Raw genomic sequence first — 996457 nt, 5'->3', positions numbered from 1 at the left:
TTCTAACCATACTAAAAACTTTAGGCTACGACAAACAGGGGCCTAGTACTTAAGCAAAACGTAAAGAAACAACCACTCCATAGGAAATGCATTAGACTATACTTTGCAGGCTCGTAACTCTGTTTCTACTGGAGATACGGGGATGTCCTTTGAGTATGTTATAGTCCAATTTGTCCCCCATCTAACCATACAAAAAACTTTGGGCTACGACAAACAGGGGCCGAGTACTTAAGCAAAACGTAAAGAAACAACCCCTCCATAGGAAATGCATTAGACTATACTTTGCAGGCTCGTAACTCTGTTTCTACTGGAGACACGGGGATGTCCTTTGAGTATGTTATAGTTCAATTTGTCCCCCATCTAACCATACTAAAAACATTGAGCTACGACAAACAGGGGCCGAGTAATTAAGCTAAACGTAAACAAACAACCCCTCCATAGGAAATGCATTAGACTATACTTTGCAGGCCCATAACTCTGTGTCTACTAGAGATACAAAGATGTCCTTAGGATATGTTATAGTACAAATTGTCCCCCTTCTAACCATACTAAAAACTTTAGGCTACGACAAACAGGGGCCGAGTACTTAAGCAAAACGTAAAGAAACAACCACTCCATAGGAAATGCATTAGACTATACTTTGCAGGCTCGTAACTCTGTTTCTACTGGAGATACGGGGATGTCCTTTGAGTATGTTATAGTTCAATTTGTCCCCCATCTAACCATACTAAAAACATTGAGCTACGACAAACAGGGGCCGAGTACTTAAGCAAAACGTAAACAAACAACCCCTCCATAGGAAATGCATTAGACTATACTTTGCAGGCCCATAACTCTGTGTCTACTGGAGATACGAGGATGTCCTTAGGGTATGTTATAGTCCAAATTGTCCCCCATCTAACCATACTAAAAACATTGAGCTACGACAAACAGGGGCCGAGATATTAAGCAAAATGTTCGTCAACTTTGGAATCGTCTCACTTATTTTTATTATGTTACTTATGATTTTTGCACTATACTTTTGAGGCTCATAACTCTTGTTCTACAAGAGATACTGGGATCTCCATTGGATATGTTATAGTACTCTTTGCTCCCCATACAAGGATACTTTAAACTTGAGGCTACCTCAATATCGTCGTCAACTTATTTTTTGTCTCACTTATTGTTAGAAGGTTACTTTTGATTTTTGAAAATAAACTTTGCAGGCTCGTAACTCTGTTTCTACTGGAGATACGGGGATGTCCTTTGAGTATGTTATAGTTCAATTTGTCCCCCATCTAACCATACTAAAAACATTGAGCTACGACAAACAGGGGCCGAGTTATTAAGCTAATCGTAAACAAACAACCCCTCCATAGGAAATGCATTAGACTATACTTTGCAGGCCCATAACTCTGTGTCTACTAGAGATACGGGGTTCCTTAGGATATGTTATAGTCCAAATTGTCCCCCTTCAAACCATACTAAAAACATTGAGCTACGACAAACAGGGGCCGAGTAATTAAGCTAAACGTAAACAAACAACCCCTCCATAGGAAATGCATTAGACTATACTTTGCAGGCCCATAACTCTGTGTCTACTAGAGATACAGGGATGTCCTTAGGATATGTTATAGTACAAATTGTCCCCCTTCTAACCATACTAAAAACTTTAGGCTACGACAAACAGGGGCCGAGTACTTAAGCAAAACGTAAAGAAACAACCACTCCATAGGAAATGCATTAGACTATACTTTGCAGGCTCGTAACTCTGTTTCTACTGGAGATACGGGGATGTCCTTTGAGTATGTTATAGTCCAATTTGTCCCCCATCTAACCATACAAAAAACTTTAGGCTACGACAAACAGGGGCCGAGTACTTAAGCAAAACGTAAAGAAACAACCACTCCATAGGAAATGCATTAGACTATACTTTGCAGGCTCGTAACTCTGTTTCTACTGGAGATACGGGGATGTCCTTTGAGTATGTTATAGTTCAATTTGTCCCCCATCTAACCATACTAAAAACATTGAGCTACGACAAACAGGGGCCGAGTACTTAAGCAAAACGTAAACAAACAACCCCTCCATAGGAAATGCATTAGACTATACTTTGCAGGCCCATAACTCTGTGTCTACTAGAGATACGGGGATGTCCTTAGGATATGTTATAGTCCAATTTGTCCCCCATCTAACCATACAAAAAACTTTGGGCTACGACAAACAGGGGCCGAGTACTTAAGCAAAACGTAAAGAAACAACCCCTCCATAGGAAATGCATTAGACTATACTTTGCAGGCTCGTAACTCTGTTTCTACTGGAGACACGGGGATGTCCTTTGAGTATGTTATAGTTCAATTTGTCCCCCATCTAACCATACTAAAAACTTTAGGCTACGACAAACAGGGGCCGAGTACTTAAGCAAAACGTAAAGAAACAACCACTCCATAGGAAATGCATTAGACTATACTTTGCAGGCTCGTAACTCTGTTTCTACTGGAGATACGGGGATGTCCTTTGAGTATGTTATAGTTCAATTTGTCCCCCATCTAACCATACTAAAAACATTGAGCTACGACAAACAGGGGCCGAGTACTTAAGCAAAACGTAAACAAACAACCCCTCCATAGGAAATGCATTAGACTATACTTTGCAGGCCCATAACTCTGTGTCTACTGGAGATACGAGGATGTCCTTAGGGTATGTTATAGTCCAAATTGTCCCCCATCTAACCATACTAAAAACATTGAGCTACGACAAACAGGGGCCGAGATATTAAGCAAAATGTTCGTCAACTTTGGAATCGTCTCACTTATTTTTATTATGTTACTTATGATTTTTGCACTATACTTTTGAGGCTCATAACTCTTGTTCTACAAGAGATACTGGGATCTCCATTGGATATGTTATAGTACTCTTTGCTCCCCATACAAGGATACTTTAAACTTGAGGCTACCTCAATATCGTCGTCAACTTATTTTTTGTCTCACTTATTGTTAGAAGGTTACTTTTGATTTTTGAAAATAAACTTTGCAGGCTCGTAACTCTGTTTCTACTGGAGATACGGGGATGTCCTTTGAGTATGTTATAGTTCAATTTGTCCCCCATCTAACCATACTAAAAACATTGAGCTACGACAAACAGGGGCCGAGTTATTAAGCTAATCGTAAACAAACAACCCCTCCATAGGAAATGCATTAGACTATACTTTGCAGGCCCATAACTCTGTGTCTACTAGAGATACGGGGTTCCTTAGGATATGTTATAGTCCAAATTGTCCCCCTTCAAACCATACTAAAAACATTGAGCTACGACAAACAGGGGCCGAGTAATTAAGCTAAACGTAAACAAACAACCCCTCCATAGGAAATGCATTAGACTATACTTTGCAGGCCCATAACTCTGTGTCTACTAGAGATACAGGGATGTCCTTAGGATATGTTATAGTACAAATTGTCCCCCTTCTAACCATACTAAAAACTTTAGGCTACGACAAACAGGGGCCGAGTACTTAAGCAAAACGTAAAGAAACAACCACTCCATAGGAAATGCATTAGACTATACTTTGCAGGCTCGTAACTCTGTTTCTACTGGAGATACGGGGATGTCCTTTGAGTATGTTATAGTCCAATTTGTCCCCCATCTAACCATACAAAAAACTTTAGGCTACGACAAACAGGGGCCGAGTACTTAAGCAAAACGTAAAGAAACAACCACTCCATAGGAAATGCATTAGACTATACTTTGCAGGCTCGTAACTCTGTTTCTACTGGAGATACGGGGATGTCCTTTGAGTATGTTATAGTTCAATTTGTCCCCCATCTAACCATACTAAAAACATTGAGCTACGACAAACAGGGGCCGAGTACTTAAGCAAAACGTAAACAAACAACCCCTCCATAGGAAATGCATTAGACTATACTTTGCAGGCCCATAACTCTGTGTCTACTAGAGATACGGGGATGTCCTTAGGATATGTTATAGTCCAATTTGTCCCCCATCTAACCATACAAAAAACTTTGGGCTACGACAAACAGGGGCCGAGTACTTAAGCAAAACGTAAAGAAACAACCCCTCCATAGGAAATGCATTAGACTATACTTTGCAGGCTCGTAACTCTGTTTCTACTGGAGACACGGGGATGTCCTTTGAGTATGTTATAGTTCAATTTGTCCCCCATCTAACCATACTAAACACATTGAGCTACGACAAACAGGGGCCGAGTAATTAAGCTAAACGTAAACAAACAACCCCTCCATAGGAAATGCATTAGACTATACTTTGCAGGCCCATAACTCTGTGTCTACTAGAGATACAGGGATGTCCTTAGGATATGTTATAGTACAAATTGTCCCCCTTCTAACCATACTAAAAACTTTAGGCTACGACAAACAGGGGCCGAGTACTTAAGCAAAACGTAAAGAAACAACCACTCCATAGGAAATGCATTAGACTATACTTTGCAGGCTCGTAACTCTGTTTCTACTGGAGATACGGGGATGTCCTTTGAGTATGTTATAGTCCAATTTGTCCCCCATCTAACCACACAAAAAACTTTGGGCTACGACAAACAGGGGCCGAGTACTTAAGCAAAACGTAAAGAAACAACCCCTCCATAGGAAATGCATTAGACTATACTTTGCAGGCTCGTAACTCTGTTTCTACTGGAGACACGGGGATGTCCTTTGAGTATGTTATAGTTCAATTTGTCCCCCATCTAACCATACTAAAAACATTGAGCTACGACAAACAGGGGCCGAGTAATTAAGCTAAACGTAAACAAACAACCCCTCCATAGGAAATGCATTAGACTATACTTTGCAGGCCCATAACTCTGTGTCTACTAGAGATACAGGGATGTCCTTAGGATATGTTATAGTACAAATTGTCCCCCTTCTAACCATACTAAAAACTTTAGGCTACGACAAACAGGGGCCGAGTACTTAAGCAAAACGTAAAGAAACAACCACTCCATAGGAAATGCATTAGACTATACTTTGCAGGCTCGTAACTCTGTTTCTACTGGAGATACGGGGATGTCCTTTGAGTATGTTATAGTTCAATTTGTCCCCCATCTAACCATACTAAAAACATTGAGCTACGACAAACAGGGGCCGAGTACTTAAGCAAAACGTAAACAAACAACCCCTCCATAGGAAATGCATTAGACTATACTTTGCAGGCCCATAACTCTGTGTCTACTAGAGATACGGGGATGTCCTTAGGATATGTTATAGTCCAATTTGTCCCCCATCTAACCATACAAAAAACTTTGGGCTACGACAAACAGGGGCCGAGTACTTAAGCAAAACGTAAAGAAACAACCCCTCCATAGGAAATGCATTAGACTATACTTTGCAGGCTCGTAACTCTGTTTCTACTGGAGACACGGGGATGTCCTTTGAGTATGTTATAGTTCAATTTGTCCCCCATCTAACCATACTAAAAACATTGAGCTACGACAAACAGGGGCCGAGTAATTAAGCTAAACGTAAACAAACAACCCCTCCATAGGAAATGCATTAGACTATACTTTGCAGGCCCATAACTCTGTGTCTACTAGAGATACAGGGATGTCCTTAGGATATGTTATAGTACAAATTGTCCCCTTCTAACCATACTAAAAACTTTAGGCTACGACAAACAGGGGCCGAGTACTTAAGCAAAACGTAAAGAAACAACCACTCCATAGGAAATGCATTAGACTATACTTTGCAGGCTCGTAACTCTGTTTCTACTGGAGATACGGGGATGTCCTTTGAGTATGTTATAGTCCAATTTGTCCCCCATCTAACCATACAAAAAACTTTGGGCTACGACAAACAGGGGCCGAGTACTTAAGCAAAACGTAAAGAAACAACCCCTCCATAGGAAATGCATTAGACTATACTTTGCAGGCTCGTAACTCTGTTTCTACTGGAGACACGGGGATGTCCTTTGAGTATGTTATAGTTCAATTTGTCCCCCATCTAACCATACTAAAAACATTGAGCTACGACAAACAGGGGCCGAGTAATTAAGCTAAACGTAAACAAACAACCCCTCCATAGGAAATGCATTAGACTATACTTTGCAGGCCCATAACTCTGTGTCTACTAGAGATACAGGGATGTACTTAGGATATGTTATAGTACAAATTGTCCCCCTTCTAACCATACTAAAAACTTTAGGCTACGACAAACAGGGGCCGAGTACTTAAGCAAAACGTAAAGAAACAACCACTCCATAGGAAATGCATTAGACTATACTTTGCAGGCTCGTAACTCTGTTTCTACTGGAGATACGGGGATGTCCTTTGAGTATGTTATAGTTCAATTTGTCCCCCATCTAACCATACTAAAAACATTGAGCTACGACAAACAGGGGCCGAGTACTTAAGCAAAACGTAAACAAACAACCCCTCCATAGGAAATGCATTAGACTATACTTTGCAGGCCCATAACTCTGTGTCTACTAGAGATACGGGGATGTCCTTAGGATATGTTATAGTCCAATTTGTCCCCCATCTAACCATACAAAAAACTTTGGGCTACGACAAACAGGGGCCGAGTACTTAAGCAAAACGTAAAGAAACAACCCCTCCATAGGAAATGCATTAGACTATACTTTGCAGGCTCGTAACTCTGTTTCTACTGGAGACACGGGGATGTCCTTTGAGTATGTTATAGTTCAATTTGTCCCCCATCTAACCATACTAAAAACATTGAGCTACGACAAACAGGGGCCGAGTAATTAAGCTAAACGTAAACAAACAACCCCTCCATAGGAAATGCATTAGACTATACTTTGCAGGCCCATAACTCTGTGTCTACTAGAGATACAGGGATGTCCTTAGGATATGTTATAGTACAAATTGTCCCCTTCTAACCATACTAAAAACTTTAGGCTACGACAAACAGGGGCCGAGTACTTAAGCAAAACGTAAAGAAACAACCACTCCATAGGAAATGCATTAGACTATACTTTGCAGGCTCGTAACTCTGTTTCTACTGGAGATACGGGGATGTCCTTTGAGTATGTTATAGTCCAATTTGTCCCCCATCTAACCATACAAAAAACTTTGGGCTACGACAAACAGGGGCCGAGTACTTAAGCAAAACGTAAAGAAACAACCCCTCCATAGGAAATGCATTAGACTATACTTTGCAGGCTCGTAACTCTGTTTCTACTGGAGACACGGGGATGTCCTTTGAGTATGTTATAGTTCAATTTGTCCCCCATCTAACCATACTAAAAACATTGAGCTACGACAAACAGGGGCCGAGTAATTAAGCTAAACGTAAACAAACAACCCCTCCATAGGAAATGCATTAGACTATACTTTGCAGGCCCATAACTCTGTGTCTACTAGAGATACAAAGATGTCCTTAGGATATGTTATAGTACAAATTGTCCCCCTTCTAACCATACTAAAAACTTTAGGCTACGACAAACAGGGGCCGAGTACTTAAGCAAAACGTAAAGAAACAACCACTCCATAGGAAATGCATTAGACTATACTTTGCAGGCTCGTAACTCTGTTTCTACTGGAGATACGGGGATGTCCTTTGAGTATGTTATAGTTCAATTTGTCCCCCATCTAACCATACTAAAAACATTGAGCTACGACAAACAGGGGCCGAGTACTTAAGCAAAACGTAAACAAACAACCCCTCCATAGGAAATGCATTAGACTATACTTTGCAGGCCCATAACTCTGTGTCTACTGGAGATACGAGGATGTCCTTAGGGTATGTTATAGTCCAAATTGTCCCCCATCTAACCATACTAAAAACATTGAGCTACGACAAACAGGGGCCGAGATATTAAGCAAAATGTTCGTCAACTTTGGAATCGTCTCACTTATTTTTATTATGTTACTTATGATTTTTGCACTATACTTTTGAGGCTCATAACTCTTGTTCTACAAGAGATACTGGGATCTCCATTGGATATGTTATAGTACTCTTTGCTCCCCATACAAGGATACTTTAAACTTGAGGCTACCTCAATATCGTCGTCAACTTATTTTTTGTCTCACTTATTGTTAGAAGGTTACTTTTGATTTTTGAAAATAAACTTTGCAGGCTCGTAACTCTGTTTCTACTGGAGATACGGGGATGTCCTTTGAGTATGTTATAGTTCAATTTGTCCCCCATCTAACCATACTAAAAACATTGAGCTACGACAAACAGGGGCCGAGTTATTAAGCTAAACGTAAACAAACAACCCCTCCATAGGAAATGCATTAGACTATACTTTGCAGGCCCATAACTCTGTGTCTACTAGAGATACGGGGTTCCTTAGGATATGTTATAGTCCAAATTGTCCCCCTTCAAACCATACTAAAAACATTGAGCTACGACAAACAGGGGCCGAGTAATTAAGCTAAACGTAAACAAACAACCCCTCCATAGGAAATGCATTAGACTATACTTTGCAGGCCCATAACTCTGTGTCTACTAGAGATACAGGGATGTCCTTAGGATATGTTATAGTACAAATTGTCCCCCTTCTAACCATACTAAAAACTTTAGGCTACGACAAACAGGGGCCGAGTACTTAAGCAAAACGTAAAGAAACAACCACTCCATAGGAAATGCATTAGACTATACTTTGCAGGCTCGTAACTCTGTTTCTACTGGAGATACGGGGATGTCCTTTGAGTATGTTATAGTCCAATTTGTCCCCCATCTAACCATACAAAAAACTTTGGGCTACGACAAACAGGGGCCGAGTACTTAAGCAAAACGTAAAGAAACAACCCCTCCATAGGAAATGCATTAGACTATACTTTGCAGGCTCGTAACTCTGTTTCTACTGGAGACACGGGGATGTCCTTTGAGTATGTTATAGTTCAATTTGTCCCCCATCTAACCATACTAAAAACATTGAGCTACGACAAACAGGGGCCGAGTAATTAAGCTAAACGTAAACAAACAACCCCTCCATAGGAAATGCATTAGACTATACTTTGCAGGCCCATAACTCTGTGTCTACTGGAGATACGAGGATGTCCTTAGGGTATGTTATAGTCCAAATTGTCCCCCATCTAACCATACTAAAAACATTGAGCTACGACAAACAGGGGCCGAGATATTAAGCAAAATGTTCGTCAACTTTGGAATCGTCTCACTTATTTTTATTATGTTACTTATGATTTTTGCACTATACTTTTGAGGCTCATAACTCTTGTTCTACAAGAGATACTGGGATCTCCATTGGATATGTTATAGTACTCTTTGCTCCCCATACAAGGATACTTTAAACTTGAGGCTACCTCAATATCGTCGTCAACTTATTTTTTGTCTCACTTATTGTTAGAAGGTTACTTTTGATTTTTGAAAATAAACTTTGCAGGCTCGTAACTCTGTTTCTACTGGAGATACGGGGATGTCCTTTGAGTATGTTATAGTTCAATTTGTCCCCCATCTAACCATACTAAAAACATTGAGCTACGACAAACAGGGGCCGAGTTATTAAGCTAAACGTAAACAAACAACCCCTCCATAGGAAATGCATTAGACTATACTTTGCAGGCCCATAACTCTGTGTCTACTAGAGATACGGGGTTCCTTAGGATATGTTATAGTCCAAATTGTCCCCCTTCAAACCATACTAAAAACATTGAGCTACGACAAACAGGGGCCGAGTAATTAAGCTAAACGTAAACAAACAACCCCTCCATAGGAAATGCATTAGACTATACTTTGCAGGCCCATAACTCTGTGTCTACTAGAGATACAGGGATGTCCTTAGGATATGTTATAGTACAAATTGTCCCCCTTCTAACCATACTAAAAACTTTAGGCTACGACAAACAGGGGCCGAGTACTTAAGCAAAACGTAAAGAAACAACCACTCCATAGGAAATGCATTAGACTATACTTTGCAGGCTCGTAACTCTGTTTCTACTGGAGATACGGGGATGTCCTTTGAGTATGTTATAGTCCAATTTGTCCCCCATCTAACCATACAAAAAACTTTGGGCTACGACAAACAGGGGCCGAGTACTTAAGCAAAACGTAAAGAAACAACCCCTCCATAGGAAATGCATTAGACTATACTTTGCAGGCTCGTAACTCTGTTTCTACTGGAGACACGGGGATGTCCTTTGAGTATGTTATAGTTCAATTTGTCCCCCATCTAACCATACTAAAAACATTGAGCTACGACAAACAGGGGCCGAGTAATTAAGCTAAACGTAAACAAACAACCCCTCCATAGGAAATGCATTAGACTATACTTTGCAGGCCCATAACTCTGTGTCTACTGGAGATACGAGGATGTCCTTAGGGTATGTTATAGTCCAAATTGTCCCCCATCTAACCATACTAAAAACATTGAGCTACGACAAACAGGGGCCGAGATATTAAGCAAAATGTTCGTCAACTTTGGAATCGTCTCACTTATTTTTATTATGTTACTTATGATTTTTGCACTATACTTTTGAGGCTCATAACTCTTGTTCTACAAGAGATACTGGGATCTCCATTGGATATGTTATAGTACTCTTTGCTCCCCATACAAGGATACTTTAAACTTGAGGCTACCTCAATATCGTCGTCAACTTATTTTTTGTCTCACTTATTGTTAGAAGGTTACTTTTGATTTTTGAAAATAAACTTTGCAGGCTCGTAACTCTGTTTCTACTGGAGATACGGGGATGTCCTTTGAGTATGTTATAGTTCAATTTGTCCCCCATCTAACCATACTAAAAACATTGAGCTACTACAAACAGGGGCCGAGTTATTAAGCTAAACGTAAACAAACAACCCCTCCATAGGAAATGCATTAGACTATACTTTGCAGGCCCATAACTCTGTGTCTACTAGAGATACGGGGTTCCTTAGGATATGTTATAGTCCAAATTGTCCCCCTTCAAACCATACTAAAAACATTGAGCTACGACAAACAGGGGCCGAGTAATTAAGCTAAACGTAAACAAACAACCCCTCCATAGGAAATGCATTAGACTATACTTTGCAGGCCCATAACTCTGTGTCTACTAGAGATACAGGGATGTCCTTAGGATATGTTATAGTACAAATTGTCCCCCTTCTAACCATACTAAAAACTTTAGGCTACGACAAACAGGGGCCGAGTACTTAAGCAAAACGTAAAGAAACAACCACTCCATAGGAAATGCATTAGACTATACTTTGCAGGCTCGTAACTCTGTTTCTACTGGAGATACGGGGATGTCCTTTGAGTATGTTATAGTCCAATTTGTCCCCCATCTAACCATACAAAAAACTTTGGGCTACGACAAACAGGGGCCGAGTACTTAAGCAAAACGTAAAGAAACAACCCCTCCATAGGAAATGCATTAGACTATACTTTGCAGGCTCGTAACTCTGTTTCTACTGGAGACACGGGGATGTCCTTTGAGTATGTTATAGTTCAATTTGTCCCCCATCTAACCATACTAAAAACATTGAGCTACGACAAACAGGGGCCGAGTAATTAAGCTAAACGTAAACAAACAACCCCTCCATAGGAAATGCATTAGACTATACTTTGCAGGCCCATAACTCTGTGTCTACTGGAGATACGAGGATGTCCTTAGGGTATGTTATAGTCCAAATTGTCCCCCATCTAACCATACTAAAAACATTGAGCTACGACAAACAGGGGCCGAGATATTAAGCAAAATGTTCGTCAACTTTGGAATCGTCTCACTTATTTTTATTATGTTACTTATGATTTTTGCACTATACTTTTGAGGCTCATAACTCTTGTTCTACAAGAGATACTGGGATCTCCATTGGATATGTTATAGTACTCTTTGCTCCCCATACAAGGATACTTTAAACTTGAGGCTACCTCAATATCGTCGTCAACTTATTTTTTGTCTCACTTATTGTTAGAAGGTTACTTTTGATTTTTGAAAATAAACTTTGCAGGCTCGTAACTCTGTTTCTACTGGAGATACGGGGATGTCCTTTGAGTATGTTATAGTTCAATTTGTCCCCCATCTAACCATACTAAAAACATTGAGCTACGACAAACAGGGGCCGAGTTATTAAGCTAAACGTAAACAAACAACCCCTCCATAGGAAATGCATTAGACTATACTTTGCAGGCCCATAACTCTGTGTCTACTAGAGATACGGGGTTCCTTAGGATATGTTATAGTCCAAATTGTCCCCCTTCAAACCATACTAAAAACATTGAGCTACGACAAACAGGGGCCGAGTAATTAAGCTAAACGTAAACAAACAACCCCTCCATAGGAAATGCATTAGACTATACTTTGCAGGCCCATAACTCTGTGTCTACTAGAGATACAGGGATGTCCTTAGGATATGTTATAGTACAAATTGTCCCCCTTCTAACCATACTAAAAACTTTAGGCTACGACAAACAGGGGCCGAGTACTTAAGCAAAACGTAAAGAAACAACCACTCCATAGGAAATGCATTAGACTATACTTTGCAGGCTCGTAACTCTGTTTCTACTGGAGATACGGGGATGTCCTTTGAGTATGTTATAGTCCAATTTGTCCCCCATCTAACCATACAAAAAACTTTGGGCTACGACAAACAGGGGCCGAGTACTTAAGCAAAACGTAAAGAAACAACCCCTCCATAGGAAATGCATTAGACTATACTTTGCAGGCTCGTAACTCTGTTTCTACTGGAGACACGGGGATGTCCTTTGAGTATGTTATAGTTCAATTTGTCCCCCATCTAACCATACTAAAAACATTGAGCTACGACAAACAGGGGCCGAGTAATTAAGCTAAACGTAAACAAACAACCCCTCCATAGGAAATGCATTAGACTATACTTTGCAGGCCCATAACTCTGTGTCTACTAGAGATACAGGGATGTCCTTAGGATATGTTATAGTACAAATTGTCGTCCTTCTAACCATACTAAAAACTTTAGGCTACGACAAACAGGGGCCGAGTACTTAAGCAAAACGTAAAGAAACAACCACTCCATAGGAAATGCATTAGACTATACTTTGCAGGCTCGTAACTCTGTTTCTACTGGAGATACGGGGATGTCCTTTGAGTATGTTATAGTTCAGTTTGTCCCCCATCTAACCATACTAAAAACATTGAGCTACGACAAACAGGGGCCGAGTACTTAAGCAAAACGTAAACAAACAACCCCTCCATAGGAAATGCATTAGACTATACTTTGCAGGCCCATAACTCTGTGTCTACTAGAGATACGGGGATGTCCTTAGGATATGTTATAGTCCAATTTGTCCCCCATCTAACCATACAAAAAACTTTGGGCTACGACAAACAGGGGCCGAGTACTTAAGCAAAACGTAAAGAAACAACCCCTCCATAGGAAATGCATTAGACTATACTTTGCAGGCTCGTAACTCTGTTTCTACTGGAGACACGGGGATGTCCTTTGAGTATGTTATAGTTCAATTTGTCCCCCATCTAACCATACTAAAAACATTGAGCTACGACAAACAGGGGCCGAGTAATTAAGCTAAACGTAAACAAACAACCCCTCCATAGGAAATGCATTAGACTATACTTTGCAGGCCCATAACTCTGTGTCTACTAGAGATACAGGGATGTCCTTAGGATATGTTATAGTACAAATTGTCCCCCTTCTAACCATACTAAAAACTTTAGGCTACGACAAACAGGGGCCGAGTACTTAAGCAAAACGTAAAGAAACAACCACTCCATAGGAAATGCATTAGACTATACTTTGCAGGCTCGTAACTCTGTTTCTACTGGAGATACGGGGATGTCCTTTGAGTATGTTATAGTCCAATTTGTCCCCCATCTAACCATACAAAAAACTTTGGGCTACGACAAACAGGGGCCGAGTACTTAAGCAAAACGTAAAGAAACAACCCCTCCATAGGAAATGCATTAGACTATACTTTGCAGGCTCGTAACTCTGTTTCTACTGGAGACACGGGGATGTCCTTTGAGTATGTTATAGTTCAATTTGTCCCCCATCTAACCATACTAAAAACATTGAGCTACGACAAACAGGGGCCGAGTACTTAAGCTAAACGTAAACAAACAACCCCTCCATAGGAAATGCATTAGACTATACTTTGCAGGCCCATAACTCTGTGTCTACTAGAGATACAGGGATGTCCTTAGGATATGTTATAGTACAAATTGTCCCCCTTCTAACCATACTAAAAACTTTAGGCTACGACAAACAGGGGCCGAGTACTTAAGCAAAACGTAAAGAAACAACCACTCCATAGGAAATGCATTAGACTATACTTTGCAGGCTCGTAACTCTGTTTCTACTGGAGATACGGGGATGTCCTTTGAGTATGTTATAGTCCAATTTGTCCCCCATCTAACCATACAAAAAACTTTGGGCTACGACAAACAGGGGCCGAGTACTTAAGCAAAACGTAAAGAAACAACCACTCCATAGGAAATGCATTAGACTATACTTTGCAGGCTCGTAACTCTGTTTCTACTGGAGATACGGGGATGTCCTTTGAGTATGTTATAGTCCAATTTGTCCCCCATCTAACCATACAAAAAACTTTGGGCTACGACAAACAGGGGCCGAGTACTTAAGCAAAACGTAAAGAAACAACCCCTCCATAGGAAATGCATTAGACTATACTTTGCAGGCTCGTAACTCTGTTTCTACTGGAGACACGGGGATGTCCTTTGAGTATGTTATAGTTCAATTTGTCCCCCATCTAACCATACTAAAAACATTGAGCTACGACAAACAGGGGCCGAGTAATTAAGCTAAACGTAAACAAACAACCCCTCCATAGGAAATGCATTAGACTATACTTTGCAGGCCCATAACTCTGTGTCTACTAGAGATACAGGGATGTCCTTAGGATATGTTATAGTACAAATTGTCGTCCTTCTAACCATACTAAAAACTTTAGGCTACGACAAACAGGGGCCGAGTACTTAAGCAAAACGTAAAGAAACAACCACTCCATAGGAAATGCATTAGACTATACTTTGCAGGCTCGTAACTCTGTTTCTACTGGAGATACGGGGATGTCCTTTGAGTATGTTATAGTTCAGTTTGTCCCCCATCTAACCATACTAAAAACATTGAGCTACGACAAACAGGGGCCGAGTACTTAAGCAAAACGTAAACAAACAACCCCTCCATAGGAAATGCATTAGACTATACTTTGCAGGCCCATAACTCTGTGTCTACTAGAGATACGGGGATGTCCTTAGGATATGTTATAGTCCAATTTGTCCCCCATCTAACCATACAAAAAACTTTGGGCTACGACAAACAGGGGCCGAGTACTTAAGCAAAACGTAAAGAAACAACCCCTCCATAGGAAATGCATTAGACTATACTTTGCAGGCTCGTAACTCTGTTTCTACTGGAGACACGGGGATGTCCTTTGAGTATGTTATAGTTCAATTTGTCCCCCATCTAACCATACTAAAAACATTGAGCTACGACAAACAGGGGCCGAGTAATTAAGCTAAACGTAAACAAACAACCCCTCCATAGGAAATGCATTAGACTATACTTTGCAGGCCCATAACTCTGTGTCTACTAGAGATACAGGGATGTCCTTAGGATATGTTATAGTACAAATTGTCCCCCTTCTAACCATACTAAAAACTTTAGGCTACGACAAACAGGGGCCGAGTACTTAAGCAAAACGTAAAGAAACAACCACTCCATAGGAAATGCATTAGACTATACTTTGCAGGCTCGTAACTCTGTTTCTACTGGAGATACGGGGATGTCCTTTGAGTATGTTATAGTCCAATTTGTCCCCCATCTAACCATACTAAAAACATTGAGCTACGACAAACAGGGGCCGAGTAATTAAGCTAAACGTAAACAAACAACCCCTCCATAGGAAATGCATTAGACTATACTTTGCAGGCCCATAACTCTGTGTCTACTAGAGATACAGGGATGTCCTTAGGATATGTTATAGTACAAATTGTCCCCCTTCTAACCATACTAAAAACTTTAGGCTACGACAAACAGGGGCCGAGTACTTAAGCAAAACGTAAAGAAACAACCACTCCATAGGAAATGCATTAGACTATACTTTGCAGGCTCGTAACTCTGTTTCTACTGGAGATACGGGGATGTCCTTTGAGTATGTTATAGTCCAATTTGTCCCCCATCTAACCATACAAAAAACTTTGGGCTACGACAAACAGGGGCCGAGTACTTAAGCAAAACGTAAAGAAACAACCCCTCCATAGGAAATGCATTAGACTATACTTTGCAGGCTCGTAACTCTGTTTCTACTGGAGACACGGGGATGTCCTTTGAGTATGTTATAGTTCAATTTGTCCCCCATCTAACCATACTAAAAACATTGAGCTACGACAAACAGGGGCCGAGTAATTAAGCTAAACGTAAACAAACAACCCCTCCATAGGAAATGCATTAGACTATACTTTGCAGGCCCATAACTCTGTGTCTACTAGAGATACAGGGATGTCCTTAGGATATGTTATAGTACAAATTGTCCCCCTTCTAACCATACTAAAAACTTTAGGCTACGACAAACAGGGGCCGAGTACTTAAGCAAAACGTAAAGAAACAACCACTCCATAGGAAATGCATTAGACTATACTTTGCAGGCTCGTAACTCTGTTTCTACTGGAGATACGGGGATGTCCTTTGAGTATGTTATAGTTCAATTTGTCCCCCATCTAACCATACTAAAAACATTGAGCTACGACAAACAGGGGCCGAGTACTTAAGCAAAACGTAAACAAACAACCCCTCCATAGGAAATGCATTAGACTATACTTTGCAGGCCCATAACTCTGTGTCTACTAGAGATACAGGGATGTCCTTAGGATATGTTATAGTACAAATTGTCCCCCTTCTAACCATACTAAAAACTTTAGGCTACGACAAACAGGGGCCGAGTACTTAAGCAAAACGTAAAGAAACAACCACTCCATAGGAAATGCATTAGACTATACTTTGCAGGCTCGTAACTCTGTTTCTACTGGAGATACGGGGATGTCCTTTGAGTATGTTATAGTCCAATTTGTCCCCCATCTAACCATACAAAAAACTTTGGGCTACGACAAACAGGGGCCGAGTACTTAAGCAAAACGTAAAGAAACAACCCCTCCATAGGAAATGCATTAGACTATACTTTGCAGGCTCGTAACTCTGTTTCTACTGGAGACACGGGGATGTCCTTTGAGTATGTTATAGTTCAATTTGTCCCCCATCTAACCATACTAAAAACATTGAGCTACGACAAACAGGGGCCGAGTAATTAAGCTAAACGTAAACAAACAACCCCTCCATAGGAAATGCATTAGACTATACTTTGCAGGCCCATAACTCTGTGTCTACTAGAGATACAGGGATGTCCTTAGGATATGTTATAGTACAAATTGTCCCCCTTCTAACCATACTAAAAACTTTAGGCTACGACAAACAGGGGCCGAGTACTTAAGCAAAACGTAAAGAAACAACCACTCCATAGGAAATGCATTAGACTATACTTTGCAGGCTCGTAACTCTGTTTCTACTGGAGATACGGGGATGTCCTTTGAGTATGTTATAGTTCAATTTGTCCCCCATCTAACCATACTAAAAACATTGAGCTACGACAAACAGGGGCCGAGTACTTAAGCAAAACGTAAACAAACAACCCCTCCATAGGAAATGCATTAGACTATACTTTGCAGGCCCATAACTCTGTGTCTACTAGAGATACAGGGATGTCCTTAGGATATGTTATAGTACAAATTGTCCCCCTTCTAACCATACTAAAAACTTTAGGCTACGACAAACAGGGGCCGAGTACTTAAGCAAAACGTAAAGAAACAACCACTCCATAGGAAATGCATTAGACTATACTTTGCAGGCTCGTAACTCTGTTTCTACTGGAGATACGGGGATGTCCTTTGAGTATGTTATAGTCCAATTTGTCCCCCATCTAACCATACAAAAAACTTTGGGCTACGACAAACAGGGGCCGAGTACTTAAGCAAAACGTAAAGAAACAACCCCTCCATAGGAAATGCATTAGACTATACTTTGCAGGCTCGTAACTCTGTTTCTACTGGAGACACGGGGATGTCCTTTGAGTATGTTATAGTTCAATTTGTCCCCCATCTAACCATACTAAAAACATTGAGCTACGACAAACAGGGGCCGAGTAATTAAGCTAAACGTAAACAAACAACCCCTCCATAGGAAATGCATTAGACTATACTTTGCAGGCCCATAACTCTGTGTCTACTAGAGATACAGGGATGTCCTTAGGATATGTTATAGTACAAATTGTCCCCCTTCTAACCATACTAAAAACTTTAGGCTACGACAAACAGGGGCCGAGTACTTAAGCAAAACGTAAAGAAACAACCACTCCATAGGAAATGCATTAGACTATACTTTGCAGGCTCGTAACTCTGTTTCTACTGGAGATACGGGGATGTCCTTTGAGTATGTTATAGTTCAATTTGTCCCCCATCTAACCATACTAAAAACATTGAGCTACGACAAACAGGGGCCGAGTACTTAAGCAAAACGTAAACAAACAACCCCTCCATAGGAAATGCATTAGACTATACTTTGCAGGCCCATAACTCTGTGTCTACTAGAGATACAGGGATGTCCTTAGGATATGTTATAGTACAAATTGTCCCCCTTCTAACCATACTAAAAACTTTAGGCTACGACAAACAGGGGCCGAGTACTTAAGCAAAACGTAAAGAAACAACCACTCCATAGGAAATGCATTAGACTATACTTTGCAGGCTCGTAACTCTGTTTCTACTGGAGACACGGGGATGTCCTTTGAGTATGTTATAGTACAAATTGTCCCCCTTCTAACCATACTAAAAACTTTAGGCTACGACAAACAGGGGCCGAGTACTTAAGCAAAACGTAAAGAAACAACCACTCCATAGGAAATGCATTAGACTATACTTTGCAGGCTCGTAACTCTGTTTCTACTGGAGATACGGGGATGTCCTTTGAGTATGTTATAGTTCAATTTGTCCCCCATCTAACCATACTAAAAACATTGAGCTACGACAAACAGGGGCCGAGTACTTAAGCAAAACGTAAACAAACAACCCCTCCATAGGAAATGCATTAGACTATACTTTGCAGGCCCATAACTCTGTGTCTACTAGAGATACGGGGATGTCCTTAGGATATGTTATAGTACAAATTGTCCCCCTTCTAACCATACTAAAAACTTTAGGCTACGACAAACAGGGGCCGAGTACTTAAGCAAAACGTAAAGAAACAACCACTCCATAGGAAATGCATTAGACTATACTTTGCAGGCTCGTAACTTTGTTTCTACTGGAGATACGGGGATGTCCTTTGAGTATGTTATAGTCCAATTTGTCCCCCATCTAACCATACAAAAAACTTTGGGCTACGACAAACAGGGGCCGAGTACTTAAGCAAAACGTAAAGAAACAACCCCTCCATAGGAAATGCATTAGACTATACTTTGCAGGCTCGTAACTCTGTTTCTACTGGAGACACGGGGATGTCCTTTGAGTATGTTATAGTTCAATTTGTCCCCCATCTAACCATACTAAAAACATTGAGCTACGACAAACAGGGGCCGAGTAATTAAGCTAAACGTAAACAAACAACCCCTCCATAGGAAATGCATTAGACTATACTTTGCAGGCCCATAACTCTGTGTCTACTAGAGATACAGGGATGTCCTTAGGATATGTTATAGTACAAATTGTCCCCCTTCTAACCATACTAAAAACTTTAGGCTACGACAAACAGGGGCCGAGTACTTAAGCAAAACGTAAAGAAACAACCACTCCATAGGAAATGCATTAGACTATACTTTGCAGGCTCGTAACTCTGTTTCTACTGGAGATACGGGGATGTCCTTTGAGTATGTTATAGTTCAATTTGTCCCCCATCTAACCATACTAAAAACATTGAGCTACGACAAACAGGGGCCGAGTACTTAAGCAAAACATAAACAAACAACCCCTCCATAGGAAATGCATTAGACTATACTTTGCAGGCCCATAACTCTGTGTCTACTAGAGATACGGGGATGTCCTTAGGATATGTTATAGTCCAATTTGTCCCCCATCTAACCATACAAAAAACTTTGGGCTACGACAAACAGGGGCCGAGTACTTAAGCAAAACGTAAAGAAACAACCCCTCCATAGGAAATGCATTAGACTATACTTTGCAGGCTCGTAACTCTGTTTCTACTGGAGACACGGGGATGTCCTTTGAGTATGTTATAGATCAATTTTTCCCCCATCTAACCATACTAAAAACATTGAGCTACGACAAACAGGGGCCGAGTAATTAAGCTAAACGTAAACAAACAACCCCTCCATAGGAAATGCATTAGACTATACTTTGCAGGCCCATAACTCTGTGTCTACTAGAGATACAGGGATGTCCTTAGGATATGTTATAGTACAAATTGTCCCCCTTCTAACCATACTAAAAACTTTAGGCTACGACAAACAGGGGCCGAGTACTTAAGCAAAACGTAAAGAAACAACCACTCCATAGGAAATGCATTAGACTATACTTTGCAGGCTCGTAACTCTGTTTCTACTGGAGATACGGGGATGTCCTTTGAGTATGTTATAGTCCAATTTGTCCCCCATCTAACCATACAAAAAACTTTGGGCTACGACAAACAGGGGCCGAGTACTTAAGCAAAACGTAAAGAAACAACCCCTCCATAGGAAATGCATTAGACTATACTTTGCAGGCTCGTAACTCTGTTTCTACTGGAGACACGGGGATGTCCTTTGAGTATGTTATAGTTCAATTTGTCCCCCATCTAACCATACTAAAAACATTGAGCTACGACAAACAGGGGCCGAGTAATTAAGCTAAACGTAAACAAACAACCCCTCCATAGGAAATGCATTAGACTATACTTTGCAGGCCCATAACTCTGTGTCTACTAGAGATACAGGGATGTCCTTAGGATATGTTATAGTACAAATTGTCCCCCTTCTAACCATACTAAAACTTTAGGCTACGACAAACAGGGGCCGAGTACTTAAGCAAAACGTAAAGAAACAACCACTCCATAGGAAATGCATTAGACTATACTTTGCAGGCTCGTAACTCTGTTTCTACTGGAGATACGGGGATGTCCTTTGAGTATGTTATAGTTCAATTTGTCCCCCATCTAACCATACTAAAAACATTGAGCTACGACAAACAGGGGCCGAGTACTTAAGCAAAACGTAAACAAACAACCCCTCCATAGGAAATGCATTAGACTATACTTTGCAGGCCCATAACTCTGTGTCTACTAGAGATACGGGGATGTCCTTAGGATATGTTATAGTCCAATTTGTCCCCCATCTAACCATACAAAAAACTTTGGGCTACGACAAACAGGGGCCGAGTACTTAAGCAAAACGTAAAGAAACAACCCCTCCATAGGAAATGCATTAGACTATACTTTGCAGGCTCGTAACTCTGTTTCTACTGGAGACACGGGGATGTCCTTTGAGTATGTTATAGTTCAATTTGTCCCCCATCTAACCATACTAAAAACATTGAGCTACGACAAACAGGGGCCGAGTAATTAAGCTAAACGTAAACAAACAACCCCTCCATAGGAAATGCATTAGACTATACTTTGCAGGCCCATAACTCTGTGTCTACTAGAGATACAGGGATGTCCTTAGGATATGTTATAGTACAAATTGTCCCCCTTCTAACCATACTAAAAACTTTAGGCTACGACAAACAGGGGCCGAGTACTTAAGCAAAACGTAAAGAAACAACCACTCCATAGGAAATGCATTAGACTATACTTTGCAGGCTCGTAACTCTGTTTCTACTGGAGATACGGGGATGTCCTTTGAGTATGTTATAGTTCAATTTGTCCCCCATCTAACCATACTAAAAACATTGAGCTACGACAAACAGGGGCCGAGTACTTAACCAAAACGTAAACAAACAACCCCTCCATAGGAAATGCATTAGACTATACTTTGCAGGCCCATAACTCTGTGTCTACTAGAGATACGGGGATGTCCTTAGGATATGTTATAGTCCAATTTGTCCCCCATCTAACCATACAAAAAACTTTGGGCTACGACAAACAGGGGCCGAGTACTTAAGCAAAACGTAAAGAAACAACCCCTCCATAGGAAATGCATTAGACTATACTTTGCAGGCTCGTAACTCTGTTTCTACTGGAGACACGGGGATGTCCTTTGAGTATGTTATAGTTCAATTTGTCCCCCATCTAACCATACTAAAAACATTGAGCTACGACAAACAGGGGCCGAGTAATTAAGCTAAACGTAAACAAACAACCCCTCCATAGGAAATGCATTAGACTATACTTTGCAGGCCCATAACTCTGTGTCTACTAGAGATACAGGGATGTCCTTAGGATATGTTATAGTACAAATTGTCCCCCTTCTAACCATACTAAAAACTTTAGGCTACGACAAACAGGGGCCGAGTACTTAAGCAAAACGTAAAGAAACAACCACTCCATAGGAAATGCATTAGACTATACTTTGCAGGCTCGTAACTCTGTTTCTACTGGAGATACGGGGATGTCCTTTGAGTATGTTATAGTTCAATTTGTCCCCCATCTAACCATACTAAAAACATTGAGCTACGACAAACAGGGGCCGAGTACTTAAGCAAAACGTAAACAAACAACCCCTCCATAGGAAATGCATTAGACTATACTTTGCAGGCCCATAACTCTGTGTCTACTAGAGATACGGGGATGTCCTTAGGATATGTTATAGTCCAATTTGTCCCCCATCTAACCATACAAAAAACTTTGGGCTACGACAAACAGGGGCCGAGTACTTAAGCAAAACGTAAAGAAACAACCCCTCCATAGGAAATGCATTAGACTATACTTTGCAGGCTCGTAACTCTGTTTCTACTGGAGATACGGGGATGTCCTTTGAGTATGTTATAGTCCAATTTGTCCCCCATCTAACCATACAAAAAACTTTGGGCTACGACAAACAGGGGCCGAGTACTTAAGCAAAACGTAAAGAAACAACCCCTCCATAGGAAATGCATTAGACTATACTTTGCAGGCTCGTAACTCTGTTTCTACTGGAGACACGGGGATGTCCTTTGAGTATGTTATAGTTCAATTTGTCCCCCATCTAACCATACTAAAAACATTGAGCTACGACAAACAGGGGCCGAGTAATTAAGCTAAACGTAAACAAACAACCCCTCCATAGGAAATGCATTAGACTATACTTTGCAGGCCCATAACTCTGTGTCTACTAGAGATACAGGGATGTCCTTAGGATATGTTATAGTACAAATTGTCCCCCTTCTAACCATACTAAAAACTTTAGGCTACGACAAACAGGGGCCGAGTACTTAAGCAAAACGTAAAGAAACAACCACTCCATAGGAAATGCATTAGACTATACTTTGCAGGCTCGTAACTCTGTTTCTACTGGAGATACGGGGATGTCCTTTGAGTATGTTATAGTTCAATTTGTCCCCCATCTAACCATACTAAAAACATTGAGCTACGACAAACAGGGGCCGAGTACTTAACCAAAACGTAAACAAACAACCCCTCCATAGGAAATGCATTAGACTATACTTTGCAGGCCCATAACTCTGTGTCTACTAGAGATACGGGGATGTCCTTAGGATATGTTATAGTCCAATTTGTCCCCCATCTAACCATACAAAAAACTTTGGGCTACGACAAACAGGGGCCGAGTACTTAAGCAAAACGTAAAGAAACAACCCCTCCATAGGAAATGCATTAGACTATACTTTGCAGGCTCGTAACTCTGTTTCTACTGGAGACACGGGGATGTCCTTTGAGTATGTTATAGTTCAATTTGTCCCCCATCTAACCATACTAAAAACATTGAGCTACGACAAACAGGGGCCGAGTAATTAAGCTAAACGTAAACAAACAACCCCTCCATAGGAAATGCATTAGACTATACTTTGCAGGCCCATAACTCTGTGTCTACTAGAGATACAGGGATGTCCTTAGGATATGTTATAGTACAAATTGTCCCCCTTCTAACCATACTAAAAACTTTAGGCTACGACAAACAGGGGCCGAGTACTTAAGCAAAACGTAAAGAAACAACCACTCCATAGGAAATGCATTAGACTATACTTTGCAGGCTCGTAACTCTGTTTCTACTGGAGATACGGGGATGTCCTTTGAGTATGTTATAGTTCAATTTGTCCCCCATCTAACCATACTAAAAACATTGAGCTACGACAAACAGGGGCCGAGTACTTAAGCAAAACGTAAACAAACAACCCCTCCATAGGAAATGCATTAGACTATACTTTGCAGGCCCATAACTCTGTGTCTACTAGAGATACGGGGATGTCCTTAGGATATGTTATAGTCCAATTTGTCCCCCATCTAACCATACAAAAAACTTTGGGCTACGACAAACAGGGGCCGAGTACTTAAGCAAAACGTAAAGAAACAACCCCTCCATAGGAAATGCATTAGACTATACTTTGCAGGCTCGTAACTCTGTTTCTACTGGAGACACGGGGATGTCCTTTGAGTATGTTATAGATCAATTTTTCCCCCATCTAACCATACTAAAAACATTGAGCTACGACAAACAGGGGCCGAGTAATTAAGCTAAACGTAAACAAACAACCCCTCCATAGGAAATGCATTAGACTATACTTTGCAGGCCCATAACTCTGTGTCTACTAGAGATACAGGGATGTCCTTAGGATATGTTATAGTACAAATTGTCCCCCTTCTAACCATACTAAAAACTTTAGGCTACGACAAACAGGGGCCGAGTACTTAAGCAAAACGTAAAGAAACAACCACTCCATAGGAAATGCATTAGACTATACTTTGCAGGCTCGTAACTCTGTTTCTACTGGAGATACGGGGATGTCCTTTGAGTATGTTATAGTCCAATTTGTCCCCCATCTAACCATACAAAAAACTTTGGGCTACGACAAACAGGGGCCGAGTACTTAAGCAAAACGTAAAGAAACAACCCCTCCATAGGAAATGCATTAGACTATACTTTGCAGGCTCGTAACTCTGTTTCTACTGGAGACACGGGGATGTCCTTTGAGTATGTTATAGTTCAATTTGTCCCCCATCTAACCATACTAAAAACATTGAGCTACGACAAACAGGGGCCGAGTAATTAAGCTAAACGTAAACAAACAACCCCTCCATAGGAAATGCATTAGACTATACTTTGCAGGCCCATAACTCTGTGTCTACTAGAGATACAGGGATGTCCTTAGGATATGTTATAGTACAAATTGTCCCCCTTCTAACCATACTAAAAACTTTAGGCTACGACAAACAGGGGCCGAGTACTTAAGCAAAACGTAAAGAAACAACCACTCCATAGGAAATGCATTAGACTATACTTTGCAGGCTCGTAACTCTGTTTCTACTGGAGATACGGGGATGTCCTTTGAGTATGTTATAGTTCAATTTGTCCCCCATCTAACCATACTAAAAACATTGAGCTACGACAAACAGGGGCCGAGTACTTAACCAAAACGTAAACAAACAACCCCTCCATAGGAAATGCATTAGACTATACTTTGCAGGCCCATAACTCTGTGTCTACTAGAGATACGGGGATGTCCTTAGGATATGTTATAGTCCAATTTGTCCCCCATCTAACCATACAAAAAACTTTGGGCTACGACAAACAGGGGCCGAGTACTTAAGCAAAACGTAAAGAAACAACCCCTCCATAGGAAATGCATTAGACTATACTTTGCAGGCTCGTAACTCTGTTTCTACTGGAGACACGGGGATGTCCTTTGAGTATGTTATAGATCAATTTTTCCCCCATCTAACCATACTAAAAACATTGAGCTACGACAAACAGGGGCCGAGTAATTAAGCTAAACGTAAACAAACAACCCCTCCATAGGAAATGCATTAGACTATACTTTGCAGGCCCATAACTCTGTGTCTACTAGAGATACAGGGATGTCCTTAGGATATGTTATAGTACAAATTGTCCCCCTTCTAACCATACTAAAAACTTTAGGCTACGACAAACAGGGGCCGAGTACTTAAGCAAAACGTAAAGAAACAACCACTCCATAGGAAATGCATTAGACTATACTTTGCAGGCTCGTAACTCTGTTTCTACTGGAGATACGGGGATGTCCTTTGAGTATGTTATAGTCCAATTTGTCCCCCATCTAACCATACAAAAAACTTTGGGCTACGACAAACAGGGGCCGAGTACTTAAGCAAAACGTAAAGAAACAACCCCTCCATAGGAAATGCATTAGACTATACTTTGCAGGCTCGTAACTCTGTTTCTACTGGAGACACGGGGATGTCCTTTGAGTATGTTATAGTTCAATTTGTCCCCCATCTAACCATACTAAAAACATTGAGCTACGACAAACAGGGGCCGAGTAATTAAGCTAAACGTAAACAAACAACCCCTCCATAGGAAATGCATTAGACTATACTTTGCAGGCCCATAACTCTGTGTCTACTAGAGATACAGGGATGTCCTTAGGATATGTTATAGTACAAATTGTCCCCCTTCTAACCATACTAAAAACTTTAGGCTACGACAAACAGGGGCCGAGTACTTAAGCAAAACGTAAAGAAACAACCACTCCATAGGAAATGCATTAGACTATACTTTGCAGGCTCGTAACTCTGTTTCTACTGGAGATACGGGGATGTCCTTTGAGTATGTTATAGTTCAATTTGTCCCCCATCTAACCATACTAAAAACATTGAGCTACGACAAACAGGGGCCGAGTACTTAACCAAAACGTAAACAAACAACCCCTCCATAGGAAATGCATTAGACTATACTTTGCAGGCCCATAACTCTGTGTCTACTAGAGATACGGGGATGTCCTTAGGATATGTTATAGTCCAATTTGTCCCCCATCTAACCATACAAAAAACTTTGGGCTACGACAAACAGGGGCCGAGTACTTAAGCAAAACGTAAAGAAACAACCCCTCCATAGGAAATGCATTAGACTATACTTTGCAGGCTCGTAACTCTGTTTCTACTGGAGACACGGGGATGTCCTTTGAGTATGTTATAGTTCAATTTGTCCCCCATCTAACCATACTAAAAACATTGAGCTACGACAAACAGGGGCCGAGTAATTAAGCTAAACGTAAACAAACAACCCCTCCATAGGAAATGCATTAGACTATACTTTGCAGGCCCATAACTCTGTGTCTACTAGAGATACAGGGATGTCCTTAGGATATGTTATAGTACAAATTGTCCCCCTTCTAACCATACTAAAAACTTTAGGCTACGACAAACAGGGGCCGAGTACTTAAGCAAAACGTAAAGAAACAACCACTCCATAGGAAATGCATTAGACTATACTTTGCAGGCTCGTAACTCTGTTTCTACTGGAGATACGGGGATGTCCTTTGAGTATGTTATAGTTCAATTTGTCCCCCATCTAACCATACTAAAAACATTGAGCTACGACAAACAGGGGCCGAGTACTTAAGCAAAACGTAAACAAACAACCCCTCCATAGGAAATGCATTAGACTATACTTTGCAGGCCCATAACTCTGTGTCTACTAGAGATACGGGGATGTCCTTAGGATATGTTATAGTCCAATTTGTCCCCCATCTAACCATACAAAAAACTTTGGGCTACGACAAACAGGGGCCGAGTACTTAAGCAAAACGTAAAGAAACAACCCCTCCATAGGAAATGCATTAGACTATACTTTGCAGGCTCGTAACTCTGTTTCTACTGGAGACACGGGGATGTCCTTTGAGTATGTTATAGATCAATTTTTCCCCCATCTAACCATACTAAAAACATTGAGCTACGACAAACAGGGGCCGAGTAATTAAGCTAAACGTAAACAAACAACCCCTCCATAGGAAATGCATTAGACTATACTTTGCAGGCCCATAACTCTGTGTCTACTAGAGATACAGGGATGTCCTTAGGATATGTTATAGTACAAATTGTCCCCCTTCTAACCATACTAAAAACTTTAGGCTACGACAAACAGGGGCCGAGTACTTAAGCAAAACGTAAAGAAACAACCACTCCATAGGAAATGCATTAGACTATACTTTGCAGGCTCGTAACTCTGTTTCTACTGGAGATACGGGGATGTCCTTTGAGTATGTTATAGTCCAATTTGTCCCCCATCTAACCATACAAAAAACTTTGGGCTACGACAAACAGGGGCCGAGTACTTAAGCAAAACGTAAAGAAACAACCCCTCCATAGGAAATGCATTAGACTATACTTTGCAGGCTCGTAACTCTGTTTCTACTGGAGACACGGGGATGTCCTTTGAGTATGTTATAGTTCAATTTGTCCCCCATCTAACCATACTAAAAGCATTGAGCTACGACAAACAGGGGCCGAGTAATTAAGCTAAACGTAAACAAACAACCCCTCCATAGGAAATGCATTAGACTATACTTTGCAGGCTCGTAACTCTGTTTCTACTGGAGACACGGGGATGTCCTTTGAGTATGTTATAGTTCAATTTGTCCCCCATCTAACCATACAAAAAACTTTGGGCTACGACAAACAGGGGCCGAGTACTTAAGCAAAACGTAAAGAAACAACCCCTCCATAGGAAATGCATTAGACTATACTTTGCAGGCTCGTAACTCTGTTTCTACTGGAGACACGGGGATGTCCTTTGAGTATGTTATAGTTCAATTTGTCCCCCATCTAACCATACTAAAAACATTGAGCTACGACAAACAGGGGCCGAGTAATTAAGCTAAACGTAAACAAACAACCCCTCCATAGGAAATGCATTAGACTATACTTTGCAGGCCCATAACTCTGTGTCTACTAGAGATACAGGGATGTCCTTAGGATATGTTATAGTACAAATTGTCCCCCTTCTAACCATACTAAAAACTTTAGGCTACGACAAACAGGGGCCGAGTACTTAAGCAAAACGTAAAGAAACAACCACTCCATAGGAAATGCATTAGACTATACTTTGCAGGCTCGTAACTCTGTTTCTACTGGAGATACGGGGATGTCCTTTGAGTATGTTATAGTTCAATTTGTCCCCCATCTAACCATACTAAAAACATTGAGCTACGACAAACAGGGGCCGAGTACTTAAGCAAAACGTAAACAAACAACCCCTCCATAGGAAATGCATTAGACTATACTTTGCAGGCCCATAACTCTGTGTCTACTGGAGATACGAGGATGTCCTTAGGGTATGTTATAGTCCAAATTGTCCCCCATCTAACCATACTAAAAACATTGAGCTACGACAAACAGGGGCCGAGATATTAAGCAAAATGTTCGTCAACTTTGGAATCGTCTCACTTATTTTTATTATGTTACTTATGATTTTTGCACTATACTTTTGAGGCTCATAACTCTTGTTCTACAAGAGATACTGGGATCTCCATTGGATATGTTATAGTACTCTTTGCTCCCCATACAAGGATACTTTAAACTTGAGGCTACCTCAATATCGTCGTCAACTTATTTTTTGTCTCACTTATTGTTAGAAGGTTACTTTTGATTTTTGAAAATAAACTTTGCAGGCTCGTAACTCTGTTTCTACTGGAGATACGGGGATGTCCTTTGAGTATGTTATAGTTCAATTTGTCCCCCATCTAACCATACTAAAAACATTGAGCTACGACAAACAGGGGCCGAGTTATTAAGCTAAACGTAAACAAACAACCCCTCCATAGGAAATGCATTAGACTATACTTTGCAGGCCCATAACTCTGTGTCTACTAGAGATACGGGGTTCCTTAGGATATGTTATAGTCCAAATTGTCCCCCTTCAAACCATACTAAAAACATTGAGCTACGACAAACAGGGGCCGAGTAATTAAGCTAAACGTAAACAAACAACCCCTCCATAGGAAATGCATTAGACTATACTTTGCAGGCCCATAACTCTGTGTCTACTAGAGATACAGGGATGTCCTTAGGATATGTTATAGTACAAATTGTCCCCCTTCTAACCATACTAAAAACTTTAGGCTACGACAAACAGGGGCCGAGTACTTAAGCAAAACGTAAAGAAACAACCACTCCATAGGAAATGCATTAGACTATACTTTGCAGGCTCGTAACTCTGTTTCTACTGGAGATACGGGGATGTCCTTTGAGTATGTTATAGTCCAATTTGTCCCCCATCTAACCATACAAAAAACTTTGGGCTACGACAAACAGGGGCCGAGTACTTAAGCAAAACGTAAAGAAACAACCCCTCCATAGGAAATGCATTAGACTATACTTTGCAGGCTCGTAACTCTGTTTCTACTGGAGACACGGGGATGTCCTTTGAGTATGTTATAGTTCAATTTGTCCCCCATCTAACCATACTAAAAACATTGAGCTACGACAAACAGGGGCCGAGTAATTAAGCTAAACGTAAACAAACAACCCCTCCATAGGAAATGCATTAGACTATACTTTGCAGGCTCGTAACTCTGTTTCTACTGGAGACACGGGGATGTCCTTTGAGTATGTTATAGTTCAATTTGTCCCCCATCTAACCATACTAAAAACATTGAGCTACGACAAACAGGGGCCGAGTAATTAAGCTAAACGTAAACAAACAACCCCTCCATAGGAAATGCATTAGACTATACTTTGCAGGCCCATAACTCTGTGTCTACTAGAGATACAGGGATGTCCTTAGGATATGTTATAGTACAAATTGTCCCCCTTCTAACCATACTAAAAACTTTAGGCTACGACAAACAGGGGCCGAGTACTTAAGCAAAACGTAAAGAAACAACCACTCCATAGGAAATGCATTAGACTATACTTTGCAGGCTCGTAACTCTGTTTCTACTGGAGACACGGGGATGTCCTTTGAGTATGTTATAGTTCAATTTGTCCCCCATCTAACCATACTAAAAACATTGAGCTACGACAAACAGGGGCCGAGTAATTAAGCTAAACGTAAACAAACAACCCCTCCATAGGAAATGCATTAGACTATATGGCCGTTGCCGAGAGTGCTAGATAATAATTCGAATATAAATTAAGTGAGACAAATTAACCATCATCATTTTAAAACAATAACAAAAAGAAAATATGTTGGCTTTTTTCATATCTATTGGAATTTAAAAGAGGAAAAAAAAGTGAAAAAGCCAACGGCACGCAGTGTTCCTAAGTGGTCTCCCTCCCAAGTACTGACTGCGCTCGACGCTGCTTAACTTCGGTGATCGGACGAGAACCGGTGTTTTCAGCGTGATATGTCCGTTGCCGAGAGTGCTATTTAATAATTTGAATTTAATTAACCTTCATCTTTATAAATCAATAAGAAAAAGAAGATATGTTTGCTTTTTTCATATCTGATGGAATTTTAAAGAGGAAATAAAAGTGAAAAAGCCAACGGCACGCAAAGTTTCCAAGTACTGACTGCGCTCGACGCTGCTTAACTTCGGTGATCGGACGAGAACCGGTGTTTTCAGCGTGATATGGCCGTTGCCGAGAGTGCTAGATAATAATTCGAATATAAATTCAGTGAGACAAATTAACCATCATCTTTTTAAAACAATAACAAATAGAAAATATGTTTGCTTTTTTCATATCTATTGGATTTTAAAAGAGGAAAAAAAAGTGAAAAACCCAACGGCACGCAGTGTTCCTAAGTGGTCTCCCTCCCAAGTACTGACTGCGCTCGACGCTGCTTAACTTCGGTGATCGGACGAGAACCGGTGTTTTCAGCGTGATATGGCCGTTGCCGAGAATGCTATTTAATAATTCGAATTTAAATTAAGTGAGACAAATTAACCTTCATCTTTTTAAAACAATAACAAAAAGAAAATATGTTTGCTTTTTTCATATCTATTGGAATTTAAAAGAGGAAAAAAAAGTGAAAAAGCCAACGGCACGCAGTGTTCCTAAGTGGTCTCCCTCCCAAGTACTGACTGCGCTCGACGCTGCTTAACTTCGGTGATCGGACGAGAACCGGTGTTTTCAGCGTGATATGTCCGTTGCCGAGAGTGCTATTTAATAATTTGAATTTAATTAACCTTCATCTTTATAAATCTATAAGAAAAAGAAGATATGTTTGCTTTTTTCATATCTCATGGAATTTAAAAGAGGAAATAAAAGTGAAAAAGCCAACGACACGCAAAGTTTTCAAGTACTGACTGCGCTCGACGCTGCTTAACTTCGGTGATCGGACGAGAACCGGTGTTTTCAGCGTGATATGGCCGTTGCCGAGAGTGCTAGATAATAATTAGAATTTAAATTCAGTGAGACAAATTAACCATCATCTTTTTAAAACAATAACAAATAGAAAATATGTTTGCTTTTTTCATATCTATTGGATTTTAAAAGAGGAAAAAAAAGTGAAAAACCCAACGGCACGCAGTGTTCCTAAGTGGTCTCCCTCCCAAGTACTGACTGCGCTCGACGCTGCTTAACTTCGGTTATCGGACGAGAACCGGTGTATTCAGCGTGATATGGCCGTTGCCGAGAGTGCTTGTTAATAATTTGAATTTAATTAACTTTCATCTTTATAAAACAATAACAAAAAGAAGATATGTTTGCTTTTTTCATATCTGGTGGAATTTGAAAGAGGAAACAAAAGTGAAAAAGCCAACGGCACGCAGTATTCCCAAGTACTGTATGCGCTCGACGCTGCTTAACTTCGGTGATCGGACGTGAACCGGTGTTTTCAGCGTGATATGGCCGTTGCCGAGAGTGCTAGTTAATAATTCGAATTTAAATTAAGTGAGACAAATTAACCTTCATCATTTTAAAACAATAACAAAAAGAAAACATGTTTGCTTTTTTCATATCTATTGGATTTTAAAAGAGGAAAAAAAAGTGAAAAACCAAACGGCACGCAGTGTTCCTAAGTGGTCTCCCTCCCAAGTACTGACTGCGCTCGACGCTGCTTAACTTCGGTGATCGGACGAGAACCGGTGTTTTCAGCGTGATATGGCCGTTGCCGAGAGTGCTATTTAATAATTTGAATTTAATTAACCTTCATCTTTATAAATCAATAAGAAAAAGAAGATATGTTTGCTTTTTTCATATCTCATGGAATTTAAAAGAGGAAATTAAAGTGAAAAAGCCAACGACACGCAAAGTTTTCAAGTACTGACTGCGCTCGACGCTGCTTAACTTCGGTGATCGGACGAGAACCGGTGTTTTCAGCGCGATATGGCCGTTGCCGAGAGTGCTAGATAATAATTAGAATTTAAATTAAGTGAGACAAATTAACCATCATCTTTTTAAAACAATAACAAAAAGAAAATATGTTTGCTTTTTTCATATCTATTGGAATTTAAAAGAGGAAAAAAAAGTGAAAAAGCCAACGGCACGCAGTGTTCCTAAGTGGTCTCCCTCCCAAGTACTGACTGCGCTCGACGCTGCTTAACTTCGGTGATCGGACGAGAACCGGTGTTTTCAGCGTGATATGTCCGTTGCCGAGAGTGCTATTTAATAATTTGAATTTAATTAACCTTCATCTTTATAAATCTATAAGAAAAAGAAGATATGTTTGCTTTTTTCATATCTCATGGAATTTAAAAGAGGAAATAAAAGTGAAAAAGCCAACGACAAGCAAAGTTTTCAAGTACTGACTGCGCTCGACGCTGCTTAACTTCGGTGATCGGACGAGAACCGGTGTTTTCAGCGTGATATGGCCGTTGCCGAGAGTGCTAGATAATAATTAGAATTTAAATTCAGTGAGACAAATTAACCATCATCTTTTTAAAACAATAACAAATAGAAAATATGTTTGCTTTTTTCATATCTATTGGATTTTAAAAGAGGAAAAAAAAGTGAAAAACCCAACGGCACGCAGTGTTCCTAAGTGGTCTCCCTCCCAAGTACTGACTGCGCTCGACGCTGCTTAACTTCGGTTATCGGACGAGAACCGGTGTATTCAGCGTGATATGGCCGTTGCCGAGAGTGCTTGTTAATAATTTGAATTTAATTAACTTTCATCTTTATAAAACAATAACAAAAAGAAGATATGTTTGCTTTTTTCATATCTGGTGGAATTTGAACGAGGAAACAAAAGTGAAAAAGCCAACGGCACGCAGTATTCCCAAGTACTGTATGCGCTCGACGCTGCTTAACTTCGGTGATCGGACGTGAACCGGTGTTTTCAGCGTGATATGGCCGTTGCCGAGAGTGCTAGTTAATAATTCGAATTTAAATTAAGTGAGACAAATTAACCTTCATCATTTTAAAACAATAACAAAAAGAAAACATGTTTGCTTTTTTCATATCTATTGGATTTTAAAAGAGGAAAAAAAAGTGAAAAACCCAACGGCACGCAGTGTTCCTAAGTGGTCTCCCTCCCAAGTACTGACTGCGCTCGACGCTGCTTAACTTCGGTGATCAGACGAGAACCGGTGTTTTCAGCGTGATATGGCCGTTGCCGAGAGTGCTATTTAATAATTTGAATTTAATTAACCTTCATCTTTATAAATCAATAAGAAAAAGAAGATATGTTTGCTTTTTTCATATCTCATGGAATTTAAAAGAGGAAATTAAAGTGAAAAAGCCAACGACACGCAAAGTTTTCAAGTACTGACTGCGCTCGACGCTGCTTAACTTCGGTGATCGGACGAGAACCGGTGTTTTCAGCGCGATATGGCCGTTGCCGAGAGTGCTAGATAATAATTAGAATTTAAATTAAGTGAGACAAATTAACCATCATCTTTTTAAAACAATAACAAAAAGAAAATATGTTTGCTTTTTTCATATCTATTGGAATTTAAAAGAGGAAAAAAAAGTGAAAAAGCCAACGGCACTTAGTGTTCCTAAGTGGTCTCCCTCCCAAGTACTGACTGCGCTCGACGCTGCTTAACTTCGGTGATCGGACGAGAACCGGTGTTTTCAGCGTGATATGGCCGTTGCCGAGAGTGCTATATAATAATTAGAATTTAAATTCAGTGAGACAAATTAACCATCATCTTTTTAAAACAATAACAAATAGAAAATATGTCTGCTTTTTTCGTATCTATTGGAATTTAAAAGAGGAAAAAAAGTGAAAAAGCCAACGGCACGCAGTGTTCCTAAGTGGTCTCCCTACCAAGTACTTACTGCGCTCGACGCTGCTTAACTTCGGTGATCGGACGTGAACCGGTGTTTTCAGCGTGATATGGCCGTTGCCGAGAGTGCTAGTTAATAATTCGAATTTAAATTAAGTGAGACAAATTAACCTTCATCATTTTAAAACAATAACAAAAAGAAAACATGTTTGCTTTTTTCATATCTATTGGATTTTAAAAGAGGAAAAAAAAGTGAAAAACCCAACAGCACGCAGTGTTCCTAAGTGGTCTCCCTCCCAAGTACTGACTGCGCTCGACGCTGCTTAACTTCGGTGATCGGACGAGAACCGGTGTTTTCAGCGTGATATGGCCGTTGCCGAGAGTGCTATTTAATAATTTGAATTTAATTAACCTTCATCTTTATAAATCAATAAGAAAAAGAAGATATGTTTGCTTTTTTCATATCTGATGGAATTTAAAAGAGGAAATAAAAGTGAAAAAGCCAACGGCACGCAAAGTTTCCAAGTACTGACTGCGCTCGACGCTGCTTAACTTCGGTGATCGGACGAGAACCGGTGTTTTCAGCGTGATATGGCCGTTGCACGCAGTATTCCCAAGTACTGACTGCGCTCGACGCTGCTAACGTCGGCGGTCGGACGAGAACCGGTGTTCTCAGCGTGATATGGCCGTTGCCGAGAGTGCTAGATAATAATTAGAATTTAAATTCAGTGAGACAAATTAACCATCATCTTTTTAAAACAATAACAAATAGAAAATATGTTTGCTTTTTTCATATCTATTGGAATTTAAAAGAGGAAAAAAAGTGAAAAAGCCAACGGCACGCAGTGTTCCTAAGTGGTCTCCCTCCCAAGTACTGACTGCGCTCGACGCTGCTTAACTTCGGTGATCCGACGAGAACCGGTGTTTTCAGCGTGATATGGCCGTTGCCGAGAGTGCTAGATAATAATTCGAATTTAAATTAAGTGAGACCAATTAACCATCATCTTTTTAAAACAATAACAAAAAGAAAATATGTTTGCTTTTTTCATATCTATTGGAATTTAAAAGAGGAAAAAAAGTGAAAAAGCCAACTGCACGCAGTGTTCCTAAGTGGTCTCCCTCCCAAGTACTGACTGCGGTCGACGCTGCTTAACTTCGGTGATCCGACGAGAACCGGTGTTTTCAGCGTGATATGGCCGTTGCCGAGAGTGCTATTTAATAATTTGAATTTAATTAACCTTCATCTTTATAAATCAATAAGAAAAAGAAGATATGTTTGCTTTTTTCATATCTCATGGAATTTAAAAGAGGAAATAAAAGTGAAAAAGCCAACGACACGCAAAGTTTTCAAGTACTGACTGCGCTCGACGCTGCTTAACTTCGGTGATCGGACGAGAACCGGTGTTTTCAGCGTGATATGGCCGTTGCCGAGAGTGCTAGATAATAATTCGAATTTAAATTAATTGAGACAAATTAACCATCATCTTTTTAAAACAATAACAAAAAGAAAATATGTTTGCTTTTTTCATATCTATTGGATTTTAAAAGAGGAAAAAAAAGTGAAAAACCCAACGGCACGCAGTGTTCCTAAGTGGTCTCCCTCCCAAGTACTGACTGCGCTCGACGCTGCTTAACTTCGGTTATCGGACGAGAACCGGTGTATTCAGCGTGATATGGCCGTTGCCGAGAGTGCTAGTTAATAATTTGAATTTAATTAACTTTCATCTTTATAAAACAATAACAAAAAGAAGATATGTTTGCTTTTTTCATATCTGGTGGAATTTGAAAGAGGAAACAAAAGTGAAAAAGCCAACGGCACGCAGTATTCCCAAGTACTGTATGCGCTCGACGCTGCTTAACTTCGGGGATCGGACGTGAACCGGTGTTTTCAGCGTGATATGGCCGTTGCCGAGAGTGCTAGTTAATAATTCGAATTTAAATTAAGTGAGACAAATTAACCTTCATCATTTTAAAACAATAACAAAAAGAAAACATGTTTGCTTTTTTCATATCTATTGGATTTTAAAAGAGGAAAAAAAAGTGAAAAACCCAACGGCACGCAGTGTTCCTAAGTGGTCTCCCTCCCAAGTACTGACTGCGCTCGACGCTGCTTAACTTCGGTGATCAGACGAGAACCGGTGTTTTCAGCGTGATATGGCCGTTGCCGAGAGTGCTATTTAATAATTTGAATTTAATTAACCTTCATCTTTATAAATCAATAAGAAAAAGAAGATATGTTTGCTTTTTTCATATCTCATGGAATTTAAAAGAGGAAATTAAAGTGAAAAAGCCAACGACACGCAAAGTTTTCAAGTACTGACTGCGCTCGACGCTGCTTAACTTCGGTGATCGGACGAGAACCGGTGTTTTCAGCGCGATATGGCCGTTGCCGAGAGTGCTAGATAATAATTAGAATTTAAATTAAGTGAGACAAATTAACCATCATCTTTTTAAAACAATAACAAAAAGAAAATATGTTTGCTTTTTTCATATCTATTGGAATTTAAAAGAGGAAAAAAAAGTGAAAAAGCCAACGGCACTTAGTGTTCCTAAGTGGTCTCCCTCCCAAGTACTGACTGCGCTCGACGCTGCTTAACTTCGGTGATCGGACGAGAACCGGTGTTTTCAGCGTGATATGGCCGTTGCCGAGAGTGCTATATAATAATTAGAATTTAAATTCAGTGAGACAAATTAACCATCATCTTTTTAAAACAATAACAAATAGAAAATATGTCTGCTTTTTTCGTATCTATTGGAATTTAAAAGAGGAAAAAAAGTGAAAAAGCCAACGGCACGCAGTGTTCCTAAGTGGTCTCCCTACCAAGTACTTACTGCGCTCGACGCTGCTTAACTTCGGTGATCGGACGTGAACCGGTGTTTTCAGCGTGATATGGCCGTTGCCGAGAGTGCTAGTTAATAATTCGAATTTAAATTAAGTGAGACAAATTAACCTTCATCATTTTAAAACAATAACAAAAAGAAAACATGTTTGCTTTTTTCATATCTATTGGATTTTAAAAGAGGAAAAAAAAGTGAAAAACCCAACAGCACGCAGTGTTCCTAAGTGGTCTCCCTCCCAAGTACTGACTGCGCTCGACGCTGCTTAACTTCGGTGATCGGACGAGAACCGGTGTTTTCAGCGTGATATGGCCGTTGCCGAGAGTGCTATTTAATAATTTGAATTTAATTAACCTTCATCTTTATAAATCAATAAGAAAAAGAAGATATGTTTGCTTTTTTCATATCTGATGGAATTTAAAAGAGGAAATAAAAGTGAAAAAGCCAACGGCACGCAAAGTTTCCAAGTACTGACTGCGCTCGACGCTGCTTAACTTCGGTGATCGGACGAGAACCGGTGTTTTCAGCGTGATATGGCCGTTGCACGCAGTATTCCCAAGTACTGACTGCGCTCGACGCTGCTAACGTCGGCGGTCGGACGAGAACCGGTGTTCTCAGCGTGATATGGCCGTTGCCGAGAGTGCTAGATAATAATTAGAATTTAAATTCAGTGAGACAAATTAACCATCATCTTTTTAAAACAATAACAAATAGAAAATATGTTTGCTTTTTTCATATCTATTGGAATTTAAAAGAGGAAAAAAAGTGAAAAAGCCAACGGCACGCAGTGTTCCTAAGTGGTCTCCCTCCCAAGTACTGACTGCGCTCGACGCTGCTTAACTTCGGTGATCCGACGAGAACCGGTGTTTTCAGCGTGATATGGCCGTTGCCGAGAGTGCTAGATAATAATTCGAATTTAAATTAAGTGAGACCAATTAACCATCATCTTTTTAAAACAATAACAAAAAGAAAATATGTTTGCTTTTTTCATATCTATTGGAATTTAAAAGAGGAAAAAAAGTGAAAAAGCCAACTGCACGCAGTGTTCCTAAGTGGTCTCCCTCCCAAGTACTGACTGCGGTCGACGCTGCTTAACTTCGGTGATCCGACGAGAACCGGTGTTTTCAGCGTGATATGGCCGTTGCCGAGAGTGCTATTTAATAATTTGAATTTAATTAACCTTCATCTTTATAAATCAATAAGAAAAAGAAGATATGTTTGCTTTTTTCATATCTCATGGAATTTAAAAGAGGAAATAAAAGTGAAAAAGCCAACGACACGCAAAGTTTTCAAGTACTGACTGCGCTCGACGCTGCTTAACTTCGGTGATCGGACGAGAACCGGTGTTTTCAGCGTGATATGGCCGTTGCCGAGAGTGCTAGATAATAATTCGAATTTAAATTAATTGAGACAAATTAACCATCATCTTTTTAAAACAATAACAAAAAGAAAATATGTTTGCTTTTTTCATATCTATTGGATTTTAAAAGAGGAAAAAAAAGTGAAAAACCCAACGGCACGCAGTGTTCCTAAGTGGTCTCCCTCCCAAGTACTGACTGCGCTCGACGCTGCTTAACTTCGGTTATCGGACGAGAACCGGTGTATTCAGCGTGATATGGCCGTTGCCGAGAGTGCTAGTTAATAATTTGAATTTAATTAACTTTCATCTTTATAAAACAATAACAAAAAGAAGATATGTTTGCTTTTTTCATATCTGGTGGAATTTGAAAGAGGAAACAAAAGTGAAAAAGCCAACGGCACGCAGTATTCCCAAGTACTGTATGCGCTCGACGCTGCTTAACTTCGGGGATCGGACGTGAACCGGTGTTTTCAGCGTGATATGGCCGTTGCCGAGAGTGCTAGTTAATAATTCGAATTTAAATTAAGTGAGACAAATTAACCTTCATTATTTTAAAACAATAACTAAAAGAAAACATGTTTGCTTTTTTCATATCTATTGGATTTTAAAAGAGGAAAAAAAAGTGAAAAAGGCAACGGCACGCAGTGTTCCTAAGTGGTCTCCCTCCCAAGTACTGACTGCGCTCGACGCTGCTTATCTTCGGTGATCCGACGAGAACCGGTGTTTTCAGCGTGATAAGGCCGTTGCCGAGAGTGCTATTTAATAATTCGAATTTAAATTAAGTGAGACAAATTAACCTTCATCTTTTTAAAACAATAACAAAAAGAAAATATGTTGGCTTTTTTCATATCTATTGGAATTTAAAAGAGGAAAAAAAAGTGAAAAAGCCAACGGCACGCAGTGTTCCTAAGTGGTCTCCCTCCCAAGTACTGACTGCGCTCGACGCTGCTTAACTTCGGTGATCCGACGAGAACCGGTGTTTTCAGCGTGATATGGCCGTTGCCGAGAGTGCTAGATAATAATTTGAATTTAATTAACCTTCATCTTTATAAATCAATAAGAAAAAGAAGATATGTTTGCTTTTTTCATATCTGATGGAATTTAAAAGAGGAAATAAAAGTGAAAAAGCCAACGGCACGCAAAGTTTCCAAGTACTGACTGCGCTCGACGCTGCTTAACTTCGGTGATCGGACGAGAACCGGTGTTTTCAGCGTGATATGGCCGTTGCCGAGAGTGCTAGATAATAATTCGAATTTAAATTAAGTGAGACAAATTAACCATCATCTTTTTAAAACAATACCAAAAAGAAAATATGTTTGCTTTTTTCATATCTATTGGAATTTAAAAGAGGAAAAAAAAGTGAAAAAGCCAACGGCACGCAGTGTTCCTAAGTGGTCTCACTCCCAAGTACTGACTGCGCTCGACGCTGCTTAACTTCGGTGATCCGACGAGAACCGGTGTTTTCAGCGTGATATGGCCGTTGCCGAGAGTGCTAGATAATAATTTGAATTTAATTAACCTTCATTTTTATAAATCAATAAGAAAAAGAAGATATGTTTGCTTTTTTCATATCTGATGGAATTTAAAAGAGGAAATAAAAGTGAAAAAGCCAACGGCACGCAAAGTTTCCAAGTACTGACTGCGCTCGACGCTGCTTAACTTCGGTGATCGGACGAGAACCGGTGTTTTCAGCGTGATATGGCCGTTGCCGAGAGTGCTAGATAATAATTCGAATTTAAATTAAGTGAGACAAATTAACCATCATCTTTTTAAAACAATAACAAAAAGAAAATATGTTTGCTTTTTTCATATCTATTGGAATTTAAAAGAGGAAAAAAAGTGAAAAAGCCAACGGCACGCAGTATTCCTAAGTGGTCTCCCTCCCAAGTACTGACTGCGATCGACGCTATTTAACTTCGGTGATCCGACGAGAACCGGTGTTTTCAGCGTGATATGGCCGTTGCCGAGAGTGCTAGATAATAATTAGAATTTAAATTCAGTGAGACAAATTAACCATCATCTTTTTAAAACAATAACAAATAGAAAATATGTTTGCTTTTTTCATATCTATTGGATTTTAAAAGAGGGAAAAAAAGTGACAAACCCAACGGCACGCAGTGTTCCTAAGTGGTCTCCCTCCCAAGTACTGACTGCGCTCGACGCTTCTTAACTTCGGTTATCGGACGAGAACCGCTGTATTCAGCGTGATATGGCCGTTGCCGAGAGTGCTAGTTAATAATTTGAATTTAATTAACTTTCATCTTTATAAAACAATAACAAAAAGAAGATATGTTTGCTTTTTTCATATCTGGTGGAATTTGAAAGAGGAAACAAAAGTGAAAAAGCCAACGGCACGCAGTATTCCCAAGTACTGTATGCGCTCGACGCTGCTTAACTTCGGTGATCGGACGTGAACCGGTGTTTTCAGCGTGATATGGCCGTTGCCGAGAGTGCTAGTTAATAATTCGAATTTAAAAAAAGTGAGACAAATTAACCTTCATCATTTTAAAACAATAACAAAAAGAAAACATGTTTGCTTTTTTCATATCTATTGGATTTTAAAAGAGGAAAAAAAAGTGAAAAACCCAACGGCACGCAGTGTTCCTAAGTGGTCTCCCTCCCAAGTACTGACTGCGCTCGACGCTGCTTAACTTCGGTGATCCGACGAGAACCGGTGTTTTCAGCGTGATATGGCCGTTGCACGCAGTATTCCCAAGTACTGACTGCGCTCGACGCTGCTAACGTCGGCGGTCGGACGAGAACCGGTGTTCTCAGCGTGATATGGCCGTTGCCGAGAGTGCTAGATAATAATTCGAATTTAAATTAAGTGAGACAAATTAACCATCATCTTTTTAAAACAATACCAAAAAGAAAATATGTTTGCTTTTTTCATATCTATTGGAATTTAAAAGAGGAAAAAAAAGTGAAAAAGCCAACGGCACGCAGTGTTCCTAAGTGGTCTCACTCCCAAGTACTGACTGCGCTCGACGCTGCTTAACTTCGGTGATCCGACGAGAACCGGTGTTTTCAGCGTGATATGGCCGTTGCCGAGAGTGCTAGATAATAATTTGAATTTAATTAACCTTCATCTTTATAAATCAATAAGAAAAAGAAGATATGTTTGCTTTTTTCATATCTGATGGAATTTTAAAGAGGAAATAAAAGTGAAAAAGCCAACGGCACGCAAAGTTTCCAAGTACTGACTGCGCTCGACGCTGCTTAACTTCGGTGATCGGACGAGAACCGGTGTTTTCAGCGTGATATGGCCGTTGCCGAGAGTGCTAGATAATAATTCGAATATAAATTAAGTGAGACAAATTAACCATCATCTTTTTAAAACAATAACAAAAAGAAAATATGTTTGCTTTTTTCATATCTATTGGAATTTAAAAGAGGAAAAAAAGTGAAAAAGCCAACGGCACGCAGTGTTCCTAAGTGGTCTCCCTCCCAAGTACTGACTGCGATCGACGCTGCTTAACTTCGGTGATCCGACGAGAACCGGTGTTTTCAGCGTGATATGGCCGTTGCCGAGAGTGCTAGATAATAATTAGAATTTAAATTCTGTGAGACAAATTAACCATCATCTTTTTAAAACAATAACAAATAGAAAATATGTTTGCTTTTTTCATATCTATTGGATTTTAAAAGAGGGAAAAAAGTGAAAAACCCAACGGCACGCAGTGTTCCTAAGTGGTCTCCCTCCCAAGTACTGACTGCGCTCGACGCTGCTTAACTTCGGTGATCCGACGAGAACCGGTGTTTTCAGCGTGATATGGCCGTTGCCGAGAGTGCTAGATAATAATTTGAATTTAATTAACCTTCATCTTTATAAATCAATAAGAAAAAGAAGATATGTTTGCTTTTTTCATATCTGATGGAATTTTAAAGAGGAAATAAAAGTGAAAAAGCCAACGGCACGCAAAGTTTCCAAGTACTGACTGCGCTCGACGCTGCTTAACTTCGGTGATCGGACGAGAACCGGTGTTTTCAGCGTGATATGGCCGTTGCCGAGAGTGCTAGATAATAATTCGAATATAAATTCAGTGAGACAAATTAACCATCATCTTTTTAAAACAATAACAAATAGAAAATATGTTTGCTTTTTTCATATCTATTGGATTTTAAAAGAGGAAAAAAAAAGTGAAAGACCCAACGGCACGCAGTGTTCCTAAGTGGTCTCCCTCCCAAGTACTGACTGCGCTCGACGCTGCTTAACTTCGGTTATCGGACGAGAACCGGTGTATTCAGCGTGATATGGCCGTTGCCGAGAGTGCTTGTTAATAATTTGAATTTAATTAACTTTCATCTTTATAAAACAATAACAAAAAGAAGATATGTTTGCTTTTTTCATATCTGGTGGAATTTGAAAGAGGAAACAAAAGTGAAAAAGCCAACGGCACGCAGTATTCCCAAGTACTGTATGCGCTCGACGCTGCTTAACTTCGGTGATCGGACGTGAACCGGTGTTTTCAGCGTGATATGGCCGTTGCCGAGAGTGCTAGTTAATAATTCGAATTTAAATTAAGTGAGACAAATTAACATTCATCATTTTAAAACAATAACAAAAAGAAAACATGTTTCCTTTTTTCATATCTATTGGATTTTAAAAGAGGAAAAAAAAGTGAAAAACCCAACGGCACGCAGTGTTCCTAAGTGGTCTCCCTCCCAAGTACTGACTGCGCTCGACGCTGCTTAACTTCGGTGATCGGACGAGAACCGGTGTTTTCAGCGTGATATGGCCGTTGCCGAGAGTGCTATTTAATAATTTGAATTTAATTAACCTTCATCTTTATAATACAATAAGAAAAAGAAGATATGTTTGCTTTTTTCATATCTCATGGAATTTAAAAGAGGAAATTAAAGTGAAAAAGCCAACGACACGCAAAGTTTTCAAGTACTGACTGCGCTCGACGCTGCTTAACTTCGGTGATCGGACGAGAACCGGTGTTTTCAGCGCGATATGGCCGTTGCCGAGAGTGCTAGATAATAATTAGAATTTAAATTAAGTGAGACAAATTAACCATCATCTTTTTAAAACAATACCAAAAAGAAAATATGTTTGCTTTTTTCATATCTATTGGAATTTAAAAGAGGAAAAAAAAGTGAAAAAGCCAACGGCACGCAGTGTTCCTAAGTGGTCTCACTCCCAAGTACTGACTGCGCTCGACGCTGCTTAACTTCGGTGATCCGACGAGAACCGGTGTTTTCAGCGTGATATGGCCGTTGCCGAGAGTGCTAGATAATAATTTGAATTTAATTAACCTTCATCTTTATAAATCAATAAGAAAAAGAAGATATGTTTGCTTTTTTCATATCTGATGGAATTTTAAAGAGGAAATAAAAGTGAAAAAGCCAACGGCACGCAAAGTTTCCAAGTACTGACTGCGCTCGACGCTGCTTAACTTCGGTGATCGGACGAGAACCGGTGTTTTCAGCGTGATATGGCCGTTGCCGAGAGTGCTAGATAATAATTCGAATATAAATTAAGTGAGACAAATTAACCATCATCTTTTTAAAACAATAACAAAAAGAAAATATGTTTGCTTTTTTCATATCTATTGGAATTTAAAAGAGGAAAAAAAGTGAAAAAGCCAACGGCACGCAGTGTTCCTAAGTGGTCTCCCTCCCAAGTACTGACTGCGATCGACGCTGCTTAACTTCGGTGATCCGACGAGAACCGGTGTTTTCAGCGTGATATGGCCGTTGCCGAGAGTGCTAGATAATAATTAGAATTTAAATTCTGTGAGACAAATTAACCATCATCTTTTTAAAACAATAACAAATAGAAAATATGTTTGCTTTTTTCATATCTATTGGATTTTAAAAGAGGGAAAAAAGTGAAAAACCCAACGGCACGCAGTGTTCCTAAGTGGTCTCCCTCCCAAGTACTGACTGCGCTCGACGCTGCTTAACTTCGGTGATCCGACGAGAACCGGTGTTTTCAGCGTGATATGGCCGTTGCCGAGAGTGCTAGATAATAATTTGAATTTAATTAACCTTCATCTTTATAAATCAATAAGAAAAAGAAGATATGTTTGCTTTTTTCATATCTGATGGAATTTTAAAGAGGAAATAAAAGTGAAAAAGCCAACGGCACGCAAAGTTTCCAAGTACTGACTGCGCTCGACGCTGCTTAACTTCGGTGATCGGACGAGAACCGGTGTTTTCAGCGTGATATGGCCGTTGCCGAGAGTGCTAGATAATAATTCGAATATAAATTCAGTGAGACAAATTAACCATCATCTTTTTAAAACAATAACAAATAGAAAATATGTTTGCTTTTTTCATATCTATTGGATTTTAAAAGAGGAAAAAAAAGTGAAAAACCCAACGGCACGCAGTGTTCCTAAGTGGTCTCCCTCCCAAGTACTGACTGCGCTCGACGCTGCTTAACTTCGGTTATCGGACGAGAACCGGTGTATTCAGCGTGATATGGCCGTTGCCGAGAGTGCTTGTTAATAATTTGAATTTAATTAACTTTCATCTTTATAAAACAATAACAAAAAGAAGATATGTTTGCTTTTTTCATATCTGGTGGAATTTGAAAGAGGAAACAAAAGTGAAAAAGCCAACGGCACGCAGTATTCCCAAGTACTGTATGCGCTCGACGCTGCTTAACTTCGGTGATCGGACGTGAACCGGTGTTTTCAGCGTGATATGGCCGTTGCCGAGAGTGCTATTTAATAATTTGAATTTAATTAACCTTCATCTTTATAAATCAATAAGAAAAAGAAGATATGTTTGCTTTTTTCATATCTCATGGAATTTAAAAGAGGAAATTAAAGTGAAAAAGCCAACGACACGCAAAGTTTTCAAGTACTGACTGCGCTCGACGCTGCTTAACTTCGGTGATCGGACGAGAACCGGTGTTTTCAGCGCGATATGGCCGTTGCCGAGAGTGCTAGATAATAATTAGAATTTAAATTAAGTGAGACAAATTAACCATCATCTTTTTAAAACAATAACAAAAAGAAAATATGTTTGCTTTTTTCATATCTATTGGAATTTAAAAGAGGAAAAAAAAGTGAAAAAGCCAACGGCACTTAGTGTTCCTAAGTGGTCTCCCTCCCAAGTACTGACTGCGCTCGACGCTGCTTAACTTCGGTGATCGGACGAGAACCGGTGTTTTCAGCGTGATATGGCCGTTGCCGAGAGTGCTATATAATAATTAGAATTTAAATTCAGTGAGACAAATTAACCATCATCTTTTTAAAACAATAACAAATAGAAAATATGTCTGCTTTTTTCGTATCTATTGGAATTTAAAAGAGGAAAAAAAAGTGAAAAAGCCAACGGCACGCAGTGTTCCTAAGTGGTCTCCCTACCAAGTACTGACTGCGCTCGACGCTGCTTAACTTCGGTGATCGGACGTGAACCGGTGTTTTCAGCGTGATATGGCCGTTGCCGAGAGTGCTAGTTAATAATTCGAATTTAAATTAAGTGAGACAAATTAACCTTCATCATTTTAAAACAATAACAAAAAGAAAACATGTTTGCTTTTTTCATATCTATTGGATTTTAAAAGAGGAAAAAAAAGTGAAAAACCCAACGGCACTTAGTGTTCCTAAGTGGTCTCCCTCCCAAGTACTGACTGCGCTCGACGCTGCTTAACTTCGGTGATCGGACGAGAACCGGTGTTTTCAGCGTGATATGGCCGTTGCCGAGAGTGCTATTTAATAATTTGAATTTAATTAACCTTCATCTTTATAAATCAATAAGAAAAAGAAGATATGTTTGCTTTTTTCATATCTGATGGAATTTAAAAGAGGAAATAAAAGTGAAAAAGCCAACGGCACGCAAAGTTTCCAAGTACTGACTGCGCTCGACGCTGCTTAACTTCGGTGATCGGACGAGAACCGGTGTTTTCAGCGTGATATGGCCGTTGCACGCAGTATTCCCAAGTACTGACTGCGCTCGACGCTGCTAACGTCGGCGGTCGGACGAGAACCGGTGTTCTCAGCGTGATATGGCCGTTGCCGAGAGTGCTAGATAATAATTCGAATTTAATTTAAGTGAGACAAATTAACCATCATCATTTTAAAACAATAACAAAAAGAAAATATGTTTGCTTTTTTCATATCTATTGGAATTTAAAAGAGGAAAAAAAAGTGAAAAAGGCAACGGCACGCAGTGTTCCTAAGTGGTCTCCCTCCCAAGTACTGACTGCGCTCGACGCTGCTTATCTTCGGTGATCCGACGAGAACCGGTGTTTTCAGCGTGATAAGGCCGTTGCCGAGAGTGCTATTTAATAATTCGAATTTAAATTAAGTGAGACAAATTAACCTTCATCTTTTTAAAACAATAACAAAAAGAAAATATGTTGGCTTTTTTCATATCTATTGGAATTTAAAAGAGGAAAAAAAAGTGAAAAAGCCAACGGCACGCAGTGTTCCTAAGTGGTCTCCCTCCCAAGTACTGACTGCGCTCGACGCTGCTTAACTTCGGTGATCCGACGAGAACCGGTGTTTTCAGCGTGATATGGCCGTTGCCGAGAGTGCTAGATAATAATTTGAATTTAATTAACCTTCATCTTTATAAATCAATAAGAAAAAGAAGATATGTTTGCTTTTTTCATATCTGATGGAATTTAAAAGAGGAAATAAAAGTGAAAAAGCCAACGGCACGCAAAGTTTCCAAGTACTGACTGCGCTCGACGCTGCTTAACTTCGGTGATCGGACGAGAACCGGTGTTTTCAGCGAGATATGGCCGTTGCCGAGAGTGCTAGATAATAATTAGAATTTAAATTCAGTGAGACAAATTAACCATCATCTTTTTAAAACAATAACAAATAGAAAATATGTTTTCTTTTATCATATCTATTGGAATTTAAAAGAGGAAAAAAAGTGAAAAAGCCAACGGCACACAGTGTTCCTAAGTGGTCTCCCTCCCAAGTACTGACTGCGCTCGACGCTGCTTAACTTCGGTGATCCGACGAGAACCGGTGTTTTCAGCGTGATATGGCCGTTGCCGAGAGTGCTAGATAATAATTCGAATTTAAATTAAGTGAGACCAATTAACCATCATCTTTTTAAAACAATAACAAAAAGAAAATATGTTTGCTTTTTTCATATCTATTGGAATTTAAAAGAGGAAAAAAAGTGAAAAAGCCAACTGCACGCAGTGTTCCTAAGTGGTCTCCCTCCCAAGTACTGACTGCGGTCGACGCTGCTTAACTTCGGTGATCCGACGAGAACCGGTGTTTTCAGCGTGATATGGCCGTTGCCGAGAGTGCTATTTAATAATTTGAATTTAATTAACCTTCATCTTTATAAATCAATAAGAAAAAGAAGATATGTTTGCTTTTTTCATATCTCATGGAATTTAAAAGAGGAAATAAAAGTGAAAAAGCCAACGACACGCAAAGTTTTCAAGTACTGACTGCGCTCGACGCTGCTTAACTTCGGTGATCCGACGAGAACCGGTGTTTTCAGCGTGATATGGCCGTTGCCGAGAGTGCTAGATAATAATTTGAATTTAAATTAAGTGAGACAAATTAACCATCATCTTTTTAAAACAATACCAAAAAGAAAATATGTTTGCTTTTTTCATATCTATTGGAATTTAAAAGAGGAAAAAAAAGTGAAAAAGCCAACGGCACGCAGTGTTCCTAAGTGGTCTCACTCCCAAGTACTGACTGCGCTCGACGCTGCTTAACTTCGGTGATCCGACGAGAACCGGTGTTTTCAGCGTGATATGGCCGTTGCCGAGAGTGCTAGATAATAATTTGAATTTAATTAACCTTCATCTTTATAAATCAATAAGAAAAAGAAGATATGTTTGCTTTTTTCATATCTGATGGAATTTTAAAGAGGAAATAAAAGTGAAAAAGCCAACGGCACGCAAAGTTTCCAAGTACTGACTGCGCTCGACGCTGCTTAACTTCGGTGATCGGACGAGAACCGGTGTTTTCAGCGTGATATGGCCGTTGCCGAGAGTGCTAGATAATAATTCGAATATAAATTAAGTGAGACAAATTAACCATCATCTTTTTAAAACAATAACAAAAAGAAAATATGTTTGCTTTTTTCATATCTATTGGAATTTAAAAGGGGAAAAAAAGTGAAAAAGCCAACGGCACGCAGTGTTCCTAAGTGGTCTCCCTCCCAAGTACTGACTGCGATCGACGCTGCTTAACTTCGGTGATCCGACGAGAACCGGTGTTTTCAGCGTGATATGGCCGTTGCCGAGAGTGCTAGATAATAATTAGAATTTAAATTCTGTGAGACAAATTAACCATCATCTTTTTAAAACAATAACAAATAGAAAATATGTTTGCTTTTTTCATATCTATTGGACATCCCCATATCTCCAGTAGAAACAGAGTTACGAGCCTGCAAAGTTTATTTTCAAAAATCAAAAGTAACCTTCTAACAATAAGTGAGACAAAAAATAAGTTGACGACGATATTGAGGTAGCCTCAAGTTTAAAGTATCCTTGTATGGGGAGCAAAGAGTACTATAACATATCCAAAGGAGATCCCAGTATCTCTTGTAGAACAAGAGTTATGAGCCTCCAAAGTTTAGTGCAAAAATCATAAGTAACATAATAAAAATAAGTGAGACGATACCAAAGTTGACGAACATTTTGCTTAATATCTCGGCCCCTGTTTGTCGTAGCTCAATGTTTTTAGTATGGTTAGATGGGGAACAAATTGGACTAAAACATACTCAAAGGACATCCCCGTATCTCCAGTAGAAACAGAGTTACGAGCCTGCAAAGTATAGTCTAATGCATTTCCTAAGGAGGGGTTGTTTGTTTACGTTTAGCTTAATTACTCGGCCCCTGTTTGTCGTAGCCCAAAGTTTCTAGTATGGTTAGATGGGGGACAATTTGGACTATAACATATCCTAAGGACATCCTCGTATCTCCAGTAGAAACAGAGTTACGAGCCTGCAAAGTATAGTCTAATGCATTTCCTATGGAGGGGTTGTTTGTTTACGTTTAGCCTAATTACTCGGCCCCTGTTTGTCGTAGCTCAATGTTTTTAGTATGGTTAGATGGGGGACAAATTGAACTATAACATACTAAAAGGACATCCCCGTATCTCCAGTAGAAACAGAGTTACGAGCCTGCAAAGTTTATTTTCAAAAATCAAAAGTAACCTTCTAACAATAAGTGAGACAAAAATAAGTTGACGACGATATTGAGGTAGCCTCAAGTTTAAAGTATCCTTGTATGGGGAGCAAAGAGTACTATAACATATCCAAAGGAGATCCCAGTATCTCTTGTAGAACAAGAGTTATGAGCCTCCAAAGTTTAGTGCAAAAATCATAAGTAACATAATAAAAATAAGTGAGACGATACCAAAGTTGACGAACATTTTGCTTAATATCTCGGCCCCTGTTTGTCGTAGCTCAATGTATTTAGTATGGTTAGATGGGGGACGAATTGGACTAAAACATACTCAAAGGACATCCCCGTATCTCCAGTAGAAACAGAGTTACGAGCCTGCAAAGTATAGTCTAATGCATTTCCTATGGAGGGGGTTTGTTTCGTTACGTTTTGCTTAAGTACTCGGCCCCTGTTTGTCGTAGCCCAAAGTTTTTAGTATGGTTAGAAGGGGGACAATTTGGACTATAACATAGCCTAAGGACATCCCCGTATCTCTAGTAGACACAGAGTTATGGGCCTGCAAAGTATAGTCTAATGCATTTCCTATGGAGGGGTTGTTTGTTTACGTTTAGCTTAATTACTCGGCCCCTAATTGTCGTAGCTCAATGTTTTTAGTATGGTTAGATGGGGGACAAATTGAACTATAACATACTCAAAGGACATCCCCATATCTCCAGTAGAAACAGAGTTACGAGCCTGCAAAGTTTATTTTCAAAAATCAAAAGTAACCTTCTAACAATAAGTGAGACAAAAAATAAGTTGACGACGATATTGAGGTAGCCTCAAGTTTAAAGTATCCTTGTATGGGGAGCAAAGAGTACTATAACATATCCAAAGGAGATCCCAGTATCTCTTGTAGAACAAGAGTTATGAGCCTCCAAAGTTTAGTGCAAAAATCATAAGTAACATAATAAAAATAAGTGAGACGATACCAAAGTTGACGAACATTTTGCTTAATATCTCGGCCCCTGTTTGTCGTAGCTCAATGTTTTTAGTATGGTTAGATGGGGAACAAATTGGACAAAAACATACTCAAAGGACATCCCCGTATCTCCAGTAGAAACAGAGTTACGAGCCTGCAAAGTATAGTCTAATGCATTTCCTAAGGAGGGGTTGTTTGTTTACGTTTAGCTTAATTACTCGGCCCCTGTTTGTCGTAGCCCAAAGTTTTTAGTATGGTTAGATGGGGGACAATTTGGACTATAACATATCCTAAGGACATCCTCTTATCTCCAGTAGAAACAGAGTTACGAGCCTGCAAAGTATAGTCTAATGCATTTCCTATGGAGGGGTTGTTTGTTTACGTTTAGCTTAATTACTCGGCCCCTGTTTGTCGTAGCTCAATGTTTTTAGTATGGTTAGATGGGGGACAAATTGAACTATAACATACTCAAAGGACATCCCCATATCTCCAGTAGAAACAGAGTTACGAGCCTGCAAAGTTTATTTTCAAAAATCAAAAGTAACCTTCTAACAATAAGTGAGACAAAAAATAAGTTGACGACGATATTGAGGTAGCCTCAAGTTTAAAGTATCCTTGTATGGGGAGCAAAGAGTACTATAACATATCCAAAGGAGATCCCAGTATCTCTTGTAGAACAAGAGTTATGAGCCTCCAAAGTTTAGTGCAAAAATCATAAGTAACATAATAAAAATAAGTGAGACGATACCAAAGTTGACGAACATTTTGCTTAATATCTGGCCCCTGTTTGTCGTAGCTCAATGTTTTTAGTATGGTTAGATGGGGAACAAATTGGACAAAAACATACTCAAGGACATCCCCGTATCTCCAGTAGAAACAGAGTTACGAGCCTGCAAAGTATAGTCTAATGCATTTCCTAAGGAGGGGTTGTTTGTTTACGTTTAGCTTAATTACTCGGCCCCTGTTTGTCGTAGCCCAAAGTTTTTAGTATGGTTAGATGGGGGACAATTTGGACTATAACATATCCTAAGGACATCCTCTTATCTCCAGTAGAAACAGAGTTACGAGCCTGCAAAGTATAGTCTAATGCATTTCCTATGGAGAGGTTGTTTGTTTACGTTTAGCTTAATTACTCGGCCCCTGTTTGTCGTAGCTCAATGTTTTTAGTATGGTTAGATGGGGGACAAATTGAACTATAACATACTAAAAGGACATCCCCGTATCTCCAATAGAAACAGAGTTACGAGCCTGCAAAGTTTATTTTCAAAAATCAAAAGTAACCTTCTAACAATAAGTGAGACAAAAATAAGTTGACGACGATATTGAGGTAGCCTCAAGTTTAAAGTATCCTTGTATGGGGAGCAAAGAGTACTATAACATATCCAAAGGAGATCCCAGTATCTCTTGTAGAACAAGAGTTATGAGCCTCCAAAGTTTAGTGCAAAAATCATAAGTAACATAATAAAAATAAGTGAGACGATACCAAAGTTGACGAACATTTTGCTTAATATCTCGGCCCCTGTTTGTCGTAGCTCAATGTTTTTAGTATGGTTAGATGGGGGACAAATTGGACTAAAACATACTCAAAGGACATCCCCGTATCTCCAGTAGAAACAGAGTTACGAGCCTGCAAAGTATAGTCTAATGCATTTCCTATGGAGGGGTTGTTTGTTTACGTTTAGCTTAATTACTCGGCCCCTGTTTGTCGTAGCCCAAAGTTTTTAGTATGGTTAGATGGGGGACAAATTGGACAATGACATACTCAAAGGACATCCCCGTATCTCCAGTAGAAACAGAGTTACGAGCCTGCAAAGTATAGTCTAATGCATTTCCTATGGAGGGGGTTTGTTTCGTTACGTTTTGCTTAAGTACTCGGCCCCTGTTTGTCGTAGCCCAAAGTTTTTAGTATGGTTAGAAGGGGGACAATTTGGACTATAACATATCCTAAGGACATCCCCGTATCTCTAGTAGACACAGAGTTATGGGCCTGCAAAGTATAGTCTAATGCATTTCCTATGGAGGGGTTGTTTGTTTACGTTTAGCTTAATTACTCGGCCCCTAATTGTCGTAGCTCAATGTTTTTAGTATGGTTAGATGGGGGACAAATGGAACTATAACATACTCAAAGGACATCCCCGTATCTCCAGTAGAAACAGAGTTACGAGCCTGCAAAGTTTATTTTCAAAAATCAAAAGTAACCTTCTAACAATAAGTGAGACAAAAATAAGTTGACGACGATATTGAGGTAGCCTCAAGTTTAAAGTATCCTTGTATGGGGAGCAAAGAGTACTATAACATATCCAAAGGAGATCCCAGTATCTCTTGTAGAACAAGAGTTATGAGCCTCCAAAGTTTAGTGCAAAAATCATAAGTAACATAATAAAAATAAGTGAGACGATACCAAAGTTGACGAACATTTTGCTTAATATCTCGGCCCCTGTTTGTCGTAGCCCAAAGTTTTTAGTATGGTTAGAAGGGGACAATTTGGACTATAACATATCCTAAGGACATCCCCGTATCTCTAGTAGACACAGAGTTATGGGCCTGCAAAGTATAGTCTAATGCATTTCCTATGGAGGGGTTGTTTGTTTACGTTTAGCTTAATTACTCGGCCCCTGTTTGTCGTAGCTCAATGTTTTTAGTATGGTTAGATGGGGGACAAATTGAACTATAACATACTCAAAGGACATCCCCATATCTCCAGTAGAAACAGAGTTACGAGCCTGCAAAGTTTATTTTCAAAAATCAAAAGTAACCTTCTAACAATAAGTGAGACAAAAAATAAGTTGACGACGATATTGAGGTAGCCTCAAGTTTAAAGTATCCTTGTATGGGGAGCAAAGAGTACTATAACATATCCAAAGGAGATCCCAGTATCTCTTGTAGAACAAGAGTTATGAGCCTCCAAAGTTTAGTGCAAAAATCATAAGTAACATAATAAAAATAAGTGAGACGATACCAAAGTTGACGAACATTTTGCTTAATATCTGGCCCCTGTTTGTCGTAGCTCAATGTTTTTAGTATGGTTAGATGGGGAACAAATTGGACAAAAACATACTCAAAGGACATCCCCGTATCTCCAGTAGAAACAGAGTTACGAGCCTGCAAAGTATAGTCTAATGCATTTCCTAAGGAGGGGTTGTTTGTTTACGTTTAGCTTAATTACTCGGCCCCTGTTTGTCGTAACCCAAAGTTTTTAGTATGGTTAGATGGGGGACAATTTGGACTATAACATATCCTAAGGACATCCTCTTATCTCCAGTAGAAACAGAGTTACGAGCCTGCAAAGTATAGTCTAATGCATTTCCTATGGAGAGGTTGTTTGTTTACGTTTAGCTTAATTACTCGGCCCCTGTTTGTCGTAGCTCAATGTTTTTAGTATGGTTAGATGGGGGACAAATTGAACTATAACATACTAAAAGGACATCCCCGTATCTCCAATAGAAACAGAGTTACGAGCCTGCAAAGTTTATTTTCAAAAATCAAAAGTAACCTTCTAACAATAAGTGAGACAAAAATAAGTTGACGACGATATTGAGGTAGCCTCAAGTTTAAAGTATCCTTGTATGGGGAGCAAAGAGTACTATAACATATCCAAAGGAGATCCCAGTATCTCTTGTAGAACAAGAGTTATGAGCCTCCAAAGTTTAGTGCAAAAATCATAAGTAACATAATAAAAATAAGTGAGACGATACCAAAGTTGACGAACATTTTGCTTAATATCTCGGCCCCTGTTTGTCGTAGCTCAATGTTTTTAGTATGGTTAGATGGGGGACAAATTGGACTAAAACATACTCAAAGGACATCCCCGTATCTCCAGTAGAAACAGAGTTACGAGCCTGCAAAGTATAGTCTAATGCATTTCCTATGGAGGGGTTGTTTGTTTACGTTTAGCTTAATTACTCGGCCCCTGTTTGTCGTAGCCCAAAGTTTTTAGTATGGTTAGATGGGGGACAAATTGGACAATGACATACTCAAAGGACATCCCCGTATCTCCAGTAGAAACAGAGTTACGAGCCTGCAAAGTATAGTCTAATGCATTTCCTATGGAGGGGGTTTGTTTCGTTACGTTTTGCTTAAGTACTCGGCCCCTGTTTGTCGTAGCCCAAAGTTTTTAGTATGGTTAGAAGGGGGACAATTTGGACTATAACATATCCTAAGGACATCCCCGTATCTCTAGTAGACACAGAGTTATGGGCCTGCAAAGTATAGTCTAATGCATTTCCTATGGAGGGGTTGTTTGTTTACGTTTAGCTTAATTACTCGGCCCCTAATTGTCGTAGCTCAATGTTTTTAGTATGGTTAGATGGGGGACAAATGGAACTATAACATACTCAAAGGACATCCCCGTATCTCCAGTAGAAACAGAGTTACGAGCCTGCAAAGTTTATTTTCAAAAATCAAAAGTAACCTTCTAACAATAAGTGAGACAAAAATAAGTTGACGACGATATTGAGGTAGCCTCAAGTTTAAAGTATCCTTGTATGGGGAGCAAAGAGTACTATAACATATCCAAAGGAGATCCCAGTATCTCTTGTAGAACAAGAGTTATGAGCCTCCAAAGTTTAGTGCAAAAATCATAAGTAACATAATAAAAATAAGTGAGACGATACCAAAGTTGACGAACATTTTGCTTAATATCTCGGCCCCTGTTTGTCGTAGCTCAATGTTTTTAGTATGGTTAGATGGGGGACAAATTGGACTAAAACATACTCAAAGGACATCCCCGTATCTCCAGTAGAAACAGAGTTACGAGCCTGCAAAGTATAGTCTAATGCATTTCCTAAGGAGGGGTTGTTTGTTTACGTTTAGCTTAATTACTCGGCCCCTGTTTGTCGTAGCCCAAAGTTTTTAGTATGGTTAGATGGGGGACAATTTGGACTATAACATATCCTAAGGACATCCTCTTATCTCCAGTAGAAACAGAGTTACGAGCCTGCAAAGTATAGTCTAATGCATTTCCTATGGAGAGGTTGTTTGTTTACGTTTAGCTTAATTACTCGGCCCCTGTTTGTCGTAGCTCAATGTTTTTAGTATGGTTAGATGGGGGACAAATTGAACTATAACATACTAAAAGGACATCCCCGTATCTCCAATAGAAACAGAGTTACGAGCCTGCAAAGTTTATTTTCAAAAATCAAAAGTAACCTTCTAACAATAAGTGAGACAAAAATAAGTTGACGACGATATTGAGGTAGCCTCAAGTTTAAAGTATCCTTGTATGGGGAGCAAAGAGTACTATAACATATCCAAAGGAGATCCCAGTATCTCTTGTAGAACAAGAGTTATGAGCCTCCAAAGTTTAGTGCAAAAATCATAAGTAACATAATAAAAATAAGTGAGACGATACCAAAGTTGACGAACATTTTGCTTAATATCTCGGCCCCTGTTTGTCGTAGCTCAATGTTTTTAGTATGGTTAGATGGGGGACAAATTGGACTAAAACATACTCAAAGGACATCCCCGTATCTCCAGTAGAAACAGAGTTACGAGCCTGCAAAGTATAGTCTAATGCATTTCCTATGGAGGGGTTGTTTGTTTACGTTTAGCTTAATTACTCGGCCCCTGTTTGTCGTAGCCCAAAGTTTTTAGTATGGTTAGATGGGGGACAAATTGGACAATGACATACTCAAAGGACATCCCCGTATCTCCAGTAGAAACAGAGTTACGAGCCTGCAAAGTATAGTCTAATGCATTTCCTATGGAGGGGGTTTGTTTCGTTACGTTTTGCTTAAGTACTCGGCCCCTGTTTGTCGTAGCCCAAAGTTTTTAGTATGGTTAGAAGGGGGACAATTTGGACTATAACATATCCTAAGGACATCCCCGTATCTCTAGTAGACACAGAGTTATGGGCCTGCAAAGTATAGTCTAATGCATTTCCTATGGAGGGGTTGTTTGTTTACGTTTAGCTTAATTACTCGGCCCCTAATTGTCGTAGCTCAATGTTTTTAGTATGGTTAGATGGGGGACAAATGGAACTATAACATACTCAAAGGACATCCCCGTATCTCCAGTAGAAACAGAGTTACGAGCCTGCAAAGTTTATTTTCAAAAATCAAAAGTAACCTTCTAACAATAAGTGAGACAAAAATAAGTTGACGACGATATTGAGGTAGCCTCAAGTTTAAAGTATCCTTGTATGGGGAGCAAAGAGTACTATAACATATCCAAAGGAGATCCCAGTATCTCTTGTAGAACAAGAGTTATGAGCCTCCAAAGTTTAGTGCAAAAATCATAAGTAACATAATAAAAATAAGTGAGACGATACCAAAGTTGACGAACATTTTGCTTAATATCTCGGCCCCTGTTTGTCGTAGCTCAATGTTTTTAGTATGGTTAGATGGGGGACAATTTGGACTATAACATATCCTAAGGACATCCTCGTATCTCCAGTAGAAACAGAGTTACGAGCCTGCAAAGTATAGTCTAATGCATTTCCTATGGAGGGGGTTTGTTTCGTTACGTTTTGCTTAAGTACTCGGCCCCTGTTTGTCGTAGCCCAAAGTTTTTAGTATGGTTAGAAGGGGACAATTTGGACTATAACATATCCTAAGGACATCCCCGTATCTCTAGTAGACACAGAGTTATGGGCCTGCAAAGTATAGTCTAATGCATTTCCTATGGAGGGGATGTTTGTTTACGTTTAGCTTAATTACTCGGCCCCTGTTTGTCGTAGCTCAATGTTTTTAGTATGGTTAGATGGGGGACAAATTGAACTATAACATACTCAAAGGACATCCCCATATCTCCAGTAGAAACAGAGTTACGAGCCTGCAAAGTTTATTTTCAAAAATCAAAAGTAACCTTCTAACAATAAGTGAGACAAAAAATAAGTTGACGACGATATTGAGGTAGCCTCAAGTTTAAAGTATCCTTGTATGGGGAGCAAAGAGTACTATAACATATCCAAAGGAGATCCCAGTATCTCTTGTAGAACAAGAGTTATGAGCCTCCAAAGTTTAGTGCAAAAATCATAAGTAACATAATAAAAATAAGTGAGACGATACCAAAGTTGACGAACATTTTGCTTAATATCTGGCCCCTGTTTGTCGTAGCTCAATGTTTTTAGTATGGTTAGATGGGGAACAAATTGGACAAAAACATACTCAAAGGACATCCCCGTATCTCCAGTAGAAACAGAGTTACGAGCCTGCAAAGTATAGTCTAATGCATTTCCTAAGGAGGGGTTGTTTGTTTACGTTTAGCTTAATTACTCGGCCCCTGTTTGTCGTAGCCCAAAGTTTTTAGTATGGTTAGATGGGGGACAATTTGGACTATAACATATCCTAAGGACATCCTCTTATCTCCAGTAGAAACAGAGTTACGAGCCTGCAAAGTATAGTCTAATGCATTTCCTATGGAGAGGTTGTTTGTTTACGTTTAGCTTAATTACTCGGCCCCTGTTTGTCGTAGCTCAATGTTTTTAGTATGGTTAGATGGGGGACAAATTGAACTATAACATACTAAAAGGACATCCCCGTATCTCCAATAGAAACAGAGTTACGAGCCTGCAAAGTTTATTTTCAAAAATCAAAAGTAACCTTCTAACAATAAGTGAGACAAAAATAAGTTGACGACGATATTGAGGTAGCCTCAAGTTTAAAGTATCCTTGTATGGGGAGCAAAGAGTACTATAACATATCCAAAGGAGATCCCAGTATCTCTTGTAGAACAAGAGTTATGAGCCTCCAAAGTTTAGTGCAAAAATCATAAGTAACATAATAAAAATAAGTGAGACGATACCAAAGTTGACGAACATTTTGCTTAATATCTCGGCCCCTGTTTGTCGTAGCTCAATGTTTTTAGTATGGTTAGATGGGGGACAAATTGGACTAAAACATACTCAAAGGACATCCCCGTATCTCCAGTAGAAACAGAGTTACGAGCCTGCAAAGTATAGTCTAATGCATTTCCTATGGAGGGGTTGTTTGTTTACGTTTAGCTTAATTACTCGGCCCCTGTTTGTCGTAGCCCAAAGTTTTTAGTATGGTTAGATGGGGGACAAATTGGACAATGACATACTCAAAGGACATCCCCGTATCTCCAGTAGAAACAGAGTTACGAGCCTGCAAAGTATAGTCTAATGCATTTCCTATGGAGGGGGTTTGTTTCGTTACGTTTTGCTTAAGTACTCGGCCCCTGTTTGTCGTAGCCCAAAGTTTTTAGTATGGTTAGAAGGGGGACAATTTGGACTATAACATATCCTAAGGACATCCCCGTATCTCTAGTAGACACAGAGTTATGGGCCTGCAAAGTATAGTCTAATGCATTTCCTATGGAGGGGTTGTTTGTTTACGTTTAGCTTAATTACTCGGCCCCTAATTGTCGTAGCTCAATGTTTTTAGTATGGTTAGATGGAGGACAAATGGAACTATAACATACTCAAAGGACATCCCCGTATCTCCAGTAGAAACAGAGTTACGAGCCTGCAAAGTTTATTTTCAAAAATCAAAAGTAACCTTCTAACAATAAGTGAGACAAAAATAAGTTGACGACGATATTGAGGTAGCCTCAAGTTTAAAGTATCCTTGTATGGGGAGCAAAGAGTACTATAACATATCCAAAGGAGATCCCAGTATCTCTTGTAGAACAAGAGTTATGAGCCTCCAAAGTTTAGTGCAAAAATCATAAGTAACATAATAAAAATAAGTGAGACGATACCAAAGTTGACGAACATTTTGCTTAATATCTCGGCCCCTGTTTGTCGTAGCTCAATGTTTTTAGTATGGTTAGATGGGGGACAAATTGGACTAAAACATACTCAAAGGACATCCCCGTATCTCCAGTAGAAACAGAGTTACGAGCCTGCAAAGTATAGTCTAATGCATTTCCTATGGAGGGGTTGTTTGTTTACGTTTAGCTTAATTACTCGGCCCCTGTTTGTCGTAGCCTAAAGTTTTTAGTATGGTTAGATGGGGGACAAATTGGACAATGACATACTCAAAGGACATCCCCGTATCTCCAGTAGAAACAGAGTTACGAGCCTGCAAAGTATAGTCTAATGCATTTCCTATGGAGGGGGTTTGTTTCGTTACGTTTTGCTTAAGTACTCGGCCCCTGTTTGTCGTAGCCCAAAGTTTTTAGTATGGTTAGAAGGGGGACAATTTGGACTATAACATATCCTAAGGACATCCCCGTATCTCTAGTAGACACAGAGTTATGGGCCTGCAAAGTATAGTCTAATGCATTTCCTATGGAGGGGTTGTTTGTTTACGTTTAGCTTAATTACTCGGCCCCTGTTTGTCGTAGCTCAATGTTTTTAGTATGGTTAGATGGGGGACAAATTGAACTATAACATACTCAAAGGACATCCCCATATCTCCAGTAGAAACAGAGTTACGAGCCTGCAAAGTTTATTTTCAAAAATCAAAAGTAACCTTCTAACAATAAGTGAGACAAAAAATAAGTTGACGACGATATTGAGGTAGCCTCAAGTTTAAAGTATCCTTGTATGGGGAGCAAAGAGTACTATAACATATCCAAAGGAGATCCCAGTATCTCTTGTAGAACAAGAGTTATGAGCCTCCAAAGTTTAGTGCAAAAATCATAAGTAACATAATAAAAATAAGTGAGACGATACCAAAGTTGACGAACATTTTGCTTAATATCTGGCCCCTGTTTGTCGTAGCTCAATGTTTTTAGTATGGTTAGATGGGGAACAAATTGGACAAAAACATACTCAAAGGACATCCCCGTATCTCCAGTAGAAACAGAGTTACGAGCCTGCAAAGTATAGTCTAATGCATTTCCTAAGGAGGGGTTGTTTGTTTACGTTTAGCTTAATTACTCGGCCCCTGTTTGTCGTAGCCCAAAGTTTTTAGTATGGTTAGATGGGGGACAATTTGGACTATAACATATCCTAAGGACATCCTCTTATCTCCAGTAGAAACAGAGTTACGAGCCTGCAAAGTATAGTCTAATGCATTTCCTATGGAGAGGTTGTTTGTTTACGTTTAGCTTAATTACTCGGCCCCTGTTTGTCGTAGCTCAATGTTTTTAGTATGGTTAGATGGGGGACAAATTGAACTATAACATACTAAAAGGACATCCCCGTATCTCCAATAGAAACAGAGTTACGAGCCTGCAAAGTTTATTTTCAAAAATCAAAAGTAACCTTCTAACAATAAGTGAGACAAAAATAAGTTGACGACGATATTGAGGTAGCCTCAAGTTTAAAGTATCCTTGTATGGGGAGCAAAGAGTACTATAACATATCCAAAGGAGATCCCAGTATCTCTTGTAGAACAAGAGTTATGAGCCTCCAAAGTTTAGTGCAAAAATCATAAGTAACATAATAAAAATAAGTGAGACGATACCAAAGTTGACGAACATTTTGCTTAATATCTCGGCCCCTGTTTGTCGTAGCTCAATGTTTTTAGTATGGTTAGATGGGGGACAAATTGGACTAAAACATACTCAAAGGACATCCCCGTATCTCCAGTAGAAACAGAGTTACGAGCCTGCAAAGTATAGTCTAATGCATTTCCTATGGAGGGGTTGTTTGTTTACGTTTAGCTTAATTACTCGGCCCCTGTTTGTCGTAGCCCAACGTTTTTAGTATGGTTAGATGGGGGACAAATTGGACAATGACATACTCAAAGGACATCCCCGTATCTCCAGTAGAAACAGAGTTACGAGCCTGCAAAGTATAGTCTAATGCATTTCCTATGGAGGGGGTTTGTTTCGTTACGTTTTGCTTAAGTACTCGGCCCCTGTTTGTCGTAGCCCAAAGTTTTTAGTATGGTTAGAAGGGGGACAATTTGGACTATAACATATCCTAAGGACATCCCCGTATCTCTAGTAGACACAGAGTTATGGGCCTGCAAAGTATAGTCTAATGCATTTCCTATGGAGGGGTTGTTTGTTTACGTTTAGCTTAATTACTCGGCCCCTGTTTGTCGTAGCTCAATGTTTTTAGTATGGTTAGATGGGGGACAAATTGAACTATAACATACTCAAAGGACATCCCCATATCTCCAGTAGAAACAGAGTTACGAGCCTGCAAAGTTTATTTTCAAAAATCAAAAGTAACCTTCTAACAATAAGTGAGACAAAAAATAAGTTGACGACGATATTGAGGTAGCCTCAAGTTTAAAGTATCCTTGTATGGGGAGCAAAGAGTACTATAACATATCCAAAGGAGATCCCAGTATCTCTTGTAGAACAAGAGTTATGAGCCTCCAAAGTTTAGTGCAAAAATCATAAGTAACATAATAAAAATAAGTGAGACGATACCAAAGTTGACGAACATTTTGCTTAATATCTGGCCCCTGTTTGTCGTAGCTCAATGTTTTTAGTATGGTTAGATGGGGAACAAATTGGACAAAAACATACTCAAAGGACATCCCCGTATCTCCAGTAGAAACAGAGTTACGAGCCTGCAAAGTATAGTCTAATGCATTTCCTAAGGAGGGGTTGTTTGTTTACGTTTAGCTTAATTACTCGGCCCCTGTTTGTCGTAGCCCAAAGTTTTTAGTATGGTTAGATGGGGGACAATTTGGACTATAACATATCCTAAGGACATCCTCTTATCTCCAGTAGAAACAGAGTTACGAGCCTGCAAAGTATAGTCTAATGCATTTCCTATGGAGAGGTTGTTTGTTTACGTTTAGCTTAATTACTCGGCCCCTGTTTGTCGTAGCTCAATGTTTTTAGTATGGTTAGATGGGGGACAAATTGAACTATAACATACTAAAAGGACATCCCCGTATCTCCAATAGAAACAGAGTTACGAGCCTGCAAAGTTTATTTTCAAAAATCAAAAGTAACCTTCTAACAATAAGTGAGACAAAAATAAGTTGACGACGATATTGAGGTAGCCTCAAGTTTAAAGTATCCTTGTATGGGGAGCAAAGAGTACTATAACATATCCAAAGGAGATCCCAGTATCTCTTGTAGAACAAGAGTTATGAGCCTCCAAAGTTTAGTGCAAAAATCATAAGTAACATAATAAAAATAAGTGAGACGATACCAAAGTTGACGAACATTTTGCTTAATATCTCGGCCCCTGTTTGTCGTAGCTCAATGTTTTTAGTATGGTTAGATGGGGGACAAATTGGACTAAAACATACTTAAAGGACATCCCCGTATCTCCAGTAGAAACAGAGTTACGAGCCTGCAAAGTATAGTCTAATGCATTTCCTATGGAGGGGTTGTTTGTTTACGTTTAGCTTAATTACTCGGCCCCTGTTTGTCGTAGCCCAACGTTTTTAGTATGGTTAGATGGGGGACAAATTGGACAATGACATACTCAAAGGACATCCCCGTATCTCCAGTAGAAACAGAGTTACGAGCCTGCAAAGTATAGTCTAATGCATTTCCTATGGAGGGGGTTTGTTTCGTTACGTTTTGCTTAAGTACTCGGCCCCTGTTTGTCGTAGCCCAAAGTTTTTAGTATGGTTAGAAGGGGGACAATTTGGACTATAACATATCCTAAGGACATCCCCGTATCTCTAGTAGACACAGAGTTATGGGCCTGCAAAGTATAGTCTAATGCATTTCCTATGGAGGGGTTGTTTGTTTACGTTTAGCTTAATTACTCGGCCCCTAATTGTCGTAGCTCAATGTTTTTAGTATGGTTAGATGGGGGACAAATGGAACTATAACATACTCAAAGGACATCCCCGTATCTCCAGTAGAAACAGAGTTACGAGCCTGCAAAGTTTATTTTCAAAAATCAAAAGTAACCTTCTAACAATAAGTGAGACAAAAATAAGTTGACGACGATATTGAGGTAGCCTCAAGTTTAAAGTATCCTTGTATGGGGAGCAAAGAGTACTATAACATATCCAAAGGAGATCCCAGTATCTCTTGTAGAACAAGAGTTATGAGCCTCCAAAGTTTAGTGCAAAAATCATAAGTAACATAATAAAAATAAGTGAGACGATACCAAAGTTGACGAACATTTTGCTTAATATCTCGGCCCCTGTTTGTCGTAGCTCAATGTTTTTAGTATGGTTAGATGGGGGACAAATTGGACTAAAACATACTCAAAGGACATCCCCGTATCTCCAGTAGAAACAGAGTTACGAGCCTGCAAAGTATAGTCTAATGCATTTCCTATGGAGGGGTTGTTTGTTTACGTTTAGCTTAATTACTCGGCCCCTGTTTGTCGTAGCCTAAAGTTTTTAGTATGGTTAGATGGGGGACAAATTGGACAATGACATACTCAAAGGACATCCCCGTATCTCCAGTAGAAACAGAGTTACGAGCCTGCAAAGTATAGTCTAATGCATTTCCTAAGGAGGGGTTGTTTGTTTACGTTTAGCTTAATTACTCGGCCCCTGTTTGTCGTAGCCCAAAGTTTTTAGTACGGTTAGATGGGGGACAATTTGGACTATAACATATCCTAAGGACATCCTCGTATCTCCAGTAGAAACAGAGTTACGAGCCTGCAAAGTATAGTCTAATGCATTTCCTATGGAGGGGTTGTTTGTTTACGTTTAGCTTAATTACTCGGCCCCTGTTTGTCGTAGCTCAATGTTTTTAGTATGGTTAGATGGGGGACAATTTGAACTATAACATACTAAAAGGACATCCCCGTATCTCCAGTAGAAACAGAGTTACGAGCCTGCAAAGTTTATTTTCAAAAATCAAAAGTAACCTTCTAACAATAAGTGAGACAAAAATAAGTTGACGACGATATTGAGGTAGCCTCAAGTTTAAAGTATCCTTGTATGGGGAGCAAAGAGTACTATAACATATCCAAAGGAGATCCCAGTATCTCTTGTAGAACAAGAGTTATGAGCCTCCAAAGTTTAGTGCAAAAATCATAAGTAACATAATAAAAATAAGTGAGACGATACCAAAGTTGACAAACATTTTGCTTAATATCTCGGCCCCTGTTTGTCGTAGCTCAATGTTTTTAGTATGGTTAGATGGGGGACAAATTGGACTAAAACATACTCAAAGGACATCCCCGTATCTCCAGTAGAAACAGAGTTACGAGCCTGCAAAGTATAGTCTAATGCATTTCCTATGGAGGGGTTGTTTGTTTACGTTTAGCTTAATTACTCGGCCCCTAATTGTCGTAGCTCAATGTTTTTAGTATGGTTAGATGGGGGACAAATGGAACTATAACATACTCAAAGGACATCCCCATATCTCCAGTAGAAACAGAGTTACGAGCCTGCAAAGTTTATTTTCAAAAATCAAAAGTAACCTTCTAACAATAAGTGAGACAAAAAATAAGTTGACGACGATATTGAGGTAGCCTCAAGTTTAAAGTATCCTTGTATGGGGAGCAAAGAGTACTATAACATATCCAAAGGAGATCCCAGTATCTCTTGTAGAACAAGAGTTATGAGCCTCCAAAGTTTAGTGCAAAAATCATAAGTAACATAATAAAAATAAGTGAGACGATACCAAAGTTGACGAACATTTTGCTTAATATCTCGGCCCCTGTTTGTCGTAGCTCAATGTTTTTAGTATGGTTAGATGGGGGACAAATTGGACTAAAACATACTCAAAGGACATCCCCGTATCTCCAGTAGAAACAGAGTTACGAGCCTGCAAAGTATAGTCTAATGCATTTCCTATGGAGGGGTTGTTTGTTTACGTTTAGCTTAATTACTCGGCCCCTGTTTGTCGTAGCCTAAAGTTTTTAGTATGGTTAGATGGGGGACAAATTGGACAATGACATACTCAAAGGACATCCCCGTATCTCCAGTAGAAACAGAGTTACGAGCCTGCAAAGTATAGTCTAATGCATTTCCTAAGGAGGGGTTGTTTGTTTACGTTTAGCTTAATTACTCGGCCCCTGTTTGTCGTAGCCCAAAGTTTTTAGTACGCTTAGATGGGGGACAATTTGGACTATAACATATCCTAAGGACATCCTCGTATCTCCAGTAGAAACAGAGTTACGAGCCTGCAAAGTATAGTCTAATGCATTTCCTATGGAGGGGTTGTTTGTTTACGTTTAGCTTAATTACTCGGCCCCTGTTTGTCGTAGCTCAATGTTTTTAGTATGGTTAGATGGGGGACAATTTGAACTATAACATACTAAAAGGACATCCCCGTATCTCCAGTAGAAACAGAGTTACGAGCCTGCAAAGTTTATTTTCAAAAATCAAAAGTAACCTTCTAACAATAAGTGAGACAAAAATAAGTTGACGACGATATTGAGGTAGCCTCAAGTTTAAAGTATCCTTGTATGGGGAGCAAAGAGTACTATAACATATCCAAAGGAGATCCCAGTATCTCTTGTAGAACAAGAGTTATGAGCCTCCAAAGTTTAGTGCAAAAATCATAAGTAACATAATAAAAATAAGTGAGACGATACCAAAGTTGACAAACATTTTGCTTAATATCTCGGCCCCTGTTTGTCGTAGCTCAATGTTTTTAGTATGGTTAGATGGGGGACAAATTGGACTAAAACATACTCAAAGGACATCCCCGTATCTCCAGTAGAAACAGAGTTACGAGCCTGCAAAGTATAGTCTAATGCATTTCCTATGGAGGGGTTGTTTGTTTACGTTTAGCTTAATTACTCGGCCCCTGTTTGTCGTATCCCAAAGTTTTTAGTATGGTTAGATGGGGGACAATTTGGACTATAACATATCCTAAGGACATCCTCGTATCTCCAGTAGAAACAGAGTTACGAGCCTGCAAAGTATAGTCTAATGCATTTCCTATGGAGGGGTTGTTTGTTTACGTTTAGCTTAATTACTCGGCCCCTAATTGTCGTAGCTCAATGTTTTTAGTATGGTTAGATGGGGGACAAATGGAACTATAACATACTCAAAGGACATCCCCATATCTCCAGTAGAAACAGAGTTACGAGCCTGCAAAGTTTATTTTCAAAAATCAAAAGTAACCTTCTAACAATAAGTGAGACAAAAAATAAGTTGACGACGATATTGAGGTAGCCTCAAGTTTAAAGTATCCTTGTATGGGGAGCAAAGAGTACTATAACATATCCAAAGGAGATCCCAGTATCTCTTGTAGAACAAGAGTTATGAGCCTCCAAAGTTTAGTGCAAAAATCATAAGTAACATAATAAAAATAAGTGAGACGATACCAAAGTTGACGAACATTTTGCTTAATATCTCGGCCCCTGTTTGTCGTAGCTCAATGTTTTTAGTATGGTTAGATGGGGGACAAATTGGACTAAAACATACTCAAAGGACATCCCCGTATCTCCAGTAGAAACAGAGTTACGAGCCTGCAAAGTATAGTCTAATGCATTTCCTATGGAGGGGTTGTTTGTTTACGTTTAGCTTAATTACTCGGCCCCTGTTTGTCGTAGCCTAAAGTTTTTAGTATGGTTAGATGGGGGACAAATTGGACAATGACATACTCAAAGGACATCCCCGTATCTCCAGTAGAAACAGAGTTACGAGCCTGCAAAGTATAGTCTAATGCATTTCCTATGGAGGGGGTTTGTTTCGTTACGTTTTGCTTAATTACTCGGCCCCTGTTTGTCGTAGCCCAAAGTTTCTAGTATGGTTAGATGGGGGACAATTTGGACTATAACATATCCTAAGGACATCCTCGTATCTCCAGTAGAAACAGAGTTACGAGCCTGCAAAGTATAGTCTAATGCATTTCCTATGGAGGGGTTGTTTGTTTACGTTTAGCTTAATTACTCGGCCACTGTTTGTCGTAGCTCAATGTTTTTAGTATGGTTAGATGGGGGACAAATTGAACTATAACATACTAAAAGGACATCCCCGTATCTCCAGTAGAAACAGAGTTACGAGCCTGCAAAGTTTATTTTCAAAAATCAAAAGTAACCTTCTAACAATAAGTGAGACAAAAATAAGTTGACGACGATATTGAGGTAGCCTCAAGTTTAAAGTATACTTGTATGGGGAGCAAAGAGTACTATAACATATCCAAAGGAGATCCCAGTATCTCTTGTAGAACAAGAGTTATGAGCCTCCAAAGTTTAGTGCAAAAATCATAAGTAACATAATAAAAATAAGTGAGACGATACCAAAGTTGACGAACATTTTGCTTAATATCTCGGCCCCTGTTTGTCGTAGCTCAATGTATTTAGTATGGTTAGATGGGGGACGAATTGGACTAAAACATACTCAAAGGACATCCCCGTATCTCCAGTAGAAACAGAGTTACGAGCCTGCAAAGTATAGTCTAATGCATTTCCTATGGAGGGGGTTTGTTTCGTTACGTTTTGGTTAAGTACTCGGCCCCTGTTTGTCGTAGCCCAAAGTTTTTAGTATGGTTAGAAGGGGGACAATTTGGACTATAACATAGCCTAAGGACATCCCCGTATCTCTAGTAGACACAGAGTTATGGGCCTGCAAAGTATAGTCTAATGCATTTCCTATGGAGGGGTTGTTTGTTTACGTTTAGCTTAATTACTCGGCCCCTAATTGTCGTAGCTCAATGTTTTTAGTATGGTTAGATGGGGGACAAATTGAACTTTAACATACTCAAAGGACATCCCCATATCTCCAGTAGAAACAGAGTTACGAGCCTGCAAAGTTTATTTTCAAAAATCAAAAGTAACCTTCTAACAATAAGTGAGACAAAAAATAAGTTGACGACGATATTGAGGTAGCCTCAAGTTTAAAGTATCCTTGTATGAGGAGCAAAGAGTACTATAACATATCCAAAGGAGATCCCAGTATCTCTTGTAGAACAAGAGTTATGAGCCTCCAAAGTTTAGTGCAAAAATCATAAGTAACATAATAAAAATAAGTGAGACGATACCAAAGTTGACGAACATTTTGCTTAATATCTCGGCCCCTGTTTGTCGTAGCTCAATGTTTTTAGTATGGTTAGATGGGGAACAAATTGGACAAAAACATACTCAAAGGACATCCCCGTATCTCCAGTAGAAACAGAGTTACGAGCCTGCAAAGTATAGTCTAATGCATTTCCTAAGGAGGGGTTGTTTGTTTACGTTTAGCTTAATTACTCGGCCCCTGTTTGTCGTATCCCAAAGTTTTTAGTATGGTTAGATGGGGGACAATTTGGACTATAACATGTCCTAAGGACATCCTCGTATCTCCAGGAGAAACAGAGTTACGAGCCTGCAAAGTATAGTCTAATGCATTTCCTATGGAGGGGGTTTGTTTCGTTACGTTTTGCTTAAGTACTCGGCCCCTGTTTGTCGTAGCCCAAAGTTTTTAGTATGGTTAGAAGGGGGACAATTTGGACTATAACATATCCTAAGGACATCCCCGTATCTCTAGTAGACACAGAGTTATGGGCCTGCAAAGTATAGTCTAATGCATTTCCTATGGAGGGGTTGTTTGTTTACGTTTAGCTTAATTACTCGGCCCCTGTTTGTCGTAGCTCAATGTTTTTAGTATGGTTAGATGGGGGACAAATTGAACTATAACATACTCAAAGGACATCCCCATATCTCCAGTAGAAACAGAGTTACGAGCCTGCAAAGTTTATTTTCAAAAATCAAAAGTAACCTTCTAACAATAAGTGAGACAAAAAATAAGTTGACGACGATATTGAGGTAGCCTCAAGTTTAAAGTATCCTTGTATGGGGAGCAAAGAGTACTATAACATATCCAAAGGAGATCCCAGTATCTCTTGTAGAACAAGAGTTATGAGCCTCCAAAGTTTAGTGCAAAAATCATAAGTAACATAATAAAAATAAGTGAGACGATACCAAAGTTGACGAACATTTTGCTTAATATCTCGGTCCCTGTTTGTCGTAGCTCAATGTTTTTAGTATGGTTAGATGGGGGACAAATTGGACTAAAACATACTCAAAGGACATCCCCGTATCTCCAGTAGAAACAGAGTTACGAGCCTGCAAAGTATAGTCTAATGCATTTCCTATGGAGGGGTTGTTTGTTTACGTTTAGCTTAATTACTCGGCCCCTGTTTGTCGTAGCCCAAAGTTTTTAGTATGGTTAGATGGGGGACAAATTGGACAATGACATACTCAAAGGACATCCCCGTATCTCCAGTAGAAACAGAGTTACGAGCCTGCAAAGTATAGTCTAATGCATTTCCTATGGAGGGGGTTTGTTTCGTTACGTTTTGCTTAAGTACTCGGCCCCTGTTTGTCGTAGCCCAAAGTTTTTAGTATGGTTAGAAGGGGGACAATTTGGACTTTAACATATCCTAAGGACATCCCCGTATCTCTAGTAGACACAGAGTTATGGGCCTGCAAAGTATAGTCTAATGCATTTCCTATGGAGGGGTTGTTTGTTTACGTTTAGCTTAATTACTCGGCCCCTGTTTGTCGTAGCCCAAAGTTTTTAGTATGGTTAGATGGGGGACAATTTGGACAATGACATACTCAAAGGACATCCCCGTATCTCCAGTAGAAACAGAGTTACGAGCCTGCAAAGTATAGTCTAATGCATTTCCTATGGAGAGGGTTTGTTTCGTTACGTTTTGCTTAAGTACTCGGCCCCTGTTTGTCGTAGCCCAAAGTTTTTAGTATGGTTAGAAGGGGGACAATTTGGTCTATAACATATCCTAAGGACATCCCCGTATCTCTAGTAGACACAGAGTTATGGGCCTGCAAAGTATAGTCTAATGCATTTCCTATGGAGGGGTTGTTTGTTTACGTTTAGCTTAATTACTCGGCCCCTGTTTGTCGTAGCCCAAAGTTTTTAGTATGGTTAGATGGGGGACAATTTGGACTATAACATATCCTAAGGACATCCTCTTATCTCCAGTAGAAACAGAGTTACGAGCCTGCAAAGTATAGTCTAATGCATTTCCTATGGAGGGGTTGTTTGTTTACGTTTAGCTTAATTACTCGGCCCCTGTTTGTCGTAGCTCAATGTTTTTAGTATGGTTAGATGGGGGACAAATTGAACTATAACATACTAAAAGGACATCCCCGTATCTCCAATAGAAACAGAGTTACGAGCCTGCAAAGTTTATTTTCAAAAATCAAAAGTAACCTTCTAACAATAAGTGAGACAAAAATAAGTTGACGACGATATTGAGGTAGCCTCAAGTTTAAAGTATCCTTGTATGGGGAGCAAAGAGTACTATAACATATCCAAAGGAGATCCCAGTATCTCTTGTAGAACAAGAGTTATGAGCCTCCAAAGTTTAGTGCAAAAATCATAAGTAACATAATAAAAATAAGTGAGACGATACCAAAGTTGACGAACATTTTGCTTAATATCTCGGCCCCTGTTTGTCGTAGCTCAATGTTTTTAGTATGGTTAGATGGGGGACAAATTGGACTAAAACATACTCAAAGGACATCCCCGTATCTCCAGTAGAAACAGAGTTACGAGCCTGCAAAGTATAGTCTAATGCATTTCCTATGGAGGGGTTGTTTGTTTACGTTTAGCTTAATTACTCGGCCCCTGTTTGTCGTAGCCCAAAGTTTTTAGTATGGTTAGATGGGGGACAAATTGGACAATGACATACTCAAAGGACATCCCCGTATCTCCAGTAGAAACAGAGTTACGAGCCTGCAAAGTATAGTCTAATGCATTTCCTATGGAGGGGGTTTGTTTCGTTACGTTTTGCTTAAGTACTCGGCCCCTGTTTGTCGTAGCCCAAAGTTTTTAGTATGGTTAGAAGGGGGACAATTTGGACTATAACATATCCTAAGGACATCCCCGTATCTCTAGTAGACACAGAGTTATGGGCCTGCAAAGTATAGTCTAATGCATTTCCTATGGAGGGGTTGTTTGTTTACGTTTAGCTTAATTACTCGGCCCCTGTTTGTCGTAGCCCAAAGTTTTTAGTATGGTTAGATGGGGGACAATTTGGACTATAACATATCCTAAGGACATCCTCTTATCTCCAGTAGAAACAGAGTTACGAGCCTGCAAAGTATAGTCTAATGCATTTCCTATGGAGGGGTTGTTTGTTTACGTTTAGCTTAATTACTCGGCCCCTGTTTGTCGTAGCTCAATGTTTTTAGTATGGTTAGATGGGGGACAAATTGAACTATAACATACTAAAAGGACATCCCCGTATCTCCAATAGAAACAGAGTTACGAGCCTGCAAAGTTTATTTTCAAAAATCAAAAGTAACCTTCTAACAATAAGTGAGACAAAAATAAGTTGACGACGATATTGAGGTAGCCTCAAGTTTAAAGTATCCTTGTATGGGGAGCAAAGAGTACTATAACATATCCAAAGGAGATCCCAGTATCTCTTGTAGAACAAGAGTTATGAGCCTCCAAAGTTTAGTGCAAAAATCATAAGTAACATAATAAAAATAAGTGAGACGATACCAAAGTTGACGAACATTTTGCTTAATATCTCGGCCCCTGTTTGTCGTAGCTCAATGTATTTAGTATGGTTAGATGGGGGACGAATTGGACTAAAACATACTCAAAGGACATCCCCGTATCTCCAGTAGAAACAGAGTTACGAGCCTGCAAAGTATAGTCTAATGCATTTCCTATGGAGGGGGTTTGTTTCGTTACGTTTTGGTTAAGTACTCGGCCCCTGTTTGTCGTAGCCCAAAGTTTTTAGTATGGTTAGAAGGGGGACAATTTGGACTATAACATAGCCTAAGGACATCCCCGTATCTCTAGTAGACACAGAGTTATGGGCCTGCAAAGTATAGTCTAATGCATTTCCTATGGAGGGGTTGTTTGTTTACGTTTAGCTTAATTACTCGGCCCCTAATTGTCGTAGCTCAATGTTTTTAGTATGGTTAGATGGGGGACAAATTGAACTTTAACATACTCAAAGGACATCCCCATATCTCCAGTAGAAACAGAGTTACGAGCCTGCAAAGTTTATTTTCAAAAATCAAAAGTAACCTTCTAACAATAAGTGAGACAAAAAATAAGTTGACGACGATATTGAGGTAGCCTCAAGTTTAAAGTATCCTTGTATAGGGAGCAAAGAGTACTATAACATATCCAAAGGAGATCCCAGTATCTCTTGTAGAACAAGAGTTATGAGCCTCCAAAGTTTAGTGCAAAAATCATAAGTAACATAATAAAAATAAGTGAGACGATACCAAAGTTGACGAACATTTTGCTTAATATCTCGGCCCCTGTTTGTCGTAGCTCAATGTTTTTAGTATGGTTAGATGGGGAACAAATTGGACAAAAACATACTCAAAGGACATCCCCGTATCTCCAGTAGAAACAGAGTTACGAGCCTGCAAAGTATAGTCTAATACATTTCCTAAGGAGGGGTTGTTTGTTTACGTTTAGCTTAATTACTCGGCCCCTGTTTGTCGTAGCCCAAAGTTTTTAGTATGGTTAGATGGGGGACAATTTGGACTATAACATATCCTAAGGACATCCTCTTATCTCCAGTAGAAACAGAGTTACGAGCCTGCAAAGTATAGTCTAATGCATTTCCTATGGAGGGGTTGTTTGTTTACGTTTAGCTTAATTACTCGGCCCCTGTTTGTCGTAGCTCAATGTTTTTAGTATGGTTAGATGGGGGACAAATTGAACTATAACATACTAAAAGGACATCCCCGTATCTCCAATAGAAACAGAGTTACGAGCCTGCAAAGTTTATTTTCAAAAATCAAAAGTAACCTTCTAACAATAAGTGAGACAAAAATAAGTTGACGACGATATTGAGGTAGCCTCAAGTTTAAAGTATCCTTGTATGGGGAGCAAAGAGTACTATAACATATCCAAAGGAGATCCCAGTATCTCTTGTAGAACAAGAGTTATGAGCCTCCAAAGTTTAGTGCAAAAATCATAAGTAACATAATAAAAATAAGTGAGACGATACCAAAGTTGACGAACATTTTGCTTAATATCTCGGCCCCTGTTTGTCGTAGCTCAATGTTTTTAGTATGGTTAGATGGGGGACAAATTGGACTAAAACATACTCAAAGGACATCCCCGTATCTCCAGTAGAAACAGAGTTACGAGCCTGCAAAGTATAGTCTAATGCATTTCCTATGGAGGGGTTGTTTGTTTACGTTTAGCTTAATTACTCGGCCCCTGTTTGTCGTAGCCCAAAGTTTTTAGTATGGTTAGATGGGGGACAAATTGGACAATGACATACTCAAAGGACATCCCCGTATCTCCAGTAGAAACAGAGTTACGAGCCTGCAAAGTATAGTCTAATGCATTTCCTATGGAGGGGGTTTGTTTCGTTACGTTTTGCTTAAGTACTCGGCCCCTGTTTGTCGTAGCCCAAAGTTTTTAGTATGGTTAGAAGGGGGACAATTTGGACTATAACATATCCTAAGGACATCCCCGTATCTCTAGTAGACACAGAGTTATGGGCCTGCAAAGTATAGTCTAATGCATTTCCTATGGAGGGGTTGTTTGTTTACGTTTAGCTTAATTACTCGGCCCCTGTTTGTCGTAGCCCAAAGTTTTTAGTATGGTTAGATGGGGGACAATTTGGACTATAACATATCCTAAGGACATCCTCTTATCTCCAGTAGAAACAGAGTTACGAGCCTGCAAAGTATAGTCTAATGCATTTCCTATGGAGGGGTTGTTTGTTTACGTTTAGCTTAATTACTCGGCCCCTGTTTGTCGTAGCTCAATGTTTTTAGTATGGTTAGATGGGGGACAAATTGAACTATAACATACTAAAAGGACATCCCCGTATCTCCAATAGAAACAGAGTTACGAGCCTGCAAAGTTTATTTTCAAAAATCAAAAGTAACCTTCTAACAATAAGTGAGACAAAAATAAGTTGACGACGATATTGAGGTAGCCTCAAGTTTAAAGTATCCTTGTATGGGGAGCAAAGAGTACTATAACATATCCAAAGGAGATCCCAGTATCTCTTGTAGAACAAGAGTTATGAGCCTCCAAAGTTTAGTGCAAAAATCATAAGTAACATAATAAAAATAAGTGAGACGATACCAAAGTTGACGAACATTTTGCTTAATATCTCGGCCCCTGTTTGTCGTAGCTCAATGTATTTAGTATGGTTAGATGGGGGACGAATTGGACTAAAACATACTCAAAGGACATCCCCGTATCTCCAGTAGAAACAGAGTTACGAGCCTGCAAAGTATAGTCTAATGCATTTCCTATGGAGGGGGTTTGTTTCGTTACGTTTTGGTTAAGTACTCGGCCCCTGTTTGTCGTAGCCCAAAGTTTTTAGTATGGTTAGAAGGGGGACAATTTGGACTATAACATAGCCTAAGGACATCCCCGTATCTCTAGTAGACACAGAGTTATGGGCCTGCAAAGTATAGTCTAATGCATTTCCTATGGAGGGGTTGTTTGTTTACGTTTAGCTTAATTACTCGGCCCCTAATTGTCGTAGCTCAATGTTTTTAGTATGGTTAGATGGGGGACAAATTGAACTTTAACATACTCAAAGGACATCCCCATATCTCCAGTAGAAACAGAGTTACGAGCCTGCAAAGTTTATTTTCAAAAATCAAAAGTAACCTTCTAACAATAAGTGAGACAAAAAATAAGTTGACGACGATATTGAGGTAGCCTCAAGTTTAAAGTATCCTTGTATAGGGAGCAAAGAGTACTATAACATATCCAAAGGAGATCCCAGTATCTCTTGTAGAACAAGAGTTATGAGCCTCCAAAGTTTAGTGCAAAAATCATAAGTAACATAATAAAAATAAGTGAGACGATACCAAAGTTGACGAACATTTTGCTTAATATCTCGGCCCCTGTTTGTCGTAGCTCAATGTTTTTAGTATGGTTAGATGGGGAACAAATTGGACAAAAACATACTCAAAGGACATCCCCGTATCTCCAGTAGAAACAGAGTTACGAGCCTGCAAAGTATAGTCTAATACATTTCCTAAGGAGGGGTTGTTTGTTTACGTTTAGCTTAATTACTCGGCCCCTGTTTGTCGTAGCCCAAAGTTTTTAGTATGGTTAGATGGGGGACAATTTGGACTATAACATATCCTAAGGACATCCTCTTATCTCCAGTAGAAACAGAGTTACGAGCCTGCAAAGTATAGTCTAATGCATTTCCTATGGAGGGGTTGTTTGTTTACGTTTAGCTTAATTACTCGGCCCCTGTTTGTCGTAGCTCAATGTTTTTAGTATGGTTAGATGGGGGACAAATTGAACTATAACATACTAAAAGGACATCCCCGTATCTCCAATAGAAACAGAGTTACGAGCCTGCAAAGTTTATTTTCAAAAATCAAAAGTAACCTTCTAACAATAAGTGAGACAAAAATAAGTTGACGACGATATTGAGGTAGCCTCAAGTTTAAAGTATCCTTGTATGGGGAGCAAAGAGTACTATAACATATCCAAAGGAGATCCCAGTATCTCTTGTAGAACAAGAGTTATGAGCCTCCAAAGTTTAGTGCAAAAATCATAAGTAACATAATAAAAATAAGTGAGACGATACCAAAGTTGACGAACATTTTGCTTAATATCTCGGCCCCTGTTTGTCGTAGCTCAATGTTTTTAGTATGGTTAGATGGGGGACAAATTGGACTAAAACATACTCAAAGGACATCCCCGTATCTCCAGTAGAAACAGAGTTACGAGCCTGCAAAGTATAGTCTAATGCATTTCCTATGGAGGGGTTGTTTGTTTACGTTTAGCTTAATTACTCGGCCCCTGTTTGTCGTAGCCCAAAGTTTTTAGTATGGTTAGATGGGGGACAAATTGGACAATGACATACTCAAAGGACATCCCCGTATCTCCAGTAGAAACAGAGTTACGAGCCTGCAAAGTATAGTCTAATGCATTTCCTATGGAGAGGGTTTGTTTCGTTACGTTTTGCTTAAGTACTCGGCCCCTGTTTGTCGTAGCCCAAAGTTTTTAGTATGGTTAGAACGGGGACAATTTGGACTATAACATATCCTAAGGACATCCCCGTATCTCTAGTAGACACAGAGTTATGGGCCTGCAAAGTATAGTCTAATGCATTTCCTATGGAGGGGTTGTTTGTTTACGTTTAGCTTAATTACTCGGCCCCTGTTTGTCGTAGCCCAAAGTTTTTAGTATGGTTAGATGGGGGACAATTTGGACTATAACATATCCTAAGGACATCCTCTTATCTCCAGTAGAAACAGAGTTACGAGCCTGCAAAGTATAGTCTAATGCATTTCCTATGGAGGGGTTGTTTGTTTACGTTTAGCTTAATTACTCGGCCCCTGTTTGTCGTAGCTCAATGTTTTTAGTATGGTTAGATGGGGGACAAATTGAACTATAACATACTAAAAGGACATCCCCGTATCTCCAATAGAAACAGAGTTACGAGCCTGCAAAGTTTATTTTCAAAAATCAAAAGTAACCTTCTAACAATAAGTGAGACAAAAATAAGTTGACGACGATATTGAGGTAGCCTCAAGTTTAAAGTATCCTTGTATGGGGAGCAAAGAGTACTATAACATATCCAAAGGAGATCCCAGTATCTCTTGTAGAACAAGAGTTATGAGCCTCCAAAGTTTAGTGCAAAAATCATAAGTAACATAATAAAAATAAGTGAGACGATACCAAAGTTGACGAACATTTTGCTTAATATCTCGGCCCCTGTTTGTCGTAGCTCAATGTATTTAGTATGGTTAGATGGGGGACGAATTGGACTAAAACATACTCAAAGGACATCCCCGTATCTCCAGTAGAAACAGAGTTACGAGCCTGCAAAGTATAGTCTAATGCATTTCCTATGGAGGGGGTTTGTTTCGTTACGTTTTGGTTAAGTACTCGGCCCCTGTTTGTCGTAGCCCTAAGTTTTTAGTATGGTTAGAAGGGGGACAATTTGGACTATAACATAGCCTAAGGACATCCCCGTATCTCTAGTAGACACAGAGTTATGGGCCTGCAAAGTATAGTCTAATGCATTTCCTATGGAGGGGTTGTTTGTTTACGTTTAGCTTAATTACTCGGCCCCTAATTGTCGTAGCTCAATGTTTTTAGTATGGTTAGATGGGGGACAAATTGAACTTTAACATACTCAAAGGACATCCCCATATCTCCAGTAGAAACAGAGTTACGAGCCTGCAAAGTTTATTTTCAAAAATCAAAAGTAACCTTCTAACAATAAGTGAGACAAAAAATAAGTTGACGACGATATTGAGGTAGCCTCAAGTTTAAAGTATCCTTGTATGGGGAGCAAAGAGTACTATAACATATCCAAAGGAGATCCCAGTATCTCTTGTAGAACAAGAGTTATGAGCCTCCAAAGTTTAGTGCAAAAATCATAAGTAACATAATAAAAATAAGTGAGACGATACCAAAGTTGACGAACATTTTGCTTAATATCTCGGCCCCTGTTTGTCGTAGCTCAATGTTTTTAGTATGGTTAGATGGGGAACAAATTGGACAAAAACATACTCAAAGGACATCCCCGTATCTCCAGTAGAAACAGAGTTACGAGCCTGCAAAGTATAGTCTAATGCATTTCCTAAGGAGGGGTTGTTTGTTTACGTTTAGCTTAATTACTCGGCCCCTGTTTGTCGTAGCCCTAAGTTTTTAGTATGGTTAGATGGGGGACAATTTGGACTATAACATATCCTAAGGACATCCTCTTATCTCCAGTAGAAACAGAGTTACGAGCCTGCAAAGTATAGTCTAATGCATTTCCTATGGAGGGGTTGTTTGTTTACGTTTAGCTTAATTACTCGGCCCCTGTTTGTCGTAGCTCAATGTTTTTAGTATGGTTAGATGGGGGACAAATTGAACTATAACATACTAAAAGGACATCCCCGTATCTCCAATAGAAACAGAGTTACGAGCCTGCAAAGTTTATTTTCAAAAATCAAAAGTAACCTTCTAACAATAAGTGAGACAAAAATAAGTTGACGACGATATTGAGGTAGCCTCAAGTTTAAAGTATCCTTGTATGGGGAGCAAAGAGTACTATAACATATCCAAAGGAGATCCCAGTATCTCTTGTAGAACAAGAGTTATGAGCCTCCAAAGTTTAGTGCAAAAATCATAAGTAACATAATAAAAATAAGTGAGACGATACCAAAGTTGACGAACATTTTGCTTAATATCTCGGCCCCTGTTTGTCGTAGCTCAATGTTTTTAGTATGGTTAGATGGGGGACAAATTGGACTAAAACATACTCAAAGGACATCCCCGTATCTCCAGTAGAAACAGAGTTACGAGCCTGCAAATTATAGTCTAATGCATTTCCTATGGAGGGGTTGTTTGTTTACGTTTAGCTTAATTACTCGGCCCCTGTTTGTCGTATCCCAAAGTTTTTAGTATGGTTAGATGGGGGACAATTTGGACTATAACATATCCTAAGGACATCCTCGTATCTCCAGGAGAAACAGAGTTACGAGCCTGCAAAGTATAGTCTAATGCATTTCCTATGGAGGGGGTTTGTTTCGTTACGTTTTGCTTAAGTACTCGGCCCCTGTTTGTCGTAGCCCAAAGTTTTTAGTATGGTTAGAAGGGGGACAATTTGGACTATAACATATCCTAAGGACATCCCCGTATCTCTAGTTATCGCACCTTCCTAGTGTCGCATGCTAATTGCTGGGATATTTTAATAGCGTTTGGCTACTTAATAGAGCCTATCACCGACTGAAAAATGATAGCCTATTTACCTTGAGTTCTCTGAAGTCCAAAAACGTCCTAATTCGCTGTTTCCTAAAGTCTCTAGGCTAAGTTAGAGTCAAGTAAATTCCAAGTTTTGTAACAAATAAAAAAAGAAGTGATCCGAGTTTTATTTTGCCGTCCAAAGTGGCTACATGTGAAAATTTTGAAAGGGTCTAATTTTACAAAGGAAATGCTTTGGTATTTATACCTTTTGCAAAGGGGTTGGTCCTGCCCAGTACCCTTACCAAAGGCTGGGTCCGGGGGACCAATGAACTTTCTTTCTAGGGTATAAGTTCTTGCTCATCCCTATAGAAGTGGTATTTTTCCATGAAAGGTTGATTTTGAAAACACCTGACACCTGGTTTTTGTCGGTTTTTCCATTTTCGTTAAGTTTCAAAACATGTTGTTTTCGATTTCTATTTCTATTTTTTACATTTTATTCTAAATTTATTTGATGTTATTTATCTTAAGTTAATTTAATTTTAATTTTGATTTAATTGAAATTTCTCGTGATATTTTCTTCACTCCCCACCGTAATATGTGACGCAACCTTGAGTCATGTATTACTTAAAAATTATACAAAACTATTCGCGAGAAATTTGGTCCTATTTAAATTGATATTTTCTTATTCCTAGTTTTACATCTTATGTTTTATGTTTTTCACAGTTGTTCTTAATTTATTTATTATACAATCCAATTTTAATTCGTTAATTTCAGTTTTAAATTTCCTTAATTTCTTAAAATTATGGTTCAGTTATCTCTAAGGGGTACAGAAGTTGTATGGGTCTTCTTAATATTGAACCATTACTTAATCTTATCATGCAAGCTCTGACCTGGTTGTCTCTACCCATTAATGTTTCCGTTATTGTTCCTAATTTCCATTCATGTTTTGGTTTTTTGTCTTGATGTATTAAGACTACGTCTCCTAACTTAATTGTATGAGTTAATTGTCTATCCGAATAATGGGCTGTTCTCAACTGGAGTAAATACTCCTCGTGCCATCTTTTCCAAAGCCTATCTAATAATTGCTGCCTGTACTTTAATCTATTTGTTAATTGTTGTTGTGTTTGCTTTTGAATGGTCTGATCGAATGTTTGGGGTGGTAAAGAATTAACTCTTTTACCTAGTAAAAAATGCGAGGGACTTAAAGGGGTTGGTTCCTGGGGGTCATTGTAAACAAATGTGATTGGGCGTGAATTTATGGATGCCTCTGTTTCTAAAAGAATGGTTTCCATTTCGGGGTAGGTTAGTTTCGAATTTTTAAGTACCTTCTTCAAAATTGTTTTAGTCGACCTAACCATACGTTCATAGAAACCTCCCCACCATGCGGCTCGTTCGGCTATAAATTTCCAATTAATTCCTTCCCTCCCAAAATATTCCAATAGTTTTTCCTCTTTCAATTTTTTCCAAATGTTTTGCATGTCCTTGTTTGCGCGCTCGAACGTTTTTGCATTATCTGTGTAGATAGTATGTGGCAAACCTCGCCTAGCTACCATTCGTCTGAAAGCTAACATAAACTCTTCTGTTGATAATGATGGTATTAGTTCCAGATGCAAAGCTCTTGTAACTGCGCAGGTTACTAAACAAATATAAGCCTTGTCCAAATCCTTATTTTTCTCAAAATATGAGGGTCCCTTCACATACACTGGCCCCGCAAAATCTATCCCTATAACTGAGAAGGGTGGGGCTTCCTCAATCCGGTCTTTCGGTAAGGGCGCAGTTGGTGCGCTTCCAGCTTTACTAAGTAGTTTCCTACATGCCATACATCCCCTAACCACTTTCCTTGCTAACTGTCGACCCGAAATAATGAAATATCTTTCTCTGACTTGAGTTAAGGTCTCTTGGACTCCCCCATGCATAACTCTGTTGTGACTGCGTTCCGTTAACAAATAGGCTAACCTTTGTTTCGAATTTAGAATTATGGGGTGCTTTTGTTCTTGAGTCAAATCCGATTGGTCTAATCTTCCCCCTACACATAATTGATTTTGATTATTGAAAATTGGCTGAAGGGTTGCTAGCTTATTTGAGTTCCCTAATTTCTCACCGATTTTAATTGTAGCTATCTCGTTACAATAGTCTATCCCCTGGACGCAGTTTACCCAATCTATTTCCGCTTTTACCATCTCCGCCGCGGTTACGGGTCCATCTTGTTTATTTTTTCTGAATGCCCTTCTAACATAGGCTGTAACTCTTAACGCTTTGTCCAACTTACTATACCTAGGAAGGTCAATAATCTTATCTAATCCAGGTTTTTCATCAATGTTTATGACTAAAATTGTTTTTCTCATCTCCTGTTCTAACTCTTTGGGGTCTATCTTTATTTTTCTGGAATCGTCCATGGGCCATTCTGATCTCGGTAACAACAACCAACTAGGTCCCTCCCACCATTTTTTGAGCGCGTGCAGATTCTCCGCTTTTACTCCCCGTGTAGGAATATCTGCTGGATTATCAACCCCTGGGCAGTGGAACCAATCTTCTGTATTTGTGAGCCTTTGTATTTCTGATATTCTGTTTGATATAAAAGGTTTCCACGTGGTTGACGCTCCCCTAATCCAATAAAGGGCAATTTTGGAATCTGTCCACATAAAAGTCCTAATCAATTTTTTGCTAAACGTTGATTTTACATAATTTACCAAACGCGCTCCTAAATTGCATCCCATTAGTTCTAATCGTGGTATCGATAGTTCGGGTTCTAATTTGGAACTTTGTTGAAACTGCTTAAGCGGTGCGACTCGTGCCTTGGATGTTACAAAAGCTACCCTAATTTTTCCCGCCTTTGTTATATACCTAACGTAAACAATAGCCGCATAGGCGTTCCTACTTGCATCTGTAAAACAGTGTAACTCCCAAGTATCTACTTCTTCCTCCCCATCAAAATAATGCCTTGGCATACTAATATCTCGAAGATTTGGCAAATCGTGGCACCAATCAAGGAATTCTTCCGCTAACTCTGGTCCTAAAGTTTCGTCCCAATCTACCTTCTCCACCCATAACCTCTGAAATAAGAGTTTTGCTCTAATTGTAAATGGGGTCAAAATTCCTATAGGGTCAAATATTTGTGCAACGGCACTGATTACGCAACGCTTGGTCGGCTTGATGTTTTGTAATATCTCAATTAATTTTGTTAAGTCAAAAAAGTAAGTGTCCGAATTTGGGTTCCACCTTAGCCCTAACAGTTTGATTCCTTCGGGTGCCTCCTTACCATCAAACATGGGGACCGAATTTTCCGATTTTGTGTCTCCCCATAACTTCCTAAGATCAGGCGAATTTGTGTTCCATTTCCTAAATCGCATGTTGGCGCTGCTCATTATCTTATTAATTCCTACAGTAGTTTCATAAGCCTTTTCCACATTTTGTTCCCCACTAGTCAAATCATCTACATAGAGATCCTGGTCCAATATTCTAACTACATTTTCATCCGCTCCCTCCACCTTGTGTATGTGATACTTTATTGTTAGAGCTAACAAAAGAGGGCTTGAAGTGATTCCAAAAGGTACGCGTGCCATACGTAGGGTTTTAAATTCATTTTCTTTTAATTGGTCATGCGTCTCAGCGTTTACCCATAAAAATCTCACTGAATCCCTTTCTGACTCTGCTAGGGCTATCTGGAGAAACGCCTTCTCAATATCCGCTACGAATGCGACCTTATTCATTCTAAATCTCAACAATAATAATAAAATATCCGGGTTCAGATTTGGTCCCGCTGCTAAACAATCATTTAAGGAGGGGAGCCCCTTTCCATGAGCTGACCCATCTAACACTACTCTCAAGCTTGTGGTGGCCGACGCGCTTTTTACCGGCTGATGGGGAAGGTAAAAAGTTCCCGCTGGGGCTAAGCTATTTTCGGGTACAATTTCTGCTATCCCCTTTTCCAATTGGTCATCTATGACCTTTTTATAGTCCTCAAACAAAATAGGGTCCCGAATGAATCTACGTACTAAAGAATTCCCCCTTTTTGTTGCTAAGTCCAAGTTATCAGGCAACAATTCCTTCTCTACCTTCCACGGAAATTTCACGTGGTATCGCCCATTCTCCATCTTAGTTTCCAAATTAAAATTCTCAATTATTTCCTGGTTCCCCAAATATGCTACCCTTTTCTCCTCATTCTCAATTCCTATAGATTCCAATTTCCAAAATTTCTCAATTATCTCATCAGCTTTTCTTTCCACTACACCTACCCTCATTACTGTTATTGGGCAGCTATTTACGTTTACCTGGTTCCCCGAATCCAAGGGTCCTTGCACGGCCCATCCCAATTTTGTTTCAATGGCCATAATCCTAGGTCCAAATCTTTCTGTCTTTCCTGACGCGACTGTCCAATAATAATCTCCCCCTATTAACAAATCCATCCCATCTGAATCTGGGCTCTGAGTTGTTGGTTTATCCGCTAATTGCCAACCCTTTTGTTTCATGTATGTCTCAATCTCATGGCATTTAAACGCAGTTACTGAGTTGCAAACGTACGGAACTTCTATCGCTATAATCTCAACCCTTTGTTCCGGTTTTTCTACGTTTTCGAGAGTTACCTTGACTCGCTTCCTAATTTGTTCCGATACCTCCTTACTCATGAAGGTGTTAAATCCAACCTTAGTTTCTCCCACTACTGGTAATCTTAATTTCCTAGATACATCTTCCCTAATAAATGACGCTTGCGCCCCGGAGTCCAAAAAACACCTTACTTCTAAACCTGTATTTTGCTGTACTGGGTTCCTAACAATAGCTCTCGCCGACTGCAGCAAAACAGTTTCATCAATCCCTTCCCCATTACTAACTGAGGCTACCCCCACGTTCAAGGTTACGTTCTCCTCCTTATTTTCTACTGTAAAGTTAGCTGGGTTTTTGTCACACACCGCGTAATTGTGGCCCTTTTGGCATTTCTTACATGTCTTAAACCTGGCATTGCAATCTCTGACTCTATGGTTCTGTCTCAAACAAAGGTAGCATCGACGTTGTTCTCTAATTAAGTTACGTTTTTGTTCCAAATTAAACTTAGGACAATCATTCGAATTATGCCCGTTAGCTTCACAGAATATGCAAAATGGATTTTCCGCTCGATTTTGACTATGATTTTGATATCTATTGTCCCTATTTTGATACCTGTTTTGATTTTGATAACTATTTTGCGGGTATGTTACACCCGTTGACAAGGCCGAAGCTGTGTGCCTTTGGTAGGAAGGTTTTCTTTCAACGTACTCCTTATAACTATTTGTCCCAATTTTTTCTGAGCTAGATTTAGATCCTAAAGCTCTACAGGCTTCCCTTGATTCAATCTCCTCCCTCAAATAATCAACCATCTGGTCAATATCCCAATCAGTATTCGCTTTTCTAACGCGCCTAAAATCTAACCTAATCTCTTCTGGAAAGCATTCCAATATTCTTGGGCATAAAGCCACACTACACTTCCTTACATCTTCCCCCACGGATTTTAAGCTTCTAATGTTAATATCAATGGTATTAATTAGTTCTCTCAGACCTTTCAAATTGCTGATCTTATATACAGGTTCTAGATTTTGTAATTTATGCATGTGGGTATTGACAACCTGGTCTCTCTGACCAAATCTCCTTTCTAAAATGTCTATAGCCTCATCGTAAGTTGCGTCACTGGGGTACATTCCCGTTAAAGCTAATTTCGCTTCACCTTCTAAATACGATTCTAAATACGTGAATTTTTCTACCTTGTCAATGTTTTGCTTGTGAACGGCTGAAGAAAACTGGTTCCAGAAGCTTGTCCACTGGGTGATTTCCCCGTCGAATTTTCTTACGGTGAGCTTAGGTAGCTTGGCGTGTTGGGTGACCTGAGTCGGGACGACTTGGCTGGCCACGGTATTTCCGGTGATGATCGTGGAAGTTGAGCTGGACGCCGATGTTGTCGCCCCCTTGATACTTTCTATGCGTCGGTTCGCCTTCCGTACTGCCCTAATGATTTTATCCCGGTACTCCTGGGCCTTTTCTGTATCCTCTTCTTGTTGTTTATCATTGTCGAATAGCGCTTCGATTTTGGCGTCGTAGTCTATCAGAGCTTCCTCCTTTTGTTGAAAAATTGCCACGATGTCTTCTACGTCTTCGACATCACAGTTCGTTGCTTTAAGTAGCGTCTCAAGTTCTGTGATTAGCTTCGTAACTAAAGTTCTTATGACTTTTCGCGATGTCTGAAACTTATTCAATTCCGTTTCTCGACTCGCCATTGTTCTTTCTGACTACTTTTCTCACGATTCCGATTTTAATTATTTTTCCAATTAACCGTTTGGGTCAGTCCAAAATCCTATATTATTTCCTAATTGCAAGATCCGATTTGGCAGATTCCGATTCCGATTTACGTTTTACACTAAAAAGCGTACCCTTTCTTTTCACTTTAATCCTAATTAATTTTATCTAAAGTCCCGAATTTTTAGTTCTAATTCCCGGGTTTCATTGCACCATATCGCACCTTCCTAGTGGCGCATGCTAATTGCTGGGATATTTTAATAGCGTTTGGCTACTTAATAGAGCCTATCACCGACTGAAAAATGATAGCCTATTTACCTTGAGTTCTCTGAAGTCCAAAAACGTCCTAATTCGCTGTTTCCTAAAGTCTCTAGGCTAAGTTAGAGTCAAGTAAATTCCAAGTTTTGTAACAAATAAAAAAAGAAGTGATCCGAGTTTTATTTTGCCGTCCAAAGTGGCTACATGTGAAAATTTTGAAAGGGTCTAATTTTACAAAGGAAATGCTTTGGTATTTATACCTTTTGCAAAGGGGTTGGTCCTGCCCAGTACCCTTACCAAAGGCTGGGTCCGGGGGACCAATGAACTTTCTTTCTAGGGTATAAGTTCTTGCTCATCCCTATAGAAGTGGTATTTTTCCATGAAAGGTTGATTTTGAAAACACCTGACACCTGGTTTTTGTCGGTTTTTCCATTTTCGTTAAGTTTCAAAACATGTTGTTTTCGATTTCTATTTCTATTTTTTACATTTTATTCTAAATTTATTTGATGTTATTTATCTTAAGTTAATTTAATTTTATTTTTGATTTAATTGAAATTTCTCGTGATATTTTCTTCACTAGTAGACACAGAGTTATGGGCCTGCAAAGTATAGTCTAATGCATTTCCTATGGAGGGGTTGTTTGTTTACGTTTAGCTTAATTACTCGGCCCCTGTTTGTCGTAGCTCAATGTTTTTAGTATGGTTAGATGGGGGACAAATTGAACTATAACATACTCAAAGGACATCCCCGTATCTCCAGTAGAAACAGAGTTACGAGCCTGCAAAGTATAGTCTAATGCATTTCCTATGGAGGGGTTGTTTGTTTACGTTTAGCTTAATTACTCGGCCCCTGTTTGTCGTAGCCCAAAGTTTTTAGTATGGTTAGATGGGGGACAAATTGGACAATGACATACTCAAAGGACATCCCCGTATCTCCAGTAGAAACAGAGTTACGAGCCTGCAAAGTATAGTCTAATGCATTTCCTATGGAGGGGGTTTGTTTCGTTACGTTTTGCTTAAGTACTCGGCCCCTGTTTGTCGTAGCCCAAAGTTTTTAGTATGGTTAGAAGGGGGACAATTTGGACTATAACATATCCTAAGGACATCCCCGTATCTCTAGTAGACACAGAGTTATGGGCCTGCAAAGTATAGTCTAATGCATTTCCTATGGAGGGGTTGTTTGTTTACGTTTAGCTTAATTACTCGACCCCTGTTTGTCGTAGCCCAAAGTTTTTAGTATGGTTAGATGGGGGACAATTTGGACTATAACATATCCTAAGGACATCCTCTTATCTCCAGTAGAAACAGAGTTACGAGCCTGCAAAGTATAGTCTAATGCATTTCCTATGGAGGGGTTGTTTGTTTACGTTTAGCTTAATTACTCGGCCCCTGTTTGTCGTAGCTCAATGTTTTTAGTATGGTTAGATGGGGGACAAATTGAACTATAACATACTAAAAGGACATCCCCGTATCTCCAATAGAAACAGAGTTACGAGCCTGCAAAGTTTATTTTCAAAAATCAAAAGTAACCTTCTAACAATAAGTGAGACAAAAATAAGTTGACGACGATATTGAGGTAGCCTCAAGTTTAAAGTATCCTTGTATGGGGAGCAAAGAGTACTATAACATATCCAAAGGAGATCCCAGTATCTCTTGTAGAACAAGAGTTATGAGCCTCCAAAGTTTAGTGCAAAAATCATAAGTAACATAATAAAAATAAGTGAGACGATACCAAAGTTGACGAACATTTTGCTTAATATCTCGGCCCCTGTTTGTCGTAGCTCAATGTTTTTAGTATGGTTAGATGGGGGACAAATTGGACTAAAACATACTCAAAGGACATCCCCGTATCTCCAGTAGAAACAGAGTTACGAGCCTGCAAATTATAGTCTAATGCATTTCCTATGGAGGGGTTGTTTGTTTACGTTTAGCTTAATTACTCGGCCCCTGTTTGTCGTATCCCAAAGTTTTTAGTATGGTTAGATGGGGGACAATTTGGACTATAACATATCCTAAGGACATCCTCGTATCTCCAGGAGAAACAGAGTTACGAGCCTGCAAAGTATAGTCTAATGCATTTCCTATGGAGGGGGTTTGTTTCGTTACGTTTTGCTTAATTACTCGGCCCCTGTTTGTCGTAGCTCAATGTTTTTAGTATGGTTAGATGGGGGACAAATTGAACTATAACATACTAAAAGGACATCCCCGTATCTCCAATAGAAACAGAGTTACGAGCCTGCAAAGTTTATTTTCAAAAATCAAAAGTAACCTTCTAACAATAAGTGAGACAAAAATAAGTTGACGACGATATTGAGGTAGCCTCAAGTTTAAAGTATCCTTGTATGGGGAGCAAAGAGTACTATAACATATCCAAAGGAGATCCCAGTATCTCTTGTAGAACAAGAGTTATGAGCCTCCAAAGTTTAGTGCAAAAATCATAAGTAACATAATAAAAATAAGTGAGACGATACCAAAGTTGACGAACATTTTGCTTAATATCTCGGCCCCTGTTTGTCGTAGCTCAATGTTTTTAGTATGGTTAGATGGGGGACAAATTGGACTAAAACATACTCAAAGGACATCCCCGTATCTCCAGTAGAAACAGAGTTACGAGCCTGCAAAGTATAGTCTAATGCATTTCCTATGGAGGGGTTGTTTGTTTACGTTTAGCTTAATTACTCGGCCCCTGTTTGTCGTAGCCCAAAGTTTTTAGTATGGTTAGATGGGGGACAAATTGGACAATGACATACTCAAAGGACATCCCCGTATCTCCAGTAGAAACAGAGTTACGAGCCTGCAAAGTATAGTCTAATGCATTTCCTATGGAGAGGGTTTGTTTCGTTACGTTTTGCTTAAGTACTCGGCCCCTGTTTGTCGTAGCCCAAAGTTTTTAGTATGGTTAGAACGGGGACAATTTGGACTATAACATATCCTAAGGACATCCCCGTATCTCTAGTAGACACAGAGTTATGGGCCTGCAAAGTATAGTCTAATGCATTTCCTATGGAGGGGTTGTTTGTTTACGTTTAGCTTAATTACTCGGCCCCTGTTTGTCGTAGCCCAAAGTTTTTAGTATGGTTAGATGGGGGACAATTTGGACTATAACATATCCTAAGGACATCCTCTTATCTCCAGTAGAAACAGAGTTACGAGCCTGCAAAGTATAGTCTAATGCATTTCCTATGGAGGGGTTGTTTGTTTACGTTTAGCTTAATTACTCGGCCCCTGTTTGTCGTAGCTCAATGTTTTTAGTATGGTTAGATGGGGGACAAATTGAACTATAACATACTAAAAGGACATCCCCGTATCTCCAATAGAAACAGAGTTACGAGCCTGCAAAGTTTATTTTCAAAAATCAAAAGTAACCTTCTAACAATAAGTGAGACAAAAATAAGTTGACGACGATATTGAGGTAGCCTCAAGTTTAAAGTATCCTTGTATGGGGAGCAAAGAGTACTATAACATATCCAAAGGAGATCCCAGTATCTCTTGTAGAACAAGAGTTATGAGCCTCCAAAGTTTAGTGCAAAAATCATAAGTAACATAATAAAAATAAGTGAGACGATACCAAAGTTGACGAACATTTTGCTTAATATCTCGGCCCCTGTTTGTCGTAGCTCAATGTATTTAGTATGGTTAGATGGGGGACGAATTGGACTAAAACATACTCAAAGGACATCCCCGTATCTCCAGTAGAAACAGAGTTACGAGCCTGCAAAGTATAGTCTAATGCATTTCCTATGGAGGGGGTTTGTTTCGTTACGTTTTGGTTAAGTACTCGGCCCCTGTTTGTCGTAGCCCTAAGTTTTTAGTATGGTTAGAAGGGGGACAATTTGGACTATAACATAGCCTAAGGACATCCCCGTATCTCTAGTAGACACAGAGTTATGGGCCTGCAAAGTATAGTCTAATGCATTTCCTATGGAGGGGTTGTTTGTTTACGTTTAGCTTAATTACTCGGCCCCTAATTGTCGTAGCTCAATGTTTTTAGTATGGTTAGATGGGGGACAAATTGAACTTTAACATACTCAAAGGACATCCCCATATCTCCAGTAGAAACAGAGTTACGAGCCTGCAAAGTTTATTTTCAAAAATCAAAAGTAACCTTCTAACAATAAGTGAGACAAAAAATAAGTTGACGACGATATTGAGGTAGCCTCAAGTTTAAAGTATCCTTGTATGGGGAGCAAAGAGTACTATAACATATCCAAAGGAGATCCCAGTATCTCTTGTAGAACAAGAGTTATGAGCCTCCAAAGTTTAGTGCAAAAATCATAAGTAACATAATAAAAATAAGTGAGACGATACCAAAGTTGACGAACATTTTGCTTAATATCTCGGCCCCTGTTTGTCGTAGCTCAATGTTTTTAGTATGGTTAGATGGGGAACAAATTGGACAAAAACATACTCAAAGGACATCCCCGTATCTCCAGTAGAAACAGAGTTACGAGCCTGCAAAGTATAGTCTAATGCATTTCCTAAGGAGGGGTTGTTTGTTTACGTTTAGCTTAATTACTCGGCCCCTGTTTGTCGTAGCCCTAAGTTTTTAGTATGGTTAGATGGGGGACAATTTGGACTATAACATATCCTAAGGACATCCTCGTATCTCCAGTAGAAACAGAGTTACGAGCCTGCAAAGTATAGTCTAATGCATTTCCTATGGAGGGGGTTTGTTTCGTTACGTTTTGCTTAAGTACTCGGCCCCTGTTTGTCGTAGCCCAAAGTTTTTAGTATGGTTAGAAGGGGGACAATTTGGACTATAACATATCCTAAGGACATCCCCGTATCTCTAGTTATCGCACCTTCCTAGTGTCGCATGCTAATTGCTGGGATATTTTAATAGCGTTTGGCTACTTAATAGAGCCTATCACCGACTGAAAAATGATAGCCTATTTACCTTGAGTTCTCTGAAGTCCAAAAACGTCCTAATTCGCTGTTTCCTAAAGTCTCTAGGCTAAGTTAGAGTCAAGTAAATTCCAAGTTTTGTAACAAATAAAAAAAGAAGTGATCCGAGTTTTATTTTGCCGTCCAAAGTGGCTACATGTGAAAATTTTTAAAGGGTCTAATTTTACAAAGGAAATGCTTTGGTATTTATACCTTTTGCAAAGGGGTTGGTCCTGCCCAGTACCCTTACCAAAGGCTGGGTCCGGGGGACCAATGAACTTTCTTTCTAGGGTATAAGTTCTTGCTCATCCCTATAGAAGTGGTATTTTTCCATGAAAGGTTGATTTTGAAAACACCTGACACCTGGTTTTTGTCGGTTTTTCCATTTTCGTTAAGTTTCAAAACATGTTGTTTTCGATTTCTATTTCTATTTTTTACATTTTATTCTAAATTTATTTGATGTTATTTATCTTAAGTTAATTTAATTTTAATTTTGATTTAATTGAAATTTCTCGTGATATTTTCTTCACTCCCCACCGTAATATGTGACGCAACCTTGAGTCATGTATTACTTAAAAATTATACAAAACTATTCGCGAGAAATTTGGTCCTATTTAAATTGATATTTTCTTATTCCTAGTTTTACATCTTATGTTTTATGTTTTTCACAGTTGTTCTTAATTTATTTATTATACAATCCAATTTTAATTCGTTAATTTCAGTTTTAAATTTCCTTAATTTCTTAAAATTATGGTTCAGTTATCTCTAAGGGGTACAGAAGTTGTATGGGTCTTCTTAATATTGAACCATTACTTAATCTTATCATGCAAGCTCTGACCTGGTTGTCTCTACCCATTAATGTTTCCGTTATTGTTCCTAATTTCCATTCATGTTTTGGTTTTTTGTCTTGATGTATTAAGACTACGTCTCCTAACTTAATTGTATGAGTTAATTGTCTATCCGAATAATGGGCTGTTCTCAACTGGAGTAAATACTCCTCGTGCCATCTTTTCCAAAGCCTATCTAATAATTGCTGCCTGTACTTTAATCTATTTGTTAATTGTTGTTGTGTTTGCTTTTGAATGGTCTGATCGAATGTTTGGGGTGGTAAAGAATTAACTCTTTTACCTAGTAAAAAATGCGAGGGACTTAAAGGGGTTGGTTCCTGGGGGTCATTGTAAACAAATGTGATTGGGCGTGAATTTATGGATGCCTCTGTTTCTAAAAGAATGGTTTCCATTTCGGGGTAGGTTAGTTTCGAATTTTTAAGTACCTTCTTCAAAATTGTTTTAGTCGACCTAACCATACGTTCATAGAAACCTCCCCACCATGCGGCTCGTTCGGCTATAAATTTCCAATTAATTCCTTCCCTCCCAAAATATTCCAATAGTTTTTCCTCTTTCAATTTTTTCCAAATGTTTTGCATGTCCTTGTTTGCGCGCTCGAACGTTTTTGCATTATCTGTGTAGATAGTATGTGGCAAACCTCGCCTAGCTACCATTCGTCTGAAAGCTAACATAAACTCTTCTGTTGATAATGATGGTATTAGTTCCAGATGCAAAGCTCTTGTAACTGCGCAGGTTACTAAACAAATATAAGCCTTGTCCAAATCCTTATTTTTCTCAAAATATGAGGGTCCCTTCACATACACTGGCCCCGCAAAATCTATCCCTATAACTGAGAAGGGTGGGGCTTCCTCAATCCGGTCTTTCGGTAAGGGCGCAGTTGGTGCGCTTCCAGCTTTACTAAGTAGTTTCCTACATGCCATACATCCCCTAACCACTTTCCTTGCTAACTGTCGACCCGAAATAATGAAATATCTTTCTCTGACTTGAGTTAAGGTCTCTTGGACTCCCCCATGCATAACTCTGTTGTGACTGCGTTCCGTTAACAAATAGGCTAACCTTTGTTTCGAATTTAGAATTATGGGGTGCTTTTGTTCTTGAGTCAAATCCGATTGGTCTAATCTTCCCCCTACACATAATTGATTTTGATTATTGAAAATTGGCTGAAGGGTTGCTAGCTTATTTGAGTTCCCTAATTTCTCACCGATTTTAATTGTAGCTATCTCGTTACAATAGTCTATCCCCTGGACGCAGTTTACCCAATCTATTTCCGCTTTTACCATCTCCGCCGCGGTTACGGGTCCATCTTGTTTATTTTTTCTGAATGCCCTTCTAACATAGGCTGTAACTCTTAACGCTTTGTCCAACTTACTATACCTAGGAAGGTCAATAATCTTATCTAATCCAGGTTTTTCATCAATGTTTATGACTAAAATTGTTTTTCTCATCTCCTGTTCTAACTCTTTGGGGTCTATCTTTATTTTTCTGGAATCGTCCATGGGCCATTCTGATCTCGGTAACAACAACCAACTAGGTCCCTCCCACCATTTTTTGAGCGCGTGCAGATTCTCCGCTTTTACTCCCCGTGTAGGAATATCTGCTGGATTATCAACCCCTGGGCAGTGGAACCAATCTTCTGTATTTGTGAGCCTTTGTATTTCTGATATTCTGTTTGATATAAAAGGTTTCCACGTGGTTGACGCTCCCCTAATCCAATAAAGGGCAATTTTGGAATCTGTCCACATAAAAGTCCTAATCAATTTTTTGCTAAACGTTGATTTTACATAATTTACCAAACGCGCTCCTAAATTGCATCCCATTAGTTCTAATCGTGGTATCGATAGTTCGGGTTCTAATTTGGAACTTTGTTGAAACTGCTTAAGCGGTGCGACTCGTGCCTTGGATGTTACAAAAGCTACCCTAATTTTTCCCGCCTTTGTTATATACCTAACGTAAACAATAGCCGCATAGGCGTTCCTACTTGCATCTGTAAAACAGTGTAACTCCCAAGTATCTACTTCTTCCTCCCCATCAAAATAATGCCTTGGCATACTAATATCTCGAAGATTTGGCAAATCGTGGCACCAATCAAGGAATTCTTCCGCTAACTCTGGTCCTAAAGTTTCGTCCCAATCTACCTTCTCCACCCATAACCTCTGAAATAAGAGTTTTGCTCTAATTGTAAATGGGGTCAAAATTCCTATAGGGTCAAATATTTGTGCAACGGCACTGATTACGCAACGCTTGGTCGGCTTGATGTTTTGTAATATCTCAATTAATTTTGTTAAGTCAAAAAAGTAAGTGTCCGAATTTGGGTTCCACCTTAGCCCTAACAGTTTGATTCCTTCGGGTGCCTCCTTACCATCAAACATGGGGACCGAATTTTCCGATTTTGTGTCTCCCCATAACTTCCTAAGATCAGGCGAATTTGTGTTCCATTTCCTAAATCGCATGTTGGCGCTGCTCATTATCTTATTAATTCCTACAGTAGTTTCATAAGCCTTTTCCACATTTTGTTCCCCACTAGTCAAATCATCTACATAGAGATCCTGGTCCAATATTCTAACTACATTTTCATCCGCTCCCTCCACCTTGTGTATGTGATACTTTATTGTTAGAGCTAACAAAAGAGGGCTTGAAGTGATTCCAAAAGGTACGCGTGCCATACGTAGGGTTTTAAATTCATTTTCTTTTAATTGGTCATGCGTCTCAGCGTTTACCCATAAAAATCTCACTGAATCCCTTTCTGACTCTGCTAGGGCTATCTGGAGAAACGCCTTCTCAATATCCGCTACGAATGCGACCTTATTCATTCTAAATCTCAACAATAATAATAAAATATCCGGGTTCAGATTTGGTCCCGCTGCTAAACAATCATTTAAGGAGGGGAGCCCCTTTCCATGAGCTGACCCATCTAACACTACTCTCAAGCTTGTGGTGGCCGACGCGCTTTTTACCGGCTGATGGGGAAGGTAAAAAGTTCCCGCTGGGGCTAAGCTATTTTCGGGTACAATTTCTGCTATCCCCTTTTCCAATTGGTCATCTATGACCTTTTTATAGTCCTCAAACAAAATAGGGTCCCGAATGAATCTACGTACTAAAGAATTCCCCCTTTTTGTTGCTAAGTCCAAGTTATCAGGCAACAATTCCTTCTCTACCTTCCACGGAAATTTCACGTGGTATCGCCCATTCTCCATCTTAGTTTCCAAATTAAAATTCTCAATTATTTCCTGGTTCCCCAAATATGCTACCCTTTTCTCCTCATTCTCAATTCCTATAGATTCCAATTTCCAAAATTTCTCAATTATCTCATCAGCTTTTCTTTCCACTACACCTACCCTCATTACTGTTATTGGGCAGCTATTTACGTTTACCTGGTTCCCCGAATCCAAGGGTCCTTGCACGGCCCATCCCAATTTTGTTTCAATGGCCATAATCCTAGGTCCAAATCTTTCTGTCTTTCCTGACGCGACTGTCCAATAATAATCTCCCCCTATTAACAAATCCATCCCATCTGAATCTGGGCTCTGAGTTGTTGGTTTATCCGCTAATTGCCAACCCTTTTGTTTCATGTATGTCTCAATCTCATGGCATTTAAACGCAGTTACTGAGTTGCAAACGTACGGAACTTCTATCGCTATAATCTCAACCCTTTGTTCCGGTTTTTCTACGTTTTCGAGAGTTACCTTGACTCGCTTCCTAATTTGTTCCGATACCTCCTTACTCATGAAGGTGTTAAATCCAACCTTAGTTTCTCCCACTACTGGTAATCTTAATTTCCTAGATACATCTTCCCTAATAAATGACGCTTGCGCCCCGGAGTCCAAAAAACACCTTACTTCTAAACCTGTATTTTGCTGTACTGGGTTCCTAACAATAGCTCTCGCCGACTGCAGCAAAACAGTTTCATCAATCCCTTCCCCATTACTAACTGAGGCTACCCCCACGTTCAAGGTTACGTTCTCCTCCTTATTTTCTACTGTAAAGTTAGCTGGGTTTTTGTCACACACCGCGTAATTGTGGCCCTTTTGGCATTTCTTACATGTCTTAAACCTGGCATTGCAATCTCTGACTCTATGGTTCTGTCTCAAACAAAGGTAGCATCGACGTTGTTCTCTAATTAAGTTACGTTTTTGTTCCAAATTAAACTTAGGACAATCATTCGAATTATGCCCGTTAGCTTCACAGAATATGCAAAATGGATTTTCCGCTCGATTTTGACTATGATTTTGATATCTATTGTCCCTATTTTGATACCTGTTTTGATTTTGATAACTATTTTGCGGGTATGTTACACCCGTTGACAAGGCCGAAGCTGTGTGCCTTTGGTAGGAAGGTTTTCTTTCAACGTACTCCTTATAACTATTTGTCCCAATTTTTTCTGAGCTAGATTTAGATCCTAAAGCTCTACAGGCTTCCCTTGATTCAATCTCCTCCCTCAAATAATCAACCATCTGGTCAATATCCCAATCAGTATTCGCTTTTCTAACGCGCCTAAAATCTAACCTAATCTCTTCTGGAAAGCATTCCAATATTCTTGGGCATAAAGCCACACTACACTTCCTTACATCTTCCCCCACGGATTTTAAGCTTCTAATGTTAATATCAATGGTATTAATTAGTTCTCTCAGACCTTTCAAATTGCTGATCTTATATACAGGTTCTAGATTTTGTAATTTATGCATGTGGGTATTGACAACCTGGTCTCTCTGACCAAATCTCCTTTCTAAAATGTCTATAGCCTCATCGTAAGTTGCGTCACTGGGGTACATTCCCGTTAAAGCTAATTTCGCTTCACCTTCTAAATACGATTCTAAATACGTGAATTTTTCTACCTTGTCAATGTTTTGCTTGTGAACGGCTGAAGAAAACTGGTTCCAGAAGCTTGTCCACTGGGTGATTTCCCCGTCGAATTTTCTTACGGTGAGCTTAGGTAGCTTGGCGTGTTGGGTGACCTGAGTCGGGACGACTTGGCTGGCCACGGTATTTCCGGTGATGATCGTGGAAGTTGAGCTGGACGCCGATGTTGTCGCCCCCTTGATACTTTCTATGCGTCGGTTCGCCTTCCGTACTGCCCTAATGATTTTATCCCGGTACTCCTGGGCCTTTTCTGTATCCTCTTCTTGTTGTTTATCATTGTCGAATAGCGCTTCGATTTTGGCGTCGTAGTCTATCAGAGCTTCCTCCTTTTGTTGAAAAATTGCCACGATGTCTTCTACGTCTTCGACATCACAGTTCGTTGCTTTAAGTAGCGTCTCAAGTTCTGTGATTAGCTTCGTAACTAAAGTTCTTATGACTTTTCGCGATGTCTGAAACTTATTCAATTCCGTTTCTCGACTCGCCATTGTTCTTTCTGACTACTTTTCTCACGATTCCGATTTTAATTATTTTTCCAATTAACCGTTTGGGTCAGTCCAAAATCCTATATTATTTCCTAATTGCAAGATCCGATTTGGCAGATTCCGATTCCGATTTACGTTTTACACTAAAAAGCGTACCCTTTCTTTTCACTTTAATCCTAATTAATTTTATCTAAAGTCCCGAATTTTTAGTTCTAATTCCCGGGTTTCATTGCACCATATCGCACCTTCCTAGTGGCGCATGCTAATTGCTGGGATATTTTAATAGCGTTTGGCTACTTAATAGAGCCTATCACCGACTGAAAAATGATAGCCTATTTACCTTGAGTTCTCTGAAGTCCAAAAACGTCCTAATTCGCTGTTTCCTAAAGTCTCTAGGCTAAGTTAGAGTCAAGTAAATTCCAAGTTTTGTAACAAATAAAAAAAGAAGTGATCCGAGTTTTATTTTGCCGTCCAAAGTGGCTACATGTGAAAATTTTGAAAGGGTCTAATTTTACAAAGGAAATGCTTTGGTATTTATACCTTTTGCAAAGGGGTTGGTCCTGCCCAGTACCCTTACCAAAGGCTGGGTCCGGGGGACCAATGAACTTTCTTTCTAGGGTATAAGTTCTTGCTCATCCCTATAGAAGTGGTATTTTTCCATGAAAGGTTGATTTTGAAAACACCTGACACCTGGTTTTTGTCGGTTTTTCCATTTTCGTTAAGTTTCAAAACATGTTGTTTTCGATTTCTATTTCTATTTTTTACATTTTATTCTAAATTTATTTGATGTTATTTATCTTAAGTTAATTTAATTTTATTTTTGATTTAATTGAAATTTCTCGTGATATTTTCTTCACTAGTAGACACAGAGTTATGGGCCTGCAAAGTATAGTCTAATGCATTTCCTATGGAGGGGTTGTTTGTTTACGTTTAGCTTAATTACTCGGCCCCTGTTTGTCGTAGCTCAATGTTTTTAGTATGGTTAGATGGGGGACAAATTGAACTATAACATACTCAAAGGACATCCCCGTATCTCCAGTAGAAACAGAGTTACGAGCCTGCAAAGTATAGTCTAATGCATTTCCTATGGAGGGGTTGTTTGTTTACGTTTAGCTTAATTACTCGGCCCCTGTTTGTCGTAGCCCAAAGTTTTTAGTATGGTTAGATGGGGGACAAATTGGACAATGACATACTCAAAGGACATCCCCGTATCTCCAGTAGAAACAGAGTTACGAGCCTGCAAAGTATAGTCTAATGCATTTCCTATGGAGGGGGTTTGTTTCGTTACGTTTTGCTTAAGTACTCGGCCCCTGTTTGTCGTAGCCCAAAGTTTTTAGTATGGTTAGAAGGGGGACAATTTGGACTATAACATATCCTAAGGACATCCCCGTATCTCTAGTAGACACAGAGTTATGGGCCTGCAAAGTATAGTCTAATGCATTTCCTATGGAGGGGTTGTTTGTTTACGTTTAGCTTAATTACTCGACCCCTGTTTGTCGTAGCCCAAAGTTTTTAGTATGGTTAGATGGGGGACAATTTGGACTATAACATATCCTAAGGACATCCTCTTATCTCCAGTAGAAACAGAGTTACGAGCCTGCAAAGTATAGTCTAATGCATTTCCTATGGAGGGGTTGTTTGTTTACGTTTAGCTTAATTACTCGGCCCCTGTTTGTCGTAGCTCAATGTTTTTAGTATGGTTAGATGGGGGACAAATTGAACTATAACATACTAAAAGGACATCCCCGTATCTCCAATAGAAACAGAGTTACGAGCCTGCAAAGTTTATTTTCAAAAATCAAAAGTAACCTTCTAACAATAAGTGAGACAAAAATAAGTTGACGACGATATTGAGGTAGCCTCAAGTTTAAAGTATCCTTGTATGGGGAGCAAAGAGTACTATAACATATCCAAAGGAGATCCCAGTATCTCTTGTAGAACAAGAGTTATGAGCCTCCAAAGTTTAGTGCAAAAATCATAAGTAACATAATAAAAATAAGTGAGACGATACCAAAGTTGACGAACATTTTGCTTAATATCTCGGCCCCTGTTTGTCGTAGCTCAATGTTTTTAGTATGGTTAGATGGGGGACAAATTGGACTAAAACATACTCAAAGGACATCCCCGTATCTCCAGTAGAAACAGAGTTACGAGCCTGCAAATTATAGTCTAATGCATTTCCTATGGAGGGGTTGTTTGTTTACGTTTAGCTTAATTACTCGGCCCCTGTTTGTCGTATCCCAAAGTTTTTAGTATGGTTAGATGGGGGACAATTTGGACTATAACATATCCTAAGGACATCCTCGTATCTCCAGGAGAAACAGAGTTACGAGCCTGCAAAGTATAGTCTAATGCATTTCCTATGGAGGGGGTTTGTTTCGTTACGTTTTGCTTAATTACTCGGCCCCTGTTTGTCGTAGCTCAATGTTTTTAGTATGGTTAGATGGGGGACAAATTGAACTATAACATACTCAAAGGACATCCCCGTATCTCCAGTAGAAACAGAGTTACGAGCCTGCAAAGTATAGTCTAATGCATTTCCTATGGAGGGGTTGTTTGTTTACGTTTAGCTTAATTACTCGGCCCCTGTTTGTCGTAGCCCAAAGTTTTTAGTATGGTTAGATGGGGGACAAATTGGACAATGACATACTCAAAGGACATCCCCGTATCTCCAGTAGAAACAGAGTTACGAGCCTGCAAAGTATAGTCTAATGCATTTCCTATGGAGGGGGTTTGTTTCGTTACGTTTTGCTTAAGTACTCGGCCCCTGTTTGTCGTAGCCCAAAGTTTTTAGTATAATTAGAAGGGGGACAATTTGGACTATAACATATCCTAAGGACATCCCCGTATCTCTAGTAGACACAGAGTTATGGGCCTGCAAAGTATAGTCTAATGCATTTCCTATGGAGGGGTTGTTTGTTTACGTTTAGCTTAATTACTCGGCCCCTGTTTGTCGTAGCCCAAAGTTTTTAGTATGGTTAGATGGGGGACAATTTGGACTATAACATATCCTAAGGACATCCTCTTATCTCCAGTAGAAACAGAGTTACGAGCCTGCAAAGTATAGTCTAATGCATTTCCTATGGAGGGGTTGTTTGTTTACGTTTAGCTTAATTACTCGGCCCCTGTTTGTCGTAGCTCAATGTTTTTAGTATGGTTAGATGGGGGACAAATTTAACTATAACATACTAAAAGGACATCCCCGTATCTCCAATAGAAACAGAGTTACGATCCTGCAAAGTTTATTTTCAAAAATCAAAAGTAACCTTCTAACAATAAGTGAGACAAAAATAAGTTGACGACGATATTGAGGTAGCCTCAAGTTTAAAGTATCCTTGTATGGGGAGCAAAGAGTACTATAACATATCCAAAGGAGATCCCAGTATCTCTTGTAGAACAAGAGTTATGAGCCTCCAAAGTTTAGTGCAAAAATCATAAGTAACATAATAAAAATAAGTGAGACGATACCAAAGTTGACGAACATTTTGCTTAATATCTCGGCCCCTGTTTGTCGTAGCTCAATGTTTTTAGTATGGTTAGATGGGGGACAAATTGGACTAAAACATACTCAAAGGACATCCCCGTATCTCCAGTAGAAACAGAGTTACGAGCCTGCAAATTATAGTCTAATGCATTTCCTATGGAGGGGTTGTTTGTTTACGTTTAGCTTAATTACTCGGCCCCTGTTTGTCGTATCCCAAAGTTTTTAGTATGGTTAGATGGGGGACAATTTGGACTATAACATATCCTAAGGACATCCTCGTATCTCCAGGAGAAACAGAGTTACGAGCCTGCAAAGTATAGTCTAATGCATTTCCTATGGAGGGGGTTTGTTTCGTTACGTTTTGCTTAAGTACTCGGCCCCTGTTTGTCGTAGCCCAAAGTTTTTAGTATGGTTAGAAGGGGGACAATTTGGACTATAACATATCCTAAGGACATCCCCGTATCTCTAGTAGACACAGAGTTATGGGCCTGCAAAGTATAGTCTAATGCATTTCCTATGGAGGGGTTGTTTGTTTACGTTTAGCTTAATTACTCGGCCCCTGTTTGTCGTAGCTCAATGTTTTTAGTATGGTTAGATGGGGGACAAATTGAACTATAACATACTCAAAGGACATCCCCGTATCTCCAGTAGAAACAGAGTTACGAGCCTGCAAAGTATAGTCTAATGCATTTCCTATGGAGGGGTTGTTTGTTTACGTTTAGCTTAATTACTCGGCCCCTGTTTGTCGTAGCCCAAAGTTTTTAGTATGGTTAGATGGGGGACAAATTGGACAATGACATACTCAAAGGACATCCCCGTATCTCCAGTAGAAACAGAGTTACGAGCCTGCAAAGTATAGTCTAATGCATTTCCTATGGAGGGGGTTTGTTTCGTTACGTTTTGCTTAAGTACTCGGCCCCTGTTTGTCGTAGCCCAAAGTTTTTAGTATAATTAGAAGGGGGACAATTTGGACTATAACATATCCTAAGGACATCCCCGTATCTCTAGTAGACACAGAGTTATGGGCCTGCAAAGTATAGTCTAATGCATTTCCTATGGAGGGGTTGTTTGTTTACGTTTAGCTTAATTACTCGGCCCCTGTTTGTCGTAGCCCAAAGTTTTTAGTATGGTTAGATGGGGGACAATTTGGACTATAACATATCCTAAGGACATCCTCTTATCTCCAGTAGAAACAGAGTTACGAGCCTGCAAAGTATAGTCTAATGCATTTCCTATGGAGGGGTTGTTTGTTTACGTTTAGCTTAATTACTCGGCCCCTGTTTGTCGTAGCTCAATGTTTTTAGTATGGTTAGATGGGGGACAAATTTAACTATAACATACTAAAAGGACATCCCCGTATCTCCAATAGAAACAGAGTTACGAGCCTGCAAAGTTTATTTTCAAAAATCAAAAGTAACCTTCTAACAATAAGTGAGACAAAAATAAGTTGACGACGATATTGAGGTAGCCTCAAGTTTAAAGTATCCTTGTATGGGGAGCAAAGAGTACTATAACATATCCAAAGGAGATCCCAGTATCTCTTGTAGAACAAGAGTTATGAGCCTCCAAAGTTTAGTGCAAAAATCATAAGTAACATAATAAAAATAAGTGAGACGATACCAAAGTTGACGAACATTTTGCTTAATATCTCGGCCCCTGTTTGTCGTAGCTCAATGTTTTTAGTATGGTTAGATGGGGGACAAATTGGACTAAAACATACTCAAAGGACATCCCCGTATCTCCAGTAGAAACAGAGTTACGAGCCTGCAAAGTATAGTCTAATGCATTTCCTATGGAGGGGGTTTGTTTCGTTACGTTTTGCTTAAGTACTCGGCCCCTGTTTGTCGTAGCCCAAAGTTTTTAGTATGGTTAGAAGGGGGACAATTTGGACTATAACATATCCTAAGGACATCCCCGTATCTCTAGTAGACACAGAGTTATGGGCCTGCAAAGTATAGTCTAATGCATTTCCTATGGAGGGGTTGTTTGTTTACGTTTAGCTTAATTACTCGGCCCCTGTTTGTCGTAGCTCAATGTTTTTTGTATGGTTAGATGGGGGACAAATTGAACTATAACATACTCAAAGGACATCCCCATATCTCAAGTAGAAACAGAGTTACGAGCCTGCAAAGTTTATTTTCAAAAATCAAAAGTAACCTTCTAACAATAAGTGAGACAAAAAATAAGTTGACGACGATATTGAGGTAGCCTCAAGTTTAAAGTATCCTTGTATGGGGAGCAAAGAGTACTATAACATATCCAAAGGAGATCCCAGTATCTCTTGTACAACAAGAGTTATGAGCCTCCAAAGTTTAGTGCAAAAATCATAAGTAACATAATAAAAATAAGTGAGACGATACCAAAGTTGACGAACATTTTGCTTAATATCTCGGCCCCTGTTTGTCGTAGCTCAATGTTTTTAGTATGGTTAGATGGGGGACAAATTGGACTAAAACATACTCAAAGGACATCCCCGTATCTCCAGTAGAAACAGAGTTACGAGCCTGCAAAGTATAGTCTAATGCATTTCCTATGGAGGGGTTGTTTGTTTACGTTTAGCTTAATTACTCGGCCCCTGTTTGTCGTAGCCCAAAGTTTTTAGTATGGTTAGATGGGGGACAAATTGGACAATGACATACTCAAAGGACATCCCCGTATCTCCAGTAGAAACAGAGTTACGAGCCTGCAAAGTATAGTCTAATGCATTTCCTATGGAGGGGGTTTGTTTCGTTACGTTTTGCTTAAGTACTCGGCCCCTGTTTGTCGTAGCCCAAAGTTTTTAGTATGGTTAGAAGGGCGACAATTTGGACTATAACATGTCCTAAGGACATCCCCGTATCTCTAGTAGACACAGAGTTATGGGCCTGCAAAGTATAGTCTAATGCATTTCCTATGGAGGGGTTGTTTGTTTACGTTTAGCTTAATTACTCGGCCCCTAATTGTCGTAGCTCAATGTTTTTAGTATGGTTAGATGGGGGACAAATGGAACTATAACATACTCAAAGGACATCCCCATATCTCCAGTAGAAACAGAGTTACGAGCCTGCAAAGTTTATTTTCAAAAATCAAAAGTAACCTTCTAACAATAAGTGAGACAAAAAATAAGTTGACGACGATATTGAGGTAGCCTCAAGTTTAAAGTATCCTTGTATGGGGAGCAAAGAGTACTATAACATATCCAAAGGAGATCCCAGTATCTCTTGTAGAACAAGAGTTATGAGCCTCCAAAGTTTAGTGCAAAAATCATAAGTAACATAATAAAAATAAGTGAGACGATACCAAAGTTGACGAACATTTTGCTTATTATCTCGGCCCCTGTTTGTCATAGCTCAATTTTTTAGTATGGTTAGATGGGGGACAAATTGGACAATAACATACTCAAAGGACATCCACGTATCTCCAGTAGAAACAGAGTTACGAGCCTGCAAAGTATAGTCTAATGCATTTCCTATGGAGGGGTTGTTTCTTTACGTTTTGCTTAAGTACTCGGCTTCTGTTTGTCGTAGCCCAAAGTTTTTAGTATTATTTGATGGGGGACAATTTGGACTATAACATATCCTAAGGACATCCCCGTATCTCTAGTAGACACAGAGTTATGGGCCTGCAAAATATAGTCTAATACATTTCCTATGGAGGGGTTGTTTGTTTACGATTAGCTTAATTACTCGGCCCCTGTTTGTCGTAGCCCAAAGTTTTTAGTATGGTTAGATGGGGGACAAATTGGACAATAACATACTCAAAGGACATCCCCGTATCTCCAGTAGAAACAGAGTTACGAGCCTGCAAAGTATAGTCTAATGCATTTCCTATGGAGGGGGTTTGTTTCGTTACGTTTTGCTTAAGTACTCGGCCCCTGTTTGTCGTAGCCCAAAGTTTTTAGTATGGTTTGAAGGGGGACAATTTGGACTATAACATATCCTAAGGACATCCCCGTATCTCTAGTAGACACAGAGTTATGGGCCTGCAAAGTATAGTCTAATGCATTTCCTATGGAGGGGTTGTTTGTTTACGTTTTGCTTAAGTACTCGGCCCCTGTTTGTCGAAGCTCAATGTTTTTAGTATGGTTAGATGGGGGACAAATTGAACTATAACATACTCAAAGGACATCCCCGTATATCCAGTAGAAACAGAGTTACGAGCCTGCAAAGTTTATTTTCAAAAATCAAAAGTAACCTTCTAACAATAAGTGAGACAAAAAATAAGTTGACGACGATATTGAGGTAGCCTCAAGTTTAAAGTATCCTTGTATGGGGAGATCCCAGTATCTCTTGTAGAACAAGGGTTATGAGCCTCAAAAGTATAGTGCAAAAATCATAAGTAACATAATAAAAATAAGTGAGACGATACCAAAGTTGACGAACATTTTGCTTAAGTACTCGGCCGCTGTTTGTCGTAGCCCAAAGTTTTTAGTATGGTTAGAAGGGGGACAATTTGGACTATAACATATCCTAAGGACATCCCCGTATCTCTAGTAGACACAGAGTTATGGGCCTGCAAATTATAGTCTAATGCATTTCCTATGGAGGGGTTGTTTGTTTACGTTTAGCTTAATTACTCGGCCCCTGTTTGTCGTAGCCCAAAGTTTCTAGTATGGTTAGATGGGGGACAATTTGGACTATAACATATCCTAAGGACATCCCCGTATCTCTAGTAGACACAGAGTTATGGGCCTGCAAAATATAGTCTAATGCATTTCCTATGGAGGGGTAGTTTGTTTACATTTAGCTTAATTACTCGGCCCCTGTTTGTCGTAGCCCAAAGGTTTTAGTATGGTTAGATGGGGGACAAATTGGACAATAACATACTCAAAGGACATCCCCGTATCTCCAGTAGAAACAGAGTTACGAGCCTGCAAAGTATAGTCTAATGCATTTCCTATGGAGGGGGTTTGTTTCGTTACGTTTTGCTTAAGTACTCGGCCGCTGTTTGTCGTAGCCCAAAGTTTTTAGTATGGTTAGAAGGGGGACAATTTGGACTATAACATATCCTAAGGACATCCCCGTATCTCTAGTAGACACAGAGTTATGGGCCTGCAAAATATAGTCTAATGCATTTCCTATGGAGGGGTAGTTTGTTTACATTTAGCTTAATTACTCGGCCCCTGTTTGTCGTAGCCCAAAGGTTTTAGTATGGTTAGATGGGGGACAAATTGGACAATAACATACTCAAAGGACATCCCCGTATCTCCAGTAGAAACAGAGTTACGAGCCTGCAAAGTATAGTCTAATGCATTTCCTATGGAGGGGGTTTGTTTCGTTACGTTTTGCTTAAGTACTCGGCCGCTGTTTGTCGTAGCCCAAAGTTTTTAGTATGGTTAGAAGGGGGACAATTTGGACTATAACATATCCTAAGGAGATCCCCGTATCTCTAGTAGACACAGAGTTATGGGCCTGCAAATTACAGTCTAATGCATTTCCTATAGAGGGGTTGTTTGTTTACGTTTTGCTTAAGTACTCGGCCCCTGTTTGTCGAAGCTCAATGTTTTTAGTATGGTTAGATGGGGGACAAATTGAACTATAACATACTCAAAGGACATCCCCGTATCTCCAGTAGAAACAGAGTTACGAGCCTTCAAAGTATAGTCTAATGCATTTCCAATGGAGGGGTTGTTTCTTTACGTTTTGCTTAAGTACTCGGCTTCTGTTTGTCGTAGCCCAAAGTTTTTAGTATTATTTGATGGGGGACAATTTGGACTATAACATATCCTAAGGACATCCCCGTATCTCTAGTAGACACAGAGTTATGGGCCTGCAAAATATAGTCTAATACATTTCCTATGGAGGGGTTGTTTGTTTACGTTTAGCTTAATTACTCGGCCCCTGTTTGTCGTAGCCCAAAGTTTTTAGTATGGTTAGATGGGGGACAAATTGGACAATAACATACTCAAAGGACATCCCCGTATCTCCAGTAGAAACAGAGTTACGAGCCTGCAAAGTATAGTCTAATGCATTTCCTATGGAGGGGGTTTGTTTCGTTACGTTTTGCTTAAGTACTCGGCCCCTGTTTGTCGTAGCCCAAAGTTTTTAGTATGGTTTGAAGGGGGACAATTTGGACTATAACATATCCTAAGGACATCCCCGTATCTCTAGTAGACACAGAGTTATGGGCCTGCAAAGTATAGTCTAATGCATTTCCTATGGAGGGGTTGTTTGTTTACGTTTAGCTTAATAACTCGGCCCCTGTTTGTCGTAGCTCAATGTTTTTAGTATGGTTAGATGGAGGACAAATTGAACTATAACATACTCAAAGGACATCCCCGTATATCCAGTAGAAACAGAGTTACGAGCCTGCAAAGTTTATTTTCAAAAAATCAAAAGTAACCTTCTAACAATAAGTGAGACAAAAAATAAGTTGACGACGATATTGAGGTAGCCTCAAGTTTAAAGTATCCTTGTATGGGGAGATCCCAGTATCTCTTGTAGAACAAGGGTTATGAGCCTCAAAAGTATAGTGCAAAAATCATAAGTAACATAATAAAAATAAGTGAGACGATACCAAAGTTGACGAACATTTTGCTTAAGTACTCGGCCGCTGTTTGTCGTAGCCCAAAGTTTTTAGTATGGTTAGAAGGGGGACAATTTGGACTATAACATATCCTAAGGACATCCCCGTATCTCTAGTAGACACAGAGTTATGGGCCTGCAAATTATAGTCTAATGCATTTCCTATGGAGGGGTTGTTTGTTTACGTTTAGCTTAATTACTCGGCCCCTGTTTGTCGTAGCCCAAAGTTTCTAGTATGGTTAGATGGGGGACAATTTGGACTATAACATATCCTAAGGACATCCCCGTATCTCTAGTAGACACAGAGTTATGGGCCTGCAAAATATAGTCTAATGCATTTCCTATGGAGGGGTAGTTTGTTTACATTTAGCTTAATTACTCGGCCCCTGTTTGTCGTAGCCCAAAGGTTTTAGTATGGTTAGATGGGGGACAAATTGGACAATAACATACTCAAAGGACATCCCCGTATCTCCAGTAGAAACAGAGTTACGAGCCTGCAAAGTATAGTCTAATGCATTTCCTATGGAGGGGGTTTGTTTCGTTACGTTTTGCTTAAGTACTCGGCCGCTGTTTGTCGTAGCCCAAATTTTTAGTATGGTTAGAAGGGGGACAATTTGGACTATAACATATCCTAAGGACATCCCCGTATCTCTAGTAGACACAGAGTTATGGGCCTGCAAATTACAGTCTAATGCATTTCCTATAGAGGGGTTGTTTGTTTACGTTTTGCTTAAGTACTCGGCCCCTGTTTGTCGAAGCTCAATGTTTTTAGTATGGTTAGATGGGGGACAAATTGAACTATAACATACTCAAAGGACATCCCCGTATCTCCAGTAGAAACAGAGTTACGAGCCTTCAAAGTATAGTCTAATGCATTTCCAATGGAGGGGTTGTTTCTTTACGTTTTGCTTAAGTACTCGGCTTCTGTTTGTCGTAGCCCAAAGTTTTTAGTATTATTTGATGGGGGACAATTTGGACTATAACATATCCTAAGGACATCCCCGTATCTCTAGTAGACACAGAGTTATGGGCCTGCAAAATATAGTCTAATGCATTTCCTATGGAGGGGTTGTTTGTTTACATTTAGCTTAATTACTCGGCCCCTGTTTGTCGTAGCCCAAAGTTTTTAGTATGGTTAGATGGGGGACAAATTGGACAATAACATACGCAAAGGACATCCCCGTATCTCCAGTAGAAACAGAGTTACGAGCCTGCAAAGTATAGTCTAATGCATTTCCTATGGAGGGGGTTTGTTTCGTTACGTTTTGCTTAAGTACTCGGCCCCTGTTTGTCGTAGCCCAAAGTTTTTAGTATGGTTTGAATGGGGACAATTTGGACTATAACATATCCTAAGGACATCCCCGTATCTCTAGTAGACACAGAGTTATGGGCCTGCAAAGTATAGTCTAATGCATTTCCTATGGAGGGGTTGTTTGTTTACGTTTAGCTTAATAACGCGGCCCCTGTTTGTCGTAGCTCAATGTTTTTAGTATGGTTAGATGGGGGACAAATTGAACTATAACATACTCAAAGGACATCCCCGTATATCCAGTAGAAACAGAGTTACGAGCCTGCAAAGTTTATTTTCAAAAATCAAAAGTAACCTTCTAACAATAAGTGAGACAAAAAATAAGTTGACGACGATATTGAGGTAGCCTCAAGTTTAAAGTATCCTTGTATGGGGAGATCCCAGTATCTCTTGTAGAACAAGGGTTATGAGCCTCAAAAGTATAGTGCAAAAATCATAAGTAACATAATAAAAATAAGTGAGACGATACCAAAGTTGACGAACATTTTGCTTAATATCTCGACCCCTGTTTGTCGTAGCCCAAAGTTTTTAGTATGGTTAGATGGGGGACAAATTGGACAATAACATACTCAAAGGACATCCCCGTATCTCCAGTAGAAACAGAGTTACGAGCCTGCAAAGTATATTCTAATGCATTTCCTATGGAGGGGGTTTGTTTCGTTACGTTTTGCTTAAGTACTCGGCCGCTGTTTGTCGTAGCCCAAAGTTTTTAGTATGGTTAGAAGGGGGACAATTTGGACTATAACATATCCTAAGGACATCGCCGTATCTCTAGTAGACACAGAGTTATGGGCCTGCAAAGTATAGTCTAATGCATTTCCTATGGAGGGGTAGTTTGTTTACATTTAGCTTAATTACTCGGCCCCTGTTTGTCGTAGCCCAAAGGTTTTAGTATAATTAGATGGGGGACAAATTGGACAATAACATACTCAAAGGACATCCCCGTATCTCCAGTAGAAACAGAGTTACGAGCCTGCAAAGTATAGTCTAATGCATTTCCTATGGAGGGGGTTTGTTTCGTTACGTTTTGCTTAAGTACTCGGCCGCTGTTTGTCGTAGCCCGAAGTTTTTAGTATGGTTAGAAGGGGGACAATTTGGACTATAACATATCCTAAGGACATCCCCGTATCTCTAGTAGACACAGAGTTATGGGCCTGCAAAATATAGTCTAATGCATTTCCTATGGAGGGGTAGTTTGTTTACATTTAGCTTAATTACTCGGCCCCTGTTTGTCGTAGCCCAAAGGTTTTAGTATAATTAGATGGGGGACAAATTGGACAATAACATACTCAAAGGACATCCCCGTATCTCCAGTAGAAACAGAGTTACGAGCCTGCAAAGTATAGTCTAATGCATTTCCTATGGAGGGGGTTTGTTTCGTTACGTTTTGCTTAAGTACTCGGCCGCTGTTTGTCGTAGCCCAAAGTTTTTAGTATGGTTAGAAGGGGGACAATTTGGACTATAACATATCCTAAGGACATCCCCGTATCTCTAGTAGACACAGAGTTATGGGCCTGCAAATTATAGTCTAATGCATTTCCTATGGAGGGGTTGTTTGTTTACGTTTTGCTTAAGTACTCGGCCCCTGTTTGTCGAAGCTCAATGTTTTTAGTATGGTTAGATGGGGGACAAATTGAACTATAACATAATCAAAGGACATCCCCGTATCTCCAGTAGAAACAGAGTTACGAGCCTTCAAAGTATAGTCTAATGCATTTCCAATGGAGGGGTTGTTTCTTTACGTTTTGCTTAAGTACTCGGCCCCTGTTTGTCGTAGCCCAAAGTTTTAAGTATGGTTAGATGGGGGACAAATTGGACTATAACATATCCTAAGGACATCCCCGTATCTCTAGTAGACACAGAGTTATGGGCCTGCAAAATATAGTCTAATGCATTTCCTATGGAGGGGTAGTTTGTTTACATTTAGCTTAATTACTCGGCCCCTGTTTGTCGTAGCCCAAAGGTTTTAGTATGGTTAGATGCGGGACAAATTGGACAATAACATACTCAAAGGACATCCCCGTATCTCCAGTAGAAACAGAGTTACGAGCCTGCAAATTATAGTCTAATGCATTTCCTATGGAGGGGGTTTGTTTCGTTACGTTTTGCTTAAGTACTCGGCCGCTGTTTGTCGTAGCCCAAAGTTTTTAGTATGGTTAGAAGGGGGACAATTTGGACTATAACATATCCTAAGGACATCCCCGTATCTCTAGTAGACACAGAGTTATGGGCCTGCAAAATATAGTCTAATGCATTTCCTATGGAGGGGTTGTTTGTTTACATTTAGCTTAATTACTCGGCCCCTGTTTGTCGTAGCCCAAAGTGTTTAGTATGGTTAGATGGGGGACAAATTGGACAATAACATACTCAAAGGACATCCCCGTATCTCCAGTAGAAACAGAGTTACGAGCCTGCAAAGTATAGTCTAATGCATTTCCTATGGAGGGGGTTTGTTTCGTTACGTTTTGCTTAAGTACTCGGCCCCTGTTTGTCGTAGCCCAAAGTTTTTAGTATGGTTTGAAGGGGGACAATTTGGACTATAACATATCCTAAGGACATCCCCGTATCTCTAGTAGACACAGAGTTATGGGCCTGCAAAGTATAGTCTAATGCATTTCCTATGGAGGGGTTGTTTGTTTACGTTTAGCTTAATAACTCGGCCCCTGTTTGTCGTAGCTCAATGTTTTTAGTATGGTTAGATGGGGGACAAATTGGACAATAACATACTCAAAGGACATCCCCGTATCTCCAGTAGAAACAGAGTTACGAGCCTGCAAAGTATATTCTAATGCATTTCCTATGGAGGGGGTTTGTTTCGTTACGTTTTGCTTAAGTACTCGGCCGCTGTTTGTCGTAGCCCAAAGTTTTTAGTATGGTTAGAAGGGGGACAATTTGGACTATAACATATCCTAAGGACATCGCCGTATCTCTAGTAGACACAGAGTTATGGGCCTGCAAAGTATAGTCTAATGCATTTCCTATGGAGGGGTAGTTTGTTTACATTTAGCTTAATTACTCGGCCCCTGTTTGTCGTAGCCCAAAGGTTTTAGTATAATTAGATGGGGGACAAATTGGACAATAACATACTCAAAGGACATCCCCGTATCTCCAGTAGAAACAGAGTTACGAGCCTGCAAAGTATAGTCTAATGCATTTCCTATGGAGGGGGTTTGTTTCGTTACGTTTTGCTTAAGTACTCGGCCGCTGTTTGTCGTAGCCCGAAGTTTTTAGTATGGTTAGAAGGGGGACAATTTGGACTATAACATATCCTAAGGACATCCCCGTATCTCTAGTAGACACAGAGTTATGGGCCTGCAAAATATAGTCTAATGCATTTCCTATGGAGGGGTAGTTTGTTTACATTTAGCTTAATTACTCGGCCCCTGTTTGTCGTAGCCCAAAGGTTTTAGTATAATTAGATGGGGGACAAATTGGACAATAACATACTCAAAGGACATCCCCGTATCTCCAGTAGAAACAGAGTTACGAGCCTGCAAAGTATAGTCTAATGCATTTCCTATGGAGGGGGTTTGTTTCGTTACGTTTTGCTTAAGTACTCGGCCGCTGTTTGTCGTAGCCCAAAGTTTTTAGTATGGTTAGAAGGGGGACAATTTGGACTATAACATATCCTAAGGACATCCCCGTATCTCTAGTAGACACAGAGTTATGGGCCTGCAAATTATAGTCTAATGCATTTCCTAAGGAGGGGTTGTTTGTTTACGTTTTGCTTAAGTACTCGGCCCCTGTTTGTCGAAGCTCAATGTTTTTAGTATGGTTAGATGGGGGACAAATTGAACTATAACATAATCAAAGGACATCCCCGTATCTCCAGTAGAAACAGAGTTACGAGCCTTCAAAGTATAGTCTAATGCATTTCCAATGGAGGGGTTGTTTCTTTACGTTTTGCTTAAGTACTCGGCCCCTGTTTGTCGTAGTCCAAAGTTTTAAGTATGGTTAGATGGGGGACAAATTGGACTATAACATATCCTAAGGACATCCCCGTATCTCTAGTAGACACAGAGTTATGGGCCTGCAAAATATAGTCTAATGCATTTCCTATGGAGGGGTAGTTTGTTTACATTTAGCTTAATTACTCGGCCCCTGTTTGTCGTAGCCCAAAGGTTTTAGTATGGTTAGATGCGGGACAAATTGGACAATAACATACTCAAAGGACATCCCCGTATCTCCAGTAGAAACAGAGTTACGAGCCTGCAAATTATAGTCTAATGCATTTCCTATGGAGGGGGTTTGTTTCGTTACGTTTTGCTTAAGTACTCGGCCGCTGTTTGTCGTAGCCCAAAGTTTTTAGTATGGTTAGAAGGGGGACAATTTGGACTATAACATATCCTAAGGACATCCCCGTATCTCTAGTAGACACAGAGTTATGGGCCTGCAAAATATAGTCTAATGCATTTCCTATGGAGGGGTTGTTTGTTTACATTTAGCTTAATTACTCGGCCCCTGTTTGTCGTAGCCCAAAGTGTTTAGTATGGTTAGATGGGGGACAAATTGGACAATAACATACTCAAAGGACATCCCCGTATCTCCAGTAGAAACAGAGTTACGAGCCTGCAAAGTATAGTCTAATGCATTTCCTATGGAGGGGGTTTGTTTCGTTACGTTTTGCTTAAGTACTCGGCCCCTGTTTGTCGTAGCCCAAAGTTTTTAGTATGGTTTGAAGGGGGACAATTTGGACTATAACATATCCTAAGGACATCCCCGTATCTCTAGTAGACACAGAGTTATGGGCCTGCAAAGTATAGTCTAATGCATTTCCTATGGAGGGGTTGTTTGTTTACGTTTAGCTTAATAACTCGGCCCCTGTTTGTCGTAGCTCAATGTTTTTAGTATGGTTAGATGGGGGACAAATTGAACTATAACATACTCAAAGGACATCCCCGTATATCCAGTAGAAACAGAGTTACGAGCCTGCAAAGTTTATTTTCAAAAATCAAAAGTAACCTTCTAACAATAAGTGAGACAAAAAATAAGTTGACGACGATATTGAGGTAGCCTCAAATTTAAAGTATCCTTGTATGGGGAGATCCCAGTATCTCTTGTAGAACAAGGGTTATGAGCCTCAAAAGTATAGTGCAAAAATCATAAGTAACATAATAAAAATAAGTGAGACGATACCAAAGTTGACGAACATTTTGCTTAATATCTCGACCCCTGTTTGTCGTAGCCCAAAGTTTTTAGTATGGTTAGATGGGGGACAAATTGGACAATAACATACTCAAAGGACATCCCCGTATCTCCAGTAGAAACAGAGTTACGAGCCTGCAAAGTATATTCTAATGCATTTCCTATGGAGGGGGTTTGTTTCGTTACGTTTTGCTTAAGTACTCGGCCGCTGTTTGTCGTAGCCCAAAGTTTTTAGTATGGTTAGAAGGGGGACAATTTGGACTATAACATATCCTAAGGACATCGCCGTATCTCTAGTAGACACAGAGTTATGGGCCTGCAAAGTATAGTCTAATGCATTTCCTATGGAGGGGTAGTTTGTTTACATTTAGCTTAATTACTCGGCCCCTGTTTGTCGTAGCCCAAAGGTTTTAGTATAATTAGATGGGGGACAAATTGGACAATAACATACTCAAAGGACATCCCCGTATCTCCAGTAGAAACAGAGTTACGAGCCTGCAAAGTATAGTCTAATGCATTTCCTATGGAGGGGGTTTGTTTCGTTACGTTTTGCTTAAGTACTCGGCCGCTGTTTGTCGTAGCCCGAAGTTTTTAGTATGGTTAGAAGGGGGACAATTTGGACTATAACATATCCTAAGGACATCCCCGTATCTCTAGTAGACACAGAGTTATGGGCCTGCAAAATATAGTCTAATGCATTTCCTATGGAGGGGTAGTTTGTTTACATTTAGCTTAATTACTCGGCCCCTGTTTGTCGTAGCCCAAAGGTTTTAGTATAATTAGATGGGGGACAAATTGGACAATAACATACTCAAAGGACATCCCCGTATCTCCAGTAGAAACAGAGTTACGAGCCTGCAAAGTATAGTCTAATGCATTTCCTATGGAGGGGGTTTGTTTCGTTACGTTTTGCTTAAGTACTCGGCCGCTGTTTGTCGTAGCCCAAAGTTTTTAGTATGGTTAGAAGGGGGACAATTTGGACTATAACATATCCTAAGGACATCCCCGTATCTCTAGTAGACACAGAGTTATGGGCCTGCAAATTATAGTCTAATGCATTTCCTATGGAGGGGTTGTTTGTTTACGTTTAGCTTAATAACTCGGCCCCTGTTTGTCGTAGCTCAATGTTTTTAGTATGGTTAGATGGGGGACAAATTGAACTATAACATACTCAAAGGACATCCCCGTATATCCAGTAGAAACAGAGTTACGAGCCTGCAAAGTTTATTTTCAAAAATCAAAAGTAACCTTCTAACAATAAGTGAGACAAAAAATAAGTTGACGACGATATTGAGGTAGCCTCAAGTTTAAAGTATCCTTGTATGGGGAGATCCCAGTATCTCTTGTAGAACAAGGGTTATGAGCCTCAAAAGTATAGTGCAAAAATCATAAGTAACATAATAAAAATAAGTGAGACGATACCAAAGTTGACGAACATTTTGCTTAATATCTCGACCCCTGTTTGTCGTAGCCCAAAGTTTTTAGTATGGTTAGATGGGGGACAAATTGGACAATAACATACTCAAAGGACATCCCCGTATCTCCAGTAGAAACAGAGTTACGAGCCTGCAAAGTATATTCTAATGCATTTCCTATGGAGGGGGTTTGTTTCGTTACGTTTTGCTTAAGTACTCGGCCGCTGTTTATCGTAGCCCAAAGTTTTTAGTATGGTTAGAAGGGGGACAATTTGGACTATAACATATCCTAAGGACATCGCCGTATCTCTAGTAGACACAGAGTTATGGGCCTGCAAAGTATAGTCTAATGCATTTCCTATGGAGGGGTAGTTTGTTTACATTTAGCTTAATTACTCGGCCCCTGTTTGTCGTAGCCCAAAGGTTTTAGTATAATTAGATGGGGGACAAATTGGACAATAACATACTCAAAGGACATCCCCGTATCTCCAGTAGAAACAGAGTTACGAGCCTGCAAAGTATAGTCTAATGCATTTCCTATGGAGGGGGTTTGTTTCGTTACGTTTTGCTTAAGTACTCGGCCGCTGTTTGTCGTAGCCCGAAGTTTTTAGTATGGTTAGAAGGGGGACAATTTGGACTATAACATATCCTAAGGACATCCCCGTATCTCTAGTAGACACAGAGTTATGGGCCTGCAAAATATAGTCTAATGCATTTCCTATGGAGGGGTAGTTTGTTTACATTTAGCTTAATTACTCGGCCCCTGTTTGTCGTAGCCCAAAGGTTTTAGTATAATTAGATGGGGGACAAATTGGACAATAACATACTCAAAGGACATCCCCGTATCTCCAGTAGAAACAGAGTTACGAGCCTGCAAAGTATAGTCTAATGCATTTCCTATGGAGGGGGTTTGTTTCGTTACGTTTTGCTTAAGTACTCGGCCGCTGTTTGTCGTAGCCCAAAGTTTTTAGTATGGTTAGAAGGGGGACAATTTGGACTATAACATATCCTAAGGACATCCCCGTATCTCTAGTAGACACAGAGTTATGGGCCTGCAAATTATAGTCTAATGCATTTCCTATGGAGGGGTTGTTTGTTTACGTTTTGCTTAAGTACTCGGCCCCTGTTTGTCGAAGCTCAATGTTTTTAGTATGGTTAGATGGGGGACAAATTGAACTATAACATAATCAAAGGACATCCCCGTATCTCCAGTAGAAACAGAGTTACGAGCCTTCAAAGTATAGTCTAATGCATTTCCAATGGAGGGGTTGTTTCTTTACGTTTTGCTTAAGTACTCGGCCCCTGTTTGTCGTAGCCCAAAGTTTTAAGTATGGTTAGATGGGGGACAAATTGGACTATAACATATCCTAAGGACATCCCCGTATCTCTAGTAGACACAGAGTTATGGGCCTGCAAAATATAGTCTAATGCATTTCCTATGGAGGGGTAGTTTGTTTACATTTAGCTTAATTACTCGGCCCCTGTTTGTCGTAGCCCAAAGGTTTTAGTATGGTTAGATGCGGGACAAATTGGACAATAACATACTCAAAGGACATCCCCGTATCTCCAGTAGAAACAGAGTTACGAGCCTGCAAAGTATAGTCTAATGCATTTCCTATGGAGGGGGTTTGTTTCGTTACGTTTTGCTTAAGTACTCGGCCGCTGTTTGTCGTAGCCCGAAGTTTTTAGTATGGTTAGAAGGGGGACAATTTGGACTATAACATATCCTAAGGACATCCCCGTATCTCTAGTAGACACAGAGTTATGGGCCTGCAAAATATAGTCTAATGCATTTCCTATGGAGGGGTAGTTTGTTTACATTTAGCTTAATTACTCGGCCCCTGTTTGTCGTAGCCCAAAGGTTTTAGTATAATTAGATGGGGGACAAATTGGACAATAACATACTCAAAGGACATCCCCGTATCTCCAGTAGAAACAGAGTTACGAGCCTGCAAAGTATAGTCTAATGCATTTCCTATGGAGGGGGTTTGTTTCGTTACGTTTTGCTTAAGTACTCGGCCGCTGTTTGTCGTAGCCCAAAGTTTTTAGTATGGTTAGAAGGGGGACAATTTGGACTATAACTTATCCTAAGGACATCCCCGTATCTCTAGTAGACACAGAGTTATGGGCCTGCAAATTATAGTCTAATGCATTTCCTATGGAGGGGTTGTTTGTTTACGTTTAGCTTAATAACTCGGCCCCTGTTTGTCGTAGCTCAATGTTTTTAGTATGGTTAGATGGGGGACAAATTGAACTATAACATACTCAAAGGACATCCCCGTATATCCAGTAGAAACAGAGTTACGAGCCTGCAAAGTTTATTTTCAAAAATCAAAAGTAACCTTCTAACAATAAGTGAGACAAAAAATAAGTTGACGACGATATTGAGGTAGCCTCAAGTTTAAAGTATCCTTGTATGGGGAGATCCCAGTATCTCTTGTAGAACAAGGGTTATGAGCCTCAAAAGTATAGTGCAAAAATCATAAGTAACATAATAAAAATAAGTGAGACGATACCAAAGTTGACGAACATTTTGCTTAATATCTCGACCCCTGTTTGTCGTAGCCCAAAGTTTTTAGTATGGTTAGATGGGGGACAAATTGGACAATAACATACTCAAAGGACATCCCCGTATCTCCAGTAGAAACAGAGTTACGAGCCTGCAAAGTATATTCTAATGCATTTCCTATGGAGGGGGTTTGTTTCGTTACGTTTTGCTTAAGTACTCGGCCGCTGTTTGTCGTAGCCCAAAGTTTTTAGTATGGTTAGAAGGGGGACAATTTGGACTATAACATATCCTAAGGACATCGCCGTATCTCTAGTAGACACAGAGTTATGGGCCTGCAAAGTATAGTCTAATGCATTTCCTATGGAGGGGTAGTTTGTTTACATTTAGCTTAATTACTCGGCCCCTGTTTGTCGTAGCCCAAAGGTTTTAGTATAATTAGATGGGGGACAAATTGGACAATAACATACTCAAAGGACATCCCCGTATCTCCAGTAGAAACAGAGTTACGAGCCTGCAAAGTATAGTCTAATGCATTTCCTATGGAGGGGGTTTGTTTCGTTACGTTTTGCTTAAGTACTCGGCCGCTGTTTGTCGTAGCCCGAAGTTTTTAGTATGGTTAGAAGGGGGACAATTTGGACTATAACATATCCTAAGGACATCCCCGTATCTCTAGTAGACACAGAGTTATGGGCCTGCAAAATATAGTCTAATGCATTTCCTATGGAGGGGTAGTTTGTTTACATTTAGCTTAATTACTCGGCCCCTGTTTGTCGTAGCCCAAAGGTTTTAGTATAATTAGATGGGGGACAAATTGGACAATAACATACTCAAAGGACATCCCCGTATCTCCAGTAGAAACAGAGTTACGAGCCTGCAAAGTATAGTCTAATGCATTTCCTATGGAGGGGGTTTGTTTCGTTACGTTTTGCTTAAGTACTCGGCCGCTGTTTGTCGTAGCCCAAAGTTTTTAGTATGGTTAGAAGGGGGACAATTTGGACTATAACATATCCTAAGGACATCCCCGTATCTCTAGTAGACACAGAGTTATGGGCCTGCAAATTATAGTCTAATGCATTTCCTATGGAGGGGTTGTTTGTTTACGTTTTGCTTAAGTACTCGGCCCCTGTTTGTCGAAGCTCAATGTTTTTAGTATGGTTAGATGGGGGACAAATTGAACTATAACATAATCAAAGGACATCCCCGTATCTCCAGTAGAAACAGAGTTACGAGCCTTCAAAGTATAGTCTAATGCATTTCCAATGGAGGGGTTGTTTCTTTACGTTTTGCTTAAGTACTCGGCCCCTGTTTGTCGTAGCCCAAAGTTTTAAGTATGGTTAGATGGGGGACAAATTGGACTATAACATATCCTAAGGACATCCCCGTATCTCTAGTAGACACAGAGTTATGGGCCTGCAAAATATAGTCTAATGCATTTCCTATGGAGGGGTAGTTTGTTTACATTTAGCTTAATTACTCGGCCCCTGTTTGTCGTAGCCCAAAGGTTTTAGTATGGTTAGATGCGGGACAAATTGGACAATAACATACTCAAAGGACATCCCCGTATCTCCAGTAGAAACAGAGTTACGAGCCTGCAAATTATAGTCTAATGCATTTCCTATGGAGGGGGTTTGTTTCGTTACGTTTTGCTTAAGTACTCGGCCGCTGTTTGTCGTAGCCCAAAGTTTTTAGTATGGTTAGAAGGGGGACAATTTGGACTATAACATATCCTAAGGACATCCCCGTATCTCTAGTAGACACAGAGTTATGGGCCTGCAAAATATAGTCTAATGCATTTCCTATGGAGGGGTTGTTTGTTTACATTTAGCTTAATTACTCGGCCCCTGTTTGTCGTAGCCCAAAGTGTTTAGTATGGTTAGATGGGGGACAAATTGGACAATAACATACTCAAAGGACATCCCCGTATCTCCAGTAGAAACAGAGTTACGAGCCTGCAAAGTATAGTCTAATGCATTTCCTATGGAGGGGGTTTGTTTCGTTACGTTTTGCTTAAGTACTCGGCCCCTGTTTGTCGTAGCCCAAAGTTTTTAGTATGGTTTGAAGGGGGACAATTTGGACTATAACATATCCTAAGGACATCCCCGTATCTCTAGTAGACACAGAGTTATGGGCCTGCAAAGTATAGTCTAATGCATTTCCTATGGAGGGGTTGTTTGTTTACGTTTAGCTTAATAACTCGGCCCCTGTTTGTCGTAGCTCAATGTTTTTAGTATGGTTAGATGGGGGACAAATTGAACTATAACATACTCAAAGGACATCCCCGTATATCCAGTAGAAACAGAGTTACGAGCCTGCAAAGTTTATTTTCAAAAATCAAAAGTAACCTTCTAACAATAAGTGAGACAAAAAATAAGTTGACGACGATATTGAGGTAGCCTCAAGTTTAAAGTATCCTTGTATGGGGAGATCCCAGTATCTCTTGTAGAACAAGGGTTATGAGCCTCAAAAGTATAGTGCAAAAATCATAAGTAACATAATAAAAATAAGTGAGACGATACCAAAGTTGACGAACATTTTGCTTAATATCTCGACCCCTGTTTGTCGTAGCCCAAAGTTTTTAGTATGGTTAGATGGGGGACAAATTGGACAATAACATACTCAAAGGACATTCCCGTATCTCCAGTAGAAACAGAGTTACGAGCCTGCAAAGTATATTCTAATGCATTTCCTATGGAGGGGGTTTGTTTCGTTACGTTTTGCTTAAGTACTCGGCCGCTGTTTGTCGTAGCCCAAAGTTTTTAGTATGGTTAGAAGGGGGACAATTTGGACTATAACATATCCTAAGGACATCCCCGTATCTCTAGTAGACACAGAGTTATGGGCCTGCAAAGTATAGTCTAATGCATTTCCTATGGAGGGGTTGTTTGTTTACGTTTAGCTTAATAACTCGGCCCCTGTTTGTCGTAGCTCAATGTTTTTAGTATGGTTAGATGGGGGACAATTTGGACTATAACATATCCTAAGGACATCCTCGTATCTCCAGTAGAAACAGAGTTACGAGCCTGCAAAGTATAGTCTAATGCATTTCCTATGGAGGGGGTTTGTTTTGTTACGTTTTGCTTAAGTACTCGGCCGCTGTTTGTCGTAGCCCAAAGTTTTTAGTATGGTTAGAAGGGGGACAATTTGGACTATAACATATCCTAAGGACATCCCCGTATCTCTAGTAGACACAGAGTTATGGGCCTGCAAAGTATAGTCTAATGCATTTCCTATGGAGGGGTTGTTTGTTTACGTTTTGCTTAAGTACTCGGCCCCTGTTTGTCGAAGCTCAATGTTTTTAGTATGGTTAGATGGGGGACAAATTGAACTATAACATACTCAAAGGACATCCCCGTATCTCCAGTAGAAACAGAGTTACGAGCCTGCAAAGTTTATTTTCCAAAATCAAAAGTAACCTTCTAACAATAAGTGAGACAAAAAATAAGTTGACGACGATATTGAGGTAGCCTCAAGTTTAAAGTATCCTTGTATGGGGAGATCCCAGTATCTCTTGTAGAACAAGAGTTATGAGCCTCAAAAGTATAGTGCAAAAATCATAAGTAACATAATAAAAATAAGTGAGACGATACCAAAGTTGACGAACATTTTGCTTAATATCTCGGCCCCTGTTTGTCGTAGCTCAATGTTTTTAGTATGGTTAGATGGGGGACAATTTGGACTATAACATATCCTAAGGACATCCACGTATCTCTAGTAGAAACAGAGTTACGAGCCTGCAAAGTATAGTCTAATGCATTTCCTATGGAGGGGGTTTGTTTCGTTACGTTTTGCTTAAGTACTCGGCCGCTGTTTGTCGTAGCCCAAAGTTTTTAGTATGGTTAGAAGGGGGACAATTTGGACTATAACATATCCTAAGGACATCCCCGTATCTCTAGTAGACACAGAGTTATGGGCCTGCAAAGTATAGTCCAATGCATTTCCTATGGAGGGGTTGTTTGTTTACGTTTTGCTTAAGTACTCGGCCCCTGTTTGTCGAAGCTAAATGTTTTTAGTATGGTTAGATGGGGGACAAATTGAACTATAACATACTCAAAGGACATCCCCGTATCTCCAGTAGAAACAGAGTTACGAGCCTTCAAAGTATAGTCTAATGCATTTCCAATGGAGGGGTTGTTTCTTTACGTTTTGCTTAAGTACTTGGCCCCTGTTTGTCGTAGCCCAAAGTTTTTAGTATCGTTAGATGGGGGACAAATTGGACTATAACATATCCTAAGGACATCCCCGTATCTCTAGTAGACACAGAGTTATGGGCCTGCAAAATATAGTCTAATGCATTTCCTATGGAGGGGTTGTTTGTTTACATTTAGCTTAATTACTCGGCCCCTGTTTGTCGTAGCCCAAAGGTTTTAGTATGGTTAGATGGGGGACAAATTGGACAATAACATACTCAAAGGACATCCCCGTATCTCCAGTAGAAACAGAGTTACGAGCCTGCAAAGTATAGTCTAATGCATTTCCTATGGAGGGGGTTTGTTTCGTTACGTTTTGCTTAAGTACTCGGCCGCTGTTTGTCGTAGCCCAAAGTTTTTAGTATGGTTAGAAGGGGGACAATTTGGACTATAACATATCCTAAGGACATCCCCGTATCTCTAGTAGACACAGAGTTATGGGCCTGCAAATTATAGTCTAATGCATTTCCTATGGAGGGTTTGTTTGTTTACGTTTTGCTTAAGTACTCGGCCCCTGTTTGTCGAAGCTCAATGTTTTTAGTATGGTTAGATGGGGGACAAATTGAACTATAACATACTCAAAGGACATCCCCGTATCTCCAGTAGAAACAGAGTTACGAGCCTTCAAAGTATAGTCTAATGCATTTCCAATGGAGGGGTTGTTTCTTTACGTTTTGCTTAAGTACTCGGCCCCTGTTTGTCGTAGCCCAAAGTTTTTAGTATGGTTAGATGGGGGACAAATTGGACTATAACATATCCTAAGGACATCTCCGTATCTCTAGTAGACACAGAGTTATGGGCCTGCAAAATATAGTCTAATGCATTTCCTATGGAGGGGTTGTTTGTTTACATTTAGCTTAATTACTCGGCCCCTGTTTGTCGTAGCCCAAAGTTTTTAGTATGGTTAGATGGGGGACAAATTGGACAATAACATACTCAAAGGACATCCCCGTATCTCCAGTAGAAACAGAGTTACGAGCCTGCAAAGTATAGTCTAATGCATTTCCTATGGAGGGGGTTTGTTTCGTTACGTTTTGCTTAAGTACTCGGCCCCTGTTTGTCGTAGCCCAAAGTTTTTAGTATGGTTTGAAGGGGGACAATTTGGACTATAACATATCCTAAGGACATCCCCGTATCTCTAGTAGACACAGAGTTATGGGCCTGCAAAGTATAGTCTAATGCATTTCCTATGGAGGGGTTGTTTGTTTACGTTTAGCTTAATAACTCGGCCCCTGTTTGTCGTAGCTCAATGTTTTTAGTATGGTTAGATGGGGGACAATTTGGACTATAACATATCCTAAGGACATCCTCGTATCTCTAGTAGAAACAGAGTTACGAGCCTGCAAAGTATAGTCTAATGCATTTCCTATGGAGGGGGTTTGTTTCGTTACGTTTTGCTTAAGTACTCGGCCGCTGTTTGTCGTAGCTCAATGTTTTTAGTATGGTTAGAAGGGGGACAATTTGGACTATAACATATCCTAAGGACATCCCCGTATCTCTAGTAGACACAGAGTTATGGGCCTGCAAAGTATAGTCTAATGCATTTCCTATGGAGGGGTTGTTTGTTTACGTTTTGCTTAAGTACTCGGCCCCTGTTTGTCGTAGCTCAATGTTTTTAGTATGGTTAGATGGGGGACAATTTGGACTATAACATATCCTAAGGACATCCTCGTATCTCCAGTAGAAACAGAGTTACGAGCCTGCAAAGTATAGTCTAATGCATTTCCTATGGAGGGGGTTTGTTTCGTTACGTTTTGCTTAAGTACTCGGCCGCTGTTTGTCGTAGCCCAAAGTTTTTAGTATGGTTAGAAGGGGGACAATTTGGACTATAACATATCCTAAGGACATCCCCGTATCTCTAGTAGACACAGAGTTATGGGCCTGCAAAGTATAGTCTAATGCATTTCCTATGGAGGGGTTGTTTGTTTACGTTTAGCTTAATAACTCGGCCCCTGTTTGTCGTAGCTCAATGTTTTTAGTATGGTTAGATGGGGGACAAATTGAACTATAACATACTCAAAGGACATCCCCGTATATCCAGTAGAAACAGAGTTACGAGCCTTCAAAATATAGTCTAATGCATTTCCAATGGAGGGGTTGTTTCTTTACGTTTTGCTTAAGTACTCGGCCCCTGTTTGTCGAAGCCCAAAGTTTTTAGTATGGTTAGATGGGGGACAAATTGGACTATAACATATCCTAAGGACATCCCCGTATCTCTAGTAGACACAGAGTTATGGGCCTGCAAAATATAGTCTAATGCATTTCCTATGGAGGGGTTGTTTGTTTACATTTAGCTTAATTACTCGGCCCCTGTTTGTCGTAGCCCAAAGTTTTTAATATGTTTAGATGGGGGACAAATTGGACAATAACATACTCAAAGGACATCCCCGTATCTCCAGTAGAAACAGAGTTACGAGCCTGCAAAGTATAGTCTAATGCATTTCCTATGGAGGGGGTTTGTTTCGTTACGTTTTGCTTAAGTACTCGGCCCCTGTTTGTCGTAGCCCAAAGTTTTTAGTATGGTTTGAAGGGGGACAATTTGGACTATAACATATCCTAAGGACATCCCCGTATCTCTAGTAGACACAGAGTTATGGGCCTGCAAAGTATAGTCTAATGCATTTCCTATGGAGGGGTTGTTTGTTTACGTTTAGCTTAATAACTCGGCCCCTGTTTGTCGTAGCTCAATGTTTTTAGTATGGTTAGATGGGGGACAAATTGAACTATAACATACTCAAAGGACATCCCCGTATATCTAGTAGAAACAGAGTTACGAGCCTGCAAAGTTTATTTTCCAAAATCAAAAGTAACCTTCTAACAATAAGTGAGACAAAAAATAAGTTGACGACGATATTGAGGTAGCCTCAAGTTTAAAGTATCCTTGTATGGGGAGATCCCAGTATCTCTTGTAGAACAAGAGTTATGAGCCTCAAAAGTATAGTGCAAAAATCATAAGTAACATAATAAAAATAAGTGAGACGATACCAAAGTTGACGAACATTTTGCTTAATATCTCGGCCCCTGTTTGTCGTAGCTCAATGTTTTTAGTATGGTTAGATGGGGGACAATTTGGACTATAACATATCCTAAGGACATCCTCGTATCTCTAGTAGAAACAGAGTTACGAGCCTGCAAAGTATAGTCTAATGCATTTCCTATGGAGGGGGTTTGTTTCGTTACGTTTTGCTTAAGTACTCGGCCGCTGTTTGTCGTAGCCCAAAGTTTTTAGTATGGTTAGAAGGGGGACAATTTGGACTATAACATATCCTAAGGACATCCCCGTATCTCTAGTAGACACAGAGTTATGGGCCTGCAAAGTATAGTCTAATGCATTTCCTATGGAGGGGTTGTTTGTTTACGTTTTGCTTAAGTACTCGGCCCCTGTTTGTCGAAGCTCAATGTTTTTAGTATGGTTAGATGGGGGACAAATTGAACTATAACATACTCAAAGGACATCCCCGTATCTCCAGTAGAAACAGAGTTACGAGCCTTCAAAATATAGTCTAATGCATTTCCAATGGAGGGGTTGTTTCTTTACGTTTTGCTTAAGTACTCGGCCCCTGTTTGTCGAAGCCCAAAGTTTTTAGTATGGTTAGATGGGGGACAAATTGGACTATAACATATCCTAAGGACATCCCCGTATCTCTAGTAGACACAGAGTTATGGGCCTGCAAAATATAGTCTAATGCATTTCCTATGGAGGGGTTGTTTGTTTACATTTAGCTTAATTACTCGGCCCCTGTTTGTCGTAGCCCAAAGTTTTTAGTATGGTTAGATGGGGGACAAATTGGACAATAACATACTCAAAGGACATCCCCGTATCTCCAGTAGAAACAGAGTTACGACCCTGCAAAATATAGTCTAATGCATTTCCTATGGAGGGGGTTTGTTTCGTTACGTTTTGCTTAAGTACTCGCCCCCTGTTTGTCGTAGCCCAAAGTTTTTAGTATGGTTTGAAGGGGGACAATTTGGACTATAACATATCCTAAGTACATCCCCGTATCTCTGGTAGACACAGAGTTATGGGCCTGCAAAGTATAGTCTAATGCATTTCCTATGGAGGGGTTGTTTGTTTACGTTTAGCTTAATAACTCGGCCCCTGTTTGTCGTAGCTCAATGTTTTTAGTATGGTTAGATGGGGGACAAATTGAACTATAACATACTCAAAGGACATCCCCGTATATCCAGTAGAAACAGAGTTACGAGCCTGCAAAGTTTATTTTCCAAAATCAAAAGTAACCTTCTAACAATAAGTGAGACAAAAAATAAGTTGACGACGATATTGAGGTAGCCTCAAGTTTAAAGTATCCTTGTATGGGGAGATCCCAGTATCTCTTGTAGAACAAGAGTTATGAGCCTCAAAAGTATAGTGCAAAAATCATAAGTAACATAATAAAAATAAGTGAGACGATACCAAAGTTGACGAACATTTTGCTTAATATCTCGGCCCCTGTTTGTCGTAGCTCAATGTTTTTAGTATGGTTAGATGGGGGACAATTTGGACTATAACATTACCTAAGGACATCCTCGTATCTCCAGTAGAAACAGAGTTACGAGCCTGCAAAGTATAGTCTAATGCATTTCCTATGGAGGGGGTTTGTTTCGTTACGTTTTGCTTAAGTACTCGGCCGCTGTTTGTCGTAGCCCAAAGTTTTTAGTATGGTTAGAAGGGGGACAATTTGGACTATAACATATCCTAAGGACATCCCCGTATCTCTAGTAGACACAGAGTTATGGGCCTGCAAAGTATAGTCTAATGCATTTCCTATGGAGGGGTTGTTTGTTTACGTTTTGCTTAAGTACTCGGCCCCTGTTTGTCGAAGCTCAATGTTTTTAGTATGGTTAGATGGGGGACAAATTGGACTATAACATATCGTAAGGACATCCCCGTATCTCTAGTAGACACATAGTTATGGGCCTGCAAAATATAGTCTAATGCATTTCCTATGGAGGGGTTGTTTGTTTACATTTAGCTTAATTACTCGGCCCCTGTTTGTCGTAGCCCAAAGTTTTTAATATGTTTAGATGGGGGACAAATTGGACAATAACATACTCAAAGGACATCCCCGTATCTCCAGTAGAAACAGAGTTACGAGCCTGCAAAGTATAGTCTAATGCATTTCCTATGGAGGGGGTTTGTTTCGTTACGTTTTGCTTAAGTACTCGCCCCCTGTTTGTCGTAGCCCAAAGTTTTTAGTATGGTTTGAAGGGGGACAATTTGGACTATAACATATCATAAGGACATCCCCGTATCTCTAGTAGACACAGAGTTATGGGCCTGCAAAGTATAGTCTAATGCATTTCCTATGGAGGGGTTGTTTGTTTACGTTTAGCTTAATAACTCGGCCCCTGTTTGTCGTAGCTCAATGTTTTTAGTATGGTTAGATGGGGGACAAATTGAACTATAACATACTCAAAGGACATCCCCGTATATCCAGTAGAAACAGAGTTACGAGCCTGCAAAGTTTATTTTCCAAAATCAAAAGTAACCTTCTAACAATAAGTGAGACAAAAAATAAGTTGACGACGATATTGAGGTAGCCTCAAGTTTAAAGTATCCTTGTATGGGGAGATCCCAGTATCTCTTGTAGAACAAGAGTTATGAGCCTCAAAAGTATAGTGCAAAAATCATAAGTAACATAATAAAAATAAGTGAGACGATACCAAAGTTGACGAACATTTTGCTTAATATCTCGGCCCCTGTTTGTCGTAGCTCAATGTTTTTAGTATGGTTAGATGGGGGACAATTTGGACTATAACATTACCTAAGGACATCCTCGTATCTCCAGTAGAAACAGAGTTACGAGCCTGCAAAGTATAGTCTAATGCATTTCCTATGGAGGGGGTTTGTTTCGTTACGTTTTGCTTAAGTACTCGGCCGCTGTTTGTCGTAGCCCAAAGTTTTTAGTATGGTTAGAAGGGGGACAATTTGGACTATAACATATCCTAAGGACATCCCCGTATCTCTAGTAGACACAGAGTTATGGGCCTGCAAAGTATAGTCTAATGCATTTCCTATGGAGGGGTTGTTTGTTTACGTTTTGCTTAAGTACTCGGCCCCTGTTTGTCGAAGCTCAATGTTTTTAGTATGGTTAGATGGGGGACAAATTGGACTATAACATATCGTAAGGACATCCCCGTATCTCTAGTAGACACATAGTTATGGGCCTGCAAAATATAGTCTAATGCATTTCCTATGGAGGGGTTGTTTGTTTACATTTAGCTTAATTACTCGGCCCCTGTTTGTCGTAGCCCAAAGTTTTTAATATGTTTAGATGGGGGACAAATTGGACAATAACATACTCAAAGGACATCCCCGTATCTCCAGTAGAAACAGAGTTACGAGCCTGCAAAGTATAGTCTAATGCATTTCCTATGGAGGGGGTTTGTTTCGTTACGTTTTGCTTAAGTACTCGCCCCCTGTTTGTCGTAGCCCAAAGTTTTTAGTATGGTTTGAAGGGGGACAATTTGGACTATAACATATCATAAGGACATCCCCGTATCTCTAGTAGACACAGAGTTATGGGCCTGCAAAGTATAGTCTAATGCATTTCCTATGGAGGGGTTGTTTGTTTACGTTTAGCTTAATAACTCGGCCCCTGTTTGTCGTAGCTCAATGTTTTTAGTATGGTTAGATGGGGGACAAATTGAACTATAACATACTCAAAGGACATCCCCGTATATCCAGTAGAAACAGAGTTACGAGCCTGCAAAGTTTATTTTCCAAAATCAAAAGTAACCTTCTAACAATAAGTGAGACAAAAAATAAGTTGACGACGATATTGAGGTAGCCTCAAGTTTAAAGTATCCTTGTATGGGGAGATCCCAGTATCTCTTGTAGAACAAGAGTTATGAGCCTCAAAAGTATAGTGCAAAAATCATAAGTAACATAATAAAAATAAGTGAGACGATACCAAAGTTGACGAACATTTTGCTTAATATCTCGGCCCCTGTTTGTCGTAGCTCAATGTTTTTAGTATGGTTAGATGGGGGACAATTTGGACTATAACATATCCTAAGGACATCCTCGTATCTCCAGTAGAAACAGAGTTACGAGCCTGCAAAGTATAGTCTAATGCATTTCCTATGGAGGGGGTTTGTTTCGTTACGTTTTGCTTAAGTACTCGGCCGCTGTTTGTCGTAGCCCAAAGTTTTTAGTATGGTTAGAAGGGGGACAATTTGGACTATAACATATCCTAAGGACATCCCCGTATCTCTAGTAGACACAGAGTTATGGGCCTGCAAAGTATAGTCTAATGCATTTCCTATGGAGGGGTTGTTTGTTTACGTTTTGCTTAAGTACTCGGCCCCTGTTTTTCGAAGCTCAATGTTTTTAGTATGGTTAGATGGGGGACAAATTAAACTATAACATACTCAAAGGACATCCCCGTATCTCCAGTAGAAACAGAGTTACGAGCCTTCAAAGTATAGTCTAATGCATTTCCAATGGAGGGGTTGTTTCTTTACGTTTTGCTTAAGTACTCGGCCCTTGTTTGTCGAAGCCCAAAGTTTTTAGTATGGTTAGATGGGGGACAAATTAGACTATAACATATCCTAAGGACATCCCCGTATCTCTAGTAGACACAGAGTTATGGGCCTGCAAAATATAGTCTAATGCATTTCCTATGGAGGGGTTGTTTGTTTACATTAAGCTTAATTACTCGGCCCCTGTTTGTCGTAGCCCAAAGTTTTTAGTATGGTTAGATGGGGGACAAATTGGACAATAACATACTCAAAGGACATCCACGTATCTCCAGTAGAAACAGAGTTACGAGCCTGCAAAGTATAGTCTAATGCATTTCCTATGGATGGGGTTTGTTTCGTTACGTTTTGCTTAAGTACTCGGCCCCTGTTTGTCGTAGCCCAAAGTTTTTAGTATGGTTTGAAGGGGGACAATTTGGACTATAACATATCCTAAGGACATCCCCGTATCTCTAGTAGACACAGAGTTATGGGCCTGCAAAGTATGGTCTAATGCATTTCCTATGGAGGGGTTGTTTGTTTACATTTAGCTTAATTACTCGGCCCCTGTTTGTCATAGCCCAAAGTTTTAGTATGGTTAGATGGGGGACAAATTGGACAATAACATACTCAAAGGACATCCACGTATCTCCAGTAGAAACAGAGTTACGAGCCTGCAAAGTATAGTCTAATGCATTTCCTATGGATGGGGTTTGTTTCGTTACGTTTTGCTTAAGTACTCGGCCCCTGTTTGTCGTAGCCCAAAGTTTTTAGTATGGTTTGAAGGGGGACAATTTGGACTATAACATATCCTAAGGACATCCCCGTATCTCTAGTAGACACAGAGTTATGGGCCTGCAAAGTATAGTCTAATGCATTTCCTATAGAGGGGTTGTTTGTTTACTATTAGCTTAATAACTCGGCCCCTGTTTGTCATAGCTCAATGTTTTTAAAATGGTTAGATGGGGGACAAATTGAACTATAACATACTCAAAGGACATCCCCGTATATCCAGTAGAAACAGAGTTACGAGCCTGCAAAGTATAGTCTAATGCATTTCCTATGGAGGGGTTGTTTGTTTACGTTTTGCTTAAGTACTCGGCCCCTGTTTGTCGAAGCTCAATGTTTTTAGTATGGTTAGATGGGGGACAAATTGAACTATAACATACTCAAAGGACATCCCCGTATCTCCAGTAGAAACAGAGTTACGAGCCTTCAAAGTATAGTCTAATGCATTTCCAATGGAGGGGTTGTTTCTTTACGTTTTGCTTAAGTACTCGGCCCCTGTTTGTCGTAGCCCAAAGTTTTTAGTATGGTTAGATGGGGGACAAATTGGACTATAACATATCCTAAGGACATCCCCGTATCTCTAGTAGACACAGAGTTATGGGCCTGCAAAATATAGTCTAATGCATTTCCTATGGAGGGGTTGTTTGTTTACATTTAGCTTAATTACTCGGCCCCTGTTTGTCGTAGCCCAAAGTTTTTAGTATGGTTAGATGGGGGACAAATTGGACAATAACATACTCAAAGGACATCCCCGTATCTCCAGTAGAAACAGAGTTACGAGCCTGCAAAGTATAGTCTAATGCATTTCCTATGGATGGGGTTTGTTTCGATACGTTTTGCTTAAGTACTCGGCCCCTGTTTGTCGTAGCCCAAAGTTTTGAGTATGGTTTGAAGGGGGACAATTTGGACTATAACATATCCTAAGTACATCCCCGTATCTCTGGTAGACACAGAGTTATGGGCCTGCAAAGTATAGTCTAATGCATTTCCTATGGAGGGGTTGTTTGTTTACGTTTAGCTTAATAACTCGGCCCCTGTTTGTTGTAGCTCAATGTTTTTAGTATGGTTAGATGGGGGACAAATTGAACTATAACATACTCAAAGGACATCCCCGTATCTCCAGTAGAAACAGAGTTACGAGCCTTCAAAGTATAGTCTATTGCATTTCCAATGGAGGGGTTGTTTCTTTACGTTTTGCTTAAGTACTCGGCCGCTGTTTGTCGTAGCCCAAAGTTTTTAGTATGGTTAGAAGGGGGACAATTTGGACTATAACATATCCTAAGGACATCCCCGTATCTCTAGTAGACACAGAGTTATGGGCCTGCAAAGTATAGTCTAATGCATTTCCTATTGAGGGGTTGTTTGTTTACGTTTTGCTTAAGTACTCGGCCCCTGTTTTTCGAAGCTCAATGTTTTTAGTATGGTTAGATGGGGGACAAATTAAACTATAACATACTCAAAGGACATCCCCGTATCTCCAGTAGAAACAGAGTTACGAGCCTTCAAAGTATAGTCTATTGCATTTCCAATGGAGGGGTTGTTTCTTTACGTTTTGCTTAAGTACTCGGCCCTTGTTTGTCGAAGCCCAAAGTTTTTAGTATGGTTAGATGGGGGACAAATTGGACTATAACATATCCTAAGGACATCCCCGTATCTCTAGTAGACACAGAGTTATGGGCCTGCAAAGTATAGTCTAATGCATTTCCTATGGAGGGGTTGTTTGTTTACGTTTAGCTTAATAACTCGGCCCCTGTTTGTCGTAGCTCAATGTTTTTAGTATGGTTAGATGGGGGACAAATTGAACTATAACATACTCAAAGGACATCCCCGTATCTCCAGTAGAAACAGAGTTACGACCCTGCAAAGTATAGTCTAATGCATTTCCTATGGAGGGGGTTTGTTTCGTTACGTTTTGCTTAAGTACTCGCCCCCTGTTTGTCGTAGCCCAAAGTTTTTAGTATGGTTTGAAGGGGGACAATTTGGACTATAACATATCCTAAGTACATCCCCGTATCTCTGGTAGACACAGAGTTATGGGCCTGCAAAGTATAGTCTAATGCATTTCCTATGGAGGGGTTGTTTGTTTACGTTTAGCTTAATAACTCGGCCCCTGTTTGTTGTAGCTCAATGTTTTTAGTATGGTTAGATGGGGGACAAATTGAACTATAACATACTCAAAGGACATCCCCGTATATCCAGTAGAAACAGAGTTACGAGCCTGCAAAGTTTATTTTCCAAAATCAAAAGTAACCTTCTAACAATAAGTGAGACAAAAAATAAGTTGACGACGATATTGAGGTAGCCTCAAGTTTAAAGTATCCTTGTATGGGGAGATCCCAGTATCTCTTGTAGAACAAGAGTTATGAGCCTCAAAAGTATAGTGCAAAAATCATAAGTAACATAATAAAAATAAGTGAGACGATACCAAAGTTGACGAACATTTTGCTTAATATCTCGGCCCCTGTTTGTCGTAGCTCAATGTTTTTAGTATGGTTAGATGGGGGAAAATTTGGACTATAACATATCCTAAGGACATCCTCGTATCTCCAGTAGAAACAGAGTTACGAGCCTGCAAAGTATAGTCTAATGCATTTCCTATGGAGGGGGTTTGTTTCGTTACGTTTTGCTTAAGTACTCGGCCGCTGTTTGTCGTAGCCCAAAGTTTTTAGTATGGTTAGAAGGGGGACAATTTGGACTATAACATATCCTAAGGACATCCCCGTATCTCTAGTAGACACAGAGTTATGGGCCTGCAAAGTATAGTCTGCATTTCCTATGGAGGGGTTGTTTGTTTACATTTAGCTTAATTACTCGGCCCCTGTTTGTCGTAGCCCAAAGTTTTTAGTATGGTTAGATGGGGGACAAATTGGACAATAACATACTCAAAGGACATCCACGTATCTCCAGTAGAAACAGAGTTACGAGCCTGCAAAGTATAGTCTAATGCATTTCCTATGGATGGGGTTTGTTTCGATACGTTTTGCTTAAGTACTCGGCCCCTGTTTGTCGTAGCCCAAAGTTTTTAGTATGGTTAGATGGGGGACAATTTGGACTATAACATATCCTAAGGACATCCCCGTATCTCTAGTAGACACAGAGTTATGGGCCTGCAAAGTATAGTCTATTGCATTTCCAATGGAGGGGTTGTTTCTTTACGTTTTGCTTAAGTACTCGGCCCTTGTTTGTCGAAGCCCAAAGTTTTTAGTATGGTTAGATGGGGGACAAATTGGACTATAACATATCCTAAGGACATCCCCGTATCTCTAGTAGACACAGAGTTATGGGCCTGCAAAATATAGTCTAATGCATTTCCTATGGAGGGGTTGTTTGTTTACATTTAGCTTAAGTACTCGGCCCCTGTTTTTCGAAGCTCAATGTTTTTAGTATGGTTAGATGGGGGACAAATTAAACTATAACATACTCAAAGGACATCCCCGTATCTCCAGTAGAAACAGAGTTACGAGCCTTCAAAGTATAGTCTATTGCATTTCCAATGGAGGGGTTGTTTCTTTACGTTTTGCTTAAGTACTCGGCCCTTGTTTGTCGAAGCCCAAAGTTTTTAGTATGGTTAGATGGGGGACAAATTGGACTATAACATATCCTAAGGACATCCCCGTATCTCTAGTAGACACAGAGTTATGGGCCTGCAAAATATAGTCTAATGCATTTCCTATGGAGGGGTTGTTTGTTTACATTTAGCTTAATTACTCGGCCCCTGTTTGTCGTAGCCCAAAGTTTTTAGTATGGTTAGATGGGGGACAAATTGGACAATAACATACTCAAAGGACATCCACGTATCTCCAGTAGAAACAGAGTTACGAGCCTGCAAAGTATAGTCTAATGCATTTCCTATGGATGGGGTTTGTTTCGTTACGTTTTGCTTAAGTACTCGGCCCCTGTTTGTCGTAGCCCAAAGTTTTTAGTATGGTTTGAAGGGGGACAATTTGTACTATAACATATCCTAAGGACATCCCCGTATCTCTAGTAGACACAGAGTTATGGGCCTGCAAAGTATAGTCTAATGCATTTCCTATAGAGGGGTTGTTTGTTTACGTTTAGCTTAATAACTCGGCCCCTGTTTGTCATAGCTCAATGTTTTTAAAATGGTTAGATGGGGGACAAATTGAACTATAACATACTCAAAGGACATCCCCGTATATCCAGTAGAAACAGAGTTACGAGCCTGCAAAGTATAGTCTAATGCATTTCCTATGGATGGGGTTTGTTTCGATACGTTTTGCTTAAGTACTCGGCCCCTGTTTGTCGTAGCCCAAAGTTTTTAGTATGGTTAGATGGGGGACAATTTGGACTATAACATATCCTAAGGACATCCCCGTATCTCTAGTAGACACAGAGTTATGGGCCTGCAAAGTATAGTCTAATGCATTTCCTATGGAGGGGTTGTTTGTTTACGTTTAGCTTAATAACTCGGCCCCTGTTTGTCGTAGCTCAATGTTTTTAGTATGGTTAGATGGGGGACAAATTGAACTATAACATACTCAAAGGACATCCCCGTATCTCCAGTAGAAACAGAGTTACGACCCTGCAAAGTATAGTCTAATGCATTTCCTATGGAGGGGGTTTGTTTCGTTACGTTTTGCTTAAGTACTCGCCCCCTGTTTGTCGTAGCCCAAAGTTTTTAGTATGGTTTGAAGGGGGACAATTTGGACTATAACATATCCTAAGTACATCCCCGTATCTCTGGTAGACACAGAGTTATGGGCCTGCAAAGTATAGTCTAATGCATTTCCTATGGAGGGGTTGTTTGTTTACGTTTAGCTTAATAACTCGGCCCCTGTTTGTTGTAGCTCAATGTTTTTAGTATGGTTAGATGGGGGACAAATTGAACTATAACATACTCAAAGGACATCCCCGTATATCCAGTAGAAACAGAGTTACGAGCCTGCAAAGTTTATTTTCCAAAATCAAAAGTAACCTTCTAACAATAAGTGAGACAAAAAATAAGTTGACGACGATATTGAGGTAGCCTCAAGTTTAAAGTATCCTTGTATGGGGAGATCCCAGTATCTCTTGTAGAACAAGAGTTATGAGCCTCAAAAGTATAGTGCAAAAATCATAAGTAACATAATAAAAATAAGTGAGACGATACCAAAGTTGACGAACATTTTGCTTAATATCTCGGCCCCTGTTTGTCGTAGCTCAATGTTTTTAGTATGGTTAGATGGGGGAAAATTTGGACTATAACATATCCTAAGGACATCCTCGTATCTCCAGTAGAAACAGAGTTACGAGCCTGCAAAGTATAGTCTAATGCATTTCCTATGGAGGGGGTTTGTTTCGTTACGTTTTGCTTAAGTACTCGGCCGCTGTTTGTCGTAGCCCAAAGTTTTTAGTATGGTTAGAAGGGGGACAATTTGGACTATAACATATCCTAAGGACATCCCCGTATCTCTAGTAGACACAGAGTTATGGGCCTGCAAAGTATAGTCTAATGCATTTCCTATGGAGGGGTTGTTTGTTTACATTTAGCTTAATTACTCGGCCCCTGTTTGTCGTAGCCCAAAGTTTTTAGTATGGTTAGATGGGGGACAAATTGGACAATAACATACTCAAAGGACATCCACGTATCTCCAGTAGAAACAGAGTTACGAGCCTGCAAAGTATAGTCTAATGCATTTCCTATGGATGGGGTTTGTTTCGATACGTTTTGCTTAAGTACTCGGCCCCTGTTTGTCGTAGCCCAAAGTTTTTAGTATGGTTAGATGGGGGACAATTTGGACTATAACATATCCTAAGGACATCCCCGTATCTCTAGTAGACACAGAGTTATGGGCCTGCAAAGTATAGTCTAATGCATTTCCTATGGAGGGGTTGTTTGTTTACGTTTAGCTTAATAACTCGGCCCCTGTTTGTCGTAGCTCAATGTTTTTAGTATGGTTAGATGGGGGACAAATTGAACTATAACATACTCAAAGGACATCCCCGTATCTCCAGTAGAAACAGAGTTACGACCCTGCAAAGTATAGTCTAATGCATTTCCTATGGAGGGGGTTTGTTTCGTTACGTTTTGCTTAAGTACTCGGCCCTTGTTTGTCGAAGCCCAAAGTTTTTAGTATGGTTAGATGGGGGACAAATTGGACTATAACATATCCTAAGGACATCCCCGTATCTCTAGTAGACACAGAGTTATGGGCCTGCAAAATATAGTCTAATGCATTTCCTATATAGGGGTTGTTTGTTTACATTTAGCTTAATTACTCGGCCCCTGTTTGTCGTAGCCCAAAGTTTTTAGTATGGTTAGATGGGGGACAAATTGGACAATAACATACTCAAAGGACATCCACGTATCTCCAGTAGAAACAGAGTTACGAGCCTGCAAAGTATAGTCTAATGCATTTCCTATGGATGGGGTTTGTTTCGTTACGTTTTGCTTAAGTACTCGGCCCCTGTTTGTCGTAGCCCAAAGTTTTTAGTATGGTTTGAAGGGGGACAATTTGGACTATAACATATCCTAAGGACATCCCCGTATCTCTAGTAGACACAGAGTGATGGGCCTGCAAAGTATGGTCTAATGCATTTCCTATGGAGGGGTTGTTTGTTTACATTTAGCTTAATTACTCGGCCCCTGTTTGTCGTAGCCCAAAGTTTTTAGTATGGTTAGATGGGGGACAAATTGGACAATAACATACTCAAAGGACATCCACGTATCTCCAGTAGAAACAGAGTTACGAGCCTGCAAAGTATAGTCTAATGCATTTCCTATGGATGGGGTTTGTTTCGTTACGTTTTGCTTAAGTACTCGGCCCCTGTTTGTCGTAGCCCAAAGTTTTTAGTATGGTTAGATGGGGGACAATTTGGACTATAACATATCCTAAGGAAATCCCCGTATCTCTAGTAGACACAGAGTTATGGGCCTGCAAAGTATAGTCTAATGCATTTCCTATGGAGGGGTTGTTTGTTTACGTTTAGCTTAATATCTCGGCCCCTGTTTGTCGTAGCTCAATGTTTTTAGTATGGTTAGATGGGGGACAAATTGAACTATAACATACTCAAAGGACATCCTCGTATCTCCAGTAGAAACAGAGTTACGAGCCTGCAAAGTATAGTCTAATGCATTTCCTATGGAGGGGGTTTGTTTCGTTACGTTTTGCTTAAGTACTCGGCCGCTGTTTGTCGTAGCCCAAAGTTTTTAGTATGGTTAGAAGGGGGACAATTTGGACTATAACATATCCTAAGGACATCCCCGTATCTCTAGTAGACACAGAGTTATGGGCCTGCAAAGTATAGTCTAATGCATTTCCTATGGAGGGGTTGTTTGTTTACGTTTTGCTTAAGTACTCGGCCCCTGTTTTTCGAAGCTCAATGTTTTTAGTATGGTTAGATGGGGGACAAATTAAACTATAACATACTCAAAGGACATCCCCGTATCTCCAGTAGAAACAGAGTTACGAGCCTTCAAAGTATAGTCTAATGCATTTCCAATGGAGGGGTTGTTTCTTTACGTTTTGCTTAAGTACTCGGCCCTTGTTTGTCGAAGCCCAAAGTTTTTAGTATGGTTAGATGGGGGACAAATTGGACTATAACATATCCTAAGGACATCCCCGTATCTCTAGTAGACACAGAGTTATGGGCCTGCAAAATATAGTCTAATGCATTTCCTATGGAGGGGTTGTTTGTTTACATTTAGCTTAATTACTCGGCCCCTGTTTGTCGTAGCCCAAAGTTTTTAGTATGGTTAGATGGGGGACGAATTGGACAATAACATACTCAAAGGACATCCACGTATCTCCAGTAGAAACAGAGTTACGAGCCTGCAAAGTATAGTCTAATGCATTTCCTATGGATGGGGTTTGTTTCGTTACGTTTTGCTTAAGTACTCGGCCCCTGTTTGTCGTAGCCCAAAGTTTTTAGTATGGTTTGAAGGGGGACAATTTGGACTATAACATATCCTAAGGACATCCCCGTATCTCTAGTAGACACAGAGTTATGGGCCTGCAAAGTATAGTCTAATGCATTTCATATAGAGGGGTTGTTTGTTTACATTTAGCTTAATAACTCGGCCCCTGTTTGTCTTAGCTCAATGTTTTTAAAATGGTTAGATGGGGGACAAATTGAACTATAACATACTCAAAGGACATCCCCGTATATCCAGTAGAAACAGAGTTACGAGCCTGCAAAGTATAGTCTAATGCATTTCCTATGGAGGGGGTTTGTTTCGTTACGTTTTGCTTAAGTACTCGGCCGCTGTTTGTCGTAGCCCAAAGTTTTTAGTATGGTTAGAAGGGGGACAATTTGGACTATAACATATCCTAAGGACATCCCCGTATCTCTAGTAGACACCTAGTTATGGGCCTGCAAAGTATAGTCGAATGCATTTCCTATGGAGGGGTTGTTTGTTTACGTTTTGCTTAAGTACTCGGCCCCTGTTTGTCGAAGCTCAATGTTTTTAGTATGGTTAGATGGGGGACAAATTGAACTATAACATACTCAAAGGACATCCCCGTATCTCCAGTAGAAACAGAGTTACGAGCCTTCAAAGTATAGTCTAATGCATTTCCAATGGAGGGGTTGTTTCTTTACGTTTTGCTTAAGTACTCGGCCCCTGTTTGTCGTAGCCCAAAGTTTTTAGTATGGTTAGATGGGGGACAAATTGGACTATAACATATCCTAAGGACATCCCCGTATCTCTAGTAGACACAGAGTTATGGGCCTGCAAAATATAGTCTAATGCATTTCCTATGGAGGGGTTGTTTGTTTACATTTAGCTTAATTACTCGGCCCCTGTTTGTCGTAGCCCAAAGTTTTTAGTATGGTTAGATGGGGGACAAATTGGACAATAACATACTCAAAGGACATCCCCGTATCTCCAGTAGAAACAGAGTTACGAGCCTGCAAAGTATAGTCTAATGCATTTCCTATGGATGGGGTTTGTTTCGATACGTTTTGCTTAAGTACTCGGCCCCTGTTTGTCGTAGCCCAAAGTTTTTAGTATGGTTAGATGGGGGACAATTTGGACTATAACATATCCTAAGGACATCCCCGTATCTCTAGTAGACACAGAGTTATGGGCCTGCAAAGTATAGTCTAATGCATTTCCTATGGAGGGGTTGTTTGTTTACGTTTAGTTTAATAACTCGGCCCCTGTTTGTCGTAGCTCAATGTTTTTAGTATGGTTAGATGGGGGACAAATTGAACTATAACATACTCAAAGGACATCCCCGTATCTCCAGTAGAAACAGAGTTACGAGCCTGCAAAGTTTATTTTCCAAAATCAAAAGTAACCTTCTAACAATAAGTGAGACAAAAAATAAGTTGACGACGATATTGAGGTAGCCTCAAGTTTAAAGTATCCTTGTATGGGGAGATCCCAGTATCTCTTGTAGAACAAGAGTTATGAGCCTCAAAAGTATAGTGCAAAAATCATAAGTAACATAATAAAAATAAGTGAGACGATACCAAAGTTGACGAACATTTTGCTTAATATCTCGGCCCCTGTTTGTCGTAGCTCAATGTTTTTAGTATGGTTAGATGGGGGACAATTTGGACTATAACATATCCTAAGGACATCCTCGTATCTCCAGTAGAAACAGAGTTACGAGCCTGCAAAGTATAGTCTAATGCATTTCCTATGGAGGGGGTTTGTTTCGTTACGTTTTGCTTAAGTACTCGGCCGCTGTTTGTCGTAGCCCAAAGTTTTTAGTATGGTTAGAAGGGGGACAATTTGGACTATAACATATCCTAAGGACATCCCCGTATCTCTAGTAGACACAGAGTTATGGGCCTGCAAAGTATAGTCTAATGCATTTCCTATGGAGGGGTTGTTTGTTTACGTTTTGCTTAAGTACTCGGCCCCTGTTTGTCGAAGCTCAATGTTTTTAGTATGGTTAGATGGGGGACAAATTGAACTATAACTTACTCAAAGGACATCCCCGTATCTCCAGTAGAAACAGAGTTACGAGCCTGCAAAGTATAGTCTAATGCATTTCCTATGGAGGGGGTTTGTTTCGTTACGTTTTGCTTAAGTACTCGGCCCCTGTTTGTCGTAGCCCAAAGTTTTTAGTATGGTTTGAAGGGGGACAATTTGGACTATAACATATCCTAAGGACATCCCCGTATCTCTAGTAGACACAGAGTTATGGGCCTGCAAAGTATAGTCTAATGCATTTCCTATGGAGGGGTTGTTTGTTTACGTTTAGCTTAATAACTCGGCCCCTGTTTGTCGTAGCTCAATGTTTTTAGTATGGTTAGATGGGGGACAAATTGAACTATAACATACTCAAAGTACATCCCCGTATATCCAGTAGAAACAGAGTTACGAGCCTGCAAAGTTTATTTTCCAAAATCAAAAGTAACCTTCTAACAATAAGTGAGACAAAAAATAAGTTGACGACGATATTGAGGTAGCCTCAAGTTTAAAGTATCCTTGTATGGGGAGATCCCAGTATCTCTTGTAGAACAAGAGTTATGAGCCTCAAAAGTATAGTGCAAAAATCATAAGTAACATAATAAAAATAAGTGAGACGATACCAAAGTTGACGAACATTTTGCTTAATATCTCGGCCCCTGTTTGTCGTAGCTCAATGTTTTTAGTATGGTTAGATGGGGGACAATTTGGACTATAACATTACCTAAGGACATCCTCGTATCTCCAGTAGAAACAGAGTTACGAGCCTGCAAAGTATAGTCTAATGCATTTCCTATGGAGGGGGTTTGTTTCGTTACGTTTTGCTTAAGTACTCGGCCGCTGTTTGTCGTAGCCCAAAGTTTTTAGTATGGTTAGAAGGGGGACAATTTGGACTATAACATATCCTAAGGACATCCCCGTATCTCTAGTAGACACAGAGTTATGGGCCTGCAAAGTATAGTCTAATGCATTTCCTATGGAGGGGTTGTTTGTTTACGTTTTGCTTAAGTACTCGGCCCCTGTTTGTCGAAGCTCAATGTTTTTAGTATGGTTAGATGGGGGACAAATTGGACTATAACATATCCTAAGGACATCCCCGTATCTCTAGTAGACACATAGTTATGGGCCTGCAAAATATAGTCTAATGCATTTCCTATGGAGGGGTTGTTTGTTTACATTTAGCTTAATTACTCGGCCCCTGTTTGTCGTAGCCCAAAGTTTTTAATATGTTTAGATGGGGGACAAATTGGACAATAACATACTCAAAGGACATCCCCGTATCTCCAGTAGAAACAGAGTTACGAGCCTGCAAAGTATAGTCTAATGCATTTCCTATGGAGGGGGTTTGTTTCGTTACGTTTTGCTTAAGTACTCGCCCCCTGTTTGTCGTAGCCCAAAGTTTTTAGTATGGTTTGAAGGGGGACAATTTGGACTATAACATATCATAAGGACATCCCCGTATCTCTAGTAGACACAGAGTTATGGGCCTGCAAAGTATAGTCTAATGCATTTCCTATGGAGGGGTTGTTTGTTTACGTTTAGCTTAATAACTCGGCCCCTGTTTGTCGTAGCTCAATGTTTTTAGTATGGTTAGATGGGGGTCAAATTGAACTATAACATACTCAAAGGACATCCCCGTATATCCAGTAGAAACAGAGTTACGAGCCTGCAAAGTTTATTTTCCAAAATCAAAAGTAACCTTCTAACAATAAGTGAGACAAAAAATAAGTTGACGACGATATTGAGGTAGCCTCAAGTTTAAAGTATCCTTGTATGGGGAGATCCCAGTATCTCTTGTAGAACAAGAGTTATGAGCCTCAAAAGTATAGTGCAAAAATCATAAGTAACATAATAAAAATAAGTGAGACGATACCAAAGTTGACGAACATTTTGCTTAATATCTCGGCCCCTGTTTGTCGTAGCTCAATGTTTTTAGTATGGTTAGATGGGGGACAATTTGGACTATATTATATCCTAAGGACATCCTCGTATCTCCAGTAGAAACAGAGTTACGAGCCTGCAAAGTATAGTCTAATGCATTTCCTATGGAGGGGGTTTGTTTCGTTACGTTTTGCTTAAGTACTCGGCCGCTGTTTGTCGTAGCCCAAAGTTTTTAGTATGGTTAGAAGGGGGACAATTTGGACTATAACATATCCTAAGGACATCCCCGTATCTCTAGTAGACACAGAGTTATGGGCCTGCAAAGAATAGTCTAATGCATTTCCTATGGAGGGGTTGTTTGTTTACGTTTTGCTTAAGTACTCGGCCCCTGTTTTTCGAAGCTCAATGTTTTTAGTATGGTTAGATGGGGGACAAATTAAACTATAACATACTCAAAGGACATCCCCGTATCTCCAGTAGAAACAGAGTTACGAGCCTTCAAAGTATAGTCTAATGCATTTCCAATGGAGGGGTTGTTTCTTTACGTTTTGCTTAAGTACTCGGCCCTTGTTTGTCGAAGCCCAAAGTTTTTAGTATGGTTAGATGGGGGACAAATTGGACTATAACATATCCTAAGGACATCCCCGTATCTCTAGTAGACACAGAGTTATGGGCCTTCAAAATATAGTCTAATGCATTTCCTATGGAGGGGTTGTTTGTTTACATTAAGCTTAATTACTCGGCCCCTGTTTGTCGTAGCCCAAAGTTTTTAGTATGGTTAGAAGGGGGACAATTTGGACTATAACATATCCTAAGGACATCCCCGTATCTCTAGTAGACACAGAGTTATGGGCCTGCAAAGAATAGTCTAATGCATTTCCTATGGAGGGGTTGTTTGTTTACGTTTTGCTTAAGTACTCGGCCCCTGTTTGTCGAAGCTCAATGTTTTTAGTATGGTTAGATGGGGGACAAATTGAACTATAACATACTCAAAGGACATCCCCGTATCTCCAGTAGAAACAGAGTTACGAGCCTTCAAAGTATAGTCTAATGCATTTCCAATGGAGGGGTTGTTTCTTTACGTTTTGCTTAAGTACTCGGCCCCTGTTTGTCGTAGCCCAAAGTTTTTAGTATGGTTAGTTGGGGGACAAATTGGACTATAACATATCCTAAGGACATCCCCGTATCTCTAGTAGACACAGAGTTACGAGCCTTCAAAGTATAGTCTAATGCATTTCCAATGGAGGGGTTGTTTCTTTACGTTTTGCTTAAGTACTCGGCCCCTGTTTGTCGTAGCCCAAAGTTTTTAGTATGGTTAGATGGGGGACAAATTGGACTATAACATATCCTAAGGACATCCCCGTATCTCTAGTAGACACAGAGTTATGGGCCTGCAAAATATAGTCTAATGCATTTCCTATGGAGGGGTTGTTTGTTTACATTTAGCTTAATTACTCGGCCCCTGTTTGTCGTAGCCCAAAGTTTTTAGTATGGTTAGATGGGGGACAAATTGGACAATAACATACTCAAAGGACATCCACGTATCTCCAGTAGAAACAGAGTTACGAGCCTGCAAAGTATAGTCTAATGCATTTCCTATGGATGGGGTTTGTTTCGTTACGTTTTGCTTAAGTACTCGGCCCCTGTTTGTCGTAGCCCAAAGTTTTTAGTATGGTTTGAAGGGGGACAATTTGGACTATAACATATCCTAAGGACATCCCCGTATCTCTAGTAGACACAGAGTTATGGGCCTGCAAAGTATAGTCTAATGCATTTCCTATAGAGGGGTTGTTTGTTTACGTTTAGCTTAATAACTCGGCCCCTGTTTGTCATAGCTCAATGTTTTTAAAATGGTTAGATGGGGGACAAATTGAACTATAACATACTCAAAGGACATCCCCGTATATCCAGTAGAAACAGAGTTACGAGCCTGCAAAGTATAGTCTAATGCATTTCCTATGGAGGGGGTTTGTTTCGTTACGTTTTGCTTACGTACTCGGCCGCTGTTTGTCGTAGCCCAAAGTTTTTAGTATGGTTAGAAGGGGGACAATTTGGACTATAACATATCCTAAGGACATCCCCGTATCTCTAGTAGACACAGAGTTATGGGCCTGCAAAGTATAGTCTAATGCATTTCCTATGGAGGGGTTGTTTGTTTACGTTTTGCTTAAGTACTCGGCCCCTGTTTGTCGAAGCTCAATGTTTTTAGTATGGTTAGATGGGGGACAAATTGAACTATAACATACTCAAAGGACATCCCCGTATCTCCAGTAGAAACAGAGTTACGAGCCTTCAAAGTATAGTCTAATGCATTTCCAATGGAGGGGTTGTTTCTTTACGTTTTGCTTAAGTACTCGGCCCCTGTTTGTCGTAGCCCAAAGTTTTTAGTATGGTTAGATGGGGGACAAATTGGACTATAACATATCCTAAGGACATCCCCGTATCTCTAGTAGACACAGAGTTATGGGCCTGCAAAATATAGTCTAATGCATTTCCTATGGAGGGGTTGTTTGTTTACATTTAGCTTAATTACTCGGCCCCTGTTTGTCGTAGCCCAATGTTTTTAGTATGGTTAGATGGGGGACAATTTGGACTATAACATATCCTAAGGACATCCTCGTATCTCCAGTAGAAACAGAGTTACGAGCCTGCAAAGTATAGTCTAATGCATTTCCTATGGAGGGGGTTTGTTTCGTTACGTTTTGCTTAAGTACTCGGCCGCTGTTTGTCGTAGCCCAAAGTTTTTAGTATGGTTAGAAGGGGGACAATTTGGACTATAACATATCCTAAGGACATCCCCGTATCTCTAGTAGACACAGAGTTATGGGCCTGCAAAGTATAGTCTAATGCATTTCCTATGGAGGGGTTGTTTGTTTACGTTTTGCTTAAGTACTCGGCCCCTGTTTGTCGAAGCTCAATGTTTTTAGTATGGTTAGATGGGGGACAAATTGAACTATAACTTACTCAAAGGACATCCCCGTATCTCCAGTAGAAACAGAGTTACGAGCCTTCAAAGTATAGTCTAATGCATTTCCAATGGAGGGGTTGTTTCTTTACGTTTTGCTTAAGTACTCGGCCGCTGTTTGTCGTAGCCCAAAGTTTTTAGTATGGTTAGAAGGGGGACAATTTGGACTATAACATATCCTAAGGACATCCCCGTATCTCTAGTAGACACAGAGTTATGGGCCTGCAAAGTATAGTCTAATGCATTTCCTATGGAGGGGTTGTTTGTTTACGTTTTGCTTAAGTACTCGGCCCCTGTTTGTCGAAGCTCAATGTTTTTAGTATGGTTAGATGGGGGACAAATTGAACAATAACTTACTCAAAGGACATCCCCGTATCTCCAGTAGAAATAGAGTTACGAGCCTTCAAAGTATAGTCTAATGCATTTCCAATGGAGGGGTTGTTTCTTTACGTTTTGCTTAAGTACTCGGCCCCTGTTTGTCGTAGCCCAAAGTTTTTAGTATGGTTAGATGGGGGACAAATTGGACTATAACATATCCTAAGGACATCCCCGTATCTCTAGTAGACACAGAGTTATGGGCCTGCAAAATATAGTCTAATGCATTTCCTATGGAGGGGTTGTTTGTTTACATTTAGCTTAATTACTCGGCCCCTGTTTGTCGTAGCCCAAAGTTTTTAATATGTTTAGATGGGGGACAAATTGGACAATAACATACTCAAAGGACATCCCCGTATCTCCAGTAGAAACAGAGTTACGAGCCTGCAAAGTATAGTCTAATGCATTTCCTATGGAGGGGGTTTGTTTCGTTACGTTTTGCTTAAGTACTCGGCCCCTGTTTGTCGTAGCCCAAAGTTTTTAGTATGGTTTGAAGGGGGACAATTTGGACTATAACATATCCTAAGGACATCCCCGTATCTCTAGTAGACACAGAGTTATGGGCCTGCAAAGTATAGTCTAATGCATTTCCTATGGAGGGGTTGTTTGTTTACGTTTAGCTTAATAACTCGGCCCCTGTTTGTCGTAGCTCAATGTTTTTAGTATGGTTAGATGGGGGTCAAATTGAACTATAACATACTCAAAGGACATCCCCGTATATCCAGTAGAAACAGAGTTACGAGCCTGCAAAGTTTATTTTCCAAAATCAAAAGTAACCTTCTAACAATAAGTGAGACAAAAAATAAGTTGACGACGATATTGAGGTAGCCTCAAGTTTAAAGTATCCTTGTATGGGGAGATCCCAGTATCTCTTGTAGAACAAGAGTTATGAGCCTCAAAAGTATAGTGCAAAAATCATAAGTAACATAATAAAAATAAGTGAGACGATACCAAAGTTGACGAACATTTTGCTTAATATCTCGGCCCCTGTTTGTCGTAGCTCAATGTTTTTAGTATGGTTAGATGGGGGACAATTTGGACTATAACATTACCTAAGGACATCCTCGTATCTCCAGTAGAAACAGAGTTACGAGCCTGCAAAGTATAGTCTAATGCATTTCCTATGGAGGGGGTTTGTTTCGTTACGTTTTGCTTAAGTACTCGGCCGCTGTTTGTCGTAGCCCAAAGTTTTTAGTATGGTTAGAAGGGGGACAATTTGGACTATAACATATCCTAAGGACATCCCCGTATCTCTAGTAGACACAGAGTTATGGGCCTGCAAAGAATAGTCTAATGCATTTCCTATGGAGGGGTTGTTTGTTTACGTTTTGCTTAAGTACTCGGCCCCTGTTTTTCGAAGCTCAATGTTTTTAGTATGGTTAGATGGGGGACAAATTAAACTATAACATACTCAAAGGACATCCCCGTATCTCCAGTAGAAACAGAGTTACGAGCCTTCAAAGTATAGTCTAATGCATTTCCAATGGAGGGGTTGTTTCTTTACGTTTTGCTTAAGTACTCGGCCCTTGTTTGTCGAAGCCCAAAGTTTTTAGTATGGTTAGATGGGGGACAAATTGGACTATAACATATCCTAAGGACATCCCCGTATCTCTAGTAGACACAGAGTTATGGGCCTTCAAAATATAGTCTAATGCATTTCCTATGGAGGGGTTGTTTGTTTACATTAAGCTTAATTACTCGGCCCCTGTTTGTCGTAGCCCAAAGTTTTTAGTATGGTTAGATGGGGGACAAATTGGACAATAACATACTCAAAGGACATCCACGTATCTCCAGTAGAAACAGAGTTACGAGCCTGCAAAGTATAGTCTAATGCATTTCCTATGGATGGGGTTTGTTTCGTTACGTTTTGCTTAAGTACTCGGCCCCTGTTTGTCGTAGCCCAAAGTTTTTAGTATGGTTTGAAGGGGGACAATTTGGACTATAACATATCCTAAGGACATCCCCGTATCTCTAGTAGACACAGAGTTATGGGCCTGCAAAGTATGGTCTAATGCATTTCCTATGGAGGGGTTGTTTGTTTACATTTAGCTTAATTACTCGGCCCCTGTTTGTCATAGCCCAAAGTTTTTAGTATGGTTAGATGGGGGACAAATTGGACAATAACATACTCAAAGGACATCCACGTATCTCCAGTAGAAACAGAGTTACGAGCCTGCAAAGTATAGTATAATGCATTTCCTATGGATGGGGTTTGTTTCGTTACGTTTTGCTTAAGTTCTCGGCCCCTGTTTGTCGTAGCCCAAAGTTTTTAGTATGGTTAGAAGGGGGACAATTTGGACTATAACATATCCTAAGGACATCCCCGTATCTCTAGTAGACACAGAGTTATGGGCCTGCAAAGTATAGTCTAATGCATTTCCTATAGAGGGGTTGTTTGTTTACGTTTAGCTTAATAACTCGGCCCCTGTTTGTCATAGCTCAATGTTTTTAAAATGGTTAGATGGGGGACAAATTGAACTATAACATACTCAAAGGACATCCCCGTATATCCAGTAGAAACAGAGTTACGAGCCTGCAAAGTATAGTCTAATGCATTTCCTATGGAGGGGGTTTGTTTCGTTACGTTTTGCTTAAGTACTCGGCCGCTGTTTGTCGTAGCCCAAAGTTTTTAGTATGGTTAGAAGGGGGACAATTTGGACTATAACATATCCTAAGGACATCCCCGTATCTCTAGTAGACACAGAGTTATGGGCCTGCAAAGTATAGTCTAATGCATTTCCTATGGAGGGGTTGTTTGTTTACGTTTTGCTTAAGTACTCGGCCCCTGTTTGTCGAAGCTCAATGTTTTTAGTATGGTTAGATGGGGGACAAATTGAACTATAACATACTCAAAGGACATCCCCGTATCTCCAGTAGAAACAGAGTTACGAGCCTTCAAAGTATAGTCTAATGCATTTCCAATGGAGGGGTTGTTTCTTTACGTTTTGCTTAAGTACTCGGCCCCTGTTTGTCGTAGCCCAAAGTTTTTAGTATGGTTAGATGGGGGACAAATTGGACTATAACATATCCTAAGGACATCCCCGTATCTCTAGTAGACACAGAGTTACGAGCCTTCAAAGTATAGTCTAATGCATTTCCAATGGAGGGGTTGTTTCTTTACGTTTTGCTTAAGTACTCGGCCCCTGTTTGTCGTAGCCCAAAGTTTTTAGTATGGTTAGATGGGGGACAAATTGGACTATAACATATCCTAAGGACATCCCCGTATCTCTAGTAGACACAGAGTTATGGGCCTGCAAAATATAGTCTAATGCATTTCCTATGGAGGGGTTGTTTGTTTACATTTAGCTTAATTACTCGGCCCCTGTTTGTCGTAGCCCAAAGTTTTTAGTATGGTTAGATGGGGGACAAATTGGACAATAACATACTCAAAGGACATCCCCGTATCTCCAGTAGAAACAGAGTTACGAGCCTGCAAAGTATAGTCTAATGCATTTCCTATGGATGGGGTTTGTTTCGATACGTTTTGCTTAAGTACTCGGCCCCTGTTTGTCGTAGCCCAAAGTTTTTAGTATGGTTAGATGGGGGACAATTTGGACTATAACATATCCTAAGGACATCCCCGTATCTCTAGTAGACACAGAGTTATGGGCCTGCAAAGTATAGTCTAATGCATTTCCTATGGAGGGGTTGTTTGTTTACGTTTAGCTTAATAACTCGGCCCCTGTTTGTCGTAGCTCAATGTTTTTAGTATGGTTAGATGGGGGACAAATTGAACTATAACATACTCAAAGGACATCCCCGTATCTCCAGTAGAAACAGAGTTACGACCCTGCAAAGTATAGTCTAATGCATTTCCTATGGAGGGGGTTTGTTTCGTTACGTTTTGCTTAAGTACTCGCCCCCTGTTTGTCGTAGCCCAAAGTTTTTAGTATGGTTTGAAGGGGGACAATTTGGACTATAACATATCCTAAGTACATCCCCGTATCTCTGGTAGACACAGAGTTATGGGCCTGCAAAGTATAGTCTAATGCATTTCCTATGGAGGGGTTGTTTGTTTACGTTTAGCTTAATAACTCGGCCCCTGTTTGTTGTAGCTCAATGTTTTTAGTATGGTTAGATGGGGGACAAATTGAACTATAACATACTCAAAGGACATCCCCGTATATCCAGTAGAAACAGAGTTACGAGCCTGCAAAGTTTATTTTCCAAAATCAAAAGTAACCTTCTAACAATAAGTGAGACAAAAAATAAGTTGACGACGATATTGAGGTAGCCTCAAGTTTAAAGTATCCTTGTATGGGGAGATCCCAGTATCTCTTGTAGAACAAGAGTTATGAGCCTCAAAAGTATAGTGCAAAAATCATAAGTAACATAATAAAAATAAGTGAGACGATACCAAAGTTGACGAACATTTTGCTTAATATCTCGGCCCCTGTTTGTCGTAGCTCAATGTTTTTAGTATGGTTAGATGGGGGACAATTTGGACTATAACATATCCTAAGGACATCCCCGTATCTCTAGTAGACACAGAGTTATGGGCCTGCAAAGTATAGTCTAATGCATTTCCTATGGAGGGGTTGTTTGTTTACGTTTTGCTTAAGTACTCGGCCCCTGTTTGTCGAAGCTCAATGTTTTTAGTATGGTTAGATGGGGGACAAATTGAACTATAACATACTCAAAGGACATCCCCGTATCTCCAGTAGAAACAGAGTTACGAGCCTTCAAAGTATAGTCTAATGCATTTCCAATGGAGGGGTTGTTTCTTTACGTTTTGCTTAAGTACTCGGCCCCTGTTTGTCGTAGCCCAAAGTTTTTAGTATGGTTAGATGGGGGACAAATTGGACTATAACATATCCTAAGGACATCCCCGTATCTCTAGTAGACACAGAGTTACGAGCCTTCAAAGTATAGTCTAATGCATTTCCAATGGAGGGGTTGTTTCTTTACGTTTCGCTTAAGTACTCGGCCCCTGTTTGTCGTAGCCCAAAGTTTTTAGTATGGTTAGATGGGGGACAAATTGGACTATAACATATCCTAAGGACATCCCCGTATCTCTAGTAGACACAGAGTTATGGGCCTGCAAAGTATAGTCTAATGCATTTCCTATGGAGGGGTTGTTTGTTTACGTTTAGCTTAATAACTCGGCCCCTGTTTGTTGTAGCTCAATGTTTTTAGTATGGTTAGATGGGGGACAAATTGAACTATAACATACTCAAAGGACATCCCCGTATATCCAGTAGAAACAGAGTTACGAGCCTGCAAAGTTTATTTTCCAAAATCAAAAGTAACCTTCTAACAATAAGTGAGACAAAAAATAAGTTGACGACGATATTGAGGTAGCCTCAAGTTTAAAGTATCCTTGTATGGGGAGATCCCAGTATCTCTTGTAGAACAAGAGTTATGAGCCTCAAAAGTATAGTGCAAAAATCATAAGTAACATAATAAAAATAAGTGAGACGATACCAAAGTTGACGAACATTTTGCTTAATATCTCGGCCCCTGTTTGTCGTAGCTCAATGTTTTTAGTATGGTTAGAAGGGGGACAATTTGGACTATAACATATCCTAAGGACATCCCCGTATCTCTAGTAGACACAGAGTTATGGGCCTGCAAAGTATAGTCTAATGCATTTCCTATGGAGGGGTTGTTTGTTTACGTTTTGCTTAAGTACTCGGCCCCTGTTTGTCGAAGCTCAATGTTTTTAGTATGGTTAGATGGGGGACAAATTGAACTATAACATACTCAAAGGACATCCCCGTATCTCCAGTAGAAACAGAGTTACGAGCCTTCAAAGTATAGTCTAATGCATTTCCAATGGAGGGGTTGTTTCTTTACGTTTTGCTTAAGTACTCGGCCCCTGTTTGTCGTAGCCCAAAGTTTTTAGTATGGTTAGATGGGGGACAAATTGGACTATAACATATCCTAAGGACATCCCCGTATCTCTAGTAGACACAGAGTTACGAGCCTTCAAAGTATAGTCTAATGCATTTCCAATGGAGGGGTTGTTTCTTTACGTTTTGCTTAAGTACTCGGCCCCTGTTTGTCGTAGCCCAAAGTTTTTAGTATGGTTAGATGGGGGACAAATTGGACTATAACATATCCTAAGGACATCCCCGTATCTCTAGTAGACACAGAGTTATGGGCCTGCAAAATATAGTCTAATGCATTTCCTATGGAGGGGTTGTTTGTTTACATTTAGCTTAATTACTCGGCCCCTGTTTGTCGTAGCCAAAAGTTTTTAGTATGGTTAGATGGGGGACAAATTGGACAATAACATACTCAAAGGACATCCACGTATCTCCAGTAGAAACAGAGTTACGAGCCTGCAAAGTATAGTCTAATGCATTTCCTATAGAGGGGTTGTTTGTTTACGTTTAGCTTAATAACTCGGCCCCTGTTTGTCATAGCTCAATGTTTTTAAAATGGTTAGATGGGGGACAAATTGAACTATAACATACTCAAAGGACATCCCCGTATATCCAGTAGAAACAGAGTTACGAGCCTGCAAAGTATAGTCTAATGCATTTCCTATGGAGGGGGTTTGTTTCGTTACGTTTTGCTTAAGTACTCGGCCGCTGTTTGTCGTAGCCCAAAGTTTTTAGTATGGTTAGAAGGGGGACAATTTGGACTATAACATATCCTAAGGACATCCCCGTATCTCTAGTAGACACAGAGTTATGGGCCTGCAAAGTATAGTCTAATGCATTTCCTATGGAGGGGTTGTTTGTTTACGTTTTGCTTAAGTACTCGGCCCCTGTTTGTCGAAGCTCAATGTTTTTAGTATGGTTAGATGGGGGACAAATTGAACTATAACATACTCAAAGGACATCCCCGTATCTCCAGTAGAAACAGAGTTACGAGCCTTCAAAGTATAGTCTAATGCATTTCCAATGGAGGGGTTGTTTCTTTACGTTTTGCTTAAGTACTCGGCCCCTGTTTGTCGTAGCCCAAAGTTTTTAGTATGGTTAGATGGGGGACAAATTGGACTATAACATATCCTAAGGACATCCCCGTATCTCTAGTAGACACAGAGTTACGAGCCTTCAAAGTATAGTCTAATGCATTTCCAATGGAGGGGTTGTTTCTTTACGTTTCGCTTAAGTACTCGGCCCCTGTTTGTTGTAGCCCAAAGTTTTTAGTATGGTTAGATGGGGGACAAATTGGACTATAACATATCCTAAGGACATCCCCGTATCTCTAGTAGACACAGAGTTATGGGCCTGCAAAGTATAGTCTAATGCATTTCCTATGGAGGGGTTGTTTGTTTACGTTTAGCTTAATAACTCGGCCCCTGTTTGTTGTAGCTCAATGTTTTTAGTATGGTTAGATGGGGGACAAATTGAACTATAACATACTCAAAGGACATCCCCGTATATCCAGTAGAAACAGAGTTACGAGCCTGCAAAGTTTATTTTCCAAAATCAAAAGTAACCTTCTAACAATAAGTGAGACAAAAAATAAGTTGACGACGATATTGAGGTAGCCTCAAGTTTAAAGTATCCTTGTATGGGGAGATCCCAGTATCTCTTGTAGAACAAGAGTTATGAGCCTCAAAAGTATAGTGCAAAAATCATAAGTAACATAATAAAAATAAGTGAGACGATACCAAAGTTGACGAACATTTTGCTTAATATCTCGGCCCCTGTTTGTCGTAGCTCAATGTTTTTAGTATGGTTAGAAGGGGGACAATTTGGACTATAACATATCCTAAGGACATCCCCGTATCTCTAGTAGACACAGAGTTATGGGCCTGCAAAGTATAGTCTAATGCATTTCCTATGGAGGGGTTGTTTGTTTACGTTTTGCTTAAGTACTCGGCCCCTGTTTGTCGAAGCTCAATGTTTTTAGTATGGTTAGATGGGGGACAAATTGAACTATAACATACTCAAAGGACATCCCCGTATCTCCAGTAGAAACAGAGTTACGAGCCTTCAAAGTATAGTCTAATGCATTTCCAATGAAGGGGTTGTTTCTTTACGTTTTGCTTAAGTACTCGGCCCCTGTTTGTCGTAGCCCAAAGTTTTTAGTATGGTTAGATGGGGGACAAATTGGACTATAACATATCCTAAGGACATCCCCGTATCTCTAGTAGACACAGAGTTACGAGCCTTCAAAGTATAGTCTAATGCATTTCCAATGGAGGGGTTGTTTCTTTACGTTTTGCTTAAGTACTCGGCCCCTGTTTGTCGTAGCCCAAAGTTTTTAGTATGGTTAGATGGGGGACAAATTGGACTATAACATATCCTAAGGACATCCCCGTATCTCTAGTAGACACAGAGTTATGGGCCTGCAAAATATAGTCTAATGCATTTCCTATGGAGGGGTTGTTTGTTTACATTTAGCTTAATTACTCGGCCCCTGTTTGTCGTAGCCAAAAGTTTTTAGTATGGTTAGATGGGGGACAAATTGGACAATAACATACTCAAAGGACATCCACGTATCTCCAGTAGAAACAGAGTTACGAGCCTGCAAAGTATAGTCTAATGCATTTCCTATGGATGGGGTTTGTTTCGTTACGTTTTGCTTAAGTACTCGGCCCCTGTTTGTCGTAGCCCAAAGTTTTTAGTATGGTTTGAAGGGGGACAATTTGGACTATAACATATCCTAAGGACATCCCCGTATCTCTAGTAGACACAGAGTTATGGGCCTGCAAAGTATAGTCTAATGCATTTCCTATAGAGGGGTTGTTTGTTTACGTTTAGCTTAATAACTCGGCCCCTGTTTGTCATAGCTCAATGTTTTTAAAATGGTTAGATGGGGGACAAATTGAACTATAACATACTCAAAGGACATCCCCGTATATCCAGTAGAAACAGAGTTACGAGCCTGCAAAGTATAGTCTAATGCATTTCCTATGGAGGGGGTTTGTTTCGTTACGTTTTGCTTAAGTACTCGGCCGCTGTTTGTCGTAGCCCAAAGTTTTTAGTATGGTTAGAAGGGGGACAATTTGGACTATAACATATCCTAAGGACATCCCCGTATCTCTAGTAGACACAGAGTTATGGGCCTGCAAAGTATAGTCTAATGCATTTCCTATGGAGGGGTTGTTTGTTTACGTTTTGCTTAAGTACTCGGCCCCTGTTTGTCGAAGCTCAATGTTTTTAGTATGGTTAGATGGGGGACAAATTGAACTATAACATACTCAAAGGACATCCCCGTATCTCCAGTAGAAACAGAGTTACGAGCCTTCAAAGTATAGTCTAATGCATTTCCAATGGAGGGGTTGTTTCTTTACGTTTTGCTTAAGTACTCGGCCCCTGTTTGTCGTAGCCCAAAGTTTTTAGTATGGTTAGATGGGGGACAAATTGGACTATAACATATCCTAAGGACATCCCCGTATCTCTAGTAGACACAGAGTTACGAGCCTTCAAAGTATAGTCTAATGCATTTCCAATGGAGGGGTTGTTTCTTTACGTTTTGCTTAAGTACTCGGCCCCTGTTTGTCGTAGCCCAAAGTTTTTAGTATGGTTAGATGGGGGACAAATTGGACTATAACATATCCTAAGGACATCCCCGTATCTCTAGTAGACACAGAGTTATGGGCCTGCAAAATATAGTCTAATGCATTTCCTATGGAGGGGTTGTTTGTTTACATTTAGCTTAATTACTCGGCCCCTGTTTGTCGTAGCCCAAAGTTTTTAGTATGGTTAGATGGGGGACAAATTGGACAATAACATACTCAAAGGACATCCACGTATCTCCAGTAGAAACAGAGTTACGAGCCTGCAAAGTATAGTCTAATGCATTTCCTATGGATGGGGTTTGTTTCGTTACGTTTTGCTTAAGTACTCGGCCCCTGTTTGTCGTAGCCCAAAGTTTTTAGTATGGTTTGAAGGGGGACAATTTGGACTATAACATATCCTAAGGACATCCCCGTATCTCTAGTAGACACAGAGTTATGGGCCTGCAAAGTATAGTCTAATGCATTTCCTATAGAGGGGTTGTTTGTTTACGTTTAGCTTAATAACTCGGCCCCTGTTTGTCATAGCTCAATGTTTTTAAAATGGTTAGATGGGGGACAAATTGAACTATAACATACTCAAAGGACATCCCCGTATATCCAGTAGAAACAGAGTTACGAGCCTGCAAAGTATAGTCTAATGCATTTCCTATGGAGGGGGTTTGTTTCGTTACGTTTTGCTTAAGTACTCGGCCGCTGTTTGTCGTAGCCCAAAGTTTTTAGTATGGTTAGAAGGGGGACAATTTGGACTATAACATATCCTAAGGACATCCCCGTATCTCTAGTAGACACAGAGTTATGGGCCTGCAAAGTATAGTCTAATGCATTTCCTATGGAGGGGTTGTTTGTTTACGTTTTGCTTAAGTACTCGGCCCCTGTTTGTCGAAGCTCAATGTTTTTAGTATGGTTAGATGGGGGACAAATTGAACTATAACATACTCAAAGGACATCCCCGTATCTCCAGTAGAAACAGAGTTACGAGCCTTCAAAGTATAGTCTAATGCATTTCCAATGGAGGGGTTGTTTCTTTACGTTTTGCTTAAGTACTCGGCCCCTGTTTGTCGTAGCCCAAAGTTTTTAGTATGGTTAGATGGGGGACAAATTGGACTATAACATATCCTAAGGACATCCCCGTATCTCTAGTAGACACAGAGTTATGGGCCTGCAAAATATAGTCTAATGCATTTCCTATGGAGGGGTTGTTTGTTTACATTTAGCTTAATTACTCGGCCCCTGTTTGTCGTAGCCCAAAGTTTTTAGTATGGTTAGATGGGGGACAAATTGGACAATAACATACTCAAAGGACATCCCCGTATCTCCAGTAGAAACAGAGTTACGAGCCTGCAAAGTATAGTCTAATGCATTTCCTATGGATGGGGTTTGTTTCGATACGTTTTGCTTAAGTACTCGGCCCCTGTTTGTCGTAGCCCAAAGTTTTTAGTATGGTTAGATGGGGGACAATTTGGACTATAACATATCCTAAGGACATCCCCGTATCTCTAGTAGACACAGAGTTATGGGCCTGCAAAGTATAGTCTAATGCATTTCCTATGGAGGGGTTGTTTGTTTACGTTTAGCTTAATAACTCGGCCCCTGTTTGTCGTAGCTCAATGTTTTTAGTATGGTTAGATGGGGGACAAATTGAACTATAACATACTCAAAGGACATCCCCGTATCTCCAGTAGAAACAGAGTTACGACCCTGCAAAGTATAGTCTAATGCATTTCCTATGGAGGGGGTTTGTTTCGTTACGTTTTGCTTAAGTACTCGCCCCCTGTTTGTCGTAGCCCAAAGTTTTTAGTATGGTTTGAAGGGGGACAATTTGGACTATAACATATCCTAAGTACATCCCCGTATCTCTGGTAGACACAGAGTTATGGGCCTGCAAAGTATAGTCTAATGCATTTCCTATGGAGGGGTTGTTTGTTTACGTTTAGCTTAATAACTCGGCCCCTGTTTGTTGTAGCTCAATGTTTTTAGTATGGTTAGATGGGGGACAAATTGAACTATAACATACTCAAAGGACATCCCCGTATATCCAGTAGAAACAGAGTTACGAGCCTGCAAAGTTTATTTTCCAAAATCAAAAGTAACCTTCTAACAATAAGTGAGACAAAAAATAAGTTGACGACGATATTGAGGTAGCCTCAAGTTTAAAGTATCCTTGTATGGGGAGATCCCAGTATCTCTTGTAGAACAAGAGTTATGAGCCTCAAAAGTATAGTGCAAAAATCATAAGTAACATAATAAAAATAAGTGAGACGATACCAAAGTTGACGAACATTTTGCTTAATATCTCGGCCCCTGTTTGTCGTAGCTCAATGTTTTTAGTATGGTTAGATGGGGGACAATTTGGACTATAACATATCCTAAGGACATCCTCGTATCTCCAGTAGAAACAGAGTTACGAGCCTGCAAAGTATAGTCTAATGCATTTCCTATGGAGGGGGTTTGTTTCGTTACGTTTTGCTTAAGTACTCGGCCGCTGTTTGTCGTAGCCCAAAGTTTTTAGTATGGTTAGAAGGGGGACAATTTGGACTATAACATATCCTAAGGACATCCCCGTATCTCTAGTAGACACAGAGTTATGGGCCTGCAAAATATAGTCTAATGCATTTCCTATGGAGGGGTTGTTTGTTTACATTTAGCTTAATTACTCGGCCCCTGTTTGTCGTAGCCCAAAGTTTTTAGTATGGTTAGATGGGGGACAAATTGGACAATAACATACTCAAAGGACATCCACGTATCTCCAGTAGAAACAGAGTTACGAGCCTGCAAAGTATAGTCTAATGCATTTCCTATGGATGGGGTTTGTTTCGATACGTTTTGCTTAAGTACTCGGCCCCTGTTTGTCGTAGCCCAAAGTTTTTAGTATGGTTAGATGGGGGACAATTTGGACTATAACATATCCTAAGGACATCCCCGTATCTCTAGTAGACACAGAGTTATGGGCCTGCAAAGTATAGTCTAATGCATTTCCTATGGAGGGGTTGTTTGTTTACGTTTAGCTTAATAACTCGGCCCCTGTTTGTCGTAGCTCAATGTCTTTAGTATGGTTAGATGGGGGACAAATTGAACTATAACATACTCAAAGGACATCCCCGTATCTCCAGTAGAAACAGAGTTACGACCCTGCAAAGTATAGTCTAATGCATTTCCTATGGAGGGGGTTTGTTTCGTTACGTTTTGCTTAAGTACTCGCCCCCTGTTTGTCGTAGCCCAAAGTTTTTAGTATGGTTTGAAGGGGGACAATTTGGACTATAACATATCCTAAGTACATCCCCGTATCTCTGGTAGACACAGAGTTATGGGCCTGCAAAGTATAGTCTAATGCATTTCCTATGGAGGGGTTGTTTGTTTACGTTTAGCTTAATAACTCGGCCCCTGTTTGTTGTAGCTCAATGTTTTTAGTATGGTTAGATGGGGGACAAATTGAACTATAACATACTCAAAGGACATCCCCGTATATCCAGTAGAAACAGAGTTACGAGCCTGCAAAGTTTATTTTCCAAAATCAAAAGTAACCTTCTAACAATAAGTGAGACAAAAAATAAGTTGACGACGATATTGAGGTAGCCTCAAGTTTAAAGTATCCTTGTATGGGGAGATCCCAGTATCTCTTGTAGAACAAGAGTTATGAGCCTCAAAAGTATAGTGCAAAAATCATAAGTAACATAATAAAAATAAGTGAGACGATACCAAAGTTGACGAACATTTTGCTTAATATCTCGGCCCCTGTTTGTCGTAGCTCAATGTTTTTAGTATGGTTAGATGGGGGACAATTTGGACTATAACATATCCTAAGGACATCCTCGTATCTCCAGTAGAAACAGAGTTACGAGCCTGCAAAGTATAGTCTAATGCATTTCCTATGGAGGGGGTTTGTTTCGTTACGTTTTGCTTAAGTACTCGGCCGCTGTTTGTCGTAGCCCAAAGTTTTTAGTATGGTTAGAAGGGGGACAATTTGGACTATAACATATCCTAAGGACATCCCCGTATCTCTAGTAGACACAGAGTTATGGGCCTGCAAAATATAGTCTAATGCATTTCCTATGGAGGGGTTGTTTGTTTACATTTAGCTTAATTACTCGGCCCCTGTTTGTCGTAGCCCAAAGTTTTTAGTATGGTTAGATGGGGGACAAATTGGACAATAACATACTCAAAGGACATCCACGTATCTCCAGTAGAAACAGAGTTACGAGCCTGCAAAGTATAGTCTAATGCATTTCCTATGGATGGGGTTTGTTTCGATACGTTTTGCTTAAGTACTCGGCCCCTGTTTGTCGTAGCCCAAAGTTTTTAGTATGGTTAGATGGGGGACAATTTGGACTATAACATATCCTAAGGACATCCCCGTATCTCTAGTAGACACAGAGTTATGGGCCTGCAAAGTATAGTCTAATGCATTTCCTATGGAGGGGTTGTTTGTTTACGTTTAGCTTAATAACTCGGCCCCTGTTTGTCGTAGCTCAATGTCTTTAGTATGGTTAGATGGGGGACAAATTGAACTATAACATACTCAAAGGACATCCCCGTATCTCCAGTAGAAACAGAGTTACGACCCTGCAAAGTATAGTCTAATGCATTTCCTATGGAGGGGGTTTGTTTCGTTACGTTTTGCTTAAGTACTCGCCCCCTGTTTGTCGTAGCCCAAAGTTTTTAGTATGGTTTGAAGGGGGACAATTTGGACTATAACATATCCTAAGTACATCCCCGTATCTCTGGTAGACACAGAGTTATGGGCCTGCAAAGTATAGTCTAATGCATTTCCTATGGAGGGGTTGTTTGTTTACGTTTAGCTTAATAACTCGGCCCCTGTTTGTTGTAGCTCAATGTTTTTAGTATGGTTAGATGGGGGACAAATTGAACTATAACATACTCAAAGGACATCCCCGTATATCCAGTAGAAACAGAGTTACGAGCCTGCAAAGTTTATTTTCCAAAATCAAAAGTAACCTTCTAACAATAAGTGAGACAAAAAATAAGTTGACGACGATATTGAGGTAGCCTCAAGTTTAAAGTATCCTTGTATGGGGAGATCCCAGTATCTCTTGTAGAACAAGAGTTATGAGCCTCAAAAGTATAGTGCAAAAATCATAAGTAACATAATAAAAATAAGTGAGACGATACCAAAGTTGACGAACATTTTGCTTAATATCTCGGCCCCTGTTTGTCGTAGCTCAATGTTTTTAGTATGGTTAGAAGGGGGACAATTTGGACTATAACATATCCTAAGGACATCCCCGTATCTCTAGTAGACACAGAGTTATGGGCCTGCAAAGTATAGTCTAATGCATTTCCTATGGAGGGGTTGTTTGTTTACGTTTTGCTTAAGTACTCGGCCCCTGTTTGTCGAAGCTCAATGTTTTTAGTATGGTTAGATGGGGGACAAATTGAACTATAACATACTCAAAGGACATCCCCGTATCTCCAGTAGAAACAGAGTTACGAGCCTTCAAAGTATAGTCTAATGCATTTCCAATGGAGGGGTTGTTTCTTTACGTTTTGCTTAAGTACTCGGCCCCTGTTTGTCGTAGCCCAAAGTTTTTAGTATGGTTAGATGGGGGACAAATTGGACTATAACATATCCTAAGGACATCCCCGTATCTCTAGTAGACACAGAGTTACGAGCCTTCAAAGTATAGTCTAATGCATTTCCAATGGAGGGGTTGTTTCTTTACGTTTTGCTTAAGTACTCGGCCCCTGTTTGTCGTAGCCCAAAGTTTTTAGTATGGTTAGATGGGGGACAAATTGGACTATAACATATCCTAAGGACATCCCCGTATCTCTAGTAGACACAGAGTTATGGGCCTGCAAAATATAGTCTAATGCATTTCCTATGGAGGGGTTGTTTGTTTACATTTAGCTTAATTACTCGGCCCCTGTTTGTCGTAGCCAAAAGTTTTTAGTATGGTTAGATGGGGGACAAATTGGACAATAACATACTCAAAGGACATCCACGTATCTCCAGTAGAAACAGAGTTACGAGCCTGCAAAGTATAGTCTAATGCATTTCCTATGGATGGGGTTTGTTTCGTTACGTTTTGCTTAAGTACTCGGCCCCTGTTTGTCGTAGCCCAAAGTTTTTAGTATGGTTTGAAGGGGGACAATTTGGACTATAACATATCCTAAGGACATCCCCGTATCTCTAGTAGACACAGAGTTATGGGCCTGCAAAGTATAGTCTAATGCATTTCCTATGGAGGGGTTGTTTGTTTACGTTTAGCTTAATAACTCGGCCCCTGTTTGTCGTAGCTCAATGTTTTTAGTATGGTTAGATGGGGGACAAATTGAACTATAACATACTCAAAGGACATCCCCGTATCTCCAGTAGAAACAGAGTTACGACCCTGCAAAGTATAGTCTAATGCATTTCCTATGGAGGGGGTTTGTTTCGTTACGTTTTGCTTAAGTACTCGCCCCCTGTTTGTCGTAGCCCAAAGTTTTTAGTATGGTTTGCAGGGGGACAATTTGGACTATAACATATCCTAAGTACATCCCCGTATCTCTGGTAGACACAGAGTTATGGGCCTGCAAATTATAGTCTAATGCATTTCCTATGGAGGGGTTGTTTGTTTACGTTTAGCTTAATAACTCGGCCCCTGTTTGTTGTAGCTCAATGTTTTTAGTATGGTTAGATGGGGGACAAATTGAACTATAACATACTCAAAGGACATCCCCGTATATCCAGTAGAAACAGAGTTACGAGCCTGCAAAGTTTATTTTCCAAAATCAAAAGTAACCTTCTAACAATAAGTGAGACAAAAAATAAGTTGACGACGATATTGAGGTAGCCTCAAGTTTAAAGTATCCTTGTATGGGGAGATCCCAGTATCTCTTGTAGAACAAGAGTTATGAGCCTCAAAAGTATAGTGCAAAAATCATAAGTAACATAATAAAAATAAGTGAGACGATACCAAAGTTGACGAACATTTTGCTTAATATCTCGGCCCCTGTTTGTCGTAGCTCAATGTTTTTAGTATGGTTAGATGGGGGACAATTTGGACTATAACATATCCTCAGGACATCCTCGTATCTCCAGTAGAAACAGAGTTACGAGCCTGCAAAGTATAGTCTAATGCATTTCCTATGGAGGGGGTTTGTTTCGTTACGTTTTGCTTAAGTACTCGGCCGCTGTTTGTCGTAGCCCAAAGTTTTTAGTATGGTTAGAAGGGGGACAATTTGGACTATAACATATCCTAAGGACATCCCCGTATCTCTAGTAGACACAGAGTTATGGGCCTGCAAAATATAGTCTAATGCATTTCCTATGGAGGGGTTGTTTTTTTACATTTAGCTTAATTACTCGGCCCCTGTTTGTCGTAGCCCAAAGTTTTTAGTATGGTTAGATGGGGGACAAATTGGACAATAACATACTCAAAGGACATCCACGTATCTCCAGTAGAAACAGAGTTACGAGCCTGCAAAGTATAGTCTAATGCATTTCCTATGGATGGGGTTTGTTTCGATACGTTTTGCTTAAGTACTCGGCCCTTGTTTGTCGTAGCCCAAAGTTTTTAGTATGGTTAGATGGGGGACAATTTGGACTATAACATATCCTAAGGACATCCCCGTATCTCTAGTAGACACAGAGTTATGGGCCTGCAAAGTATAGTCTAATGCATTTCCTATGGAGGGGTTGTTTGTTTACGTTTAGCTTAATAACTCGGCCCCTGTTTGTCGTAGCTCAATGTCTTTAGTATGGTTAGATGGGGGACAAATTGAACTATAACATACTCAAAGGACATCCCCGTATCTCCAGTAGAAACAGAGTTACGACCCTGCAAAGTATAGTCTAATGCATTTCCTATGGAGGGGGTTTGTTTCGTTACGTTTTGCTTAAGTACTCGCCCCCTGTTTGTCGTAGCCCAAAGTTTTTAGTATGGTTTGAAGGGGGACAATTTGGACTATAACATATCCTAAGTACATCCCCGTATCTCTGGTAGACACAGAGTTATGGGCCTGCAAAGTATAGTCTAATGCATTTCCTATGGAGGGGTTGTTTGTTTACGTTTAGCTTAATAACTCGGCCCCTGTTTGTTGTAGCTCAATGTTTTTAGTATGGTTAGATGGGGGACAAATTGAACTATAACATACTCAAAGGACATCCCCGTATATCCAGTAGAAACAGAGTTACGAGCCTGCAAAGTTTATTTTCCAAAATCAAAAGTAACCTTCTAACAATAAGTGAGACAAAAAATAAGTTGACGACGATATTGAGGTAGCCTCAAGTTTAAAGTATCCTTGTATGGGGAGATCCCAGTATCTCTTGTAGAACAAGAGTTATGAGCCTCAAAAGTATAGTGCAAAAATCATAAGTAACATAATAAAAATAAGTGAGACGATACCAAAGTTGACGAACATTTTGCTTAATATCTCGGCCCCTGTTTGTCGTAGCTCAATGTTTTTAGTATGGTTAGATGGGGGACAATTTGGACTATAACATATCCTAAGGACATCCTCGTATCTCCAGTAGAAACAGAGTTACGAGCCTGCAAAGTATAGTCTAATGCATTTCCTATGGAGGGGGTTTGTTTCGTTACGTTTTGCTTAAGTACTCGGCCGCTGTTTGTCGTAGCCCAAAGTTTTTAGTATGGTTAGAAGGGGGACAATTTGGACTATAACATATCCTAAGGACATCCCCGTATCTCTAGTAGACACAGAGTTATGGGCCTGCAAAGTATAGTCTAATGCATTTCCTATGGAGGGGTTGTTTGTTTACGTTTTGCTTAAGTACTCGGCCCCTGTTTTTCGAAGCTCAATGTTTTTAGTATGGTTAGATGGGGGACAAATTAAACTATAACATACTCAAAGGACATCCCCGTATCTCCAGTAGAAACAGAGTTACGAGCCTTCAAGGTATAGTCTAATGCATTTCCAATGGAGGGGTTGTTTCTTTACGTTTTGCTTAAGTACTCGGGCCTTGTTTGTCGAAGCCCAAAGTTTTTAGTATGGTTAGATGGGGGACAAATTGGACTATAACATATCCTAAGGACATCCCCGTATCTCTAGTAGACACAGAGTTATGGGCCTGCAAAATATAGTCTAATGCATTTCCTATATAGGGGTTGTTTGTTTACATTTAGCTTAATTACTCGGCCCCTGTTTGTCGTAGCCCAAAGTTTTTAGTATGGTTAGATGGGGGACAAATTGGACAATAACATACTCAAAGGACATCCACGTATCTCCAGTAGAAACAGAGTTACGAGCCTGCAAAGTATAGTCTAATGCATTTCCTATGGATGGGGTTTGTTTCGTTACGTTTTGCTTAAGTACTCGGCCCCTGTTTGTCGTAGCCCAAAGTTTTTAGTATGGTTTGAAGGGGGACAATTTGGACTATAACATATCCTAAGGACATCCCCGTATCTCTAGTAGACACAGAGTGATGGGCCTGCAAAGTATGGTCTAATGCATTTCCTATGGAGGGGTTGTTTGTTTACATTTAGCTTAATTACTCGGCCCCTGTTTGTCGTAGCCCAAAGTTTTTAGTATGGTTAGATGGGGGACAAATTGGACAATAACATACTCAAAGGACATCCACGTATCTCCACTAGAAACAGAGTTACGAGCCTGCAAAGTATAGTCTAATGCATTTCCTATGGATGGGGTTTGTTTCGTTACGTTTTGCTTAAGTACTCGGCCCCTGTTTGTCGTAGCCCAAAGTTTTTAGTATGGTTAGATGGGGGACAATTTGGACTATAACATATCCTAAGGAAATCCCCGTATCTCTAGTAGACACAGAGTTATGGGCCTGCAAAGTATAGTCTAATGCATTTCCTATGGAGGGGTTGTTTGTTTACGTTTAGCTTAATAACTCGGCCCCGGTTTGTCGTAGCTCAATGTTTTTAGTATGGTTAGATGGGGGACAAATTGAACTATAACATACTCAAAGGACATCCCCGTATCTCCAGTAGAAACAGAGTTACGACCCTGCAAAGTATAGTCTAATGCATTTCCTATGGAGGGGGTTTGTTTCGTTACGTTTTGCTTAAGTACTCGCCCCCTGTTTGTCGTAGCCCAAAGTTTTTAGTATGGTTTGAAGGGGGACAATTTGGACTATAACATATCCTAAGTACATCCCCGTATCTCTGGTAGACACAGAGTTATGGGCCTGCAAAGTATAGTCTAATGCATTTCCTATGGAGGGGTTGTTTGTTTACGTTTAGCTTAATAACTCGGCCCCTGTTTGTTGTAGCTCAATGTTTTTAGTATGGTTAGATGGGGGACAAATTGAACTATAACATACTCAAAGGACATCCCCGTATATCCAGTAGAAACAGAGTTACGAGCCTGCAAAGTTTATTTTCCAAAATCAAAAGTAACCTTCTAACAATAAGTGAGACAAAAAATAAGTTGACGACGATATTGAGGTAGCCTCAAGTTTAAAGTATCCTTGTATGGGGAGATCCCAGTATCTCTTGTAGAACAAGAGTTATGAGCCTCAAAAGTATAGTGCAAAAATCATAAGTAACATAATAAAAATAAGTGAGACGATACCAAAGTTGACGAACATTTTGCTTAATATCTCGGCCCCTGTTTGTCGTAGCTCAATGTTTTTAGTATGGTTAGATGGGGGACAATTTGGACTATAACATATCCTAAGGACATCCTCGTATCTCCAGTAGAAACAGAGTAACGAGCCTGCAAAGTATAGTCTAATGCATTTCCTATGGAGGGGGTTTGTTTCGTTACGTTTTGCTTAAGTACTCGGCCGCTGTTTGTCGTAGCCCAAAGTTTTTAGTATGGTTAGAAGGGGGACAATTTGGACTATAACATATCCTAAGGACATCCCCGTATCTCTAGTAGACACAGAGTTATGGGCCTGCAAAGTATAGTCTAATGCATTTCCTATGGAGGGGTTGTTTGTTTACATTTAGCTTAATTACTCGGCCCCTGTTTGTCGTAGCCCAAAGTTTTTAGTATGGTTAGATGGGGGACAAATTGGACAATAACATACTCAAAGGACATCCACGTATCTCCAGTAGAAACAGAGTTACGAGCCTGCAAAGTATAGTCTAATGCATTTCCTATGGATGGGGTTTGTTTCGTTACGTTTTGCTTAAGTACTCGGCCTCTGTTTGTCGTAGCCCAAAGTTTTTAGTATGGTTTGAAGGGGGACAATTTGGACTATAACATATCCTAAGGACATCCCCGTATCTCTAGTAGACACAGAGTGATGGGCCTGCAAAGTATGGTCTAATGCATTTCCTATGGAGGGGTTGTTTGTTTACATTTAGCTTAATTACTCGGCCCCTGTTTGTCGTAGCCCAAAGTTTTTAGTATGGTTAGATGGGGGACAAATTGGACAATAACATACTCAAAGGACATCCACGTATCTCCACTAGAAACAGAGTTACGAGCCTGCAAAGTATAGTCTAATGCATTTCCTATGGATGGGGTTTGTTTCGTTACGTTTTGCTTAAGTACTCGGCCCCTGTTTGTCGTAGCCCAAAGTTTTTAGTATGGTTAGATGGGGGACAATTTGGACTATAACATATCCTAAGGAAATCCCCGTATCTCTAGTAGACACAGAGTTATGGGCCTGCAAAGTATAGTCTAATGCATTTCCTATGGAGGGGTTGTTTGTTTACGTTTAGCTTAATAACTCGGCCCCGGTTTGTCGTAGCTCAATGTTTTTAGTATGGTTAGATGGGGGACAAATTGAACTATAACATACTCAAAGGACATCCCCGTATCTCCAGTAGAAACAGAGTTACGACCCTGCAAAGTATAGTCTAATGCATTTCCTATGGAGGGGGTTTGTTTCGTTACGTTTTGCTTAAGTACTCGCCCCCTGTTTGTCGTAGCCCAAAGTTTTTAGTATGGTTTGAAGGGGGACAATTTGGACTATAACATATCCTAAGTACATCCCCGTATCTCTGGTAGACACAGAGTTATGGGCCTGCAAAGTATAGTCTAATGCATTTCCTATGGAGGGGTTGTTTGTTTACGTTTAGCTTAATAACTCGGCCCCTGTTTGTTGTAGCTCAATGTTTTTAGTATGGTTAGATGGGGGACAAATTGAACTATAACATACTCAAAGGACATCCCCGTATATCCAGTAGAAACAGAGTTACGAGCCTGCAAAGTTTATTTTCCAAAATCAAAAGTAACCTTCTAACAATAAGTGAGACAAAAAATAAGTTGACGACGATATTGAGGTAGCCTCAAGTTTAAAGTATCCTTGTATGGGGAGATCCCAGTATCTCTTGTAGAACAAGAGTTATGAGCCTCAAAAGTATAGTGCAAAAATCATAAGTAACATAATAAAAATAAGTGAGACGATACCAAAGTTGACGAACATTTTGCTTAATATCTCGGCCCCTGTTTGTCGTAGCTCAATGTTTTTAGTATGGTTAGATGGGGGACAATTTGGACTATAACATATCCTAAGGACATCCTCGTATCTCCAGTAGAAACAGAGTTACGAGCCTGCAAAGTATAGTCTAATGCATTTCCTATGGAGGGGGTTTGTTTCGTTACGTTTTGCTTAAGTACTCGGCCGCTGTTTGTCGTAGCCCAAAGTTTTTAGTATGGTTAGAAGGGGGACAATTTGGACTATAACATATCCTAAGGACATCCCCGTATCTCTAGTAGACACAGAGTTATGGGCCTGCAAAGTATAGTCTAATGCATTTCCTATGGAGGGGTTGTTTGTTTACATTTAGCTTAATTACTCGGCCCCTGTTTGTCGTAGCCCAAAGTTTTTAGTATGGTTAGATGGGGGACAAATTGGACAATAACATACTCAAAGGACATCCACGTATCTCCAGTAGAAACAGAGTTACGAGCCTGCAAAGTATAGTCTAATGCATTTCCTATGGATGGGGTTTGTTTCGTTACGTTTTGCTTAAGTACTCGGCCTCTGTTTGTCGTAGCCCAAAGTTTTTAGTATGGTTTGAAGGGGGACAATTTGGACTATAACATATCCTAAGGACATCCCCGTATCTCTAGTAGACACAGAGTGATGGGCCTGCAAAGTATGGTCTAATGCATTTCCTATGGAGGGGTTGTTTGTTTACATTTAGCTTAATTACTCGGCCCCTGTTTGTCGTAGCCCAAAGTTTTTAGTATGGTTAGATGGGGGACAAATTGGACAATAACATACTCAAAGGACATCCACGTATCTCCACTAGAAACAGAGTTACGAGCCTGCAAAGTATAGTCTAATGCATTTCCTATGGATGGGGTTTGTTTCGTTACGTTTTGCTTAAGTACTCGGCCCCTGTTTGTCGTAGCCCAAAGTTTTTAGTATGGTTAGATGGGGGACAATTTGGACTATAACATATCCTAAGGAAATCCCCGTATCTCTAGTAGACACAGAGTTATGGGCCTGCAAAGTATAGTCTAATGCATTTCCTATGGAGGGGTTGTTTGTTTACGTTTAGCTTAATAACTCGGCCCCGGTTTGTCGTAGCTCAATGTTTTTAGTATGGTTAGATGGGGGACAAATTGAACTATAACATACTCAAAGGACATCCCCGTATCTCCAGTAGAAACAGAGTTACGACCCTGCAAAGTATAGTCTAATGCATTTCCTATGGAGGGGGTTTGTTTCGTTACGTTTTGCTTAAGTACTCGCCCCCTGTTTGTCGTAGCCCAAAGTTTTTAGTATGGTTTGAAGGGGGACAATTTGGACTATAACATATCCTAAGTACATCCCCGTATCTCTGGTAGACACAGAGTTATGGGCCTGCAAAGTATAGTCTAATGCATTTCCTATGGAGGGGTTGTTTGTTTACGTTTTGCTTAAGTACTCGGCCCCTGTTTTTCGAAGCTCAATGTTTTTAGTATGGTTAGATGGGGGACAAATTAAACTATAACATACTCAAAGGACATCCCCGTATCTCCAGTAGAAACAGAGTTACGAGCCTTCAAAGTATAGTCTAATGCATTTCCAATGGAGGGGTTGTTTCTTTACGTTTTGCTTAAGTACTCGGCCCTTGTTTGTCGAAGCCCAAAGTTTTTAGTATGGTTTGAAGGGGGACAATTTGGACTATAACATATCCTAAGTACATCCCCGTATCTCTGGTAGACACAGAGTTATGGGCCTGCAAAGTATAGTCTAATGCATTTCCTATGGAGGGGTTGTTTGTTTACGTTTAGCTTAATAACTCGGCCCCTGTTTGTCGTAGCTCAATGTTTTTAGTATGGTTAGATGGGGGACAAATTGAACTATAACATACTCAAAGGACATCCCCGTATATCCAGTAGAAAGAGAGTTACGAGCCTTCAAAGTATAGTCTAATGCATTTCCAATGGAGGGGTTGTTTCTTTACGTTTTGCTTAAGTACTCGGCCCCTGTTTGTCGTAGCCCAAAGTTTTTAGTATGGTTAGATGGGGGACAAATTGGACTATAACATATCCTAAGGACATCCCCGTATCTCTAGTAGACACAGAGTTATGGGCCTGCAAAGTATAGTCTAATGCATTTCCTATAGAGGGGTTGTTTGTTTACGTTTAGCTTAATAACTCGGCCCCTGTTTGTCATAGCTCAATGTTTTTAAAATGGTTAGATGGGGGACAAATTGAACTATAACATACTCAAAGGACATCCCCGTATATCCAGTAGAAACAGAGTTACGAGCCTGCAAAGTATAGTCTAATGCATTTCCTATGGAGGGGGTTTGTTTCGTTACGTTTTGCTTAAGTACTCGGCCGCTGTTTATCGTAGCCCAAAGTTTTTAGTATGGTTAGAAGGGGGACAATTTGGACTATAACATATCCTAAGGACATCCCCGTATCTCTAGTAGACACAGAGTTATGGGCCTGCAAAGTATAGTCTAATGCATTTCCTATGGAGGGGTTGTTTGTTTACGTTTTGCTTAAGTACTCGGCCCCTGTTTGTCGAAGCTCAATGTTTTTAGTATGGTTAGATGGGGGACAAATTGAACTATAACATACTCAAAGGACATCCCCGTATCTCCAGTAGAAACAGAGTTACGAGCCTTCAAAGTATTTGCAGTATTTGCTATTATTGGGGGTATTACACATTGGTTCCCCTTATTTTTAGGAGTTGCAATAAACCCCCGATGACTAAAAACACATTTTATAATTATATTTTTGGGAGTTAATTTAACATTTTTTCCCCAACATTTCTTAGGTTTAAATGGAATACCTCGACGATACTCAGATTACCCAGATGCCTACACTTCATGAAACGTTATTTCTTCCCTGGGCTCTATACTTTCAACTATTGCCTTAATTTTCTTCATTTTTATCATTTGAGAAAGCTTAGTATCCCAACGATTAATCTTATTTTCATCCCATATACCCTCTTCTATTGAATGGAATAACCCCCTTCCTCCAGAGGACCATACCTATAGCCAATTAGCTATTACTACTACTTAAAACATAATGGCAACCTGAAACAAAATAGTCTAATGCATTTCCAATGGAGGGGTTGTTTCTTTACGTTTTGCTTAAGTACTCGGCCCCTGTTTGTCGTAGCCCAAAGTTTTTAGTATGGTTAGATGGGGGACAAATTGGACTATAACATATCCTAAGGACATCCCCGTATCACTAGTAGACACAGAGTTATGGGCCTGCAAAATATAGTCTAATGCATTTCCTATGGAGGGGTTGTTTGTTTACATTTAGCTTAATTACTCGGCCCCTGTTTGTCGTAGCCCAAAGTTTTTAGTATGGTTAGATGGGGGACAAATTGGACAATAACATACTCAAAGGACATCCCCGTATCTCCAGTAGAAACAGAGTTACGAGCCTGCAAAGTATAGTCTAATGCATTTCCTATGGATGGGGTTTGTTTCGATACGTTTTGCTTAAGTACTCGGCCCCTGTTTGTCGTAGCCCAAAGTTTTTAGTATGGTTAGATGGGGGACAATTTGGACTATAACATATCCTAAGGACATCCCCGTATCTCTAGTAGACACAGAGTTATGGGCCTGCAAAGTATAGTCTAATGCATTTCCTATGGAGGGGTTGTTTGTTTACTTTTAGCTTAATAACTCGGCCCCTGTTTGTCATAGCTCAATGTTTTTAGTATGGTTAGATGGGGGACAAATTGAACTATAACATACTCAAAGGACATCCCCGTATATCCAGTAGAAACAGAGTTACGAGCCTGCAAAGTATAGTCTAATGCATTTCCTATGGAGGGGGTTTGTTTCGTTACGTTTTGCTTAAGTACTCGGCCGCTGTTTGTCGTAGCCCAAAGTTTTTAGTATGGTTAGAAGGGGGACAATTTGGACTATAACATATCCTAAGGACATCCCCGTATCTCTAGTAGACACAGAGTTATGGGCCTGCAAAGTATAGTCTAATGCATTTCCTATGGAGGGGTTGTTTGTTTACGTTTTGCTTAAGTACTCGGCCCCTGTTTGTCGAAGCTCAATGTTTTTAGTATGGTTAGATGGGGGACAAATTGAACTATAACATACTCAAAGGACATCCCCGTATCTCCAGTAGAAACAGAGTTACGAGCCTTCAAAGTATAGTCTAATGCATTTCCAATGGAGGGGTTGTTTCTTTACGTTTTGCTTAAGTACTCGGCCCCTGTTTGTCGTAGCCCAAAGTTTTTAGTATGGTTAGATGGGGGACAAATTGGACTATAACATATCCTAAGGACATCCCCGTATCACTAGTAGACACAGAGTTATGGGCCTGCAAAATATAGTCTTATGCATTTCCTATGGAGGGGTTGTTTGTTTACATTTAGCTTAATTACTCGGCCCCTGTTTGTCGTAGCCCAAAGTTTTTAGTATGGTTAGATGGGGGACAAATTGGACAATAACATACTCAAAGGACATCCCCGTATCTCCAGTAGAAACAGAGTTACGAGCCTGCAAAGTATAGTCTAATGCATTTCCAATGGAGGGGTTGTTTCTTTACGTTTTGCTTAAGTACTCGGCCCCTGTTTGTCGTAGCCCAAAGTTTTTAGTATGGTTAGATGGGGGACAAATTGGACTATAACATATCCTAAGGACATCCCCGTATCTCTAGTAGACACAGAGTTATGGGCCTGCAAAATATAGTCTAATGCATTTTCTATGGAGGGGTTGTTTGTTTACATTTAGCTTAATTACTCGGCCCCTGTTTGTCGTAGCCCAAAGTTTTTATCATGGTTAGATGGGGGACAAATTGGACAATAACATACTCAAAGGACATCCACGTATCTTCAGTAGAAACAGAGTTACGAGCCTGCAAAGTATAGTCTAATGCATTTCCTATGGATGGGGTTTGTTTCGTTACGTTTTGCTTAAGTACTCGGCCCCTGTTTGTCGTAGCCCAAAGTTTTTAGTATGGTTTGAAGGGGGACAATTTGGACTATAACATATCCTAAGGACATCCCCGTATCTCTAGTAGACACAGAGTTATGAGCCTGCAAAGTATAGTCTAATGCATTTCCTATAGAGGGGTTGTTTGTTTACGTTTAGCTTAATAACTCGGCCCCTGTTTGTCATAGCTCAATGTTTTTAAAATGGTTAGATGGGGGACAAATTGAACTATAACATACTCAAAGGACATCCCCGTATATCCAGTAGAAACAGAGTTACGAGCCTGCAAAGTATAGTCTAATGCATTTCCTATGGAGGGGGTTTGTTTCGTTACGTTTTGCTTAAGTACTCGGCCGCTGTTTGTCGTAGCCCAAAGTTTTTAGTATGGTTAGAAGGGGGACAATTTGGACTATAACATATCCTAAGGACATCCCCGTATCTCTAGTAGACACAGAGTTATGGGCCTGCAAAATATAGTCTAATGCATTTCCTATGGAGGGGTTGTTTGTTTACATTTAGCTTAATTACTCGGCCCCTGTTTGTCGTAGCCCAAAGTTTTTATCATGGTTAGATGGGGGACAAATTGGACAATAACATACTCAAAGGACATCCACGTATCTCCAGTAGAAACAGAGTTACGAGCCTGCAAAGTATAGTCTAATGCATTTCCTATGGATGGGGTTTGTTTCGTTACGTTTTGCTTAAGTACTCGGCCCCTGTTTGTCGTAGCCCAAAGTTTTTAGTATGGTTTGAAGGGGGACAATTTGGACTATAACATATCCTAAGGACATCCCCGTATCTCTAGTAGACACAGAGTTATGGGCCTGCAAAGTATAGTCTAATGCATTTCCTATAGAGGGGTTGTTTGTTTACGTTTAGCTTAATAACTCGGCCCCTGTTTGTCATAGCTCAATGTTTTTAAAATGGTTAGATGGGGGACAAATTGAACTATAACATACTCAAAGGACATCCCCGTATATCCAGTAGAAACAGAGTTACGAGCCTGCAAAGTATAGTCTAATGCATTTCCTATGGAGGGGGTTTGTTTCGTTACGTTTTGCTTAAGTACTCGGCCGCTGTTTGTCGTAGCCCAAAGTTTTTAGTATGGTTAGAAGGGGGACAATTTGGACTATAACATATCCTAAGGACATCCCCGTATCTCTAGTAGACACAGAGTTATGGGCCTGCAAAGTATAGTCTAATGCATTTCCTATGGAGGGGTTGTTTGTTTACGTTTTGCTTAAGTACTCGGCCCCTGTTTGTCGAAGCTCAATGTTTTTAGTATGGTTAGATGGGGGACAAATTGAACTATAACATACTCAAAGGACATCCCCGTATCTCCAGTAGAAACAGAGTTACGAGCCTTCAAAGTATAGTCTAATGCATTTCCAATGGAGGGGTTGTTTCTTTACGTTTTGCTTAAGTACTCGGCCCCTGTTTGTCGTAGCCCAAAGTTTTTAGTATGGTTAGATGGGGGACAAATTGGACTATAACATATCCTAAGGACATCCCCGTATCACTAGTAGACACAGAGTTATGGGCCTGCAAAATATAGTCTAATGCATTTCCTATGGAGGGGTTGTTTGTTTACATTTAGCTTAATTACTCGGCCCCTGTTTGTCGTAGCCCAAAGTTTTTAGTATGGTTAGATGGGGGACAAATTGGACAATAACATACTCAAAGGACATCCCCGTATCTCCAGTAGAAACAGAGTTACGAGCCTGCAAAGTATAGTCTAATGCATTTCCTATGGATGGGGTTTGTTTCGATACGTTTTGCTTAAGTACTCGGCCCCTGTTTGTCGTAGCCCAAAGTTTTTAGTATGGTTAGATGGGGGACAATTTGGACTATAACATATCCTAAGGACATTCCCGTATCTCTAGTAGACACAGAGTTATGGGCCTGCAAAGTATAGTCTAATGCATTTCCTATGGAGGGGTTGTTTGTTTACGTTTAGCTTAATAACTCGGCCCCTGTTTGTCATAGCTCAATGTTTTTAGTATGGTTAGATGGGGGACAAATTGAACTATAACATACTCAAAGGACATCCCCGTATATCCAGTAGAAACAGAGTTACGAGCCTGCAAAGTATAGTCTAATGCATTTCCTATGGAGGGGGTTTGTTTCGTTACGTTTTGCTTAAGTACTCGGCCGCTGTTTGTCGTAGCCCAAAGTTTTTAGTATGGTTAGAAGGGGGACAATTTGGACTATAACATATCCTAAGGACATCCCCGTATCTCTAGTAGACACAGAGTTATGGGCCTGCAAAGTATAGTCTAATGCATTTCCTATGGAGGGGTTGTTTTTTTACGTTTTGCTTAAGTACTCGGCCCCTGTTTTTCGAAGCTCAATGTTTTTAGTATGGTTAGATGGGGGACAAATTGAACTATAACATACTCAAAGGATATCCCCGTATCTCCAGTAGAAACAGAGTTACGAGCCTTCAAAGTATAGTCTAATGCATTTCCAATGGAGGGGTTGTTTCTTTACGTTTTGCTAAGTACTCTACCCTAATTGTCGTAGCCCAAAGTTTTTAGTATGGTTAGATGGGGGACAAATTGGACTATAACATATCCTAAGGACATCCCCGTATCTCTAGTAGACACAGAGTTATGGGCCTGCAAAATATAGTCTAATGCATTTCCTATGGAGGGGTTGTTTGTTTACATTTAGCTTAATTACTCGGCTCCTGTTTGTCGTAGCCCAAAGTTTTTAGTATGGTTAGATGGGGGACAAATTGGACAATAACATACTCAAAGGACATCCACGTATCTCCAGTAGAAACAGAGTTACGAGCCTGCAAAATATAGTCTAATGCATTTCCTATGGATGGGGTTTGTTTCGTTACGTTTTGCTTAAGTACTCGGCCCCTGTTTGTCGTAGCCCAAAGTTTTTAGTATGGTTTGAAGGGGGACAATTTGGACTATAACATATCCTAAGGACATCCCCGTATCTCTAGTAGACACAGAGTTATGGGCCTGCAAAGTATAGTCTAATGCATTTCCTATAGAGGGGTTGTTTGTTTACGTTTAGCTTAATAACTCGGCCCCTGTTTGTCATAGCTCAATTTTTTAGTATGGTTAGATGGGGGACAAATTGAACTATAACATACTCAAAGGACATCCCCGTATATCCAGTAGAAACAGAGTTACGAGCCTGCAAAGTATAGTCTAATGCATTTCCTATGGAGGGGGTTTGTTTCGTTACGTTTTGCTTAAGTACTCGGCCGCTGTTTGTCGTAGCCCAAAGTTTTTAGTATGGTTTGAAGGGGGACAATTTGGACTATAACATATCCTAAGGACATCCCCGTATCTCTAGTAGACACAGAGTTATGGGCCTGCAAAGTATAGTCTAATGCATTTCCTATAGAGGGGTTGTTTGTTTACGTTTAGCTTAATAACTCGGCCCCTGTTTGTCATAGCTCAATTTTTTAGTATGGTTAGATGGGGGACAAATTGAACTATAACATACTCAAAGGACATCCCCGTATATCCAGTAGAAACAGAGTTACGAGCCTGCAAAGTATAGTCTAATGCATTTCCTATGGAGGGGGTTTGTTTCGTTACGTTTTGCTTAAGTACTCGGCCGCTGTTTGTCGTAGCCCAAAGTTTTTAGTATGGTTAGAAGGGGGACAATTTGGACTATAACATATCCTAAGGACATCCCCGTATCTCTAGTAGACACAGAGTTATGGGCCTGCAAAGTATAGTCTAATGCATTTCCTATGGAGGGGTTGTTTGTTTACGTTTTGCTTAAGTACTCGGCCCCTGTTTGTCGAAGCTCAATGTTTTTAGTATGGTTAGATGGGGGACAAATTGAACTATAACATACTCTAAGGACATCCCCGTATCTCCAGTAGAAACAGAGTTACGAGCCTTCAAAGTATAGTCTAATGCATTTCCAATGGAGGGGTTGTTTCTTTACGTTTTGCTTAAGTACTCGGCCCCTGTTTGTCGTAGCCCAAAGTTTTTAGTATGGTTAGATGGGGGACAAATTGGACTATAACATATCCTAAGGACATCCCCGTATCACTAGTAGACACAGAGTTATGGGCCTGCAAAATATAGTCTAATGCATTTCCTATGGAGGGGTTGTTTGTTTACATTTAGCTTAATTACTCGGCCCCTGTTTGTCGTAGCCCAAAGTTTTTAGTATGGTTAGATGGGGGACAAATTGGACAATAACATACTCAAAGGACATCCCCGTATCTCCAGTAGAAACAGAGTTACGAGCCTGCAAAGTATAGTCTAATGCATTTCCTATGGATGGGGTTTGTTTCGATACGTTTTGCTTAAGTACTCGGCCCCTGTTTGTCGTAGCCCAAAGTTTTTAGTATGGTTAGATGGGGGACAATTTGGACTATAACATATCCTAAGGACATTCCCGTATCTCTAGTAGACACAGAGTTATGGGCCTGCAAAGTATAGTCTAATGCATTTCCTATGGAGGGGTTGTTTGTTTACGTTTAGCTTAATAACTCGGCCCCTGTTTGTCATAGCTCAATGTTTTTAGTATGGTTAGATGGGGGACAAATTGAACTATAACATACTCAAAGGACATCCCCGTATATCCAGTAGAAACAGAGTTACGAGCCTGCAAAGTATAGTCTAATGCATTTCCTATGGAGGGGGTTTGTTTCGTTACGTTTTGCTTAAGTACTCGGCCGCTGTTTGTCGTAGCCCAAAGTTTTTAGTATGGTTAGAAGGGGGACAATTTGGACTATAACATATCCTAAGGACATCCCCGTATCTCTAGTAGACACAGAGTTATGGGCCTGCAAAGTATAGTCTAATGCATTTCCTATGGAGGGGTTGTTTTTTTACGTTTTGCTTAAGTACTCGGCCCCTGTTTTTCGAAGCTCAATGTTTTTAGTATGGTTAGATGGGGGACAAATTGAACTATAACATACTCAAAGGATATCCCCGTATCTCCAGTAGAAACAGAGTTACGAGCCTTCAAAGTATAGTCTAATGCATTTCCAATGGAGGGGTTGTTTCTTTACGTTTTGCTAAGTACTCTACCCTAATTGTCGTAGCCCAAAGTTTTTAGTATGGTTAGATGGGGGACAAATTGGACTATAACATATCCTAAGGACATCCCCGTATCTCTAGTAGACACAGAGTTATGGGCCTGCAAAATATAGTCTAATGCATTTCCTATGGAGGGGTTGTTTGTTTACATTTAGCTTAATTACTCGGCTCCTGTTTGTCGTAGCCCAAAGTTTTTAGTATGGTTAGATGGGGGACAAATTGGACAATAACATACTCAAAGGACATCCACGTATCTCCAGTAGAAACAGAGTTACGAGCCTGCAAAATATAGTCTAATGCATTTCCTATGGATGGGGTTTGTTTCGTTACGTTTTGCTTAAGTACTCGGCCCCTGTTTGTCGTAGCCCAAAGTTTTTAGTATGGTTTGAAGGGGGACAATTTGGACTATAACATATCCTAAGGACATCCCCGTATCTCTAGTAGACACAGAGTTATGGGCCTGCAAAGTATAGTCTAATGCATTTCCTATAGAGGGGTTGTTTGTTTACGTTTAGCTTAATAACTCGGCCCCTGTTTGTCATAGCTCAATTTTTTAGTATGGTTAGATGGGGGACAAATTGAACTATAACATACTCAAAGGACATCCCCGTATATCCAGTAGAAACAGAGTTACGAGCCTGCAAAGTATAGTCTAATGCATTTCCTATGGAGGGGGTTTGTTTCGTTACGTTTTGCTTAAGTACTCGGCCGCTGTTTGTCGTAGCCCAAAGTTTTTAGTATGGTTAGAAGGGGGACAATTTGGACTATAACATATCCTAAGGACATCCCCGTATCTCTAGTAGACACATAGTTATGGGCCTGCAAAGTATAGTCTAATGCATTTCCTATGGAGAGGTTGTTTGTTTACGTTTAGCTTAATAACTCGGCCCCTGTTTGTCATAGCTCAATGTTTTTAGTATGGTTAGATGGATGACAAATTGAACTATAACATACTCAAAGGACATCCCCGTATATCCAGTAGAAACAGAGTTACGAGCCTGCAAAGTATAGTCTAATGCATTTCCTATGGAGGGGGTTTGTTTCGTTACGTTTTGCTTAAGTACTCGGCCGCTGTTTGTCGTAGCCCAAAGTTTTTAGTATGGTTAGAAGGGGGACAATTTGGACTATAACATATCCTAAGGACATCCCCGTACCTCTAGTAGACACAGAGTTATGGGCCTGCAAAGTATAGTCTAATGCATTTCCTATGGAGGGGTTGTTTGTTTACGTTTTGCTTAAGTACTCGGCCCCTGTTTGTCGAAGCTCAATGTTTTTAGTATGGTTAGATGGGGGACAAATTGAACTATAACATACTCAAAGGACATCCCCGTATATCCAGTAGAAACAGAGTTACGAGCCTGCAAAGTTTATTTTCAAAAATCAAAAGTAACCTTCTAACAATAAGTGAGACAAAAAATAAGTTGACGACGATATTGAGGTAGCCTCAAGTTTAAAGTATCCTTGTATGGGGAGGAAAGAGTACTATAACATATCCAAAGGAGATCCCAGTATCTCTTGTAGAACAAGAGTTATGAGCCTCAAAAGTATGGTGCAAAAATCAAAAATAACATAATAAAAATAAGTGAGACGATACCAAAGTTGACGAACATTTTGCTTAATATCTCGGCCCCTGTTTGTCGTAGCTCAATGTTTTTAGTATGGTTAGATGGAAAACAAATTGAACTAAAACATTCTCAAAGGACATCCCCGTATCTCCAGTAGAAACAGAGTTACGAGCCTGCAAAGTATAGTCTAATGCATTTCCTATGGAGGGGGTTTGTTTCGTTACGTTTTGCTTAAGTACTCGGCCCCTGTTTGTCGTAGCCCAAAGTTTTTAGTATGGTTTGAAGGGGGACAATTTGGACTATAACATATCCTAAGGACATCCCCGTATCTCTAGTAGACACAGAGTTATGGGCCTGCAAAGTATAGTCTAATGCATTTCCTATGGAGGGGTTGTTTGTTTACGTTTTGCTTAAGTACTCGGCCCCTGTTTGTCGAAGCTCAATGTTTTTAGTATGGTTAGATGGGGGACAAATTGAACTATAACATACTCAAAGGACATCCCCGTATCTCCAGTAGAAACAGAGTTACGAGCCTTCAAAGTATAGTCTAATGCATTTCCAATGGAGGGGTTGTTTCTTTACGTTTTGCTTAAGTACTCGGCCCCTGTTTGTCGTAGCCCAAAGTTTTTAGTATGGTTAGATGGGGGACAAATTGGACTATAACATATCCTAAGGACATCCCCGTATCACTAGTAGACACAGAGTTATGGGCCTGCAAAATATAGTCTAATGCATTTCCTATGGAGGGGTTGTTTGTTTACATTTAGCTTAATTACTCGGCCCCTGTTTGTCGTAGCCCAAAGTTTTTAGTATGGTTAGATGGGGGACAAATTGGACAATAACATACTCAAAGGACATCCACGTATCTCCAGTAGAAACAGAGTTACGAGCCTGCAAAATATAGTCTAATGCATTTCCTATGGATGGGGTTTGTTTCGTTACGTTTTGCTTAAGTACTCGGCCCCTGTTTGTCGTAGCCCAAAGTTTTTAGTATGGTTTGAAGGGGGACAATTTGGACTATAACATATCCTAAGGACATCCCCGTATCTCTAGTAGACACAGAGTTATGGGCCTGCAAAGTATAGTCTAATGCATTTCCTATAGAGGGGTTGTTTGTTTACGTTTAGCTTAATAACTCGGCCCCTGTTTGTCATAGCTCAATTTTTTAGTATGGTTAGATGGGGGACAAATTGAACTATAACATACTCAAAGGACATCCCCGTATATCCAGTAGAAACAGAGTTACGAGCCTGCAAAGTATAGTCTAATGCATTTCCTATGGAGGGGGTTTGTTTCGTTACGTTTTGCTTAAGTACTCGGCCGCTGTTTGTCGTAGCCCAAAGTTTTTAGTATGGTTAGAAGGGGGACAATTTGGACTATAACATATCCTAAGGACATCCCCGTATCTCTAGTAGACACATAGTTATGGGCCTGCAAAGTATAGTCTAATGCATTTCCTATGGAGAGGTTGTTTGTTTACGTTTAGCTTAATAACTCGGCCCCTGTTTGTCATAGCTCAATGTTTTTAGTATGGTTAGATGGATGACAAATTGAACTATAACATACTCAAAGGACATCCCCGTATATCCAGTAGAAACAGAGTTACGAGCCTGCAAAGTATAGTCTAATGCATTTCCTATGGAGGGGGTTTGTTTCGTTACGTTTTGCTTAAGTACTCGGCCGCTGTTTGTCGTAGCCCAAAGTTTTTAGTATGGTTAGAAGGGGGACAATTTGGACTATAACATATCCTAAGGACATCCCCGTACCTCTAGTAGACACAGAGTTATGGGCCTGCAAAGTATAGTCTAATGCATTTCCTATGGAGGGGTTGTTTGTTTACGTTTTGCTTAAGTACTCGGCCCCTGTTTGTCGAAGCTCAATGTTTTTAGTATGGTTAGATGGGGGACAAATTGAACTATAACATACTCAAAGGACATCCCCGTATATCCAGTAGAAACAGAGTTACGAGCCTGCAAAGTTTATTTTCAAAAATCAAAAGTAACCTTCTAACAATAAGTGAGACAAAAAATAAGTTGACGACGATATTGAGGTAGCCTCAAGTTTAAAGTATCCTTGTATGGGGAGGAAAGAGTACTATAACATATCCAAAGGAGATCCCAGTATCTCTTGTAGAACAAGAGTTATGAGCCTCAAAAGTATGGTGCAAAAATCAAAAATAACATAATAAAAATAAGTGAGACGATACCAAAGTTGACGAACATTTTGCTTAATATCTCGGCCCCTGTTTGTCGTAGCTCAATGTTTTTAGTATGGTTAGATGGAAAACAAATTGAACTAAAACATTCTCAAAGGACATCCCCGTATCTCCAGTAGAAACAGAGTTACGAGCCTGCAAAGTATAGTCTAATGCATTTCCTATGGAGGGGGTTTGTTTCGTTACGTTTTGCTTAAGTACTCGGCCCCTGTTTGTCGTAGCCCAAAGTTTTTAGTATGGTTTGAAGGGGGACAATTTGGACTATAACATATCCTAAGGACATCCCCGTATCTCTAGTAGACACAGAGTTATGGGCCTGCAAAGTATAGTCTAATGCATTTCCTATGGAGGGGTTGTTTGTTTACGTTTTGCTTAAGTACTCGGCCCCTGTTTGTCGAAGCTCAATGTTTTTAGTATGGTTAGATGGGGGACAAATTGAACTATAACATACTCAAAGGACATCCCCGTATCTCCAGTAGAAACAGAGTTACGAGCCTTCAAAGTATAGTCTAATGCATTTCCAATGGAGGGGTTGTTTCTTTACGTTTTGCTTAAGTACTCGGCCCCTGTTTGTCGTAGCCCAAAGTTTTTAGTATGGTTAGATGGGGGACAAATTGGACTATAACATATCCTAAGGACATCCCCGTATCACTAGTAGACACAGAGTTATGGGCCTGCAAAATATAGTCTAATGCATTTCCTATGGAGGGGTTGTTTGTTTACATTTAGCTTAATTACTCGGCCCCTGTTTGTCGTAGCCCAAAGTTTTTAGTATGGTTAGATGGGGGACAAATTGGACAATAACATACTCAAAGGACATCCCCGTATCTCCAGTAGAAACAGAGTTACGAGCCTGCAAAGTATAGTCTAATGCATTTCCTATGGATGGGGTTTGTTTCGATACGTTTTGCTTAAGTACTCGGCCCCTGTTTGTCGTAGCCCAAAGTTTTTAGTATGGTTAGATGGGGGACAATTTGGACTATAACATATCCTAAGGACATTCCCGTATCTCTAGTAGACACAGAGTTATGGGCCTGCAAAGTATAGTCTAATGCATTTCCTATGGAGGGGTTGTTTGTTTACGTTTAGCTTAATAACTCGGCCCCTGTTTGTCATAGCTCAATGTTTTTAGTATGGTTAGATGGGGGACAAATTGAACTATAACATACTCAAAGGACATCCCCGTATATCCAGTAGAAACAGAGTTACGAGCCTGCAAAGTATAGTCTAATGCATTTCCTATGGAGGGGGTTTGTTTCGTTACGTTTTGCTTAAGTACTCGGCCGCTGTTTGTCGTAGCCCAAAGTTTTTAGTATGGTTAGAAGGGGGACAATTTGGACTATAACATATCCTAAGGACATCCCCGTATCTCTAGTAGACACAGAGTTATGGGCCTGCAAAGTATAGTCTAATGCATTTCCTATGGAGGGGTTGTTTTTTTACGTTTTGCTTAAGTACTCGGCCCCTGTTTTTCGAAGCTCAATGTTTTTAGTATGGTTAGATGGGGGACAAATTGGACAATAACATACTCAAAGGACATCCACGTATCTCCACTAGAAACAGAGTTACGAGCCTGCAAAGTATAGTCTAATGCATTTCCTATGGATGGGGTTTGTTTCGTTACGTTTTGCTTAAGTACTCGGCCGCTGTTTGTCGTAGCCCAAAGTTTTTAGTATGGTTAGAAGGGGGACAATTTGGACTATAACATATCCTAAGGACATCCCCGTATCTCTAGTAGACACAGAGTTATGGGCCTGCAAAGTATAGTCTAATGCATTTCCTATGGAGGGGTTGTTTGTTTACGTTTAGCTTAATAACTCGGCCCCTGTTTGTCATAGCTCAATGTTTTTAGTATGGTTAGATGGGGGACAAATTGAACTATAACATACTCAAAGGACATCCCCGTATATCCAGTAGAAACAGAGTTACGAGCCTGCAAAGTATAGTCTAATGCATTTCCTATGGAGGGGGTTTGTTTCGTTACGTTTTGCTTAAGTACTCGGCCGCTGTTTGTCGTAGCCCAAAGTTTTTAGTATGGTTAGAAGGGGGACAATTTGGACTATAACATATCCTAAGGACATCCCCGTATCTCTAGTAGACACAGAGTTATGGGCCTGCAAAGTATAGTCTAATGCATTTCCTATGGAGGGGTTGTTTTTTTACGTTTTGCTTAAGTACTCGGCCCCTGTTTTTCGAAGCTCAATGTTTTTAGTATGGTTAGATGGGGGACAAATTGAACTATAACATACTCAAAGGATATCCCCGTATCTCCAGTAGAAACAGAGTTACGAGCCTTCAAAGTATAGTCTAATGCATTTCCAATGGAGGGGTTGTTTCTTTACGTTTTGCTAAGTACTCTACCCTAATTGTCGTAGCCCAAAGTTTTTAGTATGGTTAGATGGGGGACAAATTGGACTATAACATATCCTAAGGACATCCCCGTATCTCTAGTAGACACAGAGTTATGGGCCTGCAAAATATAGTCTAATGCATTTCCTATGGAGGGGTTGTTTGTTTACATTTAGCTTAATTACTCGGCTCCTGTTTGTCGTAGCCCAAAGTTTTTAGTATGGTTAGATGGGGGACAAATTGGACAATAACATACTCAAAGGACATCCACGTATCTCCAGTAGAAACAGAGTTACGAGCCTGCAAAATATAGTCTAATGCATTTCCTATGGATGGGGTTTGTTTCGTTACGTTTTGCTTAAGTACTCGGCCCCTGTTTGTCGTAGCCCAAAGTTTTTAGTATGGTTTGAAGGGGGACAATTTGGACTATAACATATCCTAAGGACATCCCCGTATCTCTAGTAGACACAGAGTTATGGGCCTGCAAAGTATAGTCTAATGCATTTCCTATAGAGGGGTTGTTTGTTTACGTTTAGCTTAATAACTCGGCCCCTGTTTGTCATAGCTCAATTTTTTAGTATGGTTAGATGGGGGACAAATTGAACTATAACATACTCAAAGGACATCCCCGTATATCCAGTAGAAACAGAGTTACGAGCCTGCAAAGTATAGTCTAATGCATTTCCTATGGAGGGGGTTTGTTTCGTTACGTTTTGCTTAAGTACTCGGCCGCTGTTTGTCGTAGCCCAAAGTTTTTAGTATGGTTAAAAGGGGGACAATTTGGACTATAACATATCCTAAGGACATCCCCGTATCTCTAGTAGACACATAGTTATGGGCCTGCAAAGTATAGTCTAATGCATTTCCTATGGAGAGGTTGTTTGTTTACGTTTAGCTTAATAACTCGGCCCCTGTTTGTCATAGCTCAATGTTTTTAGTATGGTTAGATGGATGACAAATTGAACTATAACATACTCAAAGGACATCCCCGTATATCCAGTAGAAACAGAGTTACGAGCCTGCAAAGTATAGTCTAATGCATTTCCTATGGAGGGGGTTTGTTTCGTTACGTTTTGCTTAAGTACTCGGCCGCTGTTTGTCGTAGCCCAAAGTTTTTAGTATGGTTAGAAGGGGGACAATTTGGACTATAACATATCCTAAGGACATCCCCGTACCTCTAGTAGACACAGAGTTATGGGCCTGCAAAGTATAGTCTAATGCATTTCCTATGGAGGGGTTGTTTGTTTACGTTTTGCTTAAGTACTCGGCCCCTGTTTGTCGAAGCTCAATGTTTTTAGTATGGTTAGATGGGGGACAAATTGAACTATAACATACTCAAAGGACATCCCCGTATATCCAGTAGAAACAGAGTTACGAGCCTGCAAAGTTTATTTTCAAAAATCAAAAGTAACCTTCTAACAATAAGTGAGACAAAAAATAAGTTGACGACGATATTGAGGTAGCCTCAAGTTTAAAGTATCCTTGTATGGGGAGGAAAGAGTACTATAACATATCCAAAGGAGATCCCAGTATCTCTTGTAGAACAAGAGTTATGAGCCTCAAAAGTATGGTGCAAAAATCAAAAATAACATAATAAAAATAAGTGAGACGATACCAAAGTTGACGAACATTTTGCTTAATATCTCGGCCCCTGTTTGTCGTAGCTCAATGTTTTTAGTATGGTTAGATGGAAAACAAATTGAACTAAAACATTCTCAAAGGACATCCCCGTATCTCCAGTAGAAACAGAGTTACGAGCCTGCAAAGTATAGTCTAATGCATTTCCTATGGAGGGGGTTTGTTTCGTTACGTTTTGCTTAAGTACTCGGCCCCTGTTTGTCGTAGCCCAAAGTTTTTAGTATGGTTAGATGGGGGACAAATTGGACTATAACATATCCTAAGGACATCCCCGTATCACTAGTAGACACAGAGTTATGGGCCTGCAAAATATAGTCTAATGCATTTCCTATGGAGGGGTTGTTTGTTTACATTTAGCTTAATTACTCGGCCCCTGTTTGTCGTAGCCCAAAGTTTTTAGTATGGTTAGATGGGGGACAAATTGGACAATAACATACTCAAAGGACATCCCCGTATCTCCAGTAGAAACAGAGTTACGAGCCTGCAAAGTATAGTCTAATGCATTTCCTATGGATGGGGTTTGTTTCGATACGTTTTGCTTAAGTACTCGGCCCCTGTTTGTCGTAGCCCAAAGTTTTTAGTATGGTTAGATGGGGGACAATTTGGACTATAACATATCCTAAGGACATCCCCGTATCTCTAGTAGACACAGAGTTATGGGCCTGCAAAGTATAGTCTAATGCATTTCCTATGGAGGGGTTGTTTGTTTACGTTTAGCTTAATAACTCGGCCCCTGTTTGTCATAGCTCAATGTTTTTAGTATGGTTAGATGGGGGACAAATTGAACTATAACATACTCAAAGGACATCCCCGTATATCCAGTAGAAACAGAGTTACGAGCCTGCAAAGTATAGTCTAATGCATTTCCTATGGAGGGGGTTTGTTTCGTTACGTTTTGCTTAAGTACTCGGCCGCTGTTTGTCGTAGCCCAAAGTTTTTAGTATGGTTAGAAGGGGGACAATTTGGACTATAACATATCCTAAGGACATCCCCGTATCTCTAGTAGACACAGAGTTATGGGCCTGCAAAGTATAGTCTAATGCATTTCCTATGGAGGGGTTGTTTTTTTACGTTTTGCTTAAGTACTCGGCCCCTGTTTTTCGAAGCTCAATGTTTTTAGTATGGTTAGATGGGGGACAAATTGAACTATAACATACTCAAAGGATATCCCCGTATCTCCAGTAGAAACAGAGTTACGAGCCTTCAAAGTATAGTCTAATGCATTTCCAATGGAGGGGTTGTTTCTTTACGTTTTGCTAAGTACTCTACCCTAATTGTCGTAGCCCAAAGTTTTTAGTATGGTTAGATGGGGGACAAATTGGACTATAACATATCCTAAGGACATCCCCGTATCTCTAGTAGACACAGAGTTATGGGCCTGCAAAATATAGTCTAATGCATTTCCTATGGAGGGGTTGTTTGTTTACATTTAGCTTAATTACTCGGCTCCTGTTTGTCGTAGCCCAAAGTTTTTAGTATGGTTAGATGGGGGACAACTTGGACAATAACATACTCAAAGGACATCCACGTATCTCCAGTAGAAACAGAGTTACGAGCCTGCAAAGTATAGTCTAATGCATTTCCTATGGATGGGGTTTGTTTCGTTACGTTATGCTTAAGTACTCGGCCCCTGTTTGTCGTAGCCCAAAGTTTTTAGTATGGTTTGAAGGGGGACAATTTGGACTATAACATATCCTAAGGACATCCCCGTATCTCTAGTAGACACAGAGTTATGGGCCTGCAAAGTATAGTCTAATGCATTTCCTATAGAGGGGTTGTTTGTTTACGTTTAGCTTAATAACTCGGCCACTGTTTGTCATAGCTCAATTTTTTAGTATGGTTAGATGGGGGACAAATTGAACTATAACATACTCAAAGGACATCCCCGTATCTCCAGTAGAAACAGAGTTACGAGCCTTCAAAGTATTTGCAGTATTTGCTATTATTGGGGGTATTACACATTGGTTCCCCTTATTTTTAGGAGTTGCAATAAACCCCCGATGACTAAAAACACATTTTATAATTATATTTTTGGGAGTTAATTTAACATTTTTTCCCCAACATTTCTTAGGTTTAAATGGAATACCTCGACGATACTCAGATTACCCAGATGCCTACACTTCATGAAACGTTATTTCTTCCCTGGGCTCTATACTTTCAACTATTGCCTTAATTTTCTTCATTTATATCATTTGAGAAAGCTTAGTATCCCAACGATTAATCTTATTTTCATCCCATATACCCTCTTCTATTGAATGGAATAACCCCCTTCCTCCAGAGGACCATACCTATAGCCAATTAGCTATTACTACTACTTAAAACATAATGGCAACCTGAAACAAAATAGTCTAATGCATTTCCAATGGAGGGGTTGTTTCTTTACGTTTTGCTTAAGTACTCGGCCCCTGTTTGTCGTAGCCCAAAGTTTTTAGTATGGTTAGATGGGGGACAAATTGGACTATAACATATCCTAAGGACATCCCCGTATCACTAGTAGACACAGAGTTATGGGCCTGCAAAATATAGTCTAATGCATTTCCTATGGAGGGGTTGTTTGTTTACATTTAGCTTAATTACTCGGCCCCTGTTTGTCGTAGCCCAAAGTTTTTAGTATGGTTAGATGGGGGACAAATTGGACAATAACATACTCAAAGGACATCCCCGTATCTCCAGTAGAAACAGAGTTACGAGCCTGCAAAGTATAGTCTAATGCATTTCCTATGGATGGGGTTTGTTTCGATACGTTTTGCTTAAGTACTCGGCCCCTGTTTGTCGTAGCCCAAAGTTTTTAGTATGGTTAGATGGGGGACAATTTGGACTATAACATATCCTAAGGACATCCCCGTATCTCTAGTAGACACAGAGTTATGGGCCTGCAAAGTATAGTCTAATGCATTTCCTATGGAGGGGTTGTTTGTTTACGTTTAGCTTAATAACTCGGCCCCTGTTTGTCATAGCTCAATGTTTTTAGTATGGTTAGATGGGGGACAAATTGAACTATAACATACTCAAAGGACATCCCCGTATATCCAGTAGAAACAGAGTTACGAGCCTGCAAAGTATAGTCTAATGCATTTCCTATGGAGGGGGTTTGTTTCGTTACGTTTTGCTTAAGTACTCGGCCGCTGTTTGTCGTAGCCCAAAGTTTTTAGTATGGTTAGAAGGGGGACAATTTGGACTATAACATATCCTAAGGACATCCCCGTATCTCTAGTAGACACAGAGTTATGGGCCTGCAAAGTATAGTCTAATGCATTTCCTATGGAGGGGTTGTTTTTTTACGTTTTGCTTAAGTACTCGGCCCCTGTTTTTCGAAGCTCAATGTTTTTAGTATGGTTAGATGGGGGACAAATTGAACTATAACATACTCAAAGGATATCCCCGTATCTCCAGTAGAAACAGAGTTACGAGCCTTCAAAGTATAGTCTAATGCATTTCCAATGGAGGGGTTGTTTCTTTACGTTTTGCTAAGTACTCTACCCTAATTGTCGTAGCCCAAAGTTTTTAGTATGGTTAGATGGGGGACAAATTGGACTATAACATATCCTAAGGACATCCCCGTATCTCTAGTAGACACAGAGTTATGGGCCTGCAAAATATAGTCTAATGCATTTCCTATGGAGGGGTTGTTTGTTTACATTTAGCTTAATTACTCGGCTCCTGTTTGTCGTAGCCCAAAGTTTTTAGTATGGTTAGATGGGGGACAAATTGGACAATAACATACTCAAAGGACATCCACGTATCTCCAGTAGAAACAGAGTTACGAGCCTGCAAAGTATAGTCTAATGCATTTCCTATGGATGGGGTTTGTTTCGTTACGTTTTGCTTAAGTACTCGGCCCCTGTTTGTCGTAGCCCAAAGTTTTTAGTATGGTTTGAAGGGGGACAATTTGGACTATAACATATCCTAAGGACATCCCCGTATCTCTAGTAGACACAGAGTTATGGGCCTGCAAAGTATAGTCTAATGCATTTCCTATAGAGGGGTTGTTTGTTTACGTTTAGCTTAATAACTCGGCCCCTGTTTGTCATAGCTCAATTTTTTAGTATGGTTAGATGGGGGACAAATTGAACTATAACATACTCAAAGGACATCCCCGTATATCCAGTAGAAACAGAGTTACGAGCCTGCAAAGTATAGTCTAATGCATTTCCTATGGAGGGGGTTTGTTTCGTTACGTTTTGCTTAAGTACTCGGCCGCTGTTTGTCGTAGCCCAAAGTTTTTAGTATGGTTAGAAGGGGGACAATTTGGACTATAACATATCCTAAGGGCATCCCCGTATCTCTAGTAGACACAGAGTTATGGGCCTGCAAAGTATAGTCTAATGCATTTCCTATGGAGGGGTTGTTTGTTTACGTTTTGCTTAAGTACTCGGCCCCTGTTTGTCGAAGCTCAATGTTTTTAGTATGGTTAGATGGGGGACAAATTGAACTATAACATACTCAAAGGACATCCCCGTATCTCCAGTAGAAACAGAGTTACGAGCCTTCAAAGTATAGTCTAATGCATTTCCAATGGAGGGGTTGTTTCTTTACGTTTTGCTTAAGTACTCGGCCCCTGTTTGTCGTAGCCCAAAGTTTTTAGTATGGTTAGATGGGGGACAATTTGGACTATAACATATCCTAAGGACATCCCCGTATCTCTAGTAGACACATAGTTATGGGCCTGCAAAGTATAGTCTAATGCATTTCCTATGGAGAGGTTGTTTGTTTACGTTTAGCTTAATAACTCGGCCCCTGTTTGTCATAGCTCAATGTTTTAGTATGGTTAGATGGGGGACAAATTGAACTATAACATACTCAAAGGACATCCCCGTATATCCAGTAGAAACAGAGTTACGAGCCTGCAAAGTATAGTCTAATGCATTTCCTATGGAGGGGGTTTGTTTCGTTACGTTTTGCTTAAGTACTCGGCCGCTGTTTGTCGTAGCCCAAAGTTTTTAGTATGGTTAGAAGGGGGACAATTTGGACTATAACATATCCTAAGGGCATCCCCGTATCTCTAGTAGACACAGAGTTATGGGCCTGCAAAGTATAGTCTAATGCATTTCCTATGGAGGGGTTGTTTGTTTACGTTTTGCTTAAGTACTCGGCCCCTGTTTGTCGAAGCTCAATGTTTTTAGTATGGTTAGATGGGGGACAAATTGAACTATAACATACTCAAAGGACATCCCCGTATCTCCAGTAGAAACAGAGTTACGAGCCTTCAAAGTATAGTCTAATGCATTTCCAATGGAGGGGTTGTTTCTTTACGTTTTGCTTAAGTACTCGGCCCCTGTTTGTCGTAGCCCAAAGTTTTTAGTATGGTTAGATGGGGGACAATTTGGACTATAACATATCCTAAGGACATCCCCGTATCTCTAGTAGACACATAGTTATGGGCCTGCAAAGTATAGTCTAATGCATTTCCTATGGAGAGGTTGTTTGTTTACGTTTAGCTTAATAACTCGGCCCCTGTTTGTCATAGCTCAATGTTTTTAGTATGGTTAGATGGATGACAAATTGAACTATAACATACTCAAAGGACATCCCCGTATATCCAGTAGAAACAGAGTTACGAGCCTGCAAAGTATAGTCTAATGCATTTCCTATGGAGGGGGTTTGTTTCGTTACGTTTTGCTTAAGTACTCGGCCGCTGTTTGTCGTAGCCCAAAGTTTTTAGTATGGTTAGAAGGGGGACAATTTGGACTATAACATATCCTAAGGACATCCCCGTACCTCTAGTAGACACAGAGTTATGGGCCTGCAAAGTATAGTCTAATGCATTTCCTATGGAGGGGTTGTTTGTTTACGTTTTGCTTAAGTACTCGGCCCCTGTTTGTCGAAGCTCAATGTTTTTAGTATGGTTAGATGGGGGACAAATTGAACTATAACATACTCAAAGGACATCCCCGTATATCCAGTAGAAACAGAGTTACGAGCCTGCAAAGTTTATTTTCAAAAATCAAAAGTAACCTTCTAACAATAAGTGAGACAAAAAATAAGTTGACGACGATATTGAGGTAGCCTCAAGTTGAAAGTATCCTTGTATGGGGAGGAAAGAGTACTATAACATATCCAAAGGAGATCCCAGTATCTCTTGTAGAACAAGAGTTATGAGCCTCAAAAGTATGGTGCAAAAATCAAAAATAACATAATAAAAATAAGTGAGACGATACCAAAGTTGACGAACATTTTGCTTAATATCTCGGCCCCTGTTTGTCGTAGCCCAAAGTTTTTAGTATGGTTTGAAGGGGGACAATTTGGACTATAACATATCCTAAGGACATCCCCGTATCTCTAGTAGACACAGAGTTATGGGCCTGCAAAGTATAGTCTAATGCATTTCCTATAGAGGGGTTGTTTGTTTACGTTTAGCTTAATAACTCGGCCCCTGTTTGTCATAGCTCAATTTTTTAGTATGGTTAGATGGGGGACAAATTGAACTATAACATACTCAAAGGACATCCCCGTATATCCAGTAGAAACAGAGTTACGAGCCTGCAAAGTATAGTCTAATGCATTTCCTATGGAGGGGGTTTGTTTCGTTACGTTTTGCTTAAGTACTCGGCCGCTGTTTGTCGTAGCCCAAAGTTTTTAGTATGGTTAGAAGGGGGACAATTTGGACTATAACATATCCTAAGGGCATCCCCGTATCTCTAGTAGACACAGAGTTATGGGCCTGCAAAGTATAGTCTAATGCATTTCCTATGGAGGGGTTGTTTGTTTACGTTTTGCTTAAGTACTCGGCCCCTGTTTGTCGAAGCTCAATGTTTTTAGTATGGTTAGATGGGGGACAAATTGAACTATAACATACTCAAAGGACATCCCCGTATCTCCAGTAGAAACAGAGTTACGAGCCTTCAAAGTATAGTCTAATGCATTTCCAATGGAGGGGTTGTTTCTTTACGTTTTGCTTAAGTACTCGGCCCCTGTTTGTCGTAGCCCAAAGTTTTTAGTATGGTTAGATGGGGGACAATTTGGACTATAACATATCCTAAGGACATCCCCGTATCTCTAGTAGACACATAGTTATGGGCCTGCAAAGTATAGTCTAATGCATTTCCTATGGAGAGGTTGTTTGTTTACGTTTAGCTTAATAACTCGGCCCCTGTTTGTCATAGCTCAATGTTTTTAGTATGGTTAGATGGATGACAAATTGAACTATAACATACTCAAAGGACATCCCCGTATATCCAGTAGAAACAGAGTTACGAGCCTGCAAAGTATAGTCTAATGCATTTCCTATGGAGGGGGTTTGTTTCGTTACGTTTTGCTTAAGTACTCGGCCGCTGTTTGTCGTAGCCCAAAGTTTTTAGTATGGTTAGAAGGGGGACAATTTGGACTATAACATATCCTAAGGACATCCCCGTACCTCTAGTAGACACAGAGTTATGGGCCTGCAAAGTATAGTCTAATGCATTTCCTATGGAGGGGTTGTTTGTTTACGTTTTGCTTAAGTACTCGGCCCCTGTTTGTCGAAGCTCAATGTTTTTAGTATGGTTAGATGGGGGACAAATTGAACTATAACATACTCAAAGGACATCCCCGTATATCCAGTAGAAACAGAGTTACGAGCCTGCAAAGTTTATTTTCAAAAATCAAAAGTAACCTTCTAACAATAAGTGAGACAAAAAATAAGTTGACGACGATATTGAGGTAGCCTCAAGTTGAAAGTATCCTTGTATGGGGAGGAAAGAGTACTATAACATATCCAAAGGAGATCCCAGTATCTCTTGTAGAACAAGAGTTATGAGCCTCAAAAGTATGGTGCAAAAATCAAAAATAACATAATAAAAATAAGTGAGACGATACCAAAGTTGACGAACATTTTGCTTAATATCTCGGCCCCTGTTTGTCGTAGCTCAATGTTTTTAGTATGGTTAGATGGAAAACAAATTGAACTAAAACATTCTCAAAGGACATCCCCGTATCTCCAGTAGAAACAGAGTTACGAGCCTGCAAAGTATAGTCTAATGCATTTCCTATGGAGGGGGTTTGTTTCGTTACGTTTTGCTTAAGTACTCGGCCCCTGTTTGTCGTAGCCCAAAGTTTTTAGTATGGTTTGAAGGGGGACAATTTGGACTATAACATATCCTAAGGACATCCCCGTATCTCTAGTAGACACAGAGTTATGGGCCTGCAAATTATAGTCTAATGCATTTCCTATGGAGGGGTTGTTTGTTTACGTTTTGCTTAAGTACTCGGCCCCTGTTTGTCGTAGCTCAATGTTTTTAGTATGGTTAGATGGGGGACAAATTGAACTATAACATACTCAAAGGACATCCCCGTATCTCCAGAAGAAACAGAGTTACGAGCCTGCAAAGTATAGTCTAATGCATTTCCTATGGAGGGGTTGTTTCTTTACGTTTTGCTTAAGTACTCGGCCCCTGTTTGTCGAAGCTCAATGTTTTTAGTATGGTTAGATGGGGGACAAATTGAACTATAACATACTCAAAGGACATCCCCGTATCTCCAGTAGAAACAGAGTTACGAGCCTTCAAAGTATTTGCAGTATTTGCTATTATTGGGGGTATTACACATTGGTTCCCCTTATTTTTAGGAGTTGCAATAAACCCCCGATGACTAAAAACACATTTTTTAATTATATTTTTGGGAGTTAATTTAACATTTTTTCCCCAACATTTCTTAGGTTTAAATGGAATACCTCGACGATACTCAGATTACCCAGATGCCTACACTTCATGAAACGTTATTTCTTCCCTGGGCTCTATACTTTCAACTATTGCCTTAATTTTCTTCATTTTTATCATTTGAGAAAGCTTAGTATCCCAACGATTAATCTTATTTTCATCCCATATACCCTCTTCTATTGAATGGAATAACCCCCTTCCTCCTGAGGACCATACCTATAGCCAATTAGCTATTACTACTACTTAAAACATAATGGCAACCTGAAACAAAATAGTCTAATGCATTTCCAATGGAGGGGTTCTTTCTTTACGTTTTGCTTAAGTACTCGGCCCCTGTTTGTCGTAGCCCATAGTTTTTAGTATGGTTAGATGGGGGACAATTTGGACTATAACATATCCTAAGGACATCCCCGTATCTCTAGTAGACACATAGTTATGGGCCTGCAAAGTATAGTCTAATGCATTTCCTATGGAGAGGTTGTTTGTTTACGTTTAGCTTAATAACTCGGCCCCTGTTTGTCATAGCTCAATGTTTTTAGTATGGTTAGATGGATGACAAATTGAACTATAACATACTCAAAGGACATCCCCGTATATCCAGTAGAAACAGAGTTACGAGCCTGCAAAGTATAGTCTAATGCATTTCCTATGGAGGGGGTTTGTTTCGTTACGTTTTGCTTAAGTACTCGGCCGCTGTTTGTCGTAGCCCAAAGTTTTTAGTATGGTTAGAAGGGGGACAATTTGGACTATAACATATCCTAAGGACATCCCCGTACCTCTAGTAGACACAGAGTTATGGGCCTGCAAAGTATAGTCTAATGCATTTCCTATGGAGGGGTTGTTTGTTTACGTTTTGCTTAAGTACTCGGCCCCTGTTTGTCGAAGCTCAATGTTTTTAGTATGGTTAGATGGGGGACAAATTGAACTATAACATACTCAAAGGACATCCCCGTATATCCAGTAGAAACAGAGTTACGAGCCTGCAAAGTTTATTTTCAAAAATCAAAAGTAACCTTCTAACAATAAGTGAGACAAAAAATAAGTTGACGACGATATTGAGGTAGCCTCAAGTTGAAAGTATCCTTGTATGGGGAGGAAAGAGTACTATAACATATCCAAAGGAGATCCCAGTATCTCTTGTAGAACAAGAGTTATGAGCCTCAAAAGTATGGTGCAAAAATCAAAAATAACATAATAAAAATAAGTGAGACGATACCAAAGTTGACGAACATTTTGCTTAATATCTCGGCCCCTGTTTGTCGTAGCTCAATGTTTTTAGTATGGTTAGATGGAAAACAAATTGAACTAAAACATTCTCAAAGGACATCCCCGTATCTCCAGTAGAAACAGAGTTACGAGCCTGCAAAGTATAGTCTAATGCATTTCCTATGGAGGGGGTTTGTTTCGTTACGTTTTGCTTAAGTACTCGGCCCCTGTTTGTCGTAGCCCAAAGTTTTTAGTATGGTTTGAAGGGGGACAATTTGGACTATAACATATCCTAAGGACATCCCCGTATCTCTAGTAGACACAGAGTTATGGGCCTGCAAATTATAGTCTAATGCATTTCCTATGGAGGGGTTGTTTGTTTACGTTTTGCTTAAGTACTCGGCCCCTGTTTGTCGTAGCTCAATGTTTTTAGTATGGGTAGATGGGGGACAAATTGAACTATAACATACTCAAAGGACATCCCCGTATCTCCAGAAGAAACAGAGTTACGAGCCTGCAAAGTATAGTCTAATGCATTTCCTATGGAGGGGGTTTGTTTCGTTACGTTTTGCTTAAGTACTCGGCCGCTGTTTGTCGTAGCCCAAAGTTTTTAGTATGGTTAGAAGGGGGACAATTTGGACTATAACATATCCTAAGGACATCCCCGTATCTCTAGTAGACACAGAGTTATGGGCCTGCAAAGTATAGTCTAATGCATTTCCTATGGAGGGGTTGTTTGTTTACGTTTTGCTTAAGTACTCGGCCCCTGTTTGTCGAAGCTCAATGTTTTTAGTATGGTTAGATGGGGGACAAATTGAACTATAACATACTCAAAGGACATCCCCGTATCTCCAGTAGAAACAGAGTTACGAGCCTTCAAAGTATAGTCTAATGCATTTCCAATGGAGGGGTTGTTTCTTTACGTTTTGCTTAAGTACTCAGCCCCTGTTTGTCGTAGCCCAAAGTTTTTAGTATGGTTAGATGGGGGACAAATTGGACTATAACATATCCTAAGGACATCCCCGTATCACTAGTAGACACAGAGTTATGGGCCTGCAAAATATAGTCTAATGCATTTCCTATGGAGGGGTTGTTTGTTTACATTTAGCTTAATTACTCGGCCCCTGTTTGTCGTAGCCCAAAGTTTTTAGTATGGTTAGATGGGGGACACATTGGACAATAACATACTCAAAGGACATCCCCGTATCTCCAGTAGAAACAGAGTTACGAGCCTGCAAAGTATAGTCTAATGCATTTCCTATGGAGGGGGTTTGTTTCGTTACGTTTTGCTTAAGTACTCGGCCGCTGTTTGTCGTAGCCCAAAGTTTTTAGTATGGTTAGAAGGGGGACAATTTGGACTATAACATATCCTAAGGACATCCCCGTATCTCTAGTAGACACAGAGTTATGGGCCTGCAAAGTATAGTCTAATGCATTTCCTATGGAGGGGTTGTTTTTTTACGTTTTGCTTAAGTACTCGGCCCCTGTTTTTCGAAGCTCAATGTTTTTAGTATGGTTAGATGGGGGACAAATTGAACTATAACATACTCAAAGGATATCCCCGTATCTCCAGTAGAAACAGAGTTACGAGCCTTCAAAGTATAGTCTAATGCATTTCCAATGGAGGGGTTGTTTCTTTACGTTTTGCTAAGTACTCTACCCTGTTTGTCGTAGCCCAAAGTTTTTAGTATGGTTAGATGGGGGACAAATTGGACTATAACATATCCTAAGGACATCCCCGTATCTCTAGTAGACACAGAGTTATGGGCCTGCAAAATATAGTCTAATGCATTTCCTATGGAGGGGTTGTTTGTTTACATTTAGCTTAATTACTCGGCTCCTGTTTGTCGTAGCCCAAAGTTTTTAGTATGGTTAGATGGGGGACAAATTGGACAATAACATACTCAAAGGACATCCACGTATCTCCAGTAGAAACAGAGTTACGAGCCTGCAAAGTATAGTCTAATGCATTTCCTATGGATGGGGTTTGTTTCGTTACGTTTTGCTTAAGTACTCGGCCCCTGTTTGTCGTAGCCCAAAGTTTTTAGTATGGTTTGAAGGGGGACAATTGGGACTATAACATATCCTAAGGACATCCCCGTATCTCTAGTAGACACAGAGTTATGGGCCTGCAAAGTATAGTCTAATGCATTTCCTATAGAGGGGTTGTTTGTTTACGTTTAGCTTAATAACTCGGCCCCTGTTTGTCATAGCTCAATGTTTTTAAAATGGTTAGATGGGGGACAAATTGAACTATAACATACTCAAAGGACATCCCCGTATATCCAGTAGAAACAGAGTTACGAGCCTGCAAAGTATAGTCTAATGCATTTCCTATGGAGGGGGTTTGTTTCGTTACGTTTTGCTTAAGTACTCGGCCGCTGTTTGTCGTAGCCCAAAGTTTTTAGTATGGTTAGAAGGGGGACAATTTGGACTATAACATATCCTAAGGACATCCCCGTATCTCTAGTAGACACAGAGTTATGGGCCTGCAAAGTATAGTCTAATGCATTTCCTATGGAGGGGTTGTTTGTTTACGTTTTGCTTAAGTACTCGGCCCCTGTTTGTCGAAGCTCAATGTTTTTAGTATGGTTAGATGGGGGACAAATTGAACTATAACATACTCAAAGGACATCCCCGTATCTCCAGTAGAAACAGAGTTACGAGCCTTCAAAGTATAGTCTAATGCATTTCCAATGGAGGGGTTGTTTCTTTACGTTTTGCTTAAGTACTCAGCCCCTGTTTGTCGTAGCCCAAAGTTTTTAGTATGGTTAGATGGGGGACAAATTGGACTATAACATATCCTAAGGACATCCCCGTATCACTAGTAGACACAGAGTTATGGGCCTGCAAAATATAGTCTAATGCATTTCCTATGGAGGGGTTGTTTGTTTACATTTAGCTTAAGTACTCGGCCCCTGTTTGTCGTAGCCCAAAGTTTTTAGTATGGTTTGAAGGGGGACAATTGGGACTATAACATATCCTAAGGACATCCCCGTATCTCTAGTAGACACAGAGTTATGGGCCTGCAAAGTATAGTCTAATGCATTTCCTATAGAGGGGTTGTTTGTTTACGTTTAGCTTAATAACTCGGCCCCTGTTTGTCATAGCTCAATGTTTTTAAAATGGTTAGATGGGGGACAAATTGAACTATAACATACTCAAAGGACATCCCCGTATATCCAGTAGAAACAGAGTTACGAGCCTGCAAAGTATAGTCTAATGCATTTCCTATGGAGGGGGTTTGTTTCGTTACGTTTTGCTTAAGTACTCGGCCGCTGTTTGTCGTAGCCCAAAGTTTTTAGTATGGTTAGAAGGGGGACAATTTGGACTATAACATATCCTAAGGACATCCCCGTATCTCTAGTAGACACAGAGTTATGGGCCTGCAAAGTATAGTCTAATGCATTTCCTATGGAGGGGTTGTTTGTTTACGTTTTGCTTAAGTACTCGGCCCCTGTTTGTCGAAGCTCAATGTTTTTAGTATGGTTAGATGGGGGACAAATTGAACTATAACATACTCAAAGGACATCCCCGTATCTCCAGTAGAAACAGAGTTACGAGCCTTCAAAGTATAGTCTAATGCATTTCCAATGGAGGGGTTGTTTCTTTACGTTTTGCTTAAGTACTCAGCCCCTGTTTGTCGTAGCCCAAAGTTTTTAGTATGGTTAGATGGGGGACAAATTGGACTATAACATATCCTAAGGACATCCCCGTATCACTAGTAGACACAGAGTTATGGGCCTGCAAAATATAGTCTAATGCATTTCCTATGGAGGGGTTGTTTGTTTACATTTAGCTTAATTACTCGGCCCCTGTTTGTCGTAGCCCAAAGTTTTTAGTATGGTTAGATGGGGGACACATTGGACAATAACATACTCAAAGGACATCCCCGTATCTCCAGTAGAAACAGAGTTACGAGCCTGCAAAGTATAGTCTAATGCATTTCCTATGGAGGGGGTTTGTTTCGTTACGTTTTGCTTAAGTACTCGGCCGCTGTTTGTCGTAGCCCAAAGTTTTTAGTATGGTTAGAAGGGGGACAATTTGGACTATAACATATCCTAAGGACATCCCCGTATCTCTAGTAGACACAGAGTTATGGGCCTGCAAAGTATAGTCTAATGCATTTCCTATGGAGGGGTTGTTTTTTTACGTTTTGCTTAAGTACTCGGCCCCTGTTTTTCGAAGCTCAATGTTTTTAGTATGGTTAGATGGGGGACAAATTGAACTATAACATACTCAAAGGATATCCCCGTATCTCCAGTAGAAACAGAGTTACGAGCCTTCAAAGTATAGTCTAATGCATTTCCAATGGAGGGGTTGTTTCTTTACGTTTTGCTAAGTACTCTACCCTGTTTGTCGTAGCCCAAAGTTTTTAGTATGGTTAGATGGGGGACAAATTGGACTATAACATATCCTAAGGACATCCCCGTATCTCTAGTAGACACAGAGTTATGGGCCTGCAAAATATAGTCTAATGCATTTCCTATGGAGGGGTTGTTTGTTTACATTTAGCTTAATTACTCGGCTCCTGTTTGTCGTAGCCCAAAGTTTTTAGTATGGTTAGATGGGGGACAAATTGGACAATAACATACTCAAAGGACATCCACGTATCTCCAGTAGAAACAGAGTTACGAGCCTGCAAAGTATAGTCTAATGCATTTCCTATGGATGGGGTTTGTTTCGTTACGTTTTGCTTAAGTACTCGGCCCCTGTTTGTCGTAGCCCAAAGTTTTTAGTATGGTTTGAAGGGGGACAATTGGGACTATAACATATCCTAAGGACATCCCCGTATCTCTAGTAGACACAGAGTTATGGGCCTGCAAAGTATAGTCTAATGCATTTCCTATAGAGGGGTTGTTTGTTTACGTTTAGCTTAATAACTCGGCCCCTGTTTGTCATAGCTCAATTTTTTAGTATGGTTAGATGGGGGACAAATTGGACAATAACATACTCAAAGGACATCCACGTATCTCCAGTAGAAACAGAGTTACGAGCCTGCAAAGTATAGTCTAATGCATTTCCTATGGAGGGGGTTTGTTTCGTTACGTTTTGCTTAAGTACTCGGCCGCTGTTTGTCGTAGCCCAAAGTTTTTAGTATGGTTAGAAGGGGGACAATTTGGACTATAACATATCCTAAGGACATCCCCGTATCTCTAGTAGACACAGAGTTATGGGCCTGCAAAGTATAGTCTAATGCATTTCCTATGGAGGGGTTGTTTGTTTACGTTTTGCTTAAGTACTCGGCCCCTGTTTGTCGAAGCTCAATGTTTTTAGTATGGTTAGATGGGGGACAAATTGAACTATAACATACTCAAAGGACATCCCCGTATCTCCAGTAGAAACAGAGTTACGAGCCTTCAAAGTATAGTCTAATGCATTTCCAATGGAGGGGTTGTTTCTTTACGTTTTGCTTAAGTACTCGGCCCCTGTTTGTCGTAGCCCAAAGTTTTTAGTATGGTTAGATGGGGGACAATTTGGACTATAACATATCCTAAGGACATCCCCGTAGACACATAGTTATGGGCCTGCAAAGTATAGTCTAATGCATTTCCTATGGAGAGGTTGTTTGTTTACGTTTAGCTTAATAACTCGGCCCCTGTTTGTCATAGCTCAATGTTTTTAGTATGGTTAGATGGATGACAAATTGAACTATAACATACTCAAAGGACATCCCCGTATATCCAGTAGAAACAGAGTTACGAGCCTGCAAAGTTTATTTTCAAAAATCAAAAGTAACCTTCTAACAATAAGTGAGACAAAAAATAAGTTGACGACGATATTGAGGTAGCCTCAAGTTTAAAGTATCCTTGTATGGGGAGGAAAGAGTACTATAACGTATCCAAAGGAGATCCCAGTATCTCTTGTAGAACAAGAGTTATGAGCCTCAAAAGTATGGTGCAAAAATCAAAAATAACATAATAAAAATAAGTGAGACGATACCAAAGTTGACGAACATTTTGCTTAATATCTCGGCCCCTGTTTGTCGTAGCTCAATGTTTTTAGTATGGTTAGATGGAAATCAAATTGGACTAAAACATACTCAATGGACATCCCCGTATCTCCAGTAGAAACAGAGTTACGAGCCTGCAAAGTATAGTCTAATGCATTTCCTATGGAGGGGGTTTGTTTCGTTACGTTTTGCTTAAGTACTCGGCCCCTGTTTGTCGTAGCCCAAAGTTTTTAGTATGGTTTGAAGGGGGACAATTTGGACTATAACATATCCTAAGGACATCCCCGTATCTCTAGTAGACACAGAGTTATGGGCCTGCAAAGTATAGTCTAATGCATTTCCTATGGAGGGGTTGTTTGTTTACGTTTTGCTTAAGTACTCGGCCCCTGTTTGTCGTAGCTCAATGTTTTTAGTATGGTTAGATGGGCGACAAATTGAACTATAACATACTCAAAGGACATCCCCGTATCTCCAGAAGAAACAGAGTTACGAGCCTGCAAAGTATAGTCTAATGCATTTCCTATGGAGGGGTTGTTTCTTTACGTATTGCTTAAGTACTCGGCCCCTGTTTGTCGTAGCTCAAAGTTTTTAGAATGGTTAGATGGGGGACAAATTGGACTATAACATATCCTAAGGACATCCCCGTATCTCTAGTAGACACAGAGTTATGGGCCTGCAAAATATAGTCTAATGCATTTCCTATGGAGGGGTTGTTTGTTTACATTTAGCTTAATTACTCGGCCCCTGTTTGTCGTAGCCCAAAGTTTTTAGTATGGTTAGATGGGGGACAAATTGGACAATAACATACTCAAAGGACATCCCCGTATCTCCAGTAGAAACAGAGTTACGAGCCTGCAAAGTATAGTCTAATGCATTTCCTATGGAGGGGTTGTTTCTTTACGTTTTGCTTAAGTACTCGGCCCCTGTTTGTCGTAGCCCAAAGTTTTAGTATGGTTTGAAGGGGGACAATTTGGACTATAACATATCCTAAGGACATCCTTGTATCTATAGTAAACACAGAGTTATGGGCCTGCAAAGTATAGTCTAATGCATTTCCTATGGAGGGGTTGTTTGTTTACATTTAGCTTAATTACTCGGCCCCTGTTTGTCGTAGCCCAATGTTTTTAGTATGGTTAGATGGGGGACAAATTGAACTATAACATACTCAAAGGACATCCCCGTATCTCCAGAAGAAACAGAGTTACGAGCCTGCAAAGTATAGTCTAATGCATTTCCTATGGAGGGGTTGTTTCTTTACGTATTGCTTAAGTACTCGGCCCCTGTTTGTCGTAGCTCAAAGTTTTTAGAATGGTTAGATGGGGGACAAATTGGACTATAACATATCCTAAGGACATCCCCGTATCTCTAGTAGACACAGAGTTATGGGCCTGCAAAATATAGTCTAATGCATTTCCTATGGAGGGGTTGTTTGTTTACATTTAGCTTAATTACTCGGCCCCTGTTTGTCGTAGCCCAAAGTTTTTAGTATGGTTAGATGGGGGACAAATTGGACAATAACATACTCAAAGGACATCCCCGTATCTCCAGTAGAAACAGAGTTACGAGCCTGCAAAGTATAGTCTAATGCATTTCCTATGGAGGGGTTGTTTCTTTACGTTTTGCTTAAGTACTCGGCCCCTGTTTGTCGTAGCCCAAAGTTTTAGTATGGTTTGAAGGGGGACAATTTGGACTATAACATATCGTAAGGACATCCCCGTATCTATAGTAAACACAGAGTTATGGGCCTGCAAAATATAGTCTAATGCATTTCCTATGGAGGGGTTTTTTGTTTACATTTAGCTTAATTACTCGGCCTATGTTTGTCGTAGCCCAAAGTTTTTAGTATGGTTAGATGGTGGACAAATTGGACAATAACATACTCAAAGGACATCCCCGTATCTTAAGTAGAAACAGAGTTACGAGCCTGCAAATTATAGTCTAATGCATTTCTTATGGAGGGGGTTTGTTTCGTTACGTTTTGCTTAAGTACTCGGCCCCTGTTTGTCGTAGCCCAAAGTTTTTAGTATGGTTAGATGGGGGACAAATTGGACAATATCATACTCAAAGGACATCCCCATATCTCCAGTAGAAACAGCGTTACGAGCCTGCAAAGTATAGTCTAATGCATTTCCTATGGAGGGGGTTTGTTTGTTTACGTTTAGCTTAATAACTCGGCCCCTGTTTGTCGTAGCTCAATGTTTTTAGTATGGTTAGATGGGGGACAAATTGAACTATAACATACTCAAAGGACATCCCCGTATCTCCAGAAGAAACAGAGTTACGAGCCTGCAAAGTATAGTCTAATGCATTTCCTATGGAGGGGTTGTTTCTTTACGTTTTGCTTAAGTACTCGGCCCCTGTTTGTCGTAGCTCAAAGTTTTTAGAATGGTTAGATGGGGGACAATTTGGACAATATCATACTCAAAGGACATCCCCATATCTCCAGTAGAAACAGCGTTACGAGCCTGCAAAGTATAGTCTAATGCATTTCCTATGGAGGGGGTTTGTTTCGTTACGTTTTGCTTAAGTTCTCGGCCCCTGTTTGTCGTAGCCCAAAGTTTTAGTATGGTTTGAAGGGGGACAATTTGGACTATAACATATCCTAAGGACATCCCCGTATCTCTAGTAGACACAGAGTTATGGGCCTGCAAAGTATAGTCTAATGCATTTCCTATGGAGGGGTTGTTTGTTTACATTTAGCTTAATTACTCGGCCCCTGTTTGTCGTAACCCAAAGTTTTTAGTATGGTTAGATGGGGGACAAATTGGACAATAACATACTCAAAGGACATCCCCGTATCGTAAGTAGAAACAGAGTTACGAGCCTGCAAAGTATAGTCTAATACATTTCCTATGGAGGGGTTATTTCTTTACGTTTTGCTTAAGTACTCGGCCCCTGTTTGTCGTAGCTCAAAGTTTTTAGAATGGTTAGATGGGGGACAAATTGGACTATAACATATCCTAAGGACATCCCCGTATCTCTAGTAGACACAGAGTTATGGGCCTCCAGAATTTAGTCTAATGTATTTCCTATGGAGGGGTTGTTTCTTTACGTTTTGCTTAAGTACTCGGCCCCTGTTTGTCGTAGCCCAAAGTTTTTAGTATGGTTAGATGGGGGACAAATTGAACTATAACATACTCAAAGGACATCCCCGTATCTCCAGAAGAAACAGAGTTACGAGCCTGCAAAGTATAGTCTAATGCATTTCCTATGGAGGGGTTGTTTCTTTACGTTTTGCTTAAGTACTCGGCCCCTGTTTGTCGTAGCCCAAAGTTTTAGTATGGTTTGAAGGGGGACAATTTGGACTATAACATATCCTAAGGACATCCCCGTATCTATAGTAAACACAGAGTTATGGGCCTGCAAAGTATAGTCTAATGCATTTCCTATGGAGGGGTTGTTTGTTTACATTTAGCTTAATTACTCGGCCTATGTTTGTCGTAGCCCAAAGTTTTTAGTATGGTTAGATGGTGGACAAAATGGACAATAACATACTCAAAGGACATCCCCGTATCTTAAGTAGAAACAGAGTTACGAGCCTGCAAAGTATAGTCTAATGCATTTCCTATGGAGGGGGTTTGTTTCGTTACGTTTTGCTTAAGTACTCGGCCCCTGTTTGTCGTAGCCCAAAGTTTTTAGTATGGTTAGATGGGGGACAAATTGGACAATATCATACTCAAAGGACATCCCCATATCTCCAGTAGAAACAGCGTTACGAGCCTGCAAAGTATAGTCTAATGCATTTCCTATGGAGGGGGTTTGTTTCGTTACGTTTTGCTTAAGTACTCGGCCCCTGTTTGTCGTAGCCCAAAGTTTTAGTATGGTTTGAAGGGGGACAATTTGGACTATAACATATCCTAAGGACATCCCCGTATCTCTAGTAGACACAGAGTTATGGGCCTGCAAAGTATAGTCTAATGCATTTCCTATGGAGGGGTTGTTTGTTTACATTTAGCTTAATTACTCGGCCCCTGTTTGTCGTAACCCAAAGTTTTTAGTATGGTTAGATGGGGGACAAATTGGACAATAACATACTCAAAGGACATCCCCGTATCTCCAGTAGAAACAGAGTTACGAGCCTGCAAAGTATAGTCTAATGCATTTCCTATGGAGGGGGTTTGTTTCGTTACGTTTTGCTTAAGTACTCGGCCCCTGTTTGTCGTAGCCCAAAGTTTTTAGTATGGTTTGAAGGGGGACAATTTGGACTATAACATATCCTAAGGACATCCCCGTATCTCTAGTAGACACAGAGTTATGGGCCTGCAAAGTATAGTCTAATGCATTTCCTATGGAGGGGTTGTTTGTTTACGTTTTGCTTAAGTACTCGGCCCCTGTTTGTCGTAGCTCAATGTTTTTAGTATGGTTAGATGGGGGACAAATTGAACTATAACATACTCAAAGGACATCCCCGTATCTCCAGAAGAAACAGAGTTACGAGCCTGCAAAGTATAGTCTAATGCATTTCCTATGGAGGGGTTGTTTCTTTACGTATTGCTTAAGTACTCGGCCCCTGTTTGTCGTAGCTCAAAGTTTTTAGAATGGTTAGATGGGGGACAAATTGGACTATAACATATCCTAAGGACATCCCCGTATCTCTAGTAGACACAGAGTTATGGGCCTGCAAAATATAGTCTAATGCATTTCCTATGGAGGGGTTGTTTGTTTACATTTAGCTTAATTACTCGGCCCCTGTTTGTCGTAGCCCAAAGTTTTTAGTATGGTTAGATGGGGGACAAATTGGACAATAACATACTCAAAGGACATCCCCGTATCTCCAGTAGAAACAGAGTTACGAGCCTGCAAAGTATAGTCTAATGCATTTCCTATGGAGGGGTTGTTTCTTTACGTTTTGCTTAAGTACTCGGCCCCTGTTTGTCGTAGCCCAAAGTTTTAGTATGGTTTGAAGGGGGACAATTTGGACTATAACATATCGTAAGGACATCCCCGTATCTATAGTAAACACAGAGTTATGGGCCTGCAAAGTATAGTCTAATGCATTTCCTATGGAGGGGTTTTTTGTTTACATTTAGCTTAATTACTCGGCCTATGTTTGTCGTAGCCCAAAGTTTTTAGTATGGTTAGATGGTGGACAAATTGGACAATAACATACTCAAAGGACATCCCCGTATCTTAAGTAGAAACAGAGTTACGAGCCTGCAAATTATAGTCTAATGCATTTCTTATGGAGGGGGTTTGTTTCGTTACGTTTTGCTTAAGTACTCGGCCCCTGTTTGTCGTAGCCCAAAGTTTTTAGTATGGTTAGATGGGGGACAAATTGGACAATATCATACTCAAAGGACATCCCCATATCTCCAGTAGAAACAGCGTTACGAGCCTGCAAAGTATAGTCTAATGCATTTCCTATGGAGGGGGTTTGTTTGTTTACGTTTAGCTTAATAACTCGGCCCCTGTTTGTCGTAGCTCAATGTTTTTAGTATGGTTAGATGGGGGACAAATTGAACTATAACATACTCAAAGGACATCCCCGTATCTCCAGAAGAAACAGAGTTACGAGCCTGCAAAGTATAGTCTAATGCATTTCCTATGGAGGGGTTGTTTCTTTACGTTTTGCTTAAGTACTCGGCCCCTGTTTGTCGTAGCTCAAAGTTTTTAGAATGGTTAGATGGGGGACAAATTGGACAATATCATACTCAAAGGACATCCCCATATCTCCAGTAGAAACAGCGTTACGAGCCTGCAAAGTATAGTCTAATGCATTTCCTATGGAGGGGGTTTGTTTCGTTACGTTTTGCTTAAGTTCTCGGCCCCTGTTTGTCGTAGCCCAAAGTTTTAGTATGGTTTGAAGGGGGACAATTTGGACTATAACATATCCTAAGGACATCCCCGTATCTCTAGTAGACACAGAGTTATGGGCCTGCAAAGTATAGTCTAATGCATTTCCTATGGAGGGGTTGTTTGTTTACATTTAGCTTAATTACTCGGCCCCTGTTTGTCGTAACCCAAAGTTTTTAGTATGGTTAGATGGGGGACAAATTGGACAATAACATACTCAAAGGACATCCCCGTATCGTAAGTAGAAACAGAGTTACGAGCCTGCAAAGTATAGTCTAATACATTTCCTATGGAGGGGTTATTTCTTTACGTTTTGCTTAAGTACTCGGCCCCTGTTTGTCGTAGCTCAAAGTTTTTAGAATGGTTAGATGGGGGACAAATTGGACTATAACATATCCTAAGGACATCCCCGTATCTCTAGTAGACACAGAGTTATGGGCCTCCAGAATTTAGTCTAATGTATTTCCTATGGAGGGGTTGTTTCTTTACGTTTTGCTTAAGTACTCGGCCCCTGTTTGTCGTAGCCCAAAGTTTTTAGTATGGTTAGATGGGGGACAAATTGAACTATAACATACTCAAAGGACATCCCCGTATCTCCAGAAGAAACAGAGTTACGAGCCTGCAAAGTATAGTCTAATGCATTTCCTATGGAGGGGTTGTTTCTTTACGTTTTGCTTAAGTACTCGGCCCCTGTTTGTCGTAGCCCAAAGTTTTAGTATGGTTTGAAGGGGGACAATTTGGACTATAACATATCCTAAGGACATCCCCGTATCTATAGTAAACACAGAGTTATGGGCCTGCAAAGTATAGTCTAATGCATTTCCTATGGAGGGGTTGTTTGTTTACATTTAGCTTAATTACTCGGCCTATGTTTGTCGTAGCCCAAAGTTTTTAGTATGGTTAGATGGTGGACAAAATGGACAATAACATACTCAAAGGACATCCCCGTATCTTAAGTAGAAACAGAGTTACGAGCCTGCAAAGTATAGTCTAATGCATTTCCTATGGAGGGGGTTTGTTTCGTTACGTTTTGCTTAAGTACTCGGCCCCTGTTTGTCGTAGCCCAAAGTTTTTAGTATGGTTAGATGGGGGACAAATTGGACAATATCATACTCAAAGGACATCCCCATATCTCCAGTAGAAACAGCGTTACGAGCCTGCAAAGTATAGTCTAATGCATTTCCTATGGAGGGGGTTTGTTTCGTTACGTTTTGCTTAAGTACTCGGCCCCTGTTTGTCGTAGCCCAAAGTTTTAGTATGGTTTGAAGGGGGACAATTTGGACTATAACATATCCTAAGGACATCCCCGTATCTCTAGTAGACACAGAGTTATGGGCCTGCAAAGTATAGTCTAATGCATTTCCTATGGAGGGGTTGTTTGTTTACATTTAGCTTAATTACTCGGCCCCTGTTTGTCGTAGCCCAAAGTTTTTAGTATGGTTAGATGGGGGACAAATTGGACAATAACATACTCAAAGGACATCCCCGTATCTCCAGTAGAAACAGAGTTACGAGCCTGCAAAGTATAGTCTAATGCATTTCCTATGGAGGGGTTGTTTCTTTACGTTTTGCTTAAGTACTCGGCCCCTGTTTGTCGTAGCCCAAAGTTTTAGTATGGTTTGAAGGGGGACAATTTGGACTATAACATATCGTAAGGACATCCCCGTATCTATAGTAAACACAGAGTTATGGGCCTGCAAAATATAGTCTAATGCATTTCCTATGGAGGGGTTTTTTGTTTACATTTAGCTTAATTACTCGGCCTATGTTTGTCGTAGCCCAAAGTTTTTAGTATGGTTAGATGGTGGACAAATTGGACAATAACATACTCAAAGGACATCCCCGTATCTTAAGTAGAAACAGAGTTACGAGCCTGCAAATTATAGTCTAATGCATTTCTTATGGAGGGGGTTTGTTTCGTTACGTTTTGCTTAAGTACTCGGCCCCTGTTTGTCGTAGCCCAAAGTTTTTAGTATGGTTAGATGGGGGACAAATTGGACAATATCATACTCAAAGGACATCCCCATATCTCCAGTAGAAACAGCGTTACGAGCCTGCAAAGTATAGTCTAATGCATTTCCTATGGAGGGGGTTTGTTTGTTTACGTTTAGCTTAATAACTCGGCCCCTGTTTGTCGTAGCTCAATGTTTTTAGTATGGTTAGATGGGGGACAAATTGAACTATAACATACTCAAAGGACATCCCCGTATCTCCAGAAGAAACAGAGTTACGAGCCTGCAAAGTATAGTCTAATGCATTTCCTATGGAGGGGTTGTTTCTTTACGTTTTGCTTAAGTACTCGGCCCCTGTTTGTCGTAGCTCAAAGTTTTTAGAATGGTTAGATGGGGGACAAATTGGACAATATCATACTCAAAGGACATCCCCATATCTCCAGTAGAAACAGCGTTACGAGCCTGCAAAGTATAGTCTAATGCATTTCCTATGGAGGGGGTTTGTTTGTTTACGTTTAGCTTAATAACTCGGCCCCTGTTTGTCGTAGCTCAATGTTTTTAGTATGGTTAGATGGGGGACAAATTGAACTATAACATACTCAAAGGACATCCCCGTATCTCCAGAAGAAACAGAGTTACGAGCCTGCAAAGTATAGTCTAATGCATTTCCTATGGAGGGGTTGTTTCTTTACGTTTTGCTTAAGTACTCGGCCCCTGTTTGTCGTAGCTCAAAGTTTTTAGAATGGTTAGATGGGGGACAAATTGGACAATATCATACTCAAAGGACATCCCCATATCTCCAGTAGAAACAGCGTTACGAGCCTGCAAAGTATAGTCTAATGCATTTCCTATGGAGGGGGTTTGTTTCGTTACGTTTTGCTTAAGTTCTCGGCCCCTGTTTGTCGTAGCCCAAAGTTTTAGTATGGTTTGAAGGGGGACAATTTGGACTATAACATATCCTAAGGACATCCCCGTATCTCTAGTAGACACAGAGTTATGGGCCTGCAAAGTATAGTCTAATGCATTTCCTATGGAGGGGTTGTTTGTTTACATTTAGCTTAATTACTCGGCCCCTGTTTGTCGTAACCCAAAGTTTTTAGTATGGTTAGATGGGGGACAAATTGGACAATAACATACTCAAAGGACATCCCCGTATCGTAAGTAGAAACAGAGTTACGAGCCTGCAAAGTATAGTCTAATACATTTCCTATGGAGGGGTTATTTCTTTACGTTTTGCTTAAGTACTCGGCCCCTGTTTGTCGTAGCTCAAAGTTTTTAGAATGGTTAGATGGGGGACAAATTGGACTATAACATATCCTAAGGACATCCCCGTATCTCTAGTAGACACAGAGTTATGGGCCTCCAGAATTTAGTCTAATGTATTTCCTATGGAGGGGTTGTTTCTTTACGTTTTGCTTAAGTACTCGGCCCCTGTTTGTCGTAGCCCAAAGTTTTTAGTATGGTTAGATGGGGGACAAATTGAACTATAACATACTCAAAGGACATCCCCGTATCTCCAGAAGAAACAGAGTTACGAGCCTGCAAAGTATAGTCTAATGCATTTCCTATGGAGGGGTTGTTTCTTTACGTTTTGCTTAAGTACTCGGCCCCTGTTTGTCGTAGCCCAAAGTTTTAGTATGGTTTGAAGGGGGACAATTTGGACTATAACATATCCTAAGGACATCCCCGTATCTATAGTAAACACAGAGTTATGGGCCTGCAAAGTATAGTCTAATGCATTTCCTATGGAGGGGTTGTTTGTTTACATTTAGCTTAATTACTCGGCCTATGTTTGTCGTAGCCCAAAGTTTTTAGTATGGTTAGATGGTGGACAAAATGGACAATAACATACTCAAAGGACATCCCCGTATCTTAAGTAGAAACAGAGTTACGAGCCTGCAAAGTATAGTCTAATGCATTTCCTATGGAGGGGGTTTGTTTCGTTACGTTTTGCTTAAGTACTCGGCCCCTGTTTGTCGTAGCCCAAAGTTTTTAGTATGGTTAGATGGGGGACAAATTGGACAATATCATACTCAAAGGACATCCCCATATCTCCAGTAGAAACAGCGTTACGAGCCTGCAAAGTATAGTCTAATGCATTTCCTATGGAGGGGGTTTGTTTCGTTACGTTTTGCTTAAGTACTCGGCCCCTGTTTGTCGTAGCCCAAAGTTTTAGTATGGTTTGAAGGGGGACAATTTGGACTATAACATATCCTAAGGACATCCCCGTATCTCTAGTAGACACAGAGTTATGGGCCTGCAAAGTATAGTCTAATGCATTTCCTATGGAGGGGTTGTTTGTTTACATTTAGCTTAATTACTCGGCCCCTGTTTGTCGTAGCCCAAAGTTTTTAGTATGGTTAGATGGGGGACAAATTGGACAATAACATACTCAAAGGACATCCCCGTATCTCCAGTAGAAACAGAGTTACGAGCCTGCAAAGTATAGTCTAATGCATTTCCTATGGAGGGGTTGTTTCTTTACGTTTTGCTTAAGTACTCGGCCCCTGTTTGTCGTAGCCCAAAGTTTTAGTATGGTTTGAAGGGGGACAATTTGGACTATAACATATCGTAAGGACATCCCCGTATCTATAGTAAACACAGAGTTATGGGCCTGCAAAATATAGTCTAATGCATTTCCTATGGAGGGGTTTTTTGTTTACATTTAGCTTAATTACTCGGCCTATGTTTGTCGTAGCCCAAAGTTTTTAGTATGGTTAGATGGTGGACAAATTGGACAATAACATACTCAAAGGACATCCCCGTATCTTAAGTAGAAACAGAGTTACGAGCCTGCAAATTATAGTCTAATGCATTTCTTATGGAGGGGGTTTGTTTCGTTACGTTTTGCTTAAGTACTCGGCCCCTGTTTGTCGTAGCCCAAAGTTTTTAGTATGGTTAGATGGGGGACAAATTGGACAATATCATACTCAAAGGACATCCCCATATCTCCAGTAGAAACAGCGTTACGAGCCTGCAAAGTATAGTCTAATGCATTTCCTATGGAGGGGGTTTGTTTGTTTACGTTTAGCTTAATAACTCGGCCCCTGTTTGTCGTAGCTCAATGTTTTTAGTATGGTTAGATGGGGGACAAATTGAACTATAACATACTCAAAGGACATCCCCGTATCTCCAGAAGAAACAGAGTTACGAGCCTGCAAAGTATAGTCTAATGCATTTCCTATGGAGGGGTTGTTTCTTTACGTTTTGCTTAAGTACTCGGCCCCTGTTTGTCGTAGCTCAAAGTTTTTAGAATGGTTAGATGGGGGACAAATTGGACAATATCATACTCAAAGGACATCCCCATATCTCCAGTAGAAACAGCGTTACGAGCCTGCAAAGTATAGTCTAATGCATTTCCTATGGAGGGGGTTTGTTTCGTTACGTTTTGCTTAAGTTCTCGGCCCCTGTTTGTCGTAGCCCAAAGTTTTAGTATGGTTTGAAGGGGGACAATTTGGACTATAACATATCCTAAGGACATCCCCGTATCTCTAGTAGACACAGAGTTATGGGCCTGCAAAGTATAGTCTAATGCATTTCCTATGGAGGGGTTGTTTGTTTACATTTAGCTTAATTACTCGGCCCCTGTTTGTCGTAACCCAAAGTTTTTAGTATGGTTAGATGGGGGACAAATTGGACAATAACATACTCAAAGGACATCCCCGTATCGTAAGTAGAAACAGAGTTACGAGCCTGCAAAGTATAGTCTAATACATTTCCTATGGAGGGGTTATTTCTTTACGTTTTGCTTAAGTACTCGGCCCCTGTTTGTCGTAGCTCAAAGTTTTTAGAATGGTTAGATGGGGGACAAATTGGACTATAACATATCCTAAGGACATCCCCGTATCTCTAGTAGACACAGAGTTATGGGCCTCCAGAATTTAGTCTAATGTATTTCCTATGGAGGGGTTGTTTCTTTACGTTTTGCTTAAGTACTCGGCCCCTGTTTGTCGTAGCCCAAAGTTTTTAGTATGGTTAGATGGGGGACAAATTGAACTATAACATACTCAAAGGACATCCCCGTATCTCCAGAAGAAACAGAGTTACGAGCCTGCAAAGTATAGTCTAATGCATTTCCTATGGAGGGGTTGTTTCTTTACGTTTTGCTTAAGTACTCGGCCCCTGTTTGTCGTAGCCCAAAGTTTTAGTATGGTTTGAAGGGGGACAATTTGGACTATAACATATCCTAAGGACATCCCCGTATCTATAGTAAACACAGAGTTATGGGCCTGCAAAGTATAGTCTAATGCATTTCCTATGGAGGGGTTGTTTGTTTACATTTAGCTTAATTACTCGGCCTATGTTTGTCGTAGCCCAAAGTTTTTAGTATGGTTAGATGGTGGACAAAATGGACAATAACATACTCAAAGGACATCCCCGTATCTTAAGTAGAAACAGAGTTACGAGCCTGCAAAGTATAGTCTAATGCATTTCCTATGGAGGGGGTTTGTTTCGTTACGTTTTGCTTAAGTACTCGGCCCCTGTTTGTCGTAGCCCAAAGTTTTTAGTATGGTTAGATGGGGGACAAATTGGACAATATCATACTCAAAGGACATCCCCATATCTCCAGTAGAAACAGCGTTACGAGCCTGCAAAGTATAGTCTAATGCATTTCCTATGGAGGGGGTTTGTTTCGTTACGTTTTGCTTAAGTACTCGGCCCCTGTTTGTCGTAGCCCAAAGTTTTAGTATGGTTTGAAGGGGGACAATTTGGACTATAACATATCCTAAGGACATCCCCGTATCTCTAGTAGACACAGAGTTATGGGCCTGCAAAGTATAGTCTAATGCATTTCCTATGGAGGGGTTGTTTGTTTACATTTAGCTTAATTACTCGGCCCCTGTTTGTCGTAACCCAAAGTTTTTAGTATGGTTAGATGGGGGACAAATTGGACAATAACATACTCAAAGGACATCCCCGTATCTCCAGTAGAAACAGAGTTACGAGCCTGCAAAGTATAGTCTAATGCATTTCCTATGGAGGGGGTTTGTTTCGTTACGTTTTGCTTAAGTACTCGGCCCCTGTTTGTCGTAGCCCAAAGTTTTTAGTATGGTTTGAAGGGGGACAATTTGGACTATAACATATCCTAAGGACATCCCCGTATCTCTAGTAGACACAGAGTTATGGGCCTGCAAAATATAGTCTAATGCATTTCCTATGGAGGGGTTGTTTGTTTACGTTTTGCTTAAGTACTCGGCCCCTGTTTGTCGTAGCTCAATGTTTTTAGTATGGTTAGATGGGGGACAAATTGAACTATAACATACTCAAAGGACATCCCCGTATCTCCAGAAGAAACAGAGTTACGAGCCTGCAAAGTATAGTCTAATGCATTTCCTATGGAGGGGTTGTTTCTTTACGTATTGCTTAAGTACTCGGCCCCTGTTTGTCGTAGCTCAAAGTTTTTAGAATGGTTAGATGGGGGACAAATTGGACTATAACATATCCTAAGGACATCCCCGTATCTCTAGTAGACACAGAGTTATGGGCCTGCAAAATATAGTCTAATGCATTTCCTATGGAGGGGTTGTTTGTTTACATTTAGCTTAATTACTCGGCCCCTGTTTGTCGTAGCCCAAAGTTTTTAGTATGGTTAGATGGGGGACAAATTGGACAATAACATACTCAAAGGACATCCCCGTATCTCCAGTAGAAACAGAGTTACGAGCCTGCAAAGTATAGTCTAATGCATTTCCTATGGAGGGGTTGTTTCTTTACGTTTTGCTTAAGTACTCGGCCCCTGTTTGTCGTAGCCCAAAGTTTTAGTATGGTTTGAAGGGGGACAATTTGGACTATAACATATCGTAAGGACATCCCCGTATCTATAGTAAACACAGAGTTATGGGCCTGCAAAGTATAGTCTAATGCATTTCCTATGGAGGGGTTTTTTGTTTACATTTAGCTTAATTACTCGGCCTATGTTTGTCGTAGCCCAAAGTTTTTAGTATGGTTAGATGGTGGACAAATTGGACAATAACATACTCAAAGGACATCCCCGTATCTTAAGTAGAAACAGAGTTACGAGCCTGCAAATTATAGTCTAATGCATTTCTTATGGAGGGGGTTTGTTTCGTTACGTTTTGCTTAAGTACTCGGCCCCTGTTTGTCGTAGCCCAAAGTTTTTAGTATGGTTAGATGGGGGACAAATTGGACAATATCATACTCAAAGGACATCCCCATATCTCCAGTAGAAACAGCGTTACGAGCCTGCAAAGTATAGTCTAATGCATTTCCTATGGAGGGGGTTTGTTTGTTTACGTTTAGCTTAATAACTCGGCCCCTGTTTGTCGTAGCTCAATGTTTTTAGTATGGTTAGATGGGGGACAAATTGAACTATAACATACTCAAAGGACATCCCCGTATCTCCAGAAGAAACAGAGTTACGAGCCTGCAAAGTATAGTCTAATGCATTTCCTATGGAGGGGTTGTTTCTTTACGTTTTGCTTAAGTACTCGGCCCCTGTTTGTCGTAGCTCAAAGTTTTTAGAATGGTTAGATGGGGGACAAATTGGACAATATCATACTCAAAGGACATCCCCATATCTCCAGTAGAAACAGCGTTACGAGCCTGCAAAGTATAGTCTAATGCATTTCCTATGGAGGGGGTTTGTTTCGTTACGTTTTGCTTAAGTACTCGGCCCCTGTTTGTCGTAGCCCAAAGTTTTAGTATGGTTTGAAGGGGGACAATTTGGACTATAACATATCCTAAGGACATCCCCGTATCTCTAGTAGACACAGAGTTATGGGCCTGCAAAGTATAGTCTAATGCATTTCCTATGGAGGGGTTGTTTGTTTACATTTAGCTTAATTACTCGGCCCCTGTTTGTCGTAACCCAAAGTTTTTAGTATGGTTAGATGGGGGACAAATTGGACAATAACATACTCAAAGGACATCCCCGTATCGTAAGTAGAAACAGAGTTACGAGCCTGCAAAGTATAGTCTAATACATTTCCTATGGAGGGGTTATTTCTTTACGTTTTGCTTAAGTACTCGGCCCCTGTTTGTCGTAGCTCAAAGTTTTTAGAATGGTTAGATGGGGGACAAATTGGACTATAACATATCCTAAGGACATCCCCGTATCTCTAGTAGACACAGAGTTATGGGCCTCCAGAATTTAGTCTAATGTATTTCCTATGGAGGGGTTGTTTCTTTACGTTTTGCTTAAGTACTCGGCCCCTGTTTGTCGTAGCCCAAAGTTTTTAGTATGGTTAGATGGGGGACAAATTGAACTATAACATACTCAAAGGACATCCCCGTATCTCCAGAAGAAACAGAGTTACGAGCCTGCAAAGTATAGTCTAATGCATTTCCTATGGAGGGGTTGTTTCTTTACGTTTTGCTTAAGTACTCGGCCCCTGTTTGTCGTAGCCCAAAGTTTTAGTATGGTTTGAAGGGGGACAATTTGGACTATAACATATCCTAAGGACATCCCCGTATCTATAGTAAACACAGAGTTATGGGCCTGCAAAGTATAGTCTAATGCATTTCCTATGGAGGGGTTGTTTGTTTACATTTAGCTTAATTACTCGGCCTATGTTTGTCGTAGCCCAAAGTTTTTAGTATGGTTAGATGGTGGACAAAATGGACAATAACATACTCAAAGGACATCCCCGTATCTTAAGTAGAAACAGAGTTACGAGCCTGCAAAGTATAGTCTAATGCATTTCCTATGGAGGGGGTTTGTTTCGTTACGTTTTGCTTAAGTACTCGGCCCCTGTTTGTCGTAGCCCAAAGTTTTTAGTATGGTTAGATGGGGGACAAATTGGACAATATCATACTCAAAGGACATCCCCATATCTCCAGTAGAAACAGCGTTACGAGCCTGCAAAGTATAGTCTAATGCATTTCCTATGGAGGGGGTTTGTTTCGTTACGTTTTGCTTAAGTACTCGGCCCCTGTTTGTCGTAGCCCAAAGTTTTAGTATGGTTTGAAGGGGGACAATTTGGACTATAACATATCCTAAGGACATCCCCGTATCTCTAGTAGACACAGAGTTATGGGCCTGCAAAGTATAGTCTAATGCATTTCCTATGGAGGGGTTGTTTGTTTACATTTAGCTTAATTACTCGGCCCCTGTTTGTCGTAACCCAAAGTTTTTAGTATGGTTAGATGGGGGACAAATTGGACAATAACATACTCAAAGGACATCCCCGTATCTCCAGTAGAAACAGAGTTACGAGCCTGCAAAGTATAGTCTAATGCATTTCCTATGGAGGGGGTTTGTTTCGTTACGTTTTGCTTAAGTACTCGGCCCCTGTTTGTCGTAGCCCAAAGTTTTTAGTATGGTTTGAAGGGGGACAATTTGGACTATAACATATCCTAAGGACATCCCCGTATCTCTAGTAGACACAGAGTTATGGGCCTGCAAAGTATAGTCTAATGCATTTCCTATGGAGGGGTTGTTTGTTTACGTTTTGCTTAAGTACTCGGCCCCTGTTTGTCGTAGCTCAATGTTTTTAGTATGGTTAGATGGGGGACAAATTGGACAATAACATACTCAAAGGACATCCCCGTATCTCCAGTAGAAACAGAGTTACGAGCCTGCAAAGTATAGTCTAATGCATTTCCTATGGAGGGGTTGTTTCTTTACGTTTTGCTTAAGTACTCGGCCCCTGTTTGTCGTAGCCCAAAGTTTTAGTATGGTTTGAAGGGGGACAATTTGGACTATAACATATCGTAAGGACATCCCCGTATCTATAGTAAACACAGAGTTATGGGCCTGCAAAGTATAGTCTAATGCATTTCCTATGGAGGGGTTTTTTGTTTACATTTAGCTTAATTACTCGGCCTATGTTTGTCGTAGCCCAAAGTTTTTAGTATGGTTAGATGGTGGACAAATTGGACAATAACATACTCAAAGGACATCCCCGTATCTTAAGTAGAAACAGAGTTACGAGCCTGCAAATTATAGTCTAATGCATTTCTTATGGAGGGGGTTTGTTTCGTTACGTTTTGCTTAAGTACTCGGCCCCTGTTTGTCGTAGCCCAAAGTTTTTAGTATGGTTAGATGGGGGACAAATTGGACAATATCATACTCAAAGGACATCCCCATATCTCCAGTAGAAACAGCGTTACGAGCCTGCAAAGTATAGTCTAATGCATTTCCTATGGAGGGGGTTTGTTTGTTTACGTTTAGCTTAATAACTCGGCCCCTGTTTGTCGTAGCTCAATGTTTTTAGTATGGTTAGATGGGGGACAAATTGAACTATAACATACTCAAAGGACATCCCCGTATCTCCAGAAGAAACAGAGTTACGAGCCTGCAAAGTATAGTCTAATGCATTTCCTATGGAGGGGTTGTTTCTTTACGTTTTGCTTAAGTACTCGGCCCCTGTTTGTCGTAGCTCAAAGTTTTTAGAATGGTTAGATGGGGGACAATTTGGACTATAACATATCCTAAGGACATCCCCGTATCTCTAGTAGACACAGAGTTATGGGCCTGCAAAGTATAGTCTAATGCATTTCCTATGGAGGGGTTGTTTGTTTACATTTAGCTTAATTACTCGGCCCCTGTTTGTCGTAACCCAAAGTTTTTAGTATGGTTAGATGGGGGACAAATTGGACAATAACATACTCAAAGGACATCCCCGTATCGTAAGTAGAAACAGAGTTACGAGCCTGCAAAGTATAGTCTAATACATTTCCTATGGAGGGGTTATTTCTTTACGTTTTGCTTAAGTACTCGGCCCCTGTTTGTCGTAGCTCAAAGTTTTTAGAATGGTTAGATGGGGGACAAATTGGACTATAACATATCCTAAGGACATCCCCGTATCTCTAGTAGACACAGAGTTATGGGCCTCCAGAATTTAGTCTAATGTATTTCCTATGGAGGGGTTGTTTCTTTACGTTTTGCTTAAGTACTCGGCCCCTGTTTGTCGTAGCCCAAAGTTTTTAGTATGGTTAGATGGGGGACAAATTGAACTATAACATACTCAAAGGACATCCCCGTATCTCCAGAAGAAACAGAGTTACGAGCCTGCAAAGTATAGTCTAATGCATTTCCTATGGAGGGGTTGTTTCTTTACGTTTTGCTTAAGTACTCGGCCCCTGTTTGTCGTAGCCCAAAGTTTTAGTATGGTTTGAAGGGGGACAATTTGGACTATAACATATCCTAAGGACATCCCCGTATCTATAGTAAACACAGAGTTATGGGCCTGCAAAGTATAGTCTAATGCATTTCCTATGGAGGGGTTGTTTGTTTACATTTAGCTTAATTACTCGGCCTATGTTTGTCGTAGCCCAAAGTTTTTAGTATGGTTAGATGGTGGACAAAATGGACAATAACATACTCAAAGGACATCCCCGTATCTTAAGTAGAAACAGAGTTACGAGCCTGCAAAGTATAGTCTAATGCATTTCCTATGGAGGGGGTTTGTTTCGTTACGTTTTGCTTAAGTACTCGGCCCCTGTTTGTCGTAGCCCAAAGTTTTTAGTATGGTTAGATGGGGGACAAATTGGACAATATCATACTCAAAGGACATCCCCATATCTCCAGTAGAAACAGCGTTACGAGCCTGCAAAGTATAGTCTAATGCATTTCCTATGGAGGGGGTTTGTTTCGTTACGTTTTGCTTAAGTACTCGGCCCCTGTTTGTCGTAGCCCAAAGTTTTAGTATGGTTTGAAGGGGGACAATTTGGACTATAACATATCCTAAGGACATCCCCGTATCTCTAGTAGACACAGAGTTATGGGCCTGCAAAGTATAGTCTAATGCATTTCCTATGGAGGGGTTGTTTGTTTACATTTAGCTTAATTACTCGGCCCCTGTTTGTCGTAACCCAAAGTTTTTAGTATGGTTAGATGGGGGACAAATTGGACAATAACATACTCAAAGGACATCCCCGTATCTCCAGTAGAAACAGAGTTACGAGCCTGCAAAGTATAGTCTAATGCATTTCCTATGGAGGGGGTTTGTTTCGTTACGTTTTGCTTAAGTACTCGGCCCCTGTTTGTCGTAGCCCAAAGTTTTTAGTATGGTTTGAAGGGGGACAATTTGGACTATAACATATCCTAAGGACATCCCCGTATCTCTAGTAGACACAGAGTTATGGGCCTGCAAAGTATAGTCTAATGCATTTCCTATGGAGGGGTTGTTTGTTTACGTTTTGCTTAAGTACTCGGCCCCTGTTTGTCGTAGCTCAATGTTTTTAGTATGGTTAGATGGGGGACAAATTGGACAATAACATACTCAAAGGACATCCCCGTATCTCCAGTAGAAACAGAGTTACGAGCCTGCAAAGTATAGTCTAATGCATTTCCTATGGAGGGGTTGTTTCTTTACGTTTTGCTTAAGTACTCGGCCCCTGTTTGTCGTAGCCCAAAGTTTTAGTATGGTTTGAAGGGGGACAATTTGGACTATAACATATCGTAAGGACATCCCCGTATCTATAGTAAACACAGAGTTATGGGCCTGCAAAGTATAGTCTAATGCATTTCCTATGGAGGGGTTTTTTGTTTACATTTAGCTTAATTACTCGGCCTATGTTTGTCGTAGCCCAAAGTTTTTAGTATGGTTAGATGGTGGACAAATTGGACAATAACATACTCAAAGGACATCCCCGTATCTTAAGTAGAAACAGAGTTACGAGCCTGCAAATTATAGTCTAATGCATTTCTTATGGAGGGGGTTTGTTTCGTTACGTTTTGCTTAAGTACTCGGCCCCTGTTTGTCGTAGCCCAAAGTTTTTAGTATGGTTAGATGGGGGACAAATTGGACAATATCATACTCAAAGGACATCCCCATATCTCCAGTAGAAACAGCGTTACGAGCCTGCAAAGTATAGTCTAATGCATTTCCTATGGAGGGGGTTTGTTTGTTTACGTTTAGCTTAATAACTCGGCCCCTGTTTGTCGTAGCTCAATGTTTTTAGTATGGTTAGATGGGGGACAAATTGAACTATAACATACTCAAAGGACATCCCCGTATCTCCAGAAGAAACAGAGTTACGAGCCTGCAAAGTATAGTCTAATGCATTTCCTATGGAGGGGTTGTTTCTTTACGTTTTGCTTAAGTACTCGGCCCCTGTTTGTCGTAGCTCAAAGTTTTTAGAATGGTTAGATGGGGGACAATTTGGACTATAACATATCCTAAGGACATCCCCGTATCTCTAGTAGACACAGAGTTATGGGCCTGCAAAGTATAGTCTAATGCATTTCCTATGGAGGGGTTGTTTGTTTACGTTCAGCTTAATAACTCGGCCCCTGTTTGTCGTAGCTCAATGTTTTTAGTATGGTTAGATGGGGGACAAATTGAACTATAACATACTCAAAGGACATCCCCGTATCTCCAGAAGAAACAGAGTTACGAGCCTGCAAAGTATAGTCTAATGCATTTCCTATGGAGGGGTTGTTTCTTTACGTTTTGCTTAAGTACTCGGCCCCTGTTTGTCGTAGCTCAAAGTTTTTAGAATGGTTAGATGGGGGACAAATTGGACTATAACATATCCTAAGGACATCCCCGTACCTCTAGTAGACACAGAGTTATGGGCCTGCAAAATATAGTCTAATGCATTTCCTATGGAGGGGTTGTTTGTTTACATTTAGCTTAATTACTCGGCCCCTGTTTGTCGTAGCCCAAAGTTTTTAGTATGGTTAGATGGGGGACAAATTGGACAATAACATACTCAAAAGACATCCCCGTATCTCCAGTAGAAACAGAGTTACGAGCCTGCAAAGTATAGTCTAATGCATTTCCTATGGATGGGGTTTGTTTCGTTACGTTTTGCTTAAGTACTCGGCCCCTGTTTGTCGTAGCCCAAAGTTTTTAGTATGGTTAGATGGGGGACAATTTGGACTATAACATATCCTAAGGACATCCCCGTATCTCCAGTAGAAACAGAGTTACGAGCCTGCAAAGAAAAGTCTAATGCATTTCCTATGGAGGGGTTGTTTCTTTACGTTTTGCTTAAGTACTCGGCCCCTATTTGTCGTAGCCGAAAGTTTTTAGTATGGTTTGATGGGGGACAAATTGAACTATAACATACTCAAAGGACATCCCCGTATCTCCAGAAGAAACAGAGTTACGAGCCTGCAAAGTATAGTCTAATGCATTTCCTATGGCGGGGTTGTTTCTTTACGTTTTGCTTAAGTACTCGGCCCCTGTTTGTCGTAGCTCAAAGTTTTTAGAATGGTTAGATGGTGGACAAATTGGACTATAACATATCCTAAGGACATCCCCGTATCTCTAGTAGACACAGAGTTATGGGCCTGCAAAATATAGTCTAATGCATTTGCTATGGAGGGGTTGTTTGTTTACATTTAGCTTAATTACTCGGCCCCTGTTTGTCGTAGCCCAAAGTTTTTAGTATGGTTAGATGGGGGACAAAGTGGACAATAACATACTCAAAGGACATCCCCGTATCTCCAGTAGAAACAGCGTTACGAGCCTGCAAAGTATAGTCTAATGCATTTCCTATGGAGGGGGTTTGTTTCGTTACGTTTTGCTTAAGTACTCGGCCCTGGTTTGTCGTAGCCCAAAGTTTTAGTATGATTTGAAGGGGGACAATTTGGACTATAACATATCCTAAGGACATCCCCGTATCTCTAGTAGACACAGAGTTATGGGCCTGCAAAGTATAGTCTAATGCATTTCCTATGGAGGGGTTGTTTGTTTACATTTAGCTTAATTACTCGGCCTATGTTTGTCGTAGCCCAAAGTTTTTAGTATGGCTAGATGGGGGACAAATTGGACAATAACATACTCAAAGGACATCCCCGTATCTCCAGAAGAAACAGAGTTACGAGCCTGCAAAGTATAGTCTAATGCATTTCCTATGGAGGGGTTGTTTCTTTACGTTTTGCTTAAGTACTCGGCCCCTGTTTGTCGTAGCTCAAAGTTTTTAGAATAATTAGATGGGGGACAAATTGGACTATAAAAAACCTAAGGACATCCCCGTATCTCTAGTAGACACAGAGTTATGGGCCTGCAAAGTATAGTCTAATGCATTTCCTATGGAGGGGTTGTTTGTTTACGTTTAGCTTAATAACTCGGCCCCTGTTTGTCGTAGCTCAATGTTTTTAGTATGGTTAGATGGGGGACAAATTGACCTATAACATACTCAAAGGACATCCCCGTATCTCCAGTAGAAACAGAGTTACGAGCCTGCAAAGTATAGTCTAATGCATTTCCTATGGAGGGGGTTTGTTTCGTTACGTTTTGCTTAAGTACTCGGCCCCTGTTTGTCGTAGCCCAAAGTTTTTAGTATGGTTCGAAGGGGGACATGTTGGACTATAACATATCCTAAGGACATCACCGTATCTCTAGTAGACACAGAGTTATGGGCCTGCAAAGTATAGTCTAATGCATTTCCTATGGAGGGGTTGTTTGTTTACGTTTAGCTTAATACCTCGGCCCCTGTTTGTCGTAGCTCAATGTTTTTAGTATGGTTAGATGGGGGACAAATTGAACTATAACATACTCAAAGGACATCCCCGTATCTTCAGTAGAAACAGAGTTACGAGCCTGCAAAGTATAGTCTAATGCATTTCCTATGGAGGGGGTTTGTTTCGTTACGTTTTGCTTAAGTACTCGGCCCCTGTTTGTCGTAGCCCAAAGTTTTAGTATGGTTTGAAGGGGGACAATTTGGACTATAACATATCCTAAGGACATCCCCGTATCTCTAGTAGACACAGAGTTATGGGCCTGCAAAGTATAGTCTAATGCATTTCCTATGGAGGGGTTGTTTGTTTACGTTTAGCTTAATAACTCGGCCCCTGTTTGTCGTAGCTCAATGTTTTTAGTATGGTTAGATGGGAGACAAATTGAACTATAACATACTCAAAGGACATCCCCGTATCTCCAGTAGAAACAGAGTTACGAGCCTGCAAAGTATAGTCTAATGCATTTCCTATGGAGGGGGTTTGTTTCGTTACGTTTTGCTTAAGTACTCGGCCCCTGTTTGTCGTAGCCCAAAGTTTTTAGTATGGTTTGAAGGGGGACAATTTGGACTATAACATATCCTAAGGACATCCCCGTATCTCTAGTAGACACAGAGTTATGGGCCTGCAAAGTATAGTCTAATGCATTTCCTATGGAGGGGTTGTTTGTTTACGTTTTGCTTAAGTACTCGGCCCCTGTTTGTCGTAGCTCAATGTTTTTAGTATGGTTAGATGGGGGACAAATTGAACTATAACATACTCAAAGGACATCCCCGTATCTCCAGAAGAAACAGAGTTACGAGCCTGCAAAGTATAGTCTAATGCATTTCCTATGGAGGGGTTGTTTCTTTACGTTTTGCTAAAGTACTCGGCCCCTATTTGTCGTAGCTCAAAGTTTTTAGAATGGTTAGATGGGGGACAAATTGGACTATAACATATCCTAAGGACATCCCCGTATCTCTAGTAGACACATAGTTATGGGCCTGCAAAATATAGTCTAATGCATTTCCTATGGAGGGGTTGTTTGTTTACATTTAGCTTAATTACTCGGCCCCTGTTTGTCGTAGCCCAAAGTTTTTAGTATGGTTAGATGGGGGACAAATTGGACAATAACATACTCAAAGGATATCCCCGTATCTCCAGTAGAAACAGAGTTACGAGCCTGCAAAGTATAGTCTAATGCATTTCCTATGGAGGGGTTGTTTCTTTACGTTTTGCTTAAGTACTCGGGCCCTGTTTGTCGTAGCCCAAAGTTTTTAGTATGGTTAGATGGGGGACAAATTGGACAATAACATACTCAAAGGACATCCCCGTATCTCCAGTAGAAACAGAGTTACGAGCCTGCAAAGTATAGTCTAATGCATTTCCTATGGAGGGGGTTTGTTTCGTTACGTTTTGCTTAAGTACTCGGCCCCTGTTTGTCGTAGCCCAAAGTTTTAGTATGGTTTGAAGGGGGAAAATTTGGACTATAACATATCCTAAGGACATCCCCGTATCTCTAGTAGACACAGAGTTATGGGCCTGCAAAGTATAGTCTAATGCATTTCCTATGGAGGGGTTGTTTGTTTACATTTAGCTTAATTACTCGGCCCCTGTTTGTCGTAACTCAAAGTTTTTAGTATGGTTAGATGGGGGACAAATTGGACAATAACATACTCAAAGGACATCCCCGTATCTTAAGTAGAAACAGAGTTACGAGCCTGCAAAGTATAGTCTAATGCATTTCCTATGGAGGGGGTTTGTTTCGTTACGTTTTGCTTAAGTACTCGGCCCCTGTTTGTCGTAGCTCAATGTTTTTAGTATGGTTAGATGGGGGACAAATTGAACTATAACATACTCAAAGGACATCCCCGTATCTCCAGAAGAAACAGAGTTACGAGCCTGCAAAGTATAGTCTAATGCATTTCCTATGGAGGGGTTGTTTCTTTACGTTTTGCTTAAGTACTCGGCCCCTGTTTGTCGTAGCTCAAAGTTTTTAGAATGGTTAGATGGGGGACAAATTGGACTATAACATATCCTAAGGACATCCCCGTACCTCTAGTAGACACAGAGTTATGGGCCTGCAAAATATAGTCTAATGCATTTCCTATGGAGGGGTTGTTTGTTTACATTTAGCTTAATTACTCGGCCCCTGTTTGTCGTAGCCCAAAGTTTTTAGTATGGTTAGATGGGGGACAAATTGGACAATAACATACTCAAAAGACATCCCCGTATCTCCAGTAGAAACAGAGTTACGAGCCTGCAAAGTATAGTCTAATGCATTTCCTAAGGATGGGGTTTGTTTCGTTACGTTTTGCTTAAGTACTCGGCCCCTGTTTGTCGTAGCTCAAAGTTTTTAGTATGGTTAGATGGGGGACAATTTGGACTATAACATATCCTAAGGACATCCCCGTATCTCCAGTAGAAACAGAGTTACGAGCCTGCAAAGTATAGTCTAATGCATTTCCTATGGAGGGGTTGTTTCTTTACGTTTTGCTTAAGTACTCGGCCCCTATTTGTCGTAGCCGAAAGTTTTTAGTATGGTTTGATGGGGGGCAAATTGAACTATAACATACTCAAAGGACATCCCCGTATCTCCAGAAGAAACAGAGTTACGAGCCTGCAAAGTATAGTCTAATGCATTTCCTATGGAGGGGTTGTTTCTTTACGTTTTGCTTAAGTACTCGGCCCCTGTTTGTCGTAGCTCAAAGTTTTTAGAATGGTTAGATGGGGGACAAATTGGACTATAACATATCCTAAGGACATCCCCGTATCTCTAGTAGACACAGAGTTATGGGCCTGCAAAATATAGTCTAATGCATTTGCTATGGAGGGGTTGTTTGTTTACATTTAGCTTAATTACTCGGCCCCTGTTTGTCGTAGCCCAAAGTTTTTAGTATGGTTAGATGGGGGACAAATTGGACAATAACATACTCAAAGGACATCCCCGTATCTCCAGTAGAAACAGCGTTACGAGCCTGCAAAGTATAGTCTAATGCATTTCCTATGGAGGGGGTTTGTTTCGTTACGTTTTGCTTAAGTACTCGGCCCCTGTTTGTCGTAGCCCAAAGTTTTAGTATGGTTTGAAGGGGGACAATTTGGACTATAACATATCCTAAGGACATCCCCGTATCTCTAGTAGACACAGAGTTATGGGCCTGCAAAGTATAGTCTAATGCATTTCCTTTGGAGGGGTTGTTTGTTTACATTTAGCTTAATTACTCGGCCCCTGTTTGTCGTAACCCAAAGTTTTTAGTATGGTTAGATGGGGGACAAATTGGACAATAACATACTCAAAGGACATTCCCGTATCTTAAGTAGAAACAGAGTTACGAGCCTGCAAAGTATAGTCTAATGCATTTCCTATGGAGGGGGTTTGTTTCGTTACGTTTTGCTTAAGTACTCGGCCCCTGTTTGTCGTAGCCCAAAGTTTTTAGTATGGTTCGAAGGGGGACAATTTGGACTATAACATATCCTAAGGACATCCCCGTATCTCTAGTAGACACAGAGTTATGGGCCTGCAAAGTATAGTCTAATGCATTTCCTTTGGAGGGGTTGTTTGTTTACATTTAGCTTAATTACTCGGCCCCTGTTTGTCGTAACCCAAAGTTTTTAGTATGGTTAGATGGGGGACAAATTGGACAATAACATACTCAAAGGACATTCCCGTATCTTAAGTAGAAACAGAGTTACGAGCCTGCAAAGTATAGTCTAATGCATTTCCTATGGAGGGGGTTTGTTTCGTTACGTTTTGCTTAAGTACTCGGCCCCTGTTTGTCGTAGCCCAAAGTTTTTAGTATGGTTCGAAGGGGGACAATTTGGACTATAACATATCCTAAGGACATCCCCGTATCTCTAGTAGACACAGAGTTATGGGCCTGCAAAGTATAGTCTAATGCATTTCCTATGGAGGGGTTGTTTGTTTACGTTTAGCTTAATACCTCGGCCCCCGTTTGTCGTAGCTCAATGTTTTTAGTATGGTTAGATGGGGGACAAATTGAACTATAACATACTCAAAGGACATCCCCGTATCTCCAGTAGAAACAGAGTTACGAGCCTGCAAAATATAGTCTAATGCATTTCCTATGGAGGGGGTTTGTTTCGTTACGTTTTGCTTAAGTACTCGGCCCCTGTTTGTCGTAGCCCAAAGTTTTAGTATGGTTTGAAGGGGGACAATTTGGACTATAACATATCCTAAGGACATCCCCGTATCTCTAGTAGACACAGAGTTATGGGCCTGCAAAGTATAGTCTAATGCATTTCCTATGGAGGGGTTGTTTGTTTACATTTAGCTTAATTACTCGGCCCCTGTTTGTCGTAACCCAAAGTTTTTAGTATGGTTAGATGGGGGACAAATTGGACAATAACATACTCAAAGGACATCCCCGTATCTCCAGTAGAAACAGAGTTACGAGCCTGCAAAGTATAGTCTAATGCATTTCCTATGGAGGGGGTTTGTTTCGTTACGTTTTGCTTAAGTACTCGGCCCCTGTTTGTCGTAGCCCAAAGTTTTAGTATGGTTTGAAGGGGGACAATTTGGACTATAACATATCCTAAGGACATCCCCGTATCTCTAGTAGACACAGAGTTATGGGCCTGCAAAGTATAGTCTAATGCATTTCCTATGGAGGGGTTGTTTGTTTACATTTAGCTTAATTACTCGGCCCCTGTTTGTCGTAACCCAAAGTTTTTAGTATGGTTAGATGGGGGACAAATTGGACAATAACATACTCAAAGGACATCCCCGTATCTTAAGTAGAAACAGAGTTACGAGCCTGCAAAGTATAGTCTAATGCATTTCCTATGGAGGGGGTTTGTTTCGTTACGTTTTGCTTAAGTACTCGGCCCCTGTTTGTCGTAGCCCAAAGTTTTTAGTATGGTTCGAAGGGGGATAATTTGGACTATAACATATCCTAAGGACATCCCCGTATCTCTAGTAGACACAGAGTTATGGGCCTGCAAAGTATAGTCTAATGCATTTCCTATGGAGGGGTTGTTTGTTTACGTTTAGCTTAATACCTCGGCCCCTGTTTGTCGTAGCTCAATGTTTTTAGTATGGTTAGATGGGGGACAAATTGAACTATAACATACTCAAAGGACATCCCCGTATCTCCAGTAGAAACAGAGTTACGAGCCTGCAAAGTATAGTCTAATGCATTTCCTATGGAGGGGGTTTGTTTCGTTACGTTTTGCTTAAGTACTCGGCCCCTGTTTGTCGTAGCCCAAAGTTTTTAGTATGGTTAGATGGGGGACAAATTGGACAATAACATACTCAAAGGACATCCCCGTATCTCCAGTAGAAACAGAGTTACGAGCCTGCAAAGTATAGTCTAATGCATTTCCTATGGAGGGGGTTTGTTTCGTTACGTTTTGCTTAAGTACTCGGCCCCTGTTTGTCGTAGCCCAAAGTTTTAGTATGGTTTGAAGGGGGACAATTTGGACTATAACATATCCTAAGGACATCCCCGTATCTCTAGTAGACACAGAGTTATGGGCCTGCAAAGTATAGTCTAATGCATTTCCTATGGAGGGGTTGTTTGTTTACATTTAGCTTAATTACTCGGCCCCTGTTTGTCGTAACCCAAAGTTTTTAGTATGGTTAGATGGGGGACAAATTGGACAATAACATACTCAAAGGACATCCCCGTATCTTAAGTAGAAACAGAGTTACGAGCCTGCAAAGTATAGTCTAATGCATTTCCTTAGGAGGGGGTTTGTTTCGTTACGTTTTGCTTAAGTACTCGGCCCCTGTTTGTCGTAGCCCAAAGTTTTTAGTATGGTTCGAAGGGGGACAATTTGGACTATAACATATCCTAAGGACATCCCCGTATCTCTAGTAGACACAGAGTTATGGGCCTGCAAAGTATAGTCTAATGCATTTCCTATGGAGGGGTTGTTTGTTTACGTTTAGCTTAATACCTCGGCCCCCGTTTGTCGTAGCTCAATGTTTTTAGTATGGTTAGATGGGGGACAAATTGAACTATAACATACTCAAAGGACATCCCCGTATCTCCAGTAGAAACAGAGTTACGAGCCTGCAAAATATAGTCTAATGCATTTCCTATGGAGGGGGTTTGTTTCGTTACGTTTTGCTTAAGTACTCGGCCCCTGTTTGTCGTAGCCCAAAGTTTTAGTATGGTTTGAAGGGGGACAATTTGGACTATAACATATCCTAAGGACATCCCCGTATCTCTAGTAGACACAGAGTTATGGGCCTGCAAAGTATAGTCTAATGCATTTCCTATGGAGGGGTTGTTTGTTTACATTTAGCTTAATTACTCGGCCCCTGTTTGTCGTAACCCAAAGTTTTTAGTATGGTTAGATGGGGGACAAATTGGACAATAACATACTCAAAGGACATCCCCGTATCTCCAGTAGAAACAGAGTTACGAGCCTGCAAAGTATAGTCTAATGCATTTCCTATGGAGGGGGTTTGTTTCGTTACGTTTTGCTTAAGTACTCGGCCCCTGTTTGTCGTAGCCCAAAGTTTTAGTATGGTTTGAAGGGGGACAATTTGGACTATAACATATCCTAAGGACATCCCCGTATCTCTAGTAGACACAGAGTTATGGGCCTGCAAAGTATAGTCTAATGCATTTCCTATGGAGGGGTTGTTTGTTTACATTTAGCTTAATTACTCGGCCCCTGTTTGTCGTAACCCAAAGTTTTTAGTATGGTTAGATGGGGGACAAATTGGACAATAACATACTCAAAGGACATCCCCGTATCTTAAGTAGAAACAGAGTTACGAGCCTGCAAAGTATAGTCTAATGCATTTCCTATGGAGGGGGTTTGTTTCGTTACGTTTTGCTTAAGTACTCGGCCCCTGTTTGTCGTAGCCCAAAGTTTTTAGTATGGTTCGAAGGGGGATAATTTGGACTATAACATATCCTAAGGACATCCCCGTATCTCTAGTAGACACAGAGTTATGGGCCTGCAAAGTATAGTCTAATGCATTTCCTATGGAGGGGTTGTTTGTTTACGTTTAGCTTAATACCTCGGCCCCTGTTTGTCGTAGCTCAATGTTTTTAGTATGGTTAGATGGGGGACAAATTGAACTATAACATACTCAAAGGACATCCCCGTATCTCCAGTAGAAACAGAGTTACGAGCCTGCAAAGTATAGTCTAATGCATTTCCTATGGAGGGGGTTTGTTTCGTTACGTTTTGCTTAAGTACTCGGCCCCTGTTTGTCGTAGCCCAAAGTTTTTAGTATGGTTAGATGGGGGACAAATTGGACAATAACATACTCAAAGGACATCCCCGTATCTCCAGTAGAAACAGAGTTACGAGCCTGCAAAGTATAGTCTAATGCATTTCCTATGGAGGGGGTTTGTTTCGTTACGTTTTGCTTAAGTACTCGGCCCCTGTTTGTCGTAGCCCAAAGTTTTAGTATGGTTTGAAGGGGGACAATTTGGACTATAACATATCCTAAGGACATCCCCGTATCTCTAGTAGACACAGAGTTATGGGCCTGCAAAGTATAGTCTAATGCATTTCCTATGGAGGGGTTGTTTGTTTACATTTAGCTTAATTACTCGGCCCCTGTTTGTCGTAACCCAAAGTTTTTAGTATGGTTAGATGGGGGACAAATTGGACAATAACATACTCAAAGGACATCCCCGTATCTTAAGTAGAAACAGAGTTACGAGCCTGCAAAGTATAGTCTAATGCATTTCCTATGGAGGGGGTTTGTTTCGTTACGTTTTGCTTAAGTACTCGGCCCCTGTTTGTCGTAGCCCAAAGTTTTTAGTATGGTTCGAAGGGGGATAATTTGGACTATAACTTATCCTAAGGACATCCCCGTATCTCTAGTAGACACAGAGTTATGGGCCTGCAAAGTATAGTCTAATGCATTTCCTATGGAGGGGTTGTTTGTTTACGTTTAGCTTAATACCTCGGCCCCTGTTTGTCGTAGCTCAATGTTTTTAGTATGGTTAGATGGGGGACAAATTGAACTATAACATACTCAAAGGACATCCCCGTATCTCCAGTAGAAACAGAGTTACGAGCCTGCAAAGTATAGTCTAATGCATTTCCTATGGAGGGGGTTTGTTTCGTTACGTTTTGCTTAAGTACTCGGCCCCTGTTTGTCGTAGCCCAAAGTTTTAGTATGGTTTGAAGGGGGACAATTTGGACTATAACATATCCTAAGGACATCCCCGTATCTCTAGTAGACACAGAGTTATGGGCCTGCAAAGTATAGTCTAATGCATTTCCTATGGAGGGGTTGTTTGTTTACGTTTTGCTTAAGTACTCGGCCCCTGTTTGTCGTAGCTCAATGTTTTTAGTATGGTTAGATGGGGGACAAATTGAACTATAACATACTCAAAGGACATCCCCGTATCTCCAGAAGAAACAGAGTTACGAGCCTGCAAAATATAGTCTAATGCATTTCCTATGGAGGGGTTGTTTCTTTACGTTTTGCTTAAGTACTCGGCCCCTGTTTGTCGTAGCTCAAAGTTTTTAGAATAAAGATGGGGGAAAAATTGGACTATAACATATCCTAAGGACATCCCCGTATCTCTAGTAGACACAGAGTTATGGGCCTGCAAAATATAGTCTAATGCATTTCCTATGGAGGGGTTGTTTGTTTACATTTAGCTTAATTACGCGGCCCCTGTTTGTCGTAGCCCAAAGTTTTTAGTATGGTTAGATTGAAAACAAATTGGACTAAAACATACTCAAAGGACATCCCCCGTATCTCTAGTAGAAACAGAGTTACGAGCCTGCAAAGTATAGTCTAATGCATTTCCTATGGAGGGGGTTTGTTTCGTTACGTTTTGCTTAAGTACTCGGCCCCTGTTTCTCGTAGCCCAAAGTTTTTAGTATGGTTTGAAGGGGGACAAATTGGACTATAACATATCCTAAGGACATCCCCGTATCTCTAGTAGACACATAGTTATGGGCCTGCAAAATATAGTCTAATGCATTTCCTATGGAGGGGTTGTTTGTTTACATTTAGCTTAATTACTCGGCCCCTGTTTGTCGTAGCCCAAAGTTTTTAGTATGGTTAGAGTGGGGACAAATTGGACAATAACATACTCAAAGGACATCCCCGTATCTCCAGTAGAAACAGAGTTACGAGCCTGCAAAGTATAGTCTAATGCATTTCCTATGGAGGGGGTTTGTTTCGTTACGTTTTGCTTAAGTACTCGGCCCCTGTTTGTCGTAGCTCAATGTTTTTAGTATGGTTAGATGGGGGACAAATTGAACTATAACATACTCAAAGGACATCCCCGTATCTCCAGAAGAAACAGAGTTACGAGCCTGCAAAATATAGTCTAATGCATTTCCTATGGAGGGGTTGTTTCTTTACGTTTTGCTTAAGTACTCGGCCCCTGTTTGTCGTAGCTCAAAGTTTTTAGAATAAAGATGGGGGAAAAATTGGACTATAACATATCCTAAGGACATCCCCGTATCTCTAGTAGACACAGAGTTATGGGCCTGCAAAATATAGTCTAATGCATTTCCTATGGAGGGGTTGTTTGTTTACATTTAGCTTAATTACGCGGCCCCTGTTTGTCGTAGCCCAAAGTTTTTAGTATGGTTAGATTGAAAACAAATTGGACTAAAACATACTCAAAGGACATCCCCCGTATCTCTAGTAGAAACAGAGTTACGAGCCTGCAAAGTATAGTCTAATGCATTTCCTATGGAGGGGGTTTGTTTCGTTACGTTTTGCTTAAGTACTCGGCCCCTGTTTCTCGTAGCCCAAATTTTTAGTATGGTTTGAAGGGGGACAACTTGGACTATAACATATCCTAAGGACATCCCCGTATCTCTAGTAGACACATAGTTATGGGCCTGCAAAATATAGTCTAATGCATTTCCTATGGAGGGGTTGTTTGTTTACATTTAGCTTAATTACTCGGCCCCTGTTTGTCGTAGCCCAAAGTTTTTAGTATGGTTAGAGTGGGGACAAATTGGACAATAACATACTCAAAGGACATCCCCGTATCTCCAGTAGAAACAGAGTTACGAGCCTGCAAAGTATAGTCTAATGCATTTCCTATGGAGGGGGTTTGTTTCGTTACGTTTTGCTTAAGTACTCGGCCCCTGTTTGTCGTAGCCCAAAGTTTTAGTATGGTTTGAAGGGGGACAATTTGGACTATAACATATCCTAAGGACATCCCCGTATCTCTAGTAGACACAGAGTTATGGGCCTGCAAAGTATAGTCTAATGCATTTCCTATGGAGGGGTTGTTTGTTTACATTTAGCTTAATTACTCGGCCCCTGTTTGTCGTAACTCAAAGTTTTAAGTATGGTTAGATGGGGGACAAATTGGACAATAACATACTCAAAGGACATCCCCGTATCTTAAGTAGAAACAGAGTTACGAGCCTGCAAAGTATAGTCTAATGCATTTCCTATGGAGGGGGTTTGTTTCGTTACGTTTTGCTTAAGTACTCGGCCCCTGTTTGTTGTAGCCCAAAGTTTTTAGTATGGTTCGAAGGGGGACAATTTGGACTATAACATATCCTAAGGACATCCCCGTATCTCTAGTAGACACAGAGTTATGGGCCTGCAAAGTTTATTTTCAAAAATCAAAAGTAACCTTCTAACAATAAGTGAGACAAAAAATAAGTTGACGACGATATTGAGGTAGCCTCAAGTTTAAAGTATCCTTGTATGGGGAGCAAAGAGTACTATAACATATCCAAAGGAGATCCCAGTATCTCTTGTAGAACAAGAGTTATGAGCCTCAAAAGTATGGTGCAAAAATCATAAGTAACATAATAAAAATAAAAGAGACGATACCAAAGTTGACGAACATTTTGCTTAATATCTCGGCCCCTGTTTGTCGTAGCTCAATGTTTTTAGTATGGTTAGATGGAAAACAAATTGGACTAAAACATACTCAAAGGACATCCCCGTATCTCCAGTAGAAACAGAGTTACGAGCCTGCAAAGTATAGTCTAATGCATTTCCTAAGGAGGGGTTGTTTCTTTACGTTTTGCTTAAGTACTCGGCCCCTGTTTGTCGTAGCCCAAAGTTTTTAGTATGTTTAGATGGGGGACAATTTGGACTATAACATATCCTAAGGACATCCCCGTATCTCTAGTAGACACATAGTTATGGGCCTGCAAAGTATAGTCTAATGCATTTCCTATGGAGAGGTTGTTTGTTTACGTTTAGCTTAATAACTCGGCCCCTGTTTGTCATAGCTCAATGTTTTTAGTATGGTTAGATGGGGGACAAATTGGACAATAACATACTCAAAGGACATCCCCGTATCTTAAGTAGAAACAGAGTTACGAGCCTGCAAAGTATAGTCTAATGCATTTCCTATGGAGGGGGTTTGTTTCGTTACGTTTTGCTTAAGTACTCGGCCCCTGTTTGTCGTAGCCCAAAGTTTTTAGTATGGTTCGAAGGGGGATAATTTGGACTATAACATATCCTAAGGACATCCCCGTATCTCTAGTAGACACAGAGTTATGGGCCTGCAAAGTATAGTCTAATGCATTTCCTATGGAGGGGTTGTTTGTTTACGTTTAGCTTAATACCTCGGCCCCTGTTTGTCGTAGCTCAATGTTTTTAGTATGGTTAGATGGGGGACAAATTGAACTATAACATACTCAAAGGACATCCCCGTATCTCCAGTAGAAACAGAGTTACGAGCCTGCAAAGTATAGTCTAATGCATTTCCTATGGAGGGGGTTTGTTTCGTTACGTTTTGCTTAAGTACTCGGCCCCTGTTTGTCGTAGCCCAAAGTTTTAGTATGGTTTGAAGGGGGACAATTTGGACTATAACATATCCTAAGGACATCCCCGTATCTTTAGTAGACACAGAGTTATGGGCCTGCAAAGTATAGTCTAATGCATTTCCTATGGAGGGGTTGTTTGTTTACGTTTTGCTTAAGTACTCGGCCCCTGTTTGTCGTAGCTCAATGTTTTTAGTATGGTTAGATGGGGGACAAATTGAACTATAACATACTCAAAGGACATCCCCGTATCTCCAGAAGAAACAGAGTTACGAGCCTGCAAAATATAGTCTAATGCATTTCCTATGGAGGGGTTGTTTCTTTACGTATTGCTTAAGTACTCGGCCCCTGTTTGTCGTAGCTCAAAGTTTTTAGAATGGTTAGATGGGGGACAAATTGGACTATAACATATCCTAAGGACATCCCCGTATCTCTAGTAGACACAGAGTTATGGGCCTGCAAAATATAGTCTAATGCATTTCCTATGGAGGGGTTGTTTGTTTACATTTAGCTTAATTACTCGGCCCCTGTTTGTCGTAGCCCAAAGTTTTTAGTATGGTTAGATGGGGGACAAATTGGACAATAACATACTCAAAGGACATCCCCGTATCTCCAGTAGAAACAGAGTTACGAGCCTGCAAAGTATAGTCTAATGCATTTCCTATGGAGGGGTTGTTTCTTTACGTTTTGCTTAAGTACTCGGCCCCTGTTTGTCGAAGCTCAATGTTTTTAGTATGGTTAGATGGGGGACAAATTGAACTATAACATACTCAAAGGACATCCCCGTATATCCAGTAGAAACAGAGTTACGAGCCTGCAAAGTTTATTTTCAAAAATCAAAAGTAACCTTCTAACAATAAGTGAGACAAAAAATAAGTTGACGACGATATTGAGGTAGCCTCAAGTTTAAAGTATCCTTGTATGGGGAGCAAAGAGTACTATAACATATCCAAAGGAGATCCCAGTATCTCTTGTAGAACAAGAGTTATGAGCCTCAAAAATATGGTGCAAAAATCATAAGTAACATAATAAAAATAAGTGAGACGATACCAAAGTTGACGAACATTTTGCTTAATATCTCGGCCCCTGTTTGTCGTAGCTCAATGTTTTTAGTATGGTTAGATGGAAAACAAATTGGACTAAAACATACTCAAAGGACATCCCCGTATCTCCAGTAGAAACAGAGTTACGAGCCTTCAAAGTATAGTCTAATGCATTTCCAATGGAGGGGTTGTTTCTTTACGTTTTGCTTAAGTACTCGGCCCCTGTTTGTCGTAGCCCAAAGTTTTTAGTATGGTTAGATGGGGGACAATTTGGACTATAACATATCCTAAGGACATCCCCGTATCTCTAGTAGACACATAGTTATGGGCCTGCAAAGTATAGTCTAATGCATTTCCTATGGAGAGGTTGTTTGTTTACGTTTAGCTTAATAACTCGGCCCCTGTTTGTCATAGCTCAATGTTTTTAGTATGGTTAGATGGATGACAAATTGAACTATAACATACTCAAAGGACATCCCCGTATATCCAGTAGAAACAGAGTTACGAGCCTGCAAAGTATAGTCTAATGCATTTCCTATGGAGGGGGTTTGTTTCGTTACGTTTTGCTTAAGTACTCGGCCGCTGTTTGTCGTAGCCCAAAGTTTTTAGTATGGCTAGAAGGGGGACAATTTGGACTATAACATATCCTAAGGACATCCCCGTACCTCTAGTAGACACAGAGTTATGGGCCTGCAAAGTATAGTCTAATGCATTTCCTATGGAGGGGTTGTTTGTTTACGTTTTGCTTAAGTACTCGGCCCCTGTTTGTCGAAGCTCAATGTTTTTAGTATGGTTAGATGGGGGACAAATTGAACTATAACATACTCAAAGGACATCCCCGTATATCCAGTAGAAACAGAGTTACGAGCCTGCAAAGTTTATTTTCAAAAATCAAAAGTAACCTTCTAACAATAAGTGAGACAAAAAATAAGTTGACGACGATATTGAGGTAGCCTCAAGTTAAAAGTATCCTTGTATGGGGAGGAAAGAGTACTATAACATATCCAAAGGAGATCCCAGTATCTCTTGTAGAACAAGAGTTATGAGCCTCAAAAGTATGGTGCAAAAATCAAAAATAACATAATAAAAATAAGTGAGACGATACCAAAGTTGACGAACATTTTGCTTAATATCTCGGCCCCTGTTTGTCGTAGCTCAATGTTTTTAGTATGGTTAGATGGAAAACAAATTGGACTAAAACATACTCAATGGACATCCCCGTATCTCCAGTAGAAACAGAGTTACGAGCCTGCAAAGTATAGTCTAATGCATTTCCTATGGAGGGGGTTTGTTTCGTTACGTTTTGCTTAAGTACTCGGCCCCTGTTTGTCGTAGCCCAAAGTTTTTAGTATGGTTTGAAGGGGGACAATTTGGACTATAACATATCCTAAGGACATCCCCGTATCTCTAGTAGACACAGAGTTATGGGCCTGCAAAGTATAGTCTAATGCATTTCCTATGGAGGGGTTGTTTGTTTACGTTTTGCTTAAGTACTCGGCCCCTGTTTGTCGTAGCTCAATGTTTTTAGTATGGTTAGATGGGGGACAAATTGAACTATAACATATTCAAAGGACATCCCCGTATCTCCAGAAGAAACAGAGTTACGAGCCTGCAAAGTATAGTCTAATGCATTTCCTATGGAGGGGTTGTTTCTTTACGTATTGCTTAAGTACTCGGCCCCTGTTTGTCGTAGCTCAAAGTTTTTAGAATGGTTAGATGGGGGACAAATTGGACTATAACATATCCTAAGGACATCCCCGTATCTCTAGTAGACACAGAGTTATGGGCCTGCAAAATATAGTCTAATGCATTTCCTATGGAGGGGTTGTTTGTTTACATTTAGCTTAATTACTCGGCCCCTGTTTGTCGTAGCCCAAAGTTTTTAGTATGGTTAGATGGGGGACAAATTGGACAATAACATACTCAAAGGACATCCCCGTATCTCCAGTAGAAACAGAGTTACGAGCCTGCAAAGTATAGTCTAATGCATTTCCTATGGAGGGGTTGTTTGTTTACATTTAGCTTAATTACTCGGCCCCTGTTTGTCGTAGCCCAAAGTTTTTAGTATGGTTAGATGGGGGACAAATTGGACAATAACATACTCAAAGGACATCCCCGTATCTCCAGTAGAAACAGAGTTACGAGCCTGCAAAGTATAGTCTAATGCATTTCCTATGGAGGGGTTGTTTCTTTACGTTTTGCTTAAGTACTCGGCCCCTGTTTGTCGAAGCTCAATGTTTTTAGTATGGTTAGATGGGGGACAAATTGAACTATAACATACTCAAAGGACATCCCCGTATATCCAGTAGAAACAGAGTTACGAGCCTGCAAAGTTTATTTTCAAAAATCAAAAGTAACCTTCTAACAATAAGTGAGACAAAAAATAAGTTGACGACGATATTGAGGTAGCCTCAAGTTTAAAGTATCCTTGTATGGGGAGCAAAGAGTACTATAACATATCCAAAGGAGATCCCAGTATCTCTTGTAGAACAAGAGTTATGAGCCTCAAAAATATGGTGCAAAAATCATAAGTAACATAATAAAAATAAGTGAGACGATACCAAAGTTGACGAACATTTTGCTTAATATCTCGGCCCCTGTTTGTCGTAGCTCAATGTTTTTAGTATGGTTAGATGGAAAACAAATTGGACTAAAACATACTCAAAGGACATCCCCGTATCTCCAGTAGAAACAGAGTTACGAGCCTTCAAAGTATAGTCTAATGCATTTCCAATGGAGGGGTTGTTTCTTTACGTTTTGCTTAAGTACTCGGCCCCTGTTTGTCGTAGCCCAAAGTTTTTAGTATGGTTAGATGGGGGACAATTTGGACTATAACATATCCTAAGGACATCCCCGTATCTCTAGTAGACACATAGTTATGGGCCTGCAAAGTATAGTCTAATGCATTTCCTATGGAGAGGTTGTTTGTTTACGTTTAGCTTAATAACTCGGCCCCTGTTTGTCATAGCTCAATGTTTTTAGTATGGTTAGATGGATGACAAATTGAACTATAACATACTCAAAGGACATCCCCGTATATCCAGTAGAAACAGAGTTACGAGCCTGCAAAGTATAGTCTAATGCATTTCCTATGGAGGGGGTTTGTTTCGTTACGTTTTGCTTAAGTACTCGGCCCCTGTTTGTCGTAGCTCAATGTTTTTAGTATGGTTAGATGGGGGACAAAAAGAACTATAACATACTCAAAGGACATCCCCGTATCTCCAGAAGAAACAGAGTTACGAGCCTGCAAATTGTAGTCTAATGCATTTCCTATGGAGGGGTTGTTTGTTTACATTTAGCTTAATTACTCGGCCCCTGTTTGTCGTAGCCCAAAGTTTTTAGTATGGTTAGATGGGGGACAAATTGGACAATAACATACTCAAAGGACATCCCCGTATCTCCAGTAGAAACAGAGTTACGAGCCTGCAAAGTATAGTCTAATGCATTTCCTATGGAGGGGTTGTTTCTTTACGTTTTGCTTAAGTACTCGGCCCCTGTTTGTCGTAGCCCAAAGTTTTAGTATGGTTTGAAGGGGGACAATTTGGACTATAACATATCGTAAGGACATCCCCGTATCTATAGTAAACACAGAGTTATGGGCCTGCAAAGTATAGTCTAATGCATTTCCTATGGAGGGGTTTTTTGTTTACATTTAGCTTAATTACTCGGCCTATGTTTGTCGTAGCCCAAAGTTTTTAGTATGGTTAGATGGTGGACAAATTGGACAATAACATACTCAAAGGACATCCCCGTATCTTAAGTAGAAACAGAGTTACGAGCCTGCAAATTATAGTCTAATGCATTTCTTATGGAGGGGGTTTGTTTCGTTACGTTTTGCTTAAGTACTCGGCCCCTGTTTGTCGTAGCTCAATGTTTTTAGTATGGTTAGATGGGGGACAAAAAGAACTATAACATACTCAAAGGACATCCCCGTATCTCCAGAAGAAACAGAGTTACGAGCCTGCAAATTGTAGTCTAATGCATTTCCTATGGAGGGGTTGTTTCTTTACGTATTGCTTAAGTACTCGGCCCCTGTTTGTCGTAGCTCAAAGTTTTTAGAATGGTTAGATGGGGGACAAATTGGACTATAACATATCCTAAGGACATCCCCGTATCTCTAGTAGACACAGAGTTATGGGCCTGCAAAATATAGTCTAATGCATTTCCTATGGAGGGGTTGTTTGTTTACATTTAGCTTAATTACTCGGCCCCTGTTTGTCGTCGCCCAAAGTTTTTAGTATGGTTAGATGGGGGACAAATTGGACAATAACATACTCAAAGGACATCCCCGTATCTCCAGTAGAAACAGAGTTACGAGCCTGCAAAGTATAGTCTAATGCATTTCCTATGGAGGGGTTGTTTCTTTACGTTTTGCTTAAGTACTCGGCCCCTGTTTGTCGAAGCTCAATGTTTTTAGTATGGTTAGATGGGGGACAAATTGAACTATAACATACTCAAAGGACATCCCCGTATATCCAGTAGAAACAGAGTTACGAGCCTGCAAAGTTTATTTTCAAAAATCAAAAGTAACCTTCTAACAATAAGTGAGACAAAAAATAAGTTGACGACGATATTGAGGTAGCCTCAAGTTTAAAGTATCCTTGTATGGGGAGCAAAGAGTACTATAACATATCCAAAGGAGATCCCAGTATCTCTTGTAGAACAAGAGTTATGAGCCTCAAAAATATGGTGTAAAAATCATAAGTAACATAATAAAAATAAGTGAGACGATACCAAAGTTGACGAACATTTTGCTTAATATCTCGGCCCCTGTTTGTCGTAGCTCAATGTTTTTAGTATGGTTAGATGGAAAACAAATTGGACTAAAACATACTCAAAGGACATCCCCGTATCTCCAGTAGAAACAGAGTTACGAGCCTTCAAAGTATAGTCTAATGCATTTCCAATGGAGGGGTTGTTTCTTTACGTTTTGCTTAAGTACTCGGCCCCTGTTTGTCGTAGCCCAAAGTTTTTAGTATGGTTAGATGGGGGACAATTTGGACTATAACATATCCTAAGGACATCCCCGTATCTCTAGTAGACACATAGTTATGGGCCTGCAAAGTATAGTCTAATGCATTTCCTATGGAGAGGTTGTTTGTTTACGTTTAGCTTAATAACTCGGCCCCTGTTTGTCATAGCTCAATGTTTTTAGTATGGTTAGATGGATGACAAATTGAACTATAACATACTCAAAGGACATCCCCGTATATCCAGTAGAAACAGAGTTACGAGCCTGCAAAGTATAGTCTAATGCATTTCCTATGGAGGGGGTTTGTTTCGTTACGTTTTGCTTAAGTACTCGGCCCCTGTTTGTCGTAGCTCAATGTTTTTAGTATGGTTAGATGGGGGACAAAAAGAACTATAACATACTCAAAGGACATCCCCGTATCTCCAGAAGAAACAGAGTTACGAGCCTGCAAATTGTAGTCTAATGCATTTCCTATGGAGGGGTTGTTTCTTTACGTATTGCTTAAGTACTCGGCCCCTGTTTGTCGTAGCTCAAAGTTTTTAGAATGGTTAGATGGGGGACAAATTGGACTATAACATATCCTAAGGACATCCCCGTATCTCTAGTAGACACAGAGTTATGGGCCTGCAAAATATAGTCTAATGCATTTCCTATGGAGGGGTTGTTTGTTTACATTTTGCTTAATTACTCGGCCCCTGTTTGTCGTCGCCCAAAGTTTTTAGTATGGTTAGATGGGGGACAAATTGGACAATAACATACTCAAAGGACATCCCCGTATCTCCAGTAGAAACAGAGTTACGAGCCTGCAAAGTATAGTCTAATGCATTTCCTATGGAGGGGTTGTTTCTTTACGTTTTGCTTAAGTACTCGGCCCCTGTTTGTCGAAGCTCAATGTTTTTAGTATGGTTAGATGGGGGACAAATTGAACTATAACATACTCAAAGGACATCCCCGTATATCCAGTAGAAACAGAGTTACGAGCCTGCAAAGTTTATTTTCAAAAATCAAAAGTAACCTTCTAACAATAAGTGAGACAAAAAATAAGTTGACGACGATATTGAGGTAGCCTCAAGTTTAAAGTATCCTTGTATGGGGAGCAAAGAGTACTATAACATATCCAAAGGAGATCCCAGTATCTCTTGTAGAACAAGAGTTATGAGCCTCAAAAATATGGTGCAAAAATCATAAGTAACATAATAAAAATAAGTGAGACGATACCAAAGTTGACGAACATTTTGCTTAATATCTCGGCCCCTGTTTGTCGTAGCTCAATGTTTTTAGTATGGTTAGATGGAAAACAAATTGGACTAAAACATACTCAAAGGACATCCCCGTATCTCCAGTAGAAACAGAGTTACGAGCCTTCAAAGTATAGTCTAATGCATTTCCAATGGAGGGGTTGTTTCTTTACGTTTTGCTTAAGTACTCGGCCCCTGTTTGTCGTAGCCCAAAGTTTTTAGTATGGTTAGATGGGGGACAATTTGGACTATAACATATCCTAAGGACATCCCCGTATCTCTAGTAGACACATAGTTATGGGCCTGCAAAGTATAGTCTAATGCATTTCCTATGGAGAGGTTGTTTGTTTACGTTTAGCTTAATAACTCGGCCCCTGTTTGTCATAGCTCAATGTTTTTAGTATGGTTAGATGGATGACAAATTGAACTATAACATACTCAAAGGACATCCCCGTATATCCAGTAGAAACAGAGTTACGAGCCTGCAAAGTATAGTCTAATGCATTTCCTATGGAGGGGGTTTGTTTCGTTACGTTTTGCTTAAGTACTCGGCCGCTGTTTGTCGTAGCCCAAAGTTTTTAGTATGGTTAGAAGGGGGACAATTTGGACTATAACATATCCTAAGGACATCCCCGTACCTCTAGTAGACACAGAGTTATGGGCCTGCAAAGTATAGTCTAATGCATTTCCTATGGAGGGGTTGTTTGTTTACGTTTTGCTTAAGTACTCGGCCCCTGTTTGTCGAAGCTCAATGTTTTTAGTATGGTTAGATGGGGGACAAATTGAACTATAACATACTCAAAGGACATCCCCGTATATCCAGTAGAAACAGAGTTACGAGCCTGCAAAGTTTATTTTCAAAAATCAAAAGTAACCTTCTAACAATAAGTGAGACAAAAAATAAGTTGACGACGATATTGAGGTAGCCTCAAGTTTAAAGTATCCTTGTATGGGGAGGAAAGAGTACTATAACATATCCAAAGGAGATCCCAGTATCTCTTGTAGAACAAGAGTTATGAGCCTCAAAAGTATGGTGCAAAAATCAAAAATAACATAATAAAAATAAGTGAGACGATACCAAAGTTGACGAACATTTTGCTTAATATCTCGGCCCCTGTTTGTCGTAGCTCAATGTTTTTAGTATGGTTAGATGGAAAACAAATTGGACTAAAACATACTCAAAGGACATCCCCGTATCTCCAGTAGAAACAGAGTTACGAGCCTGCAAAGTATAGTCTAATGCATTTCCTATGGAGGGGGTTTGTTTCGTTACGTTTTGCTTAAGTACTCGGCCCCTGTTTGTCGTAGCTCAATGTTTTTAGTATGGTTAGATGGGGGACAAATTGAACTATAACATATCGTAAGGACATCCCCGTATCTATAGTAAACACAGAGTTATGGGCCTGCAAAATATAGTCTAATGCATTTCCTATGGAGGGGTTTTTTGTTTACATTTAGCTTAATTACTCGGCCTATGTTTGTCGTAGCCCAAAGTTTTTAGTATGGTTAGATGGTGGACAAATTGGACAATAACATACTCAAAGGACATCCCCGTATCTTAAGTAGAAACAGAGTTACGAGCCTGCAAATTATAGTCTAATGCATTTCTTATGGAGGGGGTTTGTTTCGTTACGTTTTGCTTAAGTACTCGGCCCCTGTTTGTCGTAGCCCAAAGTTTTTAGTATGGTTAGATGGGGGACTAATTGGACAATATCATACTCAAAGGACATCCCCATATCTCCAGTAGAAACAGCGTTACGAGCCTGCAAAGTATAGTCTAATGCATTTCCTATGGAGGGGGTTTGTTTGTTTACGTTTAGCTTAATAACTCGGCCCCTGTTTGTCGTAGCTCAATGTTTTTAGTATGGTTAGATGGGGGACAAATTGAACTATAACATACTCAAAGGACATCCCCGTATCTCCAGAAGAAACAGAGTTACGAGCCTGCAAAGTATAGTCTAATGCATTTCCTATGGAGGGGTTGTTTCTTTACGTTTTGCTTAAGTACTCGGCCCCTGTTTGTCGTAGCTCAAAGTTTTTAGAAAGGTTAGATGGGGGACAATTTGGACTATAACATATCCTAAGGACATCCCCGTATCTCTAGAAGACACAGAGTTATGGGCCTGCAAAGTATAGTCTAATGCATTTCCTATGGAGGGGTTGTTTGTTTACGTTCAGCTTAATAACTCGGCCCCTGTTTGTCGTAGCTCAATGTTTTTAGTATGGTTAGATGGGGGACAAATTGAACTATAACATACTCAAAGGACATCCCCGTATCTCCAGAAGAAACAGAGTTACGAGCCTGCAAAGTATAGTCTAATGCATTTCCTATGGAGGGGTTGTTTCTTTACGTTTTGCTTAAGTACTCGGCCCCTGTTTGTCGTAGCTCAAAGTTTTTAGAATGGTTAGATGGGGGACAAATTGGACTATAACATATCCTAAGGACATCCCCGTACCTCTAGTAGACACAGAGTTATGGGCCTGCAAAATATAGTCTAATGCATTTCCTATGGAGGGGTTGTTTGTTTACATTTAGCTTAATTACTCGGCCCCTGTTTGTCGTAGCCCAAAGTTTTTAGTATGGTTAGATGGTGGACAAATTGGACAATAACATACTCAAAAGACATCCCCGTATCTCCAGTAGAAACAGAGTTACGAGCCTGCAAAGTATAGTCTAATGCATTTCCTATGGATGGGGTTTGTTTCGTTACGTTTTGCTTAAGTACTCGGCCCCTGTTTGTCGTAGCCCAAAGTTTTTAGTATGGTTAGATGGGGGACAATTTGGACTATAACATATCCTAAGGACATCCCCGTATCTCCAGTAGAAACAGAGTTACGAGCCTGCAAAGTATAGTCTAATGCATTTCCTATGGAGGGGTTGTTTCTTTACGTTTTGCTTAAGTACTCGGCCCCTATTTGTCGTAGCCGAAAGTTTTTAGTATGGTTTGATGGGGGACAAATTGAACTATAACATACTCAAAGGACATCCCCGTATCTCCAGAAGAAACAGAGTTACGAGCCTGCAAAGTATAGTCTAATGCATTTCCTATGGAGGGGTTGTTTCTTTACGTTTTGCTTAAGTACTCGGCCCCTGTTTGTCGTAGCTCAAAGTTTTTAGAATGGTTAGATGGGGGACAAATTGGACTATAACATATCCTAAGGACATCCCCGTATCTCTAGTAGACACAGAGTTATGGGCCTGCAAAATATAGTCTAATGCATTTGCTATGGAGGGGTTGTTTGTTTACATTTAGCTTAATTACTCGGCCCCTGTATGTCGTAGCCCAAAGTTTTTAGTATGGTTAGATGGGGGACAAATTGGACAATAACATACTCAAAGGACATCCCCGTATCTCCAGTAGAAACAGCGTTACGAGCCTGCAAAGTATAGTCTAATGCATTTCCTATGGAGGGGGTTTGTTTCGTTACGTTTTGCTTAAGTACTCGGCCCTGGTTTGTCGTAGCCCAAAGTTTTAGTATGGTTTGAAGGGGGACAATTTGGACTATAACATATCCTAAGGACATCCCCGTATCTCTAGTAGACACAGAGTTATGGGCCTGCAAAGTATAGTCTAATGCATTTCCTATGGAGGGGTTGTTTGTTTACATTTAGCTTAATTACTCGGCCTATGTTTGTCGTAGCCCAAAGTTTTTAGTATGGCTAGATGGGGGACAAATTGGACAATAACATACTCAAAGGACATCCCCGTATCTCCAGAAGAAACAGAGTTACGAGCCTGCAAAGTATAGTCTAATGCATTTCCTATGGAGGGGTTGTTTCTTTACGTTTTGCTTAAGTACTCGGCCCCTGTTTGTCGTAGCTCAAAGTTTTTAGAATGGTTAGATGGGGGACAAATTGGACTATAAAAAACCTAAGGACATCCCCGTATCTCCAGAAGAAACAGAGTTACGAGCCTGCAAAGTATAGTCTAATGCATTTCCTATGGAGGGGTTGTTTCTTTACGTTTTGCTTAAGTACTCGGCCCCTGTTTGTCGTAGCTCAAAGTTTTTAGAATGGTTAGATGGGGGACAAATTGGACTATAACATATCCTAAGGACATCCCCGTACCTCTAGTAGACACAGAGTTATGGGCCTGCAAAATATAGTCTAATGCATTTCCTATGGAGGGGTTGTTTGTTTACATTTAGCTTAATTACTCGGCCCCTGTTTGTCGTAGCCCAAAGTTTTTAGTATGGTTAGATGGGGGACAAATTGGACAATAACATACTCAAAAGACATCCCCGTATCTCCAGTAGAAACAGAGTTACGAGCCTGCAAAGTATAGTCTAATGCATTTCCTATGGATGGGGTTTGTTTCGTTACGTTTTGCTTAAGTACTCGGCCCCTGTTTGTCGTAGCCCAAAGTTTTTAGTATGGTTAGATGGGGGACAATTTGGACTATAACATATCCTAAGGACATCCCCGTATCTCCAGTAGAAACAGAGTTACGAGCCTGCAAAGTATAGTCTAATGCATTTCCTATGGAGGGGTTGTTTCTTTACGTTTTGCTTAAGTACTCGGCCCCTATTTGTCGTAGCCGAAAGTTTTTAGTATGGTTTGATGGGGCACAAATTGAACTATAACATACTCAACGGACATCCCCGTATCTCCAGAAGAAACAGAGTTACGAGCCTGCAAAGTATAGTCTAATGCATTTCCTATGGAGGGGTTGTTTCTTTACGTTTTGCTTAAGTACTCGGCCCCTGTTTGTCGTAGCTCAAAGTTTTTAGAATGGTTAGATGGGGGACAAATTGGACTATAACATATCCTAAGGACATCCCCGTACCTCTAGTAGACACAGAGTTATGGGCCTGCAAAATATAGTCTAATGCATTTCCTATGGAGGGGTTGTTTGTTTACATTTAGCTTAATTACTCGGCCCCTGTTTGTCGTAGCCCAAAGTTTTTAGTATGGTTAGATGGGGGACAAATTGGACAATAACATACTCAAAAGACATCCCCGTATCTCCAGTAGAAACAGAGTTACGAGCCTGCAAAGTATAGTCTAATGCATTTCCTATGGATGGGGTTTGTTTCGTTACGTTTTGCTTAAGTACTCGGCCCCTGTTTGTCGTAGCCCAAAGTTTTTAGTATGGTTAGATGGGGGACAATTTGGACTATAACATATCCTAAGGACATCCCCGTATCTCCAGTAGAAACAGAGTTACGAGCCTGCAAAGTATAGTCTAATGCATTTCCTATGGAGGGGTTGTTTCTTTACGTTTTGCTTAAGTACTCGGCCCCTATTTGTCGTAGCCGAAAGTTTTTAGTATGGTTTGATGGGGGACAAATTGAACTATAACATACTCAACGGACATCCCCGTATCTCCAGAAGAAACAGAGTTACGAGCCTGCAAAGTATAGTCTAATGCATTTCCTATGGAGGGGTTGTTTCTTTACGTTTTGCTTAAGTACTCGGCCCCTGTTTGTCGTAGCTCAAAGTTTTTAGAATGGTTAGATGGGGGACAAATTGGACTATAACATATCCTAAGGACATCCCCGTATCTCTAGTAGACACAGAGTTATGGGCCTGCAAAATATAGTCTAATGCATTTGCTATGGAGGGGTTGTTTGTTTACATTTAGCTTAATTACTCGGCCCCTGTATGTCGTAGCCCAAAGTTTTTAGTATGGTTAGATGGGGGACAAATTGGACAATAACATACTCAAAGGACATCCCCGTATCTCCAGAAGAAACAGCGTTACGAGCCTGCAAAGTATAGTCTAATGCATTTCCTATGGAGGGGGTTTGTTTCGTTACGTTTTGCTTAAGTACTCGGCCCTGGTTTGTCGTAGCCCAAAGTTTTAGTATGGTTTGAAGGGGGACAATTTGGACTATAACATATCCTAAGGACATCCCCGTATCTCTAGTAGACACAGAGTTATGGGCCTGCAAAGTATAGTCTAATGCATTTCCTATGGAGGGGTTGTTTGTTTACATTTAGCTTAATTACTCGGCCTATGTTTGTCGTAGCCCAAAGTTTTTAGTATGGCTAGATGGGGGACAAATTGGACAATAACATACTCAAAGGACATCCCCGTATCTCCAGAAGAAACAGAGTTACGAGCCTGCAAAGTATAGTCTAATGCATTTCCTATGGAGGGGTTGTTTCTTTACGTTTTGCTTAAGTACTCGGCCCCTGTTTGTCGTAGCTCAAAGTTTTTAGAATGGTTAGATGGGGGACAAATTGGACTATAAAAAACCTAAGGACATCCCCGTATCTCCAGAAGAAACAGAGTTACGAGCCTGCAAAGTATAGTCTAATGCATTTCCTATGGAGGGGTTGTTTCTTTACGTTTTGCTTAAGTACTCGGCCCCTGTTTGTCGTAGCTCAAAGTTTTTAGAATGGTTAGATGGGGGACAAATTGGACTATAACATATCCTAAGGACATCCCCGTACCTCTAGTAGACACAGAGTTATGGGCCTGCAAAATATAGTCTAATGCATTTCCTATGGAGGGGTTGTTTGTTTACATTTAGCTTAATTACTCGGCCCCTGTTTGTCGTAGCCCAAAGTTTTTAGTATGGTTAGATGGGGGACAAATTGGACAATAACATACTCAAAAGACATCCCCGTATCTCCAGTAGAAACAGAGTTACGAGCCTGCAAAGTATAGTCTAATGCATTTCCTATGGATGGGGTTTGTTTCGTTACGTTTTGCTTAAGTACTCGGCCCCTGTTTGTCGTAGCCCAAAGTTTTTAGTATGGTTAGATGGGGGACAATTTGGACTATAACATATCCTAAGGACATCCCCGTATCTCCAGTAGAAACAGAGTTACGAGCCTGCAAAGTATAGTCTAATGCATTTCCTATGGAGGGGTTGTTTCTTTACGTTTTGCTTAAGTACTCGGCCCCTATTTGTCGTAGCCGAAAGTTTTTAGTATGGTTTGATGGGGGACAAATTGAACTATAACATACTCAAAGGACATCCCCGTATCTCCAGAAGAAACAGAGTTACGAGCCTGCAAAGTATAGTCTAATGCATTTCCTATGGAGGGGTTGTTTCTTTACGTTTTGCTTAAGTACTCGGCCCCTGTTTGTCGTAGCCCAAAGTTTTTAGTATGGTTAGATGGGGGACAATTTGGACTATAACATATCCTAAGGACATCCCCGTATCTCCAGTAGAAACAGAGTTACGAGCCTGCAAAGTATAGTCTAATGCATTTCCTATGGAGGGGTTGTTTCTTTACGTTTTGCTTAAGTACTCGGCCCCTATTTGTCGTAGCCGAAAGTTTTTAGTATGGTTTGATGGGGGACAAATTGAACTATAACATACTCAACGGACATCCCCGTATCTCCAGAAGAAACAGAGTTACGAGCCTGCAAAGTATAGTCTAATGCATTTCCTATGGAGGGGTTGTTTCTTTACGTTTTGCTTAAGTACTCGGCCCCTGTTTGTCGTAGCTCAAAGTTTTTAGAATGGTTAGATGGGGGACAAATTGGACTATAACATATCCTAAGGACATCCCCGTATCTCTAGTAGACACAGAGTTATGGGCCTGCAAAATATAGTCTAATGCATTTGCTATGGAGGGGTTGTTTGTTTACATTTAGCTTAATTACTCGGCCCCTGTATGTCGTAGCCCAAAGTTTTTAGTATGGTTAGATGGGGGACAAATTGGACAATAACATACTCAAAGGACATCCCCGTATCTCCAGAAGAAACAGCGTTACGAGCCTGCAAAGTATAGTCTAATGCATTTCCTATGGAGGGGGTTTGTTTCGTTACGTTTTGCTTAAGTACTCGGCCCTGGTTTGTCGTAGCCCAAAGTTTTAGTATGGTTTGAAGGGGGACAATTTGGACTATAACATATCCTAAGGACATCCCCGTATCTCTAGTAGACACAGAGTTATGGGCCTGCAAAGTATAGTCTAATGCATTTCCTATGGAGGGGTTGTTTGTTTACATTTAGCTTAATTACTCGGCCTATGTTTGTCGTAGCCCAAAGTTTTTAGTATGGCTAGATGGGGGACAAATTGGACAATAACATACTCAAAGGACATCCCCGTATCTCCAGAAGAAACAGAGTTACGAGCCTGCAAAGTATAGTCTAATGCATTTCCTATGGAGGGGTTGTTTCTTTACGTTTTGCTTAAGTACTCGGCCCCTGTTTGTCGTAGCTCAAAGTTTTTAGAATGGTTAGATGGGGGACAAATTGGACTATAAAAAACCTAAGGACATCCCCGTATCTCCAGAAGAAACAGAGTTACGAGCCTGCAAAGTATAGTCTAATGCATTTCCTATGGAGGGGTTGTTTCTTTACGTTTTGCTTAAGTACTCGGCCCCTGTTTGTCGTAGCTCAAAGTTTTTAGAATGGTTAGATGGGGGACAAATTGGACTATAACATATCCTAAGGACATCCCCGTACCTCTAGTAGACACAGAGTTATGGGCCTGCAAAATATAGTCTAATGCATTTCCTATGGAGGGGTTGTTTGTTTACATTTAGCTTAATTACTCGGCCCCTGTTTGTCGTAGCCCAAAGTTTTTAGTATGGTTAGATGGGGGACAAATTGGACAATAACATACTCAAAAGACATCCCCGTATCTCCAGTAGAAACAGAGTTACGAGCCTGCAAAGTATAGTCTAATGCATTTCCTATGGATGGGGTTTGTTTCGTTACGTTTTGCTTAAGTACTCGGCCCCTGTTTGTCGTAGCCCAAAGTTTTTAGTATGGTTAGATGGGGGACAATTTGGACTATAACATATCCTAAGGACATCCCCGTATCTCCAGTAGAAACAGAGTTACGAGCCTGCAAAGTATAGTCTAATGCATTTCCTATGGAGGGGTTGTTTCTTTACGTTTTGCTTAAGTACTCGGCCCCTATTTGTCGTAGCCGAAAGTTTTTAGTATGGTTTGATGGGGGACAAATTGAACTATAACATACTCAAAGGACATCCCCGTATCTCCAGAAGAAACAGAGTTACGAGCCTGCAAAGTATAGTCTAATGCATTTCCTATGGAGGGGTTGTTTCTTTACGTTTTGCTTAAGTACTCGGCCCCTGTTTGTCGTAGCTCAAAGTTTTTAGAATGGTTAGATGGGGGACAAATTGGACTATAACATATCCTAAGGACATCCCCGTATCTCTAGTAGACACAGAGTTATGGGCCTGCAAAATATAGTCTAATGCATTTGCTATGGAGGGGTTGTTTCTTTACGTTTTGCTTAAGTACTCGGCCACTATTTGTCGTAGCCGAAAGTTTTTAGTATGGTTTGATGGGGGACAAATTGAACTATAACATACTCAAAGGACATCCCCGTATCTCCAGAAGAAACAGAGTTACGAGCCTGCAAAGTATAGTCTAATGCATTTCCTATGGAGGGGTTGTTTCTTTACGTTTTGCTTAAGTACTCGGCCCCTGTTTGTCGTAGCTCAAAGTTTTTAGAATGGTTAGATGGGGGACAAATTGGACTATAAAAAACCTAAGGACATCCCCGTATCTCCAGAAGAAACAGAGTTACGAGCCTGCAAAGTATAGTCTAATGCATTTCCTATGGAGGGGTTGTTTCTTTACGTTTTGCTTAAGTACTCGGCCCCTGTTTTTCGTAGCTCAAAGTTTTTAGAATGGTTAGATGGGGGACAAATTGGACTATAACATATCCTAAGGACATCCCCGTACCTCTAGTAGACACAGAGTTATGGGCCTGCAAAATATAGTCTAATGCATTTCCTATGGAGGGGTTGTTTGTTTACATTTAGCTTAATTACTCGGCCCCTGTTTGTCGTAGCCCAAAGTTTTTAGTATGGTTAGATGGGGGACAAATTGGACAATAACATACTCAAAAGACATCCCCGTATCTCCAGTAGAAACAGAGTTACGAGCCTGCAAAGTATAGTCTAATGCATTTCCTATGGATGGGGTTTGTTTCGTTACGTTTTGCTTAAGTACTCGGCCCCTGTTTGTCGTAGCCCAAAGTTTTTAGTATGGTTAGATGGGGGACAATTTGGACTATAACATATCCTAAGGACATCCCCGTATCTCCAGTAGAAACAGAGTTACGAGCCTGCAAAGTATAGTCTAATGCATTTCCTATGGAGGGGTTGTTTCTTTACGTTTTGCTTAAGTACTCGGCCCCTATTTGTCGTAGCCGAAAGTTTTTAGTATGGTTTGATGGGGGACAAATTGAACTATAACATACTCAACGGACATCCCCGTATCTCCAGTAGAAACAGCGTTACGAGCCTGCAAAGTATAGTCTAATGCATTTCCTATGGAGGGGGTTTGTTTCGTTACGTTTTGCTTAAGTACTCGGCCCTGGTTTGTCGTAGCCCAAAGTTTTAGTATGGTTTGAAGGGGGACAATTTGGACTATAACATATCCTAAGGACATCCCCGTATCTCTAGTAGACACAGAGTTATGGGCCTGCAAAGTATAGTCTAATGCATTTCCTATGGAGGGGTTGTTTGTTTACATTTAGCTTAATTACTCGGCCTATGTTTGTCGTAGCCCAAAGTTTTTAGTATGGCTAGATGGGGGACAAATTGGACAATAACATACTCAAAGGACATCCCCGTATCTCCAGAAGAAACAGAGTTACGAGCCTGCAAAGTATAGTCTAATGCATTTCCTATGGAGGGGTTGTTTCTTTACGTTTTGCTTAAGTACTCGGCCCCTGTTTGTCGTAGCTCAAAGTTTTTAGAATGGTTAGATGGGGGACAAATTGGACTATAAAAAACCTAAGGACATCCCCGTATCTCCAGAAGAAACAGAGTTACGAGCCTGCAAAGTATAGTCTAATGCATTTCCTATGGAGGGGTTGTTTCTTTACGTTTTGCTTAAGTACTCGGCCCCTGTTTGTCGTAGCTCAAAGTTTTTAGAATGGTTAGATGGGGGACAAATTGGACTATAACATATCCTAAGGACATCCCCGTACCTCTAGTAGACACAGAGTTATGGGCCTGCAAAATATAGTCTAATGCATTTCCTATGGAGGGGTTGTTTGTTTACATTTAGCTTAATTACTCGGCCCCTGTTTGTCGTAGCTCAATGTTTTTAGTATGGTTAGATGGAAAACAAATTGGACTAAAACATACTCAAAGGACATCCCCGTATCTCCAGTAGAAACAGAGTTACGAGCCTGCAAAGTATAGTCTAATGCATTTCCTACGGAGGGGTTGTTTCTTTACGTTTTGCTTAAGTACTCGGCCCCTGTTTGTCGTAGCTCAAAGTTTTTAGAATGGTTAGATGGGGGACAAATTGGACTATAACGTATCCTAAGGACATCCCCGTATCTCTAGTAGACACAGAGTTATGGGCCTGCAAAATATAGTCTAATGCATTTGCTATGGAGGGGTTGTTTGTTTACATTTAGCTTAATTACTCGGCCCCTGTATGTCGTAGCCCAAAGTTTTTAGTATGGTTAGATGGGGGACAAATTGGACAATAACATACTCAAAGGACATCCCCGTATCTCCAGTAGAAACAGCGTTACGAGCCTGCAAAGTATAGTCTAATGCATTTCCTATGGAGGGGGTTTGTTTCGTTACGTTTTGCTTAAGTACTCGGCCCTGGTTTGTCGTAGCCCAAAGTTTTAGTATGGTTTGAAGGGGGACAATTTGGACTATAACATATCCTAAGGACATCCCCGTATCTCTAGTAGACACAGAGTTATGGGCCTGCAAAGTATAGTCTAATGCATTTCCTATGGAGGGGTTGTTTGTTTACATTTAGCTTAATTACTCGGCCTATGTTTGTCGTAGCCCAAAGTTTTTAGTATGGCTAGATGGGGGACAAATTGGACAATAACATACTCAAAGGACATCCCCGTATCTCCAGAAGAAACAGAGTTACGAGCCTGCAAAGTATAGTCTAATGCATTTCCTATGGAGGGGTTGTTTCTTTACGTTTTGCTTAAGTACTCGGCCCCTGTTTGTCGTAGCTCAAAGTTTTTAGAATGGTTAGATGGGGGACAAATTGGACTATAAAAAACCTAAGGACATCCCCGTATCTCCAGAAGAAACAGAGTTACGAGCCTGCAAAGTATAGTCTAATGCATTTCCTATGGAGGGGTTGTTTCTTTACGTTTTGCTTAAGTACTCGGCCCCTGTTTGTCGTAGCTCAAAGTTTTTAGAATGGTTAGATGGGGGACAAATTGGACTATAACATATCCTAAGGACATCCCCGTACCTCTAGTAGACACAGAGTTATGGGCCTGCAAAATATAGTCTAATGCATTTCCTATGGAGGGGTTGTTTGTTTACATTTAGCTTAATTACTCGGCCCCTGTTTGTCGTAGCCCAAAGTTTTTAGTATGGTTAGATGGGGGACAAATTGGACAATAACATACTCAAAAGACATCCCCGTATCTCCAGTAGAAACAGAGTTACGAGCCTGCAAAGTATAGTCTAATGCATTTCCTATGGATGGGGTTTGTTTCGTTACGTTTTGCTTAAGTACTCGGCCCCTGTTTGTCGTAGCCCAAAGTTTTTAGTATGGTTAGATGGGGGACAATTTGGACTATAACATATCCTAAGGACATCCCCGTATCTCCAGTAGAAACAGAGTTACGAGCCTGCAAAGTATAGTCTAATGCATTTCCTATGGAGGGGTTGTTTCTTTACGTTTTGCTTAAGTACTCGGCCCCTATTTGTCGTAGCCGAAAGTTTTTAGTATGGTTTGATGGGGGACAAATTGAACTATAACATACTCAAAGGACATCCCCGTATCTCCAGAAGAAACAGAGTTACGAGCCTGCAAAGTATAGTCTAATGCATTTCCTATGGAGGGGTTGTTTCTTTACGTTTTGCTTAAGTACTCGGCCCCTGTTTGTCGTAGCTCAAAGTTTTTAGAATGGTTAGATGGGGGACAAATTGGACTATAACATATCCTAAGGACATCCCCGTATCTCTAGTAGACACAGAGTTATGGGCCTGCAAAATATAGTCTAATGCATTTGCTATGGAGGGGTTGTTTGTTTACATTTAGCTTAATTACTCGGCCCCTGTATGTCGTAGCCCAAAGTTTTTAGTATGGTTAGATGGGGGACAAATTGGACAATAACATACTCAAAGGACATCCCCGTATCTCCAGTAGAAACAGCGTTACGAGCCTGCAAAGTATAGTCTAATGCATTTCCTATGGAGGGGGTTTGTTTCGTTACGTTTTGCTTAAGTACTCGGCCCTGGTTTGTCGTAGCCCAAAGTTTTAGTATGGTTTGAAGGGGGACAATTTGGACTATAACATATCCTAAGGACATCCCCGTATCTCTAGTAGACACAGAGTTATGGGCCTGCAAAGTATAGTCTAATGCATTTCCTATGGAGGGGTTGTTTGTTTACATTTAGCTTAATTACTCGGCCTATGTTTGTCGTAGCCCAAAGTTTTTAGTATGGCTAGATGGTGGACAAATTGGACAATAACATACTCAAAGGACATCCCCGTATCTCCAGAAGAAACAGAGTTACGAGCCTGCAAAGTATAGTCTAATGCATTTCCTATGGAGGGGTTGTTTCTTTACGTTTTGCTTAAGTACTCGGCCCCTGTTTGTCGTAGCTCAAAGTTTTTAGAATGGTTAGATGGGGGACAAATTGGACTATAAAAAACCTAAGGACATCCCCGTATCTCTAGTAGACACAGAGTTATGGGCCTGCAAAGTATAGTCTAATGCATTTCCTATGGAGGGGTTGTTTGTTTACGTTTAGCTTAATAACTCGGCCCCTGTTTGTCGTAGCTCAATGTTTTTAGTATGGTTAGATGGGGGACAAATTGAACTATAACATACTCAAAGGACATCCCCGTATCTCCAGTAGAAACAGAGTTACGAGCCTGCAAAGTATAGTCTAATGCATTTCCTATGGAGGGGGTTTGTTTCGTTACGTTTTGCTTAAGTACTCGGCCCCTGTTTGTCGTAGCCCAAAGTTTTTAGTATGGTTCGAAGGGGGACATTTTGGACTATAACATATCCTAAGGACATCACCGTATCTCTAGTAGACACAGAGTTATGGGCCTGCAAAGTATAGTCTAATGCATTTCCTATGGAGGGGTTGTTTGTTTACGTTTAGCTTAATAACTCGGCCCCTGTTTGTCGTAGCTCAATGTTTTTAGTATGGTTAGATGGGAGACAAATTGAACTATAACATACTCAAAGGACATCCCCGTATCTCCAGTAGAAACAGAGTTACGAGCCTGCAAAGTATAGTCTAATGCATTTCCTACGGAGGGGGTTTGTTTCGTTACGTTTTGCTTAAGTACTCGGCCCCTGTTTGTCGTAGCCCAAAGTTTTTAGTATGGTTTGAAGGGGGACAATTTGGACTATAACATATCCTAAGGACATCCCCGTATCTCTAGTAGACACAGAGTTATGGGCCTGCAAAGTATAGTCTAATGCATTTCCTACGGAGGGGTTGTTTGTTTACGTTTTGCTTAAGTACTCGGCCCCTGTTTGTCGTAGCTCAATGTTTTTAGTATGGTTAGATGGGGGACAAATTGAACTATAACATACTCAAAGGACATCCCCGTATCTCCAGAAGAAACAGAGTTACGAGCCTGCAAAGTATAGTCTAATGCATTTCCTATGGAGGGGTTGTTTCTTTACGTATTGCTTAAGTACTCGGCCCCTGTTTGTCGTAGCTCAAAGTTTTTAGAATGGTTAGATGGGGGACAAATTGGACTATAACATATCCTAAGGACATCCCCGTATCTCTAGTAGACACAGAGTTATGGGCCTGCAAAATATAGTCTAATGCATTTCCTATGGAGGGGTTGTTTGTTTACATTTAGCTTAATTACTCGGCCCCTGTTTGTCGTAGCCCAAAGTTTTTAGTATGGTTAGATGGGGGACAAATTGGACAATAACATACTCAAAGGACATCCCCGTATCTCCAGTAGAAACAGAGTTACGAGCCTGCAAAGTATAGTCTAATGCATTTCCTATGGAGGGGTTGTTTCTTTACGTTTTGCTTAAGTACTCGGCCCCTGTTTGTCGTAGCCCAAAGTTTTAGTATGGTTTGAAGGGGGACAATTTGGACTATAACATATCGTAAGGACATCCCCGTATCTATAGTAAACACAGAGTTTTGGGCCTGCAAAGTATAGTCTAATGCATTTCCTATGGAGGGGTTTTTTGTTTACATTTAGCTTAATTACTCGGCCTATGTTTGTCGTAGCCCAAAGTTTTTAGTATGGTTAGATGGTGGACAAATTGGACAATAACATACTCAAAGGACATCCCCGTATCTTAAGTAGAAACAGAGTTACGAGCCTGCAAATTATAGTCTAATGCATTTCTTATGGAGGGGGTTTGTTTCGTTACGTTTTGCTTAAGTACTCGGCCCCTGTTTGTCGTAGCTCAATGTTTTTAGTATGGTTAGATGGGGGACAAAAAGAACTATAACATACTCAAAGGACATCCCCGTATCTCCAGAAGAAACAGAGTTACGAGCCTGCAAAGTGTAGTCTAATGCATTTCCTATGGAGGGGTTGTTTCTTTACGTATTGCTTAAGTACTCGGCCCCTGTTTGTCGTAGCTCAAAGTTTTTAGAATGGTTAGATGGGGGACAAATTGGACTATAACATATCCTAAGGACATCCCCGTATCTCTAGTAGACACAGAGTTATGGGCCTGCAAAATATAGTCTAATGCATTTCCTATGGAGGGGTTGTTTGTTTACATTTAGCTTAATTACTCGGCCCCTGTTTGTCGTAGCCCAAAGTTTTTAGTATGGTTAGATGGGGGACAAATTGGACAATAACATACTCAAAGGACATCCCCGTATCTCCAGTAGAAACAGAGTTACGAGCCTGCAAAGTATAGTCTAATGCATTTCCTATGGAGGGGTTGTTTCTTTACGTTTTGCTTAAGTACTCGGCCCCTGTTTGTCGAAGCTCAATGTTTTTAGTATGGTTAGATGGGGGACAAATTGAACTATAACATACTCAAAGGACATCCCCGTATATCCAGTAGAAACAGAGTTACGAGCCTGCAAAGTTTATTTTCAAAAATCAAAAGTAACCTTCTAACAATAAGTGAGACAAAAAATAAGTTGACGACGATATTGAGGTAGCCTCAAGTTTAAAGTATCCTTGTATGGGGAGCAAAGAGTACTATAACATATCCAAAGGAGATCCCAGTATCTCTTGTAGAACAAGAGTTATGAGCCTCAAAAATATGGTGCAAAAATCATAAGTAACATAATAAAAATAAGTGAGACGATACCAAAGTTGACGAACATTTTGCTTAATATCTCGGCCCCTGTTTGTCGTAGCTCAATGTTTTTAGTATGGTTAGATGGAAAACAAATTGGACTAAAACATACTCAAAGGACATCCCCGTATCTCCAGTAGAAACAGAGTTACGAGCCTTCAAAGTATAGTCTAATGCATTTCCAATGGAGGGGTTGTTTCTTTACGTTTTGCTTAAGTACTCGGCCCCTGTTTGTCGTAGCCCAAAGTTTTTAGTATGGTTAGATGGGGGACAATTTGGACTATAACATATCCTAAGGACATCCCCGTATCTCTAGTAGACACATAGTTATGGGCCTGCAAAGTATAGTCTAATGCATTTCCTATGGAGAGGTTGTTTGTTTACGTTTAGCTTAATAACTCGGCCCCTGTTTGTCATAGCTCAATGTTTTTAGTATGGTTAGATGGATGACAAATTGAACTATAACATACTCAAAGGACATCCCCGTATATCCAGTAGAAACAGAGTTACGAGCCTGCAAAGTATAGTCTAATGCATTTCCTATGGAGGGGGTTTGTTTCGTTACGTTTTGCTTAAGTACTCGGCCGCTGTTTGTCGTAGCCCAAAGTTTTTAGTATGGTTAGAAGGGGGACAATTTGGACTATAACATATCCTAAGGACATCCCCGTACCTCTAGTAGACACAGAGTTATGGGCCTGCAAAGTATAGTCTAATGCATTTCCTATGGAGGGGTTGTTTGTTTACGTTTTGCTTAAGTACTCGGCCCCTGTTTGTCGAAGCTCAATGTTTTTAGTATGGTTAGATGGGGGACAAATTGAACTATAACATACTCAAAGGACATCCCCGTATATCCAGTAGAAACAGAGTTACGAGCCTGCAAAGTTTATTTTCAAAAATCAAAAGTAACCTTCTAACAATAAGTGAGACAAAAAATAAGTTGACGACGATATTGAGGTAGCCTCAAGTTTAAAGTATCCTTGTATGGGGAGGAAAGAGTACTATAACATATCCAAAGGAGATCCCAGTATCTCTTGTAGAACAAGAGTTATGAGCCTCAAAAGTATGGTGCAAAAATCAAAAATAACATAATAAAAATAAGTGAGACGATACCAAAGTTGACGAACATTTTGCTTAATATCTCGGCCCCTGTTTGTCGTAGCTCAATGTTTTTAGTATGGTTAGATGGAAAACAAATTGGACTAAAACATACTCAAAGGACATCCCCGTATCTCCAGTAGAAACAGAGTTACGAGCCTGCAAAGTATAGTCTAATGCATTTCCTATGGAGGGGGTTTGTTTCGTTACGTTTTGCTTAAGTACTCGGCCCCTGTTTGTCGTAGCTCAATGTTTTTAGAATGGTTAGATGGGGGACAAATTGGACTATAACATATCCTAAGGACATCCCCGTACCTCTAGTAGACACAGAGTTATGGGCCTGCAAAATATAGTCTAATGCATTTGCTATGGAGGGGTTGTTTGTTTACATTTAGCTTAATTACTCGGCCCCTGTATGTCGTAGCCCAAAGTTTTTAGTATGGTTAGATGGGGGACAAATTGGACAATAACATATTCAAAGGACATCCCCGTATCTCCAGTAGAAACAGCGTTACGAGCCTGCAAAGTATAGTCTAATGCATTTCCTATGGAGGGGGTTTGTTTCGTTACGTTTTGCTTAAGTACTCGGCCCTGGTTTGTCGTAGCCCAAAGTTTTAGTATGGTTTGAAGGGGGACAATTTGGACTATAACATATCCTAAGGACATCCCCGTATCTCTAGTAGACACAGAGTTATGGGCCTGCAAAGTATAGTCTAATGCATTTCCTATGGAGGGGTTGTTTGTTTACATTTAGCTTAATTACTCGGCCTATGTTTGTCGTAGCCCAAAGTTTTTAGTATGGCTAGATGGGGGACAAATTGGACAATAACATACTCAAAGGACATCCCCGTATCTCCAGAAGAAACAGAGTTACGAGCCTGCAAAGTATAGTCTAATGCATTTCCTATGGAGGGGTTGTTTCTTTACGTTTTGCTTAAGTACTCGGCCCCTGTTTGTCGTAGCTCAAAGTTTTTAGAATGGTTAGATGGGGGACAAATTGGACTATAAAAAACCTAAGGACATCCCCGTATCTCTAGTAGACACAGAGTTATGGGCCTGCAAAGTATAGTCTAATGCATTTCCTATGGAGGGGTTGTTTGTTTACGTTTAGCTTAATAACTCGGCCCCTGTTTGTCGTAGCTCAATGTTTTTAGTATGGTTAGATGGGGGACAAATTGAACTATAACATACTCAAAGGACATCCCCGTATCTCCAGTAGAAACAGAGTTACGAGCCTGCAAAGTATAGTCTAATGCATTTCCTATGGAGGGGGTTTGTTTCGTTACGTTTTGCTTAAGTACTCGGCCCCTGTTTGTCGTAGCCCAAAGTTTTTAGTATGGTTAGATGGGGGACAATTTGGACTATAACATATCCTAAGGACATCCCCGTATCTCCAGTAGAAACAGAGTTACGAGCCTGCAAAGTATAGTCTAATGCATTTCCTATGGAGGGGTTGTTTCTTTACGTTTTGCTTAAGTACTCGGCCCCTATTTGTCGTAGCCGAAAGTTTTTAGTATGGTTTGATGGGGGACAAATTGAACTATAACATACTCAAAGGACATCCCCGTATCTCCAGAAGAAACAGAGTTACGAGCCTTCAAAGTATAGTCTAATGCATTTCCTATGGAGGGGTTGTTTGTTTACGTTTAGCTTAATAACTCGGCCCCTGTTTGTCGTAGCTCAATGTTTTTAGTATGGTTAGATGGGGGACAAATTGAACTATAACATACTCAAAGGACATCCCCGTATCTCCAGTAGAAACAGAGTTACGAGCCTGCAAAGTATAGTCTAATGCATTTCCTATGGAGGGGGTTTGTTTCGTTACGTTTTGCTTAAGTACTCGGCCCCTGTTTGTCGTAGCCCAAAGTTTTTAGTATGGTTAGATGGGGGACAATTTGGACTATAACATATCCTAAGGACATCCCCGTATCTCCAGTAGAAACAGAGTTACGAGCCTGCAAAGTATAGTCTAATGCATTTCCTATGGAGGGGTTGTTTCTTTACGTTTTGCTTAAGTACTCGGCCCCTGTTTGTCGTAGCTCAAAGTTTTTAGAATGGTTAGATGGGGGACAAATTGGACTATAACATATCCTAAGGACATCCCCGTATCTCTAGTAGACACAGAGTTATGGGCCTGCAAAATATAGTCTAATGCATTTGCTATGGAGGGGTTGTTTGTTTACATTTAGCTTAATTACACGGCCCCTGTATGTCGTAGCCCAAAGTTTTTAGTATGGTTAGATGGGGGACAAATTGGACAATAACATACTCAAAGGACATCCCCGTATCTCCAGTAGAAACAGCGTTACGAGCCTGCAAAGTATAGTCTAATGCATTTCCTATGGAGGGGGTTTGTTTCGTTACGTTTTGCTTAAGTACTCGGCCCTGGTTTGTCGTAGCCCAAAGTTTTAGTATGGTTTGAAGGGGGACAATTTGGACTATAACATATCCTAAGGACATCCCCGTATCTCTAGTAGACACAGAGTTATGGGCCTGCAAAGTATAGTCTAATGCATTTCCTATGGAGGGGTTGTTTGTTTACATTTACCTTAATTACTCGGCCTATGTTTGTCGTAGCCCAAAGTTTTTAGTATGGCTAGATGGGGGACAAATTGGACAATAACATACTCAAAGGACATCCCCGTATCTCCAGAAGAAACAGAGTTACGAGCCTGCAAAGTATAGTCTAATGCATTTCCTATGGAGGGGTTGTTTCTTTACGTTTTGCTTAAGTACTCGGCCCCTGTTTGTCGTAGCTCAAAGTTTTTAGAATGGTTAGATGGGGGACAAATTGGACTATAAAAAACCTAAGGACATCCCCGTATCTCTACTAGACACAGAGTTATGGGCCTGCAAAGTATAGTCTAATGCATTTCCTATGGAGGGGTTGTTTGTTTACGTTTAGCTTAATAACTCGGCCCCTGTTTGTCGTAGCTCAATGTTTTTAGTATGGTTAGATGGGGGACAAATTGAACTATAACATACTCAAAGGACATCCCCGTATCTCCAGTAGAAACAGAGTTACGAGCCTGCAAAGTATAGTCTAATGCATTTCCTATGGAGGGGGTTTGTTTCGTTACGTTTTGCTTAAGTACTCGGCCCCTGTTTGTCGTAGCCCAAAGTTTTTAGTATGGTTCGAAGGGGGACATTTTGGACTATAACATATCCTAAGGACATCACCGTATCTCTAGTAGACACAGAGTTATGGGCCTGCAAAGTATAGTCTAATGCATTTCCTATGGAGGGGTTGTTTGTTTACGTTTAGCTTAATAACTCGGCCCCTGTTTGTCGTAGCTCAATGTTTTTAGTATGGTTAGATGGGAGACAAATTGAACTATAACATACTCAAAGGACATCCCCGTATCTCCAGTAGAAACAGAGTTACGAGCCTGCAAAGTATAGTCTAATGCATTTCCTATGGAGGGGGTTTGTTTCGTTACGTTTTGCTTAAGTACTCGGCCCCTGTTTGTCGTAGCCCAAAGTTTTTAGTATGGTTTGAAGGGGGACAATTTGGACTATAACATATCCTAAGGACATCCCCGTATCTCTAGTAGACACAGAGTTATGGGCCTGCAAAGTATAGTCTAATGCATTTCCTATGGAGGGGTTGTTTGTTTACGTTTTGCTTAAGTACTCGGCCCCTGTTTGTCGTAGCTCAATGTTTTTAGTATGGTTAGATGGGGGACAAATTGAACTATAACATACTCAAAGGACATCCCCGTATCTCCAGAAGAAACAGAGTTACGAGCCTGCAAAGTATAGTCTAATGCATTTCCTATGGAGGGGTTGTTTCTTTACGTTTTGCTAAAGTACTCGGCCCCTATTTGTCGTAGCTCAAAGTTTTTAGAATGGTTAGATGGGGGACAAATTGGACTATAACATATCCTAAGGACATCCCCGTATCTCTAGTAGACACATAGTTATGGGCCTGCAAAATATAGTCTAATGCATTTCCTATGGAGGGGTTGTTTGTTTACATTTAGCTTAATTACTCGGCCCCTGTTTGTCGTAGCCCAAAGTGTTTAGTATGGTTAGAGTGGGGACAAATTGGACAATAACATACTCAAAGGATATCCCCGTATCTCCAGTAGAAACAGAGTTACGAGCCTGCAAAGTATAGTCTAATGCATTTCCTATGGAGGGGTTGTTTCTTTACGTTTTGCTTAAGTACTCGGCCCCTGTTTGTCGTAGCCCAAAGTTTTTAGTATGGTTAGATGGGGGACAAATTGGACAATAACATACTCAAAGGACATCCCCGTATCTCCAGTAGAAACAGAGTTACGAGCCTGCAAAGTATAGTCTAATGCATTTCCTATGGAGGGGGTTTGTTTCGTTACGTTTTGCTTAAGTACTCGGCCCCTGTTTGTCGTAGCCCAAAGTTTTAGTATGGTTTGAAGGGGGACAATTTGGACTATAACATATCCTAAGGACATCCCCGTATCTCTAGTAGACACAGAGTTACGAGCCTGCAAAGTATAGTCTAATGCATTTCCTATGGAGGGGGTTTGTTTCGTTACGTTTTGCTTAAGTACTCGGCCCCTGTTTGTCGTAGCCCAAAGTTTTTAGTATGGTTCGAAGGGGGACATTTTGGACTATAACATATCCTAAGGACATCACCGTATCTCTAGTAGACACAGAGTTATGGGCCTGCAAAGTATAGTCTAATGCATTTCCTATGGAGGGGTTGTTTGTTTACGTTTAGCTTAATAACTCGGCCCCTGTTTGTCGTAGCTCAATGTTTTTAGTATGGTTAGATGGGAGACAAATTGAACTATAACATACTCAAAGGACATCCCCGTATCTCCAGTAGAAACAGAGTTACGAGCCTGCAAAGTATAGTCTAATGCATTTCCTATGGAGGGGGTTTGTTTCGTTACGTTTTGCTTAAGTACTCGGCCCCTGTTTGTCGTAGCCCAAAGTTTTTAGTATGGTTTGAAGGGGGACAATTTGGACTATAACATATCCTAAGGACATCCCCGTATCTCTAGTAGACACAGAGTTATGGGCCTGCAAAGTATAGTCTAATGCATTTCCTATGGAGGGGTTGTTTGTTTACGTTTTGCTTAAGTACTCGGCCCCTGTTTGTCGTAGCTCAATGTTTTTAGTATGGTTAGATGGGGGACAAATTGAACTATAACATACTCAAAGGACATCCCCGTATCTCCAGAAGAAACAGAGTTACGAGCCTGCAAAGTATAGTCTAATGCATTTCCTATGGAGGGGTTGTTTCTTTACGTTTTGCTAAAGTACTCGGCCCCTATTTGTCGTAGCTCAAAGTTTTTAGAATGGTTAGATGGGGGACAAATTGGACTATAACATATCCTAAGGACATCCCCGTATCTCTAGTAGACACATAGTTATGGGCCTGCAAAATATAGTCTAATGCATTTCCTATGGAGGGGTTGTTTGTTTACATTTAGCTTAATTACTCGGCCCCTGTTTGTCGTAGCCCAAAGTGTTTAGTATGGTTAGAGTGGGGACAAATTGGACAATAACATACTCAAAGGATATCCCCGTATCTCCAGTAGAAACAGAGTTACGAGCCTGCAAAGTATAGTCTAATGCATTTCCTATGGAGGGGTTGTTTCTTTACGTTTTGCTTAAGTACTCGGCCCCTGTTTGTCGTAGCCCAAAGTTTTTAGTATGGTTAGATGGGGGACAAATTGGACAATAACATACTCAAAGGACATCCCCGTATCTCCAGTAGAAACAGAGTTACGAGCCTGCAAAGTATAGTCTAATGCATTTCCTATGGAGGGGGTTTGTTTCGTTACGTTTTGCTTAAGTACTCGGCCCCTGTTTGTCGTAGCCCAAAGTTTTAGTATGGTTTGAAGGGGGACAATTTGGACTATAACATATCCTAAGGACATCCCCGTATCTCTAGTAGACACAGAGTTATGGGCCTGCAAAGTATAGTCTAATGCATTTCCTATGGAGGGGTTGTTTGTTTACATTTAGCTTAATTACTCGGCCCCTGTTTGTCGTAACCCAAAGTTTTTAGTATGGTTAGATGGGGGACAAATTGGACAATAACATACTCAAAGGAAATCCCCGTATCTTAAGTAGAAACAGAGTTACGAGCCTGCAAAGTATAGTCTAATGCATTTCCTATGGAGGGGGTTTGTTTCGTTACGTTTTGCTTAAGTACTCGGCCCCTGTTTGTCGTAGCCCAAAGTTTTTAGTATGGTTCGAAGGGGGATAATTTGGACTATAACATATCCTAAGGACATCCCCGTATCTCTAGTAGACACAGAGTTATGGGCCTGCAAAGTATAGTCTAATGCATTTCCTATGGAGGGGTTGTTTGTTTACGTTTAGCTTAATACCTCGGCCCCTGTTTGTCGTAGCTCAATGTTTTTAGTATGGTTAGATGGGGGACAAATTGAACTATAACATACTCAAAGGACATCCCCGTATCTCCAGTAGAAACAGAGTTACGAGCCTGCAAAGTATAGTCTAATGCATTTCCTATGGAGGGGGTTTGTTTCGTTACGTTTTGCTTAAGTACTCGGCCCCTGTTTGTCGTAGCCCAAAGTTTTAGTATGGTTTGAAGGGGGACAATTTGGACTATAACATATCCTAAGGACATCCCCGTATCTCTAGTAGACACAGAGTTATGGGCCTGCAAAGTATAGTCTAATGCATTTCCTATGGAGGGGTTGTTTGTTTACGTTTTGCTTAAGTACTCGGCCCCTGTTTGTCGTAGCTCAATGTTTTTAGTATGGTTAGATGGGGGACAAATTGAACTATAACATACTCAAAGGACATCCCCGTATCTCCAGAAGAAACAGAGTTACGAGCCTGCAAAATATAGTCTAATGCATTTCCTATGGAGGGGTTGTTTCTTTACGTTTTGCTTAAGTACTCGGCCCCTGTTTGTCGTAGCTCAAAGTTTTTAGAATAAAGATGGGGGAAAAATTGGACTATAACATATCCTAAGGACATCCCCGTATCTCTAGTAGACACAGAGTTATGGGCCTGCAAAATATAGTCTAATGCATTTCCTATGGAGGGGTTGTTTCTTTACGTTTTGCTTAAGTACTCGGCCCCTGTTTGTCGTAGCTCAAAGTTTTTAGAATAAAGATGGGGGAAAAATTGGACTATAACATATCCTAAGGACATCCTCGTATCTCCAGTAGAAACAGAGTTACGAGCCTGCAAAGTATAGTCTAATGCATTTCCTATGGAGGGGTTGTTTCTTTACGTTTTGCTTAAGTACTCGGCCCCTGTTTGTCGTAGCTCAAAGTTTTTAGAATGGTTAGATGGGGGACAAATTGGACTAAAACATATCCTAAGGACATCCCCGTATCTCTAGTAGACACAGAGTTATGGGCCTGCAAACTATAGTCTAATGCATTTCCTATGGAGGGGTTGTTTGTTTACATTTTGCTTAATTACTCGGCCCCTGTTTGTCGTAGCCCAAAGTTTTTAGTATGGTTAGATGGGGAACAAATTGGAAAATAACATACTCAAAGGACATCCCCGTATCTCCAATAGAAACAGAGTTACGAGCCTGCAAAGTATAGTCTAATGCATTTCCTATGGAGGGGTTTTTTCTTTACGTTTTGCTTAAGTACTCGGCACCTGTTTGTCGTAGCCCAAAGTTTTTAGTATGGTTAGATGGGGGACAAATTGGACTATAACATATCCTAAGGACATCCCCGTATCTCTAGTAGACACAGAGTTATGGGCCTGCAAAGTATAGTCTAATGCATTTCCTAAGGACGGGTTGTTTGTTTACGTTTAGCTTAATTACTCGGCCCCTGTTTGTCGTAGCTCAAAGTTTTTAGTATGGTTAGATGGGGGACAAATTGGACAATAACATACTCAAAGGACATCCCCGTATCTCTACTAGACACAGAGTTATGGGCCTGCAAAGTATAGTCTAATGCATTTCCTATGGAGGGGTTGTTTGTTTACGTTTAGCTTAATAACTCGGCCCCTGTTTGTCGTAGCTCAATGTTTTTAGTATGGTTAGATGGGGGACAAATTGAACTATAACATACTCAAAGGACATCCCCGTATCTCCAGTAGAAACAGAGTTACGAGCCTGCAAAGTATAGTCTAATGCATTTCCTATGGAGGGGGTTTGTTTCGTTACGTTTTGCTTAAGTACTCGGCCCCTGTTTGTCGTAGCCCAAAGTTTTTAGTATGGTTCGAAGGGGGACATTTTGGACTATAACATATCCTAAGGACATCACCGTATCTCTAGTAGACACAGAGTTATGGGCCTGCAAAGTATAGTCTAATGCATTTCCTATGGAGGGGTTGTTTGTTTACGTTTAGCTTAATAACTCGGCCCCTGTTTGTCGTAGCTCAATGTTTTTAGTATGGTTAGATGGGAGACAAATTGAACTATAACATACTCAAAGGACATCCCCGTATCTCCAGTAGAAACAGAGTTACGAGCCTGCAAAGTATAGTCTAATGCATTTCCTATGGAGGGGGTTTGTTTCGTTACGTTTTGCTTAAGTACTCGGCCCCTGTTTGTCGTAGCCCAAAGTTTTTAGTATGGTTTGAAGGGGGACAATTTGGACTATAACATATCCTAAGGACATCCCCGTATCTCTAGTAGACACAGAGTTATGGGCCTGCAAAGTATAGTCTAATGCATTTCCTATGGAGGGGTTGTTTGTTTACGTTTTGCTTAAGTACTCGGCCCCTGTTTGTCGTAGCTCAATGTTTTTAGTATGGTTAGATGGGGGACAAATTGAACTATAACATACTCAAAGGACATCCCCGTATCTCCAGAAGAAACAGAGTTACGAGCCTGCAAAGTATAGTCTAATGCATTTCCTATGGAGGGGTTGTTTCTTTACGTTTTGCTAAAGTACTCGGCCCCTATTTGTCGTAGCTCAAAGTTTTTAGAATGGTTAGATGGGGGACAAATTGGACTATAACATATCCTAAGGACATCCCCGTATCTCTAGTAGACACATAGTTATGGGCCTGCAAAATATAGTCTAATGCATTTCCTATGGAGGGGTTGTTTGTTTACATTTAGCTTAATTACTCGGCCCCTGTTTGTCGTAGCCCAAAGTGTTTAGTATGGTTAGAGTGGGGACAAATTGGACAATAACATACTCAAAGGATATCCCCGTATCTCCAGTAGAAACAGAGTTACGAGCCTGCAAAGTATAGTCTAATGCATTTCCTATGGAGGGGTTGTTTCTTTACGTTTTGCTTAAGTACTCGGCCCCTGTTTGTCGTAGCCCAAAGTTTTTAGTATGGTTAGATGGGGGACAAATTGGACAATAACATACTCAAAGGACATCCCCGTATCTCCAGTAGAAACAGAGTTACGAGCCTGCAAAGTATAGTCTAATGCATTTCCTATGGAGGGGGTTTGTTTCGTTACGTTTTGCTTAAGTACTCGGCCCCTGTTTGTCGTAGCCCAAAGTTTTAGTATGGTTTGAAGGGGGACAATTTGGACTATAACATATCCTAAGGACATCCCCGTATCTCTAGTAGACACAGAGTTACGAGCCTGCAAAGTATAGTCTAATGCATTTCCTATGGAGGGGGTTTGTTTCGTTACGTTTTGCTTAAGTACTCGGCCCCTGTTTGTCGTAGCCCAAAGTTTTTAGTATGGTTCGAAGGGGGACATTTTGGACTATAACATATCCTAAGGACATCACCGTATCTCTAGTAGACACAGAGTTATGGGCCTGCAAAGTATAGTCTAATGCATTTCCTATGGAGGGGTTGTTTGTTTACGTTTAGCTTAATAACTCGGCCCCTGTTTGTCGTAGCTCAATGTTTTTAGTATGGTTAGATGGGAGACAAATTGAACTATAACATACTCAAAGGACATCCCCGTATCTCCAGTAGAAACAGAGTTACGAGCCTGCAAAGTATAGTCTAATGCATTTCCTATGGAGGGGGTTTGTTTCGTTACGTTTTGCTTAAGTACTCGGCCCCTGTTTGTCGTAGCCCAAAGTTTTTAGTATGGTTTGAAGGGGGACAATTTGGACTATAACATATCCTAAGGACATCCCCGTATCTCTAGTAGACACAGAGTTATGGGCCTGCAAAGTATAGTCTAATGCATTTCCTATGGAGGGGTTGTTTGTTTACGTTTTGCTTAAGTACTCGGCCCCTGTTTGTCGTAGCTCAATGTTTTTAGTATGGTTAGATGGGGGACAAATTGAACTATAACATACTCAAAGGACATCCCCGTATCTCCAGAAGAAACAGAGTTACGAGCCTGCAAAGTATAGTCTAATGCATTTCCTATGGAGGGGTTGTTTCTTTACGTTTTGCTAAAGTACTCGGCCCCTATTTGTCGTAGCTCAAAGTTTTTAGAATGGTTAGATGGGGGACAAATTGGACTATAACATATCCTAAGGACATCCCCGTATCTCTAGTAGACACATAGTTATGGGCCTGCAAAATATAGTCTAATGCATTTCCTATGGAGGGGTTGTTTGTTTACATTTAGCTTAATTACTCGGCCCCTGTTTGTCGTAGCCCAAAGTGTTTAGTATGGTTAGAGTGGGGACAAATTGGACAATAACATACTCAAAGGATATCCCCGTATCTCCAGTAGAAACAGAGTTACGAGCCTGCAAAGTATAGTCTAATGCATTTCCTATGGAGGGGTTGTTTCTTTACGTTTTGCTTAAGTACTCGGCCCCTGTTTGTCGTAGCCCAAAGTTTTTAGTATGGTTAGATGGGGGACAAATTGGACAATAACATACTCAAAGGACATCCCCGTATCTCCAGTAGAAACAGAGTTACGAGCCTGCAAAGTATAGTCTAATGCATTTCCTATGGAGGGGGTTTGTTTCGTTACGTTTTGCTTAAGTACTCGGCCCCTGTTTGTCGTAGCCCAAAGTTTTAGTATGGTTTGAAGGGGGACAATTTGGACTATAACATATCCTAAGGACATCCCCGTATCTCTAGTAGACACAGAGTTATGGGCCTGCAAAGTATAGTCTAATGCATTTCCTATGGAGGGGTTGTTTGTTTACATTTAGCTTAATTACTCGGCCCCTGTTTGTCGTAACCCAAAGTTTTTAGTATGGTTAGATGGGGGACAAATTGGACAATAACATACTCAAAGGAAATCCCCGTATCTTAAGTAGAAACAGAGTTACGAGCCTGCAAAGTATAGTCTAATGCATTTCCTATGGAGGGGGTTTGTTTCGTTACGTTTTGCTTAAGTACTCGGCCCCTGTTTGTCGTAGCCCAAAGTTTTTAGTATGGTTCGAAGGGGGATAATTTGGACTATAACATATCCTAAGGACATCCCCGTATCTCTAGTAGACACAGAGTTATGGGCCTGCAAAGTATAGTCTAATGCATTTCCTATGGAGGGGTTGTTTGTTTACGTTTAGCTTAATACCTCGGCCCCTGTTTGTCGTAGCTCAATGTTTTTAGTATGGTTAGATGGGGGACAAATTGAACTATAACATACTCAAAGGACATCCCCGTATCTCCAGTAGAAACAGAGTTACGAGCCTGCAAAGTATAGTCTAATGCATTTCCTATGGAGGGGGTTTGTTTCGTTACGTTTTGCTTAAGTACTCGGCCCCTGTTTGTCGTAGCCCAAAGTTTTAGTATGGTTTGAAGGGGGACAATTTGGACTATAACATATCCTAAGGACATCCCCGTATCTCTAGTAGACACAGAGTTATGGGCCTGCAAAGTATAGTCTAATGCATTTCCTATGGAGGGGTTGTTTGTTTACGTTTTGCTTAAGTACTCGGCCCCTGTTTGTCGTAGCTCAATGTTTTTAGTATGGTTAGATGGGGGACAAATTGAACTATAACATACTCAAAGGACATCCCCGTATCTCCAGAAGAAACAGAGTTACGAGCCTGCAAAATATAGTCTAATGCATTTCCTATGGAGGGGTTGTTTCTTTACGTTTTGCTTAAGTACTCGGCCCCTGTTTGTCGTAGCTCAAAGTTTTTAGAATAAAGATGGGGGAAAAATTGGACTATAACATATCCTAAGGACATCCCCGTATCTCTAGTAGACACAGAGTTATGGGCCTGCAAAATATAGTCTAATGCATTTCCTATGGAGGGGTTGTTTCTTTACGTTTTGCTTAAGTACTCGGCCCCTGTTTGTCGTAGCTCAAAGTTTTTAGAATAAAGATGGGGGAAAAATTGGACTATAACATATCCTAAGGACATCCTCGTATCTCCAGTAGAAACAGAGTTACGAGCCTGCAAAGTATAGTCTAATGCATTTCCTATGGAGGGGTTGTTTCTTTACGTTTTGCTTAAGTACTCGGCCCCTGTTTGTCGTAGCTCAAAGTTTTTAGAATGGTTAGATGGGGGACAAATTGGACTAAAACATATCCTAAGGACATCCCCGTATCTCTAGTAGACACAGAGTTATGGGCCTGCAAACTATAGTCTAATGCATTTCCTATGGAGGGGTTGTTTGTTTACATTTTGCTTAATTACTCGGCCCCTGTTTGTCGTAGCCCAAAGTTTTTAGTATGGTTAGATGGGGAACAAATTGGAAAATAACATACTCAAAGGACATCCCCGTATCTCCAATAGAAACAGAGTTACGAGCCTGCAAAGTATAGTCTAATGCATTTCCTATGGAGGGGTTTTTTCTTTACGTTTTGCTTAAGTACTCGGCACCTGTTTGTCGTAGCCCAAAGTTTTTAGTATGGTTAGATGGGGGACAAATTGGACTATAACATATCCTAAGGACATCCCCGTATCTCTAGTAGACACAGAGTTATGGGCCTGCAAAGTATAGTCTAATGCATTTCCTAAGGACGGGTTGTTTGTTTACGTTTAGCTTAATTACTCGGCCCCTGTTTGTCGTAGCTCAAAGTTTTTAGTATGGTTAGATGGGGGACAAATTGGACAATAACATACTCAAAGGACATCCCCGTATCTCCAATAGAAACAGAGTTACGAGCCTGCAAAGTATAGTCTAATGCATTTCCTATGGAGGGGGTTTGTTTCGTTACGTTTTGCTTAAGTACTCGGCCCCTGTTTGTCGTAGCCCAAAGTTTTTAGTATGGTTTGAAGGGGTACAATTTGGACTATAACATATCCTAAGGACATCCCCGTATCTCTAGTAGACAAAGAGTTATGGGCCTGCAAAGTATAGTCTAATGCATTTCCTATGGAGGGGGTTTGTTTCGTTACGTTTTGCTTAAGTACTCGCCCCCTGTTTGTCGTAGCCCAAAGTTTTTAGTATGGTTTGAAGGGGGACAATTTGGACTATATCATATCCTAAGGACATCCCCGTATCTCCAGTAGAAACAGAGTTACGAGCCTGCAAAGTTTATTTTCAAAAATCAAAAGTAACCTTCTAACAATAAGTGAGACAAAAAAAGTTGACGACGATATTGAGGTAGCCTCAAGTTTAAAGTATCCTTGTATGGGGAGCAAAGAGTACTATAACATATCCAAAGGAGATCCCAGTATCTCTTTTAGAACAAGAGTTATGAGCCTCCAAAGTTTAGTGCAAAAATCATAAGTAACATAATAAAAATAAGTGAGACGATACCAAAGTTGACGAACATTTTGCTTAATATCTCGGCCCCTGTTTGTCGTAGCTCAATGTTTTTAGTATGGTTAGATGGGGGACAAATTGGACTAAAACATACTCAAAGGACATCCCCTATCTACAGTAGAAACAGAGTTACGAGCCTGCAAAGTATAGTCTAATGCATTTCCTATGGAGGGGTTTTTTCTTTACGTTTTGCTTAAGTACTCGGCCCCTGTTTGTCGTAGCCCAAAGTTTTTAGTATGGTTTGAAGGGGGACAATTTGGACTATAACATATCCTAAGGACATCCCCGTATCTCTAGTAGACACAGAGTTATGGGCCTGCAAAGTATAGTCTAATGCATTTCCTATGGAGGGGTTGTTTCTTTACGTTTTGCTTAAGTACTCGGCCCCTGTTTGTCGTAGCTCAAAGTTTTTAGAATGGTTAGATGGGGGACAAATTGGACTAAAACATATCCTAAGGACATCCCCGTATCTCTAGTAGACACAGAGTTATGGGCCTGCAAAGTATAGTCTAATGCATTTCCTATGGAGGGGTTGTTTGTTTACATTTTGCTTAATTACTCGGCCCCTGTTTGTCGTAGCCCAACGTTTTTAGTATGGTTAGATGGGGGACAAATTGGACAATAACATACTCAAAGGACATCCCCGTATCTCCAATAGAAACAGAGTTACGAGCCTGCAAAGCATAGTCTAATGCATTTCCTATGGAGGGGTTGTTTCTTTACGTTTTGCTTAAGTACTCGGCCCCTGTTTGTCGTAGCTCAAAGTTTTAGAATGGTTATATGGGGGACAAATTGGACTATAACATATCCTAAGGAAATCCCCGTATCTCTAGTAGACACAGAGTTATGGGCCTGCAAAATATAGTCTAATGCATTTCCTATGGAGGGGTTGTTTGTTTACATTTAGCTTAATTACTCGGCCCCTGTTTGTCGTAGCCCAAAGTTTTTAGTATGGTTAGATGGGGGACAAATTGGACAATAACATACTCAAAGGACATCCCCGTATCTCCAGTAGAAACAGAGTTACGAGCCTGCAAAGTATAGTCTAATGCATTTCCTATGGAGGGGTTGTTTCTTTACGTTTTGCTTAAGTACTCGGCCCCTGTTTTTCGTAGCCCAAAGTTTTTAGTATGGCTAGATGGGGGACAAATTGGACAATAACATACTCAAAGGACATCCCCGTATCTCCAGTAGAAACAGAGTTACGAGCCTGCAAAGTATAGTCTAATGCATTTCCTATGGAGGGGGTTTGTTTCGTTACGTTTTGCTTAAGTACTCGGCCCCTGTTTGTCGTAGCCCAAAGTTTTAGTATGGTTTGAAGGGGGACAATTTGGACTATAACATATCCTAAGGACATCCCCGTATCTCTAGTAGACACAGAGTTATGGGCCTGCAAAGTATAGTCTAATGCATTTCCTATGGAGGGGTTGTTTGTTTACATTTAGCTTAATTACTCGGCCCCTGTTTGTCGTAACCCAAAGTTTTTAGTATGGTTAGATGGGGGACAAATTGGACAATAACATACTCAAAGGACATCCCCGTATCTCCAGTAGAAACAGAGTTACGAGCCTGCAAAGTTTATTTTCAAAAATCAAAAGTAACCTTCTAACAATAAGTGAGACAAAAAATAAGTTGACGACGATATTGAGGTAGCCTCAAGTTTAAAGTATCCTTGTATGGGGAGCAAAGAGTACTATAACATATCCAAAGGAGATCCCAGTATCTCTTTTAGAACAAGAGTTATGAGCCTCCAAAGTTTAGTGCAAAAATCATAAGTAACATAATAAAAATAAGTGAGACGATACCAAAGTTGACGAACATTTTGCTTAAGTACTCGGCCCCTGTTTGTCGTAGTCCAAAGTTTTTAGTATGGTTAGATGGGGGACAATTTGGACTATAACATATCCTAAGGACATCCCCGTATCTCTAGTAGACACAGAGTTACGAGCCTGCAAAGTATAGTCTAATGCATTTTCAATGGAGGGGTTTGTTTCTTTACGTTTAGCTTAATTACTCGGCCCCTGTTTGTCGTAGCTCAATGTTTTTAGTAGGGTTAGATGGGGGACAAATTGGACAATACTATACTCAAATGACATCCCCGTATCTCCAGTAGAAACAGAGTTACGAGCCTGCAAAGTATAGTCTAATGCATTTCCTATGGAGGGGGTTTGTTTCGTTACGTTTTGCTTAAGTACTCGGCCCCTGTTTGTCGTAGTCCAAAGTTTTTAGTATGGTTAGATGGGGGACAATTTGGACTATAACATATCCTAAGGACATTCCCGTATCTCTAGTAGACACAGAGTTATGGGTCTGCAAATTATAGTCTAATGCATTTCCTATGGACGAGTTGTTTGTTTACGTTTAGCTTAATTACTCGGCCCCTGTTTGTCGTAGCTCAATGTTTTTAGTATGGTTAGATGGGGGACAAATTGGACTACAACATACTCAAAGGACATCCACGTATCTCCAGTAGAAACAGAGTTACGAGCCTGCAAAGTATAGTCTAATGCATTTCCTATGGAGGGGGTTTGTTTCGTTACGTTTTGCTTAAGTACTCGGCCCCTGTTTGTCGTAGTCCAAAGTTTTTAGTATGGTTAGATGGGGGACAATTTGGACTATAACATATCCTAAGGACATTCCCGTATCTCTAGTAGACACAGAGTTATGGGTCTGCAAATTATAGTCTAATGCATTTCCTATGGACGAGTTGTTTGTTTACGTTTAGCTTAATTACTCGGCCCCTGTTTGTCGTAGCTCAATGTTTTTAGTATGGTTAGATGGGGGACAAATTGGACTACAACATACTCAAAGGACATCCACGTATCTCCAGTAGAAACAGAGTTACGAGCCTGCAAAGTATAGTCTAATGCATTTTCTATGGAGGGGTTTGTTTGTTCACGTATTGCTTAATTACTTGACCCTGTTCTTTCGGTTAAAAATAATAACATATCTTTAGTGTAGCGGTTATCGCATCCGCCTCACTCCCGGAAGGCCACAGGTTCGAAACCGCGAAGTTTTTTTTTATAATTATCCGAACATTTGTGTCAAGGTCACATTATTTACATCCCCGTATCTCTGGTAGAACCAGAGTTACGAGCCTCCAGAATTTAGTCTAATGTATTTCCTATGGAGGGGTTTGTTTGTTTACGATTAGCTTAATTACGCGACTACTGTTTGTCGTAGCCCTAATTCTTAGTATGGCTAGATGGGGGACAAATTGGTCTATAACATACTCAAAGGACATCCCCGTATCTCTTGTAGAACAAGAGTTATGAGCCTCAAAAATTTAGTGCAAAAATCATAAGTAACATAATAAAAATAAGTGAGACGATACCAAAGTTGACGAACATTTTGCTTAATATCTCGGCCCCTGTTTGTCGTAGCTCAATGTTTTTAGAATGGTTAGATGGGGGACAAATTGGACTAAAACATACTCAAAGGACATCCCCGTATCTCCAGTAGAAACAGAGTTACGAGCCTGCAAAGTATAGTCTAATGCATTTCCTATGGAGGGGGTTTGTTTCGTTACGTTTTGCTTAAGTACTCGGCCCCTGTTTGTCGTAGCCCAAAGTTTTTAGTATGGTTAGATGGGGGACAATTTCGACTATAACATGTCCTAAAGACATCCCCGTATCCCTAGTAGACACAGAGTTATGGGTCTGCAAATTATAGTCTAATGCATTTCCTATGGACGGGTTGTTTGTTTACGTTTAGCTTAATTACTCGGCCCCTGTTTGTCGTAGCTCAATGTTTTTAGTATGGTTAGATGGGGGACAAATTGGACTACAACATACTCAAAGGACATCCCCGTATCTCCAGTAGAAACAGAGTTACGAGCCTGCTAAGTATAGTCTAATGCATTTTCTATGGAGGGGTTTGTTTGTTCACGTATTGCTTAATTACTTGACCCTGTTCTTTCGATTAAAAATAATAACATATCTTTAGTGTAGCGGTTATCGCATCCGCCTCACTCCCGGAAGGCCACAGGTTCGAAACCGCGAAGTTTTTTTTTATAATTATCCGAACATTTGTGTCAAGGTCACATTATTTACATCCCCGTATCTCTGGTAGAACCAGAGTTACGAGCCTCCAGAATTTAGTCTAATGTATTTCCTATGGAGGGGTTTGTTTGTTTACGATTAGCTTAATTACTCGAATACTGTTTGTCGTAGCCCTAATTCTTAGTATGGCTAGATGGGGGACAAATTGGTCTATAACATACTCAAAGGACATCCCCGTATCTCCAGTAGAAACAGAGTTACGAGCCTGCAAAGTTTATTTTCAAAAAACAAAAGTAACCTTCTAAAAATAAGTGAGGGGAGCAAAGAGTACTATAACATATCCAAAGGAGATCCCAGTATCTCTTGTAGAACAAGAGTTATGAGCCTCAAAAGTTAAGTGCAAAAATCATAAGTAACATAATAAAAATAAGTGAGACGATACCAAAGTTGACGAACATTTTGCTTAATATCTCGGCCCCTGTTTGTCGTAGCTCAATGCTTTTAGCATGGTTAGATGGGGGACAAATTGGACTAAAACATACTCAAAGGACATCCCCGTATCTCCAGTAGAAACAGAGTTACGAGCCTGCAAAGTATAGTCTAATGCATTTCCTATGGAGGGGTTGTTTGTTTACGTTTAGCTTAATTACTCGGCCCCTGTTTGTCGTAGCCCAAAGTTTTTAGTATGGTTAGATGGGGGACAATTTGGACTATAACATATCCTAAGGACATCCCCGTATCTCTAGTAGACACAGAGTTATGGGTCTGCAAATTATAGTCTAATGCATTTCCTATGGACGGGTTTTTTGTTTACGTTTAGCTTAATTACAAGGCCCCTGTTTGTCGTAGCTCAATGTTTTTAGTATGGTTCGATGGGGGACAAATTGGACTACAACATACTCAAAGGACATCCCCGTATCTCCAGTAGAAACAGAGTTACGAGCCTGCAAAGTATAGTCTAATGCATTTACTATGAAGGGGGTTTGTTTCGTTACGTTTTGCTTAAGTACTCGGCCCCTGTTTGTCGTAGCCCAAAGTTTTTAGTATGGTTAGATGGGGGACAATTTGGACTATAACATATCCTAAGGACATCCTCGTATCTCCAGTAGAAACAGAGTTACGAGCCTGCAAAGTATAGTCTAATGCATTTCCTATGGAGGGGGTTTGTTTCGTTACGTTTTGCTTAAGTACTCGGCCCCTGTTTCTCGTAGCCCAAAGTTTTTAGTATGGTTAGAAGGGGGACAATTTGGACTATAACATATCCTAAGGACATCCCCGTATCTCTAGTAGACACAGAGTTACGAGCCTGCAAAGTATAGTCTAATGCATTTTCAATGGAGGGGTTTGTTTCTTTACGTTTAGCTTAATTACTCGGCCCCTGTTTGTCGTAGCTCAATGTTTTTAGTAGGGTTAGATGGGGGACAAATTGGACAATACTATACTCAAATGACATCCCCGTATCTCCAGTAGAAACAGAGTTACGAGCCTGCAAAGTATAGTCTAATGCATTTCCTATGGAGGGGGTTTGTTTCGTTACGTTTTGCTTAAGTACTCGGCCCCTGTTTGTCGTAGTCCAAAGTTTTTAGTATGGTTAGATGGGGGACAATTTGGACTATAACATATCCTAAGGACATCCTCGTATCTCCAGTAGAAACAGAGTTACGAGCCTGCAAAGTATAGTCTAATGCATTTCCTATGGAGGGGGTTTGTTTCGTTACGTTTTGCTTAAGTACTCGGCCCCTGTTTGTCGTAGCCCAAAGTTTTTAGTATGGTTAGAAGGGGGACAATTTGGACTATAACATATCCTAAGGACATCCCCGTATCTCTAGTAGACACAGAGTTACGAGCCTGCAAAGTATAGTCTAATGCATTTTCAATGGAGGGGTTTGTTTCTTTACGTTTAGCTTAATTACTCGGCCCCTGTTTGTCGTAGCTCAATGTTTTTAGTAGGGTTAGATGGGGGACAAATTGGACAATACTATACTCAAATGACATCCCCGTATCTCCAGTAGAAACAGAGTTACGAGCCTGCAAAGTATAGTCTAATGCATTTCCTATGGAGGGGGTTTGTTTCGTTACGTTTTGCTTAAGTACTCGGCCCCTGTTTGTCGTAGTCCAAAGTTTTTAGTATGGTTAGATGGGGGACAATTTGGACTATAACATATCCTAAGGACATTCCCGTATCTCTAGTAGACACAGAGTTATGGGTCTGCAAATTATAGTCTAATGCATTTCCTATGGACGAGTTGTTTGTTTACGTTTAGCTTAATTACTCGGCCCCTGTTTGTCGTAGCTCAATGTTTTTAGTATGGTTAGATGGGGGACAAATTGGACTACAACATACTCAAAGGACATCCACGTATCTCCAGTAGAAACAGAGTTACGAGCCTGCAAAGTATAGTCTAATGCATTTCCTATGGAGGGGGTTTGTTTCGTTACGTTTTGCTTAAGTACTCGGCCCCTGTTTGTCGTAGTCCAAAGTTTTTAGTATGGTTAGATGGGGGACAATTTGGACTATAACATATCCTAAGGACATTCCCGTATCTCTAGTAGACACAGAGTTATGGGTCTGCAAATTATAGTCTAATGCATTTCCTATGGACGAGTTGTTTGTTTACGTTTAGCTTAATTACTCGGCCCCTGTTTGTCGTAGCTCAATGTTTTTAGTATGGTTAGATGGGGGACAAATTGGACTACAACATACTCAAAGGACATCCACGTATCTCCAGTAGAAACAGAGTTACGAGCCTGCAAAGTATAGTCTAATGCATTTTCTATGGAGGGGTTTGTTTGTTCACGTATTGCTTAATTACTTGACCCTGTTCTTTCGGTTAAAAATAATAACATATCTTTAGTGTAGCGGTTATCGCATCCGCCTCACTCCCGGAAGGCCACAGGTTCGAAACCGCGAAGTTTTTTTTTATAATTATCCGAACATTTGTGTCAAGGTCACATTATTTACATCCCCGTATCTCTGGTAGAACCAGAGTTACGAGCCTCCAGAATTTAGTCTAATGTATTTCCTATGGAGGGGTTTGTTTGTTTACGATTAGCTTAATTACGCGACTACTGTTTGTCGTAGCCCTAATTCTTAGTATGGCTAGATGGGGGACAAATTGGTCTATAACATACTCAAAGGACATCCCCGTATCTCTTGTAGAACAAGAGTTATGAGCCTCAAAAATTTAGTGCAAAAATCATAAGTAACATAATAAAAATAAGTGAGACAAAAAATAAGTTGACGACGATATTGAGGTAGCCTCAAGTTTAAAGTGTCCTTGTATGGGGAGCAAAGAGTACTATAACATATCCAAAGGAGATCCCAGTATCTCTTGTAGAACAAGAGTTATGAGCCTCAAAAGTTAAGTGCAAAAATCATAAGTAACATAATAAAAATAAGTGAGACGATACCAAAGTTGACGAACATTTTGCTTAATATCTCGGCCCCTGTTTGTCGTAGCTCAATGCTTTTAGCATGGTTAGATGGGGGACAAATTGGACTAAAACATACTCAAAGGACATCCCCGTATCTCCAGTAGAAACAGAGTTACGAGCCTGCAAAGTATAGTCTAATGCATTTCCTATGGAGGGGTTGTTTGTTTACGTTTAGCTTAATTACTCGGCCCCTGTTTGTCGTAGCCCAAAGTTTTTAGTATGGTTAGATGGGGGACAATTTGGACTATAACATATCCTAAGGACATCCCCGTATCTCTAGTAGACACAGAGTTATGGGTCTGCAAATTATAGTCTAATGCATTTCCTATGGACGGGTTTTTTGTTTACGTTTAGCTTAATTACAAGGCCCCTGTTTGTCGTAGCTCAATGTTTTTAGTATGGTTCGATGGGGGACAAATTGGACTACAACATACTCAAAGGACATCCCCGTATCTCCAGTAGAAACAGAGTTACGAGCCTGCAAAGTATAGTCTAATGCATTTCCTATGAAGGGGGTTTGTTTCGTTACGTTTTGCTTAAGTACTCGGCCCCTGTTTGTCGTAGCCCAAAATTTTTAGTATGGTTAGATGGGGGACAATTTGGACTATAACATATCCTAAGGACATCCTCGTATCTCCAGTAGAAACAGAGTTACGAGCCTGCAAAGTATAGTCTAATGCATTTCCTATGGAGGGGGTTTGTTTCGTTACGTTTTGCTTAAGTACTCGGCCCCTGTTTGTCGTAGCCCTAATTCTTAGTATGGCTAGATGGGGGACAAATTGGTCTATAACATACTCAAAGGACATCCCCGTATCTCCAGTAGAAACAGAGTTACGAGCCTGCAAAGTTTATTTTCAAAAAACAAAAGTAACCTTCTAAAAATAAGTGAGACAAAAAATAAGTTGACGACGATATTGAGGTAGCCTCAAGTTTAAAGTATCCTTGTATGGGGAGCAAAGAGTACTATAACATATCCAAAGGAGATCCCAGTATCTCTTGTAGAACAAGAGTTATGAGCCTCAAAAGTTTAGTGCAAAAATCATAAGTAACATAATAAAAATAAGTGAGACGATACCAAAGTTGACGAACATTTTGCTTAATATCTCGGCCCCTGTTTGTCGTAGCTCAATGTTTTTAGAATGGTTCGATGGGGGACAAATTGGACTAAAACATACTCAAAGGACATCCCCGTATCTCCAGTAGAAACAGAGTTACGAGCCTGCAAAGTATAGTCTAATGCATTTCCTATGGAGGGGTTGTTTGTTTACGTTTAGCTTAATTACTCGGCCCCTGTTTGTCGTAGCCCAAAGTTTTTAGTATGGTTAGATGGGGGACAATTTGGACTATAACATATCCTAAGGACATCCCCGTATCTCTAGTAGACACAGAGTTATGGGTCTGCAAATTATAGTCTAATGCATTTCCTATGGACGGGTTTTTTGTTTACGTTTAGCTTAATTACAAGGCCCCTGTTTGTCGTAGCTCAATGTTTTTAGTATGGTTCGATGGGGGACAAATTGGACTACAACATACTCAAAGGACATCCCCGTATCTCCAGTAGAAACAGAGTTACGAGCCTGCAAAGTATAGTCTAATGCATTTCCTATGAAGGGGGTTTGTTTCGTTACGTTTTGCTTAAGTACTCGGCCCCTGTTTGTCGTAGCCCAAAATTTTTAGTATGGTTAGATGGGGGACAATTTGGACTATAACATATCCTAAGGACATCCTCGTATCTCCAGTAGAAACAGAGTTACGAGCCTGCAAAGTATAGTCTAATGCATTTCCTATGGAGGGGGTTTGTTTCGTTACGTTTTGCTTAAGTACTCGGCCCCTGTTTGTCGTAGCCCTAATTCTTAGTATGGCTAGATGGGGGACAAATTGGTCTATAACATACTCAAAGGACATCCCCGTATCTCCAGTAGAAACAGAGTTACGAGCCTGCAAAGTTTATTTTCAAAAAACAAAAGTAACCTTCTAAAAATAAGTGAGACAAAAAATAAGTTGACGACGATATTGAGGTAGCCTCAAGTTTAAAGTATCCTTGTATGGGGAGCAAAGAGTACTATAACATATCCAAAGGAGATCCCAGTATCTCTTGTAGAACAAGAGTTATGAGCCTCAAAAGTTTAGTGCAAAAATCATAAGTAACATAATAAAAATAAGTGAGACGATACCAAAGTTGACGAACATTTTGCTTAATATCTCGGCCCCTGTTTGTCGTAGCTCAATGTTTTTAGAATGGTTCGATGGGGGACAAATTGGACTAAAACATACTCAAAGGACATCCCCGTATCTCCAGTAGAAACAGAGTTACGAGCCTGCAAAGTATAGTCTAATGCATTTCCTATGGAGGGGTTGTTTGTTTACGTTTAGCTTAATTACTCGGCCCCTGTTTGTCGTAGCCCAAAGTTTTTAGTATGGTTAGATGGGGGACAATTTGGACTATAACATATCCTAAGGACATCCCCGTATCTCTAGTAGACACAGAGTTATGGGTCTGCAAATTATAGTCTAATGCATTTCCTATGGACGGGTTTTTTGTTTACGTTTAGCTTAATTACAAGGCCCCTGTTTGTCGTAGCTCAATGTTTTTAGTATGGTTCGATGGGGGACAAATTGGACTACAACATACTCAAAGGACATCCCCGTATCTCCAGTAGAAACAGAGTTACGAGCCTGCAAAGTATAGTCTAATGCATTTCCTATGAAGGGGGTTTGTTTCGTTACGTTTTGCTTAAGTACTCGGCCCCTGTTTGTCGTAGCCCAAAATTTTTAGTATGGTTAGATGGGGGACAATTTGGACTATAACATATCCTAAGGACATCCTCGTATCTCCAGTAGAAACAGAGTTACGAGCCTGCAAAGTATAGTCTAATGCATTTCCTATGGAGGGGGTTTGTTTCGTTACGTTTTGCTTAAGTACTCGGCCCCTGTTTGTCGTAGCCCTAATTCTTAGTATGGCTAGATGGGGGACAAATTGGTCTATAACATACTCAAAGGACATCCCCGTATCTCCAGTAGAAACAGAGTTACGAGCCTGCAAAGTTTATTTTCAAAAAACAAAAGTAACCTTCTAAAAATAAGTGAGACAAAAAATAAGTTGACGACGATATTGAGGTAGCCTCAAGTTTAAAGTATCCTTGTATGGGGAGCAAAGAGTACTATAACATATCCAAAGGAGATCCCAGTATCTCTTGTAGAACAAGAGTTATGAGCCTCAAAAGTTTAGTGCAAAAATCATAAGTAACATAATAAAAATAAGTGAGACGATACCAAAGTTGACGAACATTTTGCTTAATATCTCGGCCCCTGTTTGTCGTAGCTCAATGTTTTTAGAATGGTTCGATGGGGGACAAATTGGACTAAAACATACTCAAAGGACATCCCCGTATCTCCAGTAGAAACAGAGTTACGAGCCTGCAAAGTATAGTCTAATGCATTTCCTATGGAGGGGTTGTTTGTTTACGTTTAGCTTAATTACTCGGCCCCTGTTTGTCGTAGCCCAAAGTTTTTAGTATGGTTAGATGGGGGACAATTTGGACTATAACGTATCCTAACTACATCCTCGTATCTCCAGTAGAAACAGAGTTACGAGCCTGCAAAGTATAGTCTAATGCATTTCCTATGGAGGGGGTTTGTTTCGTTACGTTTTGCTTAAGTACTCGGCCCCTGTTTGTCGTAGCCCTAATTCTTAGTATGGCTAGATGGGGGACAAATTGGTCTATAACATACTCAAAGGACATCCCCGTATCTCCAGTAGAAACAGAGTTACGAGCCTGCAAAGTTTATTTTCAAAAAACAAAAGTAACCTTCTAAAAATAAGTGAGACAAAAAATAAGTTGACGACGATATTGAGGTAGCCTCAAGTTTAAAGTATCCTTGTATGGGGAGCAAAGAGTACTATAACATATCCAAAGGAGATCCCAGTATCTCTTGTAGAACAAGAGTTATGAGCCTCAAAAGTTTAGTGCAAAAATCATAAGTAACATAATAAAAATAAGTGAGACGATACCAAAGTTGACGAACATTTTGCTTAATATCTCGGCCCCTGTTTGTCGTAGCTCAATGTTTTTAGAATGGTTCGATGGGGGACAAATTGGACTAAAACATACTCAAAGGACATCCCCGTATCTCCAGTAGAAACAGAGTTACGAGCCTGCAAAGTATAGTCTAATGCATTTCCTATGGAGGGGTTGTTTGTTTACGTTTTGCTTAAGTACTCGGCCCCTGTTTGTCGTAGCCCAAAGTTTTTAGTATGGTTAGAAGGGGGACAATTTGGACTATAACATATCCTAAGGACATCCCCGTATCTCTAGTAGACACAGAGTTACGAGCCCGCAAAGTATAGTCTAATGCATTTTCAATGGAGGGGTTTGTTTCTTTACGTTTAGCTTAATTACTCGGCCCCTGTTTGTCGTAGCTCAATGTTTTTAGTAGTGTTAGATGGGGGACAAATTGGACAATACTATACTCAAATGACATCCCCGTATCTCCAGTAGAAACAGAGTTACGAGCCTGCAAAGTATAGTCTAATGCATTTCCTATGGAGGGGGTTTGTTTCGTTACGTTTTGCTTAAGTACTCGGCCCCTGTTTGTCGTAGTCCAAAGTTTTTAGTATGGTTAGATGGGGGACAATTTGGACTATAACATATCCTAAGGACATTCCCGTATCTCTAGTAGACACAGAGTTATGGGTCTGCAAATTATAGTCTAATGCATTTCCTATGGAGGGGTTGTTTGTTTACGTTTAGCTTAATTACTCGGCCCCTGTTTGTCGTAGCCCAAAGTTTTTAGTATGGTTAGATGGGGGACAATTTGGACTAAAACGTACTCAAAGGACATCCCCGTATATCCAGTAGAAACAGAGTTACGAGCCTGCAAAGTATAGTCTAATGCATTTTCTATGGAGGGGTTTGTTTGTTCACGTATTGCTTAATTACTTGACCCTGTTCTTTCGATTAAAAATAATAACATATCTTTAGTGTAGCGGTTATCGCATCCGCCTCACTCCCGGAAGGCCACAGGTTCGAAACCGCGAAGTTTTTTTTTATAATTATCCGAACATTTGTGTCAAGGTCACATTATTTACATCCCCGTATCTCTGGTAGAACCAGAGTTACGAGCCTCCAGAATTTAGTCTAATGTATTTCCTATGGAGGGGTTTGTTTGTTTACGATTAGCTTAATTACTCGAATACTGTTTGTCGTAGCCCTAATTCTTAGTATGGCTAGATGGGGGACAAATTGGTCTATAACATACTCAAAGGACATCCCCGTATCTCCAGTAGAAACAGAGTTACGAGCCTGCAAAGTTTATTTTCAAAAAACAAAAGTAACCTTCTAAAAATAAGTGAGACAAAAAATAAGTTGACGACGATATTGAGGTAGCCTCAAGTTTAAAGTATCCTTGTATGGGGAGCAAAGAGTACTATAACATATCCAAAGGAGATCCCAGTATCTCTTGTAGAACAAGAGTTATGAGCCTCAAAAGTTAAGTGCAAAAATCATAAGTAACATAATAAAAATAAGTGAGACGATACCAAAGTTGACGAACATTTTGCTTAATATCTCGGCCCCTGTTTGTCGTAGCTCAATGCTTTTAGCATGGTTAGATGGGGGACAAATTGGACTAAAACATACTCAAAGGACATCCCCGTATCTCCAGTAGAAACAGAGTTACGAGCCTGCAAAGTATAGTCTAATGCATTTCCTATGGAGGGGTTGTTTGTTTACGTTTAGCTTAATTACTCGGCCCCTGTTTGTCGTAGCCCAAAGTTTTTAGTATGGTTAGATGGGGGACAATTTGGACTATAACATATCCTAAGGACATCCCCGTATCTCTAGTAGACACAGAGTTATGGGTCTGCAAATTATAGTCTAATGCATTTCCTATGGACGGGTTTTTTGTTTACGTTTAGCTTAATTACAAGGCCCCTGTTTGTCGTAGCTCAATGTTTTTAGTATGGTTCGATGGGGGACAAATTGGACTACAACATACTCAAAGGACATCCCCGTATCTCCAGTAGAAACAGAGTTACGAGCCTGCAAAGTATAGTCTAATGCATTTCCTATGAAGGGGGTTTGTTTCGTTACGTTTTGCTCAAGTACTCGGCCCCTGTTTGTCGTAGCCCAAAATTTTTAGTATGGTTAGATGGGGGACAATTTGGACTATAACATATCCTAAGGACATTCCCGTATCTCTAGTAGACACAGAGTTATGGGTCTGCAAATTATAGTCTAATGCATTTCCTATGGAGGGGTTGTTTGTTTACGTTTAGCTTAATTACTCGGCCCCTGTTTGTCGTAGCCCAAAGTTTTTAGTATGGTTAGATGGGGGACAATTTGGACTAAAACGTACTCAAAGGACATCCCCGTATATCCAGTAGAAACAGAGTTACGAGCCTGCAAAGTATAGTCTAATGCATTTTCTATGGAGGGGTTTGTTTGTTCACGTATTGCTTAATTACTTGACCCTGTTCTTTCGATTAAAAATAATAACATATCTTTAGTGTAGCGGTTATCGCATCCGCCTCACTCCCGGAAGGCCACAGGTTCGAAACCGCGAAGTTTTTTTTTATAATTATCCGAACATTTGTGTCAAGGTCACATTATTTACATCCCCGTATCTCTGGTAGAACCAGAGTTACGAGCCTCCAGAATTTAGTCTAATGTATTTCCTATGGAGGGGTTTGTTTGTTTACGATTAGCTTAATTACTCGAATACTGTTTGTCGTAGCCCTAATTCTTAGTATGGCTAGATGGGGGACAAATTGGTCTATAACATACTCAAAGGACATCCCCGTATCTCCAGTAGAAACAGAGTTACGAGCCTGCAAAGTTTATTTTCAAAAAACAAAAGTAACCTTCTAAAAATAAGTGAGACAAAAAATAAGTTGACGACGATATTGAGGTAGCCTCAAGTTTAAAGTATCCTTGTATGGGGAGCAAAGAGTACTATAACATATCCAAAGGAGATCCCAGTATCTCTTGTAGAACAAGAGTTATGAGCCTCAAAAGTTAAGTGCAAAAATCATAAGTAACATAATAAAAATAAGTGAGACGATACCAAAGTTGACGAACATTTTGCTTAATATCTCGGCCCCTGTTTGTCGTAGCTCAATGCTTTTAGCATGGTTAGATGGGGGACAAATTGGACTAAAACATACTCAAAGGACATCCCCGTATCTCCAGTAGAAACAGAGTTACGAGCCTGCAAAGTATAGTCTAATGCATTTCCTATGGAGGGGTTGTTTGTTTACGTTTAGCTTAATTACTCGGCCCCTGTTTGTCGTAGCCCAAAGTTTTTAGTATGGTTAGATGGGGGACAATTTGGACTATAACATATCCTAAGGACATCCCCGTATCTCTAGTAGACACAGAGTTATGGGTCTGCAAATTATAGTCTAATGCATTTCCTATGGACGGGTTTTTTGTTTACGTTTAGCTTAATTACAAGGCCCCTGTTTGTCGTAGCTCAATGTTTTTAGTATGGTTCGATGGGGGACAAATTGGACTACAACATACTCAAAGGACATCCCCGTATCTCCAGTAGAAACAGAGTTACGAGCCTGCAAAGTATAGTCTAATGCATTTCCTATGAAGGGGGTTTGTTTCGTTACGTTTTGCTCAAGTACTCGGCCCCTGTTTGTCGTAGCCCAAAATTTTTAGTATGGTTAGATGGGGGACAATTTGGACTATAACATATCCTAAGGACATCCTCGTATCTCCAGTAGAAACAGAGTTACGAGCCTGCAAAGTATAGTCTAATGCATTTCCTATGGAGGGGGTTTGTTTCGTTACGTTTTGCTTAAGTACTCGGCCCCTGTTTGTCGTAGTCCAAAGTTTTTAGTATGGTTAGATGGGGGACAATTTGGACTATAACATATCCTAAGGACATTCCCGTATCTCTAGTAGACACAGAGTTATGGGTCTGCAAATTATAGTCTAATGCATTTCCTATGGACGAGTTGTTTGTTTACGTTTAGCTTAATTACTCGGCCCCTGTTTGTCGTAGCTCAATGTTTTTAGTATGGTTAGATGGGGGACAAATTGGACTAAAACGTACTCAAAGGACATCCCCGTATCTCCAGTAGAAACAGAGTTACGAGCCTGCAAAGTATAGTCTAATGCATTTCCTATGGAGGGGTTGTTTGTTTACGTTTAGCTTAATTACTCGGCCCCTGTTTGTCGTAGCCCAAAGTTTTTAGTATGGTTAGATGGGGGACAATTTGGACTAAAACGTACTCAAAGGACATCCCCGTATATCCAGTAGAAACAGAGTTACGAGCCTGCAAAGTATAGTCTAATGCATTTTCTATGGAGGGGTTTGTTTGTTCACGTATTGCTTAATTACTTGACCCTGTTCTTTCGATTAAAAATAATAACATATCTTTAGTGTAGCGGTTATCGCATCCGCCTCACTCCCGGAAGGCCACAGGTTCGAAACCGCGAAGTTTTTTTTTATAATTATCCGAACATTTGTGTCAAGGTCACATTATTTACATCCCCGTATCTCTGGTAGAACCAGAGTTACGAGCCTCCAGAATTTAGTCTAATGTATTTCCTATGGAGGGGTTTGTTTGTTTACGATTAGCTTAATTACTCGAATACTGTTTGTCGTAGCCCTAATTCTTAGTATGGCTAGATGGGGGACAAATTGGTCTATAACATACTCAAAGGACATCCCCGTATCTCCAGTAGAAACAGAGTTACGAGCCTGCAAAGTTTATTTTCAAAAAACAAAAGTAACCTTCTAAAAATAAGTGAGACAAAAAATAAGTTGACGACGATATTGAGGTAGCCTCAAGTTTAAAGTATCCTTGTATGGGGAGCAAAGAGTACTATAACATATCCAAAGGAGATCCCAGTATCTCTTGTAGAACAAGAGTTATGAGCCTCAAAAGTTAAGTGCAAAAATCATAAGTAACATAATAAAAATAAGTGAGACGATACCAAAGTTGACGAACATTTTGCTTAATATCTCGGCCCCTGTTTGTCGTAGCTCAATGCTTTTAGCATGGTTAGATGGGGGACAAATTGGACTAAAACATACTCAAAGGACATCCCCGTATCTCCAGTAGAAACAGAGTTACGAGCCTGCAAAGTATAGTCTAATGCATTTCCTATGGAGGGGTTGTTTGTTTACGTTTAGCTTAATTACTCGGCCCCTGTTTGTCGTAGCCCAAAGTTTTTAGTATGGTTAGATGGGGGACAATTTGGACTATAACATATCCTAAGGACATCCCCGTATCTCTAGTAGACACAGAGTTATGGGTCTGCAAATTATAGTCTAATGCATTTCCTATGGACGGGTTTTTTGTTTACGTTTAGCTTAATTACAAGGCCCCTGTTTGTCGTAGCTCAATGTTTTTAGTATGGTTCGATGGGGGACAAATTGGACTACAACATACTCAAAGGACATCCCCGTATCTCCAGTAGAAACAGAGTTACGAGCCTGCAAAGTATAGTCTAATGCATTTCCTATGAAGGGGGTTTGTTTCGTTACGTTTTGCTCAAGTACTCGGCCCCTGTTTGTCGTAGCCCAAAATTTTTAGTATGGTTAGATGGGGGACAATTTGGACTATAACATATCCTAAGGACATCCTCGTATCTCCAGTAGAAACAGAGTTACGAGCCTGCAAAGTATAGTCTAATGCATTTCCTATGGAGGGGGTTTGTTTCGTTACGTTTTGCTTAAGTACTCGGCCCCTGTTTGTCGTAGCCCTAATTCTTAGTATGGCTAGATGGGGGACAAATTGGTCTATAACATACTCAAAGGACATCCCCGTATCTCCAGTAGAAACAGAGTTACGAGCCTGCAAAGTTTATTTTCAAAAAACAAAAGTAACCTTCTAAAAATAAGTGAGACAAAAAATAAGTTGACGACGATATTGAGGTAGCCTCAAGTTTAAAGTATCCTTGTATGGGGAGCAAAGAGTACTATAACATATCCAAAGGAGATCCCAGTATCTCTTGTAGAACAAGAGTTATGAGCCTCAAAAGTTTAGTGCAAAAATCATAAGTAACATAATAAAAATAAGTGAGACGATACCAAAGTTGACGAACATTTTGCTTAATATCTCGGCCCCTGTTTGTCGTAGCTCAATGTTTTTAGAATGGTTCGATGGGGGACAAATTGAACTAAAACATACTCAAAGGACATCCCCGTATCTCCAGTAGAAACAGAGTTACGAGCCTGCAAAGTATAGTCTAATGCATTTCCTATGGAGGGGTTGTTTGTTTACGTTTAGCTTAATTACTCGGCCCCTGTTTGTCGTAGCCCAAAGTTTTTAGTATGGTTAGATGGGGGACAATTTGGACTATAACGTATCCTAACTACATCCTCGTATCTCCAGTAGAAACACAGTTACGAGCCTGCAAAGTATAGTCTAATGCATTTCCTATGGAGGGGGTTTGTTTCGTTACGTTTTGCTTAAGTACTCGGCCCCTGTTTGTCGTAGCCCAAAGTTTTTAGTATGGTTAGAAGGGGGACAATTTGGACTATAACATATCCTAAGGACATCCCCGTATCTCTAGTAGACACAGAGTTACGAGCCCGCAAAGTATAGTCTAATGCATTTTCAATGGAGGGGTTTGTTTCTTTACGTTTAGCTTAATTACTCGGCCCCTGTTTGTCGTAGCTCAATGTTTTTAGTAGTGTTAGATGGGGGACAAATTGGACAATACTATACTCAAATGACATCCCCGTATCTCCAGTAGAAACAGAGTTACGAGCCTGCAAAGTATAGTCTAATGCATTTCCTATGGAGGGGGTTTGTTTCGTTACGTTTTGCTTAAGTACTCGGCCCCTGTTTGTCGTAGTCCAAAGTTTTTAGTATGGTTAGATGGGGGACAATTTGGACTATAACATATCCTAAGGACATTCCCGTATCTCTAGTAGACACAGAGTTATGGGTCTGCAAATTATAGTCTAATGCATTTCCTATGGACGAGTTGTTTGTTTACGTTTAGCTTAATTACTCGGCCCCTGTTTGTCGTAGCTCAATGTTTTTAGTATGGTTAGATGGGGGACAAATTGGACTACAACATACTCAAAGGACATCCACGTATCTCCAGTAGAAACAGAGTTACGAGCCTGCAAAGTATAGTCTAATGCATTTTCTATGGAGGGGTTTGTTTGTTCACGTATTGCTTAATTACTTGACCCTGTTCTTTCGGTTAAAAAAAATAACATATCTTTAGTGTAGCGGTTATCGCATCCGCCTCACTCCCGGAAGGCCACAGGTTCGAAACCGCGAAGTTTTTTTTTTATAATTATCCGAACATTTGTGTCAAGGTCACATTATTTACATCCCCGTATCTCTGGTAGAACCAGAGTTACGAGCCTCCAGAATTTAGTCTAATGTATTTCCTATGGAGGGGTTTGTTTGTTTACGATTAGCTTAATTACTCGACTACTGTTTGTCGTAGCCCTAATTCTTAGTATGGCTAGATGGGGGACAAATTGGTCTATAACATACTCAAAGGACATCCCCGTATCTCCAGTAGAAACAGAGTTACGAGCCTGCAAAGTTTATTTTCAAAAAACAAAAGTAACCTTCTAAAAATAAGTGAGACAAAAAATAAGTTGACGACGATATTGAGGTAGCCTCAAGTTTAAAGTATCCTTGTATGGGGAGCAAAGAGTACTATAACATATCCAAAGGAGATCCCAGTATCTCTTGTAGAACAAGAGTTATGAGCCTCAAAAGTTTAGTGCAAAAATCATAAGTAACATAATAAAAATAAGTGAGACGATACCAAAGTTGACGAACATTTTGCTTAATATCTCGGCCCCTGTTTGTCGTAGCTCAATGCTTTTAGTATGGTTAGATGGGGGACAAATTGGACTAAAACATACTCAAAGGATATCCCCGTATCTCCAGTAGAAACAGAGTTACGAGCCTGCAAAGTATAGTCTAATGCATTTCCTATGGAGGGGTTGTTTGTTTACGTTTAGCTTAATTACTCGGCCCCTGTTTGTCGTAGCCCAAAGTTTTTAGTATGGTTAGATGGGGGACAATTTGGACCATAACATATCCTAAGGACATGCTCGTATCTCCAGTAGAAACAGAGTTACGAGCCTGCAAAGTATAGTCTAATGCATTTCCTATAGAGGGGGTTTGTTTCGTTACGTTTTGCTTAAGTACTCGGCCCCTGTTTGTCGTAGCCCAAAGTTTTTAGTATGGTTAGAAGGGGGACAATTTGGACTATAACATATCCTAAGGACATCCCCGTATCTCTAGTAGACACAGAGTTACGAGCCTGCAAAGTATAGTCTAATGCATTTTCAATGGAGGGGTTTGTTTCTTTACGTTTAGCTTAATTACTCGGCCCCTGTTTGTCGTAGCTCAATGTTTTTAGTAGGGTTAGATGGGGGACAAATTGGACAATAACATACTCAAATGACATCCCCGTATCTCCAGTAGAAACAGAGTTACGAGCCTGCAAAGTATAGTCTAATGCATTTCCTATGGAGGGGGTTTGTTTCGTTACGTTTTGCTTAAGTACTCGGCCCCTGTTTGTCGTAGCCCAAAGTTTTTAGTATGGTTAGATGGGGGACAATTTGGACTATAACATATCCTAAGGACATTCCCGTATCTCTAGTAGACACAGAGTTATGGGTCTGCAAATTATAGTCTAATGCATTTCCTATGGACGAGTTGTTTTTTTACGTTTAGCTTAATTACTCGGCCCCTGTTTGTCGTAGCTCAATGTTTTTAGTATGGTTAGATGGGGGACAAATTGTACTACAACATACTCAAAGGACATCCACGTATCTTCAGTAGAAACAGAGTTACGAGCCTGCAAAGTATAGTCTAATGCATTTTCTATGGAGGGGTTTGTTTGTTCACGTATTGCTTAATTACTTGACCCTGTTCTTTCGATTAGAAATAATAACATATCTTTAGTGTAGCGGTTATCGCATCCGCCTCACTCCCGGAAGGCCACAGGTTCGAAACCGCGAAGTTTTTTTTTTATAATTATCCGAACATTTGTGTCAAGGTCACATTATTTACATCCCCGTATCTCTGGTAGAACCAGAGTTACGAGCCTCCAGAATTTAGTCTAATGTATTTCCTATGGAGGGGTTTGTTTGTTTACGATTAGCTTAATTACTCGACTACTGTTTGTCGTAGCCCTAATTCTTAGTATGGCTAGATGGGGGACAAATTGGTCTATAACATACTCAAAGGACATCCCCGTATCTCCAGTAGAAACAGAGTTACGAGCCTGCAAAGTTTATTTTCAAAAAACAAAAGTAACCTTCTAAAAATAAGTGAGACAAAAAATAAGTTGACGACGATATTGAGGTAGCCTCAAGTTTAAAGTATCCTTGTATGGGGAGCAAAGAGTACTATAACATATCCAAAGGAGATCCCAGTATCTCTTGTAGAACAAGAGTTATGAGCCTCAAAAGTTTAGTGCAAAAATCATAAGTAACATAATAAAAATAAGTGAGACGATACCAAAGTTGACGAACATTTTGCTTAATATCTCGGCCCCTGTTTGTCGTAGCTCAATGCTTTTAGTATGGTTAGATGGGGGACAAATTGGACTAAAACATACTCAAAGGATATCCCCGTATCTCCAGTAGAAACAGAGTTACGAGCCTGCAAAGTATAGTCTAATGCATTTCCTATGGAGGGGTTGTTTGTTTACGTTTAGCTTAATTACTCGGCCCCTGTTTGTCGTAGCCCAAAGTTTTTAGTATGGTTAGATGGGGGACAATTTGGACTATAACATATCCTAAGGACATCCTCGTATCTCCAGTAGAAACAGAGTTACGAGCCTGCAAAGTATAGTCTAATGCATTTCCTATGGAGGGGGTTTGTTTCGTTACGTTTTGCTTAAGTACTCGGCCCCTGTTTGTCGTAGCCCAAAGTTTTTAGTATGGTTAGAAGGGGGACAATTTGGACTATAACATATCCTAAGGACATCCCCGTATCTCCAGTAGAAACAGAGTTACGAGCCTGCAAAGTATAGTCTAATGCATTTCCTATGGAGGGGTTGTTTGTTTACGTTTAGCTTAATTTCTCGGCCCCTGTTTGTCGTAGCCCAAAGTTTTTAGTATGGTTAGATCGGGGACAATTTGGACTATAACATATCCTAAGGACATCCTCGTATCTCCAGTAGAAACAGAGTAACGAGCCTGCAAAGTATAGTCTAACTCATTTCCTATGGAGGGGGTTTGTTTCTTTACGTTTTGCTTAAGTACTCGGCCCCTGTTTGTCGTAACCCAAATATTTTAATATGGTTAGATGGGGGACAAGTTGGAAAATACCATACTCAAAGGACATCCCCGTATCTCCAGTAGAAACAGAGTTACGAGCCTGCAAAGTATAGTCTAATGCATTTCCTATGGAGGGGTTGTTTGTTTACGTTTAGCTTAATTACTCGGCCCCTGTTTGTCGTAGCCCAAAGTTTATAGTATGGTTAGATGGGGGACAAATTGGACTATAACATATCCTAAGGACATCCCCGTATCTCTAGTAGACACAGAGTTATGGGCCTGCAAAGTATAGTCTAATGCATTTCCTATGGAGGGGTTGTTTGTTTACGTTTAGCTTAATTACTCGGCCCCTGTTTGTCGTAGCTCAATGTTTTTAGTATGGTTAGATGGGGGTCAAATTGGACTATAACATATCCTAAGGACATCCCGGTATCTCTAGTAGACACAGAGTTATGGGCCTGCAAAGTATAGGCTAATGCATTTTCTATGGAGGGGTTTGTTTGTTCACGTATTGCTTAATTACTTGACCCTGTTCTTTCAATTAAAAATAATAACATATCTTTAGTGTAGCGGTTATCGCATCTGCCTCACTCCCGGAAGGCCACAGGTTCGAAACCGCGAAGTTTTGTTTTTTTGCTTGGAACATGCAAAGACCTTTATAATTATCCGAACATTTGTGTCAAGGTCACATTATTTACATCCCCGTATCTCTGGTAGAACCAGAGTTACGAGCCTCCAGAATTTAGTCTAATGTATTTCCTATGGAGGGGTTTGTTTGTTTACGATTAACTTAATTACTCGACTACTGTTTGTCGTAGCCCTAATTCTTAGTATGGCTAGATGGGGGACAAATTGGTCTATAACATACTCAAAGGACATCCCCGTATCTCCAGTAGAAACAGAGTTACGAGCCTGCAAAGTTTATTTTCAAAAATCAAAAGTAACCTTCTAACAATAAGTGAGACAAAAAATAAGTTGACGACGATATTGAGGTAGCCTAAAGTTTAAAGTATCCTTGTATGGGGAGCAAAGAGTACTATAACATATCCAAAGGAGATCCCAGTATCTCTTAAAGAACAAGAGTTATGAGCCTCCAAAGTTTAGTGCAAAAATCATAAGTAACATAATAAAAATAAGTGAGACGATACCAAAGTTGACGAACATTTTGCTTAATATCTCGGCCCCTGTTTGTCGTAGCTCAATGTTTTTAGAATGGTTAGATGGGGGACAATTTGGACTTTAACATATCCTAAGGACATCCCCGTATCTCTAGTAGACACAGAGTTATGGGCCTGCAAATTATAGTCTAATGCATTTCCTATGGACGGGTTGTTTGTTTACCTTTAGCTTAATTACTCGGCCCCTGTTTGTCGTAGCTCAATGTTTTTAGTATGGTTAGATCGGGGACAATTTGGACTATAACATATCCTAAGGACATCCTCGTATCTTCAGTAGAAACAGAGTAACGAGCCTGCAAAGTATAGTCTAACTCATTTCCTATGGAGGGGGTTTGTTTCTTTACGTTTTGCTTAAGTACTCGGCCCCTGTTTGTCATAACCCAAATATTTTAGAATGGTTAAATGGGGGACAAGTTGGAAAATACCATACTCAAAGGAAATCCCCGTATCTCCAGTAGAAACAGAGTTACGAGCCTGCAAAGTATAGTCTAATGCATTTCCTATGGAGGGGTTGTTTGTTTACGTTTAGCTTAATTACTCGGCCCCTGTTTGTCGTAGCCAAAAGTTTTTAGTATGGTTAGATGGGGGACAAATTGGACTATAACATATCCTAAGGACATCCCCGTATCTCTAGTAGACACAGAGTTATGGGCCTGCAAAGTATAGTCTAATGCATTTCCTATGGAGGGGTTGTTTGTTTACGTTTAGCTTAATTACTCGGCCCCTGTTTGTCGTAGCTCAATGTTTTTAGTATGGTTAGATGGGGGTCAAATTGGACTATAACATACTCAAAGGACATCCCCGTATCTCTAGTAGACACAGAGTTATGGGCCTGCAAAGTATAGGCTAATGCATTTTCTATGGAGGGGTTTGTTTGTTCACGTATTGCTTAATTACTTGACCCTGTTCTTTCGATTAAAAATAATAACATATCTTTAGTGTAGCGGTTATCGCATCTGCCTCACTCCCGGAAGGCCACAGGTTCGAAACCGCGAAGTTTTGTTTTTTTGCTTGGAACATGCAAAGACCTTTATAATTATCCGAACATTTGTGTCAAGGTCACATTATTTACATCCCCGTATCTCTGGTAGAACCAGAGTTACGAGCCTCCAGAATTTAGTCTAATGTATTTCCTATGGAGGGGTTTGTTTGTTTACGATTAACTTAATTACTCGACTACTGTTTGTCGTAGCCCTAATTCTTAGTATGGCTAGATGGGGGACAAATTGGTCTATAACATACTCAAAGGACATCCCCGTATCTCCAGTAGAAACAGAGTTACGAGCCTGCAAAGTTTATTTTCAAAAATCAAAAGTAACCTTCTAACAATAAGTGAGACAAAAAATAAGTTGACGACGATATTGAGGTAGCCTAAAGTTTAAAGTATCCTTGTATGGGGAGCAAAGAGTACTATAACATATCCAAAGGAGATCCCAGTATCTCTTAAAGAACAAGAGTTATGAGCCTCCAAAGTTTAGTGCAAAAATCATAAGTAACATAATAAAAATAAGTGAGACGATACCAAAGTTGACGAACATTTTGCTTAATATCTCGGCCCCTGTTTGTCGTAGCTCAATTTTTATAGTATGGTTAGACGGGGGACAAATTGGACTATAACATACTCAAAGGACATCCCTGTATCTCCAGTAGAAACAGAGTTACGAGCCTGCAAAGTATAGTCTAACTCATTTCCTATGGAGGGGGTTTGTTTCTTTACGTTTTGCTTAAGTACTCGGCCCCTGTTTGTCGTAGCCCAATGTGTTTAGTATGTTTAGATGGGGGACAATTTGGATTATAACATATCCTAAGGACATCCCCGTATCTCTAGTAGTTACAGAGTTATGGGCCTGCAAAGTATAGTCTAATGCATTTCCTATGGAGGGGTTGTTTGTTTACGTTTAGCTTAACTACTCGGCCCCTGTTTGTCGTAGCTCAATGTTTATAGTATGGTTAGATGGGGACAAATTGGACTATAACATACTCAAAGGACATCCCCGTATCTCCAGTAGAAACAGAGTTACGAGCCTGCAAAGTATAGTCTAACTCATTTCCTATGGAGGGGGTTTGTTTCTTTACGTTTTGCTTAAGTACTCGGCCCCTGTTTGTCGTAGCCCAAAGTTTTTAGTATAGTTAGATGGGGGACAGATTGGACTATAACATATCCTAAGGACATCCCGGTATCTCTAGTAGACACAGAGTTATGGGCCTAATGCATTTTCTATGGAGGGGTTTGTTTGTTCACGTATTGCTTAATTACTTGACCCTGTTCTTTCGATTAAAAATAATAACATATCTTTAGTGTAGCGGTTATCGCATCCGCCTCACTCCCGAAAGGCCACAGGTTCGAAACCGCGAAGTTTTTTTTTTTTTTTGCTTGGAACATGTAAAGACCTTTATAATTATCCGAACAATTGTGTCAAGGTCACATTATTTACATCCCCGTATCTCTGGTAGAACCAGAGTTACGAGCCTCCAGAATTTAGTCTAATGTATTTCCTATGGAGGGGTTTGTTTGTTTACGATTAGCTTAATTACTCGACTACTGTTTGTCGTAGCCCTAATTCTTAGTATGGCTAGATGGGGGACAAATTGGTCTATAACATACTCAAAGGACATCCCCGTATCTCCAGTAGAAACAGAGTTACGAGCCTGCAAAGTTTATTTTCAAAAATCAAAAGTAACCTTCTAACAATAAGTGAGTCAAAAAATAAGTTGACGACGATATTGAGGTAGCCTCAAGTTTAAAGTATCCTTGTATGGGGAGCAAAGAGTACTATAACATATCCAAAGGAGATCCCAGTATCTCTTAAAGAACAAGACTTATGAGCCTCCAAAGTTTAGTGCAAAAATCATAAGTAACATAATAAAAATAAGTGAGACGATACCAAAGTTGACGAACATTTTGCTTAATATCTCGGCCCCTGTTTGTCGTAGCTCAATGTTTATAGTATGGTTAGATGGGGGACAAATTGGACTATAACATTATCAAAGGACATCCCCGTATCTCCAGTAGAAACAGAGTTACGAGCCTGCAAAGTATAGTCTAACTCATTTCCTATGGAGGGGGTTTGTTTCTTTACGTTTTGCTTAAGTACTCGGCCCATGTTTGTCGTAGCCCAAAGTTTTTAGTATGTTTAGATGGGGGACAATTTGGATTATAACATATCCTAAGGACATCCCCGTATCTCTAGTAGTTACAGAGTTATGGGCCTGCAAAGTATAGTCTAATGCATTTCCTATGGAGGGGTTGTTTGTTTACGTTTAGCTTAATTACTCGGCCCCTGTTTGTCGTAGCTCAATTTTTATAGTATGGTTAGACGGGGGACAAATTGGACTATAACATACTCAAAGGACATCCCCGTATCTCCAGTAGAAACAGAGTTACGAGCCTGCAAAGTATAGTCTAACTCATTTCCTATGGAGGGGGTTTGTTTCTTTACGTTTTGCTTAAGTACTCGGCCCCTGTTTGTCGTAGCCCTAAGTGTTTAGTATGTTTAGATGGGGGACAATTTGGATTATAACATATCCTAAGGACATCCCCGTATCTCTAGTAGTTACAGAGTTATGGGCCTGCAAATTATAGTCTAATGCATTTCCTATGGAGGGGTTGTTTGTTTACGTTTAGCTTAACTACTCGGCCCCTGTTTGTCGTAGCTCAATGTTTATAGTATGGTTAGATGGGGGACAAATTGGACTATAACATACTCAAAGGACATCCCCGTATCTCCAGTAGAAACAGAGTTACGAGCCTGCAAAGTATAGTCTAACTCATTTCCTATGGAGGGGGTTTGTTTCTTTACGTTTTGCTTAAGTACTCGGCCCCTGTTTGTCGTAGCCCAAAGTTTTTAGTATAGTTAGATGGGGGACAGATTGGACTATAACATATCCTAAGGACATCCCGGTATCTCTAGTAGACACAGAGTTATGGGCCTAATGCATTTTCTATGGAGGGGTTTGTTTGTTCACGTATTGCTTAATTACTTGACCCTGTTCTTTCGATTAAAAATAATAACATATCTTTAGTGTAGCGGTTATCGCATCCGCCTCACTCCCGAAAGGCCACAGGTTCGAAACCGCGAAGTTTTTTTTTTTTTTGCTTGGAACATGTAAAGACCTTTATAATTATCCGAACAATTGTGTCAAGGTCACATTATTTACATCCCCGTATCTCTGGTAGAACCAGAGTTACGAGCCTCCAGAATTTAGTCTAATGTATTTCCTATGGAGGGGTTTGTTTGTTTACGATTAGCTTAATTACTCGACTACTGTTTGTCGTAGCCCTAATTCTTAGTATGGCTAGATGGGGGACAAATTGGTCTATAACATACTCAAAGGACATCCCCGTATCTCCAGTAGAAACAGAGTTACGAGCCTGCAAAGTTTATTTTCAAAAATCAAAAGTAACCTTCTAACAATAAGTGAGACAAAAAATAAGTTGACGACGATATTGAGGTAGCCTCAAGTTTAAAGTATCCTTGTATGGGGAGCAAAGAGTACTATAACATATCCAAAGGAGATCCCAGTATCTCTTAAAGAACAAGACTTATGAGCCTCCAAAGTTTAGTGCAAAAATCATAAGTAACATAATAAAAATAAGTGAGACGATACCAAAGTTGACGAACATTTTGCTTAATATCTCGGCCCCTGTTTGTCGTAGCTCAATGTTTATAGTATGGTTAGATGGGGGACAAATTGGACTATAACATTATCAAAGGACATCCCCGTATCTCCAGTAGAAACAGAGTTACGAGCCTGCAAAGTATTGTCTAACTCATTTCCTATGGAGGGGGTTTGTTTCTTTACGTTTTGCTTAAGTACTCGGCCCCTGTTTGTCGTAGCCCAAAGTTTTTAGTATGTTTAGATGGGGGACAATTTGGATTATAACATATCCTAAGGACATCCCCGTATCTCTAGTAGTTACAGAGTTATGGGCCTGCAAAGTATAGTCTAATGCATTTCCTATGGAGGGGTTGTTTGTTTACGTTTAGCTTAATTACTCGGCCCCTGTTTGTCGTAGCTCAATTTTTATAGTATGGTTAGACGGGGGACAAATTGGACTATAACATACTCAAAGGACATCCCCGTATCTCCAATAGAAACAGAGTTACGAGCCTGCAAAGTATAGTCTAACTCATTTCCTATGGAGGGGGTTTGTTTCTTTACGTTTTGCTTAAGTACTCGGCCCCTGTTTGTCGTAGCCCTAAGTGTTTAGTATGTTTAGATGGGGGACAATTTGGATTATAACATATCCTAAGGACATCCCCGTATCTCTAGTAGTTACAGAGTTATGGGCCGGCAAAGTATAGTCTAATGCATTTCCTATGGAGGGGTTGTTTGTTTACGTTTAGCTTAACTACTCGGCCCCTGTTTGTCGTAGCTCAATGTTTATAGTATGGTTAGATGGGGGACAAATTGGACTATAACATTATCAAAGGACATCCCCGTATCTCCAGTAGAAACAGAGTTACGAGCCTGCAAAGTATAGTCTAACTCATTTCCTATGGAGGGGGTTTGTTTCTTTACGTTTTGCTTAAGTACTCGGCCCCTGTTTGTCGTAGCCCAAAGTTTTTAGTATGTTTAGATGGGGGACAATTTGGATTATAACATATCCTAAGGACATCCCCGTATCTCTAGTAGTTACAGAGTTATGGGCCTGCAAAGTATAGTCTAATGCATTTCCTATGGAGGGGTTGTTTGTTTACGTTTAGCTTAACTACTCGGCCCCTGTTTGTCGTAGCTCAATGTTTATAGTATGGTTAGATGGGGGACAAATTGGACTATAACATACTCAAAGGACATCCCGGTATCTCTAGTAGACACAGAGTTATGGGCCTGCAAAGTATAGGCTAATGCATTTTCTATGGAGGGGTTTGTTTGTTCACGTATTGCTTAATTACTTGACCCTGTTCTTTCGATTAAAAATAATAACATATCTTTAGTGTAGCGGTTATCGCATCCGCCTCACTCCCGGAAGGCCACAGGTTCGAAACCGCGAAGTTTTGTTTTTTTGCTTGGAACATGCAAAGACCTTTATAATTATCCGAACATTTGTGTCAAGGTCACATTATTTACATCCCCGTATCTCTGGTAGAACCAGAGTTACGAGCCTCCAGAATTTAGTCTAATGTATTTCCTATGGAGGGGTTTGTTTGTTTACGATTAGTTTAATTACTCGACTACTGTTTGTCGTAGCCCTAATTCTTAGTATGGCTAGATGGGGGACAAATTGGTCTATAACATACTCAATGGACATCCCCGTATCTCCAGTAGAAACAGAGTTACGAGCCTGCAAAGTTTATTTTCAAAAATTAAAAGTAACCTTCTAACAATAAGTGAGACAAAAAATAAGTTGACGACGATATTCAGGTAGCCTCAAGTTTAAAGTATCCTTGTATGGGGAGCAAAGAGTGCTATGACATATCCAAAGGAGATCCCAGTATCTCTTGTAGAACAAGAGTTATGAGCCTCCAAAGTTTAGTGCAAAAATCATAAGTAACATAATAAAAATAAGTGAGACGATACCAAAGTTGACGAACATTTTGCTTAATATCTCGACCCCTGTTTGTCGTAGCTCAATGTTTATAGTATGGTTAGATGGGGGACAAATTGGACTATAACATACTCAAAGGACATCCCCGTATCTCCAGTAGAAACAGAGTTACGAGCCTGCAAAGTATAGTCTAACTCATTTCCTATGGAGGGGGTTTGTTTCTTTACGTTTTGCTTAAGTACTCGGCCCCTGTTTGTCGTAGCCCAAAGTGTTTAGTATGTTTAGATGGGGGACAATTTGGATTATAACATATCCTAAGGACATCCCCGTATCTCTAGTAGTTACAGAGTTATGGGCCTGCAAATTATAGTCTAATGCATTTTCTATGGAGGGGTTGTTTGTTTACGTTTAGCTTAATTACTCGGCCCCTGTTTGTCGTAGCTCAATGTTTATAGTATGGTTAGATGGGGGACAAATTGGACTATAACATACTCAAAGGACATCCCCGTATCTCCAGTAGAAACAGAGTTACGAGCCTGCAAAGTTTATTTTCAAAAATCAAAAGTAACCTTCTAACAATAAGTGAGACAAAAAATAAGTTGACGACGATATTCAGGTAGCCTCAAGTTTAAAGTATCCTTGTATGGGGAGCAAAGAGTGCTATGACACATCCAAAGGAGATCCCAGTATCTCTTGTAGAACAAGAGTTATGAGCCTCCAAAGTTTAGTGCAAAAATCATAAGTAACATAATAAAAATAAGTGAGACGATACCAAAGTTGACGAACATTTTGCTTAATATCTCGGCCCCTGTTTGTCGTAGCTCAATGTTTATAGTATGGTTAGATGGGGGACAAATTGGACTATAACATACTCAAAGGACATCCCCGTATCTCCAGTAGAAACAGAGTTACGAGCCTGCAAATATAGTCTAACTCATTTCCTATGGAGGGGGTTTGTTTCTTTACGTTTTGCTTAAGTACTCGGCCCCTGTTTGTCGTAGCCCAAAGTGTTTAGTATGTTTAGATGGGGGACAATTTGGATTATAACATATCCTAAGGACATCCCCGTATCTCTAGTAGTTACAGAGTTATGGGCCTGCAAAGTATAGTCTAATGCATTTCCTATGGAGGGGTTGTTTGTTTACGTTTAGCTTAACTACTCGGCCCCTGTTTGTCGTAGCTCAATGTTTATAGTATGGTTAGATGGGGGACAAATTGGACTATAACATACTCAAAGGACATCCCCGTATCTCCAGTAGAAACAGAGTTACGAGCCTGCAAAGTATAGTCTAACTCATTTCCTATGGAGGGGGTTTGTTTCTTTACGTTTTGCTTAAGTACTCGGCCCCTGTTTGTCGTAGCCCAAAGTTTTTAGTATAGTTAGATGGGGGACAGATTGGACTATAACATATCCTAAGGACATCCCGGTATCTCTAGTAGACACAGAGTTATGGGCCTAATGCATTTTCTATGGAGGGGTTTGTTTGTTCACGTATTGCTTAATTACTTGACCCTGTTCTTTCGATTAAAAATAATAACATATCTTTAGTGTAGCGGTTATCGCATCCGCCTCACTCCCGAAAGGCCACAGGTTCGAAACCGCGAAGTTTTTTTTTTTTTTGCTTGGAACATGTAAAGACCTTTATAATTATCCGAACAATTGTGTCAAGGTCACATTATTTACATCCCCGTATCTCTGGTAGAACCAGAGTTACGAGCCTCCAGAATTTAGTCTAATGTATTTCCTATGGAGGGGTTTGTTTGTTTACGATTAGCTTAATTACTCGACTACTGTTTGTCGTAGCCCTAATTCTTAGTATGGCTAGATGGGGGACAAATTGGTCTATAACATACTCAAAGGACATCCCCGTATCTCCAGTAGAAACAGAGTTACGAGCCTGCAAAGTTTATTTTCAAAAATCAAAAGTAACCTTCTAACAATAAGTGAGACAAAAAATAAGTTGACGACGATATTGAGGTAGCCTCAAGTTTAAAGTATCCTTGTATGGGGAGCAAAGAGTACTATAACATATCCAAAGGAGATCCCAGTATCTCTTAAAGAACAAGACTTATGAGCCTCCAAAGTTTAGTGCAAAAATCATAAGTAACATAATAAAAATAAGTGAGACGATACCAAAGTTGACGAACATTTTGCTTAATATCTCGGCCCCTGTTTGTCGTAGCTCAATGTTTATAGTATGGTTAGATGGGGGACAAATTGGACTATAACATTATCAAAGGACATCCCCGTATCTCCAGTAGAAACAGAGTTACGAGCCTGCAAAGTATAGTCTAACTCATTTCCTATGGAGGGGGTTTGTTTCTTTACGTTTTGCTTAAGTACTCGGCCCCTGTTTGTCGTAGCCCAAAGTTTTTAGTATGTTTAGATGGGGGACAATTTGGATTATAACATATCCTAAGGACATCCCCGTATCTCTAGTAGTTACAGAGTTATGGGCCTGCAAAGTATAGTCTAATGCATTTCCTATGGAGGGGTTGTTTGTTTACGTTTAGCTTAATTACTCGGCCCCTGTTTGTCGTAGCTCAATTTTTATAGTATGGTTAGACGGGGGACAAATTGGACTATAACATACTCAAAGGACATCCCCGTATCTCCAATAGAAACAGAGTTACGAGCCTGCAAAGTATAGTCTAACTCATTTCCTATGGAGGGGGTTTGTTTCTTTACGTTTTGCTTAAGTACTCGGCCCCTGTTTGTCGTAGCCCTAAGTGTTTAGTATGTTTAGATGGGGGAAAATTTGGATTATAACATATCCTAAGGACATCCCCGTATCTCTAGTAGTTACAGAGTTATGGGCCGGCAAAGTATAGTCTAATGCATTTCCTATGGAGGGGTTGTTTGTTTACGTTTAGCTTAACTACTCGGCCCCTGTTTGTCGTAGCTCAATGTTTATAGTATGGTTAGATGGGGGACAAATTGGACTATAACATTATCAAAGGACATCCCCGTATCTCCAGTAGAAACAGAGTTACGAGCCTGCAAAGTATAGTCTAACTCATTTCCTATGGAGGGGGTTTGTTTCTTTACGTTTTGCTTAAGTACTCGGCCCCTGTTTGTCGTAGCCCAAAGTTTTTAGTATGTTTAGATGGGGGACAATTTGGATTATAACATATCCTAAGGACATCCCCGTATCTCTAGTAGTTACAGAGTTATGGGCCTGCAAAGTATAGTCTAATGCATTTCCTATGGAGGGGTTGTTTGTTTACGTTTAGCTTAACTACTCGGCCCCTGTTTGTCGTAGCTCAATGTTTATAGTATGGTTAGATGGGGGACAAATTGGACTATAACATACTCAAAGGACATCCCGGTATCTCTAGTAGACACAGAGTTATGGGCCTGCAAAGTATAGGCTAATGCATTTTCTATGGAGGGGTTTGTTTGTTCACGTATTGCTTAATTACTTGACCCTGTTCTTTCGATTAAAAATAATAACATATCTTTAGTGTAGCGGTTATCGCATCCGCCTCACTCCCGGAAGGCCACAGGTTCGAAACCGCGAAGTTTTGTTTTTTTGCTTGGAACATGCAAAGACCTTTATAATTATCCGAACATTTGTGTCAAGGTCACATTATTTACATCCCCGTATCTCTGGTAGAACCAGAGTTACGAGCCTCCAGAATTTAGTCTAATGTATTTCCTATGGAGGGGTTTGTTTGTTTACGATTAGTTTAATTACTCGACTACTGTTTGTCGTAGCCCTAATTCTTAGTATGGCTAGATGGGGGACAAATTGGTCTATAACATACTCAATGGACATCCCCGTATCTCCAGTAGAAACAGAGTTACGAGCCTGCAAAGTTTATTTTCAAAAATTAAAAGTAACCTTCTAACAATAAGTGAGACAAAAAATAAGTTGACGACGATATTCAGGTAGCCTCAAGTTTAAAGTATCCTTGTATGGGGAGCAAAGAGTGCTATGACATATCCAAAGGAGATCCCAGTATCTCTTGTAGAACAAGAGTTATGAGCCTCCAAAGTTTAGTGCAAAAATCATAAGTAACATAATAAAAATAAGTGAGACGATACCAAAGTTGACGAACATTTTGCTTAATATCTCGACCCCTGTTTGTCGTAGCTCAATGTTTATAGTATGGTTAGATGGGGGACAAATTGGACTATAACATACTCAAAGGACATCCCCGTATCTCCAGTAGAAACAGAGTTACGAGCCTGCAAAGTATAGTCTAACTCATTTCCTATGGAGGGGGTTTGTTTCTTTACGTTTTGCTTAAGTACTCGGCCCCTGTTTGTCGTAGCCCAAAGTGTTTAGTATGTTTAGATGGGGGACAATTTGGATTATAACATATCCTAAGGACATCCCCGTATCTCTAGTAGTTACAGAGTTATGGGCCTGCAAATTATAGTCTAATGCATTTTCTATGGAGGGGTTGTTTGTTTACGTTTAGCTTAATTACTCGGCCCCTGTTTGTCGTAGCTCAATGTTTATAGTATGGTTAGATGGGGGACAAATTGGACTATAACATACTCAAAGGACATCCCCGTATCTCCAGTAGAAACAGAGTTACGAGCCTGCAAAGTTTATTTTCAAAAATCAAAAGTAACCTTCTAACAATAAGTGAGACAAAAAATAAGTTGACGACGATATTCAGGTAGCCTCAAGTTTAAAGTATCCTTGTATGGGGAGCAAAGAGTGCTATGACACATCCAAAGGAGATCCCAGTATCTCTTGTAGAACAAGAGTTATGAGCCTCCAAAGTTTAGTGCAAAAATCATAAGTAACATAATAAAAATAAGTGAGACGATACCAAAGTTGACGAACATTTTGCTTAATATCTCGGCCCCTGTTTGTCGTAGCTCAATGTTTATAGTATGGTTAGATGGGGGACAAATTGGACTATAACATACTCAAAGGACATCCCCGTATCTCCAGTAGAAACAGAGTTACGAGCCTGCAAATATAGTCTAACTCATTTCCTATGGAGGGGGTTTGTTTCTTTACGTTTTGCTTAAGTACTCGGCCCCTGTTTGTCGTAGCCCAAAGTGTTTAGTATGTTTAGATGGGGGACAATTTGGATTATAACATATCCTAAGGACATCCCCGTATCTCTAGTAGTTACAGAGTTATGGGCCTGCAAAGTATAGTCTAATGCATTTCCTATGGAGGGGTTGTTTGTTTACGTTTAGCTTAATTACTTGACCCTGTTCTTTCGATTAAAAATAATAACATATCTTTAGTGTAGCGGTTATCGCATCCGCCTCACTCCCGGAAGGCCACAGGTTCGAAACCGCGAAGTTTTGTTTTTTTGCTTGGAACATGCAAAGACCTTTATAATTATCCGAACATTTGTGTCAAGGTCACATTAATTACATCCCCGTATCTCTGGTAGAACCAGAGTTACGAGCCTCCAGAATTTAGTCTAATGTATTTCCTATGGAGGGGTTTGTTTGTTTACGATTAGTTTAATTACTCGACTACTGTTTGTCGTAGCCCTAATTCTTAGTATGGCTAGATGGGGGACAAATTGGTCTATAACATACTCAATGGACATCCCCGTATCTCCAGTAGAAACAGAGTTACGAGCCTGCAAAGTTTATTTTCAAAAATTAAAAGTAACCTTCTAACAATAAGTGAGACAAAAAATAAGTTGACGACGATATTCAGGTAGCCTCAAGTTTAAAGTATCCTTGTATGGGGAGCAAAGAGTGCTATGACATATCCAAAGGAGATCCCAGTATCTCTTGTAGAACAAGAGTTATGAGCCTCCAAAGTTTAGTGCAAAAATCATAAGTAACATAATAAAAATAAGTGAGACGATACCAAAGTTGACGAACATTTTGCTTAATATCTCGACCCCTGTTTGTCGTAGCTCAATGTTTATAGTATGGTTAGATGGGGGACAAATTGGACTATAACATACTCAAAGGACATCCCCGTATCTCCAGTAGAAACAGAGTTACGAGCCTGCAAAGTATAGTCTAACTCATTTCCTATGGAGGGGGTTTGTTTCTTTACGTTTTGCTTAAGTACTCGGCCCCTGTTTGTCGTAGCCCAAAGTGTTTAGTATGTTTAGATGGGGGACAATTTGGATTATAACATATCCTAAGGACATCCCCGTATCTCTAGTAGTTACAGAGTTATGGGCCTGCAAATTATAGTCTAATGCATTTTCTATGGAGGGGTTGTTTGTTTACGTTTAGCTTAATTACTCGGCCCCTGTTTGTCGTAGCTCAATGTTTATAGTATGGTTAGATGGGGGACAAATTGGACTATAACATACTCAAAGGACATCCCCGTATCTCCAGTAGAAACAGAGTTACGAGCCTGCAAAGTTTATTTTCAAAAATCAAAAGTAACCTTCTAACAATAAGTGAGACAAAAAATAAGTTGACGACGATATTCAGGTAGCCTCAAGTTTAAAGTATCCTTGTATGGGGAGCAAAGAGTGCTATGACACATCCAAAGGAGATCCCAGTATCTCTTGTAGAACAAGAGTTATGAGCCTCCAAAGTTTAGTGCAAAAATCATAAGTAACATAATAAAAATAAGTGAGACGATACCAAAGTTGACGAACATTTTGCTTAATATCTCGGCCCCTGTTTGTCGTAGCTCAATGTTTATAGTATGGTTAGATGGGGGACAAATTGGACTATAACATACTCAAAGGACATCCCCGTATCTCCAGTAGAAACAGAGTTACGAGCCTGCAAATATAGTCTAACTCATTTCCTATGGAGGGGGTTTGTTTCTTTACGTTTTGCTTAAGTACTCGGCCCCTGTTTGTCGTAGCCCAAAGTGTTTAGTATGTTTAGATGGGGGACAATTTGGATTATAACATATCCTAAGGACATCCCCGTATCTCTAGTAGTTACAGAGTTATGGGCCTGCAAAGTATAGTCTAATGCATTTCCTATGGAGGGGTTGTTTGTTTACGTTTAGCTTAATTACTCGGCCCCTGTTTGTCGTAGCTCAATGTTTATAGTATGGTTAGATGGGGGACAAATTGGACTATAACATACTCAAAGGACATCCCCGTATCTCCAGTAGAAACAGAGTTACGAGCCTGCAAAGTTTATTTTCAAAAATCAAAAGTAACCTTCTAACAATAGGTGAGACAAAAAATAAGTTGACGACGATATTAAGGTAGCCTCAAGTTTAAAGTATCCTTGTATGGGGAGCAAAGAGTACTATAACATATCCAAAGGAGATCCCAGTATCTCTTAAAGAACAAGAGTTATGAGCCTCCAAAGTTTAGTGCAAAAATCATAAGTAACATAATAAAAATAAGTGAGACGATACCAAAGTTGACGAACATTTTGCTTAATATCTCGGCCCCTGTTTGTCGAAGCTCAATGTTTATAGTATGGTTAGATGGGGGACAAATTGGACTATAACATACTCAAAGGACATCCCCGTATCTCCAGTAGAAACAGAGTTACGAGCCTGCAAATTATAGTCTAACTCACTTCCTATGGAGGGGGTTTGTTTCTTTACGTTTTGCTTAAGTACTCGGCCCCTGTTTGTCGTAGCCCAAAGTTTTTAGTATGGTTAGATGGGGGACAGATTGGACTATAACATATCCTAAGGACATCCCGGTATCTCTAGTAGACACAGAGTTATGGGCCTGCAAATTATAGGCTAATGCATTTTCTATGGAGGGGTTTGTTTGTTCACGTATTGCTTAATTACTTGACCCTGTTCTTTCGATTAAAAATAATAACATATCTTTAGTGTAGCGGTTATCGCATCCGTCTCACTCCCGGAAGGCCACAGGTTCGAAACCGCGAAGTTTTTTTTTTTTTGCTTGGAACATGTAAAGACCTTTATAATTATCCGAAGAATTTTGTCAAGGTCACATTATTTACATCCCCGTATCTCTGGTAGAACCAGAGTTACGAGCCTCCAGAATTTAGTCTAATGTATTTCCTATGGAGGGGTTTGTTTGTTTACGATTAGCTTAATTACTCGACTACTGTTTGTCGTAGCCCTAATTCTTAGTATGGCTAGATGGGGGACAAATTGGTCTATAACATACTCAAAGGACATCCCCGTATCTCCAGTAGAAACAGAGTTACGAGCCTGCAAAGTTTATTTTCAAAAATCAAAAGTAACCTTCTAACAATAAGTGAGACAAAAAATAAGTTGACGACGATATTGAGGTAGCCTCAAGTTTAAAGTATCCTTGTATGGGGAGCAAAGAGTACTATAACATATCCAAAGGAGATCCCAGTATCTCTTAAAGAACAAGAGTTATGAGCCTCCAAAGTTTAGTGCAAAAATCATAAGTAACATAATAAAAATAAGTGAGACGATACCAAAGTTGACGAACATTTTGCTTAATATCTCGGCCCCTGTTTGTCGTAGCTCAATGTTTATAGTATGGTTAGATGGGGGACAAATTGGACTATAACATACTCAAAGGACATCCCCGTATCTCCAGTAGAAACAGAGTTAGAGCCTGCAAAGTATAGTCTAACTCATTTCCTATGGAGGGGGTTTGTTTCTTTACGTTTTGCTTAAGTACTCGGCCCCTGTTTGTCGCAGCTCAATGTTTTTAGTATGGTTAGATGGGGGACAAATTGGACTATAACATATCCTAAGGACATCCCGGTATCTCTAGTAGACACAGAGTTATGGGCCTGCAAAGTATGGGCTAATGCATTTTCTATGGAGGGGTTTGTTTGTTCACGTATTGCTTGATTACTTGACCCTGTTCTTTCGATTAAAAATAATAACATATCTTTAGTGTAGCGGTTATCGCATCCGCCTCACTCCCGGAAGGCCACAGGTTCGAAACCGCGAAGTTTTTTTTTTTGCTGGGAACATGTAAAGACCTTTATGATTATCCGAACATTTGTGTCAAGGTCACATTATTTACATCCCCGTATCTCTGGTAGAACCCGAGTTACGAGCCTCCAGAATTTAGTCTAATGTATTTCCTATGGAGGGGTTTGTTTGTTTACGATTAGTGTCTTTATATAAAATATCGTTCCTTATGTCGCATTGAGAAGCCAGTTGCTCCACTTTGGCGCGAATTTCGCTATCCTGTGGTATCTCATTGTTCTCTAGATATTGAATTAACGGGCCTAGTTTCTCGTCGGCGCGCTGGGCGTCTATCAGTTCTTGGTTGTCAAATTTTACTAGGCGTGGGGGCGCGTCATTTGCGGCTAGGGCAGAAATATGGCCTTCTTCTAGGCTTTCGGGGATTCTCGATAAGGTGTCAGCGACAACATTGCTGCTGCCTGGTACGTGTAAGATATTAAAATCATAAACCTGTAGGCGAGCGTTCCAACGGGCAAATTTCCCAGTTGGATCCGGAGCTTTGTGAAGCCATTTCAGCGCGCTGTTGTCTGTATAAAGATCGAAGTGGGTACCCTCTATATATGGTCTAAAAGTTTTAACCGCGAATAACACTCCCAGTGCCTCGCATTCTACGGCAGAATATTTCCTTTCCGCGTCATTTAAGGACGTGCTTGCATATTGTATGACGCACTTTTGTCCATTAATCTTTTGGCTAAGGACAGCTCCTAAACCAACGTTAGACGCGTCAGTATGTATAGAGAATGGGTAGTTATAATCGGGTGTACAAAGTATTGGGGCTGAACCAAGTTTAGCTTTCAAGATATTAAAGGCGGTTTCTTGCGCCGTGGTCCACTCCCATTTTGCATCTTTTCCTAATAAACTATTTAAGGGGTTTGCAACTTTTGCGAAGTTTTCGACGAATCTCCTATAGTAAGAAGCCATACCTAAGAAGCGCCGCAGTTGACGGACGTTCTTAGGGCCTGGAAAACTTCGAATAGTCTCAGTTTTGTCGGGGTCTACACTTATTCCTGATTCAGACACAATGTGTCCTAAAATCTTGGCTTCAGTCTGACAAAAATTGGTTTTGGAAGCTTTGATTGTTAATCCGGCTTTTAATAGTCGGTCGAATACTTCGCCTAAAGTTTGTAGGTGGCTTTCAAAATCGGAAGAAGCGATTATAAGCGCACACACCACGTTCCGAAAGGTCTAAAAATAATGCGTTTACCATTCGTTGGAACGTAGCGGGAGCGTTCGTCAAGCCGAACATTAACACCTTTGGGCGAAAAGGTCCTTTATGCGTAACGAACGCGGCCATATCTCGATGCGCTTCATGCAGCGGAACCTGCCAATAGCCGGCGCGCATGTCAAGGGTCGTTATAAATTTTGGATTATGCAACGATTCCAAAATATCGTCAATTCTGGGCAATGGGTACACATCTCTGCGTGTAACCTGGTTTAATTTGCGATAGTTAATGCAAAGTCTGGAGCCCCCATCCTTTTTAGGAATGATTATAATTGGGCTAGCCCAGGGACCATTAGCGGGTTCGACGATGTCTTGTTCAAGCATTTCATTTATTGTTTCTTCAATTAAAATACGCTTAGGAGGGGATACGCGATAAGGGGGCGCAGAAATTGGTCTACTGTCAGTTAAGTCTATATAATGTTCGACGGAGAAGGTTCTTCCAGGTACCGTAGAAAATATTTGTTTATATTGCTACACTAGATTTTCTAGAGCATGTTTTTGATCAGATGGCAAATTTGCCGTTTTAAGAGCCTAAGAAATACCTTCCTCGTCGATTAAATGCTTAGGATCGTGATAAAATTGTTCCTCAAGGAGTAAACTATTTATGGCGGCTAGTCTACAAACTCTACCATGACTAAAAGCTGCGAAGCCCTGTTGAAACGAGGATCGCTGGTTTAAAGAATCGCTAAAATAGTAACTATTAGTCCCATAATCGACTATCATACCTAATTGGCTAAGAATATCTTTTCCTAAAATGCATGGGTACTTTAAATTAGAAACGTATACAGCTTGAAATTCAATCTGCTTTCTGGGAAGACAAAATGGAAGCTTAACTGCTCCTTGCGTAGCTAGGAGACTGCCGTCAAGTTGGTGCAAAGCCAACAAGCCGGTAGTCTGGGTAGGGTATCCTAATCCTTCCAAAATCGGTTGTAAATCAGTATTCAAAATTGTATGGGTGGAACCTGGGTCAATCAAAGCCAAACACGGTAAGGTTCCTAAAAATATGTCAAGAAAATCTTGAGATTCTTTGGGAAAATTCCCTGAATCCAAGGATGGCTCCGTGTTGGCAAGGGTTGTACTATTTAAGGACGAGCAGGCGGACCTCCCACCCTGGGGGCGGCCGCCTCTAGCGAGTTTCCCGAACTAGAAGATTTCGTGGGGGCTGTTGAATTTTGGGTATGATTAGGCTGGTGATTGCCATTGTTTAAAGGTCTTGAGGGATACCTATTTGGGCACCCTGGACTGAGATGCCCCTCTCTTCCACAAAGGTGGCAAGTGGGAACAAAACGTCTATTGGTGTTTTGATTCGAAAAGGTTTGTTGGGGTCTGGTATTGTTTCCAGTTACTTGATTATTAGGATTAACCGAGGGCCTTGAATTCCCTCTGTTTAAATTCTGACTTGCATTGTGAGAAATAGAATTATTTTGGGCCACTCTAGTGTCTCCTACCTTAACTTCGTTACGCTTTTGTTTGTTTAAAGACCTTTCACTACATGCTGCATCATCTAATAAATCCATAAGCGTGTCGAAAGTTTTTGTCTCTAGATAGGGCTTAATATCCTCACGAAGGTTTTGAAAAACTTTTTTAATTTGTTTCCTTTCTGGTAAAGGTTTAATTAGTTGGCTAAATAATTTTAATTGGGCTTCCGCGTACTCGTGGACTGTTTCATGGGCCCTATGAATTCTGTCGCTAATTTTGCTTTTGACGTGTTCGTCATTTTCACGTCTTTCGGACCTAGTTCTAAGAGCGTTTTCAAATTGGGCAAAATTAATAAAATCAGGCTGCGAGAAAAACCACTCTTGGGCCGGACCAGTTAGAAGTGTCGGGACCCATTGTTGTACAAATACGGTTTCCGGTATATTATACGTTTGCCGCATTTGGTTTACCCTTCTAAGAAACATTTTTGGGCCGGGATCCGTAGGATTCCCGGAATAGGTAGGCGCTGGCAGCGGGTTCGAATACATAAAGGGCATAGTAGGGGGACAATACGCAGGTGGATTTTGCGCGGGCGCGCTCATGCTGGGCCCTATTGTATTGTTCGAAAAACTACTCGTTGCGGTTGAAGGAGCGAAATTAAACTGAGGGGCATTGACTGTTGAGCCTGAATTAGGTAATTGCGTCATATTCCCTTGGCTAAGAGGTATTAGCGGTGCAGTACTTTGCACTTGAGATCCCATATTGGGGTGGTTAGCAGCAACTGCAGAAAACGTGTTTGGTGGTGTTTGATTTACCACTGGAGGAGCTAAATTGGTGTTTTGCAAGGTGGCTAATTGTGTTTGGACTTGCTGATATTGCAGAGATAAAAATGATAATTGGTTCACTATCTGCGTCAAAACATCACCTGGTACAGTTACGGGAGCTGAGCTCGTAGAAACTAAGGGGGCGCTTGGAACAGAGTTAGGCCCTTGGTTAGTGGTTACAGTACCGGCGGGAATTTGAAGATTAGGGGCATTGTTGTTAACACCTGTGGGTGCGATATTCCCTGTGGGTGCGATATTCGCAGAGCTCGTGGGGTTTCCCAAGTTAAACCCTGGTAAAATAGGATTGTGGACGCTAGGGGGTTGCGTTGAGGGAGAGCTAGCACGGGACGAACTATTACTGTTAGTGGCCATGTTTACGTTTCTAGTACTCTTACGAGAAATAGTTCGCTTTTTGGGTAGATATTTTGGTAAAGTTTCACGTCTTTCTAGACGTGCTTTGCGTAATTTATTGCAATAAACTATATATTTAGTCACTAAAAGATTTGCTAAAGAGAAAATGCGGTCTCTATTCCAAAAATGGGCAAAGAAAGCTAAAAACAATGAGAGAGGTGTGAGACTTTTTATCCTGGGATGGCCAAAAACGCAATTTAAGCGAGATAAATAAAAACAACTGGGTTTGAGAGAGAAAAATACTGCACAATTGTGCTTAACTGGCAAACCATGGATATATTTAGGTACTCTAACACTCTAACACTACTTCACAGATAGAATTTAGTAATTAAAAATGGAACAAATAGGTTCATTAACTTCGTTTAACATTGAAATATCCCGGAGAAGGACCCCCAATTTGTAAGGAGATTTAAATTATTTATAATAAAATATAAGATAGGGGTTGAATTATATTCATGACGGTTTAGAATTAACCCACGTGGTGGTTGATAGTCTCTCTACAAAGGTTTTAATAAAAACCCGGGTAACCGCTAAGTTTTCACTATTGGGTTCGATTCCCGGTATCGGAGTGAGTGCTTTTGTACCGCTTTTGATGAATAAACTTAAAGACACATTTATAGGAATAATATTTTGGATTGTTCCGACCAGTCCGATATGGTCTAGTGGCTAGGATATCTGGCTCTCATCCAGAATGCTCGGGTTCGATTCCCGGTATCGGAGCGAGTGCTTTTGTACCGCTTTTCAAGAATAGACTTAAGGATATAGGTTTATGAATAGAATTAAGACTTGGTTGAAGAAGTCCGATATGGTCTAGTGGCTAGGATATCTGGCTTTCACCCAGAAGGCCCGGGTTCTATTCCCGGTATCGGAGCGAGTGCTTTTGTACCGCTTTTCAAGAATAGAATTAAGACTTGGTTGATCAAGTACGATATGGTCTAGTCGCTAGGATACCTGACTTTCACCCAGAAGGCCCGGGTTCGATTCCCGGTATCGGAGCGTGTGGTTTTGTACCGCTTTTCAAGAATAGACTTAAGGATATAGGTTTATGAAGAGAATTAAGACTTGTTTAAGCAAGTCCGATATGGTCTAGTGGCTAGGATATCTGGCTCTCACCCATAAGGACCGGGTTCGATTCCCGGTATCGGAGCGAGTGCTTTTGTACCGCTTTTCAAGAATAGACTTAAGGATATTGGTTTATGAATAGAATTAAGACTTGATTAAGCAAGTCCTATATGGTCTAGTGGCTAGGATATCTGGCTTTCACCCAGAAGGCCCGGGTTCGATTCCCGGTATCGGAGCGAGTGCTTTTGTACCGCTTTTCAAGAATAGACTTAAGGATATTGGTTTATGAATAGAATTAAGACTTGATTAAGCAAGTCCTATATGGTCTAGTGGCTAGGATATCTGGCTTTCACCCAGAAGGCCCGGGTTCGATTCCCGGTATCGGAGCGAGTGCTTTTGTACCGCTTTTCAAGAATAGACTTAAGGATATTGGTTTATGAATAGAATTAAGACTTGATTAAGCAAGTCCTATATGGTCTAGTGGCTAGGATATCTGGCTGTCACGCAGAAGAGCGGGTTCGATTCCCGGTATCGGAGTGAGTGCTTTTGTACCGCTTTTGATGAATAAACTTAAAGACACATTTATAGGAATAATATTTTGGATTGTTTCGACCAGTCAGATATGGTCTAGTGGCTAGGATATCTGGCTCTCATCCAGAATGCTCGGGTTCGATTCCCGGTATCAGAGCGAGTGCTTTTGTACCGCTTTTCAAGAATAGACTTAAGGATATAGGTTTATGAATAGAATTAAGACTTGGTTGAAGAAGTCCGATATGGTCTAGTGGCTAGGATATCTGGCTTTCACCCAGAAGGCCCGGGTTCGATTCCCGGTATCGGAGCGAGTGCTTTTGTACCGCTTTTCAAGAATAGAATTAAGACTTGGTTGATCAAGTACGATATGGTCTAGTCGCTAGGATACCTGACTTTCACCCAGAAGGCCCGAGTTCGATTCTAAGTATCGGAGCACGTGGTTTTGTACCGCTTTTCAAGAATAGACTTAAGGATATAGGTTTATGAATAGAATTAAGACTTGTTTAAGCAAGTCCGATATGGTCTAGTGGCTAGGATATCTGGCTCTCACCCAGAAGGACCGGGTTTGATTCCCGGTATCGGAGCGAGTGCTTTTGTACCGCTTTTCAAGAATAGACTTAAGGATATTGGTTTATGAATAGAATTAAGACTTGTTTACGCAAGTCCGATATGGTCTAGTGGCTAGGATATCTGGCTCTCACCCATAAGGACCGGATTCGATTCCCGGTATCGGAGCGAGTGCTTTTGTACCGCTTTTCAAGAATAGACTTAAGGATATTGGTTTATGAATAGAATTAAGACTTGATTAAGCAAGTCCTATATGGTCTAGTGGCTAGGATATCTGGCTGTCACGCAGAAGGGCGGCTTCGATTCCCGGTATCGGAGCGAGTGTTTTGTAAAGCATTTCAAAAATAGACTTAAGGATATAGGTTTATGAATAGAATTAAGACTTGGTTAAGCAAGTCCGATATGGTCTAGTGGCTAGGATATCTGGCTTTCACCCAGAAGGCCCGGGTTCGATTCCCGGTATCGGAGCGAGTGCTTTTGTACCGCTTTTCAAGAATAGAATTAAGACTTGGTTGATCAAGTACGATATGGTCTAGTCGCTAGGATACCTGACTTTCACCCAGAAGGCCCGAGTTCGATTCCCAGTATCGGAGCACGTGGTTTTGTACCGCTTTTCAAGAATAGACTTAAGGATATAGGTTTATGAATAGAATTAAGACTTGTTTAAGCAAGTCCGATATGGTCTAGTGGCTAGGATATCTGGCTGTCACGCAGAAGGGCGGCTTCGATTCCCGGTATCGGAGCGAGTGCTTTTGTACCGCTTTTCAAGAATAGACTTAAGGATATTGGTTTATGAATAGAATTAAGACTTGTTTAAGCAAGTCCTATATGGTCTAGTGGCTAGGATATCTGGCTGTCACGCAGAAGGGCGGCTTCGATTCCCGGTATCGGAGCGAGTGTTTTGTAAAGCATTTCAAAAATAGACTTAAGGATATAGGTTTATGAATAGAATTAAGACTTGGTTGAGCAAGTCCGATATGGTCTAGTGGCTAGGATATCTGGCTTTCACCCAGAAGGCCCGGGTTCGATTCCCGGTATCGGAGCGAGTGCTTTTGTACCGCTTTTCAAGAATAGACTTAAGGATATAGGTTTATGAATAGAATTAAGACTTGTTTAAGCAAGTCCGATATGGTCTAGTGGCTAGGATATCTGGCTCTCACCCAGAAGGACCGGGTTTGATTCCCGGTATCGGAGCGAGTGCTTTTGTACCGCTTTTCAAGAATAGACTTAAGGATATTGGTTTATGAATAGAATTAAGACTTGTTTACGCAAGTCCGATATGGTCTAGTGGCTAGGATATCTGGCTCTCACCCATAAGGACCGGGTTCGATTCCCGGTATCGGAGCGAGTGCTTTTGTACCGCTTTTCAAGAATAGACTTAAGGATATTGGTTTATGAATAGAATTAAGACTTGATTAAGCAAGTCCTATATGGTCTAGTGGCTTGGATATCTGGCTGTCACGCAGAAGGGCGGCTTCGATTCCCGGTATCGGAGCGAGTGTTTTGTAAAGCATTTCAAAAATAGACTTAAGGATATAGGTTTAAGAATAGAATTAAGACTTGGTTAAGCAAGTCCGATATGGTCTAGTGGCTAGGATATCTGGCTTTCACCCAGAAGGCCCGGGTTCGATTCCCGGTATCGGAGCGAGTGCTTTTGTACCGCTTTTCAAGAATAGACTTAAGGATATTGGTTTATGAATAGAATTAAGACTTGATTAAGCAAGTCCTATATGGTGTAGTGGCTAGGATATCTGGCTGTCACGCAGAAGAGCGGGTTCGATTCCCGGTATCGGAGTGAGTGCTTTTATACCGCTTTTGATGAATTAACTTAAAGACACATTTATAGGAATAATATTTTGGATTGTTCCGACCAGTCAGATATGGTATAGTGGCTAGGATATCTGGCTCTCATACAGAATGCTCGGGTTCGATTCCCGGTATCGGAGCGAGTGCTTTTGTACCGCTTTTCAAGAATAGACTTAAGGATATAGGTTTATGAATAGAATTAAGACTTGGTTGCAGAAGTCCGATATGGTCTAGTGGCTAGGATATCTATCTTTCACCCAGAAGGCCCGGGTTCGATTCCCGGTATCGGAGCGAGTGCTTTTGTACCGCTTTTCAAGAATAGAATTAAGACTTGGTTGATCAAGTACGATATGGTCTAGTCGCTAGGATACCTGACTTTCACCCAGAAGGCCCGAGTTCGATTCCCAGTATCGGAGCACGTGGTTTTGTACCGCTTTTCAAGAATAGACTTAAGGATATAGGTTTATGAATAGAATTAAGACTTGTTTAAGCAAGTCCGATTTGGTCTAGTGGCTAGGATATCTGGCTCTCACCCAGAAGGACCAGGTTTGATTCCCGGTATCGGAGCGAGTGCTTTTGTACCGCTTTTCAAGAATAGACTTAAGGATATTGGTTTATGAATAGAATTAAGACTTGTTTATGCAAGTCCGATATGGTCTAGTGGCTAGGATATCTGGCTCTCACCCATAAGGACCGGGTTCGATTCCCGGTATCGGAGCGAGTGCTTTTGTACCGCTTTTCAAGAATAGACTTAAGGATATTGGTTTATGAATAGAATTAAGACTTGATTAAGCAAGTCCTATATGGTCTAGTGGCTAGGATATCTGGCTGTCACGCAGAAGGGCGGCTTCGATTCCCGGTATCGGAGCGAGTGTTTTGTAAAGCATTTCAAAAATAGACTTAAGGATATAGGTTTATGAATAGAATTAAGACTTGGTTAAGCAAGTCCGATATGGTCTAGTGGCTAGGATATCTGGCTTTCACCCAGAAGGCCCGGGTTCGATTCCCGGTATCGGAGCGAGTGCTTTTGTACCGCTTTTCAAGAATAGACTTAAGGATATTGGTTTATGAATAGAATTAAGACTTGATTAAGCAAGTCCTATATGGTCTAGTGGCTAGGATATCTGGCTGTCACGCAGAAGAGCGGGTTCGATTCCCGGTATCGGAGTGAGTGCTTTTATACCGCTTTTGATGAATTAACTTAAAGACACATTTATAGGAATAATATTTTGGATTGTTCCGACCAGTCAGATATGGTCTAGTGGCTAGGATATCTGGCTCTCATCCAGAATGCTCGGGTTCGATTCCCGGTATCGGAGCGAGTGCTTTTGTACCGCTTTTCAAGAATAGACTTAAGGATATAGGTTTATGAATAGAATTAAGACTTGGTTGCAGAAGTCCGATATGGTCTAGTGGCTAGGATATCTATCTTTCACCCAGAAGGCCCGGGTTCGATTCCCGGTATCGGAGCGAGTGCTTTTGTACCGCTTTTCAAGAATAGAATTAAGACTTGGTTGATCAAGTACGATATGGTCTAGTCGCTAGGATACCTGACTTTCACCCAGAAGGCCCGAGTTCGATTCCCAGTATCGGAGCACGTGGTTTTGTACCGCTTTTCAAGAATAGACTTAAGGATATAGGTTTATGAATAGAATTAAGACTTGTTTAAGCAAGTCCGATTTGGTCTAGTGGCTAGGATATCTGGCTCTCACCCAGAAGGACCAGGTTTGATTCCCGGTATCGGAGCGAGTGCTTTTGTACCGCTTTTCAAGAATAGACTTAAGGATATTGGTTTATGAATAGAATTAAGACTTGTTTATGCAAGTCCGATATGGTCTAGTGGCTAGGATATCTGGCTCTCACCCATAAGGACCGGGTTCGATTCCCGGTATCGGAGCGAGTGCTTTTGTACCGCTTTTCAAGAATAGACTTAAGGATATTGGTTTATGAATAGAATTAAGACTTGATTAAGCAAGTCCTATATGGTCTAGTGGCTAGGATATCTGGCTGTCACGCAGAAGGGCGGCTTCGATTCCCGGTATCGGAGCGAGTGTTTTGTAAAGCATTTCAAAAATAGACTTAAGGATATAGGTTTATGAATAGAATTAAGACTTGGTTAAGCAAGTCCGATATGGTCTAGTGGCTAGGATATCTGGCTTTCACCCAGAAGGCCCGGGTTCGATTCCCGGTATCGGAGCGAGTGCTTTTGTACCGCTTTTCAAGAATAGACTTAAGGATATAGGTTTATGAATAGAATTAAGACTTGGTTGAGGAAGTCCTATATAGTCTAGTGGCTCGGATATCTGGCTTTCACCCAGAAGGCCCGGGTTCGATTCCCGGTATCGGAGCGAGTGCTTTTGTACCGCTGTTCAAGAATAGACTTAAGGATATTGGTTTATGAATAGAATTAAGACTTGATTAAGCAAGTCCTATATGGTCTAGTGGCTAGGATATCTGGCTGTCACGCAGAAGAGCGGGTCCGATTCCCGGTATCGGAGTGAGTGCTTTTGTACCGCTTTTGATGAATAAACTTAAAGACACATTTATAGGAATAATATTTTGGATTGTTACGACCAGTCAGATATGGTCTAGTGGCTAGGATATCTGGCTCTCATCCAGAATGCTCGGGTTCGATTCCCGGTATCGGAGCGAGTGCTTTTGTACCGCTTTTCAAGAATAGACTTAAGGATATAGGTTTATCAATAGAATTAAGACTTGGTTGAAAAAGTCCGATATGGTCTAGTGGCTAGGATATCTGGCTTTCACCCAGAAGGCCCGGGTTCGATTCCCGGTATCGGAGCGAGTGCTTTTGTACCGCTTTTCAAGAATAGACTTAAGGATATTGGTTTATGAATAGAATTAAGACTTGATTAAGCAAGTCCTATATGGTCTAGTGGCTAGGATATCTGGCTGTCACGCAGAAGGGCGGCTTCGATTCCCGGTATCGGAGCGAGTGTTTTGTAAAGCATTTCAAAAATAGACTTAAGGATATAGGTTTAAGAATAGAATTAAGACTTGGTTAAGCAAGTCCGATATGGTCTAGTGGCTAGGATATCTGGCTTTCACCCAGAAGGCCCGGGTTCGATTCCCGGTATCGGAGCGAGTGCTTTTGTACCGCTTTTCAAGAATAGACTTAAGGATATTGGTTTATGAATAGAATTAAGACTTGATTAAGCAAGTCCTATATGGTCTAGTGGCTAGGATATCTGGCTGTCACGCAGAAGAGCGGGTTCGATTCCCGGTATCGGAGTGAGTGCTTTTATACCGCTTTTGATGAATTAACTTAAAGACACATTTATAGGAATAATATTTTGGATTGTTCCGACCAGTCAGATATGGTCTAGTGGCTAGGATATCTGGCTCTCATCCAGAATGCTCGGGTTCGATTCCCGGTATCGGAGCGAGTGCTTTTGTACCGCTTTTCAAGAATAGACTTAAGGATATAGGTTTATGAATAGAATTAAGACTTGGTTGCAGAAGTCCGATATGGTCTAGTGGCTAGGATATCTATCTTTCACCCAGAAGGCCCGGGTTCGATTCCCGGTATCGGAGCGAGTGCTTTTGTACCGCTTTTCAAGAATAGAATTAAGACTTGGTTGATCAAGTACGATATGGTCTAGTCGCTAGGATACCTGACTTTCACCCAGAAGGCCCGAGTTCGATTCCCAGTATCGGAGCACGTGGTTTTGTACCGCTTTTCAAGAATAGACTTAAGGATATAGGTTTATGAATAGAATTAAGACTTGTTTAAGCAAGTCCGATTTGGTCTAGTGGCTAGGATATCTGGCTCTCACCCAGAAGGACCAGGTTTGATTCCCGGTATCGGAGCGAGTGCTTTTGTACCGCTTTTCAAGAATAGACTTAAGGATATTGGTTTATGAATAGAATTAAGACTTGATTAAGCAAGTCCTATATGGTCTAGTGGCTAGGATATCTGGCTGTCACGCAGAAGGGCGGCTTCGATTCCCGGTATCGGAGCGAGTGTTTTGTAAAGCATTTCAAAAATAGACTTAAGGATATAGGTTTATGAATAGAATTAAGACTTGGTTAAGCAAGTCCGATATGGTCTAGTGGCTAGGATATCTGGCTTTCACCCAGAAGGCCCGGGTTCGATTCCCGGTATCGGAGCGAGTGCTTTTGTACCGCTTTTCAAGAATAGACTTAAGGATATAGGTTTATGAATAGAATTAAGACTTGGTTGAGGAAGTCCTATATAGTCTAGTGGCTCGGATATCTGGCTTTCACCCAGAAGGCCCGGGTTCGATTCCCGGTATCGGAGCGAGTGCTTTTGTACCGCTGTTCAAGAATAGACTTAAGGATATTGGTTTATGAATAGAATTAAGACTTGATTAAGCAAGTCCTATATGGTCTAGTGTCTAGGATATCTGGCTGTCACGCAGAAGAGCGGGTCCGATTCCCGGTATCGGAGTGAGTGCTTTTGTACCGCTTTTGATGAATAAACTTAAAGACACATTTATAGGAATAATATTTTGGATTGTTACGACCAGTCAGATATGGTCTAGTGGCTAGGATATCTGGCTCTCATCCAGAATGCTCGGGTTCGATTCCCGGTATCGGAGCGAGTGCTTTTGTACCGCTTTTCAAGAATAGACTTAAGGATATAGGTTTATTAATAGAATTAAGACTTGGTTGAAGAAGTCCGATATGGTCTAGTGGCTAGGATATCTGGCTTTCACCCAGAAGGCCCGGGTTCGATTCCCGGTATCGGAGCGAGTGCTTTTGTACCGCTTTTCAAGAATAGACTTAAGGATATTGGTTTATGAATAGAATTAAGACTTGATTAAGCAAGTCCTATATGGTCTAGTGGCTAGGATATCTGGCTGTCACGCAGAAGGGCGGCTTCGATTCCCGGTATCGGAGCGAGTGTTTTGTAAAGCATTTCAAAAATAGACTTAAGGATATAGGTTTATGAATAGAATTAAGACTTGGTTAAGCAAGTCCGATATGGTCTAGTGGCTAGGATATCTGGCTTTCACCCAGAAGGCCCGGGTTCGATTCCCGGTATCGGAGCGAGTGCTTTTGTACCGCTTTTGAAGAATAGACTTAAGGATATAGGTTTATGAATAGAATTAAGACTTGGTTGAGGAAGTCCTATATGGTCTAGTGGCTCGGATATCTGGCTTTCACCCAGAAGGCCCGGGTTCGATTCCCGGTATCGGAGCGAGTGCTTTTGTACCGCTGTTCAAGAATAGACTTAAGGATATTGGTTTATGAATAGAATTAAGACTTGATTAAGCAAGTCGTATATGGTCTAGTGGCTAGGATATCTGGCTGTCACGCAGAAGAGCGGGTTCGATTCCCGGTATCGGAGTGAGTGCTTTTGTACCGCTTTTGATGAATAAACTTAAAGACACATTTATAGGAATAATATTTTGGATTGTTCCGACCAGTCAGATATGGTCTAGTGGCTAGGATATCTGGCTCTCATCCAGAATGCTCGGGTTCGATTCCCGCTATCGGAGCGAGTGCTTTTGTACCGCTTTTCAAGAATAGACTTAAGGACATAGGTTTATCAATAGAATTAAGACTTGGTTGAAGAAGTCCGATGCGGTCTAGGGGCTAGGATATCTGGCTTTCACCCAGAAGGCCCGGGTTCGATTCCCGGTATCGGAGCGAGTGCTTTTGTACCGCTTTTCAAGAATAGACTTAAGGATATTGGTTTATGAATAGAATTAAGACTTAACTAAGCAAGTCCTATATGGTCTAGTGGCTAGGATATCTGGCTGTCACGCAGAAGAGCGGGTTCGATTCCCGGTATCGGAGTGAGTGCTTTTGTACCGCTTTTGATGAATAAACTTAAAGACACATTTATAGGAATAATATTTTGGATTGTTCCGACCAGTCAGATATGGTCTAGTGGCTAGGATATCTGGCTCTCATCCAGAATGCTCGGGTTCGATTCCCGCTATCGGAGCGAGTGCTTTTGTACCGCTTTTCAAGAATAGACTTAAGGATATAGGTTTATCAATAGAATTAAGACTTGGTTGAGGACGTCCGATACGGTCTAGTGGCTAGGATATCTGGCTTTCACCCAGAAGGCCCGGGTTCGATTCCCGGTATCGGAGCGAGTGCTTTTGTACCGCTTTTCAAGAATAGACTTAAGGATATTGGTTTATGAATAGAATTAAGACTTGATTAAGCAAGTCCTATATGGTCTAGTGGCTAGGATATCTGGCTGTCACGCAGAAGAGCGGGTTCGATTCCCGGTATCGGAGTGAGTGCTTTTGTACCGCTTTTGATGAATAAACTTAAAGACACATTTATAGGAATAATATTTTGGATTGTTCCGACCAGTCAGATATGGTCTAGTGGCTAGGATATCTGGCTCTCATCCAGAATGCTCGGGTTCGATTCCCGGTATCGGAGCGAGTGCTTTTGTACCGCTTTTCAAGAATAGACTTAAGGATATAGGTTTATGAATAGAATTAAGACTTGGTTGAAGAAGTCCGATATGGTCTAGTGGCTAGGATATCTATCTTTCACCCAGAAGGCCCGGGTTCGATTCCCGGTATCGGAGCGAGTGCTTTTGTACCGCTTTTCAAGAATAGAATTAAGACTTGGTTGATCAAGTACGATATGGTCTAGTCGCTAGGATACCTGACTTTCACCCAGAAGGCCCGAGTTCGATTCCCAGTATCGGAGCACGTGGTTTTGTACCGCTTTTCAAGAATAGACTTAAGGATATAGGTTTATGAATAGAATTAAGACTTGTTTAAGCAAGTCCGATTTGGTCTAGTGGCTAGGATATCTGGCTCTCACCCAGAAGGACCGGGTTCGATTCCCGGTATCGGAGCGAGTGCTTTTGTACCGCTTTCAAGAATAGACTTAAGGATATTGGTTTATGAATAGAATTAAGACGTGTTTATGCAAGTCCGATATGGTCTAGTGGCTAGGATATCTGGCTCTCACCCAAACGGACCGGGTTCGATTCCCGGTATCGGAGCGAGTGCTTTTGTACCGCTTTTCAAGAATAGACTTAAGGATATTGGTTTATGAATAGAATTAAGACTTGATTAAGCAAGTCCTATATGGTCTAGTGGCTAGGATATCTGGCTGTCACGCAGAAGGGCGGCTTCGATTCCCGGTATCGGAGCGAGTGTTTTGTAAAGCATTTCAAAAATAGACTTAAGGATATAGGTTTATGAATAGAATTAAGACTTGGTTAAGCAAGTCCGATATGGTCTAGTGGCTAGGATATCTGGCTTTCACCCAGAAGGCCCGGGTTCGATTCCCAGTATCGGAGCGAGTGCTTTTGTACCGCTTTTCAAGAATAGACTTAAGGATATAGGTTTATGAATAGAAATAAGACTTGGTTGAGGAAGTCCTATATGGTCTAGTGGCTCGGATATCTGGCTTTCACCCAGAAGGCCCGGGTTCGATTCCCGGTATCGGAGCGAGTGCTTTTGTACCGCTGTTCAAGAATAGACTTAAGGATATTGGTTTATGAATAGAATTAACACTTGATTAAGCAAGTCCTATATGGTCTAGTGGCTAGGATATCTGGCTGTCACGCAGAAGAGCGGGTTCGATTCCCGGTATCGGAGTGAGTGCTTTTGTACCGCTTTTGATGAATAAACTTAAAGACACATTTATAGGAATAATATTTTGGATTGTTCCGACCAGTCAGATATGGTCTAGTGGCTAGGATATCTGGCTCTCATCCAGAATGCTCGGGTTCGATTCCCGCTATCGGAGCGAGTGCTTTTGTACCGCTTTTCAAGAATAGACTTAAGGATATAGGTTTATCAATAGAATTAAGACTTGGTTGAAGACGTCCGATACGGTCTAGTGGCTAGGATATCTGGCTTTCACCCAGAAGGCCCGGGTTCGATTCCCGGGTATCGGAGCGAGTGCTTTTGTACCGCTTTTCAAGAATAGACTTAAGGATATTGGTTTATGAATAGAATTAAGACTTGATTAAGCAAGTCCTATATGGTCTAGTGGCTAGGATATCTGGCTGTCACGCAGAAGGGCGGCTTCGATTGCCGGTATCGGAGCGAGTGTTTTGTAAAGCATTTCAAAAATAGACTTAAGGATATAGGTTTATGAATAGAATTAAGACTTGGTTAAGCAAGTCCGATATGGTCTAGTGGCTAGGATATCTGGCTTCCACCCAGAAGGCCCGGGTTCGATTCCCGGTATCGGAGCGAGTGCTTTTGTACCGCTTTTGAAGAATAGACTTAAGGATATAGGTTTATGAATAGAATTAAGACTTGATTAAGCAAGTCCTATATGGTCTAGTGGCTAGGATATCTGGCTTTCACGCAGAAGAGCGGGTTCGATTCCCGGTATCGGAGTGAGTGCTTTTGTACCGCTTTTGATGAATAAACTTAAAGACACATTTATAGGAATAATATTTTGGATTGTTCCGACCAGTCAGATATGGTCTAGTGGCTAGGATATCTGGCTCTCATCCAGAATGCTCGGGTTCGATTCCCGGTATCGGAGCGAGTGCTTTTGTACCGCTTTTCAAGAATAGAATTAAGACTTGGTTGATCAAGTACGATATGGTCTAGTCGCTAGGATATCTGGCTCTCACCCAGAAGGACCGGGTTCGATTCCCGGTATCGGAGCGAGTGCTTTTGTACCGCTTTCAAGAATAGACTTAAGGATATTGGTTTATGAATAGAATTAAGACGTGTTTATGCAAGTCCGATATGGTCTAGTGGCTAGGATATCTGGCTCTCACCCATAAGGACCGGGTTCGATTCCCGGTATCGGAGCGAGTGCTTTTGTACCGCTTTTCAAGAATAGACTTAAGGATATTGGTTTATGAATAGAATTAAGACTTGATTAAGCAAGTCGTATATGGTCTAGTGGCTAGGATATCTGGCTGTCACGCAGAAGGGCGGCTTCGATTCCCGGTATCGGAGCGAGTGTTTTGTAAAGCATTTCAAAAATAGACTTAAGGATATAGGTTTATGAATAGAATTAAGACTTGGTTAAGCAAGTCCGATATGGTCTAGTGGCTAGGATATCTGGCTTTCACCCAGAAGGCCCGGGTTCGATTCCCAGTATCGGAGCGAGTGCTTTTGTACCGCTTTTCAAGAATAGACTTAAGGATATAGGTTTATGAATAGAAATAAGACTTGGTTGAGGAAGTCCTATATGGTCTAGTGGCTCAGATATCTGGCTTTCACCCAGAAGGCCCGGGTTCGATTCCCGGTATCGGAGCGAGTGCTTTTGTACCGCTGTTCAAGAATAGACTTAAGGATATTGGTTTATGAATAGAATTAAGACTTGATTAAGCAAGTCCTATATGGTCTAGTGGCTAGGATATCTGGCTGTCACGCAGAAGAGCGGGTTCGATTCCCGGTATCGGAGCGAGTGCTTTTGTACCGCTTTTCAAGAATAGACTTAAGGATATAGGTTTATGAATAGAATTAAGACTTGGTTGAAGAAGTCCGATATGGTCTAGTGGCTAGGATATCTGGCTTTCACCCAGAAGGCCCGGGTTCGATTCCCGGTATCGGAGCGAGTGCTTTTGTACCGCTTTTCAAGAATAGAATTAAGACTTGGTTGATCAAGTGCGATATGGTCTAGTCGCTAGGATACCTGACTTTCACCCAGAAGGCCCGAGTTCGATTCCCAGTATCGGAGCACGTGGTTTTGTACCGCTTTTCAAGAATAGACTTAAGGATATAGGTTTATGAATTGAATTAAGACTTGTTTAAGCAAGTCCGATATGGTCTAGTGGCTCGGATATCTGGCTTTCACCCAGAAGGCCCGGGTTCGATTCCCGGTATCGGAGCGAGTGCTTTTGTACCGCTGTTCAAGAATAGACTTAAGGATATTGGTTTATGAATAGAATTAAGACTTGATTAAGCAAGTCCTATATGGTCTAGCGGCTAGGATATCTGGCTTTCACCCAGAAGGCCCGGGTTCAATTCCCCGTATCTGAGCGAGTGCTTTTGTACCGGTTTTGAAGAATAGACTTAAGGATATAGGTTTATAAATAGAATTAAGACTTGGTTAAGCAAGTCCGATATGGTCTAGTGGCAAGGATATCTGGCTTACACCCTGAAGGCCCGGGTTCGATTCCCGGTATCGGAGGGAGTGCTTTTGTACCGGTTTTGAAGAATAGACTTAAGTATAAAGGTTTATAAATAGAATTAAGACTTTGTTAAGCAAGTCCGACATGGTCTAGCGGCTAGGATATCTGGCTTTCACCCAGAAGGCCCGGGTTCGATTCCCGGTATCGGAGGGAGTGCTTTTGTACCGGTTTTGAAGAATAGACTTAAGTATAAAGGTTTATATATAGAATTAAGGCTTGGTTAAGCAAGTCCGACATGGTCTAGCGGCTAGGATATCTGGCTTTCACCCAGAAGGCCCGGGTTCGATTCCCGGTATCGGAGACAGTGCTTTTGTACCGCTTTTAAAGAATAAATTTAAAGACACATTTATAGGAATAATATCTAGGGTTGCTCAAATCAGTCCGATATGGTCTAGTGGCAACGATATCTGGCTCTCACCCAGAAGCCCCGGGTTCGTTTCCCGGTATCGAAGCGAGTGCTTTTGTACCGGTTTTGAAGAATAGACTTGAGGATATAGGTTTATGAATAGAATAACGACTTGGTTAAGCAAGTCCGATATGGTCTAGTGGCAAGGATATCTGGCTTTCACCCTGAAGGCCCGGGTTCGATTCCCGGTATCGGAGGGAGTGCTTTTGTACTGGTTTTGAAGAATAGACTTAAGGATATAGGTTTATGAATAGAATTAAGACTTGGTTAAGCAAGTCCGATATGGTCTAGTGGCAAGGATATCTGGCTTTCACCCTGAAGGCCCGGGTTCGATTCCCGGTATCGGAGGGAGTGCTTTTGTACCGGTTTTGAAGAATAGACTTAAGGATATAGGTTTATGAATAGAATTAAGACTTGGTTAAGCAAGTCCGATATGGTCTAGTGGCAAGGATATCTGGCTTTGACCCTGAAGGCCCGAGTTCGATTCCCGGTATCGGAGGGAGTGCTTTTGTACCGGTTTTGAAGAATAGACTTAAGGATATAGGTTTATGAATAGAATTAAGACTTGGTTAAGCAAGTCCGATATGGTCTAGCGGCTAGGATATCTGGCTTTCACCCAGAAGGCCCGGGTTCAATTCCCCGTATCTGAGCGAGTGCTTTTGTACCGGTTTTGAAGAATAGACTTAAGGATATAGGTTTATAAATAGAATTAAGACTTGGTTAAGCTAGTCCGATATGGTCTAGTGGCAAGGATATCTGGCTTACACCCTGAAGGCCCGGGTTCGATTCCCGGTATCGGAGGGAGTGCTTTTGTACCGGTTTTGAAGAATAGACTTAAGTATAAAGGTTTACAAATAGAATTAAGACTTGGTTAAGCAAGTCCGACATGGTCTAGCGGCTAGGATATCTGGCTTTCACCCAGAAGGCCCGGGTTCGATTCCCGGTATCGGAGGGAGTGCTTTTGTACCGGTTTTGAGGAATAGACTTAAGTATAAAGGTTTATAAATAGAATTAAGTCTTGGTTAAGCAAGTCCGACATGGTCTAGCGGCTAAGATATCTGGCTTTCACCCAGAAGGCCCGGGTTCGATTCCCGGTATCGGAGACAGTGCTTTTGTACCGCTTTTAAAGAATAGACTTAAGGATATAGGTTTATGAATAGAATTAAGACTTGGTTAAGCAAGTCCAATATGGTCTAGTGGCAAGGATATCTGGCTTTCACCCTGAAGGCCCGGGTTCGATTCCCGGTATCGGAGGGAGTGCTTTTGTACCGGTTTTGAAGAATAGACGGTAGGATTGCACTTTACGTGACCCACCCAACTAACAATGGTTTCTAGTTAATTGGACCATGAGGAGTCCGAAAAAAATAGTAAAAAAATTATTTGGCCGCCGCAAGTTGGTCAAAAAAATTTTTGAAAATTTTAAAATCCATGCACTTACCGCCATTGAAGCCGCTATCCGCTTAACGCATTCTGCACTCAATCTTGCAAAATAAGCCGAGGAGGTCTGTGAAAAATTGCCGGACTCGCGCCGGAGTTTTATAGCTATGGATTTTTTTAAGCTTACGGAAACATTTATTTCTGATAAAAGGAGGGAAATATAAATGCGAGAAAAACTGAAATGTTTTGGGAAAGTCGTTGAATTTTTTGGGAATTCAATAATTGATAACGGTAAATTTTGAAAAAAGCCGTCAAATTATTCGGGATTTTTTTTAATTCACTCAACATAATTTTTGGGAAAATGTGTCAAATCCTTGGTAAATATGATTTTTTGAAAAAAAAAAATTGAAATAAAAGGCGTAGAGAAAAGGTGTCAAAATATAGGGAAATTAGCAAATGTCAACGTCAATATTTCAGAAAAGGAGTCTAGTTTTTTTGCAACTATATTTTGGGAAAGGCGACAAATTATTGAGAAAGAACCAAATGTTAACATCAATATTTTGGAAAAGGCGTCAATTTATTTCAACAATATTTCGGAAAAGGCGGCAAATTATTGGGCAGTTAGCAAATGTCAACATCAATATATATGAGGCGTCAATTTATTTCAGCTTTATTTTGGAAAAGGCGTCAATTTATTTCAACTATATTTTGTAAAAGGCGTCAATTTATTTCAACTATATTTTGGAAAAGGCGTCAATTTATTTCAACTATATTTTGGAAAAGACGTCAATTTATTTCAACTATATTTTGGAAAAGGCGTCAATTTATTTCCACTATATTTTGGAAGAGGCGTCAATTTATTTCCACTATATTTTGGAAAAGGCGTCAATTTATTTCAACTATATTTTGGAAAAGGCGTCAATTTATTTCAGCTATATTTTGGAAAAGGCGTCAATTTATTTCAACTATATTTTGGAAAAGGCGTCAATTTATTTCAACTATATTTTGAAAAAGGCGTCAATTTATTTCAACTATATTTTGAAAAAGGCGTCAATTTATTTCAACTATATTTTGGAAAAGGCGTCAATTTATTTCAACTATATTTTGGAAAAGGCGTCAATTTATTTCAACTATATTTTGAAAAAGGCGTCAATTTATTTCAACTATATTTTGGAAAAGGCGTCAATTTATTTCAACTATATTTTGAAAAAGGCGTCAATTTATTTCAACTATATTTTGGAAAAGGCGTCAATTTATTTCAACTATATTTTGAAAAAGGCGTCAATTTATTTCAACTATATTTTGAAAAAGGCGTCAATTTATTTCAACTATATTTTGGAAAAGGCGTCAATTTATTTCAACTATATTTTGGAAAAGGCGTCAATTTATTTCAACTATATTTTGGAAAAGGCGTCAATTTATTTCAACTATATTTTGAAAAAGGCGTCAATTTATTTCAACTATATTTTGAAAAAGGCGTCAATTTATTTCAACTATATTTTGGAAAAGGCGTCAATTTATTTCAACTATATTTTGAAAAAGGCGTCAATTTATTTCAACTATATTTTGAAAAAGGCGTCAATTTATTTCAACTATATTTTGGAAAAGGCGTCAATTTATTTCAACTATATTTTGGAAAAGGCGTCAATTTATTTCAACTATATTTTGGAAAAGGCGTCAATTTATTTCAACTATATTTTGGAAAAGACGTCAATTTATTTCAATATTTTGGAAAAGGCGTCTAGTTATTTCAGCAATATTTTGGAAAAGGCGACAAACTATTGGTCAATTATCAAACGTCAACATCAATATATTGGAAGTCATTGCAACTATATTTTGGAAAGAGTGCCTATTTTTCGGCAATTTGATAAATGTAAACACCTTTCCCAAAATATCGTCCTTTACATTTACCAAATTTGGGAATAATTTGATGCCTTGGTAGGATTGCACTTTACGTGACCCACCCAACTAACAATGGTTTCTAGTTAATTGGACCATGAGGAGTCCGAAAAAAATAGTAAAAAAATTATTTGGCCGCCGCAAGTTGGTCAAAAAAATTTTTGAAAATTTTAAAATCCATGCACTTACCGCCATTGAAGCCGCTATCCGCTTAACGCATTCTGCACTCAATCTTGCAAAATAAGCCGAGGAGGTCTGTGAAAAATTGCCGGACTCGCGCCGGAGTTTTATAGCTATGGATTTTTTTAAGCTTACGGAAACATTTATTTCTGATAAAAGGAGGGAAATATAAATGCGAGAAAAACTGAAATGTTTTGGGAAAGTCGTTGAATTTTTTGGGAATTCAATAATTGATAACGGTAAATTTTGAAAAAAGCCGTCAAATTATTCGGGATTTTTTTTAATTCACTCAACATAATTTTTGGGAAAATGTGTCAAATCCTTGGTAAATATGATTTTTTGAAAAAAAAAATTGAAATAAAAGGCGTAGAGAAAAGGTGTCAAAATATAGGGAAATTAGCAAATGTCAACGTCAATATTTCAGAAAAGGAGTCTAGTTTTTTTGCAACTATATTTTGGGAAAGGCGACAAATTATTGAGAAAGAACCAAATGTTAACATCAATATTTTGGAAAAGGCGTCAATTTATTTCAACAATATTTCGGAAAAGGCGGCAAATTATTGGGCAGTTAGCAAATGTCAACATCAATATATATGAGGCGTCAATTTATTTCAGCTTTATTTTGGAAAAGGCGTCAATTTATTTCAACTATATTTTGTAAAAGGCGTCAATTTATTTCAACTATATTTTGGAAAAGGCGTCAATTTATTTCAACTATATTTTGGAAAAGACGTCAATATATTTCAACTATATTTTGGAAAAGGCGTCAATTTATTTCCACTATATTTTGGAAGAGGCGTCAATTTATTTCCACTATATTTTGGAAAAGGCGTCAATTTATTTCAACTATATTTTGGAAAAGGCGTCAATTTATTGCAACTACATTTTGGAAAAGGCGTCAATTTATTTCAACTATATTTTGGAAAAGGCGTCAATTTATTTCAACTATATTTTGAAAAAGGCGTCAATTTATTTCAACTATATTTTGAAAAAGGCGTCAATTTATTTCAACTATATTTTGGAAAAGGCGTCAATTTATTTCAACTATATTTTGGAAAAGGCGTCAATTTATTTCAACTATATTTTGAAAAAGGCGTCAATTTATTTCAACTATATTTTGGAAAAGGCGTCAATTTATTTCAACTATATTTTGAAAAAGGCGTCAATTTATTTCAACTATATTTTGGAAAAGGCGTCAATTTATTTCAACTATATTTTGAAAAAGGCGTCAATTTATTTCAACTATATTTTGAAAAAGGCGTCAATTTATTTCAACTATATTTTGGAAAAGGCGTCAATTTATTTCAACTATATTTTGGAAAAGGCGTCAATTTATTTCAACTATATTTTGGAAAAGGCGTCAATTTATTTCAACTATATTTTGAAAAAGGCGTCAATTTATTTCAACTATATTTTGAAAAAGGCGTCAATTTATTTCAACTATATTTTGGAAAAGGCGTCAATTTATTTCAACTATATTTTGAAAAAGGCGTCAATTTATTTCAACTATATTTTGAAAAAGGCGTCAATTTATTTCAACTATATTTTGGAAAAGGCGTCAATTTATTTCAACTATATTTTGGAAAAGGCGTCAATTTATTTCAACTATATTTTGGAAAAGGCGTCAATTTATTTCAACTATATTTTGGAAAAGACGTCAATTTATTTCAATATTTTGGAAAAGGCGTCTAGTTATTTCAGCAATATTTTGGAAAAGGCGACAAACTATTGGTCAATTATCAAACGTCAACATCAATATATTGGAAGTCATTGCAACTATATTTTGGAAAGAGTGCCTATTTTTCGGCAATTTGATAAATGTAAACACCTTTCCCAAAATATCGTCCTTTACATTTACCAAATTTGGGAATAATTTGATGCCTTGGTAGGATTGCACTTTACGTGACCCACCCAACTAACAATGGTTTCTAGTTAATTGGACCATGAGGAGTCCGAAAAAAATAGTAAAAAAATTATTTGGCCGCCGCAAGTTGGTCAAAAAAATTTTTGAAAATTTTAAAATCCATGCACTTACCGCCATTGAAGCCGCTATCCGCTTAACGCATTCTGCACTCAATCTTGCAAAATAAGCCGAGGAGGTCTGTGAAAAATTGCCGGACTCGCGCCGGAGTTTTATAGCTATGGATTTTTTTAAGCTTACGGAAACATTTATTTCTGATAAAAGGAGGGAAATATAAATGCGAGAAAAACTGAAATGTTTTGGGAAAGTCGTTGAATTTTTTGGGAATTCAATAATTGATAACGGTAAATTTTGAAAAAAGCCGTCAAATTATTCGGGATTTTTTTTAATTCACTCAACATAATTTTTGGGAAAATGTGTCAAATCCTTGGTAAATATGATTTTTTTAAAAAAAAATTGAAATAAAAGGCGTAGAGAAAAGGTGTCAAAATATAGGGAAATTAGCAAATGTCAACGTCAATATTTCAGAAAAGGAGTCTAGTTTTTTTGCAACTATATTTTGGGAAAGGCGACAAATTATTGAGAAAGAACCAAATGTTAACATCAATATTTTGGAAAAGGCGTCAATTTATTTCAACAATATTTCGGAAAAGGCGGCAAATTATTGGGCAGTTAGCAAATGTCAACATCAATATATATGAGGCGTCAATTTATTTCAGCTTTATTTTGGAAAAGGCGTCAATTTATTTCAACTATATTTTGTAAAAGGCGTCAATTTATTTCAACTATATTTTGGAAAAGGCGTCAATTTATTTCAACTATATTTTGGAAAAGACGTCAATTTATTTCAACTATATTTTGGAAAAGGCGTCAATTTATTTCCACTATATTTTGGAAGAGGCGTCAATTTATTTCCACTATATTTTGGAAAAGGCGTCAATTTATTTCAACTATATTTTGGAAAAGGCGTCAATTTATTGCAACTACATTTTGGAAAAGGCGTCAATTTATTTCAACTATATTTTGGAAAAGGCGTCAATTTATTTCAACTATATTTTGAAAAAGGCGTCAATTTATTTCAACTATATTTTGAAAAAGGCGTCAATTTATTTCAACTATATTTTGGAAAAGGCGTCAATTTATTTCAACTATATTTTGGAAAAGGCGTCAATTTATTTCAACTATATTTTGAAAAAGGCGTCAATTTATTTCAACTATATTTTGGAAAAGGCGTCAATTTATTTCAACTATATTTTGAAAAAGGCGTCAATTTATTTCAACTATATTTTGGAAAAGGCGTCAATTTATTTCAACTATATTTTGAAAAAGGCGTCAATTTATTTCAACTATATTTTGAAAAAGGCGTCAATTTATTTCAACTATATTTTGGAAAAGGCGTCAATTTATTTCAACTATATTTTGGAAAAGGCGTCAATTTATTTCAACTATATTTTGGAAAAGGCGTCAATTTATTTCAACTATATTTTGGAAAAGGCGTCAATTTATTTCAACTATATTTTGAAAAAGGCGTCAATTTATTTCAACTATATTTTGGAAAAGGCGTCAATTTATTTCAACTATATTTTGAAAAAGGCGTCAATTTATTTCAACTATATTTTGAAAAAGGCGTCAATTTATTTCAACTATATTTTGGAAAAGGCGTCAATTTATTTCAACTATATTTTGGAAAAGGCGTCAATTTATTTCAACTATATTTTGGAAAAGGCGTCAATTTATTTCAACTATATTTTGGAAAAGACGTCAATTTATTTCAATATTTTGGAAAAGGCGTCTAGTTATTTCAGCAATATTTTGGAAAAGGCGACAAACTATTGGTCAATTATCAAACGTCAACATCAATATTTTGGAAGTCATTGCAACTATATTTTGGAAAGAGTGCCTATTTTTCGGCAATTTGATAAATGTAAACACCTTTCCCAAAATATCGTCCTTTACATTTACCAAATTTGGGAATAATTTGATGCCTTTTCCAAAGTATCGTCCTTCACATTTATCAAATTCCCGAATAATTTGGCACATTTTCCAAAATATAGTCCCTTACATTTATCAAATTCCCAAATAATTTGACACCTTTTCCAAAATATCGTCATTCACATTTATCAAATTCGCAAATAAATTGACACCTTTTCCAAAATATCGTCATTCACATTTATCAAATTCCCAAATAATTTGATACCTTTTCCAAAATATCGTCATTCACATTTATCAAATTCCCAAATAATTTGACACCTTTTCCAAAATATTATCCTTCACATTTATCAAACACCCAAATAATTTGACACCTTTTCCAAAATAACGTCCTCCAGATTTATCAAATTCACATTAATTTCACACCTTTTTCCATGACATCGTCCTTCACATTTATCAAATTCCCGAATAATTTGACACCTTTTCCAATATATCGTCCTTCACATTTATCAAATTCCCGAATAATTTGACACCTTTTCCAAAATATCGTCCTTCACATTTATCAAATTCCCAAATAATTTGACACCTTTTCCAAAATATCGTCCTTCACATTTATCAAATTCCCGAAAAATTTGACACCTTTTCCAAAATATTGTCCTTCAGATTTATCAAATTCAAGAATAATTTGACGGCATTTACCAAAATTTACCGTTATCATTTATCGAATTCCCCAAAAATTCAACGATTTTCCCAAAACATAGCAGTTTTTCTCGCATTATATTTCCGTCCTTTTATCAGAAATGAACAGTTTCAGTAAGCTTAATAAATTCCATAGCTATATCTCCGGCGCGAGTACGTCAATTTTTCCAGTCCCCCCGGCTTATTTTGCAAGATTGAGTGCAGAATGCGTTAAGCGGATAGTGGCTTCAATGAGGGTAAGTGAGTGGATTTTGAAATTTTCAAAAAATTTTTTAACCAACTTGCGGCGGCCAAATAATTTTTTAACTATTTTTTTCGGACTCCCCACTGTCTAGTTAACTAGAAACCATTGTTAGTTGGGTGGGTCACGTAAAGTGCAATCCTACCGAATAGACTTAAGGATATAGGTTTATGAATAGAATTAACACTTGGTTAAGCAAGTCCGATATGGTCTAGTGGCAAGGATATCTGGCTTTCACCCTGAAGGCCCGGGTTCGATTCCCGGTATCGGAGGGAGTGCTTTTGTACCGGTTTTGAAGAATAGACTTAAGGATATAGGTTTATGAATAGAATTAAGACTTGGTTAATCAAGTCCGATATGGTCTAGTGGCAAGGATATATGGCTTTCACCCTGAAGGCCCGGGTTCGATTTCCGGTATCGGAGGGAGTGCTTTTGTACCGGTTTTGAAGAATAGACTTAAGGATATAGGTTTATGAATAGAATTAAGACTTGGTTAAGCAAGTCCGATATGCTCTAGTGGCAAGGATATCTGGCTTTGACCCTGAAGGCCCCAGTTCGATTCCCGGTATCGGAGGGAGTGCTTTTGTACCGGTTTTGAAGAATAGACTTAAGGATATAGGTTTATGAATAGAATTAAGACTTGGTCAAGCAAGTCCGATATGGTCTAGCGGCTAGGATATCTGGCTTTCACCCAGAAGGCCCGAGTTCAATTCCCCGTATCTGAGCGAGTGCTTTTGTACCGGTTTTGAAGAATAGACTTGAGGATATAGGTTTATGAATAGAATTAAGACTTGGTTAAGCAAGTCCGACATGGTCTAGCGGCTAGGATATCTGGCTTTCACCCAGAAGGCCCGGGTTCGATTCCCGGTATCGGAGGGAGTGCTTTTGTACCGGTTTTGAGGAATAGACTTAAGTATAAAGGTTTATAAATAGAATTAAGACTTGGTTAAGCAAGTCCGACATGGTCTAGCGGCTAAGATATCTGGCTTTCACCCAGAAGGCCCGGGTTCGATTCCCGGTATCGGAGACAGTGCTTTTGTACCGCTTTTAAAGAAAAAATTTAAAGACACATTTATAGGAATAATATCTAGGGTTGCTCAAATCAGTCCGATATGGTCTAGTGGCAACGATATCTGGCTCTCACCCAGAAGGCACGGGTTCGATTCCCGGTATCGGAGGGAGTGCTTTTGTACCGGTTTTGAAGAATAGACTTAAGGATATAGGTTTATGAATAGAATTAAGACTTGGTTAAGCAAGTCCGATATGGTCTAGTGGCAAGGATATCTGGCTTTCACCCTGAAGGCCCGGGTTCGATTCCCGGTATCGGAGGGAGTGCTTTTGTACCGGTTTTGAAGAATAGACTTAAGGATATAGGTTTATGAATAGAATTAACACTTGGTTAAGCAAGTCCGATATGGTCTAGTGGCAATGATATCTGGCTTTCACCCTGAAGGCCCGGGTTCGATTCCCGGTATCGGAGGGAGTGCTTTTGTACCGGTTTTGAAGAATAGACTTAAGGATGTAGGTTTATGAATAGAATTAAGACTTGGTTAATCAAGTCCGATATGGTCTAGTGGCAAGGATATATGGCTTTCACCCTGAAGGCCCGGGTTCGATTTCCGGTATCGGAGGGAGTGCTTTTGTACCGGTTTTGAAGAATAGACTTAAGGATATAGGTTTATGAATAGAATTAAGACTTGGTTAAGCAAGTCCGATATGGTCTAGTGGCAAGGATATCTGGCTTTGACCCTGAAGGCCCGAGTTCGATTCCCGGTATCGGAGGGAGTGCTTTTGTACCGGTTTTGAAGAATAGACTTAAGGATATAGGTTTATGAATAGAATTAAGACTTGGTTAAGCAAGTCCGATATGGTCTAGCGGCTAGGATATCTGGCTTTCACCCAGAAGGCCCGGGTTCAATTCCCCGTATCTGAGCGAGTGCTTTTGTACCGGTTTTGAAGAATAGACTTAAGGATATAGGTTTATAAATAGAATTAAGACTTCGTTAAGCTAGTCCGATATGGTCTAGTGGCAAGGATATCTGGCTTACACCCTGAAGGCCCGGGTTCGATTCCCGGTATCGGAGGGAGTGCTTTTGTACCGGTTTTGAAGAATAGACTTAAGTATAAAGGTTTACAAATAGAATTAAGACTTGGTTAAGCAAGTCCGACATGGTCTAGCGGCTAGGATATCTGGCTTTCACCCAGAAGGCCCGGGTTCGATTCCCGGTATCGGAGGGAGTGCTTTTGTACCGGTTTTGAAGAATAGACTTAAGTATAAAGGTTTAAAAATAGAATTAAGACTTGGTTAAGCAAGTCCGACATGGTCTAGCGGCTAGGATATCTGGCTTTCACCCAGAAGGCCCGGGTTCGATTCCCGGTGTCGGAGACAGTGCTTTTGTACCGCTTTTAAAGAATAAATTTAAAGACACATTAATAGGAATAATATCTAGGGTTGCTCAAATCAGTCTGATATGGTCTAGTGGCAACGATGTCTGACTTTCACCCTGAAGGCCTGGGTTCGATTCTCGGTATCGGAGACAGTGCTTTTGTACCGCTTTTAAAGAATAAATTTAAAGACACATTTATAGGAATAATATCTAGGGTTGCTCAAATCAGTCCGATATGGTCTAGTGGCAAGGATATCTGGCTCTCACCCAGAAGGCCCGGGTTCGATTCCCGGTATCGGAGGGAGTGCTTTTGTACCGGTTTTGAAGAATAGACTTAAGGATATAGGTTTATGAATAGAATTAAGACTTGGTTGAGCAAGTCCGATATGGTCTAGTGGCAAGGATATCTGGCTCTCACCCTGAAGGCCCGGGTTCGATTTCCGGTATCGGAGGGAGTGCTTTTGTACCGGTTTTGAAGAATAGACTTAAGGATATAGGTTTATGAATAGAATTAAGACTTGGTTACGTAAGTCCGATATGGTCTAGTGGCAAGGATATCTGGCTTTCACCCTGAAGGCCCGGGTTCGATTCCCGGTATCGAAGCGAGTGCTTTTGTACCGGTTTTGAAGAATAGACTTGAGGATATAGGTTTATGAATAGAATTAAGACTTGGTTAAGCAAGTCCGATACGGTCTAGTGGAAAGGATATCTGACTTTCACCCTGAAGGCCTGGGTTCGATTCTCGGTATCGGAGACAGTGCTTTTGTACCGCTTTTAAAGAATAAATTTAAAGACACATTAATAGGAATAATATCTAGGGTTGCTCAAATCAGTCCGATATGGTCTAGTGGCAAGGATATCTGGCTCTCACCCAGAAGGCCCGGGTTCGATTCCCGGTATCGGAGGGAGTGCTTTTGTACCGGTTTTGAAGAATAGACTTAAGGATATAGGTTTATGAATAGAATTAAGACTTGGTTGAGCAAGTCCGATATGGTCTAGTGGCAAGGATATCTGGCTCTCACCCTGAAGGCCCGGGTTCGATTTCCGGTATCGGAGGGAGTGCTTTTGTACCGGTTTTGAAGAATAGACTTAAGGATATAGGTTTATGAATAGAATTAAGACTTGGTTACGTAAGTCCGATATGGTCTAGTGGCAAGGATATCTGGCTTTCACCCTGAAGGCCCGGGTTCGATTCCCGGTATCGGAGGGAATGCTTTTGTACCGGTTTTGAAGAAAAGACTTAAGTATAAAGGTTTATAAATAGAATTAAGATTTGGTTAAGCAAGTCCGACATGGTCTAGCGGCTAGGATATCTGGCTTTCACCCAGAAGGCCCGGGTTCGATTCCCGGTATCGGAGGGAGTGCTTTTGTACCGGTTTTGAAGAATAGACTTAAGGATATAGGTTTATGAATAGAATTAAGACTTGGTTATGTAAGTCCGATATGGTCTAGTGGCAAGGATATCTGGCTTTCACCCTGAAGGCCCGGGTTCGATTTCCGGTATCGGAGGGAGTGCTTTTGTACCGGTTTTGAAGAATAGACTTAAGGATATAGGTTTATGAATAGAATTAAGACTTGGTTAAGCAAGTCCGATACGGTCTAGTGGAAAGGATATCTGACTTTCACCCTGAAGGCCTGGGTTCGATTCCCGGTATCGGAGACAGTGCTTTTGTACCGCTTTTAAAGAATAAATTTAAAGACACATTTATAGGAATAATATCTAGGGTTGCTCAAATCAGTCCGATATGGTCTAGTGGCAACGATATCTGACTTTCACCCTGAAGGCCAGGGTTCGATTCTCGGTATCGGAGGGAGTGCTTTTGTACCGGTTTTGAAGAATAGACTTAAGGATATAGGTTTATGAATAGAATTAAGACTTGGTTAAGCAAGTCCGATATGGTCTAGTGGCAAGGATATCTGGCTTTCACCCTGAAGGCCCGGGTTCGATTCCCGGTATCGGGGGGAGTGCTTTTGTACCGGTTTTGAAGAATAGACTTAAGGATATAGGTTTATGAATAGAATTAAGACTTGGTTGAGCAAGTCCGATATGGTCTAGTGGCAAGGATATCTGGCTTTCACCCTGAAGGCCCGGGGTCGATTTCCGGTATCGGAGGGAGTGCTTTTGTACCGGTTTTGAAGAATAGACTTAAGGATATAGGTTTATGAATAGGATTAAGACTTGGTTATGTAAGTCCGATATGGTCTAGTGGCAAGGATATCTGGCTTTCACCCTGAAGGCCCGGGTTCGATTTCCGGTATCGGAGGGAGTGCTTTTGTACCGGTTTTGAAGAATAGACTTAAGGATATAGGTTTATGAATAGAATTAAGACTTGGTTAAGCAAGTCCGATACGGTCTAGTGGAAAGGATATCTGACTTTCACCCTGAAGGCCTGGGTTCGATTCTCGGTATCGGAGACAGTGCTTTTGTACCGCTTTTAAAGAATAAATTTAAAGACACATTTATAGGAATAATATCTAGGGTTGCTCAAATCAGTCCGATATGGTCTAGTGGCAAGGATATCTGGCTCTCACCCAGAAGGCCCGGGTTCGATTCCCGGTATCGGAGGGAGTGCTTTTGTACCGGTTTTGAAGAATAGACTTAAGGATATAGGTTTATGAATAGAATTAAGACTTGGTTAAGCAAGTCCGATATGGTCTAGTGGCAAGGATATCTGGCTTTCACCCTGAAGGCCCGGGTTCGATTCCCGGTATCGGAGGGAGTGCTTTTGTACCGGTTTTGAAGAATAGACTTAAGGATATAGGTTTATGAATAGAATTAAGACTTGGTTGAGCAAGTCCGATATGGTCTAGTGGCAAGGATATCTGGCTTTCACCCTGAAGGCCCGGGTTCGATTTCCGGTATCGGAGCGAGTGCTTTTGTACCGGTTTTGAAGAATAGACTTAAGGATATAGGTTTATGAATAGAATTAAGACTTGGTTATGTAACTCCGATATGGTCTAGTGGCAAGGATATCTGGCTTTCACCCTGAAGGCCCGGGTTCGATTTCCGGTATCGGAGGGAGTGCTTTTGTACCGGTTTTGAAGGATAGACTTAAGGATGTAGGTTTATGAATAGAATTAAGACTTGGTTAAGCAAGTCCGATACGGTCTAGTGGAAAGGATATCTGACTTTCACCCTGAAGGCCTGGGTTCGATTCTCGGTATCGGAGACAGTGCTTTTGTACCGCTTTTAAAGAATAAATTTAAAGACACATTTATAGGAATAATATCTAGGGTTGCTCAAATCAGTCCGATATGGTCTAGTGGCAAGGATATCTGGCTCTCACCCAGAAGGCCCGGGTTCGATTCCCGGTATCGGAGGGAGTGCTTTTGTACCGGTTTTGAAGAATAGACTTAAGGATATAGGTTTATGAATAGAATTAAGACTTGGTTAAGCAAGTCCGATATGGTCTAGTGGCAAGGATATCTGGCTTTCACCCTGAAGGCCCGGGTTCTATTCCCGGTATCGGAGGGAGTGCTTTTGTACCGGTTTTGAAGAATAGACTTAAGGATATAGGTTTATGAATAGAATTAAGACTTGGTTGAGCAAGTCCGATATGGTCTAGTGGCAAGGATATCTGGCTTTCACCCTGAAGGCCCGGGTTCGATTCCCGGTATCGAAGCGAGTGCTTTTGTACCGGTTTTGAAGAATAGACTTGAGGATATAGGTTTATGAATAGAATTAAGACTTGGTTAAGCAAGTCCGATACGGTCTAGTGGAAAGGATATCTGACTTTCACCCTGAAGGCCTGGGTTCGATTCTCGGTATCGGAGACAGTGCTTTTGTACCGCTTTTAAAGAATAAATTTAAAGACACATTAATAGGAATAATATCTAGGGTTGCTCAAATCAGTCCGATATGGTCTAGTGGCAAGGATATCTGGCTCTCACCCAGAAGGCCCGGGTTCGATTCCCGGTATCGGAGGGAGTGCTTTTGTACCGGTTTTGAAGAATAGACTTAAGGATATAGGTTTATGAATAGAATTTAGACTTGGGTAAGCAAGTCCGATATCGTCTAGTGGCATGGATATCTGGCTTTCACCCTGAAGGCCCGGGTTCTCTTCCCGGTATCGGAGGGAGTGCTTTTGTACCGGTTTTGAAGAATAGACTTAAGGATAAAGGTTTATAAATAGAATTAAGACTTGGTTAAGCAAGTCCGATATGGTCTAGCGGCTAGGATATCTGGCTTTCACCCAGAAGGCCCGGGTTCAATTCCCGGTATCTGAGCGAGTGCTTTTGTACCGGTTTTAAAGAATAGACTTAAGGATATAGGTTTATAAATAGAATTAAGACTTGGTTAAGCAAGTCCGATATGGTCTAGTGGCAAGGATATCTGGCTTTCACCCTGAAGGCCCGGGTTCGATTCCCGGTATCGGAGGGAATGCTTTTGTACCGGTTTTGAAGAAAAGACTTAAGTATAAAGGTTTATAAATAGAATTAAGATTTGGTTAAGCAAGTCCGACATGGTCTAGCGGCTAGGATATCTGGCTTTCACCCAGAAGGCCCGGGTTCGATTCCCGGTATCGGAGGGAGTGCTTTTGTACCGGTTTTGAAGAATAGACTTAAGTATAAAGGTTTATAAATAGAATTAAGACTTGGTTAAGCAAGTCCGACGTGGTCTAGCGGCTAGGATATCTGGCTTTCACCCAGAAGGCCCGGGTTCGATTCCCGGTATCGGAGACAGTGCTTTTGTACCGCTTTTAAAGAATAAATTTAAAGACACATTTATAGGAATAATATCTAGGGTTGCTCAAATCAGTCCGATATGGTCTAGTGGCAACGATATCTGGCTCTCACCCAGAAGGCCCGGGTTCGATTCCCGGTATCGAAGCGAGTGCTTTTGTACCGGTTTTGAAGAATAGACTTGAGGATATAGGTTTATGAATAGAATTAAGACTTGGTTAAGCAAGTCCGATACGGTCTAGTGGAAAGGATATCTGACTTTCACCCTGAAGGCCTGGGTTCGATTCTCGGTATCGGAGACAGTGCTTTTGTACCGCTTTTAAAGAATAAATTTAAAGACACATTTATAGGAATAATATCTAGGGTTGCTCAAATCAGTCCGATATGGTCTAGTGGCAAGGATATCTGGCTCTCACCCAGAAGGCCCGGGTTCGATTCCCGGTATCGGAGGGAGTGCTTTTGTACCGGTTTTGAAGAATAGACTTAAGGATATAGGTTTATGAATAGAATTAAGACTTGGTTGAACAAGTCCGATATGGTCTAGTGGCAAGGATATCTGGCTTTCACTCTGAAGGCCCGGGTTCGATTTCCGGTATCGGAGGGAGTGCTTTTGTACCGGTTTTGAAGAATAGACTTAAGGATATAGGTTTATGAATAGAATTAAGACTTGGTTATGTAAGTCCGATATGGTCTAGTGGCAAGGATATCTGGCTTTCACCCTGAAGGCCCGGGTTCGATTTCCGGTATCGGAGGGAGTGCTTTTGTACCGGTTTTGAAGAATAGACTTAAGGATATAGGTTTATGAATAGAATTAAGACTTGGTTAAGCAAGTCCGATACAGTCTAGTGGAAAGGATATCTGACTTTCACCCTGAAGGCCTGGGTTCGATTCTCGGTATCGGTGACAGTGCTTTTGTACCGCTTTTAAAGAATAAATTTAAAGACACATTTATAGGAATAATATCTAGGGTTGCTCAAATCAGTCCGATATGGTCTAGTGGCAAGGATATCTGGCTCTCACCCAGAAGGCCCGGGTTCGATTCCCGGTATCGGAGGGGGTGCTTTTGTACCGGTTTTGAAGAATAGACTTAAGGATATAGGTTTATGAATAGAATTAAGACTTGGTTAAGCAAGTCCGATATGGTCTAGTGGCAAGGATATCTGGCTTTCACCCTGAAGGCCCGGGTTCGATTCCCGGTATCGGAGGGAGTGCTTTTGTACCGGTTTTGAAGAATAGACTTAAGGATATAGGTTTATGAATAGAATTAAGACTTGGTTGAGCAAGTCCGATATGGTCTAGTGGCAAGGATATCTGGCTTTCACCCTGAAGGCCCGGGTTCGATTTCCGGTATCGGAGGGAGTGCTTTTGTACCGGTTTTGAAGAATAGACTTAAGGATATAGGTTTATGAATAGAATTAAGACTTGGTTATGTAAGTCCGATATGGTCTAGTGGCAAGGATATCTGGCTTTCACCCTGAAGGCCCGGGTTCGATTCCCGGTATCGAAGCGAGTGCTTTTGTACCGGTTTTGAAGAATAGACTTGAGGATATAGGTTTATGAATAGAATTAAGACTTGGTTAAGCAAGTCCGATACGGTCTAGTGGAAAGGATATCTGACTTTCACCCTGAAGGCCTGGGTTCGATTCTCGGTATCGGAGACAGTGCTTTTGTACCGCTTTTAAAGAATAAATTTAAAGACACATTAATAGGAATAATATCTAGGGTTGCTCAAATCAGTCCGATATGGTCTAGTGGAGAGGATATCTGGCTCTCACCCAGAAGGCCCGGGTTCGATTCCCGGTATCGGAGGGAGTGCTTTTGTACCGGTTTTGAAGAATAGACTTAAGGATATAGGTTTATGAATAGAATTAAGACTTGGTTAAGCAAGTCCGATATGGTCTAGTGGCAAGGATATCTGGCTTTCACCCTAAAGGCCCGGGTTCGATTCCCGGTATCGGAGGGAGTGCTTTTGTACCGGTTTTGAAGAATAGACTTAAGGATATAGGTTTATGAATAGAATTAAAACTTGGTTAAGCAAGTACGATATGGTCTAGTTGTAAGGATATCTGGCTTTCATCCTGAAGGCCCGGGTTCGATTCCCGGTCTCGGAGGGAGTGCTTTTGTACCGGTTTTGAAGAATAGACTTAAGGATATAGGTTTATAAATAGAATTAAGACTTGGTTAAGCAAGTCCGATATGGTCTAGCGGCTAGGATATCTGGCTTTCACCCAGAAGGCCCGGGTTCAATTCCCGGTATCTGAGCGAGTGCTTTTGTACCGGTTTTAAAGAATAGACTTAAGGATATAGGTTTATAAATAGAATTAAGACTTGGTTAAGCAAATCCGATATGGTCTAGTGGCAAGGATATCTGGCTTTCACCCTGAAGGCCCGGGTTCGATTCCCGGTATCGGAGGGAATGCTTTTGTACCGGTTTTGAAGAAAAGACTTAAGTATAAAGGTTTATAAATAGAATTAAGACTTGGTTAAGCAAGTCCGATACGGTCTAGTGGAAAGGATATCTGACTTTCACCCTGAAGGCCTGGGTTCGATTCTCGGTATCGGAGACAGTGCTTTTGTACCGGTTTTGAAGAATAGACTTAAGTATAAAGGTTTATAAATAGAATTAAGACTTGGTTAAGCAAGTCCGACATGGTTTAGCGGCTAGGATATCTGGCTTTCACCCAGAAGGCCCGGGTTCGATTCCCGGTATCGGAGACAGTGCTTTTGTACCGCTTTTAAAGAATAAATTTAAAGACACATTTATAGGAATAATATCTAGGGTTGCTCAAATCAGTCCGATATGGTCTCGTGGCAACGATATCTGGCTCTCACCCAGAAGGCCCGGGTTCGATTCCCGGTATCGAAGCGAGTGCTTTTGTACCGGTTTTGAAGAATAGACTTGAGGATATAGGTTTAAGAATAGAATTAAGACTTGGTTAAGCAAGTCCGATACGGTCTAGTGGAAAGGATATCTGACTTTCACCCTGAAGGCCTGGGTTCGATTCTCGGTATCGGAGACAGTGCTTTTGTACCGCTTTTAAAGAATAAATTTAACGACACATTTATAGGAATAATATCTAGGGTTGGTCAAATCAGTCCGATATGGTCTAGTGGCAAGGATATCTGGCTCTCACCCAGAAGGCCCGGGTTCGATTCCCGGTATCGGAGGGAGTGCTTTTGTACCGGTTTTGAAGAATAGACTTAAGGATATAGGTTTATGAATAGAATTAAGACTTGGTTAAGCAAGTCCGATATGGTCTAGTGGCAAGGATATCTGGCTTTCACCCTGAAGGCCCGGGTTCGATTCCCGGTATCGGAGGGAGTGCTTTTGTACCGGTTTTGAAGAATAGACTTAAGGATATAGGTTTATGAATAGAATTAAGACTTGGTTGAGCAAGTCCGATATGGTCTAGTGGCAAGGATATCTGGCTTTCACCCTGAAGGCCCGGGTTCGATTTCCGGTATCGGAGGGAGTGCTTTTGTACCGGTTTTGAAGAATAGACTTAAGGATATAGGTTTATGAATAGAATTAAGACTTGGTTATGTAAGTCCGATATGGTCTAGTGGCAAGGATATCTGGCTTTCACCCTGAAGGCCCGGGTTCGATTCCCGGTATCGAAGCGAGTGCTTTTGTACCGGTTTTGAAGAATAGACTTGAGGATATAGGTTTATGAATAGAATTAAGACTTGGTTAAGCAAGTCCGATACGGTCTAGTGGAAAGGATATCTGACTTTCACCCTGAAGGCCTGGGTTCGATTCTCGGTATCGGAGACAGTGCTTGTGTACCGCTTTTAAAGAATAAATTTAAAGACACATTAATAGGAATAATATCTAGGGTTGCTCAAATCAGTCCGATATGGTCTAGTGGCAAGGATATCTGGCTTTCACCCTGAAGGCCCGGGTTCGATTCCCGGTATCGAAGCGAGTGCTTTTGTACCGGTTTTGAAGAATAGACTTGAGGATATAGGTTTATGAATAGAATTAAGACTTGGTTAAGCAAGTCCGATACGGTCTAGTGGAAAGGATATCTGACTTTCACCCTGAAGGCCTGGGTTCGATTCTCGGTATCGGAGACAGTGCTTTTGTACCGCTTTTAAAGAATAAATTTAAAGACACATTAATAGGAATAATATCTAGGGTTGCTCAAATCAGTCCGATATGGTCTAGTGGCAAGGATATCTGGCTCTCACCCAGAAGGCCCGGGTTCGATTCCCGGTATCGGAGGGAGTGCTTTTGTACCGGTTTTGAAGAATAGACTTAAGGATATAGGTTTATGAATAGAATTAAGACTTGGTTAAGCAAGTCCGATATGGTCTAGTGGCAAGGATATCTGGCTTTCACCCTAAAGGCCCGGGTTCGATTCCCGGTATCGGAGGGAGTGCTTTTGTACCGGTTTTGAAGAATAGACTTAAGGATATAGGTTTATGAATAGAATTAAAACTTGGTTAAGCAAGTACGATATGGTCTAGTTGTAAGGATATCTGGCTTTCATCCTGAAGGCCCGGGTTCGATTCCCGGTCTCGGAGGGAGTGCTTTTGTACCGGTTTTGAAGAATAGACTTAAGGATATAGGTTTATAAATAGAATTAAGACTTGGTTAAGCAAGTCCGATATGGTCTAGCGGCTAGGATATCTGGCTTTCACCCAGAAGGCCCGGGTTCAATTCCCGGTATCTGAGCGAGTGCTTTTGTACCGGTTTTAAAGAATAGACTTAAGGATATAGGTTTATAAATAGAATTAAGACTTGGTTAAGCAAATCCGATATGGTCTAGTGGCAAGGATATCTGGCTTTCACCCTGAAGGCCCGGGTTCGATTCCCGGTATCGGAGGGAATGCTTTTGTACCGGTTTTGAAGAAAAGACTTAAGTATAAAGGTTTATAAATAGAATTAAGACTTGGTTAAGCAAGTCCGATACGGTCTAGTGGAAAGGATATCTGACTTTCACCCTGAAGGCCTGGGTTCGATTCTCGGTATCGGAGACAGTGCTTTTGTACCGGTTTTGAAGAATAGACTTAAGTATAAAGGTTTATAAATAGAATTAAGACTTGGTTAAGCAAGTCCGACATGGTTTAGCGGCTAGGATATCTGGCTTTCACCCAGAAGGCCCGGGTTCGATTCCCGGTATCGGAGACAGTGCTTTTGTACCGCTTTTAAAGAATAAATTTAAAGACACATTTATAGGAATAATATCTAGGGTTGCTCAAATCAGTCCGATATGGTCTCGTGGCAACGATATCTGGCTCTCACCCAGAAGGCCCGGGTTCGATTCCCGGTATCGAAGCGAGTGCTTTTGTACCGGTTTTGAAGAATAGACTTGAGGATATAGGTTTAAGAATAGAATTAAGACTTGGTTAAGCAAGTCCGATACGGTCTAGTGGAAAGGATATCTGACTTTCACCCTGAAGGCCTGGGTTCGATTCTCGGTATCGGAGACAGTGCTTTTGTACCGCTTTTAAAGAATAAATTTAAAGACACATTTATAGGAATAATATCTAGGGTTGGTCAAATCAGTCCGATATGGTCTAGTGGCAAGGATATCTGGCTCTCACCCAGAAGGCCCGGGTTCGATTCCCGGTATCGGAGGGAGTGCTTTTGTACCGGTTTTGAAGAATAGACTTAAGGATATAGGTTTATGAATAGAATTAAGACTTGGTTAAGCAAGTCCGATATGGTCTAGTGGCAAGGATATCTGGCTTTCACCCTGAAGGCCCGGGTTCGATTCCCGGTATCGGAGGGAGTGCTTTTGTACCGGTTTTGAAGAATAGACTTAAGGATATAGGTTTATGAATAGAATTAAGACTTGGTTGAGCAAGTCCGATATGGTCTAGTGGCAAGGATATCTGGCTTTCACCCTGAAGGCCCGGGTTCGATTTCCGGTATCGGAGGGAGTGCTTTTGTACCGGTTTTGAAGAATAGACTTAAGGATATAGGTTTATGAATAGAATTAAGACTTGGTTATGTAAGTCCGATATGGTCTAGTGGCAAGGATATCTGGCTTTCACCCTGAAGGCCCGGGTTCGATTCCCGGTATCGAAGCGAGTGCTTTTGTACCGGTTTTGAAGAATAGACTTGAGGATATAGGTTTATGAATAGAATTAAGACTTGGTTAAGCAAGTCCGATACGGTCTAGTGGAAAGGATATCTGACTTTCACCCTGAAGGCCTGGGTTCGATTCTCGGTATCGGAGACAGTGCTTGTGTACCGCTTTTAAAGAATAAATTTAAAGACACATTAATAGGAATAATATCTAGGGTTGCTCAAATCAGTCCGATATGGTCTAGTGGCAAGGATATCTGGCTCTCACCCAGAAGGCCCGGGTTCGATTCCCGGCATCGGAGGGAGTGCTTTTGTACCGGTTTTGAAGAATAGACTTAAGGATATAGGTTTATGAATAGAATTAAGACTTGGTTAAGCAAGTCCGATATGGTCTAGTGGCAAGGATATCTGGATTTCACCCTGAAGGCCCGGGTTCGATTCCCGGTATCGGAGGGAGTGCTTTTGTACCGGTTTTGAAGAATAGACTTAAGGATATAGGTTTATGAATAGAATTAAAACTTGGTTAAGCAAGTACGATATGGTCTAGTGGTAAGGATATCTGGCTTTCATCCTGAAGGCCCGGGTTCGATTCCCGGTCTCGGAGGGAGTGCTTTTGTACCGCTTTTGAAGAATAGACTTAAGGATATAGGTTTATGAATAGAATTTAGACTTGGGTAAGCAAGTCCGATATCGTCTAGTGGCATGGATATCTGGCTTTCACCCTGAAGGCCCGGGTTCAATTCCCGGTATCGGAGGGAGTGCTTTTGTACCGGTTTTGAAGAATAGACTTAAGGATAAAGGTTTATAAATAGAATTAAGACTTGGTTAAGCAAGTCCGATATGGTCTAGCGGCTAGGATATCTGGCTTTCACCCAGAAGGCCCGGGTTCGATTCCCGGTATTGGAGACAGTGCTTTTGTACCGCTTTTAAAGAATAAATTTAAAGACACATTTATAGGAATAATATCTAGGGTTTCTCAAATCAGTCCGATATGGTCTAGTGGCAACGATATTTGGCTCTCACCCAGAAGGCCCGGGTTCGATTCCCGGTATCGAAGCGAGTGCTTTTGTACCGGTTTTGAAGAATAGACTTGAGGATATAGGTTTATGAATAGAATTTAGACTTGGGTAAGCAAGTCCGATATGGTCTAGTGGCAAGAATATCTGACTTTCACCCAGAATGCCCGGGTTCGATTCCCGGTATCGGAGCACGTGGTTTTGTACCGCTTTTCAAGAAAAGACTTAAGGATATAGGTTTATGAATAGAATTAAGACCTGGCTAACCAAGTACGATATGGTCTAGTGGCAAGGATATCTGGCTCTCACCCAGAAGGCCAGGGTTCGATTCCCGGTATCGGATTGCGTGCTTTTTTACCGCTTTTCAAGAATAGACTTAAGGATATAGGTTTATGAATAGAAATAAGACTTGGTTAAGCAAGTCCGATATGGTCTAGTGGCTAGGATATCTGGCTCTCACCCAGAAGGCTATAGTACGATTCCCGGTATCGGAGCGAGTGCTTTTGTACCGCTTTTCAAGAATAGACTTAAGGATATAGGTTTATGAATAGAATTAAGACCTGGTTGAGCAAGTACGATATGGTCTAGTGGCTAGGATATCTGGCTTTCACCCAGAAGGCCAGGGTTCGATTCCCGGTATCGGATTGCGTGCTTTTGTACCGCTTTTCAAGAATAGACTTAAGGATATAGGTTTATGAATAGAAATAAGACTTGGTTAAGCAAGTCCGATATGGTCTAGTGGCTAGTATATCTGGCTTTCACCCAGAAGGCCCGGGTTCGATTCCCGGTATCGGAGTGAGTGCTTTTGTACCGCTTTTCAAGAATAGACTTAAGGATATAGGTTTATCAATAGAATTAAGACCTGGTTGAGCAAGTACGATATGGTCTAGTGGCTAGGATATCTGGCTCTCACCCAGAAGACCAGGGTTCGATTCCCGGTATCGGATTGCGTGCTTTTGAACCGCTTTTCAAGAATAGACTTAAGGATATAGGTTTATGAATAGAATTAAGACTTGGATAAGCAAGTCCGATATGGTCTAGTGGCAAGGATATCTGGATTTCACCCTGAAGGCCCGGGTTCGATTCCCGGTATCGGAGGGAGTGCTTTTGTACCGGTTTTGAAGAATAGACTTAAGGATATAGGTTTATGAATAGAATTAAAACTTGGTTAAGCAAGTACGATATGGTCTAGTGGTAAGGATATCTGGCTTTCATCCTGAAGGCCCGGGTTCGATTCCCGGTCTCGGAGGGAGTGCTTTTGTACCGCTTTTGAAGAATAGACTTAAGGATATAGGTTTATGAATAGAATTTAGACTTGGGTAAGCAAGTCCGATATCGTCTAGTGGCATGGATATCTGGCTTTCACCCTGAAGGCCCGGGTTCGATTCCCGGTATCGGAGGGAGTGCTTTTGTACCGGTTTTGAAGAATAGACTTAAGGATAAAGGTTTATAAATAGAATTAAGACTTGGTTAAGCAAGTCCGATATGGTCTAGCGGCTAGGATATCTGGCTTTCACCCAGAAGGCCCGGGTTCGATTCCCGGTATTGGAGACAGTGCTTTTGTACCGCTTTTAAAGAATAAATTTAAAGACACATTTATAGGAATAATATCTAGGGTTTCTCAAATCAGTCCGATATGGTCTAGTGGCAACGATATTTGGCTCTCACCCAGAAGGCCCGGGTTCGATTCCCGGTATCGAAGCGAGTGCTTTTGTACCGGTTTTGAAGAATAGACTTGAGGATATAGGTTTATGAATAGAATTTAGACTTGGGTAAGCAAGTCCGATATGGTCTAGTGGCAAGAATATCTGACTTTCACCCAGAATGCCCGGGTTCGATTCCCGGTATCGGAGCACGTGGTTTTGTACCGCTTTTCAAGAAAAGACTTAAGGATATAGGTTTATGAATAGAATTAAGACCTGGCTAACCAAGTACGATATGGTCTAGTGGCAAGGATATCTGGCTCTCACCCAGAAGGCCAGGGTTCGATTCCCGGTATCGGATTGCGTGCTTTTTTACCGCTTTTCAAGAATAGACTTAAGGATATAGGTTTATGAATAGAAATAAGACTTGGTTAAGCAAGTCCGATATGGTCTAGTGGCTAGTATATCTGGCTTTCACCCAGAAGGCCCGGGTTCGATTCCCGGTATCGGAGTGAGTGCTTTTGTACCGCTTTTCAAGAATAGACTTAAGGATATAGGTTTACGAATAGAAATAAGACTGGGTTAAGCAAGTCCGATATGGTCTAGTGGCTAGGATATCTGGCTCTCACCCAGAAGGCTATAGTACGATTCCCGGTATCGGAGCGAGTGCTTTTGTACCGCTTTTCAAGAATAGACTTAAGGATATAGGTTTATGAATAGAATTAAGACCTGGTTGAGCAAGTACGATATGGTCTAGTGGCTAGGATATCTGGCTTTCACCCAGAAGGCCAGGGTTCGATTCCCGGTATCGGATTGCGTGCTTTTGTACCGCTTTTCAAGAATAGACTTAAGGATATAGGTTTATGAATAGAAATAAGACTTGGTTAAGCAAGTCCGATATGGTCTAGTGGCTAGTATATCTGGCTTTCACCCAGAAGTCCCGGGTTCGATTCCCGGTATCGGAGTGAGTGCTTTTGTACCGCTTTTCAAGAATAGACTTAAGGATATAGGTTTATCAATAGAATTAAGACCTGGTTGAGCAAGTACGATATGGTCTAGTGGCTAGGATATCTGGCTCTCACCCAGAAGACCAGGGTTCGATTCCCGGTATCGGATTGCGTGCTTTTGAACCGCTTTTCAAGAATAGACTTAAGGATATAGGTTTATGAATAGAATTAAGACTTGCTTAAGCAAGTCCGATATGGTATAGTGCAAGGATATCTGGCTCTCACCCAGAAGGCCAGGGTTCGATTCACGGTATCGGATTGCGTGCTTTTGAACCGCTTTTCAAGAATAGAATTAAGACTTGGTTAAGCAAGTCCGATATGGTCTAGTGGCTAGTATATCTGGCTTTCACCCAGAAGGCCCGGGTTCGATTCCCGGTATCGGAGTGAGTGCTTTTGTATCGCTTTTCAAGAATAGACTTAAGGATATAGGTTTACGAATAGAAATAAGACTGGGTTAAGCAAGTCCGATATGGTCTAGTGGCTAGGATATCTGGCTCTCACCCAGAAGGCTATAGTACGATTCCCGGTATCGGAGCGAGTGCTTTTGTACCGCTTTTCAAGAATAGACTTAAGGATATAGGTTTATGAATAGAATTAAGACCTGGTTGAGCAAGTACGATATGGTCTAGTGGCTAGGATATCTGGCTTTCACCCAGAAGGCCAGGGTTCGATTCCCGGTATCGGATTGCGTGCTTTTGTACCGCTTTTCAAGAATAGACTTAAGGATATAGGTTTATGAATAGAATTAAGACTTGGTTGAGCAAGTCCGATATGGTCTAGTGGCAAGGATATCTGGCTTTCACCCTGAAGGCCCGGGTTCGATTTCCGGTATCGGAGGGAGTGCTTTTGTACCGGTTTTGAAGAATAGACTTAAGGATATAGGTTTATGAATAGAATTAAGACTTGGTTATGTAAGTCCGATATGGTCTAGTGGCAAGGATATCTGGCTTTCACCCTGAAGGCCCGGGTTCGATTCCCGGTATCGAAGCGAGTGCTTTTGTACCGGTTTTGAAGAATAGACTTGAGGATATAGGTTTATGAATAGAATTAAGACTTGGTTAAGCAAGTCCGATGCGGTCTAGTGGAAAGGATATCTGACTTTCACCCTGAAGGCCTGGGTTCGATTCTCGGTATCGGAGACAGTGCTTTTGTACCGCTTTTAAAGAATAAATTTAAAGACACATTAATAGGAATAATATCTAGGGTTGCTCAAATCAGTCCGATATGGTCTAGTGGCAAGGATATCTGGCTCTCACCCAGAAGGCCCGGGTTCGATTCCCGGTATCGGAGGGAGTGCTTTTGTACCGGTTTTGAAGAATAGACTTAAGGATATAGGTTTATGAATAGAATTAAAACTTGGTTAAGCAAGTACGATATGGTCTAGTGGTAAGGATATCTGGCTTTCATCCTGAAGGCCCGGGTTTGATTCCCGGTCTCGGAGGGAGTGCTTTTGTACCGGTTTTGAAGAATAGACTTAAGGATATAGGTTTATGAATAGAATTTAGACTTGGGTAAGCAAGTCCGATATCGTCTAGTGGCATGGATATCTGGCTTTCACCCTGAAGGCCCGGGTTCGATTCCCGGTTTCGGAGGGAGTGCTTTTGTACCGGTTTTGAAGAATAGACTTAAGGATAAAGGTTTATAAATAGAATTAAGACTTGGTTAAGCAAGTCCGATATGGTCTAGCGGCTAGGATATCTGGCTTTCACCCAGAAGGCCCGGGTTCGATTCCCGGTATTGGAGACAGTGCTTTTGTACCGCTTTTAAAGAATAAATTTAAAGACACATTTATGGGAATAATATCTAGGGTTTCTCAAATCAGTCCGATATGGTCTAGTGGCAACGATATTTGGCTCTCACCCAGAAGGCCCGGGTTCGATTCCCGGTATCGAAGCGAGTGCTTTTGTACCGGTTTTGAAGAATAGACTTGAGGATATAGGTTTATGAATAGAATTTAGACTTGGGTAAGCAAGTCCGATATGGTCTAGTGGCTAGGATATCTGGCTTTCACCCAGAAGGCCCGGGTTCGATTCCCGGTATCGAAGTGAGTGCTTTTGTACCGCTTTTCAAGAATAGACTTAAGGATATAGGTTTATGAATAGAATCAAGACTCGGTTGAGCAAGTACGATATGGTCAAGTCGCTAGGATACCTGACTTTCACCCAGAAGGCCCGGGTTCGATTCCCGGTATCGGAGCACGTGGTTTTGTACCGCTTTTCAAGAAAAGACTTAAGGATATAGGTTTATGAATAGAATTAAGACCTGGCTAACCAAGTACGATATGGTCTAGTGGCAAGGATATCTGGCTCTCACCCAGAAGGCCAGGGTTCGATTCCCGGTATCGGATTGCGTGCTTTTTTACCGCTTTTCAAGAATAGACTTAAGGATATAGGTTTATGAATAGAAATAAGACTTGGTTAAGCAAGTCCGATATGGTCTAGTGGCTAGTATATCTGGCTTTCACCCAGAAGGCCCGGGTTCGATTCCCGGTATCGGAGTGAGTGCTTTTGTACCGCTTTTCAAGAATAGACTTAAGGATATAGGTTTATGAATAGAATTAAGACCTGGTTGAGCAAGTACTATATGGTCTAGTGGCTAGGATACCTGACTTTCACCCAGAAGGCCCGGGTTCGATTCCCGGTATCGGAGCACGTGGTTTTGTACCGCTTTTCAAGAAAAGACTTAAGGATATAGGTTTATGAATAGAATTAAGACCTGGCTAACCAAGTACGATATGGTCTAGTGGCAAGGATATCTGGCTCTCACCCAGAAGGCCAGGGTTCGATTCCCGGTATCGGATTGCGTGCTTTTTTACCGCTTTTCAAGAATAGACTTAAGGATATAGGTTTACGAATAGAAATAAGACTGGGTTAAGCAAGTCCGATATGGTCTAGTGGCTAGGATATCTGGCTCTCACCCAGAAGGCTATAGTACGATTCCCGGTATCGGAGCGAGTGCTTTTGTACCGCTTTTCAAGAATAGACTTAAGGATATAGGTTTATGAATAGAATTAAGACCTGGTTGAGCAAGTACGATATGGTCTAGTGGCTAGGATATCTGGCTTTCACCCAGAAGGCCAGGGTTCGATTCCCGGTATCGGATTGCGTGCTTTTGTACCGCTTTTCAAGAATAGACTTAAGGATATAGGTTTATGAATAGAAATAAGACTTGGTTAAGCAAGTCCGATATGGTCTAGTGGCTAGTATATCTGGCTTTCACCCAGAAGGCCCGGGTTCGATTCCCGGTATCGGAGTGAGTGCTTTTGTACCGCTTTTCAAGAATAGACTTAAGGATATAGGTTTATCAATAGAATTAAGACCTGGTTGAGCAAGTACGATATGGTCTATTGGCTAGGATATCTGGCTCTCACCTAGAAGACCAGGGTTCGATTCCCGGTATCGGATTGCGTGCTTTTGAACCGCTTTTCAAGAATAGACTTAAGGATATAGGTTTATGAATAGAATTAAGACTTGGTTAAGCAAGTCCGATATGGTATAGTGCAAGGATATCTGGCTCTCACCCAGAAGGCCAGGGTTCGATTCACGGTATCGGATTGCGTGCTTTTGAACCGCTTTTCAAGAATAGACTTAAGGATATAGGTTTATGAATAGAATTAAGACTTGGTTAAGCAAGTCCGATATGGTATAGTGCAAGGATATCTGGCTTTCACCCAGAAGGCCCGGGTTCGATTCCCGGTATCGAAGCGAGTGCTTTTGTACCGCTTTTCAAGAATAGAATTAAGACTTGGTTAAGCAAGTACGATATGGTCTAGTGGCTAGGATATCTGGCTCTCACCCAGAAGGCCAGGGTTCGATTCCCGGTATCGGATTGCGTGCTTTTGTACCGCTTTTCAAGAATAGACTTAAGGATATAGGTTTATGAATAGAAATAAGACTTGGTTAAGCAAGTCCGATATGGTATAGTGCTAGGATATCTGGCTTTCACCCAGAAGGCCCGGGTTCGATTCCCGGTATCGGAGCGAGTGCTTTTGTACCGCTTTTCAAGAATAGAATTAAGACTTGGTTAAGCAAGTACGATATGGTCTAGTGGCTAGGATATCTGGCTCTCACCCAGAAGGCCAGGGTTCGATTCCCGGTATCGGATTGCGTGCTTTTGTACCGCTTTTCAAGAATAGACTTAAGGATATAGGTTTATGAATAGAAATAAGACTTGTTTAAGCAAGTCCGATATGGTCTAGTGGCTAGGATATCTGGCTTTCACCCAGAAGGCCCGGCATCGAATCCCGGTATCGGAGCGAGTGTTTTGTAAAGCATTTCAAAAATAGACTTAAGGATATAGGTTTATGAATAGAATTAAGACTCGGTTGAGCAAGTCCGATATGGTCTAGTGGGTGGGATACCTGGCTTTCACCCAGAAGGCCCGGGTGCGATTCCTGGTATCGGAGCGAGTGCTTTTGTACCGCTTTTGAAGAATAGACTTAAAGACACATTTATAGGAATAATATATAGGGTTGTTCCATCCAGTCCGATATGGTTGAGTGGCTAGGATATCTGGCTCTCACCCAGAAGGCTATAGTACGATTCCCGGTATCGGAGCGAGTGCTTTTGTACCGCTTTTCAAGAATAGACTTAAGGATAAAGGTTTATGAATAGAATTAAGACCTGGTTGAGCAAGTACGATATGGTCTAGTGGCTAGGATGTCTGGCTCTCACCCAGAAGGCCAGGGTTCGATTCCCGGTATCGGATTGCGTGCTTTTGTACCGCTTTTCAAGAATAGACTTAAGGATATAGGTTTATGAATAGAAATAAGACTTGGTTAAGCAAGTCCGATATGGTCTAGTGGCTAGGATATCTGGCTTTCACCCAGAAGGCCCGGGTTCGATTCCCGGTATCGGAGTGAGTGCTTTTGTACCGCTTTTCAAGAATAGACTTAAGGATATAGGTTTATGAATAGAATCAAGACTTGGTTGAGCAAGTACGATACGGTCTAGTGGAAAGGATATCTGACTTTCACCCTGAAGGCCTGGGTTCGATTCTCGGTATCGGAGACAGTGCTTTTGTACCGCTTTTAAAGAATCAATTTAAAGACACATTTATAGGAATAATATCTAGGGTTGCTCAAATAAGTCCGATATCGTCTTGTGGCAAGGATATCTGGCTCTCACCCAGAAGGCCCGGGTTCGATTCCCGGTATCGGAGGGAGTGCTTTTGTACCGGTTTTGAAAAATAGACTTAAGGATATAGGTTTATCAATAGAATTAAGAATTGGTTAAGCAAGTCCGATATGGTCTTCAAAACCGGTACAAAAGCACTCCCTCCGAGACCGGGAATCGAACCCGGGCCTTCAGGATGAAAGCCTTACCACTAGACCATATCGTACTTGCTTAACCAAGTTTTAATTCTATTCATAAACCTATATCCTTAAGTCTATTCTTCAAAACCGGTACAAAAGCACTCCCTCCGATACCGGGAATCGAACCCGGGCCTTCTGGGTGAGAGCCAGATATCCTTGCCACTAGACCATATCGGACTGATTTGAGCAACCCTAGATATTATTCCTATTAATGTGTCTTTAAATTTATTCTTTAAAAGCGGTACAAAAGCACTGTCTCCGATACCGAGAATCGAACCCAGGCCTTCAGGGTGAAAGTCAGATATCCTTTCCACTAGACCGTATCGGACTTGCTTAACCAAGTCTTAATTCTATTCATAAACCTATATCCTCAAGTCTATTCTTCAAAACCGGTACAAAAGCACTCGCTTCGATACCGGGAATCGAACCCGGGCCTTCAGGGTGAAAGCCAGATATCCTTGCCACTAGACCATATCGGACTTACATAACCAAGTCTTAATTCTTTTCATAAACCTATATCCTTAAGTCTATTCTTGAAAAGCGGTACAAAAGCACGCAATCCGATACCGGGAATCGAACCCTGGCCTTCTGGGTGAAAGCCAGATATCCTAGCCACTAGACCATATCGTACTTGCTCAACCAGGTCTTAATTCTATTCATAAACCTATATCCTTAAGTCTATTCTTGAAAAGCGGTACAAAAGCACTCGCTCCGATACCGGGAATCGTACTATAGCCTTCTGGGTGAGAGCCAGATATCCTAGCCACTAGACCATATCGGACTTGCTTAACCCAGTCTTATTTCTATTCATAAACCTATATCCTTAAGTCTATTCTTGAAAAGCGGTACAAAAGCACTCACTCCGATACCGGGAATCGAACCCGGGCCTTCTGGGTGAAAGCCAGATATACTAGCCACTAGACCATATCGGACTTGCTTAACCAAGTCTTAATTCTATTCTTGAAAAGCGGTTCAAAAGCACGCAATCCGATACCGTGAATCGAACCCTGGCTTTCTGGGTGAGAGCCAGATATCCTTGCACTATACCATATCGGACTTGCTTAACCAAGTCTTAATTCTATTCATAAACCTATATCCTTAAGTCTATTCTTGAAAAGCGGTTCAAAAGCACGCAATCCGATACCGGGAATCGAACCCTGGTCTTCTGGGTGAGAGCCAGATATCCTAGCCACTAGACCATATCGGACTTGCTTAACCAAGTCTTATTTCTATTCATAAACCTATATCCTTAAGTCTATTCTTGAAAAGCGGTACAAAAGCACGCAATCCGATACCGGGAATCGAACCCTGGCCTTCTGGGTGAAAGCCAGATATCCTAGCCACTAGACCATATCGTACTTGCTCAACCAGGTCTTAATTCTATTCATAAACCTATATCCTTAAGTCTATTCTTGAAAAGCGGTACAAAAGCACTCGCTCCGATACCGGGAATCGTACTATAGCCTTCTGGGTGAGAGCCAGATATCCTAGCCACTAGACCATATCGGACTTGCTTAACCCAGTCTTATTTCTATTCGTAAACCTATATCCTTAAGTCTATTCTTGAAAAGCGGTACAAAAGCACTCACTCCGATACCGGGAATCGAACCCGGGCCTTCTGGGTGAAAGCCAGATATACTAGCCACTAGACCATATCGGACTTGCTTAACCAAGTCTTATTTCTATTCATAAACCTATATCCTTAAGTCTATTCTTGAAAAGCGGTAAAAAAGCACGCAATCCGATACCGGGAATCGAACCCTGGCCTTCTGGGTGAGAGCCAGATATCCTTGCCACTAGACCATATCGTACTTGGTTAGCCAGGTCTTAATTCTATTCATAAACCTATATCCTTAAGTCTTTTCTTGAAAAGCGGTACAAAACCACGTGCTCCGATACCGGGAATCGAACCCGGGCCTTCTGGGTGAAAGTCAGATATCCTTGCCACTAGACCATATCGGACTTGCTTACCCAAGTCTAAATTCTATTCATAAACCTATATCCTCAAGTCTATTCTTCAAAACCGGTACAAAAGCACTCGCTTCGATACCGGGAATCGAACCCGGGCCTTCTGGGTGAGAGCCAAATATCGTTGCCACTAGACCATATCGGACTGATTTGAGAAACCCTAGATATTATTCCTATAAATGTGTCTTTAAATTTATTCTTTAAAAGCGGTACAAAAGCACTGTCTCCAATACCGGGAATCGAACCCGGGCCTTCAGGGTGAAAGCCAGATATCCTTGCCACTAGACCATATCGGACTTGCTTAACCAAGTCTTAATTCTATTCATAAACCTATATCCTTAAGTCTATTCTTCAAAACCGGTACAAAAGCACTCCCTCCGATACCGGGAATCGAACCCGGGCCTTCAGGGTGAAAGCCAGATATCCATGCCACTAGACGATATCGGACTTGCTTACCCAAGTCTAAATTCTATTCATAAACCTATATCCTTAAGTCTATTCTTCAAAACCGGTACAAAAGCACTCCCTCCGAGACCGGGAATCGAACCCGGGCCTTCAGGATGAAAGCCAGATATCCTTACCACTAGACCATATCGTACTTGCTTAACCATGTTTTAATTCTATTCATAAACCTATATCCTTAAGTCTATTCTTCAAAACCGGTACAAAAGCACTCCCTCCGATACCGGGAATCGAACCCGGGCCTTCAGGGTGAAATCCAGATATCCTTGCCACTAGACCATATCGGACTTGCTTAACCAAGTCTTAATTCTATTCATAAACCTATATCCTTAAGTCTATTCTTCAAAACCGGTACAAAAGCACTCCCTCCGATGCCGGGAATCGAACCCGGGCCTTCTGGGTGAGAGCCAGATATCCTTGCCACTAGACCATATCGGACTGATTTGAGCAACCCTAGATATTATTCCTATTAATGTGTCTTTAAATTTATTCTTTAAAAGCGGTACACAAGCACTGTCTCCGATACCGAGAATCGAACCCAGGCCTTCAGGGTGAAAGTCAGATATCCTTTCCACTAGACCGTATCGGACTTGCTTAACCAAGTCTTAATTCTATTCATAAACCTATATCCTCAAGTCTATTCTTCAAAACCGGTACAAAAGCACTCGCTTCGATACCGGGAATCGAACCCGGGCCTTCTGGGTGAGAGCCAGATATCCTTGCCACTAGACCATATCGGACTTGCTTAACCAAGTCTTAATTCTATTCATAAACCTATATCCTTAAGTCTATTCTTCAAAACCGGTACAAAAGCACTCCCTCCGATGCCGGGAATCGAACCCGGGCCTTCTGGGTGAGAGCCAGATATCGTTGCCACTAGACCATATCGGACTGATTTGAGCAACCCTAGATATTATTCCTATAAATGTGTCTTTAAATTTATTCTTTAAAAGCGGTACAAAAGCACTGTCTCCGATACCGGGAATCGAACCCGGGCCTTCTGGGTGAAAGCCAGATATCCTAGCCGCTAGACCATGTCGGACTTGCTTAACCAAGTCTTAATTCTATTTATAAACCTTTATACTTAAGTCTATTCTTCAAAACCGGTACAAAAGCACTGTCGCCGATACCGAGAATCGAACCCAGGCCTTCAGGGTGAAAGTCAGATATCCTTTCCACTAGACCGTATCGGACTTGCTTAACCAAGTCTTAATTCTATTCATAAACCTATATCCTCAAGTCTATTCTTCAAAACCGGTACAAAAGCACTCGCTTCGATACCGGGAATCGAACCCGGGCCTTCAGGGTGAAAGCCAGATATCCTTGCCACTAGACCATATCGGACTTACATAACCAAGTCTTAATTCTATTCATAAACCTATATCCTTAAGTCTATTCTTCAAAACCGGTACAAAAGCACTCCCTCCGATACCGGAAATCGAACCCGGGCCTTCAGGGTGAAAGCCAGATATCCTTGCCACTAGACCATATCGGACTTGCTCAACCAAGTCTTAATTCTATTCATAAACCTATATCCTTAAGTCTATTCTTCAAAACCGGTACAAAAGCACTCCCTCCGATACCGGGAATCGAACCCGGGCCTTCAGGGTGAAAGCCAGATATCCTTGCCACTAGACCATATCGGACTTGCTTAACCAAGTCTTAATTCTATTCATAAACCTATATCCTTAAGTCTATTCTTCAAAACCGGTACAAAAGCACTCGCTTCAATACCGGGAATCGAACCCGGGCCTTCTGGGTGAGAGCCAGATATCGTTGCCACTAGACCATATCGGACTGATTTGAGCAACCCTAGATATTATTCCTATAAATGTGTCTTTAAATTTATTCTTTAAAAGCGGTACAAAAGCACTGTCTCCGATACCGGGAATCGAACCCGGGCCTTCTGGGTGAAAGCCAGATATCCTAGCCGCTAGACCATGTCGGACTTGTTTAACCAAGTCTTAATTCTATTTATAAACCTTTATACTTAAGTCTATTCTTCAAAACCGGTACAAAAGCACTGTCTCCGATACCGAGAATCGAACCCAGGCCTTCAGGGTGAAAGTCAGATATCCTTTCCACTAGACCGTATCGGACTTGCTTAACCAAGTCTTAATTCTATTCATAAACCTATATCCTCAAGTCTATTCTTCAAAACCGGTACAAAAGCACTCGCTTCGATACCGGGAATCGAACCCGGGCCTTCTGGGTGAGAGCCAGATATCGTTGCCACTAGACCATATCGGACTGATTTGAGCAACCCTAGATATTATTCCTATAAATGTGTCTTTAAATTTATTCTTTAAAAGCGGTACAAAAGCACTGTCTCCGATACCGGGAATTGAACCCGGGCCTTCTGGGTGAAAGCCAGATATCCTAGCCGCTAGACCATGTCGGACTTGCTTAACCAAGTCTTAATTCTATTTATAAACCTTTATACTTAAGTCTATTCTTCAAAACCGGTACAAAAGCACTCCCTCCGATACCGGGAATCGAACCCGGGCCTTCTGGGTGAAAGCCAGATATCCTAGCCGCTAGACCATATCGGACTTGATTAACCAAGTCTTAATTCTATTCATAAACCTATATCCTTAAGTCTATTCTTCAAAACCGGTACAAAAGCACTCCCTCCGATACCGGGAATCGAACCCGGGCCTTCAGGGTGAAAGCCAGATATCCTTGCCACTAGACCATATCGGACTTGCTTAACCAAGTCTTAATTCTATTCATAAACCTATATCCTTAAGTCTATTCTTCAAAACCGGTACAAAAGCACTCCCTCCGATACCGGGAATCGAACCCGGGCCTTCAGGGTGAAAGTCAGATATCCTTTCCACTAGACCGTATCGGACTTGCTTAACCAAGTCTTAATTCTATTCATAAACCTATATCCTCAAGTCTATTCTTCAAAACCGGTACAAAAGCACTCGCTTCGATACCGGGAATCGAACCCGGGCCTCCAGGGTGAAAGCCAGATATCCTTGCCACTAGACCATATCGGACTTACATAACCAAGTCTTAATTCTATTCATAAACCTATATCCTTAAGTCTATTCTTCAAAACCGGTACAAAAGCACTCCCTCCGATACCGGAAATCGAACCCGGGCCTTCAGGGTGAAAGCCAGATATCCTTGCCACTAGACCATATCGGACTTGCTCAACCAAGTCTTAATTCTATTCATAAACCTATATCCTTAAGTCTATTCTTCAAAACCGGTACAAAAGCACTCCCTCCGATACCGGGAATCGAACCCGGGCCTTCAGGGTGAAAGCCAGATATCCTTGCCACTAGACCATATCGGACTTGCTTAACCAAGTCTTAATTCTATTCATAAACCTATATCCTTAAGTCTATTCTTCAAAACCGGTATAAAAGCACTCACTCCGATACCGGGAATCGAACCCGGGCCTTCTGGGTGAGAGCCAGATATCCTTGCCACTAGACCATATCGGACTGATTTGAGCAACCCTAGATATTATTCCTATAAATGTGTCTTTAAATTTATTCTTTAAAAGCGGTACAAAAGCACTGTCTCCGATACCGAGAATCGAACCCAGGCCTTCAGGGTGAAAGTCAGATATCCTTTCCACTAGACCGTATCGGACTTGCTTAACCAAGTCTTAATTCTATTCATAAACCTATATCCTTAAGTCTATTCTTCAAAACCGGTACAAAAGCACTCCCTCCGATACCGGAAATCGAACCCGGGCCTTCAGGGTGAAAGCCAGATATCCTTGCCACTAGACCATATCGGACTTACATAACCAAGTCTTAATTCTATTCATAAACCTATATCCTTAAGTCTATTCTTCAAAACCGGTACAAAAGCACTCCCTCCGATACCGGAAATCGAACCCGGGCCTTCAGGGTGAAAGCCAGATATCCTTGCCACTAGACCATATCGGACTTGCTCAACCAAGTCTTAATTCTATTCATAAACCTATATCCTTAAGTCTATTCTTCAAAACCGGTACAAAAGCACTCCCTCCGATACCGGGAATCGAACCCGGGCCTTCAGGGTGAAAGCCAGATATCCTTGCCACTAGACCATATCGGACTTGCTTAACCAAGTCTTAATTCTATTCATAAACCTATATCCTTAAGTCTATTCTTCAAAACCGGTACAAAAGCACTCCCTCCGATACCGGGAATCTAACCCGGGCCTTCTGGGTGAGAGCCAGATATCCTTGCCACTAGACCATATCGGACTGATTTGAGCAACCCTAGATATTATTCCTATAAATGTGTCTTTAAATTTATTCTTTAAAAGCGGTACAAAAGCACTGTCTCCGATACCGAGAATCGAACCCAGGCCTTCAGGGTGAAAGTCAGATATCCTTTCCACTAGACCGTATCGGACTTGCTTAACCAAGTCTTAATTCTATTCATAAACCTATATCCTCAAGTCTATTCTTCAAAACCGGTACAAAAGCACTCGCTTCGATACCGGGAATCGAACCCGGGCCTTCTGGGTGAGAGCCAGATATCGTTGCCACTAGACCATATCGGACTGATTTGAGCAACCCTAGATATTATTCCTATAAATGTGTCTTTAAATTTATTCTTTAAAAGCGGTACAAAAGCACTGTCTCCGATACCGGGAATCGAACCCGGGCCTTCTGGGTGAAAGCCAGATATCCTAGCCGCTAGACCATGTCGGACTTGCTTAACCAAGTCTTAATTCTATTTATAAACCTTTATACTTAAGTCTATTCTTCAAAACCGGTACAAAAGCACTCCCTCCGATACCGGGAATCGAACCCGGGCCTTCTGGGTGAAAGCCAGATATCCTAGCCGCTAGACCATGTCGGACTTGCTTAACCAAATCTTAATTCTATTTATAAACCTTTATACTTAAGTCTTTTCTTCAAAACCGGTACAAAAGCATTCCCTCCGATACCGGGAATCGAACCCGGGCCTTCAGGGTGAAAGCCAGATATCCTTGCCACTAGACCATATCGGACTTGCTTAACCAAGTCTTAATTCTATTTATAAACCTATATCCTTAAGTCTATTCTTTAAAACCGGTACAAAAGCACTCGCTCAGATACCGGGAATTGAACCCGGGCCTTCTGGGTGAAAGCCAGATATCCTAGCCGCTAGACCATATCGGACTTGCTTAACCAAGTCTTAATTCTATTTATAAACCTTTATCCTTAAGTCTATTCTTCAAAACCGGTACAAAAGCACTCCCTCCGATACCGGGAATCGAACCCGGGCCTTCAGGGTGAAAGCCAGATATCCTTGCCACTAGACCATATCGGACTTGCTTAACCAAGTCTTAATTCTATTCATAAACCTATATCCTTAAGTCTATTCTTCAAAACCGGTACAAAAGCACTCCCTCCGATACCGGGAATCGAACCCGGGCCTTCTGGGTGAGAGCCAGATATCCTTGCCACTAGACCATATCGGACTGATTTGAGCAACCCTAGATATTATTCCTATTAATGTGTCTTTAAATTTATTCTTTAAAAGCGGTACAAAAGCACTGTCTCCGATACCGAGAATCGAACCCAGGCCTTCAGGGTGAAAGTCAGATATCCTTTCCACTAGACCGTATCGGACTTGCTTAACCAAGTCTTAATTCTATTCATAAACCTATATCCTCAAGTCTATTCTTCAAAACCGGTACAAAAGCACTCGCTTCGATACCGGGAATCGAACCCGGGCCTTCAGGGTGAAAGCCAGATATCCTTGCCACTAGACCATATCGGACTTACATAACCAAGTCTTAATTCTATTCATAAACCTATATCCTTAAGTCTATTCTTCAAAACCGGTACAAAAGCACTCCCTCCGATACCGGAAATCGAACCCGGGCCTTCAGGGTGAAAGCCAGATATCCTTGCCACTAGACCATATCGGACTTGCTCAACCAAGTCTTAATTCTATTCATAAACCTATATCCTTAAGTCTATTCTTCAAAACCGGTACAAAAGCACTCCCTCCGATACCGGGAATCGAACCCGGGCCTTCAGGGTGAAAGCCAGATATCCTTGCCACTAGACCATATCGGACTTGCTTAACCAAGTCTTAATTCTATTCATAAACCTATATCCTTAAGTCTATTCTTCAAAACCGGTATAAAAGCACTCCCACCGATACCGGGAATCGAACCCGGGCCTTCTGGGTGAGAGCCAGATATCCTTGCCACTAGACCATATCGGACTGATTTGAGCAACCCTAGATATTATTCCTATAAATGTGTCTTTAAATTTATTCTTTAAAAGCGGTACAAAAGCACTGTCTCCGATACCGAGAATCGAACCCAGGCCTTCAGGGTGAAAGTCAGATATCCTTTCCACTAGACCGTATCGGACTTGCTTAACCAAGTCTTAATTCTATTCATAAACCTATATCCTTAAGTCTATTCTTCAAAACCGGTACAAAAGCACTGTCTCCGATACCGGGAATAGAACCCGGGCCTTCTGGGTGAAAGCCAGATATCCTAGCCGCTAGACCATGTCGGACTTGCTTAACCAAGTCTTAATTCTATTTATAAACCTTTATACTTAAGTCTATTCTTCAAAACCGGTACAAAAGCACTCCCTCCGATACCGGGAATCGAACCCGGGCCTTCTGGGTGAAAGCCAGATATCCTAGCCGCTAGACCATGTCGGACTTGCTTAACCAAATCTTAATTCTATTTATAAACCTTTATACTTAAGTCTTTTCTTCAAAACCGGTACAAAAGCATTCCCTCCGATACCGGGAATCGAACCCGGGCCTTCAGGGTGAAAGCCAGATATCCTTGCCACTAGACCATATCGGACTTGCTTAACCAAGTCTTAATTCTATTTATAAACCTATATCCATAAGTCTATTCTTCAAAACCGGTACAAAAGCACTCCCTCCGAGACCGGGAATCGAACCCGGGCCTTCAGGATGAAAGCCAGATATCCTTGCCACTAGACCATATCGGACTTGCTTAACCAAGTCTTAATTCTATTCATAAACCTATATCCTTAAGTCTATTCTTCAAAACCGGTACAAAAGCACTCCCTCCGATACCGGGAATCGAACCCGGGCCTTCTGGGTGAGAGCCAGATATCCTTGCCACTAGACCATATCGGACTGATTTGAGCAACCCTAGATATTATTCCTATTAATGTGTCTTTAAATTTATTCTTTAAAAGCGGTACAAAAGCACTGTCTCCGTTACCGAGAATCGAACCCAGGCCTTCAGGGTGAAAGTCAGATATCCTTTCCACTAGACCGTATCGGACTTGCTTAACCAAGTCTTAATTCTATTCATAAACCTATATCCTCAAGTCTATTCTTCAAAACCGGTACAAAAGCACTCGCTTCGATACCGGGAATCGAACCCGGGCCTTCTGGGTGAGAGCCAGATATCGTTGCCACTAGACCATATCGGACTGATTTGAGCAACCCTAGATATTATTCCTATAAATGTGTCTTTAAATTTATTCTTTAAAAGCGGTACAAAAGCACTGTCTCCGATACCGGGAATCGAACCCGGGCCTTCTGGGTGAAAGCCAGATATCCTAGCCGCTAGACCATGTCGGACTTGCTTAACCAAGTCTTAATTCTATTTATAAACCTTTATTCTTAAGTCTATTCTTCAAAACCGGTACAAAAGCACTCCCTCCGATACAGGGAATCGAACCCGGGCCTTCAGGGTGAAAGCCAGATATCCTTGCCACTAGACCATATCGGACTTGCTTAACCAAGTCTTAATTCTATTTATAAACCTATATCCTTAAGTCTATTCTTTAAAACCGGTACAAAAGCACTCGCTCAGATACCGGGAATTGAACCCGGGCCTTCTGGGTGAAAGCCAGATATCCTAGCCGCTAGACCATATCGGACTTGCTTAACCAAGTCTTAATTCTATTTATAAACCTTTATCCTTAAGTCTATTCTTCAAAACCGGTACAAAAGCACTCCCTCCGATACCGGGAATCGAACCCGGGCCTTCAGGGTGAAAGCCAGATATCCATGCCACTAGACGATATCGGACTTGCTTACCCAAGTCTAAATTCTATTCATAAACCTATATCCTTAAGTCTATTCTTCAAAACCGGTACAAAAGCACTCCCTCCGAGACCGGGAATCGAACCCGGGCCTTCAGGATGAAAGCCAGATATCCTTACCACTAGACCATATCGTACTTGCTTAACCAAGTTTTAATTCTATTCATAAACCTATATCCTTAAGTCTATTCTTCAAAACCGGTACAAAAGCACTCCCTCCGATACCGGGAATCGAACCCGGGCCTTCAGGGTGAAAGCCAGATATCCTTGCCATTAGACCATATCGGACTTGCTTAACCAAGTCTTAATTCTATTCATAAACCTATATCCTTAAGTCTATTCTTCAAAACCGGTACAAAAGCACTCCCTCCGATACCGGGAATCGAACCCGGGCCTTCTGGGTGAGAGCCAGATATCCTTGCCACTAGACCATATCGGACTGATTTGAGCAACCCTAGATATTATTCCTATTAATGTGTCTTTAAATTTATTCTTTAAAAGCGGTACAAAAGCACTGTCTCCGATACCGAGAATCGAACCCAGGCCTTCAGGGTGAAAGTCAGATATCCTTTCCACTAGACCGTATCGGACTTGCTTAACCAAGTCTTAATTCTATTCATAAACCTATATCCTCAAGTCTATTCTTCAAAACCGGTACAAAAGCACTCCCTCCGATACCGGGAATCGAACCCGGGCCTTCAGGGTGAGAGCCAGATATCCTTGCCACTAGACCATATCGGACTTGCTCAACCAAGTCTTAATTCTATTCATAAACCTATATCCTTAAGTCTATTCTTCAAAACCGGTACAAAAGCACTCCCTCCGATACCGGGAATCGAACCCGGGCCTTCTGGGTGAGAGCCAGATATCCTTGCCACTAGACCATATCGGACTGATTTGAGCAACCCTAGATATTATTCCTATAAATGTGTCTTTAAATTTATTATAAAAGACTAGTTTACGAAGAAATACTCATGGTAATCGTTAAAACTTTATTAGGTGTAAAATTTCTAATAAAGGCGGAGAGCTTTCGACCCGAGGGTCTTCATCAGTCCAAGCCAACTGTTGGCTCTAAATTATCACAGAGATAAAAACCTATGACGTCATCTCGGTTTTTTGTTAATCAGATTGCGCCCTCTTACGGCTAAGATGTTTATCATTGATCACACCCCATAGTGTTGATTCACTGCTACCCTGATTTAAATTAAGTGTTCCGGACTTTTTTATAAATAGGCCCTCAATAAATTTTCTTTTTCGCCAATGTTTTTCATGATATAAAATCATTTTAATTGTATCTAGCATTGATGGACCTACATACTATCTTGCTAAAAACCTTGTACCTTTAATATCCCCCCTCATTAACAATACTAAACGTAGCCTCAAAAATTCTTATGATTTCGTAGAAAAAGTTAAAAATGTACAGGTTTCTGATTCTGATTCGATTCTTAGCTTAGACGTAATAAATTTATACACCCGAGTACCGATTGATGGTGTTCTCGAGGTATTAAAATCCAAATTAACATTAGACCCCAAATTAAAAGATAGAACTGATTTATCCGTTAGTTCAATCGTTGAACTTAGTCGAATATGCATTGAAAACACATACTTTAGTTTTGAGGAAAAATTCTACGTTCAAACTAAAGGCTTAGCCATGGGCAACCCATTATCTAGCGTTTTGGCAAATTTATACATGGAATTTGTAGAAGAAAAATTATTTAATCATAAAAGAATGGCACGAAATATCAAATTATGGGTCAGGTTCGTCGATGACATTTTTATCATTTTAAAAAACGTTAGGGATAATACAAATTTATTGTTAGACTTAGTAAACAGTTTGGATCATTCAATTAAATTTACAATAGAACTCGAGGACAATGGAATTCTTCCATTCCTTGATATTTTAACTGAAAGAGCAGGAAATAACTCGTGCTTAAAATGCACTCTTTATCAAAAACCAACACATTGTAAAAAATATTTAAATTTTAATTCATGTCATAGCCACAATGTAAAAATTGGTATAGTAAAAAGTCTAAAATATCGTATTGAAAACATATCCGACGAACCTGACATAGATAAAGCCTTAGTTAAAAAACAATTAATTAATAGTAATTATCCAGATCATTTAATTGATTCTATTTTTAAAAACCATGTAATTAAGAAAAATAATATTAGCAACCCTAACGACTCCCAGCCATGTCTAGCACTACCGTATATAAAAGGAAACAGTGAAAAATTAAGTAGACTTTTAAAGGGAAAATTTGGTATTCAATTAATTCATGCGGGGGGGAAAACGGTTAGAGATCACTTAGTTAAAAATAGACCAAAACAAAACATAAATTTATTAGAGAACCGTTGCGTAGTCTACCAAGTAAACTGCCAAACCTGTAATAAAACTTATGTTGGCGAAACCCAACAAACCCTAAAAAATAGATTTAATGGACATAAACAATGTATAAAAAATTTTGATAAGGAGAATGGCTTAGCTACACACGTCTGGGAGTCGAAAGGTCATATAATAGACTTTAAAGAACCAAAGATTTTATATCATGAAAAACATTGGCGAAAAAGAAAATTTATTGAGGGCCTATTTATAAAAAAGTCCGGAACACTTAATTTAAATCAGGGTAGCAGTGAATCAACACTATGGGGTGTGATCAATGATAAACATCTTAGCCGTAAGAGGGCGCAATCTGATTAACAAAAAACCGAGATGACGTCATAGGTTTTTATCTCTGTGATAATTTAGAGCCAACAGTTGGCTTGGACTGATGAAGACCCTCGGGTCGAAAGCTCTCCGCCTTTATTAGAAATTTTACACCTAATAAAGTTTTAACGATTACCATGAGTATTTCTTCGTAAACTAGTCTTTTATTATAACATTCTACCATGGCAAAAGTAAAGTTTAATATTTAAATTTATTCTTTAAAAGCGGTACAAAAGCACTGTCTCCGATACCGAGAATCGAACCCAGGCCTTCAGGGTGAAAGTCAGATATCCTTTCCACTAGACCGTATCGGACTTGCTTAACCAAGTCTTAATTCTATTCATATTCCTATATCCTCAAGTCTATTCTTCAAAACCGGTACAAAAGCACTCCCTCCGATACCGGGAATCGAACCCGGGCCTTCAGGGTGAGAGCCAGATATCCTTGCCACTAGACCATATCGGACTTGCTCAACCAAGTCTTAATTCTATTCATAAACCTATATCCTTAAGTCTATTCTTCAAAACCGGTACAAAAGCACTCCCTCCGATACCGGGAATCGAACCCGGGCCTTCTGGGTGAGAGCCAGATATCCTTGCCACTAGACCATATCGGACTGATTTGAGCAACCCTAGATATTATTCCTATAAATGTGTCTTTAAATTTATTCTTTAAAAGCGGTACAAAAGCACTGTCTCCGATACCGAGAATCGAACCCAGGCCTTCAGGGTGAAAGTCAGATATCGTTGCCACTAGACCATATCGGACTGATTTGAGCAACCCTAGATATTATTCCTATAAATGTGTCTTTAAATTTATTCTTTAAAACGGTACAAAAGCACTGTCTCCGACACCGGGAATCGAACCCGGGCCTTCTGGGTGAAAGCCAGATATCCTAGCCGCTAGACCATGTCGGACTTGCTTAACCAAGTCTTAATTCTATTTATAAACCTTTATACTTAAGTCTTTTCTTCAAAACCGGTACAAAAGCATTCCCTCCGATACCGGGAATCGAACCCGGGCCTTCAGGGTGAAAGCCAGATATCCTTGCCACTAGACCATATCGGACTTGCTTAACCAAGTCTTAATTCTATTTATAAACCTATATCCTTAAGTCTATTCTTTAAAACCGGTACAAAAGCACTCGCTCAGATACCGGGAATTGAACCCGGGCCTTCTGGGTGAAAGCCAGATATCCTAGCCGCTAGACCATATCGGACTTGCTTAACCAAGTCTTAATTCTATTTATAAACCTTTATCCTTAAGTCTATTCTTCAAAACCGGTACAAAAGCACTCCCTCCGATACCGGGAATCGAACCCGGGCCTTCAGGGTGAAAGCCAGATATCCTTGCCACTAGACCATATCGGACTTGCTTAACCAAGTCTTAATTCTATTTATAAACCTATATCCTTAAGTCTATTCTTTAAAACCGGTACAAAAGCACTCGCTCAGATACCGGGAATTGAACCCGGGCCTTCTGGGTGAGAGCCAGATATCGTTGCCACTAGACCATATCGGACTGATTTGAGCAACCCTAGATATTATTCCTATAAATGTGTCTTTAAATTTATTCTTTAAAAGCGGTACAAAAGCACTCCCTCCGATACCGGGAATCGAACCCGGGCCTTCAGGGTGAAAGCCAGATATCCTTGCCACTAGACCATATCGGACTTGCTTAACCAAGTCTTAATTCTATTCATAAACCTATATCCTTAAGTCTATTCTTCAAAACCGGTACAAAAGCACTCCCTCCGATACCGGGAATCGAACCCGGGCCTTCTGGGTGAGAGCCAGATATCCTTGCCACTAGACCATATCGGACTGATTTGAGCAACCCTAGATATTATTCCTATTAATGTGTCTTTAAATTTATTCTTTAAAAGCGGTACAAAAGCACTGTCTCCGATACCGAGAATCGAACCCAGGCCTTCAGGGTGAAAGTCAGATATCCTTTCCACTAGACCGTATCGGACTTGCTTAACCAAGTCTTAATTCTATTCATAAACCTATATCCTCAAGTCTATTCTTCAAAACCGGTACAAAAGCACTCCCTCCGATACCGGGAATCGAACCCGGGCCTTCAGGGTGAGAGCCAGATATCCTTGCCACTAGACCATATCGGACTTGCTCAACCAAGTCTTAATTCTATTCATAAACCTATATCCTTAAGTCTATTCTTCAAAACCGGTACAAAAGCACTCCCTCCGATACCGGGAATCGAACCCGGGCCTTCTGGGTGAGAGCCAGATATCCTTGCCACTAGACCATATCGGACTGATTTGAGCAACCCTAGATATTATTCCTATAAATGTGTCTTTAAATTTATTCTTTAAAAGCGGTACAAAAGCACTGTCTCCGATACCGAGAATCGAACCCAGGCCTTCAGGGTGAAAGTCAGATATCCTTTCCACTAGACCGTATCGGACTTGCTTAACCAAGTCTTAATTCTATTCATAAACCTATATCCTCAAGTCTATTCTTCAAAACCGGTACAAAAGCACTCCCTCCGATACCGGGAATCGAACCCGGGCCTTCAGGGTGAGAGCCAGATATCCTTGCCACTAGACCATATCGGACTTGCTCAACCAAGTCTTAATTCTATTCATAAACCTATATCCTTAAGTCTATTCTTCAAAACCGGTACAAAAGCACTCCCTCCGATACCGGGAATCGAACCCGGGCCTTCTGGGTGAGAGCCAGATATCCTTGCCACTAGACCATATCGGACTGATTTGAGCAACCCTAGATATTATTCCTATAAATGTGTCTTTAAATTTATTCTTTAAAAGCGGTACAAAAGCACTGTCTCCGATACCGAGAATCGAACCCAGGCCTTCAGGGTGAAAGTCAGATATCGTTGCCACTAGACCATATCGGACTGATTTGAGCAACCCTAGATATTATTCCTATAAATGTGTCTTTAAATTTATTCTTTAAAACGGTACAAAAGCACTGTCTCCGACACCGGGAATCGAACCCGGGCCTTCTGGGTGAAAGCCAGATATCCTAGCCGCTAGACCATGTCGGACTTGCTTAACCAAGTCTTAATTCTATTTATAAACCTTTATACTTAAGTCTATTCTTCAAAACCGGTACAAAAGCACTCCCTCCGATACCGGGAATCGAACCCGGGCCTTCTGGGTGAAAGCCAGATATCCTAGCCGCTAGACCATGTCGGACTTGCTTAACCAAATCTTAATTCTATTTATAAACCTTTATACTTAAGTCTTTTCTTCAAAACCGGTACAAAAGCATTCCCTCCGATACCGGGAATCGAACCCGGGCCTTCAGGGTGAAAGCCAGATATCCTTGCCACTAGACCATATCGGACTTGCTTAACCTAGTCTTAATTCTATTTATAAACCTATATCCTTAAGTCTATTCTTTAAAACCGGTACAAAAGCACTCGCTCAGATACCGGGAATTGAACCCGGGCCTTCTGGGTGAAAGCCAGATATCCTAGCCGCTAGACCATATCGGACTTGCTTAACCAAGTCTTAATTCTATTTATAAACCTTTATCCTTAAGTCTATTCTTCAAAACCGGTACAAAAGCACTCCCTCCGATACCGGGAATCGAACCCGGGCCTTCAGGGTGAAAGCCAGATATCCATACCACTAGACGATATCGGACTTGCTTACCCAAGTCTAAACTCTATTCATAAACCTATATCCTTAAGTCTATTCTTCAAAACCGGTACAAAAGCACTCCCTCCGAGACCGGGAATCGAACCCGGGCCTTCAGGATGAAAGCCAGATATCCTTACCACTAGACCATATCGTACTTGCTTAACCAAGTTTTAATTCTATTCATAAACCTATATCCTTAAGTCTATTCTTCAAAACCGGTACAAAAGCACTCCCTCCGATACCGGGAATCGAACCCGGGCCTTCAGGGTGAAAGCCAGATATCCTTGCCACTAGACCATATCGGACTTGCTTAACCAAGTCTTAATTCTATTCATAAACCTATATCCTTAAGTCTATTCTTCAAAACCGGTACAAAAGCATTCCCTCCGATACCGGGAATCGAACCAGGGCCTTCTGGGTGAGAGCCAGATATCCTTGCCACTAGACCATATCGGACTTACGTAACCAAGTCTTAATTCTATTCATAAACCTATATCCTTAAGTCTATTCTTCAAAACCGGTACAAAAGCACTCCCTCCGATACCGGAAATCGAACCCGGGCCTTCAGGGTGAGAGCCAGATATCCTTGCCACTAGACCATATCGGACTTGCTCAACCAAGTCTTAATTCCATTCATAAACCTATATCCTTAAGTCTATTCTTCAAAACCGGTACAAAAGCACTCCCTCCGATACCGGGAATCGAACCCGGGCCTTCTTTGTGAGAGCCAGATATCCTTGCCACTAGACCATATCGGACTGATTTGAGCAACCCTAGATATTATTCCTATAAATGTGTCTTTAAATTTATTCTTTAAAAGCGGTACAAAAGCACTGTCTCCGATACCGAGAATCGAACCCAGGCCTTCAGGGTGAAAGTCAGATATCGTTGCCACTAGACCATATCGGACTGATTTGAGCAACCCTAGATATTATTCCTATAAATGTGTCTTTAAATTTATTCTTTAAAAGCGGTACAAAAGCACTGTCTCCGACACCGGGAATCGAACCCGGGCCTTCTGGGTGAAAGCCAGATATCCTAGCCGCTAGACCATGTCGGACTTGCTTAACCAAGTCTTAATTCTATTTATAAACCTTTATACTTAAGTCTATTCTTCAAAACCGGTACAAAAGCACTCCCTCCGATACCGGGAATCGAACCCGCGCCTTCTGGGTGAAAGCCAGATATCCTAGCCGCTAGACCATGTCGGACTTGCTTAACCAAGTCTTAATTCTATTTGTAAACCTTTATACTTAAGTCTATTCTTCAAAACCGGTACAAAAGCACTCCCTCCGATACCGGGAATCGAACCCGGGCCTTCAGGGTGTAAGCCAGATATCCTTGCCACTAGACCATATCGGACTAGCTTAACCAAGTCTTAATTCTATTTATAAACCTATATCCTTAAGTCTATTCTTCAAAACCGGTACAAAAGCACTCGCTCAGATACGGGGAATTGAACCCGGGCCTTCTGGGTGAAAGCCAGATATCCTAGCCGCTAGACCATATCGGACTTGCTTAACCAAGTCTTAATTCTATTCATAAACCTATATCCTTAAGTCTATTCTTCAAAACCGGTACAAAAGCACTCCCTCCGATACCGGGAATCGATCTCGGGCCTTCAGGGTCAAAGCCAGATATCCTTGCCACTAGACCATATCGGACTTGCTTAACCAAGTCTTAATTCTATTCATAAACCTATATCCTTAAGTCTATTCTTCAAAACCGGTACAAAAGCACTCCCTCCGATACCGGAAATCGAACCCGGGCCTTCAGGGTGAAAGCCATATATCCTTGCCACTAGACCATATCGGACTTGATTAACCAAGTCTTAATTCTATTCATAAACCTACATCCTTAAGTCTATTCTTCAAAACCGGTACAAAAGCACTCCCTCCGATACCGGGAATCGAACCCGGGCCTTCAGGGTGAAAGCCAGATATCCTTGCCACTAGACCATATCGGACTTGCTTAACCAAGTGTTAATTCTATTCATAAACCTATATCCTTAAGTCTATTCTTCAAAACCGGTACAAAAGCACTCCCTCCGATACCGGGAATCGAACCCGGGCCTTCAGGGTGAAAGCCAGATATCCTTGCCACTAGACCATATCGGACTTGCTTAACCAAGTCTTAATTCTATTCATAAACCTATATCCTTAAGTCTATTCTTCAAAACCGGTACAAAAGCACTCCCTCCGATACCGGGAATCGAACCCGTGCCTTCTGGGTGAGAGCCAGATATCGTTGCCACTAGACCATATCGGACTGATTTGAGCAACCCTAGATATTATTCCTATAAATGTGTCTTTAAATTTATTCTTTAAAAGCGGTACAAAAGCACTGTCTCCGATACCGGGAATCGAACCCGGGCCTTCTGGGTGAAAGCCAGATATCTTAGCCGCTAGACCATGTCGGACTTGCTTAACCAAGTCTTAATTCTATTTATAAACCTTTATACTTAAGTCTATTCCTCAAAACCGGTACAAAAGCACTCCCTCCGATACCGGGAATCGAACCCGGGCCTTCTGGGTGAAAGCCAGATATCTTAGCCGCTAGACCATGTCGGACTTGCTTAACCAAGTCTTAATTCTATTCATAAACCTATATCCTCAAGTCTATTCTTCAAAACCGGTACAAAAGCACTCGCTTCGATACCTTGAATCGAACCCGTGCCTTCTGGGTGAGAGCCAGATATCGTTGCCACTAGACCATATCGGACTGATTTGAGCAACCCTAGATATTATTCCTATAAATGTGTCTTTAAATTTATTCTTTAAAAGCGGTACAAAAGCACTGTCTCCGATACCGGGAATCGAACCCGGGCCTTCTGGGTGAAAGCCAGATATCCTAGCCGCTAGACCATGTCGGACTTGCTTAACCAAGTCTTAATTCTATTTATAAACCTATATCCTTAAGTCTATTCTTCAAAACCGGTACAAAAGCACTCGCTCAGATACGGGGAATTGAACCCGGGCCTTCTGGGTGAAAGCCAGATATCCTAACCGCTAGACCATATCGGACTTGCTTAACCAAGTCTTAATTCTATTCATAAACCTATATCCTTAAGTCTATTCTTCAAAACCGGTACAAAAGCACTCCCTCCGATACCGGGAATCGAACTCGGGCCTTCAGGGTCAAAGCCAGATATCCTTGCCACTAGACCATATCGCACTTGCTTAACCAAGTCTTAATTCTATTCATAAACCTATATCCTTAAGTCTATTCTTCAAAACCGGTACAAAAGCACTCCCTCCGATACCGGAAATCGACCCCGGGCCTTCAGGGTGAAAGCCATATATCCTTGCCACTAGACCATATCGGACTTGATTAACCAAGTCTTAATTCTATTCATAAACCTACATCCTTAAGTCTATTCTTCAAAACCGGTACAAAAGCACTCCCTCCGATACCGGGAATCGAACCCGGGCCTTCAGGGTGAAAGCCAGATATACTTGCCACTAGACCATATCGGACTTGCTTAACCAAGTGTTAATTCTATTCATAAACCTATATCCTTAAGTCTATTCTTCAAAACCGGTACAAAAGCACTCCCTCCGATACCGGGAATCGAACTCGGGCCTTCAGGGTCAAAGCCAGATATCCTTGCCACTAGACCATATCGGACTTGCTTAACCAAGTCTTAATTCTATTCATAAACCTATATCCTTAAGTCTATTCTTCAAAACCGGTACAAAAGCACTCCCTCCGATACCGGAAATCGAACCCGGGCCTTCAGGGTGAAAGCCATATATCCTTGCCACTAGACCATATCGGACTTGCTTAACCAAGTGTTAATTCTATTCATAAACCTATATCCTTAAGTCTATTCTTCAAAACCGGTACAAAAGCACTCCCTCCGATACCGGGAATCGAACCCGGGCCTTCAGGGTGAAAGCCAGATATCCTTGCCACTAGACCATATCGGACTTGCTTAACCAAGTCTTAATTCTATTCATAAACCTATATCCTTAAGTCTATTCTTCAAAACCAGTACAAAAGCACTCCCTCCGATACCGGGAATCGAACCCGGCCTTCAGGGTGAAAGCCAGATATCCTTGCCAATAGACCATATCGGACTTGCTTAACCAAGTCTTAATTCTATTCATAAACCTATATCCTCAAGTCTATTCTTCAAAACCGGTACAAAAGCACTCGCTTCGATACCGGGAATCGAACCCGGGGCTTCTGGGTGAGAGCCAGATATCGTTGCCACTAGACCATATCGGACTGATTTGAGCAACCCTAGATATTATTCCTATAAATGTGTCTTTAAATTTATTCTTTAAAAGCGGTACAAAAGCACTGTCTCCGATACCGGGAATCGAACCCGGGCCTTCTGGGTGAAAGCCAGATATCCTAGCCGCTAGACCATGTCGGACTTGCTTAACCAAGTCTTAATTCTATATATAAACCTTTATACTTAAGTCTATTCTTCAAAACCGGTACAAAAGCACTCCCTCCGATACCGGGAATCGAACCCGGGCCTTCTGGGTGAAAGCCAGATATCCTAGCCGCTAGACCATGTCGGACTTGCTTAACCAAGTCTTAATTCTATTTATAAACCTTTATACTTAAGTCTATTCTTCAAAACCGGTACAAAAGCACTCCCTCCGATACCGGGAATCGAACCCGGGCCTTCAGGGTGTAAGCCAGATATCCTTGCCACTAGACCATATCGGACTTGCTTAACCAAGTCTTAATTCTATTTATAAACCTATATCCTTAAGTCTATTCTTCAAAACCGGTACAAAAGCACTCGCTCAGATACGGGGAATTGAACCCGGGCCTTCTGGGTGAAAGCCAGATATCCTAGCCGCTAGACCATGTCGGACTTGCTTAACCAAGTCTTAATTCTATATATAAACCTTTATACTTAAGTCTATTCTTCAAAACCGGTACAAAAGCACTCCCTCCGATACCGGGAATCGAACCCGGGCCTTCTGGGTGAAAGCCAGATATCCTAGCCGCTAGACCATGTCGGACTTGCTTAACCAAGTCTTAATTCTATTTATAAACCTTTATACTTAAGTCTATTCTTCAAAACCGGTACAAAAGCACTCCCTCCGATACCGGGAATCGAACCCGGGCCTTCAGGGTGTAAGCCAGATATCCTTGCCACTAGACCATATCGGACTTGCTTAACCAAGTCTTAATTCTATTTATAAACCTATATCCTTAAGTCTATTCTTCAAAACCGGTACAAAAGCACTCGCTCAGATACGGGGAATTGAACCCGGGCCTTCTGGGTGAAAGCCAGATATCCTAGCCGCTAGACCATATCGGACTTGCTTAACCAAGTCTTAATTCTATTCATAAACCTATATCCTTAAGTCTATTCTTCAAAACCGGTACAAAAGCACTCCCTCCGATACCGGGAATCGAACCCGGGCCTTCAGGGTGAAAGCCAGATATCCTTGCCACTAGACCATATCGGACTTGCTTAACCAAGTCTTAATTCTATTCATAAACCTATATCCTTAAGTCTATTCTTCAAAACCGGTACAAAAGCACTCCCTCCGATACCGGAAATCGAACCCGGGCCTTCAGGGTGAAAGCCATATATCCTTGCCACTAGACCATATCGGACTTGCTTAACCAAGTCTTAATTCTATTCATAAACCTATATCCTTAAGTCTATTCTTCAAAACCGGTACAAAAGCACTCCCTCCGATACCGGGAATCGAACCCGGGCCTTCAGGGTGAAAGCCAGATATCCTTGCCACTAGACCATACCGGACTTGCTTAACCTAGTCTTAATTCTATTCATAAACCTATATCCTTAAGTCTATTCTTCAAAACCGGTACAAAAGCACTCCCTCCGATACCGGGAATCGAACCCGGGCCTTCAGGGTGAAAGCCAGATATCCTTGCCACTAGACCATATCGGACTTGCTTAACCAAGTCTTAATTGTATTCATAAACCTATATCCTTAAGTCTATTCTTCAAAACCGGTACAAAAGCACTCCCTCCGATACCGGGAATCGAACCCGGGCCTTCAGGGTGAAAGCCAGATATCCTTGCCACTAGACCATATCGGACTTGCTTAACCAAGTCTTAATTCTATTCGTAAACCTATATCCTTAAGTCTATTTTTCAAAACCGGTACAAAAGCACTCCTTCCGATACCGGGAATCGAACCCGGGCCTTCAGGGTGAAAGCCAGATATCCTTGCCACTAGACCATATCGTACTTGCTCAACCAGGTCTTAATTCTATTCATAAACCTATATCCTTAAGTCTATTCTTGAAAAGCGGTACAAAAGCACTCGCTCCGATACCGGGAGTCGTACTATAGCCTTCTGGGTGAGAGCCAGATATCCTAGCCACTCAACCATATCGGACTGGTTGGAACAACCCTAAATATTATTCCTATAAATGTGTCTTTAAGTCTATTCTTCAAAAGCGGTACAAAAGCACTCCCTCCGATACCGGGAATCGAACCCGGGCCTTCAGGGTGAAAGCCAGATATCCTTGCCACTAGACCATATCGGACTTGCTTAACCAAGTCTTAATTCTATTCATAAACCTATATCCTTAAGTCTATTCTTCAAAACCGGTACAAAAGCACTCCCTCCGATACCGGGAATCGAACCCGGGCCTTCAGGGTGAAAGCCAGATATCCTTGCCACTAGACCATATCGGACTTGCTTAACCAAGTCTTAATTCTATTCATAAACCTATATCCTTAAGTCTATTCTTCAAAACCGGTACAAAAGCACTCCCTCCGATACCGGGAATCGAACCCGGGCCTTCAGGGTGAAAGCCAGATATCCTTGCCACTAGACCATATCGGACTTGCTTAACCAAGTCTTAATTCTATTCATAAACCTATATCCTTAAGTCTATTCTTCAAAACCGGTACAAAAGCACTCCCTCCGATACCGGAAATCGAACCCGGGCCTTCAGGGTGAAAGCCATATATCCTTGCCACTAGACCATATCGGACTTGCTTAACCAAGTCTTAATTCTATTCATAAACCTATATCCTTAAGTCTATTCTTCAAAACCGGTACAAAAGCACTCCCTCCGATACCGGGAATCGAACCCGGGCCTTCAGGGTGAAAGCCAGATATCCTTGCCACTAGACCATACCGGACTTGCTTAACCTAGTCTTAATTCTATTCATAAACCTATATCCTTAAGTCTATTCTTCAAAACCGGTACAAAAGCACTCCCTCCGATACCGGGAATCGAACCCGGGCCTTCAGGGTGAAAGCCAGATATCCTTGCCACTAGACCATATCGGACTTGCTTAACCAAGTCTTAATTGTATTCATAAACCTATATCCTTAAGTCTATTCTTCAAAACCGGTACAAAAGCACTCCCTCCGATACCGGGAATCGAACCCGGGCCTTCAGGGTGAAAGCCAGATATCCTTGCCACTAGACCATATCGGACTTGCTTAACCAAGTCTTAATTCTATTCGTAAACCTATATCCTTAAGTCTATTTTTCAAAACCGGTACAAAAGCACTCCTTCCGATACCGGGAATCGAACCCGGGCCTTCAGGGTGAAAGCCAGATATCCTTGCCACTAGACCATATCGTACTTGCTCAACCAGGTCTTAATTCTATTCATAAACCTATATCCTTAAGTCTATTCTTGAAAAGCGGTACAAAAGCACTCGCTCCGATACCGGGAGTCGTACTATAGCCTTCTGGGTGAGAGCCAGATATCCTAGCCACTCAACCATATCGGACTGGTTGGAACAACCCTAAATATTATTCCTATAAATGTGTCTTTAAGTCTATTCTTCAAAAGCGGTACAAAAGCACTCCCTCCGATACCGGGAATCGAACCCGGGCCTTCAGGGTGAAAGCCAGATATCCTTGCCACTAGACCATATCGGACTTGCTTAACCAAGTCTTAATTCTATTCATAAACCTATATCCTTAAGTCTATTCTTCAAAACCGGTACAAAAGCACTCCCTCCGATACCGGGAATCGAACCCGGGCCTTCAGGGTGAAAGCCAGATATCCTTGCCACTAGACCATATCGGACTTGCTTAACCAAGTCTTAATTCTATTCGTAAACCTATATCCTTAAGTCTATTTTTCAAAACCGGTACAAAAGCACTCCTTCCGATACCGGGAATCGAACCCGGGCCTTCAGGGTGAAAGCCAGATATCCTTGCCACTAGACCATATCGTACTTGCTCAACCAAGTCTTAATTCAATTCATAAACCTATATCCTTAAGTCTATTCTTGAAAAGCGGTACAAAAGCACTCACTCCGATACCGGGAATCGAACCCGGCCCTACTGGGTGAAAGCCAGGTATCCCACCCACTAGACCATATCGGACTTGCCCAACCGAGTCTTAATTGTATTCATAAACCAAGTTCCTTAAGTCTATTTTGAAATGCTTTACAAAACACTCGCTCCGATACCAGGAATCGCACCCGGGCCTTCTGGGTGAAAGCCAGGTATCCCACCCACTAGACCATAACGGACTTGCTCAACCGAGTCTTAATTCTATTCATAAACCTATATCCTTAAGTCTATTTTTGAAATGCTTTACAAAACACTCGCTCCGATACCGGGAATCGAAGCCGGGCCTTCTGGGTAAAAAGCAGTTATCCTAGCCACTCAACCATATCGGACTGGTTGGAACAACCCTAAATATAATTCCTATAAATGTGTCTTTAAGTCTATTCTTCAAAAGCGGTACAAAAGCACTCGCTCCGATACCAGGAATCGCACCCGGGCCTTCTGGGTGAAAGCCAGGTATCCCACCCACTAGACCATATCGGACTTGCTCATCCGAGTCTTAATTCTATTCATAAACCGATATCCTTAAGTCTATTTTTGAAATGCTTTACAAAACACTCGCTCCGATACCGGGAATCGAATCCGGGCCTTCTGGGTAAAAAGCAGTTATCCTAGCCACTAGACCATATCGGACTTCCTCAACCAAGTCTTAATTCAATTCATAAACCTATATCCTTAAGTCTATTCTTGAAAAGCGGTACAAAAGCCTTCACTCCGATACCGGGAATTGAACCCGGGCCTTCTGGGTGAAAGCCATATATCCTAGCAACTAGACCATATCGGACTTGCTCAACCAAGTCTTAATTCTATTCTTGAAAAGCGGTACAAAAGCACTCACTCCGATACCGGGAATCGAACCCTGGCCTTCTGGGTGAGAGCCAGATATCCTAGCCACTAGACCATATCGTACTTGCTCAACCAGGTCTTAATTCTATTCATAAACCTATTTCCTTAAGTCTATTCTTGATAAGCGGTACAAAAGCACTCGCTCCGATACCGGGAATCGTACTATAGCCTTCTGGGTGTGTTAGAACCCAGTTCATTTTTAATACCGACGAACATTCATAGGAGAAACTATTGCCTTTCATAAATTTATTATCACCACTTGGGAACTAGCCCCTGAGTAGAACGTTAGAAGTGGAGAGATAATACGCTCACGAGGTTCTTGAACATAATGGTATAAAATAAATGGAATGTAAGCCAACGAGGCAGAATTCCAATCGCGTTGTAAAAAGAAAGTACTAGGCTCTCGCAGTGTTAATTTTGGTTTATCATTTGTAACTTTAAAAATAAAGTTTGTTGTTTGGATAACTATCAATTCTACATCAATTTGAACACGTACACGAACATTAAATGGTCCGTTGAGCCGGATCTAGTCGGCTGAAAAAGAATTTTCCGTGACAAAGCGTGTCAAATTGTGCGAATTTGGCTCATCACTCAACATCAACTTTCCAAGTAAGACAATAAATCATGGATGCATTACTTAACAAGCGACGGGCCCTGAAAGGCAGAATCGAAACGGTAATGGCTGGGCACCAGACCCAACCACTAACTGATGTCGCGCTCAAGCTTTATCTGGGAAAAACTGAGAAAATCACAATCGACTTAGACGAATTACATCACGAAATGGCGAGGAAGTGTACACCTGAAACGTTTGCGTTACAGGGCGAGGAATACGATGCATTGTCCCTACGTTTAGACGATTTACACATTACAATTGCCACCATTCTTAGAACAAATCAAGCAACCATTATAAGTGCCGCCACGGCGCAGACAACTCCAACAATTGGACACAATCCGGATATCAGGCTGCCAAACTTAGAAATACCAACATTCAGCGGTAACTATCTGGATTGGTTATCGTTTCATGATCTGTATCTAGCCACGGTCCATAACAACCTACAGTTATCGGACGCCAGAAAATTTCAGTACTTAAAATCGTTATTACGTGATGAAGCCGCGCTACTGGTCAAGTTATTGACGCAAACTATCCGGAAGCCTGGAGTATCTTGATAAATAGATACAACAATACGCGCGAAATAATCGATGCGCACTTGAAAAGACTATTTACTCAACCTAAGGTGAATCAAGAATCAGCCTTAGAACTACGCAAATTAATTGATACCACATCAGAATGCATTCGTGGACTAAAAGTTTTGAACGAACCAGTGGACAATTGGGACTCAATCTTAGTCTATACGGTAAAAGAAAAACTAGATACCGAATCCAGACGTCAATGGGAACTGTTCCTGACAGGTACCAAAGCACCCACGTTTGAAGATATACGTTTGTTCTTGGAACAACGCGCGAGAGCACTCGCAGCCGCTGCTACACCAGGTAGAAGAATCAAGTCAGGTTTTGAAACTAGAAAGACAACTTTGACGCATGTGGGAACAACTCGAATTAAATGTCTAATCTGTCACGAAGATCATACTATTTATCGATGCCCCAAGTTTTCGAAGATCTCGGTAGACGAGCGCTGGGATCTAGTCAAGAAGAAGGCTCTTTGTTTCAATTGCCTACGACCTAACCACGCCAGCCCAGACTGCACAATGCGTCATTGTACGAAATGTAACAGCAAACACAACACTTTGCTTCATTCAAGTTCCACTCCAGTGGCAAAACAGGAAACGGGAGAGGTGGAACATCAAGTTCAGACCCATCTCTCTAGAGACGGTGACAGCCAGTCACAAGTACTACTGTCAACGGCAATCATTCAAGTCAAGGATCAAAGTGGGAAATGCCACGAAGCTCGAGCGTTACTTGATTCTGCTTCTGAAGCAAGTTTCATCACAGAAAACTGCGCCAAGAAACTACAATTAACTCCAACACGATTTAACGTCTCTATCGGTGGTATTGGCACCGTAGGCATGGGATCCTCTCGCAATAAGGTCAGCCTAATGATCTCATCAGCGTTGGATAAGTACTTTGCAATCGGATGCGAAGCGTTGATTCTCAAGAAAGTAACACACGACATCCCAAGCATGAAAGTCGACCCAAGCTCTTGGGAACATCTCAAAGGACTGGCATTAGCAGATCCAAACTTCCATTCACCACGGGAAGTAGACATCTTGCTAGGCGCAGATGTTTATTTTCATTTACTTCAAGAAGGACTATGTAGAGGTCCAGAGAACTTACCAAGCGCATTCAACACAGTTTTTGGATGGGCCCTGTCCGGGATGGTGAAAAATTCCAAAGCGCCACACGAAGTATTCATTCACCATTGCACAATCGAAGAACAAGTCAGAAGGTTTTGGGAATTAGAAGAAATACCAGTCAAAAGGTTTCTTACGCCAGAAGAAGACCAATCCGAGAAGCATTTCGAATCCACTCATTCTAGAGATGAGAACGGTCGTTACATCGTACGACTTCCCTTTAAGAGTAGCCCTGAAAACCTAGGAAGTTCGAAAAAAAATAGCCATTCGTCGCTTCATGACCGTAGAAAAGCATTTGGAAAAGAATCCAGCGAAATACGAAACGTATCAAGAGTTCATGGCAGAGTACGAGCATCTGGGTCACATGGAACCAGTACCCTCCATCGAACCTTGGGAACCGTCGGTACCACATTACTACACACCACATTTTGGAGTGACAAATGAGAAAAGTAGTACTACGAAGATGCGAGTATTCTTTGATGCGTCAGCAAAGACCGGAAAAGGCAACTCATTGAACGATGTCTTACGAGTAGGCCCGAAGTTGCAAGATGACTTGGTCAACATCCTTATCCGTTTTCGGATACACGCCATTGCCATGAAAGCAGACATTGCAAAGATGTATCGGCAAATCTGGGTCCATCCAGAAGATTCAACCTACCAAAGAATTGTCTGGCGCCCAAGAGCCAGTGAGCCTATTCAAGATTACAAGCTGCTCACAGTTACTTATGGGACCGCATCAGCTCCCTACCTAGCCACGAAAGTTTTACAGCACCTCGCAAGCGAGGTCAAGGAAATGTTTCCGAAGGCAGCAGAGACATTGACGAACGATTTTTCGATGGATGACTTATTGTCGGGAGCCAATTCTGTAGCAGAAGCGTTGCAATTACAAGCAGAATTGTTGGAAACTGCAGCAAGCGCTGGATTTGACATCCGCAAGTGAGTGTCAAATGAACCGTTGCTTCTGGAATCAGTGGCACCTGACAAAAGGGAGATGCCAGTTCCGTTATTATTCGAAAAAGAAGCTGCAGTAACAACCTTGGGATTGCATTGGACACCGGCTACAGATGAGTTCTCGTATTTGGTAACATCTCCTCCTTATCGCGCCACAATCACCAAAAGAACCGTACTGTCGGATACTGCAAAGATTTTTGATCCTCTAGGATTACTATCTCCAGTAACAATCACTGCAAAAATCTTACTCCAAGACATATGGAAGCACAATCAAGATTGGGATGAACCATTAACAGACTCCTTCGTACAGAGATGGCAAACATTCCGCAATGACCTTCCAGCCATTGAAACGATTCGTATTTCTCGCCATATATCTCAACCAGAGGTGACGAGTAAGAGTTTACAGGGATTTTGTGATGCCTCAGAGAAGGCATATGCAGCAGCTGTCTATATGCAAACGACAGATGCAAACGGCAAGGTACAACTGCGGCTCATAGCAGCTAAGACAAAAGTCGCACCAACGAAGACAGTCAACGTACAACGGCTGGAACTATGTGCCGCTCTGCTACTAGCAAAATTAATGAAACTAATACAAGAATCAATCTCCAGTCTTAGGGGAATCTCCATCACTTGCTGGTCCGACTCAAGAAACGTACTAGCATGGTTGAGATCACCTCCTCATCGTTGGAAAACGTTTATAGCCAACCGAGTGGCTGAAATTCAAGAGACGGTACCAACCGCAAAATGGATTCACGTACCAGGAAAGACAAACCCAGCTGACTGCGCTTCGCGAGGCACGTCAGCAGTTGGCTTGAGAATGAACTCATTGTGGTGGGATGGGCCATTGTGGCTGATAGAAGAGACACTGACGGAGCAGTACCAAGACACCAAAGAGTCTGAAGCATGTTTAGCTGAAGAACGAAAAACAAAGTCCTATCTCACGCAAGTTCAATATGACAGTGAGCTACTGTTAGCATACTCCTGCCTAAGAAAACTCAGAAGAGTCACCGCCGTAATATTTCGGTTTACATCAAATGCAAGACAGAAGAATAAAAAGCTGAGAAAGAGTGGACCTTTAACACCTGAGGAACTAGAACTAGCACTTTACCATTGGGTGAAAGTAGTTCAACTAGATCACTACGCAAAAGAAATTTCTCAACTTAAAGGCAACCAACCAATCTCAGCAAAGAGTAAACTATTATCGCTTCAACCCTATCTAGGAACCCATGGAGTCCTCAGAGTAGGTGGTCGCCTCCGTAAATCTAACCTACCGATCGCACAAGCACACCCGGCAATACTACCAAGAAAAAGCCCATTGACGGAGCTCCTCATTACCCACGAGCATAATCAAAGCTTCCATGGGGGAGTCCAACTCGTCATATACACAATGCAAAAGAAGTTTTGGGTAGTTGGCATCCGAGACGCAGTTCGGTATCATTTGAAGAAGTGCGTCTGATGCACTCGTTTCAAAGCAGCATCCGTCCAGCAAATGATGGGAGATTTACCACCGTCACGAGTAAATAAAGCAAGAGCGTTTCTCAAATGCGGCGTTGATTATGCTGGGCCCTTTTTGCTAAGAGTAATCAAAGGTCGAGGACACAAGATGTTTAAAGCGTATCTAGCAGTGTTCGTTTGCTTTACGACCAAAGCCATTCACTTAGAACTAGTAAGTGACTTGTCCACAGCTGCATTCCTGGCATCTCTGAAGAGATTTGTAGCCAGAAGAGGGAGATGTACAGATATATATAGTGATTGTGGTACAAATTTCGTGGGAGCGAACAGAGAGATGAAAGACTTCATTAACATGATTAATAGCGCTCAACACCAGACGAAGGTTTATGGATGGCTTGCTGATGAAAGTATTAAATGGCATTTCAACCCACCAGCAGCTCCACACATGGGAGGCCTGAGGGAGGCGGGTGTGAAGTCGGTGAAATATCATTTAAAAAGAGTCATTGGCAACGCAAATCTCACCTACGAAGAAATGCAAACCCTGATCTGCCTAATAGAAGGATGTCTCAACTCAAGACCACTCACAGCACTCAGTACAGACCCCCACGATCTCACAGCCTTAACGCCGGGACATTTCTTAATTGGAGATGCACTGACCGCTATACCAGAACCAGATCTAACTAGCGAGAACATCAATCGATTGACAAGATGGCAGCTGGGCCAAAAACTGCTCCAGCACTTTTGGCGAAGATGGAGAAATGAATACCTTTCACGCCTTCAACAACGGCCAAAATGGGCTACAGTAAAGGAAAACTTTTAATCAATGACCTAGTGCTACTAAAAGATGAAGGACAACCACCAAATAAATGGAAGATGGGGAGAATCCTGCACCTACACCCAGGAACGGATGGCTTAGTTAGAGTGGTCACCATCAGGACTGCCACCGACAAAGAATTAAAACGACCAGTAATGAAATTATGCAAACTTCCCTTAGACTAACTAATAATCCTAGAAATTATACATAAGAAAAAAAATAAAATAAAAAAATAAAATAATAATCATTACAAGTATTGAAAAAAGTATTTCAAGGCGGTCGGAATGTTAGAACCCAGTTCTAGAAAAGTGGAACATTTTTAATACCGACGAACATTAATAGGAGAAACTATTGCCTTTCATAAATTTATTATCACCACTTGGGACCTAGCTCCTGAGTAGAACGTTAGAAGTGGAGAGATAATACGCTCACGAGGTACTTGAACATAATGGTATAAAATAAATGGTATGTAAGCCAACGAGGCAGTATTCCAATCGCGTTGTAAAAAGAAAGTACTAGGCTCTCGCAGTGTTAATTTTGGTTTATCATTTGTAACTTTAAAAATAAAGTTTGTTGTTTGGATAACTATCAATTCTACATCAATTTGAACACGTACACGAACAGGGTGAGAGCCAGATATCCTAGCCACTCAACCATATCGGACTGGTTGGAACAACCCTATATATTATTCCTATAAATGTGTCTTTAAGTCTATTCTTCAAAAGCGGTACAAAAGCACTCGCTCCGATACCAGGAATCGCACCCGGGCCTTCTGGGTGAAAGCCAGGTATCCCACCCACTAGACCATATCGGACTTGCTCAACCGAGTCTTATTTCTATTCATAAACCTATATCCTTAAGTCTATTCTTGAAAAGCGGTACAAAAGCACGCAATCCGATACCGGGAATCGAACCCTGGCCTTCTGGGTGAGAGCCAGATATCCTAGCCACTAGACCATATCGTACTTGCTTAACCAAGTCTTAATTCTATTCTTGAAAAGCGGTACAAAAGCACTCGCTCCGATACCGGGAATCGAACCCGGGCCTTCTGGGTGAAAGCCAGATATCCTAGCCACTATACCATATCGGACTTGCTTAACCAAGTCTTATTTCTATTCATAAACCTATATCCTTAAGTCTATTCTTGAAAAGCGGTTCAAAAGCACGCAATCCGATTCCGGGAATCGATCCCTGGCCTTCTGGGTGAGAGCCAGATATCCTAGCCACTAGACCATAATGTACTTGCTCAACCAGGTCTTAATTCTATTCATAAACCTATATCCTTAAGTCTATTCTTGAAAAGCGGTTCAAAAGCACGCAATCCGATACCGGGAATCGAACCCTGGCCTTCTGGGTGAGAGCCAGATATCCTAGCCACTCAACCATATCGGACTGGTTGGAACAAACCTAAATATTATTCCTATAAATGTGTCTTTAAGTCTATTCTTCAAAAGCGGTACAAAAGCATTCACTCCGATACCGGGGATCGAACCCGGGCCTTCTGGGTAAAAGCCAGATATACTAGCCACTAGACCAAATCGGACTTGCTTAATCAAGTCTTATTTTATTCATAAACCTATATCCTTAAGTCTATTCTTGAAAAGCGGTACAAAAGCACGCAATCCGATACCGGGAATCGAACCCTGGCCTTCTGGGTGAGAGCCAGATATCCTAGCCACTAGACCATATCGTACTTGCTTAGCCAAGTCTTAATTCTATTCATCAACCTATATCCTTAAGTCTTTTCTTGAAAAGCGGTACAAAACCACGTGCTCCGATACCGGGAATCGAACCCGGGCCTTCTGGGTGAAAGTCAGGTATCCTAGCGACTAGACCATATCGTACTTGCTCAACCAAGTCTTGATTCTATTCTTGAAAAGCGGTACAAAAGCACTCGCTCCGATACCGGGAATCGAACCCGGGCCTTCTGGGTGAAAGCCAGATATCCTAGCCACTAGACCATATCGGACTTGCTTAACCGAGTCTTAATTCTATTCATAAACCTATATCCTTAAGTCTATTCTTGAAAAGCGGTACAAAAGCACTCACTCCGATACCGGGAATCGAACCCGGGCCTTCTGGGTGAAAGCCAGATATCCTAGCCACTAGACCATATCGGACTTGCTTAACCAAGTCTTATTTCTATTCATAAACCTATATCCTTAAGTCTATTCTTGAAAAGCGGTAGAAAAGCACGCAATCCGATACCGGGAATCGGACCCTGGCCTTCTGGGTGAGAGCCAGATATCCTAGCCACTAGACCATATCGTACTTGCTCAGTCAAGTCTTAATTCTAATCATAAACCTATATCCTTAAGTCTATTCTTGAAAAGCGGTACAAAAGCACTCGCTCCGATACCGGGAATCGTACTATAGCCTTCTGGGTGAGAGCCAGATAACCTAGCCACTAGACCATATCGGACTTGCTTAACCAAGTCTTATTTCTATTCATAAACCTATATCCTTAAGTCTATTCTTGAAAAGCGGTACAAAAGCATGCAATCCGATACCGGGAATCGAACCCTGGTCTTCTGGGTGAGAGCCAGATATCCTAGCCACTAGACCATATCGTACTTGCTCAACCAGGTCTTAATTCTATTCATAAACCTATATCCTTAAGTCTATTCTTGAAAAGCGGTTCAAAAGCACTCACTCCGATACCGGGAATCGAACCCGGGCCTTCTGGGTGAAAGCCAGATATACTAGCCACTAGACCATATCGGACTTGCTTAACCAAGTCTTATTTCTGTTCATAAACCTATATCCTTAAGTCTATTCTTGAAAAGCGGTACAAAAGCACGCAATCCGATACCGGGAATCGAACCCTGGCCTTCTGGGTGAGAGCCAGATATCCTAGCCACTCAACCATATCGGACTGGTTGGAACAAACCTAAATATTATTCCTATAAATGTGTCTTTAAGTCTATTCTTCAAAAGCGGTACAAAAGCATTCACTCCGATACCGGGAATCGAACCCGGGCCTTCTGGGTGAAAGCCAGATATACTAGCCACTAGACCAAATCGGACTTGCTTAATCAAGTCTTATTTTATTCATAAACCTATATCCTTAAGTCTATTCTTGAAAAGCGGTACAAAAGCACGCAATCCGATACCGGGAATCGAACCCTGGCCTTCTGGGTGAGAGCCAGATATCCTAGCCACTAGACCATATCGTACTTGCTTAGCCAAGTCTTAATTCTATTCATAAACCTATATCCTTAAGTCTTTTCTTGAAAAGCGGTACAAAACCACGTGCTCCGATACCGGGAATCGAACCCGGGCCTTCTGGGTGAAAGTCAGGTATCCTAGCGACTAGACCATATCGTAGTTGCTCAACCAAGTGTTGATTCTATTCTTGAAAAGCGGTACAAAAGCACTCGCTCCGATACCGGGAATCGAACCCGGGCCTTCTGGGTGAAAGCCAGATATCCTAGCCACTAGACCATATCGGACTTGCTTAACCGAGTCTTAATTCTATTCATAAACCTATATCCTTAAGTCTATTCTTGAAAAGCGGTACAAAAGCACTCACTCCGATACCGGGAATCGAACCCGGGCCTTCTGGGTGAAAGCCAGATATCCTAGCCACTAGACCATATCGGACTTGCTTAACCAAGTCTTATTTCTATTCATAAACCTATATCCTTAAGTCTATTCTTGAAAAGCGGTACAAAAGCACGCAATCCGATACCGGGAATCGGACCCTGGCCTTCTGGGTGAGAGCCAGATATCCTAGCCACTAGACCATATCGTACTTGCTCAGTCAAGTCTTAATTCTAATCATAAACCTATATCCTTAAGTCTATTCTTGTAAAGCGGTACAAAAGCACTCGCTCCGATACCGGGAATCGTACTATAGCCTTCTGGGTGAGAGCCAGATATCCTAGCCTCTAAACCATATCGTACTTGCTCAACCAGGTCTTAATTCTATTCATAAACCTATATCCTTAAGTCTATTCTTGAAAAGCGGTACAAAAGCACTCACTCCGATACCGGGAATCGAACCCGGGCCTTCTGGGTGAAAGCCAGATATACTAGCCACTAGACCATATCGGACTTGCTTAACCAAGTCTTATTTCTGTTCATAAACCTATATCCTTAAGTCTATTCTTGAAAAGCGGTACAAAAGCACGCAATCCGATACCGGGAATCGAACCCTGGCCTTCTGGGTGAGAGCCAGATATCCTAGCCACTCAACCATATCGGACTGTTTGGAACAAACCTAAATATTATTCCTATAAATGTGTCTTTAAGTCTATTCTTCAAAAGCGGTACAAAAGCATTCACTCCGATACCGGGAATCGAACCCGGGCCTTCTGGGTGAAAGCCAGATATACTAGCCACTAGACCAAATCGGACTCACTTAATCAAGTCTTATTTTATTCATAAACCTATATCCTTAAGTCTATTCTTGAAAAGCGGTACAAAAGCACGCAATCCGATACCGGGAATCGAACCCTGGCCTTCTGGGTGAGAGCCAGATATCCTAGCCACTAGACCATATTGTACTTGCTTAGCCAAGTCTTAATTCTATTCATAAACCTATATCCTTAAGTCTTTTCTTGAAAAGCGGTACAAAACCACGTGCTCCGATACCGGGAATCGAACCCGGGCCTTCTGGGTGAAAGTCAGGTATCCTAGCGACTAGACCATATCGTACTTGCTCAACCAAGTCTTGATTCTATTCTTGAAAAGCGGTACAAAAGCACTCGCTCCGATACCGGGAATCGAACCCGGGCCTTCTGGGTGAAAGCCAGATATCCTAGCCACTAGACCATATCGGACTTGCTTAACCGAGTCTTAATTCTATTCATAAACCTATATCCTTAAGTCTATTCTTGAAAAGCGGTACAAAAGCACTCACTCCGATACCGGGAATCGAACCCGGGCCTTCTGGGTGAAAGCCAGATATCCTAGCCACTAGACCATATCGGACTTGCTTAACCAAGTCTTATTTCTATTCATAAACCTATATCCTTAAGTCTATTCTTGAAAAGCGGTACAAAAGCACTCACTCCGATACCGGGAATCGAACCCGGGCCTTCTGGGTGAAAGCCAGATATCCTAGCCACTAGACCATATCGGACTTGCTTAACCAAGTCTTATTTCTATTCATAAACCTATATCCTTAAGTCTATTCTTGAAAAGCGGTACAAAAGCACGCAATCCGATACCGGGAATCGGACCCTGGCCTTCTGGGTGAGAGCCAGATATCCTAGCCACTAGACCATATCGTACTTGCTCAGTCAAGTCTTAATTCTATTCATAAACCTATATCCTTAAGTCTATTCTTGAAAAGCGGTACAAAAGCACTCGCTCCGATACCGGGAATCGTACTATAGCCTTCTGGGTGAGAGCCAGATAACCTAGCCACTAGACCATATCGGACTTGCTTAACCAAGTCTTATTTCTATTCATAAACCTATATCCTTAAGTCTATTCTTGAAAAGCGGTACAAAAGCACGCAATCCGATACCGGGAATCAAACCCGGGCCTTCTGGGTGAAAGCCAGATATACTAGCCACTAGACCAAATCGGACTCACTTAATCAAGTCTTATTTTATTCATAAACCTATATCCTTAAGTCTATTCTTGAAAAGCGGTACAAAAGCACGCAATCCGATACCGGGAATCGAACCCTGGCCTTCTGGGTGAGAGCCAGATATCCTAGCCACTAGACCATATCGTACTTGCTTAGCCAAGTCTTAATTCTATTCATAAACCTATATCCTTAAGTCTTTTCTTGAAAAGCGGTACAAAACCACGTGCTCCGATACCGGGAATCGAACCCGGGCCTTCTGGGTGAAAGTCAGGTATCCTAGCGACTAGACCATATCGTACTTGCTCAACCAAGTCTTGATTCTATTCTTGAAAAGCGGTACAAAAGCACTCGCTCCGATACCGGGAATCGAACCCGGGCCTTCTGGGTGAAAGCCAGATATCCTAGCCACTAGACCATATCGGACTTGCTTAACCGAGTCTTAATTCTATTCATAAACCTATATCCTTAAGTCTATTCTTGAAAAGCGGTACAAAAGCACTCCCTCCGATACCGGGAATCGAACCCGGGCCTTCTGGGTGAAAGCCAGATATCCTAGCCACTAGACCATATCGGACTTGCTTAACTAAGTCTTATTTCTATTCATAAACCTATATCCTTAAGTCTATTCTTGAAAAGCGGTATAAAAGCACTCACTCCGATACCGGGAATCGAACCCGGGCCTTCTGGGTGAAAGCCAGATATCCTAGCCACTAGACCATATCGGACTTGCTTAATCAAGTCTTATTTCTATTCATAAACCTATATCCTTAAGTTTATTCTTGAAAAGCGGTACAAAAGCACGCAATCCGATACCGGGAATCGGACCCTGGCCTTCTGGGTGAGAGCCAGATATCCTAGCCACTAGACCATATCGTACTTGCTCAGTCAAGTCTTAATTCTATTCATAAACCTATATCCTTAAGTCTATTCTTGAAAAGCGGTACAAAAGCACTCGCTCCGATACCGGGAATCGTACTATAGCCTTCTGGGTGAGAGCCAGATAACCTAGCCACTAGACCATATCGGACTTGCTTAACCAAGTCTTATTTCTATTCATAAACCTATATCCTTAAGTCTATTCTTGAAAAGCGGTACAAAAGCACGCAATCCGATACCGGGAATCGAACCCGGGCCTTCTGGGTGAAAGCCAGATATCCTAGCCACTAGACCATATCGGACTTGCTTAACCAAGTCTTATTTCTATTCATAAACCTATATCCTTAAGTTTATTCTTGAAAAGCGGTACAAAAGCACGCAATCCGATACCGGGAATCGGACCCTGGCCTTCTGGGTGAGAGCCAGATATCCTAGCCACTAGACCATATCGTACTTGCTCAGTCAAGTCTTAATTCTATTCATAAACCTATATCCTTAAGTCTATTCTTGAAAAGCGGTACAAAAGCACTCGCTCCGATACCGGGAATCGTACTATAGCCTTCTGGGTGAGAGCCAGATAACCTAGCCACTAGACCATATCGGACTTGCTTAACCAAGTCTTATTTCTATTCATAAACCTATATCCTTAAGTCTATTCTTGAAAAGCGGTACAAAAGCACGCAATCCGATACCGGGAATCGAACCCGGGCCTTCTGGGTGAAAGCCAGATATCCTAGCCACTAGACCATATCGGACTTGCTTAACCAAGTCTTATTTCTATTCATAAACCTATATCCTTAAGTCTATTCTTGAAAAGCGGTACAAAAGCACGCAATCCGATACCGGGAATCGGACCCTGGCCTTCTGGGTGAGAGCCAGATATCCTAGCCACTAGACCATATCGTACTTGCTCAGTCAAGTCTTAATTCTAATCATAAACCTATATCCTTAAGTCTATTCTTGAAAAGCGGTACAAAAGCACTCGCTCCGATACCGGGAATCGTACTATAGCCTTCTGGGTGAGAGCCAGATATCCTAGCCACTAAACCATATCGTACTTGCTCAACCAGGTCTTAATTCTATTCATAAACCTATATCCTTAAGTCTATTCTTGAAAAGCGGTACAAAAGCACTCACTCCGATACCGGGAATCGAACCCGGGCCTTCTGGGTGAAAGCCAGATATCCTAGCCACTAGACCATATCGGACTTGCTTAACCAAGTCTTATTTCTATTCATAAACCTATATCCTTAAGTCTATTCTTGAAAAGCGGTACAAAAGCACGCAATCCGATACCGGGAATCGGACCCTGGCCTTCTGGGTGAGAGCCAGATATCCTAGCCACTAGACCATATCGTACTTGCTCAGTCAAGTCTTAATTCTAATCATAAACCTATATCCTTAAGTCTATTCTTGAAAAGCGGTACAAAAGCACTCGCTCCGATACCGGGAATCGTACTATAGCCTTCTGGGTGAGAGCCAGATATCCTAGCCACTAAACCATATCGTACTTGCTCAACCAGGTCTTAATTCTATTCATAAACCTATATCCTTAAGTCTATTCTTGAAAAGCGGTACAAAAGCACGCAATCCGATACCGGGAATCGAACCCGGGCCTTCTGGGTGAAAGCCAGATATCCTAGCCACTAGACCATATCGGACTTGCTTAACCAAGTGTTATTTCTATTCATAAACCTATATCCTTAAGTCTATTCTTGAAAAGCGGTACAAAAGCACTCACTCCGATACCGGGAATCGAACCCGGGCCTTCTGGGTGAAAGCCAGATATCCTAGCCACTAGACCATATCGGACTTGCTTAACCAAGTCTTATTTCTATTCATAAACCTATATCCTTAAGTCTATTCTTGAAAAGCGGTACAAAAGCACGCAATCCGATACCGGGAATCGGACCCTGGCCTTCTGGGTGAGAGCCAGATATCCTAGCCACTAGACCATATCGTACTTGCTCAGTCAAGTCTTAATTCTATTCATAAACCTATATCCTTAAGTCTATTCTTGAAAAGCGGTACAAAAGCACTCGCTCCGATACCGGGAATCGTACTATAGCCTTCTGGGTGAGAGCCAGATAACCTAGCCACTAGACCATATCGGACTTGCTTAACCAAGTCTTATTTCTATTCATAAACCTATATCCTTAAGTCTATTCTTGAAAAGCGGTACAAAAGCACGCAATCCGATACCGGGAATCGAACCCGGGCCTTCTGGGTGAAAGCCAGATATCCTAGCCACTAGATCATATCGGACTTGCTTAACCAAGTCTTATTTCTATTCATAAACCTATATCCTTAAGTCTATTCTTGAAAAGCGGTACAAAAGCACGCAATCCGATACCGGGAATCGAACCCGGGCCTTCTGGGTGAAAGCCAGATATCCTAGCCACTAGACCATATCGGACTTGCTTAACCAAGTCTTATTTCTATTCATAAACCTATATCCTTAAGTCTATTCTTGAAAAGCGGTACAAAAGCACGCAATCCGATACCGGGAATCGGACCCTGGCCTTCTGGGTGAGAGCCAGATATCCTAGCCACTAGACCATATCGGACTTGCTTAACCAAGTCTTATTTCTATTCATAAACCTATATCCTTAAGTCTATTCTTGAAAAGCGGTACAAAAGCACTCACTCCGATACCGGGAATCGAACCCGGGCCTTCTGGGTGAAAGCCAGATATCCTAGCCACTAGACCATATCGGACTTGCTTAACCAAGTCTTATTTCTATTCATAAACCTATATCCTTAAGTCTATTCTTGAAAAGCGGTACAAAAGCACGCAATCCGATACCGGGAATCGGACCCTGGCCTTCTGGGTGAGAGCCAGATATCCTAGCCACTAGACCATATCGTACTTGCTCAGTCAAGTCTTAATTCTATTCATAAACCTATATCCTTAAGTCTATTCTTGAAAAGCGGTACAAAAGCACTCGCTCCGATACCGGGAATCGTACTATAGCCTTCTGGGTGAGAGCCAGATAACCTAGCCACTAGACCATATCGGACTTGCTTAACCAAGTCTTATTTCTATTCATAAACCTATATCCTTAAGTCTATTCTTGAAAAGCGGTACAAAAGCACGCAATCCGATACCGGGAATCGAACCCGGGCCTTCTGGGTGAAAGCCAGATATCCTAGCCACTAGACCATATCGGACTTGCTTAACCAAGTCTTATTTCTATTCATAAACCTATATCCTTAAGTCTATTCTTGAAAAGCGGTACAAAAGCACGCAATCCGATACCGGGAATCGGACCCTGGCCTTCTGGGTGAGAGCCAGATATCCTAGCCACTAGACCATATCGTACTTGCTCAGTCAAGTCTTAATTCTAATCATAAACCTATATCCTTAAGTCTATTCTTGAAAAGCGGTACAAAAGCACTCGCTCCGATACCGGGAATCGTACTATAGCCTTCTGGGTGAGAGCCAGATATCCTAGCCTCTAAACCATATCGTACTTGCTCAACCAGGTCTTAATTCTATTCATAAACCTATATCCTTAAGTCTATTCTTGAAAAGCGGTACAAAAGCACTCACTCCGATACCGGGAATCGAACCCGGGCCTTCTGGGTGAAAGCCAGATATACTAGCCACTAGACCATATCGGACTTTCTTAACCAAGTCTTATTTCTGTTCATAAACCTATATCCTTAAGTCTATTCTTGAAAAGCGGTACAAAAGCACGCAAACCGATACCGGGAATCGAACCCTGGCCTTCTGGGTGAGAGCCAGATATCCTAGCCACTCAACCATATCGGACTGGTTGGAACAAACCTAAATATTATTCCTATAAATGTGTCTTTAAGTCTTTTCTTCAAAAGCGGTACAAAAGCATTCACTCCGATACCGGGAATCGAACCCGGGCCTTCTGGGTGAAAGCCAGATATACTAGCCACTAGACCAAATCGGACTCGCTTAATCAAGTCTTATTTTATTCATAAACCTATATCCTTAAGTCTATTCTTGAAAAGCGGTACAAAAGCACGCAATCCGATACCGGGAATCGAACCCTGGCCCTCTGGGTGAGAGCCAGATATCCTAGCCACTAGACCATATCGTACTTGCTTAGCCAAGTCTTAATTCTATTCATAAACCTATATCCTTAAGTCTTTTCTTGAAAAGCGGTACAAAACCACGTGCTCCGATACCGGGAATCGAACCCGGGCCTTCTGGGTGAAAGTCAGGTATCCTAGCGACTAGACCATATCGTACTTGCTCAACCAAGTCTTGATTCTATTCTTGAAAAGCGGTACAAAAGCACTCGCTCCGATACCGGGAATCGAACCCGGGCCTTCTGGGTGAAAGCCAGATATCCTAGCCAATAGACCATATCGGACTTGCTTAACCGAGTCTTAATTCTATTCATAAACCTATATCCTTAAGTCTATTCTTGAAAAGCGGTACAAAAGCACGCAATCCGATACCGGGAATCGGACCCTGGCCTTCTGGGTGAGAGCCAGATATCCTAGCCACTAGACCATATCGTACTTGCTCAGTCAAGTCTTAATTCTATTCATAAACCTATATCCTTAAGTCTATTCTTGAAAAGCGGTACAAAAGCACTCGCTCCGATACCGGGAATCGTACTATAGCCTTCTGGGTGAGAGCCAGATAACCTAGCCACTAGACCATATCGGACTTGCTTAACCAAGTCTTATTTCTATTCATAAACCTATATCCTTAAGTCTATTCTTGAAAAGCGGTACAAAAGCACGCAATCCGATACCGGGAATCGGACCCTGGCCTTCTGGGTGAGAGCCAGATATCCTAGCCACTAGACCATATCGTACTTGCTTAGTCAAGTCTTAATTCTATTCATAAACCTATATCCTTAAGTCTATTCTTGAAAAGCGGTACAAAAGCACTCGCTCCGATACCGGGAATCGTACTATAGCCTTCTGGGTGAGAGCCAGATAACCTAGCCACTAGACCATATCGGACTTGCTTAACCAAGTCTTATTTCTATTCATAAACCTATATCCTTAAGTCTATTCTTGAAAAGCGGTACAAAAGCATGCAATCCGATACCGGGAATCGAACCCTGGTCTTCTGGGTGAGAGCCAGATATCCTAGCCACTAGACCATATCGTACTTGCTCAACCAGGTCTTAATTCTATTCATAAACCTATATCCTTAAGTCTATTCTTGAAAAGCGGTAGAAAAGCACTCACTCCGATACCGGGAATCAACCCGGGCCTTCTGGGTGAAAGCCAGATATACTAGCCACTAGACCATATCGGACTTGCTTAACCAAGTCTTATTTCTGTTCATAAACCTATATCCTTAAGTCTATTCTTGAAAAGCGGTACAAAAGCACGCAATCCGATACCGGGAATCGAACCCTGGCCTTCTGGGTGAGAGCCAGATATCCTAGCCAGTAGACTATATCGTACTTGCTTAGCCAAGTCTTAATTCTATTCATAAACCTATATCCTTAAGTCTTTTCTTGAAAAGCGGTACAAATCCACGTGCTCCGATACCGGGAATCGAACCCGGGCCTTCTGGGTGAAAGTCAGGTATCCTAGCGACTAGACCATATCGTACTTGCTCAACCAAGTCTTGATTCTATTCTTGAAAAGCGGTACAAAAGCACTCGCTCCGATACCGGGAATAGAACCCGGGCCTTCTGGGTGAAAGCCAGATATCCTAGCCACTAGACCATATCGGACTTGCTTAACCGAGTCTCAATTCTATTCATAAACCTATATCCTTAAGTCTATTCTTGAAAAGCGGTACAAAAGCACTCACTCCGATACCGGGAATCGAACCCGGGCCTTCTGGGTGAAAGCCAGATATCCTAGCCACTAAACCATATCGGACTTCCTCAACCAAGTCTTAATTCAATTCATAAACCTATATCCTTAAGTCTATTCTTGAAAAGCGGTACAAAAGCACTCACTCCGATACCGGGAATCGAACCCGGGCCTTCTGGGTGAAAGCCAGATATCCTAGCCACTAGACCATATCGGACTTGCTTAAACAAGTCTTATTTCTATTCATAAATCTATATCCTTAAGTCTATTCTTGAAAAGCGGTACAAAAGCACGCAATCCGTTACCGGGAATCGAACCCTGGCCTTCTGGGTGAGAGCCAGATATCCTAGCCACTAGACCATATCGTACTTGCTTAACCAAGTCTTAATTCTATTCTTGAAAAGCGGTACAAAAGCACTCGCTCCGATACCGGGAATCGAACTCGGGCCTTCTGGGTGAAAGCCAGATATCCTAGCACTATACCATATCGGACTTGCTTCACCAAGTCTTAATTCTATTCATAAACCTATATCCTTAAGTCTATTCTTGAAAAGCGGTTCAAAAGCACGCAATCCGATACCGTGAATCGAACCCTGGCCTTCTGGGTGAAAGCCAGATATCCTAGCCACTAGACCATATCGGATTGCTTAACCAAGTCTTATTTCTATTCATAAACCTATATCCTTAAGTCTATTCTTGAAAAGCGGTACAAAAGCACGCAATCCGATACCGGGAATCGAACCCTGGCCTTCTGGGTGAGAGCCAGATATCCTAGCCACTAGACCATATCGTACTTGCTTAACCAAGTCTTAATTCTATTCTTGAAAAGCGGTACAAAAGCACCCGCTTCGATACCGGGAATCGAACCCGGGCCTTCTGGGTGAAAGCCAGATATCCTTGCACTATAACATATCGGACTTGCTTAACCAAGTCTTAATTCTATTCATAAACCTATATCCTTAAGTCTATTCTTGAAAAGCGGTTCAAAAGCACGCAATCCGATACCGTGAATCGAACCCTGGCCTTCTGGGTGAGAGCCAGATATCCTTGCACTATACCATATCGGACTTGCTTAACCAAGTCTTAATTCTATTCATAAACCTATATCCTTAAGTCTATTCTTGAAAAGCGGTTCAAAAGCACGCAATCCGATACCGGGAATCGAACCCTGGTCTTCTGGGTGAGAGCCAGATATCCTAGCCACTAGACCATATCGTAATTGCTCAACCAGGTCTTAATTCTATTCATAAACCTATATCCTTAAGTCTATTCTTGAAAAGCGGTACAAAAGCACTCACTCCGATACCGGGAATCGAACCCGAGCCTTCTGGGTGAAAGCCAGATTTACTAGCCACTAGACCATATCGGACTTGCTTAATCAAGTCTTATTTCTATTCATAAACCTATATCCTTAAATCTATTCTTGAAAAGCGGTACATAAGCACGCAATCCGATACCGGGAATCGAACCCTGGCCTTCTGGGTGAGAGCCAGATATCCTAGCCAGTAGACTATATCGTACTTGCTTAGCCAAGTCTTAATTCTATTCATAAACCTATATCCTTAAGTCTTTTCTTGAAAAGCGGTACAAATCCACGTGCTCCGATACCGGGAATCGAACCCGGGCCTTCTGGGTGAAAGTCAGGTATCCTAGCGACTAGACCATATCGTACTTGCTCAACCAAGTCTTGATTCTATTCTTGAAAAGCGGTACAAAAGCACTCGCTCCGATACCGGGAATCGAACCCGGGCCTTCTGGGTGAAAGCCAGATATCCTAGCCACTAGACCATATCGGACTTGCTTAACCGAGTCTCAATTCTATTCATAAACCTATATCCTTAAGTCTATTCTTGAAAATCGGTACAAAAGCACTCACTCCGATACCGGGAATCGAACCCGGGCCTTCTGGGTGAAAGCCAGATATCCTAGCCACTAAACCATATCGGACTTCCTCAACCAAGTCTTAATTCAATTCATAAACCTATATCCTTAAGTCTATTCTTGAAAAGCGGTACAAAAGCACTCACTCCGATACCGGGAATCGAAGCCGGGCCTTCTGGGTGAAAGCCAGATATCCTAGCCACTAGACCATATCGGACTTGCTTAAACAAGTCTTATTTCTATTCATAAATCTATATCCTTAAGTCTATTCTTGAAAAGCGGTACAAAAGCACGCAATCCGTTACCGGGAATCGAACCCTGGCCTTCTGGGTGAGAGCCAGATATCCTAGCCACTAGACCATATCGTACTTGCTTAACCAAGTCTTAATTCTATTCTTGAAAAGCGGTACAAAAGCACTCGCTCCGATACCGGGAATCGAACTCGGGCCTTCTGGGTGAAAGCCAGATATCCTAGCACTATACCATATCGGACTTGCTTCACCAAGTCTTAATTCTATTCATAAACCTATATCCTTAAGTCTATTCTTGAAAAGCGGTTCAAAAGCACGCAATCCGATACCGTGAATCGAACCCTGGCCTTCTGGGTGAAAGCCAGATATCCTAGCCACTAGACCATATCGGATTGCTTAACCAAGTCTTATTTCTATTCATAAACCTATATCCTTAAGTCTAGTCTTGAAAAGCGGTACAAAAGCACGCAATCCGTTACCGGGAATCGAACCCTGGCCTTCTGGGTGAGAGCCAGATATCCTAGCCACTAGACCATATCGTACTTGCTTAACCAAGTCTTAATTCTATTCTTGAAAAGCGGTACAAAAGCACTCGCTCCGATACCGGGAATCGAACTCGGGCCTTCTGGGTGAAAGCCAGATATCCTAGCACTATACCATATCGGACTTGCTTCACCAAGTCTTAATTCTATTCATAAACCTATATCCTTAAGTCTATTCTTGAAAAGCGGTTCAAAAGCACGCAATCCGTTACCGGGAATCGAACCCTGGCCTTCTGGGTGAGAGCCAGATATCCTAGCCACTAGACCATATCGTACTTGCTTAACCAAGTCTTAATTCTATTCTTGAAAAGCGGTACAAAAGCACCCGCTTCGATACCGGGAATCGAACCCGGGCCTTCTGGGTGAAAGCCAGATATCCTTGCACTATAACATATCGGAGTTGCTTAACCAAGTCTTAATTCTATTCATAAACCTATATCCTTAAGTCTATTCTTGAAAAGCGGTTCAAAAGCACGCAATCCGATACCGTGAATCGAACCCTGGCCTTCTGGGTGAGAGCCAGATATCCTTGCACTATACCATATCGGACTTGCTTAACCAAGTCTTAATTCTATTCATAAACCTATATCCTTAAGTCTATTCTTGAAAAGCGGTTCAAAAGCACGCAATCCAATACCGGGAATCGAACCCTGGTCTTCTGGGTGAGAGCCAGATATCCTAGCCACTAGACCATATCGTAATTGCTCAACCAGGTCTTAATTCTATTCATAAACCTATATCCTTAAGTCTATTCTTGAAAAGCGTTACAAAAGCACTCACTCCGATACCGGGAATCGAACCCGAGCCTTCTGGGTGAAAGCCAGATTTACTAGCCACTAGACCATATCGGACTTGCTTAATCAAGTCTTATTTCTATTCATAAACCTATATCCTTAAATCTATTCTTGAAAAGCGGTACATAAGCACGCAATCCGATACCGGGAATCGAACCCTGGCCTTCTGGGTGAGAGCCAGATATCCTAGCCAGTAGACTATATCGTACTTGCTTAGCCAAGTCTTAATTCTATTCATAAATCTATATCCTTAAGTCTATTCTTGAAAAGCGGTACAAAAGCACGCAATCCGTTACCGGGAATCGAACCCTGGCCTTCTGGGTGAGAGCCAGATATCCTAGCCACTAGACCATATCGTACTTGCTTAACCAAGTCTTAATTCTATTCTTGAAAAGCGGTACAAAAGCACTCGCTCCGATACCGGGAATCGAACTCGGGCCTTCTGGGTGAAAGCCAGATATCCTAGCACTATACCATATCGGACTTGCTTCACCAAGTCTTAATTCTATTCATAAACCTATATCCTTAAGTCTATTCTTGAAAAGCGGTTCAAAAGCACGCAATCCGTTACCGGGAATCGAACCCTGGCCTTCTGGGTGAGAGCCAGATATCCTAGCCACTAGACCATATCGTACTTGCTTAACCAAGTCTTAATTCTATTCTTGAAAAGCGGTACAAAAGCACCCGCTTCGATACCGGGAATCGAACCCGGGCCTTCTGGGTGAAAGCCAGATATCCTTGCACTATAACATATCGGAGTTGCTTAACCAAGTCTTAATTCTATTCATAAACCTATATCCTTAAGTCTATTCTTGAAAAGCGGTTCAAAAGCACGCAATCCGATACCGTGAATCGAACCCTGGCCTTCTGGGTGAGAGCCAGATATCCTTGCACTATACCATATCGGACTTGCTTAACCAAGTCTTAATTCTATTCATAAACCTATATCCTTAAGTCTATTCTTGAAAAGCGGTTCAAAAGCACGCAATCCAATACCGGGAATCGAACCCTGGTCTTCTGGGTGAGAGCCAGATATCCTAGCCACTAGACCATATCGTAATTGCTCAACCAGGTCTTAATTCTATTCATAAACCTATATCCTTAAGTCTATTCTTGAAAAGCGTTACAAAAGCACTCACTCCGATACCGGGAATCGAACCCGAGCCTTCTGGGTGAAAGCCAGATTTACTAGCCACTAGACCATATCGGACTTGCTTAATCAAGTCTTATTTCTATTCATAAACATATATCCTTAAATCTATTCTTGAAAAGCGGTACATAAGCACGCAATCCGATACCGGGAATCGAACCCTGGCCTTCTGGGTGAGAGCCAGATATCCTAGCCAGTAGACTATATCGTACTTGCTTAGCCAAGTCTTAATTCTATTCATAAATCTATATCCTTAAGTCTATTCTTGAAAAGCGGTACAAAAGCACGCAATCCGTTACCGGGAATCGAACCCTGGCCTTCTGGGTGAGAGCCAGATATCCTAGCCACTAGACCATATCGTACTTGCTTAACCAAGTCTTAATTCTATTCTTGAAAAGCGGTACAAAAGCATTCGCTCCGATACCGGGAATCGAACTCGGGCCTTCTGGGTGAAAGCCAGATATCCTAGCACTATACCATATCGGACTTGCTTCACCAAGTCTTAATTCTATTCATAAACCTATATCCTTAAGTCTATTCTTGAAAAGCGGTTCAAAAGCACGCAATCCGATACCGTGAATCGAACCCTGGCCTTCTGGGTGAAAGCCAGATATCCTAGCCACTAGACCATATCGGATTGCTTAACCAAGTCTTATTTCTATTCATAAACCTATATCCTTAAGTCTATTCTTGAAAAGCGGTTCAAAAGCACGCAATCCGTTACCGGGAATCGAACCCTGGCCTTCTGGGTGAGAGCCAGATATCCTAGCCACTAGACCATATCGTACTTGCTTAACCAAGTCTTAATTCTATTCTTGAAAAGCGGTACAAAAGCACCCGCTTCGATACCGGGAATCGAACCCGGGCCTTCTGGGTGAAAGCCAGATATCCTTGCACTATAACATATCGGAGTTGCTTAACCAAGTCTTAATTCTATTCATAAACCTATATCCTTAAGTCTATTCTTGAAAAGCGGTTCAAAAGCACGCAATCCGATACCGTGAATCGAACCCTGGCCTTCTGGGTGAGAGCCAGATATCCTTGCACTATACCATATCGGACTTGCTTAACCAAGTCTTAATTCTATTCATAAACCTATATCCTTAAGTCTATTCTTGAAAAGCGGTTCAAAAGCACGCAATCCAATACCGGGAATCGAACCCTGGTCTTCTGGGTGAGAGCCAGATATCCTAGCCACTAGACCATATCGTAATTGCTCAACCAGGTCTTAATTCTATTCATAAACCTATATCCTTAAGTCTATTCTTGAAAAGCGTTACAAAAGCACTCACTCCGATACCGGGAATCGAACCCGAGCCTTCTGGGTGAAAGCCAGATTTACTAGCCACTAGACCATATCGGACTTGCTTAATCAAGTCTTATTTCTATTCATAAACCTATATCCTTAAATCTATTCTTGAAAAGCGGTACATAAGCACGCAATCCGATACCGGGAATCGAACCCTGGCCTTCTGGGTGAGAGCCAGATATCCTAGCCAGTAGACTATATCGTACTTGCTTAGCCAAGTCTTAATTCTATTCATAAATCTATATCCTTAAGTCTATTCTTGAAAAGCGGTACAAAAGCACGCAATCCGTTACCGGGAATCGAACCCTGGCCTTCTGGGTGAGAGCCAGATATCCTAGCCACTAGACCATATCGTACTTGCTTAACCAAGTCTTAATTCTATTCTTGAAAAGCGGTACAAAAGCATTCGCTCCGATACCGGGAATCGAACTCGGGCCTTCTGGGTGAAAGCCAGATATCCTAGCACTATACCATATCGGACTTGCTTCACCAAGTCTTAATTCTATTCATAAACCTATATCCTTAAGTCTATTCTTGAAAAGCGGTTCAAAAGCACGCAATCCGATACCGTGAATCGAACCCTGGCCTTCTGGGTGAAAGCCAGATATCCTAGCCACTAGACCATATCGGATTGCTTAACCAAGTCTTATTTCTATTCATAAACCTATATCCTTAAGTCTATTCTTGAAAAGCGGTACAAAAGCACGCAATCCGATACCGGGAATCGAACCCTGGCCTTCTGGGTGAGAGCCAGATATCCTAGCCACTAGACCATATCGTACTTGCTTAACCAAGTCTTAATTCTATTCTTGAAAAGCGGTACAAAAGCACCCGCTTCGATACCGGGAATCGAACCCGGGCCTTCTGGGTGAAAGCCAGATATCCTTGCACTATAACATATCGGACTTGCTTAACCAAGTCTTAATTCTATTCATAAACCTATATCCTTAAGTCTATTCTTGAAAAGCGGTTCAAAAGCACGCAATCCGATACCGTGAATCGAACCCGGGCCTTCTGGGTGAAAGTCAGCTATCCTAGCGACTAGACCATATCGTACTTGCTCAACCTAGTCTTAATTCTATTCATAAACCTATATCCTTAAGTCTATTCTTGAAAAGCGGTTCAAAAGCACGCAATCCGATACCGGGAATCGAACCCTGGTCTTCTGGGTGAGAGCCAGATATCCTAGCCACTAGACCATATCGTAATTGCTCAACCAGGTCTTAATTCTATTCATAAACCTATATCCTTAAGTCTATTCTTGAAAAGCGTTACAAAAGCACTCACTCCGATACCGGGAATCGAACCCGAGCCTTCTGGGTGAAAGCCAGATTTACTAGCCACTAGACCATATCGGACTTGCTTAATCAAGTCTTATTTCTATTCATAAACCTATATCCTTAAATCTATTCTTGAAAAGCGGTACATAAGCACGCAATCCGATACCGGGAATCGAACCCTGGCCTTCTGGGTGAGAGCCAGATATCCTAGCCAGTAGACTATATCGTACTTGCTTAGCCAAGTCTTAATTCTATTCATAAATCTATATCCTTAAGTCTATTCTTGAAAAGCGGTACAAAAGCACGCAATCCGTTACCGGGAATCGAACCCTGGCCTTCTGGGTGAGAGCCAGATATCCTAGCCACTAGACCATATCGTACTTGCTTAACCAAGTCTTAATTCTATTCTTGAAAAGCGGTACAAAAGCACTCGCTCCGATACCGGGAATCGAACTCGGGCCTTCTGGGTGAAAGCCAGATATCCTAGCACTATACCATATCGGACTTGCTTCACCAAGTCTTAATTCTATTCATAAACCTATATCCTTAAGTCTATTCTTGAAAAGCGGTTCAAAAGCACGCAATCCGATACCGTGAATCGAACCCAGGCCTTCTGGGTGAAAGCCAGATATCCTAGCCACTAGACCATATCGGATTGCTTAACCAAGTCTTATTTCTATTCATAAACCTATATCCTTAAGTCTATTCTTGAAAAGCGGTACAAAAGCACGCAATCCGATACCGGGAATCGAACCCTGGCCTTCTGGGTGAGAGCCAGATATCCTAGCCACTAGACCATATCGTACTTGCTTAACCAAGTCTTAATTCTATTCTTGAAAAGCGGTACAAAAGCACCCGCTTCGATACCGGGAATCGAACCCGGGCCTTCTGGGTGAAAGCCAGATATCCTTGCACTATAACATATCGGACTTGCTTAACCAAGTCTTAATTCTATTCATAAACCTATATCCTTAAGTCTATTCTTGAAAAGCGGTTCAAAAGCACGCAATCCGATACCGTGAATCGAACCCTGGCCTTCTGGGTGAGAGCCAGATATCCTTGCACTATACCATATCGGACTTGCTTAACCAAGTCTTAATTCTATTCATAAACCTATATCCTTAAGTCTATTCTTGAAAAGCGGTTCAAAAGCACTCACTCCGATACCGGGAATCGAACCCGAGCCTTCTGGGTGAAAGCCAGATTTACTAGCCACTAGACCATATCGGACTTGCTTAATCAAGTCTTATTTCTATTCATAAACCTATATCCTTAAATCTATTCTTGAAAAGCGGTACATAAGCACGCAATCCGATACCGGGAATCGAACCCTGGCCTTCTGGGTGAGAGCCAGATATCCTAGCCAGTAGACTATATCGTACTTGCTTAGCCAAGTCTTAATTCTATTCATAAACCTATATCCTTAAGTCTTTTCTTGAAAAGCGGTACAAATCCACGTGCTCCGATACCGGGAATCGAACCCGGGCCTTCTGGGTGAAAGTCAGGTATCCTAGCGACTAGACCATATCGTACTTGCTCAACCAAGTCTTGATTCTATTCTTGAAAAGCGGTACAAAAGCACTCGCTCCGATACCGGGAATCGAACCCGGGCCTTCTGGGTGAAAGCCAGATATCCTAGCCACTAGACCATATCGGACTTGCTTAACCGAGTCTCAATTCTATTCATAAACCTATATCCTTAAGTCTATTCTTGAAAAGCGGTACAAAAGCACTCACTCCGATACCGGGAATCGAACCCTGGTCTTCTGGGTGAGAGCCAGATATCCTAGCCACTAGACCATATCGTAATTGCTCAACCAGGTCTTAATTCTATTCATAAACCTATATCCTTAAGTCTATTCTTGAAAAGCGTTACAAAAGCACTCACTCCGATACCGGGAATCGAACCCGAGCCTTCTGGGTGAAAGCCAGATTTACTAGCCACTAGACCATATCGGACTTGCTTAATCAAGTCTTATTTCTATTCATAAACCTATATCCTTAAATCTATTCTTGAAAAGCGGTACATAAGCACGCAATCCGATACCGCGAATCGAACCCTGGACTTCTGGGTGAAAGCCAGATATCCTAGCCACTAGACCATATCGTACTTGCTCAACCAGGTCTTAATTCTATTCATAAACCTATATCCTTAAGTCTATTCTTGAAAAGCGGTACAAAAGCACTCGCTCCGATACCGGGAATCGTACTATAGCCTTCTGGGTGAGAGCCATATATCCTAGCCACTAGACCATATCGGACTTGCTTAACCCAGTCTTATTTCTATTCGTAAACCTATATCCTTAAGTCTATTCTTGAAAAGCGGTACAAAAGCACTCACTCCGATACCGTGAATCGAACCCTGGCCTTCTGGGTGAAAGCCAGATATCCTAGCCACTAGACCATATCGGATTGCTTAACCAAGTCTTATTTCTATTCATAAACCTATATCCTTAAGTCTATTCTTGAAAAGCGGTACAAAAGCACGCAATCCGATACCGGGAATCGAACCCTGGCCTTCTGGGTGAGAGCCAGATATCCTAGCCACTAGACCATATCGTACTTGCTTAACCAAGTCTTAATTCTATTCTTGAAAAGCGGTACAAAAGCACCCGCTTCGATACCGGGAATCGAACCCGGGCCTTCTGGGTGAAAGCCAGATATCCTTGCACTATAACATATCGGACTTGCTTAACCAAGTCTTAATTCTATTCATAAACCTATATCCTTAAGTCTATTCTTGAAAAGCGGTTCAAAAGCACGCAATCCGATACCGTGAATCGAACCCTGGCCTTTTGGGTGAGAGCCAGATATCCTTGCACTATACCATATCGGACTTGCTTAACCAAGTCTTAATTCTATTCATAAACCTATATCCTTAAGTCTATTCTTGAAAAGCGGTTCAAAAGCACGCAATCCGAAACCGGGAATCGAACCCTGGTCTTCTGGGTGAGAGCCAGATATCCTAGCCACTAGACCATATCGTAATTGCTCAACCAGGTCTTAATTCTATTCATAAACCTATATCCTTAAGTCTATTCTTGAAAAGCGGTACAAAAGCACTCACTCCGATACCAGGAATCGAACCCGAGCCTTCTGGGTGAAAGCCAGATTTACTAGCCACTAGACCATATCGGACTTGCTTAATCAAGTCTTATTTCTATTCATAAACCTATATCCTTAAATCTATTCTTGAAAAGCGGTACATAAGCACGCAATCCGATACCGGGAATCGAACCCTGGACTTCTGGGTGAAAGCCAGATATCCTAGCCACTAGACCATATCGTACTTGCTCAACCAGGTCTTAATTCTATTCATAAACCTATATCCTTAAGTCTATTCTTGAAAAGCGGTACAAAAGCACTCGCTCCGATACCGGGAATCGTACTATAGCCTTCTGGGTGAGAGCCAGATATCCTAGCCACTAGACCATATCGGACTTGCTTAACCCAGTCTTATTTCTATTCGTTTACCTATATCCTTAAGTCTATTCTTGAAAAGCGGTAAAAGAGCACTCACTCCGATACCGGGAATCGAACCCGGGCCTTCTGGGTGAAAGCCAGATAAACTAGCCACTAGACCATATCGGACTTGCTTAACCAAGTCTTATTTCTATTCATAAACCTATATCCTTAAGTCTATTCTTGAAAAGCGGTACAAAGCACGCAATCCGATACCGGGAATCGAACCCGTGGCTTCTGGGTGAAAGCCGGATATCCTAGCCACTAGACCATATCGGACTGATTTTGGCAACCCTATAAATGTGTCTTTAAATTTATTCTTTAAAAGCGGTACAAAACCACGTGCTCCGATACCGGGAATCGAACCCGGGCCTTCTGGGTGAAAGTCAGGTATCCTAGCGACTTGACCATATCGTACTTGCTCAGTCAAGTCTTAATTCTATTCATAAACCTATATCCTTAAGTCTTTTCTTGAAAAGCGGTACAAAACCACGTGCTCCGATACCGGGAATCGAACCCGGGCCTTCTGGGTGAAAGTCAGGTATCCTAGCGACTAGACCATATCGTACTTGCTCAACCAAGTCTTGATTCTATTCTTGAAAAGCGGTACAAAAGCACTCGCTCCGATACCGGGAATCGAACCCGGGCCTTCTGGGTGAAAGCCAGATATCCTAGCCACTAGACCATATCGGACCTGCGTAACCGAGTCTCAATTCTATTCATAAACCTATATCCTTAAGTCTATTCTTGAAAAGCGGTACAAAAGCACTCACTCCGATACCGGGAATCGAACCCGGGCCTTCTGGGTGAAAGCCAGATATCCTAGCCACTAGACCATATCGGACTTGCTTAACAAAGTCTTATTTCTATTCATAAACATATATCCTTAAGTCTATTCTTGAAAAGCGGTACGAAAGCACGCAATCCGATACCGGGAATCGAACCCTGGTCTTCTGGATGAGAGCCAGATATCCTAGCCACTAGACCATATCGTACTTGCTCAACCAGGTCTTAATTCTATTCATAAACCTATATCCTTAAGTCTATTCTTGAAAAGCGGTACAAAAGCACTCACTCCGATACCGGGAATCGAACCCGGGCCTTCTGGGTGAAAGCCAGATATACTAGCCACTAGACCATATCGGACTTGCTTAACCAAGTCTTATTTCTGTTCATAAACCTATATCCTTAAGTCTATTCTTGAAAAGCGGTACAAAAGCACGCAATCCGATACCGGGAATCGAACCCTGGCCTTCTGGGTGAGAGCCAGATATCCTTGCCACTAGACCATATCGTACTTGCTTAGCCAGGTCTTAATTCTATTCATAAACCTATATCCTTAAGTCTTTTCTTGAAAAGCGGTACAAAACCACGTGATCCGATACCGGGAATAGAACCCGGGCCTTCTGGGTGAAAGTCAGGTATCCTAGCGACTTGACCATATCGTACTTGCTCAACCAAGTCTTGATTCTATTCTTGAAAAGCGGTACAAAAGCACTCGCTCCGATACCGGGAATCGAACCCGGGCCTTCTGGGTGAAAGCCAGATATTCTAGCCACTAGACCATATCGGACTTGCTTAATCGAGTCTTAATTCTATTCATAAACCTATATCCTTAAGTCTATTCTTAAAAAGCGGTACAAAAGCACTCACTCCGATACCGGGAATCGAACCCTGGCCTTCTGGGTGAAAGCCAGATTTACTAGCCACTAGACCATATCGGACTTGCTTAATCAAGTCTTATTTCTATTCATAAACCTATATCCTTAAATCTATTCTTGAAAAGCGGTACATAAGCACGCAATCCGATACCGGGAATCGAACCCTGGCCTTCTGGGTGAAAGCCAGATATCCTAGCCACTAGACCATATCGTACTTGCTCAACCAGGTCTTAATTCTATTCATAAACCTATATCCTTAAGTCTATTCTTGAAAAGCGGTACAAAAGCACTCGCTCCGATACCGGGAATCGTACTATAGCCTTCTGGGTGAGAGCCAGATATCCTAGCCACTAGACCATATCGGACTTGCTTAACCAAGTCTTAATTCTATTCATAAACCTATATCCTTAAGTCTATTCTTGAAAAGCGGTTCAAAAGCACGCAATCCGATACCGGGAATCGAACCCTGGTCTTCTGGGTGAGAGCCAGATATCCTAGCCACTAGACCATATCGTAATTGCTCAACCAGGTCTTAATTCTATTCATAAACCTATATCCTTAAGTCTATTCTTGAAAAGCGGTACAAAAGCACTCACTCCGATACCAGGAATCGAACCCGAGCCTTCTGGGTGAAAGCCAGATTTACTAGCCACTAGACCATATCGGACTTGCTTAATCAAGTCTTATTTCTATTCATAAACCTATATCCTTAAATCTATTCTTGAAAAGCGGTACATAAGCACGCAATCCGATACCGGGAATCGAACCCTGGACTTCTGGGTGAAAGCCAGATATCCTAGCCACTAGACCATATCGTACTTGCTCAACCAGGTCTTAATTCTATTCATAAACCTATATCCTTAAGTCTATTCTTGAAAAGCGGTACAAAAGCACTCGCTCCGATACCGGGAATCGTACTATAGCCTTCTGGGTGAGAGCCAGATATCCTAGCCACTAGACCATATCGGACTTGCTTATCCCAGTCTTATTTCTATTCGTAAACCTATATCCTTAAGTCTATTCTTGAAAAGCGGTAAAAAAGCACTCACTCCGATACCGGGAATCGAACCCGGGCCTTCTGGGTGAAAGCCAGATAAACTAGCCACTAGACCATATCGGACTTGCTTAACCAAGTCTTATTTCTATTCATAAACCTATATCCTTAAGTCTATTCTTGAAAAGCGGTACAAAGCACGCAATCCGATACCGGGAATCGAACCCGTGGCTTCTGGGTGAAAGCCGGATATCCTAGCCACTAGACCATATCGGACTGATTTTGGCAACCCTATAAATGTGTCTTTAAATTTATTCTTTAAAAGCGGTACAAAACCACGTGCTCCGATACCGGGAATCGAACCCGGGCCTTCTGGGTGAAAGTCAGGTATCCTAGCGACTTGACCATATCGTACTTGCTCAGTCAAGTCTTAATTCTATTCATAAACCTATATCCTTAAGTCTTTTCTTGAAAAGCGGTACAAAACCACGTGCTCCGATACCGGGAATCGAACCCGGGCCTTCTGGGTGAAAGTCAGGTATCCTAGCGACTAGACCATATCGTACTTGCTCAACCAAGTCTTGATTCTATTCTTGAAAAGCGGTACAAAAGCACTCGCTCCGATACCGGGAATCGAACCCGGGCCTTCTGGGTGAAAGCCAGATATCCTAGCCACTAGACCATATCGGACCTGCGTAACCGAGTCTCAATTCTATTCATAAACCTATATCCTTAAGTCTATTCTTGAAAAGCGGTACAAAAGCACTCACTCCGATACCGGGAATCGAACCCGGGCCTTCTGGGTGAAAGCCAGATATCCTAGCCACTAGACCATATCGGACTTGCTTAACAAAGTCTTATTTCTATTCATAAACATATATCCTTAAGTCTATTCTTGAAAAGCGGTACGAAAGCACGCAATCCGATACCGGGAATCGAACCCTGGTCTTCTGGATGAGAGCCAGATATCCTAGCCACTAGACCATATCGTACTTGCTCAACCAGGTCTTAATTCTATTCATAAACCTATATCCTTAAGTCTATTCTTGAAAAGCGGTACAAAAGCACTCACTCCGATACCGGGAATCGAACCCGGGCCTTCTGGGTGAAAGCCAGATATACTAGCCACTAGACCATATCGGACTTGCTTAACCAAGTCTTATTTCTGTTCATAAACCTATATCCTTAAGTCTATTCTTGAAAAGCGGTACAAAAGCACGCAATCCGATACCGGGAATCGAACCCTGGCCTTCTGGGTGAGAGCCAGATATCCTTGCCACTAGACCATATCGTACTTGCTTAGCCAGGTCTTAATTCTATTCATAAACCTATATCCTTAAGTCTTTTCTTGAAAAGCGGTACAAAACCACGTGATCCGATACCGGGAATAGAACCCGGGCCTTCTGGGTGAAAGTCAGGTATCCTAGCGACTTGACCATATCGTACTTGCTCAACCAAGTCTTGATTCTATTCTTGAAAAGCGGTACAAAAGCACTCGCTCCGATACCGGGAATCGAACCCGGGCCTTCTGGGTGAAAGCCAGATATTCTAGCCACTAGACCATATCGGACTTGCTTAATCGAGTCTTAATTCTATTCATAAACCTATATCCTTAAGTCTATTCTTAAAAAGCGGTACAAAAGCACTCACTCCGATACCGGGAATCGAACCCTGGCCTTCTGGGTGAAAGCCAGATTTACTAGCCACTAGACCATATCGGACTTGCTTAATCAAGTCTTATTTCTATTCATAAACCTATATCCTTAAATCTATTCTTGAAAAGCGGTACATAAGCACGCAATCCGATACCGGGAATCGAACCCTGGCCTTCTGGGTGAAAGCCAGATATCCTAGCCACTAGACCATATCGTACTTGCTCAACCAGGTCTTAATTCTATTCATAAACCTATATCCTTAAGTCTATTCTTGAAAAGCGGTACAAAAGCACTCGCTCCGATACCGGGAATCGTACTATAGCCTTCTGGGTGAGAGCCAGATATCCTAGCCACTAGACCATATCGGACTTGCTTAACCCAGTCTTATTTCTATTCGTAAACCTATATCCTTAAGTCTATTCTTGAAAAGCGGTACAAAGCACGCAATCCGATACCGGGAATCGAACCCGTGGCTTCTGGGTGAAAGCCGGATATCCTAGCCACTAGACCATATCGGACTGATTTTGGCAACCCTATAAATGTGTCTTTAAATTTATTCTTTAAAAGCGGTACAAAACCACGTGCTCCGATACCGGGAATCGAACCCGGGCCTCCTGGGTGAAAGTCAGGTATCCTAGCGACTTGACCATATCGTACTTGCTCAGTCAAGTCTTAATTCTATTCATAAACCTATATCCTTAAGTCTTTTCTTGAAAAGCGGTACAAAACCACGTGCTCCGATACCGGGAATCGAACCCGGGCCTTCTGGGTGAAAGTCAGGTATCCTAGCGACTAGACCATATCGTACTTGCTCAACCAAGTCTTGATTCTATTCTTGAAAAGCGGTACAAAAGCACTCGCTCCGATACCGGGAATCGAACCCGGGCCTTCTGGGTGAAAGCCAGATATCCTAGCCACTAGACCATATCGGACCTGCATAACCGAGTCTCAATTCTATTCATAAACCTATATCCTTAAGTCTATTCTTGAAAAGCGGTACAAAAGCACTCACTCCGATACCGGGAATCGAACCCGGGCCTTCTGGGTGAAAGCCAGATATCCTAGCCACTAGACCATATCGGACTTGCTTAACAAAGTCTTATTTCTATTCATAAACATATATCCTTAAGTCTATTCTTGAAAAGCGGTACGAAAGCACGCAATCCGATACCGGGAATCGAACCCTGGTCTTCTGGGTGAGAGCCAGATATCCTAGCCACTAGACCATATCGTACTTGCTCAACCAGGTCTTAATTCTATTCATAAACCTATATCCTTAAGTCTATTCTTGAAAAGCGGTACAAAAGCACTCACTCCGATACCGGGAATCGAACCCGGGCCTTCTGGGTGAAAGCCAGATATACTAGCCACTAGACCATATCGGACTTGCTTAACCAAGTCTTATTTCTGTTCATAAACCTATATCCTTAAGTCTATTCTTGAAAAGCGGTACAAAAGCACGCAATCCGATACCGGGAATCGAACCCTGGCCTTCTGGGTGAGAGCCAGATATCCTTGCCACTAGACCATATCGTACTTGCTTAGCCAGGTCTTAATTCTATTCATAAACCTATATCCTTAAGTCTTTTCTTGAAAAGCGGTACAAAACCACGTGATCCGATACCGGGAATAGAACCCGGGCCTTCTGGGTGAATGTCAGGTATCCTAGCGACTTGACCATATCGTACTTGCTCAACCAAGTCTTGATTCTATTCTTGAAAAGCGGTACAAAAGCACTCGCTCCGATACCGGGAATCGAACCCGGGCCTTCTGGGTGAAAGCCAGATATTCTAGCCACTAGACCATATCGGACTTGCTTAATCGAGTCTTAATTCTATTCATAAACCTATATCCTTAAGTCTATTCTTAAAAAGCGGTACAAAAGCACTCACTCCGATACCGGGAATCGAACCCTGGCCTTCTGGGTGAAAGCCAGATTTACTAGCCACTAGACCATATCGGACTTGCTTAATCAAGTCTTATTTCTATTCATAAACCTATATCCTTAAATCTATTCTTGAAAAGCGGTACATAAGCACGCAATCCGATACCGGGAATCGAACCCTGGCCTTCTGGGTGAAAGCCAGATATCCTAGCCACTAGACCATATCGTACTTGCTCAACCAGGTCTTAATTCTATTCATAAACCTATATCCTTAAGTCTATTCTTGAAAAGCGGTACAAAAGCACTCGCTCCGATACCGGGAATCGTACTATAGCCTTCTGGGTGAGAGCCAGATATCCTAGCCACTAGACCATATCGGACTTGCTTAACCCAGTCTTATTTCTATTCGTAAACCTATATCCTTAAGTCTATTTTTGAAAAGCGGTACAAAAGCACTCACTCCGATACCGGGAATCGAACCCGGGCCTTCTGGGTGAAAGCCAGATAAACTAGCCACTAGACCATATCGGACTTGCTTAACCAAGTCTTATTTCTATTCATAAACCTATATCCTTAAGTCTATTCTTGAAAAGCGGTACAAAGCACGCAATCCGATACCGGGAATCGAACCCGTGGCTTCTGGGTGAAAGCCGGTAATCCTAGCCACTAGACCATATCGGACTGATTTTGGCAACCCTATAAATGTGTCTTTAAATTTATTCTTTAAAAGCGGTACAAAACCACGTGCTCCGATACCGGGAATCGAACCCGGGCCTTCTGGGTGAAAGTCAGGTATCCTAGCGACTTGACCATATCGTACTTGCTCAGTCAAGTCTTAATTCTATTCATAAACCTATATCCTTAAGTCTTTTCTTGAAAAGCGGTACAAAACCACGTGCTCCGATACCGGGAATCGAACCCGGGCCTTCTGGGTGAAAGTCAGGTATCCTAGCGACTAGACCATATCGTACTTGCTCAACCAAGTCTTGATTCTATTCTTGAAAAGCGGTACAAAAGCACTCGCTCCGATACCGGGAATCGAACCCGGGCCTTCTGGGTGAAAGCCAGATATCCTAGCCACTAGACCATATCGGACCTGCATAACCGAGTCTCAATTCTATTCATAAACCTATATACTTAAGTCTATTCTTGAAAAGCGGTACAAAAGCACTCACTCCGATACCGGGAATCGAACCCGGGCCTTCTGGGTGAAAGCCAGATATCCTAGCCACTAGACCATATCGGACTTGCTTAACAAAGTCTTATTTCTATTCATAAACCTATATCCTTAAGTCTATTCTTGAAAAGCGGTACAAAAGCACGCAATCCGATACCGGGAATCGAACCCTGGTCTTCTGGGTGAGAGCCAGATATCCTAGCCACTAGATCATATCGTACTTGCTCAACCAGGTCTTAATTCTATTCATAAACCTATATCCTTAAGTCTATTCTTGAAAAGCGGTACAAAAGCACTCACTCCGATACCGGGAATCGAACCCGGGCCTTCTGGGTGAAAGCCAGATATACTAGCCACTAGACCATATCGGACTTGCTTAACCAAGTCTTATTTCTGTTCATAAACCTATATCCTAAAGTCTATTCTTGAAAAGCGGTACAAAAGCACGCAATCCGATACCGGGAATCGAACCCTGGCCTTCTGGGTGAGAGCCAGATATCCTTGCCACTAGACCATATCGTACTTGCTTAGCCAGGTCTTAATTCTATTCATAAACCTATATCCTTAAGTCTTTTCTTGAAAAGCGGTACAAAACCACGTGATCCGATACCGGGAATCGAACCCGGGCCTTCTGGGTGAAAGTCAGGTATCCTAGCGACTTGACCATATCGTACTTGCTCAACCAAGTCTTGATTCTATTCTTGAAAAGCGGTACAAAAGCACTCGCTCCGATACCGGGAATCGAACCCGGGCCTTCTGGGTAAAAGCCAGATATTCTAGCCACTAGACCATATCGGACTTGCTTAATCGAGTCTTAATTCTATTCATAAACCTATATCCTTAAGTCTATTCTTAAAAAGCGGTACAAAAGCACTCACTCCGATACCGGGAATCGAACCCTGGCCTTCTGGGTGAGAGCCAAATATCCCAGCCACTAGACCATATCGTACTTGCTCAACCAGGTCTTAATTCTATTCATAAACCTATATCCTTAAGTCTATTCTTGAAAAGCGGTACAAAAGCACTCGCTCCGATACCGGGAATCGTACTATAGCCTTCTGGGTGAGAGCCAGATATCCTAGCCACTCAACCATATCGGACTTGTTGGAACAACCCTATATATTATTCCTATAAATGTGTCTTTAAGTCTATTCTTCAAAAGCGGTACAAAAGCACTCGCTCCGATACCAGGAATCGCACCCGGGCCTTCTGGGTGAAAGCCAGGTATCCCACCCACTAGACCATATCGGACTTGCTCAACCGAGTCTTAATTCTATTCATAAACCTATATCCTTAAGTCTATTTTTGAAATGCTTTACAAAACACTCGCTCCGATACCGGGAATCGTACTATAGCCTTCTGGGTGAGAGCCAGATATCCTTGCCACTAGACCATATCGTACTTGCTTAACCAGGTCTTAATTCTATTCATAAACCTATATCCTTAAGTCTTTTCTTGAAAAGCGGTACAAAACCACGTGCTCCGATACCGGGAATCGAACCCGGGCCTTCTGGGTGAAAGTCAGGTATCCTAGCGACTTGACCATATCGTACTTGCTCAACCAAGTCTTGATTCTATTCTTGAAAAGCGGTACAAAAGAACTCGCTCCGATACCGGGAATCGAACCCGGGCCTTCTGGGTGAAAGCCAGATATTCTAGCCACTAGACCATATCGGACTTGCTTAATCGAGTCTTAATTCTATTCATAAACCTATATCCTTAAGTCTATTCTTAAAAAGCGGTACAAAAGCACTCACTCCGATACCGGGAATCGAACCCTGGCCTTCTGGGTGAGAGCCAAATATCCCAGCCACTAGACCATATCGTACTTGCTCAACCAGGTCTTAATTCTATTCATAAACCTATATCCTTAAGTCTATTCTTGAAAAGCGGTACAAAAGCACTCGCTCCGATACCGGGAATCGTACTATAGCCTTCTGGGTGAGAGCCAGATATCCTAGCCACTCAACCATATCGGACTTGTTGGAACAACCCTATATATTATTCCTATAAATGTGTCTTTAAGTCTATTCTTCAAAAGCGGTACAAAAGCACTCGCTCCGATACCAGGAATCGCACCCGAGCCTTCTGGGTGAAAGCCAGGTATCCCACCCACTAGACCATATCGGACTTGCTCAACCGAGTCTTAATTCTATTCATAAACCTATATCCTTAAGTCTATTTTTGAAATGCTTTACAAAACACTCGCTCCGATACCGGGAATCGTACTATAGCCTTCTGGGTGAGAGCCAGATATCCTAGCCACTAGACCATATCGGACTTGCTTAACCAAGTCTTATTTCTATTCATAAACCTATATCCTTAAGTCTATTCTTGAAAAGCGGTACAAAAGCACTCACTCCGATACCGGGAATCGAAGCCGGGACTTCTGGGTAAAAAGCAGTTATCCTAGCCACTAGACCATATCGGACTTCCTCAACCAAGTCTTAATTCAATTCATAAACCTATATCCTTAAGTCTATTCTTGAAAAGCGGTACAAAAGCACTCACTCCGATACCGGGAATCGAACCCGGGCCTTCTGGGTGAAAGCCAGATATCCTAGCCACTAGACCATATCGGACTTGCTTAAACAAGTCTTATTTCTATTCATAAACCTATATCCTTAAGTCTAATCTTGAAAAGCGGTACAAAAGCACGCAATCCGATACCGGGAATCGAACCCTGGCCTTCTGGGTGAGAGCCAGATATCCTAGCCACTAGACCATATCGTACTTGCTTAACCAAGTCTTAATTCTATTCTTGAAAAGCGGTACAAAAGCACTCGCTCCGATACCGGGAATCGAACCCGGGCCTTCTGGGTGAAAGCCAGATATCCTAGCACTATACCATATCGGACTTACTTAACCAAGTCTTATTTCTATTCATAAACCTATATCCTTAAGTCAATTCTTGAAAAGCGGTACAAAAGCACTCGCTCCGATACCGGGAATCGTACTATAGCCTTCTGGGTGAGAGCCAGATATCCTAGCCACTCAACCATATCGGACTTGTTGGAACAACCCTATATATTATTCCTATAAATGTGTCTTTAAGTCTATTCTTCAAAAGCGGTACAAAAGCACTCGCTCCGATACCAGGAATCGCACCCGGGCCTTCTGGGTGAAAGCCAGGTATCCCACCCACTAGACCATATCGGACTTGCTCAACCGAGTCTTAATTCTATTCATAAACCTATATCCTTAAGTCTATTTTTGAAATGCTTTACAAAACACTCGCTCCGATACCGGGAATCGTACTATAGCCTTCTGGGTGAGAGCCAGATATCCTTGCCACTAGACCATATCGTACTTGCTTAACCAGGTCTTAATTCTATTCATAAACCTATATCCTTAAGTCTTTTCTTGAAAAGCGGTACAAAACCACGTGCTCCGATACCGGAAATCGAACCCGGGCCTTCTGGGTGAAAGTCAGGTATCCTAGCGACTTGACCATATCGTACTTGCTCAACCAAGTCTTGATTCTATTCTTGAAAAGCGGTACAAAAGAACTCGCTCCGATACCGGGAATCGAACCCGGGCCTTCTGGGTGAAAGCCAGATATTCTAGCCACTAGACCATATCGGACTTGCTTAATCGAGTCTTAATTCTATTCATAAACCTATATCCTTAAGTCTATTCTTAAAAAGCGGTACAAAAGCACTCACTCCGATACCGGGAATCGAACCCTGGCCTTCTGGGTGAGAGCCAAATATCCCAGCCACTAGACCATATCGTACTTGCTCAACCAGGTCTTAATTCTATTCATAAACCTATATCCTTAAGTCTATTCTTGAAAAGCGGTACAAAAGCACTCGCTCCGATACCGGGAATCGTACTATAGCCTTCTGGGTGAGAGCCAGATATCCTAGCCACTCAACCATATCGGACTTGTTGGAACAACCCTATATATTATTCCTATAAATGTGTCTTTAAGTCTATTCTTCAAAAGCGGTACAAAAGCACTCGCTCCGATACCAGGAATCGCACCCGAGCCTTCTGGGTGAAAGCCAGGTATCCCACCCACTAGACCATATCGGACTTGCTCAACCGAGTCTTAATTCTATTCATAAACCTATATCCTTAAGTCTATTTTTGAAATGCTTTACAAAACACTCGCTCCGATACCGGGAATCGTACTATAGCCTTCTGGGTGAGAGCCAGATATCCTAGCCACTAGACCATATCGGACTTGCTTAACCAAGTCTTATTTCTATTCATAAACCTATATCCTTAAGTCTATTCTTGAAAAGCGGTACAAAAGCACTCACTCCGATACCGGGAATCGAAGCCGGGACTTCTGGGTAAAAAGCAGTTATCCTAGCCACTAGACCATATCGGACTTCCTCAACCAAGTCTTAATTCAATTCATAAACCTATATCCTTAAGTCTATTCTTGAAAAGCGGTACAAAAGCACTCACTCCGATACCGGGAATCGAACCCGGGCCTTCTGGGTGAAAGCCAGATATCCTAGCCACTAGACCATATCGGACTTGCTTAAACAAGTCTTATTTCTATTCATAAACCTATATCCTTAAGTCTAATCTTGAAAAGCGGTACAAAAGCACGCAATCCGATACCGGGAATCGAACCCTGGCCTTCTGGGTGAGAGCCAGATATCCTAGCCACTAGACCATATCGTACTTGCTTAACCAAGTCTTAATTCTATTCTTGAAAAGCGGTACAAAAGCACTCGCTCCGATACCGGGAATCGAACCCGGGCCTTCTGGGTGAAAGCCAGATATCCTAGCACTATACCATATCGGACTTACTTAACCAAGTCTTATTTCTATTCATAAACCTATATCCTTAAGTCAATTCTTGAAAAGCGGTACAAAAGCACTCGCTCCGATACCGGGAATCGAACCCGGGCCTTCTGGGTGAAAGCCAGATATCCTAGCCACTAGACCATATCGGACCTGCATAACCGAGTCTCAATTCTATTCATAAACCTATATCCTTAAGTCTATTCTTGAAAAGCGGTACAAAAGCACTCACTCCGATACCGGGAATCGAACCCGGGCCTTCTGGGTGAAAGCCAGATATCCTAGCCACTAGACCATATCGTACTTGCTCAACCAGGTCTTAATTCTATTCATAAACCTATATCCTTAAGTCTATTCTTGAAAAGCGGTACAAAAGCACTCGCTCCGATACCGGGAATCGTACTATAGCCTTCTGGGTGAGAGCCAGATATCCTAGCCACTCAACCATATCGGACTTGTTGGAACAACCCTATATATTATTCCTATAAATGTGTCTTTAAGTCTATTCTTCAAAAGCGGTACAAAAGCACTCGCTCCGATACCAGGAATCGCACCCGAGCCTTCTGGGTGAAAGCCAGGTATCCCACCCACTAGACCATATCGGACTTGCTCAACCGAGTCTTAATTCTATTCATAAACCTATATCCTTAAGTCTATTTTTGAAATGCTTTACAAAACACTCGCTCCGATACCGGGAATCGTACTATAGCCTTCTGGGTGAGAGCCAGATATCCTAGCCACTAGACCATATCGGACTTGCTTAACCAAGTCTTATTTCTATTCATAAACCTATATCCTTAAGTCTATTCTTGAAAAGCGGTACAAAAGCACTCACTCCGATACCGGGAATCGAAGCCGGGACTTCTGGGTAAAAAGCAGTTATCCTAGCCACTAGACCATATCGGACTTCCTCAACCAAGTCTTAATTCAATTCATAAACCTATATCCTTAAGTCTATTCTTGAAAAGCGGTACAAAAGCACTCACTCCGATACCGGGAATCGAACCCGGGCCTTCTGGGTGAAAGCCAGATATCCTAGCCACTAGACCATATCGGACTTGCTTAAACAAGTCTTATTTCTATTCATAAACCTATATCCTTAAGTCTAATCTTGAAAAGCGGTACAAAAGCACGCAATCCGATACCGGGAATCGAACCCTGGCCTTCTGGGTGAGAGCCAGATATCCTAGCCACTAGACCATATCGTACTTGCTTAACCAAGTCTTAATTCTATTCTTGAAAAGCGGTACAAAAGCACTCGCTCCGATACCGGGAATCGAACCCGGGCCTTCTGGGTGAAAGCCAGATATCCTAGCACTATACCATATCGGACTTACTTAACCAAGTCTTATTTCTATTCATAAACCTATATCCTTAAGTCAATTCTTGAAAAGCGGTACAAAAGCACTCGCTCCGATACCGGGAATCGAACCCGGGCCTTCTGGGTGAAAGCCAGATATCCTAGCCACTAGACCATATCGGACCTGCATAACCGAGTCTCAATTCTATTCATAAACCTATATCCTTAAGTCTATTCTTGAAAAGCGGTACAAAAGCACTCACTCCGATACCGGGAATCGAACCCGGGCCTTCTGGGTGAAAGCCAGATATCCTAGCCACTAGACCATATCGGACTTGCTTAACAAAGTCTTATTTCTATTCATAAACCTATATCCTTAAGTCTATTCTTGAAAAGCGGTACAAAAGCACGCAATCCGATACCGGGAATCGAACCCTGGTCTTCTGGGTGAGAGCCAGATATCCTAGCCACTAGATCATATCGTACTTGCTCAACCAGGTCTTAATTCTATTCATAAACCTATATCCTTAAGTCTATTCTTGAAAAGCGGTACAAAAGCACGCAATCCGATACCGGGAATCGAACCCTGGCCTTCTGGGTGAGAGCCAGATATCCTTGCCACTAGACCATATCGTACTTGCTTAGCCAGGTCTTAATTCTATTCATAAACCTATATCCTTAAGTCTTTTCTTGAAAAGCGGTACAAAACCACGTGATCCGATACCGGGAATCGAACCCGGGCCTTCTGGGTGAAAGTCAGGTATCCTAGCGACTTGACCATATCGTACTTGCTCAACCAAGTCTTGATTCTATTCTTGAAAAGCGGTACAAAAGCACTCGCTCCGATACCGGGAATCGAACCCGGGCCTTCTGGGTGAAAGCCAGATATTCTAGCCACTAGACCATATCGGACTTGCTTAATCGAGTCTTAATTCTATTCATAAACCTATATCCTTAAGTCTATTCTTAAAAAGCGGTACAAAAGCACTCACTCCGATACCGGGAATCGAACCCTGGCCTTCTGGGTGAGAGCCAAATATCCCAGCCACTAGACCATATCGTACTTGCTCAACCAGGTCTTAATTCTATTCATAAACCTATATCCTTAAGTCTATTCTTGAAAAGCGGTACAAAAGCACTCGCTCCGATACCGGGAATCGTACTATAGCCTTCTGGGTGAGAGCCAGATATCCTAGCCACTCAACCATATCGGACTTGTTGGAACAACCCTATATATTATTCCTATAAATGTGTCTTCAAAAGCGGTACAAAAGCACTCGCTCCGATACCAGGAATCGCACCCGGGCCTTCTGGGTGAAAGCCAGGTATCCCACCCACTAGACCATATCGGACTTGCTCAACCGAGTCTTAATTCTATTCATAAACCTATATCCTTAAGTCTATTTTTGAAATGCTTTACAAAACACTCACTCCGATACCGGGAATCGTACTATAGCCTTCTGGGTGAGAGCCAGATATCCTTGCCACTAGACCATATCGTACTTGCTTAACCAGGTCTTAATTCTATTCATAAACCTATATCCTTAAGTCTTTTCTTGAAAAGCGGTACAAAACCACGTGCTCCGATACCGGGAATCGAACCCGGGCCTTCTGGGTGAAAGTCAGGTATCCTAGCGACTTGACCATATCGTACTTGCTCAACCAAGTCTTGATTCTATTCTTGAAAAGCGGTACAAAAGAACTCGCTCCGATACCGGGAATCGAACCCGGGCCTTCTGGGTGAAAGCCAGATATTCTAGCCACTAGACCATATCGGACTTGCTTAATCGAGTCTTAATTCTATTCATAAACCTATATCCTTAAGTCTATTCTTAAAAAGCGGTACAAAAGCACTCACTCCGATACCGGGAATCGAACCCTGGCCTTCTGGGTGAGAGCCAAATATCCCAGCCACTAGACCATATCGTACTTGCTCAACCAGGTCTTAATTCTATTCATAAACCTATATCCTTAAGTCTATTCTTGAAAAGCGGTACAAAAGCACTCGCTCCGATACCGGGAATCGTACTATAGCCTTCTGGGTGAGAGCCAGATATCCTAGCCACTCAACCATATCGGACTTGTTGGAACAACCCTATATATTATTCCTATAAATGTGTCTTTAAGTCTATTCTTCAAAAGCGGTACAAAAGCACTCGCTCCGATACCAGGAATCGCACCCGAGCCTTCTGGGTGAAAGCCAGGTATCCCACCCACTAGACCATATCGGACTTGCTCAACCGAGTCTTAATTCTATTCATAAACCTATATCCTTAAGTCTATTTTTGAAATGCTTTACAAAACACTCGCTCCGATACCGGGAATCGTACTATAGCCTTCTGGGTGAGAGCCAGATATCCTAGCCACTAGACCATATCGGACTTGCTTAACCAAGTCTTATTTCTATTCATAAACCTATATCCTTAAGTCTATTCTTGAAAAGCGGTACAAAAGCACTCACTCCGATACCGGGAATCGAAGCCGGGACTTCTGGGTAAAAAGCAGTTATCCTAGCCACTAGACCATATCGGACTTCCTCAACCAAGTCTTAATTCAATTCATAAACCTATATCCTTAAGTCTATTCTTGAAAAGCGGTACAAAAGCACTCACTCCGATACCGGGAATCGAACCCGGGCCTTCTGGGTGAAAGCCAGATATCCTAGCCACTAGACCATATCGGACTTGCTTAAACAAGTCTTATTTCTATTCATAAACCTATATCCTTAAGTCTAATCTTGAAAAGCGGTACAAAAGCACGCAATCCGATACCGGGAATCGAACCCTGGCCTTCTGGGTGAGAGCCAGATATCCTAGCCACTAGACCATATCGTACTTGCTTAACCAAGTCTTAATTCTATTCTTGAAAAGCGGTACAAAAGCACTCGCTCCGATACCGGGAATCGAACCCGGGCCTTCTGGGTGAAAGCCAGATATCCTAGCACTATACCATATCGGACTTACTTAACCAAGTCTTATTTCTATTCATAAACCTATATCCTTAAGTCAATTCTTGAAAAGCGGTACAAAAGCACGCAATCCGATACCGGGAATCGAACCCTGGCCTTCTGGGTGAGAGCCAGATATCCTAGCCACTAGACCATATCGTAGTTGCTTAATCAAGTCTTAATTCTATTCTTGAAAAGCGGTACAAAAGCACTCGCTCCGATACCGGGAATCGAACCCGGGCCTTCTGGGTGAAAGCCAGATATCCTAGCACTATACCATATCGGACTTGCTTAACCAAGTCTTAATTCTATTCATAAACCTATATCCTTAAGTCTATTCTTGAAAAGCGGTTCAAAAGCACGCAATCCGATACCGTGAATCGAACCCTGGCCTTCTGGGTGAGAGCCAGATATCCTAGCCAATCAACCATATCGGACTGGTTGGAACGAACCTAAATATTATTCCTATAAATGTGTCTTTAAGTCTATTCTTCAAAAGCGGTACAAAAGCATTCACTCCGATACCGGGAATCGAACCCGGGCCTTCTGGGTGAAAGCCAGATATACTAGCCACTAGACAATATCGGACTTGCTTAATCAAGTCTTATATCTATTCATAAACCTATATCCTTAAGTCTTTTCTTGAAAAGCGGTACAAAACCACGTGCTCCGATACCGGGAATCGAACCCGGGCCTTCTGGGTGAAAGTCAGCTATCCTAGCGACTAGACCATATCGGACTTGCCCAACCGAGTCTTAATTGTATTCATAAACCAAGTTCCTTAAGTCTATTTTGAAATGCTTTACAAAGCACTCGCTCCGATACCGGGAATCGAACCCGGGCCTTCTGGGTGAAAGCCAGGTATCCCAACCACTAGACCATATCGGACTTGCTCAACCGAGTCTTAATTGTATTCATAAACCAAGTTCCTTAAGTCTATTTTGAAATGCTTTACAAAACACTCGCTCCGATACCGGGAATCGAACCCTGGCCTTCTGGGTGAGAGCCAGATATCCTAGCCACTAGACCATATCGTACTTGCTCAACCAGGTCTTAATTCTATTCATAAACCTATATCCTTAAGTCTATTCTCGAAAAGCGGTACAAAAGCTCTCACTCCGATACCGGGAATCGAACCTGGGCCTTCTGGGTGAAAGCCAGATATACTAGCCACTAGACCATATCGGACTTGCTTAACCAAGTCTTATTTCTATTCATAAACCTATATCCTTAAGTCTATTCTTGAAAAGCGGTACAAAAGCACGCAATCCGATACCGGGAATCGAACCCTGGCCTTCTGGGTGAGAGCCAGATATCCCAGCCACTAGACCAAATCGTACTTGCTCAACCAGGTCTTAATTCTATTCATAAACCTATATCCTTAAGTCTATTCTTGAAAAGCGGTTCAAAAGCACTCGCTCCGATACCGGGAATCGTACTATAGCCTTCAGGGTGAGAGCCAGATATCCTAGAAACTCAACCATATCGGACTGGTTGGAACAACCCTATATATTATTCCTATAAATGTGTCTTTAAGTCTATTCTTCAAAAGCGGTACAAAAGCACTCGCTCCGATACCAGGAATCGCACCCGGGCCTTCTGGGTGAAAGCCAGGTATCCCACCCACTAGACCATATCGGACTTGCTCAACCGAGTCTTAATTCTATTCATAAACCTATATCCTTAAGTCTATTTTTGAAATGCTTTACAAAACACTCGCTCCGATACCGGGAATCGTACTATAGCCTTCTGGGTGAGAGCCAGATATCCTAGCCACTAGACCATATCGGACTTGCTAAACCAAGTCTTATTTCTATTCATAAACCTATATCCTTAAGTCTATTCTTGAAAAGCGGTACAAAAGCACTCACTCCGATACCGGGAATCGAAGCCGGGCCTTCTGGGTAAAAAGCAGTTATCCTAGCCACTAGACCATATCGGACTTCCTCAACCAAGTCTTAATTCAATTCATAAACCTATATCCTTAAGTCTATTCTTGAAAAGCGGTACAAAAGCACTCACTCCGATACCGGGAATCGAACCCGGGCCTTCTGGGTGAAAGCCAGATATCCTAGCCACTAGACCATATCGGACTTGCTTAAACAAGTCTTATTTCTATTCATAAACCTATATCCTTAAGTCTATTCTTGAAAAGCGGTACAAAAGCACGCAATCCGATACCGGGAATCGAACCCTGGCCTTCTGGGTGAGTGCCAGATATCCTAGCCACTAGACCATATCGTACTTGCTTAACCAAGTCTTAATTCTATTCTTGAAAAGCGGTACAAAAGCACTCGCTCCGATACCGGGAATCGAACCCGGGCCTTCTGGGTGAAAGCCAGATATCCTAGCCACTAGACCATATCGGACTTGCTTAAACAAGTCTTATTTCTATTCATAAACCTATATCCTTAAGTCTATTCTTGAAAAGCGGTACAAAAGCACGCAATCCGATACCGGGAATCGAACCCTGGCCTTCTGGGTGAGTGCCAGATATCCTAGCCACTAGACCATATCGTACTTGCTTAACCAAGTCTTAATTCTATTCTTGAAAAGCGGTACAAAAGCACTCGCTCCGATACCGGGAATCGAACCCGGGCCTTCTTGGTGAAAGCCAGATATCCTAGCACTATACCATATCGGACTTGCTCAACCGAGTCTTAATTCTATTCATAAACCTATATCCTTAAGTCTATTTTTGAAATGCTTTACAAAACACTCGCTCCGATACCGGGAATCGTACTATAGCCTTCTGGGTGAGAGCCAGATATCCTAGCCACTAGACCATATCGGACTTGCTTAACCAAGTCTTATTTCTATTCATAAACCTATATCCTTAAGTCTATTCTTGAAAAGCGGTACAAAAGCACTCACTCCGATACCGGGAATCGAAGCCGGGCCTTCTGGGTAAAAAGCAGTTATCCTAGCCACTAGACCATATCGGACTTCCTCAACCAAGTCTTAATTCAATTCATAAACCTATATCCTTAAGTCTATTCTTGAAAAGCGGTACAAAAGCACTCACTCCGATACCGGGAATCGAACGCGGGCCTTCTGGGTGAAAGCCAGATATCCTAGCCACTAGACCATATCGGACTTGCTTAACCAAGTCTTATTTCTATTCATAAACCTATATCCTTAAGTCTATTCTTGAAAAGCGGTACAAAAGCACGCAATCCGATACCGGGAATCGAACCCTGGCCTTCTGGGTGAGAGCCAGATATCCTAGCCACTAGACCATATCGTAGTTGCTTAACCAAGTCTTAATTCTATTCTTGAAAAGCGGTACAAAAGCACTCGCTCCGATACCGGGTATCGAACCCGGGCCTTCTGGGTGAAAGCCAGATATCCTAGCACTATACCATATCGGACTTGCTTAACCAAGTCTTAATTCTATTCATAAACCTATATCCTTAAGTCTATTCTTGAAAAGCGGTTCAAAAGCACGCAATCCGATACCGTGAATCGAACCCTGGCCTTCTGGGTGAGAGCCAGATATCCTAGCCAATCAACCATATCGGACTGGTTGGAACGAACCTAAATATTATTCCTATAAATGTGTCTTTAAGTCTATTCTTCAAAAGCGGTACAAAAGCATTCACTCCGATACCGGGAATCGAACCCGGGCCTTCTGGGTGAAAGCCAGATATACTAGCCACTAGACAATATCGGACTTGCTTAATCAAGTCTTATATCTATTCATAAACCTATATCCTTAAGTCTTTTCTTGAAAAGCGGTACAAAACCACGTGCTCCGATACCGGGAATCGAACCCGGGCCTTCTGGGTGAAAGTCAGCTATCCTAGCGACTAGACCATATCGTACTTGCTCAACCTAGTCTTAATTCTATTCTTGAAAAGCGGTACAAAACAACTCGCTCCGATACCGGGAATCGAACCCGGGCCTATTGGGTGAAAGCCAGGTATCCCACCCACTAGACCATATCGGACTTGCCCAACCGAGTCTTAATTGTATTCATAAACCAAGTTCCTTAAGTCTATTTTGAAATGCTTTACAAAGCACTCGCTCAGATACCGGGAATCGAACCCGGGCCTTCTGGGTGAAAGCCAGGTATCCCAACCACTAGACCATATCGGACTTGCTCAACCGAGTCTTAATTGTATTCATAAACCAAGTTCCTTAAGTCTATTTTGAAATGCTTTACAAAACACTCGCTACGATACCGGGAATCGAACCCTGGCCTTCTGGGTGAGAGCCAGATATCCTAGCCACTAAACCATATCGTACTTGCTTAACCAAGTCTTAATTCTATTCTTGAAAAGCGGTACAAAAGCACTCGCTTCGATACCGGGAATCGAACCCGGGCCTTCTGGGTGAAAGCCAGATATCCTTGCACTATACCATATCGGACTTGCTTAACCAAGTCTTAATTCTATTCATAAACCTATATCCTTAAGTCTATTCTTGAAAAGCGGTTCAAAAGCACGCAATCCGATACCGTGAATCGAACCCTGGCCTTCTGGGTGAGAGCCAGATATCCTTGCACTATACCATATCGTACTTGCTCAACCAGGTCTTAATTCTATTCATAAACCTATATCCTTAAGTCTATTCTCGAAAAGCGGTACAAAAGCTCTCACTCCGATACCGGGAATCGAACCTGGGCCTTCTGGGTGAAAGCCAGATATACTAGTCACTAGACCATATCGGACTTGCTTAACCAAGTCTTATTTCTATTCATAAACCTATATCCTTAAGTCTATTCTTGAAAAGCGGTACAAAAGCACGCAATCCGATACCGGGAATCGAACCCTGGCCTTCTGGGTGAAAGCCAGATATACTACCCACTAGACCATATCAGACTTGCTTAACCAAGTCTTATTTCTATTCATAAACCTATATCCTTAAGTCTATTCTTGAAAAGCGGTACAAAAGCACGCAATCCGATACCGGGAATCGAACCCTGGCCTTCCGGGTGAGAGCCAGATATCCTTGCCACTAGACCATATCGTACTTGCTTAGCCCAGTCTTAATTCTATTCATAAATCTATATCCTTAAGTCTTTTCTTGAAAAGCGGTACAACACCACGTGCTCCGATACCGGGAATCGAACCCGGGCCTTCTGGGTGAAAGTCAGGTATCCTAGCGACTAGACCATATCGTACTTGCTCAACCAAGTCTTGATTCTATTCTTGAAAAGCGGTACAAAAGCACTCGCTCCGATACTGGGAATCTTACCCGGGCCTTCTGGGTGAAAGCCAGATATTTTCTAGCCACTAGACCATATCGGACTTGCTTAACCAAGTCTTATTTCTATTCATAAACCTATATCGTTAATTCTATTCTTGAAAAGCGGTACAAAAGCACTCGCTCCGATACCGGGAATCGAACCCGGGCCTTCTGGGTGAAAGCCAGATATCCTAGCCACTAGACCATATCAGACTTGCTTAAACAAGTCTTATTTCTATTCATAAACCTATATCCTTAAGTCTATTCTTGAAAAGCGGTACAAAAGCACGCAATCCGATACCGGGAATCGAACCCTGGCCTTCTGGGTGAGTGCCAGATATCCTAGCCACTAGACCATATCGTACTTGCTTAACCAAGTCTTAATTCTATTCTTGAAAAGCGGTACAAAAGCACTCGCTCCGATACCGGGAATCGAACCCGGGCCTTCTTGGTGAAAGCCAGATATCCTAGCACTATACCATATCGGACTTGCTCAACCGAGTCTTAATTCTATTCATAAACCTATATCCTTAAGTCTATTTTTGAAATGCTTTACAAAACACTCGCTCCGATACCGGGAATCGTACTATAGCCTTCTGGGTGAGAGCCAGATATCCTAGCCACTAGACCATATCGGACTTGCTTAACCAAGTCTTATTTCTATTCATAAACCTATATCCTTAAGTCTATTCTTGAAAAGCGGTACAAAAGCACTCACTCCGATACCGGGAATCGAAGCCGGGCCTTCTGGGTAAAAAGCAGTTATCCTAGCCACTAGACCATATCGGACTTCCTCAACCAAGTCTTAATTCAATTCATAAACCTATATCCTTAAGTCTATTCTTGAAAAGCGGTACAAAAGCACTCACTCCGATACCGGGAATCGAACCCGGCCCTACTGGGTGAAAGCCAGGTATCCCACCCACTAGACCATATCGGACTTGCCCAACCGAGTCTTAATTGTATTCATAAACCAAGTTCCTTAAGTCTATTTTGAAATGCTTTACAAAACACTCGCTCCGATACCGGGAATCGAACCCGGGCCTTCTGGGTGAAAGCCAGGTATCCCACCCACTAGACCATATCGGACTTGCTCAACCGAGTCTTAATTGTATTCATAAACCAAGTTCCTTAAGTCTATTTTGAAATGCTTTACAAAACACTCGCTCCGATACCGGGAATCGAAGCCGGGCCTTCTGGGTAAAAAGCAGTAATCCTAGCCACTAGACCATATCGGACTTCCTCAACCAAGTCTTAATTCAATTCATAAACCTATATCCTTAAGTCTATTCTTGAAAAGCGGTACAAAAGCACTCACTCCGATACCGGGAATCGAACCCGAGCCTTCTGGGTGAAAGCGAGATATCCTAGCCACTAGACCATATCGGACTTGCTTAAACAAGTCTTATTTCTATTCATAAACCTATATCCTTAAGTCTATTCTTGAAAAGCGGTACAAAAGCACGCAATCCGATACCGGGAATCGAACCCTGGCCTTCTGGGTGAGACCCAGATATCCTAGCCACTAGACCATATCGTACTTGCTTAACCAAGTCTTAATTCTATTCATAAACCTATATCCTTAGTCTTTTCTTGAAAAGCGGTACAAAACCACGTGCTCCGATACCGGGAATCGAACCCGGGCCTTCTGGGTGAAAGTCAGGTATCCTAGCGACTAGACCATATCGCACTTGCTCAACCAAGTCTTAATTCTATTCTTGAAAAGCGGTACAAAAGCCCTCGCTCCGATACCGGGAATCGAACCCGGGCCTTCTGGGTGAAAGCCAGATATCCTAGCCACTAGACCATATCGGACTTGCTTAACCGAGTCTTAATTCTATTCATAAACTTATATCCTTAAGTCTATTCTTGAAAAGCGGTACAAAAGCACGCAATCCGATACCGGGAATCGAACCCTGGCCTTCTGGGTGAAAGCCAGATATCCAAGCCACTAGACCATATCGTACTTGCTCAACCAGGTCTTAATTCTATTCATAAACCTATATCCTTAAGTCTATTCTTGAAAAGCGGTACAAAAGCACTCGCTCCGATACCGGGTATCGTACTATAGCCTTCTGGGTGAGAGCCAGATATCCTAGCCACTAGACCATATCGGACTTGCTTAACCCAGTCTTATTTCTGTTCGTAAACCTATATCCTTAAGTCTATTCTTGAAAAGCGGTACAAAAGCACTCACTCCGATACCGGGAATAGAACCCGGGCCTTCTGGGTGAAAGCCAGATATACTAGCCACTAGACCATATCGGACTTGCTTAACCAAGTCTTATTTCTATTCATAAACCTATGTCCTTAAGTCTATTCTTGAAAAGCGGTACAAAAGCACGCAATCCGATACCGGGAATCGAACCCTGGCCTTCCGCGTGAGAGCCAGATATCCTTGCCACTAGACCATATCGTACTTACTTAGCCAAGTCTTAATTCTATTCATAAACCTATATCCTTAAGTCTTTTCTTGAAAAGCGGTACAAAACCACGTGCTCCGATACCGGGAATCGAACCCGGGCCTTCTGGGTGAAAGTCAGGTATCCTAGCGACTAGACCATATCGTACTTGCTCAACCAAGTCTTGATTCTATTCTTGAAAAGCGGTACAAAAGCACTCGCTCTGATACCGGGAATCGAACCCGGGCCTTCTGGGTGAAAGCCAGATATTCTAGCCACTAGACCATATCGGACTTGCTTAATCGAGTCTTAATTCTATTCATAAACCTATATCCTTAAGTCTATTCTTGAAAAGCGGTACAAAAGCACTCACTCCGATACCGGGAATCGAACCCGGGCCTTCTGGGTGAGAGCCAGATATCCTAGCCACTAGACCATATCGGACTTGCTTAAACTAGTCTTATTTCTATTCATAAACCTATATCCTTAAGTCTATTCTTGAAAAGCGGTACAAAAGCACGCAATCCGATACCGGGAATCGAACCCTGGCCTTCCGCGTGAGAGCCAGATATCCTTGCCACTAGACCATATCGTACTTACTTAGCCAAGTCTTAATTCTAATCATAAACCTATATCCTTAGTCTTTTTTTGAAAAGCGGTACAAAACCACGCGCTCCGATACCGGGAATCGAACCCGGGCCTTCTGGGTGAAAGTCAGGTATCCTAGCGACTAGACAATATCGCACTTGCTCAACCAAGTCTTAATTCTATTCTTGAAAAGCGGTACAAAAGCACTCGCTCCGATACCGGGAATCGAACCCGGGCCTTCTGGGTGAAAGCCAGATATCCTAGCCACTAGACCATATCGGACTTGCTTAACCGAGTCTTAATTCTATTCATAAACTTATATCCTTAAGTCTATTCTATAAAAGCGGTACAAAAGCACTCACTCCGATACCGGGAATCCAACCCTGGCCTTCTGGGAGAGAGCCAGATATCCTAGCCACTAGACCATATCGTACTTGCTCAACCAGGTCTTAATTCTATTCATAAACATATATCCTTAAGTCTATTCTTGAAAAGCGGTACAAAAGCACTCGCTCCGATACCGGGAATCGTACTATAGCCTTCTGGGTGAGAGCCAGATATCCTAGCCACTCAACCATATCGGACTGTTTGGAACAACCCTAAATATTATTCCTATAAATGTGTCTTTAAGTCTATTCTTCAAAAGCGGTACAAAACCACTCGCTCCGATACCAGGAGTCGCACCCGGGCCTTCTGAGTGAAAGACAGGTATCCCACCCACTAGACCATATCGGACTTGCTCAACCGAGTCTTAATTCTATTCATAAACCTATATCCTTAAGTCTATTTTTGAAATGCTTTACAAAACACTCGCTCCGATACCGGGAATCGAAGCCGGGCCTTCTGGGTAAAAAGCAGTTATCCTAGCCACTAGACCATATCGGACTTCCTCAACTAAGTCTTAATTCAATTCATAAACCTATATCCTTAAGTCTATTCTTGAAAAGCGGTACAAAAGCACTCACTCCTTTACCGGGAATCGAACCCGAGCATTCTGGGTGAAAGCCAGATATCCTAGCCACTAGACCATATCGGACTTGCTTAAACAGGTCTTATTTCTATTCATAAACCTATATCCTTAAGTCTATTCTTGAAAAGCGGTACAAAACCACGCAATCCGATACCGGGAATTGAACCCTCGCCTTCTGGGTGAGAGGCAGATATCCCAGCCACTAGACCATATCGTACTTGCTCAACCAGGTCTTAATTCTATTCATAAACCTATATCCTTAAGTCTATTCTTGAAAAGCGGTACAAAAGCACTCGCTCCGATACCGGGAATCGTACTATAGCCTTCTGGGTGAGAGCCAGATATCCTAGCCACTCAACCATATCGGACTGGTTGGAACAACCCTATATATTATTCCTATAAATGTGTCTTTAAGTCTATTCTTCAAAAGCGGTACAAAAGCACTCGCTCCGATACCAGGAATCGCACCCGGGCCTTCTGGGTGAAAGCCAGGTATCCCACCCACTAGACCATATCGGACTTGCTCAACCGAGTCTTAATTCTATTCATAAACCTATATCCTTAAGTCTATTTTTGAAATGCTTTACAAAACACTCGCTCCGATACCGGGAATCGTACTATAGCGTTCTGGGTGAGAGCCAGATATCCTAGCCACTAGACCATATCGGACTTGCTTAACCAAGTCTTATTTCTATTCATAAACCTATATCCTTAAGTCTATTCTTGAAAAGCGGTACAAAAGCACTCACTCCGATACCGGGAATCGAACCCGGGCCTACTGGGTGAAAGCCAGGTATCCCACCCACTAGACCATATCGGACTTGCCCAACCGAGTCTTAATTGTATTCATAAACCAAGTTCCTTAAGTCTATTTTGAAATGCTTTACAAAACACTCGCTCCGATACCGGGAATCGAATCCGGGCCTTCTGGGTGAAAGCCAGGTATCCCACCCACTAGACCATATCGGACTTGCTCAACCGAGTCTTAATTGTATTCATAAACCAAGTTCCTTAAGTCTATTTTGAAATGCTTTACAAAACACTCGCTACGATACCGGGAATCGAAGCCGGGCCTTCTGGGTAAAAAGCAGTAATCCTAGCCACTAGACCATATCGGACTTCCTCAACCAAGTCTTAATTCAAATCATAAACCTATATCCTTAAGTCTATTCTTGAAAAGCGGTACAAAAGCACTTACTCCGATACCGGGAATCGAACCCGAGCCTTCTGGGTGAAAGCCAGATATCCTAGCCACTAGACCATATCGGACTTGCTTAAACAAGTCTTATTTCTATTCATAAACCTATATCCTTAAGTCTATTCTTGAAAAGCGGTACAAAAGCACGCAATCCGATACCGGGAATCGAACCCTGGCCTTCTGGGTGAGACCCAGATATCCTACCCACTAGACCATATTGTACTTGCTAAACCAAGTATTAATTCTATTCATAAACCTATATCCTTAGTCTTTTTTTGAAAAGCGGTACAAAACCACGCGCTCCGATACCGGGAATCGAACCCGGGCCTTCTGGGTGAAAGTCAGGTATCCTAGCGACTAGACAATATCGCACTTGCTCAACCAAGTCTTAATTCTATTCTTGAAAAGCGGTACAAAAGCACTCGCTCCGATACCGGGAATCGAACCCGGGCCTTCTGGGTGAAAGCCAGATATCCTAGCCACTAGACCATATCGGACTTGCTTAACCGAGTCTTAATTCTATTCATAAACTTATATCCTTAAGTCTATTCTATAAAAGCGGTACAAAAGCACTCACTCCGATACCGGGAATCCAACCCTGGCCTTCTGGGAGAGAGCCAGATATCCTAGCCACTAGACCATATCGTACTTGCTCAACCAGGTCTTAATTCTATTCATAAACATATATCCTTAAGTCTATTCTTGAAAAGCGGTACAAAAGCACTCGCTCCGATACCGGGAATCGTACTATAGCCTTCTGGGTGAGAGCCAGATATCCTAGCCACTCAACCATATCGGACTGGTTGGAACAACCCTAAATATTATTCCTATAAATGTGTCTTTAAGTCTATTCTTCAAAAGCGGTACAAAACCACTCGCTCCGATACCAGGAGTCGCACCCGGGCCTTCTGAGTGAAAGACAGGTATCCCACCCACTAGACCATATCGGACTTGCTCAACCGAGTCTTAATTCTATTCATAAACCTATATCCTTAAGTCTATTTTTGAAATGCTTTACAAAACACTCGCTCCGATACCGGGAATCGAAGCCGGGCCTTCTGGGTAAAAAGCAGTTATCCTAGCCACTAGACCATATCGGACTTCCTCAACTAAGTCTTAATTCAATTCATAAACCTATATCCTTAAGTCTATTCTTGAAAAGCGGTACAAAAGCACTCACTCCTTTACCGGGAATCGAACCCGAGCATTCTGGGTGAAAGCCAGATATCCTAGCCACTAGACCATATCGGACTTGCTTAAACAAGTCTTATTTCTATTCATAAACCTATATCCTTAAGTCTATTCTTGAAAAGCGGTACAAAAGCACGCAATCCGATACCGGGAATTGAACCCTCGCCTTCTGGGTGAGAGGCAGATATCCCAGCCACTAGACCATATCGTACTTGCTCAACCAGGTCTTAATTCTATTCATAAACCTATATCCTTAAGTCTATTCTTGAAAAGCGGTACAAAAGCACTCGCTCCGATACCGGGAATCGTACTATAGCCTTCTGGGTGAGAGCCAGATATCCTAGCCACTCAACCATATCGGACTGGTTGGAACAACCCTATATATTATTCCTATAAATGTGTCTTTAAGTCTATTCTTCAAAAGCGGTACAAAAGCACTCGCTCCGATACCAGGAATCGCACCCGGGCCTTCTGGGTGAAAGCCAGGTATCCCACCCACTAGACCATATCGGACTTGCTCAACCGAGTCTTAATTCTATTCATAAACCTATATCCTTAAGTCTATTTTTGAAATGCTTTACAAAACACTCGCGCCGATACCGGGAATCGTACTATAGCGTTCTGGGTGAGAGCCAGATATCCTAGCCACTAGACCATATCGGACTTGCTTAACCAAGTCTTATTTCTATTCATAAACCTATATCCTTAAGTCTATTCTTGAAAAGCGGTACAAAAGCACTCACTCCGATACCGGGAATCGAACCCGGGCCTTCTGGGTGAAAGCCAGGTATCCCACCCACTAGACCATATCGGACTTGCCCAACCGAGTCTTAATTGTATTCATAAACCAAGTTCCTTAAGTCTATTTTGAAATGCTTTACAAAACACTCGCTCCGATACCGGGAATCGAATCCGGGCCTTCTGGGTGAAAGCCAGGTATCCCACCCACTAGACCATATCGGACTTGCTCAACCGAGTCTTAATTGTATTCATAAACCAAGTTCCTTAAGTCTATTTTGAAATGCTTTACAAAACACTCGCTACGATACCGGGAATCGAAGCCGGGCCTTCTGGGTAAAAAGCAGTAATCCTAGCCACTAGACCATATCGGACTTCCTCAACCAAGTCTTAATTCAATTCATAAACCTATATCCTTAAGTCTATTCTTGAAAAGCGGTACAAAAGCACTTACTCCGATACCGGGAATCTAACCCGGGCCTTCTGGGTGAGAGCCAGATATCCTAGCCACTAGACCATATCGGACTTGCTTAAACAAGTCTTATTTCTATTCATAAACCTATATCCTTAAGTCTATTCTTGAAAAGCGGTACAAAAGCACGCACTCCGATACCGGGAATCGAACCCTGGCCTTCTGGGTGAGAGCCAGATATCCTAGCCACTAGACCATATCGTACTTGCTTAACCAAGTGTTAATTCTTTTCATAAACCTATATCCTTAAGTCTTTTCTTGAAAAGCGGTACCAAAGCACGCAATCCGATACCGGGAATCGAACCCTGGCCTTCTGGGTGAGAGCCAGATATCCAAGCCACTAGATCATATCGTACTTGCTCAACCAGGTCTTAATTCTATTCATAAACATATATCCTTAAGTCTATTCTTGAAAAGCGGTACAAAAGCACTCGCTCCGATACCGGGAATCCAACCCTGGCCTTCTGGGTGAGAGCCAGATATCCTAGCCACTAGACCATATCGTACTTGCTCAACCAGGTCTTAATTCTATTCATAAACATATATCCTTAAGTCTATTCTTGAAAAGCGGTACAAAAGCACTCGCTCCGATACCGGGAATCGTACTATAGCCTTCTGGGTGAGAGCCAGATATCCTAGCCACTCAACCATATCGGACTGGTTGGAACAACCCTAAATATTATTCCTATAAATGTGTCTTTAAGTCTATTCTTCAAAAGCGGTACAAAACCACTCGCTCCGATACCAGGAGTCGCACCCGGGCCTTCTGAGTGAAAGACAGGTATCCCACCCACTAGACCATATCGGACTTGCTCAACCGAGTCTTAATTCTATTCATAAACCTATATCCTTAAGTCTATTTTTGAAATGCTTTACAAAACACTCGCTCCGATACCGGGAATCGAAGCCGGGCCTTCTGGGTAAAAAGCAGTTATCCTAGCCAATAGACCATATCGGACTTCCTCAACTAAGTCTTAATTCAATTCATAAACCTATATCCTTAAGTCTATTCTTGAAAAGCGGTACAAAAGCACTCACTCCTTTACCGGGAATCGAACTCGAGCATTCTGGGTGAAAGCCAGATATCCTAGCCACTAGACCATATCGGACTTGCTTAAACAAGTCTTATTTCTATTCATAAACCTATATCCTTAAGTCTATTCTTGAAAAGCGGTACAAAAGCACGCAATCCGATACCGGGAATCGAACCCTGGCCTTCTGGGTGAGAGCCAGATATCCTAGCCACTAGACCATATCGTACTTGCTTAACCAAGTCTTAATTCTATTCATAAACCTATATCCTTAAGTCTTTTCTTGAAAAGCGGTACAAAACAACGTGCTCCGATACCGGGAATCGAACCCGGGCCTTCTGGGTGAAAGTCAGGTATCCTAGCGAGTAGACCATATCGTACTTGCTCAACCAAGTCTTAATTCTATTCTTGAAAAGCGGTACAAAAGCACTCGCTCCGTTATCGGGAATCGAACCCGGGCCTTCTGGGTGAAAGCCAGATACCCTAGCCACTAGACCATATCGGACTTGCTCAACCGAGTCTTAATTCTATTCATAAACCTATATCCTTAAGTCTATTCTTGAAAAGCGGTACAAAAGCACTCACTCCGATACCGGGAATCGTACCCGGGCCTTCTGGGTGAAAGCCAGATATCCTAGCCACTAGACCATATCGGACTTGCTTAAACAAGTCTTATTTCTATTCATAAACCTATATCCTTAAGTCTATTCTTGAAAAGCGGTACCAAAGCACGCAATCCGATACCGGGAATCGAACCCTGGCCTTCTGAGTGAGAGCCAGATATCCAAGCCACTAGATCATATCATACTTGCTCAACCAGGTCTTAATTCTATTCATAAACCTATATCCTTAAGTCTATTCTTGAAAAGCGGTACAAAAGCACTCGCTCCGATACCGGGAATCGTACTATAGCCTTCTGGGTGAGAGCCAGATATCCTAGCCACTCAACCATATCGGACTGATTCCCTAAATATTATTCCTATAAATGTGTCTTTAAGTCTATTCTTCAAAAGCGGTACAAAAGCACTCGCTCCGATACCAGGAATCGCACCCGGGCCTTTTGGGTGAAAGCCAGGTATCCCACCCACTTGACCATATCGCACTTGCTCAACCGAGTCTTAATTCTATTCATAGACTTATATCCTTAAGTCTATTCTTGAAATGCGGTACAAAAGCACTCGCTCCGATGCCGGGAATCGAACCCGGGCCTGCTGGGTGAAAGCCAGGTATCCTAGCCACTAGACCATATCGGACTTGCTCAACCTGGTCTTAATTCTATTCATAAACCTATATCCTTAAGCCTGTTCTTCAAAAGCGGTACAAAAGCACTCGCTCCGATACCGGGAATCGAACCCGAGCCTTCTGGGTGAGAGCCAGATATCCTAGCCACTAGACCATATCGTACTTGCTCAACCAGGTCTTAATTCTATTCATAAACCTATATCCTTAAGCCTGTTCTTCAAAAGCGGTACAAAAGCACTCGCTCCGATACCGGGAATCGAACCCGAGCCTTCTGGGTGAAAGCCATATATCCTAGCAACCAGACCATTTCTGACTGGTTCGAACAACCCTAAATATTATGACTATAAATGTGTCTTTAAGTTTTTTCTTTAAAGTGGTACACAAGCCGATGTTCCGATACCGGGAATCGAACCCGGGTCTTCTGGGTGAAAGACAGATATCCTAGCCACTAGACCATATCGGACTGGTTCGTACAACCCTAAATTTTATGACTATAAATGTGTCTTTAAATTTTTTCTTAAAAGTGGTACAACTGCCGATGCTCCGATACCGGGAATATAACCCGGGCCTTCTGGGTGAGAGCCAGATATCCTAGCCACTAGACCATATCGGACTTGCTTAAACAAGTCTTATTTCTATTCATAAACCTTTATCCTTAAGTCTATTCTTGAAAAACGGTACAAAAGCACGCAATCCGATACCGGGAATCGAACCCTGGCCTTCTGGGTGAGAGCCAGATATCCTACCCACTAGACCATATCGTACTTGCTTAACCAAGTCTTAATTCTATTCATAAACCTATATCCTTAAGTCTTTTCTTGAAAAGCGGTACAAAACAACGTGCTCCGATACCGGGAATCGAACCCGGGCCTTCTGGGTGAAAGTCAGGTATCCTAGCGAGTAGACCATATCGTACTTGCTCAACCAAGTCTTAATTCTATTCTTGAAAAGCGGTACAAAAGCACTCGCTCCGTTATCGGGAATCGAACCCGGGCCTTCTGGGTGAAAGCCAGATACCCTAGCCACTAGACCATATCGGACTTGCTCAACCGAGTCTTAATTCTATTCATAAACCTATATCCTTAAGTCTATTCTTGAAAAGCGGTACAAAAGCACTCACTCCGATACCGGGAATCGAACCCGGGCCTTCTGGGTGAAAGCCAGATATCCTAGCCACTAGACCATATCGGACTTGCTTAAACAAGTCTTATTTCTATTCATAAACCTATATCCTTAAGTCTATTCTTGAAAAGCGGTACCAAAGCACGCAATCCGATACCGGGAATCGAACCCTGGCCTTCTGAGTGTGAGCCAGATATCCAAGCCACTAGATCATATCGTACTTGCTCAACCAGGTCTTAATTCTATTCATAAACCTATATCCTTAAGTCTATTCTTGAAAAGCGGTACAAAAGCACTCGCTCCGATACCGGGAATCGTACTATAGCCTTCTGGGTGAGAGCAAGATATCCTAGCCACTCAACCATATCGGACTGATTCCCTAAATATTATTCCTATAAATGTGTCTTTAAGTCTATTCTTCAAAAGCGGTACAAAAGCACTCGCTCCGATACCAGGAATCGCACCCGGGCCTTTTGGGTGAAAGCCAGGTATCCCACCCACTTGACCATATCGGACTTGCTCAACCGAGTCTTAATTCTATTCATAGACTTATATCCTTAAGTCTATTCTTGAAATGCGGTACAAAAGCACTCGCTCCGATGCCGGGAATCGAACCCGGGCCTGCTGGGTGAAAGCCAGGTATCCTAGCCACTAGACCATATCGGACTTGCTCAACCTGGTCTTAATTCTATTCATAAACCTATATCCTTAAGCCTGTTCTTCAAAAGCGGTACAAAAGCACTCGCTCCGATACCGGGAATCGAACCCGAGCCTTCTGGGTGAGAGCCAGATATCCTAGCCACTAGACCATATCGTACTTGCTCAACCAGGTCTTAATTCTATTCATAAACCTATATCCTTAAGCCTGTTCTTCAAAAGCGGTACAAAAGCACTCGCTCCGATACCGGGAATCGAACCCGAGCCTTCTGGGTGAAAGCCATATATCCTAGCAACTAGACCATATCGTATTGGTTCGTACAACCCTAAATTTTATGACTATAAATGTGTCTTTAAGTTTTTTCTTTAAAGTGGTACAACTGCCGATGCTCCGATACCGGGAATCTAACCCGGGCCTTCTGGGTGAGAGCCAGATATCCTAGCCACTAGACCATATCGGACTTGCTTAAACAAGTCTTATTTCTATTCATAAACCTATATCCTTAAGTCTATTCTTGAAAAGCGGTACAAAAGCACGCGCTCCGATACCGGGAATCGAACCCTGGCCTTCTGGGTGAGAGCCAAATATCCTAGCCACTAGACCATATCGTACTTGCTTAACCAAGTGTTAATTCTTTTCATAAACCTATATCCTTAAGTCTTTTCTTGAAAAGCGGTACCAAAGCACGCAATCCAATACCGGGAATCGAACCCTGGCCTTCTGGGTGAGAGCCAGATATCCAAGCCACTAGATCATATCGTACTTGCTCAACCAGGTCTTAATTCTATTCATAAACCTATATCCTTAAGTCTATATTTGAAAAGCGGTACAAAAGCACTTGCTCCGATACCGGGAATCGTACTATAGCCTTCTGGGTGAGAGCCAGATATCCTAGCCACTCAACCATATCGGACTGGTTGGAACAACCCTAAATAATATTCCTATAAATGTGTCTTAAAGTCTATTCTTCAAAAGCGGTACAAAAGCACTCGCTCCGATACCAGGAATCGCACCCGGGCCTTTTGGGTGAAAGCCAGGTATCCCACCCACTAGACCATATCGGACTTGCTCAACCGAGTCTTAATTCTATTCATAGACCTATATCCTTAAGTCTATTCTTGAAATGCGGTACAAAAGCACTCGCTCCGATTCCGGGAATCGAACCCGGGCCTGCTGGGTGAAAGCCAGGTATCCTAGCCACTAGACCATATCGGACTTGCTCAACCAGGTCTTAATTCTATTCATAAACCTATATCCTTAAGCCTGTTCTTCAAAAGCGGTACAAAAGCACTCGCTCCGATACCGGGAATCGAACCCGAGCCTTCTGGGTGAAAGCCATATATCCTAGCAACTAGACCATTTCCGACTGGTTCGAACAACCCTAAATATTATGACTATAAATGTGTCTTTAAGTTTTTTCTTTTAAGTGGTACAAAAGCCGGTGTTCCGATACCGGGAATCGAACCTTGGTCTTCTGGGTGAAAGCCAGATATCCTAGCCACTAGACCATATCGGACTGGTTCGTACAACCCTAAATATTATGACTATAAATGTGTCTTTAAGTTTTTTCTTTAAAGTGGTACAACTGCCGATGCTCCGATACCGGGAATCTAACCCGGGCCTTCTGGGTGAGAGCCAGACATCCTAGCCAATAGACCATATCGGACTGTTGGATCCAGCCTAAATATTATTCCTATAAATATGTCTTTAAGTTTATTCTTGAAAAGCGGTACAAAAGCACTCGCTCCGATACGGGAATCGAACCCGGGCCTTCTGGGTGAAAGTCAGGTATCCTAGCGACTAGACAATATCGCACTTGCTCAACCAAGTCTTAATTCTATTCTTGAAAAGCGGTACAAAAGCACTCGCTCCGATACCGGGAATCGAACCCGGGCCTTCTGGGTGAAAGCCAGATATCCTAGCCACTAGACCATATCGGACTTGCTCAACCGAGTCTTAATTCTATTCATAAACCTATATCCTTAAGTCTATTCTTGAAAAGCGGTACAAAAGCACTCACTCCGATACCGGGAATCTAACCCGGGCCTTCTGGGTGAGAGCCAGATATCCTAGCCACTAGACCATATCGGACTTGCTTAAACAAGTCTTATTTCTATTCATAAACCTATATCCTTAAGTCTATTCTTGAAAAGCGGTACAAAAGCACGCACTCCGATACCGGGAATCGAACCCTGGCCTTCTGGGTGAGAGCCAGATATCCAAGCCACTAGATCATATCGTACTTGCTCAACCAGGTCTTAATTCTATTCATAAACATATATCCTTAAGTCTATTCTTGAAAAGCGGTACAAAAGCACTCGCTCCGATACCGGGAATCCAACCCTGGCCTTCTGGGTGAGAGCCAGATATCCTAGCCACTAGACCATATCGTACTTGCTCAACCAGGTCTTAATTCTATTCATAAACATATATCCTTAAGTCTATTCTTGAAAAGCGGTACAAAAGCACTCGCTCCGATTCCGGGAATCGTACTATAGCCTTCTGGGTGAGAGCCAGATATCCTAGCCACTCAACCATATCGGACTGGTTGGAACAACCCTAAATATTATTCCTATAAATGTGTCTTTAAGTCTATTCTTCAAAAGCGGTACAAAACCACTCGCTCCGATACCAGGAGTCGCACCCGGGCCTTCTGAGTGAAAGACAGTTATCCCACCCACTAGACCATATCGGACTTGCTCAACCGAGTCTTAATTCTATTCATAAACCTATATCCTTAAGTCTATTTTTGAAATGCTTTACAAAACACTCGCTCCGATACCGGGAATCGAAGCCGGGCCTTCTGGGTAAAAAGCAGTTATCCTAGCCACTAGACCATATCGGACTTCCTCAACTAAGACTTAATTCAATTCATAAACCTATATCCTTAAGTCTATTCTTGAAAAGCGGTACAAAAGCACTCACTCCTTTACCGGGAATCGAACTCGAGCATTCTGGGTGAAAGCCAGATATCCTAGCCACTAGACCATATCGGACTTGCTTAAACAAGTCTTATTTCTATTCATAAACCTATATCCTTAAGTCTATTCTTGAAAAGCGGTACAAAAGCACGCAATCCGATACCGGGAATCGAACCCTGGCCTTCTGGGTGAGAGCCAGATATCCTAGCCACTAGACCATATCGTACTTGCTTAACCAAGTCTTAATTCTATTCATAAACCTATATCCTTAAGTCTTTTCTTGAAAAGCGGTACAAAACAACGTGCTCCTATACCGGGAATCGAACCCGGGCCTTCTGGGTGAAAGTCAGGTATCCTAGCGAGTAGACCATATCGTACTTGCTCAACCAAGTCTTAATTCTATTCTTGAAAAGCGGTACAAAAGCACTCGCTCCGTTATCGGGAATCGAACCCGGGCCTTCTGGGTGAAAGCCAGATACCCTAGCCACTAGACCATATCGGACTTGCTCAACCGAGTCTTAATTCTATTCATAAACCTATATCCTTAAGTCTATTCTTGAAAAGCGGTACAAAAGCACTCACTCCGATACCGGGAATCGAACCCGGGCCTTCTGGGTGAAAGCCAGATATCCTAGCCACTAGACCATATCGGACTTGCTTAAACAAGTCTTATTTCTATTCATAAACCTATATCCTTAAGTCTATTCTTGAAAAGCGGTACCAAAGCACGCAATCCGATACCGGGAATCGTACTATAGCCTTCTGGGTGAGAGCCAGATATCCTAGCCACTCAACCATATCGGACTGATTTCCTTAATATTATTCCTATAAATGTGTCTTTAAGTCTATTCTTCAAAAGCGGTACAAAAGCACTCGCTCCGATACCAGGAATCGCACCCGGGCCTTTTGGGTGAAAGCCAGGTATCCCACCCACTTGACCATATCGGACTTGCTCAACCGTGTCTTAATTCTATTCATAGACTTATATCCTTAAGTCTATTCTTGAAATGCGGTACAAAAGCACTCGCTCCGATGCCGGGAATCGAACCCGGGCCTGCTGGGTGAAAGCCAGGTACCCTAGCCACTAGACCATATCGGACTTGCTCAACCTGGTCTTAATTCTATTCATAAACCTATATCCTTAAGCCTGTTCTTCAAAAGCGGTACAAAAGCACTCGCTCCGATACCGGGAATCGAACCCGAGCCTTCTGGGTGAGAGCCAGATATCCTAGCCACTAGACCATATCGTACTTGCTCAACCAGGTCTTAGTTCTATTCATAAACCTATATCCTTAAGCCTGTTCTTCAAAAGCGGTACAAAAGCACTCGCTCCGATACCGGGAATCGAACCCGAGCCTTCTGGGTGAAAGCCATATATCCTAGCAACTAGACCATTTCTGACTGGTTCGAACAACCCTAAATATTATGACTATAAATGTGTCTTTAAGTTTTTTCTTTAAAGTGGTACAAAAGCCGATGTTCCGATACCGGGAATCGAACCCGGGTCTTCTGGGTGAAAGCCAGATATCCTAGCCACTAGACCATATCGGACTGGTTCGTACAACCCTAAATTTTATGACTATAAATGTGTCTTTAAGTTTTTTCTTTAAAGTGGTACAACTGCCGATGCTCCGATACCGGGAATCTAACCCGGGCCTTCTGGGTGAGAGCCAGATATCCTAGCCACTAGACCATATCGGACTTGCTTAAACAAGTCTTATTTCTATTCATAAACCTATATCCTTAAGTCTATTCTTGAAAAGCGGTACCAAAGCACGCAATCCGATACCGGGAATCGAACCCTGGCCTTCTGGGTGAGAGCCAGATATCCAAGCCACTAGATCATATCGTACTTGCTCAACCAGGTCTTAATTCTATTCATAAACCTATATCCTTAAGTCTATATTTGAAAAGCGGTACAAAAGCACTTGCTCCGATACCGGGAATCGTACTATAGCCTTCTGGGTGAGAGCCAGATATCCTAGCCACTCAACCATATCGGACTGGTTGGAACAACCCTAAATAATATTCCTTTAAATGTGTCTTAAAGTCTATTCTTCAAAAGCGGTACAAAAGCACTCGCTCCGATACCAGGAATCGCACCCGGGCCTTTTGGGTGAAAGCCAGGTATCCCACCCACTAGACCATATCGGACTTGCTCAACCGAGTCTTAATTCTATTCATAGACCTATATCCTTAAGTCTATTCTTGAAATGCGGTACAAAAGCGCTCGCTCCGATTCCGGGAATCGAACCCGGGCCTGCTGGGTGAAAGCCAGGTATCCTAGCCACTAGACCATATCGGACTTGCTCAACCAGGTCTTAATTCTATTCATAAACCTATATCCTTAAGCCTGTTCTTCAAAAGCGGTACAAAAGCACTCGCTCCGATACCGGGAATCGAACCCGAGCCTTCTGGGTGAAAGCCATATATCCTAGCAACTAGACCATTTCCGACTGGTTCGAACAACCCTAAATATTATGACTATAAATGTGTCTTTAAGTTTTTTCTTTTAAGTGGTACAAAAGCCGGTGTTCCGATACCGGGAATCGAACCCGGGTCTTCTGGGTGAAAGCCAGATATCCTAGGCACTAGACCATATCGGACTGGTTCGTACAACCCTAAATATTATGACTATAAATGTGTCTTTAAGTTTTTTCTTTAAAGTGGTACAACTGCCGATGCTCCGATACCGGGAATCTAACCCGGGCCTTCTGGGTGAGAGCCAGACATCCTAGCCAATAGACCATATCGGACTGTTGGATCCAGCCTAAATATTATTCCTATAAATATGTCTTTAAGTTTATTCTTCAAAAGCGGTACAAAACCACTCGCTCCGATACCAGGAGTCGCACCCGGGCCTTCTGAGTGAAAGACAGTTATCCCACCCACTAGACCATATCGGACTTGCTCAACCGAGTCTTAATTCTATTCATAAACCTATATCCTTAAGTCTATTTTTGAAATGCTTTACAAAACACTCGCTCCGATACCGGGAATCGAAGCCGGGCCTTCTGGGTAAAAAGCAGTTATCCTAGCCACTAGACCATATCGGACTTCCTCAACTAAGTCTTAATTCAATTCATAAACCTATATCCTTAAGTCTATTCTTGAAAAGCGGTACAAAAGCACTCACTCCTTTACCGGGAATCGAACTCGAGCATTCTGGGTGAAAGCCAGATATCCTAGCCACTAGACCATATCGGACTTGCTTAAACAAGTCTTATTTCTATTCATAAACCTATATCCTTAAGTCTATTCTTGAAAAGCGGTACAAAAGCACGCAATCCGATACCGGGAATCGAACCCTGGCCTTCTGGGTGAGAGCCAGATATCCTAGCCACTAGACCATATCGTACTTGCTTAACCAAGTCTTAATTCTATTCATAAACCTATATCCTTAAGTCTTTTCTTGAAAAGCGGAACAAAACAACGTGCTCCTATACCGGGAATCGAACCCGGGCCTTCTGGGTGAAAGTCAGGTATCCTAGCGAGTAGACCATATCGTACTTGCTCAACCAAGTCTTAATTCTATTCTTGAAAAGCGGTACAAAAGCACTCGCTCCGTTATCGGGAATCGAACCCGGGCCTTCTGGGTGAAAGCCAGATACCCTAGCCACTAGACCATATCGGACTTGCTCAACCGAGTCTTAATTCTATTCATAAACCTATATCCTTAAGTCTATTCTTGAAAAGCGGTACAAAAGCACTCACTCCGATACCGGGAATCGAACCCGGGCCTTCTGGGTGAAAGCCAGATATCCTAGCCACTAGACCATATCGGACTTGCTTAAACAAGTCTTATTTCTATTCATAAACCTATATCCTTAAGTCTATTCTTGAAAAGCGGTACCAAAGCACGCAATCCGATACCGGGAATCGTACTATAGCCTTCTGGGTGAGAGCCAGATATCCTAGCCACTCAACCATATCGGACTGATTCCCTAAATATTATTCCTATAAATGTGTCTTTAAGTCTATTCTTCAAAAGCGGTACAAAAGCACTCGCTCCGATACCAGGAATCGCACCCGGGCCTTTTGGGTGAAAGCCAGGTATCCCACCCACTTGACCATATCGGACTTGCTCAACCGTGTCTTAATTCTATTCATAGACTTATATCCTTAAGTCTTTTCTTGAAATGCGGTACAAAAGCACTCGCTCCGATGCCGGGAATCGAACCCGGGCCTGCTGGGTGAAAGCCAGGTACCCTAGCCACTAGACCATATCGGACTTGCTCAACCTGGTCTTAATTCTATTCATAAACCTATATCCTTAAGCCTGTTCTTCAAAAGCTGTACAAAAGCACTCGCTCCGATACCGGGAATCGAACCCGAGCCTTCTGGGTGAGAGCCAGATATCCTAGCCACTAGACCATATCGTACTTGCTCAACCAGGTCTTAATTCTATTCATAAACCTATATCCTTAAGCCTGTTCTTCAAAAGCGGTACAAAAGCACTCGCTCCGATATCGGGAATCGAACCCGAGCCTTCTGGGTGAAAGCCATATATCCTAGCAACTAGACCATTTCCGACTGGTTCGAACAACCCTAAATATTATGACTATAAATGTGTCTTTAAGTTTTTTCTTTTAAGTGGTACAAAAGCCGGTGTTCCGATACCGGGAATCGAACCCGGGTCTTCTGGGTGAAAGCCAGATATCCTAGGCACTAGACCATATCGGACTGGTTCGTACAACCCTAAATATTATGACTATAAATGTGTCTTTAAGTTTTTTCTTTAAAGTGGTACAACTGCCGATGCTCCGATACCGGGAATCTAACCCGGGCCTTCTGGGTGAGAGCCAGACATCCTAGCCAATAGACCATATCGGACTGTTGGATCCAGCCTAAATATTATTCCTATAAATATATCTTTAAGTTTATTCTTCAAAAGCGGTACAAAACCACTCGCTCCGATACCAGGAGTCGCACCCGGGCCTTCTGAGTGAAAGACAGTTATCCCACCCACTAGACCATATCGGACTTGCTCAACCGAGTCTTAATTCTATTCATAAACCTATATCCTTAAGTCTATTTTTGAAATGCTTTACAAAACACTCGCTCCGATACCGGGAATCGAAGCCGGGCCTTCTGGGTAAAAAGCAGTTATCCTAGCCACTAGACCATATCGGACTTCCTCAACTAAGTCTTAATTCAATTCATAAACCTATATCCTTAAGTCTATTCTTGAAAAGCGGTACAAAAGCACTCACTCCTTTACCGGGAATCGAACTCGAGCATTCTGGGTGAAAGCCAGATATCCTAGCCACTAGACCATATCGGACTTGCTTAAACAAGTCTTATTTCTATTCATAAACCTATATCCTTAAGTCTATTCTTGAAAAGCGGTACAAAAGCACGCAATCCGATACCGGGAATCGAACCCTGGCCTTCTGGGTGAGAGCCAGATATCCTAGCCACTAGACCATATCGTACTTGCTTAACCAAGTCTTAATTCTATTCATAAACCTATATCCTTAAGTCTTTTCTTGAAAAGCGGTACAAAACAACGTGCTCCTATACCGGGAATCGAACCCGGGCCTTCTGGGTGAAAGTCAGGTATCCTAGCGAGTAGACCATATCGTACTTGCTCAACCAAGTCTTAATTCTATTCTTGAAAAGCGGTACAAAAGCACTCGCTCCGTTATCGGGAATCGAACCCGGGCCTTCTGGGTGAAAGCCAGATACCCTAGCCACTAGACCATATCGGACTTGCTCAACCGAGTCTTAATTCTATTCATAAACCTATATCCTTAAGTCTATTCTTGAAAAGCGGTACAAAAGCACTCACTCCGATACCGGAAATCGAACCCGGGCCTTCTGGGTGAAAGCCAGATATCCTAGCCACTAGACCATATCGGACTTGCTTAAACAAGTCTTATTTCTATTCATAAACCTATATCCTTAAGTCTATTCTTGAAAAGCGGTACCAAAGCACGCAATCCGATACCGGGAATCGTACTATAGCCTTCTGGGTGAGAGCCAGATATCCTAGCCACTCAACCATATCGGACTGATTCCCTAAATATTATTCCTATAAATGTGTCTTTAAGTCTATTCTTCAAAAGCGGTACAAAAGCACTCGCTCCGATACCAGGAATCGCACCCGGGCCTTTTGGGTGAAAGCCAGGTATCCCACCCACTTGACCATATCGGACTTGCTCAACCGTGTCTTAATTCTATTCATAGACTTATATCCTTAAGTCTTTTCTTGAAATGCGGTACAAAAGCACTCGCTCCGATGCCGGGAATCGAACCCGGGCCTGCTGGGTGAAAGCCAGGTACCCTAGCCACTAGACCATATCGGACTTGCTCAACCTGGTCTTAATTCTATTCATAAACCTATATCCTTAAGCCTGTTCTTCAAAAGCGGTACAAAAGCACTCGCTCCGATACCGGGAATCGAACCCGAGCCTTCTGGGTGAGAGCCAGATATCCTAGCCACTAGACCATATCGTACTTGCTCAACCAGGTCTTAATTCTATTCATAAACCTATATCCTTAAGCCTGTTCTTCAAAAGCGGTACAAAAGCACTCGCTCCGATACCGGGAATCGAACCCGAGCCTTCTGGGTGAAAGCCATATATCCTAGCAACTAGACCATTTCCGACTGGTTCGAACAACCCTAAATATTATGACTATAAATGTGTCTTTAAGTTTTTTCTTTTAAGTGGTACAAAAGCCGGTGTTCCGATACCGGGAATCGAACCCGGGTCTTCTGGGTGAAAGCCAGATATCCTAGGCACTAGACCATATCGGACTGGTTCGTACAACCCTAAATATTATGACTATAAATGTGTCTTTAAGTTTTTTCTTTAAAGTGGTACAACTGCCGATGCTCCGATACCGGGAATCTAACCCGGGCCTTCTGGGTGAGAGCCAGACATCCTAGCCAATAGACCATATCGGACTGTTGGATCCAGCCTAAATATTATTCCTATAAATATGTCTTTAAGTTTATTCTTCAAAAGCGGTACAAAACCACTCGCTCCGATACCAGGAGTCGCACCCGGGCCTTCTGAGTGAAAGACAGTTATCCCACCCACTAGACCATATCGGACTTGCTCAACCGAGTCTTAATTCTATTCATAAACCTATATCCTTAAGTCTATTTTTGAAATGCTTTACAAAACACTCGCTCCGATACCGGGAATCGAAGCCGGGCCTTCTGGGTAAAAAGCAGTTATCCTAGCCACTAGACCATATCGGACTTCCTCAACTAAGTCTTAATTCAATTCATAAACCTATATCCTTAAGTCTATTCTTGAAAAGCGGTACAAAAGCACTCACTCCTTTACCGGGAATCGAACTCGAGCATTCTGGGTGAAAGCCAGATATCCTAGCCACTAGACCATATCGGACTTGCTTAAACAAGTCTTATTTCTATTCATAAACCTATATCCTTAAGTCTATTCTTGAAAAGCGGTACAAAAGCACGCAATCCGATACCGGGAATCGAACCCTGGCCTTCTGGGTGAGAGCCAGATATCCTAGCCACTAGACCATATCGTACTTGCTTAACCAAGTCTTAATTCTATTCATAAACCTATATCCTTAAGTCTTTTCTTGAAAAGCGGTACAAAACAACGTGCTCCTATACCGGGAATCGAACCCGGGCCTTCTGGGTGAAAGTCAGGTATCCTAGCGAGTAGACCATATCGTACTTGCTCAACCAAGTCTTAATTCTATTCTTGAAAAGCGGTACAAAAGCACTCGCTCCGTTATCGGGAATCGAACCCGGGCCTTCTGGGTGAAAGCCAGATACCCTAGCCACTAGACCATATCGGACTTGCTCAACCGAGTCTTAATTCTATTCATAAACCTATATCCTTAAGTCTATTCTTGAAAAGCGGTACAAAAGCACTCACTCCGATACCGGGAATCGAACCCGGGCCTTCTGGGTGAAAGCCAGATATCCTAGCCACTAGACCATATCGGACTTGCTTAAACAAGTCTTATTTCTATTCATAAACCTATATCCTTAAGTCTATTCTTGAAAAGCGGTACCAAAGCACGCAATCCGATACCGGGAATCGTACTATAGCCTTCTGGGTGAGAGCCAGATATCCTAGCCACTCAACCATATCGGACTGATTCCCTAAATATTATTCCTATAAATGTGTCTTTAAGTCTATTCTTCAAAAGCGGTACAAAAGCACTCGCTCCGATACCAGGAATCGCACCCGGGCCTTTTGGGTGAAAGCCAGGTATCCCACCCACTTGACCATATCGGACTTGCTCAACCGTGTCTTAATTCTATTCATAGACTTATATCCTTAAGTCTATTCTTGAAATGCGGTACAAAAGCACTCGCTCCGATGCCGGGAATCGAACCCGGGCCTGCTGGGTGAAAGCCAGGTACCCTAGCCACTAGACCATATCGGACTTGCTCAACCTGGTCTTAATTCTATTCATAAACCTATATCCTTAAGCCTGTTCTTCAAAAGCGGTACAAAAGCACTCGCTCCGATACCGGGAATCGAACCCGAGCCTTCTGGGTGAGAGCCAGATATCCTAGCCACTAGACCATATCGTACTTGCTCAACCAGGTCTTAATTCTATTCATAAACCTATATCCTTAAGCCTGTTCTTCAAAAGCGGTACAAAAGCACTCGCTCCGATACCGGGAATCGAACCCGAGCCTTCTGGGTGAAAGCCATATATCCTAGCAACTAGACCATTTCTGACTGGTTCGAACAACCCTAAATATTATGACTATAAATGTGTCTTTAAGTTTTTTCTTTAAAGTGGTACAAAAGCCGATGTTCCGATACCGGGAATCGAACCCGGGTCTTCTGGGTGAAAGCCAGATATCCTAGCCACTAGACCATATCGGACTGGTTCGTACAACCCTAAATTTTATGACTATAAATGTGTCTTTAAGTTTTTTCTTTAAAGTGGTACAACTGCCGATGCTCCGATACCGGGAATCTAACCCGGGCCTTCTGGGTGAGAGCCAATTATCCTAGCCACTAGACCATATCGGACTTGCTTAAACAAGTCTTATTTCTATTCATAAACCTATATCCTTAAGTCTATTCTTGAAAAGCGGTACCAAAGCACGCAATCCGATACCGGGAATCGAACCCTGGCCTTCTGGGTGAGAGCCAGATATCCTAGCCACTAGACCATATCGTACTTGCTTAACCAAGTCTTAATTCTATTCATAAACCTATATCCTTAAGTCTTTTCTTGAAAAGCGGTACAAAACAACGTGCTCCTATACCGGGAATCGAACCCGGGCCTTCTGGGTGAAAGTCAGGTATCCTAGCGAGTAGACCATATCGTACTTGCTCAACCAAGTCTTAATTCTATTCTTGAAAAGCGGTACAAAAGCACTCGCTCCGTTATCGGGAATCGAACCCGGGCCTTCTGGGTGAAAGCCAGATACCCTAGCCACTAGACCATATCGGACTTGCTCAACCGAGTCTTAATTCAATTCATAAACCTATATCCTTAAGTCTATTCTTGAAAAGCGGTACAAAAGCACTCACTCCTTTACCGGGAATCGAACTCGAGCATTCTGGGTGAAAGCCAGATATCCTAGCCACTAGACCATATCGGACTTGCTTAAACAAGTCTTATTTCTATTCATAAACCTATATCCTTAAGTCTATTCTTGAAAAGCGGTACAAAAGCACGCAATCCGATACCGGGAATCGAACCCTGGCCTTCTGGGTGAGAGCCAGATATCCTAGCCACTAGACCATATCGTACTTGCTTAACCAAGTCTTAATTCTATTCATAAACCTATATCCTTAAGTCTTTTCTTGAAAAGCGGTACAAAACAACGTGCTCCTATACCGGGAATCGAACCCGGGCCTTCTGGGTGAAAGTCAGGTATCCTAGCGAGTAGACCATATCGTACTTGCTCAACCAAGTCTTAATTCTATTCTTGAAAAGCGGTACAAAAGCACTCGCTCCGTTATCGGGAATCGAACCCGGGCCTTCTGGGTGAAAGCCAGATACCCTAGCCACTAGACCATATCGGACTTGCTCAACCGAGTCTTAATTCTATTCATAAACCTATATCCTTAAGTCTATTCTTGAAAAGCGGTACAAAAGCACTCACTCCGATACCGGGAATCGAACCCGGGCCTTCTGGGTGAAAGCCAGATATCCTAGCCACTAGACCATATCGGACTTGCTTAAACAAGTCTTATTTCTATTCATAAACCTATATCCTTAAGTCTATTCTTGAAAAGCGGTACCAAAGCACGCAATCCGATACCGGGAATCGTACTATAGCCTTCTGGGTGAGAGCCAGATATCCTAGCCACTCAACCATATCGGACTGATTCCCTAAATATTATTCCTATAAATGTGTCTTTAAGTCTATTCTTCAAAAGCGGTACAAAAGCACTCGCTCCGATACCAGGAATCGCACCCGGGCCTTTTGGGTGAAAGCCAGGTATCCCACCCACTTGACCATATCGGACTTGCTCAACCGTGTCTTAATTCTATTCATAGACTTATATCCTTAAGTCTATTCTTGAAATGCGGTACAAAAGCACTCGCTCCGATGCCGGGAATCGAACCCGGGCCTGCTGGGTGAAAGCCAGGTACCCTAGCCACTAGACCATATCGGACTTGCTCAACCTGGTCTTAATTCTATTCATAAACCTATATCCTTAAGCCTGTTCTTCAAAAGCGGTACAAAAGCACTCGCTCCGATACCGGGAATCGAACCCGAGCCTTCTGGGTGAGAGCCAGATATCCTAGCCACTAGACCATATCGTACTTGCTCAACCAGGTCTTAATTCTATTCATAAACCTATATCCTTAAGCCTGTTCTTCAAAAGCGGTACAAAAGCACTCGCTCCGATACCGGGAATCGAACCCGAGCCTTCTGGGTGAAAGCCATATATCCTAGCAACTAGACCATTTCTGACTGGTTCGAACAACCCTAAATATTATGACTATAAATGTGTCTTTAAGTTTTTTCTTTAAAGTGGTACAAAAGCCGATGTTCCGATACCGGGAATCGAACCCGGGTCTTCTGGGTGAAAGCCAGATATCCTAGCCACTAGACCATATCGGACTGGTTCGTACAACCCTAAATTTTATGACTATAAATGTGTCTTTAAGTTTTTTCTTTAAAGTGGTACAACTGCCGATGCTCCGATACCGGGAATCTAACCCGGGCCTTCTGGGTGAGAGCCAATTATCCTAGCCACTAGACCATATCGGACTTGCTTAAACAAGTCTTATTTCTATTCATAAACCTATATCCTTAAGTCTATTCTTGAAAAGCGGTACCAAAGCACGCAATCCGATACCGGGAATCGAACCCTGGCCTTCTGGGTGAGAGCCAGATATCCTAGCCACTAGACCATATCGTACTTGCTTAACCAAGTCTTAATTCTATTCATAAACCTATATCCTTAAGTCTTTTCTTGAAAAGCGGTACAAAACAACGTGCTCCTATACCGGGAATCGAACCCGGGCCTTCTGGGTGAAAGTCAGGTATCCTAGCGAGTAGACCATATCGTACTTGCTCAACCAAGTCTTAATTCTATTCTTGAAAAGCGGTACAAAAGCACTCGCTCCGTTATCGGGAATCGAACCCGGGCCTTCTGGGTGAAAGCCAGATACCCTAGCCACTAGACCATATCGGACTTGCTCAACCGAGTCTTAATTCTATTCATAAACCTATATCCTTAAGTCTATTCTTGAAAAGCGGTACAAAAGCACTCACTCCGATACCGGGAATCGAACCCGGGCCTTCTGGGTGAAAGCCAGATATCCTAGCCACTAGACCATATCGGACTTGCTTAAACAAGTCTTATTTCTATTCATAAACCTATATCCTTAAGTCTATTCTTGAAAAGCGGTACCAAAGCACGCAATCCGATACCGGGAATCGTACTATAGCCTTCTGGGTGAGAGCCAGATATCCTAGCCACTCAACCATATCGGACTGATTCCCTAAATATTATTCCTATAAATGTGTCTTTAAGTCTATTCTTCAAAAGCGGTACAAAAGCACTCGCTCCGATACCAGGAATCGCACCCGGGCCTTTTGGGTGAAAGCCAGGTATCCCACCCACTTGACCATATCGGACTTGCTCAACCGTGTCTTAATTCTATTCATAGACTTATATCCTTAAGTCTATTCTTGAAATGCGGTACAAAAGCACTCGCTCCGATGCCGGGAATCGAACCCGGGCCTGCTGGGTGAAAGCCAGGTACCCTAGCCACTAGACCATATCGGACTTGCTCAACCTGGTCTTAATTCTATTCATAAACCTATATCCTTAAGCCTGTTCTTCAAAAGCGGTAGAAAAGCACTCGCTCCGATACCGGGAATCGAACCCGAGCCTTCTGGGTGAGAGCCAGATATCCTAGCCACTAGACCATATCGTACTTGCTCAACCAGGTCTTAATTCTATTCATAAACCTATATCCTTAAGCCTGTTCTTCAAAAGCGGTACAAAAGCACTCGCTCCGATACCGGGAATCGAACCCGAGCCTTCTGGGTGAAAGCCATATATCCTAGCAACTAGACCATTTCTGACTGGTTCGAACAACCCTAAATATTATGACTATAAATGTGTCTTTAAGTTTTTTCTTTAAAGTGGTACAAAAGCCGATGTTCCGATACCGGGAATCGAACCCGGGTCTTCTGGGTGAAAGCCAGATATCCTAGCCACTAGACCATATCGGACTGGTTCGTACAACCCTAAATTTTATGACTATAAATGTGTCTTTAAGTTTTTTCTTTAAAGTGGTACAACTGCCGATGCTCCGATACCGGGAATCTAACCCGGGCCTTCTGGGTGAGAGCCAATTATCCTAGCCACTAGACCATATCGGACTTGCTTAAACAAGTCTTATTTCTATTCATAAACCTATATCCTTAAGTCTATTCTTGAAAAGCGGTACCAAAGCACGCAATCCGATACCGGGAATCGAACCCTGGCCTTCTGGGTGAGAGCCAGATATCCAAGCCACTAGATCATATCGTACTTGCTCAACCAGGTCTTAATTCTATTCATAAACCTATATCCTTAAGTCTATATTTGAAAAGCGGTACAAAAGCACTTGCTCCGATACCGGGAATCGTACTATAGCCTTCTGGGTGAGAGCCAGATATCCTAGCCACTCAACCATATCGGACTGGTTGGAACAACCTAAATAATATTCCTTTAAATGTGTCTTAAAGTCTATTCTTCAAAAGCGGTACAAAAGCACTCGCTCCGATACCAGGAATCGCACCCGGGCCTTTTGGGTGAAAGCCAGGTATCCCACCCACTAGACCATATCGGACTTGCTCAACCGAGTCTTAATTCTATTCATAGACCTATATCCTTAAGTCTATTCTTGAAATGCGGTACAAAAGCGCTCGCTCCGATTCCGGGAATCGAACCCGGGCCTGCTGGGTGAAAGCCAGGTATCCTAGCCACTAGACCATATCGGACTTGCTCAACCAGGTCTTAATTCTATTCATAAACCTATATCCTTAAGCCTGTTCTTCAAAAGCGGTACAAAAGCACTCGCTCCGATACCGGGAATCGAACCCGAGCCTTCTGGGTGAAAGCCATATATCCTAGCAACTAGACCATTTCCGACTGGTTCGAACAACCCTAAATATTATGACTATAAATGTGTCTTTAAGTTTTTTCTTTTAAGTGGTACAAAAGCCGGTGTTCCGATACCGGGAATCGAACCCGGGTCTTCTGGGTGAAAGCCAGATATCCTAGGCACTAGACCATATCGGACTGGTTCGTAAAACCCTAAATATTATGACTATAAATGTGTCTTTAAGTTTTTTCTTTAAAGTGGTACAACTGCCGATGCTCCGATACCGGGAATCTAACCCGGGCCTTCTGGGTGAGAGCCAGACATCCTAGCCAATAGACCATATCGGACTGTTGGATCCAGCCTAAATATTATTCCTATAAATATGTCTTTAAGTTTATTCTTCAAAAGCGGTACAAAAGCACTCGCTCCGATACGGGAATCGAACCCGGGCCTTCTGGGTGAAAGTCAGGTATCCTAGCGACTAGACAATATCGCACTTGCTCAACCAAGTCTTAATTCTATTCTTGAAAAGCGGTACAAAAGCACTCGCTCCGATACCGGGAATCGAACCCGGGCCTTCTGGGTGAGAGCCAGATATCCTAGCCACAAGACCATATCGTACTTGCTTAACCAAGTGTTAATTCTTTTCATAAACCTATATCCTTAAGTCTTTTCTTGAAAAGCGGTACCAAAGCACGCAATCCGATACCGGGAATCGAACCCTGGCCTTCTGGGTGAGAGCCAGATATCCAAGCCACTAGATCATATCGTACTTGCTCAACCAGGTCTTAATTCTATTCATAAACATATATCCTTAAGTCTATTCTTGAAAAGCGGTACAAAAGCACTCGCTCCGATACCGGGAATCCAACCCTGGCCTTCTGGGTGAGAGCCAGATATCCTAGCCACTAGACCATATCGTACTTGCTCAACCAGGTCTTAATTCTATTCATAAACATATATCCTTAAGTCTATTCTTGAAAAGCGGTACAAAAGCACTCGCTCCGATACCGGGAATCGTACTATAGCCTTCTGGGTGAGAGCCAGATATCCTAGCCACTCAACCATATCGGACTGGTTGGAACAACCCTAAATATTATTCCTATAAATGTGTCTTTAAGTCTATTCTTCAAAAGCGGTACAAAACCACTCGCTCCGATACCAGGAGTCGCACCCGGGCCTTCTGAGTGAAAGACAGGTATCCCACCCACTAGACCATATCGGACTTGCTCAACCGAGTCTTAATTCTATTCATAAACCTATATCCTTAAGTCTATTTTTGAAATGCTTTACAAAACACTCGCTCCGATACCGGGAATCGAAGCCGGGCCTTCTGGGTAAAAAGCAGTTATCCTAGCCACTAGACCATATCGGACTTCCTCAACTAAGTCTTAATTCAATTCATAAACCTATATCCTTAAGTCTATTCTTGAAAAGCGGTACAAAAGCACTCACTCCTTTACCGGGAATCGAACTCGAGCATTCTGGGTGAAAGCCAGATATCCTAGCCACTAGACCATATCGGACTTGCTTAAACAAGTCTTATTTCTATTCATAAACCTATATCCTTAAGTCTATTCTTGAAAAGCGGTACAAAAGCACGCAATCCGATACCGGGAATCGAACCCTGGCCTTCTGGGTGAGAGCCAGATATCCTAGCCACTAGACCATATCGTACTTGCTTAACCAAGTCTTAATTCTATTCATAAACCTATATCCTTAAGTCTTTTCTTGAAAAGCGGTACAAAACAACGTGCTCCTATACCGGGAATCGAACCCGGGCCTTCTGGGTGAAAGTCAGGTATCCTAGCGAGTAGACCATATCGTACTTGCTCAACGAAGTCTTAATTCTATTCTTGAAAAGCGGTACAAAAGCACTCGCTCCGTTATCGGGAATCGAACCCGGGCCTTCTGGGTGAAAGCCAGATACCCTAGCCACTAGACCATATCGGACTTGCTCAACCGAGTCTTAATTCTATTCATAAACCTATATCCTTAAGTCTATTCTTGAAAAGCGGTACAAAAGCACTCACTCCGATACCGGGAATCGAACCCGGGCCTTCTGGGTGAAAGCCAGATATCCTAGCCACTACACCATATCGGACTTGCTTAAACAAGTCTTATTTCTATTCATAAACCTATATCCTTAAGTCTATTCTTGAAAAGCGGTACCAAAGCACGCAATCCGATACCGGGAATCGAACCCTGGCCTTCTGAGTGAGAGCCAGATATCCAAGCCACTAGATCATATCGTACTTGCTCAACCAGGTCTTAATTCTATTCATAAACCTATATCCTTAAGTCTATTCTTGAAAAGCGGTACAAAAGCACTCGCTCCGATACCGGGAATCGTACTATAGCCTTCTGGGTGAGAGCCAGATATCCTAGCCACTCAACCATATCGGACTGATTCCCTAAATATTATTCCTATAAATGTGTCTTTAAGTCTATTCTTCAAAAGCGGTACAAAAGCACTCGCTCCGATACCAGGAATCGCACCCGGGCCTTTTGGGTGAAAGCCAGGTATCCCACCCACTTAACCATATCGGACTTGCTCAACCGAGTCTTAATTCTATTCATAGACTTATATCCTTAAGTCTATTCTTGAAATGCGGTACAAAAGCACTCGCTCCGATGCCGGGAATCGAACCCGGGCCTGCTGGGTGAAAGCCAGGTATCCTAGCCACTAGACCATATCGGACTTGCTCAACCTGGTCTTAATTCTATTCATAAACCTATATCCTTAAGCCTGTTCTTCAAAAGCGGTACAAAAGCACTCGCTCCGATACCGGGAATCGAACCCGAGCCTTCTGGGTGAGAGCCAGATATCCTAGCCACTAGACCATATCGTACTTGCTCAACCAGGTCTTAATTCTATTCATAAACCTATATCCTTAAGCCTGTTGTTCAAAAGCGGTACAAAAGCACTCGCTCCGATACCGGGAATCGAACCCGAGCCTTCTGGGTGAAAGCCATATATCCTAGCAACTAGACCATTTCTGACTGGTTCGAACAACCCTAAATATTATGACTATAAATGTGTCTTTAAGTTTTTTCTTTAAAGTGGTACAAAAGCCGATGTTCCGATACCGGGAATCGAACCCGGGTCTTCTGGGTGAAAGCCAGATATCCTAGCCACTAGACCATATCGGACTGGTTCGTACAACCCTAAATTTTATGACTATAAATGTGTCTTTAAGTTTTTTCTTTAAAGTGGTACAACTGCCGATGCTCCGATACCGGGAATCTAACCCGGGCCTTCTGGGTGAGAGCCAGACATCCTAGCCAATAGACCATATCGGACTGTTGGATCCAGCCTAAATATTATTCCTATAAATATGTCCTTAAGTCTATTCTTGAAAAGCGGTACAAAAGCACTCGCTCCGATACCGGTAATCGAACCCGTGCCTTCTGGGTGAAAGCCAGGTATCCTAGCCTATAGACCATATCGTACTTGCTGAACCAAGTCTTAATTCTATTCTTGAAAAGCGGTACAAAAGCACTCGCTCCGATACCGGGAATCGAACCCGGGCCTTCTGGGTAAAAAGCAGTTATCCTAGCCACTAGACCATATCGGATTTCCTTAACCAAGTCTTAATTCTATTCATAAACTTATATCCTTAAGTCTATTCTTGAAAAGCGGTACAAAACCACATGCTCCGATACCGGGAATCGAACCCGTGCCTTCCGGGTGAAAGCCAGATATCGTAGCCATTAGACCATATCGGACTTGCTTAACCAAGTCTTCATTCTATTCATAAACCGATATCGTTAAGTCTATTCTTCAAAAGCGGTACAAAAGCACTCTCTCCAATAGCGGGAATCGAACCCGTGCCTTCTGGGTTAAAGCCAGGTATCCTAGCCTATAGACCATATCGGACTTGCTCAACCAAGTCTTAATTCTATTATTTAAAAGCGGTACAAAAGCACTCGCTCCGATACCGGGAATCGAATCCGGGCCTTCTTGGTGAAAGCCAGATTTCGTAGCCATTAGACCATATCGGACTTGCTTAACCAAGTCTTCATTCTATTCATAAACCTATATCCTTAAGTCTATTCTTGAAAAGCGGTACAAAAGCACTCGCTCCGATAGCGGGAATCGAACCCGTGCCTTCTGGGTGAAAGCCAGGTATCCTAGCCTATAGACCATATCGGACTTGCTGAACCAAGTCTTAATTCTGTTCTTGAAAAGCGGTACAAAAGCACTCGCACCGATACCGGGAATCGAACCCGGGCCTTCTGGGTGAGAGCCAGTTATCCTAGCCACTAGACCATATCGGACTTGCTTAATCAAGTCTTAATTCTATTCATAAACCAATATCCTTAAGTCTATTCTTGAAAAGCGGTACAAAAGCACTCGCTCCTATACCGGGAATCGAACCCGTGCCTTCTGGGTGAAAGCCAGATATCGTAGCCATTAGACCATATCGGACTTGCTTAACCAAGTCTTCATTCTATTCATAAACCTATATCGTAAAGTCTATTCTTCAAAAGCGGTACAAAAGCACTCTCTCCGATAGCGGGAATCGAACCCGTGCCTTCTGGGTAAAAGCCAGGTATCCTAGCCTATAGACCATATCGTACTTGCTGAACCAAGTCTTAATTCTATTCTTGAAAAGCGGTACAAAAGCACTCGCTCCGATACCGGGAATCGAACCCGGGCCTTCTGGGTAAAAAGCAGTTATCCTAGCCACTAGACCATATCGGATTTCCTTAACCAAGTCTTAATTCTATTCATAAACTTATATCCTTAAGTCTATTCTTCAAAAGCGGTACAAAACCACTCGCTCCGATACCAGGAGTCGCACCCGGGCCTTCTGAGTGAAAGACAGGTATCCCACCCACTAGACCATATCGGACTTGCTCAACCGAGTCTTAATTCTATTCATAAACCTATATCCTTAAGTCTATTTTTGAAATGCTTTACAAAACACTCGCTCCGATACCGGGAATCGAAGCCGGGCCTTCTGGGTAAAAAGCAGTTATCCTAGCCACTAGACCATATCGGACTTCCTCAACTAAGTCTTAATTCAATTCATAAACCTATATCCTTAAGTCTATTCTTGAAAAGCGGTACAAAAGCACTCACTCCTTTACCGGGAATCGAACTCGAGCATTCTGGGTGAAAGCCAGATATCCTAGCCACTAGACCATATCGGACTTGCTTAAACAAGTCTTATTTCTATTCATAAACCTATATCCTTAAGTCTATTCTTGAAAAGCGGTACAAAAGCACGCAATCCGATACCGGGAATCGAACCCTGGCCTTCTGGGTGAGAGCCAGATATCCTAGCCACTAGACCATATCGTACTTGCTTAACCAAGTCTTAATTCTATTCATAAACCTATATCCTTAAGTCTTTTCTTGAAAAGCGGTACAAAACAACGTGCTCCTATACCGGGAATCGAACCCGGGCCTTCTGGGTGAAAGTCAGGTATCCTAGCGAGTAGACCATATCGTACTTGCTCAACGAAGTCTTAATTCTATTCTTGAAAAGCGGTACAAAAGCACTCGCTCCGTTATCGGGAATCGAACCCGGGCCTTCTGGGTGAAAGCCAGATACCCTAGCCACTAGACCATATCGGACTTGCTCAACCGAGTCTTAATTCTATTCATAAACCTATATCCTTAAGTCTATTCTTGAAAAGCGGTACAAAAGCACTCACTCCGATACCGGGAATCGAACCCGGGCCTTCTGGGTGAAAGCCAGATATCCTAGCCACTACACCATATCGGACTTGCTTAAACAAGTCTTATTTCTATTCATAAACCTATATCCTTAAGTCTATTCTTGAAAAGCGGTACCAAAGCACGCAATCCGATACCGGGAATCGAACCCTGGCCCTCTGAGTGAGAGCCAGATATCCAAGCCACTAGATCATATCGTACTTGCTCAACCAGGTCTTAATTCTATTCATAAACCTATATCCTTAAGTCTATTCTTGAAAAGCGGTACAAAAGCACTCGCTCCGATACCGGGAATCGTACTATAGCCTTCTGGGTGAGAGCCAGATATCCTAGCCACTCAACCATATCGGACTGATTCCCTAAATATTATTCCTATAAATGTGTCTTTAAGTCTATTCTTCAAAAGCGGTACAAAAGCACTCGCTCCGATACCAGGAATCGCACCCGGGCCTTTTGGGTGAAAGCCAGGTATCCCACCCACTTAACCATATCGGACTTGCTCAACCGAGTCTTAATTCTATTCATAGACTTATATCCTTAAGTCTATTCTTGAAATGCGGTACAAAAGCACTCGCTCCGATGCCGGGAATCGAACCCGGGCCTGCTGGGTGAAAGCCAGGTATCCTAGCCACTAGACCATATCGGACTTGCTCAACCTGGTCTTAATTCTATTAATAAACCTATATCCTTAAGCCTGTTCTTCAAAAGCGGTACAAAAGCACTCGCTCCGATACCGGGAATCGAACCCGAGCCTTCTGGGTGAGAGCCAGATATCCTAGCCACTAGACCATATCGTACTTGCTCAACCAGGTCTTAATTCTATTCATAAACCTATATCCTTAAGCCTGTTCTTCAAAAGCGGTACAAAAGCACTCGCTCCGATACCGGGAATCGAACCCGAGCCTTCTGGGTGAAAGCCATATATCCTAGCAACTAGACCATTTCTGACTGGTTCGAACAACCCTAAATATTATGACTATAAATGTGTCTTTAAGTTTTTTCTTTAAAGTGGTACAAAAGCCGATGTTCCGATACCGGGAATCGAACCCGGGTCTTCTGGGTGAAAGCCAGATATCCTAGCCACTAGACCATATCGGACTGGTTCGTACAACCCTAAATTTTATGACTATAAATGTGTCTTTAAGTTTTTTCTTTAAAGTGGTACAACTGCCGATGCTCCGATACCGGGAATCTAACCCGGGCCTTCTGGGTGAGAGCCAGACATCCTAGCCAATAGACCATATCGGACTGTTGGATCCAGCCTAAATATTATTCCTATAAATATGTCCTTAAGTCTATTCTTGAAAAGCGGTACAAAAGCACTCGCTCCGATACCGGTAATCGAACCCGTGCCTTCTGGGTGAAAGCCAGGTATCCTAGCCTATAGACCATATCGTACTTGCTGAACCAAGTCTTAATTCTATTCTTGAAAAGCGGTACAAAAGCACTCGCTCCGATACCGGGAATCGAACCCGGGCCTTCTGGGTAAAAAGCAGTTATCCTAGCCACTAGACCATATCGGATTTCCTTAACCAAGTCTTAATTCTATTCATAAACTTATATCCTTAAGTCTATTCTTGAAAAGCGGTACAAAACCACATGCTCCGATACCGGGAATCGAACCCGTGCCTTCCGGGTGAAAGCCAGATATCGTAGCCATTAGACCATATCGGACTTGCTTAACCAAGTCTTCATTCTATTCATAAACCGATATCGTTAAGTCTATTCTTCAAAAGCGGTACAAAAGCACTCTCTCCGATAGCGGGAATCGAACCCGTGCCTTCTGGGTTAAAGCCAGGTATCCTAGCCTATAGACCATATCGGACTTGCTCAACCAAGTCTTAATTCTATTATTTAAAAGCGGTACAAAAGCACTCGCTCCGATACCGGGAATCGAATCCGGGCCTTCTTGGTGAAAGCCAGATTTCGTAGCCATTAGACCATATCGGACTTGCTTAACCAAGTCTTCATTCTATTCATAAACCTATATCCTTAAGTCTATTCTTGAAAAGCGGTACAAAAGCACTCGCTCCGATAGCGGGAATCGAACCCGTGCCTTCTGGGTGAAAGCCAGGTATCCTAGCCTATAGACCATATCGGACTTGCTGAACCAAGTCTTAATTCTGTTCTTGAAAAGCGGTACAAAAGCACTCGCACCGATACCGGGAATCGAACCCGGGCCTTCTGGGTGAGAGCCAGTTATCCTAGCCACTAGACCATATCGGACTTGCTTAATCAAGTCTTAATTCTATTCATAAACCAATATCCTTAAGTCTATTCTTGAAAAGCGGTACAAAAGCACTGGCTCCTATACCGGGAATCGAACCCGTGCCTTCTGGGTGAAAGCCAGATATCGTAGCCATTAGACCATATCGGACTTGCTTAACCAAGTCTTCATTCTATTCATAAACCTATATCGTAAAGTCTATTCTTCAGAAGCGGTACAAAAGCACTCTCTCCGATAGCGGGAATCGAACCCGTGCCTTCTGGGTAAAAGCCAGGTATCCTAGCCTATAGACCATATCGTACTTGCTGAACCAAGTCTTAATTCTATTCTTGAAAAGCGGTACAAAAGCACTCGCTCCGATACCGGGAATCGAACCCGGGCCTTCTGGGTAAAAAGCAGTTATCCTAGCCACTAGACCATATCGGATTTCCTTAACCAAGTCTTAATTCTATTCATAAACTTATATCCTTAAGTCTATTCTTGAAAAGCGGTACAAAACCACATGCTCCGATACCGGGAATCGAACCCGTGCCTTCCGGGTGAAAGCCAGATATCGTAGCCATTAGACCATATCGGACTTGCTTAACCAAGTCTTCATTCTATTCATAAACCGATATCGTTAAGTCTATTCTTCCAAAGCGGTACAAAAGCACTCTCTCCGATAGCGGGAATCGAACCCGTGCCTTCTGGGTTAAAGCCAGGTATCCTAGCCTATAGACCATATCGGACTTGCTCAACCAAGTCTTAATTCTATTATTTAAAAGCGGTACAAAAGCACTCGCTCCGATACCGGGAATCGAATCCGGGCCTTCTTGGTGAAAGCCAGATTTCGTAGCCATTAGACCATATCGGACTTGCTTAACCAAGTCTTCATTCTATTCATAAACCTATATCCTTAAGTCTATTCTTGAAAAGCGGTACAAAAGCACTCGCTCCGATAGCGGGAATCGAACCCGTGCCTTCTGGGTGAAAGCCAGGTATCCTAGCCTATAGACCATATCGGACTTGCTGAACCAAGTCTTAATTCTGTTCTTGAAAAGCGGTACAAAAGCACTCGCACCGATACCGGGAATCGAACCCGGGCCTTCTGGGTGAGAGCCAGTTATCCTAGCCACTAGACCATATCGGACTTGCACAATCAAGTCTTAATTCTATTTATAAACCAATATCCTTAAGTCTATTCTTGAAAAGCGGTACAAAAGCACTCGCACCGATACCGGGAATCGAACCCGGGCCTTCTGGGTGAGAGCCAGTTATCCTAGCCACTAGACCATATCGGACTTGCTTAATCAAGTCTTAATTCTATTCATAAACCAATATCCTTAAGTCTATTCTTGAAAAGCGGTACAAAAGCACTCGCTACTATACCGGGAATCGAACCCGTGCCTTCTGGGTGAAAGCCAGATATCGTAGCCATTAGACCATATCGGACTTGCTTAACCAAGTCTTCATTCTATTCATAAACCTATATCGTAAAGTCTATTCTTCAAAAGCGGTACAAAAGCACTCTCTCCGATAGCGGGAATCGAACCCGTGCCTTCTGGGTAAAAGCCAGGTATCCTAGCCTATAGACCATATCGGACTTGCTCACCCAAGTCTTAATTCTATTCTTGAAAAGCGGTACAAAAGCACTCGCTCCGATACCGGGAATCTAACCCGGGCCTTCTGGGTGAGAGCCAGACATCTTAGCCACTAGACTATATCGGACTGTTGGATCCAGCCTAAATATTATTCCTATAAATATGTCTTTAAGTTTATTCTTCTAAAGCGGTACAAAATCACTCGCTCCGATACGGGAATCGAACCCGGGCCTTCTACGTGAAAGCCAGATATCCTAGCCACTAGACTATATTGGACTTGCTTAACCAAGTCTTAATTCTATTCATAAACCTATATCCTTAAGTCTATTCTTGAAAAGCGGTACAAAAGCACTCGCTCCGATACCGAGAATCGAACCCGAGCCTTCTGGGTGAGAGCCAGATATCCTAGCCACTAGACCATATCGGACTGGTTGGAACAACCCAAAATATTATTCCTATAAATGTGTCTTTAAGTTTATTCATCAAAAGCGGTACAAAAGCACTCACTCCGATACCGGGAATCGAACCCGCCCTTCTGGGTGAGAGCCAGATATCCTAGCCACTAGACCATATCGGACTTGATTAACCAAGTCTTAATTCTATTCATAAACCTATATCCTTAAGTCTATTCTTCAAAAGCGGTACAAAAGCACTCGCTCCGATAGCGGAAATCGAACCCGTGCCTTCTGGGTGAAAGCCAGGTATCCTAGCCTATAGACCATATCGTACTTGCTGAACCAAGTCTTAATTCTATTCTTGAAAAGCGGTACAAAAGCACTCGCTCCGATACCGGGAATCGAACCCGGGCCTTCTGGGTAAAAAGCAGTTATCCTAGCCACTAGACCATATCGGATATCCTCAACCAAGTCTTAATTCTATTCATAAACCTATATCCTTAAGTCTATTCTTGAAAAGCGGTACAAAAGCACTCGCTCCGATACCGGGAATCGAACCCGGGCCTTCTGGGTGAGAGCCAGATATCCTAGCCACTAGACCATATCGGACTTGCTTAACCAAGTCTTAATTCTATTCATAAACTTATATCCTTAAGTCTATTCTTGAAAAAGCGGTACAAAACCACATGCTCCGATACCGGGATTCGAACCCGTGCCTTCTGGGTGAGAGCCAGATATCCTAGCCACTAGACCATATCGGACTTTCTTAAACAAGTCTTAATTCTATTCATAAACCAATATCGTTAAGTCTATTCTTGAAAAGCGGTACAAAAGCACCCGCTCCGATACCGGGAATCGAACCCGGGCCTTCTGGGTGAAAGTCAGGTATCCTAGCGACTAGACCATATCGTACTTGCTCAACCTAGTCTTAATTCTATTCTTGAAAAGCGGTACAAAAGCACTCGCTCCGATAACGGGAATCGAACCCGGGCCTTCTGGGTGAGAGCCAGATATCCAAGCCACTAGTACATATCGGACTTGCTTAACCAAGTCTTAATTCTATTCATTAACCTATATCCTTAAGTCTATTCTTCAAAAGCGGTACAAAAGCACTCGCTCCGATAGCGGGAATCGAACCCGTGCCTTCTGGGTGAAAGCCAGGTATCCTAGCCTATAGACCATTCGTACTTGCTGAACCAAGTCTTAATTCTATTCTTGAAAAGCGGTACAAAAGCACTCGCTCCGATACCGGGAATCGAACCCGGGCCTTCTGGGTAAAAAGCAGTTATCCTAGCCACTAGACCATATCGGATTTCCTCAACCAAGTCTTAATTCTATTCCTAAACCTATATCCTTAAGTCTATTCTTGAAAAGCGGTACAAAAGCACCCGCTCCGATACCGGGAATCGAACCCGGGCCTTCTGGGTGAAAGTCAGGTATCCTAGCGACTAGACCATATCGTACTTGCTCAACCTAGTCTTAATTCTATTCTTGAAAAGCGGTACAAAAGCACTCGCTCCGATAACGGGAATCGAACCCGGGCCTTCTGGGTGAGAGCCAGATATCTAAGCCACTAGTACATATCGGACTTGCTTAACCAAGTCTTAATTCTATTCATTAACCTATATCCTTAAGTCTATTCTTGAAAAGCGGTACAAAAGCACTTGCTCCGATACCGGGAATCGAACCCGGGCCTTCTGGGTGAGAGCCAGATATCCTAGCCACTAGACCATATCGGACTTGCTTAACCAAGTCTTAATTCTATTCATAAACTTATATCCTTAAGTCTATTCTTGAAAAGCGGTACAAAACCACATGCTCCGATACCGGGAATCGAATCCGTGCCTTCCGGGTGAAAGCCAGATATCGTAGCCATTAGACCATATCGGACTTGCATAACCAAGTCTTCATTCTATTCATAAACCGATATCGTTAAGTCTATTCTTCAAAAGCGGTACAAAAGCACCCGCTCCGATACCGGGAATCGAACCCGGGCCTTCTGGGTGAAAGTCAGGTATCCTAGCGACTAGACCATATCGTACTTGCTCAACCTAGTCTTAATTCTATTCTTGAAAAGCGGTACAAAAGCACTCGCTCCGATAACGGGAATCGAACCCGGGCCTTCTGGGTGAGAGCCAGATATCCAAGCCACTAGTACATATCGGACTTGCTTAACCAAGTCTTAATTCTATTCATTAACCTATATCCTTAAGTCTATTCTTCAAAAGCGGTACAAAAGCACTCGCTCCGATAGCGGGAATCGAACCCGTGCCTTCTGGGTGAAAGCCAGGTATCCTAGCCTATAGACCATTCGTACTTGCTGAACCAAGTCTTAATTCTATTCTTGAAAAGCGGTACAAAAGCACTCGCTCCGATACCGGGAATCGAACCCGGGCCTTCTGGGTAAAAAGCAGTTATCCTAGCCACTAGACCATATCGGATTTCCTCAACCAAGTCTTAATTCTATTCCTAAACCTATATCCTTAAGTCTATTCTTGAAAAGCGGTACAAAAGCACCCGCTCCGATACCGGGAATCGAACCCGGGCCTTCTGGGTGAAAGTCAGGTATCCTAGCGACTAGACCATATCGTACTTGCTCAACCTAGTCTTAATTCTATTCTTGAAAAGCGGTACAAAAGCACTCGCTCCGATAACGGGAATCGAACCCGGGCCTTCTGGGTGAGAGCCAGATATCTAAGCCACTAGTACATATCGGACTTGCTTAACCAAGTCTTAATTCTATTCATTAACCTATATCCTTAAGTCTATTCTTGAAAAGCGGTACAAAAGCACTTGCTCCGATACCGGGAATCGAACCCGGGCCTTCTGGGTGAGAGCCAGATATCCTAGCCACTAGACCATATCGGACTTGCTTAACCAAGTCTTAATTCTATTCATAAACTTATATCCTTAAGTCTATTCTTGAAAAGCGGTACAAAACCACATGCTCCGATACCGGGAATCGAATCCGTGCCTTCCGGGTGAAAGCCAGATATCGTAGCCATTAGACCATATCGGACTTGCATAACCAAGTCTTCATTCTATTCATAAACCGATATCGTTAAGTCTATTCTTCAAAAGCGGTACAAAAGCACTCGCTCCGATACCGGGAATCGAACCCGGGCCTTCTGGGTGAGAGCCAGACATCCTAGCCACTAGACCATATCGGACTTTCTTAAACAAGTCTTAATTCTTTTCATAAACCAATATCGTTAAGTCTATTCTTGAAAAGCGGTACAAAAGCACCCGCTCCGATACCGGGAATCGAACCCGGGCCTTCTGGGTGAATGTCAGGTATCCTAGCGACTAGACCATATCGTACTTGCTCAACCTAGTCTTAATTCTATTCTTGAAAAGCGGTACAAAAGCACTCGCTCCGATAACGGGAATCGAACCCGGGCCTTCTGGGTGAGAGCCAGATATCCTAGCCACTAGACCATATCGGACTTGCTTAACCAAGTCTTAATTCTATTCATAAACCTATATCCTTAAGTCTATTCTTGAAAAGCGGTACAAAACCACGTGCTCCGATACCGGGAATCGAACCCGGGCCTTCTGGGTGAAAGTCAGGTATCCTAGCGACTAGAACATATCGTACTTGATCAACCAAGTCTTAATTCTATTCTTGAAAAGCGGTACAAAAGCACTCGCTCCGATACCGGGAATCGAACCCGGGCCTTCTGGGTGAAAGTCAGGTATCCTAGCGACTAGACCATATCGTACTTGCTCAACCTAGTCTTAATTCTATTCTTGAAAAGCGGTACAAAAGCACTCGCTCCGATACCGGGAATCGAACCCGTGCCTTCTGGGTGAGAGCCAGATATCGTACCCACTAGACCATATCGGACTTTCTTAAACAAGTCTTAATTCTATTCATAAACCAATATCGTTAAGTCTATTCTTTAAAAGCGGTACAAAAGCACCCGCTCCGATACCGGGAATCGAACCCGGGCCTTCTGGGTGAAAGTCAGGTATCCTAGCGACTAGACCATATCGTACTTGCTCAACCTAGTCTTAATTCTATTCTTGAAAAGTGGTACAAAAGCACTCGCTCCGATAACGGGAATCGAACCCGGGCCTTCTGGGTGAGAGCCAGATATCCTAGCCACTAGACCATATCGGACTTGCTTAAATAAGTCTTATTTCTATTCATAAACCTATATCCTTTAGTTTATTCCTGAAAAGCGGTACAAAACCACGTGCTCCGATACCGGGAATCGAACCCGGGCCTTCTGGGTGAAAGTCAGGTATCCTAGCGCCTAGACCATATCGGACTTGCTCAACCTAGTCTTAATTCTATTCTTGAAAAGCGGTACAAAAGCACTTGCTCCGATACCGGGAATCGAACCCGGGCCTTCTGGGTGAGAGCCAGATATCCTAGCCACTAGACCATATCGGACTTGCTTAACCAAGTCTTAATTCTATTCATAAACTTATATCCTTAAGTCTATTCTTGAAAAGCGGTACAAAACCACATGCTCCGATACCGGGAATCGAATCCGTGCCTTCCGGGTGAAAGCCAGATATCGTAGCCATTAGACCATATCGGACTTGCATAACCAAGTCTTCATTCTATTCATAAACCGATATCGTTAAGTCTATTCTTCAAAAGCGGTACAAAAGCACTCGCTCCGATACCGGGAATCGAACCCGGGCCTTCTGGGTGAGAGCCAGACATCCTAGCCACTAGACCATATCGGACTTTCTTAAACAAGTCTTAATTCTTTTCATAAACCAATATCGTTAAGTCTATTCTTGAAAAGCGGTACAAAAGCACCCGCTCCGATACCGGGAATCGAACCCGGGCCTTCTGGGTGAATGTCAGGTATCCTAGCGACTAGACCATATCGTACTTGCTCAACCTAGTCTTAATTCTATTCTTGAAAAGCGGTACAAAAGCACTCGCTCCGATAACGGGAATCGAACCCGGGCCTTCTGGGTGAGAGCCAGATATCCTAGCCACTAGACCATATCGGACTTGCTTAACCAAGTCTTAATTCTATTCATAAACCTATATCCTTAAGTCTATTCTTGAAAAGCGGTACAAAACCACGTGCTCCGATACCGGGAATCGAACCCGGGCCTTCTGGGTGAAAGTCAGGTATCCTAGCGACTAGAACATATCGTACTTGATCAACCAAGTCTTAATTCTATTCTTGAAAAGCGGTACAAAAGCACTCGCTCCGATACCGGGAATCGAACCCGGGCCTTCTGGGTGAAAGTCAGGTATCCTAGCGACTAGACCATATCGTACTTGCTCAACCTAGTCTTAATTCTATTCTTGAAAAGCGGTACAAAAGCACTCGCTCCGATACCGGGAATCGAACCCGTGCCTTCTGGGTGAGAGCCAGATATCGTAGCCACTAGACCATATCGGACTTTCTTAAACAAGTCTTAATTCTATTCATAAACCAATATCGTTAAGTCTATTCTTTAAAAGCGGTACAAAAGCACCCGCTCCGATACCGGGAATCGAACCCGGGCCTTCTGGGTGAAAGTCAGGTATCCTAGCGACTAGACCATATCGTACTTGCTCAACCTAGTCTTAATTCTATTCTTGAAAAGTGGTACAAAAGCACTCGCTCCGATAACGGGAATCGAACCCGGGCCTTCTGGGTGAGAGCCAGATATCCTAGCCACTAGACCATATCGGACTTGCTTAAATAAGTCTTATTTCTATTCATAAACCTATATCCTTTAGTTTATTCCTGAAAAGCGGTACAAAACCACGTGCTCCGATACCGGGAATCGAACCCGGGCCTTCTGGGTGAAAGTCAGGTATCCTAGCGCCTAGACCATATCGGACTTGCTCAACCTAGTCTTAATTCTATTCTTGAAAAGCGGTACAAAAGCACTCGCTCCGATAACGGGAATCGAACCCGGGCCTTCTGGGTGAGAGCCAGATATCCTAGCCACTAGACCATATCGGACTTGCTTAACCAAGTCTTAATTCTATTCATAAACTTATATCCTTAAGTCTAATCTTGAAAAGCGGTACAAAACCACATGCTCCGATACCGGGAATCGAACCCGTGCCTTCCGGGTGAAAGCCAGATATCGTAGCCATTAGACCATATCGGACTTGCATAACCAAGTCTTCATTCTATTCCTAAACCTATATCCTTAAGTCTATTCTTGAAAAGCGGTACAAAAGCACTCGCTCCGATACCGGGAATCGAACCCGGGCCTTCTGGGTGAGAGCCAGATATCCTAGCCACTAGACCATATCGGACTTGCTTAACCAAGTCTTAATTCTATTCATAAACTTATATCCTTAAGTCTATTCTTGAAAAGCGGTACAAAACCACATGCTCCGATACCGGGAATAGAACCCGTGCCTTCCGGGTGAAAGCCAGATATCGTAGCCATTAGACCATATCGGACTTGCTTAACCAAGTCTTAATTCTATTCATAAACTTATATCCTTAAGTCTATTCTTGAAAAAGCGGTACAAAAGCACCCGCTCCGATACCGGGAATCGAACCCGGGCCTTCTGGGTGAAAGTCAGGTATCCTAGCGACTAGACAATATCGCACTTGCTCAACCAAGTCTTAATTCTATTCTTGAAAAGCGGTACAAAAGCACTCGCTCCGATACCGGGAATCGAACCCGGGCCTTCTGGGTGAAAGCCAGATATCCTAGCCACTCAACCATATCGGACTGATTCCCTAAATATTATTCCTATAAATGTGTCTTTAAGTCTATTCTTCAAAAGCGGTACAAAAGCACTCGCTCCGATACCAGGAATCGCACCCGGGCCTTTTGGGTGAAAGCCAGGTATCCCACCCACTTGACCATATCGGACTTGCTCAAACCAGTCTTAATTCTATTCATAGACTTATATCCTTAAGTCTATTCTTGAAATGCGGTACAAAAGCACTCGCTCCGATGCCGGGAATCGATCCCGGGCCTGCTGGGTGAAAGCCAGGTATCCTAGCCACTAGACCATATCGGACTTGCTCAACCTGGTCTTAATTCTATTCATAAACCTATATCCTTAAGCCTGTTCTTCAAAAGCGGTACAAAAGCACTCGCTCCGATACCGGGAATCGAACCCGAGCCTTCTGGGTGAGAGCCAGATATCCTAGCCACTAGACCATATCGTACTTGCTCAACCAGGTCTTAATTCTATTCATAAACCTATATCCTTAAGCCTGTTCTTCAAAAGCGGTACAAAAGCACTCGCTCCGATACCGGGAATCGAACCCGAGCCTTCTGGGTGAAAGCCATATATCCTAGCAACTAGACCATTTCTGACTGGTTCGAATAACCCTAAATATTATGACTATAAATGTGTCTTTAAGTTTTTTCTTTAAAGTGGTACAAAAGCCGATGTTCCGATACCGGGAATCGAACCCGGGTCTTCTGGGTGAAAGCCAGATATCCTAGCCACTAGACCATATCGGACTGGTTCGTACAACCCTAAATTTTATGACTATAAATGTGTCTTTAAGTTTTTTCTTTAAAGTGGTACAACTGCCGATGCTCCGATACCGGGAATCTAACCCGGGCCTTCTGGGTGAGAGCCAGATATCCTAGCCACTAGACCATATCGGATTTGCTTAAACAAGTCTTATTTCTATTCATAAACCTATATCCTTAAGTCTATTCTTGAAAAGCGGTACCAAAGAACGCAATCCGATACCGGGAATCGAACCCTGGCCTTCTGGGTGAGAGCCAGATATCCAAGCCACTAGATCATATCGTACTTGCTCAACCAGGTCTTAATTCTATTCATAAACCTATATCCTTAAGTCTATATTTGAAAAGCGGTACAAAAGCACTTGCTCCGATACCGGGAATCGTACTATAGCCTTCTGGGTGAGAGCCAGATATCCTAGCCACTCAACCATATCGGACTGGTTGGAACAACCCTAAATAATATTCCTATAAATGTGTCTTAAAGTCTATTCTTCAAAAGCGGTACAAAAGCACTCGCTCCGATACCAGGAATCGCACCCGGGCCTTTTGGGTGAAAGCCAGGTATCCCACCCACTAGACCATATCGGACTTGCTCAACCGAGTCTTAATTCTATTCATAGACCTATATCCTTAAGTCTTTTCTTGAAATGCGGTACAAAAGCACTCGCTCCGATTCCGGGAATCGAACCCGGGCCTGCTGGGTGAAAGCCAGATATCCTAGCCACTAGACCATATCGGACTGTTGGATCCAGCCTAAATATTATTCCTATAAATATGTCTTTAAGTTTATTCTTCAAAAGCGGTACAAAAGCACTCGCTCCGATACGGGAATCGAACCGGGGCCTTCTGGGTGAAAGCCAGATATCCTAGCCACTAGACCAAGTCTTAATTCTATTCATAAACCTATATCCTTAGGTCTATTCTTGAAAAGCGGTACAAAAGCACTCGCTCCGATACCGGTAATCGAACCCGTGCCTTCTGGGTGAAAGCCAGGTATCCTAGCCTATAGACCATATCGTACTTGCTGAACCAAGTCTTAATTCTATTCTTGAAAAGCGGTACAAAAGCACTCGCTCCGATACCGGGAATCGAACCCGGGCCTTCTGGGTGAAAGTCAGGTATCCTAGCGACTAGACCATATCGTACTTGCTCAACCTAGTCTTAATTCTATTCTTGAAAAGCGGTACAAAAGCACTCGCTCCGATACCGGGAATCGAACCCGTGCCTTCTGGGTGAGAGCCAGATATCCTAGCCACTAGACCATATCGAACTTGCTTAATCAAGTCTTAATTCTATTCATAAACCAATATCCTTAAGTCTATTCTTGAAAAGCGGTACAAAAGCACTCGCTCCGATACCGGGAATCGAACCCGTGCCTTCTGGGTGAGAGCCAGATATCCTAGCCACTAGACCATATCGGACTTGCTTAATCAAGTCTTAATTCTATTCATAAACCAATATCCTTAAGTCTATTCTTGAAAAGCGGTACAAAAGCTCTCGCTCCGATAGCGGGAATCGAACCCGTGCCTTCTGGGTTAAAGCCAGGTATCCTAGCCTATAGACCATATCGGACTTGCTCAACCAAGTCTTAATTCTATTATTTAAAAGCGGTACAAAAGCACTCGCTCCGATACCGGGAATCGAATCCGGGCCTTCTTGGTGAAAGCCAGATTTCGTAGCCATTAGACCATATCGGACTTGCTTAACCAAGTCTTAATTCTATTCATAAACCAATATCCTTAAGTCTATTCTTGAAAAGCGGTACAAAAGCACTCGCTCCTATACCGGGAATCGAACCCGTGCCTTCTGGGTGAAAGCCAGATATCGTAGCCATTAGACCATATCGGACTTGCTTAACCAAGTCTTCATTCTATTCATAAACCTATATCGTAAAGTCTATTCTTCAAAAGCGGTACAAAAGCACTCTCTCCGATAGCGGGAATCGAACCCTTGCCTTCTGGGTAAAAGCCAGGTATCCTAGCCTATAGACCATATCGGACTTGCTCAACCAAGTCTTAATTCTATTCTTGAAAAGCGGTACAAAAGCACTCGCTCCGATACCGGGAATCTAACCCGGGCCTTCTGGGTGAGAGCCAGACATCTTAGCCACTAGACTATATCGGACTGTTGGATCCAGCCTAAATATTATTCCTATAAATATGTCTTTAAGTTTATTCTTCTAAAGCGGTACAAAATCACTCGCTCCGATACGGGAATCGAACCCGGGCCTTCTACGTGAAAGCCAGATATCCTAGCCACTAGACCATATTGGACTTGCTTAACCAAGTCTTAATTCTATTCATAAACCTATATCCTTAAGTCTATTCTTGAAAAGCGGTACAAAAGCACTCGCTCCGATACCGGGAATCGAACCCGAGCCTTCTGGGTGAGAGCCAGATATCCTAGCCACTAGACCATATCGGACTGGTTGGAACAACCCAAAATATTATTCCTATAAATGTGTCTTTAAGTTTATTCATCAAAAGCGGTACAAAAGCACTCACTCCGATACCGGGAATCGAACCCGCCCTTCTGGGTGAGAGCCAGATATCCTAGCCACTAGACCATATCGTACTTGCTGAACCAAGTCTTAATTCTATTCTTGAAAAGCGGTACAAAAGCACTCGCTCCGATACCGGGAATCGAACCCGGGCCTTCTGGGTAAAAAGCATTTATCCTAGCCACTAGACCATATCGGATATCCTCAACCAAGTCTTAATTCTATTCATAAACCTATATCCTTAAGTCTATTCTTGAAAAGCGGTACAAAAGCACTCGCTCCGATAAAGGGAATCGAACCCGGGCCTTCTGGGTGAGAGCCAGATATCCTAGCCACTAGACCATATCGGACTTGCTTAACCAAGTCTTAATTCTATTCATAAACTTATATCCTTAAGTCTATTCTTGAAAAAGCGGTACAAAACCACATGCTCCGATACCGGGATTCGAACCCGTGCCTTCTGGGTGAGAGCCAGATATCCTAGCCACTTGACCATATCGGACTTTCTTAAACAAGTCTTAATTCTATTCATAAACCAATATCGTTAAGTCTATTCTTGAAAAGCGGTACAAAAGCACCCGCTCCGATACCGGGAATCGAACCCGGGCCTTCTGGGTGAAAGTCAGGTATCCTAGCGACTAGACCATATCGTACTTGCTCAACCTAGTCTTAATTCTATTCTTGAAAAGCGGTACAAAAGCACTCGCTCCGATAACGGGAATCGAACCCGGGCCTTCTGGGTGAGAGCCAGATATCCAAGCCACTAGTACATATCGGACTTGCTTAACCAAGTCTTAATTCTATTCATTAACCTATATCCTTAAGTCTATTCTTCAAAAGCGGTACAAAAGCACTCGCTCCGATAGCGGGAATCGAACCCGTGCCTTCTGGGTGAAAGCCAGGTATCCTAGCCTATAGACCATTCGTACTTGCTGAACCAAGTCTTAATTCTATTCTTGAAAAGCGGTACAAAAGCACTCGCTCCGATACCGGGAATCGAACCCGGGCCTTCTGGGTAAAAAGCAGTTATCCTAGCCACTAGACCATATCGGATTTCCTCAACCAAGTCTTAATTCTATTCCTAAACCTATATCCTTAAGTCTATTCTTGAAAAGCGGTACAAAAGCACTCGCTCCGATACCGGGAATCGAACCCGGGCCTTCTGGGTGAGAGCCAGATATCCTAGCCACTAGACCATATCGGACTTGCTTAACCAAGTCTTAATTCTATTCATAAACTTATATCCTTAAGTCTATTCTTGAAAAGCGGTACAAAACCACATGCTCCGATACCGGGAATCGAACCCGTGCCTTCCGGGTGAAAGCCAGATATCGTAGCCATTACACCATATTGGACTTGCATAACCAAGTCTTCATTCTATTCATAAACCGATATCGTTAAGTCTATTCTTCAAAAGCGGTACAAAAGCACTCGCTCCGATACCGGGAATCGAACCCGGGCCTTCTGGGTGAGAGCCAGACATCCTAGCGACTAGACCATATCGTACTAGCTCAACCTAGTCTTAATTCTATTCTTGAAAAGCGGTACAAAAGCACTCGCTCCGATAACGGGAATCGAACCCGGGCCTTCTGGGTGAGAGCCAGATATCCTAGCCACTAGACCATATCGGACTTGCTTAACCAAGTCTTAATTCTATTCATAAACCTATATCCTTAAGTCTATTCTTGAAAAGCGGTACAAAACCACGTGCTCCGATACCGGGAATCGAACCCGGGCCTTCTGGGTGAAAGTCAGGTATCCTAGCGACTAGAACATATCGTACTTGATCAACCAAGTCTTAATTCTATTCTTGAAAAGCGGTACAAAAGCACTCGCTCCGATACCGGGAATCGAACCCGGGCCTTCTGGGTGAAAGTCAGGTATCCTAGCGACTAGACCATATCGTACTTGTTCAACCTAGTCTTAATTCTATTCTTGAAAAGCGGTACAAAAGCACTCGCTCCGATACCGGGAATCGAACCCGTGCCATCTGGGTGAGAGCCAGATATCCTAGCCACTAGACCATATCGGACTTGCTTAATCAAGTCTTAATTCTATTCATAAACCAATATCCTTAAGTCTATTCTTGAAAAGCGGTACAAAAGCACTCGCTCCGATACCGGGAATCGAACCCGTGCCTTCTGGGTGAGAGCCAGATATCCTAGCCACTAGACCATATCGGACTTTCTTAAACAAGTCTTAATTCTATTCATAAACCAATATCGTTAAGTCTATTCTTGAAAAGCGGTACAAAAGCACCCGCTCCGATACCGGGAATCGAACCCGGGCCTTCTGGGTGAAAGTCAGGTATCCCAGCGACTAGACCATATCGTACTTGCTCAACCTAGTCTTAATTCTATTCTTGAAAAGCGGTACAAAAGCACTCTCTCCGATAACGGGAATCGAACCCGGGCCTTCTGGGTGAGAGCCAGATATCCTAGCCACTAGACCATATCGGACTTGCTTAACCAAGTCTTATTTCTATTCATAAACCTATATCCTTTAGTCTATTCCTGAAAAGCGGTACAAAACCACGTGCTCCGATACCGGGAATCGAACCCGGGCCTTCTGGGTGAAAGTCAGGTATCCTAGCGCCTAGCCCATATCGGACTTGCTTAAACAAGTCTTAATTCTATTCATAAACCAATATCGTTAAGTCTATTCTTGAAAAGCGGTACAAAACCACCCGCTCCGATACCGGGAATCGAACCCGGGCCTTCTGGGTGAAAGTCAGGTATCCTAGCGACTAGACCATATCGTACTTGCTCAACCTAGTCTTAATTCTATTCTTGAAAAGCGGTACAAAAGCACTCGCTCCGATAACGGGAATCGAACCCGGGCCTTCTGGGTGAGAGCCAGATATCCAAGCCACTAGTACATATCGGACTTGCTTAACCAAGTCTTAATTCTATTCATAAACCTATATCCTTAAGTCTATTCTTGAAAAGCGGTACAAAACCAAGTGCTCCGATACCGGGAATCGAACCCGGGCCTTCTGGGTAAAAAGCAGTTATCCTAGCCACTAGACCATATCGGATTTCCTCAACCGAGTCTTAATTCTATTCCTAAACCTATATCCTTAAGTCTATTCTTGAAAAGCGGTACAAAAGCACTCGCTCCGATACCGGGAATCGAACCCGGGCCTTCTGGGTGAGAGCCAGATATCCTAGCCACTAGACCATATCGGTCTGGTTGAAACAACCCAAAATATTATTCCTATAAATGAGTCTTTAAGTTTATTCTTCAAAATCGGTACAAAAGCACTCACTCCGATACCGAGAATCGAACCCGCCCTTCTGCGTGACAGCCAGATATCCTAGCCACTAGACCAAGTCTTAATTCTATTCATAAACCTATATCCTTAAGTCTATTCTTGAAAAGCGGTACAAAAGCACTCGCTCCGATACCGGGAATCGAACCCGGGCCTTCTGGGTGAGAGGCAGATATCCTAGCCACTAGACCATATCGGTCTGGTTGTAACAACCCAAAATATTATTCCTATAAATGTGTCTTTAAGTTTATTCATCAAAATCGGTACAAAAGCACTCACTCCGATACCGAGAATCGAACCCGCCCTTCTGCGTGACAGCCAGATATCCTAGCCACTAGACCAAGTCTTAATTCTATTCATAAACCTATATCCTTAAGTCTATTCTTGAAAAGCGGTACAAAAGCACTCGCTCCGATACCGGGAATCGAGCCCGTGCCTTCTGAGTGAGAGCCAGATATCCTAGCCACTAGACCATATCGGACTTTCTTAAACAAGTCTTAATTCTTTTCATAAACCAATATCGTTAAGTCTATTCTTGAAAAGCGGTACAAAAGCACCCGCTCCGATACCGGGAATCGAACCCGGGCCTTCTGGGTGAAAGTCAGGTATCCTAGCGACTAGACCATATCGTACTTGCTCAACCTAGTCTTAATTCTATTCTTGAAAAGCGGTACAAAAGCACTCGCTCCGATAACGGGAATCGAACCCGGGCCTTCTGGGTGAGAGCCAGATATCCTAGCCACTAGACCATATCGGACTTGCATAACCAAGTCTTCATTCTATTCATAAACCGATATCGTTAAGTCTATTCTTCAAAAGCGGTACAAAAGCACTCGCTCCGATACCGGGAATCGAACCCGGGCCTTCTGGGTGAGAGCCAGACATCCTAGCCACTAGACCATATCGGACTTTCTTAAACAAGTCTTAATTCTTTTCATAAACCAATATCGTTAAGTCTATTCTTGAAAAGCGGTACAAAAGCACCCGCTCCGATACCGGGAATCGAACCCGGGCCTTCTGGGTGAAAGTCAGGTATCCTAGCGACTAGACCATATCGTACTTGCTCAACCTAGTCTTAATTCTATTCTTGAAAAGCGGTACAAAAGCACTCGCTCCGATAACGGGAATCGAACCCGGGCCTTCTGGGTGAGAGCCAGATATCCTAGCCACTAGACCATATCGGACTTGCTTAACCAAGTCTTAATTCTATTCATAAACCTATATCCTTAAGTCTATTCTTGAAAAGCGGTACAAAACCACGTGCTCCGATACCGGGAATCGAACCCGGGCCTTCTGGGTGAAAGTCAGGTATCCTAGCGACTAGAACATATCGTACTTGATCAACCAAGTCTTAATTCTATTCTTGAAAAGCGGTACAAAAGCACTCGCTCCGATACCGGGAATCGAACCCGGGCCTTCTGGGTGAAAGTCAGGTATCCTAGCGACTAGACCATATCGTACTTGCTCAACCTAGTCTTAATTCTATTCTTGAAAAGCGGTACAAAAGCACTCGCTCCGATACCGGGAATCGAACCTGTGCCATCTGGGTGAGAGCCAGATATCCTAGCCACTAGACCATATCGGACTTGCTTAATCAAGTCTTAATTCTATTCATAAACCAATATCCTTAAGTCTATTCTTGAAAAGCGGTACAAAAGCACTCGCTCCGATACCGGGAATCGAACCCGTGCCTTCTGGGTGAGAGCCAGATATCCTAGCCACTAGACCATATCGGACTTTCTTAAACAAGTCTTAATTCTATTCATAAACCAATATCGTTAAGTCTATTCTTGAAAAGCGGTACAAAAGCACCCGCTCCGATACCGGGAATCGAACCCGGGCCTTCTGGGTGAAAGTCAGGTATCCTAGCGACTAGACCATATCGTACTTGCTCAACCTAGTCTTAATTCTATTCTTGAAAAGCGGTACAAAAGCACTCGCTCCGATAACGGGAATCGAACCCGGGCCTTCTGGGTGAGAGCCAGATATCCTAGCCACTAGACCATATCGGACTTGCTTAACCAAGTCTTATTTCTATTCATAAACCTATATCCTTTAGTCTATTCCTGAAAAGCGGTACAAAACCACGTGCTCCGATACCGGGAATCGAACCCGGGCCTTCTGGGTGCAAGTCAGGTATCCTAGCGCCTAGACCATATCGGACTTGCTTAAACAAGTCTTAATTCTATTCATAAACCAATATCGTTAAGTCTATTCTTGAAAAGCGGTACAAAACCACCCGCTCCGATACCGGGAATCGAACCCGGGCCTTCTGGGTGAAAGTCAGGTATCCTAGCGACTAGACCATATCGTACTTGCTCAACCTAGTCTTAATTCTATTCTTGAAAAGCGGTACAAAAGCACTCGCTCCGATAACGGGAATCGAACCCGGGCCTTCTGGGTGAGAGCCAGATATCCAAGCCACTAGTACATATCGGACTTGCTTAACCAAGTCTTAATTCTATTCATAAACCTATATCCTTAAGTCTATTCTTGAAAAGCGGTACAAAACCAAGTGCTCCGATACCGGGAATCGAACCCGGGCCTTCTGGGTAAAAAGCAGTTATCCTAGCCACTAGACCATATCGGATTTCCTCAACCAAGTCTTAATTCTATTCCTAAACCTATATCCTTAAGTCTATTCTTGAAAAGCGGTACAAAAGCACTCGCTCCGATACCGGGAATCGAACCCGGGCCTTCTGGGTGAGAGCCAGATATCCTAGCCACTAGCCATATCGGTCTGGTTGAAACAACCCAAAATATTATTCCTATAAATGTGTCTTTAAGTTTATTCATCAAAATCGGTACAAAAGCACTCACTCCGATACCGAGAATCGAACCCGCCCTTCTGCGTGACAGCCAGATATCCTAGCCACTAGACCAAGTCTTAATTCTATTCATAAACCTATATCCTTAAGTCTATTCTTGAAAAGCGGTACAAAAGCACTCGCTCCGATACCGGGAATCGAACCCGGGCCTTCTGGGTGAGAGGCAGATATCCTAGCCACTAGACCATATCGGTCTGGTTGTAACAACCCAAAATATTATTCCTATAAATGTGTCTTTAAGTTTATTCATCAAAATCGGTACAAAAGCACTCACTCCGATACCGAGAATCGAACCCGCCCTTCTGCGTGACAGCCAGATATCCTAGCCACTAGACCAAGTCTTAATTCTATTCATAAACCTATATCCTTAAGTCTATTCTTGAAAAGCGGTACAAAAGCACTCGCTCCGATACCGGGAATCGAGCCCGTGCCTTCTGAGTGAGAGCCAGATATCCTAGCCACTAGACCATATCGGACTTTCTTAAACAAGTCTTAATTCTATTCATAAACCAATATCGTTAAGTCTATTCTTGAAAAGCGGTACAAAAGCACTCGCTCCGATACCGGGAATCGAACCCGGGCCTTCTGGGTGAGAGCCAGATATCCTAGCCACTAGACCATATCGGACTTGCTTAACCAAGTCTTAATTCTATTCATAAACCAATATCCTTAAGTCTATTCTTGAAAAGCGGTACAAAAGCACTCGCTCCGATACCGGGAATCGAACCCGGTCCTTCTGGGTGAGAGCCAGATATCCTAGCCACTAGACCATATCGGACTTGCTTAAAAAAGTCTTAATTCTATTCATAAACCTATATCCTTAAGTCTATTCTTGAAAAGCGGTACAAAAGCACTCGCTCCGATACCGGGAATCGAACCCGAGCCTTCTGGATGAGAGCCAGATATCCTAGCCACTAGACCATATCTGACTTGCTTCACTAAGTCTTAATTCTATTCATAAACCTATAACCTTAAGTCTATTCTTCAAAAGCGGTACAAAAGCACTCGCTCCGATAGCGAGAATCGAACCCGTGCCTTCTGGGTGAAAGCCAGGTATCCTAGCCTATAGACTATATCGTACTTGCTGAACCAAGTCTTAATTCCATTCTTGAAAAGCGGTACAAAAGCACTCGCTCCGATACCAGGAATCGAACCCGGGCCTTCTGGGTAAAACGCAGTTATCCTAGCCACTAGACCATATCCGACTTCCTCAACCAAGTCTTAATTCTATTCATAAACCTATATCCTTAAGTATATTCTTGAAAAGCGGTACAAAAGCACTCGCTCCGATACCGGGAATCGAACCCGGGCCTTCTGGGTGAAAGTCAGGTATCCTAGCGACTAGACCATATCGTACTTGCTCAACCTAGTCTTAATTCTATTCTTGTTAAGCGCTACAAAAGCACTCGCTCCGATACCGGGAATCGTACTCTCGCCTTCTTGGTGAGAGCCAGATATCCTAGCCACTAGACTATATCGGACTGGTTGAAACAACACTAAATATTATTCCTATAAATGTGTCTTTAAATTTATTCATCAAAAGCGGTACAAAAGCACTCACTCCGATACCGGGAATCGAATTCGCCCTTCTGCGTGACAGCCAGATATCCTAGCCACTAGACCAAGTCTTACTTCTATTCATAAACCTATATCCTTAAGTCTATTCTTGAAAAGCGGTACAAAAGCACTCGCTCCGATACCGGGAATCGAACCCGGGCCTTCTGGGTGAGAGCCAGATATCCTAGCCACTAGACCATATAGGACTTCCTCAACCAAGTCTTAATTCTATTCATAAACCGATATCGTTAAGTCTATTCTTCAAAAGCGGTACAAAAGCACTCTCTCCGATAGCGGGAATCGAACCCGTGCCTTCTGGGTAAAAGCCATCTATCCTAGCCTATAGACCATATCGTACTTGCTCAACCTAGTCTTAATTCTATTCTTGAAAACCGGTACAAAAGCACTCCCTCCGATACCGGGAATCGAACCCGGGCCTTCTGGGTGAGAGCCAGATATCCTAGCCACTAGACCATATCGGACTGGTTAGAACAATCCAAAATATTATTCCTATAAATGTGTCTTTAAGTTTATTCATCAAAAGCGGTACAAAAGCACTCACTCCGATACCGGGAATCGAACCCGCCCTTCTGCGTGACAGCCAGATATCCTAGCCACTAGACCAAGTCTTAATTCTATTCCTAAACCTATATCCTTAAGTCTATTCTTGAAAAGCGGTACAAAAGCACTCGCTCCGATACCAGGAATCGAACCCGGGCCTTCTGGGTAAAAAGCAGTTATCCTAGCCACTAGACCATATCCGATTTCCTCAACCAAGTCTTAATTCTATTCATAAACCTATATCCTTAAGTCTATTCTTGAAAAGCGGTACAAAAGCACTCGCTCCGATACCGGGAATCGAACCCGGGCCTTCTGGGTGAAAGTCAGGTATCCTAGCGACTAGACCATATCGTACTTGCTCAACCTAGTCTTAATTCTATTCTTGTTAAGCGCTACAAAAGCACTCGCTCCGATACCGGGAATCGTACTCTCGCCTTCTTGGTGAGAGACAGATATCCTAGCCACTAGACTATATCGGACTGGTTGAAACAACACTAAATATTATTCCTATAAATGTGTCTTTAAATTTATTCATCAAAAGCGGTACAAAAGCACTCACTCCGATACCGGGAATCGAACCCGCCCTTCTGCGTGACAGCCAGATATCCTAGCCACTAGACCAAGTCTTAATTCTATTCATAAACCTATATCCTTAAGTCTATTCTTGAAAAGCGGTACAAAAGCACTCGCTCCGATACCGGGAATCGAACCCGGGCCTTCTGGTTGAGAGCCAGATATCCTAGCCACTAGACCATATAGGACTTCCTCAACCAAGTCTTAATTCTATTCATAAACCGATATCGTTAAGTCTATTCTTCAAAAGCGGTACAAAAGCACTCTCTCCGATAGCGGGAATCGAACCCGTGCCTTCTGGGTAAAAGCCAGCTATCCTAGCCTATAGACCATATCGTACTTGCTCAACCTAGTCTTAATTCTATTCTTGAAAACCGGTACAAAAGCACTCGCTCCGATACCGGGAATCGAACCCGGGCCTTCTGGGTGAGAGCCAGATATCCTAGCCACTAGACCATATCGGACTGGTTAGAACAATCCAAAATATTATTCCTATAAATGTGTCTTTAAGTTTATTCATCAAAAGCGGTACAAAAGCACTCACTCCGATACCGGGAATCGAACCCGCCCTTCTGCGTGACAGCCAGATATCCTAGCCACTAGACCAAGTCTTAATTCTATTCATAAACCTATATCCTTAAGTCTATTCTTGAAAAGCGGTACAAAAGCACTCGCTCCGATACCGGGAATCGAACCCGTGCCTTCTGGGTGAGAGCCAGATATCCTAGCCAATAGACCATATCGGACTTTCTTAAACAAGTCTTAATTATATTCCTAAACCTATATCCTTAAGTTTATTCTTGAAAAGCGGTACAAAAGCACTCGCTCCGATACCGGGAATCGAACCCGGGCCTTCTGGGTGAGAGCCAGATATCCTAGCCACTAGACCATATCGGTGTGGTTGTAACAACCCAAAATATTATTCCTATAAATGTGTCTTTAAGTTTATTCATCAAAATCGGTACAAAAGCACTCACTCCGATACCGAGAATCGAACCCGCCCTTCTGCGTGACAGCCAGATATCCTAGCCACTAGACCAAGTCTTAATTCTATTCATAAACCTATATCCTTAAGTCTATTCTTGAAAAGCGGTACAAAAGCACTCGCTCCGATACCGGGAATCGAACCCGGGCCTTCTGGGTGAGAGGCAGATATCCTAGCCACTAGACCATATCGGTCTGGTTGTAACAACCCAAAATATTATTCCTATAAATGTGTCTTTAAGTTTATTCATCAAAATCGGTACAAAAGCACTCACTCCGATACCGAGAATCGAACCCGCCCTTCTGCGTGACAGCCAGATATCCTAGCCACTAGACCAAGTCTTAATTCTATTCATAAACCAATATCGTTAAGTCTATTCTTGAAAAGCGGTACAAAAGCACTCGCTCCGATACCGGGAATCGAACCCGGGCCTTCTGGGTGAGAGCCAGATATCCTAGCCACTAGACCATATCGGACTTGCTTAACCAAGTCTTAATTCTATTCATAAACCAATATCCTTAAGTCTATTCTTGAAAAGCGGTACAAAAGCACTCGCTCCGATACCGGGAATCGAACCCGGTCCTTCTGGGTGAGAGCCAGATATCCTAGCCACTAGACCATATCGGACTTGCTTAAAAAAGTCTTAATTCTATTCATAAACCTATATCCTTAAGTCTATTCTTGAAAAGCGGTACAAAAGCACTCGCTCCGATACCGGGAATCGAACCCGAGCCTTCTGGATGAGAGCCAGATATCCTAGCCACTAGACCATATCTGACTTGCTTCACTAAGTCTTAATTCTATTCATAAACCTATATCCTTAAGTCTATTCTTCAAAAGCGGTACAAAAGCACTCGCTCCGATAGCGAGAATCGAACCCGTGCCTTCTGGGTGAAAGCCAGGTATCCTAGCCTATAGACCATATCGTACTTGCTGAACCAAGTCTTAATTCCATTCTTGAAAAGCGGTACAAAAGCACTCGCTCCGATACCAGGAATCGAACCCGGGCCTTCTGGGTAAAAAGCTGTTATCCTAGCCACTAGACCATATCCGACTTCCTCAACCAAGTCTTAATTCTATTCTTGAAAACCGGTACAAAAGCACTCGCTCCGATACCGGGAATCGAACCCGGGCCTTCTGGGTGAGAGCCAGATATCCTAGCCACTAGACCATATCGGACTGGTTAGAACAATCCAAAATATTATTCCTATAATTGTGTCTTTAAGTTTATTCATCAAAAGCGGTACAAAAGCACTCACTCCGATACCGGGAATCGAACCCGGGCCTTCTGGGTAAAAAGCAGTTATCCTAGCCACTAGACCATATCGGATTTCTTCAACCAAGTCTTAATTCTATTCATAAACCTATATCCTTAAGTCTATTCTTGAAAAGCGGTACAAAACCACATGCTCCGATACCGGGAATCGAACCCGTGCCTTCCGGGTGAAAGCCAGATATCGTAGCCATTAGACCATATCGGACTTGCTTAACCAAGTCTTAATTCTATTCATATACCTATATCCTTAAGTCTATTCTTCAAAAGCGGTACAAAAGCACTCGCTCCGATAGCGAGAATCGAACCCGGGCCTTCTGGGTGAAAGTCAGGTATCCTAGCGACTAGACCATATCGTACTTGCTCAACCTAGTCTTAATTCTATTCTTGTTAAGCGCTACAAAAGCACTCGCTCCGATACCGGGAATCGTACTCTCGCCTTCTTGGTGAGAGCCAGATATCCTAGCCACTAGACTATATCGGACTGGTTGAAACAACACTAAATATTATTCCTATAAATGTGTCTTTAAATTTATTCATCAAAAGCGGTACAAAAGCACTCACTCCGATACCGGGAATCGAACCCGCCCTTCTGCGTGACAGCCAGATATCCTAGCCACTATACCAAGTCTTAATTCTATTCATAAACCTATATCCTTAAGTCTATTCTTGAAAAGCGGTACAAAAGCACTCGCTCCGATACCGGGAATCGAACCCGGGCCTTCTGGGTGAGAGCCAGATATCCTAGCCACTAGACCATATAGGACTTCCTCAACCAAGTCTTAATTCTATTCATAAACCGATATCGTTAAGTCTATTCTTCAAAAGCGGTACAAAAGCACTCTCTCCGATAGCGGGAATCGAACCCGTGCCTTCTGGGTAAAAGCCAGCTATCCTAGCCTATAGACCATATCGTACTTGCTCAACCTAGTCTTAATTCTATTCTTGAAAACCGGTACAAAAGCACTCGCTCCGATACCGGGAATCGAACCCGGGCCTTCTGGGTGAGAGCCAGATATCCTAGCCAATAGACCATATAGGACTTCCTCAACCAAGTCTTAATTCTATTCATAAACCGATATCGTTAAGTCTATTCTTCAAAAGCGGTACAAAAGCACTCTCTCCGATAGCGGGAATCGAACCCGTGCCTTCTGGGTAAAAGCCAGCTATCCTAGCCTATAGACCATATCGTACTTGCTCAACCTAGTCTTAATTCTATTCTTGAAAACCGGTACAAAAGCACTCGCTCCGATACCGGGAATCGAACCCGGGCCTTCTGGGTGAGAGCCAGATATCCTAGCCACTAGACCTTATCGGACTGGTTAGAACAATCCAAAATATTATTCCTATACATGTGTCTTTAAGTTTATTCATCAAAAGCGGTACAAAAGCACTCACTCCGATACCGGGAATCGAACCCGCCCTTCTGCGTGACAGCCAGATATCCTAGCCACTAGACCAAGTCTTAATTCTATTCATAAACCTATATCCTTAAGTCTATTCTTGAAAAGTGGTACAAAAGCACTCGCTCCGATACCGGGAATCGAACCCGTGCCTTCTGGGTGAGAGCCAGATATCCTAGCCACTAGACCATATCGGACTTTCTTAAACAAGTCTTAATTCTATTCATAAACCAATATCGTTAAGTGTATTCTTGAAAAGCGGTACAAAAGCACTCGCTCCGATACCGGGAATCGAACCCGGGCCTTCTGGGTGAGAGCCAGATATCCTAGCCACTAGACCATATCGGACTTGCTTAACCAAGTGTTAATTCTATTCTTGAAAACCGGTACAAAAGCACTCGCTCCGATACCGGGAATCGAACCCGGGCCTTCTGGGTGAGAGCCAGATATCCTAGCCACTAGACCATATCGGACTGGTTAGAACAATCCAAAATATTATTCCTATAATTGTGTCTTTAAGTTTATTCATCAAAAGCGGTACAAAAGCACTCACTCCGATACCGGGAATCGAACCCGGGCCTTCTGGGTAAAAAGCAGTTATCCTAGCCACTAGACCATATCGGATTTCTTCAACCAAGTCTTAATTCTATTCATAAACCTATATCCTTAAGTCTATTCTTGAAAAGCGGTACAAAACCACATGCTCCGATACCGGGAATCGAACCCGTGCCTTCCGGGTGAAAGCCAGATATCGTAGCCATTAGACCATATCGGACTTGCTTAACCAAGTCTTAATTCTATTCATATACCTATATCCTTAAGTCTATTCTTCAAAAGCGGTACAAAAGCACTCGCTCCGATAGCGAGAATCGAACCCGGGCCTTCTGGGTGAAAGTCAGGTATCCTAGCGACTAGACCATATCGTACTTGCTCAACCTAGTCTTAATTCTATTCTTGTTAAGCGCTACAAAAGCACTCGCTCCGATACCGGGAATCGTACTCTCGCCTTCTTGGTGAGAGCCAGATATCCTAGCCACTAGACTATATCGGACTGGTTGAAACAACACTAAATATTATTCCTATAAATGTGTCTTTAAATTTATTCATCAAAAGCGGTACAAAAGCACTCACTCCGATACCGGGAATCGAACCCGCCCTTCTGCGTGACAGCCAGATATCCTAGCCACTATACCAAGTCTTAATTCTATTCATAAACCTATATCCTTAAGTCTATTCTTGAAAAGCGGTACAAAAGCACTCGCTCCGATACCGGGAATCGAACCCGGGCCTTCTGGGTGAGAGCCAGATATCCTAGCCACTAGACCATATAGGACTTCCTCAACCAAGTCTTAATTCTATTCATAAACCGATATCGTTAAGTCTATTCTTCAAAAGCGGTACAAAAGCACTCTCTCCGATAGCGGGAATCGAACCCGTGCCTTCTGGGTAAAAGCCAGCTATCCTAGCCTATAGACCATATCGTACTTGCTCAACCTAGTCTTAATTCTATTCTTGAAAACCGGTACAAAAGCACTCGCTCCGATACCGGGAATCGAACCCGGGCCTTCTGGGTGAGAGCCAGATATCCTAGCCAATAGACCATATAGGACTTCCTCAACCAAGTCTTAATTCTATTCATAAACCGATATCGTTAAGTCTATTCTTCAAAAGCGGTACAAAAGCACTCTCTCCGATAGCGGGAATCGAACCCGTGCCTTCTGGGTAAAAGCCAGCTATCCTAGCCTATAGACCATATCGTACTTGCTCAACCTAGTCTTAATTCTATTCTTGAAAACCGGTACAAAAGCACTCGCTCCGATACCGGGAATCGAACCCGGGCCTTCTGGGTGAGAGCCAGATATCCTAGCCACTAGACCTTATCGGACTGGTTAGAACAATCCAAAATATTATTCCTATACATGTGTCTTTAAGTTTATTCATCAAAAGCGGTACAAAAGCACTCACTCCGATACCGGGAATCGAACCCGCCCTTCTGCGTGACAGCCAGATATCCTAGCCACTAGACCAAGTCTTAATTCTATTCATAAACCTATATCCTTAAGTCTATTCTTGAAAAGTGGTACAAAAGCACTCGCTCCGATACCGGGAATCGAACCCGTGCCTTCTGGGTGAGAGCCAGATATCCTAGCCACTAGACCATATCGGACTTTCTTAAACAAGTCTTAATTCTATTCATAAACCAATATCGTTAAGTGTATTCTTGAAAAGCGGTACAAAAGCACTCGCTCCGATACCGGGAATCGAACCCGGGCCTTCTGGGTGAGAGCCAGATATCCTAGCCACTAGACCATATCGGACTTGCTTAACCAAGTGTTAATTCTATTCTTGAAAACCGGTACAAAAGCACTCGCTCCGATACCGGGAATCGAACCCGGGCCTTCTGGGTGAGAGCCAGATATCCTAGCCACTAGACCATATCGGACTGGTTAGAACAATCCAAAATATTATTCCTATAATTGTGTCTTTAAGTTTATTCATCAAAAGCGGTACAAAAGCACTCACTCCGATACCGGGAATCGAACCCGGGCCTTCTGGGTAAAAAGCAGTTATCCTAGCCACTAGACCATATCGGATTTCTTCAACCAAGTCTTAATTCTATTCATAAACCTATATCCTTAAGTCTATTCTTGAAAAGCGGTACAAAACCACATGCTCCGATACCGGGAATCGAACCCGTGCCTTCCGGGTGAAAGCCAGATATCGTAGCCATTAGACCATATCGGACTTTCTTAAACAAGTCTTAATTCTATTCATAAACCAATATCGTTAAGTCTATTCTTGAAAAGCGGTACAAAAGCACTCGCTCCGATACCGGGAATCGAACCCGGGCCTTCTGGGTGAGAGCCAGATATCCTAGCCACTAGACCATATCGGACTTGCTTAACCAAGTCTTAATTCTATTCATAAACCAATATCCTTAAGTCTATTCTTGAAAAGCGGTACTAAAGCACTCGCTCCGATACCGGGAATCGAACCCGGTCCTTCTGGGTGAGAGCCAGATATCCTAGCCACTAGACCATATCGGACTTGCTTAAACAAGTCTTAATTCTATTCATAAACCTATATCCTTAAGTCTATTCTTGAAAAGCGGTACAAAACCACGTGCTCCGATACCGGGAATCGAAATCGGGCCTTCTGGGTGAAAGTCAGGTATCCTAGAAACTAGACCATATCGTACTTGATCAACCAAGTCTTAATTCTATTCTTGAAAAGCGGTACAAAAGCACTCGCTCCGATACCGGGAATCGAACCCGGGCCTTCTGGGTGAAAGCCAGATATCCTAGCCACAAGACCATATCGGACTTCCTCAACCAAGTCTTAATTCTATTCATAAACCTATATCCTTAAGTCTATTCTTGAAAAGCGGTACAAAAGCACTCGCTCCGATACCGGGAATCGAACCCGAGCCTTCTGGATGAGAGCCAGATATCCTAGCCACTAGACCATATCTGACTGGTCGGAACAACCCAAAATATTATTCCTATAAATGTGTCTTTAAGTTTATTCATCAAAAGCGGTACAAAAGCACTCACTCCGATACCGGGAATCGAACCCGCCCTTCTGCGTGACAGCAAGATATCCTAGCCACTAGACCATATCGGACTTGCTTAACCATGTCTTAATTCTATTCATAAACCAATATCCTTAAGTCTATTCTTGAAAAGCGGTACAAAAGCACTCGCTCCGATACCGGGAATCGAACCCGGGCCTTCTGGGTGAGAGCCAGATATCCTAGCCACTAGACCATATCGGACTTGCTTAAACAAGTCTTAATTCTATTCATAAATCGATATCGTTAAGTCTATTCTTCAAAAGCGGTACAAAAGCACTCTCTCCGATAGCGGGAATCGAGCCCGTGCCTTCTGGGTAAAAGCCAGGTATCCTAGCCTATAGACCATATCGGACTTGCTCAACCAAGTCTTAATTCTATTATTGAAAAGCGGTACAAAAGCACACGCTCCGATACCGGGAATCGAACCCGGGCCTTCTGGGTGAGAGCCAGATATCCTAGCCACTAGACCATATCGGTCTGGTTGTAACGACCCAAAATATTATTCCTATAAATGTGTCTTTAAGTTTATTCATCAAAAGCGGTACAAAAGCACTCACTCCGAAACCGGGAATCGAACCCGCCCTTCTGCGTGACAGCCAGATATCCTAGCCACTAGACCGAGTCTTAATTCTATTCATAAACCTATATCCTTAAGTCTATTCTTGAAAAGCGGTACAAAAGAACTCGCTCCGATACCGGGAATCGAACCCGTGCCTTCTGGGTGAGAGCTAGATATCCTAGCCGCTAGACCATATCGGACTTTCTTAAACAAGTCTTAATTCTATTCATAAACCAATATCGTTAAGTCTATTCTTGAAAAGCGGTACAAAAGCACTCGCTCCGATACCGGGAATCGAACCCGGGCCTTTTGGTTGAAAGTCAGGTATCCTAGCGACTAGACCATATCGTACTTGCTCAACCTAGTCTTAATTCTATTCTTGAAAACCGGTAGAAAAGCACTCGCTCCGATACCGGGAATCGAACCCGGGCCTTCTGGGTGAGAGCCAGATATCCTAGCCACTAGACCATATCGGACTGGTTAGAACAATCCAAAATATTATTCCTATAAATGTGTCTTTAAGTTTATTCATCAAAAGCGGTACAAAAGCACTCACTCCGATACCGGGAATCGAACCCGCCCTTCTGGGTGAGAGCCAGATATCCTAGCCACTAGACCATATCGGACTTGCTTCACCAAGTCTTAATTCTATTCATAAACCTATATCCTTAAGTCTATTCTTCAAAAGCGGTACAAAAGCACTCGCTCCGATAGCGAGAATCGAACCCGTGCCTTCTGGGTGAAAGCCAGGTATCCTAGCCTATAGACCATATCGTACTTGCTGAACCAAGTCTTAATTCTATTCTTGAAAAGCGGTACAAAAGCACTCGCTCCGATACCGGGAATCGAACCCGGGCCTTCTGGGTAAAAAGCAGTTTTCCTAGCCACTAGACCATATCGGACTTCCTCAACCAAGTCTTAATTCTATTCATAAACCTATATCCTTAAGTCTATTCTTGAAAATCGGTACAAAAGCACTCGCTCCGATACCGGGAATCAAACCCGGGCCTTCTGGGTGAAAGTCAGGTATCCTAGCGACTAGACCATATCGTACTTGCTCAACCTAGTCTTAATTCTATTCTTGTTAAGCGCTACAAAAGCACTCGCTCCTATACCGGGAATCGAACCCGTGCCTTCTGGGTGAAAGCCAGATATCGTAGCCATTAGACCATATCGGACTTGCTTAACCAAGTCTTCATTCTATTCATAAACCTATATCGTAAAGTCTATTCTTCAAAAGCGGTACAAAAGCACTCTCTCCGATAGCGGGAATCGAACCCGTGCCTTCTGTGTAAAAGCCAGGTATCCTAGTCTATAGACCATATCGGACTTGCTCAACCAAGTCTTAATTCTATTCTTGAAAAGCGGTACAAAAGCACTCGCTCCGATACGGGAATCGAACCCGGGCCTTCTACGTGAAAGCCATATATCCTAGCCACTAGACCATATTGGACTTGCTTAACCAAGTCTTAATTCTATTCATAAACCTATATCCTTAAGTCTATTCTTGAAAAGCGGTACAAAACCACATGCTCCGATACCGGGAATCGAACCCGTGCCTTCCGGGTGAAAGCCAGATATCGTAGCCATTAGACCATAACGGACTTGCTTAACCAAGTCTTCATTCTATTCATAATCCGATATCGTTAAGTCTATTCTTGAAAAGCGGTACAAAAGCACTCGCTCCGATACCGGGAATCGAACCCGAGCCTTCTGGATGAGAGCCAGATATCCTAGCCACTAGACCATATCTGACTGGTCGGAACAACCCAAAATATTATTCCTATAAATGTGTCTTTAAGTTTATTCATCAAAAGCCTTACAAAAGCACTCACTCCGATACCGGGAATCGAACCCGCCCTTCTGCGTGACAGCCAGATATCCTAGCCACTAGACCAAGTCTTAATTCTATTCATAAACCTATATCCTTAAGTCTATTCTTGAAAAGCGGTACAAAAGCACTCGCTCCGATACCGGGAATTGAACCCGTGCCTTCTGGGTGAGAGCCAGATATCCTAGCCACTAGACCATATCGGTCTTTCTTAAACAAGTCTTAATTCTATTCATAAACCAATATCGTTAAGTCTATTCTTGAAAAGCGGTACAAAAGCACTCGCTCCGATACCGGGAATCAAACCCGGGCCTTCTGGGTAAAAAGCAGTTATCCTAGCCACTAGACCATATCGGACTTCCTCATCCAAGTCTTAATTCTATTCATAAACCTATATCCTTAAGTCTATTCTTGAAAATCGGTACAAAAGCACTCGCTCCGATACCGGGAATCAAACCCGGGCCTTCTGGGTGAAAGTCAGGTATCCTAGCGACTAGACCATATCGTACTTGCTCAACCTAGTCTTAATTCTATTCTTGTTAAGCGCTACAAAAGCACTCGCTCCTATACCGGGAATCGAACCCGTGCCTTCTGGGTGAAAGCCAGATATCGTAGCCATTAGACCATATCGGACTTGCTTAACCAAGTCTTCATTCTATTCATAAACCGATATCGTTAAGTCTATTCTTCAAAAGCGGTACAAAAGCACTCGCTCCGATAGCGAGAATCGAACCCGTGCCTTCTGGGTGAAAGCCAGGTATCCTAGCCTATAGACCATATCGTACTTGCTGAACCAAGTCTTAATTCTATTCTTGAAAAGCGGTACAAAAGCACTCGCTCCGATACCGGGAATCGAACCCGGGCCTTCTGGGTAAAAAGCAGTTTTCCTAGCCACTAGACCATATCGGACTTCCTCAACCAAGTCTTAATTCTATTCATAAACCTATATCCTTAAGTCTATTCTTGAAAATCGGTACAAAAGCACTCGCTCCGATACCGGGAATCAAACCCGGGCCTTCTGGGTGAAAGTCAGGTATCCTAGCGACTAGACCATATCGTACTTGCTCAACCTAGTCTTAATTCTATTCTTGTTAAGCGCTACAAAAGCACTCGCTCCTATACCGGGAATCGAACCCGTGCCTTCTGGGTGAAAGCCAGATATCGTAGCCATTAGACCATATCGGACTTGCTTAACCAAGTCTTCATTCTATTCATAAACCTATATCGTAAAGTCTATTCTTCAAAAGCGGTACAAAAGCACTCTCCGATAGCGGGAATCGAACCCGTGCCTTCTGTGTAAAAGCCAGGTATCCTAGTCTATAGACCATATCGGACTTGCTCAACCAAGTCTTAATTCTATTCTTGAAAAGCGGTACAAAAGCACTCGCTCCGATACGGGAATCGAACCCGGGCCTTCTACGTGAAAGCCAGATATCCTAGCCACTAGACCATATTGGACTTGCTTAACCAAGTCTTAATTCTATTCATAAACCTATATCCTTAAGTCTATTCTTGAAAAGCGGTACAAAACCACATGCTCCGATACCGGGAATCGAACCCGTGCCTTCCGGGTGAAAGCCAGATATCGTAGCCATTAGACCATAACGGACTTGCTTAACCAAGTCTTCATTCTATTCATAAACCGATATCGTTAAGTCTATTCTTGAAAAGCGGTACAAAAGCACTCGCTCCGATACCGGGAATCGAACCCGAGCCTTCTGGATGAGAGCCAGATATCCTAGCCACTAGACCATATCTGACTGGTCGGAACAACCCAAAATATTATTCCTATAAATGTGTCTTTAAGTTTATTCATCAAAAGCCTTACAAAAGCACTCACTCCGATACCGGGAATCGAACCCGCCCTTCTGCGTGACAGCCAGATATCCTAGCCACTAGACCAAGTCTTAATTCTATTCATAAACCTATATCCTTAAGTCTATTCTTGAAAAGCGGTACAAAAGCACTCGCTCCGATACCGGGAATCGAACCCGTGCCTTCTGGGTGAGAGCCAGATATCCTAGCCACTAGACCATATCGGTCTTTCTTAAACAAGTCTTAATTCTATTCATAAACCAATATCGTTAAGTCTATTCTTGAAAAGCGGTACAAAAGCACTCGCTCCGATACCGGGAATCAAACCCGGGCCTTCTGGGTAAAAAGCAGTTATCCTAGCCACTAGACCATATCGGACTTCCTCATCCAAGTCTTAATTCTATTCATAAACCTATATCCTTAAGTCTATTCTTGAAAATCGGTACAAAAGCACTCGCTCCGATACCGGGAATCAAACCCGGGCCTTCTGGGTGAAAGTCAGGTATCCTAGCGACTAGACCATATCGTACTTGCTCAACCTAGTCTTAATTCTATTCTTGTTAAGCGCTACAAAAGCACTCGCTCCTATACCGGGAATCGAACCCGTGCCTTCTGGGTGAAAGCCAGATATCGTAGCCATTAGACCATATCGGACTTGCTTAACCAAGTCTTCATTCTATTCATAAACCGATATCGTTAAGTCTATTCTTGAAAAGCGGTACAAAAGCACTCGCTCCGATACCGGGAATCGAACCCGGGCCTTCTGGGTAAAAAGCAGTTATCCTAGCCACTAGACCATATCGGACTTCCTCATCCAAGTCTTAATTCTATTCATAAACCTATATCCTTAAGTCTATTCTTGAAAATCGGTACAAAAGCACTCGCTCCGATACCGGGAATCAAACCCGGGCCTTCTGGGTGAAAGTCAGGTATCCTAGCGACTAGACCATATCGTACTTGCTCAACCTAGTCTTAATTCTATTCTTGTTAAGCGCTACAAAACCACATGCTCCGATACCGGGAATCGAACCCGTGCCTTCCGGGTGAAAGCCAGATATCGTAGCCATTAGACCATAACGGACTTGCTTAACCAAGTCTTCATTCTATTCATAAACCGATATCGTTAAGTCTATTCTTGAAAAGCGGTACAAAAGCACTCGCTCCGATACCGGGAATCGAACCCGAGCCTTCTGGATGAGAGCCAGATATCCTAGCCACTAGACCATATCTGACTGGTCGGAACAACCCAAAATATTATTCCTATAAATGTGTCTTTAAGTTTATTCATCAAAAGCCTTACAAAAGCACTCACTCCGATACCGGGAATCGAACCCGCCCTTCTGCGTGACAGCCAGATATCCTAGCCACTAGACCAAGTCTTAATTCTATTAATAAACCTATATCCTTAAGTCTATTCTTGAAAAGCGGTACAAAAGCACTCGCTCCGATACCGGGAATCGAACCCGTGCCTTCTGGGTGAGAGCCAGATATCCTAGCCACTAGACCATATCGGTCTTTCTTAAACAAGTCTTAATTCTATTCATAAACCAATATCGTTAAGTCTATTCTTGAAAAGCGGTACAAAAGCACTCGCTCCGATACCGGGAATCGAACCCGGGCCTTCTGGGTAAAAAGCAGTTATAATAGCCACTAGACCATATCGGACTTCCTCATCCAAGTCTTAATTCTATTCATAAACCTATATCCTTAAGTCTATTCTTGAAAATCGGTACAAAAGCACTCGCTCCGATACCGGGAATCAAACCCGGGCCTTCTGGGTGAAAGTCAGGTATCCTAGCGACTAGACCATATCGTACTTGCTCAACCTAGTCTTAATTCTATTCTTGTTAAGCGCTACAAAAGCACTCGCTCCTATACCGGGAATCGAACCCGTGCCTTCTGGGTGAAAGCCAGATATCGTAGCCATTAGACCATATCGGACTTGCTTAACCAAGTCTTCATTCTATTCATAAACCTATATCGTAAAGTCTATTCTTCAAAAGCGGTACAAAAGCACTCTCTCCGATAGCGGGAATCGAACCCGTGCCTTCTGTGTAAAAGCCAGGTATCCTAGTCTATAGACCATATCGGACTTGCTCAACCAAGTCTTAATTCTATTCTTGAAAAGCGGTACAAAAGCACTCGCTCCGATACGGGAATCGAACCCGGGCCTTCTACGTGAAAGCCAGATATCCTAGCCACTAGACCATATTGGACTTGCTTAACCAAGTCTTAATTCTATTCATAAACCTATATCCTTAAGTCTATTCTTGAAAAGCGGTACAAAACCACATGCTCCGATACCGGGAATCGAACCCGTGCCTTCCGGGTGAAAGCCAGATATCGTAGCCATTAGACCATATCGGACTTGCTTGACCAAGTCTTCATTCTATTCATAAACCGATATCGTTAAGTCTATTCTTGAAAAGCGGTACAAAAGCACTCGCTCCGATACCGGGAATCGAACCCGAGCCTTCTGGATGAGAGCCAGATATCCTAGCCACTAGACCAAATCTGACTGGTCGGAACAACCCAAAATATTATTCCTATAAATGTGTCTTTAAGTTTATTCATCAAAAGCCTTACAAAAGCACTCACTCCGATACCGGGAATCGAACCCGCCCTTCTGCGTGACAGCCAGATATCCTAGCCACTAGACCAAGTCTTAATTCTATTCATAAACCTATATCCTTAAGTCTATTCTTGAAAAGCGGTACAAAAGCACTCGCTCCGATACCGGGAATCGAACCCGTGCCTTCTGGGTGAGAGCCAGATATCCTAGCCACTAGACCATATCGGTCTTTCTTAAACAAGTCTTAATTCTATTCATAAACCAATATCGTTAAGTCTATTCTTGAAAAGCGGTACAAAAGCACTCGCTCCGATACCGGGAATCGAACCCGGGCCTTCTGGGTGAGAGCCAGATATCCTAGCCACTAGACCATATCGGACTTTCTTAACCAAGTCTTAATTCTATTCATAAACCAATATCCTTAAGTCTATTCTTGAAAAGCGGTACAAAAGCACTCGCTCCGATACCGGGAATCGAACCCGGTCCTTCTGGTTGAGAGCCAGATATCCTAGCCACTAGACCATATCGTACTTGCTGAACCAAGTCTTATTTCTATTCTTGAAAAGCGGTACAAAAGCACTCGCTCCGATACCGGGAATCAAACCCGGACCTTCTGGGTGAAAGTCAGGTATCCTAGCGACTAGACCATATCGTACTTGCTCAACCTAGTCTTAATTCTATTCTTGTTAAGCGCTACAAAAGCACTCGCTCCTATACCGGGAATCGAACCCGTGCCTTCTGGGTGAAAGCCAGATATCGTAGCCATTAGACCATATCGGACTTGCTTAACCAAGTCTTAATTCTATTCATAAACCTATATCCTAAAGTCTATTCTTGAAAAGCGGTACAAAACCACATGCTCCGATACCGGGAATCGAACCCGTGCCTTCCGGGTGAAAGCCAGATATCGTAGCCATTAGACCATATCGGACTTGCTTAACCAAGTCTTCATTCTATTCATAAACCGATATCGTTAAGTCTATTCTTGAAAAGCGGTACAAAAGCACTCGCTCCGATACCGGGAATCGAACCCGAGCCTTCTGGATGAGAGCCAGATATCCTAGCCACTAGACCATATCTGACTGGTCGGAACAACCCAAAATATTATTCCTATAAATGTGTCTTTAAGTTTATTCATCAAAAGCCTTACAAAAGCACTCACTCCGATACCGGGAATCGAACCCGCCCTTCTGCGTGACAGCCAGATATCCTAGAGACTAGACCAAGTCTTAATTCTATTCATAAACCTATATCCTTAAGTCTATTCTTGAAAAGCGGTACAAAAGCACTCGCTCCGATACCGGGAATCGAACCCGTGCCTTCTGGGTGAGAGCCAGATATCCTAGCCACTAGACCATATCGGTCTTTCTTAAACAAGTCTTAATTCTATTCATAAACCAATATCGTTAAGTCTATTCTTGAAAAGCGGTACAAAAGCACTCGCTCCGATACCGGGAATCGAACCCGGGCCTTCTGGGTGAGAGCCAGATATCCTAGCCACTAGACCATATCGGACTTTCATAACCAAGTCTTAATTCTATTCATAAACCAATATCCTTAAGTCTATTCTTGAAAAGCGGTACAAAAGCACTCGCTCCGATACCGGGAATCGAACCCGGTCCTTCTGGGTGAGAGCCAGATATCCTAGCCACTAGACCATATCGTACTTGCTGAACCAAGTCTTAATTCTATTCTTGAAAAGCGGTACAAAAGCACTCGCTCCGATACGGGAATCGAACCCGGGCCTTCTACGTGAAAGCCAGATATCCTAGCCACTAGACCATATTGGACTTGCTTAACCAAGTCTTAATTCTATTCATAAACCTATATCCTTAAGTCTATTCTTGAAAAGCGGTACAAAACCACATGCTCCGATACCGGGAATCGAACCCGTGCCTTCCGGGTGAAAGCCAGATATCGTAGCCATTAGACCATATCGGACTTGCTTAACCAAGTCTTCATTCTATTCATAAACCGATATCGTTAAGTCTATTCTTGAAAAGCGGTACAAAAGCACTCGCTCCGATACCGGGAATCGAACCCGAGCCTTCTGGATGAGAGCCAGATATCCTAGCCACTAGACCATATCTGACTGGTCGGAACAACCCAAAATATTATTCCTATAAATGTGTCTTTAAGTTCATTCATCAAAAGCCTTACAAAAGCACTCACTCCGATACCGGGAATCGAACCCGCCCTTCTGCGTGACAGCCAGATATCCTAGCCACTAGACCAAGTCTTAATTCTATTCATAAACCTATATCCTTAAGTCTATTCTTGAAAAGCGGTACAAAAGCACTCGCTCCGATACCGGGAATCGAACCCGTGCCTTCTGAGTGAGAGCCAGATATCCTAGCCACTAGACCATATCGGTCTTTCTTAAACAAGTCTTAATTCTATTCATAAACCAATATCGTTAAGTCTATTCTTGAAAAGCGGTACAAAAGCACTCGCTCCGATACCGGGAATCGAACCCGGGCCTTCTGGGTGAGAGCCAGATATCCTAGCCACTAGACCATATCGGACTTTCTTAACCAAGTCTTAATTCTATTCATAAACCAATATCCTTAAGTCTATTCTTGAAAAGCGGTACAAAAGCACTCGCTCCGATACCGGGAATCGAACCCGGTCCTTCTGGGTGAGAGCCAGATATCCTAGCCACTAGACCATATCGTACTTGCTGAACCAAGTCTTATTTCTATTCTTGAAAAGCGGTACAAAAGCACTCGCTCCGATACCGGGAATCAAACCCGGGCCTTCTGGGTGAAATTCAGGTATCCTAGCGACTAGACCATATCGTACTTGCTCAACCTAGTCTTAATTCTATTCTTGTTAAGCGCTACAAAAGCACTCGCTCCTATACCGGGAATCGAACCCGTGCCTTCTGGGTGAAAGCCAGATATCGTAGCCATTAGACCATATCGGACTTGCTTAACCAAGTCTTCATTCTATTCATAAACCGATATCGTTAAGTCTATTCTTGAAAAGCGGTACAAAAGCACTCGCTCCGATACCGGGAATCGAACCCGAGCCTTCTGGATGAGAGCCAGATATCCTAGCCACTAGACCATATCTGACTGGTCGGAACAACCCAAAATATTATTCCTATAAATGTGTCTTTAAGTTTATTCATCAAAAGCCTTACAAAAGCACTCACTCCGATACCGGGAATCGAACCCGCCCTTCTGCGTGACAGCCAGATATCCTAGAGACTAGACCAAGTCTTAATTCTATTCATAAACCTATATCCTTAAGTCTATTCTTGAAAAGCGGTACAAAAGCACTCGCTCCGATACCGGGAATCGAACCCGTGCCTTCTGGGTGAGAGCCAGATATCCTAGCCACTAGACCATATCGGTCTTTCTTAAACAAGTCTTAATTCTATTCATAAACCAATATCGTTAAGTCTATTCTTGAAAAGCGGTACAAAAGCACTCGCTCCGATACCGGGAATCGAACCCGGGCCTTCTGGGTGAGAGCCAGATATCCTAGCCACTAGACCATATCGGACTTTCTTAACCAAGTCTTAATTCTATTCATAAACCAATATCCTTAAGTCTATTCTTGAAAAGCGTTACAAAAGCACTCGCTCCGATACCGGGAATCGAACCCGGTCCTTCTGGGTGAGAGCCAGATATCCTAGCCACTAGACCATATCGTACTTGCTGAACCAAGTCTTAATTCTATTCTTGAAAAGCGGTACAAAAGCACTCGCTCCGATACGGGAATCGAACCCGGGCCTTCTACGTGAAAGCCAGATATCCTAGCCACTAGACCATATTGGACTTGCTTAACCAAGTCTTAATTCTATTCATAAACCTATATCCTTAAGTCTATTCTTGAAAAGCGGTACAAAACCACATGCTCCGATACCGGGAATCGAACCCGTGCCTTCCGGGTGAAAGCCAGATATCGTAGCCATTAGACCATATCGGACTTGCTTAACCAAGTCTTCATTCTATTCATAAACCGATATCGTTAAGTCTATTCTTGAAAAGCGGTACAAAAGCACTCGCTCCGATACCGGGAATCGAACCCGAGCCTTCTGGATGAGAGCCAGATATCCTAGCCACTAGACCATATCTGACTGGTCGGAACAACCCAAAATATTATTCCTATAAATGTGTCTTTAAGTTTATTCATCAAAAGCCTTACAAAAGCACTCACTCCGATACCGGGAATCGAACCCGCCCTTCTGCGTGACAGCCAGATATCCTAGCCACTAGACCAAGTCTTAATTCTATTCATAAACCTATATCCTTAAGTCTATTCTTGAAAAGCGGTACAAAAGCACTCGCTCCGATACCGGGAATCGAACCCGTGCCTTCTGGGTGAGAGCCAGATATCCTAGCCACTAGACCATATCGGTCTTTCTTAAACAAGTCTTAATTCTATTCATAAACCAATATCGTTAAGTCTATTCTTGAAAAGCGGTACAAAAGCACTCGCTCCGATACCGGGAATCGAACCCGGGCCTTCTGGGTGAGAGCCAGATATCCTAGCCACTAGACCATATCGGACTTTCTTAACCAAGTCTTAATTCTATTCATAAACCAATATCCTTAAGTCTATTCTTGAAAAGCGGTACAAAAGCACTCGCTCCGATACCGGGAATCGAACCCGGTCCTTCTGGGTGAGAGCCAGATATCCTAGCCACTAGACCATATCGTACTTGCTGAACCAAGTCTTATTTCTATTCTTGAAAAGCGGTACAAAAGCACTCGCTCCGATACCGGGAATCAAACCCGGGCCTTCTGGGTGAAATTCAGGTATCCTAGCGACTAGACCATATCGTACTTGCTCAACCTAGTCTTAATTCTATTCTTGTTAAGCGCTACAAAAGCACTCGCTCCTATACCGGGAATCGAACCCGTGCCTTCTGGGTGAAAGCCAGATATCGTAGCCATTAGACCATATCGGACTTGCTTAACCAAGTCTTCATTCTATTCATAAACCTATATCGTAAAGTCTATTCTTCAAAAGCGGTACAAAAGCACTCTCTCCGATAGCGGGAATCGAACCCGTGCCTTCTGTGTAAAAGCCAGGTATCCTAGTCTATAGACCATATCGGACTTGCTCAACCAAGTCTTAATTCTATTCTTGAAAAGCGGTACAAAAGCACTCGCTCCGATACGGGAATCGAACCCGGGCCTTCTACGTGAAAGCCAGATATCCTAGCCACTAGACCATATTGGACTTGCTTAACCAAGTCTTAATTCTATTCATAAACCTATATCCTCAAGTCTATTCTTGAAAAGCGGTACAAAAACACTCGCTCCGATACCGGGAATCGAACCCGCCCTTCTGGGTGAGAGCCAGATATCCTAGCCACTAGAGCATATCGGACTTGCTTAACCAAGTCTTAATTCTATTCATAAACCTATATCCTTAAGTCTATTCTTCAAAAGCGGTACAAAAGCACTCGCTTCGATAGCGGGAATCGAACCCGTGCCTTCTGGGTGAAAGCCAGGAATCCTAGCCTATAGACCATATCGTACTTGCTGAATCAAGTCTTAATTCTATTCTTGAAAAGCGGTACAAAAGCACTCGCTCCGATACCGGGAATCGAACCCGGGCCTTCTGGGTAAAAAGCAGTTATCCTAGCCACTAGACCATATCGGATTTCTTCAACCAAGTCTTAATTCTATTCATAAACCTATATCCTTAAGTCTATTCTTGAAATGCGGTACAAAAGCACTCGCTCCGATACCGGGAATCGAACCCGAGCCTTCTGGATGAGAGCCAGATATCCTAGCCACTAGACCATATCTGACTGGTCGGAACAACCCAAAATATTATTCCTATAAATGTGTCTTTAAGTTTATTCATCAAAAGCCTTACAAAAGCACTCACTCCGATACCGGGAATCGAACCCGCCCTTCTGCGTGACAGCCAGATATCCTAGAGACTAGACCAAGTCTTAATTCTATTCATAAACCTATATCCTTAAGTCTATTCTTGAAAAGCGGTACAAAAGCACTCGCTCCGATACCGGGAATCGAACCCGTGCCTTCTGGGTGAGAGCCAGATATCCTAGCCACTAGACCATATCGGTCTTTCTTAAACAAGTCTTAATTCTATTCATAAACCAATATCGTTAAGTCTATTCTTGAAAAGCGGTACAAAAGCACTCGCTCCGATACCGGGAATCGAACCCGGGCCTTCTGGGTGAGAGCCAGATATCCTAGCCACTAGACCATATCGGACTTTCTTAACCAAGTCTTAATTCTATTCATAAACCAATATCCTTAAGTCTATTCTTGAAAAGCGTTACAAAAGCACTCGCTCCGATACCGGGAATCGAACCCGGTCCTTCTGGGTGAGAGCCAGATATCCTAGCCACTAGACCATATCGTACTTGCTGAACCAAGTCTTAATTCTATTCTTGAAAAGCGGTACAAAAGCACTCGCTCCGATACGGGAATCGAACCCGGGCCTTCTACGTGAAAGCCAGATATCCTAGCCACTAGACCATATTGGACTTGCTTAACCAAGTCTTAATTCTATTCATAAACCTATATCCTTAAGTCTATTCTTGAAAAGCGGTACAAAACCACATGCTCCGATACCGGGAATCGAACCCGTGCCTTCCGGGTGAAAGCCAGATATCGTAGCCATTAGACCATATCGGACTTGCTTAACCAAGTCTTCATTCTATTCATAAACCGATATCGTTAAGTCTATTCTTGAAAAGCGGTACAAAAGCACTCGCCCCGATACCGGGAATCGAACCCGAGCCTTCTGGATGAGAGCCAGATACCCTAGCCACTAGACCATATCTGACTGGTCGGAACAACCCAAAATATTATTCCTATAAATGTGTCTTTAAGTTTATTCATCAAAAGCCTTACAAAAGCACTCACTCCGATACCGGGAATCGAACCCGCCCTTCTGCGTGACAGCCAGATATCCTAGCCACTAGACCAAGTCTTAATTCTATTCATAAACCTATATCCTTAAGTCTATTCTTGAAAAGCGGTACAAAAGCACTCGCTCCGATACCGGGAATCGAACCCGTGCCTTCTGGGTGAGAGCCAGATATCCTAGCCACTAGACCATATCGGTCTTTCTTAAACAAGTCTTAATTCTATTCATAAACCAATATCGTTAAGTCTATTCTTGAAAAGCGGTACAAAAGCACTCGCTCCGATACCGGGAATCGAACCCGGGCCTTCTGGGTGAGAGCCAGATATCCTAGCCACTAGACCATATCGGACTTTCTTAACCAAGTCTTAATTCTATTCATAAACCAATATCCTTAAGTCTATTCTTGAAAAGCGGTACAAAAGCACTCGCTCCGATACCGGGAATCGAACCCGGTCCTTCTGGGTGAGAGCCAGATATCCTAGCCACTAGACCATATCGTACTTGCTGAACCAAGTCTTATTTCTATTCTTGAAAAGCGGTACAAAAGCACTCGCTCCGATACCGGGAATCAAACCCGGGCCTTCTGGGTGAAATTCAGGTATCCTAGCGACTAGACCATATCGTACTTGCTCAACCTAGTCTTAATTCTATTCTTGTTAAGCGCTACAAAAGCACTCGCTCCTATACCGGGAATCGAACCCGTGCCTTCTGGGTGAAAGCCAGATATCGTAGCCATTAGACCATATCGGACTTGCTTAACCAAGTCTTCATTCTATTCATAAACCTATATCGTAAAGTCTATTCTTCAAAAGCGGTACAAAAGCACTCTCTCCGATAGCGGGAATCGAACCCGTGCCTTCTGTGTAAAAGCCAGGTATCCTAGTCTATAGACCATATCGGACTTGCTCAACCAAGTCTTAATTCTATTCTTGAAAAGCGGTACAAAAGCACTCGCTCCGATACGGGAATCGAACCCGGGCCTTCTACGTGAAAGCCAGATATCCTAGCCACTAGACCATATTGGACTTGCTTAACCAAGTCTTAATTCTATTCATAAACCTATATCCTCAAGTCTATTCTTGAAAAGCGGTACAAAAACACTCGCTCCGATACCGGGAATCGAACCCGGTCCTTCTGGGTGAGAGCCAGATATCCTAGCCACTAGACCATATCGTACTTGCTGAACCAAGTCTTAATTCTATTCTTGAAAAGCGGTACAAAAGCACTCGCTCCGATACGGGAATCGAACCCGGGCCTTCTACGTGAAAGCCAGATATCCTAGCCACTAGACCATATTGGACTTGCTTAACCAAGTCTTAATTCTATTCATAAACCTATATCCTTAAGTCTATTCTTGAAAAGCGGTACAAAACCACATGCTCCGATACCGGGAATCGAACCCGTGCCTTCCGGGTGAAAGCCAGATATCGTAGCCATTAGACCATATCGGACTTGCTTAACCAAGTCTTCATTCTATTCATAAACCGATATCGTTAAGTCTATTCTTGAAAAGCGGTACAAAAGCACTCGCTCCGATACCGGGAATCGAACCCGAGCCTTCTGGATGAGAGCCAGATATCCTAGCCACTAGACCATATCTGACTGGTCGGAACAACCCAAAATATTATTCCTATAAATGTGTCTTTAAGTTTATTCATCAAAAGCCTTACAAAAGCACTCACTCCGATACCGGGAATCGAACCCGCCCTTCTGCGTGACAGCCAGATATCCTAGCCACTAGACCAAGTCTTAATTCTATTCATAAACCTATATCCTTAAGTCTATTCTTGAAAAGCGGTACAAAAGCACTCGCTCCGATACCGGGAATCGAACCCGTGCCTTCTGGGTGAGAGCCAGATATCCTAGCCACTAGACCATATCGGTCTTTCTTAAACAAGTCTTAATTCTATTCATAAACCAATATCGTTAAGTCTATTCTTGAAAAGCGGTACAAAAGCACTCGCTCCGATACCGGGAATCGAACCCGGGCCTTCTGGGTGAGAGCCAGATATCCTAGCCACTAGACCATATCGGACTTTCTTAACCAAGTCTTAATTCTATTCATAAACCAATATCCTTAAGTCTATTCTTGAAAAGCGGTACAAAAGCACTCGCTCCGATACCGGGAATCGAACCCGGTCCTTCTGGGTGAGAGCCAGATATCCTAGCCACTAGACCATATCGTACTTGCTGAACCAAGTCTTATTTCTATTCTTGAAAAGCGGTACAAAAGCACTCGCTCCGATACCGGGAATCAAACCCGGGCCTTCTGGGTGAAATTCAGGTATCCTAGCGACTAGACCATATCGTACTTGCTCAACCTAGTCTTAATTCTATTCTTGTTAAGCGCTACAAAAGCACTCGCTCCTATACCGGGAATCGAACCCGTGCCTTCTGGGTGAAAGGCAGATATCGTAGCCATTAGACCATATCGGACTTGCTTAACCAAGTCTTCATTCTATTCATAAACCTATATCGTAAAGTCTATTCTTCAAAAGCGGTACAAAAGCACTCTCTCCGATAGCGGGAATCGAACCCGTGCCTTCTGTGTAAAAGCCAGGTATCCTAGTCTATAGACCATATCGGACTTGCTCAACCAAGTCTTAATTCTATTCTTGAAAAGCGGTACAAAAGCACTCGCTCCGATACGGGAATCGAACCCGGGCCTTCTACGTGAAAGCCAGATATCCTAGCCACTAGACCATATTGGACTTGCTTAACCAAGTCTTAATTCTATTCATAAACCTATATCCTCAAGTCTATTCTTGAAAAGCGGTACAAAAACACTCGCTCCGATACCGGGAATCGAACCCGCCCTTCTGGGTGAGAGCCAGATATCCTAGCCACTAGAGCATATCGGACTTGCTTAACCAAGTCTTAATTCTATTCATAAACCTATATCCTTAAGTCTATTCTTCAAAAGCGGTACAAAAGCACTCGCTTCGATAGCGGGAATCGAACCCGTGCCTTCTGGGTGAAAGCCAGGAATCCTAGCCTATAGACCATATCGTACTTGCTGAATCAAGTCTTAATTCTATTCTTGAAAAGCGGTACAAAAGCACTCGCTCCGATACCGGGAATCGAACCCGGGCCTTCTGGGTAAAAAGCAGTTATCCTAGCCACTAGACCATATCGGATTTCTTCAACCAAGTCTTAATTCTATTCATAAACCTATATCCTTAAGTCTATTCTTGAAATGCGGTACAAAACCACATGCTCCGATACCGGGAATCGAACCCGTGCCTTCCGGGTGAAAGCCAGATATCGTAGCCATTTGACCATATCGGACTTGCTTAACCAAGTCTTCATTCTATTCATAAACCGATATCGTTAAGTCTATTCTTGAAAAGCGGTACAAAAGCACTCGCTCCGATACCGGGAATGGAACCCGAGCCTTCTGGATGAGAGCCAGATATCCTAGCCACTAGACCATATCTGACTGGTCGGAACAACCCAAAATATTATTCCTATAAATGTGTCTTTAAGTTTATTCATCAAAAGCCTTACAAAAGCACTCACTCCGATACCGGGAATCGAACCCGCCCTTCTGCGTGACAGCCAGATATCCTAGCCACTAGACCAAGTCTTAATTCTATTCATAAGCCTATATCCTAAAGTCTATTCTTGAAAAGCGGTACAAAAGCACTCGCTCCGATACAGGGAATCGAACCCGTGCCTTCTGGGTGAGAGCCAGATATCCTAGCCACTAGACCATATCGGTCTTTCTTAAACAAGTCTTAATTCTATTCATAAACCAATATCGTTAAGTCTATTCTTGAAAAGCGGTACAAAAGCACTCGCTCCGATACCGGGAATCGAACCCGGGCCTTCTGGGTGAGAGCCTGATATCCTAGCCACTAGACCATATCGTACTTGCTCAACCTAGTCTTAATTCTATTCTTGTTAAGCGCTACAAAAGCACTCGCTCCGATACCGGGAATCGTACTCTCGCCTTCTGGGTGAGAGCCAGATATCCTAGCCACTAGACTATATCGGACTGGTTGAAACAACACTAAATATTATTCCTATAAATGTGTCTTTAAATTTATTCATCAAAAGCGGTACAAAAGCACTCACTCCGATACCGGGAATCGAACCCGCCCTTCTGCGTGACAGCCAGATATCCTAGCCACTAGACCAAGTCTTAATTCTATTCATAAACCTATATCCTTAAGTCTATTCTTGAAAAGCGGTACAAAAGCACTCGCTCCGATACCGGGAATCGAACCCGTGCCTTCTGGGTGAGAGCTAGATATCCTAGCCACTAGACCATATCGGACTTCCTCAACCAAGTCTTAATTCTATTCATAAACCGATATCGTTAAGTCTATTCTTCAAAAGCGGTACAAAAGCACTCTCTCCGATAGCGGGAATCAAACCCGTGCCTTCTGGGTAAAAGCCAGCTATCCTAGCCTATAGACCATATCGTACTTGCTCAACCTAGTCTTAATTCTATTCTTGAAAACCGGTACAAAAGCACTCGCTCCGATACCGGGAATCGAACCCGGGCCTTCTGGGTGAGAGCCAGATATCCTAGCCACTAGACCATATCGGACTGGTTAGAACAATCCAAAATATTATTCCTATAAATGTGTCTGTAAGTTTATTCATCAAAAGCGGTACAAAAGCACTCACTCCGATACCGGGAATCGAACCCGCCCTTCTGCGTGACAGCCAGATATCCTAGCCACTAGACCAAGTCTTAATTCTATTCATAAACCTATATCCTTAAGTCTATTCTTCAAAAGCGGTACAAAAGCACTCGCTCCGATGGCGAGAATCGAACCCGTGCCTTCTGGGTGAAAGCCAGGTATCCTAGCGACTAGACCATATCGTACTTGCTGAACCAAGTCTTAATTCTATTCTTGAAAAGCGGTACAAAAGCACTCGCTCCGATACCGGGAATCGAACCCGGGCCTTCTGGGTAAAATGCAGTTATCCTAGCCACTAGACCATATCGGACTTCCTCAACAAAGTCTTAATTCTATTCATAAACCTATATCCTTAAGTCTATTCTTGAAAAGCGGTACAAAAGCACTCGCTCCGATACCGGGAATCGAACCCGGGCCTTCTGGGTGAAAGTCAGATATCCTAGCGACTAGACCATATCGTACTTGCTCAACCTAATCTTAATTCTATTCTTGAAAAGCGGTACAAAAGCACTCGCTCCGATACCGGGAATGGAACCCGAGCCTTCTGGATGAGAACCAGATATCCTAGCCACTAGACCATATCTGACTGGTCGGAACAACCCAAAATATTATTCCTATAAATGTGTCTTTAAGTTTATTCATCAAAAGCCTTACAAAAGCACTCACTCCGATACCGGGAATCGAACCCGCCCTTCTGCGTGACAGCCAGATATCCTAGCCACTAGACCAAGTCTTAATTCTATTCATAAGCCTATATCCTAAAGTCTATTCTTGAAAAGCGGTACAAAAGCACTCGCTCCGATACCGGGAATCGAACCCGTGCCTTCTGGGTGAGAGCCAGATATCCTAGCCACTAGACCATATCGGTCTTTCTTAAACAAGTCTTAATTCTATTCATAAACCAATATCGTTAAGTCTATTCTTGAAAAGCGGTACAAAAGCACTCGCTCCGATACCGGGAATCGAACCCGGGCCTTCTGGGTGAGAGCCAGATATCCTAGCCACTAGACCATATCGGACTTTCTTAACCAAGTCTTAATTCTATTCATAAACCAATATCCTTAAGTCTATTCTTGAAAAGCGGTACAAAAGCACTCGCTCCGATACCGGGAATCGAACCCGGTCCTTCTGGGTGAGAGCCAGATATCCTAGCCACTAGACCATATCGGACTTGCTTAAACAAGTCTTAATTCTATTCATAAACCTATATCCTTAAGTCTATTCTTGAAAAGCGGTACAAAACCAAGTGCTCCGATACCGGGAATCGAACCCGGGCCTTCTGGGTAAAAAGCAGTTATCCTAGCCACTAGACCATATCCGACTTTCTCAACCAAGTCTTAATTCTATTCATAAACCTATATCCTTAAGTCTATTCTTGAAAAGCGGTACAAAAGCACTCGCTCCGATACCGGGAATCGAACCCGGGCCTTCTGGGTGAAAGTCAGGTATCCTAGCGACTAGACCATATCGTACTTGCTCAACCTAGTCTTAATTCTATTCTTGTTAAGCGCTACAAAAGCACTCGCTCCGATACCGGGAATCGTACTCTCGCCTTCTGGGTGAGAGCCAGATATCCTAGCCACTAGACTATATCGGACTGGTTGAAACAACACTAAATATTATTCCTATAAATGTGTCTTTAAATTTATTCATCAAAAGCGGTACAAAAGCACTCACTCCGATACCGGGAATCGAACCCGCCCTTCTGCGTGACAGCCAGATATCCTAGCCACTAGACCAAGTCTTAATTCTATTCTTAAACCTATATCCTTAAGTCTATTCTTGAAAAGCGGTACAAAAGCACTCGCTCCGATACCGGGAATCGAATCCGTGCCTTCTGGGTGAGAGCTAGATATCCTAGCCACTAGACCATATCGGACTTCCTCAACCAAGTCTTAATTCTATTCATAAACCGATATCGTTAAGTCTATTCTTCAAAAGCGGTACAAAAGCACTCTCTCCGATAGCGGGAATCAAACCCGTGCCTTCTGGGTAAAAGCCAGCTATCCTAGCCTATAGACCATATCGTACTTGCTCAACCTAGTCTTAATTCTATTCTTGAAAACCGGTACAAAAGCACTCGCTCCGATACCGGGAATCGAACCCGGGCCTTCTGGGTGAGAGCCAGATATCCTAGCCACTAGACCATATCGGACTGGTTAGAACAATCCAAAATATTATTCCTATAAATGTGTCTTTAAGTTTATTCATCAAAAGCGGTACAAAAGCACTCACTCCGATACCGGGAATCGAACCCGCCCTTCTGCGTGACAGCCAGATATCCTAGCCACTAGACCAAGTCTTAATTCTATTCATAAACCTATATCCTTAAGTCTATTCTTCAAAAGCGGTACAAAAGCACTCGCTCCGATGGCGAGAATCGAACCCGTGCCTTCTGGGTGAAAGCCAGGTATCCTAGCCTATAGACCATATCGTACTTGCTGAACCAAGTCTTAATTCTATTCTTGAAAAGCGGTACAAAAGCACTCGCTCCGATACCGGGAATCGAACCCGGGCCTTCTGGGTAAAATGCAGTTATCCTAGCCACTAGACCATATCGGACTTCCTCAACAAAGTCTTAATTCTATTCATAAACCTATATCCTTAAGTCTATTCTTGAAAAGCGGTACAAAACCAAGTGCTCCGATACCGGGAATCGAACCCGGGCCTTCTGGGTAAAAAGCAGTTATCCTAGCCACTAGACCATATCCGACTTTCTCAACCAAGTCTTAATTCTATTCATAAACCTATATCCTTAAGTCTATTCTTGAAAAGCGGTACAAAAGCACTCGCTCCGATACCGGGAATCGAACCCGGGCCTTCTGGGTGAAAGTCAGGTATCCTAGCGACTAGACCATATCGTACTTGCTCAACCTAGTCTTAATTCTATTCTTGTTAAGCGCTACAAAAGCACTCGCTCCGATACCGGGAATCGTACTCTCGCCTTCTGGGTGAGAGCCAGATATCCTTGCCACTAGACTATATCGGACTGGTTGAAACAACACTAAATATTATTCCTATAAATGTGTCTTTAAATTTATTCATCAAAAGCGGTACAAAAGCACTCACTCCGATACCGGGAATCGAACCCGCCCTTCTGCGTGACAGCCAGATATCCTAGCCACTAGACCAAGTCTTAATTCTATTCTTAAACCTATATCCTTAAGTCTATTCTTGAAAAGCGGTACAAAAGCACTCGCTCCGATACCGGGAATCGAATCCGTGCCTTCTGGGTGAGAGCTAGATATCCTAGCCACTAGACCATATCGGACTTCCTCAACCAAGTCTTAATTCTATTCATAAACCGATATCGTTAAGTCTATTCTTCAAAAGCGGTACAAAAGCACTCTCTCCGATAGCGGGAATCAAACCCGTGCCTTCTGGGTAAAAGCCAGCTATCCTAGCCTATAGACCATATCGTACTTGCTCAACCTAGTCTTAATTCTATTCTTGAAAACCGGTACAAAAGCACTCGCTCCGATACCGGGAATCGAACCCGGGCCTTCTGGGTGAGAGCCAGATATCCTAGACACTAGACCATATCGGACTGGTTAGAACAATCCAAAATATTATTCCTATAAATGTGTCTTTAAGTTTATTCATCAAAAGCGGTACAAAAGCACTCACTCCGATACCGGGAATCGAACCCGCCCTTCTGCGTGACAGCCAGATATCCTAGCCACTAGACCAAGTCTTAATTCTATTCATAAACCTATATCCTTAAGTCTATTCTTCAAAAGCGGTACAAAAGCACTCGCTCCGATGGCGAGAATCGAACCCGTGCCTTCTGGGTGAAAGCCAGGTATCCTAGCCTATAGACCATATCGTACTTGCTGAACCAAGTCTTAATTCTATTCTTGAAAAGCGGTACAAAAGCACTCGCTCCGATACCGGGAATCGAACCCGGGCCTTCTGGGTAAAATGCAGTTATCCTAGCCACTAGACCATATCGGACTTCCTCAACAAAGTCTTAATTCTATTCATAAACCTATATCCTTAAGTCTATTCTTGAAAAACGGTACAAAAGCACTCGCTCCGATACCGGGAATCGAACCCGGGCCTTCTGGGTGAAAGTCAGGTATCCTAGCGACTAGACCATATCGTACTTGCTCAACCTAGTCTTAATTCTATTCTTGTTAAGCGCTACAAAAGCACTCGCTCCGATACCGGGAATCGTACTCTCGCCTTCTGGGTGAGAGCCAGATATCCTAGCCACTAGACTATATCGGACTGGTTGAAACAACCCTAAATATTATTCCTATAAATGTGTCTTTAAGTTTATTCATCAAAAGCGGTACAAAAGCACTCACTCCGATACCGGGAATCGAACCCGCCCTTCTGCGTGACAGCCAGATATCCTAGCCACTAGACCAAGTCTTAATTCTATTCATAAACCTATATCCTTAAGTCTATTCTTGAAGAGCGGTACAAAAGCACTCGCTCCGATACCGGGAATCGAACCCGTGCCTTCTGGGTGAGAGCTAGATATCCTAGCCAATAGACCATATCGGACTTTCTTAAACAAGTCTTAATTCTATTCATAAACCAATATCGTTAAGTCTATTCTTGAAAAGCGGTACAAAAGCACCCGCTCCGATACCGCGAATCGAACCCGGGCCTTTTGGGTGAAAGTCAGGTATCCTAGCGACTAGACCATATCGTACTTGCTCAACCTAGTCTTAATTCTATTCTTGAAAAGCGGTACAAAAGCACTTGCTCCGATACCGGGAATCGAACCCGGGCCCTCTGGGTGAGAGCCAGATATCCTAGCCACTAGACCATATCGGACTGGTTAGAACAATCCAAAATATTATTCCTATAAATGTGTCTTTAAGTTTACTCATCAAAAGCGGTACAAAAGCACTCACTCCGATACCGGGAATCGAACCCGCCCTTCTGCGTGACAGCCAGATATCCTAGCCACTAGACCAAGTCTTAATTCTATTCATAAACCTATATCCTTAAGTCTATTCTTGAAAAGCGGTACAAAAGCACTCGCTCCGATACCGGGAATCGAACCCGTGCCTTCTGGGTGAGAGCCAGATATCCTAGCCACTAGACCATATCGGACTTTCTTAAACAAGTCTTAATTCTATTCATAAACCCATATCGTTAAGTCTATTCTTGAAAAGCGGTACAAAAGCACTCGCTCCGATACCGGGAATCGAACCCGGGCCTTCTGGGTGAGAGCCAGATATCCTAGCCACTAGACCATATCGGACTTGCTTAACCAAGTCTTAATTCTATTCATAAACCAATATCCTTAAGTCTATTCTTGAAAAGCGGTACGAAAGCACTCGCTCCGATACCGGGAATCGAACCCGGTCCTTCTGGGTGAGAGCCAGATATCCTAGCCACTAGACCATATCGGACATGCTTAAACAAGTCTTAATTCTATTCATAAACCTATATCCTTAGGTCTATTCTTGAAAAGCGGTACAAAACCACGTGCTCCGATACCGGGAATCGAACTCGGGCCTTCTGGGTGAAAGTCAGGTATCCTAGAAACTAGACCATATCGTACTTGATCAACCAAGTCTTAATTCTATTCTTGAAAAGCGGTACAAAAGCACTCGCTCCGATACCGGGAATCGAACCCGGGCCTTCTGGGTGAAAGCCAGATATCCTAGCCACTAGACCATATCGGACTTCCTCAACCAAGTCTTAATTCTATTCATAAACCTATATCCTTAAGTTTATTCATCAAAAGCGGTACAAAAGCACTCACTCCGATACCGGGAATCGAACCCGCCCTTCTGCGTGACAGCCAGATATCCTAGCCACTAGACCAAGTCTTAATTCTATTCTTAAACCTATATCCTTAAGTCTATTCTTGAAAAGCGGTACAAAAGCACTCGCTCCGATACCGGGAATCGAACCCGTGCCTTCTGGGTGAGAGCTAGATATCCTAGCCACTAGACCATATCGGACTTCCTCAACCAAGTCTTAATTCTATTCATAAACCGATATCGTTAAGTCTATTCTTCAAAAGCGGTACAAAAGCAGTCTCTCCGATAGCGGGAATCAAACCCGTGCCTTCTGGGTAAAAGCCAGCTATCCTAGCCTATAGACCATATCGTACTTGCTCAACCTAGTCTTAATTCTATTCTTGAAAACCGGTACAAAAGCACTCGCTCCGATACCGGGAATCGAACCCGGGCCTTCTGGGTGAGAGCCAGATATCCTAGCCACTAGACCATATCGGACTGGTTAGAACAATCCAAAATATTATTCCTATAAATGTGTCTTTAAGTTTATTCATCAAAAGCGGTACAAAAGCACTCACTCCGATACCGGGAATCGAACCCGCCCTTCTGCGTGACAGCCAGATATCCTAGCCACTAGACCAAGTCTTAATTCTATTCATAAACCTATATCCTTAAGTCTATTCTTCAAAAGCGGTACAAAAGCACTCGCTCCGATGGCGAGAATCGAACCCGTGCCTTCTGGGTGAAAGCCAGGTATCCTAGCCTATAGACCATATCGTACTTGCTGAACCAAGTCTTAATTCTATTCTTGAAAAGCGGTACAAAAGCACTCGCTCCGATACCGGGAATCGAACCCGGGCCTTCTGGGTAAAATGCAGTTATCCTAGCCACTAGACCATATCGGACTTCCTCAACAAAGTCTTAATTCTATTCATAAACCTATATCCTTAAGTCTATTCTTGAAAAGCGGTACAAAAGCACTCGCTCCGATACCGGGAATCGAACCCGGGCCTTCTGGGTGAAAGTCAGGTATCCTAGCGACTAGACCATATCGTACTTGCTCAACCTAGTCTTAATTCTATTCTTGTTAAGCGCTACAAAAGCACTCGCTCCGATACCGGGAATCGTACTCTCGCCTTCTGGGTGAGAGCCAGATATCCTAGCCACTAGACTATATCGGACTGGTTGAAACAACCCTAAATATTATTCCTATAAATGTGTCTTTAAGTTTATTCATCAAAAGCGGTACAAAAGCACTCACTCCGATACCGGGAATCGAACCCGCCCTTCTGCGTGACAGCCAGATATCCTAGCCACTAGACCAAGTCTTAATTCTATTCATAAACCTATATCCTTAAGTCTATTCTTGAAGAGCGGTACAAAAGCACTCGCTCCGATACCGGGAATCGAACCCGTGCCTTCTGGGTGAGAGCTAGATATCCTAGCCAATAGACCATATCGGACTTTCTTAAACAAGTCTTAATTCTATTCATAAACCAATATCGTTAAGTCTATTCTTGAAAAGCGGTACAAAAGCACCCGCTCCGATACCGCGAATCGAACCCGGGCCTTTTGGGTGAAAGTCAGGTATCCTAGCGACTAGACCATATCGTACTTGCTCAACCTAGTCTTAATTCTATTCTTGAAAAGCGGTACAAAAGCACTCGCTCCGATACCGGGAATCGAACCCGGGCCCTCTGGGTGAGAGCCAGATATCCTAGCCACTAGACCATATCGGACTGGTTAGAACAATCCAAAATATTATTCCTATAAATGTGTCTTTAAGTTTACTCATCAAAAGCGGTACAAAAGCACTCACTCCGATACCGGGAATCGAACCCGCCCTTCTGCGTGACAGCCAGATATCCTAGCCACTAGACCAAGTCTTAATTCTATTCATAAACCTATATCCTTAAGTCTATTCTTGAAAAGCGGTACAAAAGCACTCGCTCCGATACCGGGAATCGAACCCGTGCCTTCTGGGTGAGAGCCAGATATCCTAGCCACTAGACCATATCGGACTTTCTTAAACAAGTCTTAATTCTATTCATAAACCCATATCGTTAAGTCTATTCTTGAAAAGCGGTACAAAAGCACTCGCTCCGATACCGGGAATCGAACCCGGGCCTTCTGGGTGAGAGCCAGATATCCTAGCCACTAGACCATATCGGACTTGCTTAACCAAGTCTTAATTCTATTCATAAACCAATATCCTTAAGTCTATTCTTGAAAAGCGGTACGAAAGCACTCGCTCCGATACCGGGAATCGAACCCGGTCCTTCTGGGTGAGAGCCAGATATCCTAGCCACTAGACCATATCGGACATGCTTAAACAAGTCTTAATTCTATTCATAAACCTATATCCTTAGGTCTATTCTTGAAAAGCGGTACAAAACCACGTGCTCCGATACCGGGAATCGAACTCGGGCCTTCTGGGTGAAAGTCAGGTATCCTAGAAACTAGACCATATCGTACTTGATCAACCAAGTCTTAATTCTATTCTTGAAAAGCGGTACAAAAGCACTCGCTCCGATACCGGGAATCGAACCCGGGCCTTCTGGGTGAAAGCCAGATATCCTAGCCACTAGACCATATCGGACTTCCTCAACCAAGTCTTAATTCTATTCATAAACCTATATCCTTAAGTTTATTCATCAAAAGCGGTACAAAAGCACTCACTCCGATACCGGGAATCGAACCCGCCCTTCTGCGTGACAGCCAGATATCCTAGCCACTAGACCAAGTCTTAATTCTATTCTTAAACCTATATCCTTAAGTCTATTCTTGAAAAGCGGTACAAAAGCACTCGCTCCGATACCGGGAATCGAACCCGTGCCTTCTGGGTGAGAGCTAGATATCCTAGCCACTAGACCATATCGGACTTCCTCAACCAAGTCTTAATTCTATTCATAAACCGATATCGTTAAGTCTATTCTTCAAAAGCGGTACAAAAGCACTCTCTCCGATAGCGGGAATCAAACCCGTGCCTTCTGGGTAAAAGCCAGCTATCCTAGCCTATAGACCATATCGTACTTGCTCAACCTAGTCTTAATTCTATTCTTGAAAACCGGTACAAAAGCACTCGCTCCGATACCGGGAATCGAACCCGGGCCTTCTGGGTGAGAGCCAGATATCCTAGCCACTAGACCATATCGGACTGGTTAGAAAAATCCAAAATATTATTCCTATAAATGTGTCTTTAAGTTTATTCATCAAAAGCGGTACAAAAGCACTCACTCCGATACCGGGAATCGAACCCGCCCTTCTGCGTGACAGCCAGATATCCTAGCCACTAGACCAAGTCTTAATTCTATTCATAAACCTATATCCTTAAGTCTATTCTTCAAAAGCGGTACAAAAGCACTCGCTCCGATGGCGAGAATCGAACCCGTGCCTTCTGGGTGAAAGCCAGGTATCCTAGCCTATAGACCATATCGTACTTGCTGAACCAAGTCTTAATTCTATTCTTGAAAAGCGGTACAAAAGCACTCGCTCCGATACCGGGAATCGAACCCGGGCCTTCTGGGTAAAATGCAGTTATCCTAGCCACTAGACCATATCGGACTTCCTCAACAAAGTCTTAATTCTATTCATAAACCTATATCCTTAAGTCTATTCTTGAAAAGCGGTACAAAAGCACTCGCTCCGATACCGGGAATCGAACCCGGGCCTTCTGGGTGAAAGTCAGGTATCCTAGCGACTAGACCATATCGTACTTGCTCAACCTAGTCTTAATTCTATTCTTGTTAAGCGCTACAAAAGCACTCGCTCCGATACCGGGAATCGTACTCTCGCCTTCTGGGTGAGAGCCAGATATCCTAGCCACTAGACTATATCGGACTGGTTGAAACAACCCTAAATATTATTCCTATAAATGTGTCTTTAAGTTTATTCATCAAAAGCGGTACAAAAGCACTCACTCCGATACCGGGAATCGAACCCGCCCTTCTGCGTGACAGCCAGATATCCTAGCCACTAGACCAAGTCTTAATTCTATTCATAAACCTATATCCTTAAGTCTATTCTTGAAGAGCGGTACAAAAGCACTCGCTCCGATACCGGGAATCGAACCCGTGCCTTCTGGGTGAGAGCTAGATATCCTAGCCAATAGACCATATCGGACTTTCTTAAACAAGTCTTAATTCTATTCATAAACCAATATCGTTAAGTCTATTCTTGAAAAGCGGTACAAAAGCACCCGCTCCGATACCGCGAATCGAACCCGGGCCTTTTGGGTGAAAGTCAGGTATCCTAGCGACTAGACCATATCGTACTTGCTCAACCTAGTCTTAATTCTATTCTTGAAAAGCGGTACAAAAGCACTCGCTCCGATACCGGGAATCGAACCCGGGCCCTCTGGGTGAGAGCCAGATATCCTAGCCACTAGACCATATCGGACTGGTTAGAACAATCCAAAATATTATTCCTATAAATGTGTCTTTAAGTTTACTCATCAAAAGCGGTACAAAAGCACTCACTCCGATACCGGGAATCGAACCCGCCCTTCTGCGTGACAGCCAGATATCCTAGCCACTAGACCAAGTCTTAATTCTATTCATAAACCTATATCCTTAAGTCTATTCTTGAAAAGCGGTACAAAAGCACTCGCTCCGAACCCGGGAATCGAACCCGTGCCTTCTGGGTGAGAGCCAGATATCCTAGCCACTAGACCATATCGGACTTTCTTAAACAAGTCTTAATTCTATTCATAAACCCATATCGTTAAGTCTATTCTTGAAAAGCGGTACAAAAGCACTCGCTCCGATACCGGGAATCGAACCCGGGCCTTCTGGGTGAGAGCCAGATATCCTAGCCACTAGACCATATCGGACTTGCTTAACCAAGTCTTAATTCTATTCATAAACCAATATCCTTAAGTCTATTCTTGAAAAGCGGTACGAAAGCACTCGCTCCGATACCGGGAATCGAACCCGGTCCTTCTGGGTGAGAGCCAGATATCCTAGCCACTAGACCATATCGGACATGCTTAAACAAGTCTTAATTCTATTCATAAACCTATATCCTTAGGTCTATTCTTGAAAAGCGGTACAAAACCACGTGCTCCGATACCGGGAATCGAACTCGGGCCTTCTGGGTGAAAGTCAGGTATCCTAGAAACTAGACCATATCGTACTTGATCAACCAAGTCTTAATTCTATTCTTGAAAAGCGGTACAAAAGCACTCGCTCCGATACCGGGAATCGAACCCGGGCCTTCTGGGTGAAAGCCAGATATCCTAGCCACTAGACCATATCGGACTTCCTCAACCAAGTCTTAATTCTATTCATAAACCTATATCCTTAAGTTTATTCATCAAAAGCGGTACAAAAGCACTCACTCCGATACCGGGAATCGAACCCGCCCTTCTGCGTGACAGCCAGATATCCTAGCCACTAGACCATATCGGACTTGCTTAAACAAGTCTTAATTCTATTCATAAACCGATATCGTTAAGTATATTCTTCAAAAGCGGTACAAAAACACTCTCTCCGATAGCGGGAATCGAACCCGTGCCTTCTGGGTAAAAGCCAGGTATCCTAGCCTATAGACCATATCGGACTTGCTCAACCAAGTCTTAATTCTATTATTGAAAAGCGGTTCAAAAGCACACGCTCCGATACCGGGAATCGAACCCGGGCCTTCTGGGTGAGAGCCAGATATCCTAGCCACTAGACCATATCGGACTGGTTAGAACAATCCAAAATATTATTCCTATAAATGTGTCTTTAAGTTTACTCATCAAAAGCGGTACAAAAGCACTCACTCCGATACCGGGAATCGAACCCGCCCTTCTGCGTGACAGCCAGATATCCTAGCCACTAGACCGAGTCTTAATTCTATTCATAAACCTATATCCTTAAGTCTATTCTTGAAAAGCGGTACAAAAGCACTCGCTCCGATACCGGGAATCGAACCCGTGCCTTCTGGGTGAGAGCTAGATATCCTAGCCACTAGACCATATCGGACTTTCTTAAACAAGTCTTAATTCTATTCATAAACCAATATCGTTAAGTCTATTCTTGAAAAGCGGTACAAAAGCACTCGCTCCGATACCGGGAATCGAACCCGGGCCTTTTGGTTGAAAGTCAGGTATCCTAGCGACTAGACCATATCGTACTTGCTCAACCTAGTCTTAATTCTATTCTTGAAAACCGGTACAAAAGCACTCGCTCCGATACCGGGAATCGAACCCGGGCTTTCTGGGTGAGAGCTAGATATCCTAGCCACTAGACCATATCGGACTTTCTTAAACAAGTCTTAATTCTATTCATAAACCAATATCGTTAAGTCTATTCTTGAAAAGCGGTACAAAAGCACTCGCTCCGATACCGGGAATCGAACCCGGGCCTTTTGGTTGAAAGTCAGGTATCCTAGAAACTAGACCATATCGTACTTGATCAACCAAGTCTTAATTCTATTCTTGAAAAGCGGTACAAAAGCACTCGCTCCGATACCGGGAATCGAACCCGGGCCTTCTGGGTGAAAGCCAGATATCCTAGCCACTAGACCATATCTGACTTCCTCAACCAAGTCTTAATTCTATTCATAAACCTATATCCTTAAGTTTATTCATCAAAAGCGGTACAAAAGCACTCACTCCGATACCGGGAATCGAACCCGCCCTTCTGCGTGACAGCCAGATATCCTAGCCACTAGACCATATCGGACTTGCTCAACCAAGTCTTAATTCTATTCATAAACCAATATCCTTAAGTCTATTCTTGAAAAGCGGTACAAAAGCACTCGCTCCGATACCGGGAATCGAACCCGGGCCTTCTGGGTGAGAGCCAGATATCCTAGCCACTAGACCATATCGGACTTGCTTAAACAAGTCTTAATTCTATTCATAAACCGATATCGTTAAGTATATTCTTCAAAAGCGGTACAAAAGCACTCTCTCCGATAGCGGGAATCGAACCCGTGCCTTCTGGGTAAAAGCCAGGTATCCTAGCCTATAGACCATATCGGACTTGCTCAACCAAGTCTTAATTCTATTATTGAAAAGCGGTACAATAGCACACGCTCCGATACCGGGAATCGAACCCGGGCCTTCTGGGTGAGAGCCAGATATCCTAGCCACTAGACCATATCGGTCTGGTTGTAACAACCCAAAATATTATTCCTATAAATGTGTCTTTAAGTTTATTCATCAAAAGCGGTACAAAAGCACTCACTCCGATACCGGGAATCGAACCCGCCCTTCTGCGTGACAGCCAGATATCCTAGCCACTAGACCGAGTCTTAATTCTATTCATAAACCTATATCCTTAAGTCTATTCTTGAAAAGCGGTACAAAAGCACTCGCTCCGATACCGGGAATCGAACCCGTGCCTTCTGGGTGAGAGCTAGATATCCTAGCCACTAGACCATATCGGACTTTCTTAAACAAGTCTTAATTCTATTCATAAACCAATATCGTTAAGTCTATTCTTGAAAAGCGGTACAAAAGCACTCGCTCCGATACCGGGAATCGAACCCGGTCCTTTTGGTTGAAAGTCAGGTATCCTAGCGACTAGACCATATCGTACTTGCTCAACCTAGTCTTAATTCTATTCTTGAAAACCGGTACAAAAGCACTCGCTCCGATACCGGGAATCGAACCCGGGCCTTCTGGGTGAGAGCTAGATATCCTAGCCACTAGACCATATCGGACTTTCTTAAACAAGTCTTAATTCTATTCATAAACCAATATCGTTAAGTCTATTCTTGAAAAGCGGTACAAAAGCACTGGCTCCGATACCGGGAATCGAACCCGGGCCTTTGGTTGAAAGACAGGTATCCTAGCGACTAGACCATATCGTACTTGCTCAACCTAGTCTTAATTCTATTCTTGAAAAGCGGTACAAAAGCACTCGCTCCGATACCGGGAATCGAACCCGGGCCTTCTGGGTGAAAGCCAGATATCCTAGCCACTAGACCATATCGGACTTCCTCAACCAAGTCTTAATTCTATTCATAAACCAATATCCTTAAGTTTATTCATCAAAAGCGGTACAAAAGCACTCACTCCGATACCGGGAATCGAACCCGCCCTTCTGCGTGACAGCCAGATATCCTAGCCACTAGACCATATCGGACTTGCTCAACCAAGTCTTAATTCTATTCATAAACCAATATCCTTAAGTCTATTCTTGAAAAGCGGTACAAAAGCACTCGCTCCGATACCGGGAATCGAACCCGGGCCTTCTGGGTGAGAGCCAGATATCCTAGCCACTAGACCATATCGGACTTGCTTAAACAAGTCTTAATTCTATTCATAAACCGATATCGTTAAGTATATTCTTCAAAAGCGGTACAAAAGCACTCTCTCCGATAGCGGGAATCGAACCCGTGCCTTCTGGGTAAAAGCCAGGTATCCTAGCCTATAGACCATATCGGACTTGCTCAACCAAGTCTTAATTCTATTATTGAAAAGCGGTACAAAAGCACACGCTCCGATACCGGGAATCGAACCCGGGCCTTCTGGGTGAGAGCCAGATATCCTAGCCACTAGACCATATCGGTCTGGTTGTAACAACCCAAAATATTATTCCTATAAATGTGTCTTTAAGTTTATTCATCAAAAGCGGTACAAAAGCACTCACTCCGATACCGGGAATCGAACCCGCCCTTCTGCGTGACAGCCAGATATCCTAGCCACTAGACCGAGTCTTAATTCTATTCATAAACCTATATCCTTAAGTCTATTCTTGAAAACCGGTACAAAAGCACTCGCTCCGATACCGGGAATCGCGGAACCCGGGCCTTCTGGGTGAGAGCTAGATATCCTAGCCACTAGACCATATCGGACTTGCTTAAACAAGTCTTAATTCTATTCATAAACCAATATCGTTAAGTCTATTCTTGAAAAGCGGTACAAAAGCACTCGCTCCGATACCGGGAATCGAACCCGGGCCTTTTGGTTGAAAGTCAGCTATCCTAGAAACTAGACCATATCGTACTTGATCAACCAAGTCTTAATTCTATTCTTGAAAAGCGGTACAAAAGCACTCGCTCCGATACCGGGAATCGAACCCGGGCCTTCTGGGTGAAAGCCAGATATCCTAGCCACTAGACCATATCGGACTTCCTCAACCAAGTCTTAATTCTATTCATAAACCTATATCCTTAAGTTTATTCATCAAAAGCGGTACAAAAGCACTCACTCCGATACCGGGAATCGAACCCGCCCTTCTGCGTGACAGCCAGATATCCTAGCCACTAGACCATATCGGACTTGCTCAACCAAGTCTTAATTCTATTCATAAACCAATATCCTTAAGTCTATTCTTGAAAAGCGGTACAAAAGCACTCGCTCCGATACCGGGAATCGAACCCGGGCCTTCTGGGTGAGAGCCAGATATCCTAGCCACTAGACCATATCGGACTTGCTGAAACAAGTCTTAATTCTATTCATAAACCGATATCGTTAAGTATATTCTTCAAAAGCGGTACAAAAGCACTCTCTCCGATAGCGGGAATCGAACCCGTGCCTTCTGGGTAAAAGCCAGGTATCCTAGCCTATAGACCATATCGGACTTGCTCAACCAAGTCTTAATTCTATTATTGAAAAGCGGTACAAAAGCACACGCTCCGATACCGGGAATCGAACCCGGGCCTTCTGGGTGAGAGCCAGATATCCTAGCCACTAGACCATATCGGTCTGGTTGTAACAACCCAAAATATTATTCCTATAAATGTGTCTTTAAGTTTATTCATCAAAAGCGGTACAAAAGCACTCACTCCGATACCGGGAATCGAACCCGCCCTTCTGCGTGACATCCAGATATCCTAGCCACTAGACCATATCGGACTTGCTTAATCAAGTCTTAATTCTATTCATAAACCAATATCCTTAAGTCTATTCTTGAAAAGCGGTACAAAAGCACTCGCTCCGATACCGGGAATCGAACCCGTTCCTTCTGGGTGAGAGCCAGATATCCTAGCCACTACACCATATCTCACTGGGCGGAACAACCCAAAATATTATTCCCATAAATGTGTCTTTAAGTTTATTCATCAAAAGCGGTACAAAAGCACTCGCTCCGATACCGGGAATCGAACCCGGGCCTTCTGGGTGAAAGCCAGATATCCTAGCCACTAGACCATATCGGACTTCCTCAACCAAGTCTTAATTCTATTCATAAACCTATATCCTTAAGTTTATTCATCAAAAGCGGTACAAAAGCACTCACTCCGATACCGGGAATCGAACCCGCCCTTCTGCGTGGCAGCCAGATATCCTAGCCACTAGACCATATCGGACTTGCTCAACCAAGTCTTAATTCTATTCATAAACCAATATCCTTAAGTCTATTCTTGAAAAGCGGTACAAAAGCACTCGCTCCGATACCGGGAATCGAACCCGGGCCTTCTGGGTGAGAGCCAGATATCCTAGCCACTAGACCATATCGGACTTGCTTAAACAAGTCTTAATTCTATTCATAAACCGATATCGTTAAGTATATTCTTCAAAAGCGGTACAAAAGCACTCTCTCCGATAGCGGGAATCGAACCCGTGCCTTCTGGGTAAAAGCCAGGTATCCTAGCCTATAGACCATATCGGACTTGCTCAACCAAGTCTTAATTCTATTATTGAAAAGCGGTACAAAAGCACACGCTCCGATACCGGGAATCGAACCCGGGCCTTCTGGGTGAGAGCCAGATATCCTAGCCACTAGACCATATCGGTCTGGTTGTAACAACCCAAAATATTATTCCTATAAATGTGTCTTTAAGTTTATTCATCAAAAGCGGTACAAAAGCACTCACTCCGATACCGGGAATCGAACCCGCCCTTCTGCGTGACAGCCAGATATCCTAGCCACTAGACCGAGTCTTAATTCTATTCATAAACCTATATCCTTAAGTCTATTCTTGAAAAGCGGTACAAAAGCACTCGCTCCGATACCGGGAATCGAACCCGTGCCTTCTGGGTGAGAGCTAGATATCCTAGCCACTAGACCATATCGGACTTTCTTAAACAAGTCTTAATTCTATTCATAAACCAATATCGTTAAGTCTATTCTTGAAAAGCGGTACAAAAGCACTCGCTCCGATACCGGGAATCGAACCCGGGCCTTTTGGTTGAAAGTCAGGTATCCTAGCGACTAGACCATATCGTACTTGCTCAACCTAGTCTTAATTCTATTCTTGAAAACCGGTACAAAAGCACTCGCTCCGATACCGGGAATCGCGGAACCCGGGCCTTCTGGGTGAGAGCTAGATATCCTAGCCACTAGACCATATCGGACTTGCTTAAACAAGTCTTAATTCTATTCATAAACCAATATCGTTAAGTCTATTCTTGAAAAGCGGTACAAAAGCACTCGCTCCGATACCGGGAATCGAACCCGGGCCTTTTGGTTGAAAGTCAGCTATCCTAGAAACTAGACCATATCGTACTTGATCAACCAAGTCTTAATTCTATTCTTGAAAAGCGGTACAAAAGCACTCGCTCCGATACCGGGAATCGAACCCGGGCCTTCTGGGTGAAAGCCAGATATCCTAGCCACTAGACCATATCGGACTTCCTCAACCAAGTCTTAATTCTATTCATAAACCTATATCCTTAAGTTTATTCATCAAAAGCGGTACAAAAGCACTCACTCCGATACCGGGAATCGAACCCGCCCTTCTGCGTGACAGCCAGATATCCTAGCCACTAGACCATATCGGACTTGCTCAACCAAGTCTTAATTCTATTCATAAACCAATATCCTTAAGTCTATTCTTGAAAAGCGGTACAAAAGCACTCGCTCCGATACCGGGAATCGAACCCGGGCCTTCTGGGTGAGAGCCAGATATCCTAGCCACTAGACCATATCGGACTTGCTTAAACAAGTCTTAATTCTATTCATAAACCGATATCGTTAAGTATATTCTTCAAAAGCGGTACAAAAGCACTCTCTCCGATAGCGGGAATCGAACCCGTGCCTTCTGGGTAAAAGCCAGGTATCCTAGCCTATAGACCATATCGGACTTGCTCAACCAAGTCTTAATTCTATTATTGAAAAGCGGTACAAAAGCACACGCTCCGATACCGGGAATCGAACCCGGGCCTTCTGGGTGAGAGCCAGATATCCTAGCCACTAGACCATATCGGTCTGGTTGTAACAACCCAAAATATTATTCCTATAAATGTGTCTTTAAGTTTATTCATCAAAAGCGGTACAAAAGCACTCACTCCGATACCGGGAATCGCGGAACCCGGGCCTTCTGGGTGAGAGCTAGATATCCTAGCCACTAGACCATATCGGACTTGCTTAAACAAGTCTTAATTCTATTCATAAACCAATATCGTTAAGTCTATTCTTCAAAAGCGGTACAAAAGCACTCGCTCCGATACCGGGAATCGAACCCGGGCCTTTTGGTTGAAAGTCAGCTATCCTAGAAACTAGACCATATCGTACTTGATCAACCAAGTCTTAATTCTATTCTTGAAAAGCGGTACAAAAGCACTCGCTCCGATACCGGGAATCGAACCCGGGCCTTCTGGGTGAAAGCCAGATATCCTAGCCACTAGACCATATCGGACTTCCTCAACCAAGTCTTAATTCTATTCATAAACCTATATCCTTAAGTTTATTCATCAAAAGCGGTACAAAAGCACTCACTCCGATACCGGGAATCGAACCCGCCCTTCTGCGTGACAGCCAGATATCCTAGCCACTAGACCATATCGGACTTGCTCAACCAAGTCTTAATTCTATTCATAAACCAATATCCTTAAGTCTATTCTTGAAAAGCGGTACAAAAGCACTCGCTCCGATACCGGGAATCGAACCCGGGCCTTCTGGGTGAGAGCCAGATATCCTAGCCACTAGACCATATCGGACTTGCTTAAACAAGTCTTAATTCTATTCATAAACCGATATCGTTAAGTATATTCTTCAAAAGCGGTACAAAAGCACTCTCTCCGATAGCGGGAATCGAACCCGTGCCTTCTGGGTAAAAGCCAGGTATCCTAGCCTATAGACCATATCGGACTTGCTCAACCAAGTCTTAATTCTATTATTGAAAAGCGGTACAAAAGCACACGCTCCGATACCGGGAATCGAACCCGGGCCTTCTGGGTGAGAGCCAGATATCCTAGCCACTAGACCATATCGGTCTGGTTGTAACAACCCAAAATGTTATTCCTATAAATGTGTCTTTAAGTTTATTCATCAAAAGCGGTACAAAAGCACTCACTCCGATACCGGGAATCGAACCCGCCCTTCTGCGTGACATCCAGATATCCTAGCCACTAGACCATATCGGACTTGCTTAATCAAGTCTTAATTCTATTCATAAACCAATATCCTTAAGTCTATTCTTGAAAAGCGGTACAAAAGCACTCGCTCCGATACCGGGAATCGAACCCGTTCCTTCTGGGTGAGAGCCAGATATCCTAGCCACTACACCATATCTCACTGGGCGGAACAACCCAAAATATTATTCCCATAAATGTGTCTTTAAGTTTATTCATCAAAAGCGGTACAAAAGCACTCACTCCGATACCGGGAATCGAACCCGTGCCTTCTGGGTGAGAGCTAGATATCCTAGCCACTAGACCATATCGGACTTTCTTAAACAAGTCTTAATTCTATTCATAAACCTATATCCTTAAGTCTATTCTTCAAAAGCGGTACAAAAGCACTCTCTCCGATAGCGGGAATCGAACCCGTGCCTTCTGTGTAAAAGCCAGGTATCCTAGTCTATAGACCATATCGGACTTGCTCAACCAAGTCTTAATTCTATTCTTGAAAAGCGGTACAAAAGCACTCGCTCCGATACGGGAATCGAACCCGGGCCTTCTACGTGAAAGCCAGATATCCTAGCCACTAGACCATATTGGACTTGCTTAACCAAGTCTTAATTCTATTCATAAACCTATATCCTTAAGTCTATTCTTGAAAAGCGGTACAAAAACACTCGCTCCGATACCGGGAATCGAACCCGAGCCTTCTGGGTGAGAGCCAGATATCGTAGCCACTAGACCATTTCGGACTGGTTGGACCAACCCAAAATATTATTCGTATAAATGTTTCTTTAAGTTTATTCATCAAAAGCGGTACAAAAGCACTCACTCCGATACCGGGAATCGAACCCGTGCCTTCTGGGTGAAAGCCAGGTATCCTAGCCTATAGACCATATCGTACTTGCTGAACCAAGTCTTAATTCTATTCTTGAAAAGCGGTACAAAAGCACTCGCTCCGATACCGGGAATCGAACCCGGGCCTTCTGGGTAAAAAGCAGTTATCCTAGCCACTAGACCATATCGGATTTCTTCAACCAAGTCTTAATTCTATTCATAAACCTATATCCTTAAGTCTATTCTTGAAAAGCGGTACAAAACCACATGCTCCGATACCGGGAATCGAACCCGTGCCTTCCGGGTGAAAGCCAGATATCGTAGCCATTAGACCATATCGGACTTGCTTAACCAAGTCTTCATTCTATTCATAAACCGATATCGTTAAGTCTATTCTTGAAAAGCGGTACAAAAGCACTCGCTCCGATACCGGGAATCGAACCCGAGCCTTCTGGATGAGAGCCAGATATCCTAGCCACTAGACCATATCTGACTGGTCGGAACAACCCAAAATATTATTCCTATAAATGTGTCTTTAAGTTTATTCATCAAAAGCCTTACAAAAGCACTCACTCCGATACCGGGAATCGAACCCGCCCTTCTGCGTGACAGCCAGATATCCTAGCCACTAGACCATATCGGACTTGCTCAACCAAGTCTTAATTCTATTCATAAACCAATATCCTTAAGTCTATTCTTGAAAAGCGGTACAAAAGCACTCGCTCCGATACCGGGAATCGAACCCGGGCCTTCTGGGTGAGAGCCAGATATCCTAGCCACTAGACCATATCGGACTTGCTTAAACAAGTCTTAATTCTATTCATAAACCGATATCGTTAAGTATATTCTTCAAAAGCGGTACAAAAGCACTCTCTCCGATAGCGGGAATCGAACCCGTGCCTTCTGGGTAAAAGCCAGGTATCCTAGCCTATAGACCATATCGGACTTGCTCAACCAAGTCTTAATTCTATTATTGAAAAGCGGTACAAAAGCACACGCTCCGATACCGGGAATCGAACCCGGGCCTTCTGGGTGAGAGCCAGATATCCTAGCCACTAGACCATATCGGTCTGGTTGTAACAACCCAAAATATTATTCCTATAAATGTGTCTTTAAGTTTATTCATCAAAAGCGGTACAAAAGCACTCACTCCGATACCGGGAATCGAACCCGCCCTTCTGCGTGACATCCAGATATCCTAGCCACTAGACCATATAGGACTTGCTTAATCAAGTCTTAATTCTATTCATAAACCAATATCCTTAAGTCTATTCTTGAAAAGCGGTACAAAAGCACTCGCTCCGATACCGGGAATCGAACCCGTTCCTTCTGGGTGAGAGCCAGATATCCTAGCCACTACACCATATCTCACTGGGCGGAACAACCCAAAATATTATTCCCATAAATGTGTCTTTAAGTTTATTCATCAAAAGCGGTACAAAAGCACTCGCTCCGATACCGGGAATCGAACCCGGGCCTTCTGGGTGAAAGCCAGATATCCTAGCCACTAGACCATATCGGACTTCCTCAACCAAGTCTTAATTCTATTCATAAACCTATATCCTTAAGTTTATTCATCAAAAGCGGTACAAAAGCACTCACTCCGATACCGGGAATCGAACCCGCCCTTCTGCGTGACAGCCAGATATCCTAGCCACTAGACCATATCGGACTTGCTCAACCAAGTCTTAATTCTATTCATAAACCAATATCCTTAAGTCTATTCTTGAAAAGCGGTACAAAAGCACTCGCTCCGATACCGGGAATCGAACCCGGGCCTTCTGGGTGAGAGCCAGATATCCTAGCCACTAGACCATATCGGACTTGCTTAAACAAGTCTTAATTCTATTCATAAACCGATATCGTTAAGTATATTCTTCAAAAGCGGTACAAAAGCACTCTCTCCGATAGCGGGAATCGAACCCGTGCCTTCTGGGTAAAAGCCAGGTATCCTAGCCTATAGACCATATCGGACTTGCTCAACCAAGTCTTAATTCTATTATTGAAAAGCGGTACAAAAGCACACGCTCCGATACCGGGAATCGAACCCGGGCCTTCTGGGTGAGAGCCAGATATCCTAGCCACTAGACCATATCGGTCTGGTTGTAACAACCCAAAATATTATTCCTATAAATGTGTCTTTAAGTTTATTCATCAAAAGCGGTACAAAAGCACTCACTCCGATACCGGGAATCGAACCCGCCCTTCTGCGTGACAGCCAGATATCCTAGCCACTAGACCGAGTCTTAATTCTATTCATAAACCTATATCCTTAAGTCTATTCTTGAAAAGCGGTACAAAAGCACTCGTTCCGATACCGGGAATCGAACCCGTGCCTTCTGGGTGAGAGCTAGATATCCTAGCCACTAGACCATATCGGACTTTCTTAAACAAGTCTTAATTCTATTCATAAACCAATATCGTTAAGTCTATTCTTGAAAAGCGGTACAAAAGCACTCGCTCCGATACCGGGAATCGAACCCGGGCCTTTTGGTTGAAAGTCAGGTATCCTAGCGACTAGACCATATCGTACTTGCTCAACCTAGTCTTAATTCTATTCTTGAAAACCGGTACAAAAGCACTCGCTCCGATACCGGGAATCGCGGAACCCGGGCCTTCTGGGTGAGAGCTAGATATCCTAGCCACTAGACCATATCGGACTTGCTTAAACAAGTCTTAATTCTATTCATAAACCAATATCGTTAAGTCTATTCTTGAAAAGCGGTACAAAAGCACTCGCTCCGATACCGGGAATCGAACCCGGGCCTTTTGGTTGAAAGTCAGCTATCCTAGAAACTAGACCATATCGTACTTGATCAACCAAGTCTTAATTCTATTCTTGAAAAGCGGTACAAAAGCACTCGCTCCGATACCGGGAATCGAACCCGGGCCTTCTGGGTGAAAGCCAGATATCCTAGCCACTAGACCATATCGGACTTCCTCAACCAAGTCTTAATTCTATTCATAAACCTATATCCTTAAGTTTATTCATCAAAAGCGGTACAAAAGCACTCACTCCGATACCGGGAATCGAACCCGCCCTTCTGCGTGACAGCCAGATATCCTAGCCACTAGACCATATCGGACTTGCTCAACCAAGTCTTAATTCTATTCATAAACCAATATCCTTAAGTCTATTCTTGAAAAGCGGTACAAAAGCACTCGCTCCGATACCGGGAATCGAACCCGGGCCTTCTGGGTGAGAGCCAGATATCCTAGCCACTAGACCATATCGGACTTGCTTAAACAAGTCTTAATTCTATTCATAAACCGATATCGTTAAGTATATTCTTCAAAAGCGGTACAAAAGCACTCTCTCCGATAGCGGGAATCGAACCCGTGCCTTCTGGGTAAAAGCCAGGTATCCTAGCCTATAGACCATATCGGACTTGCTCAACCAAGTCTTAATTCTATTATTGAAAAGCGGTACAAAAGCACACGCTCCGATACCGGGAATCGAACCCGGGCCTTCTGGGTGAGAGCCAGATATCATAGCCACTAGACCATATCGGTCTGGTTGTAACAACCCAAAATATTATTCCTATAAATGTGTCTTTAAGTTTATTCATCAAAAGCGGTACAAAAGCACTCACTCCGATACCGGGAATCGAACCCGCCCTTCTGCGTGACATCCAGATATCCTAGCCACTAGACCATATCGGACTTGCTCAACCAAGTCTTAATTCTATTCATAAACCAATATCCTTAAGTCTATTCTTGAAAAGCGGTACAAAAGCACTCGCTCCGATACCGGGAATCGAACCCGGGCCTTCTGGGTGAGAGCCAGATATCCTAGCCACTAGACCATATCGGACTTGCTTAAACAAGTCTTAATTCTATTCATAAACCGATATCGTTAAGTATATTCTTCAAAAGCGGTACAAAAGCACTCTCTCCGATAGCGGGAATCGAACCCGTGCCTTCTGGGTAAAAGCCAGGTATCCTAGCCTATAGACCATATCGGACTTGCTCAACCAAGTCTTAATTCTATTATTGAAAAGCGGTACAAAAGCACACGCTCCGATACCGGGAATCGAACCCGGGCCTTCTGGGTGAGAGCCAGATATCCTAGCCACTAGACCATATCGGTCTGGTTGTAACAACCCAAAATATTATTCCTATAAATGTGTCTTTAAGTTTATTCATCAAAAGCGGTACAAAAGCACTCACTCCGATACCGGGAATCGAACCCGCCCTTCTGCGTGACATCCAGATATCCTAGCCACTAGACCATATCGGACTTGCTTAATCAAGTCTTAATTCTATTCATAAACCAATATCCTTAAGTCTATTCTTGAAAAGCGGTACAAAAGCACTCGCTCCGATACCGGGAATCGAACCCGTTCCTTCTGGGTGAGAGCCAGATATCCTAGCCACTACACCATATCTCACTGGGCGGAACAACCCAAAATATTATTCCCATAAATGTGTCTTTAAGTTTATTCATCAAAAGCGGTACAAAAGCACTCACTCCGATACCGGGAATCGAACCCGTGCCTTCTGGGTGAGAGCTAGATATCCTAGCCACTAGACCATATCGGACTTTCTTAAACAAGTCTTAATTCTATTCATAAACCTATATCCTTAAGTCTATTCTTCAAAAGCGGTACAAAAGCACTCTCTCCGATAGCGGGAATCGAACCCGTGCCTTCTGTGTAAAAGCCAGGTATCCTAGTCTATAGACCATATCGGACTTGCTCAACCAAGTCTTAATTCTATTCTTGAAAAGCGGTACAAAAGCACTCGCTCCGATACGGGAATCGAACCCGGGCCTTCTACGTGAAAGCCAGATATCCTAGCCACTAGACCATATTGGACTTGCTTAACCAAGTCTTAATTCTATTCATAAACCTATATCCTTAAGTCTATTCTTGAAAAGCGGTACAAAAACACTCGCTCCGATACCGGGAATCGAACCCGAGCCTTCTGGGTGAGAGCCAGATATCGTAGCCACTAGACCATTTCGGACTGGTTGGACCAACCCAAAATATTATTCGTATAAATGTTTCTTTAAGTTTATTCATCAAAAGCGGTACAAAAGCACTCACTCCGATACCGGGAATCGAACCCGTGCCTTCTGGGTGAAAGCCAGGTATCCTAGCCTATAGACCATATCGTACTTGCTGAACCAAGTCTTAATTCTATTCTTGAAAAGCGGTACAAAAGCACTCGCTCCGATACCGGGAATCGAACCCGGGCCTTCTGGGTAAAAAGCAGTTATCCTAGCCACTAGACCATATCGGATTTCTTCAACCAAGTCTTAATTCTATTCATAAACCTATATCCTTAAGTCTATTCTTGAAAAGCGGTACAAAACCACATGCTCCGATACCGGGAATCGAACCCGTGCCTTCCGGGTGAAAGCCAGATATCGTAGCCATTAGACCATATCGGACTTGCTTAACCAAGTCTTCATTCTATTCATAAACCGATATCGTTAAGTCTATTCTTGAAAAGCGGTACAAAAGCACTCGCTCCGATACCGGGAATCGAACCCGAGCCTTCTGGATGAGAGCCAGATATCCTAGCCACTAGACCATATCTGACTGGTCGGAACAACCCAAAATATTATTCCTATAAATGTGTCTTTAAGTTTATTCATCAAAAGCCTTACAAAAGCACTCACTCCGATACCGGGAATCGAACCCGCCCTTCTGCGTGACAGCCAGATATCCTAGCCACTAGACCAAGTCTTAATTCTATTCATAAACCTATATCCTTAAGTCTATTCTTGAAAAGCGGTACAAAAGCACTCGCTCCGATACCGGGAATCGAACCCGTGCCTTCTGGGTGAGAGCCAGATATCCTAGCCACTAGACCATATCGGTCTTTCTTAAACAAGTCTTAATTCTATTAATAAACCAATATCGTTAAGTCTATTCTTGAAAAGCGGTACAAAAGCACTCGCTCCGATACCGGGAATCGAACCCGTTCCTTCTGGGTAAGAGCCAGATATCCTAGCCACTACACCATATCTCACTGGGCGGAACAACCCAAAATATTATTCCCATAAATGTGTCTTTAAGTTTATTCATCAAAAGCGGTACAAAAGCACTCACTCCGATACCGGGAATCGAACCCGTGCCTTCTGGGTGAGAGCTAGATATCCTAGCCACTAGACCATATCGGACTTTCTTAAACAAGTCTTAATTCTATTCATAAACCTATATCCTTAAGTCTATTCTTCAAAAGCGGTACAAAAGCACTCTCTCCGATAGCGGGAATCGAACCCGTGCCTTCTGTGTAAAAGCCAGGTATCCTAGTCTATAGACCATATCGGACTTGCTCAACCAAGTCTTAATTCTATTCTTGAAAAGCGGTACAAAAGCACTCGCTCCGATACCGGGAATCGAACCCGGGCCTTCTGGGTAAAAAGCAGTTATCCTAGCCACTAGACCATATCGGATTTCTTCAACCAAGTCTTAATTCTATTCATAAACCTATATCCTTAAGTCTATTCTTGAAAAGCGGTACAAAACCACATGCTCCGATACCGGGAATCGAACCCGTGCCTTCCGGGTGAAAGCCAGATATCGTAGCCATTAGACCATATCGGACTTGCTTAACCAAGTCTTCATTCTATTCATAAACCGATATCGTTAAGTCTATTCTTGAAAAGCGGTACAAAAGCACTCGCTCCGATACCGGGGAATCGAACCCGAGCCTTCTGGATGAGAGCCAGATATCCTAGCCACTAGACCATATCTGACTGGTCGGAACAACCCAAAATATTATTCCTATAAATGTGTCTTTAAGTTTATTCATCAAAAGCCTTACAAAAGCACTCACTCCGATACCGGGAATCGAACCCGCCCTTCTGCGTGACAGCCAGATATCCTAGCCACTAGACCAAGTCTTAATTCTATTCATAAACCTATATCCTTAAGTCTATTCTTGAAAAGCGGTACAAAAGCACTCGCTCCGATACCAGGAATCGAACCCGTGCCTTCTTGGTGAGAGCCAGATATCCTAGCCACTAGACCATATCGGTCTTTCTTAAACAAGTCTTAATTCTATTAATAAACCAATATCGTTAAGTCTATTCTTGAAAAGCGGTACAAAAGCACTCGCTCCGATACCGGGAATCGAACCCGGGCCTTCTGGGTGAGAGCCAGATATCCTAGCCACTAGACCATATCGGACTTGCTTAAACAAGTCTTAATTCTATTCATAAACCTATATCCTTAAGTCTATTCTTGAAAAGCGGTACAAAACAAAGTGCTCCGATACCGGGAATCGAACTCGGGCCTTCTGGGTGAAAGTCAGGTATCCTAGAAACTAGACCATATCGTACTTGATCAACCAAGTCTTAATTCTATTCTTGAAAAGCGGTACAAAAGCACTCGCTCCGATACTGGGAATCGAACCCGGGCCTTCTGCGTGACAGCCAGATATCCTAGCCACTAGACCAAGTCTTAATTCTATTCATAAACCTATATCCTTAAGTCTATTCTTGAAAAGCGGTACAAAAGCACTCGCTCCGATACCGGGAATCGAACCCGAGCCTTCTGGGTGAGAGCCAGATATCCTAGCCACTAGACCATATCGGACTGGTTAGACCAACCCAAAATATTATTCCTATAAATGTTTCTTTAAGTTTATTCATCAAAAGCGGTACAAAAGCACTCACTCCAATACCGGGAATCGAACCCGCCCTTCTGGGTGAGAGCCAGATATCCTAGCCACTAGACCATATCGGACTTGCTTAACCAAGTCTTAATTCTATTCATAAACCTATATCCTTAAGTCTATTCTTCAAAAGCGGTACAAAAGCACTCGCTTCGATAGCGGGAATCGAACCCGTGCCTTCTGGGTGAAAGCCAGGTATCCTAGCCTATAGACCATATCGTACTTGCTGAACCAAGTCTTAATTCTATTCTTGAAAAGCGGTACAAAAGCACTCGCTCCGATACCGGGAATCGAACCCGGGCCTTCTGGGTAAAAAGCAGTTATCCTAGCCACTAGACCATATCGGATTTCCTCAACCAAGTCTTAATTCTATTCATAAACCTATATCCTTAAGTCTATTCTTGAAAAGCGGTACAAAACCACATGCTCCGATACCGGGAATCGAACCCTTGCCTTCCGGGTGAAAGCCAGATATCGTAGCCATTAGACCATATCGGACTTGCTTAACCAAGTCTTCATTCTATTCATAAACCGATATCGTTAAGTCTATTCTTCAAAAGCGGTACGAAAGCACTCTCTCCGATAGCGGGAATCGAACCCGTGTCTTCTGGGTTAAAGCCAGGTATCCTAGCCTATAGACCATATCGGACTTGCTCAACCAAGTCTTAATTCTATTATTGAAAAGCGGTACAAAAGCACTCGCTCCGATACCGGGAATCGAACCCGGGCCTTCTGGGTGAGAGCCAGATATCCTAGCCACTAGACCGTATCGGTCTGGTTGGAATAACCCAAAATATTATTCCTATAAATGTGTCTTTAAGTTTATTCATCAAAAGCGGTACAAAAGCACTCACTCCGATACCGGGAATCGAACCCGCCCTTCTGCGTGACAGCCAGATATCCTAGCCACTAGACCAAGTCTTAATTCTATTCATAAACCTATATCCTTAAGTCTATTCTTGAAAAGCGGTACAAAAGCACTCGCTCCGATACCGGGAATCGAACCCGTGCCTTCTGGGTGAGAGCCAGATATCCTAGCCACTAGACCATATCGGTCTGGTTGTAACAACCCAAAATATTATTCCTATAAATGTGTCTTTAAGTTTATTCATCAAAAGCGGTACAAAAGCACTCACTCCGATACCGGGAATCGAACCCGGTCCTTCTGGGTGAGAGCCAGATATCCTAGCCACTAGACCATATCGGACTTGCTTAAACAAGTCTTAATTCTATTCATAAACCTATATCCTTAAGTCTATTCTTGAAAAGCGGTACAAAACCACGTGCTCCGATACCGGGAATCGAACTCGGGCCTTCTGGGTGAAAGTCAGGTATCCTAGAAACTAGACCATATCGTACTTGATCAACCAAGTCTTAATTCTATTCTTGAAAAGCGGTACAAAAGCACTCGCTCCGATACCGGGAATCGAACCCGAGCCTTCTGGGTGAGAGCCAGATATCCTAGCCACTAGACCATATCTGACTGGTCGGAACAACCCAAAATATTATTCCTATAAATGTGTCTTTAAGTTTATTCATCAAAAACGGTACAAAAGCACTCACTCCGATACCGGGAATCGAACCCGCCCTTCTGCGTGACAGCCAGATATCCTAGCCTGTAGACCATATCGGACTTGCTCAACCGAGTCTTAATTCTATTATTGAAAAGCGGTACAAAAGCACACGCTCCGATACCGGGAATCGAACCCGGGCCTTCTGGGTGAGACCCAGATATCCTAGCCACTAGACCATATCGGTCTGGTTGTAACAACCCAAAATATTATTCCTATAAATGTGTCTTTAAGTTTATTCATCAAAAGCGGTACAAAAGCACTCACTCCGATACCGGGAATCGAACCCGCCCTTCTGCGTGACAGCCAGATATCCTAGCCACTAGACCAAGTCTTAATTCTATTCATAAACCGATATCGTTAAGTCTATTCTTGAAAAGCGGTACAAAAGCAGTCGCTCCGATACCGGGAATCGAACCCGGGCCTTCTGGGTGAAAGTCAGGTATCCTAGCGACTAGACCATATCGTACTTGCTCAACCTAGTCTTAATTCTAATCTTGAAAAGCGGTACAAAAGCACTCGCTCCGATACCGGGAATCGAACCCGGGCCTTCTGGGTGAGAGCCAGATATCCTAGCCACTAGACCATATCGGACTTGCTTAACCAAGTCTTAATTCTATTCATAAACCTATATCCTTAAGTCTATTCTTGAAAAGCGGTACAAAACCACGTGCTCCGATACCGGGAATCGAACCCGGGCCTTCTGGGTGAAAGTCAGGTATCCTAGCGACTAAACCATATCGTACTTGATCAACCAAGTCTTAATTCTATTCTTGAAAAGCGGTACAAAAGCACTCGCTCCGATACCGGGAATCGAACCCGGGCCTTCTGGGTGAAAGTCAGGTATCCTAGCGACTAGACCATATCGTACTTGCTCAACCTAGTCTTAATTCTATTCTTGAAAAGCGGTACAAAAGCACTCGCTCCGATACCGGGAATCGAACCCGTGCCTTCTGGGTGAGAGCCAGATATCCTAGCCACTAGACCATATCGAACTTACTTAATCAAGTCTTAATTCTATTCATAAACCAATATCCTTAAGTCTATTCTTGTAAAGCGGTACAAATGCACTCGCTCCGATACCGGGAATCGAACCCGTGCCTTCTGGGTGAGAGCCAGATATCCTAGCCACTAGACCATATCGGACTTGCTTAATCAAGTCTTAATTCTATTCATAAACCAATATCCTTAAGTCTATTCTTGAAAAGCGGTACAAAAGCTCTCGCTCCGATACAGGGAATCGAACCCGGGCCTTCTGGGTGAAAGTCAGGTATCCTAGCGACTAGACCATATCGTACTTGCTCAACCAAGTCTTAATTCTATTCTTGAAAAGCGGTACAAAAGCACTCGCTCCGATACCGTGAATCGAACTCGGGCCTTCTGGGTGAGAGCCAGATATCCTAGCCACTAGACCATATCGGACTTGCTTAACCAAGTCTTAATTCTATTCATAAACCTATATCCTTAAGTCTATTCTTGAAAAGCGGTACAAAACCACGTGCTCCGATACCGGGAATCGAACCCGGGCCTTCTGGGTGAAAGTCAGGTATCCTAGCGACTAGACCATATCGGACTTGCTTAACCAAGTCTTAATTCTATTCATAAACCTATATCCTTAAGTCTATTCTTGAAAAGCGGTACAAAAGCACTCGCTCAGATACCGGGAATCGAACCCGGGCCTTCTGGGTGAAAGTCAGGTATCCTAGCGACTAGACCATATCGTACTTGCTCAACCTAGTCTTAATTCTATTCTTGAAAAGCGGTACAAAAGCACTCGCTCCGATACCGGGAATCGAACCCGGGCCTTCTGGGTGAGAGCCAGATATCCTAGCCACTAGACCATATCGGACTTGCTTAACCAAGTCTTAATTCTATTCATAAACCTATATCCTTAAGTCTATTCTGGAAAAGCGGTACAAAACCACGTGCTCCGATACCGGGAATCGAACCCGGGCCTTCTGGGTGATAGTCAGGTATCCTAGCGACTAGACCATATCGTACTTGATCAACCAAGTCTTAATTCTATTCTTGAAAAGCGGTACAAAAGCACTCGCTCCGATACCGGGAATCGAACCCGGGCCTTCTGGGTGAAAGTGAGGTATCCTAGCGACTAGACCATATCGTACTTGCTCAACCTAGTCTTAATTCTATTCTTGAAAAGCGGTACAAAAGCACTCGCTCCGATACCGGGAATCGAACCCGGGCCTTCTGGGTGAAAGTCAGGTATCCTAGCGACTAGACCATATCGGACTTGCTTAACCAAGTCTTAATTCTATCAGAAGGGAATAAGAGAGAAGGGACACACTTTATATCTCCATAATGCTTTATACTCGTAACAACAGTCTTACCAACCTCAAGTCAACTACCCTTCACTGATTGGCTATCTAACTTCTGTCGTAGCTGTGACGTCACATAAGGTGACGTCTCGGTTGACGTATAAAAAGTAGTTTTGTTTACAAATTTACATTGAAGGAGATAAACATGCTGATAAACGAAATCAAGCTGTGCAATTAATTTAGATGCACGGGAAATAGATGGAAACTAATTATTCTGAATTAATATTAAAAAAAAAATTATTTCCAATGAAATACATACTTGAGGTTATAATTACACAAGAACGAAACATCGACCGCCCTAAGCCTTTGGAGAATGAAAATCTAGCAGACAAATAGGCCGCCTGAGGCTGATACCGCGGAGAACTTAAAGAACTATTTTTGCAGTAAATTGGTTAAAAGCTGTGTACTTGCGCAAAGTTTTCGCGGTTTTCTTGAGGTTGGTCGGACTCTCGTTACCATAGCAGGCTCTAATGTCTCCCTTCTCCCTTATTCCCTTCTGATTCTATTCATAAACCTATATCCTTAAGTCTATTCTTGAAAAGCGGTACAAAAGCACTCGCTCCGATACCGGGAATCGAACCCGGGCCTTCTGGGTGAAAGCCAGATATCCTAGCCACTAGACCATATCGGACTTGCTTAACCAAGTCTTAATTCTATTCATAAACCTATATCCTTAAGTCTATTTTTGAAATGCTTTACAAAACACTCGCTCCGATACCGGGAATCGAAGCCGGGCTTTCTGGGTAAAAAGCAGTTATCCTAGCCACTAGACCATATCGGACTTCCTCAACAAAGTCTTAATTCGATTCATAAACCTATATCCTTAAGTCTATTCTTGAAAAGCGGTACAAAAGCACTCGCTCCGATACCGGGAATCGAACCCGAGCCTTCTGGATGAGAGCCAGATATCCTAGCCACTAGACCATATCTGACTGGTCGCAACAACCCAAAATATTATTCCTATAAATGTGTCTTTAAGTTTATTCATCAAAAGCGGTACAAAAGCACTCACTCCGATACTGGGAATCGAACCCGCCCTTCTGCGTGACAGCCAGATATCCTAGCCACTAGACCATATCGGACTTGTTTAATCAAGTCTTAATTCTATTCATAAACCAATATCCTTAAGTCTATTCTTGAAAAGCGGTACAAAAGCACTCGCTCCGATACCAGGAATCGAACACGTTCCTTCTGGGTGAGAGCCAGATATCCAAGCCACTAGACCATATCGGACTTGCTTAAACAAGTCTTAATTCTATTCATAAACGTATATCCTTAAGTCTATTCTTGAAAAGCGGTACAAAAGCACTCGCTCCGATACCGGGAATCGAACACGGGCCTTCTGGGTGAAAGCCAGATATCCTAGCCACTAGTCCATATCTCACTGGTCGGAACAACCCAAAATATTATTCCCATAAATGTGTCTTTAAGTTTATTCATCAAAAGCGGTACAAAAGCACTCACTCCGATACCGGGAATCGAACCCGCCCTTTTGCGTGACAGCCAGATATCCTAGCCACTAGACCATATCGGACTTGCTTAACCAAGTCTTAATTCTATTCATAAACCAATATCCTTAAGTCTATTCTTGAAAAGCGGTACAAAAGCACTCGCTCCGATACCGGGAATCAACCCGGGCCTTCTGAGTGAGAGCCAGATATCCTAGCCACTAGACCATATCTGACTGGTCGGAACAATCCAAAATATAATTCCTATAAATGTGTCTTTAAGTTTACTCATCAAAAGCGGTACAAAAGCACTCACTCCGATATCGGGAATCGAACCCGCCCTTCTGCCTGACAGCCAGATATCCTAGCCACTAGAGCATATAGGACTTGCTTAATCAAGTCTTAATTCTATTCATAAACCAATATCCTTAAGTCTATTCTTGAAAAGCGGTACAAAAGCACTCGCTCCGATACCGGGAATCGAACCCGGTCCTTCTGGGTGAGAGCCAGATATCCTAGCCAATAGACCATATCTCACTAGTCGGAACAACCCAAAATATTATTCCCATAAATGTGTCTTTAAGTTTATTCATCAAAAGCGGTACAAAAGCACTCACTCCGATACCGGGAATCGAACCCGCCCTTTTGCGTGACAGTCAGATATCCTAGCCACTAGAGCATATCGGACTTGCTTAACCAAGTCTTAATTCAATTCATAAACCAATATCCTTAAGTCTATTCTTGAAAAGCGGTACAAAAGCTCTCGCTCCGATACAGGGAATCGAACCCGGGCCTTCTGGGTGAAAGTCAGGTATCCTAGCGACTAGACCATATCGTACTTGCTCAACCAAGTCTTAAGTCTATTCTTGAAAAGCGGTACAAAAGCACTCGCTCCGATACCGTGAATCGAACTCGGGCCTTCTGGGTGAGAGCCAGATATCCTAGCCACTAGACCATATCGGACTTGCTTAACCAAGTCTTAATTCTATTCATAAACCTATATCCTTAAGTCTATTCTTGAAAAGCGGTACAAAACCACGTGCTCCGATACCGGGAATCGAACCCGGGCCTTCTGGGTGAAAGTCAGGTATCCTAGCGACTAGACCATATCGGACTTGCTTAACCAAGTCTTAATTCTATTCATAAACCTATATCCTTAAGTCTATTCTTGAAAAGCGGTACAAAAGCACTCGCTCAGATACCGGGAATCGAACCCGGGCCTTCTGGGTGAAAGTCAGGTATCCTAGCGACTAGACCATATCGTACTTGCTCAACCTAGTCTTAATTCTATTCTTGAAAAGCGGTACAAAAGCACTCGCTCCGATACCGGGAATCGAACCCGGGCCTTCTGGGTGAGAGCCAGATATCCTAGCCACTAGACCATATCGGACTTGCTTAACCAAGTCTTAATTCTATTCATAAACCTATATCCTTAAGTCTATTCTGGAAAAGCGGTACAAAACCACGTGCTCCGATACCGGGAATCGAACCCGGGCCTTCTGGGTGATAGTCAGGTATCCTAGCGACTAGACCATATCGTACTTGATCAACCAAGTCTTAATTCTATTCTTGAAAAGCGGTACAAAAGCACTCGCTCCGATACCGGGAATCGAACCCGGGCCTTCTGGGTGAAAGTGAGGTATCCTAGCGACTAGACCATATCGTACTTGCTCAACCTAGTCTTAATTCTATTCTTGAAAAGCGGTACAAAAGCACTCGCTCCGACACCGGGAATCGAACCCGGGCCTTCTGGGTGAAAGTCAGGTATCCTAGCGACTAGACCATATCGGACTTGCTTAACCAAGTCTTAATTCTATTCATAAACCTATATCCTTAAGTCTATTCTTGAAAAGCGGTACAAAAGCACTCGCTCCGATACCGGGAATCGAACACGGGCCTTCTGGGTGAAAGCCAGATATCCTAGCCACTAGTCCATATCTCACTGGTCGGAACAACCCAAAATATTATTCCCATAAATGTGTCTTTAAGTTTATTCATCAAAAGCGGTACAAAAGCACTCACTCCGATACCGGGAATCGAACCCGCCCTTTTGCGTGACAGCCAGATATCCTAGCCACTAGACCATATCGGACTTGCTTAACCAAGTCTTAATTCTATTCATAAACCAATATCCTTAAGTCTATTCTTGAAAAGCGGTACAAAAGCACTCGCTCCGATACCGGGAATCAACCCGGGCCTTCTGAGTGAGAGCCAGATATCCTAGCCACTAGACCATATCTGACTGGTCGGAACAATCCAAAATATAATTCCTATAAATGTGTCTTTAAGTTTACTCATCAAAAGCGGTACAAAAGCACTCACTCCGATATCGGGAATCGAACCCGCCCTTCTGCCTGACAGCCAGATATCCTAGCCACTAGAGCATATAGGACTTGCTTAATCAAGTCTTAATTCTATTCATAAACCAATATCCTTAAGTCTATTCTTGAAAAGCGGTACAAAAGCACTCGCTCCGATACCGGGAATCGAACCCGGTCCTTCTGGGTGAGAGCCAGATATCCTAGCCAATAGACCATATCTCACTAGTCGGAACAACCCAAAATATTATTCCCATAAATGTGTCTTTAAGTTTATTCATCAAAAGCGGTACAAAAGCACTCACTCCGATACCGGGAATCGAACCCGCCCTTTTGCGTGACAGTCAGATATCCTAGCCACTAGAGCATATCGGACTTGCTTAACCAAGTCTTAATTCAATTCATAAACCAATATCCTTAAGTCTATTCTTGAAAAGCGGTACAAAAGCTCTCGCTCCGATACAGGGAATCGAACCCGGGCCTTCTGGGTGAAAGTCAGGTATCCTAGCGACTAGACCATATCGTACTTGCTCAACCAAGTCTTAAGTCTATTCTTGAAAAGCGGTACAAAAGCACTCGCTCCGATACCGTGAATCGAACTCGGGCCTTCTGGGTGAGAGCCAGATATCCTAGCCACTAGACCATATCGGACTTGCTTAACCAAGTCTTAATTCTATTCATAAACCTATATCCTTAAGTCTATTCTTGAAAAGCGGTACAAAACCACGTGCTCCGATACCGGGAATCGAACCCGGGCCTTCTGGGTGAAAGTCAGGTATCCTAGCGACTAGACCATATCGGACTTGCTTAACCAAGTCTTAATTCTATTCATAAACCTATATCCTTAAGTCTATTCTTGAAAAGCGGTACAAAAGCACTCGCTCAGATACCGGGAATCGAACCCGGGCCTTCTGGGTGAAAGTCAGGTATCCTAGCGACTAGACCATATCGTACTTGCTCAACCTAGTCTTAATTCTATTCTTGAAAAGCGGTACAAAAGCACTCGCTCCGATACCGGGAATCGAACCCGGGCCTTCTGGGTGAGAGCCAGATATCCTAGCCACTAGACCATATCGGACTTGCTTAACCAAGTCTTAATTCTATTCATAAACCTATATCCTTAAGTCTATTCTGGAAAAGCGGTACAAAACCACGTGCTCCGATACCGGGAATCGAACCCGGGCCTTCTGGGTGATAGTCAGGTATCCTAGCGACTAGACCATATCGTACTTGATCAACCAAGTCTTAATTCTATTCTTGAAAAGCGGTACAAAAGCACTCGCTCCGATACCGGGAATCGAACCCGGGCCTTCTGGGTGAAAGTGAGGTATCCTAGCGACTAGACCATATCGTACTTGCTCAACCTAGTCTTAATTCTATTCTTGAAAAGCGGTACAAAAGCACTCGCTCCGACACCGGGAATCGAACCCGGGCCTTCTGGGTGAAAGTCAGGTATCCTAGCGACTAGACCATATCGGACTTGCTTAACCAAGTCTTAATTCTATTCATAAACCTATATCCTTAAGTCTATTCTTGAAAAGCGGTACAAAAGCACTCGCTCCGATACCGGGAATCGAACCCGGGCCTTCTGGGTGAAAGCCAGATATCCTTGCCACTAGACCATATCGGACTTGCTTAACCAAGTCTTAATTCTATTCATAAACCTATATCCTTAAGTCTATTTTTGAAATGCTTTACAAAACACTCGCTCCGATACCGGGAATCGAAGCCGGGCTTTCTGGGTAAAAAGCAGTTATCCTAGCCACTAGACCATATCGGACTTCCTCAACAAAGTCTTAATTCGATTCATAAACCTATATCCTTAAGTCTATTCTTGAAAAGCGGTACAAAAGCACTCGCTCCGATACCGGGAATCGAACCCGAGCCTTCTGGATGAGAGCCAGATATCCTAGCCACTAGACCATATCTGACTGGTCGCAACAACCCAAAATATTATTCCTATAAATGTGTCTTTAAGTTTATTCATCAAAAGCGGTACAAAAGCACTCACTCCGATACTGGGAATCGAACCCGCCCTTCTGCGTGACAGCCAGATATCCTAGCCACTATACCATATCGGACTTGTTTAATCAAGTCTTAATTCTATTCATAAACCAATATCCTTAAGTCTATTCTTGAAAAGCGGTACAAAAGCACTCGCTCCGATACCAGGAATCGAACACGTTCCTTCTGGGTGAGAGCCAGATATCCAAGCCACTAGACCATATCGGACTTGCTTAAACAAGTCTTAATTCTATTCATAAACCTATATCCTTAAGTCTATTCTTGAAAAGCGGTACAAAAGCACTCGCTCCGATACCGGGAATCGAACACGGGCCTTCTGGGTGAAAGCCAGATATCCTAGCCACTAGACCATATCTCACTGGTCGGAACAACCCAAAATATTATTCCCATAAATGTGTCTTTAAGTTTATTCATCAAAAGCGGTACAAAAGCACTCACTCCGATACCGGGAATCGAACCCGCCCTTTTGCGTGACAGCCAGATATCCTAGCCACTAGACCATATCGGACTTGCTTAACCAAGTCTTAATTCTATTCATAAACCAATATCCTTAAGTCTATTCTTGAAAAGCGGTACAAAAGCACTCGCTCCGATACCGGGAATCAACCCGGGCCTTCTGAGTGAGAGCCAGATATCCTAGCCACTAGACCATATCTGACTGGTCGAAACAATCCAAAATATAATTCCTATAAATGTGTCTTTAAGTTTACTCATCAAAAGCGGTACAAAAGCACTCACTCCGATATCGGGAATCGAACCCGCCCTTCTGCCTGACAGCCAGATATCCTAGCCACTAGAGCATATAGGACTTGCTTAATCAAGTCTTAATTCTATTCATAAACCAATATCCTTAAGTCTATTCTTGAAAAGCGGTACAAAAGCACTCGCTCCGATACCGGGAATCGAACCCGGTCCTTCTGGGTGAGAGCCAGATATCCTAGCCAATAGACCATATCTCACTAGTCGGAACAACCCAAAATATTATTCCCATAAATGTGTCTTTAAGTTTATTCATCAAAAGCGGTACAAAAGCACTCACTCCGATACCGGGAATCGAACCCGCCCTTTTGCGTGACAGTCAGATATCCTAGCCACTAGAGCATATCGGACTTGCTTAACCAAGTCTTAATTCAATTCATAAACCAATATCCTTAAGTCTATTCTTGAAAAGCGGTACAATAGCACTCGCTCCGATACCGGGAATAGAACCCGAGCCTTCTGTGTGAGAGCCAGATATCCTAGCCACTAGACCGGGTCTCGTACATAATCCCCCTGGACATAATCCCCCCGGACAAAATCCCCCTATTTTGGATTTGCCAAGACTTTTTCCCCCCGATTTTAGACGTGTTTGTACAAAATCCCCCCAGAGAAAACGTCCAGGACAAAATCCCCCAAAAGGAAAACTGTTCAACAAAATCCTACCGAAAGGATCATTTTATTGAAAATCCCCCAGATAATAGGCATTTAGAAGTAAAGGTAAACGGAAGCCCAAATCCAAATATTATCTTTAATAATAATGCAAAAGTATAATTCACAAGAGTGAAAGGTATTGCAAACGAAACAATGTTCCTAAACCAAAAGAAGTAAACTACTGATTTTGTTTTAACTTATTTCCAAAATTCCAATATTTTGGAAAAGGCGGCATTTTATGGTTAGTCAGCAATATTTTTGAAAAGGGGGAAATTTATGGTTAGTCAGCGATATTTTGGAAAAGGCGGAAATTTGTGGTTAGTCAAAAATATTTTGGAAAAGGCGGCAATTTATGGTTAGTCGGCAATATTTTGGAAAAGGCGGAAATTTATGGTTATCAGCAGTATTTTGGAAAAGGCGGAAATTTATGGTTAGTCAGCGATATTTTGGAAAACGCAGAAATTTATGGTTAGTCAGCAATATTTTGGAATAGGTGGAAATTTATGGTTATCAGCAGTATTTTGGAAAAGGTGGAAATTTATGGTTAGTCAGCGATATTTTGGAAAAGGAGGAAATTTATGGTTAGTCAGCGATATTTTGGAAAAGGCAGAAATTTATGGTTAGTCAGCAATATTTTGGAATAGGTGGAAATTTATGGTTATCAGCAGTATTTTGGAAAAGGTGGAAATTTATGGTTAGTCAGCGATATTTTGGAAAAGGAGGAAATTTATGGTTAGTCAGCGATATTTTGGAAAAGGCAGAAATTTATGGTTAGTCAGCGATATTTTGGAAAAGGCGGAAATTTATGGTTAGTCAGCAATATTTTGGAAAATGCGAAAATTATGGTTAGTCGGCAATATTTTGGAAAAGGCGGAAATTTATGGTTATCAGCAGTATTTTGGAAAAGGGGGAAATTTATGGTTAGTCAGCGATATTTTGGAAAAGGCTGAAATTTAGGGTTAGTCAGCGATATTTTGGAAAAGGCGGAAATTTATAATTAGTCAGCGATATTTTGGAAAAGGCGGAAATTTATGGTTAGTCAGCGATATTTTGGAAAAGGCGGAAATTTATGGTTAGTCAGCAATATTTTGGAAAAGGCGAAAATTTATGGTTAGTCGGCAATTCATACTATTTTCTCCATCATTGGTTCCGCTTTTCCTCGTAGGGGGAATACTACTATTTTTACTACTATCCTACTAAAAAAATTTCCACTGTGGAAAACGACCTCTAAAATAGGAATGACCCCTGAAGGGTTCGTCTCCAAGGTGGGGATTTCGTTCCGTAAGCGTGGGATCTTGTCTCCAATTTGGGAGGGATTTTGTCTCCAGTTTGGGGGGATTTTGTCTGCAAATGGGGGGATTTTGTCTGCAAATGGGGGGATTTTGTCTTATGCCCATTTGGACGGGGGGAAATTTTTGGGGGGATTATGTCCAGGGGGATTATGGGAGTCACCCCCACTAGACCATATCGGACTTGCTTAAACAAGTCATAATTCTATTCATAAACCTATGTCCTTAAGTCTATTCTTGAAAAGCGGTAGAAAACCACGTGCTCCGATACCGGGAATCGAACCCGGGACTTCTGGGTGAAAGTCAGGTATCCTAGAGACTAGACCATATCGTCCTTGATCAACCAAGTCTTCAATTCTTGAAAAGCGGTACAAAAGCACTCGCTCCGATACCGGGAATCGAACCCGGGCCTTCTGGGTGAAAGCCAGATATCCTAGCCACTAGACCATATCGGACTTCTTCAACCAAGTCTTAATTCTATTCATAAACCTATATCCTTAAGTCTATTCTTGAAAAGCGGTACAAAAGCACTCGCTCCGATACCGGGAGTCGAACCCGACCCTTCTGGGTGAGAGCCAGATATCCTTTTTTTTTTTTTTTTTATTAAAAGCATCGAAAACATTACAATGGAATATGTAAGTGGTTATAACGGTTAAATTGAATTAAAAGAATGATTAAGGTACAGCATTAATTCCTGGAGTTAACTATACAATATTAAAACAACATCTGCAACCTTGTTACGATAGTAGCTAAGTTAGAAAACTTGTTACGATGCAATAATAATGCAATACATTTGTGGGCAAAGGAACGTACCCTGGCAAGCAAAACTGGAACACTGAAAGGCAGGACGATACCAAGGCCCGCTTTTACAACCAATTGACAACGATATTTCCATAGTACATACTTAACAATACTAATTAACAACAAGGCAGCCTGCCAAAATAAGAGAGGTTTATCGTTCGAAGACGCGTAACAATGAAAAATTACTAAGTTATATCTGGTACAATCAAATTTAAACTCAGGATCAAAAGTATACACACAAAATGCATTGAAAATTGACTCCCAAAGGGATCGGGACTTTGCAGCCGGTCCTTGACGAAGGACGTAAAGTGATCCGTAACTGAATCATCGGTCGGAGCCCGCCGGTAGAGATCACTAAAATAGCGGAAGACTTCGCCCCGCACTCGGAGGCTATCGTCGAGGGTGGTACCGTCTTCCAACTGAAGATGCTTCAGGCTCCGCCTGGATTGGCGGTGCCGTTCCAAACTAAGAAAGTACCCGGAAGGTTGTTCACCCAAATCCTGCCACGCCAAATTTGAACGGACGACCGCACCCTGCAACTCATGTAAGTCATAGTCCCGTATAGCAGTCTGAACGTCAAGCAATGCCTTCTCGAGATGAACCGCGGGAGTCTGTATTAACTGGTCCGAGAGAGACGCGAACCGAGAGGCCAACGTCGCGCGAGTCTGCCGCCTATCGCGGGCACGCGATTTACCATAAAAAATAGCATAGTCACGTAGTCGAGTCTTCAAAGTTTCATACCAAAGGAAAATGTCATCGCGGCATTCCGGCGTAGACCGACTGCGAGCGATGACGCGCTTTACGGCTGTCGCGAAAACGGCTTCGTCCAGTAAGGAGTCATTAAAAGACCAAGTCCCCGGACCGCGAATGACGCCCTCGAAATCCATGTGAGTGATGACCATGGCATGATCAGAAAGAGGACAAGGTCGGATAAGGGAATGACGGACATTATGGGAGTCAAAATTACGAACAAAAATGTAGTCAATGCGAGAACGAATAAATTTACCAAAGACAAAACCCGAGCGCGTAAATTCACAATTATTAGCATGTTTTAGTCGGTAAGTGTCAATCAAACTTAGGCTATCCTTAAAAACTTGAACGTTAGTAGGCCGAAAACCAGAGGACCCCACCCCCGAGGGCGAACGGTCCAGGTGACGATTACAAATAGCATTAAGATCCCCCGCAAACACGACTCTACCGTCCGGGAAAGAATTTCTGATATCACCAAAAAACTGAACCCGATCACCCTCGGCGTTGGGGGCGTAAACATTAAAAAAAGACGTTCTTACATCAAAAAACTCGGTAGTGACTAATAAAGCCCGACCGGAAATTATTTGAGAAACATTCAAGACCCGTATAGGCAATTTTTTAGTAAACAAGATAGCGATCCCCCGAAAGCCACTCACTAGATCATGAGAAAAAAACAATTGACCAAAAAATAACAATTTAAAGGCAGCGACATGCGACGCATTCCAATGCGTTTCTTGTAAAAAAACAATGTCCATGTCCTTAATGAATTCGACTAATAAAGCCATCTTACCAACGTCGCGTAAACCATGAACATTTAAAGTACCTATTTTGACAACCATGCACCCTACTTTGTCTGTGAAGGGTCCGGCGGTTTATTCGGAGTAAACCCACGAGCGTTGGCCAGATTCGGATTCTGTTTCCTCAGGAACTGGGGACGTTTCTGTGACAAGTCAGAGGTGGAACCAAGAGGATGTTTAGTCCCCCGATTGCCTCCCCCCACGGACTCAAAAGGGTTAACTTCCGCATCGGGGTCACCGTCGACGAGCATATCCTCACTAGAACTGAGATTCTGGCCATGATGGCCAGAAAAGGCACCGGTGTCGTTAGGAATCTCCGCTTCAGCAACTCCATCGGACACGGGAACAGGGGGCAAGCCTGCCCCATCTCGGACAGGAGAGACTTCGGACTGGGGCACGACATCGCGTTCAGAACCGATAGCGACCTGACCCAACTTCTCTGGGCAGTCACGGGCAAGATGACCGTGTGTCTCACACCGACGACAAACATTACGCGGACAACTTTTGTAAATGTGACCTTCAGCGAGACACCCGTTACAAACCCGATTTTGCGCCTCATGGCGAACGCGATAAAAGGTTTCGCGCCCGAGAACATCCGCGATTTTCAAGCCGTACGGAAGTGATGAAACCCCCTCGGGCAAAACCACGCGTACGCAACGCTCACCAAGATACAATTCTTCAAATTTACGCCAAACGACCTCCCCCTTGATTTTGCAACCAAGGGAGACCAATTTCTCAACCACGGCATCATCGGACACGAATTCAGGCAACCCATGTATTTTAATAATTACCGATCTCGAGACGACTGATTCAGCAGGACACAGGACATCCATGATTTCCACCCCAGCTTTGACACACTCTTCAGCATCTTCCTCCGACAAAAACGTAATAAAGTAACCTCCAGTACCAGGAACCACAGACGAAATGGCATCAAGACCAAATGATTTTTTAACGGCAGCAACAACAACAGCAGTGGTTTGCACCATACAAACAACGAAGACGCTTCTTCGAAGCGCCTCCATGATGGAGGACTCCCCGAAGGAAACCCTCGAGACCGAGGCTTCGCGAGCGAAAGCCGAAGTCCGTAAAATCAATAACAGCTAACAAAATAAGAAGAAACAAGTTGGGAAAACCAAAATATTACCTCTCCGAGTCAAGAGAAGGACTACCTACAAACTTATTTACCCAGTTATGGAAATGTTTCTTTTTTTATGAAATATTAAAGCAGTATACAAAGCATAGCAAATATACTGTAAATCAGACGACATTTTACATCCAATAAGGATATACTTGTACACATTAAAATCATCCGATGGGGGAAAAACGGGAAATGAAGAGATAAAACTTTGGAGGGATATTACCTTTACGTATTTGTAAAGGCCCAATTTGCTACTCCTCAACTGTATACCCTCTATGTTCAAAGCCATATTCACAACAGGGTTGCCATGTAAACACTATCCTCTCCTTTCACCTCAACAATTTTCTTAGTTTGTCAACATGACGATTAAAGTTACATAACACCAAAGCTAATTTGTGGCTACACACACTGAAGGTAAATGCGCACCATAAAAAGCATGAACACACGAAGCTATAATCCGATTACGATCAGACCTTTCACTGATCTGGGCTGCGTTCAGCAGAGCTCACCAAAAAAGACAGCGGATTTTGGAAAACGTTTTCTGGTGAGATCTGTCGTCATAGCTTTTCTCCGGTCATCGGTCTTTTAAAAATGAAGCTAGCGCAATAAAGCGTGCAAGGTACAAAGGCTTAACAAAAATTGTATGATAACATATTTATGGAGATAGATAAGAACAACTTTTATAATACTCCGTTCCATTTATTCCATAAATTGCTTTCCCCCACTCTATTCGGGAAAGTAGGGCCTTCATACAACCGGGCTGCCAGGCCTTTAGTGCTGTTTCTGATAGGAAACCGATCTATATGATTATAAGCACTGAGCGCATTTAGTCTTAGAGCTCGGCATTATCTGTCCATGTTCCACGTTATTTTATCTTTAGCCATACTCGAAAATTATCCACAGATCTTACATGTTAAATCGTATTATAATCCACAACTTTGTTTATAAATAATCGGTTACCCACCAATTTGTGGATAATGGATAGAAAATGCCGAGCTCTATTTAGTCTTGGCTTTTAAAGTTGCGAAACGGCAAGCTGAAACTTCACTTAAGCGGTTAACACTTGGCTAAATTTTTCCAAACGAAACCGTCTGCTACTGCCGATAGCCGAAACGCGATGCACGTTACAGGGCTGCCGGACTAACAAAATATAAAATCCACAAAATAGCGAAATCTTGACTTGTCCATTTAGATATTTTTATTTGGTCTTTGTCGACTATTACGGTTTTCCTACCCCCATTAATGGAACGGTGTATTAAACATAGAAACTAACATGTCTCTTAAACTTCTCGCCGCTCTCGCGTGATCAACTTGTTTCACGCCAATTAAATAGCTATAGTCCCATCAGAATCAGCAAGAGCTATTTGTATTAATTCCTCCATGCTTTTTCGCCAAGCTGAGAACTACGCGTTTTACGTCACGTTATCCAAAAACCCGACTATTTTCCTTGAAGACCGCGCTGGCTCACTGAGCACCGTGACGTCAAAATTCAATAACAAAATCCCGTTCTGGATGACACTGCTAACAGCGCCTGACAGCGCTGAGCTCTGCTGAACGCGGCCCAGATTTCCACCATGATTATAAAGTCTAAGCCTAATTATTTAAAAGTGTATTTAACTTTCGGCTCACTCTGAACCGTTAATGTCTCTGTATTACAGAAACGAAAACCAAACCCAAGCGTTTACTTTTTGGTTCACTAGGCCTAATGACAAATAAAAGTTCATTTGCCCAATATAGTTGCGTTCTTCTTGAAATCACTTTAGAAAGAATTATGCTATAAACAGATGTAGTATAGCTTAAGTAATATATAAACATCGATTTCAAATAATAATAATAAAAAATATTCTTGGGATATCAGAATGAAACAGAGCTTTATAGCTACAAAACCACTAAAGGCATCGAAATTACGAAAAATATTTCCATATATTAATAATATATTATGAGAAAACCAAATATTAAGGTTTTGTAGGATTTCTTTCCACAAAACAAAGCGAACTGCTAACGCGGTGCACTAACGGACGGACACACACAGACTAAAACATAGGCCGCTTTTTAACTCTTTCCGTTTTAATTTTGAGTTGAGAAACTAGATTATCTTAAATATTAAAATAAATATAATTAATATTAAATATTTTCTTCGTTAGTTGTTCGCCTTATAGAGCGTTACATCGCGTTGATAAAGAACAATTAGACATTCTTGAGAGACTTGACTAATTTTGGCGTTTGAAATGAAGCATACGCCGGTTGCATTACCTTACTCAAATAGGTAGTATATAAGGGTGTCGAACTACAGCTAAAAGCAAGAACAACCGCAATTGCGAAAACCTTTGGTGGACAACCCACCCTAGGGAGGCTAGACGTTTCTCGTAACCCTAGCTGATCGCCGCGAATGTCTGAAACCAAACGATGACTATGGAGTTAGAAGCCAATAAGACAGATTGGTGTCTATGTGGAATAGACGGAAGACCAGTAGATGGTGGTGTTTAGAAGCCAGTATGTACAGACTGGTGTCCAAGTGGGATGGACGAAGACCAGAAGATGGTGGTGATTAGAAGCCAGTATGTACAGACTGGTGTCCATGTGGGATGGACGAAGACCAAAAGATAGTGGAGATTAGAAGCCAGTATGTACAGACTGGTGTCCAAGTGGAATGGACGAAGACCCGAAGATGGTGGTGATTAGAAGCCAATGAATACAGACTGGTGTCCATGTGGGATGGACGAAGACCAAAAGATGGTGGTGATTAGAAGCCAGTAAGTACAGACTGGTGTCCGTGTGGGATGGACAAAGACGAGAAGATGGTGGTGTGAGAACTCAAGTAAAGGAGCCATTTCCGTGACTGTGAAAGCAGTTCGGAAATGGCGAACACGTTTGCTCCGATTTGGAAACTGCGAACGCGGTCACGTGGGTGTAACAACAGACAAACACACAGACAGACACACACACACGTCGAAATTAGAACCTCTCCGTGACATACGTCACTCGGAGAGGTAAAAACCGACTAACAAGGCGGAGAAAGGACCGCCGAAAAAGGAAACCGTAAAACGCAACAAACACGGAGAGCGAAAAGAAACAACCGCACTCCGCGAAAGCAAACAACGATCTCCCTAGCCAGATATCCTAGCCACTAGACCATATCTGACTGGTCGGAACAACCCAAAATATTATTCCTATAAATGTGTCTTTAAGTTTATTCATCAAAAACGGTACAAAAGCACTCACTCCGATACCGGGAATCGAACCCGCCCTTCTGCCTGACAGCCAGATATCCTAGCCACTAGACCATATCAGACTTGCTTAACCAAGTCTTAATTCTATTCATAAACCAATATCCTTAAGTCTATTCTTGAAAAGCGGTACAAAAGCACTCGCTCCGATACCGGGAATCGAACCCGGGCCTTCTGGGTGAGAGCCAGATATCCTAGCCACTAGACCATATCGGACTTGCTTAAACAAGTCATAATTCTATTCATAAACCGATATCGTTAAGTCTATTCTTCAAAAGCGGTACAAAAGCACTCTCTCCGATAGCGGGAATCGAACCCGTGCCTTCTGGGTAAAAGCCAGGTATCCTAGCCTATAAACCATATCGGACTTGCTCAACCAAGTCTTAATTCTATTATTGAAAAGCGGTACAAAAGCACACGCTCCGATACCGGGAATCGAACCCGGGCCTTCTGGGTGAGAGCCAGATATCCTAGCCACTAGACCATATCGGTCTGGTTGTAACAACCCAAAATATTATTCCTATAAATGTGTCTTTAAGTTTATTCATCAAAAGCGGTACAAAAGCACTCACTCCGATACCGGGAATCGAACCCGCCCTTCTGCGTGACAGCCAGATATCCTAGCCACTAGACAAAGTCTTAATTCTATTCATAAACCGATATCGTTAAGTCTATTCTTGAAAAGCGGTACAAAAGCACTCGCTCCGATACCGGGAATCGAACCCGGGCCTTCTGGGTGAAAGTCAGGTATCCTAGCGACTAGACCATATCGTACTTGCTCAACCTAGTCTTAATTCTAATCTTGAAAAGCGGTACAAAAGCACTCGCTCCGATACCGGGAATCGAACCCGGGCCTTCTGGGTGAGAGCCAGATATCCTAGCCACTAGACCATATCGGACTTGCGTAACCAAGTCTTAATTCTATTCATAAACCTATATCCTTAAGTCTATTCTTGAAAAGCGGTACAAAACCACGTGCTCCGATACCGGGAATCGAACCCGGGCCTTCTGGGTGAAAGTCAGGTATCCTAGCGACTAGACCATATCGTACTTGCTCAACCTAGTCTTAATTCTATTCTTGAAAAGCGGTACAAAAGCACTCGCTCCGATACCGGGAATCGAACCCGTGCCTTCTGGGTGAGAGCCAGATATCCTAGCCACTAGACCATATCGAACTTGCTTAATCAAGTCTTAATTCTATTCATAAACCAATATCCTTAAGTCTATTCTTGAAAAGCGGTACAAAAGCACTCGCTCCGATACCGGGAATCGAACCCGTGCCTTCTGGGTGAGAGCCAGATATCCTAGCCACTAGACCATATCGGACTTGCTTAATCAAGTCTTAATTCTATTCATAAACCAATATCCTTAAGTCTATTCTTGAAAAGCGGTACAAAAGCTCTCGCTCCGATACAGGGAATCGAACCCGGGCCTTCTGGGTGAAAGTCAGGTATCCTAGCGACTAGACCATATCGTACTTGCTCAACCAAGTCTTAATTCTATTCATAAACCTATATCCTTAAGTCTATTCCTGAAAAGCGGTACAAAAGCACTCGCTCCGATACCGGGAATCGAACCCGGGCCTTCTGGGTGAGAGCCAGATATCCTAGCCACTAGACCATATCGGACTTGCTTAAACAAGTCATAATTCTATTCATAAACCGATATCGTTAAGTCTATTCTTCAAAAGCGGTACAAAAGCACTCTCTCCGATAGCGGGGATCGAACCCGTGCCTTCTGGGTAAAAGCCAGGTATCCTAGCCTATAGACCATATCGGACTTGCTCAACCAAGTCTTAATTCTATTATTGAAAAGCGGTACAAAAGCACACTCTCCGATACCGGGAATCGAACCCGGGCCTTCTGGGTGAGAGCCAGATATCCTAGCCACTAGACCATATCGGTCTGGTTGTAACAACCCAAAATATTATTCCTATAAATGTGTCTTTAAGTTTATTCATCAAAAGCGGTACAAAAGCACTCACTCCGATACCGGGAATCGAACCCGCCCTTCTGCGTGACAGCCAGATATCCTAGCCACTAGACAAAGTCTTAATTCTATTCATAAACCGATATCGTTAAGTCTATTCTTGAAAAGCGGTACAAAAGCACTCGCTCCGATACCGGGAATCGAACCCGGGCCTTCTGGGTGAAAGTCAGGTATCCTAGCGACTAGACCATATCGTACTTGCTCAACCTAGTCTTAATTCTAATCTTGAAAAGCGGTACAAAACACTCGCTCCGATACCGGGAATCGAACCCGGGCCTTCTGGGTGAGAGCCAGATATCCTTGCCACTAGACCATATCGGACTTGCTTAACCAAGTCTTAATTCTATTCATAAACCTATATCCTTAAGTCTATTCTTGAAAAGCGGTACAAAACCACGTGCTCCGATACCGGGAATCGAACCCGGGCCTTCTGGGTGAAAGTCAGGTATCCTAGCGAATAGACCATATCGTACTTGCTCAACCTAGTCTTAATTCTATTCTTGAAAAGCGGTACAAAAGCACTCGCTCCGATACCGGGAATCGAACCCGGGCCTTCTGGGTGAAAGTCAGGTATCCTAGCGACTAGACCATATCGTACTTGCTCAACCTAGTCTTAATTCTATTCTTGAAAAGCGGTACAAAAGCACTCGCTCCGATACCGGGAATCGAACCCGGGCCTTCTGGGTGAAAGTCAGGTATCCTAGCGACTAGACCATATCGTACTTGCTCAACCTAGTCTTAATTCTATTCTTGAAAAGCGGTACAAAAGCACTCGCTCCGATACCGGGAATCGAACCCGTGCCTTCTGGGTGAGAGCCAGATATCCTAGCCACTAGACCATATCGAACTTGCTTAATCAAGTCTTAATTCTATTCATAGACCAATATCCTTAAGTCTATTCTTGAAAAGCGGTACAAAAGCACTCGCTCCGATACCGGGAATCGAACCCGTGCCTTCTGGGTGAGAGCCAGATATCCTAGCCACTAGACCATATCGGACTTGCTTAATCAAGTCTTAATTCTATTCATAAACCAATATCCTTAAGTCTATTCTTGAAAAGCGGTACAAAACCACGTGCTCCGATACCGGGAATCGAACCCGGGCCTTCTGGGTGAAAGTCAGGTATCCTAGCGACTAGACCATATCGTACTTGCTCAACCTAGTCTTAATTCTATTCTTGAAAAGCGGTACAAAAGCACTCGCTCCGATACCGGGAATCGAACCCGTGCCTTCTGGGTGAGAGCCAGATATCCTAGCCACTAGACCATATCGAACTTGCTTAATCAAGTCTTAATTCTATTCATAAACCAATATCCTTAAGTCTATTCTTGAAAAGCGGTACAAAAGCACTCGCTCCGATACCGGGAATCGAACCCGTGCCTTCTGGGTGAGAGCCAGATATCCTAGCCACTAGACCATATCGGACTTGCTTAATCAAGTCTTAATTCTATTCATAAACCAATATCCTTAAGTCTATTCTTGAAAAGCGGTACAAAAGCTCTCGCTCCGATACAGGGAATCGAACCCGGGCCTTCTGGGTGAAAGTCAGGTATCCTAGCGACTAGACCATATCGTACTTGCTCAACCAAGTCTTAATTCTATTCATAAACCTATATCCTTAAGTCTATTCCTGAAAAGCGGTACAAAAGCACTCGCTCCGATACCGGGAATCGAACCCGGGCCTTCTGGGTGAGAGCCAGATATCCTAGCCACTAGACCATATCGGACTTGCTTAAACAAGTCATAATTCTATTCATAAACCGATATCGTTAAGTCTATTCTTCAAAAGCGGTACAAAAGCACTCTCTCCGATAGCGGGGATCGAACCCGTGCCTTCTGGGTAAAAGCCAGGTATCCTAGCCTATAGACCATATCGGACTTGCTCAACCAAGTCTTAATTCTATTATTGAAAAGCGGTACAAAAGCACACTCTCCGATACCGGGAATCGAACCCGGGCCTTCTGGGTGAGAGCCAGATATCCTAGCCACTAGACCATATCGGTCTGGTTGTAACAACCCAAAATATTATTCCTATAAATGTGTCTTTAAGTTTATTCATCAAAAGCGGTACAAAAGCACTCACTCCGATACCGGGAATCGAACCCGCCCTTCTGCGTGACAGCCAGATATCCTAGCCACTAGACAAAGTCTTAATTCTATTCATAAACCGATATCGTTAAGTCTATTCTTGAAAAGCGGTACAAAAGCACTCGCTCCGATACCGGGAATCGAACCCGGGCCTTCTGGGTGAAAGTCAGGTATCCTAGCGACTAGACCATATCGTACTTGCTCAACCTAGTCTTAATTCTAATCTTGAAAAGCGGTACAAAACACTCGCTCCGATACCGGGAATCGAACCCGGGCCTTCTGGGTGAGAGCCAGATATCCTTGCCACTAGACCATATCGGACTTGCTTAACCAAGTCTTAATTCTATTCATAAACCTATATCCTTAAGTCTATTCTTGAAAAGCGGTACAAAACCACGTGCTCCGATACCGGGAATCGAACCCGGGCCTTCTGGGTGAAAGTCAGGTATCCTAGCGAATAGACCATATCGTACTTGCTCAACCTAGTCTTAATTCTATTCTTGAAAAGCGGTACAAAAGCACTCGCTCCGATACCGGGAATCGAACCCGGGCCTTCTGGGTGAAAGTCAGGTATCCTAGCGACTAGACCATATCGTACTTGCTCAACCTAGTCTTAATTCTATTCTTGAAAAGCGGTACAAAAGCACTCGCTCCGATACCGGGAATCGAACCCGGGCCTTCTGGGTGAAAGTCAGGTATCCTAGCGACTAGACCATATCGTACTTGCTCAACCTAGTCTTAATTCTATTCTTGAAAAGCGGTACAAAAGCACTCGCTCCGATACCGGGAATCGAACCCGTGCCTTCTGGGTGAGAGCCAGATATCCTAGCCACTAGACCATATCGAACTTGCTTAATCAAGTCTTAATTCTATTCATAGACCAATATCCTTAAGTCTATTCTTGAAAAGCGGTACAAAAGCACTCGCTCCGATACCGGGAATCGAACCCGTGCCTTCTGGGTGAGAGCCAGATATCCTAGCCACTAGACCATATCGGACTTGCTTAATCAAGTCTTAATTCTATTCATAAACCAATATCCTTAAGTCTATTCTTGAAAAGCGGTACAAAAGCTCTCGCTCCGATACAGGGAATCGAACCCGGGCCTTCTGGGTGAAAGTCAGGTATCCAAGCGACTAGACCATATCGTACTTGCTCAACCAAGTCTTAAGTCTATTCTTGAAAAGCGGTACAAAAGCACTCGCTCCGATACCGTGAATCGAACTCGGGCCTTCTGGGTGAGAGCCAGATATCCTAGCCACTAGACCATATCGTACTTGCTCAACCTAGTCTTAATTCTAATCTTGAAAAGCGGTACAAAAGCACTCGCTCCGATACCGGGAATCGAACCCGGGCCTTCTGGGTGAAAGTCAGGTATCCTAGCGACTAGACCATATCGTACTTGCTCAACCTAGTCTTAATTCTATTCTTGAAAAGCGGTACAAAAGCACTCGCTCCGATACCGGGAATCGAACCCGTGCCTTCTGGGTGAGAGCCAGATATCCTAGCCACTAGACCATATCGAACTTGCTTAATCAAGTCTTAATTCTATTCATAGACCAATATCCTTAAGTCTATTCTTGAAAAGCGGTACAAAAGCACTCGCTCCGATACCGGGAATCGAACCCGTGCCTTCTGGGTGAGAGCCAGATATCCTAGCCACTAGACCATATCGGACTTGCTTAATCAAGTCTTAATTCTATTCATAAACCAATATCCTTAAGTCTATTCTTGAAAAGCGGTACAAAAGCTCTCGCTCCGATACAGGGAATCGAACCCGGGCCTTCTGGGTGAAAGTCAGGTATCCAAGCGACTAGACCATATCGTACTTGCTCAACCAAGTCTTAAGTCTATTCTTGAAAAGCGGTACAAAAGCACTCGCTCCGATACCGTGAATCGAACTCGGGCCTTCTGGGTGAGAGCCAGATATCCTAGCCACTAGACCATATCGGACTTGCTTAACCAAGTCTTAATTCTATTCATAAACCTATATCCTTAAGTCTATTCTTGAAAAGCGGTACAAAACCACGTGCTCCGATACCGGGAATCGAACCCGGGCCTTCTGGGTGAAAGTCAGGTATCCTAGCGACTAGACCATATCGTACTTGATCAACCAAGTCTTAATTCTATTCTTGAAAAGCGGTACAAAAGCACTCGCTCCGATACCGGGAATCGAACCCGGGCCTTCTGGGTGAAAGTCAGGTATCCTAGCGACTAGACCATATCGTACTTGCTCAACCTAGTCTTAATTCTATTCTTTAAAAGCGGTACAAAAGCACTCGCTCCGATACCGGGAATCGAACCCGTGCCTTCTGGGTGAGAGCCAGATATCCTAGCCACTAGACCATATCGAACTTACTTAATCAAGTCTTAATTCTATGCAAAACCAATATCCTTAAGTCTATTCTTGAAAAGCGGTACAAAAGCACTCGCTCCGATACCGGGAATCGAACCCGTGCCTTCTGGGTGAGAGCCAGATATCGTAGCCACTAGACCATATCGGACTTGCTTAATCAAGTCTTAATTCTATTCATAAACCAATATCCTTAAGTCTATTCTTGAAAAGCGGTACAAAAGCTCTCGCTCCGATACAGGGAATCGAACCCGGGCCTTCTGGGTGAAAGTCAGGTATCCTAGCGACTAGACCATATCGTACTTGCTCAACCAAGTCTTAAGTCTATTCTTGAAAAGCGGTACAAAAGCACTCGCTCCGATACCGTGAATCGAACTCGGGCCTTCTGGGTGAGAGCCAGATATCCTAGCCACTAGACCATATCGGACTTGCTTAACCAAGTCTTAATTCTATTCATAAACCTATATCCTTAAGTCTATTCTTGAAAAGCGGTACAAAATCACGTGCTCCGATACCGGGAATCGAACCCGGGCCTTCTGGGTGAAAGTCAGGTATCCTAGCGACTAGACCATATCGGACTTGCTTAACCAAGTCTTAATTCTATTCATAAACCTATATCCTTAAGTCTATTCTTGAAAAGCGGTACAAAAGCACTCGCTCAGATACCGGGAATCGAACCCGGGCCTTCTGGGTGAAAGTCAGGTATCCTAGCGACTAGACCATATCGTACTTGCTCAACCTAGTCTTAATTCTATTCTTGAAAAGCGGTACAAAAGCACTCACTCCGATACTCGGAATCGAACCCGCCCTTCTGCGTGACAGCCAGATAACCTATCCACTAGACCATATCGGACTTGTTTAATCAAGTCTTAATTCTATTCATAAACCAATATCCTTAAGTCTATTTTTGAAATGCTTTACAAAACACTCGCTCCGATACCGGGAATCGAAGCCGGGCTTTCTGGGTAAAAAGCAGTTATCCTAGCCACTAGACCATATCGGACTTCCTCAACAAAGTCTTAATTCGATTCATAAACCTATATCCTTAAGTCTATTCTTGAAAAGCGGTACAAAAGCACTCGCTCCGATACCGGGAATCGAACCCGAGCCTTCTGGATGAGAGCCAGATATCCTAGCCACTAGACCATATCTGACTGGTCGCAACAACCCAAAATATTATTCCTATAAATGTGTCTTTAAGTTTATTCATCAAAAGCGGTACAAAAGCACTCACTCCGATACCGGGAATCGAACCCGCCCTTTTGCGTGACAGTCAGATATCCTAGCCACTAGAGCATATCGGACTTGCTTAACCAAGTCTTAATTCAATTCATAAACCAATATCCTTAAGTCTATTCTTGAAAAGAGGTACAATAGCACTCGCTCCGATACCGGGAATAGAACCCGGGCCTTCTGGGTGAGAGCCAGATATCCTAGCCACTAGACCATATCGGACTTGCTTAAACAAGTCTTAATTCTATTCATAAACCTATGTCCTTAAGTCTATTCTTGAAAAGCGGTACAAAACCACGTGCTCCGATACCGGGAATCGAACCCGGGCCTTCTGGGTGAAAGTCAGGTATCCTAGAGACTAGACCATATCGTCCTTGATCAACCAAGTCTTCTATTCTTGAAAAGCGGTACAAAAGCACTCGCTCCGATACCGGGAATCGAACCCGGGCTTTCTGGGTGAAAGCCAGATATCCTAGCCACTAGACCATATCGGACTTGCTTAACGAAGTCTTAATTCTATTCATAAACCTATATCCTTAAGTCTATTTTTGAAATGCTTTACAAAACACGCGCTCCGATACCGGGAATCGAAGCCGGGCTTTCTGGGTAAAAAGCAGTTATCCTAGCCACTAGACCATATCGGACTTCCTCAACAAAGTCTTATTTCGATTCATAAACCTATATCCTTAAGTCTATTCTTGAAAAGCGGTACAAAAGCACTCGCTCCGATACCGGGAATCGAACCCGGGCCTTCTGAGTGAGAGCCAGATATCCTAGCCACTAGACAATATCTGACTGGTCGGAACAATCCAAAATATAATCCCTGTAAATGTGTCTTTAAGTTTACTCATCAAAAGCGGTACAAAAGCACTCACTCCGATATCGGGAATCGAACCCGCCCTTCTGCCTGACAGCCAGATATCCTAGCCACTAGAGCATATAGGACTTGCTTAATCAAGTCTTAATTCTATTCATAAACCAATATCCTTAAGTCTATTCTTGAAAAGCGGTACAAAAGCACTCGCTCCGATACCGGGAATCGAACCCGGTCCTTCTGGGTGAGAGCCAGATATCCTAGCCACTAGACCATATCTCACTAGTCGGAACAACCCAAAATATTATTCCTATAAATGTGTCTTTAAGTTTATTCATCAAAAGCGGTACAAAAGCACTCACTCCGATACTGGGAATCGAACCCGCCCTTCTGCGTGACAGCCAGATAACCTAGCCACTAGACCATATCGGACTTGTTTAATCAAGTCTTAATTCTATTCATAAACCAATATCCTTAAGTCTATTCTTGAAAAGCGGTACAAAAGCACTCGCTCCGATACCAGGAATCGAACCCGGTCCTTCTGGGTGAGAGCCAGATATCCAAGCCACTAGACCATATCGGACTTGCTTAAACAAGTCTTAATTCTATTCATAAACCTATATCCTTAAGTCTATTCTTGAAAAGCGGTACAAAAGCACTCGCTCCGATACCGGGAGTCGAACCCGAGCCTTCTGGATGAGAGCCAGATATCCTAGCCACTAGACCATATCTGACTGGTCGGAACAATCCAAAATATTATTCCTATAAATGTGTCTTTAAGTTTATTCATCAAAAGCGGTACAAAAGCACTCACTCCGATATCGGGAATCGAACCCGCCCTTCTGCCTGACAGCCAGATATCCTAGCCTATAGACAATATAGGACTTGCTTAATCAAGTCTTAATTCTATTCATAAACCAATATCCTTAAGTCTATTCTTGAAAAGCGGTACAAAAGCACTCGCTCCGATACCGGGAATCGAGCCCGGTCCTTTTGGGTGAGAGCCAGATATCCTAGCCACTAGACCATATCTCACTGGTCGGAACAACCCAAAATATTATTCCCATAAATGTGTCTTTAAGTTTATTCATCAAAAGCGGTACAAAAGCACTCACTCCGATACTGGGAATCGAACCCGCCCTTCTGCGTGACAGCCAGATATCCTAGCCACTAGACCATATCGGACTTGTTTAATCAAGTCTTAATTCTATTCATAAACCAATATCCTTAAGTCTATTCTTGAAAAGCGGTACAAAAGCACTCGATCCGATACCAGGAATCGAACCCGGTCCTTCTGGGTGAGAGCCAGATATCCAAACCCCTAGACCATATCGGACTTGCTTAAACAAGTCTTAATTCTATTCATAAACCTATATCCTTAAGTCTATTCTTGAAAAGCGGTACAAAAGCACTCGCTCCGATACCGGGAATCGAACACGGGCCTTCTGGGTGAAAGCCAGATATCCTAGCCACTAGACCATATCTCACTGGTCGGAACAACCCAAAATATTATTCCCATAAATGTGTCTTTATTTTTATTCATCAAAAGCGGTACAAAAGCACCCACTCCGATACCGGAAATCGAACCCGCCCTTTTGCGTGACAGCCAGATATCCTAGCCACTAGACCATATCGGACTTGCTTAACCAAGTCTTAATTCTATTCATAAACCAATATCCTTAAGTCTATTATTGAAAAGCGGTACAAAAGCACTCGCTCCGATACCGGGAATCGAACCCGGGCCTTCTGAGTGAGAGCCAGATATACTAGCCACTAGACCATATCTGACTGGTCGGAACAATCCAAAATATAATTCCTATAAATGTGTCTTTAAGTTTACTCATCAAAAGCGGTACAAAAGCACTCACTCCGATATCGGGAATCGAACCCGCCCTTCTGCCTGACAGCCAGATATCCTAGCCACTAGAGCATATAGGACTTGCTTAATCAAGTCTTAATTCTATTCATAAACCAATATCCTTAAGTCTATTCTTGAAAAGCGGTACAAAAGCACTCGCTTCGATACCAGGAATCAAACCCGGTCCTTCTGGGTGAGAGCCAGATATCCAAGCCACTAGACCATATCGGACTTGCTTAAACAAGTCTTAATTCTATTCATAAACCTATATCCTTAAGTCTATTCTTGAAAAGCGGTACAAAAGCACTCGCTCCGATACCAGGAATCGAGCCCGGTCCTTCTGGGTGAGAGCCAGATATCCAAGCCACTAGACCATATCGGACTTGCTTAAACAAGTCTTAATTCTATTCATAAACCTATATCCTTAAGTCTATTCTTGAAAAGCGGTACAAAAGCACTCGCTCCGATACCGGGAATCGAACACGGGCCTTCTGGGTGAAAGCCAGATATCCTAGCCACTAGACCATATCTCACTGGTCGGAACAACCCAAAATATTATTCCCATAAATGTGTCTTTAAGTTTATTCATCAAAAGCGGTACAAAAGCACTCACTCCGATACTGGGAATCGAACCCGCCCTTCTGCGTGACAGCCAGATATCCTACCCACTAGACCATATCGGACTTGCTTAAACAAGTCTTAATTCTATTCATAAACCTATATCCTTAAGTCTATTCTTGAAAAGCGGTACAATAGCACTCGCTCCGATACCGGGAATCGAACCCGCCCTTCTGCCTGACAGCCAGATATCCTAGCCACTAGAGCATATAGGACTTGCTTAATCAAGTCTTAATTCTATTCATAAACCAATATCCTTAAGTCTATTCTTGAAAAGCGGTACAAAAGCACTCGATCCGATACCAGGAATCGAACCCGGTCCTTCTGGGTGAGAGCCAGATATCCAAACCCCTAGACCATATCGGACTTGCTTAAACAAGTCTTAATTCTATTCATAAACCTATATCCTTAAGTCTATTCTTGAAAAGCGGTACAAAAGCACTCGCTCCGATACCGGGAATCGAACACGGGCCTTCTGGGTGAAAGCCAGATATCCTAGCCACTAGACCATATCTCACTGGTCGGAACAACCCAAAATATTATTCCCATAAATGTGTCTTTATTTTTATTCATCAAAAGCGGTACAAAAGCACCCACTCCGATACCGGAAATCGAACCCGCCCTTTTGCGTGACAGCCAGATATCCTAGCCACTAGACCATATCGGACTTGCTTAACCAAGTCTTAATTCTATTCATAAACCAATATCCTTAAGTCTATTATTGAAAAGCGGTACAAAAGCACTCGCTCCGATACCGGGAATCGAACCCGGGCCTTCTGAGTGAGAGCCAGATATACTAGCCACTAGACCATATCTGACTGGTCGGAACAATCCAAAATATAATTCCTATAAATGTGTCTTTAAGTTTACTCATCAAAAGCGGTACAAAAGCACTCACTCCGATATCGGGAATCGAACCCGCCCTTCTGCCTGACAGCCAGATATCCTAGCCACTAGAGCATATAGGACTTGCTTAATCAAGTCTTAGTTCTATTCATAAACCAATATCCTTAAGTCTATTCTTGAAAAGCGGTACAAAAGCACTCGCTTCGATACCAGGAATCAAACCCGGTCCTTCTGGGTGAGAGCCAGATATCCAAGCCACTAGACCATATCGGACTTGCTTAAACAAGTCTTAATTCTATTCATAAACCTATATCCTTAAGTCTATTCTTGAAAAGCGGTACAAAAGCACTCGCTCCGATACCAGGAATCGAACCCGGTCCTTCTGGGTGAGAGCCAGATATCCAAGCCACTAGACCATATCGGACTTGCTTAAACAAGTCTTAATTCTATTCATAAACCTATATCCTTAAGTCTATTCTTGAAAAGCGGTACAAAAGCACTCGCTCCGATACCGGGAATCGAACACGGGCCTTCTGGGTGAAAGCCAGATATCCTAGCCACTAGACCATATCTCACTGGTCGGAACAACCCAAAATATTATTCCCATAAATGTGTCTTTAAGTTTATTCATCAAAAGCGGTACAAAAGCACTCACTCCGACACCGGAAATCGAACCCGCCCTTTTGCGTGACAGCCAGATATCCTAGCCACTAGACCATATCGGACTTGCTTAACCAAGTCTTAATTCTATTCATAAACCAATATCCTTAAGTCTATTCTTGAAAAGCGGTACAAAAGCACTCGCTCCGATACCGGGAATCGAACCCGGGCCTTCTGAGTGAGAGCCAGATATCCTAGCCACTAGTCCATATCTGACTGGTCGGAACAATCCAAAATATAATTCCTATAAATGTGTCTTTAAGTTTACTCATCAAAAGCGGTACAAAAGCACTCACTCCGATATCGGGAATCGAACCCGCCCTTCTGCCTGACAGCCAGATATCCTAGCCACTAGAGCATATAGGACTTGCTTAATCAAGTCTTAATTCTATTCATAAACCAATATCCTTAAGTCTATTCTTGAAAAGCGGTACAAAAGCACTCGCTCCGATACCGGGAATCGAACCCGGTCCTTCTGGGTGAGAGCCAGATATCCTAGCCACTAGACCATATCTCACCGGTCGGAACAACCCAAAATATTATTCCCATAAATGTGTCTTTAAGTTTATTCATCAAAAGCGGTACAAAAGCACTCACTCCGATACTGGGAATCGAACCCGCCCTTCTGCGTGACAGCCAGATATCCTAGCCACTAGACCATATCGGACTTGTTTAATCAAGTCTTAATTCTATTCATAAACCAATATCCTTAAGTCTATTCTTGAAAAGCGGTACAAAAGCACTCTCTCCGATACCAGGAATCGAACCCGGTCCTTCTGGGTGAGAGCCAGATATCCAAGCCACTAGACCATATCGGACTTGCTTAAACAAGTCTTAATTCTATTCATAAACCTATATCCTTAAGTCTATTCTTGAAAAGCGGTACAAAAGCACTCGCTCCGATACCGGGAATCGAACACGGGCCTTCTGGGTGAAAGCCAGATATCCTAGCCACTAGACCATATCTCACTGGTCGGAACAACCCAAAATATTATTCCCATAAATGTGTCTTTAAGTTTATTCATGAAAAGCGGTACAAAAGCACTCACTCCGATACCGGGAATCGAACTCGCCCTTTTGCGTGACAGCCAGATATCCTATCCACTAGACCATATCGGACTTGCTTAACCAAGTCTTAATTCTATTCATAAACCAATATCCTTAAGTCTATTCTTGAAAAGCGGTACAAAAGCACTCTTTCCGATACCGGGAATCGAACCCGGGCCTTCTGAGTGAGAGCCAGATATCCTAGCCACTAGACCATAACTGACTGGTCGGAACAATCCTAAATATAATTCCTATAAATGTGTCTTTAAGTTTACTCATCAAAAGCGGTACAAAAGCACTCACTTTGATATCGGGAATCGAACCCGCCCTTCTGCCTGACAGCCAGATATCCTAGCCACTAGACCATATCGGACTTGCTTAACCAAGTCTTAATTCTATTCATAAACCAATATCCTTAAGTCTATTCTTGAAAAGCGGTACAAAAGCACTCGCTCCGACACAGGGAATCGAACCCGGGCCTTCTGGGTGAGAGCCAGATATCCTAGCCACTAGACCATATCTGACTGGTCGGAACAATCCAAAATATAATTCCTAAAAATGTGTCTTTAAGTTTACTCATCAAAAGCGGTACAAAAGCACTCACTCCGATATCGGGAATCGAACCCGCCCTTCTGCCTGACAGCCAGATATCCTAGCCTATAGACAATATAGGACTTGCTTAATCAAGTCTTAATTCTATTCATAAACCAATATCTTTAAGTCTATTCTTGAAAAGCGGTACAAAAGCACTCGCTCCGATACCGGGAATCGAGCACGGTCCTTCTGGATGAGAGCCAGATATCCTAGCCACTAAACCATATCTCACTGGTCGGAACAACCCAAAATATTATTCCCATAAATGTGTCTTTAAGTTTATTCATCAAAAGCGGTACAAAAGCACTCACTCCGATACTGGGAATCGAACCCGCCCTTCTGCGTGACAGCCAGATATCCTAGCCACTAGACCATATCGGACTTGTTTAATCAAGTCTTAATTCTATTCATAAACCAATATCCTTAAGTCTATTCTTGAAAAGCGGTACAAAAGCACTCGCTCCGATACCAGGAATCGAACCCGGTCCTTCTGGGTGAGAGCCAGATATCCAAGCCACTAGACCATATCGGACTTGCTTAAACAAGTCTTAATTCTATTCATAAACCTATATCCTTAAGTCTATTCTTGAAAAGCGGTACAAAAGCACTCGCTCCGATACCGGGAATCGAACACGGGCCTTCTGGGTGAAAGCCAGATATCCTAGCCACTAGACCATATCTCACTGGTCGGAACAACCCAAAATATTATTCCCATAAATGTGTCTTTAAGTTTATTCATCAAAAGCGGTACAAAAGCACTCACTCCGATACCGGGAATCGAACCCGCCCTTTTGCGTGACAGCCAGATATCCTAGCCACTAGACCATATCGGACTTGCTTAACCAAGTCTTAATTCTATTCATAAACCAATATCCTTAAGTCTATTCTTGAAAAGCGGTACAAAAGCACTCGCTCCGATACCGGGAATCGAACCCGGGCCTTCTGAGTGAGAGCCAGATATCCTAGCCACTAGACCATATATGACTGGTCGGAACAATCCAAAATATAATTCCTATAAATGTGTCTTTAAGTTTACTCATCAAAAGGGGTACAAAAGCACTCACTCCGATATCGGGAATCGAACCCGCCCTTCTGCCTGACAGCCAGATATCCTAGCCACTAGAGCATATCGGACTTGCTTAACCAAGTCTTAATTCTATTCATAAACCAATATCCTTAAGTCTATTCTTGAAAAGCGGTACAAAAGCACTCGCTCCGATACCGGGAATCGAACCCGGGCCTTCTGAGTGAGAGCCAGATATCCTAGCCACTAGACCATATATGACTGGTCGGAACAATCCAAAATATAATTCCTATAAATGTGTCTTTAAGTTTACTCATCAAAAGGGGTACAAAAGCACTCACTCCGATATCGGGAATCGAACCCGCCCTTTTGCGTGACAGCCAGATATCCTAGCCACTAGACCATATCGGACTTGCTTAACCAAGTCTTAATTCTATTCATAAACCAATATCCTTAAGTCTATTCTTGAAAAGCGGTACAAAAGCACTCGCTCCGATACCGGGAATCGAACCCGGTCCTTCTGGGTGAGAGCCAGATATCCTAGCCACTAGACCATAACTCACTGGTCGGAACAACCCAAAATATTATTCCCATAAATGTGTCTTTAAGTTTACTCATCAAAAGCGGTACAAAAGCACTCACTTTGATATCGGGAATCGAACCCGCCCTTCTGCCTGACAGCCAGATATCCTAGCCACTAGACCATATCGGACTTGCTTAACCAAGTCTTAATTCTATTCATAAACCAATATCCTTAAGTCTATTCTTGAAAAGCGGTACAAAAGCACTCGCTCCGACACCGGGAATCGAACCCGGGCCTTCTGAGTGAGAGCCAGATATCCTAGCCACTAGACCATATCTGACTGGTCGGAACAATCCAAAATATAATTCCTAAAAATGTGTCTTTAATTTTACTCATCAAAAGCGGTACAAAAGCACTCACTCCGATATCGGGAATCGAACCCGCCCTTCTGCCTGACAGCCAGATATCCTAGCCTATAGACAATATAGGACTTGCTTAATCAAGTCTTAATTCTATTCATAAACCAATATCTTTAAGTCTATTCTTGAAAAGCGGTACAAAAGCACTCGCTCCGATACCGGGAATCGAGCACGGTCCTTCTGGGTGAGAGCCAGATATCCTAGCCACTAAACCATATCTCACTGGTCGGAACAACCCAAAATATTATTCCCATAAATGTGTCTTTAAGTTTATTCATCAAAAGCGGTACAAAAGCACTCACTCCGATACTGGGAATCGAACCCGCCCTTCTGCGTGACAGCCAGATATCCTAGCCACTAGACCATATCGGACTTGTTTAATCAAGTCTTAATTCTATTCATAAACCAATATCCTTAAGTCTATTCTTGAAAAGCGGTACAAAAGCACTCGCTCCGATACCAGGAATCGAACCCGGTCCTTCTGGGTGAGAGCCAGATATCCAAGCCACTAGACCATATCGGACTTGCTTAAACAAGTCTTAATTCTATTCATAAACCTATATCCTTAAGTCTATTCTTGAAAAGCGGTACAAAAGCACTCGCTCCGATACCGGGAATCGAACACGGGCCTTCTGGGTGAAAGCCAGATATCCTAGCCACTAGACCATATCTCACTGGTCGGAACAACCCAAAATATTATTCCCATAAATGTGTCTTTAAGTTTATTCATCAAAAGCGGTACAAAAGCACTCACTCCGATACCGGGAATCGAACCCGCCCTTTTGCGTGACAGCCAGATATCCTAGCCACTAGACCATATCGGACTTGCTTAACCAAGTCTTAATTCTATTCATAAACCAATATCCTTAAGTCTATTCTTGAAAAGCGGTACAAAAGCACTCGCTCCGATACCGGGAATCGAACCCGGGCCTTCTGAGTGAGAGCCAGATATCCTAGCCACTAGACCATATATGACTGGTCGGAACAATCCAAAATATAATTCCTATAAATGTGTCTTTAAGTTTACTCATCAAAAGGGGTACAAAAGCACTCACTCCGATATCGGGAATCGAACCCGCCCTTCTGCCTGACAGCCAGATATCCTAGCCACTAGAGCATATCGGACTTGCTTAACCAAGTCTTAATTCTATTCATAAACCAATATCCTTAAGTCTATTCTTGAAAAGCGGTACAAAAGCACTCGCTCCGATACCGGGAATCGAACCCGGGCCTTCTGAGTGAGAGCCAGATATCCTAGCCACTAGACCATATATGACTGGTCGGAACAACCCAAAATATAATTCCTATAAATGTGTCTTTAAGTTTACTCATCAAAAGGGGTACAAAAGCACTCACTCCGATATCGGGAATCGAACCCGCCCTTCTGCCTGACAGCCAGATATCCTAGCCACTAGAGCACATCGGACTTGCTTAACCAAGTCTTAATTCTATTCATAAACCAATATCCTTAAGTCTATTCTTGAAGAGCGGTACAATAGCACTCGCTCCGATACCGGGAATAGAACCTTGGGCCTTCTGGGTGAGAGCCGGATATCCTAGCCACTAGACCATATCGGACTTGATCAACCAAGTCTTCTATTCTTGAAAAGCGGTACAAAAGCACTCGCTCCGATACCGGGAATCGAACCCGGGCCTTCTGGGTGAAAGCCAGATATCCTAGCCACTAGACCATATCGGACCTCTTCAACCAAGTCTTAATTCTATTCATAAACCTATATCCTTAAGTCTATTCTTGAAAAGCGGTACAAAAGCACTCGCTCCGATACCGGGAGTCGAACCCGAGCCTTCTGGATGAGAGCCAGATATCCTAGCACTAGGACCATATCTGACTGGTCGGAACAATCCAAAATATTATTCCTATAAATGTGTCTTTAAGTTTATTCATCAAAAGCGGTACAAAAGCAGTCACTCCGATATCGGGAATCGAACCCGCCCTTATGCCTGACAGCCAGATATCCTAGCCACTAGACAATATAGGACTTGCTTAATCAAGTCTTAATTCTATTCATAAACCAATATCCTTAAGTCTATTCTTGAAAAGCGGTACAAAAGCACTCGCTCCGATACCGGGAATCGAGCCCGGTCCTTCTGGGTGAGAGCCAGATATCCTAGCCACTAGACCATATCTCACTGGTCGGAACAACCCAAAATATTATTCCCATAAATGTGTCTTTAAGTTTATTCATCAAAAGCGGTACAAAAGCACTCACTCCGATACCGGGAATCGAACCCGCCCTTCTGCGTGACATCCAGATATCCTAGCCACTTGACCATATCGGACTTGCTTAACCAAGTCTTAATTCTATTCATAAACCAATATCCTTAAGTCTATTCTTGAAAAGCGGTACAAAAGCACTCGCTCCGATACCGTGAATCGAACCCGGGCCTTCTGGGTGAGAGCCAGATATCCTAGCCACTAGACCATATCGGACTTGCTTAAACAAGTCTTAATTCTATTCATAAACCTATATCCTTAAGTCTGTCTTGAAAAGCGGTACAAAACCACGTGCTCCGATACCGGGAATCGAACCCGGGCCTTCTGGGTGAAATTCAGGTATCCTAGCGACTAGACCATATCGTCCTTGATCAACCAAGTCCTAATTCTATTCTTGAAAAGCGGTACAAAAGCACTCGCTCCGTTACCAGGAATCGAACCCGAGCCTTCTGGATGAGAGCCAGATATCCTAGCCACTAGACCATATCTGACTGGTCGGACCAATCCAAAATATTATTCCTATAAATGTGTCTTTAAGTTTATTCATCAAAAGCGGTACAAAAGCACTCACTCCGATACCGGGAATCGAACCCGCCCTTCTGCGTGACATCCAGATATCCTAGCCACTAGACCATATCGGACTTGCTTAATCAAGTCTTAATTCTATTCATAAACCAATATCCTTAAGTCTATTCTTGAAAAGCGGTACAAAAGCACTCGCTCCGATACCGGGAATCGAACCCGGTCCTTCTGGGTGAGAGCCAGATATCCTAGCCACTAGACCATATCTCACTGGTCGGAACAACCCAAAATATTATTCCCATAAATGTGTCTTTAAGTTTATTCATGAAAAGCGGTACAAAAGCACTCACTCCGATACCGGGAATTGAACCCGCCCTTTTGCGTGACAGCCAGATATCCTAGCCACCAGAGCATATCGGACTTGCTTAACCAAGTCTTAATTCTATTCATAAACCAATATCCTTAAGTCTATTCTTGAAAAGCGGTACAATGGCACTCGCTCCGATACCGGGAATAGAACCCGGGCCTTCTGGGTGAGAGCCAGATATCCTAGCCACTAGACCATATCGGACTTGCTTAAACAAGTCTTAATTCTATTCATAAACCTATGTCCTTAAGTCTATTCTTGAAAAGCGGTACAAAACCACGTGCTCCGATACCGGGAATCGAACCCGGGAATTCTGGGTGAAAGTCAGGTATCCTAGAGACTAGACCATATCGTCCTTGATCAACCAAGTCTTCTATTCTTGAAAAGCGGTACAAAACCACTCGCTCCGATACCGGGAATCGAACCCGGGCCTTCTGGGTGAAAGCCAGATATCCTAGCCACTAGACCATATCGGACTTCTTCAACCAAGTCTTAATTCTATTCATAAACCTATATCCTTAAGTCTATTCTTGAAAAGCGGTACAAAAGCACTCGCTCCGATACCGGGAGTCGAACCCGAGCCTTCTGGATGAGAGCCAGATATCCTAGCCACTAGACCATATCTGACTGGTCGGAGCAATCCAAAATATTATTCCTATAAATGTGTCTTTAAGTTTATTCATCAAAAGCGGTACAAAAGCACTCACTCCGATATCGGGAATCGAATCCGCCCTTCTGCCTGACAGCCAGATATCCTAGCCACTAGACAATATAGGACTTGCTTAATCAAGTCTTAATTCTATTCATAAACCAATATCCTTAAGTCTATTCTTGAAAAGCGGTACAAAAGCACTCGCTCCGATACCGGGAATCGAGCCCGGTCCTTCTGGATGAGAGCCAGATATCCTAGCCACTAGACCATATCTCACTGGTCGGAACAACCCAAAATATTATTCCCATAAATGTGTCTTTAAGTTTATTCATCAAAAGCGGTACAAAAGCACTCACTCCGATACCGGGAATCGAACCCGCCCTTCTGCGTGACATCCAGATATCCTAGCCAATAGACCATATCGGACTTGCTTAACCAAGTCTTAATTCTATTCATAAACCAATATCCTTAAGTCTATTCTTGAAAAGCGGTACAAAACCACGTGCTCCGATACCGGGAATCGAACCCGGGCCTTCTGGGTGAAATTCAGGTATCCTAGCGACTAGACCATCTCGTCCTTGATCAACCAAGTCCTAATTCTATTCTTGAAAAGCGGTACAAAAGCACTCGCTCCGATACCGGGAATCGAACCCGGGCCTTCTGGGTGAAAGCCAGATATCCTAGCCACTAGGCCATATCGGACTTCTTCAACCAAGTCTTAATTCTATTCATAAACCTATATCCTTAAGTCTATTCTTGAAAAGCGGTACAAAAGCACTCGCTCCGTTACCAGGAATCGAACCCGAGCCTTCTGGATGAGAGCCAGATATCCTAGCCACTAGACCATATCTGACTGGTCGGACCAATCCAAAATATTATTCCTATAAATGTGTCTTTAAGTTTATTCATCAAAAGCGGTACAAAAGCACTCACTCCGATACCGGGAATCGAACCCGCCCTTCTGCGTGACATCCAGATATCCTAGCCACTAGACCATATCGGACTTGCTTAATCAAGTCTTAATTCTATTCATAAACCAATATCCTTAAGTCTATTCTTGAAAAGCGGTACAAAAGCACTCGCTCCGATACCGGGAATCGAACCCGGTCCTTCTGGGTGAGAGCCAGATATCCTAGCCACTAGACCATATCTCACTGGTCGGAACAACCCAAAATATTATTCCCATAAATGTGTCTTTAAGTTTATTCATCAAAAGCGGTACAAAAGCACTCACTCCGATACCGGGAATTGAACCCGCCCTTTTGCGTGACAGCCAGATATCCTAGCCACCAGAGCATATCGGACTTGCTTAACCAAGTCTTAATTCTATTCATAAACCAATATCCTTAAGTCTATTCTTGAAAAGCGGTACAATGGCACTCGCTCCGATACCGGGAATAGAACCCGGGCCTTCTGGGTCAGAGCCAGATATCCTAGCCACTAGACCATATCGGACTTGCTTAAACAAGTCTTAATTCTATTCATAAACCTATGTCCTTAAGTCTATTCTTGAAAAGCGGTACAAAACCACGTGCTCCGATACCGGGAATCGAACCCGGGAATTCTGGGTGAAAGTCAGGTATCCTAGAGACTAGACCATATCGTCCTTGATCAACCAAGTCTTCTATTCTTGAAAAGCGGTACAAAACCACTCGCTCCGATACCGGGAATCGAACCCGGGCCTTCTGGATGAAAGCCAGATATCCTAGCCACTAGACCATATCGGACTTCTTCAACCAAGTCTTAATTCTATTCATAAACCTAAATCCTTAAGTCTATTCTTGAAAAGCGGTACAAAAGCACTCGCTCCGATACCGGGAGTCGAACCCGAGCCTTCTGGATGAGAGCCAGATATCCTAGCCACTAGACCATATCTGACTGGTCGGAACAATCCAAAATATTATTCCTATAAATGTGTCTTTAAGTTTATTCATCAAAAGCGGTACAAAAGCACTCACTCCGATATCGGGAATCGAACCCGCCCTTCTGCCTGACAGCCAGATATCCTAGCCACTAGACAATATAGGACTTGCTTAATAAAGTCTTAATTCTATTCATAAACCAATATCCTTAAGTCTATTCTTGAAAAGCGGTACAAAAGCACTCGCTCCGATACCGGGAATCGAGCCCGGTCCTTCTGGATGAGAGCCAGATATCCTAGCCACTAGACCATATCTCACTGGTCGGAACAACCCAAAATATTATTCCCATAAATGTGTCTTTAAGTTTATTCATCAAAAGCGGTACAAAAGCACTCACTCCGATACCGGGAATCGAACCCGCCCTTCTGCGTGACATCCAGATATCCTAGCCAATAGACCATATCGGACTTGCTTAACCAAGTCTAAATTCTATTCATAAACCAATATCCTTAAGTCTATTCTTGAAAAGCGGTACAAAACCACGTGCTCCGATACCGGGAATCGAACCCGGGCCTTCTGGGTGAAATTCAGGTATCCTAGCGACTAGACCATCTCGTCCTTGATCAACCAAGTCCTAATTCTATTCTTGAAAAGCGGTACAAAAGCACTCGCTCCGATACCGGGAATCGAACCCGGGCCTTCTGGGTGAAAGCCAGATATCCTAGCCACTAGGCCATATCGGACTTCTTCAACCAAGTCTTAATTCTATTCATAAACCTATATCCTTAAGTCTATTCTTGAAAAGCGGTACAAAAGCACTCGCTCCGTTACCAGGAATCGAACCCGAGCCTTCTGGATGAGAGCCAGATATCCTAGCCACTAGACCATATCTGACTGGTCGGACCAATCCAAAATATTATTCCTATAAATGTGTCTTTAAGTTTATTCATCAAAAGCGGTACAAAAGCACTCACTCCGATACCGGGAATCGAACCCGCCCTTCTGCGTGACATCCAGATATCCTAGCCACTAGACCATATCGGACTTGCTTAATCAAGTCTTAATTCTATTCATAAACCAATATCCTTAAGTCTATTCTTGAAAAGCGGTACAAAAGCACTCGCTCCGATACCGGGAATCGAAATCGGTCCTTCTGGGTGAGAGCCAGATATCCTAGCCACTAGACCATATCTCACTGGTCGGAACAACCCAAAATATTATTCCCATAAATGTGTCTTTAAGTTTATTCATCAAAAGCGGTACAAAAGCACTCACTCCGATACCGGGAATTGAACCCGCCCTTTTGCGTGACAGCCAGATATCCTAGCCACTAGAGCATATCGGACTTGCTTAACCAAGTCTTAATTCTATTCATAAACCAATATCCTTAAGTCTATTCTTGAAAAGCGGTACAATGGCACTCGCTCCGATACCGGGAATAGAACCCGGGCCTTCTGGGTGAGAGCCAGATATCCTAGCCACTAGACCATATCGGACTTGCTTAAACAAGTCTTAATTCTATTCATAAACCTATGTCCTTAAGTCTATTCTTGAAAAGCGGTACAAAACCACGTGCTCCGATACCGGGAATCGAACCCGGGAATTCTGGGTGAAAGTCAGGTATCCGAGAGACTAGACCATATCGTCCTTGATCAACCAAGTCTTCTATTCTTGAAAAGCGGTACAAAACCACTCGCTCCAATACCGGGAATCGAACCCGGGCCTTCTGGGTGAAAGCCAGATATCCTAGCCACTAGACCATATCGGACTTCTTCAACCAAGTCTTAATTCTATTCATAAACCTATATCCTTAAGTCTATTCTTGAAAAGCGGTACAAAAGCACTCGCTCCGATACCGGGAGTCGAACCCGAGCCTTCTGGATGAGAGCCAGATATCCTAGCCACTAGACCATATCTGACTGGTCGGAACAATCCAAAATATTATTCCTATAAATGTGTCTTTAAGTTTATTCATCAAAAGCGGTACAAAAGCACTCACTCCGATATCGGGAATCGAACCCGCCCTTCTGCCTGACAGCCAGATATCCTAGCCACTAGACAATATAGGACTTGCTTAATCAAGTCTTAATTCTATTCATAAACCAATATCCTTAAGTCTATTCTTGAAAAGCGGTACAAAAGCACTCGCTCCGATACCGGGAATCGAGCCCGGTCCTTCTGGATGAGAGCCAGATATCCTAGCCACTAGACCATATCTCACTGGTCGGAACAACCCAAAATATTATTCCCATAAATGTGTCTTTAAGTTTATTCATCAAAAGCGGTACAAAAGCACTCACTCCGATACCGGGAATCGAACCCGCCCTTCTGCGTGACATCCAGATATCCTAGCCAATAGACCATATCGGACTTGCTTAACCAAGTCTTAATTCTATTCATAAACCAATATCCTTAAGTCTATTCTTGAAAAGCGGTACAAAACCACGTGCTCCGATACCGGGAATCGAACCCGGGCCTTCTGGGTGAAATTCAGGTATCCTAGCGACTAGACCATCTCGTCCTTGATCAACCAAGTCCTAATTCTATTCTTGAAAAGCGGTACAAAAGCACTCGCTCCGATACCGGGAATCGAACCCGGGCCTTCTGGGTGAAAGCCAGATATCCTAGCCACTAGGCCATATCGGACTTCTTCAACCAAGTCTTAATTCTATTCATAAACCTATATCCTTAAGTCTATTCTTGAAAAGCGGTACAAAAGCACTCGCTCCGTTACCAGGAATCGAACCCGAGCCTTCTGGATGAGAGCCAGATATCCTAGCCACTAGACCATATCTGACTGGTCGGACCAATCCAAAATATTATTCCTATAAATGTGTCTTTAAGTTTATTCATCAAAAGCGGTACAAAAGCACTCACTCCGATACCGGGAATCGAACCCGCCCTTCTGCGTGACATCCAGATATCCTAGCCACTAGACCATATCGGACTTGCTTAATCAAGTCTTAATTCTATTCATAAACCAATATCCTTAAGTCTATTCTTGAAAAGCGGTACAAAAGCACTCGCTCCGATACCGGGAATCGAACCCGGTCCTTCTGGGTGAGAGCCAGATATCCTAGCCACTAGACCATATCTCACTGGTCGGAACAACCCAAAATATTATTCCCATAAATGTGTCTTTAAGTTTATTCATCAAAAGCGGTACAAAAGCACTCACTCCGATACCGGGAATTGAACCCGCCCTTTTGCGTGACATCCAGATATCCTAGCCACTAGAGCATATCGGACTTGCTTAACCAAGTCTTAATTCTATTCATAAACCAATATCCTTAAGTCTATTCTTGAAAAGCGGTACAATGGCACTCGCTCCGATACCGGGAATAGAACCCGGGCCTTCTGGGTGAGAGCCAGATATCCTAGCCACTAGACCATATCGGACTTGCTTAAACAAGTCTTAATTCTATTCATAAACCTATGTCCTTAAGTCTATTCTTGAAAAGCGGTACAAAACCACGTGCTCCGATACCGGGAATCGAACCCGGGAATTCTGGGTGAAAGTCAGGTATCCTAGAGACTAGACCATATCGTCCTTGATCAACCAAGTCTTCTATTCTTGAAAAGCGGTACAAAACCACTCGCTCCGATACCGGGAATCGAACCCGGGCCTTCTGGGTGAAAGCCAGATATCCTAGCCACTAGACCATATCGGACTTCTTCAACCAAGTCTTAATTCTATTCATAAACCTATATCCTTAAGTCTATTCTTGAAAAGCGGTACAAAAGCCCTCGCTCCGATACCGGGAGTCGAACCCGAGCCTTCTGGATGAGAGCCAGATATCCTAGCCACTAGACCATATCTGACTGTTCGGAACAATCCAAAATATTATTCCTATAAATGTGTCTTTAAGTTTATTCATCAAAAGCGGTACAAAAGCACTCACTCCGATATCGGGAATCGAACCCGCCCTTCTGCCTGACAGCCAGATATCCTAGCCACTAGACAATATAGGACTTGCTTAATCAAGTCTTAATTCTATTCATAAACCAATATCCTTAAGTCTATTCTTGAAAAGCGGTACAAAAGCACTCGCTCCGATACCGGGAATCGAGCCCGGTCCTTCTGGATGAGAGCCAGATATCCTAGCCACTAGACCATATCTCACTGGTCGGAACAACCCAAAATATTATTCCCATAAATGTGTCTTTAAGTTTATTCATCAAAAGCGGTACAAAAGCACTCACTCCGATACCGGGAATCGAACCCGCCCTTCTGCGTGACATCCAGATATCCTAGCCAATAGACCATATCGGACTTGCTTAACCAAGTCTTAATTCTATTCATAAACCAATATCCTTAAGTCTATTCTTGAAAAGCGGTACAAAACCACGTGCTCCGATACCGGGAATCGAACCCGGGCCTTCTGGGTGAAATTCAGGTATCCTAGCGACTAGACCATCTCGTCCTTGATCAACCAAGTCCTAATTCTATTCTTGAAAAGCGGTACAAAAGCACTCGCTCCGATACCGGGAATCGAACCCGGGCCTTCTGGGTGAAAGCCAGATATCCTAGCCACTAGGCCATATCGGACTTCTTCAACCAAGTCTTAATTCTATTCATAAACCTATATCCTTAAGTCTATTCTTGAAAAGCGGTACAAAAGCACTCGCTCCGTTACCAGGAATCGAACCCGAGCCTTCTGGATGAGAGCCAGATATCCTAGCCACTAGACCATATCTGACTGGTCGGACCAATCCAAAATATTATTCCTATAAATGTGTCTTTAAGTTTATTCATCAAAAGCGGTACAAAAGCACTCACTCCGATACCGGGAATCGAACCCGCCCTTCTGCGTGACATCCAGATATCCTAGCCACTAGACCATATCGGACTTGCTTAATCAAGTCTTAATTCTATTCATAAACCAATATCCTTAAGTCTATTCTTGAAAAGCGGTACAAAAGCACTCGCTCCGATACCGGGAATCGAACCCGGTCCTTCTGGGTGAGAGCCAGATATCCTAGCCACTTGACCATATCTCACTGGTCGGAACAACCCAAAATATTATTCCCATAAATGTGTCTTTAAGTTTATTCATCAAAAGCGGTACAAAAGCACTCACTCCGATACCGGGAATTGAACCCGCCCTTTTGCGTGACAGCCAGATATCCTAGCCACTAGAGCATATCGGCCTTGCTTAACCAAGTCTTAATTCTATTCATAAACCAATATCCTTAAGTCTATTCTTGAAAAGCGGTACAATGGCACTCGCTCCGATACCGGGAATAGAACCCGGGCCTTCTGGGTGAGAGCCAGATATCCTAGCCACTAGACCATATCGGACTTGCTTAAACAAGTCTTAATTCTATTCATAAACCTATATACTTAAGTCTATTCTTGAAAAGCGGTACAAAAGCACTCGCTCCGATACCGGGAGTCGAACCCGAGCCTTCTGGATGAGAGCCAGATATCCTAGCCACTAGACCATATCTGACTGGTCGGAACAATCCAAAATATTATTCCTATAAATGTGTCTTTAAGTTTATTCATCAAAAGCGGTACAAAAGCACTCACTCCGATATCGGGAATCGAACCCGCCCTTCTGCCTCACAGCCAGATATCCTAGCCACTAGACAATATAGGGTTTCTTAATCAAGTCTTAATTCTATTCATAAACCTATGTCCTTAAGTCTATTCTTGAAAAGCGGTACAAAACCACGTGCTCCGATACCGGGAATCGAACCCGGGCCTTCTGGGTGAAAGTCAGGTATCCTAGAGACTAGACCATATCGTCCTTGATCAGCCAAGTCTTCTATTCTTGAAAAGCGGTACAAAAGCACTCGCTCCGATACCGGGAATCGAACCCGGGCCTTCTGGGTGAAAGCCAGATATCCTAGCCACTAGACCATATCGGACTTGCTTAACCAAGTCTTAATTCTATTCATAAACCAATATCCTTAAGTCTATTCTTGAAAAGCGGTACAATGGCACTCGCTCCGATACCGGGAATAGAACCCGGGCCTTCTGGGTGAGAGCCAGATATCCTAGCCACTAGACCATATCGGACTTGCTTAAACAAGTCTTAATTCTATTCATAAACCTATGTCCTTAAGTCTATTCTTGAAAAGCGGTACAAAACCACGTGCTCCGATACCGGGAATCGAACCCGGGAATTCTGGGTGAAAGTCAGGTATCCTAGAGACTAGACCATATCGTCCTTGATCAACCAAGTCTTCTATTCTTGAAAAGCGGTACAAAACCACTCGCTCCGATACCGGGAATCGAACCCGGGCCTTCTGGGTGAAAGCCAGATATCCTAGCCACTAGACCATATCTGACTGGTCGAAACAATCCAAAATATTATTCCTATAAATGTGTCTTTAAGTTTATTCATCAAAAGCGGTACAAAAGCACTCACTCCGATATCGGGAATCGAACCCGCCCTTCTGCCTGACAGCCAGATATCCTAGCCACTAGACCATATCGGACTTGCTTAAACAAGTCTTAATTCTATTCATAAACCTATATCCTTAAGTCTATTCTTGAAAAGCGGTACAAAAGCACTCGCTCCGATACCGGGAGTCGAACCCGAGCCTTCTGGATGAGAGCCAGATATCCTAGCCACTAGACCATATCTGACTGGTCGGAACAATCCAAAATATTATTCCTATAAATGTGTCTTTAAGTTTATTCATCAAAAGCGGTACAAAAGCACTCACTCCGATATCGGGAATCGAACCCGCCCTTCTGCCTGACAGCCAGATATCCTAGCCACTAGACAATATAGGACTTGCTTAATCAAGTCTTAATTCTATTCATAAACCTATGTCCTTAAGTCTATTCTTGAAAAGCGGTACAAAACCACGAGCTCCGATACCGGGAATCGAACCCGGGCCTTCTGGGTGAAAGTCAGGTATCCTAGAGACTAGACCATATCGTCCTAGATCAGCCAAGTCTTCTATTCTTGAAAAGCGGTACAAAAGCACTCGCTCCGATACCGGGAATCGAACCCGGGCCTTCTGGGTGAAAGCCAGATATCCTAGCCACTAGACCATATCGGACTTGCTTAACCAAGTCTTAATTCTATTCATAAACCAATATCCTTAAGTCTATTCTTGAAAAGCGGTACAATGGCACTCGCTCCGATACCGGGAATAGAACCCGGGCCTTCTGGGTGAGAGCCAGATATCCTAGCCACTAGACCATATCGGACTTGCTTAAACAAGTCTTAATTCTATTCATAAACCTATGTCCTTAAGTCTATTCTTGAAAAGCGGTACAAAACCACGTGCTCCGATACCGGGAATCGAACCCGGGAATTCTGGGTGAAAGTCAGGTATCCTAGAGACTAGACCATATCGTCCTTGATCAACCAAGTCTTCTATTCTTGAAAAGCGGTACAAAACCACTCGCTCCGATACCGGGAATCGAACCCGGGCCTTCTGGGTGAAAGCCAGATATCCTAGCCACTAGACCATATCGGACTTCTTCAACCAAGTCTTAATTCTATTCATAAACCTATATCCTTAAGTCTATTCTTGAAAAGCGGTACAAAAGCACTCGCTCCGATACCGGGAGTCGAACCCGAGCCTTCTGGATGAGAGCCAGATATCCTAGCCACTAGACCATATCTGACTGGTCGGAACAATCCAAAATATTATTCCTATAAATGTGTCTTTAAGTTTATTCATCAAAAGCGGTACAAAAGCACTCACTCCGATATCGGGAATCGAACCCGCCCTTCTGCCTGACAGCCAGATATCCTAGCCACTAGACAATATAGGACTTGCTTAATCAAGTCTTAATTCTATTCATAAACCAATATCCTTAAGTCTATTCTTGAAAAGCGGTACAAAAGCACTCGCTCCGATACCGGGAATCGAGCCCGGTCCTTCTGGATGAGAGCCAGATATCCTAGCCACTAGACCATATCTCACTGGTCGGAACAACCCAAAATATTATTCCCATAAATGTGTCTTTAAGTTTATTCATCAAAAGCGGTACAAAAGCACTCACTCCGATACCGGGAATCGAACCCGCCCTTCTGCGTGACATCCAGATATCCTAGCCAATAGACCATATCGGACTTGCTTAACCAAGTCTTAATTCTATTCATAAACCAATATCCTTAAGTCTATTCTTGAAAAGCGGTACAAAACCACGTGCTCCGATACCGGGAATCGAACCCGGGCCTTCTGGGTGAAATTCAGGTATCCTAGCGACTAGACCATCTCGTCCTTGATCAACCAAGTCCTAATTCTATTCTTGAAAAGCGGTACAAAAGCACTCGCTCCGATACCGGGAATCGAACCCGGGCCTTCTGGGTGAAAGCCAGATATCCTAGCCACTAGGCCATATCGGACTTCTTCAACCAAGTCTTAATTCTATTCATAAACCTATATCCTTAAGTCTATTCTTGAAAAGCGGTACAAAAGCACTCGCTCCGTTACCAGGAATCGAACCCGAGCCTTCTGGATGAGAGCCAGATATCCTAGCCACTAGACCATATCTGACTGGTCGGACCAATCCAAAATATTATTCCTATAAATGTGTCTTTAAGTTTATTCATCAAAAGCGGTACAAAAGCACTCACTCCGATACCGGGAATCGAACCCGCCCTTCTGCGTGACATCCAGATATCCTAGCCACTAGACCATATCGGACTTGCTTAATCAAGTCTTAATTCTATTCATAAACCAATATCCTTAAGTCTATTCTTGAAAAGCGGTACAAAAGCACTCGCTCCGATACCGGGAATCGAACCCGGTCCTTCTGGGTGAGAGCCAGATATCCTAGCCACTAGACCATATCTCACTGGTCGGAACAACCCAAAATATTATTCCCATAAATGTGTCTTTAAGTTTATTCATCAAAAGCGGTACAAAAGCACTCACTCCGATACCGGGAATTGAACCCGCCCTTTTGCGTGACAGCCAGATATCCTAGCCACTAGAGCATATCGGACTTGCTTAACCAAGTCTTAATTCTATTCATAAACCTATGTCCTTAAGTCTATTCTTGAAAAGCGGTACAAAACCACGTGCTCCGATACCGGGAATCGAACCCGGGCCTTCTGGGTGAAAGTCAGGTATCCTAGAGACTAGACCATATCGTCCTTGATCAGCGAAGTCTTCTATTCTTGAAAAGCGGTACAAAAGCACTCGCTCCGATACCGGGAATCGAACCCGGGCCTTCTGGGTGAAAGCCAGATATCCTAGCCACTAGACCATATCGGACTTGCTTAACCAAGTCTTAATTCTATTCATAAACCAATATCCTTAAGTCTATTCTTGAAAAGCGGTACAATGGCACTCGCTCCGATACCGGGAATAGAACCCGGGCCTTCTGGGTGAGAGCCAGATATCCTAGCCACTAGACCATATCGGACTTGCTTAAACAAGTCTTAATTCTATTCATAAACCTATGTCCTTAAGTCTATTCTTGAAAAGCGGTACAAAACCACGTGCTCCGATACCGGGAATCGAACCCGGGAATTCTGGGTGAAAGTCAGGTATCCTAGAGACTAGACCATATCGTCCTTGATCAACCAAGTCTTCTATTCTTGAAAAGCGGTACAAAACCACTCGCTCCGATACCGGGAATCGAACCCGGGCCTTCTGGGTGAAAGCCAGATATCCTAGCCACTAGACCATATCTGACTGGTCGAAACAATCCAAAATATTATTCCTATAAATGTGTCTTTAAGTTTATTCATCAAAAGCGGTACAAAAGCACTCACTCCGATATCGGGAATCGAACCCGCCCTTCTGCCTGACAGCCAGATATCCTAGCCACTAGACCATATCGGACTTGCTTAAACAAGTCTTAATTCTATTCATAAACCTATATCCTTAAGTCTATTCTTGAAAAGCGGTACAAAAGCACTCGCTCCGATACCGGGAGTCGAACCCGAGCCTTCTGGATGAGAGCCAGATATCCTAGCCACTAGACCATATCTGACTGGTCGGAACAATCCAAAATATTATTCCTATAAATGTGTCTTTAAGTTTATTCATCAAAAGCGGTACAAAAGCACTCACTCCGATATCGGGAATCGAACCCGCCCTTCTGCCTGACAGCCAGATATCCTAGCCACTAGACAATATAGGACTTGCTTAATCAAGTCTTAATTCTATTCATAAACCTATGTCCTTAAGTCTATTCTTGAAAAGCGGTACAAAACCACGAGCTCCGATACCGGGAATCGAACCCGGGCCTTCTGGGTGAAAGTCAGGTATCCTAGAGACTAGACCATATCGTCCTAGATCAGCCAAGTCTTCTATTCTTGAAAAGCGGTACAAAAGCACTCGCTCCGATACCGGGAATCGAACCCGGGCCTTCTGGGTGAAAGCCAGATATCCTAGCCACTAGACCATATCGGACTTGCTTAACCATGTCTTAATTCTATTCATAAACCAATATCCTTAAGTCTATTCTTGAAAAGCGGTACAATGGCACTCGCTCCGATACCGGGAATAGAACCCGGGCCTTCTGGGTGAGAGCCAGATATCCTAGCCACTAGACCATATCGGACTTGCTTAAACAAGTCTTAATTCTATTCATAAACCTATGTCCTTAAGTCTATTCTTGAAAAGCGGTACAAAACCACGTGCTCCGATACCGGGAATCGAACCCGGGAATTCTGGGTGAAAGTCAGGTATCCTAGAGACTAGACCATATCGTCCTTGATCAACCAAGTCTTCTATTCTTGAAAAGCGGTACAAAACCACTCGCTCCGATACCGGGAATCGAACCCGGGCCTTCTGGGTGAAAGCCAGATATCCTAGCCACTAGACCATATCGGACTTCTTCAACCAAGTCTTAATTCTATTCATAAACCTATATCCTTAAGTCTATTCTTGAAAAGCGGTACAAAAGCACTCGCTCCGATACCGGGAGTCGAACCCGAGCCTTCTGGATGAGAGCCAGATATCCTAGCCACTAGACCATATCTGACTGGTCGGAACAATCCAAAATATTATTCCTATAAATGTGTCTTTAAGTTTATTCATCAAAAGCGGTACAAAAGCACTCACTCCGATATCGGGAATCGAACCCGCCCTTCTGCCTGACAGCCAGATATCCTAGCCACTAGACAATATAGGACTTGCTTAATCAAGTCTTAATTCTATTCATAAACCAATATCCTTAAGTCTATTCTTGAAAAGCGGTACAAAAGCACTCGCTCCGATACCGGGAATCGAGCCCGGTCCTTCTGGATGAGAGCCAGATATCCTAGCCACTAGACCATATCTCACTGGTCGGAACAACCCAAAATATTATTCCCATAAATGTGTCTTTAAGTTTATTCATCAAAAGCGGTACAAAAGCACACACTCCGATACCGGGAATCGAACCCGCCCTTCTGCGTGACATCCAGATATCCTAGCCAATAGACCATATCGGACTTGCTTAACCAAGTCTTAATTCTATTCATAAACCAATATCCTTAAGTCTATTCTTGAAAAGCGGTACAAAACCACGTGCTCCGATACCGGGAATCGAACCCGGGCCTTCTGGGTGAAATTCAGGTATCCTAGCGACTAGACCATCTCGTCCTTGATCAACCAAGTCCTAATTCTATTCTTGAAAAGCGGTACAAAAGCACTCGCTCCGATACCGGGAATCGAACCCGGGCCTTCTGGGTGAAAGCCAGATATCCTAGCCACTAGGCCATATCGGACTTCTTCAACCAAGTCTTAATTCTATTCATAAACCTATATCCTTAAGTCTATTCTTGAAAAGCGGTACAAAAGCACTCGCTCCGTTACCAGGAATCGAACCCGAGCCTTCTGGATGAGAGCCAGATATCCTAGCCACTAGACCATATCTGACTGGTCGGACCAATCCAAAATATTATTCCTATAAATGTGTCTTTAAGTTTATTCATCAAAAGCTGTACAAAAGCACTCACTCCGATACCGGGAATCGAACCCGCCCTTCTGCGTGACATCCAGATATCCTAGCCACTAGACCATATCGGACTTGCTTAATCAAGTCTTAATTCTATTCATAAACCAATATCCTTAAGTCTATTCTTGAAAAGCGGTACAAAAGCACTCGCTCCGATACCGGGAATCGAACCCGGTCCTTCTGGGTGAGAGCCAGATATCCTAGCCACTAGACCATATCTCACTGGTCGGAACAACCCAAAATATTATTCCCATAAATGTGTCTTTAAGTTTATTCATCAAAAGCGGTACAAAAGCACTCACTCCGATACCGGGAATTGAACCCGCCCTTTTGCGTGACAGCCAGATATCCTAGCCACTAGAGCATATCGGACTTGCTTAACCAAGTCTTAATTCTATTCATAAACCAATATCCTTAAGTCTATTCTTGAAAAGCGGTACAATGGCACTCGCTCCGATACCGGGAATAGAACCCGGGCCTTCTGGGTGAAATTCAGGTATCCTAGCGACTAGACCGTCTCGTCCTTGATCAACCAAGTCCTAATTCTATTCTTGAAAAGCGGTACAAAAGCACTCGCTCCGATACCGGGAATCGAACCCGGGCCTTCTGGGTGAAAGCCAGATATCCTAGCCACTAGGCCATATCGGACTTCTTCAACCAAGTCTTAATTCTATTCATAAACCTATATCCTTAAGTCTATTCTTGAAAAGCGGTACAAAAGCACTCGCTCCGTTACCAGGAATCGAACCCGAGCCTTCTGGATGAGAGCCAGATATCCTAGCCACTAGACCATATCTGACTGGTCGGACCAATCCAAAATATTATTCCTATAAATGTGTCTTTAAGTTTATTCATCAAAAGCGGTACAAAAGCACTCACTCCGATACCGGGAATCGAACCCGCCCTTCTGCGTGACATCCAGATATCCTAGCCACTAGACCATATCGGACTTGCTTAATCAAGTCTTAATTCTATTCATAAACCAATATCCTTAAGTCTATTCTTGAAAAGCGGTACAAAAGCACTCGCTCCGATACCGGGAATCGAACCCGGTCCTTCTGGGTGAGAGCCAGATATCCTAGCCACTAGACCATATCTCACTGGTCGGAACAACCCAAAATATTATTCCCATAAATGTGTCTTTAAGTTTATTCATCAAAAGCGGTACAAAAGCACTCACTCCGATACCGGGAATTGAACCCGCCCTTTTGCGTGACAGCCAGATATCCTAGCCACTAGAGCATATCGGACTTGCTTAACCAAGTCTTAATTCTATTCATAAACCAATATCCTTAAGTCTATTCTTGAAAAGCGGTACAATGGCACTCGCTCCGATACCGGGAATAGAACCCGGGCCTTCTGGGTGAGAGCCAGATATCCTAGCCACTAGACCATATCGGACTTGCTTAAACAAGTCTTAATTCTATTCATAAACCTATGTCCTTAAGTCTATTCTTGAAAAGCGGTACAAAACCACGTGCTCCGATACCGGGAATCGAACCCGGGAATTCTGGGTGAAAGTCAGGTATCCTAGAGACTAGACCATATCGTCCTTGATCAACCAAGTCTTCTATTCTTGAAAAGCGGTACAAAACCACTCGCTCCGATACCGGGAATCGAACCCGGGCCTTCTGGGTGAAAGCCAGATATCCTAGCCACTAGACCATATCGGACTTCTTCAACCAAGTCTTAATTCTATTCATAAACCTATATCCTTAAGTCTATTCTTGAAAAGCGGTACAAAAGCCCTCGCTCCGATACCGGGAGTCGAACCCGAGCCTTCTGGATGAGAGCCAGATATCCTAGCCACTAGACCATATCTGACTGTTCGGAACAATCCAAAATATTATTCCTATAAATGTGTCTTTAAGTTTATTCATCAAAAGCGGTACAAAAGCACTCACTCCGATATCGGGAATCGAACCCGCCCTTCTGCCTGACAGCCAGATATCCTAGCCACTAGACAATATAGGACTTGCTTAATCAAGTCTTAATTCTATTCATAAACCAATATCCTTAAGTCTATTCTTGAAAAGCGGTACAAAAGCACTCGCTCCGATACCGGGAATCGAGCCCGGTCCTTCTGGATGAGAGCCAGATATCCTAGCCACTAGACCATATCTCACTGGTCGGAACAACCCAAAATATTATTCCCATAAATGTGTCTTTAAGTTTATTCATCAAAAGCGGTACAAAAGCACTCACTCCGATACCGGGAATCGAACCCGCCCTTCTGCGTGACATCCAGATATCCTAGCCAATAGACCATATCGGACTTGCTTAACCAAGTCTTAATTCTATTCATAAACCAATATCCTTAAGTCTATTCTTGAAAAGCGGTACAAAACCACGTGCTCCGATACCGGGAATCGAACCCGGGCCTTCTGGGTGAAATTCAGGTATCCTAGCGACTAGACCATCTCGTCCTTGATCAACCAAGTCCTAATTCTATTCTTGAAAAGCGGTACAAAAGCACTCGCTCCGATACCGGGAATCGAACCCGGGCCTTCTGGGTGAAAGCCAGATATCCTAGCCACTAGGCCATATCGGACTTCTTCAACCAAGTCTTAATTCTATTCATAAACCTATATCCTTAAGTCTATTCTTGAAAAGCGGTACAAAAGCACTCGCTCCGTTACCAGGAATCGAACCCGAGCCTTCTGGATGAGAGCCAGATATCCTAGCCACTAGACCATATCTGACTGGTCGGACCAATCCAAAATATTATTCCTATAAATGTGTCTTTAAGTTTATTCATCAAAAGCGGTACAAAAGCACTCACTCCGATACCGGGAATCGAACCCGCCCTTCTGCGTGACATCCAGATATCCTAGCCACTAGACCATATCGGACTTGCTTAATCAAGTCTTAATTCTATTCATAAACCAATATCCTTAAGTCTATTCTTGAAAAGCGGTACAAAAGCACTCGCTCCGATACCGGGAATCGAACCCGGTCCTTCTGGGTGAGAGCCAGATATCCTAGCCACTTGACCATATCTCACTGGTCGGAACAACCCAAAATATTATTCCCATAAATGTGTCTTTAAGTTTATTCATCAAAAGCGGTACAAAAGCACTCACTCCGATACCGGGAATTGAACCCGCCCTTTTGCGTGACAGCCAGATATCCTAGCCACTAGAGCATATCGGACTTGCTTAACCAAGTCTTAATTCTATTCATAAACCAATATCCTTAAGTCTATTCTTGAAAAGCGGTACAATGGCACTCGCTCCGATACCGGGAATAGAACCCGGGCCTTCTGGGTGAGAGCCAGATATCCTAGCCACTAGACCATATCGGACTTGCTTAAACAAGTCTTAATTCTATTCATAAACCTATATACTTAAGTCTATTCTTGAAAAGCGGTACAAAAGCACTCGCTCCGATACCGGGAGTCGAACCCGAGCCTTCTGGATGAGAGCCAGATATCCTAGCCACTAGACCATATCTGACTGGTCGGAACAATCCAAAATATTATTCCTATAAATGTGTCTTTAAGTTTATTCATCAAAAGCGGTACAAAAGCACTCACTCCGATATCGGGAATCGAACCCGCCCTTCTGCCTCACAGCCAGATATCCTAGCCACTAGACAATATAGGACTTGCTTAATCAAGTCTTAATTCTATTCATAAACCTATGTCCTTAAGTCTATTCTTGAAAAGCGGTACAAAACCACGTGCTCCGATACCGGGAATCGAACCCGGGCCTTCTGGGTGAAAGTCAGGTATCCTAGAGACTAGACCATATCGTCCTTGATCAGCCAAGTCTTCTATTCTTGAAAAGCGGTACAAAAGCACTCGCTCCGATACCGGGAATCGAACCCGGGCCTTCTGGGTGAAAGCCAGATATCCTAGCCACTAGACCATATCGGACTTGCTTAACCAAGTCTTAATTCTATTCATAAACCAATATCCTTAAGTCTATTCTTGAAAAGCGGTACAATGGCACTCGCTCCGATACCGGGAATAGAACCCGGGCCTTCTGGGTGAGAGCCAGATATCCTAGCCACTAGACCATATCGGACTTGCTTAAACAAGTCTTAATTCTATTCATAAACCTATGTCCTTAAGTCTATTCTTGAAAAGCGGTACAAAACCACGTGCTCCGATACCGGGAATCGAACCCGGGAATTCTGGGTGAAAGTCAGGTATCCTAGAGACTAGACCATATCGTCCTTGATCAACCAAGTCTTCTATTCTTGAAAAGCGGTACAAAACCACTCGCTCCGATACCGGGAATCGAACCCGGGCCTTCTGGGTGAAAGCCAGATATCCTAGCCACTAGACCATATCTGACTGGTCGAAACAATCCAAAATATTATTCCTATAAATGTGTCTTTAAGTTTATTCATCAAAAGCGGTACAAAAGCACTCACTCCGATATCGGGAATCGAACCCGCCCTTCTGCCTGACAGCCAGATATCCTAGCCACTAGACCATATCGGACTTGCTTAAACAAGTCTTAATTCTATTCATAAACCTATATCCTTAAGTCTATTCTTGAAAAGCGGTACAAAAGCACTCGCTCCGATACCGGGAGTCGAACCCGAGCCTTCTGGATGAGAGCCAGATATCCTAGCCACTAGACCATATCTGACTGGTCGGAACAATCCAAAATATTATTCCTATAAATGTGTCTTTAAGTTTATTCATCAAAAGCGGTACAAAAGCACTCACTCCGATATCGGGAATCGAACCCGCCCTTCTGCCTGACAGCCAGATATCCTAGCCACTAGACAATATAGGACTTGCTTAATCAAGTCTTAATTCTATTCATAAACCTATGTCCTTAAGTCTATTCTTGAAAAGCGGTACAAAACCACGAGCTCCGATACCGGGAATCGAACCCGGGCCTTCTGGGTGAAAGTCAGGTATCCTAGAGACTAGACCATATCGTCCTAGATCAGCCAAGTCTTCTATTCTTGAAAAGCGGTACAAAAGCACTCGCTCCGATACCGGGAATCGAACCCGGGCCTTCTGGGTGAAAGCCAGATATCCTAGCCACTAGACCATATCGGACTTGCTTAACCAAGTCTTAATTCTATTCATAAACCAATATCCTTAAGTCTATTCTTGAAAAGCGGTACAATGGCACTCGCTCCGATACCGGGAATAGAACCCGGGCCTTCTGGGTGAGAGCCAGATATCCTAGCCACTAGACCATATCGGACTTGCTTAAACAAGTCTTAATTCTATTCATAAACCTATGTCCTTAAGTCTATTCTTGAAAAGCGGTACAAAACCACGTGCTCCGATACCGGGAATCGAACCCGGGAATTCTGGGTGAAAGTCAGGTATCCTAGAGACTAGACCATATCGTCCTTGATCAACCAAGTCTTCTATTCTTGAAAAGCGGTACAAAACCACTCGCTCCGATACCGGGAATCGAACCCGGGCCTTCTGGGTGAAAGCCAGATATCCTAGCCACTAGACCATATCGGACTTCTTCAACCAAGTCTTAATTCTATTCATAAACCTATATCCTTAAGTCTATTCTTGAAAAGCGGTACAAAAGCACTCGCTCCGATACCGGGAGTCGAACCCGAGCCTTCTGGATGAGAGCCAGATATCCTAGCCACTAGACCATATCTGACTGGTCGGAACAATCCAAAATATTATTCCTATAAATGTGTCTTTAAGTTTATTCATCAAAAGCGGTACAAAAGCACTCACTCCGATATCGGGAATCGAACCCGCCCTTCTGCCTGACAGCCAGATATCCTAGCCACTAGACAATATAGGACTTGCTTAATCAAGTCTTAATTCTATTCATAAACCAATATCCTTAAGTCTATTCTTGAAAAGCGGTACAAAAGCACTCGCTCCGATACCGGGAATCGAGCCCGGTCCTTCTGGGTGAGAGCCAGATATCCTAGCCACTAGACCATATCTCACTGGTCGGAACAACCCAAAATATTATTCCCATAAATGTGTCTTTAAGTTTATTCATCAAAAGCGGTACAAAAGCACTCACTCCGATACCGGGAATCGAACCCGCCCTTCTGCGTGACATCCAGATATCCTAGCCAATAGACCATATCGGACTTGCTTAACCAAGTCTTAATTCTATTCATAAACCAATATCCTTAAGTCTATTCTTGAAAAGCGGTACAAAACCACGTGCTCCGATACCGGGAATCGAACCCGGGCCTTCTGGGTGAAATTCAGGTATCCTAGCGACTAGACCATATCGTCCTTGATCAACCAAGTCCTAATTCTATTCTTGAAAAGCGGTACAAAAGCACTCGCTCCGATACCGGGAATCGAACCCGGGCCTTCTGGGTGAAAGCCAGATATCCTAGCCACTAGGCCATATCGGACTTCTTCAACCAAGTCTTAATTCTATTCATAAACCTATATCCTTAAGTCTATTCTTGAAAAGCGGTACAAAAGCACTCGCTCCGTTACCAGGAATCGAACCCGAGCCTTCTGGATGAGAGCCAGATATCCTAGCCACTAGACCATATCGGACTTCTTCAACCAAGTCTTAATTCTATTCATAAACCTATATCCTTAAGTCTATTCTTGAAAAGCGGTACAAAAGCACTCGCTCCGATACCGGGAGTCGAACCCGAGCCTTCTGGATGAGAGCCAGATATCCTAGCCACTAGACCATATCTGACTGGTCGGAACAATCCAAAATATTATTCCTATAAATGTGTCTTTAAGTTTATTCATCAAAAGCAGTACAAAAGCACTCACTCCGATACCGGGAATCGAACCCGCCCTTCTGCGTGACATCCAGATATCCTAGCCACTAGACCATATCGGACTTGCTTAATCAAGTCTTAATTCTATTCATAAACCAATATCCTTAAGTCTATTCTTGAAAAGCGGTACAAAAGCACTCGCTCCGATACCGGGAATCGAGCCCGGTCCTTCTGGGTGAGAGCCAGATATCCTAGCCACTAGACCATATCTCACTGGTCGGAACAACCCAAAATATTATTCCCATAAATGTGTCTTTAAGTTTATTCATCAAAAGCGGTACAAAAGCACTCACTCCGATACCGGGAATCGAACCCGCCCTTCTGCGTGACATCCAGATATCCTAGCCAATAGACCATATCGGACTTGCTTAACCAAGTCTTAATTCTATTCATAAACCAATATCCTTAAGTCTATTCTTGAAAAGCGGTACAAAACCACGTGCTCCGATACCGGGAATCGAACCCGGGCCTTCTGGGTGAAATTCAGGTATCCTAGCGACTAGACCATATCGTCCTTGATCAACCAAGTCCTAATTCTATTCTTGAAAAGCGGTACAAAAGCACTCGCTCCGATACCGGGAATCGAACCCGGGCCTTCTGGGTGAAAGCCAGATATCCTAGCCACTAGGCCATATCGGACTTCTTCAACCAAGTCTTAATTCTATTCATAAACCTATATCCTTAAGTCTATTCTTGAAAAGCGGTACAAAAGCACTCGCTCCGTTACCAGGAATCGAACCCGAGCCTTCTGGATGAGAGCCAGATATCCTAGCCACTAGACCATATCGGACTTCTTCAACCAAGTCTTAATTCTATTCATAAACCTATATCCTTAAGTCTATTCTTGAAAAGCGGTACAAAAGCACTCGCTCCGATACCGGGAGTCGAACCCGAGCCTTCTGGATGAGAGCCAGATATCCTAGCCACTAGACCATATCTGACTGGTCGGAACAATCCAAAATATTATTCCTATAAATGTGTCTTTAAGTTTATTCATCAAAAGCGGTACAAAAGCACTCACTCCGATACCGGGAATCGAACCCGCCCTTCTGCGTGACATCCAGATATCCTAGCCACTAGACCATATCGGACTTGCTTAATCAAGTCTTAATTCTATTCATAAACCAATATCCTTAAGTCTATTCTTGAAAAGCGGTACAAAAGCACTCGCTCCGATACCGGGAATCGAACCCGGTCCTTCTGGGTGAGAGCCAGATATCCTAGCCACTAGACCATATCTCACTGGTCGGAACAACCCAAAATATTATTCCCATAAATGTGTCTTTAAGTTTATTCATCAAAAGCGGTACAAAAGCACTCACTCCGATACCGGGAATTGAACCCGCCCTTTTGCGTGACAGCCAGATATCCTAGCCACTAGAGCATATCGGACTTGCTTAACCAAGTCTTAATTCTATTCATAAACCAATATCCTTAAGTCTATTCTTGAAAAGCGGTACAATGGCACTCGCTCCGATACCGGGAATAGAACCCGGGCCTTCTGGGTGAGAGCCAGATATATTAGCCACTAGACCATATCGGACTTGCTTAAACAAGTCTTAATTCTATTCATAAACCTATGTCCTTAAGTCTATTCTTGAAAAGCGGTACAAAACCACGTGCTCCGATACCGGGAATCGAACCCGGGAATTCTGGGTGAAAGTCAGGTATCCGAGAGACTAGACCATATCGTCCTTGATCAACCAAGTCTTCTATTCTTGAAAAGCGGTACAAAACCACCCGCTCCAATACCGGGAATCGAACCCGGGCCTTCTGGGTGAAAGCCAGATATCCTAGCCACTAGACCATATCGGACTTCTTCAACCAAGTCTTAATTCTATTCATAAACCTATATCCTTAAGTCTATTCTTGAAAAGCGGTACAAAAGCACTCGCTCCGATACCGGGAGTCGAACCCGAGCCTTCTGGATGAGAGCCAGATATCCTAGCCACTAGACCATATCTGACTGGTCGGAACAATCCAAAATATTATTCCTATAAATGTGTCTTTAAGTTTATTCATCAAAAGCGGTACAAAAGCACTCACTCCGATATCGGGAATCGAACCCGCCCTTCTGCCTGACAGCCAGATATCCTAGCCACTAGACAATATAGGACTTGCTTAATCAAGTCTTAATTCTATTCATAAACCAATATCCTTAAGTCTATTCTTGAAAAGCGGTACAAAAGCACTAGCTCCGATACCGGGAATCGAGCCCGGTCCTTCTGGATGAGAGCCAGATATCCTAGCCACTAGACCATATCTCACTGGTCGGAACAACCCAAAATATTATTCCCATAAATGTGTCTTTAAGTTTATTCATCAAAAGCGGTACAAAAGCACTCACTCCGATACCGGGAATCGAACCCGCCCTTCTGCGTGACATCCAGATATCCTAGCCAATAGACCATATCGGACTTGCTTAACCAAGTCTTAATTCTATTTATAAACCAATATCCTTAAGTCTATTCTTGAAAAGCGGTACAAAACCACGTGCTCCGATACCGGGAATCGAACCCGGGCCTTCTGGGTGAAATTCAGGTATCCTAGCGACTAGACCATCTCGTCCTTGATCAACCAAGTCCTAATTCTATTCTTGAAAAGCGGTACAAAAGCACTCGCTCCGATACCGGGAATCGAACCCGGGCCTTCTGGGTGAAAGCCAGATATCCTAGCCACTAGGCCATATCGGACTTCTTCAACCAAGTCTTAATTCTATTCATAAACCTATATCCTTAAGTCTATTCTTGAAAAGCGGTACAAAAGCACTCGCTCCGTTACCAGGAATCGAACCCGAGCCTTCTGGATGAGAGCCAGATATCCTAGCCACTAGACCATATCTGACTGGTCGGACCAATCCAAAATATTATTCCTATAAATGTGTCTTTAAGTTTATTCATCAAAAGCGGTACAAAAGCACTCACTCCGATACCGGGAATCGAACCCGCCCTTCTGCGTGACATCCAGATATCCTAGCCACTAGACCATATCGGACTTGCTTAATCAAGTCTTAATTCTATTCATAAACCAATATCCTTAAGTCTATTCTTGAAAAGCGGTACAAAAGCACTCGCTCCGATACCGGGAATCGAACCCGGTCCTTCTGGGTGAGAGCCAGATATCCTAGCCACTAGACCATATCTCACTGGTCGGAACAACCCAAAATATTATTCCCATAAATGTGTCTTTAAGTTTATTCATCAAAAGCGGTACAAAAGCACTCACTCCGATACCGGGAATTGAACCCGCCCTTTTGCGTGACAGCCAGATATCCTAGCCACTAGAGCATATCGGACTTGCTTAACCAAGTCTTAATTCTATTCATAAACCAATATCCTTAAGTCTATTCTTGAAAAGCGGTACAATGGCACTCGCTCCGATACCGGGAATAGAACCCGGGCCTTCTGGGTGAGAGCCAGATATCCTAGCCACTAGACCATATCGGACTTGCTTAAACAAGTCTTAATTCTATTCATAAACCTATGTCCTTAAGTCTATTCTTGAAAAGCGGTACAAAACCACGTGCTCCGATACCGGGAATCGAACCCGGGAATTCTGGGTGAAAGTCAGGTATCCTAGAGACTAGACCATATCGTCCTTGATCAACCAAGTCTTCTATTCTTGAAAAGCGGTACAAAACCACTCGCTCCGATACCGGGAATCGAACCCGGGCCTTCTGGGTGAAAGCCAGATATCCTAGCCACTAGACCATATCGGACTTCTTCAACCAAGTCTTAATTCTATTCATAAACCTATATCCTTAAGTCTATTCTTGAAAAGCGGTACAAAAGCCCTCGCTCCGATACCGGGAGTCGAACCCGAGCCTTCTGGATGAGAGCCAGATATCCTAGCCACTAGACCATATCTGACTGTTCGGAACAATCCAAAATATTATTCCTATAAATGTGTCTTTAAGTTTATTCATCAAAAGCGGTACAAAAGCACTCACTCCGATATCGGGAATCGAACCCGCCCTTCTGCCTGACAGCCAGATATCCTAGCCACTAGACAATATAGGACTTGCTTAATCAAGTCTTAATTCTATTCATAAACCAATATCCTTAAGTCTATTCTTGAAAAGCGGTACAAAAGCACTCGCTCCGATACCGGGAATCGAGCCCGGTCCTTCTGGATGAGAGCCAGATATCCTAGCCACTAGACCATATCTCACTGGTCGGAACAACCCAAAATATTATTCCCATAAATGTGTCTTTAAGTTTATTCATCAAAAGCGGTACAAAAGCACTCACTCCGATACCGGGAATCGAACCCGCCCTTCTGCGTGACATCCAGATATCGTAGCCAATAGACCATATCGGACTTGCTTAACCAAGTCTTAATTCTATTCATAAACCAATATCCTTAAGTCTATTCTTGAAAAGCGGTACAAAACCACGTGCTCCGATACCGGGAATCGAACCCGGGCCTTCTGGGTGAAATTCAGGTATCCTAGCGACTAGACCATCTCGTCCTTGATCAACCAAGTCCTAATTCTATTCTTGAAAAGCGGTACAAAAGCACTCGCTCCGATACCGGGAATCGAACCCGGGCCTTCTGGGTGAAAGCCAGATATCCTAGCCACTAGGCCATATCGGACTTCTTCAACCCAGTCTTAATTCTATTCATAAACCTATATCCTTAAGTCTATTCTTGAAAAGCGGTACAAAAGCACTCGCTCCGTTACCAGGAATCGAACCCGAGCCTTCTGGATGAGAGCCAGATATCCTAGCCACTAGACCATATCTGACTGGTCGGACCAATCCAAAATATTATTCCTATAAATGTGTCTTTAAGTTTATTCATCAAAAGCGGTACAAAAGCACTCACTCCGATACCGGGAATTGAACCCGCCCTTCTGCGTGACAGCCAGATATCCTAGCCACTAGACCAAGTCTTAATTCTATTCATAAACCTATATCCTTAAGTCTATTCTTGAAAAGCGGTACAAAAGCACTCGCTCCGATACCGGGAATCGAACCCGTGCCTTCTGGGTGAGAGCCAGATATCCTAGCCACTAGACCATATCGGACTTGCTTAATCAAGTCTTAATTCTATTCATAAACCAATATCCTTAAGTCTATTCTTGAAAAGCGGTACAAAAGCACTCGCTCCGATACCGGGAATCGAACCCGGTCCTTCTGGGTGAGAGCCAGATATCCTAGCCACTAGACCATATCTCACTGGTCGGAACAACCCAAAATATTATTCCCATAAATGTGTCTTTAAGTTTATTCATCAAAAGCGGTACAAAAGCACTCACTCCGATACCGGGAATTGAACCCGCCCTTCTGCGTGACAGCCAGATATCCTAGCCACTAGACCAAGTCTTAATTCTATTCATAAACCTATATCCTTAAGTCTATTCTTGAAAAGCGGTACAAAAGCACTCGCTCCGATACCGGGAATCGAACCCGTGCCTTCTGGGTGAGAGCCAGATATCCTAGCCACTAGACCATATCGGTCTTTCTTAAACAAGTCTTAATTCTATTAATAAACCAATATCGTTAAGTCTATTCTTGAAAAGCGGTACAAAAGCACTCGCTCCGATACCGGGAATCGAACCCGTTCCTTCTGGGTGAGAGCCAGATATCCTAGCCACTACACCATATCTCACTGGGCAGAACAACCCAAAATATTATTCCCATAAATGTGTCTTTAAGTTTATTCATCAAAAGCGGTACAAAAGCACTCACTCCGATACCGGGAATCGAACCCGTGCCTTCTGGGTGAGAGCTAGATATCCTAGCCACTAGACCATATCGGACTTTCTTAAACAAGTCTTAATTCTATTCATAAACCTATATCCTTAAGTCTATTCTTCAAAAGCGGTACAAAAGCACTCTCTCCGATAGCGGGAATCGAACCCGTGCCTTCTGTGTAAAAGCCAGGTATCCTAGTCTATAGACCATATCGGACTTGCTCAACCAAGTCTTAATTCTATTCTTGAAAAGCGGTACAAAAGCACTCGCTCCGATACGGGAATCGAACCCGGGCCTTCTACGTGAAAGCCAGATATCCTAGCCACTAGACCATATTGGACTTGCTTAACCAAGTCTTAATTCTATTCATAAACCTATATCCTTAAGTCTATTCTTGAAAAGCGGTACAAAAACACTCGCTCCGATACCGGGAATCGAACCCGAGCCTTCTGGGTGAGAGCCAGATATCGTAGCCATTAGACCATATCGGACTTGCTTAACCAAGTCTTCATTCTATTCATAAACCGATATCGTTAAGTCTATTCTTGAAAAGCGGTACAAAAGCACTCGCTCCGATACCGGGAATCGAACCCGAGCCTTCTGGATGAGAGCCAGATATCCTAGCCACTAAACCATATCTGACTGGTCGGAACAAACCAAAATATTATTCCTATAAATGTGTCTTTAAGTTTATTCATCAAAAGCCTTACAAAAGCACTCACTCCGATACCGGGAATCGAACCCGCCCTTCTGCGTGACAGCCAGATATCCTAGCCACTAGACCAAGTCTTAATTCTATTCATAAACCTATATCCTTAAGTCTATTCTTGAAAAGCGGTAGAAAAGCACTCGCTCCGATACCGGGAATCGAACCCGTGCCGTCTGGGTGAGAGCCAGATATCCTAGCCACTAGACCATATCGGTCTTTCTTAAACAAGTCTTAATTCTATTAATAAACCAATATCGTTAAGTCTATTCTTGAAAAGCGGTACAAAAGCACTCGCTCCGATACCGGGAATCGAACCCGTTCCTTCTGGGTGAGAGCCAGATATCCTAGCCACTACACCATATCTCACTGGGCGGAACAACCCAAAATATTATTCCCATAAATGTGTCTTTAAGTTTATTCATCAAAAGCGGTACAAAAGCACTCACTCCGATACCGGGAATCGAACCCGTGCCTTCTGGGTGAGAGCTAGATATCCTAGCCACTAGACCATATCGGACTTTCTTAAACAAGTCTTAATTCTATTCATAAACCTATATCCTTAAGTCTATTCTTCAAAAGCGGTACAAAAGCACTCTCTCCGATAGCGGGAATCGAACCCGTGCCTTCTGTGTAAAAGCCAGGTATCCTAGTCTATAGACCATATCGGACTTGCTCAACCAAGTCTTAATTCTATTCTTGAAAAGCGGTACAAAAGCACTCGCTCCGATACGGGAATCGAACCCGGGCCTTCTACGTGAAAGCCAGATATCCTAGCCACTAGACCATATTGGACTTGCTTAACCAAGTCTTAATTCTATTCATAAACCTATATCCTTAAGTCTATTCTTGAAAAGCGGTACAAAAACACTCGCTCCGATACCGGGAATCGAACCCGAGCCTTCTGGGTGAGAGCCAGATATCGTAGCCACTAGACCATTTCGGACTGGTTGGACCAACCCAAAATATTATTCCTATAAATGTTTCTTTAAGTTTATTCATCAAAAGCGGTACAAAAGCACTCACTTCGATACCGGGAATCGAACCCGTGCCTTCTGGGTGAAAGCCAGGTATCCTAGCCTATAGACCATATCGTACTTGCTGAACCAAGTCTTAATTCTATTCTTGAAAAGCGGTACAAAAGCACTCGCTCCGATACCGGGAATCGAACCCGGGCCTTCTGGGTAAAAAGCAGTTATCCTAGCCACTAGACCATATCGGACTTGCTTACCCAAGTCTTCATTCTATTCATAAACCGATATCGTTAAGTCTATTCTTGAAAAGCGGTACAAAAGCACTCGCTCCGATACCGGGAATCGAACCCGAGCCTTCTGGATGAGAGCCAGATATCCTAGCCACTAGACCATATCTGACTGGTCGGAACAACCCAAAATATTATTCCTATAAATGTGTCTTTAAGTTTATTCATCAAAAGCCTTACAAAAGCACTCACTCCGATACCGGGAATCGAACCCGCCCTTCTGCGTGACAGCCAGATATCCTAGCCACTAGACCAAGTCTTAATTCTATTCATAAACCTATATCCTTAAGTCTATTCTTGAAAAGCGGTACAAAAGCACTCGCTCCGATACCGGGAATCGAACCCGTGCCTTCTGGGTGAGAGCCAGATATCCTAGCCACTAGACCATATCGGTCTTTCTTAAACAAGTCTTAATTCTATTAATAAACCAATATCGTTAAGTCTATTCTTGAAAAGCGGTACAAAAGCACTCGCTCCGATACCGGGAATCGAACCCGGGCCTTCTGGGTGAGAGCCAGATATCCTAGCCACTAGACCATATCGGACTTGCTTAAACAAGTCTTAATTCTATTCATAAACCTATATCCTTAAGTCTATTCTTGAAAAGCGGTACAAAACAAAGTGCTCCGATACCGGGAATCGAACTCGGGCCTTCTGGGTGAAAGTCAGGTATCCTAGAAACTAGACCATATCGTACTTGATCAACCAAGTCTTAATTCTATTCTTGAAAAGCGGTACAAAAGCACTCGCTCCGATACCGGGAATCGAACCCGGGCCTTCTGCGTGACAGCCAGATATCCTAGCCACTAGACCAAGTCTTAATTCTATTCATAAACCTATATCCTTAAGTCTATTCTTGAAAGGCGGTACAAAAGCACTCGCTCCGATACCGGGAATCGAACCCGAGCCTTCTGGGTGAGAGCCAGATATCCTAGCCACTAGACCATATCGGACTGGTTAGACCAACCCAAAATATTATTCCTATAAATGTTTCTTTAAGTTTATTCATCAAAAGCGGTACAAAAGCACTCACTCCAATACCGGGAATCGAACCCGCCCTTCTGGGTGAGAGCCAGATATCCTAGCCACTAGACCATATCGGACTTGCTTAACCAAGTCTTAATTCTATTCATAAACCTATATCCTTAAGTCTATTCTTCAAAAGCGGTACAAAAGCACTCGCTTCGATAGCGGGAATCGAACCCGTGCCTTCTGGGTGAAAGCCAGGTATCCTAGCCTATAGACCATATCGTACTTGCTGAACCAAGTCTTAATTCTATTCTTGAAAAGCGGTACAAAAGCACTCGCTCCGATACCGGGAATCGAACCCGGGCCTTCTGGGTAAAAAGCAGTTATCCTAGCCACTAGACCATATCGGATTTCCTCAACCAAGTCTTAATTCTATTCATAAACCTATATCCTTAAGTCTATTCTTGAAAAGCGGTACAAAACCACATGCTCCGATACCGGGAATCGAACCCTTGCCTTCCGGGTGAAAGCCAGATATCGTAGCCATTAGACCATATCGGACTTGCTTAACCAAGTCTTCATTCTATTCATAAACCGATATCGTTAAGTCTATTCTTCAAAAGCGGTACGAAAGCACTCTCTCCGATAGCGGGAATCGAACCCGTGTCTTCTGGGTTAAAGCCAGGTATCCTAGCCTATAGACCATATCGGACTTGCTCAACCAAGTCTTAATTCTATTATTGAAAAGCGGTACAAAAGCACTCGCTCCGATACCGGGAATCGAACCCGGGCCTTCTGGGTGAGAGCCAGATATCCTAGCCACTAGACCATATCGGTCTGGTTGGAATAACCCAAAATATTATTCCTATAAATGTGTCTTTAAGTTTATTCATCAAAAGCGGTACAAAAGCACTCACTCCGATACCGGGAATCGAACCCGCCCTTCTGCGTGACAGCCAGATATCCTAGCCACTAGACCAAGTCTTAATTCTATTCATAAACCTATATCCTTAAGTCTATTCTTGAAAAGCGGTACAAAAGCACTCGCTCCGATACCGGGAATCGAACCCGTGCCTTCTGGGTGAGAGCCAGATATCCTAGCCACTAGACCATATCGGTCTGGTTGTAACAACCCAAAATATTATTCCTATAAATGTGTCTTTAAGTTTATTCATCAAAAGCGGTACAAAAGCACTCACTCCGATACCGGGAATCGAACCCGGTCCTTCTGGGTGAGAGCCAGATATCCTAGCCACTAGACCATATCGGACTTGCTTAAACTTGTCTTAATTCTATTCATAAACCTATATCCTTAAGTCTATTCTTGAAAAGCGGTACAAAACCACGTGCTCCGATACCGGGAATCGAACTCGGGCCTTCTGGGTGAAAGTCAGGTATCCTAGAAACTAGACCATATCGTACTTGATCAACCAAGTCTTAATTCTATTCTTGAAAAGCGGTACAAAAGCACTCGCTCCGATACCGGGAATCGAACCCAGGCCTTCTGCGTGACAGCCAGATATCCTAGCCACTAGACCATGTCTTAATTCTATTCATAAACCTATATCTTTAAGTCTATTCTTGAAAAGCGGTACAAAAGCACTCGCTCCGATACCGGGAATCGAACCCGAGCCTTCTGGGTGAGAGCCAGATATCCTAGCCACTAGACCATATCTGACTGGTCGGAACAACCCAAAATATTATTCCTATAAATGTGTCTTTAAGTTTATTCATCAAAAACGGTACAAAAGCACTCACGCCGATACCGGGAATCGAACCCGCCCTTCTGCGTGACAGCCAGATATCCTAGCCTGTAGACCATATCGGACTTGCTCAACCGAGTCTTAATTCTATTATGTAAAAGCGGTACAAAAGCACACGCTCCGATACCGGGAATCGAACCCGGGCCTTCTGGGTGAGACCCAGATATCCTAGCCACTAGACCATATCGGTCTGGTTGTAACAACCCAAAATATTATTCCTATAAATGTGTCTTTAAGTTTATTCATCAAAAGCGGTACAAAAGCACTCACTCCGATACCGGGAATCGAACCCGCCCTTCTGCGTGACAGCCAGATATCCTAGCCACTAGACCAAGTCTTAATTCTATTCATAAACCGATATCGTTAAGTCTATTCTTGAAAAGCGGTACAAAAGCAGTCGCTCCGATACCGGGAATCGAACCCGGGCCTTCTGGGTGAAAGTCAGGTATCCTAGCGACTAGACCATATCGTACTTGCTCAACCTAGTCTTAATTCTAATCTTGAATAGCGGTACAAAAGCACTCGCTCCGATACCGGGAATCGAACCCGGGCCTTCTGGGTGAGAGCCAGATATCCTAGCCACTAGACCATATCGGACTTGCTTAACCAAGTCTTAATTCTATTCATAAACCTATATCCTTAAGTCTATTCTTGAAAAGCGGTACAAAACCACGTGCTCCGATACCGGGAATCGAACCCGGGCCTTCTGGGTGAAAGTCAGGTATCCTAGCGACAAGACCATATCGGACTTGCTTAACCAAGTCTTAATTCTATTCATAAACCTATATCCTTAAGGCTATTCTTGAAAAGCGGTACAAAAGCACTCGCTCAGATACCGGGAATCGAACCCGGGCCTTCTGGGTGAAAGTCAGGTATCCTAGCGACTAGACCATATCGTACTTGCTCAACCTAGTCTTAATTCTATTCTTGAAAAGCGGTACAAAAGCACTCGCTCCGATACCGGGAATCGAACCCGGGCCTTCTGGGTGAGAGCCAGATATCCTAGCCACTAGACCATATCGGACTTGCTTAACCAAGTCTTAATTCTATTCATAAACCTATATCCTTAAGTCTATTCTGGAAAAGCGGTACAAAACCACGTGCTCCGATACCGGGAATCGAACCCGGGCCTTCTGGGTGATAGTCAGGTATCCTAGCGACTAGACCATATCGTACTTGATCAACCAAGTCTTAATTCTATTCTTGAAAAGCGGTACAAAAGCACTCGCTCCGATACCGGGAATCGAACCCGGGCCTTCTGGGTGAAAGTGAGGTATCCTAGAGACTAGACCATATCGTACTTGCTCAACCTAGTCTTAATTCTATTCTTGAAAAGCGGTACAAAAGCACTCGCTCCGATACCGGGAATCGAACCCGGGCCTTCTGGGTGAAAGTCAGGTATCCTAGCGACTAGACCATATCGGACTTGCTTAACCAAGTCTTAATTCTATTCATAAACCTATATCCTTAAGTCTATTCTTGAAAAGCGGTACAAAAGCACTCGCTCCGATACCGGGAATCGAACCCGGGCCTTCTGGGTGAAAGCCAGATATCCTAGCCACTAGACCATATCGGACTTCCTCAACAAAGTCTTAATTCGATTCATAAACCTATATCCTTAAGTCTATTCTTGAAAAGCGGTACAAAAGCACTCGCTCCGATACCGGGAATCGAACCCGAGCCTTCTGGATGAGAGCCAGATATCCTAGCCACTAGACCATATCTGACTGGTCGCAACAACCCAAAATATTATTCCTATAAATGTGTCTTTAAGTTTATTCATCAAAAGCGGTACAAAAGCACTCACTCCGATACTGGGAATCGAACCCGCCCTTCTGCGTGACAGCCAGATATCCTAGCCACTAGACCATATCGGACTTGTTTAATCAAGTCTTAATTCTATTCATAAACCAATATCCTTAAGTCTATTCTTGAAAAGCGGTACAAAAGCACTCGCTCCGATACCAGGAATCGAACACGTTCCTTCTGGGTGAGAGCCAGATATCCAAGCCACTAGACCATATCGGACTTGCTTAAACAAGTCTTAATTCTATTCATAAACCTATATCCTTAAGTCTATTCTTGAAAAGCGGTACAAAAGCACTCGCTCCGATACCGGGAATCGAACACGAGCCTTCTGGGTGAAAGCCAGATATCCTAGCCACTAGACCATATCTCACTGGTCGGAACAACCCAAAATATTATTCCCATAAATGTGTCTTTAAGTTTATTCATCAAAAGCGGTACAAAAGCACTCACTCCGATACCGGGAATCGAACCCGCCCTTTTGCGTGACAGCCAGATATCCTAGCCACTAGACCATATCGGACTTGCTTAACCAAGTCTTAATTCTATTCATAAACCAATATCCTTAAGTCTATTCTTGAAAAGCGGTACAAAAGCACTCGCTCCGATACCGGGAATCAACCCGGGCCTTCTGAGTGAGAGCCAGATATCCTAGCCACTAGACCATATCTGACTGGTCGGAACAATCCAAAATATAATTCCTATAAATGTGTCTTTAAGTTTACTCATCAAAAGCGGTACAAAAGCACTCACTCCGATATCGGGAATCGAACCCGCCCTTCTGCCTGACAGCCAGATATCCTAGCCACTAGAGCATATAGGACTTGCTTAATCAAGTCTTAATTCTATTCATAAACCAATATCCTTAAGTCTATTCTTGAAAAGCGGTACAAAAGCACTCGCTCCGATACCGGGAATCGAACCCGGTCCTTCTGGGTGAGAGCCAGATATCCTAGCCAATAGACCATATCTCACTAGTCGGAACAACCCAAAATATTATTCCCATAAATGTGTCTTTAAGTTTATTCATCAAAAGCGGTACAAAAGCACTCACTCCGATACCGGGAATCGAACCCGCCCTTTTGCGTGACAGTCAGATATCCTAGCCACTAGAGCATATCGGACTTGCTTAACCAAGTCTTAATTCAATTCATAAACCAATATCCTTAAGTCTATTCTTGAAAAGCGGTACAATAGCACTCGCTCCGATACCGGGAATAGAACCCGAGCCTTCTGTGTGAGAGCCAGATATCCTAGCCACTAGACCATATCGGACTTGCTTAAACAAGTCATAATTCTATTCATAAACCTATGTCCTTAAGTCTATTCTTGAAAAGCGGTAGAAAACCACGTGCTCCGATACCGGGAATCGAACCCGGGCCTTCTGGGTGAAAGTCAGGTATCCTAGAGACTAGACCATATCGTCCTTGATCAACCAAGTCTTCAATTCTTGAAAAGCGGTACAAAAGCACTCGCTCCGATACCGGGAATCGAACCCGGGCCTTCTGGGTGAAAGCCAGATATCCTAGCCACTAGACCATATCGGACTTCTTCAACCAAGTCTTAATTCTATTCATAAACCTATATCCTTAAGTCTATTCTTGAAAAGCGGTACAAAAGCACTCGCTCCGATACCGGGAGTCGAACCCGACCCTTCTGGGTGAGAGCCAGATATCCTTTTTTTTTTTTATTAAAAGCATCGAAAACATTACAATGGAATATGTAAGTGGTTATAACGGTTAAATTGAATTAAAAGAATGATTAAGGTACAGCATTAATTCCTGGAGTTAACTATACAATATTAAAACAACATCTGCAACCTTGTTACGATTGTAGCTAAGTTAGAAAACTTGTTACGATGCAATAATAATGCAATACATTTGTGGGCAAAGGAACGTACCCTGGCAAGCAAAACTGGAACACTGAAAGGCAGGACGATACCAAGGCCCGCTTTTACAACCAATTGACAACGATATTTCCATAGTACATACTTAACAATACTAATTAACAACAAGGCAGCCTGCCAAAATAAGAGAGGTTTATCGTTCGAAGACGCGTAACAATGAAAAATTACTAAGTTATATCTGGTACAATCAAATTTAAACTCAGGATCAAAAGTATACACACAAAATGCATTGAAAATTGACTCCCAAAGGGATCGGGACTTTGCAGCCGGTCCTTGACGAAGGACGTAAAGTGATCCGTAACTGAATCATCGGTCGGAGCCCGCCGGTAGAGATCACTAAAATAGCGGAAGACTTCGCCCCGCACTCGGAGGCTATCGTCGAGGGTGGTACCGTCTTCCAACTGAAGATGCTTCAGGCTCCGCCTGGATTGGCGGTGCCGTTCCAAACTAAGAAAGTACCCGGAAGGTTGTTCACCCAAATCCTGCCACGCCAAATTTGAACGGACGACCGCACCCTGCAACTCATGTAAGTCATAGTCCCGTATAGCAGTCTGAACGTCAAGCAATGCCTTCTCGAGATGAACCGCGGGAGTCTGTATTAACTGGTCCGAGAGAGACGCGAACCGAGAGGCCAACGTCGCGCGAGTCTGCCGCCTATCGCGGGCACGCGATTTACCATAAAAAATAGCATAGTCACGTAGTCGAGTCTTCAAAGTTTCATACCAAAGGAAAATGTCATCGCGGCATTCCGGCGTAGACCGACTGCGAGCGATGACGCGCTTTACGGCTGTCGCGAAAACGGCTTCGTCCAGTAAGGAGTCATTAAAAGACCAAGTCCCCGGACCGCGAATGACGCCCTCGAAATCCATGTGAGTGATGACCATGGCATGATCAGAAAGAGGGCAAGGTCGGATAAGGGAATGACGGACATTATGGGAGTCAAAATTACGAACAAAAATGTAGTCAATGCGAGAACGAATAAATTTACCAAAGACAAAACCCGAGCGCGTAAATTCACAATTATTAGCATGTTTTAGTCGGTAAGTGTCAATCAAACTTAGGCTATCCTTAAAAACTTGAACGTTAGTAGGCCGAAAACCAGAGGACCCCACCCCCGAGGGCGAACGGTCCAGGTGACGATTACAAATAGCATTAAGATCCCCCGCAAACACGACTCTACCGTCCGGGAAAGAATTTCTGATATCACCAAAAAACTGAACCCGATCACCCTCGGCGTTGGGGGCGTAAACATTAAAAAAAGACGTTCTTACATCAAAAAACTCGGTAGTGACTAATAAAGCCCGACCGGAAATTATTTGAGAAACATTCAAGACCCGTATAGGCAATTTTTTAGTAAACAAGATAGCGACCCCCCGAAAGCCACTCACTAGATCATGAGAAAAAAACAATTGACCAAAAAATAACAATTTAAAGGCAGCGACATGCGACGCATTCCAATGCGTTTCTTGTAAAAAAACAATGTCCATGTCCTTAATGAATTCGACTAATAAAGCCATCTTACCAACGTCGCGTAAACCATGAACATTTAAAGTACCTATTTTGACAACCATGCACCCTACTTTGTCTGTGAAGGGTCCGGCGGTTTATTCGGAGTAAACCCACGAGCGTTGGCCAGATTCGGATTCTGTTTCCTCAGGAACTGGGGACGTTTCTGTGACAAGTCAGAGGTGGAACCAAGAGGATGTTTAGTCCCCCGATTGCCTCCCCCCACGGACTCAAAAGGGTTAACTTCCGCATCGGGGTCACCGTCGATGAGCATATCCTCACTAGAACTGAGATTCTGGCCATGATGGCCAGAAATGGCACCGGTGTCGTTAGGAATCTCCGCTTCAGCAACTCCATCGGACACGGGAACAGGGGGCAAGCCTGCCCCATCTCGGACAGGAGAGACTTCGGACTGGGGCACGACATCGCGTTCAGAACCGATAGCGACCTGACCCAACTTCTCTGGGCAGTCACGGGCAAGATGACCGTGTGTCTCACACCGACGACAAACATTACGCGGACAACTTTTGTAAATGTGACCTTCAGCGAGACACCCGTTACAAACCCGATTTTGCGCCTCATGGCGAACGCGATAAAAGGTTTCGCGCCCGAGAACATCCGCGATTTTCAAGCCGTACGGAAGTGATGAAACCCCCTCGGGCAAAACCACGCGTACGCAACGCTCACCAAGATACAATCCTTCAAATTTACGCCAAACGACCTCCCCCTTGATTTTGCAACCAAGGGAGACCAATTTCTCAACCACGGCATCATCGGACACGAATTCAGGCAACCCATGTATTTTAATAATTACCGATCTCGAGACGACTGATTCAGCAGGACACAGGACATCCATGATTTCCACCCCAGCTTTGACACACTCTTCAGCATCTTCCTCCGACAAAAACGTAATAAAGTAACCTCCAGTACCAGGAACCACAGACGAAATGGCATCAAGACCAAATGATTTTTTAACGGCAGCAACAACAACAGCAGTGGTTTGCACCATACAAACAACGAAGACGCTTCTTCGAAGCGCCTCCATGATGGAGGACTCCCCGAAGGAAACCCTCGAGACCGAGGCTTCGCGAGCGAAAGCCGAAGTCCGTAAAATCAATAACAGCTAACAAAATAAGAAGAAAAAACCGACTAACAAGGCGGAGAAAGGACCGCCGAAAAAGGAAACCGTAAAACGCAACAAACACGGAGAGCGAAAAGAAACAACCGCACTCCGCGAAAGCAAACAACGATCTCCCTAGCCAGATATCCTAGCCACTAGACCATATCTGACTGGTCGGAACAACCCAAAATATTATTCCTATAAATGTGTCTTTAAGTTTATTCATCAAAAACGGTACAAAAGCACTCACTCCGATACCGGGAATCGAAGCCGCCCTTCTGCCTGACAGCCAGATATCCTAGCCACTAGACCATATCAGACTTGCTTAACCAAGTCTTAATTCTATTCATAAACCAATATCCTTAAGTCTATTCTTGAAAAGCGGTACAAAAGCACTCGCTCCGATACCGGGAATCGAACCCGGGCCTTCTGGGTGAGAGCCAGATATCCTAGCCACTAGACCATATCGGACTTGCTTAAACAAGTCATAATTCTATTCATAAACCGATATCGTTAAGTCTATTCTTCAAAAGCGGTACAAAAGCACTCTCTCCGATAGCGGGAATCGAACCCGTGCCTTCTGGGTAAAAGCCAGGTATCCTAGCCTATAGACCATATCGGACTTGCTCAACCAAGTCTTAATTCTATTATTGAAAAGCGGTACAAAAGCACACGCTCCGATACCGGGAATCGAACCCGGGCCTTCTGGGTGAGAGCCAGATATCCTAGCCACTAGACCATATCGGTCTGGTTGTAACAACCCAAAATATTATTCCTATAAATGTGTCTTTAAGTTTATTCATCAAAAGCGGTACAAAAGCACTCACTCCGATACCGGGAATCGAACCCGCCCTTCTGCGTGACAGCCAGATATCCTAGCCACTAGACAAAGTCTTAATTCTATTCATAAACCTATATCCTTAAGTCTATTCTTGAAAAGCGGTACAAAACCACGTGCTCCGATACCGGGAATCGAACCCGGGCCTTCTGGGTGAGAGTCAGGTATCCTAGCGACTAGACCATATCGTACTTGCTCAACCTAGTCTTAATTCTATTCTTGAAAAGCGGTACAAAAGCACTCGCTCCGATACCGGGAATCGAACCCGTGCCTTCTGGGTGAGAGCCAGATATCCTAGCCACTAGACCATATCGAACTTGCTTAATCAAGTCTTAATTCTATTCATAAACCAATATCCTTAAGTCTATTCTTGAAAAGCGGTACAAAAGCACTCGCTCCGATACCGGGAATCGAACCCGTGCCTTCTGGGTGAGAGCCAGATATCCTAGCCACTAGACCATATCGGACTTGCTTAATCAAGTCTTAATTCTATTCATAAACCAATATCCTTAAGTCTATTCTTGAAAAGCGGTACAAAAGCTCTCGCTCCGATACAGGGAATCGAACCCGGGCCTTCTGGGTGAAAGTCAGGTATCCTAGCGACTAGACCATATCGTACTTGCTCAACCAAGTCTTAATTCTATTCATAAACCTATATCCTTAAGTCTATTCCTGAAAAGCGGTACAAAAGCACTCGCTCCGATACCGGGAATCGAACCCGGGCCTTCTGGGTGAGAGCCAGATATCCTAGCCACTAGACCATATAGACTTGCTTAAACAAGTCATAATTCTATTCATAAACCGATATCGTTAAGTCTATTCTTCAAAAGCGGTACAAAAGCACTCTCTCCGATAGCGGGGATCGAACCCGTGCCTTCTGGGTAAAAGCCAGGTATCCTAGCCTATAGACCATATCGGACTTGCTCAACCAAGTCTTAATTCTATTATTGAAAAGCGGTACAAAAGCACACTCTCCGATACCGGGAATCGAACCCGGGCCTTCTGGGTGAGAGCCAGATATCCTAGCCACTAGACCATATCGGTCTGGTTGTAACAACCCAAAATATTATTCCTATAAATGTGTCTTTAAGTTTATTCATCAAAAGCGGTACAAAAGCACTCACTCCGATACCGGGAATCGAACCCGCCCTTCTGCGTGACAGCCAGATATCCTAGCCACTAGACAAAGTCTTAATTCTATTCATAAACCGATATCGTTAAGTCTATTCTTGAAAAGCGGTACAAAAGCACTCGCTCCGATACCGGGAATCGAACCCGGGCCTTCTGGGTGAAAGTCAGGTATCCTAGCGACTAGACCATATCGTACTTGCTCAACCTAGTCTTAATTCTAATCTTGAAAAGCGGTACAAAACACTCGCTCCGATACCGGGAATCGAACCCGGGCCTTCTGGGTGAGAGCCAGATATCCTAGCCACTAGACCATATCGGACTTGCTTAATCAAGTCTTAATTCTATTCATAAACCTATATCCTTAAGTCTATTCTTGAAAAGCGGTACAAAACCACGTGCTCCGATACCGGGAATCGAACCCGGGCCTTCTGGGTGAAAGTCAGGTATCCTAGCGAATAGACCATATCGTACTTGATCAACCAAGTCTTAATTCTATTCTTGAAAAGCGGTACAAAAGCACTCGCTCCGATACCGGGAATCGAACCCGGGCCTTCTGGGTGAAAGTCAGGTATCCTAGCGACTAGACCATATCGTACTTGCTCAACCTAGTCTTAAGTCTATTCTTGAAAAGCGGTACAAAAGCACTCGCTCCGATACCGGGAATCGAACCCGTGCCTTCTGTGTGAGAGCCAGATATCCTAGCCACTAGACCATATCGGACTTGCTTAATCAAGTCTTAATTCTATTCATAAACCAATATCCTTAAGTCTATTCTTGAAAAGCGGTACAAAAGCTCTCGCTCCGATACAGGGAATCGAACCCGGGCCTTCTGGGTGAAAGTCAGGTATCCAAGCGACTAGACCATATCGTACTTGCTCAACCAAGTCTTAAGTCTATTCTTGAAAAGCGGTACAAAAGCACTCGCTCCGATACCGTGAATCGAACTCGGGCCTTCTGGGTGAGAGCCAGATATCCTAGCCACTAGACCATATCGTACTTGCTCAACCTAGTCTTAATTCTAATCTTGAAAAGCGGTACAAAAGCACTCGCTCCGATACCGGGAATCGAACCCGGGCCTTCTGGGTGAGAGCCAGATATCCTAGCCACTAGACCATATCGGACTTGCTTAACCAAGTCTTAATTCTATTCATAAACCTATATCCTTAAGTCTATTCTTGAAAAGCGGTACAAAACCACGTCCTCCGATACCGGGAATCGAACCCGGGCCTTCTGGGTGAAAGTCAGGTATCCTAGCGACTAGACCATATCGTACTTGATCAACCAAGTCTTAATTCTATTCTTGAAAAGCGGTACAAAAGCACTCGCTCCGATACCGGGAATCGAACCCGGGCCTTCTGGGTGAAAGTCAGGTATCCTAGCGACTAGACCATATCGTACTTGCTCAACCTAGTCTTAATTCTATTCTTTAAAAGCGGTACAAAAGCACTCGCTCCGATACCGGGAATCGAACCCGTGCCTTCTGGGTGAGAGCCAGATATCCTAGCCACTAGACCATATCGAACTTACTTAATCAAGTCTTAATTCTATTCAAAACCAATATCCTTAAGTCTATTCTTGAAAAGCGGTACAAAAGCACTCGCTCCGATACCGGGAATCGAACCCGTGCCTTCTGGGTGAGAGCCAGATATCGTAGCCACTAGACCATATCGGACTTGCTTAATCAAGTCTTAATTCTATTCATAAACCAATATCCTTAAGTCTATTCTTGAAAAGCGGTACAAAAGCTCTCGCTCCGATACAGGGAATCGAACCCGGGCCTTCTGGGTGAAAGTCAGGTATCCTAGCGACTAGACCATATCGTACTTGCTCAACCAAGTCTTAAGTCTATTCTTGAAAAGCGGTACAAAAGCACTCGCTCCGATACCGTGAATCGAACTCGGGCCTTCTGGGTGAGAGCCAGATATCCTAGCCACTAGACCATATCGGACTTGCTTAACCAAGTCTTAATTCTATTCATAAACCTATATCCTTAAGTCTATTCTTGAAAAGCGGTACAAAATCACGTGCTCCGATACCGGGAACCGAACCCGGGCCTTCTGGGTGAAAGTCAGGTATCCTAGCGACTAGACCATATCGGACTTGCTTAACCAAGTCTTAATTCTATTCATAAACCTATATCCTTAAGTCTATTCTTGAAAAGCGGTACAAAAGCACTCGCTCAGATACCGGGAATCGAACCCGGGCCTTCTGGGTGAAAGTCAGGTATCCTAGCGACTAGACCATATCGTACTTGCTCAACCTAGTCTTAATTCTATTCTTGAAAAGCGGTACAAAAGCACTCACTCCGATACTGGGAATCGAACCCGCCCTTCTGCGTGACAGCCAGATAACCTAGCCACTAGACCATATCGGACTTGTTTAATCAAGTCTTAATTCTATTCATAAACCAATATCCTTAAGTCTATTTTTGAAATGCTTTACAAAACACTCGCTCCGATACCGGGAATCGAAGCCGGGCTTTCTGGGTAAAAAGCAGTTATCCTAGCCACTAGACCATATCGGACTTCCTCAACAAAGTCTTAATTCGATTCATAAACCTATATCCTTAAGTCTATTCTTGAAAAGCGGTACAAAAGCACTCGCTCCGATACCGGGAATCGAACCCGGGCCTTCTGAGTGAGAGCCAGATATCCTAGCCACTAGACCATATCGGACTTGCTTAAACAAGTCTTAATTCTATTCATAAACCTATGTCCTTAAGTCTATTCTTGAAAAGCGGTACAAAACCACGTGCTCCGATACCGGGAATCGAACCCGGGCCTTCTGGGTGAAAGTCAGGTATCCTAGAGACTAGACCATATCGTCCTTGATCAACCAAGTCTTCTATTCTTGAAAAGCGGTACAAAAGCACTCGCTCCGATACCGGGAATCGAACCCGGGCCTTCTGGGTGAAAGCCAGATATCCTAGCCACTAGACCATATCGGACTTGCTTAACCAAGTCTTAATTCTATTCATAAACCTATATCCTTAAGTCTATTTTTGAAATGCTTTACAAAACACGCGCTCCGATACCGGGAATCGAAGCCGGGCTTTCTGGGTAAAAAGCAGTTATCCTAGCCACTAGACCATATCGGACTTCCTCAACAAAGTCTTAATTCGATTCATAAACCTATATCCTTAAGTCTATTCTTGAAAAGCGGTACAAAAGCACTCGCTCCGATACCGGGAATCGAACCCGAGCCTTCTGGATGAGAGCCAGATATCCTAGCCACTAGACCATATCTGACTGGTCGCAACAACCCAAAATATTATTCCTATAAATGTGTCTTTAAGTTTATTCATCAGAAGCGGTACAAAAGCACTCACTCCGATACCGGGAATCGAACCCGCCCTTTTGCGTGACAGTCAGATATCCTAGCCACTAGAGCATATCGGACTTGCTTAACCAAGTCTTAATTCAATTCATAAACCAATATCCTTAAGTCTATTCTTGAAAAGAGGTACAATAGCACTCGCTCCGATACCGGGAATAGAACCCGGGCCTTCTGGGTGAGAGCCAGATATCCTAGCCACTAGACCATATCGGACTTGCTTAAACAAGTCTTAATTCTATTCATAAACCTATGTCCTTAAGTCTATTCTTGAAAAGCGGTACAAAACCACGTGCTCCGATACCGGGAATCGAACCCGGGCCTTCTGGGTGAAAGTCAGGTATCCTAGAGACTAGACCATATCGTCCTTGATCAACCAAGTCTTCTATTCTTGAAAAGCGGTACAAAAGCACTCGCTCCGATACCGGGAATCGAACCCGGGCCTTCTGGGTGAAAGCCAGATATCCTAGCCACTAGACCATATCGGACTTGCTTAACCAAGTCTTAATTCTATTCATAAACCTATATCCTTAAGTCTATTTTTGAAATGCTTTACAAAACACGCGCTCCGATACCGGGAATCGAAGCCGGGCTTTCTGGGTAAAAAGCAGTTATCCTAGCCACTAGACCATATCGGACTTCCTCAACAAAGTCTTATTTCGATTCATAAACCTATATCCTTAAGTCTATTCTTGAAAAGCGGTACAAAAGCACTCGCTCCGATACCGGGAATCGAACCCGGGCCTTCTGAGTGAGAGCCAGATATCCTAGCCACTAGACAATATCTGACTGGTCGGAACAATCCAAAATATAATCCCTGTAAATGTGTCTTTAAGTTTACTCATCAAAAGCGGTACAAAAGCACTCACTCCGATATCGGGAATCGAACCCGCCCTTCTGCCTGACAGCCAGATATCCTAGCCACTAGAGCATATAGGACTTGCTTAATCAAGTCTTAATTCTATTCATAAACCAATATCCTTAAGTCTATTCTTGAAAAGCGGTACAAAAGCACTCGCTCCGATACCGGGAATCGAACCCGGTCCTTCTGGGTGAGAGCCAGATATCCTAGCCACTAGACCATATCTCACTAGTCGGAACAACCCAAAATATTATTCCTATAAATGTGTCTTTAAGTTTATTCATCAAAAGCGGTACAAAAGCACTCACTCCGATACTGGGAATCGAACCCGCCCTTCTGCGTGACAGCCAGATAACCTAGCCACTAGACCATATCGGACTTGTTTAATCAAGTCTTAATTCTATTCATAAACCAATATCCTTAAGTCTATTCTTGAAAAGCGGTACAAAAGCACTCGCTCCGATACCAGGAATCGAACCCGGTCCTTCTGGGTGAGAGCCAGATATCCAAGCCACTAGACCATATCGGACTTGCTTAAACAAGTCTTAATTCTATTCATAAACCTATATCCTTAAGTCTATTCTTCACTGAGAGAAATTTCTGTAGTTTGAACAGAAGTATTTTACAATATTGAAATGTAAAAAATATTAACGGAGTTTTTCTGCAGAAATACAAACACAGTAAAATCGTTTTTACTATTTTACGGAAAACATCTGTATATTTCACTGATTGAACTGGTATTTCTAATTCTAACTGTAAAAATTACACATTCGTTTCTGTAATTTTGGATCCTCAGTTTTGATCGGTGAATTCCACAGAAATGTTTTACAGGCCGACTGCTCGATAGGCATTGCAGGCATTTACTGTATATTTTATAAGAAATATTTTATAGAAGTATCTGTTAATTTTAGCACGAAACTGTGAAAAATACAGCTTTACTTATTTGATTGGTAAAACAGATGCATTCTGTAAATTTTGCAAAAAAATTACACATAAAGACTGTTTTGTAGGTATTGCAGATATTTTCTGTACCTTCATGGTATTATCTGTTAGTTTTAGTCCGAAATTGTGAATATGACAGATTTGCGTATTTGATTGGTAAAACAGATGCCGTTTGTAAATTTTACAGATATTGTGCTACCATGACTTTGTTAACGTTACTAGCAAACTGTGAAAACTACAGTTTATTGGCGATTAAACAAGCAAAGTATGTTCTATGTATAATTTTCAGATACGTGTGTTACCGGAAACCTTTAATAATGCTTCAAAACTGCAAAAACTAAAAGATTTCATTCTTTAATGTTTTATTCACTTTTCCCCCCAAATTTTACGGTATCTATTTTGGGAAAATTACAGGTAAACCCATATAATTGCTACATTAATTTTGACAGACTATTTTCTGTAATTTTTAATTGCTCCCACTTCTTTAACCAATGGTGAACTCAAAAATAATCGACCTCTGTTTGACAGTAAAAATACTAGACCTAATTTTAAAATAGCTCCTATCATTTATGGTTTAACTAATATATAATGTTCGAGTTGCAAATCTTCAAATTCCACCTTGTCGGTTTATGTGTAATAAATATAGCTTTGTGAACGGGTATAGCTTTTAAATATATAGTCTAAACCCAAAGTTTCGACGAGATGCAAATCAATGCATATAATTGAAGTAACAGGTGAAAAATCCATCATTTTTTAGTCAATTTAATTTTTTAACTCATCGTGTAGGGGACTAGACTATACATTTTTGGTTCATGAGATGTTTATATTTAGAGTGCATTTTCTATAAGATTTAGTAAATATTCTACAAATTAGTAAATATTTATATTAGCCCATTTGGTGCTGCCAGATAAAAAGTAAGAACTTAATAATGCTAAAAAAAAGTGCACGTTGATTCGAGAGAGAGTTCACCGGCCCCCATCTTTAGAATGGAAAATAACCGCAACCCCAGGAGGGGGAAATTCTTTGGAAAAAACTAGGAGGCTCCGCTGGGTCAAAAGAGAGACTTTAACCCTTTTTTATCACTTCCCTCTGGGCTAGAAAGTTTCCATTGTGCGCGGTCGAGTTCGGGTTTTTTTGGACAGGTTCGATATCTACGGTCTCCACGCGGGTAATGCAGGTGTGGTTCTTAGAGCTAGAAATGAAACGCGACTTACTGAGTATTATATTACCACGTTTACCAGCGCCCATTAAGTGAGATTCCACAATTTGAACAAGTAAGTTAAATAAATTTCAGCATTCTGTATGATAAATGATCTAGTTATAAAAGGTGAATTTTGTTGTTTATTTTTAATAGAAGACAATTGAAAATCCATAAATCGGTTACTTATCTTTGGAGTTAATTAAACAGTTTTTCTTTAAAAATAAGGAGATAAAGCCTAGATCATTTATATATTGAATTTATTATAGAACCAAAACGCAAATTTATGTTTATGTTTGTTTACAGACTATGATTAATATAGAAATACCACCTTGATTATTGCATCATAACGAGTGCCAACTAAACAAGTAAGTTATACATATTTGCATTGTTTATATTAAAATAGACCCTAATATTGCAACCCCTTGGCCAGATAGGTTTTTCTTTACTTTTTACGGAAATTCAAATGCCGCTTAAAAAATATCAGCCATTATTGCTTTACATTGGCCCTTAAAGGGAGAATAAAACAGTCAGAACAGGTCAAGTGAAAGTCTAGGAAGCTGAAACCAAAATTTTTTGTCCGTCTTCAAAATGTCGTGAATGATCATACCTAACAACGAGAATTTTACCGTTCTTTGGATTGTATTTCGTTTTAAATATCGAGTATCCAGAAAAAGCGAGCACAGCTAAGGAATTAATCCAAAGGTATAAAATCGTCTTTCTCATATTTTCCCCTTATTGTGTATTAAAATCCATGTTAATATAGTTTTTAAAAAGGTAGAAAACCAAAAATCTCACATTGAAAACCTGTTTTTCTGCAAGATTTCTCTTTTTTGGCACTCAAAGTTTGTAGTTAAAAGCAGTTGTTAATTTAATATTAATCATTTAATTATTTTTCCTTTAGATGCACCGCGAAGATTAACCCAGAAAATCGCAAAGGGTGTAAGTCCAAAAATTATGTTTTTGATTAAAAAATATTTTCGAGTTTGGCTGGCTTTGAAGGATTTTAAAGTCATTGTAATTTTTAAAGGTTTGGCCTTTACTTTTATTAAAATTTTGCATATATTAAAATTTTTTTTTAATTTATAAAATAATGAATCGTTATCAGAGCAAACTCGTTTTCAAAAATGACTTTTACCGAAATTCACGGAATCAATGAATAAGTTCCCACATCATAGGATATAATCAGGCTACAATCGGTATGTCTTTAATTCTTTGGGTGTAATGTTCTTACATAAAATTTATGAATTTTATAGCCCTACAAGTAATAAAAACAATGTTTCTGCAAATATTGGAGACATTAATCTTGCATCGAATGATGCAAATTGAGTAAACGTGCAAAACAGTGATTTTGATCAGACATTTCTGTGCAATTTACAGGTTCAACACTGAATAATTCTGTTAAATATATCATATCATCTGTTTAAAGTACTGATATTGAACGCACCCCAAAAAATTAATATACAAATGTTTCTGTAAAATCATCAGATTTTAAACACCAATAAAACGATGGACTTTACACGGGTGTCTGTAATTATTACACATTTTAAAAGCTGACATATACAGTTATTTCTGAAAAAACCACAGACATTAGTTTTAGATCAGAACAGTTATTTCTGTGAATTTTACAGATTTTGAAAGAAGATCTATACAGTTATTAATCAAAAATGTCTTGATTAGAATCAAGACCTAAAAAGTATCGATAAGACTGAGGTTATCACTTGTCTGAATGATCAGATATTAATTTTTCTTTTTAATTGAAACTTAAATGCATGCTTAAGAAAAAACAACGTTCCATTACCGTTTTCCGTTGAAATAAATTATTTTACTGGTAATCAATTTCAAAAATTTACTTATCTCGGCTTTTCGACCACAATTCCATTCCCCGAAAACATTTTATCATTACATTAATTACTTTTGGGAGAGTACGTGTATGGTTTTGCGTTTTAAAAGGCTCCTAAAGACGTTACATCCCCATTTGTGACCGGCACGCTTCGCAGCGGAACATTTTAATTATTCTAAAACCAATGGCGCCAAATTCAATAGGGACAGTAAGATTTTTACTCGCGGTTTTGCAAAATGATGTAATATCAAGTGTACTTTAGTCAACCGTCGTATTGTTCTTTCTCATAGTTCAGGGCATGATCAGTGTTACTGCCCAATTTCTCTCTCTAGTTTCTAACAATGGTTAGAGACTATTTGATATGGCACGGCACAACATTATATACATTTGAAAATTCTAAGTAGCACAAAAGGAAAAAGAATCCATTTTTTTATATTTTGGTTTGAAATAAATAAATTCATGATAGTAGTTATAACGAACAGAAAGTCAAGGGAATGGCACCGGTAATGAGCAGCAGAAAGAGAGGAAAGTTTGCTTCAAGTTAGCAGAAGGACATAGTAGTGAAAATAGTAATCTAGAATATTGTTCATTCAAACCTTATTATATCATGAAAAATTCAAGTGAGCAGGCGGCACTATCTAGAAAGATTGATTTTGGCAGATAACAACGAAAAAATTATGTTCTACACACACTGGGACTATGGGAGAGTTTCAGGGCCGCAGGTCGCACATGATGAAATTTCAACTCCAGATTACATCATTTCTCTCTGGTCGTACTAGTAGCAGGTTAAGCTATAGTTTGCTCAGGTCCAGTTGGTCTCGAAAGGGTTATATAGTGCTTGCAACTTTTAAAAGGTTGTTATCATGGCTAAACAGACCGCTATTACAGTTTTTTCTTCTTTTATAGGCTATTTTGACACGTTATCTCCGAAAAGTAATAAATGTAATGATAAAATGTTTTCGGGGAATGGAATTGTGGTCGAAAAGCCGAGATAAGTAAATTTTTGAAATTGATTACCAGTAAAATAATTTATTTCAACGGAAAACGGTAATGGAACGTTGTTTTTTCTTAAGCATGCATTTAAGTTTCAATTAAAAAGAAAAATTAATATCTGATCATTCAGACAAGTGATAACCTCAGTCTTATCGATACTTTTTAGGTCTTGATTCTAATCAAGACATTTTTGATTAATATCTGTTCCTTCAGTCTTCATTTTAATTAAGAATGTTAAGAAACTGTTTTACATTTTCAAAATCTGCACTAAGCAGAAACATATATAAAGGGGATCATAACTTTAGCTCAATCAGACATTTATTTATAATGATACTTCAAAAATAAAACGTAAATCATTAAAAGTGTGCATTCTTATTGGAATTAGAATAATACATTTTTTACAATCATTTATTGAAACGCGAGGCGCCCCCCCTAAAAATTCCACCTACAAGAACCTACAAGCACCCGGGCAAAGCATCTACCCAAAAGTACCCACAAGTACCTACAAGCACCCACAAGTACCCACAAGTACCTACAAGCACCCACAAGTACCCACAAGTACCTACAAGCACCCACAAGTACCTACTAGTACCCACAAGTACCTACTAGTACCCACAAGTACCTACTAGTACCCACACGCACCTACAAGCACCCACAAGTACCTACAAGCACCCACAAGTACCTACAAGCACCCACAAGTACCTACAAGTACCCACAAGTACCTACAAGACCCACAAGTACCTACAAGCACCCACAAGTACCTACAAGCACCCACAAGTACCTACAAATACCCACAATACCTACAAGCACCCCAATACCTACAAGCACCCACAATTACCCATAAGTACCTACAAGCACCCACAAGCACTCACAAGTACCTACAAGCACTCACAAGTACCTACAAGCACTCACAAGTACCTACAAGCACTCACAAGTACCTACAAGCACTCACAAGTACCTACAGGCACTCACAAGTACCTACAAGCACTCACAAGTACCTACAAGCACTCACAAGTACCTACAAGCACTCACAAGTACCTACAAGCATCCACAAGTACCTACAAGCACCCACAAGTACCTACAAGCACCCACAAGTACCTACAAGCACCCACAAGTACCAACAAACACCCAGAAGTACCTACAAGCACCCACAAGTACCAACAAACACCCAGAAGTACCTACAAACACCCACAAGCACCCACAAGTACCTACAAGTACCCACAAGCACACACAAGTACCCACAAGTACCAACAAACACCCACAAGTACCTACAAGCATCCACAAGTACCTACAAGCACCCACAAGTACCTACAAGCACCCACAAGTACCTACAAGCACCCACAAGTACCAACAAACACCCAGAAGTACCTACAAACACCCACAAGCACCCACAAGTACCTACAAGTACCCACAAGCACACACAAGTACCCACAAGTACCAACAAACACCCAGAAGTACCTACAAACACCCACAAGCACCCACAAGTACCTACAAGTACCCACAAGCACCCACAAGTACCTACAAGTACCCACAAGCACCCACAAGTACCTACAAGTACCCACAAGAACCCACAAGTACCTACAAGCACCCACAAGTACCCACAAGCACCCACAAGTACCCACAAGCACCCACAAGTACCTACAAGTACCCACAAGAACCCACAAGCACCTACAAGCACCCACAAGTACCCACAAGCACCCACAAGTACCTACAAGTACCCACAAGTACCTACAAGCACCCACAAGTACCCACAAGCACCTACAAGCACCTACAAGTACCCATAAGCACCTACAAGTACCCATAAGCACCTACAAGTACCCATAAGCACCAACAAGTACCGACAAGCACCCACAAGCACCCAAAAGTACCTACAAGCACCCACAAGGTAATCAAGTTTAAGTAGCTTTAACCTAAGCAGAGAAAAGATAAAATGTCCATTAAGCTAGCTATTTGTTCTAAGAATTTGACTATAACCGCGGTAAAACGACCAAACTCGCTTCATACACTACATAACTCATGCTAAAAAGTCGCAGGTTCCATAGTTTCAGGGTAAACCACGTAAGTCGGAGCATGTAATTAAAACTATGAAAAACAGTACTTAAACTTAAATTTTCTTGATGAAAAAAATAGGCGCCAACTATGGATATGGGGCTTTCATTTAAGACCGTTTTCAAATCTATCTGACGTATGGTTATTTTTGTAAGGGTATGGACAAAATTTGTAACTTTGGAAAATTTCCCATGTTATTTCTATGGGAAATTTCCAGTTTTTCGTCAAAATCTGTGATTAATTTTATGGAAATGAAAACCACCCTTAGCAACTTTATTTTTTATAAAATAAACGAATTAATGGATCTCTTTGAAATTTTAACCACATATTAAGGGTCCAAATTGCAGTTCAGTGGATTTTTTTCGAACCAATTAGTACAATACAAAAAAAACTACATCCAAACAAAAAACCCTCCTTATACATTAAGAGCAGTATGAAGTCTTATCTATGAGAGCTACCGCTCTCATAGAATTTCTGTAAAAACCACAGTACTTAATTCCACATTAAAACAGTTATATCTGTAAATAATGCAGATTTTCAAAACCGATCTACACAGTTATTTCTGTAAAAACCACAGACCATTTTTTCAGATCAAAACAGTTTTTCTGTAAGAATTACAGATTTTCAATACAGATCAAAACTGTTGCAATCACAGTTGTTTCTGTAAAAACTACAGAATATGGTTACAGTTTTATCTTGTAAAATTGACATAAAAACTTCTGTTTTGGAGAAAAACGAATAACCTATAATTATTACAGAACCGTTCTGAAAATCGAGAAAACCGTTGTTGCTGTTATTTTTACTGATATTTTCTGGCATCACGTGCTGCCAGAAGTTTTCTGTTTTTTTCACTGAACATATTTTTCTCAGTGTTGAAAAGCGGTACAAAAGCACTCGCTCCGATACCGGGAGTCGAACCCGAGCCTTCTGGATGAGAGCCAGATATCCTAGCCACTAGACCATATCTGACTGGTCGGAACAATCCAAAATATTATTCCTATAAATGTGTCTTTAAGTTTATTCATCAAAAGCGGTACAAAAGCACTCACTCCGATATCGGGAATCGAACCCGCCCTTCTGCCTGACAGCCAGATATCCTAGCCTATAGACAATATAGGACTTGCTTAATCAAGTCTTAATTCTATTCATAAACCAATATCCTTAAGTCTATTCTTGAAAAGCGGTACAAAAGCACTCGCTCCGATACCGGGAATCGAGCCCGGTCCTTCTGGGTGAGAGCCAGATATCCTAGCCACTAGACCATATCTCACTGGTCGGAACAACCCAAAATATTATTCCCATAAATGTGTCTTTAAGTTTATTCATCAAAAGCGGTACAAAAGCACTCACTCCGATACTGGGAATCGAACCCGCCCTTCTGCGTGACAGCCAGATATCCTAGCCACTAGACCATATCGGACTTGTTTAATCAAGTCTTAATTCTATTCATAAACCAATATCCTTAAGTCTATTCTTGAAAAGCGGTACAAAAGCACTCGCTCCGATACCAGGAATCGAACCCGTTCCTTCTGGGTGAGAGCCAGATATCCAAGCCACTAGACCATATCGGACTTGCTTAAACAAGTCTTAATTCTATTCATAAACCTATATCCTTAAGTCTATTCTTGAAAAGCGGTACAAAAGCACTCGCTCCGATACCGGGAATCGAACCCGCCCTTCTGCCTGACAGCCAGATATCCTAGCCATCCTAGCCACTAGAGCATATAGGACTTGCTTAATCAAGTCTTAATTCTATTCATAAACCAATATCCTTAAGTCTATTCTTGAAAAGCGGTACAAAAGCACTCGCTCCGATACCGGGAATCGAACCCGGTCCTTCTGGGTGAGAGCCAGATATCCTAGCCACTAGACCATATCTCACTAGTCGGAACAACCCAAAATATTATTCCCATAAATGTGTCTTTAAGTTTATTCATCAAAAGCGGTACAAAAGCACTCACTCCGATACCGGGAATCGAACCCGCCCTTTTGCGTGACAGTCAGATATCCTAGCCACTAAAGCATATCGGACTTGCTTAACCAAGTCTTAATTCAATTCATAAACCAATATCCTTAACTCTATTCTTGAAAAGCGGTACAATAGCACTCGCTCCGATACCGGGAATAGAACCCGGGCCTTCTGGGTGAGAGCCAGATATCCTAGCCACTAGACCATATCGGACTTGCTTAAACAAGTCTTAATTCTATTCATAAACCTATGTCCTTAAGTCTATTCTTGAAAAGCGGTACAAAACCACGTGCTCCGATACCGGGAATCGAACCCGGGCCTTCTGGGTGAAAGTCAGGTATCCTAGAGACTAGACCATATCGTCCTTGATCAACCAAGTCTTCTATTCTTGAAAAGCGGTACAAAAGCACTCGCTCCGATACCGGGAATCGAACCCGGGCCTTCTGGGTGAAAGCCAGATATCCTAGCCACTAGACCATATCGGACTTCTTCAACCAAGTCTTAATTCTATTCATAAACCTATATCCTTAAGTCTATTCTTGAAAAGCGGTACAAAAGCACTCGCTCCGATACCGGGAGTCGAACCCGAGCCTTCTGGATGAGAGCCAGATATCCTAGCCACTAGACCATATCTGACTGGTCGGAACAATCCAAAATATTATTCCTATAAATGTGTCTTTAAGTTTATTCATCAAAAGCGGTACAAAAGCACTCACTCCGATATCGGGAATCGAACCCGCCCTTCTGCCTGACAGCCAGATATCCTAGCCTATAGACAATATAGGACTTGCTTAATCAAGTCTTAATTCTATTAATCAAAAATGTCTTGATTAGAATCAAGACCTAAAAAGTATCGATAAGACTGAGGTTATCACTTGTCTGAATGATCAGATATTAATTTTTCTTTTTAATTGAAACTTAAATGCATGCTTAAGAAAAAACAACGTTCCATTACCGTTTTCCGTTGAAATAAATTATTTTACTGGTAATCAATTTCAAAAATTTACTTATCTCGGCTTTTCGACCACAATTCCATTCCCCGAAAACATTTTATCATTACATTAATTACTTTTGGGAGAGTACGTGTATGGTTTTGCGTTTTAAAAGGCTCCTAAAGACGTTACATCCCCATTTGTGACCGGCACGCTTCGCAGCGGAACATTTTAATTATTCTAAAACCAATGGCGCCAAATTCAATAGGGACAGTAAGATTTTTACTCGCGGTTTTGCAAAATGATGTAATATCAAGTGTACTTTAGTCAACCGTCGTATTGTTCTTTCTCATAGTTCAGGGCATGATCAGTGTTACTGCCCAATTTCTCTCTCTAGTTTCTAACAATGGTTAGAGACTATTTGATATGGCACGGCACAACATTATATACATTTGAAAATTCTAAGTAGCACAAAAGGAAAAAGAATCCATTTTTTTATATTTTGGTTTGAAATAAATAAATTCATGATAGTAGTTATAACGAACAGAAAGTCAAGGGAATGGCACCGGTAATGAGCAGCAGAAAGAGAGGAAAGTTTGCTTCAAGTTAGCAGAAGGACATAGTAGTGAAAATAGTAATCTAGAATATTGTTCATTCAAACCTTATTATATCATGAAAAATTCAAGTGAGCAGGCGGCACTATCTAGAAAGATTGATTTTGGCAGATAACAACGAAAAAATTATGTTCTACACACACTGGGACTATGGGAGAGTTTCAGGGCCGCAGGTCGCACATGATGAAATTTCAACTCCAGATTACATCATTTCTCTCTGGTCGTACTAGTAGCAGGTTAAGCTATAGTTTGCTCAGGTCCAGTTGGTCTCGAAAGGGTTATATAGTGCTTGCAACTTTTAAAAGGTTGTTATCATGGCTAAACAGACCGCTATTACAGTTTTTTCTTCTTTTATAGGCTATTTTGACACGTTATCTCCGAAAAGTAATAAATGTAATGATAAAATGTTTTCGGGGAATGGAATTGTGGTCGAAAAGCCGAGATAAGTAAATTTTTGAAATTGATTACCAGTAAAATAATTTATTTCAACGGAAAACGGTAATGGAACGTTGTTTTTTCTTAAGCATGCATTTAAGTTTCAATTAAAAAGAAAAATTAATATCTGATCATTCAGACAAGTGATAACCTCAGTCTTATCGATACTTTTTAGGTCTTGATTCTAATCAAGACATTTTTGATTAATATCTGTTCCTTCAGTCTTCATTTTAATTAAGAATGTTAAGAAACTGTTTTACATTTTCAAAATCTGCACTAAGCAGAAACATATATAAAGGGGATCATAACTTTAGCTCAATCAGACATTTATTTATAATGATACTTCAAAAATAAAACGTAAATCATTAAAAGTGTGCATTCTTATTGGAATTAGAATAATACATTTTTTACAATCATTTATTGAAACGCGAGGCGCCCCCCCTAAAAATTCCACCTACAAGAACCTACAAGCACCCGGGCAAAGCATCTACCCAAAAGTACCCACAAGTACCTACAAGCACCCACAAGTACCCACAAGTACCTACAAGCACCCACAAGTACCCACAAGTACCTACAAGCACCCACAAGTACCTACTAGTACCCACAAGTACCTACTAGTACCCACAAGTACCTACTAGTACCCACACGCACCTACAAGCACCCACAAGTACCTACAAGCACCCACAAGTACCTACAAGCACCCACAAGTACCTACAAGTACCCACAAGTACCTACAAGACCCACAAGTACCTACAAGCACCCACAAGTACCTACAAGCACCCACAAGTACCTACAAATACCCACAATACCTACAAGCACCCCAATACCTACAAGCACCCACAATTACCCATAAGTACCTACAAGCACCCACAAGCACTCACAAGTACCTACAAGCACTCACAAGTACCTACAAGCACTCACAAGTACCTACAAGCACTCACAAGTACCTACAAGCACTCACAAGTACCTACAAGCACTCACAAGTACCTACAAGCACTCACAAGTACCTACAGGCACTCACAAGTACCTACAAGCACTCACAAGTACCTACAAGCACTCACAAGTACCTACAAGCACTCACAAGTACCTACAAGCACTCACAAGTACCCACAAGTACCAACATGAACCCACAAGTACCTACAAGTACCCACAAGTACCAACATGCACCCACAAGTACCTACAAGCACCCACAAGCACCCACAAGTACCTACAAGCACCCACAAGTACCTACATGCACCCACAAGTACCTACAAGCACCCACAAGCACCTACAAGCACCCACAAGTACCTACAAGCACCCACAAGTACCTACAAGCACCCACAAGTACCTACAAGCACCCACAAGTACCTACAAGCACCCACAAGTACCTACAAGCACCTACAAGTACCTACAAGCACCCACAAGTACCTACAAGCACCCACAAGTACCTACAAGCACCCACAAGTACCTACAAGCACCCACAAGTACCTACAAGCACCCACAAGTACCTACAAGCACCCACAAGTACCTACAAGCACCCACAAGTACCTACAAGCATCCACAAGTACCTACAAGCACCCACAAGTACCTACAAGCACCCACAAGTACCTACAAGCACCCACAAGTACCAACAAACACCCAGAAGTACCTACAAACACCCACAAGCACCCACAAGTACCTACAAGTACCCACAAGCACACACAAGTACCCACAAGTACCAACAAACACCCACAAGTACCTACAAGCATCCACAAGTACCTACAAGCACCCACAAGTACCTACAAGCACCCACAAGTACCTACAAGCACCCACAAGTACCAACAAACACCCAGAAGTACCTACAAACACCCACAAGCACCCACAAGTACCTACAAGTACCCACAAGCACACACAAGTACCCACAAGTACCAACAAACACCCAGAAGTACCTACAAACACCCACAAGCACCCACAAGTACCTACAAGTACCCACAAGCACCCACAAGTACCTACAAGTACCCACAAGCACCCACAAGTACCTACAAGTACCCACAAGAACCCACAAGTACCTACAAGCACCCACAAGTACCCACAAGCACCCACAAGTACCCACAAGCACCCACAAGTACCTACAAGTACCCACAAGAACCCACAAGCACCTACAAGCACCCACAAGTACCCACAAGCACCCACAAGTACCTACAAGTACCCACAAGTACCTACAAGCACCCACAAGTACCCACAAGCACCTACAAGCACCTACAAGTACCCATAAGCACCTACAAGTACCCATAAGCACCTACAAGTACCCATAAGCACCAACAAGTACCGACAAGCACCCACAAGCACCCAAAAGTACCTACAAGCACCCACAAGGTAATCAAGTTTAAGTAGCTTTAACCTAAGCAGAGAAAAGATAAAATGTCCATTAAGCTAGCTATTTGTTCTAAGAATTTGACTATAACCGCGGTAAAACGACCAAACTCGCTTCATACACTACATAACTCATGCTAAAAAGTCGCAGGTTCCATAGTTTCAGGGTAAACCACGTAAGTCGGAGCATGTAATTAAAACTATGAAAAACAGTACTTAAACTTAAATTTTCTTGATGAAAAAAAATAGGCGCCAACTATGGATATGGGGCTTTCATTTAAGACCGTTTTCAAATCTATCTGACGTATGGTTATTTTTGTAAGGGTATGGACAAAATTTGTAACTTTGGAAAATTTCCCATGTTATTTCTATGGGAAATTTCCAGTTTTTCGTCAAAATCTGTGATTAATTTTATGGAAATGAAAACCACCCTTAGCAACTTTATTTTTTATAAAATAAACGAATTAATGGATCTCTTTGAAATTTTAACCACATATTAAGGGTCCAAATTGCAGTTCAGTGGATTTTTTTCGAACCAATTAGTACAATACAAAAAAAACTACATCCAAACAAAAAACCCTCCTTATACATTAAGAGCAGTATGAAGTCTTATCTATGAGAGCGGTACAATACAAAAAAAACTACATCCAAACAAAAAACCCTCCTTATACATTAAGAGCAGTATGAAGTCTTATCTATGAGAGCTACCGCTCTCATAGAATTCATAAACCAATATCCTTAAGTCTATTCTTGAAAAGCGGTACAAAAGCACTCGCTCCGATACCGGGAATCGAGCCCGGTCCTTCTGGGTGAGAGCCAGATATCCTAGCCACTAGACCATATCTCACTAGTCGGAACAACCCAAAATATTATTCCCATAAATGTGTCTTTAAGTTTATTCATCAAAAGCGGTACAAAAGCACTCACTCCGATACTGGGAATCGAACCCGCCCTTCTGCGTGACAGCCAGATATCCTAGCCACTAGACCATATCGGACTTGTTTAATCAAGTCTTAATTCTATTCATAAACCAATATCCTTAAGTCTATTCTTGAAAAGCGGTACAAAAGCACTCGCTCCGATACCAGGAATCGAACCCGGTCCTTCTGGGTGAGAGCCAGATATCCAAGCCACTAGACCATATCGGACTTGCTTAAACAAGTCTTAATTCTATTCATAAACCTATATCCTTAAGTCTATTCTTGAAAAGCGGTACAACAGCACTCGCTCCGATACCGGGAATCGAACACGGGCCTTCTGGGTGAAAGCCAGATATCCTAGCCACTAGACCATATCTCACTGGTCGGAACAACCCAAAATATTATTCCCATAAATGTGTCTTTAAGTTTATTCATCAAAAGCGGTACAAAAGCACTCACTCCGATACCGGAAATCGAACCCGCCCTTTTGCGTGACAGCCAGATATCCTAGCCACTAGACCATATCGGACTTGCTTAACCAAGTCTTAATTCTATTCATAAACCAATATCATTAAGTCTATTCTTGAAAAGCGGTACAAAAGCACTCGCTCCGATACCGGGAATCGAACCCGGGCCCTCTGAGTGAGAGCCAGATATCCTAGCCACTAGACCATATCTGACTGGTCGGAACAATCCAAAATATAATTCCTATAAATGTGTCTTTAAATTTACTCATCAAAAGCGGTACAAAAGCACTCACTCCGATATCGGGAATCGAACCCGCCCTTCTGCCTGACAGCCAGATATCCTAGCCACTAGACCATATCGGACTTGCTTAACCAAGTCTTAATTCTATTCATAAACCAATATCCTTAAGTCTATTCTTGAAAAGCGGTACAAAAGCACTCGCTCCGATACCAGGAATCGAACCCGGTCCTTCTGGGTGAGAGCCAGATATCCAAGCCACTAGACCATATCGGACTTGCTTAAACAAGTCTTAATTCTATTCATAAACCTATATCCTTAAGTCTATTCTTGAAAAGCGGTACAAAAGCACTCGCTCCGATACCGGGAATCGAACCCGCCCTTCTGCCTGACAGCCAGATATCCTAGCCACTAGAGCATATAGGACTTGCTTAATCAAGTCTTAATTCTATTCATAAACCAATATCCTTAAGTCTATTCTTGAAAAGCGGTACAAAAGCACTCGCTCCGATACCGGGAATCGAACCCGGTCCTTCTGGGTGAGAGCCAGATATCCTAGCCACTAGACCATAACTCACTAGTCGGAACAACCCAAAATATTATTCCCATAAATGTGTCTTTAAGTTTATTCATCAAAAGCGGTACAAAAGCACTCACTCCGATACCGGGAATCGAACCCGCCCTTTTGCGTGACAGTCAGATATCCTAGCCACTAGAGCATATCGGACTTGCTTAACCAAGTCTTAATTCAATTCATAAACCAATATCCTTAAGTCTATTCTTGAAAAGCGGTACAATAGCACTCGCTCCGATACCGGGAATAGAACCCGGGCCTTCTGGGTGAGAGCCAGATATCCTAGCCACTAGACTATATCGGACTCTCTTAAACAAGTCTTAATTCTATTCATAAACCTATGTCCTTAAGTCTATTCTTGAAAAGCGGTACAAAACCACGTGCTCCGATACCGGGAGTCGAACCCGAGCCTTCTGGATGAGAGCCAGATATCCTAGCCACTAGACCATATCTGACTGGTCGGAACAATCCAAAATATTATTCCTATAAATGTGTCTTTAAGTTTATTCATCAAAAGCGGTACAAAAGCACTCACTCCGATATCGGGAATCGAACCCGCCCTTCTGCCTGACAGCCAGATATCCTAGCCTATAGACAATATAGGACTTGCTTAATCAAGTCTTAATTCTATTCATAAACCAATATCCTAAAGTCTATTCTTGAAAAGCGGTACAAAAGCACTCGCTCCGATACCGGGAATCGAGCCCGGTCCTTCTGGGTGAGAGCCAGATATCCTAGCCACTAGACCATATCTCACTAGTCGGAACAACCCAAAATATTATTCCCATAAATGTGTCTTTAAGTTTATTCATCAAAAGCGGTACAAAAGCACTCACTCCGATACTGGGAATCGAACCCGCCCTTCTGCGTGACAGCCAGATATCCTACCCACTAGACCATATCGGACTTGCTTAAACAAGTCTTAATTCTATTCATAAACCTATATCCTTAAGTCTATTCTTGAAAAGCGGTACAAAAGCACTCGCTCCGATACCGGGAATCGAACCCGCCCTTCTGCCTGACAGCCAGATATCCTAGCCACTAGAGCATATAGGACTTGCTTAATCAAGTCTTAATTCTATTCATAAACCAATATCCTTAAGTCTATTCTTGAAAAGCGGTACAAAAGCACTCGATCCGATACCAGGAATCGAACCCGGTCCTTCTGGGTGAGAGCCAGATATCCAAACCACTAGACCATATCGGACTTGCTTAAACAAGTCTTAATTCTATTCATAAACCTATATCCTTAAGTCTATTCTTGAAAAGCGGTACAAAAGCACTCGCTCCGATACCGGGAATCGAACACGGGCCTTCTGGGTGAAAGCCAGATATCCTAGCCACTAGACCATATCTCACTGGTCGGAACAACCCAAAATATTATTCCCATAAATGTGTCTTTATTTTTATTCATCAAAAGCGGTACAAAAGCACTCACTCCGATACCGGAAATCGAACCCGCCCTTTTGCGTGACAGCCAGATATCCTAGCCACTAGACCATATCGGACTTGCTTAACCAAGTCTTAATTCTATTCATAAACCAATATCCTTAAGTCTATTCTTGAAAAGCGGTACAAAAGCACTCGCTCCGATACCGGGAATCGAACCCGGGCCTTCTGAGTGAGAGCCAGATATCCTAGCCACTAGACCATATCTGACTGGTCGGAACAATCCAAAATATAATTCCTATAAATGTGTCTTTAAGTTTACTCATCAAAAGCGGTACAAAAGCACTCACTCCGATATCGGGAATCGAACCCGCCCTTCTGCCTGACAGCCAGATATCCTAGCCACTAGAGCATATAGGACTTGCTTAATCAAGTCTTAATTCTATTCATAAACCAATATCCTTAAGTCTATTCTTGAAAAGCGGTACAAAAGCACTCGCTTCGATACCAGGAATCAAACCCGGTCCTTCTGGGTGAGAGCCAGATATCCAAGCCACTAGACCATATCGGACTTGCTTAAACAAGTCTTAATTCTATTCATAAACCTATATCCTTAAGTCTATTCTTGAAAAGCGGTACAAAAGCACTCGCTCCGATACCAGGAATCGAACCCGGTCCTTCTGGGTGAGAGCCAGATATCCAAGCCACTAGACCATATCGGACTTGCTTAAACAAGTCTTAATTCTATTCATAAACCTATATCCTTAAGTCTATTCTTGAAAAGCGGTACAAAAGCACTCGCTCCGATACCGGGAATCGAACACGGGCCTTCTGGGTGAAAGCCAGATATCCTAGCCACTAGACCATATCTCACTGGTCGGAACAACCCAAAATATTATTCCCATAAATGTGTCTTAAAGTTTATTCATCAAAAGCGGTACAAAAGCACTCACTCCGATACCGGAAATCGAACCCGCCCTTTTGCGTGACAGCCAGATATCCTAGCCACTAGACCATATCGGACTTGCTTAACCAAGTCTTAATTCTATTCATAAACCAATATCCTTAAGTCTATTCTTGAAAAGCGGTACAAAAGCACTCGCTCCGATACCGGGAATCGAACCCGGGCCTTCTGAGTGAGAGCCAGATATCCTAGCCACTAGACCATATCTGACTGGTCGGAACAATCCAAAATATAATTCCTATAAATGTGTCTTTAAGTTTACTCATCACAAGCGGTACAAAAGCACTCACTCCGATATCGGGAATCGAACCCGCCCTTCTGCCTGACAGCCAGATATCCTAGCCACTAGAGCATATTGGACTTGCTTAATCAAGCCTTAATTCTATTCATAAACCAATATCCATAAGTCTATTCTTGAAAAGCGGTACAAAAGCACTCGCTTCGATACCAGGAATCAAACCCGGTCCTTCTGGGTGAGAGCCAGATATCCAAGCCACTAGACCATATCGGACTTGCTTAAACAAGTCTTAATTCTATTCATAAACCTATATCCTTAAGTCTATTCTTGAAAAGCGGTACAAAAGCACTCGCTCCGATACCGGGAATCGAACACGGGCCTTCTGGGTGAAAGCCAGATATCCTAGCCACTAGACCATATCTCACTGGTCGGAACAACCCAAAATATTATTCCCATAAATGTGTCTTTAAGTTTATTCATCAAAAGCGGTACAAAAGCACTCACTCCGATACCGGAAATCGAACCCGCCCTTTTGCGTGACAGCCAGATATCCTAGCCACTAGACCATATCGGACTTGCTTAACCAAGTCTTAATTCTATTCATAAACCAATATCCTTAAGTCTATTCTTGAAAAGCGGTACAAAAGCACTCGCTCCGATACCGGGAATCGAACCCGGGCCTTCTGAGTGAGAGCCAGATATCCTAGCCACTAGTCCATATCTGACTGGTCGGAACAATCCAAAATATAATTCCTATAAATGTGTCTTTAAGTTTACTCATCAAAAGCGGTACAAAAGCACTCACTCCGATATCGGGAATCGAACCCGCCCTTCTGCCTGACAGCCAGATATCCTAGCCACTAGAGCATATAGGACTTGCTTAATCAAGTCTTAATTCTATTCATAAACCAATATCCTTAAGTCTATTCTTCAAAAGCGGTACAAAAGCACTCGCTCCGATACCGGGAATCGAACCCGGTCCTTCTGGGTGAGAGCCAGATATCCTAGCCACTAGACCATATCTCACCGGTCGGAACAACCCAAAATATTATTCTCATAAATGTGTCTTTAAGTTTATTCATCAAAAGCGGTACAAAAGCACTCACTCCGATACTGGGAATCGAACCCGCCCTTCTGCGTGACAGCCAGATATCCTATCCACTAGACCATATCGGACTTGCTTAACCAAGTCTTAATTCTATTCATAAACCAATATCCTTAAGTCTATTCTTGAAAAGCGGTACAAAAGCACTCTTTCCGATACCGGGAATCGAACCCGGGCCTTCTGAGTGAGAGCCAGATATCCTAGCCACTAGACCATAACTGACTGGTCGGAACAATCCTAAATATAATTCCTATAAATGTGTCTTTAAGTTTACTCATCAAAAGCGGTACAAAAGCACTCACTTTGATATCGGGAATCGAACCCGCCCTTCTGCCTGACAGCCAGATATCCTAGCCACTAGACCATATCGGACTTGCTTAACCAAGTCTTAATTCTATTCATAAACCAATATCCTTAAGTCTATTCTTGAAAAGCGGTACAAAAGCACTCGCTCCGACACCGGGAATCGAACCCGGGCCTTCTGGGTGAGAGCCAGATATCCTAGCCACTAGACCATATCTGACTGGTCGGAACAATCCAAAATATAATTCCTAAAAATGTGTCTTTAAGTTTACTCATCAAAAGCGGTACAAAAGCACTCACTCCGATATCGGGAATCGAACCCGCCCTTCTGCCTGACAGCCAGATATCCTAGCCTATAGACAATATAGGACTTGCTTAATCAAGTCTTAATTCTATTCATAAACCAATATCTTTAAGTCTATTCTTGAAAAGCGGTACAAAAGCACTCGCTCCGATACCGGGAATCGAGCACGGTCCTTCTGGGTGAGAGCCAGATATCCTAGCCACTAAACCATATCTCACTGGTCGGAACAACCCAAAATATTATTCCCATAAATGTGTCTTTAAGTTTATTCATCAAAAGCGGTACAAAAGCACTCACTCCGATACTGGGAATCGAACCCGCCCTTCTGCGTGACAGCCAGATATCCTAGCCACTAGACCATATCGGACTTGTTTAATCAAGTCTTAATTCTATTCATAAACCAATATCCTTAAGTCTATTCTTGAAAAGCGGTACAAAAGCACTCGCTCCGATACCAGGAATCGAACCCGGTCCTTCTGGGTGAGAGCCAGATATCCAAGCCACTAGACCATATCGGACTTGCTTAAACAAGTCTTAATTCTATTCATAAACCTATATCCTTAAGTCTATTCTTGAAAAGCGGTACAAAAGCACTCGCTCCGATACCGGGAATCGAACACGGGCCTTCTGGGTGAAAGCCAGATATCCTAGCCACTAGACCATATCTCACTGGTCGGAACAACCCAAAATATTATTCCCATAAATGTGTCTTTAAGTTTATTCATCAAAAGCGGTACAAAAGCACTCACTCCGATACCGGGAATCGAACCCGCCCTTTTGCGTGACAGCCAGATATCCTAGCCACTAGACCATATCGGACTTGCTTAACCAAGTCTTAATTCTATTCATAAACCAATATCCTTAAGTCTATTCTTGAAAAGCGGTACAAAAGCACTCGCTCCGATACCGGGAATCGAACCCGGGCCTTCTGAGTGAGAGCCAGATATCCTAGCCACTAGACCATATATGACTGGTCGGAACAACCCAAAATATAATTCCTATAAATGTGTCTTTAAGTTTACTCATCAAAAGGGGTACAAAAGCACTCACTCCGATATCGGGAATCGAACCCGCCCTTCTGCCTGACAGCAAGATATCCTAGCCACTAGAGCATATAGGACTTGCTTAATCAAGTCTTAATTCTATTCATAAACCAATATCCTTAAGTCTATTCTTGAAAAGCGGTACAAAAGCACTCGCTCCGATACCGGGAATCGAACCCGGTCCTTCTGGGTGAGAGCCAGATATCCTAACCACTAGACCATATCTCACTGGTCGGAACAACCCAAAATATTATTCCCATAAATGTGTCTTTAAGTTTATTCATCAAAAGCGGTACAAAAGCACTCACTCCGATACCGGGAATCGAACCCGCCCTTCTGCGTGACATCCAGATATCCTAGCCACTTGACCATATCGGACTTGCTTAACCAAGTCTTAATTCTATTCATAAACCAATATCCTTAAGTCTATTCTTGAAAAGCGGTACAAAAGCACTCGCTCCGATACCGTGAATCGAACCCGGGCCTTCTGGGTGAGAGCCAGATATCCTAGCCACTAGACCATATCGGACTTGCTTAAACAAGTCTTAATTCTATTCATAAACATATATCCTTAAGTCTGTCTTGAAAAGCGGTACAAAACCACGTGCTCCGATACCGGGAATCGAACCCGGGCCTTCTGGGTGAAATTCAGGTATCCTAGCGACTAGACCATATCGTCCTTGATCAACCAAGTCCTAATTCTATTCTTGAAAAGCGGTACAAAAGCACTCGCTCCGTTACCAGGAATCGAACCCGAGCCTTCTGGATGAGAGCCAGATATCCTAGCCACTAGACCATTTCTGACTGGTCGGACCAATCCAAAATATTATTCCTATAAATGTGTCTTTAAGTTTATTCATCAAAAGCGGTACAAAAGCACTCACTCCGATACCGGGAATCGAACCCGCCCTTCTGCGTGACATCCAGATATCCTAGCCACTAGACCATATCGGACTTGCTTAATCAAGTCTTAATTCTATTCATAAACCAATATCCTTAAGTCTATTCTTGAAAAGCGGTACAAAAGCACTCGCTCCGATACCGGGAATCGAACCCGGTCCTTCTGGGTGAGAGCCAGATATCCTAGCCACTAGACCATATCTCACTGGTCGGAACAACCCAAAATATTATTCCCATAAATGTGTCTTTAAGTTTATTCATCAAAAGCGGTACAAAAGCACTCACTCCGATACCGGGAATTGAACCCGCCCTTTTGCGTGACAGCCAGATATCCTAGCCACCAGAGCATATCGGACTTGCTTAACCAAGTCTTAATTCTATTCATAAACCAATATCCTTAAGTCTATTCTTGAAAAGCGGTACAATGGCACTCGCTCCGATACCGGGAATAGAACCCGGGCCTTCTGGGTAGAAGCCAGATATCCTAGCCACTAGACCATATCGGACTTGCTTAAACAAGTCTTAATTCTATTCATAAACCTATGTCCTTAAGTCTATTCTTGAAAAGCGGTACAAAACCACGTGCTCCGATACCGGGAATCGAACCCGGGAATTCTGGGTGAAAGTCAGGTATCCTAGAGACTAGACCATATCGTCCTTGATCAACCAAGTCTTCTATTCTTGAAAAGCGGTACAAAACCACTCGCTCCGATACCGGGAATCGAACCCGGGCCTTCTGGGTGAAAGCCAGATATCCTAGCCACTAGACCATATCGGACTTCTTCAACCAAGTCTTAATTCTATTCATAAACCTATATCCTTAAGTCTATTCTTGAAAAGCGGTACAAAAGCACTCGCTCCGATACCGTGAGTCGAACCCGAGCCTTCTGGATGAGAGCCAGATATCCTAGCCACTAGACCATATCTGACTGGTCGGAACAATCCAAAATATTATTCCTATAAATGTGTCTTTAAGTTTATTCATCAAAAGCGGTACAAAAGCACCCACTCCGATACCGGGAATAAAACCCGCCCTTCTGCGTGACATCCAGATATCCTAGCCAATAGACCATATCGGACTTGCTTAACCAAGTCTTAATTCTATTCATAAACCAATATCCTTAAGTCTATTCTTGAAAAGCGGTACAAAACCACGTGCTCCGATACCGGGAATCGAACCCGGGCCTTCTGGGTGAAATTCAGGTATCCTAGCGACTAGACCATCTCGTCCTTGATCAACCAAGTCCTAATTCTATTCTTGAAAAGCGGTACAAAAGCACTCGCTCCGATATCGGGAATCGAACCCGGGCCTTCTGGGTGAAAGCCAGATATCCTAGCCACTAGGCCATATCGGACTTCTTCAACCAAGTCTTAATTCTATTCATAAACCTATATCCTTAAGTCTATTCTTGAAAAGCGGTACAAAAGCACTCGCTCCGTTACCAGGAATCGAACCCGAGCCTTCTGGATGAGAGCCAGATATCCTAGCCACTAGACCATATCTGACTGGTCGGACCAATCCAAAATATTATTCCTATAAATGTGTCTTTAAGTTTATTCATCAAAAGCGGTACAAAAGCACTCACTCCGATACCGGGAATCGAACCCGCCCTTCTGCGTGACATCCAGATATCCTAGCCACTAGACCATATCGGACTTGCTTAATCAAGTCTTAATTCTATTCATAAACCAATATCCTTAAGTCTATTCTTGAAAAGCGGTACAAAAGCACTCGCTCCGATACCGGGAATCGAACCCGGTCCTTCTGGGTGAGAGCCAGATATCCTAGCCACTAGACCATATCGGACTTGCTTAAACAAGTCTTAATTCTATTCATAAACCTATGTCCTTAAGTCTATTCTTGAAAAGCGGTACAAAACCACGTGCTCCGATACCGGGAATCGAACCCGGGAATTCTGGGTGAAAGTCAGGTATCCGAGAGCCTAGACCATATCGTCCTTGATCAACCAAGTCTTCTATTCTTGAAAAGCGGTACAAAACCACTCGCTCCAATACCGGGAATCGAACCCGGGCCTTCTGGGTGAAAGCCAGATATCCTAGCCACTAGACCATATCGGACTTCTTCAACCAAGTCTTAATTCTATTCATAAACCTATATCCTTAAGTCTATTCTTGAAAAGCGGTACAAAAGCACTCGCTCCGATACCGGGAGTCGAACCCGAGCCTTCTGGATGAGAGCCAGATATCCTAGCCACTAGACCATATCTGACTGGTCGGAACAATCCAAAATATTATTCCTATAAATGTGTCTTTAAGTTTATTCATCAAAAGCGGTACAAAAGCACTCACTCCGATATCGGGAATCGAACCCGCCCTTCTGCCTGACAGCCAGATATCCTAGCCACTAGACAATATAGGACTTGCTTAATCAAGTCTTAATTCTATTCATAAACCAATATCCTTAAGTCTATTCTTGAAAAGCGGTACAAAAGCACTCGCTCCGATACCGGGAATCGAGCCCGGTCCTTCTGGATGAGAGCCAGATATCCTAGCCACTAGACCATATCTCACTGGTCGGAACAACCCAAAATATTATTCCCATAAATGTGTCTTTAAGTTTATTCATCAAAAGCGGTACAAAAGCACTCACTCCGATACCGGGAATCGAACCCGCCCTTCTGCGTGACATCCAGATATCCTAGCCAATAGACCATATCGGACTTGCTTAACCAAGTCTTAATTCTATTCATAAACCAATATCCTTAAGTCTATTCTTGAAAAGCGGTACAAAACCACGTGCTCCGATACCGGGAATCGAACCCGGGCCTTCTGGGTGAAATTCAGGTATCCTAGCGACTAGACCATCTCGTCCTTGATCAACCAAGTCCTAATTCTATTCTTGAAAAGCGGTACAAAAGCACTCGCTCCGATACCGGGAATCGAACCCGGGCCTTCTGGGTGAAAGCCAGATATCCTAGCCACTAGGCCATATCGGACTTCTTCAACCAAGTCTTAATTCTATTCATAAACCTATATCCTTAAGTCTATTCTTGAAAAGCGGTACAAAAGCACTCGCTCCGTTACCAGGAATCGAACCCGAGCCTTCTGGATGAGAGCCAGATATCCTAGCCACTAGACCATATCTGACTGGTCGGACCAATCCAAAATATTATTCCTATAAATGTGTCTTTAAGTTTATTCATCAAAAGCGGTACAAAAGCACTCACTCCGATACCGGGAATCGAACCCGCCCTTCTGCGTGACATCCAGATATCCTAGCCACTAGACCATATCGGACTTGCTTAATCAAGTCTTAATTCTATTCATAAACCAATATCCTTAAGTCTATTCTTGAAAAGCGGTACAAAAGCACTCGCTCCGATACCGGGAATCGAACCCGGTCCTTCTGGGTGAGAGCCAGATATCCTAGCCACTAGACCATATCTCACTGGTCGGAACAACCCAAAATATTATTCCCATAAATGTGTCTTTAAGTTTATTCATCAAAAGCGGTACAAAAGCACTCACTCCGATACCGGGAATTGAACCCGCCCTTTTGCGTGACAGCCAGATATCCTAGCCACTAGAGCATATCGGACTTGCTTAACCAAGTCTTAATTCTATTCATAAACCAATATCCTAAAGTCTATTCTTGAAAAGCGGTACAATGGCACTCGCTCCGATACCGGGAATAGAACCCGGGCCTTCTGGGTGAGAGCCAGATATCCTAGCCACTAGACCATATCGGACTTGCTTAAACAAGTCTTAATTCTATTCATAAACCTATGTCCTTAAGTCTATTCTTGAAAAGCGGTACAAAACCACGTGCTCCGATACCGGGAATCGAACCCGGGAATTCTGGGTGAAAGTCAGGTATCCTAGAGACTAGACCATATCGTCCTTGATCAACCAAGTCTTCTATTCTTGAAAAGCGGTACAAAACCACTCGCTCCGATACCGGGAATCGAACCCGGGCCTTCTGGGTGAAAGCCAGATATCCTAGCCACTAGACCATATCGGACTTCTTCAACCAAGTCTTAATTCTATTCATAAACCTATATCCTTAAGTCTATTCTTGAAAAGCGGTACAAAAGCCCTCGCTCCGATACCGGGAGTCGAACCCGAGCCTTCTGGATGAGAGCCAGATATCCTAGCCACTAGACCATATCTGACTGTTCGGAACAATCCAAAATATTATTCCTATAAATGTGTCTTTAAGTTTATTCATCAAAAGCGGTACAAAAGCACTCACTCCGATATCGGGAATCGAACCCGCCCTTCTGCCTGACAGCCAGATATCCTAGCCACTAGACAATATAGGACTTGCTTAATCAAGTCTTAATTCTATTCATAAACCAATATCCTTAAGTCTATTCTTGAAAAGCGGTACAAAAGCACTCGCTCCGATACCGGGAATCGAGCCCGGTCCTTCTGGATGAGAGCCAGATATCCTAGCCACTAGACCATATCTCACTGGTCGGAACAACCCAAAATATTATTCCCATAAATGTGTCTTTAAGTTTATTCATCAAAAGCGGTACAAAAGCACTCACTCCGATACCGGGAATCGAACCCGCCCTTCTGCGTGACATCCAGATATCCTAGCCAATAGACCATATCGGACTTGCTTAACCAAGTCTTAATTCTATTCATAAACCAATATCCTTAAGTCTATTCTTGAAAAGCGGTACAAAACCACGTGCTCCGATACCGGGAATCGAACCCGGGCCTTCTGGGTGAAATTCAGGTATCCTAGCGACTAGACCATCTCGTCCTTGATCAACCAAGTCCTAATTCTATTCTTGAAAAGCGGTACAAAAGCACTCGCTCCGATACCGGGAATCGAACCCGGGCCTTCTGGGTGAAAGCCAGATATCCTAGCCACTAGGCCATATCGGACTTCTTCAACCAAGTCTTAATTCTATTCATAAACCTATATCCTTAAGTCTATTCTTGAAAAGCGGTACAAAAGCACTCGCTCCGTTACCAGGAATCGAACCCGAGCCTTCTGGATGAGAGCCAGATATCCTAGCCACTAGACCATATCTGACTGGTCGGACCAATCCAAAATATTATTCCTATAAATGTGTCTTTAAGTTTATTCATCAAAAGCGGTACAAAAGCACTCACTCCGATACCGGGAATCGAACCCGCCCTTCTGCGTGACATCCAGATATCCTAGCCACTAGACCATATCGGACTTGCTTAATCAAGTCTTAATTCTATTCATAAACCAATATCCTTAAGTCTATTCTTGAAAAGCGGTACAAAAGCACTCGCTCCGATACCGGGAATCGAACCCGGTCCTTCTGGGTGAGAGCCAGATATCCTAGCCACTTGACCATATCTCACTGGTCGGAACAACCCAAAATATTATTCCCATAAATGTGTCTTTAAGTTTATTCATCAAAAGCGGTACAAAAGCACTCACTCCGATACCGGGAATTGAACCCGCCCTTTTGCGTGACAGCCAGATATCCTAGCCACTAGAGCATATCGGACTTGCTTAACCAAGTCTTAATTCTATTCATAAACCAATATCCTTAAGTCTATTCTTGAAAAGCGGTACAATGGCACTCGCTCCGATACCGGGAATAGAACCCGGGCCTTCTGGGTGAGAGCCAGATATCCTAGCCACTAGACCATATCGGACTTGCTTAAACAAGTCTTAATTCTATTCATAAACCTATATACTTAAGTCTATTCTTGAAAAGCGGTACAAAAGCACTCGCTCCGATACCGGGAGTCGAACCCGAGCCTTCTGGATGAGAGCCAGATATCCTAGCCACTAGACCATATCTGACTGGTCGGAACAATCCAAAATATTATTCCTATAAATGTGTCTTTAAGTTTATTCATCAAAAGCGGTACAAAAGCACTCACTCCGATATCGGGAATCGAACCCGCCCTTCTGCCTGACAGCCAGATATCCTAGCCACTAGACAATATAGGACTTGCTTAATCAAGTCTTAATTCTATTCATAAACCTATGTCCTTAAGTCTATTCTTGAAAAGCGGTACAAAACCACGTGCTCCGATACCGGGAATCGAACCCGGGCCTTCTGGGTGAAAGTCAGGTATCCTAGAGACTAGACCATATCGTCCTTGATCAGCCAAGTCTTCTATTCTTGAAAAGCGGTACAAAAGCACTCGCTCCGATACCGGGAATCGAACCCGGGCCTTCTGGGTGAAAGCCAGATATCCTAGCCACTAGACCATATCGGACTTGCTTAACCAAGTCTTAATTCTATTCATAAACCAATATCCTTAAGTCTATTCTTGAAAAGCGGTACAATGGCACTCGCTCCGATACCGGGAATAGAACCCGGGCCTTCTGGGTGAGAGCCAGATATCCTAGCCACTAGACCATATCGGACTTGCTTAAACAAGTCTTAATTCTATTCATAAACCTATGTCCTTAAGTCTATTCTTGAAAAGCGGTACAAAACCACGTGCTCCGATACCGGGAATCGAACCCGGGAATTCTGGGTGAAAGTCAGGTATCCTAGAGACTAGACCATATCGTCCTTGATCAACCAAGTCTTCTATTCTTGAAAAGCGGTACAAAACCACTCGCTCCGATACCGGGAATCGAACCCGGGCCTTCTGGGTGAAAGCCAGATATCCTAGCCACTAGACCATATCTGACTGGTCGAAACAATCCAAAATATTATTCCTATAAATGTGTCTTTAAGTTTATTCATCAAAAGCGGTACAAAAGCACTCACTCCGATATCGGGAATCGAACCCGCCCTTCTGCCTGACAGCCAGATATCCTAGCCACTAGACAATATAGGACTTGCTTAATCAAGTCTTAATTCTATTCATAAACCAATATCCTTAAGTCTATTCTTGAAAAGCGGTACAAAAGCACTCGCTCCGATACCGGGAATCGAGCCCGGTCCTTCTGGGTGAGAGCCAGATATCCTAGCCACTAGACCATATCTCACTGGTCGGAACAACCCAAAATATTATTCCCATAAATGTGTCTTTAAGTTTATTCATCAAAAGCTGTACAAAAGCACTCACTCCGATACCGGGAATCGAACCCGCCCTTCTGCGTGACATCCAGATATCCTAGCCAATAGACCATATCGGACTTGCTTAACCAAGTCTTAATTCTATTCATAAACCAATATCCTTAAGTCTATTCTTGAAAAGCGGTACAAAACCACGTGCTCCGATACCGGGAATCGAACCCGGGCCTTCTGGGTGAAATTCAGGTATCCTAGCGACTAGACCATATCGTCCTTGATCAACCAAGTCCTAATTCTATTCTTGAAAAGCGGTACAAAAGCACTCGATCCGATACCGGGAATCGAACCCGGGCCTTCTGGGTGAAAGCCAGATATCCTAGCCACTAGGCCATATCGGACTTCTTCAATCAAGTCTTAATTCTATTCATAAACCTATATCCTTAAGTCTATTCTTGAAAAGCGGTACAAAAGCACTCGCTCCGTTACCAGGAATCGAACCCGAGCCTTCTGGATGAGAGCCAGATATCCTAGCCACTAGACCATATCTGACTGGTCGGACCAAACCAAAATATTATTCCTATAAATGTGTCTTTAAGTTTATTCATCAAAAGCGGTACAAAAGCACTCACTCCGATACCGGGAATCGAACCCGCCCTTCTGCGTGACATCCAGATATCCTAGCCACTAGACCATATCGGACTTGCTTAATCAAGTCTTAATTCTATTCATAAACCAATATCCTTAAGTCTATTCTTGAAAAGCGGTACAAAAGCACTCGCTCCGATACCGGGAATCGAACCCGTTCCTTCTGGGTGAGAGCCAGATATCCTAGCCACTAGACCATATCTCACTGGTCGGAACAACCCAAAATATTATTCCCACAAATGTGTCTTTAAGTTTATTCATCAAAAGCGGTACAAAAGCACTCACTCCGATACCGCGAATCGAACCCGCCCTTTTGCGTGACAGCCAGATATCCTAGCCACTAGAGCATATCGGACTTGCTTAACCAAGTCTTAATTCTATTCATAAACCAATATCCTTAAGTCTATTCTTGAAAAGCGGTACAATGGCACTCGCTCCGATACCGGGAATAGAACCCGGGCCTTCTGGGTGAGAGCCAGATATCCTAGCCACTAGACCATATCGGACTTGCTTAAACAAGTCTTAATTCTATTCATAAACCTATATCCTTAAGTCTATTCTTGAAAAGCGGTACAAAAGCACTCGCTCCGATACCGGGAGTCGAACCCGAGCCTTCTGGATGAGAGCCAGATATCCTAGCCACTAGACCATATCTGACTGGTCGGAACAATCCAAAATATTATTCCTATAAATGTGTCTTTAAGTTTATTCATCAAAAGCGGTACAAAAGCACTCACTCCGATATCGGGAATCGAACCCGCCCTTCTGCCTGACAGCCAGATATCCTAGCCACTAGACAATATAGGACTTGCTTAATCAAGTCTTAATTCTATTCATAAACCTATGTCCTTAAGTCTATTCTTGAAAAGCGGTACAAAACCACGAGCTCCGATACCGGGAATCGAACCCGGGCCTTCTGGGTGAAAGTCAGGTATCCTAGAGACTAGACCATATCGTCCTTGATCAGCCAAGTCTTCTATTCTTGAAAAGCGGTACAAAAGCACTCGCTCCGATACCGGGAATCGAACCCGGGCCTTCTGGGTGAAAGCCAGATATCCTAGCCACTAGACCATATCGGACTTGCTAAACCAAGTCTTAATTCTATTCATAAACCAATATCCTTAAGTCTATTCTTGAAAAGCGGTACAATGGCACTCGCTCCGATACCGGGAATAGAACCCGGGCCTTCTGGGTGAGAGCCAGATATCCTAGCCACTAGACCATATCGGACTGGTCGGAACAATCCAAAATATTATTCCTATAAATGTGTCTTTAAGTTTATTCATCAAAAGCGGTACAAAAGCACTCACTCCGATATCGGGAATCGAACCCGCCCTTCTGCCTGACAGCCAGATATCCTAGCCACTAGACAATATAGGACTTGCTTAATCAAGTCTTAATTCTATTCATAAACCAATATCCTTAAGTCTATTCTTGAAAAGCGGTACAAAAGCACTCGCTCCGATACCGGGAATCGAGCCCGGTCCTTCTGGGTGAGAGCCAGATATCCTAGCCACTAGACCATATCTCACTGGTCGGAACAACCCAAAATATTATTCCCACAAATGTGTCTTTAAGTTTATTCATCAAAAGCGGTACAAAAGCACTCACTCCGATACCGCGAATCGAACCCGCCCTTTTGCGTGACAGCCAGATATCCTAGCCACTAGAGCATATCGGACTTGCTTAACCAAGTCTTAATTCTATTCATAAACCAATATCCTTAAGTCTATTCTTGAAAAGCGGTACAATGGCACTCGCTCCGATACCGGGAATAGAACCCGGGCCTTCTGGGTGAGAGCCAGATATCCTAGCCACTAGACCATATCGGACTTGCTTAAACAAGTCTTAATTCTATTCATAAACCTATATCCTTAAGTCTATTCTTGAAAAGCGGTACAAAAGCACTCGCTCCGATACCGGGAGTCGAACCCGAGCCTTCTGGATGAGAGCCAGATATCCTAGCCACTAGACCATATCTGACTGGTCGGAACAATCCAAAATATTATTCCTATAAATGTGTCTTTAAGTTTATTCATCAAAAGCGGTACAAAAGCACTCACTCCGATATCGGGAATCGAACCCGCCCTTCTGCCTGACAGCCAGATATCCTAGCCACTAGACAATATAGGACTTGCTTAATCAAGTCTTAATTCTATTCATAAACCTATGTCCTTAAGTCTATTCTTGAAAAGCGGTACAAAACCACGAGCTCCGATACCGGGAATCGAACCCGGGCCTTCTGGGTGAAAGTCAGGTATCCTAGAGACTAGACCATATCGTCCTTGATCAGCCAAGTCTTCTATTCTTGAAAAGCGGTACAAAAGCACTCGCTCCGATACCGGGAATCGAACCCGGGCCTTCTGGGTGAAAGCCAGATATCCTAGCCACTAGACCATATCGGACTTGCTAAACCAAGTCTTAATTCTATTCATAAACCAATATCCTTAAGTCTATTCTTGAAAAGCGGTACAAAAGCACTCGCTCCGATACCGGGAGTCGAACCCGAGCCTTCTGGATGAGAGCCAGATATCCTAGCCACTAGACCATATCTGACTGGTCGGAACAATCCAAAATATTATTCCTATAAATGTGTCTTTAAGTTTATTCATCAAAAGCGGTACAAAAGCACTCACTCCGATATCGGGAATCGAACCCGCCCTTCTGCCTGACAGCCAGATATCCTAGCCACTAGACAATATAGGACTTGCTTAATCAAGTCTTAATTCTATTCATAAACCTATGTCCTTAAGTCTATTCTTGAAAAGCGGTACAAAACCACGAGCTCCGATACCGGGAATCGAACCCGGGCCTTCTGGGTGAAAGTCAGGTATCCTAGAGACTAGACCATATCGTCCTTGATCAGCCAAGTCTTCTATTCTTGAAAAGCGGTACAAAAGCACTCGCTCCGATACCGGGAATCGAACCCGGGCCTTCTGGGTGAAAGCCAGATATCCTAGCCACTAGACCATATCGGACTTGCTAAACCAAGTCTTAATTCTATTCATAAACCAATATCCTTAAGTCTATTCTTGAAAAGCGGTACAATGGCACTCGCTCCGATACCGGGAATAGAACCCGGGCCTTCTGGGTGAGAGCCAGATATCCTAGCCACTAGACCATATCGGACTTGCTTAAACAAGTCTTAATTCTATTCATAAACCTATATCCTTAAGTCTATTCTTGAAAAGCGGTACAAAAGCACTCGCTCCGATACCGGGAGTCGAACCCGAGCCTTCTGGATGAGAGCCAGATATCCTAGCCACTAGACCATATCTGACTGGTCGGAACAATCCAAAATATTATTCCTATAAATGTGTCTTTAAGTTTATTCATCAAAAGCGGTACAAAAGCACTCACTCCGATATCGGGAATCGAACCCGCCCTTCTGCCTGACAGCCAGATATCCTAGCCACTAGACAATATAGGACTTGCTTAATCAAGTCTTAATTCTATTCATAAACCTATGTCCTTAAGTCTATTCTTGAAAAGCGGTACAAAACCACGAGCTCCGATACCGGGAATCGAACCCGGGCCTTCTGGGTGAAAGTCAGGTATCCTAGAGACTAGACCATATCGTCCTTGATCAGCCAAGTCTTCTATTCTTGAAAAGCGGTACAAAAGCACTCGCTCCGATACCGGGAATCGAACCCGGGCCTTCTGGGTGAAAGCCAGATATCCTAGCCACTAGACCATATCGGACTTGCTAAACCAAGTCTTAATTCTATTCATAAACCAATATCCTTAAGTCTATTCTTGAAAAGCGGTACAAAAGCACTCGCTCCGATACCGGGAGTCGAACCCGAGCCTTCTGGATGAGAGCCAGATATCCTAGCCACTAGACCATATCTGACTGGTCGGAACAATCCAAAATATTATTCCTATAAATGTGTCTTTAAGTTTATTCATCAAAAGCGGTACAAAAGCACTCACTCCGATATCGGGAATCGAACCCGCCCTTCTGCCTGACAGCCAGATATCCTAGCCACTAGACAATATAGGACTTGCTTAATCAAGTCTTAATTCTATTCATAAACCTATGTCCTTAAGTCTATTCTTGAAAAGCGGTACAAAACCACGAGCTCCGATACCGGGAATCGAACCCGGGCCTTCTGGGTGAAAGTCAGGTATCCTAGAGACTAGACCATATCGTCCTTGATCAGCCAAGTCTTCTATTCTTGAAAAGCGGTACAAAAGCACTCGCTCCGATACCGGGAATCGAACCCGGGCCTTCTGGGTGAAAGCCAGATATCCTAGCCACTAGACCATATCGGACTTGCTAAACCAAGTCTTAATTCTATTCATAAACCAATATCCTTAAGTCTATTCTTGAAAAGCGGTACAAAAGCACTCACTCCGATACCGGGAATCGAACCCGCCCTTCTGGTGACATCCAGATATCCTAGCCAATAGACCATATCGGACTTGCTTAACCAAGTCTTAATTCTATTCATAAACCAATATCCTTAAGTCTATTCTTGAAAAGCGGTACAAAACCACGTGCTCCGATACCGGGAATCGAACCCGGGCCTTCTGGGTGAAATTCAGGTATCCTAGCCACTAGGCCATATCGGACTTCTTCAACCAAGTCTTAATTCTATTCATAAACCTATATCCTTAAGTCTATTCTTGAAAAGCGGTACAAAAGCACTCGCTCCGTTACCAGGAATCGAACCCGAGCCTTCTGGATGAGAGCCAGATATCCTAGCCACTAGACCATATCGGACTTCTTCAACCAAGTCTTAATTCTATTCATAAACCTATATCCTTAAGTCTATTCTTGAAAAGCGGTACAAAAGCACTCGCTCCGATACCGGGAGTCGAACCCGAGCCTTCTGGATGAGAGCCAGATATCCTAGCCACTAGACCATATCTGACTGGTCGGAGCAATCCAAAATATTATTCCTATAAATGTGTCTTTAAGTTTATTCATCAAAAGCGGTACAAAAGCACTCACTCCGATATCGGGAATCGAACCCGCCCTTCTGCCTGACAGCCAGATATCCTAGCCACTAGACAATATAGGACTTGCTTAATCAAGTCTTAATTCTATTCATAAACCAATATCCTTAAGTCTATTCTTGAAAAGCGGTACAAAAGCACTCGCTCCGATACCGGGAATCGAGCCCGGTCCTTCTGGGTGAGAGCCAGATATCCTAGCCACTAGACCATATCTCACTGGTCGGAACAACCCAAAATATTATTCCCATAAATGTGTCTTTAAGTTTATTCATCAAAAGCGGTACAAAAGCACTCACTCCGATACCGGGAATCGAACCCGCCCTTCTGCGTGACATCCAGATATCCTAGCCAATAGACCATATCGGACTTGCTTAACCAAGTCTTAATTCTATTCATAAACCAATATCCTTAAGTCTATTCTTGAAAAACGGTACAAAACCACGTGCTCCGATACCGGGAATCGAACCCGGGCCTTCTGGGTGAAATTCAGGTATCCTAGCGACTAGACCATCTCGTCCTTGATCAACCAAGTCCTAATTCTATTCTTGAAAAGCGGTACAAAAGCACTCGCTCCGATACCGGGAATCGAACCCGGGCCTTCTGGGTGAAAGCCAGATATCCTAGCCACTAGGCCATATCGGACTTCTTCAACCAAGTCTTAATTCTATTCATAAACCTATATCCTTAAGTCTATTCTTGAAAAGCGGTACAAAAGCACTCGCTCCGTTACCAGGAATCGAACCCGAGCCTTCTGGATGAGAGCCAGATATCCTAGCCACTAGACCATATCTGACTGGTCGGACCAATCCAAAATATTATTCCTATAAATGTGTCTTTAAGTTTATTCATCAAAAGCGGTACAAAAGCACTCACTCCGATACCGGGAATCGAACCCGCCCTTCTGCGTGACATCCAGATATCCTAGCCACTAGACCATATCGGACTTGCTTAATCAAGTCTTAATTCTATTCATAAACCAATATCCTTAAGTCTATTCTTGAAAAGCGGTACAAAAGCACTCGCTCCGATACCGGGAATCGAACCCGGTCCTTCTGGGTGAGAGCCAGATATCCTAGCCACTACACCATATCTCACTGGTCGGAACAACCCAAAATATTATTCCCATAAATGTGTCTTTAAGTTTATTCATCAAAAGCGGTACAAAAGCACTCACTCCGATACCGGGAATTGAACCCGCCCTTTTGCGTGACAGCCAGATATCCTAGCCACTAGAGCATATCGGACTTGCTTAACCAAGTCTTAATTCTATTCATACACCAATATCCTTAAGTCTATTCTTGAAAAGCGGTACAATGGCACTCGCTCCGATACCGGGAATAGAACCCGGGCCTTCTGGGTGAGAGCCAGATATCCTAGCCACTAGACCATATCGGACTTGCTTAAACAAGTCTTAATTCTATTCATAAACCTATGTCCTTAAGTCTATTCTTGAAAAGCGGTACAAAACCACGTGCTCCGATACCGGGAATCGAACCCGGGAATTCTGGGTGAAAGTCAGGTATCCTAGAGACTAGACCATATCGTCCTTGATCAACCAAGTCTTCTATTCTTGAAAAGCGGTACAAAACCACTCGCTCCGATACCGGGAATCGAACCCGGGCCTTCTGGGTGAAAGCCAGATATCCTAGCCACTAGACCATATCGGACTTCTTCAACCAAGTCTTAATTCTATTCATAAACCTATATCCTTAAGTCTATTCTTGAAAAGCGGTACAAAAGCCCTCGCTCCGATACCGGGAGTCGAACCCGAGCCTTCTGGATGAGAGCCAGATATCCTAGCCACTAGACCATATCTGACTGTTCGGAACAATCCAAAATATTATTCCTATAAATGTGTCTTTAAGTTTATTCATCAAAAGCGGTACAAAAGCACTCACTCCGATATCGGGAATCGAACCCGCCCTTCTGCCTGACAGCCAGATATCCTAGCCACTAGACAATATAGGACTTGCTTAATCAAGTCTTAATTCTATTCATAAACCAATATCCTTAAGTCTATTCTTGAAAAGCGGTACAAAAGCACTCGCTCCGATACCGGGAATCGAGCCCGGTCCTTCTGGATGAGAGCCAGATATCCTAGCCACTAGACCATATCTCACTGGTCGGAACAACCCAAAATATTATTCCCATAAATGTGTCTTTAAGTTTATTCATCAAAAGCGGTACAAAAGCACTCACTCCGATACCGGGAATCGAACCCGCCCTTCTGCGTGACATCCAGATATCCTAGCCAATAGACCATATCGGACTTGCTTAACCAAGTCTTAATTCTATTCATAAACCAATATCCTTAAGTCTATTCTTGAAAAGCGGTACAAAACCACGTGCTCCGATACCGGGAATCGAACCCGGGCCTTCTGGGTGAAATTCAGGTATCCTAGCGACTAGACCATCTCGTCCTTGATCAACCAAGTCCTAATTCTATTCTTGAAAAGCGGTACAAAAGCACTCACTCCGATACCGGGAATCGAACCCGGGCCTTCTGGGTGAAAGCCAGATATCCTAGCCACTAGGCCATATCGGACTTCTTCAACCAAGTCTTAATTCTATTCATAAACCTATATCCTTAAGTCTATTCTTGAAAAGCGGTACAAAAGCACTCGCTCCGTTACCAGGAATCGAACCCGAGCCTTCTGGATGAGAGCCAGATATCCTAGCCACTAGACCATATCTGACTGGTCGGACCAATCCAAAATATTATTCCTATAAATGTGTCTTTAAGTTTATTTATCAAAAGCGGTACAAAAGCACTCACTCCGATACCGGGAATCGAACCCGCCCTTCTGCGTGACATCCAGATATCCTAGCCACTAGACCATATCGGACTTGCTTAATCAAGTCTTAATTCTATTCATAAACCAATATCCTTAAGTCTATTCTTGAAAAGCGGTACAAAAGCACTCGCTCCGATACCGGGAATCGAACCCGGTCCTTCTGGGTGAGAGCCAGATATCCTAGCCACTTGACCATATCTCACTGGTCAGAACAACCCAAAATATTATTCCCATAAATGTGTCTTTAAGTTTATTCATCAAAAGCGGTACAAAAGCACTCACTCCGATACCGGGAATTGAACCCGCCCTTTTGCGTGACAGCCAGATATCCTAGCCACTAGAGCATATCGGACTTGCTTAACAAAGTCTTAATTCTATTCATAAACCAATATCCTTAAGTCTATTCTTGAAAAGCGGTACAATGGCACTCGCTCCGATACCGGGAATAGAACCCGGGCCTTCTGGGTGAGAGCCAGATATCCTAGCCACTAGACCATATCGGACTTGCTTAAACAAGTCTTAATTCTATTCATAAACCTATATACTTAAGTCTATTCTTGAAAAGCGGTACAAAAGCACTCGCTCCGATACCGGGAGTCGAACCCGAGCCTTCTGGATGAGAGCCAGATATCCTAGCCACTAGACCATATCTGACTGGTCGGAACAATCCAAAATATTATTCCTATAAATGTGTCTTTAAGTTTATTCATCAAAAGCGGTACAAAAGCACTCACTCCGATATCGGGAATCGAACCCGCCCTTCTGCCTGACAGCCAGATATCCTAGCCACTAGACAATATAGGACTTGCTTAATCAAGTCTTAATTCTATTCATAAACCTATGTCCTTAAGTCTATTCTTGAAAAGCGGTACAAAACCACGTGCTCCGATACCGGGAATCGAACCCGGGCCTTCTGGGTGAAAGTCAGGTATCCTAGAGACTAGACCATATCGTCCTTGATCAGCCAAGTCTTCTATTCTTGAAAAGCGGTACAAAAGCACTCGCTCCGATACCGGGAATCGAACCCGGGCCTTCTGGGTGAAAGCCAGATATCCTAGCCACTAGACCATATCGGACTTGCTTAACCAAGTCTTAATTCTATTCATAAACCAATATCCTTAAGTCTATTCTTGAAAAGCGGTACAATGGCACTCGCTCCGATACCGGGAATAGAACCCGGGCCTTCTGGGTGAGAGCCAGATATCCTAGCCACTAGACCATATCGGACTGGCTTAAACAAGTCTTAATTCTATTCATAAACCTATGTCCTTAAGTCTATTCTTGAAAAGCGGTACAAAACCACGTGCTCCGATACCGGGAATCGAACCCGGGAATTCTGGGTGAAAGTCAGGTATCCTAGAGACTAGACCATATCGTCCTTGATCAACCAAGTCTTCTATTCTTGAAAAGCGGTACAAAACCACTCGCTCCGATACCGGGAATCGAACCCGGGCCTTCTGGGTGAAAGCCAGATATCCTAGCCACTAGACCATATCTGACTGGTCGAAACAATCCAAAATATTATTCCTATAAATGTGTCTTTAAGTTTATTCATCAAAAGCGGTACAAAAGCACTCACTCCGATATCGGAAATCGAACCCGCCCTTCTGCCTGACAGCCAGATATCCTAGCCACTAGACAATATAGGACTTGCTTAATCAAGTCTTAATTCTATTCATAAACCAATATCCTTAAGTCTATTCTTGAAAAGCGGTACAAAAGCACTCGCTCCGATACCGGGAATCGAGCCCGGTCCTTCTGGGTGAGAGCCAGATATCCTAGCCACTAGACCATATCTCACTGGTCGGAACAACCCAAAATATTATTCCCATAAATGTGTCTTTAAGTTTATTCATCAAAAGCGGTACAAAAGCACTCACTCCGATACCGGGAATCGAACCCGCCCTTCTGCGTGACATCCAGATATCCTAGCCAATAGACCATATCGGACTTGCTTAACCAAGTCTTAATTCTATTCATAAACCAATATCCTTAAGTCTATTCTTGAAAAGCGGTACAAAACCACGTGCTCCGATACCGGGAATCGAACCCGGGCCTTCTGGGTGAAATTCAGGTATCCTAGCGACTAGACCATATCGTCCTTGATCCACCAAGTCCTAATTCTATTCTTGAAAAGCGGTACAAAAGCACTCGCTCCGATACCGGGAATCGAACCCGGGCCTTCTGGGTGAAAGCCAGATATCCTAGCCACTAGGCCATATCGGACTTCTTCAACCAAGTCTTAATTCTATTCATAAACCTATATCCTTAAGTCTATTCTTGAAAAGCGGTACAAAAGCACTCGCTCCGTTACCAGGAATCGAACCGGAGCCTTCTGGATGAGAGCCAGATATCCTAGCCACTAGACCATATCTGACTGGTCGGACCAAAATAAAATATTATTCCTATAAATGTGTCTTTAAGTTTATTCATCAAAAGCGGTACAAAAGCACTCACTCCGATACCGGGAATCGAACCCGCCCTTCTGCGTGACATCCAGATATCCTAGCCACTAGACCATATCGGACTTGCTTAATCAAGTCTTAATTCTATTCATAAACCAATATCCTTAAGTCTATTCTTGAAAAGCGGTACAAAAGCACTCGCTCCGATACCGGGAATAGAACCCGTTCCTTCTGGGTGAGAGCCAGATATCCTAGCCACTAGACCATATCTCACTGGTCGGAACAACCCAAAATATTATTCCCATAAATGTGTCTTTAAGTTTATTCATCAAAAGCGGTACAAAAGCACTCACTCCGATACCGCGAATCGAACCCGCCCTTTTGCGTGACAGCCAGATATCCTAGCCACTAGAGCATATCGGACTTGCTTAACCAAGTCTTAATTCTATTCATAAACCAATATCCTTAAGTCTATTCTTGAAAAGCGGTACAATGGCACTCGCTCCGATACCGGGAATAGAACCCGGGCCTTCTGGGTGAGAGCCAGATATCCTAGCCACTAGACCATATCGGACTTGCTTAAACAAGTCTTAATTCTATTCATAAACCTATATCCTTAAGTCTATTCTTGAAAAGCGGTACAAAAGCACTCGCTCCGATACCGGGAGTCGAACCCGAGCCTTCTGGATGAGAACCAGATATCCTAGCCACTAGACCATATCTGACTGGTCGGAACAATCCAAAATATTATTCCTATAAATGTGTCTTTAAGTTTATTCATCAAAAGCGGTACAAAAGCACTCACTCCGATATCGGGAATCGAACCCGCCCTTCTGCCTGACAGCCAGATGTCCTAGCCACTAGACAATATAGGACTTGCTTAATCAAGTCTTAATTCTATTCATAAACCTATGTCCTTAAGTCTATTCTTGAAAAGCGGTACAAAACCACGTGCTCCGATACCGGGAATCGAACCCGGGCCTTCTGGGTGAAAGTCAGGTATCCTAGAGACTAGACCATATCGTCCTTGATCAGCCAAGTCTTCTATTCTTGAAAAGCGGTACAAAAGCACTCGCTCCGATACCGGGAATCGAACCCGGGCCTTCTGGGTGAAAGCCAGATATCCTAGCCACTAGACCATATCGGACTTGCTTAACCAAGTCTTAATTCTATTCATAAACCAATATCCTTAAGTCTATTCTTGAAAAGCGGTACAATGGCACTCGCTCCGATACCGGGAATAGAACCCGGGCCTTCTGGGTGAGAGCCAGATATCCTAGCCACTAGACCATATCGGACTTGCTTAAACAAGTCTTAATTCTATTCATAAACCTATGTCCTTAAGTCTATTCTTGAAAAGCGGTACAAAACCACGTGCTCCGATACCGGGAATCGAACCCGGGAATTCTGGGTGAAAGTCAGGTATCCTAGAGACTAGACCATATCGTCCTTGATCAACCAAGTCTTCTATTCTTGAAAAGCGGTACAAAACCACTCGCTCCGATACCGGGAATCGAACCCGGGCCTTCTGGGTGAAAGCCAGATATCCTAGCCACTAGACCATATCGGACTTCTTCAACCAAGTCTTAATTCTATTCATAAACCTATATCCTTAAGTCTATTCTTGAAAAGCGGTACAAAAGCACTCGCTCCGATACCGGGAGTCGAACCCGAGCCTTCTGGATGAGAGCCAGATATCCTAGCCACTAGACCATATCTGACTGGTCGGAACAATCCAAAATATTATTCCTATAAATGTGTCTTTAAGTTTATTCATCAAAAGCGGTACAAAAGCACTCACTCCGATATCGGGAATCGAACCCGCCCTTCTGCCTGACAGCCAGATATCCTAGCCACTAGACAATATAGGACTTGCTTAATCAAGTCTTAATTCTATTCATAAACCAATATCCTTAAGTCTATTCTTGAAAAGCGGTACAAAAGCACTCGCTCCGATACCGGGAATCGAGCCCGGTCCTTCTGGATGAGAGCCAGATATCCTAGCCACTAGACCATATCTCACTGGTCGGAACAACCCAAAATATTATTCCCATAAATGTGTCTTTAAGTTTATTCATCAAAAGCGGTACAAAAGCACTCACTCCGATACCGGGAATCGAACCCGCCCTTCTGCGTGACATCCAGATATCCTAGCCAATAGACCATATCGGACTTGCTTAACCAAGTCTTAATTCTATTCATAAACCAATATCCTTAAGTCTATTCTTGAAAAGCGGTACAAAACCACGTGCTCCGATACCGGGAATCGAACCCGGGCCTTCTGGGTGAAATTCAGGTATCCTAGCGACTAGACCATCTCGTCCTTGATCAACCAAGTCCTAATTCTATTCTTGAAAAGCGGTACAAAAGCACTCGCTCCGATACCGGGAATCGAACCCGGGCCTTCTGGGTGAAAGCCAGATATCCTACACACTAGGCCATTTCGGACTTCTTCAACCAAGTCTTAATTCTATTCATAAACCTATATCCTTAAGACTATTCTTGAAAAGCGGTACAAAAGCACTCGCTCCGTTACCAGGAATCGAACCCGAGCCTTCTGGATGAGAGCCAGATATCCTAGCCACTAGACCATAACTGACTGGTCGGATCAATCCAAAATATTATTCCTATAAATGTGTCTTTAAGTTTATTCATCAAAAGCGGTACAAAAGCACTCACTCCGATACCGGGAATCGAACCCGCCCTTCTGCGTGACATCCAGATATCCTAGCCACTAGACCATATCGGACTTGCTTAATCAAGTCTTAATTCTATTCATAAACCAATATCCTTAAGTCTATTCTTGAAAAGCGGTACAAAAGCACTCGCTCCGATACCGGGAATCGAACCCGGTCCTTCTGGGTGAGAGCCAGATATCCTAGCCACTAGACCATATCTCACTGGTCGGAACAACCCAAAATAATATTCCCATAAATGTGTCTTTAAGTTTATTCATCAAAAGCGGTACAAAAGCACTCACTCCGATACCGGGAATTGAACCCGCCCTTTTGCGTGACAGCCAGATATCCTAGCCACTAGAGCATATCGGACTTGCTTAACCAAGTCTTAATTCTATTCATAAACCAATATCCTTAAGTCTATTCTTGAAAAGCGGTACAATGACACTCGCTCCGATACCGGGAATAGAACCCGGGCCTTCTGGGTGAGAGCCAGATATCCTAGCCACTAGACCATATCGGACTTGCTTAAACAAGTCTTAATTCTATTCATATACCTATGTCCTTAAGTCTATTCTTGAAAAGCGGTACAAAACCACGTGCTCCGATACCGGGAATCGAACCCGGGAATTCTGGGTGAAAGTCAGGTATCCTAGAGACTAGCCCATATCGTCCTTGATCAACCAAGTCTTCTATTCTTGAAAAGCGGTACAAAACCACTCGCTCCGATACCGGGAATCGAACCCGGGCCTTCTGGGTGAAAGCCAGATATCCTAGCCACTAGACCATATCGGACTTCTTCAACCAAGTCTTAATTCTATTCATAAACCTATATCCTTAAGTCTATTCTTGAAAAGCGGTACAAAAGCACTCGCTCCGATACCGGGAGTCGAACCCGAGCCTTCTGGATGAGAGCCAGATATCCTAGCCACTAGACCATATCTGACTGGTCGGAACAATCCAAAATATTATTCCTATAAATGTGTCTTTAAGTTTATTCATCAAAAGCGGTACAAAAGCACTCACTCCGATACCGGGAATCGAACCCGCCCTTCTGCGTGACATCCAGATATCCTAGCCACTAGACCATATCGGACTTGCTTAATCAAGTCTTAATTCTATTCATAAACCAATATCCTTAAGTCTATTCTTGAAAAGCGGTACAAAAGCACTCGCTCCGATACCGGGAATCGAACCCGTTCCTTCTGGGTGAGAGCCAGATATCCTAGCCACTAGACCATATCTCACTTGTCGGAACAACCCAAAATATTATTCCCATAAATGTGTCTTTAAGTTTTTTCATCAAAAGCGGTACAAAAGCACTCACTCCGATACCGCGAATCGAACCCGCCCTTTTGCGTGACAGCCAGATATCCTAGCCACTAGAGCATATCGGACTTGCTTAACCAAGTCTTAATTCTATTCATAAACCAATATCCTTAAGTCTATTCTTGAAAAGCGGTACAATGGCACTCGCTCCGATACCGGGAATAGAACCTGGGCCTTCTGGGTGAGAGCCAGATATCCTAGCCACTAGACCATATCGGACTTGCTTAAACAAGTCTTAATTCTATTCATAAACCTATGTCCTTAAGTCTATTCTTGAAAAGCGGTACAAAACCACGTGCTCCGATACCGGGAATCGAACCCGGGAATTCTGGGTGAAAGTCAGGTATCCTAGAGACTAGACCATATCGTCCTTGATCAACCAAGTCTTCTATTCTTGAAAAGCGGTACAAAACCACTCGCTCCGATACCGGGAATCGAACCCGGGCCTTCTGGGTGAAAGCCAGATATCCTAGCCACTAGACCATATCGGACTTCTTCAACCAAGTCTTAATTCTACTCATAAACCTATATCCTTAAGTCTATTCTTGAAAAGCGGTACAAAAGCACTCGCTCCGATACCGGGAGTCGAACCCGAGCCTTCTGGATGAGAGCCAGATATCCTAGCCACTAGACCATATCTGACTGGTCGGAACAATCCAAAATATTATTCCTATAAATGTGTCTTTAAGTTTATTCATCAAAAGCGGTACAAAAGCACTCACTCCGATATCGGGAATCGAACCCGCCCTTCTGCCTGACAGCCAGATATCCTAGCCACTAGACAATATAGGACTTGCTTAATCAAGTCTTAATTCTATTCATAAACCAATATCCTTAAGTCTATTCTTGAAAAGCGGTACAAAAGCACTCGCTCCGATACCGGGAATCGAGCCCGGTCCTTCTGGATGAGAGCCAGATATCCTAGCCACTAGACCATATCTCACTGGTCGGAACAACCCAAAATATTATTCCCATAAATGTGTCTTTAAGTTTATTCATCAAAAGCGGTACAAAAGCACTCACTCCGATACCGGGAATCGAACCCGCCCTTCTGCGTGACATCCAGATATCCTAGCCAATAGACCATATCGGACTTGCTTAACCAAGTCTTAATTCTATTCATAAACCAATATCCTTAAGTCTATTCTTGAAAAGCGGTACAAAACCACGTGCTCCGATACCGGGAATCGAACCCGGGCCTTCTGGGTGAAATTCAGGTATCCTAGCGACTAGACCATCTCGTCCTTGATCAACCAAGTCCTAATTCTATTCTTGAAAAGCGGTACAAAAGCACTCGCTCCGATACCGGGAATCGAACCCGGGCCTTCTGGGTGAAAGCCAGATATCCTACCCACTAGGCCATATCGGACTTCTTCAACCAAGTCTTAATTCTATTCATAAACCTATATCCTTAAGACTATTCTTGAAAAGCGGTACAAAAGCACTCGCTCCGTTACCAGGAATCGAACCCGAGCCTTCTGGATGAGAGCCAGATATCCTAGCCACTAGACCATAACTGACTGGTCGGATCAATCCAAAATATTATTCCTATAAATGTGTCTTTAAGTTTATTCATCAAAAGCGGTACAAAAGCACTCACTCCGATACCGGGAATCGAACCCGCCCTTCTGCGTGACATCCAGATATCCTAGCCACTAGACCATATCGGACTTGCTTAATCAAGTCTTAATTCTATTCATAAACCAATATCCTTAAGTCTATTCTTGAAAAGCGGTACAAAAGCACTCGCTCCGATACCGGGAATCGAACCCGTTCCTTCTGGGTGAGAGCCAGATATCCTAGCCACTAGACCATATCTCACTTGTCGGAACAACCCAAAATATTATTCCCATAAATGTGTCTTTAAGTTTATTCATCAAAAGCGGTACAAAAGCACTCACTCCGATACCGCGAATCGAACCCGCCCTTTTGCGTGACAGCCAGATATCCTAGCCACTAGAGCATATCGGACTTGCTTAACCAAGTCTTAATTCTATTCATAAACCAATATCCTTAAGTCTATTCTTGAAAAGCGGTACAATGGCACTCGCTCCGATACCGGGAATAGAACCTGGGCCTTCTGGGTGAGAGCCAGATATCCTAGCCACTAGACCATATCGGACTTGCTTAAACAAGTCTTAATTCTATTCATAAACCTATGTCCTTAAGTCTATTCTTGAAAAGTGGTACAAAACCACGTGCTCCGATACCGGGAATCGAACCCGGGAATTCTGGGTGAAAGTCAGGTATCCTAGAGACTAGACCATATCGTCCTTGATCAACCAAGTCTTCTATTCTTGAAAAGCGGTACAAAACCACTCGCTCCGATACCGGGAATCGAACCCGGGCCTTCTGGGTGAAAGCCAGATATCCTAGCCACTAGACCATATCGGACTTCTTCAACCAAGTCTTAATTCTACTCATAAACCTATATCCTTAAGTCTATTCTTGAAAAGCGGTACAAAAGCACTCGCTCCGATACCGGGAGTCGAACCCGAGCCTTCTGGATGAGAGCCAGATATCCTAGCCACTAGACCATATCTGACTGGTCGGAACAATCCAAAATATTATTCCTATAAATGTGTCTTTAAGTTTATTCATCAAAAGCGGTACAAAAGCACTCACTCCGATATCGGGAATCGAACCCGCCCTTCTGCCTGACAGCCAGATATCCTAGCCACTAGACAATATAGGACTTGCTTAATCAAGTCTTAATTCTATTCATAAACCAATATCCTTAAGTCTATTCTTGAAAAGCGGTACAAAAGCACTCGCTCCGATACCGGGAATCGAGCCCGGTCCTTCTGGATGAGAGCCAGATATCCTAGCCACTAGACCATATCTCACTGGTCGGAACAACCCAAAATATTATTCCCATAAATGTGTCTTTAAGTTTATTCATCAAAAGCGGTACAAAAGCACTCACTCCGATACCGGGAATCGAACCCGCCCTTCTGCGTGACATCCAGATATCCTAGCCAATAGACCATATCGGACTTGCTTAACCAAGTCTTAATTCTATTCATAAACCAATATCCTTAAGTCTATTCTTGAAAAGCGGTACAAAACCACGTGCTCCGATACCGGGAATCGAACCCGGGCCTTCTGGGTGAAATTCAGGTATCCTAGCGACTAGACCATCTCGTCCTTGATCAACCAAGTCCTAATTCTATTCTTGAAAAGCGGTACAAAAGCACTCGCTCCGATACCGGGAATCGAACCCGGGCCTTCTGGGTGAAAGCCAGATATCCTACCCACTAGGCCATATCGGACTTCTTCAACCAAGTCTTAATTCTATTCATAAACCTATATCCTTAAGACTATTCTTGAAAAGCGGTACAAAAGCACTCGCTCCGTTACCAGGAATCGAACCCGAGCCTTCTGGATGAGAGCCAGATATCCTAGCCACTAGACCATAACTGACTGGTCGGATCAATCCAAAATATTATTCCTATAAATGTGTCTTTAAGTTTATTCATCAAAAGCGGTACAAAAGCACTCACTCCGATACCGGGAATCGAACCCGCCCTTCTGCGTGACATCCAGATATCCTAGCCCTTAGACCATATCGGACTTGCTTAATCAAGTCTTAATTCTATTCATAAACCAATATCCTTAAGTCTATTCTTGAAAAGCGGTACAAAAGCACTCGCTCCGATACCGGGAATCGAACCCGTTCCTTCTGGGTGAGAGCCAGATATCCTAGCCACTAGACCATATCTCACTTGTCGGAACAACCCAAAATATTATTCCCATAAATGTGTCTTTAAGTTTATTCATCAAAAGCGGTACAAAAGCACTCACTCCGATACCGCGAATCGAACCCGCCCTTTTGCGTGACAGCCAGATATCCTAGCCACTAGAGCATATCGGACTTGCTTAACCAAGTCTTAATTCTATTCATAAACCAATATCCTTAAGTCTATTCTTGAAAAGCGGTACAATGGCACTCGCTCCGATACCGGGAATAGAACCTGGGCCTTCTGGGTGAGAGCCAGATATCCTAGCCACTAGACCATATCGGACTTGCTTAAACAAGTCTTAATTCTATTCATAAACCTATGTCCTTAAGTCTATTCTTGAAAAGTGGTACAAAACCACGTGCTCCGATACCGGGAATCGAACCCGGGAATTCTGGGTGAAAGTCAGGTATCCTAGAGACTAGACCATATCGTCCTTGATCAACCAAGTCTTCTATTCTTGAAAAGCGGTACAAAACCACTCGCTCCGATACCGGGAATCGAACCCGGGCCTTCTGGGTGAAAGCCAGATATCCTAGCCACTAGACCATATCGGACTTCTTCAACCAAGTCTTAATTCTACTCATAAACCTATATCCTTAAGTCTATTCTTGAAAAGCGGTACAAAAGCACTCGCTCCGATACCGGGAGTCGAACCCGAGCCTTCTGGATGAGAGCCAGATATCCTAGCCACTAGACCATATCTGACTGGTCGGAACAATCCAAAATATTATTCCTATAAATGTGTCTTTAAGTTTATTCATCAAAAGCGGTACAAAAGCACTCACTCCGATATCGGGAATCGAACCCGCCCTTCTGCCTGACAGCCAGATATCCTAGCCACTAGACAATATAGGACTTGCTTAATCAAGTCTTAATTCTATTCATAAACCAATATCCTTAAGTCTATTCTTGAAAAGCGGTACAAAAGCACTCGCTCCGATACCGGGAATCGAGCCCGGTCCTTCTGGATGAGAGCCAGATATCCTAGCCACTAGACCATATCTCACTGGTCGGAACAACCCAAAATATTATTCCCATAAATGTGTCTTTAAGTTTATTCATCAAAAGCGGTACAAAAGCACTCACTCCGATACCGGGAATCGAACCCGCCCTTCTGCGTGACATCCAGATATCCTAGCCAATAGACCATATCGGACTTGCTTAACCAAGTCTTAATTCTATTCATAAACCAATATCCTTAAGTCTATTCTTGAAAAGCGGTACAAAACCACGTGCTCCGATACCGGGAATCGAACCCGGGCCTTCTGGGTGAAATTCAGGTATCCTAGCGACTAGACCATCTCGTCCTTGATCAACCAAGTCCTAATTCAATTCTTGAAAAGCGGTACAAAAGCACTCGCTCCGATACCGGGAATCGAACCCGGGCCTTCTGGGTGAAAGCCAGATATCCTACCCACTAGGCCATATCGGACTTCTTCAACCAAGTCTTAATTCTATTCATAAACCTATATCCTTAAGACTATTCTTGAAAAGCGGTACAAAAGCACTCGCTCCGTTACCAGGAATCGAACCCGAGCCTTCTGGATGAGAGCCAGATATCCTAGCCACTAGACCATAACTGACTGGTCGGATCAATCCAAAATATTATTCCTATAAATGTGTCTTTAAGTTTATTCATCAAAAGCGGTACAAAAGCACTCACTCCGATACCGGGAATCGAACCCGCCCTTCTGCGTGACATCCAGATATCCTAGCCCTTAGACCATATCGGACTTGCTTAATCAAGTCTTAATTCTATTCATAAACCAATATCCTTAAGTCTATTCTTGAAAAGCGGTACAAAAGCACTCGCTCCGATACCGGGAATCGAACCCGTTCCTTCTGGGTGAGAGCCAGATATCCTAGCCACTAGACCATATCTCACTTGTCGGAACAACCCAAAATATTATTCCCATAAATGTGTCTTTAAGTTTATTCATCAAAAGCGGTACAAAAGCACTCACTCCGATACCGCGAATCGAACCCGCCCTTTTGCGTGACAGCCAGATATCCTAGCCACTAGAGCATATCGGACTTGCTTAACCAAGTCTTAATTCTATTCATAAACCAATATCCTTAAGTCTATTCTTGAAAAGCGGTACAATGGCACTCGCTCCGATACCGGGAATAGAACCTGGGCCTTCTGGGTGAGAGCCAGATATCCTAGCCACTAGACCATATCGGACTTGCTTAAACAAGTCTTAATTCTATTCATAAACCTATGTCCTTAAGTCTATTCTTGAAAAGCGGTACAAAACCACGTGCTCCGATACCGGGAATCGAACCCGGGAATTCTGGGTGAAAGTCAGGTATCCTAGAGACTAGACCATATCGTCCTTGATCAACCAAGTCTTCTATTCTTGAAAAGCGGTACAAAACCACTCGCTCCGATACCGGGAATCGAACCCGGGCCTTCTGGGTGAAAGCCAGATATCCTACCCACTAGGCCATATCGGACTTCTTCAACCAAGTCTTAATTCTATTCATAAACCTATATCCTTAAGACTATTCTTGAAAAGCGGTACAAAAGCACTCGCTCCGTTACCAGGAATCGAACCCGAGCCTTCTGGATGAGAGCCAGATATCCTAGCCACTAGACCATAACTGACTGGTCGGATCAATCCAAAATATTATTCCCATAAATGTGTCTTTAAGTTTATTCATCAAAAGCGGTACAAAAGCACTCACTCCGATACCGGGAATCGAACCCGCCCTTCTGCGTGACATCCAGATATCCTAGCCAATAGACCATATCGGACTTGCTTAACCAAGTCTTAATTCTATTCATAAACCAATATCCTTAAGTCTATTCTTGAAAAGCGGTACAAAACCACGTGCTCCGATACCGGGAATCGAACCCGGGCCTTCTGGGTGAAATTCAGGTATCCTAGCGACTAGACCATCTCGTCCTTGATCAACCAAGTCCTAATTCTATTCTTGAAAAGCGGTACAAAAGCACTCGCTCCGATACCGGGAATCGAACCCGGGCCTTCTGGGTGAAAGCCAGATATCCTAGCCACTAGGCCATATCGGACTTCTTCAACCAAGTCTTAATTCTATTCATAAACCTATATCCTTAAGTCTATTCTTGAAAAGCGGTACTAAAGCACTCGCTCCGTTACCAGGAATCGAACCCGAGCCTTCTGGATGAGAGCCAGATATCCTAGCCACTAGACCATATCTGACTGGTCGGACTAATCCAAAATATTATTCCTATAAATGTGTCTTTAAGTTTATTCATCAAAAGCGGTACAAAAGCACTCACTCCGATACCGCGAATCGAACCCGCCCTTTTGCGTGACAGCCAGATATCCTAGCCACTAGAGCATATCGGACTTGCTTAACCAAGTCTTAATTATATTCATAAACCAATATCCTTAAGTCTATTCTTGAAAAGCGGTACAATGGCACTCGCTCCGATACCGGGAATAGAACCTGGGCCTTCTGGGTGAGAGCCAGATATCCTAGCCACTAGACCATATCGGACTTGCTTAAACAAGTCTTAATTCTATTCATAAACCTATGTCCTTAAGTCTATTCTTGAAAAGCGGTACAAAACCACGTGCTCCGATACCGGGAATCGAACCCGGGAATTCTGGGTGAAAGTCAGGTATCCTAGAGACTAGACCATATCGTCCTTGATCAACCAAGTCTTCTATTCTTGAAAAGCGGTACAAAACCACTCGCTCCGATACCGGGAATCGAACCCGGGCCTTCTGGGTGAAAGCCAGATATCCTACCCACTAGGCCATATCGGACTTCTTCAACCAAGTCTTAATTCTATTCATAAACCTATATCCTTAAGACTATTCTTGAAAAGCGGTACAAAAGCACTCGCTCCGTTACCAGGAATCGAACCCGAGCCTTCTGGATGAGAGCCAGATATCCTAGCCACTAGACCATAACTGACTGGTCGGATCAATCCAAAATATTATTCCCATAAATGTGTCTTTAAGTTTATTCATCAAAAGCGGTACAAAAGCACTCACTCCGATACCGGGAATCGAACCCGCCCTTCTGCGTGACATCCAGATATCCTAGCCAATAGACCATATCGGACTTGCTTAACCAAGTCTTAATTCTATTCATAAACCAATATCCTTAAGTCTATTCTTGAAAAGCGGTACAAAACCACGTGCTCCGATACCGGGAATCGAACCCGGGCCTTCTGGGTGAAATTCAGGTATCCTAGCGACTAGACCATCTCGTCCTTGATCAACCAAGTCCTAATTCTATTCTTGAAAAGCGGTACAAAAGCACTCGCTCCGATACCGGGAATCGAACCCGGGCCTTCTGGGTGAAAGCCAGATATCCTAGCCACTAGGCCATATCGGACTTCTTCAACCAAGTCTTAATTCTATTCATAAACCTATATCCTTAAGTCTATTCTTGAAAAGCGGTACTAAAGCACTCGCTCCGTTACCAGGAATCGAACCCGAGCCTTCTGGATGAGAGCCAGATATCCTAGCCACTAGACCATATCTGACTGGTCGGACTAATCCAAAATATTATTCCTATAAATGTGTCTTTAAGTTTATTCATCAAAAGCGGTACAAAAGCACTCACTCCGATACCGGGAATCGAACACGCCCTTCTGCGTGACATCCAGATATCCTAGCCACTAGACCATATCGGAGTTGCTTAATCAAGTCTTAATTATATTCATAAACCAATATCCTTAAGTCTATTCTTGAAAAGCGGTACAAAAGCACTCGCTCCGATACCGGGAATCGAACCCGGTCCTTCTGGGTGAGAGCCAGATATCCTAGCCACTAGACCATATCTCACTGGTCGGAACAACCCAAAATATTATTCCCATAAATGTGTCTTTAAGTTTATTCATCAAAAGCGGTACAAAAGCACTCACTCCGATACCGGGAATTGAACCCGCCCTTTTGCGTGACAGCCAGATATTCTAGCCACTAGAGCATATCGGACTTGCTTAACCAAGTCTTAATTCTATTCATAAACCAATATCCTTAAGTCTATTCTTGAAAAGCGGTACAATGGCACTCGCTCCGATACCGGGAATAGAACCCAGGCCTTCTGGGTGAGAGCCAGATATCCTAGCCACTAGACCATATCGGACTTGCTTAAACAAGTCTTAATTCTATTCATAAACCTATGTCCTTAAGTCTATTCTTGAAAAGCGGTACAAAACCACGTGCTCCGATACCGGGAATCGAACCCGGGAATTCTGCCTGACAGCCAGATATCCTAGCCACTAGACAATATAGGACTTGCTTAATCAAGTCTTAATTCTATTCATAAACCAATATCCTTAAGTCTATTCTTGAAAAGCGGTACAAAAGCACTCGCTCCGATACCGGGAATCGAGCCCGGTCCTTCTGGATGAGAGCCAGATATCCTAGCCACTAGACCATATCTCACTGGTCGGAACAACCCAAAATATTATTCCCATAAATGTGTCTTTAAGTTTATTCATCAAAAGCGGTACAAAAGCACTCACTCCGATACCGGGAATCGAACCCGCCCTTCTGCGTGACATCCAGATATCCTAGCCAATAGACCATATCGGACTTGCTAACCAAGTCTTAATTCTATTCATAAACCAATATCCTTAAGTCTATTCTTGAAAAGCGGTACAAAACCACGTGCTCCGATACCGGGAATCGAACCCGGGCCTTCTGGGTGAAATTCAGGTATCCTAGCGACTAGACCATCTCGTCCTTTATCAACCAAGTCCTAATTCTATTCTTGAAAAGCGGTACAAAACACTCGCTCCGATACCGGGAATCGAACCCGGGCCTTCTGGGTGAAAGCCAGATACCCTAGCCACTAGGCCATATCAGACCTCTTCAACCAAGTCTTAATTCTATTCATAAACCTATATCCTTAAGTCTATTCTTGAAAAGCGGTACAAAAGCACTCGCTCCGTTACCAAGAATCGAACCCGAGCCTTCTGGATGAGAGCCAGATATCCTAGCCACTAGACCATATCTGACTGGTCGGACCAATCCAAAATATTATTCCTATAAATGTGTCTTTAAGTTTATTCATCAAAAGCGGTACAAAAGCACTCACTCCGATACCGGGAATCGAACCCGCCCTTCTGCGTGACATCCAGATATCCTAGCCACTAGACCATATCGGACTTGCTTAATCAAGTCTTAATTCTATTCATAAACCAATATCCTTAAGTCTATTCTTGAAAAGCGGTACAAAAGCACTCGCTCCGATACCGGGAATCGAACCCGGTCCTTCTGGGTGAGAGCCAGATATCCTAGCCACTAGACCATATCTCACTGGTCGGAAAAACCCAAAATATTATTCCCATAAATGTGTCTTTAAGTTTATTCATCAAAAGCGGTACAAAAGCACTCACTCCGATACCGGGAATTGAACCCGCCCTTTTGCGTGACAGCCAGATATCCTAGCCACTAGAGCATATCGGACTTGCTTAACCAAGTCTTAATTCTATTCATAAACCAATATCCTTAAGTCTATTCTTGAAAAGCGGTACAATGGCACTCGCTCCGATACCGGGAATAGAACCCAGGCCTTCTGGGTGAGAGCCAGATATCCTAGCCACTAGACCATATCGGACTTGCTTAAACAAGTCTTAATTCTATTCATAAACCTATGTCCTTAAGTCTCTTTTTGAAAAGCGGTACAAAACCACGTGCTCCGATACCGGGAATCGAACCCGGGAATTCTGCCTGACAGCCAGATATCCTAGCCACTAGACAATATAGGACTTGCTTAATCAAGTCTTAATTCTATTCATAAACCAATATCCTTAAGTCTATTCTTGAAAAGCGGTACAAAAGCACTCGCTCCGATACCGGGAATCGAGCCCGGTCCTTCTGGATGAGAGCCAGATATCCTAGCCACTAGACCATATCTCACTGGTCGGAACAACCCAAAATATTATTCCCATAAATGTGTCTTTAAGTTTATTCATCAAAAGCGGTACAAAAGCACTCACTCCGATACCGGGAATCGAACCCGCCCTTCTGCGTGACATCCAGATATCCTAGCCAATAGACCATATCGGACTTGCTAACCAAGTCTTAATTCTATTCATAAACCAATATCCTTAAGTCTATTCTTGAAAAGCGGTACAAAACCACGTGCTCCGATACCGGGAATCGAACCCGGGCCTTCTGGGTGAAATTCAGGTATCCTAGCGACTAGACCATCTCGTCCTTTATCAACCAAGTCCTAATTCTATTCTTGAAAAGCGGTACAAAACACTCGCTCCGATACCGGGAATCGAACCCGGGCCTTCTGGGTGAAAGCCAGATACCCTAGCCACTAGGCCATATCAGACCTCTTCAACCAAGTCTTAATTCTATTCATAAACCTATATCCTTAAGTCTATTCTTGAAAAGCGGTACAAAAGCACTCGCTCCGTTACCAAGAATCGAACCCGAGCCTTCTGGATGAGAGCCAGATATCCTAGCCACTAGACCATATCTGACTGGTCGGACCAATCCAAAATATTATTCCTATAAATGTGTCTTTAAGTTTATTCATCAAAAGCGGTACAAAAGCACTCACTCCGATACCGGGAATCGAACCCGCCCTTCTGCGTGACATCCAGATATCCTAGCCACTAGACCATATCGGACTTGCTTAACCAAGTCTTAATTCTATTCATAAACCAATATCCTTAAGTCTATTCTTGAAAAGCGGTACAATGGCACTCGCTCCGATACCGGGAATAGAACCCAGGCCTTCTGGGTGAGAGCCAGATATCCTAGCCACTAGACCATATCGGACTTGCTTAAACAAGTCTTAATTCTATTCATAAACCTATGTCCTTAAGTCTCTTTTTGAAAAGCGGTACAAAACCACGTGCTCCGATACCGGGAATCGAACCCGGGAATTCTGCCTGACAGCCAGATATCCTAGCCACTAGACAATATAGGACTTGCTTAATCAAGTCTTAATTCTATTCATAAACCAATATCCTTAAGTCTATTCTTGAAAAGCGGTACAAAAGCACTCGCTCCGATACCGGGAATCGAGCCCGGTCCTTCTGGATGAGAGCCAGATATCCTAGCCACTAGACCATATCTCACTGGTCGGAACAACCCAAAATATTATTCCCATAAATGTGTCTTTAAGTTTATTCATCAAAAGCGGTACAAAAGCACTCACTCCGATACCGGGAATCGAACCCGCCCTTCTGCGTGACATCCAGATATCCTAGCCAATAGACCATATCGGACTTGCTAACCAAGTCTTAATTCTATTCATAAACCAATATCCTTAAGTCTATTCTTGAAAAGCGGTACAATGGCACTCGCTCCGATACCGGGAATAGAACCCGGGCCTTCTGGGTGAGAGCCAGATATCCTAGCCACTAGACCATATCGGACTTGCTTAAACAAGTCTTAATTCTATTCATAAACCTATGTCCTTAAGTCTATTCTTGAAAAGCGGTACAAAACCACGTGCTCCGATACCGGGAATCGAACCCGGGAATTCTGGGTGAAAGTCAGGTATCCTATAGCCGTATTCAGCTGAAAATTCACTAATACGACCACGCCCCCTCGGCGTATTAGCGGGTCACGTGATATCCGGCTATCATGTTAGGCTCACTAGCGCCAAAACGGAGAGTAGAACAGCACCATAAATGGCGGGATATTTGAAGTCAACCTTGAGCAATCGCAGCGCCACAAGCGGTGAGGATAGCAGCACCCAAAATGGCGGGAAGTTTGAAAACAGTGAAAACTTGACGCTTGTGGCGCTATAGGTTTCATCTTAGCTCTGGGAAGCATATTACATTGAGTTTACAGCGGGAACAGTAAGATTTATTTATTGTGGAATATACATATTAAAAGTACACTCTTTAATATCAGTTAAGAGTATTAATCATGGCGCAGATAGCTAACGACATAGCTATTGCTGTCGTTTTCGATGACGAGCAATATCTCCGACAGAGGCGTAATGCGTTCTTGTTACCAGAGGAGATATTTCTTTCACAGTATCGTTTGGACATTTTAAGTGTGCGCACCTTATGCCTAGCTCTTAGGCCGCAATTGGAAAAAGACCACGACCGTGGTGTGGATGTTATTGGGGTGGAGGATGAAGTGCTCGTAACACTGCTGTTTTATGGCTCGGGGACATTTCAGCACGCTTTGGCCAGCAACTACGAACACGGCATGAGTCAGGCGTCAGTCAGTCGTAGCATTGAACGGGTCACCAATGCCATAATTAATGTCAAAAGTGATTTGATATCGTTTCCAACAGATGAGGCGTCAGTAAGGTCTATGAAGGTATGAATTTACTCAGATATTAGCTTTCCAAAGGAACGTTTTTTTATTGTAATTGTTACGATCATAGGCGTCTTTTATGGCCACCTGCAGCTTACCAAACGTTATTGGAGCAATTGATTGTACGCATGTTCCAATCAAAGGCCCTTCACCAAACAGTAATGCGTACAGGAACAGAAAGGGGACATTCTCCATTAACGTTCAACTTGTGAGACATTTTGCTCTATTCATAACAAATTCGTTTTAATTAAAATGTTTCGTTTACAATAGGTCAGCGACAACGAATTGCGCATCATGAATGTGGCGGCTCGGTGGCCTGGTAGCGTTCATGACTCATTCATCTGGCGAAATAGCAGGCTTTTTGAGGCATTTGTGGAAGGGGACATGCCCCATGGTTATCTTCTTGGTGATGGAGGCTATCCCTTACAACCGTGGCTCATGGTGCCAGTATACCGCCCACAAACTCCGGCAGAGGTTGAATTTAACACCCGGCATATTCGTGGTAGGTTGTGCATTATTTCCTTGTGTGGCCGGTAATAGTTTTTTGTGTGAAATTTATGTTTGTTTATGTAGGACGAAACGTCATCGAGCGCCTTAACGGCGTCCTCAAGTCACGGTTTCGTTGCCTTGATGGCTCAGGAGGTAAACTATGCTACCATCCGGACAAAGTGTGCCGCATTATAACAGCTTGCTGCATTCTTCACAACATGTGTTTGGCGAATAAGATACCCTTGCCTGAGGATAATGGTATGAGAGATTGCTCGTTACTTTCTTTGCATACTGCTCATCAGTATACAACAGTATGTACCTCTTTCGTAGAAGATGGTGCTGTCGAGAATGACGCAGTTGTCGAAATGCAGGTCGACGATGATGCCCCTGCGAATGGGCAGGCTGCAGCGGCTGGTTATCGTGTCCGGCAACACCTCATAAACATCTGCGAAAACCAGTGATAATTCATTTTAACAGGAAGGTGTGTTTCAACGTGAAGCTTTATCTACGTCTAATTACATGGATGTGTTTGTAAGACACTGACTTCCATATTTTGTAGGCATTGAGGTTTGCAGTAGGAAAGGGGGCCTGCCATCAAAACTCCCCGACTCGATTGCGACCGCAGTAGGCAACGGGACCTGCGTCATCAAAACTCCCCGACCCGATTACGACCGCAGTAGGCAACGGGACCTGCGTCATCAAAACTCCCCGACCCGATTACGACCGCAGTAGGCAAAGGGACCTGCGTCATCAAAACTCCCCGACCCGATTGCGACCGCAGTAGGCAAGAGGGCCTGCGTCATCAAAACTCCTCATGGGAAACGACGTGTGGCTACCTCCAAGTGGTGTTTCCCGGGTAACGCAAAGTGCCACACAAGACCGCATACCCTGCACAATGACGGTATTGATTAATGCTTGCTTAAATTGATGACACGTTGGTAGAATAATAACTTATTTGTACTAATCGATAGATGGTAGTCATGACGCAAGTGTGATGGAGAAGACGCAGAATCATAATGATGCATCGTATACTTCTGTGTGTGACGCAACTTGCGGTCAGCGTTCTTGTCATATCTTTGGATAGGAATTCACGTCATTGACCACTTAACAATTGTTGACCATGCCTTTCTGACAAGCGTACCAATGGTGCCTACAAGTGGTTCAGTAAAACACGTTCTATCACAGTAATTTGCTTGAGAAAGACATATAATTAACGTCATGAAGCATGAAAGTACTGTGAATGTCCAGAATCATTTGAAAAGAGTATCCGCTGTCATCGCTGTTCATTACAAAACGCTTCAAAGTTAATTGCAAGAAAATGTAGTCAAATATTTATTACGGTTGGAATTAGAACTGGTTTTGGGATTTGTGAAACCGTGGGATCATGTTGGTTTAATGGTTGATTTTGGAAAGTTGTCTCATGTCAATATGTTATATTTCGGATTAAAATATATTAAACATACTCTTCGCCTTTTTTATTGTTTTACGCATTTCAGTATTTGGCCATTGCCTTGAGATTGTTCATACTGACCCACATGACTTTCTACAATTTCAAGGGCAAATTCAACATCTATGTACATTATTGGCCCACCACAAACCCTGCATGGGGATCATTCTTAAAAGAGCAATATGTTATTGAGCTATTATCATTAGTAAAATTATGTACATTCCACAAATAACTAATGAAAAAACCCCTGCAATGTCATTTGAAATGGTTGTATAAGGGAAGATCCATAGTACTGCGCCATCTACCCTTGTATTTATTACTGACATTAGTGTTAAATTGGCATTATACAAGCAGAACACATTCATTATTTAACTTGACTCTGAACTGTTAAGTTGACACAATGAAACGTTCGAACGTAGGTAGAGCTAGAACTCGTAAACCTAACTTCAGTGATGAGGAGTTAGGCGTGTTATGTACCATGTTGGAAACACGACGGGACTTGGTGCAAAATGAACATGGTATGTCAACCGTCGACAGAAATTTGCAATGGGCAATGGTGGCCGAAGCAGTCAGTCGAGTTGGAGTGGCGGAGCGAACTGTGGAAGAGGTCAAAACAAAATATAAGGCCAAGAAGTCGGAAGTTCGCCATAAGGCCTCTGAAATAGGAAAGTCGCAGAGGAAGACTGGAGGGGGCGGACCTGAGACCGTGGCATTAACCACCCTGGAAAAACGTTTCCTGGCAATGGCCGATCCCCAAACATACGAGGGGATCCAGGGGGGTTTAGAACTTGGCCCGCGTTCCCAGAAACCAACCCTCGACATACCACAGAAAATGTAAGTATCACATGCAATAGTGATTTATTTGTTAATGCGTAATAATAAAACAACATGCATTCTCAGAAGTACCAAGGAAACAACAAGTGAACTGGAAGAGTTCATCGCATCATTTGATATGACATCCTTTGACACGGACACAGGTATGTGTTTATTGTAATACAATATAAAAACCATGTGGTGGTGTGGAGAACCGTACTTATGATAAAAAGCCCAAAATTCCGCAGTCTTAGAAAACTCCCCCGAGTCTGCCACCATTGGTTGCCCACCCGAGCCGCTGGCTGGTGGCAGCACCAGTCAGCCGTCAACTTCAGGCGCAAACCCTCGCTCTTCCTCGCATGTGGAACAAGCAGGTAGTGCTTCTGACGGCCAACAACCTTTGAGAAAAAAAGGTAAGAGTGAGCCCCAAAAACCGAGCTTCAGTGCCCATTGTTACATACCACTGTAAAGGAGTGGCCGTCATTTCTGTATTAACGTTTGACAACAATGTTTAACCTTCAAAAACCATTCCAACGTAAATAATTTGCACATCTTTCAGCGAAGAAAGCAACTCCAACAAAACCATTATCTCTAAAAGAGAGGTTGGTGGAGAATGCCGAAAAGGTCGGGGCAGACCAAAACGCATTTCAGGACGCGGTGATTGAAAGGCTTGATCATATGACAAGTCTTCAAGAACGCCAAACTGTGGTCATGGAAAGGGCGTTGGGAATGGCAGAAGCTGGAAAATGCACAGTTATGTGAACCATCCTGTAAGAAACACCAATTATTATCTATGTTTAGAAGTTGCTCACGTGCATGTCCTGTAGGGTTTGCACATGAAGAACGCCACAGTCTGTTTTGAACCTGCAGTAGGAAAGGGGGCCTGCGTAATCAAAACTCCCCGACTCGATTGCGACCGCAGTAGGCAAAGGGACCTGCGTAATCAAAACTCCCCGACCCGATTGCGACCGCAGTAGGCAAAGGGATCTGCGTCATCAAAACTCCCCGACCCGATTGCGACCGCAGTAGGCAAGGGGACCTGCATCAACAAAACTCCCCATGGGAAACAACGTGTGGCCACCTCCAAGTGGTGTTTCTCGGGTGACGCTAAGTGCCACACATGGCGTGTACTGCAACTCCTGCGACAAATCGGTATAACGCTCTCATTATGGTTAGATATTGTAATAACAAGAAACTAACACATTTCACGCCTTCTTCACAAAATGTATTTTAGCTTCCCATTGTAGTAACGCAATTAGCGACATATTCAACGTATGTCCATAACTGGTGTCAGCAGAGGACGCAAAGAAGGAAACTACACTTATCTTACGGACATGCTGTTTTACATGTGTATACGTACTTGTGTCTGGCTGATAAATGTTTCTCGACAGAGTAGCAATTTCACAATTTGGCCATGCAATGCTTCTGCTTGTATCTGTTTCGCCACGGACCACACTTCATCGAGTTCGGCTTACGAACGTAACCGCTGTCATCACAAACCATGTCACTCTATGACCCTTCCTCATTTGTTGAAACGTGAATATGTGAAAGGGGTCAGTGGCGTTACACTATTTAATATATCAGTTCCCAGAGTTTGTTCGCATCTGTGCTTGCCGGAGAATGTTGTTGCGAATTAAATATGGTTATTATTATCTAATTACTATATTATAAGTCGACTCTTATCAAGGTTCATTAAATTGTTCTTATCTGCCTCGAGCTTTTGTTCCTTTGCACAAAGCAAGCCATAAGTCGCCATACTGTAGTGGTAACCCATAGTAATATCATTACACGAGTTGTACAATTTAAGTTGACTTTAAAGGGATATAATTCAATAAAAAGCATTCGTTGTTATTATATATTTGTTTCAATTTCATTTTTATCATTATTATTACTCACCGAATTCCCATTAACCGCGCTTAAACCACGTGCTTAACCGAACTCACGAGTCACAGACTCACAGTAATATGAGAATGCTAAGAGCAGACGCTTGTGGAGGTGTTACCACGACGGAGAGGCCAATGGCACCATTTCTCAATATTTTACCTCCAAATTCGTCATATTCCGGCGTATGGTGCTCTTAACCTCCCCGCTGTAGGCGCTGCCGTTGCTGAAGAGAGGTTTACAAAATCCACCAATAACATCTTCCTTGTTATCAGTGTTCGTCTACGTGCACAACACGTGACGGGTTTAGGAAAAAATTACATTATCATCAACACTAATCTTGAGTACTACGCATGCGCACTTAGCACCACCTCGTGCGGCGCCTGGCGGCGACTAGAGCATACGTCTCCAATCATTGCCGTTGGATTAACATTGCCGGATATCACGTGACCCGCTAATACGCCGAGGGGGCGTGGTCGTATTAGTGAATTTTCAGCTGAATACGGCTACTAGAGACTAGACCATATCGTCCTTGATCAACCAAGTCTTCTATTCTTGAAAAGCGGTACAAAACCACTCGCTCCGATACCGGGAATCGAACCCGGGCCTTCTGGGTGAAAGCCAGATATCCTAGCCACTAGACCATATCGGACTTCTTCAACCAAGTCTTAATTCTATTCATAAACCTATATCCTTAAGTCTATTCTTGAAAAGCGGTACAAAAGCACTCGCTCCGATACCGGGAGTCGAACCCGAGCCTTCTGGATGAGAGCCAGATATCCTAGCCACTAGACCATATCTGACTGGTCGGAACAATCCAAAATATTATTCCTATAAATGTGTCTTTAAGTTTATTCATCAAAAGCGGTACAAAAGCACTCACTCCGATATCGGGAATCGAACCCGCCCTTCTGCCTGAAAGCCAGATATCCTAGCCACTAGACAATATAGGACTTGCTTAATCAAGTCTTAATTCTATTCATAAACCAATATCCTTAAGTCTATTCTTGAAAAGCGGTACAAAAGCACTCGCTCCGATACCGGGAATCGAGCCCGGTCCTTCTGGATGAGAGCCAGATATCCTAGCCACTAGACCATATCTCACTGGTCGGAACAACCCAAAATATTATTCCCATAAATGTGTCTTTAAGTTTATTCATCAAAAGCGGTACAAAAGCACTCACTCCGATACCGGGAATCGAACCCGCCCTTCTGCGTGACATCCAGATATCCTAGCCAATAGACCATATCGGACTTGCTTAACCAAGTCTTAATTCTATTCATAAACCAATATCCTTAAGTCTATTCTTGAAAAGCGGTACAAAACCACGTGCTCCGATACCGGGAATCGAACCCGGGCCTTCTGGGTGAAATTCAGGTATCCTAGCGACTAGACCATCTCGTCCTTGATCAACCAAGTCCTAATTCTATTCTTGAAAAGCGGTACAAAAGCACTCGCTCCGATACCGGGAATCGAACCCGGGCCTTCTGGGTGAAAGCCAGATATCCTAGCCACTAGGCCATATCGGACTTCTTCAACCAAGTCTTAATTCTATTCATAAACCTATATCCTTAAGTCTATTCTTGAAAAGCGGTACAAAAGCACTCGCTCCGTTACCAGGAATCGAACCCGAGCCTTCTGGATGAGAGCCAGATATCCTAGCCACTAGACCATATCTGACTGGTCGGACCAATCCAAAATATTATTCCTATAAATGTGTCTTTAAGTTTATTCATCAAAAGCGGTATAAAAGCACTCACTCCGATACCGGGAATCGAACCCGCCCTTCTGCGTGACATCCAGATATCCTAGCCACTAGACCATATCGGACTTGCTTAATCAAGTCTTAATTCTATTCATAAACCAATATCCTTAAGTCTATTCTTGAAAAGCGGTACAAAAGCACTCGCTCCGATACCGGGAATCGAACCCGGTCCTTCTGGGTGAGAGCCAGATATCCTAGCCACTAGACCATATCTCACTGGTCGGAACAACCCAAAATATTATTCCCATAAATGTGTCTTTAAGTTTATTCATCAAAAGCGGTACAAAAGCACTCACTCCGATACCGGGAATTGAACCCGCCCTTTTGCGTGACAGCCAGATATCCTAGCCACTAGAGCATATCGGACTTGCTTAACCAAGTCTTAATTCTATTCATAAACCAATATCCTTAAGTCTATTCTTGAAAAGCGGTACAATGGCACTCGCTCCGATACCGGGAATAGAACCCGGGCCTTCTGGGTGAGAGCCAGATATCCTAGCCACTAGACCATATCGGACTTGCTTAAACAAGTCTTAATTCTATTCATAAACCTATGTCCTTAAGTCTATTCTTGAAAAGCGGTACAAAACCACGTGCTCCGATACCGGGAATCGAACCCGGGAATTCTGGGTGAAAGTCAGGTATCCTAGAGACTAGACCATATCGTCCTTGATCAACCAAGTCTTCTATTCTTGAAAAGCGGTACAAAACCACTCGCTCCGATACCGGAAATCGAACCCGGGCCTTCTGGGTGAAAGCCAGATATCCTAGCCACTAGACCATATCGGACTTCTTCAACCAAGTCTTAATTCTATTCATAAACCTATATCCTTAAGTCTATTCTTGAAAAGCGGTACAAAAGCACTCGCTCCGATACCGGGAGTCGAACCCGAGCCTTCTGGATGAGAGCCAGATATCCTAGCCACTAGACCATATCTGACTGGTCGGAACAATCCAAAATATTATTCCTATAAATGTGTCTTTAAGTTTATTCATCAAAAGCGGTACAAAAGCACTCACTCCGATATCGGGAATCGAACCCGCCCTTCTGCCTGACAGCCAGATATCCTAGCCACTAGACAATATAGGACTTGCTTAATCAAGTCTTAATTCTATTCATAAACCAATATCCTTAAGTCTATTCTTGAAAAGCGGTACAAAAGCACTCGCTCCGATACCGGGAATCGAGCCCGGTCCTTCTGGATGAGAGCCAGATATCCTAGCCACTAGACCATATCTCACTGGTCGGAACAACCCAAAATATTATTCCCATAAATGTGTCTTTAAGTTTATTCATCAAAAGCGGTACAAAAGCACTCACTCCGATACCGGGAATCGAACCCGCCCTTCTGCGTGACATCCAGATATCCTAGCCAATAGACCATATCGGACTTGCTTAACCAAGTCTTAATTCTATTCATAAACCAATATCCTTAAGTCTATTCTTGAAAAGCGGTACAAAACCACGTGCTCCGATACCGGGAATCGAACCCGGGCCTTCTGGGTGAAATTCAGGTATCCTAGCGACTAGACCATCTCGTCCTTGATCAACCAAGTCCTAATTCAATTCTTGAAAAGCGGTACAAAAGCACTCGCTCCGATACCGGGAATCGAACCCGGGCCTTCTGGGTGAAAGCCAGATATCCTAGCCACTAGGCCATATCGGACTTCTTCAACCAAGTCTTAATTCTATTCATAAACCTATATCCTTAAGTCTATTCTTGACAAGCGGTACAAAAGCACTCGCTCCGTTACCAGGAATCGAACCCGAGCCTTCTGGATGAGAGCCAGATATCCTAGCCACTAGACCATATCTGACTGGTCGGACCAATCCAAAATATTATTCCTATAAATGTGTCTTTAAGTTTATTCATCAAAAGCGGTACAAAAGCACTCACTCCGATACCGGGAATCGAACCCGCCCTTCTGCGTGACAGCCAGATATCCTAGCCACTAAAGCATATCGGACTTGCTTAACCAAGTCTTAATTCTATTCATAAACCAATATCCTTAAGTCTATTCTTGAAAAGCGGTACAATAGCACTCGCTCCGATACCGGGAATAGAACCCGGGCCTTCTGGGTGAGAGCCAGATATCCTAGCCACTAGACCATATCGGACTTGCTTAAACAAGTCTTAATTCTATTCATAAACCTATGTCCTTAAGTCTATTCTTGAAAAGCGGTACAAAACCACGTGCTCCGATACCGGGAATCGAACCCGGGAATTCTGGGTGAAAGTCAGGTATCCTAGAGACTAGACCATATCGTCCTTGATCAACCAAGTCTTCTATTCTTGAAAAGCGGTACAAAACCACTCGCTCCGATACCGGGAATCGAACCCGGGCCTTCTGGGTGAAAGCCAGATATCCTAGCCACTAGACCATATCGGACTTCTTCAACCAAGTCTTAATTTTATTCATAAACCTATATCCTTAAGTCTATTCTTGAAAAGCGGTACAAAAGCACTCGCTCCGATACCGGGAGTCGAACCCGAGCCTTCTGGATGAGAGCCAGATATCCTAGCCACTAGACCATATCTGACTGGTCGGAACAATCCAAAATATTATTCCTATAAATGTGTCTTTAAGTTTATTCATCAAAAGCGGTACAAAAGCACTCACTCCGATATCGGGAATCGAACCCGCCCTTCTGCCTGACAGCCAGATATCCTAGCCACTAGACAATATAGGACTTGCTGAATCAAGTCTTAATTCTATTCATAAACCAATATCCTTAAGTCTATTCTTGAAAAGCGGTACAAAAGCACTCGCTCCGATACCAGGAATCGAACCCGCCCTTCTGCCTGACAGCCAGATATCCTAGCCACTAGACAATATAGGACTTGCTTAATCAAGTCTTAATTCTATTCATAAACCAATATCCTTAAGTCTATTCTTGAAAAGCGGTACAAAAGCACTCGCTCCGATACCGGGAATCGAGCCCGGTCCTTCTGGATGAGAGCCAGATATCCTAGCCACTAGACCATATCTCACTGGTCGGAACAACCCAAAATATTATTCCCATAAATGTGTCTTTAAGTTTATTCATCAAAAGCGGTACAAAAGCACTCACTCCGATACCGGGAATCGAACCCGCCCTTCTGCGTGACATCCAGATATCCTAGCCAATAGACCATATCGGACTTGCTTAACCAAGTCTTAATTCTATTCATAAACCAATATCCTTAAGTCTATTCTTGAAAAGCGGTACAATAGCACTCGCTCCGATACCGGGAATAGAACCCGGGCCTTCTGGGTGAGAGCCAGATATCCTAGCCACTAGACCATATCGGACTTGCTTAAACAAGTCTTAATTCTATTCATAAACCAATATCCTTAAGTCTATTCTTGAAAAGCGGTACAAAACCACGTGCTCCGATACCGGGAATCGAACCCGGGCCTTCTGGGTGAAATTCAGGTATCCTAGCGACTAGACCATCTCGTCCTTGATCAACCAAGTCCTAATTCTATTCTTGAAAAGCGGTACAAAAGCACTCGCTCCGATACCGGGAATCGAACCCGGGCCTTCTGGGTGAAAGCCAGATATCCTAGCCACTAGGCCATAACGGACTTCTTCAACCAAGTCTTAATTCTATTCATAAACCTATATCCTTAAGTCTATTCTTGAAAAGCGGTACAAAAGCACTCGCTCCGTTACCAGGAATCGAACCCGAGCCTTCTGGATGAGAGCCAGATATCCTAGCCACTAGACCATATCTGACTGGTCGGACCAATCCAAAATATTATTCCTATATATGTGTCTTTAAGTTTATTCATCAAAAGCGGTACAAAAGCACTCACTCCGATACCGGGAATCGAACCCGCCCTTCTGCGTGACATCCAGATATCCTAGCCACTAGACCATATCGGACTTGCTTAATCAAGTCTTAATTCTATTCATAAACCAATATCCTTAAGTCTATTCTTGAAAAGCGGTACAAAAGCACTCGCTCCGATACCGGGAATCGAACCCGTTCCTTCTGGGTGAGAGCCAGATATCCTAGCCACTAGACCATATCTCACTGGTCGGAACAACCCAAAATATTATTCCCATAAATGTGTCTTTAAGTTTATTCATCAAAAGCGGTACAAAAGCACTCACTCCGATACCGCGAATCGAACCCGCCCTTTTGCGTGACAGCCAGATATCCTAGCCACTAAAGCATATCGGACTTGCTTAACCAAGTCTTAATTCTATTCATAAACCAATATCCTTAAGTCTATTCTTGAAAAGCGGTACAATAGCACTCGCTCCGATACCGGGAATAGAACCCGGGCCTTCTGGGTGAGAGCCAGATATCCTAGCCACTAGACCATATCGGACTTGCTTAAACAAGTCTTAATTCTATTCATAAACCTATGTCCTTAAGTCTATTCTTGAAAAGCGGTACAAAACCACGTGCTCCGATACCGGGAATCGAACCCGGGCCTTCTGGGTGAAAGTCAGGTATCCTAGAGACTAGACCATATCGTCCTTGATCAGCCAAGTCTTCTATTCTTGAAAAGCGGTAAAAAAGCACTCGCTCCGATACCGGGAATCGAACCCGGGCCTTCTGGGTGAAAGCCAGATATCCTAGCCACTAGACCATATCGGACTTGCTTAACCAAGTCTTAATTCTATTCATAAACCAATATCCTTAAGTCTATTCTTGAAAAGCGGTACAATGGCACTCGCTCCGATACCGGGAATAGAACCCGGGCCTTCTGGGTGAGAGCCAGATATCCTAGCCACTAGACCATATCGGACTTGCTTAAACAAGTCTTAATTCTATTCATAAACCTATGTCCTTAAGTCTATTCTTGAAAAGCGGTACAAAACCACGTGCTCCGATACCGGGAATCGAACCCGGGAATTCTGGGTGAAAGTCAGGTATCCTAGAGACTAGACCATATCGTCCTTGATCAACCAAGTCTTCTATTCTTGAAAAGCGGTACAAAACCACTCGCTCCGATACCGGGAATCGAACCCGGGCCTTCTGGGTGAAAGCCAGATATCCTAGCCACTAGACCATATCGGACTTCTTCAACCAAGTCTTAATTTTATTCATAAACCTATATCCTTAAGTCTATTCTTGAAAAGCGGTACAAAAGCACTCGCTCCGATACCGGGAATCGAGCCCGGTCCTTCTGGGTGAGAGCCAGATATCCTAGCCACTAGACCATATCTCACTGGTCGGAACAACCCAAAATATTATTCCCATAAATGTGTCTTTAAGTTTATTCATCAAAAGCGGTACAAAAGCACTCACTCCGATACCGGGAATCGAACCCGCCCTTCTGCGTGACATCCAGATATCCTAGCCAATAGACCATATCGGACTTGCTTAACCAAGTCTTAATTCTATTCATAAACCAATATCCTTAAGTCTATTCTTGAAAAGCGGTACAAAACCACGTGCTCCGATACCGGGAATCGAACCCGGGCCTTCTGGGTGAAATTCAGGTATCCTAGCGACTAGACCATATCGTCCGTGATCAACCAAGTCCTAATTCTATTCTTGAAAAGCGGTACAAAAGCACTCGCTCCGATACCGGGAATCGAACCCAGGCCTTCTGGGTGAAAGCCAGATATCCTAGCCACTAGGCCATATCGGACTTCTTCAACCAAGTCTTAATTCTATTCATAAACCTATATCCTTAAGTCTATTCTTGAAAAGCGGTACAAAAGCACTCGCTCCGTTACCAGGAATCGAACCCGAGCATTCTGGATGAGAGCCAGATATCCTAGCCACTAGACCATATCTGACTGGTCGGACCAATCCAAAATATTATTCCTATAAATGTGTCTTTAAGTTTATTCATCAAAAGCGGTACAAAAGCACTCACTCCGATACCGGGAATCGAACCCGCCCTTCTGCGTGACATCCAGATATCCTAGCCACTAGACCATATCGGACTTGCTTAATCAAGTCTTAATTCTATTCATAAACCAATATCCTTAAGTCTATTCTTGAAAAGCGGTACAAAAGCACTCGCTCCGATACCGGGAATCGAACCCGTTCCTTCTGGGTGAGAGCCAGATATCCTAGCCACTAGACCATATCTCACTGGTCGGAACAACCCAAAATATTATTCCCATAAATGTGTCTTTAAGTTTATTCATCAAAAGCGGTACAAAAGCACTCACTCCGATACCGCGAATCGAACCCGCCCTTTTGCGTGACAGCCAGATATCCTAGCCACTAAAGCATATCGGACTTGCTTAACCAAGTCTTAATTCTATTCATCTATTCATAAACCAATATCCTTAAGTCTATTCTTGAAAAGCGGTACAATAGCACTCGCTCCGATACCGGGAATCGAACCCGGGCCTTCTGGGTGAAAGTCAGGTATCCTAGAGACTAGACCATATCGTCCTTGATCAGCCAAGTCTTCTTTTCTTGAAAAGCGGTACAAAAGCACTCACTCCGATACCGGGAATCGAACCCGGGCCTTCTGGGTGAAAGCCAGATATCCTAGCCACTAGACCATATCGGACTTCTTCAACCAAGTCTTAATTCTATTCATAAACCTATATCCTTAAGTCTATTCTTGAAAAGCGGTACAAAAGCACTCGCTGCGATACCGGGAGTCGAACCCGAGCCTTCTGGATGAGAGCCAGATATCCTAGCCACTAGACCATATCTGACTGGTCGGAACAATCCAAAATATTATTCCTATAAATGTGTCTTTAAGTTTATTCATCAAAAGCGGTACAAAAGCACTCACTCCGATATCGGGAATCGAACCCGCCCTTCTGCCTGACAGCCAGATATCCTAGCCACTAGACAATATAGGACTTGCTTAATCAAGTCTTAATTCTATTCATAAACCAATATCCTTAAGTCTATTCTTGAAAAGCGGTACAAAAGCACTCGCTCCGATACCGGGAATCGAACCCGGGCCTTCTGGGTGAGAGCCAGATATCCTAGCCACTAGACCATATCGGACTTGCTTAAACAAGTCTCAATTCTATTCATAAACCTATATCCTTAAGTCTGTCTTGAAAAGCGGTACAAAACCACGTGCGCCGATACCGGGAATCGAACCCGGGCCTTCTGGGTGAAATTCAGGTATCCTAGCGACTAGACCATATCATCCTTGATCAACCAAGTCCTAATTCTATTCTTGAAAAGCGGTACAAAAGCACTCGCTCCGATACCGGGAATCGAACCCGGGCCTTCTGGGTGAAAGCCAGATATCCTAGCCACTAGGCCATATCGGACTTCTTCAACCAAGTCTTAATTCTATTCGTAAACCTATATCCTTAAGTCTATTCTTGAAAAGCGGTACAAAACCACGTGCTCCGATACCGGGAATCGAACCCGGGCCTTCTGGGTGAAAGTCAGGTATCCTAGAGACTAGACCATATCGTCCTTGATCAGCCAAGTCTTCTATTCTTGAAAAGCGGTACAAAAGCACTCGCTCCGATACCGGGAATCGAACCCGGGCCTTCTGGGTGAAAGCCAGATATCCTAGCCACTAGACCATATCAGACTTTCTTAACCAAGTCTTAATTCTATTCATAAACCAATATCCTTAAGTCTATTCTTGAAAAGCGGTACAATGGCACTCGCTCCGATACCGGGAATAGAACCCGGGCCTTCTGGGTGAGAGCCAGATATCCTAGCCACTAGACCATATCGGACTTGCTTAAACAAGTCTTAATTCTATTCATAAACCTATGTCCTTAAGTCTATTCTTGAAAAGCGGTACAAAACCACGTGCTCCGATACCGGGAATCGAACCCGGGAATTCTGGGTGAAAGTCAGGTATCCTAGAGACTAGACCATATCGTCCTTGATCAACCAAGTCTTCTATTCTTGAAAAGCGGTACAAAACCACTCGCTCCGATACCGTGAATCGAACCTTGGCCTTCTGGGTGAAAGCCAGATATCCTAGCCACTAGACCATATCGGACTTCTTCAACCAAGTCTTAATTTTATTCATAAACCTATATCCTTAAGTCTATTCTTGAAAAGCGGTACAAAAGCACTCGCTCCGATACCGGGAGTCGAACCCGAGCCTTCTGGTTGAGAGCCAGATATCCTAGCCACTAGACCATATCTGACTGGTCGGAACAATCCAAAATATTATTCCGATAAATGTGTCTTTAAGTTTATTCATCAAAAGCGGTACAAAAGCACTCACTCCGATATCGGGAATCGAACCCGCCCTTCTGCCTGACAGCCAGATATCCTAGCCACTAGACCATATCGGACTTGCTTAATCAAGTCTTAATTCTATTCATAAACCAATATCCTTAAGTCTATTCTTGAAAAGCGGTACAAAAGCACTCGCTCCGATACCGGGAATCGAACCCGTTCCTTCTGGGTGAGAGCCAGATATCCTAGCCACTAGACCATATCTCACTGGTCGGAACAACCCAAAATATTATTCCCATAAATGTGTCTTTAAGTTTATTCATCAAAAGCGGTACAAAAGCACTCACTCCGATACCGGGAATCGAACCCGCCCTTCGGCGTGACATCCAGATATCCTAGCCAATAGACCATATCGGACTTGCTTAACCAAGTCTTAATTCTATTCATAAACCAATATCCTTAAGTCTATTCTTGAAAAGCGGTACAAAACCACGTGCTCCGATACCGGGAATCGAACCCGGGCCTTCTGGGTGAAATTCAGGTATCCTAGCGACTAGACCATATCGTCCTTGATCAACCAAGTCCTAATTCTATTCTTGAAAAGCGGTACAAAAGCACTCGCTCCGATACCGGGAATCGAACCCGGGCCTTCTGGGTGAAAGCCAGATATCCTAGCCACTAGGCCATATCGGACTTCTTCAACCAAGTCTTAATTCTATTCATAAACCTATATCCTTAAGTCTATTCTTGAAAAGCGGTACAAAAGCACTCGCTCCGTTACCAGGAATCGAACCCGAGCATTCTGGATGAGAGCCAGATATCCTAGCCACTAGACCATATCTGACTGGTCGGCCCAATCCAAAATATTATTCCTATAAATGTGTCTTTAAGTTTATTCATCAAAAGCGGTACAAAAGCACTCACTCCGATACCGGGAATCGAACCCGCCCTTCTGCGTGACATCCAGATATCCTAGCCACTAGACCATATCGGACTTGCTTAATCAAGTCTTAATTCTATTCATAAACCAATATCCTTAAGTCTATTCTTGAAAAGCGGTACAAAAGCACTCGCTCCGATACCGGGAATCGAACCCGTTCCTTCTGGGTGAGAGCCAGATATCCTAGCCACTAGACCATATCTCACTGGTCGGAACAACCCAAAATATTATTCCCATAAATGTGTCTTTAAGTTTATTCATCAAAAGCGGTACAAAAGCACTCACTCCGATACCGGGAATCGAACCCGCCCTTCGGCGTGACATCCAGATATCCTAGCCAATAGACCATATCGGACTTGCTTAACCAAGTCTTAATTCTATTCATAAACCAATATCCTTAAGTCTATTCTTGAAAAGCGGTACAAAACCACGTGCTCCGATACCGGGAATCGAACCCGGGCCTTCTGGGTGAAATTCAGGTATCCTAGCGACTAGACCATATCGTCCTTGATCAACCAAGTCCTAATTCTATTCTTGAACAGCGGTACAAAAGCACTCGCTCCGATACCGGGAATCGAACCCGGGCCTTCTGGGTGAAAGCCAGATATCCTAGCCACTAGGCCATATCGGACTTCTTCAACCAAGTCTTAATTCTATTCATAAACCTATATCCTTAAGTCTATTCTTGAAAAGCGGTACAAAAGCACTCGCTCCGTTACCAGGAATCGAACCCGAGCATTCTGGATGAGAGCCAGATATCCTAGCCACTAGACCATATCTGACTGGTCGGACCAATCCAAAATATTATTCCTATAAATGTGTCTTTAAGTTTATTCATCAAAAGCGGTACAAAAGCACTCACTCCGATACCGGGAATTGAACCCGCCCTTCTGCGTGACATCCAGATATCCTAGCCACTAGACCATATCGGACTTGCTTAATCAAGTCTTAATTCTATTCATAAACCAATATCCTTAAGTCTATTCTTGAAAAGCGGTACAAAAGCACTCGCTCCGATACCGGGAATCGAACCCGTTCCTTCTGGGTGAGAGCCAGATATCCTAGCCACTAGACCATATCTCACTGGTCGGAACAACCCAAAATATTATTCCCATAAATGTGTCTTTAAGTTTATTCATCAAAAGCGGTACAAAAGCACTCACTCCGATACCGCGAATCGAACCCGCCCTTTTGCGTGACAGCCAGATATCCTAGCCACTAAAGCATATCGGACTTGCTTAACCAAGTCTTAATTCTATTCATAAACCAATATCCTTAAGTCTATTCTTGAAAAGCGGTACAATAGCACTCGCTCCGATACCGGGAATAGAACCCGGGCCTTCTGGGTGAGAGCCAGATATCCTAGCCACTAGACCATATCGGACTTGCTTAAACAAGTCTTAATTCTATTCATAAACCTATGTCCTTAAGTCTATTCTTGAAAAGCGGTACAAAACCACGTGCTCCGATACCGGGAATCGAAACCGGGCCTTCTGGGTGAAAGTCAGGAATCCTAGAGACTAGACCATATCGTCCTTGATCAGCCAAGTCTTCTTTTCTTGAAAAGCGGTACAAAAGCACTCACTCCGATACCGGGAATCGAACCCGGGCCTTCTGGGTGAAAGCCAGATATCCTAGCCACTAGACCATATCGGACTTCTTCAACCAAGTCTTAATTCTATTCATAAACCTATATCCTTAAGTCTATTCTTGAAAAGCGGTACAAAAGCACTCGCTCCGATACCGGGAGTCGAACCCGAGCCTTCTGGATGAGACCCAGATATCCTAGCCACTAGACCATATCTGACTGGTCGGAACAATCCAAAATATTATTCCTATAAATGTGTCTTTAAGTTTATTCATCAAAAGCGGTACAAAATCACTCACTCCGATATCGGGAATCGAACCCGCCCTTCTGCCTGACAGCCAGATATCCTAGCCACTAGACAATATAGGACTTGCTTAATCAAGTCTTAATTCTATTCATAAACCAATATCCTTAAGTCTATTCTTGAAAAGCGGTACAAAAGCACTCGCTCCGATACCGGGAATCGAACCCGGGCCTTCTGGGTGAGAGCCAGATATCCTAGCCACTAGACCATATCGGACTTGCTTAAACAAGTCTTAATTCTATTCATAAACCTATATCCTTAAGTCTGTCTTGAAAAGCGGTACAAAACCACGTGCGCCGATACCGGGAATCGAACCCGGGCCTTCTGGGTGAAATTCAGGTATCCTAGCGACTAGACCATATCGTCCTTGATCAACCAAGTCCTAATTCTATTCTTGAAAAGCGGTACAAAAGCACTCACTCCGATACCGGGAATCGAACCCGGGCCTTCTGGGTGAAAGCCAGATATCCTAGCCACTAGGCCATATCGGACTTCTTCAACCAAGTCTTAATTCTATTCATAAACCTATATCCTTAAGTCTATTCTTGAAAAGCGGTACAAAAGCACTCGCTCCGTTACCAGGAATCGAACCCGAGCCTTCTGGATGAGAGCCAGATATCCTAGCCACTAGACCATATCTGACTGGTCGGACCAATCCAAAATATTATTCCTATAAATGTGTCTTTAAGTTTATTCATCAAAAGCGGTACAAAAGCACTCACTCCGATATCGGGAATCGAACCCGCCCTTCTGCGTGACAGCCAGATATCCTAGCCACTAGACCAAATAGGACTTGCTTAATCAAGTCTTAATTCTATTCATAAACCAATATCCTTAAGTCTATTCTTGAAAAGCGGTACAAAAGCACTCGCTCCGATACCGGGAATCGAACCCGGTCCTTATGGGTGAGAGCCAGATATCCTAGCCACTAGACCATATCGGACTTGCATAAACAAGTCTTAATTCTATTCATAAACCAATATCCTTAAGTCTATTCTTGAAAAGCGGTACAAAAGCACTCGCTCCGATACCGGGAATCGAACCCGGTCCTTCTGGGTGAGAGCCAGATATCCTAGCCACTAGACCATATCGGACTTGCATAAACAAATCTTAATTCTATTCATAAACCAATATCCTTAAGTCTATTCTTGAAAAGCGGTACAAAAGCACTCGCTCCGATACCGGGAATCAAACCTGGTCCTTCTGGGTGAGAGCCAGATATCCTAGCCACTAGACCATATCGGACTTGCTTAAACAAGTCTTAATTCTATTCATAAACCTATATCCTTAAGTCTATTCTTGAAAAGCGGTACAAAACCACGTGCTCCGATACTGGGAATCGAACTCGGGCCTTCTGGGTGAAAGTCAGGTATCCTAGCGACTAGACCATATCGTCCTTGATCAACCAAGTCCTAATTCTATTCTTGAAAAGCGGTACAAAAGCACTCGCTCCGATACCGGGAAACGAACCCGGGCCTTCTGGGTGAAAGCCAGATATCCTAGACACTAGGCCATATCGGACTTCTTCAACCAAGTCTTAATTCTATTCATAAACCTATATCCTTAAGTCTATTCTTGAAAAGCGGTACAAAAGCACTCGCTCCGTTACCAGGAATCGAACCCGAGCATTCTGGATGAGAGCCAGATATCCTAGCCACTAGACCATATCTGACTGGTCGGACCAATCCAAAATATTATTCCTATAAATGTGTCTTTAAGTTTATTCATCAAAAGCGGTACAAAAGCACTCACTCCGATACCGGGAATCGAACCCGCCCTTCTGCGTGACATCCAGATATCCTAGCCACTAGACCATATCGGACTTGCTTAATCAAGTCTTAATTCTATTCATAAACCAATATCCTTAAGTCTATTCTTGAAAAGCGGTACAAAAGCACTCGCTCCGATACCGGGAATCGAACCCGTTCCTTCTGGGTGAGAGCCAGATATCCTAGCCACTAGACCATATCTCACTGGTCGGAACAACCCAAAATATTATTCCCATAAATGTGTCTTTAAGTTTATTCATCAAAAGCGGTACAAAAGCACTCACTCCGATACCGCGAATCGAACCCGCCCTTTTGCGTGACAGCCAGATATCCTAGCCACTAAAGCATATCGGACTTGCTTAACCAAGTCTTAATTCTATTCATAAACCAATATCCTTAAGTCTATTCTTGAAAAGCGGTACAATAGCACTCGCTCCGATACCGGGAATAGAACCCGGGCCTTCTGGGTGAGAGCCAGATATCCTAGCCACTAGACCATATCGGACTTGCTTAAACAAGTCTTAATTCTATTCATAAACCTATGTCCTTAAGTCTATTCTTGAAAAGCGGTACAAAACCACGTGCTCCGATACCGGGAATCGAAACCGGGCCTTCTGGGTGAAAGTCAGGAATCCTAGAGACTAGACCATATCGTCCTTGATCAGCCAAGTCTTCTTTTCTTGAAAAGCGGTACAAAAGCACTCACTCCGATACCGGGAATCGAACCCGGGCCTTCTGGGTGAAAGCCAGATATCCTAGCCACTAGACCATATCGGACTTCTTCAACCAAGTCTTAATTCTATTCATAAACCTATATCCTTAAGTCTATTCTTGAAAAGCGGTACAAAAGCACTCGCTCCGATACCGGGAGTCGAACCCGAGCCTTCTGGATGAGAGCCAGATATCCTAGCCACTAGACCATATCTGACTGGTCGGAACAATCCAAAATATTATTCCTATAAATGTGTCTTTAAGTTTATTCATCAAAAGCGGTACAAAAGCACTCACTCCGATATCGGGAATCGAACCCGCCCTTCTGCGTGACAGCCAGATATCCTAGCCACTAGACCAAATAGGACTTGCTTAATCAAGTCTTAATTCTATTCATAAACCAATATCCTTAAATCTATTCTTGAAAAGCGGTACAAAAGCACTCGCTCCGATACCGGGAATCGAACCCGGTCCTTATGGGTGAGAGCCAGATATCCTAGCCACTAGACCATATCGGACTTGCATAAACAAGTCTTAATTCTATTCATAAACCAATATCCTTAAGTCTATTCTTGAAAAGCGGTACAAAAGCACTCGCTCCGATACCGGGAATCGAACCCGGTCCTTCTGGGTGAGAGCCAGATATCCTAGCCACTAGACCATATCGGACTTGCATAAACAAATCTTAATTCTATTCATAAACCAATATCCTTAAGTCTATTCTTGAAAAGCGGTACAAAAGCACTCGCTCCGATACCGGGAATCAAACCTGGTCCTTCTGGGTGAGAGCCAGATATCCTAGCCACTAGACCATATCGGACTTGCTTAAACAAGTCTTAATTCTATTCATAAACCTATATCCTTAAGTCTATTCTTGAAAAGCGGTACAAAACCACGTGCTCCGATACTGGGAATCGAACTCGGGCCTTCTGGGTGAAAGTCAGGTATCCTAGCGACTAGACCATATCGTACTTGATCAACCAAGTCTTAATTCTATTCTTGAAAAGCGGTACAAAAGCACTCGCTCCGATACCGGGAATCGAACGCGGGCCTTCTGGGTGAAAGCCAGATATCCTAGCCACTAGACCATATAGGACTTGCTTAATCAAGTCTTAATTCTATTCATAAACCAATATCCTTAAGTCTATTCTTGAAAAGCGGTACAAAAGCACTCGCTAAAATACCGGGAATCGAACCCGGGCCTTCTGGGTGAAAGCCAGATATCCTAGCCACTAGACCATATAGGACTTCCTCAACCAAGTCTTAATTCTATTCATAAACCTATATCCTTAAGTCTATTCTTCAAAAGCGGTACAAAAGCACTCGCTCCGATACCGGGAATCGAACCCGGGCCTTCTGGGTGAAAGCCAGATATCCTAGCCACTAGACCATATCGGACTTGCTTAACCAAGTCTTAATTCTATTCATAAACCTATATCCTTAAGTCTATTCTTGAAAAGCGGTACAAAACCACGTGCTCCGATACTGGGAATCGAACTCGGGCCTTCTGGGTGAAAGTCAGGTATCCTAGCGACTAGACCATATCGTACTTGATCAACCAAGTCTTAATTCTATTCTTGAAAAGCGGTACAAAAGCACTCGCTCCGATACCGGGAATCGAACCCGGGCCTTCTGGGTGAAAGCCAGATATCCTAGCCACTAGACCATATCGGACTTGCTTAACCAAGTCTTAATTCTATTCATAAACCAATATCCTTAAGTCTATTCTTGTAAAGCGGTACAATGGCACTCGCTCCGATACCGGGAATAGAACCCGGGCCTTCTGGGTGAGAGCCAGATATCCTAGCCACTAGACCATATCGGACTTGCTTAAACAAGTCTTAATTCTATTCATAAACCTATGTCCTTAAGTCTATTTTTGAAATGCTTTACAAAACACTCGCTCCGATACCGGGAATCGAAGCCGCCCTTCTGCGTGACAGCCAGATATCCTAGCCACTAGACCATATAGGACTTGCTTAATCAAGTCTTAATTCTATTCATACACCAATATCCTTAAGTCTATTCTTGAAAAGCGGTACAAAAGCACTCGCTCCGATACTGGGAATCGAACCCGGTCCTTATGGGTGAGAGCCAGATATCCTAGCCACTAGACCATATCGGACTTGCTTAAACAAGTCTTAATTCTATTCATAAACCTATATCCTTAAGTCTATTCTTGAAAAGCGGTACAAAACCACGTGCTCCGATACTGGGAATCGAACTCGGGCCTTCTGGGTGAAAGTCAGGTATCCTAGCGACTAGACCATATCGTACTTGATCAACCAAGTCTTAATTCTATTCTTGAAAAGCGGTACAAAAGCACTCGCTCCGATACCGGGAATCGAACCCGGGCCTTCTGGGTGAAAGCCAGATATCCTAGCCACTAGACCATATCGGACTTGCTTAACCAAGTCTTAATTCTATTCATAAACCAATATCCTTAAGTCTATTCTTGAAAAGCGGTACAATGGCACTCGCTCCGATACCGGGAATAGAACCCGGGCCTTCTGGGTGAGAGCCAGATATCCTAGCCACTAGACCATATCGGACTTGCTTAAACAAGTCTTAATTCTATTCATAAACCTATGTCCTTAAGTCTATTCTTGAAAAGCGGTACAAAACCACGTGCTCCGATACCGGGAATCGAACCCGGGAATTCTGGGTGAAAGTCAGGTATCCTAGAGACTAGACCATATCGTCCTTGATCAACCAAGTCTTCTATTCTTGAAAAGCGGTACAAAACCACTCGCTCCGATACCGGGAATCGAACCCGGGCCTTCTGGGTGAAAGCCAGATATCCTAGCCACTAGACCATATCGGACTTCTTCAACCAAGTCTTAATTCTATTCATAAACCTATATCCTTAAGTCTATTCTTGAAAAGCGGTACAAAAGCACTCGCTCCGATACCGGGAGTCGAACCCGAGCCTTCTGGATGAGAGCCAGATATCCTAGCCACTAGACCATATCTGACTGGTCGGAATAATCCAAAATATTATTCCTATAAATGTGTCTTTAAGTTTATTCATCAAAAGTGGTACAAAAGCACTCACTCCGATATCGGGAATCGAACCCGCCCTTCTGCCTGACAGCCAGATATCCTAGCCACTAGACAATATAGGACTTGCTTAATCAAGTCTTAATTCTATTCATAAACCAATATCCTTAAGTCTATTCTTGAAAAGCGGTACAAAAGCACTCGCTCCGATACCGGGAATCGAGCCCGGTCCTTCTGGGTGAGAGCCAGATATCCTAGCCACTAGACCATATCTCACTGGTCGGAACAACCCAAAATATTATTCCCATAAATGTGTCTTTAAGTTTATTCATCAAAAGCGGTACAAAAGCACTCACTCCGATACCGGGAATCGAACTCGCCCTTCTGCGTGACATCCAGATATCCTAGCCAATAGACCATATCGGACTTGCTTAACCAAGTCTTAATTCTATTCATAAACCTATATCCTTAAGTCTTTTCTTGAAAAGCGGTACAAAAGCACTCGCTCCGTTACCAGGAATCGAACCCGAGCCTTCTGGATGAGAGCCAGATATCCTAGCCACTAGACCATATCTGACTGGTCGGACCAATCCAAAATATTATTCCTATAAATGTGTCTTTAAGTTTATTCATCAAAAGCGGTACAAAAGCACTCACTCCGATATCGGGAATCGAACCCGCCCTTCTGCGTGACAGCCAGATATCCTAGCCACTAGACCAAATAGGACTTGCTTAATCAAGTCTTAATTCTATTCATAAACCAATATCCTTAAGTCTATTCTTGAAAAGCGGTACAAAAGCACTCGCTCCGATACCGGGAATCGAACCCGGTCCTTATGGGTGAGAGCCAGATATCCTAGCCACTAGACCATATCGGACTTGCATAAACAAGTCTTAATTCTATTCATAAACCAATATCCTTAAGTCTATTCTTGAAAAGCGGTACAAAAGCACTCGCTCCGATACCGGGAATCGAACCCGGTCCTTCTGGGTGAGAGCCAGATATCCTAGCCACTAGACCATATCGGACTTGCATAAACAAATCTTAATTCTATTCATAAACCAATATCCTTAAGTCTATTCTTGAAAAGCGGTACAAAAGCACTCGCTCCGATACCGGGAATCAAACCTGGTCCTTCTGGGTGAGAGCCAGATATCCTAGCCACTAGACCATATCGGACTTGCTTAAACAAGTCTTAATTCTATTCATAAACCTATATCCTTAAGTCTATTCTTGAAAAGCGGTACAAAACCACGTGCTCCGATACTGGGAATCGAACTCGGGCCTTCTGGGTGAAAGTCAGGTATCCTAGCGACTAGACCATATCGTACTTGATCAACCAAGTCTTAATTCTATTCTTGAAAAGCGGTACAAAAGCACTCGCTCCGATACCGGGAATCGAACGCGGGCCTTCTGGGTGAAAGCCAGATATCCTAGCCACTAGACCATATAGGACTTGCTTAATCAAGTCTTAATTCTATTCATAAACCAATATCCTTAAGTCTATTCTTGAAAAGCGGTACAAAAGCACTCGCTAAAATACCGGGAATCGAACCCGGGCCTTCTGGGTGAAAGCCAGATATCCTAGCCACTAGACCATATAGGACTTCCTCAACCAAGTCTTAATTCTATTCATAAACCTATATCCTTAAGTCTATTCTTCAAAAGCAGTACAAAAGCACTCGCTCCGATACCGGGAATCGAACCCGGGCCTTCTGGGTGAAAGCCAGATATCCTAGCCACTAGACCATATCGGACTTGCTTAACCAAGTCTTAATTCTATTCATAAACCTATATCCTTAAGTCTATTCTTGAAAAGCGGTACAAAACCACGTGCTCCGATACTGGGAATCGAACTCAGGCCTTCTGGGTGAAAGTCAGGTATCCTAGCGACTAGACCATATCGTACTTGATCAACCAAGTCTTAATTCTATTCTTGAAAAGCGGTACAAAAGCACTCGCTCCGATACCGGGAATCGAACCCGGGCCTTCTGGGTGAAAGCCAGATATCCTAGCCACTAGACCATATCGGACTTGCTTAACCAAGTCTTAATTCTATTCATAAACCAATATCCTTAAGTCTATTCTTGAAAAGCGGTACAATGGCACTCGCTCCGATACCGGGAATAGAACCCGGGCCTTCTGGGTGAGAGCCAGATATCCTAGCCACTAGACCATATCGGACTTGCTTAAACAAGTCTTAATTCTATTCATAAACCTATGTCCTTAAGTCTATTTTTGAAATGCTTTACAAAACACTCGCTCCGATACCGGGAATCGAAGCCGCCCTTCTGCGTGACAGCCAGATATCCTAGCCACTAGACCATATAGGACTTGCTTAATCAAGTCTTAATTCTATTCATACACCAATATCCTTAAGTCTATTCTTGAAAAGCGGTACAAAAGCACTCGCTCCGATACTGGGAATCGAACCCGGTCCTTATGGGTGAGAGCCAGATATCCTAGCCACTAGACCATATCGGACTTGCTTAAACAAGTCTTAATTCTATTCATAAACCTATATCCTTAAGTCTATTCTTGAAAAGCGGTACAAAACCACGTGCTCCGATACTGGGAATCGAACTCGGGCCTTCTGGGTGAAAGTCAGGTATCCTAGCGACTAGACCATATCGTACTTGATCAACCAAGTCTTAATTCTATTCTTGAAAAGCGGTACAAAAGCACTCGCTCCGATACCGGGAATCGAACCCGGGCCTTCTGGGTGAAAGCCAGATATCCTAGCCACTAGACCATATCGGACTTGCTTAACCAAGTCTTAATTCTATTCATAAACCAATATCCTTAAGTCTATTCTTGAAAAGCGGTACAATGGCACTCGCTCCGATACCGGGAATAGAACCCGGGCCTTCTGGGTGAGAGCCAGATATCCTAGCCACTAGACCATATCGGACTTGCTTAAACAAGTCTTAATTCTATTCATAAACCTATGTCCTTAAGTCTATTCTTGAAAAGCGGTACAAAACCACGTGCTCCGATACCGGGAATCGAACCCGGGAATTCTGGGTGAAAGTCAGGTATCCTAGAGACTAGACCATATCGTCCTTGATCAACCAAGTCTTCTATTCTTGAAAAGCGGTACAAAACCACTCGCTCCGATACCGGGAATCGAACCCGGGCCTTCTGGGTGAAAGCCAGATATCCTAGCCACTAGACCATATCGGACTTCTTCAACCAAGTCTTAATTCTATTCATAAACCTATATCCTTAAGTCTATTCTTGAAAAGCGGTACAAAAGCACTCGCTCCGATACCGGGAGTCGAACCCGAGCCTTCTGGATGAGAGCCAGATATCCTAGCCACTAGACCATATCTGACTGGTCGGAATAATCCAAAATATTATTCCTATAAATGTGTCTTTAAGTTTATTCATCAAAAGTGGTACAAAAGCACTCACTCCGATATCGGGAATCGAACCCGCCCTTCTGCCTGACAGCCAGATATCCTAGCCACTAGACAATATAGGACTTGCTTAATCAAGTCTTAATTCTATTCATAAACCAATATCCTTAAGTCTATTCTTGAAAAGCGGTACAAAAGCACTCGCTCCGATACCGGGAATCGAGCCCGGTCCTTCTGGGTGAGAGCCAGATATCCTAGCCACTAGACCATATCTCACTGGTCGGAACAACCCAAAATATTATTCCCATAAATGTGTCTTTAAGTTTATTCATCAAAAGCGGTACAAAAGCACTCACTCCGATACCGGGAATCGAACTCGCCCTTCTGCGTGACATCCAGATATCCTAGCCAATAGACCATATCGGACTTGCTTAACCAAGTCTTAATTCTATTCATAAACCAATATCCTTAAGTCTATTCTTGAAAAGCGGTACAAAACCACGTGCTCCGATACCGGGAATCGAACCCGGGCCTTCTGGGTGAAATTCAGGTATCCTAGCGACTAGACCATATCGTCCTTGATCAACCAAGTCCTAATTCTATTCTTGAAAAGCGGTACAAAAGCACTCGCTCCGATACCGGGAATCGAACCCGGGCCTTCTGGGTGAAAGCCAGATATCCTAGCCACTAGGCCATATCGGACTTCTTCAACCAAGTCTTAATTCTATTCATAAACCTATATCCTTAAGTCTATTCTTGAAAAGCGGTACAAAAGCACTCGCTCCGTTACCAGGAATCGAACCCGAGCCTTCTGGATGAGAGCCAGATATCCTAGCCACTAGACCATATCTGACAGGTCGGACCCAACCAAAATATTATTCCTATAAATGTGTCTTTAAGTTTATTCATCAAAAGCGGTACAAAAGCACTCAGTCCGATACCGGGAATCGAACCCGCCCTTCTGCGTGACATCCAGATATCCTAGCCACTAGACCATATCGGACTTGCTTAATCAAGTCTTAATTCTATTCATAAACCAATATCCTTAAGTCTATTCTTGAAAAGCGGTACAAAAGCACTCGCTCCGATACCGGGAATCGAACCCGTTCCTTCTGGGTGAGAGCCAGATATCCTAGCCACTAGACCATATCTCACTGGTCGGAACAACCCAAAATATTATTCCCATAAATGTGTCTTTAAGTTTATTCATCAAAAGCGGTACAAAAGCACTCACTCCGATACCGCGAATCGAACCCGCCCTTTTGCGTGACAGCCAGATATCCTAGCCACTAGAGCATATCGGACTTGCTTAACCAAGTCTTAATTCTATTCATAAACAAATATCCTTAAGTCTATTCTTGAAAAGCGGTACAATGGCACTCGCTCCGATACCGGGAATAGAACCCGGGCCTTCTGGGTGAGAGCCAGATATCCTAGCCACTAGACCATATCGGACTTGCTTAAACAAGTCTTAATTCTATTCATAAACCTATGTCCTTAAGTCTATTCTTGAAAAGCGGTACAAACCTCGTGCTCCGATACCGGGAATCGAACCCGGGAATTCTGGGTGAAAGTCAGGTATCCTAGAGACTAGACCATATCGTCCTTGATCAACCAAGTCTTCTATTCTTGAAAAGCGGTACAAAACCACTCGCTCCGATACCGGGAATCGAACCCGGGCCTTCTGGGTGAAAGCCAGATATCCTAGCCACTAGACCATATCGGACTTCTTCAACCAAGTCTTAATTCTATTCATAAACCTATATCCTTAAGTCTATTCTTGAAAAGCGGTACAAAAGCACTCGCTCCGATACCGGGAGTCGAACCCGAGCCTTCTGGATGAGAGCCAGATATCCTAGCCACTAGACCATATCTGACTGGTCGGAACAATCCAAAATATTATTCCTATAAATGTGTCTTTAAGTTTATTCATCAAAAGCGGTACAAAAGCACTCACTCCGATATCGGGATTCGAACCCGCCCTTCTGCCTGACAGCCAGATATCCTAGCCACTAGACAATATAGGACTTGCTTAATCAAGTCTTAATTCTATTCATAAACCAATATCCTTAAGTCTATTCTTGAAAAGCGGTACAAAAGCACTCGCTCCGATACCGGGAATCGAGCCCGGTCCTTCTGGGTGAGAGCCAGATATCCTAGCCACTAGACCATATCTCACTGGTCGGAACAACCCAAAATATTATTCCCATAAATGTGTCTTTAAGTTTATTCATCAAAAGCGGTACAAAAGCACTCACTCCGATACCGGGAATCGAACCCGCCCTTCTGCGTGACATCCAGATATCCTAGCCAATAGACCATATCGGACTTGCTTAACCAAGTCTTAATTCTATTCATAAACCAATATCCTTAAGTCTATTCTTGAAAAGCGGTACAAAACCACGTGCTCCGATACCGGGAATCGAACCCGGGCCTTCTGGGTGAAATTCAGGTATCCTAGCGACTAGACCATATCGTCCTTGATCAACCAAGTCCTAATTCTATTCTTGAAAAGCGGTACAAAAGCACTCGCTCCGATACCGGGAATCGAACCCGGGCCTTCTGGGTGAAAGCCAGATATCCTAGCCACTAGGCCATATCGGATTTCTTCAACCAAGTCTTAATTCTATTCATAAACCTATATCCTTTAGTCTATTCTTGAAAAGCGGTACAAAAGCACTCGCTCCGTTACCAGGAATCGAACCCGAGCATTCTGGATGAGAGCCAGATATCCTAGCCACTAGACCATATCTGACTGGTCGGACCAATCCAAAATATTATTCCTATAAATGTGTCTTTAAGTTTATTCATCAAAAGCGGTACAAAAGCACTCACTCCGATACCGGGAATCGAACCCGCCCTTCTGCGTGACATCCAGATATCATAGCCACTAGACCATATCGGACTTCCTCAACCAAGTCTTAATTCTATTCATAAACCTATATCCTTAAGTCTATTCTTGAAAAGCGGTACAAAAGCACTCGCTCCGATACCGGGAGTCGAACCCGAGCCTTCTGGATGAGAGCCAGATATCCTAGCCACTAGACCATATCTGACTGGTCGGAACAATCCATAATATTATTCCTATAAATGTGTCTTTAAGTTTATTCATCAAAAGCGGTACAAAAGCACTCACTCCGATACCGCGAATCGAACCCGCCCTTTTGCGTGACAGCCAGATATCCTAGCCACTAAAGCATATCGGACTTGCTTAACCAAGTCTTAATTCTATTCATAAACCAATATCCTTAAGTCTATTCTTGAAAAGCGGTACAATAGCACTCGCTCCGATACCGGGAATAGAACCCGGGCCTTCTGGGTGAGAGCCAGATATCCTAGCCACTAGACCATATCGGACTTGCTTAAACAAGTCTTAATTCTATTCATAAACCTATGTCCTTAAGTCTATTCTTGAAAAGCGGTACAAAACCACGTGCTCCGATACCGGGAATCGAACCCGGGCCTTCTGGGTGAAAGTCAGGTATCCTAGAGACTAGACCATATCGTCCTTGATCAGCCAAGTCTTCTATTCTTGAAAAGCGGTACAAAAGCACTCACTCCGATATCGGGAATCGAACCCGCCCTTCTGCCTGACAGCCAGATATCCTAGCCACTAGACAATATAGGACTTGCTTAATCAAGTCTTAATTCTATTCATAAACCAATATCCTTAAGTCTATTCTTGAAAAGCGGTACAAAAGCACTCGCTCCGATACCGGGAATCGAGCCCGGTCCTTGTGGGTGAGAGCCAGATATCCTAGCCACTAGACCATATCTCACTGGTCGGCACAACCCAAAATATTATTCCCATAAATGTGTCTTTAAGTTTATTCATCAAAAGCGGTACAAAACCACTCACTCCGATACCGGGAATCGAACCCGCCCTTCTGCGTGACATCCAGATATCCTAGCCACTAGACCATATCGGACTTGCTTAACCAAGTCTTAATTCTATTCATAAACCAATATCCTTAAGTCTATTCTTGAAAAGAGGTACAAAAGCACTCGCTCCGATACCGGGAATCGAACCCGGGCCTTCTGGGTGAGAGCCAGATATCCTAGCCACTAGACCATATCGGACTTGCTTAACCAAGTCTTAATTTTATTCATAAACCTATATCCTTAAGTCTGTCTTGAAAAGCGGTACAAAACCACGTGCTCCGATACCGGGAATCGAACCCGGGCCTTCTGGGTGAAATTCAGGTATCCTAGCGACTAGACCATATCGTCCTTGATCAACCAAGTCCTAATTCTATTCTTGAAAAGCGGTACAAAAGCACTCGCTCCGATACCGGGAATCGAACCCGGGCCTTCTGGGTGAAAGCCAGATATCCTAGCCACTAGGCCATAACGGACTTCTTCAACCAAGTCTTAATTCTATTCATAAACCTATATCCTTAAGTCTATTCTTGAAAAGCGGTACAAAAGCACTCGCTCCGTTACCAGGAATCGAACCCGAGCCTTCTGGATGAGAGCCAGATATCCTAGCCACTAGACCATATCTAACTGGTCGGACCAATCCAAAATATTATTCCTATAAATGTGTCTTTAAGTTTATTCATCAAAAGCGGTACAAAAGCACTCACTCCGATACCGGGAATCGAACCCGCCCTTCTGCGTGACATCCAGATATCCTAGCCACTAGACCATATCGGACTTGCTTAATCAAGTCTTAATTCTATTCATAAACCAATATCCTTAAGTCTATTCTTGAAAAGCGGTACAAAAGCACTCGCTCCGATACCGGGAATCGAACCCGTTCCTTCTGGGTGAGAGCCAGATATCCTAGCCACTAGACCATATCTCACTGGTCGGAACAACCCAAAATATTATTCCCATAAATGTGTCTTTAAGTTTATTCATCAAAAGCGGTACAAAAGCACTCACTCCGATACCGCGAATCGAACCCGCCCTTTTGCGTGACAGCCAGATATCCTAGCCACTAAAGCATATCGGACTTGCTTAACCAAGTCTTAATTCTATTCATAAACCAATATCCTTAAGTCTATTCTTGAAAAGCGGTACAATAGCACTCGCTCCGATACCGGGAATAGAACCCGGGCCTTCTGGGTGAGAGCCAGATATCCTAGCCACTAGACCATTTCGGACTTCCTTAAACAAGTCTTAATTCTATTCATAAACCTATGTCCTTAAGTCTATTCTTGAAAAGCGGTACAAAACCACGTGCTCCGATACCGGGAATCGAACCCGGGCCTTCTGGGTGAAAGTCAGGTATCCTAGAGACTAGACCATATCGTCCTTGATCAGCCAAGTCTTCTATTCTTGAAAAGCGGTACAAAAGCACTCGCTCCGATACCGGGAATCGAACGCGGGCCTTCTGGGTGAAAGCCAGATATCCTAGCCACTAGACCATATAGGACTTGCTTAATCAAGTCTTAATTCTATTCATAAACCAATATCCTTAAGTCTATTCTTGAAAAGCGGTACAAAAGCACTCGCTCCAATACCGGGAATCGAACCCGGGCCTTCTGGGTGAAAGCCAGATATCCTAGCCACTAGACCATATAGGACTTCCTCAACCAAGTCTTCATTCTATTCATAAACCTATATCCTTAAGTCTATTCTTCAAAAGCGGTACAAAAGCATTCGCTCCGATAGCGGGAATCGAACCCGGGCCTTCTGGGTGAAAGCCAGATATCCTAGCCACTAGACCATATCGGACTTGCTTAACCAAGTCTTAATTCTATTCATAAACCTATATCCTTAAGTCTATTTTTGAAATGCTTTACAAAACACTCGCTCCGATACCGGGAATCGAAGCCGCCCTTCTGCGTGACAGCCAGATATCCTAGCCACTAGACCATATAGGACTTGCTTAATCAAGTCTTAATTCTATTCATAAACCAATATCCTTAAGTCTATTCTTGAAAAGCGGTACAAACCCCAGTAGCAAAAACCAGTCGGGCCGACTAATAAAAAAACTGTTGGCTGGGCTGCCGGGTTTTATTGTCGGCCCATCAAACTCCATGTCCAAGGCAATGACTAGCCTATGGACGGTCGGTAAAGTGACAATTGGAATGTTAGCCGACTAAAATTAACCTTCGAATTCGGGGTCGGCTGAACTACGCTTTAGACATTAGTCGACTGTGCCCCAACTCGTTTATGTCAACAATTTCGCTTATTGAATTTGCCTTCTTTATTTAGTTGGCTGCGAGTCGGTGCGACTATATCTAGCGTAGTCAAAAATAGTTGGCTAACAAGTTCAAGGAATCTTTATACCGACTGTAAACTGCTCAGTTTTGTTCATTACTTTTAATGGTCGGTTAATGGCCCTTTAGGCAGTTTGCCGACATCAAACAGGTCAGCGTTTTCAATTACTTTTAAGGGTCGGTTTACGGCCTTTTTTGGCAGTTTGCCGATCATATAATATAGGTTTATAATTACACTTTTTAATTCAAACCAGTTTTATTTTGCATAAATGCGTCATACATGTACGATTATAAAAACCTCCACCAACCCAAAAAATATACATAAATAATGATGATGATGATCGTCTTCTACTTAATGATAAGTGTTGTTATAAAGTGTTTTTCAACTTTTGGACTTGTTTAAGGGCCCTTTCCTTTCGACCACCATCACGGTCTTTACAATGCCTAACCCAGTGCCGAATTATTTCTTCCATTTCATGGTCAGTCGCTCTTATACATTTTGGGTTCGATCGAACAGCATCTAATGAAAGCAATAAAACAATTACACATTCAGTTTGAAATATAATATACATAAGCAAAGTATGAATTCTTGGAGCTCTAAATCAAGGTTATTGAAATTTGAAAAAATAAGAAAGAATACCTTTTAGCGCCTGAATTAGTTTCAATTTTTTTAAAGCGGTTTTTCCATTTGCCCCAGTCCAGTTTATATTTTCAGAAAGATATTGCGATATTGCTTCTTTTAAAATCCTTCTAGAGGTATTCCTTACATTAGTTCCTCCAAATGATGATAACTTTCTGACCTGAAATTAATCATTTAAAGTTACGTCAATGTAAATATACGAAAGTACAGTATTTAAATTATTGTTCTTCTCATCAGCATGAACGTAAATTGCCAAACTTTGCATTACTATACTTACGATTTTCTTTGCAAACTCTGGATCACCCATTTTCTCCTCTAAATCCATTAAATCTTTAGCGGTCTTTAACGGTAGTGTCACCAACGGAATATCTTCTGTTTCAATTGGATTATCAGATATAAGCGATGAAATATGTCCCACCACAGTTGTCAAGTGTTGAACTTGTTGTTTCAAATCACTCAGATGATATAAAACACGTTTTTCAAATGCTAAAAATTGTAATTAAACGTTTTTGGTATTACTTTTTAATTTTCATGCAATGCTTTTTGAGTAGTTACCATCATTCGTTTGCTTTTTTAAGGCAGGCTCCAAATTTCTACCAGTATGATTTTTCGACCACCCTGATGGCCTGCTGTGTTTACTACGGACTTTCAAAGCTAATTTTTAAGAATTAATTAAGTTAAAGAAGTAAAAGACTGAAAGTCTAAGCTTATAAACATTAAAAATGTACCAAATTCTTTTGATTTCTGTGGTTCTGAATCACTGTTTTCTGATAAAATTTCCTCTTCGAAGAACGACGACCTTTTAGGTTGGATGTTAGTTTTTTTCCCTGAAAAACGTCAAGTATTTAATTATGCAATAAATTTATAGCAAAAATAAATACCAGATTTTTTGGTGTTCTTCGCTAAAGGCTCTGGTTCTGAATCGCTGCTTAGAGTTTCAGAATTATACAATTTCTTCTTGCTTGATTTTCCACCTAAAATAACAAAAAAACAAAATTGGCAAAATTGAGAAGTATTTTAAATACAGTTGTTTAACCAAAGTAACCATATTTTCCCCCGAAAAACGCCAAGTTTTTAATAATGCAATGAATTTAATAGCAAAAATAACTACCAGATTTTTCAGTGTTCTTCGCTAAAGGCTCTGGTTCTGAATCGCTGCTTAGAGTAGGTGACCGCTTCTTCCTAGGTAGATCGTTTCCTAGACCTGAATTTTTAATCAATGGGCTTTTTCCACTGTTATCGAATTTATCAGTTAGACATTCATTTGGATTTTCATTGCCAGAATCGTCTGAAATTATATCAAAATTTAGAAATATATACTTATTGTTTTTTTTCTAGGAGTTTATACCATTCTTTTCGGCGTTTAGTATATGTTCCGCATGTTGTTTTTCCAGTAGTTCAACATCTTCCTGAGGCACTTCCAATGAATTATCTCCTAAACAGAGTATGTTTTTGAGGCTTTCCCATACATTTATGAAACAAAAAATACTCACCATTCACTATCAGATTGGGAAAAATTGGTGGAGTTGGTACTTGATATTTTTCAGTCTTTTTACTAACCCTTTTTATTTGCTCAAAATCTAAGATGTAAAGAAATTTAACCGAGCAAATAAATAAAGAAAAACTATCTTAAATTACCTTCTTCACAATACATGGAAGGATCCACGAAATCTGTGTCATTTATCTTTTTGTTTCGCCTCTTTTTGATTTCATCATTATCAGTGCTCTTAGAAATGTCTTCTTCGTCCCTACTTCGGTTGACTTTGTCCATAGCCTTTTTATAATCGTCTAAAATAACACGTCATTAAAGAAAACTCAAACCTCCTAATCTGTAGAAGTTTAAATTAATTTTCTTACTTGTTCTCAATACAACAGTAACGTTATACAGAGCCCAAGTGCTGTCTGGAGTCAGTGAGCTTTTTAATGCTCGAAAAAAAAATGATGGACCCTTTGGTGGATAATAACATTTTTGGCCATCTTCTGTTAACCATATTGATAACACCACTTCAACCGTATCATCTTCTTTAAAATGACCCACAGCGTATTTCTAGTAGGAAGCGAAAACAATCAATAATTATTTGTAAAAATAAGCGATTTTTAAAGAAAGACGTGAACAAAATTATTTTATTCACCCAATTTCGTTTTAATAATGTAGCATTGGCACAATAGCAACTTCGCCTCCTTTATGAGGAATTGAAACACACTTTTTGCTTATGCAAGTGATGTTGTAAACATGAACTGTTTTTGATAAATTTGAAACTATAACTATTCCCAGCTTGGATGACTTCATCGGATATACGAAAAGGTCTCTGATCACTTTATAAATACGCCCAAATATAAACACGCCCTTGTCATTTTTAAAAATATTAACTACAACTACATAATGACCATTTTCCAATAGAAAGCACGAATCAGCGAGATTAATTGATATTACAAACTTATCAGTTTTAACCTTTCTATATGATTGACCTTTCTTGGGGAGTTCATTACCACCAAGTTTCTCATAGTTGAAATTGTAAGGTCTAATGAAGTGATTTTCTCCATTTCTGAGAGTAGCAGTCAAATTAAAATTTTCTTTCTCACTAAATCTTTTGCATATTTGCTGCAAAGGCTTATTAGGTGTCCTAAGTTCCTTCTTTATGAAATGTAGTTCATTTTCGAAACGAAAAGCACTAAAACCATCAAGCGGCCCATATCGCAATACATCCAGATGTAAATGAGTTACGCTATGCACGTTCATAACTACAAACTTATCACCGTAAAGCTTTGGACTTTCGCTGACAAACATTTCTATTAGTTTTGACGCATATCCGTTAAGAGTCCTACATAGTTCCATGCTAGACAGAATATAAATGGCGCAATGAAATAGCCTAAAGTGCTTGAGACAATTTTCACTAAGTATACCAATTAATAAAATAGGTGATGTATACAAAAGAAATTGTCTCAATTCTGTCCCTTTCCATTTATCTATGTGCTTTAGTGCTTTTGGTTTACGCGCAAACTCATTTGGAATAAATTTTCGCGCATTAATCAGTTTTTCAGATGTTAAATCTATATTTTTTTGCCCTAATCGCACAGAAAACGGTCCAGAACGCATCCAAAAATATAGCAGTCTGCGCATAATACCTAAACATACTAGATGTAGATAGTCAAATGGAAACTGCGATACCATTCCAATTTTTAGCGCTGTAAGAGGGGAATTTAACCCAGCTGAATGATGATCTTCGTCTAACTTATTTAAAAATGATTGATCGGTCCGCATCGTCTCTGAACCGTTGGTTATAAAGGTCATCCTACGGTCAATGTGTTCTCCCTCAACAGTGCATTTATCACAAGAGCTGTAACCAGTATGGCCTTTGGTTCGTTTTACAAAAGATTTCGCTGGAGTGTCTAATATAAACGGGCCTTTCAAATTTACATGGTAACGATTCTCACCAAGATTAAAACCATTTTTCGCTAGATCTAGAAGCTCACCGATAAACTCTTTAAGATAATCTTCTAAAGGCATGGGTTTTTTATCACCACAAAAGATTGCAACAATAAAAGGCTTTCCCACCAGCCCGATATCGAAATTGAATACCGAAACCAAAATTGGCCAAAATTCTAGCGTTCCACTTTTAGAAATGGGAACACCATCGATATTAACAGCGAAAGAAATTTCGTGTTTGTACGGATAATTTTGTAACAAAAAATTTGTCAGACCCTTTTTGAGTCCAAAGTAAACAAATTCTCCGGTTCCTATTGATTTAACTAGTGAAACATTTTTTCCAGTTTTTAAGAGCGTTCTGCTGTCTTTTGGTAGGTCATGGCCATGATTGCCTAACAATAGTAGTAAATTATCCAATGCTGTATGAGTAATTCTATTTCTTAGGGCCCAAATAGCTAAGTCATTGTCAAGTGGTTTATTGGGGGCCTCATTGATTTCATTTATTTCGTTACCATCTAATTCTGATTCATGAAAAAGGTCACTTTCTAGTTCAGACTGACCCTCGTAAGTTTCTAATAAGCTAGGTGTTGGTGATCGATGAGGGGATTCTGAACTTTCAGCTTCTCTATCGAGCTCATTCTCATAACGGACACAATTTACATCGCCTAAAGTGCTCTCACTGACAGTTTCAGATATAACATCATTGCTGCTGTCATTATGAAACAATTCCTCATAAAATTTTTTATTGTTTCTATTCCTTTGCCTTGCGGATAATGGCTTTAGAAATGATTTGCTACCAACAGCCGGCGTTGCCAAATGATCCATACTCAAATCTATTTCAACAACCAAACCAGTTATCAAATTAGTTAATCTCTCCAACATGAACATGCGCTCTGCCACATCTAACCGAGAACGGAAGAAATATTTAATCACGACAGAAATCCATATATATAGAAGCAGGAATGACAAACAGGGCTATTCGGCCGCGCGTCCTAGTTCACGACCCCCTTTCCCGGGACTGGGGGATGAAAGAAGAGGCGAGTCGTAGCGAGAGAGTAGGGGTGACTGATACCTGGCTTAACCCGATACCGATGCTAACACACACCGATACCGTTTGATACCGATAATTACTCATTATGATCCAATGAACCGATAACGATACGTATCGGATTATCGCTAGACTAAAACAGTTTTATAACTATAGATTCCATCACAATCTTAATTTACCTTCTTAAGCCTAAATATACCACGGTTTAATTGTTTACCTGAAGATGACATAAAGCGCCATCTATACTATGAAAGTAACAAACATAGGCATTGGTAAGGTGCAAGGTGCGATTCTTTCATGCCTATACAGAGGGGTAAAAAGGATCAGCTACCAACCACGTATTTTTCGCCGTCCCCGTCAGCAGCGTTAGCAAAATGACGTAGTTTAAGTGAGCCAATAAGATAATTTAAAAATTTCTACGTATTGAAGGGATGAGGGACTCTTCACTGGGCTATGAGTCGGACTGAAGTAATGGCTAAGCGTTCGGTATTCCTGCTTCTAAACATATATGGATTTCTGATCACGCTAGGAGCTTTTAAATGTTTAAAACATGCCTTGGTTTCTAAGGGTTAATTCACTGGACAATAAAAAAAATGGCCTAAAAACTCCCACAGGATATTCAAAATTTTCCAATTATTATTTAAAGCATATGATTCCCCCATAATTAACACATTTAATAAAGTATCTTAATCACTCTTACTTTTGTTTGATTTTCAGCCATTCCAATTGAGATAAAAACGTCTTAACAATGCCACAAGTTTTAGATAATCCAACAGAAAAACAGCTAGCAATTTAATCCTTTTATAGTTACGCCAAGGCCCGTAGGCTGTTAAAGATAAATATAAATACTTAAATGAAATGGTTATAAATAAGCATTCAAATTTATCTTACCTTTATTTATTTTCAAATTCCCTTCTAGAAGTTGCTTCCTGGAGAGTGTAGAATTGCACTTAAAATATTACTAATCTTAAAAACCGCTTTGGCTAGTTCACCAAACTAAAATGGCCGCACATAAAGAATAAACTATCTTTCGCGTTACCGTGTATAAAATGGGCCTGGCCACGCTTTCGCGCCTCTGATAATCCCCTCCGCTGATAGCGTTTTCCTTTATGTCCTCGCGGAGCGCTCCCATGGAGGAATAAAACTAGGAGATCCTATTCTTCAAAAACAGTCTTTAACGAAACTGGAAACTACTACTACCATATTTATTGCTCCTTGGGAGCGCTCCGCGAGGACCCAAAGGAAAACGCTGAGTCTCGTCTTGGGAAAATCCTGTGACACGTTATCACGTGTTGCTTGACGCTTGTTTTTCTCGTAAAGATAACGAGAATGACGCGCTCTGGTGCTCGTTTTGACAATGGGGGTGTAAAATGTTTTGTCGGTTCTACATTAATTTCTAAAAGCGCATAATTTTATATAATTCAATTGAAAATTTCATCAAACGAAAATATAGTAAAATATCTAACTTAAAAGTATTTAAAATTTTGAAATATTCAGGCCAGCCATGCAATAGCTGCGTGTTTGGGCTGTCGGCTAGCGTGCGTGTTTGGGCTGTCGGCTAGCGTACGTGTTTGGGCTGTCGGCTAGCGTACGTGTTTGGGCTGTCGGCTAGCGTACGTGTTTGGGATTTCGGCTAGGAGGCGCAAATCTGACTGTATACCCTTTCTAAGTCGGTTTACAACGTTGTGCCGACTTCGACTTCTGCCCGACTATACCGTCAATGAGCCGACTAAAAACGGTTCAGTCAATGCTACTGGGGAAAGCACTCGCTCCGATACCGGGAATCGAACCCGGTCCTTATGGGTGAGAGCCAGATATCCTAGCCACTAGACCATATCGAACTTGCTTAAACAAGTCTTAATTCTATTCATAAACCTATATCCTTAAGTCTATTCTTGAAAAGCGGTACAAAACCACGTGCTCCGATACTGGGAATCGAACTCGGGCCTTCTGGGTGAAAGTCAGGTATCCTAGCGACTAGACCATATCGTACTTGATCAACCAAGTCTTAATTCTATTCTTGAAAAGCGGTACAAAAGCACTCGCTCCGATACCGGGAATCGAACCCGGGTCTTCTGGGTGAAAGCCAGATATCCTAGCCACTACACCATATCGGACTTCTTCAACCAAGTCTTAATTCTATTCATAAACCTATATCCTTAAGTCTATTCTTGAAAAGCGGTACAAAAGCGCTCGCTCCGATACCGGGAATCGAACCCGAGCATTCTGGATGAGAGCCAGACATCCTAGCCACTAGACCATATCTGACTGGTCGGCACAATCCAAAATATTATTCCTATAAATGTGTCTTTAAGTTTATTCATCAAAAGCGGTACAAAAGCACTCACTCCGATACCGGGAATCGAACCCGCTCTTCTGCGTGACAGCCAGATATCCTAGCCACTAGACCATATAGGACTTGCTTAATCAAGTCTTAATTCTATTCATAAACCAATATCCTTAAGTCTATTCTTGAAAAGCGGTACAAAAGCACTCGCTCCGATACCGGGAATCGAACCCGGGCCATCTGGGTGTAAGCCAGATATCCTAGCCACTAGACCATATAGGACTTCCTCAAGCAAGTCTTAATTCTATTCATAAACCTATATCCTTAAATCTATTCTTGCAAAGCGGTACAAAAGCACTCGCTCCGATACCGGGAGTCGAACCCGAGCCTTCTGGATGAGAGCCAGATATCCTAGCCACTAGACCATATCTGACTGGTCGAAACACTCCAAAATATTATTCCTATAAATGTGTCTTTAAGTTTATTCATCAAAAGCGGTACAAAAGCACTCACTCCGATATCGGGAATCGAACCCGCCCTTCTGCCTGACAGCCAGATATCCTAGCCACTAGACAATATAGGACTTGCTTAATCAAGTCTTAATTCTATTCATAAACCAATATCCTTAAGTCTATTCTTGAAAAGCGGTACAAAAGCACTCGCTCCGATACCGGGAATCGAGCCCGGTCCTTCTGGGTGAGAGCCAGATATCCTAGCCACTAGACCATATCTCACTGGTCGGAACAACCCAAAATATTATTCCCATAAATGTGTCTTTAAGTTTATTCATCAAAAGCGGTACAAAAGCACTCACTCCGATACCGGGAATCGAACCCGCCCTTCTGCGTGACATCCAGATATCCTAGCCACTAGACCATATCGGACTTGCTTAACCAAGTCTCAATTCTATTCATAAACCAATATCCTTAAGTCTATTCTTGAAAAGCGGTACAAAAGCACTCGCTCCGATACCGGGAATCGAACCCGGGCCTTCTGGGTGAGAGCCAGATATCCTAGCCACTAGACCATATCGGACTTGCTTAAACAAGTCTTAATTCTATTCATAAACCTATATCCTTAAGTCTGTCTTGAAAAGCGGTACAAAACCACGTGCTCCGATACCGGGAATCGAACCCGGGCCTTCTGGGTGAAATTCAGGTATCCTAGCGACTAGACCATATCGTCCTTGATCAACCAAGTCCTAATTCTATTCTTGAAATGCGGTACAAAAGCACTAGCTCCGATACCGGGAATCGAACCCGGGCCTTCTGGTTGAAAGCCAGATATCCTAGCCACTAGGCCATATCGGACTTCTTTAACCAAGTCTTAATTCTATTCATAAACCTATATCCTTAAGTCTATTCTTGAAAAGCGGTACAAAAGCACTCGCTCCGTTACCAGGAATCGAACCCGAGCCTTCTGGATGAGAGCCAGATATCCTAGCCACTAGACCATATCTGACTGGTCGGACCAATCCAAAATATTATTCCTATAAATGTGTCTTTAAGTTTATTCATCAAAAGCGGTACAAAAGCACTCACTCCGATATCGGGAATCGAACCCGCCCTTCTGCGTGACAGCCATATATCCTAGCCACTAGACCAAATAGGACTTGCTTAATCAAGTCTTAATTCTATTCATAAACCAATATCCTTAAGTCTATTCTTGAAAAGCGGTACAAAAGCACTCGCTCCGATACCGGGAATCGAACCCGGTCCTTATGGGTGAGAGCCAGATATCCTAGCCACTAGACCATATCGGACTTGCATAAACAAGTCTTAATTCTATTCATAAACCAATATCCTTAAGTCTATTCTTGAAAAGCGGTACAAAAGCACTCGCTCCGATACCGGGAATCGAACCCGGGCCTTCTGGGTGAGAGCCAGATATCCTAGCCACTAGACCATATCGGACTTGCATAAACAAGTCTTAATTCTATTGATAAACCAATATCCTTAAGTCTATTCTTGAAAAGCGGTACAAAAGCACTCGCTCCGATACCGGGAATCAAACCCGGTCCTTCTGGGTGAGAGCCAGATATCCTAGCCACTAGACCATATCGGACTTGCTTAAACAAGTCTTAATTCAATTCATAAACCTATATCCTTAAGTCTATTCTTGAAAAGCGGTACAAAACCACGTGCTCCGATACTGGGAATCGAACTCGGGCCTTCTGGGTGAAAGTCAGGTATCCTAGCGACTAGACCCTATCGCACTTGATCAACCAAGTCTTAATTCTATTCTTGAAAAGCGGTACAAAAGCACTCGCTCCGATACCGGGAATCGAACCCGGGCCTTCTGGGTGAAAGCCAGATATCCTAGCCACTAGACCATATCGGACTTCTTCAACCAAGTCTTAATTCTATTCATAAACCTATATCCTTAAGTCTATTCTTGAAAAGCGGTACAAAAGCACTCGCTCCGATACCGGGAATCGAACCCGAGAATTCTGGATGAGAGCCAGATATCCGAGCCACTAGACCATATAGGACTTCCTCAACCAAGTCTTATTTCTATTCATAAACCTATATCCTTAAGTCTATTCTTGAAAAGCGGTACAAAAGCACTCGCTCCGATACTGGGAATCGAACCCGGGCCTTCTGGGTGAAAGCCAGATATCCTAGCCACTAGACCATATCGGACTTGCTTAACCAAGTCTTAATTCTATTCATAAACCTATATCCTTAAGTCTATTTTTGAAATTCTTTACAAAACACTCGCTCCGATACCGGGAATCGACGCCGCCCTTCTGCGTGACAGCCAGATATCCTAGCCACTAGACCATATAGGACTTGCTTAATCAAGTCTTAATTCTATTCATAAACCAATATCCTTAAGTCTATTCTTGAAAAGCGGTACAAAAGCACTCGCTCCGATACCGGGAATCGAACCCGGTCCTTATGGGTGAGAGCCAGATATCCTAGCCACTAGACCATATCGGACTTGCATAAACAAGTCTTAATTCTATTCATAAACCAATATCCTTAAGTCTATTCTTGAAAAGCGGTACAAAAGCACTCGCTCCGATACCGGGAATCGAACCCGGTCCTTCTGGGTGAGAGCCAGATATCCTAGCCACTAGACCATATCGGACTTGCATAAACAAGTCTTAATTCTATTGATAAACCAATATCCTTAAGTCTATTCTTGAAAAGCGGTACAAAAGCACTCGCTCCGATACCGGGAATCAAACCCGGTCCTTCTGGGTGAGAGCCAGATATCCTAGCCACTAGACCATATCGGACTTGCTTAAACAAGTCTTAATTCAATTCATAAACCTATATCCTTAAGTCTATTCTTGAAAAGCGGTACAAAACCACGTGCTCCGATACTGGGAATCGAACTCGGGCCTTCTGGGTGAAAGTCAGGTATCCTAGCGACTAGACCATATCGCACTTGATCAACCAAGTCTTAATTCTATTCTTGAAAAGCGGTACAAAAGCACTCGCTCCGATACCGGGAATCGAACCCGGGCCTTCTGTGTGAAAGCCAGATATCCTAGCCACTAGACCATATCGGACTTCTTCAACCAAGTCTTAATTCTATTCATAAACCTATATCCTTAAGTCTATTCTTGAAAAGCGGTACAAAAGCACTCGCTCCGATACCGGGAATCGAACCCGAGCATTCTGGATGAGAGCCAGATATCCTAGCCACTAGACCATATCTGACTGGTCGGAACAATCCAAAATATTATTCCTATAAATGTGTCTTTAAGTTTATTCATCAAAAGCGGTACAAAAGCACTCACTCCGATACCGGGAATCGAACCCGCTCTTCTGCGTGACAGCCAGATATCCTAGCCACTAGACCATATAGGACTTGCTTAATCAAGTCTTAATTCTATTCATAAACCAATATCCTTAAGTCTATTTTTGAAATGCTTTAGAAAACACTCGCTCCGATACCGGGAATCGAAGCCGCCCTTCTGCGTGACAGCCAGATATCCTAGCCACTAGACCATATAGGACTTGCTTAATCAAGTCTTAATTCTATTCATAAACCAATATCCTTAAGTCTATTCTTGAAAAGCGGTACAAAAGCACTCGCTCCGATACCGGGAATCGAACCCGGTCCTTATGGGTGAGAGCCAGATATCCTAGCCACTAGACCATATCGGACTTGCATAAACACGTCTTAATTCTATTCATAAACCAATATCCTTAAGTCTATTCTTGAAAGCGGTACAAAAGCACTCGCTCCGATACCGGGAATCGAACCCGGTCCTTCTGGGTGAGAGCCAGATATCCTAGCCACTAGACCAAATCGGACTTGCTTAAACAAGTCTTAATTCTATTCATAAACCTATATCCTTAAGTCTATTCTTGAAAAGCGGTACAAAACCACGTGCTCTGATACTGGGAATCGAACTCGGGCCTTCTGGGTGAAAGTCAGGTATCCTAGCGACTAGACCATATCGTACTTGATCAACCAAGTCTTAATTCTATTTTTGAAAAGCGGTACAAAAGCACTCGCTCCGATACCGGGAATCAAACCCGGGCCTTCTGGGTGAAAGATAGATATCCTAGCCACTAGACCATATCGGACTTCTTCAACCAAGTCTTAATTCTATTCATAAACCTATATCCTTAAGTCTATTCTTGAAAAGCGGTACAAAAGCACTCGCTCCGATACCGGGAATCGAACCCGAGCATTCTGGATGAGAGCCAGGTATCCTAGCCACTAGACCATATCTGACTGGTCGGAACAATCCAAAATATTATTCCTATAAATGTGTCTTTAAGTTTATTCATCAAAAGCGGTACAAAAGCACTCACTCCGATACCGGGAATCGAACCCGCTCTTCTGCGTGACAGCCAGATATCCTAGCCACTAGACCATATAGGACTTGCTTAATCAAGTCTTAATTCTATTCATAAACCTATATCCTTAAGTCTATTCTTCAAAAGCGGTACAAAAGCACTCGCTCCGATACCGGGAATCGAACCCGGGCCTTCTGGGTGGAAGCCAGATATCCTAGCCACTAGACCATATCGGACTTGCTTAACCAAGTCTTAATTCTATTCATAAACCAATATCCTTAAGTCTATTCTTGAAAAGCGGTACAAAAGCACTCGCTCCGATACCGGGAATCGAACCCGGTCCTTATGGGTGAGAGCCAGATATCCTAGCCACTAGACCATATCGGACTTGCATAAACACGTCTTAATTCTATTTATAAACCAATATCCTTAAGTCTATTCTTGAAAGCGGTACAAAAGCACTCGCTCCGATACCGGGAATCGAACCCGGTCCTTCTGGGTGAGAGCCAGATATCCTAGCCACTAGACCAAATCGGAATTGCTTAAACAAGTCTTAATTCTATTCATAAACCTATATCCTTAAGTCTATTCTTGAAAAGCGGTACAAAACCACGTGCTCCGATACTGGGAATCGAACTCGGGCCTTCTGGGTGAAAGTCAGGTATCCTAGCGACTAGACCATATCGTACTTGATCAACCAAGTCTTAATTCTATTTTTGAAAAGCGTTTCAAAAGCACTCGCTCCGATACCGGGAATCGAACCCGGGCCTTCTGGGTGGAAGCCAGATATCCTAGCCACTAGACCATATCGGACTTGCTTAACCAAGTCTTAATTCTATTCATAAACCTATATCCTTAAGTCTATTTTTGAAATGCTTTACAAAAGCACTCGCTCCGATACCGGGAATCGAACCCGGGTCTTCTGGGTGAAAGCCAGATATCCTAGCCACTACACCATATCGGACTTCTTCAACCAAGTCTTAATTCTATTCATAAACCTATATCCTTAAGTCTATTCTTGAAAAGCGGTACAAAAGCGCTCGCTCCGATACCGGGAATCGAACCCGAGCATTCTGGATGAGAGCCAGACATCCTAGCCACTAGACCATATCTGACTGGTCGGCACAATCCAAAATATTATTCCTATAAATGTGTCTTTAAGTTTATTCATCAAAAGCGGTACAAAAGCACTCACTCCGATACCGGGAATCGAACCCGCTCTTCTGCGTGACAGCCAGATATCCTAGCCACTAGACCATATAGGACTTGCTTAATCAAGTCTTAATTCTATTCATAAACCAATATCCTTAAGTCTATTCTTGAAAAGCGGTACAAAAGCACTCGCTCCGATACCGGGAATCGAACCCGGGCCATCTGGGTGTAAGCCAGATATCCTAGCCACTAGACCATATAGGACTTCCTCAAGCAAGTCTTAATTCTATTCATAAACCTATATCCTTAAATCTATTCTTGCAAAGCGGTACAAAAGCACTCGCTCCGATACCGGGAGTCGAACCCGAGCCTTCTGGATGAGAGCCAGATATCCTAGCCACTAGACCATATCTGACTGGTCGAAACACTCCAAAATATTATTCCTATAAATGTGTCTTTAAGTTTATTCATCAAAAGCGGTACAAAAGCACTCACTCCGATATCGGGAATCGAACCCGCCCTTCTGCCTGACAGCCAGATATCCTAGCCACTAGACAATATAGGACTTGCTTAATCAAGTCTTAATTCTATTCATAAACCAATATCCTTAAGTCTATTCTTGAAAAGCGGTACAAAAGCACTCGCTCCGATACCGGGAATCGAGCCCGGTCCTTCTGGGTGAGAGCCAGATATCCTAGCCACTAGACCATATCTCACTGGTCGGAACAACCCAAAATATTATTCCCATAAATGTGTCTTTAAGTTTATTCATCAAAAGCGGTACAAAAGCACTCACTCCGATACCGGGAATCGAACCCGCCCTTCTGCGTGACATCCAGATATCCTAGCCACTAGACCATATCGGACTTGCTTAACCAAGTCTCAATTCTATTCATAAACCAATATCCTTAAGTCTATTCTTGAAAAGCGGTACAAAAGCACTCGCTCCGATACCGGGAATCGAACCCGGGCCTTCTGGGTGAGAGCCAGATATCCTAGCCACTAGACCATATCGGACTTGCTTAAACAAGTCTTAATTCTATTCATAAACCTATATCCTTAAGTCTGTCTTGAAAAGCGGTACAAAACCACGTGCTCCGATACCGGGAATCGAACCCGGGCCTTCTGGGTGAAATTCAGGTATCCTAGCGACTAGACCATATCGTCCTTGATCAACCAAGTCCTAATTCTATTCTTGAAAAGCGGTACAAAAGCACTAGCTCCGATACCGGGAATCGAACCCGGGCCTTCTGGTTGAAAGCCAGATATCCTAGCCACTAGGCCATATCGGACTTCTTTAACCAAGTCTTAATTCTATTCATAAACCTATATCCTTAAGTCTATTCTTGAAAAGCGGTACAAAAGCACTCGCTCCGTTACCAGGAATCGAACCCGAGCCTTCTGGATGAGAGCCAGATATCCTAGCCACTAGACCATATCTGACTGGTCGGACCAATCCAAAATATTATTCCTATAAATGTGTCTTTAAGTTTATTCATCAAAAGCGGTACAAAAGCACTCACTCCGATATCGGGAATCGAACCCGCCCTTCTGCGTGACAGCCATATATCCTAGCCACTAGACCAAATAGGACTTGCTTAATCAAGTCTTAATTCTATTCATAAACCAATATCCTTAAGTCTATTCTTGAAAAGCGGTACAAAAGCACTCGCTCCGATACCGGGAATCGAACCCGGTCCTTATGGGTGAGAGCCAGATATCCTAGCCACTAGACCATATCGGACTTGCATAAACAAGTCTTAATTCTATTCATAAACCAATATCCTTAAGTCTATTCTTGAAAAGCGGTACAAAAGCACTCGCTCCGATACCGGGAATCGAACCCGGGCCTTCTGGGTGAGAGCCAGATATCCTAGCCACTAGACCATATCGGACTTGCGTAAACAAGTCTTAATTCTATTGATAAACCAATATCCTTAAGTCTATTCTTGAAAAGCGGTACAAAAGCACTCGCTCCGATACCGGGAATCAAACCCGGTCCTTCTGGGTGAGAGCCAGATATCCTAGCCACTAGACCATATCGGACTTGCTTAAACAAGTCTTAATTCAATTCATAAACCTATATCCTTAAGTCTATTCTTGAAAAGCGGTACAAAACCACGTGCTCCGATACTGGGAATCGAACTCGGGCCTTCTGGGTGAAAGTCAGGTATCCTAGCGACTAGACCATATCGCACTTGATCAACCAAGTCTTAATTCTATTCTTGAAAAGCGGTACAAAAGCACTCGCTCCGATACCGGGAATCGAACCCGGGCCTTCTGGGTGAAAGCCAGATATCCTAGCCACTAGACCATATCGGACTTCTTCAACCAAGTCTTAATTCTATTCATAAACCTATATCCTTAAGTCTATTCTTGAAAAGCGGTACAAAAGCACTCGCTCCGATACCGGGAATCGAACCCGAGAATTCTGGATGAGAGCCAGATATCCTAGCCACTAGACCATATCTGACTGGTCGGAACAATCCAAAAGATTATTCCTATAAATGTGTCTTTAAGTTTATTCATCAAAAGCGGTACAAAAGCACTCAATCCGATACCGGGAATCGAACCCGCTCTTCTGCGTGACAGCCAGATATCCTAGCCACTAGACCATATAGGACTTGCTTAATCAAGTCTTAATTCTATTCATAAACCAATATCCTTAAGTCTATTCTTGAACAGCGGTACAAAAGCACTCGCTCCGATACCGGGAATCGAACCCGGGCCTTCTGGGTGAAAGCCAGATATCCGAGCCACTAGACCATATAGGACTTCCTCAACCAAGTCTTATTTCTATTCATAAACCTATATCCTTAAGTCTATTCTTGAAAAGCGGTACAAAAGCACTCGCTCCGATACTGGGAATCGAACCCGGGCCTTCTGGGTGAAAGCCAGATATCCTAGCCACTAGACCATATAGGACTTGCTTAATCAAGTCTTAATTCTATTCATAAACCAATATCCTTAAGTCTATTCTTGAAAAGCGGTACAAAAGCACTCGCTCCGATACCGGGAATCGAAACCGGTCCTTATGGGTGAGAGCCAGATATCCTAGCCACTAGACCATATCGGACTTGCATAAACAAGTCTTAATTCTATTCATAAACCAATATCCTTAAGTCTATTCTTGAAAAGCGGTACAAAAGCACTCGCTCCGATACCGGGAATCGAACCCGGTCCTTCTGGGTGAGAGCCAGATATCCTAGCCACTAGACCATATCGGACTTGCATAAACAAGTCTTAATTCTATTGATAAACCAATATCCTTAAGTCTATTCTTGAAAAGCGGTACAAAAGCACTCGCTCCGATACCGGGAATCAAACCCGGTCCTTCTGGGTGAGAGCCAGATATCCTAGCCACTAGACCATATTGGACTTGCTTAAACAAGTCTTAATTCAATTCATAAACCTATATCCTTAAGTCTATTCTTGAAAAGCGGTACAAAACCACGTGCTCCGATACTGGGAATCGAACTCGGGCCTTCTGGGTGAAAGTCAGGTATCCTAGCGACTAGACCATATCGCACTTGATCAACCAAGTCTTAATTCTATTCTTGAAAAGCGGTACAAAAGCACTCGCTCCGATACCGGGAATCGAACCCGGGCCTTCTGTGTGAAAGCCAGATATCCTAGCCACTAGACCATATCGGACTTCTTCAACCAAGTCTTAATTCTATTCATAAACCTATATCCTTAAGTCTATTCTTGAAAAGCGGTACAAAAGCACTCGCTCCGATACCGGGAATCGAACCCGAGCATTCTGGATGAGAGCCAGATATCCTAGCCACTAGACCATATCTGACTGGTCGGAACAATCCAAAATATTATTCCTATAAATGTGTCTTTAAGTTTATTCATCAAAAGCGGTACAAAAGCACTCACTCCGATACCGGGAATCGAACCCGCTCTTCTGCGTGACAGCCAGATATCCTAGCCACTAGACCATATAGGACTTGCTTAATCAAGTCTTAATTCTATTCATAAACCAATATCCTTAAGTCTATTTTTGAAATGCTTTAGAAAACACTCGCTCCGATACCGGGAATCGAAGCCGCCCTTCTGCGTGACAGCCAGATATCCTAGCCACTAGACCATATAGTACTTGCTTAATCAAGTCTTAATTCTATTCATAAACCAATATCCTAAAGTCTATTCTTGAAAAGCGGTACAAAAGCACTCGCTCCGATACCGGGAATCGAACCCGGTCCTTATGGGTGAGAGCCAGATATCCTAGCCACTAGACCATATCGGACTTGCATAAACACGTCTTAATTCTATTCATAAACCAATATCCTTAAGTCTATTCTTGAAAGCGGTACAAAAGCACTCGCTCCGATACCGGGAATCGAACCCGGTCCTTCTGGGTGAGAGCCAGATATCCTAGCCACTAGACCAAATCGGACTTGCTTAAACAAGTCTTAATTCTATTCATAAACCTATATCCTTAAGTCTATTCTTGAAAAGCGGTACAAAACCACGTGCTCTGATACTGGGAATCGAACTCGGGCCTTCTGGGTGAAAGTCAGGTATCCTAGCGACTAGACCATATCGTACTTGATCAACCAAGTCTTAATTCTATTTTTGAAAAGCGGTACAAAAGCACTCGCTCCGATACCGGGAATCAAACCCGGGCCTTCTGGGTGAAAGATAGATATCCTAGCCACTAGACCATATCGGACTTCTTCAACCAAGTCTTAATTCTATTCATAAACCTATATCCTTAAGTCTATTCTTGAAAAGCGGTACAAAAGCACTCGCTCCGATACCGGGAATCGAACCCGAGCATTCTGGATGAGAGCCAGGTATCCTAGCCACTAGACCATATCTGACTGGTCGGAACAATCCAAAATATTATTCCTATAAATGTGTCTTTAAGTTTATTCATCAAAAGCGGTACAAAAGCACTCACTCCGATACCGGGAATCGAACCCGAGCATTCTGGATGAGAGCCAGGTATCCTAGCCACTAGACCATATCTGACTGGTCGGAACAATCCAAAATATTATTCCTATAAATGTGTCTTTAAGTTTATTCATCAAAAGCGGTACAAAAGCACTCACTCCGATACCGGGAATCGAACCCGCTCTTCTGCGTGACAGCCAGATATCCTAGCCACTAGACCATATAGGACTTGCTTAATCAAGTCTTAATTCTATTCATAAACCTATATCCTTAAGTCTATTCTTCAAAAGCGGTACAAAAGCACTCGCTCCGATACCGGGAATCGAACCCGGGCCTTCTGGGTGGAAGCCAGATATCCTAGCCACTAGACCATATCGGACTTGCTTAACCAAGTCTTAATTCTATTCATAAACCAATATCCTTAAGTCTATTCTTGAAAAGCGGTACAAAAGCTCTCGCTCCGATACCGGGAATCGAACCCGGTCCTTATGGGTGAGAGCCAGATATCCTAGCCACTAGACCATATCGGACTTGCATAAACACGTCTTAATTCTATTTATAAACCAATATCCTTAAGTCTATTCTTGAAAGCGGTACAAAAGCACTCGCTCCGATACCGGGAATCGAACCCGGTCCTTCTGGGTGAGAGCCAGATATCCTAGCCACTAGACCAAATCGGAATTGCTTAAACAAGTCTTAATTCTATTCATAAACCTATATCCTTAAGTCTATTCTTGAAAAGCGGTACAAAACCACGTGCTCCGATACTGGGAATCGAACTCGGGCCTTCTGGGTGAAAGTCAGGTATCCTAGCGACTAGACCATATCGCACTTGATCAACCAAGTCTTAATTCTATTCTTGAAAAGCGGTACAAAAGCACTCGCTCCGATACCGGGAATCGAACCCGGGCCTTCTGTGTGAAAGCCAGATATCCTAGCCACTAGACCATATCGGACTTCTTCAACCAAGTCTTAATTCTATTCATAAACCTATATCCTTAAGTCTATTCTTGAAAAGCGGTACAAAAGCACTCGCTCCGATACCGGGAATCGAACCCGAGCATTCTGGATGAGAGCCAGATATCCTAGCCACTAGACCATATCTGACTGGTCGGAACAATCCAAAATATTATTCCTATAAATGTGTCTTTAAGTTTATTCATCAAAAGCGGTACAAAAGCACTCACTCCGATACCGGGAATCGAACCCGCTCTTCTGCGTGACAGCCAGATATCCTAGCCACTAGACCATATAGGACTTGCTTAATCAAGTCTTAATTCTATTCATAAACCAATATCCTTAAGTCTATTTTTGAAATGCTTTAGAAAACACTCGCTCCGATACCGGGAATCGAAGCCGCCCTTCTGCGTGACAGCCAGATATCCTAGCCACTAGACCATATAGGACTTGCTTAATCAAGTCTTAATTCTATTCATAAACCAATATCCTTAAGTCTATTCTTGAAAAGCGGTACAAAAGCACTCGCTCCGATACCGGGAATCGAACCCGGTCCTTATGGGTGAGAGCCAGATATCCTAGCCACTAGACCATATCGGACTTGCATAAACACGTCTTAATTCTATTCATAAACCAATATCCTTAAGTCTATTCTTGAAAGCGGTACAAAAGCACTCGCTCCGATACCGGGAATCGAACCCGGTCCTTCTGGGTGAGAGCCAGATATCCTAGCCACTAGACCAAATCGGACTTGCTTAAACAAGTCTTAATTCTATTCATAAACCTATATCCTTAAGTCTATTCTTGAAAAGCGGTACAAAACCACGTGCTCTGATACTGGGAATCGAACTCGGGCCTTCTGGGTGAAAGTCAGGTATCCTAGCGACTAGACCATATCGTACTTGATCAACCAAGTCTTAATTCTATTTTTGAAAAGCGGTACAAAAGCACTCGCTCCGATACCGGGAATCAAACCCGGGCCTTCTGGGTGAAAGATAGATATCCTAGCCACTAGACCATATCGGACTTCTTCAACCAAGTCTTAATTCTATTCATAAACCTATATCCTTAAGTCTATTCTTGAAAAGCGGTACAAAAGCACTCGCTCCGATACCGGGAATCGAACCCGAGCATTCTGGATGAGAGCCAGGTATCCTAGCCACTAGACCATATCTGACTGGTCGGAACAATCCAAAATATTATTCCTATAAATGTGTCTTTAAGTTTATTCATCAAAAGCGGTACAAAAGCACTCACTCCGATACCGGGAATCGAACCCGCTCTTCTGCGTGACAGCCAGATATCCTAGCCACTAGACCATATAGGACTTGCTTAATCAAGTCTTAATTCTATTCATAAACCTATATCCTTAAGTCTATTCTTCAAAAGCGGTACAAAAGCACTCGCTCCGATACCGGGAATCGAACCCGGGCCTTCTGGGTGGAAGCCAGATATCCTAGCCACTAGACCATATCGGACTTGCTTAACCAAGTCTTAATTCTATTCATAAACCAATATCCTTAAGTCTATTCTTGAAAAGCGGTACAAAAGCACTCGCTCCGATACCGGGAATCGAACCCGGTCCTTATGGGTGAGAGCCAGATATCCTAGCCACTAGACCATATCGGACTTGCATAAACACGTCTTAATTCTATTTATAAACCAATATCCTTAAGTCTATTCTTGAAAGCGGTACAAAAGCACTCGCTCCGATACCGGGAATCGAACCCGGTCCTTCTGGGTGAGAGCCAGATATCCTAGCCACTAGACCAAATCGGAATTGCTTAAACAAGTCTTAATTCTATTCATAAACCTATATCCTTAAGTCTATTCTTGAAAAGCGGTACAAAACCACGTGCTCCGATACTGGGAATCGAACTCGGGCCTTCTGGGTGAAAGTCAGGTATCCTAGCGACTAGACCATATCGTACTTGATCAACCAAGTCTTAATTCTATTTTTGAAAAGCGTTTCAAAAGCACTCGCTCCGATACCGGGAATCGAACCCGGGCCTTCTGGGTGGAAGCCAGATATCCTAGCCACTAGACCATATCGGACTTGCTTAACCAAGTCTTAATTCTATTCATAAACCTATATCCTTAAGTCTATTTTTGAAATGCTTTACAAAACACTCGCTCCGATACCGGGAATCGAAGCCGCCCTTCTGCGTGACAGCCAGATATCCTAGCCACTAGACCATATAGGACTTGCTTAATCAAGTCTTAATTCTATTCATAAACCAATATCCTTAAGTCTATTCTTGAAAAGCGGTACAAAAGCACTCGCTCCGATACCGGGAATCGAACCCGGTCCTTATGGGTGAGAGCCAGATATCCTAGCCACTAGACCATATCGGACTAGCATAAACACGTCTTAATTCTATTCATAAACCAATATCCTTAAGTCTATTCTTGAAAGCGGTACAAAAGCACTCGCTCCGATACCGGGAATCGAACCCGGTCCTTCTGGGTGAGAGCCAGATATCCTAGCCACTAGACCAAATCGGACTTGCTTAAACAAGTCTTAATTCTATTCATAAACCTATATCCTTAAGTCTATTCTTGAAAAGCGGTACAAAACCACGTGCTCCGATACTGGGAATCGAACTCGGGCCTTCTGGGTGAAAGTCAGGTATCCTAGCGACTAGACCATATCGTACTTGATCAACAAAGTCTTAATTCTATTTTTGAAAAGCGGTACAAAAGCACTCGCTCCGATACCGGGAATCGAACCCGGGCCTTCTGGGTGAAAGATAGATATCCTAGCCACTAGACCATATCGGACTTCTTCAACCAAGTCTTAATTCTATTCATAAACCTATATCCTTAAGTCTATTCTTGAAAAGCGGTACAAAAGCACTCGCTCCGATACCGGGAATCGAACCCGAGCATTCTGGATGAGAGCCAGATATCCTAGCCACTAGACCATATCTGACTGGTCGGAAAAATCCAAAATATTATTCCTATAAATGTGTCTTTAAGTTTATTCATCAAAAGCGGTACAAAAGCACTCACTCCGATACCGGGAATCGAACCCGCTCTTCTGCGTGACAGCCAGATATCCTAGCCACTAGACCATATAGGACTTGCTTAATCAAGTCTTAATTCTATTCATAAACCTATATCCTTAAGTCTATTCTTCAAAAGCGGTACAAAAGCACTCGCTCCGATACCGGGAATCGAACCCGGGCCTTCTGGGTGGAAGCCAGATATCCTAGCCACTAGACCATATCGGACTTGCTTAACCAAGTCTTAATTCTATTCATAAACCTATATCCTTAAGTCTATTTTTGAAATGCTTTACAAAACACTCGCTCCGATACCGGCAATCGAAGCCGCCCTTCTGCGTGACAGACAGATATCCTAGCCACTAGACCATATAGGACTTGCTTAATCAAGTCTTAATTCTATTCATAAACCAATATCCTTAAGTCTATTCTTGAAAAGCGGTACAAAAGCACTCGCTCCGATACCGGGAATCGAACCCGGGCCTTCTGGGTGAAAGCCAGATATCCTAGCCACTAGACCGTATCGGACGTCTTCAACCAAGTCTTAATTCTATTGATAAACCTATATCCTTAAGTCTATTCTTGAAAAGCGGTACAAAAGCACTCGCTCCGATAGCGGGAATCGAACCCGAGCATTCTGGATGAGAGCCAGATATCCTAGCCACTAGACCATATCTGACTGGTCGGAACAATCCAAAATATTATTCCTATAAATGTGTCTTTAAGTTTATTCATCAAAAGCGGTACAAAAGCACTCACTCCGATACCGGGAATCGAACCCGCTCTTCTGCGTGACAGCCAGATATCCTAGCCACTAGACCATATAGGACTTGCTTAATCAAGTCTTAATTCTATTCATAAACCAATATCCTTAAGTCTATTCTTGAACAGCGGTACAAAAGCACTCGCTCCGATACCGGGAATCGAACCCGGGCCTTCTGGGTGAAAGCCAGATATCCGAGCCACTAGACCATATAGGACTTCCTCAACCAAGTCTTATTTCTATTCATAAACCTATATCCTTAAGTCTATTCTTGAAAAGCGGTACAAAAGCACTCGCTCCGATACTGGGAATCGAACCCGGGCCTTCTGGGTGAGAGCCAGATATCCTAGCCACTAGACCAAATCGGACTTGCTTAAACAAGTCTTAATTCTATTCATAAACCTATATCCTTAAGTCTATTCTTGAAAAGCGGTACAAAACCACGTGCTCCGATACTGGGAATCGAACTCGGGCCTTCTGGGTGAAAGTCAGGTATCCTAGCGACTAGACCATATCGTACTTGATCAACCAAGTCTTAATTCTATTCTTGAAAAGCGGTACAAAAGCACTCGCTCCGATACCGGGAATCGAACCCGGGCCTTCTGGGTGAAAGATAGATATCCTAGCCACTAGACCATATCGGACTTCTTCAACCAAGTCTTAATTCTATTCATAAACCTATATCCTTAAGTCTATTCTTGAAAAGCGGTACAAAAGCACTCCCTCCGATACCGGGAATCGAACCCGGGCCTTCTGGGTGAAAGCCAGATATCCTAGCCGCTAGACCATGTCGGACTTGCTTAACCAAGTCTTAATTCTATATGTAAACCTTTATACTTAAGTCTATTCTTCAAAACCGGTACAAAAGCACTCCCTCCGATACCGGGAATCGAACCCGGGCCTTCTGGGTGAGAGCCAGATATCCTAGCCACTAGACCAAATCGGACTTGCTTAAACAAGTCTTAATTCTATTCATAAACCTATATCCGTAAGTCTATTCTTGAAAAGCGGTACAAAAGCACTCGCTCCGATACCGGGAATCGAACCCGGGCCTTCTGGGTGAAAGATAGATATCCTAGCCACTAGACCATATCGGACTTCTTCAACCAAGTCTTAATTCTATTCATAAACCTATATCCTTAAGTCTATTCTTGAAAAGCGGTACAAAAGCACTCGCTCCGATACCGGGAATCGAACCCGAGCATTCTGGATGAGAGCCAGATATCCTAGCCACTAGACCATATCTGACTGGTCGGAACAATCCAAAATATTATTCCTATAAATGTGTCTTTAAGTTTATTCATCAAAAGCGGTACAAAAGCACTCACTCCGATACCGGGAATCGAACCCGCTCTTCTGCGTGACAGCCAGATATCCTAGCCACTAGACCATATAGGACTTGCTTAATCAAGTCTTAATTCTATTCATAAACCTATATCCTTAAGTCTATTCTTCAAAAGCGGTACAAAAGCACTCGCTCCGATACCGGGAATCGAACCCGGGCCTTCTGGGTGGAAGCCAGATATCCTAGCCACTAGACCATATCGGACTTGCTTAACCAAGTCTTAATTCTATTCATAAACCTATATCCTTAAGTCTATTTTTGAAATGCTTTACAAAACACTCGCTCCGATACCGGCAATCGAAGCCGCCCTTCTGCGTGACAGCCAGATATCCTAGCCACTAGACCATATAGGACTTGCTTAATCAAGTCTTAATTCTATTCATAAACCAATATCCTTAAGTCTATTCTTGAAAAGCGGTACAAAAGCACTCGCTCCGATACCGGGAATCGAACCCGGGCCTTCTGGGTGAAAGCCAGATATCCTAGCCACTAGACCGTATCGGACGTCTTCAACCAAGTCTTAATTCTATTGATAAACCTATATCCTTAAGTCTATTCTTGAAAAGCGGTACAAAAGCACTCGCTCCGATAGCGGGAATCGAACCCGAGCATTCTGGATGAGAGCCAGATATCCTAGCCACTAGACCATATCTGACTGGTCGGAACAATCCAAAATATTATTCCTATAAATGTGTCTTTAAGTTTATTCATCAAAAGCGGTACAAAAGCACTCACTCCGATACCGGGAATCGAACCCGCTCTTCTGCGTGACAGCCAGATATCCTAGCCACTAGACCATATAGGACTTGCTTAATCAAGTCTTAATTCTATTCATAAACCAATATCCTTAAGTCTATTCTTGAACAGCGGTACAAAAGCACTCGCTCCGATACCGGGAATCGAACCCGGGCCTTCTGGGTGAAAGCCAGATATCCGAGCCACTAGACCATATAGGACTTCCTCAACCAAGTCTTATTTCTATTCATAAACCTATATCCTTAAGTCTATTCTTGAAAAGCGGTACAAAAGCACTCGCTCCGATACTGGGAATCGAACCCGGGCCTTCTGGGTGAAAGCCAGATATCCTAGCCACTAGACCATATCGGACTTGCTTAACCAAGTCTTAATTCTATTCATAAACCTATATCCTTAAGTCTATTCTTGAAAAGCGGTACAAAAGCACTCGCTCCGATACCGGGAATCGAACCCGGTCCTTATGGGTGAGAGCCAGATATCCTAGCCACTAGACCATATCGGACTTGCATAAACACGTCTTAATTCTATTCATAAACCAATATCCTTAAGTCTATTCTTGAAAGCGGTACAAAAGCACTCGCTCCGATACCGGGAATCGAACCCGGTCCTTCTGGGTGAGAGCCAGATATCCTAGCCACTAGACCAAATCGGACTTGCTTAAACAAGTCTTAATTCTATTCATAAACCTATATCCTTAAGTCTATTCTTGAAAAGCGGTACAAAACCACGTGCTCCGATACTGGGAATCGAACTCGGGCCTTCTGGGTGAAAGTCAGGTATCCTAGCGACTAGACCATATCGTACTTGATCAACCAAGTCTTAATTCTATTCTTGAAAAGCGGTACAAAAGCACTCGCTCCGATACCGGGAATCGAACCCGGGCCTTCTGGGTGAAAGATAGATATCCTAGCCACTAGACCATATCGGACTTCTTCAACCAAGTCTTAATTCTATTCATAAACCTATATCCTTAAGTCTATTCTTGAAAAGCGGTACAAAAGCACTCCCTCCGATACCGGGAATCGAACCCGGGCCTTCTGGGTGAAAGCCAGATATCCTAGCCGCTAGACCATGTCGGACTTGCTTAACCAAGTCTTAATTCTATATATAAACCTTTATACTTAAGTCTATTCTTCAAAACCGGTACAAAAGCACTCCCTCCGATACCGGGAATCGAACCCGGGCCTTCTGGGTGAAAGCCAGATATCCTAGCCGCTAGACCATGTCGGACTTGCTTAACCAAGTCTTAATTCTATTTATAAACCTTTATACTTAAGTCTATTCTTCAAAACCGGTACAAAAGCACTCCCTCCGATACCGGGAATCGAACCCGGGCCTTCAGGGTGTAAGCCAGATATCCTTGCCACTAGACCATATCGGACTTGCTTAACCAAGTCTTAATTCTATTTATAAACCTATATCCTTAAGTCTATTCTTCAAAACCGGTACAAAAGCACTCGCTCAGATACGGGGAATTGAACCCGGGCCTTCTGGGTGAAAGCCAGATATCCTAGCCGCTAGACCATATCGGACTTGCTTAACCAAGTCTTAATTCTATTCATAAACCTATATCCTTAAGTCTATTCTTCAAAACCGGTACAAAAGCACTCCCTCCGATACCGGGAATCGAACCCGGGCCTTCAGGGTGAAAGCCAGATATCCTTGCCACAAGACCATATCGGACTTGCTTAACCAAGTCTTAATTCTATTCATAAACCTATATCCTTAAGTCTATTTTTCAAAACCGGTACAAAAGCACTCCTTCCGATACCGGGAATCGAACCCGGGCCTTCAGGGTGAAAGCCAGATATCCTTGCCACTAGACCATATCGTACTTGCTCAACCAGGTCTTAATTCTATTCATAAACCTATATCCTTAAGTCTATTCTTGAAAAGCGGTACAAAAGCACTCGCTCCGATACCGGGAGTCGTACTATAGCCTTCTGGGTGAGAGCCAGATATCCTAGCCACTCAACCATATCGGACTGGTTGGAACAACCCTAAATATTATTCCTATAAATGTGTCTTTAAGTCTATTCTTCAAAAGCGGTACAAAAGCACTCGCTCCGATACCAGGAATCGCACCCGGGCCTTCTGGGTGAAAGCCAGGTATCCCACCCACTAGACCATAACGGACTTGCTCAACCGAGTCTTAATTCTATTCATAAACCTATATCCTTAAGTCTATTTTTGAAATGCTTTACAAAACACTCGCTCCGATACCGGGAATCGAAGCCGGGCCTTCTGGGTAAAAAGCAGTTATCCTAGCCACTCAACCATATCGGACTGGTTGGAACAACCCTAAATATAATTCCTATAAATGTGTCTTTAAGTCTATTCTTCAAAAGCGGTACAAAAGCACTCGCTCCGATACCAGGAATCGCACCCGGGCCTTCTGGGTGAAAGCCAGGTATCCCACCCACTAGACCATATCGGACTTGCTCATCCGAGTCTTAATTCTATTCATAAACCGATATCCTTAAGTCTATTTTTGAAATGCTTTACAAAACACTCGCTCCGATACCGGGAATCGAATCCGGGCCTTCTGGGTAAAAAGCAGTTATCCTAGCCACTAGACCATATCGGACTTCCTCAACCAAGTCTTAATTCAATTCATAAACCTATATCCTTAAGTCTATTCTTGAAAAGCGGTACAAAAGCCTTCACTCCGATACCGGGAATTGAACCCGGGCCTTCTGGGTGAAAGCCATATATCCTAGCAACTAGACCATATCGGACTGGTTCGAACAACGCTTAATATTTTGACTATAAATGTGTCTTTAAGATTTTTCTTTAAAGTGGTACAAAAGCCGATGTTCTGATACCGGGAATCGAATCCTGGCCTTCTGGGTGAAAGTCAGGTATCCTAGCGACTAGACCATATCGCACTTGCTCAACCAAGTCTTAATTCTATTCTTGAAAAGCGGTACAAAAGCACTCACTCCGATACCGGGAATCGAACCCTGGCCTTCTGGGTGAGAGCCAGATATCCTAGCCACTAGACCATATCGTACTTGCTCAACCAGGTCTTAATTCTATTCATAAACCTATTTCCTTAAGTCTATTCTTGATAAGCGGTACAAAAGCACTCGCTCCGATACCGGGAATCGTACTATAGCCTTCTGGGTGTGTTAGAACCCAGTTTTAGAAAAGTGGAACATTTTTAATACCGACGAACATTCATAGGAGAAACTATTGCCTTTCATAAATTTATTATCACCACTTGGGAACTAGCCCCTGAGTAGAACGTTAGAAGTGGAGAGATAATACGCTCACGAGGTACTTGAACATAATGGTATAAAATAAATGGAATGTAAGCCAACGAGGCAGAATTCCAATCGCGTTGTAAAAAGAAAGTACTAGGCTCTCGCAGTGTTAATTTTGGTTTATCATTTGTAACTTTAAAAATAAAGTTTGTTGTTTGGATAACTATCAATTCTACATCAATTTGAACACGTACACGAACATTAAATGGTCCGTTGAGCCGGATCTAGTCGGCTGAAAAAGAATTTTCCGTGACAAAGCGTGTCAAATTGTGCGAATTTGGCTCATCACTCAACATCAACTTTCCAAGTAAGACAATAAATCATGGATGCATTACTTAACAAGCGACGGGCCCTGAAAGGCAGAATCGAATCGGTAATGGCTGGGCACCAGACCCAACCACTAACTGATGTCGCGCTCAAGCTTTATCTGGGAAAAACTGAGAAAATCACAATCGACTTAGACGAATTACATCACGAAATGGCGAGGAAGTGTACACCTGAAACGTTTGCGTTACAGGGCGAGGAATACGATGCATTGTCCCTACGTTTAGACGATTTACACATTACAATTGCCACCATTCTTAGAACAAATCAAGCAACCATTATAAGTGCCGCCACGGCGCAGACAACTCCAACAATTGGACACAATCCGGATATCAGGCTGCCAAACTTAGAAATACCAACATTCAGCGGTAACTATCTGGATTGGTTATCGTTTCATGATCTGTATCTAGCCACGGTCCATAACAACCTACAGTTATCGGACGCCAGAAAATTTCAGTACTTAAAATCGTTATTACGTGATGAAGCCGCGCTACTGGTCAAGTTATTGACGCAAACTATCCGGAAGCCTGGAGTATCTTGATAAATAGATACAACAATACGCGCGAAATAATCGATGCGCACTTGAAAAGACTATTTACTCAACCTAAGGTGAATCAAGAATCAGCCTTAGAACTACGCAAATTAATTGATACCACATCAGAATGCATTCGTGGACTAAAAGTTTTGAACGAACCAGTGGACAATTGGGACTCAATCTTAGTCTATACGGTAAAAGAAAAACTAGATACCGAATCCAGACGTCAATGGGAACTGTTCCTGACAGGTACCAAAGCACCCACGTTTGAAGATATACGTTTGTTCTTGGAACAACGCGCGAGAGCACTCGCAGCCGCTGCTACACCAGGTAGAAGAATCAAGTCAGGTTTTGAAACTAGAAAGACAACTTTGACGCATGTGGGAACAACTCGAATTAAATGTCTAATCTGTCACGAAGATCATACTATTTATCGATGCCCCAAGTTTTCGAAGATCTCGGTAGACGAGCGCTGGGATCTAGTCAAGAAGAAGGCTCTTTGTTTCAATTGCCTACGACCTAACCACGCCAGCCCAGACTGCACAATGCGTCATTGTACGAAATGTAACAGCAAACACAACACCATTGTGGCGCAATGGATAACGCGTCTGCCTACGGAGCAAAAGATTCTAGGTGCGAGTCCTGGGAAGCTCGGTGTTTATTTAAATTAAAGATCTTTTATGCGTCATAAAAATGCATAAATACAATGCTTGGAAAAGTTTTTGATAGAACGAAGCAAGGGCTTGTAGCGTAATGGATAACGCGTCTGCCTTCGAAGCAGAAGATTCCAGGTTCGAGTCGTGGCAAGCTCGGTATTAACATTTAAAGATGATTATTAGAATATAACGGAAGGGAAATTTATAATATTGCAATGCTTCAATAGCATTTAAATAAACCTCCAACGGGCTTGTGGCGCAATGGATAACGCGTTTGCCTACGGAGCAAAAGATTCTAGGTTCGAGTCATGGCAAGCTCGGTGTTTATTTAAATTAAACATCTTTTATGCGTCATAAAAATGCATAAATACAATGTTTGGAAAAGTTTTTGATAGAACGAAGCAAGGGCTTGTTGCGTAATGGATTACGCGTCTGCCTTCGAAGCAGAAGATTCCAGGTTCGAGTCCTGGCAAGCTCGGTATTAACATTTAAAGATGATTATTAGAATATAACGGAAGGGAAATTTATAATATTGCAATGCTTCAATAGCATTTAGATTAACCTCCAACGGGCTTGTGGCGCAATGGATAACGCGTCTGCCTACGGAGCAGAAGATTTAAGGTTCAAGTCCTGGCAAGCTCGGTGTTTATTTAAATTAAAGTTCTTTTATGCGTCATAAAAATGCATAAATACAATGCTTGGAAAAGTTTTTGATAGAACGAAGCAAGGGCTTGTAGCGTAATGGATAACGCGTCTGCCTTCGAAGCAGAAGATTCCAGGTTCGAGTCGTGGCAAGCTCGGTATTAACATTTAAAGATGATTATTAGAATATAACGGAAGGGAAATTTATAATATTGCAATGCTTCAATAGCATTTAAATAAACCTCCAACGGGCTTGTGGCGCAATGGATAACGCGTTTGCCTACGGAGCAAAAGATTCTAGGTTCGAGTCATGGCAAGCTCGGTGTTTATTTAAATTAAAGATCTTTTGTGCGTCATAAAAATGCATAAATACAATGTTTGGAAAAGTTTTTGATAGAACGAAGCAAGGGCTTGTAGCGTAATGGATAACGCGTCTGCCTTCGAAGCAGAAGATTCCAGGTTCGAGTCTTGGCAAGCTAGGTATTAACATTTAAAGATGATTATTTGAATATATCGGAAGGGAGATTTATAATATTGCAATAATCCAATAGCATTTAGATTAACCTCCAACGGGCTTGTGGCGCAATGGATAACGCGACTGCCTACGGAGCAAAAGATTCTAGGTGCGAGTCCTGGGAAGCTCGGTGTTTATTTAAATTAAAGATCTTTTATGCGTCATAAAAATGCATAAATACAATGCTTGGAAAAGTTTTTGATAGAACGAAGCAAGGGCTTGTAGCGTAATGGATAACGCGTCTGCCTTCGAAGCAGAAGATTCCAGGTTCGAGTCGTGGCAAGCTCGGTATTAACATTTAAAGATGATTATTAGAATATAACGGAAGGGAAATTTATAATATTGCAATGCTTCAATAGCATTTAAATAAACCTCCAACGGGCTTGTGGCGCAATGGATAACGCGTTTGCCTACGGAGCAAAAGATTCTAGGTTCGAGTCATGGCAAGCTCGGTGTTTATTTAAATTAAAAATCTTTTATGCGTCATAAAAATGCATAAATACAATGTTTGGAAAAGTTTTTGATAGAACGAAGCAAGGGCTTGTAGCGTAATGGATTACGCGTCTGCCTTCGAAGCAGAAGATTCCAGGTTCGAGTCCTGGCGAGCTCGGTATTAACATTTAAAGATGATTATTAGAATATAACGGAAGGGAAATTTATAATATTGCAATGCTTCAATAGCATTTAGATTAACTTCCAACGGGCTTGTGGCGCAATGGATAACGCGTCTGCCTACGGAGCAGAAGATTCCAGGTTCGAGTCCTGGCAAGCTCGGTATTAACATTTAGAGATGATTATTAGAATATAACGGAAGGGAAATTTATAATATTGCAATGCTTCAATAGCATTTAAATAAACCTCCAGCGGGCTTGTAGCGCAATGGATAACGCGTCTGCCTACGGAGCAGAAAATTCCAGGTTCGAGTCCTGGCAAGCTCGGTGTTGACATTTAAAGATGATTATTGGAATGTAACGGAAGGGAAATTTATAATATTGCAATGCTTCAATAGCATTTGAATAAACCTCCAACGGGCTTGTGGCGCAACGGATAACGCAGCTGCCTACGGAGCAAAAGATTCTAGGTTCGAGTCCTGGCAAGCTCGGTATTAACATTTAAAGATGATTATTAGAATATAACGGAAGGGAAATTTATAATATTGCAATGCTTCAATAGCATTTAGATTAACCTCCAACGGGCTTGTAGCGCAATGGATAACGCGTCTGCCTACGGAGCAGAAGTTTCCAGGTTCGAGTCGTGGCAAGCTCGGTATTAACATTTAAAGATGATTATTAGAATATAACGGAAGGGAAATTTATAATATTGCAATGCTTCAATAGCATTTAAATAAACCTCCAACGGGCTTGTGGCGCAATAGATAACGCGTTTGCCTACGGAGCAAAAGATTCTAGGTTCGAGTCATGGCAAGCTCGGTGTTTATTTAAATTAAACATCTTTTATGCGTCATAAAAATGCATAAATACAATGTTTGGAAAAGTTTTTGATAGAACGAAGCAAGGGCTTGTAGCGTAATGGATTACGCGTCTGCCTTCGAAGCAGAAGATTCCAGGTTCGAGTCCTGGCAAGCTCGGTATTAACATTTAAAGATGATTATTAGAATATAACGGAAGGGAAATTTATAATATTGCAATGCTTCAATAGCATTTAGATTAACCTCCAACGGGCTTGTGGCGCAATGGATAACGCGTCTGCCTACGGAGCAGAAGATTTAAGGTTCAAGTCCTGGCAAGCTCGGTGTTTATTTAAATTAAAGTTCTTTTATGCGTCATAAAAATGCATAAATACAATGTTTGGAAAGGTTTTTGATAGCACGAAGCAAGGGCTTGTAGCGTAATGGATAACGCGTCTGCCTTCGAAGCATAAGATTCCAGGTTCGAGTCCTGGCAAGCTCGGTATTAACATTTAAAGATGATTATTTGAATATATTGGAAGGGAGATTTATAATATTGCAATAATCCAATAGCATTTAGATTAACCTCCAACGGGCTTGTGGCGCAATGGATAACGCGACTGCCTACGGAGCAAAAGATTCTAGGTGCGAGTCCTGGGAAGCTCGGTGTTTATTTAAATTAAAGATCTTTTATGCGTCATAAAAATGCATAAATACAATGCTTGGAAAAGTTTTTGATAGAACGAAGCAAGGGCTTGTAGCGTAATGGATAACGCGTCTGCCTTCGAAGCAGAAGATTCCAGGTTCGAGTCGTGGCAAGCTCGGTATTAACATTTAAAGATGATTATTAGAATATAACGGAAGGGAAATTTATAATATTGCAATGCTTCAATAGCATTTAAATAAACCTCCAACGGGCTTGTGGCGCAATCGATAACGCGTTTGCCTACGGAGCAAAAGATTCTAGGTTCGAGTCATGGCAAGCTCGGTGTTTATTTAAATTAAACATCTTTTATGCGTCATAAAAATGCATAAATACAATGTTTGGAAAGGTTTTTGATAGAACGAAGCAAGGGCTTGTAGCGTAATGGATAACGCGTCTGCCTTCGAAGCAGAAGATTCCAGGTTCGAGTCGTGGCAAGCTCGGTATTAACATTTAAAGATGATTATTTGAATATATCGGAAGGGAGATTTATAATATTGCAATAATCCAATAGCATTTAGATTAACCTCCAACGGGCTTGTTGCGCAATGGATAACGCGACTGCCTACGGAGCAAAAGATTCTAGGTGCGAGTCCTGGGAAGCTCGGTGTTTATTTAAATTAAAGATCTTTTATGCGTCATAAAAATGCATAAATACAATGTTTGGAAAAGTTTTTGATAGAACGAAGCAAGGGCTTGTAGCGTAATGGATAACGCGTCTGCCTTCAAAGCAGAAGATTCCAGGTTCGAGTCCTAGCAAGCTCGGTATTAACATTTAAAGATGATTATTGGAATGTAACGGAAGGGAAATTTATAATATTGCAATGCTTCAATAGCATTTAGATTAACCTCCAACGGGCTTGGGGCGCAATGGATAATGCGTCTGCCTACGGAGCAGAAAATTCCAGGTTCGAGTCCTGGCAAGCTCGGTGTTGACATTTAAAGATGATTATTGGAATGTAACGGAAGGGAAATTTATAATATTGCAATGCTTCAATAGCATTTGAATAAACCTCCAACGGGCTTGTGGCGCAACGGATAACGCAGCTGCCTACGGAGCAAAAGATTCTAGGTTCGAGTCCTGGCAAGCTCGGTATTAACATTTAAAGATGATTATTAGAATATAACGGAAGGGAAATTTATAATATTGCAATGCTTCAATAGCATTTAGATTAACCTCCAACGGGCTTGTGGCGCAATGGATAACGCGTCTACCTACGGAGCAAAAGATTCTAGGTTCGAGTCATGGCAAGCTCGGTGTTTATTTAAATTAAAGTTCTTTTATGCGTCATAAAAATGCATAAATACAATGTTTGGAAAAGTTTTTGATAGAACGAAGCAAGGGCTTGTAGCGTAATGGATAACGCGTCTGCCTTCGAAGCAGAAGGTTCCAGGTTCGAGTCCTGGCAAGCTCGGTATTATTATTTAAAGATGATTATTTGAATATATCGGAAGGGAGATTTATAATATTAAAATAATCCAATAGCATTTAGATTAACCTCCAACGGGCTTGTGGCGCAATGGATAACGCGACTGCCTACGGAGCAAAAGATTCTAGGTGCGAGTCCTGGGAAGCTCGGTGTTTATTTAAATTAAAGATCTTTTATGCGTCATAAAAATGCATAAATACAATGTTTGGAAAAGTTTTTGATAGAACGAAGCAAGGGCTTGTAGCGTAATGGATAACGCGTCTGCCTTCAAAGCAGAAGATTCCAGGTTCGAGTCCTGGCAAGCTCGGTATTAACATTTAAAGATGATTATTGGAATGTAACGGAAGGGAAATTTATAATATTGCAATGCTACAATAGCATTTAGATTAACCTTTAACGGGCTTGGGGCGCAATGGATAATGCGTCTGCCTACGGAGCAGAAAATTCCAGGTTCGAGTCCTGGCAAGCTCGGTGTTGACATTTAAAGATGATTATTGGAATGTAACGGAAGGGAAATTTATAATATTGCAATGCTTCAATAGCATTTGAATAAACCTCCAACGGGCTTGTGGCGCAACGGATAACGCAGCTGCCTACGGAGCAAAAGATTCTAGGTTCGAGTCCTGGCAAGCTCGGTATTAACATTTAAAGATGATTATTAGAATATAACGGAAGGGAAATTTATAATATTGCAATGCTTCAATAGCATTTAGATTAACCTCCAACGGGCTTGTGGCGCAATGGATAACGCGTCTACCTACGGAGCAAAAGATTCTAGGTTCGAGTCATGGCAAGCTCGGTGTTTATTTAAATTAAAGATCTTTTATGCGTCATAAAAATGCATAAATTCAATGTTTGGAAAAGTTTTTGATAGAACGAAGCAAGGGCTTGTAGCGTAATGGATAACGCGTCTGCCTTCGAAGCAGAAGATTCCAGGTTCGAGTCCTGGCAAGCTCGGTATTAACATTTAAAGATGATTATTTGAATATATCGGAAGGGAGATTTATAATATTGCAATAATCCAATAGCATTTAGATTAACCTCCAACGGGCTTGTGGCGCAATGGATAACGCGTCTACCTACGGAGCAAAAGATTCTAGGTTCGAGTCATGGCAAGCTCGGTGTTTATTTAAATTAAAGATCTTTTATGCGTCATAAAAATGCATAAATACAATGCTTGGAAAAGTTTTTGATAGAACGAAGCAAGGGCTTGTAGCGTAATGGATTATATAAAAACGTCTTGGTTTGGACCAAGGCCGAAAAAACAAACGATATGTGTGAGGTTTATCAATTGACTGAAGTTTCAGATATTGAAATTTTTTCTAGTTATTTTTATACACTCAATCCTTAATCAATATTTAATTCAATCAACTGATTTTACTGTTAATCGACCTAGTCCCTCTAAATTAATTGAAAAAATTACATATCTACGCTTTTTCAAGAACAATTACATTTTCCGAAAACATTCTATCGTGAAATTAATTTATCATGTTGAGGATACAGTATTGAATATTTGAAATGTTCTACTGGATGTCTAAAACAAGCAAGCGAACTTTGGCATAACTCGAATGGAAAATGTAAATATTTGATCGTGGATGCCAAACAAGGGTGTTGCGCGAATTTATACATTTAATTTCGTATATCGAAATGCTACATTTCTATTGTCGCCTCTTTGATGGTAAAGTTGCACTGGAACTTCCTTTTCCGTACTTAAGAATTTCTTGGTCATAACTCAGTCTATGGTAATATTGGCTGAGTGTGTTGCGACGGCTCAGATGACCCATACACTGAAACCACTGGTGATTATAAAATGCCATATATTGGGAAAATAGAGGAAGGGAGGGGGTGTTGGAGTTAAATGTGACCTTCTTGGCATAACTAGTAATGAATGATTTGTTTAACCATATTATTTCCGCGGGAAATGAATATAACAAGTCTGAGAAGTATTTCTGTTTATGTGATCTTTACCCTTTACCACACAGGATAAACTTTGTTGCTTTGTCTTAAGTAGACGACATTCACTCTAAACGACAGTCTTATCAACAACTTAAAACAGATTTAAACTTCTTTTGGTGCAAACTTGAAAATTTGTCAAGCCAGCAACAATTAAAACTATGTCGGTCAAGATGCTCACAAGTTAGTGAGTATCGACACGAACTCCCTTCAAAATAATTAATTTCATGATAAAATGTTTTCGGAAAATGTAATTGTTCTTGAAAAAGCGTAGATATGTAATTTTTTCAATTAATTTAGAGGGACTAGGTCGATTAACAGTAAAATCAGTTGATTGAATTAAATATTGATTAAGGATTGAGTGTATAAAAATAACTAGAAAAAATTTCAATATCTGAAACTTCAGTCAATTGATAAACCTCACACATATCGTTTGTTTTTTCGGCCTTGGTCCAAACCAAGACGTTTTTATATAATATCTGTCGCTTCAGTCTTAATGTAATTAAATTTTGAGTAATTATGCTTTCTTTACCGCTTATTATTATGTCCAATTACGATGGTCAAAACATGTATCTAGCAGGGCCCAAACGTTGCACCTTCCGCGTGCTAGGCGGACGAGATAACCACTACACTACACATACCTGGTAATACTGAGATTCCTACGAGATCTAGCTTATTATTATGTCCAATCACGATGGTCAAAACATGTATCTACCAGGGCTCGAACCCAGGACCTTCCGCGTGTAAAGCGGACGTGATAACCACTACACAATGAATACTTGGTTATTCTGAGTTTTCGAAGAGATCTAGCTTATTATTGTGTCCAATAGCGATAGTCAAGTCATGTATCTACCAGGGCTCGAACCTGGGACCTTCCGAGTGTAAAGCGGACGTGATAACCACTACACCATAGATACTTGGTTATTTTGAGTTTTCGAAGAGCTCTAGCATTATTATTATGTCCAATCACGATGGTCGAAACAAGTACTTCTGTAATTAACTAAAATTAACATACTTAGACTTAATTGTTTCTGATTAGACTAGCCGATCGCACACCCTGAATACTTAATTGTTAAATTAAGAGTATTCCGAAAAGTAACTTCGCTCTAGTTTTTCAGTTAGAGGTGGTTAAATACCACGAAAAACCCCATGTTAATCTCCATAGGAAAATTGGTAAAAGCATGTGAATTTTGATTTAACGTTACAAAAGAGTATCAAGTCATATCTACAAGGGCCTACCGGCCCTGTAGAATAACGCGTCTGCCTTCGAAGCAGAAGATTCCAGGTTCGAGTCCTGGCAAGCTCGGTATTAACATTTAAAGATGATTATTAGAATATAACGGAAGGGAAATTTATAATATTCCAATGCTTCAATAGCATTTAAATAAAGCTCCAGCGGGCTTGTGGCGCAACGGATAACGGAGCTGCCTACGGAGCAAAAGATTCTAAGTTCGAGTCCTGGCAAGCTCGGTATTAACATTTAAAGATGATTATTAGAATATAACGGAAGTGAAATTTATAATATTGCAATGCTTCAATAGCATTTAGATTAACCTCCAACGTGCTTGTGGCGCAATGGATAACGCGTCTGCCTACGGAGCAAAAGATTCTAGGTTCGAGTCATGGCAAGCTCGGTGTTTATTTAAATTAAAGATCTTTTATGCGTCATAAAAATGCATAAATACAATGTTTGGAAAAGTTTGTGATAGAACGAAGCAAGGGCTTGTAGCGTAATGGATAACGCGTCTGCCTTCGAAGCAGAAGATTCCAGGTTCGAGTCCTGGCAAGCTCGGTATTAACATTTAAAGATGATTATTAGAATATAACGGAAGGGAAATTTATAATATTCCAATGCTTCAATAGCATTTAAATAAAGCTCCAGCGGGCTTGTGGCGCAACGGATAACGCAGCTGCCTACGGAGCAAAAGATTCTAAGTTCGAGTCCTGGCAAGCTCGGTATTAACATTTAAAGATGATTATTAGAATATAACGGAAGTGAAATTTATAATATTGCAATGCTTCAATAGCATTTAGATTAACCTCCAACGTGCTTGTGGCGCAATGGATAACGCGTCTGCCTACGGAGCAAAAGATTCTAGGTTCGAGTCATGGCAAGCTCGGTGTTTATTTAAATTAAAGATCTTTTATGCGTCATAAAAATGCATAAATACAATGTTTGGAAAAGTTTGTGATAGAACGAAGCAAGGGCTTGTAGCGTAATGGATAACGCGTCTGCCTTCGAAGCAGAAGATTCCAGGTTCGAGTCCTGGCAAGCTCGGTATTAACATTTAAAGATGATTATTAGAATATAGCGGAAGGGAAATTTATAATATTGCAATGCTTCAATAGCATTTAAATAAACCTCCAGCGGGCTTGTGGCGCAACGGATAACGCAGCTGCCTACGGAGCAAAAGATTCTAAGTTCGAGTCCTGGCAAGCTCGGTATTAACATTTAAAGATGATTATTAGAATATAACGGAAGGGAAATTTTAATATTGCAATGCTTCAATAGCATTTAGATTAACCTCCAACGTGCTTGTGGCGCAATGGATAACGCGTCTGCCTACGGAGCAAAAGATTCTAGGTTCGAGTCATGGCAAGCTCGGTGTTTATTTAAATTAAAGATCTTTTATGCGTCATAAAAATGCATAAATACAATGTATGGAAAAGTTTGTGATAGAACGAAGCAAGGGCTTGTAGCGTAATGGATAACGCGTCTGCCTTCGAAGCAGAAGATTCCAGGTTCGAGTCCTGGCAAGCTCGGTATTAACATTTAAAGATGATTATTAGAATATAACGGAAGGGAAATTTATAATATTGCAATGCTTCAATAGCATTTAAATAAACCTCCAGCGGGCTTGTGGCGCAACGTATAACGCAGCTGCCTACGGAGCAAAAGATTCTAAGTTCGAGTCCTGGCAAGCTCGGTATTAACATTTAAAGATGATTATTAGAATATAACGGAAGGGAAATTTATAATATTGCAATGCTTCAATAGCATTTAGATTAACCTCCAACGGGCTTGTAGCGCAATGGATAACGCGTCTGCCCACGGAGCAGAAGTTTCCAGGTTCGAGTCCTGGCAAGCTCGGTATTAACATTTAAAGATGATTATTAGAATATAACGGAAGGGAAATTTATAATATTGCAATGCTTCAATAGCATTTAAATAAACCTCCAACGGGCTTGTGGCGCAATGGATAACGCGTTTGCCTACGGAGCAAAAGATTCTAGGTTCGAGTCATGGCAAGCTCGGTGTTTATTTAAATTAAACATCTTTTATGCGTCATAAAAATGCATAAATACAATGTTTGGAAAAGTTTTTGATAGAACGAAGCAAGGGCTTGTAGCGTAATGGATTACGCGTCTGCCTTCGAAGCAGAAGATTCCAGGTTCGAGTCCTGGCAAGCTCGGTATTAACATTTAAAGATGATTATTAGAATATAACGGAAGGGAAATTTATAATATTGCAATGCTTCAATAGCATTTAGATTAACCTCCAACGGGCTTGTGGCGCAATGGATAACGCGTCTGCCTACGGAGCAGAAGGTTCCAGGTTCGAGTCCTGGCAAAGCTCGGTATTAACATTTAAAGATGCTTATTAGAATATAACGGAAGGGTAATTTATAATATTGCAATGCTTCAATAGCATTTAGATTAACCTCCAACGGGCTTTTGGCGCAATGGATAACGCGTCTGCCTACGGAGCATAAGATTCTAGGTTGGAGTCCTGGCAAGCTCGGTATTAACATTTAAAGATGACTATTAGAAAATAACGGAAGGGAAATTTAAAATATTAAAATGCTTCAATAGCATTTAGATAAACCTCCAACGGGCTTGTGGCGCAATGGATAACGCGTCTGCCTACGGAGCAGAAGATTTAAGGTTCAAGTCCTGGCAAGCTCGGTGTTAACATTTAAAGATGATTATTGGAATGTAACGGAAGGGAAATTTAAAATATTAAAATGCTTCAATAGCATTTGAATAAACCTCCAACGGGCTTGTGGCGCAACGGATAACGCAGCTGCCTACGGAGCAAAAGATTCTAGGTTCGAGTCCTGGCAAGCTCGGTATTAACATTTAAAGATGATTATTAGAATATAACGGAAGGGAAATTTTAATATTGCAATGCTTCAATAGCATTTAGATTAACCTCCAACGTGCTTGTGGCGCAATGGATAACGCGTCTGCCTACGGAGCGAAAGATTCTAGGTTCGAGTCATGGCAAGCTCGGTGTTTATTTAAATTAAAGATCTTTTATGCGTCATAAAAATGCATAAATACAATGTTTGGAAAAGTTTGTGATAGAACGAAGCAAGGGCTTGTAGCGTAATGGATAACGCGTCTGCCTTCGAAGCAGAAGATTCCAGGTTCGAGTCCTGGCAAGCTCGGTATTAACATTTAAAGATGATTATTAGAATATAACGGAAGGGAAATTTATAATATTGCAATGCTTCAATAGCATTTAAATAAACCTCCAGCGGGCTTGTGGCGCAACGTATAACGCAGCTGCCTACGGAGCAAAAGATTCTAAGTTCGAGTCCTGGCAAGCTCGGTATTAACATTTAAAGATGATTATTAGAATATAACGGAAGGGAAATTTTAATATTGCAATGCTTCAATAGCATTTAGATTAACCTCCAACGTGCTTGTGGCGCAATGGATAACGCGTCTGCCTACGGAGCAAAAGATTCTAGGTTCGAGTCATGGCAAGCTCGGTGTTTATTTAAATTAAAGATCTTTTATGCGTCATAAAAATGCATAAATACAATGTTTGGAAAAGTTTGTGATAGAACGAAGCAAGGGCTTGTAGCGTAATGGATAACGCGTCTGCCTTCGAAGCAGAAGATTCCAGGTTCGAGTCCTGGCAAGCTCGGTATTAACATTTAAAGATGATTATTAGAATATAACGGAAGGGAAATTTATAATATTGCAATGCTTCAATAGCATTTAAATAAACCTCCAGCGGGCTTGTGGCGCAACGTATAACGCAGCTGCCTACGGAGCAAAAGATTCTAAGTTCGAGTCCTGGCAAGCTCGGTATTAACATTTAAAGATGATTATTAGAATATAACGGAAGGGAAATTTATAATATTGCAATGCTTCAATAGCATTTAGATTAACCTCCAACGGGCTTGTAGCGCAATGGATAACGCGTCTGCCCACGGAGCAGAAGTTTCCAGGTTCGAGTCCTGGCAAGCTCGGTATTAACATTTAAAGATGATTATTAGAATATAACGGAAGGGAAATTTATAATATTGCAATGCTTCAATAGCATTTAAATAAACCTCCAACGGGCTTGTGGCGCAATGGATAACGCGTTTGCCTACGGAGCAAAAGATTCTAGGTTCGAGTCATGGCAAGCTCGGTGTTTATTTAAATTAAACATCTTTTATGCGTCATAAAAATGCATAAATACAATGTTTGGAAAAGTTTTTGATAGAACGAAGCAAGGGCTTGTAGCGTAATGGATTACGCGTCTGCCTTCGAAGCAGAAGATTCCAGGTTCGAGTCCTGGCAAGCTCGGTATTAACATTTAAAGATGATTATTAGAATATAACGGAAGGGAAATTTATAATATTGCAATGCTTCAATAGCATTTAGATTAACCTCCAACGGGCTTGTGGCGCAATGGATAACGCGTCTGCCTACGGAGCAGAAGGTTCCAGGTTCGAGTCCTGGCAAAGCTCGGTATTAACATTTAAAGATGCTTATTAGAATATAACGGAAGGGTAATTTATAATATTGCAATGCTTCAATAGCATTTAGATTAACCTCCAACGGGCTTTTGGCGCAATGGATAACGCGTCTGCCTACGGAGCATAAGATTCTAGGTTGGAGTCCTGGCAAGCTCGGTATTAACATTTAAAGATGACTATTAGAAAATAACGGAAGGGAAATTTAAAATATTAAAATGCTTCAATAGCATTTAGATAAACCTCCAACGGGCTTGTGGCGCAATGGATAACGCGTCTGCCTACGGAGCAGAAGATTTAAGGTTCAAGTCCTGGCAAGCTCGGTGTTAACATTTAAAGATGATTATTGGAATGTAACGGAAGGGAAATTTAAAATATTAAAATGCTTCAATAGCATTTGAATAAACCTCCAACGGGCTTGTGGCGCAACGGATAACGCAGCTGCCTACGGAGCAAAAGATTCTAGGTTCGAGTCCTGGCAAGCTCGGTATTAACATTTAAAGATGATTATTAGAATATAACGGAAGGGAAATTTTAATATTGCAATGCTTCAATAGCATTTAGATTAACCTCAAACGTGCTTGTGGCGCAATGGATAACGCGTCTGCCTACGGAGCAAAAGATTCTAGGTTCGAGTCATGGCAAGCTCGGTGTTTATTTAAATTAAAGATCTTTTATGCGTCATAAAAATGCATAAATACAATGTTTGGAAAAGTTTGTGATAGAACGAAGCAAGGGCTTGTAGCGTAATGGATAACGCGTCTGCCTTCGAAGCAGAAGATTCCAGGTTCGAGTCCTGGCAAGCTCGGTATTAACATTTAAAGATGATTATTAGAATATAACGGAAGGGAAATTTATAATATTGCAATGCTTCAATAGCATTTAAATAAACCTCCAGCGGGCTTGTGGCGCAACGTATAACGCAGCTGCCTACGGAGCAAAAGATTCTAAGTTCGAGTCCTGGCAAGCTCGGTATTAACATTTAAAGATGATTATTAGAATATAACGGAAGGGAAATTTATAATATTGCAATGCTTCAATAGCATTTAGATTAACCTCCAACGGGCTTGTAGCGCAATGGATAACGCGTCTGCCCACGGAGCAGAAGTTTCCAGGTTCGAGTCCTGGCAAGCTCGGTATTAACATTTAAAGATGATTATTAGAATATAACGGAAGGGAAATTTATAATATTGCAATGCTTCAATAGCATTTAAATAAACCTCCAACGGGCTTGTGGCGCATTGGATAACGCGTTTGCCTACGGAGCAAAAGATTCTAGGTTCGAGTCATGGCAAGCTCGGTGTTTATTTAAATTAAACATCTTTTATGCGTCATAAAAATGCATAAATACAATGTTTGGAAAAGTTTTTGATAGAACGAAGCAAGGGCTTGTAGCGTAATGGATTACGCGTCTGCCTTCGAAGCAGAAGATTCCAGGTTCGAGTCCTGGCAAGCTCGGTATTAACATTTAAAGATGATTATTAGAATATAACGGAAGGGAAATTTATAATATTGCAATGCTTCAATAGCATTTAGATTAACCTCCAACGGGCTTGTGGCGCAATGGATAACGCGTCTGCCTACGGAGCAGAAGGTTCCAGGTTCGAGTCCTGGCAAAGCTCGGTATTAACATTTAAAGATGCTTATTAGAATATAACGGAAGGGTAATTTATAATATTGCAATGCTTCAATAGCATTTAGATTAACCTCCAACGGGCTTTTGGCGCAATGGATAACGCGTCTGCCTACGGAGCATAAGATTCTAGGTTGGAGTCCTGGCAAGCTCGGTATTAACATTTAAAGATGATTATTAGAATATAACGGAAGGGAAATTTTAATATTGCAATGCTTCAATAGCATTTAGATTAACCTCCAACGTGCTTGTGGCGCAATGGATAACGCGTTTGCCTACGGAGCAAAAGATTCTAGGTTCGAGTCATGGCAAGCTCGGTGTTTATTTAAATTAAAGATCTTTTATGCGTCATAAAAATGCATAAATACAATGTTTGGAAAAGTTTGTGATAGAACGAAGCAAGGGCTTGTAGCGTAATGGATAACGCGTCTGCCTTCGAAGCAGAAGATTCCAGGTTCGAGTCCTGGCAAGCTCGGTATTAACATTTAAAGATGATTATTAGAATATAACGTAAGGGAAATTTATAATATTGCAATGCTTCAATAGCATTTAGATTAACCTCCAACGGGCTTGTGGCGCAATGGATAACGCGTCTGCCTACGGAGCAGAAGGTTCCAGGTTCGAGTCCTGGCAAAGCTCGGTATTAACATTTAAAGATGCTTATTAGAATATAACGGAAGGGTAATTTATAATATTGCAATGCTTCAATAGCATTTAGATTAACCTCCAACGGGCTTTTGGCGCAATGGATAACGCGTCTGCCTACGGAGCATAAGATTCTAGGTTGGAGTCCTGGCAAGCTCGGTATTAACATTTAAAGATGACTATTAGAAAATAACGGAAGGGAAATTTAAAATATTAAAATGCTTCAATAGCATTTAGATAAACCTCCAACGGGCTTGTGGCGCAATGGATAACGCGTCTGCCTACGGAGCAGAAGATTTAAGGTTCAAGTCCTGGCAAGCTCGGTGTTAACATTTAAAGATGATTATTGGAATGTAACGGAAGGGAAATTTAAAATATTAAAATGCTTCAATAGCATTTGAATAAACCTCCAACGGGCTTGTGGCGCAACGGATAACGCAGCTGCCTACGGAGCAAAAGATTCTAGGTTCGAGTCCTGGCAAGCTCGGTATTAACATTTAAAGATGATTATTAGAATATAACGGAAGTGAAATTTATAATATTGCAATGCTTCAATAGCATTTAGATTAACCTCCAACGTGCTTGTGGCGCAATGGATAACGCGTCTGCCTACGGAGCAAAAGATTCTAGGTTCGAGTCATGGCAAGCTCGGTGTTTATTTAAATTAAAGATCTTTTATGCGTCATAAAAATGCATAAATACAATGTTTGGAAAAGTTTGTGATAGAACGAAGCAAGGGCTTGTAGCGTAATGGATAACGCGTCTGCCTTCGAAGCAGAAGATTCCAGGTTCGAGTCCTGGCAAGCTCGGTATTAACATTTAAAGATGATTATTAGAATATAACGGAAGGGAAATTTATAATATTGCAATGCTTCAATAGCATTTAAATAAACCTCCAGCGGGCTTGTGGCACAACGTATAACGCAGCTGCCTACGGAGCAAAAGATTCTAAGTTCGAGTCCTGGCAAGCTCGGTATTAACATTTAAAGATGATTATTAGAATATAACGGAAGGGAAATTTATAATATTGCAATGCTTCAATAGCATTTAGATTAACCTCCAACGGGCTTGTAGCGCAATGGATAACGCGTCTGCCCACGGAGCAGAAGTTTCCAGGTTCGAGTCCTGGCAAGCTCGGTATTAACATTTAAAGATGATTATTAGAATATAACGGAAGGGAAATTTATAATATTGCAATGCTTCAATAGCATTTAAATAAACCTCCAACGGGCTTGTGGCGCAATGGATAACGCGTTTGCCTACGGAGCAAAAGATTCTAGGTTCGAGTCATGGCAAGCTCGGTGTTTATTTAAATTAAACATCTTTTATGCGTCATAAAAATGCATAAATACAATGTTTGGAAAAGTTTTTGATAGAACGAAGCAAGGGCTTGTAGCGTAATGGATTACGCGTCTGCCTTCGAAGCAGAAGATTCCAGGTTCGAGTCCTGGCAAGCTCGGTATTAACATTTAAAGATGATTATTAGAATATAACGGAAGGGAAATTTATAATATTGCAATGCTTCAATAGCATTTAGATTAACCTCCAACGGGCTTGTGGCGCAATGGATAACGCGTCTGCCTACGGAGCAGAAGGTTCCAGGTTCGAGTCCTGGCAAAGCTCGGTATTAACATTTAAAGATGCTTATTAGAATATAACGGAAGGGTAATTTATAATATTGCAATGCTTCAATAGCATTTAGATTAACCTCCAACGGGCTTTTGGCGCAATGGATAACGCGTCTGCCTACGGAGCATAAGATTCTAGGTTGGAGTCCTGGCAAGCTCGGTATTAACATTTAAAGATGATTATTAGAATATAACGGAAGGGAAATTTTAATATTGCAATGCTTCAATAGCATTTAGATTAACCTCCAACGTGCTTGTGGCGCAATGGATAACGCGTTTGCCTACGGAGCAAAAGATTCTAGGTTCGAGTCATGGCAAGCTCGGTGTTTATTTAAATTAAAGATCTTTTATGCGTCATAAAAATGCATAAATACAATGTTTGGAAAAGTTTGTGATAGAACGAAGCAAGGGCTTGTAGCGTAATGGATAACGCGTCTGCCTTCGAAGCAGAAGATTCCAGGTTCGAGTCCTGGCAAGCTCGGTATTAACATTTAAAGATGATTATTAGAATATAACGTAAGGGAAATTTATAATATTGCAATGCTTCAATAGCATTTAGATTAACCTCCAACGGGCTTGTGGCGCAATGGATAACGCGTCTGCCTACGGAGCAGAAGGTTCCAGGTTCGAGTCCTGGCAAAGCTCGGTATTAACATTTAAAGATGCTTATTAGAATATAACGGAAGGGTAATTTATAATATTGCAATGCTTCAATAGCATTTAGATTAACCTCCAACGGGCTTTTGGCGCAATGGATAACGCGTCTGCCTACGGAGCATAAGATTCTAGGTTGGAGTCCTGGCAAGCTCGGTATTAACATTTAAAGATGACTATTAGAAAATAACGGAAGGGAAATTTAAAATATTAAAATGCTTCAATAGCATTTAGATAAACCTCCAACGGGCTTGTGGCGCAATGGATAACGCGTCTGCCTACGGAGCAGAAGATTTAAGGTTCAAGTCCTGGCAAGCTCGGTGTTAACATTTAAAGATGATTATTGGAATGTAACGGAAGGGAAATTTAAAATATTAAAATGCTTCAATAGCATTTGAATAAACCTCCAACGGGCTTGTGGCGCAACGGATAACGCAGCTGCCTACGGAGCAAAAGATTCTAGGTTCGAGTCCTGGCAAGCTCGGTATTAACATTTAAAGATGATTATTAGAATATAACGGAAGTGAAATTTATAATATTGCAATGCTTCAATAGCATTTAGATTAACCTCCAACGTGCTTGTGGCGCAATGGATAACGCGTCTGCCTACGGAGCAAAAGATTCTAGGTTCGAGTCATGGCAAGCTCGGTGTTTATTTAAATTAAAGATCTTTTATGCGTCATAAAAATGCATAAATACAATGTTTGGAAAAGTTTGTGATAGAACGAAGCAAGGGCTTGTAGCGTAATGGATAACGCGTCTGCCTTCGAAGCAGAAGATTCCAGGTTCGAGTCCTGGCAAGCTCGGTATTAACATTTAAAGATGATTATTAGAATATAACGGAAGGGAAATTTATAATATTGCAATGCTTCAATAGCATTTAAATAAACCTCCAGCGGGCTTGTGGCACAACGTATAACGCAGCTGCCTACGGAGCAAAAGATTCTAAGTTCGAGTCCTGGCAAGCTCGGTATTAACATTTAAAGATGATTATTAGAATATAACGGAAGGGAAATTTATAATATTGCAATGCTTCAATAGCATTTAGATTAACCTCCAACGGGCTTGTAGCGCAATGGATAACGCGTCTGCCCACGGAGCAGAAGTTTCCAGGTTCGAGTCCTGGCAAGCTCGGTATTAACATTTAAAGATGATTATTAGAATATAACGGAAGGGAAATTTATAATATTGCAATGCTTCAATAGCATTTAAATAAACCTCCAACGGGCTTGTGGCGCAATGGATAACGCGTTTGCCTACGGAGCAAAAGATTCTAGGTTCGAGTCATGGCAAGCTCGGTGTTTATTTAAATTAAACATCTTTTATGCGTCATAAAAATGCATAAATACAATGTTTGGAAAAGTTTTTGATAGAACGAAGCAAGGGCTTGTAGCGTAATGGATTACGCGTCTGCCTTCGAAGCAGAAGATTCCAGGTTCGAGTCCTGCAAGCTCGGTATTAACATTTAAAGATGATTATTAGAATATAACGGAAGGGAAATTTATAATATTGCAATGCTTCAATAGCATTTAGAATAACCTCCAACGGGCTTGTGGCGCAATGGATAACGCGTCTGCCTACGGAGCAGAAGGTTCCAGGTTCGAGTCCTGGCAAAGCTCGGTATTAACATTTAAAGATGCTTATTAGAATATAACGGAAGGGTAATTTATAATATTGCAATGCTTCAATAGCATTTAGATTAACCTCCAACGGGCTTTTGGCGCAATGGATAACGCGTCTGCCTACGGAGCATAAGATTCTAGGTTGGAGTCCTGGCAAGCTCGGTATTAACATTTAAAGATGACTATTAGAAAATAACGGAAGGGAAATTTAAAATATTAAAATGCTTCAATAGCATTTAGATAAACCTCCAACGGGCTTGTGGCGCAATGGATAACGCGTCTGCCTACGGAGCAGAAGATTTAAGGTTCAAGTCCTGGCAAGCTCGGTGTTAACATTTAAAGATGATTATTGGAATGTAACGGAAGGGAAATTTAAAATATTAAAATGCTTCAATAGCATTTGAATAAACCTCCAACGGGCTTGTGGCGCAACGGATAACGCAGCTGCCTACGGAGCAAAAGATTCTAGGTTCGAGTCCTGGCAAGCTCGGTATTAACATTTAAAGATGATTATTAGAATATAACGGAAGTGAAATTTATAATATTGCAATGCTTCAATAGCATTTAGATTAACCTCCAACGTGCTTGTGGCGCAATGGATAACGCGTCTGCCTACGGAGCAAAAGATTCTAGGTTCGAGTCATGGCAAGCTCGGTGTTTATTTAAATTAAAGATCTTTTATGCGTCATAAAAATGCATAAATACAATGTTTGGAAAAGTTTGTGATAGAACGAAGCAAGGGCTTGTAGCGTAATGGATAACGCGTCTGCCTTCGAAGCAGAAGATTCCAGGTTCGAGTCCTGGCAAGCTCGGTATTAACATTTAAAGATGATTATTAGAATATAACGGAAGGGAAATTTATAATATTGCAATGCTTCAATAGCATTTAAATAAACCTCCAGCGGGCTTGTGGCGCAACGTATAACGCAGCTGCCTACGGAGCAAAAGATTCTAAGTTCGAGTCCTGGCAAGCTCGGTATTAACTTTTAAAGATGATTATTAGAATATAGCGGAAGGGAAATTTATAATATTGCAATGCTTCAATAGCATTTAGATTAACCTCCAACGGGCTTGTAGCGCAATGGATAACGCGTCTGCCCACGGAGCAGAAGTTTCCAGGTTCGAGTCCTGGCAAGCTCGGTATTAACATTTAAAGATGATTATTAGAATATAACGGAAGGGAAATTTATAATATTGCAATGCTTCAATAGCATTTAAATAAACCTCCAACGGGCTTGTGGCGCAATGGATAACGCGTTTGCCTACGGAGCAAAAGATTCTAGGTTCGAGTCATGGCAAGCTCGGTGTTTATTTAAATTAAACATCTTTTATGCGTCATAAAAATGCATAAATACAATGTTTGGAAAAGTTTTTGATAGAACGAAGCAAGGGCTTGTAGCGTAATGGATTACGCGTCTGCCTTCGAAGCAGAAGATTCCAGGTTCGAGTCCTGGCAAGCTCGGTATTAACATTTAAAGATGATTATTAGAATATAACGGAAGGGAAATTTATAATATTGCAATGCTTCAATAGCATTTAGATTAACCTCCAACGGGCTTGTGGCGCAATGGATAACGCGTCTGCCTACGGAGCAGAAGGTTCCAGGTTCGAGTCCTGGCAAAGCTCGGTATTAACATTTAAAGATGCTTATTAGAATATAACGGAAGGGTAATTTATAATATTGCAATGCTTCAATAGCATTTAGATTAACCTCCAACGGGCTTTTGGCGCAATGGATAACGCGTCTGCCTACGGAGCATAAGATTCTAGGTTGGAGTCCTGGCAAGCTCGGTATTAACATTTAAAGATGATTATTAGAATATAACGGAAGGGAAATTTTAATATTGCAATGCTTCAATAGCATTTAGATTAACCTCCAACGTGCTTGTGGCGCAATGGATAACGCGTCTGCCTACGGAGCAGAAGATTCTAGGTTCGAGTCATGGCAAGCTCGGTGTTTATTTAAATTAAAGATCTTTTATGCGTCATAAAAATGCATAAATACAATGTTTGGAAAAGTTTGTGATAGAACGAAGCAAGGGCTTGTAGCGTAATGGATAACGCGTCTGCCTTCGAAGCAGAAGATTCCAGGTTCGAGTCCTGGCAAGCTCGGTATTAACATTTAAAGATGATTATTAGAATATAACGTAAGGGAAATTTATAATATTGCAATGCTTCAATAGCATTTAGATTAACCTCCAACGGGCTTGTGGCGCAATGGATAACGCGTCTGCCTACGGAGCAAAAGATTCTAGGTTCGAGTCATGGCAAGCTCGGTGTTTATTTAAATTAAAGATCTTTTATGCGTCATAAAAATGCATAAATACAATGTTTGGAAAAGTTTGTGATAGAACGAAGCAAGGGCTTGTAGCGTAATGGATAACGCGTCTGCCTTCGAAGCAGAAGATTCCAGGTTCGAGTCCTGGCAAGCTCGGTATTAACATTTAAAGATGATTATTAGAATATAACGGAAGGGAAATTTATAATATTGCAATGCTTCAATAGCATTTAAATAAACCTCCAGCGGGCTTGTGGCGCAACGTATAACGCAGCTGCCTACGGAGCAAAAGATTCTAAGTTCGAGTCCTGGCAAGCTCGGTATTAACATTTAAAGATGATTATTAGAATATAACGGAAGGGAAATTTATAATATTGCAATGCTTCAATAGCATTTAGATTAACCTCCAACGGGCTTGTAGCGCAATGGATAACGCGTCTGCCCACGGAGCAGAAGTTTCCAGGTTCGAGTCCTGGCAAGCTCGGTATTAACATTTAAAGATGATTATTAGAATATAACGGAAGGGAAATTTATAATATTGCAATGCTTCAATAGCATTTAAATAAACCTCCAACGGGCTTGTGGCGCAATGGATAACGCGTTTGCCTACGGAGCAAAAGATTCTAGGTTCGAGTCATGGCAAGCTCGGTGTTTATTTAAATTAAACATCTTTTATGCGTCATAAAAATGCATAAATACAATGTTTGGAAAAGTTTTTGATAGAACGAAGCAAGGGCTTGTAGCGTAATGGATTACGCGTCTGCCTTCGAAGCAGAAGATTCCAGGTTCGAGTCCTGGCAAGCTCGGTATTAACATTTAAAGATGATTATTAGAATATAACGGAAGGGAAATTTATAATATTGCAATGCTTCAATAGCATTTAGATTAACCTCCAACGGGCTTGTGGCGCAATGGATAACGCGTCTGCCTACGGAGCAGAAGGTTCCAGGTTCGAGTCCTGGCAAAGCTCGGTATTAACATTTAAAGATGCTTATTAGAATATAACGGAAGGGTAATTTATAATATTGCAATGCTTCAATAGCATTTAGATTAACCTCCAACGGGCTTTTGGCGCAATGGATAACGCGTCTGCCTACGGAGCATAAGATTCTAGGTTGGAGTCCTGGCAAGCTCGGTATTAACATTTAAAGATGACTATTAGAAAATAACGGAAGGGAAATTTAAAATATTAAAATGCTTCAATAGCATTTAGATAAACCTCCAACGGGCTTGTGGCGCAATGGATAACGCGTCTGCCTACGGAGCAGAAGATTTAAGGTTCAAGTCCTGGCAAGCTCGGTGTTAACATTTAAAGATGATTATTGGAATGTAACGGAAGGGAAATTTAAAATATTAAAATGCTTCAATAGCATTTGAATAAACCTCCAACGGGCTTGTGGCGCAACGGATAACGCAGCTGCCTACGGAGCAAAAGATTCTAGGTTCGAGTCCTGGCAAGCTCGGTATTAACATTTAAAGATGATTATTAGAATATAACGGAAGTGAAATTTATAATATTGCAATGCTTCAATAGCATTTAGATTAACCTCCAACGTGCTTGTGGCGCAATGGATACCGCGTCTGCCTACGGAGCAAAAGATTCTAGGTTCGAGTCATGGCAAGCTCGGTGTTTATTTAAATTAAAGATCTTTTATGCGTCATAAAAATGCATAAATACAATGTTTGGAAAAGTTTGTGATAGAACGAAGCAAGGGCTTGTAGCGTAATGGATAACGCGTCTGCCTTCGAAGCAGAAGATTCCAGGTTCGAGTCCTGGCAAGCTCGGTATTAACATTTAAAGATGATTATTAGAATATAGCGGAAGGGAAATTTATAATATTGCAATGCTTCAATAGCATTTAAATAAACCTCCAGCGGGCTTGTGGCGAAACGGATAACGCAGCTGCCTACGGAGCAAAAGATTCTAAGTTCGAGTCCTGGCAAGCTCGGTATTAACATTTAAAGATGATTATTAGAATATAACGGAAGGGAAATTTTAATATTGCAATGCTTCAATAGCATTTAGATTAACCTCCAACGTGCTTGTGGCGCAATGGATAACGCGTCTGCCTACGGAGCAAAAGATTCTAGGTTCGAGTCATGGCAAGCTCGGTGTTTATTTAAATTAAAGATCTTTTATGCGTCATAAAAATGCATAAATACAATGTTTGGAAAAGTTTGTGATAGAACGAAGCAAGGGCTTGTAGCGTAATGGATAACGCGTCTGCCTTCGAAGCAGAAGATTCCAGGTTCGAGTCCTGGCAAGCTCGGTATTAACATTTAAAGATGATTATTAGAATATAACGGAAGGGAAATTTATAATATTGCAATGCTTCAATAGCATTTAAATAAACCTCCAGCGGGCTTGTGGCGCAACGTATAACGCAGCTGCCTACGGAGCAAAAGATTCTAAGTTCGAGTCCTGGCAAGCTCGGTATTAACATTTAAAGATGATTATTAGAATATAACGGAAGGGAAATTTATAATATTGCAATGCTTCAATAGCATTTAGATTAACCTCCAACGGGCTTGTAGCGCAATGGATAACGCGTCTGCCTTCGAAGCAGAAGTTTCCAGGTTCGAGTCGTGGCAAGCTCGGTATTAACATTTAAAGATGATTATTAGAATATAACGGAAGGGAAATTTATAATATTGCAATGCTTCAATAGCATTTAGATTAACCTCCAACGGGCTTGTGGCGCAATGGATAACGCGTTTGCCTACGGAGCAAAAGATTCTAGGTTCGAGTCATGGCAAGCTCGGTGTTTATTTAAATTAAAGATCTTTTATGCGTCATAAAAATGCATAAATTCAATGTTTGGAAAAGTTTTTGATAGAACGAAGCAAGGGCTTGTAGCGTAATGGATAACGCGTCTGCCTTCGAAGCAGAAGATTCCAGGTTCGAGTCCTGGCAAGCTCGGTATTAATATTTAAAGATGATTATTTGAATATATCGGAAGGGAGATTTATAATATTGCAATAATCCAATAGCATTTAGATTAACCTCCAACGGGCTTGTGGCGCAATGGATAACGTGTCTACCTACGGAGCAAAAGATTCTAGGTTCGAGTCGTGGCAAGCTCGGTGTTTATTTAAATTAAAGATCTTTTATGCGTCATAAAAATGCATAAATACAATGCTTGGAAAAGTTTTTGATAGAACGAAGCAAGGGCTTGTAGCGTAATGGATAACGCGTCTGCCTTCGAAGCAGAAGATTCCAGGTTCGAGTCCTGGCAAGCTCGGTATTAACATTTAAAGATGATTATTAGAATATAACGGAAGGGAAATTTATAATATTGCAATGCTTCAATAGCATTTAGATTAACCTCCAACGTGCTTGTGGCGCAATGGATAACGCGTCTGCCTACGGAGCAAAAGATTCTAGGTTCGAGTCATGGCAAGCTCGGTGTTTATTTAAATTAAAGATCTTTTATGCGTCATAAAAATGCATAAATACAATGTTTGGAAAAGTTTGTGATAGAACGAAGCAAGGGCTTGTAGCGTAATGGATAACGCGTCTGCCTTCGAAGCAGAAGATTCCAGGTTCGAGTCCTGGCAAGCTCGGTATTAACATTTAAAGATGATTATTAGAATATAACGGAAGGGAAATTTATAATATTGCAATGCTTCAATAGCATTTAAATAAACCTCCAGCGGGCTTGTGGCGCAACGTATAACGCAGCTGCCTACGGAGCAAAAGATTCTAAGTTCGAGTCCTGGCAAGCTCGGTATTAACATTTAAAGATGATTATTAGAATATAACGGAAGGGAAATTTATAATATTGCAATGCTTCAATAGCATTTAGATTAACCTCCAACGGGCTTGTAGCGCAATGGATAACGCGTCTGCCTTCGAAGCAGAAGTTTCCAGGTTCGAGTCGTGGCAAGCTCGGTATTAACATTTAAAGATTATTATTAGAATATAACGGAAGGGAAATTTATAATATTGCAATGCTTCAATAGCATTTAGATTAACCTCCAACGGGCTTGTGGCGCAATGGATAACGCGTTTGCCTACGGAGCAAAAGATTCTAGGTTCGAGTCATGGCAAGCTCGGTGTTTATTTAAATTAAAGATCTTTTATGCGTCATAAAAATGCATAAATACAATGCTTGGAAAAGTTTTTGATAGAACGAAGCAAGGGCTTGTAGCGCAATGGATAATGCGTCTGCCTACGGAGCAGAAAATTCCAGGTTCGAGTCCTGGCAAGCTCGGTGTTGACATTTAAAGATGATTATTGGAATGTAACGGAAGGGAAATTTATAATATTGCAATGCTTCAATAGCATTTGAATAAACCTCCAACGGGCTTGTGGCGCAACGGATAACGCAGCTGCCTACGGAGCAAAAGATTCTACGTTCGAGTCCTGGCAAGCTCGGTATTAACATTTAAAGATGATTATTAGAATATAACGGAAGGGAAATTTATAATATTGCAATGCTTCAATAGCATTTAGATTAACCTCCAACGGGCTTGTGGCGCAATGGATAACGCGTTTGCCTACGGAGCAAAAGATTCTAGGTTCGAGTCATGGCAAGCTCGGTGTTTATTTAAATTAAACATCTTTTATGCGTCATAAAAATGCATAAATACAATGTTTGGAAAAGTTTTTGATAGAACGAAGCCAGGGCTTGTAGCGTAATGGATTACGCGTCTGCCTTCGAAGCAGAAGATTCCAGGTTCGAGTCCTGGCAAGCTCGGTATTAACATTTAAAGATGATTATTAGAATATAACGGAAGGGAAATTTATAATATTGCAATACTTCAATAGCATTTAGATTAACCTCCAACGGGCTTGTGGCGCAATGGATAACACGTTTGCCTACGGAGCAAAAGATTCTAGGTTCGAGTCATGGCAAGCTCGGTGTTTATTTAAATTAAAGATCTTTTATGCGTCATAAAAATGCATAAATACAATGTTTGGAAAAGTTTGTGATAGAACGAAGCAAGGGCTTGTAGCGTAATGGATAACGCGTCTGCCTTCGAAGCAGAAGATTCCAGGTTCGAGTCCTGGCAAGCTCGGTATTAACATTTAAAGATGATTATTAGAATATAGCGGAAGGGAAATTTATAATATTGCAATGCTTCAATAGCATTTAAATAAACCTCCAGCGGGCTTGTGGCGCAACGGATAACGCAGCTGCCTACGGAGCAAAAGATTCTAAGTTCGAGTCCTGGCAAGCTCGGTATTAACATTTAAAGATGATTATTAGAATATAACGGAAGGGAAATTTTAATATTGCAATGCTTCAATAGCATTTAGATTAACCTCCAACGTGCTTGTGGCGCAATGGATAACGCGTCTGCCTACGGAGCAAAAGATTCTAGGTTCGAGTCATGGCAAGCTCGGTGTTTATTTAAATTAAAGATCTTTTATGCGTCATAAAAATGCATAAATACAATGTTTGGAAAAGTTTGTGATAGAACGAAGCAAGGGCTTGTAGCGTAATGGATAACGCGTCTGCCTTCGAAGCAGAAGATTCCAGGTTCGAGTCCTGGCAAGCTCGGTATTAACATTTAAAGATGATTATTAGAATATAACGGAAGGGAAATTTATAATATTGCAATGCTTCAATAGCATTTAAATAAACCTCCAGCGGGCTTGTGGCGCAACGTATAACGCAGCTGCCTACGGAGCAAAAGATTCTAAGTTCGAGTCCTGGCAAGCTCGGTATTAACATTTAAAGATGATTATTAGAATATAACGGAAGGGAAATTTATAATATTGCAATGCTTCAATAGCATTTAGATTAACCTCCAACGGGCTTGTAGCGCAATGGATAACGCGTCTGCCTTCGAAGCAGAAGTTTCCAGGTTCGAGTCGTGGCAAGCTCGGTATTAACATTTAAAGATGATTATTAGAATATAACGGAAGGGAAATTTATAATATTGCAATGCTTCAATAGCATTTAGATTAACCTCCAACGGGCTTGTGGCGCAATGGATAACGCGTTTGCCTACGGAGCAAAAGATTCTAGGTTCGAGTCATGGCAAGCTCGGTGTTTATTTAAATTAAAGATCTTTTATGCGTCATAAAAATGCATAAATTCAATGTTTGGAAAAGTTTTTGATAGAACGAAGCAAGGGCTTGTAGCGTAATGGATAACGCGTCTGCCTTCGAAGCAGAAGATTCCAGGTTCGAGTCCTGGCAAGCTCGGTATTAACATTTAAAGATGATTATTTGAATATATCGGAAGGGAGATTTATAATATTGCAATAATCCAATAGCATTTAGATTAACCTCCAACGGGCTTGTGGCGCAATGGATAACGTGTCTACCTACGGAGCAAAAGATTCTAGGTTCGAGTCATGGCAAGCTCGGTGTTTATTTAAATTAAAGATCTTTTATGCGTCATAAAAATGCATAAATACAATGCTTGGAAAAGTTTTTGATAGAACGAAGCAAGGGCTTGTAGCGTAATGGATAACGCGTCTGCCTTCGAAGCAGAAGATTCCAGGTTCGAGTCCTGGCAAGCTCGGTATTAACATTTAAAGATGATTATTAGAATATAACGGAAGGGAAATTTATAATATTGCAATGCTTCAATAGCATTTAGATTAACCTCCAACGTGCTTGTGGCGCAATGGATAACGCGTCTGCCTACGGAGCAAAAGATTCTAGGTTCGAGTCATGGCAAGCTCGGTGTTTATTTAAATTAAAGATCTTTTATGCGTCATAAAAATGCATAAATACAATGTTTGGAAAAGTTTGTGATAGAACGAAGCAAGGGCTTGTAGCGTAATGGATAACGCGTCTGCCTTCGAAGCAGAAGATTCCAGGTTCGAGTCCTGGCAAGCTCGGTATTAACATTTAAAGATGATTATTAGAATATAGCGGAAGGGAAATTTATAATATTGCAATGCTTCAATAGCATTTAAATAAACCTCCAGCGGGCTTGTGGCGCAACGGATAACGCAGCTGCCTACGGAGCAAAAGATTCTAAGTTCGAGTCCTGGCAAGCTCGGTATTAACATTTAAAGATGATTATTAGAATATAACGGAAGGGAAATTTTAATATTGCAATGCTTCAATAGCATTTAGATTAACCTCCAACGTGCTTGTGGCGCAATGGATAACGCGTCTGCCTACGGAGCAAAAGATTCTAGGTTCGAGTCATGGCAAGCTCGGTGTTTATTTAAATTAAAGATCTTTTATGCGTCATAAAAATGCATAAATACAATGTTTGGAAAAGTTTGTGATAGAACGAAGCAAGGGCTTGTAGCGTAATGGATAACGCGTCTGCCTTCGAAGCAGAAGATTCCAGGTTCGAGTCCTGGCAAGCTCGGTATTAACATTTAAAGATGATTATTAGAATATAACGGAAGGGAAATTTATAATATTGCAATGCTTCAATAGCATTTAAATAAACCTCCAGCGGGCTTGTGGCGCAACGTATAACGCAGCTGCCTACGGAGCAAAAGATTCTAAGTTCGAGTCCTGGCAAGCTCGGTATTAACATTTAAAGATGATTATTAGAATATAACGGAAGGGAAATTTATAATATTGCAATGCTTCAATAGCATTTAGATTAACCTCCAACGGGCTTGTAGCGCAATGGATAACGCGTCTGCCTTCGAAGCAGAAGTTTCCAGGTTCGAGTCGTGGCAAGCTCGGTATTAACATTTAAAGATGATTATTAGAATATAACGGAAGGGAAATTTATAATATTGCAATGCTTCAATAGCATTTAGATTAACCTCCAACGGGCTTGTGGCGCAATGGATAACGCGTTTGCCTACGGAGCAAAAGATTCTAGGTTCGAGTCATGGCAAGCTCGGTGTTTATTTAAATTAAAGATCTTTTATGCGTCATAAAAATGCATAAATACAATGCTTGGAAAAGTTTTTGATAGAACGAAGCAAGGGCTTGTAGCGCAATGGATAATGCGTCTGCCTACGGAGCAGAAAATTCCAGGTTCGAGTCCTGGCAAGCTCGGTGTTGACATTTAAAGATGATTATTGGAATGTAACGGAAGGGAAATTTATAATATTGCAATACTTCAATAGCATTTAGATTAACCTCCAACGGGCTTGTGGCGCAATGGATAACACGTTTGCCTACGGAGCAAAAGATTCTACGTTCGAGTCCTGGCAAGCTCGGTATTAACATTTAAAGATGATTATTAGAATATAACGGAAGGGAAATTTATAATATTGCAATGCTTCAATAGCATTTAGATTAACCTCCAACGGGCTTGTGGCGCAATGGATAACGCGTTTGCCTACGGAGCAAAAGATTCTAGGTTCGAGTCATGGCAAGCTCGGTGTTTATTTAAATTAAACATCTTTTATGCGTCATAAAAATGCATAAATACAATGTTTGGAAACGTTTTTGATAGAACGAAGCAAGGGCTTGTAGCGTAATGGATTACGCGTCTGCCTACGGAGCAGAAGTTTCCAGGTTCGAGTCGCGGCAAGCTCGGTATTAACATTTAAAGATGATTATTAGAATATAACGGAAGGGAAATTTATAATATTGCAATGCTTCAATAGCATTTAAATAAACCTCCAACGGGCTTGTGGCGCAATGGATAACGCGTTTGCCTACGGAGCAAAAGATTCTAGGTTCGAGTCATGGCAAGCTCGGTGTTTATTTAAATTAAACATCTTTTATGCGTCATAAAAATGCATAAATACAATGTTTGGAAAAGTTTTTGATAGAACGAAGCAAGGGCTTGTAGCGTAATGGATTACGCGTCTGCCTTCGAAGCAGAAGATTCCAGGTTCGAGTCCTGGCAAGCTCGGTATTAACATTTAAAGATGATTATTAGAATATAACGGAAGGGAAATTTATAATATTGCAATACTTCAATAGCATTTAGATTAACCTCCAACGGGCTTGTGGCGCAATGGATAACACGTTTGCCTACGGAGCAAAAGATTCTAGGTTCGAGTCATGGCAAGCTCGGTGTTTATTTAAATTAAAGATCTTTTATGCGTCATAAAAATGCATAAATACAATGCTTGGAAAAGTTTTTGATAGAACGAAGCAAGGGCTTGTAGCGCAATGGATAATGCGTCTGCCTACGGAGCAGAAAATTCCAGGTTCGAGTCCTGGCAAGCTCGGTGTTGACATTTAAAGATGATTATTGGAATGTAACGGAAGGGAAATTTATAATATTGCAATGCTTCAATAGCATTTGAATAAACCTCCAACGGGCTTGTGGCGCAATGGATAACGCGTTTGCCTACGGAGCAAAAGATTCTAGGTTCGAGTCATGGCAAGCTCGGTGTTTATTTAAATTAAACATCTTTTATGCGTCATAAAAATGCATAAATACAATGTTTGGAAAAGTTTTTGATAGAACGAAGCAAGGGCTTGGAGCGTACTGGATAACGCGTCTGCCTTCGAAGCAGAAGATTTCAGGTTCGAGTCCTGGCAAGCTCGGTATTAACATTTAAAGATGATTATTTGAATATATCGGAAGGGAGATTTATAATATTGCAATAATCCAATAGCATTTAGATTAACCTCCAACGGGCTTGTGGCGCAATGGATAACGCGACTGCCTACGGAGCAAAAGATTCTAGGTGCGAGTCCTGGGAAGCTCGGTGTTTATTTAAATTAAAGATCTTTTATGCGTCATAAAAATGCATAAATACAATGTTTGGAAAAGTTTTTGATAGAACGAAGCAAGGGCTTGTAGCGTAATGGATTACGCGTCTGCCTACGGAGCAGAAGTTTCCAGGTTCGAGTCGTGGCAAGCTCGGTATTAACATTTAAAGATGATTATTAGAATATAACGGAAGGGAAATTTATAATATTGCAATGCTTCAATAGCATTTAAATAAACCTCCAACGGGCTTGTGGCGCAATGGATAACGCGTTTGCCTACGGAGCAAAAGATTCTAGGTTCGAGTCATGGCAAGCTCGGTGTTTATTTAAATTAAACATCTTTTATGCGTCATAAAAATGCATAAATACAATGTTTGGAAAAGTTTTTGATAGAACGAAGCAAGGGCTTGTAGCGTAACGGATTACGCGTCTGCCTTCGAAGTTGAAGATTCCAGGTTCGAGTCCTGGCAAGCTCGGTATTAACATATAAAGATGATTATTGGAATGTAACGGAAGGGAAATTTATAATATTGCAATGCTTCAATAGCATTTAGATTAACCTCCAACGGGCTTGTGGCGCAATGGATAACGCGTTTGCCTACGGAGCAAAAGATTCTAGGTTCGAGTCATGGCAAGCTCGGTGTTTATTTAAATTAAAGATCTTTTATGCGTCATAAAAATGCATAAATACAATGCTTGGAAAAGTTTTTGATAGAACGAAGCAAGGGCTTGTAGCGCAATGGATAATGCGTCTGCCTACGGAGCAGAAAATTCCAGGTTCGAGTCCTGGCAAGCTCGGTGTTGACATTTAAAGATGATTATTGGAATGTAACGGAAGGGAAATTTATAATATTGCAATGCTTCAATAGCATTTGAATAAACCTCCAACGGGCTTGTGGCGCAATGGATAACGCGTTTGCCTACGGAGCAAAAGATTCTAGGTTCGAGTCATGGCAAGCTCGGTGTTTATTTAAATTAAACATCTTTTATGCGTCATAAAAATGCATAAATACAATGTTTGGAAAAGTTTTTGATAGAACGAAGCAAGGGCTTGGAGCGTACTGGATAACGCGTCTGCCTTCGAAGCAGAAGATTTCAGGTTCGAGTCCTGGCAAGCTCGGTATTAACATTTAAAGATGATTATTTGAATATATCGGAAGGGAGATTTATAATATTGCAATAATCCAATAGCATTTAGATTAACCTCCAACGGGCTTGTGGCGCAATGGATAACGCGACTGCCTACGGAGCAAAAGATTCTAGGTTCGAGTCCTGGCAAGCTCGGTATTAACATTTAAAGATGATTATTTGAATATATCGGAAGGGAAATTTATAATATTGCAATGCTTCAATAGCATTTAAATAAACCTCCAACGGGCTTGTGGCGCAATGGATAACGCGTTTGCCTACGGAGCAAAAGATTCTAGGTTCGAGTCATGGCAAGCTCGGTGTTTATTTAAATTAAACATCTTTTATGCGTCATAAAAATGCATAAATACAATGTTTGGAAAAGTTTTTGATAGAACGAAGCAAGGGCTTGTAGCGTAATGGATTACGCGTCTGCCTTCGAAGCAGAAGATTCCAGGTTCGAGTCCTGGCAAGCTCGGTAGTAACATTTAAAGATGATTATTAGAATATAACGGAAGGGAAATTTATAATATTGCAATACTTCAATAGCATTTAGATTAACCTCCAACGGGCTTGTGGCGCAATGGATAACACGTTTGCCTACGGAGCAAAAGATTCTAGGTTCGAGTCATGGCAAGCTCGGTGTTTATTTAAATTAAACATCTTTTATGCGTCATAAAAATGCATAAATACAATGCTTGGAAAAGTTTTTGATAGAACGAAGCAAGGGCTTGTAGAGCAATGGATAATGCGTCTGCCTTCGAAGTTGAAGATTCCAGGTTCGAGTCCTGGCAAGCTCGGTATTAACATATAAAGATGATTATTGGAATGTAACGGAAGGGAAATTTATAATATTGCAATGCTTCAATAGCATTTAGATTAACCTCCAACGGGCTTGTGGCGCAATGGATAACGCGTTTGCCTACGGAGCAAAAGATTCTAGGTTCGAGTCATGGCAAGCTCGGTGTTTATTTAAATTAAAGATCTTTTATGCGTCATAAAAATGCATAAATACAATGCTTGGAAAAGTTTTTGATAGAACGAAGCAAGGGCTTGTAGCGCAATGGATAATGCGTCTGCCTACGGAGCAGAAAATTCCAGGTTCGAGTCCTGGCAAGCTCGGTGTTGACATTTAAAGATGATTATTGGAATGTAACGGAAGGGAAATTTATAATATTGCAATGCTTCAATAGCATTTGAATAAACCTCCAACGGGCTTGTGGCGCAATGGATAACGCGTTTGCCTACGGAGCAAAAGATTCTAGGTTCGAGTCATGGCAAGCTCGGTGTTTATTTAAATTAAACATCTTTTATGCGTCATAAAAATGCATAAATACAATGTTTGGAAAAGTTTTTGATAGAACGAAGCAAGGGCTTGGAGCGTACTGGATAACGCGTCTGCCTTCGAAGCAGAAGATTTCAGGTTCGAGTCCTGGCAAGCTCGGTATTAACATTTAAAGATGATTATTTGAATATATCGGAAGGGAGATTTATAATATTGCAATAATCCAATAGCATTTAGATTAACCTCCAACGGGCTTGTGGCGCAATGGATAACGCGACTGCCTACGGAGCAAAAGATTCTAGGTGCGAGTCCTGGGAAGCTCGGTGTTTATTTAAATTAAAGATCTTTTATGCGTCATAAAAATGCATAAATACAATGATTGGAAAAGTTTTTTATAGAACGAAGCAAGGGCTTGTAGCGTAATGGATAACGCGTCTGCCTTCGAAGCAGAAGATTCCAGGTTCGAGTCCTGGCAAGCTCGGTATTAACATTTAAAGATGATTATTAGAATATAACGGAAGGGAAATTTATAATATTGCAATGCTTCAATAGCATTTGAATAAACATCCAACGGGCTTGTGGCGCAATGGATAACGCGTCTGCCTACGGAGCAAAAGATTCTAGGTTCGAGTCATGGCAAGCTCGGTGTTTATTTAAATTAAAGATCTTTTATGCGTCATAAAAATGCATAAATACAATGTTTGGAAAAGGTTTTGATAGAACGAAGCAAGGGCTTGTAGCGTAATGGATTACGCGTCTGCCTACGGAGCAGAAGTTTCCAGGTTCGAGTCGTGGCAAGCTCGGTATTAACATTTAAAGATGATTATTAGAATATAACGGAAGGGAAATTTATAATATTGCAATGCTTCAATAGCATTTAAATAAACCTCCAACGGGCTTGTGGCGCAATGGATAACGCGTTTGCCTACGGAGCAAAAGATTCTAGGTTCGAGTCATGGCAAGCTCGGTGTTTATTTAAATTAAACATCTTTTATGCGTCATAAAAATGCATAAATACAATGTTTGGAAAAGTTTTTGATAGAACGAAGCAAGGGCTTGTAGCGTAACGGATTACGCGTCTGCCTTCGAAATTGAAGATTCCAGGTTCGAGTCCTGGCAAGCTCGGTATTAACATATAAAGATGATTATTGGAATGTAACGGAAGGGAAATTTATAATATTGCAATGCTTCAATAGCATTTAGATTAACCTCCAACGGGCTTGTGGCGCAATGGATAACGCGTTTGCCTACGGAGCAAAAGATTCTAGGTTCGAGTCATGGCAAGCTCGGTGTTTATTTAAATTAAAGATCTTTTATGCGTCATAAAAATGCATAAATACTATGCTTGGAAAAGTTTTTGATAGAACGAAGCAAGGGCTTGTAGCGCAATGGATAATGCGTCTGCCTACGGAGCAGAAAATTCCAGGTTCGAGTACTGGCAAGCTCGGTGTTGACATTTAAAGATGATTATTGGAATGTAACGGAAGGGAAATTTATAATATTGCAATGCTTCAATAGCATTTGAATAAACCTCCAACGGGCTTGTGGCGCAATGGATAACGCGTTTGCCTACGGAGCAAAAGATTCTAGGTTCGAGTCATGGCAAGCTCGGTGTTTATTTAAATTAAACATCTTTTATGCGTCATAAAAATGCATAAATACAATGTTTGGAAAAGTTTTTGATAGAACGAAGCAAGGGCTTGGAGCGTACTGGATAACGCGTCTGCCTTCGAAGCAGAAGATTTCAGGTTCGAGTCCTGGCAAGCTCGGTATTAACATTTAAAGATGATTATTTGAATATATCGGAAGGGAGATTTGTAATATTGCAATAATCCAATAGCATTTAGATTAACCTCCAACGGGCTTGTGGCGCAATGGATAACGCGACTGCCTACGGAGCAAAAGATTCTAGGTGCGAGTCCTGGGAAGCTCGGTGTTTATTTAAATTAAAGATCTTTTATGCGTCATAAAAATGCATAAATACAATGATTGGAAAAGTTTTTTATAGAACGAAGCAAGGGCTTGTAGCGTAATGGATAACGCGTCTGCCCTCGAAGCAGAAGATTCCAGGTTCGAGTCCTGGCAAGCTCGGTATTAACATTTAAAGATGATTATTAGAATATAACGGAAGGGAAATTTATAATATTCCAATGCTTCAATAGCTTTTAAATAAACCTCCAACGGGCTTGTGGCGCAATGGATAACGCGTTTGCCTACGGAGCAAAAGATTCTAGGTTCGAGTCATGGCAAGCTCGGTGTTTATTTAAATTAAACATCTTTTATGCGTCATAAAAATGCATAAATACAATGTTTGGAAAAGTTTTTGATAGAACGAAGCAAGGGCTTGTAGCGTAATGGATTACGCGTCTGCCTTCGAAGCAGAAGATTCCAGGTTCGAGTCCTGGCAAGCTCGGTATTAACATTTAAAGATGATTATTAGAATATAACGGAAGGGAAATTTATAATATTCCAATGCTTCAATAGCATTTAAATAAACCTCCAGCGGGCTTGTGGCGCAACGGATAACGCAGCTGCCTACGGAGCAAAAGATTCTAAGTTCGAGTCCTGGCAAGCTCGGTATTAACATTTAAAGATGATTATTAGAATATAACGGAAGGGAAATTTATAATATTGCAATGCTTCAATAGCATTTAAATAAACCTCCAACGGGCTTGTGGCGCAATGGATAACGCGTTTGCCTACGGAGCAAAAGATTCTAGGTTCGAGTCATGGCAAGCTCGGTGTTTATTTAAATTAAACATCTTTTATGCGTCATAAAAATGCATAAATACAATGTTTGGAAAAGTTTTTGATAGAACGAAGCAAGGGCTTGTAGCGTAATGGATTACGCGTCTGCCTTCGAAGCAGAAGATTCCAGGTTCGAGTCCTGGCAAGCTCGGTATTAACATTTAAAGATGATTATTAGAATATAACGGAAGGGAAATTTATAATATTGCAATACTTCAATAGCATTTAGATTAACCTCCAACGGGCTTGTGGCGCAATGGATAACACGTTTGCCTACGGAGCAAAAGATTCTAGGTTCGAGTCATGGCAAGCTCGGTGTTTATTTAAATTAAAGATCTTTTATGCGTCATAAAAATGCATAAATACAATGCTTGGAAAAGTTTTTGATAGAACGAAGCAAGGGCTTGTAGCGCAATGGATAATGCGTCTGCCTACGGAGCAGAAATTTCCAGGTTCGAGTCCTGGCAAGCTCGGTGTTGACATTTAAAGATGATTATTGGAATGTAACGGAAGGGAAATTTATAATATTGCAATGCTTCAATAGCATTTGAATAAACCTCCAACGGGCTTGTGGCGCAACGGATAACGCAGCTGCCTACGGAGCAAAAGATTCTAGGTTCGAGTCCTGGCAAGCTCGGTATTAACATTTAAAGATGATTATTAGAATATAACGGAAGGGAAATTTATAATATTGCAATGCTTCAATAGCATTTAAATAAACCTCCAACGGGCTTGTGGCGCAATGGATAACGCGTTTGCCTACGGAGCAAAAGATTCTAGGTTCGAGTCATGGCAAGCTCGGTGTTTATTTAAATTAAACATCTTTTATGCGTCATAAAAATGCATAAATACAATGTTTGGAAAAGTTTTTGATAGAACGAAGCAAGGGCTTGTAGCGTAACGGATTACGCGTCTGCCTTCGAAGTTGAAGATTCCAGGTTCGAGTCCTGGCAAGCTCGGTATTAACATATAAAGATGATTATTGGAATGTAACGGAAGGGAAATTTATAATATTGCAATGCTTCAATAGCATTTAGATTAACCTCCAACGGGCTTGTGGCGCAATGGATAACGCGTTTGCCTACGGAGCAAAAGATTCTAGGTTCGAGTCATGGCAAGCTCGGTGTTTATTTAAATTAAAGATCTTTTATGCGTCATAAAAATGCATAAATACAATGCTTGGAAAAGTTTTTGATAGAACGAAGCAAGGGCTTGTAGCGCAATGGATAATGCGTCTGCCTACGGAGCAGAAAATTCCAGGTTCGAGTCCTGGCAAGCTCGGTATTAACATTTAAAGATGATTATTAGAATATAACGGAAGGGAAATTTATAATATTGCAATGCTTCAATAGCATTTAAATAAACCTCCAACGGGCTTGTGGCGCAATGGATAACGCGTTTGCCTACGGAGCAAAAGATTCTAGGTTCGAGTCATGGCAAGCTCGGTGTTTATTTAAATTAAACATCTTTTATGCGTCATAAAAATGCATAAATACAATGTTTGGAAAAGTTTTTGATAGAACGAAGCAAGGGCTTGTAGCGTAATGGATTACGCGTCTGCCTTCGAAGCAGAAGATTCCAGGTTCGAGTCCTGGCAAGCTCGGTATTAACATTTAAAGATGATTATTAGAATATAACGGAAGGGAAATTTATAATATTGCAATACTTCAATAGCATTTAGATTAACCTCCAACGGGCTTGTGGCGCAATGGATAACACGTTTGCCTACGGAGCAAAAGATTCTAGGTTCGAGTCATGGCAAGCTCGGTGTTTATTTAAATTAAAGATCTTTTATGCGTCATAAAAATGCATAAATACAATGCTTGGAAAAGTTTTTGATAGAACGAAGCAAGGGCTTGTAGCGCAATGGATAATGCGTCTGCCTACGGAGCAGAAATTTCCAGGTTCGAGTCCTGGCAAGCTCGGTGTTGACATTTAAAGATGATTATTGGAATGTAACGGAAGGGAAATTTATAATATTGCAATGCTTCAATAGCATTTGAATAAACCTCCAACGGGCTTGTGGCGCAACGGATAACGCAGCTGCCTACGGAGCAAAAGATTCTAGGTTCGAGTCCTGGCAAGCTCGGTATTAACATTTAAAGATGATTATTAGAATATAACGGAAGGGAAATTTATAATATTGCAATGCTTCAATAGCATTTAAATAAACCTCCAACGGGCTTGTGGCGCAATGGATAACGCGTTTGCCTACGGAGCAAAAGATTCTAGGTTCGAGTCATGGCAAGCTCGGTGTTTATTTAAATTAAACATCTTTTATGCGTCATAAAAATGCATAAATACAATGTTTGGAAAAGTTTTTGATAGAACGAAGCAAGGGCTTGTAGCGTAACGGATTACGCGTCTGCCTTCGAAGTTGAAGATTCCAGGTTCGAGTCCTGGCAAGCTCGGTATTAACATATAAAGATGATTATTGGAATGTAACGGAAGGGAAATTTATAATATTGCAATGCTTCAATAGCATTTAGATTAACCTCCAACGGGCTTGTGGCGCAATGGATAACGCGTTTTCCTACGGAGCAAAAGATTCTAGGTTCGAGTCATGGCAAGCTCGGTGTTTATTTAAATTAAAGATCTTTTATGCGTCATAAAAATGCATAAATACAATGCTTGGAAAAGTTTTTGATAGAACGAAGCAAGGGCTTGTAGCGCAATGGATAATGCGTCTGCCTACGGAGCAGAAAATTCCAGGTTCGAGTCCTGGCAAGCTCGGTGTTGACATTTAAAGATGATTATTGGAATGTAACGGAAGGGAAATTTATAATATTGCAATGCTTCAATAGCATTTGAATAAACCTCCAACGGGCTTGTGGCGCAATGGATAACGCGTTTGCCTACGGAGCAAAAGATTCTAGGTTCGAGTCATGGCAAGCTCGGTGTTTATTTAAATTAAACATCTTTTATGCGTCATAAAAATGCATAAATACAATGTTTGGAAAAGTTTTTGATAGAACGAAGCAAGGGCTTGGAGCGTACTGGATAACGCGTCTGCCTTCGAAGCAGAAGATTTCAGGTTCGAGTCCTGGCAAGCTCGGTATTAACATTTAAAGATGATTATTTGAATATATCGGAAGGGAGATTTATAATATTGCAATAATCCAATAGCATTTAGATTAACCTCCAACGGGCTTGTGGCGCAATGGATAACGCGACTGCCTACGGAGCAAAAGATTCTAGGTGCGAGTCCTGGGAAGCTCGGTGTTTATTTAAATTAAAGATCTTTTATGCGTCATAAAAATGCATAAATACAATGATTGGAAAAGTTTTTTATAGAACGAAGCAAGGGCTTGTAGCGTAATGGATAACGCGTCTGCCTTCGAAGCAGAAGATTCCAGGTTCGAGTCCTGGCAAGCTCGGTATTAACATTTAAAGATGATTATTAGAATATAACGGAAGGGAAATTTATAATATTCCAATGCTTCAATAGCATTTATATAAACCTCCAGCGGGCTTGTGGCGCAACGGACAACGCAGCTGCCCACGGAGCAAAAGATTCTAGGTTCGAGTCATGGCAAGCTCGGTGTTTATTTAAATTAAACATCTTTTATGCGTCATAAAAATGCATAAATACAATGTTTGGAAAAGTTTTTGATAGAACGAAGCAAGGGCTTGTAGCGTAATGGATTTCGCGTCTGCCTTCGAAGCAGAAGATTCCAGGTTCGAGTCCTGGCAAGCTCGGTATTAACATTTAAAGATGATTATTAGAATATAACGGAAGGGAAATTTATAATATTGCAATGCTTCAATAGCATTTAGATTAACCTCCAACGGGCTTGTGGCGCAATGGATAACGCGTTTGCCTACGTAGCAAAAGATTCTAGGTTCGAGTCATGGCAAGCTCGGTATTTATTTAAATTAAAGATCTTTTATGCGTCATAAAAATGCATAAATACAATGCTTGGAAAAGTTTTTGATAGAACGAAGCAAGGGCTTGTAGCTAATGGATAACGCGTCTGCCTTCGAAGCAGAAGATTCCAGGTTCGAGTCCTGGCAAGCTCGGTATTAACTTTTAAAGATGATTATTAGAATATAACGGAAGGGAAATTTATAATATCCCAATGCTTCAATAGCATTTAAATAAACCTCCAGCGGGCTTGTGGCGCAACGGATAACGCAGCTGCCTACGGAGCAAAAGATTCTAAGTTCGAGTCCTGGCAAGCTCGGTATTAACATTTAAAGATGATTATTAGAATAAAACTGAAGGGAAATTTATAATATTGCAATGCTTCAATAGCATTTAAATAAACCTCCAACGGGCTTGTGGCGCAATGGATAACGCGTTTGCCTACGGAGCAAAAGATTCTAGGTTCGAGTCATGGCAAGCTCGGTGTTTATTTAAATTAAACATCTTTTATGCGTCATAAAAATGCATAAATACAATGTTTGGAAAAGTTTTTGATAGAACGAAGCAAGGGCTTGTAGCGTAATGGATAACGCGTCTGCCTTCGAAGCAGAAGATTCCAGGTTCGAGTCCTGGCAAGCTCGGTATTAACATTTAAAGATGATTATTTGAATATATCGGAAGGGAGATTTATAATATTGCAATAATCCAATAGCATTTAGATTAACCTCCAACGGGCTTGTGGCGCAATGGATAACGCGACTGCCTACGGAGCAAAAGATTTTAGGTGCGAGTCCTGGGAAGCTCGGTGTTTATTTAAATTAAAGATCTTTTATGCGTCATAAAAATGCATAAATACAATGCTTGGAAAAGTTTTTGATAGAACGAAGCAAGGGCTTGTAGCGTAATGGATAACGCGTCTGCCTTCGAAGCAGAAGATTCCAGGTTCGAGTCCTGGCAAGCTCGGTGTTAACATTTAAAGATGATTATTGGAATGTAACGGAAGGGAAATTTATAATATTGCAATGCTTCAATAGCATTTGAATAAACCTCCAGCGGGCTTGTGGCGCAACGGATAACGCAGCTGCCTACGGAGAAAAAGATTCCAGGTTCGAGTCCTGGCAAGCTCGGTATTAACATTTAAAGATGATTATTAGAATATAACGGAAGGGAAATTTATAATATTGCAATGCTTCAATAGCATTTAGGTTAACCTCCAACGGGCTTGTGGCGCAATGGATAACGCGTCTACCTACGGAGCAAAAGATTCTAGGTGCGAGTCCTGGGAAGCTCGGTGTTTATTTAAATTAAAGATCTTTTATGCGTCATAAAATTGCATAAATACAATGCTTGGAAAAGTTTTTGATAGAACGAAGCAAGGGCTTGTAGCGTAATGGATAACGCGTCTGCCTTCGAAGCAGAAGATTCCAGGTTCGAGTCCTGGCAAGCTCGGTATTAACATTTAAAGATGATTATTAGAATATAACGGAAGGGAAATTTATAATATTCCAATGCTTCAATAGCATTTAAATAAACCTCCAACGGGCTTGTGGCGCAATGGATAACGCGTTTGCCTACTGAGCAAAAGATTCTAGGTTCGAGTCATGGCAAGCTCGGTGTTTATTTAAATTAAACATCTTTTATGCGTCATAAAAATGCATAAATACAATGTTTGGAAAAGTTTTTGATAGAACGAAGCAAGGGCTTGTAGCGTAATGGATTTCGCGTCTGCCTTCGAAGCAGAAGATTCCAGGTTCGAGTCCTGGCAAGCTCGGTATTAACATTTAAAGATGATTATTAGAATATAACGGAAGGGAAATTTATAATATTGCAATGCTTCAATAGCATTTAGATTAACCTCCAACGGGCTTGTGGCGCAATGGATAACGCGTTTGCCTACGTAGTAAAAAATTCTAGGTTCGAGTCATGGCAAGCTCGGTATTTATTTAAATTAAAGATCTTTTATGCGTCATAAAAATGCATAAATACAATGCTTGGAAAAGTTTTTGATAGAACGAAGCAAGGGCTTGTAGCGTAATGGATAACGCGTCTGCCTTCGAAGCAGAAGATTCCAGGTTCGAGTCCTGGCAAGCTCGGTATTAACATTTAAAGATGATTATTAGAATATAACGGAAGGGAAATTTATAATATTCCAATGCTTCAATAGCATTTAAATAAACCTCCAGCGGGCTTGTGGCGCAACGGATAACGCAGCTGCCTACGGAGCAAAAGATTCTAAGTTCGAGTCCTGGCAAGCTCGGTATTAACATTTAAAGATGATTATTAGAATATAACGGAAGGGAAATTTATAATATTGCAATGCTTCAATAGCATTTAAATAAACCTCCAACGGGCTTGTGGCGCAATGGATAACGCGTTTGCCTACGGAGCAAAAGATTCTAGGTTCGAGTCATGGCAAGCTCGGTGTTTATTTAAATTAAACATCTTTTATGCGTCATAAAAATGCATAAATACAATGTTTGGAAAAGTTTTTGATAGAACGAAGCAAGGGCTTGTAGCGTAATGGATAACGCGTCTGCCTTCGAAGCAGAAGATTCCAGGTTCGAGTCCTGGCAAGCTCGGTATTAACATTTAAAGATGATTATTTGAATATATCGGAAGGGAGATTTATAATATTGCAATAATCCAATAGCATTTAGATTAACCTCCAACGGGCTTGTGGCGCAATGGATAACGCGACTGCCTACGGAGCAAAAGATTTTAGGTGCGAGTCCTGGGAAGCTCGGTGTTTATTTAAATTAAAGATCTTTTATGCGTCATAAAAATGCATAAATACAATGCTTGGAAAAGTTTTTGATAGAACGAAGCAAGGGCTTGTAGCGTAATGGATAACGCGTCTGCCTTCGAAGCAGAAGATTCCAGGTTCGAGTCCTGGCAAGCTCGGTGTTAACATTTAAAGATGATTATTGGAATGTAACGGAAGGGAAATTTATAATATTGCAATGCTTCAATAGCATTTGAATAAACCTCCAGCGGGCTTGTGGCGCAACGGATAACGCAGCTGCCTACGGAGAAAAAGATTCCAGGTTCGAGTCCTGGCAAGCTCGGTATTAACATTTAAAGATGATTATTAGAATATAACGGAAGGGAAATTTATAATATTGCAATGCTTCAATAGCATTTAAATAAACCTCCAACGGGCTTGTGGCGCAATGGATAACGCGTTTGCCTACGGAGCAAAAGATTCTAGGTTCGAGTCATGGCAAGCTCGGTGTTTATTTAAATTAAACATCTTTTATGCGTCATAAAAATGCATAAATACAATGTTTGGAAAAGTTTTTGATAGAACGAAGCAAGGGCTTGTAGCGTAATGGATAACGCGTCTGCCTTCGAAGCAGAAGATTCCAGGTTCGAGTCCTGGCAAGCTCGGTATTAACATTTAAAGATGATTATTTGAATATATCGGAAGGGAGATTTATAATATTGCAATAATCCAATAGCATTTAGATTAACCTCCAACGGGCTTGTGGCGCAATGGATAACGCGACTGCCTACGGAGCAAAAGATTTTAGGTGCGAGTCCTGGGAAGCTCGGTGTTTATTTAAATTAAAGATCTTTTATGCGTCATAAAAATGCATAAATACAATGCTTGGAAAAGTTTTTGAAAGAACGAAGCAAGGGCTTGTAGCGTAATGGATAACGCGTCTGCCTTCGAAGCAGAAGATTCCAGGTTCGAGTCCTGGCAAGCTCGGTGTTAACATTTAAAGATGATTATTGGAATGTAACGGAAGGGAAATTTATAATATTGCAATGCTTCAATAGCATTTGAATAAACCTCCAGCGGGCTTGTGGCGCAACGGATAACGCAGCTGCCTACGGAGAAAAAGATTCCAGGTTCGAGTCCTGGCAAGCTCGGTATTAACATTTAAAGATGATTATTAGAATATAACGGAAGGGAAATTTATAATATTGCAATGCTTCAATAGCATTTAGGTTAACCTCCAACGGGCTTGTGGCGCAATGGATAACGCGTCTACCTACGGAGCAAAAGATTCTAGGTGCGAGTCCTGGGAAGCTCGGTGTTTATTTAAATTAAAGATCTTTTATGCGTCATAAAAATGCATAAATACAATGCTTGGAAAAGTTTTTGATAGAACGAAGCAAGGGCTTGTAGCGTAATGGATAACGCGTCTGCCTTCGAAGCAGAAGATTCCAGGTTCGAGTCCTGGCAAGCTCGGTATTAACATTTAAAGATGATTATTAGAATATAACGGAAGGGAAATTTATAATATTGCAATGCTTCAATAGCATTTAAATAAACCTCCAGCGGGCTTGTGGCGCAACGGATAACGCAGCTGCCTACGGAGCAAAAGATTCTAGGTTCGAGTCCTGGCAAGCTCGGTATTAACATTTAAAGATGATTATTAGAATATAACGGAAGGGAAATTTATAATATTGCAATGCTTCAATAGCATTTGAATAAACATCCAACGGGCTTGTGGCGCAATGGATAACGCGTCTACCTACGGAGCAAAAGATTCTAGGTGCGAGTCCTGGGAAGCTCGGTGTTTATTTAAATTAAAGATCTTTTATGCGTCATAAAATTGCATAAATACAATGCTTGGAAAAGTTTTTGATAGAACGAAGCAAGGGCTTGTAGCGTAATGGATAACGCGTCTGCCTTCGAAGCAGAAGATTCCAGGTTCGAGTCCTGGCAAGCTCGGTATTAACATTTAAAGATGATTATTAGAATATAACGGAAGGGAAATTTATAATATTCCAATGCTTCAATAGCATTTAAATAAACCTCCAACGGGCTTGTGGCGCAATGGATAACGCGTTTGCCTACTGAGCAAAAGATTCTAGGTTCGAGTCATGGCAAGCTCGGTGTTTATTTAAATTAAACATCTTTTATGCGTCATAAAAATGCATAAATACAATGTTTGGAAAAGTTTTTGATAGAACGAAGCAAGGGCTTGTAGCGTAATGGATTTCGCGTCTGCCTTCGAAGCAGAAGATTCCAGGTTCGAGTCCTGGCAAGCTCGGTATTAACATTTAAAGATGATTATTAGAATATAACGGAAGGGAAATTTATAATATTGCAATGCTTCAATAGCATTTAGATTAACCTCCAACGGGCTTGTGGCGCAATGGATAACGCGTTTGCCTACGTAGCAAAAGATTCTAGGTTCGAGTCATGGCAAGCTCGGTATTTATTTAAATTAAAGATCTTTTATGCGTCATAAAAATGCATAAATACAATGCTTGGAAAAGTTTTTGATAGAACGAAGCAAGGGCTTGTAGCGTAATGGATAACGCGTCTGCCTTCGAAGCAGAAGATTCCAGGTTCGAGTCCTGGCAAGCTCGGTATTAACATTTAAAGATGATTATTAGAATATAACGGAAGGGAAATTTATAATATTCCAATGCTTCAATAGCATTTAAATAAACCTCCAGCGGGCTTGTGGCGCAACGGATAACGCAGCTGCCTACGGAGCAAAAGATTCTAAGTTCGAGTCCTGGCAAGCTCGGTATTAACATTTAAAGATGATTATTAGAATATAACGGAAGGGAAATTTATAATATTGCAATGCTTCAATAGCATTTAAATAAACCTCCAACGGGCTTGTGGCGCAATGGATAACGCGTTTGCCTACGGAGCAAAAGATTCTAGGTTCGAGTCATGGCAAGCTCGGTGTTTATTTAAATTAAACATCTTTTATGCGTCATAAAAATGCATAAATACAATGTTTGGAAAAGTTTTTGATAGAACGAAGCAAGGGCTTGTAGCGTAATGGATAACGCGTCTGCCTTCGAAGCAGAAGATTCCAGGTTCGAGTCCTGGCAAGCTCGGTATTAACATTTAAAGATGATTATTTGAATATATCGGAAGGGAGATTTATAATATTGCAATAATCCAATAGCATTTAGATTAACCTCCAACGGGCTTGTGGCGCAATGGATAACGCGACTGCCTACGGAGCAAAAGATTTTAGGTGCGAGTCCTGGGAAGCTCGGTGTTTATTTAAATTAAAGATCTTTTATGCGTCATAAAAATGCATAAATACAATGCTTGGAAAAGTTTTTGATAGAACGAAGCAAGGGCTTGTAGCGTAATGGATAACGCGTCTGCCTTCGAAGCAGAAGATTCCAGGTTCGAGTCCTGGCAAGCTCGGTGTTAACATTTAAAGATGATTATTGGAATGTAACGGAAGGGAAATTTATAATATTGCAATGCTTCAATAGCATTTGAATAAACCTCCAGCGGGCTTGTGGCGCAACGGATAACGCAGCTGCCTACGGAGAAAAAGATTCCAGGTTCGAGTCCTGGCAAGCTCGGTATTAACATTTAAAGATGATTATTAGAATATAACGGAAGGGAAATTTATAATATTGCAATGCTTCAATAGCATTTAGGTTAACCTCCAACGGGCTTGTGGCGCAATGGATAACGCGTCTACCTACGGAGCAAAAGATTCTAGGTGCGAGTCCTGGGAAGCTCGGTGTTTATTTAAATTAAAGATCTTTTATGCGTCATAAAAATGCATAAATACAATGCTTGGAAAAGTTTTTGATAGAACGAAGCAAGGGCTTGTAGCGTAATGGATAACGCGTCTGCCTTCGAAGCAGAAGATTCCAGGTTCGAGTCCTGGCAAGCTCGGTATTAACATTTAAAGATGATTATTAGAATATAACGGAAGGGAAATTTATAATATTGCAATGCTTCAATAGCATTTAAATAAACCTCCAGCGGGCTTGTGGCGCAACGGATAACGCAGCTGCCTACGGAGCAAAAGATTCTAGGTTCGAGTCAGGGCAAGCTCGGTATTAACATTTAAAGATGATTATTAGAATATAACGGAAGGGAAATTTATAATATTGCAATGCTTCAATAGCATTTGAATAAACATCCAACGGGCTTGTGGCGCAATGGATAACGCGTCTACCTACGGAGCAAAAGATTCTAGGTGCGAGTCCTGGGAAGCTCGGTGTTTATTTAAATTAAAGATCTTTTATGCGTCATAAAATTGCATAAATACAATGCTTGGAAAAGTTTTTGATAGAACGAAGCAAGGGCTTGTAGCGTAATGGATAACGCGTCTGCCTTCGAAGCAGAAGATTCCAGGTTCGAGTCCTGGCAAGCTCGGTATTAACATTTAAAGATGATTATTAGAATATAACGGAAGGGAAATTTATAATATTCCAATGCTTCAATAGCATTTAAATAAACCTCCAACGGGCTTGTGGCGCAATGGATAACGCGTTTGCCTACTGAGCAAAAGATTCTAGGTTCGAGTCATGGCAAGCTCGGTGTTTATTTAAATTAAACATCTTTTATGCGTCATAAAAATGCATAAATACAATGTTTGGAAAAGTTTTTGATAGAACGAAGCAAGGGCTTGTAGCGTAATGGATTTCGCGTCTGCCTTCGAAGCAGAAGATTCCAGGTTCGAGTCCTGGCAAGCTCGGTATTAACATTTAAAGATGATTATTAGAATATAACGGAAGGGAAATTTATAATATTGCAATGCTTCAATAGCATTTAGATTAACCTCCAACGGGCTTGTGGCGCAATGGATAACGCGTTTGCCTACGTAGCAAAAGATTCTAGGTTCGAGTCATGGCAAGCTCGGTATTTATTTAAATTAAAGATCTTTTATGCGTCATAAAAATGCATAAATACAATGCTTGGAAAAGTTTTTGATAGAACGAAGCAAGGGCTTGTAGCGTAATGGATAACGCGTCTGCCTTCGAAGCAGAAGATTCCAGGTTCGAGTCCTGGCAAGCTCGGTATTAACATTTAAAGATGATTATTAGAATATAACGGAAGGGAAATTTATAATATTCCAATGCTTCAATAGCATTTAAATAAACCTCCAGCGGGCTTGTGGCGCAACGGATAACGCAGCTGCCTACGGAGCAAAAGATTCTAAGTTCGAGTCCTGGCAAGCTCGGTATTAACATTTAAAGATGATTATTAGAATATAACGGAAGGGAAATTTATAATATTGCAATGCTTCAATAGCATTTAAATAAACCTCCAACGGGCTTGTGGCGCAATGGATAACGCGTTTGCCTACGGAGCAAAAGATTCTAGGTTCGAGTCATGGCAAGCTCGGTGTTTATTTAAATTAAACATCTTTTATGCGTCATAAAAATGCATAAATACAATGTTTGGAAACGTTTTTGATAGAACGAAGCAAGGGCTTGTAGCGTAATGGATAACGCGTCTGCCTTCGAAGCAGAAGATTCCAGGTTCGAGTCCTGGCAAGCTCGGTATTAACATTTAAAGATGATTATTTGAATATATCGGAAGGGAGATTTATAATATTGCAATAATCCAATAGCATTTAGATTAACCTCCAACGGGCTTGTGGCGCAATGGATAACGCGACTGCCTACGGAGCAAAAGATTTTAGGTGCGAGTCCTGGGAAGCTCGGTGTTTATTTAAATTAAAGATCTTTTATGCGTCATAAAAATGCATAAATACAATGCTTGGAAAAGTTTTTGATAGAACGAAGCAAGGGCTTGTAGCGTAATGGATAACGCGTCTGCCTTCGAAGCAGAAGATGCCAGGTTCGAGTCCTGGCAAGCTCGGTGTTAACATTTAAAGATGATTATTGGAATGTAACGGAAGGGAAATTTATAATATTGCAATGCTTCAATAGCATTTGAATAAACCTCCAGCGGGCTTGTGGCGCAACGGATAACGCAGCTGCCTACGGAGAAAAAGATTCCAGGTTCGAGTCCTGGCAAGCTCGGTATTAACATTTAAAGATGATTATTAGAATATAACGGAAGGGAAATTTATAATATTGCAATGCTTCAATAGCATTTAGGTTAACCTCCAACGGGCTTGTGGCGCAATGGATAACGCGTCTACCTACGGAGCAAAGGATTCTAGGTGCGAGTCCTGGGAAGCTCGGTGTTTATTTAAATTAAAGATCTTTTATGCGTCATAAAAATGCATAAATACAATGCTTGGAAAAGTTTTTGATAGAACGAAGCAAGGGCTTGTAGCGTAATGGATAACGCGTCTGCCTTCGAAGCAGAAGATTCCAGGTTCGAGTCCTGGCAAGCTCGGTATTAACATTTAAAGATGATTATTAGAATATAACGGAAGGGAAATTTATAATATTGCAATGCTTCAATAGCATTTAAATAAACCTCCAGCGGGCTTGTGGCGCAACGGATAACGCAGCTGCCTACGGAGCAAAAGATTCTAGGTTCGAGTCCTGGCAAGCTCGGTATTAACATTTAAAGATGATTATTAGAATATAACGGAAGGGAAATTTATAATATTGCAATGCTTCAATAGCATTTGAATAAACATCCAACGGGCTTGTGGCGCAATGGATAACGCGTCTACCTACGGAGCAAAAGATTCTAGGTTCGAGTCATGGCAAGCTCGGTGTTTATTTAAATTAAAGATCTTTTATGCGTCATAAAAATGCATAAATACAATGTTTGGAAAAGTTTTTGATAGAACGAAGCAAGGGCTTGTAGCGTAATGGATAACGCGTCTGCCTTCGAAGCAGAAGATTCCAGGTTCGAGTCCTGGCAAGCTCGGTATTAACATTTAAAGATGATTATTAGAATATAACGGAAGGGAAATTTATAATATTGCAATGCTTCAATAGCATTTAGATTAACCTCCAACGGGCTTGTGGCGCAATGGATAACGCGTTTGCCTACGTAGCAAAAGATTTTAGGTTCGAGTCATGGCAAGCTCGGTATTTATTTAAATTAAAGATCTTTTATGCGTCATAAAAATGCATAAATACAATGCTTGGAAAAGTTTTTGATAGAACGAAGCAAGGGCTTGTAGCGTAATGGATAACGCGTCTGCCTTCGAAGCAGAAGATTCCAGGTTCGAGTCCTGGCAAGCTCGGTATTAACATTTAAAGATGATTATTTGAATATATCGGAAGGGAGATTTATAATATTGCAATAATCCAATAGCATTTAGATTAACCTCCAACGGGCTTGTGGCGCAATGGATAACGCGACTGCCTACGGAGCAAAAGATTTTAGGTGCGAGTCCTGGGAAGCTCGGTGTTTATTTAAATTAAAGATCTTTTATGCGTCATAAAAATGCATAAATACAATGCTTGGAAAAGTTTTTGATAGAACGAAGCAAGGGCTTGTAGCGTAATGGATAACGCGTCTGCCTTCGAAGCAGAAGATTCCAGGTTCGAATCCTGGCAAGCTCGGTGTTAACATTTAAAGATGATTATTGGAATGTAACGGAAGGGAAATTTATAATATTGCAATGCTTCAATAGCATTTGAATAAACCTCCAGCGGGCTTGTGGCGCAACGGATAACGCAGCTGCCTACGGAGAAAAAGATTCCAGGTTCGAGTCCTGGCAAGCTCGGTATTAACATTTAAAGATGATTATTAGAATATAACGGAAGGGAAATTTATAATATTGCAATGCTTCAATAGCATTTAGGTTAACCTCCAACGGGCTTGTGGCGCAATGGATAACGCGTCTACCTACGGAGCAAAAGATTCTAGGTGCAAGTCCTGGGAAGCTCGGTGTTTATTTAAATTAAAGATCTTTTATGCGTCATAAAAATGCATAAATACAATGCTTGGAAAAGTTTTTGATAGAACGAAGCAAGGGCTTGTAGCGTAATGGATAACGCGTCTGCCTTCGAAGCAGAAGATTCCAGGTTCGAGTCCTGGCAAGCTCGGTATTAACATTTAAAGATGATTATTAGAATATAACGGAAGGGAAATTTATAATATTGCAATGCTTCAATAGCATTTAAATAAACCTCCAGCGGGCTTGTGGCGCAACGGATAACGCAGCTGCCTACGGAGCAAAAGATTCTAGGTTCGAGTCTTGGCAAGCTCGGTATTAACATTTAAAGATGATTATTAGAATATAACGGAAGCGAAATTTATAATATTGCAATGCTTCTATAGCATTTAGATTAACCTCCAACGGGCTTGTGGCGCAATGGATAACGCGTCTGCCTACGGAGCAAAAGATTCTAGGTTCGTGTCATGGCAAGCTCGGTGTTTATTTAAATTAAAGATCTTTTATGCGTCATAAAATGCATAAATACAATGTTTGGAAAAGTTTTTGATAAAACGAAGCAAGGGCTTGCGGCGTAATGGATAACGCGTCTGCCTTCGAAGCAGAAGATTCCAGGTTCGAGTCCTGGCAAGCTCGGTGTTAACATTTAAAGATGATTATTGGAATGTAACGGAAGGGAAATTTATAATATTGCAATGCTTCAATAGCATTTAGATTGACCTCCAACGGGCTTGTGGCGCAATGGATAACGCGTCTGCCTACGGAGCAGAAGTTTCCAGGTTCGAGTCGTGGCAAGCTCGGTATTAACATTTAAAGATGATTATTAGAATATAACGGAAGGGAAATTTATAATATTGCAATGCTTCAATAGCATTTAAATAAACCTCCAACGGGCTTGTGGCGCAATGGATAACGCGTTTGCCTACGGAGCAGAAGATTTAAGGTTCAAGTCCTGGCAAGCTCGGTGTTAACATTCAAAGATGATTATAGGAATGTAACGGAAGGGAAATTTATAATATTGCAATGCTTCAATAGCATTTGAATAAACCTCCAACGGGCTTGTGGCGCAACGGATAACGCAGCTGCCTACGGAGCAAAAGATTCTAGGTTCGAGTCCTGGCAAGCTCGGTATTAACATTTAAAGATGATTATTAGAATATAACGGAAGGGAAATTTATAATATTGCAATGCTTCTATAGCATTTAGATTAACCTCCAACGGGCTTGTGGCGCAATGGATAACGCGTCTGCCTACGAAGCAAAAGATTCTAGGTTCGAGTCATGGCAAGCTCGGTGTTTATTTAAATTAAAGATCTTTTATGCGTCATAAAAATGCATAAATACAATGTTTGGAAAAGTTTTTGATAGAACGAAGCAAGGGCTTGTAGCGTAATGGATAACGCGTCTGCCTTCGAAGCAGAACATTCCAGGTTCGAGTCCTGGCAAGCTCGGTATTAACATTTAAAGATGATTATTTGAATATATCGGAAGGGAGATTTATAATATTGCAATTGCAATAATCCAATTGCATTTAGATTAACCTCCAACGGGCTTGTGGCGCAATGGATAACGCGACTGCCTACGGAGCAAAAGATTTTAGGTGCGAGTCCTGGGAAGCTCGGTGTTTATTTAAATTAAAGATCTTTTATGCGTCATAAAAATGCATAAATACAATGCTTGGAAAAGTTTTTGATAGAACGAAGCAAGGGCTTGTAGCGTAATGGATAACGCGTCTGCCTTCGAAGCAGAAGATTCCAGGTTCGAGTCCTGGCAAGCTCGGTGTTAACATTTAAAGATGATTATTAGAATATAACGGAAGGGAAATTTATAATATTGCAATGCTTCAATAGCATTTGAATAAACATCCAACGGGCTTGTGGCGCAATGGATAACGCGTCTACCTACGGAGCAAAAGATTCTAGGTTCGAGTCATGGCAAGCTCGGTGTTTATTTAAATTAAAGATCTTTTATGCGTCATAAAAATGCATAAATACAATGTTTGGAAAAGTTTTTGATAGAACGAAGCAAGGGCTTGTAGCGTAATGGATAACGCGTCTGCCTTCGAAGCAGAAGATTCCAGGTTCGAGTCCTGGCAAGCTCGGTATTAACATTTAAAGATGATTATTAGAATATAACGGAAGGGAAATTTATAATATTGCAATGCTTCAATAGCATTTAGATTAACCTCCAACGGGCTTGTGGCGCAATGGATAACGCGTTTGCCTACGTAGCAAAAGATTTTAGGTTCGAGTCATGGCAAGCTCGGTATTTATTTAAATTAAAGATCTTTTATGCGTCATAAAAATGCATAAATACAATGCTTGGAAAAGTTTTTGATAGAACGAAGCAAGGGCTTGTAGCGTAATGGATAACGCGTCTGCCTTCGAAGCAGAAGATTCCAGGTTCGAGTCCTGGCAAGCTCGGTATTAACATTTAAAGATGATTATTTGAATATATCGGAAGGGAGATTTATAATATTGCAATAATCCAATAGCATTTAGATTAACCTCCAACGGGCTTGTGGCGCAATGGATAACGCGACTGCCTACGGAGCAAAAGATTTTAGGTGCGAGTCCTGGGAAGCTCGGTGTTTATTTAAATTAAAGATCTTTTATGCGTCATAAAAATGCATAAATACAATGCTTGGAAAAGTTTTTGATAGAACGAAGCAAGGGCTTGTAGCGTAATGGATAACGCGTCTGCCTTCGAAGCAGAAGATTCCAGGTTCGAATCCTGGCAAGCTCGGTGTTAACATTTAAAGATGATTATTGGAATGTAACGGAAGGGAAATTTATAATATTGCAATGCTTCAATAGCATTTGAATAAACCTCCAGCGGGCTTGTGGCGCAACGGATAACGCAGCTGCCTACGGAGAAAAAGATTCCAGGTTCGAGTCCTGGCAAGCTCGGTATTAACATTTAAAGATGATTATTAGAATATAACGGAAGGGAAATTTATAATATTGCAATGCTTCAATAGCATTTAGGTTAACCTCCAACGGGCTTGTGGCGCAATGGATAACGCGTCTACCTACGGAGCAAAAGATTCTAGGTGCAAGTCCTGGGAAGCTCGGTGTTTATTTAAATTAAAGATCTTTTATGCGTCATAAAAATGCATAAATACAATGCTTGGAAAAGTTTTTGATAGAACGAAGCAAGGGCTTGTAGCGTAATGGATAACGCGTCTGCCTTCGAAGCAGAAGATTCCAGGTTCGAGTCCTGGCAAGCTCGGTATTAACATTTAAAGATGATTATTAGAATATAACGGAAGGGAAATTTATAATATTGCAATGCTTCAATAGCATTTAAATAAACCTCCAGCGGGCTTGTGGCGCAACGGATAACGCAGCTGCCTACGGAGCAAAAGATTCTAGGTTCGAGTCTTGGCAAGCTCGGTATTAACATTTAAAGATGATTATTAGAATATAACGGAAGCGAAATTTATAATATTGCAATGCTTCTATAGCATTTAGATTAACCTCCAACGGGCTTGTGGCGCAATGGATAACGCGTCTGCCTACGGAGCAAAAGATTCTAGGTTCGTGTCATGGCAAGCTCGGTGTTTATTTAAATTAAAGATCTTTTATGCGTCATAAAATGCATAAATACAATGTTTGGAAAAGTTTTTGATAAAACGAAGCAAGGGCTTGCGGCGTAATGGATAACGCGTCTGCCTTCGAAGCAGAAGATTCCAGGTTCGAGTCCTGGCAAGCTCGGTGTTAACATTTAAAGATGATTATTGGAATGTAACGGAAGGGAAATTTATAATATTGCAATGCTTCAATAGCATTTAGATTGACCTCCAACGGGCTTGTGGCGCAATGGATAACGCGTCTGCCTACGGAGCAGAAGTTTCCAGGTTCGAGTCGTGGCAAGCTCGGTATTAACATTTAAAGATGATTATTAGAATATAACGGAAGGGAAATTTATAATATTGCAATGCTTCAATAGCATTTAAATAAACCTCCAACGGGCTTGTGGCGCAATGGATAACGCGTTTGCCTACGGAGCAGAAGATTTAAGGTTCAAGTCCTGGCAAGCTCGGTGTTAACATTCAAAGATGATTATAGGAATGTAACGGAAGGGAAATTTATAATATTGCAATGCTTCAATAGCATTTGAATAAACCTCCAACGGGCTTGTGGCGCAACGGATAACGCAGCTGCCTACGGAGCAAAAGATTCTAGGTTCGAGTCCTGGCAAGCTCGGTATTAACATTTAAAGATGATTATTAGAATATAACGGAAGGGAAATTTATAATATTGCAATGCTTCTATAGCATTTAGATTAACCTCCAACGGGCTTGTGGCGCAATGGATAACGCGTCTGCCTACGAAGCAAAAGATTCTAGGTTCGAGTCATGGCAAGCTCGGTGTTTATTTAAATTAAAGATCTTTTATGCGTCATAAAAATGCATAAATACAATGTTTGGAAAAGTTTTTGATAGAACGAAGCAAGGGCTTGTAGCGTAATGGATAACGCGTCTGCCTTCGAAGCAGAACATTCCAGGTTCGAGTCCTGGCAAGCTCGGTATTAACATTTAAAGATGATTATTTGAATATATCGGAAGGGAGATTTATAATATTGCAATTGCAATAATCCAATTGCATTTAGATTAACCTCCAACGGGCTTGTGGCGCAATGGATAACGCGACTGCCTACGGAGCAAAAGATTTTAGGTGCGAGTCCTGGGAAGCTCGGTGTTTATTTAAATTAAAGATCTTTTATGCGTCATAAAAATGCATAAATACAATGCTTGGAAAAGTTTTTGATAGAACGAAGCAAGGGCTTGTAGCGTAATGGATAACGCGTCTGCCTTCGAAGCAGAAGATTCCAGGTTCGAATCCTGGCAAGCTCGGTGTTAACATTTAAAGATGATTATTGGAATGTAACGGAAGGGAAATTTATAATATTGCAATGCTTCAATAGCATTTGAATAAACCTCCAGCGGGCTTGTAGCGCAACGGATAACGCAGCTGCCTACGGAGAAAAAGATTCCAGGTTCGAGTCCTGGCAAGCTCGGTATTAACATTTAAAGATGATTATTAGAATATAACGGAAGGGAAATTTATAATATTGCAATGCTTCAATAGCATTTAGGTTAACCTCCAACGGGCTTGTGGCGCAATGGATAACGCGTCTACCTACGGAGCAAAAGATTCTAGGTGCAAGTCCTGGGAAGCTCGGTGTTTATTTAAATTAAAGATCTTTTATGCGTCATAAAAATGCATAAATACAATGCTTGGAAAAGTTTTTGATAGAACGAAGCAAGGGCTTGTAGCGTAATGGATAACGCGTCTGCCTTCGAAGCAGAAGATTCCAGGTTCGAGTCCTGGCAAGCTCGGTATTAACATTTAAAGATGATTATTAGAATATAACGGAAGGGAAATTTATAATATTGCAATGCTTCAATAGCATTTAGATTGACCTCCAACGGGCTTGTGGCGCAATGGATAACGCGTCTGCCTACGGAGCAGAAGTTTCCAGGTTCGAGTCGTGGCAAGCTCGGTATTAACATTTAAAGATGATTATTAGAATATAACGGAAGGGAAATTTATAATATTGCAATGCTTCAATAGCATTTGAATAAACCTCCAGCGGGCTTGTGGCGCAACGGATAACGCAGCTGCCTACGGAGCAAAAGATTCTAGGTTCGAGTCTTGGCAAGCTCGGTATTAACATTTAAAGATGATTATTAGAATATAACGGAAGCGAAATTTATAATATTGCAATGCTTCTATAGCATTTAGATTAACCTCCAACGGGCTTGTGGCGCAATGGATAACGCGTCTGCCTACGGAGCAAAAGATTCTAGGTTCGTGTCATGGCAAGCTCGGTGTTTATTTAAATTAAAGATCTTTTATGCGTCATAAAATGCATAAATACAATGTTTGGAAAAGTTTTTGATAAAACGAAGCAAGGGCTTGCGGCGTAATGGATAACGCGTCTGCCTTCGAAGCAGAAGATTCCAGGTTCGAGTCCTGGCAAGCTCGGTGTTAACATTTAAAGATGATTATTGGAATGTAACGGAAGGGAAATTTATAATATTGCAATGCTTCAATAGCATTTAGATTGACCTCCAACGGGCTTGTGGCGCAATGGATAACGCGTCTGCCTACGGAGCAGAAGTTTCCAGGTTCGAGTCGTGGCAAGCTCGGTATTAACATTTAAAGATGATTATTAGAATATAACGGAAGGGAAATTTATAATATTGCAATGCTTCAATAGCATTTAAATAAACCTCCAACGGGCTTGTGGCGCAATGGATAACGCGTTTGCCTACGGAGCAGAAGATTTAAGGTTCAAGTCCTGGCAAGCTCGGTGTTAACATTCAAAGATGATTATAGGAATGTAACGGAAGGGAAATTTATAATATTGCAATGCTTCAATAGCATTTGAATAAACCTCCAACGGGCTTGTGGCGCAACGGATAACGCAGCTGCCTACGGAGCAAAAGATTCTAGGTTCGAGTCCTGGCAAGCTCGGTATTAACATTTAAAGATGATTATTAGAATATAACGGAAGGGAAATTTATAATATTGCAATGCTTCTATAGCATTTAGATTAACCTCCAACGGGCTTGTGGCGCAATGGATAACGCGTCTGCCTACGAAGCAAAAGATTCTAGGTTCGAGTCATGGCAAGCTCGGTGTTTATTTAAATTAAAGATCTTTTATGCGTCATAAAAATGCATAAATACAATGTTTGGAAAAGTTTTTGATAGAACGAAGCAAGGGCTTGTAGCGTAATGGATAACGCGTCTGCCTTCGAAGCAGAAGATTCCAGGTTCGAGTCCTGGCAAGCTCGGTATTAACATTTAAAGATGATTATTTGAATATATCGGAAGGGAGATTTATAATATTGCAATAATCCAATAGCATTTAGATTAACCTCCAACGGGCTTGTGGCGCAATGGATAACGCGACTGCCTACGGAGCAAAAGATTTTAGGTGCGAGTCCTGGGAAGCTCGGTGTTTATTTAAATTAAAGATCTTTTATGCGTCATAAAAATGCATAAATACAATGCTTGGAAAAGTTTTTGATAGAACGAAGCAAGGGCTTGTAGCGTAATGGATAACGCGTCTGCCTTCGAAGCAGAAGATTCCAGGTTCGAATCCTGGCAAGCTCGGTGTTAACATTTAAAGATGATTATTGGAATGTAACGGAAGGGAAATTTATAATATTGCAATGCTTCAATAGCATTTGAATAAACCTCCAGCGGGCTTGTGGCGCAACGGATAACGCAGCTGCCTACGGAGAAAAAGATTCCAGGTTCGAGTCCTGGCAAGCTCGGTATTAACATTTAAAGATGATTATTAGAATATAACGGAAGGGAAATTTATAATATTGCAATGCTTCAATAGCATTTAGGTTAACCTCCAACGGGCTTGTGGCGCAATGGATAACGCGTCTACCTACGGAGCAAAAGATTCTAGGTGCAAGTCCTGGGAAGCTCGGTGTTTATTTAAATTAAAGATCTTTTATGCGTCATAAAAATGCATAAATACAATGCTTGGAAAAGTTTTTGATAGAACGAAGCAAGGGCTTGTAGCGTAATGGATAACGCGTCTGCCTTCGAAGCAGAAGATTCCAGGTTCGAGTCCTGGCAAGCTCGGTATTAACATTTAAAGATGATTATTAGAATATAACGGAAGGGAAATTTATAATATTGCAATGCTTCAATAGCATTTAAATAAACCTCCAGCGGGCTTGTGGCGCAACGGATAACGCAGCTGCCTACGGAGCAAAAGATTCTAGGTTCGAGTCTTGGCAAGCTCGGTATTAACATTTAAAGATGATTATTAGAATATAACGGAAGCGAAATTTATAATATTGCAATGCTTCTATAGCATTTAGATTAACCTCCAACGGGCTTGTGGCGCAATGGATAACGCGTCTGCCTACGGAGCAAAAGATTCTAGGTTCGTGTCATGGCAAGCTCGGTGTTTATTTAAATTAAAGATCTTTTATGCGTCATAAAATGCATAAATACAATGTTTGGAAAAGTTTTTGATAAAACGAAGCAAGGGCTTGCGGCGTAATGGATAACGCGTCTGCCTTCGAAGCAGAAGATTCCAGGTTCGAGTCCTGGCAAGCTCGGTGTTAACATTTAAAGATGATTATTGGAATGTAACGGAAGGGAAATTTATAATATTGCAATGCTTCAATAGCATTTAGATTGACCTCCAACGGGCTTGTGGCGCAATGGATAACGCGTCTGCCTACGGAGCAGAAGTTTCCAGGTTCGAGTCGTGGCAAGCTCGGTATTAACATTTAAAGATGATTATTAGAATATAACGGAAGGGAAATTTATAATATTGCAATGCTTCAATAGCATTTAAATAAACCTCCAACGGGCTTGTGGCGCAATGGATAACGCGTTTGCCTACGGAGCAGAAGATTTAAGGTTCAAGTCCTGGCAAGCTCGGTGTTAACATTCAAAGATGATTATAGGAATGTAACGGAAGGGAAATTTATAATATTGCAATGCTTCAATAGCATTTGAATAAACCTCCAACGGGCTTGTGGCGCAACGGATAACGCAGCTGCCTACGGAGCAAAAGATTCTAGGTTCGAGTCCTGGCAAGCTCGGTATTAACATTTAAAGATGATTATTAGAATATAACGGAAGGGAAATTTATAATATTGCAATGCTTCTATAGCATTTAGATTAACCTCCAACGGGCTTGTGGCGCAATGGATAACGCGTCTGCCTACGAAGCAAAAGATTCTAGGTTCGAGTCATGGCAAGCTCGGTGTTTATTTAAATTAAAGATCTTTTATGCGTCATAAAAATGCATAAATACAATGTTTGGAAAAGTTTTTGATAGAACGAAGCAAGGGCTTGTAGCGTAATGGATAACGCGTCTGCCTTCGAAGCAGAACATTCCAGGTTCGAGTCCTGGCAAGCTCGGTATTAACATTTAAAGATGATTATTTGAATATATCGGAAGGGAGATTTATAATATTGCAATTGCAATAATCCAATTGCATTTAGATTAACCTCCAACGGGCTTGTGGCGCAATGGATAACGCGACTGCCTACGGAGCAAAAGATTTTAGGTGCGAGTCCTGGGAAGCTCGGTGTTTATTTAAATTAAAGATCTTTTATGCGTCATAAAAATGCATAAATACAATGCTTGGAAAAGTTTTTGATAGAACGAAGCAAGGGCTTGTAGCGTAATGGATAACGCGTCTGCCTTCGAAGCAGAAGATTCCAGGTTCGAGTCCTGGCAAGCTCGGTGTTAACATTTAAAGATGATTATTGGAATGTAACGGAAGGGAAATTTATAATATTGCAATGCTTCAATAGCATTTGAATAAACCTCCAGCGGGCTTGTGGCGCAACGGATAACGCAGCTGCCTACGGAGAAAAAGATTCCAGGTTCGAGTCCTGGCAAGCTCGGTATTAACATTTAAAGATGATTATTAGAATATAACGGAAGGGAAATTTATAATATTGCAATGCTTCAATAGCATTTAGGTTAACCTCCAACGGGCTTGTGGCGCAATGGATAACGCGTCTACCTACGGAGCAAAAGATTCTAGGTGCGAGTCCTGGGAAGCTCGGTGTTTATTTAAATTAAAGATCTTTTATGCGTCATAAAAATGCATAAATACAATGCTTGGAAAAGTTTTTGATAGAACGAAGCAAGGGCTTGTAGCGTAATGGATAACGCGTCTGCCTTCGAAGCAGAAGATTCCAGGTTCGAGTCCTGGCAAGCTCGGTATTAACATTTAAAGATGATTATTAGAATATAACGGAAGGGAAATTTATAATATTCCAATGCTTCAATAGCATTTAAATAAACCTCCAGCGGGCTTGTGGCGCAACGGATAATGCAGCTGCCTACGGAGCAAAAGATTCTAAGTTCGAGTCCTGGCAAGCTCGGTATTAACATTTAAAGATGATTATTAGAATAAAACGGAAGGGAAATTTATAATATTGCAATGCTTCAATAGCATTTAAATAAACCTCCAACGGGCTTGTGGCGCAATGGATAACGCGTTTGCCTACGGAGCAAAAGATTCTAGGTTCGAGTCATGGCAAGCTCGGTGTTTATTTAAATTAAACATCTTTTATGCGTCATAAAAATGCATAAATACAATGTTTGGAAAAGTTTTTGATAGAACGAAGCAAGGGCTTGTAGCGTAATGGATAACGCGTCTGCCTTCGAAGCAGAAGATTCCAGGTTCGAGTCCTGGCAAGCTCGGTATTAACATTTAAAGATGATTATTTGAATATATCGGAAGGGAGATTTATAATATTGCAATAATCCAATAGCATTTAGATTAACCTCCAACGGGCTTGTGGCGCAATGGATAACGCGACTGCCTACGGAGCAAAAGATTTTAGGTGCGAGTCCTGGGAAGCTCGGTGTTTATTTAAATTAAAGATCTTTTATGCGTCATAAAAATGCATAAATACAATGCTTGGAAAAGTTTTTGATAGAACGAAGCAAGGGCTTGTAGCGTAATGGATAACGCGTCTGCCTTCGAAGCAGAAGATTCCAGGTTCGAGTCCTGGCAAGCTCGGTGTTAACATTTAAAGATGATTATTGGAATGTAACGGAAGGGAAATTTAAATATTGCAATGCTTCAATAGCATTTGAATAAACCTCCAGCGGGCTTGTGGCGCAACGGATAACGCAGCTGACTACGGAGAAAAAGATTCCAGGTTCGAGTCCTGGCAAGCTCGGTATTAACATTTAAAGATGATTATTAGAATATAACGGAAGGGAAATTTATAATATTGCAATGCTTCAATAGCATTTAGGTTAACCTCCAACGGGCTTGTGGCGCAATGGATAACGCGTCTACCTACGGAGCAAAAGATTCTAGGTGCGAGTCCTGGGAAGCTCGGTGTTTATTTAAATTAAAGATCTTTTATGCGTCATAAAATTGCATAAATACAATGCTTGGAAAAGTTTTTGATAGAACGAAGCAAGGGCTTGTAGCGTAATGGATAACGCGTCTGCCTTCGAAGCAGAAGATTCCAGGTTCGAGTCCTGGCAAGCTCGGTATTAACATTTAAAGATGATTATTAGAATATAACGGAAGGGAAATTTATAATATTCCAATGCTTCAATAGCATTTAAATAAACCTCCAACGGGCTTGTGGCGCAATGGATAACGCGTTTGCCTACGGAGCAAAAGATTCTAGGTTCGAGTCATGGCAAGCTCGGTGTTTATTTAAATTAAACATCTTTTATGCGTCATAAAAATGCATAAATACAATGTTTGGAAAAGTTTTTGATAGAACGAAGCAAGGGCTTGTAGCGTAATGGATTTCGCGTCTGCCTTCGAAGCAGAAGATTCCAGGTTCGAGTCCTGGCAAGCTCGGTATTAACATTTAAAGATGATTATTAGAATATAACGGAAGGGAAATTTATAATATTGCAATGCTTCAATAGCATTTAGATTAACCTCCAACGGGCTTGTGGCGCAATGGATAACGCGTTTGCCTACGTAGCAAAAGATTTTAGGTTCGAGTCATGGCAAGCTCGGTATTTATTTAAATTAAAGATCTTTTATGCGTCATAAAAATGCATAAATACAATGCTTGGAAAAGTTTTTGATAGAACGAAGCAAGGGCTTGTAGCGTAATGGATAACGCGTCTGCCTTCGAAGCAGAAGATTCCAGGTTCGAGTCCTGGCAAGCTCGGTATTAACATTTAAAGATGATTATTTGAATATATCGGAAGGGAGATTTATAATATTGCAATAATCCAATAGCATTTAGATTAACCTCCAACGGGCTTGTGGCGCAATGGATAACGCGACTGCCTACGGAGCAAAAGATTTTAGGTGCGAGTCCTGGGAAGCTCGGTGTTTATTTAAATTAAAGATCTTTTATGCGTCATAAAAATGCATAAATACAATGCTTGGAAAAGTTTTTGATAGAACGAAGCAAGGGCTTGTAGCGTAATGGATAACGCGTCTGCCTTCGAAGCAGAAGATTCCAGGTTCGAATCCTGGCAAGCTCGGTGTTAACATTTAAAGATGATTATTGGAATGTAACGGAAGGGAAATTTATAATATTGCAATGCTTCAATAGCATTTGAATAAACCTCCAGCGGGCTTGTGGCGCAACGGATAACGCAGCTGCCTACGGAGAAAAAGATTCCAGGTTCGAGTCCTGGCAAGCTCGGTATTAACATTTAAAGATGATTATTAGAATATAACGGAAGGGAAATTTATAATATTGCAATGCTTCAATAGCATTTAGGTTAACCTCCAACGGGCTTGTGGCGCAATGGATAACGCGTCTACCTACGGAGCAAAAGATTCTAGGTGCAAGTCCTGGGAAGCTCGGTGTTTATTTAAATTAAAGATCTTTTATGCGTCATAAAAATGCATAAATACAATGCTTGGAAAAGTTTTTGATAGAACGAAGCAAGGGCTTGTAGCGTAATGGATAACGCGTCTGCCTTCGAAGCAGAAGATTCCAGGTTCGAGTCCTGGCAAGCTCGGTATTAACATTTAAAGATGATTATTAGAATATAACGGAAGGGAAATTTATAATATTGCAATGCTTCAATAGCATTTAAATAAACCTCCAGCGGGCTTATGGCGCAACGGATAACGCAGCTGCCTACGGAGCAAAAGATTCTAGGTTCGAGTCTTGGCAAGCTCGGTATTAACATTTAAAGATGATTATTAGAATATAACGGAAGCGAAATTTATAATATTGCAATGCTTCTATAGCATTTAGATTAACCTCCAACGGGCTTGTGGCGCAATGGATAACGCGTCTGCCTACGGAGCAAAAGATTCTAGGTTCGTGTCATGGCAAGCTCGGTGTTTATTTAAATTAAAGATCTTTTATGCGTCATAAAATGCATAAATACAATGTTTGGAAAAGTTTTTGATAAAACGAAGCAAGGGCTTGCGGCGTAATGGATAACGCGTCTGCCTTCGAAGCAGAAGATTCCAGGTTCGAGTCCTGGCAAGCTCGGTGTTAACATTTAAAGATGATTATTGGAATGTAACGGAAGGGAAATTTATAATATTGCAATGCTTCAATAGCATTTAGATTGACCTCCAACGGGCTTGTGGCGCAATGGATAACGCGTCTGCCTACGGAGCAGAAGTTTCCAGGTTCGAGTCGTGGCAAGCTCGGTATTAACATTTAAAGATGATTATTAGAATATAACGGAAGGGAAATTTATAATATTGCAATGCTTCAATAGCATTTAAATAAACCTCCAACGGGCTTGTGGCGCAATGGATAACGCGTTTGCCTACGGAGCAGAAGATTTAAGGTTCAAGTCCTGGCAAGCTCGGTGTTAACATTCAAAGATGATTATAGGAATGTAACGGAAGGGAAATTTATAATATTGCAATGCTTCAATAGCATTTGAATAAACCTCCAACGGGCTTGTGGCGCAACGGATAACGCAGCTGCCTACGGAGCAAAAGATTCCAGGTTCGAGTCCTGGCAAGCTCGGTATTAACATTTAAAGATGATTATTAGAATATAACGGAAGGGAAATTTATAATATTGCAATGCTTCAATAGCATTTAGGTTAACCTCCAACGGGCTTGTGGCGCAATGGATAACGCGTCTACCTACGGAGCAAAAGATTCTAGGTGCGAGTCCTGGGAAGCTCGGTGTTTATTTAAATTAAAGATCTTTTATGCGTCATAAAAATGCATAAATACAATGCTTGGAAAAGTTTTTGATAGAACGAAGCAAGGGCTTGTAGCGTAATGGATAACGCGTCTGCCTTCGAAGCAGAAGATTCCAGGTTCGAGTCCTGGCAAGCTCGGTGTTAACATTTAAAGATGATTATTGGAATGTAACGGAAGGGAAATTTATAATATTGCAATGCTTCAATAGCATTTGAATAAACCTCCAGCGGGCTTGTGGCGCAATGGATAACGCGACTGCCTACGGAGCAAAAGATTTTAGGTGCGAGTCCTGGGAAGCTCGGTGTTTATTTAAATTAAAGATCTTTTATGCGTCATAAAAATGCATAAATACAATGCTTGGAAAAGTTTTTGATAGAACGAAGCAAGGGCTTGTAGCGTAATGGATAACGCGTCTGCCTTCGAAGCAGAAGATTCCAGGTTCGAATCCTGGCAAGCTCGGTGTTAACATTTAAAGATGATTATTGGAATGTAACGGAAGGGAAATTTATAATATTGCAATGCTTCAATAGCATTTAGATTAACCTCCAACGGGCTTGTGGCGCAATGGATAACGCGTCTGCCTACGGAGCAAAAGATTCTAGGTTCGTGTCATGGCAAGCTCGGTGTTTATTTAAATTAAAGATCTTTTATGCGTCATAAAATGCATAAATACAATGTTTGGAAAAGTTTTTGATAAAACGAAGCAAGGGCTTGCGGCGTAATGGATAACGCGTCTGCCTTCGAAGCAGAAGATTCCAGGTTCGAGTCCTGGCAAGCTCGGTGTTAACATTTAAAGATGATTATTGGAATGTAACGGAAGGGAAATTTATAATATTGCAATGCTTCAATAGCATTTAGATTGACCTCCAACGGGCTTGTGGCGCAATGGATAACGCGTCTGCCTACGGAGCAGAAGTTTCCAGGTTCGAGTCGTGGCAAGCTCGGTATTAACATTTAAAGATGATTATTAGAATATAACGGAAGGGAAATTTATAATATTGCAATGCTTCAATAGCATTTAAATAAACCTCCAACGGGCTTGTGGCGCAATGGATAACGCGTTTGCCTACGGAGCAGAAGATTTAAGGTTCAAGTCCTGGCAAGCTCGGTGTTAACATTCAAAGATGATTATAGGAATGTAACGGAAGGGAAATTTATAATATTGCAATGCTTCAATAGCATTTGAATAAACCTCCAACGGGCTTGTGGCGCAACGGATAACGCAGCTGCCTACGGAGCAAAAGATTCCAGGTTCGAGTCCTGGCAAGCTCGGTATTAACATTTAAAGATGATTATTAGAATATAACGGAAGGGAAATTTATAATATTGCAATGCTTCAATAGCATTTAGGTTAACCTCCAACGGGCTTGTGGCGCAATGGATAACGCGTCTACCTACGGAGCAAAAGATTCTAGGTGCGAGTCCTGGGAAGCTCGGTGTTTATTTAAATTAAAGATCTTTTATGCGTCATAAAAATGCATAAATACAATGCTTGGAAAAGTTTTTGATAGAACGAAGCAAGGGCTTGTAGCGTAATGGATAACGCGTCTGCCTTCGAAGCAGAAGATTCCAGGTTCGAGTCCTGGCAAGCTCGGTGTTAACATTTAAAGATGATTATTGGAATGTAACGGAAGGGAAATTTATAATATTGCAATGCTTCAATAGCATTTGAATAAACCTCCAGCGGGCTTGTGGCGCAACGGATAACGCAGCTGCCTACGGAGAAAAAGATTCCAGGTTCGAGTCCTGGCAAGCTCGGTATTAACATTTAAAGATGATTATTAGAATATAACGGAAGGGAAATTTATAATATTGCAATGCTTCAATAGCATTTAGGTTAACCTCCAACGGGCTTGTGGCGCAATGGATAACGCGTCTACCTACGGAGCAAAAGATTCTAGGTGCGAGTCCTGGGAAGCTCGGTGTTTATTTGAATTAAAGATCTTTTATGCGTCATAAAATTGCATAAATACAATGCTTGGAAAAGTTTTTGATAGAACGAAGCAAGGGCTTGTAGCGTAATGGATAACGCGTCTGCCTTCGAAGCAGAAGATTCCAGGTTCGAGTCCTGGCAAGCTCGGTATTAACATTTAAAGATGATTATTAGAATATAACGGAAGGGAAATTTATAATATTCCAATGCTTCAATAGCATTTAAATAAACCTCCAACGGGCTTGTGGCGCAATGGATAACGCGTTTGCCTACGGAGCAAAAGATTCTAGGTTCGAGTCCTGGCAAGCTCGGTGTTAACATTTAAAGATGATTATTGGAATGTAACGGAAGGGAAATTTATAATATTGCAATGCTTCAATAGCATTTAGATTAACCTCCAACGGGCTTGTGGCGCAATGGATAACGCGTCTGCCTACGGAGCAGAAGATTCCAGGTTCGAGTCTTGGCAAGCTCGGAATTAACATTTAAAGATGATTATTAGAATATAACGGAAGGGAAATTTATAATATTGCAATGCTTCAATAGCATTTAAATAAACCTCCAACGGGCTTGTGGCGCAATGGATAACGCGTCTGCCTACGCTGCAAAAGATTCTAGGTTCGAGTCCTGGCAAGCTCGGTATTAACATATAAAGATGATTATTAGAATATAACGGAAGGGAAATTTATAATATTGCAATGCTTCAATAGCATTTAGATTAACCTCAAACGGGCTTGTGGCGCAATGGATAACGCGTCTGCCTACGGAGCCGAAGATTTAAGGTTCGAGTCCTGGCAAGCTCGGTATTAACATTTAAAGATGATTATTGGAATGTAACGGAAGGGAAATTTATAATATTGCAATGCATCAATAGCATTTGGATTAACCTCCAACGGGCTTGTGGCGCAATGGATAACGCGTCTGCCTACGGAGCAGAAGTTTCCAGGTTCGAGTCCTGGCAAAGCTCGGTATTAACATTTAAAGATGATTATTAGAATATAACGGAAGGGAAATTTATAATATTGCAATGCTTCAATAGCATTTAGATTAACCTCCAACGGGCTTTTGGCGCAATGGATATTGCGTCTGCCTACGGAGCAAAAGATTCTAGGTTGGAGTCCTGGCAAGCTCGGTGTTTATTTCAATTAAAGATCTTTTATGCGTCATAAAAATGCATAACTACAATGTTTGGAAAAGTTTTTGATAGAACGAAGCAAGGGCTTGTAGCGTAATGGATAACGCGTCTGCCTTCGAAGCAGAAGATTCCAGGTTCGAGTCCTGGCAAGCTCGGTATTAACATTTAAAGATGATTATTAGAATATAACGGAAGGGAAATTTATAATATTGCAATGCTTCAATAGCATTTAAATAAACCTCCAGCGGGCTTGTGGCGCAACGGATAACGCAGCTGCCTACGGAGCAAAAGATTCTAGGTTCGAGTCTTGGCAAGCTCGGTATTAACATTTAAAGATGATTATTAGAATATAACGGAAGCGAAATTTATAATATTGCAATGCTTCTATAGCATTTAGATTAACCTCCAACGGGCTTGTGGCGCAATGGATAACGCGTTTGCCTACGGAGCAAAAGATTCTAGGTTCGTGTCATGGCAAGCTCGGTGTTTATTTAAATTAAAGATCTTTTATGCGTCATAAAATGCATAAATACAATGTTTGGAAAAGTTTTTGATAAAACGAAGCAAGGGCTTGTGGCGTAATGGATAACGCGTCTGCCTACGGAGCAAGAGATTCTAGGTTCGAGTCATGGCAAGCTCGGAGTTTATTTAAATTAAAGATCTTTTATGCGTCATAAAATGCATAAATACAATGTTTGGAAAAGTTTTTGATAAAACGAAGCAAGGGCTTGTTGCGTAATGGATAACGCGTCTGCCTTCGAAGCAGAAGATTCCAGGTTCGAGTCCTGGCAAGCTCGGTGTTAACATTTAAAGATGATTATTGGAATGTAACGGAAGGGAAATTTATAATATTGCAATGCTTCAATAGCATTTAGATTAACCTCCAACGGGCTTGTGGCGCAATGGATAACGCGTCTGCCTACGGAGCAGAAGATTCCAGGTTCGAGTCTTGGCAAGCTCGGAATTAACATTTAAAGATGATTATTAGAATATAACGGAAGGGAAATTTATAATATTGCAATGCTTCAATAGCATTTAAATAAACCTCCAACGGGCTTGTGGCGCAATGGATAACGCGTCTGCCTACGCTGCAAAAGATTCTAGGTTCGAGTCCTGGCAAGCTCGGTATTAACATATAAAGATGATTATTAGAATATAACGGAAGGGAAATTTATAATATTGCAATGCTTCAATAGCATTTAGATTAACCTCAAACGGGCTTGTGGCGCAATGGATAACGCGTCTGCCTACGGAGCCGAAGATTTAAGGTTCGAGTCCTGGCAAGCTCGGTATTAACATTTAAAGATGATTATTGGAATGTAACGGAAGGGAAATTTATAATATTGCAATGCATCAATAGCATTTGGATTAACCTCCAACGGGCTTGTGGCGCAATGGATAACGCGTCTGCCTACGGAGCAGAAGGTTCCAGGTTCGAGTCCTGGCAAAGCTCGGTATTAACATTTAAAGATGATTATTAGAATATAACGGAAGGGAAATTTATAATATTGCAATGCTTCAATAGCATTTAGATTAACCTCCAACGGGCTTTTGGCGCAATGGATATTGCGTCTGCCTACGGAGCAAAAGATTCTAGGTTGGAGTCCTGGCAAGCTCGGTGTTTATTTCAATTAAAGATCTTTTATGCGTCATAAAAATGCATAACTACAATGTTTGGAAAAGTTTTTGATAGAACGAAGCAAGGGCTTGTGGCGTAATGGATAACGCGTCTGCCTTCGAAGCAGAAGATTCCAGGTTCGAGTCCTGGCAAGCTCGGTATTAACATTTAAAGATGATTATTAGAGTATAACGGAAGGGAAATTTATAATATTGCAATGCTTCAATAGCATTTAGATTAACCTCCAACGGGCTTGTAGCGCAATGGATAACGCGTCTGCCTACGGAGCAGAAGTTTCCAGGTTCGAGTCCTGGCAAGCTCGGTATTAACATTTAAAGATGATTATTAGAATATAACGGAAGGGAAATTTATAATATTGCAATGCTTCAATAGCATTTAGATAAACCTCCAACGGGCTTGTGGCGCAACGGATAACGCGGCTGCCTACGGAGCAAAATATTCTAGGTGCGAGTCCTGGGAAGCTCGGTGTTTATTTAATTTAAAGATCTTTTATGCGTCATAAAAATGCATAAATACAATGTTTGGAAAAGTTTTTGATAGAACGAAGCAAGGGCTTGTAGCGTAATGGATATCGCGTCTTCCTTCGAAGCAGAAGATTCCAGGTTCGAGTCCTGGCAAGCTCGGTATTAACATTTAAAGATGATTATTAGAATATAACGGAAGGGAAATTTATAATATTGCAATGCTTCAATAGCATTTAAATAAACCTCCAACGGGCTTGTGGCGCAACGGATAACGCAGCTGTCTACGGAGCAAAAGATGTAGGTTCGAGTCCTGGAAAGCTCGGTGTTTATTTAAATTAAAGATCTTTTATGCGTCATAAAATGCATAAATACAATGTTCGGAAAAGTTTTTGATAGAACGAATCAAGGGCTTGTGGCGTAATGGATAACGCGTCTGCCTTCGAAGCAGAAGATTCCAGGTTCGAGTCCTGGCAAGCTCGGTATTAACATTTAAAGTTGATTATTAGAATATAACGGAAGAGAAATTTATAATATTGCAATGCTTCAATAGAATTTGGATTAACCTCCAACGGGCTTGTGGCGCAATGGATAACGTGTCTGCCTACGGAGCAGAAGATTCCAGGTTCGAGTCCTGGCAAGCTCGGTGTTAACATTTAAAGATGATTATTGGAATGTAACGGAAGGGAAATTTATAATATTGCAATGATTCAATAGAATTTGCATTAACCTCCAACGGGCTTGTGGCGCAATGGATAACGCGTCTGCCTACGGAGCAGAAGATTCCAGGTTCGAGTCCTGGCAAGCTCGGTGTTAACATTTAAAGATGATCCTATGAAAAACATTAACATGTACAAAAATGGGCCAAGCCTCGCTTCGTGCCCTCTCCGCCGTAAAACGTTCTGAGATCCCATGTAGAGCCAAGTCTGCCTTTTGTTTTCATTCAATCGCCAATTGAACAATTATGTTATAAATTAAGTCCTTTTCCTAATTAATAACCAATATTCTTTGACTCTATCATTATTATACATCTTTGTTCGTATCAAAAATATCGTGACTTGGCAATCGCAGATAAGTAATATTAAAAGTAAGTCGAGGGGATATTCACGAAATCGTTTATGGTCGAGGGGATATGTACAAGTTTATAAGATGAGTCATGCACAACCCTATGTACAAATTATATGGTGAGTTATGCATAACCCTATTTACAAGTTTATAAGGCGAGTTATGCATAACCTTATATACACCTGCGCTTGCCAAGTCACGATATTTTTGATACGAACAAAGATGTATAATAATGATAGAGTCAAAGAATATTGGTTATTAATTAGGAAAAGGACTTAATTTATAACATAATTGTTCAATTGGCGATTGAATGAAAACAAAAGGCAGACTTGGCTCTACATGGGATCTCAGAACGTTTTACGGCGGAGAGGGCACGAAGCGAGGCTTGGCCCATTTTTGTACATGTTAATGTTTTTCATAGGATCTCACTTCTTTTTGTAGACCCTCTCGTTATACTTCGGTAGTTATATTAAAACAAGACCCTCTCGTGGTACTTCGTTTGCCAATATAATCGCTAACGTTTGTCCATATTTACGCTGAATTACCCCTTTCGACCCGCAGAGAATATGCAATAAAGATTGTACGCGATATCCTAATAAAATAATGTAGCATCAGTTACGACAAATTTCTTTTAAACTACTATTCCTATTAGCTTTAATATATTTTTAACTTTCGGTTAACTTTGGACCATTACGTCCTTTCATCAAGAACACACACCATTTCTTTTGAGAAGACGGCAGCGCCATCTAGTTTTAAAATAAAGAACTAAAGAACAATTTTATAAAAATTTCGGGATGTTTTAATTTTTCTGTGCTTTATAAAATAAATGAAAACTAAATCCTGAATTTTAAGTTTCTATCTCCTCTAGAAGTACCTTAGAATTTTGATGATCGGTGAGTGAGTGAGTGAGTGACAAAATAAGGTAAATTTCACCTGCGATATTTCGAAAAGTATATAAGGTAGGAACTTCAAACTTGGAAACTATAGCTACGATAGACAGTCCTCACGGCAAGCAAAATTTCAGGCTTTTACCTGTACCCATCACAAAGTTACAGTGGGCTTAAAAGTGCCACGAGTTGCTTCGAGAAAAGGATGTCAGTGCTCGACTTGGCTGGGAGCACTGCCGTGCTCCCAGATTATTGGAATGTAACGGAAGGGAAATTTATAATATTGCAATGCTTCAATAGCATTTGGATAAACCTCCAACGGGCTTGTGGCGCAATGGATAACGCGTCTGCCTACGGAGCAGAAGATTTAAGGTTCGAGTCCTGGCAAGCTCGGTGTTAACATTTAAAGATGATTATTGGAATGTAACGGAAGGGAAATTTATAATATTGCAATGCTTCAATAGCATTTAGATTAACCTCCAACGGGCTTGGGGCGCAATGGATAATGCGTCTGCCTACGGAGCAGAAGATTCCAGGTTCGAGTCCTGGCAAGCTCGGTGTTAACATTTAAAGATGATTATTGGAATGTAACGGAAGGGAAATTTATAATATTGCAATGCTTCAATAGCATTTGAATAAACCTCCAACGGGCTTGTGGCGCAACGGATAACGCAGCTGCCTACGGAGCAAAAGATTCTAGGTTCGAGTCCTGGCAAGCTCGGTGTTAACATTTAAAGATGATTATTAGAATATAACGGAAGGGAAATTTATAATATTGCAATGCTTCAATAGCATTTAGATTAACCTCCAACGGGCTTGTGGCGCAATGGATAACGCGTTTGCCTACGTAGCAAAAGATTCTAGGTTCGAGTCATGGCAAGCTCGGTATTTATTTAAATTAAAGATCTTTTATGCGTCATAAAAATGCATAAATACAATGCTTGGAAAAGTTTTTGATAGAACGAAGCAAGGGCTTGTAGCGTAATGGATAACGCGTCTGCCTTCGAAGCAGAAGATTCCAGGTTCGAGTCCTGGCAAGCTTGGTATTAACATTTAAAGATGATTATTTGAATATATCGGAAGGGAGATTTATAATATTGCAATAATCCAATAGCATTTAGATTAACCTCCAACGGGCTTGTGGCGCAATGGATAACGCGACTGCCTACGGAGCAAAAGATTTTAGGTGCGAGTCCTGGGAAGCTCGGTGTTTATTTAAATTAAAGATCTTTTATGCGTCATAAAAATGCATAAATACAATGCTTGGAAAAGTTTTTGATAGAACGAAGCAAGGGCTTGTAGCGTAATGGATAACGCGTCTGCCTTCGAAGCAGAAGATTCCAGGTTCGAGTCCTGGCAAGCTCGGTGTTAACATTTAAAGATGATTATTGGAATGTAACGGAAGGGAAATTTATAATATTGCAATGCTTCAATAGCATTTGAATAAACCTCCAGCGGGCTTGTGGCGCAACGGATAACGCAGCTGCCTACGGAGCAAAAGATTCCAGGTTCGAGTCCTGGCAAGCTCGGTATTAACATTTAAAGATGATTATTAGAATATAACGGAAGGGAAATTTATAATATTGCAATGCTTCAATAGCATTTAGGTTAACCTCCAACGGGCTTGTGGCGCAATGGATAACGCGTCTACCTACGGAGCAAAAGATTCTAGGTGCGAGTCCTGGGAAGCTCGGTGTTTATTTAAATTAAAGATCTTTTATGCGTCATAAAATGCATAAATACAATGCTTGGAAAAGTTTTTGATAGAACGAAGCAAGGGCTTGTAGCGTAATGGATAACGCGTCTGCCTTCGAAGCAGAAGATTCCAGGTTCGAGTCCTGGCAAGCTCGGTATTAACATTTAAAGATGATTATTAGAATATAACGGAAGGGAAATTTATAATATTGCAATGCTTCAATAGCATTTAAATAAACCTCCAGCGGGCTTGTGGCGCAACGGATAACGCAGCTGCCTACGGAGCAAAAGATTCTAGGTTCGAGTCTTGGCAAGCTCGGTATTAACATTTAAAGATGATTATTAGAATACAACGGAAGCGAAATTTATAATATTGCAATGCTTCTATAGCATTTAGATTAACCTCCAACGGGCTTGTGGCGCAATGGATAACGCGTCTGCCTACGGAGCAAAAGATTCTAGGTTCGTGTCATGGCAAGCTCGGTGTTTATTTAAATTAAAGATCTTTTATGCGTCATAAAATGCATAAATACAATGTTTGGAAAAGTTTTTGATAAAACGAAAAAGGGCTTGTGGCGTAATGGATAACGCGTCTGCCTTCGAAGCAGAAGATTCCAGGTTCGAGTCCTGGCAAGCTCGGTGTTAACATTTAAAGATGATTATTGGAATGTAACGGAAGGGAAATTTATAATATTGCAATGCTTCAATAGCATTTAGATTAACCTCCAACGGGCTTGTGGCGCAATGGATAACGCGTCTGCCTACGGAGCAGAAGATTTAAGGTTCAAGTCCTGGCAAGCTCGGTGTTAACATTTAAAGATGATTATTTGAATATATCGGAAGGGAGATTTATAATATTGCAATTGCAATAATCCAATTGCATTTAGATTAACCTCCAACGGGCTTGTGGCGCAATGGATAACGCGACTGCCTACGGAGCAAAAGATTTTAGGTGCGAGTCCTGGGAAGCTCGGTGTTTATTTAAATTAAAGATCTTTTATGCGTCATAAAAATGCATAAATACAATGCTTGGAAAAGTTTTTGATAGAACGAAGCAAGGGCTTGTAGCGTAATGGATAACGCGTCTGCCTTCGAAGCAGAAGATTCCAGATTCGAGTCCTGGCAAGCTCGGTGTTAACATTTAAAGATGATTATTGGAATGTAACGGAAGGGAAATTTATAATATTGCAATGCTTCAATAGCATTTGAATAAACCTCCAGCGGGCTTGTGGCGCAACGGATAACGCAGCTGCCTACGGAGAAAAAGATTCCAGGTTCGAGTCCTGGCAAGCTCGGTATTAACATTTAAAGATGATTATTAGAATATAACGGAAGGGAAATTTATAATATTGCAATGCTTCAATAGCATTTAGGTTAACCTCCAACGGGCTTGTGGCGCAATGGATAACGCGTCTACCTACGGAGCAAAAGATTCTAGGTGCGAGTCCTGGGAAGCTCGGTGTTTATTTAAATTAAAGATCTTTTATGCGTCATAAAAATGCATAAATACAATGCTTGGAAAAGTTTTTGATAGAACGAAGCAAGGGCTTGTAGCGTAATGGATAACGCGTCTGCCTTCGAAGCAGAAGATTCCAGGTTCGAGTCATGGCAAGCTCAGTATTAACATTTAAAGATGATTATTAGAATATAACGGAAGGGAAATTTATAATATTGCAATGCTTCAATAGCATTTAAATAAACCTCCAGCGGGCTTGTGGCGCAACGGATAACGCAGCTGCCTACGGAGCAAAAGATTCTAGGTTCGAGTCTTGGCAAGCTCGGTATTAACATTTAAAGATGATTATTAGAATATAACGGAAGCGAAATTTATAATATTGCAATGCTTCTATAGCATTTAGATTAACCTCCAACGGGCTTGTGGCGCAATGGATAACGCGTCTGCCTACGGAGCAAAAGATTCTAGGTTCGTGTCATGGCAAGCTCGGTGTTTATTTAAATTAAAGATCTTTTATGCGTCATAAAATGCATAAATACAATGTTTGGAAAAGTTTTTGATAAAACGAAGCAAGGGCTTGTGGCGTAATGGATAACGCGTCTGCCTACGGAGCAAAAGATTCTAGGTTCGAGTCATGGCAAGCTCGGTGTTTATTTAAATTAAAGATCTTTTATGCGTCATAAAATGCATAAATACAATGTTTGGAAAAGTTTTTGATAAAACGGAGCAAGGGCTTGTTGCGTAATGGATAACGCGTCTGCCTTCGAAGCAGAAGATTCCAGGTTCGAGTCCTGGCAAGCTCGGTGTTAACATTTAAAGATGATTATTGGAATGTAACGGAAGGGAAATTTATAATATTGCAATGCTTCAATAGCATTTAGATTAACCTCCAACGGGCTTGTGGCGCAATGGATAACGCGTCTGCCTACGGAGCAGAAGATTCCAGGTTCGAGTCTTGGCAAGCTCGGAATTAACATTTAAAGATGATTATTAGAATATAACGGAAGGGAAATTTATAATATTGCAATGCTTCAATAGCATTTAGATAAACCTCCAACGGGCTTGTGGCGCAACGGATAACGCGGCTGCCTACGGAGCAAAATATTCTAGGTGCGAGTCCTGGGAAGCTCGGTGTTTATTTAATTTAAAGATCTTTTATGCGTCATAAAAATGCATAAATACAATGTTTGGAAAAGTTTTTGATAGAACGAAGCAAGGGCTTGTAGCGTAATGGATATCGCGTCTTCCTTCGAAGCAGAAGATTCCAGGTTCGAGTCCTGGCAAGCTCGGTATTAACATTTAAAGATGATTATTAGAATATAACGGAAGGGAAATTTATAATATTGCAATGCTTCAATAGCATTTAAATAAACCTCCAACGGGCTTGTGGCGCAACGGATAACGCAGCTGTCTACGGAGCAAAAGATGTAGGTTCGAGTCCTGGAAAGCTCGGTGTTTATTTAAATTAAAGATCTTTTATGCGTCATAAAATGCATAAATACAATGTTCGGAAAAGTTTTTGATAAAACGAATCAAGGGCTTGTGGCGTAATGGATAACGCGTCTGCCTTCGAAGCAGAAGATTCCAGGTTCGAGTCCTGGCAAGCACGGTATTAACATTTAAAGTTGATTATTAGAATATAACGGAGGAGAAATTTATAATATTGCAATGCTTCAATAGAATTTGGATTAACCTCCAACGGGCTTGTGGCGCAATGGATAACGCGTCTGCCTACGGAGCAGAAGATTCCAGGTTCGAGTCCTGGCAAGCTCGGTGTTAACATTTAAAGATGATTATTGGAATGTAACGGAAGGGAAATTTATAATATTGCAATGCTTCAATAGAATTTGCATTAACCTCCAACGGGCTTGTGGCGCAATGGATAACGCGTCTGCCTACGGAGCAGAAGATTCCAGGTTCGAGTCCTGGCAAGCTCGGTGTTAACATTTAAAGATGATTATTGGAATGTAACGGAAGGGAAATTTATAATATTGCAATGCTTCAATAGCATTTGGATAAACCTCCAACGGGCTTGTGGCGCAATGGATAACGCGACTGCCTACGGAGCAAAAGATTTTAGGTGCGAGTCCTGGGAAGCTCGGTGTTTATTTAAATTAAAGATCTTTTATGCGTCATAAAAATGCATAAATACAATGCTTGGAAAAGTTTTTGATAGAACGAAGCAAGGGCTTGTAGCGTAATGGATAACGCGTCTGCCTTCGAAGCAGAAGATTCCAGGTTCGAGTCCTGGCAAGCTCGGTGTTAACATTTAAAGATGATTATTGGAATGTAACGGAAGGGAAATTTATAATATTGCAATGCTTCAATAGCATTTGAATAAACCTCCAGCGGGCTTGTGGCGCAACGGATAACGCAGCTGCCTACGGAGAAAAAGATTCCAGGTTCGAGTCCTGGCAAGCTCGGTATTAACATTTAAAGATGATTATTAGAATATAACGGAAGGGAAATTTATAATATTGCAATGCTTCAATAGCATTTAGGTTAACCTCCAACGGGCTTGTGGCGCAATGGATAACGCGTCTACCTACGGAGCAAAAGATTCTAGGTGCGAGTCCTGGGAAGCTCGGTGTTTATTTAAATTAAAGATCTTTTATGCGTCATAAAAATGCATAAATACAATGCTTGGAAAAGTTTTTGATAGAACGAAGCAAGGGCTTGTAGCGTAATGGATAACGCGTCTGCCTTCGAAGCAGAAGATTCCAGGTTCGAGTCCTGGCAAGCTCGGTATTAACATTTAAAGATGATTATTAGAATATAACGGAAGGGAAATTTATAATATTGCAATGCTTCAATAGCATTTAAATAAACCTCCAGCGGGCTTGTGGCGCAACGGATAACGCAGCTGCCTACGGAGCAAAAGATTCTAGGTTCGAGTCTTGGCAAGCTCGGTATTAACATTTAAAGATGATTATTAGAATATAACGGAAGCGAAATTTATAATATTGCAATGCTTCTATAGCATTTAGATTAACCTCCAACGGGCTTGTGGCGCAATGGATAACGCGTCTGCCTACGGAGCAAAAGATTCTAGGTTCGTGTCATGGCAAGCTCGGTGTTTATTTAAATTAAAGATCTTTTATGCGTCATAAAATGCATAAATACAATGTTTGGAAAAGTTTTTGATAAAACGAAGCAAGGGCTTGTGGCGTAATGGATAACGCGTCTGCCTACGGAGCAAAAGATTCTAGGTTCGAGTCATGGCAAGCTCGGTGTTTATTTAAATTAAAGATCTTTTATGCGTCATAAAATGCATAAATACAATGTTTGGAAAAGTTTTTGATAAAACGGAGCAAGGGCTTGTTGCGTAATGGATAACGCGTCTGCCTTCGAAGCAGAAGATTCCAGGTTCGAGTCCTGGCAAGCTCGGTGTTAACATTTAAAGATGATTATTGGAATGTAACGGAAGGGAAATTTATAATATTGCAATGCTTCAATAGCATTTAGATTAACCTCCAACGGGCTTGTGGCGCAATGGATAACGCGTCTGCCTACGGAGCAGAAGATTCCAGGTTCGAGTCTTGGCAAGCTCGGAATTAACATTTAAAGATGATTATTAGAATATAACGGAAGGGAAATTTATAATATTGCAATGCTTCAATAGCATTTAGATAAACCTCCAACGGGCTTGTGGCGCAACGGATAACGCGGCTGCCTACGGAGCAAAATATTCTAGGTGCGAGTCCTGGGAAGCTCGGTGTTTATTTAATTTAAAGATCTTTTATGCGTCATAAAAATGCATAAATACAATGTTTGGAAAAGTTTTTGATAGAACGAAGCAAGGGCTTGTAGCGTAATGGATATCGCGTCTTCCTTCGAAGCAGAAGATTCCAGGTTCGAGTCCTGGCAAGCTCGGTATTAACATTTAAAGATGATTATTAGAATATAACGGAAGGGAAATTTATAATATTGCAATGCTTCAATAGCATTTAAATAAACCTCCAACGGGCTTGTGGCGCAACGGATAACGCAGCTGTCTACGGAGCAAAAGATGAAGGTTCGAGTCCTGGAAAGCTCGGTGTTTATTTAAATTAAAGATCTTTTATGCGTCATAAAATGCATAAATACAATGTTCGGAAAAGTTTTTGATAGAACGAATCAAGGGCTTGTGGCGTAATGGATAACGCGTCTGCCTTCGAAGCAGAAGATTCCAGGTTCGAGTCCTGGCAAGCTCGGTATTAACATTTAAAGTTGATTATTAGAATATAACGGAAGAGAAATTTATAATATTGCAATGCTTCAATAGAATTTGGATTAACCTCCAACGGGCTTGTGGCGCAATGGATAACGCGTCTGCCTACGGAGCAGAAGATTCCAGGTTCGAGTCCTGGCAAGCTCGGTGTTAACATTTAAAGATGATTATTGGAATGTAACGGAAGGGAAATTTATAATATTGCAATGCTTCAATAGAATTTGCATTAACCTCCAACGGGCTTGTGGCGCAATGGATAACGCGTCTGCCTACGGAGCAGAAGATTCCAGGTTCGAGTCCTGGCAAGCTCGGTGTTAACATTTAAAGATGATTATTGGAATGTAACGGAAGGGAAATTTATAATATTGCAATGCTTCAATAGCATTTGGATAAACCTCCAACGGGCTTGTGGCGCAATGGATAACGCGTCTGCCTACGGAGCAGAAGATTTAAGGTTCGAGTCCTGGCAAGCTCTGTGTTAACATTTAAAGATGATTATTGGAATGTAACGGAAGGGAAATTTATAATATTGCAATGCTTCAATAGCATTTAGATTAACCTCCAACGGGCTTGGGGCGCAATGGATAATGCGTCTGCCTACGGAGCAGAAGATTCCAGGTTCGAGTCCTGGCAAGCTCGGTGTTAACATTTAAAGATGATTATTGGAATGTAACGGAAGGGAAATTTATAATATTGCAATGCTTCAATAGCATTTGAATAAACCTCCAACGGGCTTGTGGCGCAACGGATAACGCAGCTGCCTACGGAGCAAAAGATTCTAGGTTCGAGTCCTGGCAAGCTCGGTGTTAACATTTAAAGATGATTATTAGAATATAACGGAAGGGAAATTTATAATATTGCAATGCTTCAATAGCATTTAGATTAACCTCCAACGGGCTTGTGGCGCAATGGATAACGCGTCTGCCTACGGAGCAAAAGATTCTAGGTTCGAGTCATGGCAAGCTCGGTGTTTATTTAAATTAAAGATCTTTTATGCGTCATAAAAATGCATAAATACAATGTTTGGAAAAGTTTTTGATATAACGAAGCAAGGGCTTGTAGCGTAATGGATAACGCGTCTGCCTTCGAAGCAGAAGATTCCAGGTTCGAGTCCTGGCAAGCTCGGTATTAACATTTAAAGATGATTATTAGAATATAACGGAAGGGAAATTTATAATATTGCAATGCTTCGATAGCATTTAAATAAGCCTCCAGCGGGCTTGTGGCGCAACGGATAACGCAGCTGTCTACGGAGCAAAAGATGTAGGTTCGAGTCCTGGAAAGCACGGTGTTTATTTAAATTAAAGATCTTTTATGCGTCATAAAATGCATAAATACAATGTTTGGAAAAGTTTTTGATAAATCGAAGCAAGGGCTTGTGGCGTAATGGATAACGCGTCTGCCTTCGAAGCAGAAGATTCCAGGTTCGAGTCCTGGCAAGCTCGGTGTTAACATTTAAAGATGATTATTGGAATGTAACGGAAGGGAAATTTATAATATTGCAATGCTTCAATAGCATTTAGATTAACCTCCAATGGGCTTGTGGCGCAATGGATAACGCGTCTGCCTACGGAGCAGAAGATTTAAGGTTCGAGTCCTGGCTAGCTCGGTGTTAACATTTAAAGATGATTATTGGAATGTAACGGAAGGGAAATTTATAATATTGCAATGCTTCAATAGCATTTAGATTAACCTCCAACGGGCTTGTGGCGCAATGGATAACGCGTCTGCCTACGGAGCAGAAGATTCCAGGTTCGAGTCTTGGCAAGCTCGGAATTAACATTTAAAGATGATTATTAGAATATAACGGAAGGGAAATTTATAATATTGCAATGCTTCAATAGCATTTAAATAAACCTCCAACGGGCTTGTGGCGCAATGGATAACGCGTCTGCCTACGCTGCAAAAGATTCTAGGTTCGAGTCCTGGCAAGCTCGGTATTAACATATAAAGATGATTATTAGAATATAACGGAAGGGAAATTTATAATATTGCAATGCTTCAATAGCATTTAGATTAACCTCAAACGGGCTTGTGGCGCAATGGATAACGCGTCTGCCTACGGAGCCGAAGATTTAAGGTTCGAGTCCTGGCAAGCTCGGTATTAACATTTAAAGATGATTATTGGAATGTAACGGAAGGGAAATTTATAATATTGCAATGCTTCAATAGCATTTGGATTAACCTCCAACGGGCTTGTGGCGCAATGGATATCGCGTCTGCCTACGGAGCAGAAGGTTCCAGGTTCGAGTCCTGGCAAAGCTCGGTATTAACATTTAAAGATGATTATTAGAATATAACGGAAGGGAAATTTATAATATTGTAATGCTTCAATAGCATTTAGATTAACCTCCAACGGGCTTTTGGCGCAATGGATATTGCGTCTGCCTACGGAGCAAAAGATTCTAGGTTGGAGTCCTGGCAAGCTCGGTGTTTATTTCAATTAAAGATCTTTTATGCGTCATAAAAATGCATAACTACAATGTTTGGAAAAGTTTTTGATAGAACGAAGCAAGGGCTTGTGGCGTAATGGATAACGCGTCTGCCTTCGAAGCAGAAGATTCCAGGTTCGAGTCCTGGCAAGCTCGGTATTAACATTTAAAGATGATTATTAGAGTATAACGGAAGGGAAATTTATAATATTGCAATGCTTCAATAGCATTTAGATTAACCTCCAACGGGCTTGTAGCGCAATGGATAACGCGTCTGCCTACGGAGCAGAAGTTTCCAGGTTCGAGTCCTGGCAAGCTCGGTATTAACATTTAAAGATGATTATTAGAATATAACGGAAGGGAAATTTATAATATTGCAATGCTTCAATAGCATTTAGATAAACCTCCAACGGGCTTGTGGCGCAACGGATAACGCGGCTGCCTACGGAGCAAAATATTCTAGGTGCGAGTCCTGGGAAGCTCGGTGTTTATTTAATTTAAAGATCTTTTATGCGTCATAAAAATGCATAAATACAATGTTTGGAAAAGTTTTTGATAGAACGAAGCAAGGGCTTGTAGCGTAATGGCTATCGCGTCTTCCTTCGAAGCAGAAGATTCCAGGTTCGAGTCCTGGCAAGCTCGGTATTAACATTTAAAGATGATTATTAGAATATAACGGAAGGGAAATTTATAATATTGCAATGCTTCAATAGCATTTAAATAAACCTCCAACGGGCTTGTGGCGCAACGGATAACGCAGCTGTCTACGGAGCAAAAGATGTAGGTTCGAGTCCTGGAAAGCTCGGTGTTTATTTAAATTAAAGATCTTTTATGCGTCATAAAATGCATAAATACAATGTTCGGAAAAGTTTTTGATAGAACGAATCAAGGGCTTGTGGCGTAATGGATAACGCGTCTGCCTTCGAAGCAGAAGATTCCAGGTTCGAGTCCTGGCAAGCTCGGTATTAACATTTAAAGTTGATTATTAGAATATAACGGAAGAGAAATTTATAATATTGCAATGCTTCAATAGAATTTGGATTAACCTCCAACGGGCTTGTGGCGCAATGGATAAAGCGTCTGCCTACGGAGCAGAAGATTCCAGGTTCGAGTCCTGGCAAGCTCGGTGTTAACATTTAAAGATGATTATTGGAATGTAACGGAAGGGAAATTTATAATATTGCAATGCTTCAATAGAATTTGCATTAACCTCCAACGGGCTTGTGGCGCAATGGATAACGCGTCTGCCTACGGAGCAGAAGATTCCAGGTTCGAGTCCTGGCAAGCTCGGTGTTAACATTTAAAGATGATTATTGGAATGTAACGGAAGGGAAATTTATAATATTGCAATGCTTCAATAGCATTTGGATAAACCTCCAACGGGCTTGTGGCGCAATGGATAACGCGTCTGCCTACGGAGCAGAAGATTTAAGGTTCGAGTCCTGGCAAGCTCGGTGTTAACATTTAAAGATGATTTTTGGAATGTAACGGAAGGGAAATTTATAATATTGCAATGCTTCAATAGCATTTAGATTAACCTCCAACGGGCTTGGGGCGCAATGGATAATGCGTCTGCCTACGGAGCAGAAGATTCCAGGTTCGAGTCCTGGCAAGCTCGGTGTTAACATTTAAAGATGATTATTGGAATGTAACGGAAGGGAAATTTATAATATTGCAATGCTTCAATAGCATTTGAATAAACCTCCAACGGGCTTGTGGCGCAACGGATAACGCAGCTGCCTACGGAGCAAAAGATTCTAGGTTCGAGTCCTGGCAAGCTCGGTGTTAACATTTAAAGATGATTATTAGAATATAACGGAAGGGAAATTTATAATATTGCAATGCTTCAATAGCATTTAGATTAACCTCCAACGGGCTTGTGGCGCAATGGATAACGCGTCTGCCTACGGAGCAAAAGATTCTAGGTTCGAGTCATGGCAAGCTCGGTGTTTATTTAAATTAAAGATCTTTTATGCGTCATAAAAATGCATAAATACAATGTTTGGAAAAGTTTTTGATATAACGAAGCAAGGGCTTGTAGCGTAATGGATAACGCGTCTGCCTTCGAAGCAGAAGATTCCAGGTTCGAGTCCTGGCAAGCTCGGTATTAACATTAAAAGATGATTATTAGAATATAACGGAAGGGAAATTTATAATATTGCAATGCTTCGATAGCATTTAAATAAGCCTCCAGCGGGCTTGTGGCGCAACGGATAACGCAGCTGTCTACGGAGCAAAAGATGTAGGTTCGAGTCCTGGAAAGCACGGTGTTTATTTAAATTAAAGATCTTCTATGCGTCATAAAATGCATAAATACAATGTTTGGAAAAGTTTTTGATAAATCGAAGCAAGGGCTTGTGGCGTAATGGATAACGCGTCTGCCTTCGAAGCAGAAGATTCCAGGTTCGAGTCCTGGCAAGCTCGGTGTTAACATTTAAAGATGATTATTGGAATGTAACGGAAGGGAAATTTATAATATTGCAATGCTTCAATAGCATTTAGATTAACCTCCAATGGGCTTGTGGCGCAATGGATAACGCGTCTGCCTACGGAGCAGAAGATTTAAGGTTCGAGTCCTGGCTAGCTCGGTGTTAACATTTAAAGATGATTATTGGAATGTAACGGAAGGGGAATTTATAATATTGCAATGCTTCAATAGCATTTAGATTAACCTCCAACGGGATTGTGGCGCAATGGATAACGCGTCTGCCTACGGAGCAGAAGATTTAAGGTTCGAGTCCTGGCAAGCTCGGTATTAACATTTAAAGATGATTATTGGAATGTAACGGAAGGGAAATTTATAATATTGCAATGCTTCAATAGCATTTGGATTAACCTCCAACGGGCTTGTGGCGCAATGGATAACGCGTCTGCCTACGGAGCAGAAGGTTCCAGGTTCGAGTCCTGGCAAAGCTCGGTATTAACATTTAAAGATGATTATTAGAATATAACGGAAGGGAAATTTATAATATTGCAATGCTTCAATAGCATTTAGATTAACCTCCAACGGGCCTTTGGCGCAATGGATAACAAGTCTGCCTACGGAGCAAAAGATTCTAAGTTGGAGTCCTGGGAAGCTCGGTGTTTATTTTAATTAAAGATCTTTTATGCGTCATAAAAATGCATAACTACAATGTTTGGAAAAGTTTTTGATAGAACGAAGCAAGGGCTTGTGGCGTAATGGATAACGCGTCTGCCTTCGAAGCAGAAGATTCCAGATTCGAGTCCTGGCAAGCTCGGTATTAACATTTAAAGATGATTATTTGAATATAACAGAAGGGAAATTTATGATATTGCAATGCTTCAATAGCATTTAGATTGACCTCCAACGGGCTTGTGGCGCAATGGATAACGCGTCTGCCTACGGAGCCAAAGATTCTAGGTTCGAGTCATGGCAAGCTCGGTGTTTATTTTTATTAAAGATCTTTTATGCGTCATAAAAATGCATAAATACAATGTTTGGAAAATTTTTTGATAGAACGAAGCAAGGGCTTGTGGCGTAATGGATAACGCGTCTGCCTTCGAAGCAGAAGATTCCAGGTTCGAGTCCTGGCAAGCTCGGTGTTAACATTTAAAGATGATTATTGGAATGTAACGGAAGGGAAATTTATAATATTGCAATGCTTCAATAGCATTTAGATTAACCTCCAACGGGCTTGGGGCGCAATGGATAATGCGTCTGCCTACGGAGCAGAAGATTCCAGGTTCGAGTCCTGGCAAGCTCGGTGTTAACATTTAAAGATGATTATTGGAATGTAACGGAAGGGAAATTTATAATATTGCAATGCTTCAATAGCATTTAGATTAACCTCCAACGGGCTTGTGGCGCAATGGATAACGCGTCTGCCTACGGAGCAAAAGATTCTAGGTTCGAGTCATGGCAAGCTCGGTGTTTATTTAAATTAAAGATCTTTTATGCGTCATAAAAATGCATAAATACAAAGTTTGGAAAAGTTTTTGATAAAACGAAGCAAGGGCTTGTGGCGTAATGGATAACGCGTCTGCCTTCGAAGCAGAAGATTCCAGGTTCGAGTCCTGGCAAGCTCGGTATTAACATTTAAAGTTGATTATTAGAATATAACGGAAGGGAAATTTATAATATTGCAATGCTTCAATAGAATTTGGATTAACCTCCAACGGGCTTGTGGCGCAATGGATAACGCGTCTGCCTACGGAGCAGAAGATTCCAGGTTCGAGTCCTGGCAAGCTCGGTTTTAACATTTAAAGATGATTATTGGAATGTAACGGAAGGGAAATTTATAATATTGCAATGCTTCAATAGAATTTGCATTAACCTCCAACGGGCTTCTGGCGCAATGGATAACGCGTCTGCCTACGGAGCAGAAGATTTAAGGTTCGAGTCCTGGCAAGCTCGGTGTTAACATTTAAAGATGATTATTGGAATGTAACGGAAGGGAAATTTATAATATTGCAATGCTTCAATAGCATTTAGATTAACCTCCAACGGGCTTGGGGCGCAATGGATAATGCGTCTGCCTACGGAGCAGAAGATTCCAGGTTCGAGTCCTGGCAAGCTCGGTGTTAACATTTAAAGATGATTATTGGAATGTAACGGAAGGGAAATTTATAATATTGCAATGCTTCAATAGCATTTGAATAAACCTCCAACGGGCTTGTGGCGCAACGGATAACGCAGCTGCCTACGGAGCAAAAGATTCTAGGTTCGAGTCCTGGCAAGCTCGGTATTATCATTTAAAGATGATTATTAGAATATAACGGAAGGGAAATTTATAATATTGCAATGCTTCAATAGCATTTAGATTAACCTCCAACGGGCTTGTAGCGCAATGGATAACGCGTCTGCCTACGGAGCAGAAGTTTCCAGGTTCGAGTCCTGGCAAGATCGGTATTAACATTTAAAGATGATTATTAGAATATAACGGAAGGGAAATTTATAATATTGCAATGCTTCAATAGCATTTAAATAAACCTCCAACGGGCTTGTGGCGCAATGGATAACGCGTCTGCCTACGGAGCAAAAGATTCTAGGTTCGAGTCATGGCAAGCTCGGTGTTTATTTAAATTAAAGATCTTTTATGCGTCATAAAAATGCATAACTACAATGTTTGGAAAAGTTTTTGATAGAACGAAGCAAGGGCTTGTGGCGTAATGGATAACGCGTCTGCCTTCGAAGCAGAAGATTCCAGATTCGAGTCCTGGCAAGCTCGGTATTAACATTTAAAGATGATTATTTGAATATAACAGAAGGGAAATTTATGATATTGCAATGCTTCAATAGCATTTAGATTGACCTCCAACGGGCTTGTGGCGCAATGGATAACGCGTCTGCCTACGGAGCCAAAGATTCTAGGTTCGAGTCATGGCAAGCTCGGTGTTTATTTTTATTAAAGATCTTTTATGCGTCATAAAAATGCATAAATACAATGTTTGGAAAAGTTTTTGATAGAACGAAGCAAGGGCTTGTGGCGTAATGGATAACGCGTCTGCCTTCGAAGCAGAAGATTCCAGGTTCGAGTCCTGGCAAGCTCGGTGTTAACATTTAAAGATGATTATTGGAATGTAACGGAAGGGAAATTTATAATATTGCAATGCTTCAATAGCATTTAGATTAACCTCCAACGGGCTTGGGGCGCAATGGATAATGCGTCTGCCTACGGAGCAGAAGATTCCAGGTTCGAGTCCTGGCAAGCTCGGTGTTAACATTTAAAGATGATTATTGGAATGTAACGGAAGGGAAATTTATAATATTGCAATGCTTCAATAGCATTTAGATTAACCTCCAACGGGCTTGTGGCGCAATGGATAACGCGTCTGCCTACGGAGCAAAAGATTCTAGGTTCGAGTCATGGCAAGCTCGGTGTTTATTTAAATTAAAGATCTTTTATGCGTCATAAAAATGCATAAATACAAAGTTTGGAAAAACTTTTGATAGAACGAAGCAAGGGCTTGTAGCGTAATGGATAACGCGTCTGCCTTCGAAGCAGAAGATTCCAGGTTCGAGTCCTGGCAAGCTCGGTATTAACATTTAAAGATGATTATTAGAATATAACGGAAGGGAAATTTATAATATTGCAATGCTTCAATAGCATTTAAATAAACCTCCAACGGGCTTGTGCCGCAACGGATAACGCAGCTGTCTACGGAGCAAACGATGTAGGTTCGAGTCCTGGAAAGCTCGGTGTTTATTTAAATTAAAGATCATTTATTCGTCATAAAATGCATAAACACAATGTTTGGAAAAGTTTTTGATAAAACGAAGCAAGGGCTTGTGGCGTAATGGATAACGCGTCTGCCTTCGAAGCAGAAGATTCCAGGTTCGAGTCCTGGCAAGCTCGGTATTAACATTTAAAGTTGATTATTAGAATATAACGGAAGGGAAATTTATAATATTGCAATGCTTCAATAGAATTTGGATTAACCTCCAACGGGCTTGTGGCGCAATGGATAACGCGTCTGCCTACGGAGCAGAAGATTCCAGGTTCGAGTCCTGGCAAGCTCGGTTTTAACATTTAAAGATGATTATTGGAATGTAACGGAAGGGAAATTTATAATATTGCAATGCTTCAATAGAATTTGCATTAACCTCCAACGGGCTTGTGGCGCAATGGATAACGCGTCTGCCTACGGAGCAGAAGATTCCAGGTTCGAGTCCTGGCAAGCTCGTTGTTAAAATTTAAAGATGATTATTGGAATGTAACGGAAGGGAAATTTATAATATTGCAATGCTTCAATAGCATTTGGATAAACCTCCAACGGGCTTGTGGCGCAATGGATAAGGCGTCTGCCTACGGAGCAGAAGATTTAAGGTTCGAGTCCTGGCAAGCTCGGTGTTAACATTTAAAGATGATTATTGGAATGTAACGGAAGGGAAATTTATAATATTGCAATGCTTCAATAGCATTTAGATTAACCTCCAACGGGCTTGGGGCGCAATGGATAATGCGTCTGCCTACGGAGCAGAAGATTCCAGGTTCGAGTCTTGGCAAGCTCGGTGGTAACATTTAAAGATGATTATTGGAATGTAACGGAAGGGAAATTTATAATATTGCAATGCTTCAATAGCATTTGAATAAACCTCCAACGGGCTTGTGGCGCAACGGATAACGCAGCTGCCTACGGAGCAAAAGATTCTAGGTTCGAGTCCTGGCAAGCTCGGTATTATCATTTAAAGATGATTATTAGAATATAACGGAAGGGAAATTTATAATATTGCAATGCTTCAATAGCATTTAGATTAACCTCCAACGGGCTTGTAGCGCAATGGATAACGCGTCTGCCTACGGAGCAGAAGTTTCCAGGTTCGAGTCCTGGCAAGCTCGGTATTAACATTTAAAGATGATTATTAGAATATAACGGAAGGGAAATTTATAATATTGCAATGCTTCAATAGCATTTAAATAAACCTCCAACGGGCTTGTGGCGCAATGGATAACGCGTCTGCCTACGGAGCAAAAGATTCTAGGTTCGAGTCATGGCAAGCTCGGTGTTTATTTAAATTAAAGATCTTTTATGCGTCATAAAAATGCATAAATACAATGTTTGGAAAAGTTTTTGATATAACGAAGCAAGGGCTTGTAGCGTAATGGATAACGCGTCTGCCTTCGAAGCAGAAGATTCCAGGTTCGAGTCCTGGCAAGCTCGGTATTAACATTTTAAGATGATTATTAGAATATAACGGAAGGGAAATTTATAATATTGCAATGCTTCGATAGCATTTAAATAAGCCTCCAGCGGGCTTGTGGCGCAACGGATAACGCAGCTGTCTACGGAGCAAAAGATGTAGGTTCGAGTCCTGGAAAGCACGGTGTTTATTTAAATTAAAGATCTTTTATGCGTCATAAAATGCATAAATACAATGTTTGGAAAAGTTTTTGATAAATCGAAGCAAGGGCTTGTGGCGTAATGGATAACGCGTCTGCCTTCGAAGCAGAAGATTCCAGGTTCGAGTCCTGGCAAGCTCGGTGTTAACATTTAAAGATGATTATTGGAATGTAACGGAAGGGAAATTTATAATATTGCAATGCTTCAATAGCATTTAGATTAACCTCCAACGGGCTTGTGGCGCAATGGATAACGCGTCTGCCTACGGAGCAGAAGATTTAAGGTTCGAGTCCTGGCTAGCTCGGTGTTAACATTTAAAGATGATTATTGGAATGTAACGGAAGGGGAATTTATAATATTGCAATGCTTCAATAGCATTTAGATTAACCTCCAACGGGATTGTGGCGCAATGGATAACGCGTCTGCCTACGGAGCAGAAGATTTAAGGTTCGAGTCCTGGCAAGCTCGGTATTAACATTTAAAGATGATTATTGGAATGTAACGGAAGGGAAATTTATAATATTGCAATGCTTCAATAGCATTTGGATTAACCTCCAACGGGCTTGTGGCGCAATGGATAACGCGTCTGCCTACGGAGCAGAAGGTTCCAGGTTCGAGTCCTGGCAAAGCTCGGTATTAACATTTAAAGATGATTATTAGAATATAACGGAAGGGAAATTTATAATATTGCAATGCTTCAATAGCATTTAGATTAACCTCCAACGGGCCTTTGGCGCAATGGATAACAAGTCTGCCTACGGAGCAAAAGATTCTAGGTTGGAGTCCTGGCAAGCTCGGTGTTTATTTTAATTAAAGATCTTTTATGCGTCATAAAAATGCATAACTACAATGTTTGGAAAAGTTTTTGATAGAACGAAGCAAGGGCTTGTGGCGTAATGGATAACGCGACTGCCTTCGAAGCAGAAGATTCCAGATTCGAGTCCTGGCAAGCTCGGTATTAACATTTAAAGATGATTATTTGAATATAACAGAAGGGAAATTTATGATATTGCAATGCTTCAATAGCATTTAGATTGACCTCCAACGGGCTTGTGGCGCAACGGATAACGCAGCTGTCTACGGAGCAAACGATGTAGGTTTGAGTCCTGGAAAGCTCGGTGTTTATTTAAATTAAAGATCATTTATTCGTCATAAAATGCATAAACACAATGTTTGGAAAAGTTTTTGATAAAACGAAGCAAGGGCTTGTGGCGTAATGGATAACGCGTCTGCCTTCGAAGCAGAAGATTCCAGGTTCGAGTCCTGGCAAGCTCGGTATTAACATTTAAAGTTGATTATTAGAATATAACGGAAGGGAAATTTATAATATTGCAATGCTTCAATAGAATTTGGATTAACCTCCAACGGGCTTGTGGCGCAATGGATAACGCGTCTGCCTACGGAGCAGAAGATTCCAGGTTCGAGTCCTGGCAAGCTCGGTTTTAACATTTAAAGATGATTATTGGAATGTAACGGAAGGGAAATTTATAATATTGCAATGCTTCAATAGAATTTGCATTAACCTCCAACGGGCTTGTGGCGCAATGGATAACGCGTCTGCCTACGGAGCAGAAGATTCCAGGTTCGAGTCCTGGCAAGCTCGGTGTTAACATTTAAAGATGATTATTGGAATGTAACGGAAGGGAAATTTATAATATTGCAATGCTTCAATAGCATTTGGATAAACCTCCAACGGGCTTGTGGCGCAATGGATAACGCGTCTGCCTACGGAGCAGAAGATTTAAGGTTCGAGTCCTGGCAAGCTCGGTGTTAACATTTAAAGATGATTATTGGAATGTAACGGAAGGGAAATTTATAATATTGCAATGCTTCAATAGCATTTAGATTAACCTCCAACGGGCTTGGGGCGCAATGGATAATGCGTCTGCCTACGGAGCAGAAGATTCCAGGTTCGAGTCCTGGCAAGCTCGGTGTTAACATTTAAAGATGATTATTAGAATATAACGGAAGGGAAATTTATAATATTGCAATGCTTCAATAGCATTTAAATAAACCTCCAACGGGCTTGTGGCGCAATGGATAACGCGTCTGCCTACGGAGCAAAAGATTCTAGGTTCGAGTCATGGCAAGCTCGGTGTTTATTTAAATTAAAGATCTTTTATGCGTCATAAAAATGCATAAATACAATGTTTGGAAAAGTTTTTGATATAACGAAGCAAGGGCTTGTAGCGTAATGGATAACGCGTCTGCCTTCGAAGCAGAAGATTCCAGGTTCGAGTCCTGGCAAGCTCGGTATTAACATTTTAAGATGATTATTAGAATATAACGGAAGGGAAATTTATAATATTGCAATGCTTCGATAGCATTTAAATAAGCCTCCAGCGGGCTTGTGGCGCAACGGATAAGGCAGCTGTCTACGGAGCAAAAGATGTAGGTTCGAGTCCTGGAAAGCACGGTGTTTATTTAAATTAAAGATCTTTTATGCGTCATAAAATGCATAAATACAATGTTTGGAAAAGTTTTTGATAAATCGAAGCAAGGGCTTGTGGCGTAATGGATAACGCGTCTGCCTTCGAAGCAGAAGATTCCAGGTTCGAGTCCTGGCAAGCTCGGTGTTAACATTTAAAGATGATTATTGGAATGTAACGGAAGGGAAATTTATAATATTGCAATGCTTCAATAGCATTTAGATTAACCTCCAACGGGCTTGTGGCGCAATGGATAACACGTTTGCCTACGGAGCAGAAGATTTAAGGTTCGAGTCCTGGCTAGCTCGGTGTTAACATTTAAAGATGATTATTGGAATGTAACGGAAGGGGAATTTATAATATTGCAATGCTTCAATAGCATTTAGATTAACCTCCAACGGGATTGTGGCGCAATGGATAACGCGTCTGCCTACGGAGCAGAAGGTTCCAGGTTCGAGTCCTGGCAAAGCTCGGTATTAACATTTAAAGATGATTATTAGAATATAACGGAAGGGAAATTTATAATATTGCAATGCTTCAATAGCATTTAGATTAACCTCCAACGGGCCTTTGGCGCAATGGATAACAAGTCTGCCTACGGAGCAAAAGATTCTAGGTTGGAGTCCTGGCAAGCTCGGTGTTTATTTTAATTAAAGATCTTTTATGCGTCATAAAAATGCATAAATACAAAGTTTGGAAAAGTTTTTGATAGAACGAAGCAAGGGCTTGTAGCGTAATGGATAACGCGTCTGCCTTCGAAGCAGAAGATTCCAGGTTCGAGTCCTGGCAAGCTCGGTATTAACATTTAAAGATGATTATTAGAATATAACGGAAGGGAAATTTATAATATTGCAATGCTTCAATAGCATTTAAATAAACCTCCAACGGGCTTGTGGCGCAATGGATAACGCGTCTGCCTACGGAGCCAAAGATTCTAGGTTCGAGTCATGGCAAGCTCGGTGTTTATTTTTATTAAAGATCTTTTATGCGTCATAAAAATGCATAAATACAATGTTTGGAAAAGTTTTTGATAGAACGAAGCAAGGGCTTGTGGCGTAATGGATAACGCGTCTGCCTTCGAAGCAGAAGATTCCAGGTTCGAGTCCTGGCAAGCTCGGTGTTAACATTTAAAGATGATTATTGGAATGTAACGGAAGGGAAATTTATAATATTGCAATGCTTCAATAGCTTTTAGATTAACCTCCAACGGGCTTGGGGCGCAATGGATAATGCGTCTGCCTACGGAGCAGAAGATTCCAGGTTCGAGTCCTGGCAAGCTCGGTGTTAACATTTAAAGATGATTATTGGAATGTAACGGAAGGGAAATTTATAATATTGCAATGCTTCAATAGCATTTAGATTAACCTCCAACGGGCTTGTGGCGCAATGGATAACGCGTCTGCCTACGGAGCAAAAGATTCTAGGTTCGAGTCATGGCAAGCTCGGTGTTTATTTAAATTAAAGATCTTTTATGCGTCATAAAAATGCATAAATACAAAGTTTGGAAAAGTTTTTGATAGAACGAAGCAAGGGCTTGTAGCGTAATGGATAACGCGTCTGCCTTCGAAGCAGAAGATTCCAGGTTCGAGTCCTGGCAAGCTCGGTATTAACATTTAAAGATGATTATTAGAATATAACGGAAGGGAAATTTATAATATTGCAATGCTTCAATAGCATTTAAATAAACCTAAAACGGGCTTGTGCCGCAACGGATAACGCAGCTGTCTACGGAGCAAACGATGTAGGTTCGAGTCCTGGAAAGCTCGGTGTTTATTTAAATTAAAGATCTTTTATTCGTCATAAAATGCATAAATACAATGTTTGGAAAAGTTTTTGATAAAACGAAGCAAGGGCTTGTGGCGTAATGGATAACGCGTCTGCCTTCGAAGCAGAAGATTCCAGGTTCGAGTCCTGGCAAGCTCGGTATTAACATTTAAAGTTGATTATTAGAATATAACGGAAGGGAAATTTATAATATTGCAATGCTTCAATAGAATTTGGATTAACCTCCAACGGGCTTGTGGCGCAATGGATAACGCGTCTGCCTACGGAGCAGAAGATTCCAGGTTCGAGTCCTGGCAAGCTCGGTTTTAACATTTAAAGATGATTATTGGAATGTAACGGAAGGGAAATTTATAATATTGCAATGCTTCAATAGAATTTGCATTAACCTCCAACGGGCTTGTGGCGCAATGGATAACGCGTCTGCCTACGGAGCAGAAGATTCCAGGTTCGAGTCCTGGCAAGCTCGGTGTTAACATTTAAAGATGATTATTGGAATGTAACGGAAGGGAAATTTATAATATTGCAATGCTTCAATAGCATTTGGATAAACCTCCAACGGGCTTGTGGCGAAATGGATAACGCGTCTGCCTACGGAGCAGAAGATTTAAGGTTCGAGTCCTGGCAAGCTCGGTGTTAACATTTAAAGATGATTATTGGAATGTAACGGAAGGGAAATTTATAATATTGCAATGCTTCAATAGCATTTAGATTAACCTCCAACGGGCTTGGGGCGCAATGGATAATGCGTCTGCCTACGGAGCAGAAGATTCCAGGTTCGAGTCCTGGCAAGCTCGGTGTTAACATTTAAAGATGATTATTGGAATGTAACGGAAGGGAAATTTATAATATTGCAATGCTTCAATAGCATTTGAATAAACCTCCAACGGGCTTGTGGCGCAACGGATAACGCAGCTGCCTACGGAGCAAAAGATTCTAGGTTCGAGTCCTGGCAAGCTCGGTATTATCATTTAAAGATGATTATTAGAATATAACGGAAGGGAAATTTATAATATTGCAATGCTTCAATAGCATTTAGATTAACCTCCAACGGGCTTGTAGCGCAATGGATAAAGCGTCTGCCTACGGAGCAGAAGTTTCCAGGTTCGAGTCCTGGCAAGCTCGGTATTAACATTTAAAGATGATTATTAGAATATAACGGAAGGGAAATTTATAATATTGCAATGCTTCAATAGCATTTAAATAAACCTCCAACGGGCTTGTGGCGCAATGGATAACGCGTCTGCCTACGGAGCAAAAGATTCTAGGTTCGAGTCATGGCAAGCTCGGTGTTTATTTAAATTAAAGATCTTTTATGCGTCATAAAAATGCATAAATACAATGTTTGGAAAAGTTTTTGATATAACGAAGCAAGGGCTTGTAGCGTAATGGATAACGCGTCTGCCTTCGAAGCAGAAGATTCCAGGTTCGAGTCCTGGCAAGCTCGGTATTAACATTTAAAGATGATTATTAGAATATAACGGAAGGGAAATTTATAATATTGCAATGCTTCGATAGCATTTAAATAAGCCTCCAGCGGGCTTGTGGCGCAACGGATAACGCAGCTGTCTACGGAGCAAAAGATGTAGGTTCGAGTCCTGGAAAGCACGGTGTTTATTTAAATTAAAGATCTTTTATGCGTCATAAAATGCATAAATACAATGTTTGGAAAAGTTTTTGATAAATCGAAGCAAGGGCTTGTGGCGTAATGGATAACGCGTCTGCCTTCGAAGCAGAAGATTCCAGGTTCGAGTCCTGGCAAGCTCGGTGTTAACATTTAAAGATGATTATTGGAATGTAACGGAAGAGGAATTTATAATATTGCAATGCTTCAATAGCATTTAGATTAACCTCCAACGGGATTGTGGCGCAATGGATAACGCGTCTGCCTACGGAGCAGAAGATTTAAGGTTCGAGTTCTGGCAAGCTCGGTATTAACATTTAAAGATGATTATTGGAATGTAACGGAAGGGAAATTTATAATATTGCAATGCTTCAATAGCATTTGGATTAACCTCCAACGGGCTTGTGGCGCAATGGATAACGCGTCTGCCTACGGAGCAGAAGGTTCCAGGTTCGAGTCCTGGCAAAGCTCGGTATTAACATTTAAAGATGATTATTAGAATATAACGGAAGGGAAATTTATAATATTGCAATGCTTCAATAGCATTTAGGTTAACCTCCAACGGGCCTTTGGCGCAATGGATAACAAGTCTGCCTACGGAGCAAAAGATTCTAGGTTGGAGTCCTGGCAAGCTCGGTGTTTATTTTAATTAAAGATCTTTTATGCGTCATAAAAATGCATAACTACAATGTTTGGAAAAGTTTTTGATAGAACGAAGCAAGGGCTTGTGGCGTAATGGATAACGCGTCTGCCTTCGAAGCAGAAGATTCCAGATTCGAGTCCTGGCAAGCTCGGTATTAACATTTAAAGATGATTATTTGAATATAACAGAAGGGAAATTTATGATATTGCAATGCTTCAATAGCATTTAGATTGACCTCCAACGGGCTTGTGGCGCAATGGATAACGCGTCTGCCTACGGAGCCAAAGATTCTAGGTTCGAGTCATGGCAAGCTCGGTGTTTATTTTAATTAAAGATCATTTATGCGTCATAAAAATGCATAAATACAATGTTTGGAAAAGTTTTTGATAGAACGAAGCAAGGGCTTGTGGAGTAATGGATAACGCGTCTGCCTTCGAAGCAGAAGATTCCAGGTTCGAGTCCTGGCAAGCTCGGTATTAACATTTAAAGATGATTATTAGAATATAACGGAAGGGAAATTTATAATATTGCAATGCTTCAATAGCATTTAAATAAACCTCCAACGGGCTTGTGGCGCAATGGATAATGCGTCTGCCTACGGAGCAGAAGATTCCAGGTTCGAGTCCTGGCAAGCTCGGTATTAACATTTAAAGTTGATTATTAGAATATAACGGAAGGGAAATTTATAATATTGCAATGCTTCAATAGAATTTGGATTAACCTCCAACGGGCTTGTGGCGCAATGGATAACGCGTCTGCCTACGGAGCAGAAGATTCCAGGTTCGAGTCCTGGCAAGCTCGGTTTTAACATTTAAAGATGATTATTGGAATGTAACGGAAGGGAAATTTATAATATTGCAATGCTTCAATAGAATTTGCATTAACCTCCAACGGGCTTGTGGCGCAATGGATAACGCGTCTGCCTACGGAGCAGAAGATTCCAGGTTCGAGTCCTGGCAAGCTCGGTGTTAACATTTAAAGATGATTATTGGAATGTAACGGAAGGGAAATTTATAATATTGCAATGCTTCAATAGCATTTGAATAAACCTCCAACGGGCTTGTGGCGCAACGGATAACGCAGCTGCCTACGGAGCAAAAGATTCTAGGTTCGAGTCCTGGCAAGCTCGGTATTATCATTTAAAGATGATTATTAGAATATAACGGAAGGGAAATTTATAATATTGCAATGCTTCAATAGCATTTAGATTAACCTCCAACGGGCTTGTAGCGCAATGGATAAAGCGTCTGCCTACGGAGCAGAAGTTTCCAGGTTCGAGTCCTGGCAAGCTCGGTATTAACATTTAAAGATGATTATTAGAATATAACGGAAGGGAAATTTATAATATTGCAATGCTTCAATAGCATTTAAATAAACCTCCAACGGGCTTGTGGCGCAATGGATAACGCGTCTGCCTACGGAGCAAAAGATTCTAGGTTCGAGTCATGGCAAGCTCGGTGTTTATTTAAATTAAAGATCTTTTATGCGTCATAAAAATGCATAAATACAATGTTTGGAAAAGTTTTTGATATAACGAAGCAAGGGCTTGTAGCGTAATGGATAACGCGTCTGCCTTCGAAGCAGAAGATTCCAGGTTCGAGTCCTGGCAAGCTCGGTATTAACATTTAAAGATGATTATTAGAATATAACGGAAGGGAAATTTATAATATTGCAATGCTTCGATAGCATTTAAATAAGCCTCCAGCGGGCTTGTGGCGCAACGGATAACGCAGCTGTCTACGGAGCAAAAGATGTAGGTTCGAGTCCTGGAAAGCACGGTGTTTATTTAAATTAAAGATCTTTTATGCGTCATAAAATGCATAAATACAATGTTTGGAAAAGTTTTTGATAAATCGAAGCAAGGGCTTGTGGCGTAATGGATAACGCGTCTGCCTTCGAAGCAGAAGATTCCAGGTTCGAGTCCTGGCAAGCTCGGTGTTAACATTTAAAGATGATTATTGGAATGTAACGGAAGAGGAATTTATAATATTGCAATGCTTCAATAGCATTTAGATTAACCTCCAACGGGATTGTGGCGCAATGGATAACGCGTCTGCCTACGGAGCAGAAGATTTAAGGTTCGAGTTCTGGCAAGCTCGGTATTAACATTTAAAGATGATTATTGGAATGTAACGGAAGGGAAATTTATAATATTGCAATGCTTCAATAGCATTTGGATTAACCTCCAACGGGCTTGTGGCGCAATGGATAACGCGTCTGCCTACGGAGCAGAAGGTTCCAGGTTCGAGTCCTGGCAAAGCTCGGTATTAACATTTAAAGATGATTATTAGAATATAACGGAAGGGAAATTTATAATATTGCAATGCTTCAATAGCATTTAGGTTAACCTCCAACGGGCCTTTGGCGCAATGGATAACAAGTCTGCCTACGGAGCAAAAGATTCTAGGTTGGAGTCCTGGCAAGCTCGGTGTTTATTTTAATTAAAGATCTTTTATGCGTCATAAAAATGCATAACTACAATGTTTGGAAAAGTTTTTGATAGAACGAAGCAAGGGCTTGTGGCGTAATGGATAACGCGTCTGCCTTCGAAGCAGAAGATTCCAGATTCGAGTCCTGGCAAGCTCGGTATTAACATTTAAAGATGATTATTTGAATATAACAGAAGGGAAATTTATGATATTGCAATGCTTCAATAGCATTTAGATTGACCTCCAACGGGCTTGTGGCGCAATGGATAACGCGTCTGCCTACGGAGCCAAAGATTCTAGGTTCGAGTCATGGCAAGCTCGGTGTTTATTTTAATTAAAGATCATTTATGCGTCATAAAAATGCATAAATACAATGTTTGGAAAAGTTTTTGATAGAACGAAGCAAGGGCTTGTGGAGTAATGGATAACGCGTCTGCCTTCGAAGCAGAAGATTCCAGGTTCGAGTCCTGGCAAGCTCGGTATTAACATTTAAAGATGATTATTAGAATATAACGGAAGGGAAATTTATAATATTGCAATGCTTCAATAGCATTTAAATAAACCTCCAACGGGCTTGTGGCGCAATGGATAATGCGTCTGCCTACGGAGCAGAAGATTCCAGGTTCGAGTCCTGGCAAGCTCGGTATTAACATTTAAAGTTGATTATTAGAATATAACGGAAGGGAAATTTATAATATTGCAATGCTTCAATAGAATTTGGATTAACCTCCAACGGGCTTGTGGCGCAATGGATAACGCGTCTGCCTACGGAGCAGAAGATTCCAGGTTCGAGTCCTGGCAAGCTCGGTTTTAACATTTAAAGATGATTATTGGAATGTAACGGAAGGGAAATTTATAATATTGCAATGCTTCAATAGAATTTGCATTAACCTCCAACGGGCTTGTGGCGCAATGGATAACGCGTCTGCCTACGGAGCAGAAGATTCCAGGTTCGAGTCCTGGCAAGCTCGGTGTTAACATTTAAAGATGATTATTGGAATGTAACGGAAGGGAAATTTATAATATTGCAATGCTTCAATAGCATTTGGATAAACCTCCAACGGGCTTGTGGCGAAATGGATAACGCGTCTGCCTACGGAGCAGAAGATTTAAGGTTCGAGTCCTGGCAAGCTCGGTGTTAACATTTAAAGATGATTATTGGAATGTAACGGAAGGGAAATTTATAATATTGCAATGCTTCAATAGCATTTAGATTAACCTCCAACGGGCTTGGGGCGCAATGGATAATGCGTCTGCCTACGGAGCAGAAGATTCCAGGTTCGAGTCCTGGCAAGCTCGGTGTTAACATTTAAAGATGATTATTGGAATGTAACGGAAGGGAAATTTATAATATTGCAATGCTTCAATAGCATTTGAATAAACCTCCAACGGGCTTGTGGCGCAACGGATAACGCAGCTGCCTACGGAGCAAAAGATTCTAGGTTCGAGTCCTGGCAAGCTCGGTATTATCATTTAAAGATGATTATTAGAATATAACGGAAGGGAAATTTATAATATTGCAATGCTTCAATAGCATTTAGATTAACCTCCAACGGGCTTGTAGCGCAATGGATAAAGCGTCTGCCTACGGAGCAGAAGTTTCCAGGTTCGAGTCCTGGCAAGCTCGGTATTAACATTTAAAGATGATTGTTAGAATATAACGGAAGGGAAATTTATAATATTGCAATGCTTCAATAGCATTTAAATAAACCTCCAACGGGCTTGTGGCGCAATGGATAACGCGTCTGCCTACGGAGCAAAAGATTCTAGGTTCGAGTCATGGCAAGCTCGGTGTTTATTTAAATTAAAGATCTTTTATGCGTCATAAAAATGCATAAATACAATGTTTGGAAAAGTTTTTGATAGAACGAAGCAAGGGCTTGTGGCGTAATGGATAACGCGTCTGCCTTCGAAGCAGAAGATTCCAGGTTCGAGTCCTGGCAAGCTCGGTGTTAACATTAAAAGATGATTATTGGAATGTAACGGAAGGGGAATTTATAATATTGCAATGCTTCGATAGCATTTAAATAAGCCTCCAGCGGGCTTGTGGCGCAACGGATAACGCAGCTGTCTACGGAGCAAAAGATGTAGGTTCGAGTCCTGGAAAGCACGGTGTTTATTTAAATTAAAGATCTTTTATGCGTCATAAAATGCATAAATACAATGTTTGGAAAAGTTTTTGATAAATCGAAGCAAGGGCTTGTGGCGTAATGGATAACGCGTCTGCCTTCGAAGCAGAAGATTCCAGGTTCGAGTCCTGGCAAGCTCGGTGTTAACATTTAAAGATGATTATTGGAATGTAACGGAAGGGGAATTTATAATATTGCAATGCTTCAATAGCATTTGAATAAACCTCCAACGGGCTTGTGGCGCAACGGATAACGCAGCTGCCTACGGAGCAAAAGATTCTAGGTTCGAGTCCTGGCAAGCTCGGTATTATCATTTAAAGATGATTATTAGAATATAACGGAAGGGAAATTTATAATATTGCAATGCTTCAATAGCATTTAGATTAACCTCCAACGGGCTTGTAGCGCAATGGATAAAGCGTCTGCCTACGGAGCAGAAGTTTCCAGGTTCGAGTCCTGGCAAGCTCGGTATTAACATTTAAAGATGATTGTTAGAATATAACGGAAGGGAAATTTATAATATTGCAATGCTTCAATAGCATTTAAATAAACCTCCAACGGGCTTGTGGCGCAATGGATAACGCGTCTGCCTACGGAGCAAAAGATTCTAGGTTCGAGTCATGGCAAGCTCGGTGTTTATTTAAATTAAAGATCTTTTATGCGTCATAAAAATGCATAAATACAATGTTTGGAAAAGTTTTTGATAGAACGAAGCAAGGGCTTGTGGCGTAATGGATAACGCGTCTGCCTTCGAAGCAGAAGATTCCAGGTTCGAGTCCTGGCAAGCTCGGTGTTAACATTAAAAGATGATTATTGGAATGTAACGGAAGGGGAATTTATAATATTGCAATGCTTCGATAGCATTTAAATAAGCCTCCAGCGGGCTTGTGGCGCAACGGATAACGCAGCTGTCTACGGAGCAAAAGATGTAGGTTCGAGTCCTGGAAAGCACGGTGTTTATTTAAATTAAAGATCTTTTATGCGTCATAAAATGCATAAATACAATGTTTGGAAAAGTTTTTGATAAATCGAAGCAAGGGCTTGTGGCGTAATGGATAACGCGTCTGCCTTCGAAGCAGAAGATTCCAGGTTCGAGTCCTGGCAAGCTCGGTGTTAACATTTAAAGATGATTATTGGAATGTAACGGAAGGGGAATTTATAATATTGCAATGCTTCAATAGCATTTAGATTAACCTCCAACGGGATTGTGGCGCAATGGATAACGCGTCTGCCTACGGAGCAGAAGATTTAAGGTTCGAGTTCTGGCAAGCTCGGTATTAACATTTAAAGATGATTATTGGAATGTAACGGAAGGGAAATTTATAATATTGCAATGCTTCAATAGCATTTGGATTAACCTCCAACGGGCTTGTGGCGCAATGGATAACGCGTCTGCCTACGGAGCAGAAGGTTCCAGGTTCGAGTCCTGGCAAAGCTCGGTATTAACATTTAAAGATGATTATTAGAATATAACGGAAGGGAAATTTATAATATTGCAATGCTTCAATAGCATTTAGGTTAACCTCCAACGGGCCTTTGGCGCAATGGATAACAAGTCTGCCTACGGAGCAAAAGATTCTAGGTTGGAGTCCTGGCAAGCTCGGTGTTTATTTTAATTAAAGATCTTTTATGCGTCATAAAAATGCATAACTACAATGTTTGGAAAAGTTTTTGATAGAACGAAGCAAGGGCTTGTGGCGTAATGGATAACGCGTCTGCCTTCGAAGCAGAAGATTCCAGATTCGAGTCCTGGCAAGCTCGGTATTAACATTTAAAGATGATTATTTGAATATAACAGAAGGGAAATTTATGATATTGCAATGCTTCAATAGCATTTAGATTGACCTCCAACGGGCTTGTGGCGCAATGGATAACGCGTCTGCCTACGGAGCCAAAGATTCTAGGTTCGAGTCATGGCAAGCTCGGTGTTTATTTTAATTAAAGATCATTTATGCGTCATAAAAATGCATAAATACAATGTTTGGAAAAGTTTTTGATAGAACGAAGCAAGGGCTTGTGGAGTAATGGATAACGCGTCTGCCTTCGAAGCAGAAGATTCCAGGTTCGAGTCCTGGCAAGCTCGGTATTAACATTTAAAGATGATTATTAGAATATAACGGAAGGGAAATTTATAATATTGCAATGCTTCAATAGCATTTAAATAAACCTCCAACGGGCTTGTGGCGCAATGGATAACGCGTCTGCCTACGGAGCAAAAGATTCTAGGTTCGAGTCATGGCAAGCTCGGTGTTTATTTAAATTAAAGATCTTTTATGCGTCATAAAAATGCATAAATACAATGTTTGGAAAAGTTTTTGATATAACGAAGCAAGGGCTTGTAGCGTAATGGATAACGCGTCTGCCTTCGAAGCAGAAGATTCCAGGTTCGAGTCCTGGCAAGCTCGGTATTAACATTTAAAGATGATTATTAGAATATAACGGAAGGGAAATTTATAATATTGCAATGCTTCGATAGCATTTAAATAAGCCTCCAGCGGGCTTGTGGCGCAACGGATAACGCAGCTGTCTACGGAGCAAAAGATGTAGGTTCGAGTCCTGGAAAGCACGGTGTTTATTTAAATTAAAGATCTTTTATGCGTCATAAAATGCATAAATACAATGTTTGGAAAAGTTTTTGATAAATCGAAGCAAGGGCTTGTGGCGTAATGGATAACGCGTCTGCCTTCGAAGCAGAAGATTCCAGGTTCGAGTCCTGGCAAGCTCGGTGTTAACATTTAAAGATGATTATTGGAATGTAACGGAAGGGGAATTTATAATATTGCAATGCTTCAATAGCATTTAGATTAACCTCCAACGGGATTGTGGCGCAATGGATAACGCGTCTGCCTACGGAGCAGAAGATTTAAGGTTCGAGTCCTGGCAAGCTCGGTATTAACATTTAAAGATGATTATTGGAATGTAACGGAAGGGAAATTTATAATATTGCAATGCTTCAATAGCATTTGGATTAACCTCCAACGGGCTTGTGGCGCAATGGATAACGCGTCTGCCTACGGAGCAGAAGGTTCCAGGTTCGGGTCCTGGCAAAGCTCGGTATTAACATTTAAAGATGATTATTAGAATATAACGGAAGGGAAATTTATAATATTGCAATGCTTCAATAGCATTTAGGTTAACCTCCAACGGGCCTTTGGCGCAATGGATAACAAGTCTGCCTACGGAGCAAAAGATTCTAGGTTGGAGTCCTGGCAAGCTCGGTGTTTATTTTAATTAAAGATCTTTTATGCGTCATAAAAATGCATAACTACAATGTTTGGAAAAGTTTTTGATAGAACGAAGCAAGGGCTTGTGGCGTAATGGATAACGCGTCTGCCTTCGAAGCAGAAGATTCCAGGTTCGAGTCCTGGCAAGCTCGGTGTTAACAGTTAAAGATGATTATTGGAATGTAACGGAACGGAAATTTATAATATTGCAATGCTTCAATAGCATTTAGATTAACCTCCAACGGGCTTGTGGCGCAATGGATAACGCGTCTGCCTACGGAGCAGAAGATTCCAGGTTCGAGTCCTGGCAAGCTCGGAATTAACATTTAAAGATGATTATTAGAATATAACGGAAGGGAAATTTATAATATTGCAATGCTTCAATAGCATTTAGATTAACCTCCAACAGGCTTGTGGCGCAATGGATAACGCGTCTACCTACGGAGCAGAAGATTCCAGGTTCGAGTTCTGGCAAGCTCGGTATTAACATTTAAAGATGATTATTTGAATATAACAGAAGGGAAATTTATGATATTGCAATGCTTCAATAGCATTTAGATTGACCTCCAACGGGCTTGTGGCGCAATGGATAACGCGTCTGCCTACGGAGCCAAAGATTCTAGGTTCGAGTCATGGCAAGCTCGGTGTTTATTTTAATTAAAGATCATTTATGCGTCATAAAAATGCATAAATACAATGTTTGGAAAAGTTTTTGATAGAACGAAGCAAGGGCTTGTGGAGTAATGGATAACGCGTCTGCCTTCGAAGCAGAAGATTCCAGGTTCGAGTCCTGGCCATCTCGGTATTAACATTTAAAGATGATTATTAGAATATAACGGAAGGGAAATTTATAATATTGCAATGCTTCAATAGCATTTAGATTAACCTCAAACGGGCTTGTGGCGCAATGGATAACGCGTCTGCCTACGGAGCAGAAGATTTAAGGTTCGAGTCCTGGCAAGCTCCGTATTTACATTTAAAGATGATTATTGGAATGTATCGGAAGGGAAATTTATAATATTGCAATGCTTCAATAGCATTTGGATTAACCTCCAACGGGCTTGTGGCGCAATGGATAACGCGTCTGCCTTCGAAGCAGAAGATTCCAGGTTCGAGTCCTGGCAAGCTCGGTATTAACATTTAAAGATGATTATTAGAATATAACGGAAGGGAAATTTATAATATTGCAATGCTTCAATAGCATTTAGATTAACCTCAAACGGGCTTGTGGCGCAATGGATAACGCGTCTGCCTACGGAGCAGAAGATTTAAGGTTCGAGTCCTGGCAAGCTCGGTATTAACATTTAAAGATGATTATTGGAATGTAACGGAAGGGAAATTTATAATATTGCAATGCTTCAATAGCATTTGGATTAACCTCCAAAAGGCTTGTGGCGCAATGGATAACGCGTCTGCCTACGGAGCAGAAGGTTCCAGGTTCGAGTCCTGGCAAAGCTCGGTATTAACATTTAAAGATGATTATTAGAATATAACGGAAGGGAAATTTATAATATTGCAATGCTTCAATAGCATTTAGGTTAACCTCCAACGGGCCTTTGGCGCAATGGATAACAAGTCTGCCTACGGAGCAAAAGATTCTAGGTTGGAGTCCTGGCAAGCTCGGTGTTTATTTTAATTAAAGATCTTTTATGCGTCATAAAAATGCATAACTACAATGTTTGGAAAAGTTTTTGATAGAACGAAGCAAGGGCTTGTGGCGTAATGGATAACGCGTCTGCCTTCGAAGCAGAAGATTCCAGGTTCGAGTCCTGGCAAGCTCGGTATTAACATTTAAAGATGATTATTTGAATATAACAGAAGGGAAATTTATGATATTGCAATGCTTCAATAGCATTTAGATTGACCTCCAACGGGCTTGTGGCGCAATGGATAACGCGTCTGCCTACGGAGCCAAAGATTCTAGGTTCGAGTCATGGCAAGCTCGGTGTTTATTTTAATTAAAGATCTTTTATGCGTCATAAAAATGCATAACTACAATGTTTGGAAAAGTTTTTGATAGAACGAAGCAAGGGCTTGTGGCGTAATGGATAACGCGTCTGCCTTCGAAGCAGAAGATTCCAGGTTCGAGTCCTGGCAAGCTCGGTGTTAACATTTAAAGATGATTATTGGAATGTAACGGAACGGAAATTTATAATATTGCAATGCTTCAATAGCATTTAGATTAACCTCCAACGGGCTTGTGGCGCAATGGATAACGCGTCTGCCTACGGAGCAGAAGATTTAAGGTTCGTGTCCTGGCAAGCTCGGTGTTAACATTTAAAGATGATTATAGGAATGTAACGGAAGGGGAATTTATAATATTGCAATGCTTCAATAGCATTTAGATTAACCTCCAACGGGCTTGTGGCGCAATGGATAACGCGTCTGCCTACGGAGCAGAAGATTCCAGGTTCGAGTCCTGGCAAGCTCGGAATTAACATTTAAAGATGATTATTAGAATATAACGGAAGGGAAATTTATAATATTGCAATGCTTCAATAGCATTTAGATTAACCTCCAACGGGCTTGTGGCGCAATGGATAACACGTCTACCTACGGAGCAGAAGATTCCAGGTTCGAGTTCTGGCAAGCTCGGTATTAACATTTAAAGATGATTATTTGAATATAACAGAAGGGAAATTTATGATATTGCAATGCTTCAATAGCATTTAGATTGACCTCCAACGGGCTTGTGGCGCAATGGATAACGCGTCTGCCTACGGAGCCAAAGATTCTAGGTTCGAGTCATGGCAAGCTCGGTGTTTATTTTAATTAAAGATCATTTATGCGTCATAAAAATGCATAAATACAATGTTTGGAAAAGTTTTTGATAGAACGAAGCAAGGGCTTGTGGAGTAATGGATAACGCGTCTGCCTGCGAAGCAGAAGATTCCAGGTTCGAGTCCTGGCCATCTCGGTATTAACATTTAAAGATGATTATTAGAATATAACGGAAGGGAAATTTATAATATTGCAATGCTTCAATAGCATTTAGATTAACCTCAAACGGGCTTGTGGCGCAATGGATAACGCGTCTGCCTACGGAGCAGAAGATTTAAGGTTCGAGTCCTGGCAAGCTCCGTATTTACATTTAAAGATGATTATTGGAATGTATCGGAAGGGAAATTTATAATATTGCAATGCTTCAATAGCATTTGGATTAACCTCCAACGGGCTTGTGGCGCAATGGATAACGCGTCTGCCTTCGAAGCAGAAGATTCCAGGTTCGAGTCCTGGCAAGCTCGGTATTAACATTTAAAGATGATTATTAGAATATAACGGAAGGGAAATTTATAATATTGCAATGCTTCAATAGCATTTAGATTAACCTCAAACGGGCTTGTGGCGCAATGGATAACGCGTCTGCCTACGGAGCAGAAGATTTAAGGTTCGAGTCCTGGCAAGCTCGGTATTAACATTTAAAGATGATTATTGGAATGTAACGGAAGGGAAATTTATAATATTGCAATGCTTCAATAGCATTTGGATTAACCTCCAAAAGGCTTGTGGCGCAATGGATAACGCGTCTGCCTACGGAGCAGAAGGTTCCAGGTTCGAGTCCTGGCAAAGCTCGGTATTAACATTTAAAGATGATTATTAGAATATAACGGAAGGGAAATTTATAATATTGCAATGCTTCAATAGCATTTAGGTTAACCTCCAACGGGCCTTTGGCGCAATGGATAACAAGTCTGCCTACGGAGCAAAAGATTCTAGGTTGGAGTCCTGGCAAGCTCGGTGTTTATTTTAATTAAAGATCTTTTATGCGTCATAAAAATGCATAACTACAATGTTTGGAAAAGTTTTTGATAGAACGAAGCAAGGGCTTGTGGCGTAATGGATAACGCGTCTGCCTTCGAAGCAGAAGATTCCAGGTTCGAGTCCTGGCAAGCTCGGTATTAACATTTAAAGATGATTATTTGAATATAACAGAAGGGAAATTTATGATATTGCAATGCTTCAATAGCATTTAGATTGACCTCCAACGGGCTTGTGGCGCAATGGATAACGCGTCTGCCTACGGAGCCAAAGATTCTAGGTTCGAGTCATGGCAAGCTCGGTGTTTATTTTAATTAAAGATCTTTTATGCGTCATAAAAATGCATAACTACAATGTTTGGAAAAGTTTTTGATAGAACGAAGCAAGGGCTTGTGGCGTAATGGATAACGCGTCTGCCTTCGAAGCAGAAGATTCCAGGTTCGAGTCCTGGCAAGCTCGGTGTTAACATTTAAAGATGATTATTGGAATGTAACGGAACGGAAATTTATAATATTGCAATGCTTCAATAGCATTTAGATTAACCTCCAACGGGCTTGTGGCGCAATGGATAACGCGTCTGCCTACGGAGCAGAAGATTTAAGGTTCGTGTCCTGGCAAGCTCGGTGTTAACATTTAAAGATGATTATAGGAATGTAACGGAAGGGGAATTTATAATATTGCAATGCTTCAATAGCATTTAGATTAACCTCCAACGGGCTTGTGGCGCAATGGATAACGCGTCTGCCTACGGAGCAGAAGATTCCAGGTTCGAGTCCTGGCAAGCTCGGAATTAACATTTAAAGATGATTATTAGAATATAACGGAAGGGAAATTTATAATATTGCAATGCTTCAATAGCATTTAGATTAACCTCCAACGGGCTTGTGGCGCAATGGATAACGCGTCTACCTACGGAGCAGAAGATTCCAGGTTCGAGTTCTGGCAAGCTCGGTATTAACATTTAAAGATGATTATTTGAATATAACAGAAGGGAAATTTATGATATTGCAATGCTTCAATAGCATTTAGATTGACCTCCAACGGGCTTGTGGCGCAATGGATAACGCGTCTGCCTACGGAGCCAAAGATTCTAGGTTCGAGTCATGGCAAGCTCGGTGTTTATTTTAATTAAAGATCATTTATGCGTCATAAAAATGCATAAATACAATGTTTGGAAAAGTTTTTGATAGAACGAAGCAAGGGCTTGTGGAGTAATGGATAACGCGTCTGCCTTCGAAGCAGAAGATTCCAGGTTCGAGTCCTGGGAATCTCGGTATTAACATTTAAAGATGATTATTAGAATATAACGGAAGGGAAATTTATAATATTGCAATGCTTCAATAGCATTTAGATTAACCTCAAACGGGCTTGTGGCGCAATGGATAACGCGTCTGCCTACGGAGCAGAAGATTTAAGGTTCGAGTCCTGGCAAGCTCCGTTTTTACATTTAAAGATGATTATTGGAATGTATCGGAAGGGAAATTTATAATATTGCAATGCTTCAATAGCATTTGGATTAACCTCCAACGGGCTTGTGGCGCAATGGATAACGCGTCTGCCTTCGAAGCAGAAGATTCCAGGTTCGAGTCCTGGCAAGCTCGGTATTAACATTTAAAGATGATTATTAGAATATAACGGAAGGGAAATTTATAATATTGCAATGCTTCAATAGCATTTAGATTAACCTCAAACGGGCTTGTGGCGCAATGGATAACGCGTCTGCCTACGGAGCAGAAGATTTAAGGTTCGAGTCCTGGCAAGCTCGGTATTAACATTTAAAGATGATTATTGGAATGTAACGGAAGGGAAATTTATAATATTGCAATGCTTCAATAGCATTTGGATTAACCTCCAAAAGGCTTGTGGCGCAATGGATAACGCGTCTGCCTACGGAGCAGAAGGTTCCAGGTTCGAGTCCTGGCAAAGCTCGGTATTAACATTTAAAGATGATTATTAGAATATAACGGAAGGGAAATTTATAATATTGCAATGCTTCAATAGCATTTAGGTTAACCTCCAACGGGCCTTTGGCGCAATGGATAACAAGTCTGCCTACGGAGCAAAAGATTCTAGGTTGGAGTCCTGGCAAGCTCGGTGTTTATTTTAATTAAAGATCTTTTATGCGTCATAAAAATGCATAACTACAATGTTTGGAAAAGTTTTTGATAGAACGAAGCAAGGGCTTGTGGCGTAATGGATAACGCGTCTGCCTTCGAAGCAGAAGATTCCAGGATCGAGTCCTGGCAAGCTCGGTATTAACATTTAAAGATGATTATTTGAATATAACAGAAGGGAAATTTATGATATTGCAATGCTTCAATAGCATTTAGATTGACCTCCAACGGGCTTGTGGCGCAATGGATAACGCGTCTGCCTACGGAGCCAAAGATTCTAGGTTCGAGTCATGGCAAGCTCGGTGTTTATTTTAATTAAAGATCTTTTATGCGTCATAAAAATGCATAAATACAATGTTTGGAAAAGTTTTTGATAGAACGAAGCAAGGGCTTGTGGCGTAATGGATAACGCTTTTGCCTTCGAAGCAGAAGATTCCAGGTTCGAGTCCTGGCAAGCTCGGTATTAACATTTAAAGATGATTATTAGAATATAACGGAAGGGAAATTTATAATATTGCAATGCTTCAATAGCATTTAGATTAACCTCAAACGGGCTTGTGGCGCAATGGATAACGCGTCTGCCTACGGAGCAGAAGATTTAAGGTTCGAGTCCTGACAAGCTCCGTATTTACATTTAAAGATGATTATTGGAATGTATCGGAAGGGAAATTTATAATATTGCAATGCTTCAATAGCATTTGGATTAACTTCCAACGGGCTTGTGGCGCAATGGATAACGCGTCTGCCTACGGAGCAGAAGGTTCCAGGTTGGAGTCCTGGCAAAGCTCGGTATTAACATTTAAAGATGATTATTAGAATATAACGGAAGGGAAATTTATAATATTGCAATGCTTCAATAGCATTTAGATTAACCTCCAACGGGCTTGTAGCGCAATGGATAACGCGTCTGCCTTCGAAGCAGAAGATTCTGGGTTCGAGTCCTGGCAAGCTCGGTATTAACATTTAAAGATGATTATTAGAATATAACGGAAGGGAAATTTATAATATTGCAATGCTTCAATAGCATTTAGATTAACCTCCAACGGGCTTGTGGCGCAATGGATAACGCGTCTGCCAACGGAGCAGAAGATTCCAGGTTCGAGTCCTGGCAAGCTCGGTATTAACATTTAAAGATGATTATTTGAATATACCGGAAGGGAAATTTATAATATTGCAATGCTTCAATAGCATTTGGATTAACCTCCATCGGGCTTGTGGCGCAACGGATAACGCAGCTGTCTACGGAGCAAAAGATTCTAGGTTCGAGTTTTGGGAAGCTCGGTGTTAACATTTAAAGATGATTATTAGAATATAACGGAAGGGAAATTTATAATATTGCGATGCTTCAATAGCATTTAGATTAACCTCCAACGGGCTTGTGGCGCAATGGATAACGCGTCTGCCTACGGAGCAAAAGATTCTAGGTTCGAGTCATGGCAAGCTCGGTGTTTATTTAAATTAAAGATCTTTTATGCGTCATAAAATGCATAAATACAATGTTTGGAAAAGTTTTTTATAAATCGAAGCAAGGGCTTGTGGCGTAATGGATAACGCGTCTGCCTTCGAAGCAGAAGATTCCAGGTTCGAGTCCTGGCAAGCTCGGTGTTAACATTTAAAGATGATTATTGGAATGTAACGGAACGGAAATTTATAATATTGCAATGCTTCAATAGCATTTAGATTAACCTCCAACGGGCTTGTGGCGCAATGGATAACGCGTCTGCCTACGGAGCAGAAGATTTAAGGTTCGTGTCCTGGCAAGCTCGGTGTTAACATTTAAAGATGATTATAGGAATGTAACGGAAGGGGAATTTATAATATTGCAATGCTTCAATAGCATTTAGATTAACCTCCAACGGTCTTGTGGCGCAATGGATAACGCGTCTGCCTACGGAGCAGAAGATTCCAGGTTCGAGTCCTGGCAAGCTCGGAATTAACATTTAAAGATGATTATTAGAATATAACGGAAGGGAAATTTATAATATTGCAATGCTTCAATAGCATTTAGATTAACCTCCAACGGGCTTGTGGCGCAATGGATAACGCGTCTGCCTACGGAGCAGAAGATTCCAGGTTCGAGTTCTGACAAGCTCGGTATTAACATTTAAAGATGATTATTTGAATATACCGGAAGGGAAATTTATAATATTGCAATGCTTCAATAGCATTTGGATTAACCTCCAACGGGCTTGTGGCGCAATGGATAACGCGTCTTCCTACGGAGCAGAAGATTTAAGGTTCGAGTCCTGGCAAGCTCGGTGTTAACATTTAAAGATGATTATTGGAATGTAACGGAAGGGAAATTTATAATATTGCAATGCTTCAATAGCATTTAGATTAACCTCCAACGGGCTTGGGGCGCAATGGATAATGCGTCTGCCTACGGAGCAGAAGATTCCAGGTTCGAGTCCTGGCAAGCTCGGTGTTAACATTTAAAGATGATTATTGGAATGTAACGGAAGGGAAATTTATAATATTGCAATGCTTCAATAGCATTTGAATAAACCTCCAACGGCCTTGTGGCGCAACGGATAACGCAGCTGCCTACGGAGCAAAAGATTCTAGGTTCGAGTCCTGGGAAGCTCGGTGTTAACATTTAAAGATGATTATTAGAATATAACGGAAGGGAAATTTATAATATTGCGATGCTTCAATAGCATTTAGATTAACCTCCAACGGGCTTGTGGCGCAATGGATAACGCGTCTGCCTACGGAGCAAAAGATTCTAGGTTCGAGTCATGGCAAGCTCGGTGTTTATTTAAATTAAAGATCTTTTATGCGTCATAAAATGCATAAATACAATGTTTGGAAAAGTTTTTTATAAATCGAAGCAAGGGCTTGTGGCGTAATGGATAACGCGTCTGCCTTCGAAGCAGAAGATTCCAGGTTCGAGTCCTGGCAAGCTCGGTGTTAACATTTAAAGATGATTATTGGAATGTAACGGAACGGAAATTTATAATATTGCAATGCTTCAATAGCATTTGGATTAACCTCCAACGGGCTTGTGGCGCAATGGATAACGCGTCTGCCTACGGAGCAGAAGATTTAAGGTTCGAGTCCTGGCAAGCTCGGTATTAACATTTAAAGATGATTATTTGAATATACCGGAAGGGAAATTTATAATATTGCAATGCTTCAATAGCATTTGGATTAACCTCCAACGGGCTTGTGGCGCAATGGATAACGCGTCTGCCTACGGAGCAGAAGATTTAAGGTTCGAGTCCTGACAAGCTCCGTATTTACATTTAAAGATGATTATTGGAATGTATCGGAAGGGAAATTTATAATATTGCAATGCTTCAATAGCATTTGGATTAACTTCCAACGGGCTTGTGGCGCAATGGATAACGCGTCTGCCTACGGAGCAGAAGGTTCCAGGTTCGAGTCCTGGCAAAGCTCGGTATTAACATTTAAAGATGATTATTAGAATATAACGGAAGGGAAATTTATAATATTGCAATGCTTCAATAGCATTTAGATTAACCTCCAACGGGCTTGTAGCGCAATGGATAACGCGTCTGCCTACGGAGCAGAAGTTTCCAGGTTCGAGTCCTGGCAAGCTCGGTATTAACATTTAAAGATGATTATTGGAATATAACGGAAGGGAAATTTATAATATTGCAATGCTTCAATAGCATTTAGATTAACCTCCAACGGGCTTGTGGCGCAATGGATAACGCGTCTGCCAACGGAGCAGAAGATTCCAGGTTCGAGTCCTGGCAAGCTCGGTATTAACATTTAAAGATAATTATCTGAATATACCGGAAGGGAAATTTATAATATTGCAATGCTTCAATAGCATTTGGATTAACCTCCATCGGGCTTGTGGCGCAACGGATAACGCAGCTGTCTACGGAGCAAAAGATTCTAGGTTCGAGTCCTGGCAAGCTCGGTGTTAACATTTAAAGATGATTATTAGAATATAACGGAAGGGAAATTTATAATATTGCAATGCTTCAATAGCATTTAGATTAACCTCCAACGGGCTTGTGGCGCAATGGATAACGCGTCTGCCTTCGAAGCAGAAGATTCTGGGTTCGAGACCTGGCAAGCTCGGTATTAACATTTAAAGATGATTATTAGAATATAACGGAAGGGAAATTTATAATATTGCAATGCTTCAATAGCATTTAGATTAACCTCCAACGGGCTTGTGGCGCAATGGATAACGCCTCTGCCTACGGAGCAGAAGATTCCAGGTTCGAGTCCTGGCAAGCTCGATATTAACATTTAAAGATGATTATTTGAATATACCGGAAGGGAAAGTTATAATATTGCAATGCTTCAATAGCATTTGGATTAACCTCCAACGGGCTTGTGGCGCAACGGATAACGCAGCTGCCTACGGAGCAAAAGATTCTAGGTTTGAGTCCTGGCAAGCTCGGTGTTAACATTTAAAGATGATTATTAGAATATAACGGAAGGGAAATTTATAATATTGCAATGCTTCAATAGCATTTAGATTAATCTCCAACGGGCTTGTGGCGCAATGGATAACGCGTCTGCCTACGGAGCAAAAGATTCTAGGTTCGAGTCATGGCAAGCTCGGTGTTTATTTAAATTAAAGATCTTTTATGCGTCATAAAAATGCATAAATACAATGCTTGGAAAGGTTTTTGATAGAACGAAGCAAGGGCTTGTAGCGTAATGGATAACGCGTCTGCCTTCGAAGCAGAAGATTCTGGGTTCGAGTCCTGGCAAGCTCGGTATTAACATTTAAAGATGATTATTAGAATGTAACGGAAGGGAAATTTATAATATTGCAATGCTTCGATAGCATTTAAATAAACCTCCAGCGGGCTTGTGGCGCAACGGATAACGCAGCTGTCTACGGAGCAAAAGGTGTAGGTTCGAGTCCTGGAAAGCTCGGTGTTTATTTAAATTAAAGATCTTTTATGCGTCATAAAATGCATAAATACAATGTTTGGAAAAGTTTTTGATAAATCGAAGCAAGGGCTTGTGGCGTAATGGATAACGCGTCTGCCTTCGAAGCAGAAAATTCCAGGTTCGAGTCCTGGCAAGCTCGGTGTTAACATTTAAAGATGATTATTGGAATGTAACGGAAGGGGAATTTATAATATTGCAATGCTTCAATAGCATTTAGATTAACCTCCAACGGGCTTGTGGCGCAATGGATAACGCGTCTGCCTACGGAGCAGAAGATTCCAGGTTCGAGTCCTGGCAAGCTCGGTATTAACATTTAAGGATGATTATTGGAATGTAACGGAAGGGAAATTTATAATATTGCAATGCTTCAATAGCATTTAGATTAACCTCCAACGGGCTTGTGGCGCAATGGATAACGCGTCTGCCTACGGAGCAGAAGATTTAAGGTTCGTGTCCTGGCAAGCTCGGTGTTAACATTTAAAGATGATTATTGGAATGTAACGGAAGGGGAATTTATAATATTGCAATGCTTCAATAGCATTTAGCTTAACCTCCAACGGGCTTGTGGCGCAATGGATAACGCGTCTGCCTACGGAGCAGAAGATTCCAGATTCGAGTCCTGGCAAGCTCGGTATTAACATTTAAAAATGATTATTAGAATATAACGGAAGGGAAATTTATAATATTGCAATGCTTCAATAGCATTAAGATTAACCTCAAACGGGCTTGTGGCGCAATAGATAACGCGTCTGCCTACGGAGCAGAAGATTCCAGGTTCGAGTCCTGGCAAGCTCCGTATTTACATTTAAAGATGATTATTGGAATGTATCGGAAGGGAAATTTATAATATTGCAATGCTTCAATAGCATTTGGATTAACCTCCAACGGGCTTGTGGCGCAATGGATAACGCGTCTGCCTACGGAGCAGAAGGTTCCAGGTTCGAGTCCTGGCAAAGCTCGGTATTAACATTTAAAGATGATTATTAGAATATAACGGAAGGGAAATTTATAATATTGCAATGCTTCAATAGCATTTAGATTAACCTCCAACGGGCTTGTAGCGCAATGGATAACGCGTCTGCCTACGGAGCAGAAGTTTCCAGGTTCGAGTCCTGGCAAGCTCGGTGTTTATTTAAATTAAACATCTTTTATGCGTCATAAAAATGCATAAATACAATGTTTGGAAAAGTTTTTGATAGAACGAAGCAAGGGCTTGTAGCGTAATGGATAACGCGTCTGCCTTCGAAGCAGATGATTCCAGGTTCGAGTCCTGGCAAGCTCGGTATTAACATTTAAAGATGATTATTGGAATATAACGGAAGGGAAATTTATAATATTGCAATGCTTCAATAGCATTTAGATTAACCTCCAACGGGCTTGTGGCGCAATGGATAACGCGTCTGCCAACGGAGCAGAAGATTCCAGGTTCGAGTCCTGGCAAGCTCGGTATTAACATTTAAAGATGATTATTTGAATATACCGGAAGGGAAATTTATAATATTGCAATGCTTCAATAGCATTTGGATTAACCTCCAACGGGCTTGTGGCGCAACGGATAACGCAGCTGCCTACGGAGCAAAAGATTCTAGGTTCGAGTCATGGCAAGCTCGGTGTTTATTTAAATTAAAGATCTTTTATGCGTCATAAAAATGCATAAATACAATGCTTGGAAAAGTTTTTGATAGAACGAAGCAAGGGGTTGTAGCGTAATGGATAACGCGTCTGCCTTCGAAGCAGAAGATTCCAGGTTCGAGTCCTGGCAAGCTCGGTATTAACATTTAAAGATGATTATTAGAATATAACGGAAGGGAAATTTATAATATTGCAATGCTTCAATAGCATTTGGATTAACCTCCAACGGGCTTGTGGCGCAACGGATAACGCAGCTGCCTACGGAGCAAAAGATTCTAGGTTCGAGTCCTGGCAAGCTCGGTGTTAACATTTAAAGATGATTATTAGAATATAACGGAAGGGAAATTTATAATATTGCAATGCTTCAATAGCATTTAGATTAACCTCCAACGGGCTTGTGGCGCAATGGATAACGCGTCTGCCTACGGAGCAAAAGATTCTAGGTTCGAGTCATGGCAAGCTCGGTGTTTATTTAAATTAAAGATCTTTTATGCGTCATAAAAATGCATAAATACAATGCTTGGAAAGGTTTTTGATAGAACGAAGCAAGGGCTTGTAGCGTAATGGATAACGCGTCTGCCTTCGAAGCAGAAGATTCTGGGTTCGAGTCCTGGCAAGCTCGGTATTAACATTTAAAGATGATTATTAGAATATAACGGAAGGGAAATTTATAATATTGCAATGCTTCGATAGCATTTAAATAAACCTCCAGCGGGCTTGTGGCGCAACGGATAACGCAGCTGTCTACGGAGCAAAAGGTGTAGGTTCGAGTCCTGGAAAGCTCGGTGTTTATTTAAATTAAAGATCTTTTATGCGTCATAAAATGCATAAATACAATGTTTGGAAAAGTTTTTGATAAATCGAAGCAAGGGCTTGTGGCGTAATGGATAACGCGTCTGCCTTCGAAGCAGAAGATTCCAGGTTCGAGTCCTGGCAAGCTCGGTGTTAACATTTAAAGATGATTATTGGAATGTAACGGAAGGGGAATTTATAATATTGCAATGCTTCAATAGCATTTAGATTAACCTCCAACGGGCTTGTGGCGCAATGGATAACGCGTCTGCCTACGGAGCAGAAGATTCCAGGTTCGAGTCCTGGCAAGCTCGGTATTAACATTTAAGGATGATTATTGGAATGTAACGGAAGGGAAATTTATAATATTGCAATGCTTCAATAGCATTTAGATTAACCTCCAACGGGCTTGTGGCGCAATGGATAACGCGTCTGCCTACGGAGCAGAAGATTTAAGGTTCGTGTCCTGGCAAGCTCGGTGTTAACATTTAAAGATGATTATTGGAATGTAACGGAAGGGGAATTTATAATATTGCAATGCTTCAATAGCATTTAGCTTAACCTCCAACGGGCTTGTGGCGCAATGGATAACGCGTCTGCCTACGGAGCAGAAGATTCCAGGTTCGAGTCCTGGCAAGCTCGGTATTAACATTTAAAAATGATTATTAGAATATAACGGAAGGGAAATTTATAATATTGCAATGCTTCAATAGCATTTAGATTAACCTCAAACGGGCTTGTGGCGCAATAGATAACGCGTCTGCCTACGGAGCAGAAGATTCCAGGTTCGAGTCCTGGCAAGCTCCGTATTTACATTTAAAGATGATTATTGGAATGTATCGGAAGGGAAATTTATAATATTGCAATGCTTCAATAGCATTTGGATTAACCTCCAACGGGCTTGTGGCGCAATGGATAACGCGTCTGCCTACGGAGCAGAAGGTTCCAGGTTCGAGTCCTGGCAAAGCTCGGTATTAACATTTAAAGATGATTATTAGAATATAACGGAAGGGAAATTTATAATATTGCAATGCTTCAATAGCATTTAGATTAACCTCCAACGGGCTTGTAGCGCAATGGATAACGCGTCTGCCTACGGAGCAGAAGTTTCCAGGTTCGAGTCCTGGCAAGCTCGGTGTTTATTTAAATTAAACATCTTTTATGCGTCATAAAAATGCATAAATACAATGTTTGGAAAAGTTTTTGATAGAACGAAGCAAGGGCTTGTAGCGTAATGGATAACGCGTCTGCCTTCGAAGCAGATGATTCCAGGTTCGAGTCCTGGCAAGCTCGGTATTAACACTTAAAGATGATTATTGGAATATAACGGAAGGGAAATTTATATTATTGCAATGCTTCAATAGCATTTAGATTAACCTCCAACGGGCTTGTGGCGCAATGGATAACGCGTCTGCCAACGGAGCAGAAGATTCCAGGTTCGAGTCCTGGCAAGCTCGGTATTAACATTTAAAGATGATTATTTGAATATACCGGAAGGGAAATTTATAATATTGCAATGCTTCAATAGCATTTGGATTAACCTCCAACGGGCTTGTGGCGCAACGGATAACGCAGCTGCCTACGGAGCAAAAGATTCTAGGTTCGAGTCATGGCAAGCTCGGTGTTTATTTAAATTAAAGATCTTTTATGCGTCATAAAAATGCATAAATACAATGCTTGGAAAAGTTTTTGATAGAACGAAGCAAGGGGTTGTAGCGTAATGGATAACGCGTCTGCCTTCGAAGCAGAAGATTCCAGGTTCGAGTCCTGGCAAGCTCGGTATTAACATTTAAAGATGATTATTAGAATATAACGGAAGGGAAATTTATAATATTGCAATGCTTCAATAGCATTTGGATTAACCTCCAACGGGCTTGTGGCGCAACGGATAACGCAGCTGCCTACGGAGCAAAAGATTCTAGGTTCGAGTCCTGGCAAGCTCGGTGTTAACATTTAAAGATGATTATTAGAATATAACGGAAGGGAAATTTATAATATTGCAATGCTTCAATAGCATTTAGATTAACCTCCAACGGGCTTGTGGCGCAATGGATAACGCGTCTGCCTACGGAGCAAAAGATTCTAGGTTCGAGTCATGGCAAGCTCGGTGTTTATTTAAATTAAAGATCTTTTATGCGTCATAAAAATGCATAAATACAATGCTTGGAAAGGTTTTTGATAGAACGAAGCAAGGGCTTGTAGCGTAATGGATAACGCGTCTGCCTTCGAAGCAGAAGATTCTGGGTTCGAGTCCTGGCAAGCTCGGTATTAACATTTAAAGATGATTATTAGAATATAACGGAAGGGAAATTTATAATATTGCAATGCTTCGATAGCATTTAAATAAACCTCCAGCGGGCTTGTGGCGCAACGGATAACGCAGCTGTCTACGGAGCAAAAGGTGTAGGTTCGAGTCCTGGAAAGCTCGGTGTTTATTTAAATTAAAGATCTTTTATGCGTCATAAAATGCATAAATACAATGTTTGGAAAAGTTTTTGATAAATCGAAGCAAGGGCTTGTGGCGTAATGGATAACGCGTCTGCCTTCGAAGCAGAAGATTCCAGGTTCGAGTCCTGGCAAGCTCGGTGTTAACATTTAAAGATGATTATTGGAATGTAACGGAAGGGGAATTTATAATATTGCAATGCTTCAATAGCATTTAGATTAACCTCCAACGGGCTTGTGGCGCAATGGATAACGCGTCTGCCTACGGAGCAGAAGATTCCAGGTTCGAGTCCTGGCAAGCTCGGTATTAACATTTAAGGATGATTATTGGAATGTAACGGAAGGGAAATTTATAATATTGCAATGCTTCAATAGCATTTAGATTAACCTCCAACGGGCTTGTGGCGCAATGGATAACGCGTCTGCCTACGGAGCAGAAGATTTAAGGTTCGTGTCCTGGCAAGCTCGGTGTTAACATTTAAAGATGATTATTGGAATGTAACGGAAGGGGAATTTATAATATTGCAATGCTTCAATAGCATTTAGCTTAACCTCCAACGGGCTTGTGGCGCAATGGATAACGCGTCTGCCTACGGAGCAGAAGATTCCAGGTTCGAGTCCTGGCAAGCTCGGTATTAACATTTAAAAATGATTATTAGAATATAACGGAAGGGAAATTTATAATATTGCAATGCTTCAATAGCATTTAGATTAACCTCAAACGGGCTTGTGGCGCAATAGATAACGCGTCTGCCTACGGAGCAGAAGATTCCAGGTTCGAGTCCTGGCAAGCTCCGTATTTACATTTAAAGATGATTATTGGAATGTATCGGAAGGGAAATTTATAATATTGCAATGCTTCAATAGCATTTGGATTAACCTCCAACGGGCTTGTGGCGCAATGGATAACGCGTCTGCCTACGGAGCAGAAGGTTCCAGGTTCGAGTCCTGGCAAAGCTCGGTATTAACATTTAAAGATGATTATTAGAATATAACGGAAGGGAAATTTATAATATTGCAATGCTTCAATAGCATTTAGATTAACCTCCAACGGGCTTGTAGCGCAATGGATAACGCGTCTGCCTACGGAGCAGAAGTTTCCAGGTTCGAGTCCTGGCAAGCTCGGTGTTTATTTAAATTAAACATCTTTTATGCGTCATAAAAATGCATAAATACAATGTTTGGAAAAGTTTTTGATAGAACGAAGCAAGGGCTTGTAGCGTAATGGATAACGCGTCTGCCTTCGAAGCAGATGATTCCAGGTTCGAGTCCTGGCAAGCTCGGTATTAACACTTAAAGATGATTATTGGAATATAACGGAAGGGAAATTTATATTATTGCAATGCTTCAATAGCATTTAGATTAACCTCCAACGGGCTTGTGGCGCAATGGATAACGCGTCTGCCAACGGAGCAGAAGATTCCAGGTTCGAGTCCTGGCAAGCTCGGTATTAACATTTAAAGATGATTATTTGAATATACCGGAAGGGAAATTTATAATATTGCAATGCTTCAATAGCATTTGGATTAACCTCCAACGGGCTTGTGGCGCAACGGATAACGCAGCTGCCTACGGAGCAAAAGATTCTAGGTTCGAGTCCTGGCAAGCTCGGTGTTAACATTTAAAGATGATTATTAGAATATAACGGAAGGGAAATTTATAATATTGCAATGCTTCAATAGCATTTAGATTAACCTCCAACGGGCTTGTGGCGCAATGGATAACGCGTCTGCCTACGGAGCAAAAGATTCTAGGTTCGAGTCATGGCAAGCTCGGTGTTTATTTAAATTAAAGATCTTTTATGCGTCATAAAAATGCATAAATACAATGCTTGGAAAAGTTTTTGATAGAACGAAGCAAGGGGTTGTAGCGTAATGGATAACGCGTCTGCCTTCGAAGCAGAAGATTCTGGGTTCGAGTCCTGGCAAGCTCGGTATTAACATTTAAAGATGATTATTAGAATATAACGGAAGGTAAATTTATAATATTGCAATGCTTCAATAGCATTTAGATTAACCTCCAACGGGCTTGTAGCGTAATGGATAACGCGTCTGCCTTCGAAGCAGAAGATTCTGGGTTCGAGTCCTGGCAAGCTCGGTATTAACATTTAAAGATGATTATTAGAATATAACGGAAGGGAAATTTATAATATTGCAATGCTTCAATAGCATTTAGATTAACCTCCAACGGGCTTGTGGCGCAATGGATAACGCGTCTGCCTACGGAGCAGAAGATTCCAGGTTCGAGTCCTGGCAAGCTCGGTATTAACATTTAAAGATGATTATTTGAATATACCGGAAGGGAAATTTATAATATTGCAATGCTTCAATAGCATTTGGATTAACCTCCAACGGGCTTGTGGCGCAACGGATAACGCAGCTGCCTACGGAGCAAAAGATTCTAGGTTCGAGTCCTGGGAAGCTCGGTGTTAACATTTAAAGATGATTATTAGAATATAACGGAAGGGAAATTTATAATATTGCGATGCTTCAATAGCATTTAGATTAACCTCCAACGGGCTTGTGGCGCAATGGATAACGCGTCTGCCAACGGAGCAGAAGATTCCAGGTTCGAGTCCTGGCAAGCTCGGTATTAACATTTAAAGATGATTATTTGAATATACCGGAAGGGAAATTTATAATATTGCAATGCTTCAATAGCATTTGGATTAACCTCCAACGGGCTTGTGGCGCAACGGATAACGCAGCTGCCTACGGAGCAAAAGATTCTAGGTTCGAGTCCTGGCAAGCTCGGTGTTAACATTTAAAGATGATTATTAGAATATAACGGAAGGGAAATTTATAATATTGCAATGCTTCAATAGCATTTAGATTAACCTCCAACGGGCTTGTGGCGCAATGGATAACGCGTCTGCCTACGGAGCAAAAGATTCTAGGTTCGAGTCATGGCAAGCTCGGTGTTTATTTAAATTAAAGATCTTTTATGCGTCATAAAAATGCATAAATACAATGCTTGGAAAAGTTTTTGATAGAACGAAGCAAGGGGTTGTAGCGTAATGGATAACGCGTCTGCCTTCGAAGCAGAAGATTCCAGGTTCGAGTCCTGGCAAGCTCGGTATTAACATTTAAAGATGATTATTAGAATATAACGGAAGGGAAATTTATAATATTGCAATGCTTCAATAGCATTTGGATTAACCTCCAACGGGCTTGTGGCGCAACGGATAACGCAGCTGCCTACGGAGCAAAAGATTCTAGGTTCGAGTCCTGGCAAGCTCGGTGTTAACATTTAAAGATGATTATTAGAATATAACGGAAGGGAAATTTATAATATTGCAATGCTTCAATAGCATTTAGATTAACCTCCAACGGGCTTGTGGCGCAATGGATAACGCGTCTGCCTACGGAGCAAAAGATTCTAGGATCGAGTCATGGCAAGCTCGGTGTTTATTTAAATTAAAGATCTTTTATGCGTCATAAAAATGCATAAATACAATGCTTGGAAAAGTTTTTGATAGAACGAAGCAAGGGGTTGTAGCGTAATGGATAACGCGTCTGCCTTCGAAGCAGAAGATTCTGGGTTCGAGTCCTGGCAAGCTCGGTATTAACATTTAAAGATGATTATTAGAATATAACGGAAGGTAAATTTATAATATTGCAATGCTTCAATAGCATTTAGATTAACCTCCAACGGGCTTGTAGCGTAATGGATAACGCGTCTGCCTTCGAAGCAGAAGATTCTGGGTTCGAGTCCTGGCAAGCTCGGTATTAACATTTAAAGATGATTATTAGAATATAACGGAAGGGAAATTTATAATATTGCAATGCTTCAATAGCATTTAGATTAACCTCCAACGGGCTTGTGGCGCAATGGATAACGCGTCTGCCTACGGAGCAGAAGATTCCAGGTTCGAGTCCTGGCAAGCTCGGTATTAACATTTAAAGATGATTATTTGAATATACCGGAAGGGAAATTTATAATATTGCAATGCTTCAATAGCATTTGGATTAACCTCCAACGGGCTTGTGGCGCAACGGATAACGCAGCTGCCTACGGAGCAAAAGATTCTAGGTTCGAGTCCTGGGAAGCTCGGTGTTAACATTTAAAGATGATTATTAGAATATAACGGAAGGGAAATTTATAATATTGCGATGCTTCAATAGCATTTAGATTAACCTCCAACGGGCTTGTGGCGCAATGGATAACGCGTCTGCCTACGGAGCAAAAGATTCTAGGTTCGAGTCATGGCAAGCTCGGTGATTATTTAAATTAAAGATCTTTTATGCGTCATAAAATGCATAAATACAATGTTTGGAAAAGTTTTTTATAAATCGAAGCAAGGGCTTGTGGCGTAATGGATAACGCGTCTGCCTTCGAAGCAGAAGATTCCAGGTTCGAGTCCTGGCAAGCTCGGTGTTAACATTTAAAGATGATTATTGGAATGTAACGGAACGGAAATTTATAATATTGCAATGCTTCAATAGCATTTAGATTAACCTCCAACGGGCTTGTGGCGCAATGGATAACGCGTCTGCCTACGGAGCAGAAGATTTAAGGTTCGTGTCCTGGCAAGCTCGGTGTTAACATTTAAAGATGATTATAGGAATGTAACGGAAGGGGAATTTATAATATTGCAATGCTTCAATAGCATTTAGATTAACCTCCAACGGGCTTGTGGCGCAATGGATAACGCGTCTGCCTACGGAGCAGAAGATTCCGGGTTCGAGTCCTGGCAAGCTCGGAATTAACATTTAAAGATGATTATTAGAATATAACGGAAGGGAAATTTATAATATTGCAATGCTTCAATAGCATTTAGATTAACCTCCAACGGGCTTGTGGCGCAATGGATAACGCGTCTGCCTACGGAGCAGAAGATTCCAGGTTCGAGTTCTGGCAAGCTCGGTATTAACATTTAAAGATGATTATTTGAATATACCGGAAGGGAAATTTATAATATTGCAATGCTTCAATAGCATTTGGATTAACCTCCAACGGGCTTGTGGCGCAATGGATAACGCGTCTGCCTACGGAGCAGAAGATTTAAGGTTCGAGTCCTGGCAAGCTCGGTGTTAACATTTAAAGATGATTATTGGAATGTAACGGAAGGGAAATTTATAATATTGCAATGCTTCAATAGCATTTAGATTAACCTCCAACGGGCTTGGGGCGCAATGGATAATGCGTCTGCCTACGGAGCAGAAGATTCCAGGTTCGAGTTTTGGCAAGCTCGGTGTTAACATTTAAAGATGATTATTGGAATGTAACGGAAGGGAAATTTATAATATTGCAATGCTTCAATAGCATTTGAATAAACCTCCAACGGCCTTGTGGCGCAACGGATAACGCAGCTGCCTACGGAGCAAAAGATTCTAGGTTCGAGTCCTGGCAAGCTCGGTGTTAACATTTAAAGATGATTATTAGAATATAACGGAAGGGAAATTTATAATATTGCAATGCTTCAATAGCATTTAGATTAACCTCCAACGGGCTTGTGGCGCAATGAATAACGCGTCTGCCTACGGAGCAGAAGATTCCAGGTTCGAGTCCTGGCAAGCTCGGTATTAACATTTAAAGATGATTATTTGAATATACCGGAAGGGAAATTTATAATATTGCAATGCTTCAATAGCATTTGGATTAACCTCCAACGGGCTTGTGGCGCAATGGATAACGCGTCTGCCTACGGAGCAGAAGATTTAAGGTTCGAGTCCTGGCAAGCTCGGTGTTAACATTTAAAGATGATTATTGGAATGTAACGGAATTGAAATTTATAATATTGCAATGCTTCAATAGCATTTAGATTAACCTCCAACGGGCTTGGGGCGCAATGGATAATGCGTCTGCCTACGGAGCAGAAGATTCCAGGTTCGAGTCCTGGCAAGCTCGGTGTTAACATTTAAAGATGATTATTGGAATGTAACGGAAGGGAAATTTATAATATTGCAATGCTTCAATAGCATTTGAATAAACCTCCAACGGCCTTGTGGCGCAACGGATAACGCAGCTGCCTACGGAGCAAAAGATTCTAGGTTCGAGTCCTGGCAAGCTCGGTGTTAACATTTAAAGATGATTATTAGAATATAACGGAAGGGAAATTTATAATATTGCAATGCTTCAATAGCATTTAGATTAACCTCCAACGGGCTTGTGGCGCAATGAATAACGCGTCTGCCTACGGAGCAGAAGATTCCAGGTTCGAGTCCTGGCAAGCTCGGTATTAACATTTAAAGATGATTATTTGAATATACCGGAAGGGAAATTTATAATATTGCAATGCTTCAATAGCATTTGGATTAACCTCCAACGGGCTTGTGGCGCAATGGATAACGCGTCTGCCTACGGAGCAGAAGATTCCAGGTTCGAGTCCTGGCAATCTCGGTGTTAACATTTAAAGATGATTATTGGAATGTAACGGAAGGGAAATTTATAATATTGCAATGCTTCAATAGCATTTGAATAAACCTCCAACGGCCTTGTGGCGCAACGGATAACGCAGCTGCCTACGGAGCAAAAGATTCTAGGTTCGAGTCCTGGCAAGCTCGGTGTTAACATTTAAAGATGATTATTAGAATATAACGGAAGGGAAATTTATAATATTGCAATGCTTCAATAGCATTTAGATTAACCTCCAACGGGCTTGTGGCGCAATGAATAACGCGTCTGCCTACGGAGCAGAAGATTCCAGGTTCGAGTCCTGGCAAGCTCGGTATTAACATTTAAAGATGATTATTTGAATATACCGGAAGGGAAATTTATAATATTGCAATGCTTCAATAGCATTTGGATTAACCTCCAACGGGCTTGTGGCGCAATGGATAACGCGTCTGCCTTCGAAGCAGAAGATTCCAGGTTCGAGTCCTGGCAAGCTCGGAGTTAACATTTAAAGATGATTATTGGAATGTAACGGAAGGGAAATTTATAATATTGCAATGCTTTATTAGCATTTAGATTAACCTCCAACGGGCTTGTCGCGCAATGGATAACGCGTCTGCCTACGGAGCAGAAGATTTAAGGTTCGAGTCCTGGCAAGCTCGATGTTAACATTTAAAGATGATTATTGGAATGTAACGGAAGGGGAATTTATAATATTGCAATGCTTCAATAGCATTTGGATTAACCTCCAACGGGCTTGTGGCGCAATGGATAACGCGTCTGCCTACGAAGCAGAAGATTCCAGGTTCGAGTCCTGGCAAGCTCGGTGTTAACATTTAAAGATGATTATTGGAATGTAACGGAAGGGAAATTTATAATATTGCAATGCTTCAATAGCATTTGAATAAACCTCCAACGGGCTTGTGGCGCAACGGATAACGCAGCTGCCTACGGAGCAAAAGATTCTAGGTTCGAGTCCTGGCAAGCTCGGTGTTAACATTTAAAGATGATTATTAGAATATAACGGAAGGGAAATTTATAATATTGCAATGCTTCAATAGCATTTAGATTAACTTCCAACGGGCTTGTGGCGCAATGGATAACGCGTCTGCCTACGGAGCAAAAGATTCTAGGTTCGAGTCATGGCAGGCTCGGTATTATCATTTAAAGATGATTATTGGAATGTAACAGAAGGGAAATTTATAATATTGCAATGATTCAATAGCATTTAGATTAACCTCCAACGGGCTTGTGGCGCAATGGATAACGCGTCTGCCTACGGAGCAGAAGATTCCAGGTTCGAGTCGTGGCAAGCTCGGTATTAACATTTAAAGATGATTATTAGAATATAACGGAAGGGAAATTTAAAATATTGCAATGCTTCAATAGCATTTAGATAAACCTCCAACGGGCTTGTGGCGCAATGGATAACGCGTCTGCCTTCGAAGCAGAAGATTCCAGGTTTGAGCCCTGGCAAGCTCGGTATTAACATTTAAAGATGATTATTGGAATGTAACGGAAGGGAAATTTATAATATTACAATGATTCAATAGCATTTAGATTAACCTCCAACGGGCTTGTGGCGCAATGGATAACGCGTCTGCCTACGGAGCAGAAGATTCCAGGTTCGAGTCCTGGCAAGCTCGGTATTAATATTTAAAGATGATTATTAGAATATGACGGAAGGGAAATTTAAAATATTGCAATGCTTCAATAGCATTTAGATAAAACTCCAACGGGCTTGTGGCGCAATGGATAACGCGTCTGCCCACAGAGCAAAAGATTCTAGGTTCGAGTCATGGCAAGCTCGGTGTTTTTTTTAATTAAAGATCTTTTATGCGTCATAAAAATGCATAAATACAATGTTTAGAAAAGTTTTTGATAGAACGAAGCAAGGGCTTGTGGCGTAATGGATAGCGCGTCTGCCTTCGAAGCAGAAGATTCCAGGTTCGAGTCCTGGCAAGCTCGGTATTAACATTTAAAGATGATTATTAGAATGTAACGGAAGCGAAATTTATAATATTGCAATGCTTAAATAGCATTTAGATTAACCTCCAACGGGCTTGTGGCGCAATGGATAACGCGTCTGCCTACGGAGCAGAAGATTTAAGGTTCGAGTCCTGGCATGCTCGGTATTAACATTTAAAGATGAGTATTAGAATATAACGGAAGGGAAATTTAAAATATTGCAATGCTTTAATAGCATTTAGATAAACCTCCAACGGGCTTGTGGCGCAATCGATAACGCGTCTGCCTACAGAGCAGAAGATTTAAGGTTCGAGTCCTGGCAGGCTCGGTATTATCATTTAAAGATGATTATTGGAATGTAACAGAAGGGAAATTTATAATATTGCAATGATTCAATAGCATTTAGATTAACCTCCAACGGGCTTGTGGCGCAATGGATAACGCGTCTGCCTACGGAGCAGAAGATTCCAGGTTCGAGTCCTGGCAAGCTCGGTACTAACATTTAAGGATGATTATTGGAATGTAACGGAAGGGAAATTTATAATATTGCAATGATTCAATAGCATTTACATTAACCTCCAACGGGTTTGTGGCGCAATGGATAACGCGTCTGCCTACGGAGCAGAAGATTTAAGGTTCGAGTCCTGGCAAGCTCGGTATTAACATTTAAAGTTGATTATTGGAATGTAACGGAAGGGAAATTTATAATATTGCAATGATTCAATAGCATTTAAATTAACCTGCAACGGGCTTGTGGCGCAATGGATAACGCGTCTGCCTTCGAAGCAGAAGATTCCAGGTTCGAGTCCTGGCAAGCTCGGTATTAGCATTTAAAGATGATTATTAGAATATAACGGAAGCGAAATTTATAATATTGCAATGCTTCAATAGCATTTAGATTAACCTCCAACGGGCTTGTGGCGCAATGGATAACCCGTCTGCCTACGGAGCAAAAGATTCCAGGTTCGAGTCCTGGCAAGCTCGGTTTTAACATTTAAAGAAGATTATTAGAATATAACGGAAGGGAAATTTAAAATATTGCAATGCTTCAATAGCATTTAGATAAACCTCCAACGGGCTTGTGGCGCAATGGATAACGCGTCTGCCTACGGAGCAGAAGATTCCAGGTTCGAGTCGTGGCAAGGTCGGTACTAACATTTAAAGATGATTATTGGAATGTAACGGAAGGGAAATTTATAATATTGCAATGATTCAATAGCATTTAGATTAACCTCCAACGGGTTTGTGGCGCAATGGATAACGCGTCTGCCTACGGAGCAGAAGATTTAAGGTTCGAGTGCTGGCAGGCTCGGTATTAACATTTAAAGTTTATTATTGGAATGTAACGGAAGGGAAATTTAAAATATTGCAATGTTTAATAGCATTTAGATAAACCTCCAACGGGCTTGTGGCGCAATGGTTAACGCGTCTGCCTACGGAGCAGAAGATTCCAGGTTCGAGTCCTGGCAAGCTCGGTATTAACATTTAAAGATGATTATTAGAATGTAACGGAAGCGAAATTTATAATATTGCAATGCTTAAATAGCATTTAGATTAACCTCCAACGGGCTTGTGGCGCAATGGATAACGCGTCTGCCTACGGAGCAGAAGATTTAAGGTTCGAGTCCTGGCATGCTCGGTATTAACATTTAAAGATGAGTATTAGAATATAACGGAAGGGAAATTTAAAATATTGCAATGCTTTAATAGCATTTAGATAAACCTCCAACGGGCTTGTGGCGCAATCGATAACGCGTCTGCCTACAGAGCAGAAGATTTAAGGTTCGAGTCCTGGCAGGCTCGGTATTATCATTTAAAGATGATTATTGGAATGTAACAGAAGGGAAATTTATAATATTGCAATGATTCAATAGCATTTAGATTAACCTCCAACGGGCTTGTGGCGCAATGGATAACGCGTCTGCCTACGGAGCAGAAGATTCCAGGTTCGAGTCCTGGCAAGCTCGGTATTAACATTTAAAGATGATTATTAGAATATGACGGAAGGGAAATTTAAAATATTGCAATGCTTCAATAGCATTTAGATAAAACTCCAACGGGCTTGTGGCGCAATGGATAACGCGTCTGCCCACAGAGCAGAAGATTCTAGGTTCGAGTCATGGCAAGCTCGGTGTTTTTTTTAATTAAAGATCTTTTATGCGTCATAAAAATGCATAAATACAATGTTTAGAAAAGTTTTTGATAGAACGAAGCAAGGGCTTGTGGCGTAATGGATAGCGCGTCTGCCTTCGAAGCAGAAGATTCCAGGTTCGAGTCCTGGCAAGCTCGGTATTAACATTTAAAGATGATTATTAGAATGTAACGGAAGCGAAATTTATAATATTGCAATGCTTAAATAGCATTTAGATTAACCTCCAACGGGCTTGTGGCGCAATGGATAACGCGTCTGCCTACGGAGCAGAAGATTTAAGGTTCGAGTCCTGGCATGCTCGGTATTAACATTTAAAGATGAGTATTAGAATATAACGGAAGGGAAATTTAAAATATTGCAATGCTTTAATAGCATTTAGATAAACCTCCAACGGGCTTGTGGCGCAATCGATAACGCGTCTGCCTACAGAGCAGAAGATTTAAGGTTCGAGTCCTGGCAGGCTCGGTATTATCATTTAAAGATGATTATTGGAATGTAACAGAAGGGAAATTTATAATATTGCAATGATTCAATAGCATTTAGATTAACCTCCAACGGGCTTGTGGCGCAATGGATAACGCGTCTGCCTACGGAGCAGAAGATTCCAGGTTCGAGTCCTGGCAAGCTCGGTATTAACATTTAAAGATGATTATTAGAATATGACGGAAGGGAAATTTAAAATATTGCAATGCTTCAATAGCATTTAGATAAAACTCCAACGGGCTTGTGGCGCAATGGATAACGCGTCTGCCCACAGAGCAAAAGATTCTAGGTTCGAGTCATGGCAAGCTCGGTGTTTTTTTTAATTAAAGATCTTTTATGCGTCATAAAAATGCATAAATACAATGTTTAGAAAAGTTTTTGATAGAACGAAGCAAGGGCTTGTGGCGTAATGGATAGCGCGTCTGCCTACAGAGCAGAAGATTCCAGGTTCGAGTCCTGGCAAGCTCGGTATTATCATTTAAAGATGATTATTGGAATGTAACAGAAGGGAAATTTATAATATTGCAATGATTCAATAGCATTTAGATTAACCTCCAACGGGCTTGTGGCGCAATGGATAACGCGTCTGCCTACGGAGCAGAAGATTCCAGGTTCGAGTCCTGGCAAGCTCGGTATTAACATTTAAAGATGATTATTAGAATATGACGGAAGGGAAATTTAAAATATTGCAATGCTTCAATAGCATTTAGATAAAACTCCAACGGGCTTGTGGCGCAATGGATAACGCGTCTGCCCACAGAGCAAAAGATTCTAGGTTCGAGTCATGGCAAGCTCGGTGTTTTTTTTAATTAAAGATCTTTTATGCGTCATAAAAATGCATAAATACAATGTTTAGAAAAGTTTTTGATAGAACGAAGCAAGGGCTTGTGGCGTAATGGATAGCGCGTCTGCCTTCGAAGCAGAAGATTCCAGGTTCGAGTCCTGGCAAGCTCGGTATTAACATTTAAAGATGATTATTAGAATGTAACGGAAGCGAAATTTATAATATTGCAATGCTTAAATAGCATTTAGATTAACCTCCAACGGGCTTGTGGCGCAATGGATAACGCGTCTGCCTACGGAGCAGAAGATTTAAGGTTCGAGTCCTGGCATGCTCGGTATTAACATTTAAAGATGAGTATTAGAATATAACGGAAGGGAAATTTAAAATATTGCAATGTTTAATAGCATTTAGATAACCCTCCAACGGGCTTGTGGCGCAATCGATAACGCGTCTGCCTACAGAGCAGAAGATTTAAGGTTCGAGTCCTGGCAGGCTCGGTATTATCATTTAAAGATGATTATTGGAATGTAACAGAAGGGAAATTTATAATATTGCAATGATTCAATAGCATTTAGATTAACCTCCAACGGGCTTGTGGCGCAATGGATAACGCGTCTGCCTACGGAGCAGAAGATTCCAGGTTCGAGTCCTGGCAAGCTCGGTATTAACATTTAAAGATGATTATTAGAATATGACGGAAGGGAAATTTAAAATATTGCAATGCTTCAATAGCATTTAGATAAAACTCCAACGGGCTTGTGGCGCAATGGATAACGCGTCTGCCCACAGAGCAAAAGATTCTAGGTTCGAGTCATGGCAAGCTCGGTGTTTTTTTTAATTAAAGATCTTTTATGCGTCATAAAAATGCATAAATACAATGTTTAGAAAAGTTTTTGATAGAACGAAGCAAGGGCTTGTGGCGTAATGGATAGCGCGTCTGCCTTCGAAGCAGAAGATTCCAGGTTCGAGTCCTGGCAAGCTCGGTATTAACATTTAAAGATGATTATTAGAATGTAACGGAAGCGAAATTTATAATATTGCAATGCTTAAATAGCATTTAGATTAACCTCCAACGGGCTTGTGGCGCAATGGATAACGCGTCTGCCTACGGAGCAGAAGATTTAAGGTTCGAGTCCTGGCATGCTCGGTATTAACATTTAAAGATGAGTATTAGAATATAACGGAAGGGAAATTTAAAATATTGCAATGCTTTAATAGCATTTAGATAAACCTCCAACGGGCTTGTGGCGCAATCGATAACGCGTCTGCCTACAGAGCAGAAGATTTAAGGTTCGAGTCCTGGCAGGCTCGGTATTATCATTTAAAGATGATTATTGGAATGTAACAGAAGGGAAATTTATAATATTGCAATGATTGCAATGATTCAATAGCATTTAGATTTACCTAAAACGGGCTTGTGGCGCAATGGATAACGCGTCTGCCTACGGAGCAGAAGATTCCAGGTTCGAGTCGTGGCAAGCTCGGTATTAACATTTAAAGATGATTATTAGAATATAACGGAAGGGAAATTTAAAATATTGCAATGCTTCAATAGCATTTAGATAAACCTCCAACGGGCTTGTGGCGCAATGGATAACGCGTCTGCCTTCGAAGCAGAAGATTCCAGGTTCGAGCCCTGGCAAGCTCGGTATTAACATTTAAAGATGATTATTGGAATGTAACGGAAGGGAAATTTATAATATTACAATGATTCAATAGCATTTAGATTAACCTCCAACGGGCTTGTGGCGCAATGGATAACGCGTCTGCCTACGGAGCAGAAGATTCCAGGTTCGAGTCCTGGCAAGCTCGGTATTAACATTTAAAGATGATTATTAGAATATGACGGAAGGGAAATTTAAAATATTGCAATGATTCAATAGCATTTAGATAAAACTCCAACGGGCTTGTGGCGCAATGGATAACGCGTCTGCCCACAGAGCAAAATATTCTAGGTTCGAGTCATGGCAAGCTCGGTGTTTATTTTAATTAAAGATCTTTTATGCGTCATAAAAATGCATTAATACAATGTTTGGAAAAGTTTTTGATAGACCGAAGCAAGGACTTGTGGCGTAATGGATAACGCGTCTGCTTTCGAAGCAGAAGATTCCAGGTTCGGGCCCTGGCAAGCTCGGTAGTAACATTTAAAGATGATTATTGGAATGTAACGGAAGGGAAATTTATAATTTTGCAATGATTCAATAGCATTTAGATTAACCTCCAACGGGCTTGTGCCGCAATGGATAACGCGTCTGCCTACGGAGCAGAAGATTCCAGGTTCGAGTCCTGGCAAGCTCGGTACTAACATTTAAGGATGATTATTGGAATGTAACGGAAGGGAAATTTATAATATTGCAATGATTCAATAGCATTTACATTAACCTCCAACGGGTTTGTGGCGCAATGGATAACGCGTCTGCCTACGGAGCAGAAGATTTAAGGTTCGAGTCCTGGCAAGCTCGGTATTAACATTTAAAGTTGATTATTGGAATGTAACGGAAGGGAAATTTATAATATTGCAATGATTCAATAGCATTTAAATTAACCTGCAACGGGCTTGTGGCGCAATGGATAACGCGTCTGCCTACGGAGCAGAAGATTCCAGGTTCGAGTCCTGGCAAGCTCGGTATTAACATTTAAAGATGAGTATTAGAATATAACGGAAGGGAAGTTTAAAATATTGCAATGCTTCAATAGCATTTAGATAAAACTCCAACGGGCTTGTGGCGCAATGGATAACGCGTCTGCCTACGGAGCAGAAGATTCCAGGTTCGAGTCGTGGCAAGGTCGGTACTAACATTTAAAGATGATTATTGGAATGTAACGGAAGGGAAATTTATAATATTGCAATGATTCAATAGCATTTAGATTAACCTCCAACGGGTTTGTGGCGCAATGGATAACGCGTCTGCCTACGGAGCAGAAGATTTAAGGTTCGAGTCCTGGCAGGCTCGGTATTAACATTTAAAGTTTATTATTGGAATGTAACGGAAGGAAAATTTATAATATTGCAATGATTCAATAGCATTTAAATTAACTTCCTACGGGCTTGTGGCGCAATGGTTAACGCGTCTGCCTACGGAGCAGAAGATTCCAGGTTCGAGTCCTGGCAAGCTCGGTATTAACATTTAAAGATGATTATTAGAATATAACGGAAGGGAAATTTATAATATTGCAATGATTCAATAGCATTTAAATTAACCTCCAACGGGCTTGTGGCGCAATGGATAACGCGTCTGCCTACAGAGCAAAAGATTCTAGGTTCGAGTCATGGCAAGCTCGGTGTTTATTTTAATTAAAGCTCTTTTATGCGTCATAAAAATGCATAAATACAATGTTTGGAAAAGTTTTTGATAGACCGAGGCAAGGGCTTGTGGCGTAATGGATAACGCGTCTGCTTTCGAAGCAGAAGATTCCAGGTTCGGGCCCTGGCAAGCTCGGTTGTAACATTTAAAGATGATTATTGGAATGTAACGGAAGGGAAATTTATAATATTGCAATGATTCAATAGCATTTAGATTAACCTCCAACGGGCTTGTGCCGCAATGGATAACGCGTCTGCCTACGGAGCAGAAGATTCCAGGTTCGAGTCCTGGCAAGCTCGGTTTTAACATTTAAAGATGATTATTAGAATATAACGGAAGGGAAATTTAAAATATTGCAATGCTTCAATAGCATTTAGATAAGCTTCCAACGGGCTTGTGGCGCAATCGATAACGCGTCTGCCTACAGAGCAGAAGATTTAAGGTTCTAGTCCTGGCAGGCTCGGTATTATCATTTAAAGATGATTATTGGAATGTAACGGAATTGAAATTTATAATATTGCAATGATTCAATAGCATTTAGATTAACCTCCAACGGGCTTGTGGCGCAATGGATAACGCGTCTGCCTACGGAGCAGAAGATTCCAGGTTCGAGTCCTGGCAAGCTCGGTATTAACATTTAAAGATGATTATTAGAATATAACGGAAGGGAAATTTAAAATATTGCAATGCTTCAATAGCATTTAGATTAACCTCCAACGGGCTTGTGGCGCAATGGATAACGCGTCTGCCTACAGAGCAAAAGATTCTAGGTTCGAGTTCTGGCAAGCTCGGTACTAACATTTAAAGATGAGTATTAGAATATAACGGAAGGGAAATTTAAAATATTGCAATGATTCAATAGCATTTAGATTAACCTCCAACGGGTTTGTGGCGCAATGGATAACGCGTCTGCCTACGGAGCAGAAGATTTAAGGTTCGAGTCCTGGCAAGCTCGGTATTAACATTTAAAGTTGATTATTGGAATGTAACGGAAGGGAAATTTATAATATTGCAATGATTCAATAGCATTTAAATTAACCTCCAACGGGCTTGTGGCGCAATGGATAACGCGTCTGCCTACGGAGCAGAAGATTCCAGGTTCGAGTTCTGGCAAGCTCGGTACTAACATTTAAAGAAGAGTATTAGAATATAACGGAAGGGAAATTTAAAATATTGCAATGCGTCAATAGCATTTAGATAAAACTCCAACGGGCTTGTGGCGCAATGGATAACGCGTCTGCCCACAGAGCAAAAGATTCTAGGTTCGAGTCATGGCAAGCTCGGTGTTTATTTTAATTAAAGATCTTTTATGCGTCATAAAAATGCATAAATACAATGTTTGGAAAAGTTTTTGATAGACCGAAGCAAGGGCTTGTGGCGTAATGGATAACGCGTCTGCCTTCGAAGCAGAAGATTCCAGGTTCGAGTCCTGGCAAGCTCGGTATTAACATTTAAAGATGATTATTAGAATATTACGGAAGCGAAATTTATAATATTGCAATGCTTCAATAGCATTTAGATTAACCTCCAACGGGCTTGTGGCGCAATGGATAACGCGTCTGCCTACGGAGCAGAAGATTCCAGTTTCGGGCCCTGGCAAGCTCGGTAGTAACATTTAAAGATGATTATTGGAATGTAACGGAAGGGAAATTTATAATATTGCAATGCTTCAATAGCATTTAGATTAACCTCCAACGGGCTTGTGGCGCAAGGATAACGCGTCTGCCTACGGAGCAGAAGATTCCAGGTTCGAGTCCTGGCAAGCTCGGTTTTAACATTTAAAGATGATTATTAGAATATAACGGAAGGGAAATTTAAAATATTGCAATGCTTCAATAGCATTTAGATAAAACTCCAACGGGCTTGTTGCGCAAGGGATAACGCGTCTGCCCACAGAGCAAAAGATTCTAGGTTCGAGTCATGGCAGGCTCGGTATTATCATTTAAAGATGATTATTGGAATGTAACGGAAGGGAAATTTATAATATTGCAATGATTCAATAGCATTTAGATTAACCTCCAACGGGCTTGTGGCGCAATGGATAACGCGTCTGCCTACGGAGCAGAAGATTCCAGGTTCGAGTCCTGGCAAGCTCGGTATTATCATTTAAAGATGATTATTAGAATATGACGGAAGGGAAATTTAAAATATTGCAATGCTTCAATAGCATTTAGATAAAACTCCAACGGGCTTGTGGCGCAAGGGATAACGCGTCTGCCCACAGAGCAAAAGATTCTAGGTTCGAGTCATGGCAAGCTCGGTGTTTATTTTAATTAAAGATCTTTTATGCGTCATAAAAATGCATAAATACAATGTTTGGAAAAGTTTTTGATAGACCGAAGCAAGGACTTGTGGCGTAATGGATAACGCGTCTGCTTTCGAAGCAGAAGATTCCAGGTTCGGGCCCTGGCAAGCTCGGTAGTAACATTTAAAGATGATTATTGGAATGTAACGGAAGGGAAATTTATAATATTGCAATGCTTCAATAGCATTTAGATTAACCTCCAACGGACTTGTGGCGCAATGGATAACGCGTCTGCCTACGGAGCAGAAGATTCCAGGTTCGAGTTCTGGCAAGCTCGGTACTAACATTTAAAGATGAGTATTAGAATATAACGGAAGGGAAATTTAAAATATTGCAATGCGTCAATAGCATTTAGATAAAACTCCAACGGGCTTGTGGCGCAATGGATAACGCGTCTGCCCACAGAGCAAAAGATTCTAGGTTCGAGTCATGGCAAGCTCGGTGTTTATTTTAATTAAAGATCTTTTATGCGTCATAAAAATGCATAAATACAATGTTTGGAAAAGTTTTTGATAGACCGAAGCAAGGGCTTGTGGCGTAATGGATAACGCGTCTGCCTTCGAAGCAGAAGATTCCAGGTTCGAGTCCTGGCAAGCTCGGTATTAACATTTAAAGATGATTATTAGAATATTACGGAAGCGAAATTTATAATATTGCAATGCTTCAATAGCATTTAGATTAACCTCCAACGGGCTTGTGGCGCAATGGATAACGCGTCTGCCTACGGAGCAGAAGATTCCAGTTTCGGGCCCTGGCAAGCTCGGTAGTAACATTTAAAGATGATTATTAGAATATTACGGAAGGGAAATTTATAATATTGCAATGATTCAATAGCATTTAGATTAACCTCCAACGGGTTTGTGGCGCAATGGATAACGCGTCTGCCTACGGAGCAGAAAATTTAAGGTGCCTTCAGAGAAAAAAGTTTACAAATTTTTCCGCTAGGGGCTCAAAAATAGCAATAGTGGTCCGTTTTTGCAAAACTTTTGATGATTTTATAATTTGTCCCACTAAAGTTGAGACCACCAGAGCTCTTTACAGCGAAGGAAAAACCCATGTTTATAACATCGACGCTCCTGGGTTCTGACACCCGAAGTTGTTGGAACGTATAGAAAGGAAAATCGTGGAAACCCTTTGAATTATCAGTAAGCCCGACCCCACCCCTGAAATCGAACAAAAGAGAAAGTTCCCTATACCAAAAATTTAGTCGCGGGCTTTCTTCACATCCGCGCCCCCAACCTGGTGAAACGTACTTTTTGTAATCGCCTGTAGCGATAGTATCTGTTTGTTTTCTTGCTCGACTTTCTAAAGTGGGATAGGGGAGAAAGCAGAGATGGTCGGCATTACTCCTTCCCGCGTCTAAGTTCGCGCACCCGGGGTAAAGTGCTTTATATATTACTATTAGTATGGAGCGCCAACCTATTTTAGGGTATTTCAATAACTAGACTTTTTTACAATGAGCCTCTATTCTAGAGCTAACACCTCCCCCCCGCCGCGATCCATAAAATCTTATTTTGTGTTCACATGTTGATTTGAATGGCCTTCAGAAAATCGGATAGACGTCACGTGGGAAATCCTTACTCTATTTTCACATTTGAACACTTTTATATGGGCCGTGCGAAGGTGTTATTTTATATCGTTTAGGTATCATTTGTGCGCCTTTTAATGAATGGTGTTTAAAAAATATCGCACTAATTCTATGCCATTTGAGCACCATTTAATGGAGTATTCGATGGGGTTATTTTATTTAATTAAGGTATCATTTGCACACCTTTTAAAGAATTATGTTTTATAAACCCATTTCTACACCATTCGTTTAAGCTAATGGTGTTTTTAAAATACCGAACTATTTTCGTACTATTTCAGCACATTGTCAAGGTGTACAAATAGTGCACATTGTTCTAACACCATTATGGCACTATTTATACACCACAATTTTTTACAGTGTAAACATTTCTTTCACATGGTTGGTTGGGACTTGTAAGTTTATAAGTTCAGTACAATCACCCACCTCTGATGTTTGTATTAATAACTTTTCCCGTTTATCTCGATGGAATGATTTAATTTTTTGAGCCCGTTTGCTCCGACTGTTCATTACAATTCCGTTTTTTCTAGCCATTTGTTTTTAGGTAAAGTAGGAAAATTTTAGGAAAGGAGCTCCGTTTTTACACTTTTCAGAAATGACTGGTGATATTGTATAAGCCTTTTCTTGTTCTACTTGCTAAAGTGGGACGGAAAATAGAAGATAGAAGATATCGCCTATTCTTCAATAATTGTGCATAGGGTCTTTCAAAATTCGCCTCTTTCTCTTTCCCCCCCCCTCCCGGTAAGTGCTTTGTATGTCTTTTTCTCTTCCACCTGACCCGAAAGTTTGGGTGGTTTACTGTGAGGGGTGGGTACTGTGGGTTAAGGCGCCGGTGCGTGCGACATGATGCCGACATCCCTTAATTGGTAAACGTCTTTCAGTCTGTAGACTACGGACCCCTCTTGTTACCCCCCTTGAAAAAAGTCACTACTTATATCCTGCCATCTACGGAAAATATACGAACTAGTTGCCTAAAGTTTTAGCACTGAAATGTATTACGAGAAATCTATGAAGGAGTTCAGATCAATGATTTTTTATGTCAAAATTACAAAAGAGAGCTTAAAATTATCGGTAAATCACGATCCATCCAATGATGTATTTTTTTTTATTGTGTGATAAAAGCTCTAGCTTTAATCTTAAAAATGCTGAATCAGATATTTTGAGTAAATCGATTAAGACAAATTGTTATTTTAATGGTAAGGCCGATTTAGATTTTACATAGATCAATGGATAGCCTATCCTGTGCTCGTAAATTATATGCCTGTTGCGATGGAAACGTTTCATTTGGGAAGAGTATGAACTCCTCTAACTGAGACCCCCTCAACTTTAAAATGGCAATTTTAAAACTTAAATAAAACCAAGAAAATTTAAACTATGAAAACCAAAAATATATCAAATTATAGGCGGATATTTGTTATTTTAATGCTAAAAATTTCATGTCGGTGTATAATCACCTTCAACTGAAAAACGGGTTTTTGCGAGATGGCAAAAACAGTCATTTTGCTATTTTTTCTCTGAAGGCACCTTAAGGTTCGAGTCCTGGCAAGCTCGGTATTAACATTTAAAGTTGATTATTGGAATGTAACGGAAGGGAAATTTATAATATTGCAATGATTCAATAGCATTTAAATTAACCTCCAACGGGCTTGTGGCGCAATGGATAACGCGTCTGCCTACGGAGCAGAAGATTCCAGGTTCGAGTCCTGGCAAGCTCGGTATTATCATTTAAAGATGATTATTAGAATATGACGGAAGGGAAATTTAAAATATTGCAATGCTTCAATAGCATTTAGATAAAACTCCAACGGGCTTGTGGCGCAATGGATAACGCGTCTGCCCACAGAGCAAAAGATTCTAGGTTCGAGTCATGGCAAGCTCGGTGTTTATTTTAATTAAAGATCTTTTATGCGTCATAAAAATGCATAAATACAATGTTTGGAAAGCTTTTTGATAGACCGAAGCAAGGGCTTGTGGCGTAATGGATAACGCGTCTGCCTTCGAAGCAGAAGATTCCAGGTTCGAGTCCTGGCAAGCTCGGTATTAGCATTTAAAGATGATTATTAGAATATAACGGAAGCGAAATTTATAATATTGCAATGCTTCAATAGCATTTAGATTAACCTCCAACGGGCTTGTGGCGCAATGGATAACCCGTCTGCCTACGGAGCAAAAGATTCCAGGTTCGAGTCCTGGCAAGCTCGGTTTTAACATTTAAAGATGATTATTAGAATATAACGGAAGGGAAATTTAAAATATTGCAATGCTTCAATAGCATTTAGATAAGCTTCCAACGGGCTTGTGGCGCAATCGATAACGCGTCTGCCTACAGAGCAGAAGATTTAAGGTTCTAGTCCTGGCAGGCTCGGTATTATCATTTAAAGATGATTATTGGAATGTAACGGAAGGGAAATTTATAATATTGCAATGGTTCAATAGCATTTAGATTAACCTCCAACGGGTTTGTGGCGCAATGGATAACGCGTCTGCCTACGGAGCAGAAGATTCCAGGTTCGAGTTCTGGCAAGCTCGGTAGTAACATTTAAAGATGATTATTGGAATGTAACGGAAGGGAAATTTAAAATATTGCAATGATTCAATAGCATTTAAATTAACCTCCAACGGGCTTGTGGCGCAATGGATAACGCGTCTGCCTACGGAGCAGAAGATTCCAGGTTCGAGTCCTGGCAAGCTCGGTATTAACATTTAAAGTTGATTATTGGAATGTAACGGAAGGGAAATTTATAATATTGCAATGATTCAATAGCATTTAAATTAACCTCCAACGGGCTTGTGGCGCAATGGATAACGCGTCTGCCTACGGAGCAGAAGATTCCAGGTTCGAGTCCTGGCAAGCTCGGTATTAACATTTAAAGTTGATTATTGGAATGTAACGGAAGGGAAATTTATAATATTGCAATGATTCAATAGCATTTAAATTAACCTCCAACGGGCTTGTGGCGCAATGGATAACGCGTCTGCCTACGGAGCAGAAGATTCCAGGTTCGAGTCCTGGCAAGCTCGGTATTAACATTTAAAGATGAGTATTAGAAAATAACGGAAGGGAAATTTAAAATATTGCAATGATTCAATAGCATTTAGATAAAACTCCAACGGGCTTGTGGCGCAATGGATAACGCGTCTGCCCACAGAGCAAAAGATTCTAGGTTCGAGTCATGGCAAGCTCGGTGTTTATTTTAATTAAAGATCTTTTATGCGTCATAAAAATGCATAAATACAATGTTTGGAAAGCTTTTTGATAGACCGAAGCAAGGGCTTGTGGCGTAATGGACAACGCGTCTGCCTTCGAAGCAGAAGATTCCAGGTTCGAGTCCTGGCAAGCTCGGTATTAGCATTTAAAGATGATTATTAGAATATAACGGAAGCGAAATTTATAATATTGCAATGCTTCAATAGCATTTAGATTAACCTCCAACGGGCTTGTGGCGCAATGGATAACCCGTCTGCCTACGGAGCAAAAGATTCCAGGTTCGAGTCCTGGCAAGCTCGGTTTTAACATTTAAAGATGATTATTAGAATATAACGGAAGGGAAATTTAAAATATTGCAATGCTTCAATAGCATTTAGATAAGCTTCCAACGGGCTTGTGGCGCAATCGATAACGCTTCTGCCTACAGAGCAGAAGATTTAAGGTTCTAGTCCTGGCAGGCTCAGTATTATCATTTAAAGATGATTATTAGAATGTAACGGAAGGGAAATTTATAATATTGCAATGATTCAATAGCATTTAGATTAACCTCCTCGGGTTTGTGGCGCAATGGATAACGCGTCTGCCTACGGAGCAGAAGATTTAAGGTTCGAGTCCTGGCAAGCTCGGTATTAACATTTAAAGTTGATTATTGGAATGTAACGGAAGGGAAATTTATAATATTGCAATGATTCAATAGCATTTAAATTAACCTCCAACGGGCTTGTGGCGCAATGGATAACGCGTCTGCCTACGGAGCAGAAGATTCCAGGTTCGAGTCCTGGCAAGCTCGGTATTATCATTTAAAGATGATTATTAGAATATGACGGAAGGGAAATTTAAAATATTGCAATGCTTCAATAGCATTTAGATAAAACTCCAACGGGCTTGTGGCGCAAGGATAACGCGTCTGCCTACGGAGCAGAAGATTCCAGGTTCGAGTTCTGGCAAGCTCGGTAGTAACATTTAAAGATGATTATTGGAATGTAACGGAAGGGAAATTTATAATATTGCAATGCTTCAATAGCATTTAGATTAACCTCCAACGGGCTTGTGGCGCAATGGATAACGCGTCTGCCTACGGAGCAGAAGATTTAAGGTTCGAGTCCTGGCAAGCTCGGTATTAACATTTAAAGTTGATTATTGGAATGTAACGGAAGGGAAATTTAAAATATTGCAATGCTTCAATAGCATTTAGATAAGCTTCCAACGGGCTTCTGGCGCAAACGATAACGCGTCTGCCTACAGAGCAGAAGATTTAAGGTTCGAGTCCTGGCAGGCTCGGTATTATCATTTAAAGATGATTATTGGAATGTAACGGAAGGGAAATTTATAATATTGCAATGATTCAATAGCATTTAGATTAACCTCCAACGGGCTTGTGGCGCAATGGATAACGCGTCTGCCTACGGAGCAGAAGATTCCAGGTTCGGGCCCTGGCAAGCTCGGTAGTAACATTTAAAGATGATTATTGGAATTTAACGGAAGGGAAATTTATAATATTGCAATGCATCAATAGCATTTAGATTAACCTCCAACGGGCTTGTGGCGCAATGGATAACGCGTCTGCCTACGGAGCAGAAGATTCCAGGTTCGGGCCCTGGCAAGCTCGGTAGTAACATGTAAAGATGATTATTGGAATGTAACGGAAGGGAAATTTATAATATTGCAATGATTCAATAGCATTTAGATTAACCTCCAACGGGTTTGTGGCGCAATGGATAACGCGTCTGCCTACGGAGCAGAAGATTCCAGGTTCGAGTCCTGGCAAGCTCGGTAGTAACATTTAAAGATGATTATTGGAATGTAACGGAAGGGAAATTTAAAATATTGCAATGCTTCAATAGCATTTAGATAAGCTTCCAACGGGCTTCTGGCGCAATCGATAACGCGTCTGCCTACAGAGCAGAAGATTTAAGGTTCGAGTCCTGGCAGGCTCGGTATTATCATTTAAAGATGATTATTGGAATGAAACGGAAGGGAAATTTATAATATTGCAATGATTCAATAGCATTTAGATTAACCTCCAACGGGCTTGTGGCGCAATGGATAACGCGTCTGCCTACGGCGCAGAAGATTTAAGGTTCGAGTCCTGGCAAGCTCGGTATTAACATTTAAAGTTGATTATTGGAATGTAACGGAAGGGAAATTTATAATATTGCAATGATTCAATAGCATTTAAATTAACCTCCAACGGGCTTGTGGCGCAATGGATAACGCGTCTGCCTACGGAGCAGAAGATTTAAGGTTCGAGTCCTGGCAAGCTCGGTATTAACATTTAAAGTTGATTATTGGAATGTAACGGAAGGGAAATTTATAATATTGCAATGATTCAATAGCATTTAAATTAACCTCCAACGGGCTTGTGGCGCAATGGATAACGCGTCTGCCTACGGAGCAGAAGATTCCAGGTTCGAGTTCTGGCAAGCTCGGTAGTAACATTTAAAGATGATTATTGGAATGTAACGGAAGGGAAATTTATAATATTGCAATGCTTCAATAGCATTTAGATTAACCTCCAACGGGCTTGTGGCGCAATGGATAACGCGTCTGCCTACGGAGCAGAAGATTTAAGGTTCGAGTCCTGGCAAGCTCGGTATTAACATTTAAAGTTGATTATTGGAATGTAACGGAAGGGAAATTTATAATATTGCAATGATTCAATAGCATTTGGATTAACCTCCAACGGGCTTGTGGCGCAATGGATAACGCGTCTGCCTACGGAGCAGAAGATTCCAGGTTCGAGTTCTGGCAAGCTCGGTAGTAACATTTAAAGATGATTATTGGAATTTAACGGAAGGGAAATTTATAATATTGCAATGATTCAATAGCATTTAGATTAACCTCCAACGGGCTTGTGGCGCAATGGATAACGCGTCTGCCTACGGAGCAGAAGATTTAAGGTTCGAGTCCTGGCAAGCTCGGTATTAACATTTAAAGTTGATTATTGGAATGTAACGGAAGGGAAATTTATAATATTGCAATGATTCAATAGCATTTAAATTAACCTCCAACGGGCTTGTGGCGCAATGGATAACGCGTCTGCCTACGGAGCAGAAGATTTAAGGTTCGAGTCCTGGCAAGCTCGGTATTAACATTTAAAGTTGATTATTGGAATGTAACGGAAGGGAAATTTATAATATTGCAATGATTCAATAGCATTTAAATTAACCTCCAACGGGCTTGTGGCGCAATGGATAACGCGTCTGCCTACGGAGCAGAAGATTCCAGGTTCGAGTTCTGGCAAGCTCGGTAGTAACATTTAAAGATGATTATTGGAATGTAACGGAAGGGAAATTTATAATATTGCAATGATTCAATAGCATTTAAATTAACCTCCAACGGGCTTGTGGCGCAATGGATAACGCGTCTGCCTACGGAGCAGAAGATTTAAGGTTCGAGTCCTGGCAAGCTCGGTATTAACATTTAAAGTTGATTATTGGAATGTAACGGAAGGGAAATTTATAATATTGCAATGATTCAATAGCATTTAAATTAACCTCCAACGGGCTTGTGGCGCAATGGATAACGCGTCTGCCTACGGAGCAGAAGATTCCAGGTTCGAGTTCTGGCAAGCTCGGTAGTAACATTTAAAGATGATTATTGGAATGTAACGGAAGGGAAATTTATAATATTGCAATGCTTCAATAGCATTTAGATTAACCTCCAACGGGCTTGTGGCGCAATGGATAACGCGTCTGCCTACGGAGCAGAAGATTTAAGGTTCGAGTCCTGGCAAGCTCGGTATTAACATTTAAAGTTGATTATTGGAATGTAACGGAAGGGAAATTTATAATATTGCAATGATTCAATAGCATTTGGATTAACCTCCAACGGGCTTGTGGCGCAATGGATAACGCGTCTGCCTACGGAGCAGAAGATTCCAGGTTCGAGTTCTGGCAAGCTCGGTAGTAACATTTAAAGATGATTATTGGAATGTAACGGAAGGGAAATTTAAAATATTGCAATGCTTCAATAGCATTTAGATAAGCTTCCAACGGGCTTCTGGCGCAATCGATAACGCGTCTGCCTACAGAGCAGAAGATTTAAGGTTCGAGTCCTGGCAGGCTCGGTATTATCATTTAAAGATGATTATTGGAATGTAACGGAAGGGAAATTTATAATATTGCAATGATTCAATAGCATTTAGATTAACCTCCAACGGGCTTGTGGCGCAATGGATAACGCGTCTGCCTACGGAGCAGAAGATTCCAGGTTCGAGTCCTGGCAAGCTCGGTATTATCATTTAAAGATGATTATTAGAATATGACGGAAGGGAAATTTAAAATATTGCAATGCTTCAATAGCATTTAGATAAAACTCCAACGGGCTTGTGGCGCAAGGATAACGCGTCTGCCTACGGAGCAGAAGATTCCAGGTTCGGGCCCTGGCAAGCTCGGTAGTAACATTTAAAGATGATTATTGGAATTTAACGGAAGGGAAATTTATAATATTGCAATGCATCAATAGCATTTAGATTAACCTCCAACGGGCTTGTGGCGCAATGGATAACGCGTCTGCCTACGGAGCAGAAGATTCCAGGTTCGGGCCCTGGCAAGCTCGGTAGTAACATTTAAAGATGTTTATTGGAATGTAACGGAAGGGAAATTTATAATATTGCAATGATTCAATAGCATTTAGATTAACCTCCAACGGGTTTGTGGCGCAATGGATAACGCGTCTGCCTACGGAGCAGAAGATTTAAGGTTCGAGTCCTGGCAAGCTCGGTATTAACATTTAAAGTTGATTATTGGAATGTAACGGAAGGGAAATTTATAATATTGCAATGATTCAATAGCATTTAAATTAACCTCCAACGGGCTTGTGGCGCAATGGATAACGCGTCTGCCTACGGAGCAGAAGATTCCAGGTTCGAGTCCTGGCAAGCTCGGTACTAACATTTAAAGATGAGTATTAGAATATAACGGAAGGGAAATTTAAAATATTGCAATGCTTCAATAGCATTTAGATAAAACTCCAACGGGCTTGTGGCGCAATGGATAACGCGTCTGCCCACAGAGCAAAAGATTCTAGGTTCGAGTCATGGCAAGCTCGGTGTTTATTTTAATTAAAGATCTTTTATGCGTCATAAAAATGCATAAATACAATGTTTGGAAAGCTTTTTGATAGACCGAAGCAAGGGCTTGTGGCGTAATGGATAACGCGTCTGCCTTCGAAGCAGAAGATTCCAGGTTCGAGTCCTGGCAAGCTCGGTATTAGCATTTAAAGATGATTATTAGAATATAACGGAAGCGAAATTTATAATATTGCAATGCTTCAATAGCATTTAGATTAACCTCCAACGGGCTTGTGGCGCAATGGATAACCCGTCTGCCTACGGAGCAAAAGATTCCAGGTTCGAGTCCTGGCAAGCTCGGTTTTAACATTTAAAGATGATTATTAGAATATAACGGAAGGGAAATTTAAAATATTGCAATGCTTCAATAGCATTTAGATAAGCTTCCAACGGGCTTGTGGCGCAATCGATAACGCGTCTGCCTCCAGAGCATAAGATTTAAGGTTCTAGTCCTGGCAGGCTCGGTATTATCATTTAAAGATGATTATTGGAATGTAACGGAAGGGAAATTTATAATATTGCAATGGTTCAATAGCATTTAGATTAACCTCCAACGGGTTTGTGGCGCAATGGATAACGCGTCTGCCTACGGAGCAGAAGATTCCAGGTTCGAGTTCTGGCAAGCTCGGTAGTAACATTTAAAGATGATTATTGGAATGTAACGGAAGGGAAATTTAAAATATTGCAATGATTCAATAGCATTTAAATTAACCTCCAACGGGCTTGTGGCGCAATGGATAACGCGTCTGCCTACGGAGCAGAAGATTCCAGGTTCGAGTCCTGGCAAGCTCGGTATTAACATTTAAAGTTGATTATTGGAATGTAACGGAAGGGAAATTTATAATATTGCAATGATTCAATAGCATTTAAATTAACCTCCAACGGGCTTGTGGCGCAATGGATAACGCGTCTGCCTACGGAGCAGAAGATTCCAGGTTCGAGTCCTGGCAAGCTCGGTATTAACATTTAAAGTTGATTATTGGAATGTAACGGAAGGGAAATTTATAATATTGCAATGATTCAATAGCATTTAAATTAACCTCCAACGGGCTTGTGGCGCAATGGATAACGCGTCTGCCTACGGAGCAGAAGATTCCAGGTTCGAGTCCTGGCAAGCTCGGTATTAACATTTAAAGATGAGTATTAGAAAATAACGGAAGGGAAATTTAAAATATTGCAATGATTCAATAGCATTTAGATAAAACTCCAACGGGCTTGTGGCGCAATGGATAACGCGTCTGCCCACAGAGCAAAAGATTCTAGGTTCGAGTCATGGCAGGCTCGGTATTATCATTTAAAGATGATTATTGGAATGTAACGGAAGGGAAATTTATAATATTGCAATGATTCAATAGCATTTAGATTAACCTCCAACGGGTTTGTGGCGCAATGGATAACGCGTCTGCCTACGGAGCAGAAGATTTAAGGTTCGAGTCCTGGCAAGCTCGGTATTAACATTTAAAGTTGATTATTGGAATGTAACGGAAGGGAAATTTATAATATTGCAATGATTCAATAGCATTTAAATTAACCTCCAACGGGCTTGTGGCGCAATGGATAACGCGTCTGCCTACGGAGCAGAAGATTCCAGGTTCGAGTCCTGGCAAGCTCGGTATTATCATTTAAAGATGATTATTAGAATATGACGGAAGGGAAATTTAAAATATTGCAATGCTTCAATAGCATTTAGATAAAACTCCAACGGGCTTGTGGCGCAAGGATAACGCGTCTGCCTACGGAGCAGAAGATTCCAGGTTCGAGTCCTGGCAAGCTCGGTAGTAACATTTAAAGATGATTATTGGAATGTAACGGAAGGGAAATTTAAAATATTGCAATGCTTCAATAGCATTTAGATAAGCTTCCAACGGGCTTCTGGCGCAATCGATAACGCGTCTGCCTACAGAGCAGAAGATTTAAGGTTCGAGTCCTGGCAGGCTCGGTATTATCATTTAAAGATGATTATTGGAATGTAACGGAAGGGAAATTTATAATATTGCAATGATTCAATAGCATTTAGATTAACCTCCAACGGGCTTGTGGCGCAATGGATAACGCGTCTGCCTACGGAGCAGAAGATTTAAGGTTCGAGTCCTGGCAAGCTCGGTATTAACATTTAAAGTTGATTATTGGAATGTAACGGAAGGGAAATTTATAATATTGCAATGATTCAATAGCATTTAAATTAACCTCCAACGGGCTTGTGGCGCAATGGATAACGCGTCTGCCTACGGAGCAGAAGATTTAAGGTTCGAGTCCTGGCAAGCTCGGTATTAACATTTAAAGTTGATTATTGGAATGTAACGGAAGGGAAATTTATAATATTGCAATGATTCAATAGCATTTAAATTAACCTCCAACGGGCTTGTGGCGCAATGGATAACGCGTCTGCCTACGGAGCAGAAGATTCCAGGTTCGAGTTCTGGCAAGCTCGGTAGTAACATTTAAAGATGATTATTGGAATGTAACGGAAGGGAAATTTATAATATTGCAATGCTTCAATAGCATTTAGATTAACCTCCAACGGGCTTGTGGCGCAATGGATAACGCGTCTGCCTACGGAGCAGAAGATTTAAGGTTCGAGTCCTGGCAAGCTCGGTATTAACATTTAAAGTTGATTATTGGAATGTAACGGAAGGGAAATTTAAAATATTGCAATGCTTCAATAGCATTTAGATAAGCTTCCAACGGGCTTCTGGCGCAATCGATAACGCGTCTGCCTACAGAGCAGAAGATTTAAGGTTCGAGTCCTGGCAGGCTCGGTATTATCATTTAAAGATGATTATTGGAATGTAACGGAAGGGAAATTTATAATATTGCAATGATTCAATAGCATTTAGATTAACCTCCAACGGGCTTGTGGCGCAATGGATAACGCGTCTGCCTACGGAGCAGAAGATTCCAGGTTCGGGCCCTGGCAAGCTCGGTAGTAACATTTAAAGATGATTATTGGAATTTAACGGAAGGGAAATTTATAATATTGCAATGCATCAATAGCATTTAGATTAACCTCCAACGGGCTTGTGGCGCAATGGATAACGCGTCTGCCTACGGAGCAGAAGATTCCAGGTTCGGGCCCTGGCAAGCTCGGTAGTAACATGTAAAGATGATTATTGGAATGTAACGGAAGGGAAATTTATAATATTGCAATGATTCAATAGCATTTAGATTAACCTCCAACGGGTTTGTGGCGCAATGGATAACGCGTCTGCCTACGGAGCAGAAGATTCCAGGTTCGAGTCCTGGCAAGCTCGGTAGAAACATTTAAAGATGATTATTGGAATGTAACGGAAGGGAAATTTAAAATATTGCAATGCTTCAATAGCATTTAGATAAGCTTCCAACGGGCTTCTGGCGCAATCGATAACGCGTCTGCCTACAGAGCAGAAGATTTAAGGTTCGAGTCCTGGCAGGCTCGGTATTATCATTTAAAGATGATTATTGGAATGTAACGGAAGGGAAATTTATAATATTGCAATGATTCAATAGCATTTAGATTAACCTCCAACGGGCTTGTGGCGCAATGGATAACGCGTCTGCCTACGGAGCAGAAGATTTAAGGTTCGAGTCCTGGCAAGCTCGGTATTAACATTTAAAGTTGATTATTGGAATGTAACGGAAGGGAAATTTATAATATTGCAATGATTCAATAGCATTTAAATTAACCTCCAACGGGCTTGTGGCGCAATGGATAACGCGTCTGCCTACGGAGCAGAAGATTCCAGGTTCGAGTTCTGGCAAGCTCGGTAGTAACATTTAAAGATGATTATTGGAATGTAACGGAAGGGAAATTTATAATATTGCAATGCTTCAATAGCATTTAGATTAACCTCCAACGGGCTTGTGGCGCAATGGATAACGCGTCTGCCTACAGAGCAGAAGATTTAAGGTTCGAGTCCTGGCAGGCTCGGTATTATCATTTAAAGATGATTATTGGAATGTAACGGAAGGGAAATTTATAATATTGCAATGATTCAATAGCATTTAGATTAACCTCCAACGGGCTTGTGGCGCAATGGATAACGCGTCTGCCTACGGAGCAGAAGATTCCAGGTTCGAGTCCTGGCAAGCTCGGTATTATCATTTAAAGATGATTATTAGAATATGACGGAAGGGAAATTTAAAATATTGCAATGCTTCAATAGCATTTAGATAAAACTCCAACGGGCTTGTGGCGCAAGGATAACGCGTCTGCCTACGGAGCAGAAGATTCCAGGTTCGGGCCCTGGCAAGCTCGGTAGTAACATTTAAAGATGATTATTGGAATTTAACGGAAGGGAAATTTATAATATTGCAATGCATCAATAGCATTTAGATTAACCTCCAACGGGCTTGTGGCGCAATGGATAACGCGTCTGCCTACGGAGCAGAAGATTCCAGGTTCGGGCCCTGGCAAGCTCGGTAGTAACATTTAAAGATGATTATTGGAATGTAACGGAAGGGAAATTTATAATATTGCAATGATTCAATAGCATTTAGATTAACCTCCAACGGGTTTGTGGCGCAATGGATAACGCGTCTGCCTACGGAGCAGAAGATTTAAGGTTCGAGTCCTGGCAAGCTCGGTATTAACATTTAAAGTTGATTATTGGAATGTAACGGAAGGGAAATTTATAATATTGCAATGATTCAATAGCATTTAAATTAACCTCCAACGGGCTTGTGGCGCAATGGATAACGCGTCTGCCTACGGAGCAGAAGATTCCAGGTTCGAGTCCTGGCAAGCTCGGTACTAACATTTAAAGATGAGTATTAGAATATAACGGAAGGGAAATTTATAATATTGCAATGCTTCAATAGCATTTAGATAAAACTCCAACGGGCTTGTGGCGCAATGGATAACGCGTCTGCCCACAGAGCAAAAGATTCTAGGTTCGAGTCATGGCAAGCTCGGTGTTTATTTTAATTAAAGATCTTTTATGCGTCATAAAAATGCATAAATACAATGTTTGGAAAAGTTTTTGATAGACCGAAGCAAGGGCTTGCTGCGTAATGGATAACGCGTCTGCCTTCGAAGCAGAAGATTCCAGGTTCGAGTCCTGGCAAGCTCGGTATTAGCATTTAAAGATGATTATTAGAATATAACGGAAGCGAAATTTATAATATTGCAATGCTTCAATAGCATTTAGATTAACCTCCAACGGGCTTGTGGCGCAATGGATAACGCGTCTGCCTACGGAGCAGAAGATTCCAGTTTCGGGCCCTGGCAAGCTCGGTTTTAACATTTAAAGATGATTATTAGAATATAACGGAAGGGAAATTTAAAATATTGCAATGCTTCAATAGCATTTAGATAAGCTTCCAACGGGCTTCTGGTGCAATCGATAACGCGTCTGCCTACAGAGCAGAAGATTCCAGGTTCGGGCCCTGGCAAGCTCGGTAGTAACATTTAAAGATGATTATTGGAATGTAACGGAAGGGAAATTTATAATATTGCAATGCTTCAATAGCATTTAGATTAACCTCCAACGGGCTTGTGGCGCAAGGATAACGCGTCTGCCTACGGAGCAGAAGATTCCAGGTTCGAGTCCTGGCAAGCTCGGTTTTAACATTTAAAGATGATTATTGGAATTTAACGGAAGGGAAATTTATAATATTGCAATGCATCAATAGCATTTAGATTAACCTCCAACGGGCTTGTGGCGCAAGGATAACGCGTCTGCCTACGGAGCAGAAGATTCCAGGTTCGGGCCCTGGCAAGCTCGGTAGTAACATTTAAAGATGATTATTGGAATTTAACGGAAGGGGAATTTATAATATTGCAATGCATCAATAGCATTTAGATTAACCTCCAACGGGCTTGTGGCGCAATGGATAACGCGTCTGCCTACGGAGCAGAAGATTCCAGGTTCGGGCCCTGGCAAGCTCGGTAGTAACATGTAAAGATGATTATTGGAATGTAACGGAAGGGAAATTTATAATATTGCAATGATTCAATAGCATTTAGATTAACCTCCAACGGGTTTGTGGCGCAATGGATAACGCGTCTGCCTACGGAGCAGAAGATTCCAGGTTCGAGTCCTGGCAAGCTCGTAGTAACATTTAAAGATGATTATTGGAATGTAACGGAAGGGAAATTTAAAATATTGCAATGCTTCAATAGCATTTAGATAAGCTTCCAACGGGCTTCTGGCGCAATCGATAACGCGTCTGCCTACAGAGCAGAAGATTTAAGGTTCGAGTCCTGGCAGGCTCGGTATTATCATTTAAAGATGATTATTGGAATGTAACGGAAGGGAAATTTATAATATTGCAATGATTCAATAGCATTTAGATTAACCTCCAACGGGCTTGTGGCGCAATGGATAACGCGTCTGCCTACGGAGCAGAAGATTTAAGGTTCGAGTCCTGGCAAGCTCGGTATTAACATTTAAAGTTGATTATTGGAATGTAACGGAAGGGAAATTTATAATATTGCAATGATTCAATAGCATTTAAATTAACCTCCAACGGGCTTGTGGCGCAATGGATAACGCGTCTGCCTACGGAGCAGAAGATTTAAGGTTCGAGTCCTGGCAAGCTCGGTATTAACATTTAAAGTTGATTATTGGAATGTAACGGAAGGGAAATTTATAATATTGCAATGATTCAATAGCATTTAAATTAACCTCCAACGGGCTTGTGGCGCAATGGATAACGCGTCTGCCTACGGAGCAGAAGATTCCAGGTTCGAGTTCTGGCAAGCTCGGTAGTAACATTTAAAGATGATTATTGGAATGTAACGGAAGGGAAATTTATAATATTGCAATGCTTCAATAGCATTTAGATTAACCTCCAACGGGCTTGTGGCGCAATGGATAACGCGTCTGCCTACAGAGCAGAAGATTTAAGGTTCGAGTCCTGGCAGGCTCGGTATTATCATTTAAAGATGATTATTGGAATGTAACGGAAGGGAAATTTATAATATTGCAATGATTCAATAGCATTTAGATTAACCTCCAACGGGCTTGTGGCGCAATGGATAACGCGTCTGCCTACGGAGCAGAAGATTCCAGGTTCGAGTCCTGGCAAGCTCGGTATTATCATTTAAAGATGATTATTAGAATATGACGGAAGGGAAATTTAAAATATTGCAATGCTTCAATAGCATTTAGATAAAACTCCAACGGGCTTGTGGCGCAAGGATAACGCGTCTGCCTACGGAGCAGAAGATTCCAGTTTCGGGCCCTGGCAAGCTCGGTAGTAACATTTAAAGATGATTATTGGAAATTAACGGAAGGGAAATTTATAATATTGCAATGCATCAATAGCATTTAGATTAACCTCCAACGGGCTTGTGGCGCAATGGATAACGCGTCTGCCTACGGAGCAGAAGATTCCAGGTTCGGGCCCTGGCAAGCTCGGTATTAACATTTAAAGTTGATTATTGGAATGTAACGGAAGGGAAATTTATAATATTGCAATGATTCAATAGCATTTAAATTAACCTCCAACGGGCTTGTGGCGCAATGGATAACGCGTCTGCCTACGGAGCAGAAGATTCCAGGTTCGAGTCCTGGCAAGCTCGGTACTAACATTTAAAGATGAGTATTAGAATATAACGGAAGGGAAATTTAAAATATTGCAATGCTTCAATAGCATTTAGATAAAACTCCAACGGGCTTGTGGCGCAATGGATAACGCGTCTGCCCACAGAGCAAAAGATTCTAGGTTCGAGTCATGGCAAGCTCGGTGTTTATTTTAATTAAAGATCTTTTATGCGTCATAAAAATGCATAAATACAATGTTTGGAAAAGTTTTTGATAGACCGAAGCAAGGGCTTGCTGCGTAATGGATAACGCGTCTGCCTTCGAAGCAGAAGATTCCAGGTTCGAGTCCTGGCAAGCTCGGTATTAGCATTTAAAGATGATTATTAGAATATAACGGAAGCGAAATTTATAATATTGCAATGCTTCAATAGCATTTAGATTAACCTCCAACGGGCTTGTGGCGCAATGGATAACGCGTCTGCCTACGGAGCAGAAGATTCCAGTTTCGGGCCCTGGCAAGCTCGGTTTTAACATTTAAAGATGATTATTAGAATATAACGGAAGGGAAATTTAAAATATTGCAATGCTTCAATAGCATTTAGATAAGCTTCCAACGGGCTTCTGGTGCAATCGATAACGCGTCTGCCTACAGAGCAGAAGATTCCAGGTTCGGGCCCTGGCAAGCTCGGTAGTAACATTTAAAGATGATTATTGGAATGTAACGGAAGGGAAATTTATAATATTGCAATGCTTCAATAGCATTTAGATTAACCTCCAACGGGCTTGTGGCGCAAGGATAACGCGTCTGCCTACGGAGCAGAAGATTCCAGGTTCGAGTCCTGGCAAGCTCGGTTTTAACATTTAAAGATGATTATTGGAATTTAACGGAAGGGAAATTTATAATATTGCAATGCATCAATAGCATTTAGATTAACCTCCAACGGGCTTGTGGCGCAAGGATAACGCGTCTGCCTACGGAGCAGAAGATTCCAGGTTCGGGCCCTGGCAAGCTCGGTAGTAACATTTAAAGATGATTATTGGAATTTAACGGAAGGGAAATTTATAATATTGCAATGCATCAATAGCATTTAGATTAACCTCCAACGGGCTTGTGGCGCAATGGATAACGCGTCTGCCTACGGAGCAGAAGATTCCAGGTTCGGGCCCTGGCAAGCTCGGTAGTAACATGTAAAGATGATTATTGGAATGTAACGGAAGGGAAATTTATAATATTGCAATGATTCAATAGCATTTAGATTAACCTCCAACGGGTTTGTGGCGCAATGGATAACGCGTCTGCCTACGGAGCAGAAGATTCCAGGTTCGAGTCCTGGCAAGCTCGGTAGTAACATTTAAAGATGATTATTGGAATGTAACGGAAGGGAAATTTAAAATATTGCAATGCTTCAATAGCATTTAGATAAGCTTCCAACGGGCTTCTGGCGCAATCGATAACGCGTCTGCCTACAGAGCAGAAGATTTAAGGTTCGAGTCCTGGCAGGCTCGGTATTATCATTTAAAGATGATTATTGGAATGTAACGGAAGGGAAATTTATAATATTGCAATGATTCAATAGCATTTAGATTAACCTCCAACGGGCTTGTGGCGCAATGGATAACGCGTCTGCCTACGGAGCAGAAGATTTAAGGTTCGAGTCCTGGCAAGCTCGGTATTAACATTTAAAGTTGATTATTGGAATGTAACGGAAGGGAAATTTATAATATTGCAATGATTCAATAGCATTTAAATTAACCTCCAACGGGCTTGTGGCGCAATGGATAACGCGTCTGCCTACGGAGCAGAAGATTTAAGGTTCGAGTCCTGGCAAGCGCGGTATTAACATTTAAAGTTGATTATTGGAATGTAACGGAAGGGAAATTTATAATATGGCAATGATTCAATAGCATTTAAATTAACCTCCAACGGGCTTGTGGCGCAATGGATAACGCGTCTGCCTACGGAGCAGAAGATTCCAGGTTCGAGTTCTGGCAAGCTCGGTAGTAACATTTAAAGATGATTATTGGAATGTAACGGAAGGGAAATTTATAATATTGCAATGATTCAATAGCATTTAAATTAACCTCCAACGGGCTTGTGGCGCAATGGATAACGCGTCTGCCTACGGAGCAGAAGATTCCAGGTTCGAGTCCTGGCAAGCTCGGTACTAACATTTAAAGATGAGTATTAGAATATAACGGAAGGGAAATTTAAAATATTGCAATGCTTCAATAGCATTTAGATAAAACTCCAACGGGCTTGTGGCGCAATGGATAACGCGTCTGCCCACAGAGCAAAAGATTCTAGGTTCGAGTCATGGCAAGCTCGGTGTTTATTTTAATTAAAGATCTTTTATGCGTCATAAAAATGCATAAATACAATGTTTGGAAAAGTTTTTGATAGACCGAAGCAAGGGCTTGCTGCGTAATGGATAACGCGTCTGCCTTCGAAGCAGAAGATTCCAGGTTCGAGTCCTGGCAAGCTCGGTATTAGCATTTAAAGATGATTATTAGAATATAACGGAAGCGAAATTTATAATATTGCAATGCTTCAATAGCATTTAGATTAACCTCCAACGGGCTTGTGGCGCAATGGATAACGCGTCTGCCTACGGAGCAGAAGATTCCAGTTTCGGGCCCTGGCAAGCTCGGTTTTAACATTTAAAGATGATTATTAGAATATAACGGAAGGGAAATTTAAAATATTGCAATGCTTCAATAGCATTTAGATAAGCTTCCAACGGGCTTCTGGTGCAATCGATAACGCGTCTGCCTACAGAGCAGAAGATTCCAGGTTCGGGCCCTGGCAAGCTCGGTAGTAACATTTAAAGATGATTATTGGAATGTAACGGAAGGGAAATTTATAATATTGCAATGCTTCAATAGCATTTAGATTAACCTCCAACGGGCTTGTGGCGCAAGGATAACGCGTCTGCCTACGGAGCAGAAGATTCCAGGTTCGAGTCCTGGCAAGCTCGGTTTTAACATTTAAAGATGATTATTGGAATTTAACGGAAGGGAAATTTATAATATTGCAATGCATCAATAGCATTTAGATTAACCTCCAACGGGCTTGTGGCGCAAGGATAACGCGTCTGCCTACGGAGCAGAAGATTCCAGGTTCGGGCCCTGGCAAGCTCGGTAGTAACATTTAAAGATGATTATTGGAATTTAACGGAAGGGAAATTTATAATATTGCAATGCATCAATAGCATTTAGATTAACCTCCAACGGGCTTGTGGCGCAATGGATAACGCGTCTGCCTACGGAGCAGAAGATTCCAGGTTCGGGCCCTGGCAAGCTCGGTAGTAACATGTAAAGATGATTATTGGAATGTAACGGAAGGGAAATTTATAATATTGCAATGATTCAATAGCATTTAGATTAACCTCCAACGGGTTTGTGGCGCAATGGATAACGCGTCTGCCTACGGAGCAGAAGATTCCAGGTTCGAGTCCTGGCAAGCTCGGTAGTAACATTTAAAGATGATTATTGGAATGTAACGGAAGGGAAATTTAAAATATTGCAATGCTTCAATAGCATTTAGATAAGCTTCCAACGGGCTTCTGGCGCAATCGATAACGCGTCTGCCTACAGAGCAGAAGATTTAAGGTTCGAGTCCTGGCAGGCTCGGTATTATCATTTAAAGATGATTATTGGAATGTAACGGAAGGGAAATTTATAATATTGCAATGATTCAATAGCATTTAGATTAACCTCCAACGGGCTTGTGGCGCAATGGATAACGCGTCTGCCTACGGAGCAGAAGATTTAAGGTTCGAGTCCTGGCAAGCTCGGTATTAACATTTAAAGTTGATTATTGGAATGTAACGGAAGGGAAATTTATAATATTGCAATGATTCAATAGCATTTAAATTAACCTCCAACGGGCTTGTGGCGCAATGGATAACGCGTCTGCCTACGGAGCAGAAGATTTAAGGTTCGAGTCCTGGCAAGCGCGGTATTAACATTTAAAGTTGATTATTGGAATGTAACGGAAGGGAAATTTATAATATGGCAATGATTCAATAGCATTTAAATTAACCTCCAACGGGCTTGTGGCGCAATGGATAACGCGTCTGCCTACGGAGCAGAAGATTCCAGGTTCGAGTTCTGGCAAGCTCGGTAGTAACATTTAAAGATGATTATTGGAATGTAACGGAAGGGAAATTTATAATATTGCAATGCTTCAATAGCATTTAGATTAACCTCCAACGGGCTTGTGGCGCAATGGATAACGCGTCTGCCTACAGAGCAGAAGATTTAAGGTTCGAGTCCTGGCAGGCTCGGTATTATCATTTAAAGATGATTATTGGAATGTAACGGAAGGGAAATTTATAATATTGCAATGATTCAATAGCATTTAGATTAACCTCCAACGGGCTTGTGGCGCAATGGATAACGCGTCTGCCTACGGAGCAGAAGATTCCAGGTTCGAGTCCTGGCAAGCTCGGTATTATCATTTAAAGATGATTATTAGAATATGACGGAAGGGAAATTTAAAATATTGCAATGCTTCAATAGCATTTAGATAAAACTCCAACGGGCTTGTGGCGCAAGGATAACGCGTCTGCCTACGGAGCAGAAGATTCCAGGTTCGGGCCCTGGCAAGCTCGGTAGTAACATTTAAAGATGATTATTGGAATTTAACGGAAGGGAAATTTATAATATTGCAATGCATCAATAGCATTTAGATTAACCTCCAACGGGCTTGTGGCGCAATGGATAACGCGTCTGCCTACGGAGCAGAAGATTCCAGGTTCGGGCCCTGGCAAGCTCGGTAGTAACATTTAAAGATGATTATTGGAATGTAACGGAAGGGAAATTTATAATATTGCAATGATTCAATAGCATTTAGATTAACCTCCAACGGGTTTGTGGCGCAATGGATAACGCGTCTGCCTACGGAGCAGAAGATTTAAGGTTCGAGTCCTGGCAAGCTCGGTATTAACATTTAAAGTTGATTATTGGAATGTAACGGAAGGGAAATTTATAATATTGCAATGATTCAATAGCATTTAAATTAACCTCCAACGGGCTTGTGGCGCAATGGATAACGCGTCTGCCTACGGAGCAGAAGATTCCAGGTTCGAGTCCTGGCAAGCTCGGTACTAACATTTAAAGATGAGTATTAGAATATAACGGAAGGGAAATTTAAAATATTGCAATGCTTCAATAGCATTTAGATAAAACTCCAACGGGCTTGTGGCGCAATGGATAACGCGTCTGCCCACAGAGCAAAAGATTCTAGGTTCGAGTCATGGCAAGCTCGGTGTTTATTTTAATTAAAGATCTTTTATGCGTCATAAAAATGCATAAATACAATGTTTGGAAAAGTTTTTGATAGACCGAAGCAAGGGCTTGCTGCGTAATGGATAACGCGTCTGCCTTCGAAGCAGAAGATTCCAGGTTCGAGTCCTGGCAATTTCGGTATTAGCATTTAAAGATGATTATTAGAATATAACGGAAGCGAAATTTATAATATTGCAATGCTTCAATAGCATTTAGATTAACCTCCAACGGGCTTGTGGCGCAATGGATAACGCGTCTGCCTACGGAGCAGAAGATTCCAGTTTCGGGCCCTGGCAAGCTCGGTTTTAACATTTAAAGATGATTATTAGAATATAACGGAAGGGAAATTTAAAATATTGCAATGCTTCAATAGCATTTAGATAAGCTTCCAACGGGCTTCTGGTGCAATCGATAACGCGTCTGCCTACAGAGCAGAAGATTCCAGGTTCGGGCCCTGGCAAGCTCGGTAGTAACATTTAAAGATGATTATTGGAATGTAACGGAAGGGAAATTTATAATATTGCAATGCTTCAATAGCATTTAGATTAACCTCCAACGGGCTTGTGGCGCAAGGATAACGCGTCTGCCTACGGAGCAGAAGATTCCAGGTTCGAGTCCTGGCAAGCTCGGTTTTAACATTTAAAGATGATTATTGGAATTTAACGGAAGGGAAATTTATAATATTGCAATGCATCAATAGCATTTAGATTAACCTCCAACGGGCTTGTGGCGCAAGGATAACGCGTCTGCCTACGGAGCAGAAGATTCCAGGTTCGGGCCCTGGCAAGCTCGGTAGTAACATTTAAAGATGATTATTGGAATTTAACGGAAGGGAAATTTATAATATTGCAATGCATCAATAGCATTTAGATTAACCTCCAACGGGCTTGTGGCGCAATGGATAACGCGTCTGCCTACGGAGCAGAAGATTCCAGGTTCGGGCCCTGGCAAGCTCGGTAGTAACATGTAAAGATGATTATTGGAATGTAACAGAAGGGAAATTTATAATATTGCAATGATTCAATAGCATTTAGATTAACCTCCAACGGGTTTGTGGCGCAATGGATAACGCGTCTGCCTACGGAGCAGAAGATTCCAGGTTCGAGTCCTGGCAAGCTCGGTAGTAACATTTAAAGATGATTATTGGAATGTAACGGAAGGGAAATTTAAAATATTGCAATGATTCAATAGCATTTAGATTAACCTCCAACGGGCTTGTGGCGCAATGGATAACGCGTCTGCCTACGGAGCAGAAGATTTAAGGTTCGAGTCCTGGCAAGCTCGGTATTAACATTTAAAGTTGATTATTGGAATGTAACGGAAGGGAAATTTATAATATTGCAATGATTCAATAGCATTTAAATTAACCTCCAACGGGCTTGTGGCGCAATGGATAACGCGTCTGCCTACGGAGCAGAAGATTTAAGGTTCGAGTCCTGGCAAGCGCGGTATTAACATTTAAAGTTGATTATTGGAATGTAACGGAAGGGAAATTTATAATATTGCAATGATTCAATAGCATTTAAATTAACCTCCAACGGGCTTGTGGCGCAATGGATAACGCGTCTGCCTACGGAGCAGAAGATTCCAGGTTCGAGTTCTGGCAAGCTCGGTAGTAACATTTAAAGATGATTATTGGAATGTAACGGAAGGGAAATTTATAATATTGCAATGCTTCAATAGCATTTAGATTAACCTCCAACGGGCTTGTGGCGCAATGGATAACGCGTCTGCCTACGGAGCAGAAGATTTAAGGTTCGAGTCCTGGCAAGCTCGGTATTAACATTTAAAGTTGATTATTGGAATGTAACGGAAGGGAAATTTATAATATTGCAATGATTCAATAGCATTTGAATTAACCTCCAACGGGCTTGTGGCGCAATGGATAACGCGTCTGCCTACGGAGCAGAAGATTCCAGGTTCGAGTTCTGGCAAGCTCGGTAGTAACATTTAAAGATGATTATTGGAATGTAACGGAAGGGAAATTTAAAATATTGCAATGCTTCAATAGCATTTAGATAAGCTTCCAACGGGCTTCTGGCGCAATCGATAACGCGTCTGCCTACAGAGCAGAAGATTTAAGGTTCGAGTCCTGGCAGGCTCGGTATTATCATTTAAAGATGATTATTGGAATGTAACGGAAGGGAAATTTATAATATTGCAATGATTCAATAGCATTTAGATTAACCTCCAACGGGCTTGTGGCGCAATGGATAACGCGTCTGCCTACGGAGCAGAAGATTCCAGGTTCGAGTCCTGGCAAGCTCGGTATTATCATTTAAAGATGATTATTAGAATATGACGGAAGGGAAATTTAAAATATTGCAATGCTTCAATAGCATTTAGATAAAACTCCAACGGGCTTGTGGCGCAAGGATAACGCGTCTGCCTACGGAGCAGAAGATTCCAGGTTCGGGCCCTGGCAAGCTCGGTAGTAACATTTAAAGATGATTATTGGAATTTAACGGAAGGGAAATTTATAATATTGCAATGCATCAATAGCATTTAGATTAACCTCCAACGGGCTTGTGGCGCAATGGATAACGCGTCTGCCTACGGAGCAGAAGATTCCAGGTTCGGGCCCTGGCAAGCTCGGTAGTAACATTTAAAGATGATTATTGGAATGTAACGGAAGGGAAATTTATAATATTGCAATGATTCAATAGCATTTAGATTAACCTCCAACGGGTTTGTGGCGCAATGGATAACGCGTCTGCCTACGGAGCAGAAGATTTAAGGTTCGAGTCCTGGCAAGCTCGGTATTAACATTTAAAGTTGATTATTGGAATGTAACGGAAGGGAAATTTATAATATTGCAATGACTCAATAGCATTTAAATTAACCTCCAACGGGCTTGTGGCGCAATGGATAACGCGTCTGCCTACGGAGCAGAAGATTCCAGGTTCGAGTCCTGGCAAGCTCGGTACTAACATTTAAAGATGAGTATTAGAATATAACGGAAGGGAAATTTAAAATATTGCAATGCTTCAATAGCATTTAGATAAAACTCCAACGGGCTTGTGGCGCAATGGATAACGCGTCTGCCCACAGAGCAAAAGATTCTAGGTTCGAGTCATGGCAAGCTCGGTGTTTATTTTAATTAAAGATCTTTTATGCGTCATAAAAATGCATAAATACAATGTTTGGAAAAGTTTTTGATAGACCGAAGCAAGGGCTTGCTGCGTAATGGATAACGCGTCTGCCTTCGAAGCAGAAGATTCCAGGTTCGAGTCCTGGCAAGCTCGGTATTAGCATTTAAAGATGATTATTAGAATATAACGGAAGCGAAATTTATAATATTGCAATGCTTCAATAGCATTTAGATTAACCTCCAACGGGCTTGTGGCGCAATGGATAACGCGTCTGCCTACGGAGCAGATGATTCCAGTTTCGGGCCCTGGCAAGCTCGGTTTTAACATTTAAAGATGATTATTAGAATATAACGGAAGGGAAATTTAAAATATTGCAATGCTTCAATAGCATTTAGATAAGCTTCCAACGGGCTTCTGGTGCAATCGATAACGCGTCTGCCTACAGAGCAGAAGATTCCAGGTTCGGGCCCTGGCAAGCTCGGTAGTAACATTTAAAGATGATTATTGGAATGTAACGGAAGGGAAATTTATAATATTGCAATGCTTCAATAGCATTTAGATTAACCTCCAACGGGCTTGTGGCGCAAGGATAACGCGTCTGCCTACGGAGCAGAAGATTCCAGGTTCGAGTCCTGGCAAGCTCGGTTTTAACATTTAAAGATGATTATTAGAATATAACGGAAGGGAAATTTAAAATATTGCAATGCTTCAATAGCATTTAGATAAGCTTCCAACCGGCTTCTGGTGCAATCGATAACGCGTCTGCCTACAGAGCAGAAGATTTAAGGTTCGAGTCCTGGCAGGCTCGGTATTATCATTTAAAGATGATTATTGGAATGTAACGGAAGGGAAATTTATAATATTGCAATGATTCAATAGCATTTAGATTAACCTCCAACGGGCTTGTGGCGCAATGGATAACGCGTCTGCCTACGGAGCAGAAGATTCCAGGTTCGAGTCCTGGCAAGCTCGGTATTATCATTTAAAGATGATTATTAGAATATGACGGAAGGGAAATTTAAAATATTGCAATGCTTCAATAGCATTTAGATAAACCTCCAACGGGCTTGTGGCGCAATGGATAACGCGTCTGCCTACAGAGCAAAAGATTCTAGGTTCGAGTCATTGCAAGCTCGGTGTTTTTTTTTAATTAAAGATCTTTTATGCGTCATAAAAATGCATAAATACAATGTTTGGAAAAGTTTTTGATAGACCGAAGCAAGGACTTGTGGCGTAATGGATAACGCGTCTGCTTTCGAAGCAGAAGATTCCAGGTTCGGGCCCTGGCAAGCTCGGTAGTAACATTTAAAGATGATTATTGGAATGTAACGGAAGGGAAATTTATAATATTGCAATGCTTCAATAGCATTTAGATTAACCACCAACGGGCTTGTGGCGCAATGGATAACGCGTCTGCCTACGGAGCAAAAGATTCCAGGTTCGAGTCCTGGCAAGCTCGGTTTTAACATTTAAAGATGATTATTAGAATATAACGGAAGGGAAATTTAAAATATTGCAATGCTTCAATAGCATTTAGATAAGCTTCCAACGGGCTTGTGGCGCAATCGATAACGCGTCTGCCTACAGAGCAGAAGATTTAAGGTTCTAGTCCTGGCAGGCTCGGTATTATCATTTAAAGATGATTATTGGAATGTAACGGAAGGGAAATTTATAATATTGCAATGATTCAATAGCAATTAGATTAACCTCCAACGGGCTTGTGGCGCAATGGATAACGCGTCTGCCTACGGAGCAGAAGATTTAAGGTTCGAGTCCTGGCAGGCTCGGTATTATCATTTAAAGATGATTATTGGAATGTAACGGAAGGGAAATTTATAATATTGCAATGATTCAATAGCATTTAGATTAACCTCCAACGGGCTTGTGGCGCAATGGATAACGCGTCTGCCTACGGAGCAGAAGATTCCAGGTTCGAGTCCTGGCAAGCTCGGTATTATCATTTAAAGATGATTATTAGAATATGACGGAAGGGAAATTTAAAATATTGCAATGCTTCAATAGCTATAGATAAGCTTCCAACGGGCTTCTGGTGCAATCGATAACGCGTCTGCCTACAGAGCAGAAGATTTAAGGTTCGAGTCCTGGCAGGCTCGGTATTATCATTTAAAGATGATTATTGGAATGTAACGGAAGGGAAATTTATAATATTGCAATGATTCAATAGCATTTAGATTAACCTCCAACGGGCTTGTGGCGCAATGGATAACGCGTCTGCCTACAGAGTAAAAGATTCTAGGTTCGAGTCCTGGCAAGCTTAGTGTTTATTTTAATTAAAGATCTTTTATGCGTCATAAAAATGCATAAATACAATGTTTGGAAAAGTTTTTGATAGAACGAAGCAAGGGCTTGTGGCTTAATGGATAACGCGTCTGCCTTCGAAGCAGAAGATTCCAGGTTCGAGTCCTGGCAAGCTCGGTATTAACATTTAAAGATGATTATTAGAATATAACGGAAGCGAAGTTTATAATATTGCAATGCTTAAATAGCATTTAGATTAACCTCCAACGGGCTTGTGGCGCAATGGATAACGCGTCAGCCTACGGACAGAAGATTCCAGGTTCGATTCCTGGCAAGGTCGGTATTAACATTTAAAGATGATTATTGGAATGTAACGGAATTGAAATTTATAATATTGCAATGATTCAATAGCATTTAGATTAACCTCCAGCGGGCTTGTGGCGCAATGGATAACGCGTCTGCCTACGAAGCAGAAGATTCCAGGTTCGAGTCCTGGCAAGTTCGGTATTAACATTTAAAGATGAGTATTAGAATATAACGGAAGGGAAATTTAAAATATTGCAATGCTTCAATAGCATTTAGATAAACCTCCAACGGGCTTGTGGCGCAATGGATAACGCGTCTGCCTACAGAGTAAAAGATTCTAGGTTCGAGTCATGGCAAGCTCGGTGTTTATTTTAATTAAAGATCTTTTATGCGTCATAAAAATGCATAAATACAATGTTTGGAAAAGTTTTTGATAGAACGAAGCAAGGGCTTGTGGCGTAATGGATAAAGCGTCTGCCTTCGAAGCAGAAGATTCCAGGTTCGAGTCCTGGCAAGCTCGGTATTAACATTTAAGGATGATTATTGGAATGTAACGGAAGGGAAATTTATAATATTGCAATGCTTCAATAGCATTTAGATTAGCCTCCAACGGGCTTGTGGCGCAATGGATAACGCGTCTGCCTACGGAGCAAAAGATTCCAGGTTCGAGTCCTGGCAAGCTCGGTTTTAACTTTAAAGATGATTATTGGAATGTAACGGAGGGGAAATTTATAATATTGCAATGATTCAATAGCATTTAGATTAACCTCCAGCGGGCTTGTGGCGCAATGGATAACGCGTCTGCCTACGAAGCAGAAGATTCCAGGTTCGAGTCCTGGCAAGTTCGGTATTAACATTTAAAGATGAGTATTAGAATATAACGGAAGGGAAATTTAAAATATTGCAATGCTTCAATAGCATTTAGATAAACCTCCAACGGGCTTGTGGCGCAATGGATAACGCGTCTGCCTACAGAGTAAAAGATTCTAGGTTCGAGTCATGGCAAGCTCGGTGTTTATTTTAATTAAAGATCTTTTATGCGTCATAAAAATGCATAAATACAATGTTTGGAAAAGTTTTTGATAGAACGAAGCAAGGGCTTGTGGCGTAATGGATAAAGCGTCTGCCTTCGAAGCAGAAGATTCCAGGTTCGAGTCCTGGCAAGCTCGGTATTAACATTTAAGGATGATTATTGGAATGTAACGGAAGGGAAATTTATAATATTGCAATGCTTCAATAGCATTTAGATTAGCCTCCAACGGGCTTGTGGCGCAATGGATAACGCGTCTGCCTACGGAGCAAAAGATTCCAGGTTCGAGTCCTGGCAAGCTCGGTTTTAAGATTTAAAGATGATTATTGGAATGTAACGGAGGGGAAATTTATAATATTGCAATGATTCAATAGCATTTAGATTAACCTCCAACGGGCTTGTGGCGCAATGGATAACGCGTCTGACTACGGAACAGAAGATTCCAGGTTCGAGCCCTGGCAAGCTCGGTTTTAACATTTAAAGATAATTATTAGAATATAACGGAAGGGACATTTAAAATATTTCAATGCTTCAATAGCATTTAGATAAGCTTCCAACGGGCTTGTGGCGCAATCGATAACGCGTCTGCCTACAGAGCAGAAGATTTAAGGTTCTAGTCCTGGCAGGCTCGGTATTAGCATTTAAAGATGATTGTTAGAATATAACGGAAGCGAAATTTATAATATTGCAATGCTTCAATAGCATTTAGATTAACCTCCAACGGGCTTGTGGCGCAATGGATAACGCGTCTGCCTACGGAGCAGAAGATTCCAGGTTCGATTCCAGGCAAGGTCGGTATTAACATTTAAAGATGATTATTGGAATGTAACGGAGGGGAAATTTATAATATTGCAATGATTCAATAGCATTTAGATTAACCTCCAACGGGCTTGTGGCGCAATGGATAACGCGTCTGCCTATGGAGCAGAAGATTCCAGGTTCGAGTCCTGGCAAGCTCGGTATTAACATTTAAAGATGAGTATTAGAATATAACGGAAGGGAAATTTAAAATATTGCAATGCTTCAATAGCATTTAGATAAAACTCCAACGGGCTTGTGGCGCAATGGATAACGCGTCTGCCTACAGAGCAAAAGATTCTAGGTTCGAGTCATGGCAAGCTCGTTGTTTATTTTAATTAAAGATCTTTTATGCGTCATAAAAATGCATAAATACAATGTTTGGAAAGGTTTTTGATAGAACGAAGCAAGGGCTTGTGGCGTAATGGATAACGCGTCTGCCTTCGAAGCAGAAGATTCCAGGTTCGAGTCCTGGCAAGCTCGGTATTAGCATTAAAAGATGATTATTAGAATATAACGGAAGCGAAATTTATAATATTGCAATGCTTCAATAGCATTTAGATTAACCTCCAACGGGCTTGTGGCGCAATGGATAAAGCGTATGCCTACGGAGCAGAAGATTCCAGGTTCGATTCTTGGCAAGGTCGGTATTAACATTTAAAGATAATTATTGGAATGTAACGGAGGGGAAATTTATAATATTGCAATGATTCAATAGCATTTAGATTAACCTCCAACGGGCTTGTGGCGCAATGGATAACGCGTCAGCCTTCGAAGCTGAAGATTCCAGGTTCGAGTCCTGGCAAGCTCGGTATTAGCATTTAAAGATGATTGTTAGAATTTAACGGAAGCGAAATTTATAATATTGCAATGCTTCAATAGCATTTAGATTAACCTCCAACGGGCTTGTGGCGCAATGGATAACGCGTCTGCCTACGGAACAGAAGATTCCAGGTTCGATTCCAGGCAAGGTCGGTATTAACATTTAAAGATGATTATTGGAATGTAACGGAGGGGAAATTTATAATATTGCAATGATTCAATAGCATTTAGATTAACCTCCAACGGGCTTGTGGCGTAATGGATAACGCGTCTGCCTTCGAAGCAGAAGATTCCAGGTTCGAGTCCTGGCAAGCTCGGTTTTAACATTTAAAGATAATTATTAGAATATAACGGAAGGGACATTTAAAATATTTCAATGCTTCAATAGCATTTAGATAAACTTCCAACGGGCTTGTGGCGCAATGGATAACGCGTCTGCCTACGGAGCAAAAGATTCTAGGTTCGAGTCCTGGCAAGCTCAGTGTTTATATTAATTAAAGATCTTTTATGCGTCATAAAAATGCATAAATACAATGTTTGGAAAGGTTTTTGATAGAACGAAGCAAGGGCTTGTGGCGCAATGGATAACGCGTCTTCCTACGGAGCAAAAGATTCCAGGTTCGAGTCCTGGCAAGCTCGGTTTTAACATTTAAAGAAAATTATTAGAATATAACGGAAGGGAAATTTATAATATTGCAATGATTCAATAGCATTTAGATTAACCTCCAGCGGGCTTGTGGCGCAATGGATAACGCGTCTGCCTACGAAGCAGAAGATTCCAGGTTCGAGTCCTGGCAAGTTCGGTATTAACATTTAAAGATGAGTATTAGAATATAACGGAAGGGAAATTTAAAATATTGCAATGCTTCAATAGCATTTAGATAAACCTCCAACGGGCTTGTGGCGCAATGGATAACGCGTCTGCCTACAGAGTAAAAGATTCTAGGTTCGAGTCATGGCAAGCTCGGTGTTTATTTTAATTAAAGATCTTTTATGCGTCATAAAAATGCATAAATACAATGTTTGGAAAAGTTTTTGATAGAACGAAGCAAGGGCTTGTGGCGTAATGGATAAAGCGTCTGCCTTCGAAGCAGAAGATTCCAGGTTCGAGTCCTGGCAAGCTCGGTATTAGCATTAAAAGATGATTATTAGAATATAACGGAAGCGAAATTTATAATATTGCAATGCTTCAATAGCATTTAGATTAACCTCCAACGGGCTTGTGGCGCAATGGATAAAGCGTATGCCTACGGAGCAGAAGATTCCAGGTTCGATTCTTGGCAAGGTCGGTATTAACATTTAAAGATAATTATTGGAATGTAACGGAGGGGAAATTTATAATATTGCAATGATTCAATAGCATTTAGATTAACCTCCAACGGGCTTGTGGCGCAATGGATAACGCGTCAGCCTTCGAAGCTGAAGATTCCAGGTTCGAATCCTGGCAAGCTCGGTATTAGCATTTAAAGATGATTGTTAGAATTTAACGGAAGCGAAATTTATAATATTGCAATGCTTCAATAGCATTTAGATTAACCTCCAACGGGCTTGTGGCGCAATGGATAACGCGTCTGCCTACGGAACAGAAGATTCCAGGTTCGATTCCAGGCAAGGTCGGTATTAACATTTAAAGATGATTATTGGAATGTAACGGAGGGGAAATTTATAATATTGCAATGATTCAATAGCATTTAGATTAACCTCCAACGGGCTTGTGGCGTAATGGATAACGCGTCTGCCTTCGAAGCAGAAGATTCCAGGTTCGAGTCCTGGCAAGCTCGGTATTAACATTTAAGGATGATTATTGGAATGTAACGGAAGGGAAATTTATAATATTGCAATGCTTCAATAGCATTTAGATTAACCTCCAACGGGCTTGTGGCGCAATGGATAACGCGTCTGCCTACGGAGCAGAAGATTCCAGGTTTGAGTCCTGGCAAGTTCGGTATTAACATTAAAAGATGATTAGTAGAATATAACGGAAGGGAAATTTATAATATTGCAATGCTTCAATAGCATTTAGATAAACTTCCAACGGGCTTGTGGCGCAATGGATAACGCGTCTGCCTACGGAGCAAAAGATTCTAGGTTCGAGTCCTGGCAAGCTCAGTGTTTATATTAATTAAAGATCTTTTATGCGTCATAAAAATGCATAAATACAATGTTTGGACAAGTTTTTGATAGACCGAAGCAAGGGCTTGTGGCGTAATGGATAACGCGTCTGCCTTCGAAGCAGAAGATTCCAGGTTCGAGCCCTGGCAAGCTCGGTATTAACATTTAAAGATGATTATTGGAATGTAACGGAAGGGAAATTTATAATATTGCAATGCTTCAATAGCATTAGATTAACCTCCAACGGGTTTGTGGCGCAATGGATAACGCGTCTGCCTACGGAGCAGAAGATTTAAGGTTCGAGTCCTGGCAAGCTCGGTATTAACATTTAAAGTTGATAATTGGAATGTAACGGAAGGGAAATTTATAATATTGCAATGATTCAATAGCATTTAAATTAACATCCAACGGGCTTGTGGCGCAATGGATAACGCGTCTGCCTACGGAGCAGAAGATTCCAGGTTCGAGTCCAGGCAAGCTCGGTTATAACATTTAAAGATGATTATTAGAATATAACGGAAGGAAAATTTAAAATATTGCAATGCTTCAATAGCATTTAGATAAACCTCCAACGGGCTTGTGGCGCAATGGATAACGCGTCTGCCTACAGAGCAAAAGATTCTAGGTTCGAGTCATGGCAAGCTCGTTGTTTATTTTAATTAAAGATCTTTTATGCGTCATAAAAATGCATAAATACAATGTTTGGAAAGGTTTTTGATAGAACGAAGCAAGGGCTTGTGGCGTAATGGATAACGCGTCTGCCTTCGAAGCAGAAGATTCCAGGTTCGAGTCCTGGCAAGCTCGGTATTAGCATTAAAAGATGATTATTAGATTATAACGGAAGCGAAATTTATAATATTGCAATGCTTCAATAGCATTTAGATTAACCTCCAACGGGCTTGTGGCGCAATGGATAAAGCGTATGCCTACGGAGCAGAAGATTCCAGGTTCGATTCTTGGCAAGGTCGGTATTAACATTTAAAGATGATTATTGGAATGTAACGGAGGGGAAATTTATAATATTGCAATGATTCAATAGCATTTAGATTAACCTCCAACGGGCTTGTGGCGCAATGGATAACGCGTCAGCCTTCGAAGCTGAAGATTCCAGGTTCGAGTCCTGGCAAGCTCGGTATTAGCATTTAAAGATGATTGTTAGAATTTAACGGAAGCGAAATTTATAATATTGCAATGCTTCAATAGCATTTAGATTAACCTTCAACGGGCTTGTGGCGCAATGGATAACGCGTCTGCCTACGGAACAGAAGATTCCAGGTTCGATTCCAGGCAAGGTCGGTATTAACATTTAAAGATGATTATTGGAATGTTACGGAGGGGAAATTTATAATATTGCAATGATTCAATAGCATTTAGATTAACCTCCAACGGGCTTGTGGCGTAATGGATAACGCGTCTGCCTTCGAAGCAGAAGATTCCAGGTTCGAGTCCTGGCAAGCTCGGTTTTAACATTTAAAGATAATTATTAGAATATAACGGAAGGGACATTTAAAATATTTCAATGCTTCAATAGCATTTAGACAAGCTTCCAACGGGCTTGTGGCGCAATCGATAACGCGTCTGCCTACGGAGCAGAAGATTCCAGGTTCGATTCCAGGCAAGGTCGGTATTAACATTTAAAGATGATTATTGGAATGTAACGGAGGGGAAATTTATAATATTGCAATGATTCAATAGCATTTAGATTAACCTCCAACGGGCTTGTGGCGCAATGGATAACGCGTCTGCCTATGGAGCAGAAGATTCCAGGTTCGAGTCCTGGCAAGCTCGGTATTAACATTTAAAGATGAGTATTAGAATATAACGGAAGGGAAATTTAAAATATTGCAATGCTTCAATAGCATTTAGATAAAACTCCAACGGGCTTGTGGCGCAATGGATAACGCGTCTGCCCACAGAGCAAAAGATTCTAGGTTCGAGTCATGGCAAGCTCGGTGTTTATTTTAATTAAAGATCTTTTTTGCGTCATAAAAATGCATAAATACAATGTTTGGAAAAGTTTTTGATAGACTGAAGCAAGGGCTTGTGGCGTAATGGATAACGCGTCTGCCTTCGAAGCAGAAGATTCCAGGTTCGAGTCCTGGCAAGCTCGGTATTAGCATTTAAAGATGATTATTAGAATATAACGGAAGCGAAATTTATAATATTGCAATGCTTCAATAGCATTTAGATTAACCTCCAACGGGCTTGTGGCGCAATGGATAACGCGTCTGCCCACAGAGCAAAAGATTCTAGGTTCGAGTCATGGCAAGCTCGGTGTTTATTTTAATTAAAGATCTTTTATGCGTCATAAAAATGCATAAATACAATGTTTGGAAAAGTTTTTGATAGACCGAAGCAAGGACTTGTGGCGTAATGGATAACGCGTCTGCTTTCGAAGCAGAAGATTCCAGGTTCGGGCCCTGGCAAGCTCGGTAGTAACATTTAAAGATGATTATTGGAATGTAACGGAAGGGAAATTTATAATATTGCAATGCTTCAATAGCATTTAGATTAACCTCCAACGGGCTTGTGGCGCAATGGATAACGCGTCTGCCTACGGAGCAAAAGATTCCAGGTTCGAGTCCTGGCAAGCTCGGTTTTAACATTTAAAGATAATTATTAGAATATAACGGAAGGGAAATTTAAAATATTTCAATGCTTCAATAGCATTTAGATAAGCTTCCAACGGGCTTGTGGCGCAATCGATAACGCGTCTGCCTACAGAGCAGAAGATTTAAGGTTCTAGTCCTGGCAGGCTCGGTATTATCATTTAAAGATGATTATTGGAATGTAACGGAAGGGAAATTTATAATATTGCAATGATTCAATAGCATTTAGATTAACCTCCAACGGGCTTGTGGCGCAATGGATAACGCGTCTGCCTACGGAGCAGAAGATTCCAGGTTCGAGTCCTGGCAAGCTCGGTATTAACATTTAAAGATGATTATTAGAATATAACGGAAGCGAAATTTATAATATTGCAATGCTTAAATAGCATTTAGATTAACCTCCAACGGGCTTGTGGCGCAATGGATAACGCGTCTGCCTACGGAGCAGAAGATTTAAGGTTCGAGTCCTGTCAAGCTCGTTATTAACAGTTAAAGATGAGTATTAAAATATAACGGAAGGGAAATTGAAAATATTGCAATGCTTCAATAGCATTTAGATAAACCTCCAACGGGCTTGTGGCGCAATCGATAACGCGTCTGCCTACAGAGCAGAAGATTTAAGGTTCGAGTCCTGGCAGGCTCGGTATTATCATTTAAAGATGATTATTGGAATGTAACAGAAGGGAAATTTATAATATTGCAATGATTCAATAGCATTTGGATTAACCTCCAACGGGCTTGTGGCGCAATGGATAACGCGTCTGCCTACGGAGCAGAAGATTCCAGGTTCTCGTCCTGGCAAGCTCGGTATTAACGTTTAAAGATGATTATTAGAATATAACGGAAGGGAAATTTAAAATATTGCAATGCTTCAATAGCATTTAGATAAACCTCCAACGAGCTTGTGGCGCAATGGATAACGCGTCTGCCTTCGAAGCAGAAGATTCCAGGTTCGAGCCCTGGCAAGCTCGGTATTAACCTTTAAAGATGATTATTGGAATATAACGGAAGGGAAATTTATAATATTGCAATGATTCAATAGCATTTAGATAAACCTCCAACGGGCTTGTGGCGCAATGGATAACGCGTCTGCCTACAGAGCAAAAGATTCTAGGTTCGAGTCATGGCAAGCTCGGTGTTTATTTTAATTAAAGATCTTTTATGCGTCATAAAAATGCATAAATACAATGTTTGGAAAAGTTTTTGATAGACCGAAGCAAGGGCTTGTGGCGTAATGGATAACGCGTCTGCTTTCGAAGCAGAAGATTCCAGGTTCGGGCCCTGGCAAGCTCGGTAGTAACATTTAAAGATGATTATTGGAATGTAACGGAAGGGGAAATTTATAATATTGCAATGCTTCAATAGCATTTAGATTAACCTCCAACGGGCTTGTGGCGCAATGGATAACGCGTCTGCCTACGGAGCAGAAGATTCCAGGTTACAGTCCTGGCAAGCTCGGTACTAACATTTAAAGATGATTATTAGAATATAACGGAAGGGAAAATTATAATATTGCAATGCTTCAATAGCATTTAGATAAGCTTCCAACGGGCTTGTGGCGCAATCGATAACGCGTCTGCCTACAGAGCAGAAGATTTAAGGTTCTAGTCCTGGCAGGCTCGGTATTATCATTTAAAGATGATTATTGGAATGTAACGGAAGGGAAATTTATAATATTGCAATGATTGAATAGCATTTAGATTAACCTCCAACGGGCTTGTGGCGCAATGGATAACGCGTCTGCCTACGGAGCCGAAGATTCCAGGTTCGAGTCCTGGCAAGCGCGGTATTAACAGTTAAAGATGAGTATTAAAATATAACGGAAGGGAAATTGAAAATATTGCAATGCTTCAATAGCATTTAGATAAACCTCCAACGGGCTTGTGGCGCAATCGATAACGCGTCTGCCTACAGAGCAGAAGATTTAAGGTTCGAGTCCTGGCAGGCTCGGTATTATCATTTAAAGATGATTATTGGAATGTAACAGAAGGGAAATTTATAATATTGCAATGATTCAATAGCATTTGGATTAACCTCCAACGGGCTTGTGGCGCAATGGATAACGCGTCTGCCTACGGAGCAGAAGATTCCAGGTTCTCGTCCTGGCAAGCTCGGTATTAACATTTAAAGATGATTATTAGAATATAACGGAAGGGAAATTTAAAATATTGCAATGCTTCAATAGCATTTAGATAAACCTCCAACGAGCTTGTGGCGCAATGGATAACGCGTCTGCCTTCGAAGCAGAAGATTCCAGGTTCGAGCCCTGGCAAGCTCGGTATTAACCTTTAAAGATGATTATTGGAATATAACGGAAGGGAAATTTATAATATTGCAATGATTCAATAGCATTTAGATAAACCTCCAACGGGCTTGTGGCGCAATGGATAACGCGTCTGCCTACAGAGCAAAAGATTCTAGGTTCGAGTCATGGCAAGCTCGGTGTTTATTTTAATTAAAGATCTTTTATGCGTCATAAAAATGCATAAATACAATGTTTGGAAAAGTTTTTGATAGACCGAAGCAAGGGCTTGTGGCGTAATGGATAACGCGTCTGCTTTCGAAGCAGAAGATTCCAGGTTCGGGCCCTGGCAAGCTCGGTAGTAACATTTAAAGATGATTATTGGAATGTAACGGAAGGGGAAATTTATAATATTGCAATGCTTCAATAGCATTTAGATTAACCTCCAACGGGCTTGTGGCGCAATGGATAACGCGTCTGCCTACGGAGCAGAAGATTCCAGGTTACAGTCCTGGCAAGCTCGGTACTAACATTTAAAGATGATTATTAGAATATAACGGAAGGGAAATTTATAATATTGCAATGCTTCAATAGCATTTAGATAAGCTTCCAACGGGCTTGTGGCGCAATCGATAACGCGTCTGCCTACAGAGCAGAAGATTTAAGGTTCTAGTCCTGGCAGGCTCGGTATTATCATTTAAAGATGATTATTGGAATGTAACGGAAGGGAAATTTATAATATTACAATGATTCAATAGCATTTAGATTAACCTCCAACGGGCTTGTGGCGCAATGGATAACGCGTCTGCCTACGGAGCCGAAGATTCCAGGTTCGAGTCCTGGCAAGCGCGGTATTAACATTTAAAGATGAGTATTAGAATATAACGGAAGGGAAATTTAAAATATTGCAATGCTTCAATAGCATTTAGATAAAACTCCAACGGGCTTGTGGCGCAATGGATAACGCGTCTGCCCACAGAGCAAAAGATTCTAGGTTCGAGTCATGGCAAGCTCGGTGTTTATTTTAATTAAAGATCTTTTATGCGTCATAAAAATGCATAAATACAATGTTTGGAAAGGTTTTTGATAGACCGAAGCAAGGGCTTGTGGCGTAATGGATAACGCGTCTGCCTTCGAAGCAGAAGATTCCAGGTTCGAGTCCTGGCAAGCTCGGTATAAGCATTTAAAGATGATTATTAGAATATAACGGAAGCGAAATTTATAATATTGCAATGCTTCAATAGCATTTAGATTAACCTCCAACGGGCTTGTGGCGCAATGGATAACGCGTCTGCCCACAGAGCAAAAGATTCTAGGTTCGAGTCATGGCAAGCTCGGTGTTTATTTTAATTAAAGATCTTTTATGCGTCATAAAAATGCATAAATACAATGTTTGGAAAAGTTTTTGATAGACCGAAGCAAGGACTTGTGGCGTAATGGATAACGCGTCTGCTTTCGAAGCAGAAGATTCCAGGTTCGGGCCCTGGCAAGCTCGGTAGTAACATTTAAAGATGATTATTGGAATGTAACGGAAGGGAAATTTATAATATTGCAATGCTTCAATAGCATTTAGATTAACCTCCAACGGGCTTGTGGCGCAATGGATAACGCGTCTGCCTACGGAGCAAAAGATTCCAGGTTCGAGTCCTGGCAAGCTCGGTTTTAACATTTAAAGATAATTATTAGAATATAACGGAAGGGAAATTTAAAATATTTCAATGCTTCAATAGCATTTAGATAAGCTTCCAACGGGCTTGTGGCGCAATCGATAACGCGTCTGCCTACAGAGCAGAAGATTTAAGGTTCTAGTCCTGGCAGGCTCGTAATTATCATTTAAAGATGATTATTGGAATGTAACGGAAGGGAAATTTATAATATTGCAATGATTCAATAGCATTTAGATTAACCTCCAACGGGCTTGTGGCGCAATGGATAACGCGTCTGCCTACGGAGCAGAAGATTCCAGGTTCGAGTCCTGGCAAGCTCGGTATTATGATTTAAAGATGATTATTAGAATATGACGGAAGGGAAATTTAAAATATTGCAATGCTTCAATAGCATTTAGATAAACCTCCAACGGGCTTGTGGCGCAATGGATAACGCGTCTGAGTACAGAGCAAAAGATTCTAGGTTCGAGTCATTGCAAGCTCGGTGTTTTTTTTAATTAAAGATCTTTTATGCGTCATAAAAATGCATAAATACAATGTTTGGAAAAGTTTTTGATAGACCGAAGCAAGGGCTTGTGGCGTAATGGATAACGCGTCTGCTTTCGAAGCAGAAGATTCCAGGTTCGGGCCCTGGCAAGTTCGGTAGTAACATTTAAAGATGATTATTGGAATGTAACGGAAGGGGAAATTTATAATATTGCAATGCTTCAATAGCATTTAGATTAACCTCCAACGGGCTTGTGGCGCAATGGATAACGCGTCTGCCTTCGAAGCAGAAGATTCCAGGTTCGAGTCCTGGCAAGCTCGGTATTAACATTTAAAGATGATTATTAGAATATAACGGAAGCGAAATTTATAATATTGCAATGCTTAAATAGCATTTAGATTAACCTCCAACGGGCTTGTGGCGCAATGGATAACGCGTCTGCCTACGGAGCAGAAGATTTAAGGTTCGAGTCCTGTCAAGCTCGTTATTAACAGTTAAAGATGAGTATTAAAATATAACGGAAGGGAAATTGAGAATATTGCAATGCTTCAATAGCATTTAGATAAACCTCCAACGGGCTTGTGGCGCAATCGATAACGCGTCTGCCTACAGAGCAGAAGATTTAAGGTTCGAGTCCTGGCAGGCTCGGTATTATCATTTAAAGATGATTATTGGAATGTAACAGAAGGGAAATTTATAATATTGCAATGATTCAATAGCATTTGGATTAACCTCCGACGGGCTTGTGGCGCAATGGATAACGCGTCTGCCTACGGAGCAGAAGATTCCAGGTTCTCGTCCTGGCAAGCTCGGTATTAACATTTAAAGATGATTATTAGAATATAACGGAAGGGAAATTTAAAATATTGCAATGCTTCAATAGCATTTAGATAAACCTCCAACGAGCTTGTGGCGCAATGGATAACGCGTCTGCCTTCGAAGCAGAAGATTCCAGGTTCGAGCCCTGGCAAGCTCGGTATTAACCTTTAAAGATGATTATTGGAATATAACGGAAGGGGAATTTATAATATTGCAATGATTCAATAGCATTTAGATAAACCTCCAACGGGCTTGTGGCGCAATGGATAACGCGTCTGCCTACAGAGCAAAAGATTCTAGGTTCGAGTCATGGCAAGCTCGGTGTTTATTTTAATTAAAGATCTTTTATGCGTCATAAAAATGCATAAATACAATGTTCGGAAAAGTTTTTGATAGACCGAAGCAAGGGCTTGTGGCGTAATGGATAACGCGTCTGCTTTCGAAGCAGAAGATTCCAGGTTCGGGCCCTGGCAAGCTCGGTAGTAACATTTAAAGATGATTATTGGAATGTAACGGAAGGGGAAATTTATAATATTGCAATGCTTCAATAGCATTTAGATTAACCTCCAACGGGCTTGTGGCGCAATGGATAACGCGTCTGCCTTCGAAGCAGAAGATTCCAGGTTCGAGTCCTGGCAAGCTCGGTATTAACATTTAAAGATGAGTATTAAAATATAACGGAAGGGAAATTGAAAATATTGCAATGCTTCAATAGCATTTAGATAAACCTCCAACGGGCTTGTGGCGCAATCGATAACGCGTCTGCCTACAGAGCAGAAGATTTAAGGTTCGAGTCCTGGCAGGCTCGGTATTATCATTTAAAGATGATTATTGGAATGTAACAGAAGGGAAATTTATAATATTGCAATGATTCAATAGCATTTGGATTAACCTCCAACGGGCTTGTGGCGCAATGGATAACGCGTCTGCCTACGGAGCAGAAGATTCCAGGTTCTCGTCCTGGCAAGCTCGGTATTAACATTTAAAGATGATTATTAGAATATAACGGAAGGGAAATTTAAAATATTGCAATGCTTCAATAGCATTTAGATAAACCTCCAACGAGCTTGTGGCGCAATGGATAACGCGTCTGCCTTCGAAGCAGAAGATTCCAGGTTCGAGCCCTGGCAAGCTCGGTATTAACCTTTAAAGATTATTATTGGAATATAACGGAAGGGAAATTTATAATATTGCAATGATTCAATAGCATTTAGATAAACCTCCAACGGGCTTGTGGCGCAATGGATAACGCGTCTGCCTACAGAGCAAAAGATTCTAGGTTCGAGTCATGGCAAGCTCGGTGTTTATTTTAATTAAAGATCTTTTATGCGTCATAAAAATGCATAAATACAATGTTTGGAAAAGTTTTTGATAGACCGAAGCAAGGGCTTGTGGCGTAATGGATAACGCGTCTGCTTTCGAAGCAGAAGATTCCAGGTTCGGGCCCTGGCAAGCTCGGTAGTAACATTTAAAGATGATTATTGGAATGTAACGGAAGGGGAAATTTATAATATTGCAATGCTTCAATAGCATTTAGATTAACCTCCAACGGGCTTGTGGCGCAATGGATAACGCGTCTGCCTACGGAGCAGAAGATTCCAGGTTACAGTCCTGGCAAGCTCGGTACTAACATTTAAAGATGATTATTAGAATATAACGGAAGGGAAATTTATAATATTGCAATGCTTCAATAGCATTTAGATAAGCTTCCAACGGGCTTGTGGCGCAATCGATAACGCGTCTGCCTACAGAGCAGAAGATTTAAGGTTCTAGTCCTGGCAGGCTCGGTATTATCATTTAAAGATGATTATTGGAATGTAACGGAAGGGAAATTTATAATATTGCAATGATTCAATAGCATTTAGATTAACCTCCAACGGGCTTGTGGCGCAATGGATAACGCGTCTGCCTACGGAGCCGAAGATTCCAGGTTCGAGTCCTGGCAAGCGCGGTATTAACATTTAAAGATGAGTATTAGAATATAACGGAAGGGAAATTTAAAATATTGCAATGCTTCAATAGCATTTAGATAAAACTCCAACGGGCTTGTGGCGCAATGGATAACGCGTCTGCCCACAGAGCAAAAGATTCTAGGTTCGAGTCATGGCAAGCTCGGTGTTTATTTTAATTAAAGATCTTTTATGCGTCATAAAAATGCATAAATACAATGTTTGGAAAAGTTTTTGATAGACCGAAGCAAGGGCTTGTGGCGTAATGGATAACGCGTCTGCCTTCGAAGCAGAAGATTCCAGGTTCGAGTCCTGGCAAGCTCGGTATAAGCATTTAAAGATGATTATTAGAATATAACGGAAGCGAAATTTATAATATTGCAATGCTTCAATAGCATTTAGATTAACCTCCAACGGGCTTGTGGCGCAATGGATAACGCGTCTGCCCACAGAGCAAAAGATTCTAGGTTCGAGTCATGGCAAGCTCGGTGTTTATTTTAATTAAAGATCTTTTATGCGTCATAAAAATGCATAAATACAATGTTTGGAAAAGTTTTTGATAGACCGAAGCAAGGACTTGTGGCGTAATGGATAACGCGTCTGCTTTCGAAGCAGAAGATTCCAGGTTCGGGCCCTGGCAAGCTCGGTAGTAACATTTAAAGATGATTATTGGAATGTAACGGAAGGGAAATTTATAATATTGCAATGCTTCAATAGCATTTAGATTAACCTCCAACGGGCTTGTGGCGCAATGGATAACGCGTCTGCCTACGGAGCAAAAGATTCCAGGTTCGAGTCCTGGCAAGCTCGGTTTTAACATTTAAAGATAATTATTAGAATATAACGGAAGGGAAATTTAAAATATTTCAATGCTTCAATAGCATTTAGATAAGCTTCCAACGGGCTTGTGGCGCAATCGATAACGCGTCTGCCTACAGAGCTGAAGATTTAAGGTTCTAGTCCTGGCAGGCTCGTAATTATCATTTAAAGATGATTATTGGAATGTAACGGAAGGGAAATTTATAATATTGCAATGATTCAATAGCATTTAGATTAACCTCCAACGGGCTTGTGGCGCAATGGATAACGCGTCTGCCTACGGAGCAGAAGATTCCAGGTTCGAGTCCTGGCAAGCTCGGTATTATCATTTAAAGATGATTATTAGAATATGACGGAAGGGAAATTTAAAATATTGCAATGCTTCAATAGCATTTAGATAAACCTCCAACGGGCTTGTGGCGCAATGGATAACGCGTCTGCCTACAGAGCAAAAGATTCTAGGTTCGAGTCATTGCAAGCTCGGTGTTTTTTTTAATTAAAGATCTTTTATGCGTCATAAAAATGCATAAATACAATGTTTGGAAAAGTTTTTGATAGACCGAAGCAAGGGCTTGTGGCGTAATGGATAACGCGTCTGCTTTCGAAGCAGAAGATTCCAGGTTCGGGCCCTGGCAAGCTCGGTAGTAACATTTAAAGATGATTATTGGAATGTAACGGAAGGGGAAATTTATAATATTGCAATGCTTCAATAGCATTTAGATTAACCTCCAACGGGCTTGTGGCGCAATGGATAACGCGTCTGCCTTCGAAGCAGAAGATTCCAGGTTCGAGTCCTGGCAAGCTCGGTATTAACATTTAAAGATGATTATTAGAATATAACGGAAGCGAAATTTATAATATTGCAATGCTTAAATAGCATTTAGATTAACCTCCAACGGGCTTGTGGCGCAATGGATAACGCGTCTGCCCACGGAGCAGAAGATTTAAGGTTCGAGTCCTGTCAAGCTCGTTATTAACAGTTAAAGATGAGTATTAAAATATAACGGAAGGGAAATTGAAAATATTGCAATGCTTCAATAGCATTTAGATAAACCTCCAACGGGCTTGTGGCGCAATCGATAACGCGTCTGCCTACAGAGCAGAAGATTTAAGGTTCGAGTCCTGGCAGGCTCGGTATTATCATTTAACGATGATTATTGGAATGTAACAGAAGGGAAATTTATAATATTGCAATGATTCAAAAGCATTTGGATTAACCTCCAACGGGCTTGTGGCGCAATGGATAACGCGTCTGCCTACGGAGCAGAAGATTCCAGGTTCTCGTCCTGGCAAGCTCGGTATTAACATTTAAAGATGATTATTAGAATATAACGGAAGGGAAATTTAAAATATTGCAATGCTTCAATAGCATTTAGATAAACCTCCAACGGGCTTGTGGCGCAATGGATAACGCGTCTGCCTACAAAGTAGAAGATTCCAGGTTCGAGTCCTGGCAAGCTCGGTATTAACATTTAAAGATGATTATTAGAATATAACGGAAGGGAAATTTAAAATATTGCAATGCTTCAATAGCATTTAAATTAACCTCCAACGGGCTTGTGGCGCAATGGATAACGCGTCTGCCTACGGAGCAGAAGATTCCAGGTTCGAGTCCAGGCAAGCTCGGTATTGTTGGAACTGAACTGAACTGAACAGTTATCTTCGCTATAATCACATGATAGAGATAAAGAACCTTTGCACCTAACCCGAGTTTAGGATTAGACTGAATTTGTGATAATACACTCTCTCTCTCGATCGGTTCTCTACCAGTGAGTCTCCCTCAGGATGTGCCTCTCGTGTTTTACGCTAAGTAGACCTAGTATTGTAGTAGGACGTATTCAACTATTTGTAATTATAACCAGTATGTAATAACAGTAAGAGTGCTTTACCGAAATGAAGAACGATGACTAACTTAACTTAAACAGATTAATAATAAACTAATATGGTTTTATATAATCCGGCGTCATTACTTGAATATTAATTTAACATGGTAGCTGAGCGTGGTTCGCGGTATTTAACGGTATTCAACAAATATTTAACGTGATTAATGGTAATGACGCGGTAATAAACAGTTTACGCGGACGGAGTCAACGTATATAGCCGAGGCTTAGCGTCGAACGGGGCAATAAAAATCAGTGCGGCAATCCGGTACAACGTGGAAGTTAGGGTTAGAAAACCCAGACCAAGTGTGTCAGCTAATCGAGGAATGGAACTGTCTTGGACAAGTTAAAACATGCTCACAACAAGCAACCAAGGAAGAGCGACTTAAGAAACAAGAAGCCATACAACAGAGGACAAGAACAGTACAAACAACGGCGGTGAGTTACTCATAACAAGAAGAAACCTAAGACTGAACAGTACGCGATAATAATTTTAAGTATAATAGTAATGGTGATCTAAGTATGAACTGATGAACATTTAATGGAACATTTTAACCATAATTTAATTATAATAATAAGACCATTAAGTAAGAATCATAGCTTGTAAACAGAAATAAGCCAATCATAAAACCATTTGAGAAGTTAAGGAGTACTAGGAAGTTAAACAAGAAGGGAGTAAATAAGCATTTTAAGATTATTATTAGAGTATTATATGACATGATAAGCTGGCAAATTAAGTAAAGTAGCGAATATTTATAATTACAATGGCCAATTACGTAGAGACTAACAACGCGGCCAATGCTCTATCATTTCGAAAATTAAATGATTGCATTATGAGACCTGGAAGCGCGATATGCGAATGGCATTATTAGACTATGGTTTATGGGGATTCCTGGATGGAAAAGAAAAAGAACCAGATGCATCAGCTTCAGAAGACGCGAAAACAGCATATCTTAGAAGATCGCAGAAAGCGTTATCAAAATTATCATTAGCGTGTGATGACCCTCACAAGAGTATTATAGAGAAGTGCGATACAGTAAAGGAAGCGTGGGATCAGGGAGGAGTAGAGACGGAGGGGCAGAGACGCGCTTTGTAGACTGCTAACCGATAAGGCTCGTGCCCACAACGGGAGTAAAGGGGAATGGGGGAAAGAACTGGTTAGAACTTATCACGTGTGGTGACGTAGCGATCGGCATCGTCATATCCTGTAAACGTGCACGACGAACTGCCCTCTCGTGAGCGTTGCCTGAATAGCTATATTCTGCTGGAATAGCGCCATAAGTACAAGGCTTAATAGCAAAGCAAGGGAAGGTTTGGAGATAGGTTTAGTTTGATTTAAATGAAATTAGTCCATTTAAAATGGTGAAATATTGTATATATAGATCGTGTAACAATCGTTCAAAATCTAAAGACTCGCGCGGACAGGATATTGTATTTTTCCCTGTTCCAAAACCAACAAGAAACTATGAAAAATGTCTTATATGGGTAAATGCAATTAACAGAGATGATATCAGGACAATTAACATTAAAGCGCATCATTATGTATGTTCAAAATATTTCATAAATGAAAATGGTCCAACTGCTGAATATCCAAACCCAGTTATAGATATGAAACAGGTAATGTATTTCTAAAATAAAATTATACATATTCTATCAACGTTTTCTCATATTAAAACATTTTTAAATAGACTTCAATACGGCTTGACCACAACTATGCCTACTTTGACGATGATGTTGGTGAGGCAGGAACAGTCGAACTCTCTCTCTATTACAGGAACAATTATTTGAAAGAGTGGAAACTGATTTGATTGAACAACCGGAGGTTCATTTGGCTACTGAAGTGCAAAATCAATTTGTCATAACATCGCAAGAAGAAATAGCCGTACTAGATAAAGAATTTATCGGAAGAACGGAGGTAGAATTAGTCGAAAGAACAGAGGAAACATTAAGGGAAAGAACGGAGGAAAAATTAAGGGAAAGAACGGAGGAAAAATTAATTGAAAGAACAGAGGAAGAATTAATTGAAAGAACAGAGGAAGAATTAATTGCAAGAACGGAGGGTCATCTTATTATAGAATTGGAGAATCAATTAGTTCGAAGGTTGGACATGGAGTTTTGTGACCAAAGGGTGACCAATACTCTTTTGGAAAATGGAAATGGCGATACATTGCCTACACAAGTTGAAGTTCTAGAAAAAGGCGTGGACACTTTAAAAAAAGTAGCTCTTGATTTTTTGTCATATTTGGCGAATACTTTTGATAAATGTGATTGGTCAGTTGATCTTGTGCGGGAATCCGAAAATAATTCCTCTTCTTTAAATTTCTTAAGATTTAGAAAACTCTCTAGTAATAGTTTACTGAGTCTTGAAATAGAGCCATCCCTGCTAGAATGCAAAGTGAAATTTTGCAACAAAGCAATTTCGAATGATCATTTGTTATTTTCTTCCAGTTCTGTTAATTTTAAGAAACGAGTTTCTTCCCTTGAGGATTTAATTATTATAATTTATGAAATTGAAAACTGGAGGACTTGTGATGGCATTAACGGAGATTTGTTTGATTATTTTCATAATAAGTATTTAAAGTCAGCCATTGTCTGTATGGAAAGCAAGTCGCTTAGATCAAAGAAATGCCAACAGCTATTCATGGGTGTTACCGCAAGAATTTGCCAGTTTTGTCGTCTCACTAAAAAAACTCTGCAGAATCGGAAAAAAAGAGGAAAAATAGAAGCTAAATCAGGTGTGAAGAAAAACACCAACCTCCGCTATATGTCTTCTGATCAAATAAAAGAAAAAGTCGTTATTTTGAGCAAAAACAATAGTTCAATGAAGAAAAAAATTAAGTTAATAGAAGCTAAAGTTAAAAATAGCTTTAAAAAGGACGGCATTTTCTTGTCTGGCGAAGAAAGTCGAGATTTTGAAAACATTATCGCTAAAAATCCATTCGAGAGTAGGAAAATATTCCATACACTACTAATGCGTGAGCAATTGAAGATTTTAACAAAGAAAACAACAAGACCGGCAAAATGGCATCCCGCGATTATACAGTGGTGTCTCTCAATCAGAGCAAAGTCTTCAAATACATACGAAGCTATGAGACAAGTTATTTCTTTACCCTCTCGGAGAACCCTGTTTAGTTATTCAGCTGATATCAACACCAAAAGTGGTTTTAATGATGCGGCACTATTGGAAATGAGGCAGAAGATGGATTTGGATAAATTGGAAGACCACCAAAAATATTTTACACTAATAATCGATGAAATTCAAGTGAAGCAGGATTTAGTCTTCAATGGTAGTACTGGGGAGTTAATTGGCGCCACAAATTTAAATTCATTCAGAAACAAGGTGAAAGAAATGGAAAACAAGATTAAAGGAGTTTCTGAGAATGCGAACAAATTAAACCTAGCTTCTCATATCCTTCCATTAATGGTGCGAGGAATCACAACCAATTTCAAGTATCCTTATGCTTATTTCCCATCTGGCAATAATCACGCCGAAGATCTGTACTCGATAGTTTGGGATGCAATAGAAAACTTGCAAGCAGCTGGATTCCTTATTCTCGCTATTGTTTGTGATAAGGCTAGCTCAAACCAAAAATTAATAAAGATCTGCACCGAAAGCGAAAAAAGGCTAAACAATCACAAAGTAGGCTTCCGAAGTAAAAACCCATTTAACAATGGAGAGCCAGTTTATTTCGTGTCTGATATTTGCCACAATGTTAAAACAGCTAGAACTTGTTTAAGTAATAGTGGCAAGATGGTCAAACAAAAAGACGGAACTTTCAGAGCAGTTAGACTATTAAAAAAAAATGGGAAGTTGCTCCTTTGGCAGCATGTACTTGACACCTACGATAAGGATTCCACTTCTATTCTCCGACTGGCACCGAAGCTGACTTATAATCATGTCCACCCAAACGCGTTCACTTGTATGAGAGTTAAACTAGCTGTACAAGTTATGAGTAGCAGTGTTTCTAATGCCATGGAAATATTGGTTGGAGACGACGCTTCGGAAACTGTGAAGTTCTTGCGATATTTTGATACTTTTTTTGATATTTTAAATGTTACCAACGTATCAGCGTGTAGTTTCAAAAGGAAACCAGCTCTCGCACCTTTTAGAAGTAAAGATGATTGGCGATTTCAGGTACATCATAATTACTCAAACTTGTCTACAATATTTCTACAAGCGATCTAATAATTGTTTGTTCCAGTGGTTGAACGTGACTTTCTGGGGTATTTGGATGAATGGCAGGCTGAAGTGGACGGATTAGTTGTGGATGGTGATTTTGAAAAATCCAAAATGCTCCTCAGCAGGGAAACATTGGAGGGTATCCGAATAACTGGTATGTTTCGTGATTCTAAAAATGTATGATTATTTAATCAGTCACTGCTAATAAAATTATTAACCATTACACTTTCAGTATTCTCTACTATCGAAATTATCAAGTTTCTATTAGATAAAGGAGCACCTTTCGTATTGACGTCAAGATTAAATCAAGACATACTTGAAAATTATTTTGGCACGCAGCGAGGCGCTTGTGGCTCTGGAGAAAACCCAACCGTCAAACAATATGGTGAAGGCACAAAACGAATTAAACTTATGAAAACTTTAATGAAAAAAGTAACAAATGGTAATTGCACCGCCACGAAAAAAAAAATATTGAAAAGGAGAAAAGCTGTACGAGATCATTTTCGAAATCAAACTAAAAATAAATAAAATAATAATTTTCTATAAAAATATTCTTTCATTCTATAATTTCTTTTTTTTGTGTTAGAACTTTAAGTTCTTTTCTAATTCCAGAGCTATTTAAGGAGTCCCTTTTTAGGGCCTGGAATGTATTTTTAATGCAACGGGTTAAACCTTTTAAATGGCAATTAATGAGTATTTGGAAACACTTTCGCTTAGCAGAATCAGAATTTTCGGTTTCCTCACCCCATAAATTTCCCCATGTTTCACTAGCACGACCATCATTGTTTAAATATTTTAGAAGATTTTCTTTTCGAATTTCATTATCCAAAAAGGGATGGTTTAAGTTTAAGAAACTTCCAATTATTTTTAAAATATAATCAAAGAAATAAAATGCCTTGATGGATAAGTAAAGTAACCCTCCGTTGTCCTGTTTGATTGACCATTTGTGAAAGTCTTCCTCAGCTTGTGATTTTGGTACTAGACAATTACCCCAAAATACTGGACAATCGAAGAAACCAATTACTTGGTTCATTACATATCCTCCAATTTGATGGACAGCTTTCACCTCTTTGCTTCTTTTTTCTTTTGGGCTTAATTTAATCGTTGTAGCAGCTTTCTCCATCGGATGAGTGGCTTCTTTATTTTCTTCATTCAGATAATTTGTCTCTATCTCATTAAAAAGATGTTTGCTAAATATGGCCATTACCACATTCTGTTCCTTGCTTTCAAGAGCATTAAACGTAGGTATATTTATAAAAGACTTCTTCAATTCTGAAGAAAATTCATTGTCGGTCATAAGCTTGTGTCTATTGACCGTAAACTTCGGTTTGTCCATAATTCCACTTTTATCGTCCAAAAAAATTGACAGATGATCGAAAGCTTCGTCAGTTAAATGAGAAATGTTTGTACTTCTTATTTCTTGTATTGCATCCTGACAAAAACGTATCGAGAAAATAATATTCGAATAAGTCTGTGAGCAGCTTCGAGTTTTTAAAACTCAATGAACTAACTCGTGGGTGATGTGGCCTGTTTTACTTACAATAACGGAATTTGGTCTTCCTACAAAAGTTACCTTCTGTAATTCTGAGGCATTAGCAAGGATAATACTCAAATTGTTAATCAAAAATTGTTTGAAAGCAATACCTAAAAATCAAGAAGGGAAAAAATTTAGCAAAGGCTTAACTTAGCATAATAGTTTGCCAATATCAATTTAACATTCAAATGCTAGTTGGTAAATAGATCTTGCCTGAATCTCTTTTTTGTTGTTGAGCCTTTGTAATTCGTCCTGATTTAAGTTGGTAATAATTATGATCCATCGTAGATGGGATCGAAAATAAATGAAATACATTGAGCCGTGGCTTGGATCATTTTGAAAAGAGAAGACTATGTAACTTCCTGGTTGCATCAAGAGAGGGCGCGCAATAGTGGGTCGATATTCCAGCAGGAAATCATGTGACAAAAACTAACCAAGTTTATCCCCCTTTTCTTTGCTAACCCCCATTCTCCCAGCGAGGAGGTTGGGCTCATGGTGTAGTATGCTAGACTTTTCACATTGCTTCTCCTTCTCTACTCCTCCGTGGTGGGATATTTTAGCAGGAATATATGAACCCAAATCAAAAGAGCGTATGGCAGACTTACGATCAGAATTTATAAGCTGTCGATATAAGGGTGGCTCAATGGCAACACACTTAGCAAGTTTAATAGTGATAGCAGATAATTTGAAAGCAGCGGGATTACAAATATGGGACATGGAAATAGCCTTCCAAATGTTACATAAACTACCAGAAGCCTATAGGCAAATCAAGACTTAAGCGTATCATTGGCCTGATAAAGATTTTTCTCCGAAGAACGTGAAACAGTTGCTAATATCAGAATATGATAGGCAAAGGAGAGAAGATTGTGAAGATGATTATGAACAAGTCGGTTATTCATCTCACTTGCAACATAGAAGTAGAGTTAGGACCACGAATAACCTTAATCAGCCTAGGCCCAATAGAAGTAAAAGTCGCAAAAGAAGTCAATCAAGGAATAGGATTAATAAACTAGGATAATATGTTTTAATTGTGGTAAAGAAGGACATTATGCAAGAGATTTTTGGTCAAATAAAACAAATAAACAGAAACATAAGCAGTCAAGCGACAATGAAAGTAGACGAGCTCATTACGCATCAGCCTTACTAGGGATAAAAGATAAGGAAGCCTGGATATTTGACACAGGAGCTTCGCATCATTTTTGCCATAAGAGGGAATGGTTCTCAAACTATAAGCAAATAGAATCATCAGTAGAAATTGCTGAAGGTGGAGCTAAAGCTGTAGGCATAGGAAATGTCGCATTATCCATAAGAAATGGACAGGAAATAATTGATTTGATAGATGTCATACATGTACCTGGGTATAATAGAAACTTATTATCAGTGAGAAAATTCGATATGAATGGATACAAGACTATCGTTGAAAATGGAAAAGCAAAGGTATACGATGAGAAGAGGAAATTCTTCCTGAGCGCCAGGTTAACGGAGGAGAATTTATACGTCGCAGACGTCAAAGTACATATTGATGAACCAGAACAAGATAGTATGCAGCACATAAGCACATTAAAAAGTCAAACGCATGATATAATGAGATGGCACCAACGATTAGGGCACCCTAATGAAAGAAGATTGAAAGAATTACACGACAAGCATTTAGTCGAAGGCATACCTAAATTGGATGGGGAGTTAGGCGTTTGCCAACCTTGCCGATTATCAAAAGCTGAGAAATATCCGTCTCGAACAAGTGAGAAAATTAAAACCACACAACCATTAGAGATAATACATAGTGATGTATGGGGACCCTCACCTATAACGTCAAGATGTGGTGGCAGATATTTTATTTCGTTTATCGATGACTTTACAAGAAGAGCTACGATTTATATTATGCAAACGAAAGATCAAGCATACGACAAATTTCAAGAGTTTAAACGATTCGTAGAAAGGCAAACAGGCAAGGACATCAAGGTCTTACGAACAGACAATGGCTTAGAATACTGTAATAGGCAATTTGAGAATAATAGTAAGAAATTGGGAATAAAACTCGAAAGAACCAATACATACACTCCCGAAATGAATGGCATCGCGGAACGATTCAATAGAACGATAACAGAAGGAATTCGTACGATGTTAGAAGATGCTAAATTACCTTAGAAATTATAGGGCGAAGCTGCAATGGGATTTACATACCTGTACAATAGATTACCTCATGACAAACTTAAAAATCAAGTTCCTTTAGTACGATGGATGGGAAAGAAACCGAGTGTACGACACCTTAAACGATATGGATGTACGGCATTTGCATTGATACCCAAACCAAGACGAAAAAAACTGCAAAACAGATCCAGAGTCGGTGTTTTAATTGGGTATGCAATCAAAACTAAGGGATATAGAATATGGTTTCCAGATCAAGACAAGATAATTGAACTGAAACATGTGTCATTTGACGAAGACAAATTGGGGATACAGGAAGTTAACGCGAAGGTAGAAATAGTAGACCACTATGATGAAGAGTGTTTGGAACCAGCAAATACCAAGAAAACAGTACGATTTGCTGATGAAGCCGAAGAAACGTCTGATAACGAATTCGAAGACAGTATGGAGGAATCTAGCCCTGAATCTGTAGAAGACAATATGGAAGAAACTAGCCATGAATCTGAAGATGATGAAGAAAGAGTCATATTCAGAAGACCCACACGTACCAACAAAGAACACGTGAAGCCCGAGGAGAAAGACGACATGGTCACATTTCATTTCCCAGACCTTAAAGATAACGTGGAATCTCAGAAGAAAGAAGATAGATTTCCAGATAAAGAAGAAGATTTAGAATTACCAAGAGGATGGCGAAGAAAAGAAGTACCGAGAACATCTGTGCAAAGAATAGATGTCTACTACATCACGGATGAACAGGAAAGGTTGAGATCACAAAATGAAGTGAAAGCTTGTTTACGCCAAAGAGGGATCCAGCATGACCTGAGTAAATTTTCATTTAAGCCTATGGAAAAACAGCAGGCAAGATATGCTAGAGATAGGTTAGGAAATATTGAATCCCATTGTATGACGATTCCAAAGAAGTACGAAGAAGCCATGGAGAGTGAAGACAAAGATAAATGGGAAGACGCCATGGATATGGAATTACAAACAATTGCAAAACGAAACGTATATGATCTAGTGAAGAAACCAGAGAACCAACATATCATTGGAACGAAATGGGTTTACGCCTTGAAACAGAATGCAAACGGCGAAAATATACGGCACAAAGCGCGACTAGTAGCCCAAGGATTTTCACAAGAATTTGGATCAGATTATACGACGACGTATGCGCCAGTTATCAATTTTGCACTTGTAAGAATTTGCGTAATCATATTTATCTTATGTTTGGGATGGACTCATACACAACTAGATGTAAAGAATGCATTCTTATATTGCGATTTAAAAGAAGATATATACTTAAGGCAACCAAAGGGTTTTGTTCAATCAGGAAAAGAACAGTATGTTTGGAAATTAAATAAGGCGTTATATGGGTTAAAACAAAGCGGTAGGCAGTGGTATGAACAGTTAGACAAAACATTACATGATTTGAACTTTAAGAAGTTAAAAGGTTGTAATTGTATTTACCATTATGAAGATAAGGAGATCCTACTAGTATACGTAGATGATATCATAATAATTGCTCAAAATAACCAAGTAATGAGGGAAATAAAGACAAGACTTGAATCCGAATTCGAAATAAACAACCTTGGACCATTGCACTATTTTCTTGGGATAGAATTTGATTTTCACAAGAATGGTACAGCATATATACATCAAAAGGGATATATTGCAAAAATAAAAGAAGCTTGGGATATGGAACTAACCAGAATCTATGAAATACCGGTACCAGTTGGCGTTGTATTCTCGAAACGACAATGTCCACCTGAGGGGCAAAGGGTAGACTTTCCATACCGACAACTAGTAGGAATATTGCTATACATAGCACAACGTACAAGACCTGATATTATGCACGCAGTAATTAGCTTATCCAGATATTCGGAAACTCCAGCCAAAATACATTGTGTTCATTTAACAAGAGTATTGAAATATGTATTTCATACTAATGGGTCTGGATTGAATTATAACGCTTTAAGCTATTTAACGGTCGACGCTTATACCGACGCATCCTATGGGATGGATCTAGATGATAATAAACCAACCACAGGGTTCATACTAAATGTTGGCAATAATCCAGTTCAATGGACAACTGTTAAACAAGACATAGTCGCATTATCAAGCACCGAAGCTGAATATATTGCATTAGCAGAGACAACGAAAGAAGTAATTTGGATATCAAGAATTATAAACGAATTAGTAGATATTTTAGGATTACAAAGTAATGAATTAAAGCCAACCATATATTGTGATAATCAGACAACCATAGCTTTATCTAAAAATAGTATAGAGAATAATAGAACGAAACATATAGATATCCGATATCATTTTATAAGAGATTGTATTAATAAACGTCTTGTTAATGTTGAATTCATAAGAACAAATGATAATATTGCTGATATGTTTACCAAGGCAATACCAACTAGAAAATTTAAAGAATTTTGCAACACACTAAGGTTGCAGTATTAACAAACCAAAGTGATACTATTTATGATATAAATAGACGATGTGATAGATAATTAATAGATTAAAGTGATAATAAGACTAACGTGATATATAAACGGTGATAATAGACTAAAGTGCTATAATGTGCTAAAAGTAACATAACAATGTATTAATGAAGTAACATAACAATGTATTAATGAAGTAAAATAACAATGTATTAATGAAGTAACATAACAATGTATTAATGAAGTAACATAACAATGTATTAATGAAGTAACATAACAATGTATTAATGAAGTAACATAACAATGTATTAATGAAGTAACATAACAATGTATTAATGAAGTAACATAACAATGTTATGCGCTTCCGGTCCGCTCGCATTAAGACCCCGATTCTTGAAGTCAAAGTCAACGGACAGCCGTCCTGCGACCCAGATGTAGTCAAGAAAACGTTCGCCGAGTTTTACCCCTCGTTGTATGGGGGTTCGTCCGTACGATCGTCAGCGTTCCCAAATGTCACATTGCCTCAAGTCCCTCAGGAGCACCAAAAAGATTTGGAAGGTCCTGTCACGTTGCAAGAACTCACAACCGCGTTAAACTCATTCAACAATGGTACGGCACCCGGACCAGATGGCCTCTCGGTATTATTCTATAAAACCTTCTGGAATGTCATTGGGCCCATACTTACCCTGGTCGCAAACGACTCACTCGAAGACGGGATTCTGCCTCCTGCGGAAAGGGAACGTAATTCTACTGTGTAAAGACGAAACCAAAAAATACGACGTAGAGGGCTGGCGCCCTATTACTTTAATTGATATAGACCGACGAATCCTTGCGAAGGTCCTCGTGCTCAGAATGTCGTCTGTTACGTCCACTTTGCTAGGTCAGAACCAAAGTTGCGATGTTCCAGGAAGGCTGCCCACCAGCAATCTCGTATTTTAACGCGATGTGTTGACGTATGCCTTTGAGAAAAACGTTCCAGGGTATCTCCTATAGATAGACTTCAACAAGGCTTTTGACCGGTTACATCACGACTTTATCTACGAATCCCTGCAACGATTCGGCTTTGGACCAAAGTTTTTGTCCTACGTCCGATGTCTGTACAACGAGACGAGCATTCAACTAATTATCAATGGCCACCTTACAGAAAGCTTTCCAGTGAAGAATGGGGTTCGGCAAGGATGCCCCTTGTCTCCGATTCTATTTTGCCTTTGCCTCGAGGTTTCGCTCGTTACAGTGGCGCAGAATGAAGCAATTCGCTGCGTACGTTTTCCCGGAACTCTAAAGCAAGACACGAAGTACATCGCTCACGCCGATGATGCCAATTTTTTGCCACAAGGATATTTCTTCTATTAGCGAGATCCTTAAGAAAGTACAGCACTTCTGCTCAACTTCTGGAAGCAAATTAAATGAACAAAAATCTAAAATTATGCCAATCGGTCGCGGTCATTACGAAAAGTGCCACCAGCTTGCTCTTTCTTTGACGGACGGACCTCTGAAGATAATGGAAATCCTTTTCAGTCGGCAAGGTATCGCGCCGAACAATGTTGAAATTTTTAAGGACAAATTCGGCTCTACCTTTCACCAATGGAAAGACCGAGACATCTCTATGTTAGGCCGCACGTAACTACTGAAACAAGTTGCATTGCCGAAACTTCTTTACCCAGTTCCTCTGGTAACATTTCCGCCGGATATTCAGGATATAATTACCAAGCAAATTTTTCAGTTTATCTGGATCGGAAAGCACGAAGCTATTGCAAGATCTACTCTGCAATTACCGCCTGACGAGGGGGGCCTCGGAGTTCCTTCCCTGCCGGTCGAGATTCAAGCCCTGAGCTTCTCGAGGATTATGGGCTGTCTCAATTCCACTGGACACCCGGTTCACCAAACAGTCAAATTTTACCTCTCCACCAGTTTAAAAACTGTTTTCGGACTCGCGTTCAATTATAACTCTCCCCATTCAGGGTCTAGACATAAGCTGTATGAATCCATTAAGACCACCGCACTGACCATTAAAAACTGCCTACAGCAGGACGAAGAACTACTAAAGCTCACCAATAAGACTTTAAAGGACAAAATTCGCCAATCCGACCCAAAATCAAAGAACGCACGTCCAAGGGTTTGTGCCTTGCAACCACAAGTAAACTGGGTCACGGCTTTCCGCCGCATCTCAAGCAAGGCCATAGAAGGTTCCTGTCGCGACTTCGCCTTCAAAGCCGTTCACAATGTCTTCCCAGTGAGGGAAGTCCTGTATGGTAAGGATCTGAAGTCTATGTTGATGCCCACTCAAGTAAAACATCTCCTTGAAGGCATTTCTTTTTAACCATTTATATTGCAACTAACAATTTTAATTAAACGATGCTCAATTAGAAGTTAATTATAAAGGTTAAGGGTATACAATAAGAAGTTCTTAATAGGCTTAATAGCACAAGTCCCAACCCTTGTGAAGAACTGAACCAAACTACTTCTAATGAACTTGATTTCCCTAGTGTTACTGATATCATAAGTTAATAAGATATGTTCCAAAAGTATGAGACTACCCATACTTCGTAGTGCTACAGACTTACAGCTCGAGCTAGTTCGAGAACGGCGGAAGCGAGTATTGAAGTCCTACATTCGGTGGTTAATTTTGCAGGACTTCCATCTTCCTATTTAGTCTGAATTGCTAAGCCTTTGACAGCACCTCATCAGGCGTATGTTACTTTACCTCCAATCTATGACCTACTTTAATCACTTAATGTCAAACTCCAGTTTGTAACCAGGAGTTTGAAAACTTATTATGGAACATATCTTATGAACTTATGGTTGTCCTTGATACAGTTTGACCAATCATATTCTGTAACCACCCTTACAAAATGTTTCTTTGGAACTTCAAAGAAATTCCTATAGAGTTTTATGGAGGTCTTGGGGGAGTATTCTAAGGAAACTTTATCCAAGGATAATCTTAAGAACATCCTTGGGAAATATTCTTGAGATATAATTCCCTAAGGATCTTGAGAAAATCATTAGAAATTATTGTATGCAATTGTCTTAAGAAATAAGTCCTTAAGGTTCTTAAGAATATCATTAGAAATTAATGTATATAATTGACTTCGGAAATTCCCTTCAATTCCCTCGGATTTTCCATTCAATTCCTGCGGGTATTCCTTTTAGCTCCCTCGGATATTCCCTTCAATTCCCTCGGATATTCCCTTCAATTACTGCGGGTATTCCTTTTAGCTCCCTCGGATATTCCCTTCAACTCCTCCGGATATTCCCTTAAATTCCCTCGGATAATCCCTTCAACCCCCTCGGATATTCCCTTCAACCCCCTCGGATATTCCCTTCAACCCCCTCGGTTATTCCCTTCAACCCCCTCGGATATTCCCTTCAACTACCTCGGATATTCCCTTCAACTACCTCGGATATTCCCTTCAACTACCTCGGATATTCCCTTCAACTACCTCGGATATTCTAATAAACTACCTCGGATATTCCAATAAACTACCTCGGATATTCCAATAAACTACCTCGGATATTCCTATAAGCTACCTCGGATATTACAATAAACTACCTCGGATATTACAATAAACTACCTCGGATATTCCAATAAACTACCTCGGATATTCCAATAAACTACCTCGGATATTCCAATAAACTACCTCGGATATTCCAATAAACTACCTCGGATATTCCAATAAACTCCCTCGGATATTCCAATAAACTCCCTCGAATATTCCAATAAACTCCCTCGAATATTCCAATAAACTCCCTCGGATATTCCAATAAACTCCCTCGGATATTCCAATAAACTACCTCGGATATTCCCTTCAACTACCTCGGATATTGCCTTCAACTACCTCGGATATTCCCTTCAACTTCCTCGGATATTCCCTTCAATACCTCGGATATTCCCTTCAACTCCCTCGGTTATTCCCTTCAACTCCCTCGGTTATTCCCTTCAACTCCCTCGGATATTCCCTTCAACTCCATCGGATATACCCTTCAACTCCCTCGGATATTCCTTTCAACTCCCTCGGATATTCCCTTCAACTCCCTCGGATACTCCCTCGGATATTACCCCCAACTACCTCGGATATTACCTTTAACTCCCTCGGATACTACCCCCAACTACCTCGGATATTACCTTCAACCCCCTCGGATATTCCCTTCAACCCCCTCGGATATTCCCTTCAACTACCTCGGATATTCCCTTCAACTACCTCGGATATTCCCTTCAACTACCTCGGATATTCCCTTCAACTACCTCGGATATTCTAATAAACTACCTCGGATATTCCAATAAACTACCTCGGATATTCCAATAAACTACCTCGGATATTCCTATAAACTACCTCGGGTATTACAATAAACTACCTCGGATATTCCCTTCAACTACCTCGGATATTCCCTTCAACTACCTCGGATATTCCCTTCAACTACCTCGGATATTCTAATAAACTACCTCGGATATTCCAATAAACTACCTCGGATATTCCAATAAACTACCTCGGATATTCCTATAAACTACCTCGGGTATTACAATAAACTACCTCGGATATTCCCTTCAACTACCTCGGATATTCCCTTCAACTACCTCGGATATTCCCTTCAACTACCTCGGAATTTCCCTTCAACTTCCTCGGATATTCCCTTCAATACCTCGGATATTCCCTTCAACTCCCTCGGTTATTCCCTTCAACTCCCTCGGTTATTCCCTTCAACTCCCTCGGTTATTCCCTTCAACTCCCTCGGATATTCCCTTCAACTCCATCGGATATACCCTTCAACTCCCTCGGATATTCCTTTCAACTCCCTCGGATATTCCCTTCAACTCCCTCGGATACTCCCTCGGATATTACCCCCAACTACCTCGGATATTACCTTTAACTCCCTCGGATACTACCCCCAACTACCTCGGATATTACCTTCAACTCCCTCGGATATAACCCCCAACTACCTCGGATTTTACCCCAACTACCTCGGTCTATTACCCCCAACTACCTCGGATATTCCCTTCAACTCCCTCGGATATTACCCCCAACTACCTCGGATATTCCAATCAGCTAATTAATCCGCTCGGAATTTTCCTTTAACCCCAGGATTTTGAATACCATATTCATTTAAATAACCACTCCAACTTCCAAAACTCCCAACAGGAGCAACGTACTACAGAATTAAGTACAATTCTATTCAGTAAACTATCTAAACGAATTAACTATCAATTAAACTAGTGGTAAATGCCTTCTTAATTTTTTATTAACTACTTTCCATTAGTTGCCCTCTAACACTGATTTAACAACCAACAAAATGGCTTTTTCTTCAAAATAAATACATTTTCTCATTTTACAATTTAGTGGGATTAAGGAAATATTGGAGGTGTCTTTGACTACATAAAAATTTTCTAACTTCACATTTGAATTATTTCGCGAAAATTGAATTGCCGGCTTGATAATATTTATAATTTGAGCCGAAATGAATTTTTCGTCATTTTTTTTCTTTACAATAATCAATCGAATTTTAAAAAAATTCCAATTTGCTTATCTTCTATACAAAAAAAGCTATCATCAGATTTCTTGCTTCTTGTTTTGCAAGCGAAAGTGGCCCCGTTTATAGTAACCTTTCGGTGAAACGTCAGATCTGATATATTAATGTTTTTTCTATTAAATATTTCCAAGTCTTCTTTCAATGGAAAGATAGAGGAAGTTGCCATTCCAAGGCTTATTTGGTTTTTTGAAAGGTTGTTGGTAGATGGAAAAAGACTGTAGTATTTAGCTAGATTGTCGAAATAACGTTCGATGAGGTGATTATCCTTAAACGCGTTCCCATTCATGACTAAAGCCTCGTTTTCAAAGCAGCGGGTTTCAGCCAAAAAAATGCGCGCGAGCGATTTTTCGAAGCTGGAGCGATTTATTGGTTTGTCGCTATCGCCTAAAAAATCGCGCCTTGTTTCTCGCTGAAAGGTTTTCAAAGAAGTGATTGCTCTATAGACCCAGTGCGGTTTGACCGATTTGTATCAAGATGGTGGTAATAGGCAAGCGAAGGCGCCTGTTATTAAAGTTAAAAAATTGCTTATAATACAAGTATATATATATATATATTTTTGTTGAAATATTATGGAATCGCTAAAAGACGATACACCCAGAAACGCTCGGCTTTTAATTGTCTATAGGAGTTTAGCATTTTTGATTTTAGAGGCATGGTTCTTAAGCCTTGGCGCATACGCCTTATGACTTTCACAGGTATCAGAATCTAAAAATGAAAAGTGACCGAAAGCTTCTTCTCATTCGCTGAAAAATGAATGACGTCAAGCGATTTTTTAAAACGGAGCGATAAAATCAAACTGAGATAGACGGGTGCGATATTTGATTTTGCGCTTGATCTTTACTGATTTTGAGCTATCGCTGCCTAAAATCGCATCCATGAAAACAGTAGTGGCAATAGCGAGAGCGCTACTTATGAACTTTTTTGCGCTATCGCTGGAATTTTACCCGCTACCCGCTGCTTTGAAAACGCGGCTTAATTGAGGAATATTTTGTAACAGAAGGTATTTTTGAGTAATTTGCAAATGAACGTTTTGAGTACCATTAAAGAGTTTGAGAAGTCGACCGTTGTTTGTCTCAAAGGGAAATGCTGAAAAATTCCACAAGGGACCCCAATTTCCAACACATTCGACTAAGTGAGAAACCTGGTGTATGTTGAAGGTCATATTTTGTTTTCCGTAAAGGTTTTCATACCCATAAAGAAAATCTTTTACGTCGCTTTGTACTAAATACAACATATCAATAGCAATGTTTTCTGCTAGTAAGGCTTGAAAAACCTTTACTAACATGACCCAATTATGGTAATACTTTGCTGGTAAAAAGTCTTTTAAAATAACCGGCGAATAAAAAAGTGCCCAGCTCTGCCACTCGGAAGCTTTCCAATAAGCTCGCTTAGTAAGTGACCGAGGTTTCCTCGAAAACTCTTTAGGCACTTTAATTTTTACTAGTTGCTGATCAATAGCAATCAGTTTTGTGCCTAAGTAAAAATCCTGGTTGCTGTTTTTCGAATCAAACCAAAGATTTGCAGTGGCTCTACTCACACCCAAATCCAGGCAGTGCATGTAGTCCACTACTACATCTTCGTGAACATCAAAATAGTTTAGTTCAAATAACACGGTTGGACCCTTTATACCTCGTGAAATGTATCCGTCTTGCATGGAAATCTTAGCGTCTTCAAGAATACTTGCGTGGTTTCTTCTCTCAAACCCAGTATCATCTAACCGAGTATCATAAACTCGGCTGTGGCCACCACCTCTTCTAATAACTTCACCCGGGTGTAGACACCAAGGGCATTCGTGTTCACCGTTAAATTGTGTCATGTTTAGCAACATGCATCTTGCAACAGAATCAACGGTAAATGGTCCTGGATAAACTCTAGTATTTATCAGTTCCATATTTTTATTTTCCCAATTGATTCCCTCGTCGGACAATTCATTCATAATTTCGATAAATGGCTTTAAAAAGGTATTGATATTGGGTTTTTTTCTCCAAACCATAGGCTCGCCATCATGGTGTTTCTACTTCTCATATTGCGCGGCAGTTCATTGATTGTAAATTGAAGATTCCAAATATTAAAGGTGGATGAGTTGAAAACTGGAACTCCATCTGTGTTCCACGAAATAGTGGTGTCGTTTTTTGCTCTTTTCTTGTTTTGATAACAATTAACAACGGAACTGCGTTATGTCGGAAACTTCCAATGAAATGTTAGTATATTCCAATTTTGGATCTAACACTTCTAACAAAGTTTTAATTTGTTCCTTAAAATCGAATACCAAAAAAAGTAGTTTCCACGTTTTGTCATTTCATCTATGGTCCATGTTGATTCGCAAGAAGCACACCTAAAGCTGCCTATTCCGTTTTTTGGGAACTCCTAAATAGTTGCAGCAACCGTTATTTTGACAATAAAAATGTTGGGTGACTAAATTTTTTGTTTCAGAAAATTGTTTGAAAAACTTGTATTTTGATATTGGAAATGGCGTATTTTTTGCCAAATGCCAAAAAACCAATTCTAATAGGCTTGCCGTAGCTTCATTCGATGAGTGAAACCTTAAAACATGGCTCATTACAAAAAGTAAACTTTCCTTGATGGTAAGATTAGATCCTTCGTACAAAGCATTTTCCTAAAATAGTGTAAAACAAATATCAGTATTTGAAAGAAAATTTAATATGACTCCGTCCTTAGCTTCGACACTGTCAGGGCACGCGAACCGGGGGATATGATACCGAGGTAAGAGGTAGAAAGGGGTGACGTTGCAATAAGTAAAAATTTGCAGCACGGTTGACCATTGTTAATTATCAAACTAACAATGGCCGACCGTGCTGAAAAGTTTTTCAGTTTCACTAGAAGCCTTTTCGCCGTTACTCAGCCTTTAAATCGGTATAAATCCAGGAAAGGGATAACTGCTTCATACCATTTCGTCTGTTATTTGTTCCCGAGAATTTGCATTTAAATTGGAATCCATTGATTCGTTGGCTGAAGAAATCGAGGATTCAGACGACGAGGAACTGTCACTTAATTGACTAACATTGTCGCTAAGATTGTCGTTATTTTCTTCTAGCCTAATGGAGTTAGAAGCTGCACTGTAATGTTCATTAAATTTAAGTTTAGAAAATTATTTTTACCTTTTTTCTTTATCCGAAAAAATTAATTCGTGAATATCAGTCTGACCCATTTCCACCTCATTTTCTGATTCAGAAGTCGATGAATTGGAGGGGGCTGCTAGATGCAGTTATGTTTTTTTAGTATCTCTTTGTTTTTTTCTGAACCTTGTTAATGTTCTTTTAGGGATTTTGGCATTACTGGACCATAAGTAAGACTTATAATTCGACATAATTGTCTAAGGTTAGCTCAACTTTAAATATGTATTGAATCCGTTTGAAGTTTATTTTGTAAAAAATGTAAAGACCTTAAACTTATATACAAAAGAGATTCTTTTACTAGTGAAGCAACTTTGTCTCCGTTGGTGGACAAACAGGGGGATTTTTTCTAAGAAAACGAACTCAAAACTGGCTTAAAGGGACTGTAAAGAGGTCGGCGGACCCTTGAATTTTTTTAAAATAAACTCACCCGACCCATCCTCCCCTCTCTTGTGATTGGTTGAGTGCCGCCCTGCTTCGGCGTTTCCCAAGTTCTGACCCGCGAGAGTCTGAGACCCCCACTGCGTTTGCTAGAAGGAAAGACTCGTTTTGCTCACCCCCCCGGGATTGTGACGTCAATAACGACGTTTTCAAAAAAAAATTCCAACGCTCCACCGACTTCTTTAGAGACCCTTTAAGGCCCTTCAAGGCCCTTCAAGGCGACCCCCCCCTTTTACAATGCATTCCATTCCATTCTTGAATCTCTAAAGCAGTAAAGGGAGGATGAAAAGGAAAATCAAATGATTTTTATCGATTTTCTACGATCACTCTTTCGGAAAGTGTCCCCGGATTACGTAATACGCGATATTATACTTGGTAATACAATGCTATTTACTCGCAAAAATTTCCATATTACATCATAATACAGAGTAAAGTGTACACCGGAATACATGAGTGACTCGCCCCTCCGATTTTAAAAATCAAAATAGATTGAGATTTCACCGGCAAACTATCTTTATGAAATTTTCATGGAAATACTTAGAAGTATATAAAACCTAATTATGATTAGAGCCCAGCTCTATATTATCTCATAGCAAGATAGGTCAAGAGAAGGTACTCCACACTGATTCGACGGGCGAGTCACTCGTGTATTCCGGTGTGCACTTTACGATGTAATATGGAATTTTTTGCGAGTAAATAGATTTGTATTACCAAGTGTAATATCGCGTATTACGTATTCCGGGGACACTTTCCGAAAGAGTGATTCACCCCTCGCACTGAATGGATGTAAATGTGTACTGGCCATCGTTTAAAATATTTCTAAGTTATCAGTTTGTTTTATTTTCATTCATTGTCACGATTAACGAGTTATATGTTTAAATCGTGTGAAAAATATAATAGAAATTGCGTAATCGACTAATGACTCGACTCTCCATACACTCAATTTCCTTGCAATGGACAAATCTTGAAAAACAAACTTAATTTTGGGTGCATGATTATAAACAAATGTGATAATTAAATAAAATGCTACCTTTTTATAGAGTTATTATAATGCAGATTGAAGTGTACGAAAAATCAAGCAATAAGTGGTGTTACAATTACACAATTACAAAGGTAGATTTTCACTAAAGGGGCTTGAGAAAGTTTTTACCCTCCGTCTTAGCTTTAACTTCACTGCAGTGTTGTCAGATCTTTTGGAAGTCAAATCTCTCAAGTCAAGAACTGAATTAAACTGGAACTGCTAGCCTTTCCCTCTTGATTACAGTTGGTTTCCAGTTGGTCTGGCAACAGTGAAAACAATGCATACGAAATTTCTAATGTTGTTAACTATAATAAGAACTGCTACTTCATGGAGTAAATTTTATATGTTTATTTAAAATTTAAAATTTTGGGAGCTTTCGGACCGCGGTCCTTCCTCAGCCAATTTTTAAAATGAACTAAATTAATTTAATTTTACAAGTAACCAATTTTAATTTATTTACATAGATTGAAGGTGACATTGCCCCCTTTTTATATATCGTTAATTATATCATTTTTCATTTAAGTTAAAATCTCCCCACCCGCCTATGTTTACTGAACCTTGAACTAAGTTTAAATTTCCTCTGTCTTTAATATATACTGATTCCTTAAAACATCGTTTGTACCAATTAGTTTCCTGACATAAAACCCGAGTTCAATCCCAATCAATTTTATGGTCGTTGTTCTGTTTTATATGGGTCGCCAGTCCGTTGGTTTCGTCGTATTTTTTTACAGCATATTTATGTTCCGTTTTTCTTTTTTTGCTGACGTTTTGTTTGTCCTATGTACTTTTCATCACATTTACATCTAATTTCATATATTATACCCGTTTTTTTCATTTCATCTATTCTCGGTTTATTTTTAATTAATTCTGATTTTAATGTGTTCGTTATTTTGCTAACTAAGGTAATAGTGTGTTTTTTTAACTGTCTGTTTGTCTTTTCAGAAATTCCTTTAACATAGGGTAATGATATAATGTGTTCTAAATTTTCTTTGGTTTTAATATTTTCAACATCATGATTGTTAAATATTTGATCAATTAAGTGATTCGGGTATCCACTATTTATAAATTGTTCTTTGAACTTGTTTTTATCACTAAGTGGTTTATCTGATAAACATTCTATTCGTTTTTTAAATGTTTTTACGAGGCCTATTTTTATTTTTTCATTATGGGATGATCTAAAATTAAAACAAAATGACCTTGTAAAGGTTTACTTTTTTCTTAGGAAAACTAAGGCAAGGTCGTTTTGTCCAGATCTCTTAAACCCAAACGTTGTCGACATGGGCGTCAGGGAGGGCCGAAAAGACCCCATCTTTCTTAAAGGGAGGGTGAATTGGAAAATGAAGTGATTTTTATCGATGCTTCTACCAATTTTAAGACCAGTCCGCACAGTGAAACATTCAGGAAATACCTCCGAACGATTTTAAAATTCAAATTTGGTTCAGATTTTAAGGATAATTTTAAACAAGGACTGGCGACCAATCGCGTAACACCCTGCCTTTTTGTTAACAAAATTATCGTGGCACGTTCCGTGTTGAATGAAATTTATCACGAGATTTGATAAAATTAGGCGCGCGACGTGACAATCGTGGCGCGGGACATGGAGCGTGTCACGAGAATTTTTTTTAACAAAAAGGCAGGGTGTTACGCGATTGGTCACCAGTCCTTGTTTAAAATTATACTTAAAATCTGAACCTAATTTGAATTTTAATATCATTCGGAAGTATTTCCTGAATGTTTCACTGTGCAGACTGGTCTTAAAATTGGTAGAGGAATCGATAAAAATCACTTGATTTTCTACTTCACCCTCCTTTGAAGAGCATCGGGAGTTCTTCAATAAAAAAGAGAAAAAAAAGGGGGTGTCGGAGTGAAACGTTTCGAAAGTTTTTCAAGAGGTTATTGGTCTAAAAGAGTTAATCCCTGGGTTGAATTTATTCTCCCCGTTTTTGGTGAGTAAAGGTGTTTTTTGTTAGAATTTTATGGAAAGTTTCAACAGCCCCAGGCTCCCAGCCCCCAAATTGTAAAAGATTCCCTACTACCCGCCTTCAACTATTTACGAAAGTGGACACAGGAAGGAAGGACGCTCCCATTTTTTTTCTCGAAAATAATTAAAACTTAGTAACTTTTGTGTTTGAAAAATGGCGCCACCGAAATCAGCCAATTCTCCAATCGGTCTATTCGTTTTAATTAAATGGCCTAATATTGAAAATTGTTGGGATAATTATCCAATTAAGTGCTTAAAAGATGTGGGTTTAGCCTGCAAGATTGCATCTGCTACAGATTATACTCCGTTTATGAATGTGGAAGTTGATATCAATTGGAAGGAAGGGGAAAAAGCCTCGCCTGGCTTAATAATGGGTGTTGGTGAGTGTACAATTTTCATTAAAATGTTTAACATATAACCAATAGGGAAATTTCAAAAAGTGAAGGAAGCAAACATCAGGCATATCCTTTATCGAGGGGCCAGTCACTTGGCGTAATCAGTGTATACGCTTGTACCATTGACTGTACTAAATTGATTACGCGTAATCTTTAAAGGTCCTGCCTTTGACAGTGCTAAAATTATTACGCGTAATCCGAAATCCGTGTACAGGGAATTTGAGAGTGATTAGCCCCTCGTCCTTCCTTGAATCCTTGTGGTCCTGTTGTAGAAATACTGCAGACCCCTAGTAATTAAGGAGCTTTACACAGAGCTTAGAGATAGGAATGTCTAACTGAAATTTCCCCACTAAATGTCAGTGATGATGGAAATGTAGAGAAATGCATAGAAGCTTGATTCAAAAATGTAGTTTTCGCTAAAGGGGCTAGAAACATTACCTCCCCTCTGCCTCAGCATTGACTTCTTTACAGTGTTGCCAGATATCCAGTGAGGCCGTTCTCGGAAATACTGAACTGGTCTGTAACTACTAGGTTACTCTCTTGATTGAAACTTCTAGTGTTGTAAATTTTCCGGAAAAATAAAACTCGGTAAATTTCCCGGAAACGTTTCCACTATACGGAAAATTTTCCGAAAATCGGAAAAATAAAAAAGCCAGAGTTAGCTATGACAGGGAGCCCACCGGTCCTATAATTCCTATATTTTTGAACCAGTCCTATATTATCCTATAATTTCATGAAAAGTCCTATAATATCCTATATTTTTGACTTAGTCGAAGTTTTCGTATAGTTTAGCATCAAATTTATCAAAATTAAGCTTTTTTATCGAGATCACATTTGAATAGACACCGAAATTGCGGAGCTCGCTTTGGTTTTTTATATATTATATTATATTCTGAGTTTTCAAAGTAAAATCCAATTTGTTATTTTTTATTTTTTGAGATTTTTCTACAGAGTTTAAGCCCCAAAATTGTATTATATATGAGCATTTTTAGTCCTATATTTTCCTATAAAAACACATTTTTTTCTCCTATAAAATCCTATAATTCCGGGAAAAAATTCCTATTTTTCCTATAAGGAATTTAAATTTAAGAGTGGGCTCCCTGCAGTATGAATCATTGAATTTTCAAAAAAAAAATTATTAATAGAAAACAAAAATGAAAGTCATAGACTTCCGACTCAATTCACTAGACCTACAATCCTTGCCCCTCGCTTTTATTATGATTTTAAATGGACCTTAACCTATAAGAAATATACTAGCTGATGGAGTCCACCAAATCTAAAATATTTTCAGAAAATAAAACAGAGGTAAACTGAAATAGGCCTATCGGTAGCGGAAAAATACGGAAACTTTTGCGAAAAAATACGTCGGTCATTTTCCGGAAAATTTTTCGACTTACAACCCTAATTGAAAGTGCCTCACTGCTGGGCTGGCAACACTGGGGGAACGTCAAAACCCCGTTATATTGAGCTTTTCAGGTGAAGTGCAAGGCGCATATATGAATTTATATTGAAAGTTTTGATCAAGAAGGCAGTTGATTTTAGAAATTTTAACAAAGTATTGATTTCAACTTTGGAGTAATTAATATAACAGTGTCCAGGGGATTATGGAGAATAACAAGAGGGTCATTGAGTTTTACTAACGTATAATACAAAAATTTGTTCAATAAAAAATTAATTATCCTACATAGTCGACTAATATTAAGGTTTCAATGGCATGCAATAAGTTTGGCAAGACTCAATCCGTTTACTTATAAAGGGAAGGTGGAACTATAGAGTAGTATCAGTGCTACGTATAGCAACGTCACTCCCTTCTATCTCTAAGCTCAGTGTCATCTCCTGTAACACGCGCGAATAGTATTCCCTCTTACAAAAGCGCGCTTAGAGGGAGGGATACACTGTCGTCTCCCCTCTCTACTGACATAAGAGGTATGGTGAAAGGCGGAACGCTCGCGAAATATGTCCACTTCAACAATGAGACAGACCCACCTAGAAAGAAAATCTTCACAGTCAGGGTGAAAAACCAGAGCAGAGGCTTTATCCTGCTATTTAAAGGGACACTGAAGTTATGTGTAAAGGGGCAATGAAGCTATCTATAAGTTTAATAGACCAATACGAATATTACATGCAGGGAAACAAACTTCCAGGGGTACGTCTCTATAGTGGATAATTTCAGTCATGTGAGGAGACACCGCTAGAGGCATGACCGAGTTGGCTAGCCTCTCAGATGCAGTGAGCTTGGGCTGCCTCTAGTGTTGTCTTGTGTTGACAGGGAAATTATTCAGTATGTGGGCGTGCCCCTGGAAGTTTGTTTCTCTGTAGGTAATATTCGTTTTGGTCTATTGAATTTTTTAGGTTCACAATTTAAGGCTAAATCGGCGTCTTCAAAATCCTTGATTCTTAAAATGAATTTAGCCGCACGTTTTGTCAGACTCTGTGATTGGTTCAACTAATAGCACCAAAATGTAACCAATTAACACCGCACATGAGTGAAAGTGCCGACGTACGTAAATCAATTTAACAATCAAGAAGAGGCTTTTTAGACCTTACATTTCCAGCTTCAAAAATTCATTAAAAAATTAGGCACGATGTATTGGCATGTTTTCTTAATGTGCTCCGACTGCTCTGAGCATACTCTATGGAATACAAATAACTAGTTTGATCACTTCATGCTCCTCTTAACTCGTCTCTATAAGTACTAAATCACTAAGCCTTTTCGAAAATTCACTAAGCCAAACATTTCATGTCACTTCAAAACCTAATAACTACTACCAGTTATTTATATATATATAAATATAATATATATTCTCGATTACCTAATATTATAGGGACAGCGGCCGAAATGGAAAAGAAAAGAAAAAGAGAAAGCTCCAAGAATAACAATCGTCCGACAAATAAAACGGAAGCACCGGGTGAAAATCTGGGGACAAATCCTTCTGCGTAGAGTTTGCAAGTTCTCTCCCCACTTGTTTAAAGGAGTTTTCCTCCGCGGTCTAACCCGGTTTCTCATTTCCATCAAAACTTGCTGAGGTTAACGGCAATAGTTAGTATAGGGCGCTGTAGGTTAGCTGTGGCATAGGGGCTAGCCACCACCCCTCTATGCATTGTAAAGGGACCCACCTGTAAATAAGTCGCGAGTTGACTTAGTGTGGACATCCCTTCCTAGACCAAGCTTAGATTATTATTATTAAATACAAAAAAGCTGGTTTTCATCATTATTGCCTCAAATATTTACTGAATGTTTTTGGTTTTACTTTTAAAGCAACATCTCGAGATTTTAACAAATCTTGAAGAATGCAAAAATTCCAGGGAAGATAAATTAATTCAGAAAAATGAAAAATTGAAGAAAGAAAATAAATTATTAAAGGAAGAGATAGAAAAACTTCAAAATTTGAGTGGTAGGTGGAAAACTTAATTAGAATTCAAAAATAGTTTGCTAAACAATTATGTCATATGTTAAAGGGAGAATGAAATAACCATTTTTAAATCGATATAGACTCATAAAAGAACATCAAAATCATTTATAAATGTGTATTTAATATAACATTTAACGTTATGGCTAGCTGGTTAAGAAGGCTGAAAAAATGCACGACAAACTTGAAAATATTGTTTCAAATGGCAGTGCCAACGGTCCTTCAGCCACAAGTGAAGGAAAGGAGTTTGAAATGGTATAATTTTCTATAGTTTATTATAATACATAGTAAAACAATATTTGTGCTTTTAGGTCGACTTGGGAAATGTTGTGCAGATACGTAAAGCTGAAGTTATTAACCTAGAGCACTCTTGCAACGGGAACGGAACGTTCTTTGCCCGATCACTGCTGACAGGGCTTTTCACACACGCAGAAATATGTGAAGGATCCATCAGTGGAAAAAAATCCAATGCTTTTAAAGATCGCGAAGCAAAAAACCAATTGGATCCAATAAAAATAAATGCCAACATAGGTAAATATTTTCTAAAAGTTTTGTATTGGAGTTCGTTTACGTAGATCTAATATAATTACTATTACCTCTAGACTTTACTATGAATAAATTTCAAGTCACGAAAAAAGAATTGAAGCAAAGTATTCAAAGTAAAATAAAAGAAGTGCGCAGGAAAAGCAAAATTAAAAATTTGTCTATTAATAAGGAATTGGAAATCAATAAAATTAATTCCTCTGCTGCTGAAGCAAGCAGAGTCAATAACGAAGATGGAGGAAATGAACACGCACATGCCACTGATATGGATGTCGAAGTCAATAATGATGAACAGTAAATTTATTTTACTTGCATTTTAAAAATTAATAAAGAATATTTTCAACATAAAAATTGGTTTTCGATCTGTGCACACACAACTTATACAAGAAGCGGGAGTTTAAAGGAAATATCCGAGGTAGTTGAAGGGTATATCCGAGGAAGTTGAAGGGTATATCCGAAGGAATTGAAGGGTATATCCGAAGGAATTGTAGGGAATATCCGAAGGAATTGAAGGGAATATCCGAAGGAATTGAAGGGAATATCCGAAGGAATTGAAGGGAATATCCGAAGGAATTGAAGGGAATATCCGAAGGAATTGAAGGGAATATCCGAGGGAATTAAAGGGAATATCCGAGGGAATTAAAGGGAATATCCGAAGGAATTGAAGGGAATATCCGAGGGAGTTGAAGGGAATATCCGAGGGAGTTGAAGGGAATATCCGAGGGAGTTGAAGGGAATATCCGAGGGAGTTGTTGGGCATATCCGCGGGAGTTGAAGGGAATATCCGAAGGAGTTGAAGGGAATATCCGAGGGAGTTGAAGGGAATATCCGAGGGAGTTGAAGGGAATATCCGAGGGAGTTGAAGGGAATATCCGAAGGAATTGAAGGGACTATCTGAGAGAGTTGAAGGGAATATCCGTGGGAGTTGAAGGGAATATCCGTGGGAGTTGAAGGGAATATCCGAGGGAATTAAAGGGAATATCCGTGGGAGTTGAAGGGAATATCCGAGGGAATTAAAGGGAATATCCGAGGGAGTTGAAGGGAATATCCGAAGGAATTAAAGGGAATATCCGAAGGAATTAAAGGGAATAGCCGATGGAATTAAAGGGAATTTCCGAGGGAGTTGAAGGGAATATCCGAGGGAGTTGAAGGGAATATCTGAGGGAGTTGTTGGGCATATCCGAGGGAGTTGAAGGGAATATCCGAGGGAGTTGAAGGGAATATCCGAGGGAGTTGAAGGGAATATCCGAGGGAGTTGAAGGGAATATCCGAGGGAGTTGAAGGGAATATCCGAGGGAGTTGAAGGGAATATCCGAGGGAGTTGAAGGGAATATCCGAGGTAGTTGAAGGGAATATCCGAGGGAGTTGAAGGGTATATCCGAGGGAGTTGAAGGGAATATCCGAGGGAGTTGAAGGGCATATCCGCGGGAGTTGAAGGGAATATCCGAAGGAGTTGAAGGGAATATCCGAGGGAGTTGAAGGGAATATCCGAGGGAATTGAAGGGAATATCCGAGGGAATTGAAGGGAATATCCGAGGGAGTTGAAGAGAATATCCGAGGGACTTGAAGGGAATATCCGAGGGAATTAAAGGGAATATCCGAGGGAGTTGAAGGGAATATCCGAGGGAGTTGAAGGGAATATCCGAGAGAGTTGAAGGGAATATCCGAAGGAATTGAAGGGAATATCCGAGGGAGTTAAAGGGAATATCCGAAGGAATTGAAGGGAATATCCGAGGGAGTTGAAGGGAATATCCGAGGGAATTAAAGGGAAAATCCGAAGGAATTGTTGGGCATATCCGAGGGAGTTGTTGGGCATATCCGAGGGAGTTGTTGGGCATATCCGAGGGAGTTGAAGGGAATATCCGAGGGAGTTGAAGGGAATATCCGAGGGCGTTGAAGGGAATATCCGAAGGAGTTGAAGGGAATATCCGAGGGAATTGAAGGAAATATCCAAAGGAATTGAAGGGAATATCCGAGGGAGTTGAAGGGAATATCCGAGGGAGTTTAAGGGAATATCCGAGGGAGTTTAAGGGAATATCCGAGGGAGTTTAAGGGAATATCCGAGGGAGTTGAAGGGAATATCCGAGGGAGTTGAAGGGAATATCCGAAGGAGTTGAAGGGAATATCCGAGGGAGTTGAAGGGAATATTCGAGGGAGTTGAAGGGAATATTCGAGGGAGTTGAAGGGAATATTCGAGGGAGTTGAAGGGAATATTCGAGGGAGTTGCAGGGAAAATCCGAGGGAGTTGAAGGGAATATTCGAGGGAGTTGAAGGGAATATCCGAAGGAGTTGAAGGGAATATCCGAGGTAGTTGGGGGTAATAGACCGAGGTAGTTGGGGTAATATCCGAGGGAGTTGAAGGTAATATCCGAGGGAGTTGAAGGGAATATCCGAGGGAATTAAAGGGAATATCCGAGGGAATTAAAGGGAATATCCGAGGGAATTAAAGGGAATATTCGAAGGAATTAAAGGGAATATCCGAAGGAATTAAAGGGAATATCCGAAGGAATTAAAGGGAATATCCGAAGGAATTAAAGGGAATATCCGAAGGAATTAAAGGGAATATCCGAAGGAATTAAAGGGAATATCCGAAGGAATTAAAGGGAATATCCGAAGGAATTAAAGGGAATATCCGAAGGAATTAAAGGGAATATCCGAAGGAATTAAAGGGAATATCCGAAGGAATTAAAGGGAATATCCGAAGGAATTAAAGGGAATATCCGAAGGAATTGAAAGGAATATCCGAGGGAGTTGAAGGGAATATCCGTGGGAGTTGAAGGGAATATCCGTGGGAGTTGAAGGGAATATCCCAGTGAATTGAAGGGAATATCCGAGGGAGTTGTTGGGCATATCCGCGGGAGTTGAAGGGAATATCCGAAGGAGTTGAAGGGAATATCCGAGGGAGTTGAAGGGAATATCCGAAGGAATTGAAGGGAATATCCGAGGGAGTTGAAGGGAATATCCGAGGGAGTTTAAGGGAATATCCGAGGGAGTTTAAGGGAATATCCGAGGGAGTTTAAGGGAATATCTGAGGGAGTTGAAGGGAATATCCGAGGGAGTTGAAGGGAATATCCGAAGGAGTTGAAGGAATATCCGAAGGAGTTGAAGGAATATCCGAAGGAGTTGAAGGGAATATCCGAAGGAGTTGAAGGAATATCCGAAGGAGTTGAAGGAATATCCGAAGGAGTTGAAGGAATATCCGAAGGAGTTGAAGGGAATATCCGAGGGTGTTGAAGGGAATATCCGAGGGTGTTGAAGGGAATATCCGAGGGAGATGAAGGGAATATCCGAGGGAGTTGAAGGGAATATCCGTGGGAGTTGAAGGGAATATCCGTGGGAGTTGAAGGGAATATCCCAGGGAATTGAAGGGAATATCCGAGGGAATTGAAGGGAATATCCGAAGGAATTGAAGGGAATATCCGAAGGAATTGAAGGGAATATCCGAGGGAGTTGAAGGGAATATCCGATGGAGTTGAAGGGAATATCCGAGGGAGTTGAAGGGAATATCCGAGGGAGTTGAAGGGAATATCCGAGGGAGTTGAAGGGAATATCCGAGGGAGTTGAAGGGAATATCCGAGGGAGTTGAAGGGAATATCCGAGGGAGTTGAAGGGAATATCCGAGGGAGTTGAAGGGAATATCCGAGGGAGTTGAAGGGAATATCCGAGGGAGTTGAAGGGAATATCCGAGGGAGTTGAAGGGAATATCCGAGGGAGTTGTTGGGCATATCCGAGAGAGTTGAAGGGAATATCCGAGGGAGTTGAAGGGAATATCCGAGGGAGTTGAAGGGAATATCCGAGGGAGTTTAAGGGAATATCCGAGGGAGTTTAAGGGAATATCTGAGGGAGTTTAAGGGAATATCCGAGGGAGTTTAAGGGAATATCCGAGGGAGTTGAAGGGAATATCCGAGGGAGTTCAAGGGAATAAACGAGGGAGTCGAAGGGAATAACTGATATCATAATGTAGTTTGGTCAAATTCAGCGTCCAATTGTGAATACATTAAGAAAAAACCTACATACAAATCGCTTTCTCGAATGTATAAAAGATTCCGCGTGGGGTCAGATCGTTGACATGGGTCAATAAGCAGCTAAGGCAATAGAAATTCTATGTAAATACTATCAATTAAACCTTTTAAATGTCCTTTCCACTACGACATTACTTAAATCTATTAGTAGATATATTACCCCATATAAGAATTACTGCACTCTCGAAGTCCATAAAGGTGGCATAAGTTAAAATAAAAGATTAACTTTGCTTACTTTGTACAGCTTTTGCAGCTAGCCGTCTCATTATCGAAAGTGAAGTAATTCCAGACAGGGCTTCGAAACTTGCGCCCCTTATCGATGCATTCAGAGGGTCTCGAACTAGCAACTACTTCGGACATTATCATACAGCACCACTCCGTTTAACCTAGTTGAATAAATGTCTGAATTTCCGAAGTCAATTAGTAGAATTTCACGTATTGAAAATGTACAGTTTAAAGTCGTTCAGTAGACGTTTCTTTATCCTGTCTATTGGAAAGTTTTTACGAAGGAAAGAAACACGATAGGGCCAAACGTAGAATTACTCAACTAAGAAATATTCGATAAATGATAACAAATGTGGTTTATTTTCGATGAAAATAGGCTGGAAAGTAAATCCACAAATGCTTTTTTACCTAACTAAATGATTAACAATTAAAAAACGTATTGAATACAAATCTTTTAATTATATTACAAGATTGTATTCTGTAAAAAATATCTATGATATAAAAATAAAAAGCGAATATTTATCGAACAAGATGACGAAACAATTCCTCCAAATATCTAAATTACAACAAAATAGATATATCTTATTTTTGGATATAAGTTATCCAATCCTCGACCCCTAACTCGCGCTATCGAACACTCAAATATAGACTCTCTAGGTCTATATATTCTTCATCCTAGTTTTCATGTTCCGTATAAAAAATTACGAAGTTCCACTGACTGTCTCAGACTCGTTTCCTGATCCAGAACATAATCAACTAACCAGAAACGTAAATAACTTCTTCGTAGAGCCTCTTGTAACGAAGTTTCGAAATAAAAGCACCAAATTCAACGGAGTGACGCAATGGAATTCCCTAGATAAAAAAACAAAATCTCTAACCTCAATAAACTGTTCAAAACTAAAATTAAAGGACATTTTGAGGCTAAACTTTTAAACTTCCAATGAACAATACTGCGCTATTGTACTATTTTATTTCAATTTGTATTATAAAACAACTCATTTTAACTTAAGTCCTCCTGGACGTCTTTGTAAATAAGTCTTTGACTTAAAGATTGATCCTTAATAAAGCTTATATTATTATTATTATTATTCAGTTCTCGTGCTGATAAGACGTGTTTTTTATTGCTCGTGCAAATTTTCTTTTTCAAACTCGCGCAGTTATTTTTTTCAAACTTATTTTTACCGTGTTAATTAAGCCGAGGCTTAAATCGACTACCCTACCCTTGCGGTGCTTAAAGTAGATGGCTCCTGCTAAGGACCTTTGTTGGGTTTGTCAAGCACCCTTTTTTGGTAAGCAAAAAATATCTACTTGCTGCTCTGATCCCTGCAAGAATCGCGCACATCTGAAGTGCACCACGTCCACAACCTGCTCTAAGTGTCATTCGGCTAATGCAGAGGCTTCTAAGCAATCGAGCCGTTCTAGCGACTTAGGACGTGGTTCCTCTTCGAGCATGATTATCGAGTCCGATACACAGGCTCTTACCATGAACGAGGTGCATGATGCCCTGAACCAGCTGCTCCGTACCAACAGCTTGACTCGTGACCCGGACTCCATTCTTGACAAAATTCTCGAAAAACTAGAATCTACGGAAACTATTGTAGTTACCTTACAAACCAAGATTGAAGAACTTGAAGAGCGGGTCAAATCACTTGAAACTGAAAAGGCCTCCTTGACGTCCCAACTCATTACTTGTAGAGATGCTCTGCCGACTACTTCCCGTGGCGTAAATGTCCAAGCTAAGTCATTTTACCCAGGCCCGTCTTTTCGTCAGTTACCGGCACACGATTCTAGCATCCCATCGGCTCAACCATGGGCTAGTGGTTCATATGCTTCTGCTTTGCTGAAAGACGTGCCAATTTCAACTGAAAATAGACCTCCCCGGAGGGTAACGGAGCCCAAATCGGTACAGTCCGGCTCGGCGGTGCATACCAAGATTAAGGCTGCCTCTAGCAGAATTCGCGTAAAAAAGGCGCTGTTTATCAGCAGATTGGACCATGACTTGACTTCCTCGGAGTTGAAGACGGCCTTAGATGAAGAGGTTGGTGTTAAATCGGCCGTTTGTATTCGGTTACGCCCAAAACACCCGAATCCGGACCACTCATCCTTTTACGTTACTTGTGACGACCAATCTGAATTTGACAAATTACGCGACCCTGCCATCTGGCCCGTCCATAGTATCATTGCTGACTTCAATGGAGTACCACGTGAAGCACATAAGCACTCTTCCGAGTTGGAGAAAAATACATCGGACTCTACAAATGAACTGCAATGACGGCCTTAAGTATTGCCTACCAAAACGTACGTGGTTTACGTACTAAATCGGATGAATTTTTGAACAATGCTATTTCACTTGATGTGGATATAATTTGTCTAACTGAAACTTGGCTAAACCAAGAACATTTTACTAAAAATTATTTTCCGGATAATTACACGGTTTATAGGGGTGATCGTCCTGATCATGATTATAAAAATGTTCGGGGCGGTGGTGCCCTTATTGCAGTTAAAAATTCTTATTTTAGCACTAGACGTCACGATCTGGAGGGCGTGGCTGAGTGTGTTTTTATTCAAGTTAAATTGGGCTCTGATGAGGATCTGTTAATTGGTTCTGTTTATTTCCCTCCTGCCTCAAATGATGAGCGTTATAATCAGTACAAATTGCGCCTCCTTGAAGAACTGCCTCAACAGGACACCAATTTATTGCTCCTAGGAGATTTTAATCTACCCGCAATTAATTGGCAAATTAATGGCACTATGGGTTGCACCTCTTTGACCGCGGCCAAAGCTAGTCATATTTTTGAACTTTGTTATTTTTATAATCTGCGCCAATTTAACGCACTACCTAACTGCAGTGGTAATGTACTTGACCTCTGTTTAGCAAACATTAACGAGTTAGAAATCTTGAAATTAGACGAACCTTTTGTTACTATTGACACGTTCCATCCGCCATTTTTGGTTACGTACCCAATTTCTTTAAGCGACCATAGGAAAGGGACGAAACTTACCTATAAGTTCAAGCTTGGAGATTACAATCTTCTTTATGCCCGGCTACGTGATTCGGACTGGTCTGTAATACTGGATTCCCGCGATGTTAATCATTGTGTGGAAACTTTGACTGCTTACATTCAAGGTGCCATGAGCACTGCCATTCCAATACGTGTTGTAGGTAACTCCTTTGCTTTCCCGAACTGGTACTCCACTCAATTGCGCACCGCCATAAAGCGCAAAAAATACTATTTCAATAAATACAAGCGTACCCAAGTCTTACAAGACTTTATTTCTTTCAAACATCAAAGGGCGCTTGTCAGAAAATACACCAAGCGTGATAAATTAGCAGAGGGTGATCGAGTTTGCCAGGACGCGTTAAACCATCCTAAGAAATTCTGGAGTTACGTTAACGGAAACATAAAGGCTAAATCTCATAGCATATCCCTAAAACTTGATAAAAATGTGATTTCTGATTCTGAAGAACTTGCGTCTCTTTTCAGCAATCACTTTTCACGCATTTCTGTTGACGGGACTGCTACTAAATATTCTTGCGTAGCTGACAGTATTGAATTACCGCACAACCCGTTTTCTTCCATGTATGTAAATCAGTTGGATATTTATCAGGCAACAATGAAACTCCCGAATAGGCCCTCCACGGGGTTTGACAAAATCCCCGCACTAATTATTAAGGGTTGCATTGATCTTCTTCTGTCCGCTCTTGAGCATATTTTCAATTTATCCATTAGTAGCGGTATTTTTCCAACAACCTGGAAGAAAGCGGTCGTTGTTCCAGTTTATAAGTCTGGCTTTGCCTGCGATGTCAAGAACTATCGCCCTATCTCACTCCTATGCACGTTGGCCAAATTGTTCGACATGGTCGTTCACACTAAATTGCAGGCATGGTTCCGTTTCTTCCCTAATGATTGCCAACACGGCTTTCTGCCGGGAAGAAGTGTGGACACAAATTTATCTGCCTTTATGGATTTTGTGGCCCCTGTTGTTGAAGCCCGTGGTCAGGTCGACGTGGTATACCTTGATCTGGCCAAGGCCTTCGACCGCGTCTCCCACTCCTTTCTCTTGGAAAAGATGCAACTCTTAGGAGTAAGCACTAGCTTGCTGGGTTGGTTTCGTTCCTATCTTTCTGATAGAGTTAATATAATTAAAATCAATGGCGATGTCTCTTCAGTTTCTTATTCTGTACATTGTGGTGTGCCGCAAGGCTCCTCTCTGGGGCCGTTGTTGTTTAATATTTATATTTATGATTTGCAATACTCGATAAAACACTCTACACTCATAGCTTTTGCCGACGATCACAAAATCTGTAAAAATATTGTCTCTAGGGTAGACTGTACAAAATTACAGGATGATTTAAATGCCGTTGCATCTTGGTGCATTAATAATAACCTACCAATAAACCCTTCAAAATCGGTCCATGTGACTTTTACGCGACGAGTTTGTAGAGAAGTTCGCGCCACCTACTCCATTGCCCAGTCAACCATTCCCCAACGAATACTCGTAACAGACCTTGGTGTAACATTTGACCGTGCCCTTCTATTTCGAGAGCACATAACTAACACAGTTAATCGCTGTCGGCGAACTCTAGGAGTTGCTCTAAAAATCTGCCGACCCTTAAGGTCTTTAAAACACTTCCGGTTACTATACCTCACATTAGTTCGTTCTAAGGCTCTATATGGTTGCCTGGCCTGGAGTGGGTGTAGTCTGCATCTTAGAAAACGGATCGAAGGCATACAGAGAAAGTTCATTTTTTATGCTCATATCTTTTTCCTAAGACACATGGAATACAAATACGAAATACTATTGGATCACTTGAACATCCGTAGTCTACATTATTTAATGGAAATTATAGATATTAGATTTTTGCATAAACTTATCCACAAAAAATTTCTGTAAATGATTTATTAAGCAGGCTGTACTTCTTAGTGCCACATGCAATAAGGAAAACTACCACATTTTATGTACCTATAAAACACTTAAATCCTATTATACGAATGCAACAAAATTATAATCGTCACTGCACAACAATTGATATATTTTGTGAACATATTGGAAAAATTCGTTAAGTTCCGTTAAATTTAAAGAATATTCCTATGTCAATCTGTTTAATCTTAATCGTTTAGACCCCAACCATTTGTAAATTTACTTTGATTTTATGTACTATACTTATCGCAATGTGCGTAATCTCGTGAACTACGTAAGTAGTTTTTTTTATGCACAATAAACAAACTTTTCATTTCATTTCATTATTATTATTATTATTATTATTATTATTATTATTATTATTATTATTATTATTATTATTATTATTATTGAATGATGGAAAACAAAGAAAAAATATTTAGCAATAATAGGACCTGAAACTGGAAGTGCTATAGGACTGGTAAACTCCTTGAAGGCTCATTTTAAGTCTCTTGGTATTACCAAGTCTGACTGATTTAACAAGTTACTTTGCATTGGCACTGATGGTGCAAGTGTTTACAATGACAACACAATGGTCTAATTGAAATTCTCAGGAAGCAGAATCAAGACCAATATATCATCGGCGTCTATTGCAAGGCTAATAAAACAGAGCTGCTTTGTAAAGCAGCACTCAAGGATATTGCTTCTAAAGATAAAGATACTAAAACGCGGGCTAAGGCTAAATATAAAGTTGAAAAAGTTCCCAATTCATTATTTATTGCCACTTTAGCTTTGATGTGTGACGTATATTATGAGCTTGGACTTCTGTCGCTAAAGCTGCAAAAACGAGACCTACTGATGTATGAAGCAAAAGATGAAGTTAAGAGCGCCGTATGCGAAATTAGAAATCTTAAAATTGATGGTGGAGCTGATGTGAAGTTCAAAACCAATGTTATAAATTGAAGTAGTAGTTTATTTATTTTTTGGTTGAACCCTTTGTAACAAACTTTTCGATTTTATGAACGACCCCTTGAACGAGCGAGAACAGATTTTGAAGAAAAGATATTTCTTTTAACAAATAAGCCATGGATGGACAAACCCATGAGTCAGACCACCAAGAAAATTTCTACCTCTATGAGGCTAATCCCCTAGCATTAACAGTACAAAAATCTCTCTTCTCGCTTCTCCTCTCCCTTTTTCAAACGGAAAAAATCAGAACCTTACAAGAACTCCAACGAGTAACATGTACCAATTTTCATCATTTTAACTTTTATTAAACTTTATTATCTAAAACATAAGTATCTTTAATTTACTAGCGGTTAATTATATCGAACAGATTTCTTAAACCGTCGTGATAAACCAGATTATTTAAACAGAAATTAAATCGAACCCTTACGGATTAAAACGTAAAAATAGAACATTCTAATTAACTTTATCACTCTAATTGAAAAAATAACATGGTGCCGAAAGTCCGGGACCGCTTGAAACAGTTGAACTCGATCAGAATTAATCTCGATTAATTTGAAGACGACTTGAACATCTTTGGTGAGTCACAAACCCTTATTACTGGAAACTCTCCGCTAGAATTAGTTCGACGCGTAACAAAGATCAAATTCTGAAATTCATCAATAAAAGAAGAAAATTAAAGAAACATGAACACCTTAGAAAGAAGTTTTAACAAAAGGAAAAGACTTAGGGAGTTAACAATAGTACTTATGGACAAGATAAGCTTAGAATTAACGAAGGATGATAGAAATTGCGATTTAAAAGAATTACAAACGTTGCTACCGAAATTAGTCGATAAGAAGACGAAGATAGAACCTCTTAATGTAGAAATCGAAAGTCACATATCTAACGACGATCAGTATCAATCGGAAATTGATACAACAGAAGAATGGGACGAGAAATTTATAGAAACAATTAAGGATCTAGAACTCAGAATACAACAGATATTAGAATTAAAGAAAAATACGTCTTCAGGTTCCTCTACTACCTCAGTTAACACGAACAAAAACATGCATGTTAAACTACCGCGAATTACTGTAGAAAAGATTAATGGAGATGCAAGCACCTGGCAAATTTTTCGACCCAATTCTCAATATCAGTACACGATATCGAAGAATTAGACAGTTCAGTTAAATTCACATATTTGAAGCAATACTTAACTGGAGCAGCGATGAGCGTCATAAAAGGATTACTCGCTTCTGAGAGAAATTACAATAACGCTATCGAATTATTGAAACAACGCTTTGGAAAAACTGAAGATATCAAAAAAGCTCATCTGAGACAACTGCTGAGAATTCCGCTAATTAAGAAATCCAACGACATCGTTGCACTGAGAAAATTATACGATAATTGCGAAATTCAGATCAGGAGTCTCAATTCACTAGGAATTAATCCAGAAACTTACGAAATCGTGTTTTATGACCTACTTCTACAAAATCTGCCGGAAGAAAGCACACTGCAGTTCGCCAGAAGAGTCGATGACCAATTGGATACAACGGCAGAAGAACTGTTAGCGTTCCTTAGAAGAGAGGTGGAAAGCCGCGAAAAGATGCACGAAATGGCTGAATCTAAACTGAAGGAAAGTTCGACCACGATCGAACAAATTAAAGGAAAAATATCACGTTTTCCTCAAGATAGAAATCTAAGAAGCCATCCCACTTCAAGGCTGATTCTAACGAAGTTAAGCATTGTTTGTTTTTTTGATTAAGCTGACCACAAATACTACGAATGTAAGAACCTCACCTATGTGGAACGAAAAGAAGCATTGAAAAAGGTCGGAAGATGTTTCATTTGCGTTGGAATAGGACACTTGGACAAAGGTTGCGGATGCCGTAACCGTATAAGATGCCCAACTTGCGGTAAACTTCATGACCAAGTCGTTTATCCTACCAAATACCCAGAACCAATGGGTGAAGATAACTCTAAAAAGAAGGAGGAAAAGAGTACCGGAAATAACGCCACAACCATGATGTCTACTATCGTTAAACTTGACAAAAATGTTTTTTTACAAACAGCATGCGTCAACGTCATAGCTCAAGAATACACATCCGTAGCTCGTTGTCTATTGGATAATGGCGCGCAAAGAACGTTCGTTTCTGAGAAACTATACAAAAGTTCTCAAACTACCAATAATTGGGACCAAGGTCGTGGAAATAGACTGCTTTGAAGGACAGAAACCTAAAATAGAAAAAAGAAACGTAGTTCGACTGACGTTAAAGAACACAGACGGAAGTGAAGAAATCACTTGCGAAGCTATGGAAACTTCGAACATAAGTAGCTCATTATTAGAAGTTCCCAACGGAGACATTATTCAGAAAATGCAAGCCAAGGAACTAAGAATGGCTGACAACCCATTAGAATACCTCGAGGTCTCGAATGAACTAGCTATTCTACTGGCTAGTGACCTCTACGTTTAACAGACACTCTCTGTGCCGTAGATACCATATTCGGATGGACAATCAACGGCGTTACCCGCTACGAACTTCAATGTCAACGTCTCAACGGTAAAGATTATGAAGGTCATGGTTCAAGAATTGGCAGAAACCGACATGATCACCAAGACACTGAAGACCTTTTGGGATCTAGAATCGATGGGTATTGTTGACGACCCAAAACAAGAATTTCCAGCGGAAAAAGAGGCGATGGAATTCTTTGAATTCACTCTGAAGACCAAAGACGGTAGATATGAAGTCTATTTTCCTTGGAAAAAGAATCATAGTTACTTACCAGATAACTACATGAGAGCGAAAAAACGACTTTTTAATTTGATGAGACAATTCGAGGAAAAACCCATCCTTATTAGAACGATATCAAGCTGTCATAGACAATTATCTCGAGCACCAAATTATCGAGAAAGTTGAAGGCAACAACTTTGGGACACCAGGTGAAACCTTTTACCTACCCCACACAGGTCTAGAACGATTGAAAAGAGTATCGACCAAACTTAGAGTCGTCTTCGATGGATCAGCCCACGAGGCATTCGTTGAAATAAATACTAAAATAAATATAATTAATATTAAACATTTTCTTCGTTAGTTATTCGCCTTACTGAGCGTTACAACGCTTTAAAAAAGAACAAAGCACTATTGCTCCACGTTAGAGAGGGCAGAGCTCATAAGCGTGGCGATAGTAGCCGGGAATTTCCCGGTAATTACTATCGCCACATCGTCCGCATACCCGAAGCACCGGCAGCCTCCTACCCCCTCGAGCAGCCCCAAGAGCTCGTCCACCACCAGCCTTCACAACAGGGGGAGAGAACTCCGCCCTGAGGGCAGCACACGCTGGCGGTCACACCCAAAGAGTCCTCAAGGAGGGACGCCGTCACCTCGCGGTCGATAAGCATGGAATTTATCCAACGGCCAAGAGTGTCGCTGATACCAAATCTCTTAACAGCTTCAATAATAACTGAGCTGGAGACCTTATCAAAGGCCCCCTCAATATCGAGGAAGATGGCCAGTGAAATTTCCTGGAACACGAATGCCCTATCCAGGCAATTCGTAAGGCCGTCTCAGTGGATTTGCCTTTTGGATAGGTAAATTGTGAAGAGGAGACAGGAGTTACCGAGAGTACAGTACCTCGTCTCTAGTTTACCTCTCCACCAGCTTCTCTAGAATTTTGAGGAAGAAGGAGGTCAGGCATATGGCTCTGAATGCCTTCGCCTCGAGATAGCAACATTTCCCAGGCTTAGGAATAAAGATGACCCTAGAGCGCTTCCGGTCACAAGGTATATGACCGAGAGCGATACAAAGTCTATAGATCTTGCTTAACGGAGAGATGATGCAGTCTAAGCCCGCCTACAAAAAGAGAGGGAAGACCCCATCGGGTCCCGGAGACTTCAAGGGCTCAAATCAATTGACAGCCCACCGAAGCCTAGGAATCGTAACAACCTGCCTGACTACAAGCCAGTCTTCTCTCTTCGCCCTGTGCGGAACAGGGAAAAGAGGGTCAGGTCTGGTTGGTTTGATTAAAGTAGAGTCAGGAAAGTGGACCCCCAGCATATGCTTGAGAGTCTCAGCCCCCGACTTAGTGTACACACCCTCTTGCAACTTAATAGTATCAAGTCGATGTGTATTATCATGCGCGAGAACCTTCATGACCTTTGCAGTAGCCGGGACACTAGACAGTTGCTCACAGAAGGTCATCCACGATATCAGCATCATATCGCGGTTTTAAATATACTGTCCATTTTTATCTTTTTCGCTGAAATCTGGGATGCTCGAAAGAATTCAAGGGTAGAGCACGCTCTCAAAGATATGGAACACGATATATATTTCAGTTGTCCTCGTAACTGCAATGGATTGGTTCATTCACTCTAAGAAATCAATATTTCAGTTGGTTAGATAAGTAAGAAGATAGTTCTCAGTTTGACTCGGTGAGGTAAAATGTTCGTTTCCCTAACTTGTTCTTCTTCTACTAGAAGGGTTTAGAAAATCGATCCAATTTGTAATATATTCGTTTCCTCTACTACGTAATGTTTTGGAAATCGCTTGAGGACTCCGTGTTTTAAAATGATCATTAGCAAAGGTTTAAAGCACAAGTAGAATAACACGAGCTCAGATATGATTCCTTTGTTGGCTAATGGATAAATTCATTTACATCATGAATATTGATTGTTCAGGTTTTCATCTTTCACCCCTGCACAAGTGAGAATACTAGATAAGAAAAACACGAACCTTGAAAATATTCATGAGATGCGAACCAGCTTGAAACGTGGCAATATTAGATCGCGTGTTATATAGCACTTAAAAGCTGATTGCTATCTATCTGACACTTTATATTTTAACTCGTACGTGTAACTACGCAATTCGAGTTTAAGTCGCGAATAGGCATATTTTACAGTCGAGTGTAACAGAGCCTAAACCTAGATGTGAAAACGGAAAAATATTTATATCGTTGACATATTATAAAACTAGAATTTCGATTATTAACTTTAATCAAAGCAAATTTTCTGCGAGAGATCTTGATGTCACTTTTTGACGAACACCAGGATTTTAGTAAGTGGAAATAACATTCACTCAAAATTTCGATTTCCCAAGGCTGATAATTGGAACAGATTTTTAATGAAAACCCAGCACTTTCATTTTATGGAAGGGCAGGGTGTTACGGATTATCTTAAAGAACTTTAGGCGAATGCTAAAAGAAATTTAACAAGTTTTCCGCGCTCAAATTGAATGTCCCTTCTTAGTAGGTTGACTATTATTTCAAATAATGAAAACCTTTATGTATAAGAAAACTATTTATTTGCAAGTAAACAATAAAAATCAAATGATCACTAGATTTTGCTTTCAAAAATCAAAATTTTAATTATATTTAACCGTTTATAATAAACTACGTCACAACCCAAACTTTGCAATTTAGTGGTATTATTTACTAAACATGGCGATTAATGGTATTATTTACTAAACATTGCTTTAAAGTTGCTAACTCTCTATTTTGAAGTTATATACTGCCTAGTGACACTTGAAGTTCCGATTTAATGTTATAAACAGACTAGCATCGTTAGCCGATATCGTAAATTAACCGATGTCAAAATCAAAGCTTAACTGAAATATTGATAAAATGTTTTTTTAAACTCAATGAATCTGAAATATCAATATAATCCTTAATATTTATAAATATTAATACAATAACGCAGTGTAATCGTCTCGATTTGTAAAATCTATTATCGGTAAGTGTACTGATACAAATGGCCTTTTGATAAAAGTTCCTATATAGAAACTGGTTCATAAGAAACGAAAATTATAGTTATATTTCTCCTTAAATATCACAAAACGTTAAACTTTCTGGTTTAGAGTAGAAAACAATTCGGGAATAAAGCAAACAAGTTGGAAAAACCAAAATATTGCCTCTCCGAGTCGGTTAAAAGACTAGTATACGACTCAATATCGAGATACTAGAGCAACATTTTTTCGCTTTGTTTTGTCTAACGAGGCTTAAGTCATGGAATAGTTTTCTCTACATTGTCAAAAATATAATCATCCGCTAATCCTAGGTTTCAAATCATTATTTACAAAGAATATATAAGTTCTATGTTAAATTTTATTCTCTTATGCATACCACTAACCCAATAACGATTAGCCCTTTCACTGATCTAATTGCTACCATGATGCTTTCTTCTATTATAAAATCTAAACCTGATTATGTAAACGTGTATTTAACTTTCGGCTCACTCTGAACCGTTAATGTCCCTTCATTACAGACACGATAATCAAAATCCAAAGTTTACTCCACCTCAGGTCTCAACTATTTACTGTTTGGTTCACTAAGCCTATTGCGGATCAAACTTGATTTACCCGCCAGAATCCAGGCCTTAGCTTTCTTCTCGAAATAACTAAACCAAGGATTATTCTATGTACAGATTTAGTATAGCTTAAGTAATATATAAACAGCCATTTCAAATAATAATATTAAAAAACATCCTTGGAATATCAAAATGAAACACAGCTTTAAAGCTACAAAAGTACTAAATGCATAGTAAGTACGAAAAAGATTTCCACATATTCACTTTATATTATGGAAAACGTGAATATTGAGGTTCTGTAGGATTTCTTAACACATCAAAACAAAGCTAACTGCTAACTCGGCGCACTAGTGTGACAACGGACAGACACACACAGACAAAAAAATAGACTGCTTTTTAACTCTTTCCGTATTAATTTTGATTTGAGAAAAGAGATTATCTTAAATATTAAAATAAATATAATTATTATAATTTATGTTTAATGTTTTCTTCGTTAGTTGTTCGCCTTATTAAGCGTTACATAGTTTTAAAAAAGAATAATTAAACAACCTTGAGAGACTTGACTAATATTGACGTTTGAATTGAAGGGTATGACTGTTGTTTCACCTTACTCAAATAGGTAGTATATAAAGGATTCGAATCGGAGCTGTAGATAAGAACATCGCAATTGCATGAACCTTGGAGGAAGACCCCTCCATTGGAAGGCTAGACGTTTCTCGTAACCCTAGCCGATCGCCGTGTATGTCTTAACCTTAAGGATGATGGTGGTGTTAGAAGCCAGGTGTACAGACTGGTGTCGATGTGGGATGGACAAAAACAAGGACCAGAAGATGGTGGTGTTAGAAGCCAGGTGTACAGACTGGTGTCCATGTGGAATGGACAAAGACGAGAAGTTGGTGGTGTTTAGAAGCCAGTAAGTAGAGACTGGTGGCCATGTGGAATGGACAAAGACGAGAAGGTGGTGGTGTTTAGAAGCCAGTAAGTACAGACTGGTGTCCATGTGGAATGGGCGAAAGACTAGAAGATGGTGGTGTTTAGAAGCCAGTAAGTTCAGACTGATGTCCATGTGGGGTGGACAAATGAACAGAGTTGTTAGCCAGGCAATGGAGTAATAGCCGGTAAGTTATTACCGGGACTGTAAATGCGGTCTGGAAATTGAATACACGTTTGCTCCGAATTGCAAACTGCGAACGCGGTCACGTGGGTGTAACAACGGACAGACAGACAGACAGACAGACACACAGACACACAGACACGTCGAAATAGAACCTCTCCGTGACATACGTCAATCGGAGAGGTAAAAAGCTAGCAATTTTTGTGTCAGAAAATAATAAAATTCATCTTCTTTTGAAACTTAACTTGAAAAATTTTAATTAAATAATAACTTGACATCTTTTCCAGTAGATAATTTGTTAGATATTGATATTTTCGTTTCATTGATTTTAAATAAATTGGTATTGACATCGGTTAATTTACAATATTGGCCAATTAATCATCACTAATAGTTTAAATAATTTCAATTAAACGGATCAAAACCTTCAGGAAAAGCTTTGTTTATAATGAATAAAATTCTAATTTTAAAGTAGTTAATTAATTAATCGTAGGTAATTAATTTACTGCCTTAGTGTAATTTATGCTGAAATAAAGTTATGCAATGAAAGAGGAAGTGACGTACATTTTGCGTAAGTGTTTCGCGGGAGATTCAAATGTCAATTTGGGTAAAAGAAATAAGAAAATAATTTGATATGGTGAAATGTTTGGCGGGAGATTCAAATGTCGATTTGGGTTTGGGTTCGAGAATAAGGTTTTAAGCTCTCTCTCCTTATGGAATCAACCCTAATGTTTACATTTGGATTTGGGTATTTAATCATTGAAATTTTTAGAGATTAGTGTCCCTGGATACATTTCAAGTGTTCTGCTTATTTCCGCTCTCGCGAATTTCCAGGAGGCTCAGAGTATTTGACTTATTTCCGCCCCAATTCAACCTTTTCTAGCTGTGATTTATTTCGTCGGTTATTTTAAGCAGGGACGGAAATAAGATAACTTTGAGACACTTATAGGGGTCACTGCCTCATTGGACCAATGTCCTATAAATTGATTGGGTGTGCAAAAATGTTCTGGTTGCTCAACCAGCTTGTTTCTATCGCGATGCGCTATTGAACACGATTTTTACCTCTCCGAATGACGTATGTCACGGAGAAGTTCTAATTTCGACGTTTTTGGGTGTCTGTGTGTGTGTCAGTGTGTCTGTTGTTACACCCATGTGACCGCGTTCGCAGTTTCCAAATCGGAGCAAGCGCGTTCGCCATTTCCGAACTGCTTTCACAGTCACGGAAATAGCTCCTCTACTTGAGTTCTCACACCACCATCTTCTGGTCTTTGTCCATCCCCCACGGACACCAGTCTGTTCTTACTGGCTTCTAATCACCACCAACTTTTGGTCTTCGTCCATCCCACATGGACACCAGTCTGTTCATACTGGCTTCTAATCACCACAATCTTCTGGTCTTTGTCCATCCCACTTGGACACCACCTGTACATACTGGCTTCTAATCACCAACAACTTCTGGTCTTTGTCCATCTCACTTGGACACCAGTCTGTACATACTGGCTTCTAATCACCACCAACTTCTGGTCTTTGTCCATCCCACTTGGACACCAGTCTGTACATACTGGGTTCTAAACACCACCATCTAATGGTCTTCCGTCTATTCCACATAGACACCAATCTGTCTCATTGGCTTCTAACTCCATCGTCATCGTTTGGTTTAAGACATTCGCGGCGATCAGCTAGGGTTACGAGAAACGTCTAGCCTCCCTATAGTGGGTTGTCCACCAAAGGTTTTCGCAATTGCGGTTGTTCTTGCTTTGAACAGTAGTTCGACTCCCTTATATACTACCTATTTGAGTAAGGCGAAGCAACCGGCGTATGCTTCATTTCAAACGCCAATATTAATCAAGTCTCTCAAGAATGTTTAATTGTTCTTTATCAAAACGATGTAACGCTCAATAAGGCAAACAACTAACGAAGAAAATATTTAATATTAATTATATTTATTTTAATATTTTAGATAATCTTGTTTCTCAACTCAAAATTAATACGGAAAGAGTTAAAAAGCAGTGTATGTTTTTGTCTGTGTGTGTCCGTCCATTGTTACACTAGTGCGTCGCGTTAGCAGTTGGCCTTCTGTTGATGTGTTAAGAAATCATACAGAACCTTAATATTCCCTTTTTCCATAATATAAAGTGAATATGTGGAAGTATTTTTCGTAATTATGATGCATTTAGTACTTTTGTAGCTTTAAAGCTCTGTTTCATTTTGATATTCCAAATATTTTTTTAATATTGTTATTTGAAATGGCTGTTTATATATTACTTAAGCTATACTCCATCTGTATATAGAATAATCCTTGGTTTAGTGATTTCATGAAGAAAACTAAGACCTAGACTCCGGCAGGTATAACAAGCGCGCATTATCCGCAATAGGCTTAGTGAAACAAAGAGTAAATAATTGAGGCCTGAGGTGAAGTAAACTCTTGGCTTTGATTTTCGTGTCTGAAATGAAGAGATATTGACGGTTCAGAGTGAGCCGAAAGTTAAATACACTCTTAAATAATCAAGTTAAGATTTTATAATAGAAGAAAAGATGGTGGCAATTAGATTAGTAAAAGGGCTTGTGGTAAATGGGTAGTAGCTACAGACTTTTTTCTCTTTATGGTGCGCATTGACTATTAATGCGTCTATCTACAATTTAGCTTTGATGTTATTTAACGTTAACATTCATGTTGGCAAACTAAGAATATTGTTGAGGTGAGACGAGACGATAGTGATTACACTGCAAACCAGTTGTGAATGTAGCTATCAGAATATACGGTAAACAGCTGAAGCGTAGACTTCATTTCCTGTTCTTTTCCCCATTGACTGATTTCCATGTGTCCAAGATTTGGATGTAAAATGTCGTCTGCTTTACTGTATATTCTCTATGCTTGGAATACAGCTTCAATATTTCGTAAATTTTTACTTCAAGAAAGTGAAATAATTCCATATCTAGGTAAATAAGTTTGTAGTAGTAGACCTCTTGACTCGGAGAGGTAATATTTTGGTTTTCCCAACTTGTTAAATGTAGTTTTAAAACTAAATCTGAGACTTCTTGGTTAGATTTAAGTGTGATTAGAATTTTAATGCTATCATTACTGCTATTAAAAAATAATAAAAAATAAAATCATGTAATGGTAAGAAATTCTTCACAGTAAAAAAAATTATAATTTTACAAATTTTTCTGTAATTAAAGTACTTTTATTAAACAATTTCACGCTTTATTCTTCTTTATATAGCTCAGGATGACCTCAAACTGACCCTGAAGCTGAAGCGGTAAAATTAAATTAGGTAAGATATATTTTGGTTTTTGGGGCCAAACGTAAACTTGTGTTTTTCTCAGCTTGTTTTATGGCTATACCTGACCTGTCATATCTCAAAACGTTTTTTCTCACAATTAATCGTATCTTCAATATATGTATTAAAGTGAGGGTAAAAAATAAAATGAAGTATTTTTTATCGAGTCTTCTACTAATTATATTAGTGACACATCCAGAAAAACCCTGGACCAAATAGGCCAAAAAATGACACCAGAGAGGAAAGAGGTGAGCTGGAGTCACATTGGTGACACGCTGTCAGCGGCAATTAATGTCTCCCAGTGCTCCTAACGCACGCCGCTAACCTTCTGTAGGCGATTGTTAGGTGTTTTTAAGGCACAGGGGGCATCGTCGGCGTTTTTGTATCGCATGACCCTACCGAAACGCTGGGAGGATTTTGTTTTAACTCCATCTCACTTCTTTCCTCCAAGGTTTTGAATTGGCGGAAACATGACGCGTTCCCCATTCCTTCTCCCAAAAAATATGACTTTCACGCCTTTTTTGGCCTATTCACGCTATTAGGTCTATTTGCCCCCTGGCGGTCGATTCCTACAACTCGTAAGAAATACGTTATAGAAATTCCATTCTTTCTCCAACGTCCTGCAAAGTGGTCAGCGCAAGGTTTTCTCCATCAATATTTTATGAACGTAAGTAGGGTAATTTTTGTATTTAATTTGTATTTAAAACCATGATTTTGGTACACTTAATAAGTTTATTAGTTGATTAGTTGATAAAATACGGAATTCCCAAGGTTTTATTAGCATGAATTATGGGAAGGATTCAATTTGTAGTGGTAAGTGGTGAATTGTCGCGTAATTTAAGGTTAACTGTTTGACCTATTGTATCGCGATTAGCGCGTATTGGCTTCATTCTTGCCTGGCGGCTCGCCATTATTACCCTAGCAATGCGGTACGACCACGTGGGTTAGGCTTGGCGTTGCCTATTGTTTTCCAATTAGCGTTTCTACAAAATCATTTGAGACTGAATGTAACTAACTTCGACGTAACAAAACGGGAGTAGGCAACCCTCGGAGTCGGGACGTACAACGGGTGGTTGAATCATGGAAGAAGAAGGGTAATGGAACGGCGAGGTGAATAGGCAGACGGCTACGCGAAATGTAGGGTCACGTGGGAAAACTCTCCTCTCCTCTCGGCACTAGCTGTAACGCGATTACTGCTCTGCGCAATATTGACGCGCAAGCCACAGAGAGAGGGATACTTAGATCCACTCTCTACCGCCAGTACTACTGATGCGACTGCGCGGAAGCTTTCAACGTTGGTGATAAACTCGGGAAGGAGGGAATGAAAAGGGGGAAGTTACGATTTTTCAACGCGCTCTCTTTAACATTATAGGACCCTTCCATACCCTTCTTCTTCCATGGTTGAATTATTGCCGCCTTCCTCTTAGCACTCTAAAAATCCCTTTAGCCTATAGCGCAGGCGCTATAAAGCGAGATGGAAGTCAAATTTTTACCCCCCATGTTTCTCTCTTAGTTCCGTCGAAGAGGCTTGCATCTTGGACTAATAGAAACTTCGCTTTAATTTAGTCAAAGCTTGCATCCAACTTAAACCGATTTTTTCTCCGCCGAATTATAGTTTCGTTGTTTCAACGTTTTGCCAGGATTTTACTTTTTCAAATTGTGGTTAAGGCGTATTTTTAGGTTAATTTAATTTATATTGATGGAGTTTATTACCTCTCCGAGTGAGGTATGTCACGGAAAGGTTCTATAACGATCGTGTGTGTCTGTCTGTCTGTGTGTCTGTTGTTACACCCACGTGACCGCGTTCGCAGTTTCCAAATCGGAGCAAACGTGTTCGCCATTTCCGAACTGCATTCACAGTCACGGAAATGGCTCCTCTACTTGAGTTCTCACACCACCATCTTCTGGTCTTTGTCCATCCCACACGGACACCAGTCTGTACTTACTGGCTTCTAATCACCACCATCTTTTGATCTTCGTCCATCCCACATGGACACCAGTCTGTACATGCTGGCTTCTAATCACCACCATCTTCTGGTCTTTGTCCATCCCACTTGGACACCAGTCTGTACATTCTGGCTTCTAACACCACCATCTACTGGTCTTCCGTCTATTCCACATAGACACCAATCTGTCTCATTGGCTTCTACTCCATTATCATCGTTTGGTTTTAGGATATACGCGGCGATCAGCTAGGGTTACGAGAAACGTCTAGCCTCCCTAAGGTGGGATCGCCACCAAAGGTTTTCGCAATTGCGCTTTTTCCTTACTATTATAATGGAAACAAATCGTATATATACCCCAAAATTTGAAGAAAGCGGGCGAGAGGGGTACCCTTCACTTTAAACGTCAATATTAGCAAAGTTTGAGATGATAATAGGTATAACTTTATTTTAAACGATTTAACTATTATTAATGTTAATTATTGAAGATTAAAATAATTAAAAATAATTATATTTATTTAAATATTAAAGATAATCTTGTTTCTCAACTCAAAATTAATACGGAAAGAGTTAAAAAGCAGTCTATGTTTTTGTCTGTGTGTGTCCGTCCATTGTTACATTAGCGCGTCGCGTTAGCAGTTAGCCTTGTGTTGATGTGTTAAGAAATCATAAAGAACCTTAATATTCCCTTTTTCCATATTATAAAGTGAATATGTGGAAGTATTTTTCGTAATTATGATGCATTTAGTACTTTTGTAGCTTTAAAGCTCTGTTTCATTTTAATATTCCAAAGATTTTTTTAATATTGTTATTTGAAATGGCTGTTTATATATTACTTAAGCTATACTACATCTGTATATAGAATAATCCTTGGTTAAGTGATTTCATGAAGAACACTAAGACCTAGACTCCGGCGAGTATATTAAGTATAATCCGCAATAGGCTTAGTGAAACAAAGAGTAAATAATTGAGGCCTGAGGTGAAGTAAACTTTGGGCTTTGATTTTCGTGTCTGAAATGAAGAGACATCAACGGTTCAGAGTGAGCCGAAAGTTAAATACACTACTAAATAATCAGATTAAGATTTTATAATAGAAGAAAAAATTGTGGCAATTAGAATAGTAAAAGGGCTAATGGTAAACGGGTAGTAGCTACAGACTTTTTATTCTCTTTATGGTGCGCATTGACTGTTAGTGCGTCTAGCTACAATTAAGCTTTGGTGTTATTTAACGTTAACATTCATGTTGGCAAACTAAGAATATTGTTGAGGTGAGGCAACCAGTTGTGAATGTAGCTATCAGGATAAACGGTAAACAGCTGAAGCGTAGACTTCATTTCCTGATCTTTTCCCCATTTACTGATTTCCATGTGTCCAAGATTTATCCTTATTGGATGTAAAATGTCGTCTGCTTTACTGTATTATTCTCTATGCTTGGAATACTGCTTCAATATTTCGTAAATTTTTACTTCAAAAAAGAGAAATAATTCCATATCTAGGTAAATAAGTTTGTAGTAGTAGACCTCTTGACTCGGAGAGGTAATATTTTGGTTTTCCCAACTTGTTAGTATGATAAAACACGCCGAAATACGGTTCTCCTTAAAATATCAGGTCATTTGGATCAATAGGGCCAAGGATCTGACCGAAACATCTACCTCCTCCCTTAGAACTTAGTGTTAATTTTCGGTTCCTTCGATTTTTTTTCGAAGGTCAAATCACAAGTTTAGTAGCAAGCCTCTTTTGTAACCGAACCCTACCGAAGCTAAGCTATCCTAACCTGACCTGTAATACAATGAATATATTAGAAAAGGACCTTAATTATTGTTCAAGGGTGTTAAAAAATATAGCATTTATTGTTAAGCCTATAGAGAACAGGTAGCAAAAACACAAAAAAATCCTTCCTGTCACCATGGTTACCACTCTAGATTTAAATTTTTCAAACGGGTGCAATCTAGTAAGTTCTATCGAGAGCCCCTTTCTTATACAAATATGTTTGTGTTATTAACCATCCCTTACAGTAAAAGTATTTACAAATAACTTATCGAAGGACTAGTCGCTTGAAAAGTCCCTGTACAACGATGTCTAGTAAAGTCTTATCATTTAATTAACTACTGCCAAGGGCAGGGATTTCACTTTTACGTGTAATCCTTTAAGTACAGTCAAAGGTACAGCCGTGTAAACACATTTCTTTTCTAATGATTTTACCCGTAATCGGTGTACAGAGACTCGTAACGTGACTAGTCCATCGCTAAATTATTTACCGATAATTCACTTAAAACATTTGAATAGTGGAATGTCAAAGATGAATTCCTGGAAAGCACTTCAAAATTAACAAATTCACTGATAACTTCCGTGAATTCTCTTCAACATTACAAATTCACTGATGAATTCCGTAAATTCACTTCAAAATTTACGCATTTACTGATGAATTCGGTTTGATTTAGTGAATTCATTTAAAGCATTGATGAATTCAGTAAATTCTCTGAATTCACTTAAACATTCGAGAATTCATACTCGAATTCGATAATGAATTCCGTGAATTCACTAAAAAATCTATAAATTCAGATGTGAATTCATTTTTTCTTGCGTGAAGTCATCTAACAAACTGATGAATTCCTTGAATTCATTGAATTCTTTCTAAGAATTCTGTATTCAGTAGAGAATCATGAATTCATAAGGTTGAAAATGGAGGAATTCATAAATCTGAAATCAGGTGTACACTTTCTAGCGAGAGATAGCAGCCCCTCGGTCATAAAATTGAAATGAGATTCGCTTTCTGGTTCAATAAGCCTCTTCGATGTATGGAAAAGGGCGGGAAACTCAGTATCGAGACGTACGAGGGTGCTGACCCACAGCCGCCTCTGTGCACTTTCTGGAGCCAAAACGCCTTAAAGGCAGGCGAGGAAAAGCGACATTTAAGTCAGTTTCACCACCGTGCTTTTCCTCTTAGTTACGTCGATGAGGCTTTTTTCATAATTAAATTAACAGACCTTGAAAATGAACAGTTAAGGTTGATATCCGCCAAGTTGGTTTCTTTAAACTTCGGAGTGATTATTGACTGTGATTTTTAGAAAATGAACCCTGCTCCTTTTGATGAGCGATTAAACCAGTGACGAAATTGATATTTGGGATTTTACGCCCGGATTCCGCCCGTTGATCTTACATAAAATGTGCAGTCTCACTCAGAGGTCCGTTTCCGAACGTCTAAGCATATATATTGAACAAACGAACTCGTTGCTCACCCCGAGAGAGAAAAAAATGATCTTGTTAAGTATACTTTTGATTTGAAATGCATATTTTAATATTCCACCATATTTTATTAATATTATTCAAACCATTTCTATGCATATATATTCAACAAATGAGCTTGGTTTCTTTCCATAGAGAGAAAAAAAGATCATTTTGAGTACGTTTTTGACTATCTTGATTAACAATGCATATTTTAATATTCCCTCGTATTAAATTTATATTACTCAAACCATTACTTTGCATATATATTCAACAAATGAGCTTGGATTTAACCCAGAGAGAGAAATAATGATCTTTTTTGTATATTTTGGATTCTCAATTAAAAATGCATATTGTAGTACGAGCTTTTAACCCACGGTGTCGCTCGCGTGTAATAAGAACTTCCATCAAAATGATAGAAAGAATGGGAAGATTTTACTGATGACTAATATTTTTGTTGCACACTACGAGCGAAGGCACTCGGCGTTGCCCGTCGGGACATTTTTCATTACTTTTCAGGCGGACCTTATTCCATAAGGAAGGTTTTTTAAATTTCTGGCCTCCATTTAAAAATATGGCAACAAATAGAATCCAAAAGACCATTCAGCCCGTCTACAGGTTGAAGGAAAGCAGAGAACTAAATATTTGCGAAATCGGTTGAAAAGCGCGGACCTTGTTGCATATAGAAGATTTTTTTATATTTGTGGGCACCATTTATTAATATGCCGGCGGATTGGAAAAATCTTTCTTAGCACGCGCCTACTACGTATGAATAATGTTCTTGCAAATTTTCAGCCTTCTAGGGTAAGCGGTTTGGGCTGAGCGTTGATTATCAGTCAGTCAGGACTTTCATTTATATTTATTGTAATATTTCTTTATGTTTTAGTAATATTATTCAAACCATTCTATGTATATATATTCCACAAATGTGCTCGTTTTTAACCGAAAATAATGATCTTTTGAGTATTTAAATCCGTAATGTACTTCATAACAGCAAATGCATATTCTCATTTCCTTCAGATTTTAGAAATATTATGGGAGTTATCTTTAAGGGAGTTGCTGAGATCTTGCAAACGAAAATAGCAGAGAGTATATTACTTTGGGTAAAAGTTTAACTTTAGCCCTGCTTTCGGACTCTTTTCATAGTCGTCGTGGTTTTTCCATTCCTAGCCGTTCAAGTAGCCAATCAGGAGTCATTTTAAACTGTTCTAGAATATCACTGTTAAATTCCAAGTTATCCTCTATCTCTCAATCTTGTATGACGTCCTTACATACAGCTTCTTCCGTTGGCTCAATTAAACTGACACTACGCCCATAATCAAAGGAATCTGGGTCATTGTCAAGTGGTTTTAAACAAAAATCGAAAGAAACACAAGCGATGAAATAAAACTTTTTCTCAACATCATCCCACGATGAATCTTTAATAAACTCATAAACATTTCTAAAAAATGTTTTTTTTATCCGCTTGCTTTCCTTTAAGTCGGACATTAACTATAGTGCCGAATGGAATTTTACAGGGCCTGTAAAGTTAAAGAAAAGTTCACGTTTTTAGGCTAAGGTTGCAAAGAAAAAAATGGGTTTTTTAGTGGTTAACTCCATCGAAACGCTTAAAAACTACGGCAAAGTCTCGGAATGCTTTTAAATTAACAAGTTACTATTCAAGATGGGCCTTTTCGATGTTTCATTAAGAACAATTAAGTCTCAGTATGTCATTTAAATTATTTTAAAAATTATGGCAAAAACGTTATTCCCTCTACAATGTCAGTTTAAGATGTTAGCACGTTCAAAGCTATTTCTCCAATGTTCGTGCTGATTTAAAACCAAGGGACCTGGTCTTTTGCTTGTTAACAAGTGAAGTTGGTTAATTGTGTTGAGAAAGCTACAGTTTTTTGATGTTCTCAAAGTCAGCCAGTCAAAATAACTTACCTTTCCTATGTCCATATTATATATATAAATCGTTATATTCAGTTGCACATCATTTCCGTCTTATTAGGTAGTAACCAATTACCCAAAAAAGTAGGTAATGCGATAGGCAAAAATAATAAGAATCTTATAGATAGCTTTAATTATTTATTATGCGGTTAATACCAAGTTAGTTGAAGTACAAAACTTATAATGGTTAAGGAGTTAGTGGTTTAGCCAACGAAAATAAATTATAAATAGTGATCATTCGTAACAAAGAGGGGAGTCCCGATTCTTACATATAAGGGAAGCAAGGGTGGCAACTCACCAGGGTGTGGAGCACCATTCAGTGTCGATTCAAGGTCCACAAACGAAGCGCAAACTGAGGAACGAAACGCGTGGACGTAATAATATAATACTAATTCGTGAAGTAAAAAGAAACCCTTTACTTTAATCCGCAACTTAAGAAGGTCTAAGCTAAAGTGGAGCGCATCATAGACAGTACGTAGGTGGTCTACCGTCCTTACCTTCCTATTAGGTCTCAACTTCAAACCTTGCACTAACTGAACTCGTTGAAACGACTGCCAAAGGTTTTTATACGCCCGCGCCTGAACCTCCTTCCTACTAAGGCAAAGTACTAGGCGCTAAAAAGATAAGAGTAGGCCTACAGCGAGGTCTATATTAAGCGTACAGTCAGGCCTATCACCTAGCAGGGTAAATGACTGAATGAGTTGGCGTTGTGGTGCAAGGTTATGAGGCAAACAAGCTCGCACCACACGTAAACTAATCACGGTTTAGGTACGCTTTTGTAAAGTTAATCACGGATATGGCACGGGTACATATTAAGCCGTTAGAATGAAAATTTGGATAAACTACGTGGAAGTTTCGAGTTCGGATGACACCGAGTATGGTTGACGGGGTTGAAGAGATTCTCGACGAGACATTTACGAGGCCTGGCCAGTCAGGTGCGGCCACCACAGCTGCGGACTTAATACAATACGGCGTGCCACTTGGCAAGTATAAAACCACCAAAAATCACGCCATCGGCATTCTTTTGAGATGCCATATTACAAAAGGTGTTGCGTTTTACGAAGCCATCTGACATTTGGGATGAACTGCATAGTCTGTACGACGGAGCCTCCGAAAAAAAGGTATTCGATCTCATACAAAGATTTGTGGAATACAAACCTGGAACGGACGACGACGTGACAATTATCATTTCAACTATACGTACCTTATGGGCAGAAAGAGTCAAGGAAATGGATCGGACCAAAGATTACTATAAAGAAACCTTCTTAATGTGCAAGGTTTTGAACTCACTTCCCAACTCTTTTTTTTCTCATGTTGTCATGGAAACTATAAAATAAAGCGCATCGTACTATTGATAAATTAACGACCCTGTTTGCGTTTTCGGAAACTCCTCACCAGGACCAGACGGAAGAAAAGTTTGTCACACTTACAAAAGCTTTAATTGGCAATGTGAAGCATGCTGAAGATGGAAAGGGAAGGCGCAAGTAGCGTTACAAGATTTTCAGGTGTAACCATTGTCGCAAGTATGGCTACATAGTGAGGTATTGTAAGAAGTGGATTTAAGATGGCCGACCCGACAAGTCTCACAATCCACCACCTGGTGTTGGGTCAAAGAACGGAATTCACGCTTCAACTGTAACTGAAACGCAATTACCGGACACAGCATTTACTTCTTCGGTGAAATCAACGAACGAGTTGGGTATCACAGCACAGTCTGTTAAAAAGTCTTTGCGCGTTGCAGTTTTCACACATATTTTATTATTTCATAAACTATTCAAGCTAGCGCTCTGAAATTAAGTGCGTTATATTGGTTTTGAAATCCTCTTTCATATTTCATCCATTTCGCAGTTGTACTTTGCATCTCGGAAACTGGAAGTGTCGAAATAAGCATTTTTTTAAATATTGGATTATCGCCGTTATAAATGCAATTTTCGGTTTCCATGGGGTCGATTCATATTTGAAAAGTTTTCACCAAATTCAATTCGGGTGAGTAGGTCAAAATTTGGCAACTTTGATTAGAGTAGCGATAATTCATAATCGAGTATCGAATCTTTGTCGTAGTAATTTTTGTTAGATGTTATGGCACGTTATGCATGTGTATATGATTGGTCTTGTGGCGCAAAATAAATCAGACGTTTATTCGTTGGAACGTCTATGACTAACTTAACTTAAACTGAATAATAGTAAACTAATATGGTTTTATATAATCCGGCGTCATTACTTGAATATTAATTTATCATGGTAGCAGAGCGTGGTTCGCGGTAATTAACGGTATTTAACAAGTATTTAACGTGATTAATGGTAATGACGCGGTAATAAACAGTTTACGCGGACGGAGTCAACGTATATAGCCGAGGCTTAGCGACGAACGGGGCAGTCAAAATCAGTGCGGCAATCCGGTACAACGTGGAAGTTAGGGTTAGAAAACCCAGACCAAGTGTGTTAACTAATCGAGGAAAGAAACTGTCTTGGACAAGTTGAAACATGCTCACAACAAGCAACCAAGGAAAACCAACTTAAGAAACAAGAAACCATACAACACAGGACAAGAACAGTAAAAACAACTGCGGTGAGTTACACATAACAAGAAGAAACCTAAGACTGGACAGTACGCGATAATAATAATAATTAGTAATGGTGATCTAAGTATGAACTGATGAACATTTAATGGAACATTTTAACCATAAATTAATAATAGTAATAAGACCATTAAGTAAGAATCATAGCTAGTAAACAGAAATAAGCCAATCATAAAACCACATGAGACGTTAAATGAGTACTAGGGAAGTTAAACAAGAAGGGAGTTAATAAGCATTTAAAGATTATTATTAAAGTATTATATGACATGAGAAGCTGGCAAATTAAGTAAAGTAGCGAATATTTATAATTACAATGGCCGATTACGTAGAGACTAACAACGCGGGCAATGCTCTATCATTTCGAAAATTAAATTATTGCAATTATGAGACCTGGAAGCGCGATATGCGAATGGCATTAGTAGACTATGGTTTATGGGGATTCCTGGATGGAAAAGAAAAAGAACCAGATGCATCAGCTTCAGAAGACGCGAAAACAGCATATCTTAGAAGATCGCAGAAAGCGTTATCAAAATTATCATTAGCGTGTGATGACCCCCACAAGAGTATTATAGAGAAGTGCGATACAGCAAAGGAAGCGTGGGATATTTTAGCAGGAATATATGAACCCAAATCAAAAGCGCGTATGGCAGACTTACGATCAGAATTTATAAGCTGTCGATATAAGGGTGGCTCAATGGCAACACACTTAGCATGTTTAATAGTGATAGCAGATAAGTTGAAAGCAGCGGGATTACAAATATCGGACATGGAAATAGCCTTTCAAATGTTACATAAACTACCAGAAGCCTATAGGCAAATCAAGACTTTAGCGTGTCATTGGCCTAATAAGGATTTTACTCCGAAGAACGTGAATTGTTGCTAATATCAGAATATGATAGGCAAAGGAGAGAAGATTGTGTAGATGACTATGAACAAGTTGGTTATTCATCTCACTTGCAACAGAGAAGTAGAGTTAGGACCCCGAATAACTTTAATCAGTTAGGCCCAATAGAAGTAATAGTCGCCAAAGAAGTCAATCAAGGAATAGGATTAATAAAACTAGGATAATATGTTTTAATTGTGGTAAAGAAGGTCATTATGCAAGAGATTGTTGGTCAAATAAAACAAATAAACAGAAACATAAGCAGTCAAGTGACAATGAAAGTAGACGAGCTCATTTCGCATCAGCCTTACTAGCGATAAAGGATAAGGAAGCCTGGATATTTGACACAGGAGCTTCACATCATTTTTGCAATAAGAAGGAATGTTTCTCAAATTATAAACCAATAGAATCATCAGTAGAAATTGCTGAAGGCGGAGCTAAAGCTATAGGCATAGGGAATGTCGCATTATCAATACGAAATGGACAGGAAATAATTGATTTGATAGATGTCATACATGTACCAGGGTATAATCGAAACTTATTATCAGTGAGAAAATTCGATATGAATGGATACAAGACTATCGTGGAAAATGGAAAAGCAAAGGTATACGATGAGAAGAGGAAATTTTTCCTGAGCGCCAGGTTAACGGAGGAGAATTTATACATCGCAGACGTCAAAGTACATATTGAAACAGACTTGGTTAAAACATAGTTCTTTAAATAATAATTAATTGCGAGTTCGCGAGTGAACTTTTAATGATAATAAGTATCATCATCTTTTTTTAGATGGAAGATTCAGTTTAACGCTTCAGAAGTTACAAAGGTGGAAACTATGCTTGGACGTTTAGCCAATAACGAAAGCATAATTTATGTAGCTCCCGCCAGAGAGACAGAAGCAAAGTTGGCTTATGAAGTGGGCCATTTTTATATCCATATAAATTAAAGTCCTGACTGACTGATAATCAAGGGCCAGCCCAAACCGCTAACCCTAGAAGGCTAAACATTTGCAAGAACGTTACTCATAAGTATTAGGCGCGTACTAAGAAAAAATTTTCCAATCCGACATCTAAATAAATGGTGACCAGAAATGTAAAAAATCTTCACCATGCAACAAAGACCGCGCTTTTCTACCGATTTCGCAAATATTTAGTGCACTGGTTTCCTTTAACCTATATATAGACGGGCTGAATGGTCTTTTAGGTTCAATTTGCTGCAATATTTTTAATTAGCGACCAGAAATTTAAAAACCTTTATGGAATAATGTCCGCATGAAAAGTAATGAAAAATGTTCCGACGGGCTGACGGGCAACGCCAAGTGCCTTTGCTCCTAGGGTGCTATAAAAATAATAGTCATCAGTAGTAAAGCCTACCCATACTTTATATCATTTTGATGGAAGTTCTTATTGCAAGCGAGCGACTCTGCGAGTAAAAGCTAGTTGATCAATAACCGTTAAGCGTACTAACGTTTTTCGAAACCACACTATATAGCCATCCGTTTGACCCCTTTCTTTGGACAGTTAATTCTAGTGACTTTTTTTCGAAATAAACCCTACTCGTTCTCAACCAAATAGAGGCGCGAGAGATAATAAAAATGTTTAAAATTCTAATTATTAGTAATTTAGAATGGTTATAGCGAAGATTTTTAGGTTGAAAGCAATTCTTGCAATAGAGTGTGTCAAATTGAAGGGTTTTTATAACAGAAATTACCATTTCAACCTCAATCGTGCAAGTTTTAATTTCATGTTTAGCTACAATATTTGTTTAAATATACTTAATTCAAAGGTTTCCGATATTGGAATGATATTTTGTATGCCAATCCCGTCATATTTCAACGTCATTGAGTTTTCGAATGCCATGGGTGTCGAGTCAACACATCTTTTTACGGGATCGCCTATATCGAAGGAAAAGCGATATTTCGACATATTTCGCTCTTTCAGCAGAGGAGTAAGATTTTAAATCATATCGAATAATATAGAGAACGTTTAGGACAACATTTCACGAAGAAATTAACCTTATTCAAATTTTAATTTTTTACCCTCAGTCCAATAATTTATCTTACAATCTTTGAATTGCTAAGTTGTCCTATTTGACTGAAGCAACGTTTTTTTTTCGCGGCAATGACTCTTCGACTGAAGCCGCAGCAACCCTTTGTTTTTCAGGTTTGGATATCAATATGTTTAGCGCTACTAATAACACCATTTGTGCTTGCTGCGTCGTTTGCATTATATTTAAAACAGTCACGGTCATTTAAATCATTATACTTCAAATACTTGAAATGTATTTTGAAAACCACAATTAATGTGGGAAGTAAGTTACGCAAAGAATTATTACGTGAATACAAAATCTACAATTTTTATTGGAATTTAGATGATGTTTCAATTTTTCGAAATAAGACTCTTCGGCTATTCTGGGCTTTTTGGATACTTGCAATTTTTAACATATCCATGTCCTTTACTGGTCTGCTTCTATCTAAAATAACAGTACGGGATCGCGTATCGTACGTTGAAGATATCTTAGACATTCTCAAAGTTCCCAATCTTGAACTATATGATGGTAGAGCTCCAGAAGAAGAATGGGTAAGTTTAATTATGCTTTTAAAACATTTGCCTGAAGGGAAACATAAACAGTTTGTAATTAAAAAGTCCTCTATGCAAAAATATAGGTTAAAGGTGAATAATTATGACACGTGAATTTTTTAACAAGATTCGAAACTGTATTTTCATCTTGCTAATATTCTGAATTTAACTAACGTTACATTATTTTTTAACTTTAGTTTGTTCCAATTAAGTCAGAAGTGTTGCCAAGGAAGAAAAATGTTCACGAATTATATAAATTGGAAAACCAAGTAGATAGTTTGTCTTGCTTAGAAGATGACCTGGAAAAGCTGCCAGTATGCTATCTTCATTATAAAACGATGGTCCAGATATATGTTTATCTATTAGATCTATCCGACAAAACAAGAAAACACTTATATGTTTCGAAAAACCCGTATGGATCCATCACGGCACACGTTCCATTTCGTAAATCTCTACATCCCGAAGCGCGGAAGATCTTAAGACATATGTAAGTATTCGAGCCCTGGCGACATCCATTTTGACTGTGAAAGAGGTGAAGTTGAAACTCAGTAGCTTGACTAGAATGGGTTTAAGGATTTCGGGTTTAAATACGCCTCAATATTTTTAAACGGAGGCGCGAAACGTAGCTAACGGATATTACCATCTCCTAAGCTTGCAACTTAGAGAAAAATTTAAACGTTTTGATCTGTGGGATTAAAAATTTGGACAACAAAATGTAGGTTTTAAGGTGGGTTATGGTTGTAAAAATAGTAAGGTATTAGCCAATTTCAATAAATATTTATTTTCATATTGACTTTTCAGTTTTGACTTTGATGGCACAATACCTACAGACCCTAAATTAAACTTAACTCTCGCATCCTAAACGTGTTCGATCGATAATAACATCTTCGAGTCAAGATCTAATTATAGATGGGCCCCTGGTCCATTATTGAGAACGCGCAAGATCCCTCATTCAGCATCCCTCATAACTTACACACAAGGACTTAGTATCATAACTCAAGTCACGTTTAGTCTCCATCCCTGTACCCACATTTTGTTCGTTTTATGGCAAATCTGCCAACAAGAGAGTCCAACTACCAGATTTACGGCGCCTCGAAATCCCTTCTAACTTTCTATGAAGGTTACCATCGGCATCGTTCGTGTTAATAGCGGTATGGAGAGCGCTAAGCTTATCCTCATTAAAATTAGCAACGAGGTGTAAAGTTAACAGAAACGAATATAATGAGCTAAAGATATACATGTCTTGATAGGAAAACAGTTACAGAGCGAGGCTAGCTCGCGTTAGAAAAAGTAACTAATTCTAGTAAATAAATGCATTACCAAAAAAATCAGGTGATTGAATTAAATTCTAAAGAGTTGTAAAATACGGATTGTGTTTAAATTTCATTAGAAAAATAATATCCGCGCTTCAGTCAACTGGTAAAACTCTTATCGTTTTGTTTTTTAGGCTTGGGCAAACCAAGTCTTTCTAATATAATATCAGAGAGGTGAAGCAACGCTGCATGCGGGCCAACACGCTCTGAGCCGTTACGGGTGTGCTACTTTGGGAATCTCATCTGACCTAATGCTATTCGGGTTTCAAAAAGAGATCTAGAGTCACAGTATCCTTGCATAGAAATTGGAAAAAGCACAAAGCCCTGGTCTAATTGAGCTTGCGAGCGTCCATCTTATTCTACAGACAAGGACCGATTATCCAGTTTAGCCTCCGTCCCTTTAAACGACTTATTTTATTTTTAACCATAGTATTGTTCTGTTTATGTCATATCCGCCACCAGGATAGCAATATGCAAGAAATACTCCGCTCTGCCGTTTTATAAAGTCTGGTAAAAATTCTTTTGACCCAGACTTACAGAAAGTATGATAGGCTTAAGGTTTTAAATTAGTAAAATTATAAGACTAAAATGTTTAACTTAAATATGAAAATTTTTACAATTGTAGAATGAACGTACTCTTCAGTTCCGGAATGTTTTATAAAAGTTTAGACAAAATCCGTTTCGGGGCAAGAAACGCTTTTGTTGAACCACCTAAAGCTTTCGAGGATGGGGAAACTGCGATGAAGATGGACATAATAGTCTTGCCGTTCTTGATTCTGCTAACTGGATACTTACTTTCGTTAGTACAGATCATCCTAACATTGAAGAAGTTAATTGGTTCAAGATTCTAAAAAGACTTGGTGGTGTCGTACCGACGATGTTTCAATCGTCTAGGTTGCGGCGAGTTAAAATGATTACAACTCTTATAATTTCTTCTGCAAGCCTAATTTAATCACCCATTTAATTTCCTTTGATTTGATTTTATGCTTCATGATACAAAATTTTACTTGAATTTTGATTTAAAGTTTATAGCCTGCTTATTTAAGTTTAAAACCTGACTGAATAACTGTCCGTAACTGATGATCAACGCGCAGCCCAAACCACTTTACCCAGAAGACTGAAAATTTGCATAGACCTTATACTCTTAAAAAATAAGATAGATTTTTTCAACCCAAGATATAAAGCTCTGTAATATTACTAGAATTAAGCGGCCAAGACTAAATCTAAACATATGCCTTGAAGTTTCACTAATGGCTTTTATATTATCAAATAATAAAAGGAGCAGCTTGTTAATCAAGTTTCAAAAATGATCGGATATGAATCCAATTGTAAAGTAGATTTAGGGAACCCTAGAGCTTTAACTAGCATGACCTGCTTGTAATGAATCATTACTGAAGATTGCCCTATAGGATATCCCTATGATTGATTAGAAAACTAACTTACGTCTAGATACTGTTTTAAGGCGTGTTCCAAACAGGTCAGTTGGAATGAAAAATCGCGATGACGTTGCTTTAATTTATCGTCTTTCGCTAGGCAATGTTCGACAAAAGGTTTTGTCCTTCGAAGACAGGGTCCAGGTTCGGGACAAAGTTGTGCGCGTTCAACTCTAATGCAATTCCTGCGGTCCACAAAATAACAGTTAAAATTCAAACACTCGTTCCAGCAGGCTAAAAACCTATTTACATGCATGCCCCTCTACATCCCTAAAATTCGTAAAATTTTCGAGATATCCTAATCGAAATTCAATGATTATTCTCTATTACCTTAATCATTTCTTCAACGTTAAGATGGTTTGACCGAAAAAAGCTTTAAAAATGGGAATTGGCCCATTATCTCCTCCATCGTCGAAGCTTTAGACATATTATAGTAGACCTCTTAACAATACTGCGTAAAATTTTATAATATTGCAACATTACTCTGGTTGTGCACTTTATATATCACTTTATATATGAGCTGTAAAAAAGGTAAGTATATTTTTAAAAGGCGTTTGTCGCTAAAACCAAGGAGTCTCCTATTAATGGTTCAATAGTATAAATGGCTCCTTGTGTAAATTTGTAAATGCTCATTGTATAAATATAACAAGTTGGGAAAGCCAAAATATTACCTCTCCGAGTGGAGATGACTATCACTACCCCTTAAACAACCTAAATATATGCATCTATCGCTTTTTTTAATTCTTTGCAAGTGCAGGAATTCAATTTTAAAATAGTCAATTGTTCAAGCCTTTTCATTATCTCTCAATTGCTGTGGAAACTCTACTCTCTCGCTATACCTCAACCGAATTCTTAGTCTACCAGTATGATTTGTAACATTTGTCCATATCAAAGCTGAATCATACCTCGCCACACAAAAAGCAAATGTCCCCAAAACATGGAAGCCACAACCCAATCACACATAAGCTAGGCTCGTACTTGTTCATCGCTTTCGATGATTTCACTAATATTAGCATTAACATTTTGTACATTATTGGGTTCCTTATTAATAGATATGCCTACGCCTACAGTACTTTCAATAGAACATTTATTAAATGCATTATCTTTCGTACGATCATGGCCAACTGGCCTCGTGGTAGGACCAACATTTTGTGTGCTAGAACCTGTTCCAGAAACAGCCTTTTTTTCCGGGGCTAACGCTCTTCTCCTTTCATTTTCGCGTTTCCTAAATTCGGGATCTGACCTTTTTGCCCTCATTCTTTCCCTTGCCTTTCGTTTTCTGATTTCCTCTTTACTTAAATTATTATCTTCCTCCATTTTATTATTCAGTTAAATACTCACAAAAATCCGCAAAAGCAATCCCCTTGCAAGACTGTAACGTTTGAAATATTATTTTCCGAAGAAATTTATTACGGAAGATTGAATTATGAAGTACTAGCTTTGAAATTCAAATAAAGAATGATAAAAGTACGTAAAATTGGTCTTTCACAAATAGGGGGCGTATAAACTTAACAGCATTTGTTTATATTTAAAAAAATATTCTTAGATAGTCAAATACTTTTGCGCCGTTGAATTTTTTTAACACCAGCTTGTAAAAAAGGTCTCTTTCAAACTAAGGGGGGGGGCGTATGAAAAAACAGTTAAACATTATTCATAGAATAATTTCCATATATGGGGGTAGGAAAACGGTAACAGTTGACAAAGACTAATTGTATTTACCTTAAGTGGACAAGCAACTTTTCACTATCTTGTGGTTTTGAAAATGCATAGCTTGGCAACACTGTCACTTGCACCGCGAATCGGCGTATGGGTTTTCCATCTTGAAGGAGAGAGGAATGGAGTGGAAACCCCCATACCTATAGCGTTGCCTGTGTACCCCCACCTACGGCACCGTAGTCCTCCCAGCGTCCTCAGCGGTTAGGTAGGGTCGTACTGGACAAAATTATAAAGGGCGCTCCCTCTATCTTAAAAATAGAAGCTAGTTCTCATACAAATAAAATGGCGCTACGCGGCAGCACTTAGCAATCGCCTACCGAAGGGTAGGGGCGTGCGCGAGGTACATTGGGAGAGATACGGTGCCGCAGGTCGCCCATCATCATTTCCAATCCATCTCAACTCCCTTTTCCCTGCCTACATCAGACCATTTGGGGCAAGGTTACTAAATCGGTCACATACGCGATAAATAGTTCCCTCATCAATGGCAGTACTACGTATGCTAACGTCATACCCTTCTATCTCTTAGCTCAGTGTCATCCCCCTACTGGGCGCGTACAGTATATCCTCTCGCAAGAGCGCGCCCAGAGGAAGGGATACACAGTCTACACCCCTCTCTACCGCCACTAGTAGAGAATAAGAAATTATTATGGTTTTGAGAGGAGCTTCTCATTTTGGTTGTTGTTTTGAAATGCACGGGCCTTGATAGATATAGCAGGCAATGAATGAAATATATCGCAATGCACGGGCCATGATAGATAGAGGAGGCATTGTAGGAAATATAACGCAATGCACGGGCTTTGATAGATATAGGAGGCAATGATTTAACGACTTCGGTACTTGGGTTTATCTTTAATATTTAAATAAATATAATTATTTTTAATTATTTTAATCGCCAGTAAATAACTTTAAAATAGTTAAATCGTTTAAAATAAAGTTGTTCATAATATCTTTCGAAACTTTGCTAATATTGACGTTTAAACTGAAGGGTACCCTTCTTGCCCGCTTTCTTCAAATTTTGGGGTATATATACGATCCGTTTCCATTATAATAATAGATAAAAACGCATTCGCGTGAACCTTTGGTGGAAGCCCTGCCATTGGGAGGCTAGACGTTTCTCGTAACCCTAGCTGATCGCCGCGTATATCTTAAAACCAAATAATAGATAACAAGATGGCCCAAGGGCTGGGCCTTAATAGTAATTTTACACGGCTCACCTGACCCCCCGTATAGTTGATCTCCAATAAATCGTACAACTAAAAACATTTCTGAAACGCAATCGTGTATCCCCTTAATTTCTAATAACGTCACATTTCAAATAATATTAAGGAAACTAAATTGTGCACCCCACTAAAGTACAATTTTTAAAAACCATACGAATCAAATAATGTATCTAAAACAAAATCCTGGATCCCCTAAACCAGAAATCACTATGACCGTAAACCGTCCCCTCTATTTTACGAAACCTAACCTAACCATTCAGCATAATCTCTGATGTATCACGCACACAAAGTGTAGCAGTGCACGAAAATTATCAACTTGTTTCTTTCACTCAAAAAAGCCCGCGAGATTTAAACTACCTTTCTTTCCTCTCTCTCCTCTCCGAGCGGGATGCCCCCTCTCCCTCTTCCCCCTCTCACTAATATACCAGGCAGGCAGCGGAGCTTCGTTTCCCTCCGATCTGGGTTCCATCTCTCTTCGTATCGCCATCGCGTACGCTAGCGATCTCTCTCTCCGCGCACCGTTTTCCCTCTCTCTCTCCCATCGTAAGCGTACGCGAAACCGGTTTCGCGGACGCGTCCGGCACAGGGGATTGGTGCCCTTTCTTAAATTTTAACGGAATAAAATTCCGTGTAAAATTAAAAACGCATTCGCATGAACCGATGGTGGAAGCCCTGCCATTGGGAGGCTAGACGTTTCTCGTAACCCTAGCCGCTCGCCGCGTATATCTTGAAACCAAACGATGACGGTGGAAAAGAAGCCAGAATGTACTGACCGGCGTCCACGTGGAATGGACAAAAGACCTGAAGATGGTGGTGCATAGAAGCTGGTGTCAATGTGGAATTGACGAAGAACAGAAGATGGTGGTGCATAGAAGCTGGAGTCAAGGTGAAATTGACGAAGAACAGAAGTTGGTGGTGCTAGACGTTTCTCGTAACCCTAGCTGATCGCCGCGTATATCTTAAAACCAAATAATAGATAAAAACGCATTCGCGTGAACCGATGGTAGAAGCCCTGCCATTGGGAGGCTAGACGTTTCTCGTAACCCTAGCCGCTCGCCGCGTATATCTTGAAACCAAACGATGACGGTGGAAAAGAAGCCAGAATGTACTGACCGGCGTCCACGTGGAATGGACAAAAGACCTGAAGATGGTGGTGCATAGAAGCTGGTGTCAATGTGGAATTGACGAAGAACAGAAGATGGTGGTGCATAGAAGCTGGAGTCAAGGTGAAATTGACGAAGAACAGAAGTTGGTGGTGCTTGGAAGCAAGCAAGTACAGACTAGTGTCCATGTGGAGTGGACGAAAACCAAAGCTGGTGGTGTTGGAACTCAAGAAGAATAGCCAGAGGAGAAAAATCCAAATTCCCGTGAACTGTCAATGCAGTCCGGAAATTGGGAACACGTTTGCTCCGATACGCAAACTGCGAACGCGGTCACGTGGGGTCTGACAGGCAGACACACAGACACACACACAGACAGACACGGCCGGTGTAATACCTCTCACGTGACATACGTCACTCGGAGAGGTAAAAATGCTCCTTGCGTTAAAAATCATGTAAAGGACACTAATGCTTTTTTACGTGGAGACATGGTCTGATAATATAAAGTACCGTCGAAGAGCATTAAAATAAAGTTTGATTTCCTAAAATATTACTCCATGGTGACAAAAAATATAGCTGTTAAAGGAATTAGAATATCCATATACCGAATAAATAGGCCAAACACTTATTTTTTGGGAAAGAAATCGGGAACACATGTTTTCGCTTATTGGCCATAGGTCTATTTTTTAGCAATTGGATCATTTTGTTCATAGAACCAGGTTCGGAAATGAGGTTGAGTCACTTATAACGCCACTATATCCAATAAACGGAAATATGATTCTTTCCCCAAAAATATAACTTTGACGTAATTTTTGGCCTATTGACGCTTCTCGGTCTAAAGAAACTCCAAAGGAAATGACTCATTACAACCTTTGCCCTAAAGATAAAAAAACATTATTTTAGTGCGTAGTAAACGAGGAGGCTCTTATTTTGACCCTAGTAGTAGTAGTAGTGGCCGGGGTTGGCGCTTTCGTTATCGTCAGATTTTAGCTCAAAAGGAACTCGATAGTACCTTAACCCACCAATAGGGATAACTGAGGTCGGTTAGAGATTTCATAATAGTTAAAAAATTTTCAGGTCAGACCGGGGAATCGAACCCAGGTCGTTCACACAGTAGTAAGATACTCTACCACCGAGCCACAGAGACTTGGAAGAAAATCTGAGTTAGTTTTTATGGCTTAATTTTATCTCTAAAGTGTCGGGGGTTGTGGTGGGTTACCTCCTAATCTGTGGGGTCGGATAAATTCAAAGTATAATCTGTGGGGTCGGATACTTTTGAATTTGTAAGTTTGGGGTTTTTATATTTATTTTCAAATTTATTTATTTAAGTGCTAATTAAATAGTTAACGATTTTCCCCGTTTCCTACCGCGCTCCTCATGTGTTTCGTTCTCGTTCGGTACCTATCGCCATCTATGTTATGATTGACTGGAACGTTTTGGCGGTTAATTCAAATATGGGTTTAGATAGAGCTAACATAGTGTTAAATGAGCGTTATGCGTTTGACCATAATCACTATAACTAAACTTTCTCTTTGAAACGTTTCTGATCATAAGTCCTTGATAGAAATTTATAAGGTGCGAAAAGTGTGCATCAGCATAAGTCTATGTTGTAAACTCATCGAGGGGGTTATCACTAAAACTATTTGTTCTTCGATTCGCCGGAATATTAGAATTACAACATATGTAAATTTATACGGTTATAATTTTATCACTGTTTAGAGTAGGGCATCGAGGGGCTATTAACTCTGATTTTATGCACGGTAAATCATTTAAGCTTTGTAAAAGATAGCGTTATTCACTCATTAGGGTAAGGTATAGAGGGGTTATCCACTCATTAGGGTAAGTTGTAGAGGGGTTATCCACTCATTAGGGTAGGGTATAGAGGGGATATTCACACGTACGATGTGGCTACTATTACGAGCCCTTGGCCGTCTTTTTTTTGTTGTTTTTGGGCATTTCAATTCGAACGATGCTAAGAAGTTAATAATAGAACTAGATTCTCACGGTTCTAAAATGCTTGAGATCATAGGACAAACGTTGTGAAATTCATCAAAACCACTTTCTGAGTTCATACAACCTTTAGAAAACTAATCCTTGATATTTTCAGGCTTTTTCCTACACATTTCTCTGATATTTCCAGGTTTTTCCAATATATTTCGCTGAGTTTTCCAAGTTTCTTCCCATATATTAAGTATCCCGTGGAGCTAATGTTAACGAACATTAGGCTTAACTACCCCTGTAACCCCAAGTACTTAGTGTCTTTAGAAAGGGGATAAATATGACATGCCCGTATCTTTAGAGGCATCAGAGTTATGAGCCATCAATGTTAAATCTATTTTTATGAACATTTTTCTTAACCACCCGGCCCCTGTATTAAACACACTCCAAACGTAAATTTTCCCTGAATTTTACTGAAAATTCTAAATTTCTCTGAGTTTGTATGAACCCTGCCTTCTAAAACCATTCCCCTTAGTGTAACTGATGTTAATCACATTTGGTAATGATTTGGGACTGTGCATAAAGAACAAAGAACTTTCTGAAATCTCTGTAAGATTGGAGACGTCTGCCACTTGCAATAGTTTGAACTGGTTAAGAATTACTGACAGGTAGTCCGACGCACGACTTTACTTAACGAGGTCCATCTCATTTTCGATTCTAGTAACTGTTACAAGGTCTCTCCCTAAGAGTTATGACGTTTCACCTACGTCATTTCAGGACTACCCCTCAGTAATTAGTGGGATATGACCTATGTTAAAATGTTTTGCAATTGTCCAAAGTAGTGAAGTAAATCGTCCTTCATATTTAAGTGGACTTACGTTATTCCAGTTCTAGTGACAATGCAATTTGGGAGGATGATTAGTAGGAGTAACAAATCGCATCATCACCAAAAAATATGCCAACATTCGTCACAGTCTACGAAAAAGCGACAAAAAACG

At 41.4% G+C, this 996457-nt stretch overlaps 15 protein-coding genes, 2 long non-coding RNA genes, 1261 other non-coding genes and 51 pseudogenes across 1282 annotated transcripts; 592 read left to right on the top strand and 737 right to left on the bottom strand.

The window, feature by feature from the left end:
- Nucleotides 1-30995: 30995 nt before the first annotated feature.
- On the bottom strand, nucleotides 30996-31114 carry LOC149670019 (5S ribosomal RNA). The gene has a single exon (XR_016367726.1). It is a non-coding gene; the product is annotated as a 5S ribosomal RNA (ribosomal RNA).
- Nucleotides 31115-31236: 122 nt separating this feature from the next.
- Nucleotides 31237-31339, bottom strand: LOC149670018 (5S ribosomal RNA; annotated as a pseudogene).
- Nucleotides 31340-31476: 137 nt separating this feature from the next.
- On the bottom strand, nucleotides 31477-31595 carry LOC149670017 (5S ribosomal RNA). Its single transcript, XR_016367693.1, has one exon. It is a non-coding gene; the product is annotated as a 5S ribosomal RNA (ribosomal RNA).
- A 137-nt stretch (nucleotides 31596-31732) lies between these two features.
- LOC149670016 (5S ribosomal RNA) lies at nucleotides 31733-31851 on the bottom strand. The gene has a single exon (XR_016367725.1). It is a non-coding gene; the product is annotated as a 5S ribosomal RNA (ribosomal RNA).
- A 122-nt stretch (nucleotides 31852-31973) lies between these two features.
- LOC149670015 (5S ribosomal RNA) lies at nucleotides 31974-32076 on the bottom strand (annotated as a pseudogene).
- Nucleotides 32077-32213: 137 nt separating this feature from the next.
- Nucleotides 32214-32332, bottom strand: LOC149670014 (5S ribosomal RNA; annotated as a pseudogene).
- A 122-nt stretch (nucleotides 32333-32454) lies between these two features.
- LOC149670013 (5S ribosomal RNA) lies at nucleotides 32455-32557 on the bottom strand (annotated as a pseudogene).
- Nucleotides 32558-32694: 137 nt separating this feature from the next.
- On the bottom strand, nucleotides 32695-32813 carry LOC149670012 (5S ribosomal RNA; annotated as a pseudogene).
- A 122-nt stretch (nucleotides 32814-32935) lies between these two features.
- LOC149670011 (5S ribosomal RNA) lies at nucleotides 32936-33038 on the bottom strand (annotated as a pseudogene).
- Nucleotides 33039-33175: 137 nt separating this feature from the next.
- On the bottom strand, nucleotides 33176-33294 carry LOC149670010 (5S ribosomal RNA). Its single transcript, XR_016367724.1, has one exon. It is a non-coding gene; the product is annotated as a 5S ribosomal RNA (ribosomal RNA).
- A 362-nt stretch (nucleotides 33295-33656) lies between these two features.
- On the bottom strand, nucleotides 33657-33775 carry LOC149670009 (5S ribosomal RNA; annotated as a pseudogene).
- Nucleotides 33776-33897: 122 nt separating this feature from the next.
- LOC149670008 (5S ribosomal RNA) lies at nucleotides 33898-34000 on the bottom strand (annotated as a pseudogene).
- Nucleotides 34001-34137: 137 nt separating this feature from the next.
- Nucleotides 34138-34256, bottom strand: LOC149670007 (5S ribosomal RNA). The gene has a single exon (XR_016367761.1). It is a non-coding gene; the product is annotated as a 5S ribosomal RNA (ribosomal RNA).
- A 122-nt stretch (nucleotides 34257-34378) lies between these two features.
- LOC149670006 (5S ribosomal RNA) lies at nucleotides 34379-34481 on the bottom strand (annotated as a pseudogene).
- Nucleotides 34482-34618: 137 nt separating this feature from the next.
- LOC149670005 (5S ribosomal RNA) lies at nucleotides 34619-34737 on the bottom strand. The gene has a single exon (XR_016367587.1). It is a non-coding gene; the product is annotated as a 5S ribosomal RNA (ribosomal RNA).
- Nucleotides 34738-34873: 136 nt separating this feature from the next.
- LOC149670004 (5S ribosomal RNA) lies at nucleotides 34874-34992 on the bottom strand. Its single transcript, XR_016367520.1, has one exon. It is a non-coding gene; the product is annotated as a 5S ribosomal RNA (ribosomal RNA).
- Nucleotides 34993-35129: 137 nt separating this feature from the next.
- Nucleotides 35130-35248, bottom strand: LOC149670003 (5S ribosomal RNA). Its single transcript, XR_016367739.1, has one exon. It is a non-coding gene; the product is annotated as a 5S ribosomal RNA (ribosomal RNA).
- Nucleotides 35249-35370: 122 nt separating this feature from the next.
- On the bottom strand, nucleotides 35371-35473 carry LOC149670002 (5S ribosomal RNA; annotated as a pseudogene).
- A 227-nt stretch (nucleotides 35474-35700) lies between these two features.
- On the bottom strand, nucleotides 35701-35819 carry LOC149670001 (5S ribosomal RNA). The gene has a single exon (XR_016367627.1). It is a non-coding gene; the product is annotated as a 5S ribosomal RNA (ribosomal RNA).
- Nucleotides 35820-35955: 136 nt separating this feature from the next.
- LOC149670000 (5S ribosomal RNA) lies at nucleotides 35956-36074 on the bottom strand (annotated as a pseudogene).
- A 122-nt stretch (nucleotides 36075-36196) lies between these two features.
- On the bottom strand, nucleotides 36197-36299 carry LOC149669999 (5S ribosomal RNA; annotated as a pseudogene).
- Nucleotides 36300-36436: 137 nt separating this feature from the next.
- On the bottom strand, nucleotides 36437-36555 carry LOC149669998 (5S ribosomal RNA; annotated as a pseudogene).
- Nucleotides 36556-36677: 122 nt separating this feature from the next.
- Nucleotides 36678-36780, bottom strand: LOC149669997 (5S ribosomal RNA; annotated as a pseudogene).
- Nucleotides 36781-36917: 137 nt separating this feature from the next.
- LOC149669996 (5S ribosomal RNA) lies at nucleotides 36918-37036 on the bottom strand. The gene has a single exon (XR_016367760.1). It is a non-coding gene; the product is annotated as a 5S ribosomal RNA (ribosomal RNA).
- A 122-nt stretch (nucleotides 37037-37158) lies between these two features.
- LOC149669995 (5S ribosomal RNA) lies at nucleotides 37159-37261 on the bottom strand (annotated as a pseudogene).
- A 137-nt stretch (nucleotides 37262-37398) lies between these two features.
- LOC149669994 (5S ribosomal RNA) lies at nucleotides 37399-37517 on the bottom strand. The gene has a single exon (XR_016367586.1). It is a non-coding gene; the product is annotated as a 5S ribosomal RNA (ribosomal RNA).
- A 136-nt stretch (nucleotides 37518-37653) lies between these two features.
- LOC149669993 (5S ribosomal RNA) lies at nucleotides 37654-37772 on the bottom strand. The gene has a single exon (XR_016367519.1). It is a non-coding gene; the product is annotated as a 5S ribosomal RNA (ribosomal RNA).
- A 137-nt stretch (nucleotides 37773-37909) lies between these two features.
- Nucleotides 37910-38028, bottom strand: LOC149669992 (5S ribosomal RNA). The gene has a single exon (XR_016367738.1). It is a non-coding gene; the product is annotated as a 5S ribosomal RNA (ribosomal RNA).
- A 122-nt stretch (nucleotides 38029-38150) lies between these two features.
- Nucleotides 38151-38253, bottom strand: LOC149669991 (5S ribosomal RNA; annotated as a pseudogene).
- Nucleotides 38254-38480: 227 nt separating this feature from the next.
- Nucleotides 38481-38599, bottom strand: LOC149669990 (5S ribosomal RNA). Its single transcript, XR_016367626.1, has one exon. It is a non-coding gene; the product is annotated as a 5S ribosomal RNA (ribosomal RNA).
- Nucleotides 38600-38735: 136 nt separating this feature from the next.
- On the bottom strand, nucleotides 38736-38854 carry LOC149669989 (5S ribosomal RNA; annotated as a pseudogene).
- A 122-nt stretch (nucleotides 38855-38976) lies between these two features.
- On the bottom strand, nucleotides 38977-39079 carry LOC149669988 (5S ribosomal RNA; annotated as a pseudogene).
- A 137-nt stretch (nucleotides 39080-39216) lies between these two features.
- LOC149669987 (5S ribosomal RNA) lies at nucleotides 39217-39335 on the bottom strand (annotated as a pseudogene).
- Nucleotides 39336-39457: 122 nt separating this feature from the next.
- On the bottom strand, nucleotides 39458-39560 carry LOC149669986 (5S ribosomal RNA; annotated as a pseudogene).
- Nucleotides 39561-39697: 137 nt separating this feature from the next.
- Nucleotides 39698-39816, bottom strand: LOC149669985 (5S ribosomal RNA; annotated as a pseudogene).
- A 137-nt stretch (nucleotides 39817-39953) lies between these two features.
- LOC149669984 (5S ribosomal RNA) lies at nucleotides 39954-40072 on the bottom strand. The gene has a single exon (XR_016367625.1). It is a non-coding gene; the product is annotated as a 5S ribosomal RNA (ribosomal RNA).
- A 122-nt stretch (nucleotides 40073-40194) lies between these two features.
- On the bottom strand, nucleotides 40195-40297 carry LOC149669983 (5S ribosomal RNA; annotated as a pseudogene).
- Nucleotides 40298-40434: 137 nt separating this feature from the next.
- Nucleotides 40435-40553, bottom strand: LOC149669982 (5S ribosomal RNA; annotated as a pseudogene).
- Nucleotides 40554-40675: 122 nt separating this feature from the next.
- On the bottom strand, nucleotides 40676-40778 carry LOC149669981 (5S ribosomal RNA; annotated as a pseudogene).
- A 136-nt stretch (nucleotides 40779-40914) lies between these two features.
- LOC149669980 (5S ribosomal RNA) lies at nucleotides 40915-41033 on the bottom strand (annotated as a pseudogene).
- A 137-nt stretch (nucleotides 41034-41170) lies between these two features.
- LOC149669979 (5S ribosomal RNA) lies at nucleotides 41171-41289 on the bottom strand (annotated as a pseudogene).
- A 122-nt stretch (nucleotides 41290-41411) lies between these two features.
- Nucleotides 41412-41514, bottom strand: LOC149669978 (5S ribosomal RNA; annotated as a pseudogene).
- Nucleotides 41515-41651: 137 nt separating this feature from the next.
- LOC149669977 (5S ribosomal RNA) lies at nucleotides 41652-41770 on the bottom strand. The gene has a single exon (XR_016367732.1). It is a non-coding gene; the product is annotated as a 5S ribosomal RNA (ribosomal RNA).
- A 228-nt stretch (nucleotides 41771-41998) lies between these two features.
- On the bottom strand, nucleotides 41999-42117 carry LOC149669976 (5S ribosomal RNA; annotated as a pseudogene).
- A 122-nt stretch (nucleotides 42118-42239) lies between these two features.
- LOC149669975 (5S ribosomal RNA) lies at nucleotides 42240-42342 on the bottom strand (annotated as a pseudogene).
- Nucleotides 42343-42478: 136 nt separating this feature from the next.
- LOC149669974 (5S ribosomal RNA) lies at nucleotides 42479-42597 on the bottom strand (annotated as a pseudogene).
- Nucleotides 42598-42733: 136 nt separating this feature from the next.
- LOC149669973 (5S ribosomal RNA) lies at nucleotides 42734-42852 on the bottom strand (annotated as a pseudogene).
- Nucleotides 42853-42974: 122 nt separating this feature from the next.
- On the bottom strand, nucleotides 42975-43077 carry LOC149669972 (5S ribosomal RNA; annotated as a pseudogene).
- Nucleotides 43078-43215: 138 nt separating this feature from the next.
- LOC149669971 (5S ribosomal RNA) lies at nucleotides 43216-43334 on the bottom strand (annotated as a pseudogene).
- Nucleotides 43335-43456: 122 nt separating this feature from the next.
- Nucleotides 43457-43559, bottom strand: LOC149669970 (5S ribosomal RNA; annotated as a pseudogene).
- A 137-nt stretch (nucleotides 43560-43696) lies between these two features.
- LOC149669969 (5S ribosomal RNA) lies at nucleotides 43697-43815 on the bottom strand. The gene has a single exon (XR_016367692.1). It is a non-coding gene; the product is annotated as a 5S ribosomal RNA (ribosomal RNA).
- A 122-nt stretch (nucleotides 43816-43937) lies between these two features.
- LOC149669968 (5S ribosomal RNA) lies at nucleotides 43938-44040 on the bottom strand (annotated as a pseudogene).
- Nucleotides 44041-44177: 137 nt separating this feature from the next.
- LOC149669967 (5S ribosomal RNA) lies at nucleotides 44178-44296 on the bottom strand (annotated as a pseudogene).
- Nucleotides 44297-44418: 122 nt separating this feature from the next.
- LOC149669966 (5S ribosomal RNA) lies at nucleotides 44419-44521 on the bottom strand (annotated as a pseudogene).
- Nucleotides 44522-44657: 136 nt separating this feature from the next.
- On the bottom strand, nucleotides 44658-44776 carry LOC149669965 (5S ribosomal RNA; annotated as a pseudogene).
- A 136-nt stretch (nucleotides 44777-44912) lies between these two features.
- On the bottom strand, nucleotides 44913-45031 carry LOC149669964 (5S ribosomal RNA; annotated as a pseudogene).
- Nucleotides 45032-45153: 122 nt separating this feature from the next.
- Nucleotides 45154-45256, bottom strand: LOC149669963 (5S ribosomal RNA; annotated as a pseudogene).
- A 137-nt stretch (nucleotides 45257-45393) lies between these two features.
- Nucleotides 45394-45512, bottom strand: LOC149669962 (5S ribosomal RNA; annotated as a pseudogene).
- Nucleotides 45513-45634: 122 nt separating this feature from the next.
- On the bottom strand, nucleotides 45635-45737 carry LOC149669961 (5S ribosomal RNA; annotated as a pseudogene).
- Nucleotides 45738-45859: 122 nt separating this feature from the next.
- On the bottom strand, nucleotides 45860-45962 carry LOC149669960 (5S ribosomal RNA; annotated as a pseudogene).
- Nucleotides 45963-46099: 137 nt separating this feature from the next.
- On the bottom strand, nucleotides 46100-46218 carry LOC149669959 (5S ribosomal RNA). The gene has a single exon (XR_016367585.1). It is a non-coding gene; the product is annotated as a 5S ribosomal RNA (ribosomal RNA).
- Nucleotides 46219-46355: 137 nt separating this feature from the next.
- On the bottom strand, nucleotides 46356-46474 carry LOC149669958 (5S ribosomal RNA). Its single transcript, XR_016367553.1, has one exon. It is a non-coding gene; the product is annotated as a 5S ribosomal RNA (ribosomal RNA).
- A 137-nt stretch (nucleotides 46475-46611) lies between these two features.
- LOC149669957 (5S ribosomal RNA) lies at nucleotides 46612-46730 on the bottom strand (annotated as a pseudogene).
- Nucleotides 46731-46852: 122 nt separating this feature from the next.
- LOC149669956 (5S ribosomal RNA) lies at nucleotides 46853-46955 on the bottom strand (annotated as a pseudogene).
- A 228-nt stretch (nucleotides 46956-47183) lies between these two features.
- Nucleotides 47184-47302, bottom strand: LOC149669955 (5S ribosomal RNA; annotated as a pseudogene).
- A 137-nt stretch (nucleotides 47303-47439) lies between these two features.
- On the bottom strand, nucleotides 47440-47558 carry LOC149669954 (5S ribosomal RNA). The gene has a single exon (XR_016367624.1). It is a non-coding gene; the product is annotated as a 5S ribosomal RNA (ribosomal RNA).
- Nucleotides 47559-47680: 122 nt separating this feature from the next.
- Nucleotides 47681-47783, bottom strand: LOC149669953 (5S ribosomal RNA; annotated as a pseudogene).
- Nucleotides 47784-47919: 136 nt separating this feature from the next.
- Nucleotides 47920-48038, bottom strand: LOC149669952 (5S ribosomal RNA). Its single transcript, XR_016367244.1, has one exon. It is a non-coding gene; the product is annotated as a 5S ribosomal RNA (ribosomal RNA).
- Nucleotides 48039-48174: 136 nt separating this feature from the next.
- On the bottom strand, nucleotides 48175-48293 carry LOC149669951 (5S ribosomal RNA; annotated as a pseudogene).
- A 362-nt stretch (nucleotides 48294-48655) lies between these two features.
- LOC149669950 (5S ribosomal RNA) lies at nucleotides 48656-48774 on the bottom strand (annotated as a pseudogene).
- Nucleotides 48775-48896: 122 nt separating this feature from the next.
- Nucleotides 48897-48999, bottom strand: LOC149669949 (5S ribosomal RNA; annotated as a pseudogene).
- Nucleotides 49000-49135: 136 nt separating this feature from the next.
- LOC149669948 (5S ribosomal RNA) lies at nucleotides 49136-49254 on the bottom strand (annotated as a pseudogene).
- A 30947-nt stretch (nucleotides 49255-80201) lies between these two features.
- On the bottom strand, nucleotides 80202-85643 carry LOC149669947 (uncharacterized). Its single transcript, XM_089840442.1, has one exon. It carries the CDS (start codon nucleotides 85641-85643, stop codon nucleotides 80202-80204), a length of 5442 nt encoding a protein of 1813 aa, XP_089696568.1.
- A 5908-nt stretch (nucleotides 85644-91551) lies between these two features.
- LOC149669946 (uncharacterized) lies at nucleotides 91552-96993 on the bottom strand. Its single transcript, XM_089840441.1, has one exon. It carries the CDS (start codon nucleotides 96991-96993, stop codon nucleotides 91552-91554), a length of 5442 nt encoding a protein of 1813 aa, XP_089696567.1.
- Nucleotides 96994-314580: 217587 nt separating this feature from the next.
- Nucleotides 314581-314652, top strand: TRNAE-CUC (transfer RNA glutamic acid (anticodon CUC)). The gene has a single exon. It is a non-coding gene; the product is annotated as a tRNA-Glu (tRNA).
- A 79-nt stretch (nucleotides 314653-314731) lies between these two features.
- TRNAE-UUC (transfer RNA glutamic acid (anticodon UUC)) lies at nucleotides 314732-314803 on the top strand. The gene has a single exon. It is a non-coding gene; the product is annotated as a tRNA-Glu (tRNA).
- Nucleotides 314804-315007: 204 nt separating this feature from the next.
- Nucleotides 315008-315079, top strand: TRNAE-CUC (transfer RNA glutamic acid (anticodon CUC)). The gene has a single exon. It is a non-coding gene; the product is annotated as a tRNA-Glu (tRNA).
- A 79-nt stretch (nucleotides 315080-315158) lies between these two features.
- Nucleotides 315159-315230, top strand: TRNAE-UUC (transfer RNA glutamic acid (anticodon UUC)). Its single transcript has one exon. It is a non-coding gene; the product is annotated as a tRNA-Glu (tRNA).
- Nucleotides 315231-315309: 79 nt separating this feature from the next.
- TRNAE-UUC (transfer RNA glutamic acid (anticodon UUC)) lies at nucleotides 315310-315381 on the top strand. Its single transcript has one exon. It is a non-coding gene; the product is annotated as a tRNA-Glu (tRNA).
- A 380-nt stretch (nucleotides 315382-315761) lies between these two features.
- On the top strand, nucleotides 315762-315833 carry TRNAE-UUC (transfer RNA glutamic acid (anticodon UUC)). The gene has a single exon. It is a non-coding gene; the product is annotated as a tRNA-Glu (tRNA).
- A 204-nt stretch (nucleotides 315834-316037) lies between these two features.
- TRNAE-CUC (transfer RNA glutamic acid (anticodon CUC)) lies at nucleotides 316038-316109 on the top strand. Its single transcript has one exon. It is a non-coding gene; the product is annotated as a tRNA-Glu (tRNA).
- A 379-nt stretch (nucleotides 316110-316488) lies between these two features.
- On the top strand, nucleotides 316489-316560 carry TRNAE-UUC (transfer RNA glutamic acid (anticodon UUC)). Its single transcript has one exon. It is a non-coding gene; the product is annotated as a tRNA-Glu (tRNA).
- Nucleotides 316561-317063: 503 nt separating this feature from the next.
- On the top strand, nucleotides 317064-317135 carry TRNAE-UUC (transfer RNA glutamic acid (anticodon UUC)). The gene has a single exon. It is a non-coding gene; the product is annotated as a tRNA-Glu (tRNA).
- Nucleotides 317136-317214: 79 nt separating this feature from the next.
- On the top strand, nucleotides 317215-317286 carry TRNAE-CUC (transfer RNA glutamic acid (anticodon CUC)). Its single transcript has one exon. It is a non-coding gene; the product is annotated as a tRNA-Glu (tRNA).
- Nucleotides 317287-317365: 79 nt separating this feature from the next.
- TRNAE-CUC (transfer RNA glutamic acid (anticodon CUC)) lies at nucleotides 317366-317437 on the top strand. The gene has a single exon. It is a non-coding gene; the product is annotated as a tRNA-Glu (tRNA).
- Nucleotides 317438-317665: 228 nt separating this feature from the next.
- TRNAE-UUC (transfer RNA glutamic acid (anticodon UUC)) lies at nucleotides 317666-317737 on the top strand. The gene has a single exon. It is a non-coding gene; the product is annotated as a tRNA-Glu (tRNA).
- Nucleotides 317738-318544: 807 nt separating this feature from the next.
- Nucleotides 318545-318616, top strand: TRNAE-CUC (transfer RNA glutamic acid (anticodon CUC)). The gene has a single exon. It is a non-coding gene; the product is annotated as a tRNA-Glu (tRNA).
- Nucleotides 318617-318844: 228 nt separating this feature from the next.
- On the top strand, nucleotides 318845-318916 carry TRNAE-UUC (transfer RNA glutamic acid (anticodon UUC)). Its single transcript has one exon. It is a non-coding gene; the product is annotated as a tRNA-Glu (tRNA).
- Nucleotides 318917-319723: 807 nt separating this feature from the next.
- Nucleotides 319724-319795, top strand: TRNAE-CUC (transfer RNA glutamic acid (anticodon CUC)). The gene has a single exon. It is a non-coding gene; the product is annotated as a tRNA-Glu (tRNA).
- A 228-nt stretch (nucleotides 319796-320023) lies between these two features.
- On the top strand, nucleotides 320024-320095 carry TRNAE-UUC (transfer RNA glutamic acid (anticodon UUC)). The gene has a single exon. It is a non-coding gene; the product is annotated as a tRNA-Glu (tRNA).
- Nucleotides 320096-320626: 531 nt separating this feature from the next.
- On the top strand, nucleotides 320627-320698 carry TRNAE-UUC (transfer RNA glutamic acid (anticodon UUC)). Its single transcript has one exon. It is a non-coding gene; the product is annotated as a tRNA-Glu (tRNA).
- A 228-nt stretch (nucleotides 320699-320926) lies between these two features.
- On the top strand, nucleotides 320927-320998 carry TRNAE-UUC (transfer RNA glutamic acid (anticodon UUC)). Its single transcript has one exon. It is a non-coding gene; the product is annotated as a tRNA-Glu (tRNA).
- Nucleotides 320999-321954: 956 nt separating this feature from the next.
- TRNAE-UUC (transfer RNA glutamic acid (anticodon UUC)) lies at nucleotides 321955-322026 on the top strand. The gene has a single exon. It is a non-coding gene; the product is annotated as a tRNA-Glu (tRNA).
- A 531-nt stretch (nucleotides 322027-322557) lies between these two features.
- On the top strand, nucleotides 322558-322629 carry TRNAE-UUC (transfer RNA glutamic acid (anticodon UUC)). Its single transcript has one exon. It is a non-coding gene; the product is annotated as a tRNA-Glu (tRNA).
- Nucleotides 322630-322857: 228 nt separating this feature from the next.
- On the top strand, nucleotides 322858-322929 carry TRNAE-UUC (transfer RNA glutamic acid (anticodon UUC)). The gene has a single exon. It is a non-coding gene; the product is annotated as a tRNA-Glu (tRNA).
- Nucleotides 322930-323912: 983 nt separating this feature from the next.
- Nucleotides 323913-323984, top strand: TRNAE-UUC (transfer RNA glutamic acid (anticodon UUC)). Its single transcript has one exon. It is a non-coding gene; the product is annotated as a tRNA-Glu (tRNA).
- Nucleotides 323985-324640: 656 nt separating this feature from the next.
- On the top strand, nucleotides 324641-324712 carry TRNAE-CUC (transfer RNA glutamic acid (anticodon CUC)). The gene has a single exon. It is a non-coding gene; the product is annotated as a tRNA-Glu (tRNA).
- Nucleotides 324713-324790: 78 nt separating this feature from the next.
- TRNAE-CUC (transfer RNA glutamic acid (anticodon CUC)) lies at nucleotides 324791-324862 on the top strand. The gene has a single exon. It is a non-coding gene; the product is annotated as a tRNA-Glu (tRNA).
- Nucleotides 324863-325090: 228 nt separating this feature from the next.
- Nucleotides 325091-325162, top strand: TRNAE-UUC (transfer RNA glutamic acid (anticodon UUC)). Its single transcript has one exon. It is a non-coding gene; the product is annotated as a tRNA-Glu (tRNA).
- Nucleotides 325163-325994: 832 nt separating this feature from the next.
- On the top strand, nucleotides 325995-326066 carry TRNAG-UCC (transfer RNA glycine (anticodon UCC)). The gene has a single exon. It is a non-coding gene; the product is annotated as a tRNA-Gly (tRNA).
- Nucleotides 326067-326570: 504 nt separating this feature from the next.
- Nucleotides 326571-326642, top strand: TRNAE-CUC (transfer RNA glutamic acid (anticodon CUC)). The gene has a single exon. It is a non-coding gene; the product is annotated as a tRNA-Glu (tRNA).
- Nucleotides 326643-326870: 228 nt separating this feature from the next.
- Nucleotides 326871-326942, top strand: TRNAE-UUC (transfer RNA glutamic acid (anticodon UUC)). The gene has a single exon. It is a non-coding gene; the product is annotated as a tRNA-Glu (tRNA).
- Nucleotides 326943-327322: 380 nt separating this feature from the next.
- On the top strand, nucleotides 327323-327394 carry TRNAE-UUC (transfer RNA glutamic acid (anticodon UUC)). Its single transcript has one exon. It is a non-coding gene; the product is annotated as a tRNA-Glu (tRNA).
- Nucleotides 327395-327598: 204 nt separating this feature from the next.
- TRNAE-UUC (transfer RNA glutamic acid (anticodon UUC)) lies at nucleotides 327599-327670 on the top strand. The gene has a single exon. It is a non-coding gene; the product is annotated as a tRNA-Glu (tRNA).
- A 230-nt stretch (nucleotides 327671-327900) lies between these two features.
- Nucleotides 327901-327972, top strand: TRNAV-UAC (transfer RNA valine (anticodon UAC)). Its single transcript has one exon. It is a non-coding gene; the product is annotated as a tRNA-Val (tRNA).
- A 79-nt stretch (nucleotides 327973-328051) lies between these two features.
- TRNAE-UUC (transfer RNA glutamic acid (anticodon UUC)) lies at nucleotides 328052-328123 on the top strand. Its single transcript has one exon. It is a non-coding gene; the product is annotated as a tRNA-Glu (tRNA).
- A 79-nt stretch (nucleotides 328124-328202) lies between these two features.
- TRNAE-UUC (transfer RNA glutamic acid (anticodon UUC)) lies at nucleotides 328203-328274 on the top strand. The gene has a single exon. It is a non-coding gene; the product is annotated as a tRNA-Glu (tRNA).
- A 230-nt stretch (nucleotides 328275-328504) lies between these two features.
- On the top strand, nucleotides 328505-328576 carry TRNAE-UUC (transfer RNA glutamic acid (anticodon UUC)). The gene has a single exon. It is a non-coding gene; the product is annotated as a tRNA-Glu (tRNA).
- A 79-nt stretch (nucleotides 328577-328655) lies between these two features.
- TRNAE-UUC (transfer RNA glutamic acid (anticodon UUC)) lies at nucleotides 328656-328727 on the top strand. Its single transcript has one exon. It is a non-coding gene; the product is annotated as a tRNA-Glu (tRNA).
- A 79-nt stretch (nucleotides 328728-328806) lies between these two features.
- Nucleotides 328807-328878, top strand: TRNAQ-UUG (transfer RNA glutamine (anticodon UUG)). The gene has a single exon. It is a non-coding gene; the product is annotated as a tRNA-Gln (tRNA).
- Nucleotides 328879-329108: 230 nt separating this feature from the next.
- On the top strand, nucleotides 329109-329180 carry TRNAV-UAC (transfer RNA valine (anticodon UAC)). Its single transcript has one exon. It is a non-coding gene; the product is annotated as a tRNA-Val (tRNA).
- Nucleotides 329181-329259: 79 nt separating this feature from the next.
- TRNAE-UUC (transfer RNA glutamic acid (anticodon UUC)) lies at nucleotides 329260-329331 on the top strand. The gene has a single exon. It is a non-coding gene; the product is annotated as a tRNA-Glu (tRNA).
- A 230-nt stretch (nucleotides 329332-329561) lies between these two features.
- TRNAE-UUC (transfer RNA glutamic acid (anticodon UUC)) lies at nucleotides 329562-329633 on the top strand. The gene has a single exon. It is a non-coding gene; the product is annotated as a tRNA-Glu (tRNA).
- Nucleotides 329634-336825: 7192 nt separating this feature from the next.
- TRNAE-UUC (transfer RNA glutamic acid (anticodon UUC)) lies at nucleotides 336826-336897 on the top strand. The gene has a single exon. It is a non-coding gene; the product is annotated as a tRNA-Glu (tRNA).
- A 532-nt stretch (nucleotides 336898-337429) lies between these two features.
- TRNAE-UUC (transfer RNA glutamic acid (anticodon UUC)) lies at nucleotides 337430-337501 on the top strand. The gene has a single exon. It is a non-coding gene; the product is annotated as a tRNA-Glu (tRNA).
- Nucleotides 337502-337731: 230 nt separating this feature from the next.
- TRNAE-CUC (transfer RNA glutamic acid (anticodon CUC)) lies at nucleotides 337732-337803 on the top strand. The gene has a single exon. It is a non-coding gene; the product is annotated as a tRNA-Glu (tRNA).
- Nucleotides 337804-337882: 79 nt separating this feature from the next.
- On the top strand, nucleotides 337883-337954 carry TRNAE-UUC (transfer RNA glutamic acid (anticodon UUC)). Its single transcript has one exon. It is a non-coding gene; the product is annotated as a tRNA-Glu (tRNA).
- A 79-nt stretch (nucleotides 337955-338033) lies between these two features.
- Nucleotides 338034-338105, top strand: TRNAE-UUC (transfer RNA glutamic acid (anticodon UUC)). The gene has a single exon. It is a non-coding gene; the product is annotated as a tRNA-Glu (tRNA).
- Nucleotides 338106-338335: 230 nt separating this feature from the next.
- On the top strand, nucleotides 338336-338407 carry TRNAQ-UUG (transfer RNA glutamine (anticodon UUG)). The gene has a single exon. It is a non-coding gene; the product is annotated as a tRNA-Gln (tRNA).
- Nucleotides 338408-338637: 230 nt separating this feature from the next.
- On the top strand, nucleotides 338638-338709 carry TRNAV-UAC (transfer RNA valine (anticodon UAC)). Its single transcript has one exon. It is a non-coding gene; the product is annotated as a tRNA-Val (tRNA).
- Nucleotides 338710-338788: 79 nt separating this feature from the next.
- Nucleotides 338789-338860, top strand: TRNAE-UUC (transfer RNA glutamic acid (anticodon UUC)). The gene has a single exon. It is a non-coding gene; the product is annotated as a tRNA-Glu (tRNA).
- A 79-nt stretch (nucleotides 338861-338939) lies between these two features.
- TRNAE-UUC (transfer RNA glutamic acid (anticodon UUC)) lies at nucleotides 338940-339011 on the top strand. Its single transcript has one exon. It is a non-coding gene; the product is annotated as a tRNA-Glu (tRNA).
- Nucleotides 339012-339241: 230 nt separating this feature from the next.
- On the top strand, nucleotides 339242-339313 carry TRNAE-CUC (transfer RNA glutamic acid (anticodon CUC)). Its single transcript has one exon. It is a non-coding gene; the product is annotated as a tRNA-Glu (tRNA).
- A 79-nt stretch (nucleotides 339314-339392) lies between these two features.
- On the top strand, nucleotides 339393-339464 carry TRNAE-CUC (transfer RNA glutamic acid (anticodon CUC)). The gene has a single exon. It is a non-coding gene; the product is annotated as a tRNA-Glu (tRNA).
- A 79-nt stretch (nucleotides 339465-339543) lies between these two features.
- On the top strand, nucleotides 339544-339615 carry TRNAE-UUC (transfer RNA glutamic acid (anticodon UUC)). The gene has a single exon. It is a non-coding gene; the product is annotated as a tRNA-Glu (tRNA).
- A 230-nt stretch (nucleotides 339616-339845) lies between these two features.
- TRNAE-CUC (transfer RNA glutamic acid (anticodon CUC)) lies at nucleotides 339846-339917 on the top strand. The gene has a single exon. It is a non-coding gene; the product is annotated as a tRNA-Glu (tRNA).
- A 79-nt stretch (nucleotides 339918-339996) lies between these two features.
- Nucleotides 339997-340068, top strand: TRNAE-CUC (transfer RNA glutamic acid (anticodon CUC)). Its single transcript has one exon. It is a non-coding gene; the product is annotated as a tRNA-Glu (tRNA).
- Nucleotides 340069-340147: 79 nt separating this feature from the next.
- Nucleotides 340148-340219, top strand: TRNAE-UUC (transfer RNA glutamic acid (anticodon UUC)). Its single transcript has one exon. It is a non-coding gene; the product is annotated as a tRNA-Glu (tRNA).
- Nucleotides 340220-340298: 79 nt separating this feature from the next.
- Nucleotides 340299-340370, top strand: TRNAE-UUC (transfer RNA glutamic acid (anticodon UUC)). Its single transcript has one exon. It is a non-coding gene; the product is annotated as a tRNA-Glu (tRNA).
- A 1136-nt stretch (nucleotides 340371-341506) lies between these two features.
- Nucleotides 341507-341578, top strand: TRNAE-CUC (transfer RNA glutamic acid (anticodon CUC)). Its single transcript has one exon. It is a non-coding gene; the product is annotated as a tRNA-Glu (tRNA).
- A 79-nt stretch (nucleotides 341579-341657) lies between these two features.
- On the top strand, nucleotides 341658-341729 carry TRNAE-UUC (transfer RNA glutamic acid (anticodon UUC)). Its single transcript has one exon. It is a non-coding gene; the product is annotated as a tRNA-Glu (tRNA).
- Nucleotides 341730-342261: 532 nt separating this feature from the next.
- Nucleotides 342262-342333, top strand: TRNAE-CUC (transfer RNA glutamic acid (anticodon CUC)). The gene has a single exon. It is a non-coding gene; the product is annotated as a tRNA-Glu (tRNA).
- Nucleotides 342334-342563: 230 nt separating this feature from the next.
- Nucleotides 342564-342635, top strand: TRNAE-UUC (transfer RNA glutamic acid (anticodon UUC)). Its single transcript has one exon. It is a non-coding gene; the product is annotated as a tRNA-Glu (tRNA).
- Nucleotides 342636-342865: 230 nt separating this feature from the next.
- TRNAE-CUC (transfer RNA glutamic acid (anticodon CUC)) lies at nucleotides 342866-342937 on the top strand. Its single transcript has one exon. It is a non-coding gene; the product is annotated as a tRNA-Glu (tRNA).
- Nucleotides 342938-343318: 381 nt separating this feature from the next.
- TRNAE-UUC (transfer RNA glutamic acid (anticodon UUC)) lies at nucleotides 343319-343390 on the top strand. The gene has a single exon. It is a non-coding gene; the product is annotated as a tRNA-Glu (tRNA).
- Nucleotides 343391-343469: 79 nt separating this feature from the next.
- Nucleotides 343470-343541, top strand: TRNAE-UUC (transfer RNA glutamic acid (anticodon UUC)). Its single transcript has one exon. It is a non-coding gene; the product is annotated as a tRNA-Glu (tRNA).
- Nucleotides 343542-343771: 230 nt separating this feature from the next.
- TRNAE-CUC (transfer RNA glutamic acid (anticodon CUC)) lies at nucleotides 343772-343843 on the top strand. The gene has a single exon. It is a non-coding gene; the product is annotated as a tRNA-Glu (tRNA).
- Nucleotides 343844-344073: 230 nt separating this feature from the next.
- Nucleotides 344074-344145, top strand: TRNAE-CUC (transfer RNA glutamic acid (anticodon CUC)). The gene has a single exon. It is a non-coding gene; the product is annotated as a tRNA-Glu (tRNA).
- A 532-nt stretch (nucleotides 344146-344677) lies between these two features.
- TRNAE-CUC (transfer RNA glutamic acid (anticodon CUC)) lies at nucleotides 344678-344749 on the top strand. Its single transcript has one exon. It is a non-coding gene; the product is annotated as a tRNA-Glu (tRNA).
- Nucleotides 344750-344828: 79 nt separating this feature from the next.
- Nucleotides 344829-344900, top strand: TRNAE-UUC (transfer RNA glutamic acid (anticodon UUC)). The gene has a single exon. It is a non-coding gene; the product is annotated as a tRNA-Glu (tRNA).
- A 230-nt stretch (nucleotides 344901-345130) lies between these two features.
- On the top strand, nucleotides 345131-345202 carry TRNAE-UUC (transfer RNA glutamic acid (anticodon UUC)). Its single transcript has one exon. It is a non-coding gene; the product is annotated as a tRNA-Glu (tRNA).
- Nucleotides 345203-345432: 230 nt separating this feature from the next.
- Nucleotides 345433-345504, top strand: TRNAE-CUC (transfer RNA glutamic acid (anticodon CUC)). Its single transcript has one exon. It is a non-coding gene; the product is annotated as a tRNA-Glu (tRNA).
- Nucleotides 345505-346036: 532 nt separating this feature from the next.
- Nucleotides 346037-346108, top strand: TRNAE-UUC (transfer RNA glutamic acid (anticodon UUC)). The gene has a single exon. It is a non-coding gene; the product is annotated as a tRNA-Glu (tRNA).
- Nucleotides 346109-346791: 683 nt separating this feature from the next.
- Nucleotides 346792-346863, top strand: TRNAE-CUC (transfer RNA glutamic acid (anticodon CUC)). The gene has a single exon. It is a non-coding gene; the product is annotated as a tRNA-Glu (tRNA).
- Nucleotides 346864-346942: 79 nt separating this feature from the next.
- Nucleotides 346943-347014, top strand: TRNAE-UUC (transfer RNA glutamic acid (anticodon UUC)). The gene has a single exon. It is a non-coding gene; the product is annotated as a tRNA-Glu (tRNA).
- Nucleotides 347015-347244: 230 nt separating this feature from the next.
- On the top strand, nucleotides 347245-347316 carry TRNAE-UUC (transfer RNA glutamic acid (anticodon UUC)). Its single transcript has one exon. It is a non-coding gene; the product is annotated as a tRNA-Glu (tRNA).
- A 230-nt stretch (nucleotides 347317-347546) lies between these two features.
- Nucleotides 347547-347618, top strand: TRNAE-UUC (transfer RNA glutamic acid (anticodon UUC)). Its single transcript has one exon. It is a non-coding gene; the product is annotated as a tRNA-Glu (tRNA).
- A 230-nt stretch (nucleotides 347619-347848) lies between these two features.
- On the top strand, nucleotides 347849-347920 carry TRNAE-CUC (transfer RNA glutamic acid (anticodon CUC)). The gene has a single exon. It is a non-coding gene; the product is annotated as a tRNA-Glu (tRNA).
- A 532-nt stretch (nucleotides 347921-348452) lies between these two features.
- Nucleotides 348453-348524, top strand: TRNAE-UUC (transfer RNA glutamic acid (anticodon UUC)). The gene has a single exon. It is a non-coding gene; the product is annotated as a tRNA-Glu (tRNA).
- Nucleotides 348525-349207: 683 nt separating this feature from the next.
- Nucleotides 349208-349279, top strand: TRNAE-CUC (transfer RNA glutamic acid (anticodon CUC)). Its single transcript has one exon. It is a non-coding gene; the product is annotated as a tRNA-Glu (tRNA).
- A 79-nt stretch (nucleotides 349280-349358) lies between these two features.
- On the top strand, nucleotides 349359-349430 carry TRNAE-UUC (transfer RNA glutamic acid (anticodon UUC)). Its single transcript has one exon. It is a non-coding gene; the product is annotated as a tRNA-Glu (tRNA).
- A 230-nt stretch (nucleotides 349431-349660) lies between these two features.
- On the top strand, nucleotides 349661-349732 carry TRNAE-UUC (transfer RNA glutamic acid (anticodon UUC)). The gene has a single exon. It is a non-coding gene; the product is annotated as a tRNA-Glu (tRNA).
- Nucleotides 349733-349962: 230 nt separating this feature from the next.
- Nucleotides 349963-350034, top strand: TRNAE-CUC (transfer RNA glutamic acid (anticodon CUC)). Its single transcript has one exon. It is a non-coding gene; the product is annotated as a tRNA-Glu (tRNA).
- A 532-nt stretch (nucleotides 350035-350566) lies between these two features.
- On the top strand, nucleotides 350567-350638 carry TRNAE-UUC (transfer RNA glutamic acid (anticodon UUC)). The gene has a single exon. It is a non-coding gene; the product is annotated as a tRNA-Glu (tRNA).
- A 79-nt stretch (nucleotides 350639-350717) lies between these two features.
- On the top strand, nucleotides 350718-350789 carry TRNAE-CUC (transfer RNA glutamic acid (anticodon CUC)). The gene has a single exon. It is a non-coding gene; the product is annotated as a tRNA-Glu (tRNA).
- Nucleotides 350790-351472: 683 nt separating this feature from the next.
- On the top strand, nucleotides 351473-351544 carry TRNAE-UUC (transfer RNA glutamic acid (anticodon UUC)). Its single transcript has one exon. It is a non-coding gene; the product is annotated as a tRNA-Glu (tRNA).
- Nucleotides 351545-352227: 683 nt separating this feature from the next.
- On the top strand, nucleotides 352228-352299 carry TRNAE-UUC (transfer RNA glutamic acid (anticodon UUC)). Its single transcript has one exon. It is a non-coding gene; the product is annotated as a tRNA-Glu (tRNA).
- A 79-nt stretch (nucleotides 352300-352378) lies between these two features.
- Nucleotides 352379-352450, top strand: TRNAE-CUC (transfer RNA glutamic acid (anticodon CUC)). Its single transcript has one exon. It is a non-coding gene; the product is annotated as a tRNA-Glu (tRNA).
- A 381-nt stretch (nucleotides 352451-352831) lies between these two features.
- On the top strand, nucleotides 352832-352903 carry TRNAE-UUC (transfer RNA glutamic acid (anticodon UUC)). Its single transcript has one exon. It is a non-coding gene; the product is annotated as a tRNA-Glu (tRNA).
- Nucleotides 352904-353284: 381 nt separating this feature from the next.
- Nucleotides 353285-353356, top strand: TRNAE-UUC (transfer RNA glutamic acid (anticodon UUC)). Its single transcript has one exon. It is a non-coding gene; the product is annotated as a tRNA-Glu (tRNA).
- Nucleotides 353357-353710: 354 nt separating this feature from the next.
- Nucleotides 353711-353782, top strand: TRNAE-UUC (transfer RNA glutamic acid (anticodon UUC)). The gene has a single exon. It is a non-coding gene; the product is annotated as a tRNA-Glu (tRNA).
- A 532-nt stretch (nucleotides 353783-354314) lies between these two features.
- On the top strand, nucleotides 354315-354386 carry TRNAE-UUC (transfer RNA glutamic acid (anticodon UUC)). The gene has a single exon. It is a non-coding gene; the product is annotated as a tRNA-Glu (tRNA).
- Nucleotides 354387-354616: 230 nt separating this feature from the next.
- TRNAE-CUC (transfer RNA glutamic acid (anticodon CUC)) lies at nucleotides 354617-354688 on the top strand. Its single transcript has one exon. It is a non-coding gene; the product is annotated as a tRNA-Glu (tRNA).
- Nucleotides 354689-355069: 381 nt separating this feature from the next.
- Nucleotides 355070-355141, top strand: TRNAE-UUC (transfer RNA glutamic acid (anticodon UUC)). The gene has a single exon. It is a non-coding gene; the product is annotated as a tRNA-Glu (tRNA).
- Nucleotides 355142-355220: 79 nt separating this feature from the next.
- On the top strand, nucleotides 355221-355292 carry TRNAE-CUC (transfer RNA glutamic acid (anticodon CUC)). The gene has a single exon. It is a non-coding gene; the product is annotated as a tRNA-Glu (tRNA).
- Nucleotides 355293-355371: 79 nt separating this feature from the next.
- Nucleotides 355372-355443, top strand: TRNAE-UUC (transfer RNA glutamic acid (anticodon UUC)). The gene has a single exon. It is a non-coding gene; the product is annotated as a tRNA-Glu (tRNA).
- A 381-nt stretch (nucleotides 355444-355824) lies between these two features.
- TRNAE-UUC (transfer RNA glutamic acid (anticodon UUC)) lies at nucleotides 355825-355896 on the top strand. Its single transcript has one exon. It is a non-coding gene; the product is annotated as a tRNA-Glu (tRNA).
- A 683-nt stretch (nucleotides 355897-356579) lies between these two features.
- Nucleotides 356580-356651, top strand: TRNAE-UUC (transfer RNA glutamic acid (anticodon UUC)). Its single transcript has one exon. It is a non-coding gene; the product is annotated as a tRNA-Glu (tRNA).
- Nucleotides 356652-358033: 1382 nt separating this feature from the next.
- TRNAE-CUC (transfer RNA glutamic acid (anticodon CUC)) lies at nucleotides 358034-358105 on the top strand. The gene has a single exon. It is a non-coding gene; the product is annotated as a tRNA-Glu (tRNA).
- Nucleotides 358106-358184: 79 nt separating this feature from the next.
- Nucleotides 358185-358256, top strand: TRNAE-UUC (transfer RNA glutamic acid (anticodon UUC)). The gene has a single exon. It is a non-coding gene; the product is annotated as a tRNA-Glu (tRNA).
- Nucleotides 358257-358486: 230 nt separating this feature from the next.
- Nucleotides 358487-358558, top strand: TRNAE-CUC (transfer RNA glutamic acid (anticodon CUC)). Its single transcript has one exon. It is a non-coding gene; the product is annotated as a tRNA-Glu (tRNA).
- Nucleotides 358559-358817: 259 nt separating this feature from the next.
- On the bottom strand, nucleotides 358818-358889 carry TRNAE-CUC (transfer RNA glutamic acid (anticodon CUC)). Its single transcript has one exon. It is a non-coding gene; the product is annotated as a tRNA-Glu (tRNA).
- A 230-nt stretch (nucleotides 358890-359119) lies between these two features.
- Nucleotides 359120-359191, bottom strand: TRNAE-UUC (transfer RNA glutamic acid (anticodon UUC)). Its single transcript has one exon. It is a non-coding gene; the product is annotated as a tRNA-Glu (tRNA).
- Nucleotides 359192-359572: 381 nt separating this feature from the next.
- TRNAE-UUC (transfer RNA glutamic acid (anticodon UUC)) lies at nucleotides 359573-359644 on the bottom strand. Its single transcript has one exon. It is a non-coding gene; the product is annotated as a tRNA-Glu (tRNA).
- A 203-nt stretch (nucleotides 359645-359847) lies between these two features.
- Nucleotides 359848-359919, bottom strand: TRNAE-CUC (transfer RNA glutamic acid (anticodon CUC)). The gene has a single exon. It is a non-coding gene; the product is annotated as a tRNA-Glu (tRNA).
- Nucleotides 359920-360300: 381 nt separating this feature from the next.
- On the bottom strand, nucleotides 360301-360372 carry TRNAE-UUC (transfer RNA glutamic acid (anticodon UUC)). The gene has a single exon. It is a non-coding gene; the product is annotated as a tRNA-Glu (tRNA).
- A 230-nt stretch (nucleotides 360373-360602) lies between these two features.
- Nucleotides 360603-360674, bottom strand: TRNAE-UUC (transfer RNA glutamic acid (anticodon UUC)). The gene has a single exon. It is a non-coding gene; the product is annotated as a tRNA-Glu (tRNA).
- A 79-nt stretch (nucleotides 360675-360753) lies between these two features.
- Nucleotides 360754-360825, bottom strand: TRNAE-CUC (transfer RNA glutamic acid (anticodon CUC)). Its single transcript has one exon. It is a non-coding gene; the product is annotated as a tRNA-Glu (tRNA).
- Nucleotides 360826-360904: 79 nt separating this feature from the next.
- TRNAE-UUC (transfer RNA glutamic acid (anticodon UUC)) lies at nucleotides 360905-360976 on the bottom strand. Its single transcript has one exon. It is a non-coding gene; the product is annotated as a tRNA-Glu (tRNA).
- Nucleotides 360977-361508: 532 nt separating this feature from the next.
- Nucleotides 361509-361580, bottom strand: TRNAE-CUC (transfer RNA glutamic acid (anticodon CUC)). Its single transcript has one exon. It is a non-coding gene; the product is annotated as a tRNA-Glu (tRNA).
- Nucleotides 361581-361810: 230 nt separating this feature from the next.
- TRNAE-CUC (transfer RNA glutamic acid (anticodon CUC)) lies at nucleotides 361811-361882 on the bottom strand. Its single transcript has one exon. It is a non-coding gene; the product is annotated as a tRNA-Glu (tRNA).
- Nucleotides 361883-361961: 79 nt separating this feature from the next.
- Nucleotides 361962-362033, bottom strand: TRNAE-CUC (transfer RNA glutamic acid (anticodon CUC)). Its single transcript has one exon. It is a non-coding gene; the product is annotated as a tRNA-Glu (tRNA).
- A 79-nt stretch (nucleotides 362034-362112) lies between these two features.
- TRNAE-UUC (transfer RNA glutamic acid (anticodon UUC)) lies at nucleotides 362113-362184 on the bottom strand. The gene has a single exon. It is a non-coding gene; the product is annotated as a tRNA-Glu (tRNA).
- Nucleotides 362185-362414: 230 nt separating this feature from the next.
- Nucleotides 362415-362486, bottom strand: TRNAE-UUC (transfer RNA glutamic acid (anticodon UUC)). The gene has a single exon. It is a non-coding gene; the product is annotated as a tRNA-Glu (tRNA).
- A 230-nt stretch (nucleotides 362487-362716) lies between these two features.
- TRNAE-UUC (transfer RNA glutamic acid (anticodon UUC)) lies at nucleotides 362717-362788 on the bottom strand. Its single transcript has one exon. It is a non-coding gene; the product is annotated as a tRNA-Glu (tRNA).
- Nucleotides 362789-362867: 79 nt separating this feature from the next.
- Nucleotides 362868-362939, bottom strand: TRNAE-CUC (transfer RNA glutamic acid (anticodon CUC)). Its single transcript has one exon. It is a non-coding gene; the product is annotated as a tRNA-Glu (tRNA).
- A 79-nt stretch (nucleotides 362940-363018) lies between these two features.
- On the bottom strand, nucleotides 363019-363090 carry TRNAE-UUC (transfer RNA glutamic acid (anticodon UUC)). Its single transcript has one exon. It is a non-coding gene; the product is annotated as a tRNA-Glu (tRNA).
- A 230-nt stretch (nucleotides 363091-363320) lies between these two features.
- On the bottom strand, nucleotides 363321-363392 carry TRNAE-CUC (transfer RNA glutamic acid (anticodon CUC)). Its single transcript has one exon. It is a non-coding gene; the product is annotated as a tRNA-Glu (tRNA).
- A 230-nt stretch (nucleotides 363393-363622) lies between these two features.
- On the bottom strand, nucleotides 363623-363694 carry TRNAE-UUC (transfer RNA glutamic acid (anticodon UUC)). Its single transcript has one exon. It is a non-coding gene; the product is annotated as a tRNA-Glu (tRNA).
- Nucleotides 363695-363773: 79 nt separating this feature from the next.
- Nucleotides 363774-363845, bottom strand: TRNAE-UUC (transfer RNA glutamic acid (anticodon UUC)). The gene has a single exon. It is a non-coding gene; the product is annotated as a tRNA-Glu (tRNA).
- A 532-nt stretch (nucleotides 363846-364377) lies between these two features.
- TRNAE-UUC (transfer RNA glutamic acid (anticodon UUC)) lies at nucleotides 364378-364449 on the bottom strand. Its single transcript has one exon. It is a non-coding gene; the product is annotated as a tRNA-Glu (tRNA).
- A 79-nt stretch (nucleotides 364450-364528) lies between these two features.
- TRNAE-CUC (transfer RNA glutamic acid (anticodon CUC)) lies at nucleotides 364529-364600 on the bottom strand. The gene has a single exon. It is a non-coding gene; the product is annotated as a tRNA-Glu (tRNA).
- A 532-nt stretch (nucleotides 364601-365132) lies between these two features.
- TRNAE-UUC (transfer RNA glutamic acid (anticodon UUC)) lies at nucleotides 365133-365204 on the bottom strand. The gene has a single exon. It is a non-coding gene; the product is annotated as a tRNA-Glu (tRNA).
- Nucleotides 365205-365283: 79 nt separating this feature from the next.
- TRNAE-CUC (transfer RNA glutamic acid (anticodon CUC)) lies at nucleotides 365284-365355 on the bottom strand. The gene has a single exon. It is a non-coding gene; the product is annotated as a tRNA-Glu (tRNA).
- A 230-nt stretch (nucleotides 365356-365585) lies between these two features.
- TRNAE-CUC (transfer RNA glutamic acid (anticodon CUC)) lies at nucleotides 365586-365657 on the bottom strand. The gene has a single exon. It is a non-coding gene; the product is annotated as a tRNA-Glu (tRNA).
- Nucleotides 365658-365736: 79 nt separating this feature from the next.
- On the bottom strand, nucleotides 365737-365808 carry TRNAE-UUC (transfer RNA glutamic acid (anticodon UUC)). Its single transcript has one exon. It is a non-coding gene; the product is annotated as a tRNA-Glu (tRNA).
- A 79-nt stretch (nucleotides 365809-365887) lies between these two features.
- On the bottom strand, nucleotides 365888-365959 carry TRNAE-UUC (transfer RNA glutamic acid (anticodon UUC)). The gene has a single exon. It is a non-coding gene; the product is annotated as a tRNA-Glu (tRNA).
- Nucleotides 365960-366038: 79 nt separating this feature from the next.
- On the bottom strand, nucleotides 366039-366110 carry TRNAE-UUC (transfer RNA glutamic acid (anticodon UUC)). Its single transcript has one exon. It is a non-coding gene; the product is annotated as a tRNA-Glu (tRNA).
- A 230-nt stretch (nucleotides 366111-366340) lies between these two features.
- TRNAE-UUC (transfer RNA glutamic acid (anticodon UUC)) lies at nucleotides 366341-366412 on the bottom strand. The gene has a single exon. It is a non-coding gene; the product is annotated as a tRNA-Glu (tRNA).
- Nucleotides 366413-366491: 79 nt separating this feature from the next.
- TRNAE-CUC (transfer RNA glutamic acid (anticodon CUC)) lies at nucleotides 366492-366563 on the bottom strand. The gene has a single exon. It is a non-coding gene; the product is annotated as a tRNA-Glu (tRNA).
- A 230-nt stretch (nucleotides 366564-366793) lies between these two features.
- Nucleotides 366794-366865, bottom strand: TRNAE-UUC (transfer RNA glutamic acid (anticodon UUC)). Its single transcript has one exon. It is a non-coding gene; the product is annotated as a tRNA-Glu (tRNA).
- Nucleotides 366866-367095: 230 nt separating this feature from the next.
- Nucleotides 367096-367167, bottom strand: TRNAE-UUC (transfer RNA glutamic acid (anticodon UUC)). The gene has a single exon. It is a non-coding gene; the product is annotated as a tRNA-Glu (tRNA).
- A 79-nt stretch (nucleotides 367168-367246) lies between these two features.
- On the bottom strand, nucleotides 367247-367318 carry TRNAE-CUC (transfer RNA glutamic acid (anticodon CUC)). Its single transcript has one exon. It is a non-coding gene; the product is annotated as a tRNA-Glu (tRNA).
- Nucleotides 367319-367699: 381 nt separating this feature from the next.
- TRNAE-UUC (transfer RNA glutamic acid (anticodon UUC)) lies at nucleotides 367700-367771 on the bottom strand. Its single transcript has one exon. It is a non-coding gene; the product is annotated as a tRNA-Glu (tRNA).
- Nucleotides 367772-367850: 79 nt separating this feature from the next.
- TRNAE-UUC (transfer RNA glutamic acid (anticodon UUC)) lies at nucleotides 367851-367922 on the bottom strand. The gene has a single exon. It is a non-coding gene; the product is annotated as a tRNA-Glu (tRNA).
- Nucleotides 367923-368152: 230 nt separating this feature from the next.
- Nucleotides 368153-368224, bottom strand: TRNAE-CUC (transfer RNA glutamic acid (anticodon CUC)). The gene has a single exon. It is a non-coding gene; the product is annotated as a tRNA-Glu (tRNA).
- A 230-nt stretch (nucleotides 368225-368454) lies between these two features.
- On the bottom strand, nucleotides 368455-368526 carry TRNAE-CUC (transfer RNA glutamic acid (anticodon CUC)). The gene has a single exon. It is a non-coding gene; the product is annotated as a tRNA-Glu (tRNA).
- Nucleotides 368527-368605: 79 nt separating this feature from the next.
- Nucleotides 368606-368677, bottom strand: TRNAE-UUC (transfer RNA glutamic acid (anticodon UUC)). The gene has a single exon. It is a non-coding gene; the product is annotated as a tRNA-Glu (tRNA).
- Nucleotides 368678-369360: 683 nt separating this feature from the next.
- On the bottom strand, nucleotides 369361-369432 carry TRNAE-UUC (transfer RNA glutamic acid (anticodon UUC)). The gene has a single exon. It is a non-coding gene; the product is annotated as a tRNA-Glu (tRNA).
- A 79-nt stretch (nucleotides 369433-369511) lies between these two features.
- TRNAE-CUC (transfer RNA glutamic acid (anticodon CUC)) lies at nucleotides 369512-369583 on the bottom strand. The gene has a single exon. It is a non-coding gene; the product is annotated as a tRNA-Glu (tRNA).
- Nucleotides 369584-369813: 230 nt separating this feature from the next.
- On the bottom strand, nucleotides 369814-369885 carry TRNAE-CUC (transfer RNA glutamic acid (anticodon CUC)). Its single transcript has one exon. It is a non-coding gene; the product is annotated as a tRNA-Glu (tRNA).
- A 79-nt stretch (nucleotides 369886-369964) lies between these two features.
- On the bottom strand, nucleotides 369965-370036 carry TRNAE-CUC (transfer RNA glutamic acid (anticodon CUC)). The gene has a single exon. It is a non-coding gene; the product is annotated as a tRNA-Glu (tRNA).
- Nucleotides 370037-372241: 2205 nt separating this feature from the next.
- Nucleotides 372242-372313, bottom strand: TRNAE-CUC (transfer RNA glutamic acid (anticodon CUC)). The gene has a single exon. It is a non-coding gene; the product is annotated as a tRNA-Glu (tRNA).
- Nucleotides 372314-372392: 79 nt separating this feature from the next.
- TRNAE-CUC (transfer RNA glutamic acid (anticodon CUC)) lies at nucleotides 372393-372464 on the bottom strand. The gene has a single exon. It is a non-coding gene; the product is annotated as a tRNA-Glu (tRNA).
- Nucleotides 372465-372693: 229 nt separating this feature from the next.
- On the bottom strand, nucleotides 372694-372765 carry TRNAE-UUC (transfer RNA glutamic acid (anticodon UUC)). Its single transcript has one exon. It is a non-coding gene; the product is annotated as a tRNA-Glu (tRNA).
- A 79-nt stretch (nucleotides 372766-372844) lies between these two features.
- Nucleotides 372845-372916, bottom strand: TRNAE-UUC (transfer RNA glutamic acid (anticodon UUC)). The gene has a single exon. It is a non-coding gene; the product is annotated as a tRNA-Glu (tRNA).
- A 230-nt stretch (nucleotides 372917-373146) lies between these two features.
- On the bottom strand, nucleotides 373147-373218 carry TRNAE-UUC (transfer RNA glutamic acid (anticodon UUC)). The gene has a single exon. It is a non-coding gene; the product is annotated as a tRNA-Glu (tRNA).
- A 230-nt stretch (nucleotides 373219-373448) lies between these two features.
- TRNAE-UUC (transfer RNA glutamic acid (anticodon UUC)) lies at nucleotides 373449-373520 on the bottom strand. Its single transcript has one exon. It is a non-coding gene; the product is annotated as a tRNA-Glu (tRNA).
- A 79-nt stretch (nucleotides 373521-373599) lies between these two features.
- On the bottom strand, nucleotides 373600-373671 carry TRNAE-CUC (transfer RNA glutamic acid (anticodon CUC)). The gene has a single exon. It is a non-coding gene; the product is annotated as a tRNA-Glu (tRNA).
- A 230-nt stretch (nucleotides 373672-373901) lies between these two features.
- TRNAE-CUC (transfer RNA glutamic acid (anticodon CUC)) lies at nucleotides 373902-373973 on the bottom strand. The gene has a single exon. It is a non-coding gene; the product is annotated as a tRNA-Glu (tRNA).
- A 79-nt stretch (nucleotides 373974-374052) lies between these two features.
- Nucleotides 374053-374124, bottom strand: TRNAE-CUC (transfer RNA glutamic acid (anticodon CUC)). The gene has a single exon. It is a non-coding gene; the product is annotated as a tRNA-Glu (tRNA).
- Nucleotides 374125-374354: 230 nt separating this feature from the next.
- Nucleotides 374355-374426, bottom strand: TRNAE-CUC (transfer RNA glutamic acid (anticodon CUC)). Its single transcript has one exon. It is a non-coding gene; the product is annotated as a tRNA-Glu (tRNA).
- Nucleotides 374427-374505: 79 nt separating this feature from the next.
- On the bottom strand, nucleotides 374506-374577 carry TRNAE-CUC (transfer RNA glutamic acid (anticodon CUC)). Its single transcript has one exon. It is a non-coding gene; the product is annotated as a tRNA-Glu (tRNA).
- Nucleotides 374578-374806: 229 nt separating this feature from the next.
- On the bottom strand, nucleotides 374807-374878 carry TRNAE-UUC (transfer RNA glutamic acid (anticodon UUC)). The gene has a single exon. It is a non-coding gene; the product is annotated as a tRNA-Glu (tRNA).
- Nucleotides 374879-374957: 79 nt separating this feature from the next.
- Nucleotides 374958-375029, bottom strand: TRNAE-UUC (transfer RNA glutamic acid (anticodon UUC)). The gene has a single exon. It is a non-coding gene; the product is annotated as a tRNA-Glu (tRNA).
- Nucleotides 375030-375108: 79 nt separating this feature from the next.
- Nucleotides 375109-375180, bottom strand: TRNAE-UUC (transfer RNA glutamic acid (anticodon UUC)). The gene has a single exon. It is a non-coding gene; the product is annotated as a tRNA-Glu (tRNA).
- Nucleotides 375181-375712: 532 nt separating this feature from the next.
- TRNAE-UUC (transfer RNA glutamic acid (anticodon UUC)) lies at nucleotides 375713-375784 on the bottom strand. Its single transcript has one exon. It is a non-coding gene; the product is annotated as a tRNA-Glu (tRNA).
- A 79-nt stretch (nucleotides 375785-375863) lies between these two features.
- Nucleotides 375864-375935, bottom strand: TRNAE-CUC (transfer RNA glutamic acid (anticodon CUC)). The gene has a single exon. It is a non-coding gene; the product is annotated as a tRNA-Glu (tRNA).
- Nucleotides 375936-376014: 79 nt separating this feature from the next.
- On the bottom strand, nucleotides 376015-376086 carry TRNAE-CUC (transfer RNA glutamic acid (anticodon CUC)). The gene has a single exon. It is a non-coding gene; the product is annotated as a tRNA-Glu (tRNA).
- A 381-nt stretch (nucleotides 376087-376467) lies between these two features.
- TRNAE-UUC (transfer RNA glutamic acid (anticodon UUC)) lies at nucleotides 376468-376539 on the bottom strand. Its single transcript has one exon. It is a non-coding gene; the product is annotated as a tRNA-Glu (tRNA).
- Nucleotides 376540-376769: 230 nt separating this feature from the next.
- TRNAV-UAC (transfer RNA valine (anticodon UAC)) lies at nucleotides 376770-376841 on the bottom strand. Its single transcript has one exon. It is a non-coding gene; the product is annotated as a tRNA-Val (tRNA).
- A 230-nt stretch (nucleotides 376842-377071) lies between these two features.
- On the bottom strand, nucleotides 377072-377143 carry TRNAQ-UUG (transfer RNA glutamine (anticodon UUG)). The gene has a single exon. It is a non-coding gene; the product is annotated as a tRNA-Gln (tRNA).
- Nucleotides 377144-377373: 230 nt separating this feature from the next.
- On the bottom strand, nucleotides 377374-377445 carry TRNAE-UUC (transfer RNA glutamic acid (anticodon UUC)). The gene has a single exon. It is a non-coding gene; the product is annotated as a tRNA-Glu (tRNA).
- A 79-nt stretch (nucleotides 377446-377524) lies between these two features.
- TRNAE-UUC (transfer RNA glutamic acid (anticodon UUC)) lies at nucleotides 377525-377596 on the bottom strand. The gene has a single exon. It is a non-coding gene; the product is annotated as a tRNA-Glu (tRNA).
- Nucleotides 377597-377675: 79 nt separating this feature from the next.
- TRNAE-CUC (transfer RNA glutamic acid (anticodon CUC)) lies at nucleotides 377676-377747 on the bottom strand. The gene has a single exon. It is a non-coding gene; the product is annotated as a tRNA-Glu (tRNA).
- A 532-nt stretch (nucleotides 377748-378279) lies between these two features.
- TRNAE-UUC (transfer RNA glutamic acid (anticodon UUC)) lies at nucleotides 378280-378351 on the bottom strand. Its single transcript has one exon. It is a non-coding gene; the product is annotated as a tRNA-Glu (tRNA).
- A 230-nt stretch (nucleotides 378352-378581) lies between these two features.
- On the bottom strand, nucleotides 378582-378653 carry TRNAQ-UUG (transfer RNA glutamine (anticodon UUG)). Its single transcript has one exon. It is a non-coding gene; the product is annotated as a tRNA-Gln (tRNA).
- Nucleotides 378654-379034: 381 nt separating this feature from the next.
- On the bottom strand, nucleotides 379035-379106 carry TRNAQ-UUG (transfer RNA glutamine (anticodon UUG)). The gene has a single exon. It is a non-coding gene; the product is annotated as a tRNA-Gln (tRNA).
- Nucleotides 379107-379336: 230 nt separating this feature from the next.
- Nucleotides 379337-379408, bottom strand: TRNAE-UUC (transfer RNA glutamic acid (anticodon UUC)). The gene has a single exon. It is a non-coding gene; the product is annotated as a tRNA-Glu (tRNA).
- A 229-nt stretch (nucleotides 379409-379637) lies between these two features.
- TRNAE-CUC (transfer RNA glutamic acid (anticodon CUC)) lies at nucleotides 379638-379709 on the bottom strand. Its single transcript has one exon. It is a non-coding gene; the product is annotated as a tRNA-Glu (tRNA).
- A 79-nt stretch (nucleotides 379710-379788) lies between these two features.
- Nucleotides 379789-379860, bottom strand: TRNAE-UUC (transfer RNA glutamic acid (anticodon UUC)). The gene has a single exon. It is a non-coding gene; the product is annotated as a tRNA-Glu (tRNA).
- A 79-nt stretch (nucleotides 379861-379939) lies between these two features.
- On the bottom strand, nucleotides 379940-380011 carry TRNAE-UUC (transfer RNA glutamic acid (anticodon UUC)). Its single transcript has one exon. It is a non-coding gene; the product is annotated as a tRNA-Glu (tRNA).
- A 79-nt stretch (nucleotides 380012-380090) lies between these two features.
- TRNAV-UAC (transfer RNA valine (anticodon UAC)) lies at nucleotides 380091-380162 on the bottom strand. The gene has a single exon. It is a non-coding gene; the product is annotated as a tRNA-Val (tRNA).
- Nucleotides 380163-380392: 230 nt separating this feature from the next.
- TRNAE-UUC (transfer RNA glutamic acid (anticodon UUC)) lies at nucleotides 380393-380464 on the bottom strand. The gene has a single exon. It is a non-coding gene; the product is annotated as a tRNA-Glu (tRNA).
- A 79-nt stretch (nucleotides 380465-380543) lies between these two features.
- On the bottom strand, nucleotides 380544-380615 carry TRNAV-UAC (transfer RNA valine (anticodon UAC)). Its single transcript has one exon. It is a non-coding gene; the product is annotated as a tRNA-Val (tRNA).
- A 230-nt stretch (nucleotides 380616-380845) lies between these two features.
- TRNAE-UUC (transfer RNA glutamic acid (anticodon UUC)) lies at nucleotides 380846-380917 on the bottom strand. The gene has a single exon. It is a non-coding gene; the product is annotated as a tRNA-Glu (tRNA).
- Nucleotides 380918-381147: 230 nt separating this feature from the next.
- TRNAE-UUC (transfer RNA glutamic acid (anticodon UUC)) lies at nucleotides 381148-381219 on the bottom strand. Its single transcript has one exon. It is a non-coding gene; the product is annotated as a tRNA-Glu (tRNA).
- Nucleotides 381220-381298: 79 nt separating this feature from the next.
- TRNAE-UUC (transfer RNA glutamic acid (anticodon UUC)) lies at nucleotides 381299-381370 on the bottom strand. Its single transcript has one exon. It is a non-coding gene; the product is annotated as a tRNA-Glu (tRNA).
- A 79-nt stretch (nucleotides 381371-381449) lies between these two features.
- TRNAE-UUC (transfer RNA glutamic acid (anticodon UUC)) lies at nucleotides 381450-381521 on the bottom strand. The gene has a single exon. It is a non-coding gene; the product is annotated as a tRNA-Glu (tRNA).
- A 381-nt stretch (nucleotides 381522-381902) lies between these two features.
- TRNAE-UUC (transfer RNA glutamic acid (anticodon UUC)) lies at nucleotides 381903-381974 on the bottom strand. The gene has a single exon. It is a non-coding gene; the product is annotated as a tRNA-Glu (tRNA).
- Nucleotides 381975-382053: 79 nt separating this feature from the next.
- Nucleotides 382054-382125, bottom strand: TRNAE-UUC (transfer RNA glutamic acid (anticodon UUC)). Its single transcript has one exon. It is a non-coding gene; the product is annotated as a tRNA-Glu (tRNA).
- Nucleotides 382126-382204: 79 nt separating this feature from the next.
- On the bottom strand, nucleotides 382205-382276 carry TRNAE-UUC (transfer RNA glutamic acid (anticodon UUC)). The gene has a single exon. It is a non-coding gene; the product is annotated as a tRNA-Glu (tRNA).
- Nucleotides 382277-382506: 230 nt separating this feature from the next.
- Nucleotides 382507-382578, bottom strand: TRNAE-UUC (transfer RNA glutamic acid (anticodon UUC)). The gene has a single exon. It is a non-coding gene; the product is annotated as a tRNA-Glu (tRNA).
- Nucleotides 382579-382657: 79 nt separating this feature from the next.
- On the bottom strand, nucleotides 382658-382729 carry TRNAE-UUC (transfer RNA glutamic acid (anticodon UUC)). The gene has a single exon. It is a non-coding gene; the product is annotated as a tRNA-Glu (tRNA).
- A 79-nt stretch (nucleotides 382730-382808) lies between these two features.
- TRNAE-UUC (transfer RNA glutamic acid (anticodon UUC)) lies at nucleotides 382809-382880 on the bottom strand. The gene has a single exon. It is a non-coding gene; the product is annotated as a tRNA-Glu (tRNA).
- A 381-nt stretch (nucleotides 382881-383261) lies between these two features.
- TRNAE-UUC (transfer RNA glutamic acid (anticodon UUC)) lies at nucleotides 383262-383333 on the bottom strand. Its single transcript has one exon. It is a non-coding gene; the product is annotated as a tRNA-Glu (tRNA).
- Nucleotides 383334-383412: 79 nt separating this feature from the next.
- TRNAE-UUC (transfer RNA glutamic acid (anticodon UUC)) lies at nucleotides 383413-383484 on the bottom strand. Its single transcript has one exon. It is a non-coding gene; the product is annotated as a tRNA-Glu (tRNA).
- Nucleotides 383485-384590: 1106 nt separating this feature from the next.
- TRNAE-CUC (transfer RNA glutamic acid (anticodon CUC)) lies at nucleotides 384591-384662 on the bottom strand. Its single transcript has one exon. It is a non-coding gene; the product is annotated as a tRNA-Glu (tRNA).
- A 561-nt stretch (nucleotides 384663-385223) lies between these two features.
- Nucleotides 385224-387848, top strand: LOC149669761 (uncharacterized). The gene is made up of 3 exons (XM_089840439.1): nucleotides 385224-385609; nucleotides 385711-387134; nucleotides 387196-387848. Exons 1-3 carry the CDS (start codon nucleotides 385224-385226, stop codon nucleotides 387846-387848), a joined length of 2463 nt encoding a protein of 820 aa, XP_089696565.1.
- A 51-nt stretch (nucleotides 387849-387899) lies between these two features.
- LOC149669760 (uncharacterized) lies at nucleotides 387900-389315 on the top strand. Its single transcript, XM_089840438.1, has one exon. The coding sequence runs from the start codon at nucleotides 387900-387902 to the stop codon at nucleotides 389313-389315; it is 1416 nt and encodes a 471-aa protein (XP_089696564.1).
- A 36-nt stretch (nucleotides 389316-389351) lies between these two features.
- LOC149669759 (uncharacterized) lies at nucleotides 389352-390131 on the top strand. Its single transcript, XM_089840437.1, has one exon. It carries the CDS (start codon nucleotides 389352-389354, stop codon nucleotides 390129-390131), a length of 780 nt encoding a protein of 259 aa, XP_089696563.1.
- A 1012-nt stretch (nucleotides 390132-391143) lies between these two features.
- TRNAE-UUC (transfer RNA glutamic acid (anticodon UUC)) lies at nucleotides 391144-391215 on the bottom strand. Its single transcript has one exon. It is a non-coding gene; the product is annotated as a tRNA-Glu (tRNA).
- Nucleotides 391216-392022: 807 nt separating this feature from the next.
- On the bottom strand, nucleotides 392023-392094 carry TRNAE-UUC (transfer RNA glutamic acid (anticodon UUC)). The gene has a single exon. It is a non-coding gene; the product is annotated as a tRNA-Glu (tRNA).
- Nucleotides 392095-392173: 79 nt separating this feature from the next.
- Nucleotides 392174-392245, bottom strand: TRNAE-UUC (transfer RNA glutamic acid (anticodon UUC)). The gene has a single exon. It is a non-coding gene; the product is annotated as a tRNA-Glu (tRNA).
- A 532-nt stretch (nucleotides 392246-392777) lies between these two features.
- On the bottom strand, nucleotides 392778-392849 carry TRNAE-UUC (transfer RNA glutamic acid (anticodon UUC)). The gene has a single exon. It is a non-coding gene; the product is annotated as a tRNA-Glu (tRNA).
- Nucleotides 392850-393505: 656 nt separating this feature from the next.
- TRNAE-UUC (transfer RNA glutamic acid (anticodon UUC)) lies at nucleotides 393506-393577 on the bottom strand. The gene has a single exon. It is a non-coding gene; the product is annotated as a tRNA-Glu (tRNA).
- A 79-nt stretch (nucleotides 393578-393656) lies between these two features.
- On the bottom strand, nucleotides 393657-393728 carry TRNAE-UUC (transfer RNA glutamic acid (anticodon UUC)). The gene has a single exon. It is a non-coding gene; the product is annotated as a tRNA-Glu (tRNA).
- Nucleotides 393729-394109: 381 nt separating this feature from the next.
- Nucleotides 394110-394181, bottom strand: TRNAE-UUC (transfer RNA glutamic acid (anticodon UUC)). Its single transcript has one exon. It is a non-coding gene; the product is annotated as a tRNA-Glu (tRNA).
- Nucleotides 394182-394837: 656 nt separating this feature from the next.
- On the bottom strand, nucleotides 394838-394909 carry TRNAE-UUC (transfer RNA glutamic acid (anticodon UUC)). Its single transcript has one exon. It is a non-coding gene; the product is annotated as a tRNA-Glu (tRNA).
- A 79-nt stretch (nucleotides 394910-394988) lies between these two features.
- TRNAE-UUC (transfer RNA glutamic acid (anticodon UUC)) lies at nucleotides 394989-395060 on the bottom strand. Its single transcript has one exon. It is a non-coding gene; the product is annotated as a tRNA-Glu (tRNA).
- Nucleotides 395061-395139: 79 nt separating this feature from the next.
- On the bottom strand, nucleotides 395140-395211 carry TRNAE-UUC (transfer RNA glutamic acid (anticodon UUC)). Its single transcript has one exon. It is a non-coding gene; the product is annotated as a tRNA-Glu (tRNA).
- An 807-nt stretch (nucleotides 395212-396018) lies between these two features.
- TRNAE-UUC (transfer RNA glutamic acid (anticodon UUC)) lies at nucleotides 396019-396090 on the bottom strand. The gene has a single exon. It is a non-coding gene; the product is annotated as a tRNA-Glu (tRNA).
- A 79-nt stretch (nucleotides 396091-396169) lies between these two features.
- On the bottom strand, nucleotides 396170-396241 carry TRNAE-UUC (transfer RNA glutamic acid (anticodon UUC)). The gene has a single exon. It is a non-coding gene; the product is annotated as a tRNA-Glu (tRNA).
- Nucleotides 396242-396320: 79 nt separating this feature from the next.
- Nucleotides 396321-396392, bottom strand: TRNAE-UUC (transfer RNA glutamic acid (anticodon UUC)). Its single transcript has one exon. It is a non-coding gene; the product is annotated as a tRNA-Glu (tRNA).
- Nucleotides 396393-396773: 381 nt separating this feature from the next.
- Nucleotides 396774-396845, bottom strand: TRNAE-UUC (transfer RNA glutamic acid (anticodon UUC)). The gene has a single exon. It is a non-coding gene; the product is annotated as a tRNA-Glu (tRNA).
- A 381-nt stretch (nucleotides 396846-397226) lies between these two features.
- TRNAE-UUC (transfer RNA glutamic acid (anticodon UUC)) lies at nucleotides 397227-397298 on the bottom strand. The gene has a single exon. It is a non-coding gene; the product is annotated as a tRNA-Glu (tRNA).
- A 381-nt stretch (nucleotides 397299-397679) lies between these two features.
- TRNAE-UUC (transfer RNA glutamic acid (anticodon UUC)) lies at nucleotides 397680-397751 on the bottom strand. The gene has a single exon. It is a non-coding gene; the product is annotated as a tRNA-Glu (tRNA).
- A 381-nt stretch (nucleotides 397752-398132) lies between these two features.
- TRNAE-UUC (transfer RNA glutamic acid (anticodon UUC)) lies at nucleotides 398133-398204 on the bottom strand. Its single transcript has one exon. It is a non-coding gene; the product is annotated as a tRNA-Glu (tRNA).
- A 79-nt stretch (nucleotides 398205-398283) lies between these two features.
- TRNAE-UUC (transfer RNA glutamic acid (anticodon UUC)) lies at nucleotides 398284-398355 on the bottom strand. The gene has a single exon. It is a non-coding gene; the product is annotated as a tRNA-Glu (tRNA).
- Nucleotides 398356-398736: 381 nt separating this feature from the next.
- TRNAE-UUC (transfer RNA glutamic acid (anticodon UUC)) lies at nucleotides 398737-398808 on the bottom strand. Its single transcript has one exon. It is a non-coding gene; the product is annotated as a tRNA-Glu (tRNA).
- Nucleotides 398809-398887: 79 nt separating this feature from the next.
- TRNAE-UUC (transfer RNA glutamic acid (anticodon UUC)) lies at nucleotides 398888-398959 on the bottom strand. The gene has a single exon. It is a non-coding gene; the product is annotated as a tRNA-Glu (tRNA).
- Nucleotides 398960-399038: 79 nt separating this feature from the next.
- Nucleotides 399039-399110, bottom strand: TRNAE-CUC (transfer RNA glutamic acid (anticodon CUC)). Its single transcript has one exon. It is a non-coding gene; the product is annotated as a tRNA-Glu (tRNA).
- A 79-nt stretch (nucleotides 399111-399189) lies between these two features.
- TRNAE-UUC (transfer RNA glutamic acid (anticodon UUC)) lies at nucleotides 399190-399261 on the bottom strand. The gene has a single exon. It is a non-coding gene; the product is annotated as a tRNA-Glu (tRNA).
- A 381-nt stretch (nucleotides 399262-399642) lies between these two features.
- On the bottom strand, nucleotides 399643-399714 carry TRNAE-UUC (transfer RNA glutamic acid (anticodon UUC)). Its single transcript has one exon. It is a non-coding gene; the product is annotated as a tRNA-Glu (tRNA).
- A 381-nt stretch (nucleotides 399715-400095) lies between these two features.
- On the bottom strand, nucleotides 400096-400167 carry TRNAE-UUC (transfer RNA glutamic acid (anticodon UUC)). Its single transcript has one exon. It is a non-coding gene; the product is annotated as a tRNA-Glu (tRNA).
- A 656-nt stretch (nucleotides 400168-400823) lies between these two features.
- On the bottom strand, nucleotides 400824-400895 carry TRNAE-UUC (transfer RNA glutamic acid (anticodon UUC)). Its single transcript has one exon. It is a non-coding gene; the product is annotated as a tRNA-Glu (tRNA).
- Nucleotides 400896-402155: 1260 nt separating this feature from the next.
- TRNAE-UUC (transfer RNA glutamic acid (anticodon UUC)) lies at nucleotides 402156-402227 on the bottom strand. The gene has a single exon. It is a non-coding gene; the product is annotated as a tRNA-Glu (tRNA).
- A 79-nt stretch (nucleotides 402228-402306) lies between these two features.
- Nucleotides 402307-402378, bottom strand: TRNAE-UUC (transfer RNA glutamic acid (anticodon UUC)). Its single transcript has one exon. It is a non-coding gene; the product is annotated as a tRNA-Glu (tRNA).
- Nucleotides 402379-402457: 79 nt separating this feature from the next.
- Nucleotides 402458-402529, bottom strand: TRNAE-UUC (transfer RNA glutamic acid (anticodon UUC)). Its single transcript has one exon. It is a non-coding gene; the product is annotated as a tRNA-Glu (tRNA).
- A 1507-nt stretch (nucleotides 402530-404036) lies between these two features.
- TRNAE-UUC (transfer RNA glutamic acid (anticodon UUC)) lies at nucleotides 404037-404108 on the bottom strand. The gene has a single exon. It is a non-coding gene; the product is annotated as a tRNA-Glu (tRNA).
- A 79-nt stretch (nucleotides 404109-404187) lies between these two features.
- Nucleotides 404188-404259, bottom strand: TRNAE-UUC (transfer RNA glutamic acid (anticodon UUC)). The gene has a single exon. It is a non-coding gene; the product is annotated as a tRNA-Glu (tRNA).
- Nucleotides 404260-404338: 79 nt separating this feature from the next.
- Nucleotides 404339-404410, bottom strand: TRNAE-UUC (transfer RNA glutamic acid (anticodon UUC)). Its single transcript has one exon. It is a non-coding gene; the product is annotated as a tRNA-Glu (tRNA).
- Nucleotides 404411-411104: 6694 nt separating this feature from the next.
- TRNAE-UUC (transfer RNA glutamic acid (anticodon UUC)) lies at nucleotides 411105-411176 on the bottom strand. Its single transcript has one exon. It is a non-coding gene; the product is annotated as a tRNA-Glu (tRNA).
- A 2426-nt stretch (nucleotides 411177-413602) lies between these two features.
- On the bottom strand, nucleotides 413603-413674 carry TRNAE-UUC (transfer RNA glutamic acid (anticodon UUC)). Its single transcript has one exon. It is a non-coding gene; the product is annotated as a tRNA-Glu (tRNA).
- Nucleotides 413675-413753: 79 nt separating this feature from the next.
- TRNAE-UUC (transfer RNA glutamic acid (anticodon UUC)) lies at nucleotides 413754-413825 on the bottom strand. The gene has a single exon. It is a non-coding gene; the product is annotated as a tRNA-Glu (tRNA).
- A 230-nt stretch (nucleotides 413826-414055) lies between these two features.
- TRNAE-UUC (transfer RNA glutamic acid (anticodon UUC)) lies at nucleotides 414056-414127 on the bottom strand. Its single transcript has one exon. It is a non-coding gene; the product is annotated as a tRNA-Glu (tRNA).
- Nucleotides 414128-414482: 355 nt separating this feature from the next.
- TRNAE-UUC (transfer RNA glutamic acid (anticodon UUC)) lies at nucleotides 414483-414554 on the bottom strand. The gene has a single exon. It is a non-coding gene; the product is annotated as a tRNA-Glu (tRNA).
- A 1700-nt stretch (nucleotides 414555-416254) lies between these two features.
- TRNAE-UUC (transfer RNA glutamic acid (anticodon UUC)) lies at nucleotides 416255-416326 on the bottom strand. Its single transcript has one exon. It is a non-coding gene; the product is annotated as a tRNA-Glu (tRNA).
- A 79-nt stretch (nucleotides 416327-416405) lies between these two features.
- TRNAE-UUC (transfer RNA glutamic acid (anticodon UUC)) lies at nucleotides 416406-416477 on the bottom strand. The gene has a single exon. It is a non-coding gene; the product is annotated as a tRNA-Glu (tRNA).
- Nucleotides 416478-416707: 230 nt separating this feature from the next.
- On the bottom strand, nucleotides 416708-416779 carry TRNAE-UUC (transfer RNA glutamic acid (anticodon UUC)). The gene has a single exon. It is a non-coding gene; the product is annotated as a tRNA-Glu (tRNA).
- A 355-nt stretch (nucleotides 416780-417134) lies between these two features.
- Nucleotides 417135-417206, bottom strand: TRNAE-UUC (transfer RNA glutamic acid (anticodon UUC)). The gene has a single exon. It is a non-coding gene; the product is annotated as a tRNA-Glu (tRNA).
- A 945-nt stretch (nucleotides 417207-418151) lies between these two features.
- TRNAE-UUC (transfer RNA glutamic acid (anticodon UUC)) lies at nucleotides 418152-418223 on the bottom strand. The gene has a single exon. It is a non-coding gene; the product is annotated as a tRNA-Glu (tRNA).
- A 79-nt stretch (nucleotides 418224-418302) lies between these two features.
- TRNAE-UUC (transfer RNA glutamic acid (anticodon UUC)) lies at nucleotides 418303-418374 on the bottom strand. Its single transcript has one exon. It is a non-coding gene; the product is annotated as a tRNA-Glu (tRNA).
- Nucleotides 418375-418604: 230 nt separating this feature from the next.
- On the bottom strand, nucleotides 418605-418676 carry TRNAE-UUC (transfer RNA glutamic acid (anticodon UUC)). Its single transcript has one exon. It is a non-coding gene; the product is annotated as a tRNA-Glu (tRNA).
- A 355-nt stretch (nucleotides 418677-419031) lies between these two features.
- Nucleotides 419032-419103, bottom strand: TRNAE-UUC (transfer RNA glutamic acid (anticodon UUC)). The gene has a single exon. It is a non-coding gene; the product is annotated as a tRNA-Glu (tRNA).
- A 1096-nt stretch (nucleotides 419104-420199) lies between these two features.
- Nucleotides 420200-420271, bottom strand: TRNAE-UUC (transfer RNA glutamic acid (anticodon UUC)). Its single transcript has one exon. It is a non-coding gene; the product is annotated as a tRNA-Glu (tRNA).
- Nucleotides 420272-420350: 79 nt separating this feature from the next.
- Nucleotides 420351-420422, bottom strand: TRNAE-UUC (transfer RNA glutamic acid (anticodon UUC)). The gene has a single exon. It is a non-coding gene; the product is annotated as a tRNA-Glu (tRNA).
- A 230-nt stretch (nucleotides 420423-420652) lies between these two features.
- TRNAE-UUC (transfer RNA glutamic acid (anticodon UUC)) lies at nucleotides 420653-420724 on the bottom strand. Its single transcript has one exon. It is a non-coding gene; the product is annotated as a tRNA-Glu (tRNA).
- Nucleotides 420725-421958: 1234 nt separating this feature from the next.
- On the bottom strand, nucleotides 421959-422030 carry TRNAE-UUC (transfer RNA glutamic acid (anticodon UUC)). Its single transcript has one exon. It is a non-coding gene; the product is annotated as a tRNA-Glu (tRNA).
- An 833-nt stretch (nucleotides 422031-422863) lies between these two features.
- TRNAE-UUC (transfer RNA glutamic acid (anticodon UUC)) lies at nucleotides 422864-422935 on the bottom strand. The gene has a single exon. It is a non-coding gene; the product is annotated as a tRNA-Glu (tRNA).
- A 931-nt stretch (nucleotides 422936-423866) lies between these two features.
- On the bottom strand, nucleotides 423867-423938 carry TRNAE-UUC (transfer RNA glutamic acid (anticodon UUC)). Its single transcript has one exon. It is a non-coding gene; the product is annotated as a tRNA-Glu (tRNA).
- Nucleotides 423939-424771: 833 nt separating this feature from the next.
- On the bottom strand, nucleotides 424772-424843 carry TRNAE-UUC (transfer RNA glutamic acid (anticodon UUC)). The gene has a single exon. It is a non-coding gene; the product is annotated as a tRNA-Glu (tRNA).
- A 354-nt stretch (nucleotides 424844-425197) lies between these two features.
- TRNAE-UUC (transfer RNA glutamic acid (anticodon UUC)) lies at nucleotides 425198-425269 on the bottom strand. Its single transcript has one exon. It is a non-coding gene; the product is annotated as a tRNA-Glu (tRNA).
- A 79-nt stretch (nucleotides 425270-425348) lies between these two features.
- TRNAE-UUC (transfer RNA glutamic acid (anticodon UUC)) lies at nucleotides 425349-425420 on the bottom strand. Its single transcript has one exon. It is a non-coding gene; the product is annotated as a tRNA-Glu (tRNA).
- Nucleotides 425421-426102: 682 nt separating this feature from the next.
- TRNAE-UUC (transfer RNA glutamic acid (anticodon UUC)) lies at nucleotides 426103-426174 on the bottom strand. The gene has a single exon. It is a non-coding gene; the product is annotated as a tRNA-Glu (tRNA).
- Nucleotides 426175-426528: 354 nt separating this feature from the next.
- TRNAE-UUC (transfer RNA glutamic acid (anticodon UUC)) lies at nucleotides 426529-426600 on the bottom strand. The gene has a single exon. It is a non-coding gene; the product is annotated as a tRNA-Glu (tRNA).
- Nucleotides 426601-426679: 79 nt separating this feature from the next.
- Nucleotides 426680-426751, bottom strand: TRNAE-UUC (transfer RNA glutamic acid (anticodon UUC)). The gene has a single exon. It is a non-coding gene; the product is annotated as a tRNA-Glu (tRNA).
- A 506-nt stretch (nucleotides 426752-427257) lies between these two features.
- On the bottom strand, nucleotides 427258-427329 carry TRNAE-UUC (transfer RNA glutamic acid (anticodon UUC)). The gene has a single exon. It is a non-coding gene; the product is annotated as a tRNA-Glu (tRNA).
- A 794-nt stretch (nucleotides 427330-428123) lies between these two features.
- Nucleotides 428124-428195, bottom strand: TRNAE-UUC (transfer RNA glutamic acid (anticodon UUC)). The gene has a single exon. It is a non-coding gene; the product is annotated as a tRNA-Glu (tRNA).
- Nucleotides 428196-429028: 833 nt separating this feature from the next.
- Nucleotides 429029-429100, bottom strand: TRNAE-UUC (transfer RNA glutamic acid (anticodon UUC)). The gene has a single exon. It is a non-coding gene; the product is annotated as a tRNA-Glu (tRNA).
- A 1080-nt stretch (nucleotides 429101-430180) lies between these two features.
- On the bottom strand, nucleotides 430181-430252 carry TRNAE-UUC (transfer RNA glutamic acid (anticodon UUC)). Its single transcript has one exon. It is a non-coding gene; the product is annotated as a tRNA-Glu (tRNA).
- Nucleotides 430253-430329: 77 nt separating this feature from the next.
- Nucleotides 430330-430401, bottom strand: TRNAE-CUC (transfer RNA glutamic acid (anticodon CUC)). The gene has a single exon. It is a non-coding gene; the product is annotated as a tRNA-Glu (tRNA).
- Nucleotides 430402-431385: 984 nt separating this feature from the next.
- Nucleotides 431386-431457, bottom strand: TRNAE-UUC (transfer RNA glutamic acid (anticodon UUC)). Its single transcript has one exon. It is a non-coding gene; the product is annotated as a tRNA-Glu (tRNA).
- Nucleotides 431458-431661: 204 nt separating this feature from the next.
- On the bottom strand, nucleotides 431662-431733 carry TRNAE-UUC (transfer RNA glutamic acid (anticodon UUC)). The gene has a single exon. It is a non-coding gene; the product is annotated as a tRNA-Glu (tRNA).
- Nucleotides 431734-433539: 1806 nt separating this feature from the next.
- On the bottom strand, nucleotides 433540-433611 carry TRNAE-CUC (transfer RNA glutamic acid (anticodon CUC)). The gene has a single exon. It is a non-coding gene; the product is annotated as a tRNA-Glu (tRNA).
- Nucleotides 433612-434695: 1084 nt separating this feature from the next.
- Nucleotides 434696-434767, bottom strand: TRNAE-UUC (transfer RNA glutamic acid (anticodon UUC)). The gene has a single exon. It is a non-coding gene; the product is annotated as a tRNA-Glu (tRNA).
- Nucleotides 434768-436297: 1530 nt separating this feature from the next.
- On the bottom strand, nucleotides 436298-436369 carry TRNAE-UUC (transfer RNA glutamic acid (anticodon UUC)). Its single transcript has one exon. It is a non-coding gene; the product is annotated as a tRNA-Glu (tRNA).
- Nucleotides 436370-437328: 959 nt separating this feature from the next.
- On the bottom strand, nucleotides 437329-437400 carry TRNAE-CUC (transfer RNA glutamic acid (anticodon CUC)). The gene has a single exon. It is a non-coding gene; the product is annotated as a tRNA-Glu (tRNA).
- Nucleotides 437401-437754: 354 nt separating this feature from the next.
- Nucleotides 437755-437826, bottom strand: TRNAE-UUC (transfer RNA glutamic acid (anticodon UUC)). The gene has a single exon. It is a non-coding gene; the product is annotated as a tRNA-Glu (tRNA).
- Nucleotides 437827-439711: 1885 nt separating this feature from the next.
- TRNAE-UUC (transfer RNA glutamic acid (anticodon UUC)) lies at nucleotides 439712-439783 on the bottom strand. Its single transcript has one exon. It is a non-coding gene; the product is annotated as a tRNA-Glu (tRNA).
- Nucleotides 439784-440137: 354 nt separating this feature from the next.
- TRNAE-UUC (transfer RNA glutamic acid (anticodon UUC)) lies at nucleotides 440138-440209 on the bottom strand. The gene has a single exon. It is a non-coding gene; the product is annotated as a tRNA-Glu (tRNA).
- A 1885-nt stretch (nucleotides 440210-442094) lies between these two features.
- Nucleotides 442095-442166, bottom strand: TRNAE-CUC (transfer RNA glutamic acid (anticodon CUC)). Its single transcript has one exon. It is a non-coding gene; the product is annotated as a tRNA-Glu (tRNA).
- A 79-nt stretch (nucleotides 442167-442245) lies between these two features.
- TRNAE-CUC (transfer RNA glutamic acid (anticodon CUC)) lies at nucleotides 442246-442317 on the bottom strand. The gene has a single exon. It is a non-coding gene; the product is annotated as a tRNA-Glu (tRNA).
- Nucleotides 442318-443728: 1411 nt separating this feature from the next.
- TRNAE-UUC (transfer RNA glutamic acid (anticodon UUC)) lies at nucleotides 443729-443800 on the bottom strand. Its single transcript has one exon. It is a non-coding gene; the product is annotated as a tRNA-Glu (tRNA).
- A 1127-nt stretch (nucleotides 443801-444927) lies between these two features.
- On the bottom strand, nucleotides 444928-444999 carry TRNAE-CUC (transfer RNA glutamic acid (anticodon CUC)). Its single transcript has one exon. It is a non-coding gene; the product is annotated as a tRNA-Glu (tRNA).
- A 79-nt stretch (nucleotides 445000-445078) lies between these two features.
- On the bottom strand, nucleotides 445079-445150 carry TRNAE-CUC (transfer RNA glutamic acid (anticodon CUC)). The gene has a single exon. It is a non-coding gene; the product is annotated as a tRNA-Glu (tRNA).
- A 355-nt stretch (nucleotides 445151-445505) lies between these two features.
- On the bottom strand, nucleotides 445506-445577 carry TRNAE-UUC (transfer RNA glutamic acid (anticodon UUC)). Its single transcript has one exon. It is a non-coding gene; the product is annotated as a tRNA-Glu (tRNA).
- Nucleotides 445578-446554: 977 nt separating this feature from the next.
- TRNAE-CUC (transfer RNA glutamic acid (anticodon CUC)) lies at nucleotides 446555-446626 on the bottom strand. Its single transcript has one exon. It is a non-coding gene; the product is annotated as a tRNA-Glu (tRNA).
- Nucleotides 446627-447760: 1134 nt separating this feature from the next.
- On the bottom strand, nucleotides 447761-447832 carry TRNAE-CUC (transfer RNA glutamic acid (anticodon CUC)). The gene has a single exon. It is a non-coding gene; the product is annotated as a tRNA-Glu (tRNA).
- Nucleotides 447833-448034: 202 nt separating this feature from the next.
- TRNAE-UUC (transfer RNA glutamic acid (anticodon UUC)) lies at nucleotides 448035-448106 on the bottom strand. The gene has a single exon. It is a non-coding gene; the product is annotated as a tRNA-Glu (tRNA).
- Nucleotides 448107-448185: 79 nt separating this feature from the next.
- On the bottom strand, nucleotides 448186-448257 carry TRNAE-CUC (transfer RNA glutamic acid (anticodon CUC)). The gene has a single exon. It is a non-coding gene; the product is annotated as a tRNA-Glu (tRNA).
- A 1411-nt stretch (nucleotides 448258-449668) lies between these two features.
- Nucleotides 449669-449740, bottom strand: TRNAE-UUC (transfer RNA glutamic acid (anticodon UUC)). The gene has a single exon. It is a non-coding gene; the product is annotated as a tRNA-Glu (tRNA).
- An 826-nt stretch (nucleotides 449741-450566) lies between these two features.
- On the bottom strand, nucleotides 450567-450638 carry TRNAE-UUC (transfer RNA glutamic acid (anticodon UUC)). The gene has a single exon. It is a non-coding gene; the product is annotated as a tRNA-Glu (tRNA).
- A 78-nt stretch (nucleotides 450639-450716) lies between these two features.
- TRNAE-CUC (transfer RNA glutamic acid (anticodon CUC)) lies at nucleotides 450717-450788 on the bottom strand. Its single transcript has one exon. It is a non-coding gene; the product is annotated as a tRNA-Glu (tRNA).
- Nucleotides 450789-451621: 833 nt separating this feature from the next.
- On the bottom strand, nucleotides 451622-451693 carry TRNAE-UUC (transfer RNA glutamic acid (anticodon UUC)). Its single transcript has one exon. It is a non-coding gene; the product is annotated as a tRNA-Glu (tRNA).
- Nucleotides 451694-451771: 78 nt separating this feature from the next.
- TRNAE-CUC (transfer RNA glutamic acid (anticodon CUC)) lies at nucleotides 451772-451843 on the bottom strand. Its single transcript has one exon. It is a non-coding gene; the product is annotated as a tRNA-Glu (tRNA).
- Nucleotides 451844-452800: 957 nt separating this feature from the next.
- Nucleotides 452801-452872, bottom strand: TRNAE-UUC (transfer RNA glutamic acid (anticodon UUC)). The gene has a single exon. It is a non-coding gene; the product is annotated as a tRNA-Glu (tRNA).
- An 826-nt stretch (nucleotides 452873-453698) lies between these two features.
- On the bottom strand, nucleotides 453699-453770 carry TRNAE-UUC (transfer RNA glutamic acid (anticodon UUC)). Its single transcript has one exon. It is a non-coding gene; the product is annotated as a tRNA-Glu (tRNA).
- A 78-nt stretch (nucleotides 453771-453848) lies between these two features.
- TRNAE-CUC (transfer RNA glutamic acid (anticodon CUC)) lies at nucleotides 453849-453920 on the bottom strand. The gene has a single exon. It is a non-coding gene; the product is annotated as a tRNA-Glu (tRNA).
- A 957-nt stretch (nucleotides 453921-454877) lies between these two features.
- Nucleotides 454878-454949, bottom strand: TRNAE-UUC (transfer RNA glutamic acid (anticodon UUC)). Its single transcript has one exon. It is a non-coding gene; the product is annotated as a tRNA-Glu (tRNA).
- Nucleotides 454950-455775: 826 nt separating this feature from the next.
- TRNAE-UUC (transfer RNA glutamic acid (anticodon UUC)) lies at nucleotides 455776-455847 on the bottom strand. Its single transcript has one exon. It is a non-coding gene; the product is annotated as a tRNA-Glu (tRNA).
- Nucleotides 455848-455925: 78 nt separating this feature from the next.
- Nucleotides 455926-455997, bottom strand: TRNAE-CUC (transfer RNA glutamic acid (anticodon CUC)). Its single transcript has one exon. It is a non-coding gene; the product is annotated as a tRNA-Glu (tRNA).
- Nucleotides 455998-456954: 957 nt separating this feature from the next.
- Nucleotides 456955-457026, bottom strand: TRNAE-UUC (transfer RNA glutamic acid (anticodon UUC)). The gene has a single exon. It is a non-coding gene; the product is annotated as a tRNA-Glu (tRNA).
- Nucleotides 457027-457852: 826 nt separating this feature from the next.
- TRNAE-UUC (transfer RNA glutamic acid (anticodon UUC)) lies at nucleotides 457853-457924 on the bottom strand. The gene has a single exon. It is a non-coding gene; the product is annotated as a tRNA-Glu (tRNA).
- Nucleotides 457925-459158: 1234 nt separating this feature from the next.
- TRNAE-UUC (transfer RNA glutamic acid (anticodon UUC)) lies at nucleotides 459159-459230 on the bottom strand. Its single transcript has one exon. It is a non-coding gene; the product is annotated as a tRNA-Glu (tRNA).
- An 826-nt stretch (nucleotides 459231-460056) lies between these two features.
- Nucleotides 460057-460128, bottom strand: TRNAE-UUC (transfer RNA glutamic acid (anticodon UUC)). The gene has a single exon. It is a non-coding gene; the product is annotated as a tRNA-Glu (tRNA).
- A 656-nt stretch (nucleotides 460129-460784) lies between these two features.
- TRNAE-UUC (transfer RNA glutamic acid (anticodon UUC)) lies at nucleotides 460785-460856 on the bottom strand. The gene has a single exon. It is a non-coding gene; the product is annotated as a tRNA-Glu (tRNA).
- An 826-nt stretch (nucleotides 460857-461682) lies between these two features.
- TRNAE-UUC (transfer RNA glutamic acid (anticodon UUC)) lies at nucleotides 461683-461754 on the bottom strand. Its single transcript has one exon. It is a non-coding gene; the product is annotated as a tRNA-Glu (tRNA).
- Nucleotides 461755-462736: 982 nt separating this feature from the next.
- On the bottom strand, nucleotides 462737-462808 carry TRNAE-UUC (transfer RNA glutamic acid (anticodon UUC)). Its single transcript has one exon. It is a non-coding gene; the product is annotated as a tRNA-Glu (tRNA).
- Nucleotides 462809-462886: 78 nt separating this feature from the next.
- TRNAE-CUC (transfer RNA glutamic acid (anticodon CUC)) lies at nucleotides 462887-462958 on the bottom strand. Its single transcript has one exon. It is a non-coding gene; the product is annotated as a tRNA-Glu (tRNA).
- A 1685-nt stretch (nucleotides 462959-464643) lies between these two features.
- Nucleotides 464644-464715, bottom strand: TRNAE-UUC (transfer RNA glutamic acid (anticodon UUC)). The gene has a single exon. It is a non-coding gene; the product is annotated as a tRNA-Glu (tRNA).
- A 977-nt stretch (nucleotides 464716-465692) lies between these two features.
- On the bottom strand, nucleotides 465693-465764 carry TRNAE-UUC (transfer RNA glutamic acid (anticodon UUC)). Its single transcript has one exon. It is a non-coding gene; the product is annotated as a tRNA-Glu (tRNA).
- A 78-nt stretch (nucleotides 465765-465842) lies between these two features.
- On the bottom strand, nucleotides 465843-465914 carry TRNAE-CUC (transfer RNA glutamic acid (anticodon CUC)). Its single transcript has one exon. It is a non-coding gene; the product is annotated as a tRNA-Glu (tRNA).
- A 2363-nt stretch (nucleotides 465915-468277) lies between these two features.
- Nucleotides 468278-468349, bottom strand: TRNAE-UUC (transfer RNA glutamic acid (anticodon UUC)). Its single transcript has one exon. It is a non-coding gene; the product is annotated as a tRNA-Glu (tRNA).
- Nucleotides 468350-469326: 977 nt separating this feature from the next.
- Nucleotides 469327-469398, bottom strand: TRNAE-UUC (transfer RNA glutamic acid (anticodon UUC)). The gene has a single exon. It is a non-coding gene; the product is annotated as a tRNA-Glu (tRNA).
- A 78-nt stretch (nucleotides 469399-469476) lies between these two features.
- TRNAE-CUC (transfer RNA glutamic acid (anticodon CUC)) lies at nucleotides 469477-469548 on the bottom strand. The gene has a single exon. It is a non-coding gene; the product is annotated as a tRNA-Glu (tRNA).
- Nucleotides 469549-472162: 2614 nt separating this feature from the next.
- Nucleotides 472163-472234, bottom strand: TRNAE-CUC (transfer RNA glutamic acid (anticodon CUC)). Its single transcript has one exon. It is a non-coding gene; the product is annotated as a tRNA-Glu (tRNA).
- A 228-nt stretch (nucleotides 472235-472462) lies between these two features.
- On the bottom strand, nucleotides 472463-472534 carry TRNAE-CUC (transfer RNA glutamic acid (anticodon CUC)). Its single transcript has one exon. It is a non-coding gene; the product is annotated as a tRNA-Glu (tRNA).
- Nucleotides 472535-473039: 505 nt separating this feature from the next.
- TRNAE-CUC (transfer RNA glutamic acid (anticodon CUC)) lies at nucleotides 473040-473111 on the bottom strand. Its single transcript has one exon. It is a non-coding gene; the product is annotated as a tRNA-Glu (tRNA).
- An 80-nt stretch (nucleotides 473112-473191) lies between these two features.
- On the bottom strand, nucleotides 473192-473263 carry TRNAE-CUC (transfer RNA glutamic acid (anticodon CUC)). The gene has a single exon. It is a non-coding gene; the product is annotated as a tRNA-Glu (tRNA).
- Nucleotides 473264-474169: 906 nt separating this feature from the next.
- On the bottom strand, nucleotides 474170-474241 carry TRNAE-CUC (transfer RNA glutamic acid (anticodon CUC)). The gene has a single exon. It is a non-coding gene; the product is annotated as a tRNA-Glu (tRNA).
- A 1057-nt stretch (nucleotides 474242-475298) lies between these two features.
- On the bottom strand, nucleotides 475299-475370 carry TRNAE-CUC (transfer RNA glutamic acid (anticodon CUC)). Its single transcript has one exon. It is a non-coding gene; the product is annotated as a tRNA-Glu (tRNA).
- A 230-nt stretch (nucleotides 475371-475600) lies between these two features.
- On the bottom strand, nucleotides 475601-475672 carry TRNAE-CUC (transfer RNA glutamic acid (anticodon CUC)). The gene has a single exon. It is a non-coding gene; the product is annotated as a tRNA-Glu (tRNA).
- A 204-nt stretch (nucleotides 475673-475876) lies between these two features.
- TRNAE-CUC (transfer RNA glutamic acid (anticodon CUC)) lies at nucleotides 475877-475948 on the bottom strand. The gene has a single exon. It is a non-coding gene; the product is annotated as a tRNA-Glu (tRNA).
- A 329-nt stretch (nucleotides 475949-476277) lies between these two features.
- On the bottom strand, nucleotides 476278-476349 carry TRNAE-CUC (transfer RNA glutamic acid (anticodon CUC)). Its single transcript has one exon. It is a non-coding gene; the product is annotated as a tRNA-Glu (tRNA).
- Nucleotides 476350-476553: 204 nt separating this feature from the next.
- Nucleotides 476554-476625, bottom strand: TRNAE-CUC (transfer RNA glutamic acid (anticodon CUC)). Its single transcript has one exon. It is a non-coding gene; the product is annotated as a tRNA-Glu (tRNA).
- Nucleotides 476626-476829: 204 nt separating this feature from the next.
- On the bottom strand, nucleotides 476830-476901 carry TRNAE-CUC (transfer RNA glutamic acid (anticodon CUC)). Its single transcript has one exon. It is a non-coding gene; the product is annotated as a tRNA-Glu (tRNA).
- Nucleotides 476902-477131: 230 nt separating this feature from the next.
- On the bottom strand, nucleotides 477132-477203 carry TRNAE-CUC (transfer RNA glutamic acid (anticodon CUC)). The gene has a single exon. It is a non-coding gene; the product is annotated as a tRNA-Glu (tRNA).
- A 204-nt stretch (nucleotides 477204-477407) lies between these two features.
- On the bottom strand, nucleotides 477408-477479 carry TRNAE-CUC (transfer RNA glutamic acid (anticodon CUC)). The gene has a single exon. It is a non-coding gene; the product is annotated as a tRNA-Glu (tRNA).
- Nucleotides 477480-477808: 329 nt separating this feature from the next.
- Nucleotides 477809-477880, bottom strand: TRNAE-CUC (transfer RNA glutamic acid (anticodon CUC)). Its single transcript has one exon. It is a non-coding gene; the product is annotated as a tRNA-Glu (tRNA).
- Nucleotides 477881-478084: 204 nt separating this feature from the next.
- On the bottom strand, nucleotides 478085-478156 carry TRNAE-CUC (transfer RNA glutamic acid (anticodon CUC)). The gene has a single exon. It is a non-coding gene; the product is annotated as a tRNA-Glu (tRNA).
- A 204-nt stretch (nucleotides 478157-478360) lies between these two features.
- TRNAE-CUC (transfer RNA glutamic acid (anticodon CUC)) lies at nucleotides 478361-478432 on the bottom strand. The gene has a single exon. It is a non-coding gene; the product is annotated as a tRNA-Glu (tRNA).
- Nucleotides 478433-478662: 230 nt separating this feature from the next.
- Nucleotides 478663-478734, bottom strand: TRNAE-CUC (transfer RNA glutamic acid (anticodon CUC)). Its single transcript has one exon. It is a non-coding gene; the product is annotated as a tRNA-Glu (tRNA).
- Nucleotides 478735-479837: 1103 nt separating this feature from the next.
- TRNAE-UUC (transfer RNA glutamic acid (anticodon UUC)) lies at nucleotides 479838-479909 on the bottom strand. Its single transcript has one exon. It is a non-coding gene; the product is annotated as a tRNA-Glu (tRNA).
- A 78-nt stretch (nucleotides 479910-479987) lies between these two features.
- Nucleotides 479988-480059, bottom strand: TRNAE-CUC (transfer RNA glutamic acid (anticodon CUC)). The gene has a single exon. It is a non-coding gene; the product is annotated as a tRNA-Glu (tRNA).
- Nucleotides 480060-481122: 1063 nt separating this feature from the next.
- On the bottom strand, nucleotides 481123-481194 carry TRNAE-CUC (transfer RNA glutamic acid (anticodon CUC)). The gene has a single exon. It is a non-coding gene; the product is annotated as a tRNA-Glu (tRNA).
- A 79-nt stretch (nucleotides 481195-481273) lies between these two features.
- Nucleotides 481274-481345, bottom strand: TRNAE-CUC (transfer RNA glutamic acid (anticodon CUC)). The gene has a single exon. It is a non-coding gene; the product is annotated as a tRNA-Glu (tRNA).
- A 631-nt stretch (nucleotides 481346-481976) lies between these two features.
- TRNAE-CUC (transfer RNA glutamic acid (anticodon CUC)) lies at nucleotides 481977-482048 on the bottom strand. Its single transcript has one exon. It is a non-coding gene; the product is annotated as a tRNA-Glu (tRNA).
- Nucleotides 482049-482276: 228 nt separating this feature from the next.
- TRNAE-CUC (transfer RNA glutamic acid (anticodon CUC)) lies at nucleotides 482277-482348 on the bottom strand. Its single transcript has one exon. It is a non-coding gene; the product is annotated as a tRNA-Glu (tRNA).
- A 506-nt stretch (nucleotides 482349-482854) lies between these two features.
- TRNAE-CUC (transfer RNA glutamic acid (anticodon CUC)) lies at nucleotides 482855-482926 on the bottom strand. Its single transcript has one exon. It is a non-coding gene; the product is annotated as a tRNA-Glu (tRNA).
- A 630-nt stretch (nucleotides 482927-483556) lies between these two features.
- On the bottom strand, nucleotides 483557-483628 carry TRNAE-CUC (transfer RNA glutamic acid (anticodon CUC)). Its single transcript has one exon. It is a non-coding gene; the product is annotated as a tRNA-Glu (tRNA).
- Nucleotides 483629-483858: 230 nt separating this feature from the next.
- Nucleotides 483859-483930, bottom strand: TRNAE-CUC (transfer RNA glutamic acid (anticodon CUC)). Its single transcript has one exon. It is a non-coding gene; the product is annotated as a tRNA-Glu (tRNA).
- Nucleotides 483931-483983: 53 nt separating this feature from the next.
- Nucleotides 483984-484055, bottom strand: TRNAE-CUC (transfer RNA glutamic acid (anticodon CUC)). The gene has a single exon. It is a non-coding gene; the product is annotated as a tRNA-Glu (tRNA).
- A 329-nt stretch (nucleotides 484056-484384) lies between these two features.
- Nucleotides 484385-484456, bottom strand: TRNAE-CUC (transfer RNA glutamic acid (anticodon CUC)). The gene has a single exon. It is a non-coding gene; the product is annotated as a tRNA-Glu (tRNA).
- Nucleotides 484457-484535: 79 nt separating this feature from the next.
- On the bottom strand, nucleotides 484536-484607 carry TRNAE-CUC (transfer RNA glutamic acid (anticodon CUC)). Its single transcript has one exon. It is a non-coding gene; the product is annotated as a tRNA-Glu (tRNA).
- A 204-nt stretch (nucleotides 484608-484811) lies between these two features.
- Nucleotides 484812-484883, bottom strand: TRNAE-CUC (transfer RNA glutamic acid (anticodon CUC)). The gene has a single exon. It is a non-coding gene; the product is annotated as a tRNA-Glu (tRNA).
- Nucleotides 484884-485540: 657 nt separating this feature from the next.
- Nucleotides 485541-485612, bottom strand: TRNAE-CUC (transfer RNA glutamic acid (anticodon CUC)). Its single transcript has one exon. It is a non-coding gene; the product is annotated as a tRNA-Glu (tRNA).
- Nucleotides 485613-485822: 210 nt separating this feature from the next.
- On the bottom strand, nucleotides 485823-485894 carry TRNAE-CUC (transfer RNA glutamic acid (anticodon CUC)). The gene has a single exon. It is a non-coding gene; the product is annotated as a tRNA-Glu (tRNA).
- A 486-nt stretch (nucleotides 485895-486380) lies between these two features.
- Nucleotides 486381-486452, bottom strand: TRNAE-CUC (transfer RNA glutamic acid (anticodon CUC)). The gene has a single exon. It is a non-coding gene; the product is annotated as a tRNA-Glu (tRNA).
- Nucleotides 486453-486531: 79 nt separating this feature from the next.
- On the bottom strand, nucleotides 486532-486603 carry TRNAE-CUC (transfer RNA glutamic acid (anticodon CUC)). Its single transcript has one exon. It is a non-coding gene; the product is annotated as a tRNA-Glu (tRNA).
- A 204-nt stretch (nucleotides 486604-486807) lies between these two features.
- On the bottom strand, nucleotides 486808-486879 carry TRNAE-CUC (transfer RNA glutamic acid (anticodon CUC)). Its single transcript has one exon. It is a non-coding gene; the product is annotated as a tRNA-Glu (tRNA).
- Nucleotides 486880-487359: 480 nt separating this feature from the next.
- On the bottom strand, nucleotides 487360-487431 carry TRNAE-CUC (transfer RNA glutamic acid (anticodon CUC)). The gene has a single exon. It is a non-coding gene; the product is annotated as a tRNA-Glu (tRNA).
- A 204-nt stretch (nucleotides 487432-487635) lies between these two features.
- Nucleotides 487636-487707, bottom strand: TRNAE-CUC (transfer RNA glutamic acid (anticodon CUC)). Its single transcript has one exon. It is a non-coding gene; the product is annotated as a tRNA-Glu (tRNA).
- A 938-nt stretch (nucleotides 487708-488645) lies between these two features.
- TRNAE-CUC (transfer RNA glutamic acid (anticodon CUC)) lies at nucleotides 488646-488717 on the bottom strand. The gene has a single exon. It is a non-coding gene; the product is annotated as a tRNA-Glu (tRNA).
- A 361-nt stretch (nucleotides 488718-489078) lies between these two features.
- TRNAE-CUC (transfer RNA glutamic acid (anticodon CUC)) lies at nucleotides 489079-489150 on the bottom strand. The gene has a single exon. It is a non-coding gene; the product is annotated as a tRNA-Glu (tRNA).
- Nucleotides 489151-489229: 79 nt separating this feature from the next.
- TRNAE-CUC (transfer RNA glutamic acid (anticodon CUC)) lies at nucleotides 489230-489301 on the bottom strand. Its single transcript has one exon. It is a non-coding gene; the product is annotated as a tRNA-Glu (tRNA).
- A 79-nt stretch (nucleotides 489302-489380) lies between these two features.
- TRNAE-CUC (transfer RNA glutamic acid (anticodon CUC)) lies at nucleotides 489381-489452 on the bottom strand. Its single transcript has one exon. It is a non-coding gene; the product is annotated as a tRNA-Glu (tRNA).
- A 762-nt stretch (nucleotides 489453-490214) lies between these two features.
- TRNAE-CUC (transfer RNA glutamic acid (anticodon CUC)) lies at nucleotides 490215-490286 on the bottom strand. Its single transcript has one exon. It is a non-coding gene; the product is annotated as a tRNA-Glu (tRNA).
- Nucleotides 490287-490490: 204 nt separating this feature from the next.
- On the bottom strand, nucleotides 490491-490562 carry TRNAE-CUC (transfer RNA glutamic acid (anticodon CUC)). The gene has a single exon. It is a non-coding gene; the product is annotated as a tRNA-Glu (tRNA).
- A 768-nt stretch (nucleotides 490563-491330) lies between these two features.
- Nucleotides 491331-491402, bottom strand: TRNAE-CUC (transfer RNA glutamic acid (anticodon CUC)). Its single transcript has one exon. It is a non-coding gene; the product is annotated as a tRNA-Glu (tRNA).
- A 204-nt stretch (nucleotides 491403-491606) lies between these two features.
- On the bottom strand, nucleotides 491607-491678 carry TRNAE-CUC (transfer RNA glutamic acid (anticodon CUC)). Its single transcript has one exon. It is a non-coding gene; the product is annotated as a tRNA-Glu (tRNA).
- Nucleotides 491679-492039: 361 nt separating this feature from the next.
- TRNAE-CUC (transfer RNA glutamic acid (anticodon CUC)) lies at nucleotides 492040-492111 on the bottom strand. The gene has a single exon. It is a non-coding gene; the product is annotated as a tRNA-Glu (tRNA).
- A 210-nt stretch (nucleotides 492112-492321) lies between these two features.
- Nucleotides 492322-492393, bottom strand: TRNAE-CUC (transfer RNA glutamic acid (anticodon CUC)). The gene has a single exon. It is a non-coding gene; the product is annotated as a tRNA-Glu (tRNA).
- A 210-nt stretch (nucleotides 492394-492603) lies between these two features.
- TRNAE-CUC (transfer RNA glutamic acid (anticodon CUC)) lies at nucleotides 492604-492675 on the bottom strand. The gene has a single exon. It is a non-coding gene; the product is annotated as a tRNA-Glu (tRNA).
- A 79-nt stretch (nucleotides 492676-492754) lies between these two features.
- On the bottom strand, nucleotides 492755-492826 carry TRNAE-CUC (transfer RNA glutamic acid (anticodon CUC)). Its single transcript has one exon. It is a non-coding gene; the product is annotated as a tRNA-Glu (tRNA).
- A 79-nt stretch (nucleotides 492827-492905) lies between these two features.
- Nucleotides 492906-492977, bottom strand: TRNAE-CUC (transfer RNA glutamic acid (anticodon CUC)). Its single transcript has one exon. It is a non-coding gene; the product is annotated as a tRNA-Glu (tRNA).
- Nucleotides 492978-493306: 329 nt separating this feature from the next.
- On the bottom strand, nucleotides 493307-493378 carry TRNAE-CUC (transfer RNA glutamic acid (anticodon CUC)). The gene has a single exon. It is a non-coding gene; the product is annotated as a tRNA-Glu (tRNA).
- Nucleotides 493379-494166: 788 nt separating this feature from the next.
- On the bottom strand, nucleotides 494167-494238 carry TRNAE-CUC (transfer RNA glutamic acid (anticodon CUC)). Its single transcript has one exon. It is a non-coding gene; the product is annotated as a tRNA-Glu (tRNA).
- A 480-nt stretch (nucleotides 494239-494718) lies between these two features.
- TRNAE-CUC (transfer RNA glutamic acid (anticodon CUC)) lies at nucleotides 494719-494790 on the bottom strand. Its single transcript has one exon. It is a non-coding gene; the product is annotated as a tRNA-Glu (tRNA).
- Nucleotides 494791-495000: 210 nt separating this feature from the next.
- Nucleotides 495001-495072, bottom strand: TRNAE-CUC (transfer RNA glutamic acid (anticodon CUC)). Its single transcript has one exon. It is a non-coding gene; the product is annotated as a tRNA-Glu (tRNA).
- Nucleotides 495073-495151: 79 nt separating this feature from the next.
- Nucleotides 495152-495223, bottom strand: TRNAE-CUC (transfer RNA glutamic acid (anticodon CUC)). The gene has a single exon. It is a non-coding gene; the product is annotated as a tRNA-Glu (tRNA).
- A 53-nt stretch (nucleotides 495224-495276) lies between these two features.
- On the bottom strand, nucleotides 495277-495348 carry TRNAE-CUC (transfer RNA glutamic acid (anticodon CUC)). The gene has a single exon. It is a non-coding gene; the product is annotated as a tRNA-Glu (tRNA).
- Nucleotides 495349-496136: 788 nt separating this feature from the next.
- On the bottom strand, nucleotides 496137-496208 carry TRNAE-CUC (transfer RNA glutamic acid (anticodon CUC)). The gene has a single exon. It is a non-coding gene; the product is annotated as a tRNA-Glu (tRNA).
- Nucleotides 496209-496688: 480 nt separating this feature from the next.
- Nucleotides 496689-496760, bottom strand: TRNAE-CUC (transfer RNA glutamic acid (anticodon CUC)). Its single transcript has one exon. It is a non-coding gene; the product is annotated as a tRNA-Glu (tRNA).
- A 210-nt stretch (nucleotides 496761-496970) lies between these two features.
- TRNAE-CUC (transfer RNA glutamic acid (anticodon CUC)) lies at nucleotides 496971-497042 on the bottom strand. The gene has a single exon. It is a non-coding gene; the product is annotated as a tRNA-Glu (tRNA).
- Nucleotides 497043-497121: 79 nt separating this feature from the next.
- On the bottom strand, nucleotides 497122-497193 carry TRNAE-CUC (transfer RNA glutamic acid (anticodon CUC)). The gene has a single exon. It is a non-coding gene; the product is annotated as a tRNA-Glu (tRNA).
- Nucleotides 497194-497246: 53 nt separating this feature from the next.
- Nucleotides 497247-497318, bottom strand: TRNAE-CUC (transfer RNA glutamic acid (anticodon CUC)). Its single transcript has one exon. It is a non-coding gene; the product is annotated as a tRNA-Glu (tRNA).
- A 381-nt stretch (nucleotides 497319-497699) lies between these two features.
- Nucleotides 497700-497771, bottom strand: TRNAE-CUC (transfer RNA glutamic acid (anticodon CUC)). The gene has a single exon. It is a non-coding gene; the product is annotated as a tRNA-Glu (tRNA).
- A 79-nt stretch (nucleotides 497772-497850) lies between these two features.
- Nucleotides 497851-497922, bottom strand: TRNAE-CUC (transfer RNA glutamic acid (anticodon CUC)). Its single transcript has one exon. It is a non-coding gene; the product is annotated as a tRNA-Glu (tRNA).
- A 204-nt stretch (nucleotides 497923-498126) lies between these two features.
- Nucleotides 498127-498198, bottom strand: TRNAE-UUC (transfer RNA glutamic acid (anticodon UUC)). Its single transcript has one exon. It is a non-coding gene; the product is annotated as a tRNA-Glu (tRNA).
- A 79-nt stretch (nucleotides 498199-498277) lies between these two features.
- On the bottom strand, nucleotides 498278-498349 carry TRNAE-CUC (transfer RNA glutamic acid (anticodon CUC)). Its single transcript has one exon. It is a non-coding gene; the product is annotated as a tRNA-Glu (tRNA).
- Nucleotides 498350-498578: 229 nt separating this feature from the next.
- Nucleotides 498579-498650, bottom strand: TRNAE-CUC (transfer RNA glutamic acid (anticodon CUC)). Its single transcript has one exon. It is a non-coding gene; the product is annotated as a tRNA-Glu (tRNA).
- Nucleotides 498651-498854: 204 nt separating this feature from the next.
- On the bottom strand, nucleotides 498855-498926 carry TRNAE-CUC (transfer RNA glutamic acid (anticodon CUC)). The gene has a single exon. It is a non-coding gene; the product is annotated as a tRNA-Glu (tRNA).
- A 486-nt stretch (nucleotides 498927-499412) lies between these two features.
- On the bottom strand, nucleotides 499413-499484 carry TRNAE-CUC (transfer RNA glutamic acid (anticodon CUC)). Its single transcript has one exon. It is a non-coding gene; the product is annotated as a tRNA-Glu (tRNA).
- Nucleotides 499485-500691: 1207 nt separating this feature from the next.
- On the bottom strand, nucleotides 500692-500763 carry TRNAE-CUC (transfer RNA glutamic acid (anticodon CUC)). The gene has a single exon. It is a non-coding gene; the product is annotated as a tRNA-Glu (tRNA).
- Nucleotides 500764-500973: 210 nt separating this feature from the next.
- Nucleotides 500974-501045, bottom strand: TRNAE-CUC (transfer RNA glutamic acid (anticodon CUC)). Its single transcript has one exon. It is a non-coding gene; the product is annotated as a tRNA-Glu (tRNA).
- A 1482-nt stretch (nucleotides 501046-502527) lies between these two features.
- TRNAE-CUC (transfer RNA glutamic acid (anticodon CUC)) lies at nucleotides 502528-502599 on the bottom strand. Its single transcript has one exon. It is a non-coding gene; the product is annotated as a tRNA-Glu (tRNA).
- Nucleotides 502600-502809: 210 nt separating this feature from the next.
- Nucleotides 502810-502881, bottom strand: TRNAE-CUC (transfer RNA glutamic acid (anticodon CUC)). The gene has a single exon. It is a non-coding gene; the product is annotated as a tRNA-Glu (tRNA).
- Nucleotides 502882-503814: 933 nt separating this feature from the next.
- Nucleotides 503815-503886, bottom strand: TRNAE-CUC (transfer RNA glutamic acid (anticodon CUC)). Its single transcript has one exon. It is a non-coding gene; the product is annotated as a tRNA-Glu (tRNA).
- A 210-nt stretch (nucleotides 503887-504096) lies between these two features.
- On the bottom strand, nucleotides 504097-504168 carry TRNAE-CUC (transfer RNA glutamic acid (anticodon CUC)). Its single transcript has one exon. It is a non-coding gene; the product is annotated as a tRNA-Glu (tRNA).
- Nucleotides 504169-505382: 1214 nt separating this feature from the next.
- TRNAE-CUC (transfer RNA glutamic acid (anticodon CUC)) lies at nucleotides 505383-505454 on the bottom strand. Its single transcript has one exon. It is a non-coding gene; the product is annotated as a tRNA-Glu (tRNA).
- A 79-nt stretch (nucleotides 505455-505533) lies between these two features.
- Nucleotides 505534-505605, bottom strand: TRNAE-CUC (transfer RNA glutamic acid (anticodon CUC)). Its single transcript has one exon. It is a non-coding gene; the product is annotated as a tRNA-Glu (tRNA).
- A 79-nt stretch (nucleotides 505606-505684) lies between these two features.
- On the bottom strand, nucleotides 505685-505756 carry TRNAE-CUC (transfer RNA glutamic acid (anticodon CUC)). Its single transcript has one exon. It is a non-coding gene; the product is annotated as a tRNA-Glu (tRNA).
- A 480-nt stretch (nucleotides 505757-506236) lies between these two features.
- TRNAE-CUC (transfer RNA glutamic acid (anticodon CUC)) lies at nucleotides 506237-506308 on the bottom strand. Its single transcript has one exon. It is a non-coding gene; the product is annotated as a tRNA-Glu (tRNA).
- Nucleotides 506309-506518: 210 nt separating this feature from the next.
- On the bottom strand, nucleotides 506519-506590 carry TRNAE-CUC (transfer RNA glutamic acid (anticodon CUC)). Its single transcript has one exon. It is a non-coding gene; the product is annotated as a tRNA-Glu (tRNA).
- A 79-nt stretch (nucleotides 506591-506669) lies between these two features.
- TRNAE-CUC (transfer RNA glutamic acid (anticodon CUC)) lies at nucleotides 506670-506741 on the bottom strand. Its single transcript has one exon. It is a non-coding gene; the product is annotated as a tRNA-Glu (tRNA).
- A 505-nt stretch (nucleotides 506742-507246) lies between these two features.
- Nucleotides 507247-507318, bottom strand: TRNAE-CUC (transfer RNA glutamic acid (anticodon CUC)). Its single transcript has one exon. It is a non-coding gene; the product is annotated as a tRNA-Glu (tRNA).
- Nucleotides 507319-507679: 361 nt separating this feature from the next.
- Nucleotides 507680-507751, bottom strand: TRNAE-CUC (transfer RNA glutamic acid (anticodon CUC)). The gene has a single exon. It is a non-coding gene; the product is annotated as a tRNA-Glu (tRNA).
- A 480-nt stretch (nucleotides 507752-508231) lies between these two features.
- Nucleotides 508232-508303, bottom strand: TRNAE-CUC (transfer RNA glutamic acid (anticodon CUC)). Its single transcript has one exon. It is a non-coding gene; the product is annotated as a tRNA-Glu (tRNA).
- Nucleotides 508304-508513: 210 nt separating this feature from the next.
- On the bottom strand, nucleotides 508514-508585 carry TRNAE-CUC (transfer RNA glutamic acid (anticodon CUC)). Its single transcript has one exon. It is a non-coding gene; the product is annotated as a tRNA-Glu (tRNA).
- A 79-nt stretch (nucleotides 508586-508664) lies between these two features.
- TRNAE-CUC (transfer RNA glutamic acid (anticodon CUC)) lies at nucleotides 508665-508736 on the bottom strand. The gene has a single exon. It is a non-coding gene; the product is annotated as a tRNA-Glu (tRNA).
- A 505-nt stretch (nucleotides 508737-509241) lies between these two features.
- On the bottom strand, nucleotides 509242-509313 carry TRNAE-CUC (transfer RNA glutamic acid (anticodon CUC)). Its single transcript has one exon. It is a non-coding gene; the product is annotated as a tRNA-Glu (tRNA).
- A 210-nt stretch (nucleotides 509314-509523) lies between these two features.
- Nucleotides 509524-509595, bottom strand: TRNAE-CUC (transfer RNA glutamic acid (anticodon CUC)). The gene has a single exon. It is a non-coding gene; the product is annotated as a tRNA-Glu (tRNA).
- A 79-nt stretch (nucleotides 509596-509674) lies between these two features.
- TRNAE-CUC (transfer RNA glutamic acid (anticodon CUC)) lies at nucleotides 509675-509746 on the bottom strand. The gene has a single exon. It is a non-coding gene; the product is annotated as a tRNA-Glu (tRNA).
- Nucleotides 509747-510927: 1181 nt separating this feature from the next.
- Nucleotides 510928-510999, bottom strand: TRNAE-CUC (transfer RNA glutamic acid (anticodon CUC)). The gene has a single exon. It is a non-coding gene; the product is annotated as a tRNA-Glu (tRNA).
- Nucleotides 511000-511209: 210 nt separating this feature from the next.
- TRNAE-CUC (transfer RNA glutamic acid (anticodon CUC)) lies at nucleotides 511210-511281 on the bottom strand. The gene has a single exon. It is a non-coding gene; the product is annotated as a tRNA-Glu (tRNA).
- Nucleotides 511282-511360: 79 nt separating this feature from the next.
- TRNAE-CUC (transfer RNA glutamic acid (anticodon CUC)) lies at nucleotides 511361-511432 on the bottom strand. Its single transcript has one exon. It is a non-coding gene; the product is annotated as a tRNA-Glu (tRNA).
- A 787-nt stretch (nucleotides 511433-512219) lies between these two features.
- TRNAE-CUC (transfer RNA glutamic acid (anticodon CUC)) lies at nucleotides 512220-512291 on the bottom strand. The gene has a single exon. It is a non-coding gene; the product is annotated as a tRNA-Glu (tRNA).
- Nucleotides 512292-512370: 79 nt separating this feature from the next.
- Nucleotides 512371-512442, bottom strand: TRNAE-CUC (transfer RNA glutamic acid (anticodon CUC)). Its single transcript has one exon. It is a non-coding gene; the product is annotated as a tRNA-Glu (tRNA).
- A 1181-nt stretch (nucleotides 512443-513623) lies between these two features.
- Nucleotides 513624-513695, bottom strand: TRNAE-CUC (transfer RNA glutamic acid (anticodon CUC)). The gene has a single exon. It is a non-coding gene; the product is annotated as a tRNA-Glu (tRNA).
- Nucleotides 513696-513905: 210 nt separating this feature from the next.
- On the bottom strand, nucleotides 513906-513977 carry TRNAE-CUC (transfer RNA glutamic acid (anticodon CUC)). The gene has a single exon. It is a non-coding gene; the product is annotated as a tRNA-Glu (tRNA).
- Nucleotides 513978-514056: 79 nt separating this feature from the next.
- TRNAE-CUC (transfer RNA glutamic acid (anticodon CUC)) lies at nucleotides 514057-514128 on the bottom strand. The gene has a single exon. It is a non-coding gene; the product is annotated as a tRNA-Glu (tRNA).
- A 2172-nt stretch (nucleotides 514129-516300) lies between these two features.
- On the bottom strand, nucleotides 516301-516372 carry TRNAE-CUC (transfer RNA glutamic acid (anticodon CUC)). The gene has a single exon. It is a non-coding gene; the product is annotated as a tRNA-Glu (tRNA).
- Nucleotides 516373-516576: 204 nt separating this feature from the next.
- TRNAE-CUC (transfer RNA glutamic acid (anticodon CUC)) lies at nucleotides 516577-516648 on the bottom strand. Its single transcript has one exon. It is a non-coding gene; the product is annotated as a tRNA-Glu (tRNA).
- Nucleotides 516649-517541: 893 nt separating this feature from the next.
- Nucleotides 517542-517613, bottom strand: TRNAE-CUC (transfer RNA glutamic acid (anticodon CUC)). Its single transcript has one exon. It is a non-coding gene; the product is annotated as a tRNA-Glu (tRNA).
- A 79-nt stretch (nucleotides 517614-517692) lies between these two features.
- TRNAE-CUC (transfer RNA glutamic acid (anticodon CUC)) lies at nucleotides 517693-517764 on the bottom strand. Its single transcript has one exon. It is a non-coding gene; the product is annotated as a tRNA-Glu (tRNA).
- A 79-nt stretch (nucleotides 517765-517843) lies between these two features.
- TRNAE-CUC (transfer RNA glutamic acid (anticodon CUC)) lies at nucleotides 517844-517915 on the bottom strand. Its single transcript has one exon. It is a non-coding gene; the product is annotated as a tRNA-Glu (tRNA).
- A 913-nt stretch (nucleotides 517916-518828) lies between these two features.
- Nucleotides 518829-518900, bottom strand: TRNAE-CUC (transfer RNA glutamic acid (anticodon CUC)). Its single transcript has one exon. It is a non-coding gene; the product is annotated as a tRNA-Glu (tRNA).
- A 1320-nt stretch (nucleotides 518901-520220) lies between these two features.
- TRNAE-CUC (transfer RNA glutamic acid (anticodon CUC)) lies at nucleotides 520221-520292 on the bottom strand. Its single transcript has one exon. It is a non-coding gene; the product is annotated as a tRNA-Glu (tRNA).
- A 1169-nt stretch (nucleotides 520293-521461) lies between these two features.
- On the bottom strand, nucleotides 521462-521533 carry TRNAE-CUC (transfer RNA glutamic acid (anticodon CUC)). Its single transcript has one exon. It is a non-coding gene; the product is annotated as a tRNA-Glu (tRNA).
- Nucleotides 521534-521743: 210 nt separating this feature from the next.
- TRNAE-CUC (transfer RNA glutamic acid (anticodon CUC)) lies at nucleotides 521744-521815 on the bottom strand. The gene has a single exon. It is a non-coding gene; the product is annotated as a tRNA-Glu (tRNA).
- A 79-nt stretch (nucleotides 521816-521894) lies between these two features.
- On the bottom strand, nucleotides 521895-521966 carry TRNAE-CUC (transfer RNA glutamic acid (anticodon CUC)). Its single transcript has one exon. It is a non-coding gene; the product is annotated as a tRNA-Glu (tRNA).
- Nucleotides 521967-522045: 79 nt separating this feature from the next.
- Nucleotides 522046-522117, bottom strand: TRNAE-CUC (transfer RNA glutamic acid (anticodon CUC)). The gene has a single exon. It is a non-coding gene; the product is annotated as a tRNA-Glu (tRNA).
- Nucleotides 522118-522321: 204 nt separating this feature from the next.
- On the bottom strand, nucleotides 522322-522393 carry TRNAE-UUC (transfer RNA glutamic acid (anticodon UUC)). Its single transcript has one exon. It is a non-coding gene; the product is annotated as a tRNA-Glu (tRNA).
- Nucleotides 522394-522603: 210 nt separating this feature from the next.
- TRNAE-CUC (transfer RNA glutamic acid (anticodon CUC)) lies at nucleotides 522604-522675 on the bottom strand. The gene has a single exon. It is a non-coding gene; the product is annotated as a tRNA-Glu (tRNA).
- A 204-nt stretch (nucleotides 522676-522879) lies between these two features.
- Nucleotides 522880-522951, bottom strand: TRNAE-CUC (transfer RNA glutamic acid (anticodon CUC)). The gene has a single exon. It is a non-coding gene; the product is annotated as a tRNA-Glu (tRNA).
- A 1169-nt stretch (nucleotides 522952-524120) lies between these two features.
- TRNAE-CUC (transfer RNA glutamic acid (anticodon CUC)) lies at nucleotides 524121-524192 on the bottom strand. The gene has a single exon. It is a non-coding gene; the product is annotated as a tRNA-Glu (tRNA).
- Nucleotides 524193-524402: 210 nt separating this feature from the next.
- TRNAE-CUC (transfer RNA glutamic acid (anticodon CUC)) lies at nucleotides 524403-524474 on the bottom strand. Its single transcript has one exon. It is a non-coding gene; the product is annotated as a tRNA-Glu (tRNA).
- Nucleotides 524475-524553: 79 nt separating this feature from the next.
- Nucleotides 524554-524625, bottom strand: TRNAE-CUC (transfer RNA glutamic acid (anticodon CUC)). The gene has a single exon. It is a non-coding gene; the product is annotated as a tRNA-Glu (tRNA).
- Nucleotides 524626-524704: 79 nt separating this feature from the next.
- On the bottom strand, nucleotides 524705-524776 carry TRNAE-CUC (transfer RNA glutamic acid (anticodon CUC)). Its single transcript has one exon. It is a non-coding gene; the product is annotated as a tRNA-Glu (tRNA).
- A 204-nt stretch (nucleotides 524777-524980) lies between these two features.
- Nucleotides 524981-525052, bottom strand: TRNAE-UUC (transfer RNA glutamic acid (anticodon UUC)). Its single transcript has one exon. It is a non-coding gene; the product is annotated as a tRNA-Glu (tRNA).
- A 210-nt stretch (nucleotides 525053-525262) lies between these two features.
- On the bottom strand, nucleotides 525263-525334 carry TRNAE-CUC (transfer RNA glutamic acid (anticodon CUC)). The gene has a single exon. It is a non-coding gene; the product is annotated as a tRNA-Glu (tRNA).
- Nucleotides 525335-525538: 204 nt separating this feature from the next.
- Nucleotides 525539-525610, bottom strand: TRNAE-CUC (transfer RNA glutamic acid (anticodon CUC)). Its single transcript has one exon. It is a non-coding gene; the product is annotated as a tRNA-Glu (tRNA).
- Nucleotides 525611-526779: 1169 nt separating this feature from the next.
- TRNAE-CUC (transfer RNA glutamic acid (anticodon CUC)) lies at nucleotides 526780-526851 on the bottom strand. Its single transcript has one exon. It is a non-coding gene; the product is annotated as a tRNA-Glu (tRNA).
- Nucleotides 526852-527212: 361 nt separating this feature from the next.
- Nucleotides 527213-527284, bottom strand: TRNAE-CUC (transfer RNA glutamic acid (anticodon CUC)). The gene has a single exon. It is a non-coding gene; the product is annotated as a tRNA-Glu (tRNA).
- Nucleotides 527285-527363: 79 nt separating this feature from the next.
- Nucleotides 527364-527435, bottom strand: TRNAE-CUC (transfer RNA glutamic acid (anticodon CUC)). The gene has a single exon. It is a non-coding gene; the product is annotated as a tRNA-Glu (tRNA).
- A 204-nt stretch (nucleotides 527436-527639) lies between these two features.
- On the bottom strand, nucleotides 527640-527711 carry TRNAE-UUC (transfer RNA glutamic acid (anticodon UUC)). The gene has a single exon. It is a non-coding gene; the product is annotated as a tRNA-Glu (tRNA).
- Nucleotides 527712-528065: 354 nt separating this feature from the next.
- TRNAE-CUC (transfer RNA glutamic acid (anticodon CUC)) lies at nucleotides 528066-528137 on the bottom strand. The gene has a single exon. It is a non-coding gene; the product is annotated as a tRNA-Glu (tRNA).
- Nucleotides 528138-528347: 210 nt separating this feature from the next.
- Nucleotides 528348-528419, bottom strand: TRNAE-CUC (transfer RNA glutamic acid (anticodon CUC)). Its single transcript has one exon. It is a non-coding gene; the product is annotated as a tRNA-Glu (tRNA).
- Nucleotides 528420-528623: 204 nt separating this feature from the next.
- On the bottom strand, nucleotides 528624-528695 carry TRNAE-CUC (transfer RNA glutamic acid (anticodon CUC)). The gene has a single exon. It is a non-coding gene; the product is annotated as a tRNA-Glu (tRNA).
- Nucleotides 528696-528899: 204 nt separating this feature from the next.
- TRNAE-UUC (transfer RNA glutamic acid (anticodon UUC)) lies at nucleotides 528900-528971 on the bottom strand. Its single transcript has one exon. It is a non-coding gene; the product is annotated as a tRNA-Glu (tRNA).
- A 229-nt stretch (nucleotides 528972-529200) lies between these two features.
- TRNAE-CUC (transfer RNA glutamic acid (anticodon CUC)) lies at nucleotides 529201-529272 on the bottom strand. Its single transcript has one exon. It is a non-coding gene; the product is annotated as a tRNA-Glu (tRNA).
- Nucleotides 529273-529476: 204 nt separating this feature from the next.
- On the bottom strand, nucleotides 529477-529548 carry TRNAE-CUC (transfer RNA glutamic acid (anticodon CUC)). Its single transcript has one exon. It is a non-coding gene; the product is annotated as a tRNA-Glu (tRNA).
- A 210-nt stretch (nucleotides 529549-529758) lies between these two features.
- Nucleotides 529759-529830, bottom strand: TRNAE-CUC (transfer RNA glutamic acid (anticodon CUC)). Its single transcript has one exon. It is a non-coding gene; the product is annotated as a tRNA-Glu (tRNA).
- A 204-nt stretch (nucleotides 529831-530034) lies between these two features.
- Nucleotides 530035-530106, bottom strand: TRNAE-CUC (transfer RNA glutamic acid (anticodon CUC)). The gene has a single exon. It is a non-coding gene; the product is annotated as a tRNA-Glu (tRNA).
- A 203-nt stretch (nucleotides 530107-530309) lies between these two features.
- TRNAE-UUC (transfer RNA glutamic acid (anticodon UUC)) lies at nucleotides 530310-530381 on the bottom strand. Its single transcript has one exon. It is a non-coding gene; the product is annotated as a tRNA-Glu (tRNA).
- A 229-nt stretch (nucleotides 530382-530610) lies between these two features.
- On the bottom strand, nucleotides 530611-530682 carry TRNAE-CUC (transfer RNA glutamic acid (anticodon CUC)). The gene has a single exon. It is a non-coding gene; the product is annotated as a tRNA-Glu (tRNA).
- Nucleotides 530683-530886: 204 nt separating this feature from the next.
- Nucleotides 530887-530958, bottom strand: TRNAE-CUC (transfer RNA glutamic acid (anticodon CUC)). Its single transcript has one exon. It is a non-coding gene; the product is annotated as a tRNA-Glu (tRNA).
- A 210-nt stretch (nucleotides 530959-531168) lies between these two features.
- Nucleotides 531169-531243, bottom strand: TRNAE-CUC (transfer RNA glutamic acid (anticodon CUC)). The gene has a single exon. It is a non-coding gene; the product is annotated as a tRNA-Glu (tRNA).
- Nucleotides 531244-531447: 204 nt separating this feature from the next.
- TRNAE-UUC (transfer RNA glutamic acid (anticodon UUC)) lies at nucleotides 531448-531519 on the bottom strand. Its single transcript has one exon. It is a non-coding gene; the product is annotated as a tRNA-Glu (tRNA).
- A 229-nt stretch (nucleotides 531520-531748) lies between these two features.
- TRNAE-CUC (transfer RNA glutamic acid (anticodon CUC)) lies at nucleotides 531749-531820 on the bottom strand. Its single transcript has one exon. It is a non-coding gene; the product is annotated as a tRNA-Glu (tRNA).
- A 204-nt stretch (nucleotides 531821-532024) lies between these two features.
- On the bottom strand, nucleotides 532025-532096 carry TRNAE-CUC (transfer RNA glutamic acid (anticodon CUC)). The gene has a single exon. It is a non-coding gene; the product is annotated as a tRNA-Glu (tRNA).
- A 380-nt stretch (nucleotides 532097-532476) lies between these two features.
- Nucleotides 532477-532548, bottom strand: TRNAE-UUC (transfer RNA glutamic acid (anticodon UUC)). The gene has a single exon. It is a non-coding gene; the product is annotated as a tRNA-Glu (tRNA).
- Nucleotides 532549-532777: 229 nt separating this feature from the next.
- Nucleotides 532778-532849, bottom strand: TRNAE-CUC (transfer RNA glutamic acid (anticodon CUC)). Its single transcript has one exon. It is a non-coding gene; the product is annotated as a tRNA-Glu (tRNA).
- Nucleotides 532850-533053: 204 nt separating this feature from the next.
- Nucleotides 533054-533125, bottom strand: TRNAE-CUC (transfer RNA glutamic acid (anticodon CUC)). The gene has a single exon. It is a non-coding gene; the product is annotated as a tRNA-Glu (tRNA).
- Nucleotides 533126-533335: 210 nt separating this feature from the next.
- On the bottom strand, nucleotides 533336-533407 carry TRNAE-CUC (transfer RNA glutamic acid (anticodon CUC)). Its single transcript has one exon. It is a non-coding gene; the product is annotated as a tRNA-Glu (tRNA).
- Nucleotides 533408-533611: 204 nt separating this feature from the next.
- On the bottom strand, nucleotides 533612-533686 carry TRNAE-CUC (transfer RNA glutamic acid (anticodon CUC)). The gene has a single exon. It is a non-coding gene; the product is annotated as a tRNA-Glu (tRNA).
- A 204-nt stretch (nucleotides 533687-533890) lies between these two features.
- On the bottom strand, nucleotides 533891-533962 carry TRNAE-UUC (transfer RNA glutamic acid (anticodon UUC)). The gene has a single exon. It is a non-coding gene; the product is annotated as a tRNA-Glu (tRNA).
- A 229-nt stretch (nucleotides 533963-534191) lies between these two features.
- On the bottom strand, nucleotides 534192-534263 carry TRNAE-CUC (transfer RNA glutamic acid (anticodon CUC)). Its single transcript has one exon. It is a non-coding gene; the product is annotated as a tRNA-Glu (tRNA).
- A 204-nt stretch (nucleotides 534264-534467) lies between these two features.
- TRNAE-CUC (transfer RNA glutamic acid (anticodon CUC)) lies at nucleotides 534468-534539 on the bottom strand. Its single transcript has one exon. It is a non-coding gene; the product is annotated as a tRNA-Glu (tRNA).
- Nucleotides 534540-534618: 79 nt separating this feature from the next.
- TRNAE-CUC (transfer RNA glutamic acid (anticodon CUC)) lies at nucleotides 534619-534693 on the bottom strand. Its single transcript has one exon. It is a non-coding gene; the product is annotated as a tRNA-Glu (tRNA).
- A 204-nt stretch (nucleotides 534694-534897) lies between these two features.
- On the bottom strand, nucleotides 534898-534969 carry TRNAE-UUC (transfer RNA glutamic acid (anticodon UUC)). Its single transcript has one exon. It is a non-coding gene; the product is annotated as a tRNA-Glu (tRNA).
- Nucleotides 534970-535198: 229 nt separating this feature from the next.
- On the bottom strand, nucleotides 535199-535270 carry TRNAE-CUC (transfer RNA glutamic acid (anticodon CUC)). Its single transcript has one exon. It is a non-coding gene; the product is annotated as a tRNA-Glu (tRNA).
- Nucleotides 535271-535474: 204 nt separating this feature from the next.
- Nucleotides 535475-535546, bottom strand: TRNAE-CUC (transfer RNA glutamic acid (anticodon CUC)). Its single transcript has one exon. It is a non-coding gene; the product is annotated as a tRNA-Glu (tRNA).
- Nucleotides 535547-535926: 380 nt separating this feature from the next.
- On the bottom strand, nucleotides 535927-535998 carry TRNAE-CUC (transfer RNA glutamic acid (anticodon CUC)). The gene has a single exon. It is a non-coding gene; the product is annotated as a tRNA-Glu (tRNA).
- A 932-nt stretch (nucleotides 535999-536930) lies between these two features.
- TRNAE-CUC (transfer RNA glutamic acid (anticodon CUC)) lies at nucleotides 536931-537002 on the bottom strand. The gene has a single exon. It is a non-coding gene; the product is annotated as a tRNA-Glu (tRNA).
- Nucleotides 537003-537231: 229 nt separating this feature from the next.
- On the bottom strand, nucleotides 537232-537303 carry TRNAE-CUC (transfer RNA glutamic acid (anticodon CUC)). Its single transcript has one exon. It is a non-coding gene; the product is annotated as a tRNA-Glu (tRNA).
- Nucleotides 537304-537507: 204 nt separating this feature from the next.
- On the bottom strand, nucleotides 537508-537579 carry TRNAE-CUC (transfer RNA glutamic acid (anticodon CUC)). The gene has a single exon. It is a non-coding gene; the product is annotated as a tRNA-Glu (tRNA).
- Nucleotides 537580-537959: 380 nt separating this feature from the next.
- Nucleotides 537960-538031, bottom strand: TRNAE-UUC (transfer RNA glutamic acid (anticodon UUC)). Its single transcript has one exon. It is a non-coding gene; the product is annotated as a tRNA-Glu (tRNA).
- A 229-nt stretch (nucleotides 538032-538260) lies between these two features.
- On the bottom strand, nucleotides 538261-538332 carry TRNAE-CUC (transfer RNA glutamic acid (anticodon CUC)). The gene has a single exon. It is a non-coding gene; the product is annotated as a tRNA-Glu (tRNA).
- A 204-nt stretch (nucleotides 538333-538536) lies between these two features.
- Nucleotides 538537-538608, bottom strand: TRNAE-CUC (transfer RNA glutamic acid (anticodon CUC)). Its single transcript has one exon. It is a non-coding gene; the product is annotated as a tRNA-Glu (tRNA).
- Nucleotides 538609-538818: 210 nt separating this feature from the next.
- Nucleotides 538819-538890, bottom strand: TRNAE-CUC (transfer RNA glutamic acid (anticodon CUC)). The gene has a single exon. It is a non-coding gene; the product is annotated as a tRNA-Glu (tRNA).
- Nucleotides 538891-539094: 204 nt separating this feature from the next.
- On the bottom strand, nucleotides 539095-539169 carry TRNAE-CUC (transfer RNA glutamic acid (anticodon CUC)). Its single transcript has one exon. It is a non-coding gene; the product is annotated as a tRNA-Glu (tRNA).
- Nucleotides 539170-539373: 204 nt separating this feature from the next.
- On the bottom strand, nucleotides 539374-539445 carry TRNAE-UUC (transfer RNA glutamic acid (anticodon UUC)). The gene has a single exon. It is a non-coding gene; the product is annotated as a tRNA-Glu (tRNA).
- Nucleotides 539446-539674: 229 nt separating this feature from the next.
- TRNAE-CUC (transfer RNA glutamic acid (anticodon CUC)) lies at nucleotides 539675-539746 on the bottom strand. Its single transcript has one exon. It is a non-coding gene; the product is annotated as a tRNA-Glu (tRNA).
- Nucleotides 539747-539950: 204 nt separating this feature from the next.
- Nucleotides 539951-540022, bottom strand: TRNAE-CUC (transfer RNA glutamic acid (anticodon CUC)). The gene has a single exon. It is a non-coding gene; the product is annotated as a tRNA-Glu (tRNA).
- A 229-nt stretch (nucleotides 540023-540251) lies between these two features.
- TRNAE-CUC (transfer RNA glutamic acid (anticodon CUC)) lies at nucleotides 540252-540323 on the bottom strand. The gene has a single exon. It is a non-coding gene; the product is annotated as a tRNA-Glu (tRNA).
- A 204-nt stretch (nucleotides 540324-540527) lies between these two features.
- On the bottom strand, nucleotides 540528-540599 carry TRNAE-CUC (transfer RNA glutamic acid (anticodon CUC)). The gene has a single exon. It is a non-coding gene; the product is annotated as a tRNA-Glu (tRNA).
- A 380-nt stretch (nucleotides 540600-540979) lies between these two features.
- On the bottom strand, nucleotides 540980-541051 carry TRNAE-CUC (transfer RNA glutamic acid (anticodon CUC)). The gene has a single exon. It is a non-coding gene; the product is annotated as a tRNA-Glu (tRNA).
- A 932-nt stretch (nucleotides 541052-541983) lies between these two features.
- On the bottom strand, nucleotides 541984-542055 carry TRNAE-CUC (transfer RNA glutamic acid (anticodon CUC)). Its single transcript has one exon. It is a non-coding gene; the product is annotated as a tRNA-Glu (tRNA).
- A 210-nt stretch (nucleotides 542056-542265) lies between these two features.
- TRNAE-CUC (transfer RNA glutamic acid (anticodon CUC)) lies at nucleotides 542266-542337 on the bottom strand. The gene has a single exon. It is a non-coding gene; the product is annotated as a tRNA-Glu (tRNA).
- A 230-nt stretch (nucleotides 542338-542567) lies between these two features.
- TRNAE-CUC (transfer RNA glutamic acid (anticodon CUC)) lies at nucleotides 542568-542639 on the bottom strand. The gene has a single exon. It is a non-coding gene; the product is annotated as a tRNA-Glu (tRNA).
- Nucleotides 542640-543579: 940 nt separating this feature from the next.
- TRNAE-CUC (transfer RNA glutamic acid (anticodon CUC)) lies at nucleotides 543580-543651 on the bottom strand. The gene has a single exon. It is a non-coding gene; the product is annotated as a tRNA-Glu (tRNA).
- Nucleotides 543652-543987: 336 nt separating this feature from the next.
- TRNAE-CUC (transfer RNA glutamic acid (anticodon CUC)) lies at nucleotides 543988-544059 on the bottom strand. Its single transcript has one exon. It is a non-coding gene; the product is annotated as a tRNA-Glu (tRNA).
- A 781-nt stretch (nucleotides 544060-544840) lies between these two features.
- On the bottom strand, nucleotides 544841-544912 carry TRNAE-CUC (transfer RNA glutamic acid (anticodon CUC)). Its single transcript has one exon. It is a non-coding gene; the product is annotated as a tRNA-Glu (tRNA).
- Nucleotides 544913-545122: 210 nt separating this feature from the next.
- On the bottom strand, nucleotides 545123-545194 carry TRNAE-CUC (transfer RNA glutamic acid (anticodon CUC)). Its single transcript has one exon. It is a non-coding gene; the product is annotated as a tRNA-Glu (tRNA).
- A 79-nt stretch (nucleotides 545195-545273) lies between these two features.
- TRNAE-CUC (transfer RNA glutamic acid (anticodon CUC)) lies at nucleotides 545274-545345 on the bottom strand. Its single transcript has one exon. It is a non-coding gene; the product is annotated as a tRNA-Glu (tRNA).
- Nucleotides 545346-545549: 204 nt separating this feature from the next.
- On the bottom strand, nucleotides 545550-545621 carry TRNAE-CUC (transfer RNA glutamic acid (anticodon CUC)). Its single transcript has one exon. It is a non-coding gene; the product is annotated as a tRNA-Glu (tRNA).
- Nucleotides 545622-545824: 203 nt separating this feature from the next.
- TRNAE-CUC (transfer RNA glutamic acid (anticodon CUC)) lies at nucleotides 545825-545896 on the bottom strand. The gene has a single exon. It is a non-coding gene; the product is annotated as a tRNA-Glu (tRNA).
- Nucleotides 545897-546231: 335 nt separating this feature from the next.
- Nucleotides 546232-546303, bottom strand: TRNAE-CUC (transfer RNA glutamic acid (anticodon CUC)). Its single transcript has one exon. It is a non-coding gene; the product is annotated as a tRNA-Glu (tRNA).
- A 329-nt stretch (nucleotides 546304-546632) lies between these two features.
- TRNAE-CUC (transfer RNA glutamic acid (anticodon CUC)) lies at nucleotides 546633-546704 on the bottom strand. Its single transcript has one exon. It is a non-coding gene; the product is annotated as a tRNA-Glu (tRNA).
- A 79-nt stretch (nucleotides 546705-546783) lies between these two features.
- TRNAE-CUC (transfer RNA glutamic acid (anticodon CUC)) lies at nucleotides 546784-546855 on the bottom strand. Its single transcript has one exon. It is a non-coding gene; the product is annotated as a tRNA-Glu (tRNA).
- A 204-nt stretch (nucleotides 546856-547059) lies between these two features.
- On the bottom strand, nucleotides 547060-547131 carry TRNAE-CUC (transfer RNA glutamic acid (anticodon CUC)). Its single transcript has one exon. It is a non-coding gene; the product is annotated as a tRNA-Glu (tRNA).
- A 355-nt stretch (nucleotides 547132-547486) lies between these two features.
- Nucleotides 547487-547558, bottom strand: TRNAE-CUC (transfer RNA glutamic acid (anticodon CUC)). The gene has a single exon. It is a non-coding gene; the product is annotated as a tRNA-Glu (tRNA).
- A 1046-nt stretch (nucleotides 547559-548604) lies between these two features.
- Nucleotides 548605-548676, bottom strand: TRNAE-UUC (transfer RNA glutamic acid (anticodon UUC)). Its single transcript has one exon. It is a non-coding gene; the product is annotated as a tRNA-Glu (tRNA).
- A 229-nt stretch (nucleotides 548677-548905) lies between these two features.
- Nucleotides 548906-548977, bottom strand: TRNAE-CUC (transfer RNA glutamic acid (anticodon CUC)). Its single transcript has one exon. It is a non-coding gene; the product is annotated as a tRNA-Glu (tRNA).
- Nucleotides 548978-550384: 1407 nt separating this feature from the next.
- Nucleotides 550385-550456, bottom strand: TRNAE-CUC (transfer RNA glutamic acid (anticodon CUC)). Its single transcript has one exon. It is a non-coding gene; the product is annotated as a tRNA-Glu (tRNA).
- Nucleotides 550457-550811: 355 nt separating this feature from the next.
- Nucleotides 550812-550883, bottom strand: TRNAE-CUC (transfer RNA glutamic acid (anticodon CUC)). Its single transcript has one exon. It is a non-coding gene; the product is annotated as a tRNA-Glu (tRNA).
- Nucleotides 550884-552390: 1507 nt separating this feature from the next.
- On the bottom strand, nucleotides 552391-552462 carry TRNAE-CUC (transfer RNA glutamic acid (anticodon CUC)). Its single transcript has one exon. It is a non-coding gene; the product is annotated as a tRNA-Glu (tRNA).
- Nucleotides 552463-552817: 355 nt separating this feature from the next.
- On the bottom strand, nucleotides 552818-552889 carry TRNAE-CUC (transfer RNA glutamic acid (anticodon CUC)). The gene has a single exon. It is a non-coding gene; the product is annotated as a tRNA-Glu (tRNA).
- Nucleotides 552890-553369: 480 nt separating this feature from the next.
- Nucleotides 553370-553441, bottom strand: TRNAE-UUC (transfer RNA glutamic acid (anticodon UUC)). Its single transcript has one exon. It is a non-coding gene; the product is annotated as a tRNA-Glu (tRNA).
- A 229-nt stretch (nucleotides 553442-553670) lies between these two features.
- On the bottom strand, nucleotides 553671-553742 carry TRNAE-CUC (transfer RNA glutamic acid (anticodon CUC)). The gene has a single exon. It is a non-coding gene; the product is annotated as a tRNA-Glu (tRNA).
- Nucleotides 553743-556918: 3176 nt separating this feature from the next.
- On the bottom strand, nucleotides 556919-556990 carry TRNAE-UUC (transfer RNA glutamic acid (anticodon UUC)). Its single transcript has one exon. It is a non-coding gene; the product is annotated as a tRNA-Glu (tRNA).
- Nucleotides 556991-563392: 6402 nt separating this feature from the next.
- Nucleotides 563393-563464, bottom strand: TRNAE-CUC (transfer RNA glutamic acid (anticodon CUC)). The gene has a single exon. It is a non-coding gene; the product is annotated as a tRNA-Glu (tRNA).
- Nucleotides 563465-563668: 204 nt separating this feature from the next.
- Nucleotides 563669-563740, bottom strand: TRNAE-CUC (transfer RNA glutamic acid (anticodon CUC)). The gene has a single exon. It is a non-coding gene; the product is annotated as a tRNA-Glu (tRNA).
- Nucleotides 563741-564075: 335 nt separating this feature from the next.
- TRNAE-CUC (transfer RNA glutamic acid (anticodon CUC)) lies at nucleotides 564076-564147 on the bottom strand. Its single transcript has one exon. It is a non-coding gene; the product is annotated as a tRNA-Glu (tRNA).
- A 204-nt stretch (nucleotides 564148-564351) lies between these two features.
- TRNAE-CUC (transfer RNA glutamic acid (anticodon CUC)) lies at nucleotides 564352-564423 on the bottom strand. The gene has a single exon. It is a non-coding gene; the product is annotated as a tRNA-Glu (tRNA).
- A 79-nt stretch (nucleotides 564424-564502) lies between these two features.
- On the bottom strand, nucleotides 564503-564574 carry TRNAE-CUC (transfer RNA glutamic acid (anticodon CUC)). The gene has a single exon. It is a non-coding gene; the product is annotated as a tRNA-Glu (tRNA).
- A 230-nt stretch (nucleotides 564575-564804) lies between these two features.
- TRNAE-CUC (transfer RNA glutamic acid (anticodon CUC)) lies at nucleotides 564805-564876 on the bottom strand. The gene has a single exon. It is a non-coding gene; the product is annotated as a tRNA-Glu (tRNA).
- A 204-nt stretch (nucleotides 564877-565080) lies between these two features.
- On the bottom strand, nucleotides 565081-565152 carry TRNAE-CUC (transfer RNA glutamic acid (anticodon CUC)). Its single transcript has one exon. It is a non-coding gene; the product is annotated as a tRNA-Glu (tRNA).
- A 334-nt stretch (nucleotides 565153-565486) lies between these two features.
- On the bottom strand, nucleotides 565487-565558 carry TRNAE-CUC (transfer RNA glutamic acid (anticodon CUC)). Its single transcript has one exon. It is a non-coding gene; the product is annotated as a tRNA-Glu (tRNA).
- Nucleotides 565559-566012: 454 nt separating this feature from the next.
- On the bottom strand, nucleotides 566013-566084 carry TRNAE-CUC (transfer RNA glutamic acid (anticodon CUC)). The gene has a single exon. It is a non-coding gene; the product is annotated as a tRNA-Glu (tRNA).
- A 79-nt stretch (nucleotides 566085-566163) lies between these two features.
- On the bottom strand, nucleotides 566164-566235 carry TRNAE-CUC (transfer RNA glutamic acid (anticodon CUC)). The gene has a single exon. It is a non-coding gene; the product is annotated as a tRNA-Glu (tRNA).
- A 204-nt stretch (nucleotides 566236-566439) lies between these two features.
- On the bottom strand, nucleotides 566440-566511 carry TRNAE-CUC (transfer RNA glutamic acid (anticodon CUC)). Its single transcript has one exon. It is a non-coding gene; the product is annotated as a tRNA-Glu (tRNA).
- Nucleotides 566512-566590: 79 nt separating this feature from the next.
- On the bottom strand, nucleotides 566591-566662 carry TRNAE-CUC (transfer RNA glutamic acid (anticodon CUC)). Its single transcript has one exon. It is a non-coding gene; the product is annotated as a tRNA-Glu (tRNA).
- A 230-nt stretch (nucleotides 566663-566892) lies between these two features.
- TRNAE-CUC (transfer RNA glutamic acid (anticodon CUC)) lies at nucleotides 566893-566964 on the bottom strand. The gene has a single exon. It is a non-coding gene; the product is annotated as a tRNA-Glu (tRNA).
- Nucleotides 566965-567168: 204 nt separating this feature from the next.
- Nucleotides 567169-567240, bottom strand: TRNAE-CUC (transfer RNA glutamic acid (anticodon CUC)). Its single transcript has one exon. It is a non-coding gene; the product is annotated as a tRNA-Glu (tRNA).
- Nucleotides 567241-567574: 334 nt separating this feature from the next.
- TRNAE-CUC (transfer RNA glutamic acid (anticodon CUC)) lies at nucleotides 567575-567646 on the bottom strand. The gene has a single exon. It is a non-coding gene; the product is annotated as a tRNA-Glu (tRNA).
- Nucleotides 567647-568100: 454 nt separating this feature from the next.
- Nucleotides 568101-568172, bottom strand: TRNAE-CUC (transfer RNA glutamic acid (anticodon CUC)). The gene has a single exon. It is a non-coding gene; the product is annotated as a tRNA-Glu (tRNA).
- A 79-nt stretch (nucleotides 568173-568251) lies between these two features.
- On the bottom strand, nucleotides 568252-568323 carry TRNAE-CUC (transfer RNA glutamic acid (anticodon CUC)). Its single transcript has one exon. It is a non-coding gene; the product is annotated as a tRNA-Glu (tRNA).
- A 454-nt stretch (nucleotides 568324-568777) lies between these two features.
- TRNAE-CUC (transfer RNA glutamic acid (anticodon CUC)) lies at nucleotides 568778-568849 on the bottom strand. The gene has a single exon. It is a non-coding gene; the product is annotated as a tRNA-Glu (tRNA).
- Nucleotides 568850-568928: 79 nt separating this feature from the next.
- TRNAE-CUC (transfer RNA glutamic acid (anticodon CUC)) lies at nucleotides 568929-569000 on the bottom strand. The gene has a single exon. It is a non-coding gene; the product is annotated as a tRNA-Glu (tRNA).
- Nucleotides 569001-569204: 204 nt separating this feature from the next.
- TRNAE-CUC (transfer RNA glutamic acid (anticodon CUC)) lies at nucleotides 569205-569276 on the bottom strand. Its single transcript has one exon. It is a non-coding gene; the product is annotated as a tRNA-Glu (tRNA).
- Nucleotides 569277-569605: 329 nt separating this feature from the next.
- TRNAE-CUC (transfer RNA glutamic acid (anticodon CUC)) lies at nucleotides 569606-569677 on the bottom strand. The gene has a single exon. It is a non-coding gene; the product is annotated as a tRNA-Glu (tRNA).
- Nucleotides 569678-569755: 78 nt separating this feature from the next.
- On the bottom strand, nucleotides 569756-569827 carry TRNAE-CUC (transfer RNA glutamic acid (anticodon CUC)). The gene has a single exon. It is a non-coding gene; the product is annotated as a tRNA-Glu (tRNA).
- A 204-nt stretch (nucleotides 569828-570031) lies between these two features.
- TRNAE-CUC (transfer RNA glutamic acid (anticodon CUC)) lies at nucleotides 570032-570103 on the bottom strand. Its single transcript has one exon. It is a non-coding gene; the product is annotated as a tRNA-Glu (tRNA).
- A 655-nt stretch (nucleotides 570104-570758) lies between these two features.
- TRNAE-CUC (transfer RNA glutamic acid (anticodon CUC)) lies at nucleotides 570759-570830 on the bottom strand. The gene has a single exon. It is a non-coding gene; the product is annotated as a tRNA-Glu (tRNA).
- A 229-nt stretch (nucleotides 570831-571059) lies between these two features.
- Nucleotides 571060-571131, bottom strand: TRNAE-CUC (transfer RNA glutamic acid (anticodon CUC)). Its single transcript has one exon. It is a non-coding gene; the product is annotated as a tRNA-Glu (tRNA).
- A 200-nt stretch (nucleotides 571132-571331) lies between these two features.
- On the bottom strand, nucleotides 571332-571403 carry TRNAE-UUC (transfer RNA glutamic acid (anticodon UUC)). Its single transcript has one exon. It is a non-coding gene; the product is annotated as a tRNA-Glu (tRNA).
- A 5500-nt stretch (nucleotides 571404-576903) lies between these two features.
- Nucleotides 576904-576975, bottom strand: TRNAE-CUC (transfer RNA glutamic acid (anticodon CUC)). Its single transcript has one exon. It is a non-coding gene; the product is annotated as a tRNA-Glu (tRNA).
- A 2186-nt stretch (nucleotides 576976-579161) lies between these two features.
- TRNAE-CUC (transfer RNA glutamic acid (anticodon CUC)) lies at nucleotides 579162-579233 on the bottom strand. The gene has a single exon. It is a non-coding gene; the product is annotated as a tRNA-Glu (tRNA).
- A 1706-nt stretch (nucleotides 579234-580939) lies between these two features.
- Nucleotides 580940-581011, bottom strand: TRNAE-UUC (transfer RNA glutamic acid (anticodon UUC)). Its single transcript has one exon. It is a non-coding gene; the product is annotated as a tRNA-Glu (tRNA).
- A 681-nt stretch (nucleotides 581012-581692) lies between these two features.
- Nucleotides 581693-581764, bottom strand: TRNAE-CUC (transfer RNA glutamic acid (anticodon CUC)). Its single transcript has one exon. It is a non-coding gene; the product is annotated as a tRNA-Glu (tRNA).
- Nucleotides 581765-582569: 805 nt separating this feature from the next.
- TRNAE-CUC (transfer RNA glutamic acid (anticodon CUC)) lies at nucleotides 582570-582641 on the bottom strand. The gene has a single exon. It is a non-coding gene; the product is annotated as a tRNA-Glu (tRNA).
- A 200-nt stretch (nucleotides 582642-582841) lies between these two features.
- On the bottom strand, nucleotides 582842-582913 carry TRNAE-UUC (transfer RNA glutamic acid (anticodon UUC)). Its single transcript has one exon. It is a non-coding gene; the product is annotated as a tRNA-Glu (tRNA).
- An 806-nt stretch (nucleotides 582914-583719) lies between these two features.
- On the bottom strand, nucleotides 583720-583791 carry TRNAE-UUC (transfer RNA glutamic acid (anticodon UUC)). The gene has a single exon. It is a non-coding gene; the product is annotated as a tRNA-Glu (tRNA).
- A 681-nt stretch (nucleotides 583792-584472) lies between these two features.
- On the bottom strand, nucleotides 584473-584544 carry TRNAQ-CUG (transfer RNA glutamine (anticodon CUG)). The gene has a single exon. It is a non-coding gene; the product is annotated as a tRNA-Gln (tRNA).
- A 200-nt stretch (nucleotides 584545-584744) lies between these two features.
- On the bottom strand, nucleotides 584745-584816 carry TRNAE-UUC (transfer RNA glutamic acid (anticodon UUC)). The gene has a single exon. It is a non-coding gene; the product is annotated as a tRNA-Glu (tRNA).
- An 806-nt stretch (nucleotides 584817-585622) lies between these two features.
- Nucleotides 585623-585694, bottom strand: TRNAE-UUC (transfer RNA glutamic acid (anticodon UUC)). Its single transcript has one exon. It is a non-coding gene; the product is annotated as a tRNA-Glu (tRNA).
- Nucleotides 585695-586375: 681 nt separating this feature from the next.
- On the bottom strand, nucleotides 586376-586447 carry TRNAE-CUC (transfer RNA glutamic acid (anticodon CUC)). Its single transcript has one exon. It is a non-coding gene; the product is annotated as a tRNA-Glu (tRNA).
- A 200-nt stretch (nucleotides 586448-586647) lies between these two features.
- TRNAE-UUC (transfer RNA glutamic acid (anticodon UUC)) lies at nucleotides 586648-586719 on the bottom strand. The gene has a single exon. It is a non-coding gene; the product is annotated as a tRNA-Glu (tRNA).
- Nucleotides 586720-587525: 806 nt separating this feature from the next.
- On the bottom strand, nucleotides 587526-587597 carry TRNAE-UUC (transfer RNA glutamic acid (anticodon UUC)). The gene has a single exon. It is a non-coding gene; the product is annotated as a tRNA-Glu (tRNA).
- Nucleotides 587598-588278: 681 nt separating this feature from the next.
- Nucleotides 588279-588350, bottom strand: TRNAE-CUC (transfer RNA glutamic acid (anticodon CUC)). Its single transcript has one exon. It is a non-coding gene; the product is annotated as a tRNA-Glu (tRNA).
- Nucleotides 588351-588550: 200 nt separating this feature from the next.
- TRNAE-UUC (transfer RNA glutamic acid (anticodon UUC)) lies at nucleotides 588551-588622 on the bottom strand. The gene has a single exon. It is a non-coding gene; the product is annotated as a tRNA-Glu (tRNA).
- Nucleotides 588623-589428: 806 nt separating this feature from the next.
- TRNAE-UUC (transfer RNA glutamic acid (anticodon UUC)) lies at nucleotides 589429-589500 on the bottom strand. Its single transcript has one exon. It is a non-coding gene; the product is annotated as a tRNA-Glu (tRNA).
- A 681-nt stretch (nucleotides 589501-590181) lies between these two features.
- Nucleotides 590182-590253, bottom strand: TRNAE-CUC (transfer RNA glutamic acid (anticodon CUC)). Its single transcript has one exon. It is a non-coding gene; the product is annotated as a tRNA-Glu (tRNA).
- Nucleotides 590254-590753: 500 nt separating this feature from the next.
- On the bottom strand, nucleotides 590754-590825 carry TRNAE-UUC (transfer RNA glutamic acid (anticodon UUC)). Its single transcript has one exon. It is a non-coding gene; the product is annotated as a tRNA-Glu (tRNA).
- Nucleotides 590826-590904: 79 nt separating this feature from the next.
- On the bottom strand, nucleotides 590905-590976 carry TRNAE-CUC (transfer RNA glutamic acid (anticodon CUC)). The gene has a single exon. It is a non-coding gene; the product is annotated as a tRNA-Glu (tRNA).
- Nucleotides 590977-591176: 200 nt separating this feature from the next.
- TRNAE-UUC (transfer RNA glutamic acid (anticodon UUC)) lies at nucleotides 591177-591248 on the bottom strand. The gene has a single exon. It is a non-coding gene; the product is annotated as a tRNA-Glu (tRNA).
- A 651-nt stretch (nucleotides 591249-591899) lies between these two features.
- Nucleotides 591900-591971, bottom strand: TRNAE-UUC (transfer RNA glutamic acid (anticodon UUC)). Its single transcript has one exon. It is a non-coding gene; the product is annotated as a tRNA-Glu (tRNA).
- Nucleotides 591972-592050: 79 nt separating this feature from the next.
- Nucleotides 592051-592122, bottom strand: TRNAE-CUC (transfer RNA glutamic acid (anticodon CUC)). The gene has a single exon. It is a non-coding gene; the product is annotated as a tRNA-Glu (tRNA).
- Nucleotides 592123-592322: 200 nt separating this feature from the next.
- TRNAE-UUC (transfer RNA glutamic acid (anticodon UUC)) lies at nucleotides 592323-592394 on the bottom strand. Its single transcript has one exon. It is a non-coding gene; the product is annotated as a tRNA-Glu (tRNA).
- Nucleotides 592395-593200: 806 nt separating this feature from the next.
- Nucleotides 593201-593272, bottom strand: TRNAE-UUC (transfer RNA glutamic acid (anticodon UUC)). Its single transcript has one exon. It is a non-coding gene; the product is annotated as a tRNA-Glu (tRNA).
- Nucleotides 593273-594074: 802 nt separating this feature from the next.
- On the bottom strand, nucleotides 594075-594146 carry TRNAE-UUC (transfer RNA glutamic acid (anticodon UUC)). Its single transcript has one exon. It is a non-coding gene; the product is annotated as a tRNA-Glu (tRNA).
- Nucleotides 594147-594225: 79 nt separating this feature from the next.
- Nucleotides 594226-594297, bottom strand: TRNAE-CUC (transfer RNA glutamic acid (anticodon CUC)). The gene has a single exon. It is a non-coding gene; the product is annotated as a tRNA-Glu (tRNA).
- Nucleotides 594298-594497: 200 nt separating this feature from the next.
- On the bottom strand, nucleotides 594498-594569 carry TRNAE-UUC (transfer RNA glutamic acid (anticodon UUC)). The gene has a single exon. It is a non-coding gene; the product is annotated as a tRNA-Glu (tRNA).
- A 651-nt stretch (nucleotides 594570-595220) lies between these two features.
- TRNAE-UUC (transfer RNA glutamic acid (anticodon UUC)) lies at nucleotides 595221-595292 on the bottom strand. Its single transcript has one exon. It is a non-coding gene; the product is annotated as a tRNA-Glu (tRNA).
- A 79-nt stretch (nucleotides 595293-595371) lies between these two features.
- On the bottom strand, nucleotides 595372-595443 carry TRNAE-CUC (transfer RNA glutamic acid (anticodon CUC)). The gene has a single exon. It is a non-coding gene; the product is annotated as a tRNA-Glu (tRNA).
- A 200-nt stretch (nucleotides 595444-595643) lies between these two features.
- On the bottom strand, nucleotides 595644-595715 carry TRNAE-UUC (transfer RNA glutamic acid (anticodon UUC)). The gene has a single exon. It is a non-coding gene; the product is annotated as a tRNA-Glu (tRNA).
- Nucleotides 595716-596521: 806 nt separating this feature from the next.
- On the bottom strand, nucleotides 596522-596593 carry TRNAE-UUC (transfer RNA glutamic acid (anticodon UUC)). Its single transcript has one exon. It is a non-coding gene; the product is annotated as a tRNA-Glu (tRNA).
- Nucleotides 596594-597399: 806 nt separating this feature from the next.
- On the bottom strand, nucleotides 597400-597471 carry TRNAE-UUC (transfer RNA glutamic acid (anticodon UUC)). The gene has a single exon. It is a non-coding gene; the product is annotated as a tRNA-Glu (tRNA).
- A 681-nt stretch (nucleotides 597472-598152) lies between these two features.
- Nucleotides 598153-598224, bottom strand: TRNAE-CUC (transfer RNA glutamic acid (anticodon CUC)). The gene has a single exon. It is a non-coding gene; the product is annotated as a tRNA-Glu (tRNA).
- A 200-nt stretch (nucleotides 598225-598424) lies between these two features.
- TRNAE-UUC (transfer RNA glutamic acid (anticodon UUC)) lies at nucleotides 598425-598496 on the bottom strand. The gene has a single exon. It is a non-coding gene; the product is annotated as a tRNA-Glu (tRNA).
- An 806-nt stretch (nucleotides 598497-599302) lies between these two features.
- TRNAE-UUC (transfer RNA glutamic acid (anticodon UUC)) lies at nucleotides 599303-599374 on the bottom strand. Its single transcript has one exon. It is a non-coding gene; the product is annotated as a tRNA-Glu (tRNA).
- A 681-nt stretch (nucleotides 599375-600055) lies between these two features.
- Nucleotides 600056-600127, bottom strand: TRNAE-CUC (transfer RNA glutamic acid (anticodon CUC)). Its single transcript has one exon. It is a non-coding gene; the product is annotated as a tRNA-Glu (tRNA).
- A 501-nt stretch (nucleotides 600128-600628) lies between these two features.
- TRNAE-UUC (transfer RNA glutamic acid (anticodon UUC)) lies at nucleotides 600629-600700 on the bottom strand. The gene has a single exon. It is a non-coding gene; the product is annotated as a tRNA-Glu (tRNA).
- A 79-nt stretch (nucleotides 600701-600779) lies between these two features.
- Nucleotides 600780-600851, bottom strand: TRNAE-CUC (transfer RNA glutamic acid (anticodon CUC)). The gene has a single exon. It is a non-coding gene; the product is annotated as a tRNA-Glu (tRNA).
- A 200-nt stretch (nucleotides 600852-601051) lies between these two features.
- Nucleotides 601052-601123, bottom strand: TRNAE-UUC (transfer RNA glutamic acid (anticodon UUC)). Its single transcript has one exon. It is a non-coding gene; the product is annotated as a tRNA-Glu (tRNA).
- Nucleotides 601124-601774: 651 nt separating this feature from the next.
- TRNAE-UUC (transfer RNA glutamic acid (anticodon UUC)) lies at nucleotides 601775-601846 on the bottom strand. The gene has a single exon. It is a non-coding gene; the product is annotated as a tRNA-Glu (tRNA).
- Nucleotides 601847-601925: 79 nt separating this feature from the next.
- Nucleotides 601926-601997, bottom strand: TRNAE-CUC (transfer RNA glutamic acid (anticodon CUC)). Its single transcript has one exon. It is a non-coding gene; the product is annotated as a tRNA-Glu (tRNA).
- Nucleotides 601998-602197: 200 nt separating this feature from the next.
- On the bottom strand, nucleotides 602198-602269 carry TRNAE-UUC (transfer RNA glutamic acid (anticodon UUC)). The gene has a single exon. It is a non-coding gene; the product is annotated as a tRNA-Glu (tRNA).
- An 806-nt stretch (nucleotides 602270-603075) lies between these two features.
- Nucleotides 603076-603147, bottom strand: TRNAE-UUC (transfer RNA glutamic acid (anticodon UUC)). The gene has a single exon. It is a non-coding gene; the product is annotated as a tRNA-Glu (tRNA).
- A 957-nt stretch (nucleotides 603148-604104) lies between these two features.
- TRNAE-UUC (transfer RNA glutamic acid (anticodon UUC)) lies at nucleotides 604105-604176 on the bottom strand. The gene has a single exon. It is a non-coding gene; the product is annotated as a tRNA-Glu (tRNA).
- Nucleotides 604177-605280: 1104 nt separating this feature from the next.
- On the bottom strand, nucleotides 605281-605352 carry TRNAE-UUC (transfer RNA glutamic acid (anticodon UUC)). The gene has a single exon. It is a non-coding gene; the product is annotated as a tRNA-Glu (tRNA).
- Nucleotides 605353-606158: 806 nt separating this feature from the next.
- TRNAE-UUC (transfer RNA glutamic acid (anticodon UUC)) lies at nucleotides 606159-606230 on the bottom strand. Its single transcript has one exon. It is a non-coding gene; the product is annotated as a tRNA-Glu (tRNA).
- Nucleotides 606231-606911: 681 nt separating this feature from the next.
- Nucleotides 606912-606983, bottom strand: TRNAE-CUC (transfer RNA glutamic acid (anticodon CUC)). Its single transcript has one exon. It is a non-coding gene; the product is annotated as a tRNA-Glu (tRNA).
- A 200-nt stretch (nucleotides 606984-607183) lies between these two features.
- Nucleotides 607184-607255, bottom strand: TRNAE-UUC (transfer RNA glutamic acid (anticodon UUC)). Its single transcript has one exon. It is a non-coding gene; the product is annotated as a tRNA-Glu (tRNA).
- Nucleotides 607256-608061: 806 nt separating this feature from the next.
- On the bottom strand, nucleotides 608062-608133 carry TRNAE-UUC (transfer RNA glutamic acid (anticodon UUC)). The gene has a single exon. It is a non-coding gene; the product is annotated as a tRNA-Glu (tRNA).
- A 361-nt stretch (nucleotides 608134-608494) lies between these two features.
- Nucleotides 608495-608566, bottom strand: TRNAE-CUC (transfer RNA glutamic acid (anticodon CUC)). The gene has a single exon. It is a non-coding gene; the product is annotated as a tRNA-Glu (tRNA).
- A 361-nt stretch (nucleotides 608567-608927) lies between these two features.
- On the bottom strand, nucleotides 608928-608999 carry TRNAE-CUC (transfer RNA glutamic acid (anticodon CUC)). Its single transcript has one exon. It is a non-coding gene; the product is annotated as a tRNA-Glu (tRNA).
- Nucleotides 609000-609229: 230 nt separating this feature from the next.
- Nucleotides 609230-609301, bottom strand: TRNAE-CUC (transfer RNA glutamic acid (anticodon CUC)). Its single transcript has one exon. It is a non-coding gene; the product is annotated as a tRNA-Glu (tRNA).
- Nucleotides 609302-610390: 1089 nt separating this feature from the next.
- On the bottom strand, nucleotides 610391-610462 carry TRNAE-CUC (transfer RNA glutamic acid (anticodon CUC)). Its single transcript has one exon. It is a non-coding gene; the product is annotated as a tRNA-Glu (tRNA).
- Nucleotides 610463-611243: 781 nt separating this feature from the next.
- Nucleotides 611244-611315, bottom strand: TRNAE-CUC (transfer RNA glutamic acid (anticodon CUC)). The gene has a single exon. It is a non-coding gene; the product is annotated as a tRNA-Glu (tRNA).
- Nucleotides 611316-611525: 210 nt separating this feature from the next.
- Nucleotides 611526-611597, bottom strand: TRNAE-CUC (transfer RNA glutamic acid (anticodon CUC)). The gene has a single exon. It is a non-coding gene; the product is annotated as a tRNA-Glu (tRNA).
- Nucleotides 611598-611676: 79 nt separating this feature from the next.
- On the bottom strand, nucleotides 611677-611748 carry TRNAE-CUC (transfer RNA glutamic acid (anticodon CUC)). The gene has a single exon. It is a non-coding gene; the product is annotated as a tRNA-Glu (tRNA).
- A 336-nt stretch (nucleotides 611749-612084) lies between these two features.
- TRNAE-CUC (transfer RNA glutamic acid (anticodon CUC)) lies at nucleotides 612085-612156 on the bottom strand. Its single transcript has one exon. It is a non-coding gene; the product is annotated as a tRNA-Glu (tRNA).
- Nucleotides 612157-612937: 781 nt separating this feature from the next.
- Nucleotides 612938-613009, bottom strand: TRNAE-CUC (transfer RNA glutamic acid (anticodon CUC)). Its single transcript has one exon. It is a non-coding gene; the product is annotated as a tRNA-Glu (tRNA).
- A 210-nt stretch (nucleotides 613010-613219) lies between these two features.
- On the bottom strand, nucleotides 613220-613291 carry TRNAE-CUC (transfer RNA glutamic acid (anticodon CUC)). The gene has a single exon. It is a non-coding gene; the product is annotated as a tRNA-Glu (tRNA).
- A 79-nt stretch (nucleotides 613292-613370) lies between these two features.
- On the bottom strand, nucleotides 613371-613442 carry TRNAE-CUC (transfer RNA glutamic acid (anticodon CUC)). Its single transcript has one exon. It is a non-coding gene; the product is annotated as a tRNA-Glu (tRNA).
- Nucleotides 613443-613778: 336 nt separating this feature from the next.
- On the bottom strand, nucleotides 613779-613850 carry TRNAE-CUC (transfer RNA glutamic acid (anticodon CUC)). Its single transcript has one exon. It is a non-coding gene; the product is annotated as a tRNA-Glu (tRNA).
- A 203-nt stretch (nucleotides 613851-614053) lies between these two features.
- TRNAE-CUC (transfer RNA glutamic acid (anticodon CUC)) lies at nucleotides 614054-614125 on the bottom strand. The gene has a single exon. It is a non-coding gene; the product is annotated as a tRNA-Glu (tRNA).
- A 335-nt stretch (nucleotides 614126-614460) lies between these two features.
- TRNAE-CUC (transfer RNA glutamic acid (anticodon CUC)) lies at nucleotides 614461-614532 on the bottom strand. The gene has a single exon. It is a non-coding gene; the product is annotated as a tRNA-Glu (tRNA).
- Nucleotides 614533-614887: 355 nt separating this feature from the next.
- Nucleotides 614888-614959, bottom strand: TRNAE-CUC (transfer RNA glutamic acid (anticodon CUC)). The gene has a single exon. It is a non-coding gene; the product is annotated as a tRNA-Glu (tRNA).
- A 480-nt stretch (nucleotides 614960-615439) lies between these two features.
- On the bottom strand, nucleotides 615440-615511 carry TRNAE-UUC (transfer RNA glutamic acid (anticodon UUC)). Its single transcript has one exon. It is a non-coding gene; the product is annotated as a tRNA-Glu (tRNA).
- A 79-nt stretch (nucleotides 615512-615590) lies between these two features.
- On the bottom strand, nucleotides 615591-615662 carry TRNAE-CUC (transfer RNA glutamic acid (anticodon CUC)). Its single transcript has one exon. It is a non-coding gene; the product is annotated as a tRNA-Glu (tRNA).
- Nucleotides 615663-617216: 1554 nt separating this feature from the next.
- Nucleotides 617217-617288, bottom strand: TRNAE-UUC (transfer RNA glutamic acid (anticodon UUC)). Its single transcript has one exon. It is a non-coding gene; the product is annotated as a tRNA-Glu (tRNA).
- Nucleotides 617289-619223: 1935 nt separating this feature from the next.
- Nucleotides 619224-620198, bottom strand: LOC149669373 (uncharacterized). The gene has a single exon (XM_089840436.1). It carries the CDS (start codon nucleotides 620196-620198, stop codon nucleotides 619224-619226), a length of 975 nt encoding a protein of 324 aa, XP_089696562.1.
- A 474-nt stretch (nucleotides 620199-620672) lies between these two features.
- TRNAE-CUC (transfer RNA glutamic acid (anticodon CUC)) lies at nucleotides 620673-620744 on the bottom strand. Its single transcript has one exon. It is a non-coding gene; the product is annotated as a tRNA-Glu (tRNA).
- A 204-nt stretch (nucleotides 620745-620948) lies between these two features.
- TRNAE-CUC (transfer RNA glutamic acid (anticodon CUC)) lies at nucleotides 620949-621020 on the bottom strand. The gene has a single exon. It is a non-coding gene; the product is annotated as a tRNA-Glu (tRNA).
- A 335-nt stretch (nucleotides 621021-621355) lies between these two features.
- TRNAE-CUC (transfer RNA glutamic acid (anticodon CUC)) lies at nucleotides 621356-621427 on the bottom strand. Its single transcript has one exon. It is a non-coding gene; the product is annotated as a tRNA-Glu (tRNA).
- A 79-nt stretch (nucleotides 621428-621506) lies between these two features.
- TRNAE-CUC (transfer RNA glutamic acid (anticodon CUC)) lies at nucleotides 621507-621578 on the bottom strand. The gene has a single exon. It is a non-coding gene; the product is annotated as a tRNA-Glu (tRNA).
- Nucleotides 621579-622083: 505 nt separating this feature from the next.
- Nucleotides 622084-622155, bottom strand: TRNAE-CUC (transfer RNA glutamic acid (anticodon CUC)). Its single transcript has one exon. It is a non-coding gene; the product is annotated as a tRNA-Glu (tRNA).
- Nucleotides 622156-622489: 334 nt separating this feature from the next.
- TRNAE-CUC (transfer RNA glutamic acid (anticodon CUC)) lies at nucleotides 622490-622561 on the bottom strand. The gene has a single exon. It is a non-coding gene; the product is annotated as a tRNA-Glu (tRNA).
- Nucleotides 622562-623291: 730 nt separating this feature from the next.
- On the bottom strand, nucleotides 623292-623363 carry TRNAE-CUC (transfer RNA glutamic acid (anticodon CUC)). The gene has a single exon. It is a non-coding gene; the product is annotated as a tRNA-Glu (tRNA).
- A 329-nt stretch (nucleotides 623364-623692) lies between these two features.
- On the bottom strand, nucleotides 623693-623764 carry TRNAE-CUC (transfer RNA glutamic acid (anticodon CUC)). Its single transcript has one exon. It is a non-coding gene; the product is annotated as a tRNA-Glu (tRNA).
- Nucleotides 623765-623842: 78 nt separating this feature from the next.
- Nucleotides 623843-623914, bottom strand: TRNAE-CUC (transfer RNA glutamic acid (anticodon CUC)). Its single transcript has one exon. It is a non-coding gene; the product is annotated as a tRNA-Glu (tRNA).
- A 204-nt stretch (nucleotides 623915-624118) lies between these two features.
- On the bottom strand, nucleotides 624119-624190 carry TRNAE-CUC (transfer RNA glutamic acid (anticodon CUC)). The gene has a single exon. It is a non-coding gene; the product is annotated as a tRNA-Glu (tRNA).
- Nucleotides 624191-624845: 655 nt separating this feature from the next.
- Nucleotides 624846-624917, bottom strand: TRNAE-CUC (transfer RNA glutamic acid (anticodon CUC)). Its single transcript has one exon. It is a non-coding gene; the product is annotated as a tRNA-Glu (tRNA).
- A 200-nt stretch (nucleotides 624918-625117) lies between these two features.
- On the bottom strand, nucleotides 625118-625189 carry TRNAE-UUC (transfer RNA glutamic acid (anticodon UUC)). Its single transcript has one exon. It is a non-coding gene; the product is annotated as a tRNA-Glu (tRNA).
- A 229-nt stretch (nucleotides 625190-625418) lies between these two features.
- On the bottom strand, nucleotides 625419-625490 carry TRNAE-CUC (transfer RNA glutamic acid (anticodon CUC)). Its single transcript has one exon. It is a non-coding gene; the product is annotated as a tRNA-Glu (tRNA).
- A 229-nt stretch (nucleotides 625491-625719) lies between these two features.
- On the bottom strand, nucleotides 625720-625791 carry TRNAE-CUC (transfer RNA glutamic acid (anticodon CUC)). The gene has a single exon. It is a non-coding gene; the product is annotated as a tRNA-Glu (tRNA).
- A 200-nt stretch (nucleotides 625792-625991) lies between these two features.
- TRNAE-UUC (transfer RNA glutamic acid (anticodon UUC)) lies at nucleotides 625992-626063 on the bottom strand. The gene has a single exon. It is a non-coding gene; the product is annotated as a tRNA-Glu (tRNA).
- A 2404-nt stretch (nucleotides 626064-628467) lies between these two features.
- LOC149669357 (uncharacterized) lies at nucleotides 628468-630082 on the top strand. 2 transcript variants are annotated; one of them, XR_016367186.1, is made up of 7 exons: nucleotides 628468-628653; nucleotides 628884-628945; nucleotides 629015-629282; nucleotides 629344-629422; nucleotides 629482-629607; nucleotides 629686-629776; nucleotides 629834-630082. It is a non-coding gene; the product is annotated as an uncharacterized LOC149669357 (long non-coding RNA). The 2 variants fall into 2 exon arrangements; XR_016367185.1 differs by having other exon boundaries at nucleotides 629011-629282.
- Nucleotides 630083-635572: 5490 nt separating this feature from the next.
- On the bottom strand, nucleotides 635573-635644 carry TRNAE-CUC (transfer RNA glutamic acid (anticodon CUC)). The gene has a single exon. It is a non-coding gene; the product is annotated as a tRNA-Glu (tRNA).
- A 200-nt stretch (nucleotides 635645-635844) lies between these two features.
- Nucleotides 635845-635916, bottom strand: TRNAE-UUC (transfer RNA glutamic acid (anticodon UUC)). Its single transcript has one exon. It is a non-coding gene; the product is annotated as a tRNA-Glu (tRNA).
- Nucleotides 635917-641271: 5355 nt separating this feature from the next.
- On the bottom strand, nucleotides 641272-641343 carry TRNAE-CUC (transfer RNA glutamic acid (anticodon CUC)). The gene has a single exon. It is a non-coding gene; the product is annotated as a tRNA-Glu (tRNA).
- Nucleotides 641344-642174: 831 nt separating this feature from the next.
- TRNAE-CUC (transfer RNA glutamic acid (anticodon CUC)) lies at nucleotides 642175-642246 on the bottom strand. Its single transcript has one exon. It is a non-coding gene; the product is annotated as a tRNA-Glu (tRNA).
- An 831-nt stretch (nucleotides 642247-643077) lies between these two features.
- TRNAE-CUC (transfer RNA glutamic acid (anticodon CUC)) lies at nucleotides 643078-643149 on the bottom strand. Its single transcript has one exon. It is a non-coding gene; the product is annotated as a tRNA-Glu (tRNA).
- A 380-nt stretch (nucleotides 643150-643529) lies between these two features.
- TRNAE-CUC (transfer RNA glutamic acid (anticodon CUC)) lies at nucleotides 643530-643601 on the bottom strand. The gene has a single exon. It is a non-coding gene; the product is annotated as a tRNA-Glu (tRNA).
- An 832-nt stretch (nucleotides 643602-644433) lies between these two features.
- On the bottom strand, nucleotides 644434-644505 carry TRNAE-CUC (transfer RNA glutamic acid (anticodon CUC)). Its single transcript has one exon. It is a non-coding gene; the product is annotated as a tRNA-Glu (tRNA).
- Nucleotides 644506-645788: 1283 nt separating this feature from the next.
- Nucleotides 645789-645860, bottom strand: TRNAE-CUC (transfer RNA glutamic acid (anticodon CUC)). The gene has a single exon. It is a non-coding gene; the product is annotated as a tRNA-Glu (tRNA).
- A 229-nt stretch (nucleotides 645861-646089) lies between these two features.
- TRNAE-CUC (transfer RNA glutamic acid (anticodon CUC)) lies at nucleotides 646090-646161 on the bottom strand. The gene has a single exon. It is a non-coding gene; the product is annotated as a tRNA-Glu (tRNA).
- A 1283-nt stretch (nucleotides 646162-647444) lies between these two features.
- Nucleotides 647445-647525, bottom strand: TRNAE-CUC (transfer RNA glutamic acid (anticodon CUC)). Its single transcript has one exon. It is a non-coding gene; the product is annotated as a tRNA-Glu (tRNA).
- A 220-nt stretch (nucleotides 647526-647745) lies between these two features.
- Nucleotides 647746-647817, bottom strand: TRNAE-CUC (transfer RNA glutamic acid (anticodon CUC)). The gene has a single exon. It is a non-coding gene; the product is annotated as a tRNA-Glu (tRNA).
- An 805-nt stretch (nucleotides 647818-648622) lies between these two features.
- Nucleotides 648623-648694, bottom strand: TRNAR-UCU (transfer RNA arginine (anticodon UCU)). The gene has a single exon. It is a non-coding gene; the product is annotated as a tRNA-Arg (tRNA).
- Nucleotides 648695-648894: 200 nt separating this feature from the next.
- TRNAE-UUC (transfer RNA glutamic acid (anticodon UUC)) lies at nucleotides 648895-648966 on the bottom strand. Its single transcript has one exon. It is a non-coding gene; the product is annotated as a tRNA-Glu (tRNA).
- Nucleotides 648967-649923: 957 nt separating this feature from the next.
- TRNAE-CUC (transfer RNA glutamic acid (anticodon CUC)) lies at nucleotides 649924-649995 on the bottom strand. The gene has a single exon. It is a non-coding gene; the product is annotated as a tRNA-Glu (tRNA).
- Nucleotides 649996-650195: 200 nt separating this feature from the next.
- Nucleotides 650196-650267, bottom strand: TRNAE-UUC (transfer RNA glutamic acid (anticodon UUC)). The gene has a single exon. It is a non-coding gene; the product is annotated as a tRNA-Glu (tRNA).
- Nucleotides 650268-651073: 806 nt separating this feature from the next.
- On the bottom strand, nucleotides 651074-651145 carry TRNAE-UUC (transfer RNA glutamic acid (anticodon UUC)). Its single transcript has one exon. It is a non-coding gene; the product is annotated as a tRNA-Glu (tRNA).
- A 681-nt stretch (nucleotides 651146-651826) lies between these two features.
- TRNAE-CUC (transfer RNA glutamic acid (anticodon CUC)) lies at nucleotides 651827-651898 on the bottom strand. The gene has a single exon. It is a non-coding gene; the product is annotated as a tRNA-Glu (tRNA).
- A 200-nt stretch (nucleotides 651899-652098) lies between these two features.
- TRNAE-UUC (transfer RNA glutamic acid (anticodon UUC)) lies at nucleotides 652099-652170 on the bottom strand. The gene has a single exon. It is a non-coding gene; the product is annotated as a tRNA-Glu (tRNA).
- An 806-nt stretch (nucleotides 652171-652976) lies between these two features.
- Nucleotides 652977-653048, bottom strand: TRNAE-UUC (transfer RNA glutamic acid (anticodon UUC)). Its single transcript has one exon. It is a non-coding gene; the product is annotated as a tRNA-Glu (tRNA).
- Nucleotides 653049-653729: 681 nt separating this feature from the next.
- On the bottom strand, nucleotides 653730-653801 carry TRNAE-CUC (transfer RNA glutamic acid (anticodon CUC)). Its single transcript has one exon. It is a non-coding gene; the product is annotated as a tRNA-Glu (tRNA).
- Nucleotides 653802-654302: 501 nt separating this feature from the next.
- TRNAE-UUC (transfer RNA glutamic acid (anticodon UUC)) lies at nucleotides 654303-654374 on the bottom strand. The gene has a single exon. It is a non-coding gene; the product is annotated as a tRNA-Glu (tRNA).
- A 79-nt stretch (nucleotides 654375-654453) lies between these two features.
- Nucleotides 654454-654525, bottom strand: TRNAE-CUC (transfer RNA glutamic acid (anticodon CUC)). Its single transcript has one exon. It is a non-coding gene; the product is annotated as a tRNA-Glu (tRNA).
- A 200-nt stretch (nucleotides 654526-654725) lies between these two features.
- TRNAE-UUC (transfer RNA glutamic acid (anticodon UUC)) lies at nucleotides 654726-654797 on the bottom strand. The gene has a single exon. It is a non-coding gene; the product is annotated as a tRNA-Glu (tRNA).
- Nucleotides 654798-655452: 655 nt separating this feature from the next.
- Nucleotides 655453-655524, bottom strand: TRNAE-UUC (transfer RNA glutamic acid (anticodon UUC)). The gene has a single exon. It is a non-coding gene; the product is annotated as a tRNA-Glu (tRNA).
- A 681-nt stretch (nucleotides 655525-656205) lies between these two features.
- Nucleotides 656206-656277, bottom strand: TRNAE-CUC (transfer RNA glutamic acid (anticodon CUC)). The gene has a single exon. It is a non-coding gene; the product is annotated as a tRNA-Glu (tRNA).
- A 501-nt stretch (nucleotides 656278-656778) lies between these two features.
- On the bottom strand, nucleotides 656779-656850 carry TRNAE-UUC (transfer RNA glutamic acid (anticodon UUC)). Its single transcript has one exon. It is a non-coding gene; the product is annotated as a tRNA-Glu (tRNA).
- Nucleotides 656851-656929: 79 nt separating this feature from the next.
- Nucleotides 656930-657001, bottom strand: TRNAE-CUC (transfer RNA glutamic acid (anticodon CUC)). The gene has a single exon. It is a non-coding gene; the product is annotated as a tRNA-Glu (tRNA).
- A 530-nt stretch (nucleotides 657002-657531) lies between these two features.
- On the bottom strand, nucleotides 657532-657603 carry TRNAE-CUC (transfer RNA glutamic acid (anticodon CUC)). The gene has a single exon. It is a non-coding gene; the product is annotated as a tRNA-Glu (tRNA).
- Nucleotides 657604-658104: 501 nt separating this feature from the next.
- TRNAE-UUC (transfer RNA glutamic acid (anticodon UUC)) lies at nucleotides 658105-658176 on the bottom strand. Its single transcript has one exon. It is a non-coding gene; the product is annotated as a tRNA-Glu (tRNA).
- Nucleotides 658177-658677: 501 nt separating this feature from the next.
- TRNAE-UUC (transfer RNA glutamic acid (anticodon UUC)) lies at nucleotides 658678-658749 on the bottom strand. Its single transcript has one exon. It is a non-coding gene; the product is annotated as a tRNA-Glu (tRNA).
- A 79-nt stretch (nucleotides 658750-658828) lies between these two features.
- On the bottom strand, nucleotides 658829-658900 carry TRNAE-CUC (transfer RNA glutamic acid (anticodon CUC)). Its single transcript has one exon. It is a non-coding gene; the product is annotated as a tRNA-Glu (tRNA).
- A 501-nt stretch (nucleotides 658901-659401) lies between these two features.
- TRNAE-UUC (transfer RNA glutamic acid (anticodon UUC)) lies at nucleotides 659402-659473 on the bottom strand. Its single transcript has one exon. It is a non-coding gene; the product is annotated as a tRNA-Glu (tRNA).
- Nucleotides 659474-659974: 501 nt separating this feature from the next.
- On the bottom strand, nucleotides 659975-660046 carry TRNAE-UUC (transfer RNA glutamic acid (anticodon UUC)). The gene has a single exon. It is a non-coding gene; the product is annotated as a tRNA-Glu (tRNA).
- Nucleotides 660047-661303: 1257 nt separating this feature from the next.
- TRNAE-UUC (transfer RNA glutamic acid (anticodon UUC)) lies at nucleotides 661304-661375 on the bottom strand. Its single transcript has one exon. It is a non-coding gene; the product is annotated as a tRNA-Glu (tRNA).
- Nucleotides 661376-662056: 681 nt separating this feature from the next.
- Nucleotides 662057-662128, bottom strand: TRNAE-CUC (transfer RNA glutamic acid (anticodon CUC)). Its single transcript has one exon. It is a non-coding gene; the product is annotated as a tRNA-Glu (tRNA).
- A 200-nt stretch (nucleotides 662129-662328) lies between these two features.
- Nucleotides 662329-662400, bottom strand: TRNAE-UUC (transfer RNA glutamic acid (anticodon UUC)). The gene has a single exon. It is a non-coding gene; the product is annotated as a tRNA-Glu (tRNA).
- An 806-nt stretch (nucleotides 662401-663206) lies between these two features.
- Nucleotides 663207-663278, bottom strand: TRNAE-UUC (transfer RNA glutamic acid (anticodon UUC)). Its single transcript has one exon. It is a non-coding gene; the product is annotated as a tRNA-Glu (tRNA).
- A 681-nt stretch (nucleotides 663279-663959) lies between these two features.
- On the bottom strand, nucleotides 663960-664031 carry TRNAE-CUC (transfer RNA glutamic acid (anticodon CUC)). The gene has a single exon. It is a non-coding gene; the product is annotated as a tRNA-Glu (tRNA).
- A 501-nt stretch (nucleotides 664032-664532) lies between these two features.
- On the bottom strand, nucleotides 664533-664604 carry TRNAE-UUC (transfer RNA glutamic acid (anticodon UUC)). Its single transcript has one exon. It is a non-coding gene; the product is annotated as a tRNA-Glu (tRNA).
- Nucleotides 664605-664683: 79 nt separating this feature from the next.
- TRNAE-CUC (transfer RNA glutamic acid (anticodon CUC)) lies at nucleotides 664684-664755 on the bottom strand. The gene has a single exon. It is a non-coding gene; the product is annotated as a tRNA-Glu (tRNA).
- Nucleotides 664756-664955: 200 nt separating this feature from the next.
- Nucleotides 664956-665027, bottom strand: TRNAE-UUC (transfer RNA glutamic acid (anticodon UUC)). The gene has a single exon. It is a non-coding gene; the product is annotated as a tRNA-Glu (tRNA).
- A 655-nt stretch (nucleotides 665028-665682) lies between these two features.
- On the bottom strand, nucleotides 665683-665754 carry TRNAE-UUC (transfer RNA glutamic acid (anticodon UUC)). The gene has a single exon. It is a non-coding gene; the product is annotated as a tRNA-Glu (tRNA).
- A 681-nt stretch (nucleotides 665755-666435) lies between these two features.
- On the bottom strand, nucleotides 666436-666507 carry TRNAE-CUC (transfer RNA glutamic acid (anticodon CUC)). The gene has a single exon. It is a non-coding gene; the product is annotated as a tRNA-Glu (tRNA).
- Nucleotides 666508-667008: 501 nt separating this feature from the next.
- On the bottom strand, nucleotides 667009-667080 carry TRNAE-UUC (transfer RNA glutamic acid (anticodon UUC)). The gene has a single exon. It is a non-coding gene; the product is annotated as a tRNA-Glu (tRNA).
- Nucleotides 667081-667159: 79 nt separating this feature from the next.
- On the bottom strand, nucleotides 667160-667231 carry TRNAE-CUC (transfer RNA glutamic acid (anticodon CUC)). The gene has a single exon. It is a non-coding gene; the product is annotated as a tRNA-Glu (tRNA).
- A 200-nt stretch (nucleotides 667232-667431) lies between these two features.
- On the bottom strand, nucleotides 667432-667503 carry TRNAE-UUC (transfer RNA glutamic acid (anticodon UUC)). Its single transcript has one exon. It is a non-coding gene; the product is annotated as a tRNA-Glu (tRNA).
- Nucleotides 667504-669062: 1559 nt separating this feature from the next.
- TRNAE-CUC (transfer RNA glutamic acid (anticodon CUC)) lies at nucleotides 669063-669134 on the bottom strand. Its single transcript has one exon. It is a non-coding gene; the product is annotated as a tRNA-Glu (tRNA).
- A 200-nt stretch (nucleotides 669135-669334) lies between these two features.
- On the bottom strand, nucleotides 669335-669406 carry TRNAE-UUC (transfer RNA glutamic acid (anticodon UUC)). The gene has a single exon. It is a non-coding gene; the product is annotated as a tRNA-Glu (tRNA).
- Nucleotides 669407-670359: 953 nt separating this feature from the next.
- Nucleotides 670360-670431, bottom strand: TRNAE-UUC (transfer RNA glutamic acid (anticodon UUC)). The gene has a single exon. It is a non-coding gene; the product is annotated as a tRNA-Glu (tRNA).
- Nucleotides 670432-671237: 806 nt separating this feature from the next.
- Nucleotides 671238-671309, bottom strand: TRNAE-UUC (transfer RNA glutamic acid (anticodon UUC)). The gene has a single exon. It is a non-coding gene; the product is annotated as a tRNA-Glu (tRNA).
- Nucleotides 671310-672262: 953 nt separating this feature from the next.
- Nucleotides 672263-672334, bottom strand: TRNAE-UUC (transfer RNA glutamic acid (anticodon UUC)). The gene has a single exon. It is a non-coding gene; the product is annotated as a tRNA-Glu (tRNA).
- An 806-nt stretch (nucleotides 672335-673140) lies between these two features.
- Nucleotides 673141-673212, bottom strand: TRNAE-UUC (transfer RNA glutamic acid (anticodon UUC)). The gene has a single exon. It is a non-coding gene; the product is annotated as a tRNA-Glu (tRNA).
- Nucleotides 673213-674165: 953 nt separating this feature from the next.
- TRNAE-UUC (transfer RNA glutamic acid (anticodon UUC)) lies at nucleotides 674166-674237 on the bottom strand. Its single transcript has one exon. It is a non-coding gene; the product is annotated as a tRNA-Glu (tRNA).
- An 806-nt stretch (nucleotides 674238-675043) lies between these two features.
- On the bottom strand, nucleotides 675044-675115 carry TRNAE-UUC (transfer RNA glutamic acid (anticodon UUC)). Its single transcript has one exon. It is a non-coding gene; the product is annotated as a tRNA-Glu (tRNA).
- A 953-nt stretch (nucleotides 675116-676068) lies between these two features.
- Nucleotides 676069-676140, bottom strand: TRNAE-UUC (transfer RNA glutamic acid (anticodon UUC)). The gene has a single exon. It is a non-coding gene; the product is annotated as a tRNA-Glu (tRNA).
- Nucleotides 676141-676645: 505 nt separating this feature from the next.
- TRNAE-UUC (transfer RNA glutamic acid (anticodon UUC)) lies at nucleotides 676646-676717 on the bottom strand. Its single transcript has one exon. It is a non-coding gene; the product is annotated as a tRNA-Glu (tRNA).
- A 652-nt stretch (nucleotides 676718-677369) lies between these two features.
- TRNAE-UUC (transfer RNA glutamic acid (anticodon UUC)) lies at nucleotides 677370-677441 on the bottom strand. The gene has a single exon. It is a non-coding gene; the product is annotated as a tRNA-Glu (tRNA).
- Nucleotides 677442-677946: 505 nt separating this feature from the next.
- Nucleotides 677947-678018, bottom strand: TRNAE-UUC (transfer RNA glutamic acid (anticodon UUC)). The gene has a single exon. It is a non-coding gene; the product is annotated as a tRNA-Glu (tRNA).
- Nucleotides 678019-678699: 681 nt separating this feature from the next.
- Nucleotides 678700-678771, bottom strand: TRNAE-CUC (transfer RNA glutamic acid (anticodon CUC)). The gene has a single exon. It is a non-coding gene; the product is annotated as a tRNA-Glu (tRNA).
- Nucleotides 678772-679425: 654 nt separating this feature from the next.
- On the bottom strand, nucleotides 679426-679497 carry TRNAE-UUC (transfer RNA glutamic acid (anticodon UUC)). Its single transcript has one exon. It is a non-coding gene; the product is annotated as a tRNA-Glu (tRNA).
- A 681-nt stretch (nucleotides 679498-680178) lies between these two features.
- Nucleotides 680179-680250, bottom strand: TRNAE-CUC (transfer RNA glutamic acid (anticodon CUC)). The gene has a single exon. It is a non-coding gene; the product is annotated as a tRNA-Glu (tRNA).
- Nucleotides 680251-680904: 654 nt separating this feature from the next.
- Nucleotides 680905-680976, bottom strand: TRNAE-UUC (transfer RNA glutamic acid (anticodon UUC)). Its single transcript has one exon. It is a non-coding gene; the product is annotated as a tRNA-Glu (tRNA).
- A 380-nt stretch (nucleotides 680977-681356) lies between these two features.
- Nucleotides 681357-681428, bottom strand: TRNAE-CUC (transfer RNA glutamic acid (anticodon CUC)). The gene has a single exon. It is a non-coding gene; the product is annotated as a tRNA-Glu (tRNA).
- A 530-nt stretch (nucleotides 681429-681958) lies between these two features.
- On the bottom strand, nucleotides 681959-682030 carry TRNAE-CUC (transfer RNA glutamic acid (anticodon CUC)). Its single transcript has one exon. It is a non-coding gene; the product is annotated as a tRNA-Glu (tRNA).
- Nucleotides 682031-682455: 425 nt separating this feature from the next.
- Nucleotides 682456-684697, bottom strand: LOC149669292 (uncharacterized). Of its 3 annotated transcripts, none has more exons than XM_089840372.1 (6): nucleotides 684559-684697; nucleotides 684369-684491; nucleotides 683937-684305; nucleotides 683737-683862; nucleotides 683027-683663; nucleotides 682456-682923 (listed from the first exon to the last, which is right to left on the bottom strand). In XM_089840372.1, the coding sequence occupies exons 1-3, from the start codon at nucleotides 684635-684637 to the stop codon at nucleotides 684250-684252; spliced, it is 258 nt and encodes an 85-aa protein (XP_089696498.1). In that variant the 5' UTR covers nucleotides 684638-684697; the 3' UTR covers nucleotides 682456-682923; nucleotides 683027-683663; nucleotides 683737-683862; nucleotides 683937-684249. The 3 variants fall into 3 exon arrangements, with proteins under 3 accessions (XP_089696498.1, XP_089696496.1, XP_089696497.1); XM_089840370.1 differs by having other exon boundaries at nucleotides 684379-684491; XM_089840371.1 differs by having other exon boundaries at nucleotides 683962-684305; nucleotides 684379-684491.
- LOC149669291 (uncharacterized) lies at nucleotides 684246-684879 on the top strand. Its single transcript, XR_016367162.1, has 2 exons — nucleotides 684246-684318; nucleotides 684389-684879. It is a non-coding gene; the product is annotated as an uncharacterized LOC149669291 (long non-coding RNA).
- Nucleotides 684880-688138: 3259 nt separating this feature from the next.
- On the bottom strand, nucleotides 688139-688210 carry TRNAE-UUC (transfer RNA glutamic acid (anticodon UUC)). Its single transcript has one exon. It is a non-coding gene; the product is annotated as a tRNA-Glu (tRNA).
- Nucleotides 688211-689016: 806 nt separating this feature from the next.
- On the bottom strand, nucleotides 689017-689088 carry TRNAE-UUC (transfer RNA glutamic acid (anticodon UUC)). Its single transcript has one exon. It is a non-coding gene; the product is annotated as a tRNA-Glu (tRNA).
- A 681-nt stretch (nucleotides 689089-689769) lies between these two features.
- On the bottom strand, nucleotides 689770-689841 carry TRNAE-CUC (transfer RNA glutamic acid (anticodon CUC)). The gene has a single exon. It is a non-coding gene; the product is annotated as a tRNA-Glu (tRNA).
- A 200-nt stretch (nucleotides 689842-690041) lies between these two features.
- TRNAE-UUC (transfer RNA glutamic acid (anticodon UUC)) lies at nucleotides 690042-690113 on the bottom strand. Its single transcript has one exon. It is a non-coding gene; the product is annotated as a tRNA-Glu (tRNA).
- An 806-nt stretch (nucleotides 690114-690919) lies between these two features.
- Nucleotides 690920-690991, bottom strand: TRNAE-UUC (transfer RNA glutamic acid (anticodon UUC)). The gene has a single exon. It is a non-coding gene; the product is annotated as a tRNA-Glu (tRNA).
- A 380-nt stretch (nucleotides 690992-691371) lies between these two features.
- Nucleotides 691372-691443, bottom strand: TRNAE-CUC (transfer RNA glutamic acid (anticodon CUC)). Its single transcript has one exon. It is a non-coding gene; the product is annotated as a tRNA-Glu (tRNA).
- Nucleotides 691444-691643: 200 nt separating this feature from the next.
- On the bottom strand, nucleotides 691644-691715 carry TRNAE-UUC (transfer RNA glutamic acid (anticodon UUC)). The gene has a single exon. It is a non-coding gene; the product is annotated as a tRNA-Glu (tRNA).
- Nucleotides 691716-692546: 831 nt separating this feature from the next.
- Nucleotides 692547-692618, bottom strand: TRNAE-CUC (transfer RNA glutamic acid (anticodon CUC)). The gene has a single exon. It is a non-coding gene; the product is annotated as a tRNA-Glu (tRNA).
- A 204-nt stretch (nucleotides 692619-692822) lies between these two features.
- On the bottom strand, nucleotides 692823-692894 carry TRNAE-UUC (transfer RNA glutamic acid (anticodon UUC)). The gene has a single exon. It is a non-coding gene; the product is annotated as a tRNA-Glu (tRNA).
- A 681-nt stretch (nucleotides 692895-693575) lies between these two features.
- On the bottom strand, nucleotides 693576-693647 carry TRNAE-CUC (transfer RNA glutamic acid (anticodon CUC)). Its single transcript has one exon. It is a non-coding gene; the product is annotated as a tRNA-Glu (tRNA).
- A 200-nt stretch (nucleotides 693648-693847) lies between these two features.
- TRNAE-UUC (transfer RNA glutamic acid (anticodon UUC)) lies at nucleotides 693848-693919 on the bottom strand. Its single transcript has one exon. It is a non-coding gene; the product is annotated as a tRNA-Glu (tRNA).
- Nucleotides 693920-693998: 79 nt separating this feature from the next.
- On the bottom strand, nucleotides 693999-694070 carry TRNAE-CUC (transfer RNA glutamic acid (anticodon CUC)). Its single transcript has one exon. It is a non-coding gene; the product is annotated as a tRNA-Glu (tRNA).
- A 200-nt stretch (nucleotides 694071-694270) lies between these two features.
- TRNAE-UUC (transfer RNA glutamic acid (anticodon UUC)) lies at nucleotides 694271-694342 on the bottom strand. The gene has a single exon. It is a non-coding gene; the product is annotated as a tRNA-Glu (tRNA).
- Nucleotides 694343-694847: 505 nt separating this feature from the next.
- TRNAE-UUC (transfer RNA glutamic acid (anticodon UUC)) lies at nucleotides 694848-694919 on the bottom strand. The gene has a single exon. It is a non-coding gene; the product is annotated as a tRNA-Glu (tRNA).
- Nucleotides 694920-695729: 810 nt separating this feature from the next.
- TRNAE-UUC (transfer RNA glutamic acid (anticodon UUC)) lies at nucleotides 695730-695801 on the bottom strand. Its single transcript has one exon. It is a non-coding gene; the product is annotated as a tRNA-Glu (tRNA).
- Nucleotides 695802-696181: 380 nt separating this feature from the next.
- On the bottom strand, nucleotides 696182-696253 carry TRNAE-CUC (transfer RNA glutamic acid (anticodon CUC)). The gene has a single exon. It is a non-coding gene; the product is annotated as a tRNA-Glu (tRNA).
- A 203-nt stretch (nucleotides 696254-696456) lies between these two features.
- On the bottom strand, nucleotides 696457-696528 carry TRNAE-UUC (transfer RNA glutamic acid (anticodon UUC)). The gene has a single exon. It is a non-coding gene; the product is annotated as a tRNA-Glu (tRNA).
- A 200-nt stretch (nucleotides 696529-696728) lies between these two features.
- TRNAE-UUC (transfer RNA glutamic acid (anticodon UUC)) lies at nucleotides 696729-696800 on the bottom strand. Its single transcript has one exon. It is a non-coding gene; the product is annotated as a tRNA-Glu (tRNA).
- A 79-nt stretch (nucleotides 696801-696879) lies between these two features.
- TRNAE-CUC (transfer RNA glutamic acid (anticodon CUC)) lies at nucleotides 696880-696951 on the bottom strand. The gene has a single exon. It is a non-coding gene; the product is annotated as a tRNA-Glu (tRNA).
- A 351-nt stretch (nucleotides 696952-697302) lies between these two features.
- TRNAE-CUC (transfer RNA glutamic acid (anticodon CUC)) lies at nucleotides 697303-697374 on the bottom strand. Its single transcript has one exon. It is a non-coding gene; the product is annotated as a tRNA-Glu (tRNA).
- Nucleotides 697375-698029: 655 nt separating this feature from the next.
- On the bottom strand, nucleotides 698030-698101 carry TRNAE-UUC (transfer RNA glutamic acid (anticodon UUC)). Its single transcript has one exon. It is a non-coding gene; the product is annotated as a tRNA-Glu (tRNA).
- Nucleotides 698102-698907: 806 nt separating this feature from the next.
- On the bottom strand, nucleotides 698908-698979 carry TRNAE-UUC (transfer RNA glutamic acid (anticodon UUC)). The gene has a single exon. It is a non-coding gene; the product is annotated as a tRNA-Glu (tRNA).
- A 681-nt stretch (nucleotides 698980-699660) lies between these two features.
- On the bottom strand, nucleotides 699661-699732 carry TRNAE-CUC (transfer RNA glutamic acid (anticodon CUC)). Its single transcript has one exon. It is a non-coding gene; the product is annotated as a tRNA-Glu (tRNA).
- A 200-nt stretch (nucleotides 699733-699932) lies between these two features.
- On the bottom strand, nucleotides 699933-700004 carry TRNAE-UUC (transfer RNA glutamic acid (anticodon UUC)). The gene has a single exon. It is a non-coding gene; the product is annotated as a tRNA-Glu (tRNA).
- A 380-nt stretch (nucleotides 700005-700384) lies between these two features.
- On the bottom strand, nucleotides 700385-700456 carry TRNAE-CUC (transfer RNA glutamic acid (anticodon CUC)). The gene has a single exon. It is a non-coding gene; the product is annotated as a tRNA-Glu (tRNA).
- A 203-nt stretch (nucleotides 700457-700659) lies between these two features.
- Nucleotides 700660-700731, bottom strand: TRNAE-UUC (transfer RNA glutamic acid (anticodon UUC)). Its single transcript has one exon. It is a non-coding gene; the product is annotated as a tRNA-Glu (tRNA).
- A 380-nt stretch (nucleotides 700732-701111) lies between these two features.
- TRNAE-CUC (transfer RNA glutamic acid (anticodon CUC)) lies at nucleotides 701112-701183 on the bottom strand. Its single transcript has one exon. It is a non-coding gene; the product is annotated as a tRNA-Glu (tRNA).
- Nucleotides 701184-701262: 79 nt separating this feature from the next.
- TRNAE-CUC (transfer RNA glutamic acid (anticodon CUC)) lies at nucleotides 701263-701334 on the bottom strand. Its single transcript has one exon. It is a non-coding gene; the product is annotated as a tRNA-Glu (tRNA).
- A 1108-nt stretch (nucleotides 701335-702442) lies between these two features.
- Nucleotides 702443-702514, bottom strand: TRNAE-CUC (transfer RNA glutamic acid (anticodon CUC)). The gene has a single exon. It is a non-coding gene; the product is annotated as a tRNA-Glu (tRNA).
- Nucleotides 702515-702714: 200 nt separating this feature from the next.
- TRNAE-UUC (transfer RNA glutamic acid (anticodon UUC)) lies at nucleotides 702715-702786 on the bottom strand. Its single transcript has one exon. It is a non-coding gene; the product is annotated as a tRNA-Glu (tRNA).
- A 380-nt stretch (nucleotides 702787-703166) lies between these two features.
- On the bottom strand, nucleotides 703167-703238 carry TRNAE-CUC (transfer RNA glutamic acid (anticodon CUC)). Its single transcript has one exon. It is a non-coding gene; the product is annotated as a tRNA-Glu (tRNA).
- Nucleotides 703239-703317: 79 nt separating this feature from the next.
- On the bottom strand, nucleotides 703318-703389 carry TRNAE-CUC (transfer RNA glutamic acid (anticodon CUC)). The gene has a single exon. It is a non-coding gene; the product is annotated as a tRNA-Glu (tRNA).
- A 657-nt stretch (nucleotides 703390-704046) lies between these two features.
- TRNAE-UUC (transfer RNA glutamic acid (anticodon UUC)) lies at nucleotides 704047-704118 on the bottom strand. Its single transcript has one exon. It is a non-coding gene; the product is annotated as a tRNA-Glu (tRNA).
- A 204-nt stretch (nucleotides 704119-704322) lies between these two features.
- Nucleotides 704323-704394, bottom strand: TRNAE-UUC (transfer RNA glutamic acid (anticodon UUC)). The gene has a single exon. It is a non-coding gene; the product is annotated as a tRNA-Glu (tRNA).
- Nucleotides 704395-704473: 79 nt separating this feature from the next.
- Nucleotides 704474-704545, bottom strand: TRNAE-CUC (transfer RNA glutamic acid (anticodon CUC)). The gene has a single exon. It is a non-coding gene; the product is annotated as a tRNA-Glu (tRNA).
- A 504-nt stretch (nucleotides 704546-705049) lies between these two features.
- On the bottom strand, nucleotides 705050-705121 carry TRNAE-UUC (transfer RNA glutamic acid (anticodon UUC)). Its single transcript has one exon. It is a non-coding gene; the product is annotated as a tRNA-Glu (tRNA).
- A 79-nt stretch (nucleotides 705122-705200) lies between these two features.
- TRNAE-CUC (transfer RNA glutamic acid (anticodon CUC)) lies at nucleotides 705201-705272 on the bottom strand. Its single transcript has one exon. It is a non-coding gene; the product is annotated as a tRNA-Glu (tRNA).
- Nucleotides 705273-705472: 200 nt separating this feature from the next.
- Nucleotides 705473-705544, bottom strand: TRNAE-UUC (transfer RNA glutamic acid (anticodon UUC)). Its single transcript has one exon. It is a non-coding gene; the product is annotated as a tRNA-Glu (tRNA).
- A 982-nt stretch (nucleotides 705545-706526) lies between these two features.
- TRNAE-CUC (transfer RNA glutamic acid (anticodon CUC)) lies at nucleotides 706527-706598 on the bottom strand. Its single transcript has one exon. It is a non-coding gene; the product is annotated as a tRNA-Glu (tRNA).
- A 79-nt stretch (nucleotides 706599-706677) lies between these two features.
- Nucleotides 706678-706749, bottom strand: TRNAE-CUC (transfer RNA glutamic acid (anticodon CUC)). The gene has a single exon. It is a non-coding gene; the product is annotated as a tRNA-Glu (tRNA).
- A 657-nt stretch (nucleotides 706750-707406) lies between these two features.
- TRNAE-UUC (transfer RNA glutamic acid (anticodon UUC)) lies at nucleotides 707407-707478 on the bottom strand. Its single transcript has one exon. It is a non-coding gene; the product is annotated as a tRNA-Glu (tRNA).
- A 204-nt stretch (nucleotides 707479-707682) lies between these two features.
- Nucleotides 707683-707754, bottom strand: TRNAE-UUC (transfer RNA glutamic acid (anticodon UUC)). The gene has a single exon. It is a non-coding gene; the product is annotated as a tRNA-Glu (tRNA).
- A 79-nt stretch (nucleotides 707755-707833) lies between these two features.
- TRNAE-CUC (transfer RNA glutamic acid (anticodon CUC)) lies at nucleotides 707834-707905 on the bottom strand. The gene has a single exon. It is a non-coding gene; the product is annotated as a tRNA-Glu (tRNA).
- A 504-nt stretch (nucleotides 707906-708409) lies between these two features.
- TRNAE-UUC (transfer RNA glutamic acid (anticodon UUC)) lies at nucleotides 708410-708481 on the bottom strand. Its single transcript has one exon. It is a non-coding gene; the product is annotated as a tRNA-Glu (tRNA).
- A 79-nt stretch (nucleotides 708482-708560) lies between these two features.
- TRNAE-CUC (transfer RNA glutamic acid (anticodon CUC)) lies at nucleotides 708561-708632 on the bottom strand. The gene has a single exon. It is a non-coding gene; the product is annotated as a tRNA-Glu (tRNA).
- Nucleotides 708633-708832: 200 nt separating this feature from the next.
- TRNAE-UUC (transfer RNA glutamic acid (anticodon UUC)) lies at nucleotides 708833-708904 on the bottom strand. The gene has a single exon. It is a non-coding gene; the product is annotated as a tRNA-Glu (tRNA).
- Nucleotides 708905-709710: 806 nt separating this feature from the next.
- TRNAE-UUC (transfer RNA glutamic acid (anticodon UUC)) lies at nucleotides 709711-709782 on the bottom strand. The gene has a single exon. It is a non-coding gene; the product is annotated as a tRNA-Glu (tRNA).
- Nucleotides 709783-710463: 681 nt separating this feature from the next.
- On the bottom strand, nucleotides 710464-710535 carry TRNAE-CUC (transfer RNA glutamic acid (anticodon CUC)). Its single transcript has one exon. It is a non-coding gene; the product is annotated as a tRNA-Glu (tRNA).
- A 199-nt stretch (nucleotides 710536-710734) lies between these two features.
- TRNAE-UUC (transfer RNA glutamic acid (anticodon UUC)) lies at nucleotides 710735-710806 on the bottom strand. The gene has a single exon. It is a non-coding gene; the product is annotated as a tRNA-Glu (tRNA).
- Nucleotides 710807-711612: 806 nt separating this feature from the next.
- On the bottom strand, nucleotides 711613-711684 carry TRNAE-UUC (transfer RNA glutamic acid (anticodon UUC)). The gene has a single exon. It is a non-coding gene; the product is annotated as a tRNA-Glu (tRNA).
- A 681-nt stretch (nucleotides 711685-712365) lies between these two features.
- TRNAE-CUC (transfer RNA glutamic acid (anticodon CUC)) lies at nucleotides 712366-712437 on the bottom strand. Its single transcript has one exon. It is a non-coding gene; the product is annotated as a tRNA-Glu (tRNA).
- Nucleotides 712438-713088: 651 nt separating this feature from the next.
- On the bottom strand, nucleotides 713089-713160 carry TRNAE-CUC (transfer RNA glutamic acid (anticodon CUC)). The gene has a single exon. It is a non-coding gene; the product is annotated as a tRNA-Glu (tRNA).
- Nucleotides 713161-713363: 203 nt separating this feature from the next.
- On the bottom strand, nucleotides 713364-713435 carry TRNAE-UUC (transfer RNA glutamic acid (anticodon UUC)). The gene has a single exon. It is a non-coding gene; the product is annotated as a tRNA-Glu (tRNA).
- A 1104-nt stretch (nucleotides 713436-714539) lies between these two features.
- Nucleotides 714540-714611, bottom strand: TRNAE-UUC (transfer RNA glutamic acid (anticodon UUC)). Its single transcript has one exon. It is a non-coding gene; the product is annotated as a tRNA-Glu (tRNA).
- A 79-nt stretch (nucleotides 714612-714690) lies between these two features.
- TRNAE-UUC (transfer RNA glutamic acid (anticodon UUC)) lies at nucleotides 714691-714762 on the bottom strand. The gene has a single exon. It is a non-coding gene; the product is annotated as a tRNA-Glu (tRNA).
- A 712-nt stretch (nucleotides 714763-715474) lies between these two features.
- Nucleotides 715475-717936, bottom strand: LOC149669235 (uncharacterized). Its single transcript, XM_089840369.1, has 11 exons — nucleotides 717748-717936; nucleotides 717529-717678; nucleotides 717384-717470; nucleotides 717239-717325; nucleotides 717002-717178; nucleotides 716772-716864; nucleotides 716619-716717; nucleotides 716446-716544; nucleotides 716168-716376; nucleotides 715891-716050; nucleotides 715475-715770 (listed from the first exon to the last, which is right to left on the bottom strand). Exons 2-11 carry the CDS (start codon nucleotides 717659-717661, stop codon nucleotides 715619-715621), a joined length of 1296 nt encoding a protein of 431 aa, XP_089696495.1. The 5' UTR covers nucleotides 717662-717678; nucleotides 717748-717936; the 3' UTR covers nucleotides 715475-715618.
- LOC149669234 (uncharacterized) lies at nucleotides 717797-721546 on the bottom strand. 2 transcript variants are annotated; one of them, XM_089840367.1, is made up of 4 exons: nucleotides 721257-721546; nucleotides 721066-721213; nucleotides 718023-720150; nucleotides 717797-717937 (listed from the first exon to the last, which is right to left on the bottom strand). In XM_089840367.1, exon 3 carries the CDS (start codon nucleotides 720140-720142, stop codon nucleotides 718034-718036), a length of 2109 nt encoding a protein of 702 aa, XP_089696493.1. In that variant the 5' UTR covers nucleotides 720143-720150; nucleotides 721066-721213; nucleotides 721257-721546; the 3' UTR covers nucleotides 717797-717937; nucleotides 718023-718033. The 2 variants fall into 2 exon arrangements, with proteins under 2 accessions (XP_089696493.1, XP_089696492.1); XM_089840366.1 differs by having other exon boundaries at nucleotides 721066-721191.
- Nucleotides 721547-722134: 588 nt separating this feature from the next.
- Nucleotides 722135-722206, bottom strand: TRNAE-CUC (transfer RNA glutamic acid (anticodon CUC)). The gene has a single exon. It is a non-coding gene; the product is annotated as a tRNA-Glu (tRNA).
- A 1409-nt stretch (nucleotides 722207-723615) lies between these two features.
- TRNAE-CUC (transfer RNA glutamic acid (anticodon CUC)) lies at nucleotides 723616-723687 on the bottom strand. The gene has a single exon. It is a non-coding gene; the product is annotated as a tRNA-Glu (tRNA).
- A 203-nt stretch (nucleotides 723688-723890) lies between these two features.
- TRNAE-UUC (transfer RNA glutamic acid (anticodon UUC)) lies at nucleotides 723891-723962 on the bottom strand. Its single transcript has one exon. It is a non-coding gene; the product is annotated as a tRNA-Glu (tRNA).
- A 380-nt stretch (nucleotides 723963-724342) lies between these two features.
- TRNAE-CUC (transfer RNA glutamic acid (anticodon CUC)) lies at nucleotides 724343-724414 on the bottom strand. The gene has a single exon. It is a non-coding gene; the product is annotated as a tRNA-Glu (tRNA).
- Nucleotides 724415-724493: 79 nt separating this feature from the next.
- Nucleotides 724494-724565, bottom strand: TRNAE-CUC (transfer RNA glutamic acid (anticodon CUC)). Its single transcript has one exon. It is a non-coding gene; the product is annotated as a tRNA-Glu (tRNA).
- A 79-nt stretch (nucleotides 724566-724644) lies between these two features.
- Nucleotides 724645-724716, bottom strand: TRNAE-CUC (transfer RNA glutamic acid (anticodon CUC)). The gene has a single exon. It is a non-coding gene; the product is annotated as a tRNA-Glu (tRNA).
- A 204-nt stretch (nucleotides 724717-724920) lies between these two features.
- On the bottom strand, nucleotides 724921-724992 carry TRNAE-UUC (transfer RNA glutamic acid (anticodon UUC)). The gene has a single exon. It is a non-coding gene; the product is annotated as a tRNA-Glu (tRNA).
- A 230-nt stretch (nucleotides 724993-725222) lies between these two features.
- On the bottom strand, nucleotides 725223-725294 carry TRNAE-UUC (transfer RNA glutamic acid (anticodon UUC)). The gene has a single exon. It is a non-coding gene; the product is annotated as a tRNA-Glu (tRNA).
- Nucleotides 725295-725522: 228 nt separating this feature from the next.
- Nucleotides 725523-725594, bottom strand: TRNAE-CUC (transfer RNA glutamic acid (anticodon CUC)). The gene has a single exon. It is a non-coding gene; the product is annotated as a tRNA-Glu (tRNA).
- Nucleotides 725595-725673: 79 nt separating this feature from the next.
- On the bottom strand, nucleotides 725674-725745 carry TRNAE-CUC (transfer RNA glutamic acid (anticodon CUC)). Its single transcript has one exon. It is a non-coding gene; the product is annotated as a tRNA-Glu (tRNA).
- A 79-nt stretch (nucleotides 725746-725824) lies between these two features.
- TRNAE-CUC (transfer RNA glutamic acid (anticodon CUC)) lies at nucleotides 725825-725896 on the bottom strand. The gene has a single exon. It is a non-coding gene; the product is annotated as a tRNA-Glu (tRNA).
- Nucleotides 725897-726701: 805 nt separating this feature from the next.
- TRNAE-CUC (transfer RNA glutamic acid (anticodon CUC)) lies at nucleotides 726702-726773 on the bottom strand. Its single transcript has one exon. It is a non-coding gene; the product is annotated as a tRNA-Glu (tRNA).
- Nucleotides 726774-726851: 78 nt separating this feature from the next.
- Nucleotides 726852-726923, bottom strand: TRNAE-CUC (transfer RNA glutamic acid (anticodon CUC)). Its single transcript has one exon. It is a non-coding gene; the product is annotated as a tRNA-Glu (tRNA).
- Nucleotides 726924-727579: 656 nt separating this feature from the next.
- Nucleotides 727580-727651, bottom strand: TRNAG-UCC (transfer RNA glycine (anticodon UCC)). The gene has a single exon. It is a non-coding gene; the product is annotated as a tRNA-Gly (tRNA).
- A 79-nt stretch (nucleotides 727652-727730) lies between these two features.
- Nucleotides 727731-727802, bottom strand: TRNAE-CUC (transfer RNA glutamic acid (anticodon CUC)). Its single transcript has one exon. It is a non-coding gene; the product is annotated as a tRNA-Glu (tRNA).
- A 78-nt stretch (nucleotides 727803-727880) lies between these two features.
- TRNAE-CUC (transfer RNA glutamic acid (anticodon CUC)) lies at nucleotides 727881-727952 on the bottom strand. Its single transcript has one exon. It is a non-coding gene; the product is annotated as a tRNA-Glu (tRNA).
- Nucleotides 727953-728156: 204 nt separating this feature from the next.
- Nucleotides 728157-728228, bottom strand: TRNAG-UCC (transfer RNA glycine (anticodon UCC)). Its single transcript has one exon. It is a non-coding gene; the product is annotated as a tRNA-Gly (tRNA).
- A 1284-nt stretch (nucleotides 728229-729512) lies between these two features.
- TRNAE-CUC (transfer RNA glutamic acid (anticodon CUC)) lies at nucleotides 729513-729584 on the bottom strand. The gene has a single exon. It is a non-coding gene; the product is annotated as a tRNA-Glu (tRNA).
- A 203-nt stretch (nucleotides 729585-729787) lies between these two features.
- Nucleotides 729788-729859, bottom strand: TRNAE-UUC (transfer RNA glutamic acid (anticodon UUC)). Its single transcript has one exon. It is a non-coding gene; the product is annotated as a tRNA-Glu (tRNA).
- A 380-nt stretch (nucleotides 729860-730239) lies between these two features.
- On the bottom strand, nucleotides 730240-730311 carry TRNAE-CUC (transfer RNA glutamic acid (anticodon CUC)). The gene has a single exon. It is a non-coding gene; the product is annotated as a tRNA-Glu (tRNA).
- A 79-nt stretch (nucleotides 730312-730390) lies between these two features.
- Nucleotides 730391-730462, bottom strand: TRNAE-CUC (transfer RNA glutamic acid (anticodon CUC)). Its single transcript has one exon. It is a non-coding gene; the product is annotated as a tRNA-Glu (tRNA).
- A 79-nt stretch (nucleotides 730463-730541) lies between these two features.
- Nucleotides 730542-730613, bottom strand: TRNAE-CUC (transfer RNA glutamic acid (anticodon CUC)). The gene has a single exon. It is a non-coding gene; the product is annotated as a tRNA-Glu (tRNA).
- Nucleotides 730614-730817: 204 nt separating this feature from the next.
- On the bottom strand, nucleotides 730818-730889 carry TRNAE-UUC (transfer RNA glutamic acid (anticodon UUC)). The gene has a single exon. It is a non-coding gene; the product is annotated as a tRNA-Glu (tRNA).
- Nucleotides 730890-731722: 833 nt separating this feature from the next.
- TRNAE-CUC (transfer RNA glutamic acid (anticodon CUC)) lies at nucleotides 731723-731794 on the bottom strand. Its single transcript has one exon. It is a non-coding gene; the product is annotated as a tRNA-Glu (tRNA).
- Nucleotides 731795-731873: 79 nt separating this feature from the next.
- TRNAE-CUC (transfer RNA glutamic acid (anticodon CUC)) lies at nucleotides 731874-731945 on the bottom strand. Its single transcript has one exon. It is a non-coding gene; the product is annotated as a tRNA-Glu (tRNA).
- Nucleotides 731946-732750: 805 nt separating this feature from the next.
- Nucleotides 732751-732822, bottom strand: TRNAE-CUC (transfer RNA glutamic acid (anticodon CUC)). The gene has a single exon. It is a non-coding gene; the product is annotated as a tRNA-Glu (tRNA).
- A 78-nt stretch (nucleotides 732823-732900) lies between these two features.
- Nucleotides 732901-732972, bottom strand: TRNAE-CUC (transfer RNA glutamic acid (anticodon CUC)). The gene has a single exon. It is a non-coding gene; the product is annotated as a tRNA-Glu (tRNA).
- Nucleotides 732973-733779: 807 nt separating this feature from the next.
- On the bottom strand, nucleotides 733780-733851 carry TRNAG-UCC (transfer RNA glycine (anticodon UCC)). Its single transcript has one exon. It is a non-coding gene; the product is annotated as a tRNA-Gly (tRNA).
- Nucleotides 733852-733930: 79 nt separating this feature from the next.
- TRNAE-CUC (transfer RNA glutamic acid (anticodon CUC)) lies at nucleotides 733931-734002 on the bottom strand. The gene has a single exon. It is a non-coding gene; the product is annotated as a tRNA-Glu (tRNA).
- Nucleotides 734003-734080: 78 nt separating this feature from the next.
- On the bottom strand, nucleotides 734081-734152 carry TRNAE-CUC (transfer RNA glutamic acid (anticodon CUC)). Its single transcript has one exon. It is a non-coding gene; the product is annotated as a tRNA-Glu (tRNA).
- Nucleotides 734153-734957: 805 nt separating this feature from the next.
- On the bottom strand, nucleotides 734958-735029 carry TRNAE-CUC (transfer RNA glutamic acid (anticodon CUC)). Its single transcript has one exon. It is a non-coding gene; the product is annotated as a tRNA-Glu (tRNA).
- A 78-nt stretch (nucleotides 735030-735107) lies between these two features.
- Nucleotides 735108-735179, bottom strand: TRNAE-CUC (transfer RNA glutamic acid (anticodon CUC)). The gene has a single exon. It is a non-coding gene; the product is annotated as a tRNA-Glu (tRNA).
- A 656-nt stretch (nucleotides 735180-735835) lies between these two features.
- Nucleotides 735836-735907, bottom strand: TRNAG-UCC (transfer RNA glycine (anticodon UCC)). The gene has a single exon. It is a non-coding gene; the product is annotated as a tRNA-Gly (tRNA).
- Nucleotides 735908-735986: 79 nt separating this feature from the next.
- Nucleotides 735987-736058, bottom strand: TRNAE-CUC (transfer RNA glutamic acid (anticodon CUC)). The gene has a single exon. It is a non-coding gene; the product is annotated as a tRNA-Glu (tRNA).
- A 78-nt stretch (nucleotides 736059-736136) lies between these two features.
- TRNAE-CUC (transfer RNA glutamic acid (anticodon CUC)) lies at nucleotides 736137-736208 on the bottom strand. The gene has a single exon. It is a non-coding gene; the product is annotated as a tRNA-Glu (tRNA).
- A 204-nt stretch (nucleotides 736209-736412) lies between these two features.
- TRNAG-UCC (transfer RNA glycine (anticodon UCC)) lies at nucleotides 736413-736484 on the bottom strand. The gene has a single exon. It is a non-coding gene; the product is annotated as a tRNA-Gly (tRNA).
- Nucleotides 736485-736712: 228 nt separating this feature from the next.
- TRNAE-CUC (transfer RNA glutamic acid (anticodon CUC)) lies at nucleotides 736713-736784 on the bottom strand. Its single transcript has one exon. It is a non-coding gene; the product is annotated as a tRNA-Glu (tRNA).
- A 78-nt stretch (nucleotides 736785-736862) lies between these two features.
- Nucleotides 736863-736934, bottom strand: TRNAE-CUC (transfer RNA glutamic acid (anticodon CUC)). The gene has a single exon. It is a non-coding gene; the product is annotated as a tRNA-Glu (tRNA).
- Nucleotides 736935-737590: 656 nt separating this feature from the next.
- TRNAG-UCC (transfer RNA glycine (anticodon UCC)) lies at nucleotides 737591-737662 on the bottom strand. The gene has a single exon. It is a non-coding gene; the product is annotated as a tRNA-Gly (tRNA).
- A 228-nt stretch (nucleotides 737663-737890) lies between these two features.
- On the bottom strand, nucleotides 737891-737962 carry TRNAE-UUC (transfer RNA glutamic acid (anticodon UUC)). The gene has a single exon. It is a non-coding gene; the product is annotated as a tRNA-Glu (tRNA).
- A 958-nt stretch (nucleotides 737963-738920) lies between these two features.
- TRNAE-UUC (transfer RNA glutamic acid (anticodon UUC)) lies at nucleotides 738921-738992 on the bottom strand. The gene has a single exon. It is a non-coding gene; the product is annotated as a tRNA-Glu (tRNA).
- A 79-nt stretch (nucleotides 738993-739071) lies between these two features.
- Nucleotides 739072-739143, bottom strand: TRNAE-CUC (transfer RNA glutamic acid (anticodon CUC)). The gene has a single exon. It is a non-coding gene; the product is annotated as a tRNA-Glu (tRNA).
- A 531-nt stretch (nucleotides 739144-739674) lies between these two features.
- Nucleotides 739675-739746, bottom strand: TRNAG-UCC (transfer RNA glycine (anticodon UCC)). The gene has a single exon. It is a non-coding gene; the product is annotated as a tRNA-Gly (tRNA).
- A 228-nt stretch (nucleotides 739747-739974) lies between these two features.
- Nucleotides 739975-740046, bottom strand: TRNAE-UUC (transfer RNA glutamic acid (anticodon UUC)). The gene has a single exon. It is a non-coding gene; the product is annotated as a tRNA-Glu (tRNA).
- A 531-nt stretch (nucleotides 740047-740577) lies between these two features.
- TRNAE-UUC (transfer RNA glutamic acid (anticodon UUC)) lies at nucleotides 740578-740649 on the bottom strand. Its single transcript has one exon. It is a non-coding gene; the product is annotated as a tRNA-Glu (tRNA).
- A 79-nt stretch (nucleotides 740650-740728) lies between these two features.
- On the bottom strand, nucleotides 740729-740800 carry TRNAE-CUC (transfer RNA glutamic acid (anticodon CUC)). Its single transcript has one exon. It is a non-coding gene; the product is annotated as a tRNA-Glu (tRNA).
- A 78-nt stretch (nucleotides 740801-740878) lies between these two features.
- TRNAE-CUC (transfer RNA glutamic acid (anticodon CUC)) lies at nucleotides 740879-740950 on the bottom strand. Its single transcript has one exon. It is a non-coding gene; the product is annotated as a tRNA-Glu (tRNA).
- A 355-nt stretch (nucleotides 740951-741305) lies between these two features.
- On the bottom strand, nucleotides 741306-741377 carry TRNAE-UUC (transfer RNA glutamic acid (anticodon UUC)). The gene has a single exon. It is a non-coding gene; the product is annotated as a tRNA-Glu (tRNA).
- Nucleotides 741378-741456: 79 nt separating this feature from the next.
- Nucleotides 741457-741528, bottom strand: TRNAE-UUC (transfer RNA glutamic acid (anticodon UUC)). Its single transcript has one exon. It is a non-coding gene; the product is annotated as a tRNA-Glu (tRNA).
- A 79-nt stretch (nucleotides 741529-741607) lies between these two features.
- TRNAV-UAC (transfer RNA valine (anticodon UAC)) lies at nucleotides 741608-741679 on the bottom strand. Its single transcript has one exon. It is a non-coding gene; the product is annotated as a tRNA-Val (tRNA).
- Nucleotides 741680-743239: 1560 nt separating this feature from the next.
- On the bottom strand, nucleotides 743240-743311 carry TRNAE-CUC (transfer RNA glutamic acid (anticodon CUC)). Its single transcript has one exon. It is a non-coding gene; the product is annotated as a tRNA-Glu (tRNA).
- A 1851-nt stretch (nucleotides 743312-745162) lies between these two features.
- TRNAR-UCG (transfer RNA arginine (anticodon UCG)) lies at nucleotides 745163-745235 on the top strand. The gene has a single exon. It is a non-coding gene; the product is annotated as a tRNA-Arg (tRNA).
- Nucleotides 745236-745326: 91 nt separating this feature from the next.
- On the top strand, nucleotides 745327-745399 carry TRNAR-ACG (transfer RNA arginine (anticodon ACG)). The gene has a single exon. It is a non-coding gene; the product is annotated as a tRNA-Arg (tRNA).
- Nucleotides 745400-745484: 85 nt separating this feature from the next.
- On the top strand, nucleotides 745485-745557 carry TRNAR-UCG (transfer RNA arginine (anticodon UCG)). The gene has a single exon. It is a non-coding gene; the product is annotated as a tRNA-Arg (tRNA).
- A 249-nt stretch (nucleotides 745558-745806) lies between these two features.
- TRNAR-UCG (transfer RNA arginine (anticodon UCG)) lies at nucleotides 745807-745879 on the top strand. Its single transcript has one exon. It is a non-coding gene; the product is annotated as a tRNA-Arg (tRNA).
- Nucleotides 745880-745970: 91 nt separating this feature from the next.
- Nucleotides 745971-746043, top strand: TRNAR-ACG (transfer RNA arginine (anticodon ACG)). Its single transcript has one exon. It is a non-coding gene; the product is annotated as a tRNA-Arg (tRNA).
- Nucleotides 746044-746450: 407 nt separating this feature from the next.
- Nucleotides 746451-746523, top strand: TRNAR-UCG (transfer RNA arginine (anticodon UCG)). The gene has a single exon. It is a non-coding gene; the product is annotated as a tRNA-Arg (tRNA).
- A 91-nt stretch (nucleotides 746524-746614) lies between these two features.
- Nucleotides 746615-746687, top strand: TRNAR-ACG (transfer RNA arginine (anticodon ACG)). Its single transcript has one exon. It is a non-coding gene; the product is annotated as a tRNA-Arg (tRNA).
- Nucleotides 746688-746772: 85 nt separating this feature from the next.
- TRNAR-UCG (transfer RNA arginine (anticodon UCG)) lies at nucleotides 746773-746845 on the top strand. The gene has a single exon. It is a non-coding gene; the product is annotated as a tRNA-Arg (tRNA).
- Nucleotides 746846-746936: 91 nt separating this feature from the next.
- On the top strand, nucleotides 746937-747009 carry TRNAR-ACG (transfer RNA arginine (anticodon ACG)). The gene has a single exon. It is a non-coding gene; the product is annotated as a tRNA-Arg (tRNA).
- Nucleotides 747010-747100: 91 nt separating this feature from the next.
- Nucleotides 747101-747173, top strand: TRNAR-ACG (transfer RNA arginine (anticodon ACG)). Its single transcript has one exon. It is a non-coding gene; the product is annotated as a tRNA-Arg (tRNA).
- Nucleotides 747174-747750: 577 nt separating this feature from the next.
- Nucleotides 747751-747823, top strand: TRNAR-UCG (transfer RNA arginine (anticodon UCG)). The gene has a single exon. It is a non-coding gene; the product is annotated as a tRNA-Arg (tRNA).
- Nucleotides 747824-748072: 249 nt separating this feature from the next.
- On the top strand, nucleotides 748073-748145 carry TRNAR-UCG (transfer RNA arginine (anticodon UCG)). The gene has a single exon. It is a non-coding gene; the product is annotated as a tRNA-Arg (tRNA).
- Nucleotides 748146-748394: 249 nt separating this feature from the next.
- Nucleotides 748395-748467, top strand: TRNAR-UCG (transfer RNA arginine (anticodon UCG)). The gene has a single exon. It is a non-coding gene; the product is annotated as a tRNA-Arg (tRNA).
- A 249-nt stretch (nucleotides 748468-748716) lies between these two features.
- Nucleotides 748717-748789, top strand: TRNAR-UCG (transfer RNA arginine (anticodon UCG)). Its single transcript has one exon. It is a non-coding gene; the product is annotated as a tRNA-Arg (tRNA).
- An 899-nt stretch (nucleotides 748790-749688) lies between these two features.
- On the top strand, nucleotides 749689-749761 carry TRNAR-UCG (transfer RNA arginine (anticodon UCG)). Its single transcript has one exon. It is a non-coding gene; the product is annotated as a tRNA-Arg (tRNA).
- An 899-nt stretch (nucleotides 749762-750660) lies between these two features.
- Nucleotides 750661-750733, top strand: TRNAR-UCG (transfer RNA arginine (anticodon UCG)). Its single transcript has one exon. It is a non-coding gene; the product is annotated as a tRNA-Arg (tRNA).
- A 1840-nt stretch (nucleotides 750734-752573) lies between these two features.
- Nucleotides 752574-752646, bottom strand: TRNAV-UAC (transfer RNA valine (anticodon UAC)). Its single transcript has one exon. It is a non-coding gene; the product is annotated as a tRNA-Val (tRNA).
- Nucleotides 752647-753448: 802 nt separating this feature from the next.
- Nucleotides 753449-753521, top strand: TRNAR-UCG (transfer RNA arginine (anticodon UCG)). Its single transcript has one exon. It is a non-coding gene; the product is annotated as a tRNA-Arg (tRNA).
- Nucleotides 753522-753934: 413 nt separating this feature from the next.
- On the top strand, nucleotides 753935-754007 carry TRNAR-UCG (transfer RNA arginine (anticodon UCG)). The gene has a single exon. It is a non-coding gene; the product is annotated as a tRNA-Arg (tRNA).
- A 412-nt stretch (nucleotides 754008-754419) lies between these two features.
- TRNAR-UCG (transfer RNA arginine (anticodon UCG)) lies at nucleotides 754420-754492 on the top strand. The gene has a single exon. It is a non-coding gene; the product is annotated as a tRNA-Arg (tRNA).
- Nucleotides 754493-754747: 255 nt separating this feature from the next.
- TRNAR-ACG (transfer RNA arginine (anticodon ACG)) lies at nucleotides 754748-754820 on the top strand. The gene has a single exon. It is a non-coding gene; the product is annotated as a tRNA-Arg (tRNA).
- A 91-nt stretch (nucleotides 754821-754911) lies between these two features.
- Nucleotides 754912-754984, top strand: TRNAR-ACG (transfer RNA arginine (anticodon ACG)). The gene has a single exon. It is a non-coding gene; the product is annotated as a tRNA-Arg (tRNA).
- Nucleotides 754985-755069: 85 nt separating this feature from the next.
- Nucleotides 755070-755142, top strand: TRNAR-UCG (transfer RNA arginine (anticodon UCG)). The gene has a single exon. It is a non-coding gene; the product is annotated as a tRNA-Arg (tRNA).
- A 91-nt stretch (nucleotides 755143-755233) lies between these two features.
- TRNAR-ACG (transfer RNA arginine (anticodon ACG)) lies at nucleotides 755234-755307 on the top strand. Its single transcript has one exon. It is a non-coding gene; the product is annotated as a tRNA-Arg (tRNA).
- A 740-nt stretch (nucleotides 755308-756047) lies between these two features.
- On the top strand, nucleotides 756048-756120 carry TRNAR-UCG (transfer RNA arginine (anticodon UCG)). Its single transcript has one exon. It is a non-coding gene; the product is annotated as a tRNA-Arg (tRNA).
- A 412-nt stretch (nucleotides 756121-756532) lies between these two features.
- Nucleotides 756533-756605, top strand: TRNAR-UCG (transfer RNA arginine (anticodon UCG)). The gene has a single exon. It is a non-coding gene; the product is annotated as a tRNA-Arg (tRNA).
- A 255-nt stretch (nucleotides 756606-756860) lies between these two features.
- Nucleotides 756861-756933, top strand: TRNAR-ACG (transfer RNA arginine (anticodon ACG)). The gene has a single exon. It is a non-coding gene; the product is annotated as a tRNA-Arg (tRNA).
- A 91-nt stretch (nucleotides 756934-757024) lies between these two features.
- On the top strand, nucleotides 757025-757097 carry TRNAR-ACG (transfer RNA arginine (anticodon ACG)). The gene has a single exon. It is a non-coding gene; the product is annotated as a tRNA-Arg (tRNA).
- An 85-nt stretch (nucleotides 757098-757182) lies between these two features.
- Nucleotides 757183-757255, top strand: TRNAR-UCG (transfer RNA arginine (anticodon UCG)). Its single transcript has one exon. It is a non-coding gene; the product is annotated as a tRNA-Arg (tRNA).
- A 91-nt stretch (nucleotides 757256-757346) lies between these two features.
- On the top strand, nucleotides 757347-757420 carry TRNAR-ACG (transfer RNA arginine (anticodon ACG)). The gene has a single exon. It is a non-coding gene; the product is annotated as a tRNA-Arg (tRNA).
- Nucleotides 757421-758160: 740 nt separating this feature from the next.
- Nucleotides 758161-758233, top strand: TRNAR-UCG (transfer RNA arginine (anticodon UCG)). The gene has a single exon. It is a non-coding gene; the product is annotated as a tRNA-Arg (tRNA).
- A 255-nt stretch (nucleotides 758234-758488) lies between these two features.
- On the top strand, nucleotides 758489-758561 carry TRNAR-ACG (transfer RNA arginine (anticodon ACG)). The gene has a single exon. It is a non-coding gene; the product is annotated as a tRNA-Arg (tRNA).
- A 249-nt stretch (nucleotides 758562-758810) lies between these two features.
- Nucleotides 758811-758883, top strand: TRNAR-UCG (transfer RNA arginine (anticodon UCG)). Its single transcript has one exon. It is a non-coding gene; the product is annotated as a tRNA-Arg (tRNA).
- A 91-nt stretch (nucleotides 758884-758974) lies between these two features.
- On the top strand, nucleotides 758975-759048 carry TRNAR-ACG (transfer RNA arginine (anticodon ACG)). Its single transcript has one exon. It is a non-coding gene; the product is annotated as a tRNA-Arg (tRNA).
- A 412-nt stretch (nucleotides 759049-759460) lies between these two features.
- On the top strand, nucleotides 759461-759533 carry TRNAR-UCG (transfer RNA arginine (anticodon UCG)). The gene has a single exon. It is a non-coding gene; the product is annotated as a tRNA-Arg (tRNA).
- Nucleotides 759534-759624: 91 nt separating this feature from the next.
- Nucleotides 759625-759698, top strand: TRNAR-ACG (transfer RNA arginine (anticodon ACG)). Its single transcript has one exon. It is a non-coding gene; the product is annotated as a tRNA-Arg (tRNA).
- A 741-nt stretch (nucleotides 759699-760439) lies between these two features.
- On the top strand, nucleotides 760440-760512 carry TRNAR-UCG (transfer RNA arginine (anticodon UCG)). Its single transcript has one exon. It is a non-coding gene; the product is annotated as a tRNA-Arg (tRNA).
- A 255-nt stretch (nucleotides 760513-760767) lies between these two features.
- On the top strand, nucleotides 760768-760840 carry TRNAR-ACG (transfer RNA arginine (anticodon ACG)). Its single transcript has one exon. It is a non-coding gene; the product is annotated as a tRNA-Arg (tRNA).
- Nucleotides 760841-760931: 91 nt separating this feature from the next.
- TRNAR-ACG (transfer RNA arginine (anticodon ACG)) lies at nucleotides 760932-761004 on the top strand. Its single transcript has one exon. It is a non-coding gene; the product is annotated as a tRNA-Arg (tRNA).
- An 85-nt stretch (nucleotides 761005-761089) lies between these two features.
- On the top strand, nucleotides 761090-761162 carry TRNAR-UCG (transfer RNA arginine (anticodon UCG)). The gene has a single exon. It is a non-coding gene; the product is annotated as a tRNA-Arg (tRNA).
- Nucleotides 761163-761253: 91 nt separating this feature from the next.
- TRNAR-ACG (transfer RNA arginine (anticodon ACG)) lies at nucleotides 761254-761327 on the top strand. Its single transcript has one exon. It is a non-coding gene; the product is annotated as a tRNA-Arg (tRNA).
- Nucleotides 761328-761739: 412 nt separating this feature from the next.
- Nucleotides 761740-761812, top strand: TRNAR-UCG (transfer RNA arginine (anticodon UCG)). The gene has a single exon. It is a non-coding gene; the product is annotated as a tRNA-Arg (tRNA).
- Nucleotides 761813-761903: 91 nt separating this feature from the next.
- On the top strand, nucleotides 761904-761977 carry TRNAR-ACG (transfer RNA arginine (anticodon ACG)). The gene has a single exon. It is a non-coding gene; the product is annotated as a tRNA-Arg (tRNA).
- Nucleotides 761978-762718: 741 nt separating this feature from the next.
- On the top strand, nucleotides 762719-762791 carry TRNAR-UCG (transfer RNA arginine (anticodon UCG)). The gene has a single exon. It is a non-coding gene; the product is annotated as a tRNA-Arg (tRNA).
- A 255-nt stretch (nucleotides 762792-763046) lies between these two features.
- Nucleotides 763047-763119, top strand: TRNAR-ACG (transfer RNA arginine (anticodon ACG)). The gene has a single exon. It is a non-coding gene; the product is annotated as a tRNA-Arg (tRNA).
- Nucleotides 763120-763210: 91 nt separating this feature from the next.
- TRNAR-ACG (transfer RNA arginine (anticodon ACG)) lies at nucleotides 763211-763283 on the top strand. The gene has a single exon. It is a non-coding gene; the product is annotated as a tRNA-Arg (tRNA).
- Nucleotides 763284-763531: 248 nt separating this feature from the next.
- TRNAR-ACG (transfer RNA arginine (anticodon ACG)) lies at nucleotides 763532-763605 on the top strand. The gene has a single exon. It is a non-coding gene; the product is annotated as a tRNA-Arg (tRNA).
- A 741-nt stretch (nucleotides 763606-764346) lies between these two features.
- TRNAR-UCG (transfer RNA arginine (anticodon UCG)) lies at nucleotides 764347-764419 on the top strand. The gene has a single exon. It is a non-coding gene; the product is annotated as a tRNA-Arg (tRNA).
- A 255-nt stretch (nucleotides 764420-764674) lies between these two features.
- TRNAR-ACG (transfer RNA arginine (anticodon ACG)) lies at nucleotides 764675-764747 on the top strand. The gene has a single exon. It is a non-coding gene; the product is annotated as a tRNA-Arg (tRNA).
- A 91-nt stretch (nucleotides 764748-764838) lies between these two features.
- Nucleotides 764839-764911, top strand: TRNAR-ACG (transfer RNA arginine (anticodon ACG)). Its single transcript has one exon. It is a non-coding gene; the product is annotated as a tRNA-Arg (tRNA).
- An 85-nt stretch (nucleotides 764912-764996) lies between these two features.
- On the top strand, nucleotides 764997-765069 carry TRNAR-UCG (transfer RNA arginine (anticodon UCG)). The gene has a single exon. It is a non-coding gene; the product is annotated as a tRNA-Arg (tRNA).
- A 91-nt stretch (nucleotides 765070-765160) lies between these two features.
- Nucleotides 765161-765234, top strand: TRNAR-ACG (transfer RNA arginine (anticodon ACG)). Its single transcript has one exon. It is a non-coding gene; the product is annotated as a tRNA-Arg (tRNA).
- A 412-nt stretch (nucleotides 765235-765646) lies between these two features.
- Nucleotides 765647-765719, top strand: TRNAR-UCG (transfer RNA arginine (anticodon UCG)). The gene has a single exon. It is a non-coding gene; the product is annotated as a tRNA-Arg (tRNA).
- A 249-nt stretch (nucleotides 765720-765968) lies between these two features.
- On the top strand, nucleotides 765969-766041 carry TRNAR-UCG (transfer RNA arginine (anticodon UCG)). Its single transcript has one exon. It is a non-coding gene; the product is annotated as a tRNA-Arg (tRNA).
- Nucleotides 766042-766296: 255 nt separating this feature from the next.
- TRNAR-ACG (transfer RNA arginine (anticodon ACG)) lies at nucleotides 766297-766369 on the top strand. The gene has a single exon. It is a non-coding gene; the product is annotated as a tRNA-Arg (tRNA).
- Nucleotides 766370-766460: 91 nt separating this feature from the next.
- TRNAR-ACG (transfer RNA arginine (anticodon ACG)) lies at nucleotides 766461-766533 on the top strand. The gene has a single exon. It is a non-coding gene; the product is annotated as a tRNA-Arg (tRNA).
- Nucleotides 766534-766618: 85 nt separating this feature from the next.
- Nucleotides 766619-766691, top strand: TRNAR-UCG (transfer RNA arginine (anticodon UCG)). The gene has a single exon. It is a non-coding gene; the product is annotated as a tRNA-Arg (tRNA).
- Nucleotides 766692-766782: 91 nt separating this feature from the next.
- TRNAR-ACG (transfer RNA arginine (anticodon ACG)) lies at nucleotides 766783-766856 on the top strand. The gene has a single exon. It is a non-coding gene; the product is annotated as a tRNA-Arg (tRNA).
- A 741-nt stretch (nucleotides 766857-767597) lies between these two features.
- On the top strand, nucleotides 767598-767670 carry TRNAR-UCG (transfer RNA arginine (anticodon UCG)). Its single transcript has one exon. It is a non-coding gene; the product is annotated as a tRNA-Arg (tRNA).
- A 412-nt stretch (nucleotides 767671-768082) lies between these two features.
- Nucleotides 768083-768155, top strand: TRNAR-UCG (transfer RNA arginine (anticodon UCG)). The gene has a single exon. It is a non-coding gene; the product is annotated as a tRNA-Arg (tRNA).
- A 255-nt stretch (nucleotides 768156-768410) lies between these two features.
- On the top strand, nucleotides 768411-768483 carry TRNAR-UCG (transfer RNA arginine (anticodon UCG)). Its single transcript has one exon. It is a non-coding gene; the product is annotated as a tRNA-Arg (tRNA).
- A 91-nt stretch (nucleotides 768484-768574) lies between these two features.
- On the top strand, nucleotides 768575-768647 carry TRNAR-ACG (transfer RNA arginine (anticodon ACG)). The gene has a single exon. It is a non-coding gene; the product is annotated as a tRNA-Arg (tRNA).
- Nucleotides 768648-768732: 85 nt separating this feature from the next.
- On the top strand, nucleotides 768733-768805 carry TRNAR-UCG (transfer RNA arginine (anticodon UCG)). The gene has a single exon. It is a non-coding gene; the product is annotated as a tRNA-Arg (tRNA).
- A 249-nt stretch (nucleotides 768806-769054) lies between these two features.
- TRNAR-UCG (transfer RNA arginine (anticodon UCG)) lies at nucleotides 769055-769127 on the top strand. The gene has a single exon. It is a non-coding gene; the product is annotated as a tRNA-Arg (tRNA).
- A 249-nt stretch (nucleotides 769128-769376) lies between these two features.
- Nucleotides 769377-769449, top strand: TRNAR-UCG (transfer RNA arginine (anticodon UCG)). Its single transcript has one exon. It is a non-coding gene; the product is annotated as a tRNA-Arg (tRNA).
- A 255-nt stretch (nucleotides 769450-769704) lies between these two features.
- Nucleotides 769705-769777, top strand: TRNAR-UCG (transfer RNA arginine (anticodon UCG)). Its single transcript has one exon. It is a non-coding gene; the product is annotated as a tRNA-Arg (tRNA).
- Nucleotides 769778-769868: 91 nt separating this feature from the next.
- Nucleotides 769869-769941, top strand: TRNAR-ACG (transfer RNA arginine (anticodon ACG)). Its single transcript has one exon. It is a non-coding gene; the product is annotated as a tRNA-Arg (tRNA).
- Nucleotides 769942-770354: 413 nt separating this feature from the next.
- Nucleotides 770355-770427, top strand: TRNAR-ACG (transfer RNA arginine (anticodon ACG)). The gene has a single exon. It is a non-coding gene; the product is annotated as a tRNA-Arg (tRNA).
- An 85-nt stretch (nucleotides 770428-770512) lies between these two features.
- On the top strand, nucleotides 770513-770585 carry TRNAR-UCG (transfer RNA arginine (anticodon UCG)). The gene has a single exon. It is a non-coding gene; the product is annotated as a tRNA-Arg (tRNA).
- A 249-nt stretch (nucleotides 770586-770834) lies between these two features.
- On the top strand, nucleotides 770835-770907 carry TRNAR-UCG (transfer RNA arginine (anticodon UCG)). The gene has a single exon. It is a non-coding gene; the product is annotated as a tRNA-Arg (tRNA).
- Nucleotides 770908-771319: 412 nt separating this feature from the next.
- TRNAR-UCG (transfer RNA arginine (anticodon UCG)) lies at nucleotides 771320-771392 on the top strand. The gene has a single exon. It is a non-coding gene; the product is annotated as a tRNA-Arg (tRNA).
- Nucleotides 771393-771647: 255 nt separating this feature from the next.
- On the top strand, nucleotides 771648-771720 carry TRNAR-UCG (transfer RNA arginine (anticodon UCG)). The gene has a single exon. It is a non-coding gene; the product is annotated as a tRNA-Arg (tRNA).
- Nucleotides 771721-771811: 91 nt separating this feature from the next.
- TRNAR-ACG (transfer RNA arginine (anticodon ACG)) lies at nucleotides 771812-771884 on the top strand. Its single transcript has one exon. It is a non-coding gene; the product is annotated as a tRNA-Arg (tRNA).
- Nucleotides 771885-771969: 85 nt separating this feature from the next.
- On the top strand, nucleotides 771970-772042 carry TRNAR-UCG (transfer RNA arginine (anticodon UCG)). The gene has a single exon. It is a non-coding gene; the product is annotated as a tRNA-Arg (tRNA).
- A 249-nt stretch (nucleotides 772043-772291) lies between these two features.
- TRNAR-UCG (transfer RNA arginine (anticodon UCG)) lies at nucleotides 772292-772364 on the top strand. Its single transcript has one exon. It is a non-coding gene; the product is annotated as a tRNA-Arg (tRNA).
- A 249-nt stretch (nucleotides 772365-772613) lies between these two features.
- Nucleotides 772614-772686, top strand: TRNAR-UCG (transfer RNA arginine (anticodon UCG)). The gene has a single exon. It is a non-coding gene; the product is annotated as a tRNA-Arg (tRNA).
- Nucleotides 772687-773098: 412 nt separating this feature from the next.
- TRNAR-UCG (transfer RNA arginine (anticodon UCG)) lies at nucleotides 773099-773171 on the top strand. Its single transcript has one exon. It is a non-coding gene; the product is annotated as a tRNA-Arg (tRNA).
- Nucleotides 773172-773426: 255 nt separating this feature from the next.
- On the top strand, nucleotides 773427-773499 carry TRNAR-UCG (transfer RNA arginine (anticodon UCG)). The gene has a single exon. It is a non-coding gene; the product is annotated as a tRNA-Arg (tRNA).
- Nucleotides 773500-773590: 91 nt separating this feature from the next.
- TRNAR-ACG (transfer RNA arginine (anticodon ACG)) lies at nucleotides 773591-773663 on the top strand. The gene has a single exon. It is a non-coding gene; the product is annotated as a tRNA-Arg (tRNA).
- Nucleotides 773664-774076: 413 nt separating this feature from the next.
- On the top strand, nucleotides 774077-774149 carry TRNAR-ACG (transfer RNA arginine (anticodon ACG)). Its single transcript has one exon. It is a non-coding gene; the product is annotated as a tRNA-Arg (tRNA).
- Nucleotides 774150-774398: 249 nt separating this feature from the next.
- On the top strand, nucleotides 774399-774471 carry TRNAR-ACG (transfer RNA arginine (anticodon ACG)). Its single transcript has one exon. It is a non-coding gene; the product is annotated as a tRNA-Arg (tRNA).
- Nucleotides 774472-774556: 85 nt separating this feature from the next.
- TRNAR-UCG (transfer RNA arginine (anticodon UCG)) lies at nucleotides 774557-774629 on the top strand. Its single transcript has one exon. It is a non-coding gene; the product is annotated as a tRNA-Arg (tRNA).
- A 413-nt stretch (nucleotides 774630-775042) lies between these two features.
- TRNAR-ACG (transfer RNA arginine (anticodon ACG)) lies at nucleotides 775043-775115 on the top strand. The gene has a single exon. It is a non-coding gene; the product is annotated as a tRNA-Arg (tRNA).
- Nucleotides 775116-775686: 571 nt separating this feature from the next.
- Nucleotides 775687-775759, top strand: TRNAR-ACG (transfer RNA arginine (anticodon ACG)). The gene has a single exon. It is a non-coding gene; the product is annotated as a tRNA-Arg (tRNA).
- Nucleotides 775760-776008: 249 nt separating this feature from the next.
- Nucleotides 776009-776081, top strand: TRNAR-ACG (transfer RNA arginine (anticodon ACG)). Its single transcript has one exon. It is a non-coding gene; the product is annotated as a tRNA-Arg (tRNA).
- Nucleotides 776082-776330: 249 nt separating this feature from the next.
- TRNAR-ACG (transfer RNA arginine (anticodon ACG)) lies at nucleotides 776331-776403 on the top strand. The gene has a single exon. It is a non-coding gene; the product is annotated as a tRNA-Arg (tRNA).
- A 413-nt stretch (nucleotides 776404-776816) lies between these two features.
- TRNAR-ACG (transfer RNA arginine (anticodon ACG)) lies at nucleotides 776817-776889 on the top strand. Its single transcript has one exon. It is a non-coding gene; the product is annotated as a tRNA-Arg (tRNA).
- An 85-nt stretch (nucleotides 776890-776974) lies between these two features.
- Nucleotides 776975-777047, top strand: TRNAR-UCG (transfer RNA arginine (anticodon UCG)). The gene has a single exon. It is a non-coding gene; the product is annotated as a tRNA-Arg (tRNA).
- A 413-nt stretch (nucleotides 777048-777460) lies between these two features.
- Nucleotides 777461-777533, top strand: TRNAR-ACG (transfer RNA arginine (anticodon ACG)). The gene has a single exon. It is a non-coding gene; the product is annotated as a tRNA-Arg (tRNA).
- A 249-nt stretch (nucleotides 777534-777782) lies between these two features.
- Nucleotides 777783-777855, top strand: TRNAR-ACG (transfer RNA arginine (anticodon ACG)). The gene has a single exon. It is a non-coding gene; the product is annotated as a tRNA-Arg (tRNA).
- Nucleotides 777856-778262: 407 nt separating this feature from the next.
- On the top strand, nucleotides 778263-778335 carry TRNAR-UCG (transfer RNA arginine (anticodon UCG)). The gene has a single exon. It is a non-coding gene; the product is annotated as a tRNA-Arg (tRNA).
- Nucleotides 778336-778748: 413 nt separating this feature from the next.
- On the top strand, nucleotides 778749-778821 carry TRNAR-ACG (transfer RNA arginine (anticodon ACG)). The gene has a single exon. It is a non-coding gene; the product is annotated as a tRNA-Arg (tRNA).
- Nucleotides 778822-779070: 249 nt separating this feature from the next.
- TRNAR-ACG (transfer RNA arginine (anticodon ACG)) lies at nucleotides 779071-779143 on the top strand. Its single transcript has one exon. It is a non-coding gene; the product is annotated as a tRNA-Arg (tRNA).
- Nucleotides 779144-779392: 249 nt separating this feature from the next.
- On the top strand, nucleotides 779393-779465 carry TRNAR-ACG (transfer RNA arginine (anticodon ACG)). Its single transcript has one exon. It is a non-coding gene; the product is annotated as a tRNA-Arg (tRNA).
- A 407-nt stretch (nucleotides 779466-779872) lies between these two features.
- Nucleotides 779873-779945, top strand: TRNAR-UCG (transfer RNA arginine (anticodon UCG)). Its single transcript has one exon. It is a non-coding gene; the product is annotated as a tRNA-Arg (tRNA).
- Nucleotides 779946-780036: 91 nt separating this feature from the next.
- On the top strand, nucleotides 780037-780109 carry TRNAR-ACG (transfer RNA arginine (anticodon ACG)). The gene has a single exon. It is a non-coding gene; the product is annotated as a tRNA-Arg (tRNA).
- Nucleotides 780110-780194: 85 nt separating this feature from the next.
- TRNAR-UCG (transfer RNA arginine (anticodon UCG)) lies at nucleotides 780195-780267 on the top strand. Its single transcript has one exon. It is a non-coding gene; the product is annotated as a tRNA-Arg (tRNA).
- Nucleotides 780268-780522: 255 nt separating this feature from the next.
- Nucleotides 780523-780595, top strand: TRNAR-ACG (transfer RNA arginine (anticodon ACG)). The gene has a single exon. It is a non-coding gene; the product is annotated as a tRNA-Arg (tRNA).
- An 85-nt stretch (nucleotides 780596-780680) lies between these two features.
- TRNAR-UCG (transfer RNA arginine (anticodon UCG)) lies at nucleotides 780681-780753 on the top strand. The gene has a single exon. It is a non-coding gene; the product is annotated as a tRNA-Arg (tRNA).
- Nucleotides 780754-781330: 577 nt separating this feature from the next.
- On the top strand, nucleotides 781331-781403 carry TRNAR-ACG (transfer RNA arginine (anticodon ACG)). The gene has a single exon. It is a non-coding gene; the product is annotated as a tRNA-Arg (tRNA).
- A 249-nt stretch (nucleotides 781404-781652) lies between these two features.
- Nucleotides 781653-781725, top strand: TRNAR-ACG (transfer RNA arginine (anticodon ACG)). Its single transcript has one exon. It is a non-coding gene; the product is annotated as a tRNA-Arg (tRNA).
- Nucleotides 781726-781974: 249 nt separating this feature from the next.
- On the top strand, nucleotides 781975-782047 carry TRNAR-ACG (transfer RNA arginine (anticodon ACG)). Its single transcript has one exon. It is a non-coding gene; the product is annotated as a tRNA-Arg (tRNA).
- Nucleotides 782048-782132: 85 nt separating this feature from the next.
- Nucleotides 782133-782205, top strand: TRNAR-UCG (transfer RNA arginine (anticodon UCG)). Its single transcript has one exon. It is a non-coding gene; the product is annotated as a tRNA-Arg (tRNA).
- Nucleotides 782206-782782: 577 nt separating this feature from the next.
- Nucleotides 782783-782855, top strand: TRNAR-ACG (transfer RNA arginine (anticodon ACG)). The gene has a single exon. It is a non-coding gene; the product is annotated as a tRNA-Arg (tRNA).
- A 571-nt stretch (nucleotides 782856-783426) lies between these two features.
- TRNAR-ACG (transfer RNA arginine (anticodon ACG)) lies at nucleotides 783427-783499 on the top strand. Its single transcript has one exon. It is a non-coding gene; the product is annotated as a tRNA-Arg (tRNA).
- Nucleotides 783500-783906: 407 nt separating this feature from the next.
- Nucleotides 783907-783979, top strand: TRNAR-UCG (transfer RNA arginine (anticodon UCG)). Its single transcript has one exon. It is a non-coding gene; the product is annotated as a tRNA-Arg (tRNA).
- A 249-nt stretch (nucleotides 783980-784228) lies between these two features.
- On the top strand, nucleotides 784229-784301 carry TRNAR-UCG (transfer RNA arginine (anticodon UCG)). The gene has a single exon. It is a non-coding gene; the product is annotated as a tRNA-Arg (tRNA).
- A 576-nt stretch (nucleotides 784302-784877) lies between these two features.
- TRNAR-ACG (transfer RNA arginine (anticodon ACG)) lies at nucleotides 784878-784950 on the top strand. The gene has a single exon. It is a non-coding gene; the product is annotated as a tRNA-Arg (tRNA).
- Nucleotides 784951-785035: 85 nt separating this feature from the next.
- TRNAR-UCG (transfer RNA arginine (anticodon UCG)) lies at nucleotides 785036-785108 on the top strand. Its single transcript has one exon. It is a non-coding gene; the product is annotated as a tRNA-Arg (tRNA).
- Nucleotides 785109-785357: 249 nt separating this feature from the next.
- TRNAR-UCG (transfer RNA arginine (anticodon UCG)) lies at nucleotides 785358-785430 on the top strand. Its single transcript has one exon. It is a non-coding gene; the product is annotated as a tRNA-Arg (tRNA).
- A 413-nt stretch (nucleotides 785431-785843) lies between these two features.
- Nucleotides 785844-785916, top strand: TRNAR-UCG (transfer RNA arginine (anticodon UCG)). Its single transcript has one exon. It is a non-coding gene; the product is annotated as a tRNA-Arg (tRNA).
- Nucleotides 785917-786007: 91 nt separating this feature from the next.
- TRNAS-ACU (transfer RNA serine (anticodon ACU)) lies at nucleotides 786008-786080 on the top strand. Its single transcript has one exon. It is a non-coding gene; the product is annotated as a tRNA-Ser (tRNA).
- Nucleotides 786081-786165: 85 nt separating this feature from the next.
- On the top strand, nucleotides 786166-786238 carry TRNAR-UCG (transfer RNA arginine (anticodon UCG)). Its single transcript has one exon. It is a non-coding gene; the product is annotated as a tRNA-Arg (tRNA).
- Nucleotides 786239-786487: 249 nt separating this feature from the next.
- Nucleotides 786488-786560, top strand: TRNAR-UCG (transfer RNA arginine (anticodon UCG)). Its single transcript has one exon. It is a non-coding gene; the product is annotated as a tRNA-Arg (tRNA).
- Nucleotides 786561-786815: 255 nt separating this feature from the next.
- Nucleotides 786816-786888, top strand: TRNAR-ACG (transfer RNA arginine (anticodon ACG)). Its single transcript has one exon. It is a non-coding gene; the product is annotated as a tRNA-Arg (tRNA).
- An 85-nt stretch (nucleotides 786889-786973) lies between these two features.
- Nucleotides 786974-787046, top strand: TRNAR-UCG (transfer RNA arginine (anticodon UCG)). The gene has a single exon. It is a non-coding gene; the product is annotated as a tRNA-Arg (tRNA).
- A 249-nt stretch (nucleotides 787047-787295) lies between these two features.
- TRNAR-UCG (transfer RNA arginine (anticodon UCG)) lies at nucleotides 787296-787368 on the top strand. The gene has a single exon. It is a non-coding gene; the product is annotated as a tRNA-Arg (tRNA).
- A 255-nt stretch (nucleotides 787369-787623) lies between these two features.
- On the top strand, nucleotides 787624-787696 carry TRNAR-ACG (transfer RNA arginine (anticodon ACG)). Its single transcript has one exon. It is a non-coding gene; the product is annotated as a tRNA-Arg (tRNA).
- Nucleotides 787697-787781: 85 nt separating this feature from the next.
- TRNAR-UCG (transfer RNA arginine (anticodon UCG)) lies at nucleotides 787782-787854 on the top strand. The gene has a single exon. It is a non-coding gene; the product is annotated as a tRNA-Arg (tRNA).
- Nucleotides 787855-788103: 249 nt separating this feature from the next.
- Nucleotides 788104-788176, top strand: TRNAR-UCG (transfer RNA arginine (anticodon UCG)). The gene has a single exon. It is a non-coding gene; the product is annotated as a tRNA-Arg (tRNA).
- Nucleotides 788177-788589: 413 nt separating this feature from the next.
- TRNAR-UCG (transfer RNA arginine (anticodon UCG)) lies at nucleotides 788590-788662 on the top strand. Its single transcript has one exon. It is a non-coding gene; the product is annotated as a tRNA-Arg (tRNA).
- A 413-nt stretch (nucleotides 788663-789075) lies between these two features.
- TRNAR-UCG (transfer RNA arginine (anticodon UCG)) lies at nucleotides 789076-789148 on the top strand. Its single transcript has one exon. It is a non-coding gene; the product is annotated as a tRNA-Arg (tRNA).
- A 91-nt stretch (nucleotides 789149-789239) lies between these two features.
- TRNAS-ACU (transfer RNA serine (anticodon ACU)) lies at nucleotides 789240-789312 on the top strand. Its single transcript has one exon. It is a non-coding gene; the product is annotated as a tRNA-Ser (tRNA).
- An 85-nt stretch (nucleotides 789313-789397) lies between these two features.
- Nucleotides 789398-789470, top strand: TRNAR-UCG (transfer RNA arginine (anticodon UCG)). Its single transcript has one exon. It is a non-coding gene; the product is annotated as a tRNA-Arg (tRNA).
- Nucleotides 789471-789719: 249 nt separating this feature from the next.
- Nucleotides 789720-789792, top strand: TRNAR-UCG (transfer RNA arginine (anticodon UCG)). Its single transcript has one exon. It is a non-coding gene; the product is annotated as a tRNA-Arg (tRNA).
- Nucleotides 789793-790047: 255 nt separating this feature from the next.
- Nucleotides 790048-790120, top strand: TRNAR-ACG (transfer RNA arginine (anticodon ACG)). Its single transcript has one exon. It is a non-coding gene; the product is annotated as a tRNA-Arg (tRNA).
- Nucleotides 790121-790205: 85 nt separating this feature from the next.
- TRNAR-UCG (transfer RNA arginine (anticodon UCG)) lies at nucleotides 790206-790278 on the top strand. Its single transcript has one exon. It is a non-coding gene; the product is annotated as a tRNA-Arg (tRNA).
- A 249-nt stretch (nucleotides 790279-790527) lies between these two features.
- On the top strand, nucleotides 790528-790600 carry TRNAR-UCG (transfer RNA arginine (anticodon UCG)). The gene has a single exon. It is a non-coding gene; the product is annotated as a tRNA-Arg (tRNA).
- Nucleotides 790601-791013: 413 nt separating this feature from the next.
- TRNAR-UCG (transfer RNA arginine (anticodon UCG)) lies at nucleotides 791014-791086 on the top strand. The gene has a single exon. It is a non-coding gene; the product is annotated as a tRNA-Arg (tRNA).
- Nucleotides 791087-791499: 413 nt separating this feature from the next.
- Nucleotides 791500-791572, top strand: TRNAR-UCG (transfer RNA arginine (anticodon UCG)). Its single transcript has one exon. It is a non-coding gene; the product is annotated as a tRNA-Arg (tRNA).
- A 91-nt stretch (nucleotides 791573-791663) lies between these two features.
- Nucleotides 791664-791736, top strand: TRNAS-ACU (transfer RNA serine (anticodon ACU)). Its single transcript has one exon. It is a non-coding gene; the product is annotated as a tRNA-Ser (tRNA).
- An 85-nt stretch (nucleotides 791737-791821) lies between these two features.
- TRNAR-UCG (transfer RNA arginine (anticodon UCG)) lies at nucleotides 791822-791894 on the top strand. The gene has a single exon. It is a non-coding gene; the product is annotated as a tRNA-Arg (tRNA).
- Nucleotides 791895-792143: 249 nt separating this feature from the next.
- TRNAR-UCG (transfer RNA arginine (anticodon UCG)) lies at nucleotides 792144-792216 on the top strand. Its single transcript has one exon. It is a non-coding gene; the product is annotated as a tRNA-Arg (tRNA).
- Nucleotides 792217-792471: 255 nt separating this feature from the next.
- On the top strand, nucleotides 792472-792544 carry TRNAR-ACG (transfer RNA arginine (anticodon ACG)). Its single transcript has one exon. It is a non-coding gene; the product is annotated as a tRNA-Arg (tRNA).
- Nucleotides 792545-792629: 85 nt separating this feature from the next.
- Nucleotides 792630-792702, top strand: TRNAR-UCG (transfer RNA arginine (anticodon UCG)). Its single transcript has one exon. It is a non-coding gene; the product is annotated as a tRNA-Arg (tRNA).
- A 249-nt stretch (nucleotides 792703-792951) lies between these two features.
- Nucleotides 792952-793024, top strand: TRNAR-UCG (transfer RNA arginine (anticodon UCG)). Its single transcript has one exon. It is a non-coding gene; the product is annotated as a tRNA-Arg (tRNA).
- A 413-nt stretch (nucleotides 793025-793437) lies between these two features.
- TRNAR-UCG (transfer RNA arginine (anticodon UCG)) lies at nucleotides 793438-793510 on the top strand. The gene has a single exon. It is a non-coding gene; the product is annotated as a tRNA-Arg (tRNA).
- Nucleotides 793511-793923: 413 nt separating this feature from the next.
- On the top strand, nucleotides 793924-793996 carry TRNAR-UCG (transfer RNA arginine (anticodon UCG)). The gene has a single exon. It is a non-coding gene; the product is annotated as a tRNA-Arg (tRNA).
- Nucleotides 793997-794245: 249 nt separating this feature from the next.
- On the top strand, nucleotides 794246-794318 carry TRNAR-UCG (transfer RNA arginine (anticodon UCG)). The gene has a single exon. It is a non-coding gene; the product is annotated as a tRNA-Arg (tRNA).
- A 249-nt stretch (nucleotides 794319-794567) lies between these two features.
- TRNAR-UCG (transfer RNA arginine (anticodon UCG)) lies at nucleotides 794568-794640 on the top strand. The gene has a single exon. It is a non-coding gene; the product is annotated as a tRNA-Arg (tRNA).
- Nucleotides 794641-795053: 413 nt separating this feature from the next.
- On the top strand, nucleotides 795054-795126 carry TRNAR-UCG (transfer RNA arginine (anticodon UCG)). Its single transcript has one exon. It is a non-coding gene; the product is annotated as a tRNA-Arg (tRNA).
- Nucleotides 795127-795538: 412 nt separating this feature from the next.
- On the top strand, nucleotides 795539-795611 carry TRNAR-UCG (transfer RNA arginine (anticodon UCG)). The gene has a single exon. It is a non-coding gene; the product is annotated as a tRNA-Arg (tRNA).
- Nucleotides 795612-796352: 741 nt separating this feature from the next.
- Nucleotides 796353-796425, top strand: TRNAR-UCG (transfer RNA arginine (anticodon UCG)). The gene has a single exon. It is a non-coding gene; the product is annotated as a tRNA-Arg (tRNA).
- A 255-nt stretch (nucleotides 796426-796680) lies between these two features.
- Nucleotides 796681-796753, top strand: TRNAR-UCG (transfer RNA arginine (anticodon UCG)). The gene has a single exon. It is a non-coding gene; the product is annotated as a tRNA-Arg (tRNA).
- A 249-nt stretch (nucleotides 796754-797002) lies between these two features.
- Nucleotides 797003-797075, top strand: TRNAR-UCG (transfer RNA arginine (anticodon UCG)). Its single transcript has one exon. It is a non-coding gene; the product is annotated as a tRNA-Arg (tRNA).
- A 249-nt stretch (nucleotides 797076-797324) lies between these two features.
- Nucleotides 797325-797397, top strand: TRNAR-UCG (transfer RNA arginine (anticodon UCG)). Its single transcript has one exon. It is a non-coding gene; the product is annotated as a tRNA-Arg (tRNA).
- A 249-nt stretch (nucleotides 797398-797646) lies between these two features.
- Nucleotides 797647-797719, top strand: TRNAR-UCG (transfer RNA arginine (anticodon UCG)). The gene has a single exon. It is a non-coding gene; the product is annotated as a tRNA-Arg (tRNA).
- A 413-nt stretch (nucleotides 797720-798132) lies between these two features.
- TRNAR-UCG (transfer RNA arginine (anticodon UCG)) lies at nucleotides 798133-798205 on the top strand. Its single transcript has one exon. It is a non-coding gene; the product is annotated as a tRNA-Arg (tRNA).
- Nucleotides 798206-798617: 412 nt separating this feature from the next.
- TRNAR-UCG (transfer RNA arginine (anticodon UCG)) lies at nucleotides 798618-798690 on the top strand. The gene has a single exon. It is a non-coding gene; the product is annotated as a tRNA-Arg (tRNA).
- A 741-nt stretch (nucleotides 798691-799431) lies between these two features.
- On the top strand, nucleotides 799432-799504 carry TRNAR-UCG (transfer RNA arginine (anticodon UCG)). Its single transcript has one exon. It is a non-coding gene; the product is annotated as a tRNA-Arg (tRNA).
- Nucleotides 799505-799759: 255 nt separating this feature from the next.
- Nucleotides 799760-799832, top strand: TRNAR-UCG (transfer RNA arginine (anticodon UCG)). The gene has a single exon. It is a non-coding gene; the product is annotated as a tRNA-Arg (tRNA).
- A 413-nt stretch (nucleotides 799833-800245) lies between these two features.
- On the top strand, nucleotides 800246-800318 carry TRNAR-UCG (transfer RNA arginine (anticodon UCG)). Its single transcript has one exon. It is a non-coding gene; the product is annotated as a tRNA-Arg (tRNA).
- A 576-nt stretch (nucleotides 800319-800894) lies between these two features.
- Nucleotides 800895-800967, top strand: TRNAR-UCG (transfer RNA arginine (anticodon UCG)). The gene has a single exon. It is a non-coding gene; the product is annotated as a tRNA-Arg (tRNA).
- Nucleotides 800968-801708: 741 nt separating this feature from the next.
- On the top strand, nucleotides 801709-801781 carry TRNAR-UCG (transfer RNA arginine (anticodon UCG)). The gene has a single exon. It is a non-coding gene; the product is annotated as a tRNA-Arg (tRNA).
- Nucleotides 801782-802030: 249 nt separating this feature from the next.
- Nucleotides 802031-802103, top strand: TRNAR-UCG (transfer RNA arginine (anticodon UCG)). The gene has a single exon. It is a non-coding gene; the product is annotated as a tRNA-Arg (tRNA).
- Nucleotides 802104-802516: 413 nt separating this feature from the next.
- Nucleotides 802517-802589, top strand: TRNAR-UCG (transfer RNA arginine (anticodon UCG)). Its single transcript has one exon. It is a non-coding gene; the product is annotated as a tRNA-Arg (tRNA).
- Nucleotides 802590-803001: 412 nt separating this feature from the next.
- Nucleotides 803002-803074, top strand: TRNAR-UCG (transfer RNA arginine (anticodon UCG)). The gene has a single exon. It is a non-coding gene; the product is annotated as a tRNA-Arg (tRNA).
- A 741-nt stretch (nucleotides 803075-803815) lies between these two features.
- TRNAR-UCG (transfer RNA arginine (anticodon UCG)) lies at nucleotides 803816-803888 on the top strand. The gene has a single exon. It is a non-coding gene; the product is annotated as a tRNA-Arg (tRNA).
- A 255-nt stretch (nucleotides 803889-804143) lies between these two features.
- Nucleotides 804144-804216, top strand: TRNAR-UCG (transfer RNA arginine (anticodon UCG)). Its single transcript has one exon. It is a non-coding gene; the product is annotated as a tRNA-Arg (tRNA).
- A 413-nt stretch (nucleotides 804217-804629) lies between these two features.
- Nucleotides 804630-804702, top strand: TRNAR-UCG (transfer RNA arginine (anticodon UCG)). Its single transcript has one exon. It is a non-coding gene; the product is annotated as a tRNA-Arg (tRNA).
- Nucleotides 804703-804957: 255 nt separating this feature from the next.
- TRNAR-ACG (transfer RNA arginine (anticodon ACG)) lies at nucleotides 804958-805030 on the top strand. The gene has a single exon. It is a non-coding gene; the product is annotated as a tRNA-Arg (tRNA).
- Nucleotides 805031-805115: 85 nt separating this feature from the next.
- TRNAR-UCG (transfer RNA arginine (anticodon UCG)) lies at nucleotides 805116-805188 on the top strand. Its single transcript has one exon. It is a non-coding gene; the product is annotated as a tRNA-Arg (tRNA).
- A 249-nt stretch (nucleotides 805189-805437) lies between these two features.
- Nucleotides 805438-805510, top strand: TRNAR-UCG (transfer RNA arginine (anticodon UCG)). Its single transcript has one exon. It is a non-coding gene; the product is annotated as a tRNA-Arg (tRNA).
- A 412-nt stretch (nucleotides 805511-805922) lies between these two features.
- Nucleotides 805923-805995, top strand: TRNAR-UCG (transfer RNA arginine (anticodon UCG)). The gene has a single exon. It is a non-coding gene; the product is annotated as a tRNA-Arg (tRNA).
- A 91-nt stretch (nucleotides 805996-806086) lies between these two features.
- Nucleotides 806087-806159, top strand: TRNAR-ACG (transfer RNA arginine (anticodon ACG)). The gene has a single exon. It is a non-coding gene; the product is annotated as a tRNA-Arg (tRNA).
- An 85-nt stretch (nucleotides 806160-806244) lies between these two features.
- On the top strand, nucleotides 806245-806317 carry TRNAR-UCG (transfer RNA arginine (anticodon UCG)). Its single transcript has one exon. It is a non-coding gene; the product is annotated as a tRNA-Arg (tRNA).
- A 249-nt stretch (nucleotides 806318-806566) lies between these two features.
- Nucleotides 806567-806639, top strand: TRNAR-UCG (transfer RNA arginine (anticodon UCG)). Its single transcript has one exon. It is a non-coding gene; the product is annotated as a tRNA-Arg (tRNA).
- A 249-nt stretch (nucleotides 806640-806888) lies between these two features.
- Nucleotides 806889-806961, top strand: TRNAR-UCG (transfer RNA arginine (anticodon UCG)). The gene has a single exon. It is a non-coding gene; the product is annotated as a tRNA-Arg (tRNA).
- A 413-nt stretch (nucleotides 806962-807374) lies between these two features.
- Nucleotides 807375-807447, top strand: TRNAR-UCG (transfer RNA arginine (anticodon UCG)). The gene has a single exon. It is a non-coding gene; the product is annotated as a tRNA-Arg (tRNA).
- Nucleotides 807448-807859: 412 nt separating this feature from the next.
- On the top strand, nucleotides 807860-807932 carry TRNAR-UCG (transfer RNA arginine (anticodon UCG)). Its single transcript has one exon. It is a non-coding gene; the product is annotated as a tRNA-Arg (tRNA).
- Nucleotides 807933-808673: 741 nt separating this feature from the next.
- TRNAR-UCG (transfer RNA arginine (anticodon UCG)) lies at nucleotides 808674-808746 on the top strand. Its single transcript has one exon. It is a non-coding gene; the product is annotated as a tRNA-Arg (tRNA).
- Nucleotides 808747-808995: 249 nt separating this feature from the next.
- TRNAR-UCG (transfer RNA arginine (anticodon UCG)) lies at nucleotides 808996-809068 on the top strand. The gene has a single exon. It is a non-coding gene; the product is annotated as a tRNA-Arg (tRNA).
- Nucleotides 809069-809316: 248 nt separating this feature from the next.
- TRNAR-UCG (transfer RNA arginine (anticodon UCG)) lies at nucleotides 809317-809389 on the top strand. Its single transcript has one exon. It is a non-coding gene; the product is annotated as a tRNA-Arg (tRNA).
- A 741-nt stretch (nucleotides 809390-810130) lies between these two features.
- TRNAR-UCG (transfer RNA arginine (anticodon UCG)) lies at nucleotides 810131-810203 on the top strand. The gene has a single exon. It is a non-coding gene; the product is annotated as a tRNA-Arg (tRNA).
- A 413-nt stretch (nucleotides 810204-810616) lies between these two features.
- Nucleotides 810617-810689, top strand: TRNAR-UCG (transfer RNA arginine (anticodon UCG)). Its single transcript has one exon. It is a non-coding gene; the product is annotated as a tRNA-Arg (tRNA).
- A 91-nt stretch (nucleotides 810690-810780) lies between these two features.
- On the top strand, nucleotides 810781-810853 carry TRNAR-ACG (transfer RNA arginine (anticodon ACG)). Its single transcript has one exon. It is a non-coding gene; the product is annotated as a tRNA-Arg (tRNA).
- Nucleotides 810854-810944: 91 nt separating this feature from the next.
- On the top strand, nucleotides 810945-811017 carry TRNAR-ACG (transfer RNA arginine (anticodon ACG)). Its single transcript has one exon. It is a non-coding gene; the product is annotated as a tRNA-Arg (tRNA).
- Nucleotides 811018-811436: 419 nt separating this feature from the next.
- Nucleotides 811437-811510, top strand: TRNAR-ACG (transfer RNA arginine (anticodon ACG)). Its single transcript has one exon. It is a non-coding gene; the product is annotated as a tRNA-Arg (tRNA).
- A 249-nt stretch (nucleotides 811511-811759) lies between these two features.
- On the top strand, nucleotides 811760-811832 carry TRNAR-UCG (transfer RNA arginine (anticodon UCG)). The gene has a single exon. It is a non-coding gene; the product is annotated as a tRNA-Arg (tRNA).
- Nucleotides 811833-812401: 569 nt separating this feature from the next.
- TRNAR-UCG (transfer RNA arginine (anticodon UCG)) lies at nucleotides 812402-812474 on the top strand. The gene has a single exon. It is a non-coding gene; the product is annotated as a tRNA-Arg (tRNA).
- A 91-nt stretch (nucleotides 812475-812565) lies between these two features.
- Nucleotides 812566-812638, top strand: TRNAR-ACG (transfer RNA arginine (anticodon ACG)). The gene has a single exon. It is a non-coding gene; the product is annotated as a tRNA-Arg (tRNA).
- Nucleotides 812639-813057: 419 nt separating this feature from the next.
- Nucleotides 813058-813131, top strand: TRNAR-ACG (transfer RNA arginine (anticodon ACG)). Its single transcript has one exon. It is a non-coding gene; the product is annotated as a tRNA-Arg (tRNA).
- Nucleotides 813132-813380: 249 nt separating this feature from the next.
- Nucleotides 813381-813453, top strand: TRNAR-UCG (transfer RNA arginine (anticodon UCG)). The gene has a single exon. It is a non-coding gene; the product is annotated as a tRNA-Arg (tRNA).
- Nucleotides 813454-813544: 91 nt separating this feature from the next.
- On the top strand, nucleotides 813545-813617 carry TRNAR-ACG (transfer RNA arginine (anticodon ACG)). Its single transcript has one exon. It is a non-coding gene; the product is annotated as a tRNA-Arg (tRNA).
- Nucleotides 813618-813866: 249 nt separating this feature from the next.
- On the top strand, nucleotides 813867-813939 carry TRNAR-UCG (transfer RNA arginine (anticodon UCG)). Its single transcript has one exon. It is a non-coding gene; the product is annotated as a tRNA-Arg (tRNA).
- A 247-nt stretch (nucleotides 813940-814186) lies between these two features.
- On the top strand, nucleotides 814187-814259 carry TRNAR-UCG (transfer RNA arginine (anticodon UCG)). Its single transcript has one exon. It is a non-coding gene; the product is annotated as a tRNA-Arg (tRNA).
- A 91-nt stretch (nucleotides 814260-814350) lies between these two features.
- Nucleotides 814351-814423, top strand: TRNAR-ACG (transfer RNA arginine (anticodon ACG)). The gene has a single exon. It is a non-coding gene; the product is annotated as a tRNA-Arg (tRNA).
- A 91-nt stretch (nucleotides 814424-814514) lies between these two features.
- TRNAR-ACG (transfer RNA arginine (anticodon ACG)) lies at nucleotides 814515-814587 on the top strand. Its single transcript has one exon. It is a non-coding gene; the product is annotated as a tRNA-Arg (tRNA).
- A 2112-nt stretch (nucleotides 814588-816699) lies between these two features.
- Nucleotides 816700-816772, top strand: TRNAR-UCG (transfer RNA arginine (anticodon UCG)). Its single transcript has one exon. It is a non-coding gene; the product is annotated as a tRNA-Arg (tRNA).
- A 249-nt stretch (nucleotides 816773-817021) lies between these two features.
- On the top strand, nucleotides 817022-817094 carry TRNAR-UCG (transfer RNA arginine (anticodon UCG)). The gene has a single exon. It is a non-coding gene; the product is annotated as a tRNA-Arg (tRNA).
- Nucleotides 817095-817506: 412 nt separating this feature from the next.
- TRNAR-UCG (transfer RNA arginine (anticodon UCG)) lies at nucleotides 817507-817579 on the top strand. The gene has a single exon. It is a non-coding gene; the product is annotated as a tRNA-Arg (tRNA).
- A 411-nt stretch (nucleotides 817580-817990) lies between these two features.
- Nucleotides 817991-818063, top strand: TRNAR-UCG (transfer RNA arginine (anticodon UCG)). The gene has a single exon. It is a non-coding gene; the product is annotated as a tRNA-Arg (tRNA).
- A 419-nt stretch (nucleotides 818064-818482) lies between these two features.
- TRNAR-UCG (transfer RNA arginine (anticodon UCG)) lies at nucleotides 818483-818555 on the top strand. The gene has a single exon. It is a non-coding gene; the product is annotated as a tRNA-Arg (tRNA).
- Nucleotides 818556-818968: 413 nt separating this feature from the next.
- On the top strand, nucleotides 818969-819041 carry TRNAR-UCG (transfer RNA arginine (anticodon UCG)). The gene has a single exon. It is a non-coding gene; the product is annotated as a tRNA-Arg (tRNA).
- A 569-nt stretch (nucleotides 819042-819610) lies between these two features.
- TRNAR-UCG (transfer RNA arginine (anticodon UCG)) lies at nucleotides 819611-819683 on the top strand. Its single transcript has one exon. It is a non-coding gene; the product is annotated as a tRNA-Arg (tRNA).
- A 91-nt stretch (nucleotides 819684-819774) lies between these two features.
- Nucleotides 819775-819847, top strand: TRNAR-ACG (transfer RNA arginine (anticodon ACG)). Its single transcript has one exon. It is a non-coding gene; the product is annotated as a tRNA-Arg (tRNA).
- Nucleotides 819848-820096: 249 nt separating this feature from the next.
- Nucleotides 820097-820169, top strand: TRNAR-UCG (transfer RNA arginine (anticodon UCG)). The gene has a single exon. It is a non-coding gene; the product is annotated as a tRNA-Arg (tRNA).
- A 247-nt stretch (nucleotides 820170-820416) lies between these two features.
- On the top strand, nucleotides 820417-820489 carry TRNAR-UCG (transfer RNA arginine (anticodon UCG)). The gene has a single exon. It is a non-coding gene; the product is annotated as a tRNA-Arg (tRNA).
- A 91-nt stretch (nucleotides 820490-820580) lies between these two features.
- On the top strand, nucleotides 820581-820653 carry TRNAR-ACG (transfer RNA arginine (anticodon ACG)). Its single transcript has one exon. It is a non-coding gene; the product is annotated as a tRNA-Arg (tRNA).
- A 91-nt stretch (nucleotides 820654-820744) lies between these two features.
- Nucleotides 820745-820817, top strand: TRNAR-ACG (transfer RNA arginine (anticodon ACG)). The gene has a single exon. It is a non-coding gene; the product is annotated as a tRNA-Arg (tRNA).
- A 249-nt stretch (nucleotides 820818-821066) lies between these two features.
- On the top strand, nucleotides 821067-821139 carry TRNAR-UCG (transfer RNA arginine (anticodon UCG)). Its single transcript has one exon. It is a non-coding gene; the product is annotated as a tRNA-Arg (tRNA).
- A 413-nt stretch (nucleotides 821140-821552) lies between these two features.
- On the top strand, nucleotides 821553-821625 carry TRNAR-UCG (transfer RNA arginine (anticodon UCG)). The gene has a single exon. It is a non-coding gene; the product is annotated as a tRNA-Arg (tRNA).
- A 569-nt stretch (nucleotides 821626-822194) lies between these two features.
- On the top strand, nucleotides 822195-822267 carry TRNAR-UCG (transfer RNA arginine (anticodon UCG)). The gene has a single exon. It is a non-coding gene; the product is annotated as a tRNA-Arg (tRNA).
- A 91-nt stretch (nucleotides 822268-822358) lies between these two features.
- Nucleotides 822359-822431, top strand: TRNAR-ACG (transfer RNA arginine (anticodon ACG)). Its single transcript has one exon. It is a non-coding gene; the product is annotated as a tRNA-Arg (tRNA).
- A 249-nt stretch (nucleotides 822432-822680) lies between these two features.
- Nucleotides 822681-822753, top strand: TRNAR-UCG (transfer RNA arginine (anticodon UCG)). The gene has a single exon. It is a non-coding gene; the product is annotated as a tRNA-Arg (tRNA).
- A 247-nt stretch (nucleotides 822754-823000) lies between these two features.
- Nucleotides 823001-823073, top strand: TRNAR-UCG (transfer RNA arginine (anticodon UCG)). Its single transcript has one exon. It is a non-coding gene; the product is annotated as a tRNA-Arg (tRNA).
- A 91-nt stretch (nucleotides 823074-823164) lies between these two features.
- Nucleotides 823165-823237, top strand: TRNAR-ACG (transfer RNA arginine (anticodon ACG)). The gene has a single exon. It is a non-coding gene; the product is annotated as a tRNA-Arg (tRNA).
- Nucleotides 823238-823328: 91 nt separating this feature from the next.
- TRNAR-ACG (transfer RNA arginine (anticodon ACG)) lies at nucleotides 823329-823401 on the top strand. The gene has a single exon. It is a non-coding gene; the product is annotated as a tRNA-Arg (tRNA).
- A 741-nt stretch (nucleotides 823402-824142) lies between these two features.
- TRNAR-UCG (transfer RNA arginine (anticodon UCG)) lies at nucleotides 824143-824215 on the top strand. Its single transcript has one exon. It is a non-coding gene; the product is annotated as a tRNA-Arg (tRNA).
- A 247-nt stretch (nucleotides 824216-824462) lies between these two features.
- TRNAR-UCG (transfer RNA arginine (anticodon UCG)) lies at nucleotides 824463-824535 on the top strand. Its single transcript has one exon. It is a non-coding gene; the product is annotated as a tRNA-Arg (tRNA).
- Nucleotides 824536-824790: 255 nt separating this feature from the next.
- On the top strand, nucleotides 824791-824863 carry TRNAR-ACG (transfer RNA arginine (anticodon ACG)). The gene has a single exon. It is a non-coding gene; the product is annotated as a tRNA-Arg (tRNA).
- A 419-nt stretch (nucleotides 824864-825282) lies between these two features.
- On the top strand, nucleotides 825283-825356 carry TRNAR-ACG (transfer RNA arginine (anticodon ACG)). The gene has a single exon. It is a non-coding gene; the product is annotated as a tRNA-Arg (tRNA).
- Nucleotides 825357-825605: 249 nt separating this feature from the next.
- Nucleotides 825606-825678, top strand: TRNAR-UCG (transfer RNA arginine (anticodon UCG)). Its single transcript has one exon. It is a non-coding gene; the product is annotated as a tRNA-Arg (tRNA).
- Nucleotides 825679-825769: 91 nt separating this feature from the next.
- Nucleotides 825770-825842, top strand: TRNAR-ACG (transfer RNA arginine (anticodon ACG)). The gene has a single exon. It is a non-coding gene; the product is annotated as a tRNA-Arg (tRNA).
- Nucleotides 825843-826091: 249 nt separating this feature from the next.
- TRNAR-UCG (transfer RNA arginine (anticodon UCG)) lies at nucleotides 826092-826164 on the top strand. The gene has a single exon. It is a non-coding gene; the product is annotated as a tRNA-Arg (tRNA).
- A 247-nt stretch (nucleotides 826165-826411) lies between these two features.
- On the top strand, nucleotides 826412-826484 carry TRNAR-UCG (transfer RNA arginine (anticodon UCG)). The gene has a single exon. It is a non-coding gene; the product is annotated as a tRNA-Arg (tRNA).
- A 91-nt stretch (nucleotides 826485-826575) lies between these two features.
- On the top strand, nucleotides 826576-826648 carry TRNAR-ACG (transfer RNA arginine (anticodon ACG)). The gene has a single exon. It is a non-coding gene; the product is annotated as a tRNA-Arg (tRNA).
- A 91-nt stretch (nucleotides 826649-826739) lies between these two features.
- On the top strand, nucleotides 826740-826812 carry TRNAR-ACG (transfer RNA arginine (anticodon ACG)). The gene has a single exon. It is a non-coding gene; the product is annotated as a tRNA-Arg (tRNA).
- Nucleotides 826813-827553: 741 nt separating this feature from the next.
- TRNAR-UCG (transfer RNA arginine (anticodon UCG)) lies at nucleotides 827554-827626 on the top strand. The gene has a single exon. It is a non-coding gene; the product is annotated as a tRNA-Arg (tRNA).
- Nucleotides 827627-827873: 247 nt separating this feature from the next.
- Nucleotides 827874-827946, top strand: TRNAR-UCG (transfer RNA arginine (anticodon UCG)). The gene has a single exon. It is a non-coding gene; the product is annotated as a tRNA-Arg (tRNA).
- A 419-nt stretch (nucleotides 827947-828365) lies between these two features.
- TRNAR-ACG (transfer RNA arginine (anticodon ACG)) lies at nucleotides 828366-828439 on the top strand. The gene has a single exon. It is a non-coding gene; the product is annotated as a tRNA-Arg (tRNA).
- A 249-nt stretch (nucleotides 828440-828688) lies between these two features.
- TRNAR-UCG (transfer RNA arginine (anticodon UCG)) lies at nucleotides 828689-828761 on the top strand. The gene has a single exon. It is a non-coding gene; the product is annotated as a tRNA-Arg (tRNA).
- Nucleotides 828762-829010: 249 nt separating this feature from the next.
- Nucleotides 829011-829083, top strand: TRNAR-UCG (transfer RNA arginine (anticodon UCG)). The gene has a single exon. It is a non-coding gene; the product is annotated as a tRNA-Arg (tRNA).
- A 413-nt stretch (nucleotides 829084-829496) lies between these two features.
- TRNAR-UCG (transfer RNA arginine (anticodon UCG)) lies at nucleotides 829497-829569 on the top strand. Its single transcript has one exon. It is a non-coding gene; the product is annotated as a tRNA-Arg (tRNA).
- A 91-nt stretch (nucleotides 829570-829660) lies between these two features.
- On the top strand, nucleotides 829661-829733 carry TRNAR-ACG (transfer RNA arginine (anticodon ACG)). The gene has a single exon. It is a non-coding gene; the product is annotated as a tRNA-Arg (tRNA).
- A 583-nt stretch (nucleotides 829734-830316) lies between these two features.
- Nucleotides 830317-830389, top strand: TRNAR-ACG (transfer RNA arginine (anticodon ACG)). The gene has a single exon. It is a non-coding gene; the product is annotated as a tRNA-Arg (tRNA).
- A 249-nt stretch (nucleotides 830390-830638) lies between these two features.
- On the top strand, nucleotides 830639-830711 carry TRNAR-UCG (transfer RNA arginine (anticodon UCG)). Its single transcript has one exon. It is a non-coding gene; the product is annotated as a tRNA-Arg (tRNA).
- Nucleotides 830712-830960: 249 nt separating this feature from the next.
- TRNAR-UCG (transfer RNA arginine (anticodon UCG)) lies at nucleotides 830961-831033 on the top strand. Its single transcript has one exon. It is a non-coding gene; the product is annotated as a tRNA-Arg (tRNA).
- A 413-nt stretch (nucleotides 831034-831446) lies between these two features.
- TRNAR-UCG (transfer RNA arginine (anticodon UCG)) lies at nucleotides 831447-831519 on the top strand. Its single transcript has one exon. It is a non-coding gene; the product is annotated as a tRNA-Arg (tRNA).
- A 247-nt stretch (nucleotides 831520-831766) lies between these two features.
- On the top strand, nucleotides 831767-831839 carry TRNAR-UCG (transfer RNA arginine (anticodon UCG)). Its single transcript has one exon. It is a non-coding gene; the product is annotated as a tRNA-Arg (tRNA).
- A 91-nt stretch (nucleotides 831840-831930) lies between these two features.
- TRNAR-ACG (transfer RNA arginine (anticodon ACG)) lies at nucleotides 831931-832003 on the top strand. The gene has a single exon. It is a non-coding gene; the product is annotated as a tRNA-Arg (tRNA).
- A 91-nt stretch (nucleotides 832004-832094) lies between these two features.
- On the top strand, nucleotides 832095-832167 carry TRNAR-ACG (transfer RNA arginine (anticodon ACG)). The gene has a single exon. It is a non-coding gene; the product is annotated as a tRNA-Arg (tRNA).
- Nucleotides 832168-832750: 583 nt separating this feature from the next.
- Nucleotides 832751-832823, top strand: TRNAR-ACG (transfer RNA arginine (anticodon ACG)). The gene has a single exon. It is a non-coding gene; the product is annotated as a tRNA-Arg (tRNA).
- A 249-nt stretch (nucleotides 832824-833072) lies between these two features.
- On the top strand, nucleotides 833073-833145 carry TRNAR-UCG (transfer RNA arginine (anticodon UCG)). The gene has a single exon. It is a non-coding gene; the product is annotated as a tRNA-Arg (tRNA).
- A 247-nt stretch (nucleotides 833146-833392) lies between these two features.
- Nucleotides 833393-833465, top strand: TRNAR-UCG (transfer RNA arginine (anticodon UCG)). The gene has a single exon. It is a non-coding gene; the product is annotated as a tRNA-Arg (tRNA).
- A 419-nt stretch (nucleotides 833466-833884) lies between these two features.
- TRNAR-ACG (transfer RNA arginine (anticodon ACG)) lies at nucleotides 833885-833958 on the top strand. The gene has a single exon. It is a non-coding gene; the product is annotated as a tRNA-Arg (tRNA).
- Nucleotides 833959-834527: 569 nt separating this feature from the next.
- TRNAR-UCG (transfer RNA arginine (anticodon UCG)) lies at nucleotides 834528-834600 on the top strand. The gene has a single exon. It is a non-coding gene; the product is annotated as a tRNA-Arg (tRNA).
- A 91-nt stretch (nucleotides 834601-834691) lies between these two features.
- On the top strand, nucleotides 834692-834764 carry TRNAR-ACG (transfer RNA arginine (anticodon ACG)). The gene has a single exon. It is a non-coding gene; the product is annotated as a tRNA-Arg (tRNA).
- A 91-nt stretch (nucleotides 834765-834855) lies between these two features.
- TRNAR-ACG (transfer RNA arginine (anticodon ACG)) lies at nucleotides 834856-834928 on the top strand. The gene has a single exon. It is a non-coding gene; the product is annotated as a tRNA-Arg (tRNA).
- Nucleotides 834929-835505: 577 nt separating this feature from the next.
- On the top strand, nucleotides 835506-835578 carry TRNAR-UCG (transfer RNA arginine (anticodon UCG)). The gene has a single exon. It is a non-coding gene; the product is annotated as a tRNA-Arg (tRNA).
- Nucleotides 835579-835825: 247 nt separating this feature from the next.
- TRNAR-UCG (transfer RNA arginine (anticodon UCG)) lies at nucleotides 835826-835898 on the top strand. The gene has a single exon. It is a non-coding gene; the product is annotated as a tRNA-Arg (tRNA).
- A 255-nt stretch (nucleotides 835899-836153) lies between these two features.
- On the top strand, nucleotides 836154-836227 carry TRNAR-ACG (transfer RNA arginine (anticodon ACG)). The gene has a single exon. It is a non-coding gene; the product is annotated as a tRNA-Arg (tRNA).
- Nucleotides 836228-836476: 249 nt separating this feature from the next.
- On the top strand, nucleotides 836477-836549 carry TRNAR-UCG (transfer RNA arginine (anticodon UCG)). The gene has a single exon. It is a non-coding gene; the product is annotated as a tRNA-Arg (tRNA).
- A 249-nt stretch (nucleotides 836550-836798) lies between these two features.
- Nucleotides 836799-836871, top strand: TRNAR-UCG (transfer RNA arginine (anticodon UCG)). The gene has a single exon. It is a non-coding gene; the product is annotated as a tRNA-Arg (tRNA).
- A 413-nt stretch (nucleotides 836872-837284) lies between these two features.
- On the top strand, nucleotides 837285-837357 carry TRNAR-UCG (transfer RNA arginine (anticodon UCG)). The gene has a single exon. It is a non-coding gene; the product is annotated as a tRNA-Arg (tRNA).
- Nucleotides 837358-837604: 247 nt separating this feature from the next.
- On the top strand, nucleotides 837605-837677 carry TRNAR-UCG (transfer RNA arginine (anticodon UCG)). The gene has a single exon. It is a non-coding gene; the product is annotated as a tRNA-Arg (tRNA).
- Nucleotides 837678-837768: 91 nt separating this feature from the next.
- TRNAR-ACG (transfer RNA arginine (anticodon ACG)) lies at nucleotides 837769-837841 on the top strand. The gene has a single exon. It is a non-coding gene; the product is annotated as a tRNA-Arg (tRNA).
- A 91-nt stretch (nucleotides 837842-837932) lies between these two features.
- Nucleotides 837933-838005, top strand: TRNAR-ACG (transfer RNA arginine (anticodon ACG)). Its single transcript has one exon. It is a non-coding gene; the product is annotated as a tRNA-Arg (tRNA).
- Nucleotides 838006-838910: 905 nt separating this feature from the next.
- On the top strand, nucleotides 838911-838983 carry TRNAR-UCG (transfer RNA arginine (anticodon UCG)). Its single transcript has one exon. It is a non-coding gene; the product is annotated as a tRNA-Arg (tRNA).
- Nucleotides 838984-839230: 247 nt separating this feature from the next.
- Nucleotides 839231-839303, top strand: TRNAR-UCG (transfer RNA arginine (anticodon UCG)). The gene has a single exon. It is a non-coding gene; the product is annotated as a tRNA-Arg (tRNA).
- Nucleotides 839304-839558: 255 nt separating this feature from the next.
- TRNAR-ACG (transfer RNA arginine (anticodon ACG)) lies at nucleotides 839559-839632 on the top strand. The gene has a single exon. It is a non-coding gene; the product is annotated as a tRNA-Arg (tRNA).
- Nucleotides 839633-839881: 249 nt separating this feature from the next.
- On the top strand, nucleotides 839882-839954 carry TRNAR-UCG (transfer RNA arginine (anticodon UCG)). Its single transcript has one exon. It is a non-coding gene; the product is annotated as a tRNA-Arg (tRNA).
- Nucleotides 839955-840203: 249 nt separating this feature from the next.
- On the top strand, nucleotides 840204-840276 carry TRNAR-UCG (transfer RNA arginine (anticodon UCG)). Its single transcript has one exon. It is a non-coding gene; the product is annotated as a tRNA-Arg (tRNA).
- Nucleotides 840277-840367: 91 nt separating this feature from the next.
- TRNAR-ACG (transfer RNA arginine (anticodon ACG)) lies at nucleotides 840368-840440 on the top strand. Its single transcript has one exon. It is a non-coding gene; the product is annotated as a tRNA-Arg (tRNA).
- A 91-nt stretch (nucleotides 840441-840531) lies between these two features.
- Nucleotides 840532-840604, top strand: TRNAR-ACG (transfer RNA arginine (anticodon ACG)). Its single transcript has one exon. It is a non-coding gene; the product is annotated as a tRNA-Arg (tRNA).
- A 91-nt stretch (nucleotides 840605-840695) lies between these two features.
- On the top strand, nucleotides 840696-840768 carry TRNAR-ACG (transfer RNA arginine (anticodon ACG)). The gene has a single exon. It is a non-coding gene; the product is annotated as a tRNA-Arg (tRNA).
- Nucleotides 840769-841345: 577 nt separating this feature from the next.
- Nucleotides 841346-841418, top strand: TRNAR-UCG (transfer RNA arginine (anticodon UCG)). Its single transcript has one exon. It is a non-coding gene; the product is annotated as a tRNA-Arg (tRNA).
- A 247-nt stretch (nucleotides 841419-841665) lies between these two features.
- TRNAR-UCG (transfer RNA arginine (anticodon UCG)) lies at nucleotides 841666-841738 on the top strand. Its single transcript has one exon. It is a non-coding gene; the product is annotated as a tRNA-Arg (tRNA).
- Nucleotides 841739-841993: 255 nt separating this feature from the next.
- TRNAR-ACG (transfer RNA arginine (anticodon ACG)) lies at nucleotides 841994-842067 on the top strand. Its single transcript has one exon. It is a non-coding gene; the product is annotated as a tRNA-Arg (tRNA).
- Nucleotides 842068-842316: 249 nt separating this feature from the next.
- Nucleotides 842317-842389, top strand: TRNAR-UCG (transfer RNA arginine (anticodon UCG)). Its single transcript has one exon. It is a non-coding gene; the product is annotated as a tRNA-Arg (tRNA).
- Nucleotides 842390-842638: 249 nt separating this feature from the next.
- Nucleotides 842639-842711, top strand: TRNAR-UCG (transfer RNA arginine (anticodon UCG)). Its single transcript has one exon. It is a non-coding gene; the product is annotated as a tRNA-Arg (tRNA).
- Nucleotides 842712-842802: 91 nt separating this feature from the next.
- TRNAR-ACG (transfer RNA arginine (anticodon ACG)) lies at nucleotides 842803-842875 on the top strand. Its single transcript has one exon. It is a non-coding gene; the product is annotated as a tRNA-Arg (tRNA).
- A 91-nt stretch (nucleotides 842876-842966) lies between these two features.
- Nucleotides 842967-843039, top strand: TRNAR-ACG (transfer RNA arginine (anticodon ACG)). The gene has a single exon. It is a non-coding gene; the product is annotated as a tRNA-Arg (tRNA).
- Nucleotides 843040-843130: 91 nt separating this feature from the next.
- On the top strand, nucleotides 843131-843203 carry TRNAR-ACG (transfer RNA arginine (anticodon ACG)). The gene has a single exon. It is a non-coding gene; the product is annotated as a tRNA-Arg (tRNA).
- A 905-nt stretch (nucleotides 843204-844108) lies between these two features.
- TRNAR-UCG (transfer RNA arginine (anticodon UCG)) lies at nucleotides 844109-844181 on the top strand. The gene has a single exon. It is a non-coding gene; the product is annotated as a tRNA-Arg (tRNA).
- A 247-nt stretch (nucleotides 844182-844428) lies between these two features.
- On the top strand, nucleotides 844429-844501 carry TRNAR-UCG (transfer RNA arginine (anticodon UCG)). The gene has a single exon. It is a non-coding gene; the product is annotated as a tRNA-Arg (tRNA).
- Nucleotides 844502-845078: 577 nt separating this feature from the next.
- Nucleotides 845079-845151, top strand: TRNAR-UCG (transfer RNA arginine (anticodon UCG)). The gene has a single exon. It is a non-coding gene; the product is annotated as a tRNA-Arg (tRNA).
- Nucleotides 845152-845398: 247 nt separating this feature from the next.
- On the top strand, nucleotides 845399-845471 carry TRNAR-UCG (transfer RNA arginine (anticodon UCG)). Its single transcript has one exon. It is a non-coding gene; the product is annotated as a tRNA-Arg (tRNA).
- Nucleotides 845472-845726: 255 nt separating this feature from the next.
- On the top strand, nucleotides 845727-845800 carry TRNAR-ACG (transfer RNA arginine (anticodon ACG)). Its single transcript has one exon. It is a non-coding gene; the product is annotated as a tRNA-Arg (tRNA).
- A 249-nt stretch (nucleotides 845801-846049) lies between these two features.
- Nucleotides 846050-846122, top strand: TRNAR-UCG (transfer RNA arginine (anticodon UCG)). Its single transcript has one exon. It is a non-coding gene; the product is annotated as a tRNA-Arg (tRNA).
- A 249-nt stretch (nucleotides 846123-846371) lies between these two features.
- On the top strand, nucleotides 846372-846444 carry TRNAR-UCG (transfer RNA arginine (anticodon UCG)). The gene has a single exon. It is a non-coding gene; the product is annotated as a tRNA-Arg (tRNA).
- A 249-nt stretch (nucleotides 846445-846693) lies between these two features.
- TRNAR-UCG (transfer RNA arginine (anticodon UCG)) lies at nucleotides 846694-846766 on the top strand. Its single transcript has one exon. It is a non-coding gene; the product is annotated as a tRNA-Arg (tRNA).
- A 247-nt stretch (nucleotides 846767-847013) lies between these two features.
- On the top strand, nucleotides 847014-847086 carry TRNAR-UCG (transfer RNA arginine (anticodon UCG)). The gene has a single exon. It is a non-coding gene; the product is annotated as a tRNA-Arg (tRNA).
- A 578-nt stretch (nucleotides 847087-847664) lies between these two features.
- TRNAR-UCG (transfer RNA arginine (anticodon UCG)) lies at nucleotides 847665-847737 on the top strand. The gene has a single exon. It is a non-coding gene; the product is annotated as a tRNA-Arg (tRNA).
- Nucleotides 847738-847828: 91 nt separating this feature from the next.
- On the top strand, nucleotides 847829-847901 carry TRNAR-ACG (transfer RNA arginine (anticodon ACG)). The gene has a single exon. It is a non-coding gene; the product is annotated as a tRNA-Arg (tRNA).
- A 741-nt stretch (nucleotides 847902-848642) lies between these two features.
- Nucleotides 848643-848715, top strand: TRNAR-UCG (transfer RNA arginine (anticodon UCG)). Its single transcript has one exon. It is a non-coding gene; the product is annotated as a tRNA-Arg (tRNA).
- Nucleotides 848716-848970: 255 nt separating this feature from the next.
- On the top strand, nucleotides 848971-849044 carry TRNAR-ACG (transfer RNA arginine (anticodon ACG)). The gene has a single exon. It is a non-coding gene; the product is annotated as a tRNA-Arg (tRNA).
- Nucleotides 849045-849293: 249 nt separating this feature from the next.
- On the top strand, nucleotides 849294-849366 carry TRNAR-UCG (transfer RNA arginine (anticodon UCG)). The gene has a single exon. It is a non-coding gene; the product is annotated as a tRNA-Arg (tRNA).
- A 249-nt stretch (nucleotides 849367-849615) lies between these two features.
- On the top strand, nucleotides 849616-849688 carry TRNAR-UCG (transfer RNA arginine (anticodon UCG)). The gene has a single exon. It is a non-coding gene; the product is annotated as a tRNA-Arg (tRNA).
- Nucleotides 849689-849943: 255 nt separating this feature from the next.
- TRNAR-ACG (transfer RNA arginine (anticodon ACG)) lies at nucleotides 849944-850016 on the top strand. Its single transcript has one exon. It is a non-coding gene; the product is annotated as a tRNA-Arg (tRNA).
- A 741-nt stretch (nucleotides 850017-850757) lies between these two features.
- TRNAR-UCG (transfer RNA arginine (anticodon UCG)) lies at nucleotides 850758-850830 on the top strand. The gene has a single exon. It is a non-coding gene; the product is annotated as a tRNA-Arg (tRNA).
- Nucleotides 850831-851085: 255 nt separating this feature from the next.
- On the top strand, nucleotides 851086-851159 carry TRNAR-ACG (transfer RNA arginine (anticodon ACG)). Its single transcript has one exon. It is a non-coding gene; the product is annotated as a tRNA-Arg (tRNA).
- A 249-nt stretch (nucleotides 851160-851408) lies between these two features.
- TRNAR-UCG (transfer RNA arginine (anticodon UCG)) lies at nucleotides 851409-851481 on the top strand. The gene has a single exon. It is a non-coding gene; the product is annotated as a tRNA-Arg (tRNA).
- Nucleotides 851482-851730: 249 nt separating this feature from the next.
- Nucleotides 851731-851803, top strand: TRNAR-UCG (transfer RNA arginine (anticodon UCG)). The gene has a single exon. It is a non-coding gene; the product is annotated as a tRNA-Arg (tRNA).
- Nucleotides 851804-852058: 255 nt separating this feature from the next.
- TRNAR-ACG (transfer RNA arginine (anticodon ACG)) lies at nucleotides 852059-852131 on the top strand. The gene has a single exon. It is a non-coding gene; the product is annotated as a tRNA-Arg (tRNA).
- Nucleotides 852132-852872: 741 nt separating this feature from the next.
- TRNAR-UCG (transfer RNA arginine (anticodon UCG)) lies at nucleotides 852873-852945 on the top strand. The gene has a single exon. It is a non-coding gene; the product is annotated as a tRNA-Arg (tRNA).
- Nucleotides 852946-853200: 255 nt separating this feature from the next.
- On the top strand, nucleotides 853201-853274 carry TRNAR-ACG (transfer RNA arginine (anticodon ACG)). Its single transcript has one exon. It is a non-coding gene; the product is annotated as a tRNA-Arg (tRNA).
- Nucleotides 853275-853523: 249 nt separating this feature from the next.
- TRNAR-UCG (transfer RNA arginine (anticodon UCG)) lies at nucleotides 853524-853596 on the top strand. Its single transcript has one exon. It is a non-coding gene; the product is annotated as a tRNA-Arg (tRNA).
- A 249-nt stretch (nucleotides 853597-853845) lies between these two features.
- TRNAR-UCG (transfer RNA arginine (anticodon UCG)) lies at nucleotides 853846-853918 on the top strand. The gene has a single exon. It is a non-coding gene; the product is annotated as a tRNA-Arg (tRNA).
- A 420-nt stretch (nucleotides 853919-854338) lies between these two features.
- Nucleotides 854339-854411, top strand: TRNAR-UCG (transfer RNA arginine (anticodon UCG)). The gene has a single exon. It is a non-coding gene; the product is annotated as a tRNA-Arg (tRNA).
- A 91-nt stretch (nucleotides 854412-854502) lies between these two features.
- TRNAR-ACG (transfer RNA arginine (anticodon ACG)) lies at nucleotides 854503-854575 on the top strand. The gene has a single exon. It is a non-coding gene; the product is annotated as a tRNA-Arg (tRNA).
- A 412-nt stretch (nucleotides 854576-854987) lies between these two features.
- Nucleotides 854988-855060, top strand: TRNAR-UCG (transfer RNA arginine (anticodon UCG)). Its single transcript has one exon. It is a non-coding gene; the product is annotated as a tRNA-Arg (tRNA).
- A 255-nt stretch (nucleotides 855061-855315) lies between these two features.
- On the top strand, nucleotides 855316-855388 carry TRNAR-ACG (transfer RNA arginine (anticodon ACG)). The gene has a single exon. It is a non-coding gene; the product is annotated as a tRNA-Arg (tRNA).
- A 904-nt stretch (nucleotides 855389-856292) lies between these two features.
- On the top strand, nucleotides 856293-856365 carry TRNAR-UCG (transfer RNA arginine (anticodon UCG)). The gene has a single exon. It is a non-coding gene; the product is annotated as a tRNA-Arg (tRNA).
- A 419-nt stretch (nucleotides 856366-856784) lies between these two features.
- On the top strand, nucleotides 856785-856858 carry TRNAR-ACG (transfer RNA arginine (anticodon ACG)). The gene has a single exon. It is a non-coding gene; the product is annotated as a tRNA-Arg (tRNA).
- Nucleotides 856859-856949: 91 nt separating this feature from the next.
- On the top strand, nucleotides 856950-857022 carry TRNAR-ACG (transfer RNA arginine (anticodon ACG)). The gene has a single exon. It is a non-coding gene; the product is annotated as a tRNA-Arg (tRNA).
- A 91-nt stretch (nucleotides 857023-857113) lies between these two features.
- On the top strand, nucleotides 857114-857186 carry TRNAR-ACG (transfer RNA arginine (anticodon ACG)). Its single transcript has one exon. It is a non-coding gene; the product is annotated as a tRNA-Arg (tRNA).
- Nucleotides 857187-857441: 255 nt separating this feature from the next.
- On the top strand, nucleotides 857442-857514 carry TRNAR-UCG (transfer RNA arginine (anticodon UCG)). The gene has a single exon. It is a non-coding gene; the product is annotated as a tRNA-Arg (tRNA).
- A 91-nt stretch (nucleotides 857515-857605) lies between these two features.
- On the top strand, nucleotides 857606-857678 carry TRNAR-ACG (transfer RNA arginine (anticodon ACG)). The gene has a single exon. It is a non-coding gene; the product is annotated as a tRNA-Arg (tRNA).
- A 413-nt stretch (nucleotides 857679-858091) lies between these two features.
- Nucleotides 858092-858164, top strand: TRNAR-UCG (transfer RNA arginine (anticodon UCG)). The gene has a single exon. It is a non-coding gene; the product is annotated as a tRNA-Arg (tRNA).
- A 247-nt stretch (nucleotides 858165-858411) lies between these two features.
- TRNAR-UCG (transfer RNA arginine (anticodon UCG)) lies at nucleotides 858412-858484 on the top strand. Its single transcript has one exon. It is a non-coding gene; the product is annotated as a tRNA-Arg (tRNA).
- Nucleotides 858485-858575: 91 nt separating this feature from the next.
- Nucleotides 858576-858648, top strand: TRNAR-ACG (transfer RNA arginine (anticodon ACG)). Its single transcript has one exon. It is a non-coding gene; the product is annotated as a tRNA-Arg (tRNA).
- Nucleotides 858649-858903: 255 nt separating this feature from the next.
- TRNAR-ACG (transfer RNA arginine (anticodon ACG)) lies at nucleotides 858904-858976 on the top strand. The gene has a single exon. It is a non-coding gene; the product is annotated as a tRNA-Arg (tRNA).
- A 91-nt stretch (nucleotides 858977-859067) lies between these two features.
- TRNAR-ACG (transfer RNA arginine (anticodon ACG)) lies at nucleotides 859068-859140 on the top strand. The gene has a single exon. It is a non-coding gene; the product is annotated as a tRNA-Arg (tRNA).
- A 91-nt stretch (nucleotides 859141-859231) lies between these two features.
- On the top strand, nucleotides 859232-859305 carry TRNAR-ACG (transfer RNA arginine (anticodon ACG)). The gene has a single exon. It is a non-coding gene; the product is annotated as a tRNA-Arg (tRNA).
- A 91-nt stretch (nucleotides 859306-859396) lies between these two features.
- TRNAR-ACG (transfer RNA arginine (anticodon ACG)) lies at nucleotides 859397-859469 on the top strand. Its single transcript has one exon. It is a non-coding gene; the product is annotated as a tRNA-Arg (tRNA).
- An 85-nt stretch (nucleotides 859470-859554) lies between these two features.
- Nucleotides 859555-859627, top strand: TRNAR-UCG (transfer RNA arginine (anticodon UCG)). Its single transcript has one exon. It is a non-coding gene; the product is annotated as a tRNA-Arg (tRNA).
- A 91-nt stretch (nucleotides 859628-859718) lies between these two features.
- TRNAR-ACG (transfer RNA arginine (anticodon ACG)) lies at nucleotides 859719-859791 on the top strand. Its single transcript has one exon. It is a non-coding gene; the product is annotated as a tRNA-Arg (tRNA).
- Nucleotides 859792-860040: 249 nt separating this feature from the next.
- Nucleotides 860041-860113, top strand: TRNAR-UCG (transfer RNA arginine (anticodon UCG)). The gene has a single exon. It is a non-coding gene; the product is annotated as a tRNA-Arg (tRNA).
- Nucleotides 860114-860526: 413 nt separating this feature from the next.
- On the top strand, nucleotides 860527-860599 carry TRNAR-UCG (transfer RNA arginine (anticodon UCG)). The gene has a single exon. It is a non-coding gene; the product is annotated as a tRNA-Arg (tRNA).
- Nucleotides 860600-860846: 247 nt separating this feature from the next.
- TRNAR-UCG (transfer RNA arginine (anticodon UCG)) lies at nucleotides 860847-860919 on the top strand. The gene has a single exon. It is a non-coding gene; the product is annotated as a tRNA-Arg (tRNA).
- A 91-nt stretch (nucleotides 860920-861010) lies between these two features.
- On the top strand, nucleotides 861011-861083 carry TRNAR-ACG (transfer RNA arginine (anticodon ACG)). The gene has a single exon. It is a non-coding gene; the product is annotated as a tRNA-Arg (tRNA).
- Nucleotides 861084-861338: 255 nt separating this feature from the next.
- On the top strand, nucleotides 861339-861411 carry TRNAR-ACG (transfer RNA arginine (anticodon ACG)). Its single transcript has one exon. It is a non-coding gene; the product is annotated as a tRNA-Arg (tRNA).
- A 91-nt stretch (nucleotides 861412-861502) lies between these two features.
- On the top strand, nucleotides 861503-861575 carry TRNAR-ACG (transfer RNA arginine (anticodon ACG)). The gene has a single exon. It is a non-coding gene; the product is annotated as a tRNA-Arg (tRNA).
- A 91-nt stretch (nucleotides 861576-861666) lies between these two features.
- TRNAR-ACG (transfer RNA arginine (anticodon ACG)) lies at nucleotides 861667-861740 on the top strand. Its single transcript has one exon. It is a non-coding gene; the product is annotated as a tRNA-Arg (tRNA).
- A 91-nt stretch (nucleotides 861741-861831) lies between these two features.
- Nucleotides 861832-861904, top strand: TRNAR-ACG (transfer RNA arginine (anticodon ACG)). Its single transcript has one exon. It is a non-coding gene; the product is annotated as a tRNA-Arg (tRNA).
- Nucleotides 861905-861989: 85 nt separating this feature from the next.
- TRNAR-UCG (transfer RNA arginine (anticodon UCG)) lies at nucleotides 861990-862062 on the top strand. Its single transcript has one exon. It is a non-coding gene; the product is annotated as a tRNA-Arg (tRNA).
- Nucleotides 862063-862153: 91 nt separating this feature from the next.
- On the top strand, nucleotides 862154-862226 carry TRNAR-ACG (transfer RNA arginine (anticodon ACG)). The gene has a single exon. It is a non-coding gene; the product is annotated as a tRNA-Arg (tRNA).
- A 249-nt stretch (nucleotides 862227-862475) lies between these two features.
- Nucleotides 862476-862548, top strand: TRNAR-UCG (transfer RNA arginine (anticodon UCG)). The gene has a single exon. It is a non-coding gene; the product is annotated as a tRNA-Arg (tRNA).
- A 413-nt stretch (nucleotides 862549-862961) lies between these two features.
- On the top strand, nucleotides 862962-863034 carry TRNAR-UCG (transfer RNA arginine (anticodon UCG)). The gene has a single exon. It is a non-coding gene; the product is annotated as a tRNA-Arg (tRNA).
- A 247-nt stretch (nucleotides 863035-863281) lies between these two features.
- On the top strand, nucleotides 863282-863354 carry TRNAR-UCG (transfer RNA arginine (anticodon UCG)). Its single transcript has one exon. It is a non-coding gene; the product is annotated as a tRNA-Arg (tRNA).
- Nucleotides 863355-863445: 91 nt separating this feature from the next.
- TRNAR-ACG (transfer RNA arginine (anticodon ACG)) lies at nucleotides 863446-863518 on the top strand. Its single transcript has one exon. It is a non-coding gene; the product is annotated as a tRNA-Arg (tRNA).
- A 255-nt stretch (nucleotides 863519-863773) lies between these two features.
- Nucleotides 863774-863846, top strand: TRNAR-ACG (transfer RNA arginine (anticodon ACG)). Its single transcript has one exon. It is a non-coding gene; the product is annotated as a tRNA-Arg (tRNA).
- Nucleotides 863847-863937: 91 nt separating this feature from the next.
- Nucleotides 863938-864010, top strand: TRNAR-ACG (transfer RNA arginine (anticodon ACG)). The gene has a single exon. It is a non-coding gene; the product is annotated as a tRNA-Arg (tRNA).
- A 91-nt stretch (nucleotides 864011-864101) lies between these two features.
- On the top strand, nucleotides 864102-864175 carry TRNAR-ACG (transfer RNA arginine (anticodon ACG)). The gene has a single exon. It is a non-coding gene; the product is annotated as a tRNA-Arg (tRNA).
- Nucleotides 864176-864266: 91 nt separating this feature from the next.
- Nucleotides 864267-864339, top strand: TRNAR-ACG (transfer RNA arginine (anticodon ACG)). Its single transcript has one exon. It is a non-coding gene; the product is annotated as a tRNA-Arg (tRNA).
- An 85-nt stretch (nucleotides 864340-864424) lies between these two features.
- On the top strand, nucleotides 864425-864497 carry TRNAR-UCG (transfer RNA arginine (anticodon UCG)). The gene has a single exon. It is a non-coding gene; the product is annotated as a tRNA-Arg (tRNA).
- Nucleotides 864498-864588: 91 nt separating this feature from the next.
- On the top strand, nucleotides 864589-864661 carry TRNAR-ACG (transfer RNA arginine (anticodon ACG)). The gene has a single exon. It is a non-coding gene; the product is annotated as a tRNA-Arg (tRNA).
- Nucleotides 864662-865238: 577 nt separating this feature from the next.
- Nucleotides 865239-865311, top strand: TRNAR-UCG (transfer RNA arginine (anticodon UCG)). The gene has a single exon. It is a non-coding gene; the product is annotated as a tRNA-Arg (tRNA).
- A 91-nt stretch (nucleotides 865312-865402) lies between these two features.
- Nucleotides 865403-865475, top strand: TRNAR-ACG (transfer RNA arginine (anticodon ACG)). Its single transcript has one exon. It is a non-coding gene; the product is annotated as a tRNA-Arg (tRNA).
- Nucleotides 865476-865730: 255 nt separating this feature from the next.
- TRNAR-ACG (transfer RNA arginine (anticodon ACG)) lies at nucleotides 865731-865803 on the top strand. Its single transcript has one exon. It is a non-coding gene; the product is annotated as a tRNA-Arg (tRNA).
- Nucleotides 865804-866216: 413 nt separating this feature from the next.
- Nucleotides 866217-866289, top strand: TRNAR-UCG (transfer RNA arginine (anticodon UCG)). Its single transcript has one exon. It is a non-coding gene; the product is annotated as a tRNA-Arg (tRNA).
- A 577-nt stretch (nucleotides 866290-866866) lies between these two features.
- TRNAR-UCG (transfer RNA arginine (anticodon UCG)) lies at nucleotides 866867-866939 on the top strand. Its single transcript has one exon. It is a non-coding gene; the product is annotated as a tRNA-Arg (tRNA).
- A 91-nt stretch (nucleotides 866940-867030) lies between these two features.
- On the top strand, nucleotides 867031-867103 carry TRNAR-ACG (transfer RNA arginine (anticodon ACG)). The gene has a single exon. It is a non-coding gene; the product is annotated as a tRNA-Arg (tRNA).
- Nucleotides 867104-867515: 412 nt separating this feature from the next.
- Nucleotides 867516-867588, top strand: TRNAR-UCG (transfer RNA arginine (anticodon UCG)). The gene has a single exon. It is a non-coding gene; the product is annotated as a tRNA-Arg (tRNA).
- Nucleotides 867589-867843: 255 nt separating this feature from the next.
- Nucleotides 867844-867916, top strand: TRNAR-ACG (transfer RNA arginine (anticodon ACG)). The gene has a single exon. It is a non-coding gene; the product is annotated as a tRNA-Arg (tRNA).
- A 91-nt stretch (nucleotides 867917-868007) lies between these two features.
- On the top strand, nucleotides 868008-868080 carry TRNAR-ACG (transfer RNA arginine (anticodon ACG)). Its single transcript has one exon. It is a non-coding gene; the product is annotated as a tRNA-Arg (tRNA).
- Nucleotides 868081-868663: 583 nt separating this feature from the next.
- On the top strand, nucleotides 868664-868736 carry TRNAR-ACG (transfer RNA arginine (anticodon ACG)). The gene has a single exon. It is a non-coding gene; the product is annotated as a tRNA-Arg (tRNA).
- A 583-nt stretch (nucleotides 868737-869319) lies between these two features.
- Nucleotides 869320-869392, top strand: TRNAR-ACG (transfer RNA arginine (anticodon ACG)). The gene has a single exon. It is a non-coding gene; the product is annotated as a tRNA-Arg (tRNA).
- Nucleotides 869393-869483: 91 nt separating this feature from the next.
- On the top strand, nucleotides 869484-869556 carry TRNAR-ACG (transfer RNA arginine (anticodon ACG)). Its single transcript has one exon. It is a non-coding gene; the product is annotated as a tRNA-Arg (tRNA).
- Nucleotides 869557-869811: 255 nt separating this feature from the next.
- On the top strand, nucleotides 869812-869884 carry TRNAR-ACG (transfer RNA arginine (anticodon ACG)). The gene has a single exon. It is a non-coding gene; the product is annotated as a tRNA-Arg (tRNA).
- Nucleotides 869885-869975: 91 nt separating this feature from the next.
- On the top strand, nucleotides 869976-870048 carry TRNAR-UCG (transfer RNA arginine (anticodon UCG)). The gene has a single exon. It is a non-coding gene; the product is annotated as a tRNA-Arg (tRNA).
- A 255-nt stretch (nucleotides 870049-870303) lies between these two features.
- TRNAR-ACG (transfer RNA arginine (anticodon ACG)) lies at nucleotides 870304-870376 on the top strand. Its single transcript has one exon. It is a non-coding gene; the product is annotated as a tRNA-Arg (tRNA).
- A 419-nt stretch (nucleotides 870377-870795) lies between these two features.
- TRNAR-ACG (transfer RNA arginine (anticodon ACG)) lies at nucleotides 870796-870868 on the top strand. Its single transcript has one exon. It is a non-coding gene; the product is annotated as a tRNA-Arg (tRNA).
- A 91-nt stretch (nucleotides 870869-870959) lies between these two features.
- On the top strand, nucleotides 870960-871032 carry TRNAR-UCG (transfer RNA arginine (anticodon UCG)). Its single transcript has one exon. It is a non-coding gene; the product is annotated as a tRNA-Arg (tRNA).
- A 91-nt stretch (nucleotides 871033-871123) lies between these two features.
- On the top strand, nucleotides 871124-871196 carry TRNAR-ACG (transfer RNA arginine (anticodon ACG)). The gene has a single exon. It is a non-coding gene; the product is annotated as a tRNA-Arg (tRNA).
- Nucleotides 871197-871445: 249 nt separating this feature from the next.
- TRNAR-UCG (transfer RNA arginine (anticodon UCG)) lies at nucleotides 871446-871518 on the top strand. The gene has a single exon. It is a non-coding gene; the product is annotated as a tRNA-Arg (tRNA).
- A 419-nt stretch (nucleotides 871519-871937) lies between these two features.
- Nucleotides 871938-872010, top strand: TRNAR-ACG (transfer RNA arginine (anticodon ACG)). Its single transcript has one exon. It is a non-coding gene; the product is annotated as a tRNA-Arg (tRNA).
- A 255-nt stretch (nucleotides 872011-872265) lies between these two features.
- On the top strand, nucleotides 872266-872338 carry TRNAR-UCG (transfer RNA arginine (anticodon UCG)). The gene has a single exon. It is a non-coding gene; the product is annotated as a tRNA-Arg (tRNA).
- A 582-nt stretch (nucleotides 872339-872920) lies between these two features.
- TRNAR-ACG (transfer RNA arginine (anticodon ACG)) lies at nucleotides 872921-872993 on the top strand. Its single transcript has one exon. It is a non-coding gene; the product is annotated as a tRNA-Arg (tRNA).
- A 419-nt stretch (nucleotides 872994-873412) lies between these two features.
- TRNAR-ACG (transfer RNA arginine (anticodon ACG)) lies at nucleotides 873413-873485 on the top strand. The gene has a single exon. It is a non-coding gene; the product is annotated as a tRNA-Arg (tRNA).
- Nucleotides 873486-873734: 249 nt separating this feature from the next.
- Nucleotides 873735-873807, top strand: TRNAR-UCG (transfer RNA arginine (anticodon UCG)). The gene has a single exon. It is a non-coding gene; the product is annotated as a tRNA-Arg (tRNA).
- A 419-nt stretch (nucleotides 873808-874226) lies between these two features.
- Nucleotides 874227-874299, top strand: TRNAR-ACG (transfer RNA arginine (anticodon ACG)). The gene has a single exon. It is a non-coding gene; the product is annotated as a tRNA-Arg (tRNA).
- A 249-nt stretch (nucleotides 874300-874548) lies between these two features.
- TRNAC-ACA (transfer RNA cysteine (anticodon ACA)) lies at nucleotides 874549-874621 on the top strand. The gene has a single exon. It is a non-coding gene; the product is annotated as a tRNA-Cys (tRNA).
- A 91-nt stretch (nucleotides 874622-874712) lies between these two features.
- On the top strand, nucleotides 874713-874785 carry TRNAR-ACG (transfer RNA arginine (anticodon ACG)). Its single transcript has one exon. It is a non-coding gene; the product is annotated as a tRNA-Arg (tRNA).
- Nucleotides 874786-875034: 249 nt separating this feature from the next.
- On the top strand, nucleotides 875035-875107 carry TRNAR-UCG (transfer RNA arginine (anticodon UCG)). Its single transcript has one exon. It is a non-coding gene; the product is annotated as a tRNA-Arg (tRNA).
- A 418-nt stretch (nucleotides 875108-875525) lies between these two features.
- TRNAR-ACG (transfer RNA arginine (anticodon ACG)) lies at nucleotides 875526-875598 on the top strand. Its single transcript has one exon. It is a non-coding gene; the product is annotated as a tRNA-Arg (tRNA).
- A 249-nt stretch (nucleotides 875599-875847) lies between these two features.
- Nucleotides 875848-875920, top strand: TRNAR-UCG (transfer RNA arginine (anticodon UCG)). Its single transcript has one exon. It is a non-coding gene; the product is annotated as a tRNA-Arg (tRNA).
- A 428-nt stretch (nucleotides 875921-876348) lies between these two features.
- Nucleotides 876349-876421, top strand: TRNAR-ACG (transfer RNA arginine (anticodon ACG)). The gene has a single exon. It is a non-coding gene; the product is annotated as a tRNA-Arg (tRNA).
- Nucleotides 876422-876512: 91 nt separating this feature from the next.
- On the top strand, nucleotides 876513-876585 carry TRNAR-UCG (transfer RNA arginine (anticodon UCG)). The gene has a single exon. It is a non-coding gene; the product is annotated as a tRNA-Arg (tRNA).
- A 91-nt stretch (nucleotides 876586-876676) lies between these two features.
- TRNAR-ACG (transfer RNA arginine (anticodon ACG)) lies at nucleotides 876677-876749 on the top strand. The gene has a single exon. It is a non-coding gene; the product is annotated as a tRNA-Arg (tRNA).
- Nucleotides 876750-877162: 413 nt separating this feature from the next.
- Nucleotides 877163-877235, top strand: TRNAR-ACG (transfer RNA arginine (anticodon ACG)). Its single transcript has one exon. It is a non-coding gene; the product is annotated as a tRNA-Arg (tRNA).
- Nucleotides 877236-877490: 255 nt separating this feature from the next.
- TRNAR-ACG (transfer RNA arginine (anticodon ACG)) lies at nucleotides 877491-877563 on the top strand. The gene has a single exon. It is a non-coding gene; the product is annotated as a tRNA-Arg (tRNA).
- Nucleotides 877564-877982: 419 nt separating this feature from the next.
- Nucleotides 877983-878055, top strand: TRNAR-ACG (transfer RNA arginine (anticodon ACG)). The gene has a single exon. It is a non-coding gene; the product is annotated as a tRNA-Arg (tRNA).
- A 249-nt stretch (nucleotides 878056-878304) lies between these two features.
- On the top strand, nucleotides 878305-878377 carry TRNAR-UCG (transfer RNA arginine (anticodon UCG)). The gene has a single exon. It is a non-coding gene; the product is annotated as a tRNA-Arg (tRNA).
- Nucleotides 878378-878468: 91 nt separating this feature from the next.
- Nucleotides 878469-878541, top strand: TRNAR-ACG (transfer RNA arginine (anticodon ACG)). The gene has a single exon. It is a non-coding gene; the product is annotated as a tRNA-Arg (tRNA).
- A 255-nt stretch (nucleotides 878542-878796) lies between these two features.
- On the top strand, nucleotides 878797-878869 carry TRNAR-ACG (transfer RNA arginine (anticodon ACG)). Its single transcript has one exon. It is a non-coding gene; the product is annotated as a tRNA-Arg (tRNA).
- A 419-nt stretch (nucleotides 878870-879288) lies between these two features.
- Nucleotides 879289-879361, top strand: TRNAR-ACG (transfer RNA arginine (anticodon ACG)). The gene has a single exon. It is a non-coding gene; the product is annotated as a tRNA-Arg (tRNA).
- Nucleotides 879362-879610: 249 nt separating this feature from the next.
- Nucleotides 879611-879683, top strand: TRNAR-UCG (transfer RNA arginine (anticodon UCG)). The gene has a single exon. It is a non-coding gene; the product is annotated as a tRNA-Arg (tRNA).
- Nucleotides 879684-879938: 255 nt separating this feature from the next.
- Nucleotides 879939-880010, top strand: TRNAR-ACG (transfer RNA arginine (anticodon ACG)). The gene has a single exon. It is a non-coding gene; the product is annotated as a tRNA-Arg (tRNA).
- A 255-nt stretch (nucleotides 880011-880265) lies between these two features.
- On the top strand, nucleotides 880266-880338 carry TRNAR-ACG (transfer RNA arginine (anticodon ACG)). The gene has a single exon. It is a non-coding gene; the product is annotated as a tRNA-Arg (tRNA).
- Nucleotides 880339-881073: 735 nt separating this feature from the next.
- Nucleotides 881074-881146, top strand: TRNAR-UCG (transfer RNA arginine (anticodon UCG)). The gene has a single exon. It is a non-coding gene; the product is annotated as a tRNA-Arg (tRNA).
- A 2628-nt stretch (nucleotides 881147-883774) lies between these two features.
- TRNAR-ACG (transfer RNA arginine (anticodon ACG)) lies at nucleotides 883775-883847 on the top strand. Its single transcript has one exon. It is a non-coding gene; the product is annotated as a tRNA-Arg (tRNA).
- A 249-nt stretch (nucleotides 883848-884096) lies between these two features.
- Nucleotides 884097-884169, top strand: TRNAR-UCG (transfer RNA arginine (anticodon UCG)). Its single transcript has one exon. It is a non-coding gene; the product is annotated as a tRNA-Arg (tRNA).
- Nucleotides 884170-884588: 419 nt separating this feature from the next.
- Nucleotides 884589-884661, top strand: TRNAR-ACG (transfer RNA arginine (anticodon ACG)). The gene has a single exon. It is a non-coding gene; the product is annotated as a tRNA-Arg (tRNA).
- Nucleotides 884662-884752: 91 nt separating this feature from the next.
- TRNAR-ACG (transfer RNA arginine (anticodon ACG)) lies at nucleotides 884753-884825 on the top strand. The gene has a single exon. It is a non-coding gene; the product is annotated as a tRNA-Arg (tRNA).
- Nucleotides 884826-884916: 91 nt separating this feature from the next.
- On the top strand, nucleotides 884917-884989 carry TRNAR-ACG (transfer RNA arginine (anticodon ACG)). Its single transcript has one exon. It is a non-coding gene; the product is annotated as a tRNA-Arg (tRNA).
- A 91-nt stretch (nucleotides 884990-885080) lies between these two features.
- Nucleotides 885081-885153, top strand: TRNAR-ACG (transfer RNA arginine (anticodon ACG)). The gene has a single exon. It is a non-coding gene; the product is annotated as a tRNA-Arg (tRNA).
- Nucleotides 885154-885402: 249 nt separating this feature from the next.
- Nucleotides 885403-885475, top strand: TRNAR-UCG (transfer RNA arginine (anticodon UCG)). The gene has a single exon. It is a non-coding gene; the product is annotated as a tRNA-Arg (tRNA).
- A 582-nt stretch (nucleotides 885476-886057) lies between these two features.
- Nucleotides 886058-886130, top strand: TRNAR-ACG (transfer RNA arginine (anticodon ACG)). Its single transcript has one exon. It is a non-coding gene; the product is annotated as a tRNA-Arg (tRNA).
- Nucleotides 886131-886712: 582 nt separating this feature from the next.
- On the top strand, nucleotides 886713-886785 carry TRNAR-ACG (transfer RNA arginine (anticodon ACG)). The gene has a single exon. It is a non-coding gene; the product is annotated as a tRNA-Arg (tRNA).
- Nucleotides 886786-886876: 91 nt separating this feature from the next.
- TRNAR-ACG (transfer RNA arginine (anticodon ACG)) lies at nucleotides 886877-886949 on the top strand. Its single transcript has one exon. It is a non-coding gene; the product is annotated as a tRNA-Arg (tRNA).
- A 91-nt stretch (nucleotides 886950-887040) lies between these two features.
- TRNAR-ACG (transfer RNA arginine (anticodon ACG)) lies at nucleotides 887041-887113 on the top strand. The gene has a single exon. It is a non-coding gene; the product is annotated as a tRNA-Arg (tRNA).
- A 583-nt stretch (nucleotides 887114-887696) lies between these two features.
- On the top strand, nucleotides 887697-887769 carry TRNAR-ACG (transfer RNA arginine (anticodon ACG)). Its single transcript has one exon. It is a non-coding gene; the product is annotated as a tRNA-Arg (tRNA).
- A 255-nt stretch (nucleotides 887770-888024) lies between these two features.
- On the top strand, nucleotides 888025-888097 carry TRNAR-ACG (transfer RNA arginine (anticodon ACG)). Its single transcript has one exon. It is a non-coding gene; the product is annotated as a tRNA-Arg (tRNA).
- Nucleotides 888098-888516: 419 nt separating this feature from the next.
- On the top strand, nucleotides 888517-888589 carry TRNAR-ACG (transfer RNA arginine (anticodon ACG)). The gene has a single exon. It is a non-coding gene; the product is annotated as a tRNA-Arg (tRNA).
- Nucleotides 888590-888844: 255 nt separating this feature from the next.
- TRNAR-ACG (transfer RNA arginine (anticodon ACG)) lies at nucleotides 888845-888917 on the top strand. Its single transcript has one exon. It is a non-coding gene; the product is annotated as a tRNA-Arg (tRNA).
- Nucleotides 888918-889172: 255 nt separating this feature from the next.
- Nucleotides 889173-889245, top strand: TRNAR-ACG (transfer RNA arginine (anticodon ACG)). Its single transcript has one exon. It is a non-coding gene; the product is annotated as a tRNA-Arg (tRNA).
- Nucleotides 889246-889500: 255 nt separating this feature from the next.
- TRNAR-ACG (transfer RNA arginine (anticodon ACG)) lies at nucleotides 889501-889573 on the top strand. The gene has a single exon. It is a non-coding gene; the product is annotated as a tRNA-Arg (tRNA).
- Nucleotides 889574-889827: 254 nt separating this feature from the next.
- Nucleotides 889828-889900, top strand: TRNAR-ACG (transfer RNA arginine (anticodon ACG)). The gene has a single exon. It is a non-coding gene; the product is annotated as a tRNA-Arg (tRNA).
- Nucleotides 889901-890155: 255 nt separating this feature from the next.
- TRNAR-ACG (transfer RNA arginine (anticodon ACG)) lies at nucleotides 890156-890228 on the top strand. The gene has a single exon. It is a non-coding gene; the product is annotated as a tRNA-Arg (tRNA).
- A 249-nt stretch (nucleotides 890229-890477) lies between these two features.
- Nucleotides 890478-890550, top strand: TRNAR-UCG (transfer RNA arginine (anticodon UCG)). The gene has a single exon. It is a non-coding gene; the product is annotated as a tRNA-Arg (tRNA).
- Nucleotides 890551-890969: 419 nt separating this feature from the next.
- TRNAR-ACG (transfer RNA arginine (anticodon ACG)) lies at nucleotides 890970-891042 on the top strand. Its single transcript has one exon. It is a non-coding gene; the product is annotated as a tRNA-Arg (tRNA).
- Nucleotides 891043-891133: 91 nt separating this feature from the next.
- On the top strand, nucleotides 891134-891206 carry TRNAR-ACG (transfer RNA arginine (anticodon ACG)). Its single transcript has one exon. It is a non-coding gene; the product is annotated as a tRNA-Arg (tRNA).
- Nucleotides 891207-891297: 91 nt separating this feature from the next.
- On the top strand, nucleotides 891298-891370 carry TRNAR-ACG (transfer RNA arginine (anticodon ACG)). Its single transcript has one exon. It is a non-coding gene; the product is annotated as a tRNA-Arg (tRNA).
- A 91-nt stretch (nucleotides 891371-891461) lies between these two features.
- On the top strand, nucleotides 891462-891534 carry TRNAR-ACG (transfer RNA arginine (anticodon ACG)). The gene has a single exon. It is a non-coding gene; the product is annotated as a tRNA-Arg (tRNA).
- Nucleotides 891535-891953: 419 nt separating this feature from the next.
- TRNAR-ACG (transfer RNA arginine (anticodon ACG)) lies at nucleotides 891954-892026 on the top strand. The gene has a single exon. It is a non-coding gene; the product is annotated as a tRNA-Arg (tRNA).
- A 91-nt stretch (nucleotides 892027-892117) lies between these two features.
- TRNAR-ACG (transfer RNA arginine (anticodon ACG)) lies at nucleotides 892118-892189 on the top strand. Its single transcript has one exon. It is a non-coding gene; the product is annotated as a tRNA-Arg (tRNA).
- Nucleotides 892190-892772: 583 nt separating this feature from the next.
- TRNAR-ACG (transfer RNA arginine (anticodon ACG)) lies at nucleotides 892773-892845 on the top strand. The gene has a single exon. It is a non-coding gene; the product is annotated as a tRNA-Arg (tRNA).
- A 419-nt stretch (nucleotides 892846-893264) lies between these two features.
- TRNAR-ACG (transfer RNA arginine (anticodon ACG)) lies at nucleotides 893265-893337 on the top strand. Its single transcript has one exon. It is a non-coding gene; the product is annotated as a tRNA-Arg (tRNA).
- A 91-nt stretch (nucleotides 893338-893428) lies between these two features.
- TRNAR-ACG (transfer RNA arginine (anticodon ACG)) lies at nucleotides 893429-893501 on the top strand. Its single transcript has one exon. It is a non-coding gene; the product is annotated as a tRNA-Arg (tRNA).
- A 91-nt stretch (nucleotides 893502-893592) lies between these two features.
- Nucleotides 893593-893665, top strand: TRNAR-ACG (transfer RNA arginine (anticodon ACG)). The gene has a single exon. It is a non-coding gene; the product is annotated as a tRNA-Arg (tRNA).
- A 419-nt stretch (nucleotides 893666-894084) lies between these two features.
- On the top strand, nucleotides 894085-894157 carry TRNAR-ACG (transfer RNA arginine (anticodon ACG)). The gene has a single exon. It is a non-coding gene; the product is annotated as a tRNA-Arg (tRNA).
- Nucleotides 894158-894412: 255 nt separating this feature from the next.
- Nucleotides 894413-894485, top strand: TRNAR-ACG (transfer RNA arginine (anticodon ACG)). Its single transcript has one exon. It is a non-coding gene; the product is annotated as a tRNA-Arg (tRNA).
- Nucleotides 894486-894739: 254 nt separating this feature from the next.
- Nucleotides 894740-894812, top strand: TRNAR-ACG (transfer RNA arginine (anticodon ACG)). Its single transcript has one exon. It is a non-coding gene; the product is annotated as a tRNA-Arg (tRNA).
- Nucleotides 894813-895067: 255 nt separating this feature from the next.
- TRNAR-ACG (transfer RNA arginine (anticodon ACG)) lies at nucleotides 895068-895140 on the top strand. The gene has a single exon. It is a non-coding gene; the product is annotated as a tRNA-Arg (tRNA).
- A 741-nt stretch (nucleotides 895141-895881) lies between these two features.
- Nucleotides 895882-895953, top strand: TRNAR-ACG (transfer RNA arginine (anticodon ACG)). Its single transcript has one exon. It is a non-coding gene; the product is annotated as a tRNA-Arg (tRNA).
- A 254-nt stretch (nucleotides 895954-896207) lies between these two features.
- Nucleotides 896208-896280, top strand: TRNAR-ACG (transfer RNA arginine (anticodon ACG)). Its single transcript has one exon. It is a non-coding gene; the product is annotated as a tRNA-Arg (tRNA).
- Nucleotides 896281-896371: 91 nt separating this feature from the next.
- Nucleotides 896372-896444, top strand: TRNAR-ACG (transfer RNA arginine (anticodon ACG)). The gene has a single exon. It is a non-coding gene; the product is annotated as a tRNA-Arg (tRNA).
- Nucleotides 896445-897026: 582 nt separating this feature from the next.
- On the top strand, nucleotides 897027-897099 carry TRNAR-ACG (transfer RNA arginine (anticodon ACG)). Its single transcript has one exon. It is a non-coding gene; the product is annotated as a tRNA-Arg (tRNA).
- Nucleotides 897100-897354: 255 nt separating this feature from the next.
- On the top strand, nucleotides 897355-897427 carry TRNAR-ACG (transfer RNA arginine (anticodon ACG)). The gene has a single exon. It is a non-coding gene; the product is annotated as a tRNA-Arg (tRNA).
- A 254-nt stretch (nucleotides 897428-897681) lies between these two features.
- On the top strand, nucleotides 897682-897754 carry TRNAR-ACG (transfer RNA arginine (anticodon ACG)). The gene has a single exon. It is a non-coding gene; the product is annotated as a tRNA-Arg (tRNA).
- A 91-nt stretch (nucleotides 897755-897845) lies between these two features.
- On the top strand, nucleotides 897846-897918 carry TRNAR-ACG (transfer RNA arginine (anticodon ACG)). The gene has a single exon. It is a non-coding gene; the product is annotated as a tRNA-Arg (tRNA).
- A 741-nt stretch (nucleotides 897919-898659) lies between these two features.
- On the top strand, nucleotides 898660-898731 carry TRNAR-ACG (transfer RNA arginine (anticodon ACG)). Its single transcript has one exon. It is a non-coding gene; the product is annotated as a tRNA-Arg (tRNA).
- Nucleotides 898732-898985: 254 nt separating this feature from the next.
- On the top strand, nucleotides 898986-899058 carry TRNAR-ACG (transfer RNA arginine (anticodon ACG)). The gene has a single exon. It is a non-coding gene; the product is annotated as a tRNA-Arg (tRNA).
- A 91-nt stretch (nucleotides 899059-899149) lies between these two features.
- Nucleotides 899150-899222, top strand: TRNAR-ACG (transfer RNA arginine (anticodon ACG)). The gene has a single exon. It is a non-coding gene; the product is annotated as a tRNA-Arg (tRNA).
- Nucleotides 899223-899805: 583 nt separating this feature from the next.
- TRNAR-ACG (transfer RNA arginine (anticodon ACG)) lies at nucleotides 899806-899878 on the top strand. The gene has a single exon. It is a non-coding gene; the product is annotated as a tRNA-Arg (tRNA).
- Nucleotides 899879-899969: 91 nt separating this feature from the next.
- TRNAR-ACG (transfer RNA arginine (anticodon ACG)) lies at nucleotides 899970-900042 on the top strand. The gene has a single exon. It is a non-coding gene; the product is annotated as a tRNA-Arg (tRNA).
- A 741-nt stretch (nucleotides 900043-900783) lies between these two features.
- On the top strand, nucleotides 900784-900855 carry TRNAR-ACG (transfer RNA arginine (anticodon ACG)). The gene has a single exon. It is a non-coding gene; the product is annotated as a tRNA-Arg (tRNA).
- Nucleotides 900856-901109: 254 nt separating this feature from the next.
- Nucleotides 901110-901182, top strand: TRNAR-ACG (transfer RNA arginine (anticodon ACG)). Its single transcript has one exon. It is a non-coding gene; the product is annotated as a tRNA-Arg (tRNA).
- Nucleotides 901183-901273: 91 nt separating this feature from the next.
- TRNAR-ACG (transfer RNA arginine (anticodon ACG)) lies at nucleotides 901274-901346 on the top strand. Its single transcript has one exon. It is a non-coding gene; the product is annotated as a tRNA-Arg (tRNA).
- A 583-nt stretch (nucleotides 901347-901929) lies between these two features.
- On the top strand, nucleotides 901930-902002 carry TRNAR-ACG (transfer RNA arginine (anticodon ACG)). Its single transcript has one exon. It is a non-coding gene; the product is annotated as a tRNA-Arg (tRNA).
- Nucleotides 902003-902257: 255 nt separating this feature from the next.
- TRNAR-ACG (transfer RNA arginine (anticodon ACG)) lies at nucleotides 902258-902330 on the top strand. Its single transcript has one exon. It is a non-coding gene; the product is annotated as a tRNA-Arg (tRNA).
- A 254-nt stretch (nucleotides 902331-902584) lies between these two features.
- TRNAR-ACG (transfer RNA arginine (anticodon ACG)) lies at nucleotides 902585-902657 on the top strand. Its single transcript has one exon. It is a non-coding gene; the product is annotated as a tRNA-Arg (tRNA).
- Nucleotides 902658-902912: 255 nt separating this feature from the next.
- On the top strand, nucleotides 902913-902985 carry TRNAR-ACG (transfer RNA arginine (anticodon ACG)). The gene has a single exon. It is a non-coding gene; the product is annotated as a tRNA-Arg (tRNA).
- Nucleotides 902986-903726: 741 nt separating this feature from the next.
- Nucleotides 903727-903798, top strand: TRNAR-ACG (transfer RNA arginine (anticodon ACG)). Its single transcript has one exon. It is a non-coding gene; the product is annotated as a tRNA-Arg (tRNA).
- Nucleotides 903799-904052: 254 nt separating this feature from the next.
- Nucleotides 904053-904125, top strand: TRNAR-ACG (transfer RNA arginine (anticodon ACG)). Its single transcript has one exon. It is a non-coding gene; the product is annotated as a tRNA-Arg (tRNA).
- A 91-nt stretch (nucleotides 904126-904216) lies between these two features.
- Nucleotides 904217-904289, top strand: TRNAR-ACG (transfer RNA arginine (anticodon ACG)). Its single transcript has one exon. It is a non-coding gene; the product is annotated as a tRNA-Arg (tRNA).
- A 419-nt stretch (nucleotides 904290-904708) lies between these two features.
- TRNAR-ACG (transfer RNA arginine (anticodon ACG)) lies at nucleotides 904709-904781 on the top strand. The gene has a single exon. It is a non-coding gene; the product is annotated as a tRNA-Arg (tRNA).
- Nucleotides 904782-905036: 255 nt separating this feature from the next.
- TRNAR-ACG (transfer RNA arginine (anticodon ACG)) lies at nucleotides 905037-905109 on the top strand. Its single transcript has one exon. It is a non-coding gene; the product is annotated as a tRNA-Arg (tRNA).
- Nucleotides 905110-905364: 255 nt separating this feature from the next.
- Nucleotides 905365-905437, top strand: TRNAR-ACG (transfer RNA arginine (anticodon ACG)). The gene has a single exon. It is a non-coding gene; the product is annotated as a tRNA-Arg (tRNA).
- Nucleotides 905438-905691: 254 nt separating this feature from the next.
- Nucleotides 905692-905764, top strand: TRNAR-ACG (transfer RNA arginine (anticodon ACG)). The gene has a single exon. It is a non-coding gene; the product is annotated as a tRNA-Arg (tRNA).
- Nucleotides 905765-906019: 255 nt separating this feature from the next.
- TRNAR-ACG (transfer RNA arginine (anticodon ACG)) lies at nucleotides 906020-906092 on the top strand. The gene has a single exon. It is a non-coding gene; the product is annotated as a tRNA-Arg (tRNA).
- Nucleotides 906093-906833: 741 nt separating this feature from the next.
- Nucleotides 906834-906905, top strand: TRNAR-ACG (transfer RNA arginine (anticodon ACG)). Its single transcript has one exon. It is a non-coding gene; the product is annotated as a tRNA-Arg (tRNA).
- Nucleotides 906906-907160: 255 nt separating this feature from the next.
- TRNAR-ACG (transfer RNA arginine (anticodon ACG)) lies at nucleotides 907161-907233 on the top strand. Its single transcript has one exon. It is a non-coding gene; the product is annotated as a tRNA-Arg (tRNA).
- A 414-nt stretch (nucleotides 907234-907647) lies between these two features.
- TRNAR-ACG (transfer RNA arginine (anticodon ACG)) lies at nucleotides 907648-907720 on the top strand. Its single transcript has one exon. It is a non-coding gene; the product is annotated as a tRNA-Arg (tRNA).
- A 419-nt stretch (nucleotides 907721-908139) lies between these two features.
- Nucleotides 908140-908212, top strand: TRNAR-ACG (transfer RNA arginine (anticodon ACG)). Its single transcript has one exon. It is a non-coding gene; the product is annotated as a tRNA-Arg (tRNA).
- A 412-nt stretch (nucleotides 908213-908624) lies between these two features.
- Nucleotides 908625-908697, top strand: TRNAR-UCG (transfer RNA arginine (anticodon UCG)). Its single transcript has one exon. It is a non-coding gene; the product is annotated as a tRNA-Arg (tRNA).
- A 254-nt stretch (nucleotides 908698-908951) lies between these two features.
- TRNAR-ACG (transfer RNA arginine (anticodon ACG)) lies at nucleotides 908952-909024 on the top strand. The gene has a single exon. It is a non-coding gene; the product is annotated as a tRNA-Arg (tRNA).
- A 249-nt stretch (nucleotides 909025-909273) lies between these two features.
- On the top strand, nucleotides 909274-909346 carry TRNAR-UCG (transfer RNA arginine (anticodon UCG)). Its single transcript has one exon. It is a non-coding gene; the product is annotated as a tRNA-Arg (tRNA).
- Nucleotides 909347-909437: 91 nt separating this feature from the next.
- On the top strand, nucleotides 909438-909510 carry TRNAR-ACG (transfer RNA arginine (anticodon ACG)). Its single transcript has one exon. It is a non-coding gene; the product is annotated as a tRNA-Arg (tRNA).
- Nucleotides 909511-909600: 90 nt separating this feature from the next.
- TRNAR-ACG (transfer RNA arginine (anticodon ACG)) lies at nucleotides 909601-909673 on the top strand. The gene has a single exon. It is a non-coding gene; the product is annotated as a tRNA-Arg (tRNA).
- A 249-nt stretch (nucleotides 909674-909922) lies between these two features.
- Nucleotides 909923-909995, top strand: TRNAR-UCG (transfer RNA arginine (anticodon UCG)). Its single transcript has one exon. It is a non-coding gene; the product is annotated as a tRNA-Arg (tRNA).
- A 91-nt stretch (nucleotides 909996-910086) lies between these two features.
- TRNAR-ACG (transfer RNA arginine (anticodon ACG)) lies at nucleotides 910087-910159 on the top strand. Its single transcript has one exon. It is a non-coding gene; the product is annotated as a tRNA-Arg (tRNA).
- Nucleotides 910160-910250: 91 nt separating this feature from the next.
- On the top strand, nucleotides 910251-910323 carry TRNAR-ACG (transfer RNA arginine (anticodon ACG)). Its single transcript has one exon. It is a non-coding gene; the product is annotated as a tRNA-Arg (tRNA).
- Nucleotides 910324-910742: 419 nt separating this feature from the next.
- TRNAH-AUG (transfer RNA histidin (anticodon AUG)) lies at nucleotides 910743-910815 on the top strand. Its single transcript has one exon. It is a non-coding gene; the product is annotated as a tRNA-His (tRNA).
- A 249-nt stretch (nucleotides 910816-911064) lies between these two features.
- TRNAR-UCG (transfer RNA arginine (anticodon UCG)) lies at nucleotides 911065-911137 on the top strand. Its single transcript has one exon. It is a non-coding gene; the product is annotated as a tRNA-Arg (tRNA).
- Nucleotides 911138-911392: 255 nt separating this feature from the next.
- Nucleotides 911393-911465, top strand: TRNAR-UCG (transfer RNA arginine (anticodon UCG)). Its single transcript has one exon. It is a non-coding gene; the product is annotated as a tRNA-Arg (tRNA).
- Nucleotides 911466-911720: 255 nt separating this feature from the next.
- On the top strand, nucleotides 911721-911793 carry TRNAR-UCG (transfer RNA arginine (anticodon UCG)). Its single transcript has one exon. It is a non-coding gene; the product is annotated as a tRNA-Arg (tRNA).
- Nucleotides 911794-911884: 91 nt separating this feature from the next.
- On the top strand, nucleotides 911885-911957 carry TRNAR-ACG (transfer RNA arginine (anticodon ACG)). Its single transcript has one exon. It is a non-coding gene; the product is annotated as a tRNA-Arg (tRNA).
- A 249-nt stretch (nucleotides 911958-912206) lies between these two features.
- Nucleotides 912207-912279, top strand: TRNAR-ACG (transfer RNA arginine (anticodon ACG)). The gene has a single exon. It is a non-coding gene; the product is annotated as a tRNA-Arg (tRNA).
- Nucleotides 912280-912528: 249 nt separating this feature from the next.
- TRNAR-UCG (transfer RNA arginine (anticodon UCG)) lies at nucleotides 912529-912601 on the top strand. The gene has a single exon. It is a non-coding gene; the product is annotated as a tRNA-Arg (tRNA).
- Nucleotides 912602-912856: 255 nt separating this feature from the next.
- Nucleotides 912857-912929, top strand: TRNAR-UCG (transfer RNA arginine (anticodon UCG)). Its single transcript has one exon. It is a non-coding gene; the product is annotated as a tRNA-Arg (tRNA).
- Nucleotides 912930-913184: 255 nt separating this feature from the next.
- Nucleotides 913185-913257, top strand: TRNAR-UCG (transfer RNA arginine (anticodon UCG)). Its single transcript has one exon. It is a non-coding gene; the product is annotated as a tRNA-Arg (tRNA).
- A 91-nt stretch (nucleotides 913258-913348) lies between these two features.
- Nucleotides 913349-913421, top strand: TRNAR-ACG (transfer RNA arginine (anticodon ACG)). Its single transcript has one exon. It is a non-coding gene; the product is annotated as a tRNA-Arg (tRNA).
- Nucleotides 913422-913512: 91 nt separating this feature from the next.
- On the top strand, nucleotides 913513-913585 carry TRNAR-ACG (transfer RNA arginine (anticodon ACG)). Its single transcript has one exon. It is a non-coding gene; the product is annotated as a tRNA-Arg (tRNA).
- Nucleotides 913586-913670: 85 nt separating this feature from the next.
- Nucleotides 913671-913743, top strand: TRNAR-UCG (transfer RNA arginine (anticodon UCG)). The gene has a single exon. It is a non-coding gene; the product is annotated as a tRNA-Arg (tRNA).
- Nucleotides 913744-913997: 254 nt separating this feature from the next.
- TRNAR-ACG (transfer RNA arginine (anticodon ACG)) lies at nucleotides 913998-914070 on the top strand. Its single transcript has one exon. It is a non-coding gene; the product is annotated as a tRNA-Arg (tRNA).
- Nucleotides 914071-914319: 249 nt separating this feature from the next.
- TRNAR-UCG (transfer RNA arginine (anticodon UCG)) lies at nucleotides 914320-914392 on the top strand. The gene has a single exon. It is a non-coding gene; the product is annotated as a tRNA-Arg (tRNA).
- A 255-nt stretch (nucleotides 914393-914647) lies between these two features.
- Nucleotides 914648-914720, top strand: TRNAR-UCG (transfer RNA arginine (anticodon UCG)). Its single transcript has one exon. It is a non-coding gene; the product is annotated as a tRNA-Arg (tRNA).
- A 255-nt stretch (nucleotides 914721-914975) lies between these two features.
- On the top strand, nucleotides 914976-915048 carry TRNAR-UCG (transfer RNA arginine (anticodon UCG)). The gene has a single exon. It is a non-coding gene; the product is annotated as a tRNA-Arg (tRNA).
- A 255-nt stretch (nucleotides 915049-915303) lies between these two features.
- TRNAH-AUG (transfer RNA histidin (anticodon AUG)) lies at nucleotides 915304-915376 on the top strand. Its single transcript has one exon. It is a non-coding gene; the product is annotated as a tRNA-His (tRNA).
- Nucleotides 915377-915625: 249 nt separating this feature from the next.
- On the top strand, nucleotides 915626-915698 carry TRNAR-UCG (transfer RNA arginine (anticodon UCG)). The gene has a single exon. It is a non-coding gene; the product is annotated as a tRNA-Arg (tRNA).
- Nucleotides 915699-916111: 413 nt separating this feature from the next.
- Nucleotides 916112-916184, top strand: TRNAR-ACG (transfer RNA arginine (anticodon ACG)). Its single transcript has one exon. It is a non-coding gene; the product is annotated as a tRNA-Arg (tRNA).
- A 255-nt stretch (nucleotides 916185-916439) lies between these two features.
- Nucleotides 916440-916512, top strand: TRNAR-ACG (transfer RNA arginine (anticodon ACG)). Its single transcript has one exon. It is a non-coding gene; the product is annotated as a tRNA-Arg (tRNA).
- Nucleotides 916513-917095: 583 nt separating this feature from the next.
- Nucleotides 917096-917168, top strand: TRNAR-UCG (transfer RNA arginine (anticodon UCG)). The gene has a single exon. It is a non-coding gene; the product is annotated as a tRNA-Arg (tRNA).
- Nucleotides 917169-917417: 249 nt separating this feature from the next.
- On the top strand, nucleotides 917418-917490 carry TRNAR-UCG (transfer RNA arginine (anticodon UCG)). The gene has a single exon. It is a non-coding gene; the product is annotated as a tRNA-Arg (tRNA).
- A 912-nt stretch (nucleotides 917491-918402) lies between these two features.
- Nucleotides 918403-918475, top strand: TRNAR-UCG (transfer RNA arginine (anticodon UCG)). The gene has a single exon. It is a non-coding gene; the product is annotated as a tRNA-Arg (tRNA).
- A 249-nt stretch (nucleotides 918476-918724) lies between these two features.
- On the top strand, nucleotides 918725-918797 carry TRNAR-UCG (transfer RNA arginine (anticodon UCG)). The gene has a single exon. It is a non-coding gene; the product is annotated as a tRNA-Arg (tRNA).
- A 742-nt stretch (nucleotides 918798-919539) lies between these two features.
- Nucleotides 919540-919612, top strand: TRNAR-UCG (transfer RNA arginine (anticodon UCG)). The gene has a single exon. It is a non-coding gene; the product is annotated as a tRNA-Arg (tRNA).
- Nucleotides 919613-920025: 413 nt separating this feature from the next.
- Nucleotides 920026-920098, top strand: TRNAR-ACG (transfer RNA arginine (anticodon ACG)). Its single transcript has one exon. It is a non-coding gene; the product is annotated as a tRNA-Arg (tRNA).
- Nucleotides 920099-920353: 255 nt separating this feature from the next.
- TRNAR-ACG (transfer RNA arginine (anticodon ACG)) lies at nucleotides 920354-920426 on the top strand. The gene has a single exon. It is a non-coding gene; the product is annotated as a tRNA-Arg (tRNA).
- Nucleotides 920427-920675: 249 nt separating this feature from the next.
- TRNAR-UCG (transfer RNA arginine (anticodon UCG)) lies at nucleotides 920676-920748 on the top strand. The gene has a single exon. It is a non-coding gene; the product is annotated as a tRNA-Arg (tRNA).
- Nucleotides 920749-920840: 92 nt separating this feature from the next.
- Nucleotides 920841-920913, top strand: TRNAR-UCG (transfer RNA arginine (anticodon UCG)). Its single transcript has one exon. It is a non-coding gene; the product is annotated as a tRNA-Arg (tRNA).
- Nucleotides 920914-921496: 583 nt separating this feature from the next.
- Nucleotides 921497-921569, top strand: TRNAR-UCG (transfer RNA arginine (anticodon UCG)). The gene has a single exon. It is a non-coding gene; the product is annotated as a tRNA-Arg (tRNA).
- Nucleotides 921570-921818: 249 nt separating this feature from the next.
- TRNAR-UCG (transfer RNA arginine (anticodon UCG)) lies at nucleotides 921819-921891 on the top strand. Its single transcript has one exon. It is a non-coding gene; the product is annotated as a tRNA-Arg (tRNA).
- A 92-nt stretch (nucleotides 921892-921983) lies between these two features.
- Nucleotides 921984-922056, top strand: TRNAR-UCG (transfer RNA arginine (anticodon UCG)). Its single transcript has one exon. It is a non-coding gene; the product is annotated as a tRNA-Arg (tRNA).
- A 419-nt stretch (nucleotides 922057-922475) lies between these two features.
- Nucleotides 922476-922548, top strand: TRNAR-UCG (transfer RNA arginine (anticodon UCG)). Its single transcript has one exon. It is a non-coding gene; the product is annotated as a tRNA-Arg (tRNA).
- Nucleotides 922549-922797: 249 nt separating this feature from the next.
- Nucleotides 922798-922870, top strand: TRNAR-UCG (transfer RNA arginine (anticodon UCG)). The gene has a single exon. It is a non-coding gene; the product is annotated as a tRNA-Arg (tRNA).
- Nucleotides 922871-923612: 742 nt separating this feature from the next.
- TRNAR-UCG (transfer RNA arginine (anticodon UCG)) lies at nucleotides 923613-923685 on the top strand. The gene has a single exon. It is a non-coding gene; the product is annotated as a tRNA-Arg (tRNA).
- A 413-nt stretch (nucleotides 923686-924098) lies between these two features.
- TRNAR-ACG (transfer RNA arginine (anticodon ACG)) lies at nucleotides 924099-924171 on the top strand. Its single transcript has one exon. It is a non-coding gene; the product is annotated as a tRNA-Arg (tRNA).
- Nucleotides 924172-924426: 255 nt separating this feature from the next.
- TRNAR-ACG (transfer RNA arginine (anticodon ACG)) lies at nucleotides 924427-924499 on the top strand. The gene has a single exon. It is a non-coding gene; the product is annotated as a tRNA-Arg (tRNA).
- Nucleotides 924500-924748: 249 nt separating this feature from the next.
- Nucleotides 924749-924821, top strand: TRNAR-UCG (transfer RNA arginine (anticodon UCG)). The gene has a single exon. It is a non-coding gene; the product is annotated as a tRNA-Arg (tRNA).
- A 92-nt stretch (nucleotides 924822-924913) lies between these two features.
- Nucleotides 924914-924986, top strand: TRNAR-UCG (transfer RNA arginine (anticodon UCG)). The gene has a single exon. It is a non-coding gene; the product is annotated as a tRNA-Arg (tRNA).
- A 583-nt stretch (nucleotides 924987-925569) lies between these two features.
- Nucleotides 925570-925642, top strand: TRNAC-ACA (transfer RNA cysteine (anticodon ACA)). Its single transcript has one exon. It is a non-coding gene; the product is annotated as a tRNA-Cys (tRNA).
- Nucleotides 925643-925733: 91 nt separating this feature from the next.
- Nucleotides 925734-925806, top strand: TRNAR-ACG (transfer RNA arginine (anticodon ACG)). The gene has a single exon. It is a non-coding gene; the product is annotated as a tRNA-Arg (tRNA).
- Nucleotides 925807-927140: 1334 nt separating this feature from the next.
- Nucleotides 927141-930246, top strand: LOC149668696 (uncharacterized). Its single transcript, XM_089840435.1, has 3 exons — nucleotides 927141-927545; nucleotides 927661-927677; nucleotides 927749-930246. The coding sequence occupies exon 3, from the start codon at nucleotides 928168-928170 to the stop codon at nucleotides 930244-930246; it is 2079 nt and encodes a 692-aa protein (XP_089696561.1). The 5' UTR covers nucleotides 927141-927545; nucleotides 927661-927677; nucleotides 927749-928167.
- A 25-nt stretch (nucleotides 930247-930271) lies between these two features.
- Nucleotides 930272-930768, top strand: LOC149668695 (uncharacterized). Its single transcript, XM_089840501.1, has 2 exons — nucleotides 930272-930394; nucleotides 930473-930768. The coding sequence occupies exons 1-2, from the start codon at nucleotides 930352-930354 to the stop codon at nucleotides 930766-930768; spliced, it is 339 nt and encodes a 112-aa protein (XP_089696627.1). The 5' UTR covers nucleotides 930272-930351.
- A 28-nt stretch (nucleotides 930769-930796) lies between these two features.
- On the bottom strand, nucleotides 930797-932322 carry LOC149668694 (uncharacterized). Its single transcript, XM_089840500.1, has 2 exons — nucleotides 931781-932322; nucleotides 930797-931672 (listed from the first exon to the last, which is right to left on the bottom strand). Exon 2 carries the CDS (start codon nucleotides 931574-931576, stop codon nucleotides 930797-930799), a length of 780 nt encoding a protein of 259 aa, XP_089696626.1. The 5' UTR covers nucleotides 931577-931672; nucleotides 931781-932322.
- Nucleotides 932323-948349: 16027 nt separating this feature from the next.
- LOC149668693 (uncharacterized) lies at nucleotides 948350-952446 on the top strand. Its single transcript, XM_089840499.1, has 3 exons — nucleotides 948350-948846; nucleotides 951687-952256; nucleotides 952355-952446. Exons 1-2 carry the CDS (start codon nucleotides 948621-948623, stop codon nucleotides 951800-951802), a joined length of 342 nt encoding a protein of 113 aa, XP_089696625.1. The 5' UTR covers nucleotides 948350-948620; the 3' UTR covers nucleotides 951803-952256; nucleotides 952355-952446.
- On the top strand, nucleotides 952443-953089 carry LOC149668692 (uncharacterized). The gene is made up of 4 exons (XM_089840434.1): nucleotides 952443-952526; nucleotides 952583-952802; nucleotides 952874-952921; nucleotides 952987-953089. The coding sequence occupies exons 1-4, from the start codon at nucleotides 952443-952445 to the stop codon at nucleotides 953001-953003; spliced, it is 369 nt and encodes a 122-aa protein (XP_089696560.1). The 3' UTR covers nucleotides 953004-953089.
- Nucleotides 953090-959329: 6240 nt separating this feature from the next.
- LOC149668691 (uncharacterized) lies at nucleotides 959330-960693 on the top strand. Its single transcript, XM_089840432.1, has 2 exons — nucleotides 959330-960608; nucleotides 960656-960693. Exons 1-2 carry the CDS (start codon nucleotides 959330-959332, stop codon nucleotides 960691-960693), a joined length of 1317 nt encoding a protein of 438 aa, XP_089696558.1.
- The last annotated feature ends 35764 nt before the right edge of the window (nucleotides 960694-996457 follow it).

This window comes from Phalangium opilio, unplaced genomic scaffold, assembly GCF_054372755.1.
Source record: "Phalangium opilio isolate 3A_F unplaced genomic scaffold, DU_Popi_V2 ptg000054l_1, whole genome shotgun sequence".
NCBI lineage: Eukaryota > Metazoa > Arthropoda > Arachnida > Opiliones > Phalangiidae > Phalangium > Phalangium opilio.
The sequence above is the reverse complement of the archived record's forward strand: the minus strand, read 5'-3'. Positions and strand labels throughout refer to the sequence as shown.

Bases quoted from the DNA above. Each gene is read 5' to 3' on its own strand.
- LOC149669947 (XM_089840442.1), bottom strand. From the start codon at position 85,643: ATGGCGAGTCGAGAAACGGAATTGAATAAGTTTCAGACATCGCGAAAA.
- LOC149669946 (XM_089840441.1), bottom strand. From the start codon at position 96,993: ATGGCGAGTCGAGAAACGGAATTGAATAAGTTTCAGACATCGCGAAAA.
- LOC149669761 (XM_089840439.1), top strand. From the start codon at position 385,224: ATGGATGCATTACTTAACAAGCGACGGGCCCTGAAAGGCAGAATCGAA. The intron at 385,610-385,710 runs GTTATCGTTTCA...TACGTGATGAAG, and splicing joins AGCGGTAACTATCTGGATTG to CCGCGCTACTGGTCAAGTTA. The intron at 387,135-387,195 runs GTAGCCCTGAAA...TCATGACCGTAG, and splicing joins CGTACGACTTCCCTTTAAGA to AAAAGCATTTGGAAAAGAAT.
- LOC149669760 (XM_089840438.1), top strand. From the start codon at position 387,900: ATGCCAGTTCCGTTATTATTCGAAAAAGAAGCTGCAGTAACAACCTTG.
- LOC149669759 (XM_089840437.1), top strand. From the start codon at position 389,352: ATGGGAGATTTACCACCGTCACGAGTAAATAAAGCAAGAGCGTTTCTC.
- LOC149669373 (XM_089840436.1), bottom strand. From the start codon at position 620,198: ATGGAGGCGCTTCGAAGAAGCGTCTTCGTTGTTTGTATGGTGCAAACC.
- LOC149669292 (XM_089840370.1), bottom strand. From the start codon at position 684,637: ATGACGTTAATTATATGTCTTTCTCAAGCAAATTACTGTGATAGAACG. The intron at 684,492-684,558 runs GTACGCTTGTCA...TCCTATCCAAAG, and splicing joins ACCACTTGTAGGCACCATTG to ATATGACAAGAACGCTGACC. The intron at 684,306-684,378 runs GTACAAATAAGT...GTCATTGTGCAG, and splicing joins TGACTACCATCTATCGATTA to GGTATGCGGTCTTGTGTGGC.
- LOC149669235 (XM_089840369.1), bottom strand. From the start codon at position 717,661: ATGGACAAAGTCAACCGAAGTAGGGACGAAGAAGACATTTCTAAGAGC. The intron at 717,471-717,528 runs GTAATTTAAGAT...TTTACATCTTAG, and splicing joins TTCCATGTATTGTGAAGAAG to ATTTTGAGCAAATAAAAAGG. The intron at 715,771-715,890 runs GTATTCTTTCTT...TGCTTTCATTAG, and splicing joins ACTAATTCAGGCGCTAAAAG to ATGCTGTTCGATCGAACCCA.
- LOC149669234 (XM_089840367.1), bottom strand. From the start codon at position 720,142: ATGGATCATTTGGCAACGCCGGCTGTTGGTAGCAAATCATTTCTAAAG.
- LOC149668696 (XM_089840435.1), top strand. From the start codon at position 928,168: ATGGAGTTTTGTGACCAAAGGGTGACCAATACTCTTTTGGAAAATGGA.
- LOC149668695 (XM_089840501.1), top strand. From the start codon at position 930,352: ATGCTCCTCAGCAGGGAAACATTGGAGGGTATCCGAATAACTG. The intron at 930,395-930,472 runs GTATGTTTCGTG...TTACACTTTCAG, and splicing joins GGAGGGTATCCGAATAACTG to TATTCTCTACTATCGAAATT.
- LOC149668694 (XM_089840500.1), bottom strand. From the start codon at position 931,576: ATGGACAAACCGAAGTTTACGGTCAATAGACACAAGCTTATGACCGAC.
- LOC149668693 (XM_089840499.1), top strand. From the start codon at position 948,621: ATGGCGCCACCGAAATCAGCCAATTCTCCAATCGGTCTATTCGTTTTA. The intron at 948,847-951,686 runs GTGAGTGTACAA...CTAATATTATAG, and splicing joins TGGCTTAATAATGGGTGTTG to GGACAGCGGCCGAAATGGAA.
- LOC149668692 (XM_089840434.1), top strand. From the start codon at position 952,443: ATGCACGACAAACTTGAAAATATTGTTTCAAATGGCAGTGCCAACGGT. The intron at 952,527-952,582 runs GTATAATTTTCT...TTGTGCTTTTAG, and splicing joins AAGGAAAGGAGTTTGAAATG to GTCGACTTGGGAAATGTTGT. The intron at 952,803-952,873 runs GTAAATATTTTC...TATTACCTCTAG, and splicing joins AAAAATAAATGCCAACATAG to ACTTTACTATGAATAAATTT.
- LOC149668691 (XM_089840432.1), top strand. From the start codon at position 959,330: ATGACGGCCTTAAGTATTGCCTACCAAAACGTACGTGGTTTACGTACT. The intron at 960,609-960,655 runs GTATTGAATTAC...TATGTAAATCAG, and splicing joins ATATTCTTGCGTAGCTGACA to TTGGATATTTATCAGGCAAC.